The sequence below is a fragment of the Athene noctua genome, chromosome 4 (assembly GCF_965140245.1).
Source record: "Athene noctua chromosome 4, bAthNoc1.hap1.1, whole genome shotgun sequence".
In the NCBI taxonomy this organism is placed as follows: domain Eukaryota; kingdom Metazoa; phylum Chordata; class Aves; order Strigiformes; family Strigidae; genus Athene; species Athene noctua.
Window position 1 is genome coordinate 3,963,089 of NC_134040.1, and position 1,054,212 is coordinate 5,017,300.

Sequence of the window (1,054,212 nt, forward strand, 5' to 3'; positions counted from 1 at the left end):
AAGGGTGCTGATCTTTTCACCTTACAGTGCATCCAGTGAAGACTGCCCTCCCTCTGTTAAAGGTAGCATAGAGCATTCTTGTTACTGCTCCATCCGATTCATGCGTTTCTAGTCAGTTGCTTTGCTTTTTCTCTGCGTGGAATTTCTGAGTGTACCAAGCAGACTGAACTCTTCACAAGAAAACTGCCAAACCCTCGTACAGTCTGTCCTTTAATGACTAGATAAGTAGCACATCTGATCCATAATCTCCTCCTGCTGTTTTTTCTCTGGCAGCAGTGTATAAAATGAATATCACAATAAGCTCCTGGAGGGTTGGCAGTGTCTCCATCGACTGGCTCCGGGCCTGACGTTCCAGCTTGTTGTTATTATGGGCAGCTGGAGTAACCGCAGAGAGCGCTGAATGAAAGGGAGCACCGTCATCCCAGAAGAGCTTCTCAACAGCGGAGCCACTCTCTGACACAGCACTTACGTGTGAGAGACACTAGAAGATCTGGATATTGCCATACAATACCTGAAGGGCAGTAATTACCAAGGAAGGAATGGATTGCCATAGGCAACATATTTTTCTGAGATTAAAAGCATTTCATACAAGTAGGCGAACAGATGGGATGGGATGAAATGATGGGCCTGGAATGAGCAGTGAAAATAACACAGGTATTGCATCTACAAGAAACAGAGCTTGGCAGTGAAGATATTTTACCCACCTTTGTGAAACACTCCGTCCTCAGGAGAATACAGCAACTAGGTGAGATTACAAAGAAATGTAACATTGTGTTCTAGCTCAGAAAACAATAAATAATATTGACTGAAGTATTAAGGAGGATATTTATAGAATATATAGTATTTTTTGTGTTATCTGACTAACATTTGGCATTGCATTAAATATGTATAAGACTCAAAAAAGAGTTAGCCTTGACTCATTCTGGTGGCATGAGTCAAGTTATCAAATGTGACTGTGAGCTTTTCTAAACACACAGTCATTCCACAGCTTCCGTACTCACATTATTAAATAACAGTTGGAAGTAGTTGAAAGGGAACTTTGAAGGTCTTGAATTACTCTTTAACAACACAGCCACTCTTAATGCAGATACTCCAGTGTCCTTGTCAATAAATTATACGCACATTTCTTAGTTATGTAGAGAATGCAAGTTAGTATTCATAAGACCAGCTTTCATTTTTCATAGCAATAGAAGACTGTCCTAAGGAGAATCAACCTGGGCTGTTATAGAAATCCTCATCAATAATTCATCTGCAGACACTCCCAGTTTCAAGGAAAGAACACTATGTACTTTTGGCTCAACGTAAAACTTGCTATACATCACAGGAGTGTCAAAGCTTCGGTTATAATTACAAGAGCTAATTAGGACATAGTCATTAGAGGAGGTACAGGCCTCCTCAGAAAGCGACAATGTGAATTCCTTTCTCAGGATTCTTTGTGTGGGTTCAGAAGCTGTCAGGGTCATTAAACACAGCCAGCAAATTAACACACCCCCACGAAAATCAAGACATTAGTCTAGCTTCAACATGAGCAACTAACAGCTCTGAAAATCAGAAGAATCAAGCTCCCTCTTGTTGGCATTCAACCAAAGTCAATGGAGCTGTTCCAATTAATACTGCTTGGCCCAAGGCTCCCACACACCGAGTGTATGCAGCATATATCCACAGACATTGTAGGTACCATATTTTTAGTGCTTTATCAGTCTTCCTGAACTATGAGATGGCAATAGAAAGATATCTGTGGAGAATTACCAAAACATCCTACCATAATAAACATTGTGTTTTAGGGCAGGGACTGTCTTATCACTACACAGCCTGGAAGGATGTCTTGTAGTTCTTCTTGTATTTGCAGGAACTTCAAGCCAAGATCCACCGCTTACTTTTGGGAAGCAAAAGCAAACACAAGAGAACAGTTTTTATGACCATACTGTGTTGAAACATGAGAAAGTCCCGGTTCTGGAACAACCACGCTGCAAGTGTTATATACACAGGATCGAGGATGAAGGTGAAGAACATAACATCAATAACATAGGATCACATTGTCATGGAGTCATACATTAAGACCAAAAAACTACAGGGAAATCTGTTCAGAGAACAGTCCTACTATTCACTGTGTATAATATGGAGTCTAAATCTCTCCTGATTCTTTTGATCTCTGGTAGAAGGAATAGAAAGGACAGGGCTAGAAAATTGAGTAAGTGCCACCTTCAGAAGAATCAAGCAAAGAAAATATCTTCCACAGCATTCATCCCTCCTCTCTGGAAGGGTTCAAGGCCAGGTTGGATGGGGCTTTGAGCAACCTGTTCTAGTGGAAGGTGTCCCTGCCAGTGGCGGGGAGTTTGAAACTAAATGATCTTTAAGATCTCTTCCAACACAAACCATACTGTGATTCTATCAGTCTGTGGCTCTTTGGTTTTTTTTTGGTTTGTTGTTTTTTTTTTTTTTTTTTTTTTTTTTTTTCTGTGTAATTCTTAAATTCAGAAAGGTTTGTGTAAATTGGCAGTGTAAACTGAAGGGGAATGAAAACGATATACATATACACTACCCCCACCCCCTATGGACATGTTGGACAATAATGGTCTTCTGCAAGACTATTTCCTTAGCTGAAAACCAAAGCTCCATCTAATAATAATAAAAAACTGTAATGAAAAATATGTCACCAGCCTTAATGAATAGATAATGCAGTCAGGAGACGGAGTGTCAGGAAAAAAAAAAAAAAAAAGTGTCATTAATTACAGAATTTCTTGGGCACTTCACCAAAACATAGAGGTGTTAATTGAAGAGACAATAAAATCGCTATGTATAGTGATTATGACTTCAATATATTCCTCATGAAGGTTAAGTTGTTTCCACTTGCGCTCAGTATCCACCATCACTTGCCCTCAGACTATCATCTTGGTCCACCAGTCTAATAAGCATTCATATTTCCCACTTCCTTGTTCAAATCTGGACTGCTATTGTCTCTGGTGTAACAGATTTTTTTCAAAAAGCTGGATGTAGAAGCATTCCTCAGAACTGCTATTTTTATTGCCCCATTTGTCTTGGATGTCTTTCCTTTGTAACTACTGATTTGTGCAAAAGGTCTTTTCCACTTCCTCACCTCACTCGTTCTCCAGTTTGTTGTCATCCTTAATATTATTATCCCTTCTAGCAAATTTTCTTTAGTTTAATAGAGTTTCTTGAGCAATTTTGCATCACAGATAGCATTATATTTACTGCAGTTACTCATGTGGAAAGCCCCGTTCTGACTCCTGGAGTAAATATTGATTTTTGTACATTATCAGCTTTCATGTTCCTAGGATTATCGCTTTTCGGTGTCATTGAAAGTAATGGTTCTACAAGATCAATGCAAGAAGCACATGCCATCCCTCTTTTCCTTCTCATATCTTGGCACACAGTGTTTCAATACACTCTAGTCACAAAACTTGCTCTAAATTCACCAGATAGATTTCAGGGGAGGTAAATCAGCTGTGCATGAATTTCAGATAAAGGTTTTAAAACATAGGGAAATGTGTGGGTTAGGATGGCTGGCAAGCTCCGTTTTGGGAAAAGATTTACTAACAAAGGAAAAGAAGCTCTTTGCTGCAGGGGATTGTCTACTGGAATTGAAAATAAGGAATGAGGAGAGATGCTGGTATTCTTTTCCTCCTGTATTTGAAAGCTCTGATAGACCTTTAGGTTATCATTAATAGTAACATTAATAGTAACAGTAACATTAATAGACGCTGGGGACTCAGATCAAGATGTGCGCTTAGATGCACCCACAATCCAAAAAAAAAGTGAAGGCTTAAACATGTTGAGTTTCATGACCAAAGTACTTTCCATAGACTTTTCTGGGCTGTCCTGTGGTTTCAGAATTTCTGCACAATGCTTAAGGAGCTCTGGCCAGCAGCATTCATGACTTTACTCATGCCCAGGCTGTCCAGTTTGTGTCACAAGCAAGCACCGGAGCCTGCACTAAGGTGCCAAGTACTTGCAGCACTTTCTAACAACCTGCAGTACTTTCCAACACCATTAGTAATTTGTACAAGGATTTATTCCAGCATGACCCAGGCTCTAGGGAAGTGTCTAGATGGTCCTTTTTCAGGTTACTGGGTCTGCAGACACACTGATGTGTTTCACTTGAATTGCACAAGCAAGTCTTTGTGAAGCCCATGATCCAGCCAGCCATCCTTTGGCAGTGAATCTACCTCACATGTCATTTGTGCTTTTGGAGTTTAGTGAATAAATTTCTTCACGATCTGGGCATAACTTGAATAATTTTATTTTATTTTATTTTATTTTTTTTTAACTGTTGATATTTATAGCAGGGAATAGAAGCAAGGTTACTAAGAAGACATATTTTTCTTTTAGAAGAGCAGGCTGTTTCAGTTCATGAATGTTAACTTGCAGCTTTCTCTGGAAAGTGGTAAAAACCTTGTTGAAGATAGTGGGCACCACTGTAACCACTAACGCCTAGTCATTTCTAATACCAATGGCGGGGTTTTTTTAGACAGATGTCCCAAAGCCACAAAACCAAACCTCGTCAATAAGAGACATTGGCTTTAAATAAGGGATGCATCCATACTACCTCAGAAGATGATGTATTTTATTAGTCTTGTCAGTTATAGTTGTTAGAAGTATAAAGAAGTGACTAACTGCAGCTGAGTGCTTCACCTGTATGCAAAATTCTTGATGAAGCCAGTTTCTCTATTAGAATACACAAGTTTATTCATCAGTGTAGGATATAGAAGTAAATAACTGCAATTTTTAGATAAAGCTCATCTTCCTTTGGATGCAGAAACTGATATATTGCCTTTGAAAGAAGTAGACAAGTTCATAGCAATGTAATTTGTCCCATCTTCCCTGCCCTAAGTGAATTTTCTAGGAAAAGGGCAGAAATCAGAGTAAACGCTCATTAACCAGCCTACATCCAGATGTCTGGACTGTCAGCTTCATCATTTGGGTGCACTTCTCTTAAAGAGCTGATTAACTTTAGAAACATGAGCAAGTATGTGAAACACTAATAACGCATCAAATTCGATGGGACCAGTCAAAATGCTAACAAAACAATGGAACACCAAGGGTCCCTGGAACCCTGTTGTGCAATTAATGAGCTGTTGTTTCTATTCATTACACATATCCTGTAGAGCTTTTTATTTCTGTGGCAAAAGCGCCGCTGACATCAGAAGAGGCAGATCAACCCCCATGAAACCAATATCTCTCCCTCCTCCTCCCAACAGTCCTGTTGCTAAAGAATAAAGAGTAAAAGGTCAAATAGCTGTAGGTGTCCAAATAACTTCCCTTAACCCTTTTCTTATTGCACTGTTAGAATGGGGTGGCCATTAGTATTTATGAAAGAAGTGGATCTGAGCCCTTTACTGGGAAAAGCTGCACTCTTGTTCCAAAAATAAAGACGAAAAAGGCCAAGGCTATTATTTAATGATAAAATTCATTCAGTCCTGTGGTGTAGCCTTTCAACAGTTTTCCAGCAGAGGAAACTCTCTTTATCAGGCACCTGGAATATATTGTCCCGGGGGACTCTGAGATAAGAAAGCACATTCTCAGCGTCACATTTAGCCGTGGTGTGATTTGAAGGGTGATTACATTTCTCCAGCTGTCTGTGAGAATCATTCATTTATTATTCAGCTGTATCTCCAGGCCCTCTTGATCAAGGGTCCTTTTCCTCTCTATCAGGCAGCTGTTGTGTTATATGTTCCTGATTTCTTTACATCTTTGCCTTCAGTACTGTTATCTCTAACTTAGACTATCCCAGTGTTCAAAGACAAGGTCCTTATTTTACCTTTGTAAGAAGAGGCAGGGTGAAAAACAATTATATGATGGGTGTTTAATGTGTTTCTGGGAGCTATTTGTTGCTCATTTAAAGTCTAGACTTACCCTTTAACTAGAATGTAAGAAAGAAAAAAAAAAGCAAAAAGCAAAGCAAGAGGGAAGCTGCCATTTATCAACACTTGCTGTAAAACCCTCCACTCTTTTCCCTGCCTTTACACTATAGTTGTTAATGATGTTTCTGATTGCTAATTGCTCTCACCACTTTCATCCCCCCAAACCTCACTTGAAGTTACTCCTATGATTTGAGAAGAATGAAGCAGTTTATTAGTGCTGAGGTGAGAGTGGAATGAATCATGGAATTGTCACTTCAGAAGCATTTTGTGACATTTTAAACATGTTTACGGAGGTAATTTCAACAGAATTTCAACATATTTTAATAGAACAATGGATTCATACTGACGACAAGTACCATTTCTGTTAACAAGAAGATAAATTCGGATTTTTTTCTTGAAGTTTCCTTCTGGGTCTCCCCCCTGACATCTACAAGGGTATGGAAGTTTTCAGAACCCTCCAAGAATCACTCAGCTGCAGAAAAGGAGTGGGACAGCTTGCAGGAGCTGCAGATTGAGGTTATTATACACTTGACTGCTCAGTCTTGGCAGATGATGTTACACTGTCCTTGTATGATAGACTGAAGTTCACAGTTATGTGCATTTGGAGGTGGTGAACAAAATACCTAGATCAACCTTTCAAACAAAATGCTTTTCACACCCTGCAGACCACTGAGGTATTTATGTGTAGTGTTGTTAAGTTTTATTTTCTGAAGGAAGAACTTTGAGGAAGATTGATCATTTTCTCCTGTTCAAGAAAAATCTTGTAATCACGGAATGGTTGATATTGGAAAGGACTTCTCAAGGTCTCTGCTCAGCAAGGCCACCTAGAACCAGTTGCTCAGGACTGTGTCTAGTTGGTTTCTAAGAAGGGAGACTCCACAACCTCCCTGGGCAACCTGTGCCAGTGCTCGGTCACCCTCACAGTCAAAAAGTGTTTCCTTATGCTCATATGGCACCTCCTGCATTTCAGTTTGTGCCCATTGCCAACAGTGATGGACAAATCCATGGCCAAAGTTTATGGAAGGACTGGTTTAAAATCAGGTCTCAAAACATGACTTTGAATACAGATGTGCACTCTTCAGTATGTCAAGTTTACCATTAGATTTTTTTTGCCTTATCTTGCAAACTTTGGACAGTGTATATAATTCAGGCTTACTGAAAGACACAAAAAAAAAAAAAAAAAAAGTATTTTAAGAAATTTGTGTTTACAAACACATTTGTATTTTCTTTGATATAACTTTGTTTTATCATGTGAACTGAGACTTCATTTATCATAGATTCCGTAGAAGCATATGAACAATTTACATTTTTATGTTCTCTAATTCAATATAATTAACAGCTTATTAGAAGACAAAATTTATTTTCGATGGCTAGTTTTTACATTTGCATACTGTTCAGTGTATACCTGTCATTATCCATATTAGAGGATTTTTGGGTCGCTCGAACACTCATTCTTTAAGAATTTGCTGTTAAGAACAGTTGAACAATCCCATTTAGAGGATGATGGAGTATTACTGAATATATATCCTGACATATGGTTACTCTCATAAGGTGTATCTACTGCCTAATCTGAACATGCCATATGAGGATTTATCTTTAAGGCAGTTGATGCAGAGCCTTTTCACTGAAGCAGCATGGAGTGCATCCTAAGAATTGAGTTTTCCTCCAGTTTTCACCAAGACTGATCATTTCTGTACTTCTGATTCCTCCCCTCTGCCACAGTTTTCACATCACCACATCCCTTTCCTCAACAGTCCTATGCATGTAGTGACAATTGTTTCCGTTAGGAAATGTTTCCATTCCATTAAGGCCTGCTCTAAGTTATTGATTTCCAAGCTGGAACCACCATGCTGGAGCTGTAGTCCACATTTTACCCTCTCAGAAACCTCTGGTACACTTGGAGATTGCCTTAGAGAACAATGACCTGGTGAAAAATGTGATAGATATACAATGACCACATGGCGATGAACAAATGTTAATGACATAGATTTCCTGTCCACACTTAAATATAATTCCACCACAAGATGGTCTTTTTCATTAAAAACATACTAAAAATGTTCTCAAACCCCCTTATTCTAGAAAGGTTGAGAAGCATGTGTAAGAATCACATTCCCCCTGTTTGTTGCTACCAGTGTACTGAACTATGTGTGCAGTTTCCCTCCAGACTTGGATAAGAAGCCACCAGCTAGGATGTCTGACTGCACAAACTTTTTTGGTCACAGTTCACAAGCCAACCCTACTGGAAAGATCTCAAATGCCCTCAGAAAAATCTACTTCCAGTTTTCTATCATTTTATTTAAAGCATCCTGCCTGTGAATGTGTCGTCAGTTTAAAAAAAGCTCATGCAATGACCCAAAGTCATGAGCGCTCGGTGGCTGGTAATTGGCCTCAAATCTACTTGGTTTTGCCTCAGTCATTGTCAGTGGCTCAATTAATTACAGATTTGGCTTTTACTAGGCAACAGCAAGAAAAAATGAGTGAGAATATTGAATTGTCATGATATCTCAGACCATGCCTTGTTAGTGAAAGCATTTTATATTGTCGAATTCTGTAATGTTCTACTTTACCTGCAGAGAGAACATTGGCTTCTTTCTGTATTCCGTCTTTTCTCCCCAAATCCTTGCCCCACTCCCTCCCTTGCCACAGTGAACATCATTCTAGGCATCAGCCATGACACTCTACAGGGCTTGTGCCCTGTACCTGCAGTGACTGGATAACACGAAGAATTTAGCTTCTTAATTACACTATTATAAGGGGTAGATGGGAAAAATAAGTTGGAAAAAATGATTGCTTTTAAAGTTAAATCCTGAAGTGCTAGTAAGAAACGAGCAGATCAGGACATTTTTATATGTCTTTAATGCACGGAATCACAAAAATATTAGTTGGAAGAAGCTTCTGGGGGTCTTTGGTCCCAGGCAAAGTTTCTCAAGGTTCACAAATGCACATCAGTAGTGGCAGGAGGTTGTCAGTGTTTTGTCTGCTGCTATGTTACAACTATTTACAGCAAAACTGAATCAAGATAGTGAAGGCTTTCTTTGCCAAGACAAGAAAGAAGATCTGTGTTCAGTGAGATAGGTGTATTCCTATTATAGAGAACTGCAGGAAATCTGAAGTGTAGATGTTACTGTCCCTGTCGGTCAGATTTTCACTCCCTCTTTTTACATTCTGCACTCGTAGTGACACCTAGCACAAAATACACATAGCAGCCAGTTCCCTCTTGCTTTGCAGTTTTCTTGGGGTTTCATATGCCAGCTCACTGACTGTTTTGGTCTCGCTACATGCAGCGTGCCATGCCATCTATACCATGCAGAGAGCTTGGCTGGTAAGCCCTCCAGGTATGTGAAGGCAGGGGCGTTATCCAGGGCTGAATTATTTTATAAATGAGAAGCCCATGAAACTAGGGTTCTATAGGGTGTTCATGGCCCATCACAAGGCAGGAAGGGCATGGACACTGTATATATAAAGTCTTTTATGCACTAGGATAGACTACATAATTGCAGATCACCCCAAGCGTCCCAAAACAAATACAATGAAGATCTGACTTACGTCAGCACTGACTGCTTCAAGGTACCAATCTAGTTCCATCCTTCCATGTAGGCAGATCACAGCTGTCCAAAAAGGACAGTGAGTTTCTGAGGATCTCTGTGTTGTGTGGTGGTTAGAATGAGCTTGAGAATGAGCAAAGAAATACGACTTTCAGAACTAATCTTGGCATAAATGACCTGCTAATCTTTCAGTAACCTGTAGGCCAAAACCAAAGCCGCCTAATTTCATTTGTCCAAGCCACCAGTCTGCCATACTTTTAAATGTCTTCCCAAGAATTTTCTGTTTTGTAATTTAATTAGGAACCTGTCTGGGAAAGTTTTAAAGGATTGTACCTCAAAGCTGGATGTGATCCAGCTGTAAGATAGTAAATTAATAGCTCCGGGGCTCCTTTTTTAATTCTGTAATTCTCCAGCGCTGAACTAAAAAATACCCAATTCAGTCAATTACAGTCTCCAAAGGGGTGTTAAAAAAGACCGCAAAATTTTTACAAAGTCAGAAAGGAGTTTGGAGTATTGCAGTTCCTGCTTTTCAACGTGGGAATCAAGAGTGCAAAGCATGCAACACTTGCAAGAAAACGGATATTAGTACATAAACTCAAACATCCCCCAAATCAATTGCGTTTTCTTGCCTTGCCTGGTCTTGCCCATAAAATCATTGTACTGAGTTCTACATATTATATATTATTTTAATATTCTGGATATAAAAGAGGTAAGGAATGCATTTCATATCCCTTATTGTGCTACATGACATACTAGCATTGCATCTTCAGGTGTTAATAATACAAGTAGTTTTGTGAAATATTTATATTCTCAACCAAATATTTTTCTTCCAACTAGTCAAATCTCACTGCACACTTACAGGCCCTTTGCTATACTCCCAAACTAGGAAAGTGTCTTGCAAATAAAAATGAGATTCTCCCCATAATTATCTGTGTTCACGGTGAGTGCAGCAGTGAGAAGGCACGCAGGTGCGACATACCTCTAATTCATTTGAATTTTCTGTAACACGGCCTTGAAAAGAAAAAGATAAATTCCACTGAGTATGATCTAGTGAATTAACAGAAAGAACTAACTTGTCATATAGCAAAGCTTTAAGAATTAAGAGCAGCATACTCTTCCTGAAGTTATATAGAATTAATTTATCACTTCATTACTTCCTGAAGTAACATAGAATTCCCTTTATCAGTTTAAAGATGTTTACCTCAATTTATACTCATGTACTTGGGATCGTAACCTGACCCAATGTTTTCATATGCTGCCCCCTCAAATTTCTTTCTATTTTCTTATAGCCCTTCTGAGAAGTTTTCTGCAAGCTTATCTCCATTCTTTCTGGGCACAAAATAATTTTTGATTAAAAAACCCAACTCATTGGACATCTGCACTGCAGCTCTTATTCTTCAGTTTGACTAATCCTGAAGGTCACTCATGACATTTTGAACAGTAAAGTGCTCATTTTTAGAAACAGTCACGGCAGAATTCCTTTTCTCCCGGAGAAAAAAGAGTGAATGGAATGGAAATATAATTAATTATGGCGATTTTATTATTGAGTGGTTAAGTTACACCTTTGGAAAAATACTCAGAAGAAAGTTATTCTCCTTTAGTATGGGGAAAAGATAAAACCTCCCAAGGAGAATAACTACAAGCTTCCCATCAAGGTGTCCTTTGCTTGTTCTGTGAACATCAGATATATAAAGACTAATTTTATACATGTAAAGGGAAGTTACAGTAGGGGCAGAGAAATTAGGTAAAGACAAATTTCAACTCTTAGTCTCAGCCAAGCTTTGACCCAGATTAATTACTGAATTGCTATGCATTGACCTTGAAACTCATGTAAATGCTGAGCAAAAACTTCTTTCAAAAAACTTAAATGTAGTTGAGCTACATGAACGGTTCCTCCTGAGCCATCATAGCCCACAATGACACTGAACAAGCAGTATGCTGGAAGCAAATCATCCTTTGACTTGCCTGGCAGCCTGAAGAAATGGGCCCTTGTTGCTGCAGCTGTGAGCAATGAGAGAGTCTCACTGGCAACTTTTTGGCTTTCAACTGCCTTAGAGACCATTAATCTCCGAACACCACACCTAAAGCAGCAAGAGCTACAGATAGGTTACTTCTTCTACCAGGCCTGAATGCATCTGTTTATACGTGCTCTGAGGAATAGAGAACTGCTTCTTTGTGTGTCTTAAACCAAACACTGCTGGAGAATACATCAATTGTCATATAACAATTTCTGTACTAAACCTCTGAAATACTGTGTATAATTTTGACCACTTCATCTGAAGAAGGTTGTGTAAAAACCTAATTGAGGAGAGCAACTTAGAACTGAAGAAACTCCCCAATAAGAGACAATTTCCCTGTAACTGATCTGAATAAAAGAAAACAAAGCAGAAATGAAGGGCTGACCTGGACAGATTGCACACTTTCTTGGAATGTCTTTTTACTCTTGAATCATCAAACCACAACAAAATGAGAAATAAAGCAGCAGTAACTTTCCAGTGAGTAAGAGAAAACACATTTCTCACTGCAATGCCATAGGCAGTAATAAGATCCTCAGCATGCTAAATATTTATTGTTATATGCACCTACTCTTGGAATAAGTCACATTATTAGGTGACAACTTCTCCATTCATATGTCTTTACTGGGCTGGAAGAAACACCGAGGAGCATGTTGGAGTAGGAAATCAGTTAAGGCAGATGATTTTTTTTTTTTTTTTTCCAGACTACTTTACTAAATTAATCTCAGCCGTAGTTCTCTATTTAAACACAGACCTAGAATAAACATTATGTTTATTTTTATCGCATGACATTCAAATATAGTATTTGCGGCAAATACATTGGAAACATTCCACACTGAATCTAAGTGCTTGAACTCATTTAAGTGATGCAACTAACCTTTAGTCAGAAAAACTAAATTCATCACATGCAGCGATAGGAGTGAAACTGAATAGGGAGAGTATTCATTTTTTTTCTCAAGATGTATGAGTTACTGAAGTCATGTTAACCTGTCAGTACTAAAGAATATCCACCATCCCAGGTGGTAGTGTAGTAGACGTGTCATCTGGCTTTACTGAATGAGTAGAAAAACCCTTACAGGAGAAGCAATCCAGCCTGTTTTCAAACAAATAAATTTCCAATACAGTTGCTTGAAAAGAGTCGTTCTGTCACTTAAGGGATTTTGGCCAGGCAGGAGCATCAGCTGTGAGAACTGGCCTTGGAAAAGCTGTTAAAAGAAGCCACGTGAGAAAGCTCACAGTTGAGCGTGCAAGAACAGAGTGGTGTGGAAAGGATTGATCTAGGGGACTGTGGAACACAAGGTCAGGGAGTTAATGCTCTTTGCCATTCGAATACAGCTTCTATTCCACACAATTCCCTTATTTAGCATTTCCTGTTGGTTAACTCAACGCTGTCATAAATGCCTAGCTGATAGAAAACATCAGACCTGGGGATTATAGGCCATGTGAAAACTGATGTATGTGACAACAGTTTTCTCCTTAGCGTTAGCTCTGTCCCAAATGGCTCAGCTGCTTTCACTGGCCAAGGAATCAGAAGAAGGTACAGGGAGGAGAAGTGTGAAGGATTAGAAGAAGAGGGCTGAACATACATTTGAGGATCTGGTGAAAAGTTGCCAGCTGCATATGTAGACGACACAGGGTTATCTCCAGTGACTAAAGAACAGGTATTAGAAAGGGGGCAGAGTGTTTTGGTGACAGCAGTACAGTACCTGGTTGTTGGTCAAGAAATAAGAAAGGACTACCTCAGACCTGAATATTACTAGGAGATTGGCACAGGACATAGGTAAGCTTATGGGGAACAGAAGGTGAAAGGTATGATGTGATGCACAGAGAAGCATCAACTCCACATCTTCACCTTATATTTCCAACACTACTTTTGAGCCCTGGCTCTTGTTCAGCTCCTAGGAGTTCACTGAAAAGGGACCACTTATAAACTGTGCCTCAAGTAGAAAATACACAAGTGTGAAGTTGTCCTCTGTTTTCTCATCCTTTGTCATGTTTAATTTGTGGCTTTTGGCTCTATCATTAAGGACATCCTAGTCTGCTACTCAGTACTGGGGGGTATTTTCACAGCTGTTTATGAGCCACAGCCTGGGCTGCAGCCTTGTCACCAGCAGCTAGATCTCCCAAACTGTGCTTTGTTATGAGTCTTCTGTCCCCCTCCTCCTCTTCTCTACTTAACTTTCTCCATTGTAAACCCAAAGAAGGTGTCTGGGTTTACTACAAGTCATAATTCAGTTCACAGTTTGACAGAATTTCTTCTGAGATCTATTGAAGAGAGATCCTGAACTCTAGTATTTTCTATGCCTTCAGTTATTGACAGTGTCTCCACTGTACTTCATTCCCCTTTCTACAGAAGGAGAATACACGTTCACACTGATTTGGCCACTTTCCCCACAGCTCCACGTTGTGGTCTTCCTTGTGGATCATCTACTGTTGGCTGGGCACGTAACAGCCTGCATGCACTAATTCCCATGGCCAACTCAGTTGATTCTCATTAATGGGAACTAGTGATATAGACGAGGCTGAATTAGGATGCCTCCTGTTCCTTAAAATGGTAGCTGTGAACAGGAGTTCTCTTGGTGGTTAGTTTCTTTTAATTTTTTGCTACCACTGTAAAATCCACCTGACTCACCCTACAAGATGGGACACATCCTCTCCTACCAGATTATTACAATTTGGCTGATTCGACACCCAAAATTCTGCCACACCCTTTCTCATCAAAACTTCTTTGTTTGTTACAAAGACTCTTTTTATAATCCCCTGTGGCACTATTCACCATAAACACATCTTGGTGTGGCATTCCAAATTTTGCCAGTTGTTCAAGCAGGAAGAAGAGAAGACTTTAACTATTGAAACTATCCTTAGAGTAGCTACCAGTGAGTACTCAATCCGAGAGGGTCAGGAAGGGCTGGGATGCCTTATGATAAACCCAAGATCCTGCACATTCCAGCTGTCAAGGCAGCCATTGGCCCCTTGAACCAACTCTCTACTGAACATTTTTAATCATTCCCCCAAGCCCTTTTCAACAGCAGTTAACTTGTCCCCGGAAGGCTCAGTTACACCTTTTGCAAAGGAGATGATTAGTGGGCTTGTTAGTTGTTTGTTGTTGTGTGTGGGAACAGTTACAAAGATAGTGCGGGGTACTTCTCCTTTGGGAGCCACTGGGGAAAAAAAAAAAAAAAAAGTTTAGAAAATTCATTTGCAAAATGAGCATTTTGGATCCCTGAACAGCAGACATTTGGTTTTACTGCAGGATATTTTTGTTAGTTCAGATAATGGAACAAACACACTGCTCGCAACACCTCTTACCCATCTGCTGCTGTTTCCTTCCAGGGTAGCCTATCCAAACCCTGACTCAGCAGCATGTAACTCCGAGACAAGCCATGTACTTCACCAGACCACTCATGTGGGGAGGCAGGTCATGATTTTCTCAAAGCCTGGGATGCTTTCTGCACCCAGCCTCATGCACATGTGCTGTCCCCAAGGCAGCCAGGCTGCAGGCTACACCTGGCACCCAGCAGTGTCAGGACCCATCAAGAAATATCTCAGGATTAGCGAGCTTCTATTGAATCTGACCTCACGGTGATGCTGGCCAGATGAGACAGGGTACTGCATCCATGGGCATGACAGGTTACATGCCTTGAAGATGTTAAAAGAAGCAGAGAGCCCAAAGTTTCCCTCTGAAAGCACGTGCAAGTCACCTAAGAGCTGTTTGACCACACACTTCTGACCAATGTGTAATTTGACCTAGGAGCAGCCTCAGGGCCCTCTGCCTCAAGAGCATCGGAAGGGTCTATTTGTACGGGGTTGCTCACGTGCTCAGATACCAAGAACTTGCATAGTATGTCTTGCTGAGGGGACTATGAGCCCATGTGCTCCAATTAATTTTCAAAAAAGAATCATCCCCTGTGGTTGACTTAGGTATGCTCACACTACCTCTGCTCTTGATGTCTCTTCCAGCACTTCATTTTTATGACTCTGTGTAGCAGGAAGGAATAATGAGCCAGTAGGTGCTTGGAAAAATTCTTTTTTCCTACTGAAGTAGGCGACAGTTATAAATATCTTCCAGACAGACTCCACCACCACAGCAATGTCAACTATATGATGACAGCAGAAGATATCTCAATAGATGAGTCAGGTTGCTTCTGTGAAAACAAATTTATCTATAAGCTCAATTTAAACAGCCACTGACTTATATGACAGGGGAAAACCCAACTTCTTTCCCACTGAAAAAAATAACTTTTATGTTGCCAGTGCCATAGCATCAAAACCTGAAAGCTATCCCCATTATCAGAACTGATTGATTTCCTCCTAACTGTGCAACTGGTGACTCTGCATTCATTTTGGGAGCCAATTACACACACATTAAAAAAAAAAATGTAGCTGTTTTAAGAGAAGCCCAGATTGCTGTTTTTAAAGTATTTTTTCTTCTTCTTTCTCTCTAATCCAAAGAAGGCATGAGTGCAGAGTTCAAATTCACAGTAGAAAGGAGAAAAGACCAATGCCAATAAACCAAAAGAACTGAAGAATACTTATTTATTTATATCATTCAGTCTATTGAGCAGGTCGCATCACTTTTATTTAGGTTCCATGAATACTGACAAAGTGACTTACAGTGCAGCTGTCAGTCTTAAAACGTCTCAGTCTATGGAAAGTCTCAGTCTATGGACAAGTCAGTCATGTTCCATCTCCCAGTTTTGTAGTACTTGCTGTTCTGTAGCTTATTGTAATCACATTTGGAAAGGCATAAATAGCAGAGGAATACTTCCATGCTATGCTGCTTTTTTGCATATAATCCTAGCAGATAGATGTTGGTTCAGTCCAGATTCTAGGTCCAGGAGTTTGATGTTAATGTAAGCAGACCAGTCACATCTACCTGATTTAATCTATGTGAATATATCAAAATGAACAGAATGAAATGTGGAAGCTGTTGGAAAAAGCACCACTTCTCTAAAACAACACTAAATAACGGGATTTTTTTTTTTTATATTAAATGCTTTAATATTAGATATTTTATTCTGGTTTCTTAACATTTCTGTGTGTCACATGCAAAAGAACTTTTGTTAATGGAAATCAAAACCCACAGCAAGGAAGAAGCATTTTCCATCCTATTTCTGACTGTTCCCAGCTGAGGAACATGTCAGACACAATATAGCTTTGCTCTTACACAAGCTTTTAAAGGATGCTGGCAGATGTTTTGAGAGTTTGGCATTCTGTATCAATAAGAAAACAAATCCATGGCAGGTTCCCATCAGATCAGAACAATACAAGAACAGGACAGATTATTTATAGCATAGTTAAATTCCGTACCACACATCTTAGGCTACTTGTAAATAATTTTTGTCCTCATCTTTCTTTGATGAGATTTCCAGTAGTATATTGACCAATTTACAATCAGATACAGTTAGAATTGACAGCTTTCTCCCGTTGAATTACATAAAAGACACAAGCCTCTAGTAGTAACATGTTTTCTTGCATTTCCAGTGAGTATTAAATAAAACATGTGAGCCCATAAGGGCCCTACCATCAAGGTCATAGGAGAAATCCTGGCCCATCCAGTATCTCCATAGCTCCTGGCAGGCCAAGATCTCATGACGTTACTGGTGCTATCATGAGTCCTTGTCAAGAGATTAAAATAAGAGTCAGCGCTGCATCTGGAAAATGGATGAAGCTAACAGAGAGGAAGAGCTTGCTCTTCAATGACAAATTCCTACAGTAAATAAGCCCTTTCCCCATTAAGATCATTGTTCGAATCACAGAATGGTTTGGGTTGAGAAGGGACCTTAAAGACTATTTAGTTCCAACTTCCCTGCCATAGGCAGGGCCACCTTCCACTAGCCCAGGTTGCCCAAAGCCCCGTCCAACCTGGCCTTGAACCCTTCCAGGGAGGGGGCAGCCACAGCTTCTCTGGGCAGCCTGTGCCAGGGCCTCACCCCCCTCACAGGGAACAATTTCTGCCTTAGATCTGATCTAAATCTCCCCTCTGTCAGTTTAAAATTGTTATGCCTCATTCTATCCCTACACCCCCTGATCAAGAGTCCCTCCCCAGTTTTCCTGTGGGCCCCTTTCAGCCCTGGGAGGACACTCCATGGTCTCCCCGGAGCCTTCTCTTCTCCAGCTGAACCCCCCAACTCTCTCAGCCTGTTAGAGAGGTGCGCCAGCCCCCTGATCATCATCACCATGGCCTCTTCTGGACCCACTCAAGCAGGTCCATGTCTTTCTTATGTTGGAGGCCTTAGAGCTGGACACAGCACTGCAGGGGGGTCTCACAAAAGAGGAGTAGAAGAGGAGATTTCCCCCCCTCGACCTGCTGCCCACACTGCTCTGGGTGCAGCCCAGGACATGGTTGGCTTTTAGGGCTGCGAGCACACATTGCTGGCTCAGAGTCAGTTTTTCAACCACTAATACCCCAAGTCCTTCTCCTTGGGGCTGCTCTCAATCCACTCCTCGCCCAGCCTGTATTTGTGCTTGGGATTGCCCCAGCCCATGTGCAGGATTGCCTTGCCCTTGGCCTTGCTGAACTCCACAAGGTTTGCATGGTCCCACCTCTCCAGCCTGTCCAGGTCCCTCTGGATGGATCCCTTCCCTCCAGGGCATTGACAACACCACACAGCTCGGTGTTATCATCAGACTTGCTGAGAGTGCACTTGATCCCACTGTCCATGTCTCAAAGATGTTAAACAGTGCTGGACCCAACACTAATCCCTGAGGAATGGCACTCATCACTGCTCTCCACTTGGACATTGAGCTGTTGCCCACAGCTTTTTGAGTGAGACCATCCAGCCAATTCCTGATCCACCAACTGGTCCATCCAGACCAGAGTACTTGTTGGGTTTGGAGGAGAATCACCCATGAGTGTGATCTTTTTATAATTGTACAGTTTTATAAAATCATACTACGTATAATTTTATACATTTATAGTCATATACATCTGGGTATATGAGGTCCACCTAAGGCTTCATCTTCACTCTTGAGGATATATCTCAGATCAGTCTTTGCATTTTCCCCTTATTTTTATCTTGAAGAGCTTCAATTTTCTAGACATTATCTTGTATTTTTAACATGCACTTTTTCCCTTATTAGCCTGCAACAGGTTCAGGGATGGCAGCAACAAAAGACTACCTTTCGGGCCAATAGTTTTGTGATATGTTAATAATATTTTGAGGAACAGAATATATCTCAAATAATAAATACAAGGAGCTTTGACACTTCAGTTTGTTACTCATGTTTTTCTGAAAGCAGAACATTGCTGGAAGTTTAGAGAATCTGTGACTTGAATTCAGAGAGTCAGTATTAAGCTGAAAGACATATAGGGATTATGAAGAAGTTACTGTTTTCACTAAGATGGAAGAAAAGATAATAATTTGTTGCCTTGAATAAGACCATAGTTAATTCATAGAATCTTATAATCATTTAGTTTGGAAAGGACCTTTATGTTCAGCGAGTCCAATCTCAAACCTGCCCAGGCCACCACTAAACCATTTCCCTCAGTGCCACATCTACACGTCTTTTAAATATCCCCAGGGTTGGTGACTCCACCGCTTCCCTGGGCAGCCTCTTCCAGTGCTTGACAAACTTTTCAGTGAATAAATTTTCCCCAATATCCAATCTGAATTTCCCTGGTGCAGCTTGAGGCCATTTCGCCTCTTCCTATGACTTGTTACTTGGGAAAAGAGACTGACACACACCTTGATACAACCTCCTGTCAGGGAGTTGTAGCGATAAGGTCTCCCCTGAGCCTCTTTTTCTCCAGACTAAACCCCCCCAGTTCCCTCAGCCGCTCCCCATCAGACCTGCGCTCCAGACCCTGCACCAGCTTCGTGGCTGTTCTTTGGACACTCTCCAGCACCTCATTGTCTTAATTGGTAGAAAAACCTATTTTTCTCACAAGCCTACTATTAGGACACAATGATGTGATAATGCAGCTGGAAGAAGAGAAGAAAAATCCTTGAATTTATGATGTATTTATTGGAGGGCTAATACATTGGTTCTGACACTCCTGTCCTTTGGGCAAATACCTAGTAAAGCACTCTGACCAGAAGAATCAAAGAATGTGTGTTACCCTTTCCCATCAGAGTGATTTTATCACTGTAATTATACAAAAGTAAAAGATTTAGCTAGTCCCCTCAAAAAGTTTCCCATAATTTTGTGAAAAAAAAAATTCTGTGATCACATATGAGGGAATATTCCATATATCTACCACGTGTTTTGAAAACCTTTGTGTGAAACAATCATGAATCTTGCCTGTGTATGTTGGAAGGTTCTGTATTTCTAAGTTTTTTGTCCACATCTGTGCCTGGGTTTTTAACTTGGGCACATTCAGCCTTCCACTGGGTCACATGCAGTTAACGCTATCAGCTATTATTTTTCCACAATATTTTTTATATTTCCTAAATCTATTCCCTGCCTTTCTCACCTCTGATGTGTCTCACACTCTGGAGGCAATTCTTTAGGGGCACCACATCCCTGTGTCCTCTTATAAATGAGATGATCCCCGAAATCTAGTAATGCACAGGAGAGGAAAATAAAAGCAGTCAACTCTTCTCCCAGATGTAACACATCATTTTGATGCTGACACATTCATTTTGTATCAGAAGAAGAACTGGCCTATTTTGCTTAACACCAGTATCTATTCCTATTCACCGTTGTGCTCAACTATAGTCAGAATTCAATATACTTGAACATGGACCTGAGTTTATTCAGTGTAAACACATGTCTTCTGAGCAGTAAAGCTATCAAATTATTGAGTTAGCACCAGCTGAAGCTCTAGTTTCTACACAACCAGTTATTTACTTGAGCAGAACTCTGGATTCCTGTCATTTGAAAGTTTATCCTGGCGAACAACTTCATTTTTTAAACACTGTCGCCGATCAACAGGAAAACATCACCCAAAACTCTTGTTTTGAATATGTCTTATTTCCCTGTATTTACATAGTTTGTTTTTTTTATTTATTATTATTTTTTCATCCCTGTTGTTGTTTAACCCCAGCTGGCAACTAAACACAGTTGCTCACTCACCCTTCCCCCCTCTGCAGTGGGATGGGGAGAAAAATCAGAAAGAAAAAAAAAGTAAAACTCATTGGATGAGATAAGAACAGTTGAACATTTGAAATAATAATAATAATAATAATAATAATAATAATAATAATAATAATAATAATAATAATAATAGATAATAATAATGAAAATATAACAAAAAGAGAGAGAAATAAGACCCAAGAAAGAGAAGAAATGTACAATGCAATTTGTCACCACCTGCTGAGTGATGCCTAGCCAGTCCCTGAGCAGCCGATTGGCTCCTCCTGGCCAACTGCTCCCAGTTTATACACTGAGCATGATGTTCTGTGGTATGGAATATCCCTTTGGCTCGTTCAGGTCAGGTGTCTTGGCCATGCTCCCTCCCAGCTTCTCGTCCACCTTCTTGCTGGAAGAGCATGGAAAACAGAAAAGTTTCTGATGTGGCATCACTTAACAACAACTGAAACATCCGTGTGTTATTAACAACAATTATATACAGAATACAACACTGTACCAGCTACTAGGAAGAAAATTAACTGTCCCAGCTGAAACCAGGACAACACCTTTCTTGTAAAGGGAAGGAGAATTTCCACTTTACATTGACTTCTTCTTTGAGTAATGTTGGAAGAAAGAATAACGATCATCCTCTAAACAAAAAAATTATGATTTCCTAAAAAAAAGGTTTATTCTAGTGTTGTTAAGAAAAGTGCATGAAAATGTCCTCTGGGTCTGAGTGCCTACATATTTATTGTTCTCACCCTGCACTGTGAACAGCTGACACAGAACTTAAAGTGATCTTAATCCAGAGTCTGTTGCTCTTTCCTGCAATTTTCCCATCATTTTCTTTTCTGTGCCCTTGATGAACAATGTGGGTTTACCTCCACGATCAGTCTACTTTCCCTACAGTCCTGCTTCAGAATTCTTCACAGGGAGATGAATGTCTTTATTTCCTAGAGATGTCAGGGGTGAATAAGAAGGTTTTATATAAAACATGATACTGACTAGCTTGAAAGGTTGAACTTCTAACTAGAATTGTTCTCTCTCATAATCTTTTTTTATGAAGCCTTGCTACTACTTTGGGAGGACAGTCTAATTGAGCTAACCTCTGCTCCCCTAGACATTTGCCTTGGGGGTTAATTTTGTTTTTTTGGAAGAAGCAGAAAGGGTAATGACTTTGTGGGACCCTTTACTGTTTCAGCTGCTTTGCTCATGGCTACCTGGGGGTTATATGTTCAGGAGATGAGGTTGCGGTGGTGGGACCACATCACGTTCAGGGAGTTAGCACTGGCCACAAAACTTCTGGGCGTGGAAGAAGACAGTGAAAGCCATCTACTGTGAAATAGTTCCCACACTTTGATGATGTTGGATGATCTATGTTTAAAAGTTCTTATTGCTTGGGAATCCTCATGACCTACTCAAGAGACTAACCAGTGGGACAAGAAAAAAATATGCATGTGGAAAAGTTATTATCAAGGTCTTCAAGGCCATTCTCTATTTGTTCCATCAATAATGCATGAGGAAGACTTTAAACATACCCAGGCCTTTTATTTTTGTGGGTTCCCAATGTGGGAACCAATGGCTGTGTGCATACTGGGGTCCAGTGAGGACTTCTGCAGTTTATAAATAAGGTTTTAGATACCCCAAAGCCCCTACAGGTATAAAGGGGACACTGAAAATGTTTTAACTTTGAACCTGCAGTGGTTCCACTGGAAGGTGTTGTTTAGAGTAACCTCACAGCTGCTCTAGCTTAGTGAGAGTTTTCAGTGAGCTCTCTCCTCATCCCTGAGCATCTGAATGTCTTTCTATACTGGAGGTTGCAAGGGAAGGCACACAAAGTCTTGAAAGGAACTTCTGCAAGTGCATTCTAAGGGATGAAGAACTGGAGCATATTTCTAGCAAGTCACACTGCTGTAGAAATATGAATTAGTAGAAAAAACCCTCAGGGAAATGTAGCTCTTGCAGGACCATGATGAGACCTGGTCTGAAGTACTGAACACTCTTTGGTGTACTCTACATTCAGGAGAGGTTTATTATCTGAGGCAAGGCAGCCAAAGGAGTTTGGTTAAGGACAAGGGTCCTTTCTCTTGCCTTCACATATTTACATCAAAGTTGTAGTTATCTGAGCAACATAAGCTTCTTCTGTTACCAGTAAGGCCAGAAGACTATGAGGTCACTTCTACAGAGCAATTCATCCCACCCATCTTAAAAAACACTCTCCAGATTATATTTGAGTCTCTAAAATTTAAATGAGAGCCAAAAAGTCCTACCATTAAGTACCCGATGTATATCACTGCCTGTGAAATATGCAGTGACTAACTAAATATCAGGAATGAAGAGACAGAATTAAGGTCAAAGTTAGTACAAGAGCAGATAAAATTAACTTGTTCTGAATGAATTGGCCCAGAAATTAAAAGCTTTTGTGCCAGTTGAATGAGTAAGACTCCAAACGATTTTTTAAAAGAACAGTTGGGACACACACCTCAACTATTTTGGCAGATCAGGTGGAAGTTCGCTATATTTATGGACATGGTTATATGCCATGGGTTCATCACAGGAATGAATGACAGGGCTGAATAACCTGGGAGGGTTTTTTCGGGTTTATATCAATCCATTTTTATTCCTGCCCTCTGTGAAAAGTAAGGTAGAGAAAGTGACCTTGCCATACTGACAGGAGCAACTCAATACCTAAAGAAATGGCAGGGGAAAATAAACCTAACTCCTATGCAATATCCTGTAAACATACACAACAAACTCAATAAGAAAACCAAAAACCTTTTGGGGGTATTGAATAAACTCCTCAGCTCACGCAAAAAGAATGAATGTAGGGAACTAATTAGCCTTTTTAGAATTACACTGCAACTGTACTTAATGAATCTTTTGCCATCTAATCAAGGAACTCATACTGATATTTTGCAATATAGCTAAAGCTTCCTATACAAGCTGAAGAAGAGCTTTCTATTTATAAACCTCATCGGAGGTAAAATCAAATTAATGAACAAGTCCATCTCATTTATCCAAAATATAAGAATATATTCTCTTTCCACTGCTTTTATTATTGAATATTTATTCACCAGTTCAGGCATCACCCATCATCTTTTATTGAGAAAACATTTACTTTTGATCCAACTAGTTTCAGACAGAAATATTAACAGAAAAGAAATCTATTAAAACTTTGCTGAGTAAAAGCAACAAATAATCTTTTTTTAGGAATCCAGAGAAGTTAATCCGTTGAAATATCCGATGAATAAACCTTTAAGAAGGAAAGTAACAACCATTTATATTTCAAATTATTGGCTCAGTAGTATAAAAGTCAATGACATTGGAAAAACATGCACATGTGCGACCTTAGGGCTTTTTAGCATATGCTAATAAAGGTTACTAATGTCTATTATATGGTACTTGCTATCATAAATTAATGCAAAAGAAGCCGTTTCTCAGAACTGTTGTGAAGTCTCCATCCTTGAGGGCTTTCAAGACCACTCTGGATAAAGCCCTGAAGAGCCTGGTCTAAATCCAGTGTTGACCCTGCTTCGAGCTGGAGGGATCGGTGACTTCCCAAGTTCCCTCTCGACCTGAATTATCCTATGGTCTGTGTTCTGATGTCAAGACCACCCAAATAATTTTTTTCTGAAGAGGGTAAAACTGCTGTATGACCTGATGTTTCCTCAATCAACTTGAAATAAAAGAGCCAGAATCCCTATTCCAAGGGAGGTCCAGGGTGAAGCACATTTATGCTGAAAGGTTAAGTAAGTGCGTGCCCTATTTATCATTACTGGAAACAAATGTTTACCTTGACAGCAGCTGACTGCTCTAGTTCCACTGGCTGTACTGTACAACCAGTGAAAAAAAAATATTTTAAAAACCATTGAAAGTTTAGGCATGTTTCTCCCTATCAGGAGGCCTCACAAATAAGTATTTGTGAAAAGGACCCAACATGCAAAGTCGAAATTGTTTTTGTGCTCACAGCTGTTAAATACGTAACTAATGCAATTATGTGCCTGGGAGTCCCTCCTATGCAGTGAATGTTACATATTATTAAAAAGATTATGGCTGCTGAGAGCTGAGCGACTTCCTACCTCCTTAGATGCAGAATATACGCACTTTTACAGGAGGACAAGGCAAAATAATGACAACAATTTGAGCAAAAACAGAAGAAAGGAGTCTGAGAATAGGAAAAGCTGAAAGGTGTTCTAGCTGGTCTAATGGAACACATTGTTTTGTCCAGCTATTTACGGTTTTATTGACTCTGTGGCTTGTTGAAAAGCTTGCATGCTTTTTTGGCCACTGGGGAAAAAAGGTTATCGAGGTGTTCTTGTAGTTGAGTTTTCTTTTTCTTTTGACAAAGAGATTGTGGGAAAATTTGGTTTTGTACAGCAGGACATGAACAAAGATCTGTGTAAAGATGGCTGAGTGCCTCTTCTGACAGCAGAGTGACGTGTGGAGTATTTGCCAGAAGTCAGTCAGGGGTGTCATCATCATTTCTTCATAGTTAAATCTTACAGATTTTTTTCTGTATCTTTTGTCCATTTCTTCTACTGCTCACAATACTCCTGCCAATTCAGTGATATAGTCATTCATGCAACTAGAATGACTTCTTTTTTTTTTTTTTTTTTTTTTTTTCCTTCTTAAAATTAAACAATATTGCTGAAGCTTAATGGAAACCTAGAGTTGAGTTACAATATAATTCTCTTTTTAGGATTCAGGCATATATCAGGTTCTTCACTTTTAAAAAATAATGTCTCTGAATACCTCTCATTCAATCGGGTTTCAGGTTCCTTCCTGCTTGAAGAAATATCACCCCTCCCCTCCCTGAGAGCTGACTAAAGCCTTTGAAATCAGGAAAGATTGCTTGTATTCATGAAACAGGTGAAAAACATAATGGGGAACCCTGAATGACACGCTAATGTGTTTGAGTATCAGGAGAAAATTTTCCTGTACAATGAGGGTTATAGAAAAAAAATATCAATAATAATTAACATTGAGATTTGTCCAGGAAACCTTTATTCCACCCTCCTCCGCATATGCATTAGGAAATTTTTTTTAACAACATTTACGACTTTCAAACAGAACAAACACGTCCTTTAATGAAGGACTGTTCGTTAACTATTTTGTGTACTATCTGAGTAGAGGTGAGTCAAACTAAAAAAGGCCCTGAAGGATCAGAGAAAGGATGTTATGTGGAGGCACAGGCTGATGTTGATGCAGGGAAGCCCAGACCGCACTAAACTGCTGACTGTCACGACCATCGAAAGAGAGAGATTAGACCGTTGTCCTTCTTGTGAAACCCACCACAGTGAGTCAACCAAAGAAACTCTTTCTCCAGGGAGCTGTATAAGCTAATGGGTGTTATTGCTTACAGGGATATCGGACTTATTATAGGATGCAGAGACAAAGAGATCTTGGGGTTGGAATGGAGAATTTTGGTGATGTATAGAAGTTGTTTAGAGGAAGGGGTAACCTCTCATCTTGCTAGCCTGGTCAGGGAGGAACCTCGGTGTCTACTGTCCACCAGATTTAGCTCGTTAATATTTTTTGCTTTCACATGACTGTGAGCCCATTTAGTTGATGCAAATGTATCTGTATTTCCATAAGCACTTCTATGGAGTTCGCAGTTATATAATGCTATAAAAATAAAATAAAAATATAATGCACATAAATGAAACCGCATAATTTTCTACACCTAGTCCAAACTCAGAAGTCTGTTTCTCTTTAGTATTTGATGTTTTTGCAGTATTTTCTACGTTCAAAGCACAGGTCCACCAGGCAATAGCAGCTTATCTAGTTTAGGAGCAGTGGTTTGTATTCTTGTATCCTGGACATCCAAGAAATGAAGAAGAGTTGATTGAAAAATAAATATCTTAACCTCCACGACGCAGTAAGTGTGTTAAAGCGACAGGGATGAAGTTATCCTGGAGGGTATATAGTGATCCTCTTTCTTCTCCTGAAATGTCCCATTTCATATACACCTTCTGTGAAGGCAGCAGCTGCATCCTCACCAACCTGCAAAGGAGGGAGCCTGGGTGGGGAGCACCAACACGAGGTACGGTTTTGTTATAGGAAACTGTTGGAGATGTACACAAAAGAAAGTGATCACAGAAAATTCCAGCCTAAGTGTTTTAAATTTGCCCAACAGAAGGAAATTCAAAGATGGGTGTTTCTGCGTACAAGTATTGGACTTCGTTAAATATAGGATATTCTACTGTAATTTCTAATTTTGTACTGAATAAGAACTGCAGGCTTCACTAATCTCAATAATTTTGCAGGGATGGTTTTCCTTTTTTTTTTTTTTTTTTAAACAGAGAGTAGGGACATTTCATCACATGCCATTTAACTTTTTTATTCCACAAACCTATGGGTACAACCCCAAAATTTATTGTCCATATTTCAGTATCTAAAGAACCAGAAATATACTACTTGATAAATCTTTCAGCTTTTTGCATAGCTGCTTCTCTGAAAGGAGAAAAATGGCCAAATTTCTCCTTCTAACATTGTCCACCTTTCCTTAAGGGAAGAAAATTCTGAATATTTTTTTCTAGCAAAATAAAGCTGAAAACTGAACAGTAGAAATCCCCCCACGTATGTGAAAAGAAATTCACAGCTCCCTGCATTTTTATTGAAATGACAGAGAAACTCCATATGTTTTTAACTTTCAAGTTTGCCTGTTCCCTTAATGAGGGCAATAAACCCATCTATTTCTGAGATGTTCGTACAGGAGCAAATCAAGCATTTCTCAACTCAGAGTGAAAGGAGGATCGATGTCTGCTCTGATGTCTACCAGGAAATTAGGAATAGACCAAAAGTGGGAACAATAATGGCAGATGTGTGACCTTTCTTTTCAAGGAAAGTCAAACAGTTTAATGAAGGAATTCAAAGTTGCTCTAAGTCACTTTAATAAGGATAAACAATTAATCAATCCACCACAAACCCAGTACACCCTTCCCGTTTGTCATCATGCTTGGTTTTGTCTGAGAAGGATTCATAACTGGTGAGGAGAACCAATGATGATGGTCTAGTTCATGCATGGATGGAAACCTGCATGCAGAGTCCTTGAGAGCAACCAGCAATCCTGGCAGCAATTGGTGACTGCAAAAAAAATAGCTAAGGCACCCAGACTGCTTGTCTGCAGTGGAGTCCAGGCTGGGTTACAAAATCCTTCTGAATAACAGATTAAGTTAAGCCCTGCTGAACTCTGTGTTGCAAAGGCGAAGCTGACTCTTAACCCTCACAGGCTTTACCCAGCTCTAGCACAATATTTTCTATCAGTACTTGCAGCTGATTATAGAGAAAGTTTGTTAAGTGCTGCATGATGTGCAGAGTCACTACAGAGTGCCATTTCCATAAAGAAAAAAATATTTCACCAAACTGTTACATAAAAGGTGTATATATTTATTCATTGTTAAGGTATTGGCAGAGCAACTGACAGCTAAGATTCACATCCAGAGAATTATTCTTGGCATGTATGTGCAGTGTTTGTTTAAAACAGCAAATCAATTACATTCCTTTCTAAAAGCAAAGAAAAAAAAAAATCCCACTGGAATAAGAAAAAAAATCCTGCTAAGCAAGGGCTGTACAACTTCTGAAGTCGAAGCAGCTTCACTTCCCAGTCTTTTTCATAAAACTGATTCGTAGCTGGAGAAGCAAAGATACGCCTTGCTTATATTTTGGGACCTTGTTTGTGATTCACAGGCTTCTCAAATCTGTTTCTAAAGGAGATGGGGCCTTAGGGAATTTAAGCCTGTGGATGTAATCTTGCGTTTATCTCTCCATGACCCTAAACTCTAGTTCAAAAGCTCCCTGGAGTGTGTAAGGCTATAGGTAGGAAGGCAGCAATCTGATACCAACTATATCAGAGGACCATCTTGCCAAGCTGCCAATAGCTACAGAATATAATTGTACTTATTGCCACCAGAGGGTGCAAGGAAAAAAAAATCAGTCAGCTCTTCTCATTTGGGGAAAGATACCTCAAAACATGTATGAAGGAATACTCAAGACAAAGGATAAGCTATTGCCAGCCTTTCTTGTTGAAAACAAGCAATATTTTTAAGTGTCTCAATTTATTGGCAGTGTATTAAGGGATTAAAATGTGGGATTCTTTTCACTGTTCCTCTGACCCCAAGGTCCTCGTTTTATCTTTTCTTATTTCTCAAGAATTTAATTGTGGAAAATTAATTGTAGACTACATAATTTTGGAACAACCCAACATTAGAACTGAAGTCACATCACCGTGGGAGCCAAGACTTGCACCCCAGATGTCATGAGACTTACAAGAACTCAAACACAGCCACATTTCTAGAATTATCTGCAATCCAGACAAGAGGAGAGGAAAGAATTAGTTAATAACATGCCTGGATTTGACTCTTGCTTAATGTATCATAGGACAAAGAGAGAAACCCTTGTGGTTTTCACACCCATGAATTAACTACTCTAAGATCATCTTGTCCTATCAGAGAAACTATGGTTCCCTTGAAAACCTGTTATTTCATGGAGTACAGCTGGAAGTCTGACAGACAGTCCATTTTTGACTGACTATAGGTAGGTTTCTCTTCATTCACAAAATTCAGATTTTTCATCACCCGCCTGATTTAATGACTGGGTTCATTTTTCTTTTAAAAAATCAGTGATTTCAGGTGCTGTTCCTACATTCCTTTAAAACCAGAAAAAACAGCTTGGCTCATGGGATAAAATAGTTAAAATTATTGAAAATATGCTTGTTTAGATGAATTCAGGAATTCAGCTCTTTTCTACCTTTGGAAGAGCAAGCCCAGGAAGTTTTCTTTCAATAGGTCATGCTGGGTTTATAGAGCTGATAGTTTGGGTTCCTCAGTGTTGTTGAACCGCTTGGCATGTGGCCTCAGAGTAAATAATCAGAGCACAAAGCCCTTAACTGTATTTCACTTTTCCATGCTGTTTGACAAGTGTTTACATTGCAGTGACTGTGAATCTGGTGTACGTCCTTTTTGGCATCTCTCCTCTGTGATTTCTCCATAAGGAGGAAGGGAGAGGAAGATGTGCAGATGGTGTGAAAGCAGACCCCTGCTCATGAGAAGAGATTTCTTTCTCGAGGCATTAACATCTCTGACATATTTAAAGCATCACATGCCGTGACAGAAGCTTTTGACTCCATCAGCAAATCGCTGTCTCATGGGAAAGCAGCTCGCTCTTCACCTCAGAAGAGAGTTGGTGCTCAGATAGGGTTATGACCATGAGGATCTATGTCTTCATCAGAAAACAGTACCCTGAAGATTAGGCACCCACCCCAAAGTTATTTTGGGGAATTTGGACATGCTGATGATCTGTCTGGGGCTGTGCAAAATAAAATCATTCCCACCACAAGGACACTTTCCCCACCGTTCCCATGAGGGTAAACAGCAAGCTAATGCATCTGTCCCGATCCAATGTTGGGGAAGGTTTCAATATGATCCCAAGAGCAAGAATAAGACACAAATGAGGTCAAATGCCATATACCCAAAACAGGTTTTTAATATTAGAAAGGTGAAGAGGGGTAGCGATAGGAAGAATGGAAGGAAAAGATGGAAATAAAGCAAGGATGGGGGATAGGGCTGCAAGAGTAGACACCACCATGGACCCAGCAGTGTCCCGTTGGTCCTCAGCCTTCATTTCTTCGGTGGTGGGTGCACACGGATCTGGCTTCGATGGTGGATGCACAAAGAGCAAGATTTTCTGCTGCCTTTTTAAGCCCATCATACCGGATGATCACCATATCTGCTCGCCTTTAGTTATTTTTTTCTCTGCTCCAGCAAGGTTTTGTTGCATCTGGCTTCGGGGCAGGAAGGTTTGTTTGCCTCTTGTCAGTTCATTAGCAATGGATGGGGTCTGGCCCACACACTAGGGCCACGGATGGCTACGGGACGGGGCCAGCTCAGCTCACCTCCGCACCTTTGAGGCTTGTCTAAGGAGTCCGGACAATGCAACCACAAAGAAGTGGGGGGTGCATCCTTCAATACACTCCCGCTTCTCTGGGCAGCATCCCCCAGAGCAATTCACAGGCCACAGCAGCTTCTCTTGGAGGTTTGTACAGACACAAGCAAGCTTTGAGACAGTCATAGGGTATTTCAGTTTCTCACAGCATCTCATGTGCCATCCATACAACCACACTGTAACAGTGATGAAAGAGCCCTTAGGAGTACTTGAGGCACCCTAGAACTGAAAAAGGCTACAGAGAAGGGCTGTAGAGTCTCTGAAATCATTGAGGTTTGTCATTTTACTACCAAGAAAAGCTTTTTTCCCCAAATAAAGAGCTTCACCTCCACCAGAAATGTGAAAGTTGAGCCAGTTCTCTGAAAGCATCCCAAAGGATTTGTGCAATAATAACGCTTCCATTGCCTGCTTAACCAGATCATATGCATGTCTACAGCTTGGCAGGACCCCAAGAGCAGCTACAGGCTTGAATTCCTGGACCAGTCTCCCCTGAGAGCCCCATCACATCCCCTGCCTGTGGGTTCAGGAGCCCCATATAAGCTCAGACTCATACATTAGCCCATCCCTGCTCAAGTGGTCCCTGGGGTCGCTGTTCCATCTGTGCTGGATCACCCCTGGCTTCCTGACACTGATTCATATTGTCCTAAATGCATTGCAGCATGACTGAAAAAAAAAAAAAAAAAAAAAAAAAAAAAAGCATCAGTATTGAAGCACTGAGAGTCTTCATCTTATTTTATGGTGAAAAACCAGATGGTGACATTCTTAAGAAGGTCACGGTAATGCTCCACCTTCAGGAAGAAGGAATGGGGGATGGAAACCAGGTCTCTTGTGAAGATATAGAAGGTGGTCTGTGGTAAAAGATATAAAAGATAACAGTGTCCATGAGAATTTTTGGTCATAGGTGTGCACTAGAAGCATCCCTTGTGCTCTATTCAGGAAGCACCTCACAACTGAGGGAAAACTTGAGAGTGATGAAGATTTTTTTTTTCCTTTTTGATTGTAAACTATCCCTAGAGTACCACGTGGCTAAAATTCGAAGGGTCCTCCACAGGCTGGAGACATGAGCTGACAGGAACGGATATCAGTAAGGAAAATCCTTCTTTGTTAAAAAGAAAAAGTTCTTTGCAATGGGGACAGTCACAAAGAGACTGTCCAGGGGATGTGGAGTCTACATCCTTGGAGGCTGTCCAAACTCACTGAGCAACATAATGCAACTTTGAAGGTTTTTTTTGTTTTGTTGTTGTTGTTGTTGTTGTTGTTTTTGCAGGGGGAGGGGAATCAGATGACATCCAAAGACCTTTACTAACTTAAGTTATTCTGCAAGCCTGTGACTATCACAGAAATCAGCCTAATGCCTATGGCTGATTTACTTTGTCCAGCACACTGCCTACATCAAGGGTTTCAGCATCTTATTTCAGAATATCCAAGGGTTTACAAGATTTATTTATAATTGCTTAGAGATTTAATTTGCTCCCAGAACGTTTCACTAACACTGTTGCCCAAGGGAGAAGGTATTTATGCCACCACCCAGTAATTCAAGGATAAATAGGTAGGAATGGCTAGTTTGGGAAGACAACTCCTCACAGGATAGAGGACTGTGGACCGTTGTTTTTTTTTTTTTTTTTTAAATCTTCTCCAAAGGTTTTAAGTTGCAAAGATAAGGTTGAAGTATCTATTTAGGTTTATCTCCTCACATAATCACTATTCTTTGTGTCTCTGATGATGTTTAACCCTGGGCTATGTCTACTGCAATGAATTAAATGGAAAATATAAACTCTGCTGCGAATCCTCTGCTGATGTAGTTTCTTTACCTTGGTTTTGGAACTAGATCTCTTTTGGATGGTGTGAAACAAAGACCTTCAATTCAAGCATATTTTGTTATGGGACAAACAGGTCTCAAATCCCTGTGTAAGCTGAGTCACTAGGAAGTCACCTAGTGTGTGTGCTGATATGGTTCCAGTGGTGCAGGCTTAGCACGTTTTTGTTGCAACATGATTTCGGTGGAGAATAATGGCAGTTTACTGGACTATTTTGGGTCTTAGTAAAGGCTTGGGTAGTAAACTTAAGCACTTGCTGGGTAGAAGTTTGGAAAACACTTTAGTGACTTCTGGCACTTGAGTAGGAGAGTGTGCCAGAAGAAGGACAAAGCAAAAGGGAAGACTGGAACATCTTACTCTCCGTACCACCCCATGGTACCCAACTGGTCCAGGCCATGGCTCGATATGGTTAAAGGAGCTGAAAAAACCCATAGTTCCATTTCTTTGTACAAGGACCTCACAGGTTCGATGTGATATGATGGGGTAGAGTTGACCTGAGCTAGCTGAAGCAAGAAGTAGTATGAAAAAACTGGGTGGTCAGCACAGTTATTTGTGGTGGTTATTTGACCATTCAAGAGGGAGGATGAGGTTTGCAATTTGACCGGTGTAGAGAATTATTCTCAAATAATAATATGTTTGCAACTGCTACTAAGAGCAAAGTGAGAACTACATGAGAGGCTCATAAAATATATAATGTGCCTGACAGGTTTCTTATTTTGCATATAATGCCTTGTCCTTCCACCATTCTCCCAAAATGACCTATTTGTGAGATTGTGACACGATAAAATGCTATTCCTTATTATAACTTTAAATTTAATTTGAAGAACATACTCACTTGGAGGGCCTACACAGACCTCACTTTTCCCCCCCCCCCCCCCCCCCAATAACAATGGCTGGGTTTTCAAATCAGTCTCACTAACTTCTGTTTTAGGTAAACAGCATACTCCTGTTTTAATTAGATCCAGATTTTGTTGCATTAGCCCAATAGTGCCTTACCAAGCTTACCTCCTAAATCTAAGTGAGCACTGCTGTTGGAATGGATTTCCCTAACCATATTTCCACTTTGCTACTGTTGATTATCTTTCTTGTATTGATAAATTATACCTGATTTGTTGAGTGCCTTATTCTGACTCTTCCACTCAAGGAAACATTGCATCTTTTGCTTAATTTTCCTAAAAGTAATCTGATATCTACAGTTCCTTGTTTTGATAATAGAGATGGTGGTGAGAGTCATGTTCTCTTTTACCTTTATCTTCAGTTATCCAAAGTTTAGTGGCATTGTTCCATCTAATGCTGGCACTATGTGGTTTAGAAATACACAGCCCCTGTGTAAAGCCAAACAGTATCTCTCGAAAGGTGGCTGCCTTTCTTCCTTATACCTGTAAAGACACACACAAAAAAATATACTCTCCTTCTTGCTAAAAAAGCTTATTCTCACTTGTAGCTTGGAGGCTGAACAAGGCTGCTAGGACACCCCTGAGAAAGACCTTGTAGACCCTGGCCTATCTTTTGTGTCCAAATGGGTGCCCTGTTCCACCTTTTATTCTCGCACAGCACTGTCATTAAGGTTTTTAATTTATAGTTCTTTTGACTCTGGGTGTGCTTTTTGTAGCCACCAGCTTAAGTTAGAAGTAATCAACTGCAGAATGGAGGGGAGACATCAAAACAAAACAAGCACAGAACGAGAAATATCCCCCCAACTCAAGAGAAAGATATGCAGCAATTTCAACAATTTTAGGCAAATATTTTATTTATAAAGAAAAGATTGCTAGCATAAATCCAGCCTCTTTCTCGTACAAAAGAGCTACAGAGGAAGAGAAACTGGACATGATCTGTTAATAAATCTCAGGCCCCGGGAGATTATCTACTTCAGGTCTACTGTGTAATCCCAAATCGTGACAGCCTCTTTCTACAAACCATCTGTTTCCCCACTGTCTGTCACCCCTGTTCTAAAAACATGTAGTCAACCGAGTCTTGTTTTGGGAGATGTGTTGACAGACAAGCAAACAAGGTTTCTAACCATCATCAAGAGGCAGCAATTAGCAAGACCCCAGAGCACAAGGTGGCCAGTTGTGTCTGCAATCTGATCAGTAACACGGCGTGCAGATTTCCTTGAAGGATTTAAGGTGCCTTGAAAAAACTAGTTCTTATTCTTGCAGTTCAACAAGTCAGTAATCCACAGAGAATACACCACTTCATCTGTTCAGATGAATCAGTGACCAATTAAAACCTTAGTAAGAAATAACCTTACTCTAACCTCTGTATTCATTTCCCAAGAGTTTTAAATGATATAAACATGAACAAAAAAAAATACACCCTTGAATATAAGATGCCTGTTTTAAACAGAAGATGGTTCAACTCTTTTCCCAGCTATTATGGGAAAAAAACAGTCATGTGAAGCACTTGGAAACAATAGCTGAAATGGGGATTGGGTATCTGAATTTCATATAAAATTGAAACCTGCAGCCTCATGTCACCTACTCACTTGTCTTTAACTTTGGGGACTCAAGGCTGTGCCCATGAGCCTACAGTTGAATTCCCCTCCGCACATCCCGTAAGAGCTATTTCAATGTCAGTAGGGCAGAGCTATCCAGCACCAAAGACCAAATTAGCACAGTGATATTTTTCTCAACTCTAAAGACAAGCTTGATAAGAGAGTGTTTTCAGATCCCATGTTTTGCATAACTCTACAGGCTCAGGCTCCCCCAACACACATTCATGTTTAATCTCATTGAAGAGGCAGGACACTACCACATTCACTACCTAGAGCCAGTAAGAAGGTAACATTTTTCCTTATTATTTTTCTTTATTTTTACTTTTTTTTTTTTTTTCCTTTTATCATTAATATTGAAGAAAACCTCTGCAACGTCAAGACTTTGTTACTAACCAAGTCCTTTACAAGTTATCTGGTATGTTTATCTTTTTCATTCAGCTAAGGATGGAATGCGAAGTATCAAGTTCAATTTCAGGATAATGACTAATTTAATTGATAACACCACTGTGGATAGTACTGTTCAATTGAAAAAAAACCAAACCCACCCACATTTCTCCAAAGTCTGTTCAATTTTTTACCCAGTCTGATGCTTGGGGGAATTTCCTCAGAATCTAGAAGAAAAGCTAAACAGTGCAATGCATATGCAAATTCACATAAAAGTCTTAAACCATACTGGAAGATGGCTTGAACAGTTTAGCTATAGAGCTCAGAGGCATCTGTATTTCCAAAAAGTAAACTAGAATTTGATAGTCTGAACGGTTTTCCTATCTCCTGGAGAAGGAGAGTATATCTATGCTGGAGGAAGACTGCAGCTTCAAAGCATTTTGAAAATTCCAATTAGCAAAATGCATCGGTCTGAAACTTCACTTAGATGCAACCTGGGATAAGGTGTTCAAGGAAGGAGCACGCCTAACAAAGGAGTTGCTGGAGAGACCTGCAGCAAGTCAACTGGATGAAAAATAAACGTTTTGATTTAACTCTAGTTGAAGCAGCTTCAGGTACAGTATTTTCTCTTATGCCTATAAGGGAAAGCTATTTTACAACTTGTACTTCACCTTACAAACAGGAGATGAAAAAAGAGATAGCAAGGTATTTCCTTCATGGCTTAAAAGCGTTATTTCTAGACTAGTATCCTGTGATACTAACAGATACTCATTTCTCTACTACAATAACTAGAAAAGGAACTAATGACTAACATAAACTATAAAGGCCAGAAAAAAAAGTGAATGACTCAAAGGTGAGAAAGGAGGCCAGTCAGTCTCACCTCTGAGACTGGCAAGATGATGGAGTGGATACTTGTAGAAAGTATGCTAGGGCACATGGAAAATGAGGTGATTTGTGACAGCCAACATGGCTTCACTAAGGGCAAATCATGCCTGACAAATTTGGTGGCCTTCTGTGATGGTGTTACAGTGTTGGTGGATAAGGGAAGAGCAACAGATATCATCTACCTGGACCTGTGCAAAGCATTAGACACTGTTCTTCTGACATCCTTGCCTCTAAGTTGGAGACACATGGATGTGATGGATGGAGCACTCAGTGGATCAGGAATTGGCTGGATGGTCGCACTCAAAGAGTTGTGGTTAACGGCTCAATGTCCCAGTGGAGAGCAGTGACGAGTGGTGTCCTCAGAGGTTGGGGCTGGTGCTGTTTAACATCTTTGCTGGAGACATGGACAGTGGGATCAAGGCACCCTCAGCAAGTTTGCTGATAACACCGAGCTGTGTGGTGCGGTCGACACGCTGGAGGGAAGGGATCCATCCAGAGGGACCTGGACAGGCTGGAGAGGTGGTTCATGCAAACCTCATGGAGTTCAACAAGGGCAAGTGCAAGGTCCTGCACGTGGGCTGGGGCAATCCCAGGCACAAATACAGGCTGGGCAAGGAGTGGGTTGAGAGCAGCCCCAAGGAGAAGGACTTGGGGGTATTAGTGGATGGAAAACTGACTGTGAGCCAGCAATGTGCACTCACAGCCCAGAAAGCCAACCGTGTCCTGAGCTGCACCCCGAGCAGGGTGGGCACAGGGGGAGGGGGGGGATTCTCCCGCTGTACTCTGCTCTGAGACCCCCCTGCAGGGCTGGGTCCAGCTCTGGGGCACCAACAGCAGAAGGACACGGACCTGCTGGAGCGGGGCCAGAGGAGGCCACGGAGATGCTGGGGGGGCTGGAGCCCCCCTGTGAGGACAGGCTGGGAGAGTTGGGGGGTTCAGCTGGAGAAGAGAAGGCTCCGGGGAGACCTTAGAGCGGCCCCCCAGGGCTGAAAGGGGCTGCGGGAACGGGGGGAGGGACTCGTCATCAGGGGGAGGGATAGGACGAGGGGGAACGAGGGGGAATGGGGTTATGGCACAGGCTGCCCAGAGCAGCTGTGGCTGCCCCCTCCCTGGAAGGGTTCAAGGCCAGGTTGGACGGGGCTTTGGGCAACCTGGGCTAGTGGAAGGTGGCCCTGCCCGGGGCAGGGGGGTGGGACTGGGTGATCTTTAAGGTCCCTTCCAACCCAAACCAGTCTGTGATTTTATGATTTGTTTTTACTTTGTCTCCCAAGGTCTTTTAATAAACTGTAATACTTAGGAGTCCCTAAAGAATTTTAACACCAGCTGGAAATATCCTACACAAGCATTGTACCCTTTCATGCAATGCAGGTGACCATAGAAAGCCTGTCACTCTCTGAGGTTCAGGACTGAGAAACTGAATACCCAAACAGTGGAGCACTCAGCTAAGGGGTGTTACTTGTGACAGAAGATAATAAATTACAAGCTATTTAATTCTGCATAGGTTACTGCAAGATGAACTAGAGATTAGAATAAATTCAAATAACCTGTAGAGCACTTGGATATTAAAAAGAAGATATAGTTGACTAATAAACAAGATTAGGAGTAATATACTAACAGAAAAACTGTAGTTACTAACAATTCTAGCAAATTATTTGTATCATAGCTACCCTCGCATTGCCTCAATTAGTATAAAAGGAAAATATGATAGTAATACACCTGGTTCTGAAAAATCCTAAAAGACTAATATAAACTAATAATTACAAATGCTTTACTTTTTAGAAACACTATTATATTTCTATGAAAGCCTTAAACAAAACTACTGCTCTTCTGCTTGGTTGCAGATATCCCCTTTCACAGACAAGCTGAAAGGTCCTCCATGAAAGATGCAAACAGCTGCAGGTATTGACTCTATTTATATAGATATATATTTATTTATATAGAAAATATAACACAGCACTCCTTTAAATACACATTTTCTGTCTGCCATAAAAATATTGGTTCCTAGTTTGTGTTAGCAGAAGAGATTAGTTCCAATTGACATTAAGAATCAAAGAAGCTCAGCAAATGAACGCGCCTTGGAAAAATCTGTCAAATAAATCCAATATAAAGAATTGTTTTGTATTAATAGTGAAACAAACCCAACAAAAACTACATCCCCCGTCTGCTAAAATGTCAGTGTGGTGTTGGAATGGAGGTCAGCACTTCCTCGATATGATAACTCATCAACCACCTGGGAGAATGCAGAACTAAACTGAGAGGTGTCCACAGAGACACAGTGCTGCCAAATTAAAGATTTAAATCCAAATAAAATATTACAGTAGTCTCAGGTGGCAGCATCCATGCAAGTTTGGACCTCATTAGGGGAATTGAAAAGCTTAGAGCAATTTCCAGTAATAACACTTAATTTAGTTGGTTCAATTAAAGCCAAACTAATCTCCTTTCCATGAAGTGTTTGAGCAAGTTCTAGAAAACTCCCCCATCAGTTTTCTTGTAGGAGGGAGAAGTGTCTCATATAAGTAGCACTGCAAGAGAGAACTCAAGCTCTTTGCATCAACCACCTATACATAATCACCTGACTTAATTGTCAATTAGTGGAGCTCCTCCCAGTGGGGCTTTATTTTATAAATTGGTTCTTCTATCTTTGTAATCTTTTTGTAATACACTTTAGTTCTTTGCCTGTATTCAGGATAGACTATGACTGGATTGAAGTGGAAGTAAGAAGAAAATAGAGAGTTTAAATTGAGTTTGTTTTTTCTTATCGTATTTTTATACCAGCTGTTGCTAAGCACTTTTTATTAAAGATTAATTTTATTGAGATTTTTTTAAGACGAGAGCATGTATTTTGCTTAAAGATTTTAGTAGCAGAGCTAAGCTCAGTACTTCTATGTCTGGGTGAACAGAGAAGGAAAACAACTGTTAAATAAAAAAATAAAAATTAAAGTAAGTTTATTGGCTGACAAATTTGAGTATTATCAAGATGAGGCTGACCACTTAGTGCAGATAACAGTCAACTTCTAATTTGTCAGATTTTTCAACGATGTTCAGTGCACAGCTCTTGCAGCAGGCACAGCAAGGAGAAGTAAAAGTTGTGAGTTGTTCCAATATTCTGAGTTCTAGGCTGAAAGTAGGATTTCCAACTCACCGAAACACAATTTTCTTCAAAATAGAAGTTTCTTTTACTTGTCTAATAGTGAAGAACTATTGCATACAAATAAACACATCTTGTTTATATAACATTATTTTCAAGCCTGTTAGAAATGCTGGTTTAAACGTTTTAATATTAAATATCAGCACATAATCAGATAATATTTTTCATAGGTAAAGTCTAAAGTTCCTTATCAAATATTAATAGAGCTAAGTGTCTGAATACCAATACTTTTTCATATGGAGCCAGTTAAGAAAAATTAGTTGTAAGAACTGACTATCCTGCATTACTCTGTACTTGTTTTAATCTCGGTGCTCAGACGCTGTAAGACATGAGATTAGATGATCATGATGTAGCCCGTTGGCTACAACATCCCCAAAATTATTTCAAACCAAATCTATTCAGTTTGACCAGAGTATTGAGGAAGAGTGGATGTTTCTGTTTTGATGCTTGAGTTTTAGTACTGTAGCACCTTGGCTGTACGTCCCATTACAAGAGGTTTCACATCTCAGGTACAGAAAGAATAGAGGGGAAAAAAAAAGCCATCTGCAACTTCTCACAAGCTTTAAAGTAAATATTTTGTTTAAGATATTCAGTATGGGTATATGAATATTCAAAATGTGGTTCCAGATCTGCTAGGTGGTTTTCCATCAAGCTGAGACTGGAAAGCATTGCAAAAATCTACATTGTTAAAAGAAAACGCAAAGCCCAATAGATTTGCTCATTCCTAGAAATCAGTCCCTTGAAAATACAAGCAAATGCCTCCAACTAATTGCTACCTTGTTGGAAAAAAAGTCTTATTTTTTACACTTGTATTTCCCTAACTATATTTGCATAACATAATTATTATAATTAGGCATACTGTACATTGCAAATCTGTATTTTGTTCTCACACTCCAACCATTTCTTTTGCCGTTATTTTTTTGTTTTTTTTTACTATTAAATTCCTTCTGTTTTAAGGCTGCTGGCATACAAGCTCTTGTGAAATATTCCGTACTCCTTGATTTCAAAGGCATTAATCATCACTAATATTTGATGCTCTGCCATGGTGAAGATGTCATGATGGAGTAAGGGTGTTCTTCTCAAAGTAAAGTATAGGGCTGCAGCCCTGAGCAAAGCAAACCCATGGAGCAACACAGTGTGAAGACTTAAAATAAGCTTTGCAGGTAAATGAGCTCAGATCTCACCCCTCACTACTCTATCTGCCCTCCAGGTGTTTGGCTACAAACTCTGTAGTAAAAGACACAGTGAGAATCTGGCTAATCTCAGGCTGTACTTAAAAAAAAAAAAAAAAAAAAAAAAAAGGAATTAGTCAAGAAATGGCCCTGGTACAAATGCAGCAGCAAGATCCCTGTAGTGCTGGAGATCAAAGTAAATAGTCTTGTCTATTTGGGTTTCAGACTAAATTTTTATTAGCGTTACTATTATTGAAACCCTGGGGTAAATTTAGCCCAATGCAAAATGTCCAGCTCTAGTTTTCAGATTCCCACAGTTTATTATTAAAAATTCATCAAACCTCGGTCATAAGTATCTTTGTCATTTTACGTTTTCCTTCACAGTTGGAAATAAGTTTTCATGTACGTATTACAGCAAGGGCTGAGGTTCAAAGCAAAATATCAAACGCGTGCCTTGAAGTAAAACTGTGAACAGTGACAATGATGGCCTGGTGTATATTAACTAAAATTGCCCTTCAGGAGAGTTGTTTAAGCACAGCTTAAGATCTTCAGGACCCATATCTTTTCTGCTATGGCATTAGACGTTATTTACACACAGTCCAGCTCTTCTAATTCTATATTTATGTTTTGCAAGTTCATAAGGGAAAACCTTCTCTAATGACCCATCTCACATGCATTTGAAGAATTACAGATTTCCTGTCATGAAGTGGCTTCTCAAGGTGAAATAGCAACTGGATTTCTGAAGCGTTTCTTGTTCTGAGGTCTTGTTCTTTCCTAGAGGTTCAACAGCAGTGAAAACCACTGCCAGTCTAAGCAATTTCATTCTTAAGGAAAACACTATTTCCAAACTGGATTAATGCTCTTAGAAGTTCAGTTTGAGCTTTTGTCCAACTCTGACGGCTTTGTAACTGGATCTTTTCCTAAAATTATTCTTAATAGTCAAGTGCTGTAATTTTTAAATAGCTTCTGTGTAACGATCATCTTGTTTGTCATTAATTACCCAAATTAATGTTTCTAGCCATTCATCTGCAAGCCGTTCCGAGTATTAAATTCTTTCACTTATTGAATAATGTTATTAATTATTCCACAATCTTGTAGAAGAATGTAATTTCATCAGTGTAATATAAATCATTACAGAGAGCTCTAGAACTTGATTCCACACCATCAGTGTGTAATTACATCACTTATTGCTCTTACCTAATGCATGGCTTGTTCAAACAAGGATGCCAAGGCTTGACCTGGCACCCAAGGTTCTCATTTGGCTGGCAGCCTGCTTGAATATTGGTGTGCAGATACAGAAGCAATGTTACTTCTTTTTTTTTTTTTTTTTTCTTTTTTTTTTTTTGTTAAAAAAAAAACCAAAAACCCCAAAACCCAAAAAACACCTTAGGTTTTTAAAAATAGAGGTGCTGTTCATTTCCCATGACCATTCTGTTTTTCAGGCATTAGGTAGATGTCTCTGCTTCTTTGTATCACTGTGGAAAAGTCTTTCTTTTTGCTTATGTAGTGAAACTTCTTGATATCAACTCTATCTCATCTGAAAGTCCATCCCAACTTCATTACTTGCTGGTGCTCTCAGATGCTTGTTCTGATGCTGATAATTTTCCAGCAGTGGTACCACACCCCTGATGAGCACTGCATTACAGCTTTCCAAGGGAAACTGCTGCAGTTGAAGAAAAAGAATAATGATTCCTTTTCATTGCCTGATATCTTATCCTGATGACTGAATGAAGTTTACAAAATAAGATAGTTCACCTGAGGCCAGAAACAAGCTCGTGGTAATAGGAATACCGGTAGTTTGAATGTCAAGGTGTCAGGAAGAAAATCAGTGTATGACCATTATATTGTTATTATGAATGTACACACTTTCAAAATTAAATGGCTGCTGGTACTGCTATTATCAGTTAATCTCATTCAAGTTTTTACTTACCTAAACTCAGCGATCTAACTCTGAGACAAGTAGAGGAAGCAAGGCACTGGGACTCTGGTAGCTAGTGGGAGAAACAAGCAGCTTGGGAAGGATCTTCATCCCATGAAAGACGATTTCTGAAATAAAAAGGAGCACTATGGGGCTGCTTATTTTCATTCACTTCCATTTTGAATATCTGAAAAAACTTTGTCTGCTTCCTTATTTTTTGAGTGTGATCAGAGGAAGAATATGAAAAGATAACATCGTTTTCCTACCGCATGAGAGTCCTGTAGGCATAAAACGTGTTACAAAGTAAGCTATTGCTTTGAGTGGCAGACAGATTAGTATGCCAGATCAAACAAATGCTGAACTTGGCCGGTATTGTTTCACACAATAGTAATATCAGAGGGGACAAGCAAAATCCAAGCTACATTTTAACTTATCCATTATGCTCATATGCACATAGATAGACATCATGATTCGTATGCAAGGACACTTGTGCAATCCATTGTAACAGGGATAAGTGTGTGCCGCATTTCAAGTATTCTTAGACAGAAATGCAAATTTAGGCTTACCTCTTTGAAAAAACAATACTTTTCGTATCTAAACTGGAGCAAAAATTACTGTAACTATCATTAGTATAGCTTGCAAAAATTTAGCATTTATTTTCAGATATCCTCAATACCATACTTTGTCAGTGAGTTCCATAACTGGTTTACGTATTTCAAGAATCAGCATTTCCATTAATGATGTTTATCATCTGGAAAATTCTATGGAATTTTCTCTTTGAGTATTTGGACATGGCAAAATGAAGACTAAGAAGCTCTTCCTCTAACTTCTCAAAATTTAATATATTTTCATCATAACTCCTTGTATTCACCTCTTCTGTAAACAATCATACAATCTTTCAATCTCTTTTTATGAAATTTTTATTCCAGGACCCTGATAATTTCCATAACCAATTTCTGAACCCCTTGTGATTTTGTAATATGCTTCAGGAAGTTCTTTTGTATTTTTTATGAGAAGTAGACTAGCAGCATCTTTAACTGTTGTTTATATTGAATCTGCTTTCCAGCCCCAAAGTATTTTCAGTCTTCACTACCTACTCATGACATTTTACTCCTGTTTTGTCCTGCACATACTCTTCTATATTTCTAAGTAGAAGATAGGATTTGTGTCAGCTATTGCTGATGTCTTAGACATCTCCATCTAAATTGTTATTGTAGTCAGAGCAGGTTATATAGATTTTCCTCCTGGAATTGCCCAAGATACTTACCTTAAGATGAAAAATATTTAGTGCATGTATTATCCGGAAAGTGGAAAGGAGAAGAGCAGCTGTTGGTATTTAACTATTGACATGTAGGAGCAGAAGAGAACCGTGTGAGATATTTGGCATAGCCTGATTTAATGTTAGCATTCTGAAGATTTCCTACGTTTAGTTTTGTGTATTGCCACGCAGAGCCTGTAGTTAAAAGCACCCATAAGGGGCCATCTATCCTCTTTCCTGCTTCAAGAATGATCACCTCTATTTACATCGTTTTCTAGCAGTCAGCTTTCTAGATGTTTGTTATTAAAATCTTCCAATGATAAACGCACAACTTGTCCCTTTTAGCTGCTTAACTACATTCATTTAGAAGGTTTTACCTTTTGTCTGACCAAATTTCCTGTTCTCCATTTTCTACATCCCTCTTGCAATGTCCTCAATAGTTACAAACAGTTTTGCCTCTCAAAGTTTTTTCAAAGTTTTTATCTTTCAAAGAATAAAGATAAATATTGCATTGCTGCTTCTGTCGTCTCCATGTTAACCCATTACAGAAAGAAATGAGCCTTGACTTTCCCTTCATAAAATTCATTAGTTTCTTACACTTGTCTTCTAGATATTTAGAAACAGCTTGGATACTTTTTTCTAGCATGTTACTGGGAATGGAAATTAAAAAAAAGATGTCTGTAATTCTATTTCCTTCTTTTCCCCATTTTTAAGGCAGGTAAATGTTGGCTTCTCTCTCAGCATTCAGAAATCTCCCCCATCTGCTCTGCGCTCCCAAGAGAGCCAACAAAAACACTGCAATTGTTCTGGTAAACTTTTTCTTCACATACAGGATATTTGAGAACAACAGATGTGGCCAGGTATTCCCTGCCCCGTTCTTTCTCAGTTGTATCTGATGCTGTATTCCTCTGGTGGTGGTAGCTGTGCGAAAAGTTGACTACTTTGTTCACTTGATCCTACGTATGTAATTTTAATTGCATACCTTTAGAAATCTGTTTGCTTTCAGATCTCATAACGAATGGTCTTGTTACCACGTCAGGCAGATTCTAGATGTTGAGAGTTCAAAGGCTAGTTTATGAGTATAGGGAGGAACATGCTCACATACGTTTCAAATTTAGATAATAAAGGAACAGTGGTGAGACAGCACAAAGCAGCCATACTGACTGTATCGCAAGTTAGGTGTGGACTATACAGTGCAGAGTGAATTTGTATAATTGAAAGATAAATAATGCAACACACTGAAAGTATGGAGGTGAAGCTCTCTTTGAGGACTGCTGGCAGCTTCAGTGTAAGACTAACACTTGGTAACCCCGTGTTTTCCCTCTGCAGAGCAAGATGGTCAGACACAAGGTGTGAAGGATAATTATTGATGTTTTGTTGGTGGGAAAATTGACTGAAAGTAGCTCACCCAATATCCTGTCATTTGTGTCTCTTACAAAGAATTAGATTTTTATGGCACATTTCTAAACAATCTGCAGGTCATATGGGTAAATCTGCTAAAACCTCAAAGGTTTTAGCTTTGGTGAACTGGCTCTTTTGAACCTGCCAACTTTCCAGAGCATAAAGACAGTAGGATATAATCAGAACTGAGTAACTTCCCAGGTCTTTTCATCGAGGAAATGACTGTAGGGTTTCCCAGGATTGCCCTAGGAGCTTTTTATCCATTACAAGATTCAGGATATGCTTTTCCCAGCCACAAAGACACAAAGAATATTTTTTTTTCATGCTTTCCACCACTTGCTCCTTCTGTTCCAGGAGTTAATTCTTATAAGTAGTTTCTAGCTCAACTGGTTTGTCCTCTGACGCTCTCACAAAACGTATCAGTCAGTTCTTCAAGATGATCTTGAGCAAAGACTTTTGATTCCTAAGAAGGACTCTGGTGGCCAAAGTGAAAGAGCAGAAGTTTAGCTGTTGGAACAAGACAGGAAAGTATCTTCAGGCTGGTTTCTCCTTATGCTACCACAAGTGAGGAGAGTTAAATCTCCAAACAATACCTGGGAAGGTGGAAAAAATTATGAAGGTGTGACTGAGAACTGGAAGGGAATATCGGATCCCAGAATAAATTACATTGGTTTCAATTACATCAAAAAGGCATTAACCTTGTCCAAGGGCAGATTTTTTTTTTCAGGGTTTTACTGCTTTTCATTGACGTCTGTGCAAACTGCTTGCATCTCTGATGCATTTTCCTTAAACCTAGAAAGATTATTACTAAACACACTTTTTTATTGTCTTATAGGGTTCATTTCTCTACTCATAATTTTTGTCCCTTTTCTTTCAGTACTGAATGAGTTAAATGATTACTAATTTTTTTTTTCCTTGGGACCTGACAAATATTTCTATGCTTTTACAAATCCTGCATGGCTTGAATGAAATGAGCTTGGCAAACGCCAAACCTCTTGGCTGTTCAGGGGACTGACTTGCTCTGTTATGATGTGCTCCCAACTATGGTGTGAGTGAAAACTCACCCAGACAGAACTGTCTCAAGCCTCCAGTCTTTTACTAATCTCAATATTTGTGCTAATGGTTTAGTGAAAATGACCATCATATGTAAAATCATATTAATAATATATGTAGCAGAAGTCACCACAAAATTTAAACATTATGTCTGTATTTCTCCAGTCAGTCTTCAAACTGGGGAAGGTTAGAACCATGTCTGGGGAGAAGGCAGCTATTTCCAGTTCCACTTTTGAAAGTCTCAATGCTCTCTTCACTCAGCATTAGTAGAGATTCCACTGACAAGATATTTCCACCTTCTCTAGGGAAAAATAGGCTGTTACTCTTGTACTCTTCTAACTCTTGATTGGACCATCCCCAGAGCCTTCATTCATCCAATATGAAAGATGTCCTTGTCTTCACTAGGGCTCAATGGAAAAATTTCAGGTTTGAGGGCTTTTTTTTTTTTTTTTTTTTAAATGTGGCTCTGTGCAAATATTTAGTATAGTTCTTTTTTTTTCTGTAAACCAATTATTTAGTTTTCTTTACCATTACAGATGGATTTATTCATGCTTGATCCCTCTGATATACTCAGGACAAGTCTTTACAGAATTTAAAATGTGGCTGAAGATATGGTGTTCCAGAGGGAGCTAGCTGGAAAACTATTTTGTCAGGTAACATCAGCAACAGAAATATGGTAATATGGAAAACAACTGTAAAAACCCCAGGACCCAAACGTCTTTTCAGAGCCATGGTGTATCTGAGAACCAAAATATACTCCAACTTTGCATCTATCTTGGAGAAGATTCCTGCTGAATTATCAGAAGGGTTAAATTCACTTTTGTTCAGTGGAATCAAATGAAGAGAGAAATAAGATGCTTAATGTGTGCAAGGTAGGGGGTAAGAAAAACACTGAAATAGCAATATCAGAAAATAATTTTAAGGAGAAAGGGGAACCCCATCACTAACGTTGGTTAGGTATTTAGATATGTGTCTATGCATAGCCTTCATAAAAGCCAGTTACCTTTGATATAGTCACTGATTATTCTTAAACACATAATCCTGAAATTATTCTGCAGCTTCTCAAGTACTTTTGTTCTTTACTATATGGTGTGACAGCGCTTGAACATACAATGGGAACTTGATTGAAGACTCCAGGTGCTACTGTAAATAAATGTAAAGGCAGCCAGGAATGGCTGGGTCTAAAGAATAAGCTTCCCAGGGAAATGGATAATTTAATTCAAGCTCCTAAGGAATGGTCACATCTTGTAAAGATGAACTTTTCTTCTGAAAAGATCTGTAAGGATATGAATAATGGTTATTATTTCAATGGTCATACATCAGTTCAGATTCTTCAAGCTGTGTTCTTCTGCTCTGCCATTCACAACAATTTAAAAAAGAATTGAAGACAAAAGCATGTCAGTCAAAACTGCCCAGCAGATTTGGGAATTTAGCAGGGGTCAGCAGCAGAAAAAAACCTAATTTGGAATAGTGTTAATAATGTACTGAATCAATGAATTTTTAAGTAATAGAGGGAATTTTTAAGTAATAGAGGAAATTTTTAAGTAATAGAGGGAACAAAGAAAAAAAGTTGAAAGTTTTATGATCCTACAAATGATGCAAGTTTTCCTGTTTCTTAATTGGTAGTGGAAAACAAAATGGAACAGTTTTTGTGCTGATGACAGGTGGTGTGAGTCTGAATTCAATGGGAGACAATGATTTCATATCAGCTTGGGCTTTTGGCCCAGCTAATTCTTTGTATGCCAATGAAAAAGCCTACGCAGAATGATTGTTCTAACAGGAAAGTGTTTACAGTGGCAAGTAGCTGATAAATTAATTACCTATCTGATTACATTTCAGCTAACTGCTTGCTCTGAATAGATGAAAGCCATACAAGGAAGCAGTGTACTAGTCTTTACTGAATGGATCTGGTGACAGAAAAGATACAGAAAATAATTTTATTGAGACAATTTTTAGAAATTATTTTGCGACTCAAGAAAGAACTAATTGCTGATGAATTTGTATCCAGTGTTATCATCTGTATTGTTGGGACATTGACAGTACAAGAGGTTTTTCTGACAGCTGTTCTGGCTGTGCTTTGAATCTTAATCAGGCATTTTTGCCAAAGAGTTATAATAGCACTTACCATGTACTCTCCTTTGCAAACATTAGTTAATTAAACAGAACTCTTTCGAAACAACAGAAACTGAAAAGTCTACAAGGCAAAGATGGAAGATGAGGGATGAACAGAAACAGAAGAAACAAGTGGAGGCAGCACATAAAAGGGAAACTCTGAAAGACCACCTGGTATTGGGGTTTTGACCTGTCCAAATCTCAAAACTGTGTTGATCAGTTCCCTGTAATACCAAAGTCCACGAAAAGACCTGCACAGTTCTCTGCCATAGTGGATATTGTCCATGATAATGCTTTCTGCTTCAGCTTTTGTTCAGCTGGAAAAAACATTTCTTTCCCTTTGGGTTTTTTTTCACATGCTTTGGTAGGTCTAAGCAGGCATGGATGTGCTCGCCTTCTGCCTTGTGTCCTAAATTTGAAGTATTTTATAAGGATGTGTAGAGATTACATCGCTGTTTGTGATGTAGTGTGTGTATGATATTGATTACCCAGACTGAGCTTTTCAAGAATAACACCATTAACTTTAGTTTTGTATTAGACAGATAATTTCCTGATGAAAAAAAGATCTACGTTGAGAGTGCAGAATTTTGTCAAGTTGGAGCTTTTGGGATCCACCTCTTTACCTGTATAGTTGAGTTAATGAGCTTTAATTTACTGTATTTGTATATTATGCAGTAAATTTAGGTAGTAATACATATATTACATCTACTCTTGTAAAGAAGCTTGAATGCCATCTATAAATCTCAGTAGGCAAACGCTTTAAAACACTGTAGACTAGATTTTTGACGTGAAAACTTTCTTTTCTATTTAAGGCTGGTTCTGTTTGGAGATTGAGCTAGAATAGATCTCCAATGCCAGCTTCAGGAAGCCTGATGAAAGTTATTTTTGTTGTTTTAATTAATAAATTACGGTCACTGAACAGCCACTAGCAGAAGGAATGTTTTGGTGTCAAAAGAAACATTTTGAATCTGTGAGTCTGCCTAGTGGAAGAACTGGAACTGTGCTACAGAAGGCAGAGGAAGATGAGATTATGTGGGCTGCAGTTTGAGAGTAGGCTTGAATGGGAGTTTTGAGGGAATATCAAAGTTTAATCATGCAGGAGAAAATTTAATAAAAAGCCAAGAAGATACCAGGGTAAGGAAAGAAGAATTTATATGAGATCCGTCTGTAGCATGTGATGTGTTAAGACAGACTTTATCTTGTCACAAGAGTAAGTCATGTTAAGAGAATTGGATATATATTTAGAAGCGCTGTGACTTTCATCTCTGATTAACTGACTAACTCTGATTAAATCTCAAATTTATAGATCATATTTTTGTTCTTCTAAAACTCAATCACCTTTCACCTTTCCTTAGTGATGTCTTGACACCGTTTTTTTCTCCTTGTGGTTTGTACAGTGGACACTTTAAAAATCTCCTCTGTATTCTCCCTTCCCCGTCATTATATACTGTTCCTTTGTCCAGAAGAGGGAGAAAAGAGGGAGAAATTACTTTTTTTTTTTTTTTTTTTTTTTCCCATCTGAATGCTTCAAACAGTGGTATGGTTAATTTGTCTTCATGCTTCCCAATATAATCATAGTCCTAAACTTCTCACTGGGATCACAATCACAGTTCAGACTTAAATTTTATGGTTTTGTCAGTTTGGTAGGATAGAGCCCACATACAACAAGCAAACTTCCATTCTCCACATACAGATCCTTGGAAATAAGGAAGAAATACAATTCTAGTCCCAGGTACCAAAATGTCTTCTCCTTTCTATTTCCAGTTCCAGAAGGGTATAGTTCTGATCAACACACAGCATCATCTCCTTGTTCCTAGGAGTTCACAATCTTTAATGAATTTCCAGATAATGCTCCCTGAAAAGGGGAAAAGGAGTAAGTTGTTCCTTACGTATTGGAAAGGCTTTGTAAAATTTGAGTTTTTAGTGAGTGTTGATCTCCATCTTTTCATTAGTCTTGGTACATTTCATGTTTGTTTGTGGTTGAGTTTCTTATTCTCTCTCCTAAGTATAACTTAGATATGTGCTGTCCAAGGGGTTTGAGATAGGCATTGGTCTCTTTGGACTTGGAAGAATATTGTTACTATAGGTCATCTCACTAGCTCTCTCCATTAAACATATTCATGTTGTTTTTCCCACTTCCTGATCTCCCCTAAAGATGACCAGTCATATCTTACTGTTAACCCTTTCAATATTCATCAGTGAACGTTTTTATGTCCCTTTTCTATCTTTACTCTCATGACATTCACCTGTTCCTTCCTAGAATACTAGTTTCTAATGACCTTTTGATCCACCTCTTTTTCTTTTCTCTTCCTCTGTTCCAGTAATATTTTGAAGTTAAATATGCTATGGAAGCTGAAGTGACAGCAAAGAAGTGAGTCATCTGTTATAACGGGGACTTTTTTTCTAGTCTGCAGCAGGAATTTCCTTGAATTGAAAGAAAAGGTCAGAATTCAGTGAACAACAGGCAATGACAACGCAGTGAATAATGAATCTTGGTGCACAACAAAATTGCATGTGACTGGGATTTAAAGAGGGAAAAGTAGTTTGGAGAAATATGATTTTTTTTTTTTTTTTGACAAATAATGCTATAGGTATAAGTGACTAAGAACATCCTGAACATGCTGCTAGCTATATGTATTGTTCTTTTGTTCACACACACGTTCTGTCCTGGCTTTCAAATGCTTTTTAGCCTCACTAGCTTGGTCCTCCTTTAATCTAATCTCTCTGACGTTCTTGTCTCTCCATGGCAGAGACTTTGCCTTACAGATATATTTCAACCAAGGATCTTTGCCTTTTGTAAATGATGACGGAAAGAAATACTCTGAGTAAATGCTATGTACAATGTGTATGCATGTGCTTCTGAGGAGGAGTCTCTCTGGAGATTGCTGAAAACATTAGATGGATGGAAAAATGCCCCTTCTATTCCCTGTTACAGAAAAAAAAAAAAAACCAACAAACCCACAACTCTGAATAAAACCAAGCACACTGGAACAGGGAAGATCAGGAGAAAAACAAGAATGAAGCCCAGTGGCCTCACTTAGCAGAAGAAAATACTGGCTGGCTAATGAAGAGTGTTTACTCAGTATTTTAATGACAGGGGCTTAGAACAGCAACGGTGTGTGAGGAAGGGCTGAGAGCAAGGAAGACTTGGGAGCATGAAAATGTGTAACAGCTCCTGTAGTGTGAAGATACTCAGAGTCCTGAAGCTGACCCAGCTCAGCTCTGATCCTCACCCAAAGGCTTGCTCTTGATAGCTGTTGGGGAAGCTTCCTGATTTATTCAGCAGGCAGTTCTTTGGATGAACTTCTGGTGCCACTGCTCCAGCATGAGAACAAATGATGAAGGCTCACAAAGCTTTTCATTCTCACCCTGACAGGAGATGTAACACACTGGAGATAGGCACATTAACTAGAGATTTCAGTGTCAGGCTTCTCCGTGCTACAGATTTGTTTGCACACACAGGGAATTAGCAGGAAGAGATTATTATGAGAGCTATCAAGGACCCAACCAAAGTCCTAATTTGCCTTGGCACAAATGCAGATGGATAGAAAGACACAGATCAGCCTTTTCTACCCAGCCTAGCAGAAACACTGGTTGGGATATATCAACTGTAGGAGTGGGTGCCAATAGTTGGAAATCTGTGTACAGTGGTGAAGGGGGAGATGAAAGTTTCCTTCTTATGCTTTGTAAAGACCTATTAAAAATGCAGCCAGGAAATGCACAAAGCTTAAGTCCAAAGCATCTCGTTGAAAGGAGCATGATAGCAGTCCTGAAAATAAGATACACATTTGGATTTCAGGAAAAGCAATAGAGTAAGTCTCCATAGTTTACCCGCTTGGATTTAAATGCCTGCATGTCCCACATGACTTCTGTAGCCTCAAACTATGCTACAGATTTTTGGCTTTGGCTCACTTGCAGATATCAAAATTACTGAAGCTGGCAGTTTTTTATAAAATGTGCAGTGGGTGTTACTGTCAAGTGAAGCAGAGATTTTTAGACACTGACTTTTGCTATGCTAGGAAACCAGGGGTGCACTAGGTAAAATGAACCCAGGGTATGGACTTTCCCTGTGCTTTCACTTCTGTATTCATGTGTTAAGGACTGAGTGCTAGTAATGAAGAAAAGCTTCATTGTGCTGTGTGCTGTACCAACCACTTAAGAAAATGATGCCCCTTTGCCAAAAGAACTTACTGGGTAATTTTTTGCAAGGAAGCGGCGTACATTCAGATTGTGACTGTACCTTAGTGTCTTCACAGGAGGGCAAAGTCAGGTGTCTTGTGAATATTTCTGGAAATTCCATTCAAATCTCTGCAAGTTCTGTCTCTCCTGAGAGCACCTTAAAGGACATAGCAAGCAGCGTAGGGATATAAAAGAAAAAGTATAAAAAGAGAATACCAAACTTGTCCATTCTTCCAAGTACAAGTGAGAAGCCTTGACCTTCGATCATGTCAGGTTTCATGTGTTTTCAGTGAGAGTATGATATGATCCTCTTAAGTTGGCAGAAATTGTCTCACAAGCTTTCAAGGTTGGGTAGAAGAGCAGTTGCATATTACAGTTGACCATCTGCATGTGTACGCCTTCAGTCATTTATTTTTTTGGTAATATAGATTACATTCTTTCCAAGCCCAAGTCCTTCACCACGGAGACCTGAGCTCTATGAAAACGGGCAAAACTTGCAACTCTCTAAGAGGACCTCATAAAATGATTCTCAAGGTTTAGGCAGAAAGAACCAACATCCTTTTCCCATTAGAATCTAAAACAAGTCAATATAAGGGTGATGATGCCAATCATCTTGTTCGGGTCTAAAGAGCTAAATAACACTGGTGAACAGAATTATTTCCTGAGACAATTCTTCAATGCCAAAGATTAAATGGCCTCTCTATATGGAAAGACTTGTTCTTGTAACAGCCTTATAAAAGTCCTTCAGTAACAGACGCCTTGTGCAAAAATGTACAGCATACCAATGACTAAATGAATGGAGAGAAAACTGGTAACTAGTGAGGAAGAGGAACTAACATGAAAATTCCAAATAAATGGGCAGTTGCTTATTAGCAGCAACCTACTGAGGGCCTGACAGAATATATCTACAGATGTCTTGCTTGTCAGGGAGAAATATATCCTTGTTTGTAGTAGACTTCTTTGCATATGACATCACAAAATCAAAAAAAGTAGGAAAAATAAAAGGAAAAGGATGCCTCCTTGTTCCTTGTGTCATTCAAGAACTTGTGATTGCTTTGATTGGCAGATACTCACCTCAGGTTATCTGAATGCATGTCAGTCCTATGCCTGTCAGGATTTTGTAGGTGGTAACAGATCATTATCTCTCTTTATGGATCTAGTCAAAGGGTTAGATAACCTGTAATGTATCTTTCTTCTAAAGCAATCAAATAAATTGAATGGATGAAGGGCTTTTTAAATGCATCTCTAAAATAATGAAGTGAACCTTTAAATCAGGCCTGGCCCAAATACCAATTCATTTGGCACATGAATAATCTCTAGCAAACTGTAGGGGCGGAAAATTCACATTTCCATCTCTGGTGCTTTTAAAACATTTTCAGAGCCAATCCTAGAAATGTTAACTTGCAACCAGAAGGTTTCACTAATAAATCAAAATAATAAAAAACAAAGAGAAAATATTTGAATACCTAATTTCAGGTAAAATGACAAGGTTAAATGCCTTGCTGGCATTTGGATATTGTGCTGAGTGCATTAGAAATTCAGATAGATTTCTGGGGTGTAGGGAAGGCAATGATCCTAGGACATAATTTATAACCTGTCATAGTAGAAATTATTTGATGGAAAAGGGAACATCTCTGGAAATCTCAGTAATATATATAGAAAAAATCAAGAACCAGTGAAACTTGGTTAAAAATAGAAAATGTGTGATGGGAGGGATTTTAAAATAAAAACTTGGGTTTCATTTGTACATAAATGGAAAATTCTTAAAAAATAATTTGGGTGGGTTGTAAAACTTGAAGAACTTACAAACACAAAAGTGATAAAAGTACAGGCAATGTGTCATTCCCTGAAAAGCCAAAAAAAAAAAGATATTATTGTGTGTACAGTAAGAAAGATGGTGACGCCAGAGTAATAGAAATATTGATGCTGTTCAGAACAATACTTATCAGATACACAAAAAAAAGAGAAAAAAAATTAGAGCAGGTTGTACTAGTTTCAACTCATATCTCTTTGCGATGGAACTTTGGTTACATTAAAATTTGAAAGATAATTTTACAAGGGGTAATGGGCACAGAGACACAGGAGGGTCCCTCTGGACATCAGGAAACACATTTTGACTGTAAGTGTGGCCAAGCACCAGCATTTCCCCCAGGAAGGCTGTAGAGTCTCCATCCTTGGAGAAACTAAAAATCTGTCTGGACACGATCCTGGGCAACTGGCTGTAGCTGGCCCGGCCTGAGCAGGGTGGTTGGACCAGATGATCTCCAGTGGTCCCTTCAAATCTCAGCCATTCTGTGATTATTCTTTTGAAGCAGAGTTTAAATGTATGTTGACAAAACCTCTACATTTGTGGTCTAAAAATAAGTGGGAAGGGAATAATAAAACTTTATAATTAAAAATAAGTTGATTCTATTAAAAAAAAATTTATTGGTCATTAATTCCTCTGTAAAAACTCTTCTCTTCCTTGTAAAATTTTAGATTGCAATGACTAATTGCAAATATTGAAGTCTTAAAAAAAAAGGGAATAGTTTGGGTCTCGGAGCAAATAATACTTCACAAGCAGATACGTGCTGAAAGGTCAGAATTAGTCTGATAGCTGGAAGCCACATACCTGCAGACACACTGCAGAGTCTCCACAAATAGTTTTATCAAGAGGCAAAGGATCTTAGTGCAGTCTGAGGACTGTCTGCCCCACTACCAGTTGATTCAGAGCGCTGTTAGACTGATCCCTCAAAAGACCACTTAGATAAACCCTGGGAAACTTTTGCTTTAGGAAGCGCATAGTTCCTTAACATGAGAATTATATGCTAAGAGAACAATCTAATTTATATCTCAAATGTGGCTCCCGTCTCTGGAGATAACATGGTTTGCTGAACTTTGTTCATGAAATTCCTTCTTATTCCTCCTGTGGCATGTTTGAAGAGCTCAAGACTTGCTTTGAGGTGACGTTTTTCTACAAAATAAATTTTCTACAAAATCAAATTTCAACTACAATCTCTGTGTTTTTGAATCAACCAGCAGAACATCCTTGCTCAGCAAGTAGAGTTGCTTATCCCCACTGCCTGGGGATCTGAAGTGTTGTTTGAATTTAGATTTTCCTTGTAGCCTGCATAGTTCTTGCATACTCTTCTGGAGTCTTTCCACTGTGCATGCATAGCTGAAGAGGTGATGGGAACACCAACATCTTTTCATCTCCTGAAGTGCCTACACAGATTCAAAGCATGGCTGTGTTTGAGAGCCATGAAGCATTACCCTTTTTCAGACTTCACGAAGAATGGTAGATGACTTTCAGTTAAAACAGAAAGGAGGTTTTGCTTCTGCAAAATGAGGAAACATTTGCCCTTTGGAGGAGTTACAGACACTTAAGGGAAAAGACTTAGTGATATCCCTCTATCAGAAATGTCGGGAAGGCTTGATCTAGCTGTGTGCTGCTCTAAATGAGAAAGTGCACCTGCCCCTGGATAAGGGATCTGTAAGAGTGGAGGATTTGTACTGATGCATTTTATTGTACCGAAACAGGTAATTTTTTTCAAGAGACCAGCTCAAAAACCCCTGGAGTTTTCACGTTGGCTTAAATTCTCTTTCTGTGCTGGGGAAACTTGAGCTAAAATTTCCTTAATTTGTCAAAACCCAATCTTCTCTATATGCAGAAGACAATTTCTGCAGAAACAGTCCAGTTTGGCAACAGCTCTCTTCTACCTGGAGACCCCAAACTGGACACAGTATCAAAAGTGCAGGACTAGAGGGAAAGAATTAGTCCCCTGGACCTGCTGGTCCCCCTCTTAATAAGAGCCAAGGATGCAGCTGAGCATTTATGGCCACAAGGTTACACATACAGGACTTACTTTTAACTTGTTGCCCACCTGGACTCTCAGATCCTTTTTTTTTCAGAACTGCTCCTGGCATAAAACAGTGGATTTTTTCCTTTTTAAGTACAATCAGTAAAAAGAGTATGTGCAACTGCAGAGTCCAAAATGGAAAAAAAAAAAAAAAAAAAAAAAAAAAGGATGAATCTTCAGAGCTCTCAAGAACTTTTGAAGAACTTTGGCTTTGACATTAACTATTTCTGTGGGACAGAAAAATAATGCTAAAAGGCATTCTAATAATTGCATTTGCACAGTTTGATCTGTACAAACAAATATGCTGTGGCTTTCCATTCCCTTCTCTTGAGCCCCTGGCAAAATGTGACAACACAACTGTTCTTTGGCAAAAGGAGCTCATATTTCTTCATACAGAGTCCTCTGTGTATGTTGAAATGGCAAAATTAGAGAAAATGTTCCTGTTATTGAAAAAGAAACTCCAAGCAATTCAAAACTCAAGGTCATTAATGATTGACAGGATGCTGGAGAGTCACTGACACTAAAGGATTTGACAGACTTTCCAACACATCTATCAGACGATAGGTTTGTTTCTAAATTAGAAATTTGCTGGTAGAAATCCAATAGGGTCAGGGAGATATGGCATTTCAGAGTTTAGATGCTTCTCACTTCTCATCAGCTTATCTTTAACGTGGTTTGGTGCAGCATCTCCTCTTTGTTTCTGCTGAATCTTAAACAGATGTCTCAACACCCACCCTGCAACATCCACCTCCATCAATGTCTGTTGTACTTTTCTGACCCCTGCGTTAGATAATGGGTTGGTAACAGTCTACATGAGCCATTTGCAAATCCAGAAGCCCTTGACTTGTGAGCCAGCAATGCACTTCTCTTTCAGAGACACACCACAAGAAAAGCAAGAACTTGTAAAGGCACTGCTAAAATGATGGCGACTTTCTGCTTGGTTCAGGGACTGAGCTGGCAAGAGTAAATGTGAGAAGGCTCTCCACAGCTTTCGGGGGACCATCTTCTCTGACGGGGCTGAATCATAAAATGCTGCCATTGCTCCCATGACCAGGAAAGTGAAGAGGTCAGGAACAGTCCCAGTAGAGCTCTAAAGCAACAGGTTCAAAAGGCGAATTCACTGTGGGAAATTACAAATTCCTTGATGTAGTTTTGAACCATGAGGAGAAAACAGATTGTTGTCGTTTTTTTCCTGTCATTGAAAACATGAGTTAGCTCCTGTCTGGATCATCTTCTTGTTCTGTTTCTCTATTAGACATCGTCTTCAAAAGGGAGTAGACAAGTGAGAGTTTGTGGAGATATCAGGTAAAAGCATGGGCAGGGATTTCAGGAGTTTGACATGTCTTGGTTCTTGCTGTCTCAGTCAAGCAGTGAACTTTGTCTGTACAAATTATGGATATCCATGAAAACATTTTCTTACAGAAGAATCTTAATGGAACCTCCACTGAATGCTTGGCTTGCCTTTCTGTTATTTCTCCTTGCTTAAATTTAGGATTTCTTACATAAATAAGCACTACTATAAACAGAATAAGATGAAGCTTTTACAAATATCTTTTAGGGTTATTGAAGCACTGATGAATTGTGTGTTGATTACATACTTAAAATTATCATATATTGGCTGTCCTAAGAAATCTTAGGGAAAGAAAAAGCATGGTATCATGTCGAACATGCAGCAAGAAAGGATGATGTTTCAAGAGCAGAAACAGTGAATGGTTTGACTCACATTGAATATTTAATAAAATGATAACATCATGGAATGATTTGGGTTACAAGGGGACTTAAAGAAGATTGCCTAGTTCCAGACCCCCTGCCATTGTCATGGACTCCTTTGACTAGATCAGGTTGTTCAAAGACCCATCCAACCTGGCCTTGAACCCTTCCAGGGAGGAAAAAGCGACAATTTCTCTGGGCAACCTGTGCCAGTGTCTCACCACACTCACAGTGGAGAATTTCTTCCTTACATCTAATCTAAATCTCCCCTCTTTCAGTTTAAAACTGTTAGCCCTCATACTATCACTCCACCCCCTGATAAAAAGTCCCTCCCCACCTTTCCTGTAACATCTTCTCTTCAACTCTCTCAGCCTGTCCTCACAGCGGAGGTGCTCCAGCCCCCTGATCACCTTCATGGCCTCCTCTGGATGTGCTTGAGCAGGTCCGTGTCCTTCTGATGTCGGTGCTCCCAGAACTGGTCCCAGAACGGCAGGGGGGTCTTATGAGTGCAGAGTAAAGGGGGAGAATCCCCCCCTCGCCCTGCTGCCCACACTGCTTGGGGTGCAGCCCAGCACATGGGTGCCTTTCTGGGCTGCGAGCACACATTGCTGGCTCATGATCAGTTTTCCATCCACTAATATCCCCAAGCCCATCTCCTCGGGGCTGCTCGCAATCCACTCATTTCCCAGCCTGGATTTGTGTTTGGGATTGCCCTGATTCACGGGCAGGACCTTGCACTTGGCCTTGTTGAACTCCATGAGGTTTGCACGGTCCCACCTCTCCAGCCTATCCAGGTCCCTCTGGATGGCCCATCCCTTCCCTCCAGTGTGTCGACTGCACCACACAGCTCGGTGTTATTGGTAAACTTGCTGAGGGTGCCTTGATCCCACTGTTTATGTCTCAAACGAAGATGTTAATCAGCACCAGTCCAAACACCAACCCCTAAGGAATGCCAGTAGATGTCCACTGATGTTGAGCTGTTGACCTCAACACTTTGATTTTGACCATCCAGCCAATTTCTTATCCACTGAGTGCTCCATCAATCAAATCCATGTCTCTCCAATTTAGAGACAAGGATGTCATGCAGGACAGTGTCAAATGCTTTGCACAAGTCCAGGTAGTGCATGTTTCAAGCACGTCAATCTCAAGGAAAAGAACATAATTTCTGGAGGTATTAATGTACTTCAGCTTATAATAGCAGAAATGGATATGGCCCCTTTTCACCTTAGATGTCTGAGATCTTACTTCATCAAGTACTAAAGGGAAAATACCCGCTTGTGGACGTCCAGTTTTTCAAAAGCCTACAAGTTCTGCATTGATCATGGTGGTTCTCAGTAACATTTTGCCTTGGAAGGTAAATTTTGATCTGATTGCATTGCAGATAATCAGGCATTTATCTATTTTTTCACTCTCTCCTATGTGCAGAGGTCCAGAGCAGAGCTTGTTGACTCAGGAGAGGGACACACTATTTCCTCCCACATCTCCATGACTGGATCATCAGAGAGGGGAAAATCCCCTGGAAACACACTCCTGAAAGCAACAAAGGTTTGCGGTGTGTAGGGGCCTGCAACTGACTTTTGCCTCCAGTTTTGCTACATCCTGGTCCCACAGCACAGAATAGTACATGTTGTTTTCGAAAGGAATGATAAGTTGAGATGAATACTAAAAATTCAAAACTGCCTTCCTGGAAAAGTTGAGTCCAGAGTAACAGAAACTTGTGAACATTTTCATCTCAAAGGTTTATTGCTTGTACTGTGCTCTGAGATCCCAGTTCAGCGCTCTGATACCATCATAGCAGCGAGTACATGACACGTTGGATTAGGACATCCAGTATCTGTTCTGTAGTGCTCCTATGCCTCCTTTTTTCCAAACACACATGAGGTTTGAAGGAACATTGGGTGGTCATCTAGGGCTGCTGTCACCTCTGAGGCAGAAGCAAGAACTGGATGTACCTCAGATATGTTTACCAAGTCTGTTCTAAATGTTCCAATAAAAGAGGTATTTTGACCCTCCTCAGACTGTCAAGAGTTACTTTGGTATCATTGTACTTCTGTGTTTTTTTCTATTCTTATCACCTCAGCCTTTGCTGATTACACTGATTTGTTCTCACCCCCTTTCTCCTTGGGAATGTTGACGATTCTCATCTATATAACAATACCTCGTATATCAAAACCCTGAAACTTTCCTCTTAACTCTTTCCTTTTTTAAACTAAACTAACTCAGTTCCTCTAAACCTTACTCAACAAGTCATGCTCTTAAACCTCTTCTCATTTTTAGGACAGTTGTCTGAATTCTCCCAAATATGACTAAATTTGCAATTACACTGTCCAAACCTGAAGTCAGTATTCCAGCTGAGGCCATCACTGTACAAATAGAGAATAAGAATTACCATATACCAACATAGTCTAGGCTGGAATTTGACTTTTTCCAGCAGGATCCATGCTGATTCTATTTCATCTGTGTTCAGCCCAAATCTGCTGGGGAGGGGACACCTCTAAAGGCCTCTTTTACTGCATGATTCCCCTCGTTTCATTCTTATGCCATTTTGTATTTATTTAATTGCATGTTACCATAAGGTTTTTTAAATTTCTGTCAAACTTACCAAGGTGACTTCAAATTCTGGTTCTGTTTTCCAGAGTGTTTTCAGGGTTTTTTTTTTCTAACTTAATGAGCTGCAAATGGTATCAGATTACTTTGTATCTCCATAGTCATCACTAATAAAAACAGATCTTGTAGGGCCTCCACCTGAAACATCCACTTACGGGAAACCAAAAAGAGCTCCTTTTCTTCTCCTCCGAAAGTTTTAGGAGGTGATTTTCTGATTCCTGTGTAAAATATAGGCCACATTCCCTAACTTGTTTGAGAAATTCATACCAGAGCAATATGAAAAACTTTTAAGACCTGTTGCCTCTTCTTCTTTCTCTCCGTTTACATAGGCTAAATTATCAGTCAGAGAGCGAAATTAGGCTTTTTTAACAAAATTTGTTCTTGACAGTTCCATGTTGGATGTATTTTTATTACCTTATTATGATGTAACTTCTTATGAAATGTTTAATAACTTGATTCCACTATTTCCAGAAACTGTTGCTTAGGGAGTTTGAGAGGTGCTCTTGATTCCCTTCTTAAAGTGTAACTTTGCTGTTGTCTTGAATTTGCTCCCCTCTCCCATGATCTATGAGTTTTTAAGGATAGTTTTTACTGACTCAGACTTCTTAAGTATCTGTACAAAATGCTGTCTTGAAGGCAGAAAAGATTCTTAAAGCCCAATGTGTCTAAAACTTGAGATGAGGTATACTTTTGGAGATCGATTTCTATGTAAGTCTTATTTCTCATGGAGAAAAAATTAGGCTGTTAGTGTCAGGAAAGGTATAGATCTTGGAGGCAGCTGCAGAAATGACTCAGGCTTCTGAAGATACAATGTGTGAGATGTTTGAGCTGAAATTAAAGAACATAAGATATAAATAATAATAATAAAGCTGTGTAATTGTATCTTTTTCAGTTATCTCAGAACACTTCTGGCAATAATTTAAAGGCAACTGGTGGGAAAAGTTATTCCTTCCTCAGAGGAAAAAAAATCCTAAAAACGAATAATCACCTCACATGACCTTCTGAAAGTGGGTTTGGCAAAGTGGGAAACCAAACTGTCATTTTTCTGCACTGAATATTAGATGGTTTCCTTTGACTTTATTAATATTGCAACTACTTTAACATACAGTGTTATAAATTAACAAGTACGATGGAACACGTTATGTAATAGAGTTGCATGTCCTTTTTATAATATATCCTTTAATCTGGAATGTCAATGAATCTTCAATTAAATGAAGCCACGAAGAATACCTTCATCTGTGCCTTATTTCTTCATTTATTTGTCTGTTCAAGTTCAGTGTTAATCTATGGGCAATAGCTCTTGCTCTGCTTTGGAGTCGTGTTGCACTGAAGTTAATATTTTTCATCTGATTTCTGCTTCTTGGGCAAGTTCTACAATACACCATTAAACAAACATGGAGGAAAAAAGACTGGAAAAATAATGTTTATCCCAGAAATTTAGTCCACATACTGCTCATGTCTACTACATCCATAGCTGACTACCTGGCGTTGGAAGAGGGCAGGAACAGACTATCAAAGACTTTTGGCATAATTAGATTATAAATGTCCCATCCACTAATAACAAGATCAAACAATAATATTTTGGAACAGTTTCTATTTAACTCCTATGTAGTTTAATCTACAAATTTTCTAGATTTGACAGGTGGTTAATTTTGTCGGTAACGCTCTTCAGTATCACTACAGTCTTTATCACAAAACCTTAAGCACTTGAGCTGAAAACAAAGTTTGTTCTAAAACTGAGGGATTATTTGTTTTTCAGCTTATGTATTTATTCTATACAGAAACATCTTATATAATTTAATAGTGCAATAAAATCCCCATTAAAAACAAAGCTTTAGTACGCAAATGCAGTCAGCAGAGTAACCTTCTTAGGAGACTTCAGCTGTGAATCAACATGTAAGAGGAGTCCAGATAAATCTAAGACTTATAGCCTGCAGCCATGTGATTTTTTTTTTTCTCTTTATTGTAAATAACACTAAACTGTGTGTTTATGAGACCTAACAAATACACTTGAAAGGCCTCTATAGCTTTCAGCAAGCAAAAGATTATAGATCCAAGAACTGAATATTCTGAGAATAATACTCTTTCAATCTTTTTTTTGTGCTCCATGAACTATTCCTTCCTAAAAAAAACCCCAAACATCAATAATAAAAACAGAAAGGAAAGAAAATAACTTGCTAAATAAGCAAGCTATCAGGCAAGGTATAAGCAGCTGGTTAGATCCTAACCACCCTTAAAAAATTGATGAAGTGAGACACAAAGTGCATAAAAAATGACTCCTGAAGTGAGTTGTCATTTCTCTTCCTTTTCCAGATAATAACAGAAACCAGGGCAGGCATTCCTGAGAAGCCTTAGGGTGAATGAATGCAGCTCTATTTTGTCCTGTTATGACAGGAGAACATTTTGACAAGGACCAATACTGGAAGGTTCAATCTAGTCAATTCTAAAATTAGAAAGTGAAGACTCGACGAGGGAGTCTCCTTGGGTTGTTTTTTCCCCTCAACAGCAGATCGTGAAAAATCTACTTTTGCTGAAAATTTTCACTTTCCTAAGCAAAACTTCCCAGTTCTAAACTGAATGCTAAACTGTGTATTTCAGGTTAATATGACTGACACATGGGAAATGATCAACTGATTTTTGTTGCAAGGGAGCTGAAGACTCATCTCCAGTAATCTCTTGGGGATCATTGCCTCTCAGGAGCTGCTTTCCAGGAGCACTCTGTTTTTCCTTCCTAGCCCTCTTCTGTTCCCCTTCCTTAACTGCGTATCAGACAATGCACCTCTCTCTTGGTGGGCTGCATCTGCAGTTGTACCATGCATGGTGAAATCTAGTGCAAAAGGTTGACGGCCTGAGAAAGAACCTACAAATCACAGCGATGGACTCACTAGTGTTAGAAAAATGCAGTTCAATCTGTAATCTTTCAGACTGTATAATCTCTAATGCTCACCCTTTGCCATTTTAATTTTAGTTTTGGAAATACCAAGTGCTTTAAAATGCATTCATTCCTGCAGTGAAGGAAGGGCCCGTTTTCTGTCTACTCCAAACCCAACTCCAGACATTTGAACACCAAGTGTTGAATGACGACTGGAAAAAAACTGGGTTGTGATGGATTGTCTCTGTAACGAGGATTTCAAGACTAAACTCTCTAGCTGGGAATATTCAAACACAAAGAACTGGGCTTACTGTGCAAAGGTGAACTTTTCCAGCTGTATTTTGTAGATCTTATAAAGTCACCTAAAGGTAACTTCTGGCCTTAGTGTGGCCCTTCTCACCGGTATCTGTTCCTTTCTGCTCCCGAGAGCAGCTGCCAGATCTTTGCTCTGAATTGAACTGCACCTTTGCCAGGGTCAGAGGAAACTCAGATGCTCCTCTCATCCACCTTCTTAAAGTCTGAGCGTATTTGTACAGGATAGCAAAGACTCTTTTCAAGAAGTGGAAAAAACAGATAGAAAAAAAAAAAAGCAAACAGACAATCCTGAAAACATTGGTTTTGGTTATTTTTTTCTTTTGATCATTTTGACCCAAGTCCTGAAAGTTTTGTGGAAGACACACAAAAAAGATATTTGATCTCTAATGGAACAGGTGTTCTGGGTTCCCGGTGAAAGAGCTGTTTTGCCCCTTTATGTGGGTGGAATATAAAGTTTTAATAAGCTTTACCATTCTGAGTCATTCTAATCCTATTATCTGTCAGTCCTCCTGATATTCTGTATACACCATTAATAGAGATTGGGCTGAATTTTTTTCTACTCAGATCACCTCTGCTACTTTCATACTGGGCAGAGCAAGGTAGTAAAGTCATGGTGGTCTGGCCTCCCTAAGGCCAACGACAACACAAATCACTGTGCTTTCGTCAGGGGCAGAATTACCCTGGAGACCACCACAACTCCTCCCAGTACAGCTGAAATTATGTTTACATTTTGAGTACAAAGTGGTGACTAGGGAAGGTGCGAGATATGACTTTATCTGCACATGAGGTGATCTCATCCTTGTTCCATTTACTCTAATACTTGACTTTTTTCCCACTGACCTGCTTGCTTGACAAATTACAGCAGAAAGAGCAAAAGTCAAAAGATCCTCATATTTACTGTTGCATCCAGAAAAATAGTGCTTCTTGCTGTTATATTTCTAACTGCAAATTCGCTCCTATTACCAGTGATTAACTTCCAGGTTTTTCCATTGTCAGAAAATGATATATTAACAACAGCTTTTTTTTTTTTTTTTTTTTTTTCCGTTTCAGGGCTATTTCCATGCTTAATTCCCCTCCTAACAGTATCATATCTCTTCAAAGAAGTTTAATTCCTTGTACACTTGAATACCATGATAATGAGCAACACTGAAATGTCCAAATGGAAAAGCTGAATGAGACATTACACTATGAATCAATATTTATAACACCCTCAAGTGGCAGGTTTGTAATTAGCATAGGAACTTAGAGATGAATTACATATGGAGGTTTTTCTTTGTGGCAATTAATCACCATGGCACTGAACTTCTTAAGTACGTTACATGGTATTATTAATTAGAAGTGACAGAGGAAGATAGATAACTGCTCGTTAATGTGTAGAAACGTTCACAAGAGCACCAGCGCTGCTTCTATTTGTAGACCAGCCTGAGAAACAGGGGAATATTTTTATTTTTGTTGTTACATAATTAATACAAACCCGTGTTTCCATTAACTATGACTGTTCAGTTTCTGGGAATCTATTAACTATTATACTTATGCTAGTTTTTATTATGTATAAAGTTTGATATAGTACTCCAGATACGACTCTTAACGGTGTGTCTAACTTACATCATGAACACAGTGTAAGAAATATGTTCATTATGTGCAACTTCATTAAGAAACATTGCTCCTTTGTTTTGAGATTTTCTAAAATATTTGCTTGGCAAACTTCCCAAGTAAAATAACAACTGAATGCCTAACTTAATAATAAGAGAAAAAAAAAATATCATATTTTTCAACCCTTCATTGACTACATTTATTTGAAGCAATGCTGTTTTCCCTAAAACTAAACTGCACTTTCTCCTTCTGGCTCTTTCTTTACAAGCTTTATTTTCCAAAACTCTCATCATTCTATTGCCTTTTTTTAGTCTTTGAACTATTCATGTTATTTCTGTAGTTATAGTGTCTGAACTGGTGACTGGGATATTTCCAGTGCTTGAGAAAAGCAGGATGCTTTTTTTCACATACCTTACACTGACAGTAATATTGTAGGCATCTCAGTAAGAAGTGTGTGTTCTCCTGGTAAAGCTGACTCTTGCTTTCTTTTACCCACTCTTCTTTCCATGTACTTTTTCTACAGGCCTTTGTAGCAAGGAATTTTTCATCTTGTTTCCATGCAGTGGATTATTCCCAGTTAAAAACAGTGTCTTGTAATTTCCTGCATTGAACTGCATCCTATTTATTTCAGACCATATCTTTAATTTGTTCAGATAATTTTGAATGTTATGCCTATCTTCCACAGTTCTCGTGGGATCTGTGAGACCTACTAGTTTATTATCTTTTGCAAACTAATTGGTTTTGCAAGTCCTAATGGGATGTTGTTCCAGAACTTCATTGCTTGGAAATAGCAAAAAAACTTTCTAATTTCCAACCCAAATATATTACTGGTCATGTTTGTTCTTGTTCCTACCCTGTCTTAATTTCACTAGTGATTTCAATTCTAGCCCAATGCATTTATGGAAGGCAATCAGATCTTCCATTCAGTCTGTCACTTTTATAGACCCAATAAAAAAAATTATCTTTGTTTCTTCCTATGGTGAGCTTTCCATTCTGTCTCTTTCCTCCCGGCCCTTCTCAAAGCCTCTTCCAGTTTGATTTGATTTTTCTGGATCTTGAGAGAACTGCTGAAATCATACAGTATTTTCAGCTGCAGCCAACACTTAAATGTAACATTGCACACTGACACATCCATTCTAGAATATTTGTGTTTATTAAAAATCATCAAATCAGTTATTCTATATCTCATGAATCTGGTTATGGCAGGTGAATTTTCTCTAAGTTCGCTTTGCAGATTAAGTAGATCACTGTATATAATACTTTGAGGTCCACATAAAGTTCTCTTGGGTCAGGAAAGATAGATTTTTTTACACAGAAACACAAACTAGAATGGAAACTTGTAGATCTTCAATACCTGTTCTACTAACTTTAGCAAACACATAATATACTCCTCCTAACAGGCTTTCAGAGATCAGTAGTATGGATTTTTTTGATAGGAAGACTCCCTTGAAGACAGAAGTCCCTGTTCTGAGAGAAAAGCATGAGCAGCAGCTGTAGAAGTTTTCTTATTTTCTCACATCATGAGGAACAGGGCTGAGCAGGGAGCACTCAAAGACTACATGGAAGAAGGACTTTCTGGTGCTCGCCTGGCGTGTGAAGCCTCTAGGACTTGGAAGTCTCTCCTCTCACTTCAGATACACCTCAATTTAAGCACTGATGAATCTGTTCCATCCACTTCCCATGGTCCAGCTGTAACACCCAGCAGCTCTTTTTTGGTAAATTGCATTGGTTTTCTCCACTCAGACATCTCACAGTGTCTGATCCTCCTGTGCAGGGGCTTACAAACTTCAGTAAGTGAAAGAAATAGGAAACAATCCCAGAACAAGACTCCAGCAACTCAAAACTACCATTGTTTCCATGGATAGTGATCTAAGGAAGTACCCTCTGGGCTGTCTGTAGTCAAATTAACACAGAAGAAATACTAATGATTTCAAGGCTTCTTTGAGCAGCCATCCAGTCCCTGTGCTATTATTTATCAATCTTTCATTTTGTACAGTTAAACCATCTTCATGGTTTGCACTTTAAATGAGAGACAGAAACAGAATGAGGCTGACTGATGGATCTCATATATGAAGATACATGGCTTGTATTTCCATCTCTGGTTACTTCTCTTGTGTCACAGAGAGTATTTAAAAGAATTTGAAGGATCCCCTTCACTTCTCTGCTATTCTTGAACATACATTCTGGGTTCTCTTTCCTTTCTTGATATAGCTCTCGTTCAGAGAAAGCAAAGCAGTTTAGAGGAATTAAAGCTGTAAAATCAAGCCTCAGAATGCACCTGTTTTAAATTCATGCTAAGGAAATCTGTGAAAAAGCCCCATTATGTCTGGGCCCTTCCTTTCTGTGTAAAATATTGGGAGAGAAAAGAGACACTTCATATACAGGCAATCTATATGAAAGTTGGAAAGGTATAATAGTTTGATGCAAAGTCCTGTTGAGTAAGAGGGAACCATCATCTGCAAAAGTCAATGTCTTGTTTTTTTCTTGACCCCTTAATGTTGTTTTTTTTTTTTTTAATAGCAAAATAAACTTATTTCTACCAAAAATGAGTCATCAACACCCAGACCCAGCTCGACCTTCCTTTAGCTGTGACAAGGTTCCTGGGACTGCTTCTCCACACTAGTAGCTTTGTTGGGCATCAATAACGTTGTCTAATGATCTAATCTTTTTTGCTGCTTTGAAACCTAAAACCAAGATTAACTCACTTGATTTCATTAATTCTCAAAAAAACCCCCCAAAATTAAAATGGCACTAGGTCTGAAAGCATAAACAGTAATTAAAAAACAGTAAAAAGATAATAAGGATATGTTAAATTCCAAAATTAAGAAAAATAAACCCAGGAGAGTTAAGAAAGCACTTAGAAATACAAGATATTAAGATGGAAAATGTTGAGTTAAAAAAGTCTTAAATGTGACTTACAGTGGAATCAGGTAAAAACTATGTAACTAAATGTATTAAAAGTAGTGTTTTAAAGGGAAATTAATTTTAGCTTATTTTAATGTATGTACTCCCTCTCCACAACATCACATCTCACATATAATTAAAAAATCAGGTTGGAAGAACTTGTGGATGTCGCTCGACAAGCTCCTTTCTTGCTGAAATTAAAGCTAGCTGCAGAGAGAGAGAGAGATGGAGTTACTTTGAGCCTTGCCCAGATGAATTTTGAATGTCCCCGAGGGTAGGAATTTAACATCTCCTTAGGGAACTGGTTCCCATGCCCAACCACTTCCTTAAAATCAGAACTTTTCCCTTATGTCTAAAAAGAATTTGCTGCTTTGCTTTTTGTCCTTGCACTGTGCCTGTTTAAGAAGACTTGCCGCATCTTACCTATAAGGACAGACCAGAGCTTTAGATAGTGGAAGACTCTAGTCCCACAAGCATTTTGGGGGTCCATAGTCTGCATTCTCTCCAATATCTCTCATGTATTTAGAGGGCCCAAAGCTGGAAAGAATACTTCACATGTGGCCTCACAAATGCCATACAGAAGGAAACACTCACTTGCCATGATCTGGTGGATGCCATCTTGGTACTACGGCTGAGGATGATGATGCCTCTGTGGTGGCCATGTGTTCTGCTGCTTCTTGCGCAGTTTGCTGTCCCCATGGCTGCTGCTTCTTTCTCTGCAGAGCTGATCCTCAGCCAGTTCATCAAACCATAGACTCGTAAAATCATAGAATTGTAGAATCATGGAATCACTGAATCAGAGATTCATAGAATGTTTTGGGTTGGATGAGACCTTTAATGATCAACTAGTCCAACTCCCTCCCCCACTACGAGAAGAAACATCTTTCACTTTACAATCTTTCCAGGTTGCTCAAAGCCCCGTACAACCTGACCTTGAACACTTCCCATAATGGTGCACCCATACCTGGTCAGTTTGATGCTGACCTGCATCCACTCACTGTGCTGCTGTGTCTCACATGCTGTGTTTGCATCTGTCTGTGTTGAATTTCATATGGTTCAGGTTGGTCCCATCCTCCAGCTTGCAGAAACCTCCCCCAGGCCAAGGGTGGTGCTGACTTTCTGAAGGTGTGTTCTGCCCCCTTGCTGTGATCGTTGATGAAGACATTTTAACAGCATTACCGCAATATTGATTCTTGAATGTCACCACTTAAACCTGAGACGACGACTGTACTTGCAGCCTGATTTCTGTAGCTAATTCTTTCACTATAGAAGACCATCAGGACAGTGTCAAGCATGACTCACTCTTGAACAATCTTTATTTTTGACAGTTGTTTTTATGTCTTTCCTGTGCTTGGAAATGTTTTCTATGAGAGTTTGTTCCATAGTTTGAGGTGATGTTGACTGGCCAGAAAATATCCAAATTGTCCTTCCTGCCTTATTTGACCATTCACTTTTTTTCCAGTCACTAGGGTTACCTCCCTTGAGCAAAGCAAAAATTTACAGATGATAGAGATGTCAATTACTTCAGGCAGCTTCTTCAGCATCCATAGATGCATCACTTTGGGCCCAGTAGACTTGTATGTGTCTAGACTTTTTAAGTAGTCCCTTTCTGAGGCAGTGGTTAACCCCTACCTATGGTACCTGTCTCCTGTAACTTTTTACTACTAGGTATGGAGATCCAGAGGGTCTGAGAGAGTATTTTGCCAGTTAAAACAGAGGTAAAGAAGACACAAAGTTTCCATGTCATTCATCACTAGTTTTCTTGCCCTGTTCAGCAGCAAGCCCTGGTCTTCATTCTGCTGCTTCTGTACCTGCAGAGACCATTCTTGTTGCTCCCATCCCTCACAGCTACAAAACTCCCAATTTGGCCACCCAAATTGCTCACCTCGGTAGCTGTGATGATTCTCTATCCCTCTTTGTTTGCAATCCCTGCCTCTACTTCCCATATGTACTAGGTTTGTGTTTGAGTTTGACCAGTTTTTGAAAATACTGTGCTTCCAAACTCTCTGCAGCTGCATCCCTGACTGTGGTAGGTTTGCTCTCAAAGCAGACAACAAAGTCCACCACGGGATCAGTTTTTAATCTGCAAATATCAACTCAAGCTTTGAGTTCATAGAATCATAGAATGGTTTGGATGCTCAAGCCTCCTGATCATCCTCGTGGCCTCCTCTGGACCCGCTCCAACATGTCCATGTCCTTTTGATGTTGGGAGCCCCAGAACTGGACACAGCACTGCAGGGGGGTCTCATAAAAGCAGAGTAGAGGGAGAGAATCCCTTCCCTCGACCTGCTGGCCACACTTTTCTTGATGAAGCCCAGGACATGGTTGGCTTTCTGGGCTTTGAGCACACATTGCTGGGTCACATTCAGTTTTCCACCCACTACTACCCTTCCAGTCCTCCACAGGGCTACTCTCAATTTATTCCTTGCCCAGCCTGGATTTGTGCTTGGGATTGCTCTGACCCATGTGCAGAACCTTGCACTTGACCTTGTTGAACTTCATGATGTTTTCACGGGCCCACCTTTCAAGACTGTCCGGCCTTTGGGGTCCGAAATAGCACATCTCTCCTTCCCCATGTCTCCAGCAGTCAGAAATAGCTTCCTATTTTTCTGGAACTTCATCTCTCCCTTTAAGAAATCTAGTTGATCATCGTGTCACCAAAGCGGGGTGGCAGATGTGAGCAACAACTTACATATAAGAATAAATTTAGGAGATCTCATCACTCACACCTCTCCATCTCTAGTATTATATGGAAATTGTTTTGTGGTCAAGAAAGGAGATGGTGTCTTACTGGTTTTTAATTTTTAATTTTTGATGAGGGTGGAGAGAAGTGTCCTTTGCATCTGAATGATCAGCTCGATGAGGAGTCTTGGGATTGTGAATGCATGAAACAGTGAGAGCTTCTCCGATAATTTCAAGAGTATCTTTCTTATTTTCATGAAACAGGTCTCAGCTTTTTCCAGTTCTGCTCGTTTAAACTCAGGACCAACTGGAGTCTCAGGTATGTTCTAGACTTGCCTGGAGCTGTCATATTCAAGCCTTCAGTGCCTACCTTCTAGACCTTACAGTCATTGCTTTTAAATGAGTTGTGAGTGGGCTTAATACAAAACCTGTACCCCTTTTAACATGAGTCTTAAGGCCAGCCAAGTCGTATGAAGACACAACAGTTGTCAAGGTATAATTCAAACCTTTGATTAACTCAACAAAACCAAATAATCTGAGATCTCCATAGCAGTGACTTTCCTTACTGATAGTCACTGCCACCCTTTTCTTGTTAAAGATTACAGGTCAACTGCCAGATGGAAAAATAGTGATCCTGGGCCTCCTTAATTGATCCCAGTTTTTAGATCTACTATATTTGTACAGTCCTTTCACTATTATAGATCAGTTATAACATTCTGATAGTAATTTTCAATTACTTTCATTATATGTTGGTCAAAACTATTCCCTTCTAACAGCCAGGAGAGACACTAACACATTAAAAAGTCAAAACCAACACAATCAACAGCTTTTGCTCTTTTCTTGGCATGTTGCAAAGTGAGCTGCACGATCTTCATTTTATAAGCAGCTGGAGAGCAATATAATCCCTCTTTGTCAAAAGTTATTGGGCATGTCTTTGCCAACCTAATAGAAAGTATCCATGCAACTATTTGCAGCCTTATTTAGTGGTGATTGACCTCTAGTTATTAATATATTTTATTTTTTCAGCACCTTTTGTCTATAGGATTAGCACCCTTTAATGTTAGGAGTCATGACATGATCAGCATATATTGAATAAAAATGCTAACACTGCCTTTAGGGTCCTCTTAACACAGATTTTTTTAAGATGGCTCTGTCCTGACTTTTACCTCTCTCTCACATAATTTGCTGTAATTATAGATTTGATTCCTGAATTGCCAAATACATTGCCACTTGACAACAATTTTAAGTCTTGAAATGTTATTGCTTTCTCTGAATTTTAATTCTATTTAATAAATCTTTTCATCTGATACTGAAGAAACCCCTTTCAGAGGCAACGGCATTTACTGTATACCTTCTCAGTTGTTTTTTTGTTTTAATATCAATTGATAAACGTCAAATTTTGAGTTTTTTTCCAACTCTTTTCAGAATAATTTCTTGAAGGAAATCGGATGTGGAAGGAAATCAGATGTGTTTATGTTTAAAGGCTTAGCTGCTGAACATCAGAGCACTTTTATGTCAACAACATTTCAGTGCCTTTTGGTGTGATTTTTGACATAAAATTATATTGTCTTTCAAAAATATCTTGAAGACTCATTTTGATTTGTGGTGTAGGGGAATCCATAGTCACCTTAGCTTCTGCGTCATTACATGTGCCCTCCTTTGGGAGGGCTCTGCAACATTTGGCATGAACATGATGAATTTGGCTTGAATAGTCATATTTTCTTCTGAGTACATGGCCCAGACAGAGTTCACCAAGTCTCAGCGTATTGGAGGAGCTGGATGATTATTGGGGAGTATGTTTGACTCCCTTAGTGGGGATGCAGCAGTAGTATAATTGGAGAATGATATATGGCCATATATTTTTGGTGTGAATAAGCTATTTTTTATAGCAACTGAGGCCACCATTTCTGTGTAAGCAGTCTCGCTTCTTAAAAAAGGATGCTGATATATTTAACCAAAGTAGATGTGGGCTTATGTCCAAGTAATTTACCTGATCCTTCAGCTGAAAGGGTTTCCATCTCTATCAAAGGTTTACGTACATATTTAAGAAGGTACTGGCAAACATTCTCAATTTTAAATTTAGAAGTTTTAAGGAGAAACAGTCTTATTTGAAGACACTGTGAAAAATGCTTATTTGTCTCAGTGGCCCAGCTGTCTCTGTTCCAATCTGACTGGCTACTGCTGACAACACTGGCAAAGCCTTCTTGGAGTAGGTGCAGATGGTTTTTGAACTAACAACGTTCTTTTGAACCGTTATTTGAATTCAGATTTTTTTGCTCAGTTCCAAACAGCTGCTAAAACCATCATCAGGGGAAGAAAGGTTATTCTTCATCTACTGCAAGATTTGATAGAGCTCCCATACATAATCCAAATTTAATTAAAGTATATACTCTTCACATATGCTCACAAATTAACAGTGGCATGCTAATGTGGTGCTTTCCCTGGTGCTATTTATGTCTGAGAGGAAATTTAGGCACCATTTTGCTGGGCAGTATACAAATTTGCATGTATGACTGTTGTCTCATAAAGCTTAAATGAAGTAGAATATGTTGCAAAATAATTAACAGGAACAGTATAAGAAAACTTACACTTTTGTTGTAATAAAATAGAATGACTGTAATGCAGCAATGGACTCACCCTGCTAAGTTTGTTTCCTTCTTCTCTAGGCATTTTGAAAGCCGGATTTAGAGGGCAGCAAGGGGACTTTGTGGATATTTACTGAGATCTTCCCACTCTTGAGGGCAGCGTGGGAGAAAGCATGACAACTGCTGGGAATTTTGAAGAGCAGCTCTGCGAGAGGGCAACCAACCCTTAGAAGCCAATCCCACCTATGACTAATCAGCTGTGACTCATCAGTTTCTTTTATTAAGGCTTTTCAAAGTCTCTACATTCTAGGAAACATAGGCAATACACAGGTACGATTAAGTCAGAGCAATCCACAGGCTTACAGGTTGCTACAAGAAATAACACTCTTAATTCTCTTAAGTGTTTATATACAGAAATAGAAACGGAAGATGCATAACTTCAAGAGCTGCACAACCCCAGGTATAACAAGTTCATGTCACCTCAAAAAAGCCCTGATATCCTAGCATCAAACTTTCTTTCTAGCTGTTTTCTGGTGATTCTTAAACAGCACAATGCTCTGGTTGGCATCACTATTCATAAACCAGATCTGAAAGCAAGGATAGAAGGAAGCACACAGAGTTGAGCAATGGCTGCTTTTTGTTCTGTCTACTTTCTACAGAATCGCTTTGAAAGTCCACTTAATATTTTTTATAGTTTGCCTGATTTCCAAACTTTTAGATTACCTCATGCTGTAATTCCAGACTTCTGTTTCTTCAGCATATAGAATGAGACCTATTCCATCAGAAAATAACAGCTTCTCCCTTGTCCCTGTACACACACACACACACACCTTCTCCTCAGAATAATTCAGCAACTCCATCACAACTCAGTCCAGCGGTGGAAAAGTAAATGTTCAAAGTGCAAAAACCACTCTCACGAGTAACCTGTGCTTTTTAGAAGATGTGTGACACTTGCCAACTTTTATAGCTTCCTACAACCTGACATCTTCACCACCTTTTCCTAGTTGTAGCTCTCTCTATTTTCCCTCATAATAAACTAGCTTCAGAATTTTGAGCTAACATTTCAGGGTCTGCAGACCATGCAGTCAGGGAAATGTTAGCCCATGTTCCTCACCACATTTGGTTATTTGATTTTTGAAGGCTGAGTCTATCCCAGAAGCAGTCCCATTAATCTCCAGGTAGAAATTAGGGTGTTTTTCGCATGTCCTTTTGTCATGGTTTAACCTCAGCTGGCAGTTCAGCCCCACACATCTGCTTGCTCACTCTTCCCCAGTGGGATTGGAAGGGTAAAGTGAGAAAACCCATGGGTTGAGATAAAGACAGTTTAATAAGTAAAGCAAAATCTGCACACACAAGCAAAGCAAAACAAGGAATTCATTCAGCACTTCCCATCGGCAGGCAGGGTTCAGCCATCTCCAGGAAAGCTGGGCTTTGTTATGCTTAACAGTGACTTGGGAAGAAAAACACCATCACTCCACATGTCCCCCCTTCCCTTCTTCCCCTAGCTTTATGTGCTGAGTGTGACACCATATGGTCTGTGATGTCCCTGTGGTCAGTTGGGGTCAGCTGTCCCAGCTGTGTCCCCTCCCAACTCCTTGTGCACCCCCAGCCCAGTCGCTGGTGGGGTGGGATGAGGAGCAGAAAAGGCCTTGACCCTGTGTAAGCCCTGCTCAGCAATAACGAAAACATCCGTGAATTATCAAGACTGTTTCCAGTACAAATCCAAAGCATAACCCCATAGTAGTTACTATGAAGAAAATTAACTATCCCAGGCTAAACCAGCACACCTTTGAAGCTGTGTTCATAACTGAAATGTTGAAAGAAAAGCCACATAGCACGGGAGGAAGAAAGCCTTGGCTTGAATCTGCTACTGATCTTTGGATAAGAGAAGGTGATGAGCACACCTCCTGGTGTCTGGATCTCCGCATCCTTACCAGAGACAAGCCATAGAGAACTCCACGGATATCCTCCTGCTTAGTGTCTGCACACGCTGGTTACTCTTCTAAAATCCTGCTTTTGGGAAGACCTGGTCAAGCTGCTGGAGAAATGCTTTTCCTAACAGCTGAACCTTCATCTCTTTCCATCTGTCGAGCAAAGTGTTCACTCTGCCAATGAAAGGCTGCAGAAGCCAAACCAAGCAGCTGAGGAAGGGAATGACAAGTCGGTGTACCTGGTGGTGTTGGGTATATTACTGCTAATGGAGAACTATCACTCTCAACAACATTTCCCTTTACAGTATGTGAGACTTCTTTGTGTAGAATGTGAGAAAAATCTCACATCAAGACGTTTCCCTAGGATTCCCAGAGTTATTATTTACACTCATACTCATGAAAATTGATTAAATCAAGCTTCTCCTTTATTCCTGGTTTGTAACCAGTACTAGATGAAGACTAAGGTCTGACTATGATGGGACTTTCGAAAAGATACAATGTGGGCTCTACCTTTATCAAGAAGAAGAAATGTAATGTATTCTGAGCTGTAGCAAGAGGTGAATTACTGATGAGGAATTTTGGGGAAAGAAAGTTCATAATTTTGCAAACCTGAAGGTTGTTATGAAAAAACACTCAGTTGTAGATGGTTAATGAATAAAATGGGTAGTTCCGCTGCATTCTAAACTCACTTGAAATACCAAGCAAATATGGCCTTAAAAATTTACCAATTTATGAGTTTCAAAAATATGGATTTTTCCCCTAATGCACACAGTGCTCCAAACTACTGCCTATATTCAAAGAAAAAAACAAGTTGTCTTATAGCTTCTTCATGAGCCAATCAAATTTTCTTGGGAATCTTTATGCTTTGCTGCAAAGTTACTGCAGTCTGATACATATTTTGACTAGAAGAGGGAATTATTGTCTTCAGTATATTCCCAATTCATTTTATACTTCATTTAGTCTTTTATTCTTTCAATAAATACTGTAGGAGAATTGCAAAATGATACTGGTAAACTAATTTCCTTGGAATTTAAACATCTGCTTGGGTTTTAATCAGTTGATGGGTATCATATGTCTTTGGAAAACAGGTATTTCTAGGACTGAGGAAAAAAGATGATATGGTGTTTTTTTAGTCTAGAGAGGTTGGAATTGAGAAGATCAGCAGTAAATGTGTGAATATGATGCCATCACACCAAATTTCTGGTCACAGATGCCAAGGATTTGAAACAACCCTCAGATTCATTCTGGCATCTGGGACATCAAAGTACCTAATTAGTCTTTTGATAGAACTGCTTATCTTGCTGTCATTTATTAAAGAAACTTCTATAAAATGAGAAACGCCACCATCTTACATGGTTGCAGTGGAGAAAAACTCTTCAAAGTCAGAACAGATGATTGAAGAGATAACCACTGATTAAAAGGTTTTGATAAAGCTGTGTTCATGATACAATTTTATTAACTGAGTTATAAGTAGATTAGCTCTTCTGAGGCAGTCTTGCCAATATTTTTTCCTACCCTTATGATCTGAACTGTCCATCCAACATAAGAACCATCTCACTTTCTCCTAGTGTGCCCTAGTGTCTTCTCTGTGAAGGTGGAGCTCAAATGAAGATGAGAATATGTGTAAATGCACTGAAGCACCTGCAATTTCTGTTCCAAACCTTCTAAAACTAGCACCTGAATCTCTAGGGCCATTACTCTTTTGTAAATGTTTGGGTCTAATTTGATCTAATGCTATAGGAGCCCTGGTTTATTTTTCAGAAACTGTATACACAGTGTCTGCCCAGCCTCCTGGACCTCCTGCTTCAAACTTGAGCCAAGACATAACAAAATTTTATTGATCCTTTCTCTACATGTTACTTAGTCTGCAAAACAGACTTTGTTCATTGTGTGCACATGGGAGAAAGTTGGTATAAATAATCAGCAGAGTTAGTTAATAATCCTAGAGCAAACCTAAATTGGTGGAGAGTAATTGCTATTGGCTAGTGAGGTCTCTTCTACTGTTCAAAGCTAATACAACACAGAATGAAAATTCTGATAGCAACCTATCTCTTCCTTTCTGAGTTGGGGAGTTTTAGTTTACTCATGTTGACCACCAAGTTGTTCAAACTGGAGAAATGTGTGTCCTACTCCATACTTTCACTGGGAACTTAGTGGGCAGAGAAGGAAATTCTTCTGTCCCAAGAGGAGACATGCCTTCCATCTCTTTACAGGGACAATACTTAAATGATTTACCATTGCAAGTATTTTTTTATAGACTGGATTTGCTCCACAGAAGGAAAAGGAACATTTCTATGGAGGAACTTTCACTTGATTTCTGGAAGAAAGAGCTTTTTTTTACAAGTGACTAGACGATTCAAATATAAAAACCCATGCTTTCTCTCCTTAGCTGTCTCACGACTACCTTGTCTTCATCCCTTTTCACAAAACATGAAAATTTGGGTGGTGGGTATCTCAGCTTTGCAATCGGTCTCCCGCTAAAGGAAAGATACAAAGTACATGTGGACATGTGCAATTTGTACATCTACATCAGAGCTGATGACTGTAGGATCCCTTAGTAGCTGGTGGGAATCAGATGGCTATGCTCAAATGAGTCTGGAGGATGAGTCACCTCATGATGCAGGTGTGTAAAGTAGGTCTGATGATTCATGATTGAAAATTGCCTAGCTCTCTCCTTTAATTCTTAAGTGAGCCTTGGGTGACTAGCTCATGTATGACTGTCTGGAAAGAAGAAAATTAAAGGTTAGACCAGATTAACTACGTCTGGAGACCTCCCCCCACCCCCCCACCCCCCCTTTTTTTTTTTTTTTTTTCTTTCTTTTCCTCATTATTTAAGAAGAGATTTGTGATGCTGAACTGTTTCTCTGCCTTCAGTAATTTCTTAATGATCAATGTATGATGAGACCAGGTTAGACAAACGCATTGCTTACATCTTTAAAGTACCATTCAGTTAACTGAGGCAAAAATATATTTTGAAAAGAAAAAGCAAAAATAGGTTTATAAATTTAAAAAATCTTAATTTATAACTTTTTTTAGTAGATTATAATCAGTAATTACACAAAAGAATGCCCCATCTATGTTTCTGGACAGGAAGAGGGGTCAACTGTCTCCACTTGTATATATTCTAGACTTCTACAACATCACGTATTTTACATGAAACCATCCCATGTATCTTACACTTCAGAAGAAACCCGCTGCTATAATCTGCAGGTCCTCATTACGGTACTGAAAAAACTAGTCTTTTCTATTAGTATAATTATAGGATGCGGGCACTGGATAAATTAGGCACATGTTTGGGATTCTCAGATCTTGAAAACCAGCAATTATGATCACAGGGATCTGTGTTAGCAAGGCAGTATAAACTGGTAATTGTCTGTGAGCGCAGAGGAGCCTGTGAATGCTCTTCTGAAATATTTGTCATGCTTGCCTACCCTGCTTTAAGCTATGCTGTTATATTCTATTTACTGTGGGATATATTGCAAATTTTGATAACTGCATGGCAACCCAATTCTCCACAGAGACTGCCTGTTCAGCATGCTGAATGATGGGGTTTTGTCAGAAATTCTAGGGACAGAGTCTTTTTCATCTTGAAGTTTTCCAGCAAGTTTTAAAAGCCCTAAGCTTGTAACTTGATCTTGTGTCTACCTGTATTTGTGAGTCAGTGATTCCAAAAGTGCTCTCAACAAGGGACTGGGTTTCTAAATCTAGACTCTGAATTTAGTCTTACAGGATCTAAAGAAATACGCAATCTGCTACAGAAACCTCCAGACATTTTTTACAGCAGCTAATGTCTTGCCATTTTCATGATGTGGTACTGCCGCCTCTAAATCCTTCTTCCCAGCTCTCTAAGACAAAACATGCTTTGCAAGATTTCACCACTGCAATCTGGAACAACCTAGCTGACGTTTAAATAGGAGAGATCAATTATCTGTAGCTGACACCACCAGTTAGTACTGGCACTGTGAAAAAGAACATAATGAAAAAGGATGATCCAAACTGACATTAAACCAATTGAATATGAAGTCCCTAAGCTAAAAACCTACCTTATAAATGTAAATTGGTATGACGGCTGACAAAGCAGTTCGGATCTTACAGCTCAGACCGATATGAACATAGCTTTGGACAGCTGCTTGCCATCTCAAGTCAGATACAACCCTGGCTTATGTCAAACCCCTCATTGCCTCAGCTTCTCAGTGCAAGATATCCTTCAGCACTGAAAACGAAACCTTTGATTGGAAAATTGGTACAGGCAATGGTGTACTTACAGAGTTGGTCTGAGGCTTCACCTCTGTCTGAGCACATCTTTGCCTTCAGTGTCCTCTCTCTTCCTAAACAGACTCATCCAACTAATGTGACATCTGCTGTCAGCGCATTGTTTATTCTATTTGCAATTTCTATCCCTTTTTTTTTAGGTAGGGGTGGAATGCATTGGGTTTGTGTGGCGAGGTTTTGGTAGCAGGGGGGCACAGGGGTGGCTGCTGTGAGGAGCTGCTGAACCTTCCCCCATGTCCGACAGAGCCAAGGCCGGCCGGCTCCAGGATGGACCCAGCACTGGCCAAGGCCGAGCCCGTCAGCGAGGGTGGTAGTGCCTCTGGCTAATGTATTTAAGAAGTGGGAAAAAAAAATACCTTCATGACAGCAACTGCAGCAGGAGAGAGGAGTGAGAATATGTGAGAGAAACAACCCTGTAGAACTTGTTATGTCCCAAGTTATGTCATTTTGAAGTGATACAACCCATGTTGGCCTGACATGTGCAGTACATATGTTAATAATGGCTGTGACTGTCAGCTCTGTCCATGAGAGGTAGTAGGACAGGACAATATCAGGTCAGGCAGCACTTACCTTCCTAAACATCCTGCATGTAACTCCTAGCAGGGAGGATACAATGGAGGAAAAATTCAGACTGCCTATATTCATTACCTGAGGAACAGCTGCTCCTGCTTCGATGTATCTCAAAAGTGAGAGAGGCTCAGCTGACAGGACCAGTTGCTTAGCTCATTCAGAAACAACTGAAATAAAGAAGCTGTGACTCTCTTCTGCAGTTCACAAGGCAAATTGTCATGCAAACATCTCCTTCACGTGCTTGTTAACAGCTGTAAAAAACCTTCACAGCTTAATTAACAGTAGTAATATAGATCAGCACCTGAAAAGAGATATGCAAACCCAAATGTTTGTCTCCCTGAGCCTGGCAGCTGTGCTTCAAGGTGCAAATGAGAAGAAAAACCATGTTTGACATTTTGAATATTTGATACACCTCCAGCTCCAGGTATCTGGATTCCATACTTCAAGAAAATATTTTCATAACTACTTGTGACTTCCACAAGAAGGATAAAATCCATTAAATAAATAATTTCTGCAGTTAAGGTCATTCTCTTTCTCTTCAGACAAAAGTAAATTAACTGTCTAGAATAACAACTAAAAGACTTTATCATTGTACAGCAGTTGTAATACGAATGTTAAAATCATCAACCTGTACAAGACAAGAACTGCTCAAAATCAGTATGCTCATGCAGTTAGCAAGGAACATACTATGAGCTCCAACATACATTGACTATGCAATTCCTAGAATAAAAAAACCCCACAAATACATAAAATAAAACTAGAGAAAGCTTGACCTTGTTTCTTCAGATGAAGACAGCAGGACAAGGACTGGAGACATGACTCCTCAAGTAAGGAACATCTTAAATATGTGAGATGACATACCTTTTGTTCCTCTCAAAGTATTCGAGACTGCATAAAATTAATTTTGCAACTTCTTGATTGGGAAAGTTTAGACTAGATGTCAGGAAGGATTTCTGTGCAGAAGGGGCTGTTGGGCGTTGGAATGGGCTGCCCAGGGCAGGGGGGAGTCCCTGGGATCCCTGGAGGGGTTGAAGAGTCGGGCTGAGCCAGCGCTGAGGGATCTGGGGGAGTTGGGAACGGTCAGGGTGAAGTTCACGGTTGGACTGGAGGAGCTGCAAGGGCTTTTCCAACCCAGATGATTCTGTGATTGTTTAAGGTATGAAATAAGTATGATAATGAAGAAAGTGGGTTTGTAATTTGCCAGGTTAAACAGTAACTCTTGCCATCTTCAAGGAATCAGATATTTTTTATTGTAGATATGGTAAAATAACAGTATTTGGTGTTCTCATAGAGCTTGCTCTGTGACTAGAAATCACTGTGTTTTACAGAAAGAATCTCAGTGTCTCACACTTATTCTCACTCTTTCCAGACATCAGGTTCACTCAATACAGTATACAAAACAATGAGAGAATATGATGAAAACAATGTGCCAGTCTTTGAATGAGGCAGGGTTTTTTAATGAAGTCATGCTTTCACTCATTTTAATTGAGATGGACTCTGATCCATCTCAGAAATGGAAAATTTCTTCATCTAGATTCCAAAGTGGTTTTCATCAAGGCTTCTGAATTGCTTTAGTACTAATTTCCAGGTCAAAATATGATTAAAAATGTATTGAATTTTTATTAGGTTGTTTTTTTTTTTTTTTTTTCCCCACACTTTTACCTTCTCGTAAATCAAATTTAACCTTGTACTTAGATTATTTCCTTGTTAGACATACCTGGTTTTTACAGATCAAGAACCCAGAAAATGCAATGAAAAAGCTCTATTGGTCACAAACTTTCAGAGAGTATTCAGTTTAGGAACAAACAGATTTACTTTATTATTATAGGGTTATCACAAAAATATACTTATATGTGAATTTTTTCTTTAAAAGATAGTCTTTCTCATTGCTGAGCAGTACTCATTCCAAAGTCTGCTTGTGTATTACAGGACACTCTGACTTTTGTAGTTTAAAATATTCAACTATTTCTTGGAGCTTTGCTTTTATTCACAACAGCTATAGTGCCTATCCGTTTAATATGCTCTGTACTTGGATTTCCATGTATTTAAGGGCTGAAAAACAAACCCATAAAAGCCAGTGAGATACCAACAGGCCTGAAGTTGGACAACTGCCTTTCAGCAAAACATTTCAAATTGATATTTTCCTCTTGCTTAAATCAGTTCTGGAAGACAATGGATTGAAGCCTGGAGATTTTAATTCTAAATCTGTTTCTGCTGAGGGCTTATTTGAAGTCCATACTGATCTCCTTCAACACTGAAAACCTTAACCAGAAATCTAATTTGAGGTCTTTTTGACTGAGAATTTTGAAATTAATACCATTTTCTTGAAGGAAAATATTTGGCTAAGTCCATCATGTTATGTTCCATTGGTTTGCTGCTGCATCGCTCTTTGAATTAGCTTTTGACATTGGAGGAAAGTGCATTGCTTCTCCCTTTGGCATATGGCCTCTGCAACAGCCAGGGGTACATAAACCCCAAAACCACTTTGCACAAAATAAGAAAAATTTGGATGACCCAGATATAGATATGTCCTTCTACCAGAAAAGAGCAGTCTAAAATTTACAGGGAGTCTTTCAGTTTACAGAGGTCTTTGTGTTGATCACCCATGAAAAATCTCACATTGCTCAGCCACTTAAAATAGACTGTCACCTTATTCTTTGCAAGTCAATAAGTTTCTAAGCATCCCTGATGCAAGGGCTGCCCAGGAAATCTCCTTCCTTTGGCCTCTTTGATCAGATTGCTTTAACCTGATGTGACTAATATTTTTATACTGATATGAAGAATGACGAAATCATAAACTGCAGTGTAAGTTCTGACACAAATTAGTTTCAAGGAATGCTTTAATTTTTTTTTTTTTTTTTGAGTTTTATAGAGCTGTAGTAATACATGTGCTTGGTGCTTTATACTTAGAAGTGTGGTGACCTCTGTTGAAAGGTGGATAAAAAACCCACTTGATGATCAAAGATACTAATACAGCTTTGAAATACTGGGGTTTCAACCCCAAGCCCCCATTTAAGGCTGACATCTGGGTGATTCCCACAGCCCTTCCCAAAGGGGGGTGAGTTTCCCTTTAGGCTTCCCCCCAGGGTGCGGGGCCTTGCAGACAGAGCCATTGGGTAAAGGAGCCCCAGGGGTCTGCATTGAGTAACCCAAGGTCAGGTGTCCCCCTGAGGGATCAAAGCTGGGACCCCTTGCAGGGAGAGAGGAGTGTCTGTGTGTGAGGTGGGTGCCCTGTGCAGAGTTCCCTGTTGGGGAAGGACCTCCCGCCTCCCTGGGACTGGGCTCCACTCAGGTCTGGCTTTTGTAAACATTTGCTGTGTAGAGATTCAGTGTGTGGCTTCCTTGGTCTGATGTGTTTGGCTGGTTGACCTGGTTGTCTCCCGTCCCTTCTATGGGAGACTGTATTTCACTGTTTATCCCACCCATTGTTGGTCATGTGGTGTCGTTGTTGGGAATCATTAGGTTTGATGTTGGTTATGTATAACCTGACTGACTTGTTTGTACCCCCAGTGCTCACCCATGTCCTGACCCTGTTGTGTCAAATACAATCTGGTTATTGGTTCATCTTTATGTTGGCTGTGTCCTTTATGCTAGGTCTCATAATTGGCAAAATGAGCTTTTACACTGAGCAGGGTCTAGATTTGGTCTTTAAGTGTTGTGAAGTCCAATTCTACTTGGTTCAGTTTAGTGTAATTAATACCAATGCAAGCTCATCCTCTGAACTCTGTAAGTCCAGGAACTCTGATGCAATGTTGGCTTTTCTCCCAAGCAGGTAGGCTGAACTGTAGACAAATGCCATACCATACTGTTGTAAGGAGCCTTAATCAAAGCTGATTACCCAAGAAGGAGAGAAATACGTTCAGAAAGTCTGTGAAAGAGAGATTTCAAGTTAAACTAAATTGTGGAATCAGTTAATTGCACATTTGGAACTAGACATCACTTATTTCATTGAATCTTTAATGTGTAGTATATTTGTGAGTTGCCACTGACCTGGCCATCACAATGTCTTCTATAAAGATGTTTTCAGGTTTATGACAAATAAAAGTACCAAGTGTGGCAACTCTTGTCAGTACAAGAAAATCCAATCATAAACTATCCCACTTGCCACTGAACCGCCAATACTGAGTTATTAGATCAGAGGTTTTAAAGCTTTTTTTCTAGAGGCTATAAAGCACCTGGAAGAGGTGTGTGGTTTTTCAGGTTCTTATCATCATGCTATTGCAGTGTTGTGTTGATGCTGAAACCTTGTGTTCATGGCTGTTTTCACAAATTCTTCAGGTGGGAGAGCATTCAGTTCCTAAGAGTTTGAGATAAATATACAGCTTGGAAAGCAGTTTTTGCTGGTCAATATATTGTGGAAACTGAGGCCAAAAAAGCACTTCTTTCCCTTTACTGTCAACAAGGGGAGGCTGGAAAGCCTGTCTCATGTGTGAATACTTACTGTGGAGCAAGAGGAATTTCCCTTCTGCTGTTACACATCCAGTGTCAAAACATTTGGACTCATTTGTTGCTTATTCCAGTCAATCTTTTGCATCTCCATCACAATGCTCAAATGTCACAAGTGAAAATCAAAACCCTAAAAGAATACCAATGTGGAAATGGAGGATGATCCGGTACCATCATTCATTGGCATAATATTTTGTGAGACTACTGGGAAAGTCGCGTTAGTCTGTCAGTCAGGCTGTCACTGCCAACTATTTTCAAGTCAAGTAAACATAAAAACTAAACAAAACCTCACTGACTGCAGTGAGCTCACAAATGATAGAAAAGACTGATCCGAGGACACAATGGTCCAGCAAATTCTGGGTATGGTTCTTGACATCTCCAAGGACAGCCTGTCCCAGAACCTTGCCACAAGACAAGGCACTGCCTGACTCTGTACTCTGGGATTTTCTTGTCCATGGATGAGGGAGGAGTTGGACTCCACCATCTGACTTTAGCTCTTTCATAAACTGCTGTTTACAATATGTCATCTTGGAATCTCCTTCGCTGACTTGTGAAAAGGCGAACTATTGTTATTGTAAATTTGGTTATTTTTGTGTCTCTCTTACAACTGACTTGGAAGTGACACTGAAATAATTTTGTAAAAACGTGTCTGTTGTTCAATAGAATCTTTAAATCCATTTTGGTTTTTGAGACAAGTAACAATGTCTTCCCTTCTCCTCTCATTAGTTATTAGCATTTAGTTTTTTTGCAGAGCTCCATTTTTCACTCATTTTATATTTTCGGCCAACAAATTTGGCATGACCCTGGAGAATTAGAACACACAGAAGTAACCTGGGATTGAGTTGAAATCCTCTTAGGTGCAGTACTTGGTCCTTTTCATGATCAGATTGAAGCTGATTGGAAATGAGGACTTCCAAACTAGGGTTGGAAAACAAAATTGCAAGTGCTTGAAAAGGTGCCTACCTCATAATGTACATTTGTACCCACAAAATGAAAGTGAACTGCAGTATTTAGAAAAGGCAGCTAGATGGAATTGTTCCCTGTATTCATGTTATTCCCAGCACATAACGCAATTTCCAAAAGCCAAGCTAGAAATCCTCCTGTACCGTTTGCAAAGGTGCTCGCTTACACAAGAACTCAGCAAAAGAAACACGCCATTAACTTAAATGGATGAATGAATTAAGCTGTCACCTGAGATGTCCAAATATTTGGAGATCTTTAAAATAACAAAGTATTTAAAGCATGTTACATTCTGTACTTCAGATCTTCAGAACAACGCAATTTTATTTTATGCTGTGCCTTGCAATCTGTCAAGCCAAAGGCTTTCTTTCTGACATAATGTTTGCACGTTGCAACTTATTTTAGTGCTCTATACAGTTAAGAAATAAGGGAAGAAATCAAAAATATTCTTGTTTTCCTTCTCCTCAGAGATACAAAAAATCTCAGAGTAAGTTGTCAAAAAGTGAAGGTTGGGACGTTCTCTTAATTTAAACAAGTCAGTTTTAAAATGTTCTTAATTAGGTGTTCATGTTTTGTCAGCCGTGGCTGGTACAGCTTGGATAATAGTGGGCAGTTTTGACACAATCTGTACAGTTTTGTTATAATTAGACAGACGCACAGAACATCCTTTGGAACAGAAAATTACTGGTAAAATACAAAATTGGCTGACAGGCTTTAAAGATACGTTGTCATCTGCCAGCATCTATTCTGTCTGTCACATAAACTCACTCTAAAGTTCATAAGAGCAACACATCCTCGAAAATGACCCCCCCAACACATTGCTTCATGACAGCATAGATCATGGCCGATTCCACAGTCTTTTTGTGAGTAAGGAAACTGTTAAGAGCATAGATTTAGGCAGACTCATCAAGACAAATTGCTGATCTGCTCGGATAATATTTTGTTTCTGGTTTGGCACTGAGACCAAATGGGATTGAGGGTTGACTGGAATTTAAAATATTTGAATGGATTTAAAGATTTGTAGCTAATCTTTCAGTTTATGAATTCAGTAATTCATGGCTCCAGTATGGAGTCTGTTTGCAGTGGAAAAGACACGTATGTGCTCTGTATCACTGTCCTCTTTTAAGAAAAGAGAGGAGCAGATGTCCTGTGCATGGAACAATGCGGGACTGCTGAAAATACACCGCAGTAGCCTCCTCAATGACTCCATCAGCTGTACGGGTGGTCTTCTGTGAGATCTGTCTTCACAGAGGAGACTGACCTATTCCTGTCTAGTGGTCAGGTTCATGATGGCTGCTGGTTTGGTGTCACACTGCAAATCTATGAGTGTTTAACAGGCCCTATCCCTTCCCTGTAGGGACCCAATGGCAGTGTCTTGGTGGCCCCTTCTGTGTTTGCCAGTGCATTGTCTCACAGGTGGGTCAGTGAGTACTACCTGAACATCCATTTACTGCTTTTTGGGAAAATCAGCAGGCAGAAGGAAATTTCCCATTGGCAACTGCAGCATTATATTACTACAAATGGAATACAGATGTATATAAAAAAATAGCTCTTGACTTCATCTTCCCCTGTAAATAAACTCTCTCTAGATCTCCACTTAACTCCAGATTGCCATCTTGTTCTACTCATCAGTTGTCTTAGTTGTATCTTCATTCAGGGAGGCCTTTGGACGATCATGAGGACACATGGTAGCTGTGGAAGTCTCCTGCTTATTAAGTGGGAGAGAGCAGAACTAAACACTGCTCCTCTTCTGCATTTTCTGATTGGGATCAATCACTGTTGTTGTTCTCATTTGAAGATGTCTTCTTGAAAGGTTTAATACAAGATTAAAACCATACTGTTCATGAAGAAAGAATTAAATCTACCCTCATCTATTCCACATGAATGTGATTTAATGCTTGCTTTTTCTTGGGAATAGTGAGCTTCACTTCTAAGCAAAGATCCGTCCTTTTTGTTTAGAGCCTTTTCTGCACAAGTCTCTCATATGGTTGAAAAAAATCCACAAGTTAAAACTCAGTAAATAAAATTACAAATTTTGGTTTAAGAAAATGAATGAATCAGATCATAAAGTTTCCATGGGCTGCATTCTTATTCATAAAGAAAGTCCAAGTTTAAATACAAGTTTAAACTTCCTTTAAGTTAATTTTGCTGCTACTGTAGGCTGTTGGCAATACTATCTGAAGTTAGGGTTTTCCTTCGCATGGTACAGCATAAATTCAGTATTGTGACTATATTACCCCCATTTCCTATTTGAAGCACAGCCTTCACAAATGGGTGTTTGGAGCACACTGCAGGCTACAGAAATTGCTTGAAAACTCAAGGAATTCTTTCAGCACATACATTCTCAACTGTTAAAAAATGACACAAGACTGTATTTCCTATTTTTCATGTGTTATGCACTACATACGAGTTCACAGAATCCCAGAATCATCAAGGTTGGAAAAGACCTTCTAGATCATCCAGTCCAAGAATGACCCTCCCCCTGACCGTTCCCAACTCCCCCAGATCCCTCAGCGCTGGCTCAGCCCGACTCTTCAACCCCTCCAGGGATCCCGGGGACTCCCCCCTGCCCTGGGCAGCCCATTCCAACGCCCAACAGCCCCTTCTGCACAGAAATCCTTCCTCAGAGCCAGCCTGACCCTGCCCTGGGCAGCTTGAGGCCATTCCCTCGGGGCCTGGCGCTGGGGCCTTGGCTCCAGAGACTCATCCCCCCTCTCTGCCCCCTCCTGGCAGGGAGTTGCAGAGGGCCAGGAGGTCTCCCCTCAGCCTCCTCTGCTCCAGACTGAACCCCCCCAGTTCCCCCAGCCGCTCCCCAGCAGACCTGTGCTCCAGACCCTGCCCCAGCTCCGTTGCCCTTCTCTGGCCACGCTCGAGTCATTCAATGGCCTTTTTGGGGTGAGGGGCCCAAAACTGAACCCACTCCCCGAGGGGCGGCCTCCCCAGTGCCGAGCCCAGGGCTCAGACCCCTTCCCTGTCCCTGCAGGACACGCCAGTGCTGACACAAGCCAGGATGCCATTGGCCTCCTTGGCCCCCTGGGCACACTGTTGGCTCCTGTTCAGCCAGTTGGCAATCAAAGGCTTGAAAAAGGTTGAAAAGGCTTCTTGCTGGTCTGAAAGCTGTAGTCCTTTAATGTAGTTTTCTGATCAGGAATGTGAAACGTTAACACCTTCATTGCTGTAATGTTGGGTATGGATTTGAAAGAAGAAAATGAATTATTTGTGGTGATGAATACAAAGTCTCTGAGGTATAGGTCTGAGTCTGACTGTGTGTGCAATACTCGTTCTCTGTCTCCTTGAAGTCTCTCTAGTAATATTAAAACAAATATGCTTTACATATAAATCTGAGAGACTTTGAGTTTACCACTGGATCCAGACAGGAATTTGTCTCAAAGGTGAGAAAAGAGGACTTTTAATAGTGTTCAAACCAATTATATTTACTTACTTTTACGTAAGGCGCTGTCTCTGTTTTGTTACTTACCCAGTTATTCAGGGCTTTCATTTCAGGAGTATCAGACTTACTTAACCAGTGGCACTGTAACTCTGACATAGTGGGCTGGAAAACAGCTGGTGAAATTGGAAGCTGTGGACCACATCTACACTTTGTCTTGAAGAACTCTGTTTTTTTGCTTCTGTTTACCTTTGGAGGAAAATCAGAGCAAATCAGGCCAGCTAAAAGGTTGTCATGAAGCGAGGAGATTTTTATAAAAGTAATAAGTTGCACTTCTCACTTTAAAGGCAATTAAGACCTAAATATCTTCATTCATATCCTCCTGTGAGTACTCTGTTCTCTTATATTCCCAGTATCCAGACCTTTTTTCTTCTTGCAGCTGCCCTCAGCTTTAACTACCTCAATGCTCTTCAGGGGTTTATGAAACTCATTACAGAGTGATGAGTTACCCTGGTAAACCAACAAGGAAAGTGATGCATTTTCCACCTTCATATTTCCAAATCTAGATGCCTAAATTTGGAAGCTGGTCTCCTTTTTTTTCTCTCTACTGAAATACTCCTTTGGCAGGTGCTTGCTTCAACCCTTCTAAGTCTCTGGAGATGCCTGATGTCCTCCAGTGATTGTATAGGGAAGCTTAATGTAAACAAACTAATGTAACTCTCAGTTCAGTATATAAATCTGGGCTGCAGTAGTAGACTCTGACTCCTTTTGTTGCAGACTTCTCCAGTAAACTTACTCTCTCTTGATAAAATGGAGTAACATGGGAGCATTACTCCAGCTCTCCACCCGAAAAGAGTGCAAAAAAGAGATACATATCGAGATGGACATCCAAGAAATCATCTAACTTCACTTTGTCCATCCAGAGTAAGTTTGTGCTACATAAAAAATTTCAAAATTGTTGCTTTTCTTCCAGCTTAGCATCATGGATTTATGGCCATAGACATTCAAGTTACTTTTTTTTTTTTTTTTAATGGATCACTCATCCTCATCTGGGCTACAGCAAAGGTTTGTGGCCATGTCCTTAGCCTTGTTGCCAATGGGAAGGAACGTATATTGGCTTAAACCACCCTCAGGCTGTGAAACAACAAAACCTGAGGTTATGTGAGAACTTGCAGCAATAACTGATGTGCTGTGCGGGAGCAATGCATGTTAATGACACTCTTACTAATGCATTAGGCATCATGAGTAAAGTCAATCAATACCGCTTTCTGTGACTTATGCCACTGAAACAGTGTGACTCATTGTCAAGTCTCTGGATGGGTCAGAAGTCTGACACTGCCCCACTGTAAAGAAATGCTGCTAATCTGAGGTTTTTTCATTGGGAATATCACCTGATTTTCATAAGGATGCTAATTCTAACCTCTCTTTTTTCACCACAGAGTTTACAGAGATTAAAAAAACAGGTTAAGAAATCTTTCATTTCTTGTAAACAAATAAATCAATAAACCCTTTCATTTTAAGGTTAAAGGTTAATGAAGTAAGAAGTAAGAACCAGCCTGAGAAGTGGACAAATGAGAAAGAGCTGATAAATTGCAGCTGATGATATTTCCTTCCTTAAGTGAGAGCAAAGAATATGCATAAAAAAGACAGACTTATAGTCTCTTTTCAGCTGGAAAAAGAACAGAGTGCAAAATCAGTAAAGTTAAACTAGACAGTAGTAAACAGTGTTGTTGCCATTCTGGGTTCTTTTCTGTGTTTCAGGGCAACAGCCTTGTGGAGTTCATGAAACTCTTTTGAAAATCAGGTCTAGTGGAGCCATGTCAAGATCACCAAAACAGTGTTCAGTATTCAGCCAGCTATGTGTAAAGATGACTAATTCCAGTACACCTCTAGAACTGTGAGGCTTAAATAAATCGATTTTATACTGTGATTTAAGAGGTGGTGACTCTTCATAAAAACATCTGTAGGCCGGCCCATTGACACTGCCTCTTCCTTTCCTCCTCCGGTCACTTCCAGATGCACTCCCTTTGGTTTTCAGGCTTAATTTAGTGCTTTTTCAGTGATTTTAGAGAATAGAACTAAGATTGGTCTTGTGAGAAAACATTAGCCAGGAAATTTTCTTTGTTCTTGTGGCTTTCTGGGATTTCATGCTGTAGCAATCATAAGCTGGACAGGCTGGAGCCATGGGCTGAGCCCAACTGGGGGAGTTTCACTGAGGGCAAATGCCAGGGGCTGCCCTTGGGCCACAACAACCCCCAGCAGGGCTACAGGCCTGGGGAGGAGTGGCTGGAGAGCTGCCAGTCAGAGAGGGACCTGGGGGGTGATTGACAGCCGGCTGAACAGGAGCCAGCAGTGTGCCCAGGGGGCCAAGAAGGCCAATGGCATCCTGGCTTGTGTCAGCACTGGCGTGGCCAGCAGGGACAGGGAAGGGATCTGAGCCCTGGGCTCGGCACTGGGGAGGCCGCCCCTCGGGGAGTGGGTTCAGTTTTGGGCCCCTCACCCCAAAAAGGCCATTGAATGACTCGAGCGTGGCCAGAGAAGGGCAACGGAGCTGGGGCAGGGTCTGGAGCACAGGTCTGCTGGGGAGCGGCTGGGGGAACTGGGGGGGTTCAGTCTGGAGCAGAGGAGGCTGAGGGGAGACCTCCTGGCCCTCTGCAACTCCCTGCCAGGAGGGGGCAGAGAGGGGGGATGAGTCTCTGGAGCCAAGGAGCCAGCGCCAGGCCCCGAGGGAATGGCCTCAAGCTGCCCAGGGCAGGGTCAGGCTGGCTCTGAGGAAGGATTTCTGTGCAGAAGGGGCTGTTGGGCGTTGGAATGGGCTGCCCAGGGCAGGGGGGAGTCCCCGGGATCCCTGGAGGGGTTGAAGAGTCGGGCTGAGCCAGCGCTGAGGGATCTGGGGGAGTTGGGAACGGTCAGGGTGAAGTTAATGGTTGGACTGAATGATCTTCAAGGTCTTTTCCAGCCTAGATAATTCTGTGATTCTGTGAAGCAATTTTTCCTTTTACGTATGTCTGGCTTTGGAAGGTCTCTGGGTGAACCACTAATTATAGACAAAGGACGAAGTATTAACAGGTTATGTTTTGTGTTGCTATTTTGGAGTCCTCAGAGAAAATACGCATTCCGAAACCCTTATCTTTAAGAAAATTACTTTTGTAAGATACAGAGTAGTTCCTAAAAAAGTATTCCCACGAAGGAAAGCCTGAAAGTACTGAAGCATTTTATTCTAAGCAGGAGAAAACTGAACAAGAATATCGGTAGTAGTCAAACACAGTAGAAGGTGTGTATCTAAGGGGGAAAGGAGAGGATGGGAAAATGTTTGGAGCCTGAAATTAAAAGATGGGGAATAGGAAGGCTCGAAACATTACGAACCTTTGCACTTTTCTCAGTATAGTGTCCTACCATGGAGACTGTCTGCATGGATAGGGTGAACCTGGCTTAAAGACATGCAGCAAAACCCTGAATTCCCTCCATTCTGACCACTGAATATATTTTCCATCACCCTGGGTAAAGACACAACTCAAGAAATGGCAATGTAGTCCCCCCAGGAGTGCATCAGTAGCATGTGTCCATCAGTGAGACATATCTCTGTGTAGCTTTGGGGAACTTTAATGCACCACTAACATTTCAGTAAATCGAGGTTTTCCTTTAATGTGGTACTACTATTGTCTCCTTTCTGATCTTTCCTGTGCAGCTTTCAGCAAAGCCCCAGGAGCATTCAGTAGCTTAAATAGATGTATCTTGGCTGCACATCTGCTCATCCATAAGCCAGAAGGCTTCGTGATCTTCAGCTCTTATGATGCTGCAGCAATTACAGGGCAAAGAGAAGAGTCTCTGGGGGTGTGAAGTGGTCCCCTTTTCTTTACATGACAGTGCCTGATGTGGTGCAGGCCAACCAGCTAGTATGAATGATTGCACATTGCACCTCAGGGTCTGCATCTCTATAGACAGGCTTGGTGCTATGAGAGCAGTAAACTCTGAACGACAACTTTAGCTGGATTATACCGCAAAAGATGCCCATGGTTAAGTTGAATGGCTTGGGGACACAGAGGGGATGTCCCCATGTGTCCCCACAGAGCAGGATGTCCATCCTCTGTTAGTAAAACGGTGCAGTCTTTCATGGGCTGAGTGTCTGAATCAGGAATTAAGGCAGAATTTCTTGTTCATGCATAATTTTTGCTTTTAAAAAAATTGCAGAGGATAAAACCCAGGCATACTTGAAATGCTCCAGGGAATTTTCTTGGAAATAATGGAGTTGTGCTCTGAGGGTGGTTCACCTTCAATCTGTTGTCCAGTCTTCTACCTTCCAGCCTCAGTCCAGCTTCATTTGAAACCCTGACACCAGTGTAAGATCCTGTTCAAATGCTACTATTTTCTCCAGTGTCAGACAGTGACTTTTACCCTCATTAGAAAAAGGTTCCTTTGATTCAGGGTCGCCTTTCCTCAGCACCACATCTTGCCATTTCTGTGACAATCTGGTATGCTGGACCCAGAGATTTAAATGCTGTTGCCAGGTGTAAAGTCCAATTCCAAATTCATTCAAATATATAGTTCTTCAAGGAAAACAAAGCAAAAAAAGAAAAGGAAAAAGGAGATTGTAATGATGTTAATTTGAAACTATGAGGTTTCAGGTGAGATATTCCAGAAACAATAAACCTGAGTTGTTTGCTTTTGTTGATGTTGTTGGTTTTTTTGTTATCAGAAAATTTGACAGACTTCCTCTGGCCCTCAAGTGCCAAGCCCAGCGCTGAGTGGGAGATATTTTTGCCAGCAATATTGCAGAGGATTTCCCTGCTGATATGGGACTCTGCAAATCCATCTGATTAACTGGATCTGCCAGCTCCAAGGGCTGGCACTTTGAAGATCCTTGTCCCAGGGCTGCCAACTTAGGGACCTCATTCAAGTGCAGAAAACAACCACATGTCCCTCATCTGCCCCAGGCTGGGTCATCATTAAACCCTCCCCTGGGTTTGATGTCAGCCCTACTGGTGACATGGGCATGAAGCCTTAATGTCAACTAGAGCGATGAACTAGGGTTATGAACTAATACAACTGAGAAAATGCAAAGCTGAAAGGGGATTGGAGTTTTTTAATATTATTTCCAGAAGGCAAAGCTACAAAAGAGATAGAACTAATGCAATTTTTAATGCTGTTTGTTACAGAGGGGAAAGTGAAAAATAAGTGGATTTGTGTGCTTTGACCTTGGCTAGAAGGGGTTTGGGTATTTTCAACATAGCAAAGTTAAAAAGGTTCCCATGATCTGTGCCCAGTGAGGACAACCTCTCCCCCAGGAACCTCTTCCTGTCCTCCAGGACACCAGTGGATAAAAAGAAATATTTTGTGATATGAAGAATAAATCTTGCTGTTTGTTTTCTTAAGCAATTTTATGAACTTTTTAAAAGAATGTTTTATCTCTTCTCTCCCATGACAAATCTGAGCACTTGGATGATATTGGAGACTGAACATAATGATAATAAAATAGCTTGGACCTTGGTTTAAAATTTGCTAAGGTGACAGAGAAGCACATGAATCAATTAAAAAGCATACATAGATAAGATGCTGAGGCTACAGTTTGGTTAAAGTTTGAAGAATCCAGGACCAGACAACAAACATCCAGCTTCGCAGCTATGCGTCAGCTGCTTTTTTCAGTACACTTTGATTTCGGAAAAAAAGCAAAGATGTGCAAGCTCAGAGTCACCGAATAATCGTTCTGCAGGTATCCAGAATTTGATGACATCAAACAGTGCTTGAGAAGCCTTTGCCTGTGGGAGTCAATGAAAGGCATCACAGATGGGAGGGAGCTTTGTCAGAGGGAAAGTCCTGGGCTTTTTTTTCAGAGCTTTTTACTTTTTTTTAGAGCTATCATCATTCCATTTTGGCAGGTCTGCACCTCAATCACTGCACGAAGAGTAAGCAGAAAGCACATGGGACCTTTGTTTCTCACTATAAACAGAACAAAGCACAGAGGCAGACAAGTGGGTGCCACCATTGTAGTGACAATGACAAAACAATGTCCTTTTCTGAGCTGATTTTACAAGTGAATATAAAGCTTTCAAAACAAAGCTTTGTAAGCGCTCCTGGAATATAAACAGAAATGGTTTATAACCTCTCTAGTCATGTGAAAGTGATTTTTGCTATTTAAAATATGACTATGCTTAATGTTGCATATTTTCAGATCACTCATCATGATTTGCTTTAAATGGATGCTGCATTTAGTCTCCTTCTGTTACACAGAGGACAATGTATTCAATTTATTAACTTTTCATTCAGGCTTTGATAGGGATATTTATGAACTATTCAAAAGGGTGCTTGATGCTACATATAGCTCTGAAGAGACCTAGCCCAGGCCCTGAAGAGGTCTATTTTTAATAGGATTCTAGAGGTGACATTAACAACAGGCTTGGGGCAACAAAACACGAAGATGACAGGGTGCTTGGATAAAAAGTGCTTTTTAGAGGTTTGATTAATGTGTTTTGGCTCCGCATGCCCTCCCGCAGCAGAAACTCTTTCTATCATGTTCCCATGCCTGGAGGGGAGCTGCACAAGTGAGCAAGTGATGACAACTGTCCTGCCCCACAGCATTTCAAGAAAGCTTTTTTGACATCTGGGCTGTGCCTGTCCATCACTTTCTGCTTTCTGCTCTGCTGACATGCTGACACTACAAACAACCCCTCACCAGCACCACAGGCAACTTAAGATCCTTCTCAAAGGGTAGTTGGCAAAAGGCTTGTCTTGGAAGTCAGGTGTGCTCAATTTCTTACAGAATTATTGGATGATTTTGGGTGGGAGGGACATCTGGAGCTCTCAAGGTCAACCTGTTCAAAGCAGAGTGAACTTCAAACTTACAGTTGGCTGCTCAGGTCCTTACCTGGTTGGATTTTGAATATCTTCAAGGATGGAGGTTCTTTGGGTATCTGTGGCAGTGTCTGACCGCTCTCATGGCAATGTCAAAACCTCCTTATGCAACATTTCTGCTTACCATTTAACTCTTGGCAATGGGACTTGATTGGACATTTTCATTCACTGTGAGCAACACCCACAAATATCAATAAGGTAGTAAAGAAAAAAAAAAACACAATCACTTTTGTTAGGATATGAATTAGACAATTGAGGGTCTTCTGAAATAATAATAATAAAAAAAATAGATTAAACAGACTATGACACAAGGATTTAAATGTAAATCTCATCTTGTTACTCTTTCCTTGTAGAGCAAGTCCTTGATTCTAGGTTAGGACTCAGTCAATTCAGTGGTAAACATGTTGCATAAACCCTGACCATTGCTCTCTGGACACTTTTAGGGAAAAACTTGCAGTCTCCAGGGGCATCACTCTACTTACTAGCATTTCCTCTTCTCTGATCGGCAACTTGTCTCCTCACAGAGAGTTCAACCCTCTGGGTGAGTTTTAAGAGAGGACAGTAACTTGCCACAAAAAACATAACAAATAAGAGAAACTTTCTCCTAAAGTATGTTTGAAGATGTATCAAAATTAGTTTTAGGATAATTCAGTGGTGTTTGTCTGAAATGCGCCCTCCTCCTTAACTGACTTAGATATATTTTGCCAAGTAAACTGACTTTATGCTCGTTTTAGCTACAGTATCTAAAAAGGAAAAAAAAAAAAAAAGTTTTATTTTGTATAAGCAGATAACTTATTTTGAAGACTTATTCTGCCTTCCCTGAATCTTTTATTTCTAGAGAAAATAGTCTCTAATCTTTTCCACCTCTGAATTGCTATATTTTGGAAAAAAAGTCACCCATCACACAAAAGCTCATTTTTGGGGTTATTGAAGATATCCCGACTGACTTTGTGTTGGAAATCAACAGTCGGATAAATATTCTGGTTAGTAAAATAATTTGAAGAGCACTTGAGAGAATATGTTCATTTTATGAGAAAAGTGAGAATCTCATGTTAAAGCACATTTGAGGAAAAAGACCTATCTTTTTTTTTTCTTCTTTTTTTGTTTTTAAAGTCTGCATCTGTTGCATCAGACTCATTGTTGAAAGCAAAGGAGATGAGAATAAATTAATACTACCTCTGGCCATTTAGTTCTGTCTATAGAAATGAAGAAGCACACTTTTTGTACTAAACATATTTTGGCTGTCTGAAGAGCTATGAGCATGAATTCCGTCTTCTTTATAAAGATAAATTTCAGGGACAAGTTTTATGACGACTTTTGGGTTTATGGCAGAATTTTTAAAGTGAACTCTGGCTGAGCAAGTATATTTATTATGAATTGTTCTCCTGCAGTTGTTCAGCTACTCTTATAGTTAGCAGATTTGTCTGAATTTACTGTAGGGAATATCTATTACAGAAGTACCGTGCAACTTGAAAAAAATTTATCACGGCAACAGCTCTTGAAGACAGAAGAGCATTGTTTTTCTCTATTGGTTTCCAGAGAGTAATAGGACTGGTGTTTAGTAACATGTCAGATGCTTTACAGGAAGATAGTGATTGAGAAGTGAATTAAATGCATGATTCCCATGTCCCACGTTAACGTCTTAATGGCAAGAAGATTTTCCTCTGTGTATCAGAGAAGAGATCTCTGCCCTCCAGTGTGTCCTTGAGTGCTAAGGATGATTAGGACTTAAAGCCTACTGCTTTGGGACACGGCGTTATTATTCAGAAATGACAGGAAATCAAAATATCTTTCTTCTTGTGTTCATTACAGAACTGATATCATATTTTGGTGGGTTTTTACAGAAGTATTCTTTCCTGCAGTCTGAAAATTCAAATTTGGGTCTGTGTGCATTTCATCTATCAACATATATACCCAACATATATGTAAGTACCATATGCATATGCATCTTCACATCCTGCCTGTATCTTTTATTGTGACATCTATGTTTCACTTCCATGGTAGGTATGCATCCCCTTATTCCGATTAAATAACAGTGAAATTCTCATTAGTCTACAGGTTTTAAGTTTTTTAAAATGTCAGAAAACAAGATGGTTCTGGTAATTGAATGATCTGAGGTGGTGCAAGGCTGTACCCTCAAATACTGAATTTTAAAGCTATACCAAGTTCTCTAGTGATTAAGGATAGAATTAAATCCAAAATTTCCTTTGGAGATAATTTTTACTTACTCAGATATTTTTCTTCACAGAGAAGAATATAATTTGAAAATTAATTACTGATACACTAAATATGTTAGCTGTATAACTATTGCAGCTAGTCTGTCTGACATAAATGTTTTAAATAAGCGAACTCATTAAATATTATTTGTTTATGCGTTAACCCACCTAGGCATTAAATACCAAATCTGTAGCCTAGGAGGAGGTATTTTATGTGAAAATCCTCTTCATTGTGGATATGCATAAATTAAAGGAACAATGACACACGCTTTTAGCAACCCACTCACAGTTTAGTAACATATGTTCCAGTTGGGCAAGGGAAGAGCCTTGGAGGGAAACCAAAGTCCTTGGAGATACTGGCTCTACTCCCTGTTTTGTGCCAAAACCCCAACAGGAAGGTTTGAAAAAGCATCAGAACCGCTGCTGGAGACCTTCTGTGGTGTCTCAGAGATTAGGCAAAATGACAAGGAGACTGCTATCATACACAAACACTAATTCACTGCTAGGCTGAAATGTTTAGACACCGCAGAAGTGCTCACAGGAATGGACTTCGTTTTTCTTGTAGTATTAGAGAATTGCCAAAACTAACCAAAATTGAACAGGAATAGCTATTTAGGGTAGTATGAGTTCTATCAGGTAAATTATTTGCCTAACTGCAAAACCTAACAAATTTACTGATGTTGTTCTAACTAAAAGCTGATGTTGATCTGATGATCTTTAATCTGTAACAATTATTTCATGCAAATCAAACCTGCGTTCCCTGATTTTGGTCTTTAGGACTAAGAATCCATGTAGCTCTGTATATGCACAGGGAAGAGCAGGGGACTGAAAACAATTCTAGAAAACCCGGTAATGCTCACAGCTGCAAGAATTGTAGGAAAGGGAAGAAACCTAGTCAAAGAACAATAGTCTTTGCATAACAACACATACACACAGCATCCTCCTGCTCTTACTTTTCAAAGAACACTGTTGCAGGTACAAATTCGCAACTGGAAAAAAAAAAAAAGGAGGCTTCCCTGGTCATCTAATTCTGGCATCCTTTATGTGTCTGTGTTTTGAAATTAGAGAATCACATCTGGCTTTCCTTATTGCAGAAGCTCCAGTCATTCGTGGCCTCGGTTGGATAACACTTCCTAAAAAAGAAACTATTTATTATTCACCCCCCCCACACATAAGGGATGCTTCTGCCTTATGTACAACACATGGTTCAAAACCATAAACTTTTCCTGGATTTTACTGTGAGTCTCGCTGATACAGAACTCTGCCTTCTGAATATGAATGCATTTAATTCTCACAACACCTAACAGGATGAACACATGCTCACTTATTAGAGGGCTTGTTTTGCAGATGAGAAACTGAAACACGAGAAGTTGAAGGTCAAATGTATCTACTAACTTGGGATCTTCATTTTAGGACTTGTAATATAAAGGAGGTCAGGATAAATGTCATGGTCTCCCCCGGCCTTGAACTTTATGAAAAGGCTGGTTATTAAATCCTACCTGGTTATCTGTATGTATAGAGAATAGATTGCAGGCAGATGCAAAATCACTTTTGAATTAGAGGATAGAAGCCAGCTCCACACCAGGCTGTGTAGCAGTGTACTTAGGCTTTGCTAGTTCAAGTACAGAAGCCATGTACATTTGGGATTAAGGCCTGCTCCTGTCCAGCTAGTATGAAAGAAAGCAAGTTTGCATCTGCCTGCCATGTGCCGTGATTCTGAGCATCCTCTCAGTCCAGCAGCTTTAAAATGTGATACTTTTCATTTCTCAAAAGGCTTACCAGTAACACGCTGTGGGCATGGGGAAAGCCAGGGCTGCTGCTGAAAAGGAGTAGGTGGGGGATGGCTGTGGGATGTGAGGAAAAAAGAAAAGGTGAAAAGGGTGGATGGTAGCAATCCCTGTGATTTCTTCCTGAATCCCAGCTGGATGCATGCTGTGAACACAGACATGAGTAAGGTCTCTAAGATGGCATGTTCTCTCTCTGCTTCAGCTCACGCTGACCTGCATTGTTCCCTGCCCTGCCTCCAGCTGCAGACCACGGAACCAAGCCAAAACAAATTACAGATATACAAATATGTCTGCCCAATTTTATACCAAGGGAAATTTAAATCCTGTTCAACATACCCAGGAGGCACAAAATTCTGAAACATGAATATTCACCATTATTATTATTATCTTAATGCTCAGCAGAAAGTACCCTGAGCATTTTGAGGGCAATGGAGGCATACTTTGTTCCATCTCTAGTCCAAAGAATTTAGCTTATAGCTGAGATTAATTTAAAAATACAGATTAAAGTACTTATTCAGTCTTAGATTCAATGATATTGATTAGGCTATGTTAGGCTTAAACTGAGATGTGTGCTGGAAGGGTCACAAACACAATGTAAAACAATTGCTGTCAGTGACTTTTTCTCCTAATTCAGTCTCAGCTTGAAGATCGCAAATGAATGGGGTGAATGTTTTAAGCGGTGTATTGGGTTTATGTGGCAAGGTTTTGGCAGCAGGGGGTGCAGGGGTGGCTGCTGCGAGGAGCTGCTGAAGCTTCCCCCATGTCCGACAGAGCCAACGCCAGCCGGCTCCAGGATGGACCCAGCACTGGCCAAGGCCGAGCCCGTCAGCGAGGGTGGCAGCGCCTCCGGGAGAATGTATTTAAGGAAGATAAAGGGAAAACTGGAACAGCAGCCAGAGAGAGGAGTGCGAATGTGTGAGAGCAGCATCTCCGCAGCCCCGGTCAGTGCAGGAGGAGGGCAGGAGGTGCTCCAGGCCCGGAGCAGAGGTTCCCCTGCAGCCCGTGGGGCAGCCCATGGGGAGGCAGCTGTGCCCTGCGCCCAGGGAGGCCACGAGGGAGCAGAGACCCACCTGCAGCCCGGGGGGACCCCACGCTGGGGCAAGGGAGGAGTGTGAGGAGTCCTCCCCTGAGGAGGAAGTAGCAAAACCAATGGGAGATGAACCAATTGCAACCCTTGTTCCTCATCCCCCTGTGCTGCTGCTGCAGAGGAAGCAGAGAAATTGGGAGTAAAGTTAAGCCTGGTAGTAAGAGAGGGGTGGAGGAAGGTGCTTTTTAAGATTTGATTTTATTTCTCATTATCCTACTCTGATTTGATTGGGAATGAATTAATCTAATTTCCCCAAGTTGAGTCTGTTTTGTCCATGACCGTAATTGGTGCGTGATCTCTCTCTGTCCTTATCTTGACCCACAAGCTTTTCATTATATTTTCTCTCCCCTGTCCAGCTGAGGAGGGGAGTGATAGTGTGGCCTTGGTGGGCACCTGGCATCCAGCCAGGGTCAACCCACCACAAGTGGCTAGCTAATTTCCTAAAGGATTTGCATGTTATTGAAAATTCGGTTTTCCTGGCTCTAACTCCAAATTCTCAGCCGTATGCTGCTGCTGTGTGCCTACTCATAAACCTTCTAGTGTCAGGCACCTTGTCCCTCCTTAAAGTGAATTATTTATCCTCTTAACCTGTCCACCAATTGAACTACTGGACTAAACACCCTCTCAGTGTAGGTCATGCTTTCCTCACCTTGAATAGTTTGCATGACTTTCCTGAATGTTAAAACACGAATGCCTGACTGGATGCATCATTTCAACCATGCCAATGCATTCCTCAAAGTTAATAGCACCTCTTTGGTATTAATCAGTATTCTTTGTTACCAATATAGATTTCTATCTGTGGTTGCTTCCACAAAATATATGCCTCCACTTTAATCACAAGGAAGACCTAAAAAAAGAAATGTGTGGGTAGCACAGGTTGTTTATCTGCTTTTTGCTAACAGACTGACCTGTTAATTAACTGCTCTTATTCAGGCTGGTCTGTGATGAACAATAGGTTTCCCATTGTCTTCCAGGGCAAAATGGGGTTGTCTTTATCATCTGCTGCATTATCTTGCTATCTGCTCCTGAATTATACCTTACTGAGCAGTAATGCTGGCAAACTTAATGAGCAATGTGGGTTGCACTGAGGAGAGACAGGAGTGGACACTGAGATGAGGGCAGAGGCACTCACCCACTGGGGCTCATGCAAAGATGGGGCTCAGTGACTCTGTGGGGATGGTCCAGTTGTGGGGCAGCTGAATGAAGGAAGAAGGAAGGATTGGATTCCTCTACCGAGGTCTGTTGAGGGTGAAAGAAGAGGATTTTATGAAGCTGGCACTGAAGAGAGTGATAGTCTGTACCTGTACTAGCTTTGTCATGTCTTCCTTGCTGTGGTTTTGTCCACCTGAACACCCAGAAGTCTCATCCCAGACTTAAGCCCAACAGTAGATGAACACACAAACACTGCAAAGGATTAGAGCGCTCAGCCTCACATCTGTGAATTCAAATCCTTATCTGACAGTGAAGGTGCAACTTCATCTATAGTAATGTAGTAATGGACATCTCTACCTATGCTAGATTTCCAACTAGTTGGAGATCTAGTGGCATAGTAGGTAGAGCAAAAAGCAGCTTGCTCCAGGATATGCAAGTTCAGCATAAACCTGATTAAATGCCTTGAGAGCTCAGTGAAAGAAAGCAGCAACCTCCATGGCCAGAATGATGGTGGTGTCCTAGCAGCCTCAATCCATGCTATACTTGAGTCTTTGCAGGATCAGAGATGAGCCTGAGGTAGTCTTAAAAGCATTGAGAGGAGAGATGGGAATTTTGTAAGGCCTCCAGTAAAGGTCTGGTAAAGACCCGCCAGCGATGTGTCTTTCTCAAATGCTTCAGGTCTTGCCAACTTGCTGGAACTGAGCTAAGGCGTCTGAAGGACACCCTGGAGCCCAGTTTCCTCCTTTAAAAGGGGCCACTCTGCCTCCGAGTCGTTTTTTCCACCAACAAAACAAACACATAATTTGTCTGTACAAATGTCGTGCAGCAATCCAAGTTTCCCCGTTTAATAATAGAGTTTGCTGGAAAAAGATGTTTCCTAGTTTTAGAAACCTTAACTTCAGGGTCAGAGAGGAAACTCTTACCTAAACATAGAGTTTTAAGAGCAAATCTGCCATGTTGTATTTGTGTCTCTGTTCTTCAATTAAGAAAGAAAAGTAGAATGAGCCACTAAACAATTTATTCTTGGTGCTGACTAAAACAATTAAAGATTACTATTTATATCGTAAATAGCCTAGAGTGAATAACGTTTAGTTTTCAGTTCTGTCCCCAACATTTGCATTTGCCTGTTCTACTGGTATGTTTTGGCTCTTACTTTATTTTTGTCAGAGAAATCAGTTATTTCTGACATAATTTCAGTGCCTTCAGGGCAGAATACTAGCAACTAAACAGCTGGTCCTCTCCATGACATTTTCCAAGCCCATATCAAGTTTCCTTGCTGTTAATCAGAGAAGTTATGGATGCCAGGCCAGTGAAAATAACCCACTGGTAGGGTTCACTTTGAGAAGAAAGCTTTTTTATGCTGTGTACCCACAATAACCTCCATATTTTTAGATTTGTCTGTGTCCAGAATTGGATATTTTAATATGTACCCTTGCTTCTTTCAAAAATGATCATTTTTTGTATTAACCAGAGACATCGTGGCTGTTTCTTTCCAGCAGTCCCCAAACAAAGGAAATTTATCTCTTTGACCAGGTCTCCTGTGCCTACACCTACAGAAAGACCTTTCTCCACTACTTTTTCCACTACTTTCTCCACTACTTTTGTGCAGGCAGAGAAAATCTCTGGCACGTTAATCTCTGGAGTCAACTGAAGGGACAACATTAAGCAAAGCTCTGACTGAACTTCTGCTTGTGGCATGAATCCGTCATCTTACATCACTAGTGCATGCCCTCAAACACTGTTTGATGAGGTTTTCTAGATTTCTGAGGTCTACTTTGTAAGGAACTGAAGGAAATAATGCCTCAAACATTCATCAACACAGAAAACCTCAAGGACAAGCTGTGGCCTTTGGATTAGTCTAAGGAATGTCACCCAGGGAGTGTATCGAAGAATGCACCCCTCACTCCCTTGTAGTTGCATTGACAAACTCCTTAGATAAGCCTCAAAATGGGGAAACTGGACTGAGGGAAACTGGGTGTTTCCCCTCAAGCACAAGTACTGCTAATCACTGGGTTTATTATTTAAGCCTGATATTTTGTGGCTCTGTTGTGCAAGCCAGACACCATGCTTGCCTTGCTAATGACTTCACTCCTTCACCACTGAAGTGGTAACAAGAACTGATAAGAGATGAGCATTTCTGAGATGACTGAGAAAAAACATGAAGTCAGCAAAAATCTCTGGGAACAGAAGAAAAACCAAAGGTGTTTTGGAACTCGTGCTCTACCTTTTTCCTTGTCTCTCATGGAAATGAGTTTGTGGAATACCTGCCCCTCCTCGTCTAGTATGCTAATCAGCTGATTAAATGAACTTAAAAAGCAACAGAAACTTTGCTGTTTGTGCACACACCACCCAAAATTACTGGACCTGAGACAACACTGGATCCAAGGGTGGTGATCTGGATGTCTTTGACTCTTTTTCTTTCTTTTTCTTTCCCTTTATTTTCTTTCTTATAAGAGACCACATTGCTTATTGTCCTTTTCCAGGTTCTCTACTGCAAGTAAAACATTTTAACCAGTCATCTGGTGTCTTTTCACCTTAATTTAACCTGAAGGGATCACAGAACTGTTGCGATTCTCTCAGGGCTTCCAATCTGGGTCGTGACATGCATATAAACCTATTGCTTCTTTTGAGGTTCCCTCTTCCTGATATCTAGTAAAAAGAAAGGCAGAATACTAACCAGCCAGCTGGTCTCAAGCATCATTTTTCTTAAGGAGAATCTCTGTACTCCTGGATATCAACAGGCCAACATACCAGTCCAAAACATCCTTCTCCTTGTGTCCACCCTGGCACCTAATGGAAATGTCAATGGTTGTGAAAGTTTCAAGAGGAACTTGTTTACTTTTTTCTCCTGTAATGTTACTGGAACAGTATTGATGTTTGTCTAACACCATTTGCAAAGAACTCTGACAGTTGTCTCTTGCCCTTGTGTTCACATTTAGAGATGACTTCTTAACCATTTTCTGGAGCAACGGTTCAGCTTCCCATCAGTAAAACCTAAGGATGGAGTTTTGCTTCAGGGATAATCACCATGTGCTGATTCATGGCAATGGGTGCCTCTGCTAATAGAAAAGGACCTGCAGACTAAGATTGCCAAGACTGTCCCAGTTCAAGGTTTAATTTCTGCTTGACACTTCCAACTTTATTTTTCCTCTGCAGAAATACTCCAAACTTGTTAATTCCTTTCAGACACAGAGAAGAAGGAACAAGCCCTATTATTATTTTCCAAGATAAGGCTCAACTTGCCTACTAAATACCAAGCAATAACAACCTCCTTACTTCTTGCAAACACCAGGTGAACTGTAGATTTTTTTCTTCAAGTGGGTCTGTTTCTTTAGCCTTGCTGTTTCTCCATCCTTAAGATGAGTCATTCTTAATGGTAAGTATAAATACAACTGAAATCTTGAACCTGGCTTTTCTTTGCAGTTCCCCAATTTGTGTACTTAATTGTAGCAATTATTTGAGAAAATAAAGAGAATGGGTCTGAAAATAGGTATAGTGGGCATGCTGACTGGAAAGAAAGGTCTTTATTTCTCATTTGAAGGTGTTAATGCCAAGAGATATCGAACTCCCTCAACTTCACTTAACCCCATTGGGAATCAATGTAACTTGGCACTTTGCTGCAGCGGTCCCACCCAGGCAGCATTGATTCATGTTCATTTGCACTTTGATATTTGTGGGAAGACTGAGAAGAGTAAGGGTGGAGGGACTTAGGGGTTGATTTCTCCTTTGAACTCTGGTGAATTTTTCACTCCAGATAAATTTGCCGATTACCACTTGGATATCTCGTAATGTTTTCTTTCTGCTCAAGGCAATCAGTGGACAGAACAGAGAGAACTAAGCCTGAACAACGTATTTATCTTGATAACGTTCAGTGTGCCAGCATTCAAGTTATAAAAAATGTCTTTCCAATTTAATCTCTTTTAATTTGTTTGAGCAAAGTGAGGAGGGTTCATGTTTCTAATACTGCAGATGGCTGGGTACAGTAGTACATTCCTGATTCTTGAATATTTTGTATATATTTAGTGACTCTTCAATATTGGATGTATGACCTATTATGGCATCATTTAGATTGGTGTATAACATTTTATCTGGATTAGTTTGATTTATATTCTGCTGCCAGTCAAACTATTTCATTAATTTATTTTAAATTGTACTCACATTTGTTGATATTCACATAACAGAGCTTTGCACCTGATATCAGTAGCATGATTTTTCCAAATGCTCTTTTTATGAGTAAGAAATAGATTAAATTAGTTTATTCTTTCCTCTTATCTCGGCAAAGCTTATGAATCCTGGCTTTCATATTTGAAATATAGATCCCATCACTGTCAGACGGCAATCTTGGTTTTATCAACCCTCAGTCACATATGTTGGGCCTCTTACAAAGTTGTGACTCCTGATGTTGATAGCTCTGATACAAGGCAATTAATCTCAGATTATTGTAAAATATCTAGGAACAAATTTCCCTGGACCGTAACTCCTTTAAGAAAGAAGATCTAGGGTCTGTTCTCACACAAATATTTTGTATTACTTAAGTAGTAAAAATTTATTAAGTTAATCAAAATTATTTAATATTAAGTTAATATTTATTAAGGTAACAAGTATTAATATTTAGTATTTAAAATATCAGCAACAATAAAAATGGTAGCTAATAATATAATATTAATACACAATTTAAGAGTAAAATAAATAGTTTTAATAATAATTGGAGTAGCAAACATTTATTGACTTAGTAGTATAAAAATATAAGTTAGGTGAGAGTTTCTGTAGCAACTTATCTTCCTGATCTGTGAGGTGTGGTTCATCCCATGGAACTCTTCATGTCTCTAATGTATATGAATGCATCTGAGCTTAAATTTTCATTGCACAGCGGAGAAAAAAGGACACTTCCAGGGCATAATTAATTTCTGCCCAAGGTAGGATTTACCTGTTGAAAATTAAACCTTTACCAGTATAAGATAAAGTGTTTCCCAGTGGTTAGAAAGGAAATCTAGATCTAAGGCTCAAATCCTGACATTGTCAGGTAGGATAAATTAAGCCCATCACCATCTCCTGGAAGACACAAACCAAATCATTTTCATATTGTCTGTCCATAAAACAATTCTGCAAAATACTTTCCATGTGGAAACATTTCCAAGCATTTCAATATATGATATTTTCTCTATGATGGATGTTAGTAGTAAACTACATGAACATGCTCAGAATTGCTTAATGCAAATCATCTCCTAAACTGTTTTCACAAAATCATTTTGTCTATTCATTGTCGGAGAAGCTGTGCATTAAGCTTGGGAAGTGCAGAATTTAACTCGCTATTGGCAAAAAATACTCCTCTGAAATGTTGCAAATAGGTGAAATCAGTCTCACTGATCACTGTGTTTTCAAAATGTCCAGTATAGTGCGGGGTTGATTCTGAAGAGGGAGGGTGTGTGTGTGTGTGGGGGGGGGCCATACTGAGGTCTTGCAAGTCCATGTGTGTGAATACCATGGGTTTATAGAAATTACTCCAGACTTAGACACTAGTCCAATGGGAAATGAAGTTAGACCATCCCTGTATAATTATTTGTATTACCCTGTTATACCAGTGTTAGTTCTCACGAGCTAAATATGCATACTGAGAAAAATTTGGCCTCTAGGAGTAAAAAAAAAAAAAAAAAAAGGAGATATAGTACTGTCTCTCCATAAATTTATCCTTATAGCTGTGGTTTGCTATAATAAACTCACTTTCCTGGTCTATGAAGTTTAAAAAGTTCCAAGATGTACAAAAATTTCATGAAGCGTAAAGTGATGTAGGCTCATTTCCAACAGGAATTCACTATAGGGGACACGGTATCGTAACAGCTTCAGCCTGAAACTAAACATACGTCCTGCAAGTATCAGACATAAATGCAGTGCAAACCTCTACGCGTCATGTGTGAAGCGGAAACTGCGATCAGATTTCTCAATTCTATAAACACACATTTCCGTCATGAGGTATAGAAAATCTTCCTTTCTTTCTAGTTTAAACTTTTTGTTGGCTTGAAGGTGGAAGACCTCCTCTATTGCGCAGATTTTCTGTTGTCTCACATCAAAGTTTCTGTGTGCTATCAGTTTGGCCTACAGTAAAATTTTAACTCCAGAGCAGTAACTGCAGCAACCTTGAATATATATATATATATTTTTGTTGTTGTTATTATACATTTATCAGTTGGAAATTCTATGCCTTTCTGTTGTTTGATTTTTGAGCTCTGCCAAAAATAAAAAGAAGAAAAAAGCTAATTCTTTAAAAAAGGAAAAATAAATTGCTGCTACATCTGTTGGGCTTCATCTTTAGAAACTCTGGCAAAAAAAAAAAAAAAAAAATCTCATCTGAATTAATGTCTCTGAGGTAGACAGCACAGCAAAGAAGTCTGATTGTTATAAAAGGATAAGGAGCTTAAATCTTGCAGGCTTTGGTCATAAAATTTGCACAATGAAACTACGTATCAGAGAGCAAAGGATTAAGATGAGAACATACTGGAAATAGTTCAGCATTGACCTGGTGGCACCCTCCATCATGTCTTCACACTGTCATGGCTCAGAGTATTGTAGGAAGAAAAGCTGCTGAGACTGAACCGACAGCTGCTGAGAGATGTCTAGGTATTACAATGAGACCTGACAAGTCATTATGTATTCTTCTTTTCTATCCCTCACGTAATTCCACAGCGGATCCACGTTGTGAGATACTGCTGAAGATGTGGTTTTATAAACACTGATGATTTAACGTTAAGGTTCCTAAAATGCCATAAATATTTTATAGTGCCAATGTGTTGGGCTTTTTCTTGAATTGAGTGTAAGTGGGATAACCCTTTCTTACTTGTTAAAAGGAAAAAAAAAATAAATTACTTTGAATATATAGTTTTCATATTCTTCTCTGAATTATTTGCTCTTGATATGCTTTGCTTGACTAGCCTACCATATTACACCCCAAAAGGTGTTTGCATTTGGAGAGAGGAGGAAAAACCACCAAGAGTTCCACCCCTCCAGGGCTGCTGCCCCCATTCCTGTGTGTGCCGTGGTGGGGCTGGTGTTGAGCCCACATTAACAGGTTTAACGAATCATGGGCTGACAACTAACAGTTCCAGCACCTTGGGTGTCTCTGTGCTGGGTGCAACCCAGCATGTCCCTTTCCTGGGAGTTTAGACCTGGGAAGGGTTCAGGGTATGAGACCTGTGAAAGCTTCCAGATGTAATCTGGCTGTGGCTGAAAGGCGTCGGTGTTTGCATAACACTGATCAGTGGTACAGACGGTCCAGCTATCGACCACAGAGCTGGCTGTACCCCATAGATGCCACTCTGTTAATTACTCAAGTTCACTGAAAGGACTGTGAGGCAGCAGTAAGCTATGGATGTGGAAGTGCATTAATGACGAATATGATTTACATCTTGAACCGTCCCAAGACTTGTAACTGTTAACATGCTGGAGTTTTATCATACAGGCTGTGTCTATAATTAACATGAGGAGTGGTTGCCATCACCTTGCTTAATGAAAAGAGATGTCCTCCTGGCATTGCTAAAGAGTTATGGTGCAGCAAACATCTGGCTGGTGTACCATGCCAAGGTCTCTGAGTCAGCAAAGGTGGCAGAGGCACAAAGACGTGGCTTGTGATTTACCATGGGAGTTTTGAGCCGCCTTGCCTTTCCGTGAAGGTTGCCTAGAGGTAGCATGTGCCCTGAGGGACGGTGACCCTCAGTCCTTCTACAGGAATTCCAGCTCCTGGCAAGCTCCTGATACCTATCTGCTGGGTAGAAAAGCCATCGTACAGATTGGAAAGGAGTTCTTCAAACAGACCATGCCTATATGGTTGTCGTCTTCTATTTACACTCTATACATTTTTCCTGCTCTTCAGCTGAATCCCTGATGCTATGCATGTGTACTATAGAGCTGGGCTTTCCCCCTCTATTTATTTCATCTTGCAGATATTTAAGTCTGGTTTTGAAACTTCTCATTTTGGCTCCTGACTTTGTCAGCATGTTTCTAATATTACCCCTTGTGAAGACTGGTACCAAAAGGGTCATATTTATTACTTCATTACCATTTTCCATAAATCTTACAGGTGATAAATAATGTAATAATGTTAAACAAGCAGTGAATTGACTTTGACTTGAAAAATAATAATTCTGAGATCATAACCAAAAATAGTTATGTTTTTAGAGCAAGCTCATAACAGCTATGTTTTCCTTTTAGCATGATGCATAATCCCATTATATTAAACAAATAACCCCCAAAATAATAAAAATAGAAGGTACCAAGACATAATTATTCACTTAGTTTGGCCTGAAGGAATAGAACTCTGTTTCAGCCAAACAAGATAGCATCAAATTTTTATTCCTTGCATTTTATTACTTATGACTCATCTCTGGCCAATGCAATTATCATTCTAAATACTGCAACTGTTTTCAAAACTTATTTCACGTCCTTTTAGACAACTTCCCCTGTACTATTTGCCAAAATCAAACAAATATTAAATTAAAGCAAGATGCACTACCAACGCATTAAAAAAGTTAGGCTTGTGAACTAGTTTGCCCAGAAAAAAAAAGTAGAAAAGGTAAAATAAAGGATCAGGTCCTTTAATCTGAGTTAAAAACCAGGTGACGGCAGCATCCATGTGAAAACTCCGACGGGACTCTTTTCCTGCACCGAAGGCTGTAGAGACCCTATTGTTTGGTTTTTTGGAAGAGGGAAATGAAAATATAATACACTGGAAATTAATTCAGTTGCATGTCATAAGATTTAAAGTTTTGGGACACTTTTGAAAATGCTATTATTTGGTTTGGTTTGAGGTATTTTAGTCTGTAGTAGCTGTAAAGCTGTCTGTAACTTTGGAAAGTCTTTCAACTTGGTAAGCAGAGGTTGAGGTGATGGCACATGGAAGCAGGAGCTTTGGCAGTGGCACTCCTGGACTCAACTTTGCACTTCAGTAAATGTCCTAAACTTTCATTTCATGCAGATCCTTAAACCAAACAGGGCACTTTTTCAGCTGTAGGAGGGGAAGGATGTTTTTGCTGCCATTAAGGAAGCCTCAGCTCCGCCAGCATTTCTGCATGGGACTGCTGAGATACCTGCAGCTCATGTCAGGACTACTCTGCTTTGTGTTTCTTAAAGCTGTTTTCTAAAGAAACCTGTCAGCAAGTTCTTCAGTAGTGACTGTATTAACCATATGGTTATAATCTAGTCTGCTTCTGTGTTATCTATTTGGGCTTTCTTTGATTTTCCAGCTCCTAATCTTTTTTATCCATCATAACTCAGAGTTGAATGTATGAAATATTTCTATCTTCCTTGCCCGTATGAAGAGTTAGAATTTATTTTAGTTTTTTCCCTAAAATGCAAAACTCTCAGCTTCTATTTCCCACAGTAGAAGCCCAGAGCAGTTAGCCTTGATAAATATATGAAAAAAGGTATGAATTTGTTCGTTGCACTGCAGAGGGTCGTGGTTCATTGACGGGTATCCTCTAAATTCAGCAGAGTGTAAGTACTCAGAAGGAGCAGCATCTTCGTGCAACAAAACAGTACAGATACTCTCGTGATAATACAACTTAAGCAGTTGTTTAGTCCTGGAAGCTTACACGAACCTAGGCAACTTGTGAAAGTTTTTATTTGGATGCAGTTTTGACGGCTTTCGAAGGGTGCTGCAGAGATGCTTGAGTCAGCTCCAGACTTTCCCAGGATTATGCCTAGACTTGCAGTTTCATCTTGGTTTATCCAGAAGAATATTTTTTTCCACAAAATAAGATCTATAGGATGTGGATTTACTATATTTATCTATAAGATCTTATTTTTTTTCCACAAAATAAGATCTATAGGGTGTGGATTTACAGCTCTTTGGCTCCCTTTGCACTTGTCCTAATCCTTAGGCAAACTCAAACCAAATTTGTCCTAGTCCTGTAGAGCCTGGTATTCTACCCTAAATTATGGTGCACCTTTGTTGATTAAAAAGTACGGATGAGAACAGATACTGTAAGGTAACTAAGAGGTGAAAAAAATCATGCTTAATTAATTTATAGTGACTTGTTTCTGTGGCTTGACCCCTTCTCATTATACTGACTTAGTCTCTTGTGTAGGTACTGACTGAGAATTGGAAACACCCCATGCAATTTGTACCCTTGCTATGAAATGGGAAACATTTTAGATGCATTGTAGACAGGATAGAAATTTTTGAGGGTCCTACTCTGACACGGTGGGAGTTCTATAATGATTAACTAACTGGATGAGCACATAAATGTAACAAATAAGTGTGCCAAATGTGACAATGGTTCAAATTTCCCTTGGGTGTATTACCTGATTAACACCAATTTACTATCCAGGTCCCTGCTAGATTAAATAAAGTTCTCACAAACACGTCATAATTCAAGCAACTGTATTAACTGCCTCCCTCCCTCAAAAAAAGGAAAATAATAAAATAGCCATGAGTCATGCCCAGGTTTCAATCCAGTTACAATCCAGGTTTCTCGTAAAGTCAAATGACATTTTGAGTGAAGACATGTACCATAAAATAATATAGAAATCTTTTCCAGGGAGCTGTTTTGATGTCTATGAATGCTGCCCCACACTGACTTCATGCTCCACTTGGCACCACAAAGACAATTAAATGTTTTGTTTACCCAACTTGAACAAGACAGTATTTTTGCAGAAAGAGCTGCAAAGGGTCAAATAGCATTTTTAGCAACGCGAAACAGGCAAAGAGTGAAATCTGATTCTTTATGTAAGCAGATAATCGTTTAAATGACACAAATCTCCATGGCAGGAGCATTTCATAGTTGAAAGAAACCAAGAGCAGATTTAAAAAAAATATATATTTTTTTTTAGAGTTCAATGGCTGTAGAAGCTGGAAACATCTTGGGAAGGACAATAAAGATTAATATATTTTCAATAATAACAGCTTTATATGCTTTCATTTGGCAATGAGCATAGATAATTAAATCCCTCTGTGAATAAAGTCTAAATAAGTCCAAATAGGAAAATTACACTGGGAAGACGTGGGGCACAGCAAGGCCAGTGTTAGTTCTCAACTCCTGATGCCCCTCGTTGCCTGTCACGTTTTGGAGGATTAACTGCAGAGTAGGTGGTTGTTAGGAGCAAACATCTCCTCCAAATCTGCACCAATCTTTTCCTGATCGGAGCCTGTGATCAAAGTAAATCACACGTGCAGTGGCCAGTGAGCCATGACTCTGTTACCTCATCTCCTCTGAAATACTTCGGTTTTCTCTTGAAAGCAGTTGGTTTGGGCTTCCTTTAGTTTTTCAAAATACTCTTTTTAAGATATGTAATTGTCTCTAAGAATGCCTCTAAAGAACTGATCACCAGTGAGAAACAAGCAAACAAAGTGTTGTTCTGCTAATTAATTTCTTAAAAATGTGAAGTTTAGTCTTCCTTACCAGCTGATGGCTAACAGGTTAGTATATGCTCTTGCCTCTGAAATCAGAAAGGGACATCTCCACTTGTAATGTATTGGAGAATGGTTATTTAAATTATTCACAAATTATGATATTGTGGATAGCAGAGAGGCTATGGTCTGTAGACAATTTTTTATATATATAAAGAAATGTTAATCCCTGCAGGTCAGAGAAGAAGCAGTAATATCCTTCCCTCTATGGTGCTCTACGTTATCTGAATATAATACTTTACTGTTAACAGTTTTAGTAGATAATGCATTTTTATTTCAGGAACATGTTAATTTACTTTTAATGATTTTTTTTTTTTTTTTTCCTGAAAAAACATGGACAGTTTGAAAAAAAAAAACTGTTCTCAAAGTCTTCAGTTTGGGTGACTCATGTTAGCTACCAATATATCTGTACTTTATGGTGGCTTTAATAACCAAAAATCTCTGTTTAGCGTTCAAATTTAATTCATATATTTGTTAGGATAAAGGACTTTTTGTACTACACTTAAAAATCAAATTCTGTAATGCTTAAATACATATATTAAGAGGCTTACCTGAAGTTTATATAACCTTTAGTTTGCCACAGTCTTAAAAATCTGTTTCAGGGAGGTTTTTCGATTATCTGCTGATTACAGTGTGGTTTTGTTGTTTGTTTGTGTGTTTGTTTTTTCTCTACATTTTAAAGCCATGGATATGGATAAAAAAAGAATTTTAGTCCCTTATATCTTGCTTGAAGATAAATAATGGGCAATTGGTTAATTCTCTAAAACTGCGTTGCTAACAAGTATGGTGCAAAATGTTATGCTCATTTTTTCTTAAGTACTGCAGAATCTCAGCAGGCTAAAACTATTTTTACATTAGCTATGGATGTTTATAGTAACAAGTAGCAGAGCACTTAAATTGTATTTAGTCTTTTGGGCTTCAGTGATGAAGAAGTAACTGTAATCAGTTGGCTGGAATGATTTATTCCTACCCTTTGGCTGTGAGACTCCAATGTCAGCGGATAATATATTAGGAAAAGGTTGATGGGCAGTTGGCTCTCTTGACCAGGCCATGTAGGAAAGATGCTTATAAACAAACTCTTCCTACAACTGCAGAAATGGCCATGTAGCACGATCCTTTCTACACAAGTAAGATATTTTGGAAGTGTTTTGCATGCATTTTGAGATAATCAATAACTGAGTGGGACTTGATGCATGGGACCATCATACCAGCTGTATGTGAGACCTGAACAAAGCTCCCTACGCAAAGACATCCCGTGCAGACATCCCTATAAAACATGAGTGAGTTTTCAACTGACACAGAATGCGAGGGCCTGTGCAACAAACTGCTGTTAACCTAATAATAATAATAATACATCAATTACTTTGCTTTTAGGAAGTCAGGGTATATCTGGAAAAATAAAGGCCCGTTTCTTAAATAATGGTCTAAAATACAAGGTACTGCACTTTTTCACTTTTGCATTACTGCTTAGGAACTCCATATAAATTTTATTCTAGGCAGGGGGTGAAAAAGCATAAAGGCAGTCCTTTTTCAGTCTTCAAAAATATTAGCAAACTCGGGATAGGCAGTTTTAAGGCAGGAGAGTGTTTTCCTCAGTGAAAAGGTGTTTACAATAATCAAATCATCTGAAATTAAGGTAAGCATTGGACTTGAGTCAAATTAAGTTTGTTGCCGCTCACTGTTTGGTGTAAAATGACCGTCATATGGGATATATTAATTCTCTGTTTACTGCAAAGATTTTATGTGGAAATAAACTATTTTTTTTCTTCTGTTTTCTCTTTTTTTTTGTTTGTTTTCTTTATTTTTTCTTTTCTTTTTTTTTTTTTCCCTTTAAATGTGATGCTTACGTTAGTAATGTCAGACTGGCCCAGCCTGTGACATAAGTTTGACAGAATAGTCTGAGCCACATGAAAACCTACCCATGCACCTAAAAATATCCATCAACATCATCTAGCTTTTGGGATGATGTAACTTAACATTGACAACTGTATTGGTTGTCCGGGTAGAGGGAGGTATAAATCCAATCTGATGCTATTACATGGAGCTCAGGTGAGAAGAAATCTAGTTGTGAAAGCATGCAAAATTCTTCATTAGCAGGTTTGTCTGAGCAAGAAATGAGTCATCATCTTGCAAATACTTTTTGCTTTCCCTTCACTGTAGGATTTTAATTGGCAAAATATTTCAGTGCTTAATGACTGCAAATACTAGGTGTTATTTCTGTTTTCCCCACCTCCTGAGCTAAACGTATCATCACAGTCTTAATTACTTCCGATCCAAGAAATATTTGTCATTTATCACTGCGATTTAAAATTTTTCTACTTGAATCTGCTTGCTAGTTTTTGCTGTAAAATAAATCACCCTGGAGTAGGAATATGACAACCTATGACAAGGAAAGGGAGATATTAGTGTTTTGACTGCTCTATTAAAAAGTCACTAGGTAAAATGTAAAACAGATGCTGGGACCAGCACCTAAGTGTCCCCTGAGGGTTGGGTGTCTCAGTGATTGCAACACAGAGATGTGTCTAGATCTCAGGTCTCTGACTCAGTAAATCTTGATTTTTATTTCTTTATTTTGCACACCTAGACTGTTAAATCACTCTCCAGAGTCCAACCTGCAGACTACAGATTTTTCAGGGTCCGAAAGAGCTGAACCTAAGTTTCCCATTTCCTAGGCAAATAACACTTTACATTCTTGCTTATTGCCTAAAAAGGGAACGCAACCCCATCCTAAAAGAAAAGAATGATTGCTTCTTGCTTCACTGCATTTTGCAAGAAGCCTAATTTGGTTGTAGAGTAGCTGTATTTTTGGATAATGCCTCAGCACTCTAGATGTCAGCTAGAGGCTGACTCAGATGGGTAAGGGGATACAGTCTGCCTTTTAGCGTCCCCCGAGGCACCGGTATCTGGATTCTACCTTGTCTGGATTATGAAAAGAGCTGCAGTACCACATCAGGGTTTCACTACAATTTTCTTGCCAGGATCTTGCCAGATAGCAGTATGGCAAAAGTCACCTTTCCTCACAGCAGTAGACATGCTGAATGCAGGTGTAGTTGTGATGCCCAGCAATTTTTTTTTGCTGGTTTACGTAGTGTCACTGGCAGGATGGAGTAACAACCATGATGGGAAACCTGCTTCTACTGGACTGCTTTTACTAGTAGCCTCTGTAGCCCCTAGTGCCAGCTATAGCCCTGTCACTGTGGTAAATGGGACTTGCCTGGCGTGGGCTAGGAGCAATTTAGCACATGCATGGGTGTAGGAAATGTAGAGGCAAAAGAAAGGGAGCTCTGGATTTAGGCACTGCTAGGATTAGACAGCTTTGCTTTCATATTCACCCCTGATTTGTTGGAAATGTGATGCCAGTCATCTTAGAATCTAAACCCAATATTCATCTTTGATAATTATTAATCATAATTTGTTTAGCAACAATCCCAAGGAAGCCAAACCTTAAAACAGGAATCCCATGGTACCTGGTGCTGTTCAAAACGAGAAGAAGGAGGCCCTACCACTAGCAACACTATGACTTCATCAACACCATCTTCTGCCATAACGAAAACGAAAAAAAACCCCAACAACCCCAATCAGGAGTGGAGAACTACTTTACTTTTACACATTTACGTCCAAGATAGTTTCATAAGCAAATTGAAGATTCTTCCAAAGTATGAAATAAGCACAGTGATTTCATTTTTTAATAATATCTGATTGCTTCTCATTCAAGCTGTGACATAACAGAGAAATTAATTAAACCAAATGTCACTGTAGCCATATCTATAATGAATCTCAGTGCCCTAAACCACTACAAAAATTGGCACAAGAGCACAAGAAATTGTATTAAAAGGTTATGGCATTTAGTAAATACTCGATAAAGGGTAATGATAGAAGTCACACCAACAGTTTTAGGGACTTGAAATAACCATTTATTTATACGTAGCTGTACTGTCTGGGGGCTCTGACTGGGTCTGTGGCCTGCTGTATCATTTGTTGTGCAGACACAGGGTAGGATGGCCACTATCCCACAGAATTCCCGGTATGAATAATCAAGAGAGCAGGGTAAGTGCTGGGTAAAAACTTCCCTAGAGCATTGTCTTTGTATGCCACAGTCTACAAAACACTTCTCAGTACATGACTATTATGAAGCTTGCAAACTTCTGTGACTAATGAAAAGAAAATAGAGGACCAAAAAAGGAAGAATTTCTCAAAAGAGCCTAGCATCAGTTAGCTCTGTAAAACCCAGTTGTCATTCACTGGCTGCCTGCAGAACAAGTATTTGCTGTTGCATTGTAACTCGACATGAACAGAAAGGAGTAGATAGGGTAGTCCATTCCAGCCCTCCTACCATCATGTCTCTGCTCTCCCCAGGCTCAGCATTTTTCACCTCTTCAATACCGTTCATACCTATGTCTGCTGCCTTTGACCATGCAATAGTCAAGCCTGTAAATTTTCTCTTGTTCTTAACCCAATGCAACCTATAGCTTCCTGCTCTCTCAGACAGATAATTTCAATTCACCTCTCCCTCTCCTCTCCTCAGTTTCTCATACTATACCCGGGCCAGACATTGACTGATAACCTTATCCTATCACAAGCTAAAGACTAATAATGAAAGAATACAAGCCACAGTTGTGATATGACATAATTTTCCCTTGCAGCTGCAGATTTAGATATGTCCTATGATGTCGTTCTTTTTGTGGAGAGAGGCTAGGTGCCCAGGGTAACCACCAAGTCATCCTCATGCAGGTAATAAATGTCAGAACATCAGCCTTTTCCTAGTCATCATCTTCCTTTCTGAAAGCAATGGTGGAGATGATGGTGGAGACAAACCAAGGGACAGCACGAAACTGTGGTGGGAGGCCTAAGTGTCCTCTGCCCATACCTGATCTGAGGCAGGTCTTTTTGGACACCTGTTTTTTCAACATCTCCACCTGGTAGCTAATTTACACTCTCATGATGGAAGGATGCAAAATATTTGGGTCACATTCAATATCTTCACAATGAGCACATTGGAAATGTTAACAAAATCCAGAATCTGTAGGTTGAGCACATGGTTAATTTGGTTAATCTAGCAAATTTATTTGAATCCCCTTGCTTTCTCTGCCCTTTCTTGTCTAGTTATTAATACGCTCCCTTGTGTTCCACTTCTGCAAGGCAGCATCTGTAGAACAGGCTCTCCTCCTGTGTCCATAAAGGCTGTTTAGTATGAAGCGCCTCAACAGATTGGTTGTGTTCCTTATTGTACTATTCAGCAGTGATGCCAATATAGCTTAGGAAGCTTTGATCTTTTCTTGCAGTTGAACAAGGAAAATGGAGCAAGTCTTTCACACACCCTAGTTCATGGCCACTTGTTTATGGCTCTGCAGAATTCAGCTAAACTCCATCTGCTTATTTTAAAAGCAGATGTACAAAAATACCTAAGCACCAGACACAAATTATCATAACTGCTGTCCATATGGCAATCGTAAAAACAGGGATGTAAAAAGTTCAAGTCAGACAACTCATAAAAAAAATCACTAAAAATTCTAGTTTTTTTCAAAAGTTCTTACAAAATGTGGCTAGTCTTCTTGACACAATCTATCATCAAAATTTAGTTTCCAACTTAGAATAAGATAGAAAAATCCTTTAACCTTATAAACCATCTTTGTTAAAATAACCTTTAAATACATCTAATTAGCTAATACAGAACAACATATACTACATAGAATTAGCAGATTTTTTTCTCTTTTGCAGCCTAAACATATTCCAGGTTGGTTTATATCCAGTTGGCCTTCTGCCAAAGTTGGTTTGAGTCAGCGTGAGAAGAGAGGAAGTCAGAGAATGAGTTGGAATGGAAATGTCAAGAGAAAAATTTGGATCGCATTTTCCCTTCAAATTACTCTACCTGGAGAGTGGCAGGAAAAGTTTCACATTTAAAAGATCTTTTGTTTTCTGAAAGTCTTCAACGTCTAACAGTCACGGGTTCTATTGGAAACTCTCTTGCTTCTTTTAGCTGTGCTGTAATCGTTATGAGAAGCAGACAGCTTAACAATAATACTTGCCATGTCATGCCGTTCTTCAAAGTCTTGCACAAATACTAAGGAACTCTCTGGAAAATTAGGAAGAAAAACATAGTTAAGCACAGCTGCACCTTAGTTAATATTTTAAAATATATGTATTTACAAGAGACAGGTAATTAAAACTGGGAGGAGAGAATTCTACTCTTGCTGCGGAGTACAGTTGTCAGTCAAACAATTTTTAGACCTTGGTTTGAGGCTCTGTCTATGTGTAATACTTGGGATTGACAGGTAATTTCCATCTCTGGATGCAACAACCTATTTCTGTATAACAATATGAGTTTTGATTGGAAACTTAGCAATGGCAGAATTCAGCCATCCATGTAACCTTTTTATACCCTCGTTATCTGCTGCTATACCACTCTGTTGTACACACCCAAGCTGTCAGTATAAATGGGCCTAATGCATGCCACCAGCACAGTCTGAAAGATATGAACATCAAAATAAGAATGTTAAAAAACAATAAACAAGAATAAAATAACATAAAAAAATCATATTCTACCCTCCATGACTGTTGGTTTCATCCTGAGCAGCGTGACTTGGTCTTTCCAAGTCCTTCACAGAGTATATCTTTGGCAGTATAACCCTGTCACTGCTTATAATTTCAAGGATCACACAAAAGAAGCCCAAAGATAGATGGGAATGTGTGAGTTTGAAATGTTCAGTAATGGCCCAGTTCAATGTGTCGTACTACTCACATCACCTTTATATGCTGGATGCAACATGTTGGATGCCCACAACAATCCTGAACAGCTCTGAGTCCCGCACCATGATCTTCAGCGCTCAGTTTCCCCACAGTAATGTTGCTTCGGTTTATCAGGCAGGTTTTTCCCAGGTTTTGTAAACTTTATGGAACTCAAGTTTGTGGTGCAGTTTCGTTCTACTGTGGACAGAACTTTTTTTTTTTTTTTTTTGATTTAGGAGATCTTGGTTCGCATTGTGGTAGCAGAGGTGTTTGCATGCTGAGCCATTTCATGCATTTTGCAAAGCACTTTGTGAAATATTAGGCTTATATCTTTGTCAGGTGGTAATACTGCAATTTATTTGCTCATGGCTTTTAAGGGTAGGTGAGTAGAGCTTTCCTGTCTTGAAATTTTGTTGTCTGGTACAAGTTATTCTTATAAACTTCCTTCAGTTTCATAAAGAGAAAGAGAGAGACCGAATTGGAATCTGATTCATCCCATCCATTTTAGCCAATTTCCTAGGAGGGGCAAGTTGCCCCTGTGTCTCTGGATGCTGGGCAATAGCATCCTGCATAAGAACTCTGTGTTTCCTGTGATTTTTCTTCTTCAGTGTCGTGAGCAGCTGATGATGAGATTAAATTTTAAGACCAATTGCTTGTTCTCAATCCTGCTTTAAAACTTTGCTGTATATATTTGTAGGAACAATTAAATAGAGACAAATATGTCTAATGTGACTTCCGGAGGCAGATGTATCTTACTCGATTCAGCCTTCCATCTTAATGTTACCCCTATCAGACAAACAATTTCCTGACAGCTGTCAGTAAAAAAAAATATTTAGGAGATTTCTCAGGCATTATCTCCTAACTTCTTCCATCCTCTTTTAGCCTCCAGAAACAGTTTGCTTTTTCTGCTTAGCAACTGTCTTTATGACAAGAAGTTAAGACACTTTTCTATAAGGACACAGAAAAACTACTCCAACTTCAGGCTACTTGAGAACATCAGTTATTCATTTATCCAAGACCAACCTTCACATCATTCAGAGTCTATTCTGAATGTCTCAGTCCTTAATTCATGCACGCTTTTTGACTGCTTAGAGGACAAAAGGAATGAAAAGAGGATGAAGTTTACTTTGTCAGTATGTTTCTGTGGGGAAATGATGATTCTGCAGTTGTTTGGGTGAAAATACCATTACCACAATTACCTTGAAAAAAGAATTTGGGGTAAGGAAGACTGAAATGGAAAAAGTATAAAAAACTCTGGGAAAGATTCGTATTGGTAACACATTGCTGAAGACCATGAGTGAGGGACATAGTTGAGTTGTACTGCTACAACTCAGAAGGGGAGCTGCTGCAGAGTAGATAAATCTAATAGGGATGTGGCTTGGAGGAGAGAGGCCTTGGCAACTTATCCCTGGTCCTTGGTCACGCTTAGCTGTCAAGAAAGCCCCTAACAGGACATCTGACTTCATTTTTCCTAGTGAATGGGTGAATTGGTGGTGAAAAGAGACTGATGGACTGTCAACAGAATAGCAGTAAATAACGGGATGGCTAACTGCTAAGTGCCTGGTATTTCTGGCTGGGAGTGACTCATGAAACCAAAAGGAGAAATGTGTAAAAATCAAGAACTACATTTTCAAATGCAGGCATATAAAGTGAAGAAACAAAGCCAATAGCTGAATTTCTAAATTAGCTATCTGCTTAGTTTTCAAATGGTGTAGAAAACTAGAACTTCTGAGCTGAAAAGTCTCAGGCTGATATCTTTTCAGAAGATGTAGGTTAAAATAGTTTTGTGTTAGGATTTTACTCCCTTGCAGGAAAGTTGATTCTGTGGCCAAAGAGGATATGTAATTTTGCTGCTGACACTTTGTTCATAAATGTCAGAGAGAATATCCCCATCCTATCACATGCCTATTAAGTCACATGGGCTATCTTACAAAGTTGAGTTCTGCCACAGGTGGTGGAAGACATCCAGTGTTTTTTCTAAAATATCTTCAACTTGTAAAAGCATTCACTTTGTCCTTCAATTCCTTGCTTGATTTCTTCTTCAACAGTAAATTTTAGAATTTTCTAGGAAGGTTTCAAAGTTCCATTCAAGATGCAGAAAACATTTTGATACCTTTAGTGAACACCAACCACAGCTATAAAAATAAAGTATCTTATTGAAATGAAGTGCTTGCATGTTTATCAAAATTTCAATCAGTTCAAGCAAAGAGGTTTTCTTTTATTCTTTTTAATTAATATCTTCAGTATAAATGACTGATTTATATCTTGTTAATAAAATTTTAAGCTGAAGAAAGCTAATGCAGGCAAAATAATTAGATTTGACAAGTGTCAAGCAACTCAAAATTGGCCTGGGATGTAGTTATATTTGGCAATATTCCCTCAAGACATTCAGAATTTAGAGTAGGGAATTTTTTTACACAATACTGCAAGAGTTTCAATAGAAGAAAAAGCATTTCAGTGAATAGATCTGAGACAGTTCTACGACTGAGTTATACACTTATATAAAAAGCTGTTCTTTCTTTTCATTTCCTAGTATTGCTCAGATTAGGCAATGAAACAAAACAATTTAATCACATCAGATTTGATTTATGATGGACATGCGGGTTTATAGTATGTACAAGGTCTTGTACTCATCTACTAAACTGAACTGGCTTAAAGCGAATGGAAATATTAAGAATTTTCACAAAAACTAATATAACTGACTATGCTTACATCATAAATATTGCTGAAAAATTAATGTGAGCTCAGTCTAGCAATTGGTTTACATGCAGATTAAGAACTTAACATTTTTGACATTAAAAAAAATCATGATTGTGTGAGCTCAAATAGTAGAACTCTATGCTTGAATTGCAAAATCTTATCCCCTGTAAAATCCATGAAGCAGAAAGGCTTTTTCTCCAAAAAATACTGTTTGAATTGAATTGTTTACCAAAACCTGTGTAAGACTGAATGCTTTTTTCCAAAGGTGTTCTGGTCAAAACGACAATGTTTCATGCACAAGTTGTTTGGTGAAAAAATTTGGGGGGGGGGCATCAGTGTAGATGACTATGAAACTTCCTTTTCCCATGCAGTTTTGACTGGTTTTATTGTTTTCCCTCTCAGTATAAACCCAAACACTTGTAACCACGGGACAGTATTCACAGTGAAGCCTACTTACATTTCTATTAGTGTGTTATGGGCCAGCAGCAGAAGCAGGTTTTGAGGAGGTGTTAAATCAGGGTTTTAAGACACTGTAAATCCCTTTGTGGTAAAAATAAAAACTTATCAACAAGCAAAGAATATGTACTCGAGTATCTGTGAGTCTAAAGTCATTGAAAGCAAAACAAATGATACTTAGTCTTCGTGGAAAATTTTATTAACCGAACACAAGCAAACAGTGTCATGCAGTCATTGCCTAACGTGACAGAAATTCACTTTAGACGTAATACAGAAAGAGTGGAGATAATTAATTACAAGGTAGTATGTGTGACAAGACAATTGTTCATTTGGAGCAAGGCACAAGTTTGAAACAACCTGCTGAATTGTCTCTAGGTTTTGCCTAGAAAGCTTGTATGTCTATTGCTATATGTTTTTAAGAAGAGTCTGGACAAATATTGAAGAATTACACCGGATCTTATGTTGGATGAGTGGATGCCTCACACAGCCACTCCAGCCCTGTTTTCTACTTTTCAGAGTGGTCTGCAAAACTGCACCAGAAGGCTCTGAATGGGCTCTGGACAGCTCACACGCTCAAGCACTCCAGGAATTAGTCTACATTTATCATATGGTGAGCAAGCATGGATAGGTTTTCATATGGATTAATGATACAAGCATTTGTGATCCAAACTACTTGAATAATCAGTCAATATTGCTTTCCTGGAGTGTTCTGTTTGTCTTCACAGGTAATAAATAATTCCAGACAAGGGTGTCTGCTGGACTAGAGAGAGCTTGCAAACAAGCACTTTTGAAACTCAATGATCTTGTTACTGGCTGGGAGATTCTTTGCTTTTTACACGCACATTCTGGTGAAGCTGGGAAGTAACCAGCAGGCACATGCTAACCATATTATTCTTCTGTTTTTCTGGTTATTTGTTTTACCTCCCATCTGTCCCTATTTGTTCTTCTGCTGGAAAAACAATGTTCCTCTGGGCTATGCTGAGACCTGCTCTGTTCAGATGAGGGAGGCAAAAGAGAAGGAACAGTAGGTGGTTTGTCCCTTCAGACTGTGTCGTGGTTTAACCCCAGCCAGAAGCCAAGCACCATGCAGCTGCTCGCTCGCTCCTCCTCACTCCCAGTGGAATGGGGAGGAGAATCAAAACAGAAGTAAAGCTCGTGGGTTGAGATATGACTGGGTTAATAATTAAACTAAATTAAACTAAAATATAATAATAACAACAGTAATTTTAATGAAAAGAACTATAAATTAAAAAAAAAAAAAAGAGAGAGAAAATAAACTCAAGAAAAGACAAGGGATGCACAACGTAATTACTCACCATCCACAGACCGATGATGAACAGCGATCCACCCCCCAGTTTATATACTGAGCTTGATGTTTTATGGTATGGAATATCGCTTTGACTAGTTCGGGTCAGCTGTCCTGGCCAGCTCCTTGTGCACCTCCTCACTGGCAGAGCATGGGAAACTGAAAAATCCTTAATTTAGGATAAGCGCTACTTAGCAACAACTAAAACATTAGTGTATTATTAATATTATTCTCACAGTAAATCCAGAATGCAGCACTGTACCAGCTATCAGGAAGAAAATTAACTCTATCCCAACCAAAACCAGGACAGGTAGCCACTTTGCTACTTTTAATATTTTTTTTTAGAAGAAAACAGGGAGGATCTTCTGTAGATCCCCTGCCAGCCTACTGTAGTTCTTATTTCTGTTGTAAGCAAGGACAAGGACAATAACTAGGAGTAAAGTGTTGTAAACCTCTGGTGCTGCAGGAAAGTTATTTGCTGTATTGTAAGGATCATCCACACTCTGCCTGGAGAACATAATGAGCTAGAACTTATTTTAATTTCCATCGTTGTGGTGCAGTGTTCAAGCTCATGATTCATGCTGATCCATATGGAAATATTTTCAGTTCTGCACAGAGTTGTTAGGGTAAAGGGTACGATGGGAGCAATTATTTCAATTGCACTTTTCACTTTTAAATGCTCTTTCTGTTTTCATACAGCATTTGATAGTTTGCAAGAGGGACGGGTTTCCCTTTTTAAAAGATGACAGGGTGCAGAAGCTGTGGGACTTTCAGAATTGCACCCAGAATAGGTGCTGGTAGAAGCTGTATATGTGTGAAGTGCCATCTGGCAATTGCACAGGGATCTAAAAATGCTGAAGCATTTTGTTGGGCTATAGAAAATTCCTGACAGTGGTGTTCTAGTAAAAGATACGATTTTGAGGTCAAAGGAAGTTAAAGGCTAAGAAAAAAAGAACTCATGAATTTTCTGCACTGAAAGAACAGATAGATGTGGCAGTGCCAATGGAGAGGAGATACCCCTCCACCCAAAGAGAAAACAAAGATTAGAAAACAAACATTAGAGCTCAAAAAAGAACCAGAAGCACAAGACCGGCAGATGAAAGGAACACCAAAACTGGAAAGGTGGTATGAAATTGAGGAAGAAGCGAATCTGATAGCCAGGCACTCATTAGGAAGGAAGATTTGCAGCCTGTGAGTGTTTTCAAAATAAGTGTGCCGCCTCTCAAGAGGAAGAGCACAAATGTAGATCTGAGTCTGGAAAAGACTCTGAAAAAAGCAAAGAAGAATCCAGTCCTCATCTGGGAGAAGTTATGTTTCCAGATTTCCAAATAATGGCTCAGCATACTTCTCTGGGAGAAATATTAACAATTGGAGTCTAGGGGCATTATTCTGGCAATCTTGCACTTGACAGAGGAGAAAGAAAAGGTGGTAAGGTGATGGTCAACAGGTGGTTCAAGAGCCAGTACTCTCAGGAAGATTTGGGGACAGTGACTACTGGAGAGAAGGACTTTCTCAACTCATATATGGCCCTAAAATAGTACACTTCTTGGGAAGAGAGCAACTTGACTGATAAAGAATTTTAGAATAAGAAAGAATGAGGGAAGTTTGGTAGTAGTTCAGAGAAGAAAAATCAGGCAAATGATATGACAACGAACAAAAGAGTCAGTGATTGAAGGGTAAAGAACACGATTTTTAATGACAGTGGTGGCTATGTCATTCATAAGTTTCACTTAAGCCATTGGGGATGGTCTCTTCAAAAAAACTATATGCAGGAAGCTAAGGGCAGCAAAAAGAGAAGACTAATTACAGGTTAAGGCCTACAGCAAGAAACTGTAGGAATAACATACGTGACTAGCAAAAAATGTTGGTAAAGGTATTGGAATGGAAAGCCAGACTTAATTGTCTGGTTCAGCAAAAAAAATTTAGAAAAAAAAAAAGGATGTTAAGATAACATTGGGACATTTATGCCAGGATAAAAATAAACTGAGAATAAGATTTAAAATTCCAAAGTGAAACTGTCAATGGCTGAAAGAAGTGCCTAGTGGTGTGTCCTAGTTTAAACCACGACATGGTGTTAACTCAACTGAAAAGTTTGGAGACTTGCATATAGAAGCTTTCTAGATTTTCTTTAAGCTACAGATGCAAAAATAATAAGGAATTTGTATGTTAAGCGAAAAGAGACAGAGTAAGGAAGAATTCCAGGTTTCTCTCTCTCAATAATAAGCTCTAAAAAAAATTAACAAATAACTTAAAAGGAATAGAAAAAAAGCACCAATCAGCAAAGAATGATAAGATCTTAGGTCAAAAAGGATTTGATTGTAACGTAAATTGCTAAAAGTCAAGTGGATGTTTATGAAACAATTCGCAAAGGTTCTTCAGTCGTATAAATAAAGTGAGGAAGGAATAAAAGAGGTTGCTATGCAGAGACACCCACAAATTATATTGAATATGACTAGAAGACAAAATAAATATTCTGCCTTAGTTTGCAACAAAAACAGTTAAGGGAATGAGAGGATGGATAACGGGAATGAGAGTACAGAAGATGACACAACATTGGTAGAAGGAAAATGTGACATGCCCCAAATAGATAGACCACATGAGTTTAGTGTGATAGTTGTATTACCAGGAAGTGGGAAGCATAACCAAGAGTGGAATGGTAAGGACATTAAAAATGGAACAAAGATTGAAAAAATCTGGTATAATGGAAATGGGTAGAAAACCACTATGGAAATTTAGAAGGTTTTATGCTTAAAAGTACCATGAAAATAGAAAGCTTCTGGAGAGGAAACCAAAAGAATTTAGCTTATTTATCTGAGAAGAAGGCCTGAGAGAGGATATGATTTTGCTCTCTACACTTGTCAGGAGAACCAAGAACAAGGAAGATAAAAGGAGCTATTGGTGTTAAAGAACATGTTGGCACAAGTGCAAAAGGTTGTAGCATTTTCCATGGCCTAACTGACCTTTGATAAAGTTGGAACAAAATTAGAAAAAGGCTCCCAGTTCCTAAATTTCTGGGTTTCTGAAATAGTCTTTCTATAAGACAAGAGGGTGACAAAAAGTCTGTACTTTAATAGAGATTTATGTAGGGGAAGGATTTAGAATTTATCAAAAAAAAAAATCAAGATAAAGAGAGTGAAAATAATATGGGAAATTTTGTTTGCCAGAATGGCACAGGAGTCCCATAGGCTGTGCACATCTGCCAACTCCATGCAGGTGTCTGATATACTCAGAAATATCTTGAGGAGTACCAAGCACCTGTTAGAGAGCTGAATCAATCTTCTCCCATGCAGACGCTTCCACCTGAGCAATTATCTCATGGCTGTCTTTGCTGTCAATAGAGAGCTCCAGATATGTGTATCTGTCTCTCCTCACTAAAAGAAAGATCAGAGTAATTAGCTGAAGTGCCGATGCTGTTGTGGAGTTGAATGAGATGAGCTCCATTTGGACCATGCATCTCTCAAGCATTTTAAAAATCAATGCAAGGTTCTCAAGAACCTTGAGTAAATTTTCTCAAGAAATTTACTCTGAAGCTATGGTTATTAATGAAGATTGAGAGAAAATGTGGCAACTCTTCCACTGAGTTAAAGGTAGCAGATGTAGAAATACGTTGCTCCTGTTCCCTGTATGCGGGAAAGGAGAAACGGTTTAAATTATAGCAAGAGTGATTTGTATTGGCTACCCAGGAGACTTTTCTCAGAGTAAAGGAGAATTAAGCCCTAGAACAGACTGTGTTGTGGGAAATTGCAGCCCTTCCCACAAAAAGCAGTCTGGGGAAGAGTGTGAAAGTGTTTCTCTCAGGACCGGCTAGATACCAGGTTGGTGGTTTTCAGGCAGTGGTTGGGATGATCTCTTGAATCTCTGCCAGCACTATTTTCTCCTCTTTCTGCATTTAAACACATATCAGACCTACAGATCATTGTTTAATGCATTGCTCCATTTTTTTCCTGTGGTCTGTGAAAAGACGTGTAGCTTATTCCTTCAGAATCTGATGTATTTTTAATGCCCCCAAACATTTAAAGGGAGGTCAGACTGAAGGCAACCTATATCTCTTCTTACCTCCTTTGAATTTGTATCCAACTGTTTTCTTCTCCAAACTCTTTAACACCTTTGATTTTTGATCACACACAAAACCTTTTCTTTTTATTTCCCCAGAAATTCCTGCTTTGATTATTCAAGCTACTTCCAATGGAATATCTCCATCTATATTCTTCCCCACTTTCTATGGTTAAGTCACCTGTTGTGACCATACTTAATTGCCTTCAGCATTGCCGATTATGAAAATGGCCTTCTCTTTACTTAGGTTTTCTCAAATGTTTTTAACACAAAACCATGCGTGTCAGATAGATCTCTACTGAGAAGGCAGATTTTCATTTTCACTGATGTTTTTCAAGCAAAGTTATGGTTAGAGGAGCCCGAGGTTTTTGCTATGTTTTGTGAAAACTCTACATTGCTTTATCTTCACCTCATTTGGATTTTGCATCAAGTTATACAACTAAAACTTAGGAACTTCACTGAAGACCATTTTATTTTCCATAGTAAAGATGAAACGCGGTGGAAAAAAGTATTTAGCCAGCTTTCTTTAAAACCTTGCCCTTGCTGGTTGTGTTGATAAAGGCAACAGTGCTTCCAAAAGTGTTAGCTTCTCAAGGTGGAATCCATCACGAGAAGTGGTGGGAAAGTGTTCGTTCAACCTTTTAGCTGGACTTGCAGCCACAATGAGGTATTCTAGCAATTTAGTTGGAGGAATGATGAGAGGGCTGGTACCTTTTACTTGCTCCTCTTAAGTAAAACACCAATATGCAGAGTCAGAAGAGGGGCAGTGAGTGTTTAATTGAACGGCTTTGTTCAAATCTGCACCTGAAGGATGGCTCATCTTCCCCCCTGATGTGCAAAGCATTGTCCTTTCACCACATCTCTCTACATTACTCATCTGTGAGTATTTAAGCGTTAACAGGGGCTCCAGAGATGGAGCTGGGGATTGCTGGTCATATATCTACACTAAATGAGTTGCTTGTCTGTAAGCTGTGTTGGTACTCGGTGTAGATTTCTTTCTGAGTACCACCACATGCTGTGTGTTTGACTTGTCATCTTGGGGTTTTTTTCAGCTTTGGGAAAGGCTCTGTGTCTCTGTGCCTGTTTGCACTTTACTTAAGCACAGGAAGATCCTGGCATTGACTGAAGCCTTTGTGTGACCTCTAACCATATCTTATCATGAGCCTTGAGCCTTTCTGAAGAGCACTGTGTTTCAGCTCCTCCTTTTTTCCCCCCTTCTGTATTTCTGGCTTTTGAAGTCTGTAGTGCTCTCATGGGTTTGACTATTCAGTCCTGTAAATAATGGCTCTCAAATGACACTCAAGTTACTGCATTTTTGCTTGCACTGGCTGTGTACACTCACAAACCTTGGGGAAAGAAGAGGCAATATGATGTGATCGTGAAAACTTGTAGAGTTTCAAAGGCTGGTTCCAAAAGCTCTTGTGGGTTGTCACATTGAATTATTGGTATAAGTTTTGCATGCTCCCTAATATTTCTTTATGCTTTATTTGAAAAGGCTGTAAACCTTTTACGGACATCATTATCTCTTTTTAATTTAAGAGCCAGCAGATCTGAATATGACCACCTTGTGAATTCCCAGCTCATATATCCAAAGGGAAGTTACTGACATTTCTGTACACTCCTGTCAAAGGTGTATCTGGTCTCAGGATCTGGGAAGCACCAGACAGGATAGAACAATGAAGAATTTACACAGTTTTTATTTCTTCCAAAGGTGGCGAGCTCTACAGAAAAAACATGTTAATCTTTGTTGCACAGAAAGTGGTAAACTGTTTCTGAGATAAGGCAATTTAGAAGGAAGAGAGAAATGTAGCTGATCCTAACTCTGGAGAACAGACTAACTTTTAAGGGCCCCTCTAACACCCTTTTTTTCCTCAAGTTGCAGTGATTTTTCTGCTTGCATTGTCTGTATCAGTTTCTAATCCTTCTTGGAATTCTGAAAAGATTTGGGAGCTGAAGATACTGTGAAGCCTTCAAAAGAAATATTTCACCTATTGTCTTCTGATTGCTTTGCTTTCCTTCCTTTTCCTTGTTGTAAGGAAGAGGGCATAGAGAAGTGTCTTGTCTTCATATGTTAAATTATTAGTTTATGTACCTCTTTCTTATGTCCCACTTCTCTCAAAAGCAAATACTGTCCATGTTAACAAATATAACGACAGCATTTAAGGACTGGAAAGTTCCTCTCGTTTAATTTGCCCTTCAAGATTAGCCTAATCACTTTCTAATCCATCTCCTTTTGGCTGTCTATGATTTAGTTATCCAAATCCAGTTGCATTTATTTCCACTTAATCAGTTGTTTTATGGTCCAGCCTAAGACTGTCACTTATGATAGCTGATCTTTCAAAATTTAAAAAATCAATTTAATTAATTTCCATGTAATCTATCCAATAACTTTTGGGATGTTGCTTCCTACACTAATTAGCCTCTCAAATTACTGGCATGTGCTTGTTAAGAAATTTCCTCTTATCTTTTGGTTCCTATACATGTAGCTCTTGAGTTCATGGCTCCTTTGAAAGTCGAGTGAACTTGCAAATTGTGGCCCATGCACTGTTGTTCCCTCTTTCTGTTAATGTGTTGTCCTCTGAATGTTGTTTGCAGAACAAGATCACAAAGAGAAGGTCAAAGAGCTATTTGGCATGATAGACATCTAGCTACGTTGAGCTAAATATCTACTTCACCCTGACTTTTAGCCATGGATCAGGTTAAGACAGGCAACATGCACTGAAACTTATCCTCTGTCTTAGCAAGTTTATTTTTATTTGGATATAATTTGGATACTTTATGTGTTAATGCATATATATATATATATGCATTAGAAACACAGGTATATAAAACATGTCTAAATAAATTAATATACAATTTTTTATCTTTTGTTATTTGCAATACTATTACTTGCCATCTGCAACTAAAAAGTTACAAACTTTGCATCTGCACTGGTTTATGATCTTCTGTTGCTTTAAAGACTTTAAAGTCAGCTAACCTGACTAGCCAGACGAATATGCTAGCACCTCAGTTTCCTATTATGATTATTTAAGGCAGAAAGAGGAGCTTAATACAACACCAAAGATTGAGAACAGGGTAGTGCTGCCCCAGCCAGCTTACAATCCTACCTGGGGATGGAAAACAGAGGAAAGAACAGAACCACACACTGGATGTGGGAGAAGCGACAGCGCAGCAGACCAGAGGTCATGGTGATATGTCAGTGTGATGACTCAGTGTTGGTTTTATGCACCTCAGATGATTCTGTGTGATTAAATATGAGTTCCATTTAACTCACTGCTTGCAGGAAATTATTTGCCTTTAGTCTTCTTAGTAGTCTTTGGCAGGAAAAGGACAGACACTCCCCCTACTGTCCTACTATTTAGAGCAGAATAAAGTTCAGTCTCTTTCTTTTTTAGACGTTGGCTGTCATCTTCCTTGATTTGTCTCATGCATGATGATTCCAGCCTGCCTTCTAAAATCTTTTCCACTCCAATTGCTTCAAACTGATTGCACTGAAATGAAAGAGAAACTTCCCTGTGAAAGTCCCCTTTGAATCAGGAACGGGACTAATGATAAGAGTCGTCTGTAGTGTTGTAGGACTTCAGCAGCCTACTCAGAGGCCAGGGGTGCCCAGCACTATAAAAAACAGGAAAAAAAAGAACTGACCCTGATGGAAGAAACTTCTATTTGATAAGTGAAGATGGAGATTTCCAAGAGCCCAAGGGAGGTAAAACTAATTGTCATGGTTTAACCTCAGCCAGAAAATAAGCACCTTGCAGCGGCTCGCTCACTCCTCCTCGCTCCCAGTGTGATGGGGAAGAAAACTGAAAAAAAAGTAAAACTCATGGGTTGAAATAAGACCAGGCTAATAACTGAAGTAAAATAAAACATAATAACAATAATGAAATATACAATAAAAATAATACAATGCAATAAAAAGGAATACAATTAAAAAAAAAAAAAAAAAAAAAGAGGAAAAAACACCAAGAAAGGCAAGTGATTTACAATGCAATTACTCAACACCTGCTGAACAGTGCCTGAGCCATGATTTGCCCCTCAGCCAACTCCCCCCAGTTTATATACTGGGTATGACTTTCTATGGTATGGAATACCTCTTTTGCTAGTTTGGGTCAGCTGTCCTGGCCATGCTCCTGTGCACCTCCTTGCTGGCAGGGCATGGGAAACTGAAAAACCCTTGTCTTGGGATAAATACTACAATTAAAATATCAGTGTGTTATTAATATTATTCTCATTCTAAATTCAAACCACGGCACTTAGGAAGAAAATTATCCCAGCCAAAATCAGAACATTTGACTACACACTCATATTGGGATCTGAAGTGCTCCAGGATGGCTAATAAAGACACATTTACTGGGTTCAGTGGGTTAATAAGAACTGTGGTTCCTTACTGTCCCTGGTAGTGCCAGTGGCCAAGATGTGCCCGATGGTTTACACCCTGCACAATGCCCTGGCTCAGGAAAAAGCTATTTTATACTTGTGCATTGGAGCTCAAGGGTTGGTTTTAGTTTGTTTTTAACACTGTCTACTTCTGCAGAAAAACTAAGCAAATCCTTGGGTCATAAATCCAGCCCCCATGTCACTGGAAATGTTTTTAAATCTCCCAGTAAATTCTGCTTGAGTTTCTCTTTGACACAAAATCTGGGACAAAAAGGAAAGCTTTGCATGCCTGCGTTGCAAATATCCAAAATTAACAATACCCCAACTCTTAACAGCTGCTAAGGTCAAACTTGTCTGGTTTTGGTATTCTTTTGCTGTAATTCCCTGTGTAGATGCATTTTTTATTTAAGTCAGGGGGTTAAGGAACAATTGTTTTTCATACAAACACTCTTGTTCAGCTGTGGATGGACTGATTTATCTGAAAGCAAGAAAAGTTTTCGTCCATTACTGACTATTCACTGTGTTTCCATGTAGAAGTCCAGGGAATAGAAACAACATAAGGTGACTAATATCCAATTATCCAGGACAGGGTGGTGTAATGCTATAGCTGAGCAATTTATGGAATTGGACATTTCTGCCTTTGTTTGTCTCTGAGTGGGTGAGAACATAGGAGAAGTTTAGAGAACAAAAAAGCCCTGAAAAAATAGCTTATTGACACCAACCTACAACTTCAAAACTTATAGGATAGCTCTCAGAGGAATAAAAGAGAAGTAACTACAGACACTACCATGTAAGTGACAACTAACCAGCCCTTTTCTCTGAGTTGTTTGCAGAACCCAACTGAAAGTTTGCAGAATGATAATAAATATGAAACGATGAAAATCTCTCTGTCTCTAAAGTGTTGCAAAAAAAAAAAAAAAAAAAACAAAACCAAACAGGTTTTTAGCTTTCAGATCAACTTTATGTCAGGGTTTGTTTCCTTGTTTTCGTGAGGACAGAGACATCTTCCCTCTCCCAGTAATACTTCACTTCCATGACCTGACATCTCTCTACAGATTGGTTCCCTCTCTGGCATGTTCTGGAAGATGGATGAGCTTTTTCATTCCCCCTCATCCTTTGCTCATCTCATTAGCCCTTAGGGAAGAGGGCTAGGTAGCGATTTCCAGAGCAGCCTTTTGACATCCCTGGGCACCAGCCAAGATCAAGGTGTCAGTCTTCAGAAGTGGCTCTCAAGTAGCAGCCGCTCTCCAGCCCTTTGCAAAAATGTGCTCAGGTCTCCCCTCACACAGAACCTGGAGCTGGTCCATCTGGCAGCGCTGCGGTGGTGTTTGGGTCACCCAGCTCACAAGCTGCTATGGCAACTGACTGAGCACAGTCATCCCATCACGTGAGATATGGTAGTTTCTTGTGCTCCTTATACAGCACTGAGCCACATAGGGATCAAATGAGCCCCAAAATTGGAAAACAGGGTCAGGGGGAGGAATACTTAGAGCGGACTAGAGGTTTTGTGTTTCAAGAATTTCTGTTCACAGAGTCAGAGTATGATGGAGAACATTGCATACTGCTTGGGTTGGAGATAAAAGAGGCAAAGAAGCAGCAGTATTATGACTGACAGGGTGAAAATGGTAGGCATAAACCATGGGGCAAGGGGTGAGGGATGCAGGAAGAGAAGAGGCAAAAGGACCATATGAAATAGAGAAGGAATGAAGAAATAGAATATAGTTGAGAAAAGGTGGGTGTTAAGATGGATTAAATATTTAGTTCCATTAAATATTAAATTTGTATCTTCCTGGCTAACTTCCCAGAGTAGAGAGTGCTGTAAGAGGGGTTACACTCTGTGGGAACAAAGAGCTGTGCTGTCAGGAGTGAATTAACCTCCCCATGCTTTGGTTTCTCAGCCATAGAATAAAATAAAAACCTGCCTTGTGAGGGGCATGGAGAGGTCCAGTGTGCCTAAATCCTTCAAATAGCCTCAAGCAAGAAGAACAGCAAGTCCTTGCCAGGAGAAGGAGGTTGATGGAGCCACTCTCTTCCATCTGCTTGGGGAGCTGGTTCACCACCTGTGGCAAAACTCAAGAGCCCTGAGCAGGAGTCTGCTCCCAGGTTCATCTGCTTTCAGTTTGCTTTGAAGACAAGCAGGCATGGAGAAGCAGGACAGCTGTTTTGTCACGAAGCTTTCATCTTCCAGTTTTGCTGGCCTTCATTTGTTGCTGTTCTGCTCTCCTCTGGCTGCAACTATTTCTCATTGCCTTGGATGCAGCCTTTCTGGATGAAATCCTACTGTGAGAACACACTCTGGGTACTATGGTCGTAATAATTGTGTCATTTACTTATCCAAATATGTTCGGGAATAGTAGTTTCGTTTAGCAGATATCCACTGCTGCAAACTGCTTGAAATCCACGCGACACAGAGGCCCGACAGCGGGTTATTTTAAAAGGACACAATAAACTTTTCTGATTTTTCAGTTTAAATTTGCAGTATCCTCCTTTCCTTCCCGTGCTTCTCCAGAGAGGACTCTTTGGGCATACTGTCACTTATGAGATTTTGTCATTTAGATGCAGCAGAGACTTTACAGGCAGGCAACTTCATTATGCTGCCCTTTGTGTAATGTGATTAAACTCTATTTCAAAAGTATTTAAGGCTTTCAGTTTTATAATTTGGAGTCGTATTTAAACTGACACAAACAGCCACCCATTTTTTCTCACAAGTTACCCATGTGCAAAATACTTATTTTAGTCTTGTATGCTTGTTTTTCATTTGGATCACCTACATAAACACTCCCAACTGTGAACAAGTGACATCTCCCACGTGTCTGGTTCATTGTCCCATACCTCCTCCCACCTGTGCTGGTGTAAACAGCAGAGTAACATCTTTTCCCATCATTTACCATGCTCATTGAAGGCTTTGAAAAATATACTAGGGAGAGGCGGTTTCCAGCCACGATTTTAACTTTGCAACAAGCACATAGGTACAAGATCTGGCTGTTGTGTTTAAACTGTCTTGTGTGGTACTGTGTATTTTAACATTGCATAAGAACTGAATAGCGGTATCCTCTAGAAATGAAGGTGGCCCACAGACTCTCCTTGTCCAAGATGAGGTATGAAAATAAAGCAAAAAAATAGCTGCTGAAACGTCTCAGAGTTTGCCCTTATTTTTCCTCAAAGTGAATTAATGTTTAGAACTCCTCACTGTAGTGCTTCAATGGACAGGAAGAGCCAATTGTGCACATGGGACACTGCACCTGCAACGTGCCAAAACAAATGGATATCAGACTGGGAAAAGATACTGCCTCTGAGAAATACAGAGTCAGTTCCTCTTGGTTTGCACTGAAGTTTTAATGCAGTATCCTTGTCTCTTTTGAGCCATTTTCCAACATATCTTCCCTTGCTAATAGTCTCCTGCTCTCTGGAGAGGCAGAGAGGACATGGTGAGACAGGCAGTACCATCTCTGACAGCATCTCCTGGCTCTGTGCCATTTGTCCCTGAGCATCTCCTCTGATAGTTGCTTTGGTGCCTCTCATGCCATCCTGCCAAAAAATGAACGGTGCCCTAGTGGAAATAATCCTGTGTGCAAAATAAGTCTCCAGGAAATGGGTTTTCTAACCTGCAGGCTTAATACCTCAGAGATCATCGTGTGTGACTAAGCCGCCTGTTAACACTGGGTACCTGTATCTTTCTCACATTGTTAATTATCACTCCCCACCCCCCAAAAGAACATATGCATGCTCTCTTGAATGGGAAGAAAGTCAATTTTTTGCAAAAGATGCTCTAAAGTCCTATACCTTCGAGGGTTCTTGGGATCTTTAAATCATTACAAGCTTCCTTTTGAACGATCTCAAGGGTAACCCTTTTCCCTTGCATCCCGCCCATTTGTTCATTTTTGGAGTCACTAGTTTATGTGTGCCACGATGAAGCTTATGGCACTAAGTTATTTTTTTCTGATGATTGTTCTGATAATTATTGCTTCTTTTTTTCCATTCCATGCTGATTTTATGTTCCTCCTTCTGTTTTTCCTTCTGGCAGTTGTGTTTTGCTATGAGGTTTCACTAGTGTAAAGATAGTTTTGATGCTACGTATCTGCTTCTTTCTTCTATCAGCCATTGAAGTAGGACCCTGGAAGACCTGGGAAAGGGATCCATGACACTGCTGTTATGGGGACACTCTTTATACAAATTTGAAATCAATTTTTAAAAAGGAAGTGGGTGGGAGAAAGGAATTATTGTTATCTCAGTTTTACAAACAGCAAATGGAACCCCTATGAACCATCCAAGGAAGCTTGGAGCAGGATTGGGAGCTCAGGATGGTGCTTGTGGGCCCTGGGGTGTTGCCTTGTGAAGACCAAGTTACTGCATGCCAGCTGAGCCGCGAGAACTAGCCACATGCAGACATGCTCAGAGACAGTTTTACGAAGGGGAGGGAAGCTTTGGGCAGTTCCAGCACTAATATTACACAAAGGGATGGATATTTGTTTGAATCAGATAACTTTATAGACGGTTTTCCCATATATAGTGAGACAAGACATGGGTCTGTTTGTCTGCACAACCTTCCTTTGGCTTGAGATCTTTCCTCCCCTGAGCTCAGGGCTTGCTGGGCACTGCAAGATCCCCAATCACAGTTTAAACCTTCTGCAGTTCTTGACTAGGGAGAAGGACTTCCCGTATAAGTACCAGGCTGAGGCAGTGCTTGTCAGTTGGCTGTGAGGATGGCACTCAGCTATTTGACTTTAAGTCAAAATCCATGCTTCCTCCTCATTACTCCTCAGTCTTCTTGGGATTCCATCCCATATCCGGGGATCATTTTAAGCAAAAGTTTGGATTTGGACAAAATTCTTAATAAAATATAGAATCATGGAATCATAGAATGGTTTGGGTTGGAAGGGACCTTAATGATCGTCTAGTTCCAACTCCCCTGCTACGAGCAGGGCCACCTTCCACTAGCCCAGGTTGCCCAAAGCCCCGTCCAACCTGGCCTTGAACCCTTCCAGGGAGGGAAATGCCACAACTTCTCTGGGCAACCTTGTCCAGTGCCTTACCACCCTCACAATGAAGAATTTCTTCCTTATATCTAACCAAAATCTACACTCTTTCAGTTTAAATCCATTACCCGTCATCCTGTCACTACATTCCCTGATAAATAGTTCCTCCTCATGTTTCCTGTAGATCCCCGTTAAGGAGTGGAAGGACTTATTCATCGATTTGGGGTAAATTTTATTTACACAGTCACTCTCCCTCCTTTCTTCTCATTGCATCAGTACTGCAAGAGCAGCAGCCTCAAAATTACATATATCTTGTGAACCAAACCATTAAAAACAAATGAGTGTGAGTGATTCAAGTGCTCTGAGAATAAATACTGTTCAGGGCTGTCAAACTGGCACTTTTCAGGTCAGCTATATAACCATTAATGAAAAAAAAAAGAGTCTACATTTCTCAAAAGACAGCAAATTGTCGTTATTTTTCATCATGTGGGGAGAGAAAAGGGCTCACAAATCAGTCTCACTCATCTGGAAATTTTGCCTTAGTTTTCTGCTTTTTTTTTTTTTTTTTTTTTTTTTTTGTCTTGAAATTGAAATTGTCAGGCCAACAATTTAAAGAGTTTCTAGCTAATCTTCCTAGATTTACTGTGCCAGGAGAAGATTTTTCTACAATTTTTGTTACAATCTGTCAACATCATAGTTTGTTAACATTTTAGATATCGTGAAGCCACATGAGCCAAGTTTTTATCAGGAGAGTTATGATGGATTTATTGCCAGATAACAGAAAACAGAGTTTGGATCATTTATTTCTAAACTGGGATTTCACTCAAAATGCCCCAAGACATTTTGTTATAATCATAAGGCTCCTTCTAGGGGCACTAAGAAATCCCCAGAGAGACTCTCATTTTGATTTACTTGGAGTGTAAAGTCTTCAGGGCAGGTGGCAGATCTTAATCTGTGGCCTCTTGAGATAAAGCCACATTTTCCACTTTGAACTGCAGTTCAAACTTCAGTTCGAAGCCAACTTGCAACATTAAGGTCCTTTATTTTTGCTTTATCTTTTCACTTTGGATTTTGATTCCATTAGCTGTTGGGTATCATACTTCTGCAGGTTTTTTATTTCTTCACATGTCTAATTTGCATTAAAAAAAACCCCGAATGTAAACCTATCTTGAAGTTTGGAATCTCATGTCAGCAAAATCAGCAGCCTTTCCCAGCACTGAAACTTCTTCACTAAGAGGACTTTTGTACCGTATTTACAGAAATCTGTCTTGTAGATTCTCCTTTAAAAACAACATAGAGCTTTCTTAACTGGGCTCTAAACACTGAACTGACTTTCTTACTGCCTTTGACAGTTCTGTGATATGTGTCTTTCCTGCATCAGAAAGTCTTGGAAAAAAAATATGACAGATGATTCAGAAGAGAGCCACAAAAATAATTTTAAAGGTCTCAGAGTGAGAGGGGGGAAAAGATCAGACCTTTAAGTTTATCAGAGGAAAAGATGGAGACTTGTTTTAGTTAAAAATATGTGAGTACCTGCACAGAGATATAACACAAGGGAATAAAATCTTTTTCAACTAACCAGAGAAAATGTGAACAAACTATAGACAAATTCGAAAGAGAATTACAACCTCTATTGTAACAGCAACTGGAACTGTCTACCCAGGAAAACAGTAGCTTTATCAACTTCAGATGAAGACTGGTTGTATTTCAGGAAGATAAGTATTAATCAAGAGCAACACAAAAGAGGGAAAACATGGCATCTTTTTATGCAGATATGTCCAAGTGGTATCTCGTGATGGTTTCATGCGGCTTTCAAGCAGGTTGAAGCACAGCCCCTATAACAGGTCTGTGTAGGTCGATGGTGGCAAGTGGCTTTTGGCTAATTACTTTCTGAGAGAAGGCTAGGAGTTGCTCCTAGGACCATGTAAATCCAGACCCACTGGTTAATGGGCACTCTTCTTCCCCTCAGCTCTCTGAAATACAAGTTACAATTCTTGTGGTCACAGAAAATTTCAGTCCTGAAAAGCTGACCTGCCTCTGACCCAGCGGATCGAATGGTCCTTTTGCAACTGTCATCGTGTAAATTTGTCAATCACAAATGCACACATGTCACTTGAAATCCTTCATGTTTTGGACACCTTACAAACACTCATTAATAATACCTGTTATTCCCATAAATAACATTTATCTATTCTGACCCAAGTCAGATCCACTAAGATAACATTTTGTTTGGATGAAGTACCTGTCCGATAGTGTTATTGCACAATGGCTTGGTGGTACTAAACCAAAAGTTCGTTGTAATTCTTACTTTATCCTGTTTTCAATCTGGCCCTACTGAGTGAGACCCTACTGAAAATGTATCTGAAGTGCAATGCCGGTTCCCCTTCCCTTGATCAAAATGCAGTCGTGTTTGCTAACCCTAAACAGATACATGGATCTAGCTCCTGAACTGAATGAGTTAATTACTGCTGTGATCAGGTTCCCAGCGTGAAACCTGTGCTTTGTGGTAGTTAGTGGTCTTCCAGGACAGGAAGTTGGCCCTGGGATAGATTAGGACTGCCATCCAGTTGAAAAGAAGGAGAGGGGAGAGGTAACCGAACCCCCAAAATGGAGGTGAAGATGGAATTGCATTTATATCTACGGTGTATCCAGATGTGCATAGCAGAAAAGTAGAGGTGACCCTGAAGGCAGCTTTGGTACTGTTGTTTCAGGATCTTCTTTTGCCTCATACATAGACACACACACAAACCCATCATCTAAAATCCTTACCTTGATTAAGCCTATATCCTGGATTATTTTAAGCAGATATAAAGCAGCAACATTATTCCAATTTTATTTGATCTTTCTGGTCCAGTCAACTTCAAATCTTCAGAAATCATGACCAGCTGGGTTGGATTAATATTATCATTCTAAATTGTACTAACATTTGCAGAAACATGTTTTCAACTTTTCTTCCAACTTCAAGACCTTCTATGGTTGGAAACTGATATTTCTTATAAGATATAAGGAATCTTTAGAGTTGGGGCATGGTCTATAATACTAAGAAATCTCTAATAAAATTTAGATTCTGACCACTTATTTTCAATGGATTATAAGTAGCAAAGTAGCCTGACATCCAGAAACCAATCTAAAGCCAAGGGATATTGTAACTTTTGCTTTCTGCTCCTAAGCATTGAGCTAAAAAACTTGCTTGAAAAGATGTCTTTAGTCTGGATTTACAACATATCTTGTATCAGTGATATAGATGCCCTTTATGAAATAAGAAGTGTTCATTCACATCTTTAGCTTGAATTTTCAAGATTCATAATTAAGAAGAAATGTTTTACGTACATATGTCATAGGTCTTATTGAAAGACAGGAATCATCAAGCTTCTTTTTATAAATATACTCTTCAAATATCTATTTTTTTGTCCTGACCCATATATTGTAAAGTAAAAGCAGAAATACACTCAATTATTAGAAGCACTGAGGAACCATATACTCTCTTTTTTTCCACATCCTTTATCATCTTGTTGCAGTACATGTCTTGGACAGCTTGTTGTTGGATTATTTAAGAGAAATACAATTTCATTCCAATGCCATAAGTTTCAAAGAATCACTGGAGAAGTACCTCCAAAGCTGAAAGCCAAACAGGGGAAGAGAAATTAAATCTTATTTGGAAGAGACATAGATATGAAAAAATGGACTATACAGGTTAATATTCAGCACTAACTGTTTAGGTTGCAGGTAAAGATAAACACTACAATCTTAATATGGAAAAAGAGCAAGAGTAACTGGATAAAAAACACTGCTGGGAATGATACATGAAATGTTATGCTTCAGTAGTCAACCACAAATGATCTGTTTGCTCAAGTAGTAGAAACTGGGATAGAAAATCTCAGGACAAGGGAGCTGGTACATGTGCTAGTTCTAATGAAACAGAACAGATGTTTCCCCAGATGTTTTTGTACAAAACAGTGTTTTCATGCTGTTTTCATATGATGAAAGGGCATATGCAACGTGTCCTAGTCATTAATTCATCAATCTGAGAATGCATTTTAAGAGTCATTTTTTACTTTCAAAGCAAATGAGAGTAGCATTAAGGAGAATAGACCTGTCGGGAAAACACACTTTCTTTTTTTTTTTTTTTTTTCCTTGAAAGGTAGTTATTTCAGCTATTCTTATATGAGACATTAAGTTTCTAGTCTTGCAAAAACATATGCACAGGTGGTCCCCTTGCATTTATCTGTAAAGTTCAGCAAATGCCTATATCTCCCCAGAACCAGAACTTATACATGTCTTAGTCCACGTATCTACTGAAACATTTAAAGGAAAAAAAAAAAAAAAAAAGTATCTTTAAATATTTTAAAATTCCTGTAATAAGTATAAGTGATTTTTTTAGCTCTGTGTTATTTAATAAAGAAAAACGTATAATCATTTGTCTGTACTCTATGGCAAGAGATAGAAAATATCCAGGTAAGTAAAGAAGCATACAGTAAAAATAGATATTCTAAAAATTAACACAATAGTGTCTGAAAGATGACACGCAGGCAGGGGAACCTGAGTATGTCATTAAGATAAGAGGTGGTGATCTTCTCTCAAGAACTTCAATGGGCCAGACAGCATCATAATAGTGCAATCATTACAGTTGCCTGGTCATGTACCAATGGCAGCATTTAGGGGACTTTCTGTTCCTTAGGTGACTTTTTCTTCAAAGCTTACAAGACAATCTGCACTATCATAACTAGTAAAATAGGAATTCATATATTCGTAGTCCTAGGCCAAAAGAGTTGCAAGAAGGAATGTCTCATCCCCTACTCTGTGAAAGAAAATATTTAGCTGTATTAACAATAGGTTTGGACATCTGAAAAACTACGAGTAAAATCTTTGCTTCAGAAGTCACAATTTTGTCAGTGAAGCTGCTTTGCATAGTGCGATGCTTGAATTAATGCTGCTTTCACTGAGCGCAACTTCCTTTAAATAAACCTTAGACTGCACTTTTCATGTCCAGTCAGGGAAATTTCAGTACTTGAGGTTCAGTTTGGATGGATCCTGTCAAGTTCTTTCAGATTTAACCAGCTCCAACCACTTACTTGACTTGGACCTGCTACTGTACTTGTCAATTTGAAAAAAATAAGGAGTTTAAAAGGAAAAGCAGCTAACATCAGTGTAGAAGGAGTGCCTCAGAGTCAAAGTCCAGCTTCAAGCATGCATTACACTAGCTGTTACTTGGTGGATGTTTAGACAGTTGAGTGAGCTGAGCAGAACCTTTGTGAACGTGAAGGACGTCAGAGATATAGTCCTATCTATATATGTATAGGAGCTCTCCTGCTCTTGATTATAACAATACAAAATGAAAATAACCATAGCCAAAAGTCCATCTAATCCCTTTTCCCATTTTGCAATGTGTACAATAGCATATACATGGAGATATATATTACCATATCATGATACTAGTTTCTTCTTCCAGACTTTAACCCTCTGCTTCTATTACCTTGTTCTCTACAGCTGATGGCTGGTCTCTGTGATGCTCATCTTGGTGCCAAGCTTTGAACCTGTGTTTGGATCAATTGCTTGGTACAGTGTCTGGAACAGCTATAAGGAATCCTTTTCCTCGCTCTGAACATTACATACTACGCAAGAACTGTCTACTCTTCACAGATGACAAGTCATTCTCCATTTTATTAGAAGTCATTGCAGTACATGTCCTTCTTCAACGATTCGTAAATAAAGAAAGGCTTTCTGGGTTTAAATTTAGTCTCTCCTGAAATCTCAGCTGACCTTTATCTGGTGCGGTTTGCACCACAGCTATCTTTGTGTTCTTTGCCTTTGTACTGTATTCTCTCTTCTTGCCATCTGAAAGTGAAGAAATGGGTCTCTTACATTCTTTTCTGATTGGGAAGTATCTTTCACTAGCAAAAAGTCAAACCCCATGTTAACTAAAGCCTTGAAGGCCAACAGAGCTATGCAATCTATTCAAATAGGACAAATTAAATAGTAGTTAGAGATGAAAGCTTTCTTATGCTTATGTAACCCATAATAGCACAATTTTCCCATGACTTGCTGCTTACAAGATAGCTGACCTTCTAACAGTTAGCCACTTCTTTACAAATCTGTACAATGTGCTTTTAATTAAAACTTGCCTTTGAAACTAGGTCCAAATGAGTTATCCTTCAAAACAAAACAATGAAATAGGATCCATCTTTTTGGTTTTACTCTGAACCGTATCCTGCATATTTTATTTCCACCATAAACAACATTCTTCTCAGTGTCATCCTGCTAAAATAAAGCTGCAAGCTGAAAGTCTCACCTGGAATAACAGTGACAAGAAAGGGTTCTTGCTTTGTTGAAGTCATTTAGTAACTATGTCAGGCCCTCCTTCAAAGATGGAGAAAAAGATGGAAACAAGTTCGTGTTCGTTTTTTTACTTTATCAACCTGCTTCTAAAGAGTCTGATTTTTTTCAACTGCTGATCATCAGGAGATATGGGCATTGGAGCAGGGCTTGGAGATTGTCCAATAAGGAAATAATGATGGAAAAAGAAGGGATGAAGTTTAAGAAGAGCATCCCAGAAACCTCTGCTAAGGGTACATTGCACTTTTCAAAGGTACTTGCAACACTAAAAACAGGTGATGAGACACAAACAGCTCCAGGAAAATGGAGGAATTGCAAAGGATGCAAAGTAATTTTTGAGTAAACAGCTGTCAAAGTCCATTAGATTTACAAATTTCTCTCTAACTGAGAAGAAAAAGAGTCTAGATTAGTTCTGTGTTTCATGTTGTACATGTTTAGAAGTGGCAGTGAGAGGGAATCTACATAGTCCATGTAGGAATCTCCAAACACCAGGTCTTGTTCCTTGAGATTAGTGAAATGCCAAGGTCACATCACAAAGCACCTTTCTCTACTGCCCACTAAAACCCTACAGCGACAATTTTCATATAAATAGAGAAGAGGCAGGAGTGAGTTAGGTGGAGTAGCATTATAAGGAGCAATGAGCAATGTCTAGAGAAGTTTAAGGCAATAAGCTTAAAGGGAAATCCCTTTCTCTTTTCAATTAATTTCATTTCAATTCAATTAACTGAATTGAAAAAAAAAAAAAAGTAATTTAGTAATAAAACTCAATTAGAAGATTAGGCTGTGGAATCACTCTGCCTCCATACAGAAACTGGGAGCTGAGCATAAGTGAAACAATATATAGGGTTTTTTTCCAGCGGCTAAGAGGGCATATGTAGCCAATATTATTTTTTTTTATTAAAAAATGTCTGAATTTGCAAGATCCTAACAGTAGAGAAGCACTTTTAAATTATTGGTGCTGGTTAGTGGTATAAACATCTGAACTTCCTGAACAGTTTAGAGAGGAGATGTCAACCAGGGAGCATCGATGAGGGTGAGCCACATAGGAACTCATCAGCATGTGTGGCCATCTCCTGGGCTCATGAGAGAAGAGTTTTCTCATCATGCCCAGCTATAAGAGAGGAAAAGAAATGTTGTGGACATGCCATTATCTTCCATGTTGTAAACTGCCAAAACAGAAATCATTGTCACATTGCTCTGCAGGTTCAGAGATAAACGTTTAGCCAGAAGTTCCTAAAAATATGTAATAGTACTTTTCTCAGAAAGACCTTCTGTGTTTGGGTGAGAGATAAAAGCTACAGTTGAACCCCACATGGTAGTTGTGAAACCACTTTTTCTCTCTCCTATTAAAATACTTTACCAAAACTTCACCAGTTTTATGGTATATCAGTTCAAAGGTACTTACAAACAGTTAAATCCAATTGTTCTTGCTCCAAGATTGTTTTTTAGCTTCAAAAGATCTTTACTTTCACTGGAATTTGTTTCACTGTGGTACTGATAGAAGACAACCACATCTCTTCTTGGCCTTTCCTTTACTTGACATATCAAGGCTGGTTTTCTTTCACTCTTTCATCCCACAAGAGGGTTCCCTGATCAAGACAGTCTTTCCTTTACACCTCTTCAAGACACAGGTTTTCTTGACCATGAATGGAGAGATTTGAACACTGCATTTCACATGAGATCTCTTCCATTTCTTATAACAGAGCATTACATTTTCTTGAGTCTACTGGAAATAGGTTTTGGCTATTGCATTCAGCTTCCTCATTGCTGGCATCACGCCAGCATTTCACAGTCACCCTGTTACCAGCTGCACTACACCACTGTTCTTTCTCACTCATTTCCAGCAGGTAAACCCACAACTCTCAACAGAAACACCTATGGTCAGTCTCCAAGTATTCAGCCTTACATTTTCTTCTATTAAAATCCTTTAAGCTTTCTTTTAATCCCAGTCTTCGAGGTCATGCATCTTTTGGGATATAAAGTCCTGATTCTTCTGGTAATAGCTTCATCTCGTTGGGAATTTGAATTAACAGATTTATTTTGTGCCAACTCATAAAAGAAAACATGAGATGAGATGAGATGAGATCTGAGTCATATTTCTTAGGCAACTCCACCAGTGACTTCTTTATCTGCTGTCTGTTGTCATCTCCCCTTTACCTGATGTCTTTGTACCACAGAGTTCTGGTAGCATCTCCATGGCGTTTCATCAGCTGCTATACCCACACTCATCTAGATTAAATGTGCATCACTTGTCCTGTAAAATCTCTTATAGTGCTAGAGAAAAGTATCAGGTTATTCTGGCATTATCTACCCACGGTAAATTCAGCTAGAGTTTTATCTTGGTTTTAATTTGTTTCTATCTCTTCACATACAGTGCTCCAAAGACTCTTCCAAAGTTTCACACAGCCTAAAAGCCATCTTTTCTAACATGATAAAACTTTCTGTTTAGGGAAAAGTCACTATCAGATGTATCATCAACCACAAATTTAGTAAAAATCCTTGCTCATAGACCTTTGGGTATTCTTCAGAAGACCAGAATGGAGATTGTTTGAATCTTCAGCTTTACATGAGCTTTTCGGACTCCTCGGGATGCTAATTTTTGCCTTTTCTCTGGATCTTTCTGTTTTCCAAGCTGTACACTAAACACTTCAAATAGGTTAGTCACTTAGCTCATGACATCAAGTGGGTTGGAAAATGACAGTCCTCCACTGATTGTGAAGTACTTAGAGATACAATAAAAAAGAGCTTTAGACATGGAAATTGTTCTGTTCATGGATGAATCATAGTCTTTTGAAAGAGTTCTGGCTCAAGTGAGTATTAAATGGATCTACAGCACATCTGCTTTTAAATTTGAACCACGCTCCATCTTTATTGGCATGGACAAGAAACTGTTTTGTGAAACAACTTTGTATTTTTGTGGTCCATACAGTAAAGGATTTAATAATACTTTTTTTTAAAGCCTGTATGTGGATGTTCAAATTGAGTTTCTAAGTAAAAATAAGAAATACATACCCAGGCAAGTAAAAGAAACTGTATTATTCTGTCTGAAAATCTACAGCATTCCCACAACATGACAGTACCAACTGTTTTACAAAATTATGAGCGAATCCCTACTTTTCATCAGGGGACTCATCAGCAACAGTATGTATTTCTAGCAGGAAATACCAGATAAAAATCTTATATCCAACTACATGCAAGGTTACCAACCCATTCAGGGTACGTATCTGCTGCTGTGGCATCTGCATAGCTGAAACTTGCCATTATAGCTTTCAGTGATTTTTTTTTTAATATTTTTTTTTTCCTTCTGGGAAGCCACATTTCACTCTGGGAGACCCTGAGGACCAGATACACTGAGGCAGCTTAGATGGCAGTCACTTTCACTAAGCACTGCAAAGGCTAAGTATCAACCACTTCATTTACTACCTATTTACTGCATCCAAGCTGCAGCAAGTGACACAACAAAACCAATGAATTCTAATTTACTCAAATATGAAAGGAACTTTCTGCAAAAGCTTTTTTTTGGAGAGTAGGAGGTGGAGGGTTGCCTGTAGAAACATTGATGATTTGCATTGATGGTTCTCTCCAGTTTTATGGCAGCTTTTACCATCTTTGAAAGCTCAATCATCATCCATAAGCAGTCAGAAATAACTTCTAATGCCTCCTAGTTCTGTAAGTGTCCTAGAGTGAAGTTAATTTAACCCAGACCATTTGAAGACATTTAATGTACAAAAGAACAGCTGAGTCTCTTCCTTCTTTATCAGAGGTTGAATCTTTCCTGTATGTTACAATGCTCCAGTACAGGAAAATACTGTTTAATGACAAAATGTTACTAAAATTTTTCTCAGAGCATTTTGTCCCACAACTTTTAAAAAATATTTAAACTTTTTTTTTTTTTTTCAACAAAGTCTGAAATATTTTAATTTCCTGTCTAACGTGAGAATTTGTTCAACTATGTGCAATGCTGAGCATGACTAACAGACATCCATTCATTTTCCTGGTTCGGGAGGGTATGAAAAAAACAAAGACATGAAGACTATGAGCACAGGCTTGAAAAATTCAGTATCACAGCTGTTCTATGATCAGTCAGTGTACCTTCTTCTCAGTCAATTCCAACCAAGAAGTCCCTGTATTGCATCACAAATCACCAGTATTGATGCTGTAAGTTCAAAGCCTTCATTTTTTACTATTAAATTTTGTCCTGGTAAGTATGGCATTATGAGGCTAACTTCAGTTCCCTTCAATCCATAGAAGTGAGGTTGAAAAGAGAGAACACAGACCATTATAATGCTAAGTGCTATCATTATAGCACTGAGTCTGTTTGAATGAAAACTTTTTCTTGACCACTCCTTAAAGTAGTGTGCTAAACACTGCTCCTTCATAGCCAGGAGAGGATGGTTATATTTAATTCCTTTGAATTCTTAATTTAAATTAGTATTGAATTATACTCAAGCGACTTTAAACTCACAGTGACAATAAATTATAAAAGATAAAAAATAAAAGGCTGAAATTTATTAAATACAAATATGGTCAATATGCCTGAAGATGAAATCTCAAAATCTGAAACCACAGAAGGTTTGTTTTGAACTTTCTTTCTTTTTCATTTTATATGTTAAAGTCAAATTTCTACATTCTGCAGGAAAAATTAGAAAAAAAAAAAAAAAAAGACAGCCACTTGATTGTCCTTCTGGAATCAAATAAAAATCATATAAAGCAGCTCTGAAAAAGAAAGAATTCTTGAAATATACTGGTACAGGTGGGAACAACAAAGTACCAAACTTACTTCAGAAGAAAAAAAAACGAACCCAGACTTATCTAAATATTACATATATCCTACCATATTTCTCCTAAATATGTTCAAGCAATGACCTAGATTCATGTGCTGCAAAAACACCTTATCATTCCCTAGGAATGTCTGTCTTTTTGGCAGAAACTGTCCTCCACACAACAGTATTCTGGAATGTGCTAATCTTACAAAATAAAGAAAGAGTGACCTGATCATACTTCTTCCTTCCTTCCCTGCAAGTCAGTTTGAATAAAGAAAGCCTAGTTGAAGTCTGCAGCATTCAAACACTGCAGCGCTGTTTAATTGCTTCTTTCTCAGCTCATTACTTGGGACACAGTAGGATCCTCAGTGCCAATGTGCTGGAGGAGATCAACATAGGGAAAAATAATATGGAAGATTGAAAAAAGAAAAGCAAATCCATACATACTGACAGGCAGAGTGAGGATCAGAAGACGAACAGGATGTACAGCAAGTAGAAAAAAAACCCAAGGGATTTGCAGTTGACTGCAGGTAGCTGCTCCTTCTGCTACTGTGTTCAAACATGCAATAATCTCTCCAGAAGATGGGAAAAAAAAAAAAAAAAGTGAAGCATTTTTTTCTGTGTTTACTATGTTTCTACATGAAACAACTTGTCACTTTGACTTGCATGAATAAGTTGTAAGATCTGGGTCTAGTCTGTGATAAAGCAGCACTGAAGGAACTCACAGCAACCACAAATACATAAAAAAATTTAGGTAGGAACAAAGGATAAAACAAATAAAGGTAAAATAAACAAAGGAAAAAGGTGACAAAGACCTTGGAAATTCCACTGCAGTTCTTTAAAAGGAAATAGAAAACAGAATTTCATTCAAGAAAGAAAGAAATTATATTTTAAAGAATATTTGCTTCATCAATACGTCTATAAACAAAATACAACAAATCACTGATAAACTACTCAGAACTACTGATTAGACCATAAGTTAGATCATATGTTCAACAAGTTAAGAGGAGGTTTTGGCAGCAGGGGGGCGCAGGGGTGGCTGCTGCGAGGAGGTGCTGAAGCTTCCCCCATGTCCGACAGAGCCAACGCCGGCCGGCTCCAGGATGGACCCAGCACTGGCCAAGGCCGAGCCCGTCAGCGAGGGTGGCAGCGCCTCCGGGAGAATGTATTTAAGGAAGATAAAGGGAAAACTGGAACAGTAACAGAGAGAGGAGTGCGAATGTGTGAGAGCAGCATCTCCGCAGCCCCGGTCAGTGCAGGAGGAGGGCAGGAGGTGCTCCAGGCCCGGAGCAGAGGTTCCCCTGCAGCCCGTGGGGCAGCCCATGGGGAGGCAGCTGTGCCCTGCGCCCAGGGAGGCCACGGGGGAGCAGAGACCCACCTGCAGCCCGGGGGGACCCCACGCTGGGGCAGGGGGATGTGCCCGAAGGAGGCTGTGACCCCGTGGGGAGCCCCCGCTGGAGCAGGCTCCTGGCAGGAGCTGTGACCCCGCGGGGGACCCACGCTGGAGCAGCCCGTGCCTGAAGGGCTGCACCCCCGGGAGGGACCCACGCTGGGGCAGGGGAGGAGTGTGAGGAGTCCTCCCCTCAGGAGGAAGGAGCAGCAGAGACAAGGGGTGGTGAACCCACCACAGCGCCCATCCCCTGTCCCCCTGCATCGCTGGCAGGGAGGAGGGAGAGAAATTGGGAGTGAAGTTGAGCCTGGGAAGAATGGAGTGGTGGAGAGGTGTTTTAAGATTTATTTTCTATTTCTCATTATCCTAAGATGATTTCAATTAGTAATAAATTAATATTTCCCCAAGCTGATTCTTTTTGTCCATGACCATTACTGGTGAGTGATCTCCCTGTCCTTATCTGGACTCACAAGCCTTTCATTATGTTTCCTCTCCCCTGTCCAGCTGAGGAGGGGAGTGACAGAGTGACTTTGGTGGGCACCTGGCATCCAGCCAGGGTCAGCCCACCACCAAAGGTCATTTTGCATGTTGGAGGACCAGATTATTGATAATTTACTGTTATTTCCACATTCATATTGTTTTGGCTGTTGGTTTGTGGAGATCGTGGAAGTGAGAGTAAACACATAGGCATACATGCCTAAGCAGCATAATCAAAAAAACTGAGATGCAATTATCTGTAACATAATCAGAGCTTTTGTGCAAACCCTACTCTTCCCTGAAAAAAAACAAAAAAAAAAAAAAGGAGATTGGTTAAACATCAGCAAAGGCATGTGTAGTGAAGGAAACACGAAGCTTGTAATTAAATCTGACAGGAAGTAAAACTAAAAGCTTCTACCATACACCATTAACAAGGAGATGTTTAAATTAACAGAGTCAGGTGTTGTGGGAAGAGACGTGATGCAGTAAATGAGAAAAAGATCTGTAAAGTGGGAGAGAAACTTAATGCAGTTCTCCAGAACAAGGAAAAGTCCTAGGGACTTTTCCCGTTCATTCCAGAATAATCTGGATCAGAGAGTGTAACAGTTCAGAAATTAATCTTCCGCTTTATTATGGTATCTCAAAAATGTCATGAAAGCCAGATAATGAATGTGATTATGGTCAGTTCTGTACAAAAGCAGGTCTGAAGCTTACACAACAAAGTATCTGCATTGAACTAATTAATATTGAATCACAAGCCACAGGGTTGAAGGACAGGGGAAGATATGAGGATGCACTGGCTTCTATCCTCATAGTGAGTATGTTTCCAGCAATACTGTATATTAACAAAATTTACCCAATGCACTTTTGGATTATATTTGCCTTTATTATCTAGAAAATATTATAAGCTCTCCAGAAGGTCAGCCATACTTCCCAGACTTGTAGCTCCAAAATTTTCACCCTTGGGTCTACAATTGATCTTTTCTATCTCTATGCACCTCATCACGAAGTTATAAGTGAAGGTAATAACGACTGAAAATGCTATAATGCATGAATACATTTCATAATAGTATAAAGGAATTCATCATGGTATAAAGTGATGGCAGAATGTCACCCAGTTAATAACACCTATAAATGCCATTGTCCCCTTAGTTTCATAAGTAAGCTAATCATTGTTATTGCAATGAGGGAAGAGGTCAAAAGAGCTTTGTTGCCATTTCATCCTGTATCTCTGCTCTATAATTCAGTAATCTTTGCACAAATGCTGAAGCGTTAAATATGTATTTTTCCTTTTCCCACTTGTTAGCATATTTGAAAACTATTGCCACATGTAGTTTAATATCTCCTCTAACTATTGTGTGTCTGAGAGTCACAACACATATTTCACCTACTTTCTTTACCCTTGCTAAAGACCGTCCAAGTTCAACATGGTTGAATCTTGATGCATGAGCCAGTGAACAGAAAAATCTTCCTGGATCTTGTCAGACTTGAACTGTATATTTAATTAGACAAATATAATATTGGAAAATGAATATTTCATTGTATTGCCTATTTCCATAGATTTTCTTTATATGAAACATGGCATCAAAATGACATCACTCTGCCACACTCAGTGTGTTCTTAATGTGAACTATTCTCAGTGATATTTAATGAGTTTAGCACTGCTATAAATAAGTGCTGGTTGATAAGTTAAGATTGGTGAGTCTTATTGTTACGAAAGGCAAAGGGAAGGGTTTTACTACTAATTCAGTGAAGAATATATCTGTGCTCCACAGAAATTTAAAAGAAGGAAAAAGATAAAAAAGAGTACTAGAGTTGTTATTATTGACGTATCAATAAGTATTAAATATTAATGAGTAAAATTAGTTAAGTTGGGCCAAAGTTAAAGATTGTAGAAGTCTGTCATATGGAAGACAAGTTACTATATTTCTATTGTAGAGTACACATTGTCTAGAGAAAGCTGTTTTGTGAAAAGCAGTGTCACTAAAATACTTGTTATTTCATTAATTTATTTTTTAATTCTCCAAAGTTGAGAATATCACTGTAATTTCTACAGTATCTTCTCAAAATTTCCCTTGAGCTATCACCTTCTAAGAGTTTAGTTGACTATATGTTCCTTTACACATTCTTTAAAATTGAAGTTAATTGGCCTTTGGAACAGCATACACAAAAAAAAAATAAATTATCACCTGAATTCTATCTCACTTTTACACGCTTAGTTTCAATTCATAGACACCCTGAAGCATCTTGTCTGGCTGCGTGAGTCACCTGTTTGGCTGTGCCGACGACTGAGGTATCCTGGTGCATCTCTAATGGCTCTGCATGTCTATATTTACACAACCACAGCTGCTCCTTCGATGGCTTTTCTCAGTGAACTGGGGCATATCTCTCAGGGAATGCTTAGACGTGTTGCTCAGCAGGCAATGGGATGAAGATCTTTGACATGTTTGGTGTGTGTCGTCTTCATGTATTCAGAGATGTTCCCTTTGGCCCTCAGTTTATGAGATGTATCTCCAGAGGCATAAAAATCCTAATGTTTCGAAGGTATAAATGTATTCAGTGCAGGTTCACTCTGTTTTCTTGTCAAGGCAAGCTGGTAAGGAACTGTGTGATACTGAGAGAATGTGGATGTTTCCTTAGGCAAAGGATTTCTGTAAGTCACAAATGTGCTGCAGGAGAACATGGGTCTGCCCACAGTGTAGGGCATCCTGTTAGTTTCTGACAGCCATTAACTAGTCGTTCTGTTCACCTGGGGTCCTTGAAGGTTTTAGTGGTTTCCTCTGACCAGCTTAAACAACACTCTGTTTGTGCACACTGCATCGAACTGATTCCACTGCACAGTATTTTTACTCTTAATATTCTCGGCTATAAGATGATTCAGTCGCACACAGATCATCTGTACACAGGAAAGAGAAGAGGATGGCCTTTTCAAAAGGAAAAATCAAACACTTTTCCAGAATGAATGCTTATGGATAGTACAAATAATGAGTTGTATACAGAAAGTTAACTAATAGAATGTGATCGTGTTTCTCTTCAGAAGACACAATTTCAGCACATGTACTGTGAAGGAGAGCCAGCACCACTGCATTCAGGGTGTTGTGATGACTACTTGTTTACCATCATTTTGCTTGACTGGTTTTCTGGGATAGATCCTGACCCAAAACTGGAAATTTTGCTCAGGCAAAATCCCCATTGAGCTCAATAGCTTCTTGCTAGCAAGGATTTAGAAAGGCAAATCCCCTAGGAGACATCATTTGTTTCTTTCCATGAAAAATACATATTGTATGTAATGAATAAAACTGTGGGTTTCTGTGAGGTATTTAATTTACATTTCTTAAAGATTAATTGATTTAACTTGAATTATCCTTATGTTCATCTGAAGGAAAGCAGCTAAACAATTCAAGGAACTGTTACTGATCACTGATTATATAATTTATATTCTTTAGAACTTGTGAGGGTTCCAAATCTTTGTGATTTCACTTTACGAGCCTAATGCAGTGAAAAATTAGTTGGTATAGAATTGAGAGCTTCTTCACTTGATTTAACTCAAGATTCACGGGCTTTGCCTAAGCAGTCAAGGCAAATCTCTTACATGGAAGGTGAGTAAATAACTAACTTTAACACTGTACTCAAGGAGTTAATTTTTTTCACAGTCGAGCCTTGGTCTTTTCCGTCCTAAGGTTCATGCAGGCAGAATCCAAAGATTTCTTAAGAAAAGACTCAAAGACAGGGATAACAACAGTCAGAATTACTCATTGTCCCTTCTGTCCTTATTTTAGCTGTCATTGTTAAGGCTATTCTGTTTTAAACCTTCCATTCCCTTGTTGTGTTCACTGCTCTCCTCTCACAAAGGGAAGCCACCATTTCAACAGCACTTAGCCTTGGCAGTAGGATGGAGCTTTGAAATGCTGCACACTTGGGAAAAAAAAAAAGATGCGAATTTTCATTATGTATTAAGATTATATATCTCAGTGATAGAGAACAATTACACCATGACTCAACCTGCGTAACAGTCATCAAAAGGGAAGAAAAGATCTCATTCATAACATTTCCCGAACCTGATATTTTCCAGATTAAGACACAACAGTTCATGCTAACACATCTTCCTGTAACAACAAGAACACAAAAACCCCAGAGTGAATGTATGCCTGTTAGGTAAAGCACAGGAATGTTTGCTGAACCCTGATGACTGTTTTGGCCGGTTGGAAAGAGTCCTTTTCAGCACTGCTCTCTCGGACACGTTCAGCATGACAAATCGTGCAAAAATTTCCATGCCACATATAGCAACCATCCTCACTGGTTATTTATGAAGGGTGCAGCTTCTGCCCTCTAAGGAATCAGCTGTATCCTAGTCTCTGTGTTGAAATCCCTCCTGTGGTCTTCATGATCACTCTATCTCCTGCTGATCAAGAGGGGGGTTCAGATGGAACCGTAATTTCCAGCGTTCTCCTATCTCCTGTGTTTCACTTAGAATTTTCTTCTTTGCTTCTCAAAAGGACTCCAAAGACTGTCCCATTACTCCATCCTCTAACCTTCACTTTCTAGTTCATAGTCACCAACTCTGACTTGACAAGATACGGTGTTATTTTTAATTTGGTTCTCATAACCAAGTTAGAAATGGTTCTCATAAATATTGGTCTCTCATATAGTTCAACTAATACTAATATGGTCTTTCTCTTTTAGAGCCATGAGTGATGCTGGGTTTTTTTTGTTCTTTATAGCAAATTATCTGCTGTTCTGTTATGTACAGCCACTTTGTTCTTGTTACATCTTTCTACTAATTGTTAGCTGAAAGGATCTCCTCATGATGTGGGTCAGACTTTCTTGATGATATTTTTGTATTTCTTGGAGCTCAGATTTATTTATTCTCTCTACTCCTGGACAGGCAGAAGTCAGACTCAAAGTCAGTGTAAGGATCTACTGGCTACACTGAATGAAGGGCACTGTTCACAAAGGACCTGATATGTGAAGGTACTTCAGTGCCAAAGCATAGTGATGGATCTACCGTGGAACGGCCAGAGCTTTTAAGAAGGTGCCTACCTGCAACTTGAAAAATAAAAGTGGTAAAACTAATTAAAAAGGGGAAAAAAATCCCAATGAAAGTTCTTCTCAGAGGGTTTTCTCTGGGAAGGACTAATGTTCACCTCATCACATTTCCTAGATTTAGTTTCCACATAAGACTCTCATTACCATACTTGATGGGGTAATTGAGACTGTAAGATGACAGAAGTTCACACCGACTGTGTGAAAGCCCACGACTAAATACGAACTGCCTTCCACACTCCTCTCTAAAGATGTTCCTCATGCTTTTCCTAATGAGTCAAAGACGGATGTAGCACCTTGGATGATCTCTGAAGGGAAATCTCTGCTCTCTCTCCCATGACTGTTGGGACAACCATTAGAAAATGCTAGACACTTCCCTCCAGCCAACATCCAGCCCACAGAGACTTCCAAAATGCCACCTTAAGGGAATGAGTCCATTCCTTTTTGTATCCTAATGATGATGCCACTTCCATTTTTTGTACATAATTGCACAGTGGTCCACGGACATACCTAAGATATGGAACAACTGGCTGCTTGGTCTTTTTCTCTAACGCATGAGCATTCACTTCCCACCAGATGGTGGACTTTGGGAAGGGTGGTCACTGTTCACCCCTGCTGACATAGCAGCCTGTTTCTCAGTTGGGAATTTGAAAAGCTGGAGACCTGAAGGGAATTGGTAAGAGAAAATCTGACATCTTCCATGCATACTAAAGATCCTAATTGTATATTTTAAATAACACTGTTATAGATTTAAAAAAGCAACACATAAACACTCACGGATACAGGGACCAAAACATTGATTTTTGGTGCTGTCAGATGAGTGACTTAAGCTGAAAACAAGACCTGCCCTGACATCTCAGCGTGCAAAGGATATGACTGACTGGCTTTCTTGGAGTACCGGGTGCTACTTTTTGAATGAAACCTCACTCTTCTTGAAACCAGACTGCAGCTACACCGATAAAATATCTTTTCAGGGTTTCTTGTTTCATAAAAAAATTCTGTCTCGACGGATTTCCAGAGTTGGAGTGAAAACTCAGTATGAAAACAGATTTTCAAAACTTTGTGATTTTTCCAAGGAAGAATTGTTGTTTTTATCTTAGCGACAGTGCCTATATGGATGACTTCAGACTTAATCTTCATTAAATGTAGGGAGTAAAACCTAATTTATTTGCATTAAAAATCAACATTGACTGGCTTGTGCTGTTTAGGATACCAATCAGGCTATGACAGAGGCTTTTCTCTACTGTGGCTTACATTTTATTTTCTGTATTCTGTACAATTCTGAAATGTAAGTTTATGTCTTTAATTGTGCAAATGTTTAGTGCTTTTTGGTAATATTCTGTGACTCGCCTTTTCAACTTTTAAATAGCTCGTAACCTTATTTTTTCCCCACCTGTTTCCTGAGGAACAGGAATGTGGGCAGACAGCACCCTCTGCAGTGGATGACAGGGAAATGAGTGTGTGATCTCTGCCAGGGATTTTTATTTGTGATGTATCGGATCTATCTGCTCAGAGCCCTCTTCCACGCTTTGCTTTCAATGGGCAAGTAAAACAATGGAGTTTGGAGCTGGTGTGAAAGCTGACAGGCAGAGTCATCTCAGGATATCTTGAAGCATGATTGGTGTTGCAGGACAGGGAGATGGTGGCTAAATTGAGTTCCAAATATCCTAAATTTAATGGCATGTGATGTTTCAGGTGCTACAGTCTCCTTTCTCCCTAGGGGTTATCTTTTTTTAAAAAAATACAAACTTGTCTTATACAACAGGTATGAGATTTAAGAAGGGTTTTTTTGTTTTGGTTTGTGGTTTTTTTTTTTTCCTAAGTCACAGTTCTTTCACATGCAGTGCGTTAAAGGGATCACAGTCGAATGACAAATCTCTCATTTGGAGAATGTGAATCAGATCCAGACTCGGGGCAGACCTGTGTTGCTCCAGCTGTGGTCACCCCTGTGATTTAGTCATATTTTCTACTAACAAGGGCAACAAGTGCTACAGACACACTGATACAAAAACCTTGGGTTCGGAGTACCTTTTAGCAAACCACAAAATACCAGGATGACTGTCTCCCAGTAAGAGAGACGTCAATGGCCCCCTCTTCCTCCATATAAAGCTATCTTGTTAAAGTGGTCCTTCTCACCAGGGAAACAGCCTTTTACCTGGACCAGAAGTTTAATGCCACCTCCCAGTCCTTGTTTTCTTAGAGGATTCTCAGCTGCTTTCCAACAAACCCTGATCCAGCACCCAAACATGCAGCCTTCCTCTACACCAGCTCCTAATTAAAACAGGTTGGAAGCAGGAGTAGACCTTCAAAATTGGACCAGTTTATGAAAATACAGTTATTTTATAGAAAAAAAAAAAAAAAAAAGGTGGTAATTTTAGGTAAAAAGGTGGTCATTTCAGGTATCATGGGGACTAACTGATAGTGTCCCAAGTCACTTCAGCGTCAGCAGATTCCTGATTACCGTAAACCTGAACCTTGCACACAAGTTCAATCTGCTGGGTAGCAGCTCACGTTTAAGGTGTGGGCCTTGTGGGGTAAGTTTACCCAGGTTTGTTGCTGTGCTTTGGATTCCCTCTGATACCTGAATAAACAAGTCCAAAGATAGCTTGGATTCTTCAGTGCTCTGCACCATTTTGCGTGATGGGGACACATGCAAGTTGTCCACGTAAGTGGCTACTTCCCTTAATCTCCCTGTTCTCTGTTGAGCTGTCATTAAGGATTCATCCTGCTCTTTGCAGGATATATATTTTTTATAAATCCTTCTGGGAACACTCTTGTATGGGAGCAAACTCTTGAGATTCACAAACTCTCTTTCTGCTGGGGCAGAGTGGCAATAATGTAATGACGTGGTTTCTATTTGCTTTTTCCAAACTCTTCTGGAAATGTAGACATGCACTCAAAAGCTGGAAGAGTTTTAAAAAATAAACAGTGATGTTTGTAAACTGTTAAATTAAGCTCCAAATTTAAATTGCATTCAGCATTTCAGATTTGGTTAAAGGCAACCATGTGCGTGTGTGTTTGCATACACACACACACTTGTGTGTAGAGAGGCCCAGTAAGTTTTACTAAGCCCGTGAGATCAAAATGTAACATCAAATTTCAAATCAAAATTTTGTGACATGGAGAAAATTTGGAAAATCTACAACAAATTTTATTTTCTGGTCTTTGGAAAATGTTTTGGATCCCAAATCTCTTCCACAATCTTTCTCAGGCTTTCCAAAATATTCTTTTTCAAAAGTCACAGAGAGGTCTAATTTCATTGAGGCTAGGGCAGTCATGATCAAAATTAGATTAATAATGGTTTAGTCTGGTGGGTTTTTTATTTGTGGAACACTAGCACTTCCTCATAATTTAAAGCATGCTGGAAATATGGGCTATTACTCTTTGATCTGAAGTTTGGTTGACCGGTAGGAAATCAAACCAAATGTGGCATAATGTCCCTCTCTTTGTGTAGCCGTATATAAAATTTCACAGTTTAGTGGGTTTGGCTGAAATTGTTATCTGACACAGAGGATAAAAAGAATTCTTCACTCCCATTGTTTTTCCTCACTCTACCTAGAAGCATATAGGAACCTCCAACCTAGATCTGCCCAAAGGACCACGTAGCATAACATCCTACCTCTGAATGTGGTGAATAAAGGGAGTTGCAGGAGGTAAATGGTAAATAGGGCATGTACAGAGTGATTACTCCCCCAGCCTTCCAAGCTTCTGAGCAATCAGATGTTTTGAGCAACCATTTACCGTGCTACAGTCAATACATTAGAAAAATCAGCCAGAGGATGTTTTGGGGGTTTGTTGTTTGTTTGAAGTTGTGGGGTTTTTTTTCTTCCTAGTAAAAAAAAACCCAAGAATGATTGCTCCACTCATCAAGCAAATTATTTTCATTTTTTTTTCTTGCATAGCTTGACATAGGACTTGAAAAGACTGAGGGCTGCTGATGTACACTTCAAGACACTCATAAAATACATTTTTGCAAACACTGTAAATCTAGCCAATTACATTGCAATGAATAATCTATTTTTAGTTGGCTACAAATATCCCAATGACCACAGCAAATGGTGGAGGGAATTAATTGGATTTTATCACGGTTTTACTTTTTGAATTACAGGCATCATTGTTGTAGGATGATCACTTTCAGACTTATTTCTAGGTAAATCAACAATGGGCTGAAGGCTTTTATAGGGTCAAGGAATGATCCTGAGTTACCTGGAAACACTTCAGGATGAAGAACATGGTGCCACTCTATATTATTTGAAAGGAAAAAGCCTCCAAGGAAAATCTTAAAGCAACCTTGTCTTACTCTAGAAATGTGTAAGAGACAAGTTGGTTTTCCTGGTTTTGCTCTGATGAGACACTGTAATGAAAAAGAAATGTAATTCACTTATTAAAACAGCAACAAAAAAAAAAAATCACCTCATACAATTTTTCTAGGCTGATAGACTTGCAAATACTGCTGATGGACAAAAAAGGAAAGCATCATGAACAAAATCCAAGAGCAAACCATTGATGGATTCCTGCTTAAAATCCTCTTTCAGGTGATTTTTAGAATCTAAAAGAGTGATAAGGGTGTTGACCTCCTTTGTAAAGTGCTTAGTGATTTTCTGATGAAAAGGAATCTATGAGCTAGATTATTGTTATAATTATTATTATAATTTTAGAATTATTATTTTTATTTTATATCTATTGAGTACATCAAATGGCTCTTAAAATTGCCATTTCAGCCTGCAAATTCCTATACAGTATCCACTTTTTTATTTACAAACTAAGAGCTTTTCCTCTTGAACTTATCTTCTTGGTCATTTTTACCTTTTTTTATGACTGGACAAGATCATTAGTAAGCAATCAAGTTCATAGCCTCTCAGAAACTGTGACAATAACTTTGGAAAGTTATACATAAAGACAACAACTTTCGAAAGCTTTAGTGCTGTTGTTCTCTCTCTCCAGGGCGTTTTCTATAATACTGATTTTATGTCATTCAGTGCAGCCACTTGGGAGGTGGCCTTTGGTGTCATTGTCAGTATTTCTCTCTTCTTGCTCCTATGTGGGTAGATTTATTTTTCTCGAGGTTTACAGTAGCCTTGCTCACATCAGAGTTGTTCTTTGAGTCTGCTACCAAGAGAGCTGCCCAGAGGTTTTCCTTCAATGATGTCTTCTCAGCTCAACATTATTAGTGCTGTTTGGGGTAAAACTCTGGGAAAAAATGCAGGTGTAAAGCAGGGCTTAGGTGAATTTTCACATGCTGAAGCCAGGAACATGAAACACTGGGGTTTGAACCCCAAGCCCCCAATTAAGGCTGACATCTGGGTGATTCCCACAGCCCTTCCCAAAGGGGGGTGAGTTTCCCTTTAGGCTTCCCCCCAGGGTGCGGGACCTTGCAGACAGAGCCATTGGGTAAAGGAGCCCCAGGGGTCTGCATTGAGTAACCCAAGGTCAGGTGTCCCCCTGAGGGATCAAAGCTGGGACCCCTTGCAGGGAGAGAGGAGTGTCTGTGTGTGAGGTGGGTGCCCTGTGCAGAGTTCCCTGTTGGGGAAGGACCTCCTGCCTCCCTGGGACTGGGCTCCACTCAGGTCTGGCTTTTGTAAACGTGGGCTCTGTGGGGATTCATGATGGGGCTTCCTTGGTCTGATGTGTTTGGCTGGTTGACCTGGTTGTCTCCCGTCCCTTCTATGGGAGACTGTATTTCACTGTTTATCCCACCCATTGTTGGTTGTGTGGTGTCGTTGTTGGGATCATTGGGATTGATATTGGTTATGTATAACCTGACTTGTTTGTACCCCCAGTGCTCACCCATGTCCTGACCCTTTTGTGTCAAATACAATCTGGTTATTGGTTCATCTTGATGCTGGCTGTGTCCTTTATGTTAGGCCTGATAATAGGCAAAACAGAATATAACACCTTCTGGTACAGAGGATTCCAGAAAATTAGATTGGAAATGCAACTAAAGTGATGCTTTCCCCTGTAACAGATTTTAGTAACTAAGATAATCAAAGAAGTATCTGAGTGCCCTTAAGGGTTGATATCCCTGGCTTTCTAGGATGCTTTGATTTCTTCAAGATTCTCTCTTTTTTTTTTTTTTTTTTTTCTTTTAGCTCAACAGAAATTGGCACGTGTGTTTTTTCTTCTAGAAAACTCTGTTTCATTGTGAAAATTGTCATCTCCTGACATTTAGCACTGCCTTAGAGCAGCAAATTGGCAGGATGGCCAATGATGTAGTGTCTGGGTGTATTACAAGTATGACTTCTTTTATTTATGTATTTATATATGTTCTGGAATAGAGCTCATCATGGGGAAAGATATGCACAGCCTCCTATGAGACATATCAGCTCCCAGAACCTTGTGTAAATAACCTTAAAATCTTCCTCATAGGCTTTTTTTAACAAACCCCCCCGAAAAAGCCCAAACTGTAATCAAAGTAAAACAAGATGACAGCATGTGTATAATAGTATCACTTGGTAACATGAAACACTATCTGGATATCCCAGACAAACCGATATAACTCCATAACCTAAAACTCTGCTCTAGCATCCTCCAAAAAAGTCTTGATGCTTTTTGACCCACATCTTAAATCACTGTGAAACAAAGTTTCCATAAGTCTTTTGTCTAGGACTTTATCTTCTTTATGCACCCCATGATATCAACCCATTGGCAGAGCAAGAATGTAGGAGGCAGATGCTACTGAAAATAAAAATTAATTGCCTACCTTCGAGAAGACAAGAAAAGATTTAATCTGCCATCTGAGGTCCATTTTTTATCTCATTTTATCTCATTTTTTTATCTCATGTCTTTTGTAAGGGAAGGATAAATATTTCTGTACTTGGAGTATTTGTGTACATATGTTCCACTACATAGAATTGCAGAAATAAGACTTAAAGAATTGAAAAGGTACAGATTTATACCAAGACTTTTGTTATGCTTGGACATTGTCTGCCCTTGAAAGCAATATGGAGCTACAAAAGTCAAGCAAAATTTTGTGAGATCCTTCTTTATAAGATCCTCCTTCATAAAATGTAAGACAGTTCAAACACAAGTGAACCAGACTCTAAAATCATGAAAATAAAATTTGAAGTTCTCCACTCTGCCCCAACCTGATTGTAGCAGGCAGGATCACACAATTTCTTCTCTATGCATTTTAATATTAATTTCTATTAACTGCTTTGAATTCAACTTAATGTATTACTTAATGTAGCAGAATACCCGATGAGCACTTTGGCTGTTGTTGTCTAGCTTGCCAGCATTGATGATCTATCTCTTCATTGCTCCCCCATTTCCTTTGCTATCAATTAGTCTCCTATTGTTCTGTATGTTACAATAATTGGCAGGTTTTGCAGACACTGCTGACAGTCACTACACTGAAAGTTGGGGGAGTATGAATAAATTTAAATACATATACGTGTTGAAATGAGTGCCTAACTGTTTTAAATATAGAGACCCTTAAAAATAACTTCTAAAATAAACAAGAGTCAAGGAGAAAAAGTAGCCCACTGACTGCAATCTGGAAAGCTCAGAAGAAAAGAGGAGCACTCAGCAGCCAGGGATGCAGAAAAATTTGGGGGCATTTGGCTTCTTATCTAGTCTATCACACACATTTTTGTGTGATTCTGTGCTAGGCATTTCTCCTTTTATTTTTGAAAGGATACAAGCAAGGTTGAGCACTCAGGTTGGTTTTGGTGTCTTAATTCCTCTCTATGAAATGGGAGCATTACTGCAATACAGTTTTCTATGAAGTACTGTTTCACCTTTGCAGCGTCATTCATAGGGAGGTGCCTCACTCTGCTGGGGGTTATGCAAACAGCCAGCAGAAACATAATCTAAAGAGTTTATGGTCTGAGAAGGACATATGCATAGAGATGATCAAGTGCATAGATAATGCACGAAGAACAGCTGTACAGTGTCTTACCTGCGTATACCATACATTTATCAAGGCACTTCAGTGTCGCTTGGCATGGCATTATTACTGAAGTCATCTAATCTGAACTACTAGTGAGTACAGATATGAAATCCAGATGTTCCTACCAGATCTACTTTGTTCTTCTATAAAACTCACCGTGTTGAACAGAAGAGCCAATGCAACAGGTTCATAACTCTCATCAAATAATAGGAAACAGACAGCAATTAAATTCTGGTACCAGATGACATTCAGTCTAGAGTTTGATAGAACTCTAATATTTAAAGTCAAGTTGCTGAGTCTTCACGTGGCCCTGATGCCTATCATGGCTTGCACATCAGAACTGCAGAAGGCATAATCCTGCTTTGCAGATACAAAGCAAATCAGTCTGGTTTTTAGTCAGAGCTGGCTGTGATGACAAGAACTAGATTTAGAGGCAATGAAAATATATAGAACTTCCCTCAGCCTAGGAAAAAGATTAAAGATGCTAAAGTTTGGGAAAGAATAAAGTATTTAGGGATTGGGAACTGAGGAAAGAAAAACCCAATGAAAAAAAATCAAATTTGGAGTGTAGGGGGTTTGATCTATGTCTTTCAAACTAGGAAATGACTTTTTATCTGTATAGGAGGATTTATCTTGGACAGATCTGGCCTGTAAGGGGCCATTGTCTTGTTTTAACCTTTGCAGGTTTTATGGTAAAATTGGTGCAAGGGGTGGGAGGCATGCCTGAAAACTTATTCAGTGATAGCATTCCTTCCTGTACTAACTTGCATCGAGCTGACCTCACATAAGAGCCAAAAAGGGAACTGAAAGAGTAAGTCTGAAAGTAAATCCCCCAAGGCAGATTCGGAAGTTGAACATTTTCCTCTCTCCTTGGATACTCCCAATCCTACCGATTCGAGGGACTTGGGCTACAGCTACAGTTGGGATTCATAATCACAGTTCCGGGGACTAGTTAATATTTCTTGCCTTTATAATCAAGGTTCTGGGGACTAGTTGATATTTCGTGTCTGCACATTTTGAAAGTTGCATGCACTTGTCATCACCCCGGTTAGAGGTGGAGTTTTAATAAACACGAGTGAGATCCCAAATACAGAACAGAAGCCCAGGTCTAATATTTCCTGACTGAATTTAACTATCATTTTAAACTGTTGTTATATGTTCACATGTTAATATGACAGGTTCCTAAAAGTCATTACAATTAAAAAATAATGAAGGTACTTGGCATTTTCCTGGATCATTCAAATTATAGGAAGACTGCAAAGATGGGTAATCTGTATGTCTTGTTCTCTCCCATACAAACTACACCTGTTTCCAGAAATGATAAATGGAAAATCTTATCAAAGAATAGAATGAAATTAAATGGAGCGCTTGAGTAAATGAAATTAAATGGAGTGCTTGAGTAGCAAGTTGGGGAAAAAAAATTGGACTAAAATTATGTAAGAGAAAAATAACTGGTTTTGCAGACAAACAAAATAGCCTTTTCTGAAAATCTGGACAAGATAGTGTAAACAAAATAGCCACAACGCTACACTGTACTGTCTGTATTTACTTACGTTAAATCCCCTAATAATGCCAAAGCTCTCTAGATGGCAATGTCAACATACGTTTCAGAATATCATGCAGGTGCCTCTATCCATTATCTATCATTTCAGCCTAAGGAAACTGCCTTTCCTAAATATTAAATTGCTAAAAGAGGGTGGAACCCACAAACAGAAGGTAAAATAAAACCACATGCTGATTAAGCAGAACAAATCTGAATTTCTCTTTAGTCATGTGTTTATTATAGAATCATAGAACCACAGAATAGTTTAGGTTGAAAAAGATCTTTAAGACCATCAAGTCCAGATGTAAACCTAACACTAAGTCCACTGCTGAACCATGTCCCTAATCACCACATCTACATGTGTTCTAAATTCTTCCAGGGATGGTGACTTCACCACTTCCCTGGAAAACCTGTTATAATGCTTGACAACCCTTTCAGTTAAGAAATTTTTCCCAGTATATAATCTAAACCTCCCATGGTGCAACTTGAGGACATTTCTTCCTGTTCTGTCTTTTGTTACTTGGGAGAAAAGACTGATTCCCACCTCGCTACAGCCTCCTTTCAGGTAGTTGTTGTGGCAGGGGCACCTGCCCAGTGAAAACAGGGCTTCTTGGCTGCTGAAATGTAGCGGCTACTGATTTCCATTTTCCATGTCCTTGTTCTCAGGACTTCAGGGTAATAGGGGCCCTCAGCCAAGGAGGGCTGATATTGGCCATGGTTTGGCTCAGGGATAAATGGGGTCCCCTGGGGGAGCTAGTCCATCCTGGAGAACTTGAGGACTCTCCCCTTGGGACAGGACACCACCCAAGGAAACTCCTTGAAGTTTCTATATATCAGGATGCTACTCTAAGAAATTCCTTGATGTTGAGGGACCTAATTTTTTTAGGTTAGTGACTGAGCGTTTTGAGGTGTCACTAAACCCTAGGAGTTTGTGTGGTGATAGTTTTGTGCTTCTCTTATGGACATTTGAACCTATCATTTGTATGTTTGCAAAGTGTCGGTTAATTGTGTTGAAAGTTAAGTTTATTTTGGTTGTTATTTGCTTATTTGAAAGCTTTCACAACAGTTATAGAGAGTGATAGGGTCTTCCTTGAGCCTCATTTTCTCCAGGTTAAACAACCCCAGTTCCCTCAGCTGCTCCTCATAAGACTTCTAGACCTTTCACCAGCTTCGTTGCCCTTCTTTGGACATGATCCAGCACCTCAAGGACTTTCTCGTAGTGAGGGGCCTAAACCTGAACACAGTGTTTGAGGTGCAGCCTCTCCAGTGCTGAGTACAGGGGGATGATCTCTTCCCTAGTCCTGCTGGCCACGCTGTTTCTGAAACAAGTCAGGATGCCGTTGGCCTTCTTGGCCACCTGGGCACACTGCTGGATCATATTCCACCAGCTGTTGACCAACATCCCCAGGTCCTTCTCCACCAGATGGATTTCCAGCCACTTTTCCCCAAGCCTGTAGTGTTGCATAGGGCTGTTGTGACCCAACTGCAGGACCTGTCACTGAGCCTTGTTGAACCTCATACAGTTGGCCTTAGCCCATCGCTTCAGCCTGTCCAGATCCCTCTGTAGAACCTCCCTACCCTTGAGCAGATCAACACTCCTACCCAATTTGGGGTCATCTGCAAACTTACCGAGGGTGCACTCAATCCCTTTGTCCAGATCGTTGATGAAGCTATTAAACAAAACTGGCCCCAAAACCGAGCCCTGGGGGACACCACTTGTGATCAGCTGCCAATTGGATTTAACTCCATTCACCATCACTCTTTGGGCTCAGCCATCCAGCCAGTTTTTAACCCAGAGAAGTGTATGCTTGTCTGAGCCATGAGCAGCCATTTTCTCCAAGAGAATGCTGCGGGAAATGGTGTCGAAGGCTTTAATAAAGTCTAGGTGGACAATGTCCACAGCCTTTCCCTCATCCACTAAGTGGGTCACCTTGTTATAGGAGATCAAACTAGTCAGGCAGGACCTGCCTTTCATAAACCCATGCTGACTGGGCCTGATCATCTGGCTCTCCTGTATGTGTCATGTCATGGCACTCAAGATGATCTGCTTCATAACCTTCCACAGCACTGAGGCCAGACTGGCAGGCCTGTAGTTCCCCAGATTCTCCTTCCTGCCTTTCTTTTAGATAGGTGTCACATTTGTTAACTTCCAGTCAACTGGGATCTCCTTGGTTAGCCAGGACTGCTGATAAATGATGGAAAGTGATTTGTGAGCACTTCTGCCAGCTGCCTCAGTAGTCTGCGGTGGATCCCATCCAGCCCAATAATCTTGTGTGTGTCTGAGCAGTGTATCAGGTGGCAAACCTTTTCCCCTTGGATTATGGAGACTTCATTCTGCTCCCTGCCCCTGACTTCCAGCTCAGGGGTCTGGGTTCCTGGAGAACAACTGCTTTTACTATTAAAGACTGTTGAAGAATGTCCACCCTTCCTGGACTCCTTTGCCCTTCAGGACTGTCTCTCAGGGAACTCTGTCAACCAGGCTCCTAAACAGGCCAAAGTCTGCCCTCTGGAAGCCCAAGGCAGCAGCTCTGTTGATCTTCCTCTTTACTTCTCCAAGAATCAAAACCTGTCATTTCATGATGGCCTCCAACCATCACATCGCCCACAAGTCCTTCCCTGTTCGCAAACATCAGCTCCAGCAGTGTGCCTTCCCTAGCTGTCTCACTCACAGCTCTGTCAGAAAGTTCTTTTCCACACACTCTAGGAATCCCCTGGACTGTATTTTATTTCCAGCAGACATCTGGTAAGCTGAAGTCTCCCATGAGAACAAGGCCTAGTGATCATGAGACTTACCTCAGCTGCTTGTATAATATTTTGTCTGCCTCGTCATCCTGGTTGGGTGGTCTAAAACAGGCTCCCACCATGATATCTCCCTTGTTGGCCTTCTCCCTGATTCTTACCCGGAAACACCCTACTCTATCATCACCATCATTAAACTCTAGACAATCAAAACACTCCCTAATGCACAGGGTTCATGCATTGTTTAATGCAATGTTTGTGCCATACTGATTAATGTTTATGCCATATTGATTCCACTTATACCCAGACCTGAGCTTCAGTGTCTGTCCAAAACAGAAAACTGCTGCACAAGAACCAAAAAAGGTGGGAAAAAAATGAAGAGTCTGTTAGTCAGGATGGGTTTTGCTTGTTTTCGCAATGATCAGCAGTTCAATATTAGTTAAAGACGTGGAAATCTAATGTGATCTTTTGTAAGTATGAACTACGAATCTTCTCTTTTTGCTTGAATTCTATTCATCATATTTTGACATAGTAACTTTTATTGTCTTTGTCTCCTCACTCACATTTTTCTCAACATACCAAAGAGAAGCTTTTATACTTTACAAATTTAACCCAGAGGATATTCCCTAGGATTACATTTTAATGCCTAGGCAGCTTGCCTGGCTTTTCACTGTTGCAAACCTGTCTTTATTATCCATGCACTGCATGAGAATCAATACGCTTTAACTCAGAAGCCAATTATCCAATCTTTCTGATTAATTAGTTTGAATTGTGGTCTACATGCTTTGATTTTTATTTTAAGTTTTATTTCTGACATTTTGTGGGGGCTGTCTTGATTCATTTTTCATTTTTCTCAATGCAACTTCTGCTTTGCTCTCCACAGGGAAATTAGTTTTCTACTCAATCTTTCATGCAGATAAATAATAACTCTGTAATATTAATTCAGAGAATGACTAAAGGGTTTTGTGAAACCATCTCTTACTGTATCTGTGATTCAGAGGCAGGACTGGAGTCTGTTGTGTCAACAAAATGGGAGAAAAAAATAACTTTCTGAGGTGTGGAGTTAGAGGAGATATTAATCAATATGAAATGTCTTCATGTCTCCCTGTATTCCTTCTATAAAGTTAAATTCCCATAAAACCTTCTTGTTCATTTAATACTTCAAACTCCAAACTGGGCATTTTGCATTAATTTAAATTAGTTTAATACATTATCTGAGATGACACATTTACCAGAGCTGGCAAGAAAACACATTTGGTTAAAATGTTATTTATGTTTCAAATATTCATCATAAACTTTGCCTGAACTTTTTTTTTTTTAAATTGCAATTAAATATTAGGGGAGGAAATTTATATTGAACTACACCAGTACTTTGCAATTACAAGACTATACACACACAATTATACAGTTGGTTCATAAAAAATATGTTGAATATTTCATCGTTTTTTTCTGATAAAAGAAAGAATTATAATCTCTGACCATTGCTATCACTAAACACAGCCTAAGTGAAAAAAAAGTAAGTTATTTCTTTAAAAGAAATTGTATTAAAATCTCAGTAATTCATAAAGTTTAGTATGAAATTTTAGTATGCTGGGATAATATGTTCACAGTCATCTTCCACTTTCCTCTTTTTCCTTCCCCAGAGGGAGATGTCCTTAACATTTGAGAGAGATCTCGAGGGGCTGGAGCAGGGGCAGAGGAGGGCAGCGAGGCTGGGGAAGGGCTGGAGAATCAATCCTGTGAGGAGGCAGGGCAGGAGCTGGGAGTGTTCAGTGTGAGGAGGAGGAGGCTGAGGGGAGCCCTCATCCCTCTCTGCAGCTCCTGACAGGACATTGCAGAGAGGCTGGGGCTGGGCTCTGCTCCCAGGGGATCAGGGACAGGACAAGAGGGAACGGCTGGAAACTGCCCCAGGGGAGGCTCAGGCTGGGCAGGAGGAGAAAATGTTTCCCAGCAAGAGTGGTCCGAGAGTGGAACAGGCTGCCCAGGGAGGGGGGAGTCCCCATCCCTGGGGGGGTTTCAGGGCCGTTGGGATGAGCTGTGGGGGATGTGGGGTAGGGGAGAACTTTGTAGAGTCGGGCTGAGGGTTGGACTCGGTGATCCCGAGGGGCTTTTCCCACCTGAGTGATTCTGTGGTTCTATGATTTATTTAATTTCAGATAAAATTGATTCTTAGGGAACATCTCAATGGACATAGTGAGGCCAGACTTTAGTGGTTTTGCAGGGAAGATGTTACAATGTGAAGATGCCGGCCAGTTACAGCCAGTGATCAAAATAAGAGTTAACCAAAGAAGATAAGCTAGTAATTTTGATTTGGACAAGTGTAATTCTTCTGATTAAGGTGAGAAAACAAAAAACTCAAATATCTCTTTCCAGAAATTAAGGACAAGACTCATATTCTGCCATTTCCCTTTTATTCTTTATTTTCACTGTTAAAGTAATGAGGAGAGACAACTGCACTCCTGAGAGCTCATAGGAACGTGGTGATTGTTTGTGCCTTTGGCTGAAACGTGGGACTGAAAACATTATAGGCATGCAAAGTAATACAAATAAAAGGGTAGCAACCAGATGAAACTGGAATAAGCTGCTGGACAAGCCCCACACTGTTGGACATGAATCAATAATGACACTCTGGTGCAGAATGGCAAATCCTATGCAGAGTGAAGTCTTTCCCAGCCCTAACATTTTAAACATTTATGCCTTACAAGTGTCATACAGTCCATTACTTTAATCATAGAATTAAAAAAAAAAAAAAAAGTGTTTAGATGCAAGCTTTTCAAAGATTTTAACCATCTTACTCATAAATAAAGTTTTTTGTGATTTTTTTTGGTGACAGTTACATTTCCAGTTTTATTTGTGTGTTTAAAGTATTTTCCTCACTGATAATATCCAAAGTGTTTGAAGTCTTTAACACTTTAAGTTTGTGGGGTTGTTTTGTTCCTCTGCAAGCTGAAGACTAATAATATCACTACATGAAGGCTTCTTAGAATTTAGAGCATAAAGGAGATAAGGTTAGCATGTTAATGTTACTAAATCCTTTTCCTTTGATACTACTGATCAATGTGAGCTTCTCTCGGCTTGTTTCAGTATTTGCATTTTGAAGTCCTGTTAAGAACATAAAGAACTGGCTGATTGTATCTAGAAATCAAAATTTAAGTGTGCTCTGTATCCATCAGTTTCCACCTGCTCATTCTTAATGACCAACGATTTTGGTTTTTAGTCAAAGGATGCAACTGTCAAGAGTTATCTCAAAGAAATAGACCTATTCTGCAGAGAATTTCTTCCATTATCCCTTTAATTCTATTGCTAGGGTCAGCAAGATCGTCATCTTAAGTAATAGCCTGGGGAGATGTAGATAAATCAAAAGAATGGGAAAATACACACATATGCACACAAAAGCCAGAAGTCTCATTTCAATTTTCTGCAACGTGGTTTCTATAGTTCCACTGAATGTTGACTCTTATAAGATATTTAGTCTTGTTTCCATATCAGTCCCACCTAATGCCCGTGGGGAAGCCAGGGCTTTCCCACTGCAGCATAGATGCATTGCAGGGAGGGGAAGCAGCTCCTCTGAAGGCATGCAGATGGGGATTGCCTGAGCCAAGATCGCTGCCCATTTCCCCGTTGCTGAAGATATTGCCTTTTCTGCAAGCCTTTTGCATACATAATTCTTCAGACTGCAGCTCAACAAATAGCTTGAATTTTTGTTCAGAGGATGATGTATTATTTTTTCACTTGATTTTTTCCGGGAGTTGACCATATTAGGTGAGGAGCTGTATACCAGAGGTAACTACAGGTGTGGGTTTGTCTCATCAGCCAATACTAAAGCACCCTTAAAATCCTTATCTCTCCTCTCAGCCTTTCCTACCCACAGGATAAATCCATGCCTGCTAAACAAGGAATAAATCTAAAAGAACATTGCAGAATATAAGCTGTCATTTTTACAACAGCATCCAAGAAAAAGTATTTGCATACATTCAGAGTGACATAGGAAGAGGCTAATGTAATGAAGTGTTCACAGGCAAAAGATATTGTGTGCACTGAGAACAAATGAAGGTGACTGATGAATAAACACACAGTAGTTTCCATCCCTCTATAAATTCCACCTGCTAATCAGAAATCTTTAAAACCAGGATCTATTCACTATTCTGTCCTTAACCTGAGATGCAGACAAAAGCTGCTAGAGATGAGCTCTTTAATGTGTGTACCAACACAGTCTGGGGAAAAAAATCTGGGGAAAAAGGAAAGGGCAAAAGAATTAGGGATACCCTAAAAATGATCCTAAAGACTAAGAAATACTGACCCAAACTGTGAGAACTTGTAACAGCACAAAAGACAGACAAACCACAGTTTCAAGTTGTCTGGAAAGCATCCCCGTCATGTGATCATTTGATGATTAATGCATTCACCTGGTGATTAATGTAACAATTACATTGTGAAATAATAGGGGGCTCATTACATAGCCTGTCAAATAAGGCAAACAAACTTTGAAACAAAAGTGTATTTTAAACTGCAGGAAGAGATTAATTTGATTGAATGAGTCAGGTAACAAACAATTACAGGTATACCAGCAAAAATAAATCCCCAGAATGACTCAGGATTTAAAGCAATTTCCATATACCGTGGCTAAGAAAAGGCTTTCTCAGGAGACAGCCCATTATGTAATTTTTCTCATGCAAAAGTATACCCTGAATTTTTCTCAGGAAGTTTCCTGTGAAAGAGACTGACTGTTCTCAAATCTACAAGACAAAATCAGTGAGTGGCCTGGTCCAGCTTGCAATCCAGTTTGCAGTGTTTCATCAAGGCTTTAGTTTAGAAAGATCCCCAAGCCAGACACTAACACTGAGCTTGAGAGCATGGCTAAGCTGGGTTACTTGTGAGGTTGAAGTCAGATGTCTAAGTTTTTTGGTGCCAAGTGATTATTAGTTGCTTTTCTGAGCACCTAATGAACTGGGGCACAATGATTAGATCCTAGTAATAGTTTACCAGGGCGTGTCAGTGTGTTTCCTCCAAAAACTTTGAAAATAAGTATTCATCTATCCCTGTGAGCTTGCCTCTGAGGACTGAGAAACCTCTCTTCTCTCATCATCATTTGTTTGTCTTGGGAGATGTCAGGCACATTTATCAGTAGCTTGCAATTACAAATCTTATTCAAAGCCCGTTACAGTCAGCAACCATCTTTCCATAGACTTGAGTTGACCATTAGATCCAATATTTGGGTGTGCAGAATATATTTACCTCTCTAGATATATATTCTATTGAGGGCATTTTGGACTTGCAGAGATGTATATATCTACTTTGAGCTCACCAACATTCACAGAGAAGTGATAGTTAATTGAATTTTCTTTACATATTTTACACAATTTGATTTTGTTTAGCCAGTGGGGAGATTCAAAAATGAATGAATATATAAGTAAGTGAAAACAGCTCCTATAATCTGTTTGGAAGAAGTAAGAATACATTTAATTGCAGGTTCTTCCTCATGACATTTTCTTGGTCTTAGAATGTAGATTAACATTCTTCATTTCAGTATAGACATGAAGTGTATTATGTACCATGTTGCCACATCAAGGAAAAAAGAAAAGAATAGAGGAACTCTCTAATCTGTTTTAAAAGAACTGACATAAATGACTTTCTAGGAGAAACTCAGACTTCAGAAATAATTATTAGAAGGTAGAAGGGGAATAATAGAATTTTTTTCCTTTTATCTAAGATTGATTTTTTTTTTTTTTTCCAAAGGCAACAAATCAATTTGGTCTATTTTTAGAAGCGTTTTCCAGGCTGGTTTTAAATCCATTGTTCTTGAGGAAAGTTCTGTCAAACCTGATTTAATCAGGTTTCTTGGTTTTGGTGGGGCTTTTTTCCCCTCTGGATGTTGATGAGTAAGGCTAGGAGGCAAGTATGATATCAAGGACTTCTGACAAATAACATTAATGGGGAGCTTTCTCCTTCATTTCTCTGGGGACTGACTGCCCATTTTAAATTGCATCTGATACTGAAGGAAGAACAGATTAACCATGCTACATGAGGATACTATCCCATCCGCAGTAGGCTCCACCCTGTGCTACTGGGGAATTAAGAGAGACTAGAGAAAGAAACATCCAAATTCTCCATCTGACAGAAATAGCAGTGGGTAAAGCAAAGACTCAGTAAAAAATAAGGTTGTAAAATTGAACAGTTAAGGTCATCCCTCTTCTCAATAACCCAGTGGGTGCGGGATGACTTTGGGAAGATCTCTAGCCAAGCCACACACACTTTAGAAACACCAAGGCCTGGACTGATCCCACCTAACTTTAGATATCCCTCTGAGGCACCTGTGTTAGGCAGACTATAGTCAGTCTGGAACTGGTCCATCATCAGTGGAAGCAGAAGAGAAATTCTGAAGGTAGACTGATATCTTTGGCCTCCATTTCCATCCATTAACTATAGCGAAAGAAAGGCAATGGGGTCCCTAAATAGGGTGAAATAACTAATTAGTTGGAATCCATCAGAGTTGAGACCTCTGGATCCAGAAATTTCTCTACAGTGTGCAATTTAATTTTTCTGCTCTGTTCCCCCCAATTCTTCCCTTGATTCCTCAGTCCTTGCTTGTCTTTGCAGGTCTCCACCTTCCCTCCTTCCCTTTTCCTCTACCTGATCCTTTAGCAGTCTCCTGTTTCTCACGGTCTGCCTGTCCACACATAGTAAAAAACAAAACAAAACAAAACAAACTTACTCTGAAAAATGTCAGGAATGAGAGAAAATTAGCTGCTGTCACACCCTGTTTGTGTGCTATAACTCTCCATCCACCCTGGTTGTAACATTTCTACTTAAATTACAAACTCCTTAAAAGAAGCACTGTCTGCTCCTCTTAGTGCAATGTCAAGCACAACAGGGACCTTCGAGTCCTTAAGTACAAATATAATGAAAGCAGTAATAGTAGTAAAGGAGTGAGTGGGTCAACCAGATTCCCCTTTCCTTTTATCTTTGTGAGCTGTAAGGTTCACACCAGCACAAATGGGAACGCAGATGAATGAGAGCTCTACTTTCACATGGCAAAACCTCTGCAAATAAACTGCAGAGCAGGTGTTCAGAGAAATTAAATGATTCAGAGTAATTTACAGTGGCAGGAGCATCAATCTGAGAATTGCTAAAATGCAGGTACTGAAACATCATATTTTATTACATTTTCAAGCAGTAAATGTCACCTACTTTATTGGTTTTAACGTCATATCAGGTGCACCAATAAATTTACAAAGCACACCATTTAGATTTCTAATAAGCATGGATTACTAACCTCAGATACCATTAATTCTGCTTCATTTGTGAGTGCCGTGAAGCTAGAGGTGTATTTTAGTTGTGATTTGCTCCCATTCTAATCAGCTTCAAAGCAATTTATAATACAATTTCTGTGTCTTGAACAAAGTGTTAGTGGTTAGTAGAACACGGCGCTTGTTTTTGTTTTAGATTTTGTTCTATTAACAAAGATCTCTTCAGTCAGATCTCAAATAATAATAAAGTTGATTTGCAAACTAACAACTCGTCTTTCAAAGTTAGATAATAGAAGGGACACCCCCTAAAAAAAAAAAATAAGACTTGGCATTAAAATAATGAACTGGCTAAGCAGTCAGTTAAAGGCATGATGAATGCCAAAATCAGTTAAAAGGACTTACTGTAGAACTTACATCTTCAGCTAATGAAAAGGGAATGTTTCCTATTGCTCAAAATATGAAAAAAACCCCACCAAACAACCACATCAGCATGGGCATCTTAAAGGCACCTATTTAACGCAAAATAAAAAAAATCATTAATTGTTTGAAAGCACAGTTTTATGTTTAATGAAAAAAACATCAAACCACAGCCACTTAGATGATTTTTATCATCCATGAAGATGACACTGACCATTTCTGATGACACTATATGTTGCACTACAGTTCAGGAGTCTTTCCCATTACTGAAGCCCTTTTCAGTCATGGCATATTATTCCGCCAAATTACATAATATCATTATGCATTGATTGAGTCTCTTTTAAATATTCCGGAGAGCACTCTATATATAACTCTCTGTCTAGGAATTTCTTCAAACAAGAGTGATTTGGAGGGGTCGTCAGAGGGAGGAATATGATCACCTTTTGCTTTTTACAGCCTTTTGTGAGTCATACTTCAGCTGGAAGGGGGAATGGGTTTGGATTGCTATTGCAGGGAAATTTTGGGTGGGTGAAGTGAATTCAGCGTGGGTAGTGAGTCGACATAGCAACTAATATGAAAACTTGCCAATGACAACAAGTGGGAAGAATCTTTTTTTTTTTTTTTTTTTTTTATGCTTGCCAGAGAGACTCTAGTGAATTCAAAATTAGCCAAGCTGTTACTTCCCTTCTTAACATAAAGGAAGGGTGCCACCTAATGAGCACTAGCAGCAATTCCTGCCATACTGCAAGCTTTTCCTGCCTTATAGGAACAAACTTTACTCACTACCTGGCAGCTTGTTTCTATCTGTAGGTTCAGCAGCTCAGCTGCTGTTGACCTTGACCTTAAAGTAGTTAGGAGCTGGCTCCTGACAGGGCACGTGAGGATAAAGATGCTGCCTATGAGCTTTTAAATGTCATCTGTGCTTATTTTTTGTTTCCTTCTTGCACCTCAGTGGGTATGGTAAGGGTACTTTTGTTGTGTCCTTTATATCGCCTTTATCCAGCTTCACATACAAACACATTCAGAAGGAACTTACTGCAATTAAGAAAACCACTATAACCACTCTAGGGAACATATCCTAGTATCCATTCCTTGCAATTTCTTCCTAGTGCTGCATAATGTTATTATTATCACAGATGTGTGTTTTTTCATGTAAATCACCTTCTCAGTGAAAAAGCTCCAAGACTTCTAAGAGTGAGGAAAGAATAAAAACTATGGTGCCCATTTTGAGCTCTCCATTACTTCTGGACCAGCAGAGTCTCTTGTATGAGCCATTTGCTACTTCTAGGACACCAGGTGCTCTCTAAAAAGTGTTGCACAGGAAAGATCATCCACAGACATCCCCACGTCATTCACCATTCAGCATGCTCTGTCATGAGATGTGAATTTTGATATATGAAAAGTGTTGCAGCAAAGAAAAGGCAGAAATCCAGTCTCGTATTTGTAGCATCCAGAAAAAAGAAGTGAGAGGCATAATGGCAACAACAACAAAAAGTACATTAATAAGAACTTTCTAACGGTAGGCTAATGAAGTGTTGAAATTAATTGCCTGGGACGTTACTCAATCTCTATCAACGGCATCCTTTGAAAGCAGGTTGGGCAGAACATCTGGCAGGGTCAGAAATCCTACCTTGGGACAGAAAAATGGACTAGCTAATCTCTGGAGGCCACATGTAATTATTTTGTGCATGATTCTAGGATGAAGTGTATCAAAAATGAAAACAAGGAATGAGTTGTAAAGATTTAATAAATATTTTTCAGATTCTTTAAAAAAAGATTATTTTCAAAATGAATTTAATTTATCCCATGTACTTGTGAAAATATGAATGCTTTATTGCCAGGACTAACACTCCTTTTTTATCTAATAGAGTAAACATTACTGACCTTCAGAATATTTCCCACCTCATGGCCATGTTCTGAGGCATTCATGACTCTCAGATCAAAGGCACACAGCTGTATAAACGGTTCATCACGGTCAGTGTAGTCTCAAACTGCCACATTTAGGCAGCAGCTTGCAGTTACAAGTAAGGTCGTTCCATCTCCTCTTGCTTTAATCTATCTAAATTAAACTCTCTGTAAGATCAAATCTTAACTTAGTAAGTTATTTTAATTTCAGTATTACTGTGATCAAGTGACTTCTAAAGGTACAAGTTAATATTCCCAGGTGCTGCCACCAGTTTTCTGAAACTAAAAATAAAATTACTGCCATTCTTTTTACCTCTTTGGGGACCATGATACCAATGTATGTAACTAGCACCAACTCACACAAAGGACTCCCTCTGGAAAAAGAAGTAGCTTTTTTATCCAGCACATCCCACAGGCAGACTCTTGCATTTTGTTTTAAAGGAGAGATTCTTCAGACTTTTCACTCAGCAGGGGCCAGGGCAGTCCTCAGAGTGAGAGATTTGTTTTTCTTCCTTCATGGTGTCCTCAGAAAGTGGTCTCAGGCCCTTTCTAGTCAGCCCTTGCCGTCCATGGGTGCTTGCCTCAGGCAGTGAGCTTTAAATAACTTCCTAATCTTCACCACCCCATTCCAACACACATTTTTCCCAAGCTGTAGCTTCATTGCAGTTAAGGGCGATCAAACTCATCAAGCTCCATCAGAAATGTCTATCTAGAAGAACACCATGGTAAGGAAGCAACACTGTATACAAGAATGATAAAGCTGACAAACTCCTACACGTACTGTGCTAAAATTTTGGGTGCCTTTGCAGCATAAAGCTTAAGGATCAGCAACAACAAACTGGTCCTGGAACCACTGAGTGAAGGCTGATAACTCTGGTCTCACTGTGTAAAATGCTTCTACGATTCTGTCGTCCATGGTCCCAAACAAATTTTTATTTTTCGTTTGTCTTACAACAAGGCATCTTCACTCTAAACAGATGTTTCAGCCACGAACTGATCAGATTAATTGGTTGACAAGTCAGTGTAATCTACAAGAAGTCTGAAAATTTTTATTGGGAATCACAGTATTATGCACGGCACAGTTGATGCTGAACTAGTGAGTGATGGTGCTTCCAGATGTAAAATTATGCCTGGGTCTTTCTTCCCACAGCTGCACTTTAAAATATCTGCATTTATCCCTGTGAAGGTTGGATCTCCATAGTTTGCAGCTGAATCAGGACAGTTGTAATCCAACACATACGTATGTGTTTGGTAAAATGATCCAGGTGCGTGTGACATACAGGTCAGCTTCAACATTGTGGCTGAAACTTCTCATCCCCTTCACTAAGCAATGATAAAACTCAACATTTCTGAGATACATTATTATTTGAGCCAAAGAGCTACCATGTAAGCTCAAAAGTGGTGGCAAATATGTTCTATGGCCTGGCTACTACAAAATAAGAACCAAAGACTACATGCACATTGCACGTACTAGCTACAAAGCATTTGTGAGGCAGTTTTTCACCTTTCCTAGGGCTAGACTTAAAGATGTAGCAGGTAGATTCTGGGAGATGCAACATCCTTCACCAAGCCAACTCAATCTGACGAGTGTAAAATTCTCCTCCTATTTAACTGTTTTTGCACTCATATGACAGTGATGGCTATCAAGGTGCCATTTGCAATTTTACTTCAGAGTAGGAAAGAACCAAATGGGTGAAGGAGAACAGTCTTGCATTCTCTTGCAAACACATCTCTCAAAGCTTTGGAATTGGAGGTCTTCAGAAGGAAGTGGTGAAGCCCAACAAAACTCTGGAGTTTCCAGGAGCTGAGCCCACAGGAACAATGATCCTGTATCTAATCTGCTGTTCAGTTCTCTGCCTGTCTTTTTTATGGCAGTGAAGGCAGCAGGAGTTGCCATTGCTTTTAGGACTGAATGTTCCCTTAGAGACGATGGCCCTGGACCTGTCAGCTTTCCAACTAACACAGAGCAGAGATCCAGGGGGCCAGACCTTCTGCATCTATCAGTCAAGGTGGAGCAGACAGAACCTCTGTCCTTTCAGTTATTACAACTCAGGTCTTAATTTATGTATTCCTGAGGCTTGAGAGAATAATGGAATAATCAGAACCAAAAGCAGGTAAAGATAACAGATATAGTAGGAGAGAGGCAAAGACAAGAGATATGTCATTTGAGGGTATTAGAAATTTCAGCTGACAGAGAATCAAGCAGGACTTTCTATCTGCCTAAAGCTACATGGGAAAAAGTGGCAGTCAGAAAATGTAAAGTTCTTCAGAGTCCCCTAATACAATGGGATTCAGTAGAAACTAATGGTGTCTTGGCAAAGCACGATGACAGTCTTCCCATACAGAGGCTTTGACATTAGGTAAGACTGCAAGCGTGTGTTGAAACGGACAAGAAATAGCAAAAAAGACACAGACAATGCGTGGGCATTGAGTACTGTATCTTCTGAACTCTGTGAAAGTGGTGGGAAACTTACTCTGTACCTGTGCTGACGGGCCACATTTGCTTTACAAATTACCTTGATCTCAAAGAGCAAGGAGAAACAAAATACTTGTTACAGGAGATGAGTCAGTCAGCTTTGGATCCTTCAGCAAAACAACACACACACACCCCCCCCCGGGATGGCAAAGCAAATATTTTATCATAGTTTTATAAAATATTAACAAAATAGAGTTATGGCAGTAAGAGCATTTCAGAACAATAGCAAAATGACTGCAGCATTATCCAGGGACATTGCTCAATTGCAGACTGTGACAGGGGCATTACATCTAATGCTGGATTTTGACGTTCAGATTGTAAAATCCAAACTTTCTAGCAAAACGCATATTCCAAGCCCACTATTGTCTGTCTCTGGCCATCCAGGATATCATATTTACCACTTTATTACACAGGCTGACAGCAGTGGTTTTTCAGAAGAGGAGCTGAGGTTTATCCCAATTGACCCTGCCAAGATACAAGCTTCTGATTCTTCTGCAAAAGCAAGGCATTCGGGGCATGTTCATAAATGTTAGAAATGTCTGAAAGCAGCACACTGTTGGAGCATCAGCTTCAACAATAGATAAGGCAGGAGCAACAGGGAGTTGTGCTGCTGTAGGCCTAGTAAAAATGTCTACAATCTTTTAATATATTAACTTAACAATTACATCACTCACTTGTAAACCAGTCCATGAATCAAGGACTGGACCCCAGAAGGGGTCAAGATCCAGCATCTTACCCATCCTACCCGAGTTCCCTAATGATGGGTAATGTCTGTCTTTCTGAATCACCATCTCTTTGGTGTTAGCTCCCAAAATGATATCAGCCCCAATCCCAGCTTTATTCATTGCTTGGGAGTCATGACACGTCCCAAGAAAACTGGAGGACATTAGACATCATGAAGGTCACTGGATTACACCTATGCTTCTTGGAAGACTATTTAAGGCTCCTCTGGATCAGCTCCACAAGACATGACAAAGAGGCGTCCTGATCACTGTTTGGAAAGAATTTACCTTAGATCACCCCATTATAATTATATAGTGAGAGTGAGATGCTGTTAATCCCAAAGAAACAATGAGGTTTGAAGCCGGGAGATGCATCCAGCCCTCTCTGGGCTATGCTGTAATTTTACAGTCAAGTCAGAGAATAAAACTAAGACATAACTTGCAGTGTAGGTGTAGCTCTTGATATCAATTCCCATGAAGAAACAATAAGTAGGGCTGGTAGCTTCTGACCCCTCTTTGAGCCTTAAGTGCCTTCCTGCGGAAAGCAGAGGAGCATCTTTTCCCATGAAGTTCCTGAAATGGCTTCCAAACATGCCATAGGGGAAGGACTCATTTACGGGTGGTCTTTCTCACCTATAGATGGCATGGGAAGGAGCAGAGGGGAGAGAAATTTAATTTAACCTAACAATGCAAAATTTGAGTTGCAATTTAAGAGTTCTAAACTGCCTTAGAGGAGTCCTCTTGCAGAGACTGCTGATGCCTCTCTCCAATATCACTTGGTAGTTTTCCTGTTGGAGGCATGCTAGCAAACTCTTCAGAAATATTTTTTGGCCGTTCAAATGTCACCACTTCTCACAGATCCACTCTTCGCAGCTTGCACAAGCATGAGGAAACTGCTTTCAGCAAGTCCACAACCAACTTCAGTCCATCTCATTTATTAGGGCGGTGAATGAGCTCAATAAGCTGATCATTGTACTGAAGAAGGGTAGGTGAGGTTCAAGGTGTGTGAATTCCCTTCATTGTCAGGAAGACAATGCTTTTATCCTTGAACTGGATCATGCCGCTCTGCAAAAGAATGAGTGTGTCGAAATGAGAAGTATCTGGTTTTATCTGATTTCATTCCGTGTTTTAGATTTGCTTTTTGCTCATTGTTGTTCTGAGTGGGAAGAAAAGGCACTGGGTTTTTTTTAACATGTAAATATAAACCAAAATTTTTTAAATATATATTTAAAATAGATATATGTGTGTATATATATATTTATATAAAAATACATGTGTATCTCTGATTAAAACAGAATATAAAATGACTTTAGATATAATAGCATACTGGAATGAGTCAATGTAGAACAAAGCATTAAAATGTTTATTTTCTGCATAGTCAAGAAGTTCCATTTCAATTGCATTAAAATGCAAGCATTTAGGCATTTTTTTGGAATGAGATGTGAGACTATAATCAACTTATTTTCACACCAAAGTATATTCCACAGAAAGCTTTTGGTTAGTACTAATTTTAAATTCTAATTTTGTTCAGTGAATCCTGGGACTATACATTTGCTGAATGTAGCATTCAGGGAAATGTTCTCTCTACCCCATGCCATCTGAACACTGGTTTGTAATTCCCACTGGAAGCGAGAACTGAGCATCTTCAGAAACCTGTCACACTGCGTTCTACTCTGTCATCAGTTAAAATCTCATCAGGTGCCTCTCAAGTGCAGTGGAAGATATTTACTAACACAAGCCAAGCTAACCAGCTGGACTTGGCATTCCAATATGATAGGAACCTCCAAATAAGTAGCTGTTTCTGGAAAATTTACTCTGAAAACTGAACTCACCCTGAGACTCAGAAGGGCTGATACTCAGTGCAGCAGTGCCAAGCCTTCCTGCACTATTCTAAAAGTGGTTAAATTGCTCAAAAATCTGCAAAAACTCTCATAATGTTTTATGGGGCTCACTTTTTCTTTTCTAACATAAAACGTTCAGGTTTGTCATGCTTCAATGGGCTGGTATCTCCTTGACCATCAGTACACGTAGCCTTTGGTCAGGGTAGAGATGGCTGAAGATAATGGAACCAGGGGCTCAGGTGAGTCTGGAGAAGGGCTGGGTATTTCTAGCACTGGGAAGATACTTTCTGTAAGGCAGCAGCTTTGCTTAGCATGGCTTTTCTCCAGAGTATTTTAAGAGACATGTCCTAAATGACAGATCTGGGCCACGACACAAGACCATGGGGATGAAGAGGGCTTTCTTGGCCAGATGGGCCCAGGAGCTCCGGACAGAATTGTTGGCGTGGGAGCAACCAGAGAACCCAAGAGGGTGGTGGGCTCTGTGAGAACCAGGCAATGCAATGCTCCAGCTAGGATGGCGGTGTTGTCAGCTTACCAAAAAAGCTTTGTGAGCTGAATAAGGTGGTGGACACACAGACCTGGTCTTTAGAATGCCCCAGGGATGTTGCAGCTGCACAGGGCCAATGTGGTCTTTGGACTGACTTCGTTATGAGCTGGAAAAATATGTCTGTAAAAATATATATATGTGCAGGGATGACAGGGATGATTTGGGAGACTGCTGAATGCTTTTTAATCACTCTCTAAATATGACTTTTTTTTTCTCCCCTGCACGCCTCTGTCTGACATTTACTTTAAAAAAATTACTATACCAAAGCCAAAGCTGTGTTATTAAACCCTCACAACATGACCACACAGGTTTGCCAAGTAAATGAGCACTAAGTGCAAATACAGTTTGTTCTTCTCCACTGTTTCTATTTCTGTCATCATCTTCGGTTGCACTGTTATATCTTCAATAGATCAGGCAGTACTCAGACAAAAAAAAAAAAAAAAAAAAAATCCAGGAAACTGGTCAGGATATCCCACCTACTCCCATATGTATTTTATATTTGCTAACTACATGTCTTCAAAGTATCAGAGAAGCAAATGCTCTCATTTCATTTAAACAGTCTTTTTTTCCATAAAATGCTAACACTGATCAAGCAAGCCTTACAGCATATTAATTATACAACTCAGGTAGCAATGAATGAGCAGTCACTTCTTTTCACTATAATTGTTATTCCACCTTTCTTCCTGTGATAGTCAAAGCAATTTCCTGGAAGCAAGCAAGCCCTTTGGGACACATCAAAGGGTGGAGGCCTTGAGTATTTTCTATGTGAAGCCTTCTGCAGTTCTGAAACCCGAGTGAGATACCTTCACAACACGTATTGTCTTTAGTGTTATACCAAGGTCTGGAGTGGTTTAAAGCTCCACTTCAAGGTAAAGCTACTTTCTGGTGCAACTTGCTCAGAAGAGACAAAGTCTTAAGGGGAGAGGAATAACGCAGAATGGCTCCAGCTGAAGAGGACACGATGTGCCCATGCCACACACACTGCTGAGGCTTACACAGCACAGGCTGTGAGCGTCAGGGAGACTGAGGAGGTAGCTAATGCGAGGAAAGCCAAATGTTTCCTTTTTTTTATGTGAGGCAGGAAACATCTTCAACTTGCTCTCCCAGATGTGTCTTTGAGAGCTTAAACTCTGGCAATATGAGCTAAAGCCTCTGCTGTTGGCGGTTAATCTGACATTCTAGATCTGCTGCCTCTTCAAAAGCAATGTGCTCACAGTCTGTCACTTGGGCACGCTGTAAACACAACCTACAGGAAAGCTGGGATTTTATTCTGGCAGCACAAAAGGTCTGCATTTAGTGGAATAAAACTGGAAGAAATGTATGAGAAATAAAAAAAAAAAAAAAAAGCACAGATTCAAAGTGCGTGTGACTTTTTTTTTTTTTTTCCACTGATAACTGAGCGTATGTTATGAGGCATATCAGAGACCCAAAACATGGATCACAAATATTCTTCAGTTCAATGTCTTTCAGAGTGGGTTTCTATTAAAGCATCCTTTCCTCTCAATCTTTCCAAGTACTATTGATGGTAAATGACATTTCAAAGGATTTATTTAAAATGTTTTTTATTAATATACCTTTATTAATTTAGAAGAGCTCTTTGCACAGTGCCCTTGTTTGCAGCTACTTGGCATGAAATGAAGTGTTCTTCACTGTATTTGATAATGAATCACTTTCTGAGATGAGATCAACTGCGTATTACTCCTCATTTTCTTCTCACTCCCATCCCCCATTTACCTTCTTTCAGGAAATTTAACGTATCGTAATTTATACAAAAATACATTTTGAAATTCACAAAATAATTGTTGTAACAGTTTAATGACCTTACGTGGTTAGCTTGCATTTCATACAGACCTGATGGAATAGTTCCACCCAGCTGTACTAAGGGACAACGACACTGGAATATAGTCCTCTGATGGCAACTAGGGGAAGGTCTACTTCAATTAAACAGCACCAATTAATAGGATCATTGGTAATTTTTTCTTTTTAAATGGTCGTAAAATGAAGCCAATGATCTATGGTCTGTCTATGGTCAGGAAAATTATATAGCAGGAAGATCTCTGAATTGTGGCAAGGTGGGATGAAAAATAGAATAAAAAGGATTGCCGTAGTTACTTTCTGATTGAACTCGTAAAAGCATGATCAGCAAAGATGAGCAGGGGTTTACAGGGGCACAGACCTTCAGATCATGGATGACTGATGACAGAGGAAGTTCATAAATGATGGTAGAAGCGAATTAATGCTCTTGGTTTCAGGATTTCCTATGTCACAAGTATTTGCAGTGACTTGAGGAGATTGCATAGTCCTGTCCTTACAATCTGCTCTTCTATTTTGGTACTAAACAGGAGAAATTTTGGAGGCTCAGAATCTGTTTTTTTTTTCTTTTTTTCTAGTTTCCTTGAGGTTCAGAGCAGGGCATTGGCCTTGTGGGTAGTGGTAAATAAATTAGATAAATGGCAGTTCCCGTTAATTTTAACAGATTTCTGACATACTGAGTAATTAGGGTTTTGTGGAAAAAAAGCGCAGGCATTAAAGACATGGAGATATGTGTTCAATTTTATGCTCTGTGCTGCCCTGAATATGTTCTATACAGTCTGGGGTTTGTTTTTCTCTCAGGCTAAAGAGATATGTCATTTTGGCAAGTTTTCAGTATTGATTTATTAGACCAACTAATTTAATTATATTTTAAGTTTTTGATGGCATGTTTCTCAGATTATAAAATTAGATCATCCCATCTGATATTTAAATAACACAAACTATAGCACTTTATCCTATGTCTCCTTTCAACAAGCCCACATCATGTGATTTACTTGGAGCCATAAGCTTCAGTTAAAGTGACAGTGATTTTCACACAGTCTTTACTAAGCTGTTCCCATGATTAATTGAAATAACGGTAAGAAAAATTCAGACTTATTTATAGGTCTGAATTTTCCTAGATTTATTTTCCAGCCATTTAGTCTTAATATGTCTTCATCTGCCAGATAGGAAGCTCTGTCTGGATGACCAACCTGATGCTTTTTTAAGTCCAATTTTGAATAGAGTTTGCTGCTGTTAAACCAGATTGGCAGCATGTCTAGGCCACACAGAAAAATTACTCTGAAAGCAGCATAAGCAGTTTGAGAAAAAAAAAACCAAAACACCAAACAAAATCCCATCATCTCAAATCCTAAGGTAGATGTGTTTTTTTTAAATATTAGGTAGTTAACACAGTTACATGAAAGCCCAGTTGCTTACTCCATAGTTGGTATACAGATAGAGGGCTATCCAGCCCACTTAAGATGAAGCAGTTCCTCTAGCACTTAATTCTCTGCATTGACTATGGGAGCCACCCAGAGCCCCAGTTTGCCTATATTTGGCTATATATTTAGGTATATTTTCCTAAAATTAAATTAGATTAATCTGTGCTACAGTGTCCAGTAGGTTAGTCATATATAATATAGCATGAGGACAATCCAGATCTCAAATATAAGTCCTTGGGCATCATGGTTAAGGGCAAAATGTCATTTCTTCATTATAAATATGTTAGATACAGATAACAAATCCATCTATATAAAGATCTTATTCTGACCACCAATATATCATATAGTGTGGATGCCAGCTGAAACAAGCGCTCATGTCATCCTCAGTAGGTCTACTTCCCCAAAGCATATCACAGCACTCCTTCAAAAAAAACCCACATAACTTTGAAGCCTAACAGAAAGAGAGACCCTGGGAGATAATCCAGTCCATTTTCCAACTCTAAGGCAGGTAGTTCTAGCCAAACAATTTCTGAACAGAGGAAAAGGAATGACTTATTTCTGGTTGCTTTCTCTGCACTTTTTGTAAGCCTTTCAGTTTTGCTTGAATGTCTCCCAGCCAAGTTTCAGATTTAATAGAAAATCAGATCTCATATGCCCTCACAGGCAAATATATAATTAATGTCCTCATGTTTATTTTTCAGTGAGTGTATGCACTCTGAAAAAAAAAACAGTCACATGGGAAAAAGAGAATTGTTTTGGGGAAATAACTGATATTTGCCTCAGGTTTTTTCCATCTGGAAACAACTTTCCTTGGTGTATGAGAATGAAAGAGTGGGGGTAAATGGGTGCATGAAGGCAACCCACTTCTTGATTCAGCTGGGGTGGAAGTCTAATACAAAGAAAAAGGATTTTTTTTTTTTCCTAAGAAATGCATAAAGAAGCTGATTTTATTCTTCATCTCAGCTATGAAAACCAATGAACCAAATATCTAAAACAAATTTCCTTTAGCTTAATTAATTGTACCAGCCCTCAGACAAGTACACTCCGCTGCTACGCACATGGAATAAAATGCTGTATCTTTTCAGATGCAGCTCTCTGAGGACCACTTTATAGTGCTGCCAAAAGGAAAGGTGAAACAATGCTGTTGATAAAACATACAGCTGGCGTAACAGAAATGAAGGTCTGGACTGTTTTCTTTCACGCCACCTCTGGAAATTTCAGATAAGTTCTCAGCATGTCCCTCCAGTAGTTTATGCTAACTCTGTTCCTACCCCAAAGCCTGATTTCAACATGATTTAGGAGCTGTCAGGCAAAGACCCTACATCTTTCCTCAAGGTGATGAATGATTAGTAGAATATACAACAAACCAGTTACTTATGTAATTCCAATGACCTTAGATGACGCAGACACTATTAGAAGTGACACATTTGCATGTGAACTCTGCAGACAAGCAGTGAAACAAAGCCATCTGCTGCTGTAAAAAATTTCGGAGCAGTCAACACATGATAAAGATTATGTAGATGGTGATTACTACCATTGCGTAAGTCTCGCAAAATTCATAGATGCAAGTCGAAAGGGAAGCAGAAGGGAAAAAAATTAATCGTCCTGCTTGACCTCTGGTATAGCATTATCTGGATAATCTCACCCACTCTTTTGTGCATTGCTTCTGGCTGAAGTTTACCTTCCAGAAAGGCATCCACTCTTCTTACAGAGAATTCACTACTCTTCTTAGTGCCATCATTGGAGTTCAACATATACCTCCCTTCTCCTTTGTGTTTATCCTGTTTTACCTTCTAGTAGATGGGCAAAAACCACAGAAAAAATGGTCGTATCCCAAGAAGGCTGTGCTGTTCTGCAAGGCAGAGAAAATGTTTAAAATCATCAGGTGAGAATAAGACTTTGTATTTAAAAGGAAACTGCAATATACAGTACGTAGGTGTAAGACAAAGGGCACGGCTTACAATAATGCTATTTTTCACTCATTTAACCACCAATCTTTTTTTTTTTTTTTTTTTTTCTTTCTCATAGATGTTTAGTTTGACTTCCAACAGCACAAGATTGAGGTGAAAACTGAACTACTGGGCAAACTCTGACAGCATATTGCATTTTACTTAACTTCACAACTTGCTGATTAATGAGAAAATCACGTGCTTTTTTCAAACACACTTTTCAGCGCTCCTGACCTGTTCATTAAAACAAATAGGTACTTTGTAGCAACCAAGGACACTTGCCCTTAAGGAAACTTACAGGAATCAAACGAGAGTGTTCAGACATAGGCTGGTTACCACGTGTCTTTTGACTGAATGGGTCTAGAATTATTTAAGAGGGCTCTTCTTTATATTGTGAAAACAAAGCTAAGCCAGTCATTCATATAAAGAGTTATAGACAAAGCATACAGAATTTTAGGTTTAAAAATGGAAATGGTGGAATCAGTGAAAAATGAGTAATATAGAGGAGGGGTAATCCATTTCTGAAATAAATATTATTTGACGTTAGAAAATGGCATGACTGGGGCTGGACTAACACTAACATATTAATTGGAAAAGTCTCTCTCCAGGAAATACTAGAATCTAAAGATTTTGCTTGGCTTTTTGTTACATTTACAGAAAACAGCATAAATTCTTAACGAATCTCCTGTAGTCGCTAGTCTGTGAGTCCTTCAAGATCCTTTTCAACCTTTAGGAAGTGGTGGGATTTTTAGGAAGCGATCAAGCTCTCTATACCAATACCTCAGCTAGAAAATTTTCCTTTTTTTTTCTTTCCCTTCCCTCCCTGAATCTCACTTAATAAATAACCAGAAGTTGCCGGGGTTCTAAAATGGATCATCAAATATTTCTGCGAGAATTGGCAAAGCTGCTAGGGGCATGATAATTATAATGAACAGCACTCAAGGAATCACATTCTGCTTTGACTCACATCCTGTTTCACTCAGGCAAGGCATTAAGCTTATACAACGGATTAGTTGATGACAAATGCGGTTGTCTATGGATTACAAATGAGACAGTTACAAAAATATCAACATATAAACAATGTTATCATGTATTGCGATTGATTTTCTCTGTAGTGCATAGGATTCCCGTTGTTCATTCAAATTGCATACAACTCAAAACAAATGTTAACGGAAATGGGAAATTCTGACTGCTGATGGGGAGAGAAGGGAATAACTACTTCTACGGAACATACGTCTATTTGAGATATTGAACCAGTATGGAGCCCATGCCTAGTTACTGTGTGATCGTGTCATAAAAATAGATTTATTTACCCAGCACTCTGTATGAAGGAAAATATATAGTACTAATATATATACACATGATCCTAAAGCCATAAAAAGTGGGTCAGCTGTGATTTATTCTCCATTCTCTTATAAACTGAAGCTCAGAATAATAGAGGACTGAAAAACAGGGAGAGGGAGAGAAATATGGGATTCAATTGGAAGGCGAGTAACTTTCCGTGTAAGTAACCATCCTTTTTTCTGAGGCAGTGTGTCACTGTGGGACATCATAGTGACAGGCCAGAAATTGTTTTATCCTTGTTAACATTTTCAAGAAATTGCATGTATTCCAAATGACTTTCAAATTATTAACAACTTAAAATGCCTAAACATCAGTATCCTGCTCCATTGCATTAAAAAAACCCCAAACCTGAAGTAATTTACCGGATCAAACTAAACTGAGGTTACAGTACTTGCCCTTCTAATCTGATCTGGGTTCATGGAGAACAATGTTTAACAAATGTTAGACTCACTGATGTCTTGGTTTGAGCTCAGAGGGCAGCTGAGCACCACACAGCTGCTCACTCCCTGCTTGCCCCAGCTCTGAGAAGAAGGGAAGCAAAAGACCCAGGAACTTGAGACGAGGATAAGGAGGGATGATCTCATCCTTTAAGGGACAAGCAGAAGACAGACTTATTAGGGGAAGAAAAAAAGAACATAAATTTAATACAGACACTAACAACACCACTTAACAGACAGAGTAGGACTTTGAGAAGCATTACGACGTTTTGAAAACACCTTTCTCCACCCCTCCCTTCTTTCCAGGCTCAGCTTTGCCCCCGATATCCTCACCTCCTCCCCGCCAGCAGCACAGGGGGCAGGGGATGGGGGGTGCAGTCCTCCAGCTTCTTCCACCTTGGTGTGGGGAGAACTTCTGGCATTTTTCCTCTGCTCCAGCGTGGTCCCCCTCTCACAGGAGACAGTCCTCCACAAACCAACTCTGACATGAACCACTCTCACAGGTGTGTGGGTCACCCCTGCCTGTTGCAATTCTCCCAGAACCCAACTACAACAGTGGGACATTCTTCCCACAGGGTCACAGCCTCCTTCAGGTGCAGTCACCTGGGTCATTCTTCCGCTGACTTTGGTGTTCACACAGATGTTCTCCTCACAACTTCTACAACTCCTCCCAGTTTCTCTTTCTTAAATATGTATCACAGAGGTGCAGTTAATTAGCCTGGCCTTGATGCGAAGGTGGGTTTGACTTGAAGCCACAGGAGCTTTGAGAAGCTTCTCACAGAGTGCCACTGCTGTAACCCTCTCCCCTGCTGCCAATAACCCCCACCACTCACTCAAATCAGCGCAACTGAATATGGCCAGGCTGTAAAGTTTGATGATTGGCTTCTTCTCTGCACTTCAGTGGAAGACAGATTACCATCCAGGGAGAGTAAAAGGTGGGGACATTATAAAAATCTTGGAATGAAATTCAGGTTTATCCCATGCTGACAAACATATGGATGGAGGGAAGAGAAAAAGCTCATTTGTTTCTTGGAAAAAAAAAAAAAAAAAGTAGGGATATTGAAATATCCATGAAAGAAATCTTTTTTATATATTTGGGATAAAAACATAGTTTCATGCAGAATACAGAAAGACCATCAACTAGTTCAGCAAAAAACTCTGAAAACTAGAGGTGAAGCTGGGATAGGGTGCTTTGGATATCTCTGCCTTATGATGGGAGCTCTGAAAACACTGTTGATGGTAAAAGAATCTAACTGTCATTCTCAGAGAGGTTTGAAAGGAAACTGAGCTAAAAAAGGAAGATTTTTCAGCTTGGAATAAGAATCTTTTGTTCTCGTCAGAAACCTTCTCAATCAGTGTTATTCATTCAGGCACTCTCCTGATGTGCAGATTAACTGTAAAATGTCATGTTCAGGACTTGGGGGACTATTCAGGTGATGGAAGAACATATGACTGATTGGTTGGACATTTGTAATCTACCTGGCAGCACAAACTGTATCAAGCAATTAGTGTAATAGACAGTCTTGTTCTTTTGAACAAAGAGGAACATCTGCTTTGGTAGGTTGTGATTCAGTCCTGGCCTCTGAGAGCATTTACATCCAAAGCAATTCTGCAATATCCACCCCAACTGCAGCTACTTTTGGAATTTTTGGAAGTAAGAATGTGTGTTTGTGTTTAAAACGCGTGCACCTGTACCTATCTGTACACATACAGGTAGAAAAGTTTTGGCAAATTAATTGTTTAGGTGAATGTTTCAAACCCGATGTCTTGTGCAGAGACAACACAAAGGAATGAAAGGTCCAGGCTGTCCAGTTCTCAGGATATGGACAGATCATCCCCAAATTACTGAAAAGACACATGGACAAAAGAAAAGGGTTTATCACACCTTGTCCCTCTTGCAGAAGTTGACCACCTTTGACTGTACCCATATCTTAGCAAGAAAGAGATTGTGTTTGTCTGCTCTGAGACAGAATTAAAAAGACTGCAATTACTCATTCTTTGAGGGAAGGAATGTCTTCACCTCAAGAGGCAGCAATCTCCTATCTGTGGGCTTTTCTAGTCAAAGCTTATCCATCGCTTTTTGCAGCACACTGGGAGCAAGATTGCACAAAGGTTTCTCTGGAGACTCTAAACTCATGTGAGCAAGTAATTGATTTGCAGGAGAGTCTGATGCATTCATTGTTCCCAAAGAGCTGATGTCCTGGCCTTTCAGACTGTGAATGGCATAAATCTAAATATTTGTGCTGTGCAAGAAAAGGTGTTTATCTGTGTGATTTCTGGACAAGTGCTGGACGATGCAATGAGCTCTGGGCTTCTTGGAATAACGTGAAAAGGCCCCTGGTAAAGCAATGACTTTATTGCTCAGTTTTAGCTGAAGGAAGTTCAATTGCTTGCACAGTACGAAGAAAAAAAAAAAAAAAGACACCAAAAAACCCAAAAAACCAAGGCTGTAATTCCTCATAGTTTCACAGAATTCATGCCTGTAGGGTGCAAATTAGAAGTGTGACCACTTAAAAATATCCTGAAAGTATTACTTTGATGAATACGACTTCTCTCTGTGCCTCGGTAACAGTGCCATGTTTGCTGCATGCTTTAAGCTATTTATAAACTGCAGTGATCTGTTTCCTTTGACAGGCTTGTAATAACATTTGTAAGTTATAAAAAAATGAGCATGGAAAATACAGATATTCATAGAATTTGGAGCCAGAAGAAATTTTCCTTATTCTCTTGTTCTTAATCATGTAAAATTCCTTCTGCTCAGGAATGAGTCAAGACTTGTTATTAATGTCAAATATCCAGCTTTTGGAGGGTTAGTGTGTTAAAAATCAATGGCAGCATAAGAAGCCATCTATCACAGAATATATAGAAAAACTTTCAAGATATTAAGTTTCTTTAAGGGACTGTAAGGATAACATTGAAAAGCTGTTTTTTGAATTTTGCCAAATATCCCCAGTCGGGTTTCTGAAAATTGCAATCCCTCCCCTAGTGAATGCATAAAAGAAAATTGTTGGCCATCGCCCTGTCTCAGGTTGTCAGAGGAAGAGCAGTGGGCACCTCTGTGACCTTTACAACATGCCGGATTCCTCAAAGGGACCTTTCTGCAGAAGCAGGTGACTGTGGTGGGTACCTACAGGGTCTAAACATGGGAAGGGGAGAAGGAAGAATCAGGAAATTGTTATGTTCTGAAGAACAATGAATCATCTTCTTCCCAATATTAAAAACCTTGGATTTGCAGAATTGGAAATGAAATTACTGCAATTAATATGAAATATCCAGAGAGGGTTGTGGCAGCCAGACCTTGGCTTATGTGCTACAGAGAAACACTAAACTGAGTCCTTTTGCCCTCATACTCTTGCTCTCAGCAGCTGTAGAAAAAGAGATATTCCTGGATGTTCCTAAATTGTAGATTGCTGGAAAACGGCAGGAGATTGCCAGGAAGATGTTTGTGCTTGCCCATTTCCTTATGCATTTTTAAAATAGTTGGTAATGATCTGTCCAAAACAAGAAACTGGATTCTGTTGAATCCTTCTGGAATATTATAGGCAAAAGGAAAAAGAATAAACAACTTCGATTTGCTGCAGTTTTAGCAGGATGGAGAAATTCTTAGGGTCCAAAAACTCATGTTTTGACTCATTTTCTTTCCCCAGCTCTTTGATGTGAAACCAGAGAACTCTGTTAATTAAAACAGGTCCCCAAAGGCAAGGACTGTTGTTGTGTTAAAAGAGAGAGAGAGGAAAAAAAAAAAACCAAACCAACCTGCATAGTTTTGCATTGCAAGGGACCAGAATAACACCCTTTAAAATGAATTTCCACTGAGCACTTTGAAATCTGATTACTCATCCCCAGAAAACAAAATCACTGGCCCAAATATTCAGGTGGTGTTGATCAGTGTGGCTCATACCACAGGCACGAAGGCTGCTGCAATGCGTGCAAACTCTTCACGTTGCCTTGACTGTGCTGTAGCGGTGCGTTAAAATGCCACACAAAAAAAACCCCAACAACCGTTACATGGAACCAGAGACTGACAGGCAACTCGGACACAGTCCCAATAACTTGTTTTTTTCTTCTTGTTGACCAAAATAACTTCTGATTGATTTAATATAGATTTTCTATTTCCATTCCAAGGCTGCCTGGACTATTGTTTTGTAACTGCTTCATATTACGGCACGTGTCCTCTGGTTCTTCCCCGCTATTACTCATAGCTCTGAATGCAATAAAATAAAAATTGAGCACAAAACACAGATTTGTATATAAAGGAAAGGAAATTGTTGCAAAGGAGCAAAGATAAAGACAGTGACAGGATCATTGGAGGAGATATCGATCTGAGGTCTTCACCAAGGAGTTTTCTTATCAAACATTGCATTACAGCAATGTGGTGAGTTTTTAGGTGAAAAGACCAAGTCTTTGTGTGGATGTTGGTATGAAAACCAGTCTATCCCCCGACTGCTCACTAAGTGCACCGGAAATTTGTTTCCATTTATTACTGGGCAACTGTCACACACAAAGACTGATGAAGGTGACCAGAAGAAGGCTCTCAGAACATTATTTTACGTCAGCTGAGAAATGGTATAAAGGACCCATCTAAATCTTTGGTGCTGCCTCTTCAGGTGCAATTTGCAGGACTTTCTCTTCTTGCCATCATGTGCAGCCCATATTCCAGGACACCTTAAGGTTTTTTGCGTGATAATATAATACTTTGGACACCCAACATACATGGTGTACACAGGCCAGTGTAAATCACGGTGGGACACCCAAGCCTTCTACACATCAGTTCAGTGTCCTGAGCACAAGTGACCACTTCTTTCCTCTCTGCTTTTCCCTTAAGACTAGGAATAATCTGCTTGGCTTTCTGGGAGTTCTAGCCTGGGATCTGTGGGTTTAGCTGCTTCTCAATGTCAGTTTGGTTTGCAGAACAGAAACAATTCTCCTGTATGCTGCAGTCTGTGGACCTCATGGGTTCAAGAAAGTATCCAGCATAGATGGAGCTAAAGCAGATGCATGTAGAGACAGGGAAATCTTTTTGGTTCTGTATTTTTAAAGAGACACTTCTTTCATTAAATAAAAGGCTTTCCTGTAATTAAAAAATTCCCTTGCCTTTTTTTTTTTTTTTTTTTTCTTTTCAGTATTTCCTGAGGTTGTTCTCCTTACCTACAATGTGGTCTATCATGTTTTTCAGGCCAAAATATTCAGTTCTACAAAGGATCTCAGTCATAATCTGCTTCATCTTGGAGCAACCGCATGAAATTAAAGGATGTGCAGTGACAAATCATCGCAGAAAAACAGAAAATTGACCCCAGTTCCAGGAACTCATTTATCACAGCTGTGGCTGAAATTTCACAATGCCTGAAATCCCTAACAATGAGTACAAACACAAAAAAAACCCCTTTCTAATACCTAAAAAGAGCTCCCAAACAGATCAACTGGTTTTAGAGAGAAAAGAAGAATTCTGCTAATACTTCATTTATATTCTGTGGTACCACTGGTGTCCAGTAATGGTCCTGTGTGAGGAGTTTGTTAAATCAGTGCAGGTAGGAAGATATTAATATCAGTGAGACTGATATAGTCGATACACAGGGTTGCAGAAAGTATCTTGTAAAAATTAATGATCATCTAAAATAAGAATTATAATTTGTTTGGGCTGAAGATTGCCATCCTGGAATTTTCTAGCAGCCTTTAGGTATTAGATTTGGCTTTCTGAGGTGTAGAAATAGGACAAAATGAGGAGAGACAGTTGGGTTTTTTCTTTCCCTTACTTTTAGAAGCGATGTTCTGTTTGCCTAGCCTGAAACAGTATTTTAGAAAAATCAAAGCCACATCCATTTTACAGTTACTCGCCTCATTCTTTGAAACAAAGACTTAAAATCTGTCAGACTGGGTTTTTTGATATTCTCCTACAACCCACAATGTTACAAGCTTCTAAACATTCTCTTTTTTTTCCTGTTCAGTAGAGATATGTTTGAATCCAACCATGAAATAGCAACCTGCACTGAATATCCTGTATATCCTCACCATCTTTTTAAAAGATAATTATTTTATAGTTACAGCACAGACCTACCGGACTGGCTCTGAGGAAGGATTTCTGTGCAGAAGGGGCTGTTGGGCGTTGGAATGGGCTGCCCAGGGCAGGGGGGAGTCCCCGGGATCCCTGGAGGGGTTGAAGAGTCGGGCTGAGCCAGCGCTGAGGGATCTGGGGGAGTTGGGAACGGTCAGGGGGAGGGTCATGGTTGGGCTGGAGGAGCTGCAAGGGCTTGAGATGATGATTCTGTGATTCTCTGACTCCTTCTGGAGTTACAAGGAGGAGAAGGAGTTTCTCTTCAACTGGATTTCAGGCTGCCTAAGCACTAAGAGTCTCAAGGAAAAAAAAAATTAATTTGATATTGTACAATTAATTCAGTAATACTGTAATACTTTGGGCCTGGAGTAAGACTTGCACAGGATGCTTATCTTGGGCTATTCAGGAATTAAGAGCCTTTACTTCACAACTGGTGATTCTTTTTTTTGTGTAACATTTTAACTACAGGATGGTGTTTATATCTTCTATATCATGCAGGAAGGGAGACAGGATTGGAGACTGGAAGGTGATGTATAGTGGAATAGAAGAAAAATGAATAAATAAATGCCCAAGCACTTAGGTGTTCCACAGTGCCTCTTCTGTTGTTTAGAAGCAATTAATTACAAGATTGCAACTTGCAAATTTTTTAGCTTAATTTTGGTGGCTCTTTTCCACTGCGTGTTGTTTGCACAGTCTGATGCTTTCAGAAGTATATATTCGAACCTTAACTTCTGCAAGGGTCTGTATAAATCAGCTCCTTTTGCCAATCCTAAACTGTGAACTAATATCCCTTCCAAGCAAATTTTCTTTCTCTTTTTCAGAACAAACCGTGATTGCAGGTTCTTTCCTATCCCAGATGTTATTTCAGATTAAACTCTTATGTTTTATAGGAATGGTCTCTCTAACAGGAATTCTGGTTTAGTGTTGTGATATACCCCAGTGGATATCACAGTAAGATTTGACTGTCTAACTTCCAGCAGCAACAGCACCATTCTGCTTTGGTTCAGTGAACTTTGAGATGGTAATAGCTACTTTCTTCTACTGTTTTCTGTGTGATACCATTTTCTTTAATGGGAGAAAATTGCCACAGAGGGGAGAATTTTTCCTCTTTGCTGTTACTAGTGCTACACAACTTCTGATGACAGTGAGTAGTAACTGAGAGTGAATATTTCAAAAGGCAAAAGAGTTATGAGTATTTTACTCCAGGTCCTAAAATATAAGACAGCTCTTTTTCCTGAGGAATTTTTCATATTTCTGAAAAAAAAAAAAACCCAAATCTATTAATCTGGTAGATTATTTTTATTGTTTTATTTTATACTTTTGTTTGGGTTTAGTACATGGGTACCCAAGAAAAGTTATTCTTAATCTTTAATCATATTATTATAACCATATTATTAACATGTTTTCTGATCAGCCAATGTAGCTGAATCAAGGTAATATGCCTGGCATTAATACTTTCAAGCAAACAAATTATGAATAACTATGTGGGATTTTCCACCTTGGCTGCAAACAGTTTCTTGCCATCCTTTTCTTTAAAAAAAAAATAAGCAGAATTTCCATCTGAGATGCCAGGAGGGCTGTCTTGTTTTTGTTCTCATATATAATTAGAATGTCAGGAAAAATAAAAGCTTGCAACTAGTTTAGTGTTGAGTTCAGGAATTTCTGTTCCGGAGATGAAGAACATAAAGTCTTCACTAAGATTTAAATCATTAGTGTATAAATACTCACTTGAAAATCCTTAATGTAAAGTGTTCTTATTGCTACAGAACTATTTCCCTATTCAGAGTACTGTGAACTTCAAGGGTTTAATTGCAGATATAGCCAGCAGATGTGGAAAAGTTACCCAGTACGATAAACTGTACGAAGAGAATGTTATCAATTAAGTAAATATGATTAATGGGACCTAACCTTGGCCACATAAGTTCAAAGGAGTGGATTTATTAAATAATCTTTGCAGTTTAAAGTGATGTTTGTGAAGGAGATAAAAGCTGAGAAGTATCTGGGTGGGGCACAGCAAGTCTTACTGGACTGTCATAGGTGATGCACCAGACCTTAACTCTTACTCACCCTTCTGGTTGGACCCATGCTGTCTCTTTCTGCTTTGCCATAACCTTGACAACTACTACTACTACTTGGTAAACCACATTTCTAACCAATAAACACCATTTTTAGGGTTCATTTTCACTGCAGAGTCCTATCAACCTGTTGCCTTTTTGCAATGGTTTGATGCAAGCCAGCAAATTTTGTCCCTTGAATGGAGCCTCGTCCTTGAAAGAGAAAGGTCTTTGACCCACAGTTTCTGGCAAAATTTTTTTGAGTGATTGTGCTCCGGTGACATACCTGCTCCTGTAAAAACTGGGATCCTCGCCATAGCATGCCAACATCATCTGCTGACACAGCTCCTCACAATGAGGACATATTGTACGCCAAGTAACAGCAACAGCTGTTATGCTGGCTCGGAAATAAGCCAGCTGTAAAACTTCCTGCTAAATACATGGTCCATACAGACAAATGTAATTTCTGTTGTTAGAGCTGGTGTGATACAACTTTTCCATGTCAAAAAGCCTAAAAAGTTTGACCTAGATGCTCTGTTTTGGAGAATTTAATATCTAATGTTCACATCATGTGCTATTTCTGAAAGTTTGCAGCCCTCGTGGTATTTTGTTACAGATCTTATATCTGTATTTGCCTTTTTTAGCATCAAGATCATCTGAATGAAGAGACAATGTATTACTTTTTCATCTTCCAAATCACTTTATTTTTACAGTTCTCCCCAAATCTTTCAGCAATAGAAGTTCATCAACTGACATTTAGTATTTTATTATGAAATTGTCAACAGATTTACCAAATGTACTCAAAAGTCCTGTTTACTCTTTCATAAAATTATCTCCCTGGATTAAAAAAAAAAAAAAAAAAAAAAAGAAAATGAAAGGCAAAAAAGCAAAGTAAAACCCCAAAGACTTCTTAGCCAATTTTCAAACCAAAACCCTCGTCAATACACATATATAAGTATAAAGATATACCCAAAAAATAGCAGGTGTTTCCTTTTCAAAGGTGAAAAAATGCTGCTTGAACTAAAAGGCTCTCCTCTGATACTCCAGTCCTTTCTTTTCTATGAGCAGTCTGTTTCTGAGTCGTGAGAGCCCTCTAGGGTTTGTTAATGCACTCAGTGTTGCCCTAATTAGACCTCAGAGAATCACAAGAAGCAGCACACAAACCGTGCCACATCACAGCTGGCTGACTGGACATGGGCACTTTTGCCTACAGATATAATACCCAGAAATCTCCTTCTGTAAAGGACATAATTTACATGCTTGTGCTTCTAAATCCCCAATTTAAAGAGATCTTGTCTCAAAGACAACTTTCCCTTAACTAACAAAGCGGGACACATTTCCAATATCGATACAGTCTTTTTTTTTCCCCTAATTTTCTAATTTCTAATGTTGCCAGCTTTTATCTGGGCTGTAGCAAAGAGCAGTCCCCCTATCCTGGTGAGATGTAGGGAGCTGAGCAAGTGACACTGATTTTTAGGTACCGATCTGCAACTACTGTCTCGTATCTTGTCAGGTTTAAGCTGAGAATAGTCTTCTCTTATTTATTCAGATTTAAAAAAAAATCTAAAAACCCAGTTGTGGCATAAAAAAAATAGTCAACTGGTTCAGCAGATGTTGGACTGGGCTGCAGTTCTTGACAAACACAGGCTTTTGCAGGACTTTTCCATGTGTGCCACATATTAGTGCAAAGACAGAAAACCTGATAGGCAATTCAAACCACAACATACTCAAAACAGGCTCTTTTCCAGAATTCAGGAGTCCTGTTCTTTCTCTCACACATCAACCATCAGTGAGGACACATACAATAAATAAAAATCAAAATCAACAACAGGCAGCACAGCAAAAAAAAAAAAAGTCCAGCTTTTCTTATATTGTTATTATATATATAGGCAGATATTTGTCGCATATCATTTCAAGTACAAAGTCCCCAAAATGTCTGTTTTGTCAGAAACAGGACTCTTGTACCAGCTGCAGCCAAACAGTGAGTTATAAGTCCCTATCTTTCAAAGGCAGAAATCCCAAATATAGACAAACCATTTCCCTCGTGGTCTGTCTGTGTCTTTGAGCTTACGCTCCCTACTAACATCCATTAGTTTTGGTCTATTGCCTAATTCCCTTCTAAATGTCACATATCTGTAAGCCAGGTGTTGAGAAAAGGAAGCCAATTCAAATGGGTGATGCTGTTTCTCATGGTTTCATGCCTAACTTCAAAACACACAAAAACCTTGGTACTGTGAGACTCGGAAGGCTGATATTTCATTTTTTAAAGTCATATGTTAACAAACAGCTGTACCTTTTTTTTTTTTTTTTTTTTTTTTTTAAGAAACAAAACTACTTAGAGACTAGTTTGTGGCAGAAAGACTCAGAAAATCAAAGGTAAAGAGAAAGAATACAGAATGTGCTCTTCGTGTCAAAATCCCTTTAGAGAAAACTCAAAACCCCATCTAATTTTGCTGACAGAATGACTTATAGAATCACAGAATCGTTTAGGTTGGAAAGGACCTTTAAGATCATTGAGTCCAACTGTTAAAGCAGCTCTGCCAAGGCCACCACTAAACCATGTCCCTAAGCACTACACGTACACGTCTTTTAAAAACCTCCAGGGTTGGTGACTCTACCACTTCCCTGGCCAGCCTGTTCCAGTGCTTGACAACACTTTCAGGGAAGAAATTTTCCTAATATCGTTAGGCCTTCGTTGCCCTTCTCTGGACACGCTCCAGCACCTCAATTTCTCTCTTGTAGTGAGGGGCCCAAGACTGAACCCAGTATTCAAGGTGCAGCCTCACCAGTGCTGAGTACAGGGGGACCATCTCTTCCCTGTCCCTGCTGGCCACGCTGCTGCTGATAAAAAACTTGTAACAGTACAAAATGTGCAGAAAAGCCCTTGTGGATATTTTAATGATCGGTAACTTAGTAACTGATTTCTAGAGTTTCTAAGCTCTTAGTGCTGGCAAGTGTGTAAAACTTTCAAGTTAGCCAGAGCTGAGCATTAACATCAGAACATCCAGAGTCATGACCTGAATATATGTACCCACACGTATTTCCAAATCTTCTTTATTCCTTTTTCTCCTCTCTGTATGTATTAAAGAGATAACTGGTGATAATCTTAAAATTTCAAGTTGGTGTACAAAACACGGAAGGAGGGTGGAAGAGGTAGACTGAAAATGCTCACTACTCTGTGCTCTATGCTGGTGCTTGTAGCCATGTGCTGGAAAATAGCTTCTTGACATGTCTTCTTCACAAATGTCCCCTTCACCACCTGGCAGTAGTGGTGATGGTGAGCTGTATCACATTGTGGATGAAGTGTGCTCCTTCAAGCAGAGCCAGAAGAGGGAGACCAAGGATGTACTAAGCCAGATGCCAGCTACTTTTGCTGCTGGCCATGTCCCTGCTCATTTTCCCTATCAGGAAAACCTGATTGTAATTTCTGTACCTGTATAAACTCTAATTAATGGAATGGAATAAGTCTACAAGCCATAGTGCTAGAGCTGTGCAACAACATCCTCTTTAAAAGACCTGGCAAGGTCTAATAACGCATTTTCTAAGGCTTTAGATTGTCAAGGTACAAAAAATTCCTGTACAGCCTGCTAGAAATATGGAAAATGCCCTTAATAAATATTTATTTTTAAAGCTAGGAAACTTAAATGCTGATACAAGGAATCTGTTTGGTCTTAAGAGGCAACTTGATGTGCTTGTAAACAAGATTACATCATACGACTACCTGCATTGCTAACAATTAGACCAGAGCAAGCCAGGATATTCCTGTCATATATATGTTCTTAATATTTGGGCTTCTCTGTGTCTGCTTTACCAGTTTTCTCTTGATTTGAACATGCTTTCATATGCATTCTCATTTTTTGTTCATTATATTCTATGATGGGGTTACAGTGTTGGCGGATAAGGGAAGAGCAACTGGCATCATCTACCTGGACTTGCACAAAACAGTAGCCACTGCCCTGCATGACATCCTTGTCTCTAAATTGAAGAGACATGGATCTGATGGATGGGCCACTGGATGGATAAGGAATTGGCTGGATGGTCGCACTCAGAGAGTTGTGATCAACATCTCGATGTCCCAATGGAGAGCAGTGACGTGTGGTGTCCTCAGGGGTCGGTGTTGGGGCTGGTGCTGTTTAATATCTTTTTCGGTGACATGGACAGTGGGATCGAGGCACCCTCAGCAAGTTTACCAATGACACTGAGCTGTGTGGTGCATTCAACACGCTGGAGGGAAGGGATGGGCTATCCAGAGGGACCTGGACAGGCTGGAGTGGTTGGCTCGGGCAAACTTCATGGAGTTCAACAAGGCCAAGGGCAAGGTCCTGCACAAGGGTCGGGGCAATCCCAAACACAAATCCAGGCTGGGCGAAGAGTGGATTGAGAGCAGCCCCAAGGAGAAGGATGTGGGGGTATTAGTGGATGGAAAACTGTGATCCAGCAATGTGTGCTCGCAGCCCAGAAAACAAACCATGTCCTGGGCTACATCAAGAGAAGTGTGGGCAGCAGGGTGAGGGGGGGGATTCTCCCCCTCTACTCTGCTCTCCTGAGACCCCCCTGCAGGGCTGGGTCCAGCTCTGGGGCACCAACAGCAGAAGGACACGGACCTGCTGGAGCGGGGCCAGAGGAGGCCACGGAGATGCTCGGGGGGCTGGAGCCCCCCTGTGAGGACAGGCTGGGAGAGTTGGGGGGTTCAGCTGGAGAAGAGAAGGCTCCAGGGAGACCTTAGAGCGGCCCCCCAGGGCTGAAAGGGGCTGCGGGAAAGGGGGGAGGGACTCGTCATCAGGGGGTGTAGGGATAGGACGAGGGGGAACGGGGTTAAACTGACAGAGGGGAGATTTAGATCAGATCTAAGGCAGAAATTCTTCCCTGGGAGGGGGGTGAGACCCTGGCACAGGCTGCCCAGAGAAGCTGTGGCTGCCCCCTCCCTGGAAGGGTTCAAGGCCAGGTTGGACGGGGCTTTGGGCAACCTGGGCTAGTGGAAGGTGTCCATGACAATGGCAGATGAGTCAGAGCTAAATGATTCTATGATATTATCACCTTTTTATATTCATAATGGTTTTGGTTCAGTGAAGCCTGGAAGCCACAAAAATAGATCAACATCCCTCTATAGTGGATGGTATATATAACAAAAGTTAAATCCTACAGTCTAAACAGATTTGTAACAAGATTGAAAAGTGGATGCTTGGAAGGGCTGTAATTGCCAGCAAAGATCTGGTAACTTCTGTAATGTATTTATTAGGATATTGTTCTAGCACATCAGCTTCTCTGGGCACGTTTAAGATTATATATGGAAATATCTGAATGTATCATACTGGTAACAGCATGCATGATTTCCCAGCCCATTACACAGGATCTCAGAGCAGCACAGTGTAGAAATGGATCTCTATTATTGTCTTCACTGTCCCTGAAAAAGACAACAGTGTTAAAAATAAAAATACACAAAGGAGATGCAGTGTTGCATTCCCTGGTTATTACAAAAAAAAAAAAAGAAAGTGCAGTGTTCTCAGAGGAGTATATTATAAAAAATAGACATCCAGTTCACCAGATTCCAGCCAAGATTTACCAGAACATTTCTAAGGATAAGAACCTGCTTCAAAACATGAGGCAACAATGGCAAACCTTTTGTGTCCAAATTGACGGGTAGGTTTAAAAAAAAAAAAAAAAAAAAAAAGTGTTTCTAAGTGTCAAAATAAGTAACTTACAGCAGTTCCGGATGTGGCAATCATGGGCAGAATTTCCTTCACCCTATTTGATTACATTCCTTGCAGATGCTTCCATTTTCTACTTATATCCTCAAATTCTTGCCCAGAGTTCACTGACATCTGTAGAATTGTCCTCTCTGACTTGGTCGATTTTGGATACGGTCAGTTCCAGACTGTGTTTCCAGCTGACCAAAAAGGCAATTTAATTTATTCACATAACCATAACCATACTAAAGAGAATAGTTCTAGCTCCTTCAAGATAAAACTTGGAAAACATTTCAAAACCAAGTTTGAGTTCTTCCAGTTTTTCTCTATTTCCAGCCTGTCCCAAGAAAGTAATATGTCTTGCATAATGCTGGTAAGCAACATTGAAAGACAAAGGTGTGGACTGATCTGTTTTGTTTTGTTTTTTTTTTAATGCTGGTGTAATTTTTATTTTAAGTACTGCTATGCTGAGTGTTTTCTAGCAATAGACTGAAGCTGATGGACATTATTCTTCCTTTAGCAGAAATGTAATCAACTAAACTTTTTCCAGAGCTGAGTATCTTGAGCAACAGCCAAAATCTTAGGTGAATATTGCTGAACGTATCAGGGTAGTTGTAGAGGTGTAGGGATTCATATGAGTAGGCAGAGCCAGAAAGAGCCCACAAGCAAATACAAGACACAACAGAAAGCAATGAATTAGCAGAAAATACTTCCAGAAGGATCAGTGAGACAATTTGAAGAAGGTTTATGGAAAGTGTGCTGGCATGTAGTCTTCAGGTACTGAGGAAAGAAGAGGAAATTTCTCCTGAGTGAAAAGCAACAGGACTGTGCATGCATTTTCTGTAAATAAACAGCCCTGCAACAAAAGAAAAGCCTGAGGCAATGTCAAAGATGACCATGGGAATGGGAACAGCAAGGCTGGCTATTAACAAACAAACTGTTCAGATAAAATGCAGAAAACTACAATTTGGGTCATCAGGCCCAAGAGCCACAAGCATCCTGGTGTCAAGTCAGTCTAAGACAAAATATGTGTTGATATAAGGGCAACAAAAAGCTGATCTGAATGAGTACAGCAAAGCGAGAGATACCCAACAGCTATTTTAGATGCTGAAGCCAGATGTGCAGGTGGAGCCAAGATCTCCAAATCCCACTTCTTTCCCACATGACTTCATTGTGACTTATATTCCTATATTGCTTAATTTTCTGTTGTCAGGTTTTTCCAGGTACATGAGTCTGCCAGTGGGCATGCACGTGATCATCCAACTGCTCATGCTGCTCTAAAACGTGGATGACATCCCAGCAGCCCTGGAAAGATCTTATCTTCTAGGGGTTCCCAAACATATTGCTGAGACATCAGTGTATATAAAGACAAAGCCTAGGATAAGCTCTTTCAACAGGGACCTTATGTGATTTGGGAACTGTCAGTGCTAGGTGAACATTTGGACTAGATGATCCCCAAGGTCCTTTCCAACCTAGATGATTCTGTGATTCTGTGATTTTGCCCCACTGTGCAGTAGGTAGGGGACTGATTTGGGATTTGGAAAACCTGTTTTTGCTTTCCCTTGCTATTTGATTTGAAGCAGAGAACTAACTGTAGGTTTCCTTCCAGTTGAAGAGGTTGCTGTAATCATGAGGCTGCTGGGTCAGTTTGGATTAATTAATCCTACTGAAGTTGCTTTGTTTTGTATAAATAATTCGATATCCAATGCACCAAAGAGTAAACAAAAAAAAAAAAACACAAAAAAAATGAGTTACTGTCTGGTCATTAGGATATTTTCCCTGTATCTTGGTGGGGAGACAAGGTCAGGCACCTGTTCCAACAAATATTTATTTACACAAAATGGAATAGCTTCAGGCAGAGATTTTAAAAGATGTCTTTAAAGAAATGTCTGGGACTCATTGTTCTTTCCTGGGATCTAAAAAAAGCATCTTCCAGGTTGAGCAGAGTGGAAACTCGAGAGCATGTCTTTTGCCTTCCAAGTGGTATCTCTTCTCTTTCTTCTCCCCCTGCCTGACTATATTTTTACAGGGGTAAAGGCAAGTCTGGCTTTAGCATCCAACACCACCTGAAAGCTCAGAGATGAAAATCTACAACAAAGATTGGTACTAACCACTATTTTGATTTTACTGGAGATCAGTTGCCCAAGTGCCTTTAAATCTGGACCTAAAACTGGAAGGACTAGAACACTGATAACTAAAACGTCATCTAAGAGCTGAATCATGTTTCTAAATGTCTTTGAGACATTTATCACTTTGTGTTACATAGTGCAGCATTAATTTCTTTTCAGACACAGTTCTTACTGCAACATTAAATATTTTTTTCTGAGAAAATGATGGAAAAAATAATCAAGCTGTTGCACAGCCTAATAAGGCAAGGAACCATTTCAGCAAACAGAAAGACACAACTGAGCACTAATAAAAGAAATTAGAGCAAAAAGGGGCAGTTACAGACTGCATTAAACACACATCAGGAAGCAATTTAACAACTGAGTAACCAGAGTCATATTATTCAGACTTGATCCCCATAGAAATGAAGTATTGTACCGTGATGACACCTGGTGCACAAATACATTTGCTCAGGAAACCACGACCCCCCGCCATGCCTTCCTAAAGCAGCTTTCCAGCCCAGAGAGGTTACTCTTAATCCTTCGTAATCATCTGATGTTTGCAAAGCACTTCAGAGACAAACAGAGTTGTCTGGGATTGATGTCTTCCTGAAAAATTCAGCACAATTAATTTTCATCTGTTTATAAGACACATCCTGCTACATTAAAAATGTGATTAGAGGCTTGGGAGGAGTTTTTTTCAAGGACATAGAAGGCAGTGGGAGTTCTTGACTCCGTCATACACCTTAGAACTGATTTTCTTTGCTACTTCTTCAGTTTGGAGGCTTTGAATGTCAGAGGCTAGTGGGACAGATCCTAGGTCTTGTTTGGCCCAGGTCACTCCCTAGGGTTAAAACCAGAAACGTTTCTTGTTTATAACCTATCGTACCCTACCAAGCACCCAGTATGAGTTTTGAGCAGGTTAGGAAGCAGCCTTCTCCATAAGTGTAGCCCAAATAATTCTCTGGATAACCCAGTGCTTTTTCCCTCTGTTGGCTGTGTTTCCACATGTGTTATGGCAAAGTGGTACCTCATTTACCGGTCTTAGACACTGTTGTGTTAATTCATCATAACAAACACAACTTCCTAATGAGCAATTCTTAACCTACATGATGGTCCTACAATCTCACTGTCACTGTCATAATTACTAGAGAGCCATACGCAGTTCTTTCTTTTTACACTGCCTCGATCCTTTCAGACCAGCACTAGCTTCCTTTTTTTTAAAAAAAAACAAAAAAACAACAAACATCATAAACCCTGTTGTATTGCCTTATTTGTACTTTAGAGGTTCTTGTGTTCAGGGACCCTAAAGTTTCATGGAGGTGAAAGAATGACCCATGAAAATCCTGTGCTATGAAAAGGACCTTTTCCAAGTAGAGACTGCATCTTCCTGTTTGGCTGCAAAGTGCCCAGCCAATTAAAATAATAAATGATAACTATTACATTTTCCAGGCTTCCTTTAGACCCCTTCTATTTAGCCCAGCTGTAAAATGTACACTTGATCCCTTGGTTTGGGAAGAATAGATTCGCCTAGACATGGGGTTTTTCTGTGCTATGGGAAGAAAGTGTGCTGGAGCCAGATGAACCGCATGGCCTTGGTTCTTACTTATGGATGTCCTTATTCTACATTCATCTCTTTAAAAACCCCCACACTTCACCAGCCTTTTGCTGTTCAAATTTCTGTGAAATAATGGTAAGAATCTGTGGCAGTCTGTATCAGCTGTATCCTACTAATGAGAGCAGTTCATTGTAATTACCTGTGCAGGCATGGTGACCTAAAAGACACACTACACCAAGCAAACAATTTCCAACAGCAAACAGTGTGCTTGTTTACTTCCCTTAAAGCTTGTTAGGCTTAATCCTTTTTTTTTTTTTTCTTTTTTTTCAAATTGATTTATAGCATCAGTTTCAAAATTGAAGCTTCTGTTTTCGTTTTTTTTACTACTCCACGCTGCAGAGTGCTCTTTGCTCTGTATATAATGCTAGGTTCAGTTAGCACATGTAGAAGAAAAATAGCTGCCTATTAAGAGTATAATGTGCCTCATTTGATACGGAATTGAGAAGAAGCCAATATACTGCAATAACCTCATTTAATTACCTCTTACCTGTGGCTTTCTTTGTATATATCTAATCATTATTTCTCTTTAAACATGTTTAACACACAGTGACTAATCTTCCCCTTGGACTTTTCCGACAATTTTTTTCCTTAATCCCTTGGAAACTTCCACTTGTTACCTGGGGGCATCTGCTCAGCAGTTGCTGGGTGCAGCGTAGAGGGTGCTGACAACAGGTAGAGTTTTTAGACACAGCTTTTTAGATGAGATGGCTCAGCTGTCTTCAGATAAAGGAAGGCAAAAGACCTAGGGGTTAGTCTGTGATGAGCCTTTGCTGCGTTAACTCTTTTACAGCTCTTTCTCACTGCAGAGGAATGTTGTCAACAGAGTAACAGGTGACAAAACATGTGCTTTTATCTGGACTTCAGTGTCAACCCAGGCCGTATCTGAAACTTGATGGTGCTTTCAGTATAATATCTCTAAATCACTTTGTCATCACCACAAGAGAGCTAAAGCTCTCATGATCTCGTCTCAACTATTATGAAGTGAGAAGGTTGCGGGTTGTCACGTCTGCACAATCTCCTCCCACACTTCGCTAGACTTGGGGGAAGACCATCTGAGCGTGTCACTTCTTATTTGTGTCTATTCCCCTTCACTGTAATATGAAACAAGCCATTTGTCTTCCCTTACATACTGAGCAATACTGTCATACTGTTTTCTCCTTCTTAACCTGCCTATTGTTTACTGCCATGTGCTTAGAATGGAAAAAAAAAAAAAAATCTTTTTATTCTGTATTTGTAAAGCTCAGCACAGTGAGACTACTCTCAGAGCCAGAAGCCGCAAAGCCATAAAATAATCCTAGTCAGAAACATGGATATGTGAGTGAGTGGTGGCAGTATTTTACTCCTGTTGTCATGTAAATCGTGGATGTTTGGTTCTGGGTACTGAACCATCCAACAAGCTGCTGGGAAGGGGTCAGTGGGTGCATTTACATGCATCCCACTGTCCTCTCTAAGGCCCTATCTGCTCTGAGCAGAGCAGTGTGGTTGCTTCCTCTGGTCCAATCTTGAATGCGTGTCAGGGAGAGCTCTGCATGTCCCCTGTCCATCACATGTTTCTCTCTGGAATGGAACCAGGGCAGAAAAATGACAAGAGACATGCAAGGCGCTGTGTGATCTCTCTTGGATGATTGTTTGACATGAGGCATGTGCAGCAGTCCGGGTAAGGTATTTTAATGCACATCAGTCTCTAAGTTTGGGCGGTATCATTATGATTTGAGACTTGTGGGTTTTCCTATATGGATTCAAGGCCACCTCCCCTCTCCATCCCAGCAGGGAAAATGTCCACTCCTGCACCACACGATGCGGTGCCATTTGCCTGGTCACTCTAGCTCCCAATTCTCTTTCAGCTGCTTTTCTCCCCATTTGGCAGCACAAGCCATTTGTACAATAAAGTCCTTATTAAGTGTTGCTTCCCATGACTCCTAGATATTTAGAGGAGATGCTTAGTGCAACAGCTTTTAAGCTGCATGTGGTACTGTCTCTAGTTTTGCGGGCATTGATTAAAGGTAACAGAGGGAACGGTGGTTATGCCTCATTTGTAAATGGATAGACCCAGAAGAAGGCAAGTTCCTGCCTGTTAATCTATCGACCAGGCACAATTTGCCTCAGAAACATGAACCGTTTCACTAAAACAAAGGATGCTCCCCATCCCACCTGCTGTGCACATGCACACACACACATATTTCTTGTACTGGCTTTAGCACGCTGCACAGCAGTTAATATCAGACGTGGAGCCCAAGGTTACAGTGCTGTCTGGTTGACATTGTGGGAAAAGGATTGTAAGAACAAGTCATGTGTGAAATAAATTAAACACACAAACTCACTGAGGGTCACAGAGGGGGTCAAGCGAGCAGCTAATTAACATCCCTTGTTCCTGCCTGGCTCTACCCTCTCCTGTGTTACTGAAAACACATTTTAGAGACTTGATCCTGTGGTTTAATACTTTTCTTTGTAATGAAAGGAAAGAAGAACAATAAATGTTAAAGATGGGAAAACAGACCTTAAGCCGTTTACTTTTTCTTCCCTGAGCTGCCAGTAACCTAAGTTCTTCTTGCAGGAAGTAGAGTCCTGTGTGGACATTTTAGCATTTAAGGACCCTCAGAGAAGTGAATGGTTATTTAGTAAGCAGTTCTCATCCATCCCTCTGTCCAGCGATTTGCATCTATTGCAGCTGCCACTCATGAGATTCTGTCCTTCAGTTCATGCAAGAATAGTCTGAGCTCGCTGGTAATCACAGCTAAAGCTGTTATGCAAACACAGGTCAAGAGATTTTCCATATTATATTTGTAGAAAGTTTGACTGATAGCTTTCCCCTGATGCTCATAGTACAGTCTTTGCTAGGGCAACAGTTTCCCCCCTCCCTGGCACAGCTCAAAAATATCTGCAATAAGAAGAGCCAAGTCAGAATTCTTGAACAGGATTTATGTTTCTGCAATTAATAAATCTTCAGCAAGAGATGTGATAAGCTCTCTGGAGATTTCTTTCTAGATGCCTCAAGATCTGAACTCAACAGGGAAACTGGTGACTTTTGCCCCTTGCCCCTTTTAGGATCACTGGGGAGTGGAGTCAACACTCCATTAAAAAAACAGATAGTGAGAACTGGCAGTGCTTTCCTCATTGCCAGGAGCTTCAGAATAGACCTCTGGGGGAAAATACAGTTAATCAGGTCACAAGAGTGTGTGTAGCCACACTTCAGTACATGGTGAGTGTCCAAGACTGCTGTGGAGAGAACCGTAATGGTATATCTTCAGACAGTGAGAATAAAGAACTACAGGACTTTAGGCACTGTCCTTGAAGAGCAAGCAAGCAAGATCCTCACCTCCTACTATATGGTGATATAATTTAAAAAAAAAAAAAAAAAGAATAAAAAAAAGTCAAAATGCAAAGCACTGATTTAATCCTATGTTCAGTGTGGTCAGTCCATGTATGACCTTCAGGAGGATTTGGAACAGCTCTGCCCACAATAAGCTTATTTGTGTTTTATCTCAATTTATGAGATGTGTTTTGGACTATTTCACTTCAAGTTGGGCATTCATGGCCACTGACACACCTGCCGCCTAGGAAGTTGCTCAGGAAAGTCTCTGTAAGAGATCTAGCGTCAGAGGTGTTGCCTAGTGCAAGACAAATGATCTGGTCTCATGCCGTATCCCTTTAATACTACTTCATCTTTTATGGGTGGGTCCCACAGATCATCACACTTCACAGCCCAGTGTGTTTTTTCTTCCCTTGGACAGCATCTAGGCAACCTGGAGGTCTGAGAACATTCTAACTTATTGCACGTGGCTGAGCATGGACTTTCAAAGCACTGCAGCCCACACAGCATGCAAATCAGGTTTTCTGATCCACAACAGCTTAGCTCATGAAAAGCAGTATAAATGTAGCTAGAAAACGAATGCCAATGCTGAAATCTTATTAAATTTGTTGGTGTAAGTCCATTTATATTAACTTTTCTGAATCTCCGCTTAGATAATTCTGGTTTTGAAAAGAGCTGGAAAACGTAATGCTCTTCTGCAAATAAATGACAATCTTCCCTTGCCAAACTAGATGAAATCCCCAAACAAACCATGCTTCTGAAGTGCTGTCCTTTTTCACCTTAAATGTATTGACATCTGTCAATGGGTTCCATCTTTTTTTTTTTTTTTTTTTTATTACACTATTTTTTCAGTCATTAACTCTGGTTTATTTCTGTGCAGGTTTCCTTAAATATCAGAAAAAACATATTAGTTTAAATATTACGTTCCCAAGAGGTTTGTAAAAACAGACACATACCTATAATTACCTCTTATATGTCCCTTTTCTTTGGATTTGCAGTAGTCACTTCATGCCTTGCAGCACACTATAGTTTTCTGTTAGTAAACTGTGCCAAATAGAAATTTTGAAATCAAATACATCCATTTAACTACAACTCTGAAAAAAATATGAGCAAAGTCAGTGAAAGTTTTCACATAACTCCCCACTTCTTAAGTTATGATCAAGAACTTGCAGTTTTTCTCCAATATGGGTGTCTTGTGGTTTGAATTGCCCAGGGTTGTTTGAATACCATGAATGCATTTCACAGTCCCACTGGGGTTGTGGTTTTTATTGCGAGCATCTCTTTCGAAAAACCATCTGATGGCAAATGGTCTTCTCAATATATTTCCATATATCTCAAAATAAATATACATCGATAAATCTTGTTGCTACTTCCCAACTAGAAAGACTGTGTTCCAAAACTTGTTGGCTTTTCAAGAGTAGTTCAGATGTCTGGTGTTCACCCAATAATTCTGACAAAACTTAAGGTCTTGATCTTACATTTTTCTTTAGGTCTTGCCCTGGATTCTGCTTTTGCCCATCTTGTAGAAAACCATGCTGCAGCTCATATAATGTTGCTCAGGTCCACAATTCTTCAGGTTTTGATACAAAAGATATAGCTAAAGTGAAGGGAGATAAAGCTCATGAGAAACATTCGGCTGGTTGTGTTCAGATGTCTCCGTGAAACATTTTAACAGTGCCCAATCCTACAAATAACACATATGCTGGAAGAAGAATTTATCAGAATAATCAAAATTTGTGTCACTGAGCTTGGATCCTCAACTGTAGGCCTTCCGACCTACCATTTTCTCTATCTTCAGTTGTATGCTCCATTAAGCAATGCCTGTGTCTTTCTCTGTTGTGTAGGTGAGCGCATCATGTGATATCAATTAATAATAAACTGAGATCTGCAAGCAAATGGAGCCATAATGAAGAACTATGGGGGCTATATTATGATGGGAGCTATATTATGGTGGGGTCTGCACTAAACCCTCTGCAGAAACAACTCCATTGCAAGACACGACTGAATAGTGAGCCAGAACAGACCTTACCTTTCATTACACTTTACTGAGTTCAATGTTTACCTTGCGTCAGCACTTTCAGGATGAGCTGCCCCAGTTCCTCTGCATCTCTGAAATGCACCCTCTCTGGTCGATATTCTCACATTGGGCCCAAACCCAAGGATTTTCTGGCCCTTGTGGCATGTTTTAAGATGCTTCCCCCTAGTTTATAGGATGTGTTTTCTGACCAGCTCCAGCAGGTTTTGGAACCCACAGAAGCTTCTTCCTTCAGCAGCTGTGACCCAAGGGAAGATGTATGGACTCAGAACAGCCTCTTTGAAACATGGTACTATTTTTATGTACTGAAAGGAATATTCAGTACTATTTTCTTCAAGAAAGAAAGGTGAAAGCACCTGGGGACTTACAAAGGTATGGTTTTCCAGAGGCTCATCATTTCCCTCAAAAAAATAAAGTGGACCTGGGCTTTCCCATGTGCCACTGCCTCCCTGGTGTAGAGTTTCCCCTGCTTCTCTGTACATTTGACATCCCTTTATTTGCCAGATTCTGCTTTTCAACCACTTATTATTTCCATTCTTTGCCCTGAGGGTCCAGACTCAATCCGGTCAGTTTATGAAGTTCAGGTGGTGGTTTCTAGGAGCATGGTTCTCTGAGAACTGTGGTGCTTGTGATTCAAAGCCATTGCTTCCCTTCCCGCCCAAGCTATCTTCTCTGATCAATGTAGCAAAGAGTAAAATAACTCTCATAAGACATCCTGTTCTTGAAAACAACATAGATCATCCCTATAATTTTTACTGACTTATTCTGGTGAAGCAGGTTCATATGTAGTCTATTATCTTTGCCTTGTCTTTCAAGCAAAAAGCTGTGAGTTCTAATAAGGAAGACACAAAAGAAGCAAAGAACAATTCTTCCCTAGGAGAAGATATTTGTTGCATCTAAAGTAAAATTGTTAATGATGCTGGTCTTTTTGTTTCTCAGGAATTTTCAATCTATTTAATCTTTGCTTTTTTTCCTTTCCAAATATCCTACAAAAAGCTATCAGGTTCCTGGGAAGCATGCCTGGATACCCGCAGTATCACTATAAGAAAGAAAATCCTTTAACTACATTGAATTAAAAATATTTTAAAAGTATTTCTGTTAATCTGCTGAGGCCCATTCTTAGGAAAAAAAAAAAAAAAAAAAAAAAAAGAACATTCAGCTTTTCTGTTTGCAAATAAATTTTTACAAAGGTACTATAAAATAGCTAAGGTTTTAATTTCTTCCCCTTTCTTTACCTGTCATAACATATCACCGAAATAAAGGGTTAGACTTCACATTCCAGTTTGTCTTACTTTGTACCCCTTCACAGCAGCTTCAGAACAGAGAGAGAAATATGTCATGTATGGATTTGGACTGACCTTTTCATCGAGACCTCATTCTGTTCATTGTTACCAAAAAATCTCACAGCCAGTTGCATGCACTGATTTTTGTTTGCAAAAGGATTTAGAGGGTAATAATTGGAAAAGAGATTGACACTGACAGAATGAATGTGTTCTGCAGATGAAACTAGCTCTTTGGGGTTTTTAAATGTGACCCTGAAAGTAGAATTGTATTTATTAGAATGAATAAAAAAATTCCTTTAAGCAAGTAGAAAATAAAATGCTAGAAAGTGACTAGATTAGTTATTTTCAATATTCTGATCAGGCTGGTTTTTTGCTTCATCCACCTTTCCCTCATGTTACCCCATAGCCCTTATGGTAGAGGAGGAACAAGTGGCTCCTGTTGGCCCTTCGTCTTGGTGGATGTTTCCACAAACTAAAAATTATGTTTGCCATTGAGCTAGTGCATGGCACATGCAAAGAGCTCCTTGTTTAATAGCCTAATTAAATCCTTGCACCCCAAAATGCTCTGCAGGAGAAGAAAGGAAGCTTGCAGCAAGCCTGGCAGACCTATGATTCTCATCTCCCAGCTCAAACCCTCCCAGTGTATTTAAATGAATCTATTCCTATATTATATACGAGAAACATGAAATTCGAGGCAGTAGGGTTAGAAGAGGCCCTGGAAGGTCAACTTGCCCATCCTTCTGCTTCAGGATGGTCTCAGCTTTGCTAAGACAGCGTCTGCTCTTAGAAATCTCTGAGGCTGAAGAAGCTCCTGCTGTCTTGGATAATCTACTTCAGTGCTTTATTGTTCCTGTGACCATCTTAAATTCCAGCTAAAATCTTTTGTTGTTCTGGGTACTCCAAGGATGATTTAATGCAAAATTTTAAACTGAGAATCTGAATAAGTTTGCCCGTAAATTTGCCCATTTACCCCAACACTATACTTCGTTTTCCTCCTGAATAATGAATGTCCTTGTTTCTTCTCCTTTCTGAGTGAAAGCAGCTCTACATCCTCCTCAGGTAAAAGCATAGAGCTTTTACAGAGAGACACTTCTGTTTATTCTCCATTTGATATCCACCCCCCACTTTTATCTTTATTTTTTGTTGTGGAAAATATGAATCATTCTCCCATCAGGTGTCCATTGATAGATATTTACTGCTTCTGCCAGCAGTGTCCCATATTGAACAGAAAGCTATCACGGCAGCTCCTCATGTGCAGACAAGCAAAGCATATTCTCCAGGCAGAAATTTTTGTTAAATTTTACTCTTTTGATTCACGGAATTTTAAAAGCTTCCCATAAGAAAAGGACATTCCTTTTGCCAAGGCAAGCAATAGATTTTTATTCCTACTCTAAAAATAATGTTCATGTCATTTTTCAGCAGAGTTAAATGATAACTGGAAGAGAGAGAAAACCAGAGCAAACTACAAACATTAGTATTTACAATTTCCTTACCATTTAAAAAAGTGACAGCTGCCACTATTTCCTCTTACAAGAGTTTGTGAATTCAATAGACAGTCATGGTAATGCTTAAAGACAACTTTTTTGTATAGATTAAAAAAAAAAAAAAAAGAAATTGAATGCAGACAGAACAATGTTTGAAAAAATGGGCTGATGGAAGCTGTGTTTGTAGGAGAGTAGATGAGGGAGGTGGGGGAAGTGGCCTGGCATCCTTTTTGATTCTACTTTCCCAGTTTCCTCTACTGAACCATGTTTGCACAACGCTGGTGGACTTTAGGAGTCTGACCACCCTGTTCAAGCTCCTTTGAAATTCTGTGCCACGGGATGCCTGCTATATGAGGTGGTCTTCCATTGAAGTTTCAAGCTTGTCCTGCAAAAGTCCTTTCTAGTCCAAAAGCTGCCTTTGGAACCAGCCTGGCTTTGAAGACCCATTTGAATCTTGAGGCACAGCGTTGAGATTTGCAGTAAAAGCCAGCTTTGGCTCAAGTATTGTGTAATGCAAGTGAAAAACCTGCACTTGCGGGACACCTAACTACTTTAACAAATCTGCTTGTGAGAGCCAACATATAGCTCCCAGAAACAAGGACTAAGAAAAACCAGGGTGGAAAATAAGGCCTGGTAAAGATAATGGAGGGATGGAGGAAGAACGGAGGCCCTCAGAGTTGAGAAATGTCTCAAAGAAAACTACAATAGTAACAAAACTATAGCCCCAGGGTGGATAATGTGGAATTTGGAGCTGATAAGACTGCCTGGATAGTACAGGATGCAGCTGGAGGAGGGAACCCTGTGGAGATGGGATGGTTCTGCTCTGGTGCATCTTGTAAAGTTTCAAGGGCCATCTGACCGGTTAATGACCTTTGCTTCATGATCCATGAAATGCATATTAAAGTTGGCACCCCTATATATGCTAATGAAAATTAAGAAGATCATGCTACTTACATCATCCCATGAAGCACCTTACTCCTCCCCATACATGTGATATGTAGATAGGTAGGTCAACCTAAGGGAGGGAGCCAAGGAAAGTGTGTAGCACCCTTGAACCCTCATTGATCAAACCGATGCAGGAACCTGGACTAGTGGTCTTTATTTCTACCTCTCTCTCCCTTTCTTTTTGCCCTTTTTCTTTATTGTCGTTGGGTAACACAAGCGTACTATATCACTTGCCATAATTAGTTGTATACTTAGTCAATTATCATGTATCCAATTAGTACATTGTGGGAAATTAATAAATGGATGGACTATGTATAGACTTTGAGATTTGTCTCACCATTGTCCTCTTCGCTGGGAATTTGCAAATTTAAGTTACTTGTCTCCCTCAATTGAGTGGGACATGACTCTGCTCTACACAACATGCTCATATTAAGATAGACAGACCTGAGGTTACATTTTCTGAATTCCCAAGTAATGCTTTGACAACAAGACTGCTTTTGACCAATGAATGTTTTGGTTTAACCTCATTAACCAGCTAGTTTCTTATGAGATACTTAACAAAGACCCTTTGAACACATACACATAAAATACAAAAGCCAGCTGGGTTGTCTTTGCTCCACCAGGGATTTAAGCCATGCAGAAGGGCAGTTTCATCTTTATAGGTGTTAAATGAACCTGTAAAACTTTAAATAACCATGAAGTAGTATCTAATGGGATTTCTATTTTTTTTTTAAAATCACCTTTCTTTTTGGTTCCAAGTCTTTCAACTGCTCTATAAAATGCTTCTGTCATAAAAAAAAAAAAAAGAAAAAAAAAAAAAAAGAAAAAAGAAAAAAGAAAAAAAGTTGTTTTTATGGTAAAAACCATCAATTTGCAAAAAGTATGACGGTTTCAATGGGACAGTTCTGGGTAAATAATTTGTGGTTTATTCATGTGGGTGAGCAATCCCCTAAATTTCAATGATCAGTAAACCTCCAAAGGTAAAATTTTATCCAGATTTACAGCAAAATTCTCCAGCATAACCATTTTCCACTGTGCTTACTCAAGGGCATTGTGAAATTGTGAGCTGAACATGGCATTTGGATGGGGTGCAGACTGTAACAAGATGCAGATACAGGGAATTCTTGTGGGCTGGGGCTTGATGCCAAAAACCTTAATTTAGTCTAATCTGGACATATGATACTGTGTCATGTGCCTGAATGTGGTTTAGTGTAAGTAATTCTTTGAGTCACGGGTGCGTTTGAGTGGTTTTAGGGTTAAAAGGGTGAGAAAACGAGCTCAAATGAGGTATCAAGATATGAAGGAAGCAAATACGTAAAGCTCAGTATCTAAACAGCTTTGCATTGAGCACATCATGTTCTCAGTGGAACTCGCATGTGCTGCCACTGACTTCAGGGCACCATGAATTCAGGTGTGCACAATGACTTTTGAAATTCTTGCTGTAAAACCTTTTAATAACAAAATCCATTTTGAAGCAACCACAATCTGAAAAAAGAAAACGTGATAGATTTTTCTTCTTTATTACCATATAATAGGAGTGATTTTATTAAGGAAAAGTAATAAAATGCAATTTACAAATGTTATATAAATAGTTGGGATTTTTTTCTGATGCAAACAGTAACATTTCCTCTCTGGCTAATGTGTGTATCATAAATACACACTTTCTCTATGGTAAAATTTTAATGAGAAACTTCTGGAGCTTTGCTTTTTTGAAACAAACCAAAATGTCATCACATCTATATCAATGTTTAATTTACAACAGCATAATTTCAAAAATACATGTTTTACTTCATCACTTTTCATATAAAGTATTTCCAGAAATGTTTGTGGCAATTCTGTAGATAGGTCCATCTGAAGGACAGCTCATGTAATTGCGCTAAGACCTTATAAATGTTCATAGCAACATTTGTCTGCTCAGAATATCTCAAATAACCTTAAAAATCTTCTGTGTCACTTACCTGCTCTGATTCATGAGACAATTCTGATTTCCTTACGGCATCAGGAATTAATGGTTTGAGGGAGCAACACCTCCAAACAAGAGTCACCTGAGGAGTGCTGGGTTGCCCGTGAGAGAATCATATGGAATAAAAAGGAGACAACAGACTTCACATTCTCATGAATTTGTTTGAATTGTGCAGTATAAAAGAAGCTCCTGTATGAGGAACAGTTGAATAAGGTAGGATTTTTCTAGGACTACAGGGAGAGCTAAAGAGGAGTGTGATATAGATTAATAAAGTAATGAGTGACGGGAGGTGGATGGATAGGGAGTGAGTATCTCGAAGTAATTTCAAAACAAACATAAGAACATGTTGTTAAGATTATTTGGAACGAGAATACAAAATATTTACAAACAGTCAAGGGAAGACTTAACAAGTTCATGGAGTAGAAGTCCATCAAAGATTATCATATATTTTTACACTTTTATTAACCTTAACTAAATTCTGCAGACAGAAGACACATCTAGCTTGAGAAGTCTGGAGGCTGGGAGAAATATTGCTTGGGAGAGATAACACTTTTGGTTGGTTTTGTACTCTTCTACAGAAAGATGCTTTTAGGTATTATCAGAGACAGGCTACCTTTGGTCTCACCTAGTATGGTCACTCCTATATTCTTACTGTTCACAGTCAAATAGGGTTCATTTCACAATACTACTCAACTAAGAGTCATCTTCATGCTGTAACCTGTTTATCAAGATTCTCTTTATAACTAGTGAAGGAGACATGCACCAGAAAATTACTTACTCTCTCTATTTTAGGAAAGGATGAATCATCAAGTAGAGATGTCTGCATGGCTCTGCTAACCGTAGAGAGAAAATGGCAAATCCCATCGATCTGTTGAACACAGGATATCACCATCACACATGCACAAAAATCACAGTCTGAGGTTTGTCTTTCTGTCAGATTGCAACCTCCATTTTATTTTATAGATGGTCTGTTGATTGCAACATTGTCGGCTTTAAAATTTTTATTTGAGATCGTGAGTGCCTCATCTGAGGCACTAAGATCTAACCTATAAGGGCAATCAGTCTGGGATGTAGTAAATGTGGTACAGGCTAGGACCATCCTAAAGAACCTGTGATTAGGTAGTTAAGGACCAGGAACACCAGCCAGTTTCTCTGTAAGAAATGGGATGTTTGCCCATCCTGTAAACAATTTATGTAGAATGGATTCACTGGGTGGTAATATGAAGAAAGGGCACGAATCTCTTCTCTAAATCTTCCAGACAAGATGCCAAGTTGCCAAACTAGCCAGATGCAGATGAAAGGCTTCATCTCATGATTGTGCCCAGTCTTCTCTGAGCACAATCTGTGGAACAACTTGGAAAGAACGTGAGCACAGGTTTGGCCAAGCTTCTTTCACCCAACTCCAGGCTGCCTATAAAGCACTGACCACACACAGGCCAGAACATTGGAGATAGATAGTCATAATAAGTAGAAAGCTCCTGGGGAATCTTACGGGCACTGAAATTCAATGAGCCAAATGCAGTCCTATTGTGCCAGCATATATCCAAAAAGAGACCTGAAACATAATGAGATGGAGAAGATCAAGTGCCTCTTCTCTAACCTGTGCACCTGAACACTTGAGATGTAAGTCCAGCCATAGTTACCCTGACTCCCTTTCTAATTACTGGAGATAGGCATTTTTAAAACTAAGCCACCATGTCTTAACATGACTTACTTTGGAATTTCTTACCTCTTTCTGTTGATTTTAAAGAGAGTAAGGCGTGTTAGAGGTGGATGTCTAAACTAGGGGTTGGGAGAAAAAACATCTTAAGAAAATTGAGCTGGGATGAGATAACCAGCTGCCCATTTCAATAGCTTCACCTTGACTTTAAGACACCAGGATAGTTTTCAATAAATAAACTCTCTCTCTCTCATATTATGAAATTTCTTTTCATTTTCCCCCCACTACAGACAGTTATCAGGCCTGTGTGTATTGTTTGTTCTTTCTGGCGTCACTCACAGTGCTTAAAGAAGTGTCCTCTTCAGTGAGGACACAATGGGATTTGATTAACCCCATGGGAAGATTGCAGAGAGGAAAGAATTGGATTCCGATTGCCTAATTTTCACAAAATGCAGTCAGACAGACTACATTTGTATAAAATGTTACCTATAACTGTTACCCAGACCATGACAAAGCAATAGTGGGAACAATGATTTCCTTGTGGCAGTTGAGACCATTTCTGGAAGATCAAAACAGGCCAAGGGGCTCTGTGGGACAGCTATGGTTAGGCTGTCAATCATTTTCATAGCCAGGGAATATTTAAACTCTGGTGTGAATGCGCACAAAAGGTAACGTGAGTCAGTTCACCACCAGCGTGACTGTGAGCTACAGTTTGGCTCTTACAGTGAGAACTGTGATTGCAGTGTCAGAAGACAACTCTAAATCAGAAAGTACAGTCCCTGTTAAACAGCCTCTTATCCTTGAGGACGATGATGTGATCAGTAAATTCAAGTTGAACAGCCAAGGTGGAAGGCAGAGGTCTCAATCAGAACTGACTTTCTTTAGAATAATTACCTGGTACAACATCATAAATGAAATGCAAATGAGTAAATGCATTCCATTACATCTTTAAATTACTATTTGGGTTGAAATAATGCACTAGTTTATTTAATTTTATTAAGATTTTGAGTGCCAGACATATAGCATTTAACCACGTGAATTCAGAAAAAGATTGTAAATTGTGCAATGTAACATTCATTATAACACTGAGTATGCGAAAAGATCATTGTTGTGTCTTGGGATAATGAAGAAACCCTTCAAATAAGAAGCTGAAAGTTTTCAACATCTACCTAACACATCCATCTGGAGAATTACTGGGCTGGTGTTCATATTACGCAGAGTCTCCTGGGACAATTCTGGAGAAATGAAAAAATGAGCTGCAAAAAAGTTTTTGAGGGCTGTGAGAAGTGTTGTACACTGGTAGACTCTCATTAAAAAAACAAAAAAAACCCAAAAAACCCAAAAACAAACAAACAAACAAAACTTAGAAAGAAAACTTGATTATCAGTATTGCTTAGCTTATTGGGGAGAAAACCCCAAATATAAAAAAAAATCCTTTAACTCAGGAAGGAAAATATTAATGAGAAACAACAGGTGGGAAAATAGAAGTAGAGGTATTCAAATTGCCAGCAGGACATGCATTTTTAACAGTGAAATGGGCTCCCAAAGGAGGCAACAGATTTTCCATTTTTGGCTAACCACAGATCAAGAGATTCTGGAAGCGGTGCAGGACAAATGGGTGAAAACTCATGAGCTTTGTTTTGCAAGATGTCAGACTGATTGATCTGTTGGTCCCTTCTGGCCATTATCTTAGCCAGAATTAATCATACAGTAATGAATAAATTCCCAGAGCCCTGTCCCAGAAACTCTCAGAGCTCAATTAAAAATCTGTGCTGGATTATCTGGGATCATTCCTGCTCTGTGATTAGTCTAACTTGGTGGTCCAAAGCACTATATGTTCACAGCTCACTTTTCTCTAAACACTGGAGCAACATTTCAATGTGAAGTTTCACTTTGACCTTCTTATTAACCTAATGGTTTTTTCTCTATTACTTTTTTTTTTTTTTTTCCTTTCTTGTCAAAAAAGGTTATTAAGTGTTGTCTGTAATTGGATTACAGATGAATTTTGTCTCTGATAGTCAGATTTTCATTTTTATTTCTGTTTTGGCAATTAAAAACTTTTAAAAGGAGTGTCTCTCTACGTTTAAAAAAAAATAAATAAAATTGAGGAGTCCCAAGAAAATCTTGTGCAGTGGCATGTTTAACTGAAAATTTAGGAATATTTTACCTTCTACATTATATTTATCAGCAGTAGGCAGCAGATAGATAAATCCTTTCTGGTTGGACACATACCATTTTCACCATCAGTAGATACAGTTTTCTGTCGTAGTATCCCACAGTGGAAAAGATTTCCTGTGAAAATGTTGCCAGAAAGTAAAGTTTCTAAAGAAATAAACTGCCAGTGGACACAGTTCTTTCTATCAGCCATGTCCCTCTTCTAAGAGGTAAAATCGACTTCCTCAGCAGCTGCACATCTATGCTACAGCTCCAGAAAACATCTTCTGATGCCTCTGCATGCTTTCTCCAACCCAGAGTAATTATTTAAAAAAAAAAAAAAAAATCAAAAACATGCTGGAAATGAATTCACCGATCCTCCACTATGAAATAATTTTAGTACACGGCGTTGTACAACTGAGGAGCTGCTGAGCTAGGTAGGCCACCTGAGATATCATCACTTCTTCAGCACAGCTTTCTACTCCCTTATTGCTGAATGTCACCCTTTTTCTACCAAAGCAAGACCATCACTATATTTGCAGGACAGTGCTGAGCTGCAGAGCCTATCTTCTGTCCCAGAGCCATATCCTTGTGATGCCCACTTGCTGGACTAATCCAGCACTGAAGGGTAAGTGCAAGGTCCTGTTGCCCTGGGCATTGCAACCCTGCACACACAGCAAACTGTTAGAAACGTGGGACTGCAGAAGCCCAACTTACTAAAAATGGTTGGAGAGAAGGGCGTATGTTCTGGGGTGTACAGCATTTGTGGTCACAGCAGAATGAGTGGCTGTAGGAGGAGAGTTAAAAAAGGGCAGTCAGCTAACTAAAATCTGCTTTTCCTTGAGACTGTTACATTTCCATTGAATTAGCTACGCTTCTAATGGATTTTATTTTTTTAATGTTTTTGGTTGAAATTGGAGCTTTCGGTCATTAGATTTAGTTGATGCAGTTGGGAAACTATGGAGATCTGCTTTCTCTGCCCTTTTTTACTAATTTCAGAATGTCTCTCAAAGCAGATGTCTTCAAAGATTTTATATTTTTTTTTTAACATATAATAAAGGTGGTTACAAGGAAAAGCAGAGGATGTTATTTCTTAACAAGACTTTTCTAGTCCCTTCCTGATAATGACTCAGAATGGAAGTAATTCAGGCTGACAGGTTGTATCACAGCATACAGAGAAATAGCATGGGACTCCTTAAATGTAAAGTGATGAAAGCCATGACTACTTCAGAAACACCTACAGCAGAGTAACATGATGGGACTTTGAGCAGAATGTGTTTCTTGAAATATTCTGACTCTAGCAAGTGGTTAAAAGTTTGTGTCATTTCTGTTGCAGATTTTCTTCGTATCATGTATAAAACCCCTGAAAGTTTTATTCCTGGAAAGTTCATCTGTGAGTGAGACTAGAGACTAGAGAGGAGCGATTAAAAAAAAATATCCCCAAACCTCTGAGCCAAGGATGCAGTATAAAATTTAAATAACGTTTCAGAGAGGATCACATTTAGATGCATTTCACAGAGATGTATTTATTTTTTGAATAACCACATTACTCAAAGCAGTTTAGCAACAGGCAGGAGGGAGCTGCCTCAAGGATAAACAGAAGACATTGAAAATGGTTGTTATAAGCCTGCAATGCATTTGGTAGACTGTAAAAATAATAAAGCTAAGCCAAATTATATGTAAAGCAAAATTGTTATGAAATAAAATCTGTACATCTCAGGCTACACCCTGCAGTCTCTACTTTGGAAAAAAAAGAGAGTAAGCATGTAGTTGATTGAAATAATGGTTTCACTTGAGTGAAAGGTGTCAGGTTGATTGCCAGATTTTCTTTCTGTTCTTGTTTTCTTTGCCAAAAGTGTCTCTAAGGCACTCCTGACTGTGGTAGGGAGAGCGTTCCATACTCACAGCCTTCCTTTCGTTCCCCCGGTCAAGAATACAGCAATACTTTCGTGGTTCACCCATACCCGTGAGCTGTGAGCAATGACCGTACTCCTGGGAGATGGGACTTTATGTCTGATGTGCACAGTGGCTGGTGGGTGACCAAAACCAACAAGAGTCATAAGAACCCCACTGAGCAGCTTTCATGCAAGAAGCTTCAAAGATTATGCTGATGGAGGATACAGTGTTGAATGATTCCCTTAATGTTCACTGTTACTTACATTATTTTCCACCTCATGAAAGCTTTTTTCCACTATGATCAGCTGAGTGTCACCACAGTTTCCAGCACTAAAGTAATTCCAAATTCTACAACAAGTGGCTTACAGCATATATCAGGATCATGGATATATTTGCTTACCGAGGTGTGCACGAGTCACTGTTTCTTCAATACATCCTCAGATACATTGCTATAACATGTTGTTAATACACTATAACTGAAAGTAAAAACTTCAGCAGCATCCTTATCCCCACTCAACCTTGACAAAGCATTCTGACAACATACAGAGATTGTGTGTAATGGTTACAGAATATAAAAAGTGTCTCAGTGAAACTTATCAACTGTTTCAATGAAGCTTATCAGTGTTTCTTCTGTCCCAGTGGAGGCAGAAAAAGTTATCTAAAGATAAAATCTTTAGCAATTGTCGATACAATAGTTTTTTCATCCTAAAAGCATTATCTCTTAGTTGTTTCTTTCCAGTCACAGGATGCTGATTACTGAGAAAACAGTTATTTAAGAGCCTATTCTCTCATCATGTAGATGGCTACGAACTCTAAGCACTTAAAAGTGTGGGATAAAATTTCATATATAATCTAGCACATATAAATTATAGTTAGGTTTATGGAGACAGAAGTATTTGCAACCATGATTTTTTTTTTTTTTTTCAGTTGTTTACCACCTTTCCCAGAGATTTGATTACACCTCTAAATCAGAATATGGGTCTGTAAAGATGTTTGACACAGGGAAGGATCTTTCATGAGGCTCTGCAATGTCTGGGAAAATAATAAAGTACCTGAAACTGTTCCTATATGTGACGCTTTTTTCTAGAGCATTTCTTGACCTGAATAATGTCTTATCCTCTAGGTGAGAGACATTCTTGTGAGAAAAGCTACATATCCCCAGGAAAAAGTGTATTCAATCAAAACATTGAAGCAAGAGGTGTTTTAACACAGTAGCTGAACACAAACAGCAATTAGTTTCCGTCCCTTCTTCAAGGGCTTCTTATATAAATCCCATGAGGTTTTTTCATTTACCTATTTTGTTATAGTTTTGTCACATTTAAAACAGCCTCCAAGGCATTTTTAGAAAGCTATTACTCCATATCAGGCTTACAAAGATACTATTATTGCAAAGACACTGAGTATTCAGCACCCACAACGAGCATTGCAGCGAGTAGAGCTGAACTGTTGGGAGATGCAAAGAGAAATCATTAGCAGTGAGAAATCAGCCAAGCTTCTCTGAGGAGCAGAGGTAATTCTTTCATCACTGTCACTGCTGGTTCCTAAGTCAGGTTGTATTTATAATAAACAGGGGAGTTGATTTGTAAGAAAACCAGAGGTTATTGTACTGAGCTTAAATTTGTAAGATATGACTAACCAACAGGACTACGACAATTATCGTATTTGCGTTATTACACCTTCATCTTCTTGTAAAACAACACCCTTTCAGTACTTCTTTTCTCTCTAATGCTTACCCTTCTCTTTGAATCTGGTATAGAGCACATGAAATGGAAAGATTATTTCTTTTTCCCCCTCCCTTCTTCATTCAACTCTGAATCAGCTTGACATGCTAGGAGTCCCTGCACAAAACACAAATGGGTTCAAGTTGGTTCTTTGAAGATCTTCCTGAGGTTCGTTTCCAACTAAGAGGACTCAGTCAGTCTTCCTCTTTGTAAAGACTTGAAGTGAGGAGATGCTGCTGTCCTCCTCTTGAAGCTTCTTTCTGCCACTAGTCAAGGATATATAGAAAATTGTAAAATAACAGCAGTGTGTTGTAGCGCTGAGTTATGAATCAAGGAAGAGGGTGTATGTCAGTAAGTTGGAGTGTTAGAAGTAAAAATGAGTATACCCCATATCTGGGAGTTCTGGTACTTTCTCATTCCTGGGCTCCATCAGTAATAAAATTACAGATAATCTAAAACATGTTGAGCTTGGACAGTTTTATGGAGATCCTCAGTGAGCAACATTAACATAGATAAAATGCCAGATTTCCCTCTTGGTAGCTAACAAAGTTTTTGGGGAAAAAAAGTGAAGATGTCATTATCATGTATGAGGGCCAAATCTGTAATGGCATTTAGGCACCTAAGTCCGATGTATTTTAGCAGCATTTAAATGCTTTCCCGTTTATAATTTTTAATACATCTGAGCTACTATTTCCACTTCTGTCAAATAGGTAAACACAAACCATTCTTAGCATTTAGAGCTTTTGTTTAAAAATTGAAAAATTGATGTTTTCAAATTCTCTGCAGAAGGAAGAAAAACACAGAGGAGGCTGTTTATCGCAAATTAAATGAGGACTCAAAATCCATACGGTTACAGGTGTGTCGCTTACAGCTCTTACCAAGTCTAACCAAGCAAGCCTGGGCAACAGAGGTTTGGAGGAAATATGTGCCAAGGGGCTGGAGACAGGGCTCTTGCCTCTGCCTTGGGGAAGGTGGAGTTACCAGATCTCTTTCATACAGGAAGGTCTGTCTTCAGGCCATCAGCCCTGGAAAGCTGACTCCAACAAGAGCTGTCAGAAACTCGGGCTGTTCTGAGCTAGGAAAGTGGCAGGTTTTCACCATGGATGTGATGCAAATATTTCACTTTGATTAAGATTTCTTATCTAGAAGAATTTCTGACCAGCAATATTTGTGAAAATATTTATAAATTAAATATTTAATGTATCATGTATTATATCAAGTGTTGTAATTGTTAGGTAAAAGTTGCTAGGGAGTGGCCAAATATCTGGGTAGTTTTAGGGGGTATTACTTTCCAATTATATCAGTACACTGAAAAGTTTGAAAAAAATAATTGAAAGAAGCATCTTCTTTTCTAGAGTGGACCTTGTCACTTGGCTTTCCTTTTCAGAAAATATTAAATCCATTATCCAGGCAAAGTTTCTGTGGATACAGACTTTAGCCAGTGAAAAAAAGAAAAAGTGAGTAAATCTGCAGAACTGGCCCGTTGACAGAAATGGTTGCACACTACAACTGGGAGTCATTTAGCTACATGATAAATTTTATTTTTGTTTTCCTGTGATTCAGGAGTAGTTACTTGCATTAAGTCCAAATATTGCACCGAGAATCAAATGGTAGTTAATGGAGCTTCTACTCATATTTCAATAGCGGCCGAGCCAAACTCATAGCAGGAGGAAGAAGCTCATACTCCATCCCTCCGTCCCCCCCTCCCTCCCTATGTTTGGCCACAGTATTTTTAATATGCTACATTTCAATAAGCAGACTCCTGCATGTCCCACATTCACTTAAATCCTGCGGTAACTGCAAATCCTCTATTTGTTGTAAAATAATAGAGTTCCTTACTTGTCCTAGACACTCTGGAATGAGGTGTGTGACCGTTTCCAAGTACTCTGTAGGACATTTATTTGCATAAAAAAGCGATTTGGCTTCGCTGAGATACGACCTTGCTGCTGTTTCCACTCTTTCTCTACAGCACAGCTGTCACCGTGCTGAGACAAGGGTGATGTGATCCAATCCCATTTGTGATTCTGAATGCAAACTTCCAAAGCAGCTCTAATGCAATCCAATTAGGTGAGGTGGGAAACTAGAGCAAGAATCTTGATTAACATTTACATGCATTGACATTTACAGTAGACCAGACAAAGTAATAAGCTGATCCCAAAATAATCCAACGACGTGCATGGCACATGTAAAACAGTGTAGTTGATTAAAATCTTGCAGCTTCTTTGCTGGTGTCTACACCTTAACAGAATCACCGAATCCCAGAATCATCTTGGTTGCAAAAGACCTTGAAGCTCCTCCAGCCCAACCATGACCCTCCCCCTGACCGTTCCCAACTCCCCCAGATCCCTCAGCGCTGGCTCAGCCCGACTCTTCAACCCCTCCAGGGATCCCGGGGACTCCCCCCTGCCCTGGGCAGCCCATTCCAACGCCCAACAGCCCCTTCTGCACAGAAATCCTTCCTCAGAGCCAGCCTGACCCTGCCCTGGGCAGCTTGAGGCCATTCTCTCGGGGCCTGGCGCTGGGGCCTTGGCTCCAGAGACTCATCCCCCCTCTCTGCCCCCTCCTGGCAGGGAGTTGCAGAGGGCCAGGAGGTCTCCCCTCAGCCTCCTCTGCTCCAGACTGAACCCCCCCAGTTCCCCCAGCCGCTCCCCAGCAGACCTGTGCTCCAGACCCTGCCCCAGCTCCGTTGCCCTTCTCTGGCCACGCTCGAGTCATTCAATGGCCTTTTTGGGGTGAGGGGCCCAAAACTGAACCCACTCACCAAGGGGCGGCCTCCCCAGTGCCGAGCCCAGGGCTCAGATCCCTGTCCCTGCTGGCCACGCCAGTGCTGACACAAGCCAGGATGCCATTGGCCTTCTTGGCTCCCTGGGCACACTGCTGGCTCCTGTTCAGCCGGCTGTCAATCAGCACACCCAGGTCCCTCTCTGACTGGCAGCTCCCAAACTCTCCTACTCCATTCTCATTCACACCGTGGTATGATATGTGCTGATATCAATGGTATGATTACCTGATGTGGTATGATTAGCTGATTTCAATGGAGCTGGACCACTTTACAAGAAGCTGGAGTATTATGTGTTTGTATGCAGGTTCGATTATTACTGTGCATATTATGGGTCATAGGACTGATCTAAGCCAGTACTATGACTGGTATGGAAAATTTCATGAAAAGTTCAATGAGGGGTAAGGATATAAGGTTTTACTTTTTGGTTTCCTGAATCGTATCCAAGTTTCTGCTTTTGCTATATTCCACTCACAAGCACTGTTTAGGACTATGTTGCACACACCTGCAGATGGCATCTTGAGCTAAAAGACACATTTCATGCTCTAATGTGCTTGTCATAAATCCTAAGAGATGAAAGTGCTTCCCTGCTTTCCACCCCTTGGGCCAGTTATCTGCCAGTGCTTGCCCTTTCCTCCATTTTTGACCCCTGGTGCAAAGACCCTTCTGGCCTAAAAGCTTAAATTGAGCATTTAATAGCTACATCATTAGTGGGACACAAAAATCAGTGACAGAATTTTTGAGGTTGGTATTGATCCTAGAGATTACCTTGTCCAACCCTCTTGCTCAAAGCAGTGTCAGTTAGGGCAGGTTGTCCAGAGCCTTGTCTAGCTGGGACATGAATATCTCTATGGATGCTGACTCCACAATCTCTCTGGGCAAACCTGTTCCAATGTTTGGTCACTCTCAGTGTAGGAAAGGTTTTTCCCTGTATTTAAAACGAATTTCTTGTGTTTCTATTTGTGCCCATCGCTTTTTGTCCGTTCAATGGGCACCACTGAGAAAAGTTTGATTTCCCCCATCACGTACTTATACGTGTTGATAAGATCTGCTCCCGTGTCTTCTTTTCTTGAGGGTGACCAACCCTAGCTGTCTCAGCATCTCTTCAGAGATGCTCCAAGCCCTAAATCAGATTCAAGGCCCTTCACTGGATTCGCTCCAGTATGTTTTTGTCTTGTACTTGGGAGCCCAGAGATGGACATGGAGATGAAGTCTCACCAGTGTTGAGTAGCGAAGATCCTCTACATGATACTCTGAACTGGAACATTTTAAGAGTAGGATGGGGTAATCATACCTTCACATAGGTCTAAAATGACCGCAAGGCCAGGCCATTAGCTAACAGGATGAAAAGTCCGTACTCTGAAGTGGACCTTGTACAGGTCCTTGGATCTTGTGTTGTTCTGTACTTGTATTGTACTGGATTTGTTTTGCTTTTAAGTGAATTATTCTTAATCTAGGCATTTGCATCCAGCTAATTTTCACAAAAACATTTCCATCCAATATATTGGTTTTTAATAAATGTGAATCAAGGATTCTGCAGCTCAGAACATATTAAGCATTGCCCTCTAAGTTCAGTCTAAATGGGACAAGATCTCTTAGGTATCAGCTAAGGAAAAAGCCCTTCAAGGATATATACCCACCAAGCTTTGATACTCACAGTCATTCTCTGACTAAGATCCCTTGAGAAGAAAGAGAAACTTTTATCCTGGGCAAACTTTTCAGCTGAGTGCTACCAGACTAAAATGTCTTCTTGCAACTTGGTCACAGAGGAAAGTCAACCGAGCCCAAACTCATGCAGGCTCAGGTTGGACTACTTGTGAAACTTCCTAATATCTCTACTGCAACACTTTCTCCCATAGTCATCTGGAGACTTAATTTTGCCAAAATGCTGCAATAGCACAGAATCTGTTCATATTTTCTCTTTTGGCTCGAACATAACACCAGTTGTGTTCGTGAGTAGGGGGAGGATACGCTGTCAATATTGCATTGCTCCCACTAGGGATGAGCCAAATAAATTAAAACAAATCAGTTTCCAGAATCTTTGCCCATTTCTATGACTGTGAAAATTTAATATTTCTGAGCAACTTCTTGTGTCACGAAGAAATTGACATTTGCTAATGATGGCCAAGAACTGGATCTGGCACAGTTTCTTCAGTCTTGCGGTCTTATGTTTGTTATTTTAAAGATCAAAACCATGCAATCAAAACCACGTCCTTGACAAATGCTTGGGTATATGAAATGTGAAGATACATTTTGCAAATTCAATCCTCTTCCCTTCATCTATTTTTCATATGTCTTCAGTGAGAATAGACCCATAAGTTAAAAATTTCTGGGGAAATTCCATTCTTGGAAACTCTCTGGCCTACTCTAAAAAATTTAATCTATCAGAAAAGCTTTTCCCATTCATTTACCTCACAGGTGTGACTTTGAGGGACTAAGATTCAGTTATGATCCATAGAATAAAGATTACTTCTATTTTTCTTGATCTAAAGGACTTAGTGTTGAGAAATAACAAAAATCTTCTATTAAGGTGTGAAATTTAAAGTACTAGTCCTTTTTCTTTTCTGAACAAGTGGCTTAGAAGAGTGTTTCTGTCTCTGTGTTGTCTTTTTGTGTTTCCAGAAGGGTTACTAACATATTGAGACACTTTAGGCTACCATCAGTCTTTCATACAGGCCCCTCCTTCAGGCAGCTTTTCTGTGGTATGGACATGGACTCAAAGACAAACCCAAACATTAAGATCAGGAAAGTATCCAAAAACTGAGTAATGCTTCCCAAGAGTCAAGTGCTCATTTATAAATTACCTGGATGTGGTCAAGCAAGGACAGTCAGAAAATAAGCAACTTCCAACAAAGAGTACCCCTGTGGTCAGAGAGAACAGCTGGATGATTGCTCATCATCAGTTTTTTTCTGGGAGATGTTTGAAATGTTGATTTTCACAACTACGAAGTACTGACCTAAAATTGCAGATCTATCCAACTACAGGACTTTTTCTGGAACATCAGAACCTGTCTTCTGATCCAAATGCACTTTGCAACTCACAAAATGTGCTTGCACCATGTTTCTTCTCCTCGAACACTAGAGAAATGGCCAATATTTCTCTTACGAGACTTTCCAAATTCAAAATCATGTCTGCTAGGAAGGCCATGAGACCTTTGGCCACTATGAGTCACTTCAATTCATTTGGATTCTGGAAAAGACATTTTATTTGCAGATGGGACTGAAACCATCCTTGCCATTATTAAGATGATGAATCACAGACAAGTTCTGAGTATCTGCAATTTCCATGTTGCTCTCATTATCAGATGCTCATTTATATTTAACAGTGTGAAAGATTAGAATTTCAGTGAAACGAACACTAAAAAGCACTATAAAAGAGCCTAGAAGACCCAGAGTTAGGTTGAAATGGTTAGGGCACTATTTTTTATTCAGTTGTAGGTTCTTTTTTCTTTTATTTCTGGGAAAGACTCTTGTAAAATAGCTTATATTTATTCTGGAAAGTAATTGAATACACTGGTCATATAGCATGAACAGGACTGTTTTGTGGAAAAAGAATTTATTTACTGATAAATTGACTGGCTAATTGCTTTTTTATGAAGTTTCATCACATGTTCTGCTGGCCAGGTTGCAATCTCACTTCTAAATGCTGTGCTTTTCCTCTGCCTGTGAGTCATTTCTAATAGTTACAAAATCAAAACTTCCTGCTACCAGCTGTGCAAATGTGCTCCGAACAAGTTAAGTTAAAAAAAAAAAAAAAGAAAAAATCCAGCTGTTTCTTCATAGTTTTTCTCTCTGTATGTTTAACCTCTCAAACTGAATAAAGCAACTGAGGTTCAGAGTCTCTGTGTACTCTGAAGGACATGCATACTTCCAGGATTGAGTGATACCATGGTGCTTTGGCAAAAGGACAACTTAAGCATTAATCTTACTAGCATGACTTATTGTCTGTGCAATTGGGACCTTTCGTCAGGTTCTGTCCATTGGCTTGTTTAGCAAATCAACGTAAAGAACCTGTAGAAACAGCTATGAGTACCAGGGACTTTCACCACCAAAGCACTGAAGTGGTTTTGCAAACCGATTTTGTGCCGCTATAGGAAAGTTTGCACTTCCCACCTTCCACTCCTCTTGTCTTCCAGCTCGGGTATTTCCAATTGCAGGTTGTTACTTCTGTGTGTCACATGTTGCCCTGTTATGGAGGAAGGAAGAGATTCATCCAGATTGCTGGACATCCAGAATCTTGGAAAAATGATTTTTCTGTACTTACAAAAAAAAACCAACCCACAACCCGTGCCTAGTTGTTCTGGTGCCTCCATTCTTTGTTGTATATTCTCAGATCAATATTCTGGGCATACACATACTTTTTCTAGAAAAAAATCTGTTGAGATCAGTGAGTATCACCCCTTCTTTTTTTTTCTAGCGTTGTTATGTGTGGCTCCTGTGTGTATATAGTATGCGTACATGTCATAACAGGACCATCTCTGACTCTTTCCTACTGGGAATATAAAATCTTGGAAGCAGGATGTTTATTCCACGTCTCTGTACAGTGGGTCTTGGGCTGTGACCCCAAGACCTATTGTAATGTTAATGTCTTCAGCAGAATACCTGGGGTAGTGGGTGAAGGGGTCTCAGGAAATAAGTGGCAGAAATGAAGCATCTTATCATTATTTATTTCTTTAAAGAAACTAGCAGACATCTCTCTGCTACAAGCACTGGTAACAAGAACTCCTGGGCTCTCAAGGGAAAAGCCTCTGAGGACAGGTATTTTCTGTAAGATCCACAAAGAAGACTTAAACTCAGCAGTGCCCATTAGGCCCCCAGTTATCTGATAGAATCAACAAATCTGAGTTAAGTGCCTGAGCTTCCTACACAGTACCAGGGGAGAAGGTGGCAGGTGTCAAACTGCTACGAAGAGGTTGCATTAAAAAGTCAGTAAAATTTCCCAAACTGTCATCTTACCCGATTTTCTTGCAGAGGCAGCACTTCTAATCTAAAAGCTGGTGCAAAGACAGATTCATTTTTAACCCCTGTAGCTGAGAAAAAAGAGTTCAAACTTGTGCTGATGCCTCCTACCTGCCGGGTCTGTGCCTGAGCCCAGAGATGTACATTTTTCTGAAATGGGGATCTCTTGATCTTTCCTCTTCCAGCTAGACTAATTAAATATTAGTTGTCAAATGGACTTGTGTTGGAATGTCCTGTTGTCTTGAAGAAGCATCTGAACCTGAGCTGCAGAGCAAATCTCATTCTTGTCTTGGCCTAGTAAATATTTAATGTCATTAGGGATATATGAGAGACCTAGGAGCATGTTCCTGCTGCAAGCCAAACCGAGGTCCCTGCATTGAAGATAAATTTACTGCTTAATTCAACTGAAGGGAAAAAATGCACAACTCCCTCTGAGTGCTGACCTGTGAGGCTAGACGGGACCCTGCAGGAGATGTAGGCTGGGGGCAGTGCAAAGGTGGCACAGCCTCATCTCCATGGAAGGTTAATTGTCTGGGGTATCATAGAATTGTAGAATCGTGGCATGGTTTGGAGTGGAATGGACCTTAAAGCCCACCCAGTCCCACCCCTCTGCCCCGGGCAGGGCCACCTTCCACTAGCCCAGGTTGCCCCAAGCCCCGTCCAACCTGGCCTTGAACCCTTCCAGGGAGGGGGCAGCCACAGCTTCTCTGGGCAACCTGTGCCAGTGTATGTGGCAGTGCTGAACAAAAATAAGTTTCTTTACACACGTCTGAACTATGTCATGAGAAATCATGAGCCTCAAGGCCTCCATCACTGCTCCAGTTGCTTGAAAATATCTGAAGAGAGCGGACAGTCACTGTGGCACAACCCATCCTCATCAAAGCCAGCCCTGCTTCAGTTGTCCCCTGTGTGCCAAGCCATGTGCTGGGCAACTCCTGTGAAGACTGAGATGCTGGCAAAATAAGTGGCAGTGTAATCACCACGCCCTGACCCTTTCTTCCCCCTTCACTGGCATTCAGGACTTTTTTCTGTGATCACTTTTTTTTTTTTTTTTTTTTTTTCTATAACAACAGAAGTATATGTGCAAGGAAATAAATAATCTGTATCATCTGGAATAGGAGGGGAGGAGGTTCATCATCTGGCTTTGTTCTGACACAGACTTTTTACTCTCTGTAAAATGTGAGTAGAGTGAAGGCACGGGCTTAGCAGATATATGTTTATCTACAGAAAAGTTCACATTTGGGTTGACTTTTCTCCCATAAGAGTCACATATTTTTGTAATTTGGCAGAAGCATTGTTATCTGTCCACCGAGCCTCACTTAGTGTTATGCTGCAGTAGGTTATATGCAACACGCACCAGACAAGAGGTTTACTATTTGTATGCTACAGTAGTTCATTGCTCATTCTTCTCTTAAAAAACACACATAACCTTCCTACACACCTACAAGTTTCTGAGCAAAAAGGTATTGAAGGGCACCACCACTCACAATTCACCTCCCCAGTAAATTTGGAGCTGGAGATCCGTTTCATTGAAAGTTGGTAAAGAAAGGGAACAGCTACAAAATGGGGAAGCAGAGCTTCAAGTAATTGTTCCTTAAAACTTCACAGTCTTCAAACGGTCTTCTATAGCTTCTTCTATAATGTCAGAAAAAATCAGGGTGGGTAATCAATTACAGATTAATGAATCCTGCTCAGCTTCTCTTCGTATATTTTGCAAGCCCGAGGGACTTAATGACATGGGATCAAATAACGTAACTTTGTCACCTGATGAGCAAATCTTTGTTTCATGCATTTACTTTCTCATTTCATGTCTTGTGGTCAAAGTGTAGAGAATTCCCACAAAGATCCCTTTGCTGAGGCAAAACCAGAAAGGAGCAGGACAATTGCAAATATGAAAACTGCATTAAGGCTTCTTTGTTTTCAGCCAAATCAACTGTTCCTCTTGACTTATAGTAATCTTGTAAGATATAATTAATTTTTAAAAAATCTCCATTTCTCTCGAAATTTCATTCACTCATTTGCTTTCAAATAATAAAAATAGTGGGTTTTTTGTGTGCGTTTTTTTAAAACCAAAGTGGCTGCATCTTAATTTCTTTCCGTTCTTGTCGTGGTGATTACATCAGGCAGTATTTGCAACATAATTCAAATTTTTTACACAGTTATTGTAAAATTAATTTTCTTCCTGTAATTGAGACTCTTCTGAAGCTATATATTTCTCTTGTTTATCATTTCAGGAGCATTCACTATGAATGCAAGAATAGTTATTCAAGCCCATATTCATTCTAGAGTTTCTTTTGATGTTTGGTTTTAAAAAGTGGCTGCTTCTCGTTCTTTGATGTTTATCAAATTCCTAGTCTAATTGTAAACCTCACTTCTGAGTTTTTTTTTCCTCTAATTTGAGCATTAGAAATGAACGTCACCAGCTCTTTACAGAAGAAACGCAAAGAACAAATTACATCTTAACAGCAGGGTATGGGAGCAGCTTGCAATATTAAATTATATTATGTATAACAGACAGTGAACATTTGGGTGAGCAATTGAAAAGAAAATGCTATCTGCAAGATATGTCACAAAACATGATGTCAGATTTCCTGAAGAGCCTGGTAGAAATATCAACTAACGTGAAAGTGCCAGGTTTCTAAATGCCTTGGCCCTTGGGAGTAAGCATTCAAAATTGCAAGTAAAGTATCTGCAATCTGGCTTACAGATTGCTAAGAATAAAATGGCCATTATTTATGCCGTATGATGCCTGTGGAATGAAAGCTGTTGGTTGTGTAACTGCCTTGGGTTTCGTGCTGATTTAACAATGAATCCCAGTGTCAAATTACTATCATTTATGGATTTATTGCAAGCCCCGGAGAAATCCACCACGGTTTAAGAAGTAGGCTAGTAAAAGAATTTCCAAAGCAACTGGCTAATAGTTAGGTCCAAAAGAGTTACTAAAATAATTCCCCTCACATTTGGAAGAAATGATGTGAACTCCTAAAAGAAGAGTACAGTGGTGCAGTGTTACTTTTATGTTGCATTTACCAAGTTTTCTGTCAAGAGTGATCCCCAAAACCATTAGAAAAAGAAAAATAATATGCATGTTTACACCCCCCCCCAAAAAAAAAAAAAAAAAATCTGCCATCTTCTAAGAAGTAGAAATAGAAAATAAAAATACAAAGAGATCTGGAGTGATAATTTAGTTTACCTCTTACAGTCAAGGATCTGCTTAGCTGGAAATTATTCTTAATAGCTCATCTTATCTTTGTGTATATTGAAAACAATATTTTGCCTTTGTAGTTTCCTCTTATGTCTCTGAAGATTCTCATCACAGTCTCACCTACTGTTCTTTTCTCTAGGTTCAATCATTGCAATTTCTTCAATTTTTTTCTTTTTTTTTTTCCTTTTGGTGTGTATTTTCAAAACTTCTGATCTTTCTCTTTGCTTTCCTCTGGACACAGAGCAAAGAGACACAGCTTTGTTGAGGCATGGTATTCAAATGAAGGTCAGAGCATCCCAGATTAGGCTTTATAAAAGGAGGAAAGGATAATTTCTTGTGTTTTACACCGGCCACTTGTGTTTATACAGCCCAGTATAAAGTTTGTCCTTCTCTAGAAATGTAAATTTTTTTTTTTTTACAGTGAGTTTTCTTTAGTGTCTGTCAATTTGAAGTTCAGTAAATCTCTTTTCGGTGGTTTTGCTGTCTAATCAGTTTTCCTTATTCTGCATTTATAGAGAGGATTACAGCTGCCTAAATGTGAAACTTGCCCTTATTTTCAATAAATAGTACCATGGTTCCCCTGTTTATCAAGAATATTCAGATTTCTACTTATCTGCTCCAGTATACTGAGAAAAAACTCTATTTTCTACAAAATTTTAGGTTGTCTACAAACCTAAAATCATACTTTTTTATTAGTCAAGGTTACTAAGCATATGTAACAGCACCAAACCCAAGAGAGCTCCAGTGCCATCAGCTCTGTCTGAACTGGCAGTCAACCTTTAATAATTAGAGGACAATTTTTCAGCTCTTTTTGTACCCTCCATAGAGCAGTTACACCCTCTGTACACCCAGCTAATGCTTTCACATCTAACCACTGGAGGACGTTATATAGGATAACACAAAGACCTTCGTTAAAGTCAAGATACAACATCAACTGCTTTTTCCCTAAAGATTATTACTGTATCTTGAAAGGAAAATATATTGGTCTGAAACTTTTTTTTTTTCTGGATAGATATATCAGCTCCTAAACTCCCAATTTCCTAGGTGTCTGCCAATTGTTTATTCTCTGCTAGCTTTTTTTTTTTTTTTTTAGCAGGTGGAGATTAAGATGGATGATGATAATTCCTTAGTGCTGAACTTAACTTTTTTTAGAAGATAGTCAATACGGTTTGGTTTGGTTTTTTGTTTTGGTTTTTATTTTGTTTTGGGTTTTGTTGTTGTTTTTGTTTTCCAGATATTGGGGCTTCAGGTCTCCATCTACAGAAAAATCACCAGCTGTTTAGAAGTTATTTCAACCAGTTCTCTATATGAAGGTAACTGAAAATTAAAAAGTTAGGTGGGAACTTTTAATATCTTCTGCCACTGTCTACCTGTTTTCAATTTTTAGTCTTAGTTACCTCTTGCATTAGTTGTGCTGGTCTTTCTGCTCTGTGTTAAATTTTATTAGTGTATCGGGCCAAGGCTAATTATTTTGGTAAAGTCTGAAGAAAAAAGACACTAAGCATTATGATCTCTTGATATTATTTGTTGACAACTCCCACTTTCTATTGAAGCAGGATGAAAATTTTCCTATCCTGATGGAAAGACACTCAGTATAAATATTTACAGTGCACAGTCAGACAGGCCCATGCATTGGGATAAAGTAAATGTTTTTTTTTTCCTCCTTCATCATCTTAAATATTAATTGTTGATTATTGTATGGGCCATAGCATTCAGGGGGTTTTATTCCCTGATCTGCTGCTAACCTCCACATTTTTCTAGCACAAATCATCCAACAACTTTAAGTCTCGGTTTATTCATTAGGAAAATGGACATGAAACTCAACTATTGTGAAAGTGTTGTAAAGTTTTTGAGAAATCCTAACCGTCATGGCGCTATAAAATTATGTAGTTCAGAATAATTTTTCATAGAATCTGTAAGATAATTTATTAAGCAACAGTTTATCCCTCCTCTAAAATACATAAATTAGAAACTTACTCAGCTGTAGATCACAGGAAAAATTTCCAGTCTCTTCCATAGTCCTTCATTTTCTTCACTATATTTTTGCACTCAGAAGATCAGATATTTCCTTAAAGTTGGGTTTTTGGTTTTTTTTGGGTTTTTTTTTGTGCAAATCAGATGTCTGGCTTGGTCCTACTTGAACTGACTGCAATGCAAAACTCTCCCTTCCCTTTTCCACACGCACACACAGACACACACAAATCTGCTCACCAGAAATCCTTGGCAAGCTCAACCAGCCACATAGAATAAGTCATCTGAAATAAATGTCTGTAGTGACTTACACTAAGCTTACATAAATTGTGAAGGCCTTGAGCCAGAAGAAAAAGTAAAATAAAGACAGAAAAAACACAAAATAAGGAGGGAAAAGGAAAGAAACCCAGGACGTTTAAAGGATTTTAGACTCATTGATCTTGCTACCAAGCACCGCAAAATTAAGCATTTCTTCAAAAAAGTCTTTGGAGGGGCCATCAAAACAAAGGTCATCTTGGAGCATGACCTCTTGGAGCAAGAACTCAACATTTCTTGAAGTATGAAGAGATTTTCACTTTCTTTTGAAACCTGTGTTCACATCCTTTACAGAAAACATCTGATTACCATTTTTATCCTATTTGGGGCTCAGTTCCCTCCATGTCCTTCTGGGACTCAAACTCAGGTTGCTCATCTTACAGGCAGCTCCTCAAATATTCACACGCTAACCCCTTGGGATCCTGGCAGAGAAGGTACATCCCAGTTTCATTGCCTGATGGCTTCTACACCTCATATAATAACTGATTATCTAGTAGTCACTCAGGTCTTGGTACTAGAGGTGTAGCTGTGAACACATTCACCTCAGGACCCAAGGAGGACATTCCCAAGTGACCAGAGGTACCTCCTGGAGGCTCTCATTCAACTGCCCGAGGAATCTGTGACATCTTTATCTTGCTCATCAGCTGCTTTTCTTTTAAGTTTATCTGAACTGATCAGGTTGTTTGTTTTGGGCCTCATTCTGGAGGATTTAACTTTCCCCATCTGCTGCAGGAACTGTATGTACCTAACACAGCTTGCTTCTGGGATGAATTTTGCAGACCATACTTCTGAAATTTATGTGCAGCAGCATCAGACTTACATCATCTAACATTTTTATTGAACAACTTCTTAATTTCTCCATTTCACTCCCCTGATAGCAGAAGACTGGAAGAATAAGTCTTCCTGTTTAAACATTGATGTCCCAGGATAGGGATGGTACCATGCTTTACGAGTTCTCAGAAGTCAGCATAACAAGGTCTTTAAAACAGAATAGTAAATGTCATGAAGACAACTGATTTTAATTAAGACTACAGTCTTAGCTGTACAGAAACATTGCCCAAAGCAATTTCAATTTCACCAAATAATTTGTTTATAAATGAAAAGGTAATATCATCATTTTGTTTTGCCGCTGTTTAAAATAAAGCAAATATAATAAAATAATAAAGACAAAATACACGTTTCAAAATTAATTTTGATTTTACTTAAAGATCTATGTCAGTTTTTCAATTCAAAATGATCTTGTGCTTTTCTTTAAACTTTTTTTATATAGCCCAAAATGAAAACTAGGTATTTGATTTTTAGAATGAAGGTCCTACGTCATTCTAATGGGACTGAATTAATTTTCAGCATTTCTAGCAAGCCTAAGGAATCCTTGATTCACCTACGTATTGTAGATCCAACTGCAATCCAAAAAACCCTCACACAACTATTCATGACATATGCAAAGTGGGGATGTGAGGCTTATTTTGAGCACATGTGTCGTTCTCCCATTTCACAGTGAAATCCCCCTGTCAGTGTAAGATGCAGTCATGCAGGATGTGCTGGGGATGCAGAGCTGTGATAGCTGCAGTTGGAAATAGATCCATGAAGCCAGGGCACGTTGTGACAAAGAATACAGGACATTATGAATGGCTTTGGATAAAACCCAGCCCCACTTCTGTTGGATAAATTGTGAGAAAACATCCGTTCTCCAACTCTAGACTAACTAAAGTTTCATTTTGCACAGCGCATACTGCCATGGGCGAGAATGATATTAATGATGTGGAAAAAGACCAGCCTGTCATTTCTGCTGAAAATGATAAGAGAAAGCAATTCCCTGTAACAGTTGCAAAAACACTGCTGGAGCAACTTGAGGAAAAACAAGATTAAAGACTGGTTTGTCAGTCTGGTATCCTCCACTGCTGGGACTGATAATTTACAACAATACTCCGTTGCTATGTGAGGAGAAATAGTGTCAGCTCAAATCCCATTCAACTCTGTGAAGGTTTTCGGCTCTTAAGAAATCAAGGTTAAGGTATAAGTTACTATTTCATAGAGCTGGTTCTAGTTGTAAGAAAAGTAAACGGCTTTGTGATGGGGAGTACATATCTATCGGCTTTGGATACTCCAGTGACTTGGAAAACCTGCCTGGATGCTGGTGCCACTAATGAGGAACAGGTATATGGGGAACAAGCTACTGCATGTGGAAGGCCCTTAAAGAAATTAGCCTCAGCATTTTTTTTTTAGGGTTCTCCCATCAGTTACAACTTTATCCACCTTTGTCTTGACTTTTAGTGAGAAGAGAGCTGGGAATGTCAATATTCAGCAACCCCCACAATGCTAAGAATCTTTGCATTAAGCATTTTTCCTCAGACCTTGCTTCTCAAACTTTTTGTAATGGGAAGAAACATTTTTATCCATGAAAAAAAAAAAAAACAAAACAAAACCCAAAACAAAACACAAATCCTCACAATATCATGAACTTAGTCAAGAGACAAGAGTAGAACTGAAAATGAGCTGGATACCATTTGAGGTGTTCCCAGATGATTACTGCAGTGACTCTTTTGTAGATTAATTTCATACCAATAGGAGCATTTCATATGCTGGTAGTATTAAAAAGAGAGCTTGCATTGTGATTCAAGACAGAAAAAATGAACACAGATAAGAAGTGAAGAAAGGAGGAAAATAGGCTGACTTTTAGGAAAACATAAGAAGTAACATGGAGCCCAATTATTTCCAAATACTATTAGGCTTGTTACTGAAGACTTTTTGAAGAAGACTTCGTCAATCATGAAGAGAACTCAGCAGTTCTTGATAGAGCGAAGTAATGGTATTTTTCAGCTGCAACATACTCAAACACATATCTTAAAGGATTCTGACAAAAACTCAGAGTAGACAGGAATGTTTCAAAAGTTCATCTTTTAACCCTACAAAATCAGAGAATGTTTTCCACCTCTCTCTTTCTCTCTTCCCTCCCCTCCTCCCCTTACCCCAACTTTGTACAAGGCCTCTTTCATTATTTTCTTCACTTTGTCCAGGAACCATCAGGACCTGATCCAAGGTCTGTTGAAATCAATGGAAAAAAAAATTAATTGACTTCAGGATCTTAATCATCACTATTTGGATCAAAACAGCCAGCTGTATCAGTCTTTTAGAGTGGAGACAATTGCAGTAAATTAGTAGCACATGGTGCTCGTGCAGAACTCGGCAGAGAAGTGCCTGAACTTCTGGAAGCAGTTTGTCACTGAGAAATCACAGATGAGCCAGCTCAAAACAGGCTCCTAGAATTTCAAAATGCTTTTCTTCCCTTTAAGGCTGTATCTTACTCACGTTGATCTTCAGCTGGAGAAATGAAAAAGGGGGATTTGTGTGAGGGTTGATCTGAAGGATGTGCTGAAAGACCGTATTGGCCTAATTCTGGAACACAAAATAGGACCCAGATGAATCTGTAAAACTTTAGTCTTAGGGGTGAAGTTAAATGTGATAAAATGTGTATAGCTCCCAAACCTCATTACTTCCTCCATATGTTTTCCTTAGATGTCCCAGCTACCTACTTGAAACTGCTGCAAGCCTCCGTCTTGAGATTCATTTGGGTTACAGAAGGCTGAGAAGAGAAATATGAGGGCTTCTTTAACACTGAGAAAATCCATGAGGTGGGTTAAGATAATGTACTGATTCCAATATCAGATAGTGCTTCAGCTTTCTGACGTTGTTAAGACAGAAGAGGTGGAAATAGTGTACTAAAAATCGGATTTTTTTTTTTTAAAATAAAACACGAGAATTTAATGAAAACTGAATAATATGATTTATACGGAGACCTGGAATAAGTCACTGTTGTGAGTTGTAAGAATTTAACAAGGAAAATATTACCAAGTGTCATAAAAACGAAAAAGAAATCCTTGTTAACAAAATTGTTAATATTTTGAGAAACCGAGATCCACAGTTACCAAGCTTACTTAAAAAGATTATTTAATCACTAGTAGCCTAGTATAGGAAAATTTAGGAAACTACCACAATAATGACAACAGTTGCATTTAAATGAAGTGTTGTTTGTTTTTTAAAGAACCTTTTCTGGCTCCATGATTATTTTTTCCTTGCATAACCCCTTTGGGAAGAGACTGTCAGTTTAGGTGATTAGATAGTAACTGGCACTTGGGTATAAAAGGTATTTCATGACATTTTATGAAGCATGTCTCAGATTTCCATAGGAATTTAACACCCAAGTACTTTAAACTTAACTGTGATAAAAAGCAATGTGCATGTTGTGTCTACAACTGGCAATTAAACTTGAGCTCAAGATCACCTGACAGATTTTTTGCAGGTGGGGAATGAAAAAAAAATCAGTATATAAAACTTTAGCCACAGTACGGACGCAGTATGCCATAAAGATGGTGCACCTGCCCATTTTCATACGACAGGTCTTGCTTTTTTTGACTAAAACTTGAGTCTAATCCACTAGAAATCAAAAACAGGCTTTTGTGGCTCAATCTACATGTTAAACCAAGTTTAAAACTCCAGAACAGATTTTGACTGAAAAAAGAGTAATTTTCTATGCCCAGGCCGTACACAATTGGAAGTTTTAACTTTTTGGATCAGCCAAGTTTAATGTTCTTACCCCAAATTACCACTCCTTCAGCTTACGTAATAGTCTTTAACTGCTGCAGGAGCAATTCTGGGAAACATCCGCACTAATGGTGAGGCTTCCATATGTACACACCATCTGAAAACACTCCTTTTTTTCCCCAGCAGGCCTACTTATAGACAAGTGGCATTTTAGCTCTCTTTTGTAACAGCCTCTTTGTGTCAAACTTTTCAGAAGTGTCACACTTTCCATTTATTGGTCTAAAAAAAACCCCAAATAAAAGTAGTTTTGCAGAGTTCAGTGAAGAAGAAATCGGTGTGTAGTAAACTCCTGGATTTAGTTATCACAGCTAGCTTAAGGAGGGAGTGAAATGGTATAATCTAAGCTCTGTAGTGAATGAGTGCTGGACACTCATTCAGAAATGCAAAACTGAAACACATTTTTACCCGTTTTTGCAAAGTCTTTGAGGTTCTTCAGGCATGATTATTTCAGATGTTATCTCAAATATATTCAGAGAGTAACAAAAAAGTGTGAAAAAGATGGCTTCTTACTATTTCTTGTATGGTGAAAATCCACCAGGCTGGTTTCCTTATTAGTGTACAGGGAATTTCATGTTCATAACTCATAACTGTGAACTTCCCCTCCATATAATTGAAGAAATAAGTCTATAAATCTTTACATTGATTATAGCTTGCAGCTAGAGAGAAAAAAAGTGGCAAGTACTGTTATAATATCTGTATCAGAACCTCACATGATGGATAGGATTTAACTCTAGCATTTCTATTATGTTCTTTGTAGGACAACTGGCCTTCTTAAATTGCTTTAGGTCGAGTAATGTAGCATGTCACTATATTTATAGAAGTAGTTGTTGCAGGAACTGCTAATGAAAGGGGACTCTTCCCTTCTTGGTAATTCTCGCTGAAGGTAGCTGGAATTTGGACCATATGTCAGACCTATAGTAATAAATGTTCCCAATTTCCACTTAATCAGAATTTTATATAGACCGTCCTTGAGTCAAAGACTACATAAAGATCTTCCTGAACTTTTCAGCCAACTCTGCAAAAATTCTGCAATCTGTTTCTGAGTGGATCCAATGATGAGTATTTCTGATATGCTAATACAGAGAGTGTCTTATAAAAATCTCTATGTCCCGTTTTATATGCTAATATTGCTTGATTAGAAATTATTACCCTTGGCTGGTTGTAACAACTATTTGAGGGGGGTTTTAAAGATCGACTCCGTTAAAGAGTAGTGACAGATCATAAACATTCAAGATAGAAGAACCCTCTTAAATCATATTTTTTCCTTCTACCCATGATACTGGAAGTACAATCTCAAAAAAGACAAAAGCCCTGGAAAAGTATAGAGATCTCTCAGCAAGCACTGTCATGCGCCCTAATGGAGAGCAAATGTACCGTGTTCAAGGTGGAGAGTCCCTAAATGGTATTTCCTCAGACACAAGAAACAGTCTCTGCCTTAATTTGAGATCTGACCTACTCAGTTGATGCCTTAAAGAACAGATGTGAAACCTTTCTGCTCGAACCTGAACACACTGAAGCAAAAACTCTACACCTAGAAGGAAATCAAGGAGATGTGGTGTTAGAACTCTGGCTAGGGTGTCTGTCCTGCCCAGGAGAAAAGATTTGCCTCCTGTTTTGAGAATGGTTGTCCATATATTTCATCCACAGACTGCTTCATCTTCCCAGGAGATTTCCACAAACAAAAAGGAACAGACAACCTTTTAACTTTTTTTTTTTTTTTTTTCTTTTTCCTGTTTTATACAACAGGTGTTCGCACCTGTTTTATGGCTGGTGATATTTTAAGGGGCATTTTAGAAATGCAAATCCATCTATTCTGAGTAGAATTTTTCCATCATTTTCAATGGAAAATGAAAATCACATGCCACAAACCTTAGGGAGGAATGGGATCGGTGTTTCAAAATTGTACCATAAGTGGGTTTTGTAAGAAAAAGAAAATGAGCAAGAAGGATTATTTATTTGTGTTGCAAGAGAAAAACAAAAAAAAAAATGAAGCCTATCTTTATAGAAAACATTTAAAAATAAAATAGGTATTGTAATGAAAAAAATGAATGGTTTATTTCTGCGATCACGTGTTAGCAATTTCTCTGTGATCTGTCTCCTCATGGGTTGAATTACCTATTTCTCTTTTTCCCCACCTGCAGATCTTTTCTCCTGCAGTCTTTTGGGGCCCCCTGGCATTAGAAAGGCTTCAAAGAGGCTGTTGCTTCTTAGCAGTTTATCTGCTCCCCTTAGTATTTAAACATTAAGACACTGGATGTAAGAAGCTGCAGCTGAGTTTATTTTATCTTAATGATGCAGCCTGAAGCCTCAGCCCCATAGAGCATGTACCCCTGAGGCTGATGGTAAACACTGTGCAGAAGCAGATTGTTTGCTGAATGTATCCATCAAAAGATTATTGCGGCGCTTGGCCAGGTTGTTTCACTTTCTCTTTGCTGAATGTGTACGTCCAGGAATCCTCTGCTCCACTCGAGTCAGCAGAAATGCATTTCATGTTTAGTTAAACAAACCTTCATGTAATTGCAGGATTAGTTCTGGAGGGGGATGTTGCTCAGATGGATGAGTGACACTCTGGAGAAGTGATGTTTGTTACCGGACATGTTTCTGTGACTGTTATTTTATTTCATTTAAATTTTCTTTCGGTAGTCATTACCCACTTTCCCCACTCATATTCTATAGCCAGCTGGAAAATTGCATGCCATCCAAAGAGGTCTGAGCCACTGTGCTCTGTAACCTAATGCAATTCACTCTTAGCTCATACTGTGCTGAGAGCAAAAATCAATAACTTATCCACTTGACCTGCAGCAGAACAGAAATAAATTTCTTTTCCTTACCCATTGTTCTCTATAGAGCCCCTTACTGATCCGAATCCTCAGTGTCAGTCCACTTCTTTCAAATTCCATGTTCAGAATCTGTGTTTTCCAAAATATCCTTTCTGTGATAACTTACCATAATGTTAAAAAACAGCCTATGGTGGAGGGAAAAACTGTCTTGAAATCACGTAACAGTGTTTGGGATCTTTGGACTGGATTGAATCAATTACCATAGAGTACATCTGGGTATATCTGTACTATGCAATAACCAGTACAGAGGTATGAAGATAAGACGAGCATGGCCATGCCAGTAAGGCAGTCTGCCTGAGCTAACTTACCTGGTTTCTCTTAAAGAGCTTTTCACACTGAATGTAGTGTAATACACTTAGTTTCTTCTGCAGCTCAAGTTGGCATAGGAAGACTGCCTTAAGTGCTTTTATATCCACTATTCTCAAGGTAAGACATAGGATGGAAGCTGTATCCTGGCAGGGAAATTCCTTACTTTTGCCTTTCTACTTATTTTTTTATTCTTCCCTCTTACTCTCTCATTCACCCACCAGAAATCCTCTCTGGAGTGCCACTGCTAGCCAGTGAGGTTAATGCTGGCACACACTTTCCCAAGAGGGATGAGAAACCATTTGATGGGGCAGCTATTGCTTTTATTTCCTGATCCCCCTTCCCCTAATCTGTGCAATAATTTGATGAGTGGAGTTGAGGTGGGCTTGATGAACTACAGTGTCTGCACCAAGCGCATTTCCACTTCAAGTAGAAGCAGGTCTTAGGTAGCTTTTGAAGATTAGGGTGGGACAGAGGAAAACAGTTCCTTGGGAGAGTTATGTAAGGGCTGGAGCTAAGGAATGGAGGGCTGCTGAAGCTGGAGATGAAGTTATTTAGGCTAGAAAGGACCAGACTTCAGAAAGCTTGGTGGTGCTTGGAGCTGCTCTGGAAACCAGAGGCTGGCCTGTTACATTTGGCAAAATTAGCTTGAATATTACAAAAATAGCATAGTCCCAGTACGATACATGTACATAGCCTTTACTTCATTCTGCTTTGATTATTTCACCAAATTCCTGTGGTGGTCAGTTAGCAAATGTGAGGTAGAAGAGGACCCCAGAGTCATGCCCATAGAAACAGAGAGTGGTCCTCTTGAAGAAATTGTTGAAATTGAGACATACAATATGTTGGTTTATTGTCACAGATAAAGCCGGAGTTGTATGAAAACATGTAGCTGTTCACCTATTTGATGAAGTTAAACCCAGGCTTTTTTGTTGTTGTTTGGGTTTTTTTGTTTGTTTTGTTTTTTTTCCATGGTAAATAGAATCACAGAATCACAGTGTAGGTCAGGTTGAGTTAGGCCTCTATGTGTCAAATAATCCAACCCCTGCTCTTCCTTTTCATGCTAAGCACGCTATATTGTGTCTGCCTCTCCTTGTATTTTCTATTCACCACCTTCATCTCTCTTCCTTGCACTGGAGAGCCCCAAACAGGGCACAGTGCTCCAGAAGCCATTTCGCAAGCACCAAATAGAAGGCAATCACCACAGAAGACACTGGCTTAATACTATCACAGAATCATCTGGGTTGGAAAAGCCTTTGCAGCTCCTCCAGCCCAACCATGACCCTCCCCCTGACCGTTCCCAACTCCCCCAGATCCCTCAGCGCTGGCTCAGCCCGACTCTTCAACCCCTCCAGGGATCCCGGGGACTCCCCCCTGCCCTGGGCAGCCCATTCCAACGCCCAACAGCCCCTTCTGCACAGAAATCCTTCCTCAGAGCCAGCCTGACCCTGCCCTGGGCAGCTTGAGGCCATTCCCTCGGGGCCTGGCGCTGGGGCCTTGGCTCCAGAGACTCATCCCCCCTCTCTGCCCCCTCCTGGCAGGGAGTTGCAGAGGGCCAGGAGGTCTCCCCTCAGCCTCCTCTGCTCCAGACTGAACCCCCCCAGTTCCCCCAGCCGCTCCCCAGCAGACCCGTGCTCCAGACCCTGCCCCAGCTCCATTGCCCTAAATGGGAAGAAGAGTTTGCTTTGTTACCATACATTATGTCTTCTGTCTAAACTAATTTCCTAGTAGATTAATGCCATCAAGAGGATTAATACCTTTAAAACTGTTATGGCTAATATTGTTCAGCTCTTGTTTAATGAATAAATGAGAAACAGCAGCTTGTATTGGCAATCCATCACCCAAAGTATGCAGTTAATACGAAGAACAGCACTAATATAAGCACATCTTCTGTTAAAGTAAAAATATACTCCAGCCCAAAGTATGTACTGTATGGAAAGAAGGCACTCCCTGAAGGTGAAATTGCATATCTAGCCTTGATAATCGAGGAACTGAATGATATTAAAGCAGTTTCATAGGTAACACATTCAGAGTCTCTGAGCAGATTTTGGATTCAAAATACTCACAAAAAGCTGACAAAATGCCCAAGTGCCTTTCTCCAGCACACACCAGTAACACCAGTAATTTTCAGCAAGTGAGAAATGTCTTTTGTTAGGCCTGGAATGCATATGGAATGCAGCAATCATTTCTGCAAACCACAGGTGGGTACCAGTGGGGTATGGATTAATATGGAGTTATCTTTAAAGAGTCACACACCTTTTATTTTCCTCTTTGGACCCATGATCATAAGCCCCGGGTGAATTTTCATGTATTCACAACCCAATCAAACCAAGCAATGGCAGGAATCTGTGCTCAGCTGCTCATGCAAAGCCATTTACACCAAGATAATACTTTTATTTTTATTTTTTTTTCCAAGAAAGATAGAACTGTGCTTGGTATAAGCAGGTAGGAAAGTACAGGATATGGTTTGACTATTCAACAATGACAGTGATAATACTTTGCTTTTCTGTATGGAGATCCCCAAATCCTTTAAAACTATTGATAAATTAATTTTCAAAGGGGTAAGGCAGAAACAATGTTATTTTGATTTTATAGCTAGAAATCCTAAAGCACAAAGGCATTAAATATCAGCCAAGATTTAGGGACAAGTAGAAAATAGATGACAAATGCCCCCACACCAGGATCAGGTTTTGTCCCAGCATAATTTTAATTTCTGGATGGCTTTATGTACAGAACAATACAATGGTTTCTTTTGATCACAAAATCTGTTAAATGAAATACTTGTGGGTAAATACTGAGGTTTTTTATTGACTTCTCAGGCAATACTTTTTAAATATTTTTTAAAACTTAGATCTGCACAAATTGTTTTTCCTTATTCAGTACCTAAAATGCTTTTGAATTATTTGGTGGATGTTTTTGTTCTTGATTAACCATTCTTGGGACTGGGTTTTCTAGATTTCAACTAATGCTTTCAAAGTGAAATGCCTGAAACTGGACAATGAAGTCCATATTGAAGTAGATAATTTAGCATTTAAACATGAAAATGTTGGCTTTAGTTACTATATAAACTAGAGAGTTTCCAATTTATAGACGTCTTTCCAACTCAGATTCTCTTTGGTTATCTGGGACTGAGTAAAAGCTCTATTGGAAAATATCTTTCAACTTTCCAATATTGTATTTTTGCCTTTGAATGCTGTGGAAATTCAGAATGTTTTGTAAACATTAGAGCAAAAACCATCATAATGATCCACATGAGACAAACTGTGCACTAACTTTTTCTGAGATATCCGTGAATATTAATGAATCATTGATTTGTGAATTAAATCAAGAGATGGATTAATGCTCATGTGTAGTGTTTTTCATTCTTATTTTTCTTTCTTTTGTTGATACTATAATATAAAGTACATTGTGCAGAAATATAATATAGGTTCCCTCTATAGCTGATGGAAAGGAGCAGGCATCTCTAAAGGTGAGCCATGCCAACTGCCTTGGGATGAGATAACCATCTCCCTACTTGTAGGTGCCCATCCATCTCCAGTGAACTCATGAATGTTTAGCCACATAATTACCTGAATCCGCAATACAGTTTTGGGGTTGAATTTAATTAAACTGAAAGGTTTTTTTTTTTTTAAAAAAAAAAAAAAAAAAAAAGGTGTGCTGACGTATATTTCCCATAAGTGTCTGTATCCACAGTCTTGTACCAGCCACTGTGCCTTGGCACCAGGAAAATACTTAGAAGAGCTCCTGGTGTCCACTTGGGCACTAAAGTTTGTAATAACACCCCCCCCGATAAAACTTCCAGTGATCTTTGGTTAGCCAGGGATGCCCGAGTCCCACATCCTCATGCTTTCAGTGCTTAACAGTGATGCTACAGTATAACTAGACCTAAAGCATCAGTGCTCAACACATTTCAGGAACATCACACAAAGCTACTCTTGGCTTTCTACTTACCTTTTCGTAGAATATTGAATCAGCCTGAGGACACTGGTCCTGTTTTTCGAGTTGCTCAGTGTCCTCAGTGGCTCAGGTAATTGGAAATATCGCCTGCACTCCAGGGTGAACACAGTGACTAGAAACTTCTTTTCCCCTCTGGAAATGAAGCTTTCCTCAAACGAGAACATAGACATTTGTGCAGTGAGCTGAGTTCTGAAAAGGAAATGGGAAAAAAAAAAAAAAAGCATAAGAACATGAATTCAGTGAATTGAGAATGTGAATTCAGACTTCCTGCTGCTTTCACATTAAGGTGAATTGTATTGAATGCCTGACATGTCTGTGTGCAGCCATAATATACAGTTCAATAAAAAATAAGCACTCTGTTTTGGCATTTAAAGCACTTTCTTAATGCTGCAGTAGTGGTAATTAAAATAATTACTGTTGCATACAGCCAGGAGTCAATGGCTTGCATTGCAAAAATCAAAATCTCAGTTCCAGAGGATTCACATCAGTTGAGTTGCCAATAGTCCATTGATTTCTCACTGAGTTTTACACATGGGAAGTAGATGCAGCCATGGAGAATTGAAGTATTGATATTAGTCCTGCCGCTGAAGAGCTTCCCTCAGGAAATCCCAGTCTGAGGCTGATGTGGATGGTCTGGGTTTCTGGATATGCAATTTAATCTGCCTCATTTGCTCCGGCTGAAGTGGACAGGCTGCAGCTAAAGTAATTTGCGTTTGCCCAGGACTATACTGGCTAAACTAGAACGACTTGTGCTGGGCCCTATGGATTGCAAGAAGGTCCAAACAACAAAATTTTATGGCCATGCTCAGCCTCATTGCAATCAGAGATTTTACTTGTGTGAATTATATTGCATTGCAGGTCACAGCACAAATTTAATTAAATCCTGATAAAATCGATTTGCAGTTCTTGTAGTGCTTAAGTCAAGAACCGAAAACTACTGAGCCTGGCACCCAGCTGGAGGAAGTTCTCAAGTAGAAAATTACAACTACATTTTTTAACATTCATCTTATTCTGTATGCAGGAAAGGCTAATGGGCTGCATCCTTGGCTGCGTAGGGCAAGTGAGTTCAGCTAACAGTGGTGGGATTGCATCGCCTACAGGAGCTGTGGTCCACCCTTTCACCGAATGGATAAAAGCAGAATTTGTGTTTTCAGGAAATCAGCACTGTCTACAGACTTTAACCACGGCCCTTAGGCTTGTATGTTATATAAAAGTACCGTACAATTTGTGATGACTTAATGTTGTTTCTGTCTCCAGTGGCAACATGACGTCCTTTGGGACATCCAAGAATTATCTTGCTCACATAAGAAACCCACCATCTGCATCACAGGAAAGGTCTTGTGACCACAACTGTGATTTCAAAGGAAATCAGACAACATTTCAAAATCTGTCTCCAAGGTTCTCAACACAGCTGGGACATAGCTGAGACAGACGTTAATAAAAAGTCAGTTCTCCCTGGTTTCTAGAGCAGAGGTTGAGCACTTGGGAGTTCCAGCTGTAATATCAGCTGACTGGGTGACCTGGGACATTTGAACTCTTGATCTTAGTCCAGTCTGGATTTAGCAGGGGGCTAATTGAATTTCATAGAGCAAAAAGCGTGGGGTTTGTCAGCTTCTATGACAGAGAGCACCCAAGTTCTCATTTTTTGATAGGTGAACATCTTAGGGAGCACACTTGCTATCTAGTCCGTGCCTGGAGGTTGGCAGCCCTCAACTTAATGGAGACAATGAGTTTCTACATGTGATCTATACCTTCTGTAATAACTTGCCTGTGATTATTTTTCTTTTTATTCCTTAGCATGATGTTTGGTTTGCTCTCTCTGGTCCCCACGGAGACAGAGCATCATCCTTTCTTTGCAGAACGAGACTACTTTGCATGTGCTTCATGAATCCAGGTTCACAGTACCTCATCTTCTACCTGGAATGCTGATGAATAACTCAGCAGTGTCTCTGATGCAGGTGCCCTCTAAATAACAGACACAAATCGATGGATATACATTAGAGCTGGCTGCAGTTTCTGAGTCGAAGATGTTTCCATGACAGCTAAAGAGTTTCTGGACATGCTTATTGCACCCTCTCGTGTTTGTTCACTATAAATGCATCCCAGTTGGTATCTAATGCCGTCCTTCCTCTTGGACCTCACTGGTAGAGCACAAAGGACAGGAGAAGAGGATAAGTCATTTGTGTGGATGGGAATTCTCAGTAATTTTGTAGCAGATTTGATCAGTAAATGGAGGAAATCAGCCTTTTTTTTTTTTTTTTTTTTTTTTCCATTTCAATAGCACCCATTAATATTATAGTCCTTGACATTATTATTCAAGACACACAAAAAATTATATATATATGACCCAGGAAGGAATTTACATTAGACTATGCAAGCAATAAGAGCATTGATTTAATATCGCTCTGTAACTTATGCACAAGGAATTAAATTCACAGCCACTTCTCCTGGCACTTCACCGAAACTCTTTCCAGGCTGTGATGGATGTCATGTGGGATATAAAGAACTTTTCCAGTTCTCCTCACTTTTTTTTTCTGTATTGGCCAAGTCCCTCTCTTCCTTTCATTTGCACTTTTCCCGGGCAAGGAAGAGATCCTTCAAATAATTATCAATTCTAATACTGACAGCATAATTTCTTCTTATTGATTTTGCCTTCTAGCTTCAGGTTCTTGCCGGTTGAGGCTTTCTAAGGCCATCCAACAGACTGACAGCTTTGAAAGACCAAAGACAAACATACCCTTTTCTTCTCTGTCATATTAAATGAAATTTTAAGCTTACCTTTACAAGGCTTTACAAACAATAGTAGACTTTTTTTTTTTTTTTTTTTTTTTTTTCCAGCTTTGCCTGCACTGAAAACTCCAGTCCTATGAAAAGACCAGGAAGATGACCAGTCTGTGTTGGCTTTGCTTGTGGATTACAGGGAAAACAAAAGACAAAAAAAGGTCTTGTATGTATTTTTAACTCAGTTTCACTGCATTGTTATAATGGTGTTGTTATACAGATGAAGCCGCTGAGCTCCTGTTACAAATCAGTAATAGTAGGACCCCGTTAGAACTGGCTGCATTTTGAATTTTTCCAGTGAGGAAAGCAGGTGAATGTGTTGTGAAAACACTGGCAAAAAAATCTCCTTATTTTCAACCTGTGTTGCTTACACAGCTTTGGTGATATACAAATGCTTTTTCAACTCCTCAGCCCTATGCTCTCCCTCAAAGTGCTCCGGGGATGTCAGGACCAAGGTGTGGATATGAATGAAACGTGAGGCTCAGCAGGAAAGAGATTTACATATTTTGCTTATAGAAAACTAAGAAAACTGCTGGCTGTGTCAGAATCAAAAAATAAATCTCGGGAGAGAAATATTGTTTTGGGCATTGTTATTAAAGCTTGTCAGCTAAACAGGGTATTTCCAGATGGGTAGGAGTTTGGTGCAGAACTGTGAATTATTTACACATACGTATATATGTATATATATAAAAAAGTAAAAAGTAAGGTGGTTAAATTCAAATAAAATGAATATCACATGGCATAGCTGTTGCCACTGTTGCTGTGGTAACCAAACATGACAATGTGTCAGACAAGTTAATTTTAGACAAAATAAACTGTTTCTTAAAACTGCTGGAGAAACAGATGGATTTTTGTCTTAAAATGGACTCTTAAACATTTGCTCTTTGGAAGTACTTAGAGGCAGACCAGAAAAATACACATTCACCTCCCAATAGCTTTCTAAAATGAAAGGGCTTCCCAGATGCTTTGGGACCATCTTTATTACCCATGCTCACTTGCTAAAGTATTTTCCTGTACCTTCCTGAACTAGTGTGTGGGCCAGTTGAGAAGATGATTTGATTTATTTTTGCTGTATTTCTGCTGGCTTGCCTCAATTCTCAGTACCCTCTCTAAGAGCTTCCAAACTGAATTTTTCCACATTTTTATTTTTCTCCGTGAAGTGCTGATTTAACTGTATACTGAGGTTCTTCCTTAGTGCCTTCACCTTTGCTGTTAGTTTAATATCCTCCAGGCTGCTTCCACCAGACTTGCCTTCATTCTCAATGAAAAGGTAATACACAGAATGCAAGATAACTCTATTTGGGATCTGAGTATGATGACTAAAAATGGATTAATCTCTGGTCTAAATACTGATGGTTGCTAAGGCACCAGTGGTCACGACCTGATTATATGGAGGATAAATTGAGGACAATCCTAAGCAGTCATATTTTCACTTAGTGCTTCAGAAGGGTGATTTCTCAATGCTGAGAAAAAAATTCTGAGCCAAAGAAGGTGACAATAATAATAGGGATGGAAAAATAAGGTTTTCTTTTAGTAAATAAATGCAAAGTCAAAAAAACCCCAATAAGTCAAGAACAAATAAGAAACTGGTTCCCAAAATTAATAGTCTCATCTCAATAAGAAAAGGAAAAGCAGAAATTTAAAAACAAAACCAAAAACAAACCCCAAAGCAAAAAAGAGCAAAATATAAAACTATAAGAAATAAATGACAGTTGTTATCACTGAAAAATTACAAGATTAAGGTAATTTAAAAAAGAAGCTGATGACATGATGGAAAAAGCTGTTGTAAGCAGTGTTATAGAAAATTTAAAATATATTTAAGATGAAAAAAACCCCCTTATCAGTGTTAGAAGCCTTTGCTAGAGACAAGGGTAAGCATTGGGAATGATATTGAAAAATAGCAAGAAACGCTCCCTGAACAATTCCATCCTGAAAAATGACAAGAGGTTATTACATATTTTCAGTGATGACAGCTCTGTTCGTAAGTGTTTTAGTAAATCAAGGAATAAGTAGCCAAACCTACCAAAACCAGCCCTTTCCATGATCAGTCAGTTCAGACAACTTTTAGAAGACTCTGACATAGTTGGCAGAGGAGATGGTTGATGTGAGTGTTAATAAAACTTTTCATTCCACTGAAATTCCAAAAGATGGAAAGACTGTATGTGAGATAATATTGTGTAAGGCACAGAAGAAGCTGGAGACCTGACATCTATCACTTTCAAGCGAAATAATGGAAAAGCTTTTAAGATTCGCTTGGTAAAGACTGTGAATATAATTTATGCCAATCACAACCAACTCTGGAAAATGGGCCTTGTCAAACAAACCCGATTTCATTCTTTAAGGAGATTACTATTTTGGTTGGAAAACATACTGATAAATGTCGCAGACTTTCCTAAAGTGTTCGCCTTCACATTGCACGACTTTCCAATTTAAAATACAGCAGTACAAAATATCGATACACCCTGCCACTTAAGTGACATGTTTTGCCTACAAGGAAATCACATCTTTGGAAAACAAATATAAATTCATTGATAAAAACACAGATTGCTCTGCTGATTGCAGGAGTAAAACACAGGTGACCACAACACGTGGAGGTCAGGGTATGTGGTTTAATTAGAGTCTGACCTACAGTCCCCCTGCACCCCTCACAGGCTTATGCTCCTCAAATATAGATATTCCGTAACATCCAGCAGGGAACTCCAGAAATTCTCCTTGACTCGTTACAACAAAGATCCTGAAAAAAAAAAAAAAAAAAATTATAGTCCTGCATAAAGTGTTAAGCCAGCTGCTATCCTACAGAGTGGTACAAGACAGAGACAGAAAGTGAGATGCTTTTGGGTTGTCATCTCCATTTTTGGATAATACGAGAATGAACTCTAATATCTCATGGCGCAAAGAGTATTTCCAAGCAGTTATGACTGGTGGCTGTGCTCTCAGGATGTTTAATAGTGCCCCAGTGGTGCTGGCATCTCCCAAGGGGTGCTCTAATAAGACTGAGAATCTCACAAGCAGCACTTGGCATCTTGCAGGATTGAGTGTGGAATTCTCACCAGGAGAAAAGTTAGTCCTGCTATAGAAGCCTACATTCTCTCTTGCTTAATTTCTTCCAATTATTCTTAATTGTGCCCCCAGGAGTACAGCTCTGTGAATAATTGATATTTTTTTTTCTTTTTTTTCTTTTTTTTTTTCTTTTGTTGCCAAACTGGGGTAAGGAAAATTATTCAAGGTTGATTGGAAATGAAAAACATTTGGTTTTTCTCACAATAAAATAACCCCCTTCCCTGGCATTTTTCAGGTCAAACAAAATAGTTCTTTTAATTTAAACCAAAGTGGTTTCGTTCATTTTCTTTTTCTAATTGTAGTAAACAATAAAGTGTAACTACATGCAACCTTAAAGCATCATTTAAAATGTGATAAAGTCAAACCATGGCATTTAAAAACGGTGAACTGAAATGTTTCAAATATAATGGTTTGGAGCAGGGGGTCTGATATAGATCAAATTAAACCGAAATTAGTGAGAATCTTCATTTCCCCTCTCAACATGCATTTTCGAGTGCCTGAACTCTTACCCATTCTCCCAGATCACCCAGTTTTGCGATGATTCTACATAAACGATCCTGCCTTTGGTACTGACTTAGTATGCAGCTTACAGACGTAGGTAGATTCATGTCCCTTTCCTGAGCTCTCCTTTAGCCAAGCTCTACCTAATTAGTTCTTCTGATCTTCTCTCAGAAGTCAGTCCCTTCTTCCTACTAATCATTTTTCTTCTTGAATTTACCTCCAATTTGTCCAATGTGTTCCTGGGCAGGAGCTGCTAAGAAGTGAATGCTGTGCTAAACTGCAAGCCAGTGACAATGACCACCTTTCACAGATAGCTGGGATTTGCTATTTCTCCCGCAATTACCATTTTTGGCTCAGGTTTCTTTGCTTTACCAATCTCCTTGAAACACATTTCAAGCTGACAAAGGTCTGTTTAGCCCTTCTTTTTTTCCTAGAAAAATTGCACATAGCTGATTTGTAGGCATGGACTGGAAAACCATGCATCCTGGATGCTCCAGCACCTTTTAATAGTTCAGATTTTCTGAAAATGTTACATTACTGTGTTCACTAAAATACCTGTTCTTGCCCATCTCAAATATTCATCAAATTTGCCTAAGGCAAAAACTTAATACGCATACTTGGTACTTCCAAACATTACTTATGAACATCTGTGTGTGTAGATGCCTGAGGCTGTAAGAAAGCCAAACCTGTCTATATGAAATATTGCAAGGAAAAACACTGGAGGGTCACCAAATTAGAAAAAGGGAAGAGAAAGAAAAAAGCTACCATTTTCCAGCACATTCAAATGTCAGCTGTGCTCTAATACCCTCATTCACCCACAGTCTCAAAGCAAATTGATTTGGTAAACAGTGAGGGATGGCTAACATTTGCATGCTGGGGAGAATCGGGCATGGGAAGAGTTATGACAAACCTGTGCACTTTTCGATAATTCATCCGAGCAGAGCAATATTTACTGTCCCTCAAGGTGATCCAACACCGAGTCCTGCTGCCAGGATTTAGTCCTTTCAAAAGCACATGAAGGCTGATGATGAAAGCACTAAACCTGGCAGTATTTTCTTGACTTTTTTTCATTAAGAAATGCGTTATCCATGCTCACATGTTTGTTCAGCACACATGCTTCATTGATTTATATTGTATGAACATACCTTAGCTGTGTCCTTAAAACCTCATCAGTGTCTGTTGAATATCCGTTTAAATCTGAATTTTATTCATAAATGCAAATTTATAAACATTCTTAATTGTGTGTCATGCATCAATGTGATTACAACTCCATCTCCTCTGTTTTGACATAATGTGGATTTAATATTTTGCAAAACCACCAGCCTAGATAATGCATAATGACTTACAATTTAGACAGAGGCAAATGTTTCCCGTCATTTCTAGATTTGGTCAATACCTACTGAGAAAGAAGATATCCTGTAATTAACAGGAATGAACTAATAATAGACACTGCTGTGGCCCTGTAGAAAAGCAGCAGAATGTTTACTTTTCAATAGGAATTGAAAAATATTCTTTTGTTTAGGAACAGAAACGCAATAGTACACATATATGCTTTGTCTACAAAGAACCGACAACCCGGACTTCACCACGGTTACGTAATATTAAATAAACAATAGATGAGTAAGAGTGTTGCAGTAACCTTTTGCAATGAGCCTGAAGTGCCATGGTTTTTCTTCATCTATGAACAAGAGTGTGCAATTACAACCCTGACGATTTTTTAAATTTTCAGCAACTGGATAGGTTGTTAAGCCGGGAAAAACCACAAGCACTGGCTGGTTTCTCTTACTGAAACTGCTGGTCTGCTTTGTGAATTCTGGATTCAAAGACGCTTCGCTTCATGCAGACCTTCTTGATGGCATGGCACTGCGAAGGAAATACTTACCTTCTACAAACATCTATTGGGAAACCACTTGCTGATCTTCACTGCTATTGATTTTGGTAGTTAAGTAATCAATCTTCTGTTTTTCTGCTTCCCTCTTTTTGTGGAAAGAGGGCTTTCCGAAGCTGTACCTTTCCTGGTAGCCTTGCAGAGCAGGTCTCTGTCATCAGGATTAACAGCGTTCATTGCTTCATAACCATTTGGGGCTGAAGGTAAAGGAACGAACAACAGTTATTCATCCTTCCCCCCACTGAACAAAGCAATCAGCCTCAAACACGCTACTGCACAATGCCTTCCCTATGATTAAATTGTTGCAGCATCACTGCAATCACGACCTTGCTCTTCCCTCGAATTTTCTACCTTTAATTGCAAGATGGCCCTTGACCTGAATGCATCTTTTTTTTTTTTTTTTGACACTTTTGTGTTACTTCTTTTTTTGTCTTTGTAGACAATGTTGATGAACACTTCCTCCCTCATTCAAAACATATTCAGTGAAAAGCATCAATACTGAATTAGCAGTTCCAAACTCATAGGTAATAGTCTTCCTTCCTTCATGACTGTTGGCCCTTTGATTCTTTCTCTTCAAAGTATATACTCATTCTGCTATTGACAGAGGCTTTTCCTTGGAAATTGCTACTGTTGTGTGCAAATTTACCATTTCCATTGATTCCATACCATCTCTAGGCTGTCTCTCATTGGCAGTAGAACAAAGCTAGGGTCCCATGTGTTCCCCAGCTCCAGTACGAGTTGTATTGAGTCAGGTGCATCTCCTGGGTTAATGTTGAGCATCACAGGAAAATTCGTGCCCGGACACAAGGCTTCAAGGACCTCTTTGCCTATAGAGAACTGAAGGACACTGGAGAGACATCAGCTAGTTATAAAGTGGAGAAAGGATCTTCCATTATGTCTTTTGAGACAGGAAAGACAGCAGTAACTTGCTAGTTATGCTGAGCTAATTCCTATACAAAATTAACTTGTGACTTAAAGGCTGCAATTTAAAGGGAACTCCGTTAAGAATGTTTCAGGTGTTAATTATGAAATAGAAACCCATACATTATTTCTTAAAATTCACCTTCTAGATACAAAGTTTGACGTTGTCACTCTTTCCACACTATAGAATACTTAGTTGTCAGCAATATTCGAGGTATAAACTTACTACTTTCTTAACTCAGATTATCTACATGAGTTTTGAAAATGTATTTGATTTTTTTTTTTAGCTATGCTTTTTGTCAGATTTTTCTCCTGTAACTCCTTTCCAAATCCTTTTCAGCCTGTCTTCATGCTTTGCAAATAGCAGACATCTAAATGTGACATACTATTTCAAGCCTGTGCTCCAGACAAAGCATGGAAATACAGAAGAATGGTGCAAGGTAGTAACATTTTTTCAACAGATCTGCGATGTAAAAGTCCAGGGGGAAAAAAAAGGGGACAAAAATGAAAAAAAAAAAAAATATTTCTCAAAAAAAGTAGGGTTAACTTAGTCCTCAGAGAAGGCAGCTGAGCTGGATAGCTTTGCATGTGATTGTGGCTTTAGTAGGACAGACAGCTGAAATGTTCCTCTTATTATTTTCACTAATAAATACTTCATTTGCAGCTTTATAGCAGATATCTTGTATCTTGCTTTTGGAGATTTGAAAATAATTAATCATGCTGAAGAGTCTTGCTGTTAAGGAAGGATGAATGTGCAATTCTGCAGGCTGTTAGTCAATAAAGAGAGACTTTTCAGGCATTTTTAATTGACTACCATTTTTCACCAATTTACACATAGCAAACTTCTGTTAAGGATACCCTTGCAGGGTAGGCTGCCAAATCAGAATAAAACAGAACTTACAACACCCACCAAATAAGATTTCTGTAACTATTTCCCCAACCCACTTTCCTTCTGTCAGTGAGTTTTTGATGTCTGAATTTACAAAGAAAATAAGGTTAGGAGAGATGTGAACTTTTTGTAGATCTCTACCAGGCTAAGATGGATTTAAGAAAACTTTAAGGAAAAGTGCCAGAGGATAGGGGGGAGGCCTAGAAATGGCACCAGATAGTCTAAAAAATGTTGTCTCAAGAAATGTGAAATTCCCTGTTTCACGGATGAAACTCTCTGGTCAGGAGTGGAATATGAAAATTTATCCTGGGAACAGTCATTCTCATGATGAAAAGGTCTGTGCAGATTTTCACAAGGGATAGGATGAACTTAGAGAAGTAAGTATCAAAGAAAGATGTTCCAACACAGCGAGATCTGTTAGCCTGCAGAACAGCCTCGTAAGAAATCTGATAGAAATTCCATTGCTCAACATATTTCAAATTAGACTGATAGAGCAGGTGTTATGTATCTCTACTTATGCAATAAAAAAATAACACAAGGAAATCACCGTGGCACAGCTGGGGACATAAATAACAGTGTTTAGCTCATAAACAGCTTAAAAGGCTACTAGTATATTCCGACCATGTACCACAGTATGAATTGTGTCGAATATATCGCAGGGGCAAATCTTGCAGGGAGAGGGACTACACACTTTGGATACCTGTGACCTTCTGCCTTGCTAGAGAAGATTTTTGTTTTCCAGACTTGCACTTAGTTCCAGCGGCTCCTTATCTGTGTCTCTAACTCTTACATTTTCACATTCCTTCCCACTTGTATAAAATCACAAAGTATAATAACTTGGTCCTTCAGTCTGTTACTCACTTTCCCACCTTCTAAGCCTTTTGAAATTATAATGCTTTGCCAACATCCTTTGTTTTGTCACTTTTGATTTTCACAATTGAGACCTTTCTTCTCTTGCTCCCATTTTTCTCTATTGTTCCATGTCCCAAAAGACCACGAAACTGTCAAAACCAGGTATGCTAAGCCTCTGATTTGTCTGGATACCAACCCATAAGCAATCCAGGAATGGAAACATCTGGTCCTTGCAGGATACATCTTATCTAGTTTCCATGGCCTAGACCTACAGACATTTCAGGAAAAAGTCAGAACACAAAATTAGCTCAGTTGGTTATGTTTACAACAGTGGTGCCTACGGGAAAACTGGTAACATAGACCCAGTATGTTAGAACCTGAAAGAGTGAAAGCATTTTGAGACAGTCTCTATCTCAACAGCCTCATTAGAGTTTCGCAGGCGAGTTAACCAGAATGTGTTCATGATGCTTTTCTTTGGCAAGGCTTAGCCCAACTAGCTTCTGCTCTGGGATAGACACCTTTATAACTGCTCTTTCTGTGCAAAACAGGTAGAGGGGAGAGATTGTGAGTTGGCTGGATGTGTGAAAATAACGCCTTCTGCAGTTGTTCATCTGATAGTGAGTGTTTGCCAGGTTTGTGCAGCTCTGTTATACTTCCTGCCCTTCTATTTGGTGCATGGCGTGTTACGTAAATGAAGATGTTGCTATGTGGCCTAAATAGAGGCAATAGACTGAAAAGTTGGCTTTCAAACTTAATGCTTCTTTCTTCTGTTTTAATGTTCACAAAGAATAATTTTATCCTCACATTTGCACTGAAGAAGTGCTAAGAAAAAATTGAAAAGGTGAATTATTCAAGTTAAAAATCATCAGTGCAAGAGTTTTGTCAAGGTAGAGTGAACTCTGTAGGTAGTAGCAGCCTTCCTCTTGCTTCACACAGGAAAACAATCTTTAACATAATGATCTGGAAAGAAGACTTTGGAAGCAATTGAAGGTATGGCTGTTTAGCTCTCTTAGGAAAGAGAGCCTACAGAAATCTTGAGTAAAAACTGACACAGAGGTCTGAGTACAGCAAAAATTATGCACTAGGGATGCAGGCAGAGGTCAAGCTGCAGGTTCATTGCAAGACACAGTGTATTTCTACACAGTGTATTTCTGGATCAATGCTGTTGATTTATCCTGGTTTTATAAATCATTCTTCTGAGGAAATATGGGTACTCCTGAGCACTGTTGTTACTGCTGCAGTAGTGGGGGGGGGGAGGGGGAGGGGGGAATGTTGCATGCACAGAGCAGCAGAGCCCTCTCACCAGGCTGGCAGGCCAACCTTTTATCCAGCTTTCAGCCCCATGATGGCTCAGCCCTAAACCCCGCCAGCCCTCTGAATTATACACACCTCTGCCCAGCTGCCCGGGGGAGTTGGAATGGGAAGGATACACACAGCACAGCTGGCTGGCTGAGGCTCCAAGCAACACACAAATATAGAAAGACTTTCCTTCCCACTGTAGCTGGTGATGGAAGGGGATGCTGTGCACTCTTCCCTTCCTGTTCATGGTCTGGAGCAATCCCCAAGGGCCTGGGAGAATGAGGCTTGTATCCTGTCCTACCCCGCATGATCTCAAACCCAAATTATGTAGGCTGGGTGAAAAGAAGAAAAGAGGAAGAGAGATTTGAAGCCTTGGCTTTTGCCTTCAGAGAAGTGTGGGACCAGAAGGACGGAGAAAAGTAAAACCACCTGATAAGCAGTTAGTGCATCATATGGAAAGTTCTTGCAGTTGTTTTTTCAGCCTATACCATTGCAAATTTATTTATAATACACATCTAGTCCTTGAAGAGGAGGTGAAGATCTTTGTCTCTAATTTGAATGTCAAACTCTACCCCATTCTTAGGAAGCATACTAAAGGCTTCACAACACAATTATCTCCCTTTTGCACCTTTTCTGGACAATACACACTCAGTTCATATCCGTACAATGGAACCTTTAACAAAATGGATGGGAAGCTGTTACCGTGCAGCATATGGTGGTGTCCTTGAACACAGGGCTTGAATCCAGCTGATGAGAAGAGATTAGCCTCCCATCTTCCCTAGGTGCTCTGATAACAGAGCTATTTTGCAAATATCATAGAATCACAGAATGGTTTGGGTTGGAAGGGACCTTAAAGATCATCCAGTCCTACGTCCTGCCATGGTCAGGGCCACCTTCCACTAGCCCAGGTTGCCCAAAGCCCCGTCCAACCTGGCCTTGAACCCTTCCAGGGAGGGGGCAGCCACAGCTTCTCTGGGCAGCCTGTGCCAGGGCCTCACCCCCCTCACAGGGAGGAATTTCTGCCTTAGATCTGATCTAAATCTCCCCTGTTTCAGTTTAAACCCATTACACCTCATCCTATCACTACAGTCCCTGATGACGAGTCCCTCCCCCCTTTCCCACAGCCCCTTTCAGCCCTGGGGGGCCGCTCTAAGGTCTCCCCGGAGCCTTCTCCTCCAGCTGAACCCCCCAACTCTCCCAGCCTGTCCTCACAGGGGGGGCTCCAGCCCCCGAGCATCTCCATGGCCTCCTCTGGCCCCGCTCCAGCAGGTCCGTGTCCTTCTGCTGTTGGTGCCCCAGAGCTGGACCCAGACCTGCAAGGGGGTCTCCCAGAGCGGAGCTGAGGGGGAGAATCCCCCCCCTCACCCTGCTGCCCACCCTGCTCTGGGTGCAGCCCAGCACACCACTGGCTTTCTGGGCTGCCAGCACACATTGCTGGCTCACGGTCAGTTTTCCATCCACTAATACCCCCACGTCCTTCTCCTTCAGGGCTGCTCTCAATCCACTCCTCGCCCAGCCTGGATTTGTGCTGGGGATTTCCCTGACCCATGTGCAGGACCTTGCACTTGGCCTTGTTGAACTCCATGAGGTTTGCACGAACCCACCTCTCCAGCCTGTCCAGGTCCCTCTGGATGGCCCATCCCTTCCCTCCAGTGTGTCGACCGCACCACACAGCTCGGTGTTATCAGCAAACTTGCTGAGGGTGCCTCGATCCCACTGTCCATGTCTCCAGCAAAGATGTTAAACAGCACCAGCCCCAACACTGACCCCTGAGGACACCACTCGTCACTGCTCTCCACTGGGACACTGAGACGTTGACCGCAGCTGTTTGAGTGCGACCATCCAGCCAATTCCATATCCATCGAGTGGCTCATAAAACTGACATATAGTAGAAACAACCTGCTGTGCAATGAAATACTGGAATAACATTCTGCCAAGCTCTGCAAATAAAGGTCCTCAGTTCCTACTTTCAGGAAAAGGATTAACGTCTATCAGTCCTAAATAGGATGGATGTCCCTACAAATAAAGTACCTGGAGGATGGGGAGAAATTAAGGTAACCTGTTGCCTTCTGCCTTTCTCTCCCTGCAGAGCACCCTGAATCTGATGGCTTTTGTCTCAGGAAGCTACTTTTTAAGGATCCTTTTCTGAAACACCTTGCTTTGGCATGCATTACATAAACCGAACCACATGGCCATTTTGGAACATTGGATGCTGCTCTGCCAGGCTGGGTGCTGATCTGCTGGAGTCCATCTTGCTCTGCATCCATGCTGTTTTGCTACAAGATGTTTACAGCAACAGAGAAGCAAATATTTGATGCTTTTTTTTTTTTTTTTTTTTTTTTTAAATGTCCTTTGGTCACAAAGAAAACCTATAAAGTGTTTCCAGTCGAATCTTGGCTTTCACATATACATATTCCCCACTAATTGTGACTTTTCCCTCAAAGTCTTCTAGAGTGTTTAACAGATTTTGAGTCTTATATAGCAGTGCTAACAAGGAAACAAGATTTCTGTCCTTCCTTTTCACTGAAGTGTTCAACTATGTCCTATTATACTTCACACTGTGAGAGAAAGAAGAGTTCTACAAAACCTCTGAATGGCTCAAGGGCGACAAGTTTCAGCTGCCTCAGCTAAATGTCAAAGAGACTGAGCCAAAGTCCACCAAACTCAATGAGAGTCTTTTTTTTCATTGACTTCAATGGGCTTTAGATGGGGAATTAAGTCTATTTGCTAGAAGCAATAGCAAATTGTCAAACCTCTTCTGCAAATCTACCACAGGGGAGGAACAAAGTCCCAGACCATGTTAAAGACAATTGGGTGCACTTGAAAAAGCTGTTTATATTGGACACTGCTGCCTTCAGACTTCTCATACTTTCTGTAAGACATTTCCTTTCATTTCCACCTTCGGCTGCAACCCAGTTGTAATATTTGAGGCTCTTTTGCCCCTTGCTCCATTTGTTATGTTCTCATTTCAAAGAGAAACTCTACCTGCACTTTTTTTTTTTTACTAAAGGTCATAGTCAAAGTTTGAAACTTGACCTGTAAATTCCTTCTGGTAGAAAGTGGTTTTTTTTTTAAGGTAAGAATGGAGAAATAGCAAGTTTTCTGATTCAGGTACCACATTAAGTGCATCTGTGGGCCTACTACAAAATTTTAGAGTCCTTGAAATAGACATGTATAGGACAAAAAGGGGATGTAAATCAAACTGAGGACTGTATCACTTAGGGGTTTAGAATCAAACTCCCATTCATGTGCTGTCACAAACTGGTATACTCCAAATCCACAGACATTTGGGATATTTTTGTCTGAAAATTTTCCAAGTATCTAATTTTCTGCTTGTGTTTGTAAGTTTATTACTTTTGCTGAAGTGGAAGGACATGGTTGCCAGTACATCTAATTCCTGTATGAATCCCCAAATTACTTGTCAGCATCCTTCTTCTGACATTGCCTGAGGGTCTCAGTCATTTACACAAATCACCCAAAGTGTTTGGTGAGTCCAGATCTGGGAGTTGTTCCTCATGAGAAGCAAAGCAGAGAGTGATCTAATAGACTTGCAGTGTGAATGTGAGATCAAAACACTTGAGCAAAAAAGGAACCCTACAAACCAACTCATTGAACCCAAAACTGAGTTGTTACAGCACTTTTCCATATTCAATTTTGTGCAAATCAACAACTGAGTTATGAGGTTCCTTGCTGACTTTGCATACACTGTAACTGTGATGACTGTCCTTAGCAATAGCATCCTTTCTATAGGATTTCATAGCAAGCAATGAAATGTAAGTAAGCAGGTAAAGAAGGCTTCTAGAAGTGGGAAAGAATGTGGTGCAGTGACCAGTCCTTGGGGGGAGACTGTGAGAAAACCTGTCTACATGAAGGCAGGATGAAGCCATTGGGTTGAACTGTAGGGGGAAAGGATGTGGAGGGAAGCACAGTGACACCACAAGTAAACTTGATAGCTATGTTGTAGTCCAAGGTGCAAGCAGAGAAAAAGGAATAATAATTTTCATTGCCATTATAAGGGAAAAACCAATGTAGCATGAAAAAGCACTCATGGGAAAATATTAAGACTTTGACCTGACACACACTTTTCCATAGAAAAGTTTTCATACAACTTGAAAACACGAGCAATAATTCCAACACCCTTCCAAATATGCCTCTTAATTGCAATTAAAAGAAATATTCACCCTGACTTTTTCTTCTGGAGTTTGGGGTCTAGCCTGAGGGGCATTATTTTTATCTACACTAAATTTAAAGCCCCTTGACACAAGCGAAACATTTAGCATGGATGAGAGCAGTGCCATGTGTTAAGAAAGAAGAGTTTTTTCTGGAGAAGATCTCTTACACAGCAAGGCTCCCTTCTGTCTTGGATGGCAACCAAAGCAGCTGCTGTGCACCTGGCTGTTCAAGAACCATTTAGGCCAGAGGGTGAGCCAAAAGACTGTCCACAGGTCTAAAGTATATTGCCAGCATGTCATCGTACTCACAGTTAGCATCAGAGTAAAATGCTGTGTCTAATGCTTCAAAGGGCGAAGGATTATTCAGATATACTTCCCCAAATTTATAATTCCCTTGCGTGGATAACTAAGAGAAAATATGCTCAAAGCACAAAAATCAGCTGATGAGTAATTCCTGCTTCAGAATGAGGGAGCAATAGCTATTATGACTTTCGTGTTTTGCTCTGTGGGTTTCCTCTACAGGGCAGTATTAAACCACTAACCATTCTGCCTAACGATAATAGTCACAAAATTAATTTCTTCAGACTGACAATTAAATTTAACTGAAGGTCTGACATGATTAATGAAACCATGGAAAAAATGTTGTTCTCTGAGTCCTAAAACACGCATACACACATGATGATATCGGAGCAAAATGAATTAAATTCCTAACAGAACACACAAAGGTACAAACATCAACACATACATATTTTCCATTGTGTTCTGTTGTGATAAAGAGGATTTGTATACTTCAGACATTCCACACAAATATTTGAAAATAAAATGAGATGGCGTTTATGCTGTTAGTCATCACAAGGAGAAGAATTTGCAGAATAATTGACAGAATAATTTAGCATGGAGGATAATTGATCATGTAGCTAATATTATCCTTGTAAAGCAATGTGATATGTGTAAGGCCATCTCTGTGTGGGATTATTAGATGAAGAAGTAATAACACATTATGTTATCTCACAACTCTATGGATCCAACACAAAGGTTATTAAAGTCTATGAAGATGTATCTATTGTACTCAGTGACCTCCCTGCTGATTCATGAGAAAATCTGATTACAAGTTCATAAAAAAAAAAAAAAAAAAAAAAAAATCCCGCTCCCAAAACTAGATTATTCATAAGAAGCTCTGGGCAGTGTAGTAGAAGAAATGTCTTGTCACCTTAAAAATGATATCTCCGTTTTAGATGGAAAAATCACATGGAAAACATAACAGTTCAAAGTCTGTCAGCCCGAAACTAGAAAATGCAACTCATCTGATTATTTGTGCCATCTGAACCTGCCCTGTTTGAACACATGCACTGGAAAAACAGAATCCTAAGGCTGGCATAACCCATGAGTTGAATGGATCTGACTGTGATATGTTGGCAAATGAACTCTACACCACAACTTAGAATTTAGTCTGCGCAGGTGAAGGTAAAAAATCATTAGCTGTTGACAAATAACTGTTAGGTTTACATGAAAATGAGCTCAGGGGTCTCAGTGCAACTCCTACATCATAATCTGCTAATAATGCCTATACCTGCTTGGTCTCCAAGCACCTTGTAATCTTTATAATGTGTTTATCTGCATAACACTTCTGTGAGACAGTGATGGGCTATTTCATCCTGCTTTACAGATGGAAAAGATAGGTCATGTAAATAGGTCTCCACAGATTTAAGGATGACTCTGAACAGGGCTTTTGCATTCAGCCACGCAGCATCAAACTCTTTGATATGTCCTGCCTAGTTTTTTCCCCCGTACATGAGAGAGAAATGCCAGCACACTAAAGGATGAGTTGTGTGTAATACAAAGTAGTAAAGTGTAGGAGATATATGGGGCTTAGATGCTCCTTCGGTACCACTACAAATTTTGCTGTATGGAGCTCACCAGTGGTCACCAGAGATGTTACCAAGTTTTTTAAAAGAAACCCCCAAAGGACTAAAGACTGATTTTCCACTCAGAGACATGGTGGCCGCAACGTATGAACAAACTGTCCTTTTGTCTGGATGACTTTGTTCAGTGCTTATCAGCTGTCAGTCTGACATTTTTCATAACTGTAAAATGTATTTAAAATTAACAATAAAGGAAGATCCCTCTGCTGTGTGCCCAGCATCCCTCCACTGGCTGACATAAACCTGACGAAAATGCATTGTGTATGTGTCATCCCTGTGCAATGAGACAGCAAAATCAGACTTGACAAATCAGCAAGTTGCCATATCAAGCCAATGAAGATTCAAGGACAAGCTTACTTTTTTTTTTTTTTTTTCATCCTTTCAATTATTCTTCATTTTATTTTATTTTTTACTGTATTTTTCTACCTACTGAAACAGTGCAAAGAACCCTGGAAAGCAGCATATTGCTCTTCCCACCTTGGTGTTATTTACGGGTCTATTGCTTGAACCATTCATATAGAGACAGAATTATTTCTCTCTCTCTGACTGAAGAGAAGGAGAAATCTGTAGACTAATGTTAACAGAAACAGAAGCGATGAAGCTTTTACCTGGATGGCTATGTCCTGGGAACACTCTCAAAGAAAATCTGTGGAAGAAAGTCACATCTAGGAGGAAATTATATTTTCTTTGTATCTAGTGTAATATTCAAGACAAAACTCAGAAGACATGGAAGATAGAGCCATATCCAATATTTCAATGGTGTCTAAAATCACAAACTGCTTGGCTGCAGTAGGATGATGGTTCCTTGTACCATCTATGGGCCCATCCATTTTGCACTTAAGACAGAAGTCAGGAGCCTTCCCCTAGTGAAATCATGGTTTAGGCTAACTCTAAGGTCTTAGTCCAGCAAAGGGTCATTTCTGGTCTTGCAGAATCCGCATCTCTCAGTATTATTTTACTCACAGGTTGTGCACCTGACATCTGGTCTGAACAACGGTGACCATTTTGTATATTCCCTATATATTATGCTGCAGTACTGTCAAATCTGAACTTGTAAACTAATGAGAAGTGAAAGAATTCTTCTATAGTATTTATATTGTTTCTTCCTTCTTTCAACTCCAGTCTCTTCCACATTTTTTACCTTCATCCTGAGTTTTACTAGTCTCGGTTCTGCTTTGTTCTATACCTGTTGTTTCGGTTTATGTCCATCCTGTATGTAATTTCTTCTGAAAGGCTTAAGGTAAACACAGAAGAGCAGACTGATAAACAATAGTTGTAAGAAAGCCAAGTATAATAAAAGCTAGCAGCATGGAGCAATATTTGGGAGTAGGATGTAATTTTAAAGGTCAATAATGCGCCAAAGAAATTTTGCCTGAAGCAGAGCTCACATTGATAGCAGAGAGCTGGTATCCTTGGATTCTTTGGCTGCTAAATGAGTTTAACAGTCTACCTCTGGGTTTCTCTTTCTATCTCCCATTGTTTCAAGCTTGCTCTTTCTTTTTCTTTCTTTCTTTCTTTCTTTCTTTCTTTCTTTCTTTCTTTCTTTCTTTCTTTCTTTCTTTCTTTCTTTCTTTCTTTCTTTCTTTCTTTCTTTCTTTCTTTCTTTCTTTCTTTCTCTTCTTCTCCTTCCTTCCTTCCTTCCTTCCTTCCTTCCTTCCTTCCTTCCTTCCTTCCTTCCTTCCTTCCTTCCTTCCTTCCTTCCTTCCTTCCTTCCTTCCTTCCTTCCTTCCTTCCTTCCTTCCTTCTCCCTCCCTTCCCTCTTCCCTTCCTTCCCTCCTTCTCTTTCTTTAGTTCTCTCTATCTTTACCTCTTTTTCTCTCTTTTTCTTTCTTCTCTCTTTTTCTTTCTTTCTCTGTATCAGATTTATCATGGCTTATAAAATCTTGAAACACATCTCTTTAGTATTTATTAAAATTATTTTTCATATCAGGCCTTCTGCAGCAAACACTTGCTGGATTAGTACTTCAACAAATAGCGAGCAGGTTTTTAATTCCCAAGTTGTGCTGCCTGTTGGATAAGTATCTGTATTATCACAGCTCAGTCTTCTGGTATCTCTGTTTCTGTGTGATCTGGGGAGAAACTGATTGGACTTTCTGTGTTTGCTTCCCTTGTCCATTGTGACAGCTTTAGCTGAAGTCTTAGACTGAAATTGTCACAGACAACCCATTGTCTCCCTGGGTTCTTTGAGTCCTACAGGGATACTACCAACAACCTTAAAAGCAATGAAAAATGTGAATTCAAGAGAACACAGTGAGTTTTAAATGTTGCATTACGCTGTAATAAGTTCTAAACTTTTAAGACAATATAGCCCCTGACCATAAAGATACAGTTATGCTTGCCCAGATTTTTCAGCACTCAATAAGTGTTCCTCTGTTCTTCATTTCTCAGCTGGTATCATGAAAAGACCTAATTTTTGGAATGTAGGTGCTCAAATTCCTATTTTGCCAGTTGAGCTATTCCAGTTATATCTTGGAAATCACTGATTCAAATTTGACAACAAGCATCCTCATATAATAGCATGACTTAAAGCATCTACAGTTTGATCTAAAATTGTTAATACTTTGTTGATTTTTCTTTTCACCTAGGGCGCAAAAATCCTGGTAGAAATGCAAGTGAAGGTAGTCAGTAGATTTTCATTTTGATAAACCCAAGTTTTACATTTGCAGATTCTGCTGTTGTCCTTCTATCTACCTGCTTGGACAAATTTCCACATTGGCAAGTGCAAGTAAAGGATGGATGAGAAGAGTAGGGTCTGTCTTTTCCCCTTGTGTGGTCGAGTGCACTGGTGTTTCTGTAGAGTATCCTGTTTGGTCTCATTGAAACCCATTCGGGACTTAATCTGTGTATCTATAAATGACAGCACAAGCTGCTAGGCAGTGAGGAACTCAACTAATGACCTATACAACTTTCTTCACGTGTTTTCGCAGTGCTCCTCCCTCCTTCTGTGCCAGCCAGGATAGAGTGGCTGCAATTAGGGCCTCTCAGGCAGAACCCTGGCAGGCTCTGTGTTTACAGGAGCCATGATAAATCATGATGGTTTTTCTCCCCAGGTTGTAAAAAAGATAATGGAAAATGATTGCACTAGGACGTTCTGGCTTTGGCATTTATAGACTCCTGTGCTATAACAACATATATTATGGAGACACAGACCACAGCCCTATAACAGATTTGATGCTATGGGCTAGGCTTGCAGCACTAGATTGTAAGTGCTGGAGCATATGCCATCAAATACAGGCACATCTGGGGCTGAATATGGGAACTTGTGGTCCCCTTCTAGCTGCTGTATAGGGCACACTTACCATCATTCACACAGCAACGCATGCTGCTATTTTGATACATGTGAAATGAGTGCTGTCCGTGAGCACATCTGATGCTTTATTATCTCTAAGACAAAATCAGCAGCATCTACAGCTCCATAGAGAGAATTAGGCATGGGGGAAGGAGATGTCTTTTTAATGAAGACTTAAGGCAGAATTCTGATCCAATTGAAAAAATCCCTCCATAAAATATTAAGCTAAACACCATTATTATTAAAAAGTTTGAACATGAATGCTACAAGTCTCCTTGGGGAGACTTTTGAGATTTTTCCTCACACAGAGCTGGCATGTCTCTGAACCTCTTCTCAATCTTTCCCAACCTTTTTTCTGAAAACAAAGATCAGAAAGAGATTGCATTTGCAATATAGCTCTTACCACATTCGACATACAAATGCAAAAGGCAATTAATACCATCAGCTACAATTAATAGTGCTAAAATAACAATACCCAGGAGGCAGCCACATATGGATCTCAACACAGGCTGCTGATTTTAACAAAGAAGGACTATTTTCTGGTATTAACTAATTATGTGTTGCTCTAAGTATTTTTTCTTTGCTTGCAATGTAATACGTACCACAAGGAGAAAGTAAGCCTTTCATTTTTCCTGGTCTAGAGCTCTAATATTAAAGCACAACCAATACCAATAGGCTGATGTTAAACTTCGGCAGTTTGCAATTATCCTTATATTGAAGCCAAAAATTTCCGGTGTATGCATCTTAGTGCCTGTTAAACCTCATTTCATCCTTCCATTTTTAGTTCAATAAAATTCAGCAAAAAACCCACTGGCTTTATTTGCATTGTTTTTCCTTCTCTTAGTTCCCAGACAATGTGACTGTGGACACATGACTGAAAGCACTCAATTATCACTCACTGGCAGATCCCTGACAACCACCAGTTGGATTCTCAGTTTTTCTCAGTTGCAAAATAAAACACACTGGCTTGAACTGCATTTGTGATGGTTTTACTACATAATGCAGTTTGGCTAAGTATATTCCAGCTAGTATTACTAAACTGTAAATTAAACCAGCATGTTATGCTGTTCAGGATGACCTTGTATGATATAACCTGAAAGAACTGTACTGCTTAATTTCCCTAAGATTCCATGTTAGAAAATCTTAGCTGATCAATCCAAATAATGTCAGTACCCCATACTTCCCACTCAAGGGTACAATTTATATGCATATTTTGTATGCAGTGTATGCATTTATGCAGTGATGAGGATAACCAACACTATCTCTACATATGGGAGATTAAATATAGGGTCTTAATCTGGAACTAAATTCCAACTCACATTATACACATGGCCCGCAAGGAAGGACCGCAGGACTGTCTCCAGTGCAGAAGAAACTAAAGCAACATGCCTTATATCACTCTAGGTTCACCTTTTCCTTCTTTTAAAATCTGTCCCTTCACCTTAATCAATATTTTTTCTTGCTTGTTTCTGGGTATCATTTGTTCTACCTCTTCCTGGCATTCAGTCGTCCTGAACTAAGACAGGATTATTCATCTTCCTGCATTGCGGTTCTGAATAAGTGAACCTAATAGCTTTAATATTTATTGGCAGTTTAGACTCACCTAAACACAGTCACCTCTCTAAAAAGGAGCCAGATGCCACTTTTCCATGTACCCAGCAGTGTTTCTTATCTCTCTTAAGTGTTTAAGGCCAGGCTGAAATAAACAGGTGTTTTGCTATTGAGACCAAGAGACCTTCAGTTTGGCTGTTTCTCCCTTGATAAAAGCAATATCACATTTTCAAAATGTAATGACATAAACATGCTTTTATCACATGGCTTATCACCCACTTCTCTACTCTGTGTATTTTTTGTGTAATAGGTTCTGCACCAGTACCCAAACCTAAAGAAAGATAAACAGAACAGGAGTAAAACCAATGTGAAGAGCTGCTTCCCCCGACAGTGAGACTCCAAGGGTGATGAAGAACTTGTAGCTCTGTGGAAGTGACTTTAGTCCTTCCACTGGCATAGAGATTTCTTCCCTTGTCTTTTCATTGCCTTAGTGTGGCTTCCACCACCCAGGTTTGTTGCCTTTTTGCCAGGAATCTACCCAAAAAGGCTCTTTGTTACGATGTGCCAGGGAGCCTTTTACACCTCAAAGGCTCCCTTCTCTTTTTCTGACTGACCTTCACTTCTCCCTGTCCAACAGAACGAAAATCGTAGCATTTGCTAGCTGTATTTACACTGTCATAAAAGATATCTTGCTGATAGACAGATAGTTCCCTGGTATGATTCTATTTAGGGTAATGGAAATCCATTGTGCAAGAATGATTGAACCCCCTGATTCTTATCTTTTGCCCTTGTCCTGCCTTTTGTCTCACACTGTTTTAATTAAGCTGTAATTTGGAAGCTCTCTGAGACAGAGATATATCTGTCTTTGGTCGCATAAAGTACTTTATAGCATATTATAAAGACAGACAGAAATTTTGCAAATCAATCTGCTGGCATGTCACCAATATGCTGGAGGTAAGTTAACAGGGAGCTCAGGAATTTAATAGCTCTGTGAAATCTAGTTTGTTTTATTGAGATTTGTTAATATTTCTCAAACCCAGTGCATTCAGTTTGTGTCCATCTGAAGGACTTTCTAGGACAGAGGTAGGTAGACTTTGCAAACATAGTATTCCTTTCTTATTAATTCTATCCGTGGCATCATATTATTCTCAACAGCAACTATGATTAGGTTTATCCCACACTGATCCAGAAAGGGGAAATGAGACCTTAAAAATGCACTTACTTTCTCTTGAGATGATAAGGAAGGAATTGAAGAAGGAATAAGGCAGCTGAGAGAAAAAGGAATATAGGAAGGGGTGTTTGTGGTCTAAGGAAGAGCTTTAGGAAATGTGTACGTCTACATGGGGATAGTGATCTACTGGAGAAGTATAAAGGCAGAAAAGAGCCAATCTAAATCAGGAATTTAATTCAGACTAATGGCTTTTACAAGACATTTAACATACAAGCTAATAATTCCAACACACAATTTTTGCATTCTCCCACCTGTTCTCAGGGGAAAATCACAGGAACAGAGCTTGAGACAATTCAAGGGTATAACAAATCCAAATGAACAACGGCTCCAACAGACTTAACCTGCTAGAGAGAGGGAAAATTGAACTCACCTTTCTTCTATTTGAATTATTTGATTTCCGCTGAGACACACTTCAGCACAAGCTGTGTGACATTTTGGTTTGTAAAAGGAAAACAGAAAATAAACACAGGAGGCAGGGAAGATATGTGCATAATCACTACTGCATTGGTCATTTATCACGTGGGATATCATTGGATGAACACCATCATGTTTCAGCTTGAGCCTACATGCTCTGAGTGTAGACTAAAACCTCTTGTGCTACACCTAATCACTGCAGCTTCCGTTGGGTGCAGAGGTAAAATGTAAACAGGGTCTCCCAGTGACCAAGGTGAGCTCACATGGAGAAAGAGAAGAACCCAGTTCAATAGGCTGTAGCCTACTGAAGTTCTGAAGGTGAAGTTTTAGTTATGTTAGAGAAAAGGGAAGGCAAGGTTGATCTTCTGATCATCTTTGGCTCCATAGTATAGGCTGTTCGGAAATTAATTTCCGTTTTGTAATGTGATTTTCATTGTATATGTTTCAGGAATAGTATCTTCTCAACTGGCGTACTGTTATATATTTTTGAAAAGCTCATGTTATGAACTTTCACGCTGTATAATTAAATGATAATATAAACTGTGTTTTTGACAAATTTTGGAGGTTTGAAGTTCAGATGTCAAGACAGCAATTTCGACAGATCTACTTCTACGAGTTCAAACTTGGACATAATGCAACGCAAGCTGCTCAAAACATCAACTGAGGTATATGACCAGGGAAGTGTTAACGAATGGACAATGCAACTTTAGTTCCAAAAATTATGACATGGCAATTTCGACCTTGAAGATCAAGAAGGTCGTGGACATCCTTCTGCTATTGACGATGATGAATTGAAGGTTGTGGTGGAAGCAGATACACGCACAACTGTTCGACAACTTGCAAAACAACTCAGGGTAAGCGTATCAACTGTTTGTGAGCATCTGAAGAAGATTGGAAAGTCGAAGGAGCTCGACAAATGGGTGCCGCACAAATTGAATGAGAATCACAGAATTCATCGTTTTGAAGTGTCATCGGCGCTTCTTTTTTGCAACCAAAAGGACCTGTTTCTCGACCGTATTGTGATGTGCGACGAGAAATGGATGCTCTACAATAACCGGCGATGATTGGCTCAGTGATTGGACCGTGATGAAGCTCCGCAGCGGTTCCCAAAGCCGAATCTGCACTAAAAGAAGGTCATGCTGACTGTCTGGTGGTCTGCTGCTGGTTTAATCCATCACAGCTTCCTGAATCTGGGTGAAACGATCACGGCCGAGAAGTACTTCCAGCAAATCAATGAAATGCACCAGAAACTTCAACGGCTGCGCCCAGCACTGGTCAACAGAAAGGATCCAATCCTTCTCCACGATAACACGTGGCCACACGTTGCACTTTTGACACTGCAATGGTTGAACGAGCTGGGCTATGAAACTCTGCCTCATCCACCGTACTCACCAGACCTCTCTCCCACTGACTATCACTTCTTCAAGCATCTCGACAGCTTCCTGTGCAGGAGACGCTTCAGAAACCAAGAGGAGTCCGAAACTGCCTTCGATGACTTCATCGCCTCCAGAAGTCCAGAATTTTATGCAACGGGAATAAATATGCTTGCTTTTCATTGACAAAAATATGTTGATTCTAATGGTTTTTATTTCGATTAATAAATTTTATTCTGAGCTGAGATATGCCACTTCAAACATACAGATTGAAATCCGCAATTGATTTCCGAACAGCCAATACTAATGCAGTTTCCTTATCATATTGACTGGAACTGTCTCATTGGGGCTTTTCTGCCTTATCTGTTTTTCTGTTCATATATATATCTCCTATCTATTACCTTAACGTTAAGTCATAATTTATCAATGGCAGATTTCTTGGTCTTTCTTGAATGACATTTAGCACAGTGAACACATTTGGCCTTCATATATATACTAGTGTAGAAATAACCTATGCATTTTTTGACGTGACAGTCACCTCTGTGTCTTTTCTGTATTTGGAATCCTTTCCTCCAGACTATTCTTCGTACCTTTCAACAACTATCATCTGCCCCATTGGGTGCTACTGTATAATCACTGATAGCAATTATAAAAAGTTCTAATAAGGGTGCTAGGAGGAGTCTGAAGATAGATAGAGTCAGAAGTAATAGGATCTGGGCAAGAGGGAAATGAAATTCAGGTTGGCAAAGTGAGACTGCAGCAATTAAAAGGGAGAGGAGAACATGAAGAAATTAACTCAATCTCAAAAAAAAAAAAAAAGTACGGAAGGACACATTTTAAATATATTATCAGTTTATAAGTGCCTCCGACCTCTGGTAGAATTAAACATGGCTACTAGTTTCCCAGCATGTGCGTGTTCTGGGGAGTGACACATTAATTAATACTAAATATCTAACTCCTGGTGTGCCTCAGCTTTCAAGGCACATTATAAATATTGGCAAGGAAGATCATTAAAAACAACACGGATCGAATGTTCAGTTTGATTTGTAGAAATTGCCTAGTACCAAAGGTGCTGTGAAGATGGATGAGTTTGTTAAAAAGGCAAGAAGATTTCAAATATAATTTTGTAAGGAAATTAATAGCTCCTTCTACCTCTGCAATGTGGCCACGAACACATACAGAGCAAAGGAAAAACAAAGAAAACAAGCTTTTCTCATTACTGTGGGAAACCCACAGTCTACTGAAAAACAGCACGTGTCGGGTGCTGCCCCTTCACAGAAATTTTTGAAGGGCTGGACCATGATTACTCGCAAATTCTCAGACTCCTCAGTCATCCTTTCTTGCTTGCTGTTCTCTGCTCTAACACACCGACCTCTTCCTATCTCTTAACACCAATTCTGATGGGCAGGGTGAAATCCAACAGTAGAACACAGGAAACCTGCGATTTTCCTTCCCTGGGGCAATGTATAGTTAGAAGCCTTTTGGTTTAGGATATTTTAAATCATATGATAAAACATTGGAAACGTTCAAAAGGGAATTTTCAGACGACCTGGTAGACTTAGGAGAACATTTTCTTTTAACAGCCATGGGGCCATTTGTAAAGCCAGATGTTTTTACATCTCTGATCTTATTTTGAAGATCTTCAGTTTCATAAAGCTGAAAAGTTATTTAGACTCAGAATCACATAATTACTGCATCACAGAATCACAGAATGATTGAGTGTCATGGTGCACAGCCACTTGCTCACTCCCCCCACAGTGGGATGAGGGAGAGAATCAGAAAAGGAAAAGTGAGAGAACTCATGGGTTGAGACAAAGACAGTTTAATAAGTAAAGCAAAAGCTGCACACCAGCAAAGGAAAACAAAGAATTCACTCACCACTTCCCATCGGCAGGCAGGGTTCAGCCATCTCCAGGAAAGCCGGGCTCCATCACATGTAACGGTGACTTGAGAAGACAAACACCATCACTCTGAATGTCCCCCCATCCCTTTTTCTTCCCCCAGCTTTATGTGCTGAGCATGACGCCATATGGGCTGGGATATGTCTTGGGTTCATTGGGGTCAGCTGTCCCAGCTATGTCCCCTCTCAACTTATTGTGCACCCCCAGCCTTCTCACTGGTGGGGTGAGAGGCAGAAAAGGCCTTGACTCTGTGTAAGCCCTGCTCAGCAGGGACAGAAACACCCCTGTGTTACCAACACTCTCTTTAGCACAAATCCAAAACACATCCCCATACGAGCTGTTGTGAAGAAAAATAACTCTATCCCAGCCAAAACCTGCACACTGAGATTGGAAAGGACCTCTGGAGGTGATGTTGTCCACCTTCCCTAGGTGGCAGGGCCACCTAGGGCTAGTTCTCCAGGACTGTGCCTCAATGACTTTTGAATATCTTGAAGGATGGAGTCCCCACAACACCTCTGGGCAACCTGTGCCAGTGCTCAGTCACCTTCACAGTCAAAAAGTGTTTCCTGATGTTCAGAGGCACCCTACTGTGTTTCAGTGTGTGCCCACAAACCTCTGGTCCTGTCACTGGGCAGCACTGAAAAGAGCCTGGTTCCTTCTTACTGCACCCTCCCTGCAGGTAATTATAGACATTGATGAGATCCCCTCCTTCTCTAGGCTAACCAGTCACCTCTCTCAGCCTTTCCTCACAGGATAGATAAACCAGTCCCTTCATCATCCTAGTGACTTTGTACATCTATAGCACTGGAGAGCTCAGAACTGGACACAGTACTCCAGGTGTGGTTTCACCAGTGCTGAGTAAAGAAGAAGGATCACCTCCCTTGACCTGCTGAAAACACTCTTCTAACACAGGAATATATTGGCTTTCTTTGCATCCAGGGTACCTTGATGGTTCATGGGCAACTTGGTGCCCACCAGGACCCCCAGGGCCTTTCCTGCCAAGCTGCTTGCCAGCTGGGTGGCCCCCAGCACATACTGGTGCCTGGGGTTGTTCCTCCCCAGGGGCAGGACTTTGCTCTTCTCCTTGTGGAACTTCACGAGGTTCCTCTTGGCCCATTTCTCCAGCCTGGTGAGGTCCCTCTGGATGGCAGTACAACTGCACCCAGTGGTTCAGTCAGTATTCGGTCCACCCCACTCTCTGCTCATCCAGCCCATACTTCATCAGCTTCTCAATGAGATTATTATGGAGGACAGTGTCAAAAGCCTTTACTGTCTAGGCAGACAATGTCCAGGTAGACAATGTTCACCGCTCTCCCCTGTCTCAAGACGGTATCAAGCCAAATATTATAGAATTTTATCAAGTTGATGAAGCATGAGTTCCCCTTTGTGAATCCATTCTGACTACTCCTGATACCTTCATGTGCCTTCATGTGCCCAACTACTCCAGGATTTCCTGGCTTCCAGGATTAGCTGCTTCATCACCTTTCCAAGGGTCAAGGTGAAGCTGGCTGGCCAATTTGTGAATCCCTGGGTCCTCCTGTCTTCCCTTTTTGTAGATAGGAGTGACATTTGCATTCCTCCAGCCCTCAGGCACTTCTCCCAATCACCCCAGTCATTCAAAGATTATTGAGAGTGGCCTTGCAGTGACTTCAACCAGCTCAGCACTATGGGTATATCTCATCAGAGCTCATGGATGGCCCCATGTCCAATTTTCTTAAGTATACTCGAATCAGATCTTTTTCCACCAGATGCATGACTTTCTTGCTCCAAACTTTATCCCTAGTCTCTAGATTCTTTAGATTTATAAAGACTGGTCTTACTAGTAAAGACTGAGGCAAAGGAAGCATTCAGTACCTCCGTACCAGGAGGAAAACCTTCCTTAGAATCAAATGAAGTTCACATTCACAGTTTCATCCACCCAAGATGATATTTCTACTGAACCTCCTGACCTTTTGAGGGGACACTTATGGACTGAAGAGTATTTCAAGAAGTCAGGATTTTTATCTATAAAGGCTTTTTCTTTTTTCTTTTTTTTTTTTTTTTTTGAGGTCACAGTAGCTCTTTCTGCCAAAATTCTTTATTTCCTTTATCTTCAAATACAACTTGTGCCTTGAAAGTGTGGAAGTAAGCAACCCCTCTTATAGAAAAAGGTTTTTCTCCTCTGGTGTCCTCTGCCCACACAGAAAAGTTTATTCATCAGAGAAATTTATGTGACCTTCAAATTTTATTTCATGTCCCCAATCTCAGTAATGTAGTGGCAATTGACTTAATCAGCATCGCTCTTCAGGAAATCCTGATGTTATAATCCTGATGCAGAGAGAGGGACAAGGCGAATTTATCTAACGCTGGGATTTGCTATGAAATCTCTAATGCTCATGTGATCAGTTGGAACAAGTTTTACAGTTTCTCAGAAATAAACTGGTACATCATAAACTGTATGGAACTATTTTTTCTAGTGTTATTATTATTATTATTACAGACAGTTCACATAGCAGGTTCCCTAACATCTTGTAAGGTAAGACAAAAGTCAAAAGATTTTAAGGATATTTAGACTCCTTGTTTTAAAAGGAAAAATACACACACACACACACACACACACCCTCTTTCTTTTCATTATTGTGTCATTCTTTGTAACCTTCTGCTCTTTTTTCTCCATAAAGTTTCTCATCCTATCTTCCCATTGGGTTTTATGAAAATGCTGTACTACATGAAATATGGATTTTAGTACCATTTGGATAATATTTTCCTTCTCCTCCAATTATGGGACAGATATTTTCCCAAGACAATGTAAAATAACACAGATCTTCAGATGACAGTCTGGCAATAGCTCATAATCTGGGAATGGAAGACAGAGAATCCTTTGGGGAAACTGATGAAAATGTCAAGGATACAGAAGGAAATAGATACTATCTCCATTGCTGAAACATGTTCACCGACTGATAGGTTACATTTTGCTGTGGATAGAAATGATCGCACAGACATTGCACATCATACAGAAAATGGATGTGCCCACTCTGGAATCTCACTGCTTTTAACATACCACGGAAGCTTTATCACAGACCCATCCATGACTTTGACACCAGTGCTAAATATGCTGCTACAAAACTCAAAATCAATAGGCTGGAAGGCTAACCAATCCTTCAAACCAAGCCCGGCTGTCACAGCCACTACTGTGTGACCACATCCTTGTAGCTATATCTGCTACGTCCATGCAGAAAACTTCCCTGTCAGAAACACTGAGAAGTTCTGCATGAATTCAGAGGCCAGAATAGAGTCAATTATTTGCCTTGCAACAACATATTTCAGGCTTTGAAATGTGGAGAACCAAAAGTAGTGAGTGGGGCTGCCCCGAAAATCAAACACACCTTTACTTTTATAGAATGCTTAGAGGTTTCTTGATTAAAGTGCCGTCTAAATGTTAAATGCAATTACCTCTAAAAATTTGAGAAGCATTGTACTACTAATACTATTTTTATTTTCTAGAAAGGTTGCAGAATCAAGGCTTTCATGATCTGTAACCACTTAAGATTCCAAGTTACTTTTGCTAAAGAGGGAATGATAACTTTGGTGTCTGGGCTAAGATCCAAATGAGTAATTATATTCTGCAAGCCTACATTCCTCCTCAAGTTTTATATTAGATAAAGTTCTTTTCACTTAGCAATGTTTCTTTTTAAAGACTGACGTCTTCCAAGCCAGAGACAGCTGCATTTCACTGACGGGTGAAGTAATTCCTATGTAAACATAATTTGAATAAATCAAGTGCTTTGTGGTTTTCAAAAAGCAATGTCCACTCCAATTCATGTATTTCACTGGTTACATGCACAGAATAAAAACCTGTAATGCAAACAAAACAACAATCCTTCAAATCTTTGATTTCAGGGATTTTCAGCCTAAGCACAAGCAATGGAGAAAAAGGCTTTAGGCAGTTCACATTTACTTTCAAGTGTTTTGTTCATAAACATCTTTTAATGAAATGGCATTTAAAGTGAGTATGATGCATGTAAAAATAAAACAGCTACTCACCTGCTAAAAATCCCATTAACAAAACTCCAAATAAGATGAACTGAAATTAATAAATCTGTGAACTTCTTTGAGATACGTTTTAGAAGTCTCCGGCTCTGTAAATAATTAATTGGTATGAGTTTTTGCTTCTGTTCAGAAATATAAACTCAGCAGCATAGATTAAATGTGCTTTACGTACTAATGATTCTCAGTGCATCAAAGCTGAGAGTTGGTAAGGCAGAAGAGCTGAAATGAATAAGTAAAAGGCAACAGTGAAATTGTCAGGCCATACTAAGGTGTTTGCAAATCACTTGAACTTAAAATACAGTTATGTTCACAACGTACAGTTCAGAGAGCTGCTGCTGGTAACCCGTGGAACATTACTCAGCACTATGTTGCTGTGTCCAGGGTTTTGTTTCAGAAGGGTAGTTACCGTGAGTAGTTTCCTCTGGATGTTTTTTCCCATGAATGATAAAAAAAACCCCTCTTATAAAAAAGGGAAAACTGCTCATACAGCCCTGCAAGGGACAGGAATCTCCATCCCTCTTTAGGGAGGAATCTTTACATAGATCCCACAAGGAGAAGAGAAAAGAAAAAGAAGAAAAAAGAAGAGAAGAAAAAAAAAAAAAAAGAGGGGGGTGGGGTGGGGAAACTTGCACTAAGAGGATAACTCCTTTCTCAAGGTGTGTTGTCTGCACCAGGTATTTCTCTGTGGTGAGGGTGGTTTTGCTTTATTCCTGCTCATCTTGGATGTGCTGGCACCCCACTCATCCCTGTTCAACCTCCCCCAGGCCAGGAGCATCTTGCTTTCTTACGGTGATATCCAAATGCCCCTGCACATTAACGCCGCTCTGTGATACTGTTTTGCTGAAAGATGTAGGTTTGTTGGATGGAAAACGTGGAAGTTAAGCCAAATAAATCATAAAAAATGTTATTACTGCACAGTAGTTCTTACCAGGCTAAACCTTGTTATCACAAGATATTGATTATATAGGTCAAATCTCTTATAGCTTAAAGGATTTTGCATCATGTACAATAATTACAGTGTCTTCTTAACTGGTAAAGGTATCTCTGAACCCCTTGAAGGACATCCTGGATGGGCAGAAGTGAGTGATAATTTCCCAGTTTTGTGAAGCCAGGATTTTGTCCACTTTAGGAATCAGAGAATATTTTATATTTACTTACCTATTTCTGTGGGTCCTACTATCCCAGTGTCATAGGAAGCAGCAGCTCTGGGCATGGGGCCACTGTCCCCATTGTGTCCCCATACTCTCACATTGCACAACCTGGCACACATCTCTTCCCCTGCTACGGGGAAATCCCACATGTGTTTTTGGTCACATCAAGTCTGAAGCTGACAACGTGAAGCTACTTCATGTTCCCTCAGGGATATGATTGAGATCGAAACACAGGCAGCTTGCTTCTGCTGTGCATGTGGGCTCGCGGATCTGGAATTTTTTTCTGCAAGTTTACCTACCCAAAATCTATCACGCCCTGCGGTGACTGTGAGCGTGCATCCCATTTTGATTAAGGTGTATTAAGGTACTTTTCCACTCAGGAAATGTGCTCATTCACCCTGGATGAATAGGTGTTTTTCATGTTCATTTTAGACCCAAACCTAACTGTATAATCATTATATAATAATTACACTTTTTGTTTGTTTGTTTTTTGTTTTGTTTTGTTACAAAGCAATCAAGGGCTAGCACTCTTATAGTAAATAAGTTTATCAAAGAAGCAATCACAGCGAGTCATTTTCATTCATCTAAACGACAGGCACTGACATTAGAATATAAGTTGAAAGGCACTTTTCTCTCAATCGTTTTACTAATAGTGAAAAGAGGTCCCAAGTGCCTTTCAACTATGGACTTTGTTCACAGCTCATCGACAGCTCATGTTGGCATTTATAGTTTTGTATTGCTACCTGCAAGAGTGGGCTCATATGCAGTGAAATGTCTCCACTGGCATCTCTCCTATAGAACCAGGTCCTCTGGGTGTAGCACCTCAAATTCATTTCAGTATGTACCTCCTGATATGGATTATTTGTGCAGGTGTTTTGAGGGGCACAGTGACTCTTCAGAGCAGTGAAAATTTACAGTGTTCCAAACAATAGGAAAATACCCGAAGTTTTGACTTTAAGCGGTTTTCTTCAACTGGTGGCATAATAAAGAAAATAACTATAGTAAGTCTGGAGCAAAGATCCTTAAATTCATTTCGTAGTTCTGGCAGAGATTTGTGAGATGACCTTGGGCAAGGTCAAGTTCAAAATTTTTGTACCTCAGCTTCCCCATTTGCAGTATGATAATAATTCTTACTCTACAAGAAGACTGTGGGGCTTCATTAACATCCATAAAGCACCTTGAAATCCTTAGATAAAAGGTTCTGTAAAAGGGCAAATGTAATTACTGTTATTATAGTGGCGCAGCTATAAAATATTCATCGTATAATGGCAAGTCCAGTGAACACTCAGAAGCTTGTAAGATCAATTGCTGTGCATGAATGCACAAGCACATTAGCAGGTTCTACAAGATGCAAGGCAATTTCCTTCCGACTATTAGGGTCCTGTCCTGCAGACTGTCAAGAACCCCAGGGTTCTCCCTGAACTCAATGAGAGGCCCTTGCAAATAACAGGGAGTGTGGGTTCAAGTACCTTACAGGATCAGAATCTTAAAGAAGTAGAAATTGTCACAAAGAAAAAAAAAAAAAAAAAAAAAAAGACGTGAGGTTTTTATTTTCCTGTTGATAGGAAACATTCTAGTAAACTTCAGTGAACTGTTGTGCTGGCTCCCAACACCAAAGAATGGAGAGTTGGATCCACAACAGATATAAATCATGTCAGCGTTTCTAAAGTCAGTGAAGCAATACAGATTTATGATAGTGAAGTGCTTAAGAACACAAAGCGTTCTTGAGCATTTTTTTTTAAAGACACAAATGAGAACTATTACACCAAATTAAACTAGCTTTGTGTTGATAAAATAAAAAGCAAAGAAATAAATCCACACCTTTTCAAGACTCACTTGCTACATATTTAAGCAGAAAAAGTGTCAAGATCAGTATATAATTAAAAAATAAATAAATAAATATATATATTTAATTAATTCCTTAGGGTTTAGAACAACAACTGGATATTGTGGATTTAAATTCTTACTATTTCTTGCATTTTTGCATCTTGCTAGAAGTCACATGAAGTCTAATCATTGTTGGCAGATTGGCTGGTTGCATTTTTCTCAGATATCTAGCCTTGACCCTAGGAATAGGAATCCCATGCTGCAAAGGTAATATCAAAATATGCATTTACTCCTGTAAGATGTCATGTGACTTCAATGGAATTTTTTTGGGGGAAGAAAACACTTCTCTTTAGCTCTGTGAGTGTCTCTCAGTGACCTATAAAGGGGGATTTTCCCAGTGCAAAAGAATGCAGCTGAAGCCGTCAACATTTACCTTGCTGCCTTGTAAACCCAGTGTAAAGGTTGTGACTTGGAATATATCCCTGAAACTCTGGAGAGACTCTCTGTTAACTACAGCTAGGAGTTCTCAGAGAAATGCTTCTCCATGAAAAAATGTAGAGCTGAAACTTCAGTTAGAGGATATATTTTCAGTGAAGACCATGAAAACTGTGCATACAAACAATAGTGAACTTGGTCTCCTTGACTGCCTGGTAGATTTTCAAGAAGCTCTGAGTATGGATGCTTTAGGATCAGATGTTTCCAAGCTTTCCAGGGCCATGAGGTCTCATCTGGCCTCTTTTCATAGGAGAGGTACAGCAGAACTTCAAATCCTTTGAGTAAAAACCTAATTTCCCAGCCCACCAGGCATTTGGCAGCAAACCTGGATGGTTTCCAAGCTTCCAGTTCCCTGACAGTCTGTCTAACCATTTTCCACAGAGGAGACTGTGCAGATTATCTTTCTCCAGCTCATCCCAACAAAAAGGCAGGGCCAGTGGAAAGGACATTTTGATTTTGGAGAAACAGGAATAATCTGTGATCAGACTACCTTGGTGGATTTGAAATGAAATGGTGGAATATTCAAGTTCTGCAGAACACAAAGGCAGGGAGGAAAAATAAATCAATGCATTCTAAGCAATGCATTCTCTCTTTTTTTTTTTTTTTTTTTTCAATTGATTTAAGATTTAAGATTTTCCAAGACTTCATAATTATCTATGGAACATGAATTTTCCCTTCCTAGTAGCACTTGCCTATGGCATGACACATAGATGACCTTAACAAAGCTCTCTTGGAGTACAGAAGCCCAAAGTATTGCTATAATTTATGGCAGATATCTTGAATTTCTGTTCATAGACTGTCCATCACTCATGGCTCTTCTTGCATCCTGGTGGTTCTTCAAATCACGTTATTATGAAAATATGCAAATATAACATTTAAGCCCATGGGAGGACTGAGAGAGAAAAGATGCACAAAGTGAGGAAATAAAGTATTTAAATATTTAGTGAGAAAATATTAATGATATGGGGATATTTAAAAAGAAGAACACAGTGAAATGATAAGTGCTGTGTACATTAGTAGCTAATAAAGCAGTGACTCATGAGAAAGATCTTCTGCTGTCCAAAATATTCATCCACAGCTTTTGAAAGTAACTTTATGACATAACAAAACATAGGAAATTTTTATACATTTCATTGATATATTTTTCTCCATTATAAGGATATTCAGGGAATTTATTTGTGCTTTTTTCAGCACTGGTCTGTTCATCCCTGTATGAATAACATGGTATCCATAACATTCAGGAAGGTCAGAATCCTCCAATCCATTAAAACTGCTACCACATCTAGAAGCTGCAAAATCTAAGATTTAAAAAAATAATGAACTTGTTAGCAACTAAGATAAGATGAGTTTATAGCCGGTGGGTCAAATTACCTACAATCCTTGACCAAAGCAAGTCAGGTCCATGCAATGGTTTAGACTGATACTTTACTCCTGCAAGTATCAGTCATAATCAGTGGGACTACTGGCAATATTCAAATTAGATGTGCATAAATCTATGCAAAATGTCAGACCTGACCAAACGAACAAGCTCAAAAAGCGGCAGGAGGGAGATTATAGGAGGGAGAAGGGATGCCAGGATTTCTGCATTTAAGCAGATGGGATAATCCATCTAGTCCAACATACTGGTACCTGTGGTGGTTCCCTGCAAGAAGCAGCTGGGAAAGAGAGTCATGTGCTACCATTTAGCATCATAATCCTCGACTCCAAATACCATGTGTTTTGCTTGAAAATCTTGCTCATTGCACTTTAAAATGTTCCCATCCTACATGTGTGTCTTTTGGTCTGTTCCTCATACACTGAAGAAATTTCATATTGTGGTAACTAATTCACAGGATGAGTGTTTGAACAATCAGACCTTGTGAACAATAAGTTTATGCATATGCATTAGCTGTTCTAAAAGTTCTGTTTAATGAATAATCATAAAGATAATATAACTGATTCCCTGATGCAGGAAGAATGTCATTTTTGGTTGCAGATTTAAAGGATGTGAAAAATTAGGACATTCCAAGCATGAGAATGACACTCAAAGTGATGACAATGGAAATACCAAGGCTGGAATGAGTGATGTGATAGACAGGATCACTGAAGAAATTTAAAAAGGGCAAGAAAGAATAAGAAAGGTGAAACTTGTGATGGATTCGATGCCTAAAATATAATATAAGAATACGAGTTTGGGTACAGAGGGGAAAAATCAGCTTGTATCAGAAAGGTATAAGGATGAATATAGCTAAAAGCATAATTTCCACAGCCAGGCTCTAGAAGGATCATTTAAAGAAGAAGGGAATAATTTGGGACCTGCAGTTTGTCACGAGCAGAGGCAAGGATGGATGGTGTTACACTGGCATGCAGAACTGGGTGCGTATGTCAACGACAAGATGTTTAGCTTATCTGCAAAAGCCTGGCTCCGTGAGATGTGATGGATGCAGAGCCAAGCAATTTTGCAGCTGACCTGGATGTCAGTGGATGATAACAGGAGACAACTGGCCAGGTGACAGAGTCGATCTTGAAGGAAGGGAGCTAGCGACAGAGGAAAGGAAGGAAGAAACCAGCGAGCTCACAAAGGGAAAACGAGGAGTTAAGAATAGGGCTTTATTAAGCTGTTCCAGAAGAGCTGTCAGAGAGATAGTCTGATACATGAGAGTAAGGTTGAGGGAGATATATCACAGGCTGAGAGTTGTGAGGTTTCAGAAAGATGTTAATAGCTCTCCATCTTTCATGTAGGCTGGACGTGGACTGAAGCTTTCTACACAAAATATGCACTCGACAGGGGGAGTTTCATCCCCCATTAAAATGCAGCAGTCTCTCTAGTGGGTTGGCCCATTTCATCTCTCCTACTAACATTAACAAATAGCTTTGGAAGAGTAAGCAGAGAGTAATTTCCCCTCTTTGAAACTATTAATGTAATTTATGTGAACAAAATGTAATTCTCCAAACTGAAATTTAGCCAGCAGACTGGTTTTACATTTCTTCTGAAGCAAAGCTACCAGAAGCAGGCAGGATTCCTTCTAGCATGAAGCTGGGGTATGGATTCAGTCCTGACTCAAGTGGAATAACATGGCCCTGAAGCACTGCTTCGGAAAGGTGCCGAGACAACTCTAGTCCGCCCTGTCTTCAACGTGACAGGGGTGCTCATCACCTTTTCGCATGCTCCGATGCAGTACACATGTGAAGGGAATTTGAAAAACTGGCCTTTATGAAGGCAACGGGAGGTTTACTCTCGTCTTCTATGGGTTTAGGATCTGGACAAAGAACGTGTTCCTTTCTGCTGCCAAAAAACAGTCCTGTGTTGATCAATCCTGACCCTGCAAGGGAATTGGATTTAACAAAATCATAGTCCCAAATGGTATAGCTGGAAGAAGGCCAGGGCATAATTCAGGGCAGAAAATCTATCAAGCTGGATTCACCGAGTGTGCCTGGACCCTTTAAACATAGACAGTGATGAGAAATGCTGTAATCCAGCCACAAGTTGCCCAGACAAGAATTCCCTGGTGGGTCTGTGTGTCGAGCCCCAAGACATCGCACCTTTGCTGCAACCTGGCCAGATGGGTGAGTGGGTGGAAATAGGAGCAGACATGCTGGGGGCTGGGAGATTTAATGTGGTTATCCTCTGCCATGGCAACCCTCCTCTGGCACATCTTCGCTGAGCATAAGGGACAATCTTGCCTTTGTAGTTAAAGATAAAATGGGAGTCTCAGAAGTAAGTCTCCTGAGCATCTGTGTCACTGTGTATTTTACTGTTTCATTTGTTCTCTGCAGTGTCCCGATGAAATAAGTGATTTCTGCTTGCAACATTACATCATCTGTAGCATTATTTTTTTTGAAAATATGCCTTATCTATCATGTCACAGTTGTTCCCTCTTTTAATGGGTTGGTATCAGTGAGTCCATCTGTGGAATTACTCCATGAAAACGGTCCATAAAAAAAAAAATGAAGAAATTAAATATTTACTGACATGTCAGCATAACTATCATTTCTTGCTTTCTGCTTCGGGGCGTTATGAGAATTAATCAGTTAATGTTCATGGAATGATGTGAAAATAAACTGCGTTACAAATTTGGAAATTAACCTATGCAATTCTTGTCTGGTAGGAACCTTGTCTCCTTTAGCCACACATTAGTGACCTCTAAACTGGACTATCACAAAACCCTCATCTATTCCTTAAAATCATTGAAGATGTAACTCATGTAGATGTTGCCTTGCTTACAGAACTTGGATCCCTCAAATGCCATCCAGAAGACTTCTATATGCTGGTTCTCCAATCTCATCTAGAAGGTTGCCTTTAATTTGTGAGGCAATTCACCTTAATTCAGTTTGATGTAAAAAAAAAAAAAAAAAAAAAGCACTTTGTTTCTTAAACCATTACTTATGCCTGGCTGGAGAGTGTTTCATGGGCTGCCCCTCCTTCTGACATTATTGTCTTTGGTAAAACCTTGCCTACTTCTCTTTTGGGCCAGGTGATGAGGGACCAGTTACATGGTGTGATAGGTATGACGAAGGGTGGCGCTTTCTTCCAACTTTAACATGTTCACCTCTGATTTTATCCTAGATGTTTCACTTGGAGCCCCAGCTTGTTAAACCACGTTATTTGATTGCAAGCCCAGCTTTCCTTTAAAACATAGGTTGGATGCACCGCGGATGGTGATGGGATGCCCCTCTTTTTCTGCATCAATACACAGCTCCTGACATCTCACTAATATCCCGAAGAAACTTATGCAAAATCCAGAAGGCAGAATCCTGTCCTCAGAGCTGAAGGAAACTACTTATGGTCAGCCAAGGAGTCTACAGTCTTAACAAACACAAAGGAATTTTTTTTTTTTTTTAATAGGACACAGTGATGTCTTTCAAATGTATGGTACATACTGGCTTTCCTCTTGCTTTGCAAAATTACCTACGTTTTTTTCTACAGTAGTGACCGCCTAGGGCTCCCTCTGCACTCGGTACTCAGAGCCATAGGAGATATTAACCTTTGAGTGAAATGTTCCACACCACTTAGAAGTCTGATCCTGAGAAATATATTGTTTCTACAACGCAGATTATTTTAACAGATTTTAGCAGTTGACTTTATGAAGCTGTCTATAGTTAAAAAGAGAAGCTTGAAAGTTTTTTAAAGTCTTCTAGGGAATCCGTGTCCTTAGGGATCTTTCCACGTGTCTTAAAAGTCTAAGTCGTCTTCTGAGGGCATTGACTGCTCTGACTTTGCATTCGGGGATTGTTGTATTCCTGATATAACAACACATGCACACTGTGATGGTTTCCCTGACTGGGCCAATCAATCTAAGTTCTTAATTTACCACTACTGAACAGCAGCTGAAGCATAAGAGATATTGCCAGGTAATAGCTCTCATAAGTATCTCATTTCAACCACCTCCCTAGCATATATATATTTTCTTATTTCATTGCCTGAAACTAAGTTCTCCATTTCTTCAAACCCCCTAGGCAGCCACTGCATCCTCCTTGGGACAGATTCTAATCCTTTGTCTTTTTAGGAACGTTTCTCTAGCCTACATACAACATGCTTAATTTCATGGAGCAGTGATCCCTGTCTCATTGAGTTTCTAATCTAAAAAACAAATCGCACTTGGGTTTCATTTTATGTATACATCTACTGAGAAACAGAATTAAAAGCAGTTTTTCTTTCTGAATGGTACAATACTTTGCAAGTTTCAAATGATGCATAAAAAGAACTTGCTGGAAACACTTGAAAGATTTTTGCTGTGATATTTGCAGTTCTGGCATTGTTTTCATTCTCAATTGTTTGAAATGGTTTCCTTTTTTTTCTTTCTTTTTTTTTTTTTTTTTTTTTTCAGTTCACAGCAAAATCCAGAAAACAGATGTCTAAAATACTGTTGGACTTATTTTCAATATTTAATTGGAAAATCTTTTTTTGTTGTTGTTGTTTAATAATATTGATTTTTAAACACCGTTTCTTTTATATACATCTACTTAATTTCATTTTCAATTCAGAAAAACAGAAACTTTGGGGAAAAAAAATGAAACATAAAAAAGATTTCTACAACTTTTAATGAAAAACTGTAATTTTTCAAGTCTGTTTCTGAAGGAAAAATTTTTTCTTGGAAAAAACTCAACCAAAGGAACAGGCAAACTTAACAAAGCAGCATGGACTTTGTAAATCCTTCATTTAAATGCAGAATCTACTGGGGTGAAATGTGGCAACTGTTTAATAATGCACAGCAGCACTATACAGCAATTTAAGATGAGAAGACAAGAAGAATGACATATGGAATTGAAAATGCAGGCTGAGTGTAAGTAGGCAAAATGTAATCATCTGAATGTGAATTTTGCCACGGCAACAGGTAGGCATCCCTGCACTTACAGATATTGCCATGAAATCTTTAATGACAACTTGTCAAGGTGTCTTTTATGTCTCCTTTTTAAGAAGTGACATCCAGAAACATTGTGACCCTAACGTCCCGCTTGAGTATTGGTTCACAACAACTCAGAGGCAAGAGCTCCCCACAGTGAATCGTTAGTATCATTCCCTTTTAATAGTGGTTGTATTTTTTGGAGTTACGTCTGACTGGATGGCATGAACATTGCTTAGACTTCGGGATATCTGAGCAGGTCAAAAATGCCCCACAATGAATCCCATCTGGATGTGGGAGGGTAGGGATGAAAAAGTAATATTTTAATTTTCTTTTAGAATGTGTTTGTGTTTTTAAAAGTTTGAAATATCTCCTCCCTCCACCATCCCTCTAACCATTTGCTGTCAAGCCTCATTGGTTTATTCTGATGTGGATGGGCTTATTTTGCTGCTGGAGTGACAGTTTAAGGCCACGAGGGATGAATGACCTGATGCATTTTTTAATTTCTTCTTTTCTATTTCTCATCCGTAGAAAAAAAAAAAAAAGGCCCTTTTTCCAGCAAGGAACATATCATCAGGGGATAAAACAGTATTTCAACTCATCATATCTGAATGCAAAATGAAGCATTTTTTAAAGCCAAAATAAGTCAAAAAGAAGCACCAAACTGAAGGCCAAAAGTTATACTATTTTATTAATACCTATTGGAAACATTCTCCAAGCATTAACGAACTATTCCTATATTTTTAATATCAATATTCAGATTCTTAAAAATAATCCCTGAGGACAACTATTCCCAGTGATGTCTGTTCACAGTCACAGCTGTTTAATGGGGAATCAAACCATGGTTTATTTCTTCCATAATGTTTGATGGAGCTTGTTAAAAAAAAAAAAAAAATAAAAAAAATATGAGGTTGTGTTTTGCAGAGGAGCAGCATGTAAGGTCTTTGCATGTCTTTGAAGCAGAAAGACATTACCAGGATATTCAAAAGTGCCCAGAGACTGGCTGTTGATCATGACAAAGGGAGATGGCCATAAGAACTTTGGAAAAATCTCAGGAAGTTCCTCTCTGATCTCAGCTGGGTTTTAGACAATGACAGATCTGGGAAAAAGCAGCCCAGAATTAATTGTATTTGGAATGGAAATATGACACAGTTGTTTGGAGGGTGCTGGACTTCAAAAAGCACTTAATTAGAAGGATAATTTAGAGTCCAAGCTGGATACAGAGCTTGCTACTAAAAAAACCCCATAGCATTGTGCCTGGGCTGGTGGTTCTTTTTTCTTTTCTCTTTTCTTTTTTCTTTTCTTTTCTTTTTCTTTTCTTTTCTTTTCTTTTCTTTTCTTTTCTTTTCTTTTCTTTTCTTTTCTTTTCTTTTCTTTTCTTTTCTTTTCTTTTCTTTTCTTTTCTTTTCTTTTCTTTTCTTTTCTTTTCTTTTCTTTTCTTTTCTTTTCTTTTCTTTTCTTTTCTTTTCTTTTCCTTTTCTTTTCTTTTCTTTTCCTCTCTTCTCTTCTCTTCTCTTCTCTTCTCTTCTCTTCTCTTCTCTTCTCTTCTCTTCTCTTCTCTTCTCTTCTCTTCTCTTCTCTTCTCTTCTCTTCTCTTCTCTTCTCTTCTCTTCTCTTCTCTTCTCTTCTCCTCTCCTCTCCTCTCCTCTCCTCTCCTCTCCTCTCCTCTCCTCTCCTCTCCTCTCCTCTCCTCTCCTCTCCTCTCCTCTTCTTTCTCTCCTTCCTTTCTCTTCTCTCAAGCAGCATCCAAGTAAGCATGAGGTCTAGAGATCCACTGCTTCAAAGCTCCTTTTAAATAGACATGGTGTATGCATGCACACACTGTTGCAGAAATTCCCTGCTTCAAAGTCCAAAGTCCTTACCCTTTTGTCTGCCTTGACAACAGTTTTGATCACAATTAATAGTATATATTATGATATGAAAAAACTTCTCTATATGGAGAATCTCACAAACTAATCAATTTAACAATGTCAGGATAGGGCTTAGAAATTGTCACTGCCTGTTATGTGTGTGCATAGTACTGAGCACCTTGCCCTTGATCTCCATACTCTTTGGCTGCATAATTACAAAAAATAATCAATTAGTGGGCAGGGAAAAAAAGAGATGAACCCAAACAATGAAAGAAACTTCCACTTGAGGAAGTCACTTTCTATATTGCAGAAGGAGAAAGAGTCGGCATATCATGGGTCTATTTTTGTATCATTAATTCATTTGCTATATGATATTGCCCAGGGTTCTATGACTGAGAAGATAAAGCTCTCTCCATCTTCATCAGAAGAGAGCTGGGAGACAGGGAAGATGTTAATTAGAGAGAGAGATCAAGCCAGTTATGTAAAAAATAATAGAGGTACAGAGCTGTGGTACAAAAACAACAGAGTGATCAGAAAAAGGAGTGAAACAGGCAGACTGAAGAGTGAGCAGAAGGAAGCATAGTGGTAAAGCCAGGAGTCACGTCTCTGTAAATCACAAAGAGAAACCTGAAAAAGTCACAGTAAGAGGGAACAAAACAGGTCAGTGAGATGGTGGGATACTGTGGTCAGACTAGTGGGAAAAAGATGGAAAAAAATAGGAAAAAAAGGTACTGGCAACCACGGCTAAAGTGAGAAGATTAAATACCATCCACAAGGAAACAGAGTTATGAGGTAATGCTTCAGATTTCCTACCTTTTCCCTTTCTTGGGTGTTTTTATTTCTCTTTTCACCTGCTTGGCAGCTCATGCTGGAAAGGATCACGGCTTTGGTTCTCCCTCTGATGGTGCTGAGCATCTTGCTTTTACTGAACCAAGACATAGTGTTAATAAGAAAGGAAATAAAGTGAAAACCTGACTTTCCTGAAATCCACAGGAATTTTTAGCTGATGTCAGCAACCAAGATTCCAGCTGCGATGTTTTGTGAACTTTACATTTGGAGCCTGTGTTTCCAGAAGTAGACATGTACGCTGTAGATTCCTACACTCCCTTCAGAGTTAATGAAGAGAAACAGATATTTCAGGGCTGTCATTCACCTCTTCCAAAGGAAAATGTATAGAAGAGGTAAAATCCTGAAAGACACTATTTCTCTCCTAAATAAACACTAAACTTAGGAGGGCCTGGGTCATATTTATATGTCTATAATACAGTGAGATGAATCCTGCTGTCTGTGTCAGAAGTGCAGTGTATGATAAAGCCATGAAACAAGACTTGTGAAGGAAACTAATGTGTCAGGCTGAGGGTCATTCCTTTCACATTTATTCATCAGGCTTCATTGCTTCTCTCTTTGCTTTCCAAGATAAATCGTTTTCAAGAGTAAAAATGAGAATCCTCCAATTTGTGAGTCATTTGAGTGCATAATTTTGCTTGCAATGAGAATCGGTTGAGAGGCCCGGGGCAAGTCTTTTCATCATCTCTGCTGGGACTGGGGAGTGATGAAGGTGTGGATGGTCGAACTGGTTCGAGCTGGTGGGAGTCAGATGCTGAATTAGTCATCTGTCGTGATGAAGAGTAGGAACTAAGCAGGTAAGCTATAGGGAAAAAGAAACATGTATCATCCTTCAGTCTTCCAGACTCTCATTTCCATTTCTTGATGAAAAATGAACAGGCAAGCAACTAAAAGTTCCAAAAACTTTAAAAGGCCATCCAAAAATCCGACAGGAAAAAAATCTGCAGCACTTCAGAAAATACTGGGTATCTAAGCAGATGGTCTGTTTGCTTTCCTGAAGAATAAAAATTAAATTGATGTTTCTAAAGCAGCATCCAGGCCTTTAAAGATAATAAACAGACGGATGTCGTTTAGACTGACGTGCAGAAAACTCTGGTAATGAACTGTGGGAGCAGACTGGGTCCAGTCCATCTCCTATGAACCAAAAGATGTACAGTGTTATAGGTACAGATGGCATAGGCATACTGAGCCGCTCCTATATGTCTTTTGTTTAGTAAATACTATATTTAATGGCCTGCCATTAACTGCTGAAGATAGTAAGTTAATTTTGTATTTAAATAGTAAAACTTCAAGGAAGTTCATAATTGCATATCTTTTTACCAAATGACAAGCCATATGCTAGGAAATTTCAAGCCGCTAATTAAACAAAACATGCCCAAGCATGTTTTTTAACAAATACTGTACATCATTATTTAAATTCAGGGCAAATACTGTTCTGAGCACTACAAATAGCTAAAATGGTGTTTAATAAGATACACCATCTGCATTTCAAATTGATGCCACCCACATTTAAATCTCTTGAATAATCCCACTGAACAGTTACTGGGGGGGGGGGGGGGGGGGGGGGGGAAATCATTCCTGGCTCTTTCTGTGAATTCGATACCACTGTTCTCGGCAATTCTCATTTGGTTATTAAACTCGCTGGGATAAAACTGCCAAAGTGCTAACTGCCAACTTCCAGATTACACTAATCGAGAAGTGTACAAACCAAACTGAACTGTCCTTTAAGAGCTCTGAAAAGGGAGTAATTGGAAATAAATCAAAATAAATGTGGGGTTGTTTCTCTCTCCCCCCCACTACGTTTAGCTACTCAGAGCTGCTCACAAAGCCTGGTAACATACGGAACCCTACAGATTGTATCATCTCCAGATAACTGCTAGGGCCATCCCTTAGTCAGCTGAGATGCAGCACACTGGAAGGGAATGCACAGAATAAGCCTCAAAAGGGGAAATTATGGCATTTAGGCACATAGACATTTTTCCATCTCTCTCCCCTCACCCCCCTCCCGCAAGAGAATGAGCCTGAAATGCAACAGCTGTTTGGTTTAGCATCCAAACATCCACCATGTACTGGGTTTGCAGGTGTTCGGAGTCCAAAACACATTGTCTCATCTATGCCAAGACAGCTGGTGTAAAGTCACGGGCTAATTGTTACAATTCTCCTACCAAGGAACTATAGGGAATAGTTATGACAATTAACATGGCAAAAATGGAGCCAGGGAAGGGAGGGACTTCACCAAAGACATCTGCTGGAAAAATAAAGTCAGTACATCCCTTTTCTAATTTTGTTTTGTGGGGTTTTTTTGGTTTTTTTTTTTTTTTTTGTGTTTGGTTTTTGTTGTTGTTGTTGTGGTTTTTTTTTTTCTGCTCTGCAGCTGATGTTTTCTTGTGGACAATTACACTCTCCCTGAGATTATTTATCATTATGCTATGAAAACTACTTCCAGTGAAAGCTGTGGGATTGTCTTAAAACCTCTGAGAGCTTGGAAATATAGCCAAGGCTTCCGTTCTACCTGGTTGGGTCAGAAATATATTGAACTACACCCGGAAGATTAAACCAGAGCTGGCCCTGACACTATAAATAGCAAAGCAAAGCAGCAGCTCAGGGATTCTGCCTTTCAGCATTAACTGAATTTACTTTTTTTGTGATTTAGAAGGGTGGCATAAAGATGAAATGTATCATTTATATCTGTGGTATGAAAGGCTCTAAAATTTCTGTGCAGAGCCCCATTAAACTGCCTCTCCTACAGCCTCGGCAGTGGCAAAGGGACCATATGTTTTCACAGGCATTTGGCCTGTTAGGGATACAAGCACCAGGTCATTTTTTTTTAACTTTATATCTTCTTCTTAATCTGATCTCTCAGGAACAAGTCCTCTATAATACACTGTGTGTTCCCCAACTGTAAGGACAAACCAAATAGGTCTCTATAGTAGAAAGCACAGCTTGGCCTGAAATATCGACCCACCAGCCTTGATGCTTTGAACTGTGGTGAATTTTATGAGTCTTTAAGATCTTGGCTGAACTGTCTTTTCTGATGCTGCAGTATAGTTCCTCTATCTTAACTGTATACCAAGACTCATTGCCGTGGTTGGTTCCTTGACGGTTTCTGGTTTTCACTTCGAATTTCAAGAGGACAGAGGTGAGGAAGCCCGTAGAGTCTTGTGTCAGTTGCAAATAATAAATCCATTAAAACTTTTAAAATCCATTGTCACAGCATTTATTTGTTTCATCTCAGATTCCAAACACCTCTACTTGCTGTGTCTCCCATTTCTGTATGTACCTTTTTAATGTCTATTCCTGTTAGCCAGTCTGAATTTCTGATCTCAACCACAACAGCTCAAGAGAATCCTTTAAAGTCCACAAAACCTATCTATCTGGGATGTGTATATAAAAGAGTTCAAGCCACTTTATAGCCAAAAAAACCCCAAAACCCAACCCACAAAAAAAAACCCCAAACCAGAACTTAATGGTACCGCAATGTTAAATATCTTCCAATGCTTTGAAAACGATCCTTTACCAGACTTCGTTTGGGTAGGATTTTCAGAAATGCTCAGCCATGCTCTACTTTGTCCTTAATGGATTCTGGGGGAGTTTCGCCACTGACTTCAATCAAAGCAGAGTTTGGCCAGCATTGAGTACTTCTGAAAATCTCATCCTTCTCGTACCAATCTATCTATTTTTAATTAAATACAAAGAGGACTATAGTCTATATTATGGATTAATAGCCTGAAAAATTTAATTTAAATTTATGTAAGAAAAAGAAATTATAACAAAGCAATAAATCTAACAGTACTGGTACATTTTGTTTTGTTTTTGTTTGGTTTTTTTAATTCCTTTTTTTCCCTTTTCTTGGATTATCCTCCTTGAAAAGCAGACAGATATTCTTAATTTTCTTTTTTAAAAAAATTGATTGCTGAGTTTATCATGGAGTACATTTTGTCTGCTAAGTTACACTTCTGAGGTTAATTCTAACAAGATTTTAAATGGAAATACCAACACCCCTATAATCTTGACAGTAACGTAAGCCAATATGCATAGTTAAAGAAAAAAATTATCTACAATAAGTAGAAATAGTTTGAAAAGCAAGAGGGAAGAAGGATAGCACACAAAAATATTTAAGTTAATCAGTCCATACTGCAGTATTTCCTTTCATCATCTATTTGGAGACCTCAGTTATGATGGTCCACAGCTGACTACTGACTTTTCGACAAATCCCTTCTAAAACCCTTCTTTTCCATTACACTTATTAAAAATCAAATAAATTAGACTAACGTTGTTCTGTTTCCTTTCCAACAAGCTGACCTACTCTTTCCTTGAGCTTCCCTGTCTCCTTCAGTGTCCTCTGCAGCAAGCTCTGCCACAAGCCCTGGGCAGGTACCACCTTTCTGCTCCACCTCCGGGCTCAGAGTCGTTATGGCAACGTAAATATGATTTATAGTGATTAACATATAAATAGCTATATACAGCTACAACCATACACAAAGCTCAGGTGAGAAGGCACTGTCCAAAAGTAACGGAATGCCCATGTTGTAGATATTGCTGTAGGAAAGCATCACAGACAGGACGTTATCCTGAGAGGTGTTATCCTTTCCAGATCTTTTTCAGTAGCCTTTCTTGTTCAGGTTGCTTTTGTGGGTCAGCTGCCTGCTGAAACCCAGGCTGCTGTTTGAAACTGTTCTTCTACATGGAAAGCCATGTTGAAGGGTACCTCAGTGCTGCTCGGCAGCCTTATTAGTTCAGGAAAGCACATTTTGCATGGCCTATACAGGTGCAGACTAGGTCAAGCACCATGAATTTATATACTTAGTAGGTGCAGTCAAGGAGATCAAGCAGCCTGTACTACAAAACATCAGACAAGGAACAAAAAATCCTCGCTGCTCCCTGCACAAAATGCTGCCCCTGGGAATTGGAAGTTGTTTGCCACACTGTGCTTGTCAGAAGCCCACTGCTAGGACAGAGATCAGTCTGCACCGTGGCCTCAAAGGCAGAACCTTGCAGGGATTGCAAACAAGTCTTGAAACCTATCTATATCAAAAACACATCCACCCCGCATGTCCATGAGATGAAACATGCAGGGTCCTGACTGTAAGCAAGAGCCTAGTTCAGGCTGGATTTTCCTACATAATATTTGCCAGCACATGCTCACATTTAGCCACTTGTCCATGACATGATGCATTGTTCTGTAATTACTTTTTTATGCCATGTTCCAGCCACTTTCTGAATGTCACATTTTTTAATTAGCTACAAGCCCATTAAAATTATGCCTTTTCAATCCATGTGCCCTGGGAAGGTTGGGCAATTTTAAAGGAGTAATTGAAGCTTGCAAACACGAGCAAGTGATATGACAAAATTAACTGTACTTATTTGTAAAAAACAAAACTAACAATCTGTGAATAATTATTTTCTTCCATTAAATGGTATGTCAGGATATTCTTCTGACAAGACCCTCTCCAGAAATTGTTGTGTGTTTAAGTATTTTATGGTGTTGCTCTTTTTAGCTAGTGTGACATTCTTTAATAAGTCATCAAGTTACACCTCATAGCTTTCCTATTTAAAGATTAAAGGGACCCCTGACACATCAAATAAATCATTCCTATTACATGCATACATCCATAGAATCACTAAACTTCAGGTTTTAATCTGATTTCTGTTCAGGGTTACAATGATACCAAAGGTTAGATTTTTCAACGTTTTCCCAGAGCTGGATTTTTTTAAATTGACCTTGGAAAAGGGGAAGGATTGGAGGAAGGAAGAAAAAGAGGCAGAAGACAGAAGAAAGGAAGCACTGTGGGACGACTGCAGGAACAAATGGGACATAACTAATTCTCAAGAGACAAGGATGTTACACGGAAGAAATGGGTTAGATTTGTTCAGCTATCCCCTATATATAGTCTCATTTAGTAGGATAATAGATTTTTTTCTTAAGCAAGCAAGCAGACAACCAAACAAACAAAAAATCAGACTAGATTTTCTGATGTAAGAAAATGAAGGATTTGAGATGGAAATTTGTTTAGGTTTGGAGACTTGTTTTGTTGGTTTGTGTTTTGTTTTTGTTTGGTTTTTCGGTGTTTTGTTGTTTGGTTTTTTGTTTTTTTGTTTGTTTTTTTTTTTTTTTTTTTTAAATAGACATTGTGAATTCCCCAAAGAAAGGAAATACTTTTCATAAAAAAACAGAATGTTTAGTTGACAGTTTTCTATCCCATGAATTTCTGTTGAAGTTCCTAATGTGATCTCAAGGGACAAAATTGCTGCCACCACTGTGGCTTACAAAACAAAGTTACGGTGGGGCTATAGGGAAAACGGGATGAGAATCCCAGGTGAGCACTGAGGTGTCTGTGCCTCAGGGATCCCAGCAGATACCGCTGGCTGATAAAAGCCATGTTAACATCAGAAACGATGGCAAAGCAGACCTTTAACCTGAGGGATCAACACTCTTACTTTTTTTTTGTACTGGCATGACCGGAAAAAATCTTAATTGAAACTAACTACATGTAGAACTGAACTGAGGAGAGTCATCTAACACTTTTTTTTTATTTTATCTTTTTTTTTTTTTTCTCTCTTTTTTTTTTAATAAATTGCTTTTTAATGGCAAACAGTTGTCATTACTGAACTCCAGAGTAAGTCTCCTTTTGCCTTCCTCCCTTTCAGACACTATGCTCCTGATCCTCAGCAGTGAATATATAATCTTATCTAACTGTTTAACTCCACCAAAGTACATTGTTAGTATTTTAAATATTAAGGGGAAATTGATTTTCCCGTTTAAAGAACTGTATTTCTGTGTCGTGGTGATTAGGTGTGAATATTCCATTACCCTCTCCCAGATAAAGAGAGCCTCCTGGGAGTGCTCTGAGGGGAAGTATTGTACTGTAATGATTATTAGATGAGTTCCACCTCCTCAATATGGAAGTGAGCAGTCTGCAGTGATGCAGTTTATTTACTGATGAGTTGCTTTAAAGAGAAAATAATTTTACAATACCTTGGATACTTCCTACATGGAAGAAACTTGAGAACTACATAAGAAATGGAAGGACAAGAAGTTAATTTGCCAACAAAAAGCATCAGATAGTTTTTCCCCAAAACTATTCAGGATTTTAGACAACTCACTAAGTAGCTGCAGCATGAATGGGGAAAAAAAAAAAAAAAAGGGGGGGGGGGGAGAGAGAGAGAGGAGTGTTACAGTTGCAAAATAGCTACAGCAGATGTTAACCAATGGTCCAGGGCTTATGGCATCAGCCCACCGATGAAAACCTAAATCCAATTCCATCTTCTGCTTGAAAAAATTTCAGCCCCCTGTCCCGGAGGAGTACCCATACAGCTGCAGTGTGGCATATTCCTGTGAGGCAGAGGAAATATTCAGTGCCTCCTGTTGATGCAGTTCCATCTGGCATTGCTAATTAAACTTTCACCTGACATAAGGTTTTGATTATTAATTGTTCTGACTGTTGAACTCGTTTTCTTCCCTGTCTCAGTGAAAATGATATAGCGATTTTAGGAAGCCCCAGCTCAGGCTTGTCTATACCTCCACTGGCACGTCATTATTCCCTGGAGGCTGGAGTTTTAGCTTCACATCTATGTGCTGCTTGTTTCAGAGTCTGCAGCCTCAGAGGAGTATTGTAGTGGCATTTTCTCCCTCAAATTCTCCTGTCAGAGGGCTCCCATTTTGTGTTCAATATTCCCTGAACCCAATCTGGGACACTCACACGGGAGATGAGATACCTGTCTCCTAATATCTACACACAGAATGTACTAGCAAATTGAAAAACTAGTAACAGAAGCATCTATGTCCCATATACCTGACAGCAGAAGGAATAAACGATACAGAGATGCAGCTTTTCTGCACACCAAAGCAAAAAATAAGGGGTGAAAACTGTGCCTCCTGCATCCAGGGTTAGTGCTCTGGCAGCTGGGGCAAGGAAAAATCTCCTCTTCTCCAGTTAGGAAATATGGACCTTGATTTCTTATTTGGTTTTGTTCCTGGTGTTACAAATTAGAATTTTTTTTTTTTTTTTCTATTCAGTAAGAGGAATTTTCACGTGGCATGAAGTGAACACGTTCCTTTGTCTCATTTATTTCAGTTTTCATCAAATGAATTCCTTTCTCTCCCATACCACTAGCATTTCTCTCTCCACTCTGGTAGCTGAATCTCAAGTCCCTTTGCATTCAGTCCTATGCACTCAGAAGCAATTCAGTCTTGAAGTTAAAATTCTTGTTAAAATTCAGCCATAATTTACAGAAAAACAATGATCCTTGCCTTGGATGCAGTATCAGAGCAGCGTGGAAACCTTGCCTGGGGTAGGACACATCCATCAGCATGCAAGAAGGCTCAGTCTCCTGAGGACGTTCAGCATCTCCTTCCACCTTACACGTGTTGGTGGTCTACCAAGATAAGAGAGGTGCACTACCACCAGATCCTTCAGGAGAGGAAAGACTTGTGTTGGGTTTGTTCCATAGTGATTTCTGTTTTGCCCACTGAGCAAACAAGATGGCACTAAATAGCTGGTATTCCACAAATATGTCCCTGAGGAGATGCAGCTGCCAGCGACTGTCACACATACAGACAGACACGGGCTCGCACAGTTTCTGAATATTATAAGAGCCAGAGCTTCAGCTGACTGAAGCGGTGCAAATCACCACATAAAGGGCTCTGTACTTCCAACAGTTTATTCTAGAAAAGTATTCCAGCCCCTAATTAAGTATCGTACTTTAGAAGCCATGTAATTCAGAGTTTTTGTGCAGAACATTGTTTAACTTCCTTCCTTTCTTAACGATATCGGTGTTATCTGCTCACGACCAGTCTGTGGGCACAACCCAGCTCTGTTGATCCCCTTTATGGAGCTCCAACAATTTCACTGTTCTTTGAGTTCCCATGATGGTGGCAGAGAAGGGACAGTGTCACTCGCACTGATGAGAGCTGTGTGAGCTTTGTGCTACTAAAGTCAAGGCATGCCCAAGCCCTATTACTGGGTTAAAAGCAGACTAGCATTGGAGGCAGATGTCCTGACTTCATGTCCCTGAAGACTTAACCCTTCTGTGCAGCCTCAGGGAGTTTGGCCAGAATCCCTCACACCAGCTTGGTTGTGTCTTTTCCTATTTACCAAGTCAAGTGTGAACTCTTGACTGAGCAAAATTCAACTCAAGTGAAGACATTTTTCTTCTGTTGAAAGCAGGAAGAATTTTGCCATTCATTTGAGTGCACCTTCAGACTGAAATCCAGCTCTAATGTAAAGATGAATGGAGATGGGGAGCCAGTTGGTTCAAGGACACTGCACTGGAGTACAAATCAACCCAGCTATGGGGAAACAAGAATTCTGATTGCCGGTGAAACTCAGCTTGCTGCCATATCACATCAACAGGACAGAGCCTTTTCAGCTGATCTATTATGGCAAAGGATATCTGGTTTGTTCAAGCTGTAACAGATGCTGCATACCTTTAAAAAGCAGTGGGTCACAGGAAAATCTGCAGAGGGAGAGGCAGTTATTCTTTTAGGGCTAAATTGATCTTCTCAAGAAATCTTCAAGACTGAAGAATATGACAGGAGTTGCAGCTGACTGAAATCAAAAGGAGAAGCAAGGACACAATGTCTTGTTCAAAAAACTTCCCATTCTTGCTCTGCTTTAACTAATTGCTTTGAGTTGTCCTAATTAAAAAGGTAATTATTCTAGTCTGTGTACAACCTAGCTTTTTGAGTTTAAAGGGCACCGTGGTCTTCATGGGGATATTATTAAATTATCTAGGCACATCCTTCTGAAAGTTGTGCTTGATTTGTGGTCCCATCACAGTAATGAACAAAACCCCACAGCAATGCTTTCCAAACTGAACCAGAGTGCTATGGCCACAAGTAGGAATGAATCTCATTAATGCTAGCTCTGGGCAAGCTGGTTTTTTTCTCTAAGCTCTCTTACAAGTAGCTGTGAGGTTTAACAAGAAGAATTTTGAAGAACACCAGATGTACAGTGACAGGCAGTTGTCACCCCTTCCATGAACTGCAGGAGAGAGTGAATGGTTGCTCCTGTTAACTGTAATCTGGAACGTGGAAGTTTTCCCCCACAGACTTATGTTCACCCTTCCCTGAGAGCTCAAGAACTCACTGCATCCATGGTCCAAATATCAACACAACAGATGATGTTAACATTGGGTTGAGAAGGTCATCATACCTTCTGTCTTTCCTGAGTCTTCCCCTTCTGGGAAATGACAGCCAGCAATCAAGTGAGGAAGTGGTGGACAAGCCTGGCAAGCAGAGTGCAGGGTGATGTGGACTTTGTAAGCAACAATACAGGACTAAAGGAGGCCAACTCCAAGTGTATGGAGATAAACTCCAATGGACCTCTTCCGCCAAGGGTAGATCACATTCAAGAATACTTAAGGAAAATGGACATGTGGAAGTGAGCTGGTCACTACAAGGCCATTCTCAATAATCTTTGAACAACTGGGGTGATGAGAAGTACCTGAGGACAGGAGGAAAGCAAACTTCACTCCTATCTACAAAAAGGGCAGGAAAGAGGACCCAGGGAATTACAAACTGGTCAGCCAGACTCATCTCAACCTCTGGAAAGGTGATGGAGCAGCTAATCCTGGAAAACATTTCTGGGTACATGAAGGGCATTAGGATTGTTAGGCACATGAAAGCACGTGAAATTGTCAGGAGTAATCAGCATGGATTCACAGAGGGAAAGTGATGATTGACCAACTTGATAAACTTCTACAATTAAATGATTGACTCAATAGATGAGAGGAGAGCAGTGGGCATTGTCCATAGGCTTCAGCAAGGCTTTAAACACTGTGTCCCATAATATCGTCACAGAGAAGCTGATGAAGTATGGTCTGGATGAGCACACTGAAGTGGACTGAATACTGACTGAACCATTGTATCTGGATATGCTACTGTCCAGAGAGACCTTGATGGGCTGGAGAAATGGGCTGACAGGTTCATGAAGTTCATGAAGTTCAACAAGAAGAAGTGCAAAGTCTTGTATTTAGGGACAAATAACCTCATGAAGTAGTACGTGGTGGGGAACTGGAAAAATGAAAAGCAGCTTTGCAGAAAAGGACTTGGGGATCCTAGTGGACACCAGGTTAATCACGAGCAGGCAACAAAACCCAACGTTATCTTGGGCTGTGTTAGGAAGATCACTGTCAGCAGGTTGAGGGACATGATCTTTCTCCTCTACTCATTATTGGTAAGACATGTGGAGTACTGGGTTCAGTTTTGGCCTCGCCAGTACCAGAGAGACTTGGGCATATGGTGTTGGAATAGGCTGCCCTGGGAGGTGGTGGAGTTCCCATCCCTGGAAGGGTTTAAGAGCGGAGTCGAGTAGTGCTGAGGGATCTGGTGTAGTTGGGAACAATCAATGTTAGTTTAATGGTTGGAGTGGGTGATCTTCAAGGTCTTTTCCAGCCTAGACTATTCTGGGATATATATCTAAGTAAAGGCCCACAAAGATGACTAATTGATTGGAGCATCTCTCAGTGAATAGAGGCTGAGAGACCTGGGGCTGTTTTGATTTGAGAGATCTTCCTCATGGAGGATCTTTTTAATGTGTCTGAGTACCTCATGGGGAGTAAAGAAGATGAAGCCAGACTCTTCTCAGTGGTACCCAGTAGCAGGACAAAAGACAATGGCCACATATTTAAATACAAGAAATTAAATAAGAAAAAATATTTTTCCTGTGAGTGCGATTGAACAGGAACAAGTTGCTTGGAGAGATTGTGGAGCCTCCATGCTTAGAAATTTTCAAACCAAACTGGACATTTTCCTGGATAACTTGTTGTAACTGGCATTTCTCTGTTCATGGATGTTGGAGCAGATAATCTCCAGAGGTGCCTTCCGAGCTCAACTGTTGTGTGACTGTGATAGGCGCTCAGCCCCTCCATGTGCCAACAACAGGGACCTCAGCTGCAATGTGTTTTGCTAATTACTCCAAACACTCCCCTCCCCCCGCAGAAAAGAGGGGGTTCTGTAACCTTCTGTGTAATTAAAATTATTTCCTTAATGGAAGTAACCATAATACTAAACCAAGAAGTCTTGACCTCTCTTTCTACTGATAAGGGTATTATGGAGCTAGAGACCAATCTTTTCTGCCTGACGTTCCACCCTCCCCCTTCCCTTCTGCTTATGGGAAGAAGATGAATCTTTCCATCTGTGAATTACCCAATATAAATTATTCATGGAGCACTTTTATCAACCTTATTAGCTGCACACGAATCTAGGTAAATGTCAAGTCATCTTTGTTAATCCTTCATTCAGGCTGTTGGAAGTGATACTGTGCTGAGTGGTAATGCATTTGACCTCCCAAAGTATTCACTTTGCCAGAGAGTCACATTTTGATGAGAAAGTCTAAGTGCTTCTTTGTGGCAGAGCCTGGACTTTATCCTTTCTGAATAATTGGGTTGTAGGAGGTGGCCCTGATGCTTGCATATTTTCTTCTGGATCATATATTTCAAATGGAGGGAAAAAGGACCTATTAACTCATCTCATGTCCATTTGTGTAATGCCTTCCCTGGTGTAGATGCCCTGATCTCTAACAAGTTTTAAGACTTGCACTGATTTGCACTTCTCCTCTGCCCTAGGAGATGACTCACTATTTTACAACTGAATGATTTTCCCCAGTAAAAACATATACAGTGGAGCTTGTCTTTCACTCTAACCCTCAAATGAGTTCCCTGAGTTTCAGAGGCCCAAAGTAGTTGATTTAGAATATGTCACTTGCTGTTACCTGGCACAGCAGCTTTCCTTGGAAAGAGACTTCAGTCCAAACATGCAGCAATTATCAAGTGCCTTTACAAGCATCTGTCCCAAGAATTGCAACTGAGTTTAAAGTGAAAACAACAACAACAACAACAAACAAACAGAAAAAAGAGAACTCAGGTACCTAAATTGGGACATTAGTGGGGATTTTCTCATATGTGTGCTAGCCTTTATAACCCATACCTCCCTGATTCTATAGGTTTTATATTTTGCGGTGTGTTTTGTCGCACGTACTTTCTCTCCAGCCCAGTGGATCTTGAATTTCTTCCTGGATGCTGACACTGTTTCCAGAGGCGGGATAGAACAGCCTAGTGGTGAGGACACCAGCTCAGTATGTGGAGGCTGGGTGGCACCAGACCTGGGCCATGGGGTGGAACCCATGTGAGTGCTCCATCCTGCACAAACTTGAGCTTGTTATTTTAAAGTCATGCTTCCAAATAAACAGTTGTCATGGCTTCATTTGTTGGGCGACTCATTCCCACTGATCTGTGTTAGGTACAGTCTGAGAAGACCTAAGGGAATGATCTCCCACATGAGACTTAGAGATGATTTCTGCACCAGCCAGGCTTGGGCACAGAATGAGTGTAATGCCTAGCCAGGACAGACCTATCTGGAGTCAAATGCATAACTGGAACTTTGGAAATGTCTGAGGAATTTTTAAGTTAAAAAAATGCAAGACCTTTAAAGTGTAAGAATCTGTAGAACAGAGATTTTTATGATCATAGTTTAGGATTTAGGAACCTGCTTTCCCTGCTTTCTATCTGTCTGGTATTTCTTGTGCTTTGCAATGAAGTCTGATGTGGACATATCCATATTTCTGCCATGTTAACTAGAAGTAGCCAGCTTCAAGAAGTCTACACCAGCTTTCCCTCTACCCAGCCCTGAGTTGTGTATCTTCATGGTTCTGTACTGTCTGTGGAGACGTCACAACTCACCTGACGGTCCCTCTCACAGTGTTTCTTTTCTTGGTGTGGGCACACCTTATTATTTCAGATCTGGCCCTGAATAGCTTGCCCAAGGCTACATGGAAAGTCTGTGGTGGAGCAGAAACATGAATGCTGGCTAGTGCTCAAATTCTTAATCCATCCTTCCTGTGTGTACTGTAGTTGTCTTGCAGACTGGCACTACACTAAATATAAAAGAATGAAAACAGTCAGACAATATGCTTTCTACTTCCAGGCTTTCCTGGTCTCTCTTTTCACATCTCCTTTGTTGATCCCACATGTAAAACATAGAGTAAATAGTAACTGATGCCAGCTGGAGTATTGCCTCGGTACAGACATGAAATGATGCTTCCCCTTGGTATCCTTCTTTTCCATAATCCTTTTCTAATCTGCTGGCAAAGAAAGAAAGACCATATTAGAGCTACAGCTGCCCCTCACGGATGGATGTAGAGACACAAGTTTGCACATACGCTACTCTGTTTCTGCCAACTCCACAATAACAAATTTTACTATTTAAAGTAAGAGTGGTTGAAGCATAGCCCTTGGGGAGGGGGAGTATGTGACAGTGCAAGAAACTTGTAAACATACAACGGGCAGCAAAAGCATCTGAAATGTTCTTGAACCCTTTTTACCAAACAGGTTATGAAGCGTGCAAATAATTCAAGTATTCAAACTTGTTCACTTCACACACTTGTCAGCAAGCATTTAAAACTCAGCACCTCCTTCTTCCTGGCTGCAAGATCCTGGATTATAATCTCTGTAAAGCAGCGTGGCTTTCTCAGCATAAAACAGATCTTTTTTCTTCATTGATCTTCCCTGCACAGCAGAAAACCTCTTCCACGTGTTTGACTAAGAGTTTAAAGAACAGTTGTGAAGTGCTCAGCCTGAGTGAGCAGGGCACGTAATAGGCCGACCCTTATTTACATCGGTGCATAGAGAAACTGAAATGTCCTACACTGAGGTCAGCTAAATATGAAAACACCACCTCTCATTTAGCACAGCTCCAAGCCACAAACTGATAGAGATCGAAAAAGTCTTCTGAGGAAGTAAGACAACATGCATGCCTGCTCCGGACTTGATTACTGTCTGAAGCAGGATGCTGGGCTAGGAGGATTTTTGGTCTGACCCAGCATGGTCATTCTCACAGTCTCCTCTTAATGGCAGACTGTGCAGAAACAGCCAGCCAGAGAGCTGAAAAATCACTGTGTCAAGTTTGATCTTGAGCAGCTGTAAGAAAAAGCGGTGGAGTATCAAGACCACAGCCTTGTGATTCTGCTGCTAGTCAGAGACATGGCACGGCCCCGAGCTGTGGAAGCTGGAGTGAAGGGAGTTCTGACACGACATTATGTTACATACATGGTGGAAACTAAAAACACTATTAAACCTCTCTCTTGGAAAGCCTGGAAGGTCTGACTGGAAAAAGCTAGAGCTGCCTTCTCCTGGGAAAGAGGATTTACCATTTGAGGTGCATTTCCTTATGAGCTGTGTGAACTCTGAGAACCACAGATCAAAGACCCAGCACTGGAGTCTCTTTCCCTTCTCAGAATCACAGAATCATCTGGGTTGGAAAAGCCCTTGAAGCTCCCCCAGCCCAGCCATGAACCTCCCCCTGACCGTTCCCAACTCCCCCAGATCCCTCAGCGCTGGCTCAGCCCGACTCTTCAACCCCTCCAGGGATCCCGGGGACTCCCCCCTGCCCTGGGCAGCCCATTCCAACGCCCAACAGCCCCTTCTGCAAAGAAATGCTTCCTCAGAGCCAGTGTGGAAGGGAGCTGATTATTTGTCCCGGCTTCTCGCTTCTGTCCTTTGTTTGCCTTCCTTTTGTTAGTTAAAAAAATCCCCTTTGTTTCCATTAAACAATTTATGACTGAAGCTATCCTCATTCTTAAAACACACGGACCAAGAAGAAAGTATTGCAAGCACTCTCTTGCCTTGACTGGCTCTCCAGGAATGTCAGTGTTACAGTGGCTTGTGTTTTGATGTCATGATTAAGTTAGGGATTTCAATTTCACACTATACACAGTGCTATCTTATTAACCATACTTTATGGATCGGAAAACGAGCATGTTGATAGCCAAGATGCCTAAAAATCATACAGGGAGGGGAGAAGGCAAGAAACCCAGTCTTCTTTCCAAGAAAAAAAGTGATCCCCAGAAATAAGCAATTGAATGTAGATGATAGGATATACAGACCAGAATCCAAACGATACGCATATGCAATTTTTTAGCTCTCTAAGTAGCTAGGTAAGCCTATCTAGTAGTAGCAGCAGCTGATCCAATGACATGTGCAAAGCTCAAATCCACCAAATATGAGATTATACTTTACATTTAGAAAGCATCTTTCCCTGAGGATAGCATACCATTCTGCAACTATTAAATATTGATATCACACTAGCCCACAGCATGTGTGGTGTGTAAGAGGGCAAGCAACTATATTTTTTATAAGACACCCAAAAGCAAGGACAGAGTAACCCACAATTGTGGATTATGCTTCCTGTACCTACCTGTTGTAAATGCTAACGACTATCAAATGTATCTGTATTCTCTTGACACAAGTGTAAGTACATGCCTGTGGTGGAAGGATGGGAACAACCCCAACCAGAATGTTGCAGAGAAATAAGCACAGTAAAGGGACTGGGAAAAGACTTGAATGTGTCTCCTACCTCTGACTTTATATCTCCATGTAATTCTGGGCAGATTGCTCAGTTTCTCCATGCCTGTTTTCCATCTCTGAAACAAGAATATAAGTCTTTATTCTCTTTGCCTGGCTTACCTATTCAAACTACAGTCCCCCAGGATGGGATGTGGTTATTGAGTTTGCAAAGCACGTCACATGGAAGGGCCCTGGGCTCCAAACGCTACACTAGTGTAAGCAATAATAAAAATCAAACAGTTCTTTGCTTCTCATTGCACAGAACTGGCCACAATAGAAATAATGTCTAGCTTGCTACTTCTGACAGGTGGAAAAAATCTCATTTCTTTCCCAAAAGACTTTATCAGTAATCAGGAAGGAAAGCTTTCTTCCCGGAAGGTCAGTTTGTTTATCTGGTAGAAAGACACAATTATATCCAATCCTGAAGCCAAACCATCAATACCTATATATGAGTCTGTGTCTCTCGGGTGTGAGTGGCTCCAGAAGCTCACACACAGGTGAGCTCATTGAGCAGCCAAGTGATAATCCCACTACAGCAAATCACAGGAAAAGAAAATGCTTGTTGCAGGTTTGTGCTTCACAGAGATAACGAATGCTCGCTGCCTCCAGATTGAGAGGGTTGCGACCTGCTCCACAGAGAAGAAAAAGACCATCTTTTAGCCTGTCAGCAGCAAGGAGACAGATGGTCTTTTATGCACTAATCTTCCTCTACACCCCTAGAAAATCAAGGGATTTTGTCAGTGAGAAACTACATGGCCAAATTCTCTTTAAAGAACGTATTGCAAAATGATTTGGGTCATTATGGATTAGGCAAACTTCCCACTTCTCTGGGAAACTAAACAACTCTTTAAAAGAGCCGTGTCAGATACACACTCATTGATACACCGTCCCCTGCTGACGTCTCACAAGGGACTCTACACTGAGAGCACCTGGTTCTCCTCCCTCTCACACAAGTGACAATCGGGGGTAATGCTGCTATTGGGAAGACACAGAGGCAATGGGCTCAGAGCATCTGATGGGGCGGGTCTTTGGGTGCAAGTGATGGCATCAAGAAAATACTTCTCAAGGGATGTGTATTATACAGCGACTCGAACAGCAGCCTCGAATTTTCCCCTTTTTCTTCTCTCTCCTCTTTCCTGTTGTGATCTAAAAGAGATTGGAAAGCGAGTCTCCAGAGGTGAAAAGCTAAAGCACAAGTGTGCATTAGCTACCTTGGTTTTGCTTCTCCCAGGTGCTCCCTATTCTAAAAGTTTCATTCATTGCATCTGAAATCCCATCAATGTCAATCCCATGCATAATGGGAAAAGAAATGGAGTTGAGCAAATGATTTCATGATCACTGACTTATTCAATGAATTTTCTGTACTTCACAGCTACCTTTTGCTGAAATTTGATGCCATAGACTGATCAGGAATATTAAAATATAATCCATACTGAGTATTTATGACTGGCTATAGAAATGCCATGGCCTCGATGCACCAGTTGCATGACCATGACCACCCAGACAGTCAATTTTCTACCATCCACTGGCACAGGTCACTTTGGAGTTCACTTTATACATCACTTTTGATCTGAATATTTTTTCATAACTTCACAGGATTTAAAGTCAGAGGGCTTTCTGGGGTCACCTAATTTAAGTTTCTGAAATTTCACCTGGTTTCTCCTGAGTAAGTTCAGTAACTTCTGTTTGATGAAAATGGATATGGTCCCTGGATTGGCAACAAAGAGAGGATGAAAGAAATTGTTCTTTGAGCAGAGGAGCTAACAAAGCCAGCTTCGTTACAGGTTTGTGCCTTCACAGCACTAACTCTAGCTCTCCCTCTGAGACTCTCAGTGTCTTGCTGGGTGAGAAACAATGTGTTTTATGCCTATTTCAGAGCTATGTGTGCCAGCCAGTGGGCTAGTACCTGTGAGGCTGGCCAAATGCCACCAAATAAATTGGTTAAGGTGAGTCGTTCCTGTCTTTTCAATTTAGAGAGTGTTAATTCCCTTCTCTTTCGTCTGCCCAATGACAGATTTCACTTGTGGATATTGAATTCTCTCTGAATCTCCTACCTCCTCCCCTTCAAATTTGATTGAGATTGACTAACGAGTTTAAAAAGTCATGAGGAGACGCAGGGAGGACCAGGAGAGCTGTTTTTTGTAGACATAATATCACATACCTATGTCTTCTTAGGAAGTTAATAATGAGTGTAAACATGACTGAAGAAAGAATGAATTATGTTAATGGGAGAATGTTTATCTTTATTCTTCAAGTTCTAGGAGAAAAAAAAAAATCACAGAAAGGAAAAAATCCCACCTCTATTACGTCAGCTTGTATTCTCAAGCAATAGGACTTCAGCACTGACCCTCAGTCAGGGTAGTATATATATATATATATATATATATATTTATAAAATTAAGAGTGAATCCTTTCTGAACAACAGATCAAAAAGTCAGTATGTAGATTTGGTTTGTTTTTTTGTTTTTTTTTTTTTTTTTTTTTTAATTTTTATTTCCAGGTAAGTATTTGGGAATTGTGATTGCCCTTGTTTTAAGCTACCAATTCAGCCATGTAACTTTACGTACTTTTGAGAGCTCCACGCTGGATGCACCAGACACTGGAAAGCTTCAGTGCTTCTTATGAGCCTTCCTTTAAGAGCTCAACACTTGCTGTGATTTCATTCCCCTCTTGCTGTCCCCTGTGGAACACTTTCCTTCCCAAATTCTGGTTTCTAAAGCTGTGCAGAAACACTGAAGCTTTGCTTGGAGGAAAGACCACACAACTGTGTTTACCAGAAAAATCACAGGCAGAAAGGAAGGAGCTAGAGGCAAAGTTATTTTGCTGGTGTGCCAAAGTCTAAATTACAGCAAGCCTTGCAGAACTGGTAGGGAAGAAGTTGGAAGCAGACATGATGGCGAGTCCATAGGCAAGGAAACCATAGGCTCGAAAACCAGCTCCAGCATCTCTGTAAAGATTTCTCTCAGGAAAGGTACACTTCAGTTTTCCAAAGTTGGCGTTCTTTGACAGTGTTGCCCAGTGTCTATATGGGAAACAGGGAGAAAATTGGGTCATTCTTTTATCTGTAATAGTGGCATTGAACTTGTGCCTGTTGGGGAGCTGCCCTGTGATCCAACACATTCAATAGCACAGCACAGTTAAGATAATCTTTGGTTTAAGAGAAAGAAATTAGGAATTTTAGCAGCTGTATTTATGGTAGCTCCTTTTCTGGGATGCTTCAAGAAGAGTTAAACTTTAATAGTACTGACTGAAACAGAGGACAAAGAAACCCATATGTGATTTCATAACATCACTTTCTCCAAGGAACAATGACTTCCAGAGGTAAAGAACTTTTCCCCTGCGTTAGATTTCTGCACTGGTGTAACTGTGTTACTTGCATCTGCATTGCATAAGCATAAACCCAGATTATATAGAATAGCTGCAGTAGTGAGAGAGTGGTTTCACTTGGGTACCCTCAAGTGGTTTCCCTCTGATACCCCAGAGTAATGAGGGCTTGTACTGAATTAGTCACACAGGTGTAGCTGCGCTTGTGTTTAAAGCCAACTTTTCAGTGGCCCAAAATTTGGATCTCCAAAGGACCAAAGGCAACTCAAATTCAAACAGGCAAAGCTGAACTGCATTTGTAGCAGTCTGAGTGGTGACAACCCCAGGATTATTTCAATAAAGAGGCAGGAAATTCCTTCAGCATATGATGGTCTGTAACTGCAGTAGCACATCGCTGCATAGATCAATTCACAGGTACTTACCAAGGAGAAACAGTCATTGCATATTTTATTAATATTTGTTTAACACAAGCCAACTATGCAATATATGACTTACTTAATATACCACCAGTCCAAATTATTGATTTATTTTTTAAACGAAGGAGAATATATATCTGAGTTCTCAGCTGAGAACTGGTTTGACAGAAAAAAAAACAAAACAAAACAAACCCTACTCCCTGCTTTCAGTTCACAAATGGGGGATTTTTCAAGCAGACATGCTGCAAAATCAGAACAGCAGCAAATGCCGCATTGTATGATGTGCTTCCAGATGAAAATCCCAAAGACAAAAACTTGCTTTATGCCTTATTCATAAAAGGGAGAAACTACGGAATCACACAATTTTGAACTTTAAAGTGCTGGACAATTTTAAATAATATGCCTTGAGTGTCGTCTTACGTTGTATCTGAAAGGGAACTACTTACAACTGAAGCTACTGTGGGAAAATTTCCCCTGACTTTGAGGGAAGAAAATCAGCACAGAATACGGCCCAGAATCTGTCTGCTTAACTGTCCGACTGTCACCTAGACTATTCATTTAAATATTTTTCTTCCTTAATACAGCTGAGATTTCTTCTACCTTCAAATTGTCCTAGAAACTTTAATCATTGCACAGATTACAATAACCATTTCAAATTAATGCTATAATTCAGTGCATACAGGTTTTCAGAAAACATTATCACTCCTACTGAAATGAGAATTGCACAGCCTTAAGTGTAATGTTGCCATCATTTTGCTGTAATTAACTGCTGAAGATCTGACTTAAATTTACGAAGACATAGGTCAAGTTAATTGTCTTGTTGCTTAGCAAAAGAGAAGGAGGACTCAGTAGGGTTACTGGAGCAACAGCTACCTATGGTTAATAAAGATTTTGAAATACTGGTTTCTTGAGACCAATACAGCTTCAAAAATATGATTTCCCACAGCCTGCAGAGTTCCAGGAACAATGACTTGTTTCCAAAACGTCTGTAGATGAACAATGTAGTCACTGCAATTATGTCCAAAGGCGTGCAAAAGAGAAACACAAAAACCTCAGTAGGCTGAAGATTTACAATCTCTACCTCCTTTGTTTACTCAGAACAAGGTGCATAAGTACCAGATGAGCTTATTTAAAAAAAAAAAAAAAAAAGAAAAAAAGAAAGTATCCACATGTTTTAAAACACAAGCTTATTTTTCAAAAGGAACAAAGAACCAATCCCTGAATGAAAGTATTACTAGTCAGACACCCAGTTAGTTTTACGGATTTGGCTCCTAAGTCTTGTTGATATGGATATTTTGCTGCTTGTACTAGTTTATGTGTATCTCGATAAGGCTGTGATTTTTTTTAATTTTATTTTTTAGATTAGACAAATTGCTTTTCCACTCAGCCAAGAATGTCAGTGACACCGTCTTGGTCTGAATTCACAGAGATAAATTGAAATGTTTAATTACCCTTTGTCTGCAAGCCCATGGGAATTTGGGGTTTAACTCCCTGTGTCAATGGAATTTTGTTTGCTTGATGACAGATTTTTAAAAGTAGGAACCTGATGTGTCTACATTTGTGGGCAAATAGTCAAGCTTAAAAATCAAGTTTGCTAATCAATGTGAGTAAGGATAGTTATATAAATCTGCAATTTGTTACATCATGCCAAAATGTTGTATAGAGGAAAAAGAGATGTGCTAATTGATATCCTAGTTCGATCATCTTTGCTTATGCAAAGAGCAGGTGAGTTTAAATCCATACATATAAACATAAAGAAGCCAACTAACACTGGAAAACTCATAACCTACCTATCAAGCCGTTTCTCCAACAGATTGCAAAAGAATAAGAAAGAAGGATGTTGCTGCTATTTCATGTTTGAAAGCTGCAGAGTTACCTGAGGAGCCAAGGGGGAAGGCTGAAGTCTAGAAACAGCTGGGGACTGGTGTCCTTCTGATTCCAGCCCAGATGTCATGACAGCTCAGCTCCAGGTGGGATTTTGGCCCACCACTAGCTTCTTGATGGAAAGGAATATTTAAATTATGTGTAAACTAAAGCGGAATGAAAAACAAGCCAGAAACGAGAAGGAGGGTGTTAGCTAGATCTATTTTTCTGAAGAAAAATTATCTACCTATCACAGACCTCTGCTTTAGGATGGGAAACAAATCATCCAGAGGTACTCATTTCTCTACATCAGCTATTGAGAGCCCCGATAACCACCTTGCAACGTGCCAGATTTTTGAAGGGCTGCAACTGGTCGAGAGTAAATCTGATCCCCTGAGCCTCTCTGGCCTACACTCTAATCTTCACTGTCCTTTGTAGCCCTTAGCATGGTCATATAGAGTGAATAATCCTGTTACTCGGGGGGATCCCATATATTCAGGAGGACCAATTTGCTATCATTTCTTCCTCCTCCTATTTTGAGTTTTAGTAATGTTTCTGGAATACACACTGGTTGTGTGGTTTTATATTCCTTTGCCCTACCAGAAACTGGCTGCAAACAGATTTATCTGACTGTAATATAACCAAATAAATTAGCATCCAAAAGAACTTTCTATCAAAGCCTGCAAGCCTAGAGGCACAGGAAAATTGGTATTACTGCAGAAGACAATTATTTGGTTTAAGACGGAAAAAGATTCTGCAGGGATTTGATACTAGCTTAAAATTTGCAGGGGCGTTATAGCTATAAATCAGGAAGAAAGTAAAAAGCCTCAGATGGTCCAATTTGCTGACAATTTTTCCTCCACATTTATTTTAAAAAATATATCTAATAGCAAACAAGGATTGTTACTGTTGGATTTGTTTGTACTGTGATAGCATCGAAAATACTGCGGGAAGCTTTCCAGACTCAGTGTAAGTTTCAGTACCATTCTGAAAAGTGTACATTACATCCCCTTCATGCATTTCAGAAGAGTGTTGCATGAGAAAGAAATCTCATTAAAGGACCAGATATTGCTGTCCTGACTTTGAGCAAATACTGGAATCTGGGTCCTAGTCCAGGTTTTGGAAAAGCAATTAATTATTGCAGGTGCTTCAGGTATTAGGTGCTCAGCTAGACACCTTGAAGAAGGCTGAATTTCAGAATGTGCTATGCTCTGAATATAATTAGTGGCTTTCAAAAATCTTGGCTTTCCTGGTGCTGTCTGACGAGGACTGAATCTTAAATTTCCATCTATGGATTTATTTTATCAGGCGTTTGGGTTTTATCAATTTGTTTGATTGCTATTGTTTGGGTTGAGTTTTCATAAAGACCAGAACTGAAAGGTCATTCCTAAAAGGCTATATTATATGTTTTGTTTTAAGCATTTATTCAACTGAATAGTAATATTTACAACATCCAAAGATGGATCATTTTGGTTAAAATGAAAGCTGAAATGCAAATGTCATTCTGATCCCTTGATAGGGGTTTGAGTATGTTCACTTTCCCTTTAAACCATTCATTTTCCAGTCAAAGAAAACCATTTCTGACAGATCTGTGATCTGTTCCAGCAGGGTAGATCTGTATAATTCTCATGTTGGCATCAGAATTGTATTTCTCCTATAGAATTAACCGCTCAATCATCAAATAATACGCTGCTAAAAAATATATTTGTTTGACTACTGACACTTTTTTATACATATCCCTTTTATTTCAGATAAGCCTAATTACACTCTGCTATACCTTTTCAAGATACACAGTATGATTTTATTCTCCTAAGCACAACGCTCTGAAAAAAGTCTGACCCAAGATTTATGAAAATCTCACCAGGATTTTGAAAGACTTATAACTGCCTACCTTTTTGTCCTGATATTAAGCTTACCTTCTGGTACCATTTGTCATCATTTCCTGACAATAAGAAAGACAAATCCACTTGGGAATTTCTGTAAAATGAACTTGGATTTTTAAGTCTAAAATTCTCAGATTAATTTCTGTATCACTCGCACCCTTCAAATAGAATGCACATAAATATGTAATATCTGTACATAAAATTGTCAATTTATGGAACTATTATCCAAATGACAAAATCGATGGGGAAACAATGAGCCTATATTTTCCTCAGGCTCTTTCTAAATATCTTTTTTTCTGCAGAATGTTACTCCTCTTGGTTGTAACATGGGTCCTACTTGCCATTTTTGTGTCTTCCTCTACATAGTGTCAGCCAGCAACAACTCAGACCTTAAAGAAAACTTTATTTTCTCCCTTAATTTGCTCTGTTTCAATTTTTCTGTCAGCAGCACATTGTGCATGGAGTGGTTGTTGCAAAATATCATAACTGGAAACAGTGGAATATGAAAGCTCTCCCCAAAGAGATGTGGGATTTTATGCAGACTCAGGGTGGAAGTGTGTGCTCCCACAGGATTTGCCTGGATTTCTTTTCTTGGTGCTCCTGATCCCTCAGGGATCTGTGTTTTGTTTCTGCTTTAGCACTGATGTTACCCATGTATCAGATATTTCCTTAAGGATCTCTGCCAATCTGGGGTAGTATGGCCAATTTACAGATGTTTCATGAATTATTTTCAAAAATTGTTGCTTGAAATTCAGCTGGGATGGTTACCATCTCGGATCTCAATCTGGGATCACGCTGGAGAAGACAAGCTCTACCAAAGGAGGGTTCTGGCTCATGTCCAGGTGCAGGTTTTTGTGAGACTATAAAGTCTGTCCATAGTGTGACCAGCAGTAAAAATCCACCTTGTGTGGATACAGGCATCTCCCTTGGGTAGCAGTGTAGTCATGGTAACATGGAGCTCAGTCTCTGCTGTCCACCAGATATCTATCCATCTCCTCTCAGCTCTCTTGGGGTGAGACCAGCTAAAAGGTAAAAAGCCCCTTTGTTCGTATTCTTTATTATTTAACTTTACAACAAGCATTGTCTCAAACATTGTTTGCTGGATTTTTTTTTTCTATACTTCTACGGCTTTTTAGTAGTGATGGGATGAGCTGGCCCTGTGTAACCCCACAGAGTGAATACAAGACTGCTCCCATCTAATTTTGTGTGGCATATCATTCCGAAAGCCACCTACTCTGGGATCCTCTCCTACTGCAGCGCAAGACAGACATCTTCAGCTCACAGCCAGTTTTTCTGTTCTTTGTCACCACCTGAAAGTGCCTCTTCCTGTCAGATGAGTAGATATTAATCTCTGCATTAGATTGGCCTTGTCTTATACTTCATAGCTGGAATGAGTCTGCTAGTCATTGCAGGGTAAGAGTATTCTTCCTCCTTTCACCAGATGATTGTCCCTTCTCGTAGCCACTTGTGACACTTTAGCTCTCAGTACACAAGTTAGTAATGTTAATTCTTTCATGTTGTCTCAGTATTAACAACTACCCATATTCAAAAAGATTCATGCTTAAAAATTGGTGCTGAACTCGGCCACATGAGTACACCTCTGTTCTCAAAACTAGCAAAGGAAGAGGAGTACCTCTTCTTCCGTAAACATCTCCATGTTAGTCGGGTTGTGGGATGGTCTCCACCAATTATAGAGGGATCCTGCCTTTGGGGATCCTTGTGACACATGAGAGGCTGAATCTGGGTCTCTATGAGCCTGACAGTGGTTTGGGATCTAGCTGCTGGCCTGCAGTGGCACAGCCCTGGGAATGTTGGAAAAGGTCACTCCTTACCTCAGTCCTTCTCCACTTTTTCTTTTCATCTGTTCTTCCCACTCTGTACCCTGACTCTTCTTGGTTTTTATCTAGATTTCCTTTTATTCCCTTTTTACTGCGAGACTCAGACCCTCTGTTGGCTGCAGTCAGGGGAAAATCCTTATGATGACAGAGTCAAAGAGATGTGACACTACAACATAAAGGGCAATGTCTGGGAAGGGCAGAGTGATGCAGCACAGATTCTGGATGTCACATAACATTATCAGAAGGTGAAGTTTAACATATTTCTTAGCATGTGTTTTACCTTTCAAAAGAAGCTTTGCCTTACACTTCATTCTGTGCCTCAGATGTACCCAAACAGATGCACCTGGTGCTTTCAGTGTCTTTATTTATTAAATCCTTGTTACATTTTCTTTTCATTCCACTCTGGCTCCCACTTTATTGACATCTTCTGGTCTCAAAAAGTAGAGAGAAAACTGTTTTGTAACACTTGAGAACTGCTGCCCTTTTTCCCTTCATTTGTAGATAGAGTTATATATTCGCTCCTACATTCATTAAGATTAGGATTTTAAAATATGCAGACTTAATTGCACCTCTTTTCATAGTTAAGTGTCCAAGTCAGTGCGTTTTAGAAAAGATGAGCCCCTGTGAGTTAAGATCAAGACAGTTAGTTATCTTTGTCATTAAAAGCCATTGTTTTGGCTAGTTTTAATCTTGGATATCTTTTTGCATAAGCAGTTATGACCCGAGGCCAAAATTTTCAACAGTGATGCACAAAGCTAGGCACCCGCTCCTATATTTAGCACACAGTTAAAATGATCTAGTTTTCAGAAGTGTTGAACACCCTTCAATTCTAGTGCTGTTCCTGGGATCTCCATATGCTCCTTACAACCAAAATTCATGCAATGTTTTAAGGTACCTCATTTCTAAATCCATACCTAAACACTAATTTTAAATAATTTCTCTCTTTATTTTTTAAAAGAACTTGCTAATGCATAGTGAATAAATTGAGGGAAATGGGGACTTCTTCTGAATTACATTCCTACAATATAGCCAGTTTGTATCTTTTTCAAGCCTCATTATAACTGCCAAGGCTTTATTCCTCCACTGCAGCTGTGTTCCTGAATGTATTTCATGGATTGTTGCAGTGCATTCCCAAAACGTCCTCTAAGGATGTCCAATCTTACTTAAGCAGTGAATTAAATCTTTCCACTGAGTCATAGTTATATTTGACAAGAAGGTATAGATTTGTCAAGACATCCTGTTTTCTTAACATTTTTGAGCTTTTGGTTCATCCAATTCAAAGTAGCTTATCCCATTCCACCTGTTTTTGATGTCTTGACAACAGCTAAACCATAGAAGAAGGAAATTACAGTGATGTTCACATCTGCTTAGGCCTTCTTAATGCTCTTGAGCTCCTTATTGCTGAGAATACACTACTGAGACACTTCAAAATAAAAATAATAAAAATAAACAATCCAAATTCCCTCTCTGCTATCATGATTTTCAAGATAGGTACAGTACAGCAACATTTACTTGCCCTACTGTGGCATTTTTTGCTTCAGCACACACAAAAAAATTTGCCAGTTCTACTTTTCAGTTTTAATCTTGTTCAGATTTCTTTGCCATGAATTGCAAATAGATAAAAGGCACTTCCTGCTGTCTTTATACACCTAGGGACTTATACAATCCAGTACCTGTACATGTACTATCAGCTGTAGCTAAAATATCATTAGCAGATCTCAGATTAGTAGATACAAACCACAATAAATATGTTTGGGTATTTTATTTCAGGGAAGGACGGGGGACTTTGCAAGCAGCTCTGCTCAGCCTGACCAGCACAGCAAATGAAAAGCCCATACTCCAGTCATGGGATGTAAACTCTTTCATATCAAAGCCTTTATGTGTGATGTTTTGTTCTGAAGGTACTTATGTCGGTGGCTTTTGTAAATGTTCTTTCTCCCTTGGGACAACTGACTTATACCAGCTAGCAAAGGTCCTCAAGGAACCATTCATTTATCCAGAGAGCTCTGCCTGTGACCTTCTTATCTCACATGTCTTCATGTATCTTTCTGCCACCTCCAGCAGTTGAAGGCGATATATCATCCAATTATGCCAGCTAGCCACTAGCAGAAGGTTTATATCAGGTGGAGACGGATGGCTAACATCCAGGATATCTGCAATGCAACCTTGGTGTAAAAGGATCATAGCACGGGGGAGGATCAGACCATCACCGTTGCTTAAAATGACCTGTAAATATTAGGTCGACTTGTTTGCCAGCAGTATTGTGCCCCTGATTTCAGTGACAGATTTTGACGTTATCTTTAGATCCCACACGGATTTTCAAAGACAACTGTTGAGATCATATTAACTCCATTATGCTTTTAAAGTTAACTGCAAAAGGTCAACAACAGGAATTTTTGGGTTTTAATATAGCATTCTTTGCATTGTTACGCTCGCTTTTACTTTTTTATCAGCTTTAAAGAAAAGTTACTTCAATGCACAGCAGTGGAAAGCAGGTTGGAAGACCTGACAGAGGATCACAGTAAACAAAAAATATACTGGCTGGACAGAGGGTCTCAGATGTGATTTGTGCAGATTTAAGCCAAGATTGAGTATACAGTAGAAATGTATTAAGAATCTTTCATCCACTTTTCAAACCAAACAGGCTGCAAAATTATTTCCTTCTTCACTCAGGAGCCTGGAAAAGATCTGATTACTTCCGAAATTAAGTGTTCAAGGGCTTTCTCACAACCATCTAAGGCAGTGGGTAAGATTCCTTTTCACCTCGGTGGGACCCCAAACCAGTGTTTTTCTTTGATGTGCTTTGCATGCTTTGTCTGTGTTTTAGCCATGCCAAGGGGAACTGTGGAAATAATACAGCTCTACCAACACTTTAGGCACTACTCCAGGTAAATATAAAAGAGCCAGAAGTGAAATCCAATACACAATTCACATTTTCTTATCGTCATCCTAACTTATTTTTTTGACCACTAATGCAGAAAAAAAATAAGGTAATACTCTTGCTGTCACAAAGAATATCTATGAGTCTCTCAGTTCACATTATATACCTTAGTCATTTCTACAGCCAGTGTGATTCAAGAATGACCTAGGACAAGACACTGTTTGAAAATTATGCCCCTGGTAACAGGGATGTACATCCATGCCGCAACTTGACAAGTTTTTATCTCCACCACAGGGGAGAGTTTAATTTTGCATCACTCCCCCATGACGTGGCTGGACAAACACATTCTACTGAGCTTTCTTGAACTTCATTTCCTCTCTGGGAAGATCTGACCACCTTACCTACTGCAGCTTCAAGGAAAAAAACAAGGAGTACAACATTTACAGCCCCTTCTGCTCCAGGAATGTAGAAAAAAAAATCACATTATCACTTTATGTCTGTAAAACAGTATGTGGCTCAATTCACAGGCTGTCCTGCAGAGAGTATCAGAAGGGAAAACACTCCTTTGACTAGTGAAAGTAACAGAAAGCCTTGCGAAATGACAGAAGTGACAACTAATTTATGCAAATGCATCTAAAATCTCAGTGCCTGATCTAAGGTCATTATCTAGGTTCTCTCAATAATCAATGGAAAAGGGTTGGCACCTCTGGAAGTATGACTCAACCCATCCTTACTTATGGATTTCAGATAGGTGGGATGTTGCCTCTCTCCCTACAGATTATGTGTTATGCAAAAAGCTACGATAATACTATTCACTACAAATATTTCAGTATCTACGCAGTAACTCCACAGACAACAGGTTATCTGTCAGCCTAGCAGGGCAGTCCTATATGGTCTGTGAAAGTGGACTAAAAGCCTGAAAACCTTTTCACCCACTGAACGACTCCTGTTGGCTTTGAGTCAAGCCTTCAGCTAGATAAATTCAAATTTTTCTATTTGAAAAAAAAATAAAATCCAATGTGTTATCCAATCAGCAAAGGTGGGAGAATATACATAGAAGGAAACAGCAGCAAGTCTTCAGCAATTACGTTTGCCACACCTAGACAGAAGGATAGAATGAGCTGTGAAAAAGAAGTCACAATATTTTTCCTGCTTATATAAATCTTGAGTTGAGGATGGTCAAGCTTGGTGGGAGGTGTGTTATTTCTGTATAGTTTTGATCTCATTTGACTTGATTTTCTTTAGCTCTCCTATTTCAGTACAAGATACCAGCTTGTTTCTGTTGATTGAAGGCACCTGTGTTTTGGCAGCAACTTCCTAAGGAAAAGGCATCAAAATTCATAGAAAACTGACTCAGCACTGCCCTCCATCTGCCAAGGTGATACAACTGAAGGGGTAGGTTTCTGACACCTGCATTTCCCTTTGTGTGTTTGTACCTACACTCCTGATAAGAATTTATCACCTCAGCCACAGCTTTTTGACACACTTATTGCTCCTATGCCGTCACATATTTACCCATCCTAGTAGGGCTGGTGCCTGCTCCATATCCACAGTTTCTCCTAACACCCAGCTTAGATCACGGTATTGCTTTGTGAGTTAACTGTTTTTCTACTCTGTCACTTCTGTTCTTCTCTCCTTGCCCAGCCTACATCCTGCTTTGAGGTGAGGTGGGATGCGGTGTTGGCTTCCTCTACTTCATCATGCTGTTGGTTACCTCAAAGGATTCAAATCTGATACTTCTCTCCAAGGTCTTTCCTACTTTTGTAATCTCCACGTCCCATGAAGTGTGTCACTCATACCAAGAAGGAGCATCAATACCATCTCCAGGAACATTGTTTGAATGCAGAGGTGATGTTTGGCTCTTTGTTAGAGCCGTTAGAGCAGAACAGATAACTTCTAGAGCCCTGAACCCCTTGATGACAGCAGCCTCTGCCAAAGAACTGGGTGCCCCCACTAGCAGAGAGAATTCTTCCTCCAATAATAGGAGTCAGGCAGAGGGCATCATCTTCCCTTCCAAACATGGTACCCTGGAGATACCTTGGCACTTGCAGGGTTGCAGACAGAGTTTGTAATGTGGGATAAAACCACGAAGAGGAGCCACACACTCTACTGTTTGGTTGTCTTTGTTCAAGTATGACAGAGCTTTAGCTCCGGGCCGTGTCTGTAAGCCCACAGGATCCTCATAGTGTTTATACAGACCTTTCCACGGAGGTGCCAAAAACCAGGAGATACCTTTCACACCTTCCAGGTTGCAGATCACCAGTCATCTCTTTCTGTGGTATCTAAGGATTTCTTATTTGCCTATCAAAGGGAAGGCAGATGGAGAGGAATGAAAAACAAAAGGCAAGAAAAGAGCAATGATCTCAAATTTCCTCTGAAATTGTTCTTTCTATTGTGAAGACGGATTGGAACAGATGGTTTCATTAAGAGCCTGCTCTGAAGATGATTGAAGACAATAGAAATTTTTCCCTTGATCTTGATGAACTTTTCACTGGTTCTGGAAGGCTGGCCCTCAATCAGAAGACCCCCAGTGTGGGTCTCCAGTATGATCAAACTTCTTCTCTGGGGAGAAGAGAGGTTGTTATGGGTCCAGATGAGTCTATATATCCCACGGCCCTAAAGTTCTACATTAAACACGCACCGAACTGAGGGATCTTATAAAGGTTTGTAAATAACTCTTCTGGAAGTGTGATTGTGGCACAGCATGCATGGCATCTCTGAGCAGCCCTTCTCATTCACTGTTGTTTGAATAATTGGAAAATCACTCACCCGTTACTATTTTACGGCCACAGCCGCAATCCTCCCCTGAGCTGGCACCTCAGCTGAGGATGTTTCGTTTCCATTTAACAGGATGAAAACCATGTGGCTGTGAATCATCTGATTCTGCCTCTGCTGCCTTAACATGAGCACGTTCGCTGTATTCGATCAACTGTGTTAGAGTTCAAATTGATGGCAGGGCTCACACCTCATTTCCACACAGAGAGGCTGTGAACTTGCTGAGGCTGTGAACATTTCCCTTGCCAACCCCCTCAGTTCTGGAGGCCCGTTCTTTTTTTTTTTTTTTTTTTTTTGACTGCTATTTTGTGCTAGATATTTTGCAGACAGAGTAGGTACCATCATTCCCTAAAGATTTTATTAACAACACTTTTTCTTTCTGTCCAAGATTTTCTGCCACATTTATTATCACACACACTCCCAAGTGTGTGTGTGTGTGTGTGTGTGTGTGTGTGTGTGTGTTAGGATGCCCATAAATCACCTGCAACCCTAACTACACTCTAAGAGTGCAATTCCACAGTGCTTTAGCTAATCTAAACCAGAGCTACTGGAGTTACCCCGCCTCATGTTCCTTGCCTTCATCTTTGAGCTGGCACCAGCAGATTTGCTATAAAGGTTGATATTTTATACAATATCACACAGTAAGTTAGCTCAGGGAGCTGATGCTGTTAGAAATCAGTCAGACTAGCTTTCGGCCCAGTCCATTTCCCTGAGCTATCCTGGTACTGATAATGCAGGTCAGGGAATGACACCACGTAGAAAAGGAGGGGCTGAAGGGCAATATGAGAGCAAACCTGATTTCGAGTGGCTTAAAGTGCCCCAGTTCCTCTTCTCTGCACATATGGGTGCATGCATGTGACTGTGAATTCTTATTTCTAGGTGCACATAAACAATAAACTAGAGATCAGGTGTTTCTAGAGTGTTACACATAGCACTGGGGGTATAAAAAACCTAATGAAATGTTTGAAAGATTCCACTGGGCAGCTTTAACAGGAGCTGCAAGGTGACGTTTCCCAAGAAGGCAGGCAACAATCTGGCACTAACCCTGACCTCTCTGGCCATGCTGTTGGGTGAACACCTCAACACACTGATCAGTCAGTCAGTGATTAACACGGCTTAGCTCATCAGGAATAATGAGCTCTAACCGCCACAGCTTCCCAGTCCATTCTGTTACTGGTGGGATGAACACAAGTGGTGCCAATACCTGTGTTTCCTGATGAGGGTGTAGGGACAGGGTCTGGGCTCAGTACCTAAAGGGATGGTGGTGAGGCTAGGGTGTAGTTTTTGCAGGTGGAGGACAAAACTAGGGCAATGGAGAGATGAGACTTTGAGTGATAAACAGAGGGGAAAATAAATGATGTGCTACAGGAATCTTGGTTTGAAATAGCAGAGGGATGTGTTAGACGTGGTCAACATCCCAGCCTGTGGGGACAGAGGACAATGGATAGAAATTTTCCTTATTTTCTGTTTTCATCTTTTCCAAACCCAGATGTGGGAATTGCTACTGGTATCTGTATCTACTGCCGTTATCTGCAGTTCTGCCACTGTTACTGGTAGTGCCTGCAGACACTCCATGGTTGAAAGCAGCCGATAGCTTGTGGCTGGGTTATGTAGCTGCAGACTGCAAGTACACAAGGCTTTGTAATGGATGCAGTGGAAACTGGGATACTACCGTACCAAGTCTGGGTGGGTCCAAATTTTATGGTGATGTAGGAGAGACAAGGCCTGACACCTCTTTTGCTGCTATGTGGAGAAGATGCCTTCAGTTCCAGACAGTGGAAGGCAAACCACCTCCTTCCTTCTGGTTATAGTAGTAGTGGTTCCTCCAAGAGTAAAACAACAGTTCAATCACCTTACCAGGTAGTTCCTTTCTGTCCTTATTCATTTATATTCCTCTTTGTTCTCTGTATTGGCTGTGATTTTATTCTTTTTAATATTTTTCACAAAAGTAAAATTCTATTCCTCTGTAAACAACCTCTGCTAATATTGATTCAGCCTTTATTACAAATGCATTAGCTGTGCTATTATTGCCGTTATTTAAGCTTTTACTTCTGCACCATGACCCACAGCTAAATCAACATTTAGTCCTCTCTCTGCATGACATATTTACTCACTTTTCCAGCATTTATCCTACTCTTCCCATGTCGTATAAATCCTCTTTCTTTTGCTTTTTTGTAGGATAGCGGTTGTTGTGAATGTCAAAACCAACTCGTATTGCCTGCTTCCAAAAGCTATCAAGTTTTGCCTTATGAATTGGTAGTTTTTATCTCAACTTCTGAATCATTTGACAATAAATATTTTGCAATTTATGTTGATTAATCATTGGGAAATAGTAATCACTAGTGAAATAATCTAAAAAGCCATTGGTTTGAGAGGATAGTTTACATTACACTTTGATTAAACATTTAACAAATATGCCAAAATGTTTGATAGAAAAGGCACTTCTGGAAGGGTGAATTTAAGCTTCCTAAACAATTTCTCTTTCTTCTTTAGGCCAAGTAGGAAACCTAAGATCAGTTAGGTTTTAGTATAGTCCTTTCAGTTAAATGCCTTTAAGTGGGTAGGATGGATCAAGAACAAAGATGTGACTCTTGCTGAAAAATTTGATTTACACTAGTTCTGATTAGTCTCCCTCATTGAAAAAAAAAAAAAAAAAAGAAAAAAATGAAAAAGACCCAAGCTTAAAGTTCAGAAATATTGAAAAGTATTGCCAAACCGGAACCTGCATCATCTCTGTGCAAGGGTAAATCTATTATTGTCACAATCAAGTCTCAAGAGAACAAGCAGAGGCCCTGTAATTTCTGTACTGTACTTCCACGCCACTGAAATTTCTCTTTCTTCCTTGTGTATTTTAAAATTAATTTTCAACAATATTCATTGATTCATTCCCGAGTGAACCGGGAAGCTGTGTTGTTGGTGGTTTAAGAAAAAAAACATTTGACCCTTCAATATGAGTACTTGACCATTCTCTTTTAGTCTTACAGAGCAGTAGTAATAACAGTTATTGAAACGAAATTTCGCTTGAGAGTTTTAAGAGAGAACAGCTCAGAAACCTCAAAAGAATGAAATAGGGTAAGTATCTTACTGTACACTTACAGCCACTCAGGCAAATACTTAAAAAACAAGGGGCTGGAGCTCCTGATTCAATAAACGTTCACTTCACAGCATGAATTATTTTTATACACCTATAGTTAATTAATTTATAAGGGTTGACATTAAATTTCATAATCATAAATCAATTCTCACCCCAAAAAGCAAAAATACCTTAAATGAAAGCTTAGGTTCTTTTCTGAAGGTCATGAGCCTTCATTTGAGTATCCAAGTACTCACTTAACAGTAGTTGTCTCTGATGGGACTCCGAATTAAGTATATGATTAAATGCTTTATGGCAAAAGTAGAAATTGAGCATATTCTTATATGTCCAGTGGAATTTGAGACTGATTCTCAGGTTATTGGACTTACCAGATGCATTCTTGCATGACATCCTTGTCTCTAAATTGGAGAGACATGGACTTGACAGATGGGCCACTTGGTGGATAAAAATTGCCTGGATGGTCTCACTCAAGGAGCTACAGTCAATGGCTCAATGTCCCAGTGGAGAGCAGTGACAAGTGACGTTCCCCAGGGGTTGGTGTTGGGACCCGCGCTGTTTAACATCTTTGTTGAAGACATGGACAGTGGGATCCAGTGCACCCACAGTGAGTTTGTTGACAAGACCGAGCAGTGTGGGGTGGTGGACACGCTGGAGGGAAGGGATGGGCCATCCGGAGGGACCTGGACAGGCTGGAGAGGTGGGACCGTGCAAACCTCATGGAGTTCAACAAGGCCAAGTGCAAGGTCCTGCACATGGGTCAGAGAAATCCCAAGCACAAATACAGGCTGGGCGAGGAGTGGATTGAGAGCAGCCCCAAGGAGAAGGATGTGGAGTAATCGGTGGATGGAAAACTCACTGTGAGCAGGAACGTGTGCTTGAAGCCCAGAAAGCCAACCATGTCCTGGGTTGCATCAAGAGAAGTGTGGGCAGGAGGTTGAGGGAAGGGATTCTCCCCCTCTACTCTGCTCTTCTGAGACCTCCCTGCAGTGTTGTTTCCAGCTCTGGGGCCCCCAACATCAGAAGGACACGGACCTGCTCGAGTGGGTCCAGAGGAGGCCACGAAGCAGATCAGGGGGTTGGAGTACTTCTGCTATTAGTACAGGCTATGGGGAAGAAATTTTTTTATTGAGAGGGTAGTGAGACACTGGACCAGGTTGCCCAGAGAAGTTGTGGCTGCCCCCTCACTGGAAGAGTTCAAGGTGAAGTTGGATGAGTTTTTGAGCAACCTGGTCTAGTGGAAGGTGTCCCTGCACATGGCAGGGGCTTTGGAACTAGGTGATCTTTAAGGTCCCTTCCAACTCAAACCATTCTATTATGTTATGATTCTATGATTCCTGTAATTTTTTTAACTACTCAATGGCATGCTGGCACTAGGATTATCTAGCAAAGAAAGGTGTTGGGTTTGTAATGTGATCAGTGCAGACATATCCTGAAATTTTGTAGAACCCTGAAGTAGGCCTGATAGTGCTAGTTCTGAAAGGTGAAAGAATCAGGAGAAGGGTCATAAATTTTTATTGAGGTTTTTCTACATCAGTAGAATCCCCATTTTTTGGAACCAGCTTGTTGGCTAACTCAAGGTCAAAGCATGGCTGTGATATAGAGTAACCAGCTGGTTGGTTGATCTGAGACCATGGAAAGCCCTACTGAATTCTTTGTTCGGTCTTCTGCTTCAATATGCATCATATACATAATCAAATGCAGAAGACAGAAGTACGTTGTTCACTTGAAGACAATATGATGTGTGGAAGAGGAAACCGAAAGTAAGGAAAGGGATTTAAAAGCAGTCAAACTTTGCTTGCCTCTATACGAAAGTAAACACTGAATTTGTCAGCCTAGCACTGAAAAAAGCTTCCACAGGCTTTATAACAGGACAAAAAGTAAGGCCTTGCTTATTTACTCATATGTAACACACGCGCAGGAGAGCGGAGGTAATTGTATGACATTCAAATGATGCCTGTGTTTGTGTCTGAGTTCATCTGGCAGTAAATGTGAAGGTCACTCCCAGTTTCAGTGATTAGTGCAAGACTAATCTTGCACTGAACTCAAGGTAATTGGAAATGTTCAACACAAATGTGCTTTGGTGACATTGAAAGAAATTCGGGCAGGGAATTGGCAGACTTGAATCTATGCCCTTATTAAAGTCTATTTCTCCCACATGGCTTAGCAGGTTCAGCGCTTTTTTTTTTTTTTTTTTTCTTCCCAATCATAAAATATTGTGCTTGAGGTGTAACTTGTGCCGCCTTGGTAACGCTGGCCTCTGCAATAGGCTACTTCCACAGGTGTAGTGGGTTTTCATCTTCTTAAGTAAAAACACAGATTTTGAAAAAGGAAATTATATGTTTTTAAAAATGCCTGGTGTTAAATGAACACACACACACACAAAAGATAGTCAAGTAGCATGTACTTTTCTGAGACTGTGGGGAAAGGAAAAGAGACATAAGTGAATCTGTAGCCTAAATTTTCTCACTACCTGCTAAAAACAGGTAATGAAGAAGAAAAGCAACCCAGGCTCCCTTCCTGCCTTGGTCTTTAATGTGCTTTGGATGTCTCTTCTACAGCTTTGCCATCTTAGTCCAATATCTTGTCTGTCTGTGATGGGCTGACCTTGGCTGCACTCCAGGTGCCCACCAAAGCCACTCTATCACTGCTTTCTTCAGCTGGATAGGGAAGAGAAAATACAACAAAAGTCTTATGGGTCAAAATAAGGACAGGGGGAGATCACCCACCAATTACTGTCACAGGAAAAACAGACTTGACTTGGATAATTTAGTTTCATTATTGCCAGTCAAAATCAGACTAGGGTAATAAGAAATAAAAACAAATTTTAAAGAACCTTCTCCTCACTCCTACCTTCTGTCCAGGCTCAATTTCATTCCCAATTTCTCTCCCTCCTCCCCACCCAGCAGTGCAGGGGGACAGGGAATGGGGGTTGTGGTCGGTTCACCACCCCTTGTCTCTGCTGCTCCTTCCTCCTGAGGGGAGGACTCCTCACACTCCTCCCCTGCCCCAGCGTGGGTCCCTCCCGGGGGTGCAGCCCTTCAGGCACTGGCTGCTCCAGCGTGGGTCCCCCGCGGGGTCACAGCTCCTGCCAGGAGCCTGCTCCAGCGGGGGCTCCCCACGGGGTCACAGCCTCCTTCGGGCACATCCCCCTGCCCCAGCGTGGGGTCCCCCCGGGCTGCAGGTGGGTCTCTGCTCCCCCGTGGCCTCCCTGGGCGCAGGGCACAGCTGCCTCCCCATGGGCTGCCCCACGGGCTGCAGGGGAACCTCTGCTCCGGGCCTGGAGCACCTCCTGCCCTCCTCCTGCACTGACCGGGGCTGCGGAGATGCTGCTCTCACACATTCGCACTCCTCTCTCTGTTACTGTTCCAGTTTTCCCTTTATCTTCCTTAAATACATTCTCCCGGAGGCGCTGCCACCCTCGCTGACGGGCTCGGCCTTGGCCAGTGCTGGGTCCATCCTGGAGCCGGCCGGCGTTGGCTCTGTCGGACATGGGGGAAGCTTCAGCAGCTCCTCGCAGCAGCCACCCCTGTGCCCCCCTGCGCCCCCCTGCTACCAAAACCTTGCCACACAAAACCAATACAGATTCTCAGTATTTTAGAAGTATTTATGATCTTAAAAGTACATTCAATTTCTAACTAATATTAGAAATCTGCTCTTTGGTATGGAACAATGCCTTATAACAAAACAGGACTGGACATTCAGATCAGGTATTTCCGATTACTTTCTACACGCACTGTTATATCCTTCGAACTGCTTTGGATGGGTTGCACCATCAGTGACTCAGTCTCACACTGACCTACCCCTACCATGGTCTGTACAAACAGAAACTCAGGCTCTGACCTTTCATCCCCTGAACCACACTTAAGATGAATGGCTGGAATAGCTGAAAGTAGTCAAGGAGGGTTCCGCAACAACCACGGCTCAGGCTATTTGCCTGTGGAAACCTGTAAAAGTATCCAGGTTGGGAACTTCATCATCTAGAGTCAGGAGAAAGGACTTGTCAAAACCGTCAGTCATCTTCTGGAGCAGCTCATGTCCCGGAAAATTCACAATCCTACTAGATTACTAAGAACTATAGTTATTTTGACACTTCTAGGAAGAGGAAAGACACTTTTTATGTGTGGTGCACAGACAACAACTGACCTGAAAGCAGAGGTAGCAAAGAAAAAAATGTCTGTTTCATCTTGTACAAAACAATGCAGCACCAAACTGAAATACTATCTTAGGTCTTCCCAACAATACAAAAAATTAGTGCAGTGTTGCAATAACTATAGGAAGTCGCACTTCTCAGCTGAATTCTGATTTAGACATATTTCTTCCAGTTCACTAGATAGACCAACTTCTGATAGATCAGGGAGATGTGCACTCCACTCCAATGTGCAATGTCAACATACTCTGGGAAGCTAAAGAGTTGTAAGGAACTAAGAATTAAAAGTCGCTGATCCATGACAGAAGGTAAACGCAATACTGAATGAAAAAGAAATGTCTAATGAATATTATATCTATACTGGATGGAGATTCATCATGTCCCTGCAGAGAAGACACCTGTTCAGATAGCCTTGTCAGGATGATAATTAGAAAGTTGACTCTTATGACTGGGATGTTAATGAGCAAAGTCACACATTTTTCTGCAAAGTGTTCCCAGACTAGCATGGATAAGCAGTGAGCTGGACTGTTACCTGTCACCATAGGAATCAGAGAGTCCCCAGTCACAAGAAACAAAAACTGTGAACACTAGATATTTGGGTGTTTTCTCTATACATAAGTGCAAAAAGGTTTGGGACACTCTAGGCAAGCTCCAGGGCCTGAGCACTTCATACACTTCTTAACGGATCATTTGTGTTTCGGTTTATTACTTACAAAAAAAAAAAAGAAAAAAAAAAAAGAGAGAGACCTAATAATCTGAATCTGTTAACATGATATTCTTGCCCATTCATACAACAAAATCCTTCACAAATGAGAGTGTGATTCATGTAGGGTCTTCAATCAAAATGCCGGATGCTTTCCTAGAAGGTACAATCAGTGCCGGGGGCTGAGAATGTCTTCACTTACGTGAAAAGCCCTAACTATCACTGACAAAATCTAAGTTAGAAATGAGATCATGTCAGATGGGACATGACAACCACATTTAATAGACCATGTGAGAAATACTGTGAAATCTCAATGGCTGATCTTGTCCTACATTCATCATAGACAAATTCCCAGCAGTTTCTTTTTTTAAGATTGCCTTTTTCAAGTTAACACTTTCATAAGCATTACTTCAAACACAAGATTTCTTGTGAAATTCTAGACAGAAGATGCAAACAAAAATATGCTTGTGATTTATTATTACATACATTCCGACTTTGTAGTGAAGCCAGAGTCTAGTCAGTTTTGTTTTTTTTTTTTTTTAAGTAATTGAATACTACTATCAGAGAGGAAGAAAGACATTCACTGACTGTGGTGGTTGAAAAGAGCTGATATAAACATGGAATTAAGTGAGAAACTATCATCTGAGTATTCCCAGTTCTGTAGTAGTGGCCATGTGGCAAGACCTGAAACATTTCCTGCCATACGTTGTGAAGAAGAAGGCAGTCTTGTGTGAAATGCTCATGTGAGGTGATGAAAGGAAAATGTCCTTCTGAAAACAATTCTGATGCGAGGCTTGCACTGACAGATGTGCCTCGGTCTTTGGCTACAGTAATTATGATTTTACATCGATAAAGCATTTCTCATCCTGGGTCCCACGGTGCCCTATGTAGGATCACACTGTTGAGGTGTTGACACTTTTGATAGTAGGATACCAGCAGGCTAAGTCAAGGCATGTTAAGTGTGGCATTGAAGAAATGAAAAAATACTGTGATGAGAAAGAAAGCTTGCAGATGTAACCCAAATGCAATTGCAGGGCTAGAAACAAAATGTCTAGTTTGAATAGATTGTTTATAAGCCAAGTTTGCTGTATCTTTGAGGCTGGCTCATGACTTCTAAACACCAATTGCTGTCAATATTGAAATTGTGAGCCTTGCTTTCAAGTGCTTAGATCCTTCTCTTTTCACAAACACTCTTTACAGATGGTCCCATACCCTAGGGTTAGTTCAGAGCATTCAGTTCTTTAGCCTGTGAAGAATTGCCACAGATTGTACCTAACTTTTTATTTGGAACTGAGTACTTCAGAAGAAAAGTCTAATCATCAGTACACTACTATTCAGACAGAAAGAGCAATAGGCATCTTCTGGTGACAGCTCAGATTTTGGCAGGGTCAGTGTTGCCAACCTCATCTCCTGCTTTAGATACCAACTGGTCAATGTGGTAACACTAGGACGTACTGTGTACCTTTTCCTCTGATCAGTGGCAGCGAAGGATGTAGGAGCCATGTTGAAAGACTGTCTGTTGTTTACCCCTTGACTGTGCTTTATCCATCCATCAAGAAGTACTTGAATGGTGTGGATGAATCCAACCAGCGAACCTTAATTCTCCCTTCCAGGGGAATGCATCTAAAGATCTAAAGTTGTTATAATATGATAACAAATAACCGTTAGAGAAGGACTTGTGTGAGTCAAGTGAAACTAGAATTGGTTTTGAACCTGACAAGATTCAAATCTCTTTTCTGTCATTTGGAGCATCCTGCAGGACTACGATCCTGGGACAGATTTGCTAATAATCTATATGGTGACTTGTCCCATGATTTTGCTTTCTGTAAGTAAGGTGTTTGGAAAGAGATCAATTCTAAAAATCACCCTGTTTTTCTTTTGAATTTCAAAGACTTAGTTTCATTCAACTTAGGTTATAGCAGGGGAAAAAAAAAAAAAAAAAAGAAAAAAAAAGATAAACTCTCTGAGGGTTGTATTTTGAATTCCCCAGAGGGCTGACCTCCAACATTCCCATCTAGCTGCTACTTAATGGCAAAAGGACTTACTATTTAAGAAAAATAAAAAACAAACAAACAAACAAAAAAACCCAACAAAAGACGCTAAATTTTCACAGGCATTTTGAGGGTGGGGAGCAGAGAGTTTGGGAATATGCAGAAGAAACATTTGTATAATAACTTTGCTGGGAGACAATATGCTCTAATTAGGTGGTAGCAGGTTTGCAATATCCGCACAGCCTTACTCGAATTATTAATATTTTATGCTAACTGGGAGCCATCATACATTCTTTAACATTCATTTTTGTGCTTCACAGGTTACAGACAGGTCTTCACTTTCCGTGTCTGTATAAGAATAAACCAAGGTCTTTAGCAAACATTTTGCAATAGAAAATGGGAAGTTTTTTTACCATAGAAAGGTAAGAATTATGATTTACCTACTGCTGAGACATTTACTTATACTGAGAATGATAGAAAGATAGAAAATTGCCTTGAAAATTGTTTTGAATTATATGTATACAAAAGTCCTATATTTATGTGCGTGTAGGGGAGGGTGGCTGCAATACATTTATTTTGCAGCTAGGTTTATATGCATCCTGCCATACACAGGTTTAGTTTGGAAAGTCAGTGAATATGATCCCTCAGTTCAAATTGAAAGAAGAGAAATTACCCAGCTACCTCTGGCCTACGTTTTCAGAAGTGTATGCCCGGCTTTTCTTCATCTGATGTTTCAAGATGACATTTTAAAATGGATTTTAGCGCATTGTCAAGCACCTGCTCACACAGGGTCACCACTAAAATGAACTTTGCCGTGAAAATGCATTTTCTGCACAGATGTTGCTGTCTAGATTTCCTTTGGTAAGAAATGGACCAAGAGCCCGGTTTCATCAGTTCCGTAATGAATGCTAGCACATGGGAGCCTTCCCTGACATTGTAACTAAAACTGTGTTTCTTCTGTCAGAGTCCAACACGGAGGGTTTGGCAGTGCAATGGAAGGTACAATTCGAATGATCGCTTTGTAGCTAGGGAAAAACTTAACGTCAGAAAAAGTTTCATCCTTACCTTGCAGTAGTAAGCTGCTGATCATGGTTTTCAAGTGCAACCATTAACAGTTTCTAAACACACTTCCCACAGATATTACAGAGCCAGGGTTTCTCTGCTTTACTTCTGTCACTGAGACAAACCAAGAAGCTTAATAAAGTGAAAGTTTATCAGAGTTTACGGTTTCTACAGCTTGTCCTGACACCTTTATTGTGTCGTAGGAGGCAGGGGGGTACCAGCAGACCCCTGACGGACACAAGGCAGTGGTGATGGATATTCACGTACCTCAAATTTTTGCCCTATAAATAAAAGAAGGCTGCAGGGGGTGAATCAGGGACAAAACTTTGCTAGGAAAAAGGACTGTCAGCTCAAACCACAGAGCAGATACGGAAGAAAACAGCTGAGACTTTCATACCAAGTTTTTCCATTAAGCTTCAAGGAAGTAGAGATCTGTCTCTGTAAAATAATATTCTGTTGTGTGGGCTTCTTAGCCTACAAAGGCACTTCCTTTTCTGTTAATTCCTATTTGTCCTACTTTTTTATTTCTGTCATTGTTTTCTGTTGATTTAGAATTCCTTCCATCTCTCTCTCCATCTTTCTTATTAAATCTATTTAATTGCTTCTCCCCTTTACTACTTTAGAACAAAATCATGTTGGACTTCTGTTCGGGTAGTTCTTTTTAATCCTGAAGATCATTTGCCTTTCATCTTCCATGTCCTATAAAGGGGATTTTTCTTTCAAATTTGGTCTTTCTTTAGCTTCTTATTTATCTTTTGATTTTTTTTTTTTCCTTTGCAGATTGATATTTTGCTCATATTTCTTTTTACTGTTGCACAGTTAAATTGCTCTTTCTCTGTTAGGCTTCTGACCTCGTAAACCTGTATCTTCTTTATCCATCAAAAAAATCAGAGAAAAAAAAAAAAAAGGAGAAAAGAAAAGAGGAACTCACTAAGAGGGAAAAAATCAATACATTATATGCACAACACTCATTTGTGGGAACTGAGGTGATTCTGCACTATCTGTATTACTGAAGCATCTATGAACTTTACTGGGATCAAGGTCACATTATGCTTCATGAAAGACCATCCTTGCCCTAAAGAGTTTATCCTCTAAGTAAACAGGATGTATAAACAGTAGACGAAATTCTCCATCATGCAGATGGAGAACTGAGATTAAAGACAAAGTTTTCCAAAGAACTCAGCTACCATTTAGGAAGTGAAATAAGCCCAAATTCCTCTGGCCTAGCTTTTATCTTCATCCCTCAGATTGATATGTCCTTTGGGTTGGCTCTAGGCCTTCATAGACTGCTAACATGTGGACTTGAGTGAAAGTAATGCAAGAAGAATGACTTTAAAGGCTAGATTTTCCTCGGGACATTGGACATGAGGCAGTGAACTAAGCTGGAAAATCTAGTATAAATGTCACAGGAAGAATTCAGCACTTACTTGTGGCTTACTGCTTGTAGAGCAAAGCTGAATAGCAGCCCCAGTGACTCGCTGGGTGCGTTCAGCAGGGGCATGTCTGTCTTTCTGATCCTTGGGCAATTAGAAAGGCTGCGCCTACTTGTGGAAATATGTTCAGCAGGATTTGTACTTTTGCTGGTTTGCTGTGAGAAGTGTTTGTTTATTACATATTTATAGGATTTAAAGGGACTGAGGTGGGAAGAAGGAAAGGAGGAGGAAAGGAAGGAAGGTGGGAAGGTTTACCCTGAAGACCAAGCAATAAAATGCAACAGCTCTGAAATAAGTCTTCACTGCAACAATCAAGATAAATCTAAACAAGTCTTAGATGAAGAATTCTTCCCTTCATATTTCTCCATGACTCCATGGTGGCCTCCCTGATTCTCACTCATATAAATGAAATAAAGAAAAATTATGACAAGAGTTTTTTGATGGGAAAACTTTTTTTTTTTTTTCCCCCCCCCAGGAAAACAAAACAAGGCAAAGCAAAACAAAGCAAAACAAAGCAGGACTTTCAATGCAAATCATCCTTAAATAATTTTCTTTCTACAAGTAACGTTATAGAAGCTTCAGGCTCATTGGGTAGACTTTGATAAATTCAGTTTGACTGACAATGTTGCTTGAAGAAATTGTTTTCTGATGTCTCTGTTCAAGTAATGAGAGAGTTTCAGTTAGGGGAAAAAAAAAGCAAGCCAATTTAACACTGAGGATTTTGCAATGAATCACAATGTACTTCTGATTCAGTTTATTTATCACCATGTTTTACTTGAGTAAACATGCTGTTGATTAGAATCCAAGACAAATTATCAGGCAGCATGCTTGATGTCTGGTTTTATGTTGAATTCACACCATACTTTATTTAAAGACAAAAGCAATATTATGGGATTTACCAGCATCCTTTTCTTGTTGCACAAGTAGTCCAAGCTTTAGCATCCCTGCAACACATACATGCTGAGTAGGTTACTGCAAGCTGTTGAAGCCAGTGATTTGTTTGGCAAAGCTAGTCTTTATAAAACCAGGTTTGTATAGATATATTACTAGAGTTAACAAATCACTATCTTTGAATCATTTCAGGCAAAAAAAAAAGAGTTTGTAAATGCTGATGTGTAGCTTCCAAACATTTTTGGAGAAAAACACTCACTCTTTTTACGTTACATTTCATTAGTGTAAGGGATGAACATGACAGCAGAAAAGTTCACATCATAATAAAGGCTAAAACACAGAACTGCATTTTTTTAATCCCCTTAGGACCAGATTTTTCAAAGATCTCCAGGCTCCTACAGATGCAGACACTTTCTGAGATTTTCTGAGCATGCCTACTCACATTAAGCGCCTGAAGTATTGTGGGAAAAAGTAAGTTATAATTGGGCCATTAATTATTTTTATAACACACATAGAAGATGATTTGTGAGTGATGATGTCTGTGAAAGAGGAGAAGTGGTCTGATTTATATATGTCTTCCTGTCTATGTGAAAATTCTTTGTGATGTGGCTTTAGTTTGTCTTTTCAAAATGTTCACTTTGGTAGGATTTATCCATCAACCAGACATCAAATACTTACTAATTAAGTCATACCTTGCTAAGTAACTCCCTCACTGGTAACAGGTAGACTCTCCTGATGTGAGTCCGGCTACTGGTTCAGTTATTTATCTGAAGGCAGGATGAACAGCCTTGTAAAAATACCCTTCACTTTATTGTTCTTACAGACAACGAACTTAAATCAAATACAAAACTCTTATGTGGCTGAAGTTCAATTACAAATCCTCAGTGTTATGGTTTCAACTGAGGTTTAAAGCAATCTCTTCCCTCCCTGCCCCCACCTCTTTCAGATAACACAATTGCACTCACAAGACGTAACTTAAACCGTGTTGGAAATACTTTATAACATTTCATTTCTCAGTGGCAGCCAACCAGAGGGCTGACAAATGACTGAGATGCTTCTGTTAAATTAACAAACAAACAAAAAACCAAAATTGATGGGATTGTACGTTTATGTTCTTAATTTTGCAATTTTTAAAAATTATGATGTGTGCAAATACTTGAAAGTAGAGCGATCTAAAAATAAATATTGCATCAGTATAACCCAATTATTCTTTCCTTGAACATGGTTTTAGACAAAAATAAACCTTTTTCTCATCATTAGCAGAAAGAGAGCATTACTGTAACTATTAGAAGCTCAGGCAGACATTAGAGCCTCATTCTGCAGATTACGAGTTTGGAGACCCCCAGCTCCTCAAAATATTAGACCAAGATAAGAAATCTAAACAATTTATTTCTTTTTTTAAAACTGAAGAATAAAGTCAGATGTCACATGGGTACCGGACATTAGAAAAAAGTAGTATGTTTAAAGAAGTAGATGACATAACAAGTTTGCAGAAAAAAACATTCATTTCAGACAAATTGGCTTACCTGCATCCTCACTCCCTGGCCCTAAATCAGAATATAAAATCTTCAATGAGTCTGTAATTCAGAATGAAATCTTATCCAAGGACTGCTGGGGGGGTGGGTTGTCTGTTTGTTTCTTTTTGTTTCTTTCTTTCTTTTTTTGGTCAGGTTGGTTTAGGTTGTTGGTGTTTGGTTGTTTTTGGTTGGGTTTTTTTTTGCATTGATATCCACAAAGTGCTTCAAACACTCTATGAATATTTGAAAAGACATCTCTAATCTTCAATCTCCTCTGCATTGAGAGGCCTTGATTTCTTATCTTGACCTCAAACTTGAGGAGCGCTGGTCTCTCAAATTAAACAATTACTCAATACTTAACATTTGACTGTGCAGCTGGAATAAAATGTAGTTTGAGGACATGTGTTTATAGATGGGAAGTCACGAAATCTAATTTTTTTCCTCTCTAATTGCATTTTGTGCCATCAGCTATGAAAATGTGACCCAAAGAAACTTAATGCTTCTGCTTGCATTACCTCACCTCCCATGTGGATAGACGCTCCCTGCTAACGGTCTCCTTGTCAAATCCAATGATAAACTACAACTTGTGAGAGCAATCTGCTGCCATTCCCTTATTTTCCCTGTTACATTTACCAGGAATTTGGTTGTAACCTTCCGGGCTACCACTAGTGAGAGGCAGAATATATTTCTGGAGGACACAATTTGGGGTCAGGTACCTGAGCATCCTTTTTCTCTCTGACAAGTGGGGATTTGAAGTGAAAGTTGGGCCATGTGGTTCAGGCAATAAGTTTGGATGAACAGGTTATAATCTGTGGCTTCAGGTAAATTACTGATGTTGGCATTTATCTAGCTAAAGACATACAGGTGTCCAGTGTTACTTTAGACACACTGGAGAGAGGCATTTGGTTTCCAGCAGGACACTCTCTGCCAGTCCCACTGAATATCTTATATACTGGATATATTATATACATCTTGGACAGAATTGGCTTCACTCTTAATGCCATACCTTCTCTATAAAGTTATGGGTGTAGGAGCTTGTGCAGGTGTTACTGTTGTTATCAGTGATACTGTAGAAAGGGGCATAGGCAGACATAAGCTTGTCAAACAATGGCATCACCCTGACAAAGTTTTTATTTAAACACCAGAGAAAAGAGACATTCAACGAATGAACAGGGAGGACACAGGGCAGAGAAGACTCTTAAATATAAATATATAAACCCCTAAATATAAATAAATATCTATACAAAAGATATAAAATATATAAATATATATAATATATAAAATATATACATATATTTAAAATATATACATAGGCCAGACGTGCCCTGGAGAGGTTGGTGATATATAGCAGTGACAGGGGAGTAGGTAACTATCCCCTCATAGCAGGATCAAACACATCAGAACAGCCACTGACCTGATGGATGAAACTGTGAGTTTTTACAGAATCTGTCAATGCCCAGGCAATAACTTACCTTACACAAATTAAATCATGAGACAAGACTCTTGCTACTATTTTTACTGTTAAAATGAGCAAGTCAGAAAGGACACGGTGTGGCCATTCCTTTTAATGACCACAAAACTTATCTATTTTCATACCACAAATTAGAAGAAGTGGGCGTTTGCCGCATTATTTTAATGTTTTCTTGAGGGTCTTGTTTTCTATGAAGGGATCTACCCAGCAGACTGAGGAGACTCCAGGTTTCTCATTTTCCATATCGCTTTCCAGTTGCATACAAGGTTATGCACCGTGTGTCCAAAGAGCCCTCTGCATCCCCATAGCAGCTTTTCAACTGACTGGTCCAAAACTGTTTCGAGCATTTTGGCTCTTCTATGTATCAGAAAGCAGACTAAATGAATCAGCATATGAAGAAATCTTTCTATTGTTTTAAGAAAGCACAAGTTCATAACGTGTCCAGAGCACGTAAATCTCGCATGAGAAGGAAAATCTTTGCATTATTCCACATTGCGTGAGGTCGATGTGGGAATGTTGATACTGGCATTTTAAATAAAATAAATTTGTCTTTGGAGGGCCCCAGGGGACTGTTATTAGCTGCTTTTACTGCAGTTAGAGTTATTCTTTAATATCATTGAAAATGTGTCACTTCATTGACATGCAGGATAGGTCTAAAGCATTATCAAACAGCCTTGACAGAGACGATGGGTTATCCAGCTGGGAAAGAGCTCACTGAGGGCAGACTTGTTCCAGGTTTACAGTAATACTGAACGTTTACTGTAGGTCCTTGAATGGCTCACCTGTGATGAAGAAACTTTGCCTCTGGCCATTTGAGGACTATCACAGCCAACATTTCAACTCCACTGCTACTGAAGGATTGGATGCTAGGAAGGCAAACAGACTGCATCCAAGATAAACTAGGCTTGTGAGGGCTTTTTGACATCATGTCTCCTGCCCAGTCATTCATATTTATATGTCAGCTTGAAGAACATTTGCTAAACCTGCCAGGGCTGGACATAACTGATCTGTGGGAGACATCCTGGAGAAGTCACATTTCTTTTCTTCTGTACCCACAGCAACGTCTGGTGCTCTGATAGTCATGAGACCGGCTTATGCCATCTGGATCAGAGTATGTTCTCCAGGCCCCTGGGCTGGCTGCTCCTGATTTACACCAGCCTGGGGCTGTCTCTTCAGTGAAGCTTTAGTTCAAAGTGTAACCCATACAAAAGTGCCAAACTGTCTTAGCTAGGGCTTTATCTCAAAGTAATAATGCCAAGTTAATTCAAGTTAAGAAGGAATTTATTTTTTTTTTCTTTCCTAAATGAAAAGGAAAGTCAGATCACAAAGATGACTTTTAAAGCAGCATTGTTTTCGAAGCGAGCCTAAAGTGAACTGCAGCAATCTATCAGCCAGCCTTTACTGTGCAGTACACTAATTTCCCATTTCCACTTCATTTTGTGTTTAGCTCTGTAATTTGTACATCTCAGAACTGCTACTGTAAAACCTTAGACAACCTCAAGGAAAAAAAAAAAAAGAAAGAAAGAAAGAAAGAAAGAAAGAAAGAAAGAAAGAAAGAAAGAAAGAAAGAAAGAAAGAAAGAAAGAAAGAAAGAAAAGAAAGAAACCTAAAGCAAACCAGGACTAAAAAGCCGCAACAAAAACCTAGAAGTGTCTGGACTTATCTGGAATATCAATGTGTTCACAACAAAGGCTCTTTGTGAGTAAGCCCGGTCTGTATTGCCAGTGCTCTTAATTCTGCAAACTTTTCACATCTACTTAATTGTTCTCTGTGTTAAATCGTTCTTTTATATAAAAAAAAAAAAAAAAAAATTATCTGCCTTATTCCTCAAAAGTGATCTGTCGAGATGCAAAAATGATGGCTCTTTTATAGCTATGAAGAATTTGCATACACGAGCCGTAGGAGACCCTGACATGTTGTTCAAAAATTAAATAACATGTATTCATCAGACAATGGACTACTCTTAGACAGTAAGAGAATACTCAATCAGCTGGAACAGATGCTTAGAGGAAATCTCATTCTTGAGGCGACATTATGTTACTGACAGGTGCATAAAGGAGTCTTAACTGTACAGACCAAAGATGCAGAATCAAATGCAAAAGCTTTTTTTTTTTTTTTTACGGAGATGAAAAACAATCACTTTTAATGGGAAACTGTAGACGTTCTTGCAGCTGATGTCAGTTTTTAATTGTTTCAATGTGTGATCCAAAGATCAGCTGTGAGGAAGCAGTGCTGGGGAACAACTCACATCCCATGGATTAAGGTGTTCCCACTCTCGAGGTGTCTTATACCCAGCGAGGGGGTGAAAGGGGACCTCAAAAGTAACTGGGAGTAATATGGGAGAAGAAAAAATCCCGCATGCTATTCCATACCATTCCCCATATAGGAAAAGAGCTGCTGTGCTCCCCACATTTCATATATGGCTCATGCTATAGAGGAAAGGCTTAAAATCCACCTGTATTTTATATGATAAAGAATTTCAAAGATAAGGATATTCCTCTTTTCAGTAGCTTTTGGAGTCAGGGAAAGGCATCTGATGACTGAAGTGTGTAATGGGCAAGTGAGTTACTCGGGTTTTAACTTACTGCTGAATTTCCTAGCTAAGTATAAACCACCAGAAGCAATAGAGGCAAGTGCATTACTGATTTCTGTTGTTACTTTTAGGTGTCTACTGCTCTTCTGCATGGGTTGTCACTCCCACCTGAGCATCACACATTTCTAGGCTCCTTTCATAACTGCACAAGGAATACGGCCGATACCTATAAGGTAAAGCTCTGCACATTAAGAAATATGAATAAATCAGACAAAGCAGGCTTCAGAAAGGAGACTTCCAGAAAAATAATTAATATCAGGCAAACCAGCATTTTCAAACAGGAAAGCATTCTGTCAGAAAATATCTGACCGGTTTTACACAGAAACTTCATAAATTAATACCAGTGCTTTTGCTAAGGGGCAGGGAAAGGGAAAAGGCTGTTAGAGAAGTTCATTCTCTTTCAATTTTTATTTTTTTTTTCTAATTCCCTCCAGAATATCAAAGACTTTTTTCCAGGGCATGAGGAAAGAAAAATTCACACTTGTGTCTTCTCTGATTGCAAGAATTCTCAGTTGCAGGGAGGCGACTTTACTGTCTGTCTTCAGAGGGCTCCTTTTGCTTCACAACTGCAGGGTTTGGGCTGGGGAAGGTCTTTTTTTTTTTTTTTTTTCTTTTGTCTTTTTTTTTTTTCCTCTTTCACACTGTGTTTTACATTTTAAAAATTTCCTGGGTTTAGTCAAAAATGCCTGCTGGTGCTTGCAGTGCCTCTCAGTGTCTCCAGCAACAATTATCCCCGACCAGCTCCGTTTCAGAATCTCATAAAAATATGCTTTGAGATAGAGACAGCGTCTCTCTCACACAAGGGTTGCAAATGTCATTCTCTGTCAGTTATTTTCTGTGGGAAATTAACTTGCTGCTGGAGATGAGGCAAGTCTCATTGAAGTCATCAGTGCTGAATTGTTTCTTGGGGTGGTTTTTTGGTTCTTTTGGTAATAGATTCAACAGATCAGTGGCCAAGACTGTATTGTCTCGATTTTTGCATGCCATTGGTGAACTTAAAATTGTGCACTGGTACTTTGAGATACGTGTCTTTTATAAACATGGACTAAGATGCAGATGTCTTTACCATCAGAACAGCTCAAAGTGCTTTTCAAGCTCTCATTTAAATGCAGTGCAGCTCTCACCACTGTTTTGGCACAGCTTTGCTTGGAGCTGGGTGATGCTCGTACCAAATGTAAATCATTACACTGACCAAATCCATGGCCCTCGTCCTCAGCTGTACTGTAGCCGGTTTGCAGCTTGTTGCCAGTACAAAATAGCCCCAAGGTCATGGAAATCACAGGAGGACTGCAGCCACAATTCTAAAAACCTGCATGGCCAGAGGAATATTTTCACCCTGACCAGGACAAGGGATGTGGTTGAGCATCAAGGGCTGTTGCTGGAAATGCACGTGTAGAGATTTGTCTTATTAGTACCCAGCTGCCAGAATAGACTTTGGGCAGTTGGCATAAGTTAAAAACAGGAACAAAAAAGCAGAAGGAGGTTATTTTTCACCCTCTTTCTTAAACTGGGGTATTGTCCACACTTTTTAACCTCTTTTAGTGTTACTCTTGATGCTGTACATTTGAAATCTCGATGATGAGAGCTTGTAATGGAGGAAAAGAAGACTCATTCAGTTATAGGAGGTGAGGATTCGGTCTTGCAAGGTAAAATTTTTCAAATTGTTCCTTGTCCAAAGGACAGCTGAGTACACATGGACGAGTGCCTCTCTTGTGGCACTCTATAAATGCTCACGTTTAAGCAAACATGTAAGTACTAAAAAAGATGTTCTGCTAGATAAAATCCACAATTTGCCAGCTTCTACTTGCTTTGTCTTATTAGAAAGTAAAATTTTACTCTTTGGGGTGGATCATCACCTAACTCTGGGGCATCTTGGACCATGATCACAGCCTCTGGGTGCTTCAAGAAAGAAATTTTAATTATCAGTCCTCTGGGCTGAACGCATGCTTGGGGCTGGCTGTTCTCTCTGCAAATATGTGCTGGTCTGCAGGGCCAGGGCTTTAAAGACCTTTTCTATGTAGTCACTAAGCGATAGCACCAGAGTGTTGTCAGAAAGCTGTAGGATGATGCACTCAATTAGATGAAAGCATTGAATCTGTGTTTCTTTTATCCTTATTCAGCACAGTTTTGTACCCGTTGTCTCCAATTCTTTGAATCTGTTAGATTAAGGAACACTCCAAGTTGTTCAAAAGCCTTTTTTTTTTTTTTTTTTTTCCCCTGCTTCATGTTGGTACAGAAATGCAGTGAGCATCTTGCTGCTTGGCTGGTGCTGGCATCTAAATGTGCGCTCAGGATGTGGCAGCAGCATCCCGTAAAAATTACTGCTTAGCTCTTTGAAAAATGCCACTGACCTTATAAAAAACGATCTTCTGACACAGGCTAAAGGAGTAAATTATAGTACAAAGTTCATGTATGATATTGGTAGCAGGAATTAAATGATGGAGTCACAAGGCCAATCTCTCAGCTCACCAGCCCTGCATGAATCCACCATAGGGTTGTGGGGTGAAACCTTCTCTCTGTTGATTCACCGGCGTGGTGAGATTGCCATGCGAAATGGGTAACCTCAGCTGCATACAGCAATTTGAATTTTAGTACTGCCTCTGCCATCAAAAAAGATGGCGATGGGGGCCATATACCCATCTGACTGTATAAATCACAGAAAATATCCTTCCCACTAAAAGGGCTCAATTCTCCTGTCAGGAGGCAGTCTTCTCACACTGCAGTGGCAGCTGAGCACATGCAGTGATGGGGACAAATACTCTAAGTGCTTTTTCCTCTCCTAATCACTGAGCTGCTCCTTTCAGACTTTTGTCTTTTGCTGACTCTGTTCCTACTCCTTCTTTGCTGACTGTCTCTGCCTTATCTCCATCTGTGTACTAGTGCCATAACCACTAAATCCTGTCTCAGCCTCCTTGGTATTAACTGTTGTTGTCACCAACTACTTCTTGTCAACATTACTTGATCTCCTTTGTGCTTCCCCCTGCCTTGATTCATTCTACCTGAAATTCATCAGTATATACGAGGACGAAGATATAAGGAGAGAGAATTCTGCCTTTCAATCCTTCTTTATTTGGAAAAAAGTCTCTCTCCCTACATGCACAGCTGAAAAAAAAAAAAATTGATTTATGTTGCTGCAACTCTACTGATTCCACCTAAACTTTCTCTAATTTCCACTGGTGTAAGGGAGATTAAAATCCATCTCAGAGTACAGTACCTCACTGCTGTAGAATTGCTTTTGACTGGGTTAGAGATAGGAGGCATATTTCCAGACCAAAATACATTTTCATTGTTATCTCATGCACAGGGCTCAGTGAAAGACTATTATTGGACTTCTCTGTGAATCACCTGAATTGCCGATAATCCTTTAGCAGCCCGTGAGCAATAAAATGCCGTATGACATGGGAACTGATGTTTCTGCATGCCCTGGATGCAGTGAAAGCACAAAATCTGGCTGCCAGTTGCATATCCAGTGTAGGAGTGCAAAAGAGTTGCCCTAGCTTGCACAAGGGCTGAATTTGGACCCCAACATTTTAATGAGCAACCCTGCAGTGTGATTATCTCACTGATTTGCAGCCACAGTCTGGCTCTGGGTTACCTTCTTAAAATGGTTCTTTTAGTAGCAAATGTTTTATTTAAAGCTAGGAATACATTTACGAAGTATAATGTAGTGTCTCAATTTGTCTTGCCACATATGCTCCATGTATCATGGAATATGTTCTCTTTGCTCTACCACTCATTTATCCAATAACCGTGCATAGATACATTACTATTCACAGACCTGGGTAGGGGCAACACCACTTTTTTCTCAACCAGTTCACTCAGAGGAGAGATAGGAAGAGCACAATAGGTCCAATCCTCGATTTACTGCTCCGTTAGCTTCCAGTTTGCACCGGTTAAAGATATAGCTCAAATCTTACTGGTTTCCTAGAATATTCATTTATACCTCCTTCATCACAGATTCTCCAGCATTTCTCTCTTTGGGAGGAAAAAGTTCTAGTTCGGGCAAAGTTGTCCATCTGTTTCATTGCCTTGCCAGGAGTCTCTGCACTCCTCTCTTCTAACCAGTCAGTGGCTAAACAGAACACATGACTCTGAGCCTTTCTCTTACCTGGAGACAACAGTTTTTTTACCCATGTCATACCTTTGTTCATCATCATGATATCAGCCAATCAGAGGTGAAGCAGCCACTTCTTTGGTACTTTTTTAGCTTCCAAATCAGGAAAAAAAATATTTAGTCACATTCACATTGCAAAATAAATGTGTGATATCCTTATAAGTGTGAGGATTGGTTTGCAATAAAGACAGCAGGATGCCTCAAGCAATATGGTTATGCAGAAGTAATCACACATCTTGGGTGGCTGAATTCATTTCATTCGTGGTTTCAGACATGACGAAGGTATGTAATCTCCATTAGATAATGCCTTGTCCCAGCTTCTGAGAAGTTTAAGAACGGAACTTCTGGGGAGTGTGATTCCTGGTTAGGAAATAAATGAGCCAGCAAAGAGTCTGGATACTGTATAATTGATCTCTGCATTTATATTTATGTGAAAGAGAGCAGGAAGGTGATTTCTGCTCCCAGGTCTCACGCTCAGTCCCGAGCTGGAGTTCTTTGTGCCCTATCAGACATGGTGATGGGAATTAACACTAAGAATCAATCCAGTGGGGTTGCATCAGGCTCCAGACCTGTGTCTGACTGTGTTGTTTGTGGATATGTCTTTACCTATCAAAAATGACGTGATAATATCTGATTCTTGCATTCAGACTTTTCTAGCTGAGTTTTATTTTTCTACAGTAAATATTTCAGTATCAAATGGGCTTACCAAACACCACAGACCCACTTAAGAGCAGCAGTAGATACTTTTTTTCTGCAGTCTTGACCATCATTATTCGATAGAGAGATTTAGTTCCCAGATTCATTTTGTTAATCCATGTCATTTCTGTTACTTTATGCAATACACACACATTCTTTGGTTGGGTTGGTGACTCATTATAAACCACAAAAGCTACACTTCAGTACGTAGGAACTTCTCAGTGCTGGAAATGACAGAATCTTTGCTCATAATTGGTGTGAAGTTTCAAACTTTCCCCCTCTCAGAATTATTATTTTTGCTTTTTTATCTTTGCCTAGCAGCATAAGGGAGCCAGAGCATCATTACAACAGGTACTGTGCAAAATCTGAAAAAGACAGAGGCACTGCCACAGACAGTTCAGGCATGAGACTTTGTAGAAGGTAGGAGACATAGAACAATCATCAAACAATCTAATCAGCCTGAAAAAAAGCAGCCTTGTTAAACTATCTGCCTAATTAGTGACTAAGTTAGCTGCTTTCTCATCAGCACCTCCACAGAGGGTTTTCAAGAAAAATGTGGAGTAGTGAATTGGATCTGTGAAGAGATTATGGATTTTACCTACAGAATTACAGAAAATGGGATTGGAGAGCTGTTGAGAAGATCCTCTAGTCTAGTTCCCCTTCTCTGGTTAAGGGATTGAGGCGAAGAAAGGAAGAAAACAAGTAGCTAATAATATTATCATGAAGTCTGTAAACTGTGTCTGCATGGCAAAACCTTGGTAGGTGTAGGAGACCATCAGCAGGGTTAGGAAAGGCTGAGGAGGTCTGTGAAAGGGCATGAGTGGCTTTTGCTGAATGCTGTGCAGATTTACAGTGAAGGAATGCAAAAAAGGGGCAAGATGCCCTATTCCCTTAAATGACAAAATACAGGAACTGTCACATTGCCTCTATTTTAAAAGGGTATACATGTATGAAGAAGAGGTTGTCAGAGGTAAGAGGAGCAAATGAGGATGTGTGATGAGAATGACCTGAACAAGAGATTTCCCCTGAAGATAAACCCAATCCTAAAGACATTGCATCACCCAGAACTGTACAGTTTAGATCTGGCTGGGCTGGGAGGGATGAGTCAAACCAAACTGTACAGTTTAGATCTGGCTGGGCTGGGAGGGATGAGTCAAACCAAACTTACCCAGCAGAGTTACAGAGAAAAACACACAAATTCCCCATGGCTGAAGAAATAGAGTGAGTGGATGTTTGGTAGGGGAAGGAATAAAAATTCAATTTTGACTATACTGATTTTAAGTCCACTAGGAACTTTTAGGTGGACAATGCCATAGGTCAAGCTAGGAAATATTGAAGATGAGCTGCTGCTGACTAGGCTTAGCTCTCAATAGGAGAGAGAGGGTCCAAGAGTTGAGGGCTAAAGAGACCCCCAAACTATGCTGCAATTCAGGCATCCTAGTAGCTTTCTTGAGTTTTTCAGAAGCATAAGCAAAACAGACTAAATTATGCTAACTTAATTAAGTGAAATGCTGAGGTTTAAGAATTGGTAACGTCGATTCATTCCCTGTTACTCTACTATTTTAAAGGGCAGACTGCCAGCTAGTGAAACACTGACCTTAACGTTTCTTCAGCAAGTGGGCCTCCCATTCCCTTAAAAACCTTGCCTGATCTTGTTTGGTCTGAAAACACTGCAAGAGTAAAAGTACAGGGTGATGTGACTTGCATAATTCTGAAGCACAGCAAATTCATAAGCCCCTAATTTACTGTTTGCAAACCCATTTACAACTCTTTTATCTTGGTATTGTGAGTGAAGGAGCAAAGAGGCTCAGCATGTACTTACCTGATTTCCCCAGCACATTTAAGACATCTAGTTTATGCCAAAAATCTATAGAGGGTGAGATGGAAGGAGAAGCTCTTCCTGGTTCTAATTTTGAAATATATTAAGTGCAAACACTTCACTTTTATGAGAAAGTTTAACATTTAATTCTATGAATATGAATCTTTCGTAGCAGTTCAGATGAAGATTATCATCTTTCAATCTCATCACTTCTGTCACATATATTAGATAAGGTCCTTTTCTGTCATTCTTCCATCCAGCTCAGGGTCTGAGATTACAAAATTAGCACAGGGCTATAAATTCTCCCTCCTGTCTGATTCTGTCCTCAGCAGATGTATTTTTCTTGTTCAATTCCATTTCTTATTTTGTTGGTGAATTATATTTCAGAAATAGCTTGCTGCTTTATGTTGGGTGGGTTTTTTTTGTTCTTCAAACAATTACCATGCTACAGCTAAAAAAAGTCATTTGTTTTCATGCAAGAAGCCTTCTTCCTAAGTGCCAATATGTAATGCTGTAATATGTTGCAAATCCTTCATCTTTGTTTAGGTTTGGAGTGTGCCTATTAGTTTCTAGGGAATAAATCATGACTGTCTGATGACTGAAATGACCTTCAGTCTCTACAGTAATTTAAAATGAAGCTGAGTTGATTCTCATTTAAAAAAATGTAATTTTGTTAAGAATTTCAGTTACTTATTTTCTTTGTTGATATTGTATATAATTTCAAGCCCTTTTCTGCAGCTCATTATCAAACTACATTTATTTTTTAAATCTGAGTGATACTGCCTTGCTTTTTTAGAAACTCTAGTTACAATAGTAAAGTGTTCTCTCACCAAACGACCAAGATTTTTCTGGGAACTGAGTTTCACCTTGTATCACTTCAGGTGAGCCACATTATCTGTGTTATTAGCTTTACCTTAAAGACTCTTTCTCCAGAGTTTTTTAAGTGGTATTTCTCAAAATTCTGTATGTACTGTTAGCTGATATCATTGCTTACAACGTTTAGCCTCCCACTGCTATTCAGACAATACATAGATTTACTATACTACCGATGCTGATTTCCTATTACCAACGACCATTTAGTCTAGTTTAAGCACCTTCAGTAATAAGACACCTGAAATACCCACACTGCAGAAATTTTATGGTTTGAGAGCCAAGATTTTTTATACCTCTTAAGTGCACTTTCGCTTTTTTTATTACACCAGGTATGAAGTTAAATTTACCAAGTAGCATAAATCTCCACCTGTGCATGCCACGGAAAAGGAATCATTAAAGGGGCATCATCACATCAAACTTTAGGAGTGGTGAAAGGAAGAATAAAGATTGAAGTAAAATGTTCACAGGTTGGTACTTGAATTTTAGTATCCAGGACAAGATGTGTCTCTTCAAATTTCAGACATCTGTGGTGTTGACACTCATCCTACACTCCTTTTAGAGGCATGGAGAGAAATGTGCCCTTGTAGGGGAACATTCATGTGACCAGCTTTAGATATCTTCTTAAGCATGAGATGATTCATTCTCTGTCATGCCTCTTGTCTCCATTGACTGAAAATAAATGGACAACCAAGCCAAACAGAAAAGTCCACATTATATATTTGAATTTGGGCAAGATTAATTCCACCATTACAGCTGTATTTAAAAATATGACATAGACCCCAACCCAAATATGTCCCATCTTGCCCTTCTAGGCTTATTCAATCAAAATCTTTAAAAAGCCTGTTTTCCAGAAGGTCTGAGTGCTCCTGGTTCCCATCAAAATAAACACAGGGACACACAGTCCTTGAAAAACAGTATCTTGGCTCTTGAAATCAATCTAGTTCTGCCTCCACTCAGGTTAGTTTTTAAATATGATTTTAGCAGAAAAAAATTTTCCTGACTCCAGGCTTTAAATAGTCACTTCTGTATGTTTTCCTAAATCTGTATTTTTAGGCACCAGCCTTAAAATGTCCCCACATTAAAAATCTCTGTTGGCATTAGTCAGAAGCCTTTGTAACAACTGCCTTTGGTTATGGTGATTATGATTCTTTTTCTAACTTTTTCGTTACTTTTCTCATTTTTCTCTGTTCAACAAAATTAAATAGATCTGCCTCAATTATAAGCCTGCCTGAATTACCAGGCTTGTGGGCTGTTTTGGGATTCTAATACTGCAAAGAATGTTTAAAGTAACAAGAAAATCATGAAACCAGATGTAAGCATAATAAATTGGCAAAACCTAATTCTTTTCTTTTTTTTTTTTTTTTTTTTTTTTCCAGGCTCCATTTCGGTGACCTACCTACTTGGCAAAGTTCTTCTAATAGTTAAGTCATTTTATCCTTAGAGGAATTTTTAATTTAAATACAACTCCATACATTTTGGCCAAAATGAGCCTGTGAAATTAACACTATTTTGGATAGCAGCAAAAAACCTGGAATCATCATCTAAAGGCATTTGCAAGCGTTCCAGGAACATCATTACATATGTATTTTTAGTCTTCCTACTGGCAGCAAGAGCAGTATAAGACAAATTTGCATTTCAAGGCTGGAACCAACTGCATTTCGCATGGATCTGATAAAAACATCAGAAGAACAACGAGATACTTTGGCAAGCACATACATTTCCTAAAATGACAGGAAAATGAGAATCTGAAGGATGCATTTCTACACCTCCCACTTAAAAGTATTGCTACTTAATCTCCCTTGAATAAGCTGCAAAAATGTCTGACCTCTTAGTAAAACTCATTCATTTCTGTGTTTTTTTCCATGTAAATCCCACAAAAGGACTGTCAGTAAGTTTACAGATACTGCACAAATACTCAGTAAGAGTACAGATACCTTTATCAAACACAGGATTTTGCAATGGTAACAAATGGGACTTCATAACGGAAATCTCTTCTCACTGGAGTCTCACAATACCTGTTTCTCAAAACTTATCACAGTCTGTTACTGGGTCCCTACGGTAAAGGCAGATCAAGATACAACATGACTTGACTCAACTTATAAAGTTATTTCACCATAGGTTTAAGGAGCACTGATGGAAAAGTTTTCTGTGCAAATTAGAGGATGCAGAGGGCTGCACCGCTTAAATCTTTCAGTGCTGCTTTCTTGAAGTAATAGTAGGGTGAAGATAAAAACTAGGTTATTTGCACAAGATGCTCCACAGCTCAGAAAACTTTGTTTGCTTTTTATTGCACTTTCTGATTTTGCAGAATCTTGACCTGCATGTGATGACAGAAGACATTTTATTTTCCAAACTGCTCCAGATTTGTACAGAAGAGATGTGTAGAGCCAATGGTTTTGTTTGGTCCCAATGAAGTGATGTTGGATTGAAAGTACACACGTTTCATTCTCTTGAAATAGCATATGTTCCTTTAGTAGCGCAAACTGAAAAGGAGTATCAGAAACAAAACATCCTTATTTCTCAAAGAAAAGGTCAGAGAAAAAAATAAAAAAAGTTTATCTGAATATAAAGTAAATAAGCACAGCTACTGGAGAATATAATTCCTGCAGTTAGGAAGGAGTTAGCAAGCTTAGCTTGACACATGATCTTTCCAACAAACAGAAATACGTTGGCAAAATTTCCTAATCTAGCAGCTTTGCATCTTTTTCAAGTTCTCTTATGTCAAATTTGGTCTTCAGCCCTGGATTTCCCCCAGCAAACCTACTGATCCTCCACCTCTGCACTCAGTCAAGCACGGTTCTCCATCTCTCACCGTGCCACTCCAGCTGGCTTTGAAGTCGGGCAGGGGGCAAGAGCCGTCCTCATCAGTGGCATATTCCTGGCTCCCCGTTTGGCTGATGTTGGAGCATTGTCTGACTTCAGTGCTCAGCCAATACTGGAAATGCTCACAAAATCTTTTGCAATATTCTAGTGGCATTCTGGGGTCAGTCTCCTTAGAAACTACTCCAGAATGAAAATTACAGCATAGAGAAAATTATATTTCTCTAGGGACAAGCAAGACTCTCTTAATTTCTTTCACTCTGATAACCTATCTATCTGTTTCTTTTTTAAACATTTTGCTCAGCTTCAACCAGAGAAGACTCCAAGCTGTCAAACTCCACCAGCCTTTCAGAAAGAAGAGGGAAGGTTCTATTAATGTGTTAATCTTATGCCTTGAAGAAATATCTCTTAACTAATCAGTATGTGTGTCCTGCCCAGGACATGGGCTACTTTCTTAATCCAGCAGGTAAGAGAGGCGGCAATGAGAAAAGGGAAGAGGAGGGAATTAGGATACAAATCTGTATTTGGTACCTCTACTAAACAACATCTTCAGGCTTATTAACTTTATGATCACCGTGGGATCATGTAGCAATACATTCCAAAGGCTAATCATGATTTTACTGCAAAAATCATTTTGCTTTCAGTCTTAAAATTTGTTGCCTTTCTATTTCAGGAAATACTGTTTGTTCCAAAATTTCAAGAAACTGCTAACCCGAGTTCTCCAGCTACTTCATCCATCTAGCTTATTTATTTATATGTATTTTTCATGGTCTGGCTGATTTTTTCCTCTCTAAGATGAACGATCTCACTTTTTAATAGTTGTTGCTACAAATTACAAGATCATTTGCATTTCTGCTGTGTCCACTTTTGAGTTTAGGTGCCTGGAACTGTACATGGCATTCAAGGTGAAAGGGTATTTTGATTTATACAGGTTTGTATTGTTTTCTTATTATTCTCCATCATGGTCTTTATGCACCCTAGAAATTTTATTCAGCTGACCTTGTCTCCACAACAAGTATTTTAATTATTTATAATGATTCACAAATCTTCTACTTGAGCTAAATGGTTAATGTAGAATTTGCATAACCAGCTGTATAAAACATATGAGTATTTCAAGATACTCTCCATTGTTTTTACATCTCAACGCTAAATTTCCTCTGCTGTTTACACAGCTTGGATGGCTCCTTCTGCATAGACTTCTCCAACCTTGGAAGCCATAGTAGTTGTTACCTGCAAATTTCCCTCTTTCCCTGCTCACCGTCTCTTGTAGATTATTAAAGCATTCTTTAAACACCACTATGTTTGGAGATGCACCTTTTGGCTTCCCCCACATAGCTTCTTGCCAAGAGGAAAAATGACCTACTCCTTAATGAAATACTGAAGGGTTTCAGCAAATTGCCATCTTTATGCCAACACTTCTCCTTGCAGCAATATACCTGAAAGCAGCAGTATGTTCTCAGACCAGGACAGATATATTGGGATTCTGTGACTGCTCTGCATCGCTCTGGTGATGCAAAGCAGATGTAAACCCAGCTCAGCTGGCTAGCTAGCTCAGGGCAGGGCAGGAGAACAATGAGATTGTTGTAGAGCCCATGTCATTGGAAAATCCAGAACAGACCAGCACTGAGCTATTTTCAGATCATATAGTGTATTTAGGTATTACTCTTCTAATGTAAACAGTGTGTTTCTGTTAAATATTCACCCTGGTGTGATGACCTATGTATCCATGATCTCCTGAGCTGAATTTTTGATTCAGCAAAAGATTTGAGTGGTAGTCTGAATGACTTCACAGCACTTTTTTTTAAACTGATCTCCATGCTCCTTAACCAAACCCACCAAAATCCCACCCACAATCACCTATAATTATGCCACGTCCATCTTAATGTCCAGTCAGACATGGAGTGTCTCTATTCTCACTATCCCCTCCAAACTCTCTGAGTATAGAATGGAGGCGTCTGCTGAGCCCCTGTCAATCCAGAAGTGATGCAAGGTCCGAATAAAGCTGTATTCATAATTCACACAGAGGAAATGTTATATTAGCTGCATGCAGATGAGCAGCCTGTGCCAGCAGCTGCTCCACTTTCTAACATCTGACAACTGCAGACCCAAACCATAACAGTGTCAGGAGGTGATCCAGCCAGAGTTTGATTTGTTTCCAGTATCAAACAATGCAGTTGGTATTTTCCCTTTAAAGTTACTATCTAGGATAGCCAAAAAGCCTGAAGAATGCGCTGACTGTTAGTCTACGTAAAATAATGTTAAATTTAGCTACACCTGTGTGTGTATTTTGAGGGTATTTACTTAACCTAATGAGGAACGTGATCGGTACTGATGGGGAAAGCACTGTGTTTTCATATGTATATGCAAATGCAAATAATTAGCATGTGCAGATGAGGAGTAGGTGTCCAGGGGAAGGTTGTTGTTTGCTTTATATCACTTGTGCATGTTAATTATCAAAATAAAATTTGCAAATGGTCTTTTTTTTTTTTTTTTTTTTTATTCCAAGGTTAATAATACAATTCAGTGAGCTTTAAAAAGGCCAGGCTTGCATTACGGCTTTGGCAAGCTTCCCAAAATGTTATATGAACTCATAAGCTTTCCTGATCTAGGACCTTTAAATTCTTCACTTGACAAGAAACTGTCTTTTTTCAAGATACAGGTAGCTGATCTGGACATGCATATATCTGATCAGGACAGCATTATCAAACCCAGGTTTAAATTTACGGTTTAAGTAAGATCAACCCCAGTTTTCAAACGAAGAATTTAATTGTTTACAACTTGTTCATATTTGTATACCTACTATTGACTGCCCATGAAGTGGTAATTTGTGAGTGAAGGGTTTGTAGAGCATTTCTAGGAAAACAGCTCCCATGGAGTCATTGTTCTTGAAATCAAGGATATTTCCTTAAATACTTGTGTATAAGCACTTAAATTAAAACTCCCACATTAGAAAATCTTAGAATCATAGTATCGCAGAATTGTTTAGGTGGAAAAGACTTTTAAGATCATTGAGTCCAACAGTTAACCCAACGCTGCCAAGGCCACCGCTAAACCATGTCCCTAAGCACCACATCTACACATCTTTTAAATACCCCCAGGGCTGGTGACTCCACCATTTCCCTGGGCAGCCTGTTCCAGTGCTTGACAACCCTTTCAGTAATTTTTCCTAATATTGATTTTAAGCCTCCCCTGGCACAACTTGAGGCCATTTCCTCTTGTCCTATTGCTTGAGCAACACCCACCTAGCTACAACCTCCTTTCAGGGAGCTGTAGAGGGCGATGAGGTCTCCCCTCAGCCTCCTCTTCTCCAGAACCCCCCCAGTTCCCCCAGCCGCTCCCCAGCAGACCTGTGCTCCAGACCCTGCCCCAGCTCCGTTGCCCTTCTCTGGCCACGCTCGAGTCATTCAATGGCCTTTTTGGGGTGAGGGGCCCAAAACTGAACCCACTCACCGAGGGGCGGCCTCCCCAGTGCCGAGCCCAGGGCTCAGATCCCTTCCCTGTCCCTGCTGGCCACACCAGTGCTGACACAAGCCAGGATGCCATTGCCCTCCTTGGCCCCCTGGGCACACTGCTGGCTCCTGTTCAGCCGGCTGTCAATCACTCCCCAGGTCCCTCTCTGACTGGCAGCTCTCCAGCCACTCCTCCCCAAGCCTGTAGCCCTGCTGGGGGTTGTTGTGGCCCAAGTCCTGGACCCATCACTGAGCCTTGTTGAACCTCATACAATTGGTTTTGTCCCATAGATCCAGCCTGTCCAGATCCCTCTGTAGAGCCTTCTTAAACTCAAGTAGATCGACACTCCCACTCAACTTGGTGTCATCTGCAAATTTACTGATCCCCTTGTCCAGATCATTGATGAAGATATTAAACAGAGCTGGCCCTAATACTGAGCCCTGGGGAACACCATTTGTGACTGGTCACCAGATGAACTTCACCACCACTCTTTGGGCCTGGCCATCCAGCCAAATTTTTATTCAGAGAAGGATACAGCCATTAAAGCCATGATCAGCCAGTTTCGCCAGGAGAACGCTGTGGGAAATGGTGTCAAAGGCTTTACTAAAGTTTAAGTAGACAACATCCACAGCCTTTCCTTCCCCTAGTAAATGGGTCACCTTGTCATAGAAGGAGATCAGGTTTGTCAAGCAGGACCTGCCTTTCATAAACCCTTGCTGACTATACCTGATCGCCTGGTTGTCCTGTATGTGCCACGTGATGGCACTCAGGGTGATCTGCTCCATAACCTTCTCTGTCACCGTGGGCAGGCTGACAGGCCTGTAGTTTCCCTGATCCTCCTTCTGGCCCTTCTTGTAGGTGAGTGTCACATTTTCTAACTACCAGTCAACTGGGACCTCCCCGGTTAGCCAGGACTGCTGATAAATCTTGGTCATGTCAAGTTAAGAAGTTTTATCTGTGAACAAGCATTTGCCTCCTGTGAACTGTCTTTGATTACATCAGCCATGAGCACACATATCCTATAAAGAAACTGAAACTATTAGACATGATTCAGCTTAAAGCCTGCAGCCTATTTACACACACTAGAGATGCAAGATAAGTGTCTTTTGCAAAGAGATTCTATTTCAAATATTTCAGGAAAATTCAAGGAAAAACCCACAAAAGACTATTATTTTCTCTCTCAATGCTTTTTTTTGCCTTTTTTTTTTTTTTTTCTTCCTCTCTTTAGGTATTAACTCTTAAAATTCTGACTAACTGTATTCTTTTTTTTTAGCAAGTAAGACTGAATTCTGTCAGAGCTTATGATTTCAATAAAACTTTACTACCGTGAATGGCAAATAAGCAATCAAGTGAAAAAAGAGCTGAGGATATATAGAGAAACTTTCATAAACTTCTATCAGGCTTCTGTAGACTAGCTGCAAGGAACTGTTCCAAACCAAATTCTCCAATGGCTCCTAAAGTTATCAGCACAAATAAAACCCTACGATCTTCTGACATGATGAGCCCATCGCTGAGTGTTAGCCTCAGATTTGACTCCTTAGCTGATGTAAAGTTTACTGATGTAAAGTTCCTTAAGCAAAGCAGGGTAGCACATCTTTGTACCTCCCAGAAGAGAGTGGGCAAAGATGGAAACAGGTTTGCAGTGGTTGAGTGGATAGGGGAGTCTAGTCTGATAAATACCAGGTTAAGTACCCCTCTGTACAGCTGTCCAGAACATCCCTATTCATCAAAGTTTTAAAACCTTAAGATACACATTTTCCTTTATCCAAAGCAAGGATTTGTCACACATTTGCGTCCTGTTGTTTCCTAAGCAAACACTTTGCCTGTTAGCTGGAACTCTAGGATTAGCGAAGGACTTAGAAATGAGAAAGACACTTGCAGAGAGAAACACCCTCTGGGAGGCACAAACAAGCCTTTCATCTCCACTGAACACTGTGTTCAGTTACGGACACCACAGCTGAAGAAAAATACGGTCCAGCTGAAGGGAATTCAGAAAGGAGAACTGAGAGGGATCAAGCTGTTAACTGGATTGTTAAACTGAAGGAAGAGGAGGCTGAGACCAAGAGTAATATAGGACATCAGCATTTAGAAAGACAGTGATACTGCCACTGCAGGATGCTTTTTTAGAACAAGGTAGATCAAATCTGTCAGAAATGGTATGGAAATTGTTGTCCTGGTCTGGGGAAATGAGAGAGGGACAGGCCTGCTGTTTAGAGCCCTTCCACCAATCCCTCTCTTTTTATATATTCAGGTGGCATCCTATAGTCAGGTGAGCATCTATCATATAGTCAAGGGAATGAGAGAATTGGATTGGTCCAGTTTTCAGAATAAATGACTTAGGCTAGACATGAATGTTGTCCACAACTACATAGTGGGAGGATTTTGACAAGACAGAGCTAGTTGCTTCTCAAGGGTGCACAGTTCAAGAGAAAAGGCAACAGGGACAAGTTGATCTCCAATTAGATAGAAAGAAACTTTTCCCACTGTGAAGGTTGACAAGCATTTGCACAGGGGCCCAGAGAGTTAGAGTCATTTCCTTGAAGATACTCAAAACTCAGCTGGGCAAGACCCTGAGCAACCTGATCTAATTTGGCCAGTTTCTTACAAGATGTCATCAGCCTCACAAGATGTCATGGGAACAAAACAATACTTTCCCATCAGCAAGCAGACACTGAATTACAAGAGGAATTTGGCACTGCAAATCATCAGCACTGGTTACTGTTTAAAGTTAGATAATCATCTCAGGGAGGAAAGAACACGCAGTGGAGCAAAGCACCTATGCACCTACATGAGCTCTGGGAAAGTGCTAAGGTCCTAATTGAGAGTCATGGCATTAACATGACAAGCCAAGAAGAAAAACAGGAGGTGTTTTGTCTGCATTTCAACCTGTCTCTTGCATGGCTGAGGACATCTCTCCAAGGGCTGCAGCTACTGAGCTGTGCATTCTTGTAATTTAGACCTAAAGAGCAGGAAACTATTTCAGTCGCTTGTCACTGTTTTCTCCGACAACTGATTAAGTTCTTTACCTTAGATAGGTTTTGGGTTAAAGAAACAGAACGGAAAAAACAGAAGGAGATAAAAGGAAACAAACCTGCTTTCCTTTACCTAAATGTCCTAGACAGCAGATTACAAAGTCACAGCTCCTGTCCATGGGAATCAAGCAAGCCTTGCTGGCTGCAAGGGGGCTCTGGTTGAGTACACTTATCACTGAGGTCATCTATGCAAAAAGTGCACATCAGCAGCCTTAAAACGGCAGCAGCGTTTAGATCAATATCCCAGGAGACAGCTAACATAACTTTAATTTCCACTTCAGTCCAAGGAAATAAAAAGCTGTGTCTTTCCACAGACAGACTTTAAGCGCTAGTTTATAAGATATTTTGCAGGGAAACAAGTTCCCCCTTCCCTTTAGTATTAATGCCACGAGGATGAAAGGACACCCTTTAATCTGAAGAAAAACCTTTTTGCTTGCTACTTAGGATGGGTGGAAGAAGAGAAGAAGCAGCAGTTGTCTGAATTACCTGACTCTGGTGAAGCAGAAATATCTCCTAGAGGCCAAACAAGAACATATGATATTTAAAAAACATGAGTTGCCCTTTCTAGCTCTGTATTAAAAGTGAGTCAATGCACTGCATTGCACCAATCTGCCTCAAAGGTAACAAATGTTTTCTAGGAGCTCAGGCCTCATGTGGCATTTCTGTGTCACTCCACTCCAGCTTAATCAGTGAAAGAATAAGGTAAGCTGACTCTTAAAGCAAGATCTTAGCTTAACTGTCATCATCAACAATTTAGCCACATAAGTATAAAGTTTGCACATTGTACCTAAGCAGACAGATCCTTGAGTGGCGACCCAAGCTGTCTGCAAAACAGGGATCACATCCCAGGCAAGTGATTTTCAGGCAAAGACACTGTAGTCAAGCTTCTTCACTACTGCCACATCCTTCTCCCCTTGCAGTGAGTGGACTTTTGCCATTTCCTTCAATAGAATAAGGATTCACGCAAAAAGCCTCGTCCCAGGTTGTTTGAATTTTAAAAATGCAGCAGGGCTTAAGTCAGCAGAAAGATGGCCTCGAAACGATGTATTGTATATGTTAAAAATGTGCTTGTCTAACTAAATTGTCCTTCAACAATTGTCTCAACAATTAATGTGTTGAAAACATAGTGCAAATCTACGTGAACAGATTTACAGCTTTCTTAATGGAACTAAAGGATGTTACAGCTGTGACATGGCCAGAGAGGGTAACTCTGGCCATGCCATTCTCAAGTCACTTTACTTGTGCAATAAAATGGGTTAGGTAAATCACACTCAGGATTATTTAAGATAAATAATTTTTACCTCAAAATATGTGTGATGCTAAAATCAGACCACGTTCAGCTACTCTATCTCAGGGAGTAGGTGGGGATTTCTCAATGAACATTGGTCCCGTTGCTTTTAATCTTCTAAATATATCTTGCTTTTGTTCAAGTCAGTAGTTTATAATATAAGCCAGACATATTGCGGCCTATATTCATATATCTCAGGGTATAAAACTACTAAATGCTACCTAGAAATGGAAACTATGGTACAGGACATACTGAAGACCTCTATGGAAAAACTGGTCATCTCGCTCACAGTAGGTCCATATAAACATCTAGAATCTGTGCGGTGACTGATACTTTCCAAAAGCAGCAGAATTATTGCCTATGCCCATATGTTCAGCGTGGAGGTATAGGAGATCTGGCTGGCTGCCATATATCCAAAAATCTTAACTATGAGGTAGCTCTAAATGTGTGACCATGCATAGTGTCTAGTTTTATGTAAAATTTTCCCCAGGAAAATGCTCAGCAGCCTGAAAAATAATTTCTGACTGCTAAATGTTCAAAAATTCTAGATAGATTTTAAAAGGCTTCCCATGTTGACCTTTTTTTTTTATTTTTTCTAGGAAGATTTTGAGGACACATACAAGAAAAAATAGTTATAAAGTAGTCCTAAAATTAAATTCTTAGAGCTTTTATCATCTCATTCATAAATCGGTCAAGATTGGAAAGCAGTTGGGATTCAGGATGCCATTTCTTCTCTTGGAAGGCTCTGACACACAACCACAGTCTTCTTGCAGTTAGAAATTCATTTTGAGTTCCATCCTGAATTTATTCAGGTTTGGGTAATTAACTGTGATTTTCAGCCCCTGATCTGGAGACACTGGGTATTCTACGGTCATGGTTTAAGCCCAGAGAGCAATTTAGCACCACTCAGCTGCTCTATTGCTCCTTCCCCCTCGGGGATGGGGAGGAGATAACACAACAAAAGGCTCAGGGATGGAGACAAGGACAGAGAGGATGACTCACCCATTATGGTCACAGCCAAAAGAGAGATTCCATTGGAGAAGAAACAAAAGAAAATCAATTTAATTTGAACACCACCACCACTACTTTGATTTACCAGTCAGAGTAGGACGGTGAGAAACAACCAAATCTTAAAAACACCTTCCCTCCACCCCTCCTTTCTTCCCAGGCTCAGCTTTGTTCTGGATTTCCCTAACACCTCCACCCCAGCAGCACAGGGGGATGGGGAATGGGTGTTGTGGTCGGTTCACCACCCCTTGTCTCTGCTGCTCCTTCCTCCTCAGGGGAGGACTCCTCACACTCCTCCCCTGCTCCAGCGTGGGTCTGTCTCACAGGAGACAGTTCCCCATGAACTTCTCCAACATGGGTCCTTCCCACAGGCTGCAGTTCTTCACAAACTGCTCTAGAGCGAGTCCCTCCCATGGGTTACAATTCTCTCAGTAACAGGCTGCTCCAGTGTTGGTTTCCCTCAGAGTCCCAGCCCTCTCCAGGTGCACCCACTTGCTCTGGCGTGGGGACCTCCATGGGCTGCAGGGGGGCATCTGCCCCACTGGTGACCTCCATGGGTGCAGGGCGCAGCCTGCCCTCTCACCACGGGCTGCCGCGGAGTCTCTGCTTCAGCGCACCCACCTTCCTTCCTTCCTTCCTTCCTTCCTTCCTTCCTTCCTTCCTTCCTTCCTTCCTTCCTTCCTTCCTTCCTTCCTTCCTTCCTTCCTTCCTTCCTTCCTTCCTTCCTTCCTTCCTTCCTTCCTTCCTTCCTTCCTTCCTTCCTTCCTTCCTTCCTTCCTTCCTTCCTTCCTTCCTTCCTTCCTTCCTTCCTTCCTTCCTTCCTTCCTTCCCGCTGACCTTGGTGTTCGCAGAGGTATTTCCCTCACAGCTCCTCTCAGGTTCGGCCTTCTTAAATATGTTATCACAGAGACAGGCCTGCCATCACTAATTGGCTTGGCCTTGGCCAGAGGCGGGTCCGACTTGGAGCCAGGGGAGCTCCTAGAAGCTTCTCACATGGGCCACACCTATAGCCTCCTCACCTGCTACCACAACGCTGCCACACACACAAACCCAACACCTCTGCACAGAGCTTCTAGAGGCCTCTTGGCCAGCACAGGCTCAGTAGATGGGTCTTAACTTCACAGCATTCACAACTCCTCTGGGAAACCTTTAGGTGCCTACCAATAAGATAACGAATGAGGACTGTTAATTCCCGTGTCAGGCATTCATTTGTGTTACAGCTCAAATAGCTGTTTCCACACCCCGCTGTTTAACTATGAGGTAGTAGAGACTATGCAGTCATTTTGGGGATATGAAGTTATTTTAGTTTCCTGTTCTATGACATGCTCTTCAGTCACCCAGTCGTACCCCTCATCATCCCCTCCACTCGCAGACTGATTTTGAGGGGGCAATCCTCTACACCGTGTAGCGAGAGTGGTTTATCCTGACTAGGTGTGATCAATAGCTCTTCTAACTGTCTGATAACATCACTTACTGCAGTGTGAGTTTTCCTAGGGGAACACTCACACAAATATTACTTGAGTTCAGCACTTAAATCGTCGTGAATATGGTTTATAAAGCACAAGCTGCAGATACTGTAGCAGTACGCAATGAAGCATTTCAGGTCATATTGGTATTTGACTGCATCTTTTAATAATTATTGGTTGGGTGCACAGCAACTATTAAACACAATACAGCCAGATTTTTTTTTTTTTCCTCCTCTGCAATAACAAAAGGCCATAAAACGCTCATGTCTAGCAATTCATTACTTTGACTTTGCTATGGTTTAGGGCAAAAAAGCCCAGTAGTATTTAGAAGAAAAGCAAATAGACTTAAATCGGTGTTGTCACCACCATGTAAAATCTCTTCACTACACTCTTGACTAAATGCAACCAGCATAATACCTGACAATATCTATCTAAAACTCTCACAGAGAGGTTTAGAAATGCTGATGTGTTTAAGGGCTCTTTTATTTTTTTTTTTTTTTCAAAACCAACATGTATTTGTGCTCTTAAATAAGAAACCAAGTCCATGGCAACAAGCTTGTACAAGTGTTCATCTTTAAGAACATCTTTCGTAGAACTGGTCTAAACCAATATTCAATTAATGAGAATTTCTGATGAAAAATAGGTTTCTTGAGTTTCATACATTCTTGCTGGATATTTACCAGAAAAAAATAAGTCCCTGAAGTAAAATTTAATTTATCAGAAGAAGAAAGTATTTCAGATGGGTTAAACAGCTTATTTTTTTGTTTTAAGATTGTATTCAACTACTGATTTGATTACAGTGACCAGTTTCAAAATATGACACATTTTCAGTGGGGATCTTAAAGGAGGTTTGGTGGCTATTTCTTCTCAAAGGGAAATAAAATTTTTAAAACTCAATAACCTTCCAACCTTCCAACCTCAATGAGAAATTTACATGCTTAAAGACAATTCTTCTTTTAAAAAAAAAAAAAAAAAAAAGGAGAATCGTCAGATTGAAAACTCACTGTCTTTGAAGATTAAATTCATGAACCCGGCTACTCTTAGTGCGTTAAGTTAAACACATGATAACTTCTCACAGATGAAGTACATTGACTTTGGTCCTCTCAAGCATGATAGCTTGTAGAGGGGCATTTTAACAAAGTCAGACCTCTTGAATCACAGCAGGGATTTTGATGTTCCCTTATTTGACTCCACACTTAATTCAAATCTTCAGAAACTGTAGCTATACATCGTAACTATTAAAAAGGATTTAAAAATAATAAATGAGGCATGTTTAGAAAGATAAACACTTTCTAAAGGTATTACAAACCCAAAACTTGGCCCCTACTGCATGAAGTTCGTAGGACAGATAAATTTGATATATTTTTATTTCTTTTCTGAGCATTCATATTATTGCAGGGTTGTCTCTTCAGGATTTTCTTCCGTTACTATGAGAACAGCAGTTTCTTTCCAGGTAAAAGCAGATATTTTTCAAAACCTTAATTATGTTACACAATTCAATGATCTAAGAAAATACAATAACCTGATATTGTAAATCACGTGATGGGACTCAAGAAATAACTCATAACCTGATTCTCAGTAAGGTTTTTGCTCTGATAAAGAAACTCTTGAACCAATGCTGTGGGACAATAATCTCTTTTAACACATTGTGAAAACCAGGCAAACTGCCACAAACGATTAATTCTCTTAACTTGTCATCTCTTCAGCTTTGGGCTGACTACAGTTAATGTGTACATCTTAGAGCAATACTAAGCTGTGTAGTCATAACTATCATGCTTCCAGAATGCACAACACTTCTGAGCTTCTTTTTTTATAGGGAAGGGTTTTTTCCTGATATGCCTTCCCAAAGCTACTCATGTATGTTTGACAAAGCTAAACAGCTTCCACCCTTTAAAGAAAAAGACTTATGAGGAGTTCTATATCTTGCTATTTTACCTGGTGATTTCAAGTGTATTTTTGCCATTTCTGGCTAATTTTTTAGCAGGATTTGTTTTGGAAAGAACTAGAATTTTAGGCAGGCTTTATCTTTGCTATCTCCAACTTCCTGAAAGTTAGGGGTCTAGCTCAAACCTATCTTAGTCACTCTGCATAGAAAGCAAGCACCTCCAACAGCCTCACATGATCAAGCCTGTAAGGACTCGCTGAATTTGTGATTTCATTAACTGTTGAGGAAACCTAGACTGAGCATCCCATTTCTAGCTGGTCAGCAACAGGCAGGATGAATTTCATCCTTACATTTCTTTATCTTAAGTGCAAACTGATATTCCCTCATAATGACATGACTTTTGGAGATGTGGCGTTAAGAATGATAACGTCCCGAGAACTGGCAAAATCAATTTAGTACCTTGTCATACCTGATAAATAAACTGGTTATGTTTTTCAGGAGCAATACTCGGTTACAAAATGTGTGACCCTGGGTCCCATCCTGCTTCCAAAGTTGACATAAATATATATATATATATTGCTTTATTTTGTAACAGGAATACACCGGCTGTGCACATTCATTATCCCTACCATCCAACAGCAAGGATGGTTGCAGATTTTGGTGTGCATGTAGAAACTGCCTGCAAAGATGAAGGATGAGAGCTAAATGGATGAATAACTGCATGCATCCAATTACAATTGTTGTTCAGAATTGACCCTCCCCATCTCTACAGTCTGTCCAAGCTGAACATTCCTTGGTAGATTTATGTGTGTTTTTAAGCTTTTCAGAACAGACTTCCCTTCCCACAGGCTATAAACTTAATTAATCAAACACATTTTTCCAGTGCTGGAATTTATAAACCCAAAAATAAAATAAGAAAAGAACTTAAAAACAGCTGTATGGAGCCAGATACAAAATTCATCTAGGCTAATTCCTTATATCCAACACTGGTCAGTGGTGGATCCTTAGGGAAAGTGTATAACTAAGAAGACATTTATAGTGAAACCTTTTCCCTGGCAAATCCTTCAGGCAGTCAGCAGTATAAGGACTTGCCACTGCAGTTAATAGCTCTTAACTGATATATATATATACTCATTGAAAAAGTCTAATCAGTTTTTGAAAACATTCATTCAAATTTCCACAACTTTCTAGGACAATTTAATTATGCTCCATATGAAAAAGTAGTTCACTTTATTTGTTTTGAACTGCTTGCCTGAAAATTGAATTGTGTGTCCCCTATTCTGTGTATTTTAAGAAAGGAAGAATAATGATGCCCTGCTTACTTTCTTTTTCAATGTCATTCATTGTTTTCTACATCTCTGCTCATGTCCATCCCAGCCGTTGTGAGGCTAAAGAGAAAGTTTTATAGGGTTCTTCCTTATTGCAGAAGTTGTTAAACACCTCTGGCTATCTGTGCCATCTTTGTGTTTTTCTCCATTCTGAGCAGAATTATCCATTCTGAGATAACATATTTCTCAGGAGACACTACAGATGTGGATTTAAACAGAGTTGTGGTGGTGGCTTGGTTCTCCATTCCCATCCTAACAATCCCAAAGATCCATTCTGCCTCTAAACACCTTTCAAGAGCTGCACCAGTCTTCAGTGTCTCCAAGATCCCTGCTCTGAGTGACAATAATTAATGCAGAGCCTTTCACTAAGAATGGACATTTATGGTTGCCTCTTTCCACTTGGGTTACTTCGTGTTTAGCAATGCTTAATTTCATCTTCATTCCCTCTTCCAGCCACCCATATTATAGTTTAAATAAAAAAATTATCCAAAGGAGTAACATTTGGTTCTTACACTGCTTCTTCCGCGTCCATTGTGGTCAGCAGAGAGAATTAGACGGGCTTTCAGTTGGACCCAGATGGTAGAGGGTTGCCATAGATTTTACAACATTTTTCAAAGCGGAAAACCACTTCTGAAATAGCAATGCTTTCCAACGATGTTCAGCAGCTGAGCTGCACATTCTGGGGATTAGAAAGGGGCTGTCTTGCCCACAGAAAGACTGGATGGCAACACCACAAAAAAAGAAAGTGGTACCATAACAGTTATTCAGATGCATTTTAATTCAAATTGGATAGGACTGCGGGGGAGGAAATGCTGAAAGCCACAGAAATAGAATTTTTCCTCTCTTGCTTCAGTGTAATTTAAAACATCAAACCATTTTTAATGAGTTTTAGTAAAACCAAGTCTTGGCTGTAACCTTCTATGCCAAAATTTAGCCTGGAGAAAATTTTCAAAGCTGATTTATAAATCCTATAAAACAGGGAGGTTGGGGGTGGAAACAGTGAGCAGTGGACACCAATAGTATATGCTGTTACAGACTTATTTTTAACTTAATCTGCAGAGAGGCTCTGTAAGGTATATTTATCTTGTATCCCAGTGTTGAAGTTCTGCATGCAATTTTGTCCTAATAAAATTATGAGTTTGATATTTTGTGCTTTCTTAGATTCAAGGAGGAAACCATGTTAGCAAAATAAAAAACATACAGAAGGAAGCATGAACCTCCAAGCTGTTATATTTAACAGAGGGACCTCATTTATGGTAATAAACAGCAAAAGGGTCACTAAGTGCTTGTGTGGAAGGACACATTTGAGTCTTCTGTTGGACAAGTGGTTCCTGCACTCATTTCTCATTATAGTATAAGGCTGAATAAGGTCTTCAAGGTACAGACTTTCTTACGGTCAATATGGACAGGGCCTGCCCCTGTGAACAGTGTGTAGGATCTCTAGGAGATAATTGCCATGCAAATAATTGGTAATCACTAAGTTGCGTCAGTCATTTCTTCCTTGAGAGTTAGTATTAAGAAGATTTTGCAATCATCAGGTCTACTGCGTAATGCTGCCTCATTGATTTCCTTGTCAACAGTTGATACGCTTGAGACCTTTTGTGCCAAAATGCAAATTGAGTTAAAGGTAAGGTCCATTATCTCATAGCCTCTGGCAATCTGCCTTGTAGAGGTCAAGGGCACAGGTCCATCATATCAACCACCCATGGATTACTCATCTGATCTACTCACTATTTTGCACCATCCTTTACCAGCTTTCCCAGCACCTTCATGTCCCCTCAGTGGTGTGATCTCCTATGATCTACCTACCTGCACATGCTTACTTTCTTATCGAATTTTCCAGTTTTAACATAGTCCTCTTGAATTTAGCAGCTCTTGAAGATCATTCTAGTTTCCAGAGTTTATCATTCCTTGGGAAATTTCGTCCACTGTCTTCTCAGCATATACTTTTCCTCTCCTCAGACTTTTTTTTTTTTTTTTTAATTCATTTTCTTTTATTCATAATTTCTCCATCTACAGAATTTCATAAAATTTACATAAACTCGGGCAAAAGAAAATATTTATAACAAGCCAATATATAAAGTTAGGGAAAAAAAAAAAAAGTGTAGATAAAGGAATTCTGGTTGGTATTAATTTTCCTTCTAAATTTTGACTTTAGGTAATGTTGGTCTCCATGGCTGAGTTGGTCCTATAAATGGCTCTCACAGGAGCTCACAGCAGAGACTATCACAGTACATATTTTAGGTATCTACTTGTGGTGAGATAAATCATAGGCTGTAGGAGCGTTTCTTTCTCTCTGTTGGCTGTAAAGGGATGCTCAACAGCTAGCTCAGAGGTAAACCACCTGTCCCGTAAATGTCTCAAGCCAGATGAGCCGTCTCTGTCCTTCATTTCCTTTCCCCACACACAGTACATGAACAGAAAGACATAATGTTATGACTCTGTCCTGCGCTGACCTTGACAAAGGCACACTTCTTGAGTAATAACTGGAGTCTTGACTAACTAGTTCATAACAAGCTGCATTTATCAACTTACTTTGTAAGAATTTCATTGACTTCAAGCAAATGCTATAATGCACAAACCTCCTGGCAAAGCACAAACTTAAGCCCTTCCAATCCAGTTTAAAGCAACAACCGTTGTGATTACACTGAGCAAAACAGAGAGAAAAGTGCAGCAACGCTGATGACAAACAGCACTCCAGGGTACAATATGAAAAAAAAAAAAAAAAAAAATTATTCTGCACAAAATAGGGCTAGTGGAAGTTGCTCCAACTCCTAAAGAAAACATGTACTTTGTTTAACATATTGGTGATGGAGGTGGTGGTGGTGGTGGCAGGGCTATTTTATGGTTGTATTATTTTCGTTGTGTACTTTCTACTTTGGTAATTCTTTTCCAAAATAAGTGGCTGGCAGCCTGGAGACACAGTGAATATTCCTAGCTCCATTACTGACTTGTTGCAGTAAATAAAGAGGGGCTTAACCTCCCTGCACCTCAGATATCCCATTTGTGAACCAGGGCTTCTCTTTTTACCTCTATAAAGCACCTTGGGACTTAAGGGACTGTTATCACTATATTCAGTGCAAAGCCAACAGCTCAAAATAAACAGTCCTGATGCTGGTGGTCACAATGCACACTGCAGAGGCTATCCCTACAAAGAGATCTGTTACAGACTGTGAAAAAATCTAGGCTGTTTAAATATGTTCTGTAGTTTTCCTGTCCACCCAAAAAAAAAAAAAAAAAAAAAAAAAAAAGGAGAGATAGGGAAAAAAAAAAAAAAAAGCACTTCAAAGGGCCAGTCCCCTTGCCCAGAGCACTGAGATCTTAAAGCATGCTGTACAACATGGCTACAGCTCCCAAGCTAGCAAGAGATCAAAACTGCAGCTTCACCAGCTCTTCTTTACAATAAAGCTAATCACATTAGCCACTTGACAAGAATAAATCTTTCATTTCCATTTCACTTTGATTTCCCCTTTTCGTTTTTATCTTTAATGGGTCATGGTTTGAATAAAAATCTTTAGGTACAAGGAGGAGAAACTGGTTGCAGAAGGCATGTCTGGGATGAGACTGCAAGGTGAAGGCCCTGGAAAGGTCACCACCTTACAGTGGAGGCTTAAAATTTGACCCAGTGATACACTAATCTGCTTAAGTATGTGTATCAGCTCCAAGAGTGCCCCTGCGTGGAGGAAGTTTGTTTCGTTTCAAAGCTTTCCTCTTCATCCTCTAGAAGGAAATACAAAAAGAAAGAAAAATAAATTAGCCGTGAGTGTGTGTTATTTTCTTGGTTTGCATGTTGTACAGAATCAGGCCCCGGACTCCTGCTAGACTAATTGTGAAGAAACAGGTTAAGATAAATATAAATATAGAGAGATGTGCTTGGCATTTAAGGCAAGATTTTCTTCTCCACATCAAAAATTCAACAAATACTACTGCACGAATTACTTCAGCAGGTAACATCTTGGTTTCCAAACCCTTGGACTAGCTTGGTTTCCTGACTAGTGGTGGGTGAGAGGAAGGACATAAAAATTACTCTAGAAAAAGCAACAAATAATTCCCAAGCTCCACAAATCTTTTCAGCTTCTGGTATGCACAGTACATCAACCCAGTTTGTTGTCCCCTGAAGGAAACTATTTATTCATGACAATCAATTTTTTCCATTGTTTTCTCACCCCTTCTGTTCCAAAATCCTTCTTTCCCTACCCCCTTCATTTTAAAGGCATTAAACAAAATTTAACCTAAATGGTCAAATTATACCATCAGTTTCTTACTACTGTCTCATGCAAATGAATACCGGAGGAAAATTGTACTCAGTTTAAGAGGACTCACTTATGCTATAATTTTTTAGCTTGGGTAGAGGTCTATATTCCTCCATGAGAAAGACAATGATCTTTCTTTTTCCTTTTTTGTTGTGGGGTTTGGTGGGGTTGTTATTGTTGTTATTGCAATTATTTCTACGTCTGCAATTGAAGTTCAGGGCCAGAAGCTCACCGTTGATGAAAAATTAGAATGTGCAGCTTCTTGTCGAAGGAGCGGAAGTCTGCAGAGATGTGAAGATCTCGGGTTCTGTGATTTGCGTGGGTGTGTGCCCGCAGCTTTTTCTGTTCTCATTATAAATACAAAGGTCTAAGGAAGTGTGTTTTGTCTGGCTCACTGGTACAAAGGCAGGGGGATTTGCAAAGCTCTTGTCACTGCCATAAGTCAAGGGGTGATTTCAATGAGGACTATTAGGCTAGAAAAAATTACTACTATCAGAGACTTCAGGCATGACAGAAGGGGAGGAGACGGGATTCCGAAATGGACTTTGCCTGCACTGATCAAGGAAATGAGAAGCGCTCTGGATAAAATCAAGTTCAAAACTGGTACAGTGTTGCTCTGCCCTTCCTAAGGTGCGGAGTGAAGGCTACGCACTCTCTTCACCGTTTTCCTCAAAATATTTAGTCAGAGTTGGAGTATAAGCAAGTCTCCTCTCCTATATTAATAGAAATTTGGGCATCACTTTAATATGGGCCGTGTCTCCAAACCAATATCATTAGTATTTCTACTTTGTAAATGAGGAAACTGAGGCGCATGGCAGTGATATGGTCTGATTCTTGCCATGGCCACGCTTATTTCCTATCAGAAAGAAAATAAGGCCTATATTAACTGTTATTTGAAACAATGGAGAACTAAATATGGTATTTACAAAAAGCATACATTTTCTTTCTTTGGTTATTGAAAGAATAAAAAAAAATAAACCCGAATATTTCTATCGTGGGTATCAGAAAATTACTGGTAAGCATAATATAAACAGTTGAAAAGTCTACAGTCCATTCTAAGGAACACAACATGGAAATAGCTCTAAAATTGCATAAACAAAGTACAGGCAACACAAATTACTAAAAGTATTAGAGCAACAATGTGCTACACAACATGGCCACAGGTGTTTGAAAATGTAAGAATAATAACAGGTCTCTCTGCCTGCAGAGATGTAGTATGACTCAGGCAAAGGCTTGCTGCTATGATATGATGGAGCTGTCACCTTTTAATAAGCGATACCAAAAAAAAAAAAAAAAAGATTCATAGCTCCCTTCTCAGTCAATTTTAATTAGATTGGGGGAGGAGAAGGTTGGCTGAGGAGGGAGAGCCACCATATGTTGGTGATATCTGAACATACACAGAAAAATACATAAACCACTGCTATTTCTGTGTCTAGGTCTATCTGCTGCCCTTTTTCCTGTACACATTTAATAAGAAGGTCAGTGGGGAAAAAAAACAAAAAAAACCCCCACAACATAGCAAGCAGTATCTCTATGACTAGCTCTGGACCAGCTGTCTTAACTGGAAGTCTTGGACATTTACCCAATAGATGCATTATTTTTAACTAAGAGGTCCCCGTTCCTGAAAATGCAGGCAGGTTTGTTTAGCCTCCCACATACAAATAATTTAATTAATTTCCGGGGGGGTGTGTCTGCTTTCATGGCTAGCATTGAACATCTGCTTAATACTTGAAGGAGCAGCACCCTAATTTTCTTTTCCAAATAAACTTCATGACACATAAAGTAATAACTGACAGACAATAACCGTGTGAAATTAATTCACTCCATATGTGTTTACAAGGTTAAGAGAGAAAACTAACAGAGAGAGAAATCTAGTTTTCAAAAAAATATGAGAGGTAGTTTCACAAGAGATTCATCAACCATTTTATGAGCTGTAGAAGATGTTTTGTCAGGGCGGTTGTACCATGCCCATCCCTAGGGTAATCTTGTTTAATGTAGGCAGTAAGAAGGAAATATCGGAAAATTGTCAGAATGGTCCTGCTGTTAAGATGCTGAGCTGTGATTCAATGCTTTGTTCCCTTCCTACCTGTATGACAGCAAACACCCTTTGTAACCTCGGTTGTTCCTTTTCTATAGACTATAGAAACAGTGCTCATTACTGGAGCTCTGAATAGCTCAAAGCAAGGCCAGCCCCCAGTAATCCAATGGAAAACACTGCTCTTTTCAAGCAGACCTGTGGAAGGATGTAAAGATTTCTACTGCCACCTTCCACTTAATTTTAAACAGTTTTCTCACACAGGGGCCAAAATAACGCTAAAGTAAGCAGTCCTCCGGTCTCTCTTCATTTCACAGTAAAAAAATTTTGCAAGGCATACTTTAGCCCTACTTTCATTGGTTGGTTTATTGATTTATTTTGTTATATATTATTTTTCAGGAAGGGCAGAAGTTGAGGACAAGAGGCACAGAAGGCTTGAAGAATCAAAGTGAAAATAAGCAGACTGTGGAGTAGGAGCTTTTTGGAAATGTGATACTTTTTAGTGGGGGCACAAAGAAGCAGATTGAAATAACATAATTACAACATGTGCCTTTGGAAAATAACATACAATAACTGCAGCCCAGGGCACAGCCACAACAGAGTCAAGGTCAAGTTGCATGAACACCCTTAACTGTGGCATTTCCTGAGTTTTACTTATTCAGCTTTACAGCCTAAGAATTTTTTTCTTCTATTTACTATTACATATATGAAACACATTCAAGCTGCGCATTATTCATTAGTAGCTGGTGTTTAAAAGGAAATGGAACAAACCCATGTGGACTATACAGGTTTGTGTGGCAAAAAATCGCAGGGGGAGTCTTCACAATATTACTTTGGCTTTTTGTTTTGAGGGACTGCAGAGTGAAATAGTGCCCTCAGGACAGAAAAAAAAAGTTGCTCAGTATTACACGAAGGAATTTCAGCTTTTAGCTCCGGGCATGGAATTTGTAGACTCAGTAACCTTCTATCCCTAGGCGATATTTTACCATGTTTTCCCTCCACACTCACTGTTTATAGGCTGGGAAAGAGTGCGGACGTGTGGTCTGTTATATGCATGTGGTGGTTTGTCTTGTGTGTATGTGAGGAACTTGAGGTTTGTTCCTAACAATTCAGGCAGCTTTATTTTATGCTCTCTGAACATGTACATGCAGAAAGCTTTTTCATAACAATTCTAGGCAGTGAGTTGAAAGAGGAGTTTCTCATATCAAATTATATTGGAGAAAAAAAGAAAAAAGAAAACAAACAAACCCCCACCCCAAACCAACAGAAGATATTCAGAGACCTTTCCCTTTTCTCACATCCTCAGTTCGGGAAGTGAAAAAACATATCCTTCAAAAAATAAAAAAAGTCACTTAAGACACCTTAGTGAAGGTTTATATGGATGTAATTGTAATCTGAATTCAGTCTACTGCATCATATTTAACAGTGATGTGAAATATATGGCACTGTGAACTACATTGAGACGGGATTCATTTGGCCAACCTTAACCATGTGAAATCACAGCTCATCTAAGATGTGCTCTTACGAGCTCCCTATATGGAGTTAGTGAAGAGTGATAACCAATTCATTTCAGCTGAGAACGTATATATAGGAATCTTTGCCTTTGGAAAATGCCTTTCTCTCTGTTGATGATGTGGGTAATGTGGAGCCCAGGTATATAATTTTTGGATAGTTGAAGTAAAGTAAGATATGAGATCACAGGGTCATAGGAAAATTCAGGTTGGAAAGCCCATCATGAGTCTCTGCTCAAAGATCAACTCTAAGGTCAGTCAAAGTTACACAAGGTGGTGTGTAGTCTAGAGAAAGGCTGGAGAGTGCGCAGCCCATCTGGGAAGCCTGTTCTCATAGCCAAGCAGTGGACTTGTCTTCCTTTCCTTGTCTCTTAAGTCTGATTTTTTACCATGGAAAAAGTTTTTTTGAAGAAGACCTCAGGGATTTACATAGTCCAACCTCGTACTCTAAGCGTATGTCATCTTTCCAAGGGGACAGAGCACTGCATGGCTTATGTCATTATTTATGAACCTTGGTAACATAAAGGGAAAAGCATTTTCTCCTTTGTCACTGATATGGAAAAGAGTTCTTTGTTGTCACTTACATTCATCCTCTAGAAGCTGCAGATTTAGATGTTAGATTAGCTCATTTAAATATAAGTGAAATTTTTAATAAGATGTTCCAAAGAAAGTGTTTAGTTCAGGGGAAGAACAGGGGAAGAACAGTAGCTACAAGGTAAGTAAGAGGATGAAAGGCAATTAGGGGATGTCAGTGGACTGGGCTGAAGAAGAAAAGAGGTTTTGAGGAGACTTTCAAGGATGGGGTGCTGTCAATGATCTTGTTTAATTCTTTCACTAATAAACTTGGCAAAATTAAGAGTATGCTAATTAAACTAATGACAAAACCTGGGAGACATCACTGACACAGAGAAGTGCAATCTACTGAAATAATTGAATGGGAACTGAAATAACTGAAATGGGATGAGATTTAATACTTTGAAGTTATAGGTCACACACTTGGAGACTAGTAACAATTAATCTAGTAAAGATTCAAGCTTTACAGTGCAAACAGCTGACAGGAAAATATAATGGTATATTAGTCAATCAGAGTATGGCTGTGAGCCACCAAGATGGTCTGACCATGGAAAAGACAAATGTGATTCTAGGGGGTATCAAGTTGAAACGCATCAAATAGATCTCAGGAAGTATTAATTGCGCTTTCCAAAGCAGTAGTCTTTTCTCATCTGGAGCTGTGCTTAGAGTTTTAGCCACTCCTGTTCAGTAGAGATATTAAACATATAGTATTACATTTTTCTTTGATAGAAGAAGGAAATTGAAAAAAGATGCAAGTGAGAAAGAGAGATTCCACTTTGACTTGTGATATATTCTGAGACTAAAGAAGACTGGGACTAGGCTGGAGCAGACAGCCAGGCTTTAAATTGCTGATGCATTGGAGCAGCTAAGAAACCATGATCTAAAATTGCTCTTCGTTGGTTCTTCCTTCTTTAACGTTGTTATAAATATTATATATGCAACCGATATTTTTACAGAAAAACAAACCTTTGTTTTCTTAAAATGAAATGTTTTCTTTTTTAAGCTTGTCTGATGTTAAAGGAGAGCTCGTGCCAGTATGACAAGTATGGACATATTGTTTCCTTGGCAGCAGTAGGTTCAAATGAGGGGGATTCAGCACTAAAACCACTGGATTTGCAACGTGGCACATGCTGGGGATGCAAGCAGCTGAAGCATCCTCCCAAGCAAGCCTTCAAAGAACCAGTGTAGTTCAAATAGTGAACAGAGAATAATTTCTTCTGATAGGGTGTCAATTACTGTGCCGTTTGCCAAAAACATATTGATTGGCTGAGAGTGACACTTCCCACAAAGCCAAACAGCTTCAGACTGTAAAAACATACTCTGCTGAGACTTGTGTCCTATTTCCCAGTTAACCCAAATTATACCTTTTTTCCCAACAAAATGAGATGGTCTCTTAAATCTTGGAAATTAGTTTCTTTCCTGTTTTCCCACAATGTTTTATGTCCTTTCTGGGTAAATAATAACTGAGAATACAAAAAAAAAAATCAAGAAAAGGACCTTTTCTGAGTTGCTGGTGGTGTCGTTGAGATCAAGATGAGGGTTGGACTGGTAGAACAGGTGATAAAAGTGACATAACCTTTCCGGCTGGAATTGCATATTTTAAAATTTTGCACATAGAAGACCCCAGGTGGATAATGAGGAAATTTGAGATTAAGGCAGGGACTGAAAGCAAATAAGTGACCTGTCCTAAAGCTTGCCAGATGGGATTTTGACAAATTAAAGAAGAATCTTCTGCCATTCTGGGGCTTATTAGACTGCACTTAAACAGGGACAAGACCAGTGAACAGAAAAAAATATCTATCAAAGTTAAAAAATAAACCAGCTCTGGCATAGGTGTAGAAGGAAATAATCCTTTTAATTTGCTTGGAAGGAGATGAGGGAAGGTAAATTTTTACTGATTGTAGCAGTAATGATAGATATCAGATCAAGAATACCTTCCCAACAGGAGCAGTCTGTGTGGATATGCTGTGCTTTTCATAACTTGTCTTTTCTTGATCATTCTCCATTGCAACAGGTTCTACAGTCTAAATTTTTGCTTTTTGAAAAACAGCTCGTTCCAATGGTAAGACACCAGGGACCAGCTAATTTATCAAAAAGCCATTTTTTTAATTGACATCATGTTTTGTGCAAAATTTTGAGACATATGCCATGAACATATTAACAGAGATCCACCAAAGTCCTCAAGTGTATGTCTCTTGAGAAAACATCCAGAGGGAAGCTTAAAAAAAAAAAAACCCCGAGGCTGAAGTGTTGCAATTCCCTCTTCACTGTGGTCTTACACAGGGGTAATTCCACTAAACTCAGGACCCTGACTCCAGGCCCAAACTAAAGCAGGCTGAGCAAGAAGGAACTGAGCAGTGCTGTAATGTTGATGTGAATTCTGGAGCAAAGGGAAGAGAAAAGAATAATAAAAATTAATTCATATTGAAGGTCACATTTAAGATGGAAAATTAGAAGGACATGCTGCTGTGTCCTACGCATATCTTTTTTTTTTTTTTTTTTTTTTTTACTGTTACATTTTGAATGTGTTGCACAAAGAGATTATGACATCGCAATGTTTCTGGAGATCAAAACAATATTCTTCCCCCTCTCTTGAGGAGCAAAGCCCCTGTATAGTCCACACAGTGGCATACGAGCAAATGCACATAGCTCAGAAAAAGGACAGAGAACAAAATCCCCAGCCTAGCTTTTTCTGTATGTCAAAAAGTATTTCACAGAAATCAAAACTAAGTGGAACTGAACGCTCTCAACAGCTATCTAGTCAAAGAGAAGAACAGTGGGGAAAAAATAAAAAGATGGTAACAAGCAAAAAAGCAGACAAATTGAGGATAACAGCACTAGCTGCAATAATCGTAATGAGAGCAATTCAATTGCACCTTGAAAGGTCACATTTGCTTGGATCCCGTGCAGATCCGGGATGTGTGTATTTGTACAAAAAGCCAGATGGCAGGACCCAGCCTCTCCATACCCCCCACTCCATCTCTACCCATGCTTGCAGTTCCCAAGGGTGCTGTCATCTACGCTGTCCCAGATCAACTGGGGGATTCTCACTATCGGCTACAGAGCACACAGCCCTCCCTTCTGGTGCTGTGCCTCCACATACTGCCCTGCATTCCATAGGTGCTGGCTTAAACATACAACTGAGCACCAAATACAGATGCTTTTTTTATTTTTTAAAGCAGCCACTAGGCAGGATTTTTTGCTGAGCACTTTGCAACCAACTGATGGAACAGGTTTGATGTGAATTGCTAGTGGCACATTAAAAGAAATGCAGCATTAATCAAATTATGCTGTGGTGTGGGATAGATCACTGCATGCAAAAAGCACAGACCTGGTGGAGGTCTGAGTTACCACAATTTGTAAAAGAATCTACAGGTTTTGTGCAGAAGTTACCGCAGTGAATGCTTCTCCATCACTGGTTCACAGCAAAAGCTCAGCACAAAAAACAAGCTAGGAGTCACAGGAGCAAGGAACTGATGTGAGGGGATCATTGGCTACTGTGTGTTTTCCTCCTAATTTTGTGATTATTTTTTTTTCAAATAACAGCACTTAAGTAAATGTTAATGAGAAAAGGAGCCTGAATCCAAGTGGTACATCAGAGCCCCACGTCATGTGTATCCAGTAGCTAATGCTACCAATGTCTGCTGAAGTCTAAAGCTCAAAGTCACTTCACAGATTTTTAAGTTACGTGTTTAGTGAAAGCCAAGTACCTGTGGCCCTTCTATAACCAATGGAGAGCATTAGATAATTCCAGAGATGCATTCATTTTATCCTTAAAAACACATGCTTTCCTAAGATATGGTGACAAATTTCACAAAGGCTGAAGACAGACAATGAGATTGCCATCTAGGACAACCACTCAGCCCTGGACAAGAGGGTCACCTGATAACAGGTTGTGGCACAAATCTTGACCATCGTTTGATTTTGCACCTCTGGATATATCAAAAAATGTTTCTTAACTGATGTGTTACTGTGCCTTCCTGATAACTAAAATAACATGGAAGATACTAATTTGACATAAAAATACACCATTCTGTGCTTGTTTATTACCCTGGAATTAAGAGAATTCTGATGGTAGTGAGTCATTCTTTCCTCTTGCATTTGGTTTCCAACCAAATGACCTCTGAATCTACAGATGAGCTCAGATACCCCTAAAAATATATGTGTAGGCAACGTGAAGCAAGGCAACAGGGATCTCAGTGTCAGTGGCTGGGAGGGGGGAAAAAATGCAGGGGTTCAGACTGTTTCATTAGCTTTCTGGAAAGCACAAGCTAAATGAAGCATCAGTATATGAACATGTGAGGAGAAAACATTACCATATCAACATGCAGGGTTTCTCTTACTGTGCATCCATCCAGAAGTTGCATAACCACATTAGCACATTAGTACCTCTGGAGAAGACTAACCATGTAAGACTTATGAGGTTTATGGTTTCCTGACAGGAGCTGGCTCATAACCAAGAGCTTGGGCAGAAGAGGCTGGGACTGTCTGTGCCACCCATGCAGGTGTGGCCTCGGTTACATTTAAATCTGCAATGAGGCATCTGACCCCTTTTGAAGAGGGACAGTAGACAGTCCTGTTGTTTGGCCATGTTGTCAGAGCAACTCTAATGTAGCATATAAAGAGAGTGAACGCAGCTGGCCAAGTTCTTGCTGTCCAGCAAACAATAAAATCCCTGTCTGGGTTTTAAGCACCAGCTCTGAACAGTGGGAGTAGCTGAGATTGCGGGTCATGCATCCAGGTAAAGGCAGGTGGGTAGATGTGGAAGTAGTGTCAATAAAACCAGAATATATTAAAGTTAATAATCATCACAAATCAAAATGCCAAGAGGAGCTGAGCTTTTCCAGGGGGCACAGCTACTGGAGCAACTTTGAGCAAGTCATAGGCATGCAGGGAATGGATGAACCACCTGGGCCAGTGACCAAGAGCATCAGCTGAAGTGCTTTGGTATTAAGTGCAGTTAGGGGAGATTTTCCAAAGAATCAATAATAAGTTTGATGCTCAGCCCCATTGCCTTTGAAACACAGCCAATCCCTTGGAAAACCCCACTTTGGCCCTCTGTAACGCAGTCTATTCCTATGAAGCTGGATGCACTTTACAAAGGAAGGCATTACCCTCCACACACTCTTAGAGGAATCAAGGCACACAGGCTTGGAAAATCTTCAGTGATAAAATTAGAAATCAAAGAGGAATTTCAGCCTTGTCTCATCCACTTGTCCTTACCTTGTTGCCAATCCAGATACCAGGCCCAGGCTGTTGCACCTGCCACAACATGCACTGACGCATCCCCTGTAGTCCATAGGCTAATTTTCTATCTGTGAGCTATACACATATCTGCACCATTAATTACTCTTTAAAAGATTTTTTGTCTTACTGGTTCCACTGGTTTGTCCTTACAAGGCATAGACAGATTTTTTTCAAAATTCAGGCTATGGTATCAAAGCAGTCCCTTCTGGCTCAAAAAAAATGTAAGCTCATCAGTGTTTCAGACTGGAAGAAAAGCTGTCACTAAGTATAAGCTAATGTCTCTTTTCCTCTCCTATCTTTTTAAATTTTTTGTTTCACTAGATACAGTGAAAACTTGGTCTCTCAAGCTACAGCAACCAGTCCCAGCAATGAGGCTGCATTTCTGCTTGGGGGATGGTTGTGGTTTTTATTTCCAACCACGTGCACTTGCTGTCAAATTCCATGTCATTTTTATTTAATCTGATTCTCTATCAAGCCAATTCTCTGTCTCCCAAACCTTCCTGTCTTCCAGCTGGGCATTTTTTAAAGCAGTGATTTGCAAAACATTAAAGAAGGCATATAAATAAATTACTGTCTGAAGAGTGAGTCATCATTATTTAATAGGAGACTGTATCATAAATAGTGACTGCTTGTTGGCAAAGCAGGCCCATGCTGCCCCCAGTTTTATCCTGCTGTTCTCTGCTGCTCTCCAGCTTTCTGAGGGCTTACCTTGCTCTATCACATCCAGTGATATTTTGCATCCTGGTAAATGAGGCTCTTGCTCTGGCCCCCTGGTGTTACAGGAGCTAAGGGGAGGACAGCAAAGGCACACTAAGACCCGAGACTAAGAGCTACCCTGCTGTAATGTGAGTTCGAAGAAACACCTTATGCCTAGAGTCCTGTTAATCACCACTTGCTGGTGAGCTGAAGGGCATCCAGAGCACGCGGATGAGAGCTGCATGCACACTGGTGTTTACAGGCTTCCCCAAAAGCCTTGGGAACAGGCTGGGACCCAGCTTAACTAAGGACATACACATGCCCCACTGTGGCTGCATATCACAGTTGCATCTTAATTTGTGTGATTTGGGGGCCTAAATTAAAGGAATTTCTCCTGAGGAAGATCTGACTGTGCTTTTACAGAGTGCAGAGGAGGGGAGTAGTGCAATAGGGATCAGTTTGTACAGAAATAGAGGTCCCTCTCTTCTACTAACCCCACTCAGTTGGGTCTCCAAACATCTCTACAGAGACTGAGCTTATTTCTTCAGGTCCAAAATTCTGCTACATAAGCAAGCAGGGAGGATATTATTAAAATAAACCTCAAGCACTGTTCCTTCTTCTGGCCTAGCTTACGCTTGTGATGGCCTAGTTCCCAATTATATTCTACATATTAAAACCCCACACAAAAGCCATGAGATAACCCCACCTGAAGCTTCACTTCAATGTCTCCCTCCTCCCCATCACAGTCGTGAACTTGTGGCTCCCAGTCACTCAGCACTGCTGGCTCCCAGCCACCATCTCACCAGTGGAAAAGCTTTAGTCAGCTAGAGGAGCTGCATGTTACTACCTCTAAAAATAATGTATTACAACCTCCCAAAACCTCAAATGATGCAGCCAAACTGCCGACATTCTTCATTTCCTCTTCTTCATTCATGACTCTTCTTCAAGAACCTAGGTTAGCTAAACCCACGACGATCTCTCATATAGTGAGGGGGTTTGTGGCTGTGATGCTATGCTGGCAGGTAGAGCTCCCACTGATAACCACCACAATACTGACCAACCCCTTTTTATTCACATTGCCTTGAAGTTTTCACCCCATCCTTTCTGTGTGCAGAACAGATGTGACCCCGGTGCATCTATTTTTGGCCCTCAGTAACATTTGAATAGGTGGGAGATAATTCTTGATGAGAATGCCAGCTAGAAAAAGGATCGCATCTACACCTGGTGTGAACCAGTGTAGTTCTTGTGAAGTAAAAATTCAAGAATCACTGAAAGCTACAATAACTTCCATTATCCAAGGACCTGATCTGAGCCTCTGTATGTTTGCATAAGGCCTAAGACATCTAAAAGACCACTGTAATATAAACAGAGTGCTGATTATTAATTTCCTACTTTTCTGATGGCAATTTTATTTACTTTTTCTGCTGAGTGTTTCTAGAGGCCACAGAGCAGGACTTGGAGTCTCCTCTTGGTGCCAACTGGTATGTTTATCAACTCTATTCTTGTTTTCCCTACTTGTAAAGAACTTCCCTGACTTATAAAGAGAAGCCAAGGGGGGCAGAAAGAGGACAGTCAGAAGATCTAAACAAAAGTCAGAAACTAGCAATGCTATTTCACATTTCTGTAACTCCATTTTTAATTTGGGTAAGCAAGGCCCATCTCTTCCTTTGTGCTTTGTGCATACGTAGCTTAGCAAGACTCTGATCTTAAATGAGACGTTCTGATAAGCCCTTAAAAAAGAAATTTACTCCTCTTAACTTAGGTACTAACGCATGGTTTATGACCCGTGGGGACTCCAAAGGGCAGAGCATCCAAGTTAAGTATCTGTCTCTCTCCATCATTTACATGTGGAATGGACTAAACACTTAATTCCTAAATAAAACATCTAATAGTAAAAGTCCCTTTCTCCATAAAAAGTGACTAAGAAGCAATAGAAGGCAACCTATGAATCCTTAGTTAAGGTGCTCTGAGTAACAAGAGAAAATTAGGAAAAGTTCCGACGTGGAAAATGAAATTAAATTTGGCTTGGAAAGGAATACTGCTCTCAGTAATGAGAGCCAGCTGACAGCAATGGTTGTACTTGATATGTATCACCAGGTAAGGTGATCCTTGTTCTTAGTAATGGCATTTTTTCCTATCTGGGGAATGCAGAACAAAGTGATAGGTAACTATTATGTCTTTATGCTTATGGAGGATCGATGACCAAGGTTCTCTCTCCTTTTTCCCTCCAGCTTTTTCCTTTCTTTGGCTTAGAGCCAGAATAGAAAATATGTTTACTCTCAGCAAAAAAGCCTTGTTAAAGTAAGCAGAAAAGAATAAAAAATTTGCAGCCCTTTCAAAAAAAAAAAAAAAAAAAGAGCTAAATTGTTTCCTACTAACAAAGATAATAATCTTAATAGGTAATTTTTACTTGGTTATGGTTTATCTGGAAATGGGAACCATTAAAATGCCTTGACAATAGAACAAGCAAAGCTACTAACAAGGTGTGATTATAACATAATATATATATAATCACAGAATCATCTAGGTTGGAAAAGCCCTTGAAGATCATCCAGTCCAACCATTAAACTAACATTGACAGTTCCCAACTAAACCCAATCCCTCAGCTCTGGGTCAGCCCGACTCTTCAACCCCTCCAGGGATCCCGGGGACTCCCCCCTGCCCTGGGCAGCCCATTCCAACGCCCAACAGCCCCTTCTGCACAGAAATCCTTCCTCGGAGCCAGCCTGACCCTGCCCTGGGCAGCTTGAGGCCATTCCCTCGGGGCCTGGCGCTGGCTCCTTGGCTCCAGAGACTCATCCCCCCTCTCTGCCCCCTCCTGGCAGGGAGTTGCAGAGGGCCAGGAGGTCTCCCCTCAGCCTCCTCTGCTCCAGACTGAACCCCCCCAGTTCCCTCAGCCGCTCCTCGTACAACATGTGCTCCAGACCCTTTTCTGGACAGCTCGAGTCATTCAAGGTCCTTTTTGGAGTGAGGGGTCCAAAACTGAACATTAATTAAACATTATAAATTGACAGATCCTTGATAGCCTGTAGTGAGCTAATCTCATGGTACTGCTCACAAGCGTCAGGAGTATTCAACGCCCTTTCTGAGCTAAATGCACTTTTGGATAATACATTTTCCTTTCCCAAGCTCTCCCTGCAACTAGATAGCACATTCGTCATTTCCTGGCAGTATTTAAAATGGAATTTTAAAAGACCCATTGAAACCTATTTGTCCTATAGCCCACGGTAATGACCATTACTGCAAAATGTGAGTATATATATTTGATATACCGAGAAGTGTCACTATCCTGTATACTAATGCACTTGCACCCAGCACTAAACTACTGTGAAGGTTGATGATGTTTTGCTGAAAAGGTTGAGGAATGTGTGCACGTCTCATTTAAAAGCCCACCTGGTGTTGATATTCGTGTAATAAACTTCATAAGCAGGTGATAAATTGCATTTTTATGCCTTCCTCACCTGCACTGTACCCTCCAGTCTATTTTTCTCCCTGAGTTCCTTCCAAATTTTAAAATCTCTGAATGGCTTCAAGCAGCCACTATATTATTTTAAACATAACCATGTAAAGCTTCTGGGGCTTTTTCTTCATTTCGCCCAAAGGTAGAATTTTTCTTGCCTGAGATTAGGATGCTCTCACTTGAATGAAGAATGAACAATAGTGTTCCTATGCAAGTTGAAAATCAAGTATCTTATCATACACAGAGTCTGTAAGCCAATAGAGGAATTTTGTCACAGCAAAACAAAGATCTCCAGCTCCATAACAGGTCCAACATTTGCCCCTAGATCCCAAATTATGATATATATGTGTCCTACAATTACGGAAAACACTGGTTTCGCTTATTTTACATCAAAGGGTTTTCAAACATTAGATTTACCCTATCTCTTCATCCTTTCTAGCTGGACTAATGGTAACTAAAGCACATGACTGCACATATGGAATGAAAAATGAGTCACTAAAAGCTCTGAGCCATATTTAGTCTGTTTTCCCTAATCACGAGTAATGCAGTACTGCAAGTGTGGACAGTCCTGCTTCCCTCTTCCCCATCTTAGAGAGTTGTCCAAAAGCTAAGAGCTTCTGCGAATAGGAACATACAGCATTTCTTTTGTTCTAGTCATTAATAGTTTATAGAGGTCCCTCCAGCTTTCAGGTTACTCTTATTGCTTCCCATGAATGCTCTGTTCCTACTCACTGGCAGGAAAACATCTGTGGTCAGACCTCAGCTGGTGCAAATAGGTATGTAATGGCGACTGGATGATTTTTGCCAGCTGATGATCTGAAATATGATATTTCAGCATTGAAAATCTTCTGTTTCTGATTAGACAGAGAAATGCTGCATGATGTGAACAACAGCTCTTGAAATAAGTATTTTGAAGTTAGAATGGGGAAAAAAAAAATGTTATCTGTATTTCATGAGCAGACTTGAAGTTTCAAGACTAGTCCAAGATCACTTTTCTTCTGTTTTGGAGTCTTTTATATAGATGCTGAGATCACTTTCATAGCATCTGAACACTTTCCAATACCACACTGAGCAACATAATATAATTTGTCACATTTGTTCTCCTGTCTCGGTAGCCAGATAAGCAAAGATAAGCATGTGCAGTGAAGTGCCTCTTTTTCAAAGGCTTACGGTGTCAGTTTTGCTTTGGTTGGGGTTTTTTTTTTAGAATGTTATTAATTAGGGTATGTGGAGACTGGGTATCTTTTAGTAAATTGGTAATTTTTCTATGTAGGGGTGAAAAAACAGAAGAAAAAAGCACGTATCTGGAACTTTGACATGAAGATAGTAAGATTTATAAGAATAGTGTCCTGGCCTCAGTAAATTTACTGCACATCTGACCTTTTACTATATTGAAGAAAGTCCTAGTGTGCCAAAGAAATGAACTTTTTTGCCATGATATTTACTCTGGAGATTTACATGGTCTTTTAGATATTCTGAACCTACATGCTAAGACTTGAAGATAACAAGTGAGTTCATGAATGGAAAACCAATATGTCTTATTTTTTCTTTAAATAATGAGAAAATTTATGATGAATCTATCTTAGTCAAAAAGCAGATTTCATTTAAAAAGACAGAAAATGTAGTCTTTTTAATGGTAAAAATGAGGAAAAATGACAGATTTCATATATTCTTAATTTACTCTCAAAATCCTACTCATAAGACAAAATTTCTGCAGAAAAGCAAAATGATAAAGATATAAATACATCATAAAAGAGAAAGTCAGAAAGAGACATAGGAGAAAGGTGAGTATCAGATCCAAAAACTATGTATGAGAATCTCTGGGCCAGATTTTCATCCAGGGGTTGGTCCCCTCAGACCATCGCCAGAAGTATATATTGCTCACTCAAACCCCTGAGGAGGGAAGGGACAATTATGTTGCTCAGTATTTTTTAATGGAAAAATTACTACCTTTTTCCCTTGCTATGATAACACTGAATGGGCAGTGACTGGCTGATCCCCCCTGTGGTTCTTGCACTGATATTCTATGGTAATTCTACGGAAAAACTTCTTGCAGAAAGCCAGGCTTTTGACTGGTACCAAAAGAGGACAACAGACTAAACACTCACCTGAGATCCCTTTTAAATCTATGGTTTGATTATCACACGTGGCTTCTCTGTGAGACACCTTTAAAGCATGAGACTTTGCTGTCTAACTTTAAGATATTATGTTGGCAGTGTGGGGCAGGCTAGGATTCTTCCTGTGGGCTTTGAGAAAAGGAGAAAAAGACTCGGACAAGGATTTAGCTGTAAAGGAAGAAAAGCAAGTCCAAGAACTTTTTTTCCTTTTGTTAAAAAGAGGCACCCATGCATCAGAAGTAGTTGTATTTCTTGTACAACTTGGGTGGAGGGGACATAATGCACATAGACAAGGAGGTTTTCCCTATCTCCACCTTATCTGTCTGTCCCCACAGCACGGAGTTGCCTCCTGACTCCTTTGCAGCAGCTCGGTATAGTGATACTGCCATCTCCGTCAGGCTGACCAACACGATTTCATTCCTTCCTCATATTTTCCTCTGACTTGGTGGTCTGCTTCAATTCTCAGAACCAATCTCTTAATGTTAAAACTTCTTCTCCCCCACCCCTCTTTGTGTACATTACCTTGCTGTGGGAGCATCAGCCCTGTGCAGCTGTGGGAGATTCAATATTTAAGAGGCAAATGGACATCAGCTAGTGAGGCTTTTGCACAGGCTCAGAGAAGTGCTGGTTAGTCCTGCACAGACCTAGAGAAGGAGAAATGCTTTGAGGAGAAACAGGCCTTGGGAGAGAGATAAGAAACTGCCAGGCTGTGCTAAGGTAGATGGAACTGTCTGTGGGAGAGAGGGTTGATGGTTGACTAGTTGCTGATTTGCTTATTATGAAGTAAAAGCTTGAATGAGAGTATAAGTATGTATTATTGTAAGGAGAAGAAGAAAGATTTAAAGAAAATAAACAGCCCCTGCCCTGCAGAAAGAAAGAACACTGACCTGTGAATTATTTTGGCTGCTACAACTTAGAACTACTCACTATACCTTGCTCAATGGAGTTTTGGTCAACAACCTTGAGATGGAAGTGTGACAGCCTTAAACAACAATAAATATTTAATGGTGGTTTGATAGGTCTTTACTCCTGGAGTAAAAGTTTTTGCCTTAGTCCTCTTGAAATGGAGGAGAGGGCTGGATCATCCAGACCAACTCATTTTCAGTCCACTCTTTCAGCATGAACTGATATAACTCCCAGTGACATCTATGGGACCAAAAGAGCACGAGCCATGTTAAGTCCAGTCAGGAGAAAATAAGGTATGTTACTGTTTTGTTTCCATTCATTGATTCATGTCACCTTTTCTGATTTTTCTTTTTTGTTATCTGCATTTATGGAAAATAAATAAAAGCTGTATTTATAGCAGAAATGTTTGTTTGCTTGTGCATGTAGGTGGCGGTTCCTACACCAGTAAGTCCTAATAACAGCATCTATTAATTTAATTTTACATATTTGGTTTGTATATAGAGCCAAATCAAACTATTGCACAAGAGTCAAAAATATGCCAAATATTTCCTAACTTAAAATCTGTGATTAAACTCAGCTAGGATTCAATAAGCTCTGCAGAGGTTGATTAAATTTTTATAGATTTATTCTTCATTCAGTGCCATAAAAGGCTCTTCTGTTTGGCTATCGTTGCCAAGTTGGTGATGGGGCAAATTGAGAACCCTGATCTACATCAATCTTCTGTCTTGTCAGACACTGAAATAATTTGCAGAATATTGGTATGACATAAATTGGGGAAAGAAGGAAGAAACAGAACTTCATTGGAAAGCTGTTTGGGTGATCTGTGAGCTACTGTGAATGTTAAATTTCTGCGGGCACAGGTGACATACAGAAACTTTCACTGGGAATTAACTACAGAAAAATGAAAACTTTTCAGCTTGCTTTCAGGCAAAATGGACAGCCACTTCTCCACTGAGGCTATACAAGAGTGGGATATGGCAGTCTCAGTTCCATGAAGACTTACAAATAGTAATTAAGAACACAGACGGATTCTCGGACTTTCCAAATTACTAGAAAGGCTACTAGCTACTAGTACTAGCAGTAGTACTGTAGATACCTATGTTTGACCTAGAAAATCCAAGTGAGGATGGGTGTTTTCTTGAACTAGGTGGCAGGCAGGTAGCAAAGCAGTCAATGTCCTAGAAGGATTACAAACAACGTATTACATGCATAGCAGATGGCTGTTATGGAAAAAAAATAAAAATAAAAATAAATATATATATATATATATATATGAAGGCTGAACGATTAAGGTAACTTTCACTCTGAACATGAAAGTGTCTGATCAACTTCTGCTTAATCTACTCTGTAAGTCACCTGTTCAGCAAAGCTGAAAACATGGTTAAGTCCAACTCTCTTCAGAGAAGAACTATGGCATGTGTTTAGTTTTTAGCTTGTGATGAAGTGTTCTGCTAAATATGGACTGACTGCTGAATCCGAGCCTGAGGATGTTGTTAAAACGGTGGTTAGAGGAGATGCAGTTAACATTATTTATTAAAAAGCTTTTAACAACGTTCCTTACAAAAAGCTGCTTAAGCTAATCTATCATAAGGTAAAGTCCTGCCTGGGGTTAAAAACTGGTAAAAAGACAAAAAAGGGTCAGAGTTGATAGTCACATTTCATCATAGAAGGACAATTGTCGTAGGAATCCACAGCAGGAGTGAAACTGTAACATTGCCTATGGGAATACTAGCTTTGCACACTGAGTAGCCTGAAGTGTATCTGGGAATTTTTTTTTTTTTTCCAAAAGTTATTAAAAATTACAGCTTGCTTTTTTTCTTTTTTTTTTTTTTTTTTTTTTTTCCAAATAAGGTGTAGGTAATGATCATCCTGAATATCCCAGTTATGTTGTGGATCTCTTGCCTCAAAATTGTGTTTAATAGGCTGAACTCCTTGGAGGATAGCTCTTGCTTTCTTTTTGACTTGGAAAACATCTTGCGTACTCTGGGCAGTATCTGCGACAAATGGCAATAAATATTATTAATAATCTGGAACAAGGCCTTTAGCAGTAAACACTTATTTTCTTTTCTTTTTTTTTTTTTTTTTTTTTTTTTTCCAGGAAAAGTGTATTTTATGTGACATAATTGAGTTCAGCCAAGACTAAATAAGACTTTGGAGAATTCTAGATGGCCAGACTAAACTGTCTGCACAACATTTATGACAGGTGAAATTCGCTGCAGATAAATTCAAGGTGATACATGCTGGAAAGGACAAGTCAACTGCTCGTATGTATAGCTGAGTTATAAATTAACTGTAAATTCAAGAACAAGATCTTGCTGCCACAGTAGACAACTCCATGAAAGCATCTGCTTAGTGCACAGCAGTGATCGAGAAGCAAACAAAATGTTAAGATATATTAAGAGAGGTTTAGGGCTTAAAGCTGGAAGTATTACAATACCATGGTCTAAGTCAGTGGTGTACAATCACCTTGAACATTGTGACCTATTGTGGTCACCCCCCTTCAGAAGTAATTTATTGGAAAGAGAAAGGATTCAGAAAAAAGATGCGATGGTAACATTAAAATAAGTAAGACAAACGTATGAACTGATGAGTGCAGTTTCCCCTCTCCTGCTGCACATGTTACGGGGTTACCTGCTGTCTAAAAGACGAACTGGTGAAAGTAAATTTTTGAGATTTTTTATTTTTAATAATGAATATGTGCAACCTATTCCTACAAAAACTCACTTCAAGAGCTTAACCACTTTCAAAAATAACCGTCAATATAACATTCAAACTTAGAGGTAGGTATCATTAAGAAGAGACATAATCAACCAAAAGGATGACAGCCAAAAGGCAGATAAGGGCATTTGGTGCAATCATCCCCTCTGGCCAGGTTACTGAATATATTTCATATTCATTAAAGAACTTCTGGTTTTTACACTGTGGATTCTCCAGTTTGTCTACTATATCCTAGAGAATTTCATGCCATCGGCAATGGATGTAACACATGCAGATGTATCATACCTAGCCCTCGGAGAGGTTATATCACTGGCAGAGCATGCTAACAAAGTTTTGTCCTATTAGCTATTATACATTACTATTATGTTCCATTAATCTTAAGGTTTTTGGAATATTGCCAAATTGCTTCAACGTGCAACGTAATGTTTTTGTGCTGGATTACTTTAGAATGGCTTACCTGAATCAATGATTGGTGAATTAACACCCCTCTATAGCAACTTCTTGTGAGAGAACGCATCATGCCAAACGTTAAAATAAAGATGTCAAGATAAAGGTTAAAATACACCAAACTCAAGAAATAGAAGGAAAGGTAAAATTTAGACCAAAGGACTTGATAAATGAGACTAAAGTTCATATCCTTCAGCAAGCAAAAGGTATAAGAAAAAAGTTCAGTGAAGGAAAAAGAAATATTAGCCAAATACAGCTTTGGGGGTTATTTCCCGACAAAAACATTTTAAGGGTCTGAAGCACAAAAATCTATTTTATGCTTCTCTATGCATTTTATCATGCATTCCTTCCGGCAGGCAAATCCTATTGACTAGACAAAATTTATGTGCAGAAAGCGACAATGGGATGAAACCTGAGGCACCAGCCAGGTCGTATCAGAGCGGGGCAGGAAAGAGTTTTTCTGTCTTTACAACAACGCGTGTAATTTGGAGAATGGTACCTGTGTGTATAGAGACAAACTTCAAACCAACATTAATTGTGAAAAATGAGCAAGAGAGAGAAATAAAGACAGACTTAGCTGCCAGGTAAGTCTGCTGGTTAGAAGTTTGGAAAGGAACAGACTGAAAGAGAAGTCCTAATATGTTCTAACAAATATTCACTCGGTTTTATGTAAAGTAAAATCCGAAAGATTTCCAAAAGATTTCATGATATCAATACCTGAGTAGTTCAGACACTATCTAAAGGGGACGTGGATGGAGCTCAGGTTGCTCTTGAACTCCCATTACAAACTGGTACAAACAAAAAATGTAGTCAGAGGAAACCAAGTGTTGTCACATGTTACTACTTTATAGCACCTAGACCACACAAATTTACCTCCTTGCATTATGAATACAAGATGCAGTGCCTGGCATCTCTTTTCCACTGAACTAATGGCTCTTTGGAATAGCTGACAGTGTCTCTCTGCCCCTTATGCCCATTCTTCAGTTTGACAGGAAATTCTGCCTGCACCCAAAATGTCTTTCCTGAGAAAATTGATATCTTCTTTGCTTCAAGACAAAAAAGTTAAGTTTTGATGAAACTGCCTTTTATCGCAGAAATAGCAATTTCTTAGAAATGTCCCAAGGTAATACTTTTTCTTTCTTTAGAGAGACCTACCTTGCCTTAAAAATGTACACACTGTAGAAATACACTGCTAGCCGGCTCTTCTTTCAGACACATAATCTCTCCATGTCAACATGGTAGCTACTCTTACGCACATAGCCAAGTAGTAGAGTTATGTTTTGGCGCATTCAATAGTTATGAGACCACTTGCCTACAAAAAGGGACTGTTGTCACCAATATAATCTGTTTAGTACTAAATATATAGCATTAAAGCTATTATGGAACTGTAAGATAGAGCTACATTTATAAAGGCTACTGTGTAAGAACCTGATTCTAGCCCATAGGATGCTCGATTTCCTATTTTCCATTAGCATCTAGGAGCTATAAGATGGGCCAACAGCCTCTTCAGCTAAATATTGTTTATACAGGTAGGTCCCTCTAGAAATATTGCAAGTATTGATGTTATTGTGGTTAACGCCGTGCCATTTATCAGCTAAACTACACTCATTGGTCTTTTTCATGCTCTTATCCTGTTGCAAATACAAGGTAAAACAAGTTAACTGAAAAATGTCTAACAAATAAATGCATTTGATTTCATACGTGTAACAGATATAGAGCCTGAAGATGGGTACACACCGTCCTTGAAGAGCTGAATGGACGAAGCCTTGAGCAATCTGGTGTGATCTCTGAGCTGACCTTGCTCTGAGCAGGAAATTGGGCAGGTCTCCTCCAACAAGGGTGTTTTTATAGGCAGTGACTCTTCTTGAAAGAATGGGAAAACAGCTACAGGTAGTTGTTTTACCCATAGCTTGAGTTCAGTATTTTGGGCCAATTTTATTATGCATCACTGAAGACTGATACAAAATTGGCTGTCTCAGGAGTAATCGTTTGCCCAGACAGTTCACAAAGTTGACTCAATGCATCCCAGTCAAAGCACTACTTTCCAGGAGGCTTAGTGAGACCCAGTTTACCTTACGGCATTGGGTTTGGTAATCGCCTGTTGGCATACAGTGTAAAGAACACAATACTTGGTATTTAAAAATGGAATTAAAAAATCGTTTTTCTGTTTTTTTCTTTCTTTCTGAAATTCTGCATGTTTCTCTTGTCCAACTTTCACCCATCATTTTTGCCATCTTTCATCTCGAGTCAGCGTGAGAACGAAGCAGTCGCCACGAGGGCACTCTGCACCCCAAGGCAGCAGCAGGTATTGACAGCCGTGGTTACCTCCTCACTACACACAACGAGCCCTTAAGGGGACATAAATAACGTATCCAAGAGCACCATTAAACACGAAGTAGAGGTTTTGCTCTGTAAGGACGTTTTCACAGTTAGATGGCTGGAAAACTGCTCTGCCCCTACTATTTTCACAATATATGAACCCAACAACATATGGGCTATACTTTACTAATTTTTGAACCCTTTCTTTCTCCTCCTGATCTCCAGATTCCTGGAGAAGTTTCTCTGCCCACTGGTTTATTAATGTGTCAAAATAGACAGCAGTCATTAATTATGCACGTAGCACCTCTTAATGCTGGCTTAGTGGGATTCATTTTCCATTGCCTTCTGCCATGAGAAGGGAGAGGGAGGAGAGAAGGGAATAAAGGAAACTGCTAATAATCAGTTTATGGCTTGAGCTTTCTTGACTGCAATTCCTTTTTTTTTTTTTTTTTCTAAACCGTTATGAATCATGAATATTACTGTAAGTACTTAAATAAATGAAACAGTGAGTTTGAATGATATTCCCATTTGAATGATCCTTCCTGATCAAACGATCAAGATAAACCACATTGTTTTGAAAATAACCTTCACACTTTTGGCTTTAATTTCAAATTGACAAACTTGTGCTTACAGTCATCCATTTGTAACTGCCTCAGTTCTTGCTCTTAAGACGTGACATGCACCAAGCTGCCGTACAGCTATAATAAACTGGATGAGAGAAGCTTTCCGTGTAGTGTCTGTTCCATGAGGCATTCAGAGATGGCACAAGCACTGCATAATCAAAAGGGAATTATGTTACACTGTCTGTCTTGGTTCAGCTCGAAAGCCATGCTCCCATTCCCTTCTGAATCTATTTGCATCTCCTATAAACTGAAATCCTAATTGGAAAACGTTATATGGATCTTTCTTAGAATTCAGTCAGACAGGTAAAACCAATGTTTTGAGGACAAATTGAATGTTTTTTAGTGTCCCTGACAACAGTTTTAACCACTTTATCGAGTGATGAAGAATCCTCCCTGCTCTGATAACAAACTAGCTTCAGTAGGAAGATTTTTCTACTTCTAGACTTACCTTCTTGAGAAGAACATAGCAGATTACCCATGGACTCTCTGTGTTGGAAATACCACCATCCTTGTATGGCATATTTCTAAAGCTAGAAAATCCTTTCTTTCCCTCCCCCTGCTAGATTTCCTTATAAGTTATGAATCAGCTGTTTTTTGCAAACTGAATCAAGCCTTCAGGCTTTGAAGTTTCTCAGCCTCTAGCATTAGGAGTACAAATGAGTGATCCTGTGCAATCATTCTCAGATTACCACTGTATTTCCCTTTGTTCCCCCTTTGACCATCCCATGACGCAGACAGGGCTCAACTTCTGTGCGTCCCCAAATCATTTTCACTGACCCACTAAATCTAATCACATGCAAGGATGAGACACGGCCACAACACGATACAATCCATTAGCAAAGTGATTTTTTTGAAAGGAGAGCTTTCCAAAATGTTTGTGAGAGCAGTCCCATTGAGACTATTCTGGCACGCTTACAGGTTCTGGGAAGCTTTTGTTTTCTGCCCACATTGTGATAAATATCAGTGCATCCACCTGAACATTCTTGAACAGAACCAAATTACAGATATCTCAGCAACAGACTGGTCAGCCTTTTATTTGCAAAAATGTTCAAAATACTTTTCTGCTATTTGTCCCACTCTGTTGCACAATGCTATGATTAATTATGCTCACATCAATGTGTTTCAATGAAACTGCTTTAGAAATAAATGTATATTGTCCTTGGCTCCGTTTATTCTGTGTGTTTCTTGGAGCCATTTTTCTGAGGCAAAAATCTGATTGGTTACCTCGTAGTTCTGAAACAGGGCATTATGTTTATATGTATTTTCAGAGCAGTGTTGACATTTTTTGAGCCTGTTATAGTTGGAAAAAAAAAAGGAGAAAATGGGAGCATTTGCCCCTTGGAAGACAGATTAAACAAAAGCAGTTTAGTATTATAGTGCAATCTAATATACTAATGTCTCACCACTGACCTGGTGAACCTGCCACAGAAAAGCATCTAATACAATATTAGTTTCTTTCAGCATAACAAATGTTAAACAAATGGACACACTGAGAGCCAGCAAAATTGTACCAACCACTTGAGCATGGCAAATGGGCAAGGTAATTATGCTACACACACTGCATGGAAGGAGAGGGATAACACAAAAAATAAACATGCCCTTTGAAATTCATTGGGGAGTTATTCCATAAGTATCAAAACAACATTAAACTTGCTGAGATTAAATCTGAGTACCCTTAAATACAGCACATCTTTGACAAAAATGAGCCAGTGGACCATGAAACTCTCTCAGGGATAGGATATTCAACAGAAGTCTTCCACAGTCCTTAAAACTTGGCAAAGCTCTGGTTCCCACCTCTGAGGTTTGCATCAGAGCTGAGGTGAGACCACAGTAGAGGTGTTACAAACACCCTCGGGGCAGAGGGGGGGTTGGACAGTCGATGCCGTGGTAGAGGTGCCCAAGCTTGGGTGTCCATGCTCAGCTGTTGCTGTTTAGCAGCACCAAGGATCCCAGAGCTCACCTCTGCCTCTTCCAGTCCGTTTCCTAGAATTTGGCATCTTTTGATCTTCCAAGTCACCTCAGTCTTGTGCAAGTTCCCTGCAGTTTCGGGGAAGGACCACAGGTGGATGCCTGTGACCACCAATCCAGTTATTTGGCAGCACTAAACTTAATGAATTACTTGTCTGTCTTCGAAGCTTCTTTAGAAAGGATGATATAGTCCATGGTTTCTACAGTATTTCTGCTACATTTTAAATGTGGGTTTGGTTGTCTCTAAACCCAATTCCATTGGTCCTTTCACTGTCTTCTTCATATTCTGATATCTCTAACCAGTTCAGCCTCAGGGAGTCAGTACTACTCATCTAGCACAGTGCCCCAGTTTGTACAGACTTGGAAGGAGACGAATTACTCCCCTGTATAAATGCCAGAGCTGGATGAATATGCCAAGTCCTTGCCTTAAGAACGTACTAATATTTAACCTATCCTTGCATACAAGAAGTCTACTGAAGTAGCTTTCCTTTCGTTGAAAAATATGATCGGCGTTCACTGCTGTCTTTTAAAACTGCGCTGAGGCACCACTCACCTTTCACGTTGTTTAGTGGTGGCTGAAGAGCTCAACATGAAAGCAGAAGACTTAGTTCACTGCCCCTTTCATTCAGGAAGGGTTTCGGCCTACATCTTTCACCTCAAGGAAAAGAAGTTTCACCTTTTTCAACTTTGGGCTATTCTGTATACTTTGTAATTCACTTCTTAATGCTGCTGCTCAGTATATGTGTACAGGAGAGAAAAATGGCATTAAAGTGTCTCTCTAGCCTGGTGCTTCATTTGACATGGGAAGGTCTCGTTTGATGTTGCTTCCTGGGGCACTTTCTGTAATTTAACAGTCATCATATAACATGCTTAAACTGTCCAGATAAGATGGAGAGAACGCAGAAATACCTTTTTTTTTTTTTTCCTCGGATCTGTCAGCAAAAAATTTCAGTTACCTCTCTTTTGCATGATTATCTTTCCTGGCCCCTGACTTCTGCATTCTGGGCTGCAAAGAGTAGCAGCTTCAAAACAGCATGATGGCACCTGTAATATTCCTGCGTGGCTCCATATATCAACCATATATATCAGCTGTTGATTATTGTCTTATTCTACAAGGTGGAACAGACAAGATTGAAAGCTCTCAGTTTGAGGACAGATATTAGTTCAGGACTCACACCTCTTGGTACTGTTCACTAAATTACAATATTTTAAGGCAAAAATCACAATCATATCCATCCTTGGGGATGCTAAGACGGGGTTTGTGAGCTGGGGGCCCTCAACATTCCTTGACTCTATTCTAGCTTAAGTCAGAGACAGACATTCAAATTCTTGCTACAGGACAGGTGGATGTATATGAGGACATGCACGTTTGAGATGATTTAAGCAGATTAAAAACAGAGCTGTGGATTGTACAAATCATAGTTTGTGAGCTATGTTTTTTTCAAATTTATACAAATTCTTTAGTTTTACGCAAATTCTTCTCTGAGTTTCTGTCTTTATTGAGATCTGCCCTCCATCATCTACATCAGGAGTCACCATCACCAGGGTCTCCTGGCTCTTCGTCCCATCGCTGCACACTGGACATGTTTTTTTTTTTAAAGCAGTAGTGCACAATTAGTTAAAATGTCTGAAGTGGAAAGGGCTTCAACAACATTCTCGTGGCGTATCTGTGATGTTTTTCTCCTGTGTATATCTGTGCATATTTAAGATTCTCAGATTTTCTTTTTATCTGCAAGTCATATCAAGCTCCAACTAACACATCTGACTTTAAATACCTGTAAGAAAGAGTATGTTCTGCTGCCTTTTATATTCTGTCATCTACTTTAGAGGGTTTATTATTTCTTCTTGAATACACTTATTCTTTCCCCATGTATACCCCTGGACTATTAAAAACTGGCAAATTGGAAGTGTTGTCTTATTTGGATAATCTTAATATCATACGAGCATCAGGTTTTGCCTGACCTCAATTGCTCCCACTCCTGCATTACATAACCTGGCAGCTCAGGCTTCTGATTAGGCTTTGTAATTCCCAAAATGTTGGGAACAATTGTTCGACATGTCATAGTGTAACAGGTAAAACCACAGGGAAATTATTTTCCTGAAAATTGAAATGGTTTCCATTTTGTTGTCCGGAATAAACACATACTATTTTATTTTATTTTTTTTTTTCCCCCATCCTTGTGTCTGCAGTGCCATATAACTTTCTGTAATAAATTAGCCTTGTATTTGCACTAAAAATATTTGCACTAAAAATATAGGCCACATTGCAAAAGTCAATAATTTCAAAGGGTATTTTTTTTTCTCAGGAGAGTTTTTTATAAGCCAACCATTTTTCAACAAAGATGTTATATCCACAAGAAAATATAAAGGAATATAAACCAAGTCTGGTTGGAATATCTAAGCTTGTCTTGCGTTAAAATTCTAGAACATCACTTTTTGGAAGGGAGAGTCAGTCCATTCTCTGTGTTTTTTGTTGTTTTGTTTTTTGTGGTTTTTTGTTTTTTGTTTTTTGTTTTTTTTCCCTTATACTTTATTTCTTCTGGTTTTGGTCTTAGTTTTCAGAGAGGGCTCATCATGCTGGGCAGCTGTGATAACAGGCTGATGGACACTGGGCAGGCTCAGGGGAACCTGAGAAAAGAGGCAGATCTTGAAGTGTATGAGGTTTTGCCCTGGATTTTTTTTTTTTTTTTTTTTTTTTTTTTTTTGTGGGGAAGAGCTTTCAGATGAAAACAACTAGCAATGATCCAGGAACATGTAGCTGTGTCCCTCTGGAAACTGGGAACTGCTGATTGCTACAAATCTGTTTAAGGCTGGAAAATCTGCGGCTGGCAGAGACAGCGCTGAGGCTTACATACTGCCCCTGAGGCTTTTCATCTACCGATGGCGTGAGGCAGGGTTTCAGTGCGTGAGCACGTGCAGGTATCACTCAGCCCCTCTTCCTCACAGCAAGTAGTGCTTTATTTTGGAAATCAATCCCCCCAAATCAGCCACAAAACATATGTAGTGATGAGAATGAGGGCAACTAAATCTGGCCTGAAGCGACAAAAAAATTACATATTGCACCTGAAGGAAGCTCCACACAATGCAGACAAACCGCAAATAAATTAATGTAAACTCAAATTCATTTGTGCAGCTATGTGAAACCCCATTTTTCCTATGTGAATTGATGCTTCCCATTCTCCACCTCTCCAAACAGACAAAGGTTAAAGCAAGGCGGAGGTTTTGATGGAGATGAACAGCTTCCAGCTGCCGGTGGGCGACTTGCAGCCGAGCTCGCCCATAGGTTCCCATAAGGAGGTGATGTGAGGCTAAACTGAAGAGAGAATAATGCAAGCAAATATGACTGACCACAGGCTGCTAATGTGAGCTGCTGCCACCGCAAGCGCTCGAGACAGCACACATTTCTGAAGCTGTCATTAGCAACAACTCTGAGACTCTGCTGAGAAAAAGCACTTTGTTTAAATTACTGCACTTGCTCTGAGTGCAAAATGCTTTGAGTTTAAATGAATCAAAGGCAAAGAATACTGCTTATCCTAGACATGGAAATTTCAATCCTTCAGAGAGACGAAAAAGCACTAATGCTTAATGACTATGCGCACTTCCAGTAATTACTAAAGAATAAAGTCTGATATCAGTGCTATAGGAAAGTTTGGTTATGTAAAACCTGCATTAAATGAAGTTTTTTTTGGGGGGAAGAAGGATGTGCATTCATGGCTGCATTATAATTTGGAAAGTTTTGCCACTGGTAATGAAAATATGCTGTCTCACCTTTAAATAAAATAAAAAATATACCACTTCCCTAGAAATACTGCAGGAAAACACTTCTGAGTTTAAACCTGGAAGCTTGGACTCTGGCTTCTTTTTCCTGCTTTATTATAACATCACTTCTCTGTTTTCTTGACAGAATAATTAAATCTGTAAAAATCTAGAAAGAAACCTCCTGGTTCTAGATGCCATGAAACACTGACAAGGCTGCCAGTTTCCAAAGGCACTCACTGCCAATAAATTTGGTGGAAATCAGTGAAGTCTGCAGAGATTCACAACCCAGTAAAGGCAGTGTATGTCTCAAAATTGAGGCAGTTATAATCAGCGGGGATATGTGAAAATTGATTCCCACACATCCAATGCAACGTTGAGTGGAAGCACAAAGGGAAAAGGACTGAACCAGAAGAGCCACCCCAACAGATGTTGACAACTTCACGTGATGAATTCAGTATCCCCTCCCCCCCCCCCCCCAAAAAAAAAATCTTGGCAATATTGTATTTGTTTTTTCATAACTCCAAATATTTGGCACTCTTGCAAGTGCCTTTATAGCACTAATTATTTCTCTTTGCATCCCCTTAATCTGAGGACCATCTCCATCTTCTGCGTGGGGAATGAAGGTTTAAAAGATGAGACCACAAGCCAGAAATAGGAGATTTGGGCTGTCTGATATCTCTTGCTTGCTTCATGGGACTGGAACAATAGATTAGCACTAGAGGAGGACTCCTTGCTGCTTCTCTATTTGTGCTTCCGTGGGGTTTTTCTGCCTTTGTGTCATTCAGCAGTGTTCAAGTATAAATTCCTCGCGCTGCCATTGCCAAGAGAGAAGCCTTTCGACACTCTGAGGTGTGAAGGTGGTGAGTTGTGTTTATCTGAGCGCATGGCAGGGCGCCAGGCTGGTGGGTGGGTGGGTAGGGGGGCTGGAGGCAGAAGGTGACTAACACACAGGATAAGATGGCTTGGGAGGAAAAACTCTGAATTTTTCCTGTGTCAGGGTGACCCTCTTGATTAAAGATGCAATTAAAAACAATCCTCCCCCACCCCCAACACATACAAATGCATAAAGAAATTGAGGACTTTTTCACTACTCTTTGTTGCAAGAAGGAGAAATCTTATAGAAGGATGGAGTTTCATTCTTTCTTTAAATTCCTCTGGCATTTAGATCTATTCATTCCCTTAGGACACCAGAGATATTTTTTGAAGATGCCCGTGATAGATATTAGAGTTTATTATTTGCCCTTCATCTTCACTTTGCAAGAAGCAGTAGCAGAAGAACTTCAGAATGCTATAAAATCTCAGTGTTTTGATTTTTTTTTAGAAAAGGTAATATAAGAAAAAAAAAAGGGGGGGGGGGAGAAAAAAAAAAAAAAAAAAAAGCAAACAGACAGGAAGCCAGTCTCCTGAGCGAGTTAAAAATTAGAAATGTCAAAGAGTGAGAGGGGGAAATGACTCACCCCAAGGTCACACAACAGCTTGGGAGCAGCAGCAGTGAAAGAATGTGAAAATCCTAGTTCGTTGCCCTAGAGAGAGGACCCCCATCCTTCCCACTCGTCTCTGGAAAGTGGCTGGAGAATGAAAGCGTCTTTCCCTGCCTGTTTCCTTGGAGATGGAGAGCAATGTCTGTGGCACCAAGCGTGACGGGAAGTTGCCTTCTTGCAAACGGAGCCAGGTATCATCTGGCCCTCAGCTTGGTGGGATCCATGCGAGCAAAACTTCTGCAGTGTACAAAAGGAGCTTCTTACAAGTGAACACGTAGGACATGGTGATAGGAGGTGAAGTTATTTCAGAGCAGGATGTAGAAAAAAATCCAAAGTTAAAGTTAAATCTTCCCCCAAAGCCTGTGCTTTCAAGTTGCTAGGAATAAGGTACATTGAATATGCAGGAGACTGGAAAAAGAAGGAGTTTGCCAAGTTATGTAATTCAACTGGATGTTCTCACTCTAACTACTGACCTGGATCAGATCTGCCGCCAACTTTCTCGTACAGAAGTGAGCAGCTGGTTCTAGTACTGGCATGGGACATGATACTACGTACACTGCATGCATTTTCCAGCGGAAAACTTAGAGAAATCAGAGAATAATATATTATCTTACAGGTTTTATATATATATATATATATATATATAGGTATACATTAGAGCTAAAAAGATTTCTTTTTATGCGCCTCCATATAGTTTTGTGGCTTTTGGCATTTTGTGCATGTATCTGTGTTTGTTACAGGGTGTTTCGCGGAGGAGTTTGTGTCTTGTGATGTGCGGGAGTGACAGGAAGGGATGTGAGACTTTGCAGGGCTAACAAATCTGTTGCCAGACCGCCCGCGCTGGAGGGACTGGACTCTGAGCACAGAGTGTCTCTTCCAGGAGTACTTTCTGAAGAGTTCTTCTCGTTAACTCCAGCGTGCTGTGGTCACACACTCAGAAAATATGCAGCTTTTATAAAGCATCACCTGACAGATTTATATTTTGTGTTGGTATCACGTTGCATTAAGCCATCTCAGACCTATGACTCAACCTGAGTTCAACTATGCACAGCAACCTCCCAGTTTACCTGACCTATCACCTAACTTGACGCATCTTTTCTACAGGCAGCACCTTTTAGCTCCTTTGTTAATTTTTCCCTCCCCTTCATTTTCTATTAATTTTAATTTACACACACAGATCTTTGTGTAGACTGCATTTACTCTTCTGGCTGGCTGGTCTACACCTAACTCTTCTCCAGTGTGACATAATCATGCTTTGAAATGCTGGAAGGCTGCAACTTCTCCATCCTCCCACTACCTCCACAACTCGATTTCCTTCAATCTCCTCAGCTGTAACAGCAACGCACATCTAACATCTTTGCATTGAAGTCAAACTCATTACTCATACTTGCAGGCAGTCATAACAATTCCAAGGAATCATTGTTGTAGATAAAAGAGAAAATGAATTTATGACAGCCAATTAAAGCATAATTAATAATTAAAAGACAATGTGAATTCTTAACATGAATAGTGGTTTTTGTAGAAAGAATGCTGGCATTTGAGAGCGGAGTCTGTGGCTGAGTATTCAATAACATAGCACACCAAAGGAGTGGTGTCACTTCACCAAAGCTGTTGTAATATTACGGCAGAGTCTGGTCCATTTTGCTCAGTTTCCAAATAAAATGCAGAATTTTTAAGAGAATACATTAGATGTTAAAAAATAAATAACACGTTGATGGAGCGTTTTCAGTTCTGTGGCAGGCCCTGTCTCTAACAGCGATGTCTCTGTCGAACCTCTGTTGGATTAAGGTTTGGCATAGACCTGCAAAAGGGTCATAAATGAAACAAAGACAGGAAGAAAGGCAAAAAAGAACCTGCAATACAGTTATACTTTCCTTCCTCAAGAATTTAACTTAGGAAGGCAGATCTACATCCAAGACAGAAGGTCGCATGTGGGTTTTTGGCTATTGCAGGAGTATGGAGGAAGGAGATACGCTGCAGGTTATAAAGCACAGACTCCAGGAACCAAAGCTTACGTTGCCCAGAAGAGAAATGCAGATACATCTGTGGATATAGTTGACTCTCTGGACACCAAGGAGTACGGAAGGCATGAACAAGACACCGGGGCAACGTCCTCTTCCTGAACTTTTCTTATGGTTAGGGAAACATCCACCAGTGACATATTTTTCATTGTTTACTCTTCCCCACAGCTTTGTGTTTCAGAGGTTTTGTTGTTATTATTACTCTCTGGTTTTCTGTCCCCTGTTTAAACAGCTTCCCCTTTAAAATTTTAAAATAGCTATTTCCCTGCATGCAACCAGTATGAAAGCATAGTCTCCTACCTCAGCCCACGTGGTTAGGAAGTATTTAAAATGCTTTCTCTCTCCCTACCTTCTTCCTATAAAAAAAAGAAGCCAAACAAACAAAGGAGGCTTTCTTAGAAAGTTGGCAACAGTTTTCAGAGCCCCCACTGTCATTTATTCTTTAAGATCTTCAACTTGTTTGTTTAAATGTTCATGTCTTTAGGTCTTTTTTCCTGATTTTATTGCTGGAAACCATGAGAGCTGCTATTTGTTCCAGAAAGCAGATTTATTATTTCTTCTTTACCCCAACTATGACTCTCCTTCAATTTAAAGTAAAAAAAAACAATTTACTCTTCCAATATGCACTTTAACTCCTGTGACTTGGAGCCCCAAGCTGTGAAACAGCACATCTTTGGTGGGTTGCTGCAGCTGAAAATCAAGAGTGGAAGGCACTCTATCAAACTTAGGTGATGCATGGCACAAAACAGCTGCAATCTCATCAATTCCAGAGTACGGCCTGATGACGGGAGTCAATACGTCCTAATAAAATGTTTTGGGTTTTTTTGTTTGGTTTTTTTTTTTTTTTTTTTTTTTTTTTTTTTTTAAATATGCATTCTGCATTACATGGTATCAAATCTTGTTCAAATGGAGCTGGCTGGGGAATTTACAGATAATGTGTTGGATACCTGAAATTTTAATGAGGGTTTCTGAAGCTCAGAGGCATGCCTCAGGAAGGCCCAGGAGCTGTAGCTGTTAGTGAGCCTTGCTGGGGAGTGGGTGAGTGCTTTGCCCTGCTGCTGCCTCTGTCCGAAGGAGGATGTGCCAATGCACCAGCGGAAGCCCAGAGTGATACGCTGGGATAGCAGAGAGCAGAGTGTGTGCGCCAAGGCGAAGAGAAAAGGGACACCTCCACACACACATGTGCATAGGACTTGAAATCACTTGTCCAAATGAAAACCTTCCCAAGGAGTATATTTAGTGAAAAAAATACCCCACTCAAATGCAATTTATCCCAGTATTCCCCAAGAAACTGCCCAATATAGGATAGTAACAGAATAATCCAGGAGCCTCTGAGAAGGTGAATGCCCAGGATCACTTCTTTCTATCCCATTTGAGCAGACAAAGAATTTGAATCCAGTCATCCCACACCTTAGAGTACAGCTCCAGACTGTCAGTGTGTTCTAGGGAAGGAAGATACTTGCTTTGTGTACGTAACTGAAAACACATTTGCAAAACTTCAGTTCTGTTCTGCATCAGACTGGAAAATATATTTTGAAACCTGAATTTTCCACTAACCACAATTCTGGACTTGTTGCTATTCTACTTCAGAGATCAGCATCTAAAATTGTGCAATGGTCTTTTGATCACCTACAGAGTCTTGGTTCATCTGTATATGTAAAAAGGTAATTCAGGTCATTCAGTTGTAAATAGAAAGATGATTTCTGGCAGGCACTGAAATGCATGTGGGAATTTATTTATTTTCTACACTGAATGAAGTTCTTCATGCTAACCATTCCTGCCTAAAACATAATCACAGCTAGAGGCAGCCGAGCATTCACCACGCTGTTCTTTTGAGATACATAACCATCACGACCAAGAAGAATACAAAGAAGAATTAGTGATAAGAAAGCCGTGGTAAAAATGAGTTCTGTGCTGATTGCATTTAAAGATTTCCAAATTCGAAGTGTTAAAAGGCTCATGAGGAAAGAAATTCTGCTTTTAATGAAAGCTGACTTGTGCACAACCACTTTGACAAGATTAAGCATAAGGCCAATAATCTGAAATGTTTAAGGGTCCCTACGAGTATGTAGTACTACAGGTTGCAATATCAAAGTCTTGGAAATTATAGTGGCTTCTTGTATGAATCATGAATTTTCTTTTCCCTGGGAAGAATTATTTTAATATAAAAACTCACCTGAAAGCAACAAGCCCTTTTTTTTTTTTTTCCCCAGCTGTTGGTTCAGGGGCAGCCTTGGCAGTGTTATAATTTTGTGAGGTATTAACAATGCTGTGAGTGTCTTCCATGGCAACAGAAAATCAAAAAGAGAGTGAAATTGGTAGAATATGGGAATGGTCAAATTAGGCACCTTTTCAGGGGTGACTCAGCGAGCCATCCTGGTTTGCCAACATTTTATCCACACATATAAAGACATGTTGTTTTATCCACAACAGTAAATGAATATATCTTGCAAGAAAAGACGGGGTGTGGGCCATTGTATCTGCAAGTGTATGTGTGCAGGTGTGTTTGTGGATTTTCCTTCCATCATTTTGCATCTCCTGATTTTCCTGTGGGAGAATTTTTGTGTTACGATGAGTCACCTGTGCAGATCAGGATTTCTTTCTGTGACAGAGTATTTTCTGCGGTCTTGTGTTTCTCATTCTGTTTTTCTTCTAAATTCTTCTATCTCATGTCACTGGATGTTATGGGAATGCTACAAATTCCCTGGACATTGACTGATACTGCTGTGGAAACACCTGGGAATAAAACGCTTTTTGATCGGATGAAAACACAGGTGGCTCTTAACGTGTCTCTGCGGTTTGTTTTCCAAGGATTCAGGATTCAGACGAGAGGTAGAAGTCCCATATCCCTCTCAAATAGTGTTAACAGAGCTTTCCACCAAAAGATCATATATGACACTTGAAAAATTATGGCTCCTCTAAAGTCAGCAGAAATCTAGTAACTTAAGACCAGAGCGTCATTTTCTGGAATCATTCTGAGAAAGTACTTTGCAGTCAGGCTGAAAAGACAGGAATGCAACCAAACTACAAGCAAAATGAGTAAGGAAAAATGGCAAAGGGTTTTGGTTCTCCCGTTGTGTGTCTTCTGCCATTGCTGGCTTGAAAGGAGTACAGAAGAGAAAGAAACTCCAGCAAATCTGTAGGATGATGTCCTCCTTTCCAAGAGGGTTGTGAGGACTATGTACAAAGCTATAGTCTGAGCTCATCTCTTCTCTCACTCATTTATAGAAATACATGGGCACGTACACATGCGCATGCTCATTTACAAGAAAAGACCCTAAAGGTTTGTAAGTGCTACCATTATGTTTATTGTAACACAAACCCACTAACCTAGAACAAGACAACCCTATACATAGGGAAATCTCAGATTTGCTAGGTGAGACAGATGACACTGAAGACTCTAAAACTGCTTGCTCCTTATGTTCTTGCACGATAAGTTATTTTCCCCAGTACTGATTTCCAGCTTTGCTTTTTTACATGAGTTGAAAAACTCTCATCTTGGGAGTCTTCCTTCTTTGATCACTTGCAAAAGTTAACTTTGGGTCCCTTCCAAAAAGATCTTCATACTTCCCAGAGGTCTTTCAGTCTGTCTGTAAACCACAGTTCAGTCTCTCTCTGTCACTGCTCCATCATATTTCTCCAGCCTGAACATGTTCAGCTGCCACCGGGAAAGGAACAGCAGCCCTCTTCTCCACTGCCCACCCTCTCAGTGTTTAAACAGACTGTAAAATAGAGATGTGCTAATAGAGTAACTTGCACAAGGACAAATCAAAAAAATCTAGCATCTTTACCATCTGTCAGAGATGTAGATAACTGGACCTGAGGCAGAGGGAACTTAAGCAAAGATGTGAAAAAAATTACAAGAAAGTGATTCAGTCCAACTCGTGACTCCAGACTCATCAGGATCTTCCCTATAAATAACTATGATGTTGTTTTCATTTCTTTTTCTGGAGTTTGACTGTGCTCCCACAGCCCTGTATGCGTATTTCCCACAGTGTCTCAGTGGAAAAAAGTCTGATTTTAATGTGAAGAGACTGGCATATGCCAGCAGTCCCAGTTGTAATCAATTCAAGCTACCCAGTAAGGAGACAGCAATGTCCCTTTCCTTGCAAGAAACAGGATTCAGCCATTCCCATCAAAGTGAGGAGTGGTACCTGGGTAGGGGCTGAATGGGGTGAGGAAGTGAAGGATTTGTGTCTTCTCATTTTCTTTTGTCTATGTGATTTCGCTTGAAAGAAATCATATTCAAATTCTGTTTATTTGCCTTGCCTGCACCCAAACCACTAGCAGGTAAGGGTCTGTTTTCTATCTCATATTTGCTGTTATAAAATTTATAAATGAGTCTGCTATTTCAACATTCTCTTCCTCTACGTTTTGATCCCCGAATCTGAGGAAATTAGGACCATACAGTTGAAAATATCAGCAACAGCAGTTGATTTTTCTTCTTTTAAAAGCTGTCTTAAGCCTCATAACATGCCATATGCTGTAAGCAAATATAGTTTCAACAGAGCTTGTCTGAGGCAACCATCCAACACCATCCTCTAAGTAGTTCCCTATCAAGAAAAGTAAATAAAACTGCATTAAGTCTGGGGAGAATGAGGAAGAGCTTAAGTTAAGAAGGATTTTAAAGCTGTTTCTTCTTTGAAGTGGTTTTATTGCAAATCATCTTACAGTGTAAAACTCAGCATTAAAACTCATGTCTTCTTCTCAGATCACCAGTGTGGAATTCACCCACAGTTTACAGAATCAAAAAGTGCACTCTGTACATCGTTTAAATACTGCCATGTGGCGGGATGTTTCATAATCCATGGACAGTATCGACTTATCCTCTCAGGTCAGCCCCAAAGAGGCTGCATGACTAGTTTGGATAATCACTTGATTTGGAGTTGTTTGGAATGTCTCTGTGTCCACTTAGCACGTGTTGGTTCACCTCATGGACTGGCTTTGGAGCAGCTGCTGCACATTATGTTTGGAGAACTAGTGTTACTCCAGCATGGAACATTTAAAACACAGACAGCACGGACAGCGGGTGCTCAGCACTGAATATTTCACCCTGTAGATCTGTTCTTATAGCATCACATTACTTGGCAATGCAGCAATGGCCACAGACCATCACAGAAAGCCACAGCTGGAGAGGATCCATGGCCTTTTCATTAGCAAAATCACCTCTAGAGGAATGGCAGCAGGGCTGGGACCTGAACGCTGAAATCCCGAATGCCATTTCCTATTCTGAACAAACACAATGCATCCTCACGGATTCTTCTTGAAAAGTGGAACATTAATTGAATTTCTCTGCTCATTCTTACTGGGATCACAGTTTGCAATTGTCCTCTAGTTGCATGCCTCACTGCAATTTTACTTTATCTCACACACTGTGATTATTAAAACTGGCTGTGTGGCGGACAGTGAATTATGCTGTGATTTACTTTGAAGAGGTCAGCTTAAAAAAATTTCCTGAGAGGAATTTTATTAGATGCAAACCACACCATGACTGAATTGAAATGCAGCCTAAGTATTCTTATATCCATTTAATCAATACCACTATAAATACATATCCCTCTGTTTTCACCATTATAAACTGAGCGGAGGTGTATTTTTCTTTAAAGTGGATGGGTCAAAAGAAGTTTTCTACAAACACAAGGTCAATTGTGTTCCACTGAAAAGGATAATAAAGAGCTGCAAAGCCTCAGTTACACTTTGTGATAAGTGGACAAGATGGACGGAGAGTGTAATGGAAGGGCAGGTATGGAAATTATCATTTAGTAATCACTCAGCCCAGAGGTTTGCAAGCATTTTCACCAACGGGCATGAATGAAACATTTAATGCAACAACCATTTTCCTTTTCATTTGAGCCAGACCTTCTTAAAGCACAGGTCTGTGCATGTCTTTCCCAGTTAAACAGAACAAAACATAAGTATTATAACACACAGTACAAAATTAGCCACCAGTGCTCCACTAAGCTATGGCTGTTGTACCTGATTTCATCAGCCACCTTCCACTTGAAGACAAGACCCTCTCTCTGAATTCTTGGATCTATCCTGTAGTGCCTGTGTGAGCTATGAGACCTGGTAGATAAAGACGTTTGATGTGGTAGAGAATGTGGTAGAGAAATCCTTGTCTCATACCTAGGGTAGCTAGGAAAGATTATTATCTTTTTGTGTTAGCAAATAGGTAGAAATAAATGATGCAAATAACAGCGCAGCAGGTATTTTGGGTTTGTCAGTGAATTTGTTGTTCTGTACCAGCAATGGATGCCTTTTGCCAATCTACTTATGCTCTTAACAACACTATTTTTTTTTTTTTTTTATTGTTACTAAGGATACTGCAGAGCTGTTAAATAACAAAAACTTATCCGCAGTTTTGGCTGAACTGCCATCTTTAATCATGTCACTCCAGAATGGTTTATGTAAATCAAAAATTGACTTGAAGCATCCGTTAATCTCTACCTGTCGAGACTGAGACAGCTAGTGGAAATGCAGTATTTCCTGGCATGACATATTAGCCTGGCAACATGCCTGCAGATCCGGCAGCATGTAGATGAAGACACCTGGCAGTAGGAGAGAATTAGGAGGTATTTTTAGGGTTGATGCATTTCTGCTATGAAAGTAGCTGTAGTAATACAGCGTGGAGTGAATAAATGCTTCTGTACACACAGGAACCTCAACATGTCCTAGTTCTATACATGCCACCAACATGCAGAAAATACTTAGATGTCTACTAAAATGATAATAAGAAATAAATAAGTAAAAAAAAAAAAAAAAAAAACACCAAACTATTTTATGAATCCTACCTATTTCTGTTTCTTGAATTATCCATGTTATGAGTTCTTTGGAAAACATTATTAGTATCTGTAGCTGAATATTTTCTATGGCTCATTACTGAACATTTGATTTTAATGATTCTGTATTCAAAGACTTAGTGATGCTCAAAGAGATCATTTTATAAGCTTAAAATCACTTTCTAGATTACTGCAAATCATAGAATTAAGTTTGTAATGAGGCTGATACTAATCTGTAAGTTGATTTCCAAAATTCTGCTGGTACAATTGTACGTGAGAATGGGAATTATTGGAAAGAAAATACCATGGTGATTTAAAAGCACTTAAAATTAAAATATTCATGCAATCTTCCCCTGATACTTGCCCAATTCATAATTAAGAGGTCCCAGCTCTCAGTTTTTTTCATTTGCAATGCCTAAGCTAGGGTATTTCAAGGTATATGATGAATTGATTTTACCTTTGTTAATACCTGTACTAAACCAGAGCTTTATGTCAGAAAGGCAGCACTAAAACTCAGGGAAACATTGTCATTTGAATCCCTCTAAAGATGTAATTGTATATCATCTGCATATAATTAGAAGCAGGTGCACTCTCAGGCAACAAAGAGGTAATGCTAAAAATTCAGTAGAACAGAAGTCTGAGATACACATAGCACTTACAGAAGGTAATTAATCAGCCTGGGACACCATAAAGACAAATTAAATGGGGTATCAGATATAACATATTTGGAAAGTTCATTTGTAAATTTCCCTGAATGACTTAAATAAAACCTGTGGAATTGCCAAGAATGAAGGTGATATATTAAATGAGATGCTACATGTAGTAAACTGGAGGCAGTTAGCCCCGTTAAAATGTAAAACCTAAAGGTCTCTGCTTCGTACCCTGCAAAGTGTTGTCAGGATGCCAGTCCCCCGGCACTGACACCTATTCAGAGTTGTGTTTAGAAAATTGGGGCTTATGCATATATGAACAAGAGCCCATTTATCGACTGGCTTTACTTGCCCTAACAGTTGCTTTGCATACTACTGAATCTTTTCGGTTTACGTTTCGTTATTTCCTTTCTTGACCCAAAACCCATTCGTATCAAGGGGAATTTTCCCACTGATATTCAGTAGGTTTTGGATCATATCCTAATTTATCCATTCCCAAGAAGGCCAGGCTGGAGCTGCCTAGCTGCTGTAAAGTCAGCATTCAGAAGCATTCATTTAGACTCAGAACGGTTGTGCAATTCAGCCAAGCCTCTGTCCTGTTTTATTACTAAAAACTGTATAATCAGGTATTTGCCCAACGAACAGCTGTTCTGTGCCTATATTCTTATGTGCACAATATTATATTATTGTTACTTGTCATTCATTATTCATTATCCTCCTATGAGACATCACTGATTTTTATTCTTTTTTTTACAATAACACCATTTCTCAAGGAGTTCTATTTTTTGCTTTGCCCAGCATTTTGCAGTCACTGTTTTTTGAAACAGTAAAAAAAAAAAAAGACACAGCAGTATTTTTGGCTATTGTCTTCTTTATTTTTCCCTATCTTTCTTTTCACCATGACTTTTAGAAGATAATAGGGAGGGAAAATGAAAACGCAAATACATTTTTTTTTGGTCACTAAACAAAAAGAGTGTTCCAAATGAATATGATCATTTATTTTTGAATCATCCTCACTTTGAAATTTTCAGACATCTATTCAAAGGAAGAAGAGTAGCTTGTCTCATTCAGAAACAGCAAAACCCCCTGAAATCTAAATGAATAGTGCATGAACACGTCATGAGCTGAAATGCGTTTGCTTAAATTAGACATTGAACAATTACAAAAAGAAATAAGTATGCAAGAAAATCAGTGTGATTAGCAAATTTTTTGTGAACAGAAAAAGAGCAGCCAAATACACCAGATAACTGATTAATTGTCATTAGAATGTGGGCCCCTGATCATGCATAGCCACTGATCCGATTTCAGTGAAAATAATAAGGGTTTGTCCACGTTAATAAATTCTCTCCTGAAATCAATTGATTTCATTTCTCCTAAGGAAAGTATTTGGTTCACTTCAGCCGTAAAAGCTGTCCCCGTTACCTAAAAATCTTCATAAAAAGGATCTGTTCTTTTCAATAAGGAATTGTCACATACAGAAATGAGAAAAAAGATGGTTCTACAGGACCTGTTGATGTGTGTTTGACAAAAGTACTTGGATCTCTGGTAGCACAACACAGATGGACATAACTGTCCCAAATTAGTTCATATTGATGGATTTATTTTATTTAAAGGAAGGTTTTGCATCAACATACTCAGAGATATGTATTTATAACTGTCTCTCCACTAGTATAGCAAACCAGCAGCAGCATTTGATTTTTCTAGAAAAATCTGTAATTTTTGTACGTGGCTTGGTAGAGTCAGCATTCTGTTCAGAGTACCGGGCTCCTGGTCCTGCTCCAGCTGAAGCTGTCAAGAATTTTGCTCGTGACCTCTCTGAGGGTAGGAGTACAGTGGGTATGTCTCCATTGCCTGCGAAGAATGGATATATGACTTCCTTCAAGACCAGAACCACTGGCAATCTGCACAAATATGTAAGTCTGGCAGAGGAGCACGCTTGGCAGATGCCTGTCCTTCCTCTGCCTAAGAGCATCCAGGGGCTTAGCAAACGGACAGGGCAGATGATCTGCAGTGTAGTAATTGCGAAGAAGTAGTATTGAAGAGATACTAACCTGAATGCATCAAAATTGCTCCAAAATTCAGATGTTCCCCTTCAAACAAGCTAATTCAGTAAGATCTCCATCTTTCTTACATCACTGCTCAGACTCTGAAAAACCATACAAGAGTTTTGGGGTGAATTTTGAGGTGCACACGGGCAAATAAGACCCACACTCACAGGTCTGAGAGGAGGAACATTGGAAATCACTAATGCTCAATCTGAGGTTAAAAATTCCTACTGTGTGCAAATGTAAATTAAATAAGAAGAAAGAAGCCAGAGGAAATGCTGCTCGATCAGAAGCAGAAAGTTCCTGATTTTCCAGCTCTAAAAATCAAGGGTTTTTTGTTACAACTTAGATGTAGAGTATTTCCACAATTCCGAATTAGTAAATTAACAACCTGATGATACAATAATCATCCAAGTGTTACGAGAGAATTCCTGAAGCATAGAAGTCATCCAGGCAATGATTAGTTCAGGAGCTGAGCCTGACACGAGTTTAACCCTGAAACAATGCCAACGATTTGCAGAGGCATGGAGGCAGAACCCAGACCTGGGAGACCTGGTGGAGCTCTCACAGGAAGCACAGAAAGGAAAAATGCGTTAAAAACCCCCAAATTTACTCAAATCATTTTGGAGAGGAAAAAGATTGCGTGGATAAAAGTGAAATGCACTGAAGCAATATACTGCAAAGCACAATATTGCAGAGCTCTGATGAGTATCAGAGACAGTCAGACTTGTAGTAAATAAATGTTATTACGCTGCCACAATTACAGCATCTTCCTGTTTTCAGGCTGGTTGAGCCATCTGGCATGGGCATCCGGATAAAAGTTATGCAATTATTAAAACAAGCTAAATTAAATTAATTTAAATTCATCACACTGTACCAAAATAACTGGCCAGAAGCATCGAATCATAGCTCTTTTGAACATGATGACCTATTTTTCAGTTTTTGCTGGGCTTTCTTTAATTATGAGATAACATGCTGCCTTTGAAACCAGTGGCAAAAGTCCAGTTGAGTGAAAAGAGAGATTTGGGCAGGGCACTGTTTCCCTTGTATGGTAGCAGTGACATGCTTCATTAAGCAACGTGCACATACATCGCCTAGTGAAGGACACAGATACTTTTTTATTACTGTATGTTGGCCTCTCATAGAGGATGTGAAGTTACTACACTACATCAAAATGTTTCCCATGCTATTTCGGGAAGATCCAAAAAATTTTTTTCATTCCCTTAAATCTTATGAGAACTTTGTGTCCTTGAAACTATTCATAAATAGGTATTTTTTATTTAGATTTTTTTTCCAAAATGATTCTCTAAATGTCTTATTTGCCACAAATGCAGGTTTTCTGTTAGAAATTCAGCCAATCTTTTGGTGATGATGTGTTTAAAAAACAGTGTAAAAAATGACTAACTGAAATGGCTTGATTTAAAGTGCTGAAGAAAATGGGAAGGCGTTCAACTAGCAACCTCCCAGAGCTGCTAGGAATAAGAGCAGTCAAGAAGGAGAATCCCAGGAAGGAGAATCCTGAAGAATTTGTTTCTATATTTACCAAATCTGCTTGCCAGTACATGGAGGGAAAAGGCAGCATCTTGCCTACTGCTTGGTCAAGGCAGCCTGGCTGCGGGTTTAGGAAGATGTTTGTGTCCTACTGATTCAACAGGACGTGTTTTCCACTGGCCCAGGCTCCCGATCTATGTCTGAAACCCAGCAGCAAACACACTAATGACAAAAGGACAGTAGCTTCCACAGCTCAAGCCATGAGCATCTCCAGCTTTAGCTCAAGCACTCTAAAATGCCTCTCTGCATCCTAATAACTCATTAAAAGCCATCAGCAAGGATGTACATATCCTCCTACAGCACAGACAAAAAAAATCCCTCTGAACTTTACTTGGCTTTCAGCTTTTTCTTCTCTTTTCTCTTTTTTTTTTTTTTTTTTTTCGCAATTACATTGGCATTAGGTTAACCCTTTTAGAGAAGTTCTTCAAATCTATAGCTGAATTGCATAAAGAGCCAGTTCAACTAGTTTAATGCATTGGATTGGAATCCAAGCTGCAGATAAAACATGCTGCTGTTAGTTTTTATGCTCCTGATGTGATGTGTCACATGGCAGAACCATGTCACATATTGAAGGGGATTTGGTGGAATGCAGGGAAAATCTAGTACTATGTGCTATGTACTAACAAGTATTTTTTTTCCAGGAATGTTCAGGGAGGAGGTGGAAGCTGTTTCAAAAGAAATAATTTTTCGTAAATGAGGTCCATACTTCTCAGGATGAAGCATAGGCAGGAATATTTATCACTAGCCTTTATTCTTTCTTAAACAGGAAATGGTAAAAATGCACTCAGTGTGAGGTTCTATTTAAAAACCTCGCCTAGACTCGCCGTTCATCACTTACCTAGGAAAATTAAACCGCAGAGGTGCTAAAAGCTGTAGAAAAAAACCAGGTGTGGAATATGTGACTTGCACCAATATGAAATAAAATGTTGGGCAGAGGGGATTCTCTAACTGTAATTAGATTTTAAGCTTAAATCACTGCAATTTTACAAATTTCTCCCTCTTCCAAAGTGCAAAGAAACTCTTTTGAGTAAAGCTGATAATGTGCAAACTTTCAGTCGAAGGAAATTAAAATGAATAAATTATTCACCTAAAATGACACGGGCATTTACAATAGGAGTCTTATCTCTAATAACATTGTTATTACCATTATAATTGTTACAGTAATTTTCTTTTTAAAATCTCATAAGTCTGTTTCTCATATGCGCATTTAATTCAGATTCCCTTTCAGGTAAATATCATGCTTATTATGTCTAGGCTTCAGTGGACTCGCCTGAAATCTTTTCTTTCATAAGTTCTCACCTTCTGAGCATGTTATTGATCCTATTGAGGTAACGTGATTATCTATCTGGGAGAGAGATTAGAAGTCTGGAGTTGTAGTCCTATTCTTGGCCATCTCATTTCAGATTTGTGAATTTCAGCAAAGCACCTTAAAAAAAAAAAAAAAAAAAAAAGAGCCTCAGCACTGGAACAGGATAATGGCACACACGTTGTTGTCTTTAAGTCAGTGAGTTTTGCAAAAGGAATGGAATTTTTTTTTTTTTTTTTGACAGATAAAGTTTCAGATCTTCAGCTGAAAGTCCCTAGAAGTGTTAATTATTTTTATTCCAGCATCTATGCATAAATGATCTTGCTGAACAATCAAATCAGCCTTTTATATTTTCTTATGTGGTTAGTTCCACTAGGATTACAGTTATTTTAAAATATACATGAAAGACAGCAGTTATTAGCAAAAGCCCTGGAGATTTATATTTACAGCGAGAACCAGAGGGTTAAAGCCAGCTATTTGGAAATGTCTGTATATAAAAATACCCACTGGACACTTCAGGTCCTTGGGTGTGTATACAATGGAGCATCACACCAGCTATCCGCATCTGTAAGCTACTAAACCCCATGCACAAATACCTGATTTATATGCATACCTTGGGGTTTGCACACATAAAAAATGGCAAGGGCAAATATCTGCGAACAACTGCATTTGCTTCACTTTGGAAATCTGCCCGTTAGGATCAGCCTGTACATTTTGAGAAACAACCCATCTTCCTCCTTCCTTCTGAGTGTTTATTACTGTAATGGCCAAGTTAGCTCGGAAGCACAGTAAAAACAGGTGAACGTTTAGAATGGGGCAAGAGAGAGGAGTTCCCATCATATGATTAATCAGACAAATGAGGTATTTGGAGAGGACTGTTTGCATGCAGCTGAGTTTTCTAAAAAGTTATGAAGTAATTGCATTATGAAAATAATCAGCTGCTCTGCATTCTGATCATTAGAAGCTGATGATATAATTGTGTTATAATGAAAAGCATTCTGGTGATTATTCCATAGAGAACTTCTCTGCAGATAATATTCAAATTTACTTTATTTTGGCATCATTTCAAAGAAACTGAAAGTACAATGTAAACAGCTGGACTGTGAGGTAATGTTATTATAGCTTCTGAAGTATGTCCCCTCTTTTCAACTACGATTTTGAAAAAGTTCTTTGAGTTTATCTGCATAATGCCAACTGAACTTGTTTATGTTTTATGGTGACTCATTAAATAACTTTGTTCTGTATTTCCAATGGGAACCAGCAGGGTTTATTTATTTATTTATTTATTTATTTCTGAATAATTAACTAGAAACCATCCCAAAGCCATAAACATCAGTAATACTGGATCCTGAATGATATTTTATCACATACTCTTTTCGGCTGATACTCTATGACAAATATTAACGTCATGGATGGCGTTTTATATCTTAAATTTACGGCATTTTGCAGGGTATAACACAAGTCAGATCTTCCTCCGTCGGTTAACTTTACTATTGTTTCAAAAATAAGCATGCTGTATTTTCTCAAGTTAATCAGCAATCTCCAAACTAGGCATCTGGTATATAAACCCATCATCTAGGTGAATGAGGGTTGCCTCCCAAAGATGATTCAAACCATTGGGTTTTGATAGGACAAACAACTCTACAGAGGAATCTGATTTCCTATTGAATATCTGGCAAACTGTAGCTGTGGGTAAATCAATCTCCCGGACAAATAAGAAAACAAAGTTATTCTGCTGTCTTGTTAAAAGCAGCGTGGTTTTCTGCTATTGCTACAGTATTTGAATGCACCTTGAACAGTAAAAGATAGTTTTATGCTCTGCTGACTATATTGCTTGCAGGGAGATGTCTGGGCTACAACATGGGCTAATCTTTGACTTGTAACAAGCTCTTTGTTTTCTACTCACAGTTTCTTCATTATCCTGTCCCAGATAAATATGTAACTGAGGTCCTATTTGATGGGTAATAGGGGTGAGAAAGCAGAGGTGAACATTGTTCTACTCAGTAAGTCCCATTAGTTTCCCTTTGCTACAAACAAGCATTTCCAGTCTCGGATTTTCCCAGCTGATTTAAATCCCCTCTCTGCCTTTTTATCCATGACACACATGGCTATTTTTGAATTTCTTGCTCAGTGCAAAGAGGAAAAATTGCCAATTCAGTGCGGTGTGGAGCCAGCCAAGCCTAGTAGCAGCCATGGTAGCTGCTGGGGGGAGAAAGAGAAATAGTAAGTGTTGAACAGTGGATACTGAGAACTTGGCCTCAAATGTCCTTCTGTGTTGAAAAAGTCATGCTAATTACAAAGTTGTTGCATTATTATTTATAATAACGCAAATGTGGGCTGAGGTTTTCTTGAGTCCTTTAAGGGTTTTTGTCTGTAGTTACAAGTCTTGCATAGCTGAGCCTGCACTGCTTGGGAGGTCAGTGTGCTCTCTGGGTCAGCAGGAACTCGTTCCACCTTTGCCTTTAGTCCTGCTGTAAAACCAGATCAATCAAACATCTGTAGCACCACTCTTAACATACAAGATCAGCTCTCCCCGCTTTTCTCATTTTCAGGTCTTCGAAAAGTGTGTTCACATCTTCACCAGCCTGCACTTGTGATGTGCTGAACCATGTGAGAAGGCTGGGAGAAAATGTCCTGTTTCATTTGAGAATGTTTTTTACAAGGGAAGTAAAAGCCCACACCTCTCATTGACTAATCAGAACAACACATAATTGGCAGTGCTGAAAATAAAGCCACTAGCACAGATGTTTCTTGTTGTCTTAGAAGTTTAAAAGAAGGAAAAAAAAAAAAGGCAGCACCAGACCTTGAAAAGGATCTGTAAGCTTCTGAAAGGTATTTAGTTGTCTAATTACAAATTGCTTTAGTAAAACTTGAGCACCTAAATATACCTAAAGCTGGATCTATATATATGTCTAGGATTACTTAAGATAATAACTAAATCTTACACCTTTAGAGCCAGAACTCCATTTCCTGCTGTAAGTGCCACTGCCAAATGGAAAGAGGTAGAAAAAGCCAACAGGATAGAAAACGTTCTCCTCCAGCTTCTGCAGTTCAGCCAACAAAGAGAACTTCTGCGGAGTTCAAACGCACTGAAATTGGGGTTGATGTATCTTAGTCTACTGGCCTGTGAAGTTGATTGCTGACTTGCTCTTTCTTTTATACTACACGGGTCTCAAAATGGCATTGTAATAATAAAATGCTGTAACAAGGAGTAACAATTGTGACTCCCTAGTTATACTTTTTTACAGAGAGCTGGATTTTCCATGTAACTGTGATGTAAGTTTTTGAGATGTTGCTTTTTCAGGGCTTTTTATTTTACTGCAGCAATCAAAGAGAAAAATCATTTCTTTGACACGTTATGTGAATCCAACAGAGAAATGCTGGAGGGAGGCTTTGGGAATTGTTAGCTGCATACTTTACTGGCAACAGAAAGGAAGGATTGGGATAATTCCTGCACCTTTGATGGGCTTGCCGTATCTCCAGATATTGCTGAATTATTGAGGCCATAGAACTTCCACCTGGAACTCATAAAAACGTTGGGGACAAGCAGCAATTCTGTCTAAAATGTACCACATTGAAACGTGTATTGGATTAACTTTTTTGTTTCCTTTTTTAAATGCTGCCATGGAGAACATCACCAGATGTACCTATAAGGCCTTTTGTCACCACCACCCTGCAGTGTATCTAGAGACATAAATGGAAGCTCTAGATATGCAGTTCTTCTGGGAAAAAAAAAAAAAAAATTTGCAGCTTTGCATTGGTTTATACATCTATTTACTAAAGAGCATAAAGTAAAAGAAGTTTCCTTCCTTATTGAGTATTGACATCTTCCCCTTGACACCTTCACAACAAAAGCAGATCTGTGATGTCAAAGTGAGATAGTAAGAGGAATCATGGACACAAACATGGAGTGGGAAAAGGCGTGAGAACCATTGGTGCTGCTGTTACTAGACAAGGTATATAATAAGACAGGCAGGTTATACATCTATCATCAATTATCAGTCTATGAGCAGGGTCCTCAGAGAAACTATAGCAGAACGTCTCTGTATTTTAAGACAAGGTCTCTGCTAAGAGTCCCACTAATCCATAGCTATTGCTTGATTATATTATTATTACATATACAGCTATGGCATCTCGTGTGGATTATATTAAAACACACCCTTTGGCAGCACCTACACATCTGCCAAGCTAGCTTCTCCTTCCTCCCATGCCCACTGTGGTAAGCAAATGGCAGGTATGGTAAAAAAAAAAAAAAAAATAATCCTAACCATTCTTACCCCTAGGTCACACAGTTTAAACATTATGCATAGCAGGGTGTTAGTAACAGATGGACTGTTTCAGTGTGTGCCATGAATACCTACTAAGAAATGAATCTATTTTGTATCAATATTGTGGTTGGGAACTAAAAATCCTCATGAAGAGTCATTCCTGTGAGTAAGCAGTATCGTCTGGCAGTTTTAACTCAGGGGGTGGTGGGGAATAACAAAAGCAATCATTCCATATAATGGAATAACTACCTGCAACAGCTCTGTTTACATAGGCAGTCAATTCTAATTTGTAAATAGCACACAAGTGAAATTAAAGACAATATTAATGGTTCACAGATTGAAACTTTGCAGAAGAAATGTTTAGTGCATGGCAAACTTCTGCAGCCTGGTTAAAAAAGGTGTTAATGGAAGTTTTGAAAGACGTTTAGTTAAGAGAGTTTAAGGGAAAGCCTTTGCAATTCGTACTAATTTCTTTCTCATAAATGCATCATACATGTCCTTAGTATCTGCCATAATGTTATCATTTCCTCTGGTAATTATAACTCTGTGTAGTGAGTCTCCATTATCTATAAAGCTTAATGTTTCACATCCCATATTATGCTCCCCCGGTAACAGCCGTTTGGCTTTCTGTTATACAGCCCAGCATTACTGAATATGGCTAGTAATAGCCCGTTTCCTTCTTTCCCTGTTCCTAATTTAAAAGCAACCATTTTTTAACACTTGTAATATGGATGTCACTCCGAGCTGAAACATTCTGCGTAGGGCCAAATTCCGGTCTTTATTGATGGGATAACTCCCATTCCCATCAGTGAAGCCAGGATTTGTCTGCAGCTCTCTAGACCTCATCTCATTTGGAAAAGGGGGCTAGGTTTGTGCTCGGTGGCTTTGGAATGTCCTTCCAAGAAGCTGATAACCTTTTTACAAACGCCCTTCCTGAAAGGAAACAATCAGCAGAATGAGAATTAAAATGAGTTGAAGCAGAAAATTAATCAACCAGGAGGCATTAATGGATTAACTCTTTTCCAGGCAGCGTCCCTTCCAGCACCCTTCCACCTTTTCAAGGACAGGGTGAGCAGGAAAACTGTCCCCTAACCTGGAGATCTGCCTAGGAAGAGACTAGCTCAGCTGGGGAGGAAAGCGTGCCCAGTCTTTTGCACCATTTGCTGAACAAATGATCGTTTAATCTCTGACTAATCAGGACACTTACGCAAGTGCTAAACTGACCCCTAATACTTCTTTTTCTGACACCTTCAACAAAGTGCTGAGAAGCCTTAGTTCTTGTGGGCTTTTCTCATGCTCTTGTTCTCGTACCCAAGTTTGATTATGCTTTCTGCATTAAAAACAAGAAGGCCACCTGATTACATTATACAATAGAGTATCTGACTCACCCTTATAAATATCTTTAAGATTTTTGCAAACCCCAGGATTGCTAATGTCTAAACCAACAAGAAACAAAATTAGTTCTAGCCCTAAGATTTTTGCAAACCCCAAGACTGAAAATATTTAAATCAATGAGAAACAAAATCAGTTCTAGCACTCTTTTCTTAAGGAACTCCGACACTAAAAAAGAAAATCACATGATCAAATTGCTTCCGACTCTTAAATCTTGTCCTGTGTCACAAGCTAAATAATTCTGAATTCCCATAAAGTCTATCTGTTCCTGAAAGAGGTAATCTATCAGTTTGTTGTATAGTGTTTGCAGGTTAAATATTCACTAATGGTTTATTAGCACATATATTGTAGATGATCAACTTTGATTAATGCCCAAGTGTTTCTGAGTTTCTCATATTTAATAAGTATTTTCAGTACTCCCTTATTGCTTTATCAACATAAATTACAATAACTGTCTAATAATTGTAAATCAATACAAACCCTGCAGTAAATCTTTCTGAAGGAGAGAGCTGTTAAAAAATGAAATGGCAACACAAACTTCTTTTTCACCGCTTTATTATACTTTCTCTCCTGGTTTTTAATTTTTTCTGAACCCGCAGCAACGCTAGGACAGTGTATTTGTTGAATGACCTCACTTGGGTACAATTTTTCTTCTTGTTTCAATTCAGTGAGATTGGGATCCTGTTTTTATTTTTTGCCATAGTCTTGCAGAGGCAAGTGTGATTCTTGAGGTCTTGTGGTTAATTTTACTTTGACTCTGGCTCTCCCTTGTTTTCACTTCTGTTTTGGTATTTTAAATGAAACTTGTGAATGCACTGAAACCAACATAGCCCTCTATGTATACCTTGAACAGTCTGAACCACAGATCCTTGGTTTCAGCGCAGAATGGGCCTTAAGAAGAGACTTCTTGCCTAGATTTAGGTTGGAAGATGTAGATTTCCAGTGGCTGCTCCCTTGGGTATCCTCCACCGGCAACGGAGAGAGGGAAGTCTTTGTAAAGAGCAGTTCCCAAAGTAGCTATCTAAAGCAGGCAGGATACATCTTCCTCCACAAGTGACAAAAAAGGGATGACTAACTTTGATTCAACACCTACCTTTTGGATGGCTAAAGTTAAGGAGGATGAATCATACCGTTAGTGTACTGGTCTCCTTCCTCTTTATAGAACAAGAAATTTTGTTGTTGCTTCTGTCTTTATGTAGTCCTTGCCCCAAAGTGTCTACTACTTTTATGGTCTACCAAAAGACATATTTTACAGAATCATGTTATTGAATTGAAATCACAGGCTGGAGTCTAGGTGTGTGGAGACCAAAAGCCACTGGATATAGCTGCAGGATATGTCATTTGGTGAACAGGCCTTCAATACATTTTAGTATGGTTATTTGCCCTGGATTGGTCAATCTGTTTAATGCTTCCTGCTCTTTCAAAGTGGGCCATTATGTCTGGGATAATTTCAGGTAGTCAGGATCCTAATGTGAGTGGAAGTACTTCTAACAGCAAAGTCTTTACTGTGTTGGAGTGAGTCAGTCCCTGCCAGCAGAACTGTTTGTTAAAATTGCTGCCAGTTCCTGCACTATTCGTTAAAAACCACTTCTCACTAATTCTATTTACTAGCACTGATGTACCCTCTCTGAAGATTTCTGCTACCAAATTTCTGCTCAGTGAAGTCTTTCAATGCTTGATGAGCACAACTTAATTTAAGACACTCTTCACACAGCCCCTTACAGCTGAATATCTACATTTGCTTTGCTGTATGGAAACAGCCTACCTTGAATTTTTTTACAGAACAAAACAATTATAAACTACTGATATTAGCAAACCCTGTTTGCTCAATCAACCAATCTGACTATCAATATATTTCTTCTCAGCAACATCCTCTAATACTCCCACACAGATTGTTCCCACTCAAGACTTCTAAAACAGCATCCACAACTTCAGCTGCAGGCAACAGACACAGACACAACCCAACATATCACAGAAATTAAGCTTATAAGAGCGTTTAGGTGCAGTTGCTCTGCAGGAAGTTTTCTGGATTTTTTAAACATATCAGGGACAAAAAAACAAAAAACAAAAAACAAAACAAAAAAAAAAAAAAAAAGAAAAAGTGAGGTGCGTGGGAGAATGAAGGACACAAGATATTAATTCTTAGAGTCAGTGAGCTGTAGTGTACAAAATGAAGCCCAGGAACATATGACACACATTTGTGAAGCACTAAATGATACCAACTCTCATTTTCAGCAGGCACAAATAAACCAGCTAGATTAGAAGACGCCGTGAAATAAAAACAATAGAATTATCTACTTTAATTTTCCCCAAAGGACAATGCAACTTATCACTGAAGCTACAGAATTGCATAAATCATGGTCTAATATTGAAGATTTATAGATTATAAACTTCGAAGGCACCATTATGTTCACCTAGTCTGACTTGTGGTACAGTTCATACCTTCACTGAGCGCTTCTTGCATCAAGGCTATAACTTTTGGCAGCGTTAGGGCTCTTCTTCTAGAAGAACATCCCAACATAAAGACTTAAAATGATGGGGAATCAATAACACCTTTTAGTAATTTGTTACACAGAACCCCCACTGGTTTAAAAATGTGTCTTTTATATCTAAAATTTTTTAAATAAAGTTGTCCATTGGCTTTTGCCACGCTTCTGTCAGCTAGATTAAAGAGCTTTCCTTTATCAGAAGTATTCTCTCCATGTTTCTACTTATAGATTAGAAGGTGACTTAATCATAATCTTTTCTTAGATAAACTAAATAAATAGATCTTGTTTAGGCTTTCCAGACCTCTATAAAGCCAAACACTCTTCCAGACTCTCTGCTTTGCAAGATGTGTTTTCCCATCTAAAATATCTCACATATTTTCTGCTTCTATTTGTATGACTTTTCCTGGCCTTATTGAAATTTCTGTAGCTTAAATCAGGCCACCTCATCAAATGATTCAGCATGCTCTGTGAAATCAGCCCCTTCATTGCAATTATTTCTTATAGCCCAAAGCTCTTATTGATAATTAGTGTAGGGATGCTGTCTGATCACTTACCCCAGATCTACAGTGCAGTACAGTTACGATCCAGGTTTTATTTAGGTTTTTAGAGAGTTCTGATGGAGTATTTTCACATTATGTTTGCAAAGACTCCACTCAGAAAACCACAAAAGTATTCTTCCTTGTATTTATTTTTATCACAATCTCACACAGTTTCAGATTCCCACTTCTGGATGTCTGTTTCATAGACAACTTCTGATGCCAAAGCTTGGAAAATGCTGTGACTTGATTTACTTATTTATTTGCTTTTAATTAAACAGGTTTGGTGGTCTTGGCCTAGTTTTAGTGAGCAAATATCTTCCTCTAAAATTTACCAAAATATCTAGTAGGGTTTACATACTGATTGGTCAAAGGCTGCAAATACCACAGACTACGTGCTTTACTTGCACATATGAGAGGTGCTAACAGTATTTGTGACAGCATATGGGCTAGTTTCACATCATTTCTAAAATATTTCCAAGCGACATCATACGGTGGAGTAGTCACAGATATTTTGACTTGGTTACTCTGTCACGTATATCAGGAAAGGCTTTTGTAGCTCTAAGCCTAAAGGAGAAAATTTAGGGAAGAGTCTTACTATTTTGCCAATTTTTCAATTTATTTTTTTTAACCTTTCTTCTCATTTACATGTGTTTCAACAGTCTTACAGAAGGTGGTAGCAGCTACCCTAAAGATTTGTGCCTCTTACATGACGTCCTTTTATAGGAAATACATGTTTTTTTTTCAGTTGGAGACCACTTTGCTCTTTAATCTTATATAGTTTTTATATAGGAAGCCGTTGAAGTAATTCTTCTCAAGTAAAAATATGTTAAGGAATAAGAACGTTTCATGTGTTGTTCATGTGTTTACGGCCAAGAAGTCAAATTTAAATCAGAATCTCAGCACCATAATCTTTTAGCAAATGTTACCAGCTGTTCAGCTCCACACTTTCTTCCTTCTAAAAGCAAGTCAGAAAGTGAAAATCCATCATATCAGTCAGCTAGTGGTTCTTAGTACTCTTACCTTGACAGATGATACATCAGAGTGCCTGTCTTTCTGGAAATTTTAGTTTTAATGGGCTGGGATCCATCTTCCTGCAAACACTAAAATAAAAATATGCACCAAGTCATTTATATACGACTTGAGCCTATGTATACAGGCTCACTTTTTATATGTTGTTCTGAGAAATAGTACTTAATTTTTTTTCTGTGTCTATTTATTACGTCTGACTATATTTTTCTTCATTGAAAGGGCCAGTGAAAGTAGCATGGCTGCTCTAGTATTTTTATATTCTTCCAAATGCAAAGAAGTGTGAGAATATTATTTAAAAAAAAAAAAAAAAAAAAAAAAAGTAGAGACGTATAATAGATAGATTTCTGTGAAATTTGCCAAAAAATTAATTTAAGGGAGAAAAAAATTCCTCATGGAAGGGGAATAAAAAAACCCCATAGAAAGTATTTTCTAAGTGTTACAGTCAATGGAATCCCAGAAAAAACCCCACCTCCTTCATACATATATAAATCTATATTGTATATAATTGTAAATTTTCTATGTATAATAATATAAATAGATTGTTCCTTATATGCTATATTACCTAGACTGTATTCTTCTCTTATAGCTGTGCAGAGCCCTGCAGCATAGAGTATGGATGCTAAACGTAGCATTAGGCGATACTGTAGTAAAGATCAATATAAAAATTTACTGTAATAAAGACAAATAAATTATCTGGGGGTGAACATGGTTTTTAAACACGATGATCTCTGTCCACACAGTAGCAAAACGATGTTTAACTCTGAACGGCTAAAATATGTGAGGTAAAATAGCCTCTAATCTAGGCTTTTTGCCAGATAGGTGTGACCTTGGCGGCAATGGGCAATAACAGACAGATTACACAGTACATTTCTAGTACCATAGAAACAGTCCTGGAAATATGGTATTTTAAATTTTTTCTCCTCTCTCGTAAATAAGAACTACATTGAAAAGTCAGGTGAAACCGTACGCCTTATATACCCACCTGGGTAGGCTACTGCCATGGGTTGACAGCAAAACTGGAGTAGGTGAGGAAAACAAATGGGGCACATTTAAAACCCTGACCTTTTGTATTTTCATTTCTGATAGGGGGGATCTTGACAAATATTAAAATAACTCAGATGCAAGCTTCATTTTGCACATCTATATCAAATAACAGCTTCTTACCATTAAAGTCAAACCCCTTCGTTACCCAGCTCAGGCTTGTTTGACCCATTAACCTGTTAGGTTGATAACTTTTCCCAATGTTCTCAGACTTTACTGTCCAGCTGTCAACTTATCCCATATATCCACACTTTCCGTTGTACTTACTACTCTTCAAACAGGAAAAGCTCCATACTAAAATCCAAGCATCCCTTACCTTCTCTTTCTTCAAATCCTGATTTACAGTTTATATCTCTCCCGTAACCTACTCATGTCTTCCTTTTTTGCTACTTGTTTACTTCCAACCTCTACCATTGCATTAGCAACAATAAAAATACTAGAACTGCATGAATACCTGATTTCATTTTTGCTATTGTCTGCTGTCTGAAATGAAAAAAAAAAAAAAAAAAAATCAATATTTTCTTTTGATAATTCATTTTGCTTTTATTTCTAGTCAGTCTGGCAAAAATGAAAAGAAAGATGAAATTGTTGTGAATGGAAAAAGTATTTGCTTGACCCTAAACAAAGTAATTCAAATTGTTTCTTAAGCTCCATTTTTTATTATAAAGGAATTGATTTTCTGAAGCATTATTTTTTTAAAAAAATTATTTTTTCTAACCTTTTCTTTTTTCAACAATATGCACATATTTTGTTGACATGATTCACCTACTTTTTGTTTCCATCAAAAATGACTCGCTAGGAAAAATTTCCTGTACTCAGAAACATAAATGGAACAGAAAATGCTGTAACACTTCTTCGCTATGTTCATTTATGTGCAAATTTAGCCTTCATGTTCTGTTGCATATGATCTGTGTCTTAATCTGTAAAGTTTGATGGGCAATGATGCCTCCATTTAGTGTTTGTGCAACACCTGCCACAAAAAAGTTTGGACTTTAGTAGGGACTTTTGATTTATAGTCCAAACCAAATGCCAGTAAAGGATGGAAATCCCCTACCTTTCTTGCTCTTTCCAGATTTAAGCCTAGATCACGTATCTCACAATATACTGAACAAAAATATTCACATGAATAAAATAATCATATTTATATAGCCAAGTGGAAGCACTTAAAGGTTGTTTAATGGATAAGTACAAAACTATTAACAAGAACATAAATTTTGCCAAGAAAGTTGGCAAGAGATGATGCATTCCTTAAGGGATTTATCTATACCCATTAGTTTAAACCTTTAGCAAGACAACATCAGAAAATTTAGTGTCAGCTTAAAGGTCTGAAAAATGTTGGAACAGCTTTGGACAGGAAAATTCACCTTTTGGTATGCTTTAAATAGCTTTCAAAGCCAAACACTCTTGGGCTCTAGTGTGCAATTACTTGAGGAGTGTCGAGTGGATTGCACATGGCTGCTGTTGGGAGATGTGTGTACAAGAGAAAACAAAACATCCAACAGAGGAGCGACCCACTATCTATCTAGGTTATCTAGTGCAGTCAGAGAAAAAATAGGTAGAGTATATATATATATATATATATATATATATATATATATATAATTTTTCTTTTGATTGGCATTTGGAAAGACAATATTCCTGTTGAGTCAGGATTTCGTCCCACAGGTCATGTCTATTCAAAGGTGTTGGTGCTCTGCACCCACTCCTGGGCTACATGTGGGAACTGGACACTGTAAAAGTTGGTGTAGGCTGCCAGAATGATGGTTAGCTTCTTCCCACCATCACAGCCAAATTGACTATTTAAGAAACAAAAGATAACAGCACAGCATTAAATTTGTCTCCTACGCTTCCCAACTGAAGCTTACGACATGTTCTACAGACTCAGGACTTCATAGCTCTATGGGATTGTCCCATTCAGTGGCAGAAATGCTGGTGGGGAGCAATGATCTCCAATTTCTGGCCTATTTTCAATTAGGATCTGCAGTGTCCTTTCCTGATATCACACAAAGGACACAGAGTTTCAGTATATCCTTAGGATATCATATAAAATAACAGCACTAGTTATTCCTGTCTGAATTATAGAATGAAGTGTTCCTGTTCTTTTTTTTTTTTTTTTCTTTTTTTTTCCCCTCCCTACCTGATCCTGCAGCACTTTGCACGTTTGGGATTAGAATCAGCAATTCTATGTGAAAACTTATCATCTGATTAAGCACTGTTGGTTCAAGCTGATAGGAAGAATTGCCTAAAAATAAGGTATCAATTTTGAGCCAAGTGTTGTAATTTTAAAACCACTACTTAAAAGGTATACGGTAATGTAATTAGTCAGGGATGTAATTAGAAACATTTAGATGATGGCTTGAGTGAATGACATTTCTTGCTTAGCCGTGCATTTTGGAAATGTTACAACCCGATTCAAGTTCTCAGAGTAACTTTTGTCTCGAACTTTGTACACTTTGCAGAAGTGGAAAAAATAATTGGCAATTCTTTTGAGGTGATGCTCTTCTGACGCTCCCCCAAAACGCTTTTGCTACAACCTTGCTCTTGTATCATAGCCTTTATTCAGATCAAAAAGCAATTTCAAGCAACCTGGCTTCGTGTCAGATTGAGCAAAGATTTCAATCTTGAAGATACTCTGTAGGGAAGCGTGTTACACGGACACATTCAGTGCACGGTCTGCTGATTAGCTTTCCATTTGTAAGCCATCTAGTAAGGCTTCATGGTGAAGTTACTAGCTTGTAACCACGTATGACAGAATTGTGGTTTACTGTCCCTGTGTGTATCTAGAGAAAATGCAAGTTAATTTGACTTAAGCCATCCTATAATAAAAGAGATTCAGACTTACCTTACTTCTTTCACAGGGCAAGGGCACACACATGAAGAAATATCATGCTGTAACTCGTAAGATTCAGTACTTTTCACTTGGATCTGAACCCTACACTACCAGTTGGACCAAGGAAAGCAATACTTAGGCTAGGACTACCTTTTGGCTAATGTTCAAAGATCTGGCTGTGGGATAATTTAAATTTCAGGATCATTGCTATTTTGTGAATGAGACTGAAAACTTACAGAATCAGGTGGTACTTTGTAGTTGCCCCTTCTAGTGGGCGTTCTGTTGCCAGATGTCATAATCTTATTGCTTTGGTGGAAAAACAGTAAAGAAAGATGTTTATTTGGAAGGGAATTAATTAAGGAAAAGTTAATAAACATGAACAGAGCAATATGAAATGGGTAAGGATAGAAAAGACTTCACTGAGGGTCAGTGTTGTGAATGGTTCTGCATGAATATTAGGAAGGAAAATTTCCTTCTGATATCATTCCCAATATCAGAAACAGTCTAGTATACAAAAAACTGCACATCATTTTGCTTCTGTGTACGCAAAAGAAAAATGGGATTTTTCCAAGGTTGTGTAACCTGTTCCTTTTATTTTCTCTGTAAAAACTGGAGGGCTAGGTCTCTAAATTCACCCAATCAAATGTTCTTTCACATAATCAGTGATGGATGGAATGTACAGATGTTTCATCATCATTGAATACCGAGTAAACCTCTCTCCAGAGTTTCTTCAGATCTCCTTATCTGTTATGTACTACCTTGTTTAAAACTATGACTGATTTTTGCTATACGAAAGCCTTTCAACAGAGAGCCTTTCTTTTATTTTATTGTTCTGGTTATTTTTCCTATTGCATTCTGTTTTCAATTTTTTTCTGTCCGGTTTTCTATTTTTGTTTTTTTTTTTTTTTTCATATTTGGAGGGGATGTTGGGGGTGGTGAGTTATTTCAGGATGAACCTATCTTTCACTGGAAGGTAGTATCAGTTAAAAATCCTTCTGTCTGCTCCAGACTTGGTATTTATCGTGGCTCAGCTGAGCACAAGAAAGTGTTAAACACCTGTATTATGGCAACTGTTTGGCACGATGCAGTAAGTCCGCAACTCAGATGACAGTGCAGTCACTGTGAGAGGGACAGTAACAGCAGACTGATTAAATATCAGTGTCTTGGAGGGAAGCTTTGCCTTGCACCCTGCGTCTTGTTTTTCTTGCTTGTCACATCCTGCAGATTTTTGTTTAAAATGTGCATAATTTTGTAGATACAGCCTTACAGACTTTAATCAGCAGTAAAGATAAATCAGTATTGCTCTTGTTCCCCTGCTAAAGTTCTTTTCATGTCGTGTCACTAGCTGTTCAACAGCCACATTTATTCTGAATGTCTTGTACAGCCAATCCAGTCCACAGGAGCAAAAACGTTCCTCACTCTTTTCTCCTACAACAAACATTTTCAACACATTTTCTATCCCAGGTTTACGAACCACGATTAATCTTGCAGTAACATCTGTCCTTGCTCATCCCGCAGCTGTGCACGACCCCTCAAAATGTCAGAGCACAACTCCCCCACTATTCCAAAATCCTCTCACTTTGCTGACGGCCCTGATTTGGCTAAAAACTCCAAAATGTGAATGGTGGAGGAGGAGGTCAAATTGATCCCTAATAAGAGAGTTCTGACAAAATAATGTAGGAGGATTTCTTTCCTTTCAAACCTGGAGGCATAGAAGCAGACCAGAACTAACAAGTGCCAGATATAAATCTGGTACAAATTGATCTCTTTTTAGTTGAAAGGAGTAACTCAGCTTTCTTCCATCTGATGATTTGGCCCTTCGTTTCTCATTAGTAAGAAATAAATACATTTTCTATCTGCTCTGAAGACTGTTCATCAGTTCTTGTGTAACACCACTTGGATTAAGTTGAGAAAACTTAATTAAACCCAAAAAATTTAAATTCCCCATGAGAAATCAAGCGCGGTGCGCTTCCTCCTTTCTGTACATGTCTGACCCTCTTCTGCTGTTTACTTTCTGCAATATTGTAAATTATCTACACAAAACTGAATCAGTCGACTATAGTTATACTGTTCACAGAGAAATAGTTTTGTGCTGTCCTCATAGTAGGGGGACAGGCAAGAACTTGACATTTACCTCTGCTGTTTGCCAACAGCCAGCTGGTCTGACAGCATATGTGTATTAGCAGGATGACTGGCATACGCTAAGCTTTATGTAGCATATGCCATTTCTTGAAATAAGGGGGTCAAAAACCTAGACACAATAAAAGCCAGGATACTTTAAGATTTCGAGGAGCACGTATAGAAAATATAGGACAGAAATCCATAGAAAGATGAGTCTTTTAATATTATTTATGGAAGAGCTTACTGCACTTTATGCATAAATAACTGAATATTGAGGTCCTTTTAACATGAGCTTTCCTAGAAAAGCTGCTATAGCTTGCCTATCTTAAAGTCTTTCATAATTAAAGAGTTTTGAGTTGATTTTTATAAATACAGAAAAGCCTATGGCTAAAAGCCTTTTCCTCACTCTATTTAAATTTGCAGTGCTAAAAATGCCTGTCATTCACATCAGCACAGGTTTTTGTTTGGGAAAGGGTGTTTGCCCCTATAGGACCACAAAGAATTTGGCAAGAGAAGAGGTGATAAAGAATTCGGGTGCCTTAGGTGTTTACCTGATTGTAAGACAGTTCTTAAAGAGGGCTATTGCTATAGCCTAACTATTTTTGTTCCTAAGAATCTAAATACATGCATCCTCCCCCCAGAGAACTTACTAAACCACCTAGATTTCTCCTGCACTGCACAAAGCATGATCATCCTGATTGCATCCGTGGCTATTTGCAGCCCAAGGCGACATGCAATTCAGAAACGTACCTTCGGATCACCTGAGGAACCTGAGCTGATGGATATGTTCCAGCACAGGATGGGTAGGACAAAAAGCAGCAGTCAGTCCCAGCCGTTTTCCGTGGTAAGCCCAGGGAAGGGGCAGAGCCAAGCCATCCCGTGGTTTAAGAGCCTGGGAAGATTGTCTGTATTGGAGGCCAGTCTGTCTGAGGGATTTCAAACCCACAGTTCCCACTTCAAGGAGTGGGCATAAAGCTGGAAGTGCTGTCGTAACTGTTGGAACTGCCTGTCCTGCTGTAGCTGAACCTGGGTGTACACATACAGAAACGCATAATTTTGGGACTTTTGCAGACAGTAAAAAAAAAAAAAAAAAAAAAAAAAAAAAAAGCAGGAACCTAATTTTGTAGCATTTGCTAAAGCCTTCTTGTTTACTGACTGCAGGTGAGGCAAAGGGGGGCAGTCCCCCATCCTGCTATTTGGCATGAGAAGCAAAGAACCTGGAATCCATTTATTGCCTAAAACTGTAGTCTGTTGGTGCACAGTCCACTGTTCCTTTAGCATTGGGAAGACGGTATTTCTAATTTCCATTTCACTGACACTAAAATGGTTCTAGGATGAAATGTAGACACGGGAGACTCCGAAGGCACACAGGAGCCAAGACGCGGGAGGTCTGCATAAGAGCCAGAGCCAGCACCTCCTCTCCGGTGCTGCAGTCCCACGTCTGAGCACTCTATTACTATTGCACCGCTTCAGAATAAAACTGTCCGTTTTACTTCAGTTTACACGTTGGTTCCAGAGAGTTAGCACCTTATTTTTAATTTCCTCTGTCCTATCATGACATAATTATCCGAGTGTACATCATTATGGTAATTTACTTGAGTAATTTGGATTGACTCATTACGTTGCTTCCTTTGCATCTCTACAGATGAACCACATTTAATGGCTGTATTACATAACAGACACCTACCAGGACTATGCTGAACTTTCTTGAAGGGCAGTTTTGTTCTGTTCTACCACATTTATCTAAGCATCTAAATCTCATTTTGAAGATGCTAAATGTTCTTTCAATTACTATTCTGGTCACTTTTTGAGTTTCATTATAATTTATAATGATATGGTTTTCAGAGAGAATGTGGTGATAAAAAGAGAGAGAGATTAGGCAATTTTTCAAGAGATATCCACTGTCACTTTATAAAGAAAAAAGATTGTTATAAAATAAGTGTCTTCAGCATATTAGAATGTATTGGAATACCTAAATGTTTGCTTACTAAGAAAAGATTCTTCCTGGAATACACTGGAAATAACATTACAGAAAACTCTAGGAGGGAGAGGTGAGATCTATAATATGATAGTATTAAAGCTTATTTGCTCGGTATCTTACTTTTATAGTTTCAGTTTAGATCTGACGTCCACGCAGCTATAACCCATCAGACTACCTTGTAATTTATGTTGTTATAATTCCCTGCGATTAATAAAAGGCACAACAATTAAGGTCGTAACTGAACAAATGGAGGATTTTGTGATAACAACCCTTGCTCATTCATGCCCTTTTCCCCACTGTTATTAGCATTAGGTGCTTCATTATGGCAAACTCAGATTGTGCTGCTCCTTTGTTCTTACACACTCCTGTGCTGCGGGCAGGAATCTGGCAGCCTCCCTCCCATCATGAGAGGCTCCCTATTGTTCATGTAACGTGAAAGAGGGAGTTTCATCTGGAGACAGACTGAGGAGCCAGTACACATCATCATCATCCTCACACTTTTGCAGCACTGAAGACAAAAGGAATTCAAGATAATTTGTCATTGATATATACTAGACCACATCCTGTAGCAATTGCTCCAGGTTTAGGCATATCAAGGTCAAAGGAGATATCTCACTCAAGACGTACAGGATTTGGACCCCTCATTGTGTTGGCTCTTTCTGTACATTTTTTGGTTTTTGTTTTTTTTTTTAAGAGGGACCCATGTTGTAAATGCAGACTATATAAGCCTTGACCCCCTTCTGGGAAGGGGATGTTATTATACACTACCTAAAAGGCTCTCAAGATATTTTTGGCCACTCAATAATGAAAATGTATATTCAATACTTTAACGCAGCGTACTTAATATGCTAAATGGGTCGAGACACCACACCCACATTTACTTCTAACTAATGCTCATCTTTTATAACTGTTTGCATGTGTTTTTCTTTTTAAAACACAGACTCAAATAAAACACAGATTTGAACTACTCTGACAGCTTTTTACTCTTAGGTAAGTTGAGGAAGTATCAGCAACATACAGCTTGAGCACGCTTCATCAGATGGCCACTATTGGCCACCGACTTCCAGAAAATCAGATGCTGAATGGAAAAACTTTCTTTTTTTTTTCCCCCTGTCCACATCATCTTGAACATCTTTGTCACTTGCTCTGATGATGAGTATATTTCTATGATTGTGCCCCCTCAAACGTGTTGAAGCTAGTGTAGCAATTAATATTCTTAGTACTCATGTCCTTTTTATTGTTACATAAATTTATGCTTGTTGAGCCTTTACACAAGTTGTGTTATACATGCTGACTCCCAGTTTTACGTGGTTTCTCCATGTCTAGAACCTGAGTGAATGCACGATGGCTCTGAGTAATAGCAGAAGTCTTCTTTGGACACACACGTTCACAGAATCAATTTGTCTGTATTTTCCCAATACATGTTGACAAGTATAGCAAAGATACATAATAAAAAGCATCTGATACATGCTGTTTTTCTGTGCACAGTACAAAGTAGTGCAATAACAGACACACCTAAATGCGTGTGTCAACAAGCATGCTGTCTTCAAGCCAAACATCCTTTAACAGAGTCAGAACCCTCATATAAAACACTTGTTTTCTCATCAGCTTTATACAAATAACCAATTTCCCAGAAGCACTTTCCATTTTACTCCCTATTACTCCAAGCTCTCCCAAACCATATGCATTTATAACTCGCTATCAGGACAAACCCACTGAAACATTAAAAGCAAAGCATAAAATAAATGTATTTCGCTCCTTGCAAGCCAACTACAAAAGTCCTATTAATGTCAGCGGGGGTGTGTATGTGTAGAAAAATCAAAGTTAGCTAGAGTTTTAATATAAAAAAAATAAATCAGGAGTTTCTCTAACATTTCATAATAAGAATAATTTTTCATAGGTCTGCATAACATCTCATACACAGCTATACTGACCATCTCTCTCTTCCATTCCCAACTGCTTAATGTCTCTAAGACACCTCCACGGTTTAGGGGGAGAAAAGAACAAGAGAAAAGCGTGTTCTATCCCTTCAAGAGCAATGCCTTTCCACACATGTTGGAATAATGTCCGTAACACTGGCTCCTGCAGTTCTTCAGCTCATTGATCTTAAATCAGCTCCTTTCTACCTCCTTTTTCAGAATATTACACCCTTTGCCTGTCTCAGTTTTGTTTTTCAATACGCTCTCTGGATATCTTGTTCCTTTCTTTGGGACATTCCCTTTCGCTTCTTTCTAAGCGACTTCAGAGCACCAGAAACAAGCTGCCATTATTCAAAAATGATTTCTCATTTCTTGACAGGACTCAAGCACATATTGCTGCATGCTGTAGTTCTTGGATCACATTTTGAGGGACGGTGGCATAAACCAACATAGATGTCGGCCAGTCTTAGGAGAGACAACGAATAATCCAAAAAAATCCCTTTGTATTAAACTCCATAACTAACCCACATGTATAGGACACATCTGGGTTAATTCAGGGAGGCATATCTATGAAGTTTAATGAAAGAAATATCTTTAATCCTAATTTATCAGCTTCATTGCCCCCCACAAGTGAACTCTATCTTTGGCAACTCTTTCTCCAACCTATAGTTCTTATGTTCTGATCTCAAAAAATCTAAAACCTGAAAATATCCAGTCCTCTCTATCCTGCTTAATGCAAAGACTCAACTACCAATTTGGTAAATGCTATCCCCCATAAAAACTCTGAAACAACTTTATCCCGTTGTAAATGCACTGACACAGAAAGACACTTATTTTTTAACTTGCACTATTGTATAATACTTACAGTACCCACCACCACCACTATTAAATCAGTTCCTTATGTAAGATTTCATCAATGAAGTCTGTACAATAAATATCTGCTGGTTTTATGTCTGTACCTTTGAGAGTTCACCTGTTTCTTATTTACAAAGGACTAGATGCAATTCCCTGTATCCACTTAGAATTCACTTGGCATTGTGCTACTGGAACAAAACCCAGAACTGTTAACAATTTCTGGCAATGACTCATATTTACACCATTGACTTCCATTTCAGAAACCACTAGAAACGGTTTAGCCAACGTTAAGTGTCATTTATTTTTTAGTCACTTGTTATACACAGCAGTAAACAAAGTCAATTAAACTAACAATACTGTATCTAATGACATTACTCATTTAGAAGACTATAGCTATGTTCTCATGGGTTTGTGATTATGTAGATGTAAGTAAGAGCATCTGAAATAGCCTTTGTCTTAACTTTGACAAATACTGAAAATTAGGGTATTGGAAAAAAATGCCTGGAAAAACTTCCCAAGAGGAAAATTTTCTATTTTGACAGAAATGGCTTCATCTTGACATATTTATAATACAAAACAAAGCTAAAATAGAAATATTTGTAGGAACTGTCATAGCAACCTGTTTTGATTTAATTTGCCAAAATTCTGTTACGGAAATTACTCAGTTTTTATAAAGTATTTTATGTAGTTTGCATGAAGAAAGGTAACGGTTCCTAGTACCATGTTAGAGAAATTTCCAAATTAGGATAATGGTAGTTTTTCCCCCTCCCCCACATATTATTGCAAGTCCTATGATCATTATAGTTTGCTAGATGTTCCTTCAATATTTCTCAGCAGGTTCATTAATTTAATGAAAAAGCATTCTCTGTTTTCGTTCCTGCTATTTTATTTTTTTTTTTTTTTTAAGGGATGGTTCATTCGGCGCTCATTCAAATATGAAGAATGCTTTGAAAATGTAAATATCCCTGCAGTGCCATTCCCATTTGAGGTGTGCTTTATGTAAGGCATGTAAGGCTTTACGTAACTCTTGACCCAATCGATCGAGAGGTGCAACCATTTTCAGGAGCACTAAGCTATATAATTCAATTTGAATGTGCATAGCATTTTTGATGTTGAAATCAAGATTTTTATTTAAACGTGGCACGCTCATTTTACACGGAGCATTCTTCTCACACTTCTCTCACAATTAACAGGTCCACATGGATTTTTGGAATGTCATTGCCTTTCTGTTTGAAACTACATCCATCTCCAAACTGGAAGTGGATGAGTCTGCTGCTAGGTAACTGCCTGCCTTCATATTATTTGCACTGGTCATGACAAACAGACAAACACAAAAAGGAATTCTTTATATCACTCTTTAACTGTCAGTGAAGAGTGAGGACAGGGTGAAGGGGTATGAAATACTCCAGGCTTATTGCTCGTGATTTATTCATTTGTTCATAATCAAAACCCCAGAATTTTGTGTTGCTGCATTGCTAATGTGGATGATAAAAGACTTCTTAGTTGAAGTACATGATCTTTAGCAGAAAAAAAGGTTTGAACTTTCTAAAAAAGAAAGACTGTAAATTAGGTCAAAAGGTCCATTAAGATGCAAGAAAATTTCAGCTTATAGCAGATTGGTCAACACCAGTAGTAGCTCTTGTCATCAGCTTTCCCTTACTTAATTGTGTTCTTGATTTTTCTCCTCTTTTTTACTTACAGCTGCTGCTCCTTTAGAAAAATCAACCTTCTGTCATTTTCATGATTCATCAACACCTGATCGAAAAGACCAGAATCATCCATAGCCTTCAGTTGTGGAACAGACTACTAAGAACTTCATTATCTTTCTTCAGGCCATGTTTTAGTTAAAAGTCTTTTGTGCATTTTTACAGATGTTAATGGAAAGATGCATCATCTTGGGCTTCTGTCAACAGAAAAAAAAAAAATAGAAATTTTACATACTACAAGATGTGGGAGATAATTTCTGTAAACGTTATTGTGTCTACAAAAAATCTTCAATCTGTATCACCAGTGCTTTGTGCCCACAAGATAGAAAATATATTTAAGTGCTTGTATTCCTTTCGACAAAAAATGTTTAGCAAGTAATATATCACAAGTATCTGTTTTGACCGTTAAGTACAGAGAATCTTTAGTGTAGTGCAAACTAGAAATGATAAACGAAAAGAAAGGTTACTAAAAGAAAAACAAGTTTATTTATCTCACAGACCAAAAGTTCTACAGTTTAAATTACCTCTACATTACCAAAATACAATGTCAGATGTAGATATACCCTGTCATGTTTTGTCTACTAGAAGTCTCATAAAGACAACAGGAATTTGCATAATAAGGCCTGAGAAAGGATCAAAATTTAGCCCGATACTAATAAGTGACATTGCAGAAAAGTACTATGATTCAGTGGAGGAATCCAGCAATTTTCACATGGATGAGCAAGTACCAGCCAGCTTTCCATCCCACCTCACATGTATAGAAAGCACAAGAGGATGTAATAATCGAAAAAGCAGAAGGTTGAGGATAGTAATTTCCATGAAGTGAAGCAAATCCATTGGCTGTTTTCTTCAACAGAGGAATACTTAATGAACTGCATTTGGAGCCATGGCAGCACAGAAAACCCTTCTGTTCAGCAGACTGAAAATTTTGGAAAGTCATTCTTACTTTGTGACAGTTACTACAATCCAGATATTAATCCTTGTCCCTAAGCCTTTCTTTGGTTAGGAAGATAAAGCAATTCTAGGGACAGAGCAGTTCCAGAAGACAACTTCAACTAGTTTTGCAAAGGCATGAGCCAAAAATACATACTGCAGATTTTAACCTGTGCACCTTCTGCCCAGTTCCTCTATCACCTCCTGTCCCTTCTCTCACACACTCAGCCCAGTTACCTCTTTTGGTCTCTCTCTTGTCTTGTTCTAGAAAAGACTACCTGAGTACATGCTCTGTGTACATCTGAACCAACCCGTCTTACAGTGTGCAACAGAACTGTTTACCTCTGAGAAGTTTCACTAATTGAGATCCCCAGCAAGAAAAAAAAACAAACACACCAACAACTATATTCTGGCATTGAGTAGGTTTCACAGTCATGGACAGATTTCCTGTTGTTATGATGCACTGTGCAAACATAAGAAAACAGAGCTTGTTTTCCAAGGAGCTAACAACATCAGCAGCACAAGACATGAAGTGTTTACAAACAACAGATGGGAAACAGCTAGAAGGTGGTGGTCAACATGAAAAGCAGCGCTCTCTGCTTAAGAGCTGCTTATCTAATCGAGGTTTTTGTAGGAGAGAAGGGCTCTAAGGAAAGATGTAAAAAAAGAATTTTTTTGATATAATTAAGAACACTTAGATGAAGGGAAACTGAGGCAGCTTTAAAGAAGTCAAGTCAGCTATTGAAGAGGGCTTGAGGAAGAGCTGAGAAGTTACATTTTCCTAAGTCTCAGCCTTTTCCCTAGCTGCTACCCGTCCAGATAGAACATGATTCATTTTATAAGTGTCAGAGAGACATTTTATGGCATTTGAATTGAATATTCCAAAGTTTATAGCACATTCTCTGAATACATGCAAGATTTCTAAACTGTTCTTTCTTCTCCTCCCCTTCAAAATATGAAGGTGCAACAAATCTATGACCTATTGTCCTTCTTGCAATTAAAGGATTAGTGATGAAGTCCACAAACACACACCCCTGTCCTCCTAATAGGTGGCATCAACTGCAGTTAAAATCAAATTTTAACAAAATTTAAAATCTATTCTTGTGGTTTTGAGAAATAACCATTTAAGGAAAAGGCCTTATAGTAGTCTGCTATGGTGGTCATTAGTCAATGTTAGTCTGACAACAGCAAAGAGCTTTTTTGTGTTTCTTTTGAATTTTTAAAGTCAGCTTTCTGAAAGAAGTAAAGGTACTTGCCCCATCCTCTCCAGCATAAAAAAAAAAAAAATGGACAGAAATACCCTCTATGGGTTTTTTTCAAAACAAACTGCATCTTCTACTTGCCTTCAGAGGTAACAAGTCAGGGTAAGTCCCTGGACGCTCTGACTGGCAGATTCTTTTGAGCCAGAGAAAACGGTGAAAAGGGGTGGCAGAGGGCACGGCAGACAGCAGACTCTTAGTGTCAGAACCCACCTTGCATACGACTCTTTATACAATATCCAATTTAAATGACCTGCAGGGTGTGAAGGCTTTACTGTTGCTCACTGCGCTGCTCATGCTAATATCTAGCACAGAAGTGTCTCCCTGCAGAGGAGAAGCAGGAAATATTTGCAAGCTGGTGCTCAAGCAAAGGTGCCAAAAATGACATACCTAAACCAAAACACAGGTCTGTAAAATACACACCCAAAAAAAGTACCCAAATGTGCTCAGGGACGGTGAATGATTTATTTAATCCCTCTATTGTGCACTTGGACAATCAAGTCCGAAATGTCTTATTAATACAAGGCACTGAAATATCTTTCAGAGCTGATACAAATCTTCCTTCAGCATAGGCAGGCAACTATCTACTTTAAGAAAAACAACCTATTAGTTGGTTTGTCTTTAAAAATAACTGAGCCTAAAAGAAGCTTAAAGCATTGTAAGTTCCACTTGCAGCTTTCAAAGTCTGCTCGAGTTGCCTAAGAGATACAGATCCTCCTCAATTTCTCTCACTTAGATGTTAGTTAACTGATTCTTTCCATCAAAAACCCTGCTACTCTTAGCTTTTCTGTTCTCAGAAATTATCTCTTTCAATAATGCACAAATGTCTAAATAGGAACAGACAGCCAGAATTAGATGGTGAAAGAAACGAAGTCCACCTAAGCACAAAGAGGTATTGAGATAATAACAGAGGAAATAATTCAAAAAAAGTTCCTGTTCTTGAAGAAAACAATAAAGAACATTTTTAGCAATAATCTCTCTTCATGTCTAAGAAAGTTCTACAAGGGAAAAGCTGAGCAAAAGGTGTGGGGAGGCTTTTTTGTGTATGCAGACACAATTCTGAGACTTTATGCTGTGGTAAGGGGGTAATTCCTTCTGTGGTATTTTTGCGAGAGCTAGATGTAAAGATAAAACCAAACTTTGTAATACTTCAGGAAGTGGACTGACCTATTTTAAGACTGAAAACATGTCAAATATTAGGTCTTACTGAAAAAGTTGATATTGTCCAGTATATGGATGCTAGGAAAACAGAAGAAAATAGAGAAAAAGAGCTAAAAGACATGACAGATATAGCAAAAGCTAAATGCCTAGTAGTTAAGACAAAGGTGGGGAAAAAAATAAGATAAATCGATGGCTACGTTCAAAAAAAAAAAAAGAAAAAAGTAAAAAAAGGTGGAAATATCATTAAGATATAATATTGTGATTATATTTATAAATATGCTCAGATTAAATTTAGATCTATTGTCAGTGTAAATTCTTTTTGTATGTTGGAGAATATAAAAATTCTGGATTATTATCCACACTATCCAAAAAATAACTTTGTCAGAGAACACACGCAACATGTAATTTTATGGAGAAAACCTGTATTTGTTGGATATCATGTCACAGCTATTGTAATAATAGGTAACAGACTATGGCTTGATTGCTACAGATTTAAATGGTATGCAGGAGAAAATTATTTCCAGTACATTACATCATGTCAAGGTACCTGCTATCTAATGTTGTAATTAAAAAAAAAAAAAAAAAAAAAAAAATCCAATAGGTAATTTAGAAAGTCAAGTTCAGATCTGTCCAGACATCAGTAAACATTGGAGCATTTGAAAACTGGGACTGGTATGTGCTGAAATTTGTTATGTGATACCCTTGGAACCAACAATCTGCCTATATTACCACAAATGGCAACATATAGTTCCTTTAGCAGAGTAACTTAAAACCCCCTTGATTTCCTTCACTTTTTACCCCAGGGATCCTGCAGCTCTGAGTTCTCCAAAAGCAGCACTGCACTTACAGAACCTAAATGCTCTTTCTGCCACACAAACTCAACGTAAATACTGCAAATTGTCTACAGAGCTCGTACAACACTATGGTTTCTCCTGCCCATCCACCTTCTGGCTGATCCCACAGCCACTACAGCTTTGGGTCCAGCATTAAGGTCTTTGACAACGATCCCACTCATTTCCTGATGGCCTTACATAGATCAGCACTACTACACCTACATGAGGTGACCGGGCACAATCAGAAGGTTTGTCTGGCACACAGTGGGCTGAGGAATGTTGCTTCAAGAACCCCAGTTCTTCCAGGACCTTCTTCTGCCCATGTGTATTTATGTGTCTCGGAGCGCTCGTTTTCTCCCAAATTTTGCACATCCCTTTCCCACTTCAAACAGCTGCTCTCAGTAAAAGCTGAAGCGAATGCAACTTTGTATCTGACTAGTTACTCCTTTGAGTAACTATGTATCCAGAATTCAACATGCAAGTAAAGCAAAAGTAAAGATTAAATGGCCAACAGGGACCAGGCTCACTGTTAAATGTGCAACATACACTCTTTGCATTTTTCTGTAGTTCTTATTCTAATCTTTCTTATTTTCCACGTCCATACTTAATATTTGGGTTCTATATGATGACAGACAGTTCCACAGTTGGCACAGAACTAAAAAAACCAACATGTATTTACAAAGAGTGTCCGTACATGTTGCAGTTAAGCAGAACGGTCCTTGTGTCTGTCTCGCTAATCAAAGCGCCCAATATTCCTGATGCTTTGACGATGTCTCTTTTCTATACGTAGCTGAATGTTGGCAGTGGGAGATCCCATGGCAGTCACAAGCATTTGCTAGGAGCTGTCAGTTGGCCTCCCTTGGCTGGTAAGAGCTACATTCATCTACAGAGCAGTTCATCTCAGTTTGTAGTAAACAGTGGTAACAAATTCAGTTTTCTTCCTTTTTTTTTTTTTTTTTGAGATAGTTAGTGGTAAAAAAAATAAGGGTAGTTTCAAAAAACGGTTAACCTAAAGGAAAGAAAGGAATGTCGAAACAGTGGACAGTCTGACATGTCTGAAAATGTCTGAACAGCGGACAGAGCCCACTTTCAGGACCATGAAAAAAATAAGTTGATCCAGCTCTTCCAGATTTTCAGATTTGTTTATTGCATTCTGGCAGACCTCTCAGCAACAGTCCAGCAACCCATGTCTTTTGTCTTAGATAAAAGTAATCTAGACTAGGTAAGTAATTTGATTTGTTTCTTAAATTGACACATTTTAAACAGAAACACGCACAGATAGTTGAATGAGTCCTTTGGTTCAAATTTACAAGAGATGTTATTTGCAGCTCAGTTACTGCTGAAGGGAAGAAGTTATATCATTTTTCATTATCACGCTGATTTACTATTTGTGGTTTTTATATTTACACAATAGCTCATGTTCATTTTAGTCAAATGCCTGGAGAAACATTTAGCTGACATACAATTAGTGATGTAATGCACTATGATAAAGGAGTAGGTAATTTACTATGTTCTATTTGGAAACCTTGCTTGTTGCTATTAACATTTACAATAGACCTAGGCGGCTGCAACACTGCCCCCACCTAGGAGAACCAGCGACCCAAAAGATACGGACTAGAGAAATGAAGGCAAGAAACTGAAGGTCTGCAGGTAAAGGTTTCCTAACATCACGTGGCTCCATTCAATAGGATGGAAAGACAATACCAGTACATAGAAAATGCAACCTGAAAGCCTATTAAAGACCCAAACTAAATGCCTACTTTACCTTACAGCAACAATTTACCCATCACCATAAAGGGCTGGCCGGTCTAGCATGATCGCTGTTTACACATGCAGAATAGGTCGTGTTTCTGTCCTGAATGATACTCTGAGGTTAACATAATTCAAAGTGTACTAGTGACTGTGACTATTTACGTCTGTTATATGGCTGTAGGAAGTATATGCCATGATGAGTCTGATCACATTTAATTTCATATTTGATTGAGTTCTTGTCTAAGAAAGTGTTTTCCCTGCTTCAAACCCTCCCCTGGACTTTGTTGTTGTGCCTTGATAAAGAAAATTAAGGTTGCCGTTCAGCTTCCTTTCTTATATATTCATTGTAAAGATGAATGTAGATCCTGACAATATTTTTCTCAGGCTGTGGAAGAGAGAAGAAAACGACTGGCAACTACTGCCTCTACTTGAGGCCTGACAGATACCTGCACCACTAACAGCCTGAGGCAGAGAAAGTTGTTTTGGCAAGTCCTCTCCAAGCCTAAAACAGGCAAGAAAAGGTAAAAAGTGTGGAAGGACTCATCCCCCTCTGCTCGCTGTCGCCTGTGAGTTTACGTAGAAGCTGGCAAAGCAGATGGACGCCACAAGAAGTGCAAAGGATCCGCGGAACAACAGCACGTAGGTGGGATTCACACTGCCTCAAACCGGCAAAGTTCCTTCAATGACACCTACTCCACAGGGATCCTCCTCCGTCACCGGGCTTCACGGGACTTCAGGCTCCGTGATTCTGAAGCAGGACGGTGGCAGCATGTTCCACCCAAAAGAAAGTGCAGGAGAAGGGGCCGCAGCGTGGCGAAACAAACTCGAGCTTGCTAAGATCGGCAATGCAAATGAAGTAACAGGGTAAAAGAACAGCGTAAGGCTTTGCAGAGAGGGACGAAACCTGCCGTTTGGCGCAGAGGATGCAGGGCTGGAACAACACCCAAGTAACAGGAGAGCCGTAAGCAAAGTTTTCGCAGTTGAACAGAACGTGGCGAGCCGAAGTCCTTGCAACCGGTGCTAATGGCACACGCGGAGAGCGATTCTCTTCCCCCCGCCTCGGGTCTGGAGCCGCGCAGGAGCTCATTACGCGACTAAATCCTCCTCGACCCCCTCCCAGGTCTTTGTTCGCCGGCCCCTCCTGTCACAGCCTCCAGCGCTGTCCCTCGGCCACCGGGGCTGCGCCCCGCGCCCCCCCCGCTGCCCCTCGGCCTCCTCTGCGGACCCCCCCGCACAAGATGGACCCGCCGCGGCCACCGGGACGCGCCATCCCCCCCCGCGGTGCCGCTTCACCGAGCAGCGGCCAGAGCGGCCCCGCTCCCCCCCGCCGGCCCCACAGCGCCGGGGGTGCCCCCACCTGCCGCCGCTGCCCCCCGCCACCCCGGGGCTCGCTCCGAGCCCCCCCCCCCCAGCCGGCGGCCGCCGCCCTCTCCCTCCCCTCACACCCCCCCCCTCCTCATCCTCCCCCCCGCCCGGTAACGCCGGTCCCGTACTCACAGCACCCGCCGCGCTGAGGCGGCCCCGCCGCCGGCCCGGGGGGGAACCCGCTTGGCCGGGCGGCCAGGCCTCCCCCCGCCCCGCCGCCCCCTCGGCGGGCAGCTCCGGCGGCGGCGCAGGCGCGCTGCCTCCTCCCCTAGTGGCTGCCGCGGGGAGGCTGCCGGCCGCGGCGGCAGCTCCCGGGTCCCCTCAGAGCCGAGCGAGCGCGGCTCGGGCCGGCGGCGGGAGGCGGGCGGCGAGGGCGGGAGGCGGGGGCCGGGCGCTGGGTGAGGGAGCCGCGCCGCGCACCCAGCCCTCAGTCACCCTCGCTGCTGGGGAGGAGGAGGAGGAGGAGGAGGAGGCGGCGGAGGAGGCGGCGGCGGCGGCGAGAGATTCTCCCACCCCCACCCACCGAGCCGAGGTGAGGCCAGGGCAAAGCATCCTCCTTTCTTCCCCTCATCCCTTCCTCCCTTTCATCCTTCCCTCCCCTCCCCGAGCTCCTTCCTTTCATCCTTCTTTCCTTAGCCTCCTTCCCCCCCTTATCTCGCCTTCCCCTCATCCTTCCTTGCGCTTCCTGGTCCTCCTTTCCTTTCTTCTCTCCTTAGCCACCTTTCTCCACTCCTCCCCATCCCCCAGACTCCTTCTCCCCGTGCCCACATTTCGCACCCAACAGAAATAATAATCATGCCTTCTCTTCCCCCCTCCCCCTTTTCCTTTTTTAAAAGGAAATTTTAATTCTCGCCCGGTGAACGAGGGAGAGAGAAGGGAACACATTCGGTCACAGACAGATAATCCCCCCCTCCTTTAAAGAACGGATTTGAATTAATGGTCATTTTGTGGTGTGTGTGTTATGGGAAGAGAGGGATTATATTTAAGGAAGGAAAGAAAGGGTCAAAGGTGCGTTGTTTCACTTATTCATCTATTTACCTAACATCACTTCGAGGTGAAACCTAGCTACGAATTATTTTGAGTCTCTTTTTTTTTTTTTTCTTTTCTTTAAATTATTCTCCTTTCTTCAGGCATCAGAGGCTTCTTCTTCCCTTTTATCCATCCCCTGTGTGTCTCTAATTTACAGTCGCTGCTGCTGCTGTGATTGTCTGAGGCAGGAGCCGGTGGGGAAGGGGCACGGGGAGCGGTGCTGTGTGATGGGGAGGGGGCGGCGGGTGCCGGCAGAAAGCAGCTTCCTCCATCCCTTCCCTCTAGGCCTCTTCCAAGGTCTGAGACCTTTCGAACCACCCGCTTCGTATCCCACCCAGAATCCAGCCCGAGAGGTGCCAGCTCCCCTCAAAGAATTTGCTCCGGTGGCGAAGAGTGAAAGTTTAAACCGCGGCTTTTGTCTTTACGTGGAGCGCACTGGGGATGGCGACAAGCTGCGTGGATGTTGGCTGCCAGGCGACGGCCAAAGTGTCTCGTTGCGTGGCTTGTGGAGTGGAAGAAGTTTTCTTAGACGTGGTGGTGGTGGTGGTGGGGAGCGGTGGTGCTGCTGCGAGCCGTCCCCGGCTGCCTTTGCCCGTTTGGGAGTTGGCGTTGTGGGTGCGTGTGTGCTCAGGGGAGCGTCAGTACACCGAGGCTTCGGGAAAGTAACTTCTGCGGATTTACGCTGGGGTGTAGCAGAGGGAGTAGGTAACACGCACCTGCTTCGCTGTAGATTGGAGGGGTGAACGCACTCCCTCGTGTCTCGCCGGTTGCGTGCGATGCCTGTTTTCTTGTTAAGGTGATGCTCCCTCAGTTGAAACGATCAGTTGGTGGTTGTATTTCTCTCTTCATCAGTTGCGTCGCGGCAGAACGTTTATTTGATTGTTATCCAGACAATTTCAGCCTTTTTAAAGCTTCTGTTTGCTGAATTAGAAGTTTGTTTATACCTCATCAGGATAGATCTGTTTCAAAACCCCTGTTGTTTTAGAAATCTGCAGATACCACAGCAACTGATACTGTAGCAAAACTCTATCAGCCTGAATATTATTAACACACACATGTTATACATTATCTTGGCATATATTCCCTAAGAAATGTTGATTCTGTTAACTTATCAAGATTACAGCGAATGCTGTGTGTCTTGGAGTACAAGGTAGATAAGTAGCATCAGTAGGGGTGGTCTTAAATGATGTTGCTGATGAGAACAACGGATCTTACTGGCTTTGTGGCTATTACAATGCTGCTGGTTTTCCTTTTTACCTATAGTGCCTATGCTTGATATTAGGTATTGCATCAGGCTTTTTATATTCCAGGTCAAACAGAAATCTTAATAGAGGAGAAAAAGTAACGACCCGAAGGATGAACTTTTGCACTCAATTGTGTAAATTGTTGTTTCCAGAAATACCACCTCAGCTCTGTGCAAGATAGCTGTAATTCCATTAAATGTTGACGACAAAAGCCTCAACAGGAAAGCTCCAGTGTCACTTGAGCCCTTACATGGAAATGCGACCCTAATTTATGCAGATTTCTGAAAGCTCTTTTAATATTAATGTGGTACATGTATGGTACTGCTGAAATGCCTTTGAACCACTGAAAACCAAGAGTATCCATAGACTGAGACTTTAAAGGCAGTTAGATCTTTTGCTCCAACCCCTTGACTATTCTAGTCAGTTGGATTTTATCCAGTTACTTTTGGGTGCAGTAACTTGCATTTGGCCAAAACATATTTTCCAGAAAAATTGGAATTTTGATTGGAAGACAGTAAGAGGTGGAGAATCTGCTGTTTATTAAGTTATTTGGCTTCAGCTTCCAGTCACTGGTTACTGATGTGTCTTTCTCCACTACACTAAAGAACTCAAAGTATTTTCTTACCATGGAGGTATTCATCTGCTGTAACCTAGTATTCCCTCTCTTTTTTATTTGAGAAAAACAAGTGAGCTAAAACTCGTTAAAATTGTCACTGCATGCTTTTTCCTCACAACTCTGTTTCTGTGGCTTTTTTTTTTTTTTTTTTTTTTTTATTTTATTTTATTTCCCCAAATCCACTTTTTCAGCATTTTTGTGAAAACGTGAGCTGGATGCAGTATTCCAATGAATTGTCTCAGGAGTGTTTTGTGAGTTTAAATATTACCTCTCTAGTGTTACTCTTTTGTTTATCCATGGCATTTCCATATTAAACCTTCATCTGCAGCACTGCATTTTGATCTCCTTTTCCCTGGGTGTGCTCACTGTGGCAAAACCCTTTGCAGGTTTCTTTCCTTCCACAAGAGTTCATCATTCTGTAGACCAGCATGTGTTTCTTGATTCTGGCTTTTTAACTTTGTACGTGGCTTTTTTTTAAGAATGTTTTGTTTCTAGCATAGGTTGAATATACCAAACACTCCTGATAGCTTTTTGTAACCGATTCATCTCAAGTTACATCATGTTCTGTCAGTTCATAACTTGTGGAAATTTTGTCACGATTGATTGTGTAGACTTACAAATAATTGAAAAGGTGTTTCGTGATAGTGGCTCCACCTTTGGGGAACTCCATGTTACTCTGTGTTACGTTGTGATGCGTTCTTCTTGAAAGCTGTTTTCTTCTTTTTGAGATGTCACTTAATCAGCTCTTTGTCTGTTTAACTGGTGCTATTTTGTTGTCAGGCTGCCATAGGGTATTACACCAAGTGCCATAGAAGTTTATCCATGTATGTGGATGTTTTTACCAATTGGAAGTAGCAATTGTATCAAAGAATAAAACCAGATTCATTTAAGATCAATTTTTATTAATTTTACTACTTTTTTTTTTTTTTTGTTATATAGCTCAGATGTATCAGTTGAATCTCACATAATTTTTCTTAAATTATTGTTTTGCTCAGGACTGCCATCATTTTAACCTTCCTATAAAATACTATCTCACTAGTTCTTTTAGAGTACAGTTCTAACATTAATGTTCATTCAGAATTCTGAAATTTCCCCCGTATTTTCAGAATTGCTTCAAAATTCATGTCAGTGGGATAGATATTTCCTTGGACACCTCTGTGACAACCCTCTTCCATGGTGATCTTTGGTCCTGCTGACCAAAAAAATGGTTATTGCAAAGTAATATTGTTTCAACATTATACTTGTAATGGACTGAAGAAGTAATTAATCATTCTTGTGAGGTACCAGAAAATCATCCCGCTTCTTTACAAATGCAGAATTACTTCTTGAATGTATCTGCCCTTTTGCACTATTAGTGTAGATCAGAGTCCCTGTTTAGTAGCACGCCTGTGTGAGGGCTAAGATTTCTTGTCATTCTTACAAATTCCACTCCCTCCCCCCCGCCCCCCCATTTTCTTTTTTTTTTTTTTTTTTCCCCGTTGCCAAGAAATATCTTCATCCTCACCTATCAATTTTTTACACACTTTTAAAAAGTGTGGAATTTGTTATCCCTTAATACTTTTCTTCTGGTTATATATGGATTCTAATAGCAGTATTTATTGAAATCTGTTTTGTTCCAAATTGTAGTAGTTATGACAATGCCTTCTAGGTATTACATGCTGTCTGAACACGCAAGTACGAGATATTTTTTTTTTTTTTTTTTTCTGTGTACAATGACACAGCCTTACTGTTTTTCAGAACAGAGTGGGATTTTACTTTTAATGTAGCATGTTTCACAGCTTGGCTAAAGAAGTCTTAAACTCTTTATTTTCTCCATACTTTGTTCATAGGCAGTACAAAGCATAAGACATACTTTGATTTTTAGATAAAATACCAAATGGTGTTGGAAATCTGAAGGGCAAGTATACAGAAAGGAATAATATGATATGTAGCTAGAAATATGAAGGGGGGGGGGAATACAGAAATAAAGAATAACAACGTTATCCTAATAGTAATTACACTGACATACTTAGGTCATAATTTGACTGGAGTTTTTGCGGCTCAAGGGTGTAAAAATTGTTCTCCTAAAAGCACTTTGAGGTAAGATGCCAGAAGGAGATACAAAAGGAACAGAATTGGATGGGAAGTTGAAAGTGACAAAAAGACAGCTAAGAACTGCTTCTTGACTAAAATAAACTTGTTTATTTTGTATACACATAGCATTTGTTGGGATAAACTTTCCTGAGGAATTAGATAAACAATGAAGCGTGTCAGTTGACCAGCGAGAACTTTCCCAAGACAGGGCTTCCAACACAGCAGGCTTCTGTGGGAAGCAGAGGTGGCTGAGACTTGTTCCTCTGTGGAGCTCCATTACTGATGGGTGAGGTTCTCCAGCTGTGTCAACACCACCATGAACCTGACTGTGATCAAATTGCTTCCAAGTCTAGCATGCCTTGAACCCTCTTGGAAAATAATTGTATTCATATTTTAATGTAAAAGAGACAAAAGTGTTTAAGACTTCTGTAACAAGTAAGTTGAAGGCACGACAACAAAGAACAGAAATCAGGTTTTGGCCCGTTAAGTGGCTAATAACTAAGTTATTCTTTTATTCCAGCTTCTCACTGTCTTATGGGAATTCATAACACATCTAAATATACGTCAAAGAGTGATAACACTATTGTATTGAGTCTTCAGTTGGGCAGGCTCAGCACTCTGTGGATGTAAATGAATCTTGTCTTGGGTTTCCGGATAAAAGCTCTACATCTCAGTATTCTAAATGGTTTCCTCAACAACATAGATGAGTTATAGAGAGAGCACTAAGATATCAGGTTCCAAACAATGGTTGTGTACAAGGAGTCATGCTTGAAAGTTTTCAAACAGTAAGAGAGGCTGAAGTCATATTTACATAAAAAAAGCCTCAGCTGCTCTAGGAAATGGACTTGTTGTGCGTATCACTTACCAGTACAATTGGTTGAAAATCAGGGTTTTCATATTATGAAGAATCCTTGTCTTTGAGAATAGTGGGGTTTTTTTGGTTGTGCAAAGTCGTGGTTTAAAGTTTAATATTTCCAGAAAAATTAAAAGTATTTCCCCAGGTAGGAGCGTCACCACCCCGCATCAACCCCCAATATACCTGTTTTGTTTCAGATTTCATACCCTGTCATCAGTCAAAGCATTTTGACTTTATGGGGAGCAGGAGGAAAACTTTGTATTAATTTTTCATTGGATGTCCTGACAAAGCAGCCCTTTCTCTGAAGCACTTTTACTCTCCTGAATCAACATTTGTGACAGCAAGTTTGTTTTCTGGTTGGTTGGTTGTTTTGTTTTTTTTTTTTCCCCTTTGGAATATCTTTTGGCTACCTACATTTTTCAGTCACATCACCCCTTGCATTAGTATTCTAGTACTGAGAACAGTAGAGAAACATTTTCAACATTGCTGCAGAGACTGCCCAAATTTTCAGGCTTCTTAAGTAATGAGAATTATTCGGTTAAGTGAAGCTGAATTCTGTAAGAGTAAGAACGTCTCACAAAGTTTTAATCTGAGAGGTAAGAAAAATAGTAGATTTTGGAGTTACACAAAAGAATCCTTGTATTTAGAGTATTTAAAAGCTATTTTTACAGATATTCCAATCTGTTGTTATTACTGGTGTTATAATAATTGAGACATTTCTCTCTCCTGTGTACTTATCCTTTTCTTCGAAGTGATGTATTTTAAAAACAAGTATGTATGTTACATTATGCTTAAAGTAGACAAGAATATTAGAATAGAAAACGGTTTGAGTATAAGTGGAACTTAAATTCTAAATACGCTTTTGTAAGCAGCAAGTAGAAGTGGGTTTGATCAGGCTAGGCTCCCAGATGCCCAGGTGACTTCTGTAAATGGAACTTAAGCTTTTAAGTTACTTAAGGCATCTTGCAAATGGATTAATCAGTTTGTCCTTTTCTACAACTAATCAACTTTAAGTTTTTGATACTGTATTATTTACTAACAAAAGCCACCCCTCTATATTCCATTGAATCCGTCTTTATGGAAATTCTCCATTAAAGCCTGTTCAGCACAACAGGAGCAGATAAATCTCTCAGTTCTCTTTTACTTATAAGCAGTGGATCGATGGGAAATATTTTATTCCTTATATTTTAAATACAGAAACTGTGTTTATCCTGTGCAGAGCTGAGAAAACTGCTTTTATCAGTTCTCTAAATATTTTCAAACACCAGAAGAAACTCTTGAGAGGCCTCTTCCTAAAGATTTAACTTTCAAGTTAGATTATGGAGTAAAATACTACTACAACATTTTAGTAAGCACTGATTTTATTTGTGTTATCGTATAATCATGTTAGTAGCAGTAATTGTGTCCTTTCCAAAGGAACCGTGTTAACGAACATGAATAAAAACCTCTTGAAAAGTAGTGTAAAAATATTTGCAGTTTTAATTTGCTCAAATAATCTGAAGCAGATATATTTATCTGATGAGATTTTTTTGCTCTTTCACTGCCTCTGGAAAAACATTTTGGTTTTTGCTCCTCTTCTAGTAAGATTTCCTCTTTAGTGTTATGTAACTTTTGAGTCAATTTAGATAATTTTGTAAATAAATAAGTTAATGAATGTGAATAAATAGAGAATAGAGGTGATGTCCTCTGTCATTTAATGTTATCTTCCTTGAACATTTATTGGTCTCTCTTTCTGATATAAAATATGATCAGCTGTGATCGGTTACCCATGGTGAATTCTTCACGTGAGTTCAGATCTGAACCATTACACATCTCCCACTGGATGCAATGTTACATCTGTAAGCAAGATGGGGCTAATGCACGGAGGTGAAATTTGTTTATGGCCAGCGTTGTGTAATAGAACATCTGATTATTTTGTCACATAAAGGAAGCATAATGTATATTCCCTATTAAGATGACTAGATCTCATGCTTAAACTCCTGGAAGTAAAAGCTGCAGTCGCGTTAATATATGCCATGAGATTTATTGAGAAACTGAATATAAAAGCCAATTACTTGTTTTTTTTTCTGCATCTCTATAAAAATCCATATGATGAAAACGGTTATTTCAGTTTTTACCAAAATAGAAAAGGATTGATTTATAACTTTTTAAAATTGTGCCAGAATATTTCAATAAAATATATTTTATCAGATGTGCTTGATTTTGATAGAGAATTTATCAAAACTCTTCATAAATGGTTATCCAGTGGTTACAAATGTTGACTGTTTAGATCACAAAAGACTGATCAGCCTTTCAGGGCAGTGTAAAATAGATAACAACTAAAATTTCAAGTGAGAAACATCCAGAGTGGGGAGAATGAATGTTTTAAGGATGTCTTTTCTGCATTTTTACAGGTGATGATCAAAAAAGACCTCTATCTTTTAGGGCCAGCAGTGCTTGCACATAGCCAAGCTTGGCTTTAAACAATTGTAATTTATTTTTCCTGTTGTTGATTAAGATTAGACTTCACTTATCAGCACTAGCAGTCCTGTTTGAAATAATTTAGCAGATTAAATCTGGAGGTAGGAGAATAGTTCTGCCATTTGTAAAATATAGGAAAGCTGGTTAATTATTGCATTTAAAATCCACAGGTGAACTTTCAAAGTGAAGTTATAGAATTGCAAAGAAAGTACTACCGTTTGTTACCGAGGTGTTTTCTGATTGGGGTCAAAGTGAGAGAGCCTCATGTATTTTTATTGCAGTATATGATCTCATTTCTAGTTCTCATACAAATAGTCTTGAGTGCTTACTATAATCAAGTCAGAAATGCAAATTCAGAATTACAGCTGCTTAGTCTAATTTTAAACTTATCTATTATCTCTGTAATCTACATTTCCAGTGCTTAGACTACGCAGGAATACTTCTAAGGAAAACTCAATTGTCGGTAAGTCCATGAATGAAGAAGGATGAGGCTGTGTAGGGATAGAATAGGAATAAATAGATTCAAACAAATGTTCTAGTCGGCTGGGAGCACTAGTCGGAGGCCTCAGCAGTATGCAAAGCTGTCACTTGTACTTGGGTGGGCTGCCAATGCTTTCCATAAAAATTCAAGCCTATTTCATTCAGGTGACAAAATGTTTTGGACTTTTGGACTTGCTAAATATTGTTTCTGGGTCACATCTGATATCTTCAAGAACAGGAACATTTTAGGAAAAAAAAAAAAAAAAAGAGAAAAACTGTTGCTGTCTTATTTTACTTGCCTGTTTTAGGGGGAATTCAGTGCATGGCTAAAACCGCCAGCATACTGGATCCCTGCATGCTTTAATCTGCTCTGTCACACTCAAAAGTTTTTAGGTGACTTGTATCCTTGTATAAAAGAAAAAAACTTTATTCTCAATTTCAAACCCTTGCTTTCAGGCCTGAGCTCAGGGAATATTAGGTCAGTGCAGGTCAAAGTAATGGAACTGTAGAGGTGCTTTCTAGGCACTAAAGAGCAGTCGGGACATGAGTCCTGAGCAGGATTGTCTTCTACTCATGCTCTGTTTGAGTGAAAACCAACATCAAACCTTATATAAATTTTATCATTCCCCTACATGCTTTCCTTGTCCTCTAAATAACTTAAGTGCGTTTCCAGAGCATTTTCTACAACACTACAAATACTTTTTGTCTTTGCTTGTTCCAATTCTGTATTGACTACCAGCAGTCTTTTTGTTTACAAATTCAGCCTAAGAACTAGAAAATAGATGGGGTGTCTATGTTCAATATTTACCTTCAGTTGGCAGGGTAGGAAATAACATTTTATTATTAATTTTTATTCTATTTAATATGTTTAATTATCATTTCCTTAAAGTGATCAGAGAAATGATCACCTTCCTTCCTGCAAAGTAGTCTTGGAATGCCAACTAGAGGTATTGTATGGTCCCAGGTGATCTCAAATGCTGTAGCATAACCTAATTTACATTACAATAATGTGGAAGCATACATTTTGTGCACACATAGCTGAAAAGCCTTCAGAATTAATGTCTTGAAGCAGTTGAGAAAGCTGAGTGATTGTAGTAGCCATGGTGACTTTTTTTTTTGTTTGTTTGCTTTTAAGGAGAAACATCACCTATTACTAGCCTTCATGGGAGCCTTAAGCCGGGTATCCGTTCAGCAAGCTACAAATTTGGTGGCAGCAAAAGAAAAAGCATAGATGTGTGGACAGATTCAACACACGAAAAGCAGTGTGGTTTGGATTACAAAAATAGCAGGCTTGCAAACAAAATTAGGTTGTGAGCTGTAATGATGACACAAATGCTTTTTTGAGGCTTCGCACTCCATCTTCTTGTTTGCTACTAGTTTTAGAACTGTTTTGGCTTGACAGGCACTGAAGTTGTACCCTTCAGCTCAGATGCAGCAAGAGAGTGACTTTGGACTGAGAGATCCTTCCAAACATGGTTTTATCTTAAGGGTGGAGTCAGCTTAACTTTATTTTAATTGTTTTATGGCTTTTGAGTTCATGAGATTGATGCTGAGATACACTGACAACATGAGCGTGTTCAGGTCTTCTGTCAGTTTAATGAGTTTATTTTTGCTGGGTGGTTGACAGTCAGCCAAAAGAAACAAAAATTTACATAGCCCAAGAACAGCTTCTTGGCCAGTTTTCTGGAATAGGATCAGTCTGGAAAAAGGGGAAACACTAGAGATTACTCTTTCTTTTTTTTTTTTTTTTTAATCAATTTTCCATATTGATGTAAAAATTGGGACCCCTTATCTTTTCTCTCTCTGCACCATGAAAGTGTTGGAGATGGTGTGACGTCCATTCTGTTGCCATGATTTCCACAAGAAAGATTATTTGTACCCTAAGGATGTTGCAGGATTTGTGATGGCTAAAGCCTGTCATGATCAACCCTGGGGAGTTAATCCAGAATAGCTGTTTCTTGAAACAGGCTGTGAGAGAGATGCACTCTAATGATTAGGATATGGGTGTATCAGAGCAATTAGTATTTGATTACACAAAAGGAACAGGTTCTAAGGGAGGACTGGAAGCTACACTCCCCAAAGAAATAAGATGTTGGTAGTTTAAAAGCTTCTTCAGGTATGCTTGAAATTAGTGGCCCAAATTGGGGAGTTTCAGCCTCAGTTTCCAAGATTTTGAGAGATCTTGTCTGCTCAGCTCTCGACTATGTGGGTTTGCATGTTTCTCTTTACTACTCTTTTCTTTAAAAGGGTTGTGTGTTTGTTTGTTGTTGTTTTTGTTTTTATTTTGTTTTGTTTTTTTTTTTTTATTGGGATGAAATCAAGGTAATGTAAGCGAAGAACGAATTTAGAAATTACTCTTTAAAAAAATCTATTTCTAATAATTTCCACCTAGCTTTAATTAGAAATTACTAAAAAAAAAAATTGCTTAGAATTGAAGTAACTTCTTGTCCATTGCAGCTAGGGTTTAGGAAATACAGACAAAGTGGAGTTGCTGTGAGAAGGGTATTTTGCAGGAAGGCTTTCATCAGCTTCAAGTACTTAGAGCTCCTTTAAATAAAAAGAGAGTATGTAAATAAATAAATAAATAAAAACCTAACCAAACAGTGTCTTGAGTGGATGAACTTCCTTTAAGTGTTAAAAACCCCACAACCAAGAGCACCCATATAGAATCTTAGCTCTGGTATTCATATAATACTCCTTTATGTAGTAAATTAAATGCCTCAAATCTGAAATATGTTTCTCTGATCTCAAGAAATGTGCAAAACAAGAGAATGACTTCAAAATTACCAAGTAGAAAGATTTATTTACTGGTGGCCTGAAATGCTGGGGTTTGAACCCCAAGCCCCCAGTTAAGGCTGACATGTGGGTGATTCCCACAGCCCTTCCCAAAGGGGGGTGAGTTTCCCTTTAGGCTTCCCCCCAGGGTGCGGGGCCTTGCAGACAGAGCCATTGGGTAAAGGAGCCCCAGGTGTCTGCACTGAGTAACCCAAGGTCAGGTGTCCCCCTGAGGGATCAAAGCTGGGACCCCTTGCAGGGAGAGAGGAGTGTCTGTGTGTGAGGTGGGTGCCCTGTGCAGAGTTCCCTGTTGGGGAAGGACCTCCCGCCTCCCTGGGACTGGGCTCCACTCAGGTCTGGCTTTTGTAAACGTGGGCTCTGTGGGGATTCATGATGGGGCTTCCTTGGGCTGATGTGTTTGGCTGGTTGACCTGGTTGTCTCCCGTCCCTTCTATGGGAGACTGCATTTCACTGTTTATCCCACCCATTGTTGGTCATGTGGTGTCGTTGTTGGGATCATTGGGATTGATGTTGATTATGTACAACCTGATTGACTTGTTTGTACCCCCAGTGCTCACCCATGTCCTGACCCTGTTGTGTCAAACACAATCTGGTTATTGGTTCTTTATGCTGGCTGTGTCCTCTATGCTAGGCCTGGTAATTGGTAAAACATGGCCTCTTCCAGCATTGCAGATGGGTTTCTGGGTGTTTTAGCTAAGGGACTAGTTTGAGTATTCAGATTATGCAAGATTAAATCCTTGATCCTTTAAAAGTAATTGCAGAACTTCCATTAAGGTTGCAAAGCTGTTACCCAACACTTCTGGAGCTGTTTCTGGCTTTGATCTTGGACTGTGTCTGTATCTTCTAAGTGTAGCAGGAGCCAGTCCTGTGTGGTATTGCAATGATACATAATAACTTGTTTAAATCTCTGGAAAATTTAAATTCTTACCTGTGTTACTTTGTAAAGCTGTTGTTCTAATTGTATCTGTTACATACTGTAGAAGGCAAATGATTAATGTGAGCAGAGCTTTTTTTTAACACTTCAACGGTTTTAAAAGAAAAAAGTAATGATAACTGTCCAGTACATCAGCTCTTCTTTGCATCTGATTTCTCATCTGCTGCAAATATACAATATGCATGATCAAACTTTTATTTTAATAAGCTTTTTTTTTTTTTTTTTTTTTTTTTCTTCCTGTTTTGATCTAAAAATAGCTTTTCCTCTGAAGTGAGAAACTTACTCTGTCATGTTGGGCCACTTGGACAAAACATTATAGATGGACCCAGTTACCTAAATACGAGCTTGTTGTGCAGCGTTGTAGACACCTCACAGTGTTCAGCTTGTTCTTCACTTAGGTCCTGGGTCTCACGCAGGTCCTGTTGTGTCTGTCACTGCTGTCTGGCTTCCGTACAACATCCTGGGTTATAGCTCATCTTGGTGACAAAAAAAAAAACCCCAAAGGTATCAGAGCACGGAGTTACCTGATGAGTTTCATTGTATTTCTCCCAAAGGGTGCTAACATGGAAGAGTGCCATGGGAGGAACCACGATTCATGGTTGGTCTGTAGTGTGGCAGGGTCCGTTAAATAATTGTCAAATTCATGAGACTGACATTTCAGAGATCCCTTGGATAAGAGGAAGTAGGGAGAATTATTAACCTTATTTCAAAATTATGTGTATTATAGGTGTATGTATAATATCTCAAATGCAGAATATCTGGTATGAAGAATCTAAATTTGTTGTGGTCTTGTGTTTCTAAATACAGAGAGTACTGTGGAAAATATTGCAAAGTGAGAGGCAAGATACGTCAAGGATGGTAATCACAGTCAATATGTTAGAAAGGTTTCAATTTTTGTTTCTCTGAGGAAGTTGAAGAATGAATATTGCGTTTTCATTTTTGGATCCCACTTAATAAAATAAATTTTGAATGCTTGTAATCACTTAGATTTCTTCTGTCACAATAGTGGTAGTACCATGTGCAGTCCTTGCACGTTTGTTTAATCATCATTAAAGAAAGTGTTGGATTTTTAGCCATATTTATCAAGGTCCTCTCATTTGAAAGTCTAAAACAAAACAAAACAAAAAAAACACTACCTCTTACTTCTGTTAAAGAGAGTATTTGTCTAGTTATTCCTAAACTTCAGTCCAAACTTCAGTACCAAAAGTGTATGTCTATATAGTTCTAAATAATTAAATGAGAATTATGTGTTGGTAGTAGTTTTAAAGTTAAAAACGTTTGAATGCGTTAAAAATAATTTTGCAGAATTCTGTGAAAAAGATGACAAATAGACCACCTTATTTTTTATTATAATAAATTATGTATGCTTTGGGTGTTCTACAGATATCTTATGTAATGAGCAGTTCCGCTGCTGAACTGTTTTATGCTCAGTTATGTTCTTAAGCCAAAGGGAAAAAAAAATAGTTAAGAGCTATATTTCTGTGAAATTTGTTAACAAATGCTTATCATTGTAGTGAGGTCACAGTAAAAAATAATCTATTGTTTCTTGTGTTTTATTTCAAGACAATATAAGGAGATGGCTTTTTGCTACACACTTGCTCAGAGTTTTTAGTCTAATATTTGCTGCCCTATTACTATTTTTGTTCCTGCCTTTTGTGGGGAAGGCTTGTGATTTCATTAACAGTTATTTTAAGGCCTGAAAAACCTGACAGAGGGCTAAATAGAAAATAATTCTGTTTTCCATGTAGATAAGCACAGAAAGACATGAATAAAGATCAGGTTGGCCTCTCCTCCACGCTTCAGAAGTCTCCTGCATGGCTTTATGAGCCTTTGGGAAATGGGCCATGTTATCTTCAATTTCGTAAATAATTAACATTCTCTGTGTGATTATTTTTATCCAAAGTATATTTCTAGATTAATTTGTGGATCATAATAGTTGTAGTTTTTAAGAGCCTTTTTTTGGTTTTGTTGTTGTTTGTGTCTATATTTCTGGCACAGGAGAGTAGGATCTTATCCCATTAGCCACATTCCCTCTGTGGGAAGCCATGCATTGAATGGAGGGAGTTAAACAATTTTCACAGACTTTGAACTTGTGTTACGTTGCGATAACCCTTGAAACCCAAACATGTATTTCATATGTTAACTCCACCTATAGTTTCCACAAGTCATCTTAAGAGAGCTTCTTTGTCACACACAGCATCAGAGCACAGGGTCGTGTTTGTCCTTTGAATTAAGCAACAGTGATTAAATTACACATGCTTTCGTGATCCTTATTTTTCCTGCCTAAAGAATGGTATGGTGACCTTCTGTTGACACGATAGAGAATGTGTGCTTTGTTAACTGCATTCAAAATGTGCCCCTGAAGTCTAAACCAGAGGCACTTGTTCTAAAACACCAGCTTTGTTTTTTGGAGTTATCGCTATCACATCTGGACCTTCGCTACCTTATGTTCCATGTGGTGGTACTTATTCTCCTTGTACTCATTTGATGTGATTTGCTTAATATAAGAAAACAAGCTCATACTACATTTGTTTTTAAGTGAAGAGAAAAAAATGACTTTCTCCGGAATGATGACAATGAGCTGTTTATTACCACAAGCTGTGCATTTTATTTTCTTTTAGTTAGAAAGCAGTGATTTGTCTGAATTTCTGGAGTGTTTTTTAAGTGAATAATGATATAAGAGCCTTCTTACTTGAGGCTTCTTCTTATAAATGTAGTTATTTATATGAGGAAAAACTGTTCAAGCATGGATTATTTATGCAGGGGAGAAAACTGGCTCTGGATTGATATAATTTTTCTTTCTCATCTTCTCTGAACTAATTTGTTTTCTCTGTGCAGTGAGTGCTCGATATTCTTGCAACTTTTAGACACTTGTACCATTTCCCTTGATAAAATGATCCTATTCAAACCTCACTTTCTGTTCTTCAAGGCAAACTTTGTTCCCTCATGGCTTCAAAGAAGTGTTATGGCCTTTCCTCTTTCATTTTTGCCAGACCTGGTTATTATACATTTAAAAAGTAGAACTGAGATTTTTTTTTTTTCTTGGTCTAGTGGTATTGTCATGTTCTCTTCTTAATGTTTGTATTTTTCTTCCTCCTTAACAACTGGGTGATGGATGAGAAGTTTAACTGCACTTTTGCTCCCCTCTTCTGATTTCACTTTTGATGGCAGTCCTCTCCTCAGACAGTCCAGTCTGTGGCTGGAGCCTGGGCTCAGCCCCCTGAGTGAACTGTGATGTGAATCCACTCCGTTTAGTCACCAGCTTGTTTCAAAATTGGTAATTCTGCATTGGGATTGTGCAGTCATTGGTAAAAAGAGCATCCAAGCAGCCTTCCTAAATCATTGTTAATTATTGACAGTAAACAGAAAGAGAAGATGTGGAGGATTTTATATCAATAAAGATCTCTCATACCTAGAGCTAAGAACGACCTAATTTTTTTTTTTTTTTTTTTTTTTTTTTTTTTAGATACACCAGCAGGATCTGTCTGTAAACAGTTTCTAAGCAACAGCTGCCTGTCCTCTAGAAAGAATGTCACTTTTTATCCATGACTCCTGGGTTTTACAGCCCTTCTGCCCAAATCGGTACCCTAGATTAGGGGGAGGTTGGAACAGTCTTGTCAGCAATGATAGTTTTCCTTTTTTTTTCTAGTAGCAACCACCTACAGTTTGCTGAGGTCTGTTTGAAATTAAATCACTGTCTCCTTTATTGTTGGTTTCCCAACAGCGTTGCTGTCGCAGTCCAGCGCTGTGATTTATTTCTGTGCGGCTTCATAAAACATTCTGTAATGATCAAAGAACCTGTACTTCTACTTCTGTATGAATCCAAGAGGTGACAAACCAGAAACAGCTAAATTATTTTATTTTTTTTTTTAATGATTAAACGGTTTGAACTGGCTTTAAGGCAAAACCTGAGTTTTTCCCACAGCACAGGTCTCTTTCTTCATCCAGAGTTGTGTGGCATCTGTCTCAAAGACTGAGGTAATTCAGAGGCAAAGAGGAAGGGAGCCCTTTGCAATCACGTTTTTATTACCTGGGAGCCTGCAGCTCAAGTGACCAGTTTTCTGAGACTTACCTGCATTAAGCACTGTCGAATAATTTGCATCTAGAGGTCAAGCAGTGACCACTACCCAAGAAAGTGGGTTAACATTTTCTGTGGTAATATAGTGGTAAGTGGGGAAAAAAGGGATGAGAGAAACTAATCTCACTGGACACTGTAAGCTCTTGTGATCAATTTTAAACAGATGTTATTTGTCTAAAAAGAAAAAATAATTACTATTTTCAAAGACCCATATAAGATGAAGTATAGAAAACATTTTTTACAGGGATTTTTATTTGGTTTGGTTTACTACTGGAATCTTTTAATAGAATGTTAACCTGGGGGCTGTGGGGATCAAGTAGTTGGTTCAGGCTATTAGACCTTAAAATAGTCATAAATGTCAAGGTTTCTATCTTGCCGTTGCACTACCATGTCTTGTTTTAGCTGAGTCTGCTTTTGGGGTGGGGAAGTGCAGATCTTGTTGGAAACAGGTTTTGCACCAAAGGATATTGAAATGGAAGGAATATGACCATAAAGTCATTTAGCAAGAGGTGAGGAAGGGTCAGCTGGAATCTGTCTCCTTTTATATTCCAAGTAGTTCTAGAAAAGCAGTGTTCAGAAAAATATAGTGGAGGTTACTTACAGAAGAAGCTTGAATTTTAACATATTAATTCCATGCTCCCACTTTTGAGTTGCTTTTGCCAATTCTGTGAGCCAGCAGAAATAAACTTTCAGTTCACTGAAGATTTGGGAGGAACAAGAGTAGCCTCATCAATTACCACAGGATGGTAGGACCTACATAAGTGTAATGCTCATTTTACTTATTTGTTTTTAATATGCTCTCTCTTACCTGCTACTGTTAGAGTTAAGTGGTATTTCAGTTTGAAAAATCATCTTACAGCTTTTACTAATGGTGCCTGAAGAGAAGGCCTGTGGATGCTGGAATTGGTTAGATCTGAGTAATCGTTATGATTGATGTTATAGACCGTAGCCTATGGCCTGATTTGAGGGAATTGTAGAGTTTTTCTTCCCCAGAAGAGGTAAAATGATAGGTCTCTATCTGAACGCTTTTGAGAAAAAGAGACCTCTGTATATGTTTCCTCTGCTATTGTGAGAAGATGTCTTGTTTCTTGCAACTGTCTGTATTTCCTTTGTTTCATTTGAAATCTGAGATTTCTGCTAAGTACAGAATAGGCAGTTAAAAAGCAATTGAGGCATTTTTCTGGCTTGCATTAAGAAATATTATAGAAATGAGTCGAAAGAATTCTGACTTATAAAAGAGAGGATAGATGCTATTATATGCAACTGGGAAACGCAACAAGACAGTTTAAAATACCTATGTACTTAAAAAGCTAACATTAAAGTAAAAAAACATTGAGTAAGAAGACATATGAAACGTGAGCTTTTGATGAACTTTCTATGAAAAGCGCAATAAAACTAAGATTTGTGATGTTCTTACTTTTTAGTGGGTGCTGGGGTGGCTTTCTGTTAAGTAACATAAAAATCGACTGTGATGAAAGACTGAGAGTAAATTTTGGTATTTACTATTTTCATCATTCTCACCTTCTCCATTACATTTTGGCCAGGAGTAGTGTATTGTTCTAAAATTCAGACTAAAAGTAAGCTTTTGTCCCTTTGTTTATTTCTTATGTGACTGAAATTATAATCTCCGTCAATCTCTATCAATAACTGGTTGATATTTCCCTCTAGATTTGGGCCAAATTTACGTCATAATTTCTCTTTCATATAGTAATAATTCATTATTATTCTCTGTTATTCTACGAGACATGGATAAATCCTAGTGAAAGAATCTCTTTGTTGCTAAATATTCTACTGTATGCTAAATATTCTTATCTGTACAAGTAGAATTTTTCCATATTTTGCAAGCTCTTGGTTTATAAAAAACCCTCCCTTTTCATAAGCAAACTATTGTAGCTCTGTTTCCTGCATATATTAACAAAATGTTTGAAGACTGAAGGGAGCGAACATGCAGTGAGTCATCTTCTGTTGAGAATAAAACCTGTTACATTTGTGAATGAAATCTGGCACTGCAAAATAGAGCATGTAGTTTGTTATTATTGTGTTTTGGGGGAATTTTTGGTATATTTTTAATTTTAACAGATGTTGAAGTTAGGAAAGTTTTAATTAGACTTGGGAAGCGCTGTCTTACACGCTTGTAAATTTGCAAATATTGGGATGAGTTTGATTTAGTAGAACTTTACTATGACTGGTAATATCTGCCTGAGGTGTTTTGAATAATTTTTGGAGGTGGCTCCATTTACACTCTTTAAGGAACTTTGATTCTTAGACCTAAACACCAACACTAGTTTCTAAAAGCGTGCAAATGAACTGAACACCCAAAGCTTGATGAAGCTCCTTGACTATTAAGTAGCTTGTGTTAGAATAAGGATAGTATTTTAGCGGAAATGTGAGTTGATACGATGACATACGTGTAATGTCAAAGTCTGCATATGTCCAAGAGTATGTTGTACAAAGTTTCCTTCAACTGAGGAAATATTAAACATGACGATTACAGGTAAAGTTAATAACAAAATCTGATATTCTTTCTATAATGGTGGTTGAAAACACAGAGAATGTGTACAGGCTGATTCGTCCCTGGTTATTCCATCCAAGCCTGTAACAGCCAGCTGTTTATGGGCTTCCTGAGTCTCAGGTTAGCAACTGGACAATTGTTTTCCATTGAGGACAGAGCTTATTGTTCATACTTTCTCTTGTTAATGTTCCCTTTCTCTCGGAAACATCCTGCTGCAACTGGTTCCACAAACCTGAGGGCAGAAGTACTGCCTACCTGACACTTAGGAACCTGATAACTCAAGGACTGGGGATGCATTTAAGTTCTTGTATCATAGGAAGCATTGTGACTTCTATTCATCTCTATGCTGTCTGTCTTCATGAATTTTATTCTTATTTCTTCCCTTCCCCTTATATCAAAAATCGAATATTGAAGGGTGTTTAGACTCTTTTCATATGGAAAACGTTCCATGATCACGGAGACTTTACAGACATACCTTCTGGTTCTACCAGACCTCTTTGGAGGTGGAAGGGCACATGGCATGAAAGATGTAGATGTGTAACAGATTTGTACAGTGATGTACAAATATTCCCTCCCGCTCCCTCTTTTTTTTTTTCCTTTCCTGATCAAAGCTGCACAGAACTGTTTTTATTTTTTTTTTTTTTTAGAGGTCTTCCAACTGTGACTCCAGGATCAGTGACTAACCTCAAGCCAATCACTTAACATGTAAAACAGGGTTGCTTTTCCCCGTGTTTTCCTTGTGGTGTTGCCTGTATAGTGCAGTGGTGAAAAATGCATTTTCATCTGCCATCTTTGCTCCTGGTCACTGAGCTTGGTAAGATCTACAGTTCTGTGTAGTGAGATTTATAGTGGAGTATTCTGCTTTATTGTTTTATCATTAGCAAATAGTCACTTAACCCTTTATCTCCTTTTTTTTTTCTAAGTGGTGGATTAGTGATACTGTACAAATCATATAGGGAAGATGTGAGGTTGTGTTTTACCTTCCAGAAAGCTTAGAATCCAGTTAGATAAACAAGATAACTATTTTAATGGGCAATATATGCCCATGGACTGGCAATATATGTCATGGACTGAAGTTCTGTGATGAGGTGGGCAAAGCTCACTAATGATAAGGCAGAATTGTCATTGCTGAGCTGTCATCAGGGGTCACTGAAGAAGACAACTCTCAGTTTTGAATGAGCATAGCACTAAAACCATCACTATTGAAAACATCTGAAACGATGATTGTACACATTTTTGTTCAAAGCTTTGCAGGAGGTTGGGGGGAAAAGCCAAATTCACTATAGTAGTGTTTAATCTCCAAAAGGAACTACACGTGCAGGCAGACATGGTTAAAAGGCAATTAAAAAGAACACTAAAACATTATAATTTCTTCTCGGTTTTTGTTCTCAAGAAATTTCAAGGCAGTAAGGAAAATAAATAATATTAATTAAAATAGAAAACGAAGACAACAAGGAACTGGACAGTAGAGAAAGCTGTTTTTAGATCAGTAAATATTTTTTAAAAGGTGACATAATGTTTAAGTATTCAGTGCCCAAAATATTAAAAGGGAGGCCAAAAATAATTCTCCCCCAAACATTGGAGACATGAAAACCAATTATGAATCTCTTTCAAATCCTTTGGAAGCAAGAAGTGTTCCACCAGGTTGGCAGCCAGTAGACAAGCATGGTAGAAAAGGTAGAGCCAAAGAGCACGAGGCCCAGCAGAAGAGCCAGGGAGTCCTTGTTAACCGTGAAACAGCTGCTGAAGGATTTTCACAGAGGAGCTTACGGGAAAGTTGTCTGAGACTGAATTGTCAAAGGTGTTTTGGAGGAAATAGATACAGGGCACTTAAACTGGAATTATTTTTTTTTTAGATCACCATGTGTTCATTTTTTAATGATCGGTCTCACACTTGCTGCTCTCTGTGTTTAAGATAAAATGGTTTGATTTAAGTAGTAGTTTTCATACCACAGTGAGCACTGATTAGGTTCATCTTTTATATTTCCTGGCTTTGACTCATTTTTGCCAATTTTTATTAATGCTTAATGTATTATTTTGTTTGAGAAAGTATATAAGGTGACAGTTTCACCTGGTTTTTGGTTGTTTTTTTAAAACCATTTCACTTTCCATTATAATCCTCTATGAAAAATATTTGTATTCCATTGACGTGCCTGTAGTAGTTTATTTACCTGATGTCCTAAAAAGTTTCCTGCCATTTTTGAGTTTATCTGGGTTCCTTTGTTCTCTTAATCTTCACAGAGATTATTTTTTCAGACGCACTGATCAAAGATTCACTATCAAGATGGAAACTGTGTATGAAGAGACAAGTTCTGTGGAAAAATTAGTCTGATGTTAGCTAAATTGCTTTTTTTGAAGAGCTAGCACTTCACTGTCACCTGTTTACTTCTTGCTTTTCCTTTAGTCCGCAAATACCAGTCATTTGTTAATTAATCCCATCATAATTTGCAGGCTTTTATGTATTTATACAAGAAGTTACTTTATGTTTTAATGTCGGTAAAGAAGAAAATGCATTTTTTGTCCTTATGTCTGTCTTTCTCCTCAATTTAAGGGATTTTCAGTTCCAGTAAGAGTCATTTTGTAGTCAGACTGGAAAGGTGTTTTGAAGGCTGAAATAGAAACAGGTTAGATATGTTGGTTTCCTCTGTGGTCAGGGCACATAGTGATGGTAATTGCTTGGACAGGTTGCAAGCAATTCAAAACAAAACCCTGCAGTTACTGTACGTTTTTGTCCTGGATTTAAAGGCATGGAAAATACTTATTGCTGTTAAAAAATCTGTATATCTTTCTATATTTTTTTTTTTTTTTCTGAGCTGATATTATTCCCTTCTGTGTTGCTTCTCCAGATTCTTCTCAGATATATTAGTGGTGAGATCAGTTTCCTTCTGAGAATAGCACCATACTATCAGTGAAAAAATGCTTTTAATTCTTTAAAATGTCCTTGCCCTGAACCTCATGTAATAAAGTTTTAATTTTTTATGTTTGAAACTCCCAATTACTTTGTGTTTTGGTTTTTTTTGGTGTTAATTTTCGTATTAATTTCCAAATGGCTACTTACAGAACTTGGTAACTCAGAACAGAAAGCATCTCAGATTGAAGTACTCTGACCATATGGATATGGCTGTTACTTTTCCAGATGAATGAATTTTGAGGATTCTCAGTTAAATCTCTGACAATTTCTCTCTCTCGCTGGAACTGTACAGTCCGTATCCATGTGTGCTTATATATGTCTGCTGGTTCAGAAAGTACAGTTGTAGAGTGACGGATATTTTAAGGATCAAGCACTGTTCTTCAGACCTCTTTATATAAGAGGTATAGAAAGATCCCATATTTAAATGCTACTTGTTTTCTGGCGTGTGGATTTTTTTCTGAAATTTGCAAGGTCAGCCAATATTTTTTTCCTCTATGGAGTCAGAACAAAACCAAATAAACCGAGTAACTTTTGTGTATTTGTTTGATACCTCTTTGCTCTCTCCGTCTCGAGAGCAGAGATCTATCTGGAAAGCTGAGTACATTCTCTCTACCATTTCCTAGTGTGCTTTCACATGACAAGTGCTGTCCTGCTTCTGGTACAAATGGATGCAATCAAGGCAGTTTCTAATCCATGATGATTGCAGCTTTCTTTGAAGTCAATGGGTGTCCTGAGTATCCTCTTATAGGCTCAGCAGAGGGGATGTTTGAACAGCTTTCTAAGTGTAGCAGGCTTCCCACCAACTCCTACGAAGTTGCTGTACTTTTCTCATCTGTTTAAAATTCATGTGCTTCTGGCTTAAGACTGCTTTTCCTCTTCTCTTCTCTCTCTCTGTTCGTGATTCTTTCACCTTCAGTCAATAATAGGAAATCCTGTGCGAATTGAAAAGCCTGTAGTACCCAGCCATCACTTGGCAGTCACTATGCTACAATGTTTCTTCAAGTCAGTTGTTTTCAAAGAAGAAGAAAATTGTTCATTATAAATATATTTAATAAAATCACACCACTCACTGAGTTTTTGCTGGTTTGCCTCGGGGTGTGTATAAAAACATGATCAACTTTAACATGGCATCGTGTTTTTCAGCATTACTGTAAAAAGCATATTAAGCTTTTCATTACAGTCCTTCCATTTTCAGAGTTTTATATCACCTACTAATTTACTCATTATAAGAACATTACATGGAAGGTCCATGTTGAACCAATCAAATTTTATTTGCAGAAAAATGCTCTCCGAACAGCCTTTCCACCTGTTCAGGAAGACATCTAATGTGCAAAAATTGCCCTAAAAAAATCCAGACCCTTTTGTTCAGAGAGAAGGAAATGTCAGGTTAGGGTTCTCTGTATGATGAGAAAAAATTAGTTTAGCTTGTGGATTAAAAAATATTTTTTTCAGCAATTATTTTTCTTTTAATTCTATCTGTAAGCTCTAAGCTAAGAATGTAGTGGTATTTCTTGATTTTCATTTTTTTAACTTTCAGTCTAAGTTAAATACTAACGTGTATTTAGTAATTTCTGAAAAAAAAAATATAAAATCTTTCTCTGGATTTCATTATTGCCCATTTACTTATGTTGCTTCCTGTATCTGTGTCCATATAGCAAAAAGTTGATCCATAATGTGTAACCTTATGCCAGCACTTCCAGATTTAATTCCTTTTTTTAAAAAATGTGGGGTGGGAAGCAAGAGAACTTCACCCTGGAGCTGTCATACACATGTGGTTAGTGATAGTTTTTATGATTCTGGGAGAGAGAAAGGGAAGCTGGTTTTCATATATTTTAGTACCTTTGATTTTTGAGTCTTGGACAAAGACTACATTTGGTTTGTGCTCAGTGCTCTGTAACTACCAGCAAAACCAGACTCAGTCCCTCTGTTCAGAGTCAAAGGCAGCAGCTGGGTTTAGGCAGATGGAGTGCAAACACAGACTGAGTTAGAATGGATCAGCGAGGTAAGGCTCGGTGACAACAAGCCACCCCAACCCAACCGCTGTTGAGTTCCTCCACGTGGTGCAGGTGAGAAAAGGATGAAGAGGGAATTGAAAGAAAGCAACGAGCAGATGGATCTTTGGAAGAGTTTCCTTGCAGGTGTCAAGCTCAGTTTTTGAGAAGGTGCAAAGTTACCTGTTTAACAATTTAGTCAGCTGCTTTATGGGATGTTTATAGCTGAAGTCAACTTCCTGTTGCAGAAAGCTTATTTTCAGTAATTCTTTAGCTCTGGGGCTACCTTAAGCAGCTGCTGTTGATGATTCTCATTCTGTGCCACCTCCTGAGCTATGCTGTAATATTTGTGCACAGCTGATCTGTGCTAAATTAACTCTCTTTTTTAAAAAAATGCTTATTTTAAACCTGAATATTTTTTTTTTCTTGGTTTCATCTGGCTCATTATGCACCTGAACAAGTACTTGTACGAGCAGAACTCAGAGCCGAGCATGGGGATAGGAAGAAGTGGTGAGGAATAAGTGGATGCTGCTGAAACCATCGCTGCTGCAGAAGGAAAGGCTCATTAAACTACAGCCCAGTAGGTGTCTGTGGTAAAGTTTTTGAAAAGCTTTAAAAGTGGAGGTGAGCAATATGATGCAGAAGGGTGATTTAGTTAGTGGAAGAAGTTTGAGAAAGCACTGACTTGACAAAAATCTAAAGTATCTTTGTAATAGTTTCCTGAGTGCATATGATGGAATAAGATTGCTGTTAACAGAAAGTGAGATGCAGGATGATAATATCAGGAAGAGGAGGGGAGGAAGCTTAGCTTCAAATATATGGATAAATCAGAATGTCATAAGAGTGTAATATCTGGAAGATTTAGGTGTAGCTTGGATTGGGTGACACAAAAAGAAATCCAAAAATAATACCTATATAACAGGACAGAGAGATAGTAATTTAATTTTTGACTGCTGATATGATTATCCAGATATAAGGTATAGAAACCACATGACTTTCTTCTGTACCTCTCTAGTTTCTTGGTAACTGCTCTAAAATCTGAATATCAGGACTGAATGCAGTTTGGCAGCTCTATTGCTTTCCACATGACCTTTAAAACCTTCTATTCATTCCTTTTCACACTATTCCCACTCTCTTCAGAAGTAGCCCGGTTTTATACTTTTGCATTTTTGTTATATTGCAACAGTTTCCTTGAATGATCCCAATTTAACAAATAACTCAGATTTTGCGGCTGAACGATTTTCGTTGTTGTCTGTTTATCTGTGCGGTGTTTGCAGGTTTTATCACTTCATCTGTTTGGTTTTTTTTTTACTTTATTTTTTTATTCTTTCTTCTGTAGAAAATCTAAGGTGCTTGGGAAGATATTTTATTTGAAGTAATGGATCGCCAGCTTGAAGAGGCTGAAAAATTTTCTTCTGCCTAAGAAATGATACCAACAATTAAACTGATTCTCTCGAGGCAGGTAGATAAATTTATTATGGCAGGAAGACATTTGTGCTGGAAAATACTCGTAGCAGGTAGTTAAAGCCTTTGATTTGATCAATGCTCATTAGTCATGGGAAAAGGAAGGTAAAGCAGTAAGGCATCCTTTTAAGGGTTTATTTGTATTGGTCACCTGAATGTTGATGTAAGCCTTGCCAGTTGCTCCACGTTACTCTACATTGATATATTGGAACAAGTGAAAATTTCATTACTTAATAGTTTTCTTGAAGTTACCTGCAAGGCTAAGCGTGCTTTCTGCATAGATTAAGGCTGAAGTCAGAATTAAGTCAGAATTTAGTGAGAATTTGAATAGACGTGTTTGTAAACAGGAACTGAGAATTTCAGTAATTTACATCAGTGGTTGTTTGTTGCTGCATTCATAGTATTAGTAGAAAGATGAGGAAAAGTATGAATATATCATCAGATATATTAGGTTTTGATCCTATATAAAGTTCCTTCAAAAGCATATATTGTAAGTTGGCACAGAAAATCATGACGCAGAACGTATTTGATTAATATTTGATGTTAAACCCCCCATTCCCATCCCCCAACTCTGGGATCCTCTAGATATAATTTTGTGGAAGGTTTCATTCAGGACATGCTTGTGTGATGTTCTCAGAGACTGAAGGAACTTAGAATCATTGCAGAAATTTAAGAAAGTTAGTCAAATTTAAATATTAGTTTAAATGGGGCTGAAAATGCCTCTCTAATCAAAATTTGCCTTTTAAAATATTTATTGGATTTTAGAACCATCATATGAATTAACAAGATTAAGAGAATTAATTTTCCATTTGCAAGGTAATATAAATATAGTCAAGCTCTTCCATGGTTAAATTACGGTATTAAAAACTCAAATACTTCCAAAGTCAGCATAGTGTGCTCATGATTTATAAAAAATAAACAAATGACCAAAAAACTAGAGAGACAATTAGTATAATATTTTTGTAAACTTATTTCTCTATAAAAGAAATATATATTGGGTTGAGAAGAACTCCTGTTTTGGCTAAATATTGAATTTCCCATCTGTATGGTAAAATTCTTTGTGGTGTGAAGTCTTAAGTGATTAAGAAACTTCATCTGGAACCTGCAAAGGCAAAACTGGAATAAAAAGACACTTGCTCTTAGGGAGAGATTTGTTTTCATGGCAAATCAGAACTTTGGGATTTGCAAAGGAGAATCCCGGGCCTGTTATTAGATACAAGAAACGGATGTATTCAAATTTTTTAATTTGGAATTTAATTTAAAACAATAATATGTTTTTTTCTCTTTCCGGTTCTAATATATCCCTCTAAGCATTTAGAGCACTTTTAGTACTGTTTTAACAATCTTGCTAATGGTATGAAGTTGGAGGTCTCACAGCTGAAGAAATTGTGTTGTTGTAAAAAGTGAATAGCAATTTTTGTTGGTCAGTAAGTTTTACGAGCAGTCTCAACCAGAAAAGTGCTACATCCAAGTTCTAATTGTAGCAAGAATTCAAATGAGCAACTTCATTAGATAAGTTCCAGTTCAGTAGCATCTTAAATTTCCTCCTGTTGCTTCCTCTACTTAGGTTTGAGTTGGGTCAGTAAGAGTTTGTTAATTTGCGCACATTGAAAAGTATGAAATAAAAAATTCAAAGTTGCAATGTGCAGTTCTCTTTTCAGTAAGCCCACGTCAGGGATGCATAAGAAACTCAAACGTGTTTCTACTCGACAGTGACTCATTGGTGAGAGGACTGGTCGAGTGGGTTGTGAGCACTGTCAGGATACCCCATAGCCGTAACCATGTGCTCCTCTAGTGTGCAAGAGCAAGAAATCATGAGTATCGCTCATTGACCCCCCTCCTACCAGCATCTACACACGAGAATAACACTTTTTTTTAAACATCTCTTACACAGATGCAGAAAATTGAGATGTTCAAGTAGCCCAGCATCACAGTACATACAGAATTATTGGTGGGTCATATGGTGGAAGAGCTGGGATGGGATGAAACGTAGGAAGAGAAGACAAGAGAAAGGAGCTCCTGCACCATGCTGTTGCTCTGGCAGCACTCCCATGTGCAAACAGGCTGTGCTGAACTGGTTCTCGCTGAGATGTCAGTGTGTAGTAAATTTGAAATATCAACTGGAATAAAAAAGAAAAAAAAAATCAGTTAGAGCTCTTTTAGATCTCTAAGCAGCATATCAAGGTAGTTCTGCTTCAAGAAAAAGAAATGGCTTCAAATGTTTTCTTGATTGGGATTAAGTTTTGGGCTCTAATAATTTTGTGAACTTCTGGGTTGTTTAGTTGTGTTAAATTTAGCTATTTGACTATGGATGTAAAGGTGATGGCTTTTGAAAACGTAGATCAGAAATCTGTAAGCGATGTCACAAATTCCTTTTTTTTTTTTTTTTCTGAGAGAAATGGACAATAATCACAGATCTTTTAAAAAAATAAATTGATAGTACCATTTCCTGCTTGAAACAAAAAAATAAAAGTATTTATTTTTATGAGACAGCTTTTCTAAGCAATGTTAAAATTATTTTATTCCCCTTAATCTGTTCCTTTTCTGCATATAATTATTATCATACCATTGCCAGCATTATTTCATTTCTGTAATTATCAGTATTAAAATGAAAAGCCATGGTTTTCTGTCAGGCATTTTAACCAATTTCTCCTCTGACAGCTTTCTCTTTCTTCATTTGGTCTGTTTATTGAAAAGATTGGCAGTTCTGTAGAATATGGAGTTTAGCGATGCACAGTGATTTTCATATATTAAGGAATAATTAATCATCACTCTTTTAGTTCTGATTATTTCTGTATTATTCCAGAGTTTCAGAAATGGAAATTTTGGGTTTGAATTTAGTTTCAATACTGCAACTTGACCTCTGAGTGTCTGAAATTGCTATAGAAATATTTTTTAAAAAGGTAAAACAAATTTATAAAAAAATTCAGTGATCTGGGTCTCATAAAGATCAAAATGAAAAGTAAAAGAGTAACTCGTATGAATTGGTGTCAGCCTTCATGCAGATCAGGCAGCAGCAGCAATGTTAAGATCTATTGTACAGAGTTACCCCTTTTGAGGTCAGAGAAAAGCTTGACAGAGCAGGTGTTTAGGTTGTTATCCTCTCGCTGCACAATTCTCTGTGGACGTTCTGGGCAGAGTTTCCATGGGTTGTGTTACTGTTTGGTGTGTGGTTGTTGCATGCCGGGTTTAGATGCTCCGGAGCACGACCTGGCACTGCAGAAGAACGTGCTCCAGAAGTACATACTCTTTTCAAGCATACGTCTGTTTACAAGGACTTGTCTTTTCTGCTGTGTAGAAACAACTTGGAGACCTGTTCTATGAAATAGGGAACTGTGGAAAATGTGGGTGAGGATTTGGAGAAATAATATCTACCTTTTTCCTTAGTAATTGATGCCAAATTTGCCATCCTCATTCCAGTAAGTGAAGGAGCTTAATAGATTCTCCTACCAACTCTCAGCTTTTCTTTGAAGCGAAGTTAGAGATGACATTTGTACCTCATGTGAATCTTGGTGTTCAGATCTGAGAATATTACTTCCACCCTAACTGAATCTACTGTCTTGTGAAAAATCTGCCAAAAGGACGTTTTCCCCACTCCCAGCATTTTTGGACGTATGGATTTTTTTTCTGCCTCAGCCTTTGGAGTTATTGAATCTCTTATTATTGAAACTTAGACTGATGGATCCCGTTCTCCTTCCTCCGGGTTCTGCTTTAGGAATTCATTGGATCATTCCTGTTAAAAATCTGTCTCATCCTTACTCTCTGGAACCATCGTGCAAACCAATGACAGTCAACATGGGGCAAAGAGCTCATGTCATTCCAAGTGGCCAAACTCAAATTTATAAGGACCTGAAATTCAAGGCCAGCAGTGAGATATTTTATTCTACCTTTGCTTTGGAGATACTATGAGAAAGTTGCTAAACTCTTTAATTTGAATTTATTGCTCATCTTTGTCTCAAACATGTTTTTTGGGAAGTTCTCTTACACTTAAATTTATTAAATCCAGAATGCCTTCAAATGACTACTTTAAAAGTTTGTGTCATTGTAAATGTAGTTTTATTATTTTTCTTCTTTTTTTTTTTTTTTCCTTCAGATAATAAAGATCGAAAACAGCCTAAAACAATAGTCTGGAGTAAATGCCAGAATGATGTTTGGAAATAGTGGAAAGAAATAATGAATATTTTAGTTACATTTAGTAGAGATACTCTTAGGTAGGTAGTACAAGAATAATAAAGGAGGCTTACTCTATCTGAAAGTTGTTATAGCATCATTATTATTTCATTGTATATATTTCTCTCTACATATATATCTATATAGAGTGCATGCAGTGGATAAAACTTTTTAATATCACTGTTTTGATTAGTATTATTCTTACAACTATGGGATGGTTGTTCCATATTTGATATGGAACACGATGCTGTTAGGCATGTTTGTGTGGAAAGGTAAGTAATAGATATCTATGTGCTTGTGTTTTCAGTTATTAGGTAGTTTAGAAGAGTACAAGAATGCTACAAGTGAATGTGTATAACATAAGCACGCACTGCTGCACTCACAATTTAATTTTGAAAGGCTATAATATTTCTTCTGGTATTTTATTGCTGATATTTTGGGCAGTAGAGCTATGTCTTAAACACTTCTTACTTTGTTTTGCTGTGGGGTAATGTATGATCTACAAGTCCTGAAATCCTAGCAATTAGAGTGGAAAACGACCTGTCCAGTGTGTACAGATTATTTTCTTGACTACGCAGGAAAACTTTTTTTTTCTTTAAATAACGTTTTCCAATATGTGTGCCTGTTCTAATCAAAAATGTTCATCCCAAAAGTCTTTTCCACAGTCTCTAAATACAGATCACCATTGGAAAGATATCATATATCTCCAGTTTGGGCGTTTCCTTGTCTTATTCCTCATTCATGTTAAAGAATTGTCATTAAAAAAAAATGTTTGTTCCATTTTTATCCTCATCACTTACTTTTCTAAGAGGCAAATCACTCTTTTTGATCAGTGACCTTTAAAACTGGTTGATTTACATTTAAATACAATCCATCGTTTACATTCTTAATAAAAATAAAGCTAGGAAGCTCGACAATATTCACATTTAGCTCCACACTATTCACATTTAAACATTCGTTTTTGTCTCTGGCTGGAAAAACAATTTCTTCTAAACACCATAGCTATAGAAAATGCTACCATTAACTGAAATTAATTTTAATGAGAGACATTTTTCAGGCAGAAGACAAACTTGACAAACTGACCCCTTGTAGTTATCTTCTCAATTTTCTTTGTGGTCTTTGCCTTTGGCTGTCTGCTTATGAGGTCTTTAAATTATTTTGCTTAATTTTTAAATAATTTACATTTAAAGAGTGCTGAATAATGCTATTTGATAGACTGATATTTTTGCTGAACTTCTGAAGAGGAATTGTAATTAAAATGCAGGACACTGGCATTTAAATATTTCTGATTTTAATAAAATGTATAAGCAGTGTGAATACATTATTTTTTTTCTTAATTCTTAAACTCATTTAAATGCTATCTATAGTTACGAATTATTTATTTTGTATGTCTGTGTGTGTTCATCATATCCCTTCAGCTTTAGTAATGGTAGATTTCAGGTTATTACACTTTTTTTTTTTTTTTTTTTTCCTGAGATGCCCAAATGAAAACAAGTAACAAAACTTTCAGGTGTTTTTCAAATACTGATTATCTAAACTTTGGGTGAAAAGGAAATGGAATTACACTAAACAGCCAGACTAAACCAAAACCAGGTTATTTTGCTGTGCCTCCTGAAAAGGTTGGCCTCAAACAGAATTTTCTTTCAGCTACTTAGGCAGTAAGTTCCCCCACGTCAACAGCTTGGCTTTCATTAGGGTGCATGTAGTGAATGTGTACTAATTAGATATTATTTAGTTTACATTATGTTGCTTCTTTATGATGACTTTTTTTTTTTTTTTTAATCCTGATATGTTTTCTTTAAATAGTTTACCAATCTTATAATGGTCTTTTGGGTAATGTGTATATGTTGTACATGAGGTATCCTCTAAACCAGTAACATCAACCCAACTGTGCTTTACAGTATATGCATAGCACTTAAAAATGCAGCTGGAACTTCATTTTTGACATTGATAACTCCTGCAGACAGTGTAGGGCAGTTTTACACTCTACCTATCTCTACTTTGCATGGGCGTGGTACGTATATGGAGGATTGACTTAAAATTTAATATTGATTTTATGGCAAAAAACCCAATAAAATATGATTTGAAAAGTATTCCTGGATAAATGAAGGAACTATAGTGTTTTTCAGTAAATAATTTTCCCGAATCTACCTTTTTTCCCTCTCACTCTTTCTTTTCATTAGTCTGACAAGTTTCTTTTCCTTTACCAAAGTATTGATTGAAATTTTAGAATGAATTATTTTCTTCCTGTTGCTCGGTTGTACAAGATAGTCATTACAAATTGTTGGAAAGTAAATTTTTAGTTTCCAAAGACCTGTGATTTAAAAAAAAAAAAAAAAAAAATTAATCTTCACCTTCATTATAAATTGCTAAACTTGCAAACTTAAATTAGTTTTGCTCATTAATTCTCATCTTAGTGAGCTAAAAGTGTATTGTATTGATCACAAGGTCTAAAGTCCGTGTGATTAAACACCATAAGTACTATGTGACAACACAAACCGGTGTTGATTTCTACTATGATTTCTGTTTTAAAATACAATCAAATCTTGTTAATTTGCTCAGATGGATGAGATCTATGTTGATTTAATAATTCATGTTAAAGAATAGGTATGAGGGACATTGAGTGACGCATCGTATCTCCCTAATTTTGATTTCTGAGGCTCAACTTAATATAATATTGATAGCTTACTGACAAATACTCTTTTTTATATTATTTTAAAATAATCTCTCAGGAACGTGTAGTCGGGTTTCACCCCAGAACTATATTATGCAAAAATAAGGAAGATGGAGCAAACGCGGTTATAGCTGGCAGTTGTCTATAGGCAGATTTTTTTTTTTTGTGTACATATCTGATTTTGAGTAAAAAAGGCATAACCAGTCATATTTTAGGTGCCTCTGGAGAAGCTTAAACAGCTTCTCCTATGCAGAATATACTAAAAAAGACTATTTCTTCCCCAAATTATATGAATGTAAAATCTGTGCATTGGAAAACTTGATCACAAATACTGATACTGCATTTCTGAGCGGAAGGGGGATGTATCGGTGGGAACATATTTTTCTGCTCTTACCTGCAAATCCTCTGTTACAAACTGCCTGCTGACAAGAAGCCATCTGTTCGGTTTCTTCTATTGGAGCTCCCTGTGACAGGTTCTGGGGCAAAGCTTTTCCAAACCTCCTCTTCCTTCAAACAGGAGTGTGGCAGAATAAAAGATGTAGAAATACATTTGAAAAGTAGTAATTCAGACCACCCGCATGGGTTCTGAAGCATAGAGATGTCCACATTGTGTAAAAAAAAAAAAAAAAAAAAAAAAAAAAAAAAAGCATTACTGTATTGAAAATATACCGGGAAGCTGGAGAACAGCAAGTTGTAAAACCATTTTTTGGGTAAAGTTGGAAAAGTTTTTATTTGGTCCTGCCTCTCCTCCCCACTCATTTAATGAGTCGATATTTATTTCTGTTTTGTTTTATTTTTAAGTGACCTCTCACTCTAGAGTAATCAACTGATTGCTTGATTAAATGGAGATGTTTTACATAATCAGATGAGCTTTTTGACCTTTCTTTCTTTAATTTTTGCTTTTTGTGGAGACCTCAGTGTTGCTGCTGTTGGTCCAGGTATTTTCAGTTTCTGGAATTTATAGCTAGTAGGATTTAGTTTATTTTTACAAGCATTCATGCGTCCCTATAACCAATTCTTTTTGAGACGCTGATGTGATTGAAGAGAATATAAGTTGTGCTTTCTATACTTAGGCTTTTCATGTGCTAACTTTTTCTTTTATTTTCTTTTACGTCACATTTATTTATAGATGTTTTAGGGTGAATAATTTACAGTTCAAAGACTTTGGATTTTATTACCTTGGGATATATTCAGATTTCCTGGTTCTGTGTTTTTTTGTTTGGTTTGTGGGTTTTTTGTGTTTTTTCTTTTTTTGTTTGTTTGTTTTTAAATCAGTGGTTTAAGCAGCAGATAGACACCTTGGAGCATCCTCTTCTCAAGTTCCCCAATTTGTTCTCTGCTCTTTGTAAAGCTTCTGTACCTCCTTCAGTCAGTTGTTTCCCTTTTCTTTTCTCAGTGACTTTGTGATCCTTCTAGATAGACAGATAGACATGTTGCAGACTCTCCTTTTCTCCTTTCTACTGAGACTTCTTTATTTGATCTTTCTCTTGAAGTTTACACGAATTTCGCATGTTTAACACGTTCCATTTAAATATAGTAAAACTAAAACCAAGCCTAAACCAAATTTGAGATATCTGTAGTCACTTCTCTATCCCTGTCAGAACTTAAGTTAATACCCACCGGTAATTATTTATGAAACTGTAAACACATCTGTCTCTGCTTTTAATCAGTTAACAGTTTCTGTGGTCATTCGGTTATAAGAATACTCTTTGTCCTGGTTTTGTTTGAAGGATTCACTTTCAGCATTGACTAATTGTTTCTTCTGATGTTTCTGGAACATGAGATGCTTTGATATCTTTGCACTTGTGTCATTATCTGTTAATAAAAAACCCACCCACCACTACTCTTTAGTGTTTTAAACGCAGAAATTTCCTGGACTGACTATTATGAATTTTGAGGTATCTTCAATCACGTAGTTTACGTAACCTTAAACTGTAATTATTTTTTTCAGAGTAGGGTGTTTTAATCATTTTTTCATGATTTATTCTAAACAACACATTTGTAAAAGGAGAGTCAGGGAGCGCTGCTGCTGTAAGGACAAGAAGACTGGCGGGGCATAGAGTAAAGGAGGCTGTGGTCTGTTGCTTATGTCATATTTCTATGGAATAAGAGCTCAGGGCTGGGGAAAGTATCAAAAGCACCTCCCTCCCAGTCTGTATGAAGTCTTGTAGCCATGAGCTGGGTGATGAGACACCATGACTGCTGCTTACATCTCTAGATTCAGAGTGCCTGTTGCTCCTCTCTGGATGGGATGAATTGCTCTAGGACGGGCTGCCCGTTCTGAATCGTGATTGAATAACTGTTGTCTGGAGCTAAATCCTAAAGCCTTGAAGAGAAAGTGGGCTTAAGGTAAACTTCTTTCTGTTTCCACACAGCTATTTTGGATGGCATTCTGCTCTGAGCATGGCTAAATTGAGGCTCTTCGAAGCTCTGTTTGTCACAGAGGCAGTTTAAATACTGGACTGCACTGGTAGGTGCCTTCAGAAGAGTTCAGTATTGCAATAGTGACATAAGACTTTACTCTTACAGAATGTTTTTGACAGGTTCTCATGTGAATCTGGTGGCTTCAACAGAAGGACACACAGATCGTGTAAAAATAACTAACAGAAAATTGCATGTAAGGTGTCTACAGACCTCCATGTCTGATTTCCAGTCTGGTTTACCAATTTAGCATGAATTTTCTTGTGAAAGAGAAAGTAAAGTTATTGTTGTTTAAGTATTGCCCTCATTTCTAAATTAAGGGAATCCCTTAGTGGGAAAAGGCAATGATATTTTGCAGTGTTGGATATGAATTTTCCCCTGATAAGAACTACCCCCTTTTTTGTTAAGAAAACTAATATAAATATATTTTGTAATACGGAAGAACACAGCCAAGTGTATCTGAAGTAAATAATCTCATTTAAATTAGCTTATTTTGGAATATCATGCATATTGTCAAATCTGATGTTATGAGCCTAAAAATCCCCTATTTTGAGACTAAGATTATGCTACAGATTTTTCTAGTCGCAGTAGAATCGGAATCCATTCTGAGGTCTTTGTGGCTGATATTTGTTTATCTAAAAGAATGATTATACACTACGTAGTACACTGGCAGTAATAAGTTGCCATGAGAGATCAAAAGGATAGTGTATAAATTCCAAAGTGATTTTGAAAACTAATCTACTCCAAACCAAATAAATTTAAATACTTTGCACTCAGTTAGTCTAAATACAGATTCTGGCTTCTTAATCAGAAGCTTCTGTATCTTTTTGCTGTGAGAAATTTTTGATTAATGGAAAAATTTGTATGAACTCTGTATTTTTATGTGATGTCACTGTAGAAGTTTCAAATATTAAAGCACGTTCTTGCTTGAAATGTCTTTAAAATCATCCCAGAGTTTTGGAAATGCTAAACCTTGGAAGATTAACATCACAGTTTCCCTAAGGATCATAGAACATTATTCTACTAAAGTATAATTTTTAATAATGTGTTAATATGAAACTCTTCATGACCAATATAATATTTCCACTTGAATGTAGATAGAAGAAATCCATCTAGATAAAGAAAAGCTTTGGTCAAAATTTGATGGTATGAATTTCTGAACTGTATTCCTTGGAATAGTTGCTATTGAAATTCTTTTTTGCTGGGTTTCTGTTATGTATGCAATGAAGCACTTAAGAGAAGAAATTACAGAGAAAGTTTGTAAAATAGAAGTAAACCTTTTAGTGGAAGTATTTAGAACGATCATTGAATTCTAGGTTGCCTAGGACGGTCCCATTCCTTTTTGCTTTTCCATTCTGGTCACAAATTGACGATACACTTCAGTGTTAGTGGTGTAATTGATTATTTTCCAGGAAATCTTGCCTACATAGAATAAGAAGGCCATATTAAAAATTGGCTTAGCTAGTGTTTTTATATCTGTCTCTCCAAAGCTAGTAAAAATAAAGCTGTTTGTGACACAACACAAGGAGTAGGATTTGTGGTCCAGGTTTCCCCTCAAGCTCAGTAGTGCAACAATTGCTTCCCTAACCTTAAAAATGAATGGAACTAGGTCAAATGTCCTCAGTAAAGTGCATTTCTTCATGTAGAGGTGCTTTCTTTCCCTGAATCAGATCTTAAAGCATTATGAGCTTTCTAGACCAAAGTTAGTAAACAAAGATCTGACGCTGTGATTTAACAACAATTTTTGTTCATATCACTGGTTCTAAAATGTGTGATGTTATAACTAGGGAGAAATTTCTTTTGATCGCTATGAAGAATTATATGAATCCATAATTCAGTTTTACTAAGTGTATTACACACAATCAGTTTAAGATTATAAAAGGACACAAGAATCGATCAACATCTGCCTTCACATTTCTTTGTTTTTTGGTATGTGCCAAGTTAACTTTATTTTCAAACACTTAAATGTACCATAGACAGTGTATACATTGCTTTAAAACAAGCAAAAATACAATGATTATAACTGGAAACTGTCAATAGGAAGTAATTTATGCCTTTTAAATACTGTGTTGTGGGAAAAAGGTTTTAGAAAAGTTTTTGAGAGCTACTAAGAGAGAAAGAATTGGGACAAATCATCTAAAAAAAACAAGTTTAGAAATATTCTCCAAAAGTTATTAATAAAACAATTAGATGTGCATGCAAGGGAAAGGGGAACAGGAAAAAAGGAAAAAAAAAATCAATTATCTTCAAAAGATTAGGGGGTGAATCATGCTTGAGAATTTTTGGTACTTTAGTCACCATGTAGTCATCATCAATCTTACATAATAGAGACTCAAATCTTTTTCCCATTGAAGGAAATAGAGAAAATTGCTAATGGTTTCAATAAAACAGGTTTGAAGCCCATATCATGGTCTGTAAAGTGAGGGGGGAAAAAAAAAAAAAAATCCCTACTCTTCTAAGATCCCTTTGTGAATTGCTAAACTACTGACGAATGCTATCTTAATCTGCAGCACTGAGGGTCATAATTATCAATTAAATATGGTGGGTTGACTGAAGTACTAGCAAATGTAGCCTAAAAAGAAAACTAAAGTTATTTCAAATAATCTGAAGAATTATGAGGTATCATTTGAGATTTGAGTCTTAGATTTGTCATTAGGCTCATGATAAAAGTCTGGAAAAAAAAAATCAGTTAAAATCTGGTTAGTCTTTTAAATTTGTTTACTGTGTAAGTGGTCAGAGTTTTAAAATTGTTTCGGTTATTGCCAGTAAATTGGTAATTTATTAAAAAGCGATACATGTAAAAGAGTAACAGTGTCCCGGAAGAAGCATAGTTTCCAATTTTCCGGTACTTTTATATTGATTTTAGTAGTGGAATGTTATCAGAAAAGTAATTGATGCTAGATTTCTTTGTTATGAAAAAAAATACTGAATATTAGAAAGTCAAGTTATAGCAAGGTTTAGATGTTTAGAAAGTTTGAAATATAATGAAGTGTAATCCTAATATAACCCTCCTCTGGTTTCTGAAAGAATGAGATGTTGGTCTCTTCAAATGACCAAGTCCTCTTACTTTTAGTACGCCAAAGTTTCATTCTAAATTTTATATATTCTATTTTCTCGCATAATACAATACCTGTATAGCTGTATGGTTCCGGAATCATAATGTTGAATGTCTCACAATCACCAAATTATTTTTTCACTACTTTGGTGAACTGGAGGAAACATCGTATTTGTTTATTGCAAGGAAAGAGAACGGTGCAGATGAGGTGACATCTTGAAGTTTCTAAAAAAAAACCCAAAACAAAACCCTAAAGCTGAGGAAGGATATGAAATGAAATTTTGTGGCTTCTAATCCAGTTCTGTGTCAGTTACAGCCCAAAGTATCTAACATATGCCCAGAAGGAAAATTATCCGTGCTAGAGCTTGCTCTCAAAAGTTCTCTGCGGAAATAAGAAGTGTGAGGTGTATGTGTTGCTCTGCCAGTAACAGCTCACCGCAAGGTTCTGGCTTGGGTCAGGGTGAGGAATCCCAGTCTGGGATGCATCTTTACATGCGGGTGCTGTGGAGTCCATGCTGTACAGGTAGTCATCATGAATTATTTGACTTCTATCTATGATGGCTTCAATCTACAAGTAGGTCAGCTTGATCTTGCTGCAGTTGTAGCCACCTCCTGTTACTAGGGTAAGTTAATATTCTCCTAGGCTGATGAGTTTGGGCACGATTGAACTGAATAGTCATAGAAAAGTAGAGTTATTCCCTTGGATGCAGTCACTGCCATTATTGCAAGATTCTGTATTAATCAATGCAGTTTAGTGAGTTGCATCACTGTCGCTTTCTTTAGACAACCAGGCTCCTTGGAGTAATCTGTAAGACACATGCTTTATGAGTGATGGTCCCAGGAGGATTTTATAAATAACTGCTACTTCGCTGGGAGGTGGTATCTGTGACTGGCATTAGTGGTATAATTCAAAGTAGTGTATTAGTGTTGAGGTTCTGCAGTGAAATAGATGTTCCTGAAAGGTCAAATTGAATGTATGCAGTCAGGACTGGCCCTGTTCCCAGATTTTATGAATGAAAACATAATATTGGGCTTGTAAAATCATATCCTTTCTCTTCTAGTGGAAAGTAGCCCTTTTAGCATACTTCCTTTAGAATTTGCTTGTGTAATCTGGTGTGAAAAATGAGATACTTTGCTGTTCAGTTTCCTTGGGTACAAGATTGTCTTCTGTGTGGTCCTTATTTCAGATGATTGCTTCTTTTGTGTTACACAGTGAATGGCTTTATAACATTTTGGCATGACTAAGCACATGTGTATCCATGGCTGATACTGAAATTCTTTCCATCCAAAACCTTTCTCGGATATCTCCTTGATACCTAAGTCTTAGACTTCCATAGTTAGCAAAGGAGAGCAAAAAAAGCCACCAGATGTGTTGGGAAAAATTAATGCATTTTGCTGCAGTACAAGATAATGACTCGGTAGTTTCTGTAGGAGTTACACAGCATAAGGCAAAGCTGAAGTGGTTTATAATACTAAGGTCCTAAGTGAAATATATACATATTTTACCTTGGCTTGTTCTGCTTATTATTTTATGAACCTTAGCTTTTCTTTCTTCCCTAAGACCTTTCATGAAAAATCTCAAAAATCATAATGTGGCTGTCAGTGGGACTTACCTTTTCATTTAGCTTTTTTTAGAGTTGATGACATATTTTAACTACTTCTCTTTTCCCATTATACCTTCTAAAGTAAATAGTCATTAGAACATCTGAATCTATATTTTACTTATAATCTGGCTTTGAGCGTTTCAGCATGTACAAACTACCTGAATTAACCATGGAGTCAATACCCAGGTTATAAAAAATGTAGCTCCCTAAGAAATCAGGCTATGGTACCGGTATGATGACGAGCATCTGTTCTGTTCCTGGAGGATTCCCCCATGGCTGGTGGAGTCATTAATTGAATACAATTCTGTATTTTCCTGATAAAGATGAAACTGTTAAGGTAATATGTCTGTCTGGAGCATGACAGTTTCAAGTACTCTTTGTAGGTTCTGTTTTTACATGCTCTTTCACGTTGTTGATGCTGAACCGTGACAGTAAGCCAGAACACATTTCAGGATGAGTTTCAAGGGGTAAAATGTAATCGCCTATCTGGCAGATTGCACTACTCATTTTTCAGATGGGAAGCGGTGATACACTTTTGCTCTGAAAATGGTAGAAATTATCATGACTTGAGTCTGTGCTTAGGCAAACATACTCAACCAACAAGCTGAGCTTAGTATTGTGGTATGAGCAAGCAGTCAGGAGCTGGTGTTTCTAAACCGTGTTGGGACCAGGCGTAGATCCTGTTCTACTGGACTGAAATCTAAACCATGCCGTAACTATTCAACACTTAGTACTTGCCACCATTATGCAAAGGAACAAAAGGTTGGTCGTCTCCTCTCTCTCTCCTGCAACCAGGTTCTTTTTGGAAGTATGTTTTGTCCTTTTCTGTTTTACATCACAAGGGAGGAATAAGAGTAAGAATTCAATAAAGGGAGATTTCAGTGATTTCAGGTGGAAGAATGCTGTGCCTTTTACTCATACGTTAGCTGGAAATTCTATCCAGCACTCTCAGGTTCATGAGTTTTAGTATCGCACTGAGCAGAAATTATATGTGAAACAGCATTCTTGTGCCCTTTAATTACTATATGTGAGCCTAGGACAAAGGATGTAGTTTTTCAGCTGAAGTAGTAAAGGCCTTGGTGATGCAAGTGATGACAATTTAAATACTCAGCTAAATATCAAGAAGCGTTTATCTCTTCAAAGAACTAACAAAGTCATCCAAAACATATATGCTGTTGTCTGGAGACAACATGCAGACCAGAAGATATGTAAATATTGGATTTAAAGGTACTTTGTGTAAACTGATGATCCGACACTGCTAATAATTGGAATTTATGTATATGCTGGCCTATGGGAAAAGCTAATTAACCACTCGTGCCTAACGGTGCATAATAGGAAATGGTAACTTATAAGCAAAGGCATGAAGAACTCATCAGATGCCTGTAAACAGGAGCCGTGATTCAGATTTTTTGGATTGAGGCTTCTGTATAGTTAGATGCTACAATGTTCTGTTGGATCAGCAATGTGCAGTGTTAAGCTTTCTGTGTACTCCATGAAAAAAATCCTGTGTAACAAATCCCATTCCAGCTTCAATTGTGTGGCTGGGCAAGTCTGAGTGAGTCAGGTCCCTGTAAGAGGTGAGATTAGAAGTGGACTGTGGTGCTATCGGTTCTGGCTGGAAAACCTGTAGACACAGGAAAGCTGAAAGTGGACAGTGGGAAAGGCAGGTAATGCCTGGAACCTCCCAAAACAGCATCACTTTGTTAAGAATTGAAATGATTTTGAAATTTTGTTGACCAGCAGTCATAGGGAATTTCTGATTTTGAATGCAATAGAATTATGAGTGAAAATATTTATATATAATTTTAAAGCTGTTTTGTGTAATCTTATGTTTAAACATTTTAGCAATTGCCACATTTGAGGCAGAGTTTGAGGGTGTATAAATGCTTGGTAAATAAGTTAGTGCTTCATCTTGTTTAACAATGAAAGGCACAGAAATGTTCAATTGTTTCTTATATTAGAAAGTTGGCTTTGTGCAGTTTTGTGCTACTAAGAAAACTTGTCCGTATATTATGTTGTTCTGTGTTGAATGTGGAAATTAAGAGTAATTTGTCAAGTTGATCTTTTTAATTTCAGGAAGAGCTGTACGTGTTTTTTCTTTTAGCTGGAAGGAATAACTTGAATTTGCTAGGTTATTTTAAAGTACATCTACCTTTTTTTTTGTTTTGTTTTATATTTGGGGGGGGGGGGGCAGTAAGAATAGAGAAAGAGGAAATAATTCCTAAAATAACAACTATCAGCCATAGAAGTACATTCATATTATCTCACAAGATGAATTGAATACTTAGTACATAACTATGTGTTTCCATACATTTTTTTTAAGTTGTAATTTTAAGCTGTAGTTTACAAAAACAGAAGAAAATATATACTACAGTCCTTTGAGACAGTATGAGATGTATTTGTAGTTAGGCAGCTGATAAGGACAGGATATGAAAAGGAAAAAATCATAGCCATAGGGAATTGAGGTGACAAAGGAGACAATTTATGTGATTCAGACAGGATTGTGTAAAAGGTTGTTTCACGGAGCAAGGTCAACTGTGTATAAAGCTTATTCTGAAAATGTTACATTTAAATTAATTAAGTTTTATTTTAATGGAGCTAGAAGTAGCTGTGCCCTTACAGGATGTGGCTTTTATCTGGGCAGGATAAGCTGAGCTACTTTTCATTCCTCTGCTACTTGCTGGTAAAATGAAACAGATTATTTTAAGGCATTCTAAGAGACTGGAACTATGGACGATGGATAGATAAGTCTGAATGAAAGTAAGACACAGCAGTGGTGATTAGGACATCGATTGTATCAAGAACATTTAAGAAATTGTCATTTTTTCCCCTCTTGGGCACTTGTCTAACTGATACAGGATCAAAATTAATTCTACAAAATAATCTCTTTTGATTTCAAGCTTTCTTCTCAGGCATGAATCCTGTGTTTCTGAACGAAATATGTAGGATCAAAAAATATTAACAAAAAGAGATAAATTTGTGGGTCCCGGTCTGAAGTGAATTGTATAGAAATTGCGAAAGGTGACATTGTAGCTATAAAAATGAAGATGAATGCTGAAGGTCTGTTCCCTTTAGGCCATCATATTCTCAGAGGCAACGCTGCTTTTGTCCTGAGATGAGTACAAATGAGAGGAAAGACTAGGACATGTCATAAATTCTGCTGGCTTTCCCAAATAAGTGCTATCAAGATGTCTGATAATGTGGGATATTTACCATGATGGCATTATTTGATCATCTTAAGCTCAGGCTTTGAATGGGATATTTCAGTGGTAATAGAAATAAAATGTTAAGCTTTTCCTCTTTATATTTTTTACTTTGTTAGGAAAAACGGTAAGTAAGTTGAGTTGTCTAACTCAATTTAAAATAACGCACACGTACGTATTACTACGTTATTCTTGGTAAAAGCCTCTGGCCCATAAATCTTGTTTCCAGTGTTTTTAATTTTTAGCAAAACCTACTTTAAATTACCCCATGTAGTTATAATTTCAAATCTGTGTTTCTGCAAACAATTTTTTCTACATAGGGATAGATAAGATAATGGTAGTTTTCTAGGATTAGCATTTTGTATCATTCGGTATTATACTGTATGACATGGCTTGAATTTTGCGTAGGTTAATAGGTTAGGTTAATTTATGGATTTGACTAATAGTGTTCTTTGTTGCGATGAATTATCGCAAGGCTTGAATAGCTAAGGTTTATCTTTGCTTACTTGCAATAAACTAGTGAAACTACGTAGAACTAATTTTTTCCAAATTGCATCCTTGCTCAAAAGTTCCCTTGTGATGCCAGCTGTATGGTGGTATTCCCAAATTCATGTCTAGCTCTTCTACAACATGGAATTTCCAAGTTAAGGGAAGTTCAGTACTTTAAATTTGCAATGAACTTCTAAGAGAAGCTGAAGAAGTGGTTCTAGTAGAACAATGTAAAGAACAAAATGGGTTAAGAACCAGTAAATTTCGGATGCTACTGCTCTTGGAAAGTTTTAACATCACAGATGCCGTCACTAGAGGTAACTTAAGGGAGAGATAACAAAAGAGGTAAATAAAGAAGTGAAAGGAAGGATTTCTGTTGTAATGTTTCTGGCATTTATGCTGCAGTCCTTTTCCTATCAAAGCTGGAGTTGGTAACTTACCTGAGCATTGCACAAGCTGTTTTTTCTTAATAGCAATTAAACAGGTAAGCACTTTAACAGATTGAAAGAAAACAGAAACAGGAAAGCTGGGGATTATTTGATAGGATTTCATAATATGATCTCATAGATTAGGAATTTTTCCCCCACGGTGAGATTCTAAGAATTTTGTGCTGGAAAAAGTAGTAGTTTATTGATGTATTTTGATTATAGTTTGTTTTATATGTTGTGAGTTTTTTAGAGTTCAATTGTAGAAAAAAAAATGATGTATACTTTCGAAACACTTTATTAAAAAGAGATTGGGGGGTTAATTTGATAATAATTTAGTATTTGGAGAAAAGCAATGTCTTTTACACTGACATTATTGTTGGTGACAAATGAAAGATAATTGCAAGAGTCATCCAGAAATAAAGTGGAATATTTATTGCTAAGGCATCTATTTTGATTTGTCAGATTATAGATCCATAGCATAGTTTGGTTTGGAAGGGACCTTTAAAGGTCATCTAGTCCAACCACCCTGCAATGAGCAGGGACATCTTAACACTAGATAGGTCGCTCAGAGCCCCTTCTAAACTGGCCTTGAATGGCTTTGGGAAAGAGCCATCCACAATGTCTCTGGGCAACTTGTTCCAGTGTCACTTGGAAAAAAAAATCTCTTCCTTACATTTTAATTTAAAACCATTACCCTTTGTCCTACTGCAACAAGCCCAGCTAAAAAGTTTATCCCCATATTTCTTATAAGCCCCCTTTCAGCCCTGGGAGGCTGCTCTAAGGTCTCCCCGGAGCCTTCTCTCCTCCAGCTGAACCCCCCAACTCTCCCAGCCTGTCCTCACAGGGGGGCTCCAGCCCCCCGAGCATCTCCGTGGCCTCCTCTGGCCCCGCTCCAGCAGGTCCGTGTCCTTCTGCTGTTGGTGCCCCAGAGCTGGACCCAGCCCTGCAGGGGGGTCTCCCAGAGCGGAGCCGAGGGGGAGAATCCCCCCCCTTGACCTGCTGCCCACACTGCTCGGGGTGCAGCCCAGCACACGGTTGGTTTTCTGGGCTGTGAGTGCATGTTGCTGGGTCATGTCCAGCTTTTCACCCACCAGTACCCCCAAGTCCTTCTCCTTGGGGCTGCTCTCAGTCCCACCATTCCCAACCAGCCTGTATTGATACCGGAGGTTGCCCAGACCCATGTGTAGGACCTTGCACTTGGCCTTGTTGAACCTTAAGAGGTTCACATGGGCCCATATTTCAAGATTGTCCAGGTCCCTCTGGATGGCCCATCCCATCCCTCAGGCATGTCAACTGCACCACACACCTTGGTGTCATCTGCAAACCTGCTGTCCAAGACTGTCCATGTCATTGACGAAGATATTAAACTGTATTATTATAATATTTTCAAATATTGTAGTGAGATACATTTCTTTCTATGACACGCAGAAATGAAAAAGAAAGTTTCAAAGGGAAAGTATTTTCTTAATAATATCTGGTTTCAGAAGAGTTTGCCATTACTATGTTAAAAAAATTTAATTGCTGATATGAGTGTTTGAGTTCCTTTCTGTGATCTGAGGAAGTAATTAAATGCTGTTAAATAGAAACCTATTTCTTGAAATGAGTTCACTTTCTTTTGAATTTTCTCATTAGCTACTATACCATTAAGTAACTGTGCAAGATCATCGTGGATTAAAGGTACTATAGAGGATTTAAACCTTTATTGCTTCTTTTGAGAATGTGTGAACTATTAAGAGTCCTTTAAAAGCTGGGACTAGGGAAGGGAAGAAGTGCAGAAAAAAAATGTGAATATTTTATCAAATATGACATTTTACTGTCAAGCTAAAATGATAGTAAGGAGCTGCTCAACCTGAAATGGACTAACAAAGTGGTCTTTATTTTGCTTCTGAAATGAGGCACGGGGGGAGAATAGGACTCATGTTACGTCTACGGGCAGGACAAAGAAAAGAGACCTTGTTTGGGTGATAAATAGGTCATGTATACATCTGCGTGCTCACATATATGTTGTCACTGATGTGTTTTCAATCTCTTTTGGCACCAATAGCCCGTAGAGGGTTGTGTGAACCTCCCTCTTGACTTCTAGTGGTGTGAGAGGAATTGAAAGCAGTACCACTGTATCGCTCGCTGCCTTTTAGATGCCGCAAAGTGTCACCACCAGTTCAACACTTGAGTTATTCTCTGCGCCTGTCATTCTCAGTACAGATTCCTCACTTCTGGGAACATTGCAGATCTATGATATGAAGTAATTTTCTTCAGTGCTTCTGTGCTAAGCTGAATGATTCCTTTATGCTCCTCTTTTAGTAAATGAAGCAGCTCATGCTTGAAATGCAAATTGGAACTGTCATCTCTGTGTTTACCCTCACTAGCTACTGGGTTACTCGATTCCTGATCTGCCTTGTCAGGGCCAAGCTATTTCTGCTGTAATAGCTTGGCACCATGTGCCCTGGTCATTTTGTCACACAAGAAGAGGAAAGGGAGTAGATTTATCTCATTCCAAAAAGTTGACCCAAGCTTTTACTATACTTTGCCGGACTACTCTCCAAACCTCAGCCACCCTGCTGCTCAGGGCCTTCAGGTCAATCTCTTAGGGTTAGTTTGGTTTTGTGGGTTTATTTTCCTTCCTTTCCCTTTCATGAACGTATCAAGTTAATTTATGAGCTGATGTAAACCTCTAGCATCTGTAGTACCCTGTGACAAGGAGTTCCAAAATCTTTTCTGCTAACTTAACACGTAGGTTTTTTAATTGTCACTTTAATTTTTTTTTAATTGAAAAAGACAAAAGCAAAAGATTGTTTCGCTTTATCCATATGTCAGGTTTTGTTGACTACATTGTATTCCCCTTCAGTCTTTTCCTCCGCCTAATGAAGATTTTTAATCTATTTAGTTATTCCTTGAAGTCCTTGGTCATCCTTGTTGCCAATGTTTTTTTCAGTTCTGCAATAATCTTTGCAGAAAAGCGATGGCCAAATAGTATTCATGATATGGATCTATAATGGCATAATGGTGTGTTGTGTTTTGTTCTCTTTCCCTTTCCAAATAATTCCTCACTTTATTTTTGGTTACTACTCTGTGTTAAGCTGGCACTTATATAAAGCTACTATAATTCACAGATTGCATTCCTGGGTATTAATAACCAATTCAGAGTCCATCATTATGTATGTAATCAGGATCCTGGTCCTTTTTCCTGCTTTTTATCACATTACATTTATCAAAGTTAAATTTCATCTGTCTTTTTCATAGCTATTTTAAGAACTTCAAAGCAATTCTGCTCTGTGGTTCTTGGTTGGTTGGAAGAAAAGAAAAAGGGAGAAATGGCTGAATGATCAGTTTATGTGGGTTAGCGTTTTGCGCTTTACGAATTGTTATATTCAGTCCTAACATCTGTTAATTTATTGTCAGTAACTAGGTTTCTCTGAAACATAAGAGTAGAGGGAAAAGATATGAAAATAAAGGAAAAATAACAAAGCTTGGACTATCTATAGTTTGTTTGAATTATAAAAGTATAGTGGGTCAGGAAGGCAGCGTGAGATACAGAAGAAAGTCTGGAACCTGTAGCATTACCAGAAACCTGATGCCTTCTCTAAGAAGTAATAAATAGACACCCAAGAAGAGGTGTTACAAGTGTTGGAAATGGACTTTTTCAGGCTGTCAAAGACATAGTAAAATATGTTGCTACCCAACAAGCCTCCACAAAGTGCTAGACCTGAGAGCAAGACCAAAGGAAAATATCTACGCTGGAAGGACAGAGCAGAAAGCAGATACAATTGTTCATAAATTCCTTTCATTTTGATTCTCTTTTCCTGATTTTTTTTTTCTGTAATAGACAAACCATGTTCTAATAAAATCTAGTTTTACTGATTCAAAGACCTTGCAGTATTTTTGGTTCGCTTAATTGAAAGAAAACCTACAAGTAGATCTGGCTTAAAGTAGTGGTTGATGTAGGGCCTAATTACAGTCACAGCGATGAAGCTGAGAAATTCTATCAATCTGTTAGCAATTGGAGATGTAGTCTAGCCCGGCCACTAAATTTATTGGAACTGTCTTGTGTTTAGTTGTGGCGATATCATAGATACCAGCAGCTGATTTTAAAACAAGATTTTTCTAAAAATTTCTAGAACACTGACTGTAGAAGGTCTAGCTGGTATACATAACATGTTCATATGTATGACAATTGAGTGATGAAAACCAGAAAACTGCAAATTTTGTTTGCCACTGTGTGTGGGGGGTGTGTGTGTTTTTTTTTTTTTTTTTCCATACTGCAGGTATTGGTTAATAACACAAGTCTGAGGAGATAATTGTTTTTGAAAATACTATTTTGGGCCTTTAAAAAACACATTATTATTGAAAGGCCGTTTATGTTCTGCAGGTGTTGCAGGTAATGTTGACTTAGACTCCAAATTAATGCTAAGAGGACAACACAATTATATCTCAGACAAAAAAGAATGAATAAGTTATGAAATGTATGAATAGGGAAATAATAGAAGTAGTAGACTCTCATTTGTCCTTGGCATGACTGGTTCCTTCATGAATGGGGTGAGGAAAAAAACATTTAGCTAGGAGTACTACATCGAAAGCAAAAAATATGGACTGATAATACCGTAGGTATCGTGTTGCAAACTAGAGTATTAACAGAGTTTCTGAGTAGACTAGAAGCAGCCACATCTTGTCTGCTTTCAGATATTGGAGAACTGGATCTGCAGTGTTAAGAATTATTAAAAAAAAAAAAAATAGTAGGGCACGGCAGAACTATGTGAAAATAAATAGGGAGTTTAAAGAGGAGAATGTAAGCATGTAATAAAAACCAACTGAACAACAACAAAAAAATAGCCACAAGGGACAAGCTTAGTATGTGGCAGCAGAAGGGGTAGGATGCTGTGGATTAGTGGGGGCAGAAGAGTCATCTATGGACTAGATATCTGAATACAATATACAAACCAAAAAACTACGCAGGCTTAAAGAATGAACATACCGTTCTTTAACTCTACTATGAGGATCCTAATAAAACCCAAGAACGTTCGTGCATCATTGTGATGGCTGGCAACATACACTGAAGTTATTAAAGATATGGCTGTGAGCCAAATGAAATAAATTTGCTGTCTTCAAAACTGGCTTTTTTCATAATAAGATGTAAAGGAGGAAACTTTACATTAGTGGTATGATTAGGAAATTAGCTACAATGATAGTAACTTTTTACGCTACTGCTCTGTACGTATAATATAAATACCAGTTGTAACTAGATTGTTATCTTTACATCTCTTGCTTCTGTAGGTAATCCCTTTAGCTAAACCTGGAGAAACGTTGCTTAAAACAGATAAACCCCAATGTGTTCATTCTTCACATCAAATAATTATCTGTATTTTATGGGTAGTTTTAAAGAAATAGTAGATTGTACCAGTCAGCGCCAGTGGTCTTCAGCCATATAAATTATGTTGCCATGGAGCATAAATTCAGATGTCACTGGCCTATCTGACCCATACTGGCACACTAGTAATTAGCAGGAACTTTTAAATCTATATGCTTCTTATCTTAATGGAAAGTAGTGTTGTAGATTGTATACAGTGCTCACTGCTAGAGTTCAAGGGTTCTGGAATCCAGTTTGATAAAAGCTGAGTTTAGTTGTTGCTGGAGCGTGTGAATCAGGTTCTCTGGAAACCTGGTTATTTTTTTGGGTGACCTTCAAAATATTCACAGGGCTGTGCAGAGTTTTCTGAACTGAAGCCAGATCCCATCCTTTGCTTTTGTTTTGTCGAGGTTTGGTGTGGTTGTTTGTTGTTGTTTTTTGGGTTTTTTTTGTTTTTTTTTTTTATGCCTTGTGATGCTTTTGAGGTTAAGTAGCAGGATTCTCCAGGTGCAATGCAGAAATGGTTTTTATATTTTGATTGAACCAAGCATTCCCTCTACAAAACTTTAAGCAGTGTGTTTTCATACCCTGACGGAATGGCATACTAGAAGAAAGAGATGTGATTAGTGTAATCACCTGCATAACATGCACCGTATCTTTTAATGAAGTCAGTCCTGTCTGAAGTAATCCTTACCTCTGAGGCAGTGAAGTTCTGAATTATAAATAAGCAGTGATGGAAAATCCATGTCAGGTTCTTGTAAATTGTTCCCCATAAATATTTTCCCTATTTAAAATATTTTAAAAGCTGTTTATTTCTATTAGGAACTTGTTTAATTTCAGCTTTCACTCACTGAATTTTAGTATACCTTGGCCTCGATTGAGGAGTTTATTACAATAATTTTTAATTTTTATGATCTCTGAAGTTCTCTTAATTAAAAATCTATAAATCTATGATACCAAAGTAATTTTGTAGCCCCTGTGTAAAACTTCAACAGATTCAAGTGCCTACTTCTCCCATTGTTTTGTGGTAGGTTAATGTTGAATTGACAACCTTACTTTGAGATCATTCTGTCTTCAAATTTTAAGAAAAGGCTCAAGTTTTTCTCATGCTTTTCTGGAATGCCTTCACTACTGATCATATTAAGGAAAAATAGGGAAAAGTCAAAATTAGTCCAAACTTATAATAGATTAAAGCAAGAGGACAGCTATTAGGAGGTCTGGTCTCTCTTTACATTACATTTTTCTAATGTTGTGTGTAGGTTTGGGGAGAAACATCTACTTGTTAGATATTTTTGTTTGTTTTTAAAAAAGTTGTTTTCATTAAGCATGTTATCTGCACTGTTACAGCTTGGGCTGTCCTCTTTTACATTAGAAATTTTACGTGTTCTGTGACAGTCTGAATTACTTTTTGAATGAAAAACTGTTCTGAATAGGAAACGCAGACCTTTATTATCTTTAACGAAATTAATTCATTTGAGAATATAATGGTGATGTGATTCTTATGCCACATTGTATTTCAGTATTTCCGAACCAATGAAACCACAGCAAATCCTGCAAACATACAGCTGGGGAAGATAAAAGTTTTGGGATGTCATCATGGATGGCTATCTGTGCATTGTGCTCTATTTAAAACATTCATCAGCATAAGAATAACATCAGGAAAACTTTCAGTAATAAGAAATCAAGCAGAATGAAGTAATTCTTATTCTGAGAATTTATTTCCATCTTTACAGATTTTTACTTTGTCCTTTTTTCGAGTTAGTGGAACAGTGGTAAAAAATTATGGAATGCAACATGTGGCTTCTATCAGCATATGAGGCCTATTCTGAATGGGTTTACTGGGGATAGAACAACTTTCTTTAACATATTTAAAGACAGAGCAAATTTAATGAACAGAATGTTAGATGATAGATTTCTTCAAGACTTTTAGGAATTTCTCAGAGTCAATTGATGAACAGATTGACAAATGCAGATACCAGCAACAAGGCAATGTGTGCATCTAGGAGTTGGTGGGAATGTTCAGAAGAGTTATTAATGGCCCTTAATATTAATTGCCAAGGAAAATGTCAACTGTGCTCCCACAGGGCTGTGTTTGAAAACAATCCTGTTTAATGTGTTAATTATGGAGTTGGAAAATGGAACAGCTCCTTCTCCATAGTAGGGAAGCTCGTAGGCTTTGCAAGGGCGAGGAGAGACTTGTCATTCAGTATGTCACAGTGAAATTGTACAAGCTTTGGGCTGGTTGTATCTGTAGTTCAGATAACCAAAAGATTCTGTTCAGTGCAGGAAAACAATGTTGCATCTATAGGAACAAGAGCAAAAAAATCTTAATTAAAATAATTAATAGATAATTTAAAACTTAATGAAGGAGAAAGACGGGTGGAGATGATACTAGCAGTATGGCTGCTGTAGTGAAACTAGCAGAGAAATAGTCTCTTTAAAAAGCCAACCAAACCAAAAAAATGCAAAAAAACCCCTTGAAGCTTTGAATCTCCACAGGAAAAAAAAGAAGTAAATTGTTTCATTTGAAGGTAGCAATTGTTGATCTTGTGGAATAAAGAGTTCTCCTTCAGAGAAGTGAAGAAAATCTGCCGGGAAATAGAGGTAATGTTAATTGCAGTTTCGAAGGATGCGGAATTGTGTCAAGGATACTTTCAGTGAAAGGATGACCCCTACGTGCAGAAGCTTGCAAAGTCATGGTTAGAGCCAAATTCAAGAACCCTTTTTTGAAGAACTGTTGGAATTTGAGATCCACATTCTGTGTCACAAGGGGAGCAAACATGCATAAGTTTAAACTAAAGATGCATAGTACTTCTCTGCTCTTGTAAAATCTAAGCTGGTATTACTAATGACAATTTAATACAGTGAATAAAAATAGCAAGAGGTTAAATAGATTTAGTGTATAAAAGTGTTTGTTTGTTTGTTTGTTTTTTTCTGCAAGACGTGAGATTGATGCTTCCTTAAGAAGGAACAGAACTTGCTAAGAACTTTGAGAAGTTATGGTTTTATTATTAAGAAGGCGGGACATTTATGTAAATTGGTCATATTTACAGTAATGTTAATGTCTTATATAGGTATTATTTTGCTATATGTAGAATTTTGCTGTCATTTGGTGGGAAATATGATGGAGGGAGAATGCAGAATGTAGGATCTGCATCGAGGACCTGATTTAAAATCATTTGGTTTCCCTGGGCTTGCAGTATGACCCTATGTGAAGCAGCATCCCAGCAGCAGTGAGCTCAGAGACTTTGATCACATCCAGAACTCTGTGAGAAGACTTTTATTAGGAGGTACTGAAGAGCTGTGTGAATACAAAATGATTTGTGGAAAAATCTGTGGTTGTACAGAAGTGACTTGGCAATCTTTTGCTGCAGCTTGGGCTCCCTTTTGGTATAGGTTCCTTAAAATCTTCAATTTCACTAAGCATTTTAAGAAAATCCCTTACCTTGCAAGTTCTTATGAATAATGCAAGATAAAGCATTTGAAGATAGGACTTTTATGTATGGCTGTTTAAAATAGTTTTCAAGATTTTTCATTGCTTCCTCATCTTGGAGTAAATTACATTTTACATCAAGCAATTCTACTCCTAGTGTTTGTTAGTCAACAAGTATGACTCTTCTCCTAGATTTCATCCTTCCTACTGATAGCCCTCACCAGGTTAGTCATGGAGAACCTATCATTAGATTTTTAGGTGTTTGAAGAATTGGGTTATTGTATCTAACATCGTCCTAGAGTGAGGATCTTCTGCATAATAAACTCCACCTGAGAGTTCGATTCATAGTCCAGCTTGTTGTCCCAGTGGCCACAGATTGTCCTCAAATTCATATTATATTTTGTCTAAACCTTCTGAAGTGGGCCTCTGATGGACTGGATGCAGCTCAAAGATGTTCTGGACCAAATGGGATGTAGGTTTGTTCAACCACTGGCACATCGTGGGACCATGTTCCTTCTGAGCAACTCAGGCAATACTGATGTGAGCGTCCAAACAGATAGTCTGTAGCCGTGGATGTGTGAGCCTTTAAAATAGAATTATTTTTCTAAGCCATATAGTAGATATAAAAAAAAATTGGTCATTGCACACAAATAGGCTTTGCACGGAATTTTGAAGGATATTGTCACTGCTTTTAGTTAAAGTAGAAGAGGAAGCAGGTCATGCGGGTGGGTGTGATGGAACCTTTCTGTTACGCTGACCCTTACACTGCAGTTTGCACCTTTCCTGTGAGTTCTTCCTGGCCTCTTTGATTTCTGAAGGCAGTTTGCCCTTCCGGCTCAGTCAGGTCTTGGTGTAGGCAGTTACCTCCAAGACTGAGCTGGTTAATGTGACTGAAAAGTGTGAATGACTCAGCCATTGCCTTTTTATAGCTTTCCTGTTTCTGGGTCAGGGCACTGCATGGTCACAGTCCCACTGTCTTTGTTACCAAAGTAATCCTCCCCTTGTCAAGGCCTTTTTCCTCCTTAGCAATGGCTTATTGGCTACAAGTCGGAGTGCAAAATGGGCTGCTTCCATTTAAGAACTTTGTTTTGTTGAGGCCAGACCAGAATCTCAACGCAAAGTGGAGGTGGAGGGTTCGCAGAAGGGGAGAGGGCTGTGAATCCAAGTTGAGAGCTTAGAAAAGCTCAAATTAAAAAAACTCTGCGTGGTTAAGCTTGGGAGTGAGGCCTAAAGGTTTATTTTGCCTTAATTTTAACTGTCAAAGTTTTAGGAAAGAAGAGAAATAAACAATTATGTCAAAAAATTGTTGTTCGAACATGTGGAGAGGGATATTCCTCCAAAACATCCTGTTCCATCTTTTTTTTTTTAAAAAAAAAGAATATCTTTCTTTCATATTTCTCCTTTTATTAGGTAAGATGATGGGAACTGCCCATGTCAACTCTGATCGTTTCACCCTGATCTGTGGAGGCTGTACCGGGCTGTCATTGACTAATGATAGGTTCTTTTATCTGTAGAAATGGATGTTTTAATTCATTTTTTCATTGTTTTTTTACTCCTTATTGTTAGTCTCCATCTTCTTACTATTTTCTCTTTTTTCCCCTTTTTTGCAATTGTTATGCGCTTGTTCTTCTCTCTGTCCTTCTGTCTCTACTTGTATTCTTGTATTAGTAGAGACTGATCGCTGGCAAATGGATTGAGAATAGTGTTGGAAACCAGGCTCCCTTGAGTATCGGAGATCTTGCAACAGCACTTTACTCAGGTCAAAAAGTACGTCTGCGTTACTCAATATTTGCAGAATCAACTAGGTTGGAAAGGACCTTGAAGCTCCTCCAGTCCAACCATTAACCTCCCTCTGACCGTTCCCAGCTCCCCCAGATCCCTCAGCGCTGGCTCAGCCCGACTCTTCAACCCCTCCAGGGATCCCGGGGACTCCCCCCCTGCCCTGGGCAGCCCATTCCAACGCCCAACAGCCCCTTCTGCACAGAAATTCTTCCTGACATCTAGTCTAGGCCATTACCTCTTGTTCTATTGCTTATTACTTGACTCCAGAGACTCATCCCCACCCCTCTGCACCCTCCTGGCAGGGAGCTGTAGAGGGCCAGGAGGTCTCCCCTCAGCCTCCTCTGCTCCAGACTGAACCCCCCAGTTCCCCCAGCCGCTCCCCAGCAGACCTGTGCTCCAGACCCTGCACCAGCTCCGTTGCCCTTCTCTGGCCACGCTCGAGTCATTCAATGGCCTTTTTGGGGTGAGGGGCCCAAAACTGAACCCACTCACCAAGGGGCGGCCTCACCAGTGCTGAGCCCAGGGCTCAGATCCCTTCCCTGTCCCTGCTGGCCACGCCAGTGCTGACACAAGCCAGGATGCCATTGGCCTTCTTGGCCCCCTGGGCACACTGCTGGCTCACGTTCATCTGGCTAAATAATATTGAAGATAAATGTAAGGTAATGGCAGAATCTCAGCTATATATACCACCAGGTATCAGTGCGGTCCTCTGCCAGCCAGATCAGCCAAGTGGTGGGGTTTCTAGGACTGGGTGTGCTGCTGGTATTTCTAACGTCTGAGCTGGTTTGTTGTGTGCTTCAGCCTACTCTGTACCCATATGAGGTAATTCAGAGCCAGCTTGTGCATCTCTAATGTCACGCTTTTATACTCCGTAGGCATACTCAAGCGTAAAACCATTCAAGTATTTAGATTTCTAGCTCCCAGTGAAGCATATAAATGCGTCTGTGAAGTCAGTCAGAATTTTCCTGTATCTGTCTCAAGTGATTGTGTATCCTGCTGTAAGGAATTCCATATTCTTCACATAAGTCTGTCTCTGTGTAGAGAGGTGTTTGTTTTGACATGGTTCTCAATCTTAAGGATGCAAACCAAGAAAGCGCAGGCTGTCTGTCGTTCACTTTCTCAGTCATCTTAAACAAGTTTCTGTCCATGCTGCTGCTGAAAAAGCAGTTCTGTCCTCCCCTTCACCTCTGCTGCACTATTTGGAGATTTACTTGTTACTGGTGCTATCACGCACGTGGATCCAAAGTCAGGCAGGGAACTGAAAACTTGGTTTTCTTCTGTAGGTTTAGTTAGTGTTCAACCAGGTTATGTTCTTGCACACTTACAAAGTGCAAAGGATAGAAACGTGCAGGGAGAGCTGAACTGGCCTCTCCACTGTGGAAGATCAGGCCAGTTTAAAGCGTGTGTGGGGTGCCCCATTGGTCTGGATGTAGGGACTGTAAGCCAAGCTGGGAGAAAAATTTGTAAAGCTTTTTTTTTTTTTTTTTTTTTTAATATCCATATAAATCTCTTGATGTATTAGGGCTATTCTAAATTTAGTATTTGGAAACAAGGGTTAAATTATTCTTTTGCCTTTTGCTTCCCCTCCACTTACTGGCTTTCTACCTTGCTGGGCATCTTTCTTGCCAGTGAAGATCCTTTTTTGCCTTCTAGTAGAAAATATACCATTGGAAGTACAGAGTTGTGCAGCCAGTATTGCCAATCTAGTATTGCCATCAGATTAATCCTACAGATTTGCTATGAATCAGGTAGAATGGGTTTTCCCTTTATTCATTATTAAATGTTTAGCATCTTTCTTTCATGTCTGCAGTGTTCTGCGTTGCAGATGTGAACTGGACCAACAACTGGAGGCCTGTTCTAGTCTGGCAGTGTTTATATTTCTAAAAATAATTATCAGTTTGCTGCATCAAATTTTGCTTTTGGTCCTGTAGAGTTAAAATATTTTTTTCTGTTATGTTTATGGTGCAGCGTAGAGATAAGATGCGCTGTCACTTGTGAGCAGCTTTGCACCATGCACATCTGGGTAAATCACAAGGAAAGCAGATCTTTTGTAGAAGTAAACAGTATGTTGTTGTGTGATAGACAAACAAGTAATTTCACATGCAGAATAGCTTGGTTTTGGTCCCAAAAAGTAAAATTCTGCTGTGTGAAAATGTTGATGGTAATGGTGGTTATGGGGTTTAGATTTTTGGCGACTGTTAGGTTAATGACTAATTCCACTAACGTGGATTTTGGCTCTAATATAGGAATCCACTCTAATAATTTGTTGACTAAAGTGAATACTTACTTTCTTTACAGATAGGCTTTGAAGACAGACTGCATAAACAAATGTTCACACTGGAGAGTTACTGGGCTGGGTAGAGACATTGTTGTACTGCTGTATTTGGGAAAAAACTAAAAGCTTGAAACAAGAGATACATATTTTGTCACATCCTCAAGGAAGAAAAAGCACAGTTAGGTAATAGAGTTCCTTAAATATATTTGTGAAAAAGTGTGGAGCTAGTTTGAGGATTAGGACTGCAATCATCTGTATACGTCTTTAGCAGTATTATTACAGTGTTATTAATGTATTTTCCTTATTTAATAATATCAAATTTCAAATTCAGAGTTAATAATCACAGTCTGCCAGTTGATAAGACATATAAGCAACAGAGATTATGTTTAACTGAAGCTTTCTTCTAAAAATGTTTTCTTCATTCTGCAATCATAAAAACAGCATGTGAATTTTAATTCAGTGAGATTTACCCCAAAGAACAATTGGTACATTTTTCTAAATTACAGAGGTTGGAACTCAGATGAGAAACCTAATTTCACTTTTTGAATAAAGAAGAGATTGTTTTCCAGGTATGTTCTGAGCATTTAAAAAAAAAAAAAAAGACAAGACAAGAAGTTGCAAACTCCAAGGGAAAGCAAAAAAATTAAGATATGTAAGAAAATAGTGGATATGTCTTGTCTAGAAAGTAATAGGAAAGGAGATTTCTTTTACTTATAGCTACTACTGTTTTCTTCTGTCTATCGTAATACACTTTGATCCTTATATGAAAACTGTTATGGGATGCCATTAACCTTAGCTCACACAGGTTATCTTCCTCATAGGTACTGCACAACCGCAAGCCAGGTATAAGCTATGAAAGAATTTATGTTTTCAGTGAAGTATTTAAAGCTAATAGTTTGGGGATATACCTGGTCAAATGGTCGTAAGATACAGTTAGCATCCTTGCCTTTATCCAGCTGAGCAGTCCCCATTCACCTGTTCAGTCTGGGAAGATCATTGTAGAAATGTCAAGGAAGAAATATTTAATCTATTCGTATACATACACTTGGGCAGGTAACTTCTTTTTAGTCTTTTGTCACTTAAAATTGCTGTTGTGACAGCAGCTGGAGAAACGTTGAGGAAAATGCACTAATTTGACTTTTTAATTTTACTTTTGTGGTCTAGATTTTACTGCAAATGAAAAACTTTGAGGTTTTTAATAAGTCTTTTCCTTGTATGTATCCTTTTTAGAGTTGAAAGCATTGCTCACCCTTTCATATTGAATTTTGAAGAACATTTTTTTCTATCACTTAGTAAAGGTTGAAACTGAGGTCATAGTCTGATTGAAACAACTGATCATCCACGTTATCTTTTGTGTTAACCCATACTATTGCCATCCACTGAAATTAGTTTGTTTTTGTAGACTTTGGACTATATTACAGCTTTGAATACATTTTTCTATAAGGAGAGGTGTGTGAGTACCCATATTAAAAGTGAGGAAAAGTGTTCTTATTAGAAAGAAACAGTATCTGACACATTTAAAAATATCATAATTCATAAATTATTGACTAGAATAATTGTCTAGTTAAAACTTATTTTTTGAACACAGAGGCCAACTGGAGTAGCAACCATCTTTCAGAACCTGTTTCTTTTTATATATAAAGACAGTTAAACATTGTCTGCTGGAAAAATGAGGATGGCTCCCACATTAACCATGTTTACAGCAACTAGAAACTGTCTCATAGTTTTCCTTAATCACATGTATGGGTGTTTTCAGCACTGTAAAACATGAAGCCTAATGATTTTTTGCAGAGGAGTGGAAACTGAATAATAGCAATTTTAGCACACACTAGATATTATCGGATAATTCTGCCCCCAAATGTTTGCAATTGAGAGGAGGCTGAGGGCTGGTTTTATGTGTGTGATTTATAAATGCATTGATTAGGGAGTTCTGATACGCCTCTCTTTTCGAGCAAGTGTTTTAAGTTGTCTGCTAGTAACACAGGGAAAAGCTTTTGCAGATTGTGAATAAATTTTGCATAGACTTATTAGCCTGTTAATTTTGAGTGATAGTAATTAGTCAAGACATTCTCCTGAATAAAGCAGTAGAACTAATTTTGTATATACTGGATAATGTTGCTAAGTACTGAATACATACCTGATTGAATTAAGCTTTTTAAAGTGGATTGTTAAAGGACCAATAGCTGAACTTTGATTTTTGTTCACTGAATTGTGATTTCATTTTGTTTGTTTGTTTGTTTTAATTACTGAAATTAGCCAGTCAGTCAAACACAGGTTTTTTTTGAGAAAACAATTTTAAACATTTGGGCTATTATATACAGAGGGCTTGATTTGGATCTCACGCAATGTACAATATGATATTATTGGTTTGCCTTTCCCTGCTAGAGCTCTCATGGAGTTTGAGGTATATGGAACTTCTAATTTTTTGTTTGATTTTTAAAATAAAGGGAAATATTTAAACCAGAGTTATTTTAAATGAACATCTTTTTAATGAAATTTCTGTCTTTTTTTTTTTTTTTTTTATGGCCAAGTTAGTATAAGTGTGACATTGCTTGTCAGCAAATACTTATATCACTTTCCAGCTCAGTGGGGAACATTGTATGTCTCTCACAACCTGACAGCTGGATTTTTCTGTATCAGAAATTTCAAAAATGAAGGCAACTGCCTTGAAATTTTCATGAAAATCTGAAATGGCAAATAAAACTTGCTGTTGCCTTTGTTTTACACCATGTTTAAGCTTTTAAGACTAAGATGGTCTGGAAAGTCCTTTTTCAAATGAGTAGTACTGGTTTTGGTGCAAAATTTCAAAATCCTGAATACTGTGGAGAAGTTTTACTTGAAAAGCTGAACCGGCTTCTTGAATTGGTCGTATTCCATGTGTTGGTGGGCGGACCTTTACTGGCTACCAAGTGCCCACCAAGCCACTCTATCACTGCACATCTTCAGCTGGACAGGGGCAGAAAATAGGATGAAAACCTTGTAAGTGGACATAAAGAGAGGGTGAACATTTACCAGTTACCATCATGGGCAAAACAGACTTCACCTCACCCCTTCACTCCTGGCTCTTCTGCTTCATTGCCTCTCCTGCTGCGAGCAGTGCAGGGGGAATGGGGAACGGAGGTTGCAGTCAGTTCGTAAAGTTTCGTCTCTGATGCTCCTTCCTCAACGCTTTTCCCCTACTCCAGCGTGGGCACTCTGTGGGCTGCAGTCCTTCGGGATAAACCTGCTGCTGTGTGCTCTCTCCGTGGGATGCGCTTCCTTCAGGACATACCTATCTGCTGTAGTGTTGGTTACTACATGGCCCACGCAGTAATATCTGCTCCAGTGTGGTCCTCCATGGGCTGCCTCACCATGGTCTTCTCTGCTCTGGTGCCTGGAGCACCTTCTCCCCCTCCTCCTCTGACCTTGGCGTCTGTGGGATCGTTTCTCACGCTTTCTTTACCTCATTTCTCACACTGCCAGGCAGCGTTTTGTCCTTTCTTAAATGTGTTTTCCCAGAGGTGTGACACCATCTCAGATGGGCTCAGCTATGTCCTGTGGTGGGTCCGGTCTGCATCCAGCATGGGGCAGCTCCTGGCCTCTTCTCACAGAGCCCACCTTCCAGCCCCCCGCAACCAAAACCTTGCCACGTACACCCAACATAAGACGTATGCTGCATGATAGGGTATCTATTCTTAACGGCTATAGGAGAGAAAAAAATTGTGCATGTAAATGTTTAAGCAATCAGTGGATGTGGCAGTGGTGCACCTGGGAGTTCTGGGGAGTTGAGGAACACTAGTAAGGTTATGGAGAAGTATTTTATATGTGAATGGGAGCAGCACATATGCTATTCTCTAAATAAATTATACGTAGTATTTGGATATTACACTAATAATTTTCATGGACGTTGTAATTTTGTCTGTTCTAGGGAGTATGACTTCTGCAACGTCACCTATCATTTTGAAATGGGACCCCAAAAGTTTGGAAATCAGGACTCTCACAGTCGAGAGGCTATTGGAGCCACTTGTTACCCAGGCAAGTATCTTCAATTTTCTTTGCTTATTCCTTTAGCCTGATGCTATATTTACTCATTTTACATAATTACCTTAATAAACTTTGATAATAAAAACTTGAATAGTTTTTGTTCGTGATCTCTAGTGGAAATCTCTGTTCAAACATATTTAGAAGTTCTTGTTCTAAATAATTTATAATCTCAAAGTGTGAGCGGGAATACAGTAGAAACAACTATTTACTTATGTTTGTCTTGTAAAAGCAGTTTAGAAATTCATGAAACATTCAACTTAAGGCAGGGATCTGAGTACATTCTCTTGGTTTGTTATTACACCATGGAAGAAAGGTTCATGTTAAAAAACAAGCAAAACCAACCAAGCAAATTAAAGAAACTTCAAACCTGCTTCATTTGATGCTGCGATCAGTTAGGAGTGTATGCTCAACCAATTACCTTTCAACTGAGTAAAATTTGCTAATAGAAGTGAAAACATTTGTCCAATATTATAAATTATGTTAGGTAATGTGTATAATGTATATATTAGTGTTATCCAGCTTTTAACCAGGTAGACCAGTTTCTTTATTGTCAGAGAAAAATCTTTATATATTCATGCACATCATGTTTCCTGTGTCGGTACAAATGTCCCTGTGCTGTGGGTGCATACACAGGGGCAGGAGCTGTGTGGTCCAGAGAAATATGGTGGTAGACTTCAACGTTCTGTCAGTGTGATTTGTTGAGTCCGTGGCCTGGTGCCATTCTGTCCCTGAGTTGCCATTAATAATGGGAAACAGGTTACGTAATTTTATCCTAGTAAGCTTCAAGATGGGTAGCCCCATTATTTAAAATACACAAGTAGTTTTTCTTGTAGGAATGGTTATTGCATTAAAAATCATAACCAGCTAACCTTATCTGTCCCATCCACCTGTAACTAACAATTTCCTTGTAGACATTGTGGATCTTGAGATTGGTCTGCTGGACAGAAATGTAGGCCTTCATTTGAGTGTGAGACCAGACTTGATGTTTTTGTTCTCAGAATAAAACAGAGATAAACTATAAAACACTAGTTCTTTAATTCCTCAAAAATGATGTCTCTGTGTGGTTCCTATGCTCCTTACGGGAGTCACCTTCCAAAGAAATTACACCTATTCTTCTTTCTTTTTGAAGAGAATGATTTTCTCTTCCTACAAATTCTTTTTGAACATGAAACTCTAACAATATACTCAAATTTATAGGCTCATGTTTCATTTCTAATAGCTGTTGCTAACATGGCAATTAACTTACATTATGAACCTTGATGATTTTGTTGTTATGGAAGATGGACTAAATTCCCAAATTCATTTTGATGCCAACCGAACATGAGGTTATGAGCTCTGTTATTCTGATCCTGGTGTTGGTGTAGGAAGTGAAACTTCTGTGAACCATGATCTGCTGTGAAAAGAGCAAATTACTGAGTCTTCCGTGAGTGAATTTCCTGTTTTCTTTTCCTTTTTTGTTTTATTTTCCAACACCTTGCCCAGAAAAGAGAATACTTTATCCAAGAAGTGGAAGTACCGTTGTAGTTTCATAGTTTCTCAAGTTGCTTGTGTTAACTTTTGTTTTAGCTAGATTTATGTTTGATAGCACACCTCAAAAACTATAAAAAAGAAATTACAAATTGAACTACAGGACAGAGATTTTTTTCAATGGTGGAAAGTAGGGTGCCAAAGTTCCTTACCTTTGTATTTTGATGAAGAACAGTCTATTTCTATTTTAGCAGTTTGTCAAGACTAGAGAAAATAAAATACGGTCAAGAGGGGCTAGAGAAATATTGGGCTATTATTTCATTCAACATTTATGAATATTTCTATTCTGATTTCTTCATTTCATAGGTTTCTAGATAGTACAGACATATAAAAAACCTTTTTGAACACATAATTTAATTTTTTGTATTAGAGAAATAAGTAGTTTTACATGCTGTGCTCTACTTTGAATCCAGTAACTTATGTTTGACTACAGCATGTTGTTGTGAGCCACACAAACGTAATCACGAAAGTTTCAAGTGATGGGAAATGTGCTACCTTCAGATTGTGTTTATCTGGTGCATTTTTAGCTTAAGTTATTCAGCTGCTCTTTCTGTTTTTCTCAGATAAGTTAACGACCATCCCGGTTTAAAGGCTTTTTGCTTTTTCTGATTAAAATTGCATATTTGGTCTGGTCAAGTCAAGAATAGTATCTCGTTTACCTCTGTGTGGGCTTAGATTGCAATCTGCCTGTGCAGTGACAACCTCCACAAGGTACCATGTGCATGTTCCACATACAAACATTTGAATCTCCTTAAAAAGTTTCAAAGCGCTTTCCTTCCTACGGTGAACATCTCATTTGAAAGTTTATCTTGACAAATAAATAAATACATAAATATTTAATCCCTGTTCAGTTTGAACTCTGAAGTCCACCGTAGATTCATAAGAGCTGCTTAACATGGAAATCATAGAGATGTGAATTTCTTCCATAAGACATTAAAAACTAGGTCACTGGATAGAAGAGAGAGATTTAATGGCCACGAAATGCAACAGAACTGTGCTGCACAAGTTGTGAGCAACCTGATCTGACTTTGAAGGCAGCCCTATTTTGACCAGGAGTTTGGAGTAGATGACACCCTGAGATCCCACACAGCCAAAACTATTCTGGTTCTGCCATTTCTAACACCACCAAGACAAATTTGTGTTTTATTTTGGCATTTGCACTTGAATATTTAGAGTATCCTCTTGTTCTCCAAGCTGTGTATGATTTTGGAGAATACTTGAATAACCAGAAATGTTTGTACATAAGTCTTTGGGCTCAAAAAATGATAATCAAGCCCTTTGTATCTCTGTGTGTGTGGGTGTGTAATAAGGTTCTGAACTCAGTGTATATATAGGCACATGAGTGACAGACCTTCAAATAGTGGTGCATCCACTGATTTCTACTGAAATTTTGGGAAGTAATACAGAGATGTGATGCGGATTTGAAAAAGAACACCTCAGTGAGTCAGGAGAATGGTGCATTAAAACTGAATTTTAGACAAGCTCATTAGTGTTCCAGATGAGAAAATATGGATAACCTATGAATTGATTTAGGAGAAATTATAAGACAGGAAAGTTGTCTGAGCTGGAGGCAAAAACAAACAAAAAAAAGAATCCATTAGCTAGCTGATCATGAGAATGCATTAGAAATGACAGAACTGCATTTAGTCTAGGAAGCCCTGAACTAGCAAACTAATTAAAACTTTCTCTGGCTGTCAGAGATGTAAGAATGTTGGAGCTTGCTGAGGAACCCATTTTCCCAGTGCTTGTTGTCATGCTTAAAGAGTAACAGATATGCCCTGCCACATGTCTTCTATCATATTACCGTTACAGAGATTTTAAGAAACACACGATGGAAAAATTTATTAGAATTTCTGTTTTCAACAATATTGAATTAGTAATTGAAATTTTTTTTTTCTTTTTTTCTGCTTCAGTGTCATAAATTAGCTAAAAGTATAAGGTAATTGTATTTATTGTTAGTTTTGTCTTCTGACAAAACAGCTAACCTTTTACTCTAAATCTTAAATTTTTTAATTCTATGAAATCTTTACAAGGAAATGTATAACTAAAATATATCCTCCAGGGTTACTGCCTCTTATTCTCACCTTCATGCGTAGTAACCAAAAAGGATTACAACTTTATTTGTTAGACTGTAGATAATTTTCATAAGAAAATTAAATATTTAGGAAAGGCTTAACTGCCACTTTATGATACTTTACGTGTAGCTGAAAAATAGCACTTGTGGAGGTTGGCCATAACGACTCAGGGAATACTGTTTTGCGGGTTGTTTTTTGTTTGTTTGTTTGGGGTTTTTTTGTGGTGGATTTGTGTAATAATTACATAGAAATATGAATAGTATATATGTTAAGGAGAGAGAAAAAAGCCAAACAACCCAAAACTCAATCATAAACCAGCCGATGTTTTTTGAAAGACAACAAAAGTACTCATGTGTGAACACATATACACAACTCGTTCATCTTTTCATATAATTTTTGACGATAAGATTTGCTCTTATGATGAGATTTCAATTTTCTAATGTCAGTCTGCGGTTGTTCTTGTTACTTTTTTCCCAGATATTTTAAATGGAATCGTGGCTGTTTTATAAATGTGTCTTTTTATCAGACTAATGGAGCAGTCGTGTTTTTTAGCATCTTAAAATTTTTGGACTATTATGTATTATTACACAATTTTAACAATAACACAAATACTGGTGAGTGTTCCTGTTGCAGATTTTTCATGACTGTGTTTTCCTTCAGTATGAAATATTTTTGTCCTTCTAGATTGGCTGTGGAGAGATGATTCTCAAACCCAAAACATGCACTGCAATCTTTTTCCCCCCAGTAAATTTAAGATGCCCATTACAGTAGCTTAGAATGAAATAATAATATGTCATAAAGCAGGCAAAAATAATTGATAAGTAATTTTGCATTTTTTTAGATTTAGTATCACTTAGTAAAATTAAGTACCTATATCTATAAAATAAGTCATTAGATAAAATTTCAAATAGTTGTAGTTAGTGCAATTTATTTAGAAAATCATAATAATTATGGCTGATGTTATACTTCATGAGCTTTTGCCTAATCTAATCTCTTGTGAAGTGTATTTGGAAAATGGTCCAATTTCTATATTGCCATGAGAAATATACGCCCAACAGTTCCAGCTAACTGGATATTATTTATATTCAGTGAACCCTGTTATTGCATTTGAACCCTAAATCTCATGCACTAACTAATCTCCACAGGAAATATATTATTGCTTACTATTGTCGGGGAGCTGCATCTGAACCACACCCATGCACGTACACAGATGGCTTTCCTTTCGGAGGAGGGTTTGTGAATGTGTATGCAGTTTTCTAACAATTCTGAGAAAAGTTTGAGCAACTGGTAACGGAGCACTGTACGCGTGATACACGTTCCACTTGTTTTAGTAATTGCTCAGAATTTTTGAGCAATTTATCTATTTGATAGCTGGATGCAGCTGAAGTCATCTTCAAGTCGGATCTGACGCAAAATTGAATGATAAAGGCTTATTTTTTGATCATTCGAGCTCAATTCAGCCATACAACAAGGTCAATATTGTTTTAAATTGGTTTTACTTGTACAAGACTATTCTCCCAATTGTGAAGTTAATTCCTGTTTAAGCTCTCTATCACAGCACTCCCAGGTCTGTGGCGTTTCTGGGAGTGCAGGAGGTTGGATGGCACATCAGTCTTCTCTAGCATGGGCTAATTAGGTGATGGCAATTCGTTTCGGGGAGTCAAAGCTGAATCCAAACAGAAAACCAATATGGAATTGTTCTTTTCTAACTGAAATTGAAGTTTAAACTTTATTTAAGAAGTTACTCCATTGAATAGGAACAGAATCCACTTTGCTTTCTCCAACATTATGCTATGTATTGCTTAAAATAATTTCTGAACTAAAAACTAGTAGATACCTATTTACTTCAGTGTGGTTTTTTTTTTTTTTTTTTTATCCATTAGATTCTTCAAGAAACATTTGCTTCATTCTGGCCATCACTGTTTCTTTGTCATCAGATTCACTAACATCTTTGCCTCTCTGCCAGCTCTAGTTGGGATCTTCTCAGTATGGAGGCTTTTTGTGCTGGCTAAGAGAACTTTTAGCTAAATTTCATGTTTTCTATTTTTATTCTCCCATGTTTGAAAATTATAGACTATTTATAGTGTGTAGTGTCCTGTAAGGTCTGGACCTTGTCAGTCTATGCCTCCCTGTGTTTTTATTTGCTGTTTAAAGGTGTTTATGTATGTAGTTGTACTTCTGAGTTTATGCATATGCAGGTTAACATTTTCTGGGGGAGAATGAAGACTCGGAGGGCTTTAGGTCTCATCTGCTACTCCTGTGTTCTGTTTTTATGGAATAATTGTGATTAATCTCAGAGCAATGCAATGCGATGTCTACTTTCTCTTCTATTCTGCCACACAAGCCAATGTGGAAGGACAGTGAGAAAATTTCTTACTGGTGTATCATAGGTGGAAATGCAAGTTATGCATCATAGGTGTGCAGTAAATGGTGACTGGAAGAGCTTATGGCTAGAATGAACCTACTCTAATGTTTAATTCTTTGTATTCAATGCTAGATTTTTCATCCGTTTAGAGACTCTTCAGTCTTGTTCATCACTAGCACATTTTTAGTGATTCAGGGTTACCAGACAGTGTTTTTGACTTTATGTGGTATCGACAAAACCATTTTGATCAGAGTTTAACTTGGGCATTTACCGCTTTGACTCTGCGGTCTGACATGTAGCCTGACCTCATGAAGCAGTGAAGTGCAATGAGTATGTTCTGAGAAGGAATTTGCTGCGTGTCTTTGCTAATACAGTGAAAAAATAAACTGTCTGATGCAGTTGGGTACTTTGTGTCATGTTCTTGACTACTAGATGAGCAGAAGACAGGTGCTCTTTCCCACCTACAGAGCTGATCTCACAAATTGGGAGCCATCTGTATTCTTGAAGTTGGACTCTCCGTTTGGGTTTAGGCTTCTGACATCTTGCCATCAAAGCCAAACCAAGAGAAGAGGCACAGGGAATAAACATGTACGTAATGACAATAAGACGTACACCATGTAGAAACAGAGCTTTATGTGTGCACACTAAGTTAACCACTCAACCTCAAACCTCATTGCTTGGCTATCAGGGATACCAGTTGTCCTTACAATGAACCTGAGTTTTAACTTGAGGAGAGAGAGAACTGCTGAAATGTTTCCTCCATCATGGCTAATTAGAGTGGAATCAGAATGGGACTAGTGTCTTGAATGGAAAGAAATACAATACAAACAATGACAAGAAAAGGCAGATAGCTGAGTATCAAGGTAGAGTAAACATTGAGAAATTTCACAAGTTTTCCAGTTGTATCTCCATTGCAAGAATGAATGAATTGCAGTGGAGAGATCCGGGAAGGAGGGAGTTGGATGAATTGTTCCTATAAGCATAGGGCATTCAGCAGGGAAGAATTAGTGCAAGAAATTGCACAGCTGAAGCCTGGGTGAGTCCCTGATATCGTCTTCATCCCGTCTCCTGAAATAGTACAGCCTGGAGTTTTAAAACTTGGCCATCCATTTTCCCAACTGTATTATTTTCTTGCATCCAGTTTTCTTACAACGGTTTTATGAAAACAGTGTTCTTGCCTGGGACTTCCAAACTCTGAGCGAGAAGATCAAACTAATATGAATAATTATTGTAATATCTTTCTTCTACTTGTGTCCTTGAAGATGTACAGCAAGATGCAGTGAAGCAGAGCTGAGCCTTTTTCTGTTTTCAAATGTACAACTCAGCAGGTTCTTAACAATCCTGTTCATTTAATCAGGGTCATCGCTGTAGAAGGGAAACATCCAAAGGTTTGAGGGAAAATTGGCTTCGGTTGCATTTTTAGTTGATTTTTTTGGTTTGCTTGAAAAGCAGTTATATGGTTTGGGTTTTTTTCAGCATATCTTGTGAGCTACATGTCACTTCAAAAAATTCTCACGGTCAAGAAATGTATTGGCAAATTATAGTCTTTTTATGTCACAAATGCTAATTAAAGCAAGATAGTTATATCAGCTTGTGTTTTAAAAGATGATTGCATAGTTAATAGCTGGTGGCCTTCTTACAAAAGAAATAATAGATTTTCGTTTTGGTTGATAAGCAAATTCTTGTTTGTATCATAAACACTTACTAAAAGTGTTTGACATTCTTTTCCCCGTTGTTAAAATAAAAGACTTCAAAATTATCGCAGCATATGTAACTGCTAATATAATAATTCATATAACTAGAATGGTACTAAGTCTAGGACATCTTTGTAATGTAATTGAGTGCTTTAACAGGGGGTTAACTTGAAAAAAAAAAAGTTTTTAATATCACCAAATGAGAATCAAATGGATTAACGACAAATAATGTCAGTCACATCTTGTGTGTGAGCAAGGCGTTGGTATGGTTTGTTAAGCAGCAACATCAAAAGAGCTGTTATGATGTCCAACTGAATGTCAGCTCATAGTAGCGAAACATAATATCATCCTTAAGTGGATCAGCTGGTGAGTATAAAGTAAATTTAGTGAGGCAGTATTATTCTTATAACATAGCATTAGTAAGATTACCATTGGAAGGATTCCACATTCTCAAAAAATAGATGTTGACAAGTTGGAAGGAGATCAGAGAAGAATTATGTGAATGGTATGAGTTTTGTCTTTTAATGGCAGACTGAAGACTTCCATTTATATACAGCTTATCAGTAAAAAGAAATTGTCTTAAATTAACTGGCAGTATAGATTTTAAGACTATTTTTGGTGGCACAGTGTAAATAATGTACTAGAATTAATTTAAACTAAACCCAAATATGGGATTCACAAAACTAAGGCATCCCAACATTAAACTGGTGTTTGGTAGGAATTTTGGAGTAAGTGCTTACGTGGGAGTAGGCTGTAGTAAGTTAAGAGTTATTATGATCTTAACCAGTAGACATTTATATATCAGTAAAAACTTTGGGGTTGTTTTTTTGTTGTTTATTAGTTTGTTTGGTTTTGTAGTTAAGGGTTTTCTTAATCTGACAAAATCCTCTGTCTGGAAACAGAAGCGATAAGTAAATATAAATAAACTCTAAATAACAATATAAGCTGGAATAATTCTCCTAGAATGGTGGGTAAGTCAGTGCTGCCAGAATCTTTGATTAAGAACTGGATATGTTTTTGAAAGACATGCTTTAGGTCTACCAGGAATTATAAAACCAGAAAAAGACTTACTGGAAGACTTCTTGCTTTATGAATCAGGGTAGAAGCGGGAGCAGGATTGCTTGTTTTCTGCCCTAGATCAGATTTGCCAGGAGAAAGGGAAAATAGATACACAACCTGTGTGATTAAATATGTATGCTTTAATGACTTTGGAAGCAATTTGGATATTAAAGTTTGTAATCCGTCTTAGCCTCGTTCTTGAGAGCAGTCTAAAAATCTTATTCGCTTTCTTATTTTTCATTAACTTAATCTGCTGTATGTCATCAATCTGCAAAAGTTAGAGACGCTACAAAATAATCTTGATTACAAAAAAGAATACGCTAATTACAAGATTTTGCTTTGAGGTGTTAATGAACCTAATTATAATAGATCCACGTTGTGAAAAGCAATGACAATTTTCCCTCCATTTCCCTTCAATATGTATTTCTGAAGATTGACTGATTTATTTGCAGTTCAAAGAATTCATGGCACGGATATGTGGATTTTTTTTAAATTTTTTTTTTCCCACCCCCCCATGTTAATTTCTTTGGAATACTGATTCTGTTGGATGTGCACCTTTGAATGGATCCAATTAAATATTTTAGCGATCTTTGAATGTTTTATTAAATGCCGTAGTATGGAACTAGAGAGATTTGAGGTTTTGGTATATTTTAAACAAGACATTCATTTTCAGCCAGAGAAATTTAGAAATGTATTGCAGTTTTGCCTTAAGCACACGGTCTAAATTACCATATTTAGTTTCCTGTTTGGGAAATTAATTTTTAGTATCTCTTCCCACAACCTCATAAGTGGTTGGTGTTCTTGAATAATATGCATCTGAGCCACAAATGCTCAGATTGTGAAGAAATGTCATCTTCTACTTGTCTCTTCCAGTGGGATGGTTAATATTTTCCTCTTTATGCACTGAAGTTTGTCTTATTCAATATATTTCTGTGTACTACTAGAGTCATTCAGTACTCATCAGTGAGACTTCTCACACCTTTTGCTACTGTATAATGGAGGTATTAAGCATATGTAGCTCATGCTTAGCATATTCAGCACAGTTGTGTTCAATATTGTGCCGATAACCTTTGAAGAATACTCAAGCAATATTGCTCTGCTGAGTAGAAATTTTTCCTTTTTGTAGTTATCTGTTTTTTAAGAATAAGTCTTTTTAAAACCCTAAATGAAGTCAGTACTAGAATTTTCATTCTCAGTTTGTTGGGTCACAGTGGAGCAATGGGCTAGTTGGTCAAATTTTCACTCTTGGCTGATAGTACATAAATAAAAGGGTACACAGCAGTAAAGCACAATCATCACAAAGTAACCCTGGCACCTTATTTTACGTGAGTGTTTTTCTTCAGAAATTAGTTTTAAAGGTGAAAGTAGATGGAATTAATTCTAAATACTATTTTAAACCAAGAAGTACAGCTTAATTTTAACTTAAGAAACAGTGTGGAAGAAGATAACCCAAAAATAATTATTCACCCGATAAAAGTTACTGCAGACATGACTCTTCAGACTGCACTCAGTCTGCTCTCCTTTTCCAAACCACCTGCCACAACAGTGATATTTGGTATGTAAGGCTTGGCAGTGTCATGTGACGTGTCCCTTGCTCCAGGCTTGGCCTGACATGGGGGATCCTGGAGCAGAAGAGCTGTGGCAGAGCTCTGTGCTGCACCCAAGCCAGGGCGGTGCCGCCTCCTTGCCCATTGCTCGCCAGCAGCCTGGTGTAGCCCCTTGTTCCTTCGTACGCCCGAGGACACTTGGGTGTTGACTTGGGGTCTTACACAGCTATCATGTAACCTGCCTCCTTTGGCTGCCTCTCTTATCCTGCATGCATATATGCATCACATGATCCAACATTTGAAGATTTTTTTTTTTCCACATGTTGCCCCACATTGAAAGCTCTTGACAACTTGTAGCATACTCAGCCCATGTTTCGTTTTTCTATTTGTTTGCTTTCCCCCCCAAAAAAACATTATCTTGCCTGTCAGCATGCATTTGGGATGGAGAGGTGGGGAACAGAATTCTTGACTTTGTCATCTTGACAGACCTGGTCATGTAGTTTCTCTGACTTACTAGTGGGCACTTGTTGCACCAAGTCTAGGTCTAGTGTAATTCTCTTCTCAAAGCAACGATCAGACTGGGAGTCAGTCAACCTTCCAACATTAGTTCACGATCGTTAGCATACACAACAATATACTGACCTTTCAAGCTGTGAAGTCCCAAGCTAGCCCTGTGCTTGTGAGCATCATATTATGAAACATGAACTTTCTTGTTCTAAAACCTCACCTGCTTGTACAAACGGTTAAACTGTAAGTTTTCAGAGAAGGATTTTGGAGAAATGAGATTTGCAACAGGAATTAATTTTCCTGATTCATTTCATTTTGCTCTATAGTAATGAAAATGTATTGTATCTGCTTATGCTAATAGTAAATTCTTTTATTAGAAGGTATTCATGTAGAAGCATAATGAATCCAGTGTACTGAATGGATACTGAATATTGAGTTGTTTCCAGGGGATATGTATTAACCTATTCAATTTTTCCCAGCAAATTACACGTATCTGCACTCCGTGGTGCAGAACGATTAAGCTTTTACTACTCTGCTTGAAATACTTTAATTGCCAGGTAGTTTTTTACTGTTCTGAAAAAGCAATTGGCTCAAAAAATTGAGGGAAATGCATGCATGAGGCACAACATTATATATATATATTTTTTTTCCTGTCTTCTACCCAGTCCATATTTTTTAAATCTGCTTCCTTCATATGTTCTACCACATAATATCTCTTCTAATGCTTCCATGAACCTGCAGTATTTATATATTTTTTTAAAATTTCTTTTTAAACTGAGGGACTCTGCTTCCATGTAGACGCACTATGATATTATTGACTATTGGAATGTGTTGGATTGAAAAAGTTTGTGGTAGTGTTTTTATCTTTAATAGAAATGTACATGGGCTTTATTTGAGAAGTTCCTCTCTGGCACAACTGAAGTACTTTTTTAGAGTAGCTGAAAACATCAGATGTATTCTTGATGTAGTACTGACTATGACCAGTTAGTTCATCTTATAATATGGTCCATGCCCTATACAATAAGCTTTTCTTTGTGAGCCACAAAGGGCTGCCCAGGGAGGTGGTGGAGTCCCCATCCCTGGAGCGGTTGAAGAGTCGGTCTGACCCAGCGCTGAGGGATCTGGTGGAGTTGGGAACTGTCAGTGCTGGGTTAATGGTTGGACTGGATGATCTTCAAGGTCCTTTCCAACCTAGTTGATTCTATGATTTGGCATTTTCTGAATTCAACAGAGTTCTAACTTGTTTGTTCAAGATGTATCCTGGTTATATCGTTTATTTCCAACCTGATATGAATGCCACTTTACAGACATACCTTCTCATCCAGGATATATTCTTAATTGCATTATGACACATATTAAGAATTCAGGAAAGAGAGTTTAATTGTGTGTATGTTAGATTGAAGAACAAGAAAGTCCAGGCTGTGACCTAAATCTGTTTTCTTCCCCATATGGCAGTCATATCTGGAGACAGAACTTTCTACTTCATTGCAAGCTTGCTTGGACAAGAAAGGAGGAGTTAGGAATGTTATTTTCTGTTTTCGGGTGTTGGCTGGTATGTCGTTGCTTTAGGTCTCTTTGTTGGGGACTTTCCTGTGTTGCTGGCTTGGTTGCCCGTGTATCAGGTTTTCTTGGGTTCATCATGAGCAGTAAAGCCATGTAGAAAGCTCAAGTGCCGTATGGAGACTGAAAAGTTCGTCTTCTGTTGTCAATCAAGCTAAAATCTGGGAGTCTCAGCACTTTATTAAATCTACATTATCATCAATCCTCAGCCACTGTTTGGACCATTATTTGAAACTGCAAAGGCCAGACCTGTTTTTGAAGTATATATAACTGCGAACATGACAGGCCACATATTTTTGTTATTAATATACCCTGTTACACAAATATTATAAATTCTTTGTGCAGAATGATTGAAGCTCTACATATTCCCATTACTGCCTGTCGACTCCGTTGATAGATACGTACCAGTAGTATAATATACAGAATGGGCTGATGTAGCTCAAAGATATTTTTCTCTCTCAAAGGGCATCTTGTGAGTGCTTCTCTTTCTTCATGTTTTAGTTTGTTTTAAATATCATGTAGAAAGTGGTGAGAGATTTTTGTTAAAGAAAAAGGTGAGGAGGGTAGTTTGTGACACTAATAACATTGCAGCAGTTGTACCGGTCTTTAGGGTTTTTAGTCTCCTATAAAAATTGACTTCCTTCTTGCAGTAGACGAACTGCAGGAGTGGATATTATTACAATCATCATCCTAGAGCTTTTGCAGGTGTTTAAATTTTACTGAACAAAAGTTACTAAGCACTTTGAGACTGAAGTCTGAAATTTTGTGCTAAATCTAGCAGTCACTGCATAATATTTTATACATCTTTAATGAGAGCTTAGTAATGCGTATGTTCTTCATACTTCCCAGCCTTTTACATTGAACTGAAAATGTTCAAGAGTAAAATTGGTATAATCAAGTTACACAATTGTTCTCTTTTCAAGTGATTGGTCCTGCAGTTTTCTCTTTAGACTTAGGAGAGTATCCTCAGTTCATGTGAGGGATTTTGCCTTTTCTGATTGTGTTTCTGTGTGAGTGTTTCTTTTGTTTGTTTGTTTTTTCTTTCTTTTTTTGGTGACTGTTTTGTTTTTACAACCCAGCAATAGCTCTTTAGGTTGGATGAGCCTGCAAGGTCATTAAGCTTCAATAGATCATTTATTTTACATCTCTCATGGAAATGAGGGACCTGGACAGGCAGGAGAGGTGGGCCCATGCGAACCTCATGCAGTTCAACAAGGCCAAGTGCAAGGTCCTACACATGGGTCAGGGCAATCCCAAGCACAAATCCAGGCTGGGCGAGGAGTGGATTGAGAGCAGCCCCAAGGAGAAGGACTTGGGGGTATTAGTGGATGGAAAACTGACCGTGAGCCAGCAATGTGCACTCACAGCCCAGAAAGCCAACCGTGTCCTGAGCTGCACCCCGAGCAGGGTGGGCACAGGGGGAGGGGGGGGATTCTGCCGCTGTACTCTGCTCTGAGACCCCGCTGCAGGGCTGGGTCCAGCTCTGGGACACCAACAGCAGAAGGACACGGACCTGCTGGAGCGGGGCCAGAGGAGGCCACGGAGATGCTCGGGGGGCTGGAGCCCCCCTGTGAGGACAGGCTGGGAGAGTTGGGGGGTTCAGCTGGAGAAGAGAAGGCTCCGGGGAGACCTTAGAATGGCCTCACAGGGCTGAAAGGGGCTGCAGGAAAGGGGGGGGGGGAGGAAATTTTTTTATCAAGGATTATAGTGATAGGACAAAGATCAATGGTTTTAAACTGGAAGAGAGTACATTTAGATGAGATCTAAGGCAGAAATTGTTCCCTGTGAGGGGAGTGAGGCCCTGGCACAGGTTGCCCAGAGAAGCTGTGGCTGCCCCCTCCCTGGAAGGGTTCAAGGCCAGGTTGGACGGGGCTTGGGCAACCTGGGCTAGTGGAAGGTGGCCCTGCCCGTGGTGGTGGTGGTGGTGGGGTGTCAGAATTAGATGATCTTTGAATTCCCTTCCAACCTAAACCATTCTGTCATCCTATGAAATGGTATAGGAAGACCAGTGTATCAGTTTGTACTGAGCAGTGTGAGTTTTGAATATGATCAGATAGTTCAAAAGCTGCATTTTTATAAGTACTTTTGTCAGCAGAGTAAGCCTAAAACAAATAGGTCAGAAACTAAGTCAGCATAAATTTAGATGCTTATATGGTGTTTCCCTGTTCATTAACTGTGATGCTCCTAAAGCTGAGTTACCTTCAGCCAGCTGATTCTGTCTGCAACCTTTCCTCCAAGTCTGCTGGGAAGCAAGGGAAGGAAAGACTTGACACTATTCTCTCTGGAAAAGTAGATAAAAAGCAACCGCTGATTGTCACAAGAGAGCTGTGATGGGATCTGTTTGATGTCTCCCCTCTTGTGAGCTGATGCCCCTAGAAGTTAAGTAGACAATAATTTGGCACTTCAGTCTTTTGTGAATGAGATCACTACTCCAGTGGGAAATCAAAGTGCAAGTTGCTATGAGTGGCAACGCCCTGAGTGCTGCTCAAGAGATATTTTTTTAATCTTGCACATCTAAGAATCATCAGCTGAAGCAGGTACATGATAAATGCATTGTTCACATGTCTCTGTTAATCCATTACTCTTTTAATTCTTTACTCTCTGCAGTCCTTCTGCTACTTGAGACCGAGGACTCAAGTGACTGCAACACTTGCAGTTTTATCCCGTGTACCGTTCTCTGGTGCTCCGCCTTTTATTTCTGTTCTAAAATCTTGTATATTGTTGAGTGATTTATGAGTAACTGCATACCACAGTCCCATCCAATCGAGGTTACAGACTCGGCCAATATAAAGAGAGGTCACTAGAATAGCCAGTGGTCATACCCATAATACGTTTTTTGAGTATTCTTAGAAAAACCATCAAACCCTTTAATTTTTATGTAATATTTTTCTCTTAACTCTCAATTCTGAAGAAGCATTTGGCTTGCTAAAATGTTTTAAAGAACGCAAAAACTTTGCTGCTTCTTAGGAGTCTGTATTTTGATGTCAGAGAATCAGTATTTTTACAGATAGTATTTCTCCATCCCATATTAGAATCAGGTGCAACTGCAGACCTGCTATGAAGGACAAAACCTTGACCTGAAATGGTTATCTGCTACTGCTTCTGCTTACCTACAGCTTGGGGTTTCCATTGGACTTGATACCAAATGTTAAGCCATGACAGGAAAGCCAGAGGATCTTTAGGTGTATGTGATGTAGTCCCCTCATCTCCTTGTCCTCCTGGCCTCCCCTCCAATCCTTTTCTTTTTGCCAAATGCTTGGTTTTGTCCCCAGGCACCATTCTGTTCCAAAGTACCACTAAAACTTACGAATTGCATGTCAAGAAACTGTAATTAAATACTTTTGAACTGGAAGGAAAACTACTGAAGATATTTAAGCTTTCATTCTTTATGGAGTGGAAATTTAGTGAAGAGAAGCAGTTTTTAGAACTTTGGAGATGGCAGGTTTTAGAAATTTAATTTCAGTTTTTAGCTTCCTATAGTGATTTTATGCAGGATTGTTTTACTACTCCTATTTGACCAGACCATTTCTGTCTACTCCTTCAAATATTTCCCTTGGCCAAAAAAAAAATCTAGTTATTACATCATCAATCTATGCCTTGTGAAAATTTATTTTTTTAAATAAAAAATTATTTTTTTATTCCTCCCTTTTTTTCCTGCTTGTAATATCTGGGTACTCTAGGCTCGTAAAATTATTACATTAAAAAAAAAAAAAAAAAATTGCTGCTCCTTTTAACCCAGAAATTCTTGTGCTTTTCTTCAGGCCACACACTGTGGTGGTCCGTGTTTCTCTCTGCCAAACTCTTAGTAGGTTCTTGCTTTTTACAGTGTGTACGTCAGTAGTTCCTTAAGGCTCCCATGGTAACATCTGGTTCCTAGGTACTTCTTTAGTCTTCACTCTCACACAGCTCTTGGTCTGGTGTGTTTTTATTACAGAAAAGGGCAGGAATCTGGAGGGTTGCATTTTTTTGGCTTAGGATTTCCTGTTTTAGAGAAAATGATTTTAGGTTAACGGGCTGTTGGGTCTGAATTCATCAGCTGGTTAGATATTGAGTTTCATAAGTCTCATTTAACGAAGTCTCCTTCATTCGTTGGACAATCAGTCATGTTAGAAATGTTCTGTGTGCTTGGCACTCTGAACTGCAAATTTAATTACAAATTTTCCACCGAACTTCTGGCAAATACTTAGGTAATGTATAGTCTTTGAGTTAGCCTGGTGACAATCAGCCAGCTGCTTGTCTGTTATGTCTTTCACTGATGTGGCCATCAGAAAGCTGAGGCTTCAAAAGCCACATATTAAGTAGATATATATTTGACTGTTATATATATTTATATCCTTTTTTTCCATTGCACTACCCAGTCCTGTATAGAACATTATCTTCATTGATTTCCTTGGTGATGGTTGCTGTAAGCTTCTGTGATTTATACTCTGAGGTTATATGGTTTGCAGTGTAGGTATGGGATACTGTCTCTGTGCACTCTCTATATGAGATATTTGTCACCGCTGTATCGGAACGCTCTACAAGAAGCTTATTTAACCAGAAAATGAATACGTGTAATCAGCATCTAATTTCACAAAAGTCCATACGTGTAATCAGCATCTAATTTCACAAAAGTCCAACAGGGAAGCTTATGCTGGGTTCCTGCATTTCCATTTCTGTAGGGTGGAACTATCAAAAACCTAATTGTTTCATCAAAATGAGCCTTATGCTGGATTCATTAAGTTCCGCTTTTGTCCATTGAGAGTGTGTGGGCAACTTGATATTCAGAAAGCCTTTATTAACATTTATAATTACATTTTATACTACTGCAAAACTAATTTTTACTTTTCATGAGGTTTTTATGATGTTGCTTGTCCTTGTAAATGTATTTACTGCGGTCTTAATTTAGTAAATCTCATACTAGATACTGAAGAACTTTTACATAAATAACATGATCAGAGCCTTTTTTATTGAGTTTTATTCTTGTTTGACACATTTTCTTTTTGACTAAGTAAATCCATATATTTCAATTATTTCTGAGACTTAGTAGAGATCTAGGTTTAATGGATTCTGGGTTTAATAAAGATTCTGTCTTGATATAAGGTGCATATATGAAAAAATACTAGTATTTTACATTATATTTTCCATGTTGGTCAAGTCAACATGTCCTGTTGACCATATGAATCAATTCTGATTAACCATCTTAGCCCTGAATATTCCATTACTTTCATGGCAAGAGTCACACATTGCTCAAATATTTTTTTCCTTTTATAGGAAACTTTTTAGAGGTTTTTTTTCTGTTCTCATCATTACCCCCTCCCCATCCCCCCCAACTGAAAAAGAGAGGAAAAAAAATAAAAGTTTTACTTCATGAGATTGTTTAGTTCTGGTCCTAAATGAATTTGGAAAATATATTTTGTATTTTCTTTTTTCCCCCACCATGTAAGACTTGACGTTAAATTGTATGGCCCAGCACATTTATATTCTAAAATTGCCTCTACCTAGAGATGAGGTGCATGTGATAGTTCATTATTTATCAGGTATTTCTGTTTGCTGTATCATATTTATTAATTTAACATACACTTTTATTTTTATAAGTCATTCCACACAGAGAAACATAAGCCAGCTGATCAATTCCCATGCAAGTGGTAGTGAGGCAGTCAGCCCATCTGCAGCTGGAGGGATGTGGGTTGGGCGTACTGGGAAGCAAGTGATGGGGAGCTGGGGAAAACACAACACTTTGGAGACCAAGATGCTCATAGAACAGGTGCTCACAGAACAGTCTTGTCTTACTTATTCTGAGCACTTCATCCAAAACAAAGAAACTACGATAAGAATTCTCCTCCCAAGGTAAATTTTTATGACAACAATGTTGTCCCAGAGTCTCTTACCAGACTTGTATAAAAGATAAGCATAATCTAGTCATAATGAAAATCTGACCTGCTTTTGCCTTGCTTCCTAAATGGCTGATGGGGAAATAAAACATTCCTAGATGAGACAATGAGCAGTCATCTTACTTCTTGAAAGAAGAAAAGAAAAAAATAACTAACAAAACCCTGTTGTAGAACGCCATAGGCAATTTGAAAGTTTTAGAGCTCAAAATTGCTGTTTTGTGCAGTCTTTTTTAAGGTGCTGTGGTGTTTCAGTGATGATACACCAGTACGCTTTGAATTTTTTATTTTTTTTCTGTCAAATATTGGTGTTTGTTCCACAGGCTTTTGCTAGTATTTGTTCTTTTCTGGAATGGCTGCCCAGCTGTGGGGTATAATTATAATACATCCTTTTCATCCAAAGTTTATCAGCTAATCCAAAACGAGAATACTTTGCAAACATTACATTGTTATTACTGAGTTATGCAAAAGCTGCTGGGTTAAGATCTGCATTACTTAAAGCAATGATTTGTTAAAGTTTGATATAGGAGAGTGAGATTAATTTTAAGCATGGGTGGAAAATAAGAAGTTAGGAAAAAATCCTGTGAGTTTTTAATTGTTCCTGCTTCTTGCTCATTTTGAGATTTCTGTAGTAGAGAGGTGCGGGAATGTGTTGGCCACATGTTGGAAAGTTTTCAAAGGGACAGTAAAAACAAAACCGGTCATCTCCATGTTCTTACTGGGCAGCATTTTCTTCCCCTTACGCCTTCATAAATTGCGTGTCTGCGGTGGGTGTCCTCAACAAAAGCGCTGTAGGATATTGGGAAAATATTGTGTATTACTGGTCTGGAAATGGCAAAACCATCGTTGATGACCATCTTCACAATAATGTACTATATGTACATCCAGAGTGGGAAACTGGATCAAAAGGGAAGATATAATTTAATGAAAATTTATAAGTACTTGAAAATAGAGTATTAGTAGTAGATTTTCTGAAGTGTAATACTCACTGCTTGTTTGTTTATGAACGGAGAGTAATGAAAATTTCTGTTTATTCTTACAAATTTGTATTGGAGATACTGTGGGTAAGAAGCTATCTTTCTCATTTACAGCATAGTTTCTTATAATTCTGCTGCATGACTGGGATTTACTGTGAGCAATGGGCTGATTCATTCTTATTCACTTGATTTATGAAAACAATTGAAACTCCTGCTAATTCTACTATAGGTACTTGCTTAATGTTAAGTACATACTTAAGTGCCATCATGACTACAGGTATTTCCTTGAGATGGTTTCCTGATAAGAACTAACTTTCAGTTCAGTCTCTGTTTTGTTTGGTTGTGTTTTGTTTTTTTTTATTTATTTTCTTTGTTTGCTATGTACAAGTGACAGTTAAAAAGAAGTAGAAGGGGGGGGGGGAAAAAAAAGGAAGGAAAAAAAAAAAGGCAGGACACAATTCCTTTTAGCTTGTGACAGTGGAAATCAATGCAGTAGTCCTGGATTGATTTTTGTGCCTGTATAAAATAAAGACATTTTTCTTAAGTGCTATAATCTTAATTCTTTTTCACAGTTGCGTGACAACATTTGAAATGTTTACATTAACTTTGTTGTTAAGATGTGACAGGAAATTGCTTATAAAATAATTTTCTTTTTTGAAACTAGGACTCCTAAAACTTTTAGTTTGCAGGTTCTACAAGTATCTCTTGATTTATTTTAAATTACGCCTGCTTTTAGAAATTGATTCCTACAGGTAAACGTAAAATCAGGTTATTCAAAGACTGAGCAAATGAATTTTTCTTGTGAAGGAGTGTTATAGATAAAAGACTCTCTGGTTTGTTTTTTTTTTTCCTTTTTATTTCTGTATTTGGCTAAAAGCGATACTCAAACTTTAAAATTCTGGTTTTCTATATGCTAGAATAAAAATTACATGGTATGGCCAGTATTATGAGGAGACTGCAAAAAGGTAATTAAAAAATGATGCTGTGGAAAAGGTGTTTGTTGCCATACCCTGCCAGTGCACATATGAGTAATGTTTTACATCGCTCATTCAGCTACTCTAACCCATCTTTGCTTTCATCACTATCAAGTGCAATAGTAGACCTGGGCAGATTTATTACCGTTTGTTAACATAGCAGTGGAGTTGAATGACCCAGTTTTCAAACCCTAAGCAGTTTTGAAACAGATGTTTCAGGCTGGACTGAATATGTTTTTTAGTACTCTGGTAGCCAAGAAATAATTTTTTTGTGGCAAAAAATTGAATTTGTTCTACTGAAGTGTTCATCAAACCCTCTAACATTGTAACACATTGACACGGGAATTATCAGTGCTGTGAGATTAGCTGCCATGTCCAGGCAAAGTCCTGTTAAAAACCAGCAAAACCCCCTAAAGGACAGATGTTTTGATAAGAACTGATGCTTGTAAAAGCTGTTGGGCTGCGCTGTGGTTTGCCATGTCTCCTGTTTTCACCAGTAAACGTGCAGAGATTGAACCATGATTGCACATGTGGAGATTGTCTTTGAACCGCGGATTGACAGGAGCCAAGACTTCTTGAACCTCAGACTTGGGGACAGAGAGGAGGAAGGAGAACACAGTCTGTGAAGGTTTCTCAGATATCACGAAGATGTTTGTGCAGGGAGGAAGATTTGTGCTTTCTGGTCCCTCTTAATCCTTTTTGTTGTTGTTGTTGTTGTTCCAGTTCCACTGCATCTTTTTTGAGGGGAGCGGTTTGAATCTCAGCTAGTAGTCAGCAACACTCATTGAGTTTGTACAAAGCTGTAAGAAACATGGATTCTTCCAATTACCTCCTATAACAGGGACTAGACTTTACTGAGTAAAGTTAACTTGGTGCCATGTATCTTGACCTCCTGTCTCAGATGGCATTCTCAGGAGGATGCCATGGTTTAGGTGGAACTGCTGTGAAATGAGATTTACTACCAGATTTCACTCTCAGTATAGGTGAGTCAACTGAATATTCTGATTTTTTTCAGTATTTCAGCTAATGGTCCAGACAATGAAATGGAGACACCTACTACATTTTCAGAGAACACCAAGCTAGAGTTGGGGCTGTAAGCATGCTGATAGACAGAATTAGGAGTTGACATAAACTTGGCAAATTGCAGATGACAATCTGAAAATATGGAATGTATTTCAGTACAGGCAATTAGAAAGCTCTGCACTTGGCCAGGCATAATTAACTGCATAAATACACATCAATGACCTGCCATAGTAGAGGAAGCAAGGAATGGTAGTGGGTCATAGCTGAGCATATCAAGAGTGTGATGATTTACTAAGCAGCCATGCACCACATTTAGCTGCAGAACACAAATACACCTTCCTGAAAAATAATTCTCCTGTGCTTTTCAGCCCTGTGAGGGCTGTGCTACTCAAATAAGATGCAATATGATGTCCAGTTTAAGCAGTGCTTTTCAGGAAAGATTTAAAACAGTTGAAAGGAGTCTGGATAAGACTGTTAACAAAGATCAGAAGTCTAGAAAACATGACTGTCTGTGAAAGATTGGACAAACTGGAGCAGTTATTCTACAGAAAGATGACTGAAGTGGAATGTGACTGCTCTCAAATAGATGAAGAGGGAATGGGAGAATTTGTTCTCCATGCCTGTAGTGGACAGGATGAGAAATAATGGGCTTAAATTGCAAAGGGGAAGATTCCAGAAGCTTTCTCATAGTAAGAGTAGTGAAGCATAGTTTTCCTGAGTCATGCAATGGATGATATTCACGGTCTTTAAAACTGGAACAGATAACGGTTCTGCCGTCCCACTGTTGGGAATGGCAGAGGTAGAGCTGATTCTGTTTTAGGGTGAGATAGACTAGATCTTTTTTTATTATTATTATTTGTTTCATTTCCAAATTTGTTTCTTGTTAAGTCTTTGCTTTTTTGACCATCAGTGAGCAGTGGCATTAACAGCATTACTTTTGATCTTTTCTGAGTAGTGATAGCTTTGTATAGATCCTTGTTTTATCCCTGCTGTGCATCCCTTTATACTTTCCATATTGAAGTTTATCTACTATTTTATCATTAAATGCAGCAAGTGTTCTCCGTGCTTCTTTGTGATCAGCTTTTGATTAATTTTATTTACATAATGTGTTTTGTGCACATTGTGTTGTCTGTTTATTTTCCACGTTATTCATATATCGAACACCAGAATTGTTCTTGAATTCTCCAGTATCTTTCATATCTCCTTTGCTAAATTTGAAGGCTGAAGTATTTCAGTTAAAAATCTCTATCACAGGCCCAAGAGGAAGTAAGAAACGTGATGGAGGCTGTTGATGATCAGATGCTTTGCGTGTAAAATCTTGGGTCTGGGGAGTTTAGCTGTTACATTTTAATTACTTCACTATTGAGTTATATTATTCTGGAGTTTATGAAAGGTTATGACTACAATCTGAGCAATTTCCTGGAAAAAAAAAAGGATGTGAACAAATATAAGGCATGATATTAAGATTTTCGTCATAGAGAAATCAGGAAAGGTCACAAAGCTTTTTTTTGACCTTTCTCTCGTTTCAAGACGTTTTTCTTTAAGGAGAAAAAGATTGGCAGATTCTACTATTCCAAAAAAGCTATAAGGTTTTTATGAAGTGTTGGGATCAGGATCAAGGATTGGGTAAAGAATAAGCAACCACAAGATTTGTCCTCACTCAAGAGACTGATAATCAGAAATAATGAGCAATCAAATCTGAACTAAATATTGTGGGAGTCATCATGGTGTTTTGCCTTTCTCTCTGAAAATTCTCTGCTGTCTCTTGAAAGAGCTATTCTTTTCTCCGTATTAAAAACAAACAGGGAATGTGCTCCTGGAGTGTGTGTATGTATGTGTAGGTTTTCATTTTCATTATTTTTAGAGACTGTATAGGTTCAGGTCAGCACTGAGGCTTCTTGTTCTGGTAACAAATTATTCCCTTCCGCTTAGTCTGAAAGAACCTAATATTCTTGGTGAGGAAGTTCTGGCTTCCCCCCTGAGCTGGTGCTCAAGTTTGAGACTAATAAGCAACCTAATGCCTTCTTAAAAATCGGGAAATTTATCAGCCGGAGATAAATCAGCAGGCATTCTTCCCGTGGTAACAGGATTTTAAATGGGGACTTTATCTTTGAGTGCAAGCTGTGCCCCCGAGTCATAGGGAAGCGAAGTTGTGATTCATTATAAAATGCTCAGGCATTAGCATCATATGCCTAATGAATAATGTCATGTATTTGGATTTCAGTATGTTCCAGCCTGTGCCGCTGTGGATCAGAGCTCTGTTGTGCCATGTGCTGTACAAACTCACAACAAAGTGACTGTTCATACTTTCAAGAGCTTTTTGCTCCCGTAGTCTGTGCTACTTTCCCGTTTTGTTAAGTTCTTTGTGCATCTGTCTCTTAAATTCAGCGTAGGGAATTTTTATAAAGCTGTTTAAGAATGAATTGTTTGAAACAAAAGACTGCTACTGAAGCTACCGATTTTTTTTTTTTTTTTCAAAGGCATTGAAATAAATTGGGGGGGAAACATCCTTCAGAGCATCTGTAGTTAAACAGGAAATATTTTGGTTTTGAAAGATTAATAGCTGTGAAATCTTTGCCTTTGCAATCAAAGATTAAAACTAATACATTTTTCCATTCATAACTGATTATATTAAAGACATCATAAATACTTAACTACCTGAATTCATATTCTGGCCAAAAATATTTAGCAAATGTAAAGTGGATTTCTATGGTAATTTTCTAAGGTAGCCTAACTTGACGTCCTTTCTGTGACTTCAACTTCATTTATGAAATAAAAGTATTTAAGTCTCTTGAACACCTTAGTTGCACTTGCATTTGCCTAATAGGAAACCATCAGGTTATTTCGATTTAGGCTTCAAGTTTGGTTGTCGATGCAAGATACTGGAAACATTGAAGATCTGTCTATCAATTCTGTTTGTGAAAAAAAAAAAAAAAAAAGTGTCTGTCATTTAGAGCCAAATCCTGCCTCATTTAGAGGCAATGTTTTTTATTGCCACTTGTTTTCATGCTATACTTTCAATTTTTATATGTAGTTTAATTCTATCTTACCTACTTTGTAGTAAATATTATTTTAAAAAAACACAAAACTGTCTGTGATTTTTTTTTTGAATTCCCAAAGAAGCCTTTGGGAGAGAATAAACATACCAATGTCTATTCCATTACTGAGCAGTTTCTTACTGTTCTGAAAAGCTGAATGTATTAACAGAAATGGCTTCTTTCCACCTAATACTGCAGGATATCTCTGGATGTTAACTCAGGTCGATGTACTTACTTGAGAATGGAATCTTTCCTGCTCATTGTATTTTAATTAATCAATTTCCAGACTGTTTGTATTCACAGTCATGGGTGAAAATTTTTCAAATTGTTAAAGCAAACAATAACAACAAACCTTGAATACACAGAGGAAAATCAGATAAGAGAGGATGACACTCAGGGAATGTAAATTTCCTAATTATTCTTAAATGGCACACTGATCTATTTATATTCCTGGAAAGAAACATTTCCTGCTATTCAATGTGCATAATCCTTTTCTTAATTTCATATAAATACTTACAAGAAAGACATTTATTCTCTTTAAACTATCTCTAAACTTCTTAATTGCTAATGTTGTCAACATATTTATTTAGATGTTTGTCAAGCTTTACGGAGTTTCTTGTTGGCTAACAAATAAACAGTTCAAGCAAAATTGTCTTAGTCTTTCCTCACAAATTAATGATTAATAATTCTCTTAATGTATTTCTGACCATAGTCACTTTGCTGCAGAGCTGTGTGTGTCTGCTGGGATGAGTGCAGTGAGATTGTTCTTCTTCCAAGTTCCTCTTGAAGCTGGCTATTAGCTCTCAACGATTCCATGTAAATTTTTTGTTTGTTTGTTTGTTTCTGGAGATTGTGTTTTCCTAATTTAGAAACAATCTGACCAACCAACTGAAAAAATTTACTTAGCAGGCTTGAATCAGTTTGTATCGAAATGCACGTTCTTTGTTTTTACGATAAAGCATAGAGATTTCAGGAACCTCCGAATTTCTGGAGTTTCAGAGTGCTAATAGTTTTATTTGGCTAAAATATTTGTACTGAGCAGTCCCTTTCTTCTTCCTTGGGAGTCGTGATTTGAGGTAAGGTGAAACTGATAATTCAAAAGAAATGCAGTCAAATCCAGTCTAATGGCCTAATTAAATCTAACCTGCATTTAGCTTTCAAAGGAGTACCGGTTAACTGGCACTATATAATGTAGAACTGATCAAACTTTTCAAAGGGTATTCCACAGGATGTGTGTGGGGTTTTTTTTTGTTTGTTTTTTTCTTCCAGTTCACATATTAAAAACGAATAAACACCCGTCCACAAACCCCAACATTTGTTAAGCATGTGCTTTTGTATATCATCCTCCTACATCTACTTCTGAAACCTCTTTCCACCTAACAATTTGTCAACACAGTGAATCACATTTCTTTGGCCTAAAATTTAATGGAATACTACTTCAGTCAACAAAGTCCTTCAGACTTAAACCCAGGGATTTTTACTACTAAATGTTTTCCTTAATAAATGGCACCGAAGAAGTATAATTTGTAAGGCTGACATTTAATCCTCAATCCTTAGTGTTAGTACTCGGAGAACACCTTCTAGTTAATGCCCTACCATGAAAACTTGTGTGTACAGAAAAGGTTTGAACAATTTATTTCTTTTTATGACAGAACGGGACGCAAAAAGTAGTAGGACAAAGTAAAAAAATGGAATAAAAGAGCAAAACCAGCCTTCAGTAGAATCCTGCCTGAACTTTTAAACGTAGTGTTATAATGGATAACAATAGAGTCTGAATGTGTGTAAGAAGATTCATTTGCTTCTCCTGCCATTATTGTATTTTAAATGTCAAGTTGACCAATGAAAATGGCCTTGAGGAAGTCCAACATTTACATATTGAATGGAAAAGGTGCAAGATCGTAATTTTTGATAGCTAGATCATATTGAATGGAAAAGGTGCAAGATCGTAATTTTTGATAGCTAGATCCTAAGCAGTTTCTAAACTTTGAAGCAATACAATCAATTTTTGCAGAAGGGCTTTTACTTCTGCTGACTAACATTATATTATGATGTATGTTACACCATTTTTAGTCAGGCAAAACTATAAGGTAAAAAAAATGCTTGATTTTAAATTCACAGTAATTGGCCGTTGTGGGCTTTGCAGTGGTTTTAACTTAAATTGTCTTCTTCACAAATTGGTTATTTGAGCCAAGCGAAAAATCCAGTGTGGTTGTGGTCTGCTGCTGTAGCAGGATCAGCAGCTGCAAGTCGTAGACTCTTGTTCAAGACGGGGCAGTGCCGTTGCCTCAAAAAAATCCCTGTTGAGGCTGCAGAGTGCAAAGCAGCCGTGCTTGTGGAAGAGGAGATTCAGCAATCAGCAACAGTTCTGGCAGCGAATCTTTCTATTACAGATCTGGCCTCAAGTACAGTTTTAGAAATATCCAAAAGAAAACAGATTGGTTTACACTAGGCTTTTCTATCTTACCCTTTCTTTTTCAAGAACCTCTGGTGACAACTTCAAAACTTCATACGTTAGCAATAAAGAAATGTTTTGGTTTCAATCACAAGCGGAACACATCATTCTGTCATCCTTCTGGATAATTCTCATAAATATAAATTCATAGAATTTGAATTGATAGATAAATCTTAGTGAAACTGATGTTCAGTGATGTAGAATTATGTTGTATAGTGATTCAACAGCAAAATTGACTTTTGTTAGCTTCTTCCAGAATGTGCCTTGGTTAATCTATATATTACACTATATAAATGTAATTCCCATTCCATTTGTAAAGGGATGCTTTCTGTAGCAACTCAGAACCACATGCTTTGTAAAAAAGTAGAAGGAAAATTAAATTTTTTATTCCTTTCTTGGTAATGATGTTCATACCGTTTACAGCAAATAGCAAAAATGAGAAGTTATCTAGAAACAGCGCAGGAGATGCATTCATATTTAAATGTAGCTTCAATCAATTAGCATGGATTAAAAAAAAATCACTATATTTCCTTGTATCTAAGATAAAAGTACACAAACAATACCAAACCCAAATATAAATATGCTCCTTGAAACAGCAATCAGAGTAGTACTTAGTCTAATGTGCAATCTTTCAAGTGGCAGAGTGGAAGAGTTTTTATGTTTAGTTTGACAAATGATTGTTCTTTTAATCCTTTGCTCTGCTTTCACTGTGGTGCTTAACAAACATTTCCACTCATAGATACTAATCTTAATATTTCTATTCCCAATCTCTAGAGTCTCCTAGGTTATACTGCAGATAATATTTTTCGGGCTGTTACGCATTCCCTGTGATAACTGCCTGAAACTTTCCATGTTGTACATTCAGATGGATTTATTTATAAATTTTTGGTTTTTTGTGAGTCAATCCTTTTTTTTCCTCTAGTTAGAGACATGCAAATTTCTACTGACTCTATGCATTGCTCTGAAGACAAATTTTTCAACACTTCAAAATTTTGGGGGGTTTTGATGTGCCTAGTAGTGTTTGTGAAGGATTACTTTTCTCGAACTGTACTTAGTTGCAGAAAAAAAATCATGTTGAACAGTTGTGTTTTCTTTTGTAACAGTTATGTTGGAGAATTTTGGCATTTCTGAAAGGCTTTTCATAATTAAAGAAAGCAAAGTTAAGAGGTGCTTGTTAGGTAGCTGACTGGGGAAAAAAAATATCTACTTTTAAAAAAAAATTTAGCAGTAATAGCCTGTTGAGTTAATTGGTATAAAAATGTAATACGGAATTACATACTGTTAAGGATGACAAGCTTGTTAAAAATACAGCCCGAAGTCCATATACTTTAATGTTAATTAATACATTTTTTATTTTTTTTTTTTTTTTTTAAAAAAAAGCTTATTTTTTGTGTCTTTGCTTGTGCCGGAATGAGTTTAAAACCAATTTAATGTCACTTTCTGCATTTCAGACTTAACACCTTCTCTTTGGCACCTGCTGTTCTGTTCTGCCAATTGCCACTTACTGCTGGGAATATATATATCAGATTCTTTTACTTCTCTAAGACTTTTATTGGCTGTCACCGCCAGTTGGGGTTATTTCCCCTCAAATTTGTAATTTTGTTCTTTCCTTCTCCACATGGTTAAGTTTAATCCAAAGTTATTGTTACGGTGTTGCTATTCAGAAAATTGATGCTGATAGCGGTAATGGTAAAAGACAGTGGGTTAGGAAGGATCGTTTCATTTGCAGCAGGAGGGGAACAAAACCTGATATCTTTACCAGGGGCGGAACCACAAATCCAAATTCAGATATTAGGTAGGCAGAGAAATGCCTAGTAATGTGGTGATTAGAAAGGTTTAGGTACCATATGCAGTGGGATAATTAAACATATTACTCATGATTTTTGTTGAAACAAACAATGAAAAAATTGTTGATGTCTACTCAACTAGATCTATCTGTGGAATGTGTGGGACAGAAGTAGCTGTTGGTTCTGTGTGGGACGATGTTGCTGCTCTCTATCCTTCTGACAAAAAAAAAAAATAAAATTAAAAAATCAAGATCAACAGAAGGAGTAGAGAGATGGTTCTGGTTTCTGGCAAATCCTGGGTGAAAGCCAGTACTTTCTTCGAATTTGACCAAAGGTGGTTTTGGGAAAGGTTCTCTTTTGCCATGTCTAGAATTCTGTCCCTGAATAGGCTATTTGAATTAGCAAGCTGTACTGCCATGGCAGGTTCCCAGTGATGAAATTCTAAAATAAAATCAAATGTTTGTGTGCTAGCATAGCACAGTACCCTTTTAATGCATGGAATACGCTCTACTGAAAAGTAATATCCCCCTCATCCCAAATGGATGAGGTTGTTGTTCTCTAGTGGCAGATAAACCATATATATGACCAACAAAAGACAACTTTGAATCTCATTTTTGTTGAATAATAATAAGTTGAAAGCTCAGTTGGCTGGTACTAAAATAACCAAAATGAAACAAAGCAACCTTTCAACAAAGTCCTTAAAGTCTCTCACACAATTTGTTTGTAATAACGCAATTGCATTCTTCTGGGTTTTTTTTTGTTGTTTTTTTTTTTTTTTTTTAGAATAGCTTTCTTTCCTGTGTTGCTGTGTAAAAGGTACACAATAGAGAGAAACTGAGTGCTTTGTCAAGGGAATGGATCCTGGCTGTGGATGAAATACAATCTTTGACTTCTTAGCCTCTCTGCAATGTTTAGGGAATAGGTAGACTACAAAGTAGGTCAAAAACTGACTGGACTCCTGGACTTCAAGAGTAGTGGTCAAAGATTGATGGCCACCAATTGTCAGGGGCATTCTACAGGGTCAGGATGATATTGTTTAATGTCTTGTCATTGGTCTGGGCAACGGGGTGAAATGCACCCTCCAATTTCCAGACAACAGCAGTTTGTGAGGAAGGTCGATACGCTCAAAAGCCAGGGCTGCCGTGAGGAGGATCTCAACAGGCTGAGGGAATGGGCTGACAGACACTTAATGAACCTCAACAAAAGCCAATGCAAAGTCCTGTGGTGGGATGGAGTAATCTGATGTCATGATACGGGCTGGGGACAGACTATCCAGGCACTGCTTTGTGGAAAAGGGGGTGAGTGTCCCAGTGCACAACAAATCCAGAACATGAGACTGGAGAGCAACGTTGTGGGAAAGGCCAAAATCATACTAGATGGTTTTGGTGGGTTTAGCATAAGAGGGACAAGGTAAGTGATTGTTCCTCTCTAATCAGTAGAGGTCAGACCACATCTGCAATACTGAGTCCTATTTGGGGCTCATGGGTTAATAAGACATTGCTGTGCTGGAATAAGTCCTTATGTTACATCGAAGTTGGCCCTGCTTTGATGAGGGGCTGGGCTAAATACCTCCAGAGGCCCCTTCCAGCCAAAATTAACTTCTGATGAGATATATATATATATATATATAACACAACATAAATTTTGAATTTTAAGTTGACGAAGGAGATTTTATACAGTATGTGAAATGTGCAGAATAAGCAGCCTAAGAAAGCACCACTCAGGGGATACTCATTTCTATCTCTCTGAGTGAGAATTTATAGGTGCTCTATAAATTTACAATCGCTGTGGTGTTTTCTTTGCAGTTCATAATGTAAGCATGGCTGCAATTGAATGGTAGAGGTGTGGCTAGTGATGCTGTAGTGCGATTCTTCCAAGACTACATTTCAAATTACTTCAGAACTGAAACAATTGGCAAACTAAAATGGAAAGACTGAGTTATTTCCCTCTGCCTGTGTACTTGCACCTATTCCGGAGGTTCTCATCACCATGAAATGACTGGCTGAAGGTGAAATGTGCCAACATCTGAAAATTCATGATCAGTGATGTTGCTTGGTTCAAACTGTCTAATTCAAATCTTTTTTTTTTTTTTTCTCCAAACTGGATAACTGGGTGGGATAAAGGGAAAAAAATAATGAGGAAAGAAAATAAAAGGTATAATAGTCTGGTCATATCTGTTCTGTCTCAGCTCATACCGTTTTGTAGAATTATGATTTCATGTCAATAAATTTGTTTTGGATAAAGATTGAAATAACATGGTAATAATATTGGCTTTAACCTGTCTACATTTTTCCTTAAAAAAGTTTGTACGGTCGTCTTGGGGAAAAAAATTTTTCTTTGCTTACTTGGTAGTGATTTTAAACAATTTTCTTCATTTCCCTGACTTGTTTGTTATTTTTTAAGAAAAAAAAAAAAAGACATTCTTCTTCATACTATTGGAAATAGAACTCCCAGAAGATTAGATAATATCTATTTTGGGGGATTTTGATTTAATCTGTTGTATAAATAGAGTGGAAGATTGCTTCTGTTTTCTGTTGTTCTTTATAGGAAAGATTTTCATTAGAAAATATATAGATGACTTGTTACAGAGAAACTGGAATACTAACTCGCTGCGTATGTCTGAAGAATTTTACTTCCTTCACTTCTAGTACTTTAACTGAAATGGAAACTCCTGGGAATCTTTTTCCTTAGGTTTTTAGTGATGTCTAAGATTGTTTTAAATGCTGTTCAGGCGAGTTCCCAAACAGTAACAGTACCCTAGGGGAGCTAGTTACTTGGAGGCTCCATCCAGCGCTGATGGAGGACACTCCCAGCAGCACCAGCATCTCTTCTTTGGCTACTGGAAACCTGGGGAGACCAGCCTGCCTACCATAAACTATCCACAAACCATAGTGCTATCTGCCTTTCTAGTTGCCTGCTGTCTTAGTTTAGTATCCAGTTAAGGATTATTTAAATCCTCTTATGTTATTTCCCTTACATACATTGTCTTAGTCCTTGGGAAAAAGCAAAGATAGATAATATTAAAGCTTCTAGTCTAGATGCAATAGCTATTAAGGTAGAAAATACAACTTTTTTCTTTCTCCCTTCAACATAAATAACCACATAATTAGAAGAAACTGTAGAACCTTATTAAGGAAATAGCTATCTCTCTCTTGCTGCTTTTTTTTTTTTTTTTTTTTTTTTGTAGCCAATACTTTGCTTTGAGGTTGAGTTCCTTTGAGAAGTGGATCTTAAATAATGATGCCTTTAAGAATGCAAACAGATATTTAAACCAAAAAGAAGTGTTGAGAATATGGTATGTTAAATGCCAACTAAGAATTTCACTTTGAAAAAGTATGTGCTGTTTATAGTGACAAGTCTCATACGGATCCAATAATATTGCACAATGTACAATAAACCCAGGGATTTCTCAAGTAGAGTGTTTTAGTATTACTCTAGTGTGGTGTGCCCTCATGTGGTGATATGAAATATCTCCCTTGAATGAGTCAGACACCCTTTGAATTTATTGTCTGTTCTACTAAAGAACTGTGAGAAAGAAAGACTATTAGCTAAATGGGAAATAGTTTGGCACTAAGTAGATTTTTTTGGCATATTTTTTCTTGCACAGATAATGTATTACTTAGAGATGAGTACAAATATGCTTGGGTTTGATTGAACAACAGACGTGTGCATTTTGCTTGTCTTGTTTTTTTGAGATATTGAGGATCCATTTACCAATACTTAAGACAAAGTGGCTTCATTTCTGATAGTTTAATACCGGTAACTCAAAAGTATGGAAATGGAAACTTGTTTGTTGATTTTTCTCCCACATCATATATAAAACCAGTAGTCTTTTGATATCGTTTGGGTAACACAGAATTTAATTCTGTGATAATAATACATAGCTAGGTACTCTACATATCACATCATGCGTGTTATGTATTTGTAAGCTGGACTATTAGTTCTGTATCAGATTTGGAAGGAATTAGAGTTAGAGGTGTTATGGTTTATTTGTTATTTTTCATAATTCGTGTAGTTTGCTAGCAGCTTTTCTTGAGGGCTTCATATCCTTACAGCAAATTGTATTTTATAATGACTTTTCCTGTACTTACGAAGGTAGCATAACCAAAGTTTTGCCCCAAATTAAAAATTCCTAAAATTGAAGAAAACCAGGAAAATTCATGGCATCAGTGACACTTACTGTTTTAATTAACAAGGAAAATAACAGATGTCATCAGGGTTTTTTGCACTAGTATTAACTTTTTGCACTAGTATTTAACTCTGAGAAGTTAAATAAAGTTATTGAATGCAAAAAAATTACTCCATCCTCAACTATTGCTCAGATGTTGCTAAGAACACTGGACACAGGACTGAAAGTTAAGGTTTCTGTCTGCTTTGAGGTCGCTACTGCTTAATGTGTACTCACTGATTATCGGGTAGGTTTTAGCATTCTGCTTAATTTTAGTTAAGATAAACATCATGTTTTACTGTTTAAAGGAATATTTTTTTTACATAGTAGCCTGTTAACCACTGCTGAATTAAACAGAGATGGTTATTTAGAGCTAACTAACTTGTCTTTACTGGTTTCAACGTTTGAAGTTCCTACATGGATTTGGGATGTTGTCTCACTAGGGCAATGGTAAAGAGAAGGAAGATGGTGACAAGATAACAAGCAGGAAGGATTGGTATCTCCCAATGTTGCTCCAATTAAAATTCAATCTGTGCTATATAAAACCCATAAGCATCCTTGATTTAGAATTTTGGAAGACTCAAAGGTGTGGAGATGCCAAATGCTTTTAGGCACCCAGCTCCTGGAGTGTAATTCATAAACTGAAGTTATATGATTAGGTTCCCCGTTCAACACGTGGACAAGAGAGATGCTTAGGAGTGAGATTTACAAGAGGGCAAGTGGGAGAGATGTCAATCAAAGTGGACTTTTTGAAACTCTGACCCTTTCTGGGATTTATATGCTCAACTCTGAGCCCACAGAGGGGAATTTGTCATATGGTGATTAAAAGCAGGTTTGCTTGGAGTTAGTCAAAGTCTTCCTTCAGGGTGAAAAAATGACTCATTCCTCTCTTTTCAATCCCAACCGCACTAGTATTGCAGCCCACCTTCTTATATAATATTCTAGATGTTAAGTTGTTCCCCACTGAAGGAAGAAGACTTGGTTCACTTCTCTCCTGAGCCTGAGGTACTTCAAAGCCACGTTTTTTACCTCACGAGGCAGTGCTGTACCCACCAGTTCACAGCTTGGTCTCTAAGCTATGTAAGGCAGTCATCCTGCTAAAATGATGCCATCATGTGGGGAAAAGTTCTTAATCATCTATCCATCTTAGTATAGTCATCAGCTATTCTTATCCATAACAAAGAATTAGACAACAGAAAAAAAACATGTTTAGCACAAATCATAAAATTGAATTTTTGAAATGGTACAACCTAACTTGCTCGTTGTAACCTAAAAACCTGAAATAATGGGAATCTGTGTAATTCTGTACTGCAACTGTGGCAATTGCACTTGATTGGGAGCAAGGCCTTTTGTGCAATTAGAAGAACCGCAGTGAATTTGCGAGGAGCACCTTCAATTTTGACTTTTGTTTTTTACTGGCGTTAAAGGCATTGAACAGATTTTTGTAGGAGTCAGATTAAACCGATGCCTTTGAATACCGTTTTCTCAAAGTGATAGTAACCCGTTGTGTAATTGCTCCAATTAAACATCTGCTTAAGCTTTTCTAGCTTGACAGAAGCTGGAATTATCAAAATTCCTAACAAGATACTAGAAACCTGTATTCAGAAAGGAGATTATTTAGTTCTTAAAAGATACTTTGCAATCCTAACAGCACAGAGAAGGCTTCTTGTAATTAATGTTCCTTTTTGTACTGCCGGTTCCATGAGATGGTCTTGGTCCCAGTGGCGTTAGAAGTTGACAAGTGTCCACATCACAGTGCGGCACCACCATAAATGGCACTAATTGGCATTCTTGTTGTCAGGCTTTACACTGAGGTTGAATGAGCTGTAGCAGTTGAACAATTGTTTCTCTATCTTTAGGGCTTTTCCTGGAGTCACAGTAGAGGCAAGTTGTCTGGCTGGTGTGGGGAAGCTTGAGTCATTTACGTGAGCAAGTGTATGCGTAGCACATCTTGAGGAATATAAATCTGCTATCTTTCGTGAGTGGAATATTAACATAATTGCTTTTTCCTGTCTACTAGGTAACTTCTTATGTGATGGAGTTGTAAGAAAAGAAGCTGGAATTCATATTGACCTTGTAAATAGCATCACAGTAGTTTAGTGCCAATCAACAGTAGAACTTTGTTACAAAAGGAGAACTAAAAAAATGTTTGCTCTGAATTTATTAAAAATGGCGGTCGAAATATATTTGTGGAGTCATTTTATTAGCTTAATTTATATTGATTCTCGTTTGAATTGTGGGAGAGTCAATGAGAACATATTGAAGGTTTGTATGTCTGTTAAATAAAAGTCAATTTTTCAGGAAGATTTGCAGGATGAAATAATGGTTGGACTAGAAGATCTTCAAGGTCTTTTCCAACCTAGATGATTCTGTGAAATAAGGGTGATGGACAAGTGTTTATTGTTTTGTTTATTTTTGGTTTTTTTTTTTAACAAATCATCAAGTAGTAGGAAATTCCACGGAGTATTAATACTTGCTGAAGAACCTTAAGATACTTGCTGAAGAACTTTAAAAGTGCCTTATATAATACTCATTCACACTGACTAGGATATGAGCCTCTTCCCATGGTGTGAACACTGATAAGAAAAATATAAATTAACAGTAATGGTGTTGCTATCTCTAAATTACATCCTAAAGGTACATCATGTAGGCAGAATAGAAATATGCAAATTTGTTCAGGAATTTGTATCTGGCAGCGGAAACTTGGATCCAAGCAGCTAGCTGTCCTCAAGCTAGATTGGATTAAAATATACTGGCTCTAATCAGTGTTGCCTGAGTTAGCTATGCACTTTGCATCCAAAAGGTAGGTGTGTTACTGGCATTTTTTAACATCCTAGCTAATAATTTATACATTAGAGAGAATAGTCTGCTTATTTATGAATTCTTCTAACCAGCAGGTGTTTGCAAACACCAAAGGGAACTGGAAGGAGTACAAAAAGACTGGTTTAAAACACTGGAATTCGGTGTGGATAGTGGAAGTTATATTTGTCAATGAAATTTTAACTATCTATATATAATAGAAAAAGAATTTCAGTTTTATGAATTATGTAGACAGCTGGGGCTTATTGTGCAGAGATAATTACCAGAGTTAATTATGTAAGCTGTTATGATTTATGGGCTAAGGACAGTGGCAAATTACTTATGAGAAAATTGAAGAATGATTATTATCACAAAAAGTAGTTATATTAAGGACTGATGTGCTCATCAGAACATCTGTGTTCAAAATTATATTGGTTTAATAGGGAAAAAACCCAGTTTTTTTATGTAGTACTAGAGAATAAGCACAAATATGGGGAAAAAAAACCCAAGTTAGCTATTTCTCTGATTTGTATGTGAATCAAGAAGTCATTGTTGAAAGTATTTTTTTACTGTATTTTGCTCAACAACATCTTGTAGTTGGATAAGGATTACCTAATGAGCTACTGTGGAGAGCCGTATCATAAAGTAAGTTTATGGTGCGCAGAGTTGGAAATACATAAAGCAAAGTCCCATGTGGTTTTGCTCTGCTTCTGGATGGTCACAGTGAGGAAGATCATGAACACAGTGTTCAGGTCTGTTCTCTACTTCATTTTGAGCAAGGAATTGAATGTGATTGTCCTACAGCCATGCCAGTGCTTTAACCCAGAACACAATCTGTTTCTCTCCCAAAGTCTTTTGAAACATCTCCGTTTCATACTGCTGCCAAAAGAAACAAAGAAAAACAAACAAACAAACAAAAAACCACAACCCTGAGACAGTTTGGAAAATGAAGTTCTTGTTTTCCAGACAGCTGAAGTGATTTTTTTTTTTTTTTCTTTGATGAAACAAACTTCTTTCAGAAACAGGAGGAGTTTGAAAAAACAACGCTCAAAGGGATGCCATTAGTATAACCAGTGAGGCAGTAAGATAGTGTGTTCGAGTGGAAGGGTAGCCTTATATCTAGAAGCAAAAGGGCCTTTACACTAAAATGTCAGGGCTGTCTTTTTTTCAGGTCATTGAATGTTTCCAGCAGCTTGGTGATATATGAGTGTATGAGAAGAGAGGAATAACTTGTAGCTGTTCACATTCAAGAAATGCCGCTGGGAAGAACAAATCATATTTACTTGAAAATAGAAGGGACATAGGGGAGAATAGTGATTTTTATTTTATTTTTTTTTAGCAAATAATTACTGATCTTTCTGAGAAACCTTTTTATGTTGATTTCATCTGTCATAACCAAACTAAAATATTCATGTCTATGGTTTCATAATGTATATGTTTGCATAGCCATGTTTGATTTACTTCCTTTGGTTTATTAAAAACAAGCAAACAGAAAAATGCTGTCCACCCTCTGAAAAATTTCAAATTCTCTGGTCAACCTGTTTCAGTGTCTCAGCTCCCTTGTTGTAAAAAAACTTTTAATATATATATATATTCCCTCTCAGTTTAAAACAGTTCCCCCTTGTCCTGTCCATCCCCCCTTTCCCGCAGCCCCTTTCAGCCCTGGGGGGCCGCTCTAAGGTCTCCCCGGAGCCTTCTCTTCTCCAGCTGAACCCCCCAACTCTCCCAGCCTGTCCTCACAGGGGGGCTCCAGCCCCCCGAGCATCTCCGTGGCCTCCTCTGGCCCCGCTCCAGCAGGTCCGTGTCCTTCTGCTGTTGGTGCCCCAGAGCTGGACCCAGCCCTGCAGGGGGGTCTCAGGAGAGTGGAGCAGAATCATCCTTTACCCTTTGGCTGCACTTCTGATGCAGTCCAGGATGCAGTCGGCTTTCTGATCTGTAAGTGCACACTGCTGGCTCATACCTAATTTTTCACCTACTAGTACCCCCAAGTCCTTCTCTGAAGAGCTGCTCTCGATGCTTTCATTCCCCAGTTTGTACTAATAGCAAGTTTTTGTAATAATAGCAAGTATTTGTAATAATAGCAAGTGATCAGTGTCAAACCTCAAGGATTAGTAGTATAGCAAAAAAAAAAAAAAGAGCATATCAATATTTTCCTCAATAAACGTCACATATATTTGTATTCCGGTTATGGAAAATCTTGTGTCATACCATTCAAGCAGATACCGAGGAAAGAGAAGGAATTGTTATAGTTCTAAAACTTTTGGCCCATGCTTTAAAAATCTGTAGGGAAGAGACTTTAATTCACAGAGCCAGGAATGTTTTTCTACGAGCTGTAGCTGCTGACTGGGGATTAATTTGATGAGTATGTGATCTAGCTGTATCCCATTTCACTTCTGGCATCCCTGCCCGCACATGACCTCTGCAATAGGGAAATTCATGCTAATAGAATTTTCTGCCTTTAGAAAGACATCCTCACCTTTCTTTTGTGCTGCTGGAGCTGTGTAAGGAAGACTTAATTCAGGATGGGACTGAACTATTAATTAGTGAAGTTCTGTTTTTCCAACAGAGATCTGTGCTAGAACTGTGTGAAGCTTCTTTAATAAAATAAGAGAGCAAGGTTCCCTGGTGTGATCACAAAGCCGGGATCGTTATAGGGTTGCCAAATGAGCTTATGGTAATTATCAAGTGATATATTTGATAATTGTACAGAATTTTGGGTGAGGTCTGCATTAATTAGTAACAGAAGCTGATAGAGACATTCTTTCCTTTCTACTAGTATAGGTAGGATATTTAAAATAAACCAGTTAGCTTTAAGGCCCTGCCAGAAAACTGAGCTGCTCTTGTTTTTTTAGGTTTGGGTTTTTTTTAAACACAAATGCAATTAAAATCTTCTGGGTAGACACTTCTGAAAAACTCAAGCACAGTGTAATAAGATAAGTTTTGTCTGTGTTTTTTTTTTTTTTCTTTCTATCATGCAATTTATATTAAGTTATATGTTGATATATGACATTTTAAAAAGGGGAAAGTAGTTAATATGCCACAGGTTTTTCTGTCACTGGTGTAGAACTCTTCCTCCCCCCTTCCCTTCTCCCATTACTTTTCTGACCATACTTCTAATTTTGCAAGAGACTGCTTTCTTAGCATTTCAAACTGGTAATTTTATGTAATTTAAAAGAATCTGACACAAGGTGGGCAAAATTGCAAGATTCCAGTTATTGAGTGTTTTTCTTCCTGTAAGGGCTGTGTATTATTCAGAACCCAACCTGTTAGTGCAGAGACTGGAATCTGGAATTGCCCTTGTCCAAGTGGATGTCCTAACCCCACACTGAGAATGATTCCTTTCCTTGGTTGTGGCCTTTTGGTCATATGAGTCTTCTATCTCTTCCTGTGTTATGGTCCAACCTTGTTTAGAGAGAAGAAAACCCTACCATTCCAGTCGGTGTACAGTTCATTGACTACGATGCTTCCTTGGGAAGTGGGAGATCTCCTTTGCAGCAGGAGGATCCAAACTTCTCCTTTCCTTTGCTTTTTTAATTAGGCCATCAAATTAAAATGTACAGAATATTTTAGGGGACCTTGAATAAAATCTGCTTTATAAATGAAAATCATTGTACTTGTACAAATCACTGCATGAGTTTTTCCTTATATCCACTTTGAAACTCTCTTCACAGAATCCCAGAATCGTCTCGGTTGGAAAAGCCCTTGCAGCTCCTCCAGCCCAACCATGACCCTCCCCCTGACCGTTCCCAACTCCCCCAGATCCCTCAGCGCCGGCTCAGCCCGACTCTTCAACCCCTCCAGGGATCCCGGGGACTCCCCCCTGCCCTGGGCAGCCCATTCCAACGCCCAACAGCCCCTTCTGCACAGAAATCCTTCCTCAGAGCCAGCCTGACCCTGCCCTGGGCAGCTTGAGGCCATTCCCTCGGGGCCTGGCGCTGGGGCCTTGGCTCCAGAGACTCATCCCCCCTCTCTGCCCCCTCCTGGCAGGGAGTTGCAGAGGGCCAGGAGGTCTCCCCTCAGCCTCCTCTGCTCCAGACTGAACCCCCCCAGTTCCCCCAGCCGCTCCCCAGCAGACCTGTGCTCCAGACCCTGCCCCAGCTCCGTTGCCCTTCTCTGGCCACGCTCGAGTCATTCAATGGCCTTTTTGGGGTGAGGGGCCACAGTCATTGAGGTTTCAACTTGTGCCTTTCTTGTATTGTAGGCCCCAAAACTGGACGCGGTATCAAGGTGTGCTGGGCACGCTGCTGACAGCTGCTTTCTATGAAGGTCACTCAGGTCCCTTGAAGCACATTTGCTCCCCGGCCAGTCATTCCCTCCCCTGCCTTTTGGCCACGGGTTCCTCCGTACTGGTGCAGAACTTTGCACTTGGCCTTTCTGACTTTTATAAGGTCCCTCTGAGGGGCGGCCCTGCCCTGAAGCATGTTGACTGATGCCCCCAGTCTATCATCTTCACTTTGATATAATTGCTGGCACCGGGTCATCTCTGTCCCTAATATGGAGATCATTTAATCTAAAAATAAGTGCAGAGGAACACAAGACAAACTATAAAATTCTTTCAGTAGTACAGTAAGTCCATGACAGTTTTCTCTGACTCAGTGCATAAGGAAGACAGCCATGGATGTTCAGAGAATAGGGTTCTCTGCGTTCTAGGCACAGGAGTAACTGGTACATGAGGGATTTCTAGCTCATGGTACAAGACTAGGAAATTTTTCCCGTTCTTTGCAAAATATTTACAATTTGGAAAGAGCGTATCCACTCTTTGTGACAGCTCTCAGTGCTTTCTTTACTATCTATGTCAATTCAGCACCCAAAGACTTTCTCATTCACTCAGAAATTGTACTGCAAATGCTGTTCCTGATGCTTGAACTTTTTAGACTTTTTTTTTTATTATTATTATTCTTATAGATTCACATTATCTAGTTTTGATATGCTGATTACTTTTCAAACTTTTGGTTGGGAGTAGTCCATGCTGGGTCACGTTGTTTTATGTTTAGACCTATACTTGCAGTAATTGATAAATTCAGAATATGGAGTTTTTTTGGAAGGACATTTTTTTACATGTGCAAATTATTATATGTGACAGATTTCAACTTACACTTTTGTTAAAGGTAGCTGAAAGATGCATATATTAAATCTGAGTGCAGTGCGTGCTTTTATTTTCTTAAGGAAAATAACCTCCAGTGTTTGCTTCTAGAGCTGTAAATGAGACTGAAATGGATGAATAGTATTATTTTGATCAAATTAGTTTGGGACCCTGATTCAGCAAAATAATTAGGTTTTTCTATTAAGTTCATTTAATTGGATGTGATATTGAATAATTTTCCAAGCGAATTGAAGTGTCTGGAGGAGAGAAATGAAATTAAGTCATAGATAGGAGACATGATGTATACAAGGCCAGAAACTTGAGTGACAATGTCGGGACTAGAATAGTTTTCTTCTCTCTGCAGTCCTCATCTGCAGAACATGTTACAGCAAGTGATCTTCAGATGTTCCAGTCATGCACACCATAGATTAAATTGTTTTTCCATTTCTTTATATTTTTTATTAATACTTTTTAATTAATTCCTATCAACCTTTTCTTTGATCTTAGTATTTTTTTTCTTCCTAAAAATTTGTTTTAATGGAAAAACATTTTACGTCTATCTTAAAATTTCAAATGTTTAACTTTTTTTTTTTTTTTTTTTTTTAGTAGATAGTGATGTGAAAGATTTAAATATTCCTGCTGGGGTTTTCCTAACCTAGAGTGTAAGAAAAATAAAATTGTCTAGTCAGTCACCAGTCATTTTAATTGTTGAAGTTGATTCTGTCAAAAAAATCTGTAGCTACAGTGTCTCTATTTGCTTTTAAATCTGGTTTAAATATTTACAAACAAAAAAGCACGTTACTACAGTTTCATATAGGCCTACGAGTATTTCCAGACAGGAGGAGTAACCTGTGTAGTTATAAGGGACACTCATTCACTTTCTTCTTATTGTATTAAATGGAATTTAAATACGTATAAAACTGATCTGAGAGTCTAGTTAGGCTCAAAGATTTGTCCTTCATTTTTTGTGAATGATCTCACCTGTGTGTTCCAGGTCACCTCTTTGTGAGGAAAATAACATTTAAAAAAAAAAATCCTAGTATCTGAATGCTGCTCTTCAGATAGTAGTGAGCTGTTGCTGTTCATGTATTTCATGTCCGTAGATCTTCATTGTTTAAAATTTCTAAGCTTTTGCTTCCAATCTACAAATCTTTGAGGTATATGGGCAAGCAATGTTTCTTCACCATTTGTGAACTTGTGGTCTCTCGCTGGCACATCCTATGTGATTTCATGATTGTATTTGAGGCTAAGCTTTTGACATGCTAGAGACTTTTTTAATGAAGTTTTTTGTGAGTTTTTTTTTTTTCCTTAATCATAGAAACAAAACAAATTTAGAAAAACACCAGCAAAACTTTTATGAGGGGATTGGGATCAAGAAGAATATGCCAGCATTTCCTTTTGAAAAAGATTATTTACTTTGGGGATGCTTTTTTCTACATGTGCATTCTAAGAACTGGTAGCAAAAGTCTCCATCTTTTGTGATAATTAGGAATTTCCTATGCTTTCAGCTACTTCTGTTTTCATAGCAGCTCAGTGTATTAAAAAGGGTTTGATGCCAGTGGTGGTTCCTCTTCATCTCTAGATCTTCACATGCGTTTCTACTCTACACAGACTCTGACGGAGTGGTTCTTTACTGAGAAGATTTTGAGCGGTGGTAGACACCTTTAAGTGGTTTTTCTGTATGTCTGCATATTAGTCTGCAGACTAGAAAATATTATTAAATACCTTATTTAACATTATAATTATTTCCATATATTTTGGGAAGTTGTGATAAACTTATTGTTTTATGATGGTTTAGAATTTTTTGTCTTTCTGTGGGTGTCCATGATTAGATACCAATGTGCTAGGAAGAGCACTATTTAAAGCTGAAACAAATATTTGCTGTGAGCATACTTTCTTTAGAAAGAAATCACTCTCTGCTTTCTTCCTCTCCTTCAGAAGGATTCCTATATCTTTTTAAAATGGATACAGATACATTTTTTAAATCTGTTTCTGTTGTGAAAGCATACTATTATTTTGATTTATTTTTTTTTTAAGTATAGAGAGAAAAAGCTCCCACTATGTGGCCCAAAATAGAGCAATATTTCTTTTCTACTTCTTGATTTAATTGCACCTGTGATGTGCCCTTGCAGCTACCTCAGAGCTTGCTGCAGAAGGTGCCTGTCTCCTTACTAGTCCCTTCGTGGGAATTCAGCAAGCCACTCTCCATGGTCTGGCTTACAGACACCTGCAACTTACTCTACGTTAGAAAATCTGAATTTTCTTCTTGTCTTAATGTTTTCTTGGAAAAAAAACCCAACAAACAAACAGTGATAACTGATGACCAGCCAGCTCCCATTAAACAAACCCCCCATAATTAAAGTCAATGTATGTTCAACCAATTACTATGTTTCCTTTGCATGTTATGTGCTGACTCATTCAAGAAATGGATTTATGCAGGACTTACCTCATACTTAACAGTTTTAGGAGGAAGGCCTCTCTTGTCACTCAACACAGTTGGTGTAAATTAAATCAGGATATTGAATTTTCTATCTAAGTACATTTTATTTAAAATTGCCTGGAGATAATTGTGTTATGAGGCTGTATGTGAAATGGTTTGTTGGTTCTGCTGAGACCATTGTTGTACTAATAAATCCAACGTGTAGAAACATTTTATTCAAGAACACACACTCTCTATATCTATAAAAATCCATATTTATATATACTTTTTAGAGATTAACATGGTAAAATATTTATTTGGGATTTATTTTACTAAATTTAACAATCTAATATCAATTTGCTGTTCTCATTCTGATTTTCTAGGTTCCCTTCCTCATCAGTAATGTCTCATCGACTGACTGTCTCTAGGCATTTATTTATTGTATTTAGAGCAAACATACAATAATTTATTGTATTCTACGATAACTGTGGTCCCTATTCCATTCATTGACTGGGATAGTACCGTACTTCTAAATAATCTGACAGTAGATGTGTAGCTTTTTTGTAGATAAATTTAAATGAAAAGAATCCCTTCTGATAGTTGAATCTTGCACAGAAGGAGCAGACTTGCAGACTTACAATCCAGTAACACTAATTTTGTTGAATTTTAATGGGAAACTTGACATTTTAGGATACCAAAAGAAGTCTGCAATCCCAACTGATTCATGTGTCTTCACAGGACTTCAGCCAACTACAACTTCTTTGTGTTTGTGCTATTTCAAACATTTTTTTTCTCTCTTGACCCCTGCATCTACCTAATAAAGATCTATGACATAGTCTAATTTGACTTAATGTTTTGATCACCTTTTCTTTACTTCAGATCTTTTTCTTCTCTATACTGTCTGAATTATTCTGGCAGTCTAGTTCTAGTTTGGTCAATAAGACAAAATAATTAAGATCAAGTTCTGACATTCTCTTCATCTTCGCGTCTCCTATGTGAATTTCAGCATATGCTTAAACAATTTTATTGCCTGCTGTATGTGGAAGGTTTTCTTAGTCATCTGTATGATGTGCTGGACAAATCCATTCTGTTTGCTAAACTCGAGGTAGGTTACAGAAGTAGCCTAGTTTGTTTATTTATGAAATTTAAAAATCCTTAAATAGACCATGATCAACCACAAAAGGATCTTCAGGAAATTTCATGAAGGATAATGTCAAGGGAAAACTAATAAAGCAAATATTATTTCTAAATATAAACAGGGGAAAAAAAACTCCACCCCAACAGATGATAGAAGAATATTACCTTCTTGTGGCCAGACAGACTCCTTTCTGAAAGAAAGCTCTGGATTTTCACCTGAAACATCCATGTGTATGCATATGGTGTTTTCAAACCTTGATAATATTTTTCTTTTTTTTTTTCCTTCTTCCAAAATCTATAGTTTTTAGATGCAGTTTGAAATAAAACCCTATCTCAAAGAGCAAAATCATAGCACAAACAGCAATACCCAAAACTCTTTGATCACAACTACCAAACGCTTTGTCAGATCTAGGGATGGGATGACAGTGAATTTTTATGCTTTGTTTTGAAATATTTTGCTTTGTAATGCCCTGTCTTTATTGCAAAGGTTTTAATTTTCTTACAGTAAGTTTCTGTGTTAGCACACTGATAGGTCACCTCAACTTCATGGGTTTGTATCCTGGTTAGGGTGAATTGCATCCCTGAGCATTTTGGATCTATTGCTATTTTTTTTGAGGGATTTAACACCTGATGATACTTGATACAGGATTCCTTGATACAGGATACTTGATACAGGTGGACTGACAAAAGATATTTTTGGTCCAGCAAAAAGCTATGGTGTACACTGTGCTCTATTGTTAAGCACTGTGGTTAAAGTTCCTAATAATTTATTGGCATCTCAGTAAGGAATTCCTTTAAAACATTCTACAAACCTGGAAGTAGATTTTGTTTCTTTTTAAATACTGGGAAGAAAGTAGGATCATTTCATTATCTGCTGTTGCCTTATGTCAATATATTATAAATATGCTGGAGCAATACTAAACTGAGTATGTTTAACCTGTTTAATCTTTGCAGCAGGAACTATTCATTCCTTAATGTCTGGAAAACAGCCACAATTTTTTGTCATCACTTGAATGTAACTGACAGTACTTATCTCAAGGGACAGTTGCTTTTGTATGTTTTCTGACCCGTATGTGTTAGGATTTCATTTTTTTTGGTTTATTCATATTTTTAGAAAAATGAAAAATAGCGACAGAAATGATGCTTTAGCACTGGTGCCCTTCCATAGCTGTTTCTTATCTTTTTCTCCTTTACTGCTTGACTGTGATTTGCTTAGCCCAGACTCAAAAGAGGTTATGAAGGAAAAACCTTTTTTGAGGTATGTGCTGCCACGCTTTGGATTTTAAAGAGTAAAATTTGATTTATTCAACACACGTGACCATTACATCATTTCAAGGGTAAAGAAAATAGTGGGGGTATTGAATTAGGTGGCCATCTATTGTGTTATTAATAGCCGAAGAATCATTCAAACTGACAAAACCTCTTTTTTCTTTCCCAAAGGTAACAACGCTTGTTAACACAAGCAATAAAGGACCATCTGGCAAAAAGAAAGGGCGCTCTAAGAAGGCTCATGTGTTGGCTGCTTCAGTAGAGCAGGCCACTCAAAACTTTTTAGAAAAAGGAGATCAAATTGCTAAAGAGAGCCAGGATCTCAAGGAGGAATTGGTTGCTGCTGTAGAGGATGTACGCAAACAAGGTACGTGGAAAAAAATGCTTAACGCTTTATTTGGTGCTTTTCAAAATTTCTTCTGAACCAAGTCTATCAGCTGCTCTGAGAATGTACTTCAAACTATGTCCTGTGTTAGGGTATATCTGCAATATGGCAAATATAGCTATACTTCCATGAATGGTAAGGAGTCTAAAGAATGTTCCAACATTGGTAAGAAATGTCATTTTTCATTTTGGTTGTCCTGTCACCAAATAGTAAAGTCAAATATTACTTAGCAGCCATGCTGCCCAGTCCCTTACTGTTTAATCTTCAACTTGCTTTTTACTCTGCTAGGTAACAAAAGGATTTTTTTACCTTGCTAAATTTTAGCAGTGGTTTAAAGCCTGTGGGTACAAATATAGAATTGGGATTATGACTCATAAATTTCTGAACAATCTAACAATATCAGCCTAATAGTACAGTAATATGGAAATACTCCTGGTTTAATGTATATATTGACATTTATAGAAATATTATCCAAGTGATAAGTGTTACCATTGGTTTCTATACTGCGTAGGTTAAACTCCAAGTTTCAAGATACGCAGTGTCCCAAAAAATTGCCTAGTTGGGCCTGGGACTTAAGCGTGGGATAATAACATTTTCTTTTCTGGCAGAAATAGTCCTGGTTTTGCACAATTTGATATTTGAAGTTTAATTTGGTATTATAAGAAAACTTCCAAATAAGGCTTTGAAATGTTAAAAATACGGATATCTATGATGTTATGGATATCATCTGGCAATTTTCCTTCAAAAGGTAAAATGTATATTGGATGCTTTCATGTTTACATGTGTGATAGGGGAAAAATATGTTTCCAATATATGCCCATAACAAAACTTATGCTTTTATTGACTTGGATCGTAATTACCTTTATTACAGCAGAATTAAGTACCTTTCAGGTTTTTTCAATTGCAAATCCTATAATCTGAAGGTACCATCTGCCAGTATTGTCAGTCCTGGGTTTTAGAACAAGACTAACAGATCTCCAGCTGAGATTTCCAGAGGAGTCTAAAGGTCTTAAGTATCAAATACTGATTTTTCAGTGAGTTAGTCCCCCAGCACTCATACGATGTTTTTTCAGTTTGTGAAAATTGGACTCAAATGATCATAGGAGCAGGCAGGGTTAAAATCTTGTATACATAAACACTGATTAGTGAATATTCCAGTCTGTTCTGTCCTGAGGCTATTTCTCTCTCCTACCCAATATATGTATATTTGGTTTTGCTGTTTTTCTGTTCCTATGTGGTTTGGGGTTTTTTAAATATTAGTTGCCAGTACATTAGAATAAGTCGCATATTTGCTGTATACACTATATAAAATGTTATGCCAGTATTCTGGTGTTTTGGTTTGTGTTTGGGGTGTTGGGTTTTTTTGTTGTTGTTGTTGTTGAGTTTTTTTATAGTCTTATTTTAGAATTTTGATGCAGATGCCTGGCTGTTCTGCCATTCAGTTTCATTTGCTGGCTACTTCAGTTTCGCATTGCTTACATTACTTATTTTGTGTTATGCCAACTTGTAGCACAGCATCTTCAGCGCTGCCACGGGTGTCCTTGTTTCCTCTGAATTTACAGCTCTCTCCCCTTGGGGCTGCGCTGCTGACTCAGTTTTGCTAGCTTCTACCAAGGAGCCTTCTACCGAGTTAGAGTCATCAGCCTCCAAAGTTGCATGCTCTCTGATCTAGGCAGATGTACCCTGTTCATTAGCATGGTTTTGGAGCTCCTTATTATCTTTTTCATTAGAGTTTTGTATTAGTTAACAGTGATTTCTTTGTATAATTTTGCTTTGTAAAGCTAGAGGTATCTGAGAGGATTTGCTGTGAAGAGTTTTGGTTTTCTACTTGACTGACTTTTTAATTGATTTAATAAGCCTTTCATTGTTTTTGGGGGGTTTTTTTGTTTGTTTTTTTTTAATCTGTATTTTAAAAAAATATGCAGGAAGCAGAGAGGAAAAAAAAATCTTAAACAGTATTACGCAGAATGATACAGGCATTCATCTTTTGGCAACACTGCAGGCTAGAAAATAGTCTGTCAGAAAAGTGGAGCAGCTTTTTTGGGTCTGTACAACATGAGTCCATAATTAGGAAAGCCGGAGACACCAAACACCATTATTAGCACACACGAGCTGCATAAACTAGACCAGCCTTGGTGCAATGTGAAATGATATGTTTAGCTCAGTGACATAAAGAGCTGCATTAATGAACTGAGGCTGTGTTTTGCCAGAGTATTGCTAGTTGATTTTTTCTGGCAAAATTCCAGCTTGGATAATTACACCGTCAACCTAAAAATGTCTCCTGCAGTTACAGCTGGCTCTGGTGTGCTCCTCATTTCCTGCCCTATATTGCTGTGTACTATTATATTCTACTATATGCAGTTGTTGCAATTCATCCCCGAGTGAGTCGCTTTCCATTGATAGGTACAAAATGAATGTACTGTGTCATTTTCAAAATAATTTGGAATGAACGTGAGTGTAAAGAATATATCTAGCTGTAAGATGCTTGTTCCTTTAATAATGTGGAGGGGTAAAATATATTTGGATAGCCGTATGGAAGTCTGATGATTGACAGTTTTAATTTACAAAGTTGAGTTCTAAAAAAACAACAAAGATAAGAAGATAGATTATTTTTAAAAATGCGTTTTTCAATTTTTTTTAGCTTAATTTTATGAAAAGAAGTAAATATTTTATGCATAAAGCTCATAACTCTCTGCGTATGTATGTATGTACCCCATAATAATTCCATAATAGGAATACTTTAGCCTCATAGGTCTTAAAAATAACAAAATAGTGAAAATAAGCTTTAGTTCAAAACCACCTAAGTGAAATTATTCAATTGCCATGCCACTGAGTACTTTGCTCTGTGGGTATTTATTCCTGTGTTGTGAGAGCTGTGTAAAAGATCACCCAGATGGGGGATAAACGAGACTTTGGAAATAGTGATGTTTGTTGTTCACGTCGTCTTACATTAGAGATGAAGGAAAGCAGACAGTGTTCTGCATTCTAAAGTTTTGGGAGGAGTGAGATTTTTGTATATTTTTTTTGGTTATAGTAACCCGAGGAAAACTGCAAAACCTGAGAACTGCAGGGAAGTGCAGAACAACTCATAAGAAATACAGTGTGGGGAGTGGAATGGATGGTAATGTTCCCATAGAATGGGTGTTTAAAGGCAACTGGTCCTTTACTGATCATTAAAGAAGGAAATTTGCTGTGGAAGAGATATTCAGGTTGAGATTCACACAAAAATTTACAGAAAACTGCAACTCCATTGGTCTCAGGTCTGATTAAATTTATTAAGAAACAGTCTAGGATGCCGAGGAAAGCAAGATGGAAATACATTATATTTGTGTAATTCTATCTATTAAATGACTTAGCCAATGTCTATCTTGTAGGTATGTGGTGGCTGCCTCATTTTAGTGTAATTTTCCTCGAAATTTTCTGCTTTATAGCTAAAACTTCCACTCAAACCATAATTTAGTCTAGCAGCAGGTGGTTGTATTTTACAGTTTTGCTTTTCAAGGAAGGTAGATACAACTTCACACTGTAGTCTGGAATTTGTACTTCAGTCAAGAGACAGAAAAGACCTGGGTGTTTTTTTTTGTGTGTGTGTGAAAGACAGTATAATCTTGAGGTAGACTTAATTTTTTGATCATGCAGATTTATGCATATTGTGAAAGAATAATATGATTCATGTAGTCCATTACTGTCAGTAAGCTTGAAAGTATCAACAGCTGACTTGCAAAAACAACTTTAACTTTCTTGGTGACTTTTTTACTCTGTGATGGAACATTTTAGAAGTAGTATTTTTAATGCTTTACTTCAATACTTCTAACTACCTAGTTTTTAAAACTTTTTAAATTAAGATTTTAAGCTACGCTCTGTGAAAGGCCTCCTTCCTCACCGTGTACTCTTGTCTTCAGTTACCTTGGGAGAAAAGCAGGGAACTGCACATCTCAGGTGATGGGATCAAACTCCAAAATATCCATACACAATATGCTGGTTGCTTTTCTAATAATTTGTAATGCTATTTAAACTGTTCGGAGTTCAGTGGCAGCAGTATGACATGGAGAGAGACAGATTCTGTCTTGATAGTTGTAATGTCACATCCACTGTCACAACTGTCTCAGTTTTGTGTTCCCAGAGACTACAGGACTCTTAGTGTTCTTTGAGTCTTAAAGCAGTACCCCAGTTCAGCTGGCAATTTGTATTTTAGGAAACTTTTTCTGATTTTACAATTTTCTTTAAGTTAGATCTTGTTAGACCAAAAGTTCCTTCCAGTTCCATTTTATTAAGACTTGCTGCCTGGAGGTCTTGACTTTCCTGACTGAAGCAGAAAATCCCAGTTTGTATTTTGCCTTCCTTAAAACTTTTCCGCTCTCTTTAGATTTTTTTGTTTTGTTCTGTCTAATCCAATTAGTCTTCTTTGATGGCATTAAAAAACTGCAGCCATCTCTTGTTTCCCAAGGAGTCTGTGCTGCTCTCCTCTATACTCTTCCTCTGTTTCCTTCTCCTTTTCTTTGCTACCTTCATGTGGTCATACACTTCTTTTGTTTTTCTGGCAATTCAGGGCCTGAAATGTCTGTTTCATGGTCTCCTTACATCTCCTTAAATCTATTAACCCTTCTTACTTCCATCTCCATCTTATACCCTTGTTCTGTATTCACATATGGTCCTTCTTGTCTCTCATGTTCAGTTGTAGTTTTGTAATGTGAAGTAGGAAAAAAAAAAAAATTTTCTTGATATCTTTTTTGTTTGTGGTTTTTTTTTTTTTTTCAATTTACGAACTTTATGTACCTTATTTGTTGTCCTTGTCTCAAGGTTAGGTTACACTCCTCTTTGAACCCTTCTCTGACTCTGGATACCTGCTTCACACTGTTCTTTTAGGCCATCCTTCTGATTGTATTTATTTTTATTAATTCTGTTCCTTTTTCCCCAAAATTTCATTCCATTCTCATGCTGAAAGCATTCCCAGTAAGCCTATCTTATTTACATTTAAGTCTGGGGTGTGAGCATCTTCTTACATAGCATGTTACACTGATGCCTCAGATGTACTTGCTTAGCAGAGTCAGCTACAACAGACTTTCCAGGAGCCCTGATTTACCCAGTCTACTCTCTCAGCTGTCTTTTTGACTTGTTACACAACAAAAGGAGCAAAGGAGGAGGAAAGGAGGAGGAAAGGAGGAGGAGGAAAGGAAGAAAGTTAGTTTTGTAATCATTACCTAAAAGCTTTCCTGGAATACTTTGGGTGTAAAACTTAAAGTTATATTTAAAATAGAAAAAAACCCCCGTTAGCTGAATACATTACACTTTAGTTCATTTTGTTAATAAGAATTCAACTAATGGATGTAGGTTTGCTCTGTCTTTCTCTCTGCTAGTTCTTCAGCATTTTTCCTAGTTTATAAAATACATGGAAGTGGAATTACTTCATGAGGGTGTTTCTATAGAAGCCATTAAATGACTTGTCACAATATAACTATCACTTGATGTGGGAAAGGAGGAAATTATTTTTATAGTGAAAGAAAATGATGAAGTATTGTCTGATTTCTGCATCTGTTTTCAACTCTGAGTCCCAGTGACAGGATTCAAAATGAAGGATTGATCTGCAATTGAAGATATGTAAAGGTATCGCTTACTGTAATAACTAAGCACTGATTACTTCAGGGCTTTTCTGGCATTTTTCAGAGTCTTTCTGGCTGATTGTTATTCACAAAGTCTGAGCTGAATGAAAGAACTATAGGATATGGGGTTTGAATGTGGCAAGTATGAAGGAGGAGTAATAGAACCTTTTCAAAATACTAATATTTTATCTCTTAAAATTTGTCTACATAATCTGAGCTATTGTTTCTTAACTTGGTTAGGGGCTAGAGAATTTGTTTTTAGAAAAAAATCTGATCTTTTCACTTAAATACATGTTCTCCCTATGCTTATTTATAATACTTTTAACTGAAATATATGAAGTATATGAGTACTTTTTTTTTTTTCCCCTAAAGTTAGTGTCCACTAATTTTTGTTAGAGGAAAAAGTGTGTGTGTAAAAAGAAATTACCAAAAAGCAGTTATTTTAGACGAAGTAGGCTTCCTATCCATTTCTGAAAGATGAAGTGAGGCTTGTGATCAGCTTAATGGGAGAATGAATCTTGGCGTGTACTTTTGAAAGAACCTGTGCATATAATAAGCATATTTGCTGATAGTATCTATGAGGAGATGCTCTGCAACTTGCTTTTTGCCCATCTCGCCGATGGCTCACGCCTGTCCGACAGAAAGTTTTGAGTATAAAGATTTGAAGTCTTATATTCAGCAAGCCACTGAAACTGTGGCCTGAAAACTCTGTCTTGTTATTCAAAAATATTCATAATCTATTTTGAATTGCTTGTTATGTTTGGAAGCAACTTCAACTGTTATTCGTGTTTGCAGTGCTCATCCTGAGAAATATGGCATGCTAAATGTCATTCTATGCAAATACTAACGCTAGCTCTTTCAGACCCTTTCGAATCCATTAATTATCTTTTAGCTTTCAGATAATTTAGCTTCTGAAAGACATTAAAGTTCCTTTTCTAAATGATTTAAAAAACTTCTAACAAAAAAGCGGACATTGTACAGAATCTCAAGGAGCTGTTATACAGATAAGTACTGCAGGGGTTCCCAAATCCAGGAGTGAAGCTGCTGCAGCTTCGTGGTCCCAGGTCCAAGTAGTAAACGAGGCTGAGCCTATGTTCCCAGTAGGCACATGCACAAAACTAGAACTCCTGTATACATATATACATGGCTGACAACACATCAGACACTCAGCACTCGCTGTTCTATGAATCTCTAAAACACTGGACCAGTTTGCCCAGAGAGGTGGTAGAAACCCCATCCCTGGAAATGCTGAAGTTCATGTTGGATTCAGCTCTGAGCAACCTGATCTGGCTGAAGATGTCCCTGATCATTGCAGGGAGCTCGGACTGGATGACCTTTAAAGGTCCCTTCCAACCCAAACTATTTTGTGATTCTACAAAACAAACCCAACAGCACCAAGTGTCTTCCTTTCTTCCCCTCTCTGGCTGCTTAGGATTGAATGTTTGTTAGTGAGAAATATCTATATCTGAATGTATAATGTAGATGCCTTCAGTAGCTGGGTTTAGCTTCCCAGTTTATCCCATAGCTGGATCCTGGTCTCCCCAGTTGCCCCACTCCCAAAGACACACAGACACAAACACATGGAAGCAGATGTCTCAATTGGCTTCCAGATGCGTGGTCTCTCCAAGAGCTGGAAATCAGAAATCTGGCCCAAGATGTAGGCAGAACAGTTTGTCCACACCCAGCTGGCCCCTTTTATACTCTTACATCTCCATTTTTCCGTGCTTGTTCCTCCCTAAATCATTTCAGTCCTTCCTGTTACCCACCTTTTGTTCCTCCTTCAAACATCCCATTACATGTCTTGGGCAGGCCTAAAATGTTCTTCCCTTGCATCCCATAATGAGTCCTGTATCCTTGAGCAAGAAGCTAAAAATAGAGAAAAATGAAATGCATACAGCTGATTTTCTGTACGTGTCCTTAACGTTTCAGGCAGTTGGGGAGGTCTTGAACTGCTGATGATACTGGTTCTTGGTAAAGCCAGCTGACAGAGCCTGTGCTTATTCACTACACCATTTTTAAAAGATTTATTTCTGTTACAGCCTTGGCTGCAGCTTTTCTACTGTTCATTTCACCTTTTTCAATATTTTATTTAAGCTTATGCTAGTTTAAATTTATGAAAGTGACTTAGATCACCCAGATATGTTTGCTATAAAGGGTAGTTGGCGTTTGATATATTGTCCAAATATGACAGTTTGAGACCAATTTTACAAAAACACAGTGATATAAGTTTTTTAAACAATATAAATGGATATATTAGGTGATTTTTTTTCCTTTTTCATACTTTATTTATATTATCTTTCTTGAAGATTTTATTACTATCGTGACTTTATAGCAGGGTAGAATAAAATTCCTTTAGAATGTCAACTTCTGACAGTTGTCAAAAACTACTCACAAATCCAAAGGTATAGAAATAATTTTTCTTCCAGAAATATTTGACTTGAGTTCTAAAATCAGATCTTAAAATTACTACTTGCTATTTTAGAAGCAATATTTCTGTTAGGAAAAGTTTTATTTGAGAAAGGATTGCAGAAATACACTACAATTAAAAAAAAAAAAATCTATCAAGGGATTGTAACTAGGGCATATTTTTCAGTAAATATTTTACTCTACCACCCATCACAGTGTAGTATCAGTATGCATAAAATTTTTGAATTCAGGTCAAATTAGAAAAACAGTTTCACTAGGATTTTAAAAGAGTAAAAAATAGGGGTTTACGAATTGGAAGAGAGACCATAGTCAGTTTTCTTGCCCTGCTCCATCATCCAGCAGTAATTTCAAAACCGGTTAGGCTTAGTCCGCAGTCAGTAATCTCCATCAGTATTCAATGTACAGCCTTTCCAATTAAGTTTTGAGATAACCATGATCAATGTTCTACAAGAAGATTTTCCAGGATGTATGAAATCTGTATTTAAGTCCTTTCTGTGAGTAATTCAATATCGAGATTTGAATTGAAGTCTTTGGCCCCTCAGAAGAGTGCTCTTACTGTGAAGCTATAGAGCACCATGACATGAGCATCTCGGCCTCTCCTTTTGAAGCTGTTCTAATTTATGTGCCAGTGAAACATCATCTGGATGGCAGCTGAGAGTTTGAAATCATTCTTGATTCATTGGGCAGAAATTCTGAACTGAATTTCTTTTTGTTCAACCCAACATTCCAAAAAAAAAAAAAAAAAAAAGGAAAAGTTTGATTCACCCTTTGAACTGGAAAATCAGATACTTTAGTCTGTCAGATCTAAAGTATTTGGAAGGAGATTCCTTTCAGCTCGGCAACGGAGTGGCCTCAGATGACTCTGTGTAGGTGTCCTCTAAAACTTCCATCACCAGTGGTAGAAGTTTGTAACAGAGCAAAGGTAATGAGAGTTTCACCAGCTGCCTAATGTAGCGATGGACAGGACAAACCGTGGGGGGATCTGGGGTGGTGCAGAGACTTTGTCTTGAATATTTAAATTGGGAAGTAGCCTGTTGAAGGGAGACAGTCAAGGAGATGGGCTTGAGACTTGGTCATTGCTTCATGATTGAGTCACATTGCTTTGAATAAAGAGCTGGTGGGCAATATGGGATGTGTAACAAAGGGAAGGACTGCGCTGCCACCCTTATCCTGTCCTGCTGCCTCTGCCTCTTCAGTCCTTCCCCCCTTGCTGTGCTCAGTGATGAATTTTCAGACTTTCAGAAACTGTAACTCGAAGATTTGAAGTGTGATTTTGTAATGATTACACAGAAAAAAATTATGAACAAACTTATAGAAAAAAAATTTGGTTTGCTGAGAAAATGTTTCAAATGAGGTGGTAAAATGTTTTTTCAATTGAAAAAAAAAAAAAATCAAGGTTTTCTTTGTTCAGAATGCAATTGTAAGTATTGCTGTAATTCACCTAAAAAGCGTCAACCTTGGGTTCTGATCTGTGTTACTGTTTGTTGTTTTTTTTGTTTTGTTTTGTTTTGTTTTTTTTTTTTTTTTCCTGCTACTTAGCCAGTCGCATTTATTGAGAAAGATATAAGCAGTTCTTGGAGCAATAATCTTTATCTGGGAGTCTTCCTTGCACCTTCCTTGCTCCTCCTCCTTGTCTAAAGTACATTTCATTCTGCCTTCTTTATTTTTGACTGCATTTTCCATGGCAGTCACTCAACTTGAAAAGCAGTTGTGAAGGAGCAACGTTCTTCCATACAGATAAGGCTTTTAATTTTGGATGTGGTTTCAGAAAGCAGTAATCGATGAGAGAAGTAATAAAAAAGACAGCATGAAAATATGAAATACACTTCCTAATATCTGAATTCTAAAAGGTGCTTAGTCAATATATAAAAGACTTTAATTTATTGTCTTTCCATTTACTATTTCGAACATGTCTTTGTCTGGAGTACATTTGTCACATATTACAAAGGCCAATATTCTGAGTAATACTTTACAGAGTGAAGGAAGATAAAATGTTATAATCAAATAACACATGCTGCCTTCCTCTGAGAAGTCTCAAATGATCGTATTCTGATTGCCAGCTATCTTGTTCTCTCTCACTTTTAGTCCCTTTATCAGACACAAATACTTTTTAAACTTTAGATCTTCAAGTTGTTATTCTATATGAAAACTGGAAAAGGAGACTATTCTGTAGTGCCTATGGAGTTTAGAATTATTTTTATAACTACTAAAAATAAATGTCTAGACTCTCCACTGATTTTGATTTGTGATTATTTGCGAATTTCATTAATCCATAATTGTTCCAAATTTTACTTTCGGAGCTGTGTTTGGCATTTTTTTGGGTTTGTTTTAGTTGCACATAGATAGGTTTATAACCTCTGTTTATATTATTATCTACAGTATTTGATGAAACATATGTTGTTTTACTTCACAAAAATGTATGATCAACCCTATCTTCCTGTCACCTGTTTTTTCTGGACCTTATGTTTTATAAATCATTCTTAATTTTATTACTTTGATCATGCTGTTATTTTATAGCTAACTTACTAGATGTGATTGTCCACAAACATGTGCCAGAATTAAACTACTGTTCAGTTAATATATTTCCTACTGTCTGAAAGCAGTTCCCATGTTCTCCTCTTATTTGTCTTATATTGGGCTCATTCCCTATTGCTTTTACATCTGAGAAAGCTTTCTGTGCAAAAAAAGCCCTTTTTCAGTTTGTTCTGTGTCTGGATAGCTAATAGAGAAAATTACTATTGAGCATTAGGACTGTTCTTTATAGTTACCTGGGCATGGGAGAAACTATATTATATTTATAGTATAACACCGAAAAAAAAACCAAGAAAGAGGTATAAATTCCTCATGAATACTGTATGCTGGGAAATTAGAAGAAATTTTCAAAGTCAGAAGTGAGGTTCTGGAATAACCCAGTCATAGTAATAACAGAGGCAGAAGGTGGTGAGTGAGTTGTAGAATAAATCTGTCTGTTTGTGATGAATACTGGAAGACTGTATACTGTGGTTGCAGCTGGAAGCAAGGAGCTAGACAGGAAGATCTAGGAATCCTTCCAGTCCTGTGTTCCTGCACACAACATAATGTGGTTGAATGTAAGGATCATGCATGGTACTTTTGGGCCCATTTTAAACTCTATCCAAAGGATTATAGCATGGTTTGGGTTGGAAGGGACCTTTAAAGGTCACCTAGTCTGAGCTCCCCGCAATGATCAGGGACATCTTCAACCAGAGCAGGTTGCTCAGAGCTACGTTCAACTTGCACTTCAATGTTTCCAGGGATGGGATTTCTACCACCTCTCTGGGCAACCTGGTCCAGTGTTTCACCACCCTTATTGTAAAAACTGTCTTCTTTATATCTAGTCGGAATACACTTTTTTAAGTTAAAACCATTACCCTTTTCCTATCGCAACAGGCCCAGATAAACAGTTTATTCCCATCTTTCTTATAAGCCCCCTTTAAGTATTGAAAGGCCACAGTGAGGTCTCCCCGGAGCCTTCTCTTCTCCAGCTGAACCCCCCAACTCTCTCAGCCTGTCCTCACAGGGGGGCTCCAGCCCCCCGAGCATCTCCGTGGCCTCCTCTGGCCCCGCTCCAGCAGGTCCGTGTCCTTCTGCTGTTGGTGCCCCAGAGCTGGACCCAGCCCTGCAGGGGGGTCTCCCAGAGCGGAGCAGAGGGGGAGAATCCCCCCCTCGCCCTGTGCCCACCCTGCTCGGGGTGCAGCCCAGCACACGGTTGGTTTTCTGGGCTGTGAGTGCACATTGCTGGGTCATGTCCAGCTTTTCACCCACCAGTACCCCCAAGTCCTTCTCCTCGGGGCTGCTCTCAGTTCCACCATTCCCAACCAGCCTGTATTGATACCGGAGGTTGCCCAGACCCATGTGTAGGACCTTGCACTTGGTCTTGTTGAACCTCATGAAGTTCACATAGGCCCACTTCTCAAGCTTGTGCAGGTCCCTCTGGATGGCCCATCCCATCCCTCAGGCGTGTCAACTGCACCACACGCCTTGGTGTCATCTGCAAACTTACTGAGGGTGGACTCAATCCCACTATGTCATTGATGAAGATACTAAACAGTACTGGTCCCAGTATGGACCCCTGAGGAACACCTCTTGTCACCGCTCTCCACCTGGACATTGAGCTGTTGACCACTGCCCTCTGATACCTTGTGACTGCATGGTAGGACAAACTTTTTATTTTCTTTGTTCATTTGTCCTTATTTCCACTTTCCTTTCCTCAGTTCACTTTTAGTTTTTTCTCTGTACTTTGGTTATGATTTTCCTGACTAATCCAATCACCATTTTGTGCCTTTGCCTCAATGAAAATCAAGGATGTGCAATTCAATGTGAGGTGGAAATGCCCAATTAGCTCTCAGTATTCTAGTTTAAGTAGCAGAGATGCCCTAGCTAGGCTGGCATAGAAATCTGTGTGGACTAATACACCTGCTGACAAGTGCATCAAATAGATGCAGCTGATGATTCTACCTGATAGTTAAGCACAGTTTTTATAGCTCTCATGTTTCTTACGAGGCTTCCACAGTGACACCAGTATATACCACTGTCACTAATGATTTTTTTTTCTTTCTGTTCTTATTAAAAATTCTAACAATAATCACATATTGTTTATAAACCTTTTATTATGAAAACATACTGCTCTGCCTTTCTGTGTGGTGGTGGTGGTCTATAGGTCAGCTCTGTCTTTGATCCCTGCACCTGAGTGAAATTTCACAGTATGAACCTGAGGTACACCTTTATCTTTCTGCACAGAATCTCTCATTTTTTAAACATTTATGCAATGTGTTTAGTTATATAAGGGGCTATGTTATATTAACACCTGTATGGTATATGAATTCTGATTGAAACTGGAAATAAAGTGTGAGGGTATTAAAATTTTACCAAGTCACATTTAGATGAAAGATTGCTATAGTGTTTGAAAATATTTTTTTTAAATGTAATTCCCAGTTTTGGAAAGATGGGTTTAGTATTCATGTAGGTTGATGCTTTGGGCATGATTTCAGAAATCCCTGACAAGTTCTTTATGGTGTAAAAATAACTGCATTGGGTCTCAAATATAGGTTACCATAAATAATCTGTGCAGATTATGTGGACAGATAGTAGAAATGAAATAACTTAATTCTTTGAAAGTGCTGTTGTACTTTCTGTCTCTTGCTCTATGTAAACCTGCAAGCACTGTCTTTTGTCTTCTTTGTTGTCTTCATTCTCTTCTCTTTTTTTATTGTAAGCCTATACCATAGATTTTCCCTGTGCTGCTGACTCACCTTAGTTTGCTTTTCTCCTTTCTTATGCTATTTCATACTGGAGTGGCTTTTTCAGTTTTTGTATTTAATTTTTTTCTGTTATTCTGGCTTGGCCACAAACCCCTAAATTGACCAAGATTCAACATACTTGTTGTCTTAACCCCAGCCAGGGTGTTGCAAAAAGGCTTTTTTTACTTTTAGCTGTGCTTGTCTCACAGATTATTCATAATTATATTAAGAATATGCTGTAAGCCTCTATCATTTTCATAATCTGCCCATTTTCTTTATCTCGGGTTCATCAGAAAGCTGGATGATTGGCAGGCAGCATTACCTCTTGCTATATTAATCCCCAGGCTACAGTGTGCTTGGAAATGTGCTCTATTCAGGGCCAGGTGGTCCCTGCTTCTTACTGCTTCTGTCAAGTCATTCACAGGCAGGAATTTAGTATAAGAAAAAGCATAAATTAGCAGGGATGCAAAACTGCCCCCTTAAAACATCTAGTGTGCTGATCAACCCATTGGAACGATTGATCTCATCATCAATCCTACCCACCTCCTCACAGCCCTTCCCAGAAGTTGACATTCGTAACTTGGCTGCTCCCGTTCTCAGAGCTTGTTGGGAATTTTTGATAAATTTTGTTACAAAAACATGGCTTGCTGGAAGATATCAACCCTTTGAAACTGAGGTTTATCTCAAAAAAATATCAATTTCAACTCAACTTTTCATGGGGCAATTTTTTCATGTGATAATAGAGAATGATGGAACTGATTCTAATTATGATTTTGAACTTAGTTCACAGTGCCTAGGGCATAGATATGATCTACCCGCTAACTTGATCGGCTCTGCAGTATTTGTATCTCTTCAACCCCCAGAATGAAAGTTATATCCAGAATGACGGGATCTGTCAGGCTAATGGAGAATGCCAGAGTAGTTTTCTTAGAGCACTTCCTTTTCTATGCCTGTTAGAAAGTTGTGTGTGCTTTTCAAATGTTGTTCCTTTCTATACCTGAGAAATTTCCCTCAAGTTTATTAATCACAATTCTCTTTACAATTCGTAAATTTTTATGCAGAAACCCGTTAAATGATTAAATTCAAGACTTTAATTGCTAGGACTCTCAGAAAAAGATTTTTCTTTTGTTAGTTGTGTTCATTTAGTCCTTTATTACAATAATCATTTTAATAAATTTACTATGCACAGTTCACCAAAAAGATGGCAACTTTTCCTAATAATTGCCACTGTAGTTATTTGCATAGGTTTTCTTTATGTGATGCCATATTCTACTCATTTTGAATGTGCTTCTTGTCTCAGTTCTGCAGCTATCTGGTAAAGAAAACACTGATTTTTAATGAGAAATCTCAAAATTTAGGATAAACATAGAAGTTGTGGAAAAACTACTAGCTGAACAAAGAAACAACAGGCTTCCTGCAGTGCTGAATCATGCAGAAATCTGTTCTGCTTTGTACTGAAAGACAGTGCAGCCACTTCCAGTATGTGAACTACCCAGACAAGCACACCCAGGTTTCCTTGAAATTATATTATTGGGTTCAGTCCCAACAGCAGTGTGAGAGCAAGCGAGCTTGTGTACAGCCTCGGACGATCAGGTTTGTCAGGCCACTGGAACATAAAGCAAGGAGAGAGTCAGTTTGGCGATACAGGTGCTACTTTGAGAGAAAAAGAAACATTTTTCTTGTCTTCTGTAGAACGTTGAAGTTCAGCTGCATGACTTTACAAATAAGGCCACATTATAATTCAGTTGAGTTTAACTTTTTAGATTTGCTTCTGTATTTATTGATATCTCAAGAGATCCAGTGTGTTTTCATGTTCTCTAGCACCAACCGCAATGTTGAACATCTAAAATGTTCGTGTGGATGTTCATGAACTCTCCGGTTCAGTGAAGGCTGATCAGTTGTTTAGTTTATCCCTGAAGGATGTTAAACTGCAGAGCAGCTGAGAGCTGCAGACAAAGAGGGATTAGAAATGGTAATGTATTCTCACATCCAAAACAATTTGCTTTTGAATTGAAATTTAATTAATGGTTTATTGTACTTAAGTGTATCAGTGATGTTTCAAATGCACTATTACTCTGACTATTAATTAGAAAAGTTCTTTCTAAAATGTAACGTTTGTGAAATAATTGTTTGAGATTGTCATAGATAGGTGGCTAAATATCTTAAAGTTCTCTATTCTTGGTATTTTACTGTCCCTTAGGAATGAAGTAGCTCAGTTAATTAAAATTACATATTTTAATGGTTTATGAAGTGAACGAGATGGTGTGCTCTTGAATCTAAATGCGAATATTGAATCTAAAATGCATACTAGCTTTAAGGATATCCATTGTGCTTTCAAATACAGAGTGATTCATCTTCCATCGCTCTGTCTAAATGACAAACGTGAAGTGAGTCAAATTTAAGTGAACTAGATTGTCTGTATAATCAATTCCAGAGAGATGTAGCTCTAGTGTAGCTGAAATGTAATGGGAAAAGATCAGGCTAGATCATATATGGCCTTTTCTGGCCTTGAAATCTATTAATATGATGAGAACAGTGGTTTTTCTTCTACAGACAGAGAACAAAATCCCAACAGCAAGTGAAAGGACAAATGAGTTTAGGGGACATAGTAGTAAAGATTTAGAAGGAAAGTATTAGGGAAGGGAAGATGAAAATTTAATAGCCATTTGTGTGAAGCTTTGGGAAATCTGAATAACATTTAAAATACATATTTATATTCAGTAAGTATGCAGCATTTTTCAGTATGAAAATACTCTACAAATTACTTTCCAGATTTTAACAAATGATTATACAATGTCAAATAGAGATTACTACTGAAATGAACTATTTTCAGTTTCATGTTTGCATCCTGAAGGGTTTGGTGTTGTTGGTTTTAATGACAAGACAGCATCCATGAGGAAAGGGTGAAAAAATCCCCGTTTACATCATTTAAATATACCCTATGCGCAATTATGGGTTGTTCAAATCTATCATATTAAGACAGTATCATCAACACTGTTCTATATGGAATCTGCAACTCTACCCATTATTATAATTTAGAACAGCTTCGTAGCAATACTTTTGCTCTAATTACAAGGAAAGTGCTCTAAAATAATTAGGTCATGGATCAGTTGTCACAACTTTTTAGTCTTGGACATGTAGAGCAAAACACAAAATCTAAAAGAGTTGGATTAATTAGACAATAGCTTTATTAATTTCTTCCATTTGAAAACTGCTCAGGAATGGTACATACAATCAAGCTGTCGTTGTTTCCTTAATTATTTCCAGGTGTTTGGAGTATTGTCAGCATCCCTGACTGATCATAGCTGTTCTCTAGATTGCTGCTTTGTGCCCACCATCTTCTGTCTCTTAATAAACACTTGAAGGCTTTGGAAAAACGGCGTTTCCTCAGTGCATTAATCATTAAAAGCGTTAGTCCATTCCTTTCTTCATAGGTAAATGCTTACCTTTAAGTCTGCTTATGATTCCAGATGTTCCAGTAGCCCAACACAGCATGTTTTTTCACCCCTGCCAAAAAATGAGCCAGTAATCATCATTAGAACCTCTCAGCCATCCCTTCACTTTTTTTTTTTCTTTTTTTTTTTTTTTCCTGTATACCATCCTAGCAATTTCCACTAGGCTAAAATAGGAATTGTTTTTTTCAAAAACATATATCAGAAGATATCTTCTTTACGCATGATAAGCCCAATCAATTATTTTCATAGCAAATGGTGTATAAAAATTGACAGCTTTTTGTGTGTGTATACAAAGTGTATCCATCTTCTCAGGGCTTTTTTTTATAAACTGCTTGGAATCAAATCCATAGTTTATTATTTAAATGGTATGCATTTCACAATTAGTTTTCAATGTGTTTTCAGCCCATCATGTTGGTGTTTGTCTGATATAAGGGAAGACAGTTCATTTTGTGGAGCAAGTAGAAAATGGGTAGGTTTTTGTCTGTGGTGTTTTTTTGGTTTGTTTTTTTTTTTTTTTTTAGCTTGTTGAAAACGAGTTTACCATAGTGGGAAATGTCTGCCAGAGTTGGCATAGTGAAGGCAGCAGGAGTGTGTATGTATTTGTCGGGCAAAGCAAACGCAATTATTGCCAGCCCAACTTAGTCATGTATCATAAGAAAATTGATTGAAGAGAGTAACTTCTTTTAAACAGGATTCCTGTTCTGTATCCATAAAACAAAGGAACCGTGCCTTTGTTTTTCAAGATACTGCATATTACATATTAAGCTATGATAAAAATATTTGGGTTTTTTTTGTTGCTACTGCTAAACATTATGTGAGTGCATCTGAAGAAAAGAGTTGATAAGATCCAGGGAGTGGATCATCTTGACTTCCAGTGTTAAGAAATTGTACAGTTCAGGCTTTGTTCCAGCACTGTCATGGTACCAGCCATCGTGCGTGCTTCTGAAGTTGTTTGGTATCTGGAGGAAGAAGAGGTTGGTCTAATCATCCTCTACTCAGTCTAATCACAGAGTCTGGGAGGGACCTTTAGAGATAGTCTAGTTCATTGCCCTTGCTTAAAGCAGGGTCAGCTAGAGCAGGTTGCCCAGAGCTGTGCCCAGTCAGGTTTTGGATATCTCCACTTCCACTGGGAAGCATATTCTGATTTTCGATCACTCTCTCTCTCAAAAAAAGCCCCCCCCCCCAAAAAAAAACCAAAACCAAAACAAACAAAAAAAACCCAAAGGAAAATCCATTTCAATCTATCACCATTGTGTCTTGTCCTTTTATTAGTTACCATTGAGGAAAGCCTTGTTCTTCCTTCCCTCCCATCAGGTGTTTGTATGCACGGGTGAGATCTCCCTGAGCCATCCAGCTCTCTCAGCCTGTCCTCATACGACAGATACTTCAATCCCTTAATTATCTAGTGGCCCTTTAGTTTTTACCCCAGTATGCCCATGTCTGTCTTCTACTGGAGAACTCAGCGCTGGACACACCACTTCAGGCATGTTCTCCCCTGTGCCAAATAAGAGAAGGATCACCTCCCTGTGACCTCCCTGGCAACACAGTTCCTAATGCAGTCCAGGATGCTGTTGACCTTTGCCACAGGGGTGCACTGCTGGTTCATGTTGTTATCCACCAGGATCCCTGGGTCCTCCTCTGCAAAGCTGTCTTGCAGGTTGTTGGCCCCTCAGCACGTACTCGGGTTTCTCCTGCCCACTCACAGCACTTTGCCTTTCGCTTTATTAATTTTCTGTTTGCCCATTTCTCCGGGGTGTTGAGGTCCCTCTGAATGGCAGCACAACCATCTTGGGGTATCAACTACCCCTCCAAATTTTGTGTCATTAACAAACTTGCTCTCTGTCCCATCATCTAGGTCACTAATGAAGAGGTTAAACGGTCTTGGCTCCAGTATTATTAACCCAGGGGATACTCCACTAGTGATTTGCCTCCAGCTGGGCTTACTGCCACTGATCCCGACCCAGACCAGCGGCTTGTCCGATTTTCAATGCCCCTCACTATCCACTTAGCAAACTCGCATTTCATCAGTTTGTCTATGAAGATGTTATGGGAGATAGTGTGAAGAGTCTCACTAGAGACAAGATAAGCAACATGATCTGTCATTTAAGGACAAAATTGTGTCACTTAGGGAGATGGTTTAGTGGTGGACTTGGCAGTGTTAGGTTTACGGTTGGACTTCATAATCTTAAAGGTCTTTTCCAACCTAAATTTTTCTATTCTATAACTGCTCTCCTTGTGTTCAAGGGTCAGGTTGGACAGGGCTTTGAGAAACCTGGTCTAGTGAAAGATGTCCCTGCTGATGGCAGAGGGGTTGGACTAGGTGATCTTTAAATTGTCAGTGCAACCCAAACTCTTCTATGATTCCCCTTGTCATCTCCTTGTAGGTGGCTATCAGATTGGTTGGACATGGTTTCCTGTTCATAAATTAATACTGACTATTCCCAATCACCTTCCTTTCCTTCATAAATTTGGAAATGGCTTCCATCTCTTTTAAGAGGCATCAAGGTGAGGCTGGCTAGCCTGCAGCTCTCTGGATCTCCTTTCTTTCCCTTCTCAATGAAAGGAGTGATATTTGCTGCCTTCCAGTCTTCAGGAAGCTGCCCCAATCAATCACCATGACCTTTCAAAGATAATTGAGAGTGAATTGGGGCAACTCCCTTGGCATCTGTGGGTGTGCTCCATCAGGTCTTATAGACTTTGGCATGTCCAGTCTATTTAAATGTTCCCTAACCAAGGGTAAGCCTGCCTGCCACCTTTCCCACTGCGCCCATGGATTCCCAAATACAAGTCTTACCAGTAAAGGCTGGTTATTTAGCCTGGTTATTATTTTTGTAAATATTAATAATCTGTTACTCCACTTAATATGGCCACACTGGTATTTTTAAACATTTTTTTTTTTTCAGAATATTTGGTTGTAAATTAAATCCTATGACAGGCCACATTTACAGAAATAGCATGCTTGCTTTTTGTCACATCTGCAGGTTGTTTATGTTTTGAAAAAAGTAATGTCATCATCCGTTAATTTCTCTTTGATATATATGCATAGATATGTACATATATATTTGTGTGTGTATTTGTCTAAGATGATCACGGAATACTTAACATTTCTGTTGTTTATTAACACTTTCCCTAGATAGTGATATAATAAAAATATTTTCAGTAAAAAAAAAGAAGCCTAATAGTTTCCAGAAATAGAAAATTTAAAACTTCTGAATGAATATGTATGAATTTATAGAGTTTTAAATATATATATGTATATAAAATTATAGGAAAAAAATGTATAGAGTTATTGACTTCATCTGCTTTTCTGCTTTTTTCCCCCTGAGGTTGATTTTCACTTTCGTTACGTCGTAATCACTTAACACCTTTCCAGTTGTTTGGGGCCTTATTCCATTTTAAGGCTTTAATGATGAGAAGTAGAAATTTGAACTGGATTCAGAATGAGACATGCAGTGTATTGTACATTTCTTTTGCCCTTTTGTTTTTTGGAATGTTTTTGGGTTAGACTGAATCATTTCGAATTTTGGTGACCTTTGCAAATCATCTGTTGATAGTTTTTTGCAGAAGTTATGCTCGTAGTGCTTGAATTACCTTAAACAGATTATCAGGTGACTTTTATGTGTATGTGATTCTGATTAAATACATGTAAAAACATCTTTAACTGTTCCTATATAAGTGCCTGAATTTAATATCCAAAATGAAATCTTATTCTGAAAAGCTAAGGGAAAGGTTGTTTTTTTTTTTGCAAACCAGGTCTAAAAGACTCATTTCTAGGTGCTGTAACGTTGTCTGGAGAAAGTGACTGAGTATGAGTAAATCTAATCTTGCATTACCCCTCAAGGAAAGGTAGATAGAGTAGGTCTCCCAATTAAATCCTGTCAAAGCAAGCTAAGTGGTTTGATAGCGATGTTGGGAGACATCTTGGACACAATATCTTTGGACACAATATCTTTGGACACATCTTCTAGTCATTACTCAAGTGCAGAAAAGTGGCTTCTATGAATGTTGTCAGATTCACAGAATCAGAGAATGATTGAGGTTGGGAGAGACCTCTGGAAGGTCATCTGGTCCAACACCCCTGCTCAGGCAGGGTCATCCAGAACCAGTTGCCCAGGACGGTGTCCAGGTGGCTTTGAAACGTCTCCAAGGATGGAGACTTTGCAACCTCCTGGGGCAACCTGTGCCCATACTCGGTCACCCTCACAGTCAAAAAGTGTTCCCTGATGTTCAGAGGGACCCTCCTGTGTCTCAGTTTGTGCCTGTTGTCCCTTGTCCTGTCACTGGGCACCAATGAAGAGGCTCTGTCCTCTTTGCACCCACCCTTCAGGTATTTACTCATAGTACTATACAAGTATTCATTAGAATTCAGGAATGAAGCTGAATTTCACTCTTAGTTTTTCTGTTGTTGGTGGGTTTTTTGTTTGGTTTAGGTTTTCATTTGGGTTTTTGGCTTTTTTTTGTTGTTCTATTTTTTTACGGTAAGCATTTCTTATGTGACTAGTAGGGACTTTCTCCACTGAATGTTCCAGGTTTCTTTAAATCACTTTCTAACCCAACTAAGACTTTTCATTTGCAAAATGTAAATTAAATGGACACTTTTTTCATAAAGCAATTTAGTGTGTGGGTGTTAGCAAGAAAGTGGCGGACACTGTATCTGACAAAAAAGGTCCTGCAGGGTATCAGGTGAAGTATTTCTCATAGCTGCAAATTATATGCCCTAGAAAACTGCAGTTTTTATCACATATATTCCAGAAACATAATTGTTTCATAGGGCTGTTGTAATGATTATAGGAATGGATATTCTATGCAATAATAGGAGACTGAAGTACTGCCTTTAATCTGTCATGGCTCATTGCAAAAATGCATGAAGCGAAAAAGGGACAATAGGGAGCATAGTGGAAGAAGAATACTTACTTAAATTGAAGGACAAATGGGGCATGAGAAGAAATAGATATAAATTATCTACAAATACAGTCAGTATGGCATTAAAGTGTCTCTAATGAAAAAAACCTGTCAGATTCTGGAGTTCATTTTAGAATGAGTTTCCTACTTCCAGTAGGATTAATTGGGGTTAAATGTCTGAGCTGTTTCTAAGATGGAAGCTTGATAAGTTTATGAGTGTAGTTATTATCATATTAAGATAATTATTAATTATATTATGACATGACTGTCTGCCATGGCAAGGAAGCAGACCTGATGACTCAAGATGTCTGTGCTTCTTGCGTTGACCTAATTTTCACTGAAAGTAATTTAATATAGATTACAGAATAACTTGAAATGAATTGGGAAAGAAACGGATAACTGAAAGTAGGGTTGTCTTTTTCCAGATAAAAACATTTCTCTGAAAAATAATTTGCCTAGCTGTAGCTCCAACATTACCTTTGGCCTAAGAGTGGTTTGATACCATTGCTGTACAAGGATAAAAACAAGTTAATTGGCACCAAGACAGACAATTCTTCCTCCCCCATAACAGCTAGTTTTCTAAGTTATTAGATTTTAAATCACGAACTACTAGTTTTTTGTAAGTTTTAAACAAGTTGCTAGGATTTTTTTATATTAATACTTTCTTGATTTTTCTTATTGGTTTATATCTATTTAATGCTTTCTCCTTAATTATTTTGGAGAAGATTTATTTCACCTGACTTTAGCTTTCTAAAATCAAATAATTAATCCAAGGATTTTAAACTGTCTTTTTGACCCTCCGTATATTTTCCCTCTGTCACCAGTGTTGATTTTCAAATGAATTTGCAAGCTATATCTCCTTGGATAGTCAAGCCTAAGAAGATTATTTTCCTGCTTGCTTTCCTGGCCACTGGCCAATTATCAAATATGATTTTCTTCTTTCATAGTTCAATATTAATATTTATCTGAAGCTACAGACTGATAATTTGGCAGAAAATGGTAAAATCTCTTCAGCACCAAAATGGAAGTTAAACAATTTGGATGCATCTGATTCCAAAATCCAAACCTTGATTTGGCTGCCATTTAACCTTGAATATATCTAAAGTTCAAGTATTTTCAGATACAAAAGTTTTGTTGCTGGATGCTCAGAGTCACTTTATCTCATCTGAATCCAATTTAGAGCTTAAATAATGGCAAGCCTTACTGGGCTTTTTATACAGTTGCATGTATCCCCCTGAGTTCAGTCAGCTAGATATGCCTTAAGAGTGCGTATTGGATCAAACTTTCTGCAAAAAGCTTGGATAGTTGCTTTCCTTTAATAAATAACAGAAGGCAAGGTGATGCCTTCCCAGTTGTTACACTGATAGATGAATCCAGTTGACCACATTTTGGATCAAATTTCCAAGTTAGGAAATGCAAATCTAACCCTTGCCCACATGCAAGGTTGTCTTAAGTTGTTCTGTAGTTGCTCTCAGCCTCTCATTTTACGTGGAATATTTTGAGTCACCGACTCAGAAATAATAAAGAAAGATTTGCAGTAATTTCATTCCCAATTTTGAACACACTCTCAGCCAAGAGGTGCTGATGGATTTTTCCAATAATTGTTTGACTTATAGTATGTGTCAGAAAATCTTTGTGGCCTCAGAGTCCCTTGTTCCTAGTTTTAGTAGGTTTTGGCACAGGGGTAAAATGCGTGGGAATGTAGGTACAGCAAACTGTCTTCCTCCTCCTTAGAAACGCTGTTGTTTCTCTGCAGAGAACAGGTACCTAGAACTTCGACTCTGCAATGCTGAGCAATATAACATTTAAGCATGTTTGGAAACTTGTTTTGTTTTCTCTTCTCTTTATCTGACAATGCTAATTTATTCATTGTCTTTTAAGAAAGCTTTTGAGAATTTTGTCAACTTTATGGAAATCTATGAAAAGTATGCAGCCTTAGAAATGAGCCATTTGAATTTTTGTACTGAAATTATATATTATCAACTTATCATCCCAGATACACTGCACACAAATTATAATAAGAACACACAGTCCTAATGGTAATATAAGAAGGAAAATAGTTCTGATGGGAATTATTCACTGTGGCTGTCTTAAGTCTCTCCCCCACTCTTTGCATTGTCTTATGGGAAGTCATGCCATCTGGGATTTTTATTCAGTGTTGTTATAATGGTTTTAAAAGCAATGTAAATTTGCTTTGATTTCACATTAGTTCTACTTTCTTTCTGAGTTTCTACACTGGAGACAAACAGGATTTAAAAAATTTTTTTTTAAGAACAGCAAAATTTGGGTTAATATAAAATGTCATTTGAAATGGTGTTTGCTCCTCTCTCAGCCTGATTTCCTAGGGAAATGAGGCTTGCGTAATTGTTGATCTGTTGGTGACTCCTAATATATTTAAATTGCTGTCCATTTTCAACATATGCAAAAAAATGTATACATAATTTTTAAAAGTCTAAAAAAACATCAACTGGAGAGCAAGGTAGGTACAATTCGGCATTGTCTTTGTCACCGGCTGTTTGGGCAACACACACGTAGTCCTGCCAAGGCAGAGCACGTGCTGTTTCTCTGTGAAAATGTTATGGAGAAAACACGATGGAGTGGGTTTTCAGGCAATATAGTAGCAAGATAGGTGAAAATTAACACAAAGCTGTTAATTCAGCTGCACAGGCATAAACTATTATTATAGGAATTAACGAAATTGTGGTTTGAAAAGGTTCTGACAACCAAACTTCAATATAGAAATGGTGAAAGTTCAGCATTTAGAGAATGCTGAATTTTAAAAAGAGGAACTTTCAGACAGAGCTTGCTTTCAGCAAAGGGTAACAGTATAAAGGAAATTAAATCAGTAGCTCGTCTTAAAAGCCAGTTTTTGCTACAACATAATGCCAGGTGCTGCATCGATGGGATTGTATTCTATAGCTAGGCTGACTCACTTGAAATACTTTTAACAAGCCTGCACAGTAGAACACGATGTATTCTGGGGATACCCGAGCTGGTTTGAAGTTAGTAAAGCTGCACAATGGCAGGGCAGCCCTACACAGCTACACTAGCTTGGATCTTGAGTCACCAGTGTTTCACAGTGTAACCTACTTAGAACCGGCTTTAAGCAAGGCTCATCAGCCAGTACATGACAGGGTGCAGATAAACCAAAGTTACTTCTGACCACGGAGACAGCAAGTGCCTGGGATTTGGGGTTAGAGGTTTCCATGCTGGGTTGTTTTCCGTGGCCTTTTGAAGTCCTTTACAATACTGGGTTGTTTTCCTCATAGACTGCATTAATAGTAAGATCTCTGACTTTCTATTTTCTAATGCATAATTTTTCTTCCATTTCTTTAATTATGAAGGAAGATGAGGCATTTTCACTTTATTATTTTTTCAGCTGACACTGTTAAGTAGTAAGGTGGTGTAATCACCTGTTTCCTGCAAGGATGAAAGTAGACACCCACTTGATGTTTTCCCTGTGGCCTAGAATAAAATTCTTTTATGTCATAATAATTTTTAAGATTGCAGGTTACTCAAAAAAATTCTAATAGCCTTTTTGATTTAGTGAGTTTTTCTGGGAGCCTCAACATTTTATATAAAGTTTATGTATTCTAGTCAATTCATCTTCGATGTTCGCATCACAACTAGGGATTGGCTAGATTTCAGTTCTGATGTTACAATAATGCTTGCAGTGTAGTTATTGGTGTAAATATTTAGACTTAAGTTTTAATGATAAGTCTAGGTTCCTTTTTCTATATCTAGAACCGTATTCTTTTGCAAGAAAATTACGAAATATAAACACATCATTCTGTTTTCAGAAAATCAAACTATTTTCATTTTTTACGTGTCTGAAATAGTTTTGGTTAATTATGGACTAATTCTACATTTCTGTATGGTCTATGTGCTATATTGTTGCAGAAATCCCTTCCCTTTCTTCTATGATTCATATGAAAGGAAAAGATACATCCCATTCATTTTCAATTACCACTGCATTAAACTATTAGTTTGTTTGATTTCCAGTGATGTGCTGTTTATTTTTCACTCAGAAAGTCTTTCTTACGTAGCAGAATTTACCTGATCTCCTTGTGATGTTAACCACGTTTCTGTGTAATTTCATATAACATTTACCTTTTTGGTTGAGCTTCATGTTCTGTGTTGTCTTAAATTAGATTAACAAAACTTTGAAAGATGATTATGACTTTTAAAAATCTCATATGTCCAGTTATGTAAATTATTCCTTGATGTAAAAAAGGGGGGGAAATGTTCCCTCTTTCTGATTCCAGGGTCTTTGCCTCTGGTATCTTGCCTACTTCTCTGAATGCATTGCACAGTCCCTTTCCAATCAGATATTTCCTTCAGCTTCTCCCTGTCCTCCTTTTGCTACCGTATTCCAACCTAGTTCTAGTCTTACTTCTTTAAAAGCATTATTTCCTTTAGTAGCTGAAAGATACTAGATCTCAACTTTACAGAAAGAACTCTAGCCCATTCAGTGCTGGGAGCATTAAGTACTGTTTATTCTTTCATACTACTTCCATCTGCTAAAAGGTAAGAGTAAAGTTCATTCTTAAAAATCTTGATTTAGTTACCAAGTAGTATCTAGATGCTTGTTGCTGGAATTAAACAGGTATAATGTGTCCAGGCATCAGCATGTTTAATTTGTTATACAGGAGAGTGTTTTGCTTCATCCACGGAGAGGCAGCAATACGGATACCTGGGCAGTTTGGGATGGTGAATAGTTAGAGTGAGTAGAGGAGACTGGGCAGTAAAATCATAGCAGTGATGGTCACAAAGGGAATCATGAGATTCAGTAAGGCTGGGCGCTGGGTCCTGCACTTGGGTCACAACAACCCCACGCAATGCTACAGGCTCTGGGAAGAGTGGCTGGAGAGCTGCCCGGTGGGGAAGGACCTGGGGCTGTTGGTCGACAGCCAGATGGATATGAGCCAGCAGTGTGCCCAGGTGGCCAAGAAGGCCAGTAGCATCCTGGCTTGTATGAGAAATAGTGTGGCCAGCAGGACTAGGCAAGGAATCATCCTTCTGTGCTCGGCACTGGTGAGGTCGCATCTCAATTCCTGTGTTCAGTTTTGGGCCCCTCACCCCAAAAAGGCCATCGAATGACTCGAGCGTGGCCAGAGAAGGGCAACGGAGCTGGGGCAGGGTCTGGAGCACAGGTCTGCTGGGGAGCGGCTGGGGGAACTGGGGGGGTTCAGTCTGGAGAAGAGGAGGCTGAGGGGAGACCTCCTGGCCCTCTGCAACTCCCTGCCAGGAGGTTGTAGCGGGATGGGTGTCTGTCTCTTTTTCCTAAGTAACAAGCAACGGGACAAGAAGAAATGGCCTCCAGTTGTGTCAGGGGAGGTTTAGATTGTATATTAGGAAAAATTTCTTCCCTGAAAGGGTTGTCAAGCACTGGAGCAGGCTGCCCAGGGAAGGGATTGAGTCCCTATCCCTGGGAGTATTTATATACACTAAAGATGTGTAGATGTGGCACTTAAGGACATGATTTAGTGGTGGACTTGGAAGTACTAGGTTATCAGTTGAATATGATAATTTAGGTCTTTTCCAACCTAAATGATTCTGTGATTGGGAGGGAATAAAAATAAATATCTTTAATAGGAGTGATAGCTCATCCAGGTGGAGGAGAGCAGAGTAAGTATCTGAGCAAGAGGGCAAAGACTGAGGAGCAGGAGTGAAGGAGAAGGTTGTAGTGTGAAGGCAGAATTGTAGAGAGACGCAATTAGGATGGTACTGTTGGGGTGCTCAGCCCCATCCTCCCTACCAGCCCAGGTGAGTTCTATATTTCTATAATACATGCTGCTGGTTTTCCTATGTTGTTCTGGTTGGGCTCAGCAGTCCACTGGTGTTCTCATTCCCTTTTTAGTTGTTACAGCTGACTGCTCTAGAAGAACAACAGTTTGGAAATAAAGTCAGAGAGTATTGAGGCAGTTGCAACATGTTTTTTTAAAAAAAATTCACCTGAACAATTCAGTATTTGGTAACTAAGCCATTATTTTTTTCCTAACAGCAGTTACTTTATTTAGTGAGTTGTTTATACTTTCTGGAAAAAAAAAGTGCAAGTGTAAAATTTATCTTTAATTACCTTTTACCTTTTTTTTTTTTTTTTTTTTTTTTTTTTTAAATTTTAGGAGAAACAATGCGAATCGCCTCTTCAGAGTTTGCTGATGACCCATGCTCCTCAGTGAAACGGGGCACCATGGTGCGGGCTGCTCGTGCCTTGCTTTCTGCTGTCACTCGCTTACTCATCCTGGCTGATATGGCTGATGTCATGAGGCTTCTGTCACATCTGAAAATTGTATGCATTTTTATCATTCTGTATTCTTCTTACGTGTTTTCTGTGTAGGAAAATAGGGAACGGATTAATAATGGGTATCACTGTTCACATTTCTTACTCTATTTCACTGTTTTTTCTTCAAGTGCTGGAACAAGAAGTAGGAGATAACACGTTTCTACATTATTCTTACTCATATTCTAATTTTCAGAAATTAATTTTTGTAGACTTAAAGTAGTAATTATCAGATGCCTTCAACGCCTGGACTAATACTGTTGTTAAGCAGCTCTCTGAACTGAATAGATGCATTTATTGAACTCACCTTGCCTGTTACCCAGGTGGTTTAACAACTCAGTACTTGTAGAGTATTGCTATCTTGTGGCAGAGTTTAGGTACTACAGTTGTTCTACTTATTTTTTTTCCTCTGTACAATTTCTGGATGTACCAAAAGATTGAATCTTTAATTTGGAGTGAAACATTAGTACAAGTGTCTAATCAGTCATCGAAGAGAAAAAATAGTATAAAGAGGACTTAAAGATTGCCAGATATTTTGGTGTGGATTTGTACTCAAGTTGGCTGCCACCATTAATGTTTTTGTACAGGAGTAGTAAAAGACTTTGCAGTTGAAACTGGGAAATGTATTTTTTTTTCTCTCTTTTTTTTTTTTTTTTTGCTAATTATTGGACTATTTCACTTTTATTGCATAAACAAGTAAACAAAAAACTCTGAAACAAAACGAAATTTCGCAGAAACTCATATACAGTATATTTTAAGCCTTCAAAGTGCATGTGTGAATTTAGCAGAGGAGATGAACAGTTACTTGTTTTTAATAACTGTCCAGAAAGGATTTTTTAAAAATTATTTGTCTTTTTAACACTGTGACTCTATAACAACATTACATTCTGGAAAAAAACAAAACAAAACAAAACAATGAGAACGCTTCAACTTGCAAACTGTGCAGATAAACTAAATAGTTGGAAAACAGTTTTCATAATGAAAAAGGCAGATTTTTCTGCACAGATTCTAGTGAGCTCTGCTCTAATGAACAGAATGCTGCTCTCGTAATTGTCAGCATGTGGCTCTGATTATGTGCAGTGTAAGCATTGTCTCCCTCGAATATGCTATTAATTTTTCCCCACTATAATGCTCCATGCAACTGTAATTCAAATAATCCTTTACGAGTGAGATTGAACACTTCAATATTATAAACAACAGGTTTTTCTAAACATTATGATTAAAATTCAGATTCAAGGTCTTTCAGAGGTGATGAGAATTATTGTTCTCACATCTGAGATGTCATCCTTTTGTTACTGCAGTGTACTCTGTTTTTTAAACCACAGATGTCCAATAGTGTAAGTGGGTGTATTTACTTACACAGCTCACAGCCTCGACTTGCGAGGGCAGTGTACAGCCATGTGATTTGTAATCTCTCCGTTTATCAGATGTTACTGTGAATCCTGTTTCCAACAAGCCACACATCTCTGGTTGGTTTTAGCAAAGTTCAACTTGTAAACCTTAATTTTTAATATTTTTTTTTCAGATTAAAAAGGATAATTTATTTAATTTATTTAATATCATAGAATCTTAGAATGGTTTGGATTGGAAGGGACCCTAAAAATTACCTAGTTCCAACCTCCCTGCCTTGGGCAGGGACACTTCCCACTAGAAGTTGTTCAAAAGCCCATCCAACCTGGCCTTGAACACTTCAAGGAAGATGTTTCTGAGGACTGACAGTGTAAATATTTTTATCTTACCGTTTTATAGTGCAAACTAAATTTAGATAAATGAAAATTAAATTACCCGGAAATAAAAGTCTCTGTATTTTACAAAATGGATAAAGGGAGAGCTTTTGTATTGACTCAGAGGTAACATTTGGAGACTGGTGTAAGTTAACCATAAAATTAATAAACTTAAATCATTCTGCATGTCAAAGTTATGAAGTCTGATTTATGCTGAAATGCACTGTAATCAGTTTTCACTGAAAGCATGTCAAAGGAGTGAGTTATGCTTCAGACTTCTTGGGAAATAATGCATTTTAATTAATGTTTTAGAGTGAATATATGCAGATTCTTTCTGGAAGGACACTTGGTCATTTCTTTTGGTTTTTCTTTTGCATTATTAAAATTAGTAATAGCACTTATGCAGTGAAGCTCCTGTAACACTCATAAAATAGCATATACTAATATAATATGTAGTCACGCACATATAGAATTATGAGTCTATTGTAATTAATTATATACTAGTTAATCAGAGGAACACATCTGTACAGTTGAGGGGAGTCATGTTTGGTTGAGGCTAGAGAACTTGGTCCAACCTGAATTTGTGAAAGAAATTATAATAAAAAAAGGGGGTTTTGCTCATGTCCTTTCAAATACTTCTCATAACCAGTTTCCTCAGTTTGAAATTTCATGGGCTTGAGCCCAGACTGACACGATAGATTATGATCAATATCTTTGGAAATATGATTATCCGAGTGGAATCTATGACAAATCCTCTAGCAATTTTATTTAATAGGAAGATGGCAGGACTTACAAAAATGTTTATCAGGTTGTCATGCCTGTGCTTGGCATTGCAAACATGTTGAAGATGATAGTTTCAGGTAGTTTAATATAAAAACTTCTTGATCTAAAAAAAGATGTTCATATATTGCTGGGAATTCTGCAGGAACAAATTAGTTAATACAATGATGCTTTTGTAATTTTTCTTAATGGTTAAGGCAAGGCAGATGGTTCAGCTTTAAAAATGGCTGTTCTTTTTAAGAGTAAAAGAGGTTATCAGATTCTGAATAATGTGTGTCTTGCAACTCTCAGGCTTTTAAAATTTCCAACATAGCAGCTAAGTATTACACATTTTCCATGTAAATCTGTAGTAAGCAGGTAAAAGCTTAAAATACAAATATCCTCTTTTGCTGGTAGGCAAACGCAGACCAACACAAATGATAAAAAGGAGGGTTCCGCACATAATTGTGCCTTTCTAAACTAATTAGATGCCAGCTGCAGTGGAATTTATGGATTCCCAGTGGCATTCGGAGGGTAAGCTGCAAACTTCTGCTTTTGCTTAGGAGCATGTCCTCATCAGAATTAGCCATTTCTATTTGAGAGGAAAAAGAAGAAAAAAAGAAAGAGAAAGAGAAAAAAGAAGAAAGCTTATGCACGTGCGCATTGTCGTGAATTGAAGCAATAGGTTTTAGAAAGAAGGATGAATAGAAGCTCTTCAGTTGTCCATCCTTTTCCTTGGAATTGCATTTTTTTGTCTTGTGAGGGGGAGAAAGACAACTTTGAATTTTTATCTAGTCACAGGAAAATTTCTTTATTGTATGAAATGCCCATTTTATCCCTTCAGATATATTTTTCTTGCTGTACATAAGGAAACTGTCACAATAGATTTGGTAGATTAACTTGCTGGTGTAACTGAGGTTTTATATATTTCCCTGTTAGCTACAGCATGACCGAGTAACTGCATGTATGTTTGGTAGATTCTTTTATCAGTTTTAAAGTAACTGAAAAAGGAAAGCTGAGAGCTAAGAAAAAAGAAAAAAATAATAAATATATTCTAGGTTGAATCTATTGTTATTTGATTCATTTCACGAAGACACAGTGTTTTGGATATATCAGGGTAAATTTAAATCTTAATGGTAAGTTTGAGTTTCCTTTTTAAATATTCTGGACAAGAAATCACAACTTCCCTTTGTTTGCCCATAAAGCCTGAACCACACATTAAGAACATATTAATCTATTTTGTTTTAAAATCCACAGATATTAAACATTCAATCTGATAAGTGTGAGTGAGGAAATTAATATAGTTATGCCTTTTACATTAGCTTTACATGATATCAAAGTACAGTAAATGGGAAGTAATGCAAAATGACAATCAGACAGCTTTTCTATTAAGAAACCTAATTAAAGTTAGTGGGACTATCATAGAGCTACTGCACAGTGATGGATGTAAAAGCTAAATTGGGTCCATGTAATAGAGAGTGTTGGGTAGAATAGTTACAGACTTTGTCAAAGAGTGCACCCGGACTAAAATGCTAACACAGTTGATATATTATTTTCTAGGTAGAGGAAGCACTAGAAGCAGTGAAAAATGCAACAAATGAGCAAGATTTAGCAAATCGCTTTAAAGAATTTGGAAAAGAAATGGTAAAACTGAACTATGTAGCCGCTAGACGACAACAGGTAAGTACATTTTAAAGCAGTGGTTGAGAAAGTTAGTCTTGGTTCTAAAGATCTTCTATTTTATGTCTAAGTCTGGTTTAAAATGTACAATAAGTAATTGTTGTGTCATGGCCTATAATTTAATCTCAATGATTTCTTTGAATTTGATGAAGTTTTTCAAAAATGCAATTTCTTTAAGAATATTTTCCAAGTGGCTTCAATTAAGAACAGAATGAAGGGTGAAAAGGCAGGTGATTCGGGAGGTTAAGGATAGTTTTCATTTGATGATTATTCCCATTTAATTCTAACCTATGCTTATGTGAGGTCACTCTGACAGCTGGTAAAGCACAAGCTCTTTGGTAGTCTGGTATAATTCAAATTCAGGAAGACCAGAAATCTACTTTGTGTTTAAAATTATCATTATTACTTTTCAGATACTTAAAAAAAAAAAAAAAAAAAAAAGTACTTAATGTATTAATTCCTAAGGCAGATGGAAAAAAGACCAGAAAGTCAAGATAACATTCAATTTTTATTATTTTTTTTTTAAGAGACAGTGCTGTCACTGTGGAGTTACATAAGGTCTTTTCAATTTTGACTGTATTTGAATATCACCAGTCATTTTGTGGTGTAGTCTTTGTATAGCACAGCACACCAGATTTAGAAAGCTGGCTTTCCAAATTTATCCTTCTGTTTCTTTATTTTCTGCATTACAGTAATCATAATTCACTTCTGTATCACTATTGTATATGTTTTTAATGAAATATAACATTTCCATGTTACTGATACTGAAATTAAAACCATTAAAAATGTAATGTCTAGTCACTGTGTGAACACTAATATTCCATATATTCAGACACTTCCCTTGTGGAAATATAACTACAAATATGGGAAAAAGAAAAATGTGAAAGCTAATGAAGGTATATGGCTCTTATTGGAGATATGAAAAGATAACAGAAAATCTAAGTTGTAAACTTTTTAAAAATTTCTTTTTTAAGGTGCATTCAAATAATGCCAGTAAGGTTTCCTATATATCTGGAAAATCTTGACAGCGTTAGAACTTGCTACTTAGATGTTAATACATTTTCCTTTAATTTCTTCTGTTTCGTAGCCTGATAAAGTTTGTAGGAACTTAGTTCTCTCTGAAAACTGTTATCTGTGAGTCATGTGTGAATGAAAATAGTCAATGGGTAGGAAATTTAAATACAGATTATCTGAGTTATTTTTAAATTTTTGCCATAAGTAAACTCTTCACCTCTCCAGACTTCTTTGCCCATAGTTTTAAAATGGAAGTAATAATGGTTTTTTTATTTCTTATGAATATTGTTAGGGCTACTTTACCTAATATTTGAAATGCTCTCAGGGACGGTGTGATATATCCTATAATTAAATAAATTAATGGATTAAATTACAATAATGCAGTATCGTTCTGGAAACATACGGTGTTTGATGCTTGTTGTCACGGGAAACAAAAATGTGTGTCATTGAAACAAACACTACGTGATATGAGGAATAGAGCAAAATATGAGGGAAAGGCTGAAAATAATGAGGGATATATTTATTAGGTCTTTAAGAACTAAAAGCGTATCCATCAATGTAATATTTTTAATTTGTTTTGTTTAAAAGTCTACCTTATGATCATTCTATAAAGGACGTAGGTATAGTACTTACAAAATATGCTGCACTCACATTGCCTTTATGGAATCAGCAGACCGAATCCAGTCAATCAATAAGAGTAATTTTGAATGTTGTCTATAAATTTTCTGGAAGCTTTTTTGAATAAGGGAAGCATATAGACTCTTTGATTAGAAGATATTGTGAGTAGAATGTAACACGCAGAAGGAATGGACTTTCTTGGGCAGGAAGGAGATTTCTTTTTGTGATATATGGTAGATTCTGTCATTGATTCCATTTCTGCAAAATCACTGGACAATATTTATGCCTGGATGCTTAAGCTGTAGGCACACCATTCTAACATGAAAACTGTCATTTACAACTATAAAAACGGTGTGATTTTTGTATAGGAACTGAAAGATCCTCACTGCCGGGACGAAATGGCTGCAGCTCGAGGTGCCCTGAAGAAGAACGCCACGATGTTGTATACTGCATCCCAAGCATTTCTCCGTCACCCTGATGTTGCAGCCACTCGGGCCAACAGAGACTACGTCTTCAAGCAAGTGCAAGAAGCAATTGCTGGTATCTCCAATGCTGCCCAGGCCACCTCACCCACTGATGAGAACAAGGGGCACACTGGCATAGGAGAGCTTGCTGCTGCATTAAATGAATTTGATGTAAGTATCAGAAGTGGGTGGAAAATGAAGTGCTTCTCCATGAAATCTACGGTGCTTTTAACCAAGTTGGGTCTTGAACAGGACTCAAATTTCCCTTTCCGTTCAGGTCCCTTTCCTCAGACTGCAGAGCCAAAGTGCAGACGTTGATTTGTGTAATTCTGAATGAGGAACAGTTGCTTGCTGCTAATAGACTTGAATTATAAGGAGTTATTTGTGCTCATAGGCCGTGGCTGTCACAGAGAGAAAGAAATCCTCTCTTGCCCTATTGTCCTTGAAAAATCTAGCTACATAGCTCTAAATAATACAAAGTCTGATTAATCTGGCATTTTATTTCTGTGACCAAGATCTGTGAGTTGTTGAACGGTAAAATCACATTTGTCTGGCAAGTCAGGAAGTCAAAACAATAAAATAAAGATGGTGATGGAGCTAAGCACCCTGGAAACATTGACATTCAACTCGAGTCATTAATTATGTTAATCAAAGATATGGAAAAAGCGTCCTTCAAACACAGTTGATTCCAGTCGCTTCACCTGCAGGCAAAGTGCTGTAGCCTCTATTCCAGTAACAGCTACATTTATGCTTAAGCAGCTTTCTTAACAGTTAGTTGCTTAACTGTTAATTTTATTGCCAGTCCTGTCTTATGATTTTTCCCTATCTCACACTTGACGACTGTTCTTTAGAAAGTGAAAAAAGAACTTAATTGCTGACAGTATCTGAAAATATTTTCCTCTCTCATTCTGACTTTGGATAAGGGTTTGTCCAAATTATTGTTAGGGAATGGTGTCCTTTTCACTTTGATTAATACACAAGGTTCCAATAGAACGTCTGTCACAGTCAGGAGTTACTCCATCTGCTGCATTTAGGGCTGAAAGTGGAGCTGTAGAGCAGGTGGTTCATCTCGTGACGTGTTGGAGTGGGATTGTCTTCCGCACCTATGGATGGCTGTCATTGGGTGTACTTTGGAGATGATAGCAGAAAGGGTAAATATGGTATCAAGGGAAGCTCCAGGACTGAGTAAGATATTGAAAAAGGGCAGAGAATGAGTATACAAATAATAGCAAAGGGGAAGTGGGGTTAGAGGTGAAAACATGACTGCTGAAAATGTGTGGACAGGTGTAGGAAGAGACAATCAAAGAGGGTAAAACCATTCAGAAATACTGCAGGTTGACTCCAGTTCCATCACGCTTTTCAAGTGAGTGAAACAGTGCTGCCTGCGTTGACTCTATTGATATTTTTAAAATTTTAAAATATATATATATATATATATATATATATATATATATCTAGACTTAGTGCTTTTATTTTTGTAAAATTATTGTGGGTCAAGATGTAAGGGATTCTGCATGGTTTTCAGGGCCTTCTCAGCTCACAGGTCCCATATTGGTAAGAAGCTGAAAATAATATCCCTGTTTGATCTGCTTGTACTCTGGTTTTTGTGTGGGACTCTGCATGTTGTGGACAGCAGAGGTTTGACAAACAGTAACAGAAAACATGTGACTTCTCAGTCCCAAACTGATGATGCTGCTGCTCTCTGGAAAAGGCTGATGTTCAGTGCAAAGAGAGTTGTTGTGCTTAGTGAAAATAAATTTAGTGAAGACTACGAGAGACATCTGACATTGTCCCTTGACTCTTTGTGAAAATATTTGTTCATCATTTTCTCCTCAGGTAAAGTCTTTTCTTCTTTATGAGATGTTGTAGGCATCAGGAATGTGTTTGTGAGATGTATATCCATACTATTGTGTTCTACTCAGTTAATTGTGGAAAAACAGCCTTTTTGGACATTTTTTTCTTTCTAACTCTAAGAAAATAAATGAAAACTTTATCCTCTGACTGAGGATACAAAGATTGAAACTACTACTTTATCTGCTTTCCAATCATATTTCCTGTTTTGCCTCACTGCCTAGCTGTTGAATGAGATTTATTCACACCTAATTTTGAAACAGAGACAACATTCCCTAAACTCCAGGGAAAGCTGAAATTTATAACTGCCATGGTGGGATGATTGTGAGTCTACCCTTACGTTTTACAAGCAAGAAAGGAAGAAGAATTACCAGGCTAGTGAAACTATGTCATGGGTAAAAAGATGGTAGAGAAAAAGGTTTGATTTTTATGCTGGCAATATATTACTTCAAGAAGGGAAAGGAAATTTATATTTTATAGTGAAAATAATTTTACAGTATACTTATTTTACAGACATATTGATTGAGATTAATTTCTATTTGGTATGAAGCGCATATTAAACCTTGTATTATATGACAAGATAATTCTATATTGCAAATAATTTACAGTTTTTTCCATAGTATTTAACACTTATCAGCCTTCTTGATTTCAGGATCAGCATTCTACATCTTCATGTTTCAACTAACTGCAGTGTAAATAATATGAATACTTTCTCAATCAAAATATCATCACAAGAAATACAAATAATTATTTACCTATTTTAAGCACTTCAACTATTCTCTTTAAATAGGTGTCATGTCAGTTGGCATACTCTATACAATGGTGATTTGTGGTATATAGTTACCTGTGAGTTATTAGCAGCAAAGTTTTGAAAAGAGCTGTTGCTTCTCGGAGACAATTTCAGTAGAAATGAGGCGAGTTCATGAATCTGTTTCTTCTTAGATTTGCTGCTTTAAAGTACTGTTTGATTGATTACAATAATACATGTTTAATGCCTCCATTTTTTCCTTTATCTTAAATGCTCTTGCTTTAATTTTAGATCATGTAAATTCAGTTATTCCTGGTTTTATTAGTAATTTATCAATAACATTTGGTATATATTTTATGCTCATTAAATATTTCTGGGTTGTTACTGCAATTAAGGGGTACCTTTTACCTCTCTTCATGACACGCCAAAATTTATTTAATTTATGATACATAGAGAAGTTTGTTGAGAACTTATTGTGAATTCTGAAAATATTCTGTTTTCACTCACAAAATGGTAGTTTTGGTCTGGTAAGATCTCAGACATTCTGATTATCAAGGGACTGCTGTGTTGTCACATGTTGAGCATTGTGGGATTGATTCATCCAGTACCTCTGTGTTCTCCCCATAGCCATCATGATGTGTACCAGAGACAGGACCTACTGTTCTGCCAGTTATCAGGCCTAGCATAAAGGACACAACCAGCATAAAGATGAACCAATAACCAGATTGTATTTGACACAAAAGAGTCAGGACATGGGTGAGCACTGGGGGTACAAACAAGTCAATCAGGTTATACATAACCAACATCAATCCCAATGACCCCAACAACGACACCACACAACCAACAATGGGTGGGATAAACAGGGAAATGCAGTCTCCCATAGAAGGGACGGGAGACAACCAGGTCAACCAGCCAAACAATCAGACCAAGGAAGCCCCATCATGAATCCCCACAGAGCCCACGTTTACAAAAGCCAGACCTGAGTGGAGCCCAGTCCCAGGGAGGCGGGAGGTCCTTCCCCAACAGGGAACTCTGCACAGGGCACCCACCTCACACACAGACACTCCTCTCTCCCTGCAAGGGGTCCCAGCTTTGATCCCTCAGGGGGACACCTGACCTTGGGTTACTCAGTGCAGACCCCTGGGGCTCCTTTACCCAATGGCTCTGTCTGCAAGGCCCCGCACCCTGGGGGGAAGCCTAAAGGGAAACTCACCCCCCTTTGGGAAGGGCTGTGGGAATCACCCAGATGTCAGCCTTAATTGGGGGCTTGGGGTTCAAACCCCAGCGTTTCACCTACCCATCAAACTGGAGTGCAGTGGGGAGGTAGATAAAAGGGTAGTAAAGTGCAAAGAAATGTAAAGAGAAGGACGAGGTTATCTGTGCTAGATGAAAGCTGAGGTGAAGGTAGAGGGCATCTACACTCCAATGTGGGGCTGACAACTGGAAAGAGGTAAAAGTATCTGTGGATGTGGACATAAAAATATATTTATATGTGGATATAAAGTGATAGGATAAATAGATTCAGAGTGGCTGTCTACCACAGCAAGGACTGCGGAGAGATAGGTGGGGGACACGTTCTGCATGAAGGGACAGAGAAAGGGCAGTGACAGGCAAAAATAGTATTTATAGGGTGCTGGGGATCTCTGCTGAGTGGGAGAGTGCCTCCTTTCAGAATATGGTCTGAGATTGTGATTTCTTAGTTTCTAGAATTGTGGCTGTGTCAGTGGGATGTGCTGACAACACTGTAGAAGTGCGAACCACTGCAGAAATTCAAATTCCAGAGGTTTCAAACAGGGCACCCTAAAATACTTAACATTTTAAACTATTCTAAATATTTTGCTTTAGATTTTGTTATGAAAAGTGAGGTAACCATTCTTGCACAGGACTGTGAGAGTAGGTTTTGTAAATATAAAAATGTTTACTATGCATTTAGCATAGAACTATATCTGTGTTTGGAACAAGACTAAGATTGTCTACAATAAATTATGAGTAAATGCTAAAATAAATTAATAAAACCTGTGACTTAGAAAGGGGGGAGAAGATATAATCTAAAGGAAGAAAGGACCAAAAAACCTTCTTTCCCATGATGCTAAAAGCAGGTAGCTCTTGTCTTTTGTATTGCTCCAGAAAGAAAACATCACAACTGATGAACCTGCTTAGCTGACTTTCTCCTTGAGATTTTTGTTTGTGTGCATTTATATAATAAATTGGTAAATTCTGTATCTATCAATGGAATGAAATGGCACCGTATTTGTTAAAATGTATATATAGTCTTAGCTTTTTAATACATGTTAATGCAAACAGAAACACTCTATACTTGATGCTATTTTAATACTCCAGTGATTTATCGTTTCTGTGTGTGCACCCATGCCTCTGTCTCTAAAGGTGTTTACCAGCAACGGTGATCCACGTTACAGCCTGAATATTTGTGCCTGCGAGTCATCCCTTTACTCTCCAGTTTCAAAATTGCGTGGAGTCTTGAATGAATATGAAAATTATTTAGTTTATGAAGGAATTGGTCTGGATGAGAACTGAAAGAGGTGGTTAAAATTAGTTTTGGTACATGAGGTATTTCTGTGTTTGGGATAGGTACTGAAAATGTACCATTTTTGGTTATGGGAAGGATTTGAACAGAAAAATTCCATGAAGAGTTACTCAATCTTCTTGAAAAGTGCAAGTCTACCATTGGAGAGAAGACTATATTTTATGAGAGCAAAAGTGTCTGATGACACTGGTCACTGTCCTCCAGGCTGTAAGATGAAGTTCATGCTTAATAAATGGATTCTCATAACATATTTCTCAAAGATATTAATAATCCTTTGAGAATATTTTGCAGGGCTAGTGAACACACTGCTCCTTAAATGGAGTGTAAGATCTAATAAGCATGTAATAAGGGGAAAAATATTACATAAAAACTGAAAAGACAAAGTACTTGTGTACCACAATAGCAAAGGGCACTCTTTTTGGTAATAAAATTAACAGCAGTCAAAATGTGACATAAAGGTAGCAGACAGAAGAGATGCTGTGTCATTAAGTGACTGCCTTTAAAATGTTGCTTTTTGAACAAATAACTGTATTAGAAATTCAGCCTGAGAACGGATTTCACAGCATATTTATGGAATCTCAGTTTCCTTGTGATTATGTTCTTCTGAGAAGTGGTTTGTGATGCTAGAGATAAAAGAACAAAACCCGAGCTACAAAATAAGAATTGAAACGTGCTTGTTTCAGTATCAAAATCAAAAGAAGCAGTTGCAAAAATATCACTGCACACAGCAATTTGAAACCAGACTTGTCGAGCTCTAATGTCTAGGGAAGCACAGACAAATGGCTATTTCGGTATAGTAGCAGTTATATACTGAATTTAAATAGGAATGCCTGTGTTAGTGTGCACTAGAGAAAGTGTGTTGCAAATTCAGATAACTTTGTATATGACTTTGAATGAAATACAGCATTTTTTTTATTTTTTTTATTTTTTTTTCCCCTTAAGGTACAGCTGAAGTGGCTTTTAAACTGGAATGGTGTCCAGTTAATAATTTCACGTGTGAAGGCAGTAGGGCTGCATCCCCCTGACTGGGGAAAAATCAGAAACTGGTCATCCTTTGAGTATTAAGAAAATAATTGTTATAAATTACGACCACAATGGATCATAATCCAATTAGAATTTTATTAATTATAGCAAATAGAATATGAGCAAAGACAGCGCTGGACGGCAGGGGAGTCTGCGCTCCGCCAGCTGCCGTGCTGATCAGTTCAAACAGTCCCTTTTTATACATCCTTCCTTCCGTGTTCATGAAGTAGTGGAGGTACTCTGCGCATGCTTCAGTTGTTCTTAGGGGGTCGTCTTCTGCCTCTTGGTGGTCGCTGAGGCCGAAGTAAGAAGTCTTCCTCTTTTGTCCCATAGTTGACCCTTCACTCATATGTCCTTATATGGTGTTACTTCTTCTGTTTCTGTCAGTTTCCTGGAAATCTGGCGGTTATCTTATCTTGCACAAATGTTATCTGGTGACTGTTTGTGTAAGCAGTTGCGGTTATCTTTTGTTGCCTAACCTTTACATTGAGCTTAACATAAATCTTAGTAAACAATAGTCCATAGTTTCTCACATAATGAACCACAAGGACAATGTTGTATGTTCCAGTATACCTAAAAACTTCACCTGTTGCAGAAAAATATATTTGAGGATGCTGAACTGACCATTCAAGAGGGGAATAAGCAGGGTAAATTCTCAGGGTCCTGATGATGCTGAGGGGCTGAACAAGCTTTTTCTTCTATGTTATTGCTGCAAGTTCCTGTGCACAACAACCCCTTCTATGTGCTACTTTTGTTGTTTTTTTTTTTTTTTTTTGTGGTTTTTTTTTGTTTTGTTTTTTTGTTTGTTTGTTTGTTTTGGTTTGGTTTTTTTCCCCCTCAGAATTTTCCTTGCAGAACAGGAGTAATTTAGCAGCAAGAAACTAAAACTGGGTTTAGATCAAGGGTGAATTCAGGCTAAATATAATGAAGAAATTCTTCCCTATGAGGGTGGTGAGGCCCTGTCACAGGCTGCCCAGAGAAGCTGTGGCTGCCCCCTCCCTGGAAGGGTTCAAGGCCAGGTTGGACGGGGCTTTGGGCAACCTGGGCTGGTGGAAGGTGGCCCTGCCCAGTGCAGGGGGGGTGGGAACTAGATGATCTTTAAAGGTCCCTCCCAACCCAAACCGTTCTGTGATTCTATGATTCTACATTGTTTTAATCACCCATTTCAGAAGTTAATTCAACTTTTAATCTTAGTAGTTAGGTTTATGACGTATTATGGTTATTATTTTATCTGTGCTTGTGCATGTGTGGAAATATATATATATTATTATGCAAATGTCAGCTCCAGAATACAAGAGACAGCACTGGAAATGGCAGGATTTTTGATATAAAACAAGTAGCAGAAATGTGGCCTCTGTAAAGGGAAGCACCCTTGCTTACTATAGTTAGGATGTTAGATTCATTCACCTTTAGCAGTGAGAATGTTGCTGCTGATTTGTATTTCCTGTATTAGAGCACCATCTAGTGGGTTTTGTGATTATTTTATTAATTTATTTATTTATTTCCCCCCCTGAAATGCTCCTGTGTAGTAAATTAGTATTGTGGAAAGATTTAGAAATGAAAAATACTATTTGTAAGTTTAAGCATCCCGCATGGCTACCACTTTATTTGATGGTAAGAAGAGTAGTATGCCGACATACCAAGTGCTTTGTGTGTTTTCTTGTCAATACATTTACCTGTTTGTAGTAGGACAGTAACCAGTTTATTTGGAAAGAAGTTTTTTGAGTGAATCCTCATCCAAACAAATTTGTTAAGAGATAGAAGAAACACACGAAGGAAGCATATTAAAAAAAAAAAAAAACAACCCAAGAAAAAACAAACAAAAAAAAAACCAACAACCAAACAAACCCTAATCAATATTTCTATAAAGAAAAATGTTTTCTGTAGCAGTGCAACTATTCCACTGTTATTCAGTTTATTACAGGTTGATGATTTAATCCTTAATAACAAGTATGAATAACTGAACTGTTAAGTCAAAAATATATTAACATTTTGTCAGGTTGCATATAATAGCTCAAAAATAACACTAAGTGACACTTTCCAGTTAGACTACAATTGGTACTGTTTTGAGTAGGCTTATTTAGCACCTCTGAGCTGCTTATATAACTCACGTATGTGATAAGTCAACACCACCAGTACTTCAGGGAAACAATATCTCCATTTACAGTGAGAGAACAGAGTCAGGAGAGGACTGCCGGGGGCTCTGGAGGTGGGGGCTGTTCCTACTCCGTCTGTTCTTGGCTGTGTGTGCTTCTACCTGAGTGTGATATTCATCAAACTACTATGAATTTAGTCATCCTGCTATTCCAAAAGAAAAGATACTCACTCGTTTCTCTGAATTAGTTCTCTCTTCTTCCAAAACATCAAACCAGCTCCTCGAAACCTGCAGTGTGGCATTGTGCTGTCACACTGTTTTCTTCAAATTCTAGCTGTATGGTGTGTCTGTGAAACGCAGCATCGTGACGGGTAGAAACGTTTGATTTATTGCTAACCAGGAACTAAATAGCCTTGTTAGCGCTTCGGGGGGCGCTGACATATGTACATAAACCAAACCTCCGAGCACGCTGCGTTTGTTTTCACAGTAGTGCAGGCGCTTCTGACAAAGGGATACGTGGAACACTCTTATTTATACAGTCCTGTCTCCCAGGTTGTTCAGAAGAACTGTCTCCCTCAGTATATTACGTGCTGCTTTTTACACAAAGGCAGTTTTTCACGGTGTCTTGTGGTTGTGACGTTATTTTTCTAAGCTATCTATCAATTTGATATTTTAGGTGCATGTGGTTTTCTTCAGACATATTGTTCACTCCGCAGTGACATTTGCCTCAAAAATGCTATTTTCGTTGTTCTAAATCACTAAGAAGCATGTGAGGAAATGGTCTCTGCCCTGAAGGTTTTACATTCTAAATAGATGAATTAATAACATGTAAAAAGAGAAATAGAGGAAAGAAGGTATCATTTGTCCAGGGTCACACAGCAGATTTATAGAATGATAGAACATCAGGTTGGAAGGGACCTGAAGGATCATCTGGTCCAACCTTGTAGTACAAGAGTCAATAAAGGGTGCACAGAGCCCTAAATTCAAATTGTCTCTTGTACTGTGCTGTGCTGCTTACCGTGGTACATAATGTATCACTTGACTTTACTGGGATTGTCTTAGGTGTAAAATTTTGTAAAAATGTGCTATATGGAAGTCTGTTAATTGAACAATATTTCTCTTCTATCTGGGTAATTCCTCCACTTGCAGAGCCCCAGCAAGACAGTGATAGGATGGCAGCAGCTGCTTTATCAGTTTTATGTTACGACATTGTCTTGAATGCTTTTCAAACTTTACATTTGTCTTTTTTTTTTTTTTTCCTTGATAGCATCTCATATTAGATTCACAGTATGTATTATTATACCCTCAAAGATGCTTTTCCTGTCTTTGAGAATGTGAGTCTGAAAAATCAATTCAACTTTCCTTCCTTCCACAGCCCCACAGAAAAGCATGAGTTGCTGGTTGTGGGTTTTTTAGTATTGGTTTGGGTTTTGTGCGTGTGTAATTTTTTTTTTTTTTCCTAATTGGTGCTTTTAAAATGTTTCTTTTCTCAGATAAGGTTGTTACCCATTAGAACAGATCAAGTTGTACTGGACTTACTTTATATGATTTGAGAGTTTCTTTTAAAATTCAGTTTTACTCCATTACAAGAGAAAATAACTTTTGGTTAATTGAGGGTTTTGTGTGTTTTGAAGAACAGAGCACAGTAAATTGTATGAAGAGCCTGACATAGGCCATCATTGCTCTCATCATCATTTTGCACAAAAGAAAAGTTAAAGAAGTACAAGGAAAAGTTGAATTTCTTCTTGTTCTCTCAGTCAGAGGTTGTGTGGGAGGTAATAGAGTGGGTGTCTGTCCAAAAATGTTATTTGTCACAATTTTATTGCAAGTGATAGCAGAGCTATAATTTAAGAATCTCTTTGTTACCAGCTCTGAGGTGCTGTGGTTTCATTAAATTGTGCTATTCACGTACTTTTTCAAGTGAGCACTATCAAAGTTTATGAATCTATCAGTTGACCTAAGAATTAATTTTATGTTGGCTGATTTTCAGCTTTTTCAGAACTGGAACGTGTTCTATCTCTCCAGCCCCCCAGTCATTAACATTACTTATGTGTTCAAAAAGTAAATAAAGCTGTGTTTCTGAAGAAGCTGCTGAAATTTCCTTAAGACTCTCTACTTGCAGAAACCAGATGAGCAGATTTTTCATGAACAATAAGTCAATGCACATAATAAGGTTTTGCAAGATCACATGCTTAGTTTGGAAAACGCTGACAGTGATACCGTAATCATATCTTCTTTCAGTTACAGAATTGCTTTAAAAGATCAATTTGATTTCTTGTTTTGGTTTGATTTACTCTATTTCTAATAAAAAACTGTGTTTTTTGGTATTATTGAAAGAGATATAGTCCAGATAAATTTCAACAAGCTGCAATGTTTATGTTTTCTCTGATAATAAAATGTGTTCATGTAGGGTATGTGGCTGTTTTCAGTATTTTTAGTTGAAGTGTGAATAATTTGTCTGATACTTTACATTTCAGAAGTGATGCCCTATAGTTTATTAGTGTTCATGACAGTTTATTCCTGTTTGAGCAAGATGAAGATGGCTTATAGTACTAAATAGTATGAAGGGGTCTATTTTCTGGAAGTTTTTTATGAAAACGCCCATATATATAAGAAGGGCCACATATAAGAAGGGTCGGAAGGATGATCCGGGAAATTACAGGCCTGTCAGCTCGACTTTGGTGCCCCAGGAGCTGATGGAGCCGCTCATCCTGAGTCCCATCATACAGCACACGTGGGACAACAAGATGCGCAGGCCCAGTCAGCATGGGTTTATGAAAGGCAGGTCCTGCCTGACAAACCTGATCTCCTTCTATGACAGGGAAAGGCTGTGGATGTTGTTTACCTTGACTTCAGTAAGGCCTTTGACACCACTTCCCACAGGATTCTCCTGGTGAAACTGGCTGCTCGAGGCTTGGATGGGCACACGCTTTGCTGCGTAAAAAACTGTCTGGATGGCCAGGCCCAAAGAGTTGTGGTGAACAGAGTTATATCCAGCTGGCGGCCGGTCACGAGTGGTGTCCCCCAGGGCTGGGTGTTGGGGCCACTCCTGTTTAACATCTTTATTGATGATCCAGATCGAGTGCACCCTCAGTCAGTTTGCAGCTGACACCCAGCTGGGTGGGAGTGTTGATCTGCTCGAGGGTGGGGAGGCTCTGCAGAGAGACCTGGACAGGCTGGAGCCATGGGCTGAGCCCAACTGGGGGAGTTTCACTGAGGGCAAATGCCGGGGGCTGCCCTTGGGCCACAACAACCCCCAGCAGGGCTACAGGCTTGGGGAGGAGTGGCTGGAGAGCTGCCAGTCAGAGAGGGACCTGGGGGGTGATTGACAGCCGGCTGAACAGGAGCCAGCAGTGTGCCCAGGGGGCCAAGGAGGCCAATGGCATCCTGGCTTGTGTCAGCACTGGCGTGGCCAGCAGGGACAGGGAAGGGATCTGAGCCCTGGGCTCGGCACTGGGGAGGCCGCCCCTCGGGGAGTGGGTTCAGTGTTGGGCCCCTCACCCCAAAAAGGCCATTGAATGACTCGAGCGTGGCCAGAGAAGGGCAACGGAGCTGGGGCAGGGTCTGGAGCACAGGTCTGCTGGGGAGCGGCTGGGGGAACTGGGGGGGTTCAGTCTGGAGCAGAGGAGGCTGAGGGGAGACCTCCTGGCCCTCTGCAACTCCCTGCCAGGAGGGGGCAGAGAGGGGGGATGAGTCTCTGGAGCCAAGGAGCCAGCGCCAGGCCCCGAGGGAATGGCCTCAAGCTGCCCAGGGCAGGGTCAGGCTGGCTCTGAGGAAGGATTTCTGTGCAGAAGGGGCTGTTGGGCGTTGGAATGGGCTGCCCAGGGCAGGGGGGAGTCCCCGGTATCCCTGGAGGGGTTGAAGAGTCGGGCTGAGCCGGCGCTGAGGGATCTGGGGGAGTTGGGAACGGTCAGGGGGAGGGTCATGGTTGGGCTGGAGGAGCTGCAAGGGCTTTTCCAACCTGGATGGTTCTGTGAAAACATTGCAACTACTCTATAAACACATCTTTATATAATTTTTTTAAAAAAATGGAGAGTACAAGAGAAAATAGTTATCTATAATGTGCTTAAAGAAGATATTATCACAAGTTTAACAGTTTTCAAGTAAGTCTTCAATTATATTTAAATTAATTTTCTTTTACTTTGTTTCAGCAGTTGAAGCCAAAAATTATGTACGTTCATAGCAAAGATACAGCTTACACTAATCTGTCTGCAGTTGTAAAGAGGCTTGAAACGTTTATTTGTAAAGCCTGAATTATGATGTCAGGCCTTGATTTATGTCTTCAATGTTATTTAACTAATAAGAAATGTAAAATGTTCCAGTTCATTTGCATTCATTGTTCATTAACTTTCTATCAACAAGTGATGGGAACGTGAGACTTTTGAAGGAATTTTTTAGCCAGGTTTCCCAGCAATTATTTTTTTCTTCCTTCCAAGAAGACATTTCTTTGTTGACATAGTACTAATATATGTGTAAAAACTTTGTACATGTCAATAACACAGTCTGAAGATGCATTTAGATACTAAGCTTTCTTCAAAAAGGAGTAAAACCTCCTAGAAACAAAAAATAACGTGTCTCTGGGTACTGAATGTCAAGAGCTGTCATGTAGCAGGTTCTCATCCCCATTCCCTATTATCCAAAGCTCAAAAACCTTTTGTCCTTGTGAAATATTTGAGAAATGCTTAGAGTTTAAGATGAGTATCTAAAATATTTATTTATAACCACCCATCAGAAAATAACTAGATTGTTATTTATTATATTTTAAAGTGTAGTTATTCTGTTTCTTTCCTTAGAATCTCTAAGGTTTTCTTTCTGAGCAGTGTTTCCTGTTTTAAAAGTGAATTAAGAGAGGCCCAAAAGATAGCTGTGGTCATTTTGTGTGATGCTAGGCTTAAGAAAGCAGTGGGGGAAAAAAAAAAAACCAACGGAAAACTCTGGATATTGGGGAGACAAAAAAAACCAAAACCAAACAAGACATGACAAGAACTGAAAGAGGGAGCAGAAAAATTTGAAAAATCTCCAGGGATGGTGATTTCATCTTGACTGGATGAAGCTTTGAGCAATCTGTCCTAACGTCCAAGTTGATTCTGCTTTAAGGAGGTGTTCAGAGCAATTAACCTCGAGAAGTTCATTTCAACCTATATTATTCTGTGATTCTGAATTGTCATTAACAGAATATCCAAAACAAATATTTAACTGACTTCTTAAGCCCAGAAATTAATTATAAACAAAAAGTTTTGTGGGATATGGATGAAAAAATTGCTAAGTGCAAATCAGCGGCTTTTATTCTTCATGAGCTAAAGTTTGATGTTCATAAAGATCTCGTTTAGATAAACCCCCCACAAATATACTCCTTTTCTAAGTTTTACATTGAGGAAAGCCGGCTTGAATTAATTATACACCCTCAATGATACACGCTTTATTATTTAAAATGTAAATGGTATTTGCGTTGTGGCCTGTACAGAATTTCCTAAATTTATTCATGGAGTATGACATAAATACTTGTGAAAATACTGAATTGGGTTTCAGTGATCAGAGATATTAGAGATCTGATCTGCAGATTGAAGACTTGAAAAGGATGGAAATATCCCAGGAAATATTATTGGTATGCCCTTGGATCTCATAGAAGACTGAGTCCAGGGTCTTCAAAAACCTTTAGGAAGAAAAATGTGATTTGTAACTTGCTGAGAGGTTTAAGAGTCATAGTTTGAAATTTGCTGTGTAGTTAGAGAACCTTACACTATACTTATAAGGAAGAGGAGGAAAAGTAGGGCATTTCTGGAAGAACTGGTTATATTGGTGTAACTGGAACATGAAAATTGCAATAATGCTGTATGGATGTTGTTTTGATCAAGTCTATGGATTGAGAAAGATGTTTGCTACTAGTAAAATGGATGTTGGCTATTGGAAATCCTCTAGTATCTAGTCAAGAGTACTTCCTGTCTTTGTTAATAACCATTTTTACGGTCATTGAGAAAAACACAAGATTTGAATAACAAACCACTGAAAATAATTAGAAACATGCAGCTATTTTTTTTTTTTAATAACTTCTTAGTAATGGCATAAATTGCTAAGATAGTTCACTTTGTGAAATTTCAGTCTTGCTACTACTGAATTAAATATGCTGTTGTGAAGATGAATTTATCTAGTTGATTTTTGAAAATCCCAGTGCTTATGAAGAAAAACGCGCTGGTGAACTCTATTCTTTAAGTATTACCATTTGACTGAAAAGCACAGCTACATAAATATGTATAAGCTCAACTCTTAGAGAAGTCATTTCTAATTTAGATGCTTGTAAAACTGCTCTGCTTACTGCTGTGAAACACAGACCCTAGAAGAAGATACATATGAGACATTATTTCACATTCTGGGTAATGCCGTATTTATTTCTGCAAAGTCAGCAGTTCCTGGCCCTGTAAAAATATGCTATCTGGTTAAAAGTCTTCTGTTCCTTTTATTAAATAATGAATCTTCATAAATTTCCTGACATCCTTATTTTTATTACTCTTTAACTGCTATGCGTTCAGTTAAGTTATAGATTTCAGAAGGCTTGATCCTCTTTCTCTGTATAGTAATGAGAGTTGTGTTTTTTGTGCGTGGAGTTAATTGGAAGCTTTATTGAGAAATAAGCAGATCTTTTGTAAAAACCTTGTCTTGCGGAATTAAAGAAAGCCTATTCGCTTGGAATCAGAATTTAGCCTAGAATAAGTTCATTTAAGCATGTTCTGACTAGTAATAAACATACAATTTTTGATGTTAAATGGAGGTACTAGTTATGTATCACGTCCCTAAATCTTGATTTACATTTTAATACACTGTAGGGTAATTTTTTTCAAATTAACTGTCATTTGGCTTGCGCTTGTTGATTGCTCTTGGATATTAAAGAAAATAGACTAATCATAAAGTTATCAAAATATTGTGAAAATTTAAATGGTTCATTAACAATAACCTGATGTACTAAAAAATAGGTTTGATGATGAGAGAACAATACTTTAACTTTTTCAGATCTGCCTCATTCATATTTCATGACATTTTAAAGCTCAGAAGTGCAGGGTTTACAGAGGATTTTTAGACAATATGCAATTATGAAACTTTTTTGCATGATTGCAGCAAGAGATTACTGAATTTTATACGGTGTTGCTAATGTGCGTGTAAGTGGGAGCAGGTGGTTATTGCTTTTGCATTCGTTACCTGGAACTACAAAAGGAGAAAAGCAAGACAGAATATAATCTAGCAGTGACTCAAACCTCATAATCTTACCTCAGGTTCTACACTCATAGGGGTAGAATCTATGTGGTTTAGTTCTATTTAATATTTGGTAATGTTTGATATATAAGTATTCAAGTGTTTAGTAGTGATCATAATTTAAGAATGAAAATGTTTGTAATGGAAAACTGTCTTTGAAAATCAGATTTTCTTGCGGTGAAATATATTTTGCTAAGCGGTAGGCTGTTTGACAAATTAAAGATGTTTAATTTAGATTGTCTTCCTGTAATGTTTTCTTTCTAGTTAAGTAATGCAGCACTTTTTCCTGATTTAAAAACAAACAAAAAAAGCTTATGAAAAAGGCTGGGAATGGGAATCAGAGATATTTCATATTTTTGTCTAAGGGTTTATCTAATAATGGTTTTCTTGCAGCGTTAATGACAATTTCCTTTTTTTTTTTTTTTTTTTCCATTTAATACTGAGATAATCTAGTGACATTTCAGCAGTGTAGTCTACTAATAAAGATAATCAAAATTAAGGGATTAGTTAAGAGAATATCCCACTCTCTCCTCCATTGTAAATAACTTGCACCTTTCATATGAATTTCTAGAATATCCAAGAAATTTTCAGAAGATTCAGGAAAGATTAATATTAATTTACTTCAGGATGAAATATATACATATAATATGTAGAGGTAAAGAGACACACGTGCTACATACATACTATAATAGTTTATGTTGATGTTTTATATGACGTGCCTCTCGGATATATGAACCAGTTGTGTTGCTCTTGATAGTAGTCTTAGAAGTATAGGTTGTGAGTTATTTGTATGTATAATTATTTTTAATTTTATTTATATATTGGGGTTTCAAAGCTACCAGATATTTCTGTAATGCTGTTTTTTCAGGAATTCGGTAGATAATTTATTTATATGAAAGACAAAACCCCCTCTGAAGCTGCTGAAATAAGAGAGAAAATTCCGATGACCTCTGTATGCTCATAATTTTCCCATGCGTATTTTGTCTTTTAGAACAAGATTATTTTAGACCCAATGACTTTCAGTGAGGCCCGCTTCAGACCGTCTCTTGAAGAAAGGCTGGAGAGCATCATCAGCGGAGCAGCGCTGATGGCAGACTCTTCGTGCACGCGGGACGACCGCCGGGAGCGAATCGTAGCCGAGTGCAACGCCGTGCGCCAGGCCCTGCAGGATCTGCTCAGCGAGTATATGAATAACGTAAGTTACACCCTCTTCTGCCTTCTTTTGCAGTAGGTGATTAAACCTTTCTGAGGTTGTTACGACTTTTAACAATTAAAAAAAAAAAAAGAATGCATCTTTATACCAGGAGTAAACGTAACGCTGTTTGCATTATTTATCTTTTTACTGGTAATGCCATTTGGATGATCTACCTTTTCAATATGCTGCAAACATTTGACAGAAGTTTTGTGCAATCAGAATCTCATAGGAATGTTTTTTGGTTTTTTTAACCTGCAAAGGAGCTCTGTGCTCCCCATAGCTTGAACATTAGAGTTTCTTCTTACATAATAAATAGCCAACAAGTATTCCATCTGAGGTAAACTACTTTTAAAATGAAAACTAATGGCAAACAATATGTGGGAAATGGCCTGAGAAGTATTTTCTTAATGAAAGTGAGTACAGTTAATTTTCCACATGATTTCCACTGTGTGATGGTAGTGTTTGTTTATTAGGATGTTACCTATAGATATTTATGTGAGGTTTTCTCTTTGCTGTGTAGGTTAAGCCACCAAAGGTCTTCACTTGCTGTTAGAGCTGTTAAATATTCAGTTGCTGTGAAAGCAGCGAGTTTAGCACTAGTGCTGTTCACACAAAGAAATGTGTCTGCAGTATCTTAAATACAGCTATCTGTGTAGGATTTCAAGAGGTGTTAAATTGTTCAACACTGTGTTAATCTGTAGTGCATAACCTGTGATCTGCGTAATTTATCCCAGAAAGTTCTCTCTGCCTGACATTGTGTATCAAAACCCATAAGTACTATGGCTGTGTCCTTTGGAGGATGTGTGAAAAAGACCTAAGCAACATCAACAACCTTTTTAAAAATGGAAATGTTTGCAAACGGGTGTCAAACTGAGCATCCTATACTTTGCTGTTTCTTGCCTTTCATTGCAACCAGATTATCAGGTGGCACATTTTGATTCTATTTTGCTAGAATCGTCAAAATAACACTGAAGAGACTGTTCAAGGGTGAACCTTTAACATTGCTATTTTCATTGGTACTGTTATAGTTGGTAGAGTGATACAATGCGGTATCGCTAGCACAAACATCAGTCCTTTAGTAATTTTATTGATTGTGCAGTTCAAAATTAACTATGATGGGGTTTAAGGCATTATTCCGTATGATAGTGTAACCACAAGGAATAGCTGTTTCTGATGGGGCAGAGTTTAAAAGGATACTTTGCTTGCTTTTTAGTTTTTATGAAGTGATAGTTGAAAGGTTCTCGTACTGTGAATGAAATCAAGGACTATGCTGTTGTGTTAGGGTTAGAAATTATAAAGAGAACATTAAATAATAGGTGATGAGACTGTGATGGAAGAAGACTTGCTGGATTGCTTCCTACAGAACCTTGCTTTGCAGAACTGTTACTGTTAGGAGCAATCTTTAAAGGTCTTTCAAAAACACTTTGAGAGCTGATGGATTGTGGCTTCTTATTTTATCATGGGGCGTCTTTTTATGTACATGGGTTTTTGGTAATGATGCAACTTGCCCTTGGACCAGAAACACTCTTATTTTATTTCTGACCGTATTTACAGAGGAAAGAGAGTTCTGAAGGACTTGTAGGCATTTATGACCACACAGAAGGTTGCTAATATATTTTCATAATTTTTACTTAAACACATGATGGTGTGAGCATCTGCTTTTATGGTTACCGTGGTATGTTTTTTCTTCCTTTTATTGTTTTTTCTTATGTTTTTTCCTTTTCTAATTAATCTGAGCTGAAGAATTCATTATTATTATTATTATTATTATTATTATTATTATTATTATTTTCCTGCTTTATACTGGAATGTAATAATTTTAGAGCTATTGTAAGAACATTGTAAGAACTGAATGTATACTGAAGTTACATAAAGAAAACTACATCCAATTTTAAAACATCTGGGATGGTAGAATTTGAGAACGATATTGGATTAAATGTTGTCTTCCAAGCTGATTTTAGCGGATACAAGGGATGGGATTCAGTTTCCAGATTAAGACTTTAATCTGTAATTAAGACTTTTAATTAAGGAAATTTAGGCTTCTCTACACAAGTACAGCCAGGTAAACTAGAGGTCTCAAATCAGTTGGTTAAAGATAGATGCCTAGTGCCGTGTTAAACCACCAGTTTATATAGTCCGGTGCTCATTTGAACAGAGTCTCCTCAGTCTGTCACTCAGAAGCATTTGGATCTTCTGTGGGTATTGTGTCGTATCTGCCAGCCCCATGTCACATATGCTCTAGGGAAGAACAAATGGCCCAACCGAAGCCTTTATCAAATCATTTGAGCCTCGTTTGCTTAAGCTCCTGTTACAATTGATGGAGATCAGATCAGTACTGGACATCAGATCAATACTGCTGAGGGAACCTGAAGAGCCATTCAGATGACTAACTGTTATAATCTAACATGGGATAAATTAAATAACTGTAGACTCCTCTGACTGTATTAACTGAAAGCCCATTAACTAGGATAGAAGATTTGATACCTACCTTGTAGACAGCTCTTGTTTAGGCATCTATCTAGAGAGTGAATTTCACCCATTTGTCTGCCCTGACATAATTTTCTTTAGTATTTAACCGTTTGCTTGAAACCTGGGAATGGATTTTTCTTGGATTTATAGTAATGTTAAGCATGTTCATTATGACAAAAGATTTCACTTGGAAAGTTTTCTAAAAGCTTGGTTGAGTTTCAAAAGGGTAAAACTGAAAGGCATACCCCAAACATTATAAGTCTGATCAAGAGCTGTCTAGACTGTCAGAGCACATTAGCTTTGAGAGGATTTGGTGAAGAGGGACATCTTTAACATCTTCTGCCCATATAGTCTTAAAACACTGCAGTCCTGCTCTTGCTTTAAAGCTTGTGAAACCCAATGCACATTAATGTTTTGTTTTTTTCCCTGTTTGATGTTATCTGGAAAATTACAGGTCATTTTTTGGCTGATGACTGTTGATCAGATGTGTGTACAGCTTTTGATGCTTGCCATGAGATACAAGGAATGTAGAAAAAAATAATTATTTTGTGGTCGTATTTAAAGGATACAGACAATGAAGTGCAGGGTATTGGCAATGTGCTGTACAATCGATCCTTCTCCAGCTTAAAATTTTTTCTTTTGAGTTATCTACTTCTATAATTTGGGTTTAGAAGGATGTTTATTTTCGTGCACAAGAACATTTCTATTTTTTGGTTGAAAAAAGGAATACAGAATCTACTTAACCTGTTGGATATTTACACTGTAAAGTCCCGTATAAATTAGTTGTGTGTTATGTTCTGTCTTATATTAAATTTTCACAGAAGCTAAGTAAAAATATTGAATGCAAAAGAACATACTCAGAATGGAGACGTTATTCTTGAAGCTTCACTGATCTTTTGCTTTTGCACCAGTGGATAGTATTGCAGGCATGAATTGGAAACTGGAAGGCTTACAGGCAGCTGTATGAGCTACGAGGTTGCTGCGAGGTGCTGCATACTTTCTAGCATTTCAAACGATGAATACTGAAGGCAATGCAAGGAGGAAAAAGGGTTTTCCCAGGTTTTGTGTGCAAGAAAAGGAAATAGCTTCCACCTGAACAATGCAGGAACTTCTACCTTTGAAGTAGTATAAAATGTAAAGAAAACCTCCTCCACCTGCAGAACCCCTCCCTGTGCCCACCTCTTTTTTAGAAAGTTCCCTGTAGAGAGGCGCGTGTCTTATCTTCTGTGCTCCTGTGGGGCTTTTTAAGTACATCCATCATATCTCCAGGTATATTCCCTGTACCTGTGATCTGTTTTACCACCAGGTGATTTAACAGACTTTAGTGGATCAACATGCGCTGCTACACGGGAAGGAAAAATTTAACACGCCACAGTGTTGTTTTCTCCATTTGCCCACCCAGTTTTTATAGATCCATCACAGGGTAACAAGTAGATAACAACGTTCTCACAGTTAGTTATATGCCGGGGTTAAAATCTCTCTGTGCATTATCAAGAGATTTATCGAAGTAAATTAAAACTCTTTTGCACTTCAGAAGATGAGATAGGGAGATGCCACAGGTTGTCTTCTGATTTGGTGAGGAGGAAACAAGACTGGTGAAACAAAACTTCAAGAAGTGAGGCACAGGGATGAGAGTTTAAAAAGAAATGCAGATACTCACTTTCAAAATGTTGGCAACCAAACTAAAATATGAAAGGAATTCTGTAAAGAGAAGGATAAGGCAGATTTCAATTTAGATCAGTAAGAATAGTATTTATTTTGCTGTTGTATTATTTTGTGTTATATAGGCTTTAGGAAAAGTGACAGAAATGTATTTAAAGGACGGTGAAAAGACATAGTTGGAGACGTGTGTTTTAGTTCCTGTTTCCTTCTTCTCAGGTAAATGTTGGTTTGTTCCATTTCCAATGTGTCAAATACAATTTTAAAATTTTTCTTTCAAGCTATCTTCACAAATATTCAGATGTTCTCATTCCAGTTCAAAATATATTGAAGCAACTGTTGTTGTAGGAGTTTTTTGAATTATTATTGCTACAGGAAAATTAGTCCCTAGGACCTTTATCGGTTCTATGAATAATTATGTATTTATGTAGTATATTGCATTGACTGGAGTCTCACAGCACATAAATGCTCTGCAAGAACTTCTATGGAGATGAGATGTAACCCATTTCATTAGTGTTTGTTCATCTAGTAATATCTATTAATTTCATTTATCTTATCCGTAACTCTGTCAAAATATTTTCCCAGCATGGTATCTATTATTGCTATGGTGAACTCAGCTGAGCTTTAAAATCTTTCATTTCTGGGAATTTTGGGGCAGTAGGATTCTCAGTCTGATGGGTCATATGTCCTTTTTTTCCAATCTCTCCCAGAAAATTGATAGGATTTTTGGTTTGGTTTTTTGTTTTTTTGTTTGTTTTTTTTTTTTTTAGGTTCTTATGTGTATGTGATAAACTTCATTATTTATTTCAAAATTAAATTACGTTTCCAGACTTCTGTCCTACAGAGAAGAACTAAATACAGCTCCACAGATGCTCTTAATGCAATTGTTTTCCATTCGTCTAAATGAAAAAATTATTTAACGGATGGTTACCTCTGATTGTGGTCTAGTTTCCTGCTGGTTTACTCTCCTGGATCCCTCATGATTTGTATTGCAGGCTGTCAGGGAGCAAAAATCCTAGAAACCTGGGGCTTCCAGCTCTTAAAACTCAGACTCCTGGATTAGAACACTGCCAAACTCATACAACTCAACGCTGGGCATCCTTTGTAGCAAGCATCAGGGTGCTGTTGTGTAGATGTCTGATCAAGACAAGAAAGGAAGAAAATTATATCTATAGAAATATGTGCTTAAAAAAAGGATGCTTTGAATTCCCTCTGACGTCATCAGTTTCAGTGCCAAGCAGAGACAGACTGAATTTTGGGTTGCTGGGGTGTATCAAAGAGAAATTTGGAAGGCAGTTGACAAGTGAGTAAGCCATGACTGGTAAAGACCTCTGTAATCACTTGAATAGTGGCTTGGCATTAATTAAAGTCTGAGTTTGAAAAGGCATTTCCTATCTGGTTCAAATACAAGATTATCATAAACCTTTGGGATCTTTATTAAGCCAACCTTCAGTGTCGTGCCTTCGTTTTCCTCTCACCCAGCTCTCCTGCTCCCAGCTGCTGCTAACGTTTCAGAAGAGCTTGGGGTTTGTTTTTATTGCAACTGGGTTTTGGAACAGAGAATATTTCTATGTATCCAAGTGGAATGAACAGTCCTTTATGAAGTCCTTCTATTACTACTGATGATTTTAATGTTTAGATGTGAAGACCATAGTACTGCAGGCTAGGCTCATAGTTTACTGATATATATTAGGAAAAACGTTGCTTAGTGTTTGGTCTTTGTAACCTTGTTCTCTTAAGTTACTACCCATTCCTGATGTCTGTTCACTGTAACCAAGATGTTGTAGGCTGTAATTCCTGTTACCTACAGAGAAGAAAATGTCTCGAAGATGCAAAATATAAGAAGAATGAATGAGAAAGCACAAGTCTACAGGCAGATTTTCTTCACAAACATATCAGTAAAAAATTTGAAATGCTCAAAGTAAAGTTGTAGTGCTGCAGTACATCAAAATGAAATGTCCTTAATGGACAGCTGAAGTTATTTTGCTTGATTGGAAAATGGAAAACATGATGGCAAATGATAAAATATAAATCTCAAGATGCTGTCAGCTTCCGTATTTAACAGCTCCATCTGAATTCATATTTAAGAGAAAAGTAATAATTCATGTGTACATTTCAGTTCTGGTGCTGACTTGCATGAGGTTAACCTGGGTGACAGTGAGCAGGAATTACAGTTATGAGACAGAGAAATGGCCATGACTGTCCTGAGATGAGTAATCAGGGATGAGTGACAAAAGACTGGCTGCTGGGTCGTTAGGATCCCCTGATTTAGGCATGACCCTCTCGGGAGGACAGTTTTTCCATCGATACCATTGTTACGTTCCTAGTTTTCTGAAGAATTTTTAGAGGACAATGCTTCTGTAAAGCTTCCTACTCTTTTTCGAGCTGGAGATAAGCTATTATGCTATTCCTATTTTGCTATTCACTTTTCTCTTTTAGAGGCTATATGAGCAGTTTTGTCTTTCCTAACTCAGAAGAAACAAGTAGAAACACAGTAGTTATGACTGGAGGAATAGGATGTGTTCCCATATGGGCAAACGTTACAGCATTGCTTCTCGATCTTTTTAAGTTTCTTTGCATTTATGCTCCTTCCTGAGTGCCTTGACTGTAGATAAATCACTGTCTAAGTATGCTACCTCCACTGTAACTTGAGCCACCTTTTAAGGAACATTCTCTCCCTTTTTGATGATGTCAGCAGGGTTTCATAGGGGATGCCCAGTCTTTTTTGATAGTTTTACAGAAACGCTGCACTGCTTACAATTGAGCTTACAATTACTTTTGATTTATTTATTTTTATTTTCTGGTTTTGGAAGTTCACGTTCAGAGTTTGTTTTGTTTTTCCGAGCAGCTCTAGAGAACCGTGCTGATGTTTTCCATCAGAAACAAATAGAAAAGCTCTGTGAGAAACTGAGACTTTATGGCTTGGATATGACCAATATGTTAACAGTTTGTCTTGACCTCAGGTTCTGATGGTTGCAAATATTCACAGCCCTGTGGCTTTTCATCTGTTTGAGTAGATTTTAATTTTACTTAATTCATATTTGTGGGAGGAAATGTTTCTGAACTACTGTGCAGATAGCTGTTTCCTGGTGATGTTCACTGGAGAACATTTTATAGGTGCCTCCTGCTTGCTCTCTGTATTTAAAAGCAGACTATGATATGTCATGAGAAAATTTTTGTATGTCTTGCTAAAATGTAAATAAATCACGTGAGGTTTTTGGAATCTAAGTCTGAATTGCTGTATTAGGTTGAGTGATGTTCCTGACAAGATATTTCCCTCCAAATTAGCGTGGAAATTTTCTAGACTGCCAGTAAATCAACCGAGTTCCTGCATGTTAGGACTGATTTTTCTCACTTTTTTTTATGTCCCTATATAATTAATGAAGCCTAGTGATTGACCTGAAGTTTTCGGGGGAAAAAAATGTGTAGATCATGTTACATTCCAGTGCCTCAATTAATTCTTTCTCTTATTATCACCTTGTTGTTATTTCATTATTAAGTAAAATGCTCTTTTAAGGGTCTGTTTAAATCTAGAGAAACTAATTACTGGAAACCACTCATTTAAGATTTCCATAACTGAAGAGTGAAGGAGAAGTTCCCTGGAATTGCAAGCATTGTAGCAGGCTGATGCGTGTAGACTTGTCCAATACTTTTTCCTCTCCAGACATCTCAGTAGATGGTAGGTCACAAAGCGAACAGGGTTTCCAATTTAACTTCCCAAATCATATTAGATGAAGGGTGCAGGGGTGGCAGGCATGTTATTCCATTTAACTGGGTAAAAAACTCTATAGACCTAACATGTCAGCAAAGTTTCTGAGCAGTATTTTGCAGAGCAAACCATGTCATGTAGATCTGATAAGATACGAAGCAGTTCCTTCTTATTACTTCCAAGTTTATCTGTTCTATTCTACTTAATATTCCTGTTGGTCTTACTTTGGATACTATGATTGGGACTGTTATCTGAGCCATTTGGTTCTCAGATGCTGCTGATAATTTTTTCAGATTTTTCTGTATTGGATTAGATCTTTTCTTATTGAAAAGTTGTAGAGAAGCCAAACAGAAATCAAGCCAGGGTTCCGTATGATTTTTCAGCAGGAGTATGCTCTGTCCACAGGAATCGAGCTTTAAAAAGTAATATATTGTGTGGCATTCTAAAATATCTCTTCTAATTTAGGTAATATTACATCGATATATCGTCCAAGAAGATCATATAATCTCTGTCACTAGATGTTTTTAAGAAGTAGATAAGAAGATTAATAGAAGTACATCTGATCCAGCTTTGGAGAAGAGAGTTAAAATAAGGGACAAAAGCCATGATTTTTTAATGATTTTAAATCTAAGTTGAACACACACACAGAGCTGGTTCAAGAGGCAGAATGGTCTACCATTTCAAAGACATTCTCTTTCTTTTTATTTTTCTCTGAAACACCTTTCCAAGAGCAACATTGTTTTTGTGTTTTTTTGGTTTTGTTTTTTTTTTCTTTATCGATCACTAATGTAGAAATAAGAGACAATTTCTGCTTCTGTTCTCAAAATTCTGTGAATTGAAAAGAAAAAAATATTATTCTGAGTCCAGTCTGAAACAAACAAATACAAAAGGCTTGTAGTTTTTTTTTTTTTAAGTATATGTCAAGATGGGTAGGCTCATAAAACATTTAGGGGACCTGTGAGAAATTAAGTACAAGGGAAATGGAGATGGAACAAGGTTAATGAAAGATGTCAATGTAGATTCCACTACATTGTATTCAAACTGCTGGTTTACATTTTATATAATGTCTGGCTTTTCACAAAGTATTAAAGATAATTCTTATGCATTTATCACTTTCAGCAACTGTGAAGTAGTTTGTAAGAAAGATTAAAAAAAACGTATTACCAGAAAATAATGATACATATATAGTAGTAAATATAACTTTGTTTATTATGATAGTAAATTGTCATGTAACCTCAGTTTTGGGGAATTTTAAAATCTAGAATGACCAGATTTACAAATAAAATAGAAGCAGTTGTCCTAAGAACTGCATTTCCGTTGTTGTTTTTTAATGTCCTTCATCCTTTTTTGCTTCTTCGGCCCAAGCACATCCTATAGACATTTAAAATTGTTTATTAAGTTGTGGTGGAATTTGGTCACAAATTTAAACGTTTTCCCCAGATTATTATATCCATGTCCCTCTTGACATCCTTGTCAGTTCACATAAGGCAATAAAAGTGAATCCAATATTAGCTAATTCAGCTTTTAAGAATTCTATTAAATATTAATGGTTTGCTTGGTGTCTCATATAATTCTTCTAATCATTAATATTTCTAATGCACTCTAAATTTTTATCAAACCTCTTTTTCCTCTGGATTTTCCACTTTTTTTTTTTTTTTTTCCCAAGTCTTTGCTTTTAAAAGTTCTGGATGCCTGATCAGAAAGCACTGCTTTTTCCACATGTAACTTCAAATGTTTCAGTCTCATAAAGAATTAAAATATATAGAAGAAGTCGATAAATTATATTTTCTGCTTTCTCTGTTACTTATCTTAGTAGGAAGGAATGGCTAGTGGTTAAGGCACAGGCCTGGAAGTGATTTGCCCTTTATCACTGATTTTCTAGGTTTATATAGTGCTTAGTCTTACTGGGCCTCTGTTCCTCCAGCACTGAATTTGAGGTTATGTCAGTCTTAATTCATTAATGTTTAAGTGGTTTGTTGTTTCCACATTAAAAAAAATTCTGTAATAATATTGCATTTGTATAACTGAATCATTTCACTGTCGGGGGGTGCACATAATGTCTATCTGTTCAAAGACACAGGATTTCTCTCAGTTTAATTTCTTCCTCTTTAAAGACTACCTGAATCTCCTCAGCACTTCTACTGAAATTTTGCTATAACTGGGCAAATAATTAATTGCTTTGGTTTGCTTATTGAACTGAAAACTGAGAGAGGAATAACATGGGGCAGGACGAAGTGGGCACATCAGTCATGGGGAAGATTATGTGGGATTTCATTTTGATGATTTTTTTGTTTGTTTCTGACCAACAACCCAAGCTGCTTTCCTATAAAATGTGATATTAATTTCCTACATGGCATAGTTTGGAATAAATGATTTATTAAGTGAACCCCAAGTTCATCAGTACTTTGCCTCCAGAAAACTTGCCTTTTTTTGACAAATGTATTTATCATTCCTATTTCTTCTACCTCATATACATATGTATGCATACAAAACGTCCGGGTATATTTCTAATACCTTGTCAGAGTATGTACTCATTTTAAACTCAGTGTATTCAGGCAAAAAATCTTTTTTTGAAAAAAAAACCAACAAAACGTATTTTCTTCCAGTGACTCTCATGTTTTAGCTCATTTTATTTTGCATTAATTAGTTTTGTTCTTTCTAAAGTGTGCTCTTACAGAAGTAATGACTTCTGCATCACTGCATTTAATATGCTGGAAAGCATTGCCTTAATGTTTGCAAGACTTAGACTATCTGAAAATAATGTTGTTAAAGCTATTTGTTCACCTGTAGAAAAATCCTTTATCAATCTTGTGTATATAGTGTGATTCATAACTCCTGTAATTTTTCTTTATACTGAAGTTAGCATTTATGCGTCATTAATTTGTTGTTTTTCCATGTCTCCAAGTCAATATCTGTATGGGAGAAGTTTTTCATGCATTTTATACTACACCAATAGCAATATGATTATCAGCTCTATGTAGGCCTGCTTTTGGTGTACGGATCTTACTTCAATATTTGCACATTCCCGATTAAACGTTGTCGTGCATTGTATTCTTTTGGATGCAAAGAAAAATATTCCCCATGCATATAGAATTATTGGAATGCATCAAAATAAAAAAAGCGTCGACCTACAGAAATTAGTGAGCTTTCAGAAAACAACATCAAAAATCCGTGTCTCCTGAAGGCTACAGAGCATTTTCTATTTACTCAGGTTGGGGTGTTTTTTTTGGTATGCATAATGTGTCCAGATTCTGGTAATTATGTGGAAAACCTGAAGGCAACAATGGGAACGTGAAGAATAAATTAGCTATGCACACTTATTTCTCTGAGATATTATTATTCTGCAGGTGAGCAAAGGAGGGAGTAGCTGTAAATAGGCTTGGGCTCTATAAGGGCACAAGTGCCTATCAGCAATATATTAAGTGCATGTTTGCCCTTGTTTAGGAAATAAGTCTATATAACTCCCCTTGAGCATTGTCAAAATCTGGCATAGCCAACTGTATTAATAACACGATATACCTTAAATCAGCTTTGAGCACTTTGTAGTAGTCTTGATTCTCATTAAAGTCAGAGGGCTGGAGCCCCCCCTGTGAGGACAGGCTGAGAGAGTTGGGGGGTTCATCTGGAGAAGAGAAGGCTCTGGGGAGACCTTAGAGCGGCCTCCCGGGGCTGAAAGGGGCTGCGGGAAAGGGGGGAAGGACTCGTCATCAGGGGTGTGGGGATAGAGCGAGGGGTAATGGTTTTAGGCTGACAGAGGGGAGATTTAGATGAGATGTAAGGCAGAAATTCTCCCCTGTGAGGGTGGTGAGGCCCTGGCACAGGCTGCCCAGAGAAGCTGTGGCTGCCCCCTCCCTGGAAGGGTTCAAGGCCAGGTTGGACGGGGCTTGGGGCAACCTGGGCTGGTGGAAGGTGGCCCTGCCCGGGGCAGGGGGGTGGGACTGGGTCATCTTTAAGGTCCTTTCCCACCCAAACCATTCTATGCTTCATTAAAACCTGGTAGGAAGTCACATCAAAATCGTGGAAGGATAGAGAATGGGAAATGAAATTTGTCACATTTAGTATGTTAGATAATAATTTTGATAGTCAAGGATACACTTTACCACAGGTAAAGGTCAAAACTCTGTTCATATTAGTAATGTCGTTGCAGTATTTACGCTTTGATTATCAATCATAACTGCAACACTGGAAAACTACAGCAGTGTGTGTAAACCTTCAGTGCATGTATCCTTCATTGGTCTGTATTATTTGTTTTTTTGTTTACACAGGGAGTGTTTTTACTAATGAGAACAAGGCACTGGAAGTTAGTGATAGAAGAATTCAGTGTTATTTAGGTTATTGTATTCTGAAATGATGATATTAAGGTTTCCAGAAGAGGGCACACTTGCACACCAGAAATGTCTTGTGCAGCACTAAAGATCTGCATGCCGATGTGGTATAGCTGTAATCAAAGGAAATGTAATAATACAGAAAATGAAGAGGTTACCTTGTTAGTAGTTATGGTATATTCAGAAAAAAAAAAAATAGATATAAAGGTTATTTGGGGAAAAAAAAAAGAGTTTTAATCACATTAATATTAAGTGCGTGAGCTATCAAATAGAAATAAGGTGTTAAGTTCTACTTGCATTTTTTAAAAGGCATTGATATTTTGATTTTAATAAGGAATTTGCCAGGCAAAGGGTAAGAGCCTCTCCTGCCCTTTTGAAATTTTCAGATGCAGATGTATGATGCAGAGCCCTAGAATTTGTGCATTATAATACAAGCTCATTTCCAAGTTGCTTTCTACAGCAGTCAAATGTATGATAATGTGAAATGAGATATATCGGTGTTTAAAGGCATTTAATTTTTGTTGTGGGAAAATATCTTACGATTTCCAAAACATGGTAGAAGTGCAAGGACATCATGTACGCAGTAACTTGTCGCTTTTTCCAGAGCTGTGTATAAGGCAGATATTGGGAGCACCTGGTTTATTTTTACATTGTTACTTGGGAAAGGAGAGACAGAAAAAGCATCTCAACCATAATCAGTTGCTTGAAACTTCCTCAGAGAAACAGTAGGAGAGAAAAATGATTGTTTAATTTCTTTAAAGATGACTGAGCTGAAGGAAGAAGTAATTTTCCTTTTGGTTTGGGTCCTTTCTGGAATTTTATGTATTGATCCAGTCTTTGTAACATTTAATAGCATTTGGAAAGTTTGTCAGAACCCTTCCTTTTAACAGATATTGCAAAAGTTGAATATATTTCAGCATGCATTTGGCATCAGCAGAATGAAATGAAACCATTTGTGAAATTAATTTGTCCATAATAAAGCTTTAAGCTTATCTGCTTTATAAAGTGAGCTATGATTAAGTTTAGGGTAATGTATTGACCACAAATTTTCACAATACATATATTATGTAAGGGGTTTTTTTATATGTTTTTCAGATTAATGGACTGCTACCTTGACCAATTCTTTCATTTGTTAAGTAATTATTTAAAAAGAAAAAAGAAACCAACACTAGGAGAGTGACAACCCAGGTGGATGCATTATAATTGTAATTATGCATTAACATTCCAATGAAATTTATACATTTCAGTGTAAAATCAGAGATCCCCAAAAGGTAATTCTGCAGGTTTAAGTGGACAATGGCTGAGCTCTTTCTGACATGATCTAAAATACCCTGGGGCATGACGTGTAGTAATGTAGTTACTATAAGACTGTCAAATGCAATGCCAGATAGTATTTGAATCCTGGGATGAGATAAATTAAATTTTAATTGGGTTTTAAGGGTGAACTGAATAAGTAGATAACGTAGAATTAACCAGAGACATATTAACGTAATGAAACCTTTGATTCTCTTAAAGCTATTGTATTAAACACCGTACAATCTCTTGTCGAAAAGAGATGTCATGGTAGAGTAGAAACAGATTAACAGTGATGGGCAAGACAAACGGTGGTTCCTAGTTTAATCACATAAACACATAATAACCTAACCACATTACCTGGAGTACTGTAAACCCAAGAAAACACAGAAAAATGGCGTTAATTGTATTTTATTATAGCATTTTGAAAGGAAACAAAACAAACATAAAGTCCAAACCTGAGTTTTCCCCAGCTGGTGGGACCATTCGCTGAGGTAATTTGCTGAGACTATTGAATGGTGGGATTTTTTTTTTTTTTTGTTTCTTGTAGAGCAGAATAGAAGCTGCTGTGATGGGAAATGACTTGAACACTTGCTTGTGTATTTCTTTTCTTTGTGAACTTCCTCATCATAGTTTCGTTCGGTGGAATTTTTGGTTTTATTGGATGCATGACCTCTTTTCTAATAATTTCCTTTTGTCTTCCACATAGGCACAGTCAGATGATTAAAATTTTTAAAAAGTTAAAAATTCAAGCACAAAAATTCAAGACTCCATAACAGCAGTGAGTATTCAAAAAGAGTAAGGTGTTAGTTCTTTTTAAAATTTCCTAAATAAATAACAAAAAAAAAAAAAAAAAAAAAAAAACCCAGAAAAAAAGAGCAGGAGAGTGGGAGGAGGAATTTTTTCTTGTTGATATCAGTCATAAATTCATAGTTCATTATGAAATTATGTCTTATTCTTTTGACTGAGTGAGCACAAGCCGTTATGCCTCATTCAGTGCTTTTGATTTCTGCCTATAGGATGAGGACCATAGAGCCAAGTCCCATGGCTGTCAGTGAAGAATCTTTCATCGTCACACGGATGCATAGGGGGTTCAGTCAGGAAAATCAAATGCCTGGCTTTCAGTATATAGATACCCCCAGGAAAGGCAGTAAGGCTAACTCTCAAGATTTAAAATTTAATTATATACATTGTAAGGTTTGGGTGTTGGGTTTTATGGGAGCTGGTTCATCCTGATGTGTTCTGCATGGAGAGCCCTCACATGATTAACCCAAATGCTCAATTGTAAGCATTTTGTCAGTGTGAATTTAAATTAAAGTTATGAAATCAGATGTTTAAAAAAGCCAAAGCATAAAGAAGTTAATGTTTTGCAATTTCCTATCATGGTTTAACTAGTGAAATACATTTTTAAGCAGAAACACGGAGGCACTATTTTTTTTTTTTTTTTTGTCGTAAGATATTGAGGAACTTTGTTTAAAGAAATCTGCCCATACCTTTGATGAACGTAAATTTTTATTTCTCTCCTCAAGCAATTTTTTCCGCTTCTTTCAATGTAAATAAATAAAGAAGTGGATTAATAAACAAAAGGTATGTGTGATTGTGAGTGTGCACGCTAGAGTTGCGAAGTAAATCTACGTCCAACCATTTGTGTGTACCAAACAATAAAACTTGAAGGCTCATTAGCTTGGAATGACCCAACTGTGTTTTATGCGTAGGGGTCATTTCTTTACTAATGAGCCACTAAGCCAGATGGCTAACCCTACAGTAGTCTAACTGCATTAGTGTGTTAGTGTGATTTAGATTTTTAGGTAAATTGCTTTCCCTTTTTTTTTTTCCCCCTTCCCCCCTTTTTTTCCCCCTTCCCCCCTTTTTTTTCCCCCTTCCCCCCTTTTTTTTCCCCCTTCCACCCTTTTTTTTCCCCCTTCCCCCTGTTTTTTCCCCCTTTCCCCCCGTTTTTTCCCCCTTTCCCCCCCCTTTTTTTCCCCACTTCCCCCTTTTTTTTCCCCACTTCCCCCCTTTTTTTTCCCCCTTTCCTCCCTTTCCCCCCTTTTTTTCCCCTTTTGCCCCCTTATTTTCCCCTTCTCTTTTTTCCTAGAGGGACAACGTTTTCTGGCATTGTGTAAAACAAAGTATTTTGCCTCAAAAGATAAATGCCTAGGGTGTCTTTGTACTTCTTAGGGGTTTATATAAATTTCTAATATTTTGGCTGGTTTGTAGTGATCAGTCTGTTAGATACTATCCTCCCTGGAAACTGTATTGGGTAAAAAGTTATTTTGACTGTTGTTATCTATATTGTATTTTTTTCCAATAGATAATTAATCAAATTCATTCTTAGTGCCTCATTTCTGAGTGCAAATGAAAATATGTATAAAATGCAAAAGAAAAATGATTCTGCAAAGGTGACAGTGCAAGAATAATATTTGCTTTTTAATAGGCGTTTTATTATAGAATCTTTCCTTGTTTTTATGAATCTAAAATGTTTCAGGTGATTAGGATGAGGAATGGTTGCACATTTGGACCCAGATTCCTTTCACTCAAGAAATATTTTTCAGCCATGTAAGCGAGGAACCAGGTCATTGTGGATTCCCCCAAGTCAATTGAATGAGATTGATACCTTAAAGCATACTGGATTTTAAGTGACCGGGATGATTTTCCAGGAAGGCTTTTCTCTCACCATTGACTAAATCATACACGAGGCAAGTTTGCAAATGACATAAAAATCTTTGTAGAGAAAAGTCCTAAAGACAAGAGTACTTAAAGGAGAAGTTTGTCGCAACGATGTTAGATAATTGTATATAGGTTCTTAGCGCTAAAAATTGGTCTAATCTTCAAAGAAGGTGGCTACACATGGGGGAATAAGAACATAAAATGGCTCAGAATAAAGCTTCATCTGGCCTAGTATCTTATCTCTGGTAATAGCCATGGGGGATGACTAAAAAAGAACGTAAGAACCTGACAAACATATTGTGATTATGTTTCTTCCTTGCAAAATTTATTACTTTAGCCTCCAGCAATTTATGATTCAGGGAGTTCCTGAACCAGAGGTGATATTTACTGTTTAAAAATGAATAATCTAGGATCCTTACTTAAACAGCCTGTCGAGCATTAAGATTTTAAGGGATTTTCACAGGTCTCTAGAATAGCTATTGTACATCACTTTGACCCCATTTTTTTAAAAAAATGCTTTTTTTTCCCTCTTGAGTTTTTCAAGGTGTTTAGTCCAGGATGAATTAGGAAGGGGAGAAATGGAGTCGGTAAGTAAAGGAGATAGGTGAAAACTATTACACTTTGGTAAAACATTTTTGAACCATGTCAACTTTGACATGATCAACTTTAACCTGCGGTCATTTACATTTTGAATACTGAAACAAAACTGAACATGCTACATCATGTCTTTTAAATGTATTGAGCCTAATACTTTGGGATTTGCTCACTTAATTTCCACCCGCTACTCTTTTCCTTCTGTACCTTCATCTCACTAGCACCAGTAACTTCCAAAGCAGTGTCATTTCCTACTGTGGGAAATGTGCCTAAAATTAGCGATGAAGATATGGAGTGGGAGATGGTGTGGAAACCTGTAATCTTACTATGTGCTTCTTGAACAAGCCATGTTATAAGAAAACCTGATACAAAAAAAATAGAACACCTGGTACAGCATCTTCAGGTAGCTGCATTGTGTGACCAAAATGAAGAGGTGGCCAATGCGCTTTTCTTTGTCAGAAAATATGAAATGTTTAGTAAAGTTTTTTTTTTCAGTAAAAGGGTTTTCCTGTAAGCAGTCCAAGTCATAATCAGGGCCAAAAATGCAGCAAGATAACTTTCTGCAGAGAGGAGGAATATAAAAAGTGTCAAAACATGAGAAAAATAAATGAATTTTAGATGTGAAAGTGCAAGAAAATCTTAACACTGTTGTAATTTGCCAGTGCTCATAAATCTTCTGTCTACAACAACTAGGACACGGGTCACTTTCTGATGGAGTTACTAACCACAGTGAAAAATAAGAGGTGTTTTTCTGTTTTATCCTGATTTGAGCTTATACTTCTACGAGTTCATATTTTGCAATGTATTGAGGAAGGGGGTCTGTGTGCATCTCACATTTTTAGCTTCTGTCTCTCTTAACTAAAGACAAATGAAGTCTCTCGCTGAATGATAATGCTTAGGAAGGAAGTTATATTCAAGTCCATCATTGCTTTAAAGATTTATTTGTGAAGATGAAACTTCTACTTTTAATTGAGAATGTGAATGTGGTCACCATATCATCCCTTAATTTGTAAGTCTTTTACTTAGTGTTGCCAGACTAACAGAACGACAGTAATATAACTGTTTTTTGTCAAACCATATAATTAAATGACTATGAAGACTGAAGAGCATTCCATTCACTGAAGAAGGGTTACAATTTTACTGCCACGTAAGCAAAATTGTAATAACAAAATGATAGAGCGTCATCCGCTGTGTACATTTTTGTTAATAACAAATCTAAAATGATAAATGCTTTTTCCTCCTGTAAAATTCTTACCGAATCTCTTGAGAATTCGGTAATATTGTAAATGTAATCTGCAGTTCTTTACAATTATAGTTTAAATAGACCAAGTCTAAAGGGAGTCTGCCTATTTGATTTCCAAATTTGCATCACTTAAAATCCAATCAGACCAACTGTTCAGATTTTTATTAGATATGAAATACACGGATGGGTTCAAGGCCACGCTATGTATAGCAAATACATACCTTGTTTTACAGCGTGGATTATCTAACTTGTTACTTAGCATGTGGTTTGACCTTCAGCCCACAAAGACTGCTTAGTGACTTCTTGAATTGTTACTATATTAAATCTTTCGATTTTCAGTAACTGGTGTTTTATAGGCCAGCAGATTGCATTTGATTTTGTGAATTTGCTGTAACATATTGAGTTTAACGGATTTATGCAGGAATGTAAAACAAAAATAATACAGCAGGCGCTCAGAATTTTAGAACACGAGGGCATTAGGCTTGCAGATGGCCGATACGGATAATGACATTGAATAATTTAGTGTGGAAGGTAATCTAGTTTTGACAGAATACATTAACATTTAACCAACGCATACAGGTGTTTGGGTAGTGATCTGCATGCTCTGATCTAAGGCAGACCAGAGTGACTGTCTAAATGCAGCATTATAATCTGACTATGCTTAAAGAAGGAGATTGTGTTCAGAACGTGCTAAAATAGATTTAGAAGACCCTCATTGCTGCAGTTGTTAAAATAATTTCTCACTCTTTGGTGTCATTTTAAAATTTTGATCATGGGGAAAAAAGAAGGGCTGTTTATTTAATTCTTGGATTATAATTGTATGCTCATTACAGGGTGGATTTGAGAAAACAAGGAGGAAGAACACACAGCAATTAAAATAAAAGATTTCTCTCCTGTTCATGTCTGTTATGTCAAAACATGGCCTCTACCTTTTTTCCATCCAAATTCATGGTGAGACACTCCAATTTTTTTGCCATGGTAACATCTTTCAAATAAAATAGGCACAAAGTTAATCCTGGTAGTTGAAAATTTAAGTGAGAAACAATCAGTCTGATAACCTGCAACTAGCGTTCAGATCAGCTGGCAGGAGGTCTTTGGGTTGCATTTGCTTGTCTGTGTGTACGTTCCAGTAACGAGTTGTGTCATGTCTTTGCAGTTCTCTCTCCCTGACACACACATGCAAACAAACACAGAGTTACACGCCGCGCTAGTTTGTTGTATTTCGGCCTGAAGTTAGTTTGCCATCACTATTATTTTTGTTAACTGGTATGTCTGGAAGAGAGTTCTTCCCAGCTCTTCAGTGAAATAAATGTATTTCTCTAAAATTCATATGAATAAAGGTAACAAATACATATATTTTAAGCATTATTCCTTATGACATTGGATAATGAATATATGACTTATGTATGTCATCTTTATCAAATTTAAGCGTGATATTTTTTGAGGCAAATCCTGAATAATTTTTGCCTTGGCAGGAAAGAAACTGCCAGTTTGAATGTTTGGGAAGTTAAGGAGCAGAACAGCTCCACTGTCCATGTGTAAATGATAACCTTTTTGGTGTCCAGCTGCAGTGCCTGAGCCACGCATCATCTCTTTCTTCCAAGCCATGAATGTGTCCCTGACTGTACTGCCTGATCAGCAGCAGAGCTGAGCTAACCCAAACTCCCAGTTTTTAGCACAAACAAGGCACTGGGAGCTTGCTAAAGGAGAAATTAAGGTTTGATTTCAGATGGAGCCTTGCGTAGGTTGGATCATTTTCATGACCGCTCAAGGACTGCTTGAGTTCCTGGCTGATTGTCATTATCTAACCCAAATATCAACCTGATGAAAGAAAGTGAGGGAGCTTTCAGCAGTGCATAGCATAGGGGTTAAATTGAGTTAAACTTTCTGTTTTCTGCATCTTTTTTCTTGCGTATTGTAAAAGGTAATAGCTATCGTTTTTTCTGAAAGAAGCTAACCCTAGTTAGAGCCAAATGTGGAGAATTGCTGTTAAACAGTTAAATTTTTTCAATATCATAGGAAATTGAAAACTAGAGAATATAAGGGGAAGAAACCTTAATACAGTTAGCACTCACTATTTTTATAAAATAAAGCATAAGTCTTATGAATGCCAAGAGTAGTCTAACCATCATATTGATTTTATAATGTTGTTCCTGACTCTAGTATTGCAGTGCAGTGACATTTCATTACACCCATTGGAACTATAATAACTGAAGTGCAACACCAGCTGATGGAAATGAAATTAAATCTATCTTCAGTAATAAAGAAGTGATGTCCACAAAGAATATATTAAAAACCAGTTTTCTCGGTTTATAATGCTCAATTACAACAAGCTATAAATAAAAAGTAGATATTTGTTGTAGCAATAGTTCTCATATATCAGCTAATAATCAGATAACCTAGTTTCTCTTCGATTCTCAACAAAATATTCCTAAAAATAAATGCATCTTCAACCATCCTATTGTGAAATTTGTATTCTACAAAATATTTTTAAAAAGTTTACTAAATATATTCACATCTGTGGTGGCAGACACACACAAAAAACCCCCCTGCCCAACCCTTAGCTGGGAAAATATAAATCTGGCCCTGCTTTGATGCTATACACAAGTACAGTATATCTGGAATTTTCAAGACTTTTAGGTACTAAACATTTAAACAACATCAATAATTAGTCTGGATAGGAAATTCATCCTGTTTATTTCAGTCACTGAGTGATAGTAAGTTTGTTTAAAATTAATAAATACAAAACCCTCCTGACCTAAAAAGAAATATACAGCGTATATATTTGCAGTCATAGGGTTGAGATGTTAGTACCTGCACAAATGTCAAGACACTGAGAGCAATTTGGCTCTTGAAGAAGTCACAATTCAACTGTTGTCCTTGGTTATATTATCTTGACTTTTTCTGGTGTTCTATTTAGTATTTGGAAGTGTCTTTAATACCCTGTTACTCTATGAACAGATAGAAGGATCACGTTTTCAGATCTCCATGCATATTTTGGAGTGCATAAGAAGCCCAATAATGAGAAAATGAAAAGGATAACTTGAAAAAGGTGTTTGAAGCTAGAAAGATGGGGAAATATAAAGAAATACATTTTAATTGGAGAGAAAAGTTAATTAATAATAGTGAGGGCTGGAAATCTGGCATAAGAATTTTTTTGTAAATAACATGAAGGATTTACATCACTTGTGGAATTGGCTAGCAAGCAGACCTTTTAAGAGGAATGTCATTTTTTTTGTTGTCTTGAGGACATTATATTTTAAGATAATGAACTTCAAAACAAACGAACTCCAAACAACTCCACAAATAATAAAACAGATTATAAACACACCCCCCTTCATTTAGTTTACAACTCTGCTGCCAAGGCAAAGAGGTTGTGCTCTTGTCAGGGAGTGCGTTTTCCCACTGTAACTGTCACGACTGTGGAAAATACAGGTAATAGGGAGTTGTGCAAGAATTAAAACTTTTTTTAAAGCACAAACTTCAGGCAGCAGCTTGGCATTAACATACATCCTGATATATATATATATATATATATATATACACACACACGTGTGTGTGTGTCTGTTTTATCTGATAGAGAGCCTGGATAGACAAGGAGTGGGCAGCGACAGAAGTACTAAGTGTAGCCCCTGAAAACATTAGGCTTAAATACCTACATTTTAGTATTTACACAGGCTTTTATGACAGGCTGTATGGTAAAAGACTGAAATCACCTCCCCTGTTAATGTGCATCATACAACAACCCAACATTGACAATCCAAAGTAAATCTTCCAGTAACGGCAACAAAACCCTTGACCTAATGATATTTCTTATTTTGTTTTCTTAAAGAAAATAAACATTAGTGTCATTTCAAAATTAGTGTCTTACTTAAACCACAGTATTTACCCTTGACTAACAGCCTGACCTTCCAGGTCATCAACATGGGGAGGAGAACCCCTTGGCTTCCTTATGGACTTTTATCTCAATACCAAGTGAAAGAAGTTATTATTTGATTCTGATGATTTGATATCCAAATCATCACGTGGGATGCAGATTTTGCTTTCGTTGTGTTGCTAGATACCAAAGGCCTTTGCAAAGGTGTTGATGTAAATTCATGGCATTCTGCTAAGGGTTGCTATAATTGGATTTTGTGAATCCAAAGGGATAAACTCTTTTGTGGGGCTGTCATAGCCTAATGCAAAAAGAGTACTTCTGAACTACTAAAGGTTTGGACTTCACAACAGTTATACGGATGGTTATAGTGCCCAGTTCTTCAGTTCACCTTCTCACCAATTTTTGCATACATTTCTGTAAACTGCAAACCTTTATTGAGAGGTAGATTTATTATTTTTTTTTTAAATTTTGTGCTATGTCATTGCAAAAGATATTATATACTGTATGCTCATTGCACCATGTTGAACACATGATGCAAAAGGGCATGTTTTAGCTAATTTAGTAAGTTTTGGAAAAACAAAGTACTAAAATTTTTTGGGTTTAGTTCATTCAGTTCTGCTTTGTGGAAAAAGGACCTAAACTCAGAGTTACTAAATGACCTTTTGAAAGAGTTATTAAGAATTCAGAACAATTCTTGCTATTTTCATCTCCATCTTGATGTCTGTATTACTCTTAGTAGAGTCATTTTCATTTCCCCATCTCCTTTCCAAATTTCCTGACGTATAACTGACAAGATCTACCTGGAACATAATGCATGAAGACCCCAGCTGAAAGAGAGCAGAAGGAGCCTGACATTGGGATATGAAATGCAACCTTCGCCTGTCACTTTATGGTATTAAAGTGTGCCTGGCACCTGCGATCACATTTTTCTGCGGGGGATGGTAAAAAGTGGATTTGAGAGAAGCCATAAACTGATCTGATTTTGCTTTATAACTGTCTTAATTTTTTTTCTTTTCCTCATATCTGAAATTTTATGGTTTTGGGGGCCCTATAAATATTTTCAATTTTCCTCTAGGTTCTGGAAATAATATTTCTTCCTCTCCTGGTATATTTATTTTCTTAAATAAGTAAAGGGGCAGAAGTGGGTCATGGCTACTGGGAAAACCTTATTTCTTCCTGTCCTTTTTAAAACTTAGAACCATTTTCAATGAGTTCTTTTGAAATACTGTTCAGTGGATTGGGTGGCGAGGGGGTGGAAATCAGTATCTAGTTTTCATCATTATTATTGTACCGGGGTGGCTAAGGGACGTATGTGCAAGGTTGCTTGCTCATAAACATTGCGTGCTTTGTTAGCTTGATGAAAGGAACTTCTGTAGCTAAAAGTGTCTTGGACTTAAGTAATGAAATTGAAGAAGGGGAGGCAGGATAGTCCCCAAGGAAGTCTACATCTATGACAAGGGTTGATCTTCCAATTGGTGGTTTCCTTAGTGAGTTGCTAGCTGGCTACCAGTAACTTCTAGCAGGGAACTCTTAAGGAAATATGCCAAGCTTCCCTGAAGTGAAGGGATTCGACATTTAACAAGATTTCTTCCAAGGAATTAATCAGTTTTCTCCCAAGAGCACAGTCAGGCATTGGAACAGGTTGCCCAGAAAGGTTGTTCAATCTCAATCCATGGAGCTTCTCAAGACCAAAGTGGATAAAGCTCTGAGCAACTTGGTTGGGCCTCATACCCGACCCTACTTGGAGCAGGAGGTTGGACTAGGTGAGCTCTGAAGTCCCTTTCAGACCGATTTATTTTATGATGCTACGATAGTTAAGAGAGTTTGGGCACAGTGACAGCTCTCTTGACATACAGAGTTCTTGAACGTTTCCAGCTGACGGCAGTTTGTATTCCGGGCATTTTGTGGAGGGTGATAGCACTGATATTCCTGTCAGCTGATGAAGCAGCAAGAAAGGAGGATATTAATTAAAAATGGATACTGATTTCTTACAGAAGGATGATATGAAGGTACGCTTAACTCCCAGTTGATTGTCCATATTTCTCTGCCAATTTTTAAGCTAAAAGCAGATGTTGGGTACTTCTGTGATATTTACTTCTCTTTTGCTGATTAATCTAATGGAGAAGGGTCGTTGTGATAGTGCCCTGTTTTTTTTTTTTTCTCAAATTAGGAAAAATAAAAAGGGTCTTTACTACACTAGTTGTAACCAATGTCTTCTAACTTTTTGAAGTAAATTCAGTATAGAAGAAATGTGCATTGGTTCTTTGAGTCCTGAATTCTAGTATGTGTCAAAATAATATAGATATGATTTTTTAAAAAAAAAAAAAAGAACAAAACACAAAATATAGTATTTTGATGGTTTTTACTTGAAAATCATGAACTACTTTACAAAATTGAATGATTTCCTCTCTTTCTTTTTTTTTTTTTTTTTTTTTTCCCCCCACTTTATAACTGCATACATTTTATCAAACAGAGAGTTAAGCTGCTTAAGTTTAACCAGGGATTTACGAGCAGAACTCGATATGCTAGTTCTTGTCATCGTATTCTTTACTGCTCAAAAAATTATTTGAACCTTTTTGTAAGATACTGATAATTAAAATCTACTGTTGAGAAATTGGGAATTGATGTTCATGACTTGTTATTCAAAGTTTAAGATGAATGGTTTTGCAAGAATAGTATATATTTGTTATGTTTAACATAAGTATAATTTACATTGGGCCTTAATGGTCTTACGTTCACTTATACTTTCATTCATTATCTACCTGGGAATTTCTTTTTTATTCTAAATCATTTAGAGAAAAAGAAAAAAGAACAAAAATTGTGAAAATAGGCAATAATTATTTTTTAAAGATGCTTATTATACTATTAGAGTGGATTTTTGTTGTTTTACCTGAGAGTTACATTTATTCTGTCATTGCTTTTTCAGTATAATGTTGCTTTGGCATGTTATGAGACAAACCAATAGGTGTAAATGAGTCCCAAGCACACTTGCAGACTTTCACTATGTCAATTTGTAGTTACTTTTAAAGCTATCAACAGATTGATGTTCCTGACAGGGATGTTGAACACCGCTCCCCTTCCAAATATATGATTGAAGTTTGCAAATAATAAAGCTGAATGTGAAGCTTGAAGGCTACAAGCCAAGAAAGTAACATGTTATTAACTTACGTTACCTATGTCGTTACAACATAAGGAAACTTGCCAGATAAGTTCTTTGCTGGTTATCTTTTCCGATAGGGAGATTGATTTATTCATATTCTAGGGAAAATGTTGTTCTGCAAACCTTATCTTCCATGAAGTAAAAGACTAATGAGGGCCATCTTTGTTTTAGAGAGTAAATCGAGATTCCTTGTGAATGCTGCAGATTTCTCAGGGTGTCTGTATTTGTACAGCAAATCTTTTGAAACAGTGATTTGCACTTGTCTCTGTTTGGTTGTGTTAATTTTTAAGTCAAGAACTCACCTTTAAAATAAGTTTCCATTGCTTGTTTTTTACTAATATTCTTCAAATTCTGTGAGGGTACCTCATGAGCTGTGTTTTCAGTTTACCTAACAGATCGTCACATAAACTATGTTCAAACTATGAAAAAATGAAAAAGTGATTAATGAGAATGTGGGGTTTTCTTTACTTTTTTTTTTTTTTTTTTTTTTTTTTTTTTTTATGATGTAAGCCTTTAGAAAAGATTACAAATATAAAGAAAGAGACAACAATCTCCAAGTTAAGATCATATAAAGAAAAATAAATGACAGAAGCGTTCTGAGCCCATGGAAAAAATAATTCCCATTTAAAATTAGTGGGCTTTTAAAGAGCTCTATCTAGTAACATCTTATTTGTCTTTCCCAAGGTATTTTCTGAAGGACCCAGGTATTTGAAATAAAAATTGGACTTAGCTGGCCTTGGAAAAGAGTGTAAATTTGGTTAAGAAGCCAATTCACATTTTGTTATTTTAAAGAATTTACTGAAACTAATTTAATTATAGTTTACTGTGGGATCAGCATGTTGTTAGACTGTCATCAATTTTAACTTAATAAAAAAGCCACAGTAACATAATGTTAAATCATGGTGCTATTACTTACATACTTCTTTACTAACAGTATGTATTTAATTAGTAAAGGACATACTATAAGTAAGTAATCATTCAAATGTTAATACTGTAGATCTTAATTTAGGAACAGAAAAAGAAAAATCCTGAGACATTCTTTAGGTGTTGATCATGTGTTGGAGATTGAGAGGTCTGCATGTTCCATGCGAGGATGAGAAGAATTAACACATTTTAAAATATATTCAGAGATGTATAATAGAAGTAATACAGTTGTGCCTGCTTTTGTGCTGTGTAACAAGCCACACTGATAAGATTTGACTGGAGCCATGATGTTGAATAGAACATTTGATTTTCAAATAATGGTCAGGAATAAGAACTTTCTAATTCTGTGTTCAGAAATTCTGTTTTCATTCCAAAATGCTGCTTTTTTTTTTTTTTTTTTTCCTGTCCAGGCTCTAAGCAGAGGCTCCTATGCTTTGCTATTCCTTTCATTTTTCTTTTTGTGAGGGTGATGATGTGGCTGATGATTAATAATGTCATTTCATTGCTCCTCTCTGCCTCCTCACTGCTTGAACATGTGGCCAGGAGGGGGAAAAGTTTGTTACATCCTCCGCTTGGAGAGGCTCTGAATCCCAGCTTCCCTACTTATAGTTCAGTGTTACTAACCAGGAACCTGGCTGTTTGGGGGGTTTAAAAGTACCTTTCAGTTTTATACTGAAATTAGTTTAGTTCAGTAGAATGTTTGTGTGTGTGGTGGGGGCAGAAGATTGTTTCCAGCATGAATGTGCTTGTTTGTTCTTTGCCTTTTGTTCTTATATTTTCTTTTTTTCTATATGTGTCATGTTCTTCATTTTTATTTGAAAAAGAAAAAAAAATCATTAGTATTTTTACAGACTTTTAAATGCTTAGAATAATAAAAATAATTGATATTATGATCTAGCTTCTGGAAGAATCCATATTCAGTGTGGTAAGAGAAATCACAAATTCTCCGTTCCCTTCTTTCCCTGGACTTTGTGGAAAACCAGGTTTACTCGTATGGATCTCAGCATGCTTACGGTACTTTTCACTCTAAGTCAATATTTGTTATCGAGCCCTCTGAGGCAGGCACTTCAGGTGAGTGCTTAAGGCATAACTATTATTATTCAGTGGGTACCTTGGAATGTGGGGAAGGCAGAGGAATTGTTCCTTTGTTCTCTGCCTTCCCCAAGGTGAAGGTAAGTGACCTTCAGCAGTATGTGACTGACGTGTTGTTCACAGTCTTGTCTTTATACTATAGGTGTTTGGAAAAATCTGCCTGTCCACCATAAATGTAGTGAGACATTAAGGTTCTGCGTGTCTTTAATGAGCCACTAACTCATTTTTTTAATGTGTAACTAATTTGTCTTTTAAAAATTATAGATCAGTCCAGAGATTAAAATAAATACAAGCATTGAAGATTTGTTTTCTTTCAGGGCTATAGCATGGAAATGTAATCACCCTAGAAGATATCTGGGTTCTCAGAAATGAGGTCACCTTGGTAACAAAATCTTCTCTTATTGTCTGAAAGAAGCTAATCAGTGATTTGGCAGAGGAAGAATGATAAAAGGGATCTCTGAGCCCTGATCTCTCCTCTCCTTTTGGTCCTCTTCTGCTGTACAAGATTATGGTAAGGTTCTTGTATCAGAAGCTGGAAGAGGCTCCTGCCTTTCCTCAGTGCATACAGACTCTCAGAGCACCAGAGGGAATTAGTGAACCCCCAAGAGGGAGAGGATGTATTCAGCTTTTTCTACTGATCTGTAACAGCTTGGGTTTTATTCAATGACTAAAAGTGATGATGTGTGCAGAATGATGTAAACCCTTTGCACATATTCCCATGTGCCTGCTTGTTTTGTTGTGTTTGCCCTGGAGATTTAGACTGAACCCCATGAGGTCCCCGTCTGCAGTGGGATTCTGAGAAATAAATGAGTACAGGTGGATGCTGCAGAGGGCTGAGGAGTCAGGACTGATTCCTGGGGATGGCTATCAAACCGCAGGATGGAGTCATGTACATTATCTTAATATACACAAGTTTCAAGTTTATTTTTGAGTTTTACTTTTGTAAAAAAAGTTTGCTTTTAATTTTACTGCCAGAAACCTGCTTCCCCCCCCGTCCCCCCTTTTTATTTTTTTATTTTTCCTGACGCTTTAAAGCATTTTAATTGAGTCTTCTAATAATAATGTACCTTTTGGACCTGACTCCTGTGATCTATCTCCCAAATCATTTACAGGAGCAACTTCTAGAGGTGAAAATGTAATTGAATCTTCTTCTAGTTTAGGTGGGCAGGGAAACTTTCTATTTGTGCTTTATTTATTTACTTTGCCTTTCTCTGACACCCTTTTGCTACTATCGCTTTTGCATTGCTCTAGTAATTAGTTTTCTGCCACTTCAGGTGCCTATGCCTTTTCTATTTTCTTACTGTGGTGTGCTTTTTTTTTTTTTTTTTTTCCCTTTTGAGAAGATGAGAGGGAGGTTTTAAAATATTTAACCCAATTGAAGTCATCTTTACATGACATATTTGGATGAAATGTAATCATGTGAGTGATATTAGGTATCATCCTAGACGATCTAATGGTCCTCTTTGGCTTTGCTTTTTATCGATCTGTGCATCAAATAGTAAAACAGTATGTATTTACTTGTCTGAGTATTAGCCTCTTTCCTCACCCAGAAAATAAACTCTTGGTATTGTCAATAGGGCTTACAGTTTACAATGAACTCTGTAATAATGTGGTGGAAATTATATAGGAATAACAGTCTCCGTCTTGCTGGGCACTTTGCCTTAGAAAAGAAACATTTGATTCAAATCAGGTAAAGGAGTTGTTGTACAAAAATTTGCCATAGAACCTCCGGAATGAAATTCAGTGTCAAAGAAGGAATTTTAGAAGACAGAACTATTGACAGTGTTAGACTTATTTTGTTGGATTTCCAACCACTTTGGTGAAAGTGTCTGTGATTGGAAAAGGTCTGGAAATGACCTTGCCTATTTCTATATAAACTGGACATTGTGTTGAGTTGTTAGACACCAAAATCATTAGTTCTTGGAGCAATTAGTTAAGAAAATAGCAAGAAGAGAGAGAACCATTTATCTGGTCATTCTTAGGGAGCAGAGCTGGTTCGAGATATTTCTACCAAATACATTTTGGTTGCAAAAATGTGTTCAAAGGGATGAAAAATAGACACACACACAGACACATGTTTAATTAAAAAAAAACAAAACAAACCACCAACCCAAACAAAAAACAAAAACCCAACCATAACCGATTGTTTACAAGAACTGTCAGCTGGGTAACATGTTTAAAAGCAACATGGAGAACTTTTAAATATAGTGATAGACATGAAGCTAGGTGCAAATCGGAGAACTCCCAAGAAACAGTCTTAATAAACACACACCTGCATGATTCCATAGCAAAGAAAAGGTGTCCCATAAATAAAAGGACATTCTCTTAAAAGTTGATGTCAGATGCCAAGGAGGAAAATGAAGAACTGAAAAGTAAACTGAATGTAAATCCACAAGAGATAGACCAAAGTAATATTTGAGAAACGTGTTGTTGAGTGACGGTTGATTTCAAATATACCAGAAGTGAAGACTTGGATGCAACTCAGTGGTAGTAAATTCAGCGTTGGAGAGATGCGTTGAGTGGTTAAAGAGAAGATTACCAAATATACATTCACAGTCCCAAACTCTACATTAGCTGTTATCCCTCAGGCCAGGGTAGCAGAGAGGAGTAGTAGAAGACTTGGAGTCATTGTGGATACTGCTGTGAAAACATCAGCCCAGTGCCTCAGAAGGCAAATGGAGTACTAGGAAATATTGGGGAAGGAGGTGACAACAAAATGGTAAATGCCTTGTTGCCACCGTATAAATTCATTGTAACCCTGTATTTTGGATAATAAATGTAGTTCTATTTATATATTAAGAAGAACAGAGGAGGTTCAAGGAAGATTGACAATGATGATTGGAAATGCTTTATGAAAAGAAAAGAAATTATTCTTCATCTTGCTTAAGGGATGATTGAAGTGAGACATTGTAGAAAATCTGATAAAACCAAGAAACTAATGGCAGAAGTAAATTGGGAGTGATTGCTCTCTCTATGGTACCGTAAAGAAATAGAGAAAAGTTTAAGAAATCCAATCTAAAACAAGCAAGAAATAAGTAATTTCTTCTGCATGTCATATATGTAGAATTATTTGACTTTAGATGTTTTGAATGCAGGAGTTTTAATTAGTTCAAAGAAGGATTATATAAATCCAAGGATGGTAGAATATTTGAATGATCTCTAATCCTCATGGTCCTCTACAATCACCTGAAGAGTTTCGAACCTTCAGATTGCATGAAGGTAGACTAAGGAGGATTTCTAGAATTTACCCAATAGGTCTTACATTTCTTCCACTTTTATATCCAATTGTTATTGATATTGATTGATAATTATGTTGTTTTAAAGTGTGTGCATATATGGTATACGTTTATTATACCGTATTCTAATGAAGTTGGTAAGAGGGTTACGACTCTCCTCATGGCATACTGTTAGATTGAAAAAAATTTAGGGAAAATGGCATTTGCATGTGACCTGTCCCAGATAAGATCTCTTGTTTCTACTATAAATATATATTTATTTTGAATTAATACTTTTATTATATGTCTCTGAAAAATGTCTTGTGTGTTACTTACCATCTTAAACCTGCAAGTTTTTTAGAACTGAGTTTGTAGATGAAATCTTGACCTTATGCAATCATTAATATAAAGCCCTTGGAGGTCACTGACATTGAATCTAATTGTGGAAAAGGCAAACACGCACTGTAATTTGGGTGTGTTTTATACTGATAAGGATTTCCCACTGCTAGCCAAAGATAAAAGAAAAAAATAATCAAACATTTGCATGTTCTCATGAAAAGCAAATTAAGTAAAAGTCCCATTTCTTTACACTTCTTTTGTGTCACTGTAACCAACAGTACTTGGCCAAAAGTAAAGCTGATATTGTAGGTTAAAAGAACAACTCCAAACGTAAAGTGGGCATGTAATTTATTACCCATTTTACTACTTATTCACAACTTCTCATTAGCTTAATCTTTTTCTATCTTCAAAACATTGTGTATATATATATATATATTTTTTTTTTTAGTCTATTTTCTGAATGTTTTAGATGCTTTAGATGTTTAAGTTTTGCTCGTTAACAGATTCTGTAGCTGATATGTCTTGTTTAGGAGACAACCACAGGAAGATTCTGAAATTATTTTTTTTTTTGGTCATTTACGAGTGTGAAAATTATATATTTTAATTTTTGCTGGTTTGCACATATTTAGCATATTTTGCCAAAATATTATAAATCCAAGTGAACATGGAACCATAGCAAAACATATTTTAGAACACAAGATGTAAAATGCTGGTTTCACTGTACTTATTTTTAAAAGTCTGATAGTTCATGTAAATTGTCTTTAGTGACAGTATGCACTGAATCCTGCAAATCAATAAATAATGGTGTCATAGCTTGAAATGCCAATAATCAGACATGCAGAGATCATCGTTATTAAGATATACAGAAGTTAATGGTTCCATAGTTATTAAAAAACAAAGCAAAACAAAAATCACATCGGGTACTGCTTAAACAGCAAAAAAGTTACAATTAGAGAGGATTTGAGGAAAAAGAGAGCAAGATGGTGTGACATATGAAAAGGAAGAGAAATAAAAGTTATGTTGAAGGAGGCATAAAATTCTTATTACACAATCGGAACAATAGTTCAGCACTTGAAAGTGGTTTTTTATTTGTTTTTTTTTTTTTTTTAATAGGAGACACAAACTACAGCATTGTTAAGATGAAGAACATCTGTAGTTTAACTTCATAAGTTTAATTATAAATACTTGTATTCTTTGTCTTTTAAATACATGGAAAGTTGCCAGAATGGCTTCCTACTTAAATATAAACTCTTGAATTCAAGATAAAGGAAAGTAAGTTGTTCTTCTTAAGTCCAGTAAAAAAATTGGTCTGGAGACCAAGCTCTTGCAAATGCCTAAAATTGGCACAAAGGGAAAAAAACCTGGTGATTAAGAACATGAGGGAGGAGTGTTATATGATCACAGGGACTTTAAGTAGAGGAAGGGAAGATTTTTAGGCATGTAGAGCTAATATATAGGATATGTTCTGTCATGAAAAAGGATTTTTCCTTATGTGGGAGTTTGATCAAATTTTCAAGTGCTTGGGGGTTTGTCTTTAATAAATCACGCTTTGTTGCGCTGTAAGAATTTGGTTTTTTTTTTTTGAGAGTTTATTCAGTTCAGCTCAAATATTCCAAATATTGTTTTACTTTTTTCTTATATTTCCATTCCTGCCTTATTCTTTAAAAAAATTAAAATTAAAAAAAAAAAAACCCATACAGAAAGACCTGACTGAACAACTACAGCGCTGTATCTATGAGCTGACTGATGTCATAATCCCTTACATCTGATCTCCATTATATTTCAAGGTGATATGAAATGCTGTGACTACACAAAATAAGCTTTCATATTTTAACTCACTTGACATGATAAATAGGAAATGTTATATAGACTGACAGCCACACAGCTACTTAGAGTTAATTGTGAATGTAAATCAAAATTGCTTTTCTCAGTGGGAGTCTCAGGTATTTCCAAAGGGGTGGAGCTATATATTTTTTGTGGGAATTTGCAGGTGAAAATCCTTTTTCTATTTATTCTGTTCAGTCGAGTATGTTTTTGCATATTTTGCTATACATTTGACAGATGTATTTTGATCAATGATTTAGTTAATGTTCACAGAATCACAGAATCATGGAATCATCAAGGTTGGAAAAGACCTTGAAGATTATCCAGTCCACCCATTAACCTAACAGTGACAGTTCCCAACTACACCAGATCCCTCTTTAAATTACAAGTTTATTGAAAGAATATTCACTTGTGTTGGTTTGAAAGTTATTTGGAAATATACAGTTTGGTCCTATTTTAACTTAGTATTTCTCATTTTCTTTATCTTACATTGTATTTAAAATATATTTTTAGCTTTCTTGGGGTATTACGTACTAGAAGAACCCGTTGTAATACTGAGACTTATGTCCCTGACACTGTGCAACAGGACTACTTTTATCTGTTGCTTCAGTCTTTTTGTTCTAACAAGAATTATACGCAGATGAATTCACAAGTCTGAAACCTGGATCTAACCCCTTAATTGTTTTATCTTCTGCTGTACTCAAGCACTATTGATATTTAAATTTGCCTCCTGTCCTCTGTTTGTTTCCGTGGGCACTTCAGATGTGACACAAGAACCACCCCGAACAAAAGACTATTAAATGCTCGAATTAATATGGACAGGCAGGAGATTGGCAAGGCACTGACATAGGCCTTTGCTATATCTGAGCGTAACAATTGTCTCCATTTCTTAAATCAGTTATAACATGTTACATTAAATGGTGGAGTCCATAACAAAGCAGAAGCACAGTATGAGATGTTATCTGTTCAGAGCAGGAAATTAATTATTTTCTCCACATAGATAGCAAGTCCTCTTATTTTCACCCATCTCTTGGTTACTGAGCTGTAAATACTTATCTCTTGACCCTTTTTCTTAAAAAATAAAAACCCCCAACCATCAAGTCATTAAGGTGCTGATTGTTGGCTATGCTGTTACCTTAGAGTTGTTCTAACTGTAACAGAACTCTCACTCTTGAAAACTCTTTTCTATTAAAGACACACACAGTAGTGGGGGATTGAGAGTAGAAGGTCAGAGAAGAGGCTGAAGATTGCAATTTAGCGATTCAGATACTTTAGGTCTCAGAATTTTCAATCTGTCTTGCAACAGGTGGACTTTTATTCCAGCTTTTAAAAGTTGTTATAACAATAGCAGAAGGACATTTGTCCTTTTGGACAAGGAAAAACATCTGTGAAAGCATTGGGCTGTTTTCAAGTTGTGTTTTTATTATAGATAAACTCACACGTGTTATCTACAGGTTCAAGCCATAATGGTCCTAACTGGCCTCTTTATACTGGCCTTCACCAACCGTCCAGTATCAGAGTTTCTGCAGCTTTTTACACAATATAGACTATACTAGCAATAACAGGAATCATACCTATAGTAAGAAAAAGTTGTATTAATTTGGTCAGATTTCTCTTGTGATAGTTAAGATGTGAAATCACGAAATGTTACATGGGGGAGGAAGGGGGATGGCGAGGAAGATGACAACGCTGGATGAAAACTGTCACCCAATGTGAATAGCAGGAGCAAGCTAGTCTGTTGAAAGAAAATGTGCGTTTGTTAAGCAGTTTGTAATCTAAGTATTCTATTTGTGACATAAATTTACAAATTATTTTTTAATGCTGTATTGTATTTGGGAATGTGATAGATGATCTAAGGTGGGACAGGTTTTAGTTTAGTATATATGGGATCTATTTATTCCTGATTTCATTACAGCACAGCAGTATCTCTTAGTGCTTATATGTGTAGATTAGCAACACTTCAGATCACTTTAACTCAAAATATAGGTAATCCTACTGAAAGTATGAAAATAATACACCCTCAGTGGGGATGATGTCAAAAAGACCTGCATAGGGCCCACTAATCTGTATTAGAAAACAGATTTTTGGAGAAGGCGGCTGCTGATTTTGTAAGTGGTACTTGTCAAAATTTGAACGAACAGACTGCTTATCTAATACCATTTCTTACCTTCGATGATTCAAGACACTTTTTTTGTTGGGTTTTTTTTTGGTTTGTTTTTTTGTGTGTGTGTGTGGTGGGATTTTTTTTTTAAATGACTTTTTAATGGTTAATGCAAATTCAAGCCTTAAAACTTGCAAAAATTTTGAACACCTGATTTTTCTAGTATTTTAGTGTGTGAATTTACTTTCTTCTATAAAAAGTAAATTGTAGATGTAGAAGGCACAGGAATTGGACAATGAATAAACAATCTTATTTAATGTATGTATTTTCTGTTGTTGTTTTATAAGGTGTGGTAGTTTGGCATGACTGAATTCCTTCGTAGAACTTCCAGTCAGGTTTCCACATGTCTACCTCAGAAATTCTTCTGTTTTAATCAGTATTTGGGCTTTAGTTTCTGGTTGGTGTCACAGGGGATCTACGTAAATAATTATGAAGAGGATGTTTTATTCCCATACTCAGTATGGAGTAATGCATTTAATGAGAATATAAAACTCTTTCTTGGAGGGAGAATGGGAACCTTTCTGATATTTCTAAAAGCCAGCAAGCGTGACATAAACAAGTACCAGCCTGATACTGAATACACCTCTCAAAAATAAAACGGGGGGGGGGGGGAAAGGAATTTGCCTTCAGTTGAGCCATGTGCAGGTATTTACTATAGATAATGAAGGTGATTGCCAAAAGACAGTAGAAAACACTCTTCAGGATCCTGGAGGATTTAATGTAGGGTGAGAGAAAACTGATTGCTTTAAGTCAATATCATACTTCCACGGTGTTCCGTGAGGCAAAGGTTTCAGCTTTTGTATCTGCTTTATATATATAACTACACACAACCATTTCATCATGCTGAATCTGCAGTTTATTGCACCTTATATACCAAATTGTCCGTACTTTGCAGTGATAATGTGCATTTGTTGTAAGTAATTAAAGTAAATGCTGCTATGGTCTTCATTGACAGACCCTTGACATCTTTTATTGCAGTTGAATATTTACTTGAATTTTATATCGTGCTGAGGGCTTTCTTGTTTCTTTTGTCTTATAAAAGCTTGAATTCCATCTTTATGACAGTGAGTGTATGAACATGGAAACAAAAGATTGCTTTTGCAAGTCATTCTAAAATTTCTATGATTTTAATCAGACTTTTAAAGAATAAAAAGTAATTTTCCTTCACATAGGAATAATTATCTCTTGAAGGTGAAAACAACCCCATCTCTACTTAATTTAAAAAAAAAAAACCAAAAAAACAACAAAAAAACTTACTTATAACCATTTCCTTTAAATAACAACTACTCTGTTTCACTTTTTCAAGACTGCATAATGGATCAAATTACTCATTACAGAGTGTTAGGAAAAACTGAAATAATATTTTATGATATTTGTATTTCTGACCTGTTGACAGTCTCCAGTGAAAAATCAATGCAGCTCTGAAAAAATACTGATAGCTTTGAGACCCATTTTTTAAAGTATTGTTACTCAGACAAAATTGCTTTTATAGTCACATGCATTCAGCTTCCTCTTTTTTTTTTTTTTTTTTTTTTACATTATCTCGCACAATTTACTTGTTAAAAATTGGAGCAAAAAAAAAAAAAAGTATGAGATTACTATACATCCCTTATTATCTGTGCTGCCAAACTGTAGGACCTAATAATTTTTGCTGAACAAAGATGGAAGCTCTCGCTCGATGGATCCTTAAGTCAAAATTGCTTCGTGTATCTACTAGAGGTGATGTCGCAAGTTTTTTCTTGGCTACCATCTGATATTCAGGCTAACATGATGAAAGCATCAGTAAACATCTCTATGGCTTACCATACCTGTTTAATAATAGGCAAATTTTTTTTTCTATCTATGGAAAAATAAACATTTTAGGGAACCTCTTCTTAAGCGATGTTAGTGCCCATTTAAAAACAGAGACAGACAGATGTAAGACTTGTAACATATCCTGTATCCATGGTAATCACAAGCTGATCTATGAAGTTATGGAAGGGATATTTGTGAAATGAAGGGAACAAAACAACAGGATACAGAATGTTCATTGGCTTCTTGCAAAATTAAACAAAAAGAAGGAAAAAAAAAAAAGAAGAAAAAGAAAAAACCACAAAATTAAAGTTGTTATACTTTTATTTCATTCCATAGTGTAAAGTATATAGAGAAAAGGAGTGCTGTGAAACTAAAAATATTATTCTAAAATGTATGTAGAAATAGAAAGTAAAATTAATAGATGCTAGATGTTATTCTTCTGTCACTGAGCTGTTTTAACAGCTGTCTGCAGAGGAAAATGTACAATTCACTACTGAATACTGGTTCCAGATGGAAACTTTTATACCTGCTTCACTCATTGGAATGTAATTTTACTTACTGTTCTCAGGTATGCAGTAATTAATAGGTACTTATACCTATTCCTTTGTAAATGGATCCTGGATAAAGCCTCCAAGAACTTAATAAGGTTTTGTTAATCCTTTCCAATAATATCAAAGAAATAATTTTGTTCTGTGAGACACATTTAATGAGATACTAATGCAGCTAGCAGATTAAAGAGGCAACAATTAGATCCTAGCTCTTGTTTGTTAATGAGGAAACTGCTTCTGTAAGGTAGACAATACATTGGGTCTGCAATAGTTAACTAATACCTTCAGTTAACACTAAATTCTTAATTAAATATGATTGTGCCTATGGTGGCAGAAAGAGCTCTTACCAGGCTTTTGTCTGATTACATCACTTGCTACATTAAGTTCATTAGAAACATTAAGCAGTGAATAAAGGCAGAGGGAGATGAATCATTTTTAATGAATGATGAATGTTACTGGGACTATTTATTGAGTAAGGAAAAATAATAGTTACAAAGAATGTTTTTCTTCTTCTTCTATGGTCTACTAAAATACACACATTCCTGGTGCTTTGTTTTAGGGTTTTTTTGTTAATTCTTTAAATGTCTTAGGAAAAAAAGATAACCAGAGCTCAAAATAGTATTTTAATTTCCTTCAAAATTTTGACAGTGCAAGGATAAACACCTGTGTGAGTACTCCTGTGACAAATGTCATGAAAGAACAAAAGATTGCTCTAAATATACCAGCCTACTTTGAACAAAGTCTCTTTAGGCTAAACCTTAGAGAAGAGCGAGAACGCAGGGTTATGCAACAAGGACAGAGGCCAGCTTTGGAAACCAAGGACTCTTCACTAAATTCAGTGCTAGTGGCTTCTTTTCATGTACAGGGAAGAAATCCACCATGAATACCCAAGTAGATCTCAACAGCATCAAGGTGGATATCTACTGTAGCCCAGTTTTCAACAATTTTAGACTCTACATGTGATTATCAGCATTTTCAGTTCAAAAAACTCAATTTGGACCTCAGTTTATCCCACCTCAACTCCAAAAAATACCCCAAACCATCCCAGTTGGTTTTATAGGGTAAGTTTAATTCTTCGTTCGTCACTGATACCACAGAATTGTTGAGATTGGGAGGCACCTTTGGAGATCCTCTAGTCCAACCCCTTGCTCAAAGCAGGGCCAGCTACTCCATTTTTCCCAGATCCATGTGTAGTAGGCTTTTTGAATACTTCCAATATCTCCCAAAATCTTTCCTTCTGAATAAATTGTTGTACAAACCTACTGCCGGTTACATACACATCGTTATTTCTTTGTGAGACCAGGTTAACACTAGTGGGTTATACATACTCTATTATTCCCATTCTGCTTGACTCTCAGATTTTTATAGAGTTGTTCTGTCCTGCCTTTTTACTTCATCATCATTTCTGTGCCCTACTTTTGCAATCATTTTCCTGTGTATCGACAGTAATTTCAGTTGATACTAGAGTTTGTGAATCTCTTTCCTTAGGCAAAATCAGGTAAGAAATGAGAGCGTGCTAAGCAGAAGGAATAAATCATGTTTGCAGAAGCTACTGCTGGCTCTAAGACCGTAAGAGCTTTGATATTTGTTATTCCTGAGCTTGATATTTGTTGTTACTGAAACAGATTTTTGCAACGGTATTATTTAATAATATTTTATGAAGTAGTTTCCTTGTTTCTCACTAACACGGCCATACCTATATCTGAGGGAGGGGATTGCAGTTTTAAAAACTTAAGGGGAAAAACAGGAACTCTATTAATAGTTTCTGAAATTATTTCTCTTGCCTCGCATAATGTTTTGACTCCTGTCTCTAACCAGAAATTTACCCGTGTAAGACTCTTAAGAAAAACATTCTGGTTCTCCAAGGCTAAAACTTCTGAGCAACACCAGGAGTTACTTCTAAGGTTTTGTAAACAGGTTTAAGGAAGCCTGCGACTTTAGTTGGGAAACCTTTCGAGACAGGGAATCAGATTTTTTGTACAAAACACTTTGCCTCATACATCTTGGGTACTGTCAAAGGTAAAATCGTTGCTACTTATAATTGAAAACCAGTAAAACTGTAATTTTTTTTTTCCCAAAAAAATTACTACCCTTTTTAGCCCTGCTTTATGAAGATGCTGCTAAAATTCTAACATTGTTAAAAAACATTTAAACAAAATAAATGATCCTTCCTTAAATATCCAGTTACAAGCTTTTCTAGTGCCTCTCTGATATCAGTTAGGATTTTGTTGCACATGAAGTTCATGTTGCTTGGTAATGGAATACTTAATGTTTCCTCTGATAACTCTACTCAGTAATTTCTCCCCAGCATTTACATTTGTCTTCAGCCAAGCTTATATAAAGAATTATAAGTCCCAGTAGATGGAAAATGATTGAGGAAATTTAGTTGATGTACTTTCATTTCTGCACTTCATTGAAGAAAATCTTGCCCTTTAACAGGTTTATGATATTTCAATATTTTAATGTTTATGTACAGCTTGCGTGACTCAAGACTGGGAAATTTAGGATGATTTATCTGCATGTTTAAGAAGAAAGATTTTGAGTGACTTGATACTTATATTTTCATCTCAAAGTAATGGAATGGAGAGCACGTAAATAAATTCCACCCAGAATTATTCTGATTTTTATAATGATTGTATTGGGCTACGTTGCTCACTTGTCTTTACATGCTTCATTACGTAAATAGTTTTGCCAATTGTTACGGGATTACACACAGACTAAAACACCACAGGAACTGCACAAAGGTGTTAGACAATGAGATATGTGGACTTCTACAGGGATTTTCACATTTCTGCACTATGTTGGCAGAATGAGCCAGGCAGAAGTCCTTTCTGAGTGGGCTTCTGAAGGCAAACAACTGAAAGTACTTGAGATGGTCAAAACAAGAATCTCAAAGAAGCAGTGAAGCTCACAATTTAAATTAAAAGAAAGAAAAGTAGGAAAGAGTCTTTGAGGTTTTTCCGGTGACCTAGTATTGCCCCATTAACAATGAAACATTTTTAGTTCTTTAAGACTTTCTCAATCTTACCTGATTTTGAAGTCAAAACACCTCCAACAGATATATGCTATTGATTTATGCATTCAGATACTCTAATTATTTTTATGTGCAGAGAATTTTGACTATTTTATGCTCAAGCTATTACAAGTTTTGATCTTGATCACTAGGTATCTCTAGCAATCAAATGTTCTTTGTTTTCAGGATGAGAGAAGTTTTAAAAGATGCTTAATGAATGTATCTTTTTGTTGTTGTTGTTCTGTTTCCCTTCATAAAAAACCCAGAACCTTTTATTAAAGGCTGGTTTGTAGTCACAGAACTGCAGTCTTTGTCTCCTCTCTTTGGCTGTCAGCTTTCTGTCCCCTTGAAGGTTGCGATGCCACAGTTATTACAGGCAAATACATCAAATGACTTGTTAAATCATGCTGATTCCCTTTCTAATCTCAGTGCAAGCTTTCACCTCATCAGAGGTCCGGGAAGGTTATGAAATGGAATTCAACAGTTAAAGGAAACTTCTTGCAATCTTGCAAGTATAGAAAAAAGTCTGTGGTTCAGAGCCTTTTTTTTTTTTTTTTAATGCATGCTGCAGGATTTAGCCATTCTCCCAAGGGGGTGGAGTAGAATCCAAATATTAAGGGGCACTAAATAATAAATCATAAATTTTTTCTACTTTAATTTTAATGCAATGCTTCCTAAAAGTAAAATACAAAAGCTCTATTTAAAAATATACAAATCTCACTCCATTCCTTTTCTAGTCTTTTTTTTTTTATATTTTGAAGAAAAAAGAATAAAGTCCAGATGCATTTAATTCTCAGGCCTTTACTAAATAATTTTGTTTTCTGACATAAATTCAGGCTAGGGAACGTACTGACCTGCTAACAAAATCTGTTACTTTCTTCATTTTTCTGATCCTTTACATTTCTCATTTTTGATATTCAGTTTAAATGAGTACTGTTACCTAATTGCAAATAAAAGGATATTACTTTAATTACCTTCTACTATAGGTGTGAAAATAAGAAAGCGGTTAGTGTAGCCATTGCACCAAGTGGTGCAATATTAAATTTCTGACCCTACCACAGGCAGACAGAGCTGTTCAACTGCAATAGAATCTTAGTGTGTAGTTCAGTACTTCTAATTGTTGCCTTCTGTAAATGCTGTATTTTGAACTTTTTGCCCTGGACTTTCTTCTTCACAACCAAGAAATAACAAGCGCCTTCATCAAAATACAATGAATTCTCTGACATTTTGAAATAACTGCTAGAACCAGTGGGGAACAGACAATAATTGCCATTCAAATATATCATTTTATGGGTTTTCATTCTTGCTTCACCTGTCTCCTATGCGGTGACGTTCCTAAACCATAAGTAGGAACAAACATTTGGGAGAAAGGCAATTCTGTTTAATTAGGTCGTTCCTGCAGGTAACATCTCACTGAAATTTTCTTCACCTGGATCCAGAATGAGAAGTTTGCTTTAAAATGGCAACTGTGCTGCTCTTTATTAGAGAAAGGTCAGTTCTCAAAATGTACCAAACTGCATATGTTAGATCTCCCATCTTCCACCGAGTCTAGGAAACAGGGAGAAACGTGAGGTGTCTTGCCTGCTTTGGGCAGTGTCAGCCTGGACCTCTTCTGAGGAGAGATGCCCTGACAGTAATGAGAGCCTTCTCTATAAATTCTGCCTGTGCTTTTCAAAATGAAGAGGAAGGTTTCATATTGTGTTTGAGTCTGTTTGATTGAAATCTAGGGGAGAGAAAAGGGCAGAATGTGTAATATTTCATCACATTCGTGCAGTTGTTGCCTTCAAACTGCATATCTTTGAAGCTAAAATGTAATGCTTTATATCCTAGCAGTTCTGGGAATGGGGTCTCTGGACTGCAAGAGAAAATGGTCCTTCAGGTGTTGAGAGTTAGCAAAATGAGGTTGATAGAAAAAAATACATAGCTGTAGCATCAAAGAAGCTGAAAAAAAGTGAAGCTTTTCCATCTTCATCAGGACAGGATGAGCAGTGTATCTGCTGTGTGGGAAACGAGAACCATACAGGCTTGAAGTGTCCAGAAAGTTCAAGGATCGACTAAGGGAGAAGGATGTTGAAGGAGAAAGATGAAAGATTGAAGAAGTTGGTTCGTTGCTGACAATTCTATGTAGTAAAAACCCTCTGTGTATTCACCTTTAGTAAAGAGCCCAGAAACTCCACTGGATTTAGAGAAAGACCTCTGTGTTGGTTAATTAGAATATGGTGAGCTGTTCTATATTTCATCATCCTACACCTGCGGTCTTGCTTCAGAAGATGCACATAAGTAGGTGTCCCATTGCTTTTGGTGAAGCATCTCACACACACACGACGGCACAAAACTGAACCAGAAGTGAACCACCTGATGATCCATCACCCAGGTCTCAGGGAAAATTGCATGATGACAAACCTGCTTTAGCATTATTTCTGCAGCACAAAAATGTCCTGAATTGCTTTATTTATAGATATTTGTCACTTGTTTCTGAAGTAAATTTGACTATCTGAAATAAATAAATCAAAACAGACATATAGCTATTTTTATTTCTCCTCATTTCCTGTTCCAGAGATTATAATCTTGTTTCAAAACACTGAGTGGAATTTCATACCTATTATTTTAAGCTTGAAGGCCAAAAAATGTGATCAGAATCGCACCTTCTACTGTTAACATCTTTAAACCTGGGAAGAATTTCTAGTATGTGCAAAACTTGTTTTTCACTTCATTCTTCTTAATGAACTGAGAAACTGACTTTTTTTTATTTTTTTTTTTTTTTTCCCCCCTGATCAATGAGAAATGGTAATTCTTTTCTTTGTCTGCTCATTGTAAGAATAGAACAGGCGTATTGTCTCTTTAGTCTTCATTATACCTCCTCTGCTTTAACGTAGGCTTCACCTGTATTTTAATATAATCACAGATTTGTTTAGTTCTATAAATAAGAATTATACTAGCAATCTCCAGTGATTCAGAAACTTCTCGCTCGTTTGCCCATATATGTTATTCTGACTTAATCTCACTGATATTTATTAATATGTACAATATGTGCACATTTTCAAAATGGAGCCATAGACATTCTAGTAATTTCGTTCTCTCACCACTCTCTGAAATAGTCTTTATTGATAATACTGGGAAAGTTTTATGCATAGCATAAAAATTTGGAAAGGCAGTAAATAATATTGTCCTTATTCTGCAAATGTTCTCCCCACACTAACTTGCAGGCTTGCTTCCTGTATTAATTTCTTAGTACATATAACCTAACTTCTTATTTAAGGGGCAAAGAATGTCTTTGCTTGATGAAATTTTCATCAAAACCCCCATTATTCTAACTTTTAAGCTCAGCACGTACCGAAGGCAAATGATTATCTTGTGCTGGGTAGTCAGGAGCACATAGTTGCATTAATTTTTAATATTATTATCCCACTCTTTATGATTGGAGTGTTTCTAAATTTTTTTGTTCGTTATATAGTCAGTGAGGGACTTTATAGCAATTGAAGTAGGTTTCGTGGTTCAATTTTGGTTAAGTCAACGGAGGAAACGGCAACTTTTTTCAAAATGTTTATTCTTAAGTATTTGCCAGAGAATGCATCGCATCCTTGTATTAGTGTGCCACTGAGATGGTATATTCCAGAAATCGGTCTGTTCTTGGCAAGTTAATGACATAGACTTTCTGGTCTATATTTTTCTCTACGTTCATATTTATACTACATTTTGATGTAGTGGTGGGGGAGGCAATAAGGGGGAAAAGGAATGAAAGGCCCATCCATTGATAGGAACAGTCACTCCTAGCAAAGACAGAAGTAGTGAAGATAAGTTAAATTTGGTCTATTCCCGCACTGTGGATCAAGAGAGAATGGAACAGAGACAGGATTTTCATTATCTGTGTACCAAGGGTGGCTGGGGAGTGGAGGACCTGCAGGGGGATAAGGAAGAACACCAGCTGCAGTGGCCTGCAGAGACTTAGAGCTGAAAAGTAATAAAAATCTTAAAATATAATCCTGCTAGAAGTGATGTAAGATGGATATTTTGTCTCTTTTGCAGTTTGTCTAGTGTATCAGAAATAAAAATATGAGTCTTTAATTGAATCTGGTCTTTGTTTCTTTATTCCACGTGGGCTGTATAGCTTGTGGAATCTAAAGGAACTTTACTATAAAAAGTGCTTTAAGTCATCTTTGTTTATGCAGTAAGGGCAAGCAAGAGACAGGCCAGAATGTGTATCTAGCTTCTAACTGCCTACGTGTGGCCCCAAGGAATATCGTTGTGGGTCATGGCAAAGAAATATCATTGTGGGTCATTGCTATGACTTTTTTTTTTTCTTTTTTTTTTTTCTCCCATATAAACTTTCTTCATCTGGAAACATAGTAGAAGGGTGATTATGAAGTTGCTCTGAGGTTTTATACCCTCCAGTCATTCCCCTTGCAAAAGTGAAAACCTTTGGAGACAATCTGTGCTAGTCGCTTCTAAGACTATAGCCTAATTTACTACCTTTTTCTGTAACAAAAAAAAAAAAAAAAAAAAAAAAGACGACATTTTGTGGTGCACTTGCTTCTTGTTATTATCAAAATCAGAATCAGATGCTACATGTCATTTTGATAAAAAAACAGCACAAGTAAACTTTATTTTTAATGCCATAGTATTATAGAAATGAATGCTGAGATTAATGTATTATAGAAGTGCATTGAGAATATAATTTAAAGATCTCGGGTAATCTTCTGGTTCATCCCTGTTTTCTCCAACAATTCAGAGTAGATTATTTCTGACAAAGGAAGCAGTGAATTTTCTAGTTTGTGAAAGAGATGCATGAGGAGCTGCAAGTTTCAACTTAGAGGCGGGGGAAAAAGCCAACAGCTTAACTTTAATACATATAAATGTACTCTAAAAGGGGTTATTTTCATTTTCTCTTGACCCTGTTAGGTTACAAAATACTCGTGTAGAAATAGGATTTAACCTCAGTGTTCAAGGAAAAATACTCCTCAGGAATATCAAAAGGTGATACAGCCAATGTAGGTATATTAATAGAAGTATTTCTTTTTGCAACCCAATATGGCTTTTCCATTTCTTTGTCTAAGATTGTTTCCACATTTATGTTTTATCTATTTGACTTTGAAAGAGAATTAGCAAGGAAATCTATATTTAAGATTTTAGAATCTCTGTACATTTTAATAAGGTTTAAATATAACATTCTGCTAAACACTGTGGGGAAAAGGCCAACTGAAATCACTAATTGCCAGCCACTTTTTTTAGAATGGCAGAATTATTTTTGCCTGTAATAATCCTCAGCAGTTTGCTTTGCTATTGTTGGAACATGTTTGACTACAGTTGTTAAATGAGCTTGTATCATTTAAGAGTGGGAGGGTGGTGAGGCCCTGGCACAGGCTGCCCAGAGAAGCTGTGGCTGCCCCCTCCCTGGAAGGGTTCAAGGCCAGGTTGGACGGGGCTTGGGGCAACCTGGGCTAGTGGAAGGTGGCCCTGCCTGGGGCAGGGGGGTGGGACTGGATGGCCTTTAAAGGTTCCTTCCAACACAAACCATTCTGCGATACTATAATCCTATGATTCTATGAAAAACCTTTGAAAAAGGAATTGGAGTGTATTTATTTTTTTTAAATAGGCAAATTAAGTTGTCACAAAAATCATTAAGAATCCTTTCTAATAGACAAACTTTACATGGTTTTCAAAATCAGCAGTTTAAACCTCCCTCTGTGTAGCTTTCCTTTATAAATTTCTTTTGAAATTATATAGGCTTCTCTAAATATTTGTTTTCACTTCTCTTTGTATTTAGTTTATTGTTGTATATTCCCAGCACTGATTTTTATCGTTTTCTTCTTTTTAACCTCAATTAAATGCAAGAATATGAGAATGTACAGTTCTGGGCAATGTATTTGCAAGTGCCCTGATATTAAACACATTTTTTATTGCAAGAGGTTATTTCCCTGCTCAAAAAATTCTGTGGTAAATCATTCAGACTTTTATAATACCCTAAGATCACGATGGACCTAACTGATGCTTTTCACTCTCAGAGAGTTTCTTCTTACCAGTTTATCAGCCTTTCTGGTGTAAAATAACCCAACATGATTATCTTCCCTGGTGGACACATCCAACCCCATCAACTGATACCACCATGATGACATCACAAGATGTCAGGTAGGAATTATATCACTTAAAGCGGCTTGTGATCAGCTGCTGGGCATCTAGGGCTGAGCCATGCTGTTCTTGCTGTTAATAGGTATTTGGCCTTCTCTCATGCCTTGTTGTTTACTTCTTTTCTCAAAGGAGTATGGGTTTCTTTGGCCTTCTTATTTGAGAAATGATCCTAGCAGCCACATCACACTGCTGGGGTCCATATTCCCAGCCCTAAAAGATGTGTGTGTTATTTGTCTCTTTGGAATTTGATACAATGATGTGTTGGCGGGTGAGGAATAGTATTGCATTGTGTTGGAAAATAATGGTTTAAAATTAATGTTTAAATAAATAAACAGAGAAACGATGGACCTGCCTAAGTGAAAGGCTGAGGGCCAAGGGAATAGAGAGAAATGAATATTAAAAACTACTGAGTAACAAGAAGGATGAGGGAAAGGGCTTGAGATAGTTCTGACTCCAGAATAATTATTTGTTCCAGTTATTTACATCTATAAAGCTTCAGATCTGTCAGTGCAAGAACACCTGTATGCTGTCTTGTCCAGAAAAGACAGACCAACCAGCAGAAAACAGCTCCATGCATGTATGAACGTATTTGTGTCATTATTTCATTAATATTTTCTCTCTGTCCATTATCGCTGCCTACTTATGATGATCTAGTCTGTGTTACATCAGATCAAAATGGGTAAAGGTCAAAATTATGATCTAGACAAGCAAACACACTGTAGTCTCTAGAGCAAATTAGTTATGAGGAAGATGCTGCTCAAGCGCACAGCAATTTAGGTGACAGTGTTGGAAAAGCATCAAAGCAAACAATCAAAAACCAGTGGACAGTGAAGGGATTCCTCTTGCAAATAAGGGATGGGATCTAGAGAAAGGAATGTTAACTGCCTGATCAGAATGACACGCGCATCAATACAGAAATAGGGAGTGGATCTGCATAGTGGATCTTAGCGCTTAAGGACATGGTTGTCGCAGATGAAAGTATTGACACGGTAATGATTTAGTAAAAATAATCTTGATTTATTAATAACTAACAACAATCTGTCAATGCAAAATAACTCAGAAAGAAAAGCAACTTATTCAGATTCTAAAATGACAAGTTTCACTCTAACTTACTTAATGGTACCTTAATTTATACATATATATACATGCGCACACACGAAAGAGACATACATATAGAAACAAAGGTATCTGGATTCAGTAAAATGAACACACAGGAACAAGGGCAAGGGTACGTACCCCCCCCACACACACTAATAAACAGGGAAAGAACGGGTGAAATAGAAGCTAGCTCAAAGAAAATTTCCCTCTCGAGTTTAGAGCAAATACTCCCAATGCCTTGGCATTCCTCAACGGGCGATAATTGGGACTCGAGCGGGTGGACTTCGCCCTGGCCTTCCTTCTGGAGCAGACAACACCTTAAGGGTTTTTGGTACCTGAGAGGTGTCCCAGCTCGGGGGAGATGCTGGTCACAGCCCCGCTGTGATCCAGGAGCGCTCAAAGGGCCTCTCTGGTGGTCGCAGTTTATAGGGTCCAAGATAATTGACTCTTGTCAGATGCTTTCTGGTGCCTTCAGGCAGTTGCACAAGAATTTGATGAACATGCAGCTCTGTTATATTGTTCCCTCTGATCACATCCCAGTCACAGGTGTGCCAGGCCATCAGGAGATGATGGGCCATTATAACCTTTTCCGAGCAATCAGAGGGGGGCAGGAGCCAGGCTCCTCAAGGTTATCAGTCCTTATCTCCACAGATTGGTGTATGGCTCGGGGGAATGTGGATGGAATCATACCTGGCACCAAGCAGCCCAACAAGGAGGGCAGGGAGGGGTAAGAATTGCACCACCACAATGGTGTAGTTGGGAACTGTCAATGTTAGGTTAATGGTTGGACTGGATGATCTTCAAGGTCCTGTCCAACCTAGTTGATTCTGTGATTCTGTGAAAAGAGAGTCTTGGGTGCAAAAAGTTGATTTTGGAAACTAAGCTGAACTATACTTAGACAAGTTAATAAACAACGGAGACAATACGTGTGCATGTTAGAAAGAAATACTCGTCTTCTGAAGTGGTGTGCTTGCCTTGCAATTAAATTCTGCTTTATTTTTGGAAGTAACTGCTTCTGGAAAAAAACCAGTTTTGTTTAGTGGAAATTTATTCTGTGACAGGTTTCTAGAGGAAAAGAGTTTACAGGCTTCAATCCAAACTCCTTAATATGACTTGTAACTGTGAAGATTTCCAAGTAAGAGTGATGGAACTGTGTCATTCCATCTACAGAAAACTCACATCAGAGGGCAAGGAGGCCTGAAAGGTTTCAAAATTAAGCTTGCTCCATAAATTGCAATAACCTTCACAAACAAAGTGAGGAAAATAACACATCAGACCTAAAAAGAAAAACACAGGTGTACTTTGCTGATTAAGAAAAAGATATGATGTCATATATTACATTCTGAAATGCAATTCGGTATACTCTTATCATTTTTTCTGTATTGTCACTTGGCTGAGTATTGGGGGAAAACAATGAAATTAGGCACAAAAAAGTCTATAAAGATGGATTGCTCAAATTATAAGAATACTAGTATAAACATTAAATAGATATGCAATAATGAGCCATTATGCTTATTTTTTCTGGAGACAAATCAAGCAACGTATCATATTAGCTTTTAAACTTCTTGGCACACACATTCCAGATTTCTTATTAATAAGAAATCTTCATGTCAATAGGTTAATTGTATAAGCACTTGTAGATGTGAGATGGAAATCAGTCCCATGTAATGTCCACTTTTCTAACGTTTATAGTTTTCTTATAAAGGGCCGCTTTAAACATGGCATCAGAACTTTAATATTGGAAAACTTGGTTTTTGGTGGTTATTTGTATAAACTCCCTGCGGATCAAAATAGGATTTAAGGGTTAATAAGTGTTTACTACTGTATTTGAAGACACAAACATATACAAGAATGATGCTAGTTTTGTGGGAATATTGAAAATTTAAATTCATACCCAAACCTGTTTGCTCGATATAATTTGCAAGAGCAAAACACTGGAGCGTTTCTCATTAATTAATGTGGTGATGGATCTTTTATGGACTTGAGGTAGGGAGCAAAAAATAGCCCCAAAGATATTTGACCTTTCATGTTAAGATGTATTCTGTATAGTCAGGAAATAACCAATTTTCCATATAATTTCAAACCCATCTGAATTTTTGAAATGTGGTTTATATTCTGTTTATATAGAATAACTATGTGATCAAATTAATCATGTTTAAGGGAAGTAGTTAATCTAAATCATGGAACTGGAATTTTTAGGGTTTACAGACTTGTATTATATTCTGCAGCCTTATACATATATTTTGGTACTCGAACTCCCTGGGAAACATTAATATCTTTTTTTTTTTTCTCTGAAAATAGACCAGTTCTCTAAATCTCAATGTATCGGCATTTACCAGGGTTTGAATGCTGAAGCAAGAAATGGAAGGAGAAGCCTTGCAGCAAATTTCTTTGTCTAAAAAAGGGACTAAAGGACTTTGAAGTGGATATGTAGAAGAAAAGCTTGAGGGAGAGTTGAATTAGCTTTGTTCTAAAGCATTTTCAAATGAAATAAAAAAGGGAGCAGTGTGGTGATTCGGATGATTCTGTCTATTGAAACACTAAAAGCTGGATTATGTTTACAGGTTGAGTAATCTCATATAATTTTTTTTCTTTTTTTTTAAACCCAGTTACCACTCTGAAATCTTTTCAAGTGAAACATAACCCTGAATCAAAACGTTGCAACCATTTTACAGTCAGTGTCTTAATTTTGGAATTTGCTTTCTCACCATTCTCACACAAAAAAAAAAAAAAAAAAAAGGAAAAGAAAAGAAAGGAAGCAAAAAACCCACCCCATTCATTAATTTTTACCTAATCTGACAAGTGACAAGGAGTTTGGATGTGTCTCAGCTTCCATTTTCAGAGGAAATATTTTCACCAAAATGGAGGGGCTATGGGACAGAAGGAAAGAGAAGCTTGGATTTACTGAAGTCCCACAATTGCAGATGCAAAAGTATCACATTTTGAGTTCCCCAAAGGGTATGTTCTCTTAAATTACATCGTCATACACACCTGTATGTATTTTCAAGCGTTGTATTGACCACATATAGTTTGATTTTGTTTACATGAAATAGTTTGGAATGTCTGTTATTGATCCATGGGTAGGTGCTTCAGGAGAAGGTTTTTAAAAATAGAATGAAATCTTTCTTGTTAAATTCTAAAGGATTTGTATCATAAACAGAGTCTCAGTCACCTGTGTAGTGCACTTGCCAGATTGCTGAGCTGTGGTGATTGCAGCCTGGTTACATATTTCCTTTTCAAAATAATGAGCTATCAAAGGAGAAGTCTTTGCTTTGAGAAGGGTTAAAAAAAAAAAAAAAAAAGAAAAAAGGCTCCTCCAAGTGGATTTCTTTATTCTTTAACTTCAGATGCAAACCTCCATTTATTCTTAACTGTAGATCAGCAACTTTTTGCCTTAAGATAAAGACTTAAATGAAAAAGATGCAGAATGCACTTTAGAGGTTATCCTGAAGGTATACAATAAACTCTTAACACTTATAAGCTCTAGTTAAATAGTTTAACTTTTGCTCTCCATTGGATTATAGTTCTTTACTTTTTCTCCTCCTATTTTTTTAACATGATATCTTTAGAACTGTTATTCTCAGTTTAAATATTTATGAAGATGAGCTTACAAATAGCTGTTAGCTATTAAATCTTCATGATTGCCTAATGAGTTATTGTCCTGACTCTTGCATCTTTCTCTGAGGGATATGTAATTTTTTTTATTTTTTTTTTTCCTTCATTGTCTTTCAAAATTTTATGTAAAAAAGCAAGAAATGCACAAAGGATATTTAATCTTTTCTTTTGCTGTCATTGCCATGGAAACATTAAAAGTAATAGGAACTGTAGGAAGAAGATGAGAAGGTAGGGACAAAGGAGGAGATAGAGAACAGAAAAAAGGCAGGCATACAGCGGTGCATTAAGTTATAAAACAATATTTATATATTGTTTAAGTTCAGAAAATCTGTCATATTTGGAAAAGATATATTTCTTAGACCAGAAATGCAGGTTAGTTTGATCAAGTTGTATAAAAATAAGAGTAACTTTTCCATTTAGTAGAAATACTGAAAAAAACACTTCATGTCTTTTCTGAGGTTTTCATGGTATTATAACTATGCATGGTAGGTGGTAGAGACTTACAGTTGTGTTATTTTACAGTGGGATGAATGCTTCTGGGCTAGGATGTGCATTCTGTTTGCTCTTCTATCTTTTTTACGTGTCTTGAACCATTACCCAAACCTCTTGGATAAAAAGACCTTCCTGATAAATGTAAAGATGTTGATGAAGTCTGGATCCTTAAATGTAATTTGGTCCGAAGGACTTAGAGAGTATATCATTGTTCTTTTCTCAGATGCATGAATCTAATCCAATTTTATCTGGATGCATTTACCTTATAAATATCATCATGTCCCTTGTAACCAGCCACGCCCTCTTATTTTTCTCCATCCAGCAGGCACTAATTTATCAGTCCTGTCTTTGTATTTGTATATGATCAAACTCCAGTAGGTGGCAGCCCTGCAGCATTGTTTGTCGCTTTCCTTGGATGACTCAAACTCACTGTGCATTGCAAATGGCTTCTTTTGCAAAACTCTTTGCAATAATTCTGAAGTTCTCATCCCTTTCATGGCTATGATTTACCACTTGGAGAGAATAATGTCCCCAAACCTCCATTCTATATATATTTTGTCGTATGATGATGTCGGATATTATATTCCATAGTAAAATTCCTATCACTTTTTAAATTGTTGTTGCTGGAATCTTTTCTTCAGTCCCACGTTGTGGGTTAACTCTAAAAGACATGAAGCAACTATATTGCGTGAAACTGATAAAGCCACACTATGTACAAAGACCCATTTTCTGGTTTTATTTTTAACAAAAGGATGTTGTGTGACTTGCTGCCACCATTTTGCGTTGGGGAATTCGCGTCTTGTTTGCATAGTCCCGTGCCGTGTGGGAATGAAGCAGGTTGTTGTCAGGAGTTAGGCTGGCATGAACATCTCTGTATCACCTCTCCAGTCCTTCATATTCTGATACAGTAACAGGACTCTCACTGCACCTATTTTTCCTATTTATCTATTAAGCAAACCTTCACTTTATCCATTTTCAAAGACGTTCTGACATTTCATAAGCACGGGTCAGAACACGGTAATGTAGTAATTCCTCTTACCGAAGGAGAAACAGTAAGTTTAGTGGTCACCTAATTATTTGAGCTGTGTTCTTGATCATTTAAAAGCCAGAAGTGCACGGTCTGTGTGACTTGATTTTAATCTTCTACATGCGGATGCTATAAATCTTACTTGCGTTCTTGGGTTGAGAACCTACTCCTTCGAGAGAACAAGCACTTAAGACAGAAGAACCCAGTTTTCTCGATAATGTACTGGTATGAATGTCATGAAGCTGTTATTTTCTGGACTTATACATATGTTATTGTCAGAGCCCTTTAAATAGTGTTGGTGTTGCTAAGCAATATTCAAATCATTTAAAGATATTTTGAAAGCAGTGAATACCTGTTAACATCCCTTTGGGCTATACTAGTTGATTTACTACTGCACATGCATTTTTCTATGTTTTTCCCTTTTTTTGTTTGTAGTGTGGTGTTTTTTTTGTTGTTGTTGGTTTTTTGTTTGGTTTTGTTGTGTTTTGTTGTTTTGGTTTTTTTTACTCCAAGAATTTAACCTTTAAAAGTACAAAAGCTGCAAAAATTGAAACGAGTGAGAGGAGAGAACCAGTGGGGGGAATTGGGGAGGAAGGTACCCAAACAGGAATGCTCTGTTCATTAATGCATTTTTCCTACTGTTCTGCTCCTTGAATTTGAGAAATTTAGAAAGTGGAGATAAGCATTGCCAGACAGTGCGTTGTTGCCTGGCAGCCTGTAGAAATCATACGATGCTACATGAGGCTGCCTGACCTAAGTGAAATAGATATTTTTGCCCCTTTCTTCTTCCTGTTAATTCTTGAAAGAGCTGTTGGGATACTGCCTAGTTATACTGCTAAAAATTTCTTCAGTGAAGGAACACATATAGATACCAATATATTTTTAGAGGTGATGCAATTCATGTTTTAGTTAAGGTAGTATATTTTTACATTCTTAGTTGGAAATGAAAGAAGATGTTCTCATAAAGAAAGGCTTTACTGCAATTTGTGGTGGTAGTGTAGGCTGCTACTAATTGTGAATAATATAAGTAACCGATGGATATTTTAGCTGTCTGTGTGCTGCATAGATTGTATTTCTCTTTAAAACTAAGATTTGTTATTAATATTTTGCTTTTATTTCAAAGGCATTGTAGTATTTTCCTCTGAATGAATTAACTCTTTGCAGTAAATCATCCTCTTTAAATCTCTAGGGGTTTTTTCTTAATTTTTAAACCAAACTCACACTAATAGCAAAACAGAGAAATTCTTACTTCGGTCTGCTGCATATGAATCTGCATGTCAATGCAGCTTGTTAAAGGAAGATTTAAAGAGCTATGTTGTTGCGTATATATGAGTTCCTCTTTATATTAGTTCTATTAAAGAGAGAAAAATAGCACTGAGTTTTAAATTTGTGGAACTTGTTTATTAGCTTAGTGAAACTGTATTTTTTTTTTTTTTTTCTAATTGGATCTTGAAGAAATCATTTCCTAAAGACATGACAGTTTTAAAACCTGATGTTTTACCAATGTGTTGTAAAACGTCTACACTGGGTCGCCGTTACAAGTAATGATGATGACAGCAGCGTTTATTACAGAAGGAAGTAGGTAACAACACCACAGTTCAGAGCTCCGTTACGGTAGGTGCCATACATACTAATTGGCATAGTGTTTTTAGGAGGAGATTAATGAGTTTTCTGAGACAGTCTGCAAATACTGCAACTCTTTAACGAAGAGCAAGTTAATGAACATTAGGGGAAATAGATTGTGGAAAAAAATATTTGAAAGTCTAAACTATATGTTAAATATACATCATCTCAATCAAAACGTTTGGTTTGTTCCTCGTTACAGTTTGCCTCAAAGAGCATTTGCCTCACTCTTTCTCCTGCCAAAAGAGAAATAATATGTTGAGTGATATGTGATAACTCATGTTCTTCATGAGTTCTCAGATATTATCAGACTTGTTCTTCTGTGTTTTAAACTCAAACATGTTTTTTGGTCAAAGCAGCTCAAGATAACAAGTCTGGCTGGTATTCATTTCTTTCCACTGCTGATCTCTGGTTCGCTCTCTGTGCTCTGGTTGATTTTTTTGGAGTTGGAAGGTTGTACTTCACCTGCTTGGTTGAAGATAGTCTTGTGGTTGCAGAGGCTTTAATTTATGTGTTCCTTTATTAAACTGCATTTCCTCTTCCATTTTTTTCGCAGTATTTATAAAAAATTGTGACACTTCGATTTTTAATCTTGCTGAGAACATGGTCAGATAATCTGGTCCTAAGCTTTTCAGTAAACATATTTCAGCAGACAGTATTTTGAGATCCAGAGTGTCACCTGGGAATTAAGTAGTGCTAAATGATAACTTTAGAAGTGCCAAATCTCTGAACTGAAATGGTTGAACTTTTTGGGAAAAAAACAAAAACAAAAAAAAAAAAAAAGAAAGAAAGATTATAATCCTGCCTTGTTGTAGTGTATTTAAATGCATGTTATTTCGTAAGGAATTGAGCTCATAAAATTATATGTTTGGCTATTACCTTTCGTCATTCTCTTGTAATTTTATAACTAGAACACATCAGATAACATCTTCAGCAGCAGTGGTAGCAATGCTTCTTCATGGAGGTAAGAATAAAAGTCTGGAATCAAGATCCAATTTTTCCCAGCATACATATCCAAATCCAACTTTGGAGCGTGGATTTATAATGGGATTTTGTTTAATTTGGGGGGGATTTGAGGGGTAAATTAGTCTTTTTAAGGATGTTTACATGGAGAGTTCTAAGTTTTGATCCATCTTCTAGTCAAGTTTGCCGGTATCCAGCCCATAACCAATAAGGAGGTTATGTTTCTTCTGACATTAATAAAACCCAGAAAACTTACATATCAGCAGAGGCTGATTTTATTAAGTAGCCCTCTACAGCTGCTTTTTTTTTTTTTTTTTTTTTTTTCCTCACCAAAACTTGCTGTTTTATTTACTTCTGTTTGGAAAAATTATAGTTACTCAAAAATAAAAGAAGTTAGGATTTCAAAGATCCTATTTTAAAATTCTTCTGACTCTGATTTTGACAGCTTTTCTCTACACAATTCAGGATTTCATGAGCCTTATAAAGTCTTGCATTTGCCTCAATTTCTCTTGTTGCTGTTGAACTATACTGCTTAGTAACACAGACATAGCCAGTGATGGACAAAAATCACCAGCAGGCATCTCCCTCAAGAAAAAACACGAATCTAACGTCTGATGGAGAAAGTGGTTCTGGATCTGGAAGAGTTACAATGTATTTAGTAGCCACATTTACACACCCATTCCCATACATAAAAAAAATTAAAAAATAAAATCAATTTCGGATTGAGGTCAATTCATGTCATAAATCAGGGCCATTACAGAGAGATACAGCTGTCTTTGTGATTAGGTAATTAATAAGAAACAAGATCATGTCTTAAAGACAAGGCTTTGATTGTGCCAAGAAGGCAAATAAATGGTGCTTCTGCCACCAATAACATTTCTATTTCTACATCGAGGTGCCAGTATCCCAAGATTTGTTCCAGTCTGTTTAGATTCAGTCCTCTTCCTTGAGCTATGATTTTTCCAAACTGTGCAAGTTCAGAATGTAATGCAGTTGGGGGAAGTATTTAAAAATCTTTGTCAATGAGTGAGTCCCTGTCAGTGACTCAGTCTCTCATGTCAGTATTGTCAATGAATCCCATTCCCGTTGTGGAAATGCTAAAATTACCCGGCACCAGGTCCTCAGAGGAGCTTACTGATCTTATCCTTTTGTGAATATTCCAGTGCTTGTGTCACCCATACGTTCTGAGCTGTCCTGCCAGACGTCTATTATGTCATGCTAGATGAGGGGGCAGTTACCTTCACAATACTGCCAGATATTCTGAGTGTATCACTGGTGACGAGGCTTTTCCTTTTATAGCCTTGCAACAGTACAAGAATCCTGTCTCCTGACACTATTTTGGGATAAAAGAGGATGTTTTCTTCTTCTGCAGAACTCCTATCTGTTCCAGGCAAGCAAAAACATATTGCGGTACTTATAACTATCGGTGACAAAGAAATTTTGTTTTGTGTATCTGCATCACGGATACTAATGAGCCACATAACGCTGCACATTTGTTGCTAACTTCGAGGTGATTGATCATTTTCATCGTGTGTGGATAATTATTTCCCTAAATAGAATTCCTAATATCATGACAACTCGCACAGCCCCCTCAAACTGATTCACTCGTATGGCAGCTTCTTGTATTGTGCTGCAAAGATTGTCTGATTAGTAAGAAATTATGATTTATTTAAATAATCAGACTCAGTGTACTTAACAAGGAAACTTAATGCTCTCTTAGAAGTTCTCATTGTGAATTATCTTCTCAATGGTATAATAACATTAGGGTTTTTTTTTCCCCCCAACATTAGCACATAGAATTGAAGTTTATGAAAAACCATTAGTGCACTAACAGAGAATCAGAGAATAATTTTGGATGGAAGGAACCAGTGGATGTTATCTGGTTCAAATCTGCTCAAAGTGAAGCTTCCTTCACTGTTAGATTAGGTTACTCAGGGTCTTGCTCTCTCACAGTGTCTCCAAGGGTGGTGACTCCAGTCTCTTTGGGCAGCCTTAATTGAGCAATATCTAAGGCTTTACCTGGACATCAGTAGAACTCAGTTTGAGTTAAAAGGGTGGATTTAGCTAATAGAGGTTTGCCTAGAGCGTGAAGAGGTGTCTGGCTCTGCATGAGCTTCAAAAGTTTTGTCGCAGTCCTCTCCAGGGCTGCTTTCTCCCTATCCATAATGGGAATGTGCGATATGTTGTTCTGTGAATTTTCTGTGAAATGATGTCTTTTTATTTTTCCATGAAAATTATATGAAGTGTACATTTCCATTAAAGTAATTATTTTTCTAAGGTAATCAGTAAAGAGAGCTGTCTAGAAGAGGCAGGGGCTTCTTTGGCTGCAGGCTGCCCAGCCAGGTGAGGTGGGCTTTATACTGAAGGACTTGGGGGACGGGGTCCAAAGTGGCAACACTCACACCATTGCAACCTACTGGGGAGCAAGCCAGGACAACCAGAGCAGCGACAAATGTTCTTTGGCTGCCTCCCAAGATGAGAACCAGAAGCCCAGCCACCACAAGTGTATGTATACCAGTGCATGCAACCTGGGGAATAAACAGGAGGAACTGGAGCTCCACACCCAGTCAGAAAGTTATGATATCATAGGAACGACTGAAAAATGGTGGGTGAGACAATTCCCATGACTGGAGGATTGCAATGGACAGCTATAGGCTGTTTCATAAAGACAGTCAGGGAAGAAGAGGAGGAGGAGTTCCGCTGTATGTTAAGGAGAAACTTCAATGTGTAGAAGTCAAATTACAGTGATTGTGGAAGCCCTGGGTCAAGAAAAGAGGGGTTGTATCCAGGGGGGATATTAAGAGTAAACATCCGCTACCAACCTCCAAACCAAGACAATAAGACTGATGAAGCAATATTTGGGTCACTTAAGCAAGCTTCACGTCAACAGAACCTGGGTCTTATGGGTGACTCCAACTACCCCGACATTTGTTGGAAGAACAATACAGCAGCTCATCCATCCTGGGATGCGTAGGGGACTGCTTCCTCCTACAAATGTTAGATGTGCCACCCAGGAATGAGGCACTGCTGGGCTTGCTACTCACAAACCGAGAAAACCTGCTCTGTAACACCTGGGGTAGTGATAGCCTTGGCTGCAGTGATCGCAGTATTGTAGAGTTTGGGATTCTGCTGAGCACGCTGAAGGTTAGTACTAAGATAAAGGTTTTAGGTTTTAGAAGAAAAAACTTCAGCTTGCTCAGAGCTCAGCTGGGAGAGATTCTGTGGGAAGTTTCCATGGAGGATAAAGGAGCCAGTAAGCACTGGAATTTTTTTTAAAGAAAAGTCTCCTGGAAGAACAAAACCAGTCCGTCCCCTTTAAAGGTAAGGGAAGTAAGTGGATCAGGAGACCCCCTTGACTTAACTGCGAGTTTTTGAGTCTGTCAAAACCAAAAGAGGTATACCGGAGATGGAAAAGTGGATAAATACAAATTGAGAACGGGCATTGTCAGGGTGTGCAGAGATGCAGTTAGACAAGGAAAAGCTCAGCTTGAATTAAAATTGGTCAGAGCTATGAAAAACTGCAATCTTCAGGTATATAAACAACAAGCAGAAACAGAAGGATAGTATTGGTAGACTGCTTAACAGAAGACGTGAATTAGTCACCTACAACGCCAGAAAGGCAGAGGTTCTCAACACTTTCTTCATCTCTGTCTTTACTAGCACTGTTGGGCCCCAGGCCTTAGGAACAAAAATCCAGGTCAATACAAACACAGACCCACCGTCAGTGAAGGAAGAGTTGGTATGTGATCTGGCACAGGAGCTCAACCCTTAGAAATTGATGGGCTCTGACATTGACCACCCAAGGGTGTTTAGCTGGCTGGTGAGAGCTGTAAGGCCACCCTCCATAATCTTTGAGAAGTTGTGGAGACTGGGGGGACATCCCAGCAGACTAGAAGAAGGCTAATGCCACCCTCATCCACAAGAAGGGCTTAAAGGATGATCCAAGAAATTACTGGTCCATCAGTCTTACTTCAGTCCTTAGAAAAGTTACAGGACAAATCCTGCTGGAGGTGTCACAAGTCAAACGAAGCACGTGATTGTGAAAAACCATCATAGATTCACCAAGGGCAAATCATCCAGACAAACCTGATTGCTTTCTACAACAAAATAACCTGCTCCATTGATGTGGGGCGAGAGGTGGACGTTGTCTGCCTGGTTTTCTCCAAGGCTTTCGATATGGTTTGTCACATCCTCCTCCTAGAGAAACTGGTGCATTACGGTCTAGGGAAGTGGTCTGTGCAGTGGGTGGGGAACTGGATGACCAGCTGCACCCAGGGGGTGGTGGTAAAAAGCTCCTTTTCAAACTGGAAACCTGTCACAAGTGGAGTTCCTCAGGGATTAATATTTAGCCCAAAGCTATTTAATATCTTCATAAGTGACTGGCTGATGGGATCAAGTACACTCTGATGAAGTTTGCTGAGAATGCCAAACTGAGTGGGGAAGTGGACGCTTTGGAAGGGAGAGACACTTTGAAGACCTGTCTAGGCTGACAGAGTGAGCTGACAAGGACCTTAGGAAGTTCAACAAGGACAAGGGTGTATCCTGCACCTGGGAAAACATAATCCTGGAGTGCAGCACGGGCTGGGATCTACCAGGCTGTGGAGCAGCTCTGTGGGAAGGGACCTGGGGTCCTGGGGGACAACAAACTCGATGTGAGTGACCAGTGTGCTGCTGCATCAAAGCAAGCCAAGGGGGTGCTGGGCTGCATCAACAAGGGCATCCCCAGCAGAGAGAAAGAAGTCATTACCCCACTCTACTCAGGGCTTGCCAGGCCACACAGGAATACTGCGCTCAGCTTAGGTCCCTGCTATACAAATAGATGTGGCCAGGCTGGAGAGGGCCCAGAGAAGGGCCACGAAGGTGATCAAGGGCCTGGGCAGCCATGTGAGGAGAGGCTGAGAGAACTGGGGTTGTCCAGCCTTGAGAAGAGAAGGCTTAGGGGAGACCTTATCTCCATGTTCCAGTATTTAAAGGGTGGCTACAGAGAAGATGGAGAGTCCCTTTTTACAGGGAGTCACATGGAAGAGATGAGGGGTGATGGGTACAGGTTACTCCTGGGGAGATTCCAATTGGGCACAGGAGGAAAATTTTTCACAATGAGAACAATCATCCACTGGAATAATCTCCCCAGGGAAGTGTTGGATTCCCAACATGGGACTCTTGTAAGATTCAGCTGGACAGGGGGCTGAGCTGTCTTGTCTAGAGCGTGGTTTTGCCAGGAAAGGTTGGACCAGATGGTCCCTGAGGTCCCTTTCAACCTGGAATTCTATAATTCTATGATTCTATGAAAATATTTGTACCTAAACTGAAAGAGGCATTTGGCCATAAGGTTGAACTAAATAATTTATAAATAGCAAACCCTGCTATTTCATGCTGTAGTTCAGGCTGGGTTTTATGCACCAACTAGGGGTTAGCAATAGTAAACTGATAATACATTTGATTGCCATAATTAAAGCCATTTGATTACATCAGCTTGGAACATTTTCTATAATATGATTAAAATCACACTGGAACATATTCAGCAGTTTTACACTTCAATAATATACAATATGGAATGAAAACCTGGCAGCAGACTGATGAATTCAATGTTGCATGCAGGAATACAGAGTAAGCACAATTACAGTGTTTCAGAAGTAGCGGACAAGTAATGCATTTCAACAAATTTTGCTTTTGTCTTTGCTTAGTCTTCAAAAGGAAGCTTCAGATTTTGTAAGTGCAACTTGTAATTCGTTCAAGGTTGTTTTAACAGTTATTTTTGAAACTGTGCAGAGATCAGGATACATGCTTTATTATTTGTACATACTTCACATTTTAAATTAATGTTTAGCTGAGTTGTTTTCTTCCCTGAAACATCTTGTTTTGTTTGCTTTCTGCTTTTTTTTTTCTTTTCTTGTTTTCAAAACCTGAGTATATTACATATTTTCTTGACTTGACACAAACCCTCTTTTTTTTTTTTCTTTCTTTTTTTTTACTATTTAAATCACCCATTCTTCATCTTTTCCGCTGGAAATCTTTCATTCTTTAGTTTCCCTCCATTTACTTCTCCCCATAAAGCATCCATACTGATATCACTAAAGTTACATTCTTTAAAAGTGCCTTTCTTCTAAGTTAAAGGTCTAAGGGAGACTTCCTCCTCTTTAGTCCGTTTGATTCCTCTGCTTCCTTCAGGGCTATCAGGTTGTCTGTTTTCCTTTATTATGTCTAAATTCTCCAAGAGTTCGAGAAAGAATCAATGGAAAAAGAAAAGAACATGTTGAATTGCAACTTAAGAGTAATTAAATATTGAGTCATCAGGGAAGGGGAGCGAAGTTGTAGAAGATAAACTGAGCTATTCACAAGAAAACAGTAGAAAGGTGCAGAACTTCCATAACGGTAAAATAATATAATTTTTTATCTGGATTATCACCTTATTTTTTTTGTCTCCATTTTCTAATACGGTAAAACTTTTGAAGCAGTGTGTGTTTTGTTGATACTAAGCAGCATACAATTATTTGTTGACTTGTTGACCATTGAGGGAATAATTTAACACATTTTGGTAAATCTGTTACTTGTATTTTTGAGTTTTCATCAGCTCAATTCTTATATATATATATATAGAGAGAGTTAAATTCTCTGCATAGTTTTACTAGTTTAAATCAACTTAAACCTAACTGAAAGCGTAAGGTCTCAAAGTGCTATCTTGCCAATCTCAACAATTTTACCTTACCAAACTGACTGCAAATTAAAATTCATGTTACTCTATGGTAAAGTACGACTCTGGTGTCAGAACTGAGAAAAATGTGGTGGAAAGTTGGTGATAAGAGCAGACCTGGAGAAAAAGGAGTGCATCTGTAGGACAAAGGACCTGGGAACCTGACCTCCACATCATATCCATTTCAGAAGGGTTTGGGATGTTCTAGGTTTAGTTTGGACTTGTGGCATGAACACCTGGCAGTGGCTGGAGCTCCTGAATTTACTGCTTTAGTTTTACACCACCTGCTTTAGTTTTATCTGGAATGAGTTGAGTCCATATATCTGAAGATCACGCCATGGTATGAACCAAACTGCAGGAAATGGGAACCAACAGAGGCACAATCCTAAAATACAGATACAGAGTCACTCTTGGTTTCCGAATTGTTAGTCTATGGAATTTTATCTATAAAGAGACATCTGGGTGGATGAATATCTACTTACCCCAGCTTTGGAGTTGAGTATCGCAACTCTGTTCCTCTGGTTAAACATATTTCTCATCACTGTCCTGTTATGACTACTAGTTTCCATTTGATGCCCATGAATCAATTCATTGTTGTTTTCAAAACTCACAAATAATGTGGAATTCTAAGTGCCAGGTGTTGTTTCTTATATGTTCAAATAACACAATTACATTTTAAAAAGCTGTCACTATAAAACAGAAATTAAAAAAAAAAAAAAAAAGAAGAAAATAGTGGGGAAAAAAAAAAAAAGAAAAAGAGAAGACTGTTATTGCTCATAATTTGATTTACTGTATTTTATGTCCCTTTCCTAGCAGGTGGTAATCTTCTCCAAAATTAAATTAAATACTCCACTTTTTCATGGGAGTATGCATGCAGAAAAAAATACTTTCCTGGGATTGATCGATAAGTATTTTTCCATTTTAATGAGAGAATTTAATCACACTAACAAAATACTGAAATTTTATGATATTAAAAACTTACTCGTAGTGCTTTGCATTTTGATTGTTGTGTTCTCTTGAAAAAAAAAAAAAAAAGTGTTTAGTTCATACAGTAGTTTAATTCATTAAAGAAATGTGATTTTTGTGAAGAACTTTTACCAGCACCACCAGCAGATATTGTCTGTATGTATTAAAACATTTAAAAAAAAAAATAAATTGCTGTCTCACATAGTATAATCAAGACCTTGTGTGTAATTCTTGTTCACTGCAAAATTTAATTAAACTGGAATGAATTTAGAGTACACTTCTTTAGGGTTACCTAACATTCAGTATATAAATAAAATGAAAAAGCGTTGTGATATAATTAGAGGGTAATAGAATTCTTTCACACAAACTGAAAAGTCATTATTGCCACTTGCATTTGATAGCTCAATATTTATTTATAGGCTGAAATGATTGATTTTTTTTAACGTGTTTATAATTTCGCTAGCACTATATTGCCGCACAATCACTGTAAAAGTGACAGAAATTGTCAGATAATTGTGAACTTCATGTCAGACTTGGTAAAATAGCATAGTCTCGAGATAGCTTTGAAAAGGAGGGTTAGTGTGAAAAATGCCAGTGGAATTTTGGGACTTCACTTTTTTTTTTTCTTTTCCCCACTTTTATTCATGGAAGATTTGTGCCAAAAGCCCCCCTCACTCCAAATAAAACACTTTATTGTTGGTAAATTTGTGTTATGTGTCTGGGATCTTTACTGTTGCAACTTGGTTTCCTACTTGGGAAGAACGTAAGAGTTATATCTGGAGAATGATAAAGTCTGTCTACTTGCACACACCACCACATGAGCCAGGAGTGTCCCATGGAGGTAAGCAAGCCTGTGCTTGAAACTTGACAACAGTGTCTGGAAAACACTTGAGTGTACTGGCATATCAAATTAGGCAGAAAATACTTGCTCATCACCTAACTCCAACAGAAGTGTTTTTGGTTTTGTTTTTATAAAGAGACAAACATACAAATTATGGTTTGCATTTCTTGCCAGCTATTAGAAGACAAAGGACGTGGTATTTTTCTTTTTGTTTTAAAAGGAAAAAAATACAGTAAGAGAAAAGGAATTTAAATTTTTTTTTTTTTTTTTTAAAAAAAAGAGGAGAAAATGAGGCCAGGACACAACTGTCATGGTGGGTGAGTCCAGCAGACCTTTAGCTCTCAGTCCTGGTGTTGGTACTTGCCAGTAGCCGATGTTTAGTCAAGTGCAAGGAATAAGGAAAATGTGGGGTGAGCTTTTCCCGACTATATCCTCCAAGCTTCCGTGCAGTGGTGATTTAGAAACTTCCTGAGCTGAAATTAGCATCTGAATCACTGTTTTAATAGCCACCAATGGACCTATAATCCAGTCATTTTACTAAGGACTTATTGGACCCACTCATAGATTTCATCTTCCCTCCTACAATGAGCTTCTGAAATTAATTAGATATTGTCTGAAATAGTAATTATTGTTGTTCTCTTTAAATGTCCTACCTGATTATCTTATTTCAGATCTCCTAATTTATTGATTAGTGGCCAAGTTACAAAATAATGGTTTCTCCCTTTCCCTCTTTTGCTGACTTAATGACCATTTTCTTTGTTTGGAAGCTGAACTGCTGCACCTACTAGTCTCTGGAGAGACGCTAAGCCCTCAAATATATATTTTGCTTTGTCATTTTATTCTTAAAGTCAGAATACTCTGGTCTTGCAATGTGTATATGATTATCTTTTAAACCTATCCTTTTTTTTTTTTTTTTTTCATATAATGTTTAGTAACGTGCTATTTAATAAGTTGAATTAAAAATGTGGAGGCAGTGCTTATATTCAAATGAATAATATCTTCGAAGAAAGATGTGGCAAGTCATGCAGTACAACTTATTAACCTTAGGTGGACAGTTAGAGAATTGCTTTATATCCTCACAGAACTGTAAAGAATGAGGTCAAATCCAAATCTAGATAGAGCTCATTTTCGGCCAAGCATTTTGTGTTTTTTTTTTTTTTTTTTTTTTTTTTTTTTGTTTGTTTTTGTTTTTTTCTTAGAACTGGTCATGCTGTTAGTAACGAAATGGTACTAGACTGGAGTGGTGGTATTTAGAGAGGGTGTGTACTTTGGTGATCACAACCACTACCAGCAGCACTGAAATACATGACAAGTTTTTGCTGATGTTACACAGTTTATTACCTTTGAGTGACCTTTGGCTGATGGTAGCTACAGCTGAATAATATTGACAAATCAGGGTGGATCAGTTTAATTTGTTTTTAATACAATTTGCTAATTACTCTTGAAATTAGATTTTCAGGAGGTTTCATTGTAACGCTGGGAAAGGATATCGAGGAAGGAATTGAAAACTTGCCGCTATAAGCACAATGCTTTAATTTTAGGCTATTTCTGTAAAACATTACTGCCATTTTAACAACAAGCAAAGGATCAAAATAAGAAGTAGATGCTTGGGGAAAAAAAATGAAAAAGAGTAATAAAGTTACAGCTAGCTGTTTAATGGGATGTGATGATGGGGAAAATAAGTTTGTGGATTTGACATGTGTTCTCTCCATTTTGCCTAGATTCATTTTCAGTGTTAGACAAATTTGTTAGATTTCCTTAATCCATGTGTACTTTTTTTTAGAGGAAAAAACTTTAATGTGGCCTATCATATGTTAATTTGTAATGTATTAAGGTGATTTGATTTTTCTAGCGATTTAGAAATAATTACGGTAGTGTAAAATGAGTTGCTGGTCTTCCCAAATTAATTGAAGAATACTGAAATTAATCATAAGTAGGAGGGAGTCCAATAGAATTTTAATATGGAAGAGCAAAAGGTGGGATTATTTGGAACATATTATCTCTCATCCCTCTTCTGTTAAAAAAGGGAAATATTCCATCATGTGAATGGATTTTCCTAGGGCAGTATATGAGTGCTAAGATGAGGTCAAGGGATAAAACCTCCCTGTGAGTGACTACATGGAGTAGTGACTTGAGTTCCCCGTGTCGTGAACATAAGAAATCGGTGAGGAGAGTTCGTCGGCGATAAACATTTAATGGTATGTCACGCACAGGATGCTTTCTGAACGTGGTAAAGACTCAGGCTATGCTTTAAGAAAAATATAAATTAAAGTCTTAACAGGATAATGGTATCTCCAACAGAGAAAGACTGTCATGAGAAGAGCAGGCTGGAGTGAGAGGTAGAGAGGAAGGATTTCAGGTACTTCTGGAGGCTTTCCATGTGCAAGATGCTTTCGCTGTCCCTCTCTGTGAGGTGGAAGAGCAAAGAGCTGAGGGTAGAGATGTCCAAGGTTCAATCTGTCCCTATTCCTCATGCGACAGGAATCGCCTTTCATGTATTGCCTTAAATAGGGTATGGACCATCGCAAGCTCTCACTGGTGTTTTAACTTGGGCAGATGGGTATAGCTCCATAGATTTGTCTTTTTTTTTTTTTTTTTTTTTTCACTGAGATGGATTTAGTTTTTTTCTACTTACAGCAAATTAATATGATGGAAAGTTACACGGTGATTTAATAATTTTGGAGACTTAATTTTATTTCAGATAATGAAACGGGCTAATTGGATCTCTGAATTTCACAGAAACATTTTGTCTAATCAAGGTCTTGGACAACGGGTGATTTGAAGAAATGAAATTTTTTTTTTTTTTGGTTACATATTGTCAAACTATGAGATATCACACCATATGGTAGATTAAGAAAGACACTTGTCCAGTCTCAGTTTACATTAGGTAATATAAATAGAAATGTGAAAATCTAGTAATTAATTAGACAATAGGTAAAGCAAGGTGAGTGTAAAGTTTGACTTTCCAATTAGTCAAACTTTTCTCACGAGGTAAGTTAAAACCTTAAAAAAACCCTGTCATGGGCTGTTTGTTTCTGGAACAGGGTCTGCATAGAAGACAGCATCCTAGGCTTTTCCTTGAACTACTTTTTTTAAAACATTATCATTTTCATCTGGTACAGTTTGATAGTCTGACAGCAGCATGCAACACGGTATGAAAGCCTAGAAGAGTGACCCAATGCTATTTTGTACTTTGAGGCTGTGCTTTCAAGAAAGAAAACCAGCTTTGGATGAACAAATCTGCTTTTGTTGTAGTAGATATGACACAGCGTTCTTGGACATTTAATTTTAAATCATAGTTACTCATGTTATTGTGGCTTTGAATGGTTTATGAGCTTGTGTGGTGAGATGTTAAGTAGACATTCAGCAATAATTCCAAAGTTCTCAGTTAATGATCTGCTTTAAAATTAACTTCTGAAGTTATGAGAAAGAGGTTAGACCCATGCAAGAGACATGAATGTGACCTGAAGAAGCAAATTCTGAAGCTTTCTTTTGGTGCCTTTCTTAGACTGTTTCAAGACTAACACCTGGTTCAGGCTGTGTTATATCAAGCGGTGGCTTACTGAGATTTGCAGAGGTGTGTCCCAGGCTGTTATGACTCCTTTAACACATAAGTTTTAGAGTACTTTAAGGCCGCCTCAGAAATGAAATTGGATAGTTCCTAAATTGTCAAAGGATGTCAGGACTCTGGAAATGTTATTTTTAGTACAATGGTGCTGGCCTGTCTCTTGCCTGAGGTTATTTATGGAGCATTCTCAAGGTGGTTTGCATTTGCCAAGAATAACGTTCTTATGCCCTAGACACCTGTATTTCTATCCCCACTTATAATGTCACAAAGCTTTATTTCTGTCCCATAAATTACTCTTTTTCCAGATACTGGGCACTGTTCAATTTCCCCTTTTGAGTGACATTTGTCCCGTAGTCCTTTTAGGTGTTTTTAAGCCTCTTCTGCAGGTCCCTCTTCCTATTCCACCTTGGAAAAACTAGGAAGTGTGTGCATGCATAGCCCGTGAGATGAGTAAGGAGGCTGAGGCAGTGGTGGTGAGGAGAGCTCTGAGACAGACGTACAGACTCCCCCCAATATGGTGAATCTGGGTGCCATAAAAGTGAGGTGTATTGTTAGTTATAGGACTTTGCGGGCTATGCAACAAAAGTTCGTGGAAAAGCTGGCATTCCTGAAGTTACCTCTGGGCGATAGAGTATGTTGGAATCATGGAAGCAAAGTTTAGGATGCACAAATGGGATGTTGCTGTGGATGCGGTTCTTGGAAGCAGTAGAACCATCAGCAGCTAAGAGGTATTTTGCATCTAAACTGCAGAGTCTAAGAAATTATATACTGGGATTTTTTGTTGTTGTTTTTAACATTAATTCTGAAAATGAGCAGTAAGTAAACTAGTTACTTTAAATCATTGATCTTTAATATATGAATCTGAGAAGACGTATGAATATGAATATGAGAAGATGTATGTTAAAAAAATAGTTACAACTAGGTGTTAGATACTAGTTGTATCTAACCTAGTTGTATCTAGGTGTTAGATACAACTAAGTGTTAGCTACTAGGTCAGTTAGGGACTGAAAGTGCAGGGCTATATGTTCTGTGTGCATGAAAACTTTTGGCAACAGAAGAGCAGAAGTTCCTTGTGATTCGTTTCCCCATAGAATAATTTCCCAGAAACAATGGCAAATTTGTTCTGAAAAATACTAAATATTCTAAAACCTGAGCAGGAGTGATGTGCATGCTATGTGGGGCTCTGCGTGTCGCCGAACAGCCGGTCACATGAATGCTGTGTTTTGTGCTTTGATGTAATTAATTTCTTTCCTTCCCTTCTTCTGTACTACAAACAGCCCATCTGTTAAAGTGAGTAGATTGTAGACAGTTTTTTAACTTTTGGTAAGTGAAGTATTTTTGATGCTTTCTGTAGAAGTATGAGGCCCTCATAAATCTACAATATACTGATTCATAGTAGTGAATCTTTTGTTTGGTTTGTTGGTTTTGTTGTGTTTTTTTTTTCCCCTACATGTGAGAGTTGAGATAGATCGGTTTAAATAATGATAAAGAGAATGAAGAGTAGCTATTGGCTTATTTCTGATTTTCCCCTTTTTGGAAAAATATCACAAAACCTATGACAAGAACTATCTCTAAACCACCTGCTATTGCCAGGTGATCTAGATATTTTTCACTGTGATTTCTTTTTGATGAGCATGGCAGACAAATTGGATTTTTCTTGTAGACTCAGTGTCTTCATTATGGTCTCACGTTAGGTAGCCAATACTTCCATTACAGAGTGAGTTAGATATTCGAATGAAAACATCTCATTACTCTGTATAAATGATGGTACTTGTTGCACAATTATACTATCAAATTTGTCCGTAATTATTTAAAATGTTGGTAAGACTACTTAATATTATTTATGTTTTAAGTGCTATAGATTTTTTTTTTTTTTTTTATTTAACCACTAGACTGCTCGTTCACAAGCAAAGTTTATATTGAGTCTTTGGTGTAAAGCAGGGAGAGCTTTCAGCAGGACTAACTGGCAACATGTGTAGGATACTTGAGGCTGAAGAAGTGATGGCTTTTGCCTGGTTCATCCAATTTGCAGCAGTGTGGTTACACATTGGCTTGTTCACATTGAGGATCTTGGGTCTTGAGATTTCTGTAAATGCAGCTTCCATGAAAGCACTGAAGGTAGAGGTTGGGCATATATCTAGGCTTGAACACTGCTTCCTGCCCACAAGCCCTTCTTTTGTACTACTGAAGTAAGATATGATTTTGTAAAGCCCTAATGGAAATGTAAATTCTAAATATTTGTGTTCAGATTTCTCACAAATCTCTTAGTTTTTAAATCAAAAACCAAGTTATCCCTCAAACAGTTTGTTATAGATGCCTGGGCATGTTCAGTTTGCCACCCCCCGTAAGATAAATTAGCAGGATGAATAGTTTTATCCCTTTTTTTTTACACAGTAGTATAACGGAATATCTGATACTAAGTCAATATTTTTCATGGCTATTGTCTTTAATAAGGCATTAATAGTATATTTCTGAGGGTTTTATTATTTTCAGGTAAGACTATATTCTTTTTGGTTTTGTTGACTTCCTCCAAAAGCTGCCACATCAGAGGGGGATGTTTCAAAGTGTGGTTATTTCACGTAGCCATCATAGATTTATTACAACATTGTGCCGCTGTTCCTAGCTGTAATTTTCTGCTACATATTTTCAAGTTTCTTGGTACTGTGTTTTGTGAATATAACTGTTAAATTTATAGCATTAACATTTCACTACATATGATATTGCTGTTGTTTAATCTTCCTTTAACACTGCCATGTTTATTCCTTTTTTCTGGTTGTTATTTCCATCCTTACTCTTGGCGTTACAGTGACAGTCAGAACAACTTTGTTATAAATTAAGCCAGACTGTAAACTACCTGGAGTTGTTACGGTAGGATAATATGTCTCTTAAAGCATTTTTTGTATTCTTTAATTGCCAAAGAGCATTTAGATTATGATGGTTGGAAAACACAAGAAAATTTATAGCAAAAATCCAATTTTGTATTTTGAATTTAATCAGAGGAATTCAGTGCTGACATCAACAGGTCTCCTTGTTATCCTGGATGAGTTCTACTGACTGTGAGATTGCCAAGTATTTTATGAAGGTCACAGTCCTGAATTTATTGTGTGACTAAACCCCACAACTATTTATAATATTTTAAGGACGGTTCTCTTTCCAATGTGAGTAAAAGGCTGAGTTGTCAAGCTTCCTAACATGGTGAATTTTTCCTAGACAGCTCTACATGATGCCATCTTGTAGAGCCCTTAGACTATTGAAATATTAATCTACATGATAGATTAAGAAATTATTATTTTTTTAAAATTTAAAGTTAATTCCTCCTAGAAGAAGAATTTAAATGTATTAAACTTTTTTTCCTTTTTCCTCTGTAACTTTTTCAAACTAGAAAACTCTTTTACTTCTTTTATTTGGCTGTTGACAGTTGTCTGCAAGATTAATTTAGCAAATTAACAGTCCATTATAATTATGGTGGGAAATTAAACCTCTAGATACAACAGTACTGATTGTTTTATGAAGTATGAAAACTTGGAATCTGCAAAATATTGAAAAGTGCCACTCAGATAATAAATTAAAAAGAAAATCCAGATGAGAATTATCTATAAACCTTTGAATGTGTGAAAGCAAGTTTGATTATTATTATTAACATTGATCAAAATTGTAGGGAGTGCTACATTATGCCTTTAAATGAATCAAAGGTTGGGTTTTCTTTTTAATTTACATATATTGATATATGTACATTGAAAATTGCCCCAACTGTTAAAACCATTTATTGCATTCTTTACATATTGTTATTCCATTTGGCTGTCGATGACAATCCAAAATGACATCAGCTTACTACTGTTCTCTTCCTCTTTGTCTCTGGAGTTGTTTTAGTACCCTTGTAGTTCATTGTCATTGAGTTTATGCATTTGCAATAAGCAACCCAATTACAGCACTATGTGCAGTTTTTCATTATTTAGCGTAGAAATCTTTAAGTTACAAGTTTGCAAGCTCTTTGATAGCAAGACTCCAGTAAGTCAGCCCAGAAAGCTCATCCTGTTTTTCTGCACAATAATACAAGGGAAACAAAGCAAAATGAAGATAATACATTTATAGAGGCTTTAAGACAAAATGGCTGGGTGTAATCATAAATTTTCTAAATTGCTTTGTGTATACCTGGCTGTGATTTAGAAATATGCAGTTCCTACAATTAGCGCTGTAAAACTGATACATTTGAGAAGTTGGCCTTGTAAAATGTAAAGAAAATGTAGTTAAAAATATAAATAGGATAAATCAGAAACCCATATAATGCAGATATGTATAGTGTGGCATATTTTACATGAATATTGCTACTTTAAAAACGAAGCATGGAAGCAATAAAAGTGGTATATTACTACTTTAGAAATTAGCAGTATCAGAGGCTTAAGAATGAGAATCTTATTAACATCAGATTCATAATTATATGACCCACAATAAACAGACTTCAAATTACTTTTTATTTAGCAATTTGGTTTTGGTATTTGAGGCAGAGATGTTTGCTGTTGCATTTTATTCTGTCAGTTACTAAGAAGTGGGGAATAAATGTATCAGCTGTTAGCATCTCATAAAGTAACGGCTAGTAAACTTTGGTTTCAGGGAATTCAAAATACTGAAAAAATGTATGATTTTTTTTTTTTTTCCCTCGCCTTCAGAAAGTTTTCATTGCCGTATCTTGATATAAGATGGAAAAACTGTAAGAATTTGAATAATTTTAAAATATTATTTTAGTTTACAAATTTTATTCTTCTCAATCTTCATATCTTATTCCAAAACAAATTTACATACATTCAGAATGGATGCTTGCACTGAATGTATGTGATAAAAGTTAATTAAAACACTAAGGCATTTTTCCTAATCAAATTATATAAGGGGAGCTTTTTATGACTGAAATTATTTCAAAATGTCATTAAGAATATATAAGGTTTACTGATTTTCAGTTTGGAAATGTTGTTCCAATATCAAACTTAGGTTCATTTATTACAACCCAGGCTAAATTTCATATAAACTTAAAGACAATATTAGGTTACTCTTTTCTGAATATTAAGCAACAGCAAATATCTATGGAAGAACTTTTATTATTTTTTTTCTTACTCTGTTAAAAGAGACATTGTGCATACCCTGCGTTCAGGGTATTGTGGAGAATTGCCTCTGCAGCGGGCTGACCCTGGCTGGATGTCAGGTGCCCAGCAAAGCCTCTCTATCGCACCCCTCCTCGGCTGGACAGGGGAGAGGAAACATAATGAAGGTCTTATGGGTCGAGATAAGGACAGTGAGTTATCACCCGCCAATTACTGTCCCGAGCAAATCAGACTCAGCTTTGGGAAATTAATTTAATTTCTTGCAAATGAAAATCACAGTAGGGTAATGAGAATTAAAACTAAACCTTAAAACACCTTCCCCCACCTCTCCCTTCTTCAGGGGCTTCACTTCACTCCTGATTTCTCTCCCTCCTCCCACTCCAGCAGTGCAGGGGGACAGGGGATGGGCTCTGTGGTCGGTTCACCACCCCTTGTCTCTGCTGCTCCTTCCTCCTGAGGGGAGGACTCCTCACACTCCTCCCCTGCCCCAGCGTGGGTCCCTCCCGGGGGTGCAGCCCTTCAGGCACGGGCTGCTCCAGCGTGGGTCCCCCACGGGGTCACAGCTCCTGCCAGGAGCCTGCTCCAGCGGGGGCTCCCCACGGGGTCACAGCCTCCTTCGGGCACATCCCCCTGCCCCAGCGTGGGGTCCCCCCGGGCTGCAGGTGGGTCTCTGCTCCCCCGTGGCCTCCCTGGGCGCAGGGCACAGCTGCCTCCCCATGGGCTGCCCCACGGGCTGCAGGGGAACCTCTGCTCCGGGCCTGGAGCACCTCCTGCCCTCCTCCTGCACTGACCGGGGCTGCGGAGATGCTGCTCTCACACATTCGCACTCCTCTCTCTGTTACTGTTCCAGTTTTCCCTTTATCTTCCTTAAATACATTCTCCCGGAGGCGCTGCCACCCTCGCTGACGGGCTCGGCCTTGGCCAGTGCTGGGTCCATCCTGGAGCCGGCCGGCGTTGGCTCTGTCGGACATGGGGGAAGCTTCAGCAGCTCCTCGCAGCAGCCACCCCTGCGCCCCCCTGCTACCAAAACCTCGCCACACAAAACCAATACAGCCTCTTCTTCAGCCTCAGGGTGCTCAACTACTAGGGATTTTTTTCAGTTTGCCTAAAAATTAGCCAGAAGTTAAATTATATAATGGGAATTTCTTTCTTAATTGGGAAGCTCATAATGTTTTCTCAGTATCCTATGCAAAACAGATTAAGACTTTATTCTGGATACTAGTTATCTGACTGTTCAAAGATATCCTGAACATGATGGTAGAGAGTAACACATCTGAGGATCTCAAGGGAAAGCCAGGACAAATAGGGATGTGTGGGATCTTTCTAAAGAAGATTCCTGATAAAAACAGTAGAGTTTTAGTGGTTGGCGAATGCTTGAATTTAATGAATGTCACCGGGTAAGAGTGTATAAAATGGTACCTAATAACATTTCATGAGTCTTTCTTCATTGATGCAGGCAGGTAAAATGTGTTGGAGGTTTTGTTTTGTTTTGTTTTTTTGTGGTGTTTTTTTTGTTTGTTTTTTTTTTTTTTTTAATTTATTACTATTATTTTCCCTCAACTCTTGAGACTCTGTATGCACTGAAGTCCTTGGATCATGGCAAAATAGAACTTGATGCCTCTGAATATTTGCAGTTTCTATGATATGCTGCTTTAGTGATAGTTCTGGGAAGCGTGATTAGGAAAGCCTTGTAAATTTATAAGTATCAATCTTAGGAAATGAAAAATGCTCCCTTTGATAGGGCTGTGTTTCACTCACTGTCACTGCTGATTTGACATTTTAGGTAGAGGATTAACAAAAGATTTCTTTTTCCCTCCTCTAATCGCTCTTTCTGACAAATGCAGAACTGATGGAATATGCCATTAAGAAAGAAAAAAAAGGTAAAAAGAACAAGCAGAACTACTGCTTTGCACCATTAAGGATTTTTTTTTATAGTTGGGTGACATTTTGGGGATAGGCTGCAATTATTTGTTGAATATTGTTCTTTTGAGTTGAAGGAGGAAGAGATGTTCTCATTCTCTCTTTTTCTCAATGTGTTGATGATAATATTTGGTGCATGTTCTTTTGTTGCCTTTTGATACCTCATTAGTTGTATATACCACTACATCCCTATTAAGAAGACCCTGTTCTTGATCAGCTGAGTCATCATTTCTTATTTTACCTCTTTAAACCTACTTTCTCTGGACACTTCTAACTTCCATCACAAGTCCCTGTCTCCTAACCACACTTTGCCATTGTGCTGGTTTTGCCTGGGAGAGACTTAAATATACAGTAAGGCAAGCAAGCCCCATGGCAAGCACAGGAGCCTGCCAATTAGTAGCTGAACAGCAATAACATCTATAAACTTGATCTAGCACATTCCAATCAAATCTGTCATTATTTCCAACCCTTTGAGCGCCATGTTGGGTGCCAAAAAGGACTGTCATGGCTTAACGCCAGCCAGCAGCTCAGCCCTGCACAGCCGCTCACTCACTTTCCCTGGTGGGATGGGGAAGAGAAACGGGACATTAAAAATGAGAAAACTCGTGGGTTGAGATAAAGACAATTTAACAGATAAAACAAAAGCCATGTGTGCAAGCAAAGGAAAGCAGGGAATTCACTCACCACTTTCCATCAGCAGGCAGGGATTCAGCCATCTCCAGGAAAGCCGGGCTCCATCATGCGTAACGGTGAATTGGGAAGACGAACACCATCACTCTGAACATCCCCCCTTCCTTTTAATTCCCTCATCTTTATATGCTGACCGTGACACCATATGGGTTGGGATACCCCTTGGGCCAGTTGGGCTCAGCTGTCCCAGCTGTGTCCCCTCACAACTCCTTGTGCACCCCCAGTCCGCTCAGTGGTGGGGTGGGGTGAGAGGCAGAAAAGGCCTTGACTCTGTAAGCCCTGCTCAGTGATAACGCAAACATCCTTGTGTTATCACTTTTTTTCAGCACAAATCCAAAACACGGCTCCATACTAGCTGCTGTGAAGAAAATTAACTCAATCCCAGACAAAACCAGCACATCAGTTTTCCACTTTCTTGCTTTTGGAAATATTTTAGTTCTGGTGATCCACATATATAGCTTTTTTATTATTTCCTTTTAGTCACTAGATGTTTTATGTTTCTGTGTTTATATGACTTACTTGGTTATTCAAGGCTCTATGGGATTCTCTGCAAAGAGTTACAATATAAATCTCACTGACCAGCCTTTAATTCCCCGGGTCCTCTTTATTTCCCTTTTCCAAAGAGCATTTTTTCCCCTCTTCCAGTCAGCAGGAACTTTGTCAGAGTGCCATGATTTCTCAAATATGATGGATAGTGCCTTAGCCACGTCATCTGACAGTTCACGCAGAATCTGCAGATGCATCTCATCAGGTCCCGTGGACTTGTGCACCTTCAGGTTCCTTAGATGTTATCAAACCTGATCTTCTCCTACAGTGGGTGGTTCTTCATTGTCCCAGTCCTCACCTTTACCTTCTGCATCTTGGACGGTGTGGCTGGAGCCCTTGGTAGTGAAGGCTGAGGCAAAAATGTCATTGACTATTTTGGCCTTCTCCAAGGCCCAGGTAACCAAATCTCTCTATTCCTTCCAGAGCGGGCCCACATTTTTCCTAGTCTTCCTTTTATCACAGATGTACCTATAGGAGCTTTTATTTTGTTGCACTTGACGTCCCTGGCCAGATTTATTTCTATCAGGGCTTTAGCTTTCCTAACTCTGGCTACCCAGACAGTTTCTCTGTATTCCTCCCAGACTATCTGTCCTTACTTCTACCCCCTGCAGGCTTCCTTTTTGTGTTTGAGATTGTCCAGGAGCTCCTTGTTCACCCATGCAGGCCTCCTGGTGTTCTTACCTGACTTCCTCTTTGTCAGGATGCATCACTCCTGAGCTTGGAGGAGGTGATCCTTGAGTATTAACCAGCTTTCTTGGGCCCCTGTAAGCTATGAAATATGTGAATTTCTGCCATAAGTTGTTTTTACCATTGATATATGCTATGCAGACAGTTAATAAACCTAATAAAGAATAGCAGGAAAAGTACTATTCTATCCTGCAGCATGTTAGATGTCTGTGAGATGATGGGACATTTCTAATGTAATGCATATGCCTGCAATATTGTATTGGTGCTTTACATGACAAGAGAACAGAGAGAAAAAAGTAGTCAGAAGAGTATAAAACCATTCTTTCTCTTCACTAAGGTCTTTATCCAAAATCAATTAAAATCCAGTTAAATCACTGAAGTACAACATGCACATTTAAAAATAAGGAATGTGATTGGAAATCGGTGAGATCAGCAAAGCTACTTGAAACATGTGCATTCTTTCATCGGACTGATAAAATTTCAAGTTGCTCGTGTCCACACAAACTGCCTGTGCAATCTGCAAATAATGTCAAAGTCAAGCTCATGATTAGGGAGGAGATCCATGGTGCTGTGTTGCTTAAACCACTGAACATATTTTTAATTTTTTTTTTTTTTTTTTTTAAGCAGGAAACAGGCCCAAATCAAAATTCCTCCTTTCAGCAACATTTATAATGATGAAAGACTGGGGTTTGAACCCCAAGCCCCAATTAAGGCTGACATGTGGGTGATTCCCACAGCCCTTCCCAAAGGGGGGTGAGTTTCCCTTTAGGCTTCCCCCCAGGGTGCGGGGCCTTGCAGACAGAGCCATTGGGTAAAGGAGCCCCAGGGGTCTGCACTGAGTAACCCAAGGTCAGGTGTCCCCCTGAGGGATCAAAGCTGGGACCCCTTGCAGGGAGAGAGGAGTGTCTGTGTGTGAGGTGGGTGCCCTGTGCAGAGTTCCCTGTTGGGGAAGGACCTCCCGCCTCCCTGGGACTGGGCTCCACTCAGGTCTGGCTTTTGTAAACGTGGGCTCTGTGGGGATTCATGATGGGGCTTCCTTGGTCTGATGTGTTTGGCTGGTTGACCTGGTTGTCTCCCGTCCCTTCTATGGGAGACTGTATTTCACTGTTTATCCCACCCATTGTTGGTCGTGTGGTGTCGTTGTTGGGATCATTGGGATTGATGCTGATTATGTATAACCTGATTGACTTGTTTGTACCCCCAGTGCTCACCCATGTCCTGACCCTGTTGTGTCAAATACAATCTGGTTATTGGTTCATCTTTATGTTGGCTGTGTCCTTTATGCTAGGCCTGGTAATTGGAAAAACACATGATAAAGAGAAATATCATGTTACTAAGTGCTTGAATTACCAGTACTGTATGTACAAGGAAACAAGCCTGACAGAGTTTACTAAACTCCTTTTATCTTTGCTCCAGCAAGTCCTTGCACCTTGCAAGTGCGTTTTTGTTCGTCTTTGTGCTCCCTGCTGTTTTACTTCTCCGTTGCATTTATTTGTACTATATATAATAACATAACTGTTTAATTTTATGATAATGTTTATGTATTCAAAATTGTACTCAAGTTTCAGCGGGAACTGGTAAGCTTGTAGCAATAGGAGGTTATGGAAATATTTCTGAAAAAAACAGGGCAAAACTATTGTTATGTTTACTTACAACATTTAGCCGTTTTTTTGTTGCCCCTCTTCTGCCCTTGAACTGGGTAGTTGCACTGGAATGGCAGAAAAATATAATTTAATCTAAAAGACCATGCTATGTTGAAAGTAACTTCAAAGCTATGATTAAATGTACTTACAGTAATTAGTTTCAAAGCATTCTAATTCCTAGCAGTGTTTGAAGAATTTAGCATCTAATGAAGTAAAATAAATTACACACCACTTTGTTCATTGAATAACCAATTTTCTTCTCCTAACCACCATTTATCAACAGAGCCTTTCACTAGAAAACTTCTCAGCTCTCCTGTAAATATACACAGACCCAAGCACATGCCCCATTCCCCCTCCCACACACGCACAATGAGCTCGATTATAACACCTTTGTTGGATAATAGTGTACAAAAACTAATACTTCTTTTTGGATTAAGAGTTGAATCAAGAGAAAGGAAATGTTCAGTTCAGGCTTGGCAGTGTTTTGCTTTAAAGAACTACTGTTAGTATTGATGAAAGCAGAAAAATTGCATTTCCAAAATTCTGTTTCCTGATATTCATAAGTAATGCTAAATCAATAATGTCCATGTGCTAGATAATTAGAGCCGTAATTTTTTGTGGAGGAAACATGAAACTTTGTATTTGTCATCACTGATTCACGCCAAGTCAATAGACTGGTGTTTTGGATGACTGAAGTAAAAAAATACAATATTTCCATATGCACAAGTAATCTCACTGACAGTAGTGAAAATCTTTATCTCACATTTTGACCAGAGGATGTGAAGAATCATGTGATTTCCCTCCAGCAACACATTTCAGCAGCAATAAGAAAATTTAGGTGAGAAATTGAGAGAAACGGAGACATTTCCATATGAGAGTCAGCGCAACAGGAAAAGGGATTAACTAGTGGTCATATAGACTGATTTTCTTGGGGTTTTTATATATTTCAAATGCAATGAGAAAGTGAATTTACTTGAAATTTCTTATGGACTATAAATGACTTGCAGTACAAGTGATGCAGCAACTCTTCTGCCTGTTATCCCTTTGGAAATACAAAAGAGTGAGCAGAAATTGGATTCTCTAGAACGGGAAGAATCCAGCACACAGGAAATCCCTGATGCTATTGGGACATCAAAAAGACAAAAAAATAGCCAAGAGGTCTGGCTGTTCTTAGCAAGTCTGAAGTCATCCATGTCCTTTAATAGGGTTTAAGTTCTTATTGTCTTTTGACATCATGCTGTATTATTTTTTTCCTAAAGTAGGAATATAGTACAATTAGATGTTCTAACTGCCCAGACAGTAATTTAACCAGAAAACCATCATGCTCGTTACTCTTCCTGTCTTAGAATCAAAATAATTTATTACTTTATTCTACTGGAGTTTGCTGCATCTCTTGAAGATCTGTACAGCTTGAACACCTAGGATTAAAAAAAAAGAAAATCACCTCTTTCTTCCTTCTTCACTTTGACTTTTTTTTTCTTACTAGGAAAATTGGACCTGGCACTTACTCCTTCATTTCTTTATTCATTCTTTTTTTTCCTCTCTATTTGTATATGTCTATTTATGTCACAATTCATATTGGGCCTAAATTTGAGTTTACATACTATTTATATACACACTCACAAGCAATATATCTAACCGTTCCTAGGACTATTAACTTGAATAACAGAATTTTGTAAGGATGATAGAGTTTGAGTGTTTACTGTATTAGGCAGTTTGTTGAGATACTATAGTAATATTCAAAATGACAAATCCACCGGAAGATTAATTTAACAGTAATTTTGAGAAGCAATATGACTTATTTATTGCTAAAGACCGTAACATATCAAAATGAGCTTGCATGCACTTTAAAAATGTTAATCTTAAACCCCTGGGAAACTGGAGACAATTTTTAAACAAGTTTCCTCATTAATTTTCAATTTATAATGAATATTGTGCCGGAACATTTTAAACCTCTTGGGAATAGTTTGTCATAGATTAGTCTCTTTGTGACGTAGTATTTCATTTAGGTAAAGTAATGAGTAAGACATTTTAGATATATATATGTATATATCATAACCTAAATACACATATCTTAGTAATTACATTTTTATTACCAGATATAAGCAGAAAAGATAAATAGAGATAACAGAGCAATTATGACACAAACCAATGAAACTTCAAAAATTAAAAATTGAAGTAAATGCTCTGTAGTCGGGATTGCTTATTGTCATTTTGTGTTGATTATTCAATATGGATTATTTATTGAAGAAATCCCAGCATTAAAATATATAATTTACCCACTCTTCACTGAGGACACAAAGGATTAGAGCTCTATTTTCTTATAAAATCGTAATGTATGGTCTTAGCAGACCTGGTTATTGATTTGGTATCATTATTATTGAGATGCTGTATGGATATAAAATGTGGCATTGAATGTATAAGAAGAAAAGTACTCTCTTAAAGTTGTTCTTCTTTTACTTGAAAAGCTTTGGTTTCTCTTCATTATTATGCAGAAATTTTAGGACTATACTTGACTATTCCATGACCATACTGAGCAAGTTTTACTTTTATTTTGATTTTCTTACTTCCTGTATAGAAAATAAATTCTGTTCTGCTTGTACTGAGCTACCAGACCTATATATATATATATATATTTCAGCCTTTGCATGTAGAAGCTGCTGTGTATGTATTTCCAGCTCTGAAGGAAATCTGTAGGACTAGACTCTTGCATTTGCTTGGTTTTTTTGGTTTTTTTTTTTTTTTTTTTTTTTTTTTTTTTTCTGTAGTTCAATATCTGAATGAATTGCATAGCTGCTTTGGAAAAAAATTTCTAATAAAATTCATATGAATTGGTGAAAACAGAACAACATAGGCAACAGGAAGTGCCTAGGAACAAAATATATCCGTACAACATGGGGGGAGTGATGTTTTTTCACAATGCTTTTCCATTCTGTGCTAAATCACCTTATAAAATAGGATGAGACTGAAAATGAAAAAGCGCTTGTTAAAAAGTCGGGGGACGAGTTTTATTTCCAGTACATTCTTGTGCAGATATTAAAAATGTGTATATAATATACAGAGTTTCGAACAATTATGGTAAACTGTTTGCTTTTTTTTTTTTTTTTAAATATATCCAAATTTCTATCAGGATGCATATACCAATGTTTTCATTACTTTATTCCTAAGGTGGTTCCATACATGTGTTTTTCAAAATAGAGACATAGAGTCATGCTGACTTAATGTCATATTGGGAAAGATTAAGACAATTCAGATTTGGTTTTCCTGTAGTTTAAAGTTTATGGTTATCTCAGCTTTTTTTTTTTTTTTTTTTCTCCAGTAGAAAACATAACTTTGTTGAAAGGCATAGGTCATAAAAATACAGAGCTGTGCAATGAAAAGTGCTTTCGAATACCTTTACTCCATTTGTTGCTTTTAAGATATTTACATGTTTTTTTTTTTCTTTTACAAGAGACAATGGATTCTTTTGTTTCGTTGGGTTATCAAAGCAGAATCACAAACAAGTTATAAAGAACTTAAAAAGTTAAAAGGAAAAAATGAAAGGAGAAAAAACCTGGTGTTTTACAATGTGTCTGATCCTGCTTTATGTACAGAGATGTGTGTTCAAGGTTATAAAGAGTTTACAGTACTGCTTTCTTATTTCTGTTTTGGTAGTTTGATATTAAAGCTGATGTGAGCTGTGCCACTTAATGCTTCACTGGCAGGTGCTAAATTGATCTTATTTAGTAATTACGATTGTATGGGAGCATGCTCAGGAAAGGAAAGAAGATATTCTTGGGTGCTGAGGCCTTTTGTGCTTGATGGTAAAGCTGAAAAATATCCGCAGTCCTTACTGAAACAGACTTCTTGCTGTGCCAGCTTTTATTGTGTCCACAGCAGAAAATGCAGAACTTCCCATCAGTTTGATGAACAGTGCCAATTGTTCTGCATTTTCTAGATTTATTTGGAAAAATTCATTTAAAAAAAAAAAAAAAAAGTCTTATCACCTGCATCACCTCAACTTCTTGACTCCCCAATAACCGGGGAGCGTATGAATTCCACCAGTTACTGCAGTCTGAGAGCTCTGGGCTTCCTGATAGTTTGTCAGATAATTTTCCTCAAAGATCAAGAAAGAAAGCAGGTGAGATAGGACCCAGTGGATCTATCAGTGATGTTTACACAGTCTCACATGCTATTTAAATCTATTTAAATTAGCACTTTCAACGTAAAACTGTACTCAACTCTTAGACAATTTTTTTTTTTCTCAGTAGTATTAATGGGCCCATACTGCATAAAATGAACCCTTAAAATTTTTCTACTCAAGATGTAAAATATGTATTTTCATATAAATGCTTTTATTTACTAAGTATGTAGAGTTTTTTGCTCCTATCTCTCCTATTCCCTTATTTTCTTCCAATACCATCTTCCTGGTTTGGGTTTGCTGGTTTTTTTTTCCCCAAAGGGATAGTAATTGGGGTCATATTGACCTACATAGCATTGGCAGAAGGTTGAAAAAAATTATGGGCACCTCCTCAGTAGCCCTTTTAACCTGAACTTCCCTGGCCATCAGTCACCTTGAGAACTTCAACACTTATATTTTAAATCTTGACTGCTCCTTCAGGTCAGTTGTTCCCTTGTACAGCTATTTCAGTTCTTTCAATTCCACTTACAGGCTCCAACTCTTCCCTTTGTATGTTGGAGTTGATGGTGGTGTGGCTCAGGTCACTGTCATTGGTGTGGGGCTGCCTTCATGGGCCTAGGATACGATTATACCAAGGCAAGAGACAAGAATTTAGTTTTTGATATGCAGCTGGGAAATTCCAACCAGAGGGAAGAGGTTTGCTGGAAGACCTGGTCCAGTTTTATTTACAAAACAATGGCCAATAGCTAATGATTCAAAGAAAAACAAATAGATAACTCCTTGTTTAGTGTATTCTTCATACAGTTCTCTTCTTGTACAGAAAAAAAAAAAACAAAACAACAAACCAACAACCCACAACAGACTGTCCTTGACTCCTTCAGCAATATTACAAAAGACACCATTGTTTTAGCATACATAGAATTAAGACAAGTACTGGATAAACGAATGGGGGTAGTTTTTATGAGATATATTTCTTTTCTTTTTCAAAAGCAAGTCCTGCTTGTCACTCTGAATTTTGCAGAAGGGAGATCGGCTTTTGAAGATCACAGATTAAAATCTAACAACACTGGAGTTGTTCAAAGCAAACTTTTGAAAAATTAATAACCTGTGAAGGTTACAGGCCCTCTTGTCACTGCAAATCAGATAGTTAACCTCTATTCCTGAATTTGTACTGTAGATCACAGAAACATAAACAAAATTGCTTTCAGAGGTCATCTTATCCTAAAGAAAGAACAAATAATGCATATGTATATGGATGAAAAAGATAGTCTATGGAATATGAGCATATAGTATCTCAAAACTGACTGTCTTGTGTATACGATAGTTTTGCCCTCAGGTCATTATTCAGCTTAACCTTGGTTATTTGTATAATCACTAAGACTCAAAGTATAGACACTTTTGACTAATGCAGGATCTATTGATAACAGTGAATGTCTTTGTATCTGGAATATTATGTTCTGGCTCCTGTAACCCTTTGAACAGGCAAGGTGAAAGATGTGGAATATCTGAAAAACAATGGGCCATAAATGATCGAGGGACATTAATAATTAAATGCATTACAAGTTAAAAAAAAAAAAAAAAACCTCCAGTACAGCAATTCTTAATGATATCTTCCATGGACCATTTAAGTCGATGAATTTCAAGTTCAACCATTTGTGCTAAACAAGGTTAAAATGGCTAAAAGACTGACTATATTTTAATGTGCTATAAAGGAATTAAAAGCCTCCAGCAGTCCATAAAAACATCATCCTTCAGTTCTGAATGCAATGTCCATTATCACGAAAAGATTTAGTCAATCATAGGGCAATAACTAACTCTGTAGGGCTGCTGTAATTGCTAATGTAATTGTATAACTGAGGTTTACCCGCTTTAAATTCCACTGTTGCCTGTTCCTTTAGTAAGAAATAGTTTCTTCATTCTTTAAAGAGGGTACTATATTCTATACTAATATATTTACTTCATTAATGTAATGTACAGCTAAATTATCCAATCACTGGTGACGTGTGGTATCCAGTATTTAGTGAAAGGATAATGCCACATTCATTTACTTTGCTTATCTACACATTTCCAAATAATTGACAATGAAAAGTGATTACATTTATATGTTTCATTCCGGTATTGCCGTTAACCCCTTGACTGTCAAGATTTTGCTGACACATGATGAATGGTATTTGCACTGTGTTGCACTGTTTCAGCACTCTCAGCTCACCGATGTATTTCTCTCTCCTCCCAGTTGTAATTTAATCGAGTAAATCCCATCGGCAGCAATGTAACTAAAGTATCTGATTGCCTCTATGTTGAAAGAAAATGTGAGGGGGGTTTTTTTGGTGTTTTTTTTTTTTTTTTTGTGGAAAGAAATGTTTTTAGAATTTAGATTCAGATGAGTTGCTATTGTCTTAGTGGGGCAGGATGTGTTATCGAAGAGAGATTTACAATTTGGTGTCACAGCCATTGTATCCTGCACCGGGAGAAGAGGTGACTGCAGTGCTGTATGTAGAGGTTGCACCAATGTCCTTGCATCCTGCAGGTCAGGGGTACCTGCTCGCTGCCTGCGGCTGAAAAACTGCGCTGGGACAATGGGCTTCTGTTGGTGAAAGTCCAGAAAGGATAAAAAAGTGTAGCAGTAGCAGAGTGAACATAAAGGTGGAACTAAGCAATCCACTGTCCTTCCCCTTCCTCCCCTCTGATCCCATCTTTTTTCTCCTGTTCCTTCGTGCGGGACACGATGCTTTCTTTAGCAAGAGGAATGCTTTGCAATTCCTGCTCTCACTGTCCCTTTATCATCAGAAACTGGCGTACTAGACGAGCAGAAAAGAAAGGAGTTTGGTTGTAAGTTTGTTAGGAGCAACAGCAAGTGGGGAGGAGGCAGTCTGAAAACGTGAGAAAAGTTGCTTTTGTGTTTTGTTTTTATTTTCTTTTTAAATTTCACCATGGCTGCTTGGCGTCTAACTCTGAGCAGCAGCAGGAGCACTTGCAGCTGTCAGGCTTAGGAGGCAGCTCTGGCATTGATATTCTTGCTTTCATGTTTCAGCAGTTATCTTTGCAACTATAAATGACAGAACCTCTTTTTAATATCATTTAAAATAAAAGCTAGAATTCTGTAGACATTGATGGGAATCATGTGGGAAGCATTGCTACTTTCCATGAAACATGGCTTTGTTAAGCTTAGGATAAGAATTGCGTGAGATAGTTTGTACAGAAAAAAAAAATGGGGTTTTGTTCCTTTTTTTTATTATTAATGAATGTGATTTGATAAACATGGCCAGTTTTGGTATGGCAGGTCCTCTGGTCCTGATATAACACAGAACGAAGCTTCACATCAAGACTAAAGGAGAAAAATCATGTATGCTAAAGAGATCAATGTCATAGCTGGGTGTTAGAACCTGTGGATGATCAAGCAGGGTGTACAGCACGTGCATTTTCTTACAGCTTGATGAGGATTGGAGCTGTGCCTCAAAACATTTGAGAAAGGGTAAGTAGCAATGCTTGCTCTACCAAAACCAGGAAGGCAGGAGTAAGAATTTTGCCAAGTGATACTAAACTGAGAGTTAATGACACATCTTAAAGGCGAGATGAACAAAGGACAAAAAGACAAACGACACGTTTTAGAGTCATGGATAAACAGAAGGACTTTGTGAAAGTATTTGCCATTTATTAGTCAAGTATAAAATAATGAATGAGACAAATGCTTATTACATGCAGAAAGTATGCTTATGTCTATTGAATAAGAAATATAGAAGAATACATTACAAATAAATGGAATCTAAGCCCGATTTTTTTTTCATAATGTGAAAATAAAGCTACAGTTGAGTACATCTTCCTAAATCTAGGAGCAGAAGGAGAGTGGGAACAGAAGAACATGATTAATCTTTAACAGTAAACTTTTTTCTTGTCACTCTGAATGTCTTGAATCAAAGGCAACCGTGCGTCAGATGTTGAGTTTGAACTAAATAAATGATAAAAATGCATGATTTGATTAAGTTAGTGAAAACTACTGATTATCAATATCTGGTCACACAAAAAGCCTCTCTTCACTCATCTTTAACACTGAACGGTTAACACCTTCCCTGATTTTCGTAGCTAACTTTTGAAAATTTAAAATCTTAAAAAATTACTTGATTTTAAAAGAGAAAGGGAGAGGATATTTTGGAATGACCTGACTTTAAAAGTCGGTAGATCCCATGGACTAGTATATTGTATTGCTATAATTATATTTAGGATTTTGCCTTTGAGGAAAAAACTTAGAGCAGCCGTAACTTCATTCCTGCCTGGGAACTATAAGATAAATTGACAGTCACCTATTAGCATAGCTTAAATTATTATTATTATTGCCATCAGAAACCGAGGTACAAAAAAGAACCACTGCAGAGATGTGGATTCATCCAGGCAGTAACAAAGAAATGCTAGGACTTCAATCCTATGTTTCAGCAATTTAGGAATTGATTGGCTTTGCATATGAATCTTTGCCTCTCCTTGACCAGCTCCAGATGGGTGGATCTTGCAGTGTATTCCCTTCTTAAAAAAAAAAAAAAAAATCATGTGAGAGAGTAAGCAAGAGATAAAGCCAAGATCATATCTGTAACCTCTACACACAGTGAGATTTGTGTTTCTGAGGAGTCACACTGTCCTTGGCCAATTGCACCAGGTGATGCTATCAGACCAAAGCCCATGAAATGATGACACCACAGAAATGAAGAAATATGCTGGCTTTTCTCATTCAAGGAATGAATTGGCTTGTTATAATTCCCCCACCTGGAGCACTGCATCCAGATCTGGAGTCCTCAGCGCAGAAAAGACATGGACCTGCTCGAGTGGGTCCAGAGGAGGCCAAAAAGAAGATCGGGGGGGCTGGAGCACCCCCTTGTGAGGACAGGGTGAGAGAGTTGGGGGGTTCAGCTGGAGAAGAGAAGTTTTGAGGAGGAACTTCTAGTGGCCTTCTAGTACTTAAAGGGGGCTTAGTGATAGATCAGGGAGTAATGGTTTTAAACTCAAAGAAGGTAGATTCAGACTAGATGTAAGGAAGAAATTGTTTCACCACTCTCACAGTGAATAGTGGAACAGGTTTCCCAGAGAGGAGGTAGATTCCCCATCCTCGGAAACGAATATTCAAGGTCAGATTGGACACGGCTCTGAGCATCTGGTCTAGTGGAAGGTGTCCCTGCTTATTGCAGGGTCGTTAGAACTAAATGATCTTTAAGACCCATTCCAAATCAAACCATTCTATGATTCTGTGAATGCCAACAGGAGGTAAACTCTGAGGCAGAAATGTGTGTTTCTGAAATTGTACCTGAAGCCTGAAGATTGCTAAAGAAGCTTTTTTATATCCTGCAAGATATGTTGAATGTTTAGCTTGTAACTGTATCTCATGCCACCACATGTTAAGTCTTATAAATAAAAGCTGCATTATATTTTTATGTAATAAAGGTTTGTTTGGGGAAAAAAAAACCCTTATTGCTTTCTCTCGTAATGACCTCTGCCTTCCTGTGAGCCAGGAGGAATGTGAGGAAAAAAACCACAAAAGTGCCCACTAACAAAACCCTTCCTGCAGAGTCTGTGTAACTAAAATGAAACATAATTATACCTGTGAATTGAAAGAAATTGAACTTCATACTGCATGTAAAGGGGTGAAGCCCATCTATGGTGCTAGAGTAAATTAATTCTAGCCTTGTCTCTTTTCTTCTTTCCGCGTTACTGAATACTTCAGAGTCAGTGCCAAAAGCTATGTTGGCCCAATAAAATATTTTTGTGTATTTCAAAGCCAACACAAAATTATACTGCCTGTTTCTTGTTTCCAAATTCATGGAGATATACTTAGAAATACTGTTTTGACCAAGAGGTTAACTGCATGCTGCGAGAATCTGTATTCTTGCTGAAGTTGCCAGAAATTTGTTTTGTAAGAAGAAAATGGGCTGCAGCACATGCTCTTACTCTTAGTGTGGAGAGACACTGAAGTCATGGTAAGTCCTCTGACTTGCTTATAAAGTTCATTGTGGAAGGAAAACTTAAAATCGTTGATATCCTGTGAAGTGGAAAACACATTTAATATAATACAGTATAGGGCTTGACTGTGTTAGGTATCTCTTCTATTTTCTTAAATTGCTTTTATAGGATATTCATTATTAGCTTAATAGCTTATTGTGTCTAAGAAAATTGGCTTAGTGAGTAACAGGTAGGGATCTGCCCTTAGGTTTTGGTGTAGCCTGAAGCACATGCCACAATACAAAAAGTAATTAAAACCTCTCTGCTACAATTTTCTGCATTCAGGATAATTTATTCTCATTAGTTTTCTTAGTAGTAGAGTTCCACCAGTCTACTGTATTATTGGTTTTGTGATAGATGCCATAATTTCACTAAAGAACAGCAGGAATCGGATTAAAAAAAAAATTAGGTGTCTGTATGTCTACATCAGGTGTGCCTTCTAAAAGTTTCATGTGAATTTATTAACCAAAGAAAACCACAACAAGGAATGTGAGAAAGAGCTGTAGCTATAGTATATTTATGCACTGGAGCACATTCCTTCTACTTGTGAGATAATAGAACATAGGTAAATAAAATCTGTATTTTAATGGGTTTAAATAAACAAAAGTCACCATGTTCCTTAGGTGATAAGTAAATCTTTTCTTCCAAATTCTGTAATTTGAAGGTCTTTCTGCCCAACCCTAGGACTGTGGCATGTGAAGAGGCAAGGGAGCATCACACGTTGAGTAGGAGGAGTGTGTGCCAGGGCAGGGTCCTCTGCTGTAATCGGTCATTACAAGGATTCTTATTTCACGTTGGTATCAGTTTTTAATTTGCATTCACCAGGCTTGCGCTCACTGGCCGCAATAGACTGGCAAAGCCTGGCCCAGCAGCCGCCGTTTCTCCTGCAGCCCTTGGGGTGCTGTCAGCCGCCTGCAGTGTCAGGAAGGCGACATCCAACACGCTATGATGTGTCCTGGTGTCTTATAGGTGGTTATTCCCAGCTCTCTATGGAATAAGCAGCTATGTTCCTGAAAGACTGAGCAGGGGGAGAGAAAATAGTCAGGGGCTGTTGCGTAGAACTTAAATTGAACTCAATGCTTGCGCAGTTTTTTGATCTTGCTCGTGACTTTGCTAAAGTCGTCTTGATCCCGTCTCGTACCTATGAAAAGAAATCGTGTTTTGCTTATTAATTAGAGGTTTCTTTTCCTTGAGTACAATAGAGTCCCTTTCTCCACGCTGTGGAAATTTTTCTAGTTCTCTTCAAAACTGTAAGAATGGTGTGATACGTGGTGGCATCGTCATGGCTGATGAAATCTTTTTGAGAAGGGGAGAAATGAGGCATTTTCTCCATCATAAGTTAAAGAAAACCCATTAACGTCAAAATCCAAAGCTGTGGTGTTAGTGTGGTGTCTGCGGTGTGTTGGCTGTGGCTTCAGCACTAGGCAAGCTGCCTCCAGAAAAGAGAAATGATGTTTCTCACAGACAGTATGAAATCTTAGTATGAAGGGATGCCGATAGACTGGTTTCCTTCAGCTGATGCCCTCTATTCTGTGATTTTTTTTTTTTGAGACCATCTTTTCTCTTAGGTCACGATTTTTGTTGTTGTCTTAAATGGCATGATGCTTGCTGAATCAGCTCGTGAAATGATAGATTTGAACGTAATGTTTCTACCCTTTAGCACAAAGCTGCACATGGGGAAAAAAAACCCCATGTTTGTTAAGATGGGAATGAGAATTCAGAATTATAACCCCCCTCCAAAACCAAGTGTGTATGTATATAGAATGTGTGAATGGGAAAGTAAAAGCAGGGTGATAAATAGCTCTATTTTATGCTTTAGCATTTAATTTAGTATCTATATTTAGCACACTTATTCTGGTAGCTATTAAAGTTTCCATATATTTATCAGTGAATGAGGCTTTTTTAGTCTGTCTTTTAACTAGAGTTTAGGGAGAAAATTTAGGAAAAAATACAATCACGCCCAAATGTCCCCCAAGTGCTGAATTATTTGCAAATATAAAAAGGCAAAACCAACCGCTGTTAACTCTGTTTCACATTCATATTTTCCTTTTTTTCATAAACAAGATGATTTTAGTATCCTCTTTATTGTCTTCACTCCCCCCCCCCCCCCAAGACAGAAAAAACCCCAAACTGTCAAGTTTTCCTTTTTCCGTCTGCTTTTCTATATCTCTCAGCCAGCTTTCTGACACCCACAGGTATATTTATTTCATGATCTTTTACAAAATAAGGTGGTCATTAGTGATAATTGGAGGATGAACATAGCTGTGCAGTGGAAATGAGCTGTTAGTTGTTGCTGCAGACGAGTATACTTGGGAAACCGAGGCCAAAGTTTCATCTGAATTTAAGCAACACATAATACAAGAATTGGGACAGATGTCCCCAAAGTTATTTAAAAACTGAAGCAGGTAGAAGGAGATAAGTAAATATGAATTAGATATACTGGAATTACTTGGTGAATCTGGTCTTTTGTTTTTGATAGAAGACATGAAGAGTAACTGGCACCAATACAATTTCATTTACCGCTCGTATTTGCAATTATAATTTGATCACATGTTTATGGTGTCATAATTTTCCATCCCACTCTGCGTGTTCAGGTCTGTTGTCTTGCAGATTATAAGCACTTTAGGATAAAACTACATTACTATCCTTTTCAATGTGTGCCTTTAATATACAATAAATATGAATCCACCGGGAGACAATTCAATATTTGAGGAGATATGAATTGTCCATTCCAGATTTTCATGCTCTGTACCAGAGTTGCTTATTCCTAGGATTTTTCTTGCTAGGTACGTAGTGCTAGCTGCTAAGGAATAACTGTAACCATGCATTGTGTTGCCGTATTAAATGCGTTTATCTGAGAGATCCTTACTCCCCGTTTGAAATCAGTAGGAGCAAGAGCTGGAATGTGGTTAGTGCACAGCCGGAGGAATGTCAAATTGTTAACAGCTTCTTGCACCCAGGAGCAGCAGAACAGGTGATTCATGGCTAAACTAAACTGAGAGAGAAAGAAGAAAATGCCAATATAAGTTGAGTTTTCAGACAGGGAGTGTCAAAGCTCTGGATTATAAAAAGGATTGCTTTGAAAACCTAACAGTATTTAAATCCTCCCTCCGCCGTTATATTTTCCTACACTATTTCAGTCCACAATCAAAAATTCATCTTTTGGGGTCTTCCATTTGTTTATTTGCTTTGGAAATTCAAGGTTTTCATTTCCAACATGAATTCTTCCAAAGAAGAATCTTCAGTTCTGTGACTCACAGTGTTTTTGTTCTTGGTGTAAGCATCATTATTCAGCTGAAAAAACATTGTGTTTCTTTTTCTTTTCTAAAGTGTAGATATTTTATTTCTCTTATGTTTTTTTTTTTTTTTTTCCTCATTCTCTCCATGTTTTTCTTAAACTGACCAAGAGGCTTGGCCCCTCCATCCACACAGCACAAGCACCTGCCTGCTGAGTGAAAAGGGATTGCTAGAGAGAGAGTAAATTGCTGAAGAAAGTGAGACAAGGCAGGGAGAAGGAAAGGACGGTGGATAGATAAAAGAAATGTAGATGGTATATTTAAATAAAGTTAGAATAAGGGAAGTGAGGGAGGAGAATTAAAGGAGGGGGCAATAGGTAAGAAGCATGTCATGTACATTGTTAGTAAATCTTAAGCCCTGACAGCTTTTTATTTCGAGTATGGGGGGAAAAACAAACAAAAACAAAACAAAACAATGAAGGGAATATTGCACAGAACTAACCTCATTAGCAAGCAAAGGAGAAAGATACTGTTGCGTCCCGCTTTTCCACTCTTAGTGCATAAAGCTATGAAAAGTATTTTAGAAGGCTAAGTGTAATATAATCTCCCTATGTAACAGAAGCCAGCACTGAGAACAGCACAGATGAAAACAATCCTGAAACAATAGTACCCCAGGTACCATAGGTGGGAAAAAAGCTTCAAGACGATAACCAGCACCGCATTGCTCAGGAGAAATATTTACATTTAACTTCAAAAAGAAATGCATTTTTGTGTATTTTGGGAGTGTGCGTGCAGCAGGAGTCTGTATTATCTTATGTGTAAGTTCAATGGATGTCATTAAGATACTGTACATCTTATAATTATCTGATAGATCACCATATATTAGGCCTATAATTAGGTTATCCTATTTTTTTAATGTTTCTGTATGTCTTATAATTGTGTTATTTAGTATACTATTGAATATCCCATTCAGTTAAAGATCAATTTACCCTTCGTTATTTCAACAGTTAAGGATTTATGAACAGTTTGAAATGTTTTTTTCCGAATTTAGGCTATTTTTACTTTAATTAGACCTGAATAATAGTAGACACATCATAGCCTTTGCACAATTTGTTTCCTTAACAATAAAAATGTTACTTTGCTGTCATTGCTATAGACTGTGGTGCAGCACAAGTAAAATTTCCCAAGATTTTAATTCATTCTACCTTAGTGAAGTATCTCCCATGCTCATCTTCCTTCAGAAGCACATAAATAACAATTCCTTGTGACAGACAGACAGATTTACAGACGGGAATCAAGGAAGGATCATTTTGATCATCTGTTTTACAGACCTCTGCATAATAGAGAACAAAGAATATCCTTCATTAAATTTCTATTTGTCCTGGGTTTGCATGTAAAGGTTTTGGTAGCAGGGGGGCACAGGGGTGGCTGCTGCGAGGACCTGCTGAAGCTTCCCCCATGTCCGACAGAGCCAACGCCGGCCGGCTCCAGGATGGACCCAGCACTGGCCAAGGCCGAGCCCGTCAGCGAGGGTGGCAGCGCCTCCGGGAGAATGTATTTAAGGAAGATAAAGGGAAAACTGGAACAGCAGCCAGAGAGAGGAGTGCGAATGTGTGAGAGCAGCATCTCCGCAGCCCCGGTCAGTGCAGGAGGAGGGCAGGAGGTGCTCCAGGCCCGGAGCAGAGGTTCCCCTGCAGCCCGTGGGGCAGCCCATGGGGAGGCAGCTGTGCCCTGCGCCCAGGGAGGCCACGGGGGAGCAGAGACCCACCTGCAGCCCGGGGGGACCCCACGCTGGGGCAGGGGAGGAGTGTGAGGAGTCCTCCCCTGAGGAGGAAGGGGCGGCAGAGACAAGGGGTGATGAACTGACCGCAACCCCCATCCCCTAACCCTCTGCATCGCTGGGCAGGAAAAAAAGAGAGAAATCAGGAGTCGAGCCCAGGACGAAGGGAGGAGTAGGAGGACAGTGTTTTAATGTTTATTTTTATTTCTCATTACCCTATTCTGATTTGATTGTTAATAAATTTAGTTAATTTCCTCAATTTAAGTATGTTTTGTCTATGACAGTAATTACTGAGTGATGTCTCTCTGTCCTTATCTTGATTCACAAGCCTTTCGTTATATTTTCCCTCCCCTGTCCAGCTGAGGAGTGACAGAGTGACTTTTGTGGGCACCTGGCATCCAGCCAGGGTCAACCCACCACACTATTAAAATTAGAGCATAACTTCCAGAAACAAATCCTTTCTTCATTTTTAAGTGGCATTTTTAAGTGAAGAGTCAAGCATAACCACTAGTAGACTTTTCTAATGATTGATTATTCTCCTTATTTAAAAAGTATACTTATTTCTTGTCTGAATTTGATAGTTTCAACATTCAGTAATTGTTTTTTCGCTTATTTTATTCTGCTGTTTAGCCCACTTCCCTCTTCTTGGTCCAGAAATACAGTAGGAATCTAGGGGAGCAGGTATCTGAGGTGGTTGATAACTCGATGTCTGAAGATGATTTTGGAGCCTTTTTGAGGGGCTCTGTAGATCAGGAGAGAAACAAGAGGCCTTCCAGTCACTCCTTTTCAGCTCACAGGTTGGAGAGTGGAGTAAACAAAATCCTTCTTTCTTGATATTTTCTTTGTATCTGTCATTTTTAGGATCAGGAAAAGGTATAATCTGTCAAAAGGTTCCTATGTGAGTGACAGATTTTGAACGCTTTGTAATAACTAACCAGTGTTTGGCCAGCTTTCATCTTTTTTGGTTCAAGTATTTTGGAGGCCGATTCCAAGCTCATTATCTGTTGTGTTTGACAAGGTAATGCTGTACTTGTACTTTGTCAAAATTATGCTGTTTCCTAGTACTGCTGGTGGAGGTCGTTCTTGAGTTTCTCTGTGTTTGCATCTCCAGCCAGGCTCTTTTGAGAGTACTTGGAGCAGAGCAGTAAGTCACAACAGAAGATATATTGGCAAGAAGAGAGCAACAGAGTGGTTATGGAATGCCTACTGCTTTGGCAGCAGGAAAAAACAAGGCTAGTTATACCAAACAGGGGGGCAAAAAAAAAAAAAAAAGTTTGCTGATATGGCTGCTTAGTGTACAAATTCAGGTTTATCTTTCTGGAATGATTGATACAGGCATTGATTGTATATTTTATCATATTATGTGTCTGTTCAAGAAATACTGATACAGGGCAAAGAGTCACTGAGCCATCACCTACCTGGCAGAAGGCAGGAGAATTTGAATAATCAACATGAAGGGCCAGGATAGGTTTGTGCATTGGGAAGATTTTAGAGGTGTGGGGAGAAAAACAGAAGATTTCAGTCAAATTGCATCTTTAAGATACCACTAGCAGATTCCCCAAAAGTAGAGGGCTTTTCTGTATCCTTTGAAGAGTCTTTGAAGCCAAGAGCTGAGACAAATACATTGGTGTTGTAGGGCTGTTGAGGAATCACTCTGGCTTTTCTAAAGTGGAAGCTGACAGTCTTGACCTTTTCCGAGAGCATCAGCAGAACCTAATTGCCCACTGAGGCTTGTCTCGCTTTGTTTTGTGTTTTGTTGTTTCCTTACAAAGTGGCACTTTAACACAATCTAGTTACTATTTTTATGGAAGAAACAAACCGTGAAATACGTTAATGTTCCATGGATCAATAATGAGGGATTTCAAGCCTAAAAAGACAACTGTCTGCTTTCCTTTCAGGTTCACGATGGTATGCAAAGGTAAGTTGACATGTTCTGTAAGTCTCCGTCGTGAGGACTGGTTAGAGCTCGCCCATCCATAGAAGCTTTATAAGGAACTAGATGCAGATGATCTGAAATCATAGTTGTTTAGTGATTTTGTAATTAAACAGAGAGTAAGAAACTGATCTGAAGTCAGTATGTCATTACTTTTACTAACAGATTTGATTGTAGGTTGATACGTGGCTTCTTTTCATTAGGAATATAAGCAGTGCCACTTTGGATTAGACTAATGTTCCTTCAGTTCCTCTGTGCTCTTCAAGTTGCATTACCTGTAGTTTTTTTTTAAAAGAAAATACATATTTTTCTCCATGTTTTAATCTGTGGTTGTTAGAAATGGCCTGTGAAAATGATGGTCATCTCAAGGTCATGTTTCAGTACTTTAATTAGTGTTTATTTGTGATCTAATAAAAGAAACATTCCCTAAAATCTCATTTCTTTTTATGAAAGCCTGTATAGCTGAAGGTTAAAAAATAACCAGATGATGCCTCAATACCTAGATGTGCTCCTGTCTAAACTGATCAGACAGCTAGATGGAAGAAATTCTAATTTATCTAATGTATTTGTCAATCTGCAAAACCATTTCAATTAATTAGAACAGTGGCTTAGTAAAGGCACTGTTCCTGCATCTCCCAGAGATGAATGAAAATGGACTGTGTGTTGCTGAAAGTCACCTAAAAGCAAACACACGACATTAGGAGCCTGAGCGCAAGTTCAGAAAGGTGTTGGGTTGATTTAACTTTTTAAGGGACAGATTCACAACTATTACTCTTAATATCTATTGTAGAAGTGATTTTTCATCTGGAAAAGGACACATGCAAAACTAAACACTGACGAATTTGTTTTATGCCCATGCATAGAACCTTCAAAGTTTAAATAGTCATTTGGGTGGGAATCAGGGCCCTTGGACTGTGTTCCCACCATAATTTAGAGATTCATTTACTTAGGTAAAGCACTTAATCTCACTAGATCTGTTTCCCAATAGTAAAACAGAAATAATAAACCTTAGCAGTCCAATTATGGGTGTCTTATTAGGCTTAATTAATTTGTAAGGAATGTTAATATTGCCATATGAAAAGTGGCATGTAGTGTGAAGTGTGTGTATAATTACATTTAATACACACACACACGCCCCCATTGTTAAAAAAGTACTGTTAGGGTTGCAAGGCCAAATAGTCAGAAGGAAATACGAGTTTTACATATGGACACTCCCTTATGACTACTCATTATGGTAAATATTTAATTACACTATCATATCATATGGTGTCATCCTGGCAGAGAGCCTGTCTCATTCACTTCACATCAGCTGCAAATTTCCAACCTTTTTACCAGCCCTCTCTGGTACCCCTCACGTTAGCCATCTAATTGTCCTTCTTTCTCCTTTTGGATCCTATCTCCAGGTCCCTTCCCCATCTCCCTAGTGTCCTTGGGAAGTTCCTGAAGAAGAAATAGTTATGCCAAGGTATTTTTATTTGACCTCTCAAGAAGAGTTTCTTGGTGTTCAACAGATGCTTGTGTGAAAACAGTGGCACTGTCTCCCCGATTACCAATACATTTCATGAACCAGTTTCCTACTTGACTTGCAGAAAGCCAGAACTGAAGCTGAGAGAAATTTTTGCTCAGCTGGGATGTGAGTGGTGCAGCGCAGGTTCAGGTATCATAACTTGAACATTGTAGCACAGGTTTTGAACAGATGCACATTGACTTTGGAAAAGATCGCAAATTGACCCATTTTGTGTAGGTCAAAGAGTAACAAGACTTCCATTTGTTACAACAATTCCTATTAAATTTCAGATCTCTGAGCAAGGAATTTTGTGCCATACTCTCTGCTTTCTCATGGTTACTTCTAAGAGATTATAACTCTGTCTAGTACATGGAGGGGTTTGACATCCATATTTCATGTTCCTAGGAATTACTCTTTTATATTCAAGAAAAATGATGAGTGAGACAGTTGTTTTCTAAAATTAGGGATGAGAAAATCCATGGAGAAATCACCGAAGGCAATAAAATGGAATTACAAGATATATTATTGCAGATATTGCGTTGCATTTCTTCAAGCTAAATGGGTTCACCGACTCTTTTGAAATATTCTTTCTAAAGGCTAATTTTGTTTTAAAGAGCATTTGCTACTGAGGAGTGCAAATAAAGGTCTTCTATTATCTGCTACAGCTAGCTAAAATATATGTATTTGCACTGTTCAGATATGCTGTACCATGCTGTTGCAGTGGTGCTACCGTATGGTGTTCAAATGCTTGAAATCGTGGAAGTTCATTGAATAAAGTGAGTTTCACTCAGCTGGGAGAAAGCTTTATGAAATTAGCAGAAGTGCCATCATTAATACCTATTATTCTTGGACTTCAATAGAAGATAATCACGCTCGTTGCTTTTCAGAAAATAGAGATGGTTTTTTCCAGTGCAAAAAGTGCAACTTTCTTTTCTCTCGTATTTATTCATTATTTTGAAAGTAGCAAGGAAAATCCAGTAGGACAAAATTGGTATTTTTCGTGGATTCAGACGTCTCTGAGAGGCAGAATTTTTAGAGAGGAAGGAGAATTGTTACATTAAATTGAAAATATCGCTACTTTTACATTGTGGTGGAGACCAACCCCTGTAGGCTTTTTTTTATCATTATTTTATTTCATATTCAAGTAGCAGCTTGTTCTTAAGATGTAGATTGCATTTTAACTCCCCATTCAGGGTGCACCTATGATGCTAGTGAAGCAATAAATGACAGAAAACACTCAGAAGACTTAAATGTATGTCTAAAGAGAAGGATGCAGGATTGCTTTGAACCCTGAGATCCACGTGTGCGTATAGTTGTGCATTAACTCTGTATCAGGACTCGCTTCAAGCACTTTCTGCCCTGCCTTCATGTGGATGAATTTGGTCCTGTGTGCAGACCAGCGTGCAAACCATTCTCCCAGCCCAAAGCATCTGGGATGTGGAGCGTACCATGAACTTAGGGGATTTGCTAATGCTGTAGAGTGAAAAGGATGCTGTCATATTCAGTTACAGTGGCTCTGTGCTGCTAATCTAAATTTCCGTCGCTCCCTTGGTTTGGAGCAGTATCACCATTACCTCCTGCTCTCTCCGGTTGAATTATGCATGCTCAATAAGAAAAACAAACACACTGATTTGGTAGCCCAAGGTTTCTGTTTCTTAAATTGCTACATACAGAAGTAGCAACATAATTGGACTGTCATGGAGATCGCATGGGCAGTAATCCTGGACTGCATCTTTCAGGCATTAATTCTCACATGAAAAAAGGACTACAGAATCTGTTACTTAGAAAAATCATTTCAAACCCCCCCCAAAAACAACAGTGAAGGAGACAGCATTTAATGAGCTAACTGGTATGTCAGCTTATCGTTTGATTTTGCAGCCAGAGATAATAACGACTTCAAAGACATTGTAACCAAGAATCTTGTTGCTAACTTTGGCGTATTAATGAAAGCTGTAGAAGTATCTTTGAATGATGTGAAAGGTGAATTATGCAGTGTCTCCTGGCTTAAGTATTTAGAGTTGTCTAACTGCATTGCCTGTTTTTCTGTGCAAATAGCTCTAGGACTAAGATTTCGTATCACTGCAAAAAATCTAAAATGCCAAAACCATAATGATCATTTTAGAACTGACCTTTAAAAGGTTATTTTGAACAACCAGACTTCTATTTTCAATTCTAAATCTAGTACAATAAGAAGGCAGGCCCTGTGTTAATACAGTGTTAAACAGGCATTAAACTTTAGTTGCAAGATTTTAAAATACCTGAAAACCTGTAACATCTGTATGCCAACAGTTTATGAGTAATTTAAATTTCTCCCAGGTACTGAATAATTGCAAAGTAATACTAATGTGTTTCTCTGACTCAACTGAGTCCCTCTCTGTCTCTAATACGATGAAGTAATTGTAGGTGCATGGGATGTGGTTTGACTGATGAGAGGAATTTATCAGAACCGTTGAGCTGGAGGCTCATACGCTGCAAGGTCTACTAGAGATCGTGTCCAGTCTTGAATGTGCAGATCATTAGGGAGTGCAGAGTATTAGGTGTGAAAGGATGTAAAAATAAAGTGCAGCTGGGGACAGGGTTGTTCCTTATAAACCTATTGAATATTTTGAACTGCTAGTTGAGAGCGATGTAAAATATTCAGCAAGAGATGGCATTTTATTGAATCAGTATATAAATTATTTTTTTAAAAATGTCTTAAAAGCAAACAACTATTTGATGAGCATTTGCAGCACCATAAAGCTTGACTGTATTTATTAAACTGGTTGTGTTTGTGTGTGTAACCACTCCTTGATCTTTCCTGGATCTTGGAGACAGACTATGCACCTTAAGGGCTCAGTGAGAAAGACTGTAACTCAACATACTCCCAAACCTGTTTAACTCCCTCCTACTCCACCAACAAACTTAGAATGAAGAGTGGGACCAAAATAAATTAGAAAATCTGAGGGGTCAATGGTGGGGAAAAAAAACAAAAAGAATCTCATTTCAGCTATAGACTTCAAATTACTTTATAAAAGATTGAGTATTAGTAACTCAATTTTAGATGGAAAATTGAAGGACAGAAAGGTGGTACGACTTGTACAGCATCATTCAAAGGTAAATGGCAGAACTGAGAACAGGGTCCCTGTACCTTGAGTTGCATTCCTGCTAACGTTACATGGGGTAACTTGGTGTTCCTGACCCACTGCAGCAGTGATTGACGAGTGAGAGAACTTCTGTTTTACTGATCAACTCAGTGCTAACTGATTTGACAAAGAGAGAAGCTGGAGCAAGTGGATGGAGGGGAGAGAATAAACCAGGACTTATACAGGGTAGTTACTTAGAAACTGGAGAGAAGAGGCAGTGAAACACACAGTTCCTTTACTAAATTGGCTTTTCTCCAGCAAAAAGAAGTTGTATTGCTCGAAGACTTTGGTTTTATGGGGTCTGACATTTTCAGCATTTCAGTGGCACTGCCTGACAAACAATGAATAGCCATTATGAATGCAGTTGTTAGTCAGTAAGGGAAAGACTTTGGAAACAAATATATAAAAAAGAGAGATGTCCAAGTATTAGGTCAAATCATGCATGTGGAGTTAAACAGGGAAGAGTCATGTTATGTAGTGTAGCTCTTGACTTCTTAAGGAGATAGAAGATTAGAATTTGGACATTAAAAACCTTTTGGTAGCTAAGGAAAATTTCCATTAAAACCAAACTTGGTTTTATATTTTTAAACTCATTTTATCATTATATTTATTCCTTGGGGTATCTGGCAGTTCTGTCATTGGTGGTCAAAATCTGTTCATCTTCTCCCTAATGTCTGAAGCTCTTTCACTAATACTGGTAAAGAATATGCTGCTCATGGAGCTCTCCGAGAACTAAAACCCAAGCACATCGTGGAAGAGCAGTGGCAATGATCACTGGCAATACGAATATTCTCCCCTCCTGTCTTGGAGAAAGCAGCTTTTTAGCAAACCACTGCTAGAGCCACATGAACAAACTCATCCAGGAATCGCATATAGTCATACTTATGGTAGAGCAACGTTATCCACTGTCTTTGGCAAGAAAAATGGGACAGAAAGGGCACTCCCCATATGTTTATGAACATGCACCCTACAAGCCATTCTGGGTGAGATCTCTCTCCCCTGAAATGATACTCACCTTAGGCACACTCTTTAGGCAAAGAAGAAAATAAGTTTTCCTTAAGGAGATAAATAGTCTCATTATATCTCTTAGAGATATTTTAGAGCACCAAGTATTGTAACCTAAAAGTTTAGATTTCCTCTTATTGACTGTAAAGAGATCTTAGGCAGTAGACATCTCATGTTTGTGTTGGACACATGTCTTTGGTTTGAGAAGTCCCACTCTCTGATAAGATAATGTTATAAAATTGAGAAGATGATGAGCTAGCGAGAGCTATATGAGAACAACCTCTTGTTGGTTGGAAGCACACTGAGATATACCAGGAGCTTTCTAATCTACCAAACTTTGTTTTTTTCCTTTTTTTTTTTTTTTTATTTTTTTATTTTAATAAGAACACAAAATACTAAGTTAGAATATTGTAAGTCTCTAAAGAGACAAGTAGAGAAGACTTGAAAGGCATAGTGCGGTATTTTATGACAAAGTTTATAATCAGTCTCCCTGTTTGCTGTGTCCTTGTCGATCCCTTCTTCCAGCCCAGCTTTCCTGTCCAGCAGTTTACATTGATTTTCTGTTCAGTAAACTCCATGTAGCCTCTCATGTGTTTCTAGGAAAGTGGAAGGGTATGTCAAAACAGATGTTTTACAAGTGTCATTGATGTTTCTTTTATCAGGACAAATGAAGTGCAGATCAGCGCTGCTATTGCTAATCCCGATTGTTTACAAGCTTATATTATTTCTGTAAACAATCTCTTTAAAATAAAACTTGTTATAAAGTTTTGACAAAAGAATTTTTTTCCTCCTTCTAACTCAATTGAGTTGGTCCAAGGGTGGAAATCAGAGATGCTTGCAACTTTGTTAAACCTTGAAAAAAAATCTAACTTTTTAAAGCTTTTGAAAATAATGCAAATACTTCGACTAATAAGACCTACTTTTTTTAAAGCAATGTATTGGTCACTGAAGATGCTAAATTGACAGTCCTGCTAAATAACAACCTCCATTCACAAACTAGATGCAATGGATTGTGATGCTAATTTCCATACTTTGAGCTTTAGAATTGTTCAGGATATACTATTTAAGCACAAAAGAGTTCTTCAGACAGCGCTGATGCTATGAAATTTTTATTCTTTTCCCTTTAGCTTGAAATGGCAAGTTAAAAATTGGTTCTCCTGAGTAGCTTCTCTTTGTAGATGTATCTCTGCTCAGAGTTCATACTGTGCTTCTCATAAATTATCTAAAGACATTTGTTATTCTTCTTTCCCCAGTTTTATGTATTTTTACGTATAACTATTGACTTTAATGTAGATGCTCCCAGTCTTCCCTGCATGTCTAGCATTTATTTTATTTTTGCCTTTGCTTAGGCAGTTTTGTGAATTGAGAATAAAGCCACCAGTTTGTTCTTTGGAAATATCCACCATTATTGCTAATTATTAGAGGCATTATGAAAATGATGAACTAAATGGAGACTATGTGAGGAGAATGATAATTTTCCTGATACACAGAATAGAGGCATTTGGGAAATGGTGTCTCTCACCCTAGGGATCGGTTTGATTATTCTTATAAGCATATATGGAAGATGATTCAATTATTCTCCTTTTAGTGTGTTCATAAATATATATTGTTGTGGATAAAACTGATTTTTTTCTTTTGAGAACTTCAGGCTAAATTATGAACTTTGTATCTCTTCTTCTCTAATATATGAACAAAAAAAAAAAAACAAAAAAAAAAAAACAAAAAAAAAAAAAAAACAAAAACAAAAAAAAAGAGAGCAGAAAATGGAGGAATGTGAAATAAGACCTATTCCAGAACTTTCATTTTTAAAGCAAAGTGGTTTTATCTATATAAATCCTATACTTAAAGATGAGCTCTATAAAACCTCCGACTGTATGTTGAAAATAATAGGAAAATGTCTGACTTGTTTCTTACATATAGGCTCTGAACTTCTACTGTGTCAAGAATATAGGTATGCAGTTTCTATTTTGTTAATTGATCTGATGCCTTAAAAACTTTGAAGTCCCAGAGCCCGTTCTTCATGAGGTTAATGGAGAAACACCAGAAATCTACTTGTTGGTAGCAAGAGTGTGGCATCACTCAGACGTATCCCAGCTGCTATTTTAATTGAATAAGGACTTTAATGAGCAAAGTGAGGTTAATGTACAGTCCCAGCTTTCCAGCTGATTAGATTGACAGTGTTTCATTTTACTGTCAGAGTTATCAAAATGTGTTTTTTCTTCCCTGTGATATTCCCTTATTATAAGTTTTGCAGTAGTAGGGGAATGCAATTGATATGCAGTCAAATTGTTCCTGACAGAGAGATTTTAAAAGCTTTTAGATTGGATGTAAAGGAGGAAATTTTGTCTTCGCAAAGTCTGCTTAGCCCATCTATCTGCATTAAGTGTCTAACAGTTACACTGAACAGAAATGACATCTTAAAGAAGACTAAGTGCTGCTTAACTTTTTAATGTCATTCTTGGGAGATCTGAAGTTGAGTCTTTTTTTTTTTTTTTTTTTTTTCCTGGTTGCTGTATCACTCCATCACAGCATTTTATGAAAAATAAAACAGTACCTGTGTTCTTAATAGTGGATTTTGTATTCTTCTTTTTGCACCGTGGAGATAGGAGTTTGTGTCTCAGCATATGAAGTGAAAGGAGCACACTGATAAACAGTTGATGCATGCCTGTATGTGGATTTGTGAGACAAGAAATACAAGCCAAAAAGAAGCCTCTTACACTTCTTATGACCAGACCCCCACTACTGCAGACAAGACTTTTATTCCTGCTTATGAATCCCTGAAGATTCTCATTGAAATGAAGGGTTATTTCAGAACGCCAGCCTTGTTATTGTCACACTGTCCTTTTTGAATTGTATTTATTCCTCGCCAATTCATACCTGATTAATTTTCTGCCAACAGTGTCCTTCATCTTAAATCTTTCTCCGTACAGTTTCATTTCATGATACCTTTCAACAGAGCAATCCTACACCGTCCCTCGCAGCCTTCCTTTTGCTAAAATACACAATTCCAGCTTTTTTAGCTGTCTTCAGCAGCCCTCCTAACTCCTTTTTTTTTTTTCTTTGCGCATTTAAATTCCTCTTTCTTGAACATAAATGACAAGAAGCGCACAGCGTTCCAGATGGAAACTCACCACTGCCTTACGCAATACCATTAATATTTCCTATCTCTGCTCACCCGACATTCCTAGTATTGCATTTGCCTTATTCACAGGCACATTATATTGGTAGATTATGCTTATTTAGAGTAATAGGTCTTCCCTCCATTACCATTTGCAGCTGCTGATTATCTGAGTTACAGCAAATTCTTATCAATAGTCCCTAGTATAAGAAGTCGAGTTTCAAACTCTTAATTTTTAACCTACATCTTATATTTAAACCTCATGGTTAGCCAACGCTTCACAGGGATAGTCATTCAAATTTGTATTGAAGATTCTGTCCAGTTTTTCTTCATAATCGAATTTCATGACTGCCGGCATGTGTATCTGGTGGTATTATCTGCTTAGTCTCATCTACATTAAATAGAGGTATATTATTTTTGTAATTTAAAAAAAGATTTTTATCCATAGTTATTTAATTAAATGGGAATTAAAAATTGCATATCAACCACTTTTTTATAAAAATAGTCAGGACAGCAGCCTGAGTCACATGACAGCACATACTCTCTTGCTTGTAGCAATGAGTGCACTTCACTCTTGCGCTGATTTTTCTGTTTCTCTCTTCCCCAAGCTCTGCCCTGCCTTGGTCTTCCATGGTCATTTTCCAGCACCCTGCAGACAGGCTCCAAAAATTACCTTCTTCCTAACCCTCCCGTTCCTGTTTTGTGTTCAGACTTCCCATTTTTGCCTTATACCTGACCCTGTTGCCTTTGGATGAGCAAAGTGAAGACGTGCTCCCTCAAAGGCTCGGTTGAGCAGAACCACACTCCGACTGCAGTATTGAATTTCTACTTCTCCAATTCCTGTCCTCAGTGTTTCGCCCATCAGAGTACAAGTACATGGGATGACCTGGAGGAAGCCCTGAAAAGGCCGATCTGATCTCTCCTAGCTGACCCTTCTTTGAGCAGGAGGTTGGACTAGTGACCTCCTGAGGGCTCTTCCAACCTGAACACTTCTATGATTCAAGTGCTTCTTATTTTGAGGAATCAAAACTCCCTCCCTTTGTCTTTCCCTCTCTCTCTTTTTTTTTTTTTTTTTTTTTCTTCTTTTTTGTGAAGTGCTCTGACTCAAAACCCGTGTTAAATCACATTCCTACTTGGACTCAGGACATTTGAACATGTGGATGACCTTCCTGAACACCTTTCTTTAATGAAATAAACCTAAAATGGAACATTTCTGAAAGTGTTTCTTTATATTTAATATTACCTCCAAATGTTTCATCTAATTTGACATTTCTGCCTCTGAGTTACACTTACAAGAAGTACAGAAAAGGTCTATGATCACTTAATGTGCAATAGATATTACAGCTAAGAATAGTCCAAGGAAGTTTTACTTTGGAGAAAGATTTATTTGAGGGAAAAAGTACTTAGGTATTCACATGAGCTAGGTCATATGAGTATAAAAGTTATTTTCAACATTGTATTAAATTCAAGGTTAAAAGCTTATTCAACTCTTTTATATTAAAGGTAATATTTATAGTATTGGTTACATTGGGTTGTGCTGCTCAAGACATTTTAATATTAACAATGTAAATGGTACAACAATGGTACCTCTGAGAAATATGTAATATATGTATGTGCTGCTAATACTATTCTTATTACCATTATCTGCTTTATCTCATTTCCATTAAAGTGATGGATATTAAGCAATATGAAATAGAAATGGCCATTTTCTCTATTTTCTGCTTTGCTAGCTGGCAGTACGTAACTGATTGAAACTCTTATTTTATCAAGCACATTTTATATTCCAAAACTGGGCTGTAATGAGCGAATAGCAGAAATAATACTAACAATGAGTTTGGTCATTAGTATATAGAGACATTTATGTGGTGTGCTCAGGGTATTCAGTAACTTGCTCAAGAAACTTGGTAATTCTTGTAGCCATGCATAATTTAAATACTTTTTTTTTTTTTTTTTTTTTTTTATTTGTAGCCATGTAACAAATATATAGGAAATTATAGTTTATGTAAACTAGAAATGAAAGTTGCTTAGCTTTTGTAGAACTTAAAACCCCAGATGAAATAGTTTAAGGCTTCTTTTGGTTCCAGATGTGCCTTTTTATCTTCTTCTTAAAGAACCATAGAATTTCCTACAAGATACCCAAAGAAAACACCCTGTCCCTTCTTCTCATTTAATGGCAGAATAAAATAGAGTTCCTCTCCAAAAGATGTTCTTTTAGCCAGCTAAGGTCCTCTCAGGATTGTGATTACTCATGATGTACTTGACTAATGTGTAAGTATCCATCCTTCTTCTTCTTAAGAGTAAACAAAGAATCTTCTCTTTTAAGAAATGTTTCCTGTCTCTTCAATGTGCTTGCAGTTTCCTTTTGTATGTTCTCTAGGAAGTTTGTAGTTATATGATGTCTGTGGTGGCTTGACCTTGGCTAAATGCCAGGTACCCACCAAGTCGCTTTATCGGGGCAAAGAGGGGAAAAAAATAAGATAGGGAAAAAAACCAAAACCAAACAAAATAAACCAACAAAAACCAACCCTTGTGGGTAAAACAAAAGCAGTTTTAATGTAAGCAAAGCAAAGCAAAGGTCCATGCACGGAAGCAAAAAAGAGAACAGATTTATTCTCTACTTCCCATGAACAGTCACTGTGGGGCCTTCTCAGGAAGCGGGGCTCCCATACGCGGGGCGGTTGCCTCGGAGGACCAAGGGTGACCCCATCCCCTTCCTCCTTTCTCCCAGCTTTATACTGAGCAGACGTCACATGGTCTGGAATATCCCTTGGGTCAGTTGGGGTCAGCTGTCCTGGCTGTGTCCCCTCCCAAGATCTTGCCCACCCCGTCCCACTGTGGGGGGAAATGTTGGAAAGCGCCTTGGTGCTGCGTAAGCACTGCTCAGCAGCAGCCACAGCACCAGGGTGCTACCAACACCCTGCCAGCTCCCAGCATAAACCACAGCACCGTGAGGGCTGCTGTAGGGGAAAACCAATTCCAGTTCAGCCAGACCCAGTACAATGATGCCCTAAATGGACTCAGTGCTTTATCTGGAGATCTCTTCCCCAGCCGCTGATGCCTTTGTCACAGTCTGTCTTGAATGTTGAGTCTTCTAATTCTGGAAAATCTTTGAATTGACTTCTCTAGTAATGGAAAGGGCGGATATTTCCCGAAAGGGCCTCCTTCGAACATGTGATGCATGGGTGTACAGATGTGAGACCCTCTTAAAAGCAAGGAAGCGATGATTCTTTTAAAATTCATTACTTTTTTTCCAATAGTCACTAAAAAAGCATGCTGCAATTTCTGTAATTACCATGTTGCACAGAAAACTTATAGGGGAAAAGAATGAAATTAATATGAGCCATTAGTATGCAAAGCCATAACTCAATACAGTAAAAAGAATTTATGGGCTTGTGATTACATTCAATACAGTTAATTGACTCCCACTTCTTTATTACTTACAAACTATGAATAAAATTTGAGAAAGGCGCACACACACACACACATTTATTTATTAATCAGTAACTTTATTTTGTGTTGCAATTATAGCCTAAAATAAACAGATCCTGAAATTAAAAAAAAAAAAAAAAAAAAAAAATCTGGGTTTTCAGCAATCTACTGCTATCACCAGTGTAGCAAAAACTTTGGATGGCCAAGATCTCTAAGAACACCCCACATACTTTTTGAAGCTGAGTCACACAACTATTTTTTCACATTTGATTACCTGCAAAATTCTTAACACCTTTTTTTTTTTCAGTCACTTAGTTGTGGTGTTTCTTTGTTGATAGATGATGCAAAGGACTGAGAGGATTTACAAGCCCAGGATACCCAATGTTGCTTAATGTAAAGCCTTAGGAAATAAGTAATAGAAAATTGTAATTGACTTCACGTAATTATATCCCTAATTTTCAGAACATTTGTATGTTAATCCCCAGCCGAAATTTGAAATTCACTCTTCCGGGTTGTTTGCTTGTTGTAAAGACAGAATATTTAAAAACTTTATGTTCTTCCCTTGCCTGATTGTGTACTACAGAGATGAAATTGTATGAATATAATGTGCTGGGACAATTCAACCCTGAGCACAGCAGCCACCCTGTTATTTAAATGCTGGATAACTGCCAAACAAACAAAAATAATTCATTTCATATCACGTTATTTTGAATACTTTGACGAAATAGGGAAAAGCAACAAGACATTAATTATATGGCTCTGTCGAACTCTGCAACTTTTAGCAAAGTGTTTTAACTCCTTCACAGGACTGTGCTGGGCATTGAAATGGTGCCAAAATCTATATGTACCTTGTAGATGCAGGTTAGTGCCATCAATCTGGAAACTGCTTCTGGATCAGCAGTGACACACAAAAAAAAAAAAAAAAAAAAAAATTATTTATTCATTCCACTGTGTTACAGTCCTACCATGTTCCAAGCTTTGGTAAAGATTTATGTGGACAAATGCACTGAAGGCTAAACTGAGGGATATGGACAGAAAATATTTTCCCTATATAAATTCATCCTCAGCTTCTCCCTCTGCTCTGTTCTAATTCAGGTCATCTTCTGGAAACTGATTTGAAACAAGATCCTTTACAGTATTTGCTCTATGCTTCCTTTGATATTTGTCTTGAATGCTTAGAATTAAAAGCTGCTTTTTCTTTTTCTTGTTTTGTTTCTTTTCTTTTTTTCACCTTAACTTCTTCTGAAGTGCAAGATATTGTTGTTGGTCAGATGTGAATGAAGAATTTCCTTACGCTGTCTGTTAGCAAAGTCTGGGCTAAAATTGGGAGAGTCTAGTTCTTAGATAAAATAGTTCTGCATCTCCCCGATTAGTGAAGAGGTTATTCTAAGAAAGCTGTCAAATTCTGTGAAGAGCTTTAAATGCTACTTCACTAAGTCGCTGTACAGGCTTATGGCCAAGGTGTGCTTAAGAGTTCCTGCAGTGAGATAGGCTGTACAGGTGTGTTTCTAAATCCAGGATCTAATTTAGCGAGAGGAGAGCCCTTCACCTACTAAATACTCCTCCACAAGTCTCTGAAAAGGATGTTAGGAACTCTTAAATGAATTTTATACAACACAGTTCCCAGAAGGACAGATCACAGAGCACATCCCAATGTCCAAGTGTATCTGCTTCCCTTTCCTCTTGCTCATCTGCCCTTCTCTTCCAGACTGTCTGCTAGGTAGACAAAAGCGAGCCCGGTGTTGTGTTTTGAGTTTCAGGCAATAAAAGTGTGTTGTCTGGGTTTATGGTGGTTGTCCCTTCTGCTTGGCTACTACAGTTAGATGGGACTTGAGGCAAACAAGGATGGGAAAGATGTGTGTCGTGGCTGGCCTGAAATCTTGCTTTTGTGGCACCATTTCAAGTGCCTTCTTCAGTCTTGCCAGCATCAGCTGGCTTCGGGATGTCTAAGACTTTGGGGTCATGGTCTTGGGTTACAGTAGACTCTGAGGGCAGGGGAAGCCCTTACTCCTCCCCAGTTCAATGTCATTTCAGCTCTCTAACACAGGAGATTGAGTCCAGGCCGTACTCTTTTGGTACGTTTATAGGAAACGTCAGCAACTGAGGGATGAGAAATATTTGTGCTCAGCAATTACTCTCACTTTGTACCCGCTGAGCTGGAAAGAACTGCAATTTCTAAAAAGACTGGCGTTGATGTGCCAGTGCATGTAACCACATAGGATCCTCTTGTTCCTCTTTTTTTATGTTGGTCTTTGGGGGTTTGAGCAGAGAGGGTGAAACACAGCCTTGCACTTAGGAGATAACCTCCATTCTCCCCAGTTTGAGTTGTCCTTGAAACTATCTTTCTCAGAGACTGAAGTGGTGGGTGAACAAATGTGGATGTTCCTAGAGAATCCATTGATAGAAAGGCTGATGGATTTGAGCTGATTTTTTGGTGTGTCTATTTGTAAGTTTTTAGGCTAAAAGAGCTCTTGCATTTCCTCGTTTCTAGGTGTGCTGTATTTTCAAAATGTGCTTTTTGAGAATGCACTGAGGGACTTTTAAATCCAAACTACTTTTTTTTTTTTTTTTTTTTTTTTTTTTTCACCAGAAGGGGGAAAAGTGAGAAAACTACATTCAAAGGTCAAGAAAAACAAAACAAAACAAAAAAACAGTTTAGAGAAAATGAGTGGAAAAATGTCCATGGGTGTGTTAAAAACTGCAAAATAAAGTGACACCCTTCTCAGGTGAACCTCAGAATGTTTTATGCTGATGATTTCAGAAGGTTATATCTACTATGATGTAGAAAGCTATGCAGAGAATTAAAGCACTACCAAATACTTGTGAAAGCCCATCTGGAATCCTTCTAATAATTGTAGGGCTCTGGTTATTTGAATTAACGTATTTCAGCAAATTCATAGAACAATAGAAAAAGGATTGTAGGACTTGAGCAAAAATTGTGAGAAGTGATTAAGAGGATGGGAACTAAACCAGGCTTTTAATTTTGAATGAAAAGATGAGATGGGTAGAATTAAAGGAGCTTGTTTGGTTTTGAACATACCCGAAGGATACAGATAGAGGCACAATAATGGGCTTTTTCTTGTTGTCTCTCTTGCATTACACAACAAAAGGAGAGGCAAAACACTCTTATCTTTGTGTAATATTCAGATAATTTTTTTAATAGGTAAGAATTAAATCTTTTCCATCTGAAGATCCTGACCTCTACTAATAAACAAGACCCTAAGAAAAATCTGCAAAGGTCTATTTTAACATAGTGGCAGGTTAGTTACATAATATATCTTAAGATTGACTTTCCTACCAAACATCTATCTACTTTCTTCTTTCTTCCTTTTTTTTTTTTTTTTTTTTTTTTTTAAGACTGAGAAAATAAAAAATCAATCTAGAGTCTATTAATTTCTGGATTTCCAAAGAATAGGTAGACAGCAGTGTTGAGTTTAATTAGCAGTAGTGCAGTTGCACATGTCGGTGCATCCCGCTGTCTCATAATTAAGAGCTTTAAGACTCTCATAGTCTTTCAGACTGTGAAACTATCTTGATCGTAGTAAACGGACCACTTGTCCTTTAATTAAAACGAAAAGAGACATTAAAAAAAATGTATTCATGTAGTGTGGTAGTGTGGTGTGGGGGAGTCTTTGAGACTGACATGTCTTTGTCTGCTTTCTCTGCTAGCGATTTGCAAAAACTTCTCCAGATTCAGCTCCCTGCAGGGGAGCCTGACAGCTGTGATGAGCATCGAGCTCTCACTGCTGCACAGCGCTTCTTCCAGTCGGCTCATATCCATCGGTCATGGAAAAGAAGAGTATTTAATGAAGTAAGGAAATCCCATTCAGAATGCTGAATAAGTGCTGTGGTTTCATTTATTCAGATCAGCAGAAAGTGTTACTATGCACTTCCATAAAGGCTGGGGAAAAACAATAGATATTTCAGTTGAGTCACTGAAAAGGAAGTGAGAATGTTAAAAAGGGAACCCTTAAAAATAACCACAACCTCCTTAAGTCTAAGAAGGTGGGTTTTATTTCCTTCAGTGGCTTAGAGCCGCTGTTTGATACCTGGGGCCAAGCCTTGTAAGAGATTCACTTACAAGGTGATTAGAAACAAGGCATTAACTGAATCTTTTCTCTGTGCAGAGCAGCTCATCCTGCAGCCATTCAAGGACACTGAGATCCATTTTACTACCCAAGTATGCGTTATAAAAGGATTGTGTTAAGTCATGGGCAAAAATGGATGGAGACAACCAAGCATTTAACCTTAAAATCTTCTGTCACTGTAGTCTAGATGTGGGGGACTTGCTTTTTCATTTCCCTTTGAGTACAGCCCTGTTGTAGGACGAGCTTCTTAAGGAGAGAAGCAGGGCTACCAGCGGGTCTCATTCAGCATCGAGGAATGTATTTCCTGAGTACTATAGTTAACATTCAGTGTTTTATTTCCCACCTGTATTTTTTTTTTTTTTCTGAATTCTGCATTATGGAAATTTTGTTTCACTACGAATGGGAGAGGAGGACATCCAGAGGGGGCAAATTTGTGAACCTGCTAAGGACGCTGCCTGTTCAACCACGGTTGTGATGTTAGCAGAAAAACAAGACAGCGCCTCTGAGTTTCATACCTAGGTGTGCAGAGCATTTACTAAAAGCCTCTTGGTTATTCCGGCACAATTTGAAATGGGAAACAAAATCTGACATTTAAGAAAAAGAAAACTTTGACATAGTTAATAGAAATGATTAGAATTGTAATCTCCGTGAGACACGTTAATTAAAATAACACAACAAATGGTGCCTCAGTGCAGAGTTTGACATGCACTATGGCTTTAAGTTGTTTTTAATAAACATAGTAGACAGTAATATCAATTTAGGAAAAAAAGATAAGCAAGAATAAAATTCAAATTTAAATGCAAAGTTTAGAGTAGAACAGATGACTCATGCTTTATCTATACTGAAGTAATTATACAGTGAGAACTCAGAACACTGGCTCTGGACTTATAAAGAGCAAATCACCATAGTGAGATTTATCTTCCAGCTAATTTTATAGGCAATACAAAAGTTTCTAAAAACTGCTACTTGAAGGATGGGTACAAAAGGTCATTGCTTCTTCATTTCCCCCTTTTTTTCTGTTGAAGGACTTAACAATCATTCATGTTTACCAAATCATTTTACTTTTTCCTGAAATTTCCTATTGAAGCTGTTGATTGCTTTTTCTGTGCGTCTCTAAACTTTTCAAATTACATTCATGTCTTTGTATATGATCTGCTAGAAATGGTTGCCAATACGTTTGTAGTGTAAGAGTCTGCAGGCATGGTGATAAACAACACATTCTCCAAGGAGATTTGCTAGATTACTGTGCTTTTTATTGTACCTTAACTCACCTGTGAGCATCCTGAATGCTTTCTGGGACCGGTGGCTGTGTTTTCAGAATTGTTTGATCATAAAACAGAACAAAGACATTTTAGTTATGAGGATTATAGAGATCTTGATTGAAGCATTTTTAAAGTCTGATGCCAATAGATGTCAACCTGCAGTGTGTTAGAAAGTCAGATTAGTGGGAGGCTATAAGGTAGTTTGCAGATGGCTGAAATGCTGCACCAAAACATTAGAAGAGATGATTTGACTGTTTATTTTCCCCTCAATCACTGTTTCTCATTTTAAATGCATTTCTCTTTCTTTCCCCTCAAAATCAAGGTTAAGAAATTATTGGTGTCTAATCTGTTTTCTCTCTGCATTCAGGAAAAACAAATTATTAAGTGCCATAATGAAATGCTTTGCAGATCAGATTCTGCCTCCTTTAACAAAAGGAAGAAAAGATTCTTGAACTCCGTGGTATGGAATAAGCTTTCTCCGTTCCAAGGAAACAGTTCAGGAGTGCAGGTGGGAAGATGAGTTGTAGGCAGATGATTCTCCTAGTTGTTTCTTTCCCCTTCTTCTCTACATCCAGTTGCAAACTTGGATGAAGTGCAGTGGGACTCAGTGATGGCTGGTAAGGAGATATTGAATTGGGATGAGGTTTGGTTCAATATCTGAGTACCTATGTGCAGTAGAAAAAGTTATGAAAATCGCTGAAGTAGTTACAAGGTAAATACGTGCATCTAACATAATACCTTATGTCATATTTACTATTTTGAAAACAATTTACTCCTTTGAACAGTATTCAGCATTTATCTACTGCTGTCCATCTTCGGATTCTGAAGAAACATTTGTCAGTCTTCTAATCCCACTAACCACTCTTTCCTCCCTCTAGCCACTCACGAAATTCTATCAGTTTTCTTGGTAAATTGCCTTTCGTGTTAAATTTTCAGTTCGCTCTTCTCTTTTATACAAAGCTCAACAGAACTTGCTTTTCTCAGTGGTATGCTGTGGTTTTGTTCATAAACAGTTTCCATTTTCATTTTACCTATGAGCCCATTTAGCACGTCGCAGTAGAAAGATGGGGGCAGCCCCCCCCAGCCCTTTGTGACCCTTGGCAATCCATCTTCAGTTCTGCTTGCAACAAGTAAAGCACCAGAAAACGGATGACATGGGCTAGCAGAAGGGTGGAACAATGTTCTTGTAGGGTGAATTTGTAGGCATGGAGTTGTCAAAGAAATCCGTTTTCTTCACCTTTTTGTGCTACTAAATTCCAGTATAGCATTTCTGTATGTTTTTGGACATTAAAGGAAGAATGCATGGAATATTTTTGAAGCATTGTTTGGAAATCTGAATTTTCAGCATGAATTCATTCTTTTGTACATATGTATATATATATTTGTATTCAGACACATGCACTGTGTAATATCCTTAACATTTTACCATTTTTACCTGTATCCTTAAATAATTCAGACATTGTAATACAAAAAGTACCCTTGTGATTTAATGCAAGTTCCTCTTGTTCTAACACTGGTTCCTCTTCAATTGCAAAAAGTTTGTTTGGCTTTTTTCTCATCAAAGCTCCCATCTGAATAATTTGGGATTATGCAGATGGACCTTAGGGTTCCTTGTTGTGTGAGAGTCAGTCATTTTAAAAAGCAGAACTTATCCACCCAAGCAAAAACAGCATCACTGTTGTATCAGAGTGTGTTTCACTGTCTGCGTTTTCCAGCTTTGTTCCACACTAGCTCAGATGTTGTTGTACTGTGCTTTTATTCAATGCAGATATACAGTATGTGATATTTTGCCTTATGCTGAGGTGCTGTAACCAACAGAGTGAAGAATTTTCTGTTAGATAATTTGCCTGATACCTTAGGCAAAGTCTTTCTTCTCAAGATGGTGGCAAAAAGCAAGAAAACAAAGTCTCCTGTGACTGTTATGGTCAGCAGAAAAGTACTGGATAGAGGTAGCTCTTGATTTATCGTATATCAATTAATAAACCATGCAAGGAGAGAAAGGCTGGAAGAAGACCTTGGAATATCACTATTTATTCCTGGAGTGGGGAGATAAAAGATAAACCTTCCTCCCTCTTAGCATCCCAGAAGGTTGCTCTCTTAAATATCTTGCTTTAAAAAAAGAAATTTTATATATATATATATATATATATATATATAATAAAAAGGACTCTGGCATCTAACATAAGAAAATCTTCAGGGCTAGAAGATAAACTGTTAGAGATGTTGAGATTCTTTTAAAGAATTTCTAGCTGAGCTTGTGGACTTTTAAGGGAAGAATTACAGTAATAAACACCTTTAATAAAGTTCAATAACTTGTTTTAAAAGAAACTAGGTGAAAGCAGAAGTGGGATTTTTTTTTTTTTCTGCACAATATAGTTTTGTCAGCTAATCTGTTAAGAAAATAAACTTCAGGCAATAAGTAATCCTGTAAAACCTAACGAATAATATCCTTCAGAGAGCAAGTTTTTTCAAGTCTACAATGTGAAGTGATGCTGGAGCCCAAATGCAGTTAGATGCCTGTAATTACTTGAAGGTGCTTTGTGTAGTATATCAAATAACCTTTGAGTTCTAAGGTAAAGTTATAAATAAATGGAAAAAGAAACAAAAAAAACCTGGTCTACTGTAGTATCAGGAGATTTTGGTAGGTAGTGGTTAACAGCGTGTTTAACCATGATGATTAGTTGCATTTCACGAGTCACCTATTGCTAGAATCAATATAAAAATCTTTAGGAAATTTAGATCTTCTGTTCCACCTTCCCGATGACTTTGCCCAAACAGTCAATGTATCTATTAAAAAAAAGGAAAATGTTAAATGATACAACCTCTCACATTCAGTCTTGTTTTCTCCGTAGAGTCACTAGTATAATTTTAGATGGGGTTGTGACAGATGGGCTCTAAGGCAGATCTGGCTGTGTGGAAGTTTAGGTAGTCGCTATGAGATCGTGAGCCCTGAAATGTTGGTGGGAGGATGATTTTGGAGAAAATGCTGGCATGCATAAGCTATCACCTGTACTATGCCATGAATAGTCTTTTGGGAGATCTGACAGCAAAATGATAACTTGGGAAAGATACACATTCATTTTTTAAAAATACTCCACCAAACATGAAAATGTTGTGAAGGGCGGGAAGATTATTCTAAAAATAATCCCTCTGCCAGTGTGTTTCTGGGCTCCTGTCTTGAGCAAGGAAACAAGGAAGGATACAGATACACAAAACTCCTCGAAACAAACTAGTCCTGGACTTGAAATGTCGAGCATATAGGAACCCTCTTCCTTTCCCCTGTTTTAAAGGTCAATTTTGAAAGGTAGCTGCTGAGGGATGGAGTGCTGCTCCATCCCCTCGCCTTCTCTTCTCAGGAGAGTTGGCAAAGAAATCCTGTTCGGCATCTTGAAAGGGAGATCTTATCATGATATTGTGTTAAATGTTTATCTTCTGTAACTTTGATTCCCATTTTTGGAATAATGTTTTATCTTTCACCATTGTCTTCATCAATTTTTTGGCATTGAAATAGCTGAAATGAACCTGGCAGATATAAAAACATACAGTTTTATAGTTTTAGAGAGCAAGGAATTCAAGCAGACCCAGTGCATGCAGATAAATCTGTTAATTGCGTAAAATGTTTGAAAACTTTTGGAGACAGCGATGTGAGGTACTTTTCTCGTGTCCGTGGAAGCACAGTTTCAATAAGGTCCCCTGTGTGGGGTGTCGGACAGTGCTGTTCAGCAAGTGGTTAAGCAGCAGAAAGCCGTCTTCAAACGTGACGGTGTCCACGCTCTGTTGTGTCGCTTCTGCGATGGTTATTGCTCCTTTAGTAGATTCAACACAGAAAACCTGCGAAGAGGCGTTTACATCGATACGCACAGATGTCAGCAACGGTGGCTGGGGCTTGAGCACAGGCTCACTTTTGCCAAATTTCTAGGGAGAGTAATATCTGGCAGAGGGACAGAGTGAGCAGCTGGAGAACAGGAACATCTTAAACTGCTACAGCTGTTTGCTTCTGTGCAGCTGAGCCAGAACTTCAGTCAATTCCCCATCAACTTAAACTGTAACAAGATAAATTGAAATAAAGCAAGGTTGCGTTCAACTAAATCAAATTGTGAATGGTTAAATTGAAACAGTGTTCTCACGTACATGAATCCTATGACACATTAGAAAGATAATTTAAAATAGAGTTAAGTGCAGGAGGACTTCATTTAGGAGTCTGGATTAAGAAAAACAATCAAAATAATCTCTTTCTGAATGAGGTTTTATTATGCTTAATGATGAAAGAGTACGGTTTGGAAAAAAGCGTCATCATAATTTAAACTACTTCTAAGGAAAACTGAAACACAAGTCTAGTCCTTTACTCCCAGTCACCAATGTCTAAACTGCCAGCATAAAGTAGGTGTTTGATGGCCAGGTAGAACAGGCTATTTACTTCCATAAAGGCAATCCGGATTCTGGTTTTGGGGTTGCTGTGACAGGGAGGCTTGCTTGTGTGCCAAAGGGAAACGAAGAGCAGCAGTCTTGTCTGATGCACAGCTATGCTGTTGAAATTCTGGATGCAGGTAGAAAGGTCGGTACAGAAAAACAGCCCAAAGGACAGTGAAAAGTGCAGATCCAGGAGGTTCACAGCTCGGCTTACACTTAAAGTCAGCTGGAGTCATCCACTGATTTTTTTTTTTTTTTTTTTTCAGTAAGGTGTTTAAAAAAAAAATAAAAATCAAAGTGATGGTAGAAAATGTGAAGTGACTGTTGGGAGGTGTCAGTGCTTCACTCCGATTGCTGTGATAGATTTGTAAATTGGATTTTCTTTATCATATAATGCATGACATAGGGGGTTGGATTGGGGGGGGGGGGGGTTGTGGATGTGGATTTTTTTTCCCAATTGGTTTCTTTCACTTTTGGCATTTGTAATACCTTGTTGAAAATGAAGTGGGTTTGTTGGTTTGGGGTTTTTTCAAAAGGATAATTCTTTATAGCTCTCTTGCATTTGAGAACGTTGCAACCAATGTCCTAATGAATACATTTTCTTTAATGTAGATTATAGTCATGCAGTCAGATTTGAAATATCAATTATTTTTAACAAGTCCAACTGTTGAAATCCCTAAATCTTCTTGCTCTCAGCTCTCAGCTTCTGCTTCCTCTGTCTCACTGCCACTGTAGTGTTTTCCAGGAATGTATATTTAGTAATATGCAAACAGCTGCTATGAACTCTTTATCCTTCCTCTAATCCTTTTTGGAGCAAAAATACTTTTGTCTGTAAGATAGACATTGCATTATTAATGTTTAATTTTCATTAATTTCTTTTTCAAATCTGCTTCCTCATCTTCCTCTATCTATAGTTTTATTTTTGTCTCTATATATCTCTATATATTCTTTAGATTTCTCTATATTTTTATTGAGCACAGACATTTGTGTTATTTTCCGTGGTTAGTTTATTTCCCCTATAGTTTCAAGCTGAGAGAAAAAAAAAAGAAAAAAAAAAAAAAAAGCTGTCTCCTGCAGTGAAGAGATTTACCTTTGTTAAATGAGTGAAGGACAGGTTTGCTGTTCTCTCTGCAGCCTGCGTGACTGAGAAATTAGTGCTGTTCACTACACTGCTCTCTTCCAGCTAGAGCTTCCAGTAGGGTGATGGCTTCTTGCCCAGCAGGAAGAGAGAAAGTTGGTTACAGGTTTTACAAAGGAAAATTAACTTTTAAGTTCCTGAACTAATACCTATCCATGGGTTTTAGGCTTTATAACTCACTGGAAAATTAATTCTATTTAAATTTAATTAATTTTGTTATTGCTTTAAGATATTTGTCTTGATTCAATTACAATTGTAAGCAATAACTGAAAGTCAAATTTTATTGGATGGCGAGGAAGAGCTGATAAGAGTTTGAAGTGTTTCAGTTGAAGTGCTAAGGCTTGGACAACAGGCCCAAGCCAGAGTTGACCTATAGATGAATCCTGTATATTTTATGACTGATAACCATTGGGCTAGTGGGTATTGTACTAAGTTATGACAAAGCACCTAGGCTGATGTAAAAAGTGTTGAAGTCTCGAAGCCTGAACAACAGGCGCTGAGCCAAAGATGCTAACTTAGTGTGTAATCATTAACAATGTAAGCCCACTAGTAAAAGATGCAGGTTAGACAGAATATAATCAGTAGTGAGGATGAAATGCTGAGAGAATGTATCCAACTTCCCTTGTTTAGTCTTGTTCAAGGCTGAGAACCCAAGTAAATCCCCTTGGTTTCCTCCCCAAGCCCTGGCCAGGCTTTGGGTGGAATCCAACAGGAGAATGGAACCAGATATTTTCCGCTCAAAACAAAGGTGCCCGTTATTCTGCCTTGCTGATTTTTGGTATATAAGGCTGGACCTGCTTGCAGCGACTTTGGAAGCCTCACCTACGGGTGGACACATCACGTAGGATTTCCTACTTGCTGGGACAGGCTCTCCAAGTCCTCTCTACAAACAGGGCTGCCCAGCGGGTCTGGGTGATGGTAACGTATGCAAGCAGTGATGGATCTTTCTGAAACACCGTTCTCTCTCTCATGTAGTAATGATGCATTACCCTGTATTTTCCTATTTGTTTGCTTTAAGTGCCTTATTTTGCCTTTTATTATTGTATGTTTTCTGTATTACTCTGTTGCATGATTTAGTTACCAGTAGTAAAATGCGCCTACTCTTTTCACTCTGGTGTTCGAGTTTAATTGGTACCTTTAATCGGCAAAACAGTTGGTTAGCATGGGCACAGGGTTGAATTACACCTTCCTTTGTTTTCTTTTGACCTAGAAAAGTGTTATTCTGGTAATGGATCATTGCTTGCGCCTGGCAAAAAGCCAGTCCATAGTCGCTGTGGACTGTTTGCCATTGTTAGATGAGTCTCAGTGGGAAGTTGTAAACATTATTAATTGGGAAGTAAAGCATGTCTGTTAAGGATCATAATCAGATGATTGAAGTGAACTGAGGGAGTCATTTTGTAGATGAGATGTATGTTTTGATACAAAATATTATATTATTACTGACTTTCACTGACATCCAAACATTTCTTTGAAGGCATCTTTTGCAACGTAAGAGAAGATTTCTCTCATGGAGGAAGAATAGCTTAAAAAGTAAAGTCAATGTGATTTTATTTTTTTCTTAACTGAGTACAAAGTATCTGGTTAAGATTTGAGAAGATTTGAGGCAGTTAATCCCACCTTCAGGTGAATTATTATTAAAATTTCTAAACAATCTCTACTTAATAGGCGAGGTCAGTTTTTGATCCTTTTTGAATCAAGGGATGATCAGCTTGAGGGAGAAGAGAGACTAATTAAAATGAAGTCTCCAGGCCCGATCGTCTCTCTGTGGCAGGCAGGTGCAGAACTTGAAAAATGACTTTCTGCTGCCCAGCCAAATTCTGGTTATTTGCTTGGCTGGATTATAAAACCATCCATGACCTTCAGCAATGTAGAAGACTACAAATCTTTTGTGGTGGAGAAAAACCCAGAAGCAATAGGAGGACATTTCAATTTCTGAAGTGGAAACTCTTAAATCCTCTTTTATACTTATGTAAAAGAATTGTCAAAATGTAGTCTGTAGGGAGAAAAAAGGCCATGGAAATTTCCAAGACAGGTTTATGCCTAAAACATAATTTTAAATAGTTTTGTTTTAATAAGCTTAACATTTTGGGGTTTTAGTTTTTTGATTTATGTAGATACATAGCCTTTTACCAGTTGAAGATGTCCAGCGGTATATTAGAAATACCAAACAGGCAATGTTGCAAACAAGTACAGATAATTGGCAAAATGCAGAAAATGTGGAGTGCCAAGCAATTAAAATATATTAAAAAACCCCTATAAAAGTGCAAATTTCTGACTTTTTAGTAGTACTGACTGGGTTTGCTAGTACTGTGTGATTCAGCTTTTTTTTTCCTCTTCAACCTATCTAATGGGCAGATAGCGGTTGCCAGGGCAAGTGATGTCAAAACCTCTTTCCGACCTTAAAATGGAGTCGTGCCAATTACTGATTATTGCATTAGTCCACAGAAGGATTCTGATGTAGGGAATTGCACAGCTTTCCCTTGGCAATTGTCTTTAAGTGCTCTGGTGCAATGTAGCTAAATGCAATGAATAGTGCAGCCAGGTTTAACTTTTCTTTTGGAAAGACCTCCCAGTCTCTCACAAATGTTTAGATACCTTCCTGATGATGCTGGCGATGATGAAGAACAAGGGCTCATACACTTACTCTACTTGGCTAATACTTACTTCAGAGGCAGCAGCAGTATTGCCTATCTGTACATTAAATTCAGGCAGACCCAGGAAAAGATGTAGCATGAATCAGCATTGCTGCTCTTGCAGCCAAAAAACTAAAACTCTGTCCTGGGCTGCATCAGCAAGAGAGCAGCCAGGAGACTAAGGATGCTTATTGCACTGTACTCAGCACTTGTTAGGCCACGCCTGAAATAGTATGCAAAAATTTTTTTCTACATATGCATGTAATATTACATATCATTACATTACATATACCTAAAGAAATATCTGAAAGTTTGGGATATGGCATTTAGTACCCATATAATGTAGCCTTCCTCTGTACGAGTGTGTCCCCTTACGATTTCTTCATTGCCAGTGCATAAGGTCAGTACATATGAGACTGAGTTACGCTGCAGCTCTGAGATACGGCTATTTATTGTCTGGGCAGTGGTATAATTAAAACCAGGAGAACTTATTTTCTAGGGTTTTCCTGAGTGCTCCGCAAAGGTGGCTGGGGAAAGGAGGAGGAAGACCATCACACCGTGGTAATGGCACAGGAGCAGGTTTTCAGCTCTAGCAGCAATTGTTTCAACCCCATGGGCGGTACAGCCTCAGGGGAGCAGCTAGAGGAGTGAGGAGTTGTGTCCCCCCTTGGTGAGCACGGGGAAGGTCAAACACCCAGTCCTGCTGCACTTACACATTGGGTTGTCACCTACTTGGTCCTTGTATCAGCGACTTGACTGCACCTAGCAAATAAAAGCATCAACAGGTTCCTTTCAGCCTAAAATAGCTTCAATTTAGCCATTTTCATTCAAAATAATCAGTATTGTTTCCTGTAGACCTTTATCATCAGCACAATGCATCCTTTCAGATATATGATAGAAAATGTGATCAGAATATAAATGTTGAATTAATTTGAAATCCATTAGTTTTGATATAGAGATGTCTCTATAGCAGCTCAAAATATTGTAGAGAAGAAAACAACATATGCTATTGCTGCAGAACAAATACTGGCTTTAGCCAGATTAGCAATATTAAAATGTCTTTGTTATTCTGAGTAGCTGAACTGTATAGAGAGAACTATTTATATCAGCTTTTCAGCTCGAAAAGGAAGACAACTCTAAGCATGAACAATTATGTATATTTGTAAATGAGTGGAAAAGTATGGTTTATTTATAAAGGAGTTTATATGCATATATTAATGCAGGGTTTATATCCAGATAGTTCACTTGAACAGTTTTTGTTATTTTCTTTTTCTGAAGTGAGTTGATACGAAATAGTGAGAGGCTTCATATATATGCCTAAGTATCTACCTCTATGCAGATGGGTTCTTTCAGATTTTAAGGGGTTAAAGAGAAGTCTTAATGCTATACATGAAAAGAGACTAATGGAATATGTTTGGGTGTTTTGGTTTTTTTTTTTTCCCTGTGGGTTTCTAGAAACTTAATTAAAAAACATAAAGCAATGGAAATTTTTAAGACAGTTTAAGATTCACTCACAAATAATGATATCAAGCTCCCTTCTATCCCCCGATACACTGACACACTGATTGCACAGAGTTCCCTTGAGTGGTGACTCAGTGATCAATAGCTCCTCTAGACAACTAAGAGAGAGGAGTAAACCACAGCCAAAACAAAATATTGGCAATAAGCTCTTAAAATACACAGATCAAGACCCTACATCATAATCTCCGCCATGCTTTTATCCCTCTCTAATTAAAAATATGGTTTTGTAACACACCAGCACTAAAATTCAGCTCCCCGTGTCCTCACATTAATGATATTGGAAAAGTAAAGATTCACACTTCCATTTTCTAATGTGTTTAGCTTCAAAATTGCATACTGTAAATACCGTCTGCTTTTGTAGTTTACAACTCCAAAACTGTGAGTTTAAACCCCAAATCCTGATGTTCTGTGTTTACAGGGTTCTCTCAGCTATACGCAGCTGTGTAGAAGTTATGCACCTGATGTAAGATAATCATCCTTTGGTAGTCAATGGAGATATACACAGAGGAGGAAAAAAAAAAAATAAAATCCTAGACTATCTAAGACACCTATTTTTGATGGGATGAATTATTTCTTGGAACTGTCAGGGTTTATTCTTTCTTTTTCTAAAATAATATCACTTAGTATAATATAAAGTTGGATTTTGAAACTTCCTATAACTATTTACTCTGATTTTAATAAAAAAAAAAAAAAAAAAGTTGTACAAAGTTGTGTGGTTGAAGGTAATTATATTCATCACAAATAAAGTATTTAATATTACTTATCTATATGCCTTTTATCTTGAGATGTCAAAATACATGACAAAGGATAAGTATCACTATTGAATTTTGCAGATAGGGAAACTAAGTACTGTCTGTTATTTTACTCAGAGTCACAGAAGACTACAGTAATGTCCCAAGTTATTTTACCATGCCTAATGCCTTGTCCATTGGAACATGCCGCTTCCAGAAACTTCTCCACCCAAATTGGATTTCCATTCTCACTCATACCTTTAGGCTGAACCGTGTATAAAATCTATAGCACTATTTAAAAAAGGTAATAAACTCTAAATGGCTCTCTCAGCCATGGGGTCAGATTCAAATAGATGCTTTTCAGAATTACCATTTCTTGCTTTTTTTCAGGGAAAGAAAGAATCAGCTTTTAGCACCCCCACCTCTTGGCAAAGAGGGTTAGCCTGTTGCTGATTCCAGGAGAAAAGTTCACTCATATTTCTTTAATAGGTGAAATTGATATTGGTACTTCATTACAACTAAAAGTGGTTTGTGTAATCACTATAATTTTTTTCCCTCCTTTAATCTTTTTTTTTTTTTTTTTTTTTTTTTTTTTTAAAGCAAATACCTCACACTTAATTGTTTCTCTTTTTCTTCTGATACTCTGAAGCTGAAGGGCAAAAACTGCAATAAGCAGAACTTCTTAGAAAATATTTTACAAAAGCATTTTGGTAATAAAAATGAGAAGGCACTTTTAAAAAGAAAGAAAACAAAAGAGAAATTTGTGGTCATCTAATTGGTTACCATTTGTTGCAGTCCTCACAGCATTTAATTCATGTTTTGATATTTATCGCAGAAATCATCTTGCTGTTAACCTGTTTTGTACTTTTTTTTTTCCCCCCTCCTGAAAATCTTCCAGGTTTTACAACATAAGGATCTTTCCTCTGATCACTAGCCTCTTAACCCTTCTTACAAAATTTAGTTTTAAATACAACATGCCTATGTATTCATATGTACCACCTAACTAGGCTTCGCAATGAAGTTATAGTGTCTTTAATCTTATGGAAAGATCCTTATCTATGAGGATTTTTCATGTCCCCAAATCACTACAGTTGTCCAGCACTTTGTAAATCGTTAGGGATTGTGATACATCCATGGAATTTAAACATTCAATAGTTTTAAAAATCAATAGCTACAGTTTAGGGGGAAAAAAAAATAGTTCTCCAGTTGCTACCAAAAAGAAATGTTTTTACAGGCTAATGAGGCTCATAGGTTAGATTTCACGACTCACCTGTCTTACTTATACTGAGAACTGGATTGGAGCTGCATCTGAAAAGCATCATCTGAAACACATGTAATTTTGTTTCATTTTACATAATTTACACTGCAGAGTGGAGAGGCAGTCTGTGAAAATTTGCAGCCCAGAAAAAAAGTGATTGAGGGACTGTATGAAAAGATTTCCAATCCATAAATTCACACAGGTATTGTGATATCGTGCCAAAAATTAAGATCCTTTAATATTTTAATAAAATAATATTTTATTAGTTGGCTGCATTTTATAACAAGAGAAAATAAACATCTAAAAGTCAGATTGTTATCGTTCAGTAGGTATTTAAACATAGATGTATCCAAGTGTGTGTGTGTGTGTGTGTGTGCATGTAAGGAAATTTATAGCTTATACAAATACATATACACATAAAGTACAAATATATATATATATATATAAAATAGGAAAACAGAGTGGTTGGCAGCAAAGCTGAATATTTACTGCTTAAGGTACTTTTCAGCATTATCAAAAAGCAGTTTAAATATTGCATCTGTTGTCCCTGGAAAATGCCCGAAAATATTGCTGATTTATTGTGTGGGAGGAAGGAAGTGGAAAAAAAAAAAAAAAAGATACGGTGATGAAAAATTGTAAACTGTAGGAAAAAGAATCGACTAAACAATAATTTGTAAAGTTTTAGACTTGCTATATAAAAACTCCCTCCGCTGATTTGGATTCCAGGATTATAAATCATCCGTCTCTTCTCCACGTACGCTGTTCAGAAATGGAGTGTTGGGGGTTTGTTGGGCTTTGTTGGGGTTTTAATTCTTTTCCTAGCAGAAAGGATGCAACTATTAAGCTGATATAGCTTCTTCCTAAAACAAATCAATGCAAACTATAGTGTCCCATTTTCACTTTTTAATACTAGTTTTACACATCATGTCTTTGTCTTTGACCCGAAATAATAATGTCTGCCTATTTTCTATTTTAGGCGAGTTTAGTAGTTAAACAGCACTTGTCATAGTTCTCTCCTCTGTTTTAAAGCATCTGCAATTGCATTTAATTTTCTTTTCTTGATGCTGCTTAGTTAAAGAATATATACTAAACAGAATAAACCAAAAATCTTTGATTTTCAGTAATCAAATAGTTCTGAATTTATCATTTCAAACCAGTGCCATCTTTTTAAACATGATCATGTTAAACAGATAACATTAAGAAATTCAATCATTATTAAATGTTAGCTGGAAAGATCTCAGGAGACTTTTTTTGTTCACTCTTCTACAATACCAAAGTTGAGACACAAAGATCTACTTGAGAAAAAATATATATGATGAAAGATGAAATGGGCAAGAGGGAGACAGGGGGGACCCCCAAAAATTAAACCTGGAAAACTCCTGAAGTGAACGGCTGGATATAAAGGGTGAGATTCAGCTCCCAGGTTAAATGACAGGGAGTGGCCTCAGCATAACCTGTTTTTAAATGAAACTTAAATATTTAAGCCTTAGATCATAACCACTGATCAATGACTTATGTTTCGAGATAAATCTGTGTTATGTAATGAACGAGGCTGCTTCCATAGCCTCCTTACTTCATTAACTTCACAAGTTGAAAGACTGTAGTTGGAAACAGGAATAGTCAGCAGGAAGACAAAAGAAAAAGGTAAGAAACCTTGTGAGTAAGCTTCAGGGTCCTGGCTTCAGTTTTGATGCTAAATAATTTTCTTTAAAAAGTGTTGTGTGGTACTTGTCAAGGTATGCAGCCTTTTTTTAGTGCTCAGACTGAGCTCCTTTACTCCTGACAACTGCTTTGAAAATTAAAATATATGGGGATGTGAGTTACCTCTGATGCTGTTGTATCGTCTGAAGGAAACGATTTCTACATCTGTCTCCGCTTTGATGTGCAGCGTGGCCAAGCTCTCTGGAAAGAAGATAACCCAAGTTGACTGGAATTTTCCCATTTTTAGCGTGGGAAATACTGAAAGCCTCAGTTTTGGCTAAATCTGGTTAAGTCAGCTGTCCAAGCTCGCTGTTCACTTTGTCAGTGCTTGCTCATGGTGAGGGTATTCCAGATAGCTCTGGGAGACTGAAAATATATGAGACATTTCCACATGATGAGAAATGTGGTATTTATTCAAAAATATTCTCTGCTGCATCTCCAGGGATTTTTTTTTTTTTTTCTGAAATGGGAATTCCAGTTCCCATACAGCTTTTAGAGCATCACTAGATTGCATGGAACACTGCTCTTATGTTAGAAATATGTTTCTGTTCCTGGTTTGTGTAGTTTTTGGGGATTGGTCCACTCATAAGTATTTTGACAAACAATGTCTAATGAAATCAAGTCAGTAGAAAATTATGAACTTTAGGATAAACTTGAAAGGTTTTAGCAGTACGCTTCTGGCAAGCTCTTACAGCAAAGAGTGCAAATAATGATTTTCTGAAACTTATAATTTGGCCAAGTACAAACAGGTTAGCTTGAGAACATCTCCTTCATAGCTGCTAACTCTTGGATAAATTTCAAAGTACCATTACAAATTATAAAAGTATTAAGGTTATTAAGGAAACAGCTGAGGAAATTAATATCATGAGGATTGCTAAATAACTTTAATAAAGGGATTGATACTGTTTCCTCATATCTTCTGACAATTCTCAAGAGGGTCTGGGAAAGAAATTGAAGTCATCATCATGCAAAACGGAAATTGGAAAATTAAGTTGTGAGGACATATATTCCAAAACAAGAAAAGCTTAAGAATTTTTTTTTTTTTTTTTAAAAAAAGGAATAAAAAAAGAAACTGACAGAAGGTAGTCTAGCAAAAACTGAGTGAAGGTTATATTGCTTTTAGAAGTGATGTTTGCAGAGTCACAAATTTTCCTTCCAGTTTCAGTCACCTTCATGGTATTTATTTCACTTACTCTTCTTTTTTCTCTTTGTTATTGTCGTCTTCTCCTTTCCCCCATTTTTTTGTGTCTTTCCCTTTCTCTTTTCTCCTTAGGTTTAAAACAGCAGCAGAAGAATATCTCCATGTGCCTCCTAAGATGTACTCTTTTTTTATTAATGAGAAGTTGTATACATCCCTTTTCACTTCAAAGCATACAAAACATTTCACTTTCACTAATTTTTTAGTTACTGCCACAATACAGCCATCCTTTAAAAGGTTGTAGCAGTTTCAAAAAGACACACCAGCATTTGGAAAATATGGAAGTATTGAAGAATATGATTTATATTAGGGGGAAAGTGTGGATAAGAAAAAAAATCATTCAGCAAATTAGAATGTGGTGAAAATAGGGATTTTTATTGGAATTATCAGAAGCACTTTGGAGGCCCATTGTGGTAGATATCACAACATGCTAAAGAATTATCTAAAAAAAGATATGTTCTAAGTAAGCAATGCGTAAATGGTGTATTATCAGCCTAATTATGAAGAGCTGGGCTACAGGACAGAAGACTTTTTGCTGATAGTCCTATCAAATAACTTGCTACACAAGTAGTCCCATCAGGTAGAAGAACAGTTAGCTGGAACAGCACTGTCTTTGTTTCAGAAATCTAGTGACATATCCCAAGTCATGCAAGACGTCTGTTCGTCAGCAGAGTGTCTTAATTATAACACCATGATTTTTTTTTTTTCTTGCGACGCTTACCTTGCCATTGTCATTGACCTCAAGCTGTTCAGACTTTATTTGATTTTATGTCACTTGATAGTAGCACGTGTAATAGCTCTGTGTCAGTTTGTGCTAAGTCTTTGATTTACTATTGACATGGAGAGAAGCAGGCCAGCTGCAATCTCACATCAACGCCACTACTTCCTACAACGCCCTTGTTTACTCATGGAGTCTTTCTGTGTAAGTTCTGACCACTGCTTGGCTACTCCCCATATGCTCCACTTTGCTGTAGGTAGTTGAAGGTGTGGTAGTGAATATGTTCCTTCCTCTGTCCACTCAAGCATTTAAATAGCACAGAGGTGCCATTCTGTGACGATTGAGAAAGTTTGGATGTGCTCGGGTCCTTGTATTTAATATTGATGCAATATAAGAAGTGAGCAAAGACCTGAGCTCAAGCAAAGTTCCTGAGTGCTACAGCAATCTGGAAAATCACACAGAAGTCTGAGATAGTCTTGAAACAGTATTTTTGGTTGTGTTATATCGTTTTAAGTCCCTCATTTATAATTTTGCTTTTTTTTTTTTTTTTTTTAATCTACTCATTGCCAAGAAGTTGGGGCACTTTCTCTCTCTCTCTAAATACACTTTGCTGAAGTAAATCATATAATTCTCTGTAGAATAAAAACTGCAGCCATTACTAAGATGGTTACTGTCTTCAGTAAGTGTTGCAGGTGGTGATGGGTTTGCTCATAGCAATTAGTTAAACTGTTTTACTCTCAGCAGAAGAGAAGACAGATGAGTCTAGCATGCAGAACAGAGGAGAAATCAGGAGAAATTGTCACAATAGGAACAGAGTGCTTTTAAACAGAAATAGGATTTGAAAATAGAAGACCTATAGGGCATTACTGGAATGTGGCGACAGAGGACACAGTAAGGACAATAGACAGCTTGGGGAAACAAGATGATTTCGATATAGTCAAAGCTTAGGGCATAACAGGGGAAATGTAAGATATTTTCATGCACCATTTCACCCATATGAGGGCATGGAAGTGAAGTAATGGATGAAATAATGTAAAGATGAGAGACATAGATGTGGTAGAGGACTATTCAATCAGACTCATGTCTCTCAGTAGGACTAGTTGACTCAGGAAAACTCCAGTCTTAGGTGAGCTTCTGAAGTCACAGAAGGAGATTGTAAAATAAAATTATAAAGGAAAGACTGTTACATTAGTCAGTCAGGAGACTAAGCTTAAAGAAAAGAAAAAAAAAAAAAAAAAAAAAAAAGGCAGAATAGTGCTAGAAAATTGATGTAAAGGGAGAGGTTTAATAAAATAGAACTTGCCTTCTGTAGCCCCAGGGAAACATGTTTTTGTAGATGCTGTGAAGGCTGTGTTTGATGGGGGCTTTTTCTTCAAGCAAGGAAGGAAACAAAGTCCATCTGAAATTATTTTTGACCGTCTTTCTTCAGGTTTGCATTTATTGTGTATTGAACATCCCTTAATTTTTCATGGTCAGACTATATGTGTCATATAATTTAAAGTATCCAGAAGGATATTGCAGAAGTACAAGAACAGACTGAACCCTTTTTTCTCTTGAGCCTAGCCTAGCTCTGCTTCACTTGAGTCACTCACTGACTTGGACATTATTATTTCTGTGTTATAGATATAACACATGTCCTACTTTATGGTTGCGTGTTAGTGGATGAAATTCCATGAGTTAATCTAATCAAAATCAATGGGTTTTGAACATTTTCTTCCTCAATGCAATATCTTCTTGATTCATCTCTAATTTCTACTACCCATCTGCTAAGACATGGTGCTTTTTTATCGCATAACATGAGAATGATGCTTAGCTCTTCAAATAATGTACCTTCTTAAACAAGTAACATCTTTTTTTTCTTCTAAAGCTTACTTTTAAAGTACTTTGAAGTACTTTTTTTAATTAAATGTAATATTGTAAAAAAAAAAAATAAAAATGAGGGTACTTTAGTCAGTGGATATGGGAGACTACTACCACGATGTTTAGAAAGCCTTGGGGTAAAGAGAGTAAGAAGTTCTTGAAACCAGAATTTTGTTGCCAACATAGATAGGGTCAGTGAAGAAAGAACATGTTTGGAGTTAATTATAAGAAAAAGGAAAGGATAAAAAATGACATTCCATCTTTCTGCTGTTCTTGATAAAGGATATGTAGGCATAGGGTTGGGATTTTTTTTAAATAATAATTCATATTTCTTTCTGTTTAGGTTTCACATATTTTCAAACTCTTCCAAACTTTCCTGAAAAGATGGTTGCAGTATATAGGGAGCTGGAACTTTTCTACCCAGTCTCAAAAAAGCATGAAATGTGGCACGCTACCAGCTACATACAGGTCTATATGCTCAATATAGAGTGGATGACCACTGGGGACTTTACTTCTCTGGGCAGATCAACCATGTTCTTTGACATATCCATGTGGATCAGCTATGATGTTCACTTGGACAAATTATAGCTTGGAAATGCCTTTTTTAGTAACTGAATTGGCTACCATTTTGTCTGGTGTGATGCATGTGTCTGTTACAGAAAACATTTGAGTTATATGGCTGCCCAGGAAAGGTTCTTGTGGTTAAGGGACCCATGAGGCCAATACTCTGTTCACTCTGCCTTAGCCATGCTCTTTAGTCTTAGGAAAAATCACAGAATTTGCCTCTAAACTGTCTCAAATTTAAGGGTCAAATATAATGTTGTTGCTTACGATCCCTCTTCATTCAGCAGAATTACCTTCAGAAGAAGATTCCTCCTAATCTAGAATAGTTTCCTGTGATGGTTGGACTATATCTTCTGAAGAAGCTTTCCTCTCTCCCATGTTTTTAAAGACAGACTACATAACTAGCTGAGGCTAGATGCCTCAATTTTACATGTTTATGGTTAGATGAAATTAAACCAACTCTTAATCTTGTCTGCATATTTTTCATATGCAAAACAAAGTATTAATGTTTCATTTTCAAGTTTTTTCCCAGAGAAGCAATAATTAAATATGATTTAATAAGAATCAATAATTAGAGAGCTGATTGTGTTGCAACATACAAGCACACAGCACCTCAGGAGTCCTAAAGAAGAGAAAAAAAATAGGTGATTAGTGGCACAGAAGGCAAAAACTGATACATATAATCATATTTTACGTTTTACTCTTCAGAAATCATAATGACAAAAAGTACTCAGTATAGCCTCTATCATTTCCTAAAAGAAAGTAATAACAGACCACCCAATATTGTGGTTTGTTTGTTTTTGTTGTTTTTTTTTTTTTTTAACAAGGAAATGGAAACCTTTTTAGATTTGTGTTTGTGTTCTACATCTCCTCTATCCTTCCGTTTGTTAGTCTTCTTTCTAGCAACTCCCAGCCGCCTCATGTTAACATTACTGTAGATGTTGCTAGTACAGAAGAAGGTCAGTTTGAAAGGCTCTGTGTTTTGAATTAAGTTCTTTATTATAACACTTTATGCCTATTAATTAGATGAGTCATACAGCTGATTCACCATAGAGTTTATCTTTACAAATAGTCATGAAAGAATTAGTCAAAGACCACAAGCTATATCTCTAAATGGAAGCAGTCTTCGAAATACATAATGCTAAAGTTCTAGGAATCAGAAAAAACAAAGAAACAAAAAAAAGTCAAAAACGAAACACACCATAAAAAACCCCCACAACTAAGAAAAAACAAGAAAGAATAGAATTTAGAAGTGTATGACAATGGAAATAAAAGGAAAGAAAAAATATGAATGTTTGCAAGCTTTCTTATATCAAATTCCATAAATGCTATGATGAATCATCTGTTATGTAATAAGTGTAAACAGATAGCATCAGTCTTATGCCAGTTCTAAATACAATTCACAACATCTATATGAATTGCTTTCAAACAATTACATTTTTTTAAATTAATGGAACAACTTTCATAGAACCATTATAAAAAGTGGAGACATATAGTCACCATCATTAATAAATCATATGATATTGTGTGGTTATGCTGGATTAAAAGACTGTTTGACTTAGAACATATAATTAGATATCATAATATTAGTAGGAGAATTAAAGAATAACGATCATACTTCATAAATGTATATTTTGGTTGAAAAAAAGGGAGCAAAGGAGTATTAATAACTGAATATTGTACTGGAAAAATGTGAGTTCTTTTGCTTTTACCAATATGAAATTATATCTAGCCAGAGGGGAGGTTTTTTTTTTTGTTTTGTTTTGGTTTTTTTTATATAAATCTAGACTGTAAATTGATTGATCCTTGTGGATTGAATCTGGATCCTTCTGGGAGGGGTGACACAGACTGATTTATTTTTACTTTTTAAGGGGAGATGGATTTTAATTGAGGAAGGGATAAGTCTTATCTCAATGTTTGTGTACATTTGGAGAAGAGAAGGGGATTCCATTGATTAAACCTCCAGCAACTTTTCCCATCAGAGAAAGGAATAGAATTTTTTCCTACAGACCTTGGTTCATCCATCCTGGAACATTTTGACACAATGTGAAATACAGTTGGCATTTGTTTTTTATAACTTCTGAGAACTAAGTGTTTCAGAATTGGCGTGCATGTTGTGTGAGAGGTGGCAAAGTCAAGGCCAGCACTGTGGATGGACAGAACAGTGAGTCATTCTGAGCTAGGTGGAATAAGATGTTTTATTTAATGTAACTCAGATGACAAACCAGGTCTATTTTCTTACATCTGCTCAGCATCAACAAGTCTTGCTAATTCAAAAAGCATGTTTGTAAGGAACATGGTGTGAGAGCTGCAATTCACGAAAGCTTCTGTTTTGTCCTTGACCTTTACATTTCAGCACTTGCACAGTCTGCTGGAGTCTCTTGTTAAATGCCAGCCTGGAGTTATGAAGGCATGAAAAATTATCAATTATAAAAAGAATTGCCTTTCAAATGAAGACAATAAAAATCCTTATATTGAGACAAACAGGGCTATACATAAAAGCATTCAAGTGCTGGAACGCAGGGAAGTATTTGTATTCTGATATCACCGGCAATGGCAGGGTGGAGGAGGCCACTTCCTACTGGGGATAAGTCTGCATGAAGAGCTTTGTGACCTGTTGGAAGACAGATAGCTCATAGACAGGCAGACGTTCACCGGAATAGTTGTAGATTCTAGCTGTGCAAACAGGAAAGGGATGTTGGGATGTGATGATGATGTAAGCCATCTTTTGACGATTTTTATGCAACTGTACCAGTGAACCTCTGTGGGTTAGTGGATGTGGATGTGGAGTAGCCTGCTTGACCTCAGAGTAGATAATGGTTCGTATCGTCTTCCAAAAAGCCACAGCCACCAGTCCTTTGCAAGAGCACTAGGAGTCAGCTCACTTTCATGTGGAAGCCTACATCTGAGCTGGCTGTAACGCTTCAGGGGTTAATGGGAAACCCAGGAAATTTTAGTGAGTGGTTCAGCTGATGCGTTTTCCACATGTATCTGAAAATGAGTTTATAGTGCCCTAAATGTGCCCTGGCCCTATTATATATAAGTACAGAGACTTTAAATATCTATCAGTGTAGAGATCTATATTGTAAATATATTTCTATGCTTGTATTAAAATGCCCTTTTTTTGGTTAATAATTGTTACATTCCCCCACTGTTTTCTTTTCTTACAGCACTCCTAATTTATTGCTCTTTGAACTAATCTTTACTCTGAGAAAAAAAAAACAAAACAACTATTGCATTAACAGCCACGCAATTCAGGTGTGAATTTATTTGTGGAAAAAAGAGAGCTCAAATGACGATAGCCTGCACACCCCTTAAAACTTTTAATAGACCCTCTGTGCTCGAGGTCATGTTATGTACAAGAGTCTTTGCAGTTGAAAATCATATTTTCCACTCCAAATAGAGCTACATGCAGCCCTGATCCAATTTACACTGGAAAGAAAGGTCCTTGAAGACTTTTGGGGTATAGAAAATATTCCCTAACTACTGTGAAGTAACATAACTAATTATAAATATTGGTTTAGAGTGATAAGGGTTTAATAAATTTGGGAGAGTGCATCAAGAAGGCATGAGATATTTTCACAAAGATGCTGACTCACTTAACATCTTAAAAGGCAGATTTTCCCCAGATAAAACAAGGTTTTAATCCATTCAGAAGTATTTCAGATGTCTTTGAGGTTTGTTTGGGGTTTATTCCAATTTTGAGGTTTTGCATTGTGCCGGTCAGAATCCTCCCCCTTGCCCTTGCCCAAGTATCTGCAAACAAACCGGGATTGCAAATATGTGTCAGAGCATAGGAGCCCTTCCTAATTGCATATATTCAATATATTGTCCAATGTTAATTTACAAAAAAAAAAAAAAAAAGAAAAAGAAAAAAAGAAAAAACATGTCTTCAGGGAAGTCTCATATATTCCGAGGACAGATATATAAGCAAATACAGTGAAAGCACGATTTCTGTTTGTGAATCTTGTAATTAAGCTTGTCAGCATAATATTTTAATAGAAAAATCCGGCACATTAGCTGCTGTTAAAAATTGGTAGGGTAAGTAATATGTTAAAGTTATTTTCACAAAGCTTTTCTAACACTTTACAGTGTTTACATGAAAATTGCATAATCCGGGGTAGACTATCCATAAGTCATGCGTGCGTGATTTTCATCTGTTTAAACTATTTGACCTTCTATTCTACAAACACATTCCATGCTGGAGGTGTCCAAGAAAAATTAGAAGACATCAAAAGCAGGAAAAGTTACAGCAGTTTAAGAAATTACCTGATTTTTCTATTCTAACCTGCAAATTATTGCTTGTTATAAAATACAGCAATAGAACAAAACATATGAGGGCACTTTTAATTATCTTTAAGACCTTCAGAAGTAAAGGTTTCTATTAGTTGGCTGCCTGATATTTTTTTTTATTTTTTAAGCACTTTGGAAAATTGCATCTGAGATGAGATAAATGCAGCTGCACATTTAAATTAAGATTATCTTTAGGCTAGTAATCTCATTTACTGTTCAGCAATTTTACTTCAAGTCAAGACAGTACAATTAGTGTCATCATCCTGCTGGTATTTCTCATTGCTTTATGGCTGTATTTACTGTTGTTAAGACAAGACAACTCATATAAAGTATAAGTCAAGATAATACATTATTAAAGGGAGAATATGTCAGCAAGTAGCACTGGTGCAGCCTGATGAGCTGGACTTGCCTTCAGACATCAATTCTGTGTTAGCTCTAAGAAGGTCTCATTAAAACAATTGACAAAGCTAATAAATTTCCATTTTAACATGGAGATAATTTTATTTCATATGACATTTTGAAAAGTGTTTCGTTTTTTGGTGATTTGGTGTTTGTTGTTTTTTTTTTTTTTTCCCCCTTCCTTTTAATTGCTGGCTTAAAATTATAGCTGTTTCGAATATTTATATTATGGGTATTAAAATTGTAAGAACTGTTTTACGTATAATAAATTTGATTCCCCTCCTAATAAGAATGGATTTTGCTGTTACCTGTCTGGGCTGTGTTTAGGAAGGTATTTGTTCTGAGCTGCATTATGCTGCAGCTTGTGTGAATATAAAAATGTCAGCCATCTCAGGTATACAAAATGGACAGTAGCTCTGAGCATACTTTGCCTTCCCAGCTAACATAGGTTTGAGGGCTTTTCATTAGTAGTATTCTTTATTTTCTACATCTACATAGACAGCTCCCAGAGGAAAACGGATTTCCATGGGTGGATGATTTTCTTCAAGCCTGCAGCATTAATTACATTTCTGAATTTGGAATCCTGGCAGTCTAATTCGAGCTTTTTTTTTTTTTCTTTTTTTTTTTTTTTTTAATAAAAATGTTGTTTGTATGAGTGATTCTGTATGTGATCTGGAAAGATACGGTGCTTCAACTTGTTTTCAGTAGCAGTGTATTCCCTGAGCCCCACTAGTAATGTTTCCTTTGCAAAGAGCCGTTAAGTTGCTGCAAGAAGCCCGTTCCAGGAAGAGTAAAGGAGGACTGCTTTGTCCTGGGGATGCTTCTCTGAATATATTGCTGTTATAGTCAATAATTTCACAACAGTAAAGGTGAGATCTCCCCACTGTACAATCTGCTAAGTCAGATAGAGTGCAAGCATGAGGGAGTTCTTCACAAGGAAAAGAAGAGACATGAGGGAATGAATCAAAAGCACAGGAAGGAGACATTAAACAAAGGCAGGAGACATTATGTTACATTTGAATTGCACGTTCAATGCATAGTTTACTGTCAAACTTATAAATGTACATGTAATTTAAAAATACGTAGAGAGATGCAGAGGCATGACTGTATATATTGTTGATTGGTAGGCAGTGTAAACTCTTCCAAAAAGTATGTTGTGCCAGAAACGCTTCTAGTTTCTTATCATTCAGGTTTCTTTCTATAAAGGGGTTTAATATATACCTGTCTTTAAACTTAAGAGTAATGAAATTCAAGTGGACTGTTCGTGTCTACCTTGCTGCTACCAACTGCCTTACTGCTTCAGCAAACAAAAGCGTACGGTGCTATTAAGACCTTGAAGTGTACTCAGAGCTAAGTGACTGTGTGTGATATACACACATTTATCTCTCTGTCTATCTCTATATTTATATTTTTTTTCAGAATTATGGAAAATATTAGTGAAAGGCTTCCCTGCTCTTACATAGATTCTCCCCTATGTATATTTGTGAATCAACCCTGCGTAAGAAGACTTTTACCCTGGCTAATAAATATACTTGTCAGGAGCTGATCCTTTTCTGATTTGCATTTTCTTCATTTTTGTAGTATGGAGTGTTGGATTTAATAGAGGCTATTTGGGGAAAAGAGGGGAATGGTGAAGAGAAAATTCCACAGAGCGTGGACAATATCACTAGAGCAGAGTCACCCATCCCTCTTTTGTTTGTAAAGGATTCAGTGTGTTTTGTACCATCCCTAAAAATCTGGTTTGATTTGATTCATATCAAATCTGATTTGATTCATAAAAAATCTGATAATCCTATTCTGCAGTAGCAAGTAAAAAAATTGAAAAGTTGCAGGATTTAGCAGATTGAGCAGAAAATAAAAGATAAACCCGCTAGGGAGGTTCTAGCAAATATTTTAAACGAGGATCACCTGTCAGGTTTTTTTATTGTAATATAATTCTTTGGTTTACTGCTTGTTACCCTGCCTGTAAATCATGCAACATGAATTTTGGCCTTGTTCTTTGCATAACTGAATGGCTTATAACCCCCCTACAGTGAAAAGCACCAGCAGAACACAAGGTCATTTCAGACTGATTCAAAATGTGCCCAACGAGCTTTGGACCATCCAAAGTCATCCAAGAAAGCAGATCCTAAATAAACTGAGGAATTACATTAAGAATCTCCTCTCACTCTGAAAAATGTCATCAGATAAAAGCAGCAGTTGCCAGACCCAGTCAGAGTTATAAGCAGGTTTAAGCTCTGACTAGTCCTGCAAACCTGGAAAGAAGGATGGAAAAAACCCACTGAAGACACTTCAGTATTAATTTTTTTATTCTTTCAGTAGTATTTCAATATTTAACCATTTTTTGGTAATATCTGCAGGGGCAAAATACGAGAGGAAGGGAAGTTACTGAAAAGTATGGTGGTTAGGTAGAGGCAATGAAGCGAGATTTGACTCTCCATAGAGGGACTTAAATTGCAACATTTCAGTTGCTGTTAATGGAATTTTCACTAAGCCCAGTACTAAAAGCTCAGTTTTTCGGATAACTGTTAGCATCACTGGACAGACAAGTTTTCATTCCCAAAGGGAAAATTCATTCGCTAAGTTGAACTTAAAAGATTTTTCCCATCTCAGCTTAAGTAAACTAGAACATAGGTTGTTCTACTGAAATCTGGCCTAGACTGGAGGAAAAAGAAGCATTTCTGTGGATAACAGAACTAGTGAAGTTGTGTCTTGGTGTGGGACTTGTGGTTGGGTTCCCCGGCAAATAGTAAAGGTTGAATTTACATTACAGCCTCTCGTAAGGGGCAGAACAAATAGGATGTCTCTCCTCTACTTTTCTGAGTATGTATTTTCAGAAGTTCGGAATCTTCAGAGCTGCTATCACCCTTCCATCAAGTTATAATGAAGCTGAGGGGGAGGTTCGTATGGTCTCTTTAGCGAAGGGTAGATAGTATTTATGTTCATGTACATATGTGAAAGCCTGCTGATGGGTCACAACGGCACACCTGAGTGCACAAACCTCAGTTCCTTGAGACTGCAGGCTACAAACGGCACAGGATTCATAGTCAACAAATACAGACCTACTGTACTTCATTCCCTGAAGTTGAAAAACCTTGTGTTTAAGACTTTAATTAGTAAATATATATTTAGTTGTGATAAACAAGTTGATTAAAAGTATTCAGATTTATCGGAAAAGACTGTTTTATTTGGCAAGACATGTTTATCAGCCAGAGTTGGATCCCATGATGCTAAATGCTCTATACTGAAAGAAAATTACATTTCCTGCCCTAAAGCAATAGCTTAATTTATGTATTTTCCTAAACAGAATATTGGAAGCAATTTGCCGCTGTTGCATTTTTTACTTTTTAATCAAATGCTGGTCTTTATTTCACATTTATTTATGCAGTGGAATTATTTGAATTACAGAAAGTTATGATAAGATAGCTAAGACTGTGACTTTAAGTTTCTTGCATCATGGGAGTGATTGCCTCGGTAGGCATTAGGAAATTCTTTATTAGTAGCCACTTGCAAAAGTATGGTACCTGTGGCAGGCAAGTGTGTATGAAAATGCTAACCTCAGTCTTAGATCCAGATAGTCTCAGCTTTTCTCAGAATATGCTGCTTGTATCCCATTTCTCTGGTTAGTGAAACTGGCAGATTTGGTAGGAAAAAGGTTAATTAATACTAAATAAAATCAGGTTATATTTCAGTCCTGTTTGTCAGTGTTTTGCCAGGGGTTTGCAGGGTAGGATGTTTCATTTGGCTGTATAACCTCCAAGGGATGGGAATGGAGATGTTAGCAGGTATTAGCACTAGGTCCGCCCTATGGGTTACCAGTGCAGAGTTCACATTTTGATTTTTTAGCAGTTTTTCAGTACCAATATAGTCTACGTTTAGGCAGACCCAGGCTATGTTGGTTCGTAGGTAGTTCAATATGCATAAGTTTGTATATGTAATAGAAAATTCCACTACTTCTTGTCTGCCATTAAGAAAATAAAATTTAATAAATGACATGAAAAATATTAAATTATGTTTGAAACACCCCCTGCAGTCATCTGGAAAATATCTCTGTATATACCTAGAATATACAAATTAATACAACTTTATACACTGACTATCAGAGCATGGTTCACCCAGGTTTTGGTCTCCGTGTAAAATGCAAAAGTAAGTAATAAATCTAGAGAATATCATGCTGTGACTATAATTTGGAAGGGAACTGATTGGTTCGGCTTGAAGGAATTGTTCTCATCTGAAATTATTTCAATTTTTGATCCCTGCTGTCCCTGCAGATTTCCATTCACAGGTTTTCCGAGTAGGCATAGAATGAGTTGATCGTTTATATGCAGTTCCTATATGTTAACCTACCAAGACTACGTTAACACCTGGACTTTGGTTTTAAAACAGTGGTACTAAGTTCTTTCACTAGTACATTGTTCTGTTTTTGACAAACACAGTGTCAAACATTAAATAAGTAAAAATGTATTTTTCAGTTGTATGCCATACCTAGAGTGCAGTTGGTGCATTTTTTTTCTTGACTGAATCAAGCACCAATCAGTGCCATGCGATCACCTTGCTTATTTTTCATCATTCAGTTAACATGATGCTTAGACCAACTTTCAAAGCGTGGCACCCAAGTTCGGTTCATACCCCACACAGTCGGAAAAACCCGCTACGGTTCCCTCCTGTATTTGTTTTCTGTTACGCATCATCAGAAGAATGACAACCACATATGTTTGGGGCAAACTCAGGTATTTCACCCTGAAAAAGGAGCAGCCTGTGGTTGTGCTATTTCAGGAGCGAGATAGGGATGAAATTTATCTGTGTTGCTCTTTATACGCATGAGGAAAATTAATGAAAATCTTGCTTAGAGACCATTCTTCTTAATTTTCACCCAGTGCTGATTCAGCTGAGCCAGGCTGTTGCAGGTACAAAGTCAAGGCTCTGCCCTTTCTGCACTTCACCTGCTCTTTAGATAATTAAAATTAAGCATCTATGTTTTCCATATTGTCAGCAAAAGGAGGCAACAGGATAATTTTATTCACTGCCTTAGGTGCCTGTCTTAGGGTGGGAGGAATCAGGCTCTGAATATGCATTTCTCTTTCGTGTCTAATGTAGTTTATAGGCACAACTTTAGGGTGGCTCACATCAGGTAAGAGAAAATTTTGTGCTCCTTCCCTTTCTCTGCCTTCATGTCCTGCTTTTGGTGCTCTCTTTTGTGGGAATGTCCATCCCAAATTGATTTGACTTCTCCTTATTCACTTTTATTCACTTACAGGGGAGCATTAATGATTTGAGCAACAATTTTTTGCTCCATCTCTTTACAGTGTTTTTGTAAGATGAATGAAATGCCGTTTTAGGTCATTCATTCCATTTTCCTACAAAATCCGGATTTATTTTCCTTACTGTGATGTTTTAAAATCTGCCAATTAAAGATCTTCTGCCTCTTATCAGGGAAGTATATTCCACCTCCAAACAGACATCACTTGGCAGAGCTTGGACAGTTTTAGGATTCTTTTTGAATGGGTTTCAACCAGTATTATGGTTATAATAATAACTGGTGTTATAGTTATCTGTGGAGCAGTCTTAAATGTATATCTTAAGAGGCAATGTAATATTGCTCATTGAAGTTTACGTTTTACTATTATCTTTAGTATGGTCACAATATTCTCCTATGAATTGTAAGGATACCTGTGATGATAAATCTCATGTTCCATCCTGCACACACGGTGTTACAATTTTTATTTTGTTAATTATATAATTTAGTTATATAAAATGTGTCCAGAAGTCTTTTTTTACAAGTAATAAAATTTAAAATGGTAAATGATTTTATTTACATCGTGGATATGCACGTTGTATGAATGTAGCTGTATGAAATATCTGTAGCTAATATATATTAATATTTATACATAACTGACATTTGCAATGGAAATTTGCTTGCAGATTCTCCATTATGATATAAAACTGACTTCTGTAGAATGTTTAATCAGCCTCACATATTGACTTCTGGTCTTTTCTTCCCTAGAATTTATGTCTGCTTCATTATAAACTAAGCTCTCTATAATAGAGTTTTGTTTAAGTTAAATCTCTCCAACAGTAAGTTACATTTTGCAGCAATCAGAGTGCCAAATATTGCTGACGTTAGATGTGGAAAGAGCCCAGTTTTGCAAGTGATCTTCCTTTAAACTTCTGTAGAACTTCTTATCCAATATTTACATGAAAATAATGTCAGGAAAGTTTTGGGGATTATAAATTTATACATTTACCTGTTGCTCCTCTTTTCTGCCCATAAGTAAATAAATAAATAAATACATGAAATTAAGTCCTCCATAGACCTACTTGATGATTTTGCACTCATGTATTTTAAAAGGGGAATAAGTTTTGCATAACTTACATTATAATTCTGTCACTAAGTTAAGCACCCCTGTATTTTTATGCCTGCCACCTAAGGAATAATTAAAGCATCACGCTAAGCTCACTGATGGAAACACCAAATAGGTTTGGCATCTGAGGCAGGCATGACTGTCTGATAAACCTCATAAACCTCTATGTGGGTGGAGAAGCAGTGTCATTGCTTTTAAGATTCCTTCCAGCTCTCACATTGACACAGCTTGGGACAAATGCCCGTCTTCAGAAAGGGTTTAAACACACCACAGACTCAGTCTATTTAAAAAGCTTGAAGCTGCAGTGTGTTATTTTATGATTATTTCTTTTTATTTAATAGAATCAGCTGCTCTGCCAAAACCTGTACAGTTTTGGTTTCTTTTTCGGTTAGATTTGACAGGAGATTTATCAGTTTACATTGCTACTGTACTCTCAGATACTTATTATTCAGACTTCTTCTCCCAAGGAGTGGGTGTCCTTTGGCCACTGGAACAATGTGAACAATCTCCAGGAGATATCATCATTCTAGACTGCTCCAAATAAAGGGAAATACTTTGATATGGGATCACAGAATCATAGCATGGTTTGGGTTGGAAGGAACCTTTAAAGATCATCTAGTACAACCTCCCTGCAATGAGCAGGGACATCTTCAACTAGATCAGGTTGCTTAGAGCCCCGTCCAACGTGACCTTCAATGTTTCCAGGGATGGGGCATCCACAACCTCTCTGGGCAACCTGGTCCAGTGTTGTACCACCCTCACTGTAAAAAAATATCTTCCTTATATGTAGTCTGAGTCTACCTTATTTCAGTTTAAAACCATTGCCCATAGTCCTATCACAGCAACCCCTATTAAAAAGTTTGTCCCCATCTTTCTTCCAAGCCCTCTTTAAGTAGTGGGAGGTCATTCTAAGGTGTCTCTGGAGCCTTCTCTTCTCCAGCTGAACACACCCAACTCTCTCAGACTGTCCTCATAAGGGAGATGCTCCCAGCCCCCTGAGCATCCTTGTGGCCTCCTCTGGACCTGCTCGAGCCGGTCCGTGTCCTCCTGATGTTGGTGCCCCCAGAGCAGGAGGCAGTACTGCAGGTGGAGTTGTGTATCTCCCATGCAACCCAGTACTGATCACAGCACAAAGTCACTTTTTAATAATGAATGACTCTCTTCCATTCACCTATCTGGAAGTTTGGGTTTGATGTGATAAAGCACGTAAAATTCTGCACCTACCTAAAACATATAGATGGGCTTAGTCTATGTGCACAGTGAAGTACTCTATTAGAACTGGGCCTAAAATACACGCCTTAATAGGAACCTGGTTACTTCTGTTTTCTATAGCAATCTACAGTATTTCTTATTTGTGCTGTACCTTGTTTTCTGTGAATTATAGTGGCAGAGCTAATCAAAACCTGCAATAAATACTGATATCAGTGACATCAGATCAGCAAAGGGCATTAATATTAATTTTGAAAAATTTCTTCAAGATAAATTATTGGAGGAAGGATAGGCATTTCAGATTATTTTATCGAGACACCAGAAATTAAAATACAGTGCAACATTAACATTAAGGTATGCTCTCCTTTATTTGATTTATTCAGTAATACAATCAGCAATTTTTCAGTAAATTTTTCACACTTAGAATATAATAGCTTTGGTCAAGGTATGAAAAAGAAACAATAGCCCCCCTCCAAAACAAGCCCTGATTCTAAGGCTTAAAACCGTATTTACAAATCCTGTTCCACTGAAATATTTCTACTTCTGTGTCTAGCAATTAAATATGGCATAATTTGGCATGCTGACATTATTGATCAAGTTATGAGTAGCTCTCAGAATGCTGTTACCCACTGAGTCTTTCCACAGAGCTCAGTTTGCCGCATTTACCAGCAAAGATACGGATCCTACTGCGATCTGCAGTTGTGCAGTAGCTCAACAGCTGAAAAATGTTTAACCTACAGCTAATGAAGCAATATTAAGCCTAAGAGGAATTAGTAGGCTTAGGCCAAGCTGAAAATGTATTCTATTTCAACTTGAGGAAAGGGAAAGAGTCGGTGGCTGGGGACAAGCATATGCCTTGGGTTACCTTCAGGCTTCTCTCTGGAGCCTCTCTACATTTCTCTTTCCATGAGCCTATGTTCTAGAGGGGGTCGGTTGTTGAGGGGATTCCCTTGGGCTATCGTAGTTTCCTGCATATTTTATTCTGGAAGGAGGGGGCATTCTGTCTAGGAGACAGGGAAATGAAGCGAATCTCATTTAGAGAAGCTGTGCTGGTGCCTAATTTCTGTATTGTTAAAGCACAAAATTAAATTCTTGGTATCTATGCAGGTTTATATAATTACCACCATTTTTCACCAAGCAAGGGGAAAAGAAAAAGTGCTGCTCACATTAAGGACCATACAGTGACGCTGCAGGAGCATGTGGCCAAGGTTCAGGTCTTCCAGAAGTACAAATATTGATGAGTTCACAGCCTCTTGTCCTTAATCTTTTATTCCTGCAGTCTTTCATCTCTCAAACAACATTCCACTCTGAAATTCATGATGTCCAGCGCTGGATCACAAACCAACTACCACATCCCAATTCTAGCAGCTGCATCTGATGTGCTGCAAGAAGAAAACAATGCTCAGATTCAAGATGCATGATCCTATCTGACCTGACATTTGTGAGGGAATGAGATATCACCGTTGTTTCTTCTCTGATGAAAAAATTCTCATGTTTTCTAATGTAACATCTCTATAGTTTTAATCAAGTATTGTAAACATGCTCACCAATTCTTCCCTAGCATGATATGAAACTGGCAAATATGAAATCACTAATAATCCCTAGAGGAACAAACTTTGTTTTGGATTAGTATTTTAATCGGGTGATTGTATTTGTAGGTAAGGGTTGCCACCTTAAAGCACAACTACTTTAAAAAATGTTTTTCTTAACTGCACTAAGAAACTTCCTCAAAGAATTTTGATACTGTAGAGCTGGATGCCTCTCGGTGGCATCTGAAAAACTGTTTTATCCCTTAAAGAAAAGAGCACATGTTCCCAACTATATTATATCGAGAAGCTGAGAACTCCATTGATAGATTATTTCTCAAATCACTGCAAGAAATAAACAGCCTTGCAAATTTAATCAAACAGGGATCAGCAGCGGTATAAAGCTCTTTAAATGTTTAGAGCTAGAGAAAGGGGATACAGAGTTAAATAAGGAGGAGGAGAGGAGATGAAATTGTTACTTAACTACCAGTTTCTGAAGGGAAATATGTTTAGGGAGTGCATTTTGTTTTGTATGTATTGAAAAGGAGACAGCATTATGAGAAGATTTTTACACCTACTGGGACTTTTATGTTGTTGTAGACAGGAATAGAAGAGCAAAATTGATGTTTAGTGTGTAGGAAGCACATCCATTTCAAAATTTCCCTGGATTTAGCAGTGTAACCTATTCTTTCCCCTTTAACATTTTAAAAGTTTATTTTTGTTGGAATTCATTGCAGTACCAGTATAAAAATACATTAAGCTATAATATAAACCTTGGGATTGATCCAGGTATGATGATGTCAGTAGGAGTCTTCCTACTGACTTTGGATGAGACTTATGATCATTCTCCCAGCAATTATTTATGCCTTCTGGAAAAGAAGCATTTTTAACACAAAAGTCTAACCCATCTACAGGCTTGTTATGGAGTTCTCAAGGTTTTTTTAAGCCTTTCTAAGATAAGATACAACAGTACAGAAACCATTGAATCTCAGTGTACTATTTTTTTTTTTTAAAGCTGACAGAAAGGAAATCATTTTCTATTATATCCATTTTTAGACATTTGAATAAATTGCCTGATTGTTAAAGATACTAAGCATTCACACTTCAGAAGAGCATTTTGTGTTAGTAAATGACGCAGGATGTTTTTTCCCCCCAAGGGAACACTGAAAAGAGAAGCAAATGTTCTGAAAATTAGTCACGGTAACCTATTCTGCCTAGAAACAAGTTATACCTGTTTTTTTCCTTTATGTCCTGCTTTTTGGCTTCCAGACTCATGTCATTTTTTGATAACAGATTTTTGCCTGAGGGGCTTTTGTTGGGTTTTGATCTTTGTGAGAGCAAGTGCAAGGGCTTTACTTCTCCAGGGATAGTGAAACTTGTAGGAGAATTCAGCAGCAGAGAGTAGCCAACAGCGGTGGCTGTCAGTGCTCAAATTGGAGTGCTCGTCACACAGAGCAGGAGGAGCTGCAACAGCCAAGAAGGGCTCTCGGGGTTAAGGGACATGAGGCAGGAGTGTGGGAAGAGCTCAGGGTTGGATGGAAAGGTTTGGGATGGATGGGCTCCATGCCAGGTTGGGAGAGTTGGGTGGGAGGAGATGTTATGAATGACACAGATGATTTGGGAACAGCATGGAGTGATTGGTTCTTTGTGGAGAGCAATTTGAGATGTTGAGTCATGTTGGGGGCTCAGAGTTAGGAATGTGGCTGTGGAGAGAAGGTCACAGAATCACAGAATTGTCTAGGCTGGAAAAACCCTTGAAGCTCCTCCCGTCCAACCATGAACCTCACCCTGACCCTTCCCAACTCCCCCAGATCCCTCAGCGCTGTGTCAGCCCGACTCTTCCATTCCAACGCCCAACAGCCCCTTCTGCAAAGAAATGCTTCTTAATATCAAGTCAGAGTGTTTGCCACAGATTAAGAACATATTTCTATCTGCAGACGTCTGGAGATTCTAGGCTTTACCTGTTTCTGAGAGTAGCTGTTAACAGCTGCTTAAGTAAACAATAAAGCAAGACAAGTGCTGAGTGATCCTCCTCTCGGATTCAGGGAATTTTTGAGATAAAGGTTGCATGTGGGACATTTTGTGTAATAATTCTTGAATTTTTTTTACTGCATTTTGAGTTCCTTTATATATGGCTCCAAGATATCTATGACAAATGTTTGTATGTGAGAAAGTATTTCTTTTCCTCTGCCTAATCATTCAGTGCAGTTGTCCCCAAGGTCTTGTATAATGAGAACAGTGAATAATTACCTTCTATTCACCTTTTCCATTAAGTTTATAAATGCATAGCTCTGCCTTTTTTTTTTTTTTTTTTCTTTCTCCTTTCTCCACAAAGCTCATTCTAAATGGACGAATTTTTATACCTTTATTACTCTTGTCTGTGTTTGCTGTTCTTTGGTTCACCTGGTGGCATCACAGGCACAGGCACAGCCCAAATCTGCACGGTTTCATGATGATGGTCTCTGTGTTCTCTGACCTTTACAGAATAGTCCCATTTGTCTCTCAACCATCCAAGAACATTATAGCTGTGCTTCTAGAGAACAACCCCAACTGACACAAGATTTCCTTCCTGAGTGAATTGCTAAAGTAGGAAATATTGCTGTAAATATGCTGTTGAGGTCCTTCAAGCACTCTAATACTGAATTTCAGCTGTTTTTTTTTGTTTGTTTGTTTGTTTCTGAGCTCCTTGCAACCTTTCACACTGTTGATTATTTTGACTGTACTGAAGATTTTGGTATTATAAGCAGATTTCAATACCACACCAGCTCTAGACCAATTACAGACATAAAGATGACCCAAGCCCCAAAGCAGATCCCTGTGGGATTCTGCTAATAACTTCCACTCATTGAGAGAATTGACCGTCTTTGATCTTTTACAGGATACAAGTCTGTGAGGGAATTTTCCTTTCTATCGAATAGTTTCTTGTAGAGCTTCTGTTAAGGAACCAGTCACAAAATCCTGGCACTGTTCAACTGCCTTAAAAAGCTTAATTATACCCTGCACATCTACCCTTGCCTGGCAATGCAGTAGATGGATCTTAGAATCTCTACCTTGATAAATATGAAGAGATGAACAGCCTAAAAATTTATTTGTATAACTGAGTAACAAAATTTTGATAGTAAATGGAAGAGAAACAGGACTTAAATCTGAGTACATTTAATCAAAATGTGAAGGCAACTATAAAGGACTACTTTATTTACCCATTTTCCTAGCAATGATTATGGTGATAAGAATAAGAAGACTTTTTATCTCCAGAGAACATTTACCTTTAAAATACATCCTTTTGGTATACCTAAGATTTGGAGGGGGTTTTTATACTATATTCATCTCATAATCCAAAGCTTTTCATGATCATTAAGACTTTACTCCTCTTCCTACTTTGGTTTCATCATTTCTCTGACTCTTTTTCGCTTGCTATGAGCTATTGGACAATCTCATCTAGAGATGTATTACAGACAGGATGCTCCTACTGGGATTAAGTTCTTCGGCCTAAGAATGTTAAAGTGACCAGATTTGGTGTCAGTGAAATTTTTTTTCTCTGTCATAAAGATTAATAAGGATGTTTGGGACTGAGTTGTCTCGTCTACTTTCTGGAACCGCCTCGTTCCATGTAATCCATATGGTCAAAGGGAGTCGGGACGATGGTGATGGTTGTAAGCTGCCATGTTCTCTTCCTGCTGTCGGGTTTACTTGTAAATTTTGCACTCAGAATTTGGTTTTAACTTAATTGGGCAGGTTTTTAAAAGTGTTTTATAATCCCTGAGGCAACTGTTACAGGTTGCCTAGTGGTCCAATTCAATTCTAAGTTTTGAAGTTCTTCTGAGAGTCCAAATTGTTTTTGTAGTAATTTCTTAGTAGTCTTCAGATAATTAAATTACAGAGAAATGTGATTATATTAACAATACTTCAGAGGAAACTGTAGCTATAAGGTCTGGCTTCTACTATCCACTGAACATCTCTACCCTTCACAGCCTAAATAATAATTTCTCTTGTGTCTTATTATTTTGTTTCTGTTTTGTCAGTGTATTAATATAAATGTCAGTATATGACTAAAATAGATCATTGTGTTTTGTCAATGGAGAACTCCTGCCATTTAAAGGAAAATAAATTATAGAAAGTCTGTTTTATTGTTCTGAATGGGGAAAATAATAATATTTAAATATGAATCATGAAGATGCCAAAATATGAAGGGTTTATAGTACGCATTTTAAGAAAGATATGTTCTGTGATTCTATTGTGATGTATGTGTTTTACCAGTAAATTCCAGTCCTGTACACAGTTATATCTCATTCCTGCTTATTTAGGTGTATGCATCTGGCAAATCCCAGTGAAAACATCCAAACTGAATGGGGTAAAATATTACAACATTGTCAGACAATCTTTAAAAAGGATGTAAATCTGAGGTTATTCAGCTTTCCCTCCACACACTCAACTGAGTTATTATGTTTATTAAAGTGCTTGTTTGCATTATTTCCAGACACAAGTCAAAAACCAATATTCTATACAGATAAAATATAATGGTTTGTTGGGCAATGGAAGAATTTTATATCGTCTGTCTTTTGAGACAGTATTAATATTTTTGGGGTAAAAAAAGCCATTTTTTAAAAGATGCCAGCAAGTATGGGATAGTTTAGGATAAATTCCTCTGATGCAAGGTACAGACCGTGTTCTCAGCTTTATGTACCTGATAAATGTTGTTCAGATTTTGTCAATGTCAGAGGAGCCATTAGCAGATCGCTTCAAAAAGTTCAGTCATTTAAAAATGAACCAAGCTTTCTTTATGGACATCCATTATTGAAAAGAAATATAACAGAGTTGTCATGAATGACTTTCATCTCACATCAATTCCCCATCCATGTAACTGCATTGCCTTCAAGGGAGCTGTTCCTAATCTATAACCATTATAGATTTTAAAGTCAAAAGGGCCATTCTGATTATGTGTAATCTGACCTTTGGCATAACATATGACATAAATTTCCACCTGCATTAGGTCTGATGATTAAACCCGTGCTTCTTTGAAAGGTGATGAATAATGTATCTCGCTTCATCTCCCAAAAAACAGTCATATAGTCTCAGCTTTCCTAAGTGGAAAAAAAGAGAGGTATCTTTTAAGAAAGGTTCATCCCACATGTTCAGTTGCTTAAAACATAATAAAATCAGCTGCTCGCTGGGGGTCTTGTGTATTCCCACTGCCTGTACTCTGGTTTAGACTTGGCCTTGTTCTTTAACTAGCTCAGATTAGTTGATATGAACCCTTTCCATGTAGCTTTGATCTTAAGATTTCACTGAGCTTTGATCAGTTTTCCTCTGGGTTTGTTATTCTCACTTAACAGTTTATTGGTATTCTGAATTTGTTTAGCTCCAGTGGCCAAGTATTGAATCTTGTAAATAGATCTCTATCAACAATCATATGTAGAGTCAGAATTTTTTCCTCCTATAGAGAGGGGTAAAACTGAAAATTAAAGAGGATCAGAAGGACACACTCTTTAAATTTAATCTGAAGTTTGCAAGATATCTGTGATGAGTCTATCCATATGCAGGCTTTTCAATCAATTCATCAAAATAAATATCCAAAATATTACAACCGAATGTTATAAAATGTATCAGGGAAGGCACGTGGATTATCAGTACCTCAGTGCTACTTACACCTATTCAGTGGAACCATTTTTTGGGTCCATATGTGGATGTATGAACCCTGCTAGTGTTAACCTGCCTCCCTCCAGAGATTAATTAACAACTGTTATTAAAACAAATCCAATAAAACTGATAGAAAGTTATTGTTTTCTCTCTTCTTCTACGTTTTGGTGTAGAATTGAGGGTTTTTTCCAAATCGTGTTTCATTGACGTGAATGGGAGCAGGACTGCAATTTTTGCAGCAAGCAGTCCATAAGTGCAGTTGTACTACATAAGAGACATGCTGAAAACATGTTCAGAGCAGCGATTATGACTAGGGATAAGACTAGTAAATTTGTCTTAGCTACTGATTGCTGCTGGTATAATGCTGGATCCTTCTATTGCAAGGCGTTTTTAATCAATGAAGTGGAAAAAGTATTTTAAAATTAATATACTGATGTTGTTTTTTTTCTCCTAGTGTATATTGGTGTTAAATTTCCTGTAAAGCGTGGCATTTACTCCTACTGGCCTCAGCTGTATAAATTTAGATACCTTCCTATGATAACAGCTAACTCCCAGCCTGGTTAATGGAAAGGACATTCACGTTTGGGACTGTTCTTTTCTGTTATTATTTTCAATAGCTCTGATATGCGATAATGAATCCACTGAAGTTGCCTATTAGAAAATCAAGGTGTGAAACACATAAACATGGTATTTTTGAGATCTCCCTGTTTTCTAGTCTTTCTGCAGAAGCAGTCCCTGGCCTAGATGACCCTTCATGTACCTTTACTTATTTCTGAGCGTAGGATCTAGGTGCTGAAAGATGCTGTTTGACCCAGTGGCGCAGCTACCCGCCAATTCTTGGCAAGTTTGCAGGATGATGAAGGGGTGAGAAAGTTGACAAGACCAGACAGAACAGAAATCGCCTTGATATTTATGTTTTCATTGCATTTGTGGTCATCAGATGATTATTGAAACACAAAGACCCTTAGCAAGGAAGAATCTGGAAGTCTTATTTGGAGAGGTGATAAACCATGGCCCTGGATGAAAAGAAATACAGAAGTGCCGCAACTTGTTTATTTCATTGATTATATTATACAAGTGCCTTTATTTATTAACTGGGAGTGAAATTCTGCTGGCAACTGAGTGAATACAATTTCTGTGACTGCAAAATTTTTTGTGTGGAGGGCAAATTAAACCCTAGATTGTTTTTATTATTTTCATCCTTAACAGTCAAGAGAAAGCTTTTCTTTTGCAAACATTGCCAGAAATTATACTGTTGCTTGTTCTAAATTAGAAAAACTAGTAAGAGAGTCAGGAAGCAAGCTCCTGATAAGATTCTGAAAGGCATTAGAGACAGATCCCATCACCTATGGAATGAGAATCACTGAATAATTGTTGAGCTATGATATGTTTCTATGAAAGAACTCCATAAACTCTCTGATTAACAGATATCAGCCCTGCAAAGTCCAACAGAATTGTTCCATGGTATAATTTAATCAGGTACTTGAATTCATTACAGGATTTTCTAGCTGCTGTTTTGTTCTCCAGCGTGGATGCTAAAATTGGTAAAGCAAGTCTAAGCCAGAATGTTTAAAAATGTGCCCGGCGGTAGGCAATTTATCTTACATTTAGGCCTTTTCAGTGCTACCACCAAATATCTGTCAGCCCGTTCTTTGCTCTGGTATCCCTTTTGGCTGCACAGCTTGGCCACCACGTCGCTGTGTACATCCAGCTGCGGGCTCTGGCCGCAGCAGCCGGGGCTCCAGGCACCTTTCAACCCTCCCGCACGTTCCCGCTGTATCCTTTGAACTGCCTCCATTCAGCCAGCATGAGTTTATCTTACTAATAAGGCCAGGCAAGTAGCGATGACTTTATTACTGTATATTCATGCCATATAATATCCTTGTTAAATACATAGAGATGGATCCCTCAAGGGAGGGGATCACAGCTGCATTAACGTCCTTCAGTGTCGTCCATCGGTTTGCGTCAGCGCTGTGTTTTGCGATCGGAGTATCTTGCTAAGAACAGTTTGTATCATGCAGGATTGGTAAAGGAACAGTCTTTTGTGAAGGTAGAAAAAGAACAGGGTGTCTTCAGGTGTTCAGTGCTCTGTGAAGCTGTTTAATATAACAGTGGTTTAATACTCTACTTTATGTGTGTTCACGGACCACGGCGAGGCAACGCTGCCTACAGGTCATTTGTTAATTGAAGTTTCAGAACATTCAGCTGATATATGTTTTCTGGCAGCAGGTGTATTGGAAATAACGTATTTTATTCGAGGTGAAACTGCAGTCACGTGAATATAAGTCTGCTGCTCTCCTTCACAGAGAGCCATAAGCCTGCTCTAAGAAGGGAATAATGCAGGATAAAGAAAACCACAAGAGAAACTTTATTTATTTGTTTGAACTTTAATAAGTTATGTCTATATACTCAAAAAGCCAGTACCAGCTACTTTGTACCTTTTAATGAAGAATTATATTTAACCAGTGTCGCCCCTGACTTCAAATCTGACAGGTCTCACATAAGGCTTTTTCTGTTCTTCTCTAGATGTTAGTCCTTTTCACTGTAAATGAGAAGGGACTCCTAATGACACCAATTAAGAGATGTGAAGGCCTCGTTTCGCTCTTTATGGTCTGATAGGTCAGTTAAAATGAGACAACAAAACATACGGCACAGACGGGAACAATTTGGGCTCTTTGTGGAAAGATGAATGTCCGTGACTTAACTAGCAGAAGGAAGAATGAGCTTGCACAGCCCACCCAATTACAGTCTCTCTCTCCCAAGAAAATGAAATAATTTGGAAACTTTGCAAACATTGCTGTGTATTTATTTACAAAGATAAAACGGGCATTTTCATGTGAGCGGGAGTGCGGAGGTCTGTGGATAATCTGCCATTATCTAGCTCTAATTATACAGACTAAACCCCACAAGTAATGACTGTTTGAACTATTTATATGGCCAAAGCTGGCAGAACTTTGAGGATAGTTACAATGCTGACAGGAGTCCCTTCAGTGCAAGGCAGAAATTTTGCAGTTTTACCCCACCATTGGATGTGGAAAGTGTTCATGAGAAATCAGAAGCTCTATTAGATTCCTCCTCTAATTACACACCTGGAGTTCAACCGTTTAAAAACACATATATTTCTTAATCACAAAAATAACTATTACTCCTCTTCTTCTCTTTTCGGTAGCCTGTTGCCCTAGGTGCCTGCTCCAGTCTCACCCTTATCAATGCAAAATTTGGGTTCAGAAATGAGGGGAGTTTAAATAATTCTTACACCTTGATAATTACATTGGTGGACAGTGTACAATGTGTCTGGAAAATCAACAGGCAGGTCTTCATCATGCAAGATTAATGTCTCACCCTGATATAATATTCTGTTCTGCTAAAGCTCTATCTTTTGTTCTCCGTGTTAGAAAAACCCATCATCCAGTCTCTGGCCTTGGTGCAGCTTGGATCTGGTTCACATGAGGGTTTGTGAAAACACTTATTCATTAAAACTATTTTTTAAGTTGCACCTTCTCCTCCATTTTACAACCAATCCATAGTATTTAGTGCTAGACATACTTTTTTTGGGGGGGATGTACAGCTTCATATCAAAAATACTTGGTCTGAGTCATGAACCTGATGTGAATCCTTCTGAACTTGAGGGACAGGGCATAAAAAGCCAAGCTGAAAACAGAATAAATCTTTCCTTCCACTTTCATCTGGGATCATTAGACTTATCTCACAATTAGAATTTTTACCAGTTTGCTTGAATTCGTTACAGATTCCCGTGTGCTCTCGCAATCTCTTTGGAGACTGTCCGTGGGCTTCACACCTCAAATTTCCAAATGTCCCTCAAAGATCAGAGGGAATCACTTGTATTTTGCAGGTTTTGGCTGGGAAATGGCAAAATATTTAGTAAGTTGTGATGTTTCTGGTTAATGCTAATAGTGAATTGATTGAGTGGGAAAGAGAAGAATGGTACAAGTACCAGCGATTAATTAGGATGGGGATTGCCCATCCTGAGGGGTTTGTGCAGGGCCATTGTCAGAAAAAAATGTGGCTTTTAAGACTGACTTGGCTGCTCGGACTGAAATCACATGTAACAGTGTTATTTCGTTCAAAGGCAAGTGCTTTCAACAGCCTAACTACCGCATCTTTTGTAAAGCACTACTTATATGGAAATAATACAAATAAATGTACATGGGAGGTGAGGGGGAAAAGCTTTCCATAATACTGGGAATTTAAGCTGATTCAAATGCTAGGTATCTGTGGGCTATGTAAAGCTTTTCTCTAAGTGAGTATTGAGAGAAGCCATTTGAAAACTTATTTGCAAATTTAGCACATGAAAATTGAAGTATAAATAGATGGTGTGACACTGCATTATTTGTTCAACACACCAATATTTTATGGGCATTCTTAATACAAAGACTGAAATGAAGGAAGTTGTTGCTAGCAAAATGTACAGAGAAACTGTAGAAATGGAGATACAATAGAGACCCGCATAGGAAGCAACCCTGGCAGCACCATCTTTGTTAATAATAAAGGAAACATTTTCCATTGAGTTGAACATTGTCTGATTACCTGGATGAAGTTACAAAAAATAAGAAATAAAATCTCTACAGAGATAGCTTCTTTTTTTTTTTTTTTTTTTCTACCTCTAATACTTTGAGTTAGTTTGCTAAATATCATTGCCAAAAGTCACCCTGAAGTTGGAAACATTGGAAAAGCTTCCACTTGGGCTCTTTTATGAAAAACCACAGAAAAATATAGCTGCAGATTATGTGGTCATAATAAATTGTACTAATCTGAGAGTGTGACAGCAGATGTTCTTGTGTCACAGGAGTAGGGAGGGGTCTTGCCTTCTCCTGTCTGCACCAACGTTAGCTGAAGCGTTGAAGCACCTGATGTGACTCTGTCTGGAGTTACACCATTTCCCATTGACACGACTGGTCCTTAGCCAGTGGAAGGGAAAATTCTACTTAATATTGTAGAATATTTTCCATCTTTGTTATCTGGGCTTCTTCATTTTTTACCAATATTCACATTTCAGTCTGGAGATTTCATGTTTGAATTTTGCCCATAATATTTTTTGAAAATTTGGATTTTATTTCCGTGTTTTTCTTTTCTAAGTGCCTACCAACTGTGTAAAGCACAACTCAAGATACCTCCCCGTTTAATCATATAGTATGTGCCATGCATTAAAGCAATGTGTAAGAGGAGCAAATTAATCACAAAAGAGTTATATTGACTTTTAAATCCTGCAAATCCAGTGTCCATTGTGTAGCATGAACTCTGTGCAAAAGAAGATAACTATTAATTTTGCAGTATTGAAAATCAAAGTTTTAAAAATGGTAGCTTATGGGCCTCGGAGTATAAACATGTTGTAATATTGCTATGATGTAGTCAGTAACTTAGTATAGTTAAATACAAATTATTATGTGTGTATACAGAAATATAAATGCATTAACATGTATTAGAACCCCACTACTCACACATCAGTTCTTAACAAATAATGCAATAAGAATGAAGAGTATTCTTGAATACAAAACAAAGCTGGGGCGGGGTCTGGAGCACAGGTCTGCTGGGGAGCGGCTGGGGGAACTGGGGGGGTTCAGTCTGGAGCAGAGGAGGCTGAGGGGAGACCTCCTGGCCCTCTGCAACTCCCTGCCAGGAGGGGGCAGAGAGGGGGGATGAGTCTCTGGAGCCAAGGAGCCAGCGCCAGGCCCCGAGGGAATGGCCTCAAGCTGCCCAGGGCGGGGTCAGGCTGGCTCTGAGGAAGGATTTCTGTGCAGAAGGGGCTGTTGGGCGTTGGAATGGGCTGCCCAGGGCAGGGGGGAGTCCCCGGGATCCCTGGAGGGGTTGAAGAGTCGGGCTGAGCCAGCGCTGAGGGATCTGGGGGAGTTGGGAACGGTCAGGGGGAGGGTCATGGTTGGACTGGAGGAGCTGCAAGGGCTTTTCCAACCGAGACGATTCTGGGATTCTATGAGTAGCACTATCTTGTTCCTTATCACAGATAAATGATTACTACATTATAGTGTGCTGGTTCATTCAGGTTGAAAATACATTAAATGTTTAGAGATAGTAAAATATCTAAGCATAATAAACTTGCAAGTAAGTTCAAATCAAATTAAATTTGTGATATTCATTCATTTTCATGGCCTATGTCAACAATGGGAATAAAAATTAATATTATCTCAGTTGCTTCAGAAAACCATTGATTTTCTTTCCTAACCTCTTCCAACAGGAATTGTATCATATGACTTTGATAAACTTAACAAATGTCCACCTTAAAAATAGTTGGCCAGCTCCTATTCCCAACTGAGAAGTCATTTCAGAAAACTTAACATTTTAATGGTTATTCATCTTTTCTGAAATAATCTAAATTAATTGATTATTATATCTAGTTGTTCTTTGGCCAGAATTACCCTCCAGCTTCAATCAGTCTTTGCTGCTTTCTTCTAGAGGTATTGGCTGTTCATAATACGTCCTTCTGGTTTTATCTGCGTTTCTAAACACAACAATTCCTCAGGGCTCCATTCCTTGCCTGGACAGCCCTATGCTTCTGAGTGCTCTGACAAAAATATTCTTTCGTTACTTATATTTGAGGTTTATAGGTGTTGAACAGGAGTGATAGAATTTTTCATCATGTTTCAGTATCAATGCCTCACACAGCAGTAATACCTTTCTATACTGGTGATACATGAACTCCATCGTACATCCAAAAACCATATTTATCTTGCTGTTTGCTGGTTTCAGATCTCAGCTGAACATTTGATTTGCATTAATAATGACCAGAGGTAGATTCAAATTATACAAGGGGGGAGTTATAAAGATTGTCTTAACATGTAGGAAGCCAGAACACTAAAGGTAAATAGTTTAGTTTGTCTGAACTAATGTGGTTTTTGCACTCGCTGGCTACTCCAGCTACTTATCCAATGAATATCAGTCTCTCAGCAATGCAGTTTTGATGATGCTGTCAGTACACACAGAAATATACACTGAATTATAAGCTCTCAGAACCATCCAGGGTGGTATTATTACAAAACTAAAATAATTTCAAGCGGTATCTCAGAAATTATGTATTCATCCAGAAATAGCACTGTTCAGGCATAAGGAATGTCATATAGGAAGATATGGAACAGGTTTTGTTTTCCTTTGGAATTAGTTTGGATATGTTTTTTTCCGAGAACATGACAGTTTTCCATACGTTCAAAGGAAGTACATTTTTTAACAAAATAATCTTAATTAAGAGTAGCAGCAGTGCTTGTAATAATAAGCAATATAGATACATTCTGCATAAGGAATATAGATACATTCTGAGAACTTAACACAAGGAATCTAATATATAGAAGTATTAACGTGAGACATTTTAGGAGCCAGCATTTTCATATTCCCTGTAGAAATACAGTGGTAGATGACACCTAGTGGAGTTTAATGTTAACTACAGGAATGTGCCTAAGCCTACAAAGCTGTTCGTGATTGGAGTTGAAAAAAAAATTATCCGTGCAGCTGCAGAACGCTACAGTTCCTCTTGTTCTAGTTACCTATATGAGAATTTTCTATTATAACTGAATTCTTATTCCTGTAAAAAATTGATAGTCATAATGGGACTGTAACAAGAAGGAGCACAAAGCCTTTTTCAGCCTCTACAGTTTTCCACTCAATATTGATTTTATACTTCTTGAGGCTGCAGGATTTCGAATTATAAATACACAATTTTGGCTACTTTTAATGCTAAAAAAAAAAATAGGTTTATCTTTCTGTGAGAATTATTACACCAAACCATACTATGGAAAAAAATAAAAGCATTTTTTCCTGACAAAGAACAGAGTATCTGTTGTATTTGGCTGTTATCACGGTCTTTCGTAAGGCGTAGTGTCATTACACAAAAGGATAGCAAATTAATTATACTGGGCTTAACCTCACCAAACAACTCAGTTATTCTTCAGTCTGAGGAGCTGTTTTCTAGGGGTTCTTTTCAGTCATGATCTTTTGGGAACCTCAAGTGGGTTTTTTTATTGCTGTGTAAAAACACCTGGAAAGAAAAATATGCGATACATTTTCCTTCTTTCCGTAGATAGGTCAGGGTTAACAAAATAAGTGTCTTAAAGTCAAACGTGGCTCCCTAATAAACATACAGTTCAGCTTGTAAACATTGAAAAAACCGAAAATAATAACTCAGTAGAACCATCATTTAAAGAATCAGGTGCTCATCAGCATGCATGCACTTGGCCTACAGCTTAGTGGATACATACTGGTTTCTATTTTTAAGATGATTTGGGTTCATGTTGGAAATTATACTCTTTTGCAATGTTATTCCATTTTTTTTATTTAGTATAGGTCTAACTTAGATCTTTTGTACTCACTTGTTCATGGGCCACATTGAAGAATTTATCAAAAGCTTATGGTTTGGGTCTGATCGTCATGTGAGCAGGTATGTGCCAGAAAGTTTTGAGCAGGTGTGTGCCAGAAATTTTTGTGTTGCTTTAGTTATGTCTCCACTTCTTAACAGGATAGACATGGGAGCACAGTCACCTCAGTGAACACACAGAGTTATAATACATCCAGGGATGTGTGTGGGGATGGTGGATCAGGAAGATTTGTCCCAGTGAGAGGCGGCTGACGCATTACTGTGTCTTTCGCACCTTTTCTATCTCTGGAGAAACATCATTTAATAACCCATCTCCCCTGAAAACACCAGTGGTTGATGTTCCTCTGTGGCAGATGTGCTAAATTGGCCAGAGTCCATTTTAATCTCTTGTTTACTGGTTCTGATAATGAAGTCTTGACCTCCCAGCAGATGGGACTTGCAAAGCAGTTCTGCTTACTGCTAACAGGATCCGTGGGCCAGACTGTGACTGAGCATGTGGCTTTTACATCCAGTGGAGTGGCATATTGGGTCAGGGACTACAGGGTGCTGAAGTCAGAATACCTCTTGGAATTATTAAACACACACACACACACACGCACCACAGCAAAATGATGACTACAGTAGTCTCTGCTTTGCTGTGGTCTCACCATGTATCCTTCCAGACACTGTTCAGCACAAGCATGAGCTTCCAAAACTCCTTAAAACCATTTAGATTAGTAGGCAACTCGAGAGCAGTCCAAGTTGCTATGCTTTATCTTCTGATCATGGGGTGATTATAGGTGTGCTGCAACTTTGAGATAATGAATTTTAACAAGAACGTTGGATCGCTTTGCAAACAGCAAATGTGGCAGTTGGAAGGTGGTGTTTGCACATCTGTATCTTACGCTCAAGTTTCTTGACAGGGTTGATTTAAACTGCATGCTCAGAAAATAAAAAGAGTAATTCTGATGCAGTAGAAGGGAAAGAATTTAATAGATCCATTGATTTGCATTCATTGCAGTGTGCTTAATTTACTCAATAGGAACTTCTGTCATGTAATCACAATGCAAGCCACAAATTGTTACATACCCAAGAGAAAACCCTATTGAAGATGCAGGCAGAGTGTATCCTGAGGCAGCTATGCACTGTCCCCTGTGGCACCGCTCACTTTATGATGCTTTCTCTTGTGCCAAGCAACGCACTCGTGGCCATAGGTGATGTCTGTCCCCGAGGAGCGTGTGTGGCTGTGCTGGTACACCACGGCCACGTCCCAGATGTAGTTTGTTCAGACTCCACATGGTCATGCTGCCGGGTGTGAATGTAGAGCAGATGGGCTGCTTGGGGACAATAATACACTTGGACACTCGCAGAGTCACAGAAGCTTTGTTGCACAAAAGCATTCGTGGAGGCACCAAGAGGTGCTCATATTAAGATCAGCACCTACCTTGGAAAGACTTAGAGTACCTGTGGCAGATGATAATTCAATTTCTGCTCTGACTGGCCTTTTGGTAGCACCCACCTTTCTCCATCAACTTCATGAGGAACCCAAGCTATGGTATATGCCCTCAAGTTAGTTGGCAAATACCCATTTATATCTTCCATGTGAGGGTTTGATAGTACCAACCACATCTACTTAGCACTGAATGTTGTCTTCATTACACCATGTCTGACTTGGAAGTTGCCACATACTTAAAACAGTTGCATGTGCTCCACTGGCAGGCGAGCATCTTGATTTCTGTGCCATTTTGCATTTGAGGGGGTGTATGTGTGTGTGCCATGCACCCAGCTGCAGCAGGAGTTTGGTGTTTGGCATCAGATGGAGGAGGCAGCATCATTGCCCATGGAGCTGGATTTGTAAGGCAAAATCTAAAATTAGGGGTTTGCTTTCAGTCCTCTCAAGTCTTTCCAACTTCACTAACATCAGGGTCACATTCTTGAGGTTTTTATAGTCTGAACGTCACATTACCTGTTAGGAGACCCTGTCTTCAGAGTTTCCAAGCCGTGGCTCTGCACACCTATGTGCAGACCCTCTCCTGGCAGGGCACAGAGGCAGGCGAGCTCACTCTGCTGGCCCTAAAACCCAGACAACTTAAATTCCAAATTCAGGCAGTGCGCTGACTCAGCTGTCACCACCGCGAGTAAATCTGAGCCCGATGGTGAGATCCGTATTTATTTAGTGTGCGCTAAGGGCAGACTTCCCTCGAGTCAGCGCTTCAGGGCTCAATGCATAGTGAATATACATTGAAACAAAAGATAAAACTTCTGCCTTTTCCACCAGCTCACAAAAGCCTTGATATTAAGAGAAAAACTGAAGAGCAAATTTCCTGCACTGGTGCTGACCGTGATGCCAGGAGTGAAAATAAATTAAAGAGCTTTTTACATTGCCAAAGACTTTCAAAAATTATTCTTGCAACAGCCCACATAGCACTGAGGGCTTAAATACTTTATTGACCAAATTGGTGTTCAGAGTCTTTTGCAAAAACTAGGAAAGGGATTGCATCAATTTATCTTTCCCATGTAATATCCTTTCAGTCATATATCTTTAGGCAAGGCTGGCTCTTCAGGTGTTAATATTAAGCTGCTGAACTGCATTTACTTTTTTTTTTTTTTTTTTTTTTTTGATACAAGTGAGATAAAAACCCATTTGCGATGTCCTGTAAAATCCATAGTGTTCAGAAGTGTAACTCTACCTGTGGTATTCAGGTAATATGAGTAGCAATTTTGACAGGTGCTCCACATTTTGTAAAATACCTGTGGACTTTTAGAGTTAAATCTGGCCACATAACAAGCTGCAGTCTTTGGAAGCTGGCTGCTATCTGTGGCCAGGCTGGTTTCTGCGCTCTGCATCTCTTTTCCAGGTCGGTACAGGATTTTGGAGCAAAGCTGCAGGAATCCCACTAGATGGAGTAGGGTAGCAGCAGTGCTGTATAGGTTGGGCCATAAAGGCAAAACCACGTGATTGTCTGCCAGGGAAAAAGAAAGAGAGAATGGAATGAGGGGTAGAAGAGTGAAAAATGGTATATGTGAAAAAACAACTAACAGTGTTGAGGAAGACGATTTTTTAAAAAGCAAAACAAAGGAAATCTGCATGGGAGATGTGCAATAGTAATACAGAAAAAAACAAACAAACAAACAAACACCACCCCCCCAAAAAAAAACCAGACAAAACCCCCAAACTAATGAAAACAGATGTTGGATCTTATTTTTAAGTCCCAAGTATATATAGGCTTTTTAAAATCTATATTTTCCTATGTTTCTCCTTTCTCCATATTTCATCATAATTGGAAATAAAAAAATGAGATTTTTTTTTTTTTTGTCAATAAAATTATATTCTTGTCTTGAGAGTCTTACTTAAAGCTGAAGAATCCTCAGGAATGCATTTAAGTCAGGAATGTTCTGCAATCATAGTTTTAATTTTTTAACTTCAGTAGGGAGGATTTAACTTCACTTGACTACTCCAGAAATATTCTTAAACTACTTTACCATGTGGCTGAGCTCCACTTTTATTGCTCTGATTTTCTGTTTTATTTTCTTGTTGATGCAAGGAAAACTAAGGTGTTCAGTTGTGATTTTTCCATTGCTGCTGCATATTTTTGTTGAAAAGAAATATTATTTCACTTGCAACGTAATATGAAACCTAAGTATAAAGACTACAGCTTGATAGTCAGTGAACGTGGCCAACTCCATTACAGCTTGCCTTCTTGATCGTTTTGGGGTGCTAGGAAAATGTCATGGAAAAAAAGTATGATGCAGTTAATCAGATGCTGGATGATCTAGATGAAATTAAAGTGAGATAAATCAGCAGATAGTTGTAATTTAATATTTTTTTCTAATGCAAGTGTTCAAGACATGTTTTTAACTTACAAATTGCAGACGAATTTAGGGTATCTTCCTCCAGCAAAAAAAAACCCAACTACTACAATAAGTCCCATAAAAATCAGTAAGACCCTTCTCAGATGTATGGAGGATTTTGATCAGACCATATGGTTCTGAGATTGCATCCTTGATAGCATCATATTAATGACATCCATTTCAGGAGAGTTCTGTGTGGTTCTAATTTCTGAAACTGCAGATACATATTTTAATAAAAGAGCAGCTGGGGTTGTGCTGGTAATCTGCTGTGGTTTACATAAGAATTTCCTTTAGGGGAGAGCTTCACGTTACTCTTTTTGTGGTAAAAAAAAATGTAATTCAATAATTTCAGTCGGTTGCTCGTTTTCACTCTCGTGCTGCGCAGAGCTGCCCACCAGTTGTGCTTCTCAATGAAATTATTTATGGGACTGGGTTAAAACCTTGATCAATGAAGACAGCCACATTAAAAAAGAAGGGTGTTCCCCAAAAGAGATATTTTTTTCTTAGTACATATATTCTAAAGCTAAATGTATTTGTGAATCTCTGCTCACCAACGTTCTTGTACAAACTTTTTACATCTTTTAAATTACGCATTCACAGCGGTATATCTTAAAGCTGGAGACATGATCAGCTGTAGGGAATAAATGTTTGGAGGAGACAAAGGAAAGTCAGTCTTGAAGGCAGTCTTCAGTTACAGAATATCTGCCAGTGCCCTGTTATGAAGCAAGAGTTCCATTGTACTGGTGTGGAGTCTCTTAAATGCTGTTACTTGAACAAACTAAAGCAAGTCATCACTGTCTGGTGAATCCTAAAATGTGGAAGAAAGTGTGATCAACAAGCACATTCCATAAGTATTGCTAACAGGGTCGCTGGTCATGCCACCAACATGTGTAGAGGCAACAGAAAGGACAAGTTCAGAATTAAGGATTTTCTACCCTATCTTGGAGAGAAAACAGGATTTGAAATTATAAAGGCACTAATATAAGTAATTATATGTTTTTGATGACTCTTGCCCTCAATGGGTTGAGGTCATTGTTCATGAGCTCTCCACATTTTCTCTTGCATGGAATAAAAAATTGAAAGAGTAGACACTGCAGTGTTAGAACTGTGATATCTGGGAATAGCCTTGAAAATGTTAACGAATCTCTAATTAGAAGCAAGAGTGTTCATGGGAATTGTGAATCATTTGCTGAGAAAAGCAGATCTGAGCAAATGAAATGCCTCCAAATAGCAAGGACAGAGAGCTATACATGGAATTTGAGTACAGGCTGACTTCATCTTGATATCCACAAAGTAACAAAAGACGTTGGTGGCAAAGGAAAAAAAGTAAGCAAGACTTCGATACAAAAGAAAGCAAGTCAAGAAAATATAGAGCAAAGTTGGGTAGTGCTGTACAAATTTCAGGGATAATACCCAGCACTGAGACAGGCTGGACAACCCAGATTCTGCTTTCTGATTAGTTGTCCATTGCATAGTGAGATACGCAGTCACAGAGCAATTGGGTTGGAAGGAACCCATGGAGGTCTCTGGTCTGAGCCACTGCTGTGTTAGATCAGGTTGCTCAAGTTTTGAATATCCTTAAGGATGGGCCCAGAATAACAGAAATCTAGAAAATTGAAGTATCAAAAAGGAGACGGAATCTACTAAGAGATAATGAGGTTGTGTTGGCAGCCTAATACAGCAAAGGAGACAAGAAACGGAGCTGGGCAATGAGCTGATGGTTCAGCCCTCAAAAAGTCACATATATTGGGAAAGACAGCAGCTGAGGCTGTGATGAGTCAGAAACCATATGCAGCAACTACAGGCCTTGGACAGCAGAGCAGATGTAAGTATAGTAGAGAATTATAGAAGTATAGTAGTATGGTAGGAAAAGAGGGGCTGATGTTAGAGCCAGGCAGGTATAGAAAAATTTAGTGCAAGAAAGTGAAATAAAACTAGACATAAAGGCAATTCAGAGACATTGTAGGCTGCTGTCTGGTGGAGAAAACTCATCAACGTGAAGTCAAGTCTCATCCAACCATGAAAAAATAAACCAGAATTAATTCCTACTTGAGAACTTACTTGAGTGCACTTGAAAGGAAAGAAATTAAAATGTGATGGCAGTCAATACCATGTCTTTGTGCTGAACTCTGTCCCGATAAACCTGTGGCCCCACAGGTCAGGAAATGCGTGTGTGAATGGAATGTGAACAATGCAAACAGAAAAAATAAGGTGCAGTGACATGTGTAAAGCTCAAAGGAAGGAACGAGTGTTGCAAGTGTCTAGGATATGAAAGAGACAATAAAAAATAATATGTATAGACACACACACTGGGATGCATATAATTGCAATTTAACTGTGGATACAACATTTCAGTATATACTAGTTATATACTTACAGCATGTACGCCGGTATTTATGTTGGTAATGAACCAGGCTAGCTGTACAATCAAGAAATTACCCAGTGTAAGGTGTAGAGTGCTTAAATTACCAATAATGCATATTTTAGAGTAAAGCTGGAAAGAAGGAATTTGCAGTTTATTGCTATAAAATGGAAATTTTGCTTCTTTCTAGTGAAACTGATGCTTGTTCTGAAATGGCAGAAATACCTACAGTATACTGAATCAAGACAGAGTTGATGGCCAACATTTTCAGTAGGAGTGAATGTTTTCAGCACCATTCTTTTCTTTTTCTTTCTGTTTTTTCCCCCCTCCTTTTTTTTTATTTTTTTTCTTTTTTTTTTTTTTTTTTTGTGATTTTGATTTTCCAATTTCAGATAACGTCAGTCAGTCATTTGGGACCACTGAGGTGCTCTGCGTTTCTAGAAATCAGAGGCAGCTTACCTTAAACTTTACAATCGGCATTTGAAGCTTTTCAGTATTCATATATTCCTTTGGGCCTGTGTAAGCTTGGGCAAAGACGCAGAGGAGTCAGCAGCGGGATGTGGAGTTTCTGCCTGTCATTTTGCTCCTCTAGGATTTTACCGATAGGAGAATTATGTCAATGAGAGGAGTCTTGCTGTATCCTACAATTTAGGTACATGGCAATTCAAGCACACTCCAGCTCCTCTGAAAATACATGAGAAGCACAGGGTAAGAAAGAAACCAGATTACTATCACCAGCACATATCCAATCTGTTTTCTATTTGGCATGTATTTGGGTATATTACAAGTTTTACTTTCTTTCTGTTTCTTATTTTATTAGGCCTAAAACAAACGGAAACTTAAAACCTGAACAAAAGATCTTCTATACCACTGAAAAATATCTTCTTCTTGTCTTTGTGTTGTGAATTAATTATCTGAGAAGATTGTTTAGGTTTCAAAACCTGTCACGCTCAATACAAAGAACAGCTTACACTGCCTCCTTCCTTCAACTTAATGTGAATGTTATGTACAAGATAGCTGACACAGAGTTATGATATTATCGGCATCATTGAACTTCTTGCACTTAATTTACCTCATTAACATTTTTATTACATGTTGTTACTACTGCATATTTAGAAAACAGAGTTGTAAAGTCATCCAGTTCAGGCTAAGCACTTATATATGGCTGAGGGATGTCAACCTGCTTTCACTGTCACATTAAACTGGATTAAATAGTTAGGCTTTCCAGCTGCTCTAGTACCTATCCAGTTGGCAGAGGTGTGGAATAATCTACTACTCAGGGTTTTCCAATTTTCAAGATCACATTTCTACAGTCTGACCAAACGATATGCTAGAAAGAAAAATGGTGTGTTGACCACGGGACCGGTATTTGATTTCAAGCTTTGATGCACCAATACTTCAGTAGGAAATGATCTTGATAGGATGACAGTTTGCAATCTATCCTCAGACAGCATGAAGGTTGTAAATTACTACACCTGGTTCTTTACCGTTATTTCTTACTGATAATAGGTGGGAAATTTTTGTGTGTGTTTATGATGTTTTATTGATTGAGTTACTGAAGGTCACAGATACCAAAAAGTTGGTTTCTTCTGCAGTTAAGTTATAGCTTTTAATGAGTTCTAAAAGTATGTTGATTCTGATAAGCATGCTATATTATCATCCAAACTTTTAGAGTTCCAAAAATTCGTGGAATTAAATTCTACTAGAGTTCTTGTAAATGGTTTCAATAAGTATTTTTTTGTATGTTATCCGGGTATTAGGAGCATCTAATTTCACTTTAACTTCTGTTCAGTGGTAAAGAACTGAAGGTCGTGTCATTCCTTTAAAAACCTCTTTTCCTTTTAATTTTCAGAATGGTCTTTGTAGCTTATGGACTGAATGTCATGATTTTTTAATGATGATAGAAATGATATAGGAAACAGAAAAATACATTTTTTTTCATAGAGTTCCTAACACTCTGTAACTTTACTGTAGGAAGCTCAACTTAGCCTTTAAAACTGAGTTTATTTGAAATAAATTTCTTAGATCAGTAGTCTCTGATTATTTCATTTATAAATAGCTTCCTCTACATTAAAAAAAAAAAAAATCACATTCACTTTAGATACCTAATCATTACTAAAAACACATTGTAGAATATAACTTTGTTATGAGCTTTCTGAAGCAAAAAGGTATATCAAACTCTTTTTATAAAAACTGTGAATCTTTGCAGAAATTTTACTAATGATTTTTCCTTTTGATTCTTCTGACTTACTAGGAGGTTTTAAATCTCTTTCTAATTCGATTATATCTTTCTCCATTCAATCAATGCTAATAGGTTAATTTATTTTCAGCTATTATTGCTACTTATTTGGTACAAAACCACCAGGAGACAGTTTGCGATGAAGCATCATTTTGCAGCAAGCAATAAGCAGAGTCAGGGTGTGAGACAGCCTCTGCCATGGAGCATTTAACAGTTACACTGGGTAAGTCAGCGTGGGTAAAAAAAATGCCTTCCTTGCAAACAGAATGGCGAAAATTAGTGTTTAGATTGGTTAGCTTGCTCGATTTTTCAATTATTCCTTTTTTTAGAGCAGCCACTGGAAAATATTTATATGGAATTAAGGGGTGAGAAAAGAACCACTAAAGACTTAGGGGTAGTGAGAATGGGAAAGAAAACCTGAGCATAGGTGGAGGGAGGATGCTTCAACAACACTCAATCTTTATCAGCATGTTTAGTGATGGTCTCTGTGGTCTGCACCAGTAAACTATTGGGAGTGTGTGGTTGTCAGACCATACACTTAATATTGAATTTTCTATTCTTCTAACTGTTTATTGTGCAGCTTAGCCTAAACATGGCTAGTTATGTCTCTGCTTTATTAAGGCTTAGTTAAACAGTTTGGAAAGCCTTCTGAGTATGGGCAGAGCTCTTCCCACTGTGACCTTCCGTACAATCTTTAGATTTTTACAATTCGTTTTAAGAATTACATTGCTATCACTGATGTATCGCCTCCATGTCTCAGCATCTTTCTCAGCAGCCTTCAGAATCAGCATCCAGGTTTAATTTTCCCTAAACCACTGTTTATTCGTAGAGAAGGTATGCATTTCTCTGAGGACTGCATCCCCATCTGGTTATCACTGCTATGCTTAGAATTAGACTTTTGCTCATCCTAAATCAATTATTTCTAACAGGTGCAAAAGCATAATCCCTTTGGTACCTGGCACCAAGCAGAGTTAAATGGAAAAGACATGTGTAGGTTGGAGGACTGTTAAAGAGTTTTTTAAATCATTTACATCAGATTCTGGTTTGGTTACACACAATGTCAGTTCAGGTGCTCTCTGAAAGCTTTTTCTTTTAATGTTTGTTTTTAAGTTAAAACGTCCGGATTGCAAAATGCATACACCTTACTAAACAACAACAACAACAAAAGGAAGTTTTATTCATTATTGTATAGTATTGTACTTGTACAGTTCTCTAGTCTGCTTTTCCCAGAATTTGCTCCCACTGTGCTCTTCTTCCCATGTTCCCAAAATGCGTATTTTCAGTCTTGAGGAAAGAATGTAGAAGAAAACTCCAACTGTCTGCATGATTTGCTGTCCCAACATCTCAGCCATGAGAGATCTCAGCCTTGATGATCTGAAATAGTTTACTGAAAGGATCCAAGAAGAGCTTGCTGCTTGATTAATCTAATAATGAAGCATCGCAGTTATCTAGGCTTAAATTAATATTAATAGAGTGCTATTTCTAATCATGAAAACAATCTTTTTTAATCAAATCATTATTTCATACGTTGATCTTTGAGGGTTTCATTTATGTCTTTCATTTTCACAGTGCCTTTGTTGTTTTGTCTACATGTAGATACACATATATGTGTGTGTGTTTCTGTGTCTGTGTACCAGAACAATTGCTAACGATGAGGGTAAAAAGCCATTTCTTATCCCATGAAGCCTTCTTGTGGAATGCAAAAGGTGTTTTGAAACACAGACCCTTACTACTTTTTTAACACAGGATAACTGAGGGATGTGGGAAATGCAGACTTTGGTGTACCAGAATACAGGAATCTGAATCTGGCAATCAAAACAATTACCAGGACAGTAAGAGTGTGGAAATAGTGTCTCCCATTGCAGTTTTCAGTTTGTGTACACAATTAAAGATTCATTGGTCCACATAGAGAGGAATTATTTATTCTGCCTTTTGTCTGTCTGAATGATTTTCTGTCTGTCTTCCTCCTTCCAGAGAGTGCATTCAGAAGAGTGAAGACAAGTCTTGACAAAATTGTAAAATATTGATGAATCAGGGTTCTCTAATTTAAAAAAACCCAAACAAACAAACAAACAAAACAAAACACACACACACATACAAAACCCAACAAAACCAAAACAAACCAAACATTGACTTTAGGCTATCTATGCCATCTATTTTCTGTTTGCAAATAATTTACAGAGACAAAGAACTTCCTTTTTCTGTTATGGAAGATCACAGCATCTTTTAAGATAACGTTAGAAAAATATGCAGGTGGTAAAATTATTGAGTTGTGTGATTTATGTAGGAGTTCTCGGCGCTGTTGTTTATGTGTCATTTTGAGGGAGATGATTAGCATGGAAAGAACGTGTGTCTGTAGATCAATTTATCTTCCTAGACGAGTTCTATTGTCATCTGTTAGCTTGAGAGACAGAGTATCATGGATGGGTCTAGAAAAAGTAAATAACAAGGCTAGCTGAGTATAATGGGTTTATGCCATAACTATCCTGCCCATCTTAATGAGTGAAATAAAGTAATTCATTAATTTGAATCTCAGATGGGTATTCCCCTGCACGTGACTTAGTAGCGCTAACTCTGAATAGCTCAGGGAATCTTTGAATCCACAGAATATTTCATAGCTCTGCAAAATCGTGAAGGAGCCGCCTCTTTTTCCTCACAGTTGTGATTTCAATTATCTTCAAATCTATGGTTGTTATATTCGGAGGACTTTGGCGTTGTGTCTCCTGCTGGTTCCCACATGCGGGCTGCTTTCAGCTATAAATGCTGAGCTGTGTTATGCTTATTTTCTGGTTTTGTTTCATTTTGTCGCTGATACTTGTGTTCTTAATGGAACTATTTATTCCATAGAAAGAAGTGGAAACATCTTTCTGGGAAAAAAAAAAAAAAAAAAAAACAAACAAAAAACCCCAAAAAAAACAAATATGAGGAGTGTGAAGTTTTGCAGAAGTTTTGAGCACAGTGGAACAGGACTGTAGCAGAGACTGTTCTGCATTCTCACGTAGAGCATTTGCTGTCTAGCATCCACATCTATGATAGTGTTGAGCATATTATAAAGCTTGTATAAAATATTCCTTTTGAACCCATTATAAGACTCCAAGATTAGAAAGTAGGGAGCAGGAAAAGGCTCCCTGATTTATAGAAACCTGTCCCATTCTAACATCAACCACCAACTTACAGCAACCCTTTCCTACATAGACCAAGTTTCATCTTGAACATCCTATATTCCAACCCCTCACGCTAGGATTTTTTTTTTTTTTTTATTTGTTATGTCCACTTGTTGATATGTACTATTAACTGAAATAGTTTGATAGATAAGGAAAATCTTTCCTCAACAGGAAAAACCTCCTTGTCTTGTGTCGTGGAAGACGGGGAGAAATGCAGTGTTTCTGATAGATCTGGATGACTTCATAACTCAGGAATGATAGGACCAAAACTTATGTATGTGTAAATTTGGCACGAAAAAATTGATAATATTTCTGCTTAACACTGTCTCTATTTATACTGTAACTGCACAAGATTGTCTGGATGAACTACCTGTCAAATTCCAGTGAAATTCTATGCTGTTTCTTTTTCACTGATTTTCATGTAGGTATTTTGAAGTCAAAGATCCCCAGACAAAAAACTTCAGGCTTTTGATTATCAACAATGGCTTTTTGATCTTCGAGTGACCCTCAGAGCTGAAAACAAATTTCTCTTTGCAAAATGTGAAAAGAGACATCTAAAGCTTCTGAAAGGCAGGGATAATAAGTACCAGTATGTAGAAATCCCACTTACAGCCAAAGGGAAGATGTGAGGAGAAGAGTTAACTGTACACGATTGTACCAAAGTGCTTTATGTCTGCTATATTTTCTGTCTGGTTTAAATAGGTTTTATTACTTTGATATGCTTTTCAAAAAAAAAAAAAAAAAAAGTAGAGTATATGACTAACTAGCATTAGACTTTGTATGAAAATCAGCAAAATCAGGCTATGGCATATCATTTAGGAACCAAGATACTCCTTTTTTACTTCTCCTGCTGATCATGTTTTTGCCTGATTTTAATCTATCCTAAAAAAAAAAAAAAAAAAAGAAAAAAAAAAAAAGAAAACCCACCCCACAAGCAAAACCACTTTCTCTTGGCTGAGTTCAAAATTATCCACAGGAGGAGAATTCATAGGCCACCTACTCAAAGAAGTGCTTTTGAACACCCTCTAAGAAATTTCAGTTCATTAGGGAAAGACCAAAAGCTACGAGTACAATAGGCTATTAAAAATGGGTCCTGGGTCCTTGTAATAAGGGAACATTAGTTGAAAACGACTCCCAAATAAGCAGGGAAAGCAGACCAGCTGATCCATCTTTAAGTGAAGGATTACAAAGCAACCTGGCAGGACTGTTTCTTCGGGGTAGTGGCCAGCTATTTGTGCCATGCTGCTTCCATTTGAATGAAAAATCAGACGCCTTTCAGACTCTTATTGTTCTCCACGTCTAGTGCTGTGGTCGATGCAGGGGTTTTTGTTACTCTTTTGAAGGTTTCAGCACAAAATGAAAGATAAAATAGCACTCATAAAATAAAATTGAATTGTTAGTCTGCATAAATACAGTAAGTACTTATCAAGCTGCTGCAGAATCTTGACAATGGCTGTGATTTTTCTCCCAAATGGTGGGATTTTGGCTGGGATTGGATTATCCTTGCAGTGACATAAGATCATGGGTCACTAGATCTATCACTAGTGAATCATTATGAAAATTTAGCCCTGCCAAGACAAGAAAAATCCCTTCCTCTCTGCACCACTTTTCTTTGGGCATCTTTTGCTGTCTGCAGACTCTGACAGGAGTATACACAACATTTAAAAGTGTAGAGCAAATATTTATTGGCTACTACACACAGCAGATTTCTCAGCTAAATACTACTCAGCTACGCATTAGCACGGACACTGCCCTGCCGCGATAGCCAGTGCTGGCTTGGAGGTTGTCAGCCAGGTGTGAAAGGTTTCTCCTTCATTGCTCTTTGGAACAGCCTTCAACTCCTTATTGTGATTTTTCTTTTCCTTAGGATTTTAGCTAGCTTTTCATAGCAGTATTTTTCTGCTTGAATCTTTAAGCTGTATTTTTTTGACTCCAAAAGAAGAGGTGAAATCTTGAAACAGTGATGGGGGAAGGAGCAGGTAGGGAGGTTGAAGGGCAGAACTGGTGATGGAGATTTCAGTGGGGAAAAGAGTGGATGTGGGCTTCACAGCAGGTGAAATGGAAGCTGAAAGACAAGAATAGTTAATATGGAACCAAATGTTTTGAGGCTAGATGAAAGCTAATGAAAGAGGGGAAAAAAAAAAAAAAAAAGTGAAAGGTTTTTTCCAGTAATGTATTTTTTTCCCCCGTAAATTGGAGGGTGAGCACAATGATTAATTGTTGCATGTGCCATCAGGATCAAAAAAAAAAAAAAAAAAACCAACAAATGGCCACAAAATTTTTTTTATAAAGTATTGGGGGTTTGGGTTATTAGCAGTTTTCCATTCTGCATCAGGTCTCTGTATTACTCTGATGGAAACCAGCAGAGCTCCTCAGCAGTTAATGAAATCGAGCAGGGCACATTAAGCGTTAATTTGGCCCTCTAGATCTGGTCTGCCTATGGCTGGACACCAACATACTTTTGTGGAGTTCTGTGGGGTTAATCCTACCTCAGGCTTATAAGAACTTCACTGCTTAATTCAAAATATTCAAAGTATTTTTGAGGATATTAACTCAGCTTGTATCTCTGGACAGTCACTCACTCTCCTAATTGCTTAAATTGCTTCCTAAAATTGTCTAATTTTAAAACTCTGACAATTTTTTGTAAATACTGTATATACACATCACTTCTGTGCCAAACTAACAATATCAGTGGATCAGGGAGATGGGGAATTGGATAATTTTTGGCTCTTTAGTATTTTTAAACTGCTGGTTCATCCTCTGCAGCTGCCTTGCATTTTATAGGTGCACTAAATTTGATGACCGTGAAGGGTTGTTAAACAATATACTGTGATAAAAATAGTTCCCTTTGCTGACATTATATGTTTTTTTCTAAAGCAGCTCCATAAATAACATCAACAAAAACTACTTGCACTTTTTAATTTTTTTTTTTTTTTTCCAGAATTTGAGACAGGTAAACTAAATTGTCTCTCTAGGACCAAGAGCAAAAAGAAGCACATACAAATGATGGACTTGGCCCTCTGGTAGTTATTCATACCGAATATCCTTTTTCTTGCAAATACTGTTATTTAAAGACACTGGACTTTTCCATGCCACTGTTACTGGACGATGTACCCAAGAAACTCTTACATGATATCTTCTGACAAAGTTTTTGTAGAGCTGGACATCCAAATACAATTAACAAATTCCTGTATGTATTTCGGGCTAAATGAAGTAATATGATGCTTGACAAGTGAATTGAAAGCATTAGCTGACCCTGATATTTCTGAAGAAATTTCATCTAATGTCAGGATTATAGAAGCTTGCATATAATGTACATAGTATGAAATAAGACCGATATTAAAATGAGACTTTAAATAGTATCATTTAAATAAAAGATAAGCATTCAATTACCGTGATCTAATAGGTCAAAGAGTTAGCACTGTGGGACACGCTGACAATTTCAGTAGAAAAAAAGTAAAGGAGACAATATATTCTCATGAGTCAAGAAAGGAATTACAATAGAACAGTATTTAGAGGACAGACAATGTAGGGAAGCTGATAATAAGCTATATCCTAACAGGAAAGGTCATTCGAAGAAACAACATCTTGATTATTCAGCTAATCAAAAGAATCAGGAAGGCACTTTTACCTGCTATTGTTTCACAACTTCATACAAGGACATATACTATCTACTAATAAAAGTATTGTAATTACATGTCTACACTCTGTCTTCCAACCCTTATCCTTCGTATTGAAGGTGTGAAGTCAAAAAGATTGTATAAATTGCAGAAGATAGCAGGAGGACAGATAAGAAGAAGTGAGTGATATGTTTTATTCTGAGTAGTTAAATGCTGGGATTTTAAAGTGGTTTGAAAAAAAAAGTTCAGACATTCAGTGAGATTTCACTGTCTCAAAAGTAAAGTTGTAAAAATCCCAGCCCAAAAATATGTTACAGAATTCTTCTTTCCTCTTGTGTTTGTTTTAACTTCTGAGGTTTGTTTTATATGTCCACTCTTCTTTGGGTAGTTCTTTCCCTTACATCCCAAAACACTCACCATGTAGATCTATTAAGACTCTCTAATTCAAATCGGTTAGTTCAAATCTCTGACTTGTATTGGAGTCACTCTTTAATATCTTCCTTTTCACTGCGGAATGTGAAATATTTCATTATCAGCTGAGCTTTTATAAATACATATGATACTTATTGCACATTCCTCTCCTCTGAATTGATAACGATAATATAATGGATGAATTATTGTTCATTTTCTTATACATATGCTTAGTAGCAGTGTGTTAATTAATGGTCTAACAACTCATTTGCTTTTCATAAAAGTCCTCTTATTAGAATAGAATAGGATTGAATTATCAGATTCCATCTTAACAAAAAACAAAAACCCAAACAAAAACCCAAACCCCTCCATATCTTGAAAGACTGGTTTTTTAGATTCAGATGTACTTTTCATACTTGTTGTCAACTACTTGATCGTAATGAACAGTCCCAGGGAAGTTGCTCGTGGTAGGAGGCACTGTGGCTTTTGGAGTGAGAAAAAGAGAAGAAAAAAGAAAGACATTTGAGACATTCAGACTCTCATCATGTGGTGCTTTGTTATTTTTGCTTTCTCATTATTTCCTACTGTTATAGTACTTGAGTTATAGCATCCAGATAAAATCTCTTTAATTTCAAAAGGCAGTTACAGATTTACACAATTTGATAGTATTTCTTGAAATCTTGCCATTTCTGCTGAGAGAAAAAAAAAAAACTGCCTCGACTTGTGTAAATAATGTGGGAAGGGGGAAAAAGTTGACAAGATGAGCTCATAAATCAATGATGATGGAGAGAAATCTGTCATCAACTCAGCTGAATTAAAAATTGAAAATAGTGGTTTTGCAGTTGTCAAAAGAATAATAATTATGCCAGATTTCAACTTCTGTGGCCTGGCTTAATTTTTTATTCTTATTTTCTTAAAATGTATGTATAAAAATGGTTTGGTGATATATTACAGCAATTTTAAAAATAAATCCTCTTTATTTTTGCCATTTTGTTTTCCTGCTCCTGTAATAGCATGCATTTATAAATCATCCACCTTAACAATGGTTTTAAAGTACATTTAATTAAAAATTTACAGACAAATTTAAACTTCATATTTATTTTCCAAGAGCCGATGAAAAATTCCTGTGAACTGCACCATCATATCATTTCCGTTATGTTTGTGAAGGAAACGGGAAGCAGATCACACATTATTTGTCAAAAACTTCTTTACTGTGCCTTGGCTTTATAGACTTTTCTGCTCCAATGATGAAAATTGAACATAATTTTCACATAAGGCCTTACAGTAATAGATTATTGCACCCTTTAGAATAAAGAAGTAGAAACAAAACTTATAGGAAAAAAGAGGTTAAAAAGCTATTCCCAGCAATGTATGTAAGTGCAGCAGAATCAAGCTCTGCCTGTAATCCGCTCTCAACTATTTGCTATGTAATGGTTGGAACAATGCTTGAATCTTACATTTGGCAATCCCTGACTTTGTTTAAGGCTCGATAATACTTGACATTGACATCCTGTCATAAAGAATTAGTTAAAACATTGGATCTGGAGCAGCTAAGGAGGATGTGATATGTATGTAGGTGTTTGAAAAGCATGGATATGAAAAAAGAAAGATAAATTGTTGAAGATGATTATGTAACTGTTCGTTCCAGTGGTGTGTAACTTGGTGAGAAGAATGAGATGAATCCAGGAAGGATTAAGGCTGAAGTTCAACGATGTCTTGATTAAGAAGATCAAGACAAATACAGAATTACTCCAAGCTCAGTAACGGTAATAAGTAAAAGTCCCTTGACCAGTTTGCTTGTAGGAAAAGATAATGTCCTGGTAATGGAATTAATACATATTATGCTGAAGTCAATAAGAACATATTGCTGTCTTTTCTTGTATAAGGACTAGATGACTTTGCAGATATATTGTGCTTCATTTTCTATGCATCTGTGAAAATCAGCTGCCTTAGTCAAGTCTTCCTTACAGAAAGACATCTCTTACCAAGTAAGACTTTACCAAATCTTTTTCCGTGCCTTTCTTTGAATATACACCTAGTAACTGAAGAAAACTCACTTTGTTTAAAAGTCTGAGATTCAGAAACAGATAATCCTCCATCTGGCATAGGGTCATGAGACAATGGGCAAGAAGAAAGTGAGACACTAAATCACCTGATGTCATTGCATCAAGTCATTATTGACGCCTAAGATCTGTGGAGATGTGTTCTTTTTTTTTTTCCTGATTCTACCTTTTAAAGTTAAAAACATAGATTTTTTTTTTGTCCTACTGAATTAAGAATATGTCTTCTTAGAAATTTAGAACAATCTCGCCATCGTAGATCAGACTTTTATTACATTCTGCATATATCTTCATTCTTCCCCAAAAGCAATCAAACAAAAAGACAAAAACACTCAGGTGGAATGAGATTCTTTTCCAAACGTTGTGGTTGCATCATCACTTTCTTTGAAAGGTAATGTGTCTTTGTCTGATCTTTCAGCCATAAAAATGAAAACTGTTCTAAAAAACAAGCTGGGATTCCTTTCTGGAGGATTAAGTAGTTCATTTGTCACGGAAGTTTTGTTAGTTTGGCTGCTGACAAGTCAGAAAGAAAAATGTTTTAGCAAAGCCATATAAAGATCCCAGTAAAGGGATGCTTGCTTTTAGCAGCAGGATTATTATCTGATAAGATTGCAAATGTCTTTGGGCTCTTGGCCAAATTTTGACTAGTAATCACTGCTAGGCCTTCACTAAGGTTATATGTTTGGAAAAGGCAAAACAATAGCATAAATTAATTAAAAATAGATAAGTAATGAGGAACTAAAGGAACTATTGTCTCTGTCCTTAAAGACTCTTTCTCCTAAAGGCTTGCTCTCTTCACTGCTCGTGTATTTTTAGCAGGGTGGGCACACTCTTAGCTTCCCTGGTAAAATTAATTCTAAGAGCTGCAAAGGAAGCTGATAAATACTGACTCCTTGATAATATTAAATTGTTGTAAATGCAATACAAGTAATTCAAAGCATTCTTCAAGATTATCATGACTAATAGTGAATAGCATGGCTGGAACAGAAATATCAGTCAGCATGAATATATATATATCCCTCTCTATGTATATATAGTATATATAAACTTGTGCATATGCTTATATACGGGGAGAGATTATATACGATCCTTACCGTGTCTGTGCTAAACTGAATAGTAAAGAATCAAGGCCAGGCTGTGAATTCATTAATTCAGCTGGTGATTGCATTGGAGCTAAGAGATGAACTGCTGCTTTTAGCAGTCTTTGAGTGTCTATGTGAAATATAAGAATGTTTTATACAAATTACTCATGTGACCTCCCAAATAAATTGATTGAATTCGAACTCTTGGCAGTCCTTGCTCTAAAGTCTGAAAATGAGGTAGTTAAAAAATAAGGTTCATAAAAAATATATATTTAATCCTGAATATACAAAATAAAATATCTAATGTGCAGTAATCAGCATTTCTGTCTGCTTCCACGCAGTAATCATTTTTAGGAATAACTGTAATGAAAAAGCAGTAAAACTCAGGAAGTACCGGGCTATGGTTACTCACACATGCATGTACAAAAAAAAGTATATCCAATCAGATAGTTTTTAGCATTACATTATATATATATATATATATATATATATATATATATATATATATATAAGTATTCTCGTTCATAATGTGTCTCTAGATTATTTCTCTGGATTCATTTACGTAATGGAAAACTTCCAGTATTCACAGATCTAAGTATTACATCAGTCTGGATTTAGTCAGGGATGTCATTAAATCCAGTCTAATTTGCTTGAATTAGGGCTGAATGGAATCTTTCTAAAGACTGAACTTTTCCAGGTTCTACTAGCTATGATATAGCTTTAATGCTATGTAATTTTGCTTACCCCCCAAAAAAAATAAAAAAATCAAGTCTTATGTACAGAATGCAAATGAAGACACAGAGTATGTCCCAAAGAAATTACAACCCAAATAGAAACTGGATCAAATGCCTAAAAACCTGATGTCACATCTATACTTAGAAAGTTGATATATTTGGAAGCTTTTCCAGCTTAATATACTCCTTGAGTAACAGTGAGCCTTGACGATGCAATGCGTTTGCAGGAAATGTATGCATCAGATTAGCAAAAAGAGAAGAGGAAGAGTTGTAGTAGAGAAAAATTTTTAAATGGGGATGCGGCTAGATATGAGAATTTAGTCTTAAAAATCAGGTTTGTAGCCAAAGGAGATACAGAGTGAGAGACCCTTTCTTAAGAGCTCATGTGAAGGTGTTTTTCCTAGTAATAATATGGAAAAGGAAAGAGTTGGAGGCAAGAGAGAGTTGAGGAAGAGATGCTTGTGCCAGGTGTGAAAAAAACACAAGAAGGGTTGAAAAAAAATGTAGCCAAGAAAGATGTGGTGAAATGAAAGATGTTTAAGTGGGAAGGTGCATAAGAATGGTGAACATCCCAAAGGCACCAACCTTGAAGACAGAGGAAAGGACAGATTTGTGTGTGCACACGACTATTGCAAGGCAGGAGGGGAAAGAAAAACACAGAGAATTTGTGACAAAAATCAGAAGTTTGTGTGATATTGACCATTTAGGCTGGCCCTGGGGTGACTAATATGTGAAGTCTTTTCATTTGTTTCCATGGGCTTCGCATCAGGGTATTAAAAAGGTTTTAGCATACTCACCAGTTAAACAGATTCATATCTCCCCTCCGAATATTCATATTCTCATGAAAGCATTATTCCTGATGTGTGCTTTATTTTGTTTAATTGAAAATGGATGTACAACAAAGATCAGAGCTTAAAATTATATTTGGGGTGTAATTTAACCCCGACATGTTTTACACAGTACTGAATTACATGATGTTGTTTGAGACACTCTGAAGACAGCTTTGACTTTTCATTATAATTAATATAGTTCCTCTCAGCTCTGTAACGTCTCTCAAATGCCACTTTACTTGGGTCGCATCCAGAAGCAGCACTGCGCTATTGCCAGGAAAGCTGCCATCCTCTGGAAGGGATAAGAAAATGAAATCCCTGTCTTCAAATGGAAAAAAAAAAACAAAAAACAAACCTCAATATACTGTCAAAAATAATGTTGTTTAGTAGAGTCTTGTCTGATACATCTTCGTTCCGATGCCTAAATTATTTTTTGAAACAAAATTGTTGTCTTAAAATAATTTCTAAAAGTGCTTTCCCACAGATGTGTTTCCAGACTGTAGTTTATGAGAGGAAGGATTTATTACTTCACAGCAAATGACTGGCTTATTCCCAGTTTTAGGTCACTGTAAAGTATAACTCTGGTACAGAACATGGTTAAGTGTCTGGCTGAAATAGGCAGACAAACTAACAACTCTGTGTAAATGTATGTACGTGTGGTAAATTCAGGGGAATGAGCAGCTTCGTTAAGAGAAAAGTGGTTCCTTAAAAGAAGAATGTAGTTTGGTGTATACGTGGTATTGAGAGAACTGAACTTTATGAATGCAACTGAGATATTAATGAAACAAAACACAGACTATAGTGAGGGGGAAAAAAAAAAAAAAGTATTTTAAAATTTATTTGTAAGCGTCTATATGCATAGTTTCAATATTTATACACAAGAAAGCAAGATCATAAATATGTTTCCGTGGTCTTCTTCCCTAAACATTTTTTCGTTACAAAATACGCATCTTTTAAAAAAGAAATGACTAATTAAGGAAGCAGAAATTCTCTAGAATAGGATGTAGGTGCGTTATAGCATATCATAATCTGTTCATAGGCCAGCTGTGTATAAGCAGGATCCATTCCCTAACCACATTTGTAAGACCTTTGCTGAAGTATTGTGTCAATTTGGGGTACAGACTGCAAGAAAGATGAAGCCTGATTGAAACAGAAAGTAAAAATAATGATCAAAGACCTAGAAAAATATAACTGATGAGAGAAGATTGAGTGAACTGGTGTTGTTACGTCTGGAGTAGGGAAAATTGCTCCCATTTTTCCTCTAGGTCCTGAACTATGTAAAATGCTGCTGCAAAGTGGAATAGAATAAACAGGTTTCATTTTCTTGCTGGACAGGAGAAATAGTTCTGGAATAACATTGCAGCAGGGAAGGTTCCGATTAGAATTAAGGACAATGTGTTAGGAGTGAAGAGAGTTCAGCACAGAGTATTGCCTGAGGGTGCTACAAAATCCTTATCACTGGTAGATTTTGATAACAGCCAAACTTGTGTCAGGAATAATACAAATGATTTTGCCTTTTTTTTTTTTTTTTTTTTTCAGGAGAGTTAAGATGAATAGCTTCTTAAAATGCATCCAATTATATTTTTTTCTATCATTTGAGCAGCTAAATAACAATATTTAATACACTTGTATATAATATTTTAGAAAATGAAAGTCTAAAAACATCTTTGAATTAAACTGTACCATATCCTTGTGTTGAACCTATCTGGGATTGTTGAAATTGTAGTTCTGTTCTGAATACGAAAAATCTGAGTTAGGGGCATCCATTCTGTCTCCTGGCAGTCTTTCTTCTTTGAACTACTGCAAAAGAACAGAAATTATTGGAACAAAAGGCAAATAAAAAATGCAGGGATCAAAAATAATCCAATTTATGAACTAGTAGCTTAATAAAATAAAACGAGGGACTTACACCTCTGTTCTACTCTGCCTTTATGTTATGCATAAAATAAGGAAATGGAATAAAGCTAACATCATATGTCCTTGTTTCTCTCTCAATCTTGCACTTTATTTTCAAAATCGCCAAGCAGTGCTCTGCCTGTGCTGTCAAGTCAACAGGAATTTCCATTAATCTGAAGATAAGTAGTGTTAAGTCTATCTGTATTGTATTATTGACAATATGTAGATGTGCTGAATGAAACCTGAGAGCTTGCGCTTGTATGAGCGATACCACATTTCAGATCAAGCCTTGCCGTAAGATTCTCACTATAGCTGCCTACCTGCCTGACAGACGGTTGATGGCCACTCAGTAATTTCACAGTTCAAATCGGTGCAAATGTACCAATCCGTATGTACCTCTGGATTTTTACACATTAGCTTTAATGTAAAGGTTTCTTATTCCCTGCCAATGACCTTAATCCAATTTAATGATTTTATTACATGTCAGTTTGTGTGCTGTCAAAAGTTTAGGAATACATGTGCATGCCCATATATATTTCACTTAAACAGTTGCGTGTGTAGATAAATTTAAATTAAGGAAATTGATGAGATGACAGTGAGTGAAAAAGGTCTTAGTTTTGCAAGATAAAATACAAAGTGTTCTTGTTGTTCCTCAGCGGCAATGTAATATGGACAGTCATTTGGAAGAGTCCTAATACAGTTCAATAGTTGCAATAAAGGATTCAAACGCCAAAATTCTTGGCACATATAGAAGTTATTTCATCTTCTGTGCTGAACTGTATTTACAGTTAGAAAATGCTTTCTAATATGTAACCCAAATATCTTTTGTTGCAAATTGAGCTGATTACTTCTTATCTAACCCTGCATAGAGGACGATTGAACAGTTGCCCTTACAAATTATTTTAAAACCTCGTGTCTTTTTTCAGAGCCGCTTTTGTCTAGAATAGTTTCTTATTCTGTGACTATCATCTGATGCTATCCTACTGGCTGTTTAGACTAGCCTAAAGTGGAGATACTCAATTAGCTTTAATTCAGCCATTTGATATGCTGGTGGTTGTACCTTATTACAAGGAATTCTTTTTTCTTTTCTGACATTAAGCAAATCTCTACTTTCAAATGACATTACTTACCTACTTGAGGAAATTACTCTGAAGCAGGGTGTGAATTTAGAGTGCAACAATTCCTGAGCCCTGATAGGAAACTTTATTACACAATCAGTCAGAGATAAAGGACCTCGCTGGAGGTGATTTCAGTTATTTTAGTAGAATTTGCTGCTGAAATTATGGCTGTTTCTGGAAGTAGCTGTTCAAAGCCACTTTCAGCAAGGTGCTGTCCTCTCTGGTGGGACATATGTGTCCTTGCGTGGCTTGGAGACTCTTCCTCCTCGGCTCTGAAATAGGAGTTCATGCATCTCCTTTCTGTATGAGGAAATCTTGTGTCCGTAACCCCGGCCTCACACTCCCAAGAATCCTCCAGATCTCTGGGATGAGCTGATGCACCCTTGCCAGCATAATTCTGGAGAAACCTCAATCATCTTTGAAAAATCTGAAACCAGCCAGCTGAATACACAAATTTAGCAGAAGCTTCCAGCTAAGTGGAGGCTGTAACTTCACTAGAGAAGTAGAAACCTTCTGGATTAACCAGACTACCTGTGATCTGAGGATCAAGCCTTTTAGTTACCATGGCAGAAGTAAAACAGCAAAAAAATATTTTTTTTTTGTTTTTCTTCTTTGATGGCCCTGATATATTAATTTAAACTCTCTTTATGCTACAACCAATCTCTTTCACAGAGTTTTAAAAGAATGGTCTAATGGTCCATGTTTATATTTTATTAGCTGTCAAACACTGTCTAACAAAGGTTGTCACTGACAGTGAAACAAGACAACAACAAGGTTATTTAGGAGCACTGTATTGATAGGTGAGAATTAAAGATTGGTATGAGATTTAACCAAGCCCCTGATGGAGTGATGTGTCTAAGAAAAAAAAAAAATCTTTCTCCAGATCCATACAGACGTGCTCTGGTTTAATCAGCATCATCAACGCAAAGCTCCCATCTGTAGAAGTGAGGTGTACTCCCACCAGAGAGGCGAAGGGAAAAAGCTTCGTAACCAGAGAGGTGGTTCTGATTTCTCCGTGATACTGGTGTAATTGTCAGTCTTTTAAATTCCTGTGATAAAATCAGACTTTGAAATTAACTGAGCCGAGCTTCCAACTTCTCAGGACAGGTCTAGAAATAATCTGTGGGCTATGAAAAACTTAGACCAAATAGGAAGATTGCAACTGAGCTCCTGTTATTCACAATCAGTTTGGCTTCCTACAAGGCTCCTGTGGTGAGGAGTGTAATCAACTCACCTACAGATACTGTGATTTCAGACGTTAATGCCACAGCATTTCTAGGCCAACCTCCATTCTCTGGGAAAACACAGCACTTGATCCATGTTTGGATAGGGAGATGTCCTGCTGTTCACATCAGATGGAAACAACAATGCTAATGTCAGCTTCCCATCAGCGACCCTAGATTTGTGTTATACCAAAAAAAAAATCATGTCTGAAAAAAACCCCCCGTGACAGAATCAGCCCAGCTATATGATTCACCAATTTTTAAAAATACATACAGGCTTTTACGTTGTGCATTAAATTCAGGTATAGACAGTTAGTGCTTTATTAACCACCAATATTGTATTTAAAATCTTGTGTCTAAAACTGGGATCTTTGCCTGTGAATACTCCTACTCCTTGGCAAAGCTAGAGAGTCAAGACTATGAGTCTTGATATAGGTTTGTGGCAAATGCCAAATGTGTTCCTGCCTGATTTTGTCATGTCAGCTGCCATTCTGCATGAAGAACTGTTGAGGAAATGAGGGAGATCTCAGCTGCACAATACCGAAGTATTAATTTAATTATCATATCGGCAGAGGTATCCTTGTAAGAGGTTAAGATAAGATTACTAGAGATATAAAGAAATTAAGAAGTCTGGTGTTTATTTCGAGGAAGGCGGATCCTTTTATATACATTTATGTTTTTTCACTTATGTTAAGAAGGATTCAGTGAAAGGCACTGAGCTTGGCCATAAACCAGCATTACAGAAAACAGGATCTTTCCGTTGCCATTACCTTGCTTCTAGATTCAGTCTTGTAGTGAATTGAATGCTGGAAATCTGATGAGGTTTTCACTATCTCAAATAGTCTGAAAGTTCTGTAGAAAAATTGTTTATCTATTTTACTATTGGCATTTTTACCAGCTTTCTAGTAACCTTTAGGCTTCTGATGGGCCTGCTTAAAAATATGTGTCTATATGATGATCCCCACAGGTCTTTCCAGGGATGACAAACTTGACCGTGACGTAACTTCTTGTCCCAGATTTCCTAGGAGGCATCATTTAATTCTTAGCTGCATTATTATGTCTCCAAGTACACACTGTCAGTAGCTGTTTTGTGTGGGGATTAAATGTTGTCGATCTTGTAATATGCAGTTTCCTTAATTTTGTGTTTTTCTTTGACATATCACTTCACACTTAACTATAAATAATAAACTACTTAGCTCATACATATCAATAAGAAAGTCTGTTAGAAGTGAGAGATTGCTTGCTTAATACCAACAAGTACTTTGGAGAACATCAAATCCCCTGACAGGTGAGTGTTGCCACAAGGATTTATTTTGTTCAGGCTTTAACTAAAATAGCTTCAGTTGCATTTTGCTATTTAAGCATATTGAAGTAGAAGGTTATAGCAAAATGATTCATAGATAGTAATTGCATTTCCCAGCTTACCTCTTTTCATAAATGAAATCACAGATTCAATTTGTACTTGATCTTGAGCACGACAATGTCAATATTTGTATGTTCATCAGTTTAACTAGAAAGTAGATTTCTTTTGTTCGTCCTCAAAATATTTAGAAGATTTCAGACACATGCTAGTGTTGATTTGCTTTTTCTCCTCATAAGATACACAGAAATGTGTTTCTATATTTGGAATATTTAGACTGTTAATTAAAAGAAGCATCTGGATTTTAAAGCAGTAAGGGAAACACAGCAAAGGTATGTGTTCTTATACTGTATTTTTATATGCTATATAATTAGCATCCTACAACAGGGGAATCTGAAAAAACATTGAGCCCTGCCTTGTATCTGGAAGTTGAATCTTAATTAACTCATCTTTAGTTGCAGAGATAACACACAATCAAATCTGTTGTTTCACTAATTTGATTAGACAAAATCATGTTGAACTGAAGGAACAAGAACCAGAAGTATTTTGACCACTCGCTATAGAACAAATGTTCACAGTGAACGTCACAGCGCTCTGGAGTGAGTTAAGCAACTTAGTTCATTTTCTGGTAGAGAAGAATAGAAAAATTAAGCAATTTAGGTAAAATCATATAGCTCCACTCTATCCAAGGTGAGAAGATTGCCGGGCGACTTCTAAAGCTGACCGTGGAGCTTAGCACTGCAGTGAATGTACGCAAGTTTGCAACCATATGCTATAAATAGATGAGTATATGTTACTTAAAATGACGTTTACTTAAAATAATAAGATCATTTACTCAAAAAAACCTTTTTCTTACGAGGACCAGGGGCAAGGGAAGGAGTTATGGCAGGACTGCTATTTCCCAAGTGTCTCCAAACCCCTCTATATCGTTCTCCAAAGACCTCCTTACTAAGGTCACCAGTAAAAGAGAGTTTTCCTGCATGTCTTTCCTTCCCATTGCTTTAGTGCGTTCTTTTTTCTGTGTAAGTCGTTCCTTTGTTGACTCCAGGTTGTCCATACTTGAAGTCACAACTAGACCAACAGGCCAGTCCGAGAACTGTGGCTTCATATTTTTGGTGTCACAGTTATTTAGACACTTGACATTTCTTTCAATTACCCAGTTTTATTGGAATATGTTGCTGTGGTCTGCTAGCCAAAACAAGGACTTTACTAAAAAAAAAAAAAAAATAAAAAAATAAATTGCTGGCTAATACTATTTGCATGGTAATTGCTTTGCAGTGCCTGTTAAATCAGTGTTTCTGGCACAGCTTTGTGATAGCAGAAGTAAGGATATTAATATGCTATGACAAAAAGCTTTTCCCATTTTCTGTTTTTTAAGTTAATTACTATTTTCCCATGGCAGGGTTGTGTGGGAAATGTATCCGTTGTTACCCTCAGCTTCATGGGGTTGTGATGAAGGCCGTTGCATGGGCTGGAAAGTGGTGATGTTCACAGATTTTTAGGGAAATGTTTAATGCGACAGGGTGAGCTCTGCTGTAGACTTCTTGTCCCTTTGTGGCCCAGCTGACCAGCACAGGAGCAGAAAACCCAGCCTGTTTCCAGCTTGAAAATGACTGATGACATGTGCCATTCATCAGTCTGAAATGCCTGCCGTGCATCCTCAGCATAATTAATCTGCATGTATGCTGGAAATCCAACACCTTCAGACCATGCTGGATTTCCCGTCTGCTTTCATTACGGGTTGAGCACGTGCACAATCATTTTGACACATCCAGATGAAGTGGACTGTGTCCATACACTGGATGACAAAGGTGTCCGTGTTTCCATCTGGGATTTGCAGGCAAGAAATACATGAGCCTCAGATAACTCCTAATTCAGGGTGTAAAAAGCAACGGCTATCTCATGGTTTGATCTCAGTTTGATTTCTCCCCCTAGAGCATTAATGGCAGTTATATAGTGTATGTGTTGTCTGGGAAGAAACTTCTGTACCTGCCTGCATTTTTTAGGTCTTGTCACAGCTCCTAGTTGTTTTTAGTAAGCATTTGGTGAAGTTTGGGATTGCAAAAAATAATCTTACAGGAAAAATTTTTAACGTTATATAATATATCCTGCTTTAAGATTTCTAAGATGCCTCATACCAAAGCTCTTTTGTCTCTAGTGCATCGTTGCATGCCGTTATTTTTAGCTGCATGATTTAAAAATGTTACTGTAAAGACACTATTACACATTTTCTATATGTTTGGGTTTTGGGGGTTTTTTAAGTGCTCACAGGACTCGTTGCAATTTGTAGTTACAGCTTAATTAATTATTAGGCATATGTAACTGTCAATCAATAATTTAGATACTTCTGGCTCACAGTTTTTGGAATGGAGCTTGGTTTATGAAGAGCGAACAAATATACCATTCCATCTGTTAGCCGAACCACCTAGCACAAAACCATTTGGGGCATAATTATGTAGTTGGCAAGAGTTTCAAAAAAATGTGATTTCTGGAGTTTTAAACCCGATTGATGCTTTACTTTGTAGTGATGGAAACCTGACTAATGCAACAAGGACCAGTTCTTTTTTTCACACCTCTGAATAAAATAACTTGTGTTCACCTTGCAAAAAATGCCTAACATAGATGAATATAGGAACCAAGAGACAGGCGTGAAATAATCCTGAGAGCCTAATCACAGGAATGGAATTGAAGCCGGTCTGTTATAAGCAGTTGAAAGGAGTCACGTAGGAGTTGCATCATTGTCCTTTTAATCTCTGTAGGAAGAGACTTGGGACAATTTGGGAAATGATTTTTTCCTTCTTGATGGTAGTGCGAATGTTTTTCTGAACTCCGGGTTTTACAAGATTGCTACATCTGCAAATCTATTTTCCTATTCTTTCAGTGATAAAATGTCTTTAATCCTCTGGAATCACAGAATACACATGTAAGAGACTTAGCAAATATTATTTGAAATACAAAGAAACTTTCTCTTTTTAACTCCTGGAAGGGGAAAACAAGCTCATGCAAGGTTCGCTATAGGTTAAATAAAACTTCTGAAGTAGGAGCAAATAGATACACCATTTAAAAAGAAAAACAAATTGCTCCAACTGTTTACTGCTGGTTGCAAACAGTCTTTAAGTGTGCATACACTATAGTGTGTGTTGTAAAGCTGCAGCTGAGACAAAGCTGGTTTAATGGTGTGAGTAGTGTTTGTAAGGCACACCAGGAGACTTAAACAGGTAGTTAGCATAAAACTTAGTCCTTTTTTACTAAAATCTGTGAGAATCTCAAACAGAACCTGGGACCGTGCTTTGACGTTTTACTGTTTGCTGGTGTTCAGAGCATGTGGTCACACCTGAACAACTCGACGTTCTGTATGCTACGGAAAGACACAGGTAAAAATTTGCAATTGAAAATTCAAGGAAATGAGGTTATTGAAGAGGGGTCTTATTTATGGATAAGAAACACCTGCTCAGAGTAGTTTGCTTTGTTGTCTTCTCCCTGTGGTAAACCATTGGCATGCCATATTTTAGTGTCTGGGAAGGGAGCATCCTTTTGATTTAATTGTTTGCATAGTTAAAGCCATTCAGTTATCATTCAGTTTAATTAAATTACTTTTAAGATATAATTTTAGTGAAGGGAAAAATGATCTATCATTAAAATTTTGATTGAATGTTGTTGGGGTTTTTTTTGTGGCAGATATTGGGGAAGAGCCTTTGAGATAACTTTAGTAATAAAAAAATCCTTCTGGTAGTCTGTAAAATGTGTTATCTGTAATGAAAATAGAATCGTTGATATTGTTAATTAATAAGTGATGAATTAGTCTGGAACCTGACACTTAATTTGCCCCAGTAATGGCATTCAAGGGAAATCACAGACTACACAAGGCTGTCATTCTCAAGAAGTCCCTCTTCTTTGGTTTGTAGAAACTTACGGTTCTTCAGCTAAAAATCAGGATTTGGCTTTTGTCTCCTGTGAGGAGAAATCTACGAAAGAAAATACGTATTATTTCACAGAGTAAGATTGAGAAGCGTGAGTTCTGTGTATGAAAATTTGCATTTCCTATATGAAACCGAGCATATTGTTGCACTCGAACAATGGATAAAGATTTCCCACACAGTATGAGGTGCTCAACCAAATACTCCAAGTCACTTCTGTAATTGCCAGAATGTGTCTCTCGGTAAGTACTGGTGGAAAAACAGATGTCCTTAGTGGATCAGTCTGGATGTCTTTCCCTATCGAGCAGAGAATTGGTTTTCTGTAGGCTTCCCTGTAAGCTTTTCTTTCCACTTGCACCCATTCCTATAGTATTCATGTCGTTTTTTTTTTTTTTTTTATTTTTCAAATTTTCTGTACAGTTCCTTATATTTTTATTCCTGAAACCATCTTAACAGTGGGTATTATGAATACAAGTGTTGTCTGAAATTGCATCAGTAAGGGATAGACGATCAAACTTGCTCTGACTGTGGATATTAATGAATTAATTTTATGCTGGAAGAGCAAATTGCTTACATTATTACATACAAACCATTTGAATAATCTGTTTTCTAAATATTTTTAATTAGGTAAAATTATTAAGACAGTGAAAATGGGTTCATTTTTTAAACTTAAGATGTGAGCAGTCAAACTGTGACTTGTTTGTTGTGTTATTCTTCAGTTTCAGTTGAACAAATTGATAACAAGATATTAAAATTAACATTAAAATGCTACCTCTGAACTCCTTCTAAACCAGTATTCAGTCTTTGCCAAAAGAGAGTCTAAGATACAGCAAGGAGCAGTCCCAGATGGTTAACAGGTAATAGCCTATAGAAGGGCAGTAACCTTGCTTTAATTATTACAATGCATAGAAGAATGTGTTACAAGCCTTAATTTAAAACACATTCATGGGCAGTTTCTTAGCAAATCAGTTGTAGAAAGGGTTACTTAATTTGTCTGTCTGTCTGATACATAAATTAACCTATATCTAAAAAAAAAAAAAACCCAACACTAGTAAGGATAGCATTTGAAGCAGAGATTGAGAAAATTGAAGTGATGGAAAGATTTTGAAAGAACTTAATCCCTTGCTGCTTCTCATCCTCCCTATAGCCACAGCCTATTACACCAGCGTGTATAATCTTCAGGATGTAGTAAGGCTCCCTGAGAATGCAACCAAGGGATGTTCACTTCTGCTCCAAGCCACCAGGTTTCTTCTGTTTGGTTTGTTTGTTTTTTTTGTTGTTTTTTTTTTTTTTTTTTAGTAGAGAACAGGAACTTAAGCAAAACGTACAGTCCTAACAAAGTGTTTGGTGTTACCTCAACCACAAACAGAGCAGAGGTCCCTTTTGGTCCTGAGCAGCACCCCTCAGTGCATCTCCCTTCCTTCAGGCCACAAAATGTTCTGGGGTAGGATTGTTAAAAGACAGGAATAGAAAATTATCTGCTATGTTGCATTATTCAGAGAAATTGGTAAAAATGAGGATTCTTCCAATTTTTTCAAATGTCCCACAGAAGAAGGAGTAACTGGGCAAGAAGAATCTGGATGTGCTTGAAACATGGGGATGTGAAGGGATCGTTCAGCCTCAGTTTCTCCAGGTGACTGTAGCCATGCAGGTTGGTTGGAAACACTGAAATTCTGTGATTGGTCCATGAGTAGCAAATTAAAAGGACTGTTTCTACTGCCTGGTGTGTCTTGTCCCAGATGCTGTTCCTAAAAAAGCACCTTTTTTTTTAATATATAAAGTGTTAGGGATATATGTACAAAATTAATTCAATATTCCCATTTCTGTACAACTGTTCTTTTTTTTTTTTTTTATGCCTATTTTTTACATCAGTGATGTCTTGTACAATGAGTTCCAAAGTTTAGGTTTTTTACTTTATGGTTATTTCTGATGCTAGAGCGTGGATGAGCCCTTGTCACACTCCATATCCTCTTCTTGCAGGTAGGTAAGAACGTACCACAAAAAAAAAAAAAAAAAGGAAAAAAAAAAAAAAAAGGAAAAAAAAAAAAAAGGAAAAAAAAAAAAAAGATCCCCCGTGCTGTAAAACAGCTTCTGTGCTAAATAATGACAAGAAACAACAAAGAAATATGGCAGGCAGTTTAATGAGGAATAGAAAATAATAATAATAATAATAATAATAATAATAATAATAATAATAATATAAAGTGAAGCAACGTAAAATTGTGAGGGGTATAAAAAAAAGTGGGGGGGGGTGTGTGCTTGTTTTAAAATCAAGTGCCAGTGTATTACCTTTCCCGTTCGTGGTTTTATTTTTGGAATAGCCCTGTGTGGACTGGCCACTAGAGGGGGAATGGATACACGTTTTGCTGTTGTGCTGCAGTTGTAAATCCAGATTCTTTGCCTCTCTCCTTACGTACAAACTTTTCCCAAGTCATTCATCCTTTCACTCGTCAGTAGCTCAGCCTTATCTAGCAGTTATATCCTTTCCTAACCGGTGTTTAACAGAACCGGGGACTGGTTTCTAACTGAAGGCACGGTACTGATTTATATCAAGCTATTTAATTTCTTGAGAGCTGTTCTGTTATTTATACATTCGAGATATTATTCCACTTTTCTTTTCTTTTTTTTTTTTTTTTTTTTTCTCTGCACACTGAGCAGAGATTTTCAGTGCAATATCCAGGTAGAAAGTTGTCCAGTTATTGCATATAACTTACATCACCGAGGCACAGATGAACCGTTTTCCTTTTATCTTGTCTTTTGCTTTGTGTTTGACAATTCAGAATTTCACCCATCAAAGCTTATATAATCTTCAGCCTTTGGAAGTCCCTTTGCACATCCTTACGATTTTCATTACTTTTTGTGATATAAATAATCTGTCATTTAAAAAATGCCGTACATTCTCTGATTGTAGCTCAGATGATTCAACAGCCCTGCACTTGGGACCATACTGCACTCCATTTTATCACTGTATTGAGTAAAAGGCCTCTATATTTTGGGGCACCTAGCTATAATAGTTTTCTCTGAGCGTGTAGCTTGTCTTATTTATGGGAAACTGAATGTCTTTTCACGGTGTTTTGTCAAAAGCTCTTTAAAAGTCCGAATATAAAATTACCTTTTTTTGTGTACCACTTTGCTAATATTATGCTCAGCCAAAAGGACTGGAGTTTATTAAGAAACATGATGTTACGCCACAGACAACCAGCCAATTTACCCCTAGGGAATGTTATTATAGATGTTAATAGATCTTGAAACAAATTTAACAGTTGCTGAGGTAAGACTTACTGGTCTGTTATGATCATCTCTTATCTGCTCTAAAATAGGGGAAGTCAAGTGTATTTTAGTTATTCAGGTTTTGGTGCAACATCTACTTTTACTAGAAACCTCCATTTTTTACTAGCTCCTCCACTTCATTTTTACACTTCCTTTTTAAAAAAAAAATTCTTGACAAACACCATTTGGTTGTCTTGTTTTGTTGTTTTAAATGCCCTAGTGCTTTAAACACTTTAACTTTTATTTCCCAATTACTAACATCAGTATTACCTAGAAACAATAGATCTGAGATAGATTTTAGTGTTTGTTTCGAGTTTGATTTTCCAGGACTTATTCATCAAGTCCTCATTAAGAGTTATCATTAACAGCCATAGCTTGACTCCTTTGCTAATGAAAAATGACAGATTGGGGCTAGATTATTCTACATCATGGGAAAACATAACCAGGGAAAAAAGAGAAAAGTTTTCAACTCCCTTTTTTATGAAAGATACACGGTGTAACTTCATGAAACTACTTAGAGGAACATTTTGGGAAGATCTTTGTTCCACTGGCTAGAATAACCCATTGTAATTTCTAACAATTGCTGGAATCAGAGAAATGCGTACACAGAACCAATACAATAGGTTTACTTCAGGCTGGAACTTCCACCCATCAAAAAGGCATCAATGAATTTAGCATTTTGTCATCAAATATCACCACAGTGCTTTGTTATTCCTTGATGAGTTTCTCCTGTGTCGGTTATCACCTAAATCTTGTTGTCATTAATCTGCTATGGGCACTGTCCCCTTTTCACTTTTGCCATTTATTTTTTAGCAGTTTCTATCCCACGTAATTCACCATTTTGCAGTTGATCCTTGATGCCCTCCACCTTCTGCAAGCTTAAGCATTGTCCCGTGCGTTGTTTTTTTTTGTTTGCTGGTTTGTTTGTTTGTTATTTTTCCCATAGAAAATATGTCACATTTCTTCTACTCAGTTACTGTCTCCATTATTTCTTTGTCTTTCAGGCCATAGGATTCACATTCAATTTATTAGACTACAGCAATTACATAATAAATTCATTACATCCAGTTGTTGTTTGGGAATTTGTTCTGACGGTAGCATTGGGTTCTGGGCTGTCTGTAAAGGTAGTTACAGCACAAGGGGAAGGTTTGTGAAGATGGAGGCAGCTGCATATGCCGGTAAAAAAAATACAGAATGTTCAATATGGAGTGACATTTACATGAAATTAAGGTAAACATTTGACATGTGGTGGCCTCTTTAACATGGGGATTGCAAACCTTTCAGCAGCAGCCACAAATTTCTGTTTGCTGTTGAAAAATTGCTTGGGGAAATAATCTGGATCAGAGAAGTAAATTTTCTGTCAAGATAAACTTTAGTAAGGAGACAAGTTTTAAAAAAAAAAAAAGGGGGGGGAGGGGAATCCCTAGGTGTTTTATCTCATTATTATTAACATTCTTTAATATTTACCAGGCTCTTTTAGCAAGCCAGACTGTCAGTAGAGGCACTTAACCACAGAGGCAGATTCAGGTTTACTCACGGGGGCTCACTTTACCTTTCGACTTGCAAAGAGGGTTGATAGCAGATGTGTTTCAAAGGGCTGGCTGTTGTTAAAAGAACCAAAACCTCTGGAATTCAGTAGCTGTGGACTGTTCTTGCAGTTTAGTTTGGGATTTTCAGGGTTTCCCTCTTCCCCCCCCTACCTTTGTTTGGCTCTGCCTGTGAAGTTCTGGGAATGAAAAATGGAAGAGTGGGTAAGAAGAGATAAAAATTAGGGGGAAGGCGTGTACTTTAAAGCATGATCAGAAACCTGTTTTCTGTTTGCGTCCCCCAGCTATTAGGAGGCTGTTTGTTCATGCCTTACTGTAACTACAGGGGTACAGAGGTGTGCTACTGCAGGGAGATCTGGTCTATATGGTCTGCATTGCCTTCACTGAATAAGCACCTATATCAATTTGATATGTCCATGCATAATTTTTTTTACCTCAGATTTTACTGAAAATACAATTTTTAGTCCTCTTTCTGGTGTTGTGCTCTGCTTTGCTCTTAGGAGAAAGGTACGTCATGAAAAAGACCAGAACAAAGTTTGTAATAAATTAATGACTGGGCTTACTGTCTAACCATGTCAGTCAGAGAAATCTGCTCTGCTAAAAATGGTAATTCAGTGATGAAGTCGATTTTTATACTTACCTATTACCTTTGAAATCTTGGATTTAGTCTTTGTTAGCTCAGAAACAGAACCGAATTGGTCATGTTCCCATAGCACCCATGTTGAAAGACATCTTGCTGGCGGTAGTTACTGTGTCTGGTGAGGATGTGAAGAACATGAGAGCAGTGAAATGGTTTAAAATAAAAAGTGCCTTAGCAGAATAGTAGGTGCTGTTTGCCAAGCACAGGCGCACATAATATTATCCTTTGGCCACTGCCAATTCTCTCTAATTTCTGTAAGTGATGTATGTATTTGGATTTTTGGGAAGGGGAGAAAAGGTGAAAAGCTGGTGTTTATTTTAAAGTGCATTTCTTCTCTTGTAATGCACATCCGTGTACTTTGAACTCAAACTCTTTTCAGTGCAGCCTGTTACCTCTGACTGTCTCACCCAACTATCACACCAGCAAAGGCGAATAAGAACAATAATTGCTTTAAAGGTGGAATAATTGTGTCTGAATGCCAACAAGTGACGTTATCTTTATAACAAAAACAATTGCCCTGTTCTGACGGAAATACAGATTTCATTGCAAATATGTTCACTTTAAAGCAGACACACTGCAATAAAATTACAGTGCTTTGCAGCATTCATCTTGGATCTTCACAGCCACCCACCCAATTACAGGCTGTGTCTTGCCAGCAGAAGATTGTTGCTTGGTTTCTGTAATATTTTTGTAGCTTTGCTTTCCTCTACATAACTTTAGAGGTAGACTGCGCTTACTCCTTTCCTTTCACCAGGTTTTTCTCCTGTAAAAAAAAAAATAATTGGCTGGTATGGAAAGTCTTTCGCATGGCTCTAAATGTAATTTTTTTTTTTACGTAGAAGATACTCTGAATAGTTGTTTCTAATACCTTAATAGCTCTGGTTTATGTCAGTAATTATATGAAAGGTTAATCTTTAAATCACCAGCATTTCCTAAATTCCTAATCAACTTCATGCTTGGAAAGGAACCCGTATAAATGCTCAATTTGTTAATATTAGACTGGGTTGAGCAGGTCAAGGAAAAGTATAACCTTGATGCATAATGATAAATTGAACACAGCAAAAATATCTCAGATCTGTTTGTGGTAATAGCTGTGAATATGAAAGCTGAATATGAGGGAGAATGAGTGTGGATATAATTAGCAAGAGAATCTGCTGTAGCTCAAGATCACCCTTCTCCCTGAATGAGAGTTTCTTAAGGGATGTGGGAAAAAAAGAGATATTTTGGGTGGAAAAGTCTGATTTTCTAGAAAGTCTGTGGTGAACTGTGACTAGGATAGCTAAGAGGTTCAGCCAAAAAAAAAAAAAAAAAAAATTGCAGAAGAGGCATGGTGCTGGAGTTCAGCGAACAAGATGATGGATGAGGGGGACATTGTGCTCCCAGGGAACAGGGAGTTGGCAGAGGAGGTTACGGGGTTGTGTGCGCGCACGTTTGGGGAAGCATGTCCGTCTGCCCCTCTGGAAACAGGAGAGAGTTTGAAAAGGCAGGGGGAGAGAGAGAGAGAGATGCTGGGCATCTTCCTTAAATCCCTTCTGTTGTCCTTGCCACAGTTTTAATGTGGGAGGTAAAGGCACAGCCAAACCTCATTTCCCACGCGTGCACGCTGGCCCCCTTGCCTTCACACCGGTTCTTGTCTTCCCTTTCATCCTGTCCCCTCACCCTTCCCATTTCTCTTTCTTGCTCAGTAGAGCTATTTAGTGTTGTACCCTCCTTTCCAGAAGCTGTTTCATCCCTGCTTGCACAGTTTTTAAAACTGCTTTCTCCACCCACCTTCAGTCTTGCTTTTTCATCTGTGCTAGTCCTTTAGATTTAGCATCTTCAAAAAAGGCAAAAGAATCCAGTAACAACCTGATTTAGTTGTCTTTACTCCAGTCTTCTCTCTCATCTTTTGTCTCCTCTTAATTTCTTTTATTATTATTACTGTTATTATTATTATAGCACTAGAAATAAGCTTCCTAATTACATACTCCCTCTTAGTTGCCATTCAGAATACCATTGGAGAAGCTGGGGGGAAGGGAAGGGATATTCAGAGTGTCCTTTTGCTAATAATGCAGAACGAGACACATACGAGAAACAAATTCAGTCCATCTCAAAAGCCAACGAGGGGCTTTTTATCAGAACCAAAGAAAATGATCAAATAGGCTCATTTCAAGTGTCCCTCAATGCCTCAGCCATAAAAACATACAGAATATATTAAAGCATACAAAAATATCCTTAGGTATGATGAATGCTCTTTCTCCAGCAGACGTATGCAAGGCAGTTATGAACCAGACATGGGACTGCATCTTCGGACTGGTACAGAGGGTCTAGTTATTGCTGTGCACATGAGGAACAGGTCACCCCCTTGGTCTAACCCCTTGCAGTACTCAAACAGCATGGTAAAGGAGGGAATTTGCAGCTTTAACACAGAATTTCTTTGTATTTTATATATTCAGGCCAGAAACAGAATGTGGTACATTAGCATTGATTCTGTGGTTTCATATAACTTTTTTTTTTTTTTTTAAGTAGTACAGAAAGGAAGGAAAAAAGACAGAAAGGAAAATAAATCATCCCTTATATACATTCAAAGCATACACAGCAACAGTTCCTTCATCACTGGGTGCACTGTGAGTGTGTATTGATGTTAGCAGCAAGAGATTGCATATTAGAGATCTGTAACACTGGTAGTGTTAACCATCCTCAGAAAAGGTAGCTCTTTTGCTTGCCTTTCACCCTGTCTTGTGTGTTAAAAGTCACTTGAATCTAAAGAATATAATGTTAATTACCTAATTATAAATGGGAGATTAGTCCTATTAAGTGGAACATTAAAAGGGGAATATTGAAAATATTTTCCTTCCTTTGATATTCCCCAAGGATCTCCTGGACAAAAAACTGTCACAACTCACCCCAAAAGCATCTTTTTTTTCTTTTTTTTTTTTTTTTTTTTTTTCTGTCGTCTTCCTTTTGATTTTGGAGCCATTTCATAAGCCAGAATAAGGGCATCAAAAGAGAGGGAATGACATATCTCTGGACAGTTGGTGAACATGAAATTTGGAAGGAAATTTGTCCCTGCAGTTGCTATAAATGCAGTACAAATATAATAACTCTCATATATACCAATGCAAGCAGCCTGGAGCAGGATGAATAACTGGATTTGCAATAGCTGGATTGAAATGAAGTACTTGCTATTTTATTTCTTTATTACCCACATATTTTCCATGTAAACTTTCAGACTAGATGTGGGCACCCTGTGGATTACCTTCATGCCATGCAATAGCTTTTTCCACCACTAAATATTCATAGGGTATTGAGATCTCCAGATATCTTCTGGAGATCATGAGGAGGTTTTCTCTAGAAGATATTAGAAAAGATTTCTTGGTGAGAATTTTTAAATATATTGTTTTCAGAGTTTAATAAGTGCTGTACTCTTATATAGAGGATCCATCCATCCATCCATCCATCATCCTGCTAAGGGTGGCAAGTCATTGGTGGTCACTACCTCTCTTCAGGAGAAAAGGCAACAGGCAATACGAAAATCAGCTCTCACTTAGGAAATCACTGCACCTTTAAAGAAAAAGGTTCTGTTCACTTTACTTGAGCTGTCAATGCAAGATACATGAACCACAGAGGTGAATAAATTCCAAAGGCGGAATTGCTCACGTCTTTGCAAACGTAGCTTGAGGTTGCTAACACCAATAAACAGCAGGAATAATTCCAGAAGGGTGCAATCACTAGTGTGTTTAAAATACAACCCACAAATATGCTAAAAATACATAGAAATACAACCACGGGATGATTGTCGGTGTCAGTCTTGCATCAGATTTACAGGGGCAAAATCATGACTGCACTAATGCGTTTCCTTATAGCAACAGGGGGTCACTATAGAAATAAAGCTAATTCACTTTTTTTTTAACCATATGTAGACGATATTTTAACAATCTTGGTTGGTTTTGGAGGCTTCCTGGCAAGAAGCTGTAATCAGCCCTTCTGGCTGCAGTGCTGCATGTTGATTTGAGGAACATGTAGCGTAGTCCAAAGTTAGAGAGCCAATTTTTCACAGTTAAATTCCCTATCGATTTCAGAGAAGGGCTTAATGGGGAAAACACATATAGGTTGTCCCTTAGCATGGCATAACGTATTTTCTCTTAAAAATATGATCAGGCACCCAAAGAGGCAAGGGGCGCTGCACCTACTCCCTGCCCTCACTGTTAGGTTTGTACATGAACACTCAACCCCTCAGGTCACTTGGGAACCTCAGGATGGATCAGACCCTTGTGGGTCTGAGGCACAGAAACAGAAATGTGCATTTGTTTCAAAGGAGAAAAGCCTAGTTTTAACAGTGTTAGCTTGTTTCAAAGCTGTGGGTAAATTTTCAGTGGCATTGGTAAAACAGCAGTTGATTTTCATTAAATTTTCTATCAAGAAGTCCTCTCCCAATACATTAATCTCATTGCTTTCACAGATTACATTATAGTCTCACTGGATAAAAATTTTGATTAAGAGGCTATGGTCATATTTAATATTAAACAGGATGAGATATACCAAATAGAGGAAAGTAAGTTCTGATTCCTTAAAAATAGTGACAGTCAGAAAAAAAAAAAAAAAAAAAAATTCACTCTTTACATTCAAAATGAATGGCTAAAACCTGTTGTGCCAGGAAAAAAATGGTTTAAAAATGGTTTATTCTGTGCCTAGTTCTGCTTTATAAGTCTGCTGTAGCCTTTTAAGAGTAGGTGGCACTTCGATGCTATAAAAAAGAAAAAATCTGTGTTAAATTAAAATATATGTTAGATTTCTGGTTTTTCCCTCTTTTGGTGGTAACCTAAGGATAGAGAAATATGTACAAAGCATAGAAATTTTGCCCAGTTCATCATCCATAACATTTTATTAGCATGTAATGCTGTATGAAGAAAATTTCAAGATGCCTGATGTTATAAAACTACCTCATCTTCATTAGTATGAGAGGAGTTGTGGAAAAGATCAGTCAGTAGGTTGTTCACATACTGGAATGAAAAATCCAAAATGCAAGGAAAGGAAGCCTTTATTTAAGGGCAATCAAATAAAACAGCTGTGTGATTCTACATTAGTAAATCACTGCTCATATCCATCAGTTCCATTTATCAGTCATTAGTAAGGAGGGTTCGTATGCTTTCAGCCTCTGCAGGGATTTTAGAGTGGTTTTGTTAGTGAAGGCTGGTGGTGAAAGTGAGGGACACGAGATAGGCTTTGCTAGCAGTTTACTCTAGGACCCTGAAGTATGCTCTCATAACTCTCTGTCTTACTCTGACAGTGTTACAGCCAAGGTTTTACTCTGGATAGACACACAGGTTTCACCACTGGGAACCAAATAGCTTTTTGCTCTTCTCCACTGACCATGGCACCACAGTGCACAAAGCAAGGGTGTCTTTGCTCTTAGCATATCTCAAAACAAGCATAAAAGTGGGAAATGCCAGTAAAAGCCCTTAAATTTAGAATTTATTTATTTTTGTTTTAAAGAAAATGGCGATGAGCACATTTTGGCAGTGTTTCAGTTTGGGTTTTGCTGTTTGTTGGTTGTTTTTTTTTTTTTAAGTGAGATTTTGCAATATGATCTGTTTTGATACAAAATACTTTCAGGGGTCATGATGCAGTTTTTATGGATCTTACAGCAACTACCAAGTGAGCTGTGCTTAAAAATCCTCAGAAATCCTGTCCCAAGGACACAGTCAAAACTTTAGCCTTTCTGAGGTGCACTGGCTCCTTGCTGTACTGACATCCAGTTACAGGTAGCACATTAACAAAAATATAATTCCAGTGTCATGCTTCATATCTTCAGTAACATGATGTAAGTGAATGTGTACTAATTACAATGTGAAGCCACCTGGTTACTTTTAAGTTTTCTATTTTACGTGGCTTCTTTGCTCCTAGACTTTTCATTTCAACACTCAGTATGAAGAGAAAAAGAGGTTAAACTGTTGCATTTTGTATACAGGGAACAATTCATGTAATGTACACCAGTCTGTAAAAACTGTAAATGCTATTTTTTTTTATTTTAAACAGTTTTCTTAGTTTACAAAAGATCAATAATTGGTACCTTTTTACACTCTCAGATTCCTGAATATTGACAGATCTTCAAAGGGAGTATTAGCATATGAAATCTTAAGATTGACTGTCCTGAAGGTTTTTAAGACACGATAAAGCTAAAATATCAAGTCTTTCAGACAGCCCCTCTTAACAATTTCGGCAGAGGAGTGTGTCAGAAATCACCAGCAAAGCACAGCAACCCCCCCCGTGCCACTGTCTGCCTGCACGCTGTTATTTGGTTGCACACTGTTTAAATCCCCAAGGAAAATCACACCTCGCATTCCCTCGCTGGCTGCTGGTGACAGGAACAAGATCCGTACTCATTAATGATCACCAGGGCTCCCTCAATGTGGTTGGGTTTGTAATCAACGTAATACTCCTGGGCTGACATGGCAGCCATTTGATGCATGGTCTGTTTTTGCTTCTGCTTTCTGCGCTGTGTTACAAAGCACTGTCTTAGTTGCCTTAAGCTGGCTGGAAAGCACTTCCAGGAGACGTACAACACTAAAACCACAATGAGGAAGGAAAAAATCAGTGCCATGGTCCCCGTCACCACCTTGTGAATCTGAACGGCGTTCTCCGAGTTCTCGCCGGGCATGGTCACTGTTATGGCGTATGTCGTTTGGTCCCCTTCGCTGTCCTGCACGTCGTAGGTGGCGGTGGCAGAGCCGTAGCTGAACGTTTGGTCGCTGTTGTTCGTTACCGGGGAGAGGGTGTTGACGCTCGTTGGATCTGCCCCGTCTTCACACAAGTGAAAAGCGTACACCGCGTCCAAAACATCCTCGCCCTGGGCGTAGTCAGGGGTGGCACAGAGCAGATTGCTGTCGTAGCGACCCTTGAAGTTGCTCAGCCAGGAGGCCAGGGCGCAAACGTTACGGCTGCAATCCCAGGCGTTTGCAGAAAGGCTGATGCTAGTGAGGGACTTCCAGGAGTCGAGGACTCGGGAGTCGATGTAGGTCAACCGGTTGGAGTCCAGCTGCAGGGATTTGAGGTGAGGTACACTTTCGAAAACATGAGGTTCGATGTATTCAATTTCGTTGCCGGAGAGATCCATTTTTTCAAGTTGCCATATCCAGTCCAAAGTGTTTACTACGATGGTAACTTTATTCCTTCGCAAGCAGAGGGAGTGCAGGGAGATGAGCCTGGGAAAATGGGCTAAATTCACTTTCACCAAGTCATTGTGCTCAAGGTGCAGCTCAGTGAGTTTGAACAAGCCTGCAAAAGAGTTTCGAGCCAGGCTCTTTAACTGATTGTATCCTATGTCTAGAAACTTCAGGCTGCGACAGTCCTGAAAAATTCTCACTGGCACAAACTTGATGGCGTTCGACCGCATGTGCAAAGTTGTTAGTTTTCTCAGCCCGTGAAACAGGTCAGGCTCCAAAGACTGTAGGTTGTTGTATGATAAATCCACACTGCGCAAGTTTGGCATGGGTCGGAAAGTGGTGTTGGGCAGTTGGGTTATTTTGTTGGAACTCAGGGTGAGCTCTTTAACTCGCCGCAATTTTTGAAAGGCATTCCCCTCCACTGAGCAAATGTGATTGTGATCCAGATAGAGCCACGTGAGCTGCATTAACCCTGTGAACTGTCCATCATGCAGCTCTGAAAGGCTGTTGTACCGCAGAGACAAGCCCATCATGCCCGACAGGTTGCGAGGCATCTCTGTAAGATTCAGTGATTCACAGTACAAAAGCCTGCCCTCACACCGACATAGCTGTGGACACCCACTATTCACGGCTGGAAGCATTTTAGAAAAGATACCCAGCGTACACAATATCAACCCCGGGGGCTTCCTCAGCAGCCAGTTTAAACAGAGACCAATAAGAAGGAAATCCATTAGCAAGAATATTTCCAAATATGCTTGAGAATGTCCATTGAATCTTTTCAAATTCTACATCATATTTTATTTCAGGGAAAAAAGAATAAGGAAAAAAAAAAAAAAAAACAAAACCCCAAAACAAAGCCAGAAAACCAAAGCAAAACAGCAAACAGAACAAACACAGAGGCAAATATTTCACTTTACAGCATGCAGGAGCTGTGCAGCATTAAAGTTCACAGACATTCAAAGGTAAAATGATAGTGATTTTGTTCATGTTAAATGCTGCAGCAAATAAAAAAAAAAAATCTTTCTTCATGAAAGAATTTAATTAAAAAGTGTCTTACCCACCCTTTTCCAGAGAGTGACAACCTCCATTCAGTTGCTTCCTTTGTGTTTGGACTAATTATATGCAGAGCTAAAAAAGACCCCTCTGTGCTACAAATTCAGTCCCTTTCAATTTTGTGCAAGGCTGGCAAGCTCACAATGTCTCACTTCGCTTCTGCTCAAAGAGCGAAAGGCTTGTCCAGCTAGCTTTTTAGCTGACTCCTAGGACCTGCAAGTTTCAGAACTATGTACATGAGCTTGATCTTCTCCTTCTCCCTCTGTCCTTTTCTCTGCAGTTAACACTGTGGCGTGAAAAAAACTCCAAACTCTTTACTAACGACTCCACAGGATTTGTCAATCTGTTTAATGTCCATCATTTGCAACGACCATTGACCGGCACAACCTTTACTCCATAGAGAGATTACCATTCATTCACTGACCGGCTAAGGGTAGCTTTATTTCCCATTCTTTGTTCGCTTTGCTTGTTAGGTGATGCTTAGAGCAGAGAGAGACAGCAAGAATCCCTTCCCTTCAGCTGAGCAGTGTGTTGCTAGAGCATGCAGAGGCACCCAGTGTTCACTGAGTGTCGTAAGCTGCTCAGGATTGTACGCCTGCACTGTGCATCTCAGCCATGGGCAGATTGAAAAGGGGTGGGCATAAAACCAACATTTGAGCGAACCAGGAAAGTAATATATGCTCTTTGATGAAATGGAAAATACTTTAAGCCTATCTCGCCATTTCTCAAACGGGCACGCACACACAGCCGCACAAATCATCAAGAGCGAGGCAGTGCTAAGTAGGAAGCTTGAGAATTAGGATGCTTTTTTTTTTTTTTTTTTTTTTTTTTTGCTTTTGTTTAAAGTCTGAATTTATAAACTATTAGCCGGGAGAGGGAGATACTTGATTTCTTGGTTTGGGAAGGAATTCGTAAACCAGTATCTTTGGATTGCTTTTTCTCTCTAATTCTGATGATGAGATTTGCCTTTTGGAATCTTGGGGTGGGGGAGTCGGGGTGGGGGGGGTGGGGGGGGAATGTGTTTTTCTTCTGACATTGTCTAAATAGAGCATGATTTGAAATTCTGTGCATTCTTTCTAATAGAAATGCAGCCAGAGCTCTGCAAATAGGAATGTCTGGTTTCATATAAGCTTTAATTACATTTGGTCTTTCTCCATCCTGCATATTTTGTGTGTGTTCAGCACATGCCTTTCCTAAAGGCGCTTTTTTTTCTTTTTTTTTTTTTTTTTTTTTTCAGTGTATGCTACGGCACACAAAACTATAATTCTTGCAGCATAAACATTACTGTGCTTTTGGAATGAGATCAATGTATAGGTTACTCTGACCATGTTGACAGCATGCAGAGAAAGGGTTTCAAACACGGTTAGTTACTAAGTACTGCAGATTGTGCTGGGTTTTTGTTCCGTGTACCAAAAAAAAATCCTTGCCTGATAATTTGCAGTCCTCATTATCTATGGGAAATGCATCGACAATGAGCTCTCTCTGTAATTTTTACTGACTGAAAAATATACGATACTTCTGTCAGGAAAACGCTGGCCATCTTTTCCTATTATGAAATAAGAGTCTAAAGCCTGGGTGCTGGTGAATGCGATCGGAGCTGACAGCTCACAATTCTGCATGAATTCTCTGTGAAGAAGTTTCACATGGAAATACAAGTATTGCAAGAGATTGTGCTCATTCTAAGTCACCGTCGGTTGTGAAAGGCTGGAGGCAGGGCAAAACTGTTGCATTTGCTTCCTTTTTCACAACTATATAAATTTAAAAAAAAAAAAAATTTTTTTGAAGTATCTGTTGCAGAGCTGTGAAATCCTGGTGCTGTTCGTGGTGTTTGAGTGTGGCTGGTTGCTCTGCGTGTGTGCTGGTAGGGATCAAGGAATGCAGTAATTTGATGCAGTAAAAGTTGTTTTACAGAAGTCCTGGAAAACTTAAGCTCTCGTACATAAAAATACGTGAAGGCGATTCATTACAAATGTATTTGCTAAAAAAAAAAAAGCTCTAAAAATAAATGACGAATATAAACCACTTTGACTGCAGTTTCAAAACCTAGGAATCAATGTGCTTTGATGCTCCCAATTCAGTTATTTCCTTTTTTTTTTCACAGTCCTTGCATTTCAGGGGTCTCAAAGCAAAAATGTGTTACTTTAATAGTGTATGAACCTCTTACGTTTTAGCAATCGGGCAGGAAAGCTGAATGTGGATTTCCTCTCCCAGGATTATGCTGTTTTATTCAAAGCAGGCTGTTTATGCAAGTGTCCACTGGTTGCAGTACACCTTAATTCTGTTTCTCGGTACACAAAAGCAGGAGGAAAAGCAACAACAGAACCAAGAGAAAGAGCACTGAAGCAGAAGAGCCTAAAAAAACCTTGTCCAAGAATATATTCCAGATTGCATTTCTCAATATTTTGATGCAATTAGCAGGAGAAAAGTTTAAAAAGATGACTTGAACTTTACAGATACTGAAAAAAAAAAAAAAAAAGCCTCAAAGCAATAAGGTTGTATCCCTTAAAAAACTGCAACCCTACCAGTCTTCATGGGGGAGGTCTTAATGCCTTCTCCCATGTAAGAATGTGGGGAGAGATCTGCAGCAGTAGCCCTAAAAATTTCAGCTATATCTTCGAGGAAAGCTGACATTTTCTGCAAATCAGATGATGATAACGATCTCTTAGTTACCATCTAAATGCTATGTAGAAGTGAAGAATTCCTCTAGCAGAGATGAAACTCCTTGATACATCACTGTGAAGAGCTGAATACTTTTTTTTCACTGCTGCTTCTTGCTATCACCTGGGATGCAGCTTGGATCCTAACCAATCTGCCTGTTCCCACAATGGCATATAATCCATTGTCATTTGGTTTCCAGAGGTAGAAATTAGAGGAGACAGTAGCAAACTTACATAGCATCAGCTGGAAAACTGACAACTAGAATTAGGGACCCAGAATTAATGGCCCTAAGCACACTGTCCTGAAGCTTTGACGGAGGTCTATTGCATGAGGGACTCTGCTCTAATTTGTCTGAAAAAAAAAAAAAAAAAAAAAAAGAATCCAGGTAGTCTTAAAATGAGATACTTCAACATATGTTTGAAGCTGGGATGTTGAGGCAGAGTAGTGACCAAAATCAAGAACTGTGACACATGGATCTGCAAAGACAAACTTGAGTGAATGTATGTCGTAGCCCTGAAATATCTGTTTGTTTTTCTTCTATATTTTTGAAATGTACTTTTTTTTTTTTTTTTTAATAAAACTAGGAAACCACTTTGAGCATGATTGTAATGCAAAGGGCTTAATATCCACTGTCTGAGCTGTTATCACAGACATACTGTTAAGTTTACACATTTTCTGAAGTTTCAAAGCCACTGGCAAATCTCTATAAATTAGCGAATTTAAATTAACTTTATTAAATGTGCTATTATAAAACATTTTAAGAAGTGCAAAGTAAGTCTATACATGTTTAAGGGAGACTGATTAAATCAATGTGAAGTAGGTTACAAGAACAACATGAGTAAAGTTTCAGAAAGTTTAACTGGGAAGCTATTTCTTGTGGTCATGACAAGTGTAATTCACTGGCAACACCCTACAGTGCTTGTCAAAATCGTTGAGGCTGAAAAAGGAAAACATTTTTCAATGTATTTAGTCTTCATATTTTTAATATTATGATCAGATTAATGTCACATGTCATATAACTAGCCTCAGAATAATTTAATTTTTTCTAATTCCTTGTATTGCATGACATTACTGTTTGTACCTAGATATTTAACCTGTCTGAGTTGGCAATCCAGGGGTTAGGGCAGAGTGAATAAGATCAGAATCTGGCTATTAATGTCTAACTGTGCATATATACATGTTTTAATATATTAACCAACGAAATACAAAAAGACAAAACAGTATATTAAATACTGAGTGTATTTCTCCCTTCTGTTATTTTCTGAGTGGTTTCTATCAGTATAATAAAAAGTGGGACTTTAGCGGTGATTTTAATTTCCTTTCATGAATGGACAGACTCAAACCTTGATCTTACATGGTAGTCTTTAATTTTCAAGCGCACTGAACCTTGGCATTTTGTATAAAGGAAACATTTAAAAACAGAAAAGGGTAAAAAAAAAAAAAAAAAAAAAAAAGACCTGACTTCAAGTAAAGCAAATTAAATCTGCTATTTCTCTAGTATTTGTATCTTGGCCATCCCTACTATTTGGCTGTCTCTCCTTTCTATACAGAATTCAGGGTTTCAGCTGATAAGAAGTCCATCACCTATATAACATGTCTCTTAGTAAATATAAAAATGTACTATAATACCCAAACTTTTGATGGAAATACCTCTGGTGATTCAAGGTGTCAAAGTCATGATAACTAACATTAAATTATTGCAGTGAACAGACACACTGGATTTGTTAATAACTTTAAATAATAGAAATTCTTAATGTAAATCATATTATTTTTGACAATGTGATAAACACTTTCCTGTCTCATTGCAGTCACTCCATTCCTATCATCAGCCCCATTCGATAGCAGGTAGTCATGTACAGCTCTACAAAGACCTCTGTGCAGAATTGCCAAGGCAGTGCAGAAATGTCAATTTTTAGGAAGATCTATCAGTGCTAAAATGAAATGTCTCTCTCCTCCATTCATTACTGATAGATTACTTGAATAAACTAAAGAGTTACTGACTCTTTTTAAGTAACTGTGAAATTACCTATGGATTTCTGGATGTGCTGTCAAAGCTCTAGACAGTGTTATGGGTTGTGAATGTTCAGGTAAAATGGAAAAATGATGACAAGTAAAAACTATCCTTCTGTGATTAATCAACACATTGTTGAAGATCATATAGCATCTTGGTAAAGCAAAGAGTGGTATGCCACAGTCAAGTTAATGGGTTGTTGGAACTCCTGGTTTATAGGGAAAGTGGAAATTTAAACCCTGATTTTCAACTGAGTCTTGGTAATTTATATCTCAGAATGTCTTGGAAAGTCTTGGAGGAAGCATGTGTAGAACGCAATAGCGATTTTAAAGGTTTTACTTAGTCATATTTAACTGGAAATCAATTAGTTCCACCTTCAGAAATGCTAAGCTATACACTCCAGAAAGGCTGATTTCAAGACCTTCCCAAGCATTTCTGGAGGTGCCAGAGAATGAACTGTAATTGTTTTCCAATTAGCTTAAGAGCAGAGAGGGCCACAGCTTATCTTTGCCCTCTTCTACTGTTGATTCTTCTGTAAGGGTTATTTTTTAATAAACTATAATGCTAAATGGTCTTTTATTTGTGTTGTAAGACTCCTTTTTACTGAAAGGATTCTTTTCTTACATGGATGTAGCTAATCCAAGATGGCTACTGATGACATTGCATCTCGTGTTGGTTGGTTGGTTTATCTTGGTGTATTTATTCAGATTCATCAAGCCTGTGAGAGGTTGGGTGATGGTGCAACCATCTATATACCACAAAGTGACGGAATAGCAGGGTCGGCTATGACATGTGAAAAAAAAACCCCTGAAACCAAATGGGTTATGGCCCTAAACCCATCGCGTGTCCATGGCTGACTGGCATTTTGTGTCCTCCTCCAGAATAACTCATGTGGCTCAGAAAGGTGGCAAGTGCCAACTGGGGATGCAGGCATAACCATACCAACAAACTCCTGCTGTAGAGCAGCAATTCGTGATAAATCGGGATAGCCTTCTTGATGCCAAACAGTTCACTCTTTTTATCAATGATATAACCTTAGTGGCAGTGAACAGACTTTCTAGACTTTCAAGGTGTGGGAAGTAGAAAGAATTGAGAAGAATTTATGAAATCAATTATTAAAAGTTAGGATGAACAAGTTAAAAGCTGTTCCTGATAGTCTTCTGCAAAGTCTCTTTACAAATGGATAAACTGCTCTTGGAAAATATTCCCAGACCAGAAAATCTCTTCTCAGTATTAGACAATCAGTTGTTCTTAATCAATTTATTTTGCTCCTTTCCAAATGTATTTTCAAGTGCAATCAGAAAAGATAACAAACCTTATGCTGGCCTTTGTAGACACACTATTGCAAGAAATGTATGTTAGTGGTAACGTTGGTGCTAAACTAGTTATTTTGAAGTTGAAAAAATACTTTTATTGAATTCTCTTCCATCACAGAGGGTGCCATTTGAATTGACTCCGAAGGGAGTTTTACAGGCAAACTCTACTTTTGGATAATGTTACCTAGAAATATTATAATTTGAAATCTTCTTAGATTTGACTCCTGGATTTACTGAAGACTTGAACAATATGAGCTAGATTATGTAGTCATGGAAATAGATGTTGGACTGTAGCAGAGTGCCTATAGCAAACAGGCAATCGGATCTTTGGCAGACCATATTATTCTCAGTTATGTGTGCTTCTTCATATATTTTGGCAGATGGAGAAGGCAGGATTTTTATGTTTCCATCCTTCTGCTCTGACGATATCCATAATCTGAAGGAAACCACAAGATGAAATTTCTTGGACTCCTAGTTGTTTGTGTGTTGCGTCTTACTGGGAGAGTAGAGGGAATCTGAATCATTAACTCATACATAGAATTAATAATGCAGAAACCAGGTTGCAGATTAACATTTTTAGAGAGAAGTCATTGTGATTTTTGCAAACTTAAAGAAGACGGTTTGTTGACTACCTGAAATATTTATGGCTTCATTACGTATTATTTGCAACTGATGTAATGTCTAAGAGCAATAATCACGGGTCAGGAGTCTCAGAAGGACATATTTAAAGGCATAACAAAAGATAGTCAACCCTTCTTAAAAAAGAGAATAATCTGACCTTTTTTTTTAAAAAAAAAAAACAACTTAAAAATACTGAGGCAATATGAACAGTTTCATATGGTGGGGGTGGCTTGTGTGTGGTTTATGTGTAATCTTAGAAACCCAGCTTTCTCAACAGCTAATTTAATTTTGTGAGATTCCAATGGCAGTCTTTGAAATGTGCCTTCCTGACTCTTGCTCTGTTTTATTTCTATGTATTTGTGTCTGCGCTAAAGACTTTTTCTGTCTTATAAGGAAGAAAAGTACAATGTAATCAAAACGTTGTGTTGCTCCTTTACTGTCAATAACTGTATAGAAAGGTGTAGTCAATTCTGATAACGTATCCAAAGATCCTGGATTTACCTGCAAAGATATATAAAGCATATACAAACAACATTTTCAACATACATGCAATAATATGAATGTAAGTTACCTTCACATTATATGTGTTTATAAAGGTGAAATGTCAGATTTGGAGGACAAATAGTAACAAAGCTGTAAAGTTCACTTCAGATATGTTTCAGAATCATATTTCCTCTCCTACTGCTGTAATTCTGAATCTTTAATTTTAATGTAAAATGAAGAGCTTATTGTTTCTTAAGACTCAATTTATATTTTTAATGAGTGGAGAGATGCGTAATCAGCTCGAAAAGACAGGAAAAGATCAGCCTGTTTTTCAAGATACAGGACATTTTACTGTGTGTTTTGAATTCTAGAGACCATTTTTAAAGAACACTTGGCTTACTTCTGCTCTTTTTTTGTAGTGCAAATTAATTATAATTTGACAAGAGAGTGCTTGATTTTCTTCTTCAGATTTGGTGTAGAGCCAAGCTTTATTAGTTAGAGCCTCTAAATCAAAATCAAAGGTCAGTATCTGTGTAATGCCTGTGGCTCAAGACATATTGTAGTTCTTTCCCTATTATTCAGAGATTTTTGTCTATGAAAAGGTGTTTATGTATTTAAGTGGATGCTATATGTTGCATGCATGTCTGTGGAAGAATAACCATTTTTCATGATTTATCAGTAATGGTCCTAACAGCAGTCCTAAGGATTTGCGAAATCATTGGTGTGAAACTCCAGAACTGTGCACCTCTTTGGTGTGGTCTATAAATGCTGGCTGAGGGTTCATCTCCCATGGGCATGTTGTACACAGTGATTCCCTATCTCCCCTCAAGCCTGTGGATGGTGGGCAGAGAAGCTGCTCCTAAATGTCTTCCGGCATCATCCTTCAGCTGCCAGAATCTGTACAGGCATCGCCATGTGTGTTGCTCAAAGGGGGCCCTTTTGGGGAATCAGCAGGTAGGGGATAAAAGGTGATTAAGCAGGCTATGATAGAGGTTGCCAAATATGCCAACAGAGGTCAGAAGGGGAGTGAGAATAGCAAGTGGGCATCATTTCTGTACCTGAAAAACTGGAACTAGAAGGGTTTGAACTGAGGCATTAAAGATACCTAGCTTTAAAAGAAAAATTATTCATGGAAGCAGTACTATGTGTCCTAATTCTCACTTTGCTTCTTCTAATTGTATATCCTTTTTTTGCTTGTTCTATGTCCTTGTTCTTCCTACATCTAGGGTTTTTTTTTTTTTTTTTTTTTTTTTTTTTGTTTGTTTGTTTGTTTCCAGCTCTTAATTTCAGAGCAAAAATCTTTTTCAGAGCAAAAATCTTTTGCTATGTCCTAATGAATATGGTAACAATCAGCACAGCTTGAGTCTTGGAGGCAATAATTGTCGGACAAGAATTAGTGAATTACAATGCTCCCACATATTTAATCTATACAACAGAGATTTGGTCACGTTGTCTTTCTGTGGCCTATTTTGCTAGCTCAGCTTGGGCCATGCACTGACATTAGGTCAACAGAATTCACTTCTACCTTTTTTCATGGCCATGAGGGCCATGAAGGCAACGAGCATTAGAAGATGTTGAAAAGGTAGTGAGAAGAAGCTTCCCTAGTGCCATGAATTTGGGAGGTATTTGCTTCTTTAGCTTCTGCCCAAAGATAATCATATTGACAGAAGTTATAAAAGCATTTATGTCAAAAAACCCAAAACAAAACAAAACCCAACCCTTTGATTCATGTTGCTTTTTCTTGGTCCTCAATCTGCCAGACCGCGGAGCCTGTGGGATGCGTCTGCCTCACTACAAAGTAATGCTGACCTTGGGATACTTCCCTGAAACACATTCAGCTCTGAGTCGTTTGAGACGTGTTCTCTGACTTTCTGGATTTGCTGGCACCGTTTTATCCATTAAATACTGATTAGATTTAAGAAATCCAAGAGACCAAATAATGCTATCATCTGTTCCCTACTTATCTTAATACTATTGCCAGTAATATTCCAACATATCAATTCTAGGATATTCTATACCTAACCTGATGCATGAAAAGTAGGGACAGTATGCTTTTTGTGTTTCAGAGGCAGAACAAAACCAGTTTATTTATTGATTAGATTTTGCTATATTGCCTAGAGATGAGGGTAAAAAGTGAATAAGCTACTTTGAAAGACTGTTAGAGAAATACATCATTTTTCATAATGTTTGATGAATTGCTTACAGTACTTGTTTTACTTAAAACTGCAATTAAAGATCGCCCTCTAGTCAAAAGAAAAATGTGATAAAAATGTGACTTGAAACTGGGCAGAAAATTTTCAAAAGCCCTTTGGGATTAATTCCAGTAATTATTCAATCTGACGTTTTCCAGAGAAATAACCCTTTATGTATGAACTCCATTAATCATAGCAACATAGTTCACATGTCAGATACTTCTGACCAGTCACTTCATGCTCTACATTTAGTAAGAGACTAATAAACATCTTCACTAAATATGAGAAAATATTAAACTTATTTCAAAAAGTCCCAGTGCATGTGTCTAGGTTTTGCTCTTGTGAGGTGGGACATGTGCTCGTGTCTACAAATACACGGGATTTCCAGGCTGTAGCGGTCATCAACATTATGTCTCCTGCTAATTTTGTGTCATTTCATTCACAGGCACTTTAAGCACTTTCTCCCTCTCTTTTCTCCTATGAACTTCCCTGGAGAGGTCTGGTTTGTCTGTCTGTCCAGTTTTAAACACTTATTTTATTAATTTGCTTAGGTAAACAATCGGTCTTTTGCAAGACCTGTATGTAGAAAATAGAAATTCTACTTTAGATCATCTACAAATATAAGAGTAAATAGTTATTTTATTGCATATGTACTTATCACACTTTACTGGAGATTCTCCGTGAATATGAACTGTCTTTAATGATAGACAAATCTAAGATTTCTGTTATTTATGTCATGTTTCATCCACTGATGATATTCTGTAAGATTATCTTCTGTTAAAAAGTGGTGGTTTAAAAATGCCGTGGCGATTAGATGCTCATATTTGAAGAAGTTACTTTGCAGATTCTGAGATTGTTTTGTGCTTTTGAAGCTAGAAAGTGGAATTATCTCTGTTCTGATGAGAAGTGATAAATATAATCCTTTGCTGCATGTGGCTAAAAGACACAGGCAAATGAGATTGTTTTAACGCTGCCTCCTTGTGAATTTTCCAACTTCTCAAAAGCTGAGAGTGAAGAATAATTCCTTGTCTTTGGAGATTTCCTTAATTTTTTTTTTTTTTTTTTTTTTTAATATTTGTTTTATTTATGGAACAACATACGATGTACCTAAACTGTTATTCTAACTAATGCTTTCGGTTCAGGGTTTTTGCATGTCAGTTGTCATTCTTTGCACACTCCAGTAGATGGCAACTCCAGTCTTCTTGACATTTAATCTCCATTCAAACTAGAAATATTTTTTGCCCCCCCCCCCCCCCCCCCGCGTCTCATCTATATAAATGGCTCCGAGTTTCACAGAAACGTGAATCAATTTTACTTTTATTGAAATCACCGCATAGTATCTGATTTGAACTCAAACGGTACCGAAAAGAAAAAAAAATAGAGGCTTGTAAGCACCAATCCTCCTGGATCATAAAGCACACACTGATTCCCCCATAACTTTTAAAAATATTTTAGGAGTTTTCATAAAAAGGATTAGTACCCAAAACTTCTTTTTATGTGAAATAAATGAATAGGTTGGCTGCAAATACAGCATACTGGCTTTAAGTTTGATGGTTTGACTGTAAAGCGTAGAGTCCGGCCCTCCCCATCGTTAATGCTAAAGTGTTTATTTTTGCTATGCACAGTAAATACCTAATCAGACTTTTTAAAAGTTGCAGCTGATATTTCTTTGTGAATTTGGTAATGATGTACCTAGATGCAGTTTGCCTTGGGTGAGGGAAAGAGTAAGACCAGTGGTTTACTGCACTGTGTTAGACATCAGAATATTCTCAGATTCCCCCTCTTACTCAAAGCGCTGCTATATTCAGCCTCTCTTTTTTGTGCTTTAATTCTGTCCCATCAATTGTATTACCAAAGCATCAGGGCAGAGGAGTCTATTTCTCCGTTTTCCTCTGCTGACTTTCACAACTTAAATACTTGCCTCTAGAATTTGAAGCCATAAAACAAAGCATCTCTCTGTGAATGAATGCCAGACATCAACAACAGGCACAAAAGATTGTACTTGCTCTGCCTGGGATGGAGACTAATGATCATAACAGTCACACAAAGGATCCTTTCTCTATCTCTCTGTATCAGGACTGTAGTTTAATTTTCAAATCACTTCCACTGTGTCTAGCAAGGTTTTATTTTGTGGTTGGTGGTTAAAAAGGGGCACAGTGAGGGACAGTTGATTTTTTTTTTTTTTTTTTTTAAATAGATACAGGTCTAACTTCAGAAGAAAACATGCTACTTATCAGGTTTTGTTATCGTTGTTTACCTACTTCATCCATAGAGAGTTTTCAGTAATTGTGTAAGAAACTTTTAAACTGCCACAGTCTGTAGCATCAGTGATGCTATTTGATACTACGTCTTACGGTCGCAGACAGATATTTATTCTTTAAATTGGTAAAAGTTCTAATGCAGAGTAATGTCTAAGGCCAGATTTAGATGTTCACACTTTTATTGGTTTAGTAAAAACCTTGATTTTCAACCCAGACTTGATTAGTCTATAGACGTTTTTACTTCACAGAAACAGTATTAAAATAAATTATGCTCATATAGGACAAGTAGAATATTGGTCCATTTAAGCCTGACTGATTTTTATGTAACAAATTAGTGAGCAAGGTAATTAAATCTCTTTTGGATGCCAGTTTCATCTCTGGAAAGAATCCCAAGAACCTCCGAAAACTGACTTTCGGGTTATATACAGGTCCTGGGTCTATTGCAGCTAAGTGGCTTGCTTCTCATTATCACATTTAGTGCTACAGAAACTACTCCACCAGAGTCTTTATTAAAACTTGCTTAAGGCCAGCATTTTCCCTTGGGTCAATAATGACTTTAGAGGAATGGATGTAGAAGCTAGATTTGTTCTAGCTACTGGAATGAATTATGTCTCATTGGGGCCCCCAGGCTAGTATTTCAAATTCGCCACCAGGCACTTCATCAAAAATTCTATTCCAGTATTGAAAAGACCTTATGCTCCTATTAGTAAATGCAGAGCATATATTTGAAGATCTTCCCCCACACCCAAACTATATGACTACGTATTTTTCTCTGCTAAAAAGCCATTCAACTGCCACACGCATCAGTGAAGATATGGTTTAGAAATGTATCCTGAAGATCTCATGCATCAGGGATTTGCAATCTCATGCCAGTTATTTCTGATTAAACTATGGAGCACAAACAAAGCGTCAAGCTAAATTCTGTGGTGCTCCTACTGGTAAAAGCCATTGAAACCCTACAGCACATTTTCCTGGTGAGAGCACAGTATTTATGAAAGGGGTGGTGTGGAAGTACCATTTTTTCCTGCAAGTCCTTGCTCATAAGTAATCCGATCAAGATCAGTGTTGTTTATCGCAAAAATCATACAATTGTAGAACAGTTTGGGTTGGAACGGACCTTTACGGTCATCTAGTCCATCCCCCTGCTATGGGCAGGGACATCTCCAACTGGATCAGGTTGCTCACAGCCCAGTCCAACCTGACTTTGAATGTTTCAGGGAGGGGGCATCTAGCACCTCCCTGGGCAGCCTGATCCAGTGTTTCACCACCCTCATCTTAAAACATTTCTCCCTTAAAATTTCTGTCCTACTCATATGAGCAAGTATTTCCGAAACATGCAGTTCCTCAGTGAGTAAAGACAACCAGTGTTTTTTTCTGGTTTGGAAATTCTGCTCATGTTGAAGTTAAGATAAATTATTGACTTTGGAAAGACTTTGGATTTATGATCCCCAAAACAAATTACTAGCTTTCCCATTACTGGTCTGGTTTTTAAAAATGATAGTGTAAAGTTTACAAAACGTACTAGTATAGAAGCGTTTGTTCTCTTTCAGTGTTTTTACAGACTGAAGCATCTGTTGAAATGCAGAGGTGTTTGATATTAAAAAGACATTGCTAGTGGATAATAGGCAGACGGGTGTTTGGCTTTTCTTTGTGCTTGTCAAGGACACAGTCTTCCAGCACGTTACTTGGATAGCTCACAAACACATTCACATTCTCATCTTATTTTTTCTTGCTGACTGGATTTTCCCTGAGTGCTCTGTTCAGAGATTTCAAATGCAACATTACCTAAGAGGTGCCATTAAAATCTGAATCAAACAGTGAATGTTATGATGGATATTACACCTTAAGTGCTATGTCTGTAGCCCAGTATTAAATATAAATAATTATTTCTATTTATACAGTGAAATTTTCCCTATAACTATTCCCACAGTTTATTTCTAGTTTAAGAACTGCAGGAATTGAAAAAAGTTCTTCTTTTGCGATATACCATACCCCATACTTTTCATTCCAAAGTAGATTTTCTAGATGTTTCTCTACAAAACAGAATAAACTGGTTTAGCAACTACAGCAGACTGTAAAAATATATTTGCTTTCTTGAAATGTGTTTATTCTGTGTTGGAATTTTAGACAACATCATGGCAAGGCTAACAGAGTAAATTCTGTGCATAGGTAAGTTTTTCTCGACAGTTTGTAGGGATGCAACAACATTTAACATAGTAGAAAGAAAAACTAACTTAATATGAAATCTGTAATCCAGTCAACTTAATCAAAATATCAAGGAATATGAAAATATGTATAGACACAGTATATATAGAATCATAGAATCATTTACGTTGGAAAAGGCCTTTGAGATCATCAAGTCCAACCATAAATCTAACACTGCTAAGTCCACCACTAAACCATATCACTATGATCCGTTTCTCTTATGTTGCATTTCATCCCTAGGAAAAAAATGCAGTTTTAGTCAAGGTATGAGACATCACCTTTTGCATAAACTTTCTCCATTTAGTTTCCACTTTAAACAGCAGTAATCCAATACAATGATGGAGCTTATTTTAGGTGCTTTTTTCATTTCTATCTTCTAAAAATATTTTTACTTTAATCTAAAATGAGTTAGCTTAAGTGTTGTTTTTTTAGAATATGGAGAATAGACAGAATTCAAGAACACACGTTCTGATCTTCTAAAGCTCCTCTGGAGCTGAAAGGAATTCTCATCAAAATCATGGGATGTGGATGTCTGAAGTATCTTTAAAGCTTTGGGTCTCAGCCCTGGCACTATTTTGGAGCCTCCTTATAAATATTTTTTTACTTGGAGGTTCCCATCCAACCCAGTCTTCTCAAAGAAATAAAACCCGCTATGAGAGAGAGTTAAAAAGTCCCTCTGCTCTGTTTAACTGTGATTCTTTCTATTGGTTATAACTGAGCAGTTCATTGTGACATAAACCTTCTTAGTTCATAGAAGTGCAGTGGATCTAAGAAATCACCTGCTCCATCTTTTTGCTCAGTATTAGTTTTGCCATTCCTGACACGTCAACTCCTTCTGTAAACTCCAGAACTAATGACTTCTCAAGGAAATCTATTCCAGTGCTTCACATTTCAAATTTTGAGAGTTTAACAGACCCAACGCATCCAAGCCTTTACTATTGGTGGGGTTTTTTTTTTACTTATCTTTGGTAACTGCTTTTGATCTTATTTGTATCCGCTCCAAATGGCCCAGATTTTTTTGATACAGGGTGCCATACAAATCCCATGGCGTTCAAGCTGAGACCTTGCTGGTTTGAAGAACATCATCTCCCTGGCTTCAGTTGGGTTTTTCTGCCTGAGAACAGTGCTTGCCTTGGCTGCACCTGGGTGACACTGATGACTCATGGTCAGTTTGTGATGCACAATAGCCCCTGGAACCTTTTCTGCAGGTTTTCCACATATGTACTAATGTTTTACAGCTGGTTATTCCAGACTGAGTGTACATCTTGCACTGTTGGATAGCATCTCTCTTTTTTTTTTTTTTCCTTTTCTTTTTCTTTTTGAGGACATAAGTGCAATTTGTCAGAATCATTTTGAATTTTTATTCTGCCCTCCAGAGTACTTTCAGTGCTTCTCAGCTTGGTGTCACCTCCAAATTTAATAAGCGTATTCCGTGTTCTATCACCTTGGTCATTAATGACAATATGAAACATTGATGGACTCAGGAAAGACCTTTCTGTGTCAAGTGAGTCAAAGAATTGCTTTTAGGTAGCAAGCTCATTATACAGCATGGATAATTATATTATATTAATGAAACTGTAAGTAGCCACATCTAACAGTGATGATGGAAGAACAACTCACCTACACCAAAATTTCTTTTTCTCAATTTTCACCTGAGCTGAAGTTATGTGACTTGGCTTCATTACCAGCTAAAGCTCACAGGCAGGACACAGGATTTTCTCATTCTTACTCTAGGGCTGAGCTGGGCATTTAGAGTCCTCCTGTAACAAGAAAGAAAGAGTGTTTAGGTAACAATCATAAGCAATGTAAGACATGCTGCATTCCTCTGCCTGCCCAGAAAGTCTGTAGAGTATGAATAAACTCTGTAATTTAAATAAGGAAATCTGCAAAGACTTACAATGAGAAGGATTTTCTTCCTATTTGCTCTGATCCCAGGGATGCTTACACAACTGCAGCCCCCATCTTTGCCATTTCAATTGTGTAACAGCCTTTCCCATAAAGCTCGATGATGCTTAAATGCACAAATCGTTTTGTGCTGAATTATGTATTTTCTTAACTTTTCTTTTAATATGAAAGAAGATTCTAAAAACTATTTGCAATGTCCTACTATGGAAATAGCTACATCTCATTTCTAGCTGTAAGGTTTTTGTAAGAAGACATACTACATTCATATATCCTGTCTCTATGAGCTCAACATAACATTTGAATTACTGATTACTTGCATTATTTCTAAAAGTTCATGGAGCTGGACAGCTGTGCCGCTGAGGACTCTCAAAGGCATTAACTGTTTCAGTGTCATCCTGGAATATATTATATCCATTAAATTGCATGTATATTTGCCTGCCTTAAGCTGTAACACCTCTATGTCATCCCAGTTAGTCAGTGACCATCATATATGCAGAATATATTCGACCAGGGGACTCTGTTATAGCTTCGATTTGCTGAGTCAAAATAAAACTTCCATCTTTTTTCTTTTTTTTTTTTCCAGTAGTGTTATTCTCCTGGGAATATACTAAAAGAGTTTTGTTTTGTTTTGTTTTGTTGGAATGGTTATTTACAAGCCCCCACGCACACAATAAATGACAAGCTGATATGATTTTTTGTTATCTAAACAGCATTTCCATGCAACTTTAGTTCATGTGGAATAATCTATTATATTATTACTTTCAATTTATTTGACACCTGTCCAATACTTTAGACACTTGTAGCTATCTAAAGTATATCTGTAGCTTCCAGTACAATAGTATTTTTGCACTTCCTATATTTTTCTTTATGTCATTTATCTTCACAATAACTGTGTGAAATATTGCTGCTTATAAATAGACAGAGAGGGTAGACAGGGACTAAACTAACATAACAAAAACCACACAGGAATCCTGTGCTGAGGCAGAGATTTTGTGCTTCAGAAGTCATAAACTGGCACCCCGGGCGTCTAACCCTTTTCTTCTGTAGCTTGTTGCATAAAACAGAATGTGCTCAGCTCATCCCCACATAGCGATTTGGTTTTCATGCCTACGAGGTCATAATACCTTAATGAGGCATGTAAAGAAAAAAAGAACAGCTTGTCCAGACCTGGCTTATTCTTTTGTGTTTCTCATTCTTTTATTTTTATCTCAGGTTTTGTTTTGTTGTAACTGGCCTCTCAGGAGAGGTTGACTGCCACACATGGGCTATTTGACTGACTGTCCCGACACCCAGGCACTCACATGCCCCATCTCGTCAACCCTTGGTAGGCCAGATGAAGTCTTGCTGTCTTCTTGGCATACATTTTCTCCATGGGGTCTGTAAAGGGCTGGCAGCAGGTGGACTCAGAGCAATTCTGCTCAGTCTTTTTGACATCAGAGGCTTAAAGTCTCTATAGAAATATTTTGCTGAATCATGTTACAGTTTTTAAATGCTCTGTATAATATGAAATTTCTCCCAGTGCAGCTTCAAATCTCATGTCCCTTATTAAATGCTTAAGGGTCTTTTTTTTTTTTTTTTTTTTTTTTTTTTTCCCCGCAATGTGGTAAAATCTAGGATCTCTGTTGCTAATTATGATTTTCTTCCCATTTAATCTTGCAGCTACTCCTTCCTGCAGGGCATGAGCCAATCCTGCAGCTTTCTTTGGGGGGGCTGCAGAGGGAGATGGCCACATGCTGATGGGCACACAGGTTTGAGGTGGTATTTCTTCTGCACCCGAGCATCACCTGTACAGAAGCATTTACACAAACAATCCCAGAAGCAGATCCTAAAGGCAATTCCAATGCCTTTTCGATCTGCATCTCCCTAGAAACGGGTAATGCGGAGTGTGTCTCGTGTTGCACCGTGTCTTGCTTGACAGGCCTAGGAAGGGGATGTAGACCAGTTCCTAGATGGCAGATGAATATTTTCAGGTACATCATGCCTTGGACTCACTCACTGTTGTGATTTACAGATAAATGCAACATATTTTGTTTGCCTGGACCTACCTGTGTCACAGACATAGGAAAAGCTTGGCTGAGAGGAGGTGTGCCACCACCGCCTCAAAAAGGGCCACTTTACCCTGCAGATTAATGTGTATTTTAGGCATGAGCTTCCTCCTTTATAGGTTACACATTCCCCCCTCAGTACATTCTCTGAGCTCTCTTTTGTGTTCCATATTTTCATTCCCAAATCAGGCAACCCCAGAGATGCTTCTGTTTCTGCCTAAAATGGAATCTCATAGCTGGAACTGGACAAAACACCTGTAAATTGGCAATTTTAAAGCAGGAACCACTGAGAGCACTTGCGCTCCTTTCTCCTCTCCTGTGAATCTCAGACATTTGTATGGCCAGGATAAGCCCAAGCTGGTCAAAGCTCCTTGGCTTTCCGTGAGGAGCTGGGTTAAAGCACAGCTTATAAATGGAGAACTTACAGCTGGCTTTGAAAGACAGGAAGGTAGGGGCTGCGAATATGTGAAGTTGGGATTGTGAGCAATGAGAGGGAAGAAAATAGAAGCAGAATTGATTCAGAAAGGTTTCAAGCTGAAAATTATTGTTATGGAGAAATACAATATTGAACTAAGGCAGGAAAAATCCCGTAAATTTAGAGGTGCTGATATTGTGAGAAAGTTGCAGGAATTTGATAGGACTGCTAGAAACAGTTTAATTTTGGAGATAAAAGTTATATGAATATACATGTCTAGTGATCTAGTGTTTGTAACCTTGGGAGTCTGATACGACTGATTTATGAACTGGTCCCGGTGTCTTAAGATTTGCTGAAGCAATTCTGCAGTCTGTTATAGAGAAACAAAGACCATATTCATTGGCTTTACTCACAGCAGAGAGGAGTATAGCATATGGGTGGTATAGCTTGACCCGCCGAGCATATGGAGAAAACGGTATAATGCCAATTTGCTGCTACCTTGATATGTTGCCTAACAATTTAGTTGAGGATGCAATTAAAATTAAAATCTGTGAGCATAAAGTTACTCAGTAGCTTTGGAATAAGGAAAAAAAAAAAAAAAAAAGAGGGTAGTAATAGTGAGGAAGTCTAATAGTGGAAATTTAAAGTGACATTTAAATTAAATTCTTGCCTCTGTAAATGTGGCAGTGTTTAATGCGGTTTTGATCAGTGCAATATGCTATCTTTATATCAGCATAGAAACGAAATTTGTTCACAGTGCAGTCAGCATCAGGTTCCTGTGGGTGGTGGGGGATGTCCCTTTATAACAAGCACTTGATTTAAGTGGGACAAATGAGTTAAATATGGGTCCATGTCTGTAGACACAGAGCGCCAAGCTAAACATCCATTTCTGTTCCGCATGGAAAAACTTCACAGAGTTTCTCTGTGAGTGCCCCAGTGCCTAGGAGAAATTCATACAAATGGAAAAGGTCATGTAACGCCCCAAAGAAACTGGTCTGAACTGTGTAATCTATAGGGGGAGTAAGGAAGATATCGGTTTCTTTTTGTTTGTTCCCCCTCCAGAAATTTACCCTACATTTCTGCTTTGAACAGATGTCTTGAAGAAGTATGTGGGAAATTTCCAGGAAAGTCTCATACGGTTGAATTTTATTATGTTCCTCAAGTGTGATAATGATTTCAGAGATGCCTGATGCTATTATTTTGTTTAGTTTGCAACATTTTGTGTTTCAATTATTTTTATTGTGTTTGCACAAATACAAATAGCTGTAATGCTAATCACTGTACTAAAGCGCTGAAGAAAGAATATATAGAATTTTAATTTTTAAAATAATATTTTCCTAGGCTTGTGAAATGTTCCCATGCGTTTTTTGGTTCCTTCACAGATATAACTGATATTCCTGTCTATCTATGAGGACAGTCATACTCATTATTGAACAACATTCAAGCCTGCTGTTCAAAATAAACCTTTGTCTTTATCCTGTACGGCAGGAGAGACTGAAGGCAGAGGAGTCGATTGGTCCAAAAATTTGAGGCAGCACTGAATAAATGGAACTACAAGGCAGAGGAGAGGTTTTAACTGAGAGATTTTGAGGGACTGCATTTTCAACAGAGTGGCTTAACAAACCAGGAGGTGTCTCCATTGAAGCCTCATGAGCTCCTTAGGTGTTGGCAGGTCACAAGTCCAGAAACTATTTCATGGGTGAAAGAGAATGACTTGGATGAGTGAGGAGGCATAAGAAAGGATACTGAACCGTGGTAGCATCTCAGCTCAGGCAACAAAAAACCCACCATTGTGGAACTGAAGTAAATTCTTGAGCATACATAGGTGGTCTGCAGAATATTCAGACAAAACCCAGCTTATTTAGTGGATGTATGGAAAGGGATTTATGAAAAGGGCCGTGAAGATGATTTTGATTCTGTTGTAAGACAAATTACTCGTAACACTAGCTAGATGGTCAATTTGAGACTGTTTCTAGGGAAAGAAATGAAACAATAAACGATAGAAATGCCACTAACGGGAGCAAATTGAATCATACTTGTGATGCGGGCAAGAAAATGTAGAAGAGACTTAAGAATCTAGGAAATGAAGAGACAAATGACTAAACCATCAAGCTATCATGCCTGTAACTAGCCTCTATGACAATCTTATTATTAATATGTTTTCACCCTGCCATTTTCCACGCACTGTAATGCACATCTCAGTTAGACTCTTTGGGCTGGGAGGTATGAGACTAAGGACACTGACCTTGATGGAGGGATTTGAGTTTTATTCTGGAGGTGTGTCTATGTGCTTATATATATATGGATAAGCATTTGCATATGTTTGTATAACAGAAAATAAATGTTATATAGCATTTGCAGGCTTCACTGAAATGATTTAGAGGGAGTAGGTGGTTACTGCCCTAAAACATGGAAGGGGGGGCTTGTTGATAAGAGAAAGTAGGAGGATAATTAAGATTACAAATATTATTTATGTTTTGTAGTTACTGTAGCAAACTCTTCTGTTTCTGTATCTCCAAATAGATAACTTTTCTCTAAATTCCCATTTTTTATTTTATGAAAAATGTTCTTAATTTTGTTTTAATAAAGGAAACTCCTAACCGATGGGCATGCATAGAAATATTTGAAACACAATTAGATGAGCCAAAGGATAAACAACACCAAAAGAAAGGTTTTTGTTTGTTTTTTTTTTTTTTTTTTTTTTTTTTAAAAAAAAGCTTGTGTATTTTAAGCGGCATTCTTTTGTTTTCAAAGTCTAAGTTATGATTTTAAACTCTTCAGACTGCCATAATTATGTCTAGGGAGAATATCTTTATTGTGTTCGGTTTGCTAATGCGATTTGCAAGGGATATAAGGAGAGGACTCACTCCACAACAGTGCTCAGAAAAGAATTTTGGAAAGATATTAAATTTCAAAATTTGCTGACATTTTCCTACTATATTTATAATGTGTGTTCTAGAAATCAGTAGAGGAGTTTATTCCTCTTCCCCTGGTTTGTTAGTTGAACACAAGTCTAACAACTGGATCAAAGGGAAAATATTTTATAGATACTCTGTTGCGGTCATAGAACATTTATAGTAGCATGCTGATTAAGCCATCATTTTAGTTGTATGATTGCTCTCTGATGCTAGAGTAATTGACATTTAAAAACAAAACAAAACAAAACCAAACCAACTTGGCTAGAAGAATGTTTAGGTTATAGGCTTTTTAAAATAAGTATCTGCAGATCATATTTACAAAACAGTATTTCACCCTCTGTTTATGAAGCAATAAACAGGTCTGTTCATTTTCAGTGCATCATTTTAAAAAAAGATTATTGTTTCTAAATACTGTTTTTACAGTGTTCAATTAAAAACAATGCATTACTTTCAAAATTAGTAATTTTTACGGTGTGTGTGTATACGCACAGGAAATCGCAGAATGGCTGTTGTTAGTATTTACAGTTTAGATGGAGACGTGCCTCTTGTTTGCTGGTGAGAGACACGTATGTGCCCAAATTCTCATTCCAATTCACTGAATTGTCCAGTTGAACCTACCACTGTTGTGCATCATTTCCCAGCACAGCACAACCAGGTTCTCACAGCTACTACTCAAATACTCCATATAGTATGGGAGAATGCAGAAATTCACAGAATATATATTCAGAAATAGACATTTTGTTCCTTAGACTAGTGGATTAATTCTCATTCCGGTAATGCAGAGGGCTTTCAGATATTCTGATTAGAAAAAGAAAATACTAAATCAAAAATACATATTAAAATCCCAGAGAATCATAGAACAGTTTGGGTTGGAAAGGACCTTTAAAGATCATCTGATCCAACCGCCCGGCCATGGGCAGGAACATATTTCACTAAATCAGGTTGCTCAAAGCTCCATCCAACCTAACCTTGAGCACTTCCAGAGAGGAAGCATCCAACTTCAAAATTTGAACTTTGAAATTCCTAAAATACTTTTTTTTAAAAAAAAAAAAAAAATCTCCATTTGCTCTGAGTTTCTGTATTTATTTCAGCATGTCCATATGGGGAATAAACAATAGGAGTATTTGTCTGTTATTCTTCCTACTGTTTTGTGGTGGGCTTTTTAGTTTTTTGTTTGTTTGTTTGTTTGTTTGTTTGTTTTAATGTTGGTTTTTTACTAATAACTGTGCTGTATAAAATAGTTTGTGATCTCATTCAGTGACCTCTAAGGTCAGTGAGTTTTTCCACTCACCGTCATAAACGTATTGTCAGGTACAGGAGATGAGACATGATCATGACTTCTAGTCCAAGAAATTGAAAATTAGTCTATATGCACAAATGTGCTATATAATAGGCTGATATAAATCCAGTTGGGTTATTAGGATTTATTTCTGAAGGGAAAAATCATGGTCACATTTAGTGCACTAGATTCAAGGTTTACAAAAATAAGCAATTATAGTAATGCTTGTCTTTTCTTATAAGAAAAAAAAATATCAGAAGTGATAGCAAAGCCAGTTAAATCAATATAATTCAAAAGTCAATTTAAGTCACATGTCATGAGGATATCACACCAAACCCTTTTGTGTTATTCTGAATGCAGAAGAAAATATTTTTCCACACCAGTTTTTGCTGTGCTACATCATTTCTCTGCAAATACTTAATACTGAATTGATTTCATAATTTAATTACTTTTAAATACTTTTGTGATACCATTCACTCCAGCATCACTACAGGTCAAGTCTCTCCCGATCACTCCTGGGGAGGAGCATCTTTTTGTTCTAAAGTGCAAACAGATCTGAGCAGACTTGAAAACTGAACATCCCTGTGATGCTTCACATTACTTTGTAAATTCTATAGTAATTCCAGTTTGTACAACACCATTTTGCTTGCAGAAGCGCCCTCTTCTCTGGTATTTCCAAAGAAAAAGTTGTTCCGCTCTACTATGCCTACATTTTCAAGTACTGTGTTTTCTTGCAGCTAAATTGTGGGTTTGGTTTTGTAAGAAACCATTGAAATATCCAGCAATGGTTTTAGATTACTATATTAATCTATGTTAATTTTGCAAACAACATATTTTAGCTATATAAACAACTGAGCAACAAATGAGGCTCATCTATCCTGTGCACATTAGCACAGTTCCTGTGGAAAAATTAAGATCTGATCATATAATTGAGGACTGTACAATAACATGCGTGGATGAAAACAGAAAATTCTAGCTGAGCAGGAGGCTGTAACACTAGTATTTTAATTTCGAGTGTGTGGTTCTGCAATCTGAACAAATTTTGGCATTAAAAAAAAAAAGAAGTGGCAGTTGAAATAAGACATTTAACATAATGTCTAATATTGAGCATTGCTCTTCTTAGCACAAAAATATTAAATATGTCACTCAAGAAATCATGGCTATTTTGAGTTTTGATTTATTTTGATTGTATGAAGGTAAAACAGTGGAATTGAGTGATAAAAGCATTACATACGTACACACCAATAGAAGAATATGTGTCATCCAGATTTCTTTTTGTCTTGATAAAATTTGAAGTTATGTGGAATACTGAAAATAGCTTTCTGAGGCAACAGCTCATTCTTCTGTGTGTTGTTCCAATTTGTTTCTGATGTAAAAATATACGGTTTTGGAGAGCAGCATGATATTAAAAGTAGAGAATTTTACTAGGAGATGCTATTTGTTGTAATAAACTGCTCTGGAATTCAGCAGTCAAAATGAATGCTGGCAGAGGCAGTCATTCTGCTAGCTGAATTTCTTTTTTTAAAAAAGCCCTTTTACCCAAAGTTTTTTTTCTCTTTAGCAATTTTAGATGACTGATGGACATTCTTACCTTGATTTAGGAAGTTATCTAGGAAGTAACATTTTATCCTTGATTATACAAGTATCTGTAAGTGTATGCACACAGTTGTGCATTTAAGGCGATTATTTATTTTTTTTTTTTTTTTACAAAAAGATCTCTCTGTTTCATAAGACATTAACATTAATTTTGTAAACATGCTTCTTTTTATTCATTTTATTCATCAGCACGTGATATTAGTAAAACAGTCTCAACGGAAATGTTTATAAGTACCTCACCTGATGTGGTCATGGATTTGAGGTTGTCCACTCCCCATCTTGTCCATGCACATCTGGGCTAGAACCATCGGTGTGTGTAACATGATGGCCAGAACAACCATCTTGTTGTAGTATTTATGTCTTTACCTCATCTTCCTACGTTATGGGGAAGCTTCCAAAATCACTTGCCATTGGCCATTCCTTACCTTTAAATACAGACTGACCCCACCTTACAATTACTGTATTTTAAAGTATAAAAAATCATACAATCATTAAAAATCTTAAATTAGTAACTTAATTAAATGTTAAAGTATTAAAAATCTGAAATGATAAAATTTAATTTCAAAGCCGTGCATTGAAATTATTGTGTTCTATCCGTTCTCCTCCTGGAAGTAACACTTCCTGATCCCAGAGAACGAGCCATGAACATACAGATATTTCAGCAGAGAAGAGCTCCCCTGATATCTTTAGAGGCTTGTTCTGCATGGGTACAGAGTGCTTTGCAACAGTGACTCGTTAAACACGTTCCTGTGGCCAGCCCTGACTAACCCATCTGTGTTATGCGAAGTTCATCTGAAGGTCAGACCTCAAAGATAGTTTCGGGACCAAGGCCAAAATGAGTTTATGCTTTGTAGATACACGTTTGCTCTTTCTCCTGAGCAGGTCACTAAGTGGTTCTGTGTGTGTTCAGATGTCATGCCCTTACAAAGTATAACTCGGGTATCCATGTGGTATTTAATCTGAGAGAATAACCCTCTCTGATCTTTTTTGGAATGAATCTCTTAAGTATATGACCAAAACAAAACAAAAGCCTGTTTTGTTCACATTGTTGTTGAAATGGATTATTAAAGAAAAATATTTTCTCTTAATTGTGTTTGTCAGACGTTAAACCCAGACAAGTACCCTCTTATTTATTTCTACTACCTCTTGTTTTTGGTTTGGGGCTGAATTTCACATATTCTCTGCATAAATATTTTAATGTATATGTAATTATCCTTTAAATGGACAGCAGTACTTTAGCCAACCAGTACACAGAATTCATTACTACCAATTTGTGTCACCTTTCGTCTCGGAGAAAGGTCTTTTTTGATTCTTACGTGGTTTTCCTCTTTCTTCTCCTCAGACCCTGCAACTTTTTAATAACAGTTGTAAAAAATAAAAAACAAACAAGAACAACAACAACAACAAAAAAACAAAACAGGAGAAAAAAATAACCTTTTCTTCTTATTGAAACAGCCTGTTGTTATGCATGTAGATATTAATTAATTGCGAGAATCCTCTCTGTTTGCTCAGAAGCAATCATAAGGGTATTTTCCTAACCCATGCTGTGATCATAACTTTTCTATTAAAATGACTTTCTTTTACCGCTGGTTTCAAGACTGAGGAACAGAATGGGTGTGTGGCATGACGTACTTGCAAGTCATACTTAAAGGCAAGCTGTGTTCTGCATCGTTTCACAAATTGAAGTCTTAACTGACATTCATCTCTTAAAGCTTCCAGAAATTCTGGTCTTTAACATAGGAGAACATGTCTCCATTAGGCATTCCTTTAATGAGGAGCATCAACCAAATATATTTACAATTTACTGGGCATTTCCTGAGAGCTCACGAAAACTTTAGAAGATTCTTCCAGAAACAGTAGTGTGGCACAAATGGCGGAGCACAGCATAGTTTCACAGGTTGAGTCTTTACACTTCTCTCCCACAGAAAAGATCGCTAGAAAAATAAACTTTTCATTCCCGTGCTTGCTCCTGCAAGATAAAGAAGAAGAAGAAGAAAAAAAAAAGACTGTTCACTTTATACTAGAGAGGTAATATGCATCATGGCACTACTTTAAGATGAGATACTTCCTACCCATTTCACACTTTAGAAATAATTACTTAACACAGTGCAGCCCATTTTATTCACAGTAACTTTTTCTCAGTAATTTACTTAGTAGTTTTGAAGTGAAAAGCATCATGCGGTGTGGAAGGCTGCACAGCTTCTCTTGCGGGGCTTTAATTTATTTTTTTAAGTTTCTCTAGACATTTGATCATACACTAATTGCCATACGAAAGAAAACTTTGCTAAAATATAGTCTATTAGATACAGAACTGGACTAAGACTTGGAAGTCAAATCTAGTTCCCACAGACTGTGGATTCTGTTGCTATCTTGTCGATGTATATCATGACCATATGTAATATGCAGAATCTCTACAATTGTTCCCGTTATATTGAAATAATTTATTTTTATAGGAAACTTTTATTCAATTGTAGATAATGCCAAAGAAATTATAGGGCGTGGCAGACAAGAATAGACTAAAAAATGGGAAGTGTGGAATGCCACATTGTATTACTACTGAAGTTGCTATTGAAGTCACTGCAGAGCAAATATAGTGAATTATTAGAATAATACTATTTAAAATAGTTGATATCCTTATATATTAAAAATAGACTTCATTTGGAACATCAGAGTTATTTAGGAGAGAAAGAAGCAAACCAGATGTAGAGGTTGGTGGGTACTTTTACCACTTGCAATTAGTCATTAGAAGGTATTCTGATCAGCTGCAGATGTCTGTGGGTAACTTTTAATAGTGCAGGATTTGTACCAGGGCTTGCAAACTACCACGTTTGTCTCAGTACAAACCATGAACTACTCCCCAGTAAAAAAAATATCTCTTGCAGTGAATAACTCAGTACAACTCCAGGTTGGTAGTTCACCTCCAAAGCCAATGCTAATTGATAATGGAAGGCATATCCAGGATAATTTAAGAATAAATTCCACAGACTTTCAATTCTTTTGAAAATGTACACACTTGTCTCATTGGATGGTTTTTCAAAAGCATCTAAATAACTTAGCAGGATATAAATAACTTCGGAGCTGACAAACCAAATCCAAGCACATTTCGGTGTTCTTTGGATGGCTAGTCTTCCTTTGGCACCTCTGAAGGCTTGTTCTGTTTCATTTATGAACGTCGGAATGAAGGTGGTGCCAATTAGCAGATGTTTCAAAGTTATTTCAGGTCTCGCACTGGAACCACAGGTTTCAGTCTGCTGTGATTGCATTTAACGTTCTTTAAAATTTTTTACACTTCATTTCCTCCGAGAAGACTTTGTGGCAATCTACTGAAGGAACTATCTTGCTTTTAACTCCTTTTGCAATATTTTGGGGAGTTCAGTGTTGCCAAAAGATGAAGGTGTATCAAGGAAATTTGAAAAAATAACTTTATCTTTTTTTGTTTTAAAAGGCTAGGCAGAGTTTAAACTGTGCAGTGGTTTTGCCTGTTGCATATTCATATACTTTCTTCCATTTCCATTAGCTATGAGATAGGGCCCGATGACACTTAACAGTTTCAATGCCATCATTAGCAATGTAGCAGAGGTAACTTGTCATATTACACATTCGTAGTAATAACTCTTTTTGGAGGCATTTATGTGGATGTGCAGAACTATTCGTTCAGTTACCCTGTGGACCAGGCAGGGATGGTCAAATTAGTTACTGTCTCATGAATATAGAAGATAAAGGCCCCAATCCAACTAAAGACCTGTCTATGAGCTCAGAATTGCAACATGGACATTTTAAGTTTTGGGGTTATTTTTTTGTAACCACAGGAGTACCAAGACCTGGGCTATGCATTGTGACTACTGAAAAAAGTGAAGTCACCTCAATCGAGGAGATCAACTGTGCTGAGTACAGTCTGAGCCCCCATGTCTTCTGGAGCTCAGAAAGCAAGTTAGGGCTGGAAGAAGAACTTTTTCCAACTTATGGTCTATCCTGAAGTCATGTATTGATAGTTGTTTTTTTGAAAATTCAAAGTGAGGTTCTAAATCACATAGAGGTTATTCAGACTCCTGTGGTTTTTGGTTATCACCCAGAAATGAGAGGTCTCGGTCAGATTTCCAGCTGTGGGGAATCACAAATCCTTATTTCCTTTATACCTCTGGGCTGGATGTCTATTTTTACCTATCTGACTGAATCTGAGCTGTGATGAAGCTTGGGATGAAAGGGTCAGAGGGACTCCAGGCACCAGAGCCCACCCCCAGCATATACAATCTGGGCAGTCCAGGCAGGGCTTCAGGGGCAGGTTTGCATGTGTTTGTCCTTTTGAATTGAGCAGTCTTCCATCCCTGACTTCAGGGGGAGAAGCAGGCCTCCCTTCCCTTCCCTGCTCCCATTTCATCCACTTAAGCAAGTAATCTCTTTGATGATTCCAGAACTACAGTTTATATTCAGAGCAAATTTGGAGTGTCCATGAAAAGTGAATGTTCCAACTATTCAGTGGAAATAATGGTAAAACTCGTGCTGGCTGGAGAGGGAGCACAGAGAGGCTTTGTAAATGCACCAGTTTGCACTTCAGTAAAGGCCTTTATGCATTTAGTTTTATTCTAAGAACGGAAAAAAAAAAAAGCCAAAAAAAAAAAAATTCTGATACCCACAAGGAGAAATAAAGACTCTAATCAGTTTATAGATTTAAAGCATTATTTTATGCCTAATTAGTTTGTAACAGCATTTATAAAGGCTTTTTTTTTTTTTTTTTTTTTTTTTTTTCTGTAAAAAGACTGTTGATGAAAATGTCACAGAGTTATTTTTCAACAGGCTTTTCGCTTTAGATATTTGACACGGACATTCTGTTGTTTTGTGCTGTCTTTTACACTAATGCCCTGTAATTGTGTTTTACTTTCTCTGATTAAACTGACAAGTAATTTGAATGGATATCACTTAGCACATTGATCTGAGGTGGTGACAGGAATAGACTGCGGCTTTGCTCTGTAAAATTAGAAGGAGCTGGTCCTTTGCTCTTTCATTCTTTTGAAAGTCTGGTTGGAGTTTAAATAGTTCTTTTATTTTGTTTTGGTTCTTTTTCACCACAAATGCCTCATGGTTGTGATGTCCTACAAAGGAAAATGTGGACACAAAGAAGCCAGTACCCAAAGTGAATGATTAATCACTGCAATGGGGATTGAGTTATTTTCTTTCCTAGGTTTTCTCTATCTCCATTCATTCAAAATAGTAACTAAAGTTATGGTATATGTCCAATTAAACCTCACATGCATTGTTTGCTTGCAGGTGCGTTTTTTACTGGAGATGTGCCAGACTAAAAAGCCTTGCCAGACACACGTTGCTGCCCTCAGAAAGTTTGACACATGCACTAACCTGATATTGTGTAGGTTGCACAGTGCTCTGCCAAGTAGGGTGTCAGGGCTGGGAAGTAGCAGTGGTTTCACTGGCTGCAAGAAACATCAACTGAAATAACTTAAAATTATTGTTTCAGTGTAGACTGTAATTGAAAGTGTTAGGAAGAGGTTGGAGGATAAAGAGAAAAAGAAAAGCAAAACACAAAAAGCTACCTGGGTGGTCTGGAGGGAACTGGCACGATAGGGGAAAAGAACATAGCAATGATTTTGAAAAAGCATTTAGTTCTTTATTATAAGTACAAATACTGAGTTAGCATTGACTTTCAGCTGCATAGATCGGCAAACTCATTTTTTATAGGGAATAAACAAGACCTCATTTCCTTGTGGATCATCCAAAGAATATAAGCATGATGCAGTTAATAAGAAAGAAATGCAGATGTAATTCTCAATACCCATTTCATAAAGAGATATATTAGATAGTGACAGATGCAACCAGCTTGTTGAAATCCTATTTTTCAGTGATACTTGATAATCAAAGCACTGTAATTGCAGTCAAGACTATTCTGTGCCTTCTACAGAGAGGTGAGATTTGGGGGTGTGAACTCTAAGGCTATATAGTTAACAATCGCACCTTCGGTTCTGCTGAAATCACTTCTATTCGGTTCTGTTAAAGTCACCTCCATCTTTAAGCACTTTATGTAACTTCCAACTTCCAACTTGATTGTACTGCACACTCATGTCTCAAGTTGGATAGTAGGATGGGAATCTCGCGACATTACAAGCAGCGTCTGCCAATTGAAATTCGACCCCCTCAATTGGCCCAAAACTTTACTGAGTCAAAACCTACCGATTTTGACATAGGTGGACGGGCCACCTTTACTTAACCCGGAAAAGAAACATATATTTTTATATGTGTTTGATAAGTAACCTGTCTTTATGCCATTAACAGCAATTCTGAATTTAAATAGAATGTCACTTCAGTTTGTTCATTAGAAATCTTCATCTAATACCTATAAATGTTGTGAACTCTTTGATGTACTTCCAACGCTCACTTCATTTGACAGTGATGTCCATTTGTTTAAAAAGCTCCTTTGCTGAAAAAAATGCATAAAGGCCCACACTACAGAAACCAACATTATAGTCAAATATTGTCATCAAATGGAGCCTTTTAAAAAAAAATATATAAACAAACAAGAAAGTCTTTTCTTGCAAGCAAATAGCATTGTATGGTTCTATTACTCCAAAAGGGAGACGTGAAAAATACTCAGAGGAGGTTTTCAAGGGATGCTGAGATGTCTCAGGAAATCCTGCATTTAATTCAATGAATAACACTCGTCCCTGTGACTCACATAATCCAAAACCAAGTAGAAATAGATTTGCTACAAGTGTTTTCTGGTGAATAAGACATAAAACCAAGGCCAGTGGTCATACCAGACATCAATATAACTTCCATTAATAGTTCTAACAAGTATTTGCACTAATCTTTAACAGAGATGTAATAAAGATTTACTCTTTTTACATTTTCTGAGTTTAGATACCCGTGGTATTGCTTGTTACATGTTGTAAAATATCCTGAACTTCTCTATCACTCCTCTTTTCTTAGTTGCCTGGTATTACTTCAACTTTTTAAGAGATGAAATTTTAATAGAAAATATGATAGAAGACTTTATTAATAACTATTTCATTACTTAGTAACACTGATTGTTATGTTTCTAATTCTGCAATAGACTTTTCTCAAGAGCTTGTATTGAAGTGGGTAAATATTAACATTTTTTATTTCTATAGCCCTTCACTATGGCCTGCCATATCTGACGGCAAAGAAAAAATGTGTGGTATCTCCTTTTCCTCCTGTTATTTTAGATTAAGAGAAGACATCCAGAAGTGATTTAAAAGCAGACTGCAATTTACAGCTGGAAAGCAGTTGGTGGTTAAATGAGGAGTATGTAGTGGACCCTTTGCAAGTAGATATCTGTGAAGAAATTAGAATAATTTCGAATTCTGGAGTAAACATTTCTGACCTTCTAAATGGAAGCATCTGCAGGATTTCATTTAACTGATGAGTGGGGAAATTCTCAACTGGTGTAAATTAGGTGGCTTCAGTGAAGCTGATGCTTTTATAACAGTTTACACCATTCACATTTCTTTCCTCAAAAAGTCTATTTTTTTTCTATGTGTTTCAGTGTAACAGCATCAGTTTTGCATAGTGACATCTCCTGAATAAAAATATGCAATTTATCCTATGAAAACCCTTATGTTTTCCTCTTTGGGTGCTCTGAGTAAGCATTGCAAAGGAAAAGATGTTCTTTGACTACAAGCAATACTCTGCAGATCAATATTCTAATACGCATCGTTACAAAAACACCCCTCTCAAACAGAAAGGAATGAGAGGAAGCTTTGGAGATGTCAGTTCTCAAGGACGTTAGGACAGAAACCTGGATCAGAAGTACGTTTGCATGCTAACACTCCTATCACCTGCATTTGCAGTGATATAGATCACATTAACACGTATTACAGAGATTTCTTCGGGACATATCAGAAAACCTATCTCAGGTTGACAGTTGTGGCTCCTCCTTGTTTTCCCCTCTTATCAGCAAACTTCTGTTCCAAATTAGGATAATGTTGACACATGTCTTTATCTGAGAAAGCTCAGGTTAGAGAAATCCAGCTATAACTGGTCTTTTAGTTTGTTTTCATCATTATGTTCTGACGTTTCTTAACAACCAGCTGTCCTGTGTCTTGCAATCACCTATAATTAGAGAGATAAGAAATAGTTTGTACATAGCGTTGTCCTAAGGCCATTGGTAGTGATCACCAGAGTATTAAAGTGTGTCTATATGTGTTTGCATGCTAAGGGGGTTCAAAGAGTAAAAATGAGCATGGAGAAACAAGCAAGATTATCAGAGAATCATAGAATATCAGGTTGGAAGGGACATCAAGGGTCACCTGGTCTGAACTTTCTTGGCAAAACCACGCTTTAGACAGGATGGCCCAGCTCCCTGTCCAGCTGAATCTTGAAAGTGTCTAATGTTGGGAATCCAACACTTCCCTGGGGGGATTATTCAAGTGGCTGAGTGTTCTCATTGTGAAAAATTTTCCTCCTGTGTCCAGCTGGAAAACCCCAGGAGTAACCTGTACCCATCACCCCTCATCTCTTCCATGTGACTCCCTGTAAAAAGGGACTCTCCATCTTCTCTGTAGCCACCCTTTAAATACTGGAACATGGAGATAAGGTCTCCCCTAAGCCTTCTCTTCTCAAGGCTGGACAACCCCAGTTCTCTCAGCCTCTCCTCACATGGCTGCCCAGGCCCTCGATCACCTTCGTGGCCCTTCTCTGGGCCCTCTCCAGCCTGGCCACATCTATTTGTATAGCAGGGACCTAAACTGAGCACAGTATTCCAGGTGTGGGAATGGTCCCTGAATGGGATAATGACTTCTTTCTCTCTGCTGGTGGTGCCCTTGTTGATGCAGCCCAGCACCCTCTTGGCTTGCTTTGCCATAGCAGCACACTGTTAATTCATGCTGAGCTTGTTGTCCCCCAGGTCCCTTCCCACAGAGCAGCTTCCCACCTGGGTAGATCCCAGCCCGTGCTGCACTCCTGGATTATGTTTTCCCAGGTGCAAGACCTTACACTTGTCCTTGTTGAACTTCCTGAGGTCCTTGTTAGCTCACCCTGTCAGCCTAGACAGGTCTTCCTGCAGGGTGGCTCTCCTTTCTGAAGTGTCCACTTCCCCACTCAGTTTGGCATTGTCAGCAAACTTCACCAGGGTGCGCTTGATCCCATCAGCCAGTCACTTATGAAAATATTAAACAGTGTTGGACCCAATATTGATCCCTGGAGGAACCCAGCTGTGACAGGTTGCCATTTTGAAAAGGAGCTAAGATTGTTAAGATGAAGAAAAGAGCACCAAATCCAACAAATCACTGCCTTCATTCTCAAGGATTAGAAAGTTTTCCATTTTAGGAAACCTCTGATATCATTATAAATATAAATTATTCAGGCTTTTCTTTTTAAAGGAAGCTTAGATGCCAGTACATGATTATAGGCAAATATCAATTAGTATCAGCAGCTGCCACTTGGGAACTACTAAAATCAAGCCCTAATCCTAACTGGTCTTTTAAATCAAATTTCTGTCATTTTTAATGTTTCTGAAATTCCTTGGTTATTGCCAAAAGACAAGAAAAACAACAGTGAATTATGCAAAAGGAGAAAAGCATTAGCCACAAACCAACCAAAGTAAAATACTCCCCTACACAGGAGTTGTCCTCTTGTAAGAAGATAAAAGAAGAAACTGCACCTGGCTGACATTAAACACACCACTTCATTCACCGATTCACCACCTGAAGTCGTTCAGATATTGTGGTGGTGTGGACTCCATGAAAACATACACAAAATAGGAAAAGAGAATCTTCTTCAACCAATTACATATTCAGTTTTCATACTCTATATATTTCATTACATATTTAGTTTTATTTGTCTACAGATCTAACTAAAACTTCCTCGGGTCCAGGCTAAGGCCAAGATTTGTGCACCTCAGGTACTGATACCATGTCCAGCTCACGGTTCATTTATATTTTACTGACTTTATTTACTGCCTGGGATGGCAAGGATGTGGCTTACCCAGTTTTCTGCATAGTTGTGATTGTTTATGCTATGCTGGAACCAATTACGCTCACTGTGATCTGGTCACAATTTTGTAAGGTAATTAAAAACTGCTGAAAGCAATTGTTTTGTTTTTTTAGGAGAACTTCTTGTCCGTAACATGTATTTATGAGCAGGTTATTTTGTGAATGGCATTCTAGAACTGAGTTGTATTGTGGAAGCACCCTGAAGAAAGCCTCTAATTCAGTGTTTTATTGTGAAGCAGCAAGTTATTATACATACCCGGATCTTTCTGTCTCGTCCTTTCTCTGTGGTGACTGAACCTTTCTCCTTTGCACCTGCATAAACAAAGGCCAAAAGACCTGAGTAGAAAAAAAGATATCTAAGCAACCTTTTTCATTCCACATGAGGTGATTCTCTAGCAAAACTGAAGACTGGAAACAGGTGATTGCAGAACCTCCAGTGTGGTTATGTAGAATAAATGCTAAAAGCCAAAAAAATTTATAGGAATAAACAGAAAGTATGCATGAAATCACTGAACTGTGTAGAACAGTAATTCACATTCACGTCATGATCCCAAGACACTTTTCACCTTTTTTTTTTTTTTTTTTTTTTTTTCAAATTTATTTATTCTAAGATGTCTTCTTCAGCTTATCCATAGAGGAACCACACAGATTTTCTAAAATATGTTTTCTGGACCCATCTCCCTAACAAATAGCTAGGATTTTCAATTTCCAGTGAAATTTAGTCTCTACTCACTTCTGCTAGGATATATAGTTTAGCCTTTTCCTGACCCAGAATTAGTCTTCTTAACCTGTCAGAAGGCGACTATGTATTGGTATGTTTAAACCTAGCTTTCTGCTTAAAAGCACTGATGCAGCTTATGTTTGTTGTTGAAAATGTTTTTCCTCTTAGTACTAAGCTTCTCTTCATCACTTTTAAAAGGGCTATTGAACACGAGCATAGTTTTTAAAGAGTGATTTTGTTCAACATTTAAAATAAAATATTAGGACAGATATATTTTTGAGCAGCAATTTGCGCCTTAATAAAACATTGTGATGTTGAAGTTCTGAATAAACCGTAAATAATGGAACCATCTACCTAGGGGATGATGAAAATATAAAAGTATATCAAGGTTTGGTAGCTTTTGGATCAATAGGTAATCTTTCCACCTGTCTCCTGGAACCTAAATTACTCGATTAACGGCAGTGAAGATATCTTGAACATACAACACGTAGTATGTTTGGAGATTGAGCTCTCCCAGGTATTTTGGCTTACATTTAAAGCAGCAGAGAAGACAGAAGAATGTGTGAAAACAGTGGTCCCAAAATTTCTTACAAAGGTTTAGACTGCTATTATTATTATTATTATTATTGGTAAATTGAAACACTGAGCTTCTAAATTATGTACTTTAAGGGAAAAGGATAATAGCTCTCTAAAATCACTCATTTAGTTGTCATATACGTTGGTTTTTTGTCTGTGACATTATGTTGTAGGCCTGCAGTTGCTGCCCTTTTTGTGTCTATCTCGGCACTCTATCCCTTTCTTTAATAGGTTACTATTGTCAGCCATGGTCATCTGGCATTGATTATAATTATTTTTTTTTTTTAATAATGTGATCAGAATAGTGGGTTTGTGTCTCACACAACTGTAAGTAATCCTAACTTTTCAATACAAGGATATTCATTACCATAATATCTAATAATAATAGTGGTAATAGCAGCAATTTTATCTGTTTCATGGACTGAAATTTAAGCTCTATGACTTTGATATTAGTGGTATTTGGAATTATTCAAAACTAACAGACAGTTCCAGTCCGGACCATCTTTTGCCAAGGCTGACACTGTCTCATCCAAAATGTCTCGAGGCTGCTTGACCTGACTGTCCATGTCTTGATTCTGTGATATACATATATTCATATATTCTGTGATATGGGTTAAAGAAGAGTGTCCTATTAAGTACCTCATGCTGATGAAATGAGTTCTGTAATGGGCAAGTCATGGGATATAGATGTCCTTAATGGTTGTGAAAAGTATTTTGGGAGCTTTTTATTTTACTCCAACAGTATAAACTGTGAAGAGCTCATGAAAAGAAGGAAAGGAAGGAGAGGAAAAAGGTCTTTTTTTCAAAAGGAAAAACAGTGCTATATCTTAGCAGAGACCATTCTACCAGATGCTGAAATTTCCTACCATCCTTAAGTGCTTTTTGTTATTTTTTTGTTTCTCTTCCTAACCAAATGAAGTTGAAGGTCCCTGTCTAACTAAGTGCTTACCTTAATATTATGTTTTAACTGTGAAACTTTTTAGACTTTGCTTAATATAAGGAAGGCAACGACTGTATTTTATAGTAATTTTATTGTTCAAGTAATATTGTTGACAGTGGTTGTGACTGTAGGTATTTTCTAGAGTAATAGAACAGTACCCGTATTTCTTCCACTAACTGGACATGGGTGTGTTGAAAAGCTACTCAAGATGCCAGGTGGCAAATCAGACTTAAAAATGCTTGGAAAATATATTCAGGGCGCTGGATCTTACTTTGCATGGTCTGGGAGGGAGTCTGCAGCCTTGGGCTGTAGAAATGCAATGGAAGACCCATTCTTGACCTGGGAGCCTCCGCAGACAGCACGGGCCCTGGTCAGGAGACTGTGGAAATAGCTCATCTTGATCAACTAAAAATAAATCAAACAGGCAGGGAATAGCACCAAGGAAATGACAAGGACAATAACACAGATTAAGAGAATTATTTGAAAATATCTGGAGTAAAACCAGTATGCAAATGTTGTTAATGGTCACTAGAAATCAGGCACCTGATTAATATACTCTCCTGTAGCGAAGTTCTCCTTATTAAACCATGAATGGATGTAATTCTGTCCACAGAAACTCTGAATACCGATATTTTGGCATTCACAGAATTCTGTGCATTTCTCCTCCTTTTCCTTTTAACCCAACACCAGCAGCAATTTTTAGTTCCTTTTCATCCCATCTCCAAAGTATGTTTCTTCACTTTATGGATTATCAGTAAAATGCTGTAAGGCTCAAAACTCAGCTTAATGTTTTATTCAGCAACACAGGAAACCACTACATTCCCTTCTATCCTTTCTAGGAAGGAAGGGCAAAAATTTATCACAGAGCAACATTAGTATAGGAGTATTTAAGGACTTAAAGAAATAAACTTTAATAAACTTATATTTTCAGCACAGAGCAGATGGTGTTTGACAGACCTGCCTGAAGCTATGTAACATCACATGCCGTGCTATTTATTTTTCAATAATGTGATTTACTAAACAAATTTCTCCTTCTTTGAAATCGCATAGTGAAGGAGTTTTGTATACAGATTATAAGTCAGTAGCCATTTTATTAGTAACAGAATTCCTGGATAAGTAGAAATTGTGCAGATTGTGAGAAGTGTCTCTGATTTCATCCGTGTTCATCTGTGTTAATAAAATACTGCCATTGAGAGGGCTCAACTGGATCTCGGTCCACTTGGTTTGGTAGCCTGTTTTCCAGCACAGACTGGTTCAAGCCATTTAGCATCTCAGACAGCATGCAGGCGTGATTCGGGCAATTGCACAGAGCAGGGAGTTTTTTGATAAGCAATATAGAACAGGCTTTTCTTTATTTTGGAGAGAGAAGGGCCGGCCAGATGGATATTGACAGTTTGTGTTGTGCGGCCTCAGGGTCACAGAAGGGTTCCCAGTTGTCTTGTGTTTCACAATAGGATGTACCTTAAGGGCCACTGTGTATGTAATTTAAAACTAGACTAAAAAAGTTACAGGATAAATTTAAAGAGAGGCTTAGGAGACGTGCTAGATGTAGGCTACCACAGGCCTACTCTCAGCAATAGTTTCCTCCTACGAGCAGTACAAAACACCCAGGTTAGAAACCTAAACTGCAAACTTTTAAGTCAATTTCAAGATTTCTCCTTTTTTCCAATGACCATTCAGGGAATGTCAGGAGCCTTTCCTCCTAAAAGGTGCAGTTTATCAGATGCCTGATTTATTCAGTGTCCCATAGCTTACTACCCTGGAAGAAGTCCCAGGTTCCTATTCAGGACAATTTTCTGACCCCCTAAATGGGTGCTAAGCGTTATGTGCTCGCCCTTGCATGGTGAATACAAGATAACGCCTGCCCTGAGTGAGATCAGGGAAGAAGAATTGTTAACTAGTTGTTTTGTTTGAGACCTGTAAAACAGCATCCCAATGTAGCCTTAATTGCCACAGTGTTTGCTTTTTGATTATTCACATTGCGTTAATATTCACTGCAATTTGCACAGTTTAGCAAGTTATTCCTTGATTTTATTAAAAAAAAAAAGGTTATCTTTGCTTAAATGTCTTAAAACCTTTTGTGTGGTTATGTGTACCTTTCCAAGCTAATGCACTAAAGCTCAAACAATGAGAAGGAAGAGAAGAATTTAAACAACATTAAAGAAATTGAATTATTTGACTGGGAAAATAAACCAGCCCAGAATGCTAATGTCATCAAGGATACCTGGTTCAGCTAGTACACAGCACACAGCCAGAGTATTTGAAAGTTTTCTTAGAATATAGCTTTGTAGTCTGACAGACTAGGAACCTGGCTGAGACTGGCTCATCTGACAGTCCCTGTTGTACCATTTCAACGGTTAAGAGAGACTTCCTATCCCAAATTTATCAGCCTCATTTTTCTTGTGGAATTTCAGCTTGAAAAACTATAGATTGTGTGCACATATGACAGCTGCTGTCTTGGACAAAATACCAGGGACTGAATTCAGGACATCTAAAACTAAAAGCATGTGCTGACATTGCTTAGGCGAAAGAGCCGCAGTTCTTTAGCTGGGGACCAGAAGAACTCAGTCAAAGGATGAACGCAAGAAAAGTGCGATAAAAATATCAGCGGATTACACAGATGCCTCCTCTTGTATCATAGCAAATGCTTTCTCTCTCTGTTTTCTGGTGTCAATTTGTACAATTAACTCCAGAATTTGTAATGGGTTCTTTTTAAAAACCTAAGAGGTAAATTTATGTTTTGTATTAAATTCTGGTGGCACTTGATATTTTTATGTTTGATTTTCTAAATAAGAAAAGGGGATGGTTTTTACAGATTTCTAAACGATCATAAATGCATTGGCCTCGTATCATATTTGGAATTACAGACAATAATAGAAAGCAGGCGTTCTCTCAACTGAATGCTTCATGCAGAAGAGTGGAACACAGGCCGCTTGCCAATGTGGCCATGTAGAGCTGATAACAGTGCTGTACATTTGAGAAATCATTATTGAAAGGGTATGTTTAATCCCCATCCCACCCCAAAAGTGACTTCTCAATAGTTCCCAGAAATATATGCTATTAGGCTCAGCTGGAAATAGAAAATAGCTCTTAATCATATGCAAGGAACAATTCTAAATAGGAGTATTTGAAAACAGCACTGGGAAGGAAAGAGTACTGCCAGAAAGAATGGAAGATCATTTTGATTTTTGATGAAAAGCTATCAAACAGAGTTCAATGTGATAAGAGATGTTACAAATCTTTAGTGAAGCAGTTTTCTCTTAAGAGAAAGGTAATACAACTGACAAAGTCACTTAATGCTTTTTGTACCATTGAACTTAAAAAAAAATAATATTTTTTCATTGGTTATGAGCCACAGAAAGCTTTTCTTCCCCTTTTTAATCTTCATGAAGATTTTTGCTTTGAGACCTCCTGCAGGAAAGTGTTTCAAGTGGAAGACTTCTTTATACTGCACCTAATGTCTGCCAATATGATTCCTGTTACAGTCATAGGGACCATTTTCCTTCTGTCCTCAAGCTGCGTTGCTGCTTATTATCATGTTTAACATTCCCAGTGCCTGGCAGGATGGAGATTAGAAACTCTTAATATTCGTTTTATAGTGAAAGGTCTTGCCAGATTTTTGGAGCTTGGACTATAATGTATGCACAAATTTTATTGGTGGAAAAATTCTGAACTCTCCAGTGAGTCATCTTAATCTTTCTTCTTATCATTTTAGAATTGTTTTAAAATAACCTGCTATGCCCACCCCACGTAAACATGTTAAAAACATTACAATGGAAGTAACAACTTGCTGGAAGCAAACAAAAAAAAGATGCATAGATTTCCTTTGATAAATCTGTACTATTTTTTTAAAAAGTATATATTTTCTGGAGTGTTTTTCTCTAACTCCAAAATTTCATTTTTAACAGACTGGAAGGAAGGAGAAAGGAGACCCACTCAACATTGCTATTGACAAGATGACCAAGAAAACACGAGACCTTCGAAGACAGGTAATCTGTGTTTTTTGTTATGCTTCTTGATTTTCTAAGGAACACGTTGCTTTTCATCTTCAGACTGGTTTTGCCACCTATAGAGGTATAAAGAGTTTGTGTCCCTATTTAGGCGTGACACTACATTACATTGACATTAAGCAAAGGACTAGTATTTCCCAAGCCAAAACAAGGGAGACTGAAACATATTCCAAGTATAACCCCCAATGGTCTTAATATGTGGGAGGGTAGGCAGATTGGCCAGACCTTCACTGCCTTTGTAGCCCAGCAACCTCACTCATAAAAACACTGGCATATGTGCTTATTTGTATTTATTTGGATGCTCTCGTTGAAATAACAGGAATGATGAGCAGAATATGAAAAAAAGTTTGTAAGAGCAGAATATTTTCAAAGAAAACTTCTAAGGTACGATATTAAATAAAGATCCTAGGAAGGTGCGGAGAAAGCTAATAAATAACACTAGAGCATAGTTTAGACCATAAAGGTTGACTTTCTTATATTACTTTTATCATTGTGTCGGGTAATAAGACTGCAAGATTTGGTCAGCAAACTTGAGGCGGAAAAAAACAGAAGGGAGTTTGGAAAACAGAAGGGAGAAACCCTCTATAGTGTGCTCTTTACACTTCTAAAGTTAAGGCACGAGGCATTACCTCTTTTTTACCTCTTTTTTCTCCTTTTGAGATGATCCCAATTCTGCACCTTCTGTAAAAGCAATTTTTTTTAAAAAAAAAAAAGTCTACCTGGCCAATCAAAGGTTGCTTCTGTGAAAATGACCCAAAATCAACCTATCTGCAAGAGCAAGTAAGAACTTAAATGTTTCTTTAGATACCTATGTGCAACACGATAGTTTCAGAAAGAGTGGCCCCTATAGGCATTTTGAAATCAGTGCTCTGCACTGATAAAACTAACCCATTTCATATCTTTCTTACCTCTCAGCAAATGTGCTTGAGGGTCATATTCTCAGAGCTTATTTCTCCAAATAATAAAAATATAGTAATGGAATTACAGACAATATGAATCATTGACTCTCCTGTAGAAAGCCTAGCATCACATCTGTTGCTCAGCTAATGGCAGAAGAAAGATCTCCGCTGTTCTGACCTCCAAATTTGTTGGATCCTAGGTTCTGCAGTGGAGCTTGTGCCATGTGTTGCCTCCCACCTCTGTTCTTATTGCTTGAAGGAAGTAGCAGACTAACACATGAGTTACTGTTCTGTGTGAGGCTCTCAGCAGTTGCCTGAATTACTCATCTCTAAAGCCAAATTTACTCTGAAACGTGATATAAAAATGGCACCTTTCTTAATAAACTGTCTGCTTCTCATGTATATTCAGCCCCATGGGTGTTGAATTCAATCTCAGAAAGGTTAGAACTCTGTATGTGGGTAAAGTGAAGCACATATATAATATTTTCCTGCTTGGAGATGAAGTTTTTAATATAGTTTCTGATATTTATGAAAGTTAATCACGTAGGTAAATGTTTATTAAGTTGTGGCAGTTGTTAGTAAACTAATCAAGACTAGATCATAATTGTGCTGGGTTTCGCACAAGCCTAGGGGAAGATGGAGTCTCTGCTTTCAACAGTGAGTATTCTGACTATAAATCACTATTCTTTAGAATTGTAATCAATGTTCTGCTTCATCACGTGCACAATCAACAGTATACATCTGTGTGTCTACCCAGACCTGCCTGTACACTCCCTGCTAATTTTCAGAATATGAAGATGTCACCGAGGGCTTAGTTTAATGGCTGGGGAGAGCGGCTTGAAGCTTTAGAAGAAATGAACCACAGCTGAGATTGCAGTGTTATACTATTTCAGTCTTTCTATTTTGGGCTAAATCATGGGAGAGACAACCAAGTTTGAATACCATAATGCCTTTTGTTTTTAATGAATCCCTTCTAAAGCTTGCTTCTCAGATATATGAAGTTTAATGTTACCACCGTAAAACCAGACAATCTACAAAATATGTTTAGGTAATGAAGAAGTAATATATATTTCATTTGTTAGGCACACTTGCAAGGCTTCAGTAGTCAGCCATCTAAGACTGATTTTTCATTCTCTCTCCGGGTTACTTAGCTCTTTATTTCTGAGATTTTATTTGATTATCTACAGAACATGCAGACATGTGAAATGATTGTGGATGGATACACGGTGCTAAAATTCTATCTCACAATTTAGAGTCGCATCAAAATTTTCTATTCTGATGGGATTACATCTTTTATATTCATCATTTAAACTCTCCTGGGCATTGGAAAACTATTATGGAGAGCTAATTATATGTCTTAATATAAACTGCCAGTAAGAACATCAGGCTAAGTCTGAACAACTTTTTGGAAGCAGACAAGTCTCACCAGCCCGTAGCTTACTGCTGCCATTTCTTACTTGATTTTGAACAATTTGGAAAAAAACACAGGGTTCTGTGCCTGATAACAAGTTGTGCCAATTGGCAGGATTTGGGGTCTTTTTCCCCCGCCCCCCGGTACACAAGTCTGTCATACAAAAAAAAAAAAAAAAAAGAAAAAAGAAGAAAAAACAAACCCTAACAGCTAAACAAAAGCATCTTGCGCTGTGTGGTACAGCATGCTAGACCAGCAGCAGGGTGCTTGTTGATGACAGTTATTTCGTTTGTTTGTTTTACCTCCATAGGGGGGAAAAAAAAAATACTAACCCTATAGTTTAAATACTACAGCTAATCATAAAGCAGCACGCACAGGCAGTATTTCAAGCGTTGCAACTCTGTGGTGACATTGAAACAAAGATGAGCAGGAAGGACACACCAAAGAGTTTGGCTAACACACAAACTGGACGCCTAGTGAGGACCAACACGGTCTATAGATCATCTGGAGGTGTATGAGCAGGGCACCAGCTGTTCCGCTGTCACCACCACTGGTGTCCCACCTGTCAGTGCCGCTGCCTCCTGCCCTGCTGCCATCAGCTCTGCCTCGCGTCCTCTTCCAGCTGAGCAGCTGAGCTTGTTCTGTCTGTATTCGCCAGTCGGTTTCCCCGCAAGGTACAATAACCAAACCCATTAGTTTTCTCTTAAAGAGCAGATAGATGTACTGATATTAATTTTAACAGAGCACCCTGTCTGCAGTATTCTATACCATAGATCGAAATCAAATAATTCTTAATTTTTTGTCCATTCAAGCCATACTAATACTTCATAAGCCTCCAAGTGGATGGAACTGTAAAGAGATAGGAAGACTTTTTACCAGTGATTCTCAGGTTATACTGGAAATGATGCTCTCATGTAGCTGTTAAGGAAAATTCATCCACCTCCTGCAGATTTAGGTTTATGTCATTCCTAAAGCGAGTTAGAAATACTGTAATATGTTTGAGAGAAGTACTCAACAAAAAAATTTTCACTTTCTTTAAAACTGAAAAATGTCAGAAATTATGCAGAAATTTAATTTTGCAAATAGAAAAACAAAAAACAAACAAAAAACCCCAACAACAACAACAAAAAAAACCCCACAAAACAAACAAACAAACAAAACATCCAAACAAAAAAAAACCCGCAACCCGACAGTGCTGAAAAGTCACATTTGGATTTCTTCGGTAGTTTAAATGTTCATTTTGAAAGGTAGCAGTTTATTTTAGCTTAGCATTGAAAATATAAATATATACATACAAATAATTATTTCCAAGTTTTCCAAATTGTCAAGAAAGGTTTCCATTGTTTTAAGGTATTTTGATAATTTTGAAATTTTCAGGTTTCATTCCAAAGTAGAATAAAGCAACATTTAAAAGTACTATGTTTTTCTTGAAGTTGGATTTCTGGTTCTCCTTGCAGTTTTAGGCAACAAAATTTATTATAAAGTATATTAATAGGAACTTTTAAATAGAAAGTCCAGAAATATCTGCATTACCAGCTCCATTTCAATGAATGCTTTGAATGTTTAGACTGATTTCCTGGACTTTTGTTTTAATGGAATGGATGGCTAATAGAAATTAATGCTATGATTAAGTGTCAGTCTATGTGTGCTGTATCAAAAGGTATTTTTTGCCATCTGATTATTGTTTAGTTATGTTATACTACGTGTTGTTGGATGAAATCAAGTTCAACTTGTTCGGCAGGTACCACAAAAAGCAGAATAACATTACTATCCTATTAGTAGCTACATACAGTTAGTAGCTAGGATGGTGATTTTAAATATGGAAAGCTGTTGTCATTTCTGAAATACCTGTGATTGTTCTCATGGCTAGATGAATTCTTCACACCCCTCTCTGAGGCAAAACATTTTGATTTACCATTTCTTTTTATCAAAAATGTTCTCTTCCTGGATTGTCTTTTCCAGACAACATCCTACAGATCTCTGAGGAATGCATATTGTGAAGACACAGGACTGAAAAACATTTCAAACAGCTGAATTAATGAAGTCTTGATTTCCACAGCATTCTACAGTCTATACAGGGCTTCCTACAGTAATAATCTCAGGTCTTCCCTTATGGTCTATGATTTTCATATTTCTTCTCATTTTCTCACATCCATCCTTCTCCTCTCTGCTGATACCTCATCTTCTGTAGCTCACTTGTTACTCCAGGCTCCTTGTTAAAGTGCAGGAAGATGTAATACTGGTTTGGGCACCTTCTCTGCCAACTGGCCAGCTGGTACCCACATAGTGGTTGGCCAGCTGGTAACTATGTTGGTACACTGGCCAGCCAGCTACTGACTTCACTTAACAAATTTCCCTCCATAGGACTCTAATACAGGTGACCGTTTCCTACCCACACAATTTTTCATCAACCTCCAGCTACTTAGCATCCTCAAGACCTTTTCTGTCTGCACATAGTTTTAAAATTGGCCAACAGATTAACATGTATTTGTAAAAATGGACAGAGTTACTGTAAAGAGCCACATTTCCTCAAAAAAACAGTCTAGAAACAAAAGCCTTTATAGTCAAGACTATGGCCCTGTTCTATTTTACTGTTATCTGCAAGTGCTTGTAACATTGGTATTGTATAACTATAGCCTGTTATTATCCATAAATAAACCCTTCAATATGGTTTCTACAATGACATGTAGCTTGTTTTCCCATATGATTTTCTAAGAATGGGTTTCATGTGTGGCTGTGGTTTGTCCTTGTTATCGGTTATTTAATCCCAGCTACTTTGTAGGCTGAAAGCTGAAAGATCGGCGCTTCCACAACTTCTGCATTGGTTTGGATGAGTTTTCTCTCTCTTTCTTATGAATATTGATGAAGATTAGGGTATTGATTCCTTCTTCTCAGTGTCTGCTTTTTCCCAATAGCCACTACTAGCACCCTAGGAATGGGGACACACTTTTGGGTACTCATGATTAGGTTTACCCATTTAGGTCTAAACATAATATTAATAACAACTGTTCTGTGATGTCTTTCTACCAGCCACACACTCAGACTTGTTCAGTCACATACTTTGCAGGAGCCAAATTTAAAAAAAAAAAAAAAAAAAAAAAAAAAAAAAGGTTATATTTCCCCTTTCTATACCTCTAATTAATTCTTTATGTATCATGTAGTTAGTACAACCTTTCACATGACCCTTACGTATTTTTGATTGGTCATTTCCTTCCTCCTTGTGCTAAGCTGTGCTCTTGCAAATACCTTTGTAAGACACTTGGAGGACTAAAGGAATGGTATTTATTAGACTGTTATCATCCACATTCTCTAGCCTACCCCACTTCAATTGCACAGCTACAATTATTATACTCCTTATGTTTTACTCCTTGATAGTACTGTTTCAGTAGCTGTGGTAGGCTACAAGTCATACTTTCAAAAGGTTAAAGGTTGATGAGACAAATACCTCCTGTAATTTCTTCATTCAAATTTGGTAAAACAAAGATCTTGGGGAGAACTTCTTGATCATATTCAGTTTTTACCTACTTCATAGATCTCTCAAAGTGCTTGCAATTTGGAGTACTTTCTTTAAATGTATTACAACAGTTTGAATTGGATAACAGGCTTCATAATGTTCTCAGGCTTGTCATTTTTTTTATTTTTTTTTTTCCCTAGCTCTTGAGAAGCAGCAGGTCTCCATTTACTCTTTATGTCACTCGCTTCCACTTAGATTAAGTTGTATCGCTACTGTTTATGAATGGTATTTGCGGTAAAAAATAAAAATTGTTTAGCACTTTGAAACCTGCCAAAAATTGACATAGACTTGAGAGAGACTCTCAGAATAAAAAAGCATTAATATCAGCTCATGCAATTAGACTAAAGGGACACCGAAAACTGAAATAATGTATTCCACTGAAACAGATTTTATCACAGCTAGCCCATACAATGCAAATTATGTTGTGGATAGATGCTTATATAATGTTTTCAGTCTGTGGACTTAAATCTCTCTCTCTTTAAGTATATGCATAGCTTGGTTCTTTACAGTATGTAAACACTTTGAAAAAAACACAGGACTCCCTCCAAAACAGGACATTTTATCATAATTATTTTGCAGCCAAGCTACTGTCTCATATACAGACCAGATAACTTGTCAAATGCTGTAGGGAAGGCCAGTGGCACCTAGAAATTAATTCTTGCTGCCCTGAATCATGATTTACTGAATTTATTATTATTTTTTTGTTGTTTATCCTCTCTCCCTTCTACAATGCTCTATGAAGACAGGCAAGAATTACAGCCCAGTTTTACAAGAATAATCTGAAACACAGAAAAATAAAGTTGCTTCTGAAGGCGAAGCTGCCTCAATTTAGGTATTCTGTGTTGTACCGACTGTAAGAGGTACACAGCATCTGTAAATTAAGGTATGAGCCCAAGGGAAGCATGAGTGCTCAGAAAGCAAAATAAAACTAAGATCTTCAGAAGAAAACAGTGAACCTAATTCTGATCAAACAATAGATATTAAATAACCCACTCTTTCAGCTTCTTTGAGAACAGCACACCCAAAAACTCATATTGGGGGCAGGGGGGAAAGAAAAAAAAAAAAAAAAAAAAGAGAAATCTGAGAATTTACACCAGCTGATGTCAAGCATGGAAATTGGGTGATAATATAAAGAAGCTGATTTTCCTTCTGCCTCCTATGCAGTCTAGGGAGAGGTCACCTCCAGAGGGTGGTTTGGGGTTTCAAGGACATATTTTGCAAAAGTTCTTCTTTTCATATACAGGAAGTCATGAACAAATTTCTTCCTGATTTATGCACCCAAAAGATAGAGGCCTAAAGGTAGGTTTGTGTGAATAAAACTTTCACTTTCAAGGTATAGAGCCAGTCAATACTGCAGCAATAGGTGCAATTCTAGGAGGGCTGGGGAAACAAGTTCTGCCTCTCATTACTGTGAAAGTAGGTTCTGACGTGCCCTCTGTTGCAGACAAGAGAGCAAAAGTTAAGGTTATAAATCCTGAAGGTGGCTTTTTTTAATTCAAGATGTGTATAACTTAAGGAGGGATAAAAACACAGAAAAAAAAAGGTCATAGACCTTACCTAGCTCATAACGCTGTGAGAATTTGTAAGAGAGTTGATACAGTGAAGATGCAAAACTTCATGTGAGTGTTAAGTGGTAGCAGAATATCTAAGAGGGTTGTAATTTCAGAATTTAGTCTCGCGTGAATGTTGACTAAAGATTTATTTTGCGAAGGCAAAGTTAAAGCAAGGTCATACTTAAATAGATGGTCCACGTAAGTCTTACTAAGGTTGTGCTGTGTTACCCAAGAGGAAGTGTCAAGGGATTTCCAAGGGAAAGCGTAGTGTCATTAGTGATATTGCCCCGTTCTGTTGCATGAAAATGCTTCTTGACAAAACGTTGGCATTTTTAAAAGGGAACCAGCCATAAGTCAGTCTAAATGCCTTTGAACCTAAGGCCAGCTGTGGCATCAGCCCTGGCTCATTAGAAACTCATCACCTTTTCCTTGTTGCTTAATAGGTTATGTCTTCACCTGCAGTGACTCTAGAGCTCTTGATTATGGAAATCTGGAAGCTGGTTTTCTGAAAGCAGTCTATCAAATGCTAATAATTTATTTCTGTGCCAGCACTACATGTTCATTTCTTATATTCATTTAACATGGGTGTGCTGCATTGCGTGTACACCAGTACTCCTCTACTGGGTTTGTCTAGCAGCTTGTTCTAAGGTATTAGACAGGAGTCTTGTGTAGTACTGGCTTACAAAGCAGAGATAGTAATGCTCTACTTTATCAAGTCCTCTGCTCTTTCAGCTTCCACTGAATTTATAGTCACTCCTTAAAGCAACAGAAGTAGGCACGCTCTAAATATCACCAGCTTAGACTGAAAGAACTGTAAGCCCCTTCCATACTGTTCAGTATTGCACCCACCTTTTCTCTGCTCGCATTTGGTAGACTAACTGGAGTATTGACTTTAGGAAAGGAGTTTTAGAAAATTGTCTAAAAATCTGACTGAAAAAATTAGAGGCAATGAACTGTTATTTAAATTGCACTTAATTGTGAATTTTGATTTGAACCTATCTGAATGCACATGTGTCTGTCTCCCTCAAAAATGCATTTCTTCTAGATGTTTATCACTGTGACATTGAGGTTTTTATGGTGCTCTGACGTGCTTCAGAGGAAATGGAGAGTGTTTTAATACTGCTGATTTACTCTTTCAGGTCTGCAGTAATTTCCTTATAGCCTAATTATAAGGCTCGGTTTAATTTACTCTACACATAATGTTTACTGGTGCACATATGGTGCCATATTTCAGGGAACTATACCCATATCAGGTAGTTTTGTGTAAGGCTACAGTGTGTAAAGTTTTCATCAAAATGAAGGAAACTTTGATCTGCAACATAATACTTATGATGGATTATTTTTGTCTGACAAAATCCAAAGGGTATAGTAGCTATAGCTGCTTTTCCTTTTTGTAAAAGGGACTCGATTTTTTTTTTTTAACTGACGTTATGAGCACAGAGGGTTGGCCCTTTAAAGTGGCTTGTGAGGAATTATGAGGCAAAACTCAGTGGCAACTATGCTGTGTTACAGTAGATTACTGCACGTAGTTTGTCTATTATTCCTCGAATAATGAGTCTTTGGAAAAGCTCACATATTTCATCAAATCTTTGTATTCACTGCAGGAACTTTTAGAAGATGCCTAACTCTATAACCACTGAAAGAAACAAGTATGGAGTTTTTAAAACTTTTTAATGAGAGACACTGAAAATGTGGGAGAAACTCAGCAGAACTGTAGAATTTTGCTACTCAAAAAAAAACCCCAAACCAACCAAAAACATATTCCAAGAAATTTCTGTTGATGATAGTTTTACATATAGAAGCATTCACTGTTCTGTAGTGACAGGTAGAGAATCACCTGTAGTCACATCAGCTAAAGAAACTTACAGAAGCTTGGATTCAAAAAGATAGTTTCAAATTTTGATGTTCAATATCAATAATGTGGTAGCATGAGGTAGGGAGCACTACAAATGTAGAGGAAAATATTGTCCTTTTCCAAAGACTTCTATAATTCTGTCCTCCTAATGGATTTATGAACAATGGCAAAGTAGGTAGAATTTAATTTCCAAATGAGATTTCATCATTACATTTCTTTCTTAATTGACATTAATTCTGTTCAGTAACATTATTTCTGAAGTATCATAAAACATCTTGAATGTTTCTCGTTATTAAGCGACCCAAAATATAAAAAGTTTTGGTTTTAGTTTTTACTTTGTAGAAATTAAGAGAAGAAAAAAGAAGAAAGCAGAGCAAAATAAAAACAAATGCAAGGAAAAAAACCCAGGCTGTGATCTCAATGCAGTAAGGGCTTTTTTGAAAGGTATGGATGATAATTGATAGTATCAGATATCAATAATCTCTGTCCATGGGGCAGGATCAGTTTGTGACTTTGAGTGACTCTTGGAAAGGATGATGAGAAATCCATTTTTTCAGAACACAATCAATTTTTAATCTAGTTTCAGCCATGATCTGGAACTCTAATAGATAGGTCTGCTGAAGACAGCTGTCATCAGCTTTCATTGGGCCTAAATCTCTAGATCTTAGAGAAGCTGATGATCATATTTAGTATGCCAGCCTGTTCCTGCAGGTGGAGTAGATGGAAATGCAAGTGTGACACGTATAATGTTTACTCTGTTAGTCCTTTAGAGATTATTTGATCTAACTGCTTTAAGTGAAGTTACTATGCATGCTTATCATAGTGACGCTAACTTCATGAAGGGGTTTCATAGTCAACATCCTTCCCACTTGTGGCCAAATAGCTATTTAACCTCCCTAAAAGTTTTGTCCTTTTTTTTTTTTTTTTTTTTTTAAATTACTGGATTTATAAAGAAACATAAATCTTCAAATCAACTCTACTTTAAATATAATTTCAACAGAGACTGAGACAATGCATGAAGATACACAACGCATTGTGGTCTTCAGTTTAATCCATGATTTTTATTCTTCCTCATTACACTGATCTTTGTCACACCCCTTTTGCATCAGACCCTCTAGGCTTACAGTCTTGGTGACATTTTTGACACTTTGCAGTCCTCCTTGATTTTCACAAGGATGTTTCAAAGTCCTATCCCTTATCTTCTCTTCTGGGGTAACCTCCTACAGTATTTTCCTTCTTTGTTCCTACATGTAATGTCCTGTTATGCAACTTCATGCTTTCGTATTCTCCTTGTCACAGCTCTACCCTCCCAGCTCATACAGGGTGAGGAAGCTGATCACTGTCTTTCATTTCTGAATTAGACTTCACTAATGCTTCTCCTACACAGTCCTGACCCGTATTTCAGTCCTCCTGTTTTTCCCACATTTATTGGTGGTAAACTCTGAACTGTTCTCTACTTCTAAATGCCCTTCATCATTCTTTATTGTTAGAAATAGAAATATTTGGTACTATCCCAGCACACCAGTCAGCACTAGGATTTTATTGTTCTAGCCAGACATGAAACAAGACAGAGTTCTTGCCCTGATAATACTCACGTTTGGGCAGTATGTGGATGTCTGTCCCCCAAGCTTATAAACTTTTCTCTGCCTTTATATAGCTGCACTAATGTTGTTAGCAAGCCTGAGGCTTGGTCTTACAAAAAAAAATGTGGTTTTTTGAAAAAGCAGTATAAAATTTCAAAGTCACAATAATTGATAAATCACACGCACAAAGTTAAATCCATGGGTATTAAGTACCTAAGTACTTGGTAACTAGGTCCTTCTGTGCTTATGGACATGTAGCATTTTGAGGAATCCTTTGTAGTGATTATGACTAGGAGAAATGTTTTTGTGTGTGTCTTACGGTCTTTCAAATTTCTGGTCAAAAATTGTCACTTCAGCTTGCTTTCCATTAGTAAATACTTCCTTAGAATTTTCCTGACTAAGGGAAGTTTCTCTTTAGAGATAAGAAAACGCACACACAATAGAAAATATATGCTGAAGTGTGATCAGTCTTTGTAACAGCATTTCTTCCTGTGCTTTTAGCTTAGGCTCAAATCTTAAATATTTTTATGTAGCATATTCCAGAAATCTGAAGTTTGGTTGTCCAAGTGTGATGCAGGCTTTAAATGTTAATCATTTCACTGCTTAATCAAGACATAATTGATGGCATTAGCACCCACATTTTACAGTCTACTTTTTTTTTTGTCACATCTTCATGGGTTGTGATGTGCAGAATCAACTGGGACTTTGTTTAGCACTATACTGCAGTAGCTTCCAATTGTCACTGTCTTATTCTCCAGAACTCAATTTCACAACATATTGGTGGAGACACACTTTAACTGCGTTGGAGAAGGCATTATTTTCATCTCATTCCATTAAATTAATACCTGTTTGCTAGCGCTCTGCAGCAGCAAACTGGAGTCGGATTCCACTTGTAATGCATATTAAATATAAAATGGTGAATAAGGTGCTCCTTGGTAAACTTTTTTTACAGATAGCTTTATACTGCCAGTCTTTATAAAGTTTATCACTCTGTTAGAGTCATTAATCTCCCGCTGTGACTTTACCTTCCACTGTCAGGATAAGACATTTCATTCTTTACTAAAACTGTAAGTATCACTGAGACATTTTGGTTCTAAAATTGTTGTACAGCCATGGAAAACATCATTTCAGTGGGCAGTTTAACCTCTTTGAGCTCAATTATAGCTGTGAACCAACTATGATAAAACAGCCCTAAATAGTGCTTAAAACAGTAGAACACGATGCTATCAAAACCATCAACTGACTCTGTGCACCATAAACTGACTAAATTGACTGAACTGGAAAGACATCAAATCTGCCTTGTGGTACACCATTCAGACTTTTAAAAATATTTGCAAGTCTGGATGTTTTCCTTTCATATCTTTGTGCTGGTCTGGCAAACTTAGTACTCTTTTAGCTATATGTCAATTAATAGACTTCATGACAAAATGAATTAAGCAAGACCTTTATTTAATGTGCTTTTTCCTCTACCAAATGGGGTTTCATGTAGTGGACACTACCCACGCTTTGAAGTAATCTCTAATTTAAAAACTCAATGGGGAGGAAAAAAAAAAAAAACAACCCACAAAAAAACCAACACAACACCCTAAAGCATTGTCTTATGAGCAATAGTTTCTGTCATAAAATTTGCATCAGAATGAAGGGTAACTTAAGGCATTGCAGAGACATTTGTTGATGTATGCACAAGTGCAAGATCTCATGGTGCTTTTAGAATAAAGCTTGACGTGGTTTTGCTGCGTGTTTTGTGACCATTTAAATTCAAGAGACAGACTTCTCCCATTCCCTTCTGAACTGATGTTGGTTGTGTGAAACAGTAAAATCTCTGGGTGCATAAGCCATCGCTTCGACTGGACTTTGTCGCAGTATGCAGAGGAACATACAAGATTAGTTTTCCAGTAGTTATTTACTTTGATGAATGGCCCTAATTGGATCAAATAGACTGGTAATGCTGAGCTAATGCTTTTAAATGTCTTGTCTTGTGCAATTAATATTACCTTGTCATGTATCCATTTCAGCTATTGGATGAATGTCTTATGTTTATACTCCTGTCACATTTATCAAATTATTTTGTCAAGTCATTCTTTATAGCCTGTGGTGATGGATAGCAAAATTTGTGGTCTCTTGCGTATATGAAAACTGTTAACTGTACCTTTCAACTTCAATGCAAGGGCGTCCTAAAACTCAGATAACCAATTTCTAAAGGAATTAGAATGCACGTTTACACGAAGGGTTAGAAATATGCTACTGACATCTATCATTAACACGGCGTAGGAAAATACAATTTGTTAATTTTATATTTATCAAACCCATGACAGTCAGAATTCAGTTATTTTTTCAGCTGCTGAAACTGCAGAAACAAACACACAGTTTCCATTAGAAACAAGATACCCATTTTATTTGCTCATTTATATTCAGATATAACTTTACTGTGTATTTACAATGGTAAACCCCAAATTGCTGATTAGCTGATGCTTTTACTATATTTTATATGGATATTTTACCATATTTTATATGGATTTCTAGTATGTGGTTGTAGACTGAAGGTATTTAATACCAATGAAAACAAGCTGCGCACTTAAACATCTTTTCTTACAGTTCCATGGGGCGTATTGCTATAATCAGATCTACAATACCACATTAACCCCAATTTAAAAACTGAATTGCTAGTTTATTGAACACAACACTTTGAAACAGATACCTCCTTATGGAATGATATAAACAGAAAAATATCTGTTCGTTAAACATTTAAAATAGGTTTTTTTCAGTGCAGTGGATGGTAGGTTTTATCGATAAAGTAATTGAACTTGAGCAAGTGGATTATTTTTTTTTTTAAGGATTTTCCCTGAGAATAAGATGGACGCCACATGGGATTTTTTAAAACCTTTATGAGTTCCTTTGGAAACGCCACCATTTGGCATATTTTGGTCCGATGGATTTCAAAAAATTTAACTGTAGGTGCTGAAGTGAGGCTTCTCAGCAAGTGTTGGGAGATGGAAATCTGCAGAGGGTGATTAAGTGAATGTGAGATGAACCCTCTCAAGTATGATCTATCCCTTAATGCTGGCTAAAGATGAAACCCTTTAGTAGGGAAGGACTGATATAAATACTGATTGGAGATCTATCAGCCATATCATGCAGAGTGCTATGGGGGTGCACTATTCTGACACTTAACATCTTAGTGTATTTTTCTCTGTCTTTGCAATGCTTTGATATATTTGGAGAAAAAATACGGTTTGTCTTTGTATTGAGATGATACTGACGAAAACTCTTCATGGATCAGAGTCGCATTGTATAAGTTGCTGTGCAAACAGGCCCGAAGGATGGTCTGAAAGAGCTTTCAATAGAAGAATAAAATAAGAGTCAGCAAGTGGATATCAGCAGATTAAGAGAAGAAAAGAGACTAAAAGGTGACAGTGTGTAGTAGCAACCACACACCAACTTCCGAAGTGTTGGCAGGTGTCTTTCATATATTCTTCTCTTTCTTTTGTCTTTCCCCCCCCTCTTTTTCTGTTTTCCTGCACAAGCTATTCTGAGTGCCTTTAATCATTTTTTGGAAGTGGAAAAATACTTTCCAGGTAGAATCTGAGTAGAATTCATTTTTAAAGGGAATTAAGAATTGCTATTCGTAATACATTGGCTGCTTTAGTTGTGACAGAAATAAAAGGAGTACCTCACACAAGCACGTATATGCTATTTTGCTTTGCTTGTTTTTACTGCGCCACTCAGAGATTGAATGGAAATAGTCAAAGTTAGCTTTCTCCTTATTCAAATAGAGCTGACAATTACTGCTGTCAAACAGCAAATGCATCTTGGATCATGTATTTACAGTGCCTAACAATATACCAGTGTTCAGTATGATTGGGTGTTTTGATGATACCTTGTCTAGCTGGAGCTTTCTAGTCTGGACTGCAGAATAGAGAAAATTACCTTTCCCCATGTTTCATCTAACTAAAAATGCATGATTTAAGGAGACTAATGGCTAGCCAGTCCTCCAGGCTGAATAGCTCTCAGCATGTTGTGTTTGAGTCCCCAGTTTTTCATCCTTAACAACCAAAAAGCTGGAGAAAACATACTAAAAGTGTTTCTGATCCGTGCTCCAATAGAGCAACTAAGTTTCCGGGAAGAATTACTTAAGATTTCAGTCATCTTTCTTGTTGTCTTTCAAATTTTAGTGAAGTTTGATGTTAATTAGTGTTTATTAGCAAGGAAGAGGTTAGTGACATCATTCTTACAGTAATATTGTTTCAAACAGATGTTTTTATGAAATAACAGGTGTTTAATCTTCAGTAACTTGTAGGGTGTTTGGTGGTTTTTTTTTCTTCCTTTGGAATAAATTGTAGTATGTTTTCTAATTCACCTGGAAAATACTTAGAAAGGTTTTCCTTTTATATCTGTTGGAGGTATTTGAAAGATAATGCAAAGCAAAAGGCATGTGCTAAATGAAATACTCATTGTTGAATAGAATACAGTGCAGGAATTAGAGAAGGCTTAGAAATATTCCGGCTAATATTTTTAATGGTTGCTTGAAGGTAAGCTCCTTAATCCATATTTGACTTTTAAGTGAGCTGAACTGTTTTTTAAAGTAGAGTGAAGCTTTCAATTCTCATCAATTTACAATGTATTATGTGGGTAGTCACTGTTGTCCTATATAGATCCGTTTTGTCCAGTAGGATTAGATGTATGTCAGCACAAATCTCTGGGGGCTTTTACAGAACCTGGGCTCTTAAGTATTTGATATTTGTATGCTTGCTGCAAATATATAACTTGGAGGAAAGAAAAAAATAAAATTAAAAAAAACCCCTCTTATACAGCGCTATGAGATGTGACACTTCAATGCTTAAATATGAGTAGCCAATGAGTACAGTCTGGTTGTGTATTGATAATGCACCTTTATTTACTAGTCTGCTTTCTTTTGTCACAGCTACGGAAGGCAGTAATGGATCATATATCGGATTCATTCCTGGAGACCAATGTCCCGTTACTGGTTCTCATTGAGGCCGCAAAAAGTGGTAATGAGAAAGAAGTGAAGGAGTATGCTCAGGTCTTCCGTGAACATGCCAACAAGTTAGTTGAGGTAAGTGAGCTTTTTGACACAGCTAAATTTCCATCTTGCCCCTCCAGGAGAGGGAATTAAAATCATATACTGGCTGAAAAGTTAGACGTAACACTTTTGTAATACAGGTTTCAGGAGTTTCGTTCAACTTTATCCTGGTGATTGCACAACAAATGTGTGTGACTGGCAGAGGGGAGTATGTGGTGTATTTTAGTAATTCATTACAGCAATTGAGCATGTTAAAATGGTATTTCTAATATTTTGTCAAAAGTCATGAGCAACAAGAAGGAAATTTCAGTTTGGCTTTGCTAATGGTCCAATAGATCTTAATCTCTATTGAGTAAAAAAACAAATAGGTGCTTCTCAATACTGTATCTGGTACTAGGCAAAGGCTGCTCTAGAATAAGAACTTGTCTGAGCTAAAATAGGGCAAAGGACATATAGAGAAAACATAGCCTTAAGACCATATTTACTCTTGAAAGGTCTATATTACATATATATAGTACGTATACACATAATATATATATTACATATATACGTGTGTGTAGAGAGAGAAAGCATCTTCTCTTTCTGAAGAGACACACTGCGTAAAATAAATTATATTTTCAAGTCTTCAGGGGTGATATTGCAAGAGCTCTATTTTAGCATGAGGAGTATAAAACACAAAGATTGAAACCTGGATGCTCATTGAATGGACTTTTAATTAAATAACGATAATGTTCATCTCGGTTTGCACTTTAACAGATCAAGAACTATGAAAAATGCTTGTATTTCTTGAAGACAAATGTAACTCAGTGATGTTCTTGATAGTATTATGTGGCATTATTGACTCCTCTATACTAGCATCATTTTAAATAATATGTAGCCCCTTTGCAACATCCTTTTCCTCCAGCCATACCATGTGTTCTTTAGCAGAGGAAAGTTCTATTAGGAAACTACTGATCTGACAAGTATTGAACTATACCTTTGAATGGCTTCTGTTCTTAAAACAGGCATCGTCCTAATTCTCTAGTATCTGAGCTGAAGAAAGGAGTAAGGGTTTCTTGGTTACTATTGACTAAAGCTAGACAGTTCCCTGACAAACGTGTGTGGAGTATATTTAGTGGGAGTAGGGTGCTCAGTCTTCCCATGTACAAATGCTGAATACAGTAAGGTGAGGCGGGCGGAGGAAGCAAGCAGCCGATTCAATGTGAATGATAGAGCAAGCTTCAACTTTATTGAAAGAAATCACCCCTTATATAAGCACTCTACAATAATCATGCATACTACTCACAAATCTATTGGGCACATGTAACAGGCTACATTATAATATCCCAGCCCCTTGTGGCATTTCAGATATGTCACAACATCTTCCCTCTTCTGGCCTGCCTTTTACCAAGGTTGTTTACCATCATACTCAAGGCCGTTGTGTGCCTCAGTTTCTCTCTTTGTTAACATAACAGTCCTTTGTTAGCATAACTGTACCCTGGGTTTTTCCTTTGTTTACCTCAGATGGCTGCAATCAGCTCCTGCAGAGACCCATGGCCTTGCTCTCTGCAAGCTGTTCTCCAACAGTAAGGTTTATTACTCCTATCTGCAAGAGGAGCGCAGGTCTTTCAGCAACTTTCAGTCCTGACCCCTCTGTATTATGCAAAGATTTGTTACTGCTGCCTGGTGACTGGAGCTGTTGCAATGAAAAAGGAAATAGCCAGTAGAGAGAAACCCAAACAAACCACTCCACAATATTCATAGTTATATTGCAGTGGCAGTCAGAGTTGTAGCCTTACCCATTATACGCAATGAATGCACGGGCTTAGTGTTATAGCAGTCCCCTCCTCCACAGATTGGCAAAAAAGTGTTGCAATTACAGGTCTAAGTGTTATTAAAAAATTAAAATAATTAAGTAGACCTTATTAAAAGAATAATAAGAGGTAATGACATAAGAAAAATACTTTTTAAAGGTTATAAATAAAAAAAAAAATGCACACCCTTCCCCCTCCCCCCAAAAAAACCCTGACAAATAAAACAACTAAAAAACCAACACCTTCAACTGGAAGAAACTCAACAAGAGAATGGTTATAGTTATCTAGCTTTGGTTTTATAAGCTTGACATTACAACAGACTTATACTTTAGACCAAACTAGGGTTTGGTTATTGATTTTGAACGTTGTGTGGTCATATTTGGGTACCCCACAAATAAAAAAATGATTATAGTAACAATAGATATCTTGGCCCTAATACCTGTTATGACAAAATTAAAAAAAAAAAAAAATTCATTTATGTTGCTCTAGACTGTTAGAAGTAGATCCTTAATTGAGTCTTGTATGTCTCTGACATCTGGTACTAGCATGTGTGCCTGTCCTTACTCTTTTGAGGGATGGATTCATTTAGATGGATCTTAGCTTTTTATTTGTAAGGATTCTTTCTGTTTTGGTTAATAAAGTATCTTGAAGAAATTTATTTCCCCTGCAAGTGGGATTTTGAAACCCAAGTCTCAGGTTTGTCAGACTGAACGAGAAAATAAATATTTGGTATGGATTTACATCCCTTTTACACTAGATTTTGCACTTAAAATAGTTTCATCATTTTTACTTAATGATGCACAATGCTATCTTAGCAGATGGGCTTCTTTGGTTTTGTGGGTCAAGTATTTTGCAAATAGTAAAATGTGGTTTAAAGATGAGACATAATCAAGTGACTATGAAATGTAAGATCCTTTCTCAGGCACAAGGCCAGAATTGCTTGCTAATATATGCAAACACAGCTCCACTGAAGTATGTGGAGTTGCACTTGCTTATGTTAGAGGAATTTGACACTGCAAATCCAATACTGTGAAAACTCTATAATATTAATCATTAATTTTAAAATCAGAATCTGAATTTCTTGGATGCCTTACCAAGCTCAATGGAAAGTCTATCAAAATGTCAAGAAAAATAACCCATGTTTTAATACTTTTTAATGTAAAAGCTACGTTTTATCATTCATAGAAAAAAATGCATTTCTTGATATTTGATGAATACAAATGGCAAAATTTTCTTTGCATAACCAATGCATTTTCAAAACTATATGCTGTAAGAATTAGGCTTATGGAAGGTAACATTCTTTTATAGTCCATATTGCAGAATACTTAAATCTTCTCTTAAGAGCTGTTTTCATTATTTATGTAATTTTCCTTCCCCACCTCTTATCATAACATTTTGTCTTTTGCTTTTCACTTGACTTGCTATGATATGCCTCATTTGAGAATAATAACTCCAAAGCTGAATTCTCATTTTTCTGCATATTCACCGACAACCAGTATTGTCTATGGGTTATGTTGGAACCCCAGAGTTAAGGTGTCATCCCATGAAACCCGAGGCCCTTTATCTGTGATAATCTATGTTTGGAAGCCTTCTTGTCTCAGGCTACCTCCCGAGTCCAAGAAAGCCGAGCATCTCAAGAATGAGACCCAGCTTAACTGTGGTGAAAAATCATTCAGAGTGACTCCAAATATCATACAGATCGTTGGGGTAAAAAATTAATAATAAAATAAAACATAATTTAGATGATATCATTCCAGGCTTGGATGGCTAATTCTTTTCCTTCCAAACATATTTCAGCAGTCATTTCTCAACTTTTCTGCCTTCTGAAACTGAAGTTAGAGAAGTGAAGGTGCCTTTCAAGGTCATGATCTTTACCTCATGAATCCCTTTAATGTTTTTAAAAAATTTATCTCTAATGATTGAAAGTCAGTAAATGCCTAAGTTGTATTGCCAGCTTCAAATGTGACCTTGGGAAGTCATTTAACTTCTGTATCCAGGCACTGTCATTTGTAGCATAAGGTTAATGACAGATAATTCTAATACCTATCGCACAAAGGCACTTGACTGATAAATCAGCCCAGATTTATTCAATGCATCTATCAAAGCACTACATGGCAGCTAATTAATTAATTTTTATTATTCTGTTTTGTAGTGCTTCCTTGACTTAACTGTCAGTCCTCTGGACTGTTACTTGCAAAATTCTAATAATTTAATCCAACTGTTCTTCCTGGGAGATGAAATTCAGCATCCAGTAAACTCTTAGGAGCCATGATAGCAAGGCTGTTAAATTACTTTCAGTAGGAAGCATTAACATGTTTGAAGTTCAATTAAGAACTGTGAAAATTCAGATTATATGGCCTTCTAGTTAAATTGGTGGATTGAATTAGCCTTTCCATCCTCACAAGGATGGAGAAAAGCCCCAAAGAGTTCTTCTATTGATTTAAGTTGTGGGGGAGTTTAATATTTTTATGGAATGACTTCACTATTTGGTGATCAGGGAACATTTACATGAGTTAAATCCAGTTGCATTATTATTTCCAACAAAATTGGAATAAAGGGGATTTTTGTTCTTTAGCAAGAACTGATGCAGTGCCAAATTTGGAACAACTAAAAATAATCTTTTGAAAAGATGGTGCATTACGAATTTTGTATGAATTAATTTATATGAAGAATTTTGTGGAGCCTACATGTATCTATCAGCTTCATCTCATACAAACTTAAAGATTTCTGGAGACACTCAAAATAATCAAATTTATTTTCTAAGAGCACTTGGCTAGTGGAAGTACTGTGTTAGGCAGTGGTTTATGGTGATTAAAATTTGATATAGTGCAAGCAAATCAATAGCATCACAAGGTTGGATAGTAATTTGTAGCAGATGAAACCTAACAGCAGCATTTCTGCTTCTGTTTTATAGTCTCTTTGTTAGGCTTTCAGGAGTCTTTATTAACTTTCTCCTGACCATCTAATTGCCACTTTGAAGAGGATACTGGTGTTACTTTTGGAAATTTAGGCGTTGTTTTTTTCTATTTTACAATGTCAAGCAAAAAAAAAAAAAAAAATTGTTGGAAACTTCTTTATAAGATATGATGCAGGCTACCCTTCATTTTCCAAGAACTCTTATTTCTAGTTCCCTAATTCAGATTGATTGTATGTTTTCCCATCATGAATGAAGAAACAGGCTTGCACACTGAAGACAGGAGGGGTGAAAACAAAACAAAACACACTGCTAGTATGCACAGCACACAAAACGAGCAATTGGACCTGCTCAGTGACCCCAACTTAACTTGATTTAGTAATGAGAGGAGAGAGGGGGGAAAAAAAATGTGAAAGAAAATTTTACTATGGTGGTTGACAGTGAATTTAACCTAGATTTACATCAGCAGTAACAGAACTAATATTCAACCCGGTATTTTTTCATTCCAGGAATGTCTCTCAGAAAAGCACGCAGAGCATTTGGTTCATAACAAATGCAAAGCTAGACTTAGGGAGTGAAGATCTCCTGTGTAAATCTGCAATGCGCTTGAGATCAATGGAGCTCTGACAGCTTACAGTGTGGCACTCTAGCTCACTTTTAGGAGGTACTAGTGACCCCTTTAAGGAATATATACTAATGTTTTCTTAGTACTTTTGTAAATATTGCCTAAGTTCACGAACTGAGTTGGATTTTCATTTAAGATAAGCAAAACCAAGAGTAACAAGCTTAAGAGAAAACAATTTGGCTTGTTTATTTCTGCAACTTTAGTTCAAGGAATAAAGTGTATTCCTGCTGATATATTTCACAAATACTGTCCGTACTTTAAATGTTCCATTCTTTTTTATTTAAGTGCACATCTCTGCATTATCACAGTATACAACTGTTTGCTTCTGGTAATGAAGAAAAAGTGTCAATATTCTTTTAGAGCTTCGGTATCCAACTTCCCTCATGAAAAATGTATATGTCCCTGGGTTTTCTCTTACAGACTGATCAGTTATTCTCGTATCTTTTAGTTGACATTAAGCTAGGTAAGAAATAATATTTAGAAGGTAGTAATCCTTGGTTCTAATCAAGGAGTGTTAAGAAGGTCATAGATTAGTTTAATTCAAGCCCTTCAAGTTGAGAGATTTTATTTGAAATTAAAGCTGTGGGCTACCTCTGTGTCCTAGTGTTTCATCTGCTCATTTTGGTTTTAATTTCCATCTCAGGCCTTTCTTCCCTGTGTGGGCAACAGATGTTCTTAATTCCTAGTAAACATCATGAGTATATTGACGATAGCTAAAACCACAAGTCCAATTATCTGCAATGAGTGCATGAAAAACTTGAACTCTTTTCACTTATTTCTTAGGAGTCCCTGCTGCAGCCAGATCTAGTTAGTCCATGTCTTCACCTTGGAGGTGCGTATGTCTGTGAGGCAAAGTGAAGTCAAAGTCTTTCAGGATAAAACTTTCTGGTAATGCTACGTCATCGGTGAACTCTTTACACTGGCTTTTTTACTTACATTGGCCACTAGATAGTGGTAGTCCACCAGGATCTATGCCAGTTTAATCTTCTGGTTTCTAGATTAACACTGAAATGAGAACAAACTGCCTTATTGAAAAGGTGAGGCACAGAAATAACTGCTGGTTTGTGACTTTTTGAGCCTCTTGTGTACCTGTCCCAGAAGAAGATAGGTTATTAAAAAAATAATCAATGTCTACGTTTTAAAGTTTGGTGTTGTCCAGAAGCTATCTCTGCCTTCAGACGACATGAGTCCATCTCAGACTTCTGAAGTCTGCTGCAGGAGGAAGCAATTGCAGAACCGCATCATTAACATGGAAACATGGGAGAAATTAAACAATTTGGCAATGGAGAACTTGGCTACATCAGATGCTGAAAGTCCTGAACGCTGACCTCTCAACATCTGCCCTTAGCAGGTTTCTAATGAAACCAGGAATCCAGGATGGCTGAAAGGGGAGGAGCTTCCTTATCTCATGGCTGCTTTGGTTATGTTTCCAAAATTTCTTTCCACTAATAAACACCGAGGTAAACAAGCACACTAGAATCTGTGAGACTATTAGGATTATCCTGAGTAATGATTTTTCCATTGATTTGTCCTTTGCCTTTATTCTTAGATTGCAAAGCTTCTACATCTCATAGCAACCCCAAAAGGGTTGAAGGATTTTATTTGTTCACACGTATTTCTGTAACGTACATAATAAGAAAATGCTACATAAAGTTAGCAACCTGTGGGTAATGATGGTTCTCTTTATTTTTTTCTTACCAGAAGGAAAGATTAAAAAATAAAAAAGTGAGTGGTAATTTGCTGCAGAATCTCCACGTCAACGAATGCATCTGAAGCCAGTTCTGTGCTAGTTCTATTATCTGATTTCCTATAGGTCCTCATTCATTAGCAAATGACTATTTTTTTTTTTTAAACATAGGAAAAAAAAAATACTGAAGGATTTTCACAAATGAAAATGTACTTTGGCTTCTTCAATTTTTTTGCTGTAATTCTTTAACATATTCCTTTTTTTTGTATACTCTGTTATTTTTATGAGAAAAACCTGGTTTTTTTTCTTGTAGAAAAATTTATTCCTAGTAATGTCCCAACATTTTCCAGTTAGCTGATTTTTTTTTTTTTCAGAGAGATAATTAACTTTTAACCATGCTTATTTACAGCCTCTGTAAAAGAGATGAAATCCAATTACTCCCTTTTTAAACACTGAGTAATTTCTGAAAAATATTTTTCTAGTGAATAGCACCTGCTTAGCTAGGGACTCACTTCTTCAGTCTGGTCACGCTGCTGTGCTATGTGATTCACGTGGTAAATTTTCCCCAAATAAAATGACTCCTAGAAACTCTAGTATCCATTTATGTCTACTATATCATACAATCCAATAACGTAGTAGTCTATGTGATTTAAAACTTGTTAATAATACGATCAAGAGTTCTTGGTACCATTTCAATTAATTGATTACACAAATTAGGGATTTAGCTCCTCCTGACCATTTGTTTGAATTTGTAACTTAGTACACTAAGACGCCATAGAGCATCTGGGGTGGAAATCAGCCCCTAAGTCTTCCATAGGAAGGGCTGCCTCTAAGGGGCTGAATATTTGAGCCTGTTAGTGGAAGGGGCCCTCTGGAACCTAAATGTCCTTTTACTTTGAACTTCTGATAGACATGATTTTTATTTACAGACATGTCATCTCTTATATCAGGGAAGAGATGAAAGTAAGTGGAAGCTCCTGAGACAGAGACAAGCCTTCCCTAATTACACTCTCAACTAGTTTTACTTCTCCCCTTGATATCAGAGGCGTTGCTCTCAAATTGTCAGGATGAATCCATAGCATCTGTGTGATGATATGCTATAAAATTCCCAGTTGTATGACTACTTAGCCCACTCTGTTTAGCAGCTGGAAATCAATACTGACAGGTGTGTAGTTTACCTGCCTTCAGTTTCTTGTAGGTTTGGGGGTTTTTTAATATTTCTTTTCACTAGGCAGCAAATATGAAAGCCTCTTCACTTAACAGATGAAGTTTATTACCAGCATTTTGCACTGACCAAACTATTAGGTTTTTGGCAACATGGAGGAAAGTGATCTCTTACCCCCAAAAAATGGATTGCGATTGGAAGTCGAAAGGTCATCAAGTGTCGTTAACCTTTGACAGAGATTAATAAAGGAAGATGGTAACTGCCTGTCCGGATAGTCATATTATGTGCCTTGCTTTATTCCTGTGTCAGCAGTGCATCACTTATGAGACTACCTTTCCCTCCCGCCTTGACTGTTCTTTCTAGCAACCAGAAGGATTTGTTAGAGCAGGTAGGGCAGTCTGTAATAAGCTGCATAGTTGGAGGTAAAAGGACCAAAAGTTGCTTTTGAGCACACCTATCTCTTTGAACTAGCATGCTTAGGATGTTAACAGGTAGAAATACAACTAGTGTCACAGCTGAATTCTACTAGCTTCCTTGTCTTTCAACCTGTTTCAGGTGTAATAAGGGCACTGGATAAGTTTTCAAGACGAACCCAGAGCGAGGCGCTTTCATTAGCGTTGACTTCAAGATTTGTGGTTTTAATATTCAGAATGGCTTCTATCCGTTAACTTCTTAACCTCTTCATTTCGTTTGACTGTCCTCAGTGTGTTGTGTAATGCAGACACCTTTCCCACCTCCAGTTGCCAGCTTTTGGGATCTGAAGGGAATGAGTGCTTTCGAAGATGGGGAGAATGAAGTGCTTGGCATGTTAGTTATTAAAAGGTGATATTTTCTAGACAGCTCCACCTTCCTAATCCCATTCTTTATCTTAGTCTATAAAGTGTTTTGTTTGTGTCTTTGGTAACAAGCCCTAACCATAACTGATGCTTTTCCCAGCATTTCTTTAAAAAGGGTACTTCAACCTATACTCTAGAAGCTATATGTTTGGATTAATTTTTGCTACTCAAGACAGGTTAACATTTTACTACTATTTTAAATGTTTAGCATCTTAGACTTTGTTCTGTGATGTATTAGCATGGTTATATTTCAATCAGTGAATATTAGAAACTGCTTTTACATATGCATCTTAGGTTTCACTGTAAGAAAGAAGAGTTTAATCAAATAACCTGTTTTAGAGCATTAAATCTATGAGAAATCAGGGGAATGTTGGGGAATAAAAGAAAGGATGAAATACAAGAAACTGTGATGTATTCCAAACTCAAGACAAAGTAGGAAATAAACAGCTTATATTGCTATAGAGAAAGGAAATTTGTCATCCACGATTGAGGCATTTCCAGCATGCACGACAGAGATAGAGGGTCTAGAACTATTTAAGAAGCCAAAAAATTCAGTATAAGCAGTAAAAATTTCTAAGGAAACTTAAGAGCATTTACAGGAAAATACTGAGTCAGAAAAAAAGGAGAGAATTTGTGCCTGCTGAAAAAGTCAGCAGAAGATGTCCAAGGAAAAGCCATGTCAGACACTTGACAGAATGGCATGTTTAAATGAGGGAGTTTTCAACTGATGTAAAAGAAGAAATTGTAATCACGAAATCTCATTTTGAACAGAAGTCATAGCAGCTTTGGTTTTAAAAAGATTGCAATGGAGATCTATGTGGCGAAGCTTCAAATATAGGCCCTTGAGTAATAAAGTCTATTAATCTGGAACAAAGTATGCAAATGTAAGAAGCAGCATCTCCAAGTGCTAGTATCATAGGTACACTAGAGATTTATAGGAGTGTCTGTGCTACGTTAGCTTGTGCAATGTGTGGGTCATAGTGTACCTTATACTGTTTTGTTTTTCCCTGTATCCCCTTAGCTAGATTCTAACAAGTGTAGTGTTTATCATGATGCACCCATCCTAGGTATATCCTACTGCTTTTACTACAATGTCAAGACTGTAGCTGTTTAGTTGGTAGCGTGTGAACGTGAAAGTAATTCTTATAACCTAAAGGATCCTGGTCAGGGATGCTGTTAGTGTGGGCTTTTCAAAGTTCCTGTGGCAGAGGGATATGCTGGGAACCTTGCAACAAACTGTCTTTTGTGTCTATGCCTCTTGGTATATTTACAATAACCTGATTTGTTTATTATTTAGGAACATTCCATCCTAAAATTCCATCCCAAGTTTTGATTAGAAACCTTTCAATGATACTAAAATAAGGTTTACTACTCTATCTGTAATCCAAAAATGGGTATTTCATATTTTTTAGCCCTTACAGTTTGTTTCACATCTTATCTGCACCGTTGTTAAGAAGGATCTTTCTTATATTTTTTTTATCTACGTAAATACTTGAAAATTTTGATCAAACAACTCCTAAACTTTAGGCTGTTAAATGAGGTCCTTTCGTCATTTCCTATAAGCCCCTTTACTTCCAAAAGTTTAATTACAGAATCACAGAATAGTCTAGGTTGGAAAAGACCTTGAAGATCATCCAGTCCAACCATTAATGTAACATTGACTGTTCCCAGCTATATCAGATCCCTCAGCACTAAGTCAACTCTACTCAAACACCTCCAGGCATGGGGACTCCATCACCTCCCTGGGCAGCCCATTCCAACACCTAACAACCTGTTCTTTAAAGAAAAGCTTCCTAATATCCAGTCTAAACCTTCCCTGGTGCAACTTGAGGCCATTCCTTCTTGTCCTATCACTTGTTACTTGGTTGAAGAGACTCATCCCCAGTTCTTTGCACCCTCCTTTCAGGGAGCTGTAGAGGGCGATGAGGTCTCCCCTCAGCCTCCTCTTCTCCAGACTAAACCCCCCCAGTTCCCTCAGCTGCTCCTCATACAACCTGTGCTCCAGACCCTGCACCAGCTTCTGTGTGACTCATCTCTATGCCACGTATTTTTCCAACAGTTCTGCTAGTATGTCTGTGTACAAACATAAAATGTCCTACTGTTTCTTAGCATTTGCTAGATGGAAGTAATACCTGTAGGCATAGTGTTTTGAGGCTTTTCTTGAATGAAAAAAATCTTGTCACATCAATGTGTTATGACTTTTCCTGGAATTCCAGGTGTTTTCAGTAATGAAATGCACCTTTTGCTATTTTGGCTAAGTTCAGTAACTGTTCTTACTATGTTTTCACACATATAGTCTAAGCCTTGCTTGGCTCGTGTACATTTAAAATATTTTTCTGTCAAAATAGATCCTCAAGATATCCAGCAGAGTGAGAGAAACCCTGTCTTTGTTTCCCCCAGGATAGTTATTATTTGGACAAAATTTACATCTCCTGCTGGGAGCTTTTGCTACAGAATTGCATGAGGGAAATGGTAACAGAAATTAGGGTGATGCTATGAGTGGACATGGCAAGCAGTGAGAAATAAGAGTCTGGGAGGATTATTGGGGGAAGAGAAGGTATTAGGGTGATTTTTTAGCGAAGATCTTTATATGTGCTTGCAGTGTTGTTGCTGAATGTCAAGTACGTATGGGACTAGATTTATTTAGTTAGTTTACTCATTATTTTTTTAACTTACTGACAGCCCATGGATTCAACAAGGAAATTCGACAGTTCAGGTAGATATGGATCCAGAAAGCAAATATTCTCAGTTGCAACTTTCCTAGGTAAAAACTTGCACTCAGATATGGAGAAGAGACATTAGAAAACCAAAGGGCTGCAACCCTGGTATACATCATTAGATAAATACAATGGTAAGTTCATTCAGAAAATATCTTAGATATCATTGAGTAAAAGACTATAATCCTAATAACAAGTTTCCTCAGTGTTTCAAAATGGGTTTTATACCTTAATCTGGGGATAGGTTTTCAGAGAGAAAGCAACCACTGTGCTACTCTTAGAATAACGAAGAAACGTGTGGATCATGTTTCAGAAGAAAATCCTTTGAGATACTGATGATAATAAAGGAAGATTGACTTCATGGCTTTTCATCAAAAGTCTTTTTTATTGCTTTATTTCCAAGCTTGGATTTCTGAAAATCAAATAAAATGTTTAAGTATTTTTTTCTTCAAAGTTCCAGAAAGCTTTTCCTATAGCCTCAGAGCAAGCATGAGGAACTTCAGCCTGAGGACAACTTTTTAAGAAACTTATAAGTAGCTGAGAAAAGGATTTTAGCATGAAAGTGTATTCTCAACAGTAGGTTTAGTTTCACAGTACACAGGTTATAAAATTTATGTTTTGATGATCCTGAAGTGCTGCTGAGACTTCAGAAGTTCAGGAAAAGAGGTTCTGTAAGCCTTAATCTCTTTACAATGCGTTGTGCTTGAAAAGCACAAGATAGAGAAGGGTGGGAAAGTCAAGATTTTTACCAGCGCCCATATTTCTCGCAGTCAAAAGGATTGTAGGATAGAGGTCTGGCCTTTAAAACATGAGTGACTTACCAGCTAGTGATATCACCCTGATGCCTGGGTCATTATATCTAGGTGAAAAAGTCAAATCATTCTTTTATAATGAGATTCTTTTATCACAGAGCCAAAAATTGTGGTGTTGCGTGTCTCCTTGTAGTGTATAATTCCATAATCGTATCCTTTGAAGTACCGGTTAAATGACTTTCTTCTACTTGTAATGAAAATAAGTTCAATTTTACTCATAGATATAAAAAGTGTGTAGCAGATCAGGTACTACCTTTCCAACACACAATGCTTACCCTTCTGTGGCTTAAAGGGATTTGTAAATTTTACCGTGGCCAAGGAAACAGTTAAGAGCAGCCATAAAATCTTAAACCACGGTTTGTGGCATGACTGAAAAGTCCCATGGATATGTTCTTGTTGCAAAAATTGCTACTGCCATAATGTCAGAAGGAAGATGAAGGCACTCAGCGATGTATACTAACAAAAGAACAAAGACATTAACATGGAGAAGTTTTTAGATAGGTGAGGGGGAAATGGGAAAGAAGCGATAATGGTACCTTATTTGATTCATTATAACTTCCTCAGCAGGGTAATTATTCTTGCTGGGATGCCAATATAGCTGAGCAGAGTTTATGTAAAACAAAAAAGAGCTGAGGCTTTGTGTTATCCCTCTCAGATAATAACAATATCAAAGGAAATCCCTTTTAACAAAAAAATAAGTTTGGTAATTTTGTTGGTTTAAGTTATAAAAATTGAAGTTTACACAAGAAATGGTGAGAATAGCTGCTACAGCCCACTGTTCTGACAGTATCGTAAAATACTAAATCCCTAATTGTACATTCTGTTGGAACTAATCACTGAGTGACCTTGACATCCACAGGTTTAAAGTCAAACCCTTAAATAACACAAGTAGGAAGCTGTAATGTTTTCACATTCGCAGTCTGTATAAGAGAAAGTAAGAGAAGAAATTTTGTACCTTGAGTTGCACACAAATATCTCAATATTATGGTAATCTTTGCCCATTTCATTGAATAATGTTAAATAGATATGATGAATAGATCACTGACAAACTCATACAAAAGGTTCTGCATCAGTGCAAAGTATTAATTATACTAATTTGCAACACATTATTTTCAAAAACCCAACAGATAAAAGCATTAAGACCATAAATCATTAATTTAATCTGATTATTTTCAGTCAGTCTTTTATTTACTGTCTCCTCAATTAAAAACTGAGGTTAATGAATCTTCCAAATGTACTGTAATATTCTAGTACTCATTATTTCCCCCCCTCCCGCTCTACCCCAGGTAAAAATCTATCTTATTTTCTCCTTTCCATCCCTTTTTTGGATTAGAGAGAAACTTTTGAGTCACACCACATATTTTCATTTCTGAAAGTCGCTGATAGCAGTTTTCCCATCTGAAATGATGTACAGAGAATGAGATGGCAAAAAGCCAGAAAGCAGTAGGAGCTCTGGAGTGCAGTGTGCAAGTACAGTTTTACCTTAAGGCTTACCTTACATCTTTCTGTCTCTGCCATTTTCTGCAGAAGTTACCTTCTTTCTCATACGTGTCATGGAAAAAAAAAAAAAAAATCCTGTTTTACTTTAGTTTTATTATTAGTAAAACTCAGAGTTCTGCCAAGAAACGTGCATCTTGTTCCCCATTTTTGAATTTGCTGATTTGCAAATGAATGAGGTGTTATCTAAATATACCCCAAATTGGTAACAAGCATTAGAATGATTCATAATTTTTATGCGTGAGTTACAAATACAAAAGCTTCCTCCCAAATATTTTTGGGAATACAATTCCATTCCCTTTCTTTACCTGTCTTTTTCACCTTTGTAAAGATTTTTCTCTTTTAAATTTCCCACATCTTCAAAGAAGAAAAAAAGTTGCTATTCTTTTTTTATTTTGTAATGTTTAACACAAAAATGTTTGGCATTTTGCAAGCCATAAGTAAACATGTAAAACCAAATGCTTAGTTGGTGTAAAATAAGTCTTCCTCCATCTTCACAGGCACAGTGTCAATATCCATAAACCAGGTGTAAATCCAAGGCTTATAATTAGAACTACAACATCTCAGGTTGTTTTAGGATTTGGGTGATGCTTCTTGCCTCAAACACCTTTTAGTGCCAAGTGGTGCTAAACGTCTGCCTTACATCAGATTTTTTTGTTGTTGTTGAATTCAAAATGCTCTTTAAATTTAATAATTAGTATTGTTTTCATTTTGTGGGTAACATCCTAGAAGGTGAAATGATTTGCCAATAATTTGCCAGAGGACCTGTGACAGATCTAGAAACAGAATCTGATCACTCTCATTTCTGCCAGTGGTTTATTAGTGAGGCTTTCACACTCCTTGTTCCAATTTCTAGATTTTAACCGTACTATCTTTTGAATGTTGGTTGACTTGTTATTTACACATCACTTAAAATAGTAAACTAGATACAAGTGAGCAAAAAGCTTCGAGCATTTAGAAGCCATTAGATACAGCCTACGCTTTTCTATATATAAGCCAGTAAAAGTAAACATAGTATACTTCCAGGGTTAATTTTAAATAAGTAGAATGTTTTTGATATACAAGATGAAATTCAATTTGTCCAACTTTTTTGCCTTAGACTAATCTTTTAGCCTTTTAGATGGCTATTGTCTTCACTCTCTGGGTCATTGTTGTAGAGAGGTTTACTTATAAAAGGTATTTCTTACTGTCCCAGTCAAAACATGTGGGATGCATTGATTCTGAAAATACCTTTCTCTCTTGTGCGACTTTGTGGGGATCTAGACAACTAGGTGGCAATAAATGCCTTTTAGACAGATAATGTTGAGTTACGTAGGGTGAAGCTCTATCTGCAACGATACATCACGACTGTGGCAAGAGACTTCTCCCGCAGAAGTCACTTCTATTTCCTGTGGTGTACTTCTAATTCTGCCCTTGGTTACTTGCAGTGAGGATGTTCTGTTCTTGTAATTACCTGCTCATGAAAGCCCAGAATGCTTAATTTCCATCAAATTCTTCCCTTGTAATAACACTATAATCTCGAGTCTCTTTGAAAGTGAGACAACCAGTGGCACGTGTGTCCAAGGAGAGAATCAACATTTCCCACCTCACGCAGGCTGAAGATATGTTTCCCTAATATTTTCTTTTAATCTGCAGAAAAAGAATAATATCCTGCAGTCACTGCCTGTGGTCCGTTGAATCTTAACCTGTTTGAGCTCTCTGAGCTTATTTTAGTCTGCAGTGTCTGTCAAAGATGCTCCTGTTTCCATCTTATGTGCGCGGAAAGCAATCTTGGCATGTAACTATAACACAACAGATGGGACACAGTGCAACTTGGCTGACCTCTACTTTCAGCGTTTAAATAGCTAAACTGATTTTATTACCATAAAATAAACTTCTAAGAACTTCTTACACTGTAGACCAAGTTAACAACTGCCAGTTTGCAATCCTGTAATTGCAGTAGATGAAGAGGTCAGGTTTGGAAATGGTTTCATGAGATTGGAAGATACTTGCATTGATTTTAAAGAGAACCATAGTGATGGAAATGCCTAGAAAACTTACATTTGCTTTTAAGACAAGGAAGCCAAAATAACATTGTAGTAGTGCATGCGGAATTCATTGGAGTGTGTTTCTAAGGTCATGCTCTTAATTTTTGGTATCGTTGAAAACAGACTGAGGATAAACAGGGCTTGCAACGTTAGGAACTGAAAAATTGTGCTTAAAAGTGGTTGACAGACTTAATCTCAAGACTATCACTTTCTTGAGGAGGTTTTCTTCTTAGTACCATTGTTCTGTTGTTTTTCTGTTATTTACCCACCTTTTAGGCTGGCTTGTAACACCATTGGCTAGCAGCTCCAGCTCTAAATCTTTAGCAGGCCAAGGCGTTTTTTATTGCCAGACATCCTGGAGGAACTCAAGAATACCATTGCAAAACTCAAGAATACCATCCCCTCAAGAAAAATAAACAATTTATATATCTATTACAATGCGAAGATCAGAAGACAGTAGTTTATTAAAAAGCAGTTAAAAAGGGCACTTGCCCCATACACCTTGGCTTCTGAGGGATAAAGGTCTCAGCAATTTTTACACTTTGCCAACGCTTTTTTATCTTTAGAGCTGAGTATTATCACACCTTCTTCTGTTCAGGATTCATTTTTCATACATGAATTTAGGCCCCATCCTTCAAGCTCCTATGCCAGTTGTCGAGCTGAAGTGTGGATATCTTTGAATCAGTATCTTGGAAATCACTGTATGGGCTTTCAAATATTATCAAAGAAAATTACATAATTAAATTGATGGGCATATATTGAAAACTGTTTGACACATTCTTTACAAATGCGCAATATTTATAGAATACTTGTTTTTAAAAGTATCTAAGATAATACTTGCTTCCTTTGGGCTGCTGTAAATATATCATGCTTTGTAGAAGGGTCTTTATGTCCGATTTTTTCAATTATACCAACTACAAATGCTGTACACGTGGTCAGAGATATAACCGTAACTGTACTATGATCTAATGATATGGCCATGGTAAAACTGATTTTTCTTTACCAAATGTGACCATGCTGTTTCAGTCTAATTTGAGATGGCCTTTTTTTTTTTTTTTCCCAGTGTTGTCAAAGAAAAAGGACGAAACAACTTTATGCAATTAAATAATAAAGATGTCTTTCACAGCACTTATTATAGCTGGGAGGCAGAAATCTACATTTTAACTTGCTGATCCTGTTCTCTATAGCATTTTATGCACATATTTTTGTACTTTTTTCATTCTTCCTGTTTGCCTTTTTTTCAGTAATATAATACATAAAAACAAGTTCTTGTGAGTTCTTCTTATCCTATAATGTAATTACGGCATTATTTTGTTGTAATATTGATTTGGGAAAAAAAAAAAAAGCAGCCCAGCTGTATTTCTGTTCATAAAGAAATGGAAATCTGAATTTTACAAGAGGGAGTTATTTAATCTTTACTGAGATGATTTGTAGAAGGCTTGCAGGAGAGACAAATAAAGAGTATTGTGATTTGAAACTCAACTTTCATTTTATAAGAAACTTTATAATAAAGTTAGGAATATACATGTATATTATAAATAATCATCTTCAAAAAGTTCTTGTGATCAAATTAAATTTCATGTTTGTAACTCCTTCTGCAACTCTGTCATACTTACATGATAATTATTATTATTTTCATCTTGATGTCTGTTTAAGAGAGCCTTTCATTGTGTTAGAAGACATTTAGGGCAGAATTTTCTTAAATTCTTCTCATAGGATGTATGATATCTCGCACTTACCATGAGAGCAGAATATTTGCTACGAAGGGGCAAGAGGCTGCCTGTAAAGTCAAAATACAGAAGGAAAAAAAAAAGCCTTAACAGGTGGTGTTGAAAACCCTGCTTATATGCTGAATGTTACAGAAATTAAGTGCAAGAAACACCATCAAGAATAGTAAATCATCAGATCAAAATCTCTAAATATTCCATAATCTAACTTATAATTCCAGTCCAATTTCTAATTGTAAATTTCAGAAACTTTCAAGCTCTGTGTCAGAGCCATTTGGAAGGTGTTTCAAGAATTTCGTTCCCATAATGACCACAAATTTTCTAAATTTAATTTGAAAATCTTATCAGGACATGAAGCAGTAGTTATTTTTCTTCCTTCAGAGAACTCATCACAAATGTATTTGTAAACACTATTATAGCTTCCTCTAATGTTCTGTTTCCCCAGACTTCCTACAAACTTTGTACTTGTGAGGTTCACACTGCTCTTTTTACACGTATGACTGTTCTAAGTGAAGCTTTGCAATGGTTTGTACTAAAAATTTAATACATTTTCTTAATTTATCACTATTCTTTTTTTGGTTTGGGTTTTTTTTTGTTTGGTTGGTTGGTTTGGTTTTCAACATCTTTATCTGCTTCTGTATCTTGGATGCTTTATCTCTGACCTGGTCTGTTTAGTCTTTAAAATTGATTACACAAGTATGGCTCTTATGATAGCTTATCATCTGTACTTGTAACCCATCAGGGTTATTGTAATTCCTTATGATTGATCAGGCAATATAATTTCTATTTCTGCTTAATCTTTTCTGTGCTCTGCCATTTCGTGGTCTGATGGACATCGAGGTAATCCGTGTTCCTTTGGCAGTTCCTCAGAGAGTTAAGTCCAAGCCTTTTGGCCTCATCCAGCATCTATAGTTCTGAATAAAAGAGGATCAGAGAGGTAATGCAAGAGCTGAGATTATTCAGTGGCATTCTCTTATTTAACAATATAGACTTAGCATCGCAACTCATTCTTAAAGCAACCATTGACATGAGTGAGTTACATTTTAAGACGAGAAGGGTCTATCAGGAACACATATAATCTAAAGGGACAGAGAGACAATGCTTAATCATTTGTGGAAATCGCTTTGTGTCTGGAGACTCTTGTGAGACCATCCTTCTTGAAAAGAAAGGCTTCTTCCCAGAATGCTATTTGTTGAAATCTGCACAGGCAGAATGATAATGGCAGCAGCAAGTGGTACTTAATCTGACCTTTTTTTTTTCCAAGTCATTTTTTGGCTATGCGGTTTCAACTATTCTACAACATATTGACATGTATTTTGTCATGTCAATACCCTGAAAAATCTCATGAATGCATAAAATATCTGTGAAGCTTGAACTCTCAGGTAATTGATGATGATTGTTTGATAAATATACTTGCATCTACAGTGGGTGACTATATAAGGCTGAAAAATGGCCAGGTGGTGCAGCAAAATGTCAGTTCTGTGAAAAATCGGTAGAAACTTTCAATAAAAAGGGCACTCTGTTGAAAAATAAGACAGTTTATTAAATTTTGTTGGCAGTGTCAGATGAAAATCTGAACACTAAGAGAATAGCCTTGATAATAAAGGGTAAAGCTTGTCGGTGGCAGGTAAAAGTAGTGGTTTATTTGCATGGTAGCAAAATTCTGGAGCTATTCTGAAGCTGATGCAATGAATCCATACAGCTGAACACAAAGTCTTACAAGCCCCCTAAACAAATATACACCTGGGATGTTAAATACAGAAATGCATTCTATGTAATTGTGGCTTTGAGTAATTCAGGGAAAACCTGTAACTAAAGAAAAGCAGTGTAAACTTTCCCGTATGAATGCTTCCCCAGTAAGAAATGCAACTTTGAGTCAACATAAACTATTTCTGGAAGTTTAATGAATTTGGCCAAAAGAAATACACATGGTGTCAACCTGAAACAATTTTTTTGGTGATTATTTTTCATTGCAGCCACTGAACAGAAAAAAAAAAAAAAAAATTAAACAGCTCTAATTTTTGGCATGCATTTCACATACAGATAGTCTGTCTGGAACAGTTTCTGTATTTTTTTTATTTTATTACAAAATAATTTTCCTGAATCAGTCATATATGTTTATAATAAATCTTAATCCTCACCCATGTATATATTCTAATTAACTAACAATAATGATCTGGAGGAAAGATATAAGGATAAATTCATGTATTAATATATGTTGAAATTGTGTGGAAATTCTCACATATTTTAGAAACTTGGTCATGTTTCCTGCAGTAGTGTGTAATATCAAACATAATGCCCTGACTAATTACTGTTGGAACTATTTTACTCAATCCTCCTCACTTTTGTTTAGTTAATATATTCTTCATTTCCTTCCTTAAGCTGAAATGTGAAATTGCCAGGGTTTTTTTGTAAACAGCTGATATAATCCATTATAAAAGCCACCAGACTTTTCTGCAAGACAAAAAATAATTATCTCTGAGTTTGCTGAAAAGCAGCATAAAAAAAAATTAAAGAAAATTCGATCTCCACACTGTATTAATGCATACATTAGGGGGAAAAAAATTACTAGAACAGGATGATCTTGGTTATTTCTTGATGCAAACTTTTTTTTTTAAGGTGCTCAGTGAGCTACAGGAGCAAACCAACTATTACAACAATTCATAATGTTTTATATCCTGTGTTTGTTCATCTTTTTACTTGGAAGTGAATGGATTGAGAAACATGATCTATATTTTGACGTGGAAAGGAAATCCCGTAGAGATGTATTTTACATATGTTGAAGGAATTGATTAGCTTTTTTTTTAAAGGAAGATAATGTTATAATGATCAGAAAAAGCACATGTTAATATTTCTAAACCTTGTAGCAGTTTCAGGTAGGATCATATACTGTAGACAAAAAGGTTAACGTGTAATTACTGTCTGTCTTAAACTCCGTTCTGCTAACTGTTGGAGAAATACACCAATAAACAAATGCTGATTTTTTTTTTTTCCCTTTTTGAGGCATAAATGAATCAGTAGGATTACTTTGACTTTCAAGAACTAGAATTTCCTTGCAGTAGCACTTCTAAATACTTAAGCCTGAGTTTTACCAAAGGATGACTGTGTTTTATTTATTACTCCATTTGAAGAAGGTTCTGAATTATATGTAATTGACTGTATTTGGGTTCAGAAGAAACGTTCTCTTGATTTTCACTGAGTCTTAAAGGGTTTTCTGCGTGGTGTTAAAATGTTGATATGAAGGTGTAAGTGCTTTGTAGCCTGGTGGTTTGGGCATTGTCTACAGAGGTTAAAGCTGTGGGTTTGTGCACCTTCAGGCAAAGAATGGAAATAGTCCTAGATGTCTAAAAATTAAGTCGTTGTACAAAGATGGGAATATATTAACTCTTCTTCTCAACATATTTCAAAGCCAAGGAGACACCACTGTTGTTGGGAAGGTGGAATGGGAGAGGGCATACATTCTCACCTCCTGGAAAATGCTATCAGCTGTGAGCCTTTGGTACAGAGTTTTTTTTTCCTTTTGGTCATTTATGGTATGAGAGCAAAACCAGCTTGAGAGTCTGTAAAGCTGATTTCTTGCAAATTGCTCTGAGATCTTCAAGCCAGTTTTCATCGCTATGGTGAAAGTGTTACTTTGGCTACAAAAAGCAATAGTAACCTAGTTGAGATCTGAGAGCCTGAGTAAGAATAATTTTCTAGATTTTTTTTTTTTTAAATTGATAAAATTGGAGAAAAACTAAGATCTTTTGGGTACGTGTTTTATCAGTTATAGCCACCGAGTTTCAAACCTGTAATATTACAGACAGAAGCTGAGCCCTCCCTGCTCCTCCCTTCCAAACTTGCATAGCCATTCATAACTGCCTGACATGTTGAATTAACTTGGAAAAAATAATGTACCAGCAAAAAGCTATGATCCTTATTGTCTCTGGTTTATCTTTGTCAGTACTTTTATTACTGACAAAAGATAAATTCCCTGTAAAGCAGAGTTGAGACATCACTGATGAGTTAAGATGCTCTCCAAATTTAGACCAGCTAATTATACATTATCTACTTTTTTAACAGTGGACTTGAGGTTTCAGCTTGTTCAGGAAGAAAACTGCTTGGTAGCAGCAGCTGTACTATCAATGAATATTAAGGAAGATGATTATCTTAATTTGAAAACAGCCTGTGTGCCAGCATTCTGAAGAAGAAACCTATAGTCCCACAAATCTTCACTATTTTTTCTCAAGTTTTATAGAATAATTATTATTTGGCTTGGGTAGGAATTTTTTTTGTAATTGGCTTATCCACTGTATAAAGAAAAGAGTTTACCTCTGAATTAGAGTGGAGAAAATAAGAGAGTTTGTGTAGTTATTTAATAAATAAAGAGCTTCTATTCTGCCAAGTAAACACTAGACAGCTGAGAAAAGATAGTCTCTTGGAGCTGCTCGTAGCTTGTGGTGTTAGCATTTGTTTTTCACCCATGTTTAGGGAGCTTTATGGAAACTTATGGTCTGATATATGAGCTTTTGCCTGGAAAGCCAGCTTGTCACTCTGCCTATGCTCATCAGGTTGGTTTTGTGAGTAATTAGCTTTGCATATCAGCATGGCAGGGACAAACTACTCCTGCTTGCTGTCTGATCTAGGCATCCAAGGAACCGTAAGGATCTCGTGGAGGTGGGAGTACAGATGTGAAAGTAAGGATTGTCAGATACGGCCATACTGGTCACCTTGCATATACTGAGATGAATAGATAGAGAACTGGGAAGTAGAGACTGCCATCCTGTGAAAAAATAGAGCTACTTATTAACCAAAAAAAAAAAAAAAAAAAGAGTAGCAGTACTTCCCTATAGGCCATTTGGGAATACAAGAGTGCAGTTCAAATGTGGAAAACTGCTCACTACAGCCAATGAGTGATTCTGAAAGGGGCTAAAAATGTTTCAAAAACACTTTGGGATCTTTCATGATGATACTGCAAGCTTGCACTGGTATATTTGGGCATCTTAATTCCAATTTGAACAACGTTTCTTAGGAGAAAGGACTGTCACTTGAGCACTCTCAGCGGCATATTTGGCATTTCTCTGAGGACTGAAGGGTAGGCTTCAATTACACTGTGTAAATCCAGAGTAAGAACATGAGTGCAGTCCAGTATGTCTAATTATACCAGTATAGTTGAATGCAGTATCTGCCCTATTTTATATTTAGGATCTTTCAACAGAAGATTTATTTTTAGCTGGAATATTTGTTTGAATGTCAGTGTCGAATGTCAGCTGGAGTGTTAAATGTTAGTTTGAGTGTCTGTTCTTTGAATTTGGGTTCCTTTAGTCCATGTAGATAAAACTACCATTTCTCAGCCTGTTGAAATAGTGTAGGGTTTTTCCCTCCCATAAATCATGTGAATTCAACTAGAACATTAAGACTTTCAACTTGACTGTGTTTGCTTTTAAGCCATTCTCTTGAAATGAGATCGAGATATTAAATGTAAATCACCTCTGTGCTTCCTTCTCAAATTGAATGCTTGCCTAAACTGGGAATAACAGAACACGAAAATCAGCTGTTCTTCTGTGAACTTCTAAAATGAGTAAAGCTGATCTTAAATACACCAATGTTTTCTCAACATATGTTCTATTCAAATATCCTCAGCACAAGTCCATTTACCATTATTTATATTGAGTGTTGACAGCTAGGAAAATAAAATTTAAGAGTTTTGGCTTCCATTGAGATACTGGAAAATTATTTTTTTTCTTCAAATTTTTCATAATCAAAGAATCCTGAACAGCTGCATGAGTATCTGTAGTTCTGTGTGTGATGTTATTTTTTCTGTCATTTTAACCAAGCAGTTGAATATGCATTACAGCAACACATCCACCACTTAATTCAAATGATATTTCTCTGTTACTACACAACTCTGTATGATTTCACATTGTTTCTTGATGTATTTAAGACTACAGCATAATGTTAGTATAATAGGTAGCAAGTAATAGCTTGCAGACTATTTGACTGTCATTCTCTCAGAAAAGGTAGTTTCTCAAAAAAGGTGGATTGATTCAGCAGTGGAATGGGTTTCCTTGTGTTTATGCAAATAAACTTTTTCAACAGCTGTTATCCTCCAACTACGGAGCTCATTTCTCCTGTCACTCACTGATGTAAATCAGGATTAATTCTACTGAAGCTGATGACCATACAATGCTAAATCTATAGAAGGCAAACAATCAATGATTTGATAGCAAACTAAGTTTTGAAGAAAAACCAAATAAAAAGCAGTATTAAAAGCGTTTAGTGCTGAAAAGTTGCAACATGAGTTGCCATTTGGGAATCTCTGTCTCTGGAATGAAACCACATCATATGCTTGGGTCAGTCTCACACTGTCAGAGGACTTGTGCCATTTCTTCCCCTGCCCTTTTAGCTGGCAGGAGGCTGTCATCATGGCAGCTGGCAAGGGATGTAAAGAACTCAGAAAAATTGTAATGGAAAGAAAGTAAGGAATAAAAAACAAAAACAACATTAGTTTCCTGACAGTGAAAATATATGTGTATGTATCAGCTGAAGCAAGAAACACTCACCTGACTCCTCGGCTTATTGCTATTCTTGCTTCATTCTAATGCAGTTTCTTCCTGTTCAATATCAGTTTATAAAACTGTGTTACATGTTCACTGACTCCCGATAACTAAACAAATCCCAGTGTGCAGCTAGATGAATAAATTCCAGTTTGAAGCAGTGCAATTATATGCCGAAGGCTGCTCAGCGAATTCATAATAAATTAACCGTTAAAAAGATGTGGGTTAGAAGGATAAAGGGATATAGGAGCAATGTATTTTTGTAATACATTACTCATTATTTCTGGTAGCAATGATATATACACTTTTTAATATAGACTACAACACATTCTTCAACCAATCATTAATTTTTAATGCCAATGAGAGAAAAGCTTTGATGATCAATTGACACATTTAGAAAATCCCATTTTATTTACTACTTTCTATACGCGGACTGGCACTACACAGACACTGCTACATAAACTCTTGCACACATTTCTGGAATGCTGTTGTATCTAAGGGAAGTGAAAACAGAACATCATTTACTACCATTTGTGTATTGTTGGTGGATTGATTCTGGAATTCATTTCTACCTCGGTTTGTCAAAACTACAATTTATTGCCCAAAGAGTGTGTTATGTGAGCCAAGGCTGGTGTAAATCACTGAAGCTTTGCTGAATTCCTGGAATACTGGAACAAAGCTGCTGTATGTCAGTTGGGGATCTTCAGCTTTGTCTTATTGGATGGATTAAATGAAGAGGCTTGGTCATTTTGTTACAGTTGGTGAGTTTTGTCTTTCTACTTTAGAATTATGTCATTGAGTGAAATGTTCAATGTGATCTGCAGTTTTTTAGTGTGCAAGTGCTTAATTGTTTGTGTTTATAGCTGAACCCCCTTTATCTCTTAGTCTCACACATGCAATTTAAAGAATTTAAAATTTGCTAGCGTGTTTTAATGTGTTCAGGCTTCTGCTGGTGTTTCTCACTTTGAGAACAGGGATTGCTTTGCAAATAAATAGAATGAGTTGACCATGGTCCAGTTTAAATAACACAAGTAGTGATCAAAAATTTTATCATTCTATTTATTATTTTGGGAGTCTAAGATACTACAGACATCTGAGTAGAGACAGCAATATCAGTGTATTGAACAGATCATAGGAACCAGCATGTCACCTGTTCTGAAGAAAAGTTATCGGAGAAAAGAAAATCTTTCAAAGATGCTTTTTAATTTTTTTTCCCTTTGGTTTGCCAAGTGCATAAAGATGTCACAAGTGCTTGGATGATATGTGGAAATTTAATTTACAAGACAAATTGTTTAAACTCAACCATAATCCTTTCTGGTGGTGTTTCAAGCACAGAAATGCACATGCAAAAAGATAGGATGAAGGACTGTCAAAATTTCTTTTAGCTAAAAATATCACTTACACTGATATATGAAGCTTCTTGGTACATCCCATTTTAAGGGTGTTTTGGCTTGTACCTTTTTTAAGGTACTAATGTTCTGTGAATTTATTATAAGCATGTAAAAATAGTTCTAATAGATACAAATACCCTTACTGCTGTGCAGTAGATAAATTGTTTTGCCTTGTTCTCTTCACTCAAAGTGTAATAGCTCAGATCCAGATTTTAGCTAACAGTGAGGCTGCAAAGGAGAAATATGCAGAAAAAAAAAAAAAGGGGGGTTGTTGGGTTTTTTGGTTTTCCTTCTTGCTCTTATTACTCAGTCTCTAAATATGTATTTGAATGGGCCCTGAGAACAGATCAGTGCGACTCATTGCTTGTTGGTCTAGTAGATCAGATCTCATCACATACTATTGTTTGGGTTTTTTTTCCTAATTTAATGTTCCATGTACAGGAATAGAAATCCACACAACAGGTATCAATGCAGACTTGTGAGACTAAGTGAAACAAACATCTACTAGAGAATGGTTTAGGTACAACTGATCCTGCCTTCATACAGGAGTATCATCTGTCAAGTTTCCTTTTGGCTCCAATTTCCACGACGCATAGTAATGTCATATTAATAGTGGTGTGGTGAAATGGATGTTCCTGTTTTATCTAGTCTACTGACAAAACTAATCAAACTTGGCCAGAATGTTTCCAGCATTAAAAGAAATTTCATTTGCCTACTCTTGAAGGAGGACATAGGGAGATGTTATTCCCCACCTGCTCCACAGATAGGCAATCTATGGGGTAAAGAAAGTGCTGTTAACATCCATCACCTTATCTGGATGTACTCATGGGTGCAATTACTGCTTCTTAAAACAGCATGGAAATGACCCTGAGAAGAGATTTAAGGATGCTCCATTTTATTGTATGTGTCCTTGCATTTCCTACGTTTCTCAGTTTTTTCTTGCTCCAGGATGATATCAGAAAACATTTAATCTAAAAACAGATCTTGGAAAACTGAATGATGACCTGTAACTTGATGGATTACCTTCCTAGTCAACACAAGCGAAAAATCTACTCTCATAATTCATTCATTCATTCACCTGTGGTGATTTACTGAAAAGTTCTTACAGAAACAAGAAATTAAAGAGGCAGAGCAAATCCTTGGCCCACCGTAGGATTCAACCAGGGCATCAGGCCCAGTCAGTATGGGTTTATGAAAGGCAGGTCCTGCTTGACAAACCTGATCTCCTACGACAGGGCGACCTGCTCACTGGATGAGGGAAAGGCTGTGGATGTTGTCTACCTTGACTTCAGTAAGGCCTTTGACACCATTTCCCACAGCATTCTCCTGGTGAAACTGGCTGCTCGAGGCTTGGATGGGCACACGCTTTGCTGCGTAAAAAACTGTCTGGATGGCCGGGCCCAGAGAGTTGTGGTGAACAGAGTTATATCCAGTTGGCGGCTGGTCACGAGTGGTGTCCCCCAGGGCTGGGTGTAGGGGCCACTCCTGTTTAACATCTTTATTGATGATCCAGACGAGGGGATCGAGGGCACCCTCAGTCAGTTTGCAGCTGACACCCTGTTGGGTGGGAGTGTTGATCTGCTCGAGGGCAGGGAGGCTCTGCAGAGAGTCCTGGACAGGCTGGAGCCATGGGCTGAGCCCAACTGGGGGAGTTTCACTGAGGGCAAATGCCGGGGGCTGCCCTTGGGCCACAACAACCCCCAGCAGGGCTACAGGCTTGGGGAGGAGTGGCTGGAGAGCTGCCAGTCAGAGAGGGACCTGGGGGGTGATTGACAGCCGGCTGAACAGGAGCCAGCAGTGTGCCCAGGGGGCCAAGAAGGCCAATGGCATCCTGGCTTGTGTCAGCACTGGCGTGGCCAGCAGGGACAGGGAAGGGATCTGAGCCCTGGGCTCGGCACTGGGGAGGCCGCCCCTCGATTCCTGTGTTCAGTTTTGGGCCCCTCACCCCAAAAAGGCCATTGAATGACTCGAGCGTGGCCAGAGAAGGGCAACGGAGCTGGGGCAGGGTCTGGAGCACAGGTCTGCTGGGGAGCGGCTGGGGGAACTGGGGGGGTTCAGTCTGGAGAAGAGGAGGCTGAGGGGAGACCTCCTGGCCCTCTACAGCTCCCTGCCAGGGATGAGTCTCTCTGAACCAAGTAACAAGTGATAGGACAAGAGGGAATGGCCCCAAGCTGCGCCAGGAAAGGTTTAGACTAGATATTAGGAAGCTTTTCTTTGCAGAAGGGGTTGTTGGGTGTTGGAATGGGCTGCCCAGGGCAGGGGTGGAGTCCCCATCCCTGGAGGTGTTCAAGAGTAGAGTCGACATAGCGCTGAGGGATCTGGTGTAGTTGGGAACTGTCAGTGTGAGATTAATGGTTGGACTGGATGATCTTCAAGGTCTTTTCCAACCTAGACAATTCTGTGATTGTTTCACATGTCCAGAATGATATTGTGATATTCAACATATCGCAAAGGTCAGCAGTCCCTATAAAAGCACGCTAAAACATCTTACTCCTAATCTCTCTTCTCATAACTGTGTAGCCCCTCAGGAACACAGTAACTCTCCTGCTTCCTAGTTAAAGTTTTTCTCAGATGTGCAACTCACTGTAGTTTTGTAGGAATCACAGAATCATAGAATTGTTTTGGGTTGGGAAGGACCTTAAAGATCATCTAGTTGCAGCCCCCCTGCCCAGGGCAGGGCCACCTTCCACTAGCCCTGGTTGCCCAAAGCCCCGTCCAACCTGGCCTTGAACCCTTCCAGGGAGGGGGCATCTGCACTTCTGTGGGGAACCTGGTCCAGTGCTTCAGCTCCCTCACAGTAAAGAATTTCTTACTCTTATCTAATGGAAATCTACCCCTACTTGGGATTCAGTGCACCCTCAGCAAGTTTGCCAACAACACCAAGCTGTGTGGTGCAGCTGACACGCTGGAGGGAAGGGTTCAACAAGGCCAGGTGCAAGGGTCCTGCACATGGGTCAGGGCAATTCCAGGCACAAATACTATGTGCTGGGCTCTGAATGGATTGAGAAGGGCCTTATGGAGAAGGACTTGGGGGTATCAGTGGATGAAATATGATGGATAGTAGCTTAGACACTTCCTTCAGGAACTGCAGATGCACTTCATCAGGTCCCATGGACTTGTGCACCTTAGATGGTCTTGAACCTGATCTTCTCCTTTGATGGGAAGTTCCTCACTGTCCTAGTCCCCTCCTTTGCCTTCTGTAACTTGGGCCATTGGGCTGGAGCACTTGCTGGTGAAGACTGAGGCAAAAAAAATCGAGTACCTCAGCCTTGTCCATATCTTCTGTAAAAGATCTCCAGTTTCCTTCTGGAGAGGGCCCACCTTATCTCTAATCTTCCTTTTATTACTGAGGTACCTATAAAAGCTTTTCTTGTTGCCCTTGATGTCCCTGACCAGATTTAATTCTATCAGAGCTTTGGCCTTCCTAACCTGAACCCTGGCTCATCAGACAATTTCTCTGTATCTCTTACAGGCTATCTGCCCTTGCTTCCATACAATGCAGGCTTCCATTTTGTGTTTGAGCTTGTCCAGGAGCTCCTTGTTCACCCATGCAGGCCTTCTGGTGTTCTTACCTGACTTCCTCTTTGTCAGGATGCATCACTCCTGAGCTTGGAGGAGGTGATCCTTGAATATTAACCAGCTTTCTTGGGCCCCTCTTCCCTCCAGGGCTTTACCCCATGCTACTCTGCCGAGCAGATCATTGAAGAGGCCAAAGTCTGCCCTCCTGGAGTCCAGAGTGGTGAGCTTGCTGCACACCCTCCTCACTGACCTAAGGATCTTGAACTCCACCATTTCACAGTCACTGCAGCCAAGGCTGTCCTTGAGCTTCACGCTCCCCACCAACCCTCCCTTGCTGGTGAGAACAAGGTCCGGCATAGCACCTCTCCTTGTTGGCTCCTCTGCTACTTGGAGAAGGAAGTTATCATCAATGCATTCCAGCTACCTCCTGGATTGCTTATTCTCTGAAGTGTTGTCCTTCCAACAGATTTCAAGGTGGTTGATGTCCCCCATGAGGACTAGAAGTCGTGAACGTGAGGCTGCTCCTATCTGTCTAGAGAGGGCCTCATGCCCTCAGTCTTCCTGGTTGGATGGCCTGTAGCAGACCCCCACTATAACATCTCCTGTCTTCTCTCCCACTAATCCTGACCCGTGTGTCCTCAGTTGGCTCCTCATCCATCCCCAGGCAGGGCTTCATGCACTCCAGCTGGTCACTGACATGGAGAGAGAGCCCCCCCTTCCTCATCTCCCCTCCCGTCCTTCCTAAAGAGCCTGGATCCTTCCATTCCAGCACTCCAGTCACAGGAGCCATTCGATCATGTCCCCATGATTCCAGTAAGATCTTCCTTCCGGGAAGGAGTAACATCTTTTATTAGAAAAGCAGTTCTGTGAACACTGTGAATCTTGGTTTCTTAGAGATTTGTATTTTGTGGTCAAGTGTCAGATCCAGCTGAAGTGTTTCCCACAGAATTTATGAAATCTTTCACCTGCTCGGATTTTTCAGTGAAGCATTAAGTGACAAATAAGGTTTGTGTCCTCAAAATGGTTGCCTGTTTTCACTGAAATTTTAGGAATTTAATTTTTTCGCTGAGACTTATCTGTTACTTTGAATTAAATTAATCAAAAGCTTAAAAAATTGTTATGATTGACTGGTGAAGAGACTCTCTGCAGCTTTATCGTGGCTCACTGGCCACAGACTTTGAACTATCAGTTTGCAAAGGAGCCCAAACGCATACTGATATTGCCATTAAGTCTAATAGCAGAGACAGTGGACTTATTATACTGATCTCTGCATGCCAAAAGGACATAAATCAAAGCACAGTGAATTAAAGATCTCTGTCTGCAGTCCTATTTAGAATTCTGATGTCAGTTTTGATTTCTTAGATATACGTTTGTTCCCATTTTATGTTTAATGCTAAAAGTCACATGAAGAGCTCTTGATATAAAAACTCGTTATTAAAAACTAGTTGCATGTGAGCTGCATTCATATGGCAGGTTTGGTTTTTTTTTTTTGAGGAGTCAAGGAAAAAGCCAGAAACAGCACTCTAGTACTCTAATAATCCTGGTTTTGTTCAAATGGTTTTGGATATTTATGAGCTAATGATGATCCTTTGGAAAGGTAATCAGCTTTCATGCATAGAACTGCAAATGTGTGAGAACTGGGATAAAATGTAAGACTTGAGTCAGAATGTAACATTTTTTTAATCATATAAACTATATGACTGAGCTTACAACTAAGATGAAAATTTCCACATTTTTTAAAGTACTAGGGAAAAAAAAACGTAAGAATGCAGTCTTAGGAGAAAATATAATTTGAGGATATGAATTCCAGCACATTGAATAATTAATACTATTTCTTTTTTCTTAATGTGTTCACATTTCAGGGGAGGAGAGAGAACTAAATATAAATGCTGTTTTTCTCAGCTCATTGTCCTTTACTTACCTGTAAGAACAGATCTAGATGTAAGGTTTCTCAGTGCCATCTCTTTTGCCCACAGCTTTTTAATAGATATGAGAGACCATGTGTTATATAGATAAGGTAGTTTAGGCTAAAACTCTGTGAAGGGTTATGTTTGCGGTTGAGAAAGGTGGATGAGTGTGTGCAGGTAGTCAGGTCTGTGTCCTGACTGTGGTTAGCTTGCTGGTGTAAATGCAGCTGCCGTTAAACTACTGCAAGTCATCTCTCTTCCTGATCATGCCAAAAGTATGGATATACAGTGATAGCTCAACAGAGGAGGAGTAATTGCCTATTTTTTTAATGATACAGAAATGGGAATATCCTACTTCTATTCACATAATTTTCTGTTAAATCGTCAGGGTCTTTGTTTCATGGTGTCAGACACCATATTGTAAAAATATTTGTCGTAAATATGACTTCTCCAAGCGAAAAGGGGATGTATTAGTAGGAAAAAGGGCCACTATGCATATGAATAGACTAAACGATGTTCCAAGCCAATATGAGCTCTTTCCATGCCAGGGTTAAAGCATACTGACAGAAGGAATAAGAAAGGAAACTTCTAGTTCTGTTACCTTGTATACACATTCTGCTTCTGGGCAGGTGACGTCATTTTGTATTACTGTTGAACCATTACTAAATTATTGTAAAAACATTTGATAGATTATTCTTGCACAAAAATTGGATATATGTAAAATCAATATTTCGCTGGATGTGACGTTGTAAGCCTTTAAAATATTGCTCTAACTAAAAATCTCTTCACTCACCCCTATGGAGGCAATTACAGTATTTTACAAGGTTTTGTGTATGAGCATTGGAATACTAAGTCTTGATGTCTTTAAAAATATATATATATATTCTACATGCCCTCTGCCATTATAATCTTAGATTTCTTTCACACTAGCAATATTCTTTTTTATGCAATTCCCACAGTTTTTCCTCCAGTCCTTATGATGTATCACACTTTTACTTTTGTAATGTCTTCTGCTTCCATCTATGCCCATATTCTTTCATCCCCTTTAATTTCCTCATCTTATCTTCAAAGCCACCTTCCCTGTTTCCTATCTATGTTTCCTTTGATGGCTGGACAAATGCAGCATGAGCTGTGGCTGAATAAGTGATTGTGCTGACCAGTGCTTCCAGGCTGTAAAGTAGGTCAAATAAAGCAAAAAGCTGAATTCTCCCTTAGTGGGACACTTATCCTGACATGGATGTGTGCTTTTTGTAACTTAGGGGATGACCAGCACACTTGTCACAAATCTTAACTTTATCTCAAAAGGGGGAGGCTTAGGGATGAAGCACAAGCTCTAGACATATATTTCCCCTTAATGACAATAAAGTAATATTTAAATAGATATCAGTTTCCTGTAATATTTAAATAGAATCATAGAATAATTTGGGTTGTGTGGGATCGTTAAAGGTCCAACCCCCCTGCAATGAGCAGGGACACCTTCACATAGATCAGGTTGCTCAGAGCCCTGTCTAATCTGACCTTGAATTTTTTCACTGAGGGGGCATCTACCAGTTCTCTGATCAACCTGTTTCAGTGTTTCACCACCCTTACCGTAAAAAATTTCTTCTTTTCATTTAGTCTAAATTTCTACCCTCTTTTAGTTTAAAACTATTAACCCCTTGTCTTATCGCAACAGGCCCTACTAAAACATCTGTACCCATCTTTGCTGTAGGTCCCCTTTAAGGACTGAAAAACTGCAACAAAGTCTCCCCGGAGCCTTCTCTAGCCTGAACATCTCCAATTCTCTCAGCCTGTCCTCATAGGAGAGGTGTCCATCCCTCTGATCATTTTCGTGGCCTCCTCTGGACCTGCTCCAAAAGGCTCATGTCTTTTCTGTGCTGAGACTCTGGAACTGGACACCCTCAGCACTGCAGGTGGGGTCTCACGAGTGCAGGGTAGAGGGGGAGACTCCCCTCCCTTGACCTGCTGGTCACGCTGCTTCTGATGCAGCCCAGGATATGGTTGGCTCTTGGGGCTGCAAGCACATGTTGCCAGCTCATGTCCAGCTTTTCACCCAAGTCCTCTGCAGGGCTGCTTTCACTCCCTTCATACCTCACCCTGTACTGATACTGGGGGTTTCCCCGACCCATGTGCAGGACCTTCCACTTTGTCTTGATGAACGTCATGAGGTTCACATGGGCCCATGTGTCAAGCTTATCCAGGTCCCTCTGGATGGCACATCCCATCCCTCAGGCGTGTCAACTGCACCCACCACTCAGCTTGGTGTCAGGTGCAAACTTGCTGAGAGAGCACTCAATCCCAGATCTCTATCTGGACATTGAACTATTGCCCAGTACCCTCTGGATCACAGAATCATTCAGGTTGGAAAAGACCCTTGGGATCATCGAGTCCAACCATCAGCCTGACTCTACAAAGTTCTCCCCTACACCACATCCCCCAACATCTCATCTAAATGACCCTTAACCACATCCAGGGATGGTGACTCCACCCCCTCCCTGGGCAGCCTATTCCGCTGTCTGACCACTCTTTCTGTGAAAAATTTTTTCCTAATGTCCAGCCTGACCCTCCCCTGTTGCAGTTTAAAGCCGTTCCCCCTTGTTCTGTCACTAATCACCTGTGAGAAGAGACCAGCACCAGCCTCTCTGCAATGTCCTTTCAGGTAGCTGTAGGGAGTGATGAGGTCTTCCCGCAGCCGCCTCCTCCTCACACTGAACAGTCACAGTTTGAGGATATGACCAACCAATTCCTCATCTACCCAACAATCCACCCATCAAATCCATATCTCTCCAATTTAGAGACAAGTGTGTTGTGGGGGACCATGTCAGAGGCTTACAGAAGTCCAGATAGCCAACAGCCGTAGTTCTTCCCTTGTCTACTGATGTAGTCACTCCATCCCAGAAGGCCACTAGGTTGGTCAGGCAGGACTTGCCCCTGGTGAAGCCATGCTGGCTGTCTCAAATCATGTCTCTGTCTTCCATGTGCCTTAGCACAGTTTCTAGGAGGATCTGTTCCATGATCTTCCCGGGCACAGAGGTGAAGCAGACAGGTCAGTAGGTCCCAGACTCCTCCTTTTTACCCTTCTTAAAAAAAAAATGGGTGAATATTTCTCTTTTTCCAGTCACCAGGGACTTCACCTGACTACAATGACTTTTCAAACATCACAGACACTGACTTGACAACTACATCAGCTATTTGTCTGGGATGTGTCTCATCAGGTCTCGTAGACTTACGTATATTCATATTCTTCAGGTGATCATGAACATGATCTTCTTTTACAGTGGGAGGGACTTTGCTCCCCCAGTTCCTCCACTGCAGTCTGTCCACTCAAGAGGTGTGGGAAGAGAGGCTGCCAGTAGACTGAGGCAAAAAAAGTTGTTGAGTACCTCAGCCTTCTCCTCATCTGTTGTTACCAGTTTGCCAGTCTTGCTCATCAAGGGGGGTACAGGTTCTTTGACCTTACTTTTCTGGCTGACATACCTGTAGAAAGCCCTTCTTAATATTCTTTGCATCCCTTGCCAAGTTCAGCTCCGTCCTTATTGGTCAGCTAACTAAAATTGATTCTATCTAACTCGAAAGTTAAATTTCTTCAGGGATCAGTAATTAAATTTGTGATTAGTTTATACCCAGGGGTGTCTGATATCACACTGTGTTAATATCTTCAAAGCTTCTGTTACTATCATGAACTTTTTTGAGTTCTTACCACAATCCCTTATTTTATTTTTTTTTCAACAGCTGTCAAAATACAGCTTCCTGATAATATAACAAAAGTTTAATTATCACAGCCTAGTCAGGCATGCATCCCTGTTCTAGGGTCACTGAATAGTTTGCCAAAATAGTGGACTGTTATTAGATAGATGGATTGCTTTGGTAACTACTTGCTATTAATATCTATTAATTGCAGCACTGCCAGGGGTATCTTGTCAAAATTGCTTTATGAGATCAACTCATACACAGTGCAGTCTTGTAAATCTTGTTTCCATAGGACACCAGCTGCCCTCTCGCCCCTGGAGTATTTCAGTATACATTGTTCATAATTCATTATGAGTTTTAATAGCAATGGCCTTGATTGCAATTGACCCTGGATTTCTTCCTCATTTGGTGGTATACCAGACCAAGAAATTCTTCTGGCCATTTTGTGTACTTTGGAGCATAACAGTTACTGTTGGTTAAATGTTCTGTTGTCTGACGTTTCAGAGATGTTGCCATAGTTTTTGGTGTTACTACCTCAAAGGTATTCTTTGTTCACTGGTTTTTCAGTATGAACAGACCAGGTATGAAAGAATGGTGTAAGCAGGCCTTTACCTATTGTCTAATTAAATAGAAAAGTAACGTGATCCTACTAACAGAGGTAAAAGAGCACTGAGATGGGTGTTTGTCTCTAACCTGTGCAGAAGGAATTCTTGTAGTTGGACATTTTATTTGCTTTCTGTGAAAGGAAGATAATAAATGCATACCCCTGCAATATAAAATGAGTTTATACCTGTAACTCAGAAAATCAGTAAATAAAACTAATCAATTCTAGCTATACTATCTAGACTCAGTGGTCGTGTTAGCTGTGTGGTTAAGAACAGGATATCTGCTTTATGGCCCCCTTGAGTAGATGAACAGTAGAGAACAGATCCCCTACAGCTTTATAATCTGCTTTCTTGGAGAAACACTTGCTGCATTTCACCAGTGCTGTGCTGTATTGCTTGCTCAAGACCAGTTAAAATTAAGGTAGGAATCTGGTCTTCACTATGTTCTTAAGACTAAGTCCTGCTCTTCTTCTTGATTTCCTACAGCTGTTTGCTGTTTGTTTCTTCAGCAATGGATGCAAATGTATACAGAGAAAATTCAGAAATTACATCAGTGTAGTGAGCAAATCACTGAAGGGAAAGGTCCCATGTACCTGAAGCTGAGTTGCCCCACTGCACTGCGCAACTCCTGTGGCAGCGAACCTCAGGAGAGAAGCTCTATTCTGCTGCCCTTACCCCTCTCCCTGCTGGCCAGCTGGGAGCCATGCAGTTTCCCCACTACTCCTGACTATCAATTAATTGTATTCCAGCCGAATGCCTCAGAAACACACTCTACTCAATCATCTGTAATTCCAAAGGGAGTTTTCTGTCAAAGCAGGAAGCCTTTCTGTTGATTTTCAGCTCTGAATTAACATCCGCACCCACTTTTCTAAAGTCCTTGAATTTCAAACTATTTAGAGATATGGTGGAACAGAGGACCCCTGACAGATGTACGCCTAGACTTTTAATTGTGGGATCAGGTCTTCACATATAGTAACTGAAACGGCTCTGAGCCTGTTTGCTCGAGCTGAGGGTGCAGGTGATAGTTCTAGTCAGTGCTCCACTCTAAATGCCCAACAGCATTGCTTGAATAAGTTTACAAATGAAACTTAAGAGGTTTCTAGAATTATTCTTTGGTGTAAATTGGAAAAATACTCAAAACTAATCACCCGTCTTTGCTATAATCAGTTTGCTTTCCCCTGTTTTCCATAGAGAATGCTTGGGCTGATGCTGCTGAGAAATCGCAATGACCTGGAAAGTGGGTCTAAAATCACAGATGCGCATCAGCATCGTACCCCTCTTGTTTTAGTAGGTCTTTGGACTACGGTAGGGGGTTTCTTCTGTGCTTGCAGTCAGGCACATTTATCATGGTTGGGGCTCATCAGTGTGGTATAGAAACTTGACTGGTTTCAGGAAGAAAGAGATGTATGGTCAAATTCCATCTAAAAAGAGAAAGAAGAAAAAAAAAAAGTCAATATTTACTCCTAGTGAATATCGTTTTTATTCATATCTAAAAGAATAATTATTGTCTGATATTAAAAGTAAACGATCGGACATACTATAATACCCTCTTCTTGTGTTCTTTACTGGCAGCTCTATAATTGAACGTGAACCAAAGTTTTGGGGTTTTTTCAGTTATGACAATAGTAAAGTAGAAGGATTTTTCAATGTCTTTCATTTTTGATCTCATTTCTATTCCATCTTATAGGCAATAATGACGACATGTACTGGAATGGTCCTAGAACATAGAGGCGATTAAGATTGCCTTAACAACACTTTACTGAAATTGTCCAAAACTATGATTTTTGCATTTTGAGTTGACTTTTCAGTACTCATGAGGCTTCTAATGCTCTGAAGTCTTCTTTCAAAAATCTCGGTCCAACACCCACTGAATTTATTCAAGTCAGAGTTACTTCTAACTTTACCAAAAGTATAAATGTCTTAAAGCTCTTTTAACTAAATCTGATATGGAGGAAAACTGAGGGTAGTTTGAGAGAGTAAAAAAGCCTTATTCCTGTAGTAAATATGAGTGAATATGCTGTTGACCTTTTGAGGAGTGAAAAGAGTTTTTCATAAGTTCAGTGGGCAGCATATATGACATGAAATAAAACATTCAGCTGTTGTGCTTAAAATTCTCTGTAGCTTTCTACTGTCCTGCTGTTACCAACGTGCTTAGATATGTACAGAGTATTGCAAAGGTCCGAGCAGTTTGTATGAAATATGTTCAGGGTTTGGTGTTAAAAACTTCTCAGAGAAAACGTCAAACTCAGTACATCAAATCATTAGCAATTTACAGAAGAAATGACTTTTTTTTTACTGCTGCGTGTGCAATTCAATTTTTTAATACACATGATTCTGTACATGGGAACAACTGAACAATACATGTCTTTTTTAGATAACACTACGTGACTGGTTAATATAAATGAGGGACAATCAACAGTGTTATCCGGTACGAGGTTCCCCCAGGCCATATGCGATAGGTACTGAGGAAGAGACCACAGTCTCATATTTTCCTGGTACTACAAATTGGCACCGCAGTGCATGAAAAGGAAGAGGAATCTGCTGCAGTATGTACTCTCAGTGACATTTTGATTTTTGGCACTTGTTTGTGTATGTGCAAAAACATCCTGTCTAGTGGCAAATAGAGTTTTGCTCATAATATAATGCTTGAGTGAATAGAGTGAGGATAAATAAGCTGAAGATCTTGGGTAACTTAGCTTCAACTCTGTGCTCTCCTTTAGAAAAAAAATCTCTTATTTGTGGCTCCATGAATATCACTGGGCTGCCTACAGCAGTACCAACATCAATATATGTCAAAATTTTGAAGGATTTGGAGATCGTAACAGTATCTGGGTAAATAAGCGGATGGATAAACAATTACAAATAGTTAAGATACCACAGTTCAGCAAGTTACCATTCATTAGCTGAAACACAGTGACATTATTTGTTTGGCTTTAATCCACTGTGAATGTTATAGAAGTGTCTTACTTCAACAATCTTCAACTCAAGCTGAATAATTCAGCTTCAGTTTCTCAAATGTGTGGTGTAGACAGATAAGTTTGACTGTGTCTTGGGTTTGTTTCAGCTATTCCGTATTTCCCTAACAAAGGAATATCTTGCTGTAAATTTTCCTCTTCCTAATATTTCCTTCAGTTAATTACAGCGAAAAAAATTATTTACATAAATAGGAAAGACATGTAGAACAAAAGTAAAAACTAAAACATATTTACAAAGAATACACAAAACCAACGTATAGATCGATTGTATTCCCTATGGTTAAATGGTTGGGGAAGCTGAATAGAGAGCGGGTTTTTTTTTTTGTTTTTTTTTTGTATCATTTCTTCTAAATAATCTTTGGTGGAAAAAAGAGTAAAAGAAAAAATTAAATAATAGAATACATACATTAGCTGCACTATTCTGCAGCCTTTGTGTTGTTACTGCACCTTTACTGTAGCATATGCTGCTCCCTTTTTTTACATTTTTGCTCTAAGCATTAGATTTCACTTTTGGACCTTTTCACTTACATTAAATTCAGAGTGAACATGTTACATCTTTGAATTTAAGTTTGTATCAGAGGACATTTGATAGTCATCTTTAATAATATGAAGAGCTCAAGTCAAAATTGGAAATAGTTGAGTTTAAAAAGACAAAGGTAAATATACACAATTTTCATCAGTGTAAAAAAAAAAAAAGTAAATTGGTAGGAAAGATCCTTGATTACTTCTGTAACTCAGAGGGCAATTTTGTGGCAGAAATAAAGTTTTTCTCTCCTAAGTAGTATGTGTGGCAAAAGTAATGACAAATCCACTCTTCAGTTGCTACCTAACGAAAAACTAGTGTAGGCATTGCTTGTCCATACAGTACTTACACTTCCAGATGCCATATAAATATATCTTTAGATAAGTCCTGTCCTTGGTATGTGATTTCAACAATGGTAATAAAAATTTGCATTAGAAACAAAGTCCTTCCCCAGTCCCATCTGCTATACAGCAGAAAACTGCTTGAGGCTAAAATACAACCAAATACATGCAAATACATTTTATTGGGACTGATCCTGCAAATATTTGGAATAATTGGAAGTAATGGAACTGTCTGCATGATTAAAGATACCTAGTAAGGTGCAGAAATGCATCTTGGGCTATCGGTGCTGGTGATAGGAAATTAATATGAAGGAGTTTGTATGCACTTTTTCACCTCCCCAGTTCTAGGTTTGGTTCAGTGCCTTTGGTGATTGCAGAAAAATACAGCATCACTGGAGCTGGAGTGTTTATTTTCTTGCACATTACTTTTCTGTGCTCTTTCAGGAGAGGTTTAAGGTGTTTAGGAATTGTTTTGATGGTATAAGAGTAGCTCAGCAGACCTGAGATTCTGGACAGTAATGTTTATCTACACAGCAGTTTCACTGTTATTAAGTTCTCCGTGCATTTTGAGGATGATTCACAGTTCATGGATTTTTGGTATTTAAAATGTATTCATTCATATAAATACTCTTTAGACAGTTCACATTGCTCTTAATGCAAACTTAAGTTCTGTTTAGGCAATAAATAAATTCAGTATGCTCAAGGAACTTACTAATCAGAAAACAAACAAACAAACAACAAAAAAAAACCCCACCCAACAAACAACAAAACCCAAGAAAAATTAATTACCTTGTTACATCCACAGCCTCTCGTGAAACCTCTTCAATGCTTTGGTGGAGACAAAGTACTCTGAAGTGTAAAGGTAAAAGCTGTCACATCAAAGTTCTGGCACATTGGCAGCTATGATAACATACAGCCTTTTCATTTTCCTTTCCAAGCTATCTTCTCCATCCAACTCAGGAGTGGCATATTAAACAAATTCCCAACCTTGAAGAGTCTGGGTTCTTTACAATACATGTCGTATTAAATATGCGTATGCAAAACAAGTTATGATGCACCTTTACAACCCGTTCTATTTCAGTAATACCTTTCCAACAATCATCAGGGCCAGCTATAATCTAAGTTTATATAACAATCAAGATACATCTAGAAGATCAGATAATCAAACAAAGACTTGAAAGAGCTTCGGGAAGTGCCTTTCTCTTTTTATTCATCATCCAAAGAGATCAGTTTGGCACCTAACCAAAGCGCCTCAGCTAAGTGAAGTGGAATTTGGTCTAAGCTTTTTGGTCATAGTTTTATGTAGGAAAAATATCTGAAGATGCTGAATTTATAGTAGGCTAAAGCATGTTGAATTACCTCACGGTTTCTTTCAACTAAGAGTACTCATATGGACCTTGCTGTGCCAAGAGTCTTAACTGGTGGTAACTTGGTTGTGTATTTGATAACAAAGTCACAAAAATAATTAAATAATGTCCTATCTGGTGATTGAGTGCACTTAAAACTTGTGTTATTTCACAGATCCGTGCTTATATGACGGCACTAAAATTCAGGCTTTAGCAAGTAATGTCTATTTCTTGCCATGTTTTAAAAATAAGTTTTGGGTAAAGTCACAGTATTTCTGATTTGTAGTGCTAAATTCAATTTTATCCAGATTGCATCTACCTTTGTAGAATTTGCTTATCTCTATGCTTATTTGACATAATCAGATATACCCATGCTACAGGTACTCCCTGCTGAATTGTGAAAGTAGTACTGCTTTCTGACTGCTCTATATATGTGTGTATATATATACAGGACTATATTTATGCAAGACTTGAAATATGCCACTGAAACTATTTAGATTATGATTATACATGATACCTACCTATTTATTTTTAACTGGATATCTGTAATGCTCTTTTGAGGCATATTTAATGTAGTCATAGATTACAGTTTGTACTCCCCCTGTATTCATAGTAACATCCAAAACAATTTCCCAAACTCTAAATTACTTTACAAAAAATGAGAAAAACTTTTCTCTGATTGTGTCTGTATCCTTCCTTGGAAAACCAGGATACTTTACAACATCCAAATATCTGATCAGATTCTATTGAAAGACTAATTCACAGAGACATAAAAGATAAAAGTTTTATTTCCACTGTTGGTTTTTCTTCTGCAAAGATCTCTTCCAAGAGAACTCAAAGAACTGCTTAATAGTTTGATTGCCATCTCATGACACCCAGCCCCTCTCAGTCACGTATCTCATTGCTGTCTGAGAAAAAGTAAGTTACGTGGTGCATCTTGAAGCCTTATGCAGACTTTCATCATGATAACCATAAAATGAAGGGGCAATCTGAAAAAAAAAAATAAACCACGTTTAAAATACGGGAAGATATATTTTACTGAACTCAATACCATTTGCTAGTTTTTAAGTTCTGTAATTTCCACTCATGTTAATGCATTCTAATTATTATCCTGCTAAGCTTTTGTTTCTCATGAAGATTAAAGTGGTCTGTTTGATGTGTGCAAAGAAGTGACTACAGAAAATGGTAAATTAATTGGAAGATGTCAGTTTAGGAGGACGTTTTTGACATGAGCGCTGTAAGGCTGTTAATAAACAGACGAACTCATTTGTCTCACCATGAAATGAAAATAAAAATCACAACATTATGATAAAATCTTGACTAGGAAAAGCCTGCAAGACTCTTTGAAGCCTTAGGTTCTCTTCTTCTGAGGGCTTTGGCACCGTGATGTATGCAAACCATGTTCTATGTAACTGTGAATTGAAATAGGTTCTATGCAGAACAGATGGACTAGGGCTAATGTGGCAATGTGCACTGGAGACAAGGACAGATTAATACCACAAGGGGAGACTGGAGGGAAAGTGGAAAGATGGGGGTATTTGAACTAATTCATGAATCATTTCCAACTGATAGTTATGCCTTCAGGCACTGAATAATATCAAGGAAGCATATTTAAAATTTTATAAGTTTGTTTTAATGTAGATTAGAACTAAGAGCCATACTTTTGGATGATTAAAAAAAAAATAAAAATCTTGTATTCCCCCATCCCAGAATGTACCTTTGTGATTTAAATATCGATGATGAGCTTAATTATGTGCACTGTGACATGATTTGCTGTTTGGAAAACCCATGGCAGATTCATGACTTGGCACAAAGCTTTTGGGAATGGATTTTTCTGCAAGCAGCACTGTATGTGCTCTGCCAGTTGCATCCAAGCCACAGAGATGCAGCTCTGCAGTGTCTGGAGGCATGGTCTGATTGCTAGATTTCATTCAGATGTCTCTCTAAGTCTCCCCTGTCTTCATTTTATCCAAAGAGCTTTCAGACTTTCCAAAGCTGTGTCAGAGCAAGCACGTGTAGATACCTACATCTCTGAATGAGATCTTCAGGCATGCATTACAGAATAAGGCTTGCAACAGAGACCTTCCACATGACCAAGTTATGATACTCTTGCTAATGGACGTTTTACTCTAGGGCAGATAATCACATAGAAGTAGAGGTCCACCTGAGAATTAAAAGAACTTTAATATGCATAAAATCATCAGTATCTGAAACAATGAAGATACTTAGAAATATCTAAATTCCCAGTGTCAGTGAAGGTATCAGAGTTTTGTTTATGTGTAGAAAAGCACAATTCCATGTGTTAGGACATCAAAGATTCCTCATTTTGCAAAGCTCAGGGTATATAGATGAGCCCAATTACTAGTATTTATAATGGAGATGGTTAATAAAAGAAAAAAGAAACTGTGAGGAAAAGAAATGTATAGATAATTACCTGGACACTCTACATGCTCTATATGACTTCTCAGGAGATTATCTTCAAGCTATAGAGGAGTATGTGAAACACTTGACAATAAGGGAAGATTTTGAGAAAAATTTAATGAAGATGGCTAGTTCAGTTTGCTAGTAAGGAAATAACCTACATGAGTTTCTGTTCACCAGCACAGAAGATGCCATATTGTTCCTCCTGTATGCAATTCTTTCCTTCTAGGCAAGGCTCAATAAGGAGAGAGAAAGGTGTACAATGCCCTGCTTGCCTAAAACTTGATTCTTATTCTGCCAATTTCATTGCAGGTTGCAAATCTGGCCTGTTCAATCTCAAATAATGAAGAAGGTGTGAAGTTAGTCCGTATGGCAGCAACACAGATTGATAGTCTGTGCCCACAGGTAAGACTCCTGCTAAAAAGCACTTCAGAACTCTGACATTAACAAGCTTCTGTTAACTAGGACAGGGGAAATGGCCTACATGAAGATTATACCCTTACTTTTGCCATTACGTTGTTGCCAGCTTTCCATGAACTGTGAAAAATACATTCCTATCTCAAGACCTGCATAATCAATGGAGGGTAATGCTGTGTTTTTAACACAGTCCATATCTATTAGTTCTTTCCCTTGTGAAAAAATTTCGTCGCTCCTCATGACAAATTATTCTGTATAACAGGTAATAAATGCTGCCCTCACATTGGCCGCCAGACCCCAGAGCAAAGTAGCACAGGACAACATGGACGTCTTTAAAGATCAGTGGGAGAAACAAGTGCGAGTTCTTACTGAAGCTGTTGATGACATCACTTCGGTGGACGATTTCCTCTCTGTTTCAGGTACTGGGATCCAGGGACTCTTCTAAAAATATCCTCCTAAATTAAAGTAATGGGTCACAGCAGAGAAAAGCTGTAATTACCTAAGCAGCATTAGTCCATTAGTCCATCCCTATTGGAATGCTGATCTTCCACACTCAGTAGGAGCAACCAAGGCATGCCAATTAATCCCTGGGAGCAATGGTTAGCTTTTCACCTCCCAGAAAATAGCATCCTCTTTGTGCTTTTATTTCTCGAGTTTTGTTTCAGCTCAGGCACAAAGTAGGATTTTGGCCACCTTTTAAAAACGTATTGCAGACCTGTGACAGGCTGACAGCATTTAAAATATTGTTGGACTCCTTGTGCATCTGTAGGCAAGAGAAGGAAAGATGAACTTTCCTTACTTTGCTTTGTAGCTTCGCTCAGATCAGCTCTGTCTAAACAGTGAGGCAGATGTACCATACAGTCCTGGCCCCCTGATCATCCGTTCCAGGTTAGCAGGCCCTGAAGAGGGATAGGAGGAAGGGAAATAGTCAGATGCTGCATATCAGTCCCATCTACGTATGCTGGCAGGACATGACCAGTGTGTTGGATTCCAGAGAGCTGGGAAGCACTTCTGGGTCCCAGATTTACTGGTGTAGTAATGCAACCAAAGAGAGAGGAGTAAAGTAGTATAAGAAATAGCAAATTTTTGCAATTCTCTGATCTCACTAGGGAGGATTACAATGAAAAGCAAGTCCTTCTATTAAAACAATGTATTTTACACCTCACATGAAGAAAGGATGGAGAAGAGAAGGACATTGACCCTTTGGGTCATGGGCTTTTTCTCCATCCTCCTTGTGAAGTGCTGCAACTTGTGGCAGAGTGTATTGTTATAATATAGTTACACACAGTGAATACTGTAATGGGCAAGTGCTGCGTATCTTGTGTTAATTGTCTGCTGCAGAAAACTCAATTTTCCTGTTATGGTTTGAAAAAAGGTGAATTTCATTGTTGTGAATAAGGACATAGAATGTGCCAAGTGTGTGCTTAGCTTACTCTAATGTCACAGAAGAGCCAAACTTCAGGAGACAGCTTGGCCTTAATTTTCTGTTTCATTTTACATTCTTTTCTTTGATATTTCCTGCGGGAGAGCTGAGCACGCACACGACCAATGTGATCAAGCAATACCCGTTTATTACAACTAATTCAGCCCTTTTATAATGTTCTCCCGCACACGTGAGTAACACGCAGTACAAGTCCTCAAGATTGGACAGTTAACTCAGCCCGTGCTTTAAACCTTCTTATGATTGGATAAAATGTACCACATCAGCCTTGCCAGGCTTCCTGCCTTGTGTAACTTCCTCTTCCATCCCAACCCCTTCCGGGGGTTGTTTGTCTCAACGAGTTTCTCCCCCCTCACTCAGGGTTACATCCTTATCGCATTCTTTCTCAGGCTGAGGCTCTTATCAGTCTTGTTTTCACACAGGATTGCTCACATGTCCATTCTCTTGCAGAAAGCCCTCTAGAATCCCAACAATTTCCTAATAAAAGCTTAAGCTGTTTGAAGAAAAAATATATTTATCCTTTAAAAAATCCTTCATTTGCTTCTTTGTCCACCCTTTCATTTTGTATTGTATCCCACTATTATTAGTAATAGGGAAATGGTTTGATTTAGTATAATTAACACTCCACTGTTCAACACCACTGCTAGAGTGTTTACTGCATGACAAGAAAATGAACTCTTAGGATAAACGGGTACTTCAGAATCTGGTAGCACATAGATTTGTATTTGAGATTTGAAGCTGCCCAAACACTTTTCAACAGACCTAGTTCCATAATGAAAGGGCAGACCAAGCCATAGACTTTAGACCCAGTCCACAAGCCAAAGAAATGGCAAACTTGCTTAAATGGCCATTTATTTATTTGTATTCATAAAACCAGAAGTTATTTGAATGGGTGATGGGGGTTTTTTTGGTTGTTTTGTTTTGTTTTTTTTTTCTCAAATCATATTTTCTTCTAACATAGACCTGATTTAAATCCAAACTTTCCAAGACAGCTGAGAAGTAGTATTTCTGTTGGGATTAGATTTTTTTTTTCCCTAATACTGTCTATAGACATCTCTATTAAAAATGAGAAATCATCTCATGTATCCAGAAAGCCTGTTGCTGCCAGCCGTAAGCTTGGAGGCCTCAGCTTACACAGGATAGTTTTGTTTTTTGGATGTTAAACCAGTGAAGCATTCAAAATGGTCTAAGTGTCTCGTTAAACGTACCTCATGAAATGACACTTCCTCCTCTTCATATCAAGTGTCACATTTGATGGCATGTTTTATTAATACGGTGGCTACCAAAGGAAGGCTGACTATACTTTTAATCAGTTACTTTATATTCCAAACGCACTGTCTGTTCAAATCCATATAGCACCACTTTTAGGGCAAAATTTGGGTATGCCATGGTAAAAAAAATTACAACGATGAGGAGGAAATAGCAAAGAAATACTTTTAGCAAAGCAGCGTTTTTTAAATGTGGATAGAAAGATTTTTAGACAAAGAATTTTCCCTTTCAGGTTATTCTGATTCACAACTCAGGGGACTTTTGGTTTTCATTCAGAGTTGTTACAGTTTAAAACCTGACATCATGTAAAACATTTCTGAAACCCTCAAATGATCCAACCTTGGGATTTTTAACAGTGAAGATTAGTGTGTTGTTCTATTTTTGTGGTCAAAGACAATTAACAAAAAGCAGCTGGTGAACCGATTGATTCTGTTTTCTTTATTACTACTACAAAGAACAGCATTTCGTTTTCAGTTTAGTGGTGTCTGTGGCAGAAAGATGTTATTTTAGAGTCAATGAGTTTCTTGGAGTGAGTTTACTCAAATATGAAACTCAGTCATAATTTTATTATTGAAATGATTTTTAACTACGCTGGCTGTAGGGGAATAATGTCTGACCTAGTCAAAAATCTGCTTCATCCTTTCACATTGTACGTGAGAGTGCTACATAACCTCTGATACTGCAGCACGTGAGAGAATGGCCTGATTCTGAGCTGAGAAAAAACAATGCAGCTCCCAAAATTTCAGTAAAGCTATTTGACTTTACATCATCTGAGCAGACTCACTGTTGTCGGCTCTCACTTCAGAATATGCACAGTCACATATAATTATACTCTGTGTCATGAAAAATTCACAACTTAATCTCTAGCATAGATGGAGTAAAGGAGATGAACTGCTCATGCACAAGCTCCCTGCTTTCTACAAAGGTCATTTACTGTTGTCTTTTCAAAATGATTTATTTTCTTTTCTAACTTATTTAGGCACAAATGAACCAAACATATGAAACGTTTATGGGAATGTGTAAATTCATCTTCAGAAAATTGCCCAACTGTTTATTAGAACATTTAGATAATATTTGACCACTTTCCTTTTTTTGCACTGATTTTTATTATGCTTTCATTGCAATAAAATTCAGTGTAATGTTTGAAATTAATGAGACTTTTTCAAAGAACTACAGGTTGGTACTCGCAGTAAGGGTGAGAAGACATAGCCTAGGCCCTTTTAAATATAAATAGCACACTTGGAATTTTTACTGTTATGTGGCATACTATCACAGCATGGTATTTGTTTTGCAGACCTGGATAAGGACAGATATCAATTTTTCAACATACTGACATTTGCAGTTTACCCAAATCAGTAATCTTTGATATGAGGAAGAACGAAATGAAATGAGCCTTTTTTTTTTTTTTTTTTTTCCTACATTCTAGAAAACCATATTCTGGAAGATGTGAATAAGTGTGTGATTGCTCTCCAAGAGGGGGATGTCGATACACTGGACAGAACTGCAGGTGCCATCCGAGGCCGTGCAGCCAGAGTTATTCACATCATTAATGCAGAGATGGAAAATTATGAAACTGGAGTTTATACTGAGAAGGTTCTGGAAGCTACCAAGCTGCTCTCTGAAACTGGTAAGTTGACTTGAAATACTGTTCAATATTAAGTCACTTAAAACTTTCAGTTAGTTCTCTGAAACCTGTATCTTAGAGGGGAACCTGTGCTTGGAAACGAGGTATAAACAAGCAAATTAATGACCATGATTTTTTATTTATTCTCTATTCAATGCTACTGCAGTAGTCATACTGACAAGAGCCGTATAAGAGAAGAGATTCAGTAACCCATCAAGACTAGTCAACTTGATCAAAATTTCAATGGTTTGAGCAAATAATACACAGGCTTTTCTTTAAGTTCTTTCTGAATCAGTTGATTAGGCATTATGACTCTCTAGAAAATAATTACAAACATTACTCTGTGGTGTGTGCAGGTGAAAGTACTTGGTGATTGAAGATGTTTTTCTAAGCAAAACCATTTTTTATTGATAATGTATTTGAGTAACTGAAAATATATAACTTGATTGAAAAAAATATTAAAGTCTGCTTATAAAATATAATGGTTTTATAAAATAAATAGATTATTTAAAAAGATAAGATTCTGCTAGATGGGTAGATGGGAAAAAAAACAGTGATTTTTTTTTTTTTTTTTTTTTTTTTTTTGTAATCTGTCTTTGCATTCACAGAGCAGGGATGGGATTCAATCTAAGTGTAGGTGACTGTTTAAGCTGGTCATTTTACACTCCTTTATACTCAGTATTATCTGTTGCTGTGTGCATCTGAATTGTTCAGTGCTGGCAGTACTTCCAAGTGCTGTCATCTCAAAGCAGTGGTCTGCATTTCTTTGGATGAATCATGCTTTGAATTTCATTGACTTGATGGACTAGGTCTTCACTCGTTGTACAAGTGACCAGCTATGATATAAATGCACGTAGTGATGTCTGAAAATGTCTGAGCTGATTCTTCTCTATCTGACTGCACTTGCTCATCTGGGCTTTAAAATCATCAAGATTATTTTAGAAGGAACAAATGAGAATGCACCAGTTCAGGAAACAGCAAATGTAACATTCAGACAACCAAGCATCTCCCTATGAAACAGAAAAACAAAAACTGTTGTAGCTCTAGAAGCCCCTGTGTTCACTTTGAGAACAGGATTCAGCAAAATGAGCTAAAAAACCCATGTTGTGATGGTGTAGTATTACTTGTTGTGTTATTGTTGTCCCCAGTTTAGCATTTAGCCCTAATAGAGACCCCAAGCCCTATTTGCACAGGTAAATTCCCATGACCAAAATCAAGAAATTCTTCTTTTTCTGACCTCTCTGTGTGATTTATTGGAAATTATAGCTCACGTGTGGATTCTTGTGATTATGACTAGAAATTTGTGCCTTGAATGCCCACGATTCACTAGCCTATAGAAATTAGCTCTCACGGGCTCCTTCCTGTGAGCTATAGAGGGACATTTTTGGGGAGAGGTCAGAAATCAGTCACAGGATCTCCAGCCTATGGCACAGGCTCTCCCTGTGTACAGCTGTGTACAACTGTGTCCCATGCAACATTCATGTTCACTTTACATCTGGCTGAACTCAGAGGTTTGGCTTTTGGCCCTGTACAGCTTGAAGATAATGCTCCTTTGCTTTCTTGAAGTTTAGTTAGTCTACTAAGCATCATGTATTTTTTAGGTGGGAGAAGCACAAATAGGTCTGAAAATTGTTTTTATTCGTCCCCCTGTTTTTTACTACCCAACAAGAGATCAGTGGAATGAGTATTGTAAATGTAGCTTAACTCAAAAAGTCTATGAACTTGTATTATGAATTCACAGGAAGAGAATAAGTCGTTCAGTTTGAGATGGTAAAATATTTTGTTAGGATCTTGTGTTAAAGTTTCCTTTTGATAAAGGAGAAATTTTGAAGAATTCTTCAGATCACTAAGATTCCTTTACTAAGCAAAACAAAACATGTCTTCAGGCTTTTTATTCAGCTGAAATTTCTGACCTAATGTTCTACAAATTTTTTTTTTAATAATTTTTCAACAGAGTAACTGACAGTTATAAAACGCAGTTATATAGATCAATAATAGGCACAGTAAATATTTCCATAACTAACGCACTTTTTAGTATAATTTGAATTATAACTAAGTGTTAAAAGCTCTGGACTAACTGCATCTTGACAACATCGACTTGTTAGTGCTGGGATTCAATACCTAAGACTGAGTCCCTGTTCCTCAAAGTCAAGGTTATTAGTTAGTATTTTGTAAAATGTAAGTACACTTGTGAGTATTAAAAGAATAAAATTAAAATCTTCATATTTTAAATGTTAAGAACTAGATGTCATCTACAAATTATGCAGCAGAAGTTCAGAAGACAGAAAGGACCCAAATTCAGTGGAGCCAATATTAGGGCACAATTTCTATCTGCAGCTTTTCAGGTCATTTACAAAAGCATTGATTAATATTATTATTATTTGTCTATGATTGTTGATTAAAAAAGGTAGATTTTACTGACTTATTTTTTCCCCCTAGAATAAAGTGATGAATTCAGTATTTCAATCACCCTATGCCGTTCTGTGCCCTGCCTGTTTATACCCTGTCTTCTCCCCTAAAACTGCTCTGTCTACACATCCATCCGTGTAGCTGTGGGTATAGAGGTACAGGTATCTCTGAATGCATACATAGGTTTATATATTCATTCTGTCATCACTTTGAGATCCTGTGTAGATTTTTTCAAACACTCAGGAATGACGAGAGGAATTTATTGAGTCAGGCTCCACCCACAAATGGATATATCAAAATATCTTTGAGAAATGCAGTGATGAATGCCTTATCATTTTCATTTTTGTTCCTCCTTATTTTTAACTGAACTTTTATTTATTTTTAAATGAAGTGATTTTGAAAGCTGAAAAAAAAAAAATAGATGAGAATACAAAGGAAATAAATACATTACATTTTGTCTTCTACTTATCATTTACTTTTGACTATCCGTTCAGGAAAGGAAAGCCTCTGTTGAGCTTCCTTTTCAACGGATTTTGAGTTATACGCGTTATACAAGTAGTGGGTTTGATGCACAGATAGTGCAGAAATATGGATACACTGTTTTGAAGAGAGAAGCACTTTGCTAATGTGTTGGGGTTTTTTTTGGCAGTGGGGGAATTAATCTTTAATGGAAGCGATATTGGTAGGGTCTGAGAAATTGAAACTATGCAGAGCTTATTTTAAGAACTGGTTTCAACTTGAAGTTTTATTTCTTTGTTGTTTAATTTACAGCCTTTGGAATATATGGGGTGGGGTTTTTTAGTGTTTTAGTTCTTCCTTGCATGCACTTGACTAACCCACTGCGTTTGTAGCAAAGGACTTGGTAGAGGCTAGATTCTTATCTCTGACAGCAGTATTAGGGAGTGATGTATTGGCTAATGTCTTTTTAAATTTGGGTGCTTTTATTTCCCTTTAAAGCCAAAATAAAAACTTGACTCTCACTTGCTGACTTCCTTATGAATCCAAGATGAAAACTATAAAACCACAGAGTCTACGGGGCTTGCTGGGAACAAACACAAAGCTCATAGATTTTAGTGGATGTTAATTGTGTGTGGGAGTAAAGCAGAGATTCAGGCCGGGCTGGGATGTCAGCCCACAGATGGGAGTCAGGATCAGGCCCAGTGAGGGGAACCAGGGTCAGACACAGCCCAGAGACTGAGGCAGGGCTGTGCTGATGGCTCCTGCTAAATGTTATATCAGTTTTTGGCATTCGTAGAAAAACATGAAATTGTCCTGCTACAGATGGCTCATGAAAAGGAAAAGGAAGGAGAGGAGGGTGGAAAGGAAGAGAGGAGAAAGAAAAGATTGAAAGAAAGGAAAAAGGCACAAAGCAAGGGGAGTAATAGAAAACAGCACTCGATTTCTGTTTGAATATCGAGCTCTCTCACACTGCTCAGCCCTGTCCGAGCCAGGCTGAGAGTGTGACCTTGCCTTTAATAAAGAGCAGCTCAAAGTCTACTCAGCAATTGCTTGAGAAACTGTAACAACTGAAGGGAAGAAGCGTGAGTTTCTAAACAAGCAAAAATAATTGTCCTTAGAAAGGAATCAAGTAACAGGCAATGAGGTTGAATATTATTTTTCAAGATTTCTGAGGTGCAAGGAGGGGAAAAGCATTCTTTAAAAGTTGGAGGGTTGATCCTAAATTGGGAAAACTGGAATAGTCTTTGCAGGGTTGCAATGAAAGGGAGTGAATGGGAAATGAAGGAGAAAAAAGTAGAACAAATGGGGCCAGAACTGCCTGGGAAAGGCTGTGAAAACTTCCTGATATATATATATATTTTTTTTTTCCTTTAGCTTGCATTAAGATGTTTGGAAACAGTCCTGGAAGAGCAAGTACTGTAGTACTTGGGTTACTCATTCCTGTGAAGGACACTGGAAATTTCAAATAATCTGATTCAAACCCAAAATTTGAGTTTCAGCTTTTAGCACGGTTTTAAAATATCCTAGTAACTTTGTAACTAGCTGTTTTTTAGCAGGTCACTCTCTGGCTTCTCTTTTGACTCAAATTTTTTATTTTGCCTTTATCAGAACGAACAAAAGTTGAAAATCAGCACTACTGGCAATTCAGCAATAAGCCTGTGAGAGTTTTATCAGTGTGAGTAGGACAAACTTTAAAGATATTTATCACTAGGAAAAGGCAGCTCAATGATATTATCAAAGCTAATACTAAAATGTGGTAAAGATGGATTTTTCAGCAGTGATATGAAGCAAAACAAAATGTGGAAGCAAGAAGATGAATTTAAGCATAGCTGTAATCAAAAAGAACCACCAACATATTGAAACTGAGGGAGAGCTAAAAATTGCAAAATGAAGCCTATTTAAAAAATAAATGATGTTAAATTCATGTTTTATGGGAGTTTCAGGTAGTTATAATCCAACTTATGGATACCATCATCCTGAGAACATGAGATCGTTTATCCAGGAGTTTTGATGAAATGATGATTTTTATTCTGCAAAGCACTGTAACATTTTATTTGAAGTTTTGCTAAACTGAAATCCAAAGGTCAAGGTATCACCAACAAAAAACATTTAATGCATTATTAAAAAAAAAAAAAAAAAAAAAAAAAAGGTATTTTACAAAAGGACCAGAGAATACCTAACATTATGTTCCACTAGTGTTTCGTTTGATCCAAAGAATTTGTAACCAGAGTGCGTTCAGTGTGCAGGGGAATACGGTAAGAAATCATGTAAAATATATTTTTAAATACATGAGATGTGTGAGAGATTAATAAATCACTACAGCTTAAAAATTATTTCTTGTTCTCTCCACTTTTAGAGTTTAAAAATAAAATGTACTACTAAAGGAGAATATAACAAAACTGATTTAGATTTTCAAAGGCTCTTCATAAAGTCCTGCACACACATCTGTTTGGAGAATGGGTAACCATGGAGTGAGTGTTAAGGCCTTTGATGGATTAAGAGCTGGTTACAAGGCACAAGAAAAGCATAAATTGCCGTTACTCAGCAGGCAAAAAGATAAATTCTGTGATGTTTCAGGGGTCAGTGCTGTGGTTGGTGTATAATGTATTCGTTAACAGGTGAACAGATACAAGCAAAATTTTCCAAAAGGAAAATGCTGGTTTGGCTGGTGGGATTGGGGGTTTTCCTTATCAGAAAGACAACACTAAAAGATAATTTTATTTAATTTCTCTAGGTTAATGGAACATTTTAAACTATATAATCTACACTGACAGAAAGGCTTTGAGCTAATTCATCCTCTCAGAAAAAATATGGCATCGTTATGGGCAGCTGGGCAAAGATACCTTCTACATATGTATCGGTGTTTAAGATGTTAGCCTGTACTTGAAGGAGAATATTCACTGAATGCCCCAAATAGTTGTTTCAGCTTTGATCTCCAAAACCTAATAGTCTTCCAGAAATTAAAAGTCAAGATAAGGATGATAAAATTAAAGAATGCAGGGATTTTGAGGCAAATTAAGTCCAGAAGAGTTTAAAAAGACTAGGCTTATCTGTTTTGAACGTGCCAGACACCTTAAATAATGAATAGTAAGTTACTGTAATAAAGTGCCTATTTTCATAAACCATTATTACTTTGTTGCTGAACAGATTTTTTTTTTTTCTCAAAAACATCTTCTGTTCTTAAAAGCCATTTTTTAAAGTAAAAAGTATGGTTGTGGGGGTAGAAAAAAAATTATAGCAAGTCTAGAAAATATAGGCAGCAAAATTCAGTGAATATTGACTAGCTCCAACAGAATGTTTTGTGAATATAAGTGTGAATTGTACAATAATCTTTTAAAATAAAAACACTGGCATTCCTTGCATCCCCTTGCCTACACACACCTACGTACAGATCTACACAAACTTATAACTAAAGCCAGAAAGGGTGTTTTGCTTTTGTTATATAAGCCACTTCGTGTCCAACAGCATGCAACTGTTTTCTTGAGGGGATTTTTTGGAGAGCTGCAGCTAGCTTTTATCTGAAATATTAACCTGAAGGGAGTTCTGTTTAGTAGTAATAATATTTTGGGGGTACTCACTGTATGTAGTCTTTGTTCGTACAAGTAGGCAGGAGAATGAGTGAGACGTTTGAAATTGGTGAGACACATCTGTCCCTGCAGCCATCATTTATTATCTTTTGTACTCTTTGTGATGTACCCTTTCATTACATGATTGCCTACTACGCTGGCCATGGGGCACCTCCCTGCAGACACTGCTTACCTTGGTTCTCCCCTGACATTTTCTCTCTCTGCAAATGACAATTCAATCAGGACAAAGTTTGAAAGTTTGGGTTGGTTTTTTTTTTTTCTTTTTTATGTGTCCATATCTCACAATACTTGGTAATGTAACTCCAGACATCCCATTAATTTCTCTTAAAGTACAGCTCACCTGTAGTGCACTCGAGCAAATCCAAAATTTCCTGGAAGTGCTGCATTACCATGTCTATACAGAACAGTTGTATATACCCACAGACAAAGTAGGAGCCTTCTGTGAAATGCCAGAAGAGTTATTTAACATGAATGGGGCAAAGGGTCAGCACTTGGCCATAAATTCAAGGCACCCTGAGAACATTGGGTTTACAGTCCATGGCTAAATCAGTGATGCAGTGTATTGGCGGTGAAGGCTGATTCTTCTTAAAAGTCTTGTGTTTGCTGCAAAATGCTGTAGGATATTCATTCTTTTGCATCTATCCTTTAACCATTTCATTAGGGGAAAAATGAATCAGTAAACATCCAGAAGAGAAAACATGGTCTTGTGCTTTGGATAGTGATGTTTCATCCTTTCCTATACCACAGCACTTAAAGCATCATGCTGCAAATTTTGCCCTCATTTTGCTTTCCCTCTTTGCCGAGTGACCAATGTAGACGCATAGGGTTTCATACCCAGGATTCACATTTTTAATGATGAGTATTTAGGTGTAACAAAAGTCTCTGAGCACCATGAAAACCCAATCCAGTGATGTGAAACACAGACATAATTATGGGCATTTCTTCATCCATGACAACCAAAATATTGTTAATATATGTATGTGTATGCATGGTATGTCTATACATAATGTGTGCTACAGTGATACCTAGATGGAAACATACATCAGGCCAAGCAAAAAATATTTACATCAAATCTGCTTCTCAGAAAAACAGTTGGTCTAATACTGTCACCTTACATAACAAAGCTAGTGAAGGTTCTGGAGCACAAGTCTTATGAGGAGCAGCTGAAGGAACTGGGGTTGTTTAGCCTGGAGGAAAGGAGGCTCAGGGGGGACCTTATCACTCTCTACAACTCCCTGGAAGGATGTTGTAGCAAGATGGGTGTTGGTCTCTTCTCCCAAGTTACAAGTGCTAGGACAAGAGGAAGTGTCCTCAAGTTGTGCCAGGGAAGGTTTAGACTGGATATTAGGAAAAATTTCCTCACCGAAAGGATTGTCATTCATTGGAACAGTCTGCCCAGGGAAGTGATTGAGTCACCATCCCTGGAAGTATTGAAAAGACGTGTAGATGTAGTGCTTGGGGACGTGGTTTAGTGGTGGCCTTGGCAGTGTCAGGTTAACAGTTGGACTTGATCATTAAAGTATTCTACGATATATTGTATAATTTTTCATTAGAGTTTTATAAAGCTTTTTCTTTTTAATTAGCAATATAATAATCATGACTGAAAAGTTATGATATAAGACTACGGCTTAAAAGGCATTTTATTAAATATTTAGAATCTTCTGACAAGGCATTTAGACTTCTAGAAACAGACTGAAAGCTATATAAGGTGTTATGTTTGATTTGCTATTTATCTTTGAAACTAAATTGAGAAACTGTGCTGCCTTTGACAGAGTATGTCAGATATCCTATAAGGATTATTTTTTAGATACCTCTTTAAAATAGTTACACTTCACAGTAGGCTGTGTTTTTTCCTCAGTTAAGTAAATTAATGGATGAATAAAATAAATAAGTAAATCCTAGAAAAATTTCATCCAGAATTTTCAAGCTATAACTGTGAATTTCCTATACTAAAACCTTTTAAATCTGGATAATAGCTGAGCTTTTTTCATAACAGGGCATGATTTTTTTTTTTTTAATGTAGTGTGCCATTCATGGATATTTTTCTTTATTTCTCTTTCCTGATAAACCTTGGTTTACAATGTTGCCAATCATTCTGGATATTTTTTTGGATTTATGTGACATACATGACTGTGATGGTTAGAAGCACACACTCTCTGCGTGAGATATTCAGGGATCCTTCCTTCAACTTCTAGCAGTGTAGTGGTCCAAACCTTTAGACTGCCATGACATTCTTGAATAATTTTACCCAAATCAGACCAGATTTTTACAGCCGCTTAAGGCCTATTTCGAACAGGTGATTGACACATAACTTGTCTAGTCTCTATGGACATGGCATAGGGAAAATCAAATTTCTGAAAGACAACTACAAGTGCTTAAATGAATGCAGACCTACCAAGTGCTAGCCAGAGGGCAAAGCTGAATCCACCAGGGTATATGAGATCAGTCATTTCTCTGGAGCTCAAGCATCTGGTTTGTGTGAGGACAGTCTGACTCCAGAGAAGCTCTGGTCTTTGAGAAGGGTGATTCCCTTGGATCCAAAGCCCTGGATACTAGAAAGCATCAAGCAAGGACTTGTCTCTTTAAAACGAACTTCTAAGAAGTAGCTCTGTTGATGCCTTTCAGAAATAACCTTCTGGCTAGAAAAATGCCCCAAAGATTAGATCTTTGAGAACCCTTCAGTTCCAGTGAGATTTAAATAGAAAATACCCACTTGCTCAGCCAGTACCCTCCTGGGCACCCTTCTGATTTAGGGCCACAAGTGTTCTACGGTGTGGTGCAAGAATGGAATTGATATATGCCTAAACTTGGTTCACCAAAGCAGACTCTGGCCTAAGCCAGTCAACGTGAACTTCTTCCTTAATGTAGTGGTGATTAATTGTGTAATGGAAGCATCTATTGCCTTCCATTTGGTACAGGGATACATCGATGTCTAACTTTGAGATGTATGAAGTAGGATGAAACCAGCCCAAGTTTCCTAACTCCCATTGATATCACTAAGAACTGGAAACATGTGCACCTGGAAGGACCTTGTCCTTTATTACTTTTTTGTGACTTAATTACCCCTTTCTAGATTTCTGTACATTCACATCTACTTAAGGTTATAAAGAATTCAAGTTCTGAAGTAATAAGGCCGTACAAGTGCATTAAATCATTTAATCTTGCATGTTAATGAAAAAATATTATAATGCTATGAACAGTAAAGCCCAAATATTTTTAATTCTTTATCTCAATAATTTTATTATGCAACCTAACTTCTCGCTATCAGTGATCTTATTGTTCCTGTATCACTAAATAAGAAATTGCAGCTGTTTTTAAGCACAAACATTGCAGTAAAAATGGATTGTCATAGGAGAGAAAGTTAATAGAGAATATATTTTTTGAAAACAGATAATCACTTCTTAATTTTAATATGTGGGAGATATGGGTGGGGTGAGAGAAAAACAAGAAAACCTTTCAATAATGTATTGTCCGTATGGAGCAGAGTAGTTCACCAAATAATAAAGTGCGTATCAAGGCATGAATCCACCCATGGTGATGTGCTAGTTTTCTGTTATACTGATAATAGAAAAAAAAAAATAAAAATCAATAGATGAAATAGAAGTCATTTTTAACTTTGTTGTTTCCCAGTTTTTCACCAGCAGCTGTTCAACCTAGATTTTGTTGGCAGTGATCTTACTTTCAGTGCCGTTGAAAACTCATCTACAGAAAGGTTTTAAAATCTTTATTTGTTAGAATGACAAAGTCAGTAAATTGGAAGTGTTGCTATTAACTTGGGACCTGATTCTGTCAACATTTACGCAGGTGCCTAATTAATTCATGTAGTTAGACTGAGAAATGTTAATGGATCACATTTTTCAGTCTTAAGTACATGCATAACTGTATTCAAGACTCACTAAGAAACCAGTATTTAATTTTTTCCCAAAAGTATTGATTTGTTCCCGAATCTGAAATTCATAGCCAATCTCTCTGTACACAATAATAAAGCATCCTCTGATGCATTTACAAGTTTTGACTCCAGATACAGATTTTAGGCCTTTGCCTGAATTTTGCTTGTAGCTCTTTCACTGTTGAAATAAGAATATCCTTTGTACAGTAAATGACAGATAAGAAAAACTGGAGGTTTTGTGGGTGCAACTGTATTAGGTATTTCCCCATACATCACTGTCATGGAGCTCCTCAAGTGTAGCCCAACAACCTTATCTGTTCTTAAATCAGTTTCTAAAAATTTTACTGCATAAAATAACAACATATGCTTAGAGAAGTTATAAGTAATAGCATCTTATTCATTTAAGATATTTTTCCTTGCTTCTATAACCAAAAATGAACACTGATGTAAAAAAAAAAAAAAAAAAAAAGGCAAGCAATTCATAATATAATTTAATAGCTATTTCCATTTTGAAACAGCAGATAATGTTCACATGTAATAATGTAAATCAAGTACCAAATTATAGCCAGGTCTGCAAGGTCTAAATTGTTGAAAGAAGCTTTCAGATTCAGTTGGCAATCACCGTGGTAATAATACATGTGGTCAAGAATGAGTACCTCATGTTCACCAGAACAAATAAAATGTAACTTCCAATCTCCTCCCTATGGCCTGATGCTTATGAATCTGCTCCTGCTCCTTCCTGAATGAACACAATCATTCTGTTGGCAACGCTGTAAGAAAAATTACTTCAATCCAGAACATCATTGGTGTAAGGCTTCACTGGCTGACCTGAAGGACTTTAAATTTTAGGTAGAAAGGGAGAAAATCCCATATAGAAAGAATATGGAAAAATATGGGAGATCCTGTCATCTTTTGACACAGTATTCAAGGTGCAGCCTCAGTGGTGTCGAGAGGGCCAATCCCTTCCATAGTCCTTCTGGCCTCACTATTTCTGATACAAGCCAGGATGCCATTGGCCTTCTTGCCCACCTGGGCACACTGCTGGCTCCTGTTCAGCCGGCTGTCAACCAACACTCCCAGGTTCTTTTCTGCCAGGCAGATTTCCATCCACTCTTCCCCAAGTCTGTAGTATTGCATGGGGTTGTTGTGATCCAAGTGCAGGACCTGGTGCTCATCCTTGATGAATCTCATACAATTGGCCTTCCCCATTGATTCACCCTCTGCAGAGCTTTAATACCCTCAAGCAGATCAACACTCCCACCCAACTTGGTGTCATCTGCAAACTGACTGAGGGTGCCCTCGATCCCCTTGTCCAGATCGTTGATAAAGATATTAAACAGGACTGGCCCCAGTACTGAGCCCTGGGGAACACCACTTGTGATTGGCCACCAAGGGGATTTAACTCTATTCACAACTGTTTGAGTCCACACATCCAGCCAGCTTTTTACCCAGCAAAGACTACGCCCATCCAAGCCACCAGCAGATTAGGAAAGGGCAGGAATCTCCAGGAGAATGCTGTGGGAATCAGTATCGAAGGCTTTACTAAGGTCTAGATAGACAACAGTCACAGCCTTTCCCTCATCCGCTAAGTGGCTCACCTTGTCCTAGAAGGAGATCAGGTTTGTCAAGCAGGACATTTCGTAAAGTCGTAAAGCTGTGTTGACTGGGCCTGATCACCTTTTTTTTTTTTTTTTTTTTTTTTTTTTTTTTTTTTTTTTTACAAAAAGGTTTTCACATATTTCTTGTACACATTCTACAAAAATCTCGGTCAGGCAATTAAAAAATGGGCATACTACTCCAACTAGGGCCTGACTGTGCAACTTGTTAGTATCTTCTCTCAAGTCTTTATATATCGTAATAATTCTAGATTGATGTTTGCCATTTTTCACAATAGGATCACGTTGTTAGACACATTGTAAGAATCTAGCTGATATATCTTTCTGTTTTGACAACATAACACAAGTAATTATTCCTTGAGATGCTTTTTCTCGTGAGTTCCACATCCACCTTATACTAATTTCTTTTACGTTTCCTTTGTTTAGCTTCTAAGAATGTCATATGTGGCCATGTCAAAAAATCTCACCAAAGTCAAGCATTATCATATCTAGAGCTTCCCTCAACCCACGTTAGCTGCCCTGTCAAGGAAAATGTGGTAATAGCTGAATTCAGTGAACGTATTTTGACAATTCTATTTCATGTCTGACATCTGCTCATTATTTACAAGATAATGAAACATTAATTGTTTTACATCATGTTTCATTTTCTTTCTGGGTACTGAAATTATGCTGAATATCTTTCCTCTCTACCTTTATATAAATAGAATATGTGCTTTTTCTTTCTCTAAATCGAATTTTCACTGTTAATATATTTCTTGAGTTCTCTGAGATGGTTCAGAAATTGCTTTGATTATTTTCTTAAGAACTGCAGGATAAATTTTACTATGCTCTGTTAACTTGAAGACATATTTGATAGATACATCTCCTTATGTTTAGGTAGATGTTCTCCAAACTGCCCTTTTCTAATTCAGGTCTATTGCACTTAATTATATTAAATACCTGACCACCTCTGCTGTTCAGGAAATTCTAGACAGAAATTGGAGGACCCTAAAAGGCCTCCTTTTTGTTGTCATTTTTTCATCTCTGGCATTACTTGTTTTATCCCCATGACCTGAAAAAAAAATTATTTTTTTTTTTTTTATGCTTTATGTTTACTTGTTTGCATTGTGTTTTTAATGATTGCTTTTTGATTTTCAGGTTAAAGACTTCCTTATGCAATCATATTAGTTTCCTACTACACTTTCAAGAGTTCCATTAATTAAGATAATTTGATATATGCATTTATTAATACTCTTCCCAAAACTTCCAGCTCTCTCAAATTCCTTTTCTAATTAAAATGTTTCCCTTCAACCTAACAATGTTTTGTTAATGTTTACTTTGTCTATTGTTGCTGTCACTTTTTCCTGTTTTCTCCAATATATCCCAAGCACTTATGATACTTATTGAACATTATCTTCATGAAAGATACAATTCTATTCTTTCATTTGTGTACGCAAACAACATATGTGTGTGTGTGTGTGTGTGAGTATATAGGCAGAATAAACAAGATTTGAATAGATATATCCTCTTAAAGCGTTCCCCATTAACATCCAGTGAGTGATACTTGAAAGCCAGAAACAGAAAGGTTGAACTTATAGTTGCTGCCACTTGTTCTTCAAAATGTGAGCTAGTCTTGAATCATGTTTTTTTGTGTTTTTCTTTTAAATCAAATGGTAAGAAAGAGGCATAAAACATAGTCTTTATTATGAGTAAAGTATATTTAAGGATATGTAGTCAAGAAGAAAAAATGGTGAAAGTTAATTCCTAGGAAAGATTGTCACTGCTCTTGGTAAAAATGACACTGGAAATTCCCCTTTGTATTCATCAGTTGAGATCAGACTACCAAAAAGTGTATTAAAGATAGGGTCTAGGGAAAAGTTGATAAAGAAATGTAATATTAAAGCAAGAAAGGCACTGTCTTAGGGATCATCTTTCAATTATTGTGCCAAAAGACAATGTTATGTGTTTTGGACACCTAGATTGTAGAAGGCAGCAAATAGTAAAAATAATGTGAATATAATGAAAATATGGCTGTCTATAAATCTTAAATTTGACCCAAGTTCTGGTTATAAGAATTAATCCCATTGGATTTTTTATCCAGGTTTTTAATGAAGGATTGATTCTAAATGTCCTGTAGGATATCGGAGCCCAGTCCTCCAATATTAATGTTAAAATATTGAAGAATAAGAGTAACTAAGTACAGGAGCGTAGCTTCATTGTAATTAGTGGGACCTGATGTTTATGTTTCTGCTTGTAGGATTTGGGTTTAAGTTGTTAGAGGACTGATTTGGGGGAACGTTTATTTTTCTGCATACATGTTATGCAGAAAGGGATTATACCTTCAAAGTAATCCTGTATAAAATTTGAAGAAAAGCCTCTTGGTACTTCAAGGAATGTCTTTAAACTATTTACATAAGTAGTAAATAATTGCCTTAAGATATGTATTTAAAAGGCTCATACCACAGTTTATAATAGTGTTAGTTAATATCTGTGGCTATTTTTTGTGTTATGTATGTGATAATAATGAAGAAACAGAAGGTTCATTTATGTACCTTCACAAAAGTAATTTACCAGATTTTACATTTTGTCCTGTATACTATTATTATTATTCAATATGAGCTAGACTGCATTTAGTTACCTAAATTAGTAGGCATAATGGCTAAATTTTGCTTTGATCATTTGGTATAATGTGTACTGTGCTCATTACAAGTTGTAAAGGTTTTTAATGTACTTTACTGATAGCTCAGATATCTTGCAGTCTTTTAAAAGTTACTAAATCACACTTTTTAAAGGAAGTTTTACATTCTTTGTTGTGCTATTGGGGGAGAGAACATGAAGATCGCTATGTTCATGCTGTCAGAAAATGTGCCAGAGCTCTGCATGTGTAGACTCAGTACAAACCCACACCATGAGCTTTCCTCGATCTTGAAATTATAACACCACTATGTACCATGTCTACTGGAAAGTATTTATGCCCAAGGGCAGGTGAAAAATGTTCACGAAATAAGGTGTCTAATCTTATTGCCTTTCATTTTGTTTAATCTAGTTATGCCACGTTTTGCTGAACAAGTTGAGGTTGCCATTGAAGCTTTGAGTGCGAATGTCCCACAGCCATTTGAAGAGAATGAGTTCATAGATGCCTCCCGCTTGGTTTATGATGGAGTTCGTGACATCAGGAAAGCTGTTCTGATGATAAGGGTATGTAAGGCACCTGGGAAATAAAAGTTGGGATTTACAGGAAAGTATCACATTGGATGAGAGGAATATAAAAGCTTCTTGGAATCAACTTTATTTCAAAATAAGCCAGAAAAGCTTGACATTGAAACAAGTATGAAACAAAAGTATGTGCAGCAAAAAAGAATTTGTAAGTAAAGGGATGAGGGTATTTCAGGAGATGAACCACAATTAATCTGTAGGAGAAGATTTGATACCAACTGCCAATAGGTGCAAACTTCATCACTGTTTCCATAGTACGATCATTAATTTGCTAAGATCTTCAAAGTTTGTTTAGATTGTTGTGGTTTGGGCTTTTTTTTCCTAATGTATGTGTGCTGCCTAGGATATGAGGTAAGTCTGGTTAAAATCTGAATGAATAAATAAATTATCTTGCTGCTCCAGTAAGCCTCTGCAGGGATGGTTTTGAATGTTTACTGAGGTAAAGAATGTGTTATTTCAGCGTTGACTAACCAGTTGATTCATTTTGCTTAGGCATCTTTTAAAAAAACCCAACCAAATAAATAAATTAAAAAATTAAAAAAAAAAAAAAAAACAAAAAAAAACAGAACAATATAATTAGTGTAAGAGTAGATACGTGTCTTGCTTTTCAGTGTAGTCCACAGTCAACTTAAAAAAAAAACCCAAAAAAAAACCCCAAACCAACAAACAAAAAAACACCCAACCAACCAGGAAAAAAAGCCCAAATAACAAACCAAACCTGGTTTGGATATCTCTTCAGCAATTGAAACTTTTATTTGAAAACTAAATTACATTGAATCCACCCCAGTGAAAGCCACGTGCAAATAAAGCTGTGGTGAAAATCACAGGGAAAACTTATGAAGTAAATAATAGTTCTAAAACAACTCATCCCTTGGACTGAACAGGGAGCATACACTTGTGGTTATATTATGGCTCCGGTGTAAGACTTCAGGCAGTTGGAGCACTCCAGAATAGCTTCATTTGAGTCACCTGTCATTGTGGATTAACATTTACGGAAAAAGCTTTAGACGGGCTTAATTTTATAACTGCAAAACATAAATTCCATTCCTGTACCCAGTGCTAACCTCAGGTAGCCTGAATTATAGTCGTGACTGATGACAGGGGCAAACGCATCCTGTTTTCTGGGTCTGCATCATTGGGGTATTTGCAGCTCCTCTGGGCTGGGATGAAAATGAAAGATCTGCCTAGTCAAGGATCTCCATTTTTCCTTTGGTTATTCACCTCCTTAGGCTGTAATGGCAGTCCCCAAATTTCTCTTAGGACAAGAACCACTTCTAAGCACATTTTAATCTTTTATAGTTTTTCATGAGTCATTTTAAATTGCTTCATGAGACACAATCATCAGGTGGGATCTGCTATAGACCCACGCTTTCCTATCCTCTACACAGAGTTCTGGCTTCCAGCACACCCCTGTACATCCCAGTTGAACCACAGAGGCTGCCATGAGACTGTCCATACTAGGCGAGATGTTTCTGCTAAGCACAAAATACCATTTACAATTCTGGAGTCACATTCACTGATTTCATTGCTGTTTTACTGTTAACTACTGGCTTGGAAAGCTGATCAGCATGCAGGCTTTGCAGTCTCCTTAGAAACATTCCAGAATACTTTTGCAATTGTATTACTACTACTTTCCGCTCCTTGTATGATATGATTTAATGAATTCTGCTTACCCAGATTAGGAAGAGGTATTTTTGAATTCAGACAATTAACTTATTTATGGAGCTAAATGTAGTATTCCTTACCCAGGCAGAGAACTAAAGCACATAAATGGACTCATTATCCTTGCAAGTTAACTGGGAAAATCCACATATATAAATTTATGTAGACCAGAGTTTGCTGAATCAGAACGTTATTTTCTGTAGAAAACAAAATTAGTTTCAGTTTGAGACACTTTTTAGCATTCCCATCCAAACATCTCACATTTAAATGGAATGCATAATTAAAAGGTGAGGCATTAAGCTATAAAAGATGGCCTTTAGAATATTTTTGTCTATTAATCCATCAAATCTCATGTACCCCTTTAATGCAGTCTGTAAAGCTTCTTGCAGAATTATTAAAAAAAAAAAAAAAAAAAATCATTGCAAACTTTTTAGAGGATCTGACACAATCATTTTCAGGCAGTAATTGTTCATGTGCGTGCCATGAAAGACTGAATTTGTCTCAGATGATTCTCTCATTCTATAGAGGAAATAAAAGCACTTCTTAAATTAATTTTTGTTGGTATTATTACTTCAAGTAAGCTGGAGGGAAGGGGGATAATCTCTATTATTCTCTTTTCCCAAGAAAAGGAGATTTTATTATCCCCTATTGGAGGAGAAAGAAGACTCATTTTTGCATTGAGGACGATTATTGTGATCTATACAGAAGAAAAGACCTCTTTCACAACTTAGGAAGTAGTATAAATAAATTTAGGAGTATAATTATAGAACCTAAAAATAAGATCGAAAATAATAACTGAGTTCCAACATAGTTTCTATTACTGCGTAGGGATCAAATTACACTTCGGGTTTTTTCATAGCTACTTAAGAAATTCCCTCAGTTATTAGACAGAAACCCTCTCTACAGTGAGAAAGAATCACAATGACACTTCTTCTCATTTTTATCTACCTCTAAGGCCAATCTTATTTTTTCACGCATGGCCTTTGCTGTTGGCAACCTTGCCGTTAGCTGCATCTACGTTAGCTTTAGTGTTACATCTTTTTGGATCAGGAGTGCACTTTTGGAGCCAGTCTCCAGTTCTTCCGTCTTGTTGTGTTTTAGTTCAAATTCCAGAGTAGTCCTAGAGCATATAAACTTGATTGTTTGGGGTGATCCTGGAAGATGTGCTCTAGGAGCATCTTAAATGCACGTCTATTCTATTCTAGCAGTAAGGGACTTTCAGTCCATGGGAGAAGGCTACAGAGAGTCTGAATAAAAATGAAACGAAGGTAGCGCATATGTGGGGTCCTGAACCCCAGCAGTTTGGATCTATAGATGCTCTTCTACTCTTCCACACTTGCCAGTGTAGGCTTAGCCGTGATCACCTATGGGGAGGCCACTGTGGTGAAATCCAAAGCGCTGCCACGTCTCAGATCCTCTGGGAAACAAAACTTGGCGCAGAATCCCATCACCTTGTTAAACAGACTATCTCTGAAAGGTGTTATGGGGTCCATTGTCTACACTGACGGCCTATTTCTTCTCAAGTTGAGTTTAAAGTGTTAGATTTTATTGTAAGTCTTTAAACAGCTGAAGACCTGCCGTGAGAGAGGTTCTCTGACTTTGCCACTCAGATGCTGCTTGCAGCACCTCAGTCACTCGGGCTGCAACTGCCTTTGTACTAAAACAAATGTACAGAATACCATGGAATTGAATAGAAACGCATATTACAAAGGCTTTTTTTTCTCCTTAGCTTTTAGTATTAGGGGTATTTTCATGGTAAAAAAAGGGGGACTATCTTTTCAGTCTTTCCTGTCACTACAAGGCTAGCTTGACTTGGTGCTCACAGTGCTTAAATTCTTATAATTGCATCTTACAATTTTTAAGCGTGTACAGCGCTATAGCATAGTGAGTCTTCTGTCTTCATCAAGTATATTTGAGTTGGTGAAATATTAAACAAATAGCATTTATAAATCTATATGCCATTGTATGTTGATACATGCATAATTCACATCTTTATACTGCAGTTACAAAAGATAAAATTATATTGATGGAAGATATTTTGTTTACAGCAAGATCTTCAGTCTATCAGTCAGAGAGATATTTAAAAAAAATATTCCAGTGACTGAGAGCTGAAAGTCACCAATTTCATATTAGAAGTAAAGCATTTATCTTAAAATAGAAAGTATATATTTACTGGGTGATTTATCTGGGATTGTGAAAGATTCTTCACTGAGAGACTTCATCTGAAGTAGATGAATGAAATGAAGAATATGCTCTGTGTGTAGCAGAGATACTGTATTTGAAAAAAATTAGTCCTGGGAAGTCTTACAGCCTGTGCTACAGAAGAGACAGACTACGAATTATGAAAATTGTCATTTTTTCCACTGAAATAAATGAGTTCATAAAATCTATTCGTTTTAAAAATTACTCTAGCACCTTCTGCCACTGGTGGTTGTCAAAGTTCTGTTTGGGAGCTGTCTCCAATCTCAGATCCATGATTCCTACATTCTTTGACCACAGGTCCAGGTGTCTGCAAGGCTGATTCAATCTTCTGTCTTCCAAAGCAGATAAATTAAGTTCCAGACTTTGTTGTCTTGGAAACTAGGTTTTAAACACTGATGTCCTGTTGTTCAGTAAAATTAGAGTTGTTATGGTATGTTTAGAAGGCCCTGCTAAGAGTGAAAATCAAGGTACTTCAATATATTATTTCTCTTTTATAAGTTTGTATCTAAACAAATAGGAGACCCTATTATACATGAGCTACATCTCCAAGATAAAGCAAAGGAGCAAGAGTGAAAAGCATGGGACATGTTTAAAATATCAGCATACAAATAACAGTTAATTACTGTTCTTAATAAAAAATGTAGTTATTTTTGGAAAATTAGGATGTTAAATTCACCACACTTGGAATACTTTAAGAGAGAGAATCTGAAAGTTAGTTTTGAATTAAAACTCAATACAGTGGGGAAATACTGATATTTTTTTTTGTGTGCTTGTAGTATATTATTAACAGTTACATTAACTTGTCCTTTGGGTTTGCACTATATTTTCTCCAAGTTCAACATCTACACCCATTAAGTTTCAATCTTTTTAAGACCACAAATTTTAAGATTATGAATCTCAGGCAGTAACAGCAATATATTTTGGTTTGGGTTGTTTTTTTGTTTTTGTTTTTGTTTTTTTTTTTTTTTTTTCCTGAATGTTTCTTTAAGAATAAATCCCTGAAACGCAGAACTTTCAGAATACTTTAGCTTTTTTAAGAGACATCCTCATGTCCTTGCTGGTTACTGTGTTGAGGTGTAATATTTTTAATATTATTCCCTTCCTTTACTGCAACTCTGTGAAAGCCTGGGAAGGGCACATTATCTTTTATAGTCTTATTTATAAAAATAAGTGGAGACAAAAGAGACTAAGACGACTATACTTGTGGAGAGGGGTGCTACTGGTTTTACAATGACTGGTGCAACTGGCTAGTTGAATGGCCTTGGAGGACGGGAGAGAGTCAGCTGGTTTATGAAGAAGGGATTGAAACTCTGCACATTGCTCCTGTTCTTCACAGTAATGCCTAGGCAGGTGAAAAGCTGAGCCCTGTGATAGGAAATACTCTCTTCTGCTCATGGAGTTGTATGATTCTCTTAGTAGCTGATTTGCTTATGGCAGATTTTAAAGTCACACCCTGCCCTCAGGCAGCTGAGTAGAGAGAAATAAAGTGATTGCAGGCCATTAGAAAGCAAGACCATTGGACATTATAATGATGGGTATCAATCTTTTTTTTTTTTTTTTTTTCCTGTGGCAGTAAAGAAAAGATAAATTTTTTCACCACAACTTCATCTCCTGCCTATCCTGTTATATACACTATTTGTACATGCCTCTCTTCAGAGATGCAGCCGGAGTTTCATTACCATACTGTCATACTTGTTATTTCTTCCTCCAGTGCTCAGCATCAAAACACATATTTAATTCATACTCTAAGCCAAATGAAGATGGCTGTGTTTTACTCTCCCCATCATGTGCACTTCACCATGTAGCTAGCAAAGCAGCTGATTTTCCGTTACAAACAGTGATGTGCACTTCATGTTGGAAACCAGGCTGTAATATAAATATCACCAAAAGACTTCTCTACATTATGTTAGAGGGTTTGGACCAGTTCCTAGTGACTGAGCATCTTCAAGACAGAGCTGTAATGACAACTGGCAATGATTAGCACCTCTGCTAGCAAACTTCACGTTGCCTCCAAGCATGAAATGCCAGCATGGATGATTTCTTCTGTAACGGTTGCCCTTCTAGGTTAACACTGATGCATACGGGTATCCAGTAAGGTGAGGATTTCTCTGCACAGTTACTGTTATATTCTTTTTCTATTACCACTATCATGCCTTGTACCTACAGAAGTTACTCGTGAACAGATTGTTGTACTAGATGCCATTCAAGCACAAAATGGAATATAATATTCCTTCTAAAGACTATTTTTGATTTTGCACCATCTATATTAAATATAGTATTAAATAGTTATTTAAATTAGGCTGTCTCTCTGTGTATATTTTGCTCCTATTTTTTTGCTACAAGTTGAAAAAAACAAAACAGATCCATCAGTTACTTTTTTTCTTCCTCCCTCCAACATTTTAAACAACCTGAAGCCAGCATATACATAACTACATTTAATCAATCTGTCCAGAGACCCTCACACCATTTGTAGCACCAGCAAGGGGGATAACATGGTTTCAGTTTATGGGATGAGGAAAATTCTGAAGATCTGTATCTGAAAAGAATCATGTGAACTAACAAGATAAAGCAGAGTATAAATTTTACATTACTGGTTTCAAAACCAGTTGACATCATTTATGTTTTCTTTAGAGGGGAAATCTCTTATTTGCTTTCATAACTTTTTCTTCCAGGTTGTTAGTTACTTTTTCTAAGGTATCTACTTTCTCTTTTGAATGGAGATTCCATTAATATAATAGTATTAGTGTCCACTTATATATGAAATAACATTGTTTTGAATTACTGCATTCCGGTGTTAGTGTTTCCAAAGGATACTTGTTCCTGGAACTGTATTCATCATGTTAACAGAGTTAAGAAAAGTTGCAGTAAGGTAATAATGAATGTCATTTGTAAAGAAAACTAGAGTTGAAACAACTTAATTTTTAAGACAATTCAATTTCAGTTCTTGACTGCTTGGGCAGACAAGTTAATTTAAAAGGAAAGAGAAACAGCATTTCCTGGGCAGGTAGTCGATGAAATAAGAGCTTACTGTACACAGGACTTGGTCTGTATCCTTTATAAGCTTGTCATCTCCTCTCTTTTGCTTTTTCTCCCTCTCTCTCTCTCTAGACCCCTGAAGAGCTAGAGGATGATTCAGACTTTGAGCAGGAAGATTATGACGTTCGCAGCCGAACAAGTGTTCAGACTGAAGATGACCAACTTATTGCTGGCCAGAGTGCACGGGTGAGTATAAAACCCACGTACTATGTTAAGTGTCTGTATAGCTACCGATAAAAAGAAATGCAGTGATTTCAAATCTTCAGTGTCAGTTAAGAATGGGTGGGAGTAAGGTAACCTAATTGTTTCAAGTTTTTTCATATCTCACCTATTTGAAAAGCACTGGCTTTATTGAATGATCTTCCCTAGGCTTATGTGATGCCTGTACGAGCTGTTTGCTCCAGCTAGTGCTGCAGGAGAAGGCCTTGCAGGTTTGAGTGTGCTGTCACCGTGGGAGTAGTCAGCAAATTATAAAAAAAGAAAAAAAAAAAAAAATCCCGTCAGGGCACCATGTGCTGTATCCAGAGAAATCTTACATTAGTCATGTTACCCAGTGTGCAAACCTGTCAAGAAGATCTGTCTAAGCTACTGAGTAGTCCCTGTAATTTAATTGTAATTGAAGACACTTGTTACTGAGTCAATGTAATTTTACCAGGGTAATTACATCATGATAAACTCGAGTCATTGTGATTTGTGACCTGAGCTTGTGCATGGGGAATGCAAATTAAGCTGATGAGTGCTTCAGGGGTCACAGGTGCTGGAAAAGTGAAGTTTGTTAACATTCAGGATTATGCTACCCTCTGATGAATGTTTACCTTTTACTAAATAGGCCACTCAGCTCAGATTATTTAAAAATATATATATATCAGAATATAATTTTGTGGGCAAATGACTTCCTGAGAGTGTTTGCAGATGATAGCCAGGTGAATTTTGCAGTTGACACACCTGAGGGATGGGCCATCCGGAGGGATCTGGGAAAAGCTCAAGACATGGGCCCATGTGAACCTCATGAGGTTCAACAAGACAAAGTGCAAGGTCCTGCACATGGGTCGGGGGAACCCCCAGTATCAATACAGGCTGGTTGGGGATGAAGGGGTTGAGAGCAGCCCTGAAGAGAAGAACTTGGGGCTACTTGTGGGTGAAAAGCTGGACATGACACAGAAATGTCTGCTCACAGCCCAGAAAGCCAACGGTGTGCTGGGCTGCACCCCGAGCAGTGTGAGCAGCAGGGCAAGAGGGGGGATTCTCCCCCTCTGCTCCGCTCTGTGAGACCCCCCTGCAGGGCTGGGTCCAGCTCTGGGGCACCAACATAAGGAGGAGATAGACCTGTTGGAGCAGGTCCAGAGGAGCCCATGAAGATGCTTGGGGGACTGGAGCCCCTCCCCTGTGAGGACAGGCTGAGAGAGTTGGTGGTGTTTCATCCTGGAGAAGAGAATGTTCCAGGGAGACCTCGTTGTGGCCTTTCAGTACTTAAAGGGGGCTTATAAGAAAGATGGGGACAAACTTTTTAGAAGGGCCTGCTGCTACAGGACAAGGGGTAATGGTTTTAAACTGAAGAGGGTAGATTCAGACTAGATATATTTTTTATTATGAAGGTGGTGAAACACTGAAACAGGTTACAGAGAGGGATGGTAGATGCCCCCTCCCTGAAAACCTTCAAGATAAGTTTGGATGGGGCTTTGAGCAACCGGATTTACTTGATGTCCCCGCTCATAGCAGGGGGGTTGAACTAGATGACATTTAAAAGTTCCCTCCAACCCAAACTGTTCTGTGACTCCATAATTCTATGAAAATATATTTAACTGGGAAGAGATTTTAATAAAAAGTCTTAAAATTTTCCAGCAGAGAACCAGTGGGGAACTGGGAATTGCCTGAATGATTTTCATGGCTGCGGTTTCTTCTGATAAGTGCTAAAATTGAAGTAATGGATTAAATGTGAAGCATTCTCCACACATACTCAAACACTGTAGCGAAAGCTGGTAAATGGAATGGTGACTTCTTACCTTGAAATCTGGAAGAGGATTTGTGGGGCTGAGAACCAGAAGACCAAAAGATGATGATGCTTTGACAGATCAATTCAGAGGACCAGGAAGGAGCTTTCAGCTGCGGTTGAGATTTCAGCAGCTTCCTAACCTTCAGTTAGGAAGGCCCATGATATGTTAGGGCTTGAAACAAACATCTTACACCCTGAAAAAGAACAGTTAGAGTAATGAGAACCTAAATGAAGCTTACTTAGAGGTGTGGGAGGAATGCAAGAAAAAGATACAGTGGAATGGGCAGAAGTTTCTTTTTTTCTTAAATTCATTTCCTTGAATGTTGAATACAGATGGTAAATAAACCCTAGCATGTATCAGAAAACCTGGGTTTCTATCACCACATCTCAAAGAGAAAAAATGTTGTCCCTGCCTATCAAGGATATATCACATATCTCATTATCACCTAGGTGGAGTGCAGATGGATTGTATGTTCCATCCCAGAGAGCTGGGTGACCAGGAACCACACAGTCAGGGAAATTGCAGAATGATACCTGGACACCTTATCCCTGAGAGTGATGACAGAACTATGTTCTGGATGCAGTTGACTGTCTTTGGGGCAGTTTTATATTTTAAAGATCATAAAGTCCTCTTTGATATATTCAAAGAATTGACTACTAAAATAAGTCTGAGGTACAAATCTACTGACATACAACACAGTTATTTCACAGTTTGGGGGGTTTTTGTTGTTACATCTAGGATTGGGTAGCATATCATCACTTCTTAATCTGAAAACAAAGTAAAGACTGCAGTAATATTTTTACTAAGAATCTAGTTCACCTAGGGACTTAGGAGTCTTAAATTCTATTACATTTATTGTGGTTATTATCACTGCTGCACTTAAAACCTTCTACTTTGATCAGCTACACACTGTATAAACATAATATATTATAAAGACAGTCCCGCTCCTGAATAAAGTAGAATGCAATATGTCACGGGAAGCAACAAATGGCGAAAACCTAAAATGAAAACATGCTAAGCAGAAGCTGCCCAGTCCACAGTCTTGCATGACTCATTGAAGTGAGCCTGCTAAGCAGAATAGTATCTTACTTGAACATTTTCTGTAGAAAAGCCGGATTTTTATTTGTGGAATGAATGGATTTGTTTAGTAAGCTTACTCCATAAAGCTATTAGTATTTCAGTAGCAAGAATTGTGTTGGTCTTCAATAGAAATAAAACTTAAATATATGAGCTGCATTTGCTGTAGGATATAGCTTCTTTGAAAACACATCATCAGCTGGAATAGAAACGTTAAAACACTGTATACCCATTTAAAGGGTGTGCAGGTAAAGCTGCCCACAGAGAGAAACCACATGCAAAACACACAGATTGCCTTTCCAAATGTTACTACTCCTATCACATTCTCTTAATTTCAGTTAATTCATCTATTCTAGTGTTTTATGTGTATTTTATATATTTATTTAATAGCTTGACTTACACTGCATTTTTCCGTGGAAAGACTAATATGCGAACATTTGAAAGTGCTGAGTTGCATTGATAAGGCCTAATTAAAACTCATGTGTTGAATTTTAATTTGATTAACTTGCAAATTTCTCATTTTCTGATCTACTGTTTATAATCTTTTTTAATTTCAGTTTTGGAAAAGGTCAATTATAAATTTTTAAAAGCCAAGAGCATTTTAAGAATATGGAGAGAAAGACTTCAACTGATTGAAAGTGACATAAACAAGAAAAAATGTAATGACACTTAAATATGTGTCACACCCCATTACATGCATAATGTGGTCTTCAGAACCCCTAAAGCCAAATAGTAGTTCAATTTGGAAATCATTATTGGAAGTGTCCATTTGATCTTCAAAAGTATTATAATTCTGTAGAGCTCTTTTTTCTGTCTTTTTATGGGGTGGAGAAATTTCCACTTTGTTGATAATGTCGAGGCAGATTAGTATCGACCTGTTTAGGGCCTTTTTGCATATCTTCCAAGAGACAATTAGACCACTAAACATTACTGAAAGGTACATTCATTACAATTCACTTCAAATGTATTATCTTGCATGTCATAGCTTATTTTAGTGTCGGGTTAAGCAGAAAATGTCTATTTCTGACAGCGAATGAGACTGAGGGATATACTGGCAATTTAGTCTGCCTTTTCCCATAGATTTGATTCATTTTGTTCTTCCTGAAAGAGAATATTTAACAGGAATTTTCTTAAATCGTCCCAGTGAATAAGCAAAGCATTTGACACTGTCCCCCATGACATCCTTGTCTCCAAATTGGAGAGACATGAATTTGATGGATGGACCACTTAATGGATCAGGAATTGGCTGGATGGTCTCACTCAAAGAGTTGTGATCAACAACTTGATGTCCCAGTGGAGAGCAGTGACGAGTGGTGTCCTCAGGGGTCGGTGTTGGGACTGGTGCTGATTAACATCTTTGTTGGAGACATGGACAGTGGGATCGAGGCACCCTCAGCAAGTTTGTCAATAACACTGAGCTGTGTGGTGCGGTCGACACACTGGAGGGAAGGGATGGGCCATCCAGAGGGACCTGGACAGGCTGGAGAGGTGGGACTGTGCAAACCTCATGGAGTTCAACAAGGCCAAGTGCAAGGTCCTGCACATGGGTCAGGGCAATCCCAAGCACAAATACAGACTGGGCGAGGAGTGGATTGAGAGCAGCCCTGAACGAGAAGGACTTGGGGTATTAGTGGATGGAAAACTGACCGTGAGCCAGCAATGTGTGCTGGCAGCCCAGAAAGCCAGCGGTGTGCTGGGCTGCACCCAGAGCAGGGTGGGCAGCAGGTCAGGGGTGGGGGTGGGGATTCTCCCCCTCTACTCTGCTCTTGTGAGACCACCCCTGCAGTGCTGTGTCCAACTCAGCGGCCCCCAACATAAGGAGGAGATAGACCTGTTAGAGCGGGTCCAGAGGAGGCCATGAAGATGATCAGAGGGCAGGAGCACCTCTCCTAAGAAGACAGGCTGAGAGAGTTGGGATTGTTCAGCCTGGAGAAAAGAAGGCTCCAGGAAGACTTAATAGAGGCTTTCCAGTACCCAAAGGGCACCTACAAGAAAGCTGGAGAATGACTTAAAAGAGCATGTAGTGACAGGACAAGGGGTAATGGCTTTGAACTGAAAGGGGGTAGATTTAGGTTAAATAGAAGGAATATCTTCACTGTGAGGGTGATGAGACACTGGAACAGGTTAGCCAGAGAACTTGTGTCTTCCCACTCCCTGGAAGGGTTCAAGGCCAGGTTGGACGGGGCTTTGGGCAACTTGGGCTAGTGGAAGGTGGCCCTGCCCGTGGCAGAGTGGGGTTGCCACTAGGTGACCTTTAAGGTCCCTTCCAACCCAGACTGTTCTATGATTCTATAATTCCATATCATGGCATCACATATATAATTTCTAAATTCTTGAAGGTATAAGACAAGCTATAAACATCCTGTGAATTTGGTTTTGCCCATACTAACATAAGTCTATTGTCTCCTGGATTTTGCTTGGCATCTTTGACTCTCATAAAAAGAAAAATTTGAGCATGCTGTTTGAACCACTGCAAATAGATATAGTCGCTAGCTTCCTTTTTTCATACCAACTTCTCCTATTTTTTCTCTAGGCTATCATGGCTCAACTTCCCCAGGAGGAGAAGGCTAAGATTGCTGAGCAGGTAGAGATATTCCACCAAGAAAAGAGCAAACTGGATGCAGAGGTTGCCAAGTGGGATGACAGTGGTAATGACATCATTGTGTTGGCAAAGCAGATGTGCATGATTATGATGGAAATGACAGACTTTACAAGGTAAGGACAAAATAACCTGTTCTGTAGACTCCTTCAGACATCCCACATCTTTCCTTTTTGTTGCAATTTATAGACTATTGAGACTATGTTCTATGTTTTGGGGGATGCAAAGCCAGGTAACACACATTATACGTAGTGGAATGGGTTCTACAGTTCTCTACACATGACTGATCTGGATATTTCTCCAAATGGGATTAATCCCATGAAGTTTTTGTCCTATTTGCGAATCTGTTTTATTTGGAGATCATCTTGAATTTCAGCAGCAAAGATAGTCTGTGACCTTACAGACTCTCAGCTGACATTTCGTTTAGTACCCATCTAAATGCATGTGCCTCTCTGAACTTTCAACATTTCAACACAATTTGTGTCAATCAAAAATAATGGCAAAACTATTTATATAATTTTGAACACTGAACTTCTTTCCAAAAAAATCCCAAATGAAATGAAACTGTTTTGATCTGACACTTTATTGGACCCTGTCAGTAATGATTACTTTTGCTTTCATCACTTTTTTCCTATTGATGTCTTGTTCTTTTCTAATTGCAAAGCATCAAAGGGCTATTCATTAATGGTATCATATAAACAGGATTATTTTGTTTAAATATAGTCATATTGTTAATCACACCAGGGAAAACATCTTTACAGGATTCTTTGAATTACAGGTCACCATAATAAATGTTTTTCAGTGTTTATTTTTAACAGGAATTCAAAAGTTTAAACAGTATTTATCAAAACGTGATTAGACAAAACTCGACAAAAAACCTTCAAGTTTTTCTTAATTAAAATAAGGCATCCATTTATTCATCTCATTTAGATGCTCAAATAGATTTCTTAATCTCCAGCTGATCCCATGCCTTGTGTCTGGAGCCTTCAACCCGTTTTGGGGGATGCAGTCCCTGCATTGACAATATGTGGTTCAAACATACCTTACATATAGATAGGTAGATGGAGGGGGGGTGTATAAATACCATTAATTTGCAAATAACTTGACAATTTGCACTTGCATAGTTAATTGGTAATAGGCAACAGCAAGCATTTTTATCCATTTTAAATTTAATTATGCATATAGAAAGTTTGCTTACTTTAATAGATTACTATTATACTTCTTTCCAAGTAATTATTCTCTCAGCTTGTTTGTTTTGTCTCTCGGTTTGTGCTTTTACAACTGTTCTTTTGCAGCAGACTCACCACTCCTGTATACCAAATGACAGTGTAGAACCTCCTGTGAAGGGTGATATTTTTACATGAATCTTAATTACTTTTGCATTTGTATTGTCTTTGGGTCTCTGATTCTTCTGCCCAAAAATAGAGTGAAAAACTGTCCAAACACCACCGTCAGTTCAAGGAAGGAAGAAATATTGTTCTAAAGCAACAGCCCAGAATATGAATGCTTTCTGCCACTTCCCAGACAATCTTTGATGCATTAAACAGCAAACTGAAAGTTTTGTAATTACATTTTCTTCCATCAAAAGAACAGAACTAATATGAGAATGAGAGAAAACTACTGTCACATTTGAAGTAAATAGGGAAAAAAAAAAAAAAAAAAATCAAAGTTCACCTCTGTCTACATCAGATTCAATAAAAACTTGTTTAATATATTCCATTAAAGCAGAACAAAGCCTTTCACACCTTTTTGGCTGACTATAAGATCAGCAGTGTTAAAATAGAATAAATTTTCAAATGCATGGAGTTTGTGACAGTCAGCTATGCTGATGTAATTAATGTAGAAGCATATGAGGTCATTATGAAGGATATATGCTACGGTTAAACTTCAACAAAAATGGGATACTTATATTTCAAGATCTGTTGTGGATCTGGAAATGACAGTATGGAAAGTAGATAAAAATAGAAATATGTTCCAGTATGTTATTCTTGGCATTATAGGTGAAAAAAATCAAAACTAATACTATGTTGTGCTTAGAAAAAATGCCTTCACTTTTAGTTTAAAAGGAACTAAGTTTGATCATATTATAATTTTTCATCAGTCTTGTCTGAAGCTATATTTCTCCAAAGAGTATAAAAACCCCAAGAAACAGGAAAATCAGCTCACTTCCAACTGAGCCATTCTCAGGAGCAGTAGCAAATGTATTATTACAAACTGGATTAAGGTTTTGAGTCTGAGGCAAAGTCAGAAAAGTCTGCAGTGACTTTTTACTTCTTGTCCATATATATTTTGGTAACTTTAATGACTAAAATCAGAGTTTTGTGCATCTTCCTAAAAGTATATATGAAAGATCAGTCTTAGAGCTAATTATAAATGTTTTAAGCATAACATTTAAGTGTAACATAAGGATTGTGCTTCACGTATCGTTCTTCTCTGACAAAGATCTACTAGAAAAGGTTTTCTAAGTTGTGACTTTCTTGCTTTAGACATGACAGGCTTAACATTTAGGCACTGGCTTGGGAATAACAGAATTTTGAAATAGTTGTGTATTCCAGAGAGAATGTTGGCTTAATGAGCACTTCAAAATGCATATACTATTAAGTATAGCTCATGTGCTTGAAGGCACTATCAGACTAAATTACTACTGAGGCATTTTGAAATAGAGAGGAAATATAGCAGACCGATTTCTTAATCAAGCTGTACTATAAAGTAGTTAAAAGGTGAAATTGTAATAAATTAAGAAGTCATCGATGTTACTATTTTAAAATCAACCACTAAACAGGGTCACTAAAACTGTTGCGTTTTATGATTTATTTAGATTGTGCATAATTGTATTGTATTTCACAGAGGTAAAGGCCCCCTGAAGAATACATCAGATGTCATTAATGCCGCCAAGAAGATTGCAGAGGCAGGATCAAGGATGGACAAATTGGCACGGGCGGTAGCTGATCAGGTAAGAACAAAAATGAGCAGAAATATAATGTAACCTCTATCAATGAGTTGCCTTTTTCAGGCAAAGGTTATCTTTACTTGGCAGAAAATTACCTGTTGACAGTCACTGCCTGGATACTGGTCTACCCATTGAATATAAGTTGTTTCTTTTATACCAATCATCTTGGGTTTTGCAGTACAGAAAAGCCATAAATGAGTCTCTAAACCTCAGAAATGGTTGACTTGTTCCACAGCCTCACTTCTGGACCCAGGTGATTGCATTAGATTTAGACTGATCTATGTGCTGTCATGAAAGCAGTAGAGACTTGGATGCTCTGTTGCCCTTGCTGTATGCCTAGGAACCCTTTCATTTTTTTTCAGCTTATTCTTCCAGAAAATTTCCCTTGATACGGCACTTTTTCAAGATGTGCTTTGCATCAGGGTATTGTGCTTTCACCTTACATCCCCCCCCCACTCCATGTTCTAAGGTCTGTGTCCTCAGTCCCATTATCAAATTCGTGTCCCAACTGGAAAGATGAACTTGCTGTACTCAGCCTCTGTCTTTCAGATGCAACACCTATTCATCAGGAGAGCAAGAGGAAGCATCATATTAAAAGTCAAGAGCCAAATTTCAAATCCAGTTTCTAAGTAGCTAATTTTAGATTTAGACAAATTAAATTTAACTACTTTTTCCCTTGTGAACTTCTTACAGTGTCTTTCCTTTCGTTGGCATAAAGAGAAATTTTGCTGTAAGTGGAAACTGATAACTTCCTTGCCTCTAGTCTTTCTCTTCAAAATAAGTATTGATAACTTCCTTGCCTCTAGTCTTTCTCTTCAAAATAAGTATTTCTTTTTCTTCTTCAAGTAAACATGTAATAGTGTGTAACACATCCTGCCAGGGAATATGGTCCAAAGTAGCAAGAAAACTGAAGCTGCCCATTTTCCTATAACCTCAGAAATTTTGGGTTTAGGTTTTCTTCATTATCAGCAAGCATTTTTCCTGTAGTTAACCCATTCCAGTCCTTCAAATGTAGCATCTGTTCATTTCAGTATAAGAAAGAAGAAATCCATCTGTCAGATGATGAAATTCCTAGTCAATGACATTTACAGAGATGGAGTATTTTAAAGAAAGAAACACAAAGAGACTCGCTGTGCTTAGAGTGCATTGACTTCAGTCACATTTTGAATTTCAGAAGACTGTAACATGCACACTTTAATAATGAGCAGTAAAAGCTCTATGAGAATGCAGTGTTTGTTTTAATGCTTGTGCTTTAATGATATTTTACAGAACTTTGGAGACACTTATGCAATATAAACTTTTTATGGACAGTTGCATTTTTAATTACTGTTCCAATGAGAGAGATCTTACATTTTCATTCACTCCAAGCTACTTGTATTTAAAGCCTTGTCAGCTCTCTAGAAGTATTGCTTTAAAGTTCGTTTCTTGCAGTTCACAGACTTCAAGAATAGGGTAAATATTTCTGTATTAAATTGTCACCAGTAGGGAGAAGGGGTCTCTTAGGGATTCCTGCCTGAAAGATGTGGCAACTGCGATAGAGAGGCATTATAGTATTGCCATAAGTATAGAGCAGATTAAACCTAAGAGCCGCAATGAATCCCCAGCTTTGTTTGTTGTTAGTTTTAAAGGGAAAGAAAAAAAGCAAAGTGATTGCTCTCAAGGTTATAGATGACAGTATATGCAACTGCTTCACCACAAACATATTCCTTGCCAACATTAACTGTTGGGGCTAGAGCAGTCATCTGAAGTCAGAGGTTGTGATGCTGTTGACTCGTGTCTGTTTAATTCTATAAGTTTTTGTTGACGTGCTCTGATAATATTTTGCAAAAATTGAGCATAAACTTTGTAAGACCCTAAAAAGAGATATTCAGAATCTTTGTTCCCCAAGCTCTACATTCGAAGAACATTGTTAGTCAGACTTTGTTGGGTAGCCTCAAGGAGTATTTCTTGGGGACATGCTGTTAGCAATGGACCCTTTTAGCAGTGTTTCATTAGATTGAACTACTGAGGTCTGTTCTCTTGAGGGAAGACTTTGAAAACTAACTACAAGAGTGTTGTTTATTATGCTGTTGATATTGTGGAGGATGATGATGTTTCTATTACAAGTCCCAAAGATTATTAATAAATTGTACTTGGGCCTTTTCTAGTTATAATGATTATAAAACCTTCACTGAATCTACCACATTTGACCTAATGCAATTTGTTCAAAACACATTTGAGATGCACAGCATCCAAAATGGTACAGGAACGTGGAATGACCCCCCTTTAGTATGAAGTGGTGTCCCTTAGACAGGGAGAGGGACCAACTTATCTCATTGTGTTCTTGAGAATGGCTGCAATACTGTGGTCATTGGCTAAGAGACTCTGTAATATGTCACACTTTAGTAATTAATTTCCTCCTGGCACAGATTAAGTTATTTATTCACTAACAATAACCTTGCCAAATCTGTCAATACCAAACCCAAACAACCTCACCTCTGCCTATCAAGTCCTGAGTGTTTCAGTAAGGGGCTTGGCTTCTGCCAAGTCTGGAGCAGAGCTGTGTCCTCTGAAGGTCTGCACAAATGCCAGGGAAGCTGGCGAGACAGTCACAAGTTGGCATTAGGGTGGATGTAATCAGTTGGAACTGGGTTTATCTGGACTTTAACTGGTCCATGTTGTAGCTTAACCTGGACACCCAGCAAGCAACATGGAGTTTGAGGTCAAACTTGGTCTTTTGGCTGCTCAATAAATTCCTTTCTTCTGTACAAACTAATCTCATAAATGCCTCCCCCACAAACATAGCAATCATATTATTTTCATTGTCTTTCATTAGTGGCTGACAGAGAGGTTTCTACTTCTTATAAAAGGTATAGTGCATCTTCAGGTTACGATTCATAAGTCTTGAGTTAAATGAAACAGAGTTTGAACTTTCACATTTCATCAAGTATCTCACGTAAAGACAAAGTGAAATGGATCCACCTAATACACAAACATTGCCACTATCACCTCTGATTACCTCTCTATAATTGTATAAACTCAGCTACATCTAATCAAATATTTCTTCTGTCTGTAGTGCCCGGACTCAGCCTGCAAACAGGATCTGCTAGCCTACCTGCAGCGCATTGCCCTCTACTGCCACCAACTCAATATCTGCAGCAAAGTGAAGGCAGAAGTTCAGAACCTGGGAGGAGAACTTATTGTATCAGGGGTAAGCTGGTATTTGTATTTAGCCACTTACGTTTCCCATGTAGCGCTTGAAAGGGAACTTTTTTGATGGCAATAATATACAAAACAAAAATACAGTAATTCATAAGCAAGCTTTTTAAAATGTTACTGCCATTATTCCAGACCTTACAATAACTTGCGTAGAGCAATTTGATTTTCCAATTACCCTTTGTTTATACTAACCTTGTAAAATCTTCATTCTTGCAAGAGAAAAATAATTTCATAGCCTAGAAAGTCATTGCCAAGCTGTGAATATTATAATTATTTGGAGCTTTTGTATATTTGCTCATTATAAATCTTCTTTCCTTTGTTAGTACTGGTAATTTCCTTCCTCTGTGCAGAAGCCAGCTCTGTATGAAGTGCATATTGTTAAGATGGTGATGACTAATGGGATTTCATTCACTCAGGTTCCAATGCACACTAGGTTTAGCAAAAACTCTGGAAGGCCAGCAAAATATTTTAAGTTTTGATACACGTGCTGTTTGCAAATACTATTGGCAAGCACAATGATTATATACTCTAATTCCTGTCCAGTTATTTCAGTTTTTTTCAATGAACACTACAAACTTTTTGCACACAGTCTTTTTTTTTTAAGAAATAAAGGCAGGAATGTGCAGCAGCAGTAATATTATAAATAATGAGTTTTCAGCATTTTTTAAAATATTTTTTCTTTCCTTCTCCTAATATTGGACTCTGTGCCTCTGGGAGATTACTAAAACCAAGCAGTAGCAATTGCCATTCCTCATTATTTTCTTGTTTTGTTCTTTTAACTAATCACCCTAGTATTAGCCCCATGACGCATTTGATACCTTCTAACTCAAACACAGACCGTATGTATGTAATATGTTTCACTCTCCTGAGTGCATTTTCAAAATGATGGTGATTTGTGAGACCCAAGGTACTTGAAACGAGATTGTTTTCAAGTACAGTTTTGAAAAAGCACCCTTTCATTGTTTAAGCCCAATCAAGTACGAAGATTGTTAGGACAAGTAACTTGTGGCACTTCATTTCATCCATGAGATTCCCCAGTGAAATCACTGGCCTTCCTCAGGCATATCAGAAGTCAGAGCAAATGTCCTCAACTACGTAACATTTTGATTTTTTACAAAGCGCTATAGAAGGTCTTAAGGATTTGCCAGGCTTTCTTGGATCAAACATTCTGAAGTCATATATGCAATCCTAAGAGGAGCTGCTTAAATGTTCCTGTATCTGTCCTGCAATTGGTCTTCACTTCTTGACGTATGTACCTATGTAATTTTAATACCTTGATCTTCCCACAGCAATGAAAAGATCCTCTTCCATTTTCCTGATATTAATGGATTGATCTGTCCTTGTATCACTGACAGCTATGCTGCATAGTAAATGCTGTGATCTTTTCTTACCTACTGCCATCTGGGTCCAGCTTTTCATACCCATTGAGTTGTCATATTCATCTATCTATAACAATTACCCAAATCAGTGCTTCTAGCAGCTTGGCTTTTGTGGTTGTGTGTGTTTCTTTTTCAAGTCTCTTTATTCAGTGTATGTGGATGCTGAATAAGCCATTGTGAATCTCGAGCATCTATTCGTTACTGGAACATCACCATTCATTGTGGAATTTAAGTGGCCGAACCGCTTGACTTCATCATTTCCAGTCTGGCATTGTTAGCATCTGCTGCTTACCAGGCTTCATCACCATTGTGTTTGTTTGGTTGGGTTTTTACAGTCAGTTGCAGGCGAAGGCAAAACTATCTTCAACCACAGAAATTATTTGGGTCTGTTCCAAAGACTCGGTAGTACTGACATACAGAAAATTTTAAGATTGCCCAGCTTGCTTCTTCTGCTGTTGCTCTGAACAGGAGGTGATATAGAGAGTTGAACTCCTGTACATCCCTTTTTCGAGAGCATTGTCTTGTTAGCTGGAACAACGCCGTTGGTGCTTTCCTCATAGTGTTTTCCGAGCTGTTTATCTTCAAAGTGCTGGGTACTGTATGCTCCTTTGCTATCCAGAGATCTGGTATCCAAGTGCACATCTACATCTGCTTGTCTACTTGCTGCTTCTGCTTCCATCTTCTTCTTCATTTTCTCTTGGATAGCCAATTACAAATAAGCAGTATTTTATTTACATTAAAATGAAATACCATTATTTGGCAACTTGCATACAGTACAATGTTAGAAGTACAATAGAAATCCAGAATTCAAGCTTCCCACCCCTATGACTACAGGAGTAAGTTTATGTGAAGTGTTGAAGTGTTTTGATGTAAATATCAAGCACCAGGATGATTATTACAATATTGTAATTTGCTACTTTGTTTGCAAAGAACACAACATAATTCAAATTGATCCAAAAGATATGATTCAGAACTATTATGGGGAGTACAATCTCTGCTTGAATTTTTGCATTATTAAGAATATTAATCAATATTTATAAATGAAAAGAATGTATGTATGTGTGTGTATGAATCTATGTGTGGGCATATATATATATTTATGTTAAAAGGAAAGAGACATAAACCCAATTAAAACCTAAAAGACAGATGAAAGCCACCCCACAGTTCTTATAGTTCTGTTAGAGAAAAATGTGTTGCAACAACTTCAAAAATACTGTGTACATAACATATCATATGCTATGTATCTTTTGATGAAACTACTATTTCTTTTTCTCCCACAAGATTCAGTAGTTCAGTATGGTTTATCTCTGAAAATAAGCATAAAGCTGATCTTGTTTGCTTTTTCCTCTATAGATTTATATGATACTAGCATAGAATATGAAGGGGTTCTTTTTGGCATCGACTTTGCTGCAAATAGAAAAACAGATCAAAAAGTAAGAAAATGTCACACTCCTGAAGTGTAAATTATTTCAGTAAAGGAAAGAACCCACTGCTGTTTCTCTCTTTCTTTCTTCCATTCCTTTTCCCCGAGCTCTTTCTCTCCTTTGATCTTTCCCATCAAATTCCCTGCATGCAGATAGCAAAATTATTTTCACCAGAAAAGTAAGATCTGGCAATTGAGAGTCAGCATACATCCGCCTAACCTCATTAATATCAATGGAGCGAGGCCAATTTAGGCTCTCTGTTGAATTGGGCCTTTATTTTGCAAGGTGAGACTCTTAATTCCTGATACCAATTGAGTTTTGGAAAGTAAAATAAGGAAAAACTATGTGATACCTGTTCTTCAGTGAGGGGTCTTGTAAACTTGAAGAAGATTATAGGGAAGAAAGTAAAGGGGTGAGGAGGAAGTTAGATAAAAGCAAAAAGCATTAATATTTAAAAATTATTTCTAATCCATGTAGATTAGATCCTTGTTCCTAAAAAAGAGTCTCCTACCTTGGTCCATAAGCAAATAAATGTTTCTGTAATGTTAAATTTGAACATTGGATTTCTAATTTCCCTCTAAGAATAAACAACCTCCTTTAATAAAATCACAGAGTAAAAGCACTTCAAAATAATTTTCATTGTCTCTTGCCTTAGTTTATTTAATGTAATGTATATTTGCTTCATACTCGGTTGCACCATTGTATTGGAATGAACCCTCTGAGGTGCTGAGCATATATATGCTGCTCTCAGTGAAGTAAATATCATTTACATATCCGGAGCTCATGCTGATAGATAGCCCTTTTGTGACAGCCACATTTGTTGAATAGCCTTGGTTTTAACCATGAAGTTTGTTATTTGGGTGAAAATTCAGACTACTTCTAAATCTAGGGCTGCTTTATTTTTTTAGTATTCCTGTCTGTCTCTTGTTAGCTACACATTACAAAAAAAACCAGATCTATATATTTATTTCTTACCTTAGGATAAATATCCACTTGTTCTGTTTACCGCTGTTTTGAAGCTGATCAGCTCCTTTACCTACTCTCCATTTAGGCTATGAGCTTGTATTTTTTTTTAATTCTTATTTATGTTAGTATCTTTGCTACGGTTTTTCCTGTGGGATTATATTGAACAGAATCTAAGAAAATCCCTTATCCAAGGCAGCCCCCTATCATGTTCAGATTTGATTTAGAACTCTGGAGATATAATCAGCTGTATTATCAGAAAATTTGCCGAAAGAGTCTTAAACTTCTGAGCCAGATAGATATGCCGTGTCATACAGAGTAACAGCTGTGAACACTGTCCAAAAATATTGAATCAATAGCCAGAGCACACTCCAAACATATACTTTAGGTGGGTCCAGTTCCCAGTTATTTTCAAAGGCCTATTTTTCTTAGCATAAGCTCAACTACAATACTGGGAGGAGGATTCTTATGTTGAAGGAACAAGACAGTTTAGTTAAGATTGTGGCTTTATCTAGGAGTTCTTGCTTGGTGAATGTAAGTGAGGACTTTGGGGGAAAAAGGAAGCTAAAAGGGCTGGAGCCACCCAACTTTGGGTAGGACGTTATGAAAATTCCTGTAACACCTAGGCTGGGAGGTTGGACACATAAAACTGTTAACAGATATGGGATATACTGCAAAATAATTGTGTGTTTATTCTTGATCACTGATAAGAAGGAGGTAACTGGAAATAGCTAGTCCTCATCAAAAAAAGAATGAGCCTCATTATTTATCACAGAATAACAGTGTGTATCCAGCAATTATTTCAGATGAGCTGGCAAACAGTTACCCTGCCGGTTCTGCCTATGGATCTTACATCTAGTAAAACAGAATGGTTAAAAGTTCTACTTTTCTTTCATGTAAGGCCAAATCACCCTAAACTACCTAGTACTGTAAAAGCAAGTTGGTATGCATATGGGCAGTGAAGTATTAAGTTGCTACTTATGAATTCTACAAACTCAAAGAAATGTCAGGTAATTTGTAGTTCACTTGCTATTAAAATTGAGTAAGGCCATTTTTCACTGAATTTGAATTATGAGCCTGTGCATAAGCAGTTACTTAAGAGACAGTGATGTGGTATTTCATTTCCCTGCATCAGAAACTCTTTCTGGGGTTTTTCCTTTGTTTGTTTTCAAGTCGGCAATCAGAGGGAACTTTTACATTTAAAATGCTTAAGAGTATGGAGAAAATGTTTTTTTTGGAGTTTGGTACCTAATTTAATTCTTCCTGAATCAGGCAAGAATTTAGCATTATGTAAAAGAAAGATTGCTGAAGGGATCTGGCAAATTGACAAAACTGTCAGGTTCCTTTTCTTCAAGATTCTCAGGAGTACAAAAAGGTTATTCCTGTTACCTAGCTATCAACCACATAAGTTTTGCTATTAATTTATAACAGAAATGAAAGAATGCTACCTGAAGTATACTCACAAAAACGTCCTGAGAAACCAGGGTTTATAGCTATTTCTGGGATGGGCTGCTTGGACTGGCAAGCTGTCAGTGTTTTCAGTAGGAAATACCTGAGATAAGACCTATCTGTACTTAATGAGTAATAAACATCACTAATAGAAATTTTGTGGTTTGTCCGCTAGTGGTTCAATTTACTTGGACCCGAGGGTAAGAGCTAAATAATTGCTGTGATCATGTTTGTTAGACAATGAGTGCTCAGAGTTACACGTCACAAAAAAAGAGATACAGTCCTTTGTCTAAGCTGACATCGCTGCAAGATGAGGGTTTGGGTAATGGTAGTGTCGTGGATGAAAGTATTAACACTGTAAAGATTTAGCAGCAAATCAAGATTTATTGATGACTAACAGCACTTAATCATTAACCAATGTAAAGATTTACAAAGTAATTCAATTTAGTGTGTTATGATTAAAACAGCAACTTAACTACAGATTCAAAAATGACAAGATTCATACTAATCTACTCTATGGTACCTAAATCAATGCATATATACATGGGCATTCACAAACCCAAGACATACAAACACACAGACAGACGAAAATATTTGGGTCCAGTGAAATAAGTATGGACCCACACTCGTGAAAATAACTGTGTATACCTAAACAGATCAGTAGGTAGAGAGAGTGGGTGAAAGAGAAACTAGCTCAAAGTTAAAATTTCCCTTTTGTTGAGATTAAATAATTACAATGCATTGGCACTCCTCAACAGGTGATAATTGAGACTCGAGAGGGTCTTCCATTGGCTCTAATAATGAACAGTACCTTAAGGTTTTTGGTACCTGAGAGGCATCCCAGCTCAGAGGAGATGCTGGTTGCAGGCCTGCTGCGATACAGAATACAAAGGCTCTCACTTGGGGTTGCTATTTATAGTGTCCAAGGTAACTGACTTTTGTCAGGTACTTTTCCACTGCAGCCCAGTTCGAGTGATTAAATATTCTGGTGTTTTCCACCAGTTGCACAGGCCAAGAGCTTGATGGATGTGCACTTCTGTTACTGTTCTCCCTTAGCCATGTCCCAAGCACAAGTGTCCCAAGCTGTCAGGAGGTGACGGGCTGTTAAAACTGTCCCTAAGCAATAGGGGGAGCAGGAGACACGCATGCCAAGGGGGTGTCTTAATGCGCTCTGGTTCGCTGCCATTCGCAGTCCGTACCACCTTAGGTTGGTCTGTGGCCCAGGAGGGGGTTTGGAATCTCCCAAGCTGCCTAGGGAGGAGGAGGAGTGGAGGAATTGCACCACCAGATGACAAATGGATATAACACAGGTGAATATACTCAAATTGGTAAAAGGAAGGAAAAGACGGACCCAGGGACCCTACAGATAATTATTAAATTGCTTAAGAATATATTTTGACCTTTGTGATTTTTTTTTTTTTATAATTTAAGATTTTTTTCTTTTGCAAGTTACTTTTCAAGTTTATCCACTGTTTCACCCACAAGACTGTGGTAAGAATTTAGAATGGCCAAAAAGGGAGTTTACAAATATGAGCAGTGTATCATAGGTACCAATGCTGTGAAAATAAAGTAAATTTGGACTCATGGAAAGATATTTGTTTAGGATGGGGTTGGTGGAAAGGAGTTCTGTTTTGAGACTTGGAATGAAAGCAATGGGTAAAAGAGAGGACTTTGGAAATAATAAGGAAGTAAGCCAAAGAACTTTAAATATGAGATATGAAAGGGAAAGAAAAAGCCAACCCAAAAAGCAAGATAGGAATATGAGATCAAAGAATTGCAATGGTGGGAAAAGACTAAGATAAAGTCAGGACCATAAGGTTGGTTGGACCCCACAATAATCTCTACTCTCCTACTAAAACAAGCAAGGAGAGAAAATAAAAATGTAGGGTATTTAATTTGGCAGAGCCAAAGTTACCACCATAAAAAGACAGCTTCCAGGACAGGAAGGCTGGGACTAGACATTGATGTGAGAGACATTGATTTACACTGTATATTCAACTAGCTCTTATCATCTGCTTTGAGAGAAATGAAAGAAATGAAAAATACAGGGAGAGGTTTCAGCTGTGCCTTTTGGGATGGAGATATATTTAAGTCACCTCTACATATGTGTTGGAATGTATGCAGAAATATATTGATATATGTGAGGGTGAAATAAAGCTGTAACAAGTGTACTCTGTTCCAAAATACATGGCGATATGAAGCACGTGATGCTTATAAATATACAAGTTTTGATAAGACTTTATCTGGAACAAATTGTTTGAGCTTTTCTATTTGTGACTAATAGAGGAGTCTCCCAACTCCTGCTGGCATGGGCTGTATCCCTCAATACACTGTCCAAGAAAGGGACTACCTGATGATGTGGAAACATAAAAAATTTATCATCCTGACACTGAGTCGATTTACTACCCCTGAAGGATAAAGGCATCAGTGAGTTATGCAGGTTAATCAAAATGAGTGCTGATAAAATCCCTCATGGTCATATATTCATTATATGATGTGCTTTATGGAAATGCTGGCTTAGGGCTTTCTGCAAGTTAGAACAGTGAAGAATTCCCAATTATCCTATGAAATACCTCAAAGACCAAAAAAAAAAAAAAAAAAAAAAAAGAAAAGAAGACATAAATAGATGTATTTGTAGTGGTTCTAAAGCCATTTACAATACCTCTTCCAAATATGTAGCAATAATAAAGATTTATTTCATTAGATGAAGCTTACCTATTGCTTCCCAGTAAAGGTAGCATGGACCAGGAGCCCAGAGAGTTTATGCAATTGGCATCCTTGGAGGGATTCAAGCCCCAGATAGACAGTGCAGCAACCGAGCAGATCTAATGTTGGTAATCAACTCATTTTAAGTGAAAAGTTGTACAAGAGATCTCCAGAGGTCTTTTTCAAATGACATTTAGAGAGTATTTTGATTCTGTTAAGCGAAGGATCCCATAGGATCTTACTTCCACGTTGGTGAGTTCACATGATTTTGCTTTTATAACTCTTGTTGGATTGGACAGTAGTACAAATCCTCAGCTTTGGGCATCTGGGGGATCATAAGTATGATCCACACAAAGAATAGCGCAGAAGGCTTTGGAAAGATTGATTTATTTTTATTAGTGTTATGGTTATTTCTTCAAAGCAGCTGAGTGAAGGGGGATTGGCTTTGGGCAGACTTTACATTATGTAAGGAAAAGTAGATGAATGAAGCTTAAGACATAACTGCAAAATGCAACAATAAAATATTTATTATTAAATAATAGTTCTTTTGAAGCTACAATGTTTGGATATAAGGCTGTTTTCAGGACTAAGAAAAGATCTCATTGTATATAAAAGCACATGTACACACACATACACATAAATACGAGACAGTATATCCTGCATAAATGGGAAGATGTTATCTAGAATTTCATTTGCAAAGTGAAATCACATTGCACTTGTCTTCATTAGAACGTATTCATGGAGGCAAGAGGCACGCACACCATCTATATGTCTACATTTAGTAGGATAAAATTTAGACATGTCAGACTTTTATCCTTATTAAGAAGCATTTTGGCTACAGGGAACATGCTGTTGAGCTTTATCAGGTAACAAATATTCATGAATTGCTGAAGATTACATTTATTGAAATTTCTCATTAGAAGAGTTTTCTGCAAAGTAAAGCGTTTCTGATACCAAATAATGTTAAGCTATTTAATTCCGTGAGAACAAAGCAAAGTGTTGCAGATTCAAGATTGAGGTTTAAAACAAATATGATCATAGAAAAAGATTAGAGAATTGAAGGAAATCCTTATATATATGCTTCATTACATCCTACTTTTGTTTTTAAAATAGTAACCACTCTAAAATCCAAAGCTTTCCTGCTACAGTAGTTATGGCTTCAGTCCAGCTTGTTTTACTATTTCAGGTCATACTGAATGAGATGGGAAGAAAATAGGAATATTATGGTTTTCTGATACACAAACTGCATCAGCCCTGCAATACTTAGCAAGGCCTGGAGACCATTCTAACATACCATAAAGTTTGGTCCTGAAGTACTGTTCCTATAAAAATTACTATAAAGAATGAGAGGACTTCAGTACTGTCTCATGTTCGCTTCTCTTCCAGTCTTACTGCCTTTAAAGGAGGTGGTTTGGAATCGAGCTTCACCATTTTTTATTAAATAAGAATTTATTTCCCCTGGGGCATTCTCAGCTGGTCTCCTTAATTCATTTGCTAAGAGGTTTTTTTTTTGCTAAGCGGTACATCCTGAGGCTTTAAATAAAAGTTAGGTTTGTTTCTTGCACATGGAATTATGGGGAACTGGATTTACATAATGACAGATTTAACACACAATAAGAGATTTGGGATTGTGTTGCTTATACAGAAGTACATCTTTTAGCTCTTGCAATTATTTAATTTCCTGATTCGGATAGCAGTAAGACTTAATCTCACTTCTAAAAGTACTATCAGATGATGTTTTTGCAGATATTAAAAGAATAACAACTTCAGACTCATCAGTTCCTTTGACTTTAATTATAGTTCTTGACAACCTGAGTTGCAGATGAGTAACACACGCATAGAAACACTCACAGGCAAGAAGACATACCCTCAAGGCAAAACATCAACAGGTTTTCCCAGCCTGAGCAGAATCAATTGCAAATACTGAACAAAACAGCTTACAACGAAGTGTTTAAGAAAGCTCACAATCGGAATATATTTCCATTAAATGTAGGAGGTCATAATAGTCTTTAGGAAGAGATCAAAGTGAGTGAGGAAAGTTAAAAGTTGCCTTATATCTTTTACCTCTGGAATATTTTCTTCTGCCCTTGGAATATAATATTATTACTATTACCATTATCAGTTGTGAACTTCATAGGAGCAAAGGAAAAATATGTCTGTTCTCACATCACATCCTTATTTTTACATAACTGATAAGCAGCTGCATCAACAAAAAGGGTTTGTTTTGTAGAATGTATTCAAGACATTGATATGGAATCAAAGTAAAAAACTATCCAGGATCAGAAAAATCATTCCTAACCTCTTACTGTTAGATATTTTCAAATGCTTTCTGTTAACATCAGTTCTTTCTAATTCTGACAAAAACACTATCAAAATACTTTGTGAACTTGGTTGCCAGGTGGGTAATGGTATCGCCAGAAAAAGAGACAAGGCATACAAGTGATGTATCCTAAATCGTATCATACACCAAATTAGAACTCTGTAAAGCTGGATTAGAGCAGCAATACCTGATCCAAAAGACTGCAGAGACATTTTCATCCTTTCTTATACCTGCAACTAGATTCAGCATTCCCATTGTCAAAAAATTAGAGAAGCTGGAGCTTTATTCAGTCCAAATGGGATGTTACATTTCGTAATTCCTTAGCTGTGACAGATAATGAACAAAAAAGCCTTTTCCAGTCATCCATCAAGCTGAGCCGCTACAGCAACAGGACTTCTTTGGGTCAGCGGCATGTCTGTGTTAGGGTCTCAAACTTTTATGATGTGTGTCAGCTTGGCATTTTTACATGGCCTTTTCAAGCTGTTTCAGTTTCTTACAATATATCTCTTTTACCTTCTGTAGGTATACCCGTAGTGCATATAATGTTGCTGCGTGGTCGGTACTCCGCAGCTTTTCACAGTCTTGCTATACTCAAAACTTTATAGAAAGCAACCACTGGTACCTTAATGGTGCCTGCCCATTCCCCATCATCTGTCTGTCTTTTAAAGCAAGGAATAAAGCACTTCGGTGTTTTTTTCCAACAGATCTTTGTTGTCGAACTGAAGATGAACCCTTTTTTAAACTTGATTTCTAGTGCCTCGGTGCAAGTGGTTAAATCAATTACTCGATCTGCATTCACACAGTTTTCTTATGCCGTTAGGTTTAAGTTGCATTCCCTAAGAAAATATTTTACAGTCTTCATTTACTGTCTCTTTGCATTTCCATGCATTCATTTACTAAATCTAAGTTGTATACTTGGAACACTTGGAAGATTTCCCTCCCTTCTTGAACGGATATGCATTTTTCAAATGTTTTCAGTTAGGTATATTCTTTCTCTGCTTTTGTGCACTGTTTGGACAAATAATATATTCTACTGTATGTTCACAAATCAGTCTTATCTTTTTTGCTCTTTCCTTAATTTTCCATTTGTCAACTACAGATATCATACTAAGCAGGTCAAAACAAGATTTCAGATTTGAGCAGTGCTAGCCCAAAATACAGTCTGGGGTATTATCTGCTACCTAATCTATTGAACTGTTTATATCACATTATCATGATGTAATTTATCATATTTCTGCATATCTCTCATCTTATGTTGTTATTGGAGATTATTCTTGGCCATATTCAGTCTTCTGGAATTTACTTGTGCTACTTCCAAAGGTTTCTATTCCAGTAGAGAATCAATTTATTTATTTTTAGGAGATAGTAGAACTGCTACTACAAGTGTAACATTCCTCATATTTCAGGATATATCCTCTGATCATCCTTCTCATTACCAGACTGAGCAAGCTTGCTCAGACTTCTTAAGGTCTGGTGGTCCCAGGAGTTTGAAATGTATTCCTACTTTATTTGGCAAAAACAACTGTGGTGCAATAGTCAAGTCAGAGATAACTTATAAATTAACTGAACTCTACTTGGTACTTTTTACCGTGAAAGCCTTTAAAAGTTCAATTTTTATTTTCTCTTTGGCAGACTAGTAGACATACATGTTAATAAGGAGTAGATTCAATACAAGGTACCAGAGGTGGATTTTCTCCTCTTTATCTTCATACATGCAAACAGCTCAAAAGCAAGATGATATAATACGAAATCAGACAGATATATGTTTAATTCAATTATGAACTGAAATTCACAGCACTATCATCACTTTACATTACTCAGATGCAGCCTAGTTTTGCATTGTGTCCCTGAAGTTATATATCATCTCTAACATTCACAATAGCTCTTCATTTAGTCAACTGGACTAGCCTTAAATCCACAAATATACTAGTCTAAAGTAGCACCTGCAGGATTAGATTATGATAAAGGTTTTGAAGGTTAAGAAGAAACATACTTGACTTCTGTTATTAGGTGAAGTGACTGGTACTAGAGAGTCACCCTCTTTTTTCAATAGAAGGAAAGGAGAGAAAAACAAAGAGTGCACAAACAGAGCAGGGAATACATATTAATCATTATTAAGACTGAAAAAATAATCATGATTAGATTCCAATTTACATGATCCTTGTAGCAACAAAAAGCCTAAGGGAAAACGTCAGTATTAACTCTGTGTGCTTATAATACATACTCTTAAAAAAGATTTAAGCAGCATTCCTTTTTCATCTTCCAAAAAGCAGGATCTTATGCTTGCACTCTTTACTGGCACTGAATAGTCCCCCATTCTTTGAGCAGTTTTATTTAAAGGAGTTAGGTTTAGCAGCATATACAATTTTTTTCAATTTTAGTATACAGCTAGGTTATTAAGAAAATCTGAATAATATGAGCAATTAAGTCTACTCTTGGACCTGTTTTGCAGAATTTGGGTGATAAAAATTCCATTTAGAATAAATTAGAATGAATATCCCATTTTAAGCCCTCCAGTTTCAGTTCTTGGGATTTTTTGGGGAAAAAAAAAAAAAAAAAAAAAAAGTGCTTCAGCTTGTAAGGTTGTCACTGTCCAAAAATATACAATCTTTAAAAGCATCACCTCTTTGCAATGTTGTTGATATTTTCTAGAACTTTAAAGTGTGCTCTGTAAATAAATGTATGCCCAGAATTTTTATAATTCCCTCACTTATTCTTTCAGCACAGTTTGTTCTCATTTTCCATGTGAGAAAAACATATTCCTTCCTGACCTCCTTCATATAGTGGTGTAGGTGGCCTACCCTCTTGTTTCCAAAGGTCATCCCAGGGGGCTGGATGGTGTAATGTTTATTCAGCACTGGTGAACCAAAGTATAATTCCAGTTGTAGTCACTGGAATTTCAGCTGCTTGTACCAGTGTTTATGGTTTTGTGCAGTTTGGCTGTTCAAAACCATACGCAAAATAATGTTAGTTGGATGTCTATCAACCAAATTCATGCCTGATCTGATGTCGATCAGATTTAATGGGGATAGAGCTTTCTATCCTTTCTGGTTTTCATCAAAAGGTGCCAAAATTTATCCCCTTTCCCAATCGGCAAACCCTTTAGGGCTTGCATGCTTAACCTGTGCTATGGGAACAAGTGAGAGGAACCACCAGACAGCGGGGTTACTCATCGTGGAAGAGTCCCTGTTTCCTTGACCAAGCATAGCTCCTTCAGCACACGTTTTCCTCTCTCCTCACCTCTACGGTACGGCACAATATTTCTCTTGCTCTCTCTCTCACTATCTCTTTTCTGTATCTCTCGGAAATCAGACTGGAGTTCAGAGCACTTTCACTACCTTTTATGAGGTAGAGTGTGATGTCATAGATGGGGGCAGGGCTAGTCAACTTTCTACCCACCCACCCACCTGTGCTGAGGGAGCTACGCTTGAGACCGGAAGCAGTGACTCCTCGACGGTGAGTAACCTCCTGTCTCATCTCTATCTTTATAGATCTGGGGGTGGAGGGAAAAGACATGAGAATGGGGGATTTTTTTGTTAGCTTCTTTTCCTTTTAGTACTTAACCCTAGGGCTCACAGAATGAACTGCATGCGTTGTGAAAAATCCTTTTTTTCCTGCTCTGAAGTCCTAGAGTTAATGTCATCTCTAAAACAATGACCACGTTTCTTTGCAGAGGTGGTCCATTTACTGGTGGTTAAACTGATCCTTCAATGTTTATCTTGCATTATGAAACGGCAGACTCTGGTCCCCTTGAACTCAGTTGCTAAACTTCCATTAATTTAATTACAGTAGTGCTGGACCGTAATTTTTCTAAAGTACTTTGTGATTAAAGATAGATCATGTTATTTATATATTTATCTCTATTAACTGTGAATAATGCCTCTTTATACAGGACAGGATGTTTATTTTCTATTCTCTCTGTCACTGTTTTTATTTGCTTTATACAGAATGTTTATGAAGCTCTGTATTGACAGTAAGCCAATTATAACACCTATTTTATAGAAGAAATAAAATCAAAGGTAAATTGTGGAAGATGTGATATTAAGCAGGAAATCGAATCCCAGGAGATGTAACTGAGATTTAATCTTTCAAATTATAAATCAAAGCATTGGATTTTTTTCTGTAATAAGAGCTTGAGATGGGCAGGGATATTTCTCACTGAAGTTCTTGGTGTTTTTCTTGTGTCAGTACCTAAACATTACTATTTTACTTTAAAACATTGTCTTGTTACCTATTTCCCGTGGCCCCAAGTATTACTGCTTCACTGTTTTAATATCCCTCAGCATTTCAAAAAAGACAAGATGGACTGCGAAGATCTACCTTTCTTATTCTGCCTCTTGGGTATCTATTAAAGCTGTCAAGATGCCAGAGCTCTCATCCTAAAGGGCAGAATAAGGATCATATAAAGATTTTGACCCCTAGGGATACCGCAAATATTGCTGTTCTTGTTCATGTAAAAGTCTTTACCAGCTCCGTGTGGGGTCGTGTCATATCTCCATGAAAAGCACTAAAAGGCAGCGCTACATACTCTATAAATCAAAGACAAAGAGAGTGCAATCACAGCCTTTTCAGCAAGAGGTGGTCCGTATTCTGATTGATGAAGTTCTTCTACTTTCAGGTGACTAGGTGGCTTTGAGGAATTGGGTATGAGATGCAGACCATTCCATCTTCTGGTCAGTGGCATGTATTGGGGATTGGTCAGCAGTGATGGATAGAAATTCCTCCCTGATGACTCAGTGAGGCTCTTTGTATCAGGGCATGGGAGATCTGAATAAAATTCCGGGAGGATGAACGTGTTGTTTACAGTGCTCTCAAAACTTTCACTGGTGACTGTTTCCTTTCCTGTCAGAGAGAAAAATAAGGACAAAAAATATAAAAATTGGCTCCCTGACAAAGTGGTAGCTTTTCTAGCTTTGAATAATGTGTGCAAAGAGTTTTATTACTACTGCTTATTCCTTAAGTGAACCAAACATTGAAGTTTCCAAATCTTCCTTTGCAAAACCAAGAACTTGTCTAGCAAATTCAGCTTCCCTAGCAAACTTTGATCTTTTCAGTAGGAAAGGAAAAGCAGCCTAGTCAATCTCTAATGTTTCAGTGGGAAAACTTTATAGGAATTGCTGCTGTTAAAGATGATTTGAGGTTTGTTCTTTTCAAAGGGAAATGCTTTGAGGTAAAATTTAATTTAGATCCTAAGCACATCCATTGCTGATGATTTTATAAAATTGTCTTTGCACATAATTATTCTTGCACAATGCAAAAGACTAATTTTTGTACAGAATTGGTAAAAGATAAGGACCAACCGTACAGTGCCCCTGAACTCACTTCAGTGATATGAAAGAATTTTGGTGGCACAGAGAGGGAATTTTTTTAAAAAAAAAAAGTTATATAAGGATTGGGAACAGGAAATCAGAATTTGTATCATTCAGTAATTATGGTGAATTAGAGATAGTGATCAGCACTGAGGGGATATTGTGAAACAGAGATGTCAGTGGATTGCTTTAAATCCAGAGAAATTTCACTCTCTAAATTTGTCTTATAAGATGAGCAAATTAGCAATTGGCTGATTTATGTATAGGGGGAGTTTGTAGAGGGAATGATATTCAAAATGACACAAACTGTTGCGATAATTAACCTGGAATCTGCCTATGCCAAATCTAATGACAAATTTTTGTCCATGCAACCCCAGGACGTGAGTTTGCCTGAGTAACTTAACACTGGGAGAATAAATAGCCTAATTTTACATTTACTGAGTTAACTCCTCTGTTAAATTATTTTACTGGCAACTATGATTAAAAAAAAAAAAAAAAACAAAACAAAACACAAACATCTAAAATGCACAGATTCCTGTATTTTACAGCTTTGGCTTAAATGTGTATTCAAGTCAGTTGCTATGTTTGTTTTAACTGTATATTATTTAGGTGTACATAACTTAAAAGAAAATATAATAAGGGCTAGTTTTCAGCTGATTTTATTTAGCATGTAATATGAAAACTTATCTGAGCATCTTCAATATAAGCTAAATTAAATTAGTTAAATCTTCATAGGTATTTTGCGAACTGAAAGTTACTTTGCGATAAGGCATTCTTAAAAATCGTGTTGTTTTATGTTTTCAGGCTCATTGTTTATTAGTGACTCAAAGCAAAACTAGTACCTAGTATATTTATACCTATATATTTAAGGAGGTCAGCATTTCAATTACAGATTTGCTCCTCAGCATACTGGCAAGGCGTGAGCAATACTTTATTGATGTAAGATCATATATAGGGATCAAACATTTTTTCAGTATGATTAAGATGACTATGTAAAATTCCCAATTTTTCTGTATTTGCCAGGCTGATTTCTCTTACAAGTTGAATTAAAACTTTGTGGGTTGCTTCTTACCTTCTTTTTCTATATGAGAAGTGAGGGAGAGCTGTGAAACGCACCATCTGTTCGCAAACCGTGTCAGCTGGCAGATAGATGCTTATCACCCTGCCCTCTCTTACTGCAGTTTTAGGCTGGTATAACACCATTGATTCAAAACGAATTACTTCTGGTTTAATCTTGTTTAAGCAAAAGAAGTCACAATGATAGTGCACAACATTCTAGAGGACGCTTCGTGTTGATTTAAATTGCAATCCTTTTAAACTTCGACCTCAGCTCATTTGAATTGTCAACAAAATTGCTCACTAGCACTTGGACTGAGTATAGTGGTTGCAGGCAGCTAGGGCTGCCTTTACACCCAGGACTTTCTGTTTCTGGGACAGTTGGATTTCAAAGGCGTTACACATGATTCTGTTCAATCATAATCCTTTGGATTTCTATCAGTCCCATCTGAGTGTCTCAAAGCAAACACGGTGGTGTACCCTCATAAAACTGAAAACTAAAGCAAATATTGCCGTGATTTCCTTTCTGCAAATGAGAATACTGAGCCACACTCAAGGCAGAAAAGATCTATAGAATCATGATGAGTTTCAAACATGATGTCCTCCTTCAAGATTCAGATAATTTTCCAGACCAGCATTTCTCTGTCTTCCATTCAATATTCCAGTTTCCTCTCTGGATGGCCAAATAAAAATAAAAGCAAAAATAGGAGAAAGCGTTCACTGCAAAGAAGTATGGTTTGAGAAAGAGTTGGAAAGAAATCTTGTAGTAACAGGGGGAGGCTACTCCACTCAAGAGAGTAGGCCTGTAGTGTAAGGAAATTGGAGCATTTTATTATTCAGAAAGATTTCACTTGAATTTTGAGGAGTTTTTGACTATTATCTCCATTGTTATGTGGACAGTGATTCATCTAGCCAGGTGTAAACATCTGCATCTGAGATGCTCACTCCAGGCTTCCTTTATAATTAGTGGAGATCAATAGACATTTCTAGAGAGCAGATATTCTTGTTTCAGCTACATGCTGACAACTGGTTAGATTAGTAACATCTTAAAAAAAATTACAGAGGCATGGGCAGGTGAATTGAACCATGTATTCAGACAAGCACAGAGTCAGAGGATTTAGCCTTGGGGGTCTTTTGAGGGTATATATTCATGTGTATGTGATGTAAACTTTCTGTAAGCTTAGCTGCTGGAGAAAAGAAAGTGCCTAATTTTTTTCTCTGGACAGAAATATTTAAATTGTTTTGTAGGGAGCATTTATCTATATAAAGTAGATCTCTCGGGGTCCCAGTTTCATTAGTTTCTGTAAGTTGGAGAGATTAATAAGTTTTTTAGTATGTAGTTTTCCCTCACTTGACACTTTTGGGGATCAAAAGAGAAGAATTAAGGAAAAAGGAAAACAATCTCAAAACTATTCATTGTTTGTTTGAATTCTTGGACTCCTCAGACAAATCCAAGGACAATTTTTTTTCAGATGCTGAGCATCTTGGCCCAGATTCACTGTACTGTCGTTAGTATTCTAATGAAATTTAGGATCTCTAAATATAAATAAAAAGGTGAGGTACTCTGGCCCATCTCCATAGAAAAGGAACCCATGAAGGACCTCAGGTTCCCCACAGTTCATGGTCTTCTGCAACAAGCACAGAAGGAGCCTGGAATGCCTTGGTCCATTACCAGGAATTAGGATGAGCAAAGGATAAGACTGAAAAACTTGCCTAGGTCACCGAACAAATCATCTCAATGGTTTTTATGAGCAGCCCTATTCTTCTTGCCTGCATTCTTAAGAGAAATTGTTACATTATAGGCATCTGAAAAAATGGTGCTGAGGGTTCTAGTGCCACCCAGTTGTGAACAGTTCTTGGATCCTGACTAATATTAAAAGACATTGTCACAATTTTTCTGATGCTAAGTGCAAGCAAGCCTATAGGTAATCATGACTAATGTACAATATTTAAGTTAGGTAAGAGCTTTAAAAGAAAAGAGCCCGTGCAAATGCTTTTTCATTTCACCGTTCTTCTAAATAATAGCTCAGTTTATACCTTCATCTCCTTTACGTAAATTCTGGATTAGAGAGAAGATTTGGAGATGTGGTTGAATTAATTTGTTTTTGTGCAGGGAAGATTGTCCTGAGGTGAAAAGCACAGAAACTATTTGGGTTATGTGAATCATTGAGGCTATAAGTACCTCTGCATTTGTTGTTCAGGGAAAATGCTATCTAAAATACTGAATCACAATAGAAAACGGAGACCAGGTAAATTAGGATTTCCTAACATGAATATTTTCTGAACAGAGTAGTACAGGACTTAACCAGCCTGAGCAAGCTATTAAATATTTGTCAATAATTGGTGATATTTTTTCCTCCCTTCTACAGTTACTCAGTTTGTCCCTTTGGATAAGACACTCTTCTTACAGTAAAAATAAGATCACCAACATCATCTACACAACTCTCTTAGATACCTTTGCATGTATACAGAAGAGAAGGCTAAGGGGAGATACTGTTATCTACAACTACCTAACTGGATGATCTAGAAGAGCCAGATCCTGCCTTGTCAGAGGTACATAGTGACAGGAAAAGGGGAAACAAACACAAGTTTTAACGTGGGAAATTCCAATTAGATATAAGGAACAGAAATTTTACATTGAGCGTAGTGAAATTTAAGTGTAGGGTGGATGTCTTTAGTCCATCTTTAGTCCAGAGATGTGGGAGACTATCTATCCTTGGACATACTCAGAATTTGAGCAAAGTCCTGAGCAACCTCATCAAATTAAATTTGTTTTGAGCAGGGCATTGGACTAGATGTCCTCAAAAGGTTCTTTTCATCTGAAAATATTCTATGATTATATGAATATTTGTGTAATAATAGGTGAGTAATAAAAAGTCAGCCTTTACAATTCAGAGCATAATTTTACTCATTTCAATTTATTCTTAATTTGCTGTTGTCTTTGCTTTTTCTTTCCTTGTGAACTGCAACGGCCTTTACAATTGTTTCTGGTTTCATTTGCAGTCTTCAGTTATTACTACCTGTTTTGCTTTTTTTTAATAACGTTTAGTGTTAGCTGAAGTTAAAAATGTAAAGAACAAATGCATTCACAAATTGTATATTCAGTAGTAGACCAAGCAAAAAACTAGTAAGGAACACTTACTGAATTTTACTGATTGAGTTGGTCAAACAAATAGAACAGTTAATTGTGAAAAATGTATTTGGAATAAAATGTTAGAATTTCCATTACAAATTATTTACAATTTATTATTAAGCTAGCTCCACCAGTACTGAGACTTTTCTGAAAATCTGAAATGGGGGTCTTTCTTGAACACTACTGTGGAGATTCAATTTTGTTTCTTTATTTCATTGCATGCTGTTGTAAAGTCCTGGAAAGTGCTCAGGGAATCAGACAAAGTAATATTTTCACTGATGAGTGAAACAAGAGTTGAGCAACACTGCAAGCACCCTCAGCTCCAAGGAAGTAAAAGCCTTTTAGCAACTCAGCAGTGATCAATGCCTTGAATGGTCAAGCCCTTTATCTGCTTCTATGAGACATAAAGTATACATAAACAACAGCAGGCAAATTTTGGGAAGCAAGGAACAATTGTCCTGGTACTGTCTTCCATTCTACGAGAGGATTTTGTTTTCTTCGTTTTGACTCTGATGCATTGTTTCCAAGCCCTTTCCTGAGAAAAGCCAGCTATGCCTGTAGAGCAGCTATCTTCAAAGTGTCTCTGTGCTGACCTGGGCAAGCCTAACTTTAGAGATGTGAAGCTAGCTGAAGGAGAAAATTTGCCTCAAAATGCAACAGATCTTCACAGTTGAAGACACGGAGATAACTCGCATACAGATACCATTCTGACAGTTTTACAAATTAAAAAAGAAGTTGGGAAAATATCACATTTCTCAGCATTGCAGTCTGAAATCCTGCATTATGCTGCTTTTTTTCTTCTTGTTTTCATTGTGACAAAATCGGGAGGAATAGCAGGAGATAACATATTCTCATGTAAAAAATAGTGTTTCTGTGCTTTATTGATTCTTTTTACCCCAAGTCTCCTGCATTTTATCACTTGAGTACAATTTCCAGCCAACCAGACATGATTTGGACTCCCTTCAGGTAAGACTGTAAGAAAGACGTGCTTTTCTTGTTATTATATCTGCTGTCTACATAAAGAACAAAACGCTTGCTTCCAAAACTCAGTTTCAAAGAGCATTAGATTATTTTGGGCTTTTAAAATTATATCCATCTTCAAATTACATACAAGTCAGAACTCAAGTCAGGAGGAGGGAGATCAGAGGCACAGACTAATTACATATCCCATATTTCCTCTTTCAGATTTAATTGCAATTGAATATGAAAGTGTAAATTTGTACTGAGATGCTTTTGACAGAGTCCTGTCAGCACTTTTCTAGCTGTGACATCAGGATCAGACAATGTTGTATCTTGTGTAAACTTCTGGCATCGGAATCCATGTGTAAAATGGTATATACAGTCCTGGTGATACACAGGCCACTTCCATAAAGTTTTGCATTAATGACTTTTTTATTGGGCCTAATACTGAGCTTTGACAGACTTCTTACTCTCATTTTCTTCAGTAAGCCTCCTGGCGATGTTAAAACATTTTAGTTATAGTTTGAGTTACCCTATCCTGTCAAACATAGTTTGTACTTCCTTCATTTTTGTGACAGATGTTTTACCTTCACCTTGAAGATTAAGTAGGAGCCTATCTTCAAATCAGTCACATGAAAGTCTGTTTCCTGTTAATCATTCAAGGATTCAGATCAAACCATTCCACGCAACAGAATAATTTTAAAGTTTAAATGTGCTTGTATTAATTTTGCTGCAATTAGCAATACAACTGTGATGGCCGTTAGACAATCATGTTTTTTGTCTGTGACATTCCATTTTAGGCATCATTCTCCAGTCATTAGTTCTATGGAGAATGAGGCAAATTTAGAAGAAAAAAACTCTCAGCCATCATGGCAGAAGATTCATTCCCATGTTTGTCAATTGTAAGTCGATGTAAAAATTATTTCTTTCTCTACATTCAACCTTAGCAAAGAAAATGTGTAGTAACACAACTGTAGAGCTGGCAAAGTTGTGGGGTGAAACCTTGTTCCCATCTGCAAAACTCCTTTGACTTCACTGACTGAGGATTTCTTCTTTGGTCTGTGGAATTGTTCCAGATGTTTGGGCATTCAGACTGATGCCAAATATCCTAACTCACTAACAGATTCTGGAAGTTTTGAGGCAGCATGGTAGCATGAAAATGACTGATAAAGCGAGCTTATTTAAAAGATTATTGCTATATATGATTGCTTGTCCTTACATTGTTTCTGGCATATGTTATGAGTTGTACTGGTTTGGCATCTGTTTCCTGACATGTAAGGGCAGATAATGAGCAGAAGAAAAAGAACTGGTTCTGATAATTTTTTTATTATGGGCCAAGATATTTTCCTCCATTAAATTCTGAAAAGAATGAAGCAGTATATTAATTAAATATTAAATACTGAGGAGGTAACCTACATTAGGTTTAGCATCTACAAGAATAATTGTAAATTTTGGGTTATAGCAGTAATGTCATATTGGATAAATAATGTATTGACCATAAATAGAGTTGATGCTTATAAAAACTTTAATATCTATCAGAAATTCCGATATATATTTTTCACCTTTGGGACCTGCCAAGATGGAAAGAAATCAGTAATAATTATATTTCACCAAAAAAAAAAAAAAAAAAAATCAGGTAACTTTAACTTTCAATTGTTTCAAACTGTCTTATTTTTCATTTCAACATTTCAATTGTTAAAATATGAGCTGTCATGCTAGATCATTAGAAGGACAAACACTGACAGTATGGAACATCAACCACTGATATAAAAATGACATTTTGATTAAGTCTGAATCAGAAGGACATTTAGTGATTTCCACTTGTAAAACTAGATGGACTAAAGTTAGACAGGTGTCTGCGTCCTGCCTAAAACTTATACTCGCTTTCTCATCCCTGAGCTGTGATCCTCAAACTCCAGCCTCATACAGCATCTGCATTTCCCGCATTAATGTTCCCCATGTGTGTGTTTGGCTCCAGAACATTCACACTCATATGTTAGAACTCTTCTTGGAAGCCTACCACACTTAGCAAAAACCTGAACAATTACAATTACAATTGGGTGCTTCGCTATGTTACTAGATGACGCAATAAGCAATTTCAGTGCATACATAACTTGTTGGGGCAGGCTAGGCAGCAGAGTTGGAGATGTGTAATATCTCCAGTGGTGTACTCTTGCCTCTGGGCCCAAAGAGAACAGGATTCAGTATCCTTCAGACTATATAACCCGTGAGTCAGACTTTTTGCAAGGCTTCTTGTTAAAGATCCATCCGCTTGTGGCTATTTATGAGGGGAGAAGAGAGGGCAAAGCAAATGAGTAAATAGGCAAATGATCATGAAAAGATCATGACCCCTCAATCCAAGAGAGATCTGGAGGGGCTGGGGCAAGGGCAGAGGAGGGCAACGAGTCTGGGGAAGGGCTGGAGAATAAATCCTGTGAGGAGCCAGTGAAGGAGCTGGGAGTGTTCAGTGTGAGGAGGAGGAGGCTGAGGGGAGCCCTCATCCCTCTCTGCAGCTCCTGCCAGGACATTGCAGAGAGGCTGGGGCTGGGGTCTGCTCCCAGGGGATCAGGGACAGGACAAGAGGGAACGGCTGGAAACTGCCCCAGGGGAGGCTCAGGCTGGGCAGGAGGAGAAAATGTTTCCCAGCAAGAGTGGTCCGAGAGTGGAACAGGCTGCCCAGGGAGGGGGGAGTCCCCATCCCTGGGGGGGTTTCAGGGCCGTTGGGATGAGCTGTGGGGGATGTGGGGTAGGGGAGAACTTTGCGGAGTCGGGCTGAGGGTTGGACTCGATGATCACGAGGGGCTTTTCCAACCTGAATGGTTCTGGGATTCTGTGACATTGAAGCCCATGTTTCAGTCTCCCAACAGAGAAGAAAAAAGATTATTTTTGTTTTCCTCAAAAAAATATTTGTAAGCTTTCTGACACCACTATAAAATTTGAGTGCAGCCTCCACTAGATCAGTATTTCTGAGTCGGTGCATGGCTTACTATTTCCGATACTTTTGGAGAAACAAAAGATATGCAGGGCTCCTGATGTTTCAGTAAAGTGGCCTTTATGTCTTCCTACAATAAAAGTAAAGGACTGCTGAATACATTTGAGGGCATTTAGGTGGTATTCCTTAACTTTACAGTTAGTATTCTTATTTTATCATAAACTTAGATTATTTATGCAAACCTCTTCATTTAGTGAATGAAGTATAACCCCCTAATTTTAGTGATATTCAGTGTTAAATCGTATTTTATGATTATATTTATGTATTGCTCTTAGTTTCATATTAAGTATTCTCCTCAATGCAAATGAATTGGAATATAATTTTTTCCTTTTATCCTTTTTCTTTTAAAACAGCCTGAAGTAAGCAAATCAACTGTATAAATGCAGTTTATCTGTTTATCTTTTATTGGAAATGCCAGTATTGGGAGTATTTTTATATGCTTATGCTTTTTACACTGGTGTAAAGCAGTTGGTAACCTGTTGAGCTTGTAAATTAAACGTGTTTTAAAATAGCAATAGCCCATAGAAGACAGAAGATACTTGGTATGCTTGTGTGGTGGGTGTTGTCAGCCTTTGAGATGGCAGCCTTTGTTAAATGCAACTAAATGGGCTCAGGAATGCCTATGGATTTCTTACCTGTAATTGAAAAAATGCAAAGGACAGTTATTCAGGGGACAGGCCACCTGTAAAACACAGCTACCTGCAGAATGAATTAAATATTCAACATGTATAAAGGAGCAAGTTAATTGCAATCAGATGTGAAAATAAACAGCTAGGAAAAGTGTATAATACTATTTTCTCTATGTAGCCAGAGATGCCTTTCTAACACCATTGGGGCCGCATTACATTCCAAATAATGACATTCTGTCAGACTTTCACATATATAGGATACTTTTCTCACAATAGACCCATATCTAGAAAAACCTTTACGAGCATTTTCAAGTGACTGACTTCAGCTACCGCGTAGTAGCGCTGATAAATAGCAGATGTCTCCTACCATAGGGATGAGTACATCTGAATAGCAAATGGGCCATTCTTGCATTGGCTGTCACTAGTAGTATCATGTTTTATGCATGAATTGTGCCACACAAAAATATAAGACATAAGTATTATGAAGATCTTTTTCTTATATATATATATATATATATTACACACGTCTGTAGGACTGGATCTACTATTAAGCACAGCTGAGACAAAAATGTTCTATTATATAAGAATGTAATCTGGGACAATGGTATTCCTGATTCACGCTCCAGATTCATAATTGCTCTCTGTAACCTTAGGTGCTCTAGAGGCTGTTAATTGACTTTTTGGTTTGTGTTAACAGCAACTGTACCTGTCCACGAAAGTATGAACTTGCTTAGAAAAGCAGGAGAAGCAGGGGAATGCACCCAGAATTCACACAGCCTTACGGGCTTGGCAATGCCTCTGTCGCCTGCTAAAGGCATACAAACCAAATCTTCGCCAAGAGTATACCAAAGGTTACAAATTCTTCTTCAACTTGTTAAATAAACGACAATTGCTCTTCCCGATCTGTACAAAGTAAACCAGACTAGACTCTGTTTATCAATAATTACTAACAGGAATTTTTTGCATTCATACATTTCAAGGACAATATGGACCATTGTGATCATCTAACGTCTTCCTGCATAACTGATGTGTAGGCTTCCTGAATTAATGGGCATTAAAAATGTCCAGTAGTTATGCTTAAGCTGGAGTGCACATAAATTACAAAAACATCCATATTGATTTCACAATTTCTAGAGATAGAATGGCTATCTTTCATTAGCTGTTGTGATTAATTAATATCGATGCTAAAAATTTTCATCTAATTAATAACTAAAAGGACCTTCTTCACCTTCCAGCCTTTAAGTTCTGTTTTATCTTTGTCTAATCTGTTGAACTCAAAATATTATCAGCTTTCTGTTACTATGTACTTGCTGATTTTGATCAACTCATTTTTTTCATGATGTACTTTCGTAATGGAAAAAACAGAGCTGGCTGAATCTTTCCCATAAAAGATGATTTTTGTTCTTGAGGTTCTTTACATTCTTTCCAGTTCCTCAGTGCTGGGCTTGCATTGAGGACTCAGTGCTCCTTAACTGTGGACAGATGATAATCTGAATATGGTAATTTTACATCTTTTATCCATGTCCTCCTTTTTGTATACTCAGGGAGTATTTCCTAGGATCATGCATAGGATAAAGTTTCTTATTGTGTAAGTAGATATCATCTGCTACAAAGTTGGTCAAATTGAAATCTGTATTTCTGACTTTTACCAGCTTATTGGATATCAATCACTTGCCCTCTGTGTGAGTTAATACTTTCCCAATTGTTATCTTAGCTGCAAATTTCATCAATTGACTTTTTTCCAAGTTTTTAACAGAAATATTAGCATTGTAAAGCTGACAAATGTTTTGTCCAAGAGCCCACTGCAGAAGTCACTCTTTAGAAATTATTTTTTTGTCTGTATACATACTTTTGGAAACTTAACCATTAGAGAATGTGGAATCATTCTGTACGGGCCTTGTTAATTGTGTATCAGCTGAGTTTTTAATCAAACCGCCACTTAGCACCAAGATTTAAGTTATTTTCAAAATATTTTTACCCACAAAAACATTTGGTTGCCATTAACTGTATTTCTTCCCTCTCCCTTTACTTATGAAGTCTCTCATAGACATTTCATTATTTTATTTCAGAGTGCTGTCAGCTGAACTGGCCTATAATTTCACAGGTCATTCTATTTGCGCTGCTCAAATATTTCCAGACTAGGAACTATCTACAATTCTTTTGATGTCTTCCCCCACTTTTCAAGGTTTATTAAAATCAACAATAGTGATATAGAACATTCTTAAGCAACCAGTTCTTTTAAAACTACATATAGTATATCCTTGCTCACTGGAAATACAGATTTTTTTTTTTTCTCTATTTCCATTACTTTTTGTGGTGTATTTCTGATTATGAAGATATCTCTAGAAATTAAATTTTGTCCTTTCTAAAAACTGTGGTATAATTCTTCACCATTACAGTGGTGTGACAATGCAGGGTGAACAACTCTTCATTTGCTGTACTGTTAAGGAGAAAATTTTCCAGCTTTATTCTCTGCCATTTCTTCAGCTATTTTGGTATTGTAATTGCTGGTTATTTTACTTCAATTATGTGTATATGTAAAAGAAGCAAGAAATCTTGATTGTCACAAGGTTCTGGAAAATTCCACATATAGTGCAGGAAAAATGCAGCCCAGCTTATAAGCAGATCAAAAACTCCTCAAAGCCTTAAGCATTTTTTGGGAGAAACCCCCCGAATTTTCTTCTTGGCAGATACTAGGGTCTGCTGCTCCAGTGTCATAGTCTTGCATTCATTAATTGCAAAGTTAGCTTGTAGCAAAACTTTTTTTTTTTTTTTTTCCCCAGAATGATTTGTGCCTTCCCTGGGTAGTTGGCAGTTTTTACCTGGATAAGTGGCAGGTTCCAATGTGGTGATTCTTAGGTTCTTTATGAATTTTGAATTTTTCCAGCATTCTCTGTTCTTGGAATTTTATGGGCCAATAACCTAAATTTCTCTCTTGTGTTTATGAGAGGTTTTTTTCCTAAATGGAGGCAAATGTATATGTAAAAAGATCTAAGTAGCAGAGCACTATTGCTTTGTGTAACAAGTCAAAGGCTCTGTTAGCTGTTAGCATGGAAAGTTATCGTTATATTCATAATTCCCTAACCATTGCTAGGGAATGAAGTTTTCCTTCTGTGCTGTACAATAATTTCCTAGTGGTACTTTTATTTGTAATGTTAATTTTCCTTTTTTTTTTTTTTTTTTTTTTTTTTTTTTTCTTATTAACATTATCTGTTTGGAAATGTGCATATGTTTCTCTGCCTGGATTTTGTAAGGAATTAACGCACTAAGGGCTTGATTCACTGCTGCCTCGTTCCAGCTTTATGCCACTGTAGCTCTGCTGATGCCAAAGCACAGCTTAAAACTGAAGTAACACTGTAGTGTAGTGAGATCTAAATGTTAATTGAAATGATGTTCATTCAGTTTAATTCTTCTTTACTGAGCCATAATACAAGCAAGGAGCTGGAGGCAATAAGAAAATCACTGGAAGTGCTTGGGTAGCCAAATTGGGTACATGGGATGGCTACCAGCAGATTTTGGAGAACACTCATAGCCTAATACTGTTACAGGGGGTTTATGTCTCTTTTCTGATTCCAAGACTTTGAAAGCATTTTACAATATGAATGGATATTAAGGGCAAAGACTAAGTATCTGCATGTTCAAATGTGATTAATAATGGTGAAAATAGCGCTTATTTACTGTAACAGCAGATTGAAAGTAGAGATAATTAAAATGGCATCAAAATATGTAACGTGGCTTTCTAAAAGAGATCACTGCAATCTGCATTGGATTGTGCAGAAGTACATGCTTCTGCACACCCTTATCGATATACTCCATAAAATTACTAATGTGTTTAAAGATGTAGATTGCATCCTTTGTATGGTTTTAAGCATCTAATTTAGGTGCCTCCTCATTTCAGAATGCTTCCTTGAATCATTCTGTTCCTTAATATATGCCCCATGTAAAACAGCTACCAGAGCTCTTTTCATAAAGAAACGCTGGAAAATGTGAGGCTATTAGAAACCTTCAACAAATTCATTCAGGAATGTGCAATATAGTCTTGATCCAGTCAGTTTATCCACATTGATTATGAAGTAAACACTATTTGATGGTATCACTTTATATTCAATATCAATCCACCAGTGTTTCAAAAAGAATCATTTAACAATGAATAATGCCTGATTGTAGATCTCTGCAGTAAATTAGAATATCCTGATTTAATAGAGTATGATCTGTTATTTGCCAACAAACATACAGATTGCCTTATAAATCATGCAGTAGTGTGGTTACAGAATAACACTATACTGAATTATATTTCATTACTCTCTATTGAACAGTCATGTTTCTGCCATATAATGTAATTTTCCATCTTTTAACTTAGTTTCTTCTCCTAACAGAAAATACAAATTAGACCTGAGGAAAAATATTTACTGGGGGCAGGCAATTAACTATGCGTATCAGGGAAAGGCACCAAGTATGTGAAAATCATTAAAATGCTTTTTTTGTTTTTCACCTCACTGTATGTAGCTGTTTATGTATTTAATGAATCATAATGAGTATAAGGCGACAGCTGAGGAAATAAAAAATGATAGGTAAGTCTATAGATTAATGTGATTCCAGACACAGGCTTTCTGTAATGTCTATTCTTGTTCGCATCAGTCACTGACACTTCAGAAAGAGGTTTCTCCTGAACTACTCTTCTGTTAATGATTCAAAATATTTGAGGTGAAGTATAATATGGTTTTTGTGATTGCCGTATGAGTGTTTATCCTGGTTACCTTGCTTAGAATTCATGTTAAGAAATCATATGCTCCCAAAATACGGAGCAGGAAAGGTTTGGAGGGAAACAGGCCTTTTTATACTCATTAAAAATAGCTAAGAATTTACAGAGCAAGAAGGGTGGAATTAAAGAGTTAAGATAATATGACATCCAAAATCATTCCTACAAGCTGGGAAAGACATAAAAAAAATTGAGGCAGCTTCCATGGCAGAACTGAAAGGCTTTATCACAAAGAATATATCTCCCTTTCTCAGTATTTTGGGAAAGGGATAATTGAACATCCTAAATAGCAACCTGAGTTGCTACAGTACTTAAGAGCGTATTTTTAGCACCTACTAATTTGAGCATGTCCAGTTGGATTTAATAAGTGCCTAATTCATGTTTTGGAACATTGAGACATCGCTTTGAAGTCCTATTATCTGCTTAAATTAGTTTTTAAAAATTTGGCTGGGGATATGTACTTGATTTCAGTGTATAACAGAAGCTTGCTGACTGGAAGTCCCAATGGTATGAAGTTCAACAAGTTCTTAAGGCCTCTTACATCCGGAGGTCCCAGAAATCTCAGACAGACTCGTTCATGGGAGAAACACAAGGGTTTATGTATGAAAAGCCTGCTAATCATAAAGTAAGATTCCTTGTGAACATAAGTAGCTCACATATTACAGTAGCTACAAAGACCTGCTGTTAACTGTTTCATCTTTTTATTTCTTTAGGGGTTTCAAAATCTCCTTTCATCTTTTCAGATGGGATTCTCTAACAACCTCAGCACTGGCCTCCTGTTGTTCCTGTAGACATCATTGGGGGTGTTATCCCGGGCTTAATAGGAATAATTAGAACAAACCTGAACACTCGAGAAAAATTCCTGTTGACCTGTTTTGTGGTTTCTGACATGTAAAAGTAAATTTTAAAAGGTTTAAGTGAGAAGTAATTTTTTGTGTGTGTGTGCGTGAGAAAAGAGGCAACTTCTTCACCCGTAGAGAAAGATTAAAAAAACAAAAACAAAAACAACCCCAAAAAAACAGAAAACAAAAGCTTTTCCTTTGAATTACTAAAAAATTTAATGTAAGGTACTACAGTTTTACCTTTACAGTTCAGTGTATTGTTGTTGCCGGTGGTTGTTCCTACAAGCTACTTGATTAACCCTGAGGGATAGGATTCATTTCATCTTTAATGAGATCTGAGAGTATCCAGACTTCAGTCAGGAAACGATCCAGTGATCCAGTCATGGAATAACCTTGCTGTATTTCATTTTCTTTTCTATTCATAGCTGGACAGTGCCACTTCTCTCATCCAGGCAGCTAAAAATCTGATGAACGCTGTGGTCCTTACAGTGAAAGCATCATATGTGGCTTCCACTAAATATCAGAAGGTCTATGGTACTGCTGCAGTGAACTCACCAGTTGTATCTTGGAAGATGAAGGCCCCTGAGAAGAAACCTCTAGTAAAGAGAGAAAAACCAGAAGAATATCAGACAAGAGTGAGAAGAGGGTCCCAGAAGAAACATATTTCCCCTGTACAGGCCTTAAGTGAATTTAAAGCTATGGATTCATTCTAAAACACTAAGCTTTACCAGGAGGGTTTTATATTCTTTTTGTATGCATACCTGCCGACTTGTATGCGTCTGGCATGGGGTGGGGGGAAGCAGTGTCAATTTGCATGCAACCTGAGACTCTATTGAAGTAACGAACTTTCTGCAATGCCAAAATTTAGGGCATTCACTTCTGATGTTAAATGGACTTATTCCAAGCTTCCTTTTTAAACTAAACTATAGCATTAAATTGGCCAAAGAATTTGCATCACAGGGGTATGTGTGGATTAAATAACAAATTCAAGTCTAAACCCCAAAATTTTTATGCATGCAAGAAACATTAGGTTGGCAGGTATATTAAGTGGAAAAAAAAAAAAAAAAAAAAAGGAATTGTAATGGTAGACCATAAAGCTTGTATTGCTTCTGTTCCAGTGCAAAAATGTACTAGCCAATATGCTTAAATGTGTGGCCCAATAATTAAATGATATAACTTTTAAGTCATCTTCATTATAGTATGTGAATTTTTAAAACAGATACAAACTAATTCATCTTAAAAATGCTTCTTTTAAAACATATTTTGTTCTTTATATTCTAGTAGTGTTATGATTGCTCACATTTCAATTAATCCCATTAATATGACCAGAGGTTTACTTTTGCCAATTGAATTCCTTATGGTGGAGTATGAAGCACAATATGGTGATTGACATTGCCTTTTATATTATGATTATTATGATGATGATTATTATAATATTAGTAATAGAAGACCTGGTGGTGGAATGTTTAGACACGCGGAAACTGACAGTGTGAGAATTTAGAGGCAATTATGTAGGTGTAGCTTGGATTACAGGTATCTGACATACCATTGTAACCACTAACTCAATAAACTCATTTAACCTTGGAATCCTCAATACGGCTTGTCTCTTTTAATGCTTAGATCTCCCCTGCATCATAGATGATTTAGACAGTGGTTAATTTTGTCTCGTGCTGCTGCTTTTTTTTTTTTTTTTTTTTTTTTTTTTTGTGAAAGGAAGACAACATTACATTAATTTTCTTGTTTTTATAGCCTGGATAGCCAAACTTGGTCAGTGGGTCTAAACCGGAGTTTAAATCTGTGACAGATCTAAGCCTCAATACATGTGAGACGTATGTGTCAGGTGTGGGATGAAATTATTTTAAAATGACACCTCAGAAACAGCATAAAGAAAAGAAAGTTTATTAAGCTTATAAGTTTAGCATCATAGAACCTTGGAAATCATCTGTTGTGCCACAGTAGAATCACTGTGCAGTAGATTCACAGTAGATTCACTTTGCAGAAGTCTCATAGTAGAGACCTCTGCAAAGACTACTGCATGAAGAAATGCAGTGTTTACTTTTATTCCCTTGTAGCCCCAATAGTTGGTTCAACTGCAAAGATCATACTATTGTTATGAAAAGATCTTGGTCTATATGAAAATAAAACAATGGGCATTTATTTTATTTTCTTCCAATTAAATACTAACAAGAGAACATTCATGACCTCATAAGGGATTTGAAACACTGTGATAAACAGTGGGGTATACCGTAAGTGACATGCATAACCCTCAGATTTTTTGAGAGATGTTTGGATCTTGTCTCAGATACGCTGATCATTCCTCAGAATAGCAAAGTACCAAATTTTGTTCTATTGCCCTCCTACACAATCTATATAAAGAAATGAACTCTCGGAGGCCTTTTAGGATATTACTATTTTTGCTTTAGTTCAGCTGTACTGTATAATGAAAAGGTTCCCCAGTCAGAACTGGAGACTCTACACGTGATCAAAATACATTAAATAGGAGATGTGGAGAAGTCCTTGAAGAGCTTTTCCTATAATGCCCCATATTCTGCCATAGACTGGCATTGCTTGTGGTACCAATAAACTACCTAAAACCAACTGGGATCTTTACAATGAAATGCAGAGACAAAGATGGATATGGAGTTTAAAGAAAAAACCAGCAAATAACAGAAAGATGTCTCAGCATGGTGCATGAAAAAAGAAAATAGACAATTGGCCACAAATAAAAGTAATAGCACCTCTTCAGCAGTGTTTTGCTCTAAAACTGTGATGGATTAACTGAACAGTTGTTTTAAAATTATATTGTTGCTACAAGAGGCATCTCAATCTTGGATATAATAAGAAGAAAGCATGTAGACAATTATGAACACCTTGTAGACTCTCCATTGATTAAGGCTCCATGGCTAAAGAGAAAGACCATAATAGAATGAATCAATTATCAATCAGTCAAAATAGTGATGTTGTCTGCAAAATGCTAAGGAAAACTACAGTCTGTGATGGTAAAACCCAGAATGATATTGGGCAACTTAGTTTGTGTGAATTAGAGTCCTACTTTAGGATGGATTATTTGCCTTTTGAAGGGGTCAATCTGTGCTCTATATATCTTATGGTATAATAACATGATGAAATTTAGCGTTGATAAATGAAAAGTAATTTACACGAAAACAAGAACAAAAACCCAACCAGAACATACAAGTTCAGTGCTCAGCTCATGTTGTAAAGCCAACAGAATGTTAAGATTGATCAGAGGTTTAACAGAAAAAGAGTAAAATATTGGATGATACTTTACATCAGGAATGTGCCTATGTTTGAATACTTCATGCAGTTAATTCATCTGAAAGAAGCAATGGCTTAAGATGGTAATGTACATGGAAACATGAGAAGGATTACTAAATGTGGGATTACTTTCCTATAAGGGGAGACTAAAGGAGGTAAGAGTCTCCAGTTTCTTCAGGGTCATCAATAGTAAGTCTATGAAATGTCTAAATAAGGAACAAGTAATCACTGGTCCTTATAACTCCAAAATTAGGGGTGACACAATGAATTATCAAACAAGTTCAATATTTAAAAAAAAAATTCTCAAGTAGATTGTGGAATTCATTTTCACAATGTCACAGTTGCCACAATAACAACTCAGTTGACTACACCAACCAAGAATTCATCCCACAGACTTTCCATCTTGAAATCTTGCAGATCTTAAAGATCTAGGAGATTTTAAGTCTAATGTAAGGTGTAGGCATAAAATAATGTGTGTGGGTGTTGGAAATGTTCGCTACAGACAGTCCTCCGCTTAGGTAAGGGAACTCATATCACCAGCATAGTGTAATGAAGAACTGCTGGACCTTCCCAGCCTTGGATCAGAAAGCGTCTATTTCTCATGACTTACATATTCCTGTATATGTACAACCTTGAAAATTTTCTGCTCAAATTGTACTTATGATACAAGAGAAGCAATTACACTGCTGTTTTTGGAAATTGAGATTATATATTTCTTGATGACAGAATTTAGGTGGGTTTTTTTTAATAATTATTTGATTTCAGCAAATGATTGTACAGCAAATGACTGGTTTGAAGATCAGCATGGAGGTCAGACAGGCACCCCTGAGCTAGGGGCAGTTTCTACCCTAGTGTGGTTTTTCATGCTGTGGTCACTCTTATTGTTATTCACATGCCAAGAATTGTTTCTTCTCTATGAGACACTAGAAGCCCACGTTACAAGAGTGAGTTATAAGCTTCCTCCAGAAATGGCTGTATCATTTGACCTGTGGCCATGAGGAATTAGGCTAGAGAAAGAGGTTTGGCTTACTTCCCATCTTAAAAAAAATATGGAAAAATAGCTAACAGAATGTTTCAGTTTAGAGTACACTTCTTCAGCAAGAACAAGAGCCAGTTTCGCCATTAAGTCCGAGAAATCAGAAAGCCTGAGAACTTTTAGATAACTTTCAAAATACTTTTCCTAAGATTCATTACTGGTTTATTTATTAAACTAAGAATTTGAAAAAGAGTTAAAACAGCTAGATATGTATTCTAGGCCAAGGAGATAGTAGAGGAGCTACTGATAAAGGCGTATTACTACAAAGGAGTAGAGGTTTTGGATGGGTCAAAGAAATGAAACCTGAGTGTAGTAAAGTAACTTAGTACATTACCCATAAATAGCACTCTTATCCTTAATCCCCAGTGATCTGAATTACATCATTAAACTTATACACGAGTTTAAGTGCTTGGCTGCATATAAATGATAGTATTCATATGCTTAAAGTTGAACAAATGCTTTGATAATACGAAAGCAGGGGATAAAGCTCAGCACAGATTCACTTTGATCCAGTATTTTCTTGCTACTCTGTCCTCAGAGTGTGAAATACCGATCAATAGTTCAGTTCTTCTACATTTTAAAAAGAGGTGGACTAAGGTGTGAAAATGCAGTGGGAAACAATCCCACAAAGACAAAAATACTGAGTGGCTATTTTTATATCTAGGACATTGTTTTATATCTCCATGTGAAAGTTGGCCGAAGCAAGTTTCCCCATGTCTCTGAGAAACTTGAGTTTAATACAGAAGATATGTATTTATAGGCTTAAAATAACACTTCTGCATATAAAAATGTAGATTTCAATGGGATTTTCAAGCAAAAACCAAGTGAGTTGGGGTTTTTTGGTTTTTTGTTTTTTTTTTTTTTTTAAATGAGCCCCTCCAGTGTGATTCCAAATTAAAGACGTATAATGGAAATAAAGCGATGTATCGCCTTTCACTCTGTTTATAAATGTGCCGTCAAACAACCTTTCAGATCAGTCTTGGTTGTTCAGTTATTTTTACATGACAGAGGATAAATACGGGTGTGGAAAAGGAAGGAAGCTGGAATAGACAAAGAGCAGTTTTTTGCTTTGTACCTCATCAGTAGTTTGTCCAGAAGAGAAAGGTCACAGCTGAAGTTGTGTCCAAGGACGGACACATTATTCCGTGTCATCTTAGCAGCGAGTTCAAGCATCTATTTGGAAATTAAGTATATACGGAGCTTGCTGCTGAATGGCATTTGCAGAGATCAGGAATAGTCAAGAATTTTTCTGTTTTCTCACTGAATGACCAAGTGCATCCTCAAGCAAGGGTTCACACATTTCTCCTGCTTTAGGTATTTTTCCCTTTATGACTCAGTTAACACCAAGCTACGGAGAATTTGACAGCTTGATAAAAGGTGTGGGAGGTAGAAATGTATTTTCGTGCTCTAGTTATACCTTTAAAGGAATAAATATTTAATTACATGAGCAATGTTTCCTTCTTTTGATAATGTTAAGTGAGGTGTCATAGGTGAGTAGCTGTTACTCAATATTAGCATCTCCCTTTTGTTAAAATTTCAGAGTTCCAGTGTTTGGTAATTTCTGCATAATAATAGACTTGAAAAAACATGTGTCTTTGCAGAATGTGAAATGTTTATACTTACCTGGTTTATTCCAGCTCACTAAAAATTAAACAGAAGGAAGAAAGAGAAATAAGTAATGTTTCTAAAGCCTCCTAGAATATTCAGAGGTAATGACTTTGCTAGAAGGATGTATTTGATCTATTACGTTTTTTCCTGAGACATTTCATGCAGAAATTATTAAAAAAGGGGTTCTTTGGCCTGCATTTGGTCATATTAAATTACCCTAATGACTCTATCTCCTCACTGAACCATAGATTTGCCTGCTAACAGGAGTATAAATGGAAAAAAAAAAAAGAAATCTTAATTTCTCTTAATCTATTTGATGATTTTTCTTTAACTGTGTCTGTTTGTATTTATGTGTATTTGTTGTGTATGAGTTCATGCACACACAAAAATTCCCAGGATACAGAGATTTAAATGGCCAAAAATGTACCAAGCAGCAATCTACTCCCCAGGAAGCAGGGGTTGCTTTGATTTAGCTAGAATATCACAAGGTTGTCACAAGACCTTCTGTTTAGGTTGTAGTGAGGTTTTAAGATCTCTGAGGACCCCAATGCCTGACTTTTCAAGTATATTTATTTATGTATATATGCATATATATGTATATATGTATCAGTATATATTGGGGGGGGGGGAGGGCGGGGAGTTGGGTTTTTCTTTTTTTGCTATATGGAAGATAAGCCTGGTCCAGTTAAACCATAGGCTCCTTGTTTTCATCAGCTTTCCAGCAGCATTACTGCCCAGCATTACTCAGTATTATGCAGCCCAGTGTCTGGAACCTGCAGGAGCTAACAGAGACCCTGTTAGCTGTCATATACAATTTTCAGTATTAATTAGACCCTGGTCTACAAGTGAGACCATAAGGAAGATCCATTATTTGGGCCATAATTGTGGAATAAATTAAGATCATTACACTTTGTCGTAGAGCTATGTGAAGCCTATGTGCCTCTTAGTTCCATTTGTCCCTTAAGACAGGGTTTTAAATCTGTGGTGTGCACAGCTAAAAGCTTGGGGAATGGTACTTCAGTGAGGCATTTCTTTGCCCTGTGAAGAAAAGCTCCTTCAGTTTTTCCCTAGTTTCCTGATCTTAGCTGATTTGGGTGCTCACACAATTGTGTATATTGTGTGGGGCAGCGGGGAGGACATTTATGATCTCTCTTCATTGGCAACGATATCTCAAAAATCACATTAGCTGGGTCTCACACGCTGTGGGAGATCCCTTTCACTGGGAACAGTTTAAGCTACGGATTTATGTTTGTGCGGATTGGTGGAAACATTCACTGCCTGAGATCACAGGGTGTGCTACACGTATCTTACACAGCAGCTGTGTTGCAGATTGACTATTAGTCACCATTTCATAGGAAAAGATTTTAGCTTTTCCAAGTGTGTACATCTTCAAGTGCTTCTATTGCTCATAGAAATCATCTTTATTTTTCTTATAGCTACAACAGTGGCTTGTCAATGATTAATTGGGGAAAAAAAAAAAAAAACCAAAACCCAAAAAACTTACATCTCAGCACCTATTTTGCATGTACAGAATATGAAAGAGTTATCTATAGGAAGGAGTGATATAAATTCCTAAATCATAGGTATTTTCTATCCAATCCTGAGATAAAATAGTAAATAGACAGGTATAGTAATCTTAAGGTTCTGTCAGGGTCATGTAAAAGAAGCCTATTTCCTTGGAAATAAGTGAAGAAAAATGCTAAAATAAATTCAGAGAAGTATTTAGAAGTAGTTTATTTTATGTTAAAGAGAAGTAGAGATGTATGGAGGCTTTATCATTTAAAATTTAATAAAGCTTAAGGAGGAATATAGGAAACACAAGGTTTTCATCACTCTTCAGTATCTCTCTCCACCCCTTTTCATTGTCCTAAGGACCTGACTTGAGTTTAGAGCTGGACCAACCTTGTTCAGTGTAGACATCAACAGCCTTGACTGCTATAGCTGGTGTGGCCGTGCAGGGCCAGGACAAAGCAGGCAGAAGGCTGTAACCCCTGCAGAGACCTGGGCTCTAGCAGGCACAGCATTGCTTAGTCTGTGATCCACAGGCAGGACAAATATGCCATATATTCAAGATGAAAATAAAAGGTGGTTTGTTTTTTGTTTAAAAAAAAAAAAAAAAAAAAAAAAGTCTGCAGAAGTTTTATACACATTTATATAAATTACCAGAATAAAAAGTCCTAAATCACTGTGGCTGCTGACTCCCATGAATGAAAAATAGATAATGGAGACTCCCACTTAACCCCATAACCCAGCTGATGGTAAAAACAAAACTTTGTGTCAAGTATTAATCTAAATCTACACCCACACAGATGCTCACATGTAAACCAGTAATCTGTGTTAAGTTGATGTATATATTTCATCAGTGAAAACAGTCTTTTTTTTCACTGTTGTGGGTTAGAATTTCAGACACGCTTTGTTATTACATCCTACTTTATCTCCATTGATTTCCTCAACAAATTTTTAATTACCTAGTGTGATTTCTAAGAATCTTTAAAAAATTCTTTTTTTTTTTCCTGTCAAGCATAAATCAATAAAAAACACTCAAAAAAAAAAAAAAAAACCCCACACCAAAATATAACAAAAAAGAACACCCTGATTCATATTTAGTTGTCTCTCGAGTCTTCCAGATATCAGATCTACCAATATTATACCATAAACCAAACACAAAACACCTGCGACTCGTCTCCTTAAAGAGCTACACTCTGTAGTCACTATCTTTCAAATGCAAACTATTTTAAAAATTTCTGGATAAAAATATTGCAGATTATGGGAAACTTTCAAGTCCTGGTCTGAAATTGCCTGGTACATGCAAATTGGTTTCATGGATAAAGGTTTTCACATTAGGAGCTGCATTGGCCAGGTTGAATGTAGGTGAAGATATAAATTAGACTGAGGAAAAAAATGGTCTGATTCATGTTCCCATATCATGAAGTTATGTATAGCTAGTCACAATGATTTTTAAGTTCTTTCCTTCAGCTGCAGAAAGATAAAGCAGAAAGCTGCTTCCAGACTCAAATATAAATGTAAAAGACTGACATTTGTCTCCATTTCAGAAGATACTGCCTTGCCTTAATGAAGATGTGAAGAAATCACTCCTTAAATTACTTTTTTTTTTTGTTAATCTTCTCAAATGCTTTTCAGACGTAAAGAAAAAGAAAATTACTAGGGCAGTTCTAAAGCCTGTTAATTTATACTGTTCTTACTTCCAAAAATGTCTGACTGAGAATACGGTTTGTTAATTGACCTTATAATTGACCTGTAGAGCATCATGTGTAGGGCATACTAAATTTTCTCATGATAATGCCCTCCTCATCAAGGCTTATTGCTTTAGTGCAGCTCATTAGGAAATGAGGACATCAATTAAACTTGAAAAGAGAATGGAAATGCTGAAGTTGATGTGGGAATGTCTCAGAGTATCCCGCATGCTGCAGAAGGTAAGCTGGCCTTTGCTTCCTGATGCCTTGGCTAAGAGATGCATTTATTTAGGAGTTACGCCTCCCATTAAATTTAATTGCTTCCCCTGAGGCTCCTGGTGAAAGCCTACTTAGATGAATAAAAGGTGCTTCCTCTCTGAGAGTATGTGGTACAGGTATGGCTGTTGGCAAGGGAGACTTTCACATTAATCTATTTGGTACCCGGACTCCTTTGCTGCAAAGGTGATGGTAGGGGCTTCAAGGGCTCATGGTCAGATCGTTAGATAGAGCTGAGCTGGAAAGCAGAATACATCTCTTGTGGTATGACAGAGGTTACTCGTGATAGGTAACCTGTATTCACAGCATTTCCACAGGCAACAATGAGCTAACAGAACTCGTTCAAAACAGAATTTCATTTATTATTGATGAACTATTTTAGATTGCGGAGAAGTTTTATTTTTCCTTTCAGGATCGGTGTTTCTTATTGAGGAAGTCTTTTCTACATTATCAATTCAGTCATACAGAGTCCTTTGCTTTTAAATTTTTTGCTTTCAGATTCTTCTTCTAAAGCCGTGGGATTTTAGGTTTGCAGTCAAGCTACTGAAAGCTCTGTTCTTGCTTAAATAAATGCTTGATTACTGATGATTTTATGGGTTTAAAACTCTCTAGCATTGTCTCAAGCACAGTCACTCTGACTTTTTGCCCTTCCCCCCCCACTTTTGATACAGAGAAATGATTACTTGTGTTGAGATTTACTTATAGCAAACTGCTTAGCAAATTATTTACTTACTTATAGCAACTTATAGTATTACTTATAGTATTTTTGAATATTGCTAAGTCTGCTTGCCCAGACTGTTCTGTGGAATTTCACCAAGGACTACTCTGTTCATCAAAACAAAGCGGTTTGCTGTGAAAATCTACCAAGAACTGCAGTGTTCAACAAAATATCATGGTTTTGTCCTTGGGAAACAGATGTGCTCTAACTAACTGGGTCTTGGTAATGAGTAAAGATAGCCATGTATGGATAGTAGAAGTTCCATTGGTTCTCTTAGATAAGATAGAATGAATAAACCAGCTGAAAAACACTCTTGTTACTCAAGAAATTGGCCAAGAGAATCTGTGCATGCTCCAGGTTAAAAACAAGGTGAGAAATACTTCAAGCCTTCCTCCCAAAGACCCCCGAAGATGCCCACCAGGAGGCAATGTGCAAGTGTAAAGAGAACATAAGCTGTTGACATCAGCCTTTTGAACTAAGCCAGCCTCACTCATGCATATGTATGTTTGTGTTATGTAACCCAATGAATATGGATATGGATATCCACACTCTATAAGTTTTTGGTAAAATGTGCGGTGGGTGTGCAAGCTTTGTGGAGAGATCCCCTTGCACCCTGGTGCCAGAGTAAACAGACCTGCTTTATAACTCTGTTTGAGTTGTAGAGTCTGTTTTCTGCGACTCAATTTCCCCCCCAGGTTTTTGTGTTCAGGAGGAAGCATCATCATTTACGTTAACCTTATAGGGTGGGCATCTTGGAATACCCCCTTGTGATAGCATCAGGAAGCTTTTTCAGTAGCCTGGGATGGAGGAAATGTTGTTGTCAAACAGCTTTATCACACATCTCTGCAGAGAAAGCTTGGACCAAGTGCCTCTATAGCACAAAGGTTTCAATGACACAGGAAACTCTCATGGATCTTTCTCTTACATTATTCAGATGGGCCCAGGCTCTAGCCTCTTTATTTTTTTCTGAGATTATTTTGATCTTGTGCCACTTGGAGCATTACTTTGAGATAATCAAACTGTCCCTGAGTGGCATCTGAAACCAGAAGCAGTATAACTGTATCACAGCTATACTCTATACAACTAAAACCCTGATAAGTAGCATTATTAGAGTGGCTGAAAGAAGCCCAAGTTATTCAGAATCTGAACACAGGAAAGACATGTCTTTTCTCTACAGTCATCTTTCTGAAGAAAATCAAAACAACTGTAAAAGCCAAGCTTCATTAGAACATATGCCATAATATTTCTTAACATAACTAAAATGCAAAAATGAGGATAGCCATAAAAAAAAAAAAAAACCAAAAAACCAAAAACCAACACAACAACATAAAAACTTTACCTTTGTCCACTGCACTATTGCAGCTACTTCCTTTCATTCAGGCTGTTTCCATCAGTCACTGGCTTTCTGAGTAGCAGCAAACACAGTCTTCAAAGAATCTCCCTTCCCATCTGCTTCAATGCCTGGGCTCCATATCTGCTACCTGCATCACACAGATGACCTCCTCTGACCTACATCCTCCCTTGTCTTTCCCCTTTCTTCTGGCCCCCTTTTGGAGCCTGATGTCCCCCTTTCTCCAGGGAGGTTCTACTTCTCCCCATCCCTTTTTCCAGCATTTCTCTGTCTACTCAAAGCTGGCTTGAGGGTCCCTGCCCCATGATCTGTTGCAGGATGAAGATGTGCTCTCTGGTGCAGGTATATGAATTATGATTGTGTAAAGCAAGGCTATCCCAGACCATCTTCAAAGCCTTGTCAGAAGCAAAATGTTCCTTCTAGATTATACACTCTATGGTGGTCACATGGAGAAAAGGGCTAATAGCTTCCTCGGTGTCATCTTGTTATAATGCACTCAATAGTGACCCTTGAGATCCTCTTTGCTAAACCACCTTGTTCAATTCACTGCCCAAGTGCCCGAGAGAAACTTGAACAGGATAACCCGGGAAAATATTTAAGGGGCTCCCCACTGTGGGACAGAAACTTAAAGCCAGGATAGGAACTTACTGTTTTTCTGCAAGAATTCCGTACACTTTTGGGACAACCTTCATTTCTCAGCTACTTTAGGCTTGAAACTGGACTGTGTTTTCCCTCACTTTGGCTCTGCTGGGTTTTTTTGGGTTTGGATTGATTTTCCTTTTGCACATGGTTGATGTCAAGGTGCAAATTCTCTAAACAGGCTTTGATGTGAGAGATTAGCTTCTGTGTTTTATATGACAGGGGTGTGTTTGTCCTACTGAACTGAAATTGTGCCTTGCATGTCACAGCTCTGTGGGAACCAACTACACATTGTTGGTCCCCTTAGCAAGAGCTTCCTTTGCCTGTAAATATTTTTTTTCTAGGCTTTTAATTTCTCATAAGGACAGACAGACCCTGAAGTGCTGGTATATTTGTTATAATCCCTTGATTGGCTCTGTTTCTAAGCTAGTGCCTCTGTAAGACTCACAAGATTTGCTTGCAGTCTGCAGTGTAGAAACATGTATGCTGAATAACAGTAAACTGTTGGGTTGTTTTTTTGCAAGTAGGGCATAAAAGACAGTATTGGGGCATCTAACATAATTATTTGGGTTAGGTTGGATTTGGAGGTGCAACTAAGCTTTGCTAAAATGTCAGATTGCTTAAAAAATAAACACAAGTCTGTCAGACGTGGGAACTGGTGGTGGAGGTGGTGACGAAAAGCAGGCCATCATTGGAAAGTAGGGGTGGAGATAAGTTTATCTGATTTCTTCAAAATACTCTGAAATTCTAGTCTAAATAGAAGCGTTTTGAGTTGCCTTTTGTGATCAAGTTTGGTGTTAGAGTTTTTCACGCTGCCTGGTCCGTGTGTTCAGAATAAATCCATGACAGCAGCGCACAGGGCGTCAGAGCTGGCTGAGCAGGTTGAGTACCAGAAGCAGCCTGTGTGTAATAGCATGAAGCTCCGTGAAGGCTTATTTAGCCTGTTTGCTTTGCTCTTATTCTCACCTCTGTCTGCCTGTCTCACTAATCTGCATGATCTGACTCTGTGTCTGTTTGAGGCCACTTGAGCTCAGAAGCCCTGTGCTGACATCCGAAGTCATATTTGTATATTAATGAATAGGAACTTCAGAAATACACTACGTAAAAATCTTCTATCCACAATTAATTCTATATTAAAATCCATACATTGGCAGAACAGGTGCCAGTAAAGAATGGCTCATAGTAAAGCAATGAGTCATATCACCAATGCTGCAGCCCCTTGTGAAGAATTCGATCGGGAGATTATATTAATCTTATTTGAGATTGGCACAAACATCCTTTATTCTAATTATCTTTGCCTGAGGTTCTGTTAAGAAACCATGTATCATTTTGTAATACAAATGCTTCATAGCTGTGCATTCTTGTCCTGTGCAGTAACATTAAAGTGACTTTAGATCCCCTATGTATACAAATTAAACAGAAGAAAATTCATAATACCTTCTCTTTAGCATAAATTTCTACAATTATTTTGCCACAATGACCCTTCAGCCATAAATTAGCTTAGTTTATAATATGCTGATACTGATTTTTTATACACCTATTTTCTCTAACAGTAATTTGACCCAGAGGTAAACTTGCACTAGCAAGGACATCTTTTCCCTGAGCAGTGTCTTTTTTCTGTTTGGTTTTATTTTAAAGAAAGGCATGTTTATTTCTTGAATCAATTTAATATCAATCAATGGCAGCTTATTACCTTTTTGGTATCCTGTTGCAGTTTTAATGGCATTTTTTTTTTTTTTTTAATAAGGTTTACAGTGCTAGCCCATGTTTCCCTTTAGCATCTTTCACAGGCAGCTCAGGGAAAACTTGGTCACTGGAGCGTGACTGCTTGCTCTTACTGGGCAGAGAACTTTGCGATAAGTTTAAGTAACCTAGTGACTAATCCACATTATGCAAGAAGCCAAAGAAGCACCAGAGTAAGAAGGTGAGAAGCTGTTGGGTAGGAGTAGCTGAAGGACTGTTTTGCACCATGGCAGGGATCCCTGGCATGCAGAGCATGTTCAAAGTGCTTGCCCTGCCTATTTTTTTCTGGCAACTTATTCAACAACTCTCTATAAAGAGCTCACCAACTCTGTGAATCTTATGTCTTTTGAGTTCTCCATATGTAAACTAACTTGAGAAATGACTTAGCCCTGTTGTTGAGCCACTCTCCAGGGGAAAGGACTAACTACTAACATTTAACTAGATTAATGCAGCATCAGGCCCGGGTTCATCTATACAGTTTTGTGTACATTTTTTTATGATTTGTAAATTCGTTCACCCATACAAATTTGTTAGACTTCTCTTGATGCAGGTAGGAGCAGAATATGGTCTCATATTTAGACAACTGTGGTTTAAGCAGCAGGTTATTTGAGTCAGTGAGTTCAGATAAGTTTAAAAAAAGAGACCCCAACATTAAACAGCCTAAAGTTTCTAATGAACTTCTAAGGTATTCAAACCGCAGGAATGATGCGGTCTCGCAAAGAATTCTCAACAGTGAGATCCTAACGATCTTATGCATGCACAAGGAGAACATCTCATCAATAATCGATGGCTGAAGGTTTAATGTTGACTACAGCTGTCCTCTCTTTTATTATTGCACTGTGACTTCACCAAGTTTTCTGGTTTTATTCAAAGAAAGAGGCCTTGCTGCAGGCATTTAAACCTACTCTCACAAGCACACCAAAAGTACAAGGCACGGTGCTGTCTCTGATCATAAAAGTAAAAAGGAAATCAGAGAACAGTGTTACTAATGAGGACGTGTCCATGTTAAAGTTGGGGCATTTAAGAACAACTTCTGAAACACAAAGCACCTTGACATCAACAGAGTTAAATGTCAGGCAGGGGAAATGTACAGATAGGTAGAGAAAATGAAGTCTGGAGATAATCGGGTTTCTGTTTTTCATAACATTTCAGAGCAAACTGAGGAGGCACTTTTCGTGGTTCCAGGAAAATTAGAGAGCGTTTGCAATGCTCTATGAAAGAAACAGGCATTGGCAGTTCTGGTTTCTATCTAACAGTCTCTGGCCCATATTAAGCAGAGCCTGGATATTAATTTTTCTGTAGGAGGAGAAGAAATAAGATACTGTTCAAATGATGCACCAAATCAACACCTCTGCCATAGAAAGGAAGAATAATTTTGCCATAAGATTCTAAGGGTTACTGATGAAGTTTTTATTTTATAGAATATATCCAAGGCTTGAAATACTTTTGTGCTTTATATCCTTCTAGTAGGAAGGGCAGTACTACAAAGGAGAGTAAGCCTCTTTATTTTGCTACTGTATCCTTAAGCAAAATTCTCCCTCTCTCCTGTCAGTTCCACCTTAAAATAAATATAAGAAAAGAGAAATATTTAAAAAATATTACTCCCTTTCAAGCAGAAACTGTCAGTATTTACTTTGAGAGGGGAAAAAATATTTATTACATTATTTCATAAATATTTTCTGAGCATTTCATTTAAGGAAAAAAAAAAATCCAATAACTATAGTTTCCCAAAATACCAAATCTATTTCCTCTCACAGTAAGAAAAATCTATACTGAGGCATTGAAGGATTACAGTGAGCAACTGATCTTCCTGCCGTCAAATTTTAAATCAAATAAAGCTTTCTACATAAAAAAAACCCCAAACAACTATTTTTTTTTCTGTGAAAGAAAAATTTAACAATATATTTCCGACTAGTTCTGTTTTAAAGAGAATCAGAGACTTTTCCATAAAGCAGATCCTCATCTGATTTAAGCTGGAATAGCCACACAGACATCAGAAATTGATCTCTTTAAGGCATTATAAGTTATTAGCTGGTAGGATTTTAACAACATGATGGTTTATTTCACTCTTCACTTGCAGTATTATAGGCAGGCTTCACCAGGGTCTGCATACTGGAACAGTTACCCAATATATGCTTTTAAAAAACCCACTTTCTTGGATGCTGGCCATTTTGCCAAAATATAGCCTTTAGGACTGACATTGTCTACACTGTGTGTTTATGAACCAGCTGAAATAATAAAAAAAAAATAATCACTTGGACCAGTTCTACCCTATATGAGGATAAACGTAGGAAAAAAAATGTATTGCTTTGCTCTGGGTAAGGACAGTGTCAGTCTCCCCAGAGAGTGGGTCTTCTCTCCACTGTCTGGAGTTACACCCACAAGTCCTGGTCCTGCTCTGCCCGGGACCAGTGGGTATCTCTGAGGATCACTGCCCGGTCGACTCGTGTTCCCTTCACCATGGCAATGGATCACTGCAATGTGCCATCGGTGTCATTAACTCAAATGGCTTCTAGAGTATGTTTACACAGCACAGAACAGCTTTTGAGGGGATGCCCACGTTGGCTCTGAGGAAATAAGTAACAGAAACAAGAGCAGCTTTCTCTTAGAGCACATCCTTGCAGTGATGATTCTTCATGTACAATGGCGTTTCAGTACAGAGGTAGGCTATTGGCTAGCTGCTTTTCAACATGTTAAATATATTTCCTGTGAGTCAGAGATTATTCTGATTTTCTTTTCTTTTCTTTTTTCTTTTTTTTTTTTTTAAACCCAAATGGTGTGTGATCCCCTGAAAAATGCCTTGTAGAAGTCTCAGTATGCAAAACTGACACCATAAACTTTCACAATCAACCAACAGTGCAATTTCATGAAAGAAGGTATCAAATTAGCTTGATAGGATCTGCTTTCAGAAGAAAATGTGAATTATAGTGCCTTCCTTTAAGTCTTTATCTGCTATATCCTGTGTCAACCATTATTTTCCTCAGAACCAGTGTCAGGCTGATGTGCCTGTAATTATTTGGTTTATCTAAATACTAACACAATCTCCATTTGAAGAATGTGGATGCAGGTCACATGGGATTGCTGTGTTTTCAAATTTATTTTTTCAAAGCCTGGAAATCACACACATTCATCTGGCCTAATGCCAATGTGTAAATCTTGCAGTCGAAGACGACACTGCCGAGCTCCAGTTCATTACATCCTAACATATAATCATGAAATATGTGAGATTAACTGAGCCCTCAGAAACGCCTGTTTCTCACTATTGGTTATGAAGGCAGTTTAGGATGATTTGTTCATAGGTGTCCACACTGACAACTTCTCAAATTAAATATTGTTTAAAGAAAGTAAAAAGGACAATGGAAGAATACCAAAGTCTGTCAGCTGAGTAATGTGTCTTAGGGAAAGGCAGTACAATTAGTGACTGCCAAGGAGGAAACACACGGATCTATGAATATAAAACATTTGTAGCATTGCCAAATTATGGAAAAAAACTCAAAGTTATGATGTCTGACTATCTGCTACCTGCACAGCCACATTTCTGTTCCCTGGTTGGGGACTACGATACAATTGTTAATTTCTTAAGCACAGAGGAATTTTTATTTTTTATTTTTTCCACAATATCCTGTCTTCGACATGTTTGATGGACTTCTGGGGATATATCATGGCTGCACAGTAGAGGAGACTGTCTGTCAGCCTTCATCACTGCTGTCTCTCAGAAACAGTTACGGAGCAAGCAAAGGACTGCAGAAAAAGGAGATAGCCTCACGCTGAGGTAGCTGCACGCTGCTCTAGGGAGTTAATTATATTTCAACCTCTGCCTTCAATGTGTGTGAAACCCAGCAAGTCACTTAAACCAAACTTTGCACAAATGGTCATTAATTGAGTGTCCCTCTCTTCCCGGTCTCTCACCTTGAGACCCTCGGTGATGACTGGCAGGAGTCTGAGGTCCTGCAGCAGCAGCCAACGTCACCGAGTACTATGCTTGCAAAAAACCATGATACAGGCATAAGCACCCTGAAAAAAAATAACATTCCAGGTGTTTCAGGTTGCATATCATAGCATATATATTTGACTTTATTCTCTGTGCTTTGGTTGCCTTCTGGTAGAGTGGAGACATTGTTGCCTCCCATCAAGGCTAACTTAATTAACATTTATGAAGTACTTGGTTTCTATAGTGATGAGCACCCTAGAAGGTTCAGGACGAAATTAATAATTATGTTTTTTAAAATGGAGTTGACTAGAGAAAATTAAATAAAAAAGGGCCAATAAACTAAAAGATGAGAGTATCAAGCGGCAGCTGATTAAGTGAGCATTGTTCTCCTTGTTCTACGAATGGGGTGTAGCTTTCTGTCTGTCCTGAGCCTGAAGAAATCAGGGAAGTGTAAAACTAGACCACTTTTTCTATAGAATTTTATTGTGAAATAACTTGTAAGACATTTTGTTACCCTCTGAAAATAAATTACTTATTCTTTTTTTTTTTTAAAAAAAAAAATATATATTCTGAATTTCCCTCTTTCAAATGGAAAAGGAGGGGGGAAATGAGCAAATAATTTTATTCACAAAAACTTGTTTTAAACTTTTTAAACAGTAGAAAGAAACAATGACCAAACTCCAAATCTTTGCATATATTATTGTGCAGACTTCCATGAAATCTCAAAGTGGAACATCAATGCAGACACAGCGTTTGTGTATCAATGTCTGTGTAAAGCTGACCACCTGACTTTCTGTCCCTAAGAAATAGAAGTGTCTCTGTCAGGTAATTCTTGTGATGTGGCAAGGAACAAGATTGGTTCATCTAGTGATGGTGGCATAAGATTTATCTTATGATAAACTACTGGAATTTGCGTTGAGGGTTGTCATGAAAGAAGATGTACTTCGAATCCCTGACACTTCATGTATTTAATGCGCTTCTGAAAACAATCCTGTCTTGCAATAATTACTAATAATCATTATGATATTTTTTTAAACTAAAACACAACACTACTGAAAATGCTTCGGGGGTAAGAACTTTGATTTTCATATAACACTTCTCAGTGGAATTTCATTTTAAAAAAAACAGGAAAAAGATGAGGAAAAAAATAAGCACAACCACTGTCTCTGTTTTACAGACAGAAAAATTTAAGGTCAGTTATGCTACAGACAACAGAAAGTGAAGTATCATAAAATGTCATTTCCATGGTATCGTGCATCATAAAGGCAGAATAAAGAAATTAATGTTCATTGTTCGGTTAAATAAACTAGGAATTGTTAAAATATACAATAGATCAGCCATTCTCCTTGTGTCAGATAAGTCAGCATACTTCAGTGCACTATCTACCTGCAAAAAAAGACTGAATAGCACGCTATTACCATACTTAATAGTGCTGTTCGAAAATGTTCTTTTGAACATTTCTTTTTAAAAATATGTTTTCAGCAATCTGGCAAAGAGGGGATTTTGGGAGGGTTTTTTTGGTAGTGAGAATTATCAAAGGGTGTTTTTCAGCTTTCAGAAGAAAATCTGCATATTGGTAACAGCCACATCTAAACTACTTAAAGTGGAAAAGGACTAGTTTCTTATCTCCTTTTCCCTGAAAACATTTTTTTTTTTTTTTTTAATGTCCTGGTTATAACAGAAATGTTCCATCTATCAAAATTTAGACTGAAATATAATTTTCGTATTGAGTATTGAGAGTATCATTTACAAGAGTCATCTTTTTATCCATTGACCCTAAAACTAAGCAAATTATTTGTATATGGCAAAATCTTGAGGGAAAATTCTACCATCTTTGGCCTGAGAAACACAAGGCATTATTTGAGGGGGTAAAAACATTGCTTAGTAGGAGCAAAGGTTGAAGAATCTGCTCACTAGCAGAGATTCCCATGAAATGTCGTGACTAATTGAAAAAACGATTCTGAAATTAGCATTTCCTGAATGGTTTAATAAAATCAGCGTGGTATGAAAAAAATAACAGCAATTACTGTGTTACATAACTCCCAGGAAACATCTATCAGACATCACAGACTAGCTGAAGATGTATAATTTAGCATTCCCCTTCCTCAGAACTGCTTGTTCCTGCTCAAGATGGTCTCTTTCCACCATATCCCCCATCTGCTCCACCCCCGCTTCCTATCCTGTCTGATTGCTTGTACACTTTTTTTTTAAAAAAATTTTTTTATTACTGGTATTCATTTTAAGGAATCAATATCAGTTCGGTGCTTGAATCCTCAAACTACTGAAGGCCTCTGCCAGTTAAAACGTGATTCCAACTCCCATTAGCTTCAACTCACTGGTTTCAATTTAATCTACCAGTTTATCTATCCAAGCTCTGATATTGCTGTCTATCAGCGCTAGCTGTGTTCAGGTTGCAATTGTGTGTTGGCAGGAAAATTTCACAGAGAAATCTCTTCTCGATAGAGTCACTTTTAATTTCCCTTGTACAGTGCTGACTCTTAATTCATTTGTGATCATGGGAGTAAAATGTCACAGTTCAGAAACACCGAAGGAGAATAACCGGGAGACACCAGTGTGCTCTCAGGTTAAATCCACCCTCATGTAGAATAATTCTGTTTTTATTTTTCTTTTTAGTATTTTATTTCTTGGGCTGTTCCAGTTTAAATTACTGGTGTTTATGGCCAGGATCTGGATGTGTTTGATAACAAAAGAGAACTTATGAAGACTCAACCAAGGCTTCGGTGCTTTGGGTCATAACTCATCACAGGTGTCAAGGACTGCAGAGGGCATTAAGGAGCTCTCTGAGCTGTCGTTCATGCAGGTGGTGATTTCATGAGGATAAACCATATAAAAGTCCCCAATCCAACCCTGATGCAATGTTGTGTTTTAACCCTAGCAGGCAACTAATTACCCTGAAGCCACTCACTCACTCCCCTCTGCAGTGGAGTGGGGAGAAGAATCAGAAAAAAAAAAAAAAAAAAACCAAAACAAACTCATGGGTTGACATAAAACCAGTTTAATAATTGAAAAATATTATAATAATAATAATTGTCATGAAAAGGGAAATAACAAAAAGAGAGAGAAATAAAACCCAAGGAAAACAAGTAATGCACAATACAACTGCTACTGACTGATGTCTGAGCAACAGGCAGCTCTCCCCAGTTTATACACTGGGGATGACGTTCTAGGGTATGGAATATCCCTTTGGCTAGTGCAGGTCTGCTGTCCCAGCTTCTTGTGCACCCCCTCACTGGCAGAGCATGGGAAACTGCAACGTCTTTCACTTAGGATAAACACCACTTAGCAACAACTAAAATATCAGTCTGTTATCAACATTATTCTCATACTAAATCCAAACCACAGCATTGTACCAGCTACGAGGATGAAAATTAACTCTGTCACAGCCGAAACCAGGGCATGCAGTTATAGATGTGGACAGGTAATGTGAAAAGAAGGGTACAACAATCAAATCCCTTGTTCCCAGCAATGTGGCCCTTAACTCCAATAGCTCCAAACTCTCAGACTCCCCTTAGCCTTTCATACTCTTCTGATAGCTCTTCTACATCTCACAACTCCTGCCTCTGATTTTGCAGGTCATTTGACCATGAAAACTATCTGAAATTTAATTTCAAGGAATGGTGCTTATAAAGATGTATAAATCACCTAAGATAGGACATCTAAGTTTGAAAATTTAGTAAGAGCTTTGCTGACTTGAAGTAAGAATGGATTTTTTTAAATGAGATTTTGATAGAATTATCTGGTGAATTTAGGTACTTTCAAATGTACTCAAATCTTTTTCTAATGGTGACTGACAATCTGTGAACACATAAGAAATTCCTTGCATATCTTCAGAGGTTTCTGTTACCAACATTTCTAATTTGAAAGTACATCTCTCCCAGACCACACAACCTCCTCTTTAAATGTCAGCAACGTATCAGTTTCCAGCTCTTACAGGGAAGAACACCTTTTACAGTGCATGGAAACAGCATGTGATGAAACAGGCAGAAGCTTATAACTGCCTGTTTTTATTTTATTGATATTTCTGATGTGTGTAAAATTACTGTAATATAAAGTGAGTTAACCACAGTCTTTAGCTGAGAGAGTGCTAAAACAGTGACTGAAAATGAGTGGCTCTCTAATAATCACAGGCAATTAAATAAAAATAATAATAATAAAAAAAGGGTAAGAATCTTGCTTACCTAATAAATAGGTCACTAGAGAAAAGCCAATGAGGGGGAAAAAAAAATCAATGGTTTTGACATGAGTGGAAAAGTAAAAACAACTGAGGACTAAATTTTTAAACCTATTCTGACAACATCACTTCCCTTGATGGTGTCATAATTGTTTGGGCAATTTTGTGTGACAACAAAATTCTAGTTACCCTGAAATAATTTTTATGACCTGCTATTACAGCTTTAAGTTTCCATTAAACAGTCACTCCTTGAATTCTCCTGCAATTTGTAGCTCACACTTTTAACCACAGAAAGACCTCTTCTTGTTTTCTGTTCCCATTCTACATAATCATGAAAATCTTACACTTGTCAGTAGCAATGAAAAAGGATTCGGCTTTGAGGATAATAGATTGTTCTGCTCAGCTTTTCATTGGAGACAAGGAGTACACAGAAAATCTGTATTCTCCAGGGAAAAAAGTTGAAAGAAACCCTCATATTCCTACAGATATGTTTTTAGACATGACCCGTATGAGGGCTTGTTTTTGTGGAAAGAACTGGAAACAGATTATATGCTTATGTAAAGAAATTTGATGAAACTATTATACATCCTCTAACAAAGTTGCTGTACAATGATGAGTAGCAAATATTCTCTAAAAAGAATAGCCTCCTTGTGCTGTGCAACACTATGAAGAAGGTGTTGATTTGTGAAAAGATTTGGCTATTCTTGTGTTATGTGGGAATGCTATTATCTCATGGTCCTTGGGGAGATGAACAAGTGTTGGCATCACTGGGATGGATTCTTTGGAGAGCTTTTGTCCTCCACAAAAATGAGTCCTGTCATATTTTAGGAAAAGGAAGCTATTGATAGGTTCAACTATTCTTTTTTTTTTTTTTTTTTTTTTTTTCCTTTTTTAATCACCTGGGCATTTAAGTCGAAGTGATTGAAAATATCAGGATTCATGTGCAACAAGCATTGCACAGAATGCACAACATAGGACTGGCTGATTTGTGTCTAGCCATACTAAGCCTTGACATCCCCAGAGGAAGCCTAAATGATCAGAGAAGATTAAATGCTCAGAGTTTAACTGGCTAAAAATGCATTGTATGAGTCTGATGTCAGGAATAAAATATGTCTGACCAAAGACAGACCTCTACAATGCAGATATCTAAATTATTACAGTGATTCGCTGAAGACTCCTCTTATACTAACAGAAAACAAGCAAGCAACTGTAGGGTGTGCTAATTGCATCCTAAAGCAGCCATCTACCTTTGGTCAAGGAAATCATACTCTAAGATAATTATTTTTGTCCTTTGACAAAAAAAAAGAACCTAAGGTGACTTGCTCAGGTGTGAAGGCACATAGAGTTAGGAGATATGAATCCTAATCTACATGCACTAGAAGAGAGAGCATTAGGGAATACACATGCAGGTGAGGGACCAACACTATTTTGTTAATGTAAGAACTATCCAAATGCCTTATCTTAAATAAAAAGCAGGATAATTTTTTTTAAAAAAAATACTTATTGTGGTTCTTCCTGACTGTCAAGGTTGGTTTGAAATGAAAATGAACTTTGTATCAACTCTTCCACTGAAGGATAAATAAAGCTTTGATGAGCACATAGATGAGTAAAGTGTGTTCCATCTTGTGAGAAGAGTTTAGCTTTTTCTAGCCATTCCGCAGCTAAGGAGGCCAGGATTAGCATTACTGCAATGTTTTTTTAAGTAAGTCCAGCATTTCCTAGTGCAATATTTTCTAAAAGATGAGAGGAGTGTGAAAATTAAAAAGAAGAGAGCTCTATGCCAGCATCTGAAGAGCTGCTTACTTTACCCTTTGGAAACAACGTATGGTTCCTAGTATGTTTTCTGGGTTTTTTATAGGACAGATATGTCTCAATCTGCAGACTAAGTTGATTAAGCTTTTCTCTTCCTGATTTTATCTATTCTTCTTTAACCTTTAAAGATTTGGAAGATAAATATTTCATGTTACATGTAACAAATACTTATAAAAATATTTTCCTGCTCACCACATTATTCAGTAGTATAACAGTCTCTCGGCTGGAAGTCAGATTGGTTGTTTGTTAAGGATTTTGTTACTGAAAGAGTATTCTGGTCATATGAAGGAGAAGAGCATATATTAACAAATTATGCTGTAACAGAATATTAGTAGGCAGATATTCTAGATGAGGGATAACAGGAAGTTTAAGATTCTGCTTTATTCATAGAGTATGTCTGAGACTGAAATTAGCTGTATCACAGAGATGTGAGGAATTATCTGAAAATTTAAATAGATATATACATTTTTCATTGTTCTCTTTATTCTTACCTCCATTCTTCAGGGGAAAGGTGGTAGAGGTATAGTTCAGTGGTGATGATATTAATGTGGGTCTGTAAAAAGTGGAGTTCAATTTTCCCAAAGCTTTCCTGGGTAGCCTTAGGCAAGGTACAACTCTGAAGACTCAATCCATAATCTACAGTCTCTAGCCAAACTTCGAAGTGCCCAAGCCTTGCCAGAAATCACAAATGAGGAAGAATTCCTTCGCCTGCATCACTTGAAGGCTTTGGTGTGGTCACCTTGCAGTGAACTTGCTTTGTATTTTGAGGTCTAATGAAGTCACAGTAGCCACCGTGTTTTCGCTGAAGGAGAGGAGATGAGGTGAAGTCCTTGCATAGAGATCGGTGCTCAAGACATTGTGGAAGAAAGGGAGCTACCTCCCTTCTGTCTTTCATCTTCATGCCTCTATCAACCTAAACTAAAGTTAAAGCCTCCTTGAACTTTTTCCACACGATATACGGAAAGCAACGATTCCTCAGAGAGGGTAGGGGGTGAAAGTAAGACAAAAAATCTGTAATTGCACTGTTGTTTATAACTTAGTTTCCTCTTCCTGTCACCTAAACACCAAAGGCCGATGATATCTCCTCAATGAAAAAATTACTGTATAAAGTACAGTAAAAGTCCTTGGAGCAGAAAACACAAATCAGAACTTTCCCAGATTGTCATTAACCACTAGATAGAGATTTAAATTCTCTCTATCCTAATGAATCTTTAATTGTAATATATGAAATTAATCAGACCCAAAAGGAAAGGGTTGAGGATTTCCTTCCCACTTTTCACCCTGGAATAATTGTAGTCTGGTGGTTAGTGCATTCTCATAGAGGAAGATGAGGCTTTGAATCCTTTCAGGGAAAGAGTAAATCGGGCACATATTCTGCATTCTGGTTGACTGCACTGAGTTGTGAGCTGTTAAAAAAGATGGAGACAATTTTCTTTTCTGGGTAAAAGCTGAAGAAGAAACTCAACATCAAGGACTCAGAGTCATGCAGCCCGGAAAGCCTTCTGCTTAGAACATGCAAACATGATTTTGAGGCAAATCTGTGTCCAGAAAAGACTCTTAAGATTGACTCCCCTCCCCACAAGAAATCTTCCCCCCAAAAAAGTAAGACTCACCAGAGCCAGTCCTTTGGAATACAGTAGAGGCTGAAGATTTCCCTTGAAGCATGGAGTTGTATGGAAGAGAAGGTAAGACTTCATTAAATTGGATAAGTGTGAATAAATGTCTGAGCTTCTGAACTTCACCTGTGCTGGATTTAAAATCGTAAAAAGCAGGGTAAATTGATATGCTGTTTAACTTTAAACTTTCTTGATGAATTTTGAAGGGAGATTAAAATTAATATTTTCAGTTCAGTCTTCACTTAATTTTTTTTAAAGTAACGTTATTGAGATTGCTCTGGAAATTCATATTTCTGGTGACTTAATCATCAGTGTCTTTTTCAGATCATTCATTATTATAGTATTTAACATGTCACTTCTCGAACACGTGTCCAAAATATTTTAAGTTAAAAAAATAGTATTGCAAAATCGAAATATCGAATATATGTGCATAATACCTAAAGCATTCAATACGCTTCTATTCTGAAGAATTAATCTGTGAAGAATGACTTCAAAATTGAGATATTTAATTTGTTTGGGCTAGTTTTATAAAGTTAGTTGAAAGGAGTAAATATTTTCTTATAATAAAATGTAGTCACCTTAGTTATTGTGTTCTATGTATAAGTAATGGTTTCCAAACATGCAAACCCCAGGTTTCATCAGTATCAGGAATCTCACAGTTTACAGAAGGCATTTGCAAATCTGTGTGTAGCCAGTAATGTGGCAGAAGACATAAACAGAGCATGGCCAGAAAATTTGGAAGAGCTGAGACACATTCATAGATGATAGAAATGCATTTTGTCCTTCTGCTCCATTTTCTATGCCTTTTTAGTATTGGAAATCTGTGGGGATGGTCTTCACAGTCTGTGTAGTACCTATCATCGCTGCTTCTCTGATCTTGATTGAGGACTTCAGGTGTAACTGCAACATAATTAATAACATAAAAACAACATAAGAAGAGGATCAAACGAAGCAGGACAAAACCAGAAACAGATTTTGTACTGTCCAAAATGGCCATGTTTCAAAATGAAAAAGAAGAGAGGAAAAAAAAAAAACCAAAACCACAACCAACCAACAACTAAAAACAAAAAAGGAAAATAAAAAGATGCAGCACAAATGCTCCTTGGAAAGAAATACAATAATCTTGTTTAATCCTGAATCATTGTTGCAATCAATTCAATTTTGTAGGTAAGCTCCCATGACACATCTATTCCAAGAGCTAACAAGAGACAGAGCTGAAATACCAACAACCCCAACAGGAGACCAAATTTTCTCTTATGATGAAAATCTCTGCTTGGAGAGGTTTCAGATCTGCGTGATCAGTGTGAAATTGAAATTACTCCAAGTGATTCTGATGAGTGACTGTCTTCACAGATGAACTGTTTGATGCTAATGCAAGAAAGGAAACAGAGTGATATGAGAACAAATGAAAGCTTTTTGGGGGAAAAAAAGGTAAGAAAAATTCTGATTTTTTTTTTTTTTTAGGCTAATCACCATAAATATATGTGATAGAATAAAAGAAAAAAAAAAAAAAGACTAGAAAGGTGAGCAGGTCTAGGCAAATATGCAGGGTTTATTCTTTGCACAACAAAAGCAGAAATGAACAACAGCAAAAGATAATGTTCAACAGCACTTCAATAGCTGTTGTATGTATCAACTGAATCCTTCATTTTGAATTAAAGGAGTATTATATTAAAATAAAAAGGATCTCATGCACTTTCTGTAACTTATAATAAAGTTTCTGCCTTTGGTAGGGATGAGACTTTTTAATCTCATGAGGCATTCATACTGACAAATAAGCCAACCCATTTACATTAGCCAACTTGTTCATCTCCTTATTAATTTGCGTCACTAGCAGCTCTGGCTGCACAACACCAGCTCCTGATTTCGGAATGGCCTAATTTCAAAGTGACACATGATCCTACTTTCCTTTAGCTGTAGATAATACTTATTACGCTGTAATTAACCCTTCAGTCTCTTCCATATGCAGTCTGATTTCTCACCGGCGAGCTTGACATTTTAGCTCAAAACTTGGTGTATCTGATGTATAGGGGGAACTTCAGTCTCACCCTCTGAATGTGGGTGCAAATACATGTGAAGCAGTTTTTTAGGATCAGACGAGCTATTTTAAGACTGAAACTTTTCAGTTTTATTTACCAACATAGCTCATTGCATTTTTTCTCTAGTCTTTACAATGCAAGGTCACAGAGTATTGGAAATGTGCAGAAAATCTTCTAGTGTTTATGTATCCTTTTTGCTCGATTTGACAATATAATACATATTATTTCTCTAAGATGGCAGCGCCTACTAGGTTGCAAAAGTACAAAATGCTTTTAAATACTGCTAATCAAACTACAGGGGCAGCTAATGGAAGTCATTTTAGTCCTTACTGAAGGACTATGCAGTTTCGCTGCCTTTGACAAGCAGAGCTGCATCCAAATTCTGAACTTCAGGAGTTCAAAAACTTGGTCCTTGCTTCATCCTTGCTCTGGAGGATAGGAACCTATGCCAGCTCTCTACTTGGCATGGCTTAGTTCTTCCTACATGCTCACTCAGGTTGGCTTAGCTCCACTAGTTGATGTATTGGCAAGATGGAACCAACACTTTACGTGCTTGTTTTTTAAAAACTGATTTTTATGTTGTCCACTCTCTGTAAATAAAATATAGCCTCCCACAAGCACATAGTGCTGACATAGATACAAGCAGTACAAGGCTACCTAATGCTTTTTTTCCTTCCTTCTATTGCTGTGCAAGTGACTTGGAAAGAAATCCTTACCTATTCTCATAAGGCCTGCAGCAAATTTGCTCTGCAACTTTGCCATATCGTAGAACTGCACTTGAGTTGGTCCAGGACATGGGATTTTTATTATTATTTTTAGAAAAAAAAATAGAAAAAAGTATTTTTTTTAAGAAAATGAAGTAGATATCTTCTTTAAAAATAAGTTCTATTTATGTGTTTTATTTTAATGAGTACCAAATGTTTAATAAATTGTCCATGTGCAGAAGTCATTGACACAGGTTTGATGCAGGGAGTGTGGGCTGAAGCATCCCAATGTTAACACTGCAAGCCGTCCTGTGGATGGATGTACAGGAAATTGAATACATTTTCCTCTCTTCTATTACATCAAAGAGAACCAGCAGCCATCTGATCTTCCTAAAATATGTTGCGTAAAACAGAGAATATTTGAATGTGTAAGTCTATCTTTAAAAATTGCCTTTGAATCGTTGAACTTACCTGTTCAATGTGGAAAAACTTTCAGGGATACTTTATCTCCAGGATAATACCCACAATTACTGGTAGATTTTAGAAGAAGGCTGAATGTTACATGCCAAATGAATCCTTGGGTTCTACTTACTGGTCTCTGCAGTGGTAGTGGAATCAAGAGGTTATTGAAATAAATTACCGAATCAGTACACGCTGAATCAGTGACTGGTATTTTAGCCTGGGTAAATCAAATAACCTTTCTGTCAGATGCAGATACTGCAGTGCTCGGAAAAATGTCACATTACACTTTTCCCTTTCTTAGATGTACTTACAGGGCCACCTAGCTTAACTTGTGAGTGACAATGACAACCTGGGACAGTTTGCCTGTGTGCACCTCATCAGCCTCTGTGGGACAATTAGGTTCATCAGAAGAGAATCCTGTTGCTAAAAACACAATCCAAAACACTTTGAAATAGCTGGAAAAGCTGCTCTAGGTTTTGGATCAGACCCCCTAGTACAAGCTGGATGCAAGAAAAGCTGCTAAATTCAGCTGGTATTCTTTTCATCCAGATAAAAGATAAGCTCTTACTCAAGCTGTGAACTCCCAGGGGGAAAAAAAAAAGAATAGAAGAGTTGTTCAAACACAACAGGCTTGATTGTGCCTGACCCTGTGTGGGTGCTGGGGAAATGGGAGACGAAGTGCAAAGAAGCTTTCCCAGCTCTCTCCCGAGAGCTTACTCCAGGCTAGACACAGTTGTGCTCCCTGAGATCAGGGAGCCCAGGGGCTAGCACAGAGATAATGCCTGGAGCAGGGAAGAGGGAAGGGATGTCAGGATGCGGAGCTGTTTATCCCCGTTGGCACATTATGGATCCTTTAAAGTGGGGCAGCTGCTGCCACACACTGGGTGAGATGCTGGCATCAATAAATCAGTTCAAATTAGCACGTGCTTGGAGTCGCACATAGACTGATCTGCTTAAGGAGATTTGCTTCTGTGCTCCCAGGAAACCATTCTGGGATGGTACATGTTGCAACTGTGCTTTCTACACGGAAAAGAGATCAAGCAGTTCTACTGCAAAGACCCAAAAGCTCCAACAACACATTTTTTAAAACATACAATCTTACACGGCCTATCAATATACTGCGTTTCTGTGAGGATATACTAGCTTCTCCAGTACAAAACAAGGAAACCCAATTAAATGGTCTCAAAATATTAGGAAGGAGAGTGTACGTTTCATATTTACCATAGCAGCAAAGCCCAGCTTGTCAGACTGGGTAACGAAGCACACCAGGACCAAAGTGCAAGTGTGGAGACGCAGGTGGCAGATCTAGGCAGGAGAAGGATGGAGTCTGTGAGGACTAAGAATCAGTTATGGAATTCTGGACTAGAAGCATCGTGATGGTTGAGGTGGTGGGCAGAAGCGATGGGAAACTTTGAGGCTACTTAAAAAGCCTGAACTCCAGTGTGTGCTCAGTATCCTCCCTACTGTAGGGAGCCCTGTAGGAAAACCCCATGATTTGTTCTCTAAATATTGTTGCTTCCCCTTGCTAAAGAAAAGGGTGACCATTCATGCCTTATCTGGTGCAAACAGCAAGAGATCATCTGAAACGCTGGAGTTTCAACCCCAAGCCCCAATTAAGGCTGACATCTGGGTGATTCCCACAGCCCTTCCCAAAGGGGGGTGAGTTTCCCTTTAGTCTTCCCCCCAGGGTGCGGGGCCTTGCAGACAGAGCCATTGGGTAAAGGAGCCCCAGGTGTCTGCACTGAGTAACCCAAGGTCAGGTGTCCCCCTGAGGGATCAAAGCTGGGACCCCTTGCAGGGAGAGAGGAGTGTCTGTGTGTGAGGTGGGTGCCCTGTGCAGAGTTCCCTGTTGGGGAAGGACCTCCTGCCTCCCTGGGACTGGGCTCCACTCAGGTCTGGCTTTTGTAAACGTGGGCTCTGTAGAGATTCATGATGGGGCTTCCTTGGTCTGATGTGTTTGGCTGGTTGACCTGGTTGTCTCCCACCCCTTCTATGGGAGACTGCATTTCACTGTTTATCCCACCCATTGTTGGTCATGTGGTGTTGTTGTTGGGGTCATTGGGATTGATGTTGATTATGTATAATCTGACTGATTTGTTTGTACCCCCAGTGCTCACCCATGTCCTGACCCTGTTGTGTCAAATACAATCTGGTTATTGGTTCATCTTGATGCTGGCTGTGTCCTTTATGCTAGGCCTGCTAAGTGGCAAAGCACTGTCACAGTTGTTGATAGGACCTGGGGAAAATACATGCACACAGTGGTACTTCAGACTGTGCTTCGTGTTGCTGCATTTCAGTACTGATGTCTGGCAACCGTTTCTGCATGCTTTATTGATCCAAAGAATCAGGTTAAGGCTCTCAAATTTAGAATTGTATTTGTAGCAAGAGATGAGTCAGAATTGTTAATATATTGTTATGGTTATTGAGTAAATAAGGCCAAAGAGAAGGGAGTTAGTGAACCTCACTGAGAGTGTCGATGCAAACTAGAGGAGAGCATTCGGTGCCAGTGATAGTTCATGGGCTCTTTGGCAAAGATAGTTTTTCTCTGTCTACTTGCTGTGGTTTTTCTTCAGACTTTTGACCTTTATTATTAACAAGTAAAGGATGTCAATTCTGCCTGTTACTGAAAAATCATTTCCCTTTGTCACTGAAAGGGAGAAGTCAATGAGCCATTTTTTTCTGAACTGACATAGCTCCACTAACCAATATTTTTCCAGCAAATTCAGGACCTGTGATGATTGATTCATCCATTTAGTGACAAAGTAGGCAACTACTGTGTAGATGATGGCAGTAACAGCTTTTGTGTGCTTCGGGAATGATCTGGAAGGACCATGATGAGAAGGTCATTATTTTATTCTTTATTTTAATTTCTTTGCCCTGATGAGCCTGCTTCTCACTGCTAGCTGAATATGCAGTTCATACCTTGAGCTGTGGTTTTAAAAAAAAAAAGAAAAAAATTAGTTTGGTTTCAGCCGACCTCCTCAAAAATTCTGGTTGTAAGTAGTCTCTTCTAAACTCTCATGATGATTGTGGATGTGGTGGAAGGGAATATTATTTCAGTGTGCAAAACTGAATATGTTTGCTTTGAGTATATCAAAACAAAATATTTTGGTCTTTCTGTAATATACTTTTAGTTTTTTCTTACTGAAATGTGGTGTACCTTTTCAAACTTTTGGAGTTTCAGAATTTATTGGAGATCATACCATTGGACTTAAAACTTATTTAAGATAAATCATTGAAAATAATTAGAAAAATTTCAGTGAGCTTAAATGAGTTTAAATTTGTATCCTAATACTAAGAAGAATCTTGTTACTGATTGACCCACTCCTTTCTCTGCTTAATGTCTAATGTTATGCAGTACTTGCCAATGCTATTAGGGCTTCCTTTTTTTCCCCCCTAACTTAAAGACAGGGCTTAGTCAGCAGCCATAGTCATTTGCCTTCAATCCTAACTTTCAAAGGCAAGGAAGGAAGCTTAAACACTGCAAAACTTGTTCTGACTCCAGCACAGCCCGATTTTCACGCCGCAATGTTGGATCTTTATACAAGCAGAAGACTCAGTGACATTTTGCTGCGTCACTAAATCCATGCAAGCAGAAGTAACTTTTGCCAAAGTGAAGAATATGAAGCTGTTACACACAGTTAAGCCTTAAGGGTTATGCCAGAACAATTCCTTGAGTCTTTCTAAATCCAGCTGAAGGTAGCATCAAATTTATCTTCCTAGGCCTTATGCAGAAGGATAAGACTAAAATATCAAATCTGTCACTGAACCAAGTCTCTATTTAGCAACCAGTACTCTGGCTATCTATACAAGGTGTTTTATACACAAACATATATATGTATCTCTCTCTTTACTGAAGTTAGTGGGATTTTTATGATTTATTTCACCATGTATAGATGGGTTATATATCACAGGTTATTGAATAAATGGTTCAGCATACATATTTAATTTCCTGTATAAGAAATAATAATTATATACAAAGATTAGATGTTTTAAAACAAAATACTGTAGCTTCAGCAGTCACATCTCCTTGACTAACTTAGGTTACACTGATATAATAGCAGGAAAATTGTATTTGCTGCTACTTATTAACTGTCATCCCATATAAATACTCTTTTAAGGTGGTTTATTTGTTATCCCCCTTCAGAACTTTCTGGCAGAATGGCATTTTATTTGATGAACTCTGGTTATGTGCTGTACACCCAATATTTTTTTTAAAAATAACATTTTTTTATTAACTGTATTTCAGTATTTCCTCTCATATCTCTTGTTTTCCCAGTTATTGCACTGTTTGTGTGATTTTTTTGATATATCTTCAGAAAACACTTATATGTTTACTCATACTTAGCTCTCAATATGCTTTCATTATGTTCACAGTGAATATAATTTTTGTGTGTGGGAATGGCATAAAATTGAAGTAGAACAAGTTAACTGAAGCCTCTGAAGACAAACACAGTCCGCTGGGTGTTTCTCTTGCTACATCAGTTGGCTCTCTCACCTTCCCCTCCGTTCTGCCCCTTGAAGCCCAGTCCTGTGGAGGGTTACTTGTACTCAGGGTCCCTTGGAAGCACGACCGTGAATGTGCATTCCTCACCTACAAACCCTTAGGGGAAAAAATGCCTTTTTATACATATTGCAAGAAGCCTAGCTGTTCTTTGGCACTGCATAAGATGTAGAAGGTTGGAAGTGGTGCAGATACTGAAATAATCTATCAGTCGGCACTGCTGGTAAGGATATAGAGAGATATTATTTTCAAACCCTTAAACACAACAGCCTGAATGTATATTCATAGCTCTACCCACAGTGATTTCATACAATAACATATTTTTCATGTTTTTGTGGAGATGAGGCTGTAACAACATAGTCTCAGGACGTCTTTGGCTGATCTGACCCATGTAGAGTGTCTGCGCTGTCTACATCAGCTGTAATTTGTGCTGTAACTTGTCCTTTGGAGGCACCTACTCTTCCCATTGACTGCATGGAGAAATAACACACCGCATTTAATTTGGAAAATCCACAAGAATTTATTAGTTGGTTTGGTTAGTTTTTTGAATATTACAAATGGGCATTGAGAAACTAAAGTAATTTTTAGTCCGGGCTCAAATTGAGTAGTTTTAACAAACATAAGATTGTAAAAGACTGTAAAAGTACCCCCAACTATTGGATTGGCGTAAACCTTAAAATATATGAATATTATTAAATAACAGTTAATTTTAAGAGTAAATTTAACATATGGAAAGTGGGAAAATAAAATCATTTTTAGTTGCGTGACCACAAAGCAGGTCTATCCTATTCAGTCCCCAAGTGGTTTAGTCACACCACTAGAAAGTTGTTTATTTACCTAGTTCAGATTAAGTGTCTTTACTTGTGGAGTTCCCTTTCATTTGTAGTTGATTGCTGCGGTTCTCAGATCTCAAATTTCACTCCATCTTTACACAAAAATAACTTTTCATGTAAGGGGTCTTTTAAATAGATACACCTTGATTTAATAAATGTGTTCATATATCGTACAGTGACAATTTGGTAAAACATATTAGGTTTCTATGCAAGACATGAAAACTTCTTTTTAGTTCAGATAGACAAGGATTCTGGCTGAGGTTGTGAAGGTGCCAGTTTTTGACCTATTTGTAGTGAAGTACTCGAGTTTTAGAAGTGGGTACTATGTGATGCAACAATTCACTGGCAAGATCTATGAGGATTTCTTGTCCCTACATTACTGCTTACTGGTGGGTGGTAATCTTCTTTATCAGATGATTTCAAATGGCTACACAGTCTGGTGTTTTCCATCAAAAGAGGAGCAGATTATGCCTCGTTCTACCTCCAGATCACTGAGTTTCTAGAGGTTCAGCTGGGATGTAAATCTAGCTCTGTTTCTTAATCTGTTACAGAGTTTGTGTGAGTGGTACGTGTGCCCAAGTAATTAAAAATTGTCACATTTACTCAATGGTTTGAAATAGACATTTTCATAAAAATTACACTTGGGATTGTTTTGCTGGGTTTGACATCAATTCCTGATGCAGACTTTTGAATAAATAAAACATAGCCTGGTATTACTTAATATCATTTCATACAATTGGTGAAAACTAATTTGATGATCTTGTAGATGGATTTCTTATTTCCCAAAAGAGCCAACAGATGACATCTATCTAATTTGCCAGTTAAAATTCGTACATGCAGCTTATATGAGAAAATTGATTGGAACCCACTTGACTATTGAATAAGATTCACATCAGTAAATATAGTGACTACATTAGTAGTACCTAAACTTCTGAACCACAAAATGCATTTTGTCTTGTTTTATTTGTAGAATGGCACAATTATTTTGTGAATAATCAACTTCTCAATTTAGTCACAATTACATCCTTTTGTAGTGATTAAAATTGCACCTTTCTATTTAGATTATTTGAATGGAATAATTATTCTCAGTTTAAGATTTAACTAGTTCTTTCTTTTTTTCTCCTAACTTTCAGAAAACAAAATTATGTTAAAATCATATGTGGGTTCTACACTTCTGTTCAGTCTTCAGTTGGTTGGCCCACATTGTCAAAATACGGATGCTTTAATACTTAAAAGTAAAGAACTATATTATTTGAAGTGCTCTTTATGGAAGAGACCTTTCCATTAGACTATTCATAAAAAGAAAGGAATTGTCATCAGGCTACAACTGAAATTTCATTATTTCGGTATCTTATGCTTGTTGGTAGCTGGCAGATAATGCAAAATACTGTACAGTAGGGCACTTATTTTATACATGGCATCAAGAAAAGCTCCTTAGGAAGTGTGGAGGATTTATATATATTCCTAATCCTTATATATTCACTATTTAAAACTCTTAAGTTTAAAGATTTAAATATTTGCTTTCTGTTCTTAAATGCACTTTGATCCGCTTACGACTCTAGATACCTAATTGCTGTGTTGGTCCTACATCCTACATTTCAGTAGCAAACGAGGTCTGTGGAATATCTGCTCAGCGGCAGACTTCAAGAAAGATACTTTCCCTGTGTCCCTAGCCTGAAGGAGGAGGGTTTTCTTGGTAATCCTTCTGCTTCATCCATGTTTCTGTGCAGTATCTAAACAGGGCAAAATACAGAAATGACATACATATGTTCTATTTCTTCCAGTTTTGGATATTTTCTTCCTTTTTCTTTTACCCACGAGTGGTCTTGTTCTCTGCCAAATATCAGAACTGATATTTCACCTCTCCATGTGCAAACCCAGAACAGGCTCTCTGCCAAGCCCAATCCCTTATAAAACTTCAGCAGATCTGACACATATGGGTTGACAAGTCTTCTGATGTCTTTTACTGTCAGTTTTCACAACAGCAACAGGATGTGATGATTGTCTTAAACTCCCTGGTTTCAGCTCACGCAACTATTCAAGCAATTGCCGGCCCTGAAATAGTGTAGTGGGTAAACTGATATTATACAGTGATTTATTTGGGAATGTTAATATTTAATTATATATGAAGTAACTAAAAAGGCCCTTAAGAGGTCTTGCCAGAGCAAGTAATCTGAGTAAACCCGTACCGTGTGCTTTGGGCATAGCTCTGGCCACTGCACAAAACCCTGAGTGGGAGTAGTGTTTTATTATTAGTAACAGCTGTGAAGACATTTTGTATAAGGACAAAACATCACTGCAGAAGGTGTTAATGCCTACCACTTGGTGAAAATGGTAGGCATAATACTGGATTTAAAAAAAAAAAGTAGACCTAACTTGAGAAAGTGCTGCTTCAGTAATCTCAGTAGCTCTCTAGACACCGTTCACAGCTTAGTAATAAAAAAGCTGGAGGGTACATTAGTATTCTATGATACCACAGAGCTCTTTTTCACATGCATATATATTATATTTTTGCGTATATGTTTGCGCAATTAAATAACTTATAAAGACACATTAGAGGGGAAGGAAAATTAAATATATTGTTATCCTTAGCTTCATTATATGAAACTGCAAGAAAACCTCATAGTAGCTAAGGCATTAAATATTCTTACGAGGTTCTCTGCACCTGGTCACCTGTTTTATGAAAGATTTGAAATCTAAAGTGTGAAGTATCAAAACATCTGTAGTACATTAAAAGCAACATCCAGCAGTACTGCATAATCAATTAGAAAATAAAGGTTTTCATGAAGTACTAGCAATTTGTGTTTGAAGCATAGTCTTGTGGCTTGAAGAGCACGGCTGTTTCAATTTTTGACCCTACTGAAGGTTTCTAATATGATGATAGGCTTGTCCTTCTGTATCTCAGTCCCCTCTATAAAACATGAATAATAAAGTTTGTCTCAAAAGGGGTTTGTAAAATGCAACCATAGACTACTCATATGACATCAACATGGTATAAACACATCCTCTTGATTCACCTGATTTGTTACAGTTTTTAAACGGTGGAAACCGTACTCAGTTTCCACATAATTTCTGAAACTTTGTATTTTTAGAGAAGTTTTGAGCCTCAAGACTTTGCAGTATAGCCACGTATTTCTATGGAATTCCAAGAAAGCAAACAGGCTTAGCCAGGGTTTATCTAGACTATAGCTTTGCACAGTAAAAGATTTTTATATGATCAGGGCTAACCCAAAAAATGAAAATAATATAGGCTCTTACTGCACATGTTTATTGTCCTCAAAAATGCCACAAATTCCATGGTTAATTTCTTTTCAAGACTGAACAAGCCTGAAGACTTTTCTTCTAGGACTGTTCTTTTCAACTCGGAAGTACTCCTTTTATGGCTTGTGTATTTTGTTATGTTGTGTTATAATTGACATTTAAAAAAAGACAACTAGTGCTAAATTTTTTGCAAACCCAGAAAAATAGATAAAACTTTCACTGACGACTTGTCACCAAAATAAACAAGATGGGCAGAGGACATGATATCTAGCACTTGAATGAACAGAGTGAATAGTAAAGGGCATATTAAATCTCTGGTCACGGTAAAGAGTAAAGGCCTAAGGTGCAACAATGGCCTTTATGCAAGAGGAATAACTTTAAGAAAAAGGAAACAACATGAACTGAGCAGGATCCCATGAGGACTTAAGAGGCATGGAGTGGCCTTGATGCAAAAGGACTGAGAGACAATGGCATAGACAGCATGGGAGAAAAAACTCAGTCAACACTGCAGGTATCACTGTGAAAGAGTAAAATATTTGCCTCCTTTTAGCTATTTCCATACTAATTTTTCACCAGGTGCAAGCTTTTTTTTATTCCTTTTACTGTTTTTCTTTGTGTACGGCAATGCAGGAAGAAAAGATGCCATAGAGGTTCTACTATCAATAAGGAACATGTTCCACACAGTTTGGGGTACAAGAACCCAGATTTCACTCTGTATTTCTGTACTCCCACTTCAACAATATATATTTTTACTCTCTCATCAGCATTTAATTACTGTGCTGGCGTTATTACTCAAAACCATGAGCTTGTCGTCAGCACTTTGAGGAAAATATTGAGGATGTCATCAGCTGTTTCTGCTTCAGTTGCTAAATTCTACCAGGTTGTTTGTGCAGACATTGCCTGCCTGGCCCAGCTATATACTTTATGTGACGAGAAGTGTTAAAGTAGGTGGAATTGTTCTTTATATCCCAGTGAAGTTGGTAGATGGGAAGGAGCCTGTCATAGGGCTTAGGAGCTTCCACTGTGAATGTGGCCCTGCTGGAAGTTGATGTGGTGGTACCAAGGGGATGTGTTGGATAATAGATGGGAAGCTACTGGAAAGATCTAGAAAGAAAAATAGGATTTTAAACAAGTAAAACCTGTGGTTTTTTTCTGCTTGCTATTACTGTATTTTCAGTCTGGCATCAGTGTAAATTTGAAAAAAAATCATGTGAGTGTGCCTGTCAGGGTATGGGCTCCCAAGAACATGTTTTTTTGGCTGTCATTGTTGCTATAAATAACAAAATTGGAAGTTTGTGATTGCTAATCTCTTGCTGTTTCTGAGGGTTTGTTTCATGATTTGGTCTCAGTGGGGCTAATTTAATGAAGTAGCTTGCTGCCTGCCAAATGGCTGGAGTTGTATGGCACTGGGATCCAGCTACCTGCAAAGCTTTGCCTAGCTGGAAAAAGTCAGCACAGCACTGGAGCTTGCTTTATACAGGGGCTGCCAGCTTTAACTCTGACCCTAAGCTGGAAGCCTGGCTCTGACAGGGGTCTGTTAAAGTCCCTGAATTACTTGGTATAATACCAACAGTTTTTACTTCAGCTGTGATGTCAGGCAAGACAAAGTTCCTTAGTTCCTAGAATTCCACCTAGAGAATCCAGCTTTAGGCAAAAGGTCATACTCTAAAGCTTCTTTTTACCTTTGAAGTTCAACTGATATGAAGTCCCATCCTAATTTACAATAGTTGTAACCTAACTGGAGAACAGATTACTATGAAGCTGCTGTAGTTAAATGCCTTGTGAATTAAAGTTCTTCTGTCTGTATTGGACCTCAATTTTTAGACATTTAGGGATTTTTTTCATTTTTAAAAGTTTTTGTGTGTCTTTGGCCTTTTTCTCCTTCACAGTAGCTAGGCCTATGACTTCAAATGTGGGAGATTGCTATGACAAGTTGATATTCTGGTGCTGATATGGTTTGAAAGTAGTAGCCACATTTCTCTATCTGGGTTTCAACACTCTGGGGAGGGGAAAGGCAAACCCCCGTCTATCTTGTTTTGCTGTAGAATGTATGGTTCTAGCACTAGGTCCTTGTGCTGGAGATTGAACAAGTTCAATACACAAAGAAGAAAGAGCAGGATAGAAGGTACCTTAGTCACGTGAGGAAAGCACTATCATACCCTCTTCAAATTAGTTGTGTGCTGTTCTCACCTAGATGTGTAACCCATAATCAATAAATGCATTTAGTAAAAGATCTTCTAGTGACTCAGTATTTTTTCCTGACTTTCCCCGTTGTAAATCTGTGTGTCCAGCTTGCTTTAGTATTTTTTGAGGTGAAGTTTTCTATTCTTGCTGATTTATCTGTGCTGAATTTTTTTGGGGTGGGTTTTGGAAGACACTCACAGAGATCTCTGCCTTTTTTTTCTCTACAGTAAATACAAAATGTAGACATGCTAATTTAGAGAAAACTATCTGGTAAAAGCACCTTAATAGAATTATAGCCTGAGGTTTAGGGATCAATAGATTAGGATAAGCATCCTGAGAACTGGAAAGCAGGCAAGAAAAATAAAAGATCTGGGACTAATTAACATTAGGATTGGGGGCTGCCTGGTTGGACAGAGAATGGAGAATGGTATCTCCTGAAGAGCTCAAGAGGGGCACTTGAAAGCAGGAGTTGGCTGGAGAAAGGGAAGGTGATCAGTCAAGGAAGGTGAAAAAGAAAATAAAAATGGGAAAAATTGGAAGAAGGGGAATCTGGGAGGAGTTGAGTGAGACACCGTAAACACTGAGGTCAGTAGAAGAAAAGGAGGAGACAAAGGGTGGTTTGTCAGAGCAGAAACGCCCCTGTAGACCATGGTGAGATGGCAGGGCTGCCCCTCTGCACCCATGGAGGTTCACAGTGGAGCAGATGCCCACCTGCAGCCTGTGGAGGACCCCACACAGGAGCATGTGGCTGCACCAGAAGAAGGCCGGGACTCTGAGGGAAGTTCATGCTGTTGTAACTTCTTGTTGTGAGGACTGTAATGTGCTGGGGAGACACATGCTGGAGAGCTGCAGCCTATGGGAGGGACCCACATGGAGGAAGTTCATGGGGGACTGTCCCCTGTGAGAGGGACCCCATGCTGAAGCAAAGGAGGAGTCCTCCCCCTGAGGAGGAAGGAGTGGCAGGGACAATGGGTGATGAACTGACTGCAACCTGCATTCCTGTCCCCCTGCACTGCAGGGAGGGGAGGGGAGAGAAATCCAGAGCAAAGCTGAGCCTGGGGAGAAAGGAAGGGTGAGGGAAGGTGTTTTTAATATGTGGTCGTATTTCTTATTGTCCTACTCTTTTTATTAAGTGGTGGTGGTGTTTGAAGTAAATTGATGTTCGTTTTTTTTTTTTCCCTATGGACTCTATCTTTTGCCTGTGACCATAATGGGTGAGTCATTCTTCCCTGTCCTTATCTTGATTCCAGAGTCTTTTCTTTTATATCTCCTTCCCATTTCTGAAGGGGGGAAGTAGTTAGTGAGTGGCTGCATGGTGCTCAGTTGCCCTCTGGGCTGAAACAATGACATCTAACAAGAAAATTTATTAGAGAATCAAGAAAAGGGAGATCTTAAGGAGAAAAACTCAAGTCTGGGAACAAACACATTTGCATTCAGGGGTGTAAGGTGGTTTACGCTTCGACTTCATTTCAAGTCTCATCTGAGGAAAGAGTTCTGTTTCCAGCAAATATCTGAGAAATGCACTGTGTCCATTCTGCTCTTCTATTGATTCCTGTGAAGGATGAATGTCCCCTAGGGTTATCAATAACTTTGGTAGCTTACTGAACAGAGTTCTGTGATGGAAATGAGTCACAAAGCACACTGGTGAACCACGTGGATGTCAATATAATTTCTTACACTGGGGTTGGATATATTTTTTGTATATTGTTAGTTGTTAACACTAGAAAACTGCAAATTTTATTTATTATTTTAACATAAGTATCCTGTCTTAATTCAAGAACAGAAGTCAAAAAACTGTCAGTACAGTGGTTGTCTCTGCAATCCTAAATTAGTTTCTGTGCATTTATGCACTACAATTAAAATAAGTAAATATAAGACATAGAGACATTGCCCTTTGCAACCTCTTGGGACTATTATTTTACTCCCTGTGTGTGTGGAAAAGTCTTGTGTGAGATGTAAAATTTACCCAAATTTTTTCCTGGATGGTTTTATCAACTGAATCATGGAGCTGACTATATTTTTACATGATTTTAAAAAAGGTAAGGAACTCTTTGGAGATGGATTATCCCCAAGAAAATCTTAACAACTCCTCAGGTAATTCTTGGTCAGTTTACCTGTTGCCACCTCTGTGAGTGCTGGTTTGGTTTTGAGACTGTCAGTTCTTCAATGCTCAACTCTGTATCTCATCTGTAAAAATACCAAAGATGGAGAGAGCTGTTCTTGGAAAAGACAAATGCAAATATACCTAAAATATTATATAGATGTATTTCAAAAGGGATATCAGTTGTCCAGGACTGTGTCCAGAGAACTTCAATTCCACATAAATGTTTTGAAAACTAATTAATATTTCTGGAGCATTTGGTTACTATAGTAATAAGCATCACTGAAGAACTCAGGAGGAAATTAAGCACTATCCACTCTGTGGAAAGCAACAAAAAAGAATTACCATGAGCTCATGTAATTAGAAAATAGAGTATAATGCACACTAGAGTACGTTGACTGATTTTTGTGGTTTTGATTCTGTGACCTTAGTAATCCTTTGGTACAATTTCTATGTTTCTGTTTTATAAGTGCTCTAGTGGCCAAGCCAACTAGTCCTGAATATAAAATATTTTATTTATTATGTTGATGCTTAAGTTATCTTAAACACTTAAGTTATCTTTTATTAAGGTTTTGTGAGAATTTTTAGACTGTTTATGTATAAATAGCAGACAATGATATACTGCTTTCCCTGATATCTTATTTGTTATGTGTGTAGCGTAAATATTGAAGGGAATCAATAAGCACTGAATACATTTGCTGTTGTATGAAGAATTTGAATCTAGTAACCACTTGTGCCATATTATCTGATATTTCAGCTGCTTTGACTCATTCCTTTTCTCTTTTGTTTGGCAGTATATATCTGTGACAACAGATGAACTTTGTCCTGAGGATGTGATGGGAAAGTGTTTAATTAAGATCAAAATATACACTGTACCCTACTTCTCTTCAATTTTCATAGCTTCTGTTCATTCAGTGCAAAATAAAATAATTCTCTGCTATTTTAGCAGTGTTCTGAGAATGAACATAAGGAAAGTAATAACACTTCCTAATCCTCCTTCACGTTAAAATGAGGAATGTAAAAAATGAACTTCTAGCATCTTGCCCTCTCAGATATTGTTCTTGCTTGCTGCTTCTAGTCATATTTCTGGGTTTTTACATCCCCGACTCCACTTTATCTGTTTAGGAAACAATGATCTGAATTCTGCTTTCTGACCCTGAACCGAATTCTTACTGAGCTATAACAGTTCTTTAAGAGTGTTTTGTCCATTTTATCTTACATGAGACATGCATTGAGTTTAGTAGGTCGTATTGGTGACTTGTTTTAAAGTTTTGAAGTGCAATGAAAAAGTTAAGCCAAGTAGGACCATATCCATCTCCATTTTTTTTCTCAAGTTAGTTCCAATTGTCTACATTTTTTGTGGTCTTTGCTGGAATATCTTGATGGATCAGGAAGATGGAATAGAAGACAAGAAAGATATTTTTTTTAAATGTGGGTTTCTTGGAGTTCATAGGAAACAGAGAGGCATATGTATATGAAAGTCACTGGTATGTGAGGAATAACTTTAATGCATAGGTGATACACTTATTTTCTGTGTGGGATTGTAAGTTTTTTTTATAGACCTGGAGTATCACCAGATTGCATTTGATGTTACAATCTCGGTCATCACATCAGGGTTATATTAAGACGATGATACTTTTTCTTCCCTTTTAACCAACAGTGTGAGAGGATAATGGTCAGTGCAGGTGGCTGGTCACTTAATGGAAATCCCAAACGAAGCAGAAAATTGAGGGGGTCTGGGTTAATTTATGATCTTTTTTGGTCACTGAGGCAATCAAAACAGGAGTTACAGAATCTCAAAGTCACATTTTCTTCATGTAGCTCTACACTGTTTAAGGACCAGAATAATAAATCTCTGATATTCTGAAAACTTTGGGTTTGACTTCAACTTGGCAGCCATCCATCTTGGAGGTGTACAGCCCACATCACCTCAATATCTGAATATCTTGCATCCTTAATAGATTGATCCACCCAGAATTCCTGAGATGCAGTAAAATGCTATTACCCCTGTTTCAGAAATAAGGGACTAAGGCGTAAGAGATCAGGACTTAAAGCCATAGAGAAAGTCTGTTGAGGACCAGAGAACATGACCTGTCTTAAAAGTTGCAATACAAAGCCCAAACCATCCTTCACCTATCCTAAAGGAACTTACAACCTCTACCATCATAAAGACTCAGTTGTGTTTTTAAACACTTGCTATGCTTTAAGAAGGTTTTAGGTCAGAAAAAAAAAAAAAAAAAAAAAAAAGCGAGTTTAACTTCTAAATCTTCAAACCTTTTCCCAGAAGCTGTATCAAGATATTCTTGTTTTCCCTACTTTAAAAACACACCTGAAAATCTTGCATATTCCTTTGCAGGCTTTTGATTTTTGTGTGTGTATAGTATTTCAGAGCTACATCACAAATTAGCTTCCACAGATACGGTTTAACTGCTCACCCCTTCCAAAGCAGACAAAATCTTGATCACATAGAATGCAATCAAAACATTTTTCTTCTAATTTGGAAATCTGTCTTGAGACTGTATTCATTCAAATTAGTATATGACAATTTTTATTGTTCTAATCTCCTCTTCATTATAACCCATTATTTGGACACCTACGTAAATTGCTATCAATTTATTATAGTCTTAGTACTTATAGAGATAAGGCAGTCAGCTGTGTTTGTATGAAAAGGTTTAAAATGTAGTTTTTCATGGGACTTGAAGGTTGTTTGGACTTACTATGAGTCATCTTTTATAAGACCAACAAACCTCTAGAAGGCAGCTCCTGTCCATGGGGATTCTAGTTTGATAATAATTGTCAGTTAATTTGGGGATAGTTAGAAGAGTTTAATATTGATCAAGAATAACTAATGAAGACTGGGATTTTCTTCAGATTATTATTTTTGCTCTGGGCTGCACAATTAACTTTTCTGATGAATTAGTTGAGGTGTGTTAGATTTGGACTGGAACAAACAAGAGCTGGATTTACTCTTTTAAACTGGAAGATGGAACGTGCTCCAGACTATGTAGCCCAATTTTACTTTCAACATATAATAGTTTTCTAGAGCACCAGTGCTTTAATTTAAGGTTTCTAAAAGTGGTCGAAGCAACCAGCTTTCTACTATTGTCTTTGTGTTATTTACTTCACTGTTTTTATACATTATATATATTTCTTTGCTAGTCAGATTTGATCTGATATTTGGTGGTGGCATTGGTTTCCATTTTGAGTTACAGTTAATTCAGGCTTCCTTGGAGGCAAGAAAACTAAACATTAGGTCCAGCTCTATTTGTGAAACTTTGCTCACTTATGAAATGAGAACAGAACTTTAGCCTCATCAGCATTTCATGTTAAACCAAGTCTCATCCAGACAATGCATTTATGTCTGCACAGAACTTACAAATTTGAGTGATCTATTTTATTTTAAAAGAATAAGATAAAAGGTTCTACACCATAAGTTTCCAATTTTTGTCAGCATTCCCATGGGTGTTTCAGTGCTGTGTGGTGGAATTCTTTGGGGAATCTTGGGGAAAAAAATAGTAAAACAGCAGGACCAGGTGAAGTGGGGTTTTTTTTTTTGATGCTCAGAGCTCTGTTTTAAGACAAGAGGATTTTTTGTGACCTGCATGGTTGTGTCTGCATGACACAGCACAGTTTGGCTCCAGCAGTACAAGTGAGTTAGCTTGTCTGGTTTTGCACCACCATCCCCTTTTCCAGGATTAAGATGTCCCAGGGCTGTCCCATGAAAGCCATCAGCTCCATTGGCCAGAATGACACCCATCATGACCAGTCAACAGGAGAGGATTACCAGATCACCTCACAGACCCAGAGGGGACACTTCATGAGAACATTTGAGTTTGCATAAGATTTATTATGGTATGTTTAGGGGAAGAGCAAAGACAGGGAAAGGGAGGGATCAAAATGGTTTGGGGAGCACTAAGCATGTAATACGGGGATAAAAGGAGTGAGTCTTGTGTAAGTGGGTTGCTGAGTAGTGTGTTGTCTGGCTGTGCCCTGTACATACATGATCAGTGCTCTGGCTTGTCTTCTCATTAAACTCCATTTCTAATTATTTTTCTGGGTAAGAGGGTGAATCTTCTGTGTGTATATGGGGGTCTGAGTGCCAGCACCTGGAGTCAGACCATGGGTCGGAGGGGTCCATATGTCTGTGGTGCCAGCAACTGTGGGGCTCAGAGTGCAGACATATAGTGTGGGTGCACAAGATATTGCATGATTACTAGTGAACATCAAGCTGGGCTATCTTTTGAGGAGAATAAGAGGTTTGGGAGCCAGATATCAAGGAACAGCAAGGTCTGGGCCAGATACTAGAGGGACCAGAGTCTGCAGGTTGACAACTGGAGGGATCAGAAAGATCAAAGCCAAATACAGGAGGAACTGTGGGGTCTGGGAGTCAGTTGAGAGGCAAGGGTAGATGGAGGATCAGCAAGCCAGTTGTGGAATCGCCTGTTTAAGCCCTGTTAGTGATGAGATCTGTATTGGATATACTATGTGTATATTCCCCACAAATGGATCATCACGCTGATCAGCCAGAGGGGGAACAGCATCAGGCTGTTTGTGCCATCTGTGTTTGCATGAGAGTTTCTGTCTTAATTTGTGTGGCCAGGTGTGTTTACATGTGTATATAGTGTATTGTGTGTATGTGTGCCTCTTGGCAATGCATGTTTAACATCACTGGCTGGACCTGTGGCAAACTTGCCTCTATTGAGCTACGAGATTTGGCAACCCCTAACAATTTTTTAATTATTTTTTTGTTCTAGAGTCCAGGAGTCTATTTTACAGCCTGATATTATCTTTTAGCAGTCAATATATGATCAACAGTCCAAATCCAGTTTGCTTAATTACAAATTTGTGAGTGATGTTCCTAATTAGGAATCTGCTTTCTTAATGCTTCCTCTAACAGTGGCTGGTAATTTGGCCATTTCATGTAACAGTTCTCCATTGTTAAGAAAGCCCTCTATTAGCACGTACATCAGTGAAGTTATTCATGTCATCCTTTTTTTTCTTTCTCTGTCCTAAATCATAGGTTACTAAATTGTAAATGTATAGTTCTATATTAGGTTAAGGGGGAAGTATTCAGGCTAATAACTTTATATTCTAATCCTTACTCAAACATTGCTATTCTGTAATATATTCAAGGCTGGTTAACTTCAATGGGATATGTACCAGATAAAAAGCAAACAAATCATGTGCCTTATTGAGTTAGGACCATTTTCTAGTTTTCCACTAATGCAATTTCACCAATTTAAACTGATTTCTGACAACTGAAGGGAGAGAAGAATTGGCGTCAAGGTCCCACATTGTGCTCCACAGATGGTAATTTGTGGAGGAATGTGAGGATTGACACAAAACCTCCCAATACCGTTAATTTCTTTTGAGATCGTGGTCTAAAAGTGAAATGGGACTTCCCATGGATGACTAACGTGTATGGCTTATGGTATTAAACCTGGTGGTGGTGATAAAGTCTGTTCACGAGCAGACTCACATTGTCCAGGCTAACCTCACATCTGCAGTAGGCTACCCTGGGAAAGATTTAGTCAGGCTGTGTGATTTTTCCAGTTGTGTTTTCAAGATGACTTATGGTAAAGACCTGAGAGATTAAGCAGTTGTTCCAAAAATCAGGGTAAATGAATTATGTTGTTTTGTGGGAAAGAGACCAAAGCTTTGAGTCTTTTCTATTCTATATCTTTGCAGGAAAGGTTATGAAAGGAGTCCCAGGAGTCAGGAAAGCAAGCACAAAACAGGAGAATAAGTGTCCTTCAGCATATAGAAAGGAGAACTGAAAAAGCTAAGGAGCATTTCTGAAATAAATTTGCACTGATACAAGTGAAAAAATTGGGAAGTAATGAACTTTTGAGAAGTTTACAGAAAAAATCATAGTTGTATAGCCTGTAGCTAAGAAGATGGTGCTATAAAAGAAACCCACTAGTGACAATATATTTCCATGTATATATATAAAAAATCATTTCACTGATTCAGCTGAAGAGAAGGTGTTACTAAAAACAGGTCTAGCTGAAGCTCAATAATTTCTTATCAATCTCTGGTGTCACTATTTATCCAGATAGTCTTTCAGTTTACTGGTTTTCTCTTCCTCTTCCTTGATTAGGTTGAGAATACTAGAATTTTCATGCAATTGGATGGATTCTGTCCTGGTTTTGTTGGAAAGGTCAACTAAATTTGGTTGAGATCAAAGCAAAGTATGCAAAATGACTGGTAAAATAGGAGCTGAGATCTTAATCTGTCATTCTTTGTCACATGAATTTAAAGATGGCACAAGTCAAGACACTGGCCATGACATGAATTGCTTAAAAAGAACTTTGGAAAAAATATCCTCTTCCACTGTGATACAAGCTAAAAATAAAAGCAAATTTGCAGATTTAGGATTTAAGCGTTTCACAAATGTTATAATTCTGTATGGTCTGTTGGGTGTTCTTGACCCTTCTATATTTGATATATTTCAGCAGTATTAAATTTTTTTCCTTTCTTCCTTTGAGATTATGTGATGAAGACATTTAATAGAGCTGACCAAGGAAACAGGAGAAAATCATACCTAGTTTAAAAATGTTTGTTTAGCCTCCTCTCTTTCTGAAATTTGAAAGCTATCTGAAAGATCTATAGCTGAAAATAACACAAGGAAAACAATTTTACAAAAGTATCATCAAATTCTTTCCTGCCAATTGAAAAGACTGATTTTTAGCAGTGAAATTTCATTAGCACTTGAAAATCTTGAGTAGTTCTAAGGTCCAGTATTGTGTTAGAGGCTTTACTCATACTGCTGCATTCCTGTTTAATATATTCTTATTATCCCTCTTTTTGCAGGTTACATGACATGGATATATATGTTAGTATGTAGGCCATAAATAAAATTTCATGAGGTATTACATCAAACTTTCTTCTGGAAAATTCCAAAGGGGATGTGAGACACAAACCAGAAAAAAACATGAATCTCTTTCTATGCCTTTGTTAGTTGAACGCAATTTATCCTTCATTCCCTTTTTTATGAGTTCAATAACGTTTTACTAATGATCGTTTAGAAAAATATAAATAAATTACTCCTAGAGAAGAGAGACTTTAATAATTTGTAGCACAGAGGGAGAGCAATTCTAGACCTCCCTGTGCTAAGTCCTGTGTATACCCAAAGTAAAAAGATGTTCCCTTTGCTGAACTTGATGATTAAGTATAGGAGTACATCAAATAAAAACTGTGTTACCAAATGTTTGATTCTCACTATTTTTAAGTGAGACTTGGATGACAGCAGTTTCAAGGTAGTTTTTGACAATCTCAGCCTAGAAGGCTCTGGTTTATTTTTGGTTTGTTTGTCCTCCTTCTAATAAAACACGGGTAACATTTTGTGTGAATTTGTTCTCTGGAGCCGGGTCATTTGTGCTGTCTTTGTTACAGTGGCTACAAAGTGTCACACTGAAGGTAGCTATTGATGGGAATATAATAAGTTTTTTTAAAAGAACTGTCATAGATGTTAGTGAGGGAGAGGCTCAAGACAGATGAGTTAAGGACAAAAAGTCACTACAGAAACTTCATAGAAAAGGAAAAAGATTTCTAAGGTGTTGCAGATAAGTTTGCCTTGCTCTAGAGATGGGCAGAAGTGGGTTAAGAGGGGAGAATTACCTTTTTTTGGGGACATAGGTATAAACAAATCAAACTGTATTAGGAGGAGATAAGGAATGACATTACCCACCATGTAGGAAACTGAGAGGATACTCTGCTGCTCCAGCTGTATATAGCTCTTTGTGAAAAACATACTCCCACCTCTGATTAAGAACTTCTGCATTGAGTTTGAGTTACTGCCTTAATTAAACATTTCCCAAAGTTCATTGCCATCAGGAAAAGCTCCTTTTTCCGCCCCTTCCACAGTCACTGGAGAATTTCTGACTCGACACTCCTGAGGACCCAGAATCCTTCAGTGCTTTCATTTTCGTTCTCTGTTATGAACCTATTACCCTATGGAGAGAAGGCAGAAGAGATTTGCAAATTTGCCAGAAGGATGGAAAGTTGGCTCATTTGTTACAACAGGTGCAATCTATTGCACATAACTGCAGTATGCGACACCCATGTGGTAGCCTGGAGAAAATAGCTACTCAAGCAATCAGCATGGGCAGGCCTGTAAATAGCCCATTCTGTCCCCTAGTAAGAGGAAGGGGGAAGAGAAAGCAAGTTGGTGGGTGTTATGCTGAGAAAAGTCTGTGCAAGGAAAGAAAGAAGAGAGGTAGGTTCTGTTATTCCACTGTTAAATCACAGATATAAATAATTAAGTGTTAATTGTTTTGTTTTTCATTGGACTGCTTGTTGAAGTGATATTTGATGTTAAACTATAAAATTTGTTCCTATAGCTAAGACTGCAGATGAGAGGTTGGATCTCTTAATTTTCAGAAGATGCTTACAGCTTTACCATCAGAAATAAAATCCTGTGCAGTGAGAGGAAGGTCTAATTGTAGAAAAGTTTGTGTTCTTTCACTTTGTGAAATGTGTCTTTGTGTATGTTGAAGTTACTTTGGCTAACTCTGTATGTGTTCCCCTGTGGTTGGCACTCTGTACAGGTGTGTCCGTATGCAGACAGTATATATAATATTAGATATTCTGTTTAATGCTAAACATAAAATTGGAATGCTGTGTGTGACTTGAAGTAGGGAATATTATTTTTTTAAAGTGATGATTATTACGAGGTTTTTTCTTAGTGCTGCTCAGTTTACCCACACTGACTGCTATGAGCCCTTTACTACTTTGCAATTAGTGTCAGAGGTACAGCCTTTGAAAAGCACACAGGATTATGTGCTGGTTGTGCCCCAGTACAGCTGGAAAATACTCAGTTTGGATGCCTCATCTGAAGGCCACAGCTTACAATGTCTTGAAGGTGTGGTTCCCATCAATTACACACCACTTCATTTTTCCATTGTCCCATGACTACTTGGCTCTAAAATCCAGTGAGGGCAAGTAGCTGAATTTCTGAAATCGAGCTCTTTAGAGGTAGTCTTTCTCTAAAGTCAGAAGGGACATCCCATGACCAGAGACCAGTGGAGGATCTATTTTGTATCAAGAGTCATGTCAGATCTGGAGAGGGGATTTTGTGAGGTGGATGAGGAGGATGCAACATCAATATATCACTGTACTGCTTGTGATAGAGCCCCATTTCACAGGCAATAAGGAAAGCAATACATCATGAGCTGACTCTTGAATTTTCTCTGTGTCTCTTGTGTTATATTGCCTGACCCCCAAAACTGCTGATGTATGCTCTTCTGAGATGTTGTTTTCTTCCCCAGTTGACCTGCTTCCCACTAGCAGTTTAAAAGTTGGGGAGTAGTTCAGATTTAATCAGAGCTTGAAATTCAAGCGGAGAGATTTAGAAGCCTGAGTTAACAGTACTACAATCTATTCCCACTAAGCTTTTGTCTGAAGGTTGATGGGGTAACGGTATAGGTGACAAAGAAAAATGTCATATAAAGCTAATTAAAATAGACTTAGTTTTCAGTCTTGAAACTAGTACTGCAGGTTCCAGTTTACAGCTCAACTAGTAATGTTAAAACTAAATAGAATAAAAAATATCAATATCTGAATACAGGAAAAATAAATCTGACGATATATATTTCTAGGGGACATTTAAATAGGAAATAGTGACATTAAAAGAGGAAGACATAGGTAAAGGAGAAAAAGAATACCAGAACTTATCAAGGGGTTGAAAAAATCCCATTATATACAGAAAAGATGGGAATGGCTGCAACAGTAAGATTTAAGAAGCCATAAATATCAGCACTGCAAAATCAGTCAAGAAGCCAGAGTGTCACTTTCTTAAATCTTTCACCTAGACTTGTCATTAGTAGCAGGACTTGAAATGTTAATGAATATGCCCTCGTATAGTAGCTATGGGAATTGCTGCCATCACCAAATTAAAGGTGTAGAAAATGAGGCAGAGAGACACGGGTCCTGTAACTTTATGCATCTAGTCTAACCTTGTCATCTGGCTTCCATCTATAGTTCCTGGAGAGACAGCACCACTTGCAGAGGGCAATTCAATTTTCCTCTCCTGGCTTCCTAAAGCCATTGAAAAGCTTGACTATCAGTTAGGTTTCAACGAATCCTATTTTAAGTGATGCTTTCAAGGACATGTAAACCTTCTATGGCTATTTGGGGAATTGAATGCAAATTTTTTTTCTTATGCAACTCAGGAAAGCATATCATTTTTTATAATAGTGCCATAGATATCAGAAAGTACTAGCACCAACTTCTGAAAGCCACTGAGGGTTTTGATGGAAATGAAGTGGAGAGATGCGAAGCATCTGACTCTCTGTACAGTCTCCATAGACTCTCAAAAGCTTGAAGTTTAGTATAGGGACCAAAGTGATCCCCACATGGTGAATGAATCTTCCAAAATTGGAAAAAAAACCACCTGAGCATAGCTTTATTTCAGTGGGGGAGAAAAATTCCATCTCTACATTAAATAAATGTATTTAATCTGAATTATTTTTATTCCAGTGAGTGAACTAAAATCTCTTGTCTCCTTCCTTTCCTTCAGTTCCACCAATTAAATAAATGAACTGCTGCTCTTCTGCAATCACGGATCTCTTTGATCAGTATAAATGTTCCTTAGCATCTACAGTCTTGCTAGTGAGAGTGTCTCTAGTTTATTGCGGGATGTAAAATGCTGTAAACACTAACTTAAACTGGTCAGGCTCAGTAGCTGTCCTCCGACATAGTCATCTCTATGCTCAAAACCTTTGCTCTTTATTGTAATGAATCAATGCTTTCAAAAGTCAATGTAATTAAGATCAAGACAGTTCTAATGGACAAACTGTAAGCTGCCTGCACTGATCTAAATAAAGCAAACAGTGTAATCATTTGCTTGACACAACAGAAAGCATCTGAGCCTTTTCTTCTCTACCTTGTCTCCAAAAATTTGTGTGTCTGTGTGATCCCATTAGACACTGTTTCCTCCTTTTTAGAGAAAATGAAATGCCAAAGTGCTGAATCACTAGGGAAAATGACTTTGCTGGAAAGATGAAATCTGAAAACGAACCACCTTGCCACTTGTGAGTGTAGAGAATAAAACCTGCTATTTGTGAACCTCTCAGGATAAGAAGTACTTCAGCAGGAATGGTTTTAGCAGACTGCAGTGTTTCTTAGGAAGGGAGGAAAAATCATTGTTCTGTTTTGATCACTTGTTTTTTTCTACTGCAGTAATGCATTCAGCTCAGCAGTCAATCTTACATTAATAAACTGAATGCAAGTGAACTTTACTCTTGAAGTGCTCTTAAGGTGAGCTGGTAGGTGAAAGCTGTATAAGGATCAGTAACACATACCTGACATAGCTTCGTCTAGCAGGTCAGCCATTAACCACTTGATAGATCTCTGTTGCAGGATTTAGGGATTGAAGTGAGCAAAAATTATATGAAAGAGAAAGCTAATTGGGTGAAACCTAGTAATTAGACTTCACTGAATTTGGCAGGGAATACTGGTTAACATCTATAGAATCATAGAATAGTTTGGGTTGGAAGGGACCTTTGTGTAGGTCATCTAGTCCAACCCCCCCTGAAATGAGCAGAGACATCTTCAGCTGGCTCAGGTTGGCCCCATCCAACCTGACCTTGAATGTATGCTTCAGGATGTTTCGATTCAAAATCTTAGTGTGCTGTGGGGTTTTTTGTTGTTGTTTTGAAAATTGGTTTCATTTATTTAACTGTCCTTGAGCTTGCCTTAAGTGGTGGCTAAATCTTTGATCATTATCATCTCCTGTAAATATCCAGGTTCTACTGAGTCTACTCCACCGCAGCACAACATCTCATGTCAGATGTGCTCTGTTTGTAGGCATGGCCATGGTTCAAAGCTGTCAGGCACAGGTAGGACACGCTGTGGTGCAGCATTCCCCGTGTGGTCCCTGACAGTCAGGTGCTGCCAAGACTTGCTGGAGGATGCTGCCCAACTTACATCACTGCATGTTTTCTGTGGTGGGTGGCTCTAATCAAAACTCAGTTAAGTAGGGCTGATTCAGCTCAGGGAAATGACAGTGGACCGGTTGGTATTTTATACTTCTCCAAACCCCTTTTATTTATGATACGTGTTTAACAATGAGCTCTTACAGTAAAATGGAAAAAACCCCAGTTCATTCCAAACTATTCTGAAGTCCAAATGGATTTGGAATCAGTTTAAAACAGATCTGTATCTCTTTTGTACTGGAGGTAATGCAATAATCTTCCCATAAGACCTTCATAAACTGTGGTTTTGGGCTGCTTTACTTCTGCTGCTGATTTTGATCTTTCCAACTTGCATAGCTGCGCATACAGGAAAGCTCTTCAGTCAAATCTTATTTTTATGTTTCACTATCTTATCAATGCATTCATGCACACAGACGGAAACTAAAAATATTTGAAGTACAAAGTTACATTCTATGCGATAATGTGATCATAGAGCCAGTTTTTTTCAAAGAACAGTACGGTACTATATTTTTAATGTCTTTGGCATTTATTTCCATTATGCTGTATGCACAAGTCTGATAAAACTTCATGGGATGTATTGAGGCTTTAAGATACTGCTATGAAATGTTAACATCACTCAGAAATCCAAATGAATCCCACAATTCATTTACTTGCTCTGTATTGACAACAATAATGAGCAGTAAATATTAATGTGACTGCAGATATGCATGAATCCATAAGGTACAGTATCAGTGAAGCCTTCATGCTGTTTAAAGCTCCAGAATGAGACAACTGTCAGCCGCATATGCAGAAAGAACCATAGAAAGTTCAGTTGTGATGTGGGTGAGACTTGTATGATTTTAACAGATAAAGGCACATTGCTAATGATGGTTTTCATATAAATTCCTTATGGAGTATGGCCAGACTGAAACAGGAATAAGATACACTAAAACTCACCACGGTTCAATATTTGATTATAGAAAGTGGGAATAAGTATGCTTTTTTTTTTTTTTCTTTTTTCTTTCTCCTTTAAAAATAACCCCAGTAATTAACTCTTTATTTAAAACTGAGTGTCTTGGATGCAGAGTTTGTTGCCTGGGAGCTGCTGACTGACAGCTAGAGGATGTCGTCTCGGTTATACAATTCTTTCTCAAATGCTATTCCCTATCCCTCTTGGCACTCCCCCCACACCCTCAACCCGAATACCACCACAGGTGAAAAAACATGTGATGGCCTCAATATGGACATTGTATGACCTGAAAGATATTAAGGGAAGCTTACTGATAAAAGTAAAAATGTCCTTATCTCTTGGGAAATAAATAAGCAGTGAATGTGGAAGAATACCAATAATATGATATTATAGACTCTGTTTTCTTTTGAGCTCACCAGTAAAAATACCATCCTGATTATAACTATGAATTCCACTTTCTCAATACAAAGAGACTGTTCTAATTCCATTGCAGTTATCACAGGGAAAAAAAAAAAAAAAAAAAAGCTTAAATTTAAGAGCACACCATGGACTAGTTCTTTTATTCATTAATGCAAGTTCATTAGGTAGAGTTCAGATTGCTCTCTCTTTGATCTGCCTTTCCAGAACATCAACAGTGACAGTCAATTGTTTGAAAAAGAGAAAATACCAAAATGATAAATACTAATGTGATGCAGACTTTCTACACCCAAACTAGTGATAATTCCTGGTATCTACCTGCAGTCACTAAACTGGTTTTTCTCTGTCCAGGGCAGCTGTAGTGGAAGCTGAAGGAGTGGCAAACAGTAATGTATGAGATGAGGAAACCTGTGCCAACAGCTACTGGTGATGCTTTGCTGTTTCTGTGTAGTTGAAGGTGCTTGTCAGTATTGTGTGGCCCAGAATTTATTTCCTGAGTATTGTCATTGATGTTGTCAACTGCAAAGGGTGGCACTCCTGCAGTCTGTACCTGCAGTGGTAGGCAAGAGAGCACTGCATAGGCAATGGGTCACAAGAGGTGTGATAGATCCTAGGAGAAAGCTAGGGACTCAGACTATGACCGATACCTCTCTAGTAAGGTTCAGCTACACAGCTTTTCCCTTTTCAAGGGAGAAGGGATTTAAATGGTAAACCATCATTATTGTGGACCCTCTTCTCCATTAAAAGTGTATACTCTGCAAGTACAAAGTGTTTATGCTTCTCTGTAAGTAGAGTCTCAAGGTATTATGGCCATATAACTATCCCCTGGCTGGAAGAGTACTGCTTCCAACAATCTTGGAAGAACACAAAGGTAATCCTAATTCCATATTAATGAAACCTCTTTGTTGGTGTCTTTTTCAGGTTATTGTTTTTCTTAATGGTAAAAGAATATTTGCTTTGGTACATAAGGGTCTGTTAAGTAGGCTTCTAAAGTTAAAGAATAGCTATACCTCTTGCAGCACTTGGTAGAAGCAGTTCTCTTTCCTCTGTAGAGGGGGGAAAGGGAAGTTGGATGAAGAAGTAAAGTAATTGCCCAAAGCCTCCCTGCAGAGGAAAAAGTAAAATTTGAGGCTCTTGGGTCCTGACTAAACAGCCTGTTTACTGGCAAAGAAGTTATTTTGTGATTGCAGAATATTATCTGCTTTACCTCTAGTGCTCTATCCAATTAGTTATGGTATAGTATAGTTAAACATATCAAAGCACAAATTTTGGAACTTTATTTGACTGCTGGAACGGTCTGAATGTGCAGAAATAGGATAGCATTCAGTTTTCCTAATTTTAGTCAGAAAAAGAACTAGACAAAATATTACATCATGAGTACAGTAATATCAAATGTGTGAAAGAAAGCTGGCATATTCCTCACTTTCCATCCCCATGCCCTCCACCATCATTTTAACATTACAGGTAAATTTGCCCACTTTCATTTAGAGGGCACCTTTCCCAGTTAGCCCCATGGCGTCATTAGCATATTCAATAGTTGCTAGTAATTACCTTCTCTGCTATACACATGCTGATAGTAGCAATTTCCTAGATAGTTGCATAGTTCCTTTGATATGATCGGGCTTAGGATCTAACCAGCAACATCCATTCCCTTGCAGTACTCCAGAGTGCCTTCCCTCTCCTCAGAATGCTGGTTGTGCCTGGTAACAAGAAACTCAATTTCACAGAATCATCTAGATTGGAAAAGACCTTGAAGATCATCCAGTCCAACCATTAACCTCACACTGACAGTTCCCAACTCCACCACATCCCTCAGTGCTATGTCAGTTCTATTCTTAAACCCCTCCAGGGATGGAGACTCCACCACCTCCCTGGGCAGCCCATTCCAACATCTAACAACCCCTTCTGGAAAGAAATAATCCACAATAGCCAGTCTAAACCTTCCCTGATGCAATTTGAGCCATTACCTCTTGTCCTATCACTTGTTACTTAGACTCATCCCCCCTCTCTGCCCCCTCCTGGCAGGGAGTTGCCAAGGGCCAGGAGGTCTCCCCTCAGCCTCCTCTGCTCCAGACTGAACCCCCCCAGTTCCCCCAGCCGCTCCCCAGCAGACCTGTGCTCCAGACCCTGCCCCAGCTCCGTTGCCCTTCTCTGGCCACGCTCGAGTCATTCAATGGCCTTTTTGGGGTGAGGGGCCCAAAACTGAACCCACTCACTGAGGTGCGGCCTCCCCAGTGCCGAGCCCAGGGCTCAGATCCCTTCCCTGTCCCTGCTGGCCACGCCAGTGCTGACACAAGCCAGGATGCCATTGGCCTTCTTGGCCCCCTGGGCACACTGCTGGCTCCTGTTCAGCCGGCTGTCAATCACCCCCCAGGTCCCTCTCTGACTGGCAGCTCTCCAGCCACTCCTCCCCAAGCCTGTAGCCCTGCTGGGGGTTGTTGTGGCCCAAGGGCAGCCCCCGGCATTTGCCCTCAGTGAAACTCCCCCAGTTGGCCTCAGCCCATGGCTCCAGCCTGTCCAGGTCTCTCTGCAGAGCCTCCCTGCCCTCGAGCAGATCAACACTCCCACCCAACTGGGTGTCAGCTGCAAACTGACTGAGGGTGCCCTCGATCCCCTCGTCTGGATCATCAATAAAGATGTTAAACAGGAGTGGCCCCTACACCCAGCCCTGGGGGACACCACTCGTGACCAGCCGCCAACCGGATTTAACTCCGTTCACCACAACTCTTTTATTTCATATTAGTTTCACTTGTTTGTGATTATTACTATTACTTTCAGGATCCTTCCACAACCCAAGGCTTTTGCAGGGACTATGAGGCTTTGAGTTTTCTTCCTTTCCCTCCCTCTCAGTCAGTGTGTGTTTGCGGTGGCTGATTTGATCCTCACTCATGGGTGCCCAGGGCAGGCTCTCACAAGTAGGGGAGCATTAAGGTATACTTGGTCTAATTGGTCTTAAAATCAGGGAACTAACTCTTTTCCCATACTTAATTTTAAGAAGCTTTTTTAAGATTCGTGATCTTTTTCTCCCTGTATTTAGATTACATTATAGATTTTAAAAATAAACCTCGGTAGCAAAATGTTTACAAATCAGTCTCAGAACTTCTATAAGACCGAAACATCTTTGGCAGTGTGTCAGACAGGTTTATTGATTAAAAGCATGTTCCCTTGACTCACCTAGGGTCATGTGAAAATTGGCTGCTTTAAAATCATCCTGGCTGGTCAACTTGATGTGCAACTTGCAATATATTTTCTATGTCCTAGTCCATTTTTTTTTTTCAAAGTCATGTATCAGTATTGTTTCCTCAAATAAACACTGGACATAATATACCACAATAGATTAATATTGAATAACTGAAATCATTTGGAGTATGACCAGAGCCATTACTGTATCCTGAAGTGTGAAGAGGAAGATTAGAAATAAAACCACTGTGAACTCAAGGAAATGGTGGTTTTGGTTAGGAGCATGCCAGGATGGCAGATGAGGGGATAAGTCTGTGTTAAATCAAGTTGTAAATATTGAGAAAGCTGAAACTATGTGATGCAATCCCTAAATACGATGTAATGTGACCAAAGTACTGACAAACCTAGTTGTACAGGCTCTCTGTTTTGGATATTTAGTTTTCGCTGTACAACCTAGTCATTTGGGCACAATTACAATTTGCTCCAGGCTGTGAGAGACAACTTGTAACTTCTGAAATAAGGCTGAGAAACAGCCTGAGAGAAACAAGGACAAGGACAAGACTTGGTAAAGATAACGGATGGGAGGGAAGGAGGGCCTCCAAGCCAAAGAATGTCTCAAACTTGCAAATAACAAAACTATAGCCCCAGGGTGGATAATATGGAATCTGGAGCTGATAAGGCTGCCTGGATAGTACAGGATGCAGCTGGAGGAGGGAACCCTGTGGAGATGGGATGGTTCTGTTCTGGGGCATCTTCTAAAGTTTCAAGGGTCATCTGACCTGTGAATGATCTTTGCTTTATTATCTGTGAAATGCATGTTAAAGTTAGAACCTCTGGATATTTTAATGAAGTTTAACAAGATCATGCTAGTTACATCATCCCATGAAGCACCTTACTCCTCCCCATACATGTGATACGTAGATAGGTAGGTTGACCTAAGGGAGGGACCCAAGGAAAGTGTGTATAAATTGAGGGTGAAGTATGGTGAGGGTGAAAGTATAGATAAATTGGAGTGAAAAGAAGTGGTAAAGTGAAGAAGATTGATGCATCCTTGAACCCTTGTCGACTGGATGAATGCAGGAACCCAGGCTGATGATCTCTATTTCTACCTCTCTATCTCCTTTTCTTTTCTCCCTTTTTCCCTATTATCATTAGGTATCATTTGCCATAATTTTTAATATAGTTAGTCAATTATGTACCCAATTATATTTTTGGGAAATTAATAAATGTCTATATATGGACTTGGAGACCCATCTCACTGTCTGCTCCATTGGGGATTACGAATCTAAGTCACTTGTCTCCCTCATTTGAATGGGATGTGACACAAGTTCAATTTTGAAGCTTTGTATTGCTGTTCAGGTCTCATAACATCATTAGTTCTTTGCTTAGAAGCTCCTTTGGATTATTTAGCATTGTTTGAGAAAAAGTTTCCTTCACTTCCAGGAGACGTGGATCACTGAAAATCAATGCAGGCAGTTATTTAGACCTTGACATATTTATGGAAGACACCTAAACAAAGAGCTTTCTAACCTTTCCATAGCAGAGCTGTTGCTTCTCTCAGTGCTGTCTGCTGAGTGTCAGAGAATCTCATTCTGTTTTTCAAATGGCAAATCCTACCTTGAACTACTGTGGGAACTGATAATAATGGATGTCTGTACTCATTTTCCTACCAGAGATGTCAAGGTCTGGATGACCATGAACGCCAAAGAACTACATAACTCCAGAAACAATCCCTCTAACTAACGGTTCAGTACCTTATATAGCATTTCCAGATGCTTGTGATCTTTTATGGTTTTCTAATAAAGTCTTTTTTTCTAATAATTGTCAACAGAACCTGGGGGAAATCTTACATTGCTACTTGATACTCTGGTGCAAGAAATTGATTTTGAAGATATAAAAAGATGTTATGCATTGTCTTGTTCTATTTCAATAAACAACGTTGTATCAGTTGACGTGATGACATCTGCGCATATAAATCACTGTGACTCTCTTGATGGTCTGGTCCCAATAATTAAACTGAACCTCAGCGCTTTTTTTGTCATGAGAATTTGAGACTCAGAATTTTAAAGGGTGATATAGTTTGAAAAGATGTTGAACACATCACCTGCCACTAACGTAACCTGATTTCATATAGTAAAGCTTGAAAATATTAATTTTGCACCTTATTTTCTGTCTTTGAGAAAATTAGTAAGGTAAGCAATATTTGGAAATTTTAAAAAAGATACCTTAAGGGTTTGGGGGTGTTTGTGTGGGATTTCACGCACACACACACACATATACCCACCCTTGGAGCATTTGAAGATTATTTTAATCTCTTGTAATATTAAAGTAACAATGCTTTTGTTTTCAGTCAGTCTTTGAGACTAGAGTCCTTTCTCACTGCAACACAGCTTACAGCTTGCACTGAAATTGTGTTTTCTCTTTTTTTTCCTCTTTTTTTATTTTTTCTTGTTCCAAAGTGTAAATTGTTTCCTGCCACTCTACAGGATTTTTCTCCCTTAATGATATGGAGGGAGATAACTACTCATAGTGCTGACAGAGGTAAGAGTAGTAGGATAAGTAATACTTCAGATACAGAATGATATACTGCTGGTGGGAGTAAACTCAACAAAGATTCATATCCCAAAACACTAGTTAGTCTATCAGCACTTCTGCCATTATCTCTTAGGCCACAAATCTAAGAGAAAGTTTCAAGGTCAGCTGTACCTATATTGAAAATCTGTAGATCTAAGAAAAGCCCAGTGAATTAGCAACCTTCTTCTTCTTGGATTTTGTTTCTAATGTGAGGCCAGGTAGATGCCTCCATTTGGCTGGATCAGTTTAATAGGATAAGGGTAAATACAAAAGCCTACACAGATAAAGATATATTTTGGGAGGGGAGAAGTAATATTTGACAGAAACATCCAGTATTTTAGCCCATAGAAGGTACAAGGTCAGAAGGCATTTTATGTTGTGGCTTATGTAATTAACTGTGTAAACATACACAATTAATAATGGCATCATGCTAATTTGTCCAGAACAAAGACTGATTGAATCGGCTCAGTTTAAAATGTTTTTAATTGTTTCAATACTTCTTTTTTTAAAAAAAGGAAAAAAAAAAAAAAAAAACCATGCAAAAATTTAACCTTAATTTTTAACTTGTGAGCCACTTACCTCAGGAATTTTACATTTTTCAGTTTTTTATATATTTAAAATTATTATTCAGATAGTAAAGGAGAATTCTACCATGTTAATTTGTAGCCCATTAATACTGTTTTTCATTGACTGGTGTGAAAAATTTTGCCATCTTTATTCTTAGTGTAAGACTTTTCCACTCTCCCCCTTCAGTTTTTGGCATTGACCTCATTATAAACATCAGTACAAGCTGCCCAAAATAGTGGAAAGACAGAAACTATGCTAGAGATTAGCTTAATGAAGCTAAGGAAGAGCCCACGTGTATTATTTAAGGGAAATTAAAAAAAAAAAAAAAAAAAAAAAAAGAAAGAAAAAGAAATTGAGGCTAGTCTTGTTGATCCAGGACAGATCATAAAGGTAGACATGGAAAAGCCCAAGCCCAAAGGAGAGGCATTTTGTGGCCTTTGGGTGTGGTAACAAGATAACTTTCTAGAGAGGTTCGTTACCAGTAATAGGGAAAAATGAATGAAGCTGTTGGTCCACAGCTGTTGGAGAAGAAGAAATGCTATCTACAGATTGGGGAGGAGAAGGCTTAAAGGTCTAATGCTTTTCTGCATCAGTCATTCTGGGAAGGAAAACTGCAATTAGATCAGTTAACATCTGTATCAGATAGTAAGTGCTCTTTCTGTGAGAGGGATACAAAGTAAAAAACACGTTTGGCTTGACTGGTTTTGATGAGCTATGATGCTGTATGCTTCATTCTCTGAAACTTCTGGTTTTAAAGCAGGTATCAGAAGGAAAAAAGCAACAAAATTTAATACAAAACATTCTCATAAAGAAGCCTGATCCAGATCACTACCAGAACTGGTGCCCTCCACTACCGTTATTTCTAATGGTGCTGTCTTTCAGGTCTCCTGCTTGTACCCAGGAGAAACAATATTAATAATAGTAGAGTAGGCCCTGTTGCAACAGAAAAAGGCGTAACGGTTTTAAACTAAACGATGGTAGATTCAGTCTAAAAATAAGGAAGTAATTTTTTACTATGGGGGTGATAAAACACTGGACCAGGTTGCCCAGAGAGGTGGTAGATGCCCCATCCCTGGAAACACTCAAAGTCAGGTTGGACGGGGCTTCGAGCAACCTGATCTAGTTGAAGATGTCCCTGCTCACTGCAGGGAGGGTTGGATTAGATGACCTTTAAAGGTCCCTTCTAACTCAAAACATTCTATGACAATAAAAACCAAACTTGTGAATCCCTGGTGTATATAAAATTACTACTGGGGGTTGCAAGGCTTGTTAAAGATCTGTTTTCCAAGTGTATTTAGAATGAGTCACAGACAGAAATGGAAGCATGAATCAAGTGAGGCTTTTCAGGGATATGTCCTAGTGTGGTGCTATTAAATCTTTTCATTAAGATCCAGATGATGAAATAAACTTCACTCACTGAATATCAGGCTGCACCAAGCTGGGAGAAACTGCAAGCGCATGGGAGGACAGCATGAGAATTCAGAACGATCCTGACAAATTAGAGATATGGCCCGAAAAAATGGGATGAGATTCACCAGGGATAAATTCAAAATTCTGTACTTTGGTAGAAATAATCAATTCTAATGTGGATCAGCCGAAGAAGAAAGCAGTAAGAGTGAAAAGGAATCTAGAAATGTTGCCTCTCAAGAAAACTGGAGGAATCTCGGTTAGCTTGTAGAAAAGAGGAGACATAACATGTAATCTGTGTGCTATTGCAGAGAAGATAGCAAAGTCTAATGGATGGGAAGCTAGTGATAAAATCAAGGTTAAAACTGATTTGTTGGCCAGACTTTCATTGTGAGCTCCCATAGGCACAGTCCTGCAAACTCAGTGCTTTATTGGCTGCGTGGTGTAAACCTGTCTAAAATAAACTTCCCACCGGTATCAAACCCGAAGTCTCTTAGCGAAGTAGATCATCTTTTGCTTTGCTTTTGTTTCTCTGCAATCTATTAGCATGAGATTGGCACTAATGCTTTTTCCTACATGTGAGATTAGAACTGTAAAGCTATTGTATGAGTAAACTGTTCTATTTATATCCATCAATGAATTTGAAACTGTAGTGTACACGCTCGAAGTAGGCTTTAACCTTCATGTTAACTTTTTGAGTAGCTTCTTACATTAACATGCTGTAGCTGTCTCTTCATCTCGTATTACTACCTGAATTTAAGACTAAAAGTACATCTAACTTCAACAATTGCTTGTCACTCACCTCTTGAAATCTGCGTTTATATTGCTAATTAGTGAGCTATTTCTTTTCTTTAGTACTATGCCCACTAGACTATCTACCACTTACCTGAATTTTCAGAAACCATTTTCCATAATAGGTCAAGAGAACTCCAGAATAATATCCTTTCTGCTAATGCAAAAAGTATATTCTTCCTTAAAACTGCTTTAGTTCAAGCCCTTTCTCCTTTTTTGTGTGTGTGTTCATGCTCCCTGGAACTTGGTTTTAGATGAAACGGATGGTGTTGGATGGATGCTTTCTTTCTTACGACCCGAAATTGGCTTTAAACAGACATTTAGGAGCAATTCTTGCTTGTTCTTATGAAACTTTAAAGACCACATGTGATTACGTGCTCATGTAACTTCTCAGACTAATCATTCATACCATATATTATTGACTTCAGAAGTGTCTGTTTGGACATGCTGCTGTACACAGCACACATAATACTGTATTTTCTTAAACATAAATTGTCAGGTATTGTATGACTGTAATGAAAACAAAATGTCTTATTTGAAGTTAACTAAATTTTGCCGTTATTCGTTGGATGCTTCCATGGGGTTGTTAACTTGTCCGGTAAGTGTTGATTTGGGATGAGGTGTTTTTAGGCTACCTTGATGCGTGAACTACATTATGTAAATCTTTGTGCAAGAACATAAAAAAAGGGTGGAGTTAGGGTGGCTATAAAATTTCTAAAAGTTTTTTCATGCTAGTTCAGGAATTAGAGATGAAGTAGGCTTTGTATTGTTTTAAGTCCTAAAATGTGCTTTTTAGGCTACCGATCAGTTAATAGGGACAGGCTGCCCAAAAGTTTGTGGATGCCCCGTCATCGGAAGTGTTCGAAATCAGGCTGGATGGGGCTTTAAACAACCTCATCTAGTGGAAGATGTTTCTGCCCATGGCAGGAGGGTTGGACTAGATGATGATTAATGTTCCCTTTCAACCCAAACCATTCTAGGTATCTTCATGAGATGACTGACCTGAACTTAATTTGGTATTTCAGGTACAGGGCCTGAATAATCATCCAGAAGATTACTTCTCTGCTAAATTTTCCCCACAAAACCACTTTGTATAAGTGTATATATTGTTCCTTTTGATTTCTTATTTTTATCTTTTTAACACTGCATATTGACACTATAAAACATCTTGTTATCTCTCCAAGGAGACCGATATATTTAGCATTTACATGAAATGGGAGAATCTTGATCCTAGCCTTGAGCCCTCTATTTTAGATGAGTTTTGAATGACTGAATGAAGCAATGCCTGGGAAAGGTATGGGTTTGTTATTTGTGGCAGGGCTGAGGCTGTGGTCCTCGGACAATCCTTGGAGGCAGTAGTGTGGTCCTAGACTTCTGGCTAGAGCTGGACATTTAGCACAGATTGTGGTGCCTTGGGTTTTCTTTGAGCACTTAAAGATCAGGGACTAGAAAAAAAATCGTTTTAATCTGCGTTCCATTTAACTCCAAGTAGTGTATTTTGATAGCAGCTGACATATGGAAAGCTGGTGAAAAAAAGTGCTTTGAAATGTAAGTAATATTTGTCAGAAATAGAAACCATGTAATGATATGACAATAACCAAAACAGTTTTCATGGCCCATAACTGTATTATTTGTTTTGATTTGACTTAAGTAGAAAACACTCATCCACAGACTCTGCTTGGCTTGTCAGTTACTTAAAATCACAAACCCTAAATCAATGCCATCAGCTCCTTCCTTCTGCTTAACAACACAATCAACTACTACCACCTGCAGACACCGGCCTGTATCTCAGTCCAGCTTTCTGTTGAAGCCAATGAGCAAGAACAGTCTACAGAGTTAACTGAAAGTCTAAAGAAGCTGTTCTATACATTTGTGGGTTTAATTTGCACATATTTAATCCCACCTTTTGTTGGTACCTCTGTATAGTCTATGTACCATAATCATACAAAAATTAGGTTGTGAGACACTTTTTGAGGTCTGTAGTCCAACCTGCTGCTCAAAAAAAGAACTAAGCATGTTCCTCAGGGTTTTGTCCAGATGAGTCTTGAAAATCTCCAAGGATGAAGATTGGAACCGCTCCTTTGCATCTCTGCTCTGGCACTTAACCACTACTATTGGGAAAATGATATTTCACCTTCCCTTCCACCCCCTTGTACTCAACAAGGTTTTCTTGTACAACTTTACTGTTGCCTCCTGTGCTTTTATTGTGTTCTATAGTCACAGGACTTTTTTCTTTTAGATGAAGACATCTCTCCAGTTTCTTCATCTGTCTTTTACTTGGGCGGGGGCACAAAGTTGCACAAATTACTGCAGATGCAGTCTCCCAAATGCTGAACTGACTGGTCAAACTCTTCAAATGTAGTCAACTCTGCAGTTTGCCATCACTGTGATTAAGGTACACACTGACTTGTGTTCAACTTCTCTACTGGGATACCCAAGATTTTTTTGACTGTTTAACCAGACATCCCCTTGTCGGTGATGTAGCATGGATTTATTTTGTTCAAGGCTTGCATCATCTGTCTATCTTCTACTTTGTAGTCAACAGATTTTTCTAACTTCTAAACCTATCATCTAGCTAAGAAAGCCAACAGCATCCTGACTTGCATCAGCAATAGCGTGGCCAGCAGGACTAGGAAAGGGATGGTCCCCCTGTACTCAGCACTGGTGAGGCTGCACCTTGAATACTGGGTTCAGTCTTGGGACCCTCACTACAAGAGAGAAATTGAGGTGCTGGAGCGTGTCCAGAGAAGGGCAACGGAGCTTGTGCAGGGTCTGGCGCACAAGTCTTATGAGGAGCAGCTGAAGGAACTGGGGGGGTTTAGTCCGGAGAAGAGGAGGCTGAGGGGAGACCTCCTGGCCCTCTACAGCTCCCTGAAAGGAGGGTGCAGAGAGGTGAGGGTCGGTCTCTGGTAGCAAATGACAGGATGAGAGGAAATAGCCTCAAGTTGTGCCAGGGGAGGTTTAGGTTGGATATTAGGAAACATTTCTTCACTTGAAAGGGTTGTCAATCATTGTAACAGGCTGTTCAGGGAAGTGGTGGAGTCACCATCCCTGGGGGTATTTAAAAGACGTGTAGATGTGGTGCTTAGGGCCATGGTTTAGTGGTGGCCTTGGCAGTGCTAAGTTTATGGTTGGAATTGATCTTAAGGGTCCTTCCCAACCTAAAAGATTCTGTGATTCTAATAATTCTTCCCCAGATTTTTATTTCATCCCAATGCTTTCTAAGAGTTCCTAGCATGAGATAAAAATTCCCCTCAGCTTCTCCATTCCTGGGAGAGATGGGAAACTGGAAACAATCAAACAAATTGCTATACTTGCAATGGCATCTAAAAAGCACATGTTGGAGACTTGGGGTGCAAGTGAAACAATTTTTGTGTTCAAACATCATATTGGTACCAGACTGTTAATGAAAACCATATCAAGGGAAAGATAGAATTCAAATGCCCTGCACAGATGGTTGAAAAACTCTCTGGAGGTGATGCCTGGGGAAAAGATTAAAAGAACAACTATGAAGGAAAAGCCGCTAATTTGGAATGGAAACCACACTCAAAGTCACCATGTCCTGGTAAGTCTGATCATGATTCTACCTGATTCAGATCTGAGACTACATCTGAGCTACAGCAGAAGCTGCATTTATGTGGAGAAAGGGAGATGTATTTAAAAAAAAAAAAAAAAAGGCAAATGTGTTTAATATGAGGTATATATTTGGAATGAAATTTCTGTGGAAGCTGAGAAAGCAATGACTTTGTCTGATAGATCCTCCCAAAGGAACTATGGCTCAGAGCAGTATCATACTTGTCTTAATCTTTACAATGAAGCAATCCTGGAAGCAGATAAAGTGCACAGAATGAATACATAGAAGAAAGGCGTAAGTTTGCTAGTGAAAAAATAGTATTCATTCAAAGCTAGAGAAAGTTGTTTCAGGCAGGTTTCTTTGCTTTATTTTGTTAAACTTCAGTCTGATTGCAGCTCAAGCTCGACAATACTCTAAAAGCTATGACAGCACAAACTCACTCATTCTATTGACCAATTTATATCAGTTTATTTTGAAGCATTGGAGCCAGACCTGAGTAGTGCTTAATGCCCTATGAGGATGCAGTTTAGTGATCAACCTTCCTTTACAATGCCCAGACTTAAGAGGTTAAAAAAAACACCAAAAAACTAGCTAAAGGAAAGGAAAAGGGGGGTGGGGTGGTGGGAAGAAATCACAACCTTTTCACTTGCTATGTGAATCCATATGGTTTCTGAGGTAAAAACGTGTAGTGTTCATGATGGCACATTTTGATTTCTTAAGAAAAATATCTCCCTCTTGGCTTGGTCACATGGTGGAAATAAGGCACAGAACTTATTTTTAGATACAAAGCAAGTGGCTCACAGACACCTCGTTTAATGAGTTTGTTATATGCTGCATCAGGGGCAAAAAATTCAAGTGCAAGGCTGTAAGTGAAGAACTCTCATGGTTGGGGAGTAATACTGCCAATAGAGTCCCCATGTAGGTTAATTCCTAAACCCAAAGCACAGAGGTGTTTTCAAAAGTGGATATCCGCAGGAGGGCAGGCTTTCAAAAGCAACTTAAGTACCCAGAGCTTCAGCTAACTCCCTGTTCACTTTCCAATGCACTATAAAAAATTTTCTAACTATCGTTTAGATCATTAACCATTATGTGCCTTCCCTTTGCTACCTCTAGGACCTAGAATCTAGGTTATATCCACATGGTGACCTGAACCTGGACCCTAACTTGCTAACAAGCTTCTGTGAAGCAAATTCAGAGAATGATTTAGGAGTCAGGACATTGCTGAGGTCATTCCCAACATTTTGAAATCAGCATCATTTTTCAGGCCCCAACACAGTTAGCTTTTAAGGCTGTAAATATTAGCAGGAATACTGAATTTAGAATATAGCTATAACTATAGTCTCTGACTATGTCTAGCACTCATGAGAGAGATCTGTAATCATTTGTAGACATTTTTTGACTGGGATTCAGACTATAACCGCTTTCTGCAAATTTCAGCTTGCTGTACGTTTGTTGGCTAAGCCTCTTAAAACATTTGACACATCAGATGGATGATTGTGAAGTCTAAAAAATATGAATAGTACCTGGCTCTTTGAAGCCACAGAATAATAAAAAGAATTCTGAAAGAAACAGAAGGTCAGAAAAATATGTACTGATATTTTGTTTTGTACATGTAAAACCATGGGCATAGCAGCGTTAATTTCTTTGGGTGGCAAGGAGTAAAGGAGAAAGCAACTTGGATGGGAAAAGGATGAGCCGAAAAATGAGCAAGCTTAAAAAAAATTGTCACAAGAAAGGTGTTAATTTTAATAATTAAAAAACATACAATTAATACATTTGAATATGTTGTAAAAGAGAGACAGTAGTGCTAGAGAACACTGAAACACCCTTTCTGGTTAAAGACTGACTCAAGGATAAAATCCCCTAATTTTATTTTTTTTTTTAAATTCTGCACATTTCATTTATTTCAGTTGTAGAAATTACATAGGCAATGGTCAACAAAATGTTGCCTGCAGAGCTACCTGCAGAAATTTAACTCTGTCATCTTGCACATGCATTACAATGGAAACTTAAATGGCATTTCTTCTTGAGCCCTGGTTACATGAGTATTTCTGTCATATCTCATGCAGAAATGTAAGAGCTCCATATTCAGCAGGGAGCAGAAAATTATGGATGCAGCCTGTATAATGTTCTCCTCTGTTTTGATCATCCCTTAAATTCTACAGGTACTAAATGAAGGGAAGAAAATAAAGGTTCTGTGTGTCCCCAGTTAGTTGAATCCATGATCAGTGGGATCTCTCATATCGAATTCAGCAGCACAATGTTAATCAAGGTCAGCATCTCTTTTTTTTTTTTTTTTTTTTTTCAGTCATTAAGGGTCATGTCAGAGAAGACATATTTCTTTGATTGTTTATGTTATTCACATCTGATAGGGATTGAAATCACTCATGAACAGTTAGATGCTCCAGCCTGGGGCAGTTTAAATAGAGGCTGTGACTTCAGCAACGGTTAAAGTTCAATTTTTGCTGCACATATGTATTGTGTGGGAGTTTCTGAGAGATACACTGGAGCTTTTAAGGATCGGATGTTGCCAGTGGGCACACTCCCTTGATTTGTCTGGTTTGATCTTTCCTGTCTGAAACACTTCAAAGTCAGTTTGAGGGTGAGAAACACTTAGAGTTTTCCAGGTGCCCTTTTCTCTACCTGGCCTTTAAGGAAGGTCTCTTTTATGCAAGTTTGCTGAGAGGGAGGAAAAAAAATGTGGCTAGTAATTTTATGATGTTTATTATTCAAACTTCACAGATAATTGTCAGCAGTACACCAATGGACAGGAGTCCATTTTAACTGTTGTTGAGGGGTCTGTGGAAAAACCTTGCAGAGTCTCCCAAAGCTGAGAAACTGGTGTGAGTACAGGAGAGAGGATTGAGGGCTGGAGCACAGGATGCCTGTGGATGGGATGAGAGAAGTTGCAAGGGGAATTATAGCAACCTTCCTTTCATTGCCTATGGGGGCATAGAGATAAGACAGAAGCAGACTACTCTTGAGGTCACACAGTGAAAGGTCAAAAGGCAAAGGCCACAAGTTTCAGCACTGGAAGCTCCGACTGGATATTAGTAATTTATTTTCTTCTTCATCACAGTGTTTGCACACAGGAACAAGGGTCCAGCAAGGGGGGAGCAGAATTACGGACCCTGCAGATTTTCCAAACTCAGTTGCATACTTTCCCAGGGAATGCAATTTGCCTTTGAAGTTGCTCCTGCTTTGTGCAAGAGTTTGCAGAACAGCCCTCCGGAGGTTGCCTCCAGACACAACTATTGCCCGATTCTGTGATTCTGATTCTATGCAATCTTTCCCAGGGAAAGGGAGATCCTCTTTGAAATAAAAAGTGGCACTGGAGAATCGGTGAATGCAATGTTTTTTTAATTATGAGGATGATCTCAAAGGGCTTTTGTCAGCTCAGTTCAGAATAGTTATATTCAACATAGTACAAAAGTCAAGAAAACAAAAGTTGCAGGGATCTATAAATACTTCAGTGATTGCAAGGGGCCTTCCAAAGTGTGTATAAATATATATCTTCTGTTAATAAACCAAGCATTTCCAATCAGTACAAATGACCACAAAACTCTAAGCAAAGAATACAAGTTAGAGAAATATAGCCTAATTTAATGACTCGAAGTTATTACCTGCCTACATGAAGTCTGACATAAGGCAAATATCGACTGACTTATGTGGATTGAATGAGAAGTCTGGTGGTTTTGTGCCAAGTAGAGGAATGAGGTGAGGAAGAGGGTGGAAGAGAGGAGAAACTTTGGCTTGTGACAGAGAAGCTCATTTACCCCAGATCTGAAATCCATAGGCTTGTTAACTAGGAACTGGCTACATCCCAACATGAAAAATGAAGTTTACATCGTGTGTGTGAGCCAGCAATTTGCATTGATTTGCACATGATTTGTGTCTTAATTTGTTAATCGTTAAACTCCATGTGATATGTAAATAGGTAGAAAGTTAAAACCGAGGTTTTAAATTCATTCGATTTAACGATTTAATCTCGTTGGCAGGAGTTTCCTTCTCTCACACAATCTGAGTACGTTGAAGTTTGCCCTTCATGAAAGGCTTGTAAAAAGGTCTTTCACTCATATTGTTACCTTCTCTTACTACTGTCCAAAGGTAGGTTGAACTTCTTCAATAGTGACCTGTTTTTTTTAGGATATTTGAGATACTTAGATTATTCCACTGACACTTATACGCCTTGTGGACCATCTACAGGTGAGACTGACCAGTATAACTAATTATTACTTTGAGATACCTGAAATATAGATGGGATGTAGAGCCACAAACGCAGGAATGACAGAAGTAAAAATAGGTGTCTGCAGGACACTGCAAGATAGGTGTTAATGTGAGAGGGATCAGGCTGAAAATCTGCAAGCAGACCTTGTAATATTTCAGATAAATGCATATTGTTTTATTTTAAATGGGTTTAAATGCAAAAGGATGGTCACTGTATTGCAGCATTAAAAAAATTAATAACTTGGTCTTTTTTGATGGAGATGATAATGAGGTGACTGATATAGGATGTTTGACATTATCAGTGCCTCAGCCATCTCGGCATCATGAGAAAGGTGTTATTATCAAAGCTGTAACAAACAAAAATGAACAAGATTCAAAGACGAAATGGAGTTTGGCCTCCTGTTAAAGAAGGCCCTGTCAGAAATATATTCAGTGCTAATACATTTAGTTAACTGTAGGAACACTTCCAGTTTCCCTGCTGTCCTAGTAGACAAAAATGGCATGTAAATGAACTTGTTTCATGTGTGGGTGGTAAGGTGTTTTTTTTTACTTTGAAAAAAAATATTCGATTAGAAAGCATTTTAACACAATTCACAAATCAGTGTGAGTCAGTGAACAGAACACTGGATTATTAAAAAGATTAATTCATATTCTCCAACTTGCTTTGTCATCAAGGTGAAGACACAGTTGAGAGGAATAGGAAAAATATTTAACTGAATGACGTCAAGACAGGGCAGGGTTTATGTTGTGTGATGTGTGTATGTATGCTAGAGCCTGGGTGCCTGGACTTGTTAGAGACATCAAAGTTCAGTGGTGATGTGTAAACAGATACTGGATAGGGTGCAAAGTCACAGAAACATCTATTCCGTATCAAGCACACTTACATTTTTATATAAGCTTGTACTGAATATGCAGCAGGTAAACACATCTTTCGATAAAATTGATGTGAAAACGGTCTGAAAAAATTAGCATAGACCATGAAGTATGTAAAACTTACTCTTTCAGGCTGTAGTCAGCTGTAAGTTTTGAGTTTGGTTTTTTTTTTTCTGAAATCCTGATTCAGAAGAGGGTGCAGAATGTATAAGGCCCCGCACTAAGGGAAAGGTGAAGGGTCAGCTCACATAGCATCACTCTTCCTGGAGAGCGCTAAGGCCAAGTGACCACGTTCCTATAACCAGTGGAACAGCTGGAACAGTGCCACACTGAGAAACTGAACTGAAACTCTTGCCCTTTATTCTCTTTTCTGCCCTTTATTCTCTTTTCTGCCCTTTATTCTCTTTTCTGCCCTTTATTCTCTTTTCCCCTTAGTGGAGGGAATATCCATGCTGCCATCCAGTCCTGAGTTGCAGCATACCAGATTTTGCATCCGAGCTGTGGAAGATCTTGTTTCTGTTCCACTGGTACCTTTTCAAAATCTGTTTTGTTGGTTCAGAGAGCAGCTTCAGGTTCTAGATGTCTTTGCTAGAATTAATTGAGTCAGGTGTTCCCACAGCCTGCTCTTCAAAGATCATGTGGCTTTCTTCAGCTAGTGTTACTCATACCAGAAGTGCACTACCAGAGTCATAATTCCAGTGCCATACATGAACATCTCTAAGATTATTTGGTAGGTAGCACCCAGAAGAGCAATTTTTGGCTTATTTCTACTTACCCTCTACTTCAAATTGCCAAAATAGGGATCGAAGAAAATCAAAACATGGAGGAATAAATATGAAAGGCTAGTCAGACTGTCTTCATGGATATTACAAATTTTGACATGCTCCCCATCCATGCAAAATAGACATTTTCTCTTCAATATAAATATAGAAATGACCATTTTCAGCAGAACTGCAGCAGTTACAGCAAAGGTTGTGATTTTTCTAATCTCTTTGAAAATCAGATTGAATTATTTAAGTCTCCATAATATTTTGAACCTAATTAATTGGGGCCAAAGGAAAATATTTGTCGATTAGGTATAGCTGTTTCCACAGAAATGTTTACATCATCATGTAACACTTTAAAAATCCTTAGTAGAGACCTAAAAGCTAATTTAAAGATGCTGTAGGCTTTGTTTTGCAAATGACAGAGAACCTACTTTGCATAACAAACTTAAATATCCTACTCCACTTGAAATCAAAGAAGCTGAGAGGACACTTTTAAAAATACTTTCTTATTCATAACACTTATTTTCTTAATTATTGACAACATAGATTTTCTTATGCAGGGCAGAAGTTGTCACTGAAGATATGATTTGGTAAATTTATCAGCATGGGGGAAGGTATTTTTTTTTTAATACAGCAATATCTTTACTTTCTACTGCCCAATGTATTACTTTCTGTGCTTCTGAAATAATCACTTTTTTCACAAAGCAAGACAGAACTATACAGGTCAGTCTTTGTAATGAGGAGAAAGTATCTTCAGAGCAATTCTCCCTCTGCAGTGCTCTGTTTATTTTTTTGTTTGTTTAAGGCCATATTTCTACTTTTCAATAAGAATAATTATTTTTGAAAACTGTTGCCTGGTCCAATCAGTTTATGTGTCTTTTCCTTTTTTTTCCAAAGCACTGCAGTAGGAAGACAGAGGGATTTTAGTCTGCTTATCACCCATGAGAGTGATCCTGCTCCCTTCGAAATTATCATTGCAAATGTGATTGCAGAGTGATTATTACAGGAAAAAAAAAACCACCACAATTGTCCAAACCAGTAGAAAATCTGAGATGAAAAAAACAAAAAACAATTTCAAAATGGTTACTTGTGAAGCTGCCAATGTTTAACTCAATTTTTCATGGCTGTAATACTTTTCAATTTAACTTCACGCTTCAGTTGTTAGCCACAATGTTGTGTTGGGGTCTGTGTGTGTGGTGGAGTTTTGGTGGGGCTACAGGGGTGACCCCTGTGAGAAGCTTCTCAAAGCTCACCTGGCTCCAAGTCTGACCAACCTCTGGCCAGGGCTGAGACAATTAATGACAGTGGCCGCTCCACTGCGATAACATATTTAAGAGGAGAAACCAGGGAGGAGGAGTTGGAGTGAGGGAAATGCCCATGTAGACACTGAGATCAGTGGAAGAAAGAAGGAGGGAGGGGATGTGGTGCACCAGAGCTGAGACTCCCTGGCAGCCTGTGGTGAGAGGGCAGGCTGTGCCCCTGCAGCCCGTGGAGGACACGATGCTGGAGTAGGTTTTTGTGCTTGAAGAAGGTTGGGACTCTGCAGGAAGCCTGTGCTGGAGCAGTCTGTTGTTGGGAGGGCTGCAGCCCATGGAAGGGACCCACACTGGAGCAGTTCGGGAAGAGCTGCAGCCCCATGGGAAAGAGACACATTGACGAAGTCCATGGGGAACTGTCTCCCATGAGAGGGACCCACGCTGGAGCAGGGGAGGAGTGTGAGGAGTCCTCCCCTGAGGAGGAAGGAGCGGTAGAGACAAGGGGGGATGAACCGACCACAACACCCCTTCCCCATCCCCTTATGCCATTGGGGAGGAGGTAGAGAAATCAGGAGCAAAACTTAATGTGGGAAGAAAGGATGGATGGGGGAAAGGTGTTTTTAAGAAGTAGTTGTATTTCTCACTGTCCTACTCTGGTAAATGAGTGGTGGTGCTGCTGCTCAGATCAAATTTATTTTTTTCTTCCTTTAACATATCTGTCTTTTGTTTGGGACCTTAATGGGTGATTCATCCCTCCCTGTCCTTGATTCCATCCCTGAGTCTTTTCTTGTATTTTCTACTCCCCAACTGTGAGGGGGAAAGAGTGTGTGAGCATCTGTGTGGTACTCAGTTGCCCTCTGGACTTAAACCCCAATAAGTGTCAAGAAGACTAGAATGGTAAAGAAATGTGAATGAAGAACATTGCCTTGTCTGCTGAGGTATTTTTGTCTTTTTTTGAAAGCCAGATAGGAGTTAGAAGTTTAACATGTATCAGTACCCTCTAACATTATTTTAGATGTTTTTCAGATTATGTATTTGGACTGCATAGAAGAAGCAGTGGTGTGGTCATATGAAATGCAAACTCAGTAACTTCAGTTTGTGTGTGAACTGAAAGAGAATGGGCCTTCAAATAATGTGTACACAGAAAAAATACCAGTTGTGATTTATTCAAAGCCACGGGGAAAACATTTACCTACTTGTTATTCCTGCACTCTGTGACATAAAAACCTCTAGGCAAAGGGGTGAAAAAGACAGAGAACTACTCATGCTGAGTAATTATTCTGAAATGTCTTCAGATTGTGTGAACTGGAAGCTGATTTCAAGAAAACATATAATTTTTAAAAACCCAAACACACTTCAAAGGTCAAATTTGAGACAGAAGAGGTACGGAAATTTCATTCAACAAGCTAGGATTTATGTGCAAAACTGTCCTTGTGGTGCTAAAGAACCAAAAAGAGCTTATGTTCTTGACTCTTTTCAAAACAAGTCCCGTCATATACTTACCTGTTTATAAAGAGAACTGCAAACATGAGCATTAAACTAGGATTTAAAAAACCTGGGTCTATGCAATTTTCTCATGTCAATGTTCCTGTAATCACAATCACATTGGACTAAGATGTGTACCCTACACCTTATTCTACGCTGTAAATTACGAACAGATGGGATCACGATGTCTCAGATGAGATTTTTAAAAAGCTCATTGACTTTACTGGAAACAATTCCAGCAGTGAGACCAAAGGGAGTTAAATCATTGGCAAATGCTTTGGAGTTCAGAATTTTTTGCCTTTTGTTTATAAGTTCACAGATTTCCATTGGCTGATAGGACATCCCATTCGGTTTGCAAGACAAAAGCAGCTGGGCCTATGTAATTACTTACCCTTGAACACAAGGGCATATTTTGTCAAAGCCATATCTGGCTTCAACTTTTTCCAGAGTCCTTGTTTTCCTTAAAGAGGGTACAGTCATGAGAACTGCTTTTTTGACACAATTTGTTGTGATCTGTAAAACTGGGCATTAATGAAATGGTGGAAATGAGGAACAGGACATGTAGAAAGCTTAAAGCACTGATGCTGCATGGAGGGAACCTGTAGCTCTTAGTTTCTGGTCTCTACTAGGACAGGTTATTATGTTGTATCAGGTTGCTGGCTCTTCTTTTTCTTGATTAATTCAGTCTGTAAATTAATTTAGCTGGTTACTGGCAATGATAGGTGGCTTCTAACAGTAAATGAGAAGAGAATCCTCCTGATTTCAGGGAATAAAAACATGGGCCAAGATCTTTAGTTACTCACACTGCACTGCCCCTATTAGCTGTTCCTATTCACAGATGAAATAAAACAAAACTTCAACCACAGCTGGACATTCAACTATCTTTACATAAGATAATTGGCTTGCATCAGAAATAGTGTGGCCAGCAGGACTAGAGAGGTGATCATTCCCCTGTAGTTGGCACTGGTGAGGTTACACCCCAAACACTTGGATCAGTTTCAGTCCCCTCACTACAAAAAGACATTGAGGTGCTGGTGGGTGTTCAAAGAAGGGCAATGAAGATGGTAAAGGGTCTCAAGCACAAGTCTTAGGAGGGGTGGCTGAGGGAATTGGGGTTGTTTAGCCTGGAGAAAAGGAGGCTCAGGGGAGACCTTTTCAGTCTCTACAATTCCCTGAAAGGAGGTTGGGGTGAGGTGGGTGTCAGGTCAGGAGGACAATGGCCTCAAGTTGCTCCAGGAAAAGTTCAGATTGGATATTAGGGAAAAGTTTCTTTACCAAAAGGGTTGTCAAGCGTGGGAAAGGGCTTCCCAAGGAAGTAGTTGAGTCACCATCCCTGGAGGTATTTAGAAGATCTGTAAATGTGGTGTTTAGGGACATGCTTTAGTGGTGGGCTTGGCAGTGTCAGGTTAACAGTTGGACTCCTGAACTTAAAGGTATTTCCCAACCTAAATGAATCTATGATTCTAACTCCTCAGACTGAAGGGTAGGAGTAATTATGTATGACAAGAGTATGAACAAGAGGTTTCAAAGTGGATTTTGCATAGCTAAAGAACGTCAGTCAACAGGTAACGTGTCGGTGGACCTAATGCTGCACCAGTAAAGTCAGTGGAAGCATTTGTCTTCACAGAGGTGAAACACCAGATCTTTGAGTCTGAGGTCAATTTGAATCATTCCAGCAATGCCTTATGAGTCCTATGGATGTCCTTTAATTTCACCACCTTGTGCCTTGCAGCTATTGAATATTAGACTATTTATTTGATTTAACACTATTTTGATTGTTTTGTAATGCAAATGCTGACCTTGATAAGGGAAGGCTTTTGCTTTTTTGACTTTTTTTTTCAGTTGCTGGCACAGCAATTAATATGTACTTAATAGAATCCAAAATTAGTCACTCCTGAAAGTAATTATGTGCTAATTATGCAATTATTTTATTTTATATAGGCAGCAAAAAAATTGTAAAGTACTTCAATTATAGTTTCTTCGAAAAATCAAGTCAACTACTACTTGACTTAAATAGTAATTTGTGAAATAATTTCTCACTTGACATTTTAAGACTTTAGATATTTTTACAGCATTGTTATTGTGCACTTAACAAAACTGCTTTTTCTTTATCTGGGATTTTTTTCCAGTATTAGAAATTTGACAGGGCATTATCGTACACATTCGTCTGAGATGAACAGATTATATGTTTATTTAAATTATTAGCAGATTATTATATATTCATCTGATTCTTAGAAGCTTTTGTTGAGTTTGAAATAAATCTTTTAAAACTAAGATTTGAAGAAGGGGGCTAGAATAATTCTTTGCATGAAGAGGCTGATCAGATTAAGTTCTTTGTGTGTCTGCTGCTTCATTTTATCTTTGTTTTTCAAGTCTGTTGGCCTCTGTTGCTCCATTTGTGAGAAGTGACAACATGTCCAGACAGGTAGAGGCCAGAATGTTTTGTGAAAATTCTGTCTGAACAGGCAAACATCCCAAATTGGTGCTTGCAATCAAACTATATAAATATAGTCTATGTTGTTTGGCCAGCCAACGTATCAATCGGCACACACTTACGGCTTGCTGATTGATGTATAGGTAGCTTAAAACCAGGTGCATCTCCCCAGGGAACAGTCTGTATCGATGACAGGGCAGATGAAACATTGCAGTGACTTAACTCTGGTACTGAGTATTGCAACAGGGAAAAGGATTTGGGAACAGATGATGAGGAAAAGCAGTAGGAGACAGGACTCAAATCCACAGGGAAACGGGCTGCTTTAGTTCAGCTGCTTATGAGTTATTTTAATTCTCCTCTAAAAGATGTCTCTACAGTGCTTTATCTCCATAACAATATTGTTCAAGACAGTATCTGCTGTGCTCAGAGGGAAACTCTCATTTGTGTACAGGAAACAAATAGCGTCAATCAAATAGCACTTATGACCCTTTCTGCATAATACTACAATAATGTGGTTCTGATTTACTATTACTTAGACAACACTGGTAATTAGGAGCTCAAATGACTTTGAAGTCTTATTATTGTAAACAATATAGGAAGACATTCCTAGAAGATTTACAAAATATTGTCATGTTGTTTGATAGCTGGGAATCTAAGGCAGAGAGGGGTAAGTTATAAACCTGCAATTTTAAGTGCTTGTGGACTCTAGCACTTACTAAGACTTTTTTGATACTAAATTAATTTTGCTTGATTTTTGATACTGATAAAAATCAAGGAGTTCACATTTACTAACAAGGATTTTTGGCAAAACCTTTGTAGATCCTGAGTAGAAAAGCAGGATTGAAACTTCAGTCAATCTTTACAAGAGGGCTGACTGTCTTCTCTCTTCCCAAAGGAAGATTTTTGGATCACCCTCTAGAGATGTGTTTAGTTGCTCTTTATTATTTGCTCTGGATATGGTCGCTCTTTTGGAAGTTTTTGCCATGGAAAGTTTTATGCTGTTCTTGTCAGTAAATGTATGGCTGGGAAGAACAGGAAGGTGTTTCTGGAGTCCCTGATCCCATCCAGCGGCTGTGGATCTAGATAGTGCTCCCTGAGGAGCTGCCTCCTATAACCCAGCATTACTTCTTGCTCCTTCCTAAAGGAGGTGGTGGTGGGTGTGTGTGCCTCATCTGAGCTTTAAATTTAAAGAAATAATCTTTAGGGATTGGATCTTTATCCGCTGCTGCATGAAGAGTTATATTGTACAGAGTCTGATACTGCTAAATACGAAAATATTCTCTATCATCTACCTTTTCCTTCAGTGGCTTCTCTAATCAGTTCCCTTTTTCTGTTTTTACCTCACTAACTCCTACTGCTGTGTTTGACTGGCAGATAGAGACAGCAACATTGCTGATTTACATTTACAATCAATAAGCACTTAGATTTCCAATGACATTAACATATGTTTAATAAACAACAAAGTTAACTTTCAGCTGACATTTATGACTACGTACTGAAGCAGAAACGCTTAAAATGTGATTACATTGAACTCCTTCTGGATGCAACTGTCTTTCCTCTGCTTTCCACTTTTGTTCTCTGACACCATTCAGGACTCCTCTACTGCTGAAAAGCTCCAAAATGTTTCGTCTTCTGACATCAGCAATTATATGCACACTATTTTAATTGAGAAATAGTTAGCAAAGAAAAAAAGGAACTCAGATAGACACAGACATAATGATGTGGTGCAGTTTCCTTAGTTTGTACCGTCTGGGAACTTCGTAATGTTTATTTTAGAGTATGTTTGCTTGAAAAGTGCCTGTAAGTAATCACCATCCAGATTTGAGCAGCAAGGCTAAGCTAGCCTGTCTCCGAGCACCTACACTGTGAAGTTGACTTACTGGGTTACACACAATGAATTTACCCTCCTTGTATTAAGCCATAATGGCAGTAGAAGCCTCCATCTTCAGTCTGTTGGGTCAAAAAGGGAGGGAAGGGCTGTTATGCAAGTGTAAGTGAAGATGGCACTTTTTTCTTTCTGTGACTCTTTTGGGTGTGCCACCTCAGTAGGAGATGGATCCGGAGACAATGTGCCTGGTCATGAAAGCACAAGGAGAAAATAGAAGAAAGTAACTGGAGAACTGTCAACCAAGGGACTCATTTTCCCTCCTTTCAGAGTGGGTATTCTATTGCTTTGAACTATAACAAGCTGTCCCAAATTCAAACCTCTAGCTAGGCCAAGTCTATGAAACCACAAATTCAGGCTGAAGGCTGTGTCTGATCAAGGGAGGTGGAAGACCTGTGAACAGTTTAGAGTGAGATTCAAGGTACACATAAGAAATGCTCTGTGAAACTCTGCAGTGAAAATATAGTTTTAATTTAACATCAGGGGAATGGAGGGTGGGGGAAAGAACAAAAGAAAAGCCGACAGGCAAAAGATCACAAGATGCGTGTCTCCTTTGTTATAGGTTGCAGAAACTGTGAGGAAAAAGTTGTACTGGGTTTGCGTGGCAAGATTTTTGTAGCGGGGGGTGGCTACAGGTGTGGCTTCTGTGGGAAGGTGCTAGAAACTTGCCCCATGTCCGATAGAGCTTCTGCCCAAAGTGGATCCCATTGGTGATGGTGGTAGTGCCTCTGTGATAACACATTTAAAAAGGAGGGAAAAAAAAAAAAAAAATCTGCTGTGGAACAGTAGCCAGAGAGAGGAGTGTGAATGTGTGAGAGCAGCATCTCCGCAGCCCCGGTCAGTGCAGGAGGAGGGCAGGAGGTGCTCCAGGCCCGGAGCAGAGGTTCCCCTGCAGCCCGTGGGGCAGCCCATGGGGAGGCAGCTGTGCCCTGCGCCCAGGGAGGCCACGGGGGAGCAGAGACCCACCTGCAGCCCGGGGGGACCCCACGCTGGGGCAGGGGGATGTGCCCGAAGGAGGCTGTGACCCCGTGGGGAGCCCCCGCTGGAGCAGGCTCCTGGCAGGAGCTGTGACCCCGCGGGGGACCCACGCTGGAGCAGCCCGTGCCTGAAGGGCTGCACCCCCGGGAGGGACCCACGCTGGGGCAGGG

The 1,054,212-nt window shown here is 38.3% G+C and overlaps 2 protein-coding genes across 6 annotated transcripts; one reads left to right on the top strand and one right to left on the bottom strand.

Moving 5' to 3' along the window:
• The first annotated feature begins 448,139 nt into the window (after window positions 1-448,139).
• CTNNA2 (catenin alpha 2) lies at window positions 448,140-974,843 on the top strand. Of its 5 annotated transcripts, XM_074904290.1 has the most exons (19): window positions 448,140-448,212; window positions 507,907-508,013; window positions 553,524-553,719; window positions 581,505-581,671; window positions 585,706-585,825; window positions 587,826-588,092; window positions 604,420-604,623; window positions 845,705-845,785; window positions 861,543-861,695; window positions 905,029-905,121; window positions 905,396-905,552; window positions 909,270-909,470; window positions 924,453-924,604; window positions 931,595-931,708; window positions 937,127-937,308; window positions 940,040-940,145; window positions 943,198-943,332; window positions 956,894-957,037; window positions 973,687-974,843. In XM_074904290.1, exons 2-19 carry the CDS (start codon window positions 507,912-507,914, stop codon window positions 973,972-973,974), a joined length of 2,862 nt encoding a protein of 953 aa, XP_074760391.1. In that variant the 5' UTR covers window positions 448,140-448,212; window positions 507,907-507,911; the 3' UTR covers window positions 973,975-974,843. The 5 variants fall into 5 exon arrangements, with proteins under 5 accessions (XP_074760391.1, XP_074760392.1, XP_074760393.1 ...); XM_074904291.1 differs by lacking the exons at window positions 448,140-448,212; window positions 956,894-957,037 and having other exon boundaries at window positions 507,879-508,013; XM_074904292.1 differs by lacking the exons at window positions 448,140-448,212; window positions 507,907-508,013; window positions 553,524-553,719; ... (2 more) ...; window positions 587,826-588,092; window positions 604,420-604,623 and adding an exon at window positions 804,421-804,530.
• On the bottom strand, window positions 802,347-805,373 carry LRRTM1 (leucine rich repeat transmembrane neuronal 1). Its single transcript, XM_074904295.1, has one exon. The coding sequence runs from the start codon at window positions 805,371-805,373 to the stop codon at window positions 803,808-803,810; it is 1,566 nt and encodes a 521-aa protein (XP_074760396.1). The 3' UTR covers window positions 802,347-803,807.
• Window positions 974,844-1,054,212: the final 79,369 nt, after the last annotated feature.

What these genes read in the sequence shown, in the direction of transcription:
- CTNNA2 (XM_074904290.1), top strand. Translation starts at nt 507,912, where the DNA reads ATGACTTCTGCAACGTCACCTATCATTTTGAAATGGGACCCCAAAAGT. An exon ending in TTCTGTCACATCTGAAAATT is followed by an intron (nt 581,672 to 585,705) that starts GTATGCATTTTT and finishes ATTATTTTCTAG; the next exon opens with GTAGAGGAAGCACTAGAAGC. An exon ending in CAAGCTGCTCTCTGAAACTG is followed by an intron (nt 909,471 to 924,452) that starts GTAAGTTGACTT and finishes TGTTTAATCTAG; the next exon opens with TTATGCCACGTTTTGCTGAA.
- LRRTM1 (XM_074904295.1), bottom strand. Translation starts at nt 805,373, where the DNA reads ATGGATTTCCTTCTTATTGGTCTCTGTTTAAACTGGCTGCTGAGGAAG.